We start from the raw sequence: 1,153,433 nt of genomic DNA, 5'->3' as shown, positions 1-1,153,433 counted from the left end.
GAGCCATATGTAAAGATACTGGAAGATATCTATAGCGGCTCCACAGCCACCGTAGTCCTCCACAAAGAAAGCAACAAAATCCCTATAAAGAAAGGCGTCAGACAGGGAGATACGATATCTCCAATGCTATTCACAGCATGTTTACAGGAGGTATTCAGAGGCCTGGAGTGGGAAGAATTGGGGATAAAAGTTGATGGAGAATACCTTAGCAACTTGCGATTCGCTGATGATATTGCCTTGCTTAGTAACTCAGGAGACCAATTGCAATGCATGCTCACTGACCTGGAGAGGCAAAGCAGAAGGGTGGGTCTGAAAATTAATCTGCAGAAAACTAAAGTAATGTTTAACAGGCTCGGAAGAGAACAGCAGTTTACGATAGGTAGCGAAGCACTGGAAGGGGTAAGGGACTACATCTACTTAGGGCAGGTAGTGACCACGGATCCGGATCATGAGACTGAAATAACCAGAAGAATAAGAATGGGCTGGGGTGCGTTTGGCAGGCATTCTCAAATCATGAACAGCAGGATGCCACTATCCCTCAAAAGGAAAGTGTATAACAGCTGTGTGTTACCAGTACTCACATATGGGGCAGAAACCTGGAGACTTACGAAAAGGGTTCTGCTGAAATTGAGGACGACGCAACGAGCTATGGAAAGAAGAATGATGGGTGTGACATTAAGGGATAAGAAAAGAGCAGATTGGGTGAGGCAACAAACGCGGGTAAACGACATCTTAGTTGAAATCAAGAAAAAGAAATGGGCATGGGCCGGACATGTAATGAGGAGGGAAGATAACCGATGGTCACTAAGGGTTACGGACTGGATTCCAAGGGAAGGGATGCGTAGCAGGGGGCGGCAGAAAGTTAGGTGGGCGGATGACATTAAGACGTTTGCAGGGACAACATGGCCACAATTAGTACATGACCGGGGTAGTTGGAGAAGTATGGGAGAGGCCTTTGCCCTGCAGTGGGCGTAACTAGGCTGATGATGATGATGATGATGATGATGATGATGATGATGATGACCTAACATTTTGAGGTAAGAGAGCGGTGTTTCTGTGTTTCTAAGAACACGAGAAACCTAGATTAGCTGCGTAATCACGCGGCCGCACTTTGGAGCATTTTTATCTTGCTGGCTAGATCTGAGCGTGTAAAATTAGCATTTTTCTATTGTGCATTCGAAGAGGTTGAATTTTAGAAGGAACTTCCTACGTAAAACAAAGCTAACGAAGCTCTATAGCATCTCGGCCGCTTTCGACCCCCACCCCTACCGCAAACACACCCTTCTAAAGAATATATATATATATATATATAAAGGTGTGGCGGCGACTTCAGTCTGTCAGGCACATGGGACACTAACACATATCCAGATTAGCTACAAGAACTGCCTATATTGGACGGGCATTTTTGTCCTAATAACGTTTCCGACATATAAGGGGCTCTGCGAATCGAATTCGCGCCCTAACTGTACTTGGGCGGTAATCCTCCCGGTAGCCAAAGGCTATCCGGAATATTTGTTATTCTTCAGACAATTAGCTATAGAATATAAAGCGAGCCTCCTTCATGGAGGTAAAGGTCAAACATAAACTTTTGTGGAATTATCTGTAACCACGTGGTAAACGCTCTTCCACTGTTCTCTGTACTCCTCTGTCAAACGCTCAGTCCAATACCTGAATGGCGAGTATAGCAGACCGGTGCACCATTGTCAGCTGCACGACGCGAAAACGGCATAGAGTAAGCGAAGGTGCAGAGAAAAGGAGCCCAACCTTCTCTTAGTCTTGATTCTAAAAGACGTGTCCAATAAACTGAAGAGTTGCACACAAACACATAAAATTGTAAAAGAAAAGAAACTATCAGGATAAACGGGGATGCCGGTATTTCTTGACTGCTTCTTATATTGAAGCTGCTGTTAGGTTGAACAAAACAGGAAGCATACTTATATATAGAACAAACAACGATGCACTTGCGTTTTTAGAGTGCGTTAAAAGCGGCTACCGCGATAGGAAATAACTACAACAGCACTTGACACTGATTAAGAATCAATATTAATTCTAAAGAGTGTTTCCGAGTTCTCGCGTATGCGCGACAGAAGTGTGGATGATGTCGTATGCAGTGTATATGTGCGCTTGTTCTTGCGCTTCAACATGTAAAAGTTATATTTACAAAAAGCTGACACTTCGACAAGAAAACCGCACAGCGCTGTCAAAGGACGAAAAAAAAAAGACGCCACTTTGTGAAGACAGTCATTTGTGTAAGGGACTCGTTCACTTAACAGACGTCTTCTGCGACAGCTCTGAAAAGGAAGATTAATAAATTTAATGACCTGCCATTAAGTGCCAGATTCTCTGAAATCCTGTGTGACAAGCAGCGGACGTTTAAGAAAGAGAAGTGTCTCACGCGTTCTTTACGAGTTCCAAACAAAGAATTTATTTCCCCGGAGGCTGTAAGACGGACTACTCCGGGCTCAGAGATAATGAAAAGGCCACGCGTAATTTGTCGTTTGCGCAAAGCATGTTGATATTTTTTGGCACAACGTCGATAGCGGCGAGGACGATCGAAGGCAAAGGAACTTGAAGCTGAATTTATTGTGTTTCCCAAGAATGCGCGCGACCTGTTTGTACCTGCTTTCCGTTGTGCTATTTTGTGTACGCTCAGCGCAATCAATGGATGCCAGTTTGGATGACATCGCGTTTGTCGCCATTAATTACAAGTGAATTGTGTTTAACTTTATCAGTTCAATCTGATATAGTCTCAGTGGTGGGACGGAATGAAAGTTCGGCAGATCACTTCATTGCGAAAAGGCAAGAAGGTGTAGGATAGACTTTCTTCCAAGTACGATTTATTCTTACTGAGAAGGAAAACAGTAGCGCGAAAGAACGATGGACTCCACAAGCGAACCGCACTGGCGCTTACTGGCAACTGAGGTTTACTGAAGAAACGTGATATTTACGAGTACAGCACGAGATCAGCCTGGGTTGTCACATTCATGATAAAACTGCCAGATGTCGAAGAGTCACCAGGACCTTCCCAACACGACCGAATCATAGCCATGCAACCGTGAGAGGACCGTACGGCCCAGTACATCAGAGGTGATAACTATATGAAACACAGCACGACACTCCCCTCTAAGCAAATACGTGAAGGTAGGTCGAAGCGCAAGCGCTGACCTAATGAAAACCAAGAAAAACAAGGCTGCTGCTTTTCCTTGTTATTATGAACCAACTTGTTCAAGAAGATGTTTCATTGTAAATGCGAAGGCGTATGGCCCATGGGTGTAAAAAATCCGGCGTGATCATGCGATGGTACTGAAAATTGCCGACGGCGCGAAGAGCAAAAACGCAAGGGAAAATGGTGGGATTGACGCCACATTTTCCCGGGAGGTTCCTGCAAGCAAACTAATGCCTTTGAAAGAGGATTTGGTAAATTTCGGCCTGGATGGGAATCGAGCCCGGAATTTTCGGTTGCGAGTAGAGCACGCTTCCCTGACACCACGGCAGCTGCACGGTCCTGTTTGACTAAAAGTGTGCCCACTGCGCGCTATTGCACACGTGACATCTGGCCGACTAAAGGTCAGCCCTAGTGCATGTGTCGTTGGGCACGTCATGGCGCAGCCAATGGGGACGTGACGTCATCGGCGTCTTGCATGACCGTAGTAGTAACGCAGAAGGTAGTAAACGGTATTACAACGGTAATTAGTTGTAATCATGCGTAACTGATTGCGATCGAAAGTGAAATAAAGTGGAATAAGGTGAATTACAGTAAATTACGTTGAAGTAAAGTGAATCAAAGTTAGAACAGTTAGAGTGAGGTTACTTAAGGTGGAGTAAGATGACTTAAGGGAAAGTAAAGTGAAAGATGGCGAATTAAAGTGAATGATGGTGAATGAAAGCGGATTAAGGTGAATTAAGGTGGATTTATCCCCTAAGCATATTTCAGTGAATGTCAATTTTTCTTACTAATAATATCTATCGGTCCGGAAGAAACGACCAACCTGAAATAACGTGCTCTTGATATACTTGCGAAAACAGATTGTTGACCGTGATAATGATTTTGCGATACGTGAGAGAGAGAGAGAGAGAGAGAGAGAGAGAGAGAGAGAGAGAGAGAGAGAGAGAGGAAAGACAGGGAGGTCGACCATGCTATATTGATGGGATCATTTGCTATGGTGCGCGAGCATCGACATTGTGTTATATATCAAATTGGGTTCATAATATCAGCCGTTCGTTCTGATAGTCAACCGACGAAATAGATACCACTGTTATTGTCAAAATAAAATAGTACTACACACTCTAAACATCTACACTTCTTTTTATTTATATGAGGAGCGCAGTAACTGAAAGTACGCACATATAGTTAGCTTTGAATAGTCTGGAGTGATTTTCATGTTCAATGGCCGGACCTAAAGAATCGCAGAAAAAAAAAACCTGCATTTTAAATTCTTTTAGCGCATATATCATTCCCATACTGGCCTTCATCGAGAGAAATACATGAAACCACCTTCGTATATATCCCAAATAAAGGATCATCCTTTGTAAGTCAAGGAACTTCCTTTTAAATGTGACGTTTTGCGGTATTCTTTCCCTTTTGTCCAGACAGCGCGCGCCTGGAATATTTTTCCGCCTGATGTTGTACTAGTTACGTATGTCGATGCTTTTTAAAACGCTTTAAGTCTATAAATATCCCTTTATAAACTTTCGTATTTCGAATGAAATCCCCCCTGCTGTAATGCCTTGTTGGCGAAGCAAGTACTGAATAAATAAATAAAATAAATAAACGCTAGTTTCTACCGTTATTCGTCAGGTCTCCGAAGCTATATAGAGCGCGTCCTGCTTTCATCGGCGCCGCATTGTTTGCTCAGAGAAAACCTGCCGTCGACGTCACTGCCGTTCGCGCGGCCCATAAACAGCTTCGCTTTGTGCCCGTCGGCATCTAGTAGAGAGAAATGATTGAAAAAAAAAGAAATGAAGAGAGAGAACAATACAAAATGCAGGAGCGGCTTTCGGGATGGGGCAAAGTAGCTGCTGTCGTTCGGAGTACAAAAGAGCCTAGGGTGGGCTCTTGCTTGAACTACGGCGCTGGTGGCGGGCGCTCGAGGGCTAAGCGTAACGCGATTAGTCAATATCGCGCCAGCACGGGCGTGGGGTGCTCATCGGCTATTCAAAACAGGTGGCAGTACTAATCTGATTCCGTCAGCCACGCCGTCGCCGGGTGCCTCCTCGCTGACATGCGAGAAGGAGCAGGAGGAGGTGTTGGCATGCGTGGGCACCAAACTGGGGTTGACAGACGGCGGAGAGCTCGGAGAGGTGGGGGAGGCGATGTGAGTGGAGCCGGCAGGCTTGCGGTGCGGTGAACCGTTATTTTTGGCACAAAATAATTAGCTGGTAGCATTCGCGTCTCCTCGCAGTTGCTTGCCTATTGCGCTCGAGCAACTTTTTCATGAACTAAAGTGCAAATGAGAGCGAGTGAATGAAGAAGCGCAGTATAACTTGGGTTACTGTCTTTGAGTTTTGCTTTTCATTTCTTATCGCGGGTATTTTGAGCAACTTCCTTTTTTTTTGCTTACTTACTGGTGCACGGTCACTGCAGTTTAGCTCAGAGCGCGTTCGAACACCTGATGTTAGAAAGTACCCGATCTGTAAATCTGTAAACGTGCTTCCAGATCGGCGCTGCGTGGGCTTTGGTCATTCGAGTAAGCGAAGGAATGGGCATGAGAACGAATGTAACCATGGAGAACTACTAGAGGTACGCATCGTGTATACAGAATAGTTGAAAATGTTCGAATACGGTGATATAATAAATTTGCGTTACCTTTATCTTTTATATATACCCTATTTGTTTATAAACACTTTGATTGGGAAGTACAAAAAGTGAACTCAACATTCTTTGTGTGCCTTTAACATTGTGCTTACATTATAGTGTCTTGAAGGAAGGCAAATATCAATGCATTATTTAGGTGATCTATACTGCCTCTCATCTGTAACTGTGTAGCGCAGAATCACCAGACGAGACATCTATCTATCTATCTATCTATCTATCTATCTATCTATCTATCTATCTATCTATCTATCTATCTATCTATCTATCTATCTATCTATCTATCTATCTATCTATCTATCTATCTATCTATCTATCTATCTATCTATCTATCTATCTATGTATCTATCTATCTATCTATCTATCTATCTATCTATCTATCTATCTATCTATCTATCTATCTATCTATCTATCTATCTATCTATCTATCTATCTATGTATGTATGTATGTATGTATGTATGTATGTATGTATGTATGTATGTATGTATGTATGTATGTATGTATGTATGTATGTATGTATGTATGTATGTATGTATGTATGTATGTATGTATGTATGTCTCACCGGACGATGTCTCGTCCGGTGATTCTGCGCTACACAGTTACAAATGAGAGGTAGTACAGATCACCTAAATAATGCATTGATATTTGCCTTCCTTCCAGAAACTATAATGTAAGCACAATGTTAAAGGCACACAAAGAATGTTGAGTTCACTTTTTGTACTTCCCAATCAAAGCGTGTATAAACAAATAGGGTATATATAAAAGATAAAGGCAACGAAATGTTTTACATCAGCGTATTCGAACATTTTCAACTATTCTGTACGCGCAGAATTACCGGACGAGACATCGACACACACACACACACACACACACACACACACACACACACACACACACACACACACACACAAACACACACACACACACACACACACACACACACACACACACACACACACACACACACACACACACACACACACACACACACACACATATATATATATATATATATATTTTTTTTTTTGCAGCGACGCCGTTATATTCTGGTGAACCGGCCATAGGCCTCGGAAGAAAAAATCGTGCTAAGAGCGTTTATTGCTAATGAGTGCTAAACAAGTTTCTGCGCCCAGCCGACGATAATTAGAGTTAAAAATGAGAACGACACTTTGCAGGAGTACGGACAGCTTTGTGTATATGACACGCTGTAGATATAAAAAGCCTCGCTTGATTGTCGTAGTCACAAATAATAATCAAATCCTCGCCAATTGCAAATGAAACCCAAAACGGCGGAGTTGAGCATCAGGTGAGATGTATGCTTTACGGGAACCAAACAGTGCCGAAAGAGCGCAGAGCGTAATATCAGTGTGATATTCTTTTGCAGGAAAGCACAATAACTTCGCTGGTCTTTGATCTCTGATTATGCAAAATTGCGTAGGTCTGCGAAGAGTTTTTGACTGGACACATTACGTTTGTGTGCCTTCATAGTCAAAAGGCTACGCGACGGAAAGCTAAATGGCTTTCATTTTACAATGGTAAGTTTGCAAACATAAGTGCTAGAATTATCCTTTCATTACACCCGAAGACCAGTCACGGATGTTGAGGCAATTCAAATTTTACGATTTCAGTCATTCAAAATATATGGAAGCAAAAATGCAAATTTATATTTAATTGAAAAAAATGATGTACTTGACTTGAATCGCCATATAGCCATATAGTCGTGAATCATCATTTTCTATCATCATCATCATCATCAGCCTGCTTACGCCCACTGCAGGGGAAAGGCCTTTCCAATACTTCACCAACTACGCCGGTCATGTACTAATTGTGGCCACGTTGTCCCTACAAACTTAATCTCATCCGCCCACCTAAATTTCTGCCGCCCTCTGCTACGCTTCCCTTCCCTTGGAATCCATTCCGTGACTCTTAATGACCATCGGTTATCTTCCCTCCTCATTACGTGTCCTGCCCATGCCCCATTTCTTTTTCTTGATTTCAACTAAGACATCATTAACTCGCGTTTGTTCCCTCACCCAATCTGCTCTTTTCTTATCCCTTAACGTTACACCTATCATTCTTCTTTCCATAGCTCGTCGCGTCGTCCTCAATGTAAGTAGAACCCTTTTCGTAAGCCTCCAGGTTTCTGCCCCGTACGTGAGTACTGGTAAGACACAGCTGTTATAAATTTTTCTCTTGAGGGATAATGGCAACCTGCTGTTCATGATCTGAGAATGCCTGCCAAACGCACCCCAGCCCATTCTTATTCTTCTGATTATTTCAGTCTCATGATGCGGGTCCGCAGTCACTACCTGCCCTAGGTAGATGTATTCCCTTACCACTTCCAGTGCCTCGCTACCTATCGTAAACTGCTGTTTTCTTCCGATACTGTTAAACATTACTTTAGTTTTCTGCAGATTAATTTTTAGACCCACCCTCCGGCTTTGCCTCTCTAGATCAGTGAGCATGCATTGCAGTTGGTCCCCTGAGTTACTAAGCAAGGCAATATCATCAGCGAATCGCAAGTTACTAAGCTATTCTCAATTAACTCTTATCCCCAATTCTTCCCAATCCAGTTCTCTGAATACCTCCTGTAAACACGCTGTGAATAGCATTGGAGAGATCGTATCTCCCTGTCTGACGCCTTTCTTTATTGGGATTTTGTTGCTTTCTTTATGGAGGACTACGGTTGCTGTGGATCCGCTATAGATATCTTTCAGTATTTTTACATACGGCTCTTCTACACCCTGATTCCGCAATGCCTCCATGACTGCTGAGCTTTCGACTGAATCAAACGCTTTGTCGTAATCAATGAAAGCTATATATAAAGGTTGGTTATATTCCGCGCATTTTTCTATCACCTGATTGATAGTGTGAATATAGTCTATTGTTGAGTAGCCTTTACGGAATCCTGCCTGGTTCTTTGGTTGACGGAAGGCTAAGGTGTTCCTGATTCTATTTGCAATTATATTAGTAAATACTTTGTAGGCAACGCACAGTAAGCGGACATTTTCTGTAGCGTTGGCTTTTAATAAGCTGTCTTCTTAATTTCTTACACATTCTTCCTCAATGTTTAATGATGTGTTTAGCCACCCCCATCAACTCTTTTTGTCTTCCTTCCGGTCTAGCTATCGCATTCCCACATATGCGCGGCCCAACCATCCTATATATATATATATATATATATATATATATATATATATATATATATATATATATATATATATATATATATATATATATATATATATATATATATCATCTCGAGCCGTGGCTGCAGTTTGCGAGGTTTTGACCGTTCCTCGTATGTATGTAGTCGTTACCAACACTATGTGCCTTTTCCCTTGTAAATCCCCGCATCCGTGTCACGACACCCGTTCCGCGCTCTTGGACTCCTTTAATGTTAGGCTTCTTCATTGCAATCACTTCGCTTTCGTACCGCACTCACGCAGCATCATCGTCTGTACTGTATTACCGCACCACTCACTACGCAACACACACACTCATTGCTTAGACGCCCCCCTGGTGTGGTCGTCTCCTCGTTTCCTTTTTTTATTAACCGACGGCTTTTTCTCTCGCTCGGCCAGCGAGCACACGAACTCCATGCGCGATGCCGCGCACGTTATTTTTCTCTTCTTTTGTTTCCACAAGCGAGGCACGAACACGAAATCCCGACGGCCTGTTCTCGACTCCCCGCGCATCGAGCTCCATCACGAACGCATTGCGCTCCTTTCAATACAACATCGCACGTCATCCTCGGCCAGTGCCGGCGATATATGAAACGCTTCCTCGTTCTCGGACCGGGGGGCTTTGGCAAACAGCGATCATTGCTCACAAATGCCGGCTGCACGGGCCTCCGCTGTACAGTACACCCCGAACGCGCCTCGACCGCTTGCTCGCGCTTCTGTTCATGTCGGGCGGAGAAAAAATGGTGGCCGTGTTGTGTTTCTTAGTCACTGAAAGGGAATGAAAAGAAGAAAAGACAATGGCGGAGGGGGTATCGCTTGTCCGTTTGTCCTTTACTCGTCGTTTTCGAGCGTGGAACACGCACTCGGGGCCACAGACTGGGATGGCAAGGAACAGGAAGGTGAGAGGAGGAGGAGGGGGGCTAGCAGAAAGGGGAGGGGTTGCGACTGCCAGGATCTCGGTTGCACTGCAAATACGAGGCGAGTGAAAAATGCGGTCTACTGTTCTGCATGCCTGCCGCTATGGCGATAGAGGGTCTGTTTAACATACGTAATTTTCAAACGCCCTTCTCGAAGTCATGAATTATTCAGCGTCGCGGAACAAGCGGCGTGAGCACGATAGGTTTCTTTATTTCAATTTGCATTTCTGGTTAGTAAGTTTTGTCTGTCTAGTTTCAATAAATTTTACTCCATGAGTGGAAGAGATCAGAAGAAAAACTGATTACAGACATCCAGGGCGCGCGGGTCTCGGAGTCAGAGGGGCCAGTGAAACTTGGAGGCCCGGCATTTTTTTTTGTGCCCCTGAGACGGGGGAAAACCCTCTATTTATCTTCGTATAGCACTCCGCTATAGTGTCATGATTGAGTTCAGAGCAACGCATATTCTTTGCGTTACTTCTTTGCTCGCTGTATACACATACGAAGGCTAAGGATGTGTTACTGGGTTTCGTCATTGGTTTCTTGAAGCAGCGTGAAGGCTGGTAATCCTTTCGTTCTTTCACAATGTAACCTTATTTATGTAGGCAATGTAAAATTGAGCTTGCCGAGTGACATAGTGCTCCAATTTTTTTTCGCTTGAAGTGTTTCTACTAGCGATCAGTTCTATCAGAGGGTTATGTTTCTCATCGCACTAGCTTAGGTGACGACACGAAATGTTAAACGGGCCACGTCACACAATGAACAAGATTTGGGATTCTATACAAACTAATACTGTAAAAAGATATAACAGAAAATGCGCTACGCGAGCGCTAGCAGGACAGCAAGAAACATTTACTCAAAACGTTGCAAACATTTCAGCTGTATTTCTGTAGTTACCTGAGATGGGAATATAAGCTAATTTCGCCTAACTATACTCGGAAGGCTATGGAGTTCACATGCTATATTCTCGTGTCTAAAGAACTCGCTCATGATGTCGCCTGAGAAGCTGAATTCCGGGTAAACTTAAGGCTATCTTGCGCGGAGGGCTTTCTGTAAGCTGAACCTACAAGATTGTTAAACACAATGTATTACGTGCTCTCTTCGCATGCTTGGAAAAGCTTTGGCGCAAGTGTAGGTACATTATTCTATAAAGAATACGCTCAGGTGGGGAAAATACAGCGATTATTCAAGGACAAATCCGCCTGCAGGGCTCCGCCATTTACCCACGCTCGCTTGAAGTTAGAAAGACTTTTGTAATGACTAAATATAGCTTGTAAAAATTATAGCTAGTATACTTATGCCTATCTGAGGCCCCTCTGGCACTTTGATCACTCTATATAGCCATAAAAGAAATGTCTAATTTACATTATCTCCAGCGATGACATAAGCCTCACGGGACGTTGTAATATAGTTTTTGCGCTGCTTGCGTTTGTTCTTTGTCGGGAGCATACACAAGCCCCCCCTCCCCGCCCTCTCCCAAAAAGAAATAGTGCTTGACGATGAGAAGTCAAAAAGTAAGGCCAAGTTCGCTGACCGACACCGCGAGTTTCCGCTACTCCGCGAAAGACAATGAATCTGTCACGCGCCAAAAGGAATTCTTTATCGGAAATCGACGACCAGAGAGAGAGAGAGAGAGAGAGAGAGAGAGAGAGAACAGCTCAACAACGAATCGCGGCGGCCTTGGCCGCTGGACGAGCGATGAGCGCGCGCCCGGAAACCGGACGCGAGGAATCACGCCGACTCATCAGGACGCTGGGTGCGGATCCGGCGACCTTAATGAGCCCGCGGCCGCCCTTCATCGGCAACGCTTGCCTAATTTCGACCGCAATTAGTCAAGTTTGACATTTGGCACGCCTCTGCTACCTCGCCCCGTCCCCTCAGGTTTGCCATCCAAACAGGCAGCTGTGGGTTACCTCGACGCACCGCGGTTTTGCGTTACGACATGCCTGGACGAGGAAACTTTATGGGGACGCGGAACGAGAGGTGGTTAATTTGAAAAGTTGGTCGTCGCGCGGTTCATTTGAAAGCTCCCTTCAGCAGTTACTGGTATTCCTTGTTGTTGCGCTATTCAATGGGCTTTATTTTAGTGCTATGTTTTCCGCTAATCAAATATTCCTCACACCTGTAAGGTTTTTAACGTTCTGAATAGAGCGCTGCAGCTTTACCTTTTAATGTCATACATATCGTTGGCCTTACCGTACTGCAGTGAAACGTTTAAACGATATTAATATGGTCCGTGAGTTAATGTTGCATTCAAAGCTTCTGCAGAAAACCATAAAAGGATTAATAAAGAAGAAATAGCGCCCGAAGCGTATATTATGAAACGAAATATTTCACTGAATACCCATGAGTAAGTACAGCGAGGGAGCGCACTTCAAAAGAAATAAAAGAAATAACGCACCTAATGTTACGTGCCCAGGAAGTCGATTTCAAAACTATGCAAGCCGACAGACGGCTTCTCAAAATAGGCGTACGTGGCTCCGATTAAGAGGTCAGAACTTTCGCAATCTGATGGCGCCGAAATCACAAAGCTTTTTGTTCGTAAGTTAACTTTGCCACTGGCCGGCTGCCTTCTCTATTAATATGTCCAGTATCAGGAGTGGCTGAAATTCGCTCTTACGAACAATCCTAAAGTAATGGCTTTTTATGAAAGCTGGCCACGCTCCACCGCACTTCGGTGGAACATTCGATGGAGCAATTTAAATTCAGATGCAAGCGATCTAAAGGTATTTGCCTCTTTCGTCCGTGTTTGGATGGCTGTGGCGGTTTGACTTTCATCGCAGATGCAAAGGGCGCGTGCTTTCGCACAACCGATTTGCGGGGCGCTTCATCACATAACGCCAACTATTATAGCCCAACATCTTGAGACACGCGTGCTGTGGCGTGAGTTATTTGGGAGGTCTGTGCGGGCGATCGAGACCTAATAGTGAGGGCATCACTCTGTAGGTTTAGATGCTGTGGTGAAGCACTCGACATGAACGACTCTTCTTTTAACTCGCCACCCTCTCCCCCTGTGACGGCTGCGGGAAAGGAGGGCGGCAGTGGCCTTCCACGCAGGCGCTCGTGCCGCTGGAGACAACACGCATATGGCAAATTGGTTTTACATCTCTCGCCTCCTATACCACCACTACATATATGGGCTGGTTAAGGAATCTGTTCTCTGTGGAATGTGGCAATGAAACTAGCGCTACCTAATAACCTGGCGGCAGCAAGTACACGCCTTCAAGCGCATCATTCCTTTAATAAATGAGGTGAATAGCTTTTCAGAAGCGTTCGGCTGTTCGATTACATTGACAATCACCGTCAATGGTTTCTGGAGAAGGTTTATTTATTTACTCTTATGGAATTTTTCGCGATGCAGCTCAGAAAGGCAATACGTGTGGGGTGCGCAGAAAAGGAAGCGAATTTTAGAACCGACAAAGCCAGACGCTCAAGAGCGGCTGCCGGATGCATACAAGGCCGCGACTTAGCAGCGATTCCTTTTCCGATGTAATTTATTTTCGCGCTTTTGCGCTTTTCGCGCTCCGTAAGTGATCATAGCGACGCTCAGCCAGCGTTCTCAATGCTATCAGGCGACCGTGAACGTTGGTTGAAAAGAGTGGCATAGAGTCAAGCGGGAAGCATCGCTAGATGAGAGCAGCCCGTATGTCCTAGTCTCATGTCTTTACGCATAGCAACAAGGCACAATGTTATACCCAGCTTCCTTTCATACTCGTGTAATTTGTCACCTGGTATAATTCTGGCAATTATCGCACAAGAAGTAAGCCTAAAGACCGTGATGCTGGAAGCGGTGTGCATGGAGTGCTGGGACTAGTAGCTTCCACGTCTGCGATAGGCTAGGTTTCGAGCTCCACCAGGCGTAATTTCTTGCGTTAAGTCGAGAAGTCGCTCGCTGTTTTTATAATGCAGCATCTGAAGGGTAATAGAGAAATTAGTTCGCATAGAAGAGGGAAGTCTGCTGACCGCACTATAATTGTCTAGCGTGCAGCTGTCACTTGAACCTCGGTCAACCGTTAGGAGACGAGAGCAGAACCGATGGAAGCATGACTGAGACACAGGAAGGAAAAGGGCGCAGGGAGTGGAAAGGCCTGCTCCTAAAGGTGCTCTCCAGTATATTCAGCCACATCTTTGCCTTGGGAATCGGGTGACGTTGCTTTTGCAACTGTCTGCTTCAGTTTTTTGGCTAGCTCGGAACTGTGGATGAATTCTCAGTCAATGTGCTCGGGGGGGGGGGGGGGGGGGTATGGGAGGGAGGAGGAGGTGCAACTGAGTGTCGGAACTTCGCTCAAAAGTTCTAACACCACACTGCACTTTTCCTATACTCCAGAAAACCGCAGTGCGCTTAAGTGGCTTTCTTAACATTAAGTGACATGTTGCGCCACTATTGAGTATTAAAAGGCGAAGGTATTAACATAAAAGACATGCAAGGAAATACCGAAGCGTGACCGAGGACATGGAGCAATTTCTCTCGTCCATGCCACCATGCCATATATCTAGGAAACGCAAACTCGGCTTGTGATCATTATTTATGCACGGGATAAGGCGACGCGAAACGCCACAACAGAAGAAGAAGAAAGCAATGAAGAACGCACCAAAATTCGTGGAAAGCAAAACCTGTGCTGTTGCGAGACAGCTGCGGGCATGCTGGGCAGCGTAATCCAAGCATTATTCACATAAAATAGCCGCGCTTGGAAAACGGCAGCTGACGATCAATTCATCGGCTTTTAAGTTCCCTAGAAATATATAATACACAACACGCTATTGCTAAAGCTTTTTATGACGTAGGCAGGGGCTTCAGCTATTCGTCACTCGACTAAGGCAGCGGAAAAAAAAAGGGCAGCTAGGAGGTGACCGACTGTAATGGGAAAACCACGAGAATAGAGAGAAAAGGAAGGAAAGGGAAGAATCTCATTTTCGACTCTGCTTAGCGGCAGTTCAGGCGAAAATTCTTTTCGCTCCGCAGAAGAACGCTCACTTATCAGGAAACCGTCATTTCATTCGCTGGCGTTAATTGTTCGCTCAGAAAGGAGGCTTGAAGGGGCCTTTGTCCGACGGCATTTATTTCGTACTGAAAGAGGAAGGAGGTTGGAGAAGAAAAGAAAGAGAGAAGGTGGGGATTTTATCCACAAATAAATTCCATAGTAGATTCTGAGCCCAATTATACAAGAACTGGCACTTCTTTGTGAGATTTAGAAGGCTTCGAACAAGCGTCATACACGGCCGCAAGGCTCTTGGGCACCTTCGGTGAGAAAGCAAATTGTTGCAGAATCTCGCAAAAGCAGTCAATAGCATCGACTGTTCTATAACGAAGAAAAGAAAACCAGCATGGTATTCAAGTAGGGAATCGAATCCTGAACTTCTCTACTTAAGAAAATGCATCATAGTGACTAATACAATTCATTTGAAGCTGTGCTGTCCTAAGATATGCACAATATGTAAAATATTACGTCTCAGTGCGTCTACACACCTCCACACCTGGTTTCGGCAACGTCACGTCCTTAACGAACAGGGGCTAAGTGTAAATACTTCTTTACCAGTTAGATTGCAAGTTCCCTAACAGATCTGAAATGCTATAACTAAGTAATCTGAAAGAATCGCATAACGAATCGAATTTAATTCTGAATGGAAGCATCGGGATCAGAGAAGTAAGGCACCTGACCTATTTTCATGACAGCTTTGATGACAGCTCATGACAGCTGGATGCTAAAGAAGCCCGACATTCAATATACGGGGCATGTCGCCGTGTGCTATGGTACATTACAATTTTTGACTAGAGTTCTGCTGTAGATGTAGCAATGAAACACTTCGTGTTACAAGCGTACGTATCCAAGGATGTATGTTCCCAACAGCTAGAACGATCTGGCTTATTTTATGCCACACCCTCTTGAGCAATGCATTAGAGGGAGGGCCACTGGGATGCAGAAGTTGTATGCCTTTAACCTCAACATTCAGGATGGTGTTTTGCCTGAAAGAGCGTTGAAAAAAAATCGATGTTAATAGTCGGTCGTTTTCGGTTGCCAAATTCAAATGTGCTAAATGTCCATTCGTCGAATTCACATTTTCAGAAGCTACGGCATTGGTCAGTTTTGGGATGTTTTTATATGTTATGACTTGCCTGGAGATATAGTGATCTGTTGTTTCAGAAACGTTGCACTAATCCAATCCCGAATTATCTCGGCATATGCTCAAAACTGGCTAGTATAGGTGCAGCTGTACCTCAACGGTAAAAAAAAAAAAACCTACCGGCAGAGCCCATCTCACAATGAATGCCGACGTTAATGAATTTAGCATATGCAATGTAGTGACACACCGTATTGCCAACACCGAAACACATCATGGATGAGGCGTGTGTGCAGCCGAGCTCCTCTATTACATTTCTCATGGACACGCCGCGCCATCTAGCGATGCCGCAGCAGCGTACGTTCGTGGAGCATGTGTGAATATATATTTGAAGCGGGTTCGATTCCGCCCAGCATCGAGAAAATGTTGAAAGATTTTTTTTTATGTTTAAAGAACGGCGCATATCCAGTGGCACATGCTGAGTGACCTAAGTTGACATGGAAAGGTCCATTGAAAAGCGACACGCTCCCACTAGCACATACCGAGTGACCAAAGTTGGCATGGAAAAGGTCCATTGAAAAGCGACACGTGCCCACTAGCACATACCGAGTGACCAAAGTTGGCACGGAAAAGGCCCATTGAAAAGCGACACGTTCCCACTAGCGCATACCGAGTGACCAATGTTGGCATGGAAAAGGTCCATTGAAAAGCGACACGTGCCCACTAGCATATACCGAGTGACCAAAGTTGGCATGGAAAAGGTCCATTGAAAAGCGACACGTTACCACTAGCACATACCGAGTGACCAAAGTTGGCATGGAAAAGGTCCATTGGAAAGCGACACGTGCCCACTAGCACATACCGAGTGACCAAAGTTGGCATGGAAAAGGTTCATTGAAAAGCGACACGTTCCCACTAGCACATACTGAGTGAGCAAAGTTGGCATGGAAAAGGTCTATTGAAAAGCGACACGTGCCCACTAGCACATACCGAGTGACCAAAGTTGGCATGGAAAACGTCCTTTGAAAAGCGACACGTTCCCACTAGCACATACCGAGTGACCAATGTTGGCATGGAAAAGGTCTATTGAAAAGCGACACGTGCCCACTAGCACATACCGAGTGACCAAAGTTGGCATGGAAAACGTCCTTTGAAAAGCGACACGTTCCCACTAGCACATACTGAGTGAGCAAAGTTGGCATGGAAAAGGTCCATTGGAAAGCGACACGTGCCCACTAGCACATACCGAGTGACCAAAGTTGGCATGGAAAAGGTCCATTGGAAAGCGACACGTGCCCACTAGCACATACCGAGTGACCAAAGTTGGCATGGAAAAGGTCCATTGAAAAGCGACACGTTACCACTAGCACATACCGAGTGACCAAAGTTGGCATGGAAAAGGTCCATTGGAAAGCGACACGTGCCCACTAGCACATACCGAGTGACCAAAGTTGGCATGGAAAAGGTTCATTGAAAAGCGACACGTTCCCACTAGCACATACTGAGTGAGCAAAGTTGGCATGGAAAAGGTCTATTGAAAAGCGACACGTGCCCACTAGCACATACCGAGTGACCAAAGTTGGCATGGAAAACGTCCTTTGAAAAGCGACACGTTCCCACTAGCACATACCGAGTGACCAATGTTGGCATGGAAAAGGTCTATTGAAAAGCGACACGTGCCCACTAGCACATACCGAGTGACCAAAGTTGGCATGGAAAACGTCCTTTGAAAAGCGACACGTTCCCACTAGCACATACTGAGTGAGCAAAGTTGGCATGGAAAAGGTCCATTGGAAAGCGACACGTGCCCACTAGCACATACCGAGTGACCAAAGTTGGCATGGAAAAGGTTCATTGAAAAGCGACACGTTCCCACTAGCACATACCGAGTGACCCAAGTTGTACCGACGGTTGGTATCGAACAAGGTTCTTTCAGCACCGCAGCCAGACATTCTACACAATAGTCTCTGTACTACCCATGAAGTAATGGAAATGGTACTGATCGAAAAACTATAAAGTGTGCGAACTCATGTGTTTTTTAAATCTTCTCTTGTTTTGTCGTCTTTTCTGTCCTTACCTCAACCCCTGTGGAGAGTAGTAGGGCGATCTTGCACAGAGGGTCTTGAAAAAGTATTTGCTTTTTCCCAAGACGAGAATATGCTGCTTGAACGGCTTTCTGGTAGAAAGCGAACGTCACTTGTGAGCTATGGACTATGTTCAGCTCTACATGATGTTATCTTGTTAAACTGATTATTTCGAGAAAAGGGATTGCCGTGGTATCCACTGCCGGTGTCGCTAACCGCGCACTCGCGTGATTCTTCTGATTAACAACTTGGAGCTCTTTGGCTGTTTCTTTTTTTCGTACTTTCCAACACATTTTGTATTACGTAGCCCCTCCAACATTGCCCAATGCGATTTGTTCTTGAAATCGAAACAAAAGGGGCGTAATCCGCTATATATGCTACACAGACATACAGTGGACGACATTTAACCTGTGGCGTTGAATTAACCCCTGGCCTACGGCGCAAATAGCATATTTCATGTCCTTGAGATGGATTATTGGAAGAGGCGGACATCACTAGCATGAGAAAGCAAAACACCTATTCAGCTTAATAATGAAAATTCTATAATAAACCTGCCGAACAATTACTTTACAACACAAATAAGAATTTACGCATTGAAGCAGGTGAGTTTGCAAGATGTATCCACTTGAAATGAATTCCCAGGATGGCAGCAATTTAGATATAACATTTCCCAAAGTGTGGGGCGAAATACATGGGCGTTCCAGTTACTTATGCGAATAAATGCATAAGAGAGCGTTTTGCTAAAAAAAGAGAGGGAGTGGAACAACGGTGCATCTTTACGGCGAGTTTGATGGCCGCATATCTCCAAATTAGTTTAATTTTGAAAATTTTTTCCAATTTGATACGCCTTGAAAACTCATCGGCTACCTTTGTGAATTGCGACGGGTGCCGTAATGTAACTATTTAAGAAAGTAATTATTGAATTTTTGTTATTTAGTTGAATGCGTGTTTCGATTTCTTGTGCAAGTATTGCTCACCTGTCTGAATAATGCAGCGCAAGTACGATTATTATGTTGTCCACAAAAAGCGTTTAAAATTCCGTAAAACCTAGAAACGGTCTCCAAACTTTTAATTTTATTCTCACGTTATGCCGCATGGTAACCCAGGCGAATAAAAGAAGAGAAAGAAAACTGCGAGGGAATTCACGATGAAGTAGGGGGTAAATGTGGTGCTGTTCTTTTTTGAGAAATAGTTCTAAAAGACCTCTAATTAGCCAAACAACGCGGCCATTAGGCGCGTTAATTGAGATGATAGCTCAGAGGTGACTGCACACGGAAGGCTGCATGCTCGCTGTAAAAAAGGTCTGCAGAAATGAGCATAAAAGGGTCATAAGAGGCTCCTGAAAATTTTACCGTAACACATGGCATGGAGACGGCGGGAAGTTTTTCTTGCCTAGTCAGGTTGGATTCATTTTTTTTTATTTGCACACATGAGGCATAGGAATAATGGATATGGTTTTTCTATTTTGCAAATGCTACAACTGCTTGCGACGCTCATAACGGAAAGAAAACGCTGTCAAGGTCGGCATGTCTTAGCTGGTTTGAAAAGATTAGAACACTTGCAGTAGTATGAAGGGTTTGTCTGCCGCGGAACAGGGGCGAGGTGTCTTCTTTCTTGCAGTAGAATTAAGCAGGTTGATTATGGTGGTGAGAGGGCGATGATCTTAATTGACTTATTATTGGTTCATCTTTTTTTTACGCTTGTAGGCTTATAGAGAGAGGGAATGAAAGGCAGAGAAATTAACTAGATCTGGCCCAGTTTGCTTCATGTGGGAAAAGGCGTGGGCGAGTGAAAGAAGGTTGACACTACTTCACATCAATCAGGTGCACTGGGCAAGGCGCAGCATGTATACAGTAGGACACTTCAGTCTGTAGACTTCAGGTACCGTAGAAGAACTCACTTGTAGACTTCAGAATTGGTTACAGCGCTATACAAGACTCAAATGCTCTCTACTGGAAATGTTATCTCTTTTACTCGTCTAGGGGAGCCACATTGCACGAGCTGTCACTTCAAGGTGACTTCAAAACGCCTTCAGGCGATCTAAGCTTCAGCAACTGACCTACTGCAGTTGACTGAGATTAAAAGCCCGCCTTAACTTTTCGGCTCGCTCTAGTTTCGCACGCCACAAAACACGCCAGACGTCTACTCCAGGTCTGCGCGAATCCAAACGAAGAAGGCGCCTCTCGAAGACGAAGTTCTTGAGCCTGTCGCAGCCAGGCAGGCGAAACGCACGTTGTCTTTATGCACGCCTTTCGATTCGGTGTGGAGCACACGCTAAAGCTGAGCTCGTCGCAGTTTAGGCAATTACAACGGCATCGCCTTCGCGTCCTTCCTCCCCTTTCTACGCACTTCGCCGCGTAGAGAACTTGGATTTAGACGCTAGACGCACTCGCTTTTCGCTCATCACGCGACTCTTTCCGCCTGGCGCACTTCCGGGAAGCAGTGGCGTAACGGGAACGAAGGATTTTAAGCGCCGCTAAATTGGACCGCGTGCCTTCGTTTTGCGTTGCTGCGCAAAACCGCGCACTCGGATTCCGTCGAGACGTCCTGGCCCCTAAATTACGCTAAGCTTTTCCTGCAAGTTCTGAATCTCCGCTTCAGAATAAACGAACTGCTTGCAGGTATGTATACCTGTTCCTTCAGTTCTACTTATTATTACTTTTTCGCTAAAAACATCGCTGTGACATTTCCCTAAAACCATTGTTTTTCCCCCTTTTCTATACTGATGTACCTTGCTTCGTTTGGAAACGACTGTAGAAATACTTCCTTTCCTATTTTGCGGGGATAACTTTCTTCTTGTCAGTTCTCCATGAGAAAAAACGAATGAGAGAAAGTGTGTGCAGCTCGGCTTTCATATAACGTGAGACCAACGTCTAGATCAGGAAATAATGAGACAGTGGAGGGAGCCGCCTTTGGGGCACAGTCGAGAGAGCGTTCATGTCATTGTGCGTGACATTTATTATTTGGTGCCAGTACGAAATATTCTCGTAGGAAATCAAGCGAGGGTTTCGAAATTCGCTTATGCATGGCCGCTTAGTAGCACAGAAATTGCTTGTTACCCAGAACTCTGTTCAGATGGATGTAAAGACTTTATTCAGCGGACGGGCCTCAGACACATAATCTGGGCTCGCCTTAACATAGTGCAAGCCCCCCTCCCAAAACACACACACACACACACACACACACACACACACACACACACACACACACACACACACACACACACACACACACACACACACACACACACACACACACACACACACACACACACACACACACACACACACACACACACACACACACACACACACACACACACACACACACACACACACACACACACACACACACACACACACACACACACACACACACACACACACACACACACACACACACACACACACACACACACACACACACCACTCTCTCTCTCTCTCACTTACCCTTTAATCTATCGCCGGAATTTTCTGGTTACACGAAGATAACGGCCTTCTATAGTTGAAGCGAACTACGGGTTAGGCATGGAGAAACTTTAGCTTGTTCGTGTTTGACAGCCTTACGCATTTGGCACACAAGCGAGATGCCATACGGGCTGTTCTAAATTTTCGCAGGAATGATGAATATCGTGCATCGCCAACAACTGAAACATGTTTTCAAATGAGCTCAAAATATCTCGTAATGACGTATTGCCGTAAACATACTCAGTAAAGGAGTACTGATGTAACGTTTCTCATATGTTATTTTTTCGCGTTAAGGTAAGAACCACAGCGCCAAAACTAAAGGAAAATCTGGCAAGCGTCAATACACCTTAATTTTGCTATAATACTTTTTCTACAAACCAGTCTCCGTTTCGGCACCCAGAAGACGGTTGCGTAATGACGCCATGAAACATTGGCTCACTGTCTCCCTGCTGTTTTTTCGGCTGCCACACGTGGGCGCAACCATAAGAAACTCGCGCAGCACTTTTGTATAGTTTTAATGACAAATATGATCATACTTAGCTTTATCGCTGCACTCTGTCAGCATATTTCGCTCTGTGTCATAACGTTGCAATAATGTTCATGATACCTCGTTCGGCGCTTCGAGACATACCTTGGCATGAAATTAATATGTTTCGTGAGTGTCACCCCCCCCCCCCCCCGAGCCTTTAAACGCGCTAATTATGATCCATGTAAGGGCCAGAAGTGTGTGGTAGTCACCACGAACTAAAACTCGCGTGCCAGAACCACGATATAATTCAGAGGCACGCCGTAGTGGGGGACTCTGGGTTAACTTTGACCACTTGAGGCTCTTTTGCATGCACCCAATGCACGGTACACGGGTGCTTTTACATTTCACCCCCAACGAAATGGGGTCGCAGCGGCCAGGATTCGATTCCGTAACCTCGGGCTTAGCAGCGACACACCAAAGCCACTAGGCCACCCGGCCGGGCATAGCTATGTCTAGAGCTCCAGGGCGTTGGGAAGCAGCGAGTCGTGGGTGGCAGGCGAGTGCTACGAAAGAAGCCGAGGCGAAGACGCTCTTATCGCGTGGGTCGCCGCTGCTAGTTCCGTAATCGGGCCTAATTAGCCGTTGCCCGAACAGCCGGCCTTTTAATCTGGATGATTAGCGCCCAGCGTCGTCGTCTCTGCTTCCCACGCGCCGTAAGCACTCTGGCGTGTTCTTCGGGTCTCCAGGGTTCTCCTTTCCCCATCTCGCGCTGCTTCCCCTTGGCGCTTGGAAGAAAGAAAGCGGAAGCCTGCGCAAGAGCGACGCTGGGAGTGCAAGCCGCGGGTAGGCGTTACTTGTGCGTCTCGGCGAGATTTCTCCTTTCGCTTCTTTGATTCCTTTCGAGAGCGTCTTCCTGTGCTTTGATTCGGGGTTACTAAAGGAGCGCTGCAGCGACTTGTACGGTCGCAACGATCGTCTTTATGTTGTTCTTTATGCAACCTGGCGGCGGACTTAACGAGGGTACATGGGAAAGCCGCCTTCGGTTCCCTTTTTCAGACTCGTAAGGGACGCCGAAAACAGTCGCATTTTACTAATTAGCAACGCCGAAGCTCGGAGATGGGGAGCCCTGTTGCTGCGATGGTAGAAGCAGTCAGCACGCGCATTACCGTGGGGCATGTTTAGGACATGTTTGCAGTTTTGTACGTACTTGCGGTGTTGTATGCAGAGAACGGATTGCAGAACGTTGGCGTCGCTGACGTCGCTTCGGGCTCGACTATACTTCGGTGAGTAAAATACTAGTAGAGTGAAGCACAGTTGAGGCGGACGTCAGAAAAGATGGTAGTTTTTCGGGCAACACGTTCGATACATTGAGATGGCAGGCTGCGTGGTTATAACATCGGCTTTCAAGAGACCGCAGCCTGAGATGCTCTTTTTTCATGCCAGTTCGCTTCACTTCTGGGTGTTTTTGGTCACAGACGCATGCAACTTTTATCTCTCCCGACAACTTATCAAGCATCTGTAGTTGAACTTAGGTGGAATGCTGGAAGAGTTCGTTCCTATTCACGGTAAAGGATACAGCTCACCTCATTGGCCCTTCAGGATAAAGCATGGTGCCACCTGTTCCTACATATCTCGAAACGAAATCGAGACCTAGCTCGTTCTTTCTCTTTTGCAATTTTCGTGCTTGATTTTCTTAACATGTGATGTTTCTTCTCGTCTTATATTATAAATACTTAATACTTCTATGTGAAAAAAAGAGCCGTTATGACGACTGCTACTTTTGCAAGCTGAAGTTCTAACATCTCTACCTCACTGCCCATTCCACGAGAATTCCGTACCTGATCTTGATTAGAAGACCGCTTCAACTAAAGGGAACAATTTGAATATTCAATAAATTTTGTAGTAAGGGAAATATCTCGAGAATTTACTGATCGCTGAAATTTATCACCAGTGTCACACTGGCTGCATGATCGGCGGCGCTTATGTGGCGCAGTAATAAAAATATACAATACTTTTCTTCATTTTATTTTATTACTATTTATTTCTATGTAGCAACCAACAATGGTTTCATGAGAGAAAAAAAAAATCACTGCCCCTTTCAGTCCACGAAGATGGTCGAACAGCGAAACTGTGTTAGTTACACCGAGTTTTACACCATCCAAGTCAAACTTCGCAATCAGTCTATATTGTAAATCTTTCGTTTCCCAATTCTTTAACCATATTTTTGCTTTTGCGTGTTTCGCGTGGTGAGCATACCTTAAGAGCACTGCCGTTTAAACTGGGCATCTCTGGCGCCATAGCTCGGTGTCTGCCATACGACGACGAGCTCGTTCACGTGCCAACTGTCGCTGACGCTCGCGGTATGCTGCTTCTTCCTCAGGAGTACGCACTACTCGTGGTCTTTCCATAGTTGTAGTTGGGATGGTATGTGCACAGCCACTAATCCAAAACTCCGTATATTTGGCGCAGGGCCTACCACTGCGGATGTGGGCGCTGCAATCGTCTTGACGATTGGTTGGATTGGTTTGACGACTGACGTGGCTGCCGGCACTTCTTGCTGGCGCAAGGAGTACCGGCAGCCACGCGCTCCTAGTATCGCGTTTCAATCGCTGGGCACTGTTCGTTGGCCGCGAACCATCAGCCTAACATTTGTTTGTTTCGCGGCAGGGTAGACTCGATCGTCGATAAATTCGATGCCAATCTGGCTCGATGACCGAAAATGGACCGTGTGACAGCCGTGTGAGGTTCGCGTGTAAGATAGCATACTCACAGGGGGAAAAGGGTCACTCCAACCCCTTTCCTCCCGTTGAGATATTCTTTTCCTCGGCCGCTAGGTCACGTGGCCCCTTTTTAGCGAAGTCTGACGGCGACGGCACAGAGTCCACATAAACATAACCGCTATATAAAAAAAAAACCCGCCTTCGGACCTCTCGCCTCATTGCACCAGCGAGCAAGGAACTCGCGACCGCGTCTCAAAAGCACGGCACGGACCGGAGCTTCTTCTTTCTTTACGAATGCGCGCATTCTCTATAAGAGAAGAGCGCCACGCGCCCTTCGCAAGGTGCACCAGCATTAGCGACGGTGGGTGTCAGCACTATGGCTTCCCGTTTCTTTTTCCTGCCGCACGCGGTCTCAAATGGCTCACCACTCGGCCGCGGGCCCCTGCTGAAAGGGATGGCCGAGCGGGCCGGGGTGCGAATATCCGCGAAGCCAATTAAAGAGCGACGCAAAGAAGCGCTAAAAGCCCAGCGGGTTCGGGGTTCGATGGGAGGCAGGAAGACTAGGGCGAAGCATAGACGCTCGCCGGGCGCCGATCCCTTCAACGAGGTTATCATTAATGGGACTCTTTTCGAGTTTCGGAATGGCTGCCCCGAATGGGTCCGAATGGCACGGTCCCATCTGCCGGGCTCGCGTGGCCTCGTTTTTTTTTTTTCTACAATGGCGTCGGCACCAATGAAGAGGTTGGAAATGGGGTGGAGAGGGCTAAAAAATTACGTGCACGGAGAAAGAAGGGGAGAGAAACTAAGAGACGCGGTGGACGTGAGTTCGGAGGCGAAGTTGGTGCCACCCTGAATACGCGAGTACCTTTTTCGGGAGTCCTCTCTTCTCTTCAGCGGCGGCGCGATCCGCCTAATGCGATTCAACAGTGCAGCCGGCATGATCCTTGCACGCGGCGCATGCCGATCTGGTGCCATCGCCTCCCGGGCTGGAGTTCTCATTCCCTCCGCCTTCTCATGTAAGCGTTCGCCGCCGCCACTGCGGGTTCAACAGCCTCTCTGGGGACCTCTGGGGGAGGGGACTCCGTCAGGAAGACATTAAAGAACCGTGGTCCCCACGTAAGCTCATTGAAGCACGAAAAAAAAAATTCTGAGTCATTCTCGGAGAAACCGAACACGTCCGAGCGGCTAACCACTCAGGAAATCCCACAGGGTATATGTGCTGTTTTTTTTTCAACGAACAAGAGTGTTATCTATTCTTTACATTGTACGTCATTCACCTTTATATACCTACAGACACATGCCAGAACTTAACTGAAATTCGCTTGTTCTTTTTCCGCATTCTGTGGACGTGGCCACGCTGAATCTTCGCTTCACCCGCACATCCCCAGGCGGGAGTTCAAAGCGGTCTGCGAGGCACAGATGAAATTACTGCGACGGGTGGCGTTGACCCAGTGGCTACTGCGTTCTCTCGCAGTGCAAAACTTTGTCAGTGTGGTCCCCGGCAGTCAGCCGATGCATTAGCCATTAGAGTAGGAGGGTGTTGTAAAAAGATATATGTGGTTAAATTTAGCTTTTTCACTTCAGTTGAGCAATGACACGTGAGCAAGCCACATGCGACACCATGAATACATATATGGCTCCTTGTGGGCTAATCCCGAAGTTTTAGATTTGATAAACCACACTCAGCAGAGGCCGACCACAGAAACGGGAAGTAAGATGCAGTTATGAGAAGAAAGAGAAGAAATCCGAAGCCAGCACGGCAATTTTCTTCCCGAGGGGTGTCGAACGCAGCATATTAAAAATGTACCGACGGCACTCAACAATTCCTGTACCTCATTTTGTATTTATCTTTCCAGTTATTGTTCTTGCACCTCTGAGACTGAGGAAGGCGTCAAACTCGCTCAGGTTCCATCTAGAGGAGTGCAAATGGCTAAATGCATGCAACCATATACTATCGGCGGCAGCAACATCCAGCCTCTAGATAGTAGTAAAGGATGGTTTTCACTCCATCAGAGCAAACAGCATACTTGATGTCTCTTGTACAAAATGCAAATAAGAAAACTCCCGCGCCGCCGACAGAAAGAGCCCTTGGCTTCATCGCTATTTCCAGCGAGTTCTCACATAGAACTTAGCCTGTTCCTTGCTGTTTAGTTCCTTGCTAACTGGATTGGTTGCATGTTCGCTACTTGCGTCTCTATATTCCCAGAAAGGGTAGTTCCAAGGGTATTCCTTTGATCTCGCAAATGTGCTCATGCTCATAGCTGAAGCTCAAAGCTGAAGAGTCGCGGTGTTAAACTACGCGAACGTTTGCGAAAGAAGGAGCGAATGGTTTGAGTACGTATACTTCAGGAGGGCCGCGCTATTTTCGCCCTATGGATAAATAAGTGAGCACAGCGTGGTGCTTTACAGATGGCCCCCGCTTATCGCGGAGTGTTGTCAGAGTTATGCGCTGATCATTATCCACGAGTACAGAGGCATTGAGAACACCTTGAACACTCGTGCAGGTCGTTATGGCGCACGGCAATGTTTTGAGTGTCGTGGGTCAGTGCTGTAACTACAACCCTGGCGGTTTCAAAGTGACTCCCCATAGACAGCGCTGGAGGATGCGTTGGCGAACCGTGATCAGACGAGAACGCTAACCAGGCCAAATGGGTTGAGTGCGTAACGGCGACGCTCGTTTTTTTCCCTACGAGGTTTTCTTGTCATCGACATTCGGTACGGTATCTCGACACGCGAAGGGGCATTGCAAATAGTTGAAAGCTACCAGAAAATACATCGACAAAAAAGAATTGCAGAAAAAATGAGGAAGACAAGAAGCCTGTACAGGATGCGTGTAGCGCATTTTGCTCGAGGGTGCAGTGAGACAAGATACATTTACTTCACCTTTGCGCATGGTACGTCTCCCCTGCATGCTATTTACGCTGACCATGTCTTGCGCAACTCGTTACGTATGTGCCCATATATCGTCGTCTCGTTGCTTTCTGTCATCCGGCCACTTCTTTTTTTTTCTGTCGTGGATGCTCGACTGGAAGATGACATTTGTCTACGTTCGCAGCCATAAAGCGGACGTCAGGAATTCACAGAAGGTGACGCAAGGACGACTTGTACAAAACAAGAAAAAGGTCGGAGAGCGTTTGGTCGAGTGAGGCAAGAGCACCTTCTGCGCCACGGCTTCCACCGACTGCTATGGCGTTGGTGGTGGACGTACTCATATGCCATTGCTGTCACGAGTTGTGCTAGCTGCAGCAGATGTCTGAGCTGCCGGATAAGAGAGTAGGAATGCGGGGAGGTAAAAGCGGCTTAGGAGAGGCCTCTCCGGACAGGATATGAGGAGCCACAAGCGAACGTCCATCTCCCGCTTTGGTTCACTCGTGTCGGGGAAAAAAGAAGTTCCAGGCAAAAACAGAAAGACAAACGGAGATTGCAAACAAACCACGTCAAACGCCCGCTTTTTCGGCTCAGGGCCACTCCAACCGAGAAGAACAATAAAGAACAATAAAAGGAACAAAATTTGTCCCCGTGCTCGGTATAGGCACGAAAATATGAGGGTATAGAGGCAGCGAGCTTCAAGAAAGCTCCTCTTTCTCTACATATTGCGGCACTTCTCGGATTCTGGCTGCGGTGCTTCTGAAGGAAGGAATGAAAATGGCTGTCCGAGATATTCGGCCTACGGTGTCGCGCAATCTCTCCGCAGAGCGGTGAGCGCTCGATGACAGTGGGCAGGTTATAAGAAACGGTCGGTCATCTGTCTGCGAGCCATTATATTAAAAGCGACTCTGACTGCTCTTCCCCGAATTTTTTTTTTCAAAATGGCCATGTCATCTGTCTTTCTCCTGTTCTCGCCAGCTCCGAGCTTTTCTTTCTCCGCGGTTGGATCGCGTTATATTTTTGTCACGGTGCGCCGCGGCTAGAGGACGAGACGATCTCCGCTGATGGTGCTTCTACGTCGTCGTCATCGTCTTCCCCTGCCTCGTCTTCTCTTTAAAATTTTAAAGGACAATATCGTTTTCACAGAAGCAGGGCGGCTGGGATTGAGGCTTTCTATTCTGCACGATGTATTACTGCAATGCAAGTGGAACGCGACGTGAGTGCGACAAGTGAACAAAATGATCAGGTATCACTCATCAAGCTACTGATTGCTTTGCGCCTCCCTCACCTTTTCTGTCTTTTGTATCACTTCTCTTCTGTCGTTTCCTTTCTTTTTTTTTTCCTATGCGGGGAAACGCCTACAGTGAAGCGGTAAATCCGAATTATTGAAGCAAGATTAAACGAAAGAAAAGAATTCTGATCCCAGGCATTGTGGGAATCGATGTCATGAACCTTTGTGTGCTGATTGCTTTGATTCAGGATAATGAGCGGTGATCTTAGCGGCGAATGGGTAATTTCTTAAGAGTTTATTCCAACACGAGAGTGGTGAGCTGATGTTAAGCGTCGCCTTGGATGCACCACTGCTGTTTGTCTGCGTAGTCCCCAGAACACACAGGGAGACGTGTTTGCTTAAGGCATTTTTGTGCGTCACTGTTCATAATCTCTGAGAGCTGAGCATTATCATCGCCTCATACAGCACATCACATCATTGGAAGAAGTGTTAAGCTTTAATTGAATTATGGAGCTGTTTGTAATTCATTTAGTTATTATAAAATTGTATGTATACATTGTATACATACAATGTATGTGTAGGTTGTATACATACAATGTATGTGTACGTTGTATACATACCTTCGCGGTATGCACCACGTTCCGCCGCGTAGCGAAGACGCTCCTGTTCTGCACGACGCTTCTTTCGGGCCTGGGTATACTCGACACTGAGTGCACGCTTTGAGCCATTTTTATGGCGAGTGTTTGCGTGCTCCTTCTGCGCACGTGACCAGCACGCTTTTGAGACGCCAGCTCCAAGGGCTCTCTTCAGTCTATGAACGATTTTAATCTTTCGCTACCACAGCCCAGCGCACGACCTCCACAACCCAGCACCTGGATTTTTGTCGCATAGTACAGCACGTGCCATATGCACAAATTGCGCAGCGCTGCCGCGGCGGTGTCGTCCGGGATGAGCGGACGCGGGCGCCACCTGGTGGTGAAAGAAACCCAGCAGCCCACGCGTCAAGACCGTCACAGCAGCAGCGCCCGGAAAGTCGGGAGAATAGGCAAAGAAAGCTTCTCTTTAAAATAAGTTTTGCGGGTTTACGTGCCAAAACAACGATATGATTATGAGACGCCTTAGTGGGAGAGTCTGCTATAGTTTTTCCCCACCTGGGGCTTCTTAACGTGCATACAATGTACGATACACGGGCATTTACCGCGTAATGAAAATTTTGTTTATTCCACTGATGTATACGCAAGGTGACTTTTAATTTATAACCACTGACAATTACGTTTTAAAGCAAATAGTTAGCGATCGCCCCCACGCAGGATTAATTGCCGCATCACGGCGTTAGCCATCACAGCCACAGCCGTACAAACTGCTAACTGATCTCCAACATTGACCCTGTGTAACTCGACGTAAGAAACAGAAATAGCGGACTACTGGTTGTAAGATACCGCGCATATAAGGTGTTGTCTATTTACGTGAGATATACGCTATGCAACTTCTATATTACATGCAATAATTTATTATTACGTTTCAAAGCAAATATCAGGCGCCGACACACGTTGCACTGCTTTTACATTTGATATCAATCACGGTCTCGCACGCCGGTTTCACCGTCACACGAAAACCGTTGCGGAACTGCCCTTGACAGCTTCGCCGTGAAACATGAACGAAGTAACTGCTATCGCTATCAACGTGCAGTCTTGTAAACCTTTTGTGAGCGGAATACCTTTTTGTCGTCTATTTGTTATATTGCCGAATCGTCCACACACTCTCAGCATGAGGACACGAACAAGTGGACAGTCAGTTCAAGTCCAAATTATTGAATCGGGAAGGTTTTTTCCTAACAAGTTCATGTTTAAGGCAAATCAGTTCTGTAGAAGGCCGCATGGTGGAGAAAGGTTTCGAGAACCTTTCGCCACCTTGCGGGATTCCGCAAAATTGATTTGCCATGTTCACTGCTTCTACGTTTCGAGTTGCAGATTAATTTGCCCTCATGCTGTGACGTACTAGCCTCCTCGTTAGCTCAGAGAGTAGAGCGACCACCTCGAAAAAGCGCTTATCTCACGTTCAAATGCGGGACCAAGACGAATTTTTCCTCCACTGCGAAGTCTTTCCTCCTGAGAAACCCGTATGGGCTTTCTTTGTAGCTTCATGCTGCATTCGGGTGCATGACATTTTCCCTTTCATTTCTTTTGTTTGGGTATCTTCGTGCATCCAATGATCAGATCTCGGAAAAAGAAAAAAAGGACATGTAATTGTTTGAAACTTCACAGGAAACAACATCAATATCCCCAATGCCCAGTTAGGGAATGGTTTCAGGCGCACCCGTCTTGAACACGGCGTTGAAGAGCGGTCGCACACCCGAACACGCTGCACACCAGTTGCTCCACGTCCCAAGAACTGCCGAGGGATAACACCTTCCCGGCATTCTTCTTTTCTTTTTTTTAAACAGCGAAGCCTCGCAACTTACTCTGCCACTCATTCTCCGAACCAATCTTCTTCGCAGTCTGGCTGCCTGTACCAACGAGGCAGCTAATTTTATCTCGTCGCTTCCACGCACGCGAAGTTTACAACTTCTGTTCCACCACTCTATAGACCCTCCCTGCCTGCCTCTTCTCGCTTCTGAGCTACACCGCCGTACCCCTCTTATTAGAGAACTTCCCGAGCTCTGCGCTCGCGTGCACGTGACTTCTCTGAGGCACGTGTCTGAGGCACTCCTCGGCGCGCCGCCAAGACCCCACGCAAGCAAGCGAGCGAGCGGGCCCAGTGCGCGCGCATCGAGCCGTTCGTTCCCGGCTCTTTTCGTGCCTCACGTGCCTGGCCTCTTTGTCCGTGCCCCGCCATGCATCCCGGTGGGCTTGGAGGCACGCAAGCACCCGCCATTAAGCCACGCCATGCGGCGTTAATTTTAAAAGAGCGCGTGGCTTCTCACGTGCTCGGGGGGAGGGGGGGGGGGAGGAGGGCACCGCGCCCGGTTGCGTGCGCGAGGTGACGGGACCCGGAAGGAGGGTCGCCTCCTCCTCCCAGCGCTCGTTCCCTCGGCGCGGAAGGAGGCCCGAAGGGGGAGGGGGGAGGCTGATGCTGCTTGGGGGTGCGAAGGGGAATAGGATGAATAGATGTGGACGCGTGGCCCAGATGTGCGGCTGACGGGAGCGCAGGGAAGAAGCGGAACGACGGCTTTGCTCAATAGCGAGTCCGTACAATCCAAGGCCTTACTTCTCGGTTCCCCTTTTTTCCTTCAGGAGAGCCGAGGTCGTGAAAGTGACACCAGTCTAATGGGATTTCAACATCGCAAGAACAGAACACATTTGCGAGGCACCATAATTGAACGTTAGCCACAGGGTAGGTGATATTCTTTTTTTTTTTTTGTCGGAGGTGTTTGTCCCAAGAGAAGGGTACCGGCCATTTAGCCAGCGCTGAATTGAATGTTACAGAAATGCAAGTTTGGAAGATATAAAAAATATTCAATCAGATTGAAACATTCAGTAGAACGCCGTCGCTCGAGCTCATTTTGACGCAGATTCGTCGTTGTTGGCTTTTGTTCTGAGCTGTTAGGATTTTCACGCGTTTTTTTAGTCGAAATTGAGGTGAGTTTTGAAAAAACGGAATTCAGGTTTGCCTGTAAATCTTTCTTCACTGCCGGAGCGCTCTGTTCACTGATGAGGCCAACTTTCAGCAATAGTATTCGTTCATGCTATGACGGCAGTCGGCGCTCTTTGCGTGTCTTTGCCTTATTTGTCCGTATCGTGCGCTGTTCCTTTCAAATATGTTGGCAGGTCTATAATACGCCGAATGTTCGTGTTATTTCTTGTTGCAACTTTGACTATCTACTATCTGCGACGTCTAATATCTGCGACTTGTATGCTGCAGGCCGAAGACATGCCCGAGTACCTATCAATTTTCTTAGCCAGTACGTATATAACTTTAGCGCCGTAAACATCACAGAACGCTTCTTTTAGTATTGTACTTTCCTTACAAACCCTACGCTGTCTGCTTGTTTTCAAATAAAAAACCTATGGGTATTCAATAGTTACTCATAACGAGAATAAATATTATTCATGTTTGCCTTACAAGTTCCAGTGTGAATATGTGCATGCTATCGCCTAGCTTATATCTTTACAATATATACTAAAACACTACACGAGCAACGGGAATGCTCAATTTTCTAATGCTTTTCCACCCCTGGTCGGCATTCAGTGCGGAAGCGATTGCACTCACCAACCAATTAGTAAACTTACATTACGTTTTAACATGTGGATATTTACCGTCTGAATGCATAATGTAACCGGGCAAACGACAACGGACGAAGAGCGAAACACACTGGACAAGCGCGGATCCGAGCTTGTCCGGTGTGTTTCCCTCTTGATCCGTTGTCATTTGCGCGGTTACATTATGCATTCAAATACCGGCCACCAACTAGCCCGCCTTTGCCTGTTACATAGAATATTTACTAACATTACGTAATTACATAGTCGAGTGCCACACGTAGAACACTCGTTCCAATAGAAAGTCATAGTAAATGATAATGTGCTACATGGGAACGTTCTGTCGCGGATAGAGAACGGGACACAATTGAATTTGACTATTTCTTGCAAGCCTACAAATTAGCGGTGACTTCGCAGATCTCATTTCCCGCTCATTTGAGCCTGCATAAGCAATTAATTGAGGAAATAACACCTTTTCTCACCTTTCATTGGCAACGTTTTGCCGTATTTTGGGGAGAAATTCGGGCTGCACCATATATTCGTTGCTATATGCTGCACGACGAGAAGCCTGGTTTCATTCAGTGCCTGTTTTTTTCACTGCATTTCCCCTCCAATCTACGAGAATATGACATAGCTATAGCAAAGGGCGTCTTCGCAAGAAACAAGAAATATTGATGAAATAAATAAGGAGGCCTTCTCTATGAAAGCCTGAGAAAGAAAACTATAGGGTAAGTTTAGGGTAGAACACTACTGTTTACGAGACTGCATTTTCAGGAACATAACTGCTTCGACTTAAACGACTCCTCGTGCTCAGAGTTGGGCTGAAGCACGGCGGGACGATGGAGGTAAGAGGAACCGGGTTTATCATAAAAAAGCCTCATAGTGCCAGGCTCGCAGTAGCGTTCTGCTCTACCCAGAGTGTATTGCTCTCCGAAAATGCATCTGGAGACGCATAGAAACGCGAAGCCGTTCCGGGGAACCGTATTTCCTAGTATTCGAAGCAAGTGGAAAACAAAGCGTAGAAGCCTCTGCGCTCTACGTGAATATATGCTGCATTTCGCCGACTGAGAACGTCAGAAAAAACGCAGCAAAGGCACCGATGCCGCGCTTTTCAGTTGTATTGTTTTAGTAGTGAAGAAGCTATTTCACTTTTGTATGAGGCTCAACCTCGTTATGTTTACTTCGTTTGCAACCTTGAAATCTCTTCCGAATCTCCCCCATCTTGCGCAAATGTTTTCTTTCCAAATTTTATCTGTGAGCGTTACCTAAACAATATATGTGCTGGCATATTACCTGCGAGGAGTTGCGTCCGTAGAGACAGCGCTGCCTCTGTGTCTGTTTCTTTCTATGTCCTTGTTCAAACGTGCTTACAGATTCTATCGTGAATCTTAAGCAACTAGCCCGCCAACGTGTTTTAGCCAGTTTTAGACAAATATCAAGTTGCTGAGATGACATAACTAAGTAATTAAAGCTCTTGAACACATTCATTATAACTTCGGTTCATTGTTGACTATACCACGATCTAAAAGTTCAGTGAAAAGTTTGCGAACCAATCTGATTCTTGCTTCTCCCTACAAGCGCCCAGTTTAGTCGTTTTGCGAAATCCGCCATCATATCTCCAGGCTTCATGCGTGTCTCTTACGCACACATTGAAGCTGGTCGACTGAGGCTGACCGTCGCCATGGAGATGAAACGTAATCGTGTTAATAAGACCGCTTCCCATACAACCTCGCTCGAAGAAAATTTCCCAGGGTAGTTGTTGCCTGCCACCCGCCGTTTCATTCATCTCTAGTTGTCGGTGTTAACTGACAAAAGTAGTATTTCCTGCGTTTTTTTTTCTTCTCTGTTATTTCGAGCGACGTTCCAGTAAAGCATACATAATAAGCATTTCGATAGAAAATATGGCACCACTTTACTAACCTCCGTTGGTCGCCAGGCGTGTATACCAGAAAACTTCAAGATGCCTTACGTTAACCCTTTCGTCATATTCTTGTTTACAATCTCTAGAGATTTCAAAGACTCACAAAACTGATGGCCACATCACTGAGAACGCTAAGTCATCACTATATAATTGCAGGCCCTTTCTGCAATGACAGAGTTTACGCAGGCGGTAAATCACAGCGCTTATCACACTGCAACATTGGATGCTGGATCGAGGGGCGGTAGATATAGGCGTTGTAATTGTACCTTGAAGCCATGGTTGCAATCAGTGCCGAGATATGCAGGCATTGTGGGTACTTGGATTTTTAAATATTCTTTTTGGAGAAAAGTACCGTCAGCGCATGCCCTTGAATAATAGAAATCAAGCATAGGCTGCTTACAGAACATCTCGGAAGAAATTGGTTCATACACGCGCATGTGTTTTCGAGCGCAAAATTTAATTTAAAATCGCATGTCTCCATTGATACTTTGAATATTACGCGTCATTGACTGGCAGAGCTGGCTGTTTTACGAGCGCTTGCTACATGCTTTTGGGATGCCTATGTTTCGTTTGTGATTATTCTTGCCACACACGGGTGGTTTCTTGAAGAAACTGAAGGCTCACTTATTCAAGTATTCGCTGTCGGCGTCTACATGGCAAAGGTACCTTGACGCACAGGAACTTCGAGAGGGCAGGCTTAATATGCACCAGAGTAATTCTCTTAGAAACGAAACGTGCACCACCAGAATCAGGACATTCTTTCGCCTAACCTTACCTATTCCGACTGCTGTTTTGTAAAACTCTTGCTTGGGCTATTTGGTTCATGCTTGAAGTAGTAAAGGCAAGGCGCAGAAGACCAGGACTGAAGAAGAAGAACACAAATGGCAGGACCGGAGCCTGTCGCCGGTCCTGTCGTTTGTGTTCTTCTTCTTGAGTCCTGGTCTTCTGCGCCTTGCCTTTACTACTTCATGCTGTTTTGTATAGGCAATTGAATTTAGTTCCCTTTTCTGACATTCTCTACCCCTTAACGAGTAGCATGTCTTGCTGAGACACGTTTACAAATGCGAAGCGACTATTCTACGCACTTGCATTTGCTTTTGTTTGCGTCGGTCGAGGCTGAGAATAGAAATCTGGCTGCCGACCCTATATTCCGGATAACTTGATTTGAAGATATCCGCAGGGGCGTCCACGCGACAGGGCGACTTTTCTTCATTTCAGCCCTCGAATTGGTTTGCGCAATCGTTAACAGGCGCAGTGCACATTAGAGATACCCAACTGAAACATTATCTTTCGGGCATCATTGTAGATGCAGCAGGCGAGTGCACGCATTGCAACTTTGCGCTGAGGGGAAGAAAACTAGCAAAGCGTAATATCTGCAAGATAAGAATGGCGCAAAACTGAAAGAAAGAAAACAAAACCAGGGAAGGAAGTTCCCCTAAAATAAAAAAGGAAATGGAGAAAGCAGGGTAACACGTACTCCTCGACAAGAAGCACTGCCCCTGCACTGAGGCATAAAGAAACCTCTTCCTCCGGACGGCGAAGAAGGGAACGGAAGGAGTTGAGAGAACGGAAAAAAAGGCATTTGCGTTTTACTTCGGGCCTCCGTCGCGCAATCTCCGTTCTGCAATGCCGCTCGAGAGTCGCATCTGGAGAAGCATTTGTCTTCTCCGCTAAATGCCATTGTTGTTTTCTCCTGCGCCTCTATCACGCAGTCCTCTTCCTCCTTCGAAATGCAAAGCAACATCTATCAGCCGCTGTAGTCGTAGGCGAGCCGTAGGCTTCCGCGTTGTTTGAGCGTCGTTTATTTCGTTCGTACCTTCCCCGTTTTATGTTCTCCAGAGAGAGCTTACACGTGCGCGCGCGTTGTTCGGCGAGCGTGTCTTGAGTTCGCGAGCGTGCGAACACATCTGTCTCGATTCATTCTTTATCCTTCTCGCGCCCCTCTCTCTCTCTCTCTCTCTCTCTCTCTCTCTCTCTCTCTCTCCGAGCACCGCATTTTTCTCATCGCGGAGTGCGCTCACAACGCGTGTCTATGCGCTCTTGGAACTCGAACATCTCTCGTGCGTTGGCTTTGCCCTGCGTTGAGCAACGACCATCAGGCTGCGCCTGTCCTTGCTTATTTTCTGCGCTCGTTACACGAGAGCTATGATTTTGGAATCATTTTTTTCCGTCGCTGGTGACGTGTGTGTATTGCGACATTGGTTCGCGATCCCGACACCGAAGAACAACGAAAAAAAAAAGGAAGATGTCCGATAAATGGATCGTGAATGCCGTTTTATTTTTTACCATTATGGCCATTTTCGAACCTTCTTCGTTATTTCTGTTTTGCGAGGGCGCTGAGTGCTCTCGCTTTGGAGTTTTGAGCATGCGCACAGCCATTCGATGTTCTATCAAAGGAAATTTGAAAAATACGTTTAGCGGAATGGTGTAGCAGAAAAAGCGAAATGGGTATTCTTACATAATTACTAAAGCAACAAAGTGCGAAAACGTAGGGGGAAAGCAAGTCATTGGCAAAGGACCGACGAGGTATAGCTGACGGATTACAGCTGGACCTCGGTTGGCAAGAGTCATCGAATTCACAAAGCTTATTATACGTAAGAACCCTCTGTCAATGGCCGGCCGTTTGCGTTTACGCATCACGATTTACCGGTACCTGTTATTACGTATCACTTAGGCGTACGGACATTTTTGTGAAAACTACGCTTTGGAAGCCTCTATAATCGTAAGTCTCATTGAAAAGGCACAATGTCTTTGCCTTTTATATCCCCAAAAAGTAATAAAGAATACGACACAAATAAATGCACAAACATCCGTAATGTGAGCAACCGACTGTTGCTTGCTATACCACGATCTAAGGGTATAGTGAAAAGCCATATATATATATATATATATATATATATATATATATATATATATATATATATATATATATATATATATATATATATATATATATATATATATATATATATATATATATATATATATATATATATATATTACTCCACAGCTGACCAAGAATTGATCCAGTGCAGTCGTGTGATCTGTGCACCATGCGCACTGGATCACACGACTGATCAAGACTTATCATGATTGATCATGCACACAGTTATCAGCTCGCATGCGCTTCTGGTTTGCCCTCATGGAATCATGCGATTACTATACAGCTAGTTTCGGGAAGAAAATGGATAGATTGCTCCTTAGCAGACGACGCGACTTTCAATTCCCTGTCGACGGTTGCTTGGTCTATCCCTGTTTCTTGAGTACAGAACGAGCAAGCGCACAGAAGGACGGCCCCTCCACGAAGAAAGAAAATTGTACATTTCCGCGCGCGAAAAGCCCGGAATATATAAAAGCCCTGCCGTCTTATTGCGCGGGTTATCTTCTACGTAAGTGGTCATTGTGTCAACATGTTCTATTATAAACATCATCTGTCAGCAGCTTGTCCTTATTTGCGCACATGACTGACTCCGGGTACTATGTCTCCTTCATTGGGGCCAAAGGAGTTTGGAAAAATTCCGATTATGACACTGTAGGATTTTCTCAACAAGCATGTCACCTGAAGACGACTGCTGCACTCCGCAGACGCTGCTACTTAAGACGCTGCCGAAATGAAACGACAAAACCTCTTGAAGTTCCGCCTACATACGTACTTCAAGAACTCAGAGCATTATACAAACGTCGAAAATGGTAATGGGCAACGGATAGCCGAGAGAAAAGCAGAGCTTGAGACATAAAGGGAAAACATGCGGCATAAGGTTTGGCCGGTCGCCGTATATACCGTCGCCGCATACAGGCCATCGCACTCCAACAATTGGTGTGGCACGGACCTTTCTTTTGCCCGTCCCGCGCCACCGTTGGGGCTCCGTTTCAGACCGGCCGTGGCGAACAGATTAGCGAGCTGGAACAACAAATGACGGACCTCCGCCGGGGTCGCGTCTACAGCTGCCAGATAACGGAGCTCCATGGCCGCGTTGCTCCCTTCGTCATCCCTCTTCCTCCTCGCGATCTTCGTTCTCCGCATCCTCCACCCACAACCGAACTTGCTCTCCGCCAGACCTCGCTCTCTCCCTTCAGTGCGGGTGCCGCATCGCATTGTCGAAACCCTAGCCGCTATACACCACCCCCCTTACCTCCCCAGCCTCCCTCACCGCGGCCCCTCGGAGCGAGCTGCTAAGGAAATGATTTATGTGTGCCGACGCCGGTATCCTAGCGTCGCCTCCCAGGACCGCTTTCCTCGTGGATGCGTTGATTTTTTCTTGTGCCGTCCAGCGGCTGTCATGCGCGCGCTCGTGTGAGTCTGGCCCCACGCAGCAGTGCGTACAGCGCAACGTTCACCGCCGTTCCGGCAGCAAGGAACGCTGATCGTCCTCCGTCCTTCTGGCACCTCTTGCCTTTCGTTACCGCGTGTCTGAACGAAACAGTTACGTCTGAATCAGTGACAGGAATAGCGTCTGCCGGTATTACGGAGCCTTAAGGTGTCTGCTTGCCGCTTCTCCGATCGGGAAACTGGGGACGGTAAAACACTTCTGCGGCGCATCTTCTGCGGCGACACACACATAGACGTACGCAAGAGGTTCCTATGACGTAAAGCTCTGTGGAAGTCTCCGTTAAGTAAGTACAAGGTGCCTTGAACAATCAACCTAAGCGTAGATTGTGTAACTGGGCAACAATGTGTGCTTGCCTACCGTTTTTTTTTTCTTTTAAACGATCGAAGTTCCTTATCGATTGCTTGTGGGAGATAGCGCAACGCCGGCGTGCCATGTTTAGTTGCGCGGACAGAAATTTACCCGTATTGTTGGATTGAGTTGCATTAACATTAACTTGTATTACACGGGCACCATTACTATAATAGCCGGAGAATACGTTTACAAGAAATACAATGCCTTGGTAAAAAAAATGGCGGGAACCATGATTTCACCATTAGCTTTTGCCGTTAGTGCGCATTAGTCTGGGACGACTGGAATGAGCTTTCCCACAACATCACTCTTATCCTGTGTCATTCAACATTCAGAGTATATTTAACTAATCCTCTCTCTCGTTAAAACTACGTGATAATTTTGTAAGCATATTTCTGTAACCCACCCCTTACGTAATACCCCTCCGCTGGGTCTTTAAGGAAAATAAAATGAAAGGAAATGAAATTATAGTTAGCGCTAGTACCGTTAGTCACTCGGTAATTCATGCATGGGTCCGGGTAGCGTGGCTGGCACCAAGTTTTAAATATGTCTTTGAAAAAAAATGTTGATATTCGAATGTTTTGTATTTCAGGGAGTAATGAATATATACTGCAGCGCATTCTGGGAATGGGCATCCTAAATGTGCTGTAGTTTCGCGGCGTTTAACCTGACATGGTTATGCCAATGCGCATACAATCAATAAATAATTAAATCTCTATTTTTTGGATCTCTTCATTAGCTTAGTGTACGTTTCTATATTCAATGATAAAACGAGCATGTGACTGGGAAAACAATTAAGATAAAAGGCAGAGACTTCACCATCTGCGGAACGTTAATCCTAAAAATAGCATAATTTAGTTCTAAAGACTGCTATGTAGTGGGGCGCACAATTACATATAACATTAGGATATTATGTTCTATGACGGTCATAACTAACCAAATGCCATTTATTCTAACAGCACCACATGGGCTCTGTTTACTGTACTGCTTTCCGTACGCTGCGAGACATTTTTATGCTAGAGAGAACAGCGTTGGGTTAAGAACTTGCTTACCCGAGAATAAGTGATTCTCGGGTCACTGATGCTAGCCAGCCCTATACATTAGGCGTTTCTTTTTATGCGGAATGCTTTCTCTTAAACCAGACTATCATATCTAGGCCCCTGACGTTCTTCGAGGTAGGCTAATTCGCTAGGCGGGCCTCATCAGCAAGGAACATTATGACAGTAATTTTGCTAAGTACTAAAAGTTGCTAAATAAATGTGCAATTACTAATTTTACGGCACATGCTCTAGCTGTGAAATTTAAGGACAGCTGCAGTGAAATCAAGTCTGCTTATCAGAAGTCCCGATAAAAGTGCGTGAGTATAGGTTCCCATATTTGGCAGTGCGTGCAGATTAGAGATGATAACATGAGCGTAATAATCAGCGCGTAGAAATACCTCATATCGAGTAGTGTTTCATGCTCGGCCCTTTAACTTAGCCATAACAATGCTGTACTGCCTAACGCAGTGACGCAGCTTTAGTTCTGGACCAGAGCTGCCGCGTTACTGCTGAGGGAAATGAAAAAAAAAAAGAACACCAGAGTTTAGGATCAAGCCAAATAACAAGTGTAGAGGTTCGACTTAGTTCGTATGCTACGCATATGAAGTCATGCCAAACGAATTAAGTTGGTTGTAAATAATCACGAGTCCTGCAAAAATATGGCGTCCATTGTAACCTAGTTGCACCTTGCGGACGTTAAACTTGCACTCGATGAATCCAACTTTCGCCGTCTTCCCGATTAGTGATTTGAGAGTAATAAAAAAAACGGGGAGTTGGGAGTAAGAAGGGAGTGTATGAACCGTATAAGTTATTGTGATAGCCGCGATGGAACAACGTTTGCTCGATGTCAACTAGAGGTTGCATCACCTTCCGAAATTTTATCACACTACTGTCATCATGATAGTCGTCAGCGTGGCTCTGAGATTAAATTCCATCATTGTCGTCATCATCGGTCACCATCGCCAGTTGTGTCACCTTTTTAGATTGCAGTATTTTCGTGATCGGCCCTCGAGATAGGCTAGAAACAGAGGTTAGAAATAGATATATCCGATACGAAAATGTGGCGGTAACTCGCCAAGGTAGCCATTGTCTTCTTCAAAATAGAACGGCGTCGGCACAAAGAAAACGGGCTGTTTGAGAACAAACACCAGAGAAGCAGGTTGTTGATGTCCCGCGTTTCTGGCGTTGGTGCACACAAAACAGCTTGTCTGTTTAGCGCACACACAGTAATGCGTTTGTCAGGCTACCCTGAGTCTCTTGGCAAACACGTTCTCCCGAGAGTTCGACCTCTTCGAAGTCGGCGTTGTTTCATTCTGATAAATTCCTTCGGCGGACGCGGTGGCTGAGGCTCTTTACGTATAGCCTATGTACATACGGTAATGGCAGCGTCGTCGTTCTGCATTGAGCTCTTCATTGTGATACTTTTCTTAATCCCAAGAGCTCAGGGTACAGATAGAAAGATTGTGTTCACATTGCTGCTATGATTGAGAATGTTTGCACAGGGCTTCTGTATGCTTTAACCTTCGCTGGAACCGCCGCTGGAGATTCCATTGCACTGGCAGAAAAGAAGCTGATATACGTCCCCGTTCGCTGATTTCAATTCCTATCATTTGTTCTTCCATTTACAACTTTGTTCATTTCGAGTTTATGAAGCGGCTTTGAGCTGCTTGTTATCGCGGAGAATAAATGTCTGCTAATGGGGTTCACATGCGTCTGAATCCCGGTCTCCATGCATTAGGGGTGATTTAAACAATTGATAGCTTTTTTGTTAGCCGGAGAAAACCTCTAATGGGCCATCTTTCTAGATAAAGCGAACGGCGTGGACAGGCACTCTAATTCAGACTGTTTTTGAACTTCGTCACACAGAATGCATTTTTTTTATCGTCCTTATTTGCTTTCCCTTGTAATTCGGTGGCTCGGGTGATGAACGGTACACAGTTCCTGATCACCGTTTGAGGATGGCGGAGGAATAACTTCGTGTCAAAGAGAAATGACGCGCCTGAATCACAAATCTTTGAGTTCATTATTGTGAGGAGCTAGTCGCCTTTCACTAATATTATGTTTGCTACTACGTTTGCGTGTTGCCTGTTCCATGAACCACTATAGCGTGAAACTCTTTTGTGAATACAAGCCAGGACAAGTAGGAGGAGGAGTACATGTTTTTAAGGCATATCCAACATGTTTATTTAATGCACATGCTTTCACCGACCCAAATTAAGGTTCACCCTATCTTCACTAAATGAAACGGAAATTATGCAGGCGTTTTGTCCCGTCTAATATACTATGGGATCTATGTTAATAGAAACGAATTTTGAAAAGCTAGGATTTAGAGCGACACGATTATGCTTTCTTCACTATTCGTTCTTTCATCCCGGCGGACTCGAGACGATCGAAAACCAATTTACACCGTTTTAAAAACGCAGATGCTACAGCGCGCAGTGAAGCGCCAAATAAAGACCTGAACTAACTTCAGAAAATCGAACAGCTTGGTTGGTTGTGCTTCCTTGTTTTTTTGTTCTCTTGTGTATTTATTCCGGGTAGTAGTTATGGGCGCAGCATCTGCTTTTTATTTTCTTGTTCTTTAGTTTTTTTTATTATTTGGTTGGTCAGCGCATGTCGGTCAACATACTACCTTCACATATTTTAGAGGCAAGCGTCGTGGTGTGCGATAATCTCGTGTCTCTAATCACCTCTGGTATACTGGACCGCACGGTTCAGTCATGGCGCATGGCTATGATCTGGTTATATCGATTCTATTGGTTGTTGGTTTAGCCAATCTGTCTGGCGAGTTCCGATAACAAACGAGACTGTAGCCTGTCATAGAGGTGCGGGGTTCTCAGCGCCTTACACCATTCTTAGAGGGACAAGTGGCCCCTAGCCACACGAAACACAGCAACAACAGGTACGCGATGCATTTAGGTGTCCGGGACCGCACGCGCACTACATTTAAGGAAGCAGCCTGTATTTATCCCTGTCTGAACAGACTTTTCAACCCGTGGAACTGCTTTGGTGATTGGGATAGGGGCTTGCAATTCTACGCCTTGAACAAGGAGTTCCCAGTAAGCGCGAGTCACTAGCTCGCGTTGATTACGTCCCTGCCCTTTGTACGCACCGCCCGTCACCACTACCGATTTTGTTGCTCGACTGTGTGAGTTTGCGTTGCGTTCTCGTAAACATTAACTGGAAAGCATAATTTAGAAGAATGACTCTCGAGCGTGGATATCGTGCACTCACTGCTCAGGTTACCATCAAAGGTGGTGTTTTTTTTCTTGTCTTGGTTAGCTGAAGGGTTCGCAGTTCCGGGAAATAACAGAATGATAACATAGTTGTGAGGCGATCCCAATTCGGCTCTTCTTTTTCTTAGTATATGATATTTAGGAGATGTTGACGCTTTTAAGCAGCGCCGGCTCCTTCTTTTCACATAGAACGAATATGTACTAAATATGAAATAACAAGCTGGCCCTGAACAAAAGAAAGGTGATCGGAATAGAAGTGTACTTCACTGTACGTAGACATAATCACAGAATAATTAAAACATAACTTGTCGCTACTGTTTCGAAGTCAGAAATAATGAAAACAGCCCAGTATTGTTCATGAACTTACGGCCAATAAATAAAGAAAATATGCAGGGTGAGATTTCACTGTCAGTTTACCGTTTACCGCTATGAATCTGCTCAGGACATAGAAGAAAGGAAGGTTTCGAACATTTTAAATTAAGAGAAGCACTCTTTGAGAACCAGAGAAGGTGGCCATTGTAGGTATTGCATTGCTTCCAGATGAAAAAAAATATGTTCCAAAGAAATTGTAGCAGCCGGTTGACGCAATGCATTACATTGTTCATGTGTTTCTTTTTTATGTTTTCAGTCTACAGGCGTATATGAATGTGCCTTATTCTGGGAACGCGAGATGGCTGCGCGTTTATGCTCCGAAAGGCGGGAAACAAATGAAATGACTGCGCAAGACAATAAATTTCATCGGCGGCAAATTCCAAGAAAAAAGAAAGCCTGAATTCACGAGAGGCATGCTATCTTTCCTCCGTATTAAGAGGTACCTGGCCTCCAGCTCCTTCAAATGACCGCAGACTTATTAGTTTATTTTGGGCAGAAAGTCGGTGTGTGATTAACCATTAGCCATGGTCACACTGATAGTAGAAATTAATGATACAAGAGTTTGTATGGTAGTTGTTTTGGTAATTTTAATAAGCTCGAATCTTCGTTGTCTATGGACACAGAAAATACTTCAGCATTATGGCAATTGTTTTGCTCGAACACCAGCCCGTGTGTAACAGGAGCCCCCTTCCGCTTAATTTTCGCGGGATAAATATTTCAGAAACAATGTTGCTACGGCACGTGGTCGCGGTAAACGTGTCGTGTGTGACAAATATAGTACACACCGCTTCCAACTGTGAACGCAAGGTAAGCACTGATTTACTGAAGTTATGTTTTCGAAAAGAAGTGTCTTGCATGAAACCAAGCCACGAACGCATCACCTCTGACAGAGCCCAGGTGGAAAGCAGCTCGGGTTGTGTGGAATGTTTTTGGCTGGTCAAAATATTTAACATGCTTCAAAACGGACAAAATAATCATTTGCGTTTTAGTATTTAACCTGGGTGAACAACTAATATGGTAAAAATAAAAGGAGAAGACAGTGGCATACACAGCAGCAAGACGCTTTGTGTTACTAGTTGACACTTCGGTGTGACTTCAGAATGAAGCTTTTGCTGCTGCATAAACAGTAACAATTGTAAACAGTTCAACAATCCAGCTAAAATGGCGCTCACAGAAAAATAATCATCCGCAGATGTATGCCAATCTCGACATGACTGGGCTTTATGTGATGGTAGCAATGTAACGCCGCAACTTCGTATTGATTATTTTACTTCGCCAATGATATTAAGAACGGCTCTTGAACACCTATTCATAGAGTTGATTAAGAAAATATATCAAGGAGTATCAGTTATTCTGCCAAAGGTATCATCTCGCTGTAGCCTTAAAAGAAAGGAACCATTCCGCTTTGGCTTCTCACCAAATATTCCCTAACCTGTATGCTTCCTCATAGATTATACAGGTATGTGCTGAGATGTGTGTTTCGCACAGCAATGACTGAGAACCTTTCGGCTAATTTAGAATTTTCTGAAAAAGGAAACAAAAAACGCCAGAACATTGGTGCAGTGCTAAAAAAATGCACACATCTTCAGTTATGTGATCTTCCATGACTGTGAATTGAGGGCATGTAATCATACTAGTGTTGTTTTCCGTCATGTTTCCCACCCCATTGTGCTAATCTGTCTTCCTACTTTTCACAAAATATTTCATAATTTCAAAACGTCTTTGTACACCTGCCATCCTAATTTGTTTACTCTTTTACAAAGCGTGCAGTATCATTCGTCGCGCTCAAAAAACGGATGTACAGTGAGCGAACTGCAATAGAAAAGAATAAAACAGAACAAGAAAGGCAAGATACGAGCTGGCTTCATTCCTCTAGAAAACAAAAATTCATCCCCGCTATCGTAGTTAGAAAGCCCATTTGTCTTTTCTGCTTTCTTTATTTAGGTTTAGATCACGGCTTCCTGTAAGCGTTGCCTCTCGTAAGTAGGGGTGTAAGTTTCGCTCTGATCGATACGGAAGCGATTTCTCGACGTGCAAGAGTCATGAGGCAGGAAACATTGCAGGAAACGTTGCAGGAGGCCAACTCCCTTTAGAGTCATGCTCGCGTAAAAGCTGCCGGCACGCATAAAAACAGATACACACACAAAAAAAAATAATAATGGGCGAGAAAGAGCAGTCAGATGGAAGTGCGCATACTCAAGAAAAGCCGTCGATTTTATCAGCTACACGCCGTGTTGACTTCTCTTTGAGGCCCACTCACTCGAAGGATTTTTCTTCTTCTTCACGCCGGGTCGGCCTCCACGAAGACCTAAAAGATATCCAATTTACGCCATCTCCACTGCATATTCTTTTTTTTCCTTCTCCGTCTTTCGCGTTGAGCCGCTTTCGAGCGCGCTCACAAGCTACGATATCCTGCGCCTCGGAGGCGAGTGTTACTCCCAGAAGGACGCCGATCGTCCGAGCTTAGCTGCCAAATGTACCCTTAAGCGCCAAACGCGAGCAGCATTGCTCCTTCCTGCGTCATATCACAATAGGAATGATTGTAGACTAGGCAAGCGCTTGCAGTTTTAGTATACCGAACACCTCTCACTTCCTCAGACGCTTCTAGAGCTCTCTGTTGGCGGCTTTATCTCTTGACCATCGTGTTCATTGAATGATTATTGGTGACGATTGTGCATAGCATGCCCCGTATTAAATTATTCTTTCTCTAGCTTTGGCAGAACAAAAGAAAGTAAAGCATGGGAAGATTGGCTGGCGAACACCACGTACAATGCGACCTTCAGAGGTCGCAGCGGGAGAGATCGCATCTAATACGTGCTTCACGAGGTTGTTTAGCCTGTTTCGGTTTGTGTTGTTGCAGACGCCTGGCCTCGTATACACAATAACGTAACTGACGCATTTTAAAGACTTCATTCGAGGGCTCACGCTAAAGGTGTTCGTAAGAACAGATTCCAGCTAATCGTGATTCTGGACATGTTTCGAGCGAAGGCAGCCAGCCAATAGCAAGCAGCAGTGACGGCGGAATGTTCTGTGAATTCGGCCCCTGATCTTCAGGTTTAAACTAATAGAGTGGTCCCTCATTCACGTAGCCTTTTGCTCGTAAGTTCTCTTGGCCATTTGCAGGTCGCCATCCCTAATAATATGTCCAGCAACAGGATAGACAGATTTTTTTTCCTGACGAACATTTATAGCATCAGAATATTTTTTTTTTATCTATACGGGCCCTTGTTCACTTCTGAAGATACTTGTTTCCAGATGACCGCGTGTGCACTGCAGGCTTCTGTCGGGAATTGCAGCAGTTGCGACCTTTGTATACACTGCTATTGTACTTCTTCCTTTCTTTCTCCTTCCTCCTTATCTTTTTCTTTTTTTTTTTCGGTGGTGTTTTCAATGAACAGTGCCACTTGCCGAAAGCAAAGTTTTGATGCTTAGTGTCTGATTGTCCGTCCAAAGCTGCTTCCTTTCTACAGTGCGTGGAGCAGCCGGTGACAAAATAATCGCCGACAAATCTGTATCTCAATAAGTAAATAGGCAAATAAATCAATAAATAAGTAGGTGGACAAACAAAGAAGCAAGCAAACGAACGAAAGATCGAAGGAACAATCCGAAATGTGAGATGACAGCGTCGTAGCGCAGTGGAGGGATCACTTCTTTAAGTTATCCCTAGTAGTTATAGATGATCAATAACTTTATGAGATCACAGAAACAGAATATTCCAAAACCCCAAAACGCGACAAAAGAAAAAAAAAGAAAAAAGAAAGAAAAACGCGATAGTTCTGTCCGAAAGCGATAGCAAGGCTCAACGTTGCAGTCGATCTCCTCGAACGGTGTCCCAACCGCAAGTGGGGCCTGAAACTTAGCGCATAGAAGCACGCGAGGCAACTTCTACTGCGCAGAGGGAACATCTCCCTTGTCGCTGCCAGGCGTATCTCAAGGCTGGCATGACAAGGGGTGCCGCCAGGGGTGTTACAGGCCTTGATGGCGCATTGGAAAAGACCGGCGCAAGCTGCCGGTGCTAGTCACCGCCCAATAAGTATATTAGATTGTTTGAAGCTAATTGCTTGTTTTAACTTTCTTTGCCTACAATTCCACAGTTTCGCTCGAGTCGGTCGGCCGTCGGCCGGTCACTAGTCGGGTTCTCGCCGAGTAGATTCGAATTCACACAAAGAAATGAAGCATGTCCCATGGCGGAAATTGAACCTGGGCCCCCAGCGCAGCAGTCCAATGCTTTAACAATTAGGCCATGACTGCACTTTTCTTTTTCTGTGATACATGGAGAGTTAAACGGAATGTATGTTACAGAGCGAACATCGCTGCACGCTCAAAACTCGGTTAAACGCAGACATGCGTCTAACAAGTGCATCCAGTCAGACGGAGGTTCCTGCTCAGCGTACACACCTCTCACGTAAGCTGCGCTATAAAGATAGAATGACCTTGTAGATCGCGGGCTTTCTGCATGGCCACCACACAGTATAGGTTTCCAGAGGCTGTGTACATTCAGTACTATGAACATGTCATAGGGAGGAGTGCCACCATTTTTAAGCGGTAGAAACCTAATCGATAATGAAGTGATGTCAGTATCTTTTCTAAACGTCCTTTGGAGAATGTCACAAAAAGCATATCTCTACAGTCTATAAAACAGCGATGTATGTTTTCCGCACGTGGACGGAATCCACCGTTCGGTGACCACGGCATGAAGCAGCTCCTCGAGCTTAACCAGATTTTAATAGTAAGCGTTTCCGAATGAAATTTAAATAAAAATGTTTTAACTCCAGGAGGTGCACACGTTTCACGGAACCTCTTAAGTACATCCTGATAAGGCCGACCTAAAAAGAAAGAATCCGAGGATACCTAAGCACTTCTTATGAGTTGTGAATGCGAAAGCATTAATGTCATATTGAACGGCGCTCAGTGGTCTTTCGAGTTTTGCGCTGCGACTTTTGTACCATAGTGGCACGTGCTGCCCGAGCCAGCAAGCAGCAGCAGCCTGCGGTGCCAACGCCGCCATGCCACCATTCCGCTCCGTCGACGCGCAGCTCGTGAAGTGTTGTCGCAGCCAGTGGGAACTCCATAGAGGCGCGCTAGTGACATGGCGTTGTTGCCAATGGTAATGCGAGTTTAGGTGCCGTCTCACTGCTACAGAGTGCACAGCCGGCTTTTTCGCTCAATGAGCCACTGGACGCTTTCGCAACAATACGGGGCGTCGTTGGCATCTGATGACACTGCTGCATTATGAAGTTAATGAACTAATCGGAGCTCTGTAACATTTCACGCAAGAACGGATGTTCACTGTCTCCAAATAACGTACGAGCAATTGTGGCCTCGGCCTTCGCCAGGCAAAGGCCACAACTGCACGTAGACTCTTCTCGTGCCAACATAAACTACCTCTTTGCTATGATCACCGCTTGATGATGATTATGAATCCCATATTATGGCACATGCCCACAACGGGCGACCGTTCCGAAAACGCGCCCGCATGTTGTTGTTGTTGTTATTGTTGTTGTTGATTGTGATAATGATGATGATGATGATGATTTTTCATACGTGACACACACCACAAAGGGGGCTTGCCAAGAAGCGGGTGGTACATATCGCGCGAACAACAACTAGCTCATCGGCGTTATTGCCACGTGTTGATGATGATTGGGATTTCCTTAGTATGACCAGTCCCCCATAGTGGGGGACTGGCCAGTAAGTGGCCCGGGTGCATTTATAACATATAAGAAGGAATGAAGAAACACAAGCCGATATAAGATTTCTCACATGACGTAGCACGCGTACGCGAGACCACATGCGTGCGCTAGTTTCCTTTACGCGAAAGACGCAGGTATATAATGGGCAAAGTTATAAAATTTCATTAGCCGATTCCCATAATGCCAACATGTGCTTGAATCTGCATAATTTTAAATATTAGATAACTTAAGAGCAAATTTTTTTTGGTCTTTTGCATGGTTGGGCGCCAGCGCTCGGGTATCTTGCCTTAAGGGAAGGGCGGTGCAAGAGCAGGAAGTGGCTACCGAAAAAATAAAAAATAAAGCCCGTAAGTGTCACACACCTTGATGGACACATGAACCGCTCTGTTGTGGGAAGGGTATGGGCAACGAAGAGAAATAGTAGGAGGAAAAGAGTAAAGGTCAGTGCGGCGTGTGGCCAACTCGATGTCCGGGGACATCACGGAGAGGAAGAGTGGATGTTTGTTCAGCGCACTGCCTTAGGGAGGGTCTGCGGGTCATGTGAGCCTATACTTGGGCGATGGGGTCGATGTCCTACGCGAAATCAAGTATAGCCTGGACAGCCCTGCGGTGTAGTGCCCCTGGCCCAGGAGGAACCGGAGGTCCCGTAGGCTCGCCGTCCGGAAATTGGGGCATGGGAAAGCAGACACCATGCGGCTCCTTTTGGATTCTGCGAGCTGGGTACTTCAGAAAAATGTGAGCCAGGGTCTCAACTGCATGGCAGTGAAGGCATTTGGAGGATGTCATCCTACTCTGCCGGAAGAGTCTTTCATCTGGATGTAGACATCCGATCCTCAGCTTGTATATGAACGAGTGGTCCTAGCGCGAAAACGCTCTGTCGAGGACTCGTCGTAATGAAATGCTGCTGGCGATCGTGGACTCCAGATGCTCCAGGTGGCACTGTCACACTTCACGCACGTATAAACCAGGTAAACAGGAGCACTGCAAAGTGCGAAGGTCGCACCAGCCAGTATGTGAGGTGCTCAGTAGGCGTGGTCCGCGATGTGCCCTTGTCATGTGGGCGCTGCTACGTGAGAGAGGCCGGGGGATGCCTGAGCACAAGGCTGAGCAAGCAACGCGTTGCTGCACGCGTTGCTTGTGCACGCGTTGTGCACGCGTTGCTTCCAGTGGGCCTTCCAGTGTGCACCCACCGCAATACCTGTGGGTGCACACTGCAATTTAACAACTTCGCAGTGCTAGACACTTTGACGATGCTTATGCGGATTTGGTGTTCTATTGTATCAAGTGTATAGACAATGAAACGCATTCAGGTTTAATTCAATGAGAGGAGGCAGGTGGCTCCATTTATAAATGGTACCAAGGAATGCCCACTGCGCGATGCCATGTATAAACCAAGCTTTATTGCGAGTGATCGTGCTTAGCCGAAAAACGCTGGCTTTCTGAACTACGCAGCATGTAGATGGAATGAAACTTGTCGTACTTCCACTTGAATTTCATTTCTATTCATGTGCAGTCAACGACGTGAAGTATTTCAAAACTATTCGTATTTTCGTATAGGGACACTTCAATTTGATAGCCAAACCGAATCGGGAGTATTGCATTCAAAGGTTGAATCAAATGTCACAATATTAGATTTATTATTTGAAAGTTTCGAATGTTCGCATACCACTATTGGCATTTGCGCACGTCGAACATTACCTCCAAGAAACGACGTTTGCACTCAGCCGCGCGGACAGCCGTGCGTCGCCACGGCGGGGCTATAGTGAGAGACGTGCTTTCTCCTCTCCATGAGCGCGCTTGATCACGTGACCTTTAACATTGGACACGGGGGAAGACGGCGCACATCAAATCAGCATTCTTCTAGGCTCACCATCACACGATTTTCCCCGCACTCACAGCATTACAGCACCGGGAGTGCTATATTATCGCACTTGAACTTTATACCCAACGTGACGGCGACGCCGAAACTCTACCTGGAGGGTTCATAGCACATGGCTATCACGATAAAAAGTAATTTTTTTTGCAGTAGAAAATATACGGACGCATGAGATGCATTCGCACTGCCGCAGCCGCCTTCGTGCTATGGACCCGTTATGGACGGCGCGTGCCCAGCTGGCGCGCGGAGGGTTAAAGGGCCTCCAGGGTCGCGGAGTGAGTTCGACTGCGAGAAAACGACCAAGCGAAGTGGGTGCACCGTCAACCCGCCGCTTAACCAGTCAGTTTCGAAGCCAGGGCATCGTTCTCCCTTCTGTTGCTGACACGAGCACTGCGCGCATGCGCACAATACAGACATCAGCGTTCATGTTGAGCTGCTGTGTGCGTGCCCTATAGTCCGAGCACAACGGACAGTGAACGTCAAGGTCACTCGTCAAAACGCATCGTTCGGCTAATTGCATCATTATACCGGCGAACGGTGCCAGAGAACACGAGACACAATAACAGGAGACGGGGAAGATCGCAGGGCACCCTGAGACCGCCCCTGTCTCGTGTCCCTCGGGTTCTCTGGCACCGTTTGCCACTGCAGCGAAGCTAGTATTATTTAATATTTCACTTGACGCCCACTAACGCCGACGCTATCGTGTTGGTCTCAGTTTGAGCACCGTCAAGGTGCAATGACTACGGCGTCACTACCGACGCTCCGCAACACGCCAGCGTTGTGAAGTGCCTGGTTTCTGCCAGGGCACTGTTCCTTCTATATAACAGGCGTTGCTTTGCTTGCTGCGGCGCGCCAAGATGTCGCACCCGTGTATGGTTGAAACACCGTTCAATGAGTTCAAATGTAACAATAAATTGTTTTTATTGCTTCACGTTTGGCTGAAACTTACAAATTTCACATTACAGAAAAAGCGATGGAGAGGGGGAAGACTTTAGTGAACACAACTCTCTATCCGGGGCTCGGCGGAAATCACCAGGTGACGCCGAAAACTTGTAGGACGTGCCACGCACGACGGCCTATAAAAGTTCTTCTGGTGCTTCGCGTGGTAGAGTGAGCCGGTCATCGACGGACTAGCGACGTGCGCACGGGTCTACTGTTGAGGGACTTTGTGGCAGTGCTTCTTGTCCGTTTTGGTCAGAGCCAGACAGATAATGCGTGAATGAGGTGTATTGCGGGCAATGAGAACGAAGGCAGGGCTAACTTTACAAATGATTAGAATCAAGCAGGCCCTGCCCTGGAGAGTCGCTGTTGTTTTTACGAGGATCGATGTGGAGCCGTAAATGTACTCACTTCTTGCTTACTATGTCTTTAAGAACTGCGTTTACTGTTTAGTCACAAGGTTTCTGTAAAAAAAATATATTTCTCGGGTGCACAAGGCAAATAAAGCCCTAAACGTACTAACATGCTTCCGAGTGAACGTTTTAGTGCTATTACAATAATTAAAAGTAATAGGATAGACTTTTATTTTAAATAGATCAAGGAAAGGCTGGCCGTTCCACACGCAGGGCGAAGCGCTGGTGCAGTTTAGCAAGATGTAGCCGTGGCCTGTCGGTAGAGTGGCCGTGGATGAGTACAATTATTTGAGGAGCAGCAAGCTCGCAAGCAAAACAACAGTGGCGGCGTTCACTGTGGCAGGATGCGCTGCTGTCGCCGTAATTCAGTTGTGTGACGTTGAAGTCACTGGATATTGTTTTCTTCTTTTACTTTAATTAAAGTGTCGTGCCATGTCATAATTCTCTCTAGATTTGTGTAATCAAGAAGAAAATGTCGGTAACTAAGTATATGGTACTTTCTTCCACTAATAACGGTTAACGTTCGGCCGTGGCTGAGTGCAGAGTAACCTGCGCAAAATATGCCGTGTCCCAGCTAACGTTAGCCAAGCTGTTATGACAAAAAGTTAAGAAAAAACAATCAAAGAACCATGTGGCTAGATACAGTTACAATGCCTACGGTGTTCGTTCGTCACATGTCTGAAGACCTAACACTTTAAGTCTTACTACCGTATCTGGTAACGGGTTCTTTTTCTTTCATTTTTTTCTTATAACAGCATGGCTAACTTTAGCTGGGACACCGTATATAAGAGGCGTTATATTTAAGCGCTTCCTTGTGTCAAAGTATTTACGTCCTCTACCGGTCTTGGTGGCTGAGAAACGCGTGGCTAATGCATAGCTATGTTAGCCACAAAGGTCGTTGTTTAAGGTCGATGATCAGAAGAATAGCGACTCGTCCCTCTTCTTTTTTTTTTGGTGAACCGATACCGAGAGGACTGCCTGGCAGTTATTTTACAGTGTTCACAGAGTAATGTTGTTTACGCCGGCACGCAAACCTTCCGTGCTTCCTCTGCACGGGAGCCCGCGTAAATCAGCTCGCTTTGTGCGCGGGGCGCGAGTCAGTTGTGCGAGCTCGCTCCTCCGTGAATGACGCTTTCCCTCAAACTCCCCGCGCCTTCACAGCCCGCCGCCGACGCGCCATTAGCCCAGCGCCGCGAACCGGAAGCGGAACAAACGAGAGATAGAGAGAGATAGAAAAAAAAATAAATGAGAAAGAGGGGAACAGGATGCGTTCGCCGCCCACGCAAATGGGTATAGCCAAGTCACACTGCTGACGCTGCACTGTAGAAGAGAAAGCCAAGGGCGAGTCCCGGAGTTTTCTGGCCTAAGCGCAAAGTTCATGCGACAATGCCGAGAATGGAACTTTAGCTCTGCAGTGCAATTTAAAAGGTCAGAAAGTGAAGAGAGAGGTGAAAAGCGTGATGAGACGCTCCGCGACGAGCCCTAAAATTATCAATGTCCGGTGAATAAACAGTTCTCGATCAAAAATAAACGCAGGGAAAAAAACCGTCAAAATGTTGGACAAAAGACTGGCACACGTTTGAAGCCCAGAGCAATAATACGGTTGTACAGTAATTGCCTGCTAATGTCGTGTCTTCATATCGCGCTTCGGGCTACCCGGAAAGTGATGCTAGAAGGCATTTCTTTAAAGTAGGACGCACTTGTCGGCATTTTAGGAAACTGAACCGCGCTCTGAAACGGAGCACAGCATTCCGACTTTCACAACATACATTCATGAGCAATACAAATGTGCCGCCCATTTGGCACACTAATCAGCGTTCGAAAGGATGAGCGTTGGTTTACGCTTCAGGACAGCTGCTGACGATATTCTTTGCCACGGTTCTCGACCGTTTAGGAGCGATATACTTGATATCGAGCCGGATACTAATCGCTAGCTTCGTTGGAGTGGGGCGTTTCTGACTTATCGAGCAAATTGAATGGCTTTCTTTCCGCCCCATTAGCGGAGGAAGCAGCCCGGGTGCGCTAGAAACCACCGCTGCAGTCCCCTTCGAGGGAACCGGCGTCGAGCACCCGTGAGTTAGAGAGGCGAGTGCGTAGATTTGAACGTCATATTGCTGGCTGCTAAAGGAAAATACGGTGCTTTCAGTATACGGCCGTCTGTCCCAGGGCGTTCCCGATTCGACAGGCTCGGCTAGCTTGACTTCGGAGATCCCTCCGTTTCGGCGCTACCGCTCGGCTCACATCTCCAAATTCCGAGAATTCTCAGGGGTGTGTCAAGATTGGCGAGATCCCTGACAGACGGGCAGCTTATGTACTTGTTTTTGCTTATGAATTCGTTGTAAGATTCTCGGCTCTGACGTTTTTTTATTTTAACGACGTTCTATAAAGAGTTTGCGCGTCCGCTCGTTGGCATAAAGTTCAGCGTCTTACGTTGCAGTGTTCTACGGCAGGCATGAGTTGATGGGATGACATGCAGCTGTTGGCACTGCTAACCCACAGGATGCAATAGAATTCAGGTACCTCTTGAATTCCCTACCCTTGCAGTCATGCGTATAATTGATAATTTCACAGTTACTCCTCAAAAACGAGTACCGGACAATCAATCAATCAATCAATCAATCAATCAATCAATCAATCAATCAATCAATCAATCAATCAATCAATCAATCAATCAATCAATCAATTACTGGGCGGTCATTTTCAGCTGAGGGCTACGTAAGTAGCCGGACATGTCCCAATAAACCTTAAAGGAAATGCAGTTAAATAATATGTGTACAGTTACAACAGTACAGACAACAATATCTAGGAGCAAACTAACGCGGGAACTGTTTAAAAATGAATGAGGGTTTAAAAAAATAACGGGATAGCTTAGCTTTGTTCACCACCCGAAAGAACGTAACTTCGTAAATGGAAGTTGTTATTGTGACAGCGAATCGTTACACTGAAGAGATGAAGTGTAGGTTCGATATATAGTTTGAGAAAAGCCAGAAAATTATTGTATATAAACTAATCCATAATACTTATTCGTCATAGCGACGGTGCTAGTTGATCCAGCGCGACGGAAAAGTCTTCAACGTAGTTATTTTACAGCGACGCTTTATCTGGCTAGGCGACTCGTCTGTCCGTCCGTCCGTCTGTCAGTCTCCTGTGCGCTTCCGGCGCATGCGCATGCGCAAAAAAAAAAAAGAGAAAGAGAGGTGCGATTACCCGACACCACCTAGATAGCACAAGGCCTCTTAACTCCGATCCATTACGTCGCGCTACCTTGCCCGAAATTTTTATTGATAAGGCTGGCGTGACGAAAGCCGTGACGTCGTAAGCCCTGTCGCCTATTCGGGAGCATGCCCATTAGAGTCTATGGCAGTCAGGCCAGTTGACATGACGTCACGGAGTCAAAAGGCCTTGTGCGATCTAAGTAGTGTTGGATTAGCTGCGCCAGTAGTGACGTCGTTGCTCTCCGTCGCAGTCGAACGCGCGCGCAGCGGTTTTTCTCCGCCTCCAAAATGGTTAGGTCACGCGTGACGCGTACTCCTGCAGAGCAGGCAATTTTCGATCAGCAACGCCGCGAGTAGAACAAGGAACGAGGTCGTCTACGCCGTGCCGATGCTGCAGCCCGGGCACAAGAATAGGTACGTGAGGCCGAGAGTAAGTGGTAACTGCGTATCGAGGGTACGGCAGCCTATCAAGCCGTCGTTTAATGAACCGTCGGCAATAACCCAGTGATAAACACCGGAACCGCAAGTTTCAGCTTCGCTGGTTAACCGGACTGCTGGGGCGGCGATTTTGTTATTTTGAAATTGTGCGAAAACGATGAACATGTTTGAGTTCGTACGAAAGTGCCCACTTTAGAGAACAGGGAACACTTCTGTTTTGGACATAAACGCGCACATTTAGGGACACTGGTCAGTGTCTTTATTTTTTGCATTTTTACTTTTGAAAGCGTATATCGCACAGACGTTCTGCACATGATGTACTTTAAGGGATTCGAAATGCAGCTACAGTGAAGCTTCATTAAAAGTTGGGCACGCGTCACAGCGTAACCACTTCAAATGTCGCATCTGCATACGGTGTGCTAGACTCAATAATCAAATAATATTAAATTAAACAAATAACTCTCGTTTTTTCAAGTAAGAAAGAAAAGAACGCCGTTAGCGTGGTCTGCCAAGAACTCTAACAAATCAAGAGAGAGAGAGAGAGAGAGAGAGAGAGAGAGAGAGAGAGAGAGAGATAGAGAGATAGATAGATAGATAGATAGATAGATAGATAGATAGATAGAGAGAGAGAGAGAGAGGGGGGGGGGCAGGGATATTAGCCAGTCAAGAGCCCGGTTAAAATTTTCAAAGCACCATCATTTATTGAATAAATGATCGATCGAAAACGAAAATTGTTGCTGCTATGATCGCAGTGAGAAGAAATTCTTTTCACTGCTTCGCCCAGCGCTCCTTCGTGCGTCCTTTGCAGCATTTGGGTCTCGCCCCCTTCTGCGCTTTCCCTGGAGGCGTCAGGTGCACTTTGGTAACCTCTTTTATCACCGCATTCTTTCTGCAGCATTCTGCTGTTGGGACACTGCGCAGAAAAAAAAAACAGAAAGCAAAATCGCGTCCTCGCAGAAGAAGAGAAAAATAGACGAAGAGAGCTTCTACATCTCGGATGCCTTTTCTGGTTTCGCTACTCATTTCGTACCTGCTTCTTGGCTCGCTTCTTCGCGGCCGCTCTCCCCAATGCATCCTTCTCAATGGCGCCCTCCTTCCTGGCCGTCCCGGTGGCAGCCCTTCGCAAACGGCGAGCCCGTCTTGTGTGTTTAGCGCTGTGTCCGGTCTTTTGTTCGGGGAGCAGCTTCCTCCCGCCTTTGCTGAGCCGTGCGCAGCCGTCCAACCTCGCGCCGGGCCGTCGCCGACCCCCTTTTTCGGTGCGCAATTTATTCGTATCGGGGCAAAAGCTTCATTTGTTTGCCTCCGTCGGCGGAGAGGACAATTTTTCACGATCTCCTAGCGTGGGACACCTCGCGCGGGCTGCGAGCGCACGCCGCGTTTTCGTGGGGAAGGGGTGGCGGGAGAAGCAGAGGGCGAGGGGGCGGGGGCTGGGGGAGGCTTCTTCGGTTTGTGTAGCATCACCCGTTTGCGTGACAGTCACCCTCGTGTTTCGTTATATGAGTCCGATAACTGACCTTTCGTATCTTTTTTATTAGCCATTGTTGTCATGAAATCAAGCCCCGGATAACTCGGCCGCTCCAGCCAATGACAAGGGTTTGGATGGTTGCGCCTTTTACTTTTCGTACCTTTCGCACAAATGGCACTTGAAAACGAATGAAAAAATAAAGAGAGCCTGTTCTGTCGCTTAGGTGTAGTATCATCCGCTTAACGTCAGAGAATCCTATAAAGTAAGGAGACACCACTGGGTATTTAGTTGTCGTTTACTATCTTCGTGCTCGGATATTGTGAATACGAAAAAAAGAAGAAGCAAAAATTTTTTTACCATTTGGCAGTGCCCGGAAACGAATAGTTATTCAGCTCACCAACTGATCGTAAAAGCGAAAGAACGAAAGTGCATTGTTCGGCAGTGGAATGTTATATGAACTGTGAAGGAAAGCTGTTAAAGAGAAAATGTGCCATCTTTCTTCCTCAAGCAATCGCTTCTACAAAACTTATAGAAAGGAATATTCTACGAATGCGCTTATGTAGACATGTGCAGTTTCTATAAGAAAAGCATATCACTTCTTGTCTCGTTGATGACAAGAAAATGAAGTAATATTAATTAGATTTAGGAACAAATAATAAATGTGATCAACAATATGGCTGTAGCCGTTTCATGTGCCATGTGTTTTTACATGTTGCATCTTTTCCCAACTATGCAGTGCATCTTTAGCTCATAGGTGAAATTGATTATTATTATTATTATTATTATTATTATTATTATTATTTAATACATTGCCTTAAGGTCCTACAGTGTCTTTGCAGTCTTTTGTGAAGTGACTTAGATAGCAGCCCGAATTTAACCGCGACATGATATTTTCGTGCCGCACAAAAAGCTTTATTACAACATGTGACTGTTCAAATGTAGCAGAGCGCTCCAAATAATGGTAAAAACCCCCATCAGCTTATTTCTATGCGCACTGCAAGGCGAAATATTGAAATATTATTCGTCTGTTCTAAAGCCTCATTTCCGCCGACAGTAATCTGCGCTTGCTATCGTACTCCAGACAGTGATGCTTCGTTTATTCCTTCCTTCGACAACGCCCTTCATATGATAACTTCGGAACTTCCACGCGCTTGTCGCTTTGTCCTAGGTGACTTCAACTTTTCCGAAATTAATTGGCAGACGCCATCTGACACGACTAATTCTTGTGCGCGCGATTTCTTGAATACTTGTCACACGTTTGGTCTGACCCAACTGGTCACCAGCCCAACAAGGCAGAATGCTCAATCATCGAACATATTAGACCTAATACTAGCGTCACATACAGAAAACTTGATATCACTCTTGAATCTGCCGGAATCAGTGACCACTCCGTAATACAGGCCATGTTTCTCAACCACTGACTGCACCCCCAAAAAGTAACTAAACCATCACACTATGAAAGCATCAACAGTGAACTTGATCCGTTCCGAACCTGGTTTCTAACCGATTTTCATGGTCGCACTTCTGAAACTAATTGGCTACAGTTAAAAAACAAAATGCACGCTCTAAGTGAAAAATTTATACCTGCCATCACCGTAACTGCGCGCCATGAATCACCTTGGTTCAATTCCATGCTAAAACGCATAAATAACAAAAAAAAAAAGAATTTTCCAAACTGCAAAAAAAAAAAACCCAATAACCCCACCACGTGGCAAAATTATCACGAAGCAGAAAGATCCTATAACCTACAAGTATACGAAACTAAGCACTCATTTTTTTCTTCTACTCTACCCGACATGATTCGTACAAACCCACGTCAATTCCGGAAGTGTATCAATCCTAACCCCATCATAAATATAACACTGTGTGACGATGATAATAATCCAATTGAAGATCATGACATTGCGGAAGTGTTGAATTTATCATTCAGCTCAGTTTTCACTCACGAACCGGATAACGAATTACCCGATTTCCCTCCCTTTAACTTTCCACCTTTGCCGGACTTCAGCTTCGAACCTGATGGTATTGTCAAAATAATCGACTCTTTGAAATTAACCGCCTCAGCTGGTGTTGACAGAATTAATACTAAAGTGTTAAAAATTACAAAACGTGCAACTAGCACCATATTGTCTCACATCTTTCAGCAATCCCTTTCATCAGCCATTATACATCATGACTGAAAAATAGGCAAGGTCATCCCAGTCCCCCAAAAAAGGGCCTTCATCTTCTCGCCGTAATTATAGACCAATATCTATCACATTTATCACTTTTAGATTAATGAAACATATAATTTTCTCTCAAATTATAAAATTTCTAGTGTCCGTCAACTTCTTCCACCCTAACCAGCATAGTTTTTTAAAAGGTTTATCTTGCGAAACACACTTAGCCCTCTTCATTAACGACCTTAGCTCTAGCATTGACCTTAACATTCCTACTGACGCCCTCTTCCTCGATTTTGAAAAGGCTTTTGACAATGTTCCTCACAAACGACTATTCCTAAAGCTTTCTCGTCTCAATCTTAACGAACATGTTTTTAATTGGATATGCAGCTTTCTCACTGATCGGCAGCAGTTTGTCTTTGCTAATAAATGTTCATCTTCTTATTCCTCTGTGATATCTGGGGTACCTCAGGGCACCGTCTTGGGCGCCTTCTTTTTCTCATATATATTAATGATTTGCCTGCTAACATATGTTCTAACATTCGCATATTCGTTGATGATTGCGTTATCTACCAGCCTATTACTAACACCGATGACATTTTGTTTCTTCAGTCTGACATTCAGCACGTACTAACCTGGTGTAATTCATGGCTAATGTCCTTAAATGTGAAAAAAAAAACATTTCTGCTATCATTTCACCGACGTCACTCACAATCACCTTAAATATATCAAATCGGGAATGCAGAAATTGCTTCAGTATCAATTTACAAGGAATTAGGGATCCATTTGACACCTGATATAAATTGGTCTTTTCATGTATCACAGGTTACTAACGAGGCAAATCGCGTCCTTGGTTATTTTCGACGAACCCTGCGACTAGCACCCCCATTAGTGAAATCCCTTGCTTACTTAACACTTATTCGTCCCAAATTAGAATATGCATGTGCGATCTGGGACCCTCATCAAAATGACCTTTCCACTACTCTCGAATCTGTACAAGATCGCTCAGCGCGTTTCATTTTCTCAGCCTATTGCTATCATGTAAGTGTAACTGAACTATAACGTAATGCTCATCTCACAACTTTAGTGAACCGCCGAAAAATTTCCAGACTGTGTCTGTTTCATAATTTTTTTTATCATCCATCTCTGAACTCCATTATCAGCCCCGCACATCGCATTTCCAATCGGACAAACCACGGGAAGGCCGTCTACCCTCCCCCTGCCCGCACTTCTGCGCAGTTGTCATCATTTTTCGTCCATACAGCAAGGTACTGGAATGACCTGCCAAATGCCATCATTGATCAGATCTACTCATCGTCAATCAGATCGTCCATAGAAGCAATGTACTGCTGAAATGCCACCCCCTCGTGTAATACCCGTTAAATGGGGCGTTCGAGGTACTAATAAATAAATAAAATAAAAATCTCCCAGCGGTCTCCAGTTATCCCTGTCTTAGCTGATTCTAACTTGCGCCTGCATAGTGAACATATTGTTCCGCAAAACAGGTTGCGCCCACCGAAGAACTTCTTTTTTGACGCAAGAGTTCTGTGGAAACCCGCAAGGCGGAGAGAAGTAATTGATTAAGGCAAAATGAGACATCCACCCAATCTTAGCAACAACTACAAAGGAAACACATACGGGTTCCTTGAAAGAAAAGCCTCGCAGTCACAGATATCACATTGCGTCCTCAAAGAATAAGATGTTCAACCTCGCGAGTATGAGTATAAAAAATATGGTGCTAAAGGCAAAGAAAGACTTTGAAATCCATGACGTCGCGTAGAGATTTCGGTCCAAAATTCAGAAACGGGATGTTTAACCTTCATTTTTTATCCTGTAATAATCAGCCTATTAGCGTTGCATGGATGAAAATCGAGTTTTGAATGAATGCCCTACAGGCAATAACGGAATTATTGTTGATGTAAATGTCGCTTAAGTTTGTTTCAAGATGAAGCTGCAGCATGGTGACTCTTATATATTTAGCTATACTTTATCCTTCACTGGTAATTCTTGTTTGTTTACCCGACGCTCATTTTTTAAGCAGCTTTTAACAGGGCGGTAGAACGCGAGGAATGCAGACAGCCGAGCACATGGCCCCTCTCCAACTGTGCGACATTTTTTTCAAGTTTCCTTCCAGCTCTTTCCACCTAGCCATGCTGCCTCGACCATATCGGTACTTCTGCTTCCGTACTCTTGCACAAAAAAAAAGAAAAAAAATCTAGCCGCACCTCTGGCTTAAGGTTATCTCCCTCGAGCAGCACGCGTGGTTTTGTAAACATTCGCGGTGGTGTTTACACGTGTGCAAGAAAAACACATCACGGGCGCTTAGCACCAGCAACCGTGTCAACGTCCAAGCATAGCGCGTTCATTCTGACGCGGCGGCAGCAGGCGGAGCTGGAAAAGCAGGGACCGTGGCCGCGTTAATGCAGAAATTCGGCTCAAAAATCTTACACGACGAAGAGACTGCTTGGCTAGGCGCCCGCACGCCTCGAAGTGGACAAGCTGGTGTCCTGTACAGGAACTCCGCGCCTGGTGAAACCTCGAGTACTGCTGGAGCTTGCCATCGGCGCAGAATTCTTGTTTACCGCTCTTTTCTCACAACGCTCGTCGAGTTCGGCACTACGTGGAGGTGTTTTGCCAGCGTCCTAGCGGATTAATTTCGTCATTTTGATCGTGGGTGTGGTGGAGAATAACTTATGATTAGTAAATTATCTGACTTGTTTACTGAAAGCAGCTGGTTTCGCAAGTGCGATTAGGTCACTTTTTATTATCTATGAAGATCGAATTATTTCCCAAGCGAAAAAAAAAAATGTGCAGATCCCAAGCAATGTAGGAATCTATGTTATGCGAACATTTGTTCAGGGTACAGTCGCTAGTCTCATTCTGTGCTACTGTGCTGTGCGGTGATAGTATGCGGTGACAGTGGCCGACTGTGATTTGATGTCTATGCTCCATCCTTTCTTTATCTCTACTTTGCTATCACTTTGCCTCCCCCTTAGCATCTCTCCCCAGCGTAGGGTAGCAAACGAGATCTTCCCATCTGGTTAACATCCCTGCCTTTCCCCTTTCTCCTCTCTCTCTCTCTATGTTATGCGAAGCATCTTGCAGGTATGTCTGGCTGCCCAGGCTTGTTCGGTATTCCGCAAAACTATTTAAGGTGAACCGACATCTTCCTGCAGATTGAGTAGTTGTCTGTCAAGTTCCGAGCATACGTGTGTGTAGCGACAACGGCAGGATGACAACTAAGTTTTAGACGATCGTATCACGGCAATGGCGTGATTTCTAGGCCGGCCGTTCGACGCGAGCCTACGAGATGGTGATTGTTGGGTTCTGCGTATATAGCGGACGAGCTTAAGCGAGTAAAAAGTGGATTCTGAGGTCATCTACGACTACGTGTTATACAATTGTACATATATACGACAGTTTATGAGGTGCATGTTAAAACGACGATGACATTTGTACTTCGTCAAAAAATGTTCAAACTCGATTAACTTGGGCGATCACGAAATCCGTACAACGTCGCAGAGTTTCTACGTAGCTTAAGCTACTACAAGGAAAGTACTGGGAAAGGTGGCTGGGTCCCCGAGGAAGGACATGCAGTCTAACACGATGCCTCAGGGCGCGAGCGGTCAGAAGGGAAGAAGACGACAAAGTCGGACGGGGTGCACGAGAAAAGTGTTTCAAAGAGCCGGCTGGCTTGGGAACGAGAGAAGCATGAGTGCGATTGTGGCCCAATGCAATGAATAAAGAATAAAAACGACCACGACCTTTTATTGTGTACCTTAGTTGGCATGCTACTACCTAGATGAACTTAAGCGTGTCCATCTAATGACCATCTCTCGAGGGATCAAACCTTTATTTCTTTAAGTTATATTTGGGAACGCTTCCTGTCAAAACTTGGTTGGATAAAAGTTGCTGCTTCGTACCGGGGTCGACAAACTGTCGACTGCGTCCAGTTGCTCAAACAACTAATAACTGTTTTGAAGACTGTAAGGTTGCCGTGTCCTTCGGGGACGTTCTCCAAAAAGCACACCAAATTTTCAGATATCGCAGGTTATGGAGGTTACATCGTAGTTTATGCAGGCTTGCACCTGGTATTCGCTTCTTAATAAAGCGTGATTTTTTTGCAAGCCCCTTCAATTTTACCCCAGGAAAGAAGAACAGAAAAGAAAGTTTGAAATCAAAGATTTGACCAGAAAAACGTCTGGTTAGCAATCTTACGCTGAAGGCACTTTTGTGTTTCTTGAAGGAAGGCGACTGGACCTGTCTTAACGCCTATGACAGCGTGGTGCAACTCACGCACGTGCACGCATTTACCGTGTCTTCCCTTCCTTTCTTGCTCTCGCTCGCATGTTTACATTTCCCAATTCCTCTTCCGTAGATTGTCAAAAAACAACAACTATTTACCTACAAGGCCTTGTCTTTTGCGCCTGCCACTTTTTCCGCCAACCCATCGGGCAGGCAGGAACTGAATGAGTCGCTCCGGTTGCTACAACGAAGTACTAAAGGGCTTCGCGTTCTTGTAGAAGAAGACGACGACGAGGAGGTTCGACGGAACCAAGCGAGAAACAACAGATTGCTCACGTGGAAAATTGTCCCTACGACAAATTCAATACAGCTAAGTCCTCTCAGAGAAAAGAAGAAAAACTACAGCCCCATTACAACCATGGTCTCATTGTTCTGGCGAACTCGGTGTCCTTTCATATATAAATATGCCGCTCGCGTGCGCGCACGCACACGCACTCCAGCGCAACGCAGCTTCTTTGTTTCTTGTACACAAGAACTCGTTTAGAACGCGTAGCCAGTCTCCTGCCTCGTTTCGTCCACGACGCCACAAAATAAAATAATGTAATGCGAAAGCATTAAGAAATAAGTCAGCGCGCTGTACTCCAGCTTCCAGGGGCTTTCCTATTTTTTTGTCCAGGTTCTCTATTTCCTCCGTCTTTACGGAAATGGTGCAACGGGACTTAAGAGCGGCAAAAAAGGCATCTTTCTTCCTTTGTACTCAACGTTAACGCTGTTGTTTTCACTCTTGCTTTCAATATCAGTTGTTAGGGCCTGGCATTGTGCGAGTAGAACTTTTTCTTTGTAAGAATGTGAAAGCAAGAGAAAAGCGGAATGATTGTGCGAGAAAAGAAAATAAAGGAAAAAGGCTCGCCTTGAAGTTTTCGAGGGAGTCTAAGTCATTGGTACAGCTCGGGACATGGAGGCCCTGGCGGTTATAAATAGTCCCGTGCATTCAAAGAGTTTCCGCGAAGGGCTTTAATAAAGATGGAACGCTGTCTGGTACCTACCACCCGTTCTCCTTTCGTCTTTATTTCGAAGTGTAGCCGCCTCCTCCTCCTTCCTTTTCTTCGGCCTGATCTTTTGAGCCATTACGACGCGATTGCGGTTTATGGCTCTCGATGCACACGCACACACAGAAAGGAGCACAACGCGCGTTTTCTTTCTCTTCCGTGGCTCCCAGGCATTCTCTTCGCGTGGGTGCCGTTCCTTATTTTTTTTGTCAATATTTGCTTCCAGTTCTTTTGCGGATGCAAGTGGCCTGCGTCTACGTCACCTTTGTTGTTCTTCTCGGGATGCGTCTCCATTCCAGTGAGCGCCGTTGTACTTTATACGACAACCACGGACGGACACCGATGGACGCAGCGACGACACACGTCGTCTTCTGGAGAGGCCTACGTGCTCTGCGCCTCGATTGTGTGAGCGCGGGTCAGTGGCGCGACCGCTTGGCGCAGAGAACGCGTAGAGTAAGTCGACGCAGGCTGAGCACGTTTCTCGCCCAGGTGTCCGAGCGCGGAGGGGGAGCCTGAATTTCAACTCGGGAAGACCTGCGCACTCCAGGCGCTGTAACGAGTGCAAGGAGCACAATGGGTTGGGCTCACAAGCGCGGCTAACCCCTGCTGGCGCTGCTGTCGGAGGAAGAATAGGCCGCGGAGGTTACCTTGTCGCTGCCTTCGAGTGGACGGTTGAATTCTCTACGTCACGGCCTCTCGTATTTGCGCATTGATCAAAATGTGCCTGCAGTGGCACGCCTTCGCAAGGCTTGATCCGCCTGCAGCTAGCGTTTCCTTCCTCCTCTTCCTCTTACAGGCGAACGAAATATAGCTAAATGTCGGCGGCGCTGGTACACTGAAGGATTTCTTGGATTCTGGGGGATGGAAGGGACGCGTAGCATTGGGTACGCGTGGCTCGTCTATAAGTGCATACAGTTAGTTCCAACTTTTATGTTAAAATCTGGGGCAATGCGAAACTTAGATCTATTGGCGACGTCTCCATTTTTGGAACTTCAAAAGTGCAATATCAAATTTCGTTGACTTGGGACATGATATACTCTTTCTGTTGCTGCCGGGACATCGTGGCATCGTTGGTAATCACGTCGCCTATGACGCTGCCCCACGTGCCCAGGCTGGAGCGCCGACACTCCTTGTACCTTTGTCGGGAGTAGACGCTGCACGATCGCAGTCTCACTCGCAAAATCATATTAAGTTACCTGCATACACCACAGCACTCCAACTTTCGTTTATGCAGCCTTGATCGACCCATCACTGAAACTGAAATTACCAGCAAACCTTTCACGACGTGATGGAACACTGCTGTGTCGGCTGTGGGTAGGAGTAGCAGTTCGGTGCACAGTCTCGTGCACCGAACTCTTCCACGTCAGAACAATTTCACAACGCTAAGTCGTACATGTCTGGACGCATTGTTTACTCGGACAATCGGAAATGTACTTTATACGGGAGCAACTCTCGCTGATGCGGAATGAATTCCGTAAAAATCAGCCTAGTTGTTGAGAAAAAGAAACATCAACTTGTTTTCCATACTTAGGAAACGAATGCGAAGAAAATGTTTAGCGTGTGACAAACAAGAACTTTCATAATCAAAGATCAGGGGAGTATGGCAGCCACATATATCTCGTTTCGTGCTCGAGCTAACGAAGTTAAAAAATATGCCGGAGAGTGTACGGGGGAGTATAATTGAAGAGCCGGAAACGCCGACTTGAAATGCTAAAAGCAAGACGTCCATGTTTCTCGCGCGCCGTACGATAACAAAAAGAAGGGCAGGCGGGGGAGTCATTATATGAGAAAATTGAATTACGCGATCTAATGGATAGGTTCCTTTTTTTGAATAAAAACAAAGTTGAGCAGATGAGATTAGAACGTGAGTTTGGTCTAAGCCTCGTTCTTCGTTGCCGCGTTAAGTTTTTCTTTCTTTTTCTGTAATTAACAATGCGCAAAATATCAAATTACATGGCACCGGAGCCTATTTCATTGAGGAAAGCGTCGTGGATGGTTGGGCTGTAGCAGCGCTACTTTCAAATTATTGAGTGAGCGTATTCAGTGTTTTTCACGAGCATTTCCACCATGGAGGCTCCATGTCGGTGAAGGGTGGGAATGTGATCTTGGCTTACGTTTTAGTCTCAAGGGCTCTGTAACACTGAGTTTCAGACTGTACCTTTTTTTCTTTTTTGGTTCGAGCATCCGAGGAGCGGAATGCTGTGCCCTACGAGAGTGAGTATTACTTGAACGCCCCCTAATTTTAGGACTGCAATTTAAGAAATTTTCCGTGACCACGTTTACCCGAGCGGCCAAAGGTACATAAAAAATAAAACTAACTAACTAACTAACTAACTAACTAACTAACTAACTAACTAACTAACTAACTAACTAACTAACTAACTAACTAACTAACTAACTAACTAACTAACTAACTAACTAACTAACTAACTAAATAAATAAATAAATAAATAAATAAATAAATAAATAAATAAATTATATTCACAGTAAAATTGACGCTATTGTGTCAGCGCGCGTTGGTAAAATAGCGCTTCAGCAAGTACGGGAATGGTGGAAGTACGTCAATTTGTTGCTACTTATTCGTTCCGGCTACGAAAATTATTGTGGTGTGTAATACAATCTTAGTTGAAGTTCACTAAATTTATGATGTTTGCATTGAAAAATTTGTTGCAGAACATTGCACCTGTGCTATAATGCCATTGGCCTCACTGCAGCCAAACAAGCGTGGAAAAACCCTGCGTCGTTTTGGCCGCAACATCTCGAGCCATAGCAGGAAAAGAAACCCTTTGGACGATGCACCTTCGTGACCACCCTGAGACGCTAGAAAACAGTGTCGTTTCCTTCATTCTTCTCTATTGTGAAGCACTGCGGCATGGATGGATGTTGTGCCGATTATGTACAAAAAAGATTCATTAGCCTCTGACAGTTCTGCTCGACGCCATGCGTACATGTGAAAATACTTAGGCGTCAGGACAGGGGAATATTTGTAAGCGAGATGTCTGGATAATATTTACGTATTATGCGTCACGCAGCAGCCGTAATTCAGTCTATCGATCCAATCGCGCTCTGCGCATCTGTAGTTAGCATCCGTGGTGCCGTGATTGCTTAGTGGCTGTGGTGTTGGACTGCTAAACACGGTCACGGGATCGAATCCCGGCCATGGCGGCGGCATATCGATGGGGGCGAAATTCGAAAGAACACTTGTGCTTAAATTAAGGTGCATGTTAAAGAACCCCAGATGGTCGAAGCACGCAGCACCGCGCCTTCCTTATATATGATATATTCGAGTGCCCGTTGCAGAGCACTCTCGCAGCTCTACAAAGTTCATGGAAAAGGGCAGCTAAGCATTACTGCTAGCATTAGCGGGCTCTAATGATCATGAGGAAACAGAATCATTTCTTTTTCTCAGTACAGCTGTAGGGCTGTTTGGCAGCACCTTCGTAACAAAGCTAGAGTGCTCTCAAAGGGCCACCCGAATGTGCCATCAGGCAAAGAATCATCGTGCAGGGCAGCGTAGTTTGCAGTGCGTGAAGAATGCAGGCGTCATGGGTGTTGCACAACGCCACACTGTAGATGTGAACGCGGCGTAACATTCCAGCACGACCGCGCATGCGAATTAGAAATAAGGCCGAGTAATGTCCGGTCTACCACTGCGTGACAACCCGGCAAACTTGGCGGCCGAAAGGAGGATAATGGGATGGCAGCAGTCTCGCCGTTACGAGGTCCTTTAATTCACTTTTTGTCCGCCTTTAAACGTAATTTTAACAACTCAATTTTGCTGGAAAATACGCAGAATTCGCAGATTTTAAAGCTAGAGAAACAAGTCGTGTTTTTTACTAAAAAAAGTGGTTTCTGCGCAAGAAAAATATAATAAATGAGAACAGAAGCTACGGATATTAACGGAGGACCAGTACTGTTTTCAATACTTGAGTTAAGGAAGAAAGGCACGTCCTGTAATTGCACATACTCGGAATCATGTATACCTTACTCGACAAAATTTCGTGCTTGAAGGCATGCTTTAAGAGGCTAACTTCCACGACGGCCTCATTTCTATGAAGGCGGGATATAAAAATGTAAAAATGTACACTTAGGTTCACATTCAAGAACCCGAGGCGTTGTTTGTGCGAAGCTATCTATGCGTGCCCTGACAAACCACCGGGTAGAAAGCTTTGCGGAAATGCCTTACGTCGCTGTACTGCCGAACGAAAAAGATGCGATGACGCAGGCAAACTTTTTTACATTTGTCGCACTGAGACTGACTGCGGGGCAGCTCAAGTCTACCTCCTAGCCCTTTTATAGCGCAGAGTTTGGACACGCGAATGCTAATGAGATGAGAAGTGATGAGAGAAATGACCCGTGTGCGAGTTGCGTCACAAAGACAGATTTGCCGGGACATTAGCGTCAGAGCCTCATCAGGCGAGTCGTAGTTGCCGCTAACCTTACTTCATGTTGAAGACCTACCCCTCATCTGCAGAACTCCATAAATGCTAGCAAAAAAAAAAGTATTCTTCGCATGTATGCCAACCTGAGTAACTGATACTTGAAAGACAGAGCAAAGCTGTCTGAATCAGTTCTCTCATCCTCCGGAAGTACAGGGGTACAAGGAGGACAACTCGCTGTATGTTCTCAGTGCTGACTCGAGTCATAACCGGTCCCGGCTGCGCGCTCTCACTGACTTCCTGGTCATACGGTCGCATAGGCGATGCCACGCACCCCACGTTGCTGGCTGCTATGTACACCCCTCCTTCCCCCTCCCCAGCCGCACGAACATCTAGTTGGCTTTCAACGAGGAGCCGGTGAATTCCAATTTGCAATATACGGATCACTGGCTTCCAAGAACGCGGAAAGAAGGTGTTGTCTATTCGTGTGATTTTGCATGCAAGATGACCTCTGTGTTATGATCATTGGTAATTATGTTTCAAAGCGAAAATTTACGACTGCGATGCAGGTTGAGTAGCTAATTGATAGCGAGCACGCCGGCCGTAAATAACGATTTCGAAACATCCCTTAAGAGTCTAGCTGTAGAAGGTGGGTGAAAGACAACGCAGTTTCCGGCAGAAGCGAGGAACGAACTTCAGGAAATTGTGTTGAAAGAGTTGAACACATCCGGTCGTTATTAGATGCGCTTCGTCATACCAGAAACAGTTTACGCTACTGGGGTCAGTGTGATGACCGGCGAGTAAATACGGGTGGTGGTTGAAGCACGCCTTGCTGCTGCGCATCGTTAAGCCGTCACTGAAAATGGTCAACGATGTGATTCCGTTAACTTCCTTCTGGAGAACCACACTCGTAACGCGCTGGCGCTTCGTTGGACACGTGATGGTTACTTGCGAAGCAAACTACTCTTTTCGTATCAGTGTAGTTTGCTGTCAATATGTAACGTGTTACGCACTGTTGCTGGTGTGTATGACCTGCTTTACAGCGGAAGCTGAGCCGTAGTAGGCTGTCATAAGTGACTTGGTTGTGCTTTAAATCGTCCTTGTATGTCGAAATGGGTTGCACAGGTTTTCTTATGTAACTTGAGTGGACTGTTTCTTAGGCATGTTGACTGTACCGGAAGTGCTCCTTGCGACCTGTAATAAAATTGGAGCGACTAAGCTTTCATGTAGGGCTTCAATATGAATAACGAAGCCGGATTACTGTTGGCAGAGCCGGACTAAGCTTTGCGTCACCCAGTCTGCTATTGCCGATAGAGCTCTCGTAAACGGCCAGTCGAATGCGTCATTAAAATAACACAGCGGCCTTTTCGCAATGAACTGGCATAGAAATAATTAGGGTTCGATTAGATGCATAGGTTACCTGTTGGAAAATTATTTAATGCTCGTGAACTCTCCAGCTTAGTGTGCTCATTTTGCGCCAGTAACAGGAAGCCACCTTATAAAGACTTGGTAGTTCATGCTTTAACGGGTTCTGTGCTATACAGCCAATGCGCTTGAATTGCAACATATGCGGAGTGTTACCGCTAAGCGTAAGGACAGGAGCCTTGATCGTATGAACTATCACTGCGCGTCGCAGCGCGTGTTTTCCACGCGCGTGTTTGAGGGAATTGGACGGTTCAACGTATAAAGGATCGTGAGACATCCCTGTCCTCATTCTCGGGAGTGCATGCAGGCCGCTAAACTTTTGGTAACAAGTTAAAGCACACTTGAGGGAGACAGAACATTTGCAGAAGACATTGGCAGAGTGACATTAACCGCACCACAGTACTACATGTGTGTATTTACTTACTACGTTGGAGAAGTCACTTTGCTTTGATGATAACGGCATCTCGATTGTGATCCAATGGAATGCATTCGGAGATCACTAGCAGTCTTAACATTTATTGCCGCGCAGTCGCCTGCGTCGACTTTCCGTGCAGCAGAGATACGCCAGCACGGACCTAACGTAGTGTGTGCTGAAAACACCATGTGGGGACCAGTGACGTACGCTGCAAGCTTTAACTAAATGTTAGTTTGCTGCAGTTGGCTGAGCTGGCAATCGAAAGTGGACTTCATGCAGCATTAACGTGTTTGCGTAATCGTTTCCGGGCCACTGATAAGTCGGGGCTCGTACGCACGAAATTTTTCCTACGTGAAAGCGGTTTGATTCGGGCGTCCGGCATTGAAGATAGCAATAGGCGCGCTAACGGGGCTCGCATTATCGCAACGAGTGGCTGCGATAACCAATCCCAGTCAACACAGTGTATGGCAGAAGTTTTTTGAATAGTGATGCAGGTGAATAAAAAATGAGGACTTAAATGGTGGATTATTCTTTGTGCGACAAGAGCTTATAGCTGGAAGCGCAATTGTTTATAGATTAGACACTCTCCGTATTCTGAAGGGCATCCCACGGAGGAAAAGAAGATAATTTCTCCAACAACCTCTAAAAAAAAAACTTTTTTTTGCTTCTCAATCGAACGAAATGACAGTGAAGCGTCTCGAAAGAGAAGTGCAGCTTTGAAGCAAAATAAATCCAGAAACTGGTTCTACGAACAACAGCAATACGAGCGAAACGAACTCGAAAAGCGAATGATTGTCGCGCTGCGAAAAGCGGACAGAAACGGGCGGCTCGCGCATTCGACGTCTTTATTCGCCTCGATTACCCTCGCAACCAATCAGGTGCGGTCATGCGGAAGCAATCGGAGCCGAGATCTGAGCACTTATCACCGCTAGGCAGCGCTTCTTTGCGCTCTTCCGCCGGTTTGCAGGAGAAGGCAGTGTGCGCGGACTGCCAGGCGAGTGTTGCCGGCTTACAGAAGGTTCCTGGCGCTGCCGAGATATTCTAGCGGCGTCCCACGCGTACTGTTGCTTATAGGGGCTTGTTTTTGAGATTTTCTTCGCCCATATCTGATTCGGCTACGTGCCGGGAATGAATGGGAGACGTTCAAAAATTTCGCTCTGAATTGTGGGGCACGAGGTCGTTTTCCACTGCATTCATGTCATAAAGCGTTCAATGCGCAACAATCGGCACTTTCTTTGCGGCTGTGAAGTCGCTGCGCTAATAATCTTCGCGTCTAGCATATGTAATAAAAAAAATTGGGAAGAGATGTATGTGGATTTAGGTGCGTGAGCCGTCTTGACCGAATTCAATAAGCTAACGTATAAAGAAAGAAATAAAGCACCCTTTAAGAGCACCGAAAGGCGTGCATCTGCTGCCGCGGACGCCGTAACTGTCAGGATAAATGTGGAAACGCGAAATATTCCGCACTGGAAGTCAAATAACCAGATTTAGTCGTTCTCAGGGGGCCTACATTTCTGGAACTAATTGCGCACGAGGCTGCTTTGCATTGGTAGTCTGATGAAAAGCCGGAAAATTCAACAAAACATCACGAAAACCCGGAGCGTGGAAAGAACAGTTCCAATATTTACGAAAACACGTAGCTACGTATGTTGTAATTCACGTGTTCATTTTTAGGTTCTCATGAAACTTAGGTTAGCGTTACCATCTTTATTGTCACTGACCAATTTTCAGCGCAGAAGCTCATTCGTTTTTTACAAGAGTAGTGGTTTCGGCGAGTTGTTAGGTCATAATTAGCGAAAGTTAAAGAGCTAAGCAAAGGACAGGTACACATCGTGACAGAGGACGACAAGCGCTAACTTCCAACTGAGCTTTTTTGTGCTAGAGCGTAATAAATCTTTGTTAGCTCTGCTCTAAAAAAAAACATTCAGTTTCTTAATGTTCGTCTGATGGCGCAAAGAAATATTCTCGTTGATTTTTGTTTGAATGGTGAAGCTTAAAAGAAAAAAAAAAGAGAAAAGCTGAAAAAAAAATGTTTGGATAGTGTTCTGCTCTTATGTGGTTTTATTTTCTAGAGACATTACTGACCAAAATACATTTACGCTGGCGGGAAAGCTACTGTCTGCGATAAGCTATTGAGAAATTCAACCTTTAGAATTTACTGGCCATTGAAACGGGTGTGCTGTTTTGTCTTGCAGCGAAGTGTTGCAAGACAAACCACATGGCCAACGAAGGCTTGATATTGCACTAAAAAGAACTTGGATTTCTTATCAAGCGTGTCACCGGAAACAAATAAGCGTTAGTATCGTTGTGTTTACACATTCGCACATCAGCGTCTCTTTACACATTGACTTGGGCTTTAAACATTTCTGTGGTATACTGTACGAACATAATTAAATACGCGCACCGGCCCTTACGGCTTATAAATGTTAAATTCGGGTGGTGTAGCTTTTATCGCAGATAACGTGGACAGTTCTTCAACGAGATCCCTTTCAGTTGAAGGAAAGCAGACACTTCCTGTATGTACACAAGAAGCACGTGTTGGTGTTGTGGACGTTATACTCATAAACGAGTCTTCATTCTCTCGCGGGGCTGTTTCCTTACGCAGGACATTCACTGCCTCAATCTATTGTTATGTACTTTATGCTTTCATTTACCGTGGGGATCTTATTTGGTTCATGCTTACTTCAAGAAACATGCGGTAAATAAGTGTGGAAAATACCTGGGGCCTAAGTATTTGTGAGGCGTCATTCTTCTCTGCCACGTACTTCGTTGCTTAACAATACGTTCATCACGACGCGCGCGGAGACGAATGCGCCCAATGTTTATTCCGCTCTACTCTGGCTGTAGGCATCAATTGTGGCTACAGCACGGGCCGTAGGAGGAAGGTATTTGCGGCCCAACTGCGGGCGCACACTTGAAGGGACAAATGTCGCGGTCATTCGGGAAGGACGCCTTACCGGCAAGTGACAGCCAGATAAGAAGCCAGCTGCCGAGTACAGGGACGCAATCCTTGCGGCCGCGACAGCAGAGCCGGCGCGGCCGGCCGAGCGTCGTCGTCAAACCGAGCACGTGCGACGACGGATCCATGGTTCAAGCTCGTGGCCGCTGCGAGCAGGTGCTCCAGAGTGGCCGGCCACGCGAACGTCGGTGACGCGCACGAGGAACGCCGGGACCGAGACGGGAACGGAACAATCCCTCCGGCGAGAGCACAGCTTCCGCCGCGACAGCGGCGGCACACTTAACACTGCGACGTCGAGAAGGCAGCAGTGGCGCTGGCAGCCGTACAATCATTACAGTGCGCAAGTGGAAGCGGCCGCGGTCATCGGAGCGAGAGCCATGCGCTTCCTCGCTGCGGACGGGCCCGGACCGGGCGCCAGTGACACTCTGCAAGTGGCGGGCTCCGCCGGGAGAGGAAAGGAGCTGCTCCCGCTGCTGCACCCTCCGCGCTTTTGGGGGACCGGCTTCGCCGCCGCTACTGGGGCCGGAGCGCGATTGATTCGGGAACCGGGCTGAACGGGCCGCCGAGGGAGAACAAGAAAGGGGGCGCGGCGGCTGTCAGGGAAGAGCGCCCCGAACCTCCTCTCCCCCTTCTTCCTTTTCTCGCTCCCCGCAAACCGAACCCCTCGCTCTCCTTTCGAGTCAAGCCCTCCGGCCTCTGAGCCACGCGTGCCTTTTCAATATTTCTTTTTTTTTTCCTTTCGCTTCTTCACGTCCATTTGTTTTACTTTTGGCCTGCTTCGTTGTCTTTTGTGCGTTGTTTTTTTTTTCTTAGATGTATTCTTCGTCCGTGAACGTGTGAGCTATTCGGATTCCCGCCTTTGTCTTGTCTAGTCGATGCGTACCCTCATGTCTCCATTTTCAAAAACCCAAAATGACTTCTGTTTTGTTTGCTTTTTCCTTTCTGTTGTGATACATTATCGGTTTTATGCTGTTCTTCTTTATCTCAGCTTCTAACCTTTCGTCGGGCTTCTACTGGCGTTTTGTAAATGTCTATCCGCCAACCTTCTTTTTTTGTTATTTCGCTACCCCTACGGGGACTCATTTGTTTCTTGCTTGCTTATTTGTATGGGGGACTTCTGTAGGTAATACGGCCCGAAATTGTGCTTCCAAATTGCTAGGGCGTCAAACTGAGCTTGTATACATACATATATATATATATATATATATATATGAGTTAAGGAAACAGGGAAGCGAATACTGTTCATTTTGAAATGTAAGCAGTGGCAAAAATGGATATACCTAATGCAAAAGATTTTAATATATATATATATATATATATATATATATTCAAATCTTTTGCATTAGGTATATCCATTTTTGCCACTGCTTACATTTCAAAATGAACAGTATTCACTTCCCTGTTTCCTTAACTCTCTGCTTTACCGCGTGCTTCGGTTCATTTCCTCCTGCCTTCCCACATACAACACCGCACATCAAAGAGAACAAAACATGAGTGCTAAAGAAAGCAGTCACTCTTTCCCTCTTGTCTCGTACCCAAGCGAAATATGTGCTGGGAAGGGAGGAAAAGAAAAGAAGTCAGGGATCAGGGAGAGTTGTCCTTCCTGCCGCGTCCTCGGAGCGGCAACCCTGTGCCCGCTGCATCCACTGCGGCGATGCTTGACGAAGCGCAAAGTGCGGGGGAGCTGCAGCGGCACATCCCGTGTATCGCGTCAGCGAACTCACCGATGGGAACCGGCAATGTCGAACCTCGCTCGCCTGCTTGCCGCTCGGCTGGCTCGGGCGTCCAAGCGGCCGCCTGGATTGGCCGCAAGAACGAACCGTCCCGGCAACGGCGGCCGGCGCGCCGCCCGGCTGCGACAACGCCGCGAGCAAGCACGCGTGCAAAGCGACGAAAGATGCGGAGAACGAAAAAAAAAATATGTGGAGAGAGGGGGGGAAAGGCTGTAAAAATAATGGAAAAAATTATGCTGAAATAGACGGAAGAGTCTTGCCGGCTCCGAAAACGAAGCGCTTTCTGGCTAGTAGAGGCTTATTTTATTTTCACCAGAGAAGAGGGCGTCGAGACAAAAGGCAACCAAACTGAAAGCGTCTCCGCTGAGCGGAACATCGAGACGTCCTCGTGATGCGAGTTGTGGCTGTTGTTGCAAGTCGCCTCTGTGCCGAACAGTTTGTGTCACACGGCCGAAACCGCGATGAACGCAGGACGTTTAAGACGCCGAGAACACCGCGATGGTGTGTGTGTGTGCGCGCGTGCGTCTATGCCTTTTTTCCTTCAGCAGGCGTGTCAGCTGGTGACAGTTGAGTTCTGTGTGCGAGTTTGAACTTCCTCCTCATTGCCCGGGGTGTGGCTACTGTCGTACAAACTCTCATATACCGAGCACCGGCCGCAAGCTTGGCGGACGTCCGCTGCCTTCTTGTCCTGGGTTAGAGCGTTCCGGGGATGCTATAAAAGGCGCCTTTGCCAACGAGCTTCCAGCATTGAGCACAAGCTAAGAGCATTCGTGGAGCTTGTTGGCGAGAAGCTTGCCGAGCTGACCGCTCCCTCCGTATATCCCCTGTGGGACATGCTCGGCCGTGCTACCGTCGACCTGATACCTAGAAATATGTGTGCAGACACACAACCGGAAAGAGGACAAAATTGAGCGCAACACCTCAGGGACGGCACCGAGGACTGGACTCTGCACTGGCGCCTCTCCAACTAATCAAGGTTTGTGGCGGGCAACGCGTCGTTTCACAGTTTGGCTCGAGATCTCGCGCGCCTTGCCTGGTCCGCGGATGCGCATGGCGTGAATGAGGAGGACAGACACGAGGAACCCTGCGAGGCTTATCACGAAATAGCCCATAGGTATCGATTGAGGCATCGCGCGCCCCCACCACCGGCCAAGCAACTCGATATAACGCAAGCGGTCGCGTTTAGGCGACCCCAGACAAACACATACCCACACCCAAAGTACATTAACAAAATCACAGGAGGCAAGGAAAGCGACCTATGCAGACTCTGTTCACAAACAGGGACACTCGCACGCATAATGCGGGAATGCACCTCGCTCCCGTTTTCTCATCCCCCCGTCAGCAGCGAGACTGACTGGACAGCCTGGCTCAGGTCCGGGGACGCCGACCGACAGCTTGAACTGGTGGACTAGGCGGAGAAGGCCAAGCAGGCCCAGAGCCTTACTTGAGCTTTATCCCTCAGCCACCTTCCCCTTTTCTCTTCCCCCTTTCAATAAATTTTACCACCACCGCCACCATCGCACAGAGGTGGCAGCCGACTCTACACCTATATCATGGGGCCTGCACTGCAAGATTGCATCACAACAATAATCGGACCTTACGGTTGTTGTGGAGGCCGCCACCATGCCAAATCCGCACAAACAAAATCTGTTCATTCTAACAGATAGCCAGGCGGCATGCAGGGCACTCGCAGCCAGGAACATTTCCGCGGCTCCACACAGCATTAGCAATGCACCTCAGCGTTGAGGATTCTGAGGATTCCGAATCACACTGAGATAAGAGGGAACGAAATGGCACATGCCACATCCCGCGCAAATCTCCCAGGCCCTTCCCTGCGGTGGCCGGACCCACTGAATCTGAATGAGCACTACGCCTTCGTGCGGGCGGAAAGGTGCGATAAACTTGAAGAATCATGAAACAGCTGCATAAAGTATCGACAAGCAGACACACACGTGAAGCGGAAAGAGGCGGTACTGTAGAGGTGTACGCAGACGCACTCTCTCTTGTCCCCACAGCTGCAGCACTGCATACAGGATTTGCCTGGCAAACATGCTTGCATGGCAAGTGGCAGCTTCCCGGATAATGCTCACATAATGTGGGATGGTACGAGGAGCCCTCCCGCTAGTGAGTAGAGCCTTGCCAAACTCTCACCCATCCGTAGACCTGCGTCACTTGAGGAATGGCTGGCGTACCTTCCCCTGCTCCGTACAAGCCATGATCGAGCTGATCGCGACGCTTGGCTTGGCAGACAACTAGAACAGAGCGGGCGAGCCCGGATCGGGGTTCCTGAATAAAGTGTATTTCTCTCTCTCTCTCTCCCTCAGTAGCGATGTAATGAATGTTTTGGTTCTCGTTAGGACTTCGTCTCGCGTCTTCTGCATGGACCTCTCTGGATTCGCGACCAGCTGCAACCGTGGAGTCTGAGCGCGAGTCTTAATCCTGTTCATGTTACATGTGTACGAATATTTCTGGTACTAGTGGTATGCACTGCAGTCTTTGGTAAATGTTTGGAAAGTGGGGCATGCTTAAGTGAAGCTGACTCCAGGGCACACTGTGGCGAAAACGAAAGTTGGATTGAGTGATAACTTTAGAGTAGAAAATGGGCGCTTTCTGTACCCTTACATTTAAAATAACTTCTTGGATGAGTGCACCGCGTCGGCTACAGATTGTCTTTCGGGCCAGAATGACACCTACAAAATAAGTACACAACCGCAATAACAAATCACCAGCTGCGAACTCAAATAATGATTGGAAGAGCTGACTCGTCATAGGCTGCATTTTTTTTTGCACGCGCTGCGCAAGACACAGATGTGAAAGGTCGCTTATCTATAGGGCAAGAAACTGACTTTAAAAAAGTGCATCTCTGCAGAAAACAAGGTAGACGAAGCGTCCCTTACGCACACAGGACCTTTTAAAGAGAATTGTATCTTTTGGTATTTCAGCCGTTTAAGACATTTGTACGAGCTTCTGATATATTGTAAGGCCTAGCCATACGGTATTTGGGTGGTACTCACCCTTAGGTTAGCGGGTGTTGAATAGGGGATAGCTATTGGTTCTAGCAAGTTAACGAAGGCTGAACAGAGCTATAGTCAGTTAGACAAGTAGGTGTTGGCCATGATGTTCAGAGTGTGGCAAATCCACCAGCAATTCTGGAGGAGGTCCTTCGAAATCTGCACTGACCGTAAAGCATTGTTTGGCTTGCAAGGACACGATAAGGGAATCCTTTAGCAGTTTTCACCACGCGTTATGCATTGGGCTCTTACACTGAGTGGTTATCTGTACCGAATAATGCTGCGACCTGGGTCTGAGCTTGGAAGCACAGGTAGGCTCAGCCTGCTTTCCATGCACAAAGGAACTGTGCACATTAGATGTATCTATGTTGGAAGGGTCATACCCATCTATATTGTGTGTCGCAGCGGTGCCAGGGGACAGAAATTCGGTTATACAGGAGTTCTATGTAGTAGAAAACCATTGCCTCATTCCGGAGAGTGGGACTCTCTTGAAAGGCTACTGCGCGAATGTTCTGTGCAAGATGGTTGCGTGCTTTGGGACTCTCGCGTCGTCGTTTCTGAGTCACTAAGGTCGGCGGCACCGAATGTGTTGCATGAAGCGCATACGCACACAGATAGTATGAAGACGGTAGCAAGAAGCCATCTGTGGTAGCGCGGGCTGCATTAGATTTAAGAAAAGGTCGGCTGTCATGCAACTTGCCTAGTGAATCGGCTTCCCACACGGCCACTCCAGTTCACATCATGGCCGTTTACCGAAAGTGCGTGGCTGAGATTACATCTGAATGTTGAAGGGCCGTTTCAGGGAGTCTACTTCCTAGTCGTGGTGGATGCGCTTTGAAACTGGGTTAAAGTGTTGCATGTACTGAGATCATCGGCAGAGGCTACACTGTGTGATCTGCGGAATGTACTTGCGACCCATGCGACAAGTGGTGGGTATTTGTAAGCACCGAGTACAGAGAATTAGCTGCAAAGAGTAAAATCATGGCTGTCATGGTATCTGCGTATCACCCGGCGTCCAATGGGGCAGCCATAACAGTCGTGCGAATCATTAAGGACAAATTCAAGAGAGCATTAAGCGTGGGATTTCGAAAAGTAAATAGCCCGAATTTTTTCCGTGCACCTACAAAACATCTCCCCATGTCATCACTTTCCAGCATAACTTCTGATAGGTCTCTGAAGACTTCCTTAGACCTGCACCAGCCAGACCTGCGTACTCGTCGTGAATTTCAAGCAGCAGCACTAGAAGGAACGGTATGACAGGACATCGCGCCGGCAGGGTGTGCCCAACTCCGGGAGAACCGTTTGAATTAGAAAATTTACACCAGGCGATTGATGGTTCCTGCAATCGTCGAGGTGCCTACCAGTACATTATCAACTTTTGTAGTATTACAATACGGAATCCCCTCGAACAGGCATGGAGACCGCAAACTACGTCAGTAGGTGTCGGGGTTATGGACCAGCAGCACGCCGTTATTCACGCAGCCACAGCCCAATATGGAGAGCGCGAGCCGCACGCTGGAAGGGACGTATGTACCATCAGAGGGGCTCACTAGAGAAAGTGTAAGAATAGAACAGTCAGCGAAAGAGTGAGTAGCAGCAGTAAACTGCAGCTACCGTCGCAGACACAAGTCTCTCTGAAGTAGTACTGTCAAGAAGATCCAGCAGAGAGTGACGGCCGAGACATAGTGCCACCACCACAATCTACCTTTGACGGGCTGTTCTAGATATCAGAAGAAACCCGTGGTGTGCTACTCGCCGGGAACTATGACTCCCAGCAATCGACGTTGATACGGATTATCGTACGGTAGTATGACGTCCAGGAAGTCATGTGACGGTGGCCAAGCGATGCCAGCGCCAGCTGCAAGGAGGCGTGGCCAGTATAGTAAGGCCACGTGCCATCAAGCGCCCTTATGCAGCCCGAATCAACAGCCGTCGGCCGGGCCCTTTTTCTGGAAATAAAGTTGTTCCTTTTTTTAATACATCGTATTTAGGAGATATTGGTGCCTATAGGCGGCCCACATAGAACAAGTACACACTAAATATAAGAGCACAAGCCGGCATTAAAAAGAAAGTAAAAAAAACAACAACAAAAAACTAGAAAGAACAAAACAGAAGAAACGCAAGAAAAAGCAAAAACCAAAAGGTAACAACGATAAAGTCAGTAAAGGGATGTGGATTCACTGAGAAACTGACTCACCATACAAAACACATCAAATTCGAATTTCAACATGAAGTCATCTTACATAAATGCAGAAGGGACAGCTGACGACACATTAGACCGGAAAGTGAGCTCACATACCATAAGTGCAAATTACAATACATGTCCTATTATACACCCTAGAATGCGATGTCAGTTGTCATGCACTATACGCCATTTCAGACATCAGGTGCAACGCTGTGGAAGCTGCGCAAGAAGTTAGGTGTTCCACGTGTTCCGTCGATGCTTCGCTACGCGCCAACGGCGTGAGGCTCCCTGCGACGGGCCGCAAACAAGGAGGTTTAAAAATGTTTTAGCACTACTTTGTCTCAAAATAAAAAAAATCGTGGAAACAACAACAACAAAAAGAAAAATGATCTAAAATAATTCACTAGCAGCCGTATGCCGCCGTGTGTTTGTTTCCAAGGGCTAGAACTGGTTTCATTCAATACTTATAATATACTTATATTATAATTATACTTAGCCCATATGGAGAACAGTTGCGCACAATTGCGGTAAAAATAAAACAACAACATCGAGCTATAACCAATTGCGAATGCAGCCCCCCCCCGGCCCCCCACTGCAATAAATCTCTCTAGTCTCGACAGCGTTGCCCTTGATGTCTGAAAGGGAGTATAAATACAATAAACATAAAGTCAGGTAATGAAAATTCGAATGATTACGTGCACAGAAATGGCTCGAAAGTGCAATCTATAATTTCATATAATATTACTCTCCACAGCAAATCTTTGGAGGGACACCAGCACGCGCCCTTATTGCGCGAGCCCTTGGTCTACCATATGTCATCTTATTCGAGTCCCAAGCTGCTCTTAACATCCTCCTGGCTGTTTTACGTCTCAGAACATATGAGCAAATGATATCCGACATTTGGGAAATGCGCCATCGTGCTCTAGAAACAAGGCCATGAAATCATCTTTAGGAACCTTCCTGCTCACTGCGACATCGTCGGAAACGATTTTGCTGCCAAGGAGCCCAAGGTTGCCTGGTCTGCCCACAAAGCCACTCATATGCTTTCAATACCTTTGGTGAGGATGGATGCAACCAAGGAACTAATTCTGCTTTCTCGAAAAGGACAGTTATCCGAATTTCTCCGGTCGTCTACAATAGGGCACTGTGCAATCTGGATGGCTTGCTACGTCTACATGTGCGATTTTGCGTTTCCGACTGTACCGACCGTGGCTGGCAGTGGCGTTTACAAACGTTTTCTTTTGCCGTATTGGAATGGCCGCTCGTCCGACGTGTGACACTCGTGGGTGTGAGGAAACGATTCAGCAGGTTTTATGTATGTGTCCTTGCTACGACGTGCAGCGCCCCTCTCCCCCTCTCCGGCGAACAATAAACGGGATGAACGAGAGACCGTCCTCCGAGTCGAGGATACTCGGACCGGGGCCGCACCCGTCGCCTCCGCAGAAGGCTATCCGCGCTCTGGTAGAGTTATTGAAGTGAACCGGCCTAAGTGGCAGATGTTGTCTTCTGCATCCTTCGGCGGGCACACTTGAGTTCACACGTTGTTCACTCCCTGCCTCGTTCCTGTTTATATTTCTCATGCCTTGCCCTAAGCGTAGGATAGCAAACCGGACGCTCGTCTGGTACACGTCCCTGCCTTGCTTCTCTTTGCTTTGTCTCTATCGTCGTCTTTTTTAACTTTAATCACACATTTCGTTTAGTGATAATAAATTTGCCGCAAAACATGCGTTCAGCTTTAATTAATCAGACAGTTAAAAGACAGCCCCTGGGTTCCCCTAGTCTTCTAAGTTGTTGACTTTGTTAGTTGCTTTAACTGAACGTTAAAGAGCTTTCAGCGTGCTCAGCGTTCCCAATGTTGTGGTAATCTTGCGGTAGGTAGTGCAGAATGGATATCGGCTAAAGCTTTTCCACAATCATTCGATTGCATTCAAGTACTTTAGACAGTCCTCTGTGACATGTCTTGGCATCTTTTCGCGGATTCGTGTGAGTTCATCTGACACAAAACAAGAAATCGCTTCTCTATTGCTACTTTTATTTCAAATTTGCACTCACTCGTCAAGCAGGAGAAGAAATTCGGCCACTCGGCACCCGCTTGGAATGCGCCCACGGCTCCCGGCCGCGCCGAGTGTATCGCATATATGCGAGAACGCTATTCGAATGTGGCTCACACATTGTAGAGACCCAATTCACGTTGTTTCGCCTTGGTCCCGCGAATTTTCGACTGACAAGCTCATTCGGGTAAGTGTTTCGCCTCCGGTGCTCTGACAGCGACATTCCACCTCCCTATAGCAGCTTTCATAATGCGCTTTCCATCTCCGCGGGACGTTTTGTTTCGCGCTTACTTCTCGCTCGTCGGTACATCGCCAAGCCGTCGAGCTCTCGCAGCGAGAGCAGCTGTCCGTAGGCTCTCGGTGACACGGCGCTTCGAGACTGGGCCGCTGCCTGAATAATAAGCGGATGTGTTCTTCCGGTTATCAGCTTTTTGCCAGGCCGATGTTCGTCGCGAGTCACCTCGCCGCCATGGAAAGTCTGTGCCCTCGGGCGAGCTTTAGGCTTCGTCGTCAACCTGTCGCTTTTGTTGGCAGAGCAAGCGGTATTAGCGATCGTTGCGCAGCCGCTGCGCTCTTGTATTCACTTGCCCATCCTCGAAGCCTTCGCACGCATTAGCATATTGCAACGAAGGGGAACCGTGCTTTCTATGAATGCATTGACTTCTTTTTATACGTTCGCCCTTCGGCAAGTTTCTCTGCTAATGTGCCTATGTGCGCTGTAGAGTTTAAGCCCAGGAATGAAATGGAGTTGTCACTGGGACATCAACTAGGGTGCGATGTAGTTTCGGTCTTCTTATGTTCACGTGGGCAGAGTCATTGCACGCCAACTGTCCCAACCATGGAGCTCGAGCAGCATCCGTTTCTCTAGAGATAGATTACGAAAACGTACCCATATTTAACCGTTATTTGCACAGCATCTTTCCAAAATATATTGAGTGGAATTATTTTTTGCGCGCGTGAGGGCCATTTGAATTTTACTAAACGGTGGAAAACTAGTTGCGAAACAAAAATTTGCCACACGTCGACTGTATCGCGCATTCTTTCAAATTCTGTGTCTGATACAGAATGCGTTGTCTCGACACATTGTGGTTTCGTTATTAAGTTGTTTCACAATGTGATATTATGTTTTTCAATTCTTCGCACGGAGATAAAAATGTGCAAATTATAGAGTTTTTGTGAAAATTTTCATGATAAAGGGTCATGGAAATAAACCTGAAAATTATTTTATTGAACTGTCCCTAAAACAAACTACCTTCTAAAACTTTATTTTCCCGGATGTACTGTGCACAGGCTCTAAAATAAATTGCTGATTTTTCCAAAACTGCTATTTTGGCATATGTTTAGACGTTGGTAATTCACTAAGGTGGTCCATGGAAGAATGCTCAGAAAATTTGATATAATTGAGGAGTATACCTTTCACCCGGGAAATTTTATTTCAAGTGATTTGCGTTTTCACCGAGAAAACATTTTTGAATTGAGCTCCACCATCGCACTATCTTGGTTCGCGCTTCAACTTCACCTCATAGAATGTTTGAGGGACACACAAACCAATTCAATTTGCTGCGTAAAAGAACGGGTGGTGTAGCCTCAGCATATGGTTCTCGGTTGGTTTTTTTTCGTACTGTGTTATTAGTATATCATACAGATGATCATCTTTAAGTTATATGCAATTTTTAAAGATCGCCTGTGGCAGATAGCATAATTCATGTTCTTTAGCTGGATTACTTAATGAGGCGAACATTACTAGCATGAGAAACCCAAACAAATATCTAACTAATTAGCATAAATTCACTAATTACCTTCTTAATAATTAGAACTGAGGTGAAAGAGCGCGAAAAGGACGAGGACACAAGGAAACAAATACCCCAGACAATAAGTTACTTTAGAGCATATATTGCAATTTATAAATCGTAACCGGTGAGCCTGCAAGACGTATCCACTTGGAATGAATTTACAGGATAACACCAGTTTCGTGATATTATTTCGCAAAATCGGACGAAATACATAGGTATTTCCAGTTACGTTTGTGCTTCAATGCGTAAAATAGCGTTCAGATAAAAAAGTAAGCGGAACAACAGTGCATTATTGCGGTGAGTTGGATGGTACAGTTGACCATAACGTTTTACGGACTACGGGATCTCAGGAAACCCACAATTTCCGAGGAGCCTGTAATATCAGTCAGTGAAACCGAACTTCACAATGTAGTTCACATATGTTGGTAGAGGCTGTAAATGTGAATAACAGGCTGCATTGTGAGCTTGCGTCGATATTCAGCTTTTCCTCAGATTTCGTGTACCGTAAAATTTTGGGGTTGACTTACATATCCCGCAACTAGTGTCATTCTGTGAATTCATTTCAAGTGAATAAGCCTTGTGAACTCAAAGGCTACAATTCGTAAATTGCAATACGCCCTGAAAAGTAGCTAATTAAGCAGTCATTTAGTAAAGTTTTGTTGATTAGTTGAATATGTGCTTTTATTTCTCGTGAAAGCAATGTCCGCCTCTCTGGCTAATCCCACTTAACGACTAGAATTAAGTTATCTGCAGCAGCCTAGACCTAAAAATTCCGTGACACTTAAAAAAAAATGATCACCCCGTATATAAACGCAATAACAAACACCATACAAATATAAAAATGTATTTGACTTAAGCACCTCAATGCCTCTAATAATAAACAGCTGTAATTATAGGTTTCTTCAGGCTTGACATTGCAAAGACCTTGCGCTGTGTGTCGTCTAAGAAAAAAACTCTGTACACTACTATCTGGCCCCAAGTAGCTGGAATAACAGTATATAGAGCCATATCACGTAAATAGGGAAATATGCTCAGTAAAGCTGCTTATAAACAATGTTCATCAAATGTATTGGTCTTCTTCCGCTGGCTTCAGGTTACTATACGTGTGTCGTGCAATGGTGGTGCTCGCAGTTCACGCTTTTCAATGTGATTTGCGGCCTGCTCTACCCCTTCACGCGTAGGCGGCCCCATATGTATGCTTCTAGTAGCACGGCAGTGAGCAATGCCTATCGACCTTAAGTAGGCATACCTTTAGGTTTTAAATTCTCACTAACTCGTGTTGATCACGGATTTTATTCCGCTCCGCATACACCACCATCTGCACCACCCCCTGTTTTGTAGTTCCCGCCAGCAGGCTATCAAGTCGAAGCGCGAACCAAAATGTTGCAGTGGTGAGACTCAAATTCAAAAATTTCGTTCTCGGCGAAATCGCAAATTACTTCGATTAAAATTTCAGTGGCGAAACTAGTTGTGCTTCCAGTTATACATACTTTTCGGCGTATTCTTTCTCGGGCCACCTCAGTGTGTTACCGATGACCAAACATAGGCCAAAATAGAATTTGTGCCATATTCAGGCTTTTATTTTAGATCTTTTGCGCATTACAGAGGCGAAAATAAAATTATAGAATATAGTGCGTTCCAGGGAGAGCTGTATGAAATGAATTCTAGGCTTTCTTCTATGACGATTGTTTTGAAAGGTTGACTTAAAACGCTACAGTTTGCGCATTTTTACCTGGGTGTTAAAGTTAAAGAACATAAAAGTATTTTGGGAAACTGTTTAGAATAAAAGAAAATGTTCAAAGAATGCAAAAACACAAATATTTGGGCATTCCAACATCTAGCCTCCTCGAGCCAGGCATGAAGGTCTTGGCGCACGTCTTTGCCGATCAAAGCGATGTGCTGTACTATAGCGCACCCGATACGTAACGCGAACTATACAGACCCAGTGCGGCGATCTAAAGCACAATCAGAGATTGGTGCAGGAAGCGGTTCCTTGGATACACGTTTATTCCACATAGAACGCTGGAGGTTACGGCGTATAAGCATTCGAGCGGGGTCGAATTTGCATAAAGCATCATCAGTGAAGTGAAGGTTCACTCTGGTAGTATGCTAATAGTTGAAATAAAACTACAAAGAATTTTCCGAAAAATGATCTCTACATAGTGTTATATGCAGACTAGAAAAGTCTTCAATTAGCTGAATGAAAGCACAGCTGGCACTATACACAAGAAAAATTAATTCATTCTCTATTCGTGTCAAGCTACACGCCACTGACCTGATAGCGGGATGAACAGCTTGAATAATTTAGGGCGCAGTGGCATACATGCCCGTGTATTCCAACCAAATGCCATTCGTTCCGTGCTCTATAAGGTTTCTGCGCATACTAAACCGGTAACTTTGGCAACAAGTCCTATTAAACTGTAACACATAGTGGCGAGCAACTATTGTGCATAGTGTATGAATCTACGGTGCGCGAATTGTATTATGCACAACGTCGAATTCGACCGCTGAATTTCTTGCTGGACTGTCTGACCTGCAGCGGAAGGTATTACTTTTTATTGCTCCGCGCATGTGAACTTTTCTTTCTTATCGCTAAGTGGAGACACACGAGCTGTCGCTGTGATGGGGTCACAAAGTCCTCTTTATTAATTTTCAATACGACAAAATGAAAGCCTGCAGGCGAGAAAGCATCAGATGGAATGGAGCGGAACAAAGGATCAATATTTAATTTCGTGTTGGAAACCGTAAGGAAAGCGACGGCAGTTGTGGTTAACCGGATATCTTGATTCTTGCACAATATTAAAAGCGCTCGAACGAACTTTTAATGTGCCAAAGAACCGCCGAAAGGCGAGCTCAGAAACGTTCGTTTTCTTCGTGTTTGCAAAAGAGTTTATATGCCGTCACAAAAAAAAAAAAAAAATAAAGGCCAATGTAGCGCCGTCCACCATTCGTCTCGCCTAGTATTGCGGTGTTTCTTACTTTCGTTATTTCTTTTCTTTCGAGCTCGATGTGGTAAAGAATAGCAACAACTAGAAAGCGTCGAATCAAAGTTTCTATTCACTCTAGGCGCGCCGGGAACAGCTTAGTGCGTAGCGGTCGCACCACAGTGCGTATATACTTTGTCTGTGCGACACAAATGAATCGTGTCGGGTTCGCTCTCGTGAAAGTTTGATCCGCGTTATTACAAATTGCTAAAGAATTCATGCTGCCGCGCACATCCTGCGCAGCCGCCCCTGTAACGAAGCAAGGGGGGTTATAGAGTTGTGTTATGCTTGGCGAGCTCTCTCTCTCTCACCTCTCTCTCTTTCTCTCCATCTTTGTCTCTCTATCTATCTCTCTGTTCGAGAGAGGGCGCCGTTATTACTTTGTGTGTAGTGTGACTTTACGGGAACGCTCACTCTTTGCTTACCGCCCTTGCTTGACCAGCATGAAAAAAAATAATGAACGGACGTATCAAGATGAACGACATTGCAGGATAAAACTGCGCGCACGCGCGAGAGAGAGAAGAGGCTGTGGGAGCCCGGGAAGCGCTAGGCGCCGCAGCCGTTTGTACGGAGTGTCCCGCGAGAAATCAGCCCCGAGCGATGAATACATAATTCAGGCCACCATTACTCTTTTCTCTCTTGCCTTGCTGGTGGAACTACGATGAAGTAATAATAAATAAATGGGCACGTTGCCAAATGGATAGGCTGCACAACGAAACACAGCCAAGTGGGCGGATGCAGAGAACTCCAGTGCAACGACGACTGATCCAAATATTACCGACCAGGTATCGCATTTCCGCCTCCATCACTCCCCTTCCTAAAGGTGTGCGAATGAGACTGAAGAGCTTGGTCTTTCGTTCTGGTGGAATAGCATTGGCGCTTTTCACAACCTAGACCATAGTTTCTGGTCTTACAATTTTGTTCACAGAGACTCTGTGCAGAGTATGCCTGTGTTGGTAACAGCGCATAGGGATAATCGGTGGATACAATCCGTCTTCCTTCCTCCCTTCGGGCTTTACTTTTTTTTTTAAATTTTGAGCAGCACAGAACTTAATCACAGTGCTTTGTGAATTGCTCCACTGTGCGTATGCGCGCACGTCTTGCATGTGTCGTTTGTGTGTTCGCGTGATAACTGCTAGTATGATAACCGAACACCATGCCACGCCATAATTATGCAAACATTTCTATCTTTTCGCTAATGACGTCATCTCGGTTTTTCTCCTGCCTGCTCTCGCGACGTTTCGTATCCAGCTGAGGAGACTAATCGGCGATGCAACAAAAGTTTCATCACACATGAGCAAGCTATTGGCAAACTGCATAGCTTGGCGAATGGTGACTTCTGGAATCTTAACTATTGTATATTAGCATCTTTCTGATCTCTCAATTTCTAAATGGCATCATTGTTATCGCGCCAATAAAATAGCTATTGCGGCGGTCGGCTGCGGCATTAGCGCCATTAGCTTGGACGTCCTACGTGTATCATTGCTGTGACATCTGAGAGGGCCGCGCGACAAACCCTCAAGGAGGCATAGGCCTCCGAGGAGCAACGACGGAATAGGTTATGAGTATGGCGTAATACGTCGCACCGCAGATTTCTGTAGGGATTCAATGGGACAGCATCAGACATGAAATCCGGTCGAAGGCCATGAAGGCCATTGCTGGGTTTATTCTAATCTAAGCTCGTGAGGTGCGCGCCCGCTGCTCCCGTCATCTTTTTCTTCAAATTTGTAGCACCTTCCCGCCAGCGACGAAATTGGCGTGGTGACGAGCCGTGCATTCGGCAAAAACGTCTGTAGGTGCTGAAGCCGTAGTAACTGGCTCGTCAAGAAGCATTGAGCCACGGAGCAGGAGCGCATTAAGGGCATTCATTTTTTAGATCACCTACAGACTGGAACTGCGTACCCTATGAAATCGTCTCAATCGCTAAATCATCTGATTTCCAAGAAGGCGCAACTGATCATCTTCAATGTTAAACAATCTTCGCTGCTTGTTCTTTTTTATTCGAAATATATTCCCACCCCTTATGTAACACCCCCTGAAATGGGGGCGTTTAAGGAAATGAGCTAAACTGATCTGAACTGAGCTCTCTGAGGGACCACACGAGGAAGAGCCGGTCCAAGGCGGAGAGCTCACACCAAACGAAGTGGGAGCGGGGGAACTAGTTCTGTAGCGGTTCTATATCGATGCTGTGTGGCAGTTTCTCATTCAGGCGCTCCAGGTTGTGTCGCCAAGAGGGCCTTTGTTGACGGTGTCAGCCAGGGGTGAGTGCACAATCAGCCGCAGGTGTACCATCCACGGATCTTGGATTGGATCTTGGATCTTGTTTCCCTTGCCCGTTGGCGAAATGCATATATGCAGCACATACTCATGTATGTGCGCAGCACATACATGAGTATGTGCTGCGCACGCATCGTAAAGTTCTGCAGCATTGTCTAGATTGAGATCCGTCAATGATTCGTCGTTTAGGACATTCTGTTCCATCTGCCTGCATATTGGAAAGATGAGGCTGCCTTTAACCAAGGCAACGACGTCTGCGACCTTCATGTTTGCTTGCAGCATGCGCTCCACCTTGCGTTCGTGGTCGGTGGCCTTCGTGTCTAACGCGTCGCTCTTGTTTGCGGTTGCATCAAACTGCACATCAGCGTACGTGAAGACGCGTGGGAGAGACACTCCGAAGTCGTTGATGCAGTTCCTGTGTCGGTGCCTAAGGTTAAGCCCAGATGTGCGTAAGGCTTTCTATTCCAGCGGTTCTTCCAGTGTGTGTGCAGATTCATTCTAACGGTCTTGTGCAAACACGGCGTTCACAACCTGTATTTATGAGATGGCTATTCCTGAATAGCGTTGTAGAAGCGGCCGAAAGGTCTTCCTTTCTGTCGTAACGTTGTCTTGGTCAGGAGCGCAACTGCTTTCTGCTGCTATATTTTTATTTTCACGTTTTGGTGTGGTTAGATCTTTCTTTGAAGCTTCTTACAACGCCGGAAGTGGTACCCTGCAGGCAGTGATTGCTATGCTCCGCGTTGCTTTAGTTCTTCTCGTCGGTGTATTGATTTGCGCGGAAATTTGGTTTGCTTTGGGGATGGCGTGTTCGCAATCCAGATGCGTGCAGGCATAAGCCTTTCGAGTGTTGCGACCATCGAGTGTCGATTCCGATTGTTACGTCTGGCCCGTTTGACTGCCTATTTCGAGTTGTCAACTTGCGACTGTTTGTGTGACAGGGAGCGAGCAGTTTGAGTCTTGCTGGTTGTGTTCATTGTTACTGTTGGCTCTTAACGTGCTTCCGAAGCGCATCACCTCAGAGCGCTGCTCCGATGTTAGTACATTCACATTCAGAATCTTTAGGAATAGTGCCATCTGCTGGTGCTGCTTGAGCGTTTATGGCCTCGCTTTTAGGAGCTCCGTTTGCTGTAGTTGGTGCTGCAGTGCTTTAGATTTCCTGGGGACCGCAGAGTGTGTGTGTGTGTGTGGGTGGGGGCGGGGAGAGGAGTTGGAAGCGCAAGCGGCACCATGCCGTGGCTGTCGGCTGGCACTGGACGCACTGCTCTCTCGGCCAAGTCTGTTTACACAGCGGCAGACTCGAAAAGTATGGCCCGACTACAGAGGCTCTTTCCTGTAGGTCGCAGGGCATCTCTGCAATAGCCAAGTCTGCCACTGATAAAGCTGACGCGAGATGTAGGTTTGCTTCTTTGCGGCAGCGGCACGTCAATGTTGCCGTAGGCGCGCTGTTATGTCTCTGCGGCCACTGCCATAAACACGGGATTCAAGCTGCTTCATAGCTTGTGTGTGCTGTAGTGACAAAAAAAGTTAGATTATGGAATTTCATGAGCCAACACCACTTTCTGATTATGAGGCACGCCGTAGTGGAGGACTGCGGGAATTTCGACCACCTGGGGTTCTTTAACGGGCACCTAAATCTAAGTACACGGGTGTTTTCGCACTTCGCCCCCAACGAAATGCGGCTGCCGTGGCCGGGATTCGATCCCGTGACCTTATGCTGAGTAGCCTAACACCATAGCCACTGAGCAACCACGGCTGGTGCTCTAGTGACAGGGTCGGCACAGAAGCTGCCTTTCTTGATAATTCCTTTTATTGGGGGCTTGTGCACTCTGGCCTCGTGTCGAATTAAAGCGACAGTATGGCTCCCCTGCTCGTAAAATTTGAACGCTTCACTAAAGTTTTATTTTCGCCTAGGTCGTAGTAATCAATGATGCGGTCTAGCACTTGCCCGTCGACGTGATTCCGAACTACCTATTGGTGTGAGAGCGCGTACTTGGCTCTTAGAAGCTCTGACGGGGCCGCTGCCACGAAGGGCAGGAGCTTCGCCGCCTCCACAATGACGCGAATGGTTTCGAGGAGGGCGAGCTTGGGCGTCTCATTTAGGCTGACCAACGGCTCCTCGTTGTCAGGCGGCAATTTAGTCGAACGTGCCATGTCCTCTGCCGTCAGCGGTCCGAGATGGCACGTAGATCGCGGGTTTCCGCGGCACCAGATGTAGCGGATGGGACAGGAGCAGACGCGAAGTCCGTTCGCCGACCATGGAGGTGATCGCTAGTTTTATTCTAATCAAAGCCTTGTTCTTGTTTGGCGCAACCCACTCTGGGGGATCGGCCAGAAGTGAAAAGATCATGGTCATTCTTTATGCCGAATGTGAGGCGAAATTGAATAACTAACTTGTATGTGCGAAATGAAGCGTCAGCTGTTAAAGATATTAATGCTAAAATATATGTAAATATTGCAGTAAAATTAGGTTACACAAGAAATAAAAAGACAATTTCAGGTTGTGATGTACGCACCCGGTGCCCTCGTCCGCTTTCTCTTCTAATTTGTAACAACGATATCGCAGCTTATATAGCAACTTATGCGTACGCTTGCCGAGCTGCGGATTCAGCATCCCAACAAAAGCCTCGTCGATGCTTATAGGATGAGAATGCGCGCGTATTCTAAACCTAGAAACGTTTCACTTCCGCGACAAGAGCAGACGCGAAGTTCGTTCGCAGACGTCACGTCGCAGCCATATGGCTGACTTTCTTTAATATTTTGCCTGTGTAGCTGATACGTTTGAGCACAGAAGAAAATTTAAGAATGGCACAGCTCTTTCTGGAGCCCCACTGCCTCGACTGCTATAATACACTCAACGTAATAGCAGCACGGAAATGGCCAATGGAGTAGCCATTTTTTGTTAGTCACGACCATATAAAAGTCAGCATGCAAAAAAAGAAAAGAAGCAACCGGAAATGCATGGGGTAATTAGCTATGGTTGAAATTTAAATGCTTAAAATAATGAAGAAAACTGGACATGAAAGTGGACGAAGGATAACTTGTCACCGATGGGGACGGTACCCACAACCTTCGTATTGCGCCTGCGATGCATTACCAGTTGTGCTACAGCGACGGTCTGAATCTGGCCCCTAACCTGGTTACTTATGGGCATGGAGTTTCTCACTATAACATCTAGCGTAAATTTTGGTGCCACCGTCTATGGGATTTTCTTAAGGGGCGCGGTGCCGTCATGGGAATGACGGTATATGTGTCTGCGGGGCTTGTGTTGGCTGGTGCTGTAAGAGGCTTCGTCTAAAACGTGGATATGGCTACACATATAACGCGTCCTTAAAGTAAAAGCTTCAGAAAATGTTTCCATTCACGCAAATTGCATCTTTACTCACCTACAATGCATGACGAAGCGAAGAAAAACAAGAAAAGACGACAAACTGTTTCAAAGCCAGAGCAAATCTTGTCGTCTGTCCTCCAACTTTAGCTGCCCGCTGATTCTTTTTACGTATCGTATAATTGTACATGCAATAACAAGTTCTCATTGTTAAGCAAAACATGTTTTTGTCTAATAATAAAGCTGAAACAGCTTTTCATGTGCAGTTTTAGTAGAAAATGAGTCATTGTGACAGACGGAACGGTGCTTACCTGGCTCTCCGAGAACGATGCCCACACCAAGTCACAATATACCGGCATTCCCATGTATACCACAGAGCAGCAGCACCAGATTTCCCTCTAGGTAATATAGTGAGAAACTCTGTGCCTATGAATGCTAGGTGAAGCCCTGTGAGTGTTAGCCAGCGCCACTCAAAATCATGGCGGACGGATGTGGAACACCCTTGTTTAGCCCAGTGGCTTCACGTAACTCGTGAACTTAGGAGAGCGGACACGTTGCTAATAAACCCCCATATACTACCAATTGGCATAGAAGTTGCCAGATTTGAGACCCTCGCTATTAATAAAGGAAAAGAAGGAAAACATGGGGGCTCGCGTTTTGTTCATGTCGGCATAATGGCAGCAGTCCACCAAACCAAGGAAAACGTAGGGGTCAAAAACTGCGGTTGGAAGTGACATGCAGAAATTAATGAAAAGGGTAAATGAAAATGGACGAAAAGATAACTTGTCGCCGGTGGGGACCGAACCCACAGTCTTCGTAGTGGCGAGTGAGTAATCGTCAGAGGCGCTGGCTAACACTCTCGGGGATAGATCTAGTGCTCATAAATACCCAAGCTAGTGGCCAGATTGACGGCCATGGCTGTAGCACAAGTGGTGGTTCACCACCCGCGTAATGCGAACGTTCTTGGTTTTGTCCCCACTGGCGACAAGTTATATTTCGGTCCACTGTCATTTCCTTCTTTGTTCAATATTTTCGGCATTTCAATTTCAACCACAGCTAAGTATCACTGTGTTTTCCTTGGCTTCATTGCGTGATGGTGTTATGTAATCTTGATCAGTTCAAGTCGGCTAGGGGATTATTTGTCGCCGACCAGTTTTGAAAGAATGCCAGTTAATAGTAATCATCATCATTTGGAACACCGCGGCTGACATATTCCTTGTGCGAAGCTGAGAAGCGCGTTTAACTTGTTTTTAACGGCAAATAAGTTGCTCTTTCCCACAAATTCTTAAAAGGTGATTTTTAATTACGGCGGCGCATTGCTGAACGCTTTAAACAAAAGCGTATATTATTTCTTGCAGTGGGGCGCTCCCAATTGGCGTCTTTCGCTGAACCCGCTAATAATTTATTTTATTTTGCTAGTTCAGTTTGAACAAAAAATCCCTAACTCGTCACTACACCGTGCGCTCTCGCTTTAATAGAGTAACTTTTACATAACAACAACAACAACAACAACAACAACAACAACAACAACAACAACAACAACAACAACAACAACAACAACAACAACAACAACAACAACAACAACAACAACAACAACAACAACAACAACAACAACAACAACAACAACAACAACAACAACAACAACAACAATAATAATAATAATAATAATAATAATAATAATAATAATAACAATAATAATAATAATAATAATAATAATAATAATAATAATAATAATAATAATAATAATAATAATCCTATTTTTATGTCCACTACAGGACGAAGGCCTCTCCCAGCCATCATCAGTTACCCCTGTCTTGCGCTAGCTGATTCCAACTTTCATATATTTGCCTGTTACTTGTCATCGAAATGAAATTACGTATAGCGCATTTCACATAAAGGTTTCGTTATGAAGCTTTATATGCTTGACATCACGAATTGAGAGACAGCTTACTTTTTGAAAACCGTGCCGCCTTCCCTCCTAAATATGTTGTTCCATGGAATCAGCCTGTGTAGCCTTCAATAAATTCATCTACATGAGAAAAAGTGAATCCTGGTGTATAACGTGCCGAAACTGCGATATGTTTATGGTGGTCGCTGAACGGGCGGTGGGAATTGAGGATTAAGTTCGAACATCTGGGGCTCTTTGACGTACATTCAAATTATGTACACGAGTGTTCTTGTATTTTACGCCTATCTGGTATGCGGCCGCCGCGGTCGGTTTCAAACCCCCTCTTCATGACCGAAGGCACTGTTTGTGTCGCTTGGTTTTTATTGAAGATGCATGAACAAAAAAAAAAAAAACTAGAGATGAATGCAATTTGTAAGTAAAAATGTATGCCATTCGATTTTCAGAAGACACGTACCCCGTGTGGTCATTCTCACAGCTGGTTTTTGCACAGGCTTAGCCAACGTTTTAGATTGAGCTCTTCTAGACAGGCTGACTAGAGCAAATTCATTTTTCTCTACCGTCCATGTCCATATCACGTAGGTCGGGTCGAAATGCTTCTCGCACTCCAAGTCTTCTGGTTGCAGGACTCGGTCTTCACGGTCTATGACATCTTGCCAAGCTTGCAGGGGGCTCATCTCACTCGGCATCGAAAACCTGAATTGGCACATGCCATGCTACTGTTGCAGTTTGACGCGAAACACTTCTTGCCCACAATCGATATCAGGCCGTCTCAGCTCGACATGCGAACGTACCTTCTTCCCGCCCTTTCAATTCGGCCCATTCGTCCATGTCCATGGCTTACATAGATTAGGCCCGTTGTTAAAGCTATTAAACAAAGGGATGATGACAGATTGCTCAATATAGAAGCGATAGTTGAGAAACTAAAAGGTTGTCGTCTGCCCGCGCCGCTTGTCAGCGACCGCTTCCAGGCGTTATCACACGCCGTCTTCTAGAGCAAGCGACGCGACCTCACCGTGGGTGTTCTTATTGTCTCTTACGGCACCTGAGGGACTTGAATGAGTACAGTAAAGGACGTGAAGAGTGAATAAAGTAGTTCAAAACCTTTCAATGCGCTTTACGTACAGCTGTATTAATTTACACGCTCTAATTTCCTGCGTTCCCGGCCTTCTTGCGTGTGCTGCCTTGCAGTGGTGCAAACACGAAATACAACCATTAGTGCGACACGTTTCTCCTCAACGGCCTCCTCTCGAAGCACGTGGTCAAAGCACCTAGTATTCTTATACTACTGTCTGACCTTTTAAGACAATGTTTGGTTCGTGGTAGCTTTTAGTGATACCCTCGTCACGAACGGCCCTCGCCACCCGCCATCTTCTCTAGTCTCTCCCATACTATCCTGACGTTCGGTGGCTCGCAATTTCCGCTTTCCTATCACGTGGTGAGTGCCCATTTCCCATGCGCCATTCCTGCGTACTTTTTTTCTTGTAGGGTTCGAAATCGTCACGTGATGCTCGCGCCTACGCAATTTGTCTAAAGCCTTATCCGCAAAATGATGACGAGTTTGCAAAGATAAACACAAGGTGCTAGAATTGATTTCACATGTTACATCTTACGCCATGTTTTGTATTTCGAATTTCTATACAAACGGGCAAAAGATATTTTTTTTACCAGCACTGCTTATGCGTGTTGGACTGAAGATCTGGGGCCCACACTTACCGATGTTGCTTCCATTAAAGTTCTTCTCTTTGATGCCTTCTACTACCTGAAGATAATAAAGAAGGATGAAGTTAGGTGGGCGTATTACAAATGAATAAAACCCATCACAGGTTAATTTATAACGATATATTGTTTCATTTTACAAGATTAGGCAGAAAGTGGTAATATTCTTACGGTAATATAATGCACCGCTGAGACAGCTGCATGAATTCTTTGTTTTAAACTGAATGAAACTCTTTTATATACTTTGAATTGGTCGAGTGCAGAGCCCGAGGGCTAATAGCGACTAACGACGTCCTATTAGCAACAAGGCACCGCAAACATCCTCACTCACCGGATTCCTCCACCGTCAGCCGAAAATTACCGCTCTTAACTTCTATTCAGAACAACTGGAGGGAACGTGCCCCATTTGTATACGGTCTTCTTCGCATACTTGTTTTTTTGTTGGCGCACGTTGTCAACGTACATTTCGATTCCTCGGGTTACACTCATAATAAATGGGATGGTGTTTAAGGCAGCTATGCCTCGCGGGGGAAGCAGAAATTTTAACGAGAGCTTAGAAATACAGGATACAACGTTACTAGAAAAAAAAAGAGCAGCACAAAATTCTCTGCGGCTCCGATGACAGCGGAAAGAGCATGCAGGCGTACCGAACGTCCCCAAGTCATGCTCAAGGAGGCGTGCCAGGGAGAGAACCGAAGAATGTGGGCGCGAAAATGGCGGAGGAAAAGGTCGAAGGAAGTGAATGGTAAGAGGAAGAGAAGGAGGAGACAGCCCAAGACGCTGACAGCGCTAGTTAAGAGTCATGCCGGAATGAGAAGAACAAAACGGTGCCTAAGATCAACGAAAAAAAGGAACAAAGGCAGTTCCTTGCAGTGGCGCTGAATTCCTGTTTCCTAATTAAAACACAGGCGACCACGGTCCTCATTGGATGCCCTATATTGAGAATTCCCGCATTTTGATCCTGAAGTAAAACGAACACTGTTGGCAGCTGCGAAGCGCCTTGGGGTCGGAGGAGAGACGAAGGCCGCATGAGTGGCAGAGTGAAAAATAGGAAAGAGCATAAAAAAGAACGAGCGGCTCCTCCCGTGACGGAGTAAAGTAAAGCGAATAGAAGGCAGTCGTTCCGGAAGCTCAGGAAGGGAAAAATAAAGTGTGCTAAAAAACACACACACACCACACACACGTCCTCCCCCCCCCCCCCCCCCGCGCCACCGAAAGGGGGTGGGGGTAGCCGGAGAAAATGAACGAAGGTTCGGGGCGCGGAACGCTCAAGCGGCTCGGAAATAAATGTGCCCCGTGGGAGCAATGCCTCGCTCCTTGTCGTATATTTTATGTGCCGCCTCCTTCATCCCACCACTGCAGTGCCTATAGCGTTTCCAATTAAAGAGTGGCGCCCGCTCTCTCTTGGCCGATATGAACGAGCTAAGAAGTGAGTGCATTGCAAGCGGCGTGTCCAGATAATCGTCACGGCCCAGTGGTGACTACTGGTCTGGGCCGCGTTATGACGGCGATACCCGTCTCGCCTAGTTCCGTGCAACATCGCTCTCGTCGATTTTGCTTTTTTAGGATCGTGTAGCCGCGGAGTCGCGCCTAGTGGGTGACTGCCGCGTATAACCGAAGCGGAAAGGAAGACAAATGCCGTTCGAACCTTAATGTACCTGGCGAATACCGAGGTTTACGTTGCAGCCATTTATTTTAATTGCGCCATTTAGACACACAACTAATGATCGCCTCTTTAGTGCTGTTTGGCAGGACGTGGACCTTGAGACTTTAAGCCACTTACAACACTTACAGATGATCGTAGAAAGTTGCAAATTATTCGAGATATTCCATATGTATCTTAAAGGGGCCCTGAACCACATTTTTCAGAAGCCTAAAGAACGCCTCAGAACTAGTATGGTGCTTTCCAGAAGTATATTATCAAAATAATTTTTATAAGAGTCCTAGTATGAGCGCCGATACTGTGCGTGCAATATTTACACTTCTAATCCCCCCCAGCATCCTTGTTTCTGAAAGAGTGTCCCCGCCAACGGTGTTACGGCGAAAGGGTAGTCCCGGCACCCCGCGCAGGCCGTGGTGTTGACACTACGCAGCAGATGCAGCAGCTACGCGAAACTGTAGTGTTCGGTAGGTCCGCAGAGCGTACTCGCGCTGGTGGGCTCCAGTTTGGCCGTGTTACGTGGTGCGGACTCTGGCTTTGTCCTGCGCGGATAGCAGGCAAGTTTATATTGCGCATTTTGAAGCGCTAAGAATAGCTCAATACAAAGCACGCCTAGCCAAGAGCGACCGGCAGTGAGCGCGTGCTGGCACGCGTCCCTTTCGGTTACCGTTCATTACCGTCATTCCTCGCGAGGCGCGGCAGACGTAGCGTGCGTGCGGTCTGTAGTTAAGCTTCTTGTTGTCCAAAGCTAGTTGTTCAAAACTAATCGAAAGTTGCGGTACCCTGCGCATACGACACCGATAAGCAGCGTGACCAAAGCTTCATTACTACGAGGGCGGGCGTGGCCGAGCGTGAGTAGGCGATATTCGACTTCACGCGAAAGGGCGTAATACATCGAAATTTGAAGCGCACATATTCAGTTGCTTCAGTGTGTTTATAAACTGTGCCAATTATTACACGCAGTAAGAGTAGGTAAAAGGTTGACAGTCACTTTCTTTAGCACATTCTAAAGAGGATGAAGGCGAAAGCCTTAGCGCTTACGAGACATTCATTAAATCACTTGACATTCGCATACGGATGCGTTCTTACTTCCTATTACTTCTCTTCTTCCACCAAAGGCAGTGGGTTCGAGTGTCTTAATTAATTATACCTTATGTAACTGCCCCTTGATTAATTTTGCCTTTAATAACCACGAAGGTAGTGGGTTCGACCGCCACAAAAGGTCGAGGATTCGACTCCCACCGAAGGTCATTGGTTCGAGTGCCTTAATTAACTCTGTGTTATTTAACTGTACCTTGATTACCTTCACCTTAATTAACACCAAGGGTCGTGGATTCCATTCCTACCAATGTTCGTGGGTTGGAGGCCTACCAAAGGTCGAGGCTTGACCCCAATTTTCGTGCCGTTGATTCTTGGTGCCATCGACTTTTCCGGGCGGTCAAATTTTCGACCCATGAGCCATCTAAGGCTTCCGCCTTGATAAACGCACGGATGATGGTGATGATGAGAATATTGTTCATAAGCACAGCGCTGAATGGGTCAACAAGGCGACGCACACACCGAATCGCAACAGGACACAAGCCCACAGCATGTGACCCATCCCGTGCACCATGCCGCGCAGGGCCACCCACCCTCTGACAGAGCGTCCTGAAATATATGTCTGCCAAGCGTTGACAATTATTGACTAAGTCTACAGATCTCTCAAAATATTCAGGAGTCGGAGCATCTCCTTCTTGAATGCACAGAACCCACGAGCAAGCGTCATGTCGTTCAAACCAGCTTGTGGTTGTGGGGAGCCTAGACGCTAGAGTGCGTCAAACAAAAAGTTGTGCTCTGTAACAAGTTTAGGACATTCCAAATCAGTGGGGTTCAACGTCTTAAATCTTATGAGTCACACATTACGGAGACGCGGTGATTCCGATTTTGTATAAACATGTAAGAGTAGGCACTGCCCCCGTGCTTAGGCGATGCAGCATGGAGACATCTGGCCTGCTCAGTCCCTTCGCCACACAGTACTGATGAGGTGAAGACCATAAGGGAGTGAAAATAGCTGGCCACGGCTTGTTTTAGACTATGCTGGGGATCTATAGGAGCCTTTTTGTAGACCTGAGTTCTAAGGCGTTTGGAGCAAGTCTATCAGCCGCTTCATTTCCTGGTAAGCTTAAATGCGACAGAAGCCATTTAACATTTGTGGTAAACCCGAGGCTGCGCAGTTTTTTTTAAGGAGGCGTAATGAACTGTGCGTGTACTTCTTCAACACATAGCCTTGCCGCAACAACAGCAGAGTGGGCTTACTGTCCGACAGCACTACAAATTGCTGACCCCGGCAAAACTTAATTTTCTTAAGCCTGCTTCAACGGCCGTGCTCTCGCACACCGTTTACGAGACGACACACTGAAGGAGCCCAAGACGGGCTTCAGGAACGGAATCACAAACTCTGTTGCGCTTGCTCCCCGCTTCATACCCAACCATCAGAGAAGATTTATTATGTGTTGACCATACCCTCGTTCCAAGTGTTCAAGTACCAATGACTGCCCTTCCGCTTCAAGTGCAGATCGCTTGTTGTGAAACTGGAGAATTGTCAGCTGGCATTCCAGGTTTTCGTATGACCATGCTAGCTCAGTTCCCTGCCTGCCTTTGGGAAACTCCTGGCCAAGAGGACGAGTAGTATTGAGTGCCATGAAAGCATGTGACTCCGGGCCGTCACCCAAGGCGTATTAGAAGTGCTCGACCCGCGCTAGATTCACTTAGTCGACAAAACTGCCTAAGTGGTCCTTGAGAAGCGTGTAGACACAGCGGCAGTAGCCCAGACCCTCACCGCTGCTTTTGAAGATCCTTCTTGGTTGATGTCAGCTATCGGCTAATAACTGCCATCTATGGTGATGTTGCATATGACGACATATGCAAGTTGCGTGCAGCTTCAAAATGGGAGAGGAGAAGGCCTCTGTTTGGAAAGAGATTGCTTGAGGAAAACGTAATTTTGTGCTCCACTTGCGAATGCGAAGCGTATGCACGAGTGCAAAATTGGGCTGATATGTTCACCGGAGCCTATGCTATTCTTCCACCGAATCCAAAGGTTGGTTTAGCGACCCGTTAAAGCAAAAAAAAAGTTCCGTGGAATCGTGGGACCGCACTATGCTATTTTTTTCATGTAACAGCACAGATCCGAGGAACATCTAATCTGCTGTTGTGGTACAGTGGCTGTGGCATTTTTCTTCTGCTCATGAGGTCCCTAGTGCGATTCTCACTCGTGGCGACCGCGTTAAGGTGGACGAGGAGTGCAGAAAGGCTGCTGTGTCCTCCTTTGTATGAATGTTAAAAAACCCCAGGTTGGTCAAAATTACTCTTTGGCCTCCTCTGTACGCCGGTATCTCTCGTATCCATAGGCTGATTTGGAACTGTGAACGTGAACATTAACAATATCTAAAATTTTAGGAGGACGAAAAGTTGCCTCGAGAGACAGACTTTCGGAACACATGGTTATAGCATTGACGCTCTGGATGCTGCAAATGCTTATTGTTATTGCAGAGAGGTGAATTGCTTTAGTTACCACTCTACACGACAATAGCAGTAGCAACGTGATCCAGGTCTTCAGGAAGTGCACTGACGCTTTGTAGTCGATGCTGGTGTGCTCCTGTCGTAACGCATGCATCATTTACGTTTGTGCAGCTTGTATCATTGATAACTGGAGCGCGCAATAGACGTTTTAAGGACGTTTTAATTTAATGTGCCGATTTTGCAGTTCGGAAGCAGGATGTTTCGGAAAGAACAGGGACCACAGTAGCACACGTCCGCATCAGAAATTTGAACGTTCTCAAGGCATGTCCTAGTTATCGCTAAGTTCAACTGTGCATCAAAATATGCTTTGCAATTAGAGGAGGAGGATGTTTTTGAGAATGTGTCCCGGAAGACATATGGGTGCTGTTATGCGCATCAAAAGGTGACTTATAACTCTGTTAATGCCATTTCAAGACGCAAGATTTGAATTTTTAGCACAATTCAGCAGTGTTGGTGTTGCGGGGACGGTTGTGGGTTTGCAAATTAATGACTTTCTTTTTGCTATGCCAGAAATTATCTCCCCCGAGGGAAGTTATTTTAATATTGAGGTGGCGAACCTTAAGGTGTAGTAAATAAAAGCGTATATATAAAGATAAACTCCTAACTGTGCACGAAATGTAATAACGCTCTGTAATAAAAGTTATGCTCAATCCACTTGCTGAAGTCGTCATACCAGTCACTGCGGTTTCCAAGATTTCAGAGGAACGGCTTCCGGATATGCCATGTGCCGGAGGCAACTCCAAACCGGGTGGTACAAATCGCTCTTTTGTTCATCTGAAAGTAGTAGTAGCAGCAAGTTATGGAGGAAACACCGAGGTTTCACTCATTCGAAAGTGTACAGGGGTTTCTGCGGCACTTCAGAAACAGGACGTTCACCGCCAGGGGGCCAACTCAGCGGACTTGTTCCACATGAGCTCCCGATTCAACGTGTACTTCTTGCGGACTGCAACCTGGAAGCGCCAGAACATCTGCATCATTCGACGCAGCTCGAAAAGCGGCATTCAGAGAGACCATCCGCAGCGCCGTGAGTTCATTTTTCACAGATTTACACGCTTCGACAGCAGCAAAGCGGCGGCCGCCAAGCTAAGCCTACGGAGGATTGCCAAGCTTTGCTCCCGGAGGCCACGCGCCTCGCGCCACGGCCACGAGCCTCCTGCCCGTGCCCGAGCTTTGAGACCGAGCTTTTCGCCTCGTGAAGCATCTGCCCGGCGTGTACTGGCCCTTTGAAGGCGGGGTACGCTTCATACTCAAGATGGAGTATCAAGTGGCGGGGGAGGATATCTCCCCGGAAGAGGTTACCCAAGATCAAGGCTGGCAGTCTGCGGGGGCCAGAAGAGTTAGCGCCAAAACGCGCACGGCTGACACTAATGCGCCATCGCCCCAGCCGGGAGCGCGCCGTGGCAAATCAGGCGGTGCTGCGCTAAAATCTAAAGTTATACGAGCGGGACGAATGCCCTCACTTCCTCGAGATGACATCAAGATTGTGATCAGGCCGCGAGGTGGACTTAATATCTTTAAGATTGGCGTTGTTACGTTGGCTGACGCAATACTCGCCGCCGCTGGCATCAGTCAGGAAGATCTATGCCAAGATACCTTATGCCCGAATCTACAGCAAAATATTATGGTTGCCAGTACTCCCAAGCGCGAGAATGCGAACCGCTACGTCCGGATGAGGCAGATGCTCATCTCGGGCAAGGTATATGAGCTCAGTGCCTATGAGACGGCCCCGCACTCCACGTGCAAGGGGGTGATCTGCAACATCCCTCTTGAAGACGGCCCTGACGTCATCGATGCCAAGATTGTCAACGCCAATAATCCACTCGCCTTAGCAGCGAAGAGAATAGCTCAAACCGGCGCGGTCATCGTCGCGTTCGACGGGCATCGTGTACCGAACTTTGTCAGGTATGGACCGCTACTCATGCAGTGCTCACTCTACCGCAAGCAAATCGACGTGTGCTATACGTGCGGCCGCCTCGGTCATCGCGCCGACGTGTGTCCCAATCCAGGTGACGCTATTTGCCGTGGCTGTGGTGCCCCTAGTCCCGATGAGCAGCATCAGTGTACCCCCAAGTGTAAACTCTGTGGTGGCCAGCATCTCACGGCTAATAAGGACTGTGCTCAAAGATCCCATACATCGTGCGTCGTCGTCGCAGTGAGCGCGCCAAGATGGCCGATGCCGCGTCACCGTCCCCTCAGCGGCGCTCGGACACTGCGGAACTCGTCCAGGCTTCGTCCACTCCGGGTACTCAGCACAGAGGACGCTCCCGTTCCAGGGGCCGCTCGAGAGTCCGTTCCGTATCCAGGGGCCACTCCACCTCCAGGGCACGTTCCGGCTCCAGCCGTGGGTCCAAAGGACGGGCCTGTTCCCGGGGACGCTCCGGTTCTCGGCCTCGCTCCAGCTCCAGGCCGGGGCGCGACACGTCGAGGCGGACCAGGTCCCGCTCCCGCACGCCCACCGCCCTTAGAAGCAAGTTCACGCTCTCCTGGGCCGACAAGGTTCGAGGGGGACGTGAAGGTCCAAGAGGTGACGACCCGCCTCGCGATTCGCACCACGCACACGAGCTCGAGGAGTTGCGACGAGTTAACGAGCAGTTGAGGAAAGAAAACGCGCAGGTTAAACAAGAAATGCGCAGGCTAGCTGCGGAGATGGCGGAGATTAGGAAGCTCGCGCTTTCACCCTCCTCGCCGCAACCCGCTTTGGCCCCGGTCGCCATGGATACGTCCGAGACATCCCACGCGGCTCGCGCGCCCAAGCGTCGAGCGGTAGAGAACAGAGAGGAAGACGAGAAAATAAAATTGCTCTCAGAACTCAAGAATGCCTTCGCCAGCATGCAGGCTAGCTAAGCAAAGGTCGAGGAAGCTATAGCGCACCCAAAAATGGGCTTAGGTGCACTCAGTGAACGAATAAGCAAATTAGCGGAGGTCGATGCCAGGAGAGAAGCCAGCCCCGCTCCTTCGCAGGTCGCAGCACGACGTCATGTACTGGAACCACCGACGGAGGGCGCGATTCTCAGGGCCGTTCAAGCCTCCTCTCAGCCTAGCCATGGATAGTGCGGACGAGAACTTTAGTATCTGGCAATGGAACTGCGGAGGGTTTCCCAATGAGAAGCCGCTTCTGCAGCAATATTTAAGAACTCTCACGGTTAAGCCCCAAATCATCGCTATTCAGGAAGTTGCAACTAGTACTCCTACCAACTCGCAGGTTATCTGGTAGCATCCTCACATTCAGGAGGTAGGGGAGTTGCTACCCTCGTCAACAAAAGGTACAATTGCCTCTCTCGCGACCTCGGCGCAGTTGGTGATGGCATCGAGTACGTCATGACTGAAATCCTCATGAACCCACCCAGAGAGGGCCTCAGAAGAAACAGCCTCTTTATCCTCAACGTATACTGCAGCCCCAGCTACCGCAGGGCGAGGGCGAACTCCCTCCTCAAGGGAGCCGTCAGCCTGGCCGGTGGGCACCCCCTTGTAGTCGTCGGGGATTTCAACGCCCCACATAGGGTGTGGGGGTACACCCATGACACGCCCAATGGACGCGAACTGTGGCAGACTGTGATGGAAGTGGACTTGACCCTTATCACCGATAAGGATTTCCCCACTAGGAGAGGTAACTCCGCATGCCGGGATACTACCCCAGACCTCTCTTTTGTCAAGAACGTAGGGGAGGTCAAGTGGGTAAACACGGCTCTAGACCTCGGAAGTGACCACTACGTCATCGAAGTCTCCCTCCCGATTGCCCGCTATAAGAAAAGGAAATTCAAGTTGATCGACTGGGACGTTTTCCGCAAGATTAGAGCCGAGCGCGCACCGATGGCCGGGACAGATTTTGAAGGTTGGTGCAAAGGGATCAGGGATGACGCCGCGGCGGCAACCAAGGAGGTCGTCACTGAACTCGACGTCGACAAGATGGATAGCAGGTTGGCGCACCTAATGGAAGCCAAGCAAGCCCTCCTCACGAGATGGAAGGGGCAGAAGCATAACAGGAGGCTCCGCAAGAAGGTTTCGGAGGTTAACAGGGAGATTGAACATCACTGCAAGAACCTGTGTAAGCAACAATGGGATGAGCTCTGCGAATCCGTCGAGGGTCAGCTCAGATCAGGCAAGAGCTGGGGTCTGCTCAAACACTTTCTCGATGAGGGCAGCACCAGATCCAGCCAGAGACGATCCCTCGCGCGAGCCATCCACCTCGATACGGACTCTACCCCGGACGAGTTGATTGTCGACAGGCTCATAGACACGTACCTGCCGGTCGCGGATAGCTCTGCCCCTACCCAGTTCCCGGACTACGCGGGGTGTGCGGTGCCGGAGTTGGACCAGGACTTTACCGCGGCCGAGATCCGAGATGTCCTCTTCTCACTAAACGTCAAATCTGCGCCTGGTCCAGATGGCGTCACTAATAGGATGCTGAGGAATCTCGATGATGAGTCGATCGACTTCCTCACTGAGAGGATTAATGAAGTCTGGCGTAGTGGACAGGTCCCCACACAGTGGAAGGCGGCCTGCACGGTACTCATCCCCAAACCCGGTAAAGCACCAGGAATAGAGAATCTAAGACCTATTTCCCTGACGTCGTGTGTCGGTAAGGTTGCAGAGCATGCCCGGCTCAACCGGCTCAAGGTGCACATCGAGGCCAATGACATGTACACCCACAATATGATTGGTTTCAGAGCCGGCCTCTCGACACAGGACGCCATGAAGCTGATAAAGCATCAGATCATCGACCGGAGCACGGGTGATACCAGAGCCATCCTTGGATTAGACCTGCAGAAGGCGTTCGACAATATCTCACACGAATACATACTCCAGTCTATCGCCGGCCTCGGACTCGGGAAGAGGACCTACGACTTCGTCCGATCCTTCCTTTGCCAGAGAACTGCCAAGCTCAAGATCGAAGGATACCTTTCGCAAGACATCACCCTTGGTTCACGCGGCACGCCTCAGGGCTCAGTCATCTCGCCAACATTATTTAACATCGCAATGATCGGACTTTCTAAGGAGCTCACGAAGATTCAAGGAATCAACCATACCATCTACGCAGATGACATCACCATCTGGTGCGTCGGCGGGAGCGACGGCCAAGTTGAAGCCGCCATGCAGAGCGCCATCGATGCGACCGAGCGCTTCCTCCGCCCCACTGGGCTCAGATGTTCTCCATCGAAATCTTAGCTACTTCTCTACAAGAAAAGACCCAGAGGCGGCGGCCATCGTGATTGGAAACCGGCGTCCGAAAGCGAAATACGGCTTTTCACTGGTGACGGGTCTCCGGTGCCCAGAGTCGACTCACTCCGAATATTGGGGATGTATATCGAGTCTAACGGTGCCAATGGAACCGCACTCAGAAAGATCACCGCCAAGACGGAGAGTGCTCTCGGCCTCTTTCGGAGGATCGCCAACAGGCATCGGGGAATCAAGGAAGACAACCTCATCCGCATTATACATGCTTTTGTTCTCTGCCACCTTTCATACTCGGCGGCCATGCATAATTGGCATGTTGCAGAGAAGAACAAGCTCAATTCACTCATCAGAAAGGTCTTTAAGCTCGCCCTCGGCTTACCTGCAAGCACTCACACCGAAAGCCTGTTGAAGCTCGGAGTCCACAACACGCTCGAAGAAATTATCGAGGCACAAGAGTACTCACAGCTGCTCAGGCTATCCGGCACCCCGACGGGCCGCAAGTTACTCGGCGAGATGGGCCTCAATCCTGTCGACCAGTGCCCCGACGCCGTGCGGATTCCCGGCGACATCAGGTCTCACCTGTACATCGCGCCCCTTCCCCGCAATATGCACCCCGCAAACAACGTCCGCAGACGTCGGGCCAGGGGTACAGCTCTACTCGAGCATGTCCGCAATAACCGCATTGAGGCAAGCTTCGTGGATGCCGCGGCATATGTCCAACAGGAGGCATTCGCTGTCTCCATCGTACACTCCAATTCAAGGCTCACTTGCTGCGCTACGGTACGCACTTCGAGGCCCGTGGTAGCCGAACAGGTTGCAATCGCGCTGGCTGTGCTCGATGGTCGCAGAGAGGTAATATATAGTGATTCCAAGGCAGCCATTAAGGCCTACCAAACCGGTATGGTCTCCCCCCAGGCCCTCCGCATTCTCCAAAGCTCCAAAAGTATCTCTCCGCATTCTCTCATTTGGTTTCCCGCTCACTTGGGGTCGATTGAGGGTTCTCCCTCTAACCCTAACGAGGGCGCACACGAGGCCGCGCGAGGACTCACTGACCGCGCCGCCTCAGCAGTCGCCCAGCCCCGCGGGGAACCCTTGCTTACGTTTAATGAGATCACCACGCACTACTATCTGTCACGACGGGTCTTCCCCCTCCCTCACCCGGCCTTATGTAGGGCGCGGGCGGTTACCCTTCGACTTCTACAAGCCCGTGCATACCCTAACCTCGCGGTTCTTCATGCCATATACCCTGAAAGATATCCCAGTGCGGACTGCCCTGCCTGTGGACTAAGGGCAACATTGGACCATGTGTTGTGGGTGTGAAGCCATCGGCTCCTCCTTCAGCGAAGATAGGTGGGCTGCGCTCTTGGGCAGCCCCGAACTCAACGACCAAACCCTGGCCGTCCAGAGTGCCCGCGATCGGGCCGTCAAGCTGGGCTTGGCGGTCCCTACGTGGGACTAGCCGGGTGGCGCGGGGTCTTCCCTGCGTCTTCTCTGGACCAAAATAAAGTTACTTCACTCACTCACTTCAGAAACACGTCGCACGTCGTTCTTTGTTTACGTAGGCACACCGACGAACACAGCGCACACGTGATGATGCAGCGGGTAAGGCCGCGGAGACGATAGCTTCACAATATGTTAAAGTAAGTTTACTTTCGTATGTTAGAGCACAATTACGAGGTAGTTCAGTGTGTGAACTTCCCACCTTGTCAAACAGGAGCGGATATCGCCCTCTGAAAATGAGGCCTTACATGCGTGGTCATCATGGTCTGGCTAATTTAAATAGTGCATAGAGTTTGCTGCTAAAGTTACTAGAGGGAACTTTAGGAGTTTGATCGCTCAGCTGCGATGGGAATGATGGGTAGTACATCCATTTGTATAATCTTTGTGCTTACGGCTTGACCAGCTCTTGTGTATTTATTTATTTAGTTTTACTTGCTTTTATTGCCTTGAACTTTTCAAGCGAATAAGTTTTTTCCAAGTGCCAGAAGACTAGAAATACGAGATATTGTTACGTAGTAGTGACGGCGAAAAAGAAAATGCAGCAGTAAAACTGTGAATAGCCTCACTAAATTTTTATTGGGCGAACATGGGCGGAACAAAAGCAAGTTACACTGAAAACACAACGGTAGAGGCGAGCACAGTCGGCGATGGTCGAAATCTGCCAAGCGCGTTGGCTTTTATACACGAGCCGTCGAAAGTTCCAGAGTAATCGCTGGCGCCTGCGTCTCTTCGGGAAAGTACTACTCAATTGGCGTCGCGTGTACAATCAGATTACACAAGGTTCAGTGACAACAGACAGCGGGTAGAACCATTGATAACATTCAAGAAACTTCCGATACATGCAGGTGCATCCTGCGCTGGGCGATAACATTTGTTAGCCTGCGAAAAGCGGTCGAGAACGAGCACACGTGTCAATATTTCGTTTAATATGATCAACTTACAAAATCACAAAGCGGTCTGAAAGTGGAAGGACGAATTAAGTGTGCGCAGATTATTGTTCTATTTGTCATTTTCATGCTGGTTGGACTACCACACTTGCACCTCTTGTATACTTCAGTGCCATATTTTCCTCTCTACGATGAGAAGAATGGGAACCGTGGGGTCACATTTGTGGTAGCCACAAGCGTATGAAGCCAGTGGATAATAATTCCTTCTAGTATTTTTTATACAGATGCAGCAACCGCTTGAACGCACGTTCCAGCAAGAAGGCTCTGGCAGCGGTGCCTTAATCGACATTAGCAACCCAGCTGACGTGTTCCCTTGTGATGTCGCGATGCCTTAATTAGAGTAAATTGGCTGTGCGGTCGGATTAGGGCCGTATTTATTACAAGCAGCAACATCAGCGAGTATCTTGGTTTAATTTAGTTAACGCGACTTTTTTAGGCTTAATCTGGCGAAACTATGGGCTGGCGATCAGTAGGACGTGCTACATGGTTTATAGGCGTAAGGAGGCAAGTGCTTTGAGGTCGGAGTTCCAGGCAGTGACCACGTAGACCTCCTGATGAGTACGCATGTCGACATTTAAAAGTCCGCCACTACGGCACCGTCTTGTACAGTCACAGACCGGGCGTTGCAGTTTATTGACCATGCTAAAAAGGCTTGAGCTGCAGAATATAGAATGTGCCAATTTTAAAGCCTGTTCTTATTGTAACCAGCCCTTTTAGTTTATAATTAAGGGTGTAAGGGCATGCTGCGCCCCAATTGAATCAGTGATCATTTAGGCTTTACTGCAAGAATATGATTGGAGGCGTTTAAATTTATTTCGCACCAATTCAGGTGCTGCAGAGCGACCACCTGAACGCAACTCTATCCAGAACGAGGTTGATACTCCTGACTTGCGACTGCTCCTAGTCTTCTTGGCACCATTTGTTTAGCTGGTGCAACGAAATGGTTTGAATGCGGGCACACAACGCTAAAAACGCAGGGAACAGCTTATAAAGTTGAATGCAGGAGTACTTGCTCCTTATTCTTTGTATTGGAGGGTCTCAAGGCGCGGAGCAAACCAGCCCGAGTTACTGAGGCAGGAGCGCAAGAAAGACAGAGGACAGAGGAACGTAATACAAGTGGTAAACGAATCACACAGAGCATTGCATGTTACCAAGGCAGCTTGTGCTGTACGCTCGACTATGAGCGCGCTCCTGACGGATGTGTAAGCCTCACCTTCGACGAGTTTGTGGCGCGCTATCGAACTTCCGCTTATAAGGTGCAGCCCGAGGGCGTCGTGTATTCGAGCGCTTTATATTCTTTTAGTTGATCTATGACGTCGGGATGGGGGAGCCGAGATTAGGGGTGGGTATGCGGCAGCCGTCCCAGACTTTTGTATGACATACCGTGCAGATATTACCCAGCTAGTCAAGCACAAAAACGGCATATACTCGCTGTTACAGATGTCACGAACACAAATTTATGGAGTGGCACTCGTCATATAACCCTGCGGAACGATGTGTATGTAGAGGCCACTCATATAAACGATTTCAGAAGCATACCGTCGGGCCAAGAAGCTCGTCTTGTTAAAAAATTTCAACCTTTCGTGAAGATCGCGACATTCACATTATATGGGCACCCGCACACTCCTCCCTTCCCGGGAACGAAATAGCGCACAACCTGGCTCGAGAACTGACAGGCCGAGCAGGTGACACGCAACAAATACTGGGAACGGAGAGAGACCGCATGACCAGCTTTAACGCGATCACCAAACACTATAAATTGGGAAGGGCCCATTTCCCCCCGGCACACTCCTCGTTAAATAGACGGCAAGCGACGGCATGGCGCCTCTTACAAACAGATACATATCCGAACCCGGTGGCCTACCACCGCTACTACCCGGACCTTTACACGGATAGATGTAGATTCTGTGAAGAAAGGGCGGACCTACAACATATGGTTTGGGCTTGTCCTCGTACACCCATACAGAATAAAATAATTAAGACCAGAGAGCAGTGGGAGACCGCGTTGCTCAGCTGTGCACCGGAAGACCAACTCAAGGCAATCCAGCAGGCCGAAGATGCCGCCAGGGCCCAAGGGCTCGAGGCCGTCATTTAGGTAGAGGCCTAGGTCTCAAATCTGCTGTGCGCAAATAAAGTTTATTCCTCCTCCTCCTCCTTAAAGAAATCACCTTAAAAAATTCAGTGCCATTCCGCTCTGTGAAGGTGGTGACCAGCGAAGCTATGTGTATGGGCCCCTAATGGCGAACTGTTCATTGCTATGCGTCAAACGCCGTGTGCACATAAATTGAAGGCGAGGCGCATCTAGTCACTCCTCCATGATGTTGAGCCCCGAAAGATGATGAGACACCGAGGGGTATATATACCCATGTATCGCTGCAAAACGCTCCACGACATCTATTCCTAACCAATTCCGGCATGTTGAACAGACACGCGCCTCACGGCACTCCGAGGACACACACTGCTTCACTGTAGCCCAAGCGATCGTGCGTTGGTCGACGTCCCGCAGTGCAGTAATGGTTGTGAGGTCACTCGAAAATCACAAGCAGTCACGCACAAGGCAGGACACAAAACATTGGTTCACCACAAACTACCTCTGTAACCTGGTCGTTGCTCCGGTGAAACATTCTAATTTTGCGGGATCGGGGCCACATCGTCTGTTCGCGTTTCTTTCCGCCTCGCGGTCCTGGTGGGCAGCACGCTTACGGGACCGCCACCACGGGAGAGCGGAAAGAAAAGAAAGGAGATACGCAAGCGCTTGGAACGCCGACAAAGAGAGGGTGGTGCGAACGTAGACATGGCGGACGCAGGTCAAAGTGTAGTATCTGTTCTTATCAGCTTAACATCTGACACGGGTTGTACTTGAACCTAAGATATTAAACTTACTTTTGGAAGTTGGCGGAGTGCTTAAAGCCTGCTTCAGCTCCACTATGGGTCGGCCTGCTATTCTATCATCTTTGGGATCGGTCTATGTATAGGGAGAAATCTCGATTTACATGGCTCGATAGACGCATACAATTTTTGCGAGAACCTGGTCATACACAGCGTCGCTGTAGAAATGTACTTTACGAGACGGTCGTCAAATACCAACGTGCAAGAAAAAAATCAAGGGACGAACCTGGAAGAAACATACACAACGCTGAGTTCCTACTGGTATTTATTTCACAGGGAGTGCGCATTTATAGTCGACACAGCACAAACAAAGAAAGAGAAACCGTGTACACCTTGCGCTGTAACACCTCTTTTTTTCGTGAAGAAAGATATAAGGGGTGCGCTCACATTGCTCACCAAGCGTGTCAATCAGATCTGCTTCAACGATTTCTCTAGTCGTCGGTTCACTTGCTTTATTTGACGACACAACACTGCTAAAATTTCAGAGCACACTCACAACGAGCACAGTGATGGGCCAGATTAGCTTGCTTGTATTGTTCTACATTGTACTTGTGCTCTGATGACCTAGAGGGCAGGCAGACAGTAGGGACGACAGAAGACAATAGTGCCGCTGCAGCATGAATTTAATTGCTCTGCTGAGCTCGGGTATCCATTCGGAGAACAGAAACAAGAAATTGAATAGTAATACAGCACCATGGCACCGGCAGTGATAAGTTCTCACGCTATCTGTGGGACAAAGTTTGGCGTACCAGTCTTGGTAATATTTCCCATGTCGGTAATGACCGTTGGAAAAAAAAACGAAATAATCAATGTCATCGCATTGCAGAATATCAATGGCGTGTTAATGTCCGCTGCGGGGATCCTGTTTTCCTTACTTTACTCATGTGATTTTTTATATTTGATACACTGAGCCTCCTTCTCTTTATCTCCCATTGCTCGTGTTTTGGGCTAACCTGCCTTCTGCCGCACCAGGGAACGCGATATAGAATGCTGAGAAAGTACTTTATAATCGTGTTCATGTACATAAGAGTAATACGGATGTGGATGCGTAGTAACATGACCGAGTCCGTGAATCACGATAAACCATGTGGATTGTTGCGCGCTGTGGATTGCTTTGTAAACGAGTCACACGAAGGAAAAAAAACGAAGGAACGACAGCGGTAGCCAAGGAAAACACGAGCTTTCCGATTAGTTCAACTCTTTATGTTCATGGCTCACTGGTTTCAATTCGATCTCTTCACCGACCTTGCTAGAAGTAAAATGAGCCGATAATAAATCAACGATACGCGAGAGGACAAAGCCATTTTGGACAGCGAAGCCTCTCCGTTGTCCAATTTACTGCTTGTTGCGAGGTTTCTTTCGAATGGTAGGACCGGAAATGACACGGGTCTACTTTCGGCGGTGCGCTTCCGAGGACACGGGTCTTTCGTTGGCGTTATTATGTCGTTTCGTGGTTGTCTACTGCTAATCGGACACTCACTGTCAGCGTTTATTTTGTTGACCAGACAATTGCTAGCGCAGAATACACTACGATCTCTGAGCAATTTTAGACCTAGGGACGCTTGTTATGTGCGAGAAGTCTGAAGGAAAGGTCACTTCGGAAACTAAAAAGAAAAAAGAAAAGCAGTCGAGTTCCAGTGCGCCGTAATGACGAACTTCACAAGAAGAATGAGTATGACGCGATACAAATAAAATAGTATTCAAGACAACAATGACGGTTCCAATAGCAGTACTTGAGCGGTTCAATGGCAAGACATGTAACTGTTCGCTTGAATGGCGATGTCCGGGTGGATTTTAGGCAACACCAAAGTTCTCGACCCAGGAGGCGACTACTGAGGTCGACGGAACGTGTCGATAGACATTGTGGCATATTATATGAGATATTAACATAGTTTATAGACACCTATAATAACCTCGCGTCACGTCACCGACTGACAGCTGTGGAAACACAGACAATCGCCGAAAAGAAAACGAAGAAATACGCGTCAAATTCTCCCAGAACAAGCAGAATGCGTTTATCGTATATCGTCGGTTGAGCATCGCCGTGAGAAAACCTACAGCTATTACAAAGCCTTCGAACACAATCACTCAGAGAATACGTGATGGCTGTTTTGCAGTGAGTGTCCATGGAAGTTGGTTGGGTACTGCAGGGATATGCGCAGGAAAAGGAAATTATTGACACAAAACCAGAGCAGGATGTGTTCAGGCATTTGAAATCCAGGCACGTCCTACATATCTACAACATGAGGATGCGGATAGCACAGTATTCCCTCCGAAAAGAAAGAATCAGAGGGACAATCTGCTAAAGCATAAAAGCTGTCTTCGCGAACTAGTCCTGATATGAATGTACGTCGGGTTAAAGATGGCTGAAAACCGTAGGTAGTTGAGCAGTTTGTGCTTATTTTAATTTCACAAGATCCTTTCTTTCCCTATACCACAAATATTTTTGTTGAGCTTGAGCACGAACATGGGTGCCTTCACTGAAAAAAAAACACTTACGAATAACGTAATTAACGCTGCGTAGCTCCTCTTCACTGATGCAAAAGGACGCAGAAAATCCATGCAAAAAATAACAATCGCACATAAAAAAAAGGGACGAAGCAATGTGAATGCAAAGCTTTGTATATTTAAACTCTGACTCAAGAACGCCGCATACATGTAGTAGTAAACAAACTTTTTTCGATATATTTCTGCAGCTCGATTGCGCAGAAATCTTACTGAAAAGGGAACCAGGTTTTGCGTTTTAAATTTTTTTCGCATGTTATGCGATTCTCCACTGACAAAGACGTTAACATCTACGACCAGATGTTCTTCACATTGGTGACATCACGCCAGACAGACGGAGAAATTTCACGGTGATGTGGCCTCCTGTATTTTGTTATGGCGTCATTTCTACATTACAACAGCTTTCTTCAACAAAAGACGCACGTCTGGTTGGAATTGAACAGCAACGGCAATCCGATAACAGAATTTTTCTCAACGCTTCTCTTTAGTATTCGCTTGGCTCTGCACGACTTGTTGCATTCTGTACAATACAACGAGTTCAGGCCCAGAAACTTCGAATTTACTTAAGTCTTGCTCGAAATGCTTCAACTGCAGCAGCTATTGCAATCGCTAAAGACCCACATTGCAGTTGACGCGTCTGCTAATGGTACATATAAGGCCCTTTGCCGGAACTCCTCGCCATCATGCAACATTTCTACCTGCGGACGGACCACATACCGCGTTTTGCCGCATGATATTTGCGCATCGTGAGTCATTACCTTAATGCTTCACACTTTCTGCAAGATGTTCGACTCCTCTTTGGTGATTAATTCAGCTAAATATGTACCTGACAACACCTGGTGTACGAAAAAAAAAAGCAGATCTGTCATCGTCGGCTCCTAAACGGCTTAACTTACTCCTCTTACATGAGAAGTGCCGGGACTACACAAACATATACACCAACGGCACCGTCGTAACGAACAGCTTTATCAAGCCTCCGTCAACCAAGCAGAACTCGCCACTGTCAAAATGAAAGCTTATATCTTGACAACATCGTCAGCTGCGGAACTTGGAGCGCTTCATGTTGTACTGCGCTTTATTAATGACAAACCGACACATAAATGGCCGACTTTCTGCGACTCGAAGGCGGCATTGCAATGTTTACTGTAAGGCCTTGCGATTTAGTCTTCCCTTTCTCCCTTCCTCCAGCACAGAGTAGCCAACCAGACTCTTGACTTGTTAACATCCCTGCCTTCCTTATCTCTCTCTCTCTCTTGCGGTTCAGTCTGTTTAGGCAGCTGGTGTTTGAAATTACGCTCGTCCCTATTTCTCTCTATCTCCTGATTCCGCTCTCTGTCTCTTTTTATCCCCTTTCATCCTACCCACCGTGCAGGGTAGTCAACCGGAACTGCCTCTGGTTAACCTCCCTGCCTTTCTATGCATCCTTCTCTCTCTCTCTCTCTCTCTCTACAGAAGAGATAACCACTTGTCTGAGAAGGAACACAAAGTTACCTTTCAGTGGCTATCACGTCACTGTGCTGTTACCGGCAGTGAACGTGGCTCTCAATCTGCCTATTGAGCCCATTCAGCAGACCGCCGGCCTATACATCCCACTTTCTATGACACACGTTGCAAAAAAGCTCCACATACTTCCACGTCAAAGCACAACATCTGAATGGAATGAATGAAACTTCGGGCGTGTCCCATTATATGTTGTGGATCCTACTTTAAGCCTGCGATTTCCATCACGACTTCCCCGAAGAGACGCAACCCTCTTATGTAGGCTATGGCAAATGGTCGCGTTTACCAACTGCCACGCGTTCCACACAGAGATGACCGACATCGCAGCCTGTGACCGCTACGGCTACGAGGAAACATTGCGACAGTGTACAAAGACAATCGCTATACGTCATGTGCAATTACTTGGACGACAGGCTTCTGTCGGAAGAAAGAGTTCTATAGTATCGACGGGACCTATCAGCACATCAGAAGAGCGTGCTAGCGCAATTGCGCTTCGTGCAATCCACCGACCAGCGTGAATGCCTCTAACTTAAATTAATTGTTCGATATCCAAAATCATTTATTTTTGCTAGGTGATTTCAATTTTCCCAACATAGTGTGGCAAAACGGTGTTCCCTCCTTTAAGCAGTCATCTTCCGAGTGCGCCTATCTTTTGTACATATGCGCCGATTTCAATATAACCCAGCTGATTCTTGAACCCACACGCACTACCAGCACTTCCTCTAATAATCTCTTTTTTTACAATAGCCTTTTTACAATAGATTTCAATCTCGTTTTGCAATAGATTTCAATATACCTTAAAGGAATCAGTGACCACTCGCTTCTGCGCTTGACAGTTGAGAACAAAGTTCGCTCCAAGAAAGTCGTTAAAGCTATACGTGATTACAATGCCGCCTATACCACATCCATTACAACTGAACTAGAATCATTCATTACACAATGAAATTTTCTGAAGGTACCTTTGAAAAAAAATTAAATTATGGGGTTTTATAGGCAAGAATCAGATGTGTGCGTTAAGAGACAAAGCCGGCAATATCGTTACTAATATGGATGAGATAGTTCAAGTGGCTGAGGAGTTCTATAGAGATTTATATAGTACCAGTGGCACCCACGACGATAGTGGAAGAGAGAATAGCCTAGAGGAATTCGAAATCCCACAGGTAACGCCAGAAGAAGTAAAGAAAGCCTTAGGAGCTATGCAAAGGGGGAAGGCAGCTGGGGAGGATCAGGTAACAGCAGATTTGTTGAAGGATGGTGGTCAGATTGTTCTAGAGAAACTGGCCACCCTGTATACGCAATGCCTCATAACCTCGAGCGTACCGGAATCTTGGAAGAACGCTAACATAATCCTAATCCGTAAGAAAGGGGACGCCAAAGACTTGAAAAATTATAGACCGATCAGCTTACTGTCCGTTGCCTACAAAGTATTTACTAAGGTAATCGCAAATAGAATCAGGAACACCTTAGACTTCTGTCAACCAAAGGACCAGGCAGGATTCCGTAAAGGCTACTCAATAATAGACCATATTCACACTATCAATCAAGTGATAGAGAAATGTGCAGAATATAACCAACCGTTATATATAGCTTTCATTGATTACGAGAAAGCGTTTGATTCAGTCGAAACCTCAGCAGTCATGGAGGCATTACGGAATCAGGGTGTAGATGAGCCATATGTAAAGATACTGGAAGATATCTATAGCGGCTCCACAGCCACCGTAGTCCTCCACAAAGAAAGCAACAAAATCCCTATAAAGAAAGGCGTCAGACAGGGAGATACGATATCTCCAATGCTATTCACAGCATGTTTACAGGAGGTATTCAGAGGCCTGGAGTGGGAAGAATTGGGGATAAAAGTTGATGGAGAATACCTTAGCAACTTGCGATTCGCTGATGATATTGCCTTGCTTAGTAACTCAGGAGACCAATTGCAATGCATGCTCACTGACCTGGAGAGGCAAAGCAGAAGGGTGGGTCTAAAAATGAATATGCAGAAAACTAAAGTAATGCTTAACAGTCTCGGGAGAGAACAGCAATTTATAATAGGCAGCGAGGCACTGGAAGTCGTAAGGGAATACATCTACTTAGGGCAGGTAGTGACGGCGGATCCGGATCATGAGACGGAAATAATCAGAAGAATAAGAATGGGCTGGAGTGCGTTTGGCAGGCATTCCCAAATCATGAACAGCAGGTTGCCGTTATCCCTGAAGAGAAAAGTATATAATAGCTGTGTCTTACCAGTATTCACCTACGGGGCAGAAACCTGGAGACTTACGAAAAGGGTTCTGCTGAAATTGAGGACGACGCAACGAGCTATGGAAAGAAGAATGATGGGTGTGACATTAAGGGATAAGAAAAGAGCAGATTGGGTGAGGCAACAAACGCGGGTAAACGACATCTTAGTTGAAATCAAGAAAAAGAAATGGGCATGGGCCGGACATGTAATGAGGAGGGAAGATAACCGATGGTCACTAAGGGTTACGGACTGGATTCCAAGGGAAGGGATGCGTAGCAGGGGGCGGCAGAAAGTTAGGTGGGCGGATGACATTAAGACGTTTGCAGGGACAACATGGCCACAATTAGTACATGACCGGGGTAGTTGGAGAAGTATGGGAGAGGCCTTTGCCCTGCAGTGGGCGTAACTAGGCTGATGATGATGATGACGTGCCAAAACCACTTTCTGATTATGAGGCACGCCGTAGTGGAGGACTCCGAAAATTTGGACCACCTGCGGTTCTTTCATGTGCACCTAAATCTAAGTACACGGGTGTTTTCGCACTTCGCCCCCCATCGAAATGTGGCCTCCGTGGCCGGGATTTGGACCCGCGGTGCTACCGTTGAAGAGAACTGGTCATTGTACAAGAACAAACTGCTCACACCAATAAATCGCTATGTGCCTAAAAGAAAGATTGTTTCGAATCCTGACTCACCATTGTTTACTGAATATCTACGCCGCCCACGCAACAAAAAGAAGCGTATTTTTCGTCGCGCCAAAGCAACTAACCGTTCCGAACACTGGGCAGCATATTATCGCATGCACGCTGAATGAGCTATCGCTACTATAAATGCAAAAGTAATTTTTTCGATAACACTCTCCCATCACTTCTGCAATCTAATGCACGTAAATTCTTGAATATTGTTGGTGGCAAAGAAAGCAGAGCAATCCAACTAGCCTGTTCTGACAATGTCGCGATATCTCGGAAACAGTATGTATTTGTATTTGCATTTGTAAATTATGTATTTTCTTCCGTTTACTACAAATGTTCTCCGGCTGCTCTACCGTCTGTAACTAATTGCTCTTATTTACCAATGAATTCCATTACCATAGATTGGGTCGGCATATAAAAAACTGATTCGAAACCTATAGATATCTTCATCAGATGAAGATTGAATCAATTGTAAAATGCTGAAAATTACTGAACCAAATTCTTCCATTATGCTTTCGATGGTCTTTTCGCAGTCTCCAAGTTCCTCCAAGCGATTGGAGGGTCGGCAACGTTGATCCAGTCCCTAAATCAGGTAACACTAATTCTCCCGATAACTATATCGTCCTATATCACTCAACTATACCGTGTAAAATATTGGAGCATAATATACCTTCTCGTCTGATCGATTTCCTTGAGCGCAATTTCTTTCTTTCTGGGCTCAACAACACGGTTTTATGAAAACATTTTCGTGCGAAACACAACAGATATGTTTTACTAATGACCTATTTGCCCGCACTGACATGGGCTTCGATGCAGACTGCGCGTTCTTGGACTGTGCGAAAGGTTGCAACACTGTTTCACATGTTTTCTTCATTCTTAAACTTAGCGTGCTGAAGATTCACTCTAATGTACTAGACTGCATCAAAAGCTTTCTATCTAATCGAACCCAGTACGTTTCTGCTAACGACTGTTCATCCTCTCACAATTCCGCAGCCTCGGGTCTACCTCAGGGATCGGTACTGGGACCTCTCCTATTCCTGATTTACATTAATGACCTCACTAAAGACATTTTCCATTCAACTATCAGGCTATTCGCAGATTACTGCGTCACTTATCGCAACATAACTAACCACACTGATTCTGATAAGCTTCAAGACATGCTTACAAGCATATCACACTGGTACGATAACAGATTCGTGCCACTAAAGGTTAATAAACGTAAAACCATGTGTGTATCGCGTCAGACAAATAACACTGACAGCATTTGTGCTTACTTACTTCACGAGACTTCCATTGAATATGGCAAACCCGCCTAGGTTGCTCAGTGGTTATGGTGTTGGGCTGCTGAGCACGAGCTCGCGGGATCGAATCCCGGCCATGGCGGCCGCATTACGATGGATGCGAAAACATCCGTGTACTTAGATTTAGGTGCACGTTAAAGATCCCCAGGTGGTCAAAATTTCCGGAGTCCTCCACTACGGCGTGTCTCATAATCAGAAAGTGGTTTTGGCACGTAAAACCCCATAATTAAAAATTAAATTAAAAATTGAATGCGTCAACTTGCTCAAATACCTATGTGTTCATATTTCACGTAATTTATCGTGGTATGCGCATATCGAACACGTCACCAATACCGCTTACCGGGTTCTTGAATACTTACGTGGAAATTTCTCTGCTGCGCCTCTGCCGATAAAGCTAACCCTCAACAAAACATTACCGCATTCAAAGCTTGAATATGCATCCATAGCATGAGATCCGCTGTCAAGTCACAAAGATAAACACACTGGAATCCATTCAATATCGCGCAGCACTTTGTAACTTATCTAATTATTCCAGTTACACCAGCATGACTTCCATGAAATACACACTTACCTTACAGGACTTTTCCCTGCGCCGTAAATGTTTCATACTGTGTCCTTTCCACAAAATAAACGAGCAGAAAGAAAGTTAACCGAGGGGCCCGTTTTTATTAGTCATATGATAAGAAGCCAACAAACCCTGATACCACATTTTCCACAAGATGTGTCACCATAACCCAGTAATAAAGGATGATCTTATTGCTCACCTTTCATACATGTCATACCGCTGCGGTCACATGTTAAAGTTGGTGTTCCATTCTTTAAAAACGAAAATGTGTCATCGCTCTTTTATTTCCAAAACCACTGCCGACTGGAACGACCGTTCTCCCTCCAGCGCTGCCATTTCTGACGTTGGCAATTTGAAGACTACTGTATATTCGGCCGTTTTTAAGAACAATTATAGCAAAATTAATACTGTTTTTTGTACTTACCGCTTCTTTCTGTAATACCTTCGGGCCAGGAAAGTATTTGAAAGAAAAAAATAATACAACAAAAATGCCTTCCCTCTTTCTCTCTCGCGCTCCCCTTTCCTACCGCTATATTCACCACCCAGTGTCGGGTAGCAAACCGGGAACTCGTATTTCGTTGACCTCCGTGTTTTTTATTTCTAACTAGTACTCTCTGTCCAGTGGAGGGTGCCTTGCGGCATCTGTGTTAGTGCTTATGCATACTTCATTCTCCTGTGTACCTTCCAACTTTGACAATGGGGCTTACTTCACAAACATTAATTCATTAATTTGGCCATGTTTTCGATCATTATTAAGGAAGTGGGCTGCATAGCTCTAACAAAATAAGAACGTGGAGAAGACGATCATAAATGCACTATGCATCATTTAGTGCTTGCTGTCGGCTTTCGCTGCTGCCTTATTAAAGCTATATTGCGCAACTTCCATTTCTTCATAATGAAGTAACTATTACGCAGCCTTCAATCGTGTGTTCATTCTTCAATTTGACCGTTGCCTAAACGCTTCCTTTTCTTGCTAGAAAGGAACAAGAACAGTACCTCTTTAAATGCACCGTTCAAAGTCGATATAAGGCGCATGAGTATTTTAAACCTCCAAGAGTGGCTCTTCTTAGAAAACATCAGGCAGCTCACACACCATTGTTACAGGTCAGTTATTTTGGCCTTCATTTTACGAATGATACTTGTAAAGCACTGCGATGGGCGCTATCCTCTTATGTCACTGCGCATCGCAAGAATTACAATACTTCTCCGGATCCTTCAAATGAAAGCGTCCTCTATCTGCGTTACGCTCTGGTGACTTGAGCAAACCAAGCTTTTCGCCCGCCACGGACTGCAATGTGTGCGAATGCAAAGCAAGGCCCAGTAGAGACGGATTCCAAACAAAGGTGGCAGCAGGCAGAGGTGACGTCAGCTATTGCGTCACGGTTCGTCGAGTACCCCGCGTGCAGTGGAGCGCACGCTAGGGCGAGAGTGGTGGCGTTGCCGTTTGGAATTGCTTTAAGAATCTGCCGACTCCAGCACCACGCGGGGCTTAAACGCCACGCCCCAGGGCTCTTGGCAAACTCACGCTTGCGCAGCTCGCGCTCCTTGGCACCGCTCCACAAATCACAAATGTTTTTTCATCTTTGTTTCAAAGCTCAGTTTTGCCATTGTTTACTTGTTTGCTGAAACGTGACACAGCCCTTGATGTAGCGTTGGAATCAAGTCAGAGCCCGATGGGAGGAACGCTTTAAGTTTCCCGTGATTGAGTATGGGAGTGCACTCTTGTCAGCCTAAGGAGCACCAGATGACGCTGTGCTATTAAAGAACCCCTGGAATAGGCGCGATAATTTTAATTTAGGAAACGAATAGAGGTAGCGCCTTGTGCAGTCATTTGAGTGAGTCTTTCGGTATTGGACTATCTCTGAGTGGCAGTTTCTTTGTGTTGTACCTGTGCACTATTTCAGAGTTATGTTTTCCTATTATAAAATTCCGCGCAAGTCCAAATGGCGGTCATATCTAATACGAGCTATGCGAGATCCTCCCCATGTGGCGCATTGATTGAAACAAATACGTGTACCAAGCTTCCGTAGCTGATGTTCGTGATAATACTACTGCCGTGCTTGTGTCCTGCGTTATAATGTACAGGTATGCAGTGCTTGCTTTGATTGTCATTCTCTTGTCTCCTTTTTGTCTTTCCCGAGTTGTGTTCACGACTTTGGTATAGCCGGTCATACAGTGCCCTACATTCGCATTTTCATTTACCTAATGAAGAAGTGGCGCCGTTCCATTATTTTTCACATAAATGATGGGCATGAACAACATCCACAAAAGAACGAAAGAGTGGAACAATGGATAACACATTCACGTTACGCTACAACTAAACCTACATGAAGTGTCCACTTTATTCGGCGTAGGTGTTCAGAAATCAGAAATCTCACAGGCTTTTATGCACATAGGAAAGTTACCTTTTCATTCATCTGGACCATTGCTTGAAAGCTCAATCAAATATTTTACTTAGTATATAGTCTGCAGCAAATGGAAGGAAGAAAACGCTGATGGTTCGCAATAAATGTTTCAGGGAACTAAGGTGCATAAACCGGCATAAATATTGACTCGAATCTGTAAAAATTATCACTATACTTGTGTAAGGAATACAATTACACGTCACTATATAGGTATAGTCAGTTTGGCGTCCCTTGGTGTTCTTGGTCTGGCAACAATCTATTCCGAAGTTAAAGCCATATGTTTACCAAAGTCGGTTGGGTAAGTTTGTGATGTTACCGGACCTTGGAAAAGTGAGCACTACTCCGTATTTAAATGAATATCAGTGCTTCGGCGGTGCATCTTTCCTGCAAAATCTTCGATCCCTCTTCCGAGGGGCGTATCAAGCTTCTCGGATAACCAGAAGCGAAAGAGAAATGGCATAGGAATGTTTGTTGAGGAAAACAGTGTTCAGCAATCGACAACTTCATGCTTTCTTGCATAGATGTCATGTTGAGACGGAGACTCCACAGTTACTTTCTGTACTTTCTCCGCACCTTTCAAACTGTGGAGTATCATTGATCCTTCGGTCTGCAGAATTCGCTGCCCCTCCCTTTATCCCGGCTGCGAAGCGGAAAAGTGTTTACATTCGCGGTCCATGGCACTCGAAGCGAATCGAGGAAGCGTGAAGCTGGAAATACCGAAGGAAACCACCATGCAGAAGGAAGCGCATGCCTTATAGTAACAAAAATAAAGGAAAACACAACAGCGCAGTATAAAACGAATGCAAACTTATGCAAACTTTGGAGCTGCGCTCCGTCTGGAATTCCTTCGTACACACGCAACTAGAATGTCGATTTGGAGTCCTAAGGCAGTCAGATGCTTTCTAAACTTTACGAAAGTCGACTTTGGCAGTTCACTCTTACTGATATTTTTTCACGCACCTTTGTCACCTTAGGTAGTCAGGAAGATACGGAACAGAAAAGATCTTATTGCCATGGCAAATACCTGAGAAGTAAGAGGCGCGCCTTGAACCCCCACTGGAATGCTTTCTGCAGTGACTGGGAGGCGCGCTCCCGGCTTGCAATGTTAAATCTTCCTGACTTGCTAGATGCTAAACACTGTCCGTAGAAATGCTATGGACGACAACAAAGTACACGTGGACGTCTTCTGCATTCCAAACAAAGACCAAAGCGCTACGCGGCCCTCGAAGTGTGCTGACTAAGGAAAAGCAACGCATGCACTTTTTTTTAGGAGCGTGGTAAATGCACATTATTGCTACATGTAACCTTTCGGACGAAGCAGGGGAACGTAAAAAAAGACTTCGTATGACCAATATTGAGCGCGGTGCTTTTAAGCCCGACAGGTTTAAAGTAAGCCTGCACATACACAACGATATATCTGGCCATAGGCGCACTTCACAATAGAAAGGTGCGAAGAAATTTCATTCGCAGTCGAGCCGTTCCTTCTTCAAAAGTATTCAGGGATGTATGTAGTGATCACCGTCCCCCGCTTACTAAAAACGTATCTGCCACTGCTGCGGTAATCTGTAGATGTAGCGAAAGAACTATGCAGATCCAACGCACATGTTGGTGTCTATGTAACGCAGTAAATTAGATGCTTTGCAACTAACGGCGATGCATAATTTTTATTTACTTTTATACTGTGCAATGAGTAAGCTCGTAGAATGTTTACGTTTATCTACCACAAGGGTCACAACATTACTGTGATGCATACACTGCGTCGTTCACAAGATAAGCTGCATTGCAAACTAATTTATGCGGATGCACAATGTGAGGCCTATACGTAGCGATGTCACAGAGACGACTGCAATGTACGATGCTTGTTGAGGGGATAATGGCGAAGACACGCGCATAGAAAAAAAAAGTGTCACATAAATCAAGCAAGATTTGTGGATTATATACTTCCTGTGTCACAGTAGGACATACCAATTCTGAAGCATCGGCCAAGAATGCGAATACACGCAGTTGCACATAGCAAGAGGCAAAATAAAGTAAGCTCAGTAAACCTAAGCAACTCCCTCTTCCAGCACCCCGTCGAAATCTAAAGACAGAGGATGCCGCTGCCTGGCGTAGGCTCCAGACAGACACTTACACGAGCCTACACATATTACATCACATACACCCCACAGCCTACAGGGACGAATGCCCGTGGTGCGGGACCGCACCAATCCTATACCACATTACGTGGGAGTGCACGCTACACAACATAGAACACCCCGACACGAACACCACGAGTGAGCAATGGGAGGCACTGCTGTCTAGCTCGGCCTTCGACGACCAGCTCAAGCTGATACAGAGTGCTGAGAAGATGGCAAGAGCCCGCAGAGCCCTGGACTAGGGGCCCCGACCGTTAGCGATTCTTCTCATTATTCTTTCAATAAAATCTATCTATCTATCTATCTATCTATCTATCTATCTATCTATCTATCTATCTATCTATCTATCTATCTATCTATCTATCTATCTATCTATCTATCTATCTGTCTGTCTGTCTGTCTGTCTGTCTGTCTGTCTGTCTGTCTGTCTGTCTGTCTGTCTGTCTGTGTCTGTCTGTCTGTCTGTCTGTCTGTCTGTCTGTCTGTCTGTCTGTCTGTCTGTCTGTCTGTCTGTCTGTCTGTCTGTCTATCTATCTATCTATCTATCTATCTATCTATCTATCTATCTATCTATCTATCTATCTATCTATCTATCTATCTATCTAAACCTAAGCATCCGATAACTATAATTAACCACACTATTACCTTCGTCCTGCAGTGGACGTAAAATAGGCTGCGGCTGCTTCTGCTGCTGCTGATGATGATGAAGTTGATGTGTGCTTTAGAGATACCTGTGAGCCGACATTATATAGACAGGCCTTATGCAGGAAGTTAGCATAACAATTAATATAATTATTATCTGCATACTTGGTCAGCATACAAAGGTTGTATACGCCACTTTGCTGATAGTTTCATATAACCGTTGTCTCCTCCTCCTCCTCTTCATCTTCATCATATTTTTATACCGTCTAGCAAGAAGAATCTAACTAACTCTAATTACCCATGTCTTGAGCTAGATAACCCCAACTTGCGCCTGAAATTTTACTAATTTCGTCACCTCTCCCCCCACCTCCCCCCTAAAGGTCTGCTGTCTTTGTCTGCGCTTTACTTCCCTTGGCACCCATTCTGTAACTTTAATGGTCCACCGTTTTCTGCCCTACCCAACAAAGGGACTGCCCAGCCCTACTTTTTTCTCCCTTTATTGTCAGTTAGAATATCCTATTCTCTCCCGCATATCCGCCTATCCCCGTTTGCTTTCTGATACGCACGGTTCTCTTCCTACCTCTCAGCGTTAATTCGAACATTTTTCGCTCCATCAATTCTTGCGCGTACCTTAACTTGTTCTTGTATTGGTTTGTTAACATCGAAGTTTATGTCGCATATCTCAGCTCCTGTATAATGCAATGATTCTACACCTTTCTTTTCAACTAGAGTGGTAAGCTCCCAGTCAATAATTCGCAATGCCTGCGGTAGGCAGTCCAACCCATTTTTATTCTTCTCTAAATTTCCATGCCAAGATTAGGGTTTCCTGTGAGCAATTGACCTCGGTAAACGCACCCACCCCGGCACGGACTGTAGAAGCTCGCTGGCCATTAGGAATTAGTGTTCCTTTGCCAGGCTGTTGAACATGTCTTCTGCACACGAATCTTGAACCCTACTCTTCCACTTAGTCACTTAAGGTCCTGAATCATGTCTTGCAAATCATCCCAGGTGTTGCTGAACAGTACGAGGCCATCTGCAAACCGAAGGTTGTTGAGATATAGACCGTTACTCCTCACTCCTAAGCCTTCCCAGTCTAATAGCTGGAATACGTCTTCTAAGCATGTAGTGCATAGCATTGGAGAGATTGTGTGTCCTTGCCTGACGTTTTTCTGGATAGGTAATTTTCTGCAGTTCTTGTGGAGAACCACGCTAGCTGCGTAATCTTTCTAGACATTTCACAAAATATTCGCGTATGCCTCCAGTACTCCTCCATTAATGAATGCCGTCATGACTGCTGATGTCGCTACTGAATAAAGTGCATTTTCAAAATCTAGGAAAGCGATATACAGAGGTTGATTCTGCTCTGCAGATTTCTCGATTACCTGATTGACCACATGGACGTAATCCAATGTAGAATATTCCTTCCTAAAGCAGCGTGGGCCACGGCGGCTTGGCGGCTATGGTGTCGCGCTGGTAAGCCCGAGGTCGCGGGATCAAATCCCTGCGGGGCCGGCCGTATTTCTACGGGGGCAAAATGCAAAAATGCCCACGTCCCGTGCATTGGGGACGCAATAAAGATAACCTTGTGGTCATAATTATTCAGGAGTCCTCCACTACGGCGTACCTGATAATCAAATCGCGGTATCGGCACGTAAAAACCCAAGAATTCGAAGCAGGTTCATTTCGTGGTTGATTGAGGTTGTGTTTTCCTGATTCTATTAGAAATTAGGTTGGTGAAAATTTTATGCAATACTGAAACAGAGTTATTGGGCCTATAAATTTTCAATACTTTACCATCTCGTTTATTGTAGAATAGTATCATGTTCGCATTTTTTCAGCTGTCCGGCACGCTTGTAGTCGTGAGTCATTCCGCAAGCTTTTCAAGCACAGCTCCACCACCTTTGATTAAATCGACTGTTATTCCATCTGCTCCTGCCGCTTTTCCCCGGAACATATCTTGCGAGGCCCTTCTAACTTCATCGCTAAATATATAAGCAGCCTTGACATCCTGTTCCTCACTACTTCCAATGAAGGTTGCGTCGTTGCTCTGGGTATTGCGCGGGTGGGGGTCATTCTGCGCATGCTCCGAAGAGAGCTGCCGGCGGCGCCCGCGTCGGATTGTAGGTGGGATGGCATTTCGGCTAACCCAGCGGCAGCGGCGCAGCGTGACTGGCCACAAGCGAAGCTTGTCCGCGCACCGAAAACGTCGGTCTACAAATGCACCTTTACGTAGGCTGCACCAGTGCGTCGAACTATAGACGTCTTTGTTCTCGCTGAAGTGACGTAACGTGTGCGAGCGATCGCGCGCGCCCACGCTGCGTCAGACTATATGCGTGCCTTTATATTATAAGGTCGGCGTTATTCTTGTGCTCGACGTCATCACTTCCATCGTATATGAACCGACAAATATATTCGCCGAGATAGCAACTGACGCAACAGCACCCAGCATCTAGAGACCTTCGGGAAACCCTGAAAAGTCCACAAAGAAAGCGTTGCCTCAAATGATCTTGCGGTGATTACTGAGGACCTGACTGTTCTGTTGTTACGCGCACCATCGTCTGCATTTTCTTGGTTCCGCCATAAGCTGGTCTTAAAGTGCTTGCTACGATCGAAATCGCTGAATTCTCCAATATGACGAGCAAGATAGATGCCAAAAACAGAAAAGTCACACTTCTAAAGCTTTGGCCAGTCGTATCCACAGTGTAAGAGAGGACACCTCGCATTCTGCTATATATGAACTTGATGGCGTGTTAACGTTTTCTTCCTATTGCAAACTGCCAGTTCTTCGCCTAGACGCAATACCTCAAGCCGCTGATACTCATGCTGCTGGTCAAGTAACAACAGATAAATCACCCTGAAACACCGCGAGCACAACGTTGACCTGTCTAAGTATTTCTTGAAACTTCTTGGATGTGTGTAAGGAAGTTAGATTCAAAGGAAGCACCATGATATATTTTCATGCATCAGCAGTGTTGCAGAAAGAAAAACATTACTTTAAGCGTACAGGCCATCTACAATAGGGGCCTGGTTTACGGATGGTGCGTTCCATAAATCTTTTCCGCATCCTATCGTTCTTGTCTTTCGGTTTCCGAAATTTTACTTATGTACGTGTACTTAGTGTTTTAAATAAATTTGTACTTTGAGAGCATAATCACGGTTTCATAAGGTTTCCCAAGGAATCTAAAAAATAGTAAAGCTTCTAGCTTGACAAAAGTGCAGTGAGACCCGTATATGAGGTCGTTAAGAAGGAACTCTCTCTCAACCGAGAAAAAACGAAAGCTTAGCACATCACAGGAACTACTTGCTATTGGAAGGACCTTTTAAGCCCCGTGGCAGGGAGACATAAACTATTGCTGCAAGCTCGGCGAGTAGGTTACAGAAATTGTGTAACGTATTACTGTGATACAATTCTGTGAGAAATATGCTTTTAGGGACAGTTTCAAGTATTTCTATTTATTTATGAAACTCTGCATGTCTATACATATTGTTCATGCTTGTTTGTGTTCAGTAAAACACGTTGTGGGGCTAGTTGGTGCATCGCTTTCAATAGGTGAAGCGCCAATAGTGACGGCACACAAGAAGTCCTGTCTGTATTTCTTCTTGTCTGCCGTCACTATAGGCGCTTCACCTATTGAAAGAATGTTTGTGTTCCCCTGTGCTATATTCAGTGGCCTCCTGGAGTCGTGGGAGAGAGAGAGAGAGAGAGAAACTTTGATGAAAGAAAAGCGGAGAGCTCGGCCTTTGTGGTGTGGCCCTAGCCTGTTACTCCACTCAGGAGGAATGGGTTTGTGAGAACGACAGAATCAGGGTAGGAAGATGAAGGCGGTATGAATGAGATGACGATGACAGCTGCTCCACAATTCTACTGCTCTTGTGCAGCATGCACGTGGACGCTGCACGGCACATTCGCTTTGGCGGAGAGCGGTCGAGGCTACTGGCGCGTAGCCAGGAGGCTGCCTGTGACATGCATGATTTCCAAAAGTGTTCTCGCTATAGGTGTATTCGAGAGAGGCCGCAGCTGCCACGGGGTGTCAGTTATTCGCCGTTGCATCGCCGTGATGACCAACTCTGAAAGCATCGTCGCGAAGCGCTTTTGTTGTTATCGTTGACATTCGAGGGCTTGCGGTGCTAACCATGGCCTTTCGTCCTTGTCCCAGTTTACGCTGCTAATGTTACGAATCGCCATTGGAGGTTCACTCAATGTTTTTGACGACTTCTGCTGAACCGGTGTGACTGGATCCAGGAACCTCTGATTCTGGTCTTGAACTTATTGACGACGCGCTGTCGTTCTCCGCTTGTGAACTGACGCTGCCGCCTCCTTGTGCGTGAAACTGTTCATGCTCATGTGGTGCAGTATCTGCAATCTCCGTTTTTTATCTCGGTATAGCCTTCAGAACCTGCCTCACGGGTGCCATCGCAGTTCGAACATTTTTCTGCATAAACTGCATATACAAAGATTGGTCATGGCTGTCCTCACAGCGATGGCATGTCATCTGGCCACTGCAGAGAGCGCCCACACGGCTCAGCTTTGAACACACGTGGCTCTACAGTCGTCGGTGCACAAAAGGGCGCATCGGATGTCTCAAATAACAGACCTTGATGTAGGCAGGTACAGTGTCTCCCTCCAAAAGCACCTTGATGTTTATCAAGTGACTGAACCGATGTAGAACAATGATTTTGACTGTTCAAGACAGCACCTCTCGCATCTCTTTGTCGCTAATGAGAATGACGGCGTGAGATGCGAGTCCAGCCCTAGACCATTTGCCATGTACAATCAATGAGCGCACTTCGACATGCCCGAGTATGCACACGGTTCTAACTTTTCTAGGGCGGCTTGCGTCAATTATGACCATATTCTTTGTGCAATTAAACAGAACTTAGTTTATCCCTCCAGGTGCCACTTTTCCAGGGCAAGAGTTCAATATCTGCCTGTATATGTAATTCAAATTATTTGATGTGTCGAGAGGCACGTAGACAACCGTGTTAATCGTAGGAAGCTATCTGGCAGAGACTTGCTCGATAACATCCTTAGTTGTCCCTAGGTGCTTTCTCTGCAATCCCTTGCTTCCGACGGCGGTGAATGTCAGAGTCGCTATCCGAGAAGAAGGAGGTTTTAGACATGGTCAAGAAGACGTGCCAGCTCTGACACTAGTACATAGGAGTCAAAGTGTGAAGAGACGGGTTCGACAAGAGGTGGTGTGCCCTCCGTCATGGCCTCAGATGGCTTCCTGTCCGAATTAGGTTACGCTATGACAAAAACTATGGGAGCAAGGCTGCAAGCCTTGCTCTCATAGTCTTCGCTCTCAGAACTTCGTATCTGTGTTAATACTCTTTTTATGGAGTTCATGCTCTGGTATTTCATTCTCTTCGCCAAGCAACGAATATTACCCGGTGCCTCCTAATGACACCAATCTTTCCTAAAATAGCTTAATATGCATTATTTTTTAATTAAATTATGGTGGTTTACGTACCAAAGCCATATTCTGATTATGAGGCACGCCGTAGTGGAGGACTCCGGAAATTTTGACCACCTGGGGCCACGTGCACCTAAATCTAAGTAGACGGGTGTTTACGCATTTCGCCTCCATCGAAATGCGGCCGCCGTGGCCGGGATTTGATCCCGCGACCTCTTGCTCAGCATCCCAACAGCATAGCTATTGAGCGACCACGGCGGCTGGCTTATTACGCACAATCTATTGCTTATGCTATGCTATGCCTACTATTAATAAGTTGTTGCTATTTATTATACAGGGTCTTTCTACGAAGGACGGTTTCTTTGTAGGCATGTAGCGAACACGGGGTGACGGGCAACACGAGGCACTCAAACGCTAATTCGCATACGCACATAACTTAGATAACATTAAACTATTAGTTTCAGTGCGCTCATCGTAACTGAGAAATTGAAGCGAGCTCTCCGTAAAATATATATCTGCTTTTGGATCTGGGAAAATGGTATCAACCGCGGGTCAACGATTCATGCAATCAGATTACACAAGGTTCAGTGACAGACAACGGATGGAATCATTGATAACATTCCAGAAACTTCGGATACATCCAGGCGCGTCCGGCGCTGTGCCATAACATTTGTTAGGCGTTGAGACGTGGTCGGCCCATAAAGATGAACAAGTACACGTGGTGTACTATAGCGTCTCCACTTCCACCGTAGCCCTCCATAAAGAAAGCGACAAAATCCCAATAAAGAAGGGCGTCTTGCAGAGAGATGGGATCTCTTCAATGCTATTCACAGCGTGCTTACAAGATGTATTCAGAGACCTGGATTGGGAAGAATTGGGGATAAGAGTTAATAGAAAATACCTTAGTAACGTGCGATTCGCTGATGATATTGCCTTGCTTAGTAACTCAGGGGACCAATTGAAATGCATGCTCACTGACCTGGACAGGCAAAGCAGAAGGATGGGTCTAAAAATTATCTGCAGAAAACTAAAGTAATGCTTAACAGTCTCGGAAGAGAACAACAGTTTACGATAGGTAGCGAGGGACTGGAAGTGGTAAGGGAATATATCTACTTAGGGCAGGTAGTGACCGCGGATCCGGATCATGAGACTGAAATAATCAGAAGAATAAGAATGGGCTGGGGTGCGTTTGGCAGGCATTCTCAGATCACGAACAGCAGGTTGCCATTACCCCTCATGAGAAAAGTGTATAACGGCTGTGTCTTACCAGTACTCACCTACGGGGCAGAAACCTGGATGCTTACGAAAAGGGTTCTACTTAAACTCAGGATGACTCAGCGAGCTATGGAAAGAAGAATGATGAGTGTAACGTTAAGGGGGGATAAGAAGAAAGCAGATTGGGTGATGGAACAAACGCGAGTTAAAAACATCTTAGTTGAAGTCAAGAAAAAGAAATGGGGCATGTGCAGGGCATGTAATGAGAAGGGAAGATAACCGCTGGTCATAAAGTGTTACGGAGTGGATTCCAAGAGAATAGAAGTGTAGCAGGGTGGCGGCAGAGAGTTAGGTGGACGGATGAGATTAAGAAATTTGCTTGGGGCAACATGGTAACAATTAGCACATGACCGCGGTAGTTGGAGAAGTATGGGAGAGGCCTGTGCCCTGCAGTGGTCGTGGCCAGACTGATGATGATGATGATGATGATGATGATGATGATGATGATGATATGTTAAAGCAAGGAATGACGCAGCACTAAAAATATTAGGATCACTGGAATAGAACAAAGTTTACTTAAGCGCGAGTAGATTCTAAGGTCTTAATAATAAAGGCAAATCATAAAGACGATTACGAAATTCCTGTGATCACCTCAAGTGTATGGAATGGGGTGACAAGAAAAACGCGCACACTTAAGGTGAGGCCACAAAAAGAAATATAAAGGGAGGAACATGCTGTCAAGTGATAAAAGAAAGGACACATAACGTCAGGTTGCAAAAAATAACGCAAACAGTAATCAATCAATAAGAAAAAATATTGCTCGCCTGTGGAGAGAGAGATAAAGCAAGGTCAGCAAAGGCAGGGGGGTCAACAAAACGAGCACCCAGTTTGCTACCCTACACTGGGGGTGGGGGAAGGGGAAAGCAAAGAGGAAAAGACGGAGAGAGTGGGCACTGATTGCGCGCGCGATTTCCTGCCGAAATTTCTGAAGGACCACTAGCTCTAGTCTTTATGTTTGATAGCAAGGAACATAAGATATTTTGGATGCTTCGCAGACCTCGCGGAAGGTTGTTGATCATCCCAACAAAGATCAATATATTTTCAACACGAACGGCCCAGGGCAGAGATATAAACGTCGCAGCAAGGGCAAGCGAAACTTGTCCTACCATGCCATTATCAGAAAAACTGAACGAAAAAGATAGGAGGCGAATGGTCTACCAAAAAAGAAAGAAAGAAAAACCATTTCATATTTAACGAATGCCACTGAAAGTACCTTTTTCTAATTTAGTGGGACTAATTGTACCTCATGCGTGTTTAATGAGGCAGCTATAACGCATATGCAGGTCTGTAAATACCGCGCTCTAAGCGATGATCAGTCGCACTTATTTTCCAAAGGTTGTCATCCGCTTCAGCTATTCGTGCTGTTCAGCCTCATTCGAAAAGAACCTCAGAGAGAAATACGCTTTTCTATAATGTGGCCTCTTTGCGTAACTGATCGATGGCGTCTCAGGCATAAACAAACGCGCTGAATATCTGCTCATTTGAATTCCCAGCGAAGCGGGACAGTCACGCGGAAAAGCTCACATGAAAACGAAGAGATTGAGGATTAGTGGAATAAGGATTATAATGGCGCAAGTATTCTTTTATTCGCTAATCTGACAACAATGCGCTGCATATCCCGTGTTTACAGTCCCTGTGAGATGTCCCATGTTAGCAATCACGCTTGCTGAGACTGATGGTCCAGCTTTCCCTTGTTTCTCGACAACTAAGATGATAAGGTCGAGATCGCATAAGAGCGCGATAAAGAAAAAAAAAGCGCTAGGCATCACGAAATCGTTAGCGTTCAGCGGACTTTTGCCCTTCTTTGTGAAGCTGGTCACAGCCGAAATGTTATAGCTATAAAATGGGCAGGCGAAGTCGCATGGTAATATTTGTGTCACATAGGTTTTCTTAATGAAAGTTCGCAAGGGCATGAACTTTAAAAATGTATTTTTACAGCGAAGCTGTATATGGCTAGCCGTATCGTCTGTCCGTCCATCCGTCCATCTGTCGGTTTACTGAACGCCAAAAACTGCTCCGGCGCAACCCCATACGCATGCTCGAAAAAAGAAAAAAAGACAAAAAGAGGCGCGCGGTCAGCCAACACCACCAATATAGCACAACGTTTGTTTGCTCCGATCCATGGCGTCACACTACCTGGCCCTAATTTTCCATCGACAAGGCTGGCGGGATGAATTCGGCGAAGTCGGAATCACTGTTGCCTATTCGGGGCATGCCCATTAAATTCTATGCAGGTCGGGCCAGGCCTTGTGCTATCCAGGTAGTGTTGGCCTAGTTGCGGCAGTAGTGATGTCGTTCCTTTCCGTTGTAGCCCAGCGCATACGCAGGAGTTTCTCTCCGGCTTCGAAATGGTTAGGCCACGCGTATTACGTAGTCTTTAGGAGCAGGCAGCTTTGGATGAGCAACACCTCGAGTAGAGCCGGGAACGATCTCGCCTACGCCATGCCAACGCTGCCACCCGGGCGCAAAAACAGGGTGGTGCAGCCGAGCGCAAGCAGCAACTGCATACCGAGGATCCAGCAGCCTACCAAGCCGTCGGTTAATGAACCGTTGGAATTAAGTCAGTGATAAACATCGGGGCCGCATGTTTTAGCTTCGCTGGTTAACCATCTGTGCGGATTGCTTGTACGGTGATTTTTTGTTACAACTTTTCAGAGTCGCGACTCAGTACAACAAACTCTAATATGATATAGCATACAACGTAGTAGTTCTACAACTTCCTGGCCTATAGTGCCGTCATGACGGCTTCACGATTACCACGATGGCACGACGACGACTACATGACGACACATTCAAAACAACCGCATGACGAAGATGGAATGGCGACGACGACATGATGATGATAGAACGAAGATGACGTCTTACGACGACAGCAAGACGGCTGCGGAATAACGACTAGCGCATGGCCACAATGGCGTGATGACACAATGACGGCTGCGGAATGAAGACAGGATGTGGATGACGATGTGACCTCTGGGACGAGTTGACGACGACATGACAATGCAATGGTGTCGACAGATCGAATATGGCGGAATGATGGAGATGTTATCACCACAAAGGAATGATTGCAATGAAATTAAGGCGATGAAATAAAGGCGACGGCGTGACAAAGACGCGTATTTGTGCTAAAGCTCACGTGCATGCTTGTTGTGACTGGTTTCATGCCCTGCATTATTGGAATATTTCAGTACAACGGAGTGCTGCATATGCTACCTAAATGTGTTACCGGTTAATGACACGTGCACCTGGCCAACGGCAACCGTACCTTGACGGTGCGGTTTCGCAAATTGCTGATGCACATTGCGCGATGCTAAGCTCTGCATTGCAGCTTTTAACTTTAAACCCCTATTATGTTGCAATATGTCAGAGCTGACCATCTGCACTTGGACACGTACTGAGCGCACTGCGCAAGCATGTAAACCTTTGTCTCTCTTTCGTTATCATTTAATGACGGAGAAGATTCGCGATAAACCGGATTTGGAAGCAATAGCGGACCGCCGGCTTTTACTGCAGGAGTGTTCCGTTTCGTCATGAAAATTTGTATGACGAAATGGTTTATCATACAGTTTATGAAGCAAAGTCGTTTCCGTTTATGTTGCAGGCAAAACAAAACAAAGCACGTATTTCCACCAAATGAAATCAGAAGTTTCCAGTTAATTTACGTAAGCTCACATTGCCCTTTTGAACGCACTAGATTTCGAAGACCACGGCGTCGCAAAGCGCGCTCTATTTTTCTGTCTCTTTCCTCCTTTCCGGCCACACATTAGCACGTAGGAGCTAATACGCGCCAAGGCTTGTATTTTACTGCAGCGCTGCCACTGTACACATTAGGCGCGAAGCACTCTCGGCGGGCGTGTCCAGGAGCTGTCCTCGGCTCCGGACATGTCACATCCGTGGCGACGAGAAGGAACAGCGACGCGACGTGTCTCGGAATCGCAAGCGGCTTTGAAAGGCAACCGCGGTGCTGGTATAAGGGCCGAGCCAAGAGGAAAGCGTCGCGAAAGTAAGCAAGATAAACGGCTCGGCGCCGTAAGACAAAAAAGAAAAAAACAGATAAGCAACGTTACCGAAGACTGTAGAAACAACCTGGACCGTGCCAGACTTGGAAGAAGAGGGCTGAGGAGACGAAATGGACAGTGAAGGTGGGGGTGATGTTGGGAGGAAGGGTGCGGGGGATGAGTCCGCAGAGTGAAAGGAAAGGGAGCGAGGCCTGGCGCCGTAGGCGGGTGGCACAGACGCTGGTCGGGGGAGCGCGCTGTAGATTGCCGCCTAATTTTGCTTGCAAGCCCCGTTCTTCTTCCCTCCCTCGTGCGCCTGTTTTAACGCCGAGATCGATGGTTGAGCGAATCGATTGCTATTAGCACTCGCTTTGCCGCCGCTTGACCTGCAGCGAAGCTGCGTCGGCAGCATCAGCTCGGTCTCTCCGTTCGGGACCGTTGCGTACAACCCCGATAGCGCACTCGGATGCCGCCGCTGGTGAGGCAGCCGGCCTCGCGGCCTCGTCTGCTTCCTCAACCCATTTCCCCTTCTTTGTGCTCTGCCTGCTCCCCTCCTTTGTCTCTTCCTTCTTTTTTTTTTGTACACGCGTCTTCTCTGCCATCCTCCCGCATCGCCAGTGTCGCTGTCGTCATTTGCTCCTCTGCGCCTCTTTTGTTTATCGGCTCCAGCTGTGGCTAAGCGCAGCTCGAGTTGCGCGATGCTTGCGCGCGTCTCATTTCCTTCTCCTCCTTGTTTTTTCTTCTTCTTCTTGATAGCGAGGGATTCTTTTCCTCACCGACGACGTGGCCTCCGCAGACTAATGACGGTTGCGTACCGTCACCGCCGATGCTGCGAGGAGCTTACGACGGATGACAATGGCACGAAACTCTCGCACGCGGTGTCCTGCTATAGGACGACAGAGTGAGAAATGGTCGTTCTTGTACCGGAAAGCTTTCGATTCTCCTCAAGCGCGAAGGATGCGGGGAACAGAATCGTAACCTAATAGAAGATAGGAAACAGTGTTCCTTGCGGCATGATGTATCGACGGTGAAATGAATGATCGAAGCCTCTAGTTTGTTCGCCACTCCGCACGACCTCCGATGAGAAGACGCTGCTAATTTTATAAAAGAGCACCTATGCAAGAATTCGCCTGTTACTTTTAGCATCCCATGCTAAATCCCATGCTTGATTCCATGCACTGAAACGAACGTGAGTGTGCGGATACTTCTTTAATTTTGGGGTTTTCCGTGCCAAAGCTAACCTATTATTATGATACATGCCGTATTGGATGATTTCGGATTAATTTCGACCTTCTGGGGCTCCTTAACGTGCACCTATTACACGGTACACGGGCGTTTTGTCAGTTCGCCTCCAAGGAAATGCGGCCGCCAAGGCCGGGATTCGATCCCCCGACCTCATGCGTAGAAACGTAGCACAGAAGCCACTAAGCAATCACGGCGGCTCCATGCGCACCTTATGATATGAGGCTTCGCTCGAGAAAAACCAAGTTGGCGCAGCCTACTTGAATAAAAGTCAGAATAGCTATATTTCCACATATTTTTGTCGCACTTGGAAAACATTGACAGGAATAGACGGGTAGGACTGCGGCAAGTTGAGCAGCCATCGCTTGTGCGCCTTAATAACAATTTCAATGCTGCTGATAGAACCACGAATAACTTTCACGATGAGTTCGTGAGCTTTATGCGCAGTGGGAGCGACTTCTATGATAGGTGCATTGATTGGATACAACTTGTAGATACAGTGGTCGGAAGGAACTCTTATCACCGAACCGTGATAGTATATGAATTGGCCAGCTGTGTTATGGGGAAATCACGAGTACCCTTCCATGAGAGGAACCGACTAAAAAATGAAAAGTCCGTTCTTAGACATACTAATCTATCGTGTCTTTACAAATACGAAAGTGAGAAAAATAACAGATTTTGCCACAAGCGGAAAGACTGTTAAAAAAATGCTTGTTACTTTTCGTGGTTTGTTTCTCTATGTGCATACTTGATGTGCTACAGCTTTAATTCGTCTTCGTTTAAAGCCTGAGCTTGTAGCACGTTTTGAATCGTTAGAGTTGTGATGTCACTATGTTTTTCAAGCGTGTTGTCACATGTAGCAAAGTCCTGCTCTGTGGGCTATTTAAGGGATTAGATATGGTTCCAATTTGGCCATCTTCGTGTCTACAGTTTAATGGCCACCAATAAATATTTGGCAGACTCAACTGTAGCATACACCTGCGTAAAGTGAAGTATTCATGATTTGCACAAAACTGCTGTGTGAGTAATGTAACTGTTAGCGAGTGGTCATGCCGAGATAATACGTTGTAGTATTTACACGTAAATAAGTAAGACCTGAATTTTTCTAATGGCGAGATATCAGATCGAAAACCAACTTAAATCCAGGGGCACATGCCCATCCGTACGTATCTAATCGCCCGTGTGGCACACATATTGAGATTAAACAATTAACCGGATTGGCCCACGAGAATGGCAAGACGGGCTGCATGACACCCGAAAATCGGCACACCGAAAGAGCAAGACACACCGCCCAACCGCTTGCTGCGCGCAAAAAATAGCGGCTCCACTCGGAGATGAATGCTTCATCTTGCAAGCATAATATGGAGTGAATTCATGGGGCAAGAACCACCGGAGGCTTTACTACCGCTGATCTACATAAATTTGTCTATTACATCTGTTTCAATTTCTGGCGCTGGGGTTATAAGCTTGTTTTATGCAGTACGAACATCAGCTACAGAAAACACTGATTTTCTACAAAACACTTCAGTAGAATAAAACATGAAAACATCATTTTATACTAGAAAGAACATGTGGTTTTACTACACATGTGATTCAACTGTCTTTGTCGGCAACATTGAATTTCATCGGTAGGGATAATGCTATGACCGCTTCCAACGGTAACAAGTCAGTGACCGCCACGCCACAGGCGTTTGTAATAAATCTAAGCTCTTAAGGTGACTTGTAGACAATGGGACCTATTTTGTGCAATTCTACGCTAAAGTGTACCTCGTTTGTACTACAGCTGTCTTCCGTGTTAGCCGAAAACTTGGGAAACTTGGTTAAAAAACAGCTCCCCTTTCTTTTTTTTCATATTGCTAGCATCCTTTACCTGCAGGACGCGCCGCAGGAAAAAAAAAGCATGCTGCGTGGCAAAACGTGCTACCTGGCTTCGTCTGGTTTTTACCGCCTTTTGCGTACATTTTCGCTTCACGTTGTTTTGAACAACGGAACGCTTTCGGAATATCTCTCGGCACGCTTTGAAACACAAGACCGCCGCATCTCGATGGGGGCGAAATGGGAGAACGGTCATGTATCGTGGTCTGGCTGGAATTGAAAGAACGTCAGGCTATCGAAATTGATTCGGAGCCCCACCCTGCGACGTCCCTTGTAACACACTGTGCAATTTTGAAATGTTAGGCCCCGCGTGCGTTCGAAACATTGAATATTACTTTCACAACGCCGACGCCTCTGTCACAGAAACACGATTATCGCGTATTAACGCCGTAGCGTTAAAGGCCCCGTGTCACAGAAAATCCGGTGTCGGCGTAGGCGTCGGCGTCTGCGGCCGAGAAAATAATCCCGAACCATCCCCAACCATGCAGGGCCTCCGCGTGGCCCGTAGGCGTTGCTGAACTAATTGAATTTATAAAAGTAAAATGTGGCAGAAAAATCGTAATGTACGACTTACACACACCCTGCAGACACGAGAGCGTGAGATTGTAATCTGTATATACGAGAAAATATGATTATGGTACGCGCAAGCTCAAACACAAAGCCATTTTAACGCAACATTTCAGCTGTTTGAGGTCAATGTAAAAGTGGGAGTGGCGTGGCCCGCTCTTTTTGTTCATACACCCTCAAAAACAGAACCAGAGAGCTCACCTTCGTGTATAGAGTTTGCTGCCAGCTTTTCCAAGAAAACGTTACGTTTACATAAGCTGCAGTTACCGGGAAGCGTGGGAAGCAGTCATGGAGTTTTGAATGCTGTCGCTTTCGACTTTTAAAGGTGAACTTAAGCGTCCTTGCAATTTTTTTTTTACAGTACATATGGTGCTAAAACAACGAGAGAAAAGTTATGCAGATCAAACCAACATGTTAGAATGCATGCGAAGCGAAGTTTTGGTGAAATGGTTTATTAAATGCTATAAATCTGTCCATTTATTTCTTGGGCCTTTGGTGTAAAATACGCTGGCGCGTGCATGTACTCTCGTGCAGCCGTGATGCACAATGTGACAAATCTTACAGAAGACCAGCGCGTACGTATTCTGGCGAGAATATTGGTCAGTTCATACACGTAGTTAAAATGCAGGGTTGTCCTCCGACGGGGCTAACCAGGGTGGAATTCCTGACAACCTTAAACGAATGTGTATTATGTTGTCTTCATTTGTAAAATATTGTGCAAACATTATTCAATTTCTGACACGTAGAAGTGTGGCAATAAAGAAAGAGAATAGTTGTCGCCTAATCGTTAGGACATCGGACTGCTGCGGTATAGGGGGCCGAGTTTCGAATCTCGCCACCGGACTGGCTGCTTCTTTTTTTTTTCTTTTTTTAACGAGTGAGGTGTACTCTACCAAGGGCCGATTGACTGAGCCAGGCGAAACCATAAAATGGCAGACAAAGCAAGCTTCGTATTAAAAAGATGCTGTTGCGTTACGTACATAAACATCGTGCCGTGTGTGTGGCACTTGCCAGCAGCGCAAGTTTCGCGCTTATCCAGCCTCGGCGCAGTGACGAGATAGGTCAGTGGCATTAGTCCTTGCTGTGGAAGGTTAATACCAGCTCGCGGTCAGACTTACACAGTGGCTCGTTAAACAAACTCAGTGAAATCGGACGTTCGTGCGTGTTGTGTAGCATAGTTTCTCTGAGCTTAGTGCCGAGATTTAAAGCGTTCGTTGTAACAACTGCGTGAAGCTGCTTAGGGTGAACACCACTGCACAGAAAAAAGAAAAAAATACCTCTGCAACTTGTAGGTGCTGTGAATTTGGGGAACTGACGGAAAGTGTCGCGCCGGAATAACAACAGTGTGGGTGAATTAAAAGTTCTGAGTTAATTTTCTTTACAGACAAATTAAAAAGAAAGAAAGGAAGAAGAAAGGCAAGCCAGCAAATGTGTTGGAACAACGTAAGCTTCCTTTCTTCCTTCACCAACTGGTAGAAAGAGAGAGAAATCTTTATTTAAGACAGAAAAGAAAAAAAAAGGCAACCCCTGCGGCGCTTTCAGTGAGGCGGTCTCGAGAAATTCGTATTTTAATTTTACTTTGTGCTCATTGGACGATGGAAAAGTAAATAATGTAACAGTCCGACTATGTTCCAGCGAAGGCACAGTGCGTCGGCTAATAATAGCCGAGCTTGCCTCTTCTGTGCAAACTTCTTGAAGATGTGGTTGGGGAAATCATGACACGCCTGCATTTGGCCACTGAGTCATTCTCATGAGTGGACATTGCAAAAACCTAGAAAAATATTGAGATTTTTCGAAAACTCTTGACTAACAAGAGGTAAAAACTGCGCAAAGTGCCGGCGTTTTCGAAAAATTAGGATGTGTGATTGGAACCACAAACACAGATATTGTTTGTGGTTTTTTCTCCATTCCACATTCCGGCAATTTGCTGCTTGGTACTGCTTTTAGGTCATGGATTTTGATCAACTTGCGGAAGTCTCTTGCTGGTCTAATAGTCTACTGGTCTACTGTACTGCAGTCTGCTGGTCTAAGATCCTGCTGGTCTAACGGTACATAAAATATGATAAGATTCCAGGAAACTAAGCAGTAAATATTACGCTCACAGTTGCGTGGGCAGCGGCTAAGGGAAGGATAAGTGTTAAATCTACGGGACTGAAAAAAAATGGTACTGGATAGGAGCAATGAAAGGGAAGCCAGCTATAGAACTAAATTGAAATGCCAAATGCTAAAATAAAAATATTGAAGGTTTACGTTTATTCAAAGCGTACACTGAACAGCAATGCGTTCGAACACATATAAAGGTACCTGACTACTTGAAACGCAGTGCTAAAAGAGAAAACTTGCTGGTGACGACTATTTGTCTGCAAGTTCTGTAAATAGCATGGAAACTTTTCAGTATGCTTGGTTATCATGTCAAAATATTTGCATAAGGGTAAATAACGACATTGTTGCCCTGTCAAAGCCTTTGAGCCTTAATGATAGTCAGAAAAAGGAAACGAACCTCACGATTGACAGTAGTTAAAGACTGCTGCAGTCAGAGTCAGTACACAAATAACAGAGCGAAATGAGAAGGGATCCGCTTTTTCTTCTACAGCTTCTCACGCCTCCTGCTGATTGTGATGGCAGCCATCTTGTTCTTACTTACGCTATTCACGTCACTCTTAGACTTTAATATCCCTCTAACGTTCCTGCAGCTGCCATGAATTAAGTTGACAAATGATGGCTTTTGAGTAACGTTACTATAAAGAGCATGCTGGCATGTGGTAGAGCTGTGAACAAAGTCCAATAAAAGAATTCACTCTTATTTAGCTTCTGCTTTTGCCCTTCGAATTCCATTACTGAATGTCTTTGTGGGTATTTAGCAGTTATTGGATCAGCAATCGTCAAGTGCAATCAAAGTAATAAAATATCTGAAGTGATAAGTATTGCTGTTCCATGTATTATGCTTCGGCCATGTTTCTTTCTTGTGCATAATGTTACGTATAATTAAGTAAAATTGGTAGCTAGAACAGCAGTGTATTTCACAGCGCATGTTCAGAAACTACTTCTCGAAACTGATTATATGCGTGAAGCTTGTAGCAGAAGGGCATGCTACGAGCACTGGCTTGACTTCTCTTCTTCAGTTGCAACTTTCCGCCGAACCAATTTAATACGAGAAATAAATTGTAAGTGCTCAATAAATATTATTCGTAATACTTCAAAGCATCCACTTCTTTTAAAATCTTGTGTGACCATCAAAGAAATTGGTACCAGAAATTTGTTGTGTAAGAATGAGCTATAACCGGCGCCAGTTGCTAGCCTCAGTTACTCTGGATGTCTTCGTGGATATTCCCGCATGTGTACCGTGTATCGCAAGATACAATATACTTGCTTAAGATGTATCGAAAATATGAATAATTATACACCCCATGGTGAATGTGTCATGACACTGATACAATATACCCAATAAGTATCTTCGAATACTACCTAACATACTTGTGTCTTCGATACTGCCTAACTCTGGCGTTCCCCTCATAAAAAGATTTTCCTCCGTGGCTTTCATTTTGATTTTTCCTTAGTTATAACACTCAATACGACATTTGAGTACTGCTCTTTTCCTTTTTGGTTAACGTTCCCCGGAGTGTCTCTACAGGAAACAAAGGGGCAGTCTCAAGCGCTCCTACGCTGCATGGAGAAAGATGACTTGAGGTGGCCATCGGACGGAGAGCGAAGGGCAGCGCCATCCGCCTCCTTCGGCTGTCGCACGAGCTGCTTCCTCATTTCTCCCGCAGTTCCCGTCGCGGCACTCGCGCAGTGATTTCGCGAACGACGCACATCATTGCAGTCGCTTCTGGCGCATTTCCAACTCAATTGGGAAGTCCCGCCACGGTGGCCCGACGTTCCAAACGGCGGCAGCGCAGGGGGTTCAGAGAGGGCGAGAGCTAAACTGCAGCCGCCATACTGGTCGCCATACATCATTCCGCGACAGCGCGATGCGTTCGTATAGAGCAGCCCACGGTGACGCCGAGCATGCAAGAAGCCCCGCTTGCTGCCAGCTCCGATTATACAACGCGGCGGCCGTCATTATTGGGCCTGCGAGTGCGAGCTGACCGCTGCTAGCTGCTCAGCACGACAGTCTTGTGCGCCCCCTCCGCTAGTCGGGTCGCAGTCCGGCAGCACGACGCTAGAGGAGGGCTCAATGGCGCAGGGCAAATGTTTTAGGGCGGTGAGGGTTGGCCTCCCCCTCCTCTTTCTGAGGCCTAGTGGTTAAAGGGCTATGACGTTTCGCTGTTTCAGCATGAAGTCGCGGGAGCAAGGTCCGGCAGCGGCTGCTGCATTCTGATGGAGACGGTGTAGGGGAGCGCCTAGGAAGGAGATTTCAATGCATGGTTAAGAACTGCGGGCAAAGAAAATTTTGCTGAGGTCCCATCAAGAACTTCCTCTCAAATTATTATTATTATTATTATTATTATTATTATTATTATTATTATTATTATTATTATTATTATTAATTAGTGTATTATGGCGCAAGGGCTACAACGGCCAAAGAGCGCCAGCAACAATGTTTAGTTGTGCGGTAGAATGTTATAAGGACGACAGCGGGTATAATGGGTTCCAATGCCTGTGATGTACTACGGTGGTTGTAAAGGACATCAAAACTTTAGGCTTGCATTTCTTGAGAGAATTTAGGATGATTATGTAGGATTTCGGGTAGCGTAGGGAAGATGAGTTTAAAAGCGGTAAGATATATTCTTCAAAAAGTTCACACCATTAAGATAACTTGACAGCCGGTCGAGGGGGAACATCGGCTCAGCCGATAGGAAAAATGCAGGGTGCATAGGTAAATTGGTGCGGTAAAGTTCATTAAAGTATTTTTTTTCGCGTGGCTTCCATGCTAGGGCATCTATAAGAACATGTATGACTGTGAGTTGATTTCCACATCTAATGCAGACCGATGGATCATCAGTGTTTTGCATGTGTGTGTCCTATCCTCAGCCTCGACACGATTACTTCCTCCTGTCGATGCCGGTGTACAGGTGTTTCGGCAATGTACGGTTGGATGATGTGATGTTTGTTATTATTTCCTGTGTCCCAAGCTTCTTGCCATGCGTGACGCAGTATTCCTCGAACGACAGGTTTCATATCTGTATATGGAACATAACTTATATCTATTTGGGGCCTTAGACCTGCTAAAGCCGCATTTGCGTCTGCCGCTTCATTACCAGGTATACTAGTATGGCCAGGTACCCAACAGATTATATGTAGCCCTCTTTTGTAGGCTAAGGATAAGCTGCTGATGAGAGTGTTTATCATCGGATTTTTCCTTCGTTTTTCTAGGTGTATCGACCGGACCGCACTTAAGGCATCTGTGTATATTATCGATTGACTGATCTGTTTTATTGTTATTTCTTTAACTGCGAGGTGTATAGCATGAACTTCAGCAGTGAAGATACTTGTGTATTTGTTTAATCTTAAATGGGCTACGAAATCTGGACCAATTGCAGCACATGTTGTTGTTTCAGCAGTTTTTGAAGCATCGGTGTAAAATTCTGGACAATTGTACTTGCTTTGTAGTGATAAGAAGTGTTGTTTTACAGCTTCTTGGGTGTATGCTTTTTGTTTGTTTCGGTGAACGAGAAGTCACAATGTATGGTGACTGATTCCCATGGTGCTTCTAACTCGTTAGTGTTATGCAGGTGAACGTCCGACAGCAATATGTTGTTTTCGTGACATAGCGACAGTGCTTTCAGTGGAAATGGCTTTGCTATTGTTGGCCGCTTTGCAAAGAGGGTTTGCGTTTCTGTGCTCTTCAACATTTTGTAACATGGGTGTTCTAAGTTGGAACTAATCTTAAGTGCGTACATAAAACTACAATACTTACGTTGTCGGTCTAGGTTCCACTGATTAGCCTCTACGTGCAAACTTGGAACAGGGCTAGTACGGAATGCACCTAGGGCTAGTCGCATGCCGAGGTTATGTACAGGATCCAGAATTTTTTAAAACAGAATGTGAAGCTGATTGGTAAACGATGTTCCCGTAATCGATAAGTGTTCTAATAAAACTGTTATAGACCCAGAGCGAGCATTTCTTGTCAGTTCCCCACGACTGGTGCGAAAGAATTTTGAAAATGTTCATAGTTCTTAAGCATTTCATTTTTATGTTTTTTATATGTTGCACAAATGAGAGCTTATCATCCAATATAACGCCAAGAAATTTCTGCTCCTTTTTTACACTAAGCATATACCCGTTCATCGTATTATTCGGTTCAGGATGTATGCCTCTTTTCCGAGAAAATAACACGTATGTCGTCTTTTCTTCATTAAAGCGAAAGCCATTTTTGTCAGCCCATTTTGAAAGCCTGTTCGCTCCCAGCTGAATCTGCCTCTCGCATATGGACAGATTGCATGATTTAAAACTTATCTGTATATCATCTACATAGACTGAGTAGGATATAAATGGTGGGAGTGTTTTTTGTAGCGTGTTCATTTTAACTAAGAATAGTGCGCAGCTGAGCACTCCTCCTTGTGGTACACCGTTTTCTTGTACAAGGACTCTCGACACTGCAGTTCCCACCCTTACTCTTTACTTTCGTTCGGATAGGTGGCTTTTCATTATGTTAAACATGTTGCCTGACACGCCATACGACGCGAGGTCTTGCAATATGCCATACCTCCAGGTAGTGTCATAAGCTTTTTCGAGATCAAAAAATACTGATAAACAGTATTGTTTATGAACAAATGCGTCTCGTATATAACTCTCAAGTAGGACTAGGCTATCTGTTTTGCACCTTCCTGGTCTAAAATCGGCTTGGTGGGGATCCAGAATTCCATTATACTCCAAAAAGCACATTAATCGGCGGTTTGTCATTTTTTCAAACACCTTACATACACAGCTTGTTACAGCGATAGATCTGTAGCTCTGTACGCAGGAGGGGTCTTTTCCATGCTTTAATATTGGTACTACTATAGCTTCCTTCCAACAGGATGGCAATCGACCACTGCAGAAAATTTTATTGAACAGGTATAAGAGGCATTCAAGTCTTTCCTCGGGTAGGTGCTTGAGCATCGCATAATTAATACTGTCTAACCCTGGCGCAGAGTTTTTGCAGTTGCACAAAGATATTTTTAATTCTTGCATCGTGAATGGGCAATTGTACCCATCGCTACGGGATTTTCGGAAGGGGAAGGGTATTGACTCAGCGAATTTTTTATATGTTAAGAATGCTTTTGTGTAATTTGCACAACTCGATATGTGCTCAAAGTGTTCGCCCGAAGAATCTGCTTGCCCTTTTAATGTAGTAGCACTGTCATTTACAACGGGCAAGGGTAGTGTGGTATTCCCCTTCAGCCTTCGAACCTTACTGTACACTTTCTGGCTATCTTTGTATGAGTTTTTTGAGCCGATATAATTTCTCCAACTAGCTCTCTTGGCCTCCCAACGAATACGTCTTCCATTTGCTTTTGCACGTTTGAAATTTATAAGGTTTTCTTCTGTTGGATATTTGGAAAACGGACGCCATGCTTTGTTTTGTTCTTTTCGTGCTTGCTTGCACTCTTCATTCCACCAGGGCTTACGATTCACTATTTTACCGGAGGTTTGTGGTATCGATTGTTTCGCGGCATGAATAATGTGTTCAGTTATATAGGCGGTCATTTCTTCAATATCAAGCTGCCTTACGGATTCAAGGGACATACATGCGAGCTCTTTGAATTCTGCCCGGTTTGCAGCATTTAGCTTCCATTTTTTTTGGAATTAAAGGTGGGTTATACGTATGTATCGCCTCTCAGAGAACTGGAAAATGGTCGCTTCCAAAGGAGTCTGTGAGAGCTCTCCATTCAAACAACGGCAGAAGTGTTGCAGAACCAACCGCCAGATCTATTGAGGAGTAGGTATTATGTGTAGTGCTATAATAGGTCGGGAACATTTTAAAACAGGAACGCTGCAAAGGATAGAAGAGAGAGAGAGAGACAACTTCATGTAGTCGCCTGCAGAACGACACCATGACTAAATGGCGCCGTGACGCGGGCCCTGACGTCTTCTTAGCGGGTGGTCTCTACTCAATTCCAGCGCGTGTGACTCCCGCGGTCGGTCGCCCTGAGGGGCAACGTGCCGTCGGTTTCGCTCGGCCTTTGTCTTTCAAGAGCCGCCGAGACCTGCTGGACGGCCCAGGTTTGACTTTCGTGGTCGTAGCATTCCGCCCCAGCCGCGAGTCGCGGCGGAATCGTTGTACTTGTCGAAGCCTCATTGGGGAACTTGGTGCAATCCCATAGGATGTGCGTCAGGGTGGCCCTCTCCCGCTGGCACACGCGGCACACGTCACTCACATATAATTTAGGGTATAGATGAGTCGTTAACACTGGGGTGGGTAAAGAACCAGTTTGCAATTGTCTGAACAGCACCGCCTCCGCTCGGCTCAGCCCCGGTTGCGGGGGTGGGAAAGTCCTTCGAGCCAGGCGGTGGAACTGTGTATTTTTCAATTACGTGGCCTCTTGCACCACAGCGTGAGTCCCGTCAGAGTCCACTATGAGCATTAAAATCACCAACCACAATATACGACTCAGGAAGCTGCTCTATTAGTTTTTCAAACTCAGTAATGTCGAGCCGCTTGTCTGGTGGAATGTACAAAGAGCATACAGTAATAAGCCTATTAAGCAAAATAGCTCGTACGGCTACTGCTTCATAAGACGTGTTAAGTTGGAGATTTTGGCATGCAACAGTCTTTGATATTATTATTGCCGCGCCACCTGATGCAGCATGTCCATCATCACGGTCTTTCCGATAAATTCCAAACTGAGTTAGAAAGTTCGAGTCACTTGATTTTAAGTGCGTCTCCTGAACACAGAACACTCTAGGCTTATACGTAGATAACAATTCTTTGACGTCATCTAGGTTATGCAAAAGCCCTCTGGCATTCTATTGCAATATCTTAACACCCATTATGACAAAGGTGTTTTTGGGAGTGTTCTGTGCAGAGTGGTAATGTTATTTTGCTTTTGGTGGAATTATTCGAGTTTTTTTTTACGTCCCTCAAGCAGGCTGCGCTTGTCTTTTGGTGCCGCTGACACCGATGTACTTGCGTCAACCTCCATCTCCTTCTCAGAGGCGGTGGAGGCGGGGTCACGAGGCTCTGGGAGACATGTCTCGGGCCTCGGTTTTTGCACAGTAATGCAGCCCTGCGAGAGCAAGGTCTGCGTGTTGTTGGATTTGGCAGCACTGGGAGCTGCCTCTGTGGGGGCAGAAGAAGTCCCCTGTGGTTCACTGCGTGTGACTAGGGAGGGCTCTTTAGGCCGTTGTGAGAGTGCCCCCTGCCTCGTCACAGCGGCAACACTTTCGTTGCGAGGAAATGTAAGTCGCCTTCGCGCTTCAGAGAATGTGATGTTTTCATTGATCTTAAGGGCAGTCAGTTCTTTCTCTTTTTTCCAGATTGGGCATGACCGTGAGAATGCAGGATGATCCCCTTCACAGTTCGTGTAGTGTGATTCAGCATTGCAATTATCAGATGGATGGTCGTTAGAATTGCATTTGGCACACGTTAACTTTCCTCTGCATGTCTGAGAGCTGTGCCCGATCATCTGGCATTTGAAACAACGTCTAGGACTGGGGATATAAGGCCTCACACGGATTTTCACATAGCCTGCTTCGAGTGCGTCTGGTAGTGTGGTGGAGCCGAATGTAAGGATTACATGTTTTGTGGGAATTTCGGTGTCATTCCGACGGATCATGATTCTTTAAACTTTGGTCACATTTTGTTCTGCAAAACCTTCAAGCAATTCTTCATCACTAAGGTCAAGCATGTCTTCATCAGAGATTACCCCACGAACACTGTTCATCGAACGGTGCACCGTGAAAGGTACTGCTATGTCACCAATGAATTTGAGGTCTGAAAGCTTTTTAAGTTGTTCTTTGTCTTTCAGTTCCAGAAGGATGTCGCCACTAGCCATCCTTGCAGCTTTGAATCCTGGGCCTAATGTGTCTCTTAGGCACTTCGAAACTTTGAACGGAGATAGTTTACTGGCTGTTATATTGCCGTCACTGTGGATCACATGGTACTTTGCAAAGTTGTCGTAGCTCTTGAAGAAAAATCGAGCGGTTGCTTCGTTGCGCCCCCTTTTTAGAGGACGATCAGTTAGGGAAATGGAAGGAGTAGCCATAAAAAGCATTTGTCTTCGGCAGCAGCGCCAGCCGCCCACCACCGAGCCCAACATGGGGACGCCACAAGGCTTGTATCTGAAGACTTGCGCACGCCAGCTGTACGCCACCACTATAACCCTAGGTGGTGTAACCAAGGCTGGTTAGCCACACAAGGTTAACCCTCGCCGCCAGGAAATTAGAGTGGAAAGAAAGATAAGGGAAGGAGTGGAGAGAAGGAAAGGTGCAGAAGAAAGATTATAGATGGAGAGGGGGACAGGAAAAGGCGACTTTCGATTTCCCCCGGGTGGGTCAGGCCGGGGGTGCCGTCTATGTGAAGCAGAGGCCAAAGAGGTGTGTTGCCTCCACCAGGGGGCCTTAAAGGTCCAAGCACCCAGCATCGGCTCAACCCCCAGGATGCCCCTTTCCCCAGACACGGCTAAGCCGCGCACGGCTACACGCGGGAGGGTCCAACCCTCGTTTGCTCGGATACGTGGTGTCGCAACACACCGAACACCTGCTGACACAGACGCCCCTGCGGGGACTTCCTCTCAAATAAACAAGGTGTACCTCTGGGAGGTTGAAATCAATCAGTCAATCAAGCAGTCAATTTTTATATCTTTTTATGCAGCCGCTCTTACAAAATACTGCTATATCAGAAAATGATGCAAGCGTTGCCACATAATGTTGTTGTAGGCTGCGGGGAGACCTCAAATAGTAGGGCTCTGTTTTGCGCAACAGGGTGCATGCATGCATGAACTTTTAGTTGAGGTTGATGCACGGGTCCAGTATGCGTGAATTTTTACAGCATGTTCCATGGAGTATGCTTGAGAAAGCAGATGAAGCGCATATTGGCGGCTAGATATCATTGCTTTCTTTGAGAAAGGCGTCTTCTGTTCTAAAGCTGCATAATTCGTATCTTTCTTGCCTAGTTTTAGAGAACAATGCTTGCTTTGAAAGGTGCCTGACACAAGAAGCAGTTGCTTGTAAGGATGCACCAAAAAGAAGTAAAGTAGGAAAGGAATGAACATATTCAGGCTGGCTTGCTACCGCGGCGTCAAGGTTTCCAATGCTCTGGCGCATTGTAGAAAAAGAAGCATTTCACTTAAAGAAACATAAATTAATGAAAGAACATCTTAGGAATAACTTGGCTTCTGAGCATGAAAACGGATGTCATTATTGTTAGTTCACTTTGTCATTTGTTTTCGCCAAAATTACTTGCTTTCTCTTATAAGGAAGTAAGGTGAAAAACTTCAACGACGCTTCAAACAAGCGCCTACGCGGAGTTTCTTCCGTAAACCAACATGAATGAGGTCCCCATTCGTGTTCTTTCCTGCACTTTCGTATTGTAGGCAAAGGTTACCTACGAAAGGATGGCATCTGGCGTCTTGTGTTCGACGTCGATGTACATCACTAACACGTTCACTATGGTTTTGCTTCAGACGTTCCACCAGGCCATTCTTCTGGGGATGGTAAGCGGTTGTCCTGCGGTGATTCGTATGGTTGTATTGAAAGATCTTTTGGGCGAGCTCTGAGGGGATCGCCAGGGGGCGCCGAGAAGTGCGGACGCGCAAACATCGGCTCCCGTTCCCTCAAATGTTTTCGGTGGTACAGTCCGCGAAAACGCTTGAACACTGTGCATCATTGGACGCATTTTGTTGCGGGGATCAAGCCGATACCGGATTTATATCGGTAGGTGCTTTTCTGGAACATTTATACGCCCTTGAACTTTTCGCCACGCCGGGCGGAGCTAACCCTAACGGGTTAACGCCGGTGAGGAGTACGGGCTAGGCCTTGGCCTAACACCGGGGTGGTGGGGCATCTTGCCCGAAGTCGAGATGGTGGAGGGGGTAGAAATCACCCTCGAAGAAGCAAGGTGCCCCGGCTGGACCACGGCAACGGGCAAGACTAAGAAGGCAAGGCAAGAAACTTCCAAGTCGACGCCGAGCCCGGTAAAGCAGGGAGGCGGCAGGGGCGGCCGCCACACGGCAGCCCCGCGGAACGCGCTGAAGAAGCTAGCCGTAGCCTCAACGCTCCCGAGACTGCCACGGGACCATATTCGAGTCATCGTTAGGCCAAGGGGTGGCCTCGACGTGAAAAAGATCAGCACTATTAAAGTGGCACAAGCGCTGGCTATGGCGGCGGTGCTTTCACCCGAGGAGGTTGGCGAAGACATCGTCTGCCCAAATAACGTGCAAAACATCTACGTCGTCTCAATACCAGAAGAAAGGAACGCGCGTGCTTACACGATGGTTCAACAGATACACCTGCGCGAAGGGGTCTTTGAAGTGGCCGCGTACATGGCCGCCTCGGACAATACATGCAAGGGTGTTGTGAGGTGAGTTGACGTCGAGTTCAACGACGCTCAGCTCCGCGCAGTGATCGTACACCAGCGGAACCCCACCGCGTTGGAGGTGCGCCGCATCAAGACCACCACCACCACGGTTATCGTCCTGTTCGACGGACTGAGGGTGCCGAACTTTGTCATGTGTGGAGCGGGCATGCTGCCCTGCTCTCTATACAGAAGGCAAGTTGATGTGAGCTGCGGTTGTGGGGAACTGGGCCACAGGGTCGATGTATGTCCGACCCCGAGTGTGAAGAAGTGCAGGGAATGCAGAGCCGCGTCCCCCGCTGAAGACCACCAGTGTGAGGCGAAATGCGGCATATGCGGAGGCCCTCACCCACCGGCTGATCGTAAGTGCGAGCAATGCTTCTAAACGCCGTATGTCGTCAGGCAGAGACGCTGAAGGTGCCGGCGGAAGAAAACTGGCGACGCCAAGAAGGGTGGCAACGCGGCACGCGAGATGAGCCAGGCACTGACCTCAGCGCTACGGAAGAGGAGCTCTTCGAGGGGGCGCTCCCGCTCGCGCAGTCTTTCTCGCTCTAGAATGCGCTCCCGCTCACGTGGGCGCTCAGTGCAACGAGCGTGCTCTCAATCTAGGGGCCGCTCCAAGTCCAAGGTGCGCATCGCAGGAGGTCCCACCTGGGCCGACAAAGTGAAACAGACGAAGCAGACGGGCCGGACGCAACCCGCCGCCGCACAGGAGAGCGCTCGATCCCAGGATCGCGCAGTTGATGAACGAAAACGCCAGTCTCAAGGAGGAAATCAGGAGAATGAAGGCCGACTTTGAGGCCTTCCGAAACGCCAGGGCCGTCCAAGCGGCCGCGCCACGGCAAACGTCTACGGAAGAAGGGGCCTAAGCAAGAGCGGTCAAGCGCAGAGCCACCTCCTCCCAGGGTACTGTTGAGGACGTGAGCACGGCGGAGGCTGCCTTGCAGAGGTCCTTGGACCGCATGCAAAACTCCTTTGCCGAGCTGGTACAGAGTAACCAGGCCCTTCTACCCAGAGTGCAACTGCTTGAGAATGAGCTTGCCAGGCGATGTGACCTACACTACGGTGACGCCGTCAGGCCGGAGGCGGTGTCCAGTGAAATGCTACAAGGCACCAGCAGTCGTTGGCTGACGAGCAAGATGGCATCTCAGCCCAGCTCCGGTCCAACATGCCCAACCATGGCCAGACCGGATAGTAAGCTCATCGTGTGGCAGTGGAACTGCGCCAACTTCCGGAGGCGCAGGCCTCAACTGGTGCAGTTCATCAAGGCCCAAGAGCCGCAAGAGAGGCCCCAAGTCATTTTGCTACAAGAAATGGGAATGGAAACGATTTCTTTCCAGGGGTACCGAGCTGTCTCCTCGTTGGCGGAGAACTGGCGACGGGCTCGGCATCGTGATACTTATGGCGAATAAGTGCGCCTTCTAGGAGCATGATCTCCGTCTTGGCAACACCAAGCTGGAAGCGTTGCCCGTCGCGATCATACCAAACAGTTGGCTCAAGCAAAGCGTCTACGTTATCAATGTGTACTACTCTCCTAGGGACAACCGGCAGACCTGCTACAGCCTAACAACCAAGGCATCGTCCAAGGCGAGGGAGACGCCGCTCGTTATGGCTGGAGATTTAAACGTGCCGCACGAAGCCTGGGGCTACGGGAGAAGCATTCCCAAAGGCTGCAGACTCCTGCAGGCAGCGACTGATAGCTCCCTAGAACTGATAACCGACCCCCATAACCCCACGCACATGGGAAACTCGGTCTCGAGAGACACCACCCCAGACCTGGCCTTCATCAAGAACGCACCGGGAGCGGAGGGGCACAACTTACAAGAGAACCTGGGAAGTGACCACTACATTGTGGAAATCTTCCTACCGGTCAGCGCGGCCCCGCAGAAGGCCTTCGAAATAGTCGACTGGGACGCCTTCCGAAAGAGAAGGAAGGACGACCACGAAAAATACGAGTCGTTTGCGGACCTCGTAGCGCAGTTCAAGAAGGATGTAGCTGCGGTCACCAGGACCGTCGGAACAGACCTCAAGCTCGATAGCATGAATGCTCGATTGGCGCTCCTGCTCGAAGCCAAGAATTCCCTCACGGCCAGATGGAAGACGCAGAAGCTGAATCGCAACCTCCGGAGGAAGATTGCGGCCCTCAACCGCGAGATAGAATCGCACTGCAAAGAGCTCGGCGAGCAGCAATGGAATGAACTTTGCGCGTCCGTCGACGGCCGGATGCGTGCGGGAGGCAAGTGGAACCTCCTCAAGCAGCTATTGGACGACACGCAGTCTAAGAGAAACCACACTCTGGCCATCGATAGGCTGGTCCACAAGCTCAATAGCGAAGGCGCATCTATGAACGAAGTGATGGACGAAGTCGCGCGTCGCTAGCTCCCCGTCGGGCAGTCCGGTCCAGAAGATTACCCGGCCTACGGCGGCAAGGCGGACGAGGAGCTCGACGCCCCCTTCTCCGTCTCGGAAGTCAGAGCGGCCTTTCAAGGCCTCAACGGAAGATCGGCGCCAGGGCCGGATGGAATCTCGAACAGACTCTTTCAAAATTTAGACGACGGCTCGATCGAACTCACCAATGAAATAAACCAATGAAATAAACGATGTCTGGAAGGCCGGCATCGTACCGGATGCCTGGTAGAAAGCCTCGGTGATCCTAATTCCGAAGCCGGGCAAGACACCAGCCATAGACAGCCTGCGACCCATTTCGTTCACGTCTTGCGTGGGCAAGGTGGCGGAGCATATCATCGACAACAGAATATCGAGGCATGTCGAGGAACGACACCTCCTCCCGCCGAATATGGTCGGCTTCAGACCCTCGCTGTCCACTCAAGAGGTCATGCTGCTGATCAAGAGGCAGATAGTCGACGTGGTCACGAGAGACGTCCGAGGCATCTTGGCTCTGGACATCGCCAAGGGCTTCGAGACGGTCAAGCACAAGCACGTCCTCGACTCTGTGACGAGATTGAACCTCGGCGAACACTTACACGCGTACGTGAGCTCTTTGCTAAGGGATCGCAAGGCCACGATCAAATTGGGCCAGATCAAGTCGGACGGATAAGCGCTGGGAGCCTGCGGCACGCCGCAGGGTGCGGTGTTATCTCCACTGCTCTTCAACATCTCCATGAGAGACCTATCAGTCCGACTCGACCGAATCAGGGCCGTCAATCTCAATCACGCTATCTACGTGGACGACATCACCGTCTGGTGCGGTGGTGGGTCGGACGCAGCGGTGGAGCGGATCCTGCAAGAGGCCTTGCACATCACGGAAAAATTCCTCGAGGGCACGGGACTGGTCCTCTAGCCGACTAAGTAGGTACTCTTGCTGTATCGACCCGACAGAAAAGGCCGCAAGTTCGACACGACGCTGGACCAAGTACCGATCGAACTCAGAACGAAGACGGGTCAGCGTATCCAGAGGATGGACTCCCTCAGGGTGCTCGGACTGGTCCTCAATGCAAAGGGCAGCAACGCGCAAATGATCGCGCGCTTGAGTGCGAAGACGGAGAACATGCTCAGACTCGTTTCACGAGTGACGAGCAGGAGGGAGGGGGGGCATCAGCGAAGCCAACCTCATAAGGATCTACCACGCCTTCCTCATCAGCCATATCAACTACGTGGCTTCTGCGCTAAAATGGTCACGTTCGGAGGAGAACAAGATCGACGCACTCATGAGGAAGAGTATTAAACGAGTCCTCGGCATCCCCATGACGACCAGCACGGAGGAGTTGATGCAACTCGGGGTCCACAACGCCCTGAGCGAAGTCGTCGAAGCGCAGAAAACGGCACAGATTGTTCGCCTCTCTACCACCAAGGCCGGCCGCCGAATACTCGAGATGGCGGGTCTGGCAGCCATGGCCGAGGAGTCGTGCGTCGTCCCGCTTTGCCAGGGTGACAGGGAAGCCTTTCGAGTCTCCCCCTTCCTGAGGAATGTTCATCCACAACACAACGAGGCCCGGCGCGCAGCCCGAGCCCGAGCACTCATCAAGACTGCCCTGCAAAACCCAGAACTCGCGTCCTTTGTCGACGCGGCGCGGTATACCGGATCAAACTCGTACGTGGCCACGGTGGTCGACCCCCAGGGCAAGATCCTGAATGCGGCGTCTATCCAATGCTCGACGGCGTCCATCGCAGAGCAAGTCGCAGTGGCGCTGGCTCTGTATGAACATGGGCGCACACAGATCTTCATGGACTACAGGTCGGCGGCGATGGCCTTGCTCGCCGGCTCGATCTCGGTCGAGGCTGCGGCGGTGCTGAGGACCCGCAAGACAGGCACGGCCCGTCATGTCATCACTTGGTTCCCGGCTCGCATGGGCCGGAACGTCTCCCCCGGCTCGATCAACCCTAATGAGCTGGCCTACGACCAGGCGCGAGGTCTCATCAACCGCGCCAGTCCGAGGGGCCCGGCTTCGCAGGGGATCGACCGAACCACGGACCCGCTGCTTACTTTCCACGAGATCACTGCTCATTACCAGCTGGGACGCAGGCAGTATCCGGGCTCCTCACCCGAAGCTAGGCAGACCCCAGGCCTCGGTTCTGAGAATGCTGCAGACGGGCTCCTTTCCGTCTCGCTCAAGGCTGAGCCACTACACTCCGGGTGTGGATCCCCGCTGCCCAGACTGCGGTGAGAAACGGTCCACCTTGAACCACATGCTGTGGGAATGTTCTGCGTTGCGCCACTCGCCTTTCAACCGGCAAGAAGACTGGGATGAAGCCGTCAAGAGCGACGACCTTCAAGTCCAGCTTCGGGCTGCCCAAAGGGCCTGCGACACGGTCTTCCACGGTCACGGTCTTCCGCCACCGGCGCGGGTGCGGCCCACGGCTGCGACAACGTAGTCCCTTAGGACCGATTAAAGTTTCTTGTCTGTCTGTCTGGGTGAGCTCTCCTGTAAAGGCCGTTCCTCTGCCGGGGATGAGTATTTCTGCTCCGGAATGTCGCAGCAGGATGTTCTCGATGAAGAATTTCGCCACTTTGGCTGCACTACATTTCAGCAGAGCCTTCATTTCAGCTAAGGTGTTGAGGTAGTCCCTCGTGACAATATTTCCCTTATTTCCGAACGTTGACGTTAAGAAAGGGTGCTATCGAGTCCACTCCAATTTGCTGGAACAGTCGGCAATGAGGCTGGATTTACCCACAACTCCACCGGATGGGACGTTGTAGTGAAGGTGAAGAATGAGGCGGTGGCACCAAATAAGCAAAAAAAAAACAACTTAGTGCCCTTCCACTCTGTGAAGGACACCGGCGAAGCTGTGTTGGGATGAATATTGTGATAACTATATTGAGTTATATAGTTATTGGTATATTTATTAAATGAAGAAACATACACGTAACTTCGTGGTTGTTATTGTCTTTTATTTTTTCTCAGTCGTTACCACAGTGACCATAGCTTTTTGGTCGCTGTGGTACACCGACGAACAACTAGAGAGGGCCCGTCTGGAGCGTCGGCCGGCGAATACGACCAATGAGGAGCGGGCCTCGGATGCCAAGCGCAAGCGCTGTGCCCGTCAGGACACCGAGTGCACACACGGCCGCAGCGTCACCGCCGCACATTGACGCTGATGTTGATCACACACGGCGCTGATGGCGTTCAAGTACCCGGCAAACCACAGTCGATCACACAGACAACACACGTAGCACCAAATGGTTTGGCCAGAAATTGAACCTCGCTGTCACCCTGGGAACGCGTTCCGATGGATCGTAGCCACGTCGACGCCTTGCGTTTTCCAACTCTCGCTACTCGGGGTCCTGACGGGCAAAACGCTTGCGCTAGGGCACCCGCGGCCTGCTCCTCGTCGGTCGTATTCGCCAGCCGTCACCGCACATATTATCGATGCTGCAGTCGCCGGCGCTTCAGACGGGCTGTCTGTACTTCGCCAGTAAGAGAGCATCTGCTCGATGGTACCGACCCGTCGGCCGCTGCGCATTCGGCGGCCGCGGCTTCCCGTCGCTTTCGCGCCCATTCACGCTGTTGTTTCAGGTTGGCGCTCTGTTAGGGCATGTTCCAGAGTGAACTACGCTCGTCCTGCCTATTACAAGTCCAAAGCGCAACTGCTGATAATGTCGCTAGGGCGATGACTACGTCAGAAGAAAACGAGGCACAGCGATTGGTGGATAGACTATGACGTTTCATTTTCTCTGTCTATGCGAGTCGATAGACAAACGCGAAAATTTCAGCTTCGCTGTAAAAATGAACTGTTCATTGGGTGAATCTGTGCGCAGCAAAAACAAGTAAGTACAGTACGAATATAACGACGAGCACACTCGTCCATCGTCGGAATCTGATCTGCGGGTCAAGCGCTTCGGCTTTTTGCATGTCTTGTCGAAGGTTTCACTGTAATCGCTAGTGCCGCGTGCCCTCCTTAAAGTACTACACAATTCGTGCCGCGCACGAAACCTGATGACGCGGGCACGTAGTACGCTATGCGAGGCACGCGCCGATTCGGCAAAACTGCAGCCACGGTCAGGAAAGTCTGAGAGGGTTTGCTATGCAAGCATCGCTTGAAAATAATTCCACCGCCGCGTTGCACTGACACAAACAAGTTAACTCCATGGCTTCCGAGACATTCGACACCGGCATGTTGCCTGGATGCTCTCCTCGGAGCTCTGCGTACGTGAAGCGTACACACACCTAAGGTCTCCCCTCAAGCCGACGTCCCCGCACAAAAACTGCGTCCGTTATAATCCCTCCTGTGTGTTCCGTTGCTAAGGTGTGCATCTTTGGAGGATTTATTTCCGACTCATTGATCTGTCGGAACTGAGAACTAGAGAGTTCACCATGCCACCGATAGCCAGAACGGGACTGCACAGTAGAATTCAAGCGCAGATTACTTTTGAACATTGGTTATACTTGACGTAATAGTTCCGCGGAAACCCGCAAGGTGGAGAGAATTAATTAAGGGAAAATGAGACATCCACTGAATCGTAGAAAGCTGCTACAAAGAAAACCCATACGCGTTCCTCGAAAGAAAAGCCTCACAGTGAAAGAAAAATTCGTCCTGGTCCGGGACTCGAACCCAGGACCACAGCCTTCGGCGCCGATGGTAGAGTGGCTGCACTGGAAAGGCGGTGGTCCCGGGTTCGAGTCCCAGACCAGGATGAATTTTTCTTCAACTGCGAGGCTATTCTTTCGAGGAACTCGTATGGGTTTCCTTTTAAGCAATTGCTACGATTCGGTGGATGTCTCATTTTCCCTTAATTGGTTGTACTTACACTTTTGCTCAGATGTATGAGCGGCGCAACTAGGTCATGTTAAGGGATGAATTCGTTGGAGCTCCTTAGCGCAATCAGTGACTTGGAGTTGCTAAGACTGTATTTCTTTCCTTTCTTGATTTATCAATAACCTAAGACCATCGTGCTAATGCTATTCTTAGAAAAAATAATTGGCTCTGGGCTAGCCTTCTTCTGACAGTATTAAAACAATAAAGAGTGACTTTCGGCTGAATACATCAAAGAAAGAAATTACTGGGATTCCTGTAAACTATTCTCATTGTGCGCCTCCAATGAAACACAGTAAACTAGCCCAAGTAATATCGTCGTTCAATAGCAATTTTTATTCAAATGTATTATTGCCTTTTACTTCCTGTTCTGTTCAGGTTTGTCGTAGTTGCACTTGATTTTTAACGAACAGCTTGCGCGTGTTACTCTTTCACGAAGACCCTGCTTCCCCCTAGCATTGTGACACGAGAAACCTGGTAGCATTGAAAGTGTTTGGACGCGGGAAGATTGATTCTTCTGAGATAAAGCGGCCAACAAAGAGAATTTATTGACAGGAAGGACAAAGAGGTCGACCTGAGCTATCGTGCATAACAAAAGCACAAGGGAGACTGCGGGAAAAGGGCACGTAACAGTGCTTAGGAAAAAGGCTAACGCAGGTGCGTGTAATTTCCGCGGTTACGTTTTCGCAGGGGACGCAGGTCTTGTGTGACATCTGGCGATAATCGCATTTACAACTCTGTAGTTGACATTACTATGCGAGGGAAATATTTCACGGGCTCAAGGAACATCTCATTCTATGAACACGCCTGCCTGTGCTGTGAAGCATGGTTAGAAAAAAGTAGAAAAGCCCCAACGCCCTCGAGGCAGCGACATGAGTCAGGTCTGCTAGAACGTCAGTACTGCTACGTGAGGACTGCTAGGAGAGGGTTAATTGGTCGGAAAGGAGAACAGAGGAGCAGTTGTGCACTGAAGGCAGCAACTGTAATGGATGCAGTGTGACAAGACATGCCCTCTGGCAGAAATGCACTAGTAGGTTCAGGCCATCATCATTAATTTTAGCCGGAGGAAATGCGGCGCTTATGGCCGTTCGACCCTACGTGTGTTGGTCCGGAATGCGGTGCGCGCCGGCGTAGCTCGTATGTCCAACTTTCAGTAAGCGCGCACGCACCATCGTGTTGTTTGCCAACCGTTACTAATCTGCATAATTTTCATCGCTGGCTGCTTGGATTAGCGGCAGAGTTCATGCCGTCCACTTTGTTTGGGTACGCTGATGACGACAGGTGTGTAAAAAGCAGGGGGCCACAGGTGCACTATTACTAGTCAGCGCTGAAGGAATTACGGCCAGGGGGTTGAGTAATCATTCCCAAATCACGTTTGCTGCGACGAGTGGGAAAAGAAGCGCTTATAAATGAACGCGAAGCAGCGAAGCGACCAAAGAGGATTATGCCCCGCTTAGATGGTAGGCTTCAGAGTTGTGTGCTGCTGAGATCCTCTGATGCAAGCTGTGCTAGTTTCTTTTGCGCTGCAATACTTTGCCGAGCACTTTAGTGCCCCCTGAATATCAATCTAAAGTTCGCCTATGTTATGACGCTTTCAGTATTAATGTAGCGTTTTATGGAAGCAATATATTCGTAAGGTGCGGAATGAATATGTGTGCAACATAACTAGGAGATGTACTGATATCTTAAGATCAGCGCTAAATAAGGTGACAACAATCAGGAGGAATGTTAGATATCGCGGTGCCCATATAAGAAGGATAATGCACACACCTAATTCTATTATACTGCATTAAGCAAGGAATTCTAATTTGCACAAATCTTCGATATGGCTCATACTTGACAAAATAACGGTAAATAAGACGAGTAGGAGAACAGGTCATTGTCTTCTTTAGGCTTGTTTTGCAACGTATGAACGTTCACGAGCTAGTCACAGTTTCCTTGATACTTCACTGCAGTGATTCAACCTTAATGTGTTGCGCCCGATCACAAAACGAAACTATGAGGAAGGCTAAGTCTTGAGTGGGAAGGGCGAAGGTCGTCGCACATGAGCTCTCGCGCAACTGAGTGGCGGGGAGGGGCGGCAAGAAGGTGGCGAGGGGCGTTCTGTCGCCTGGTGAGCTCCTTCGCACCTTCGTCCCGGGAAGGCTAGGCAGAGCCTCAAGGGCTCGTGTTCTCAGGCAAGCGAGTTGCGGTGATGTGTTGGGTGCAAGAGGAGGAGATGCTGTCGCTCGGTCGTCCGCTTGCTGGTTCGTCGCGCGTCTCGCTAGTCACCCGGCTGCGTCCAGACCATGGTGGACGGTGCGGTGGACGAGAATTCCTGCAGGATTCTCGGGCGCATGTGAGCGTTCCGTTGAAGGCTGACGGCGTTGATGCCGACGCACTAGGCGTAGCAATAAACGGATGCGTTCGCTCCCCAAGGCTGCCACAAAGGAACTGCGGGAAGGCGAGGGAACGAGCCGATGGAAAGGGCACGTGCTCTCGGGCTACCGAGTTGTGGGGATGGGTGGCAAGTAAGGGTGACTGTCGTCTCGCTTGCTCGTTTGTTCAGAGTATTCGCATACACCGAAAATTTTCGTCGATTGTTTCTGCATAACTTATTTCCTCACCCTTACTCATCACTGCGCTTTGCTCCCGTTCCATCTTCCCAGTGCTCAGTAGCTGGTAAAGGTCCAACAGCTCAGGCCACCTTTCTGCGTTTGCTCTAAATAAAATATTTCTCACCTATGTGAGTCCCCAGAGTCGTTGAACAACAAAGGCTGGCTTTAGAAGCAAGAATAACGAGCTCTGAACTACAATGAAACGTTACTTTTTCTTTACTAATAGAACAATCTATGCAGGCACGAAAAGCCGATAGGTGCTTTATGCGATGTTCAAGTACTTTCTCTAAGTTCCATATCGGTACTGCGATAGCTTTCTTTGCTTACTTTACGAGTTTGAATGGTTGATGTTCCTCCCTTTACAGACAACAAAGATAGCACAGATTTTTGACTGTCAGTATGATGCTGTTGAGCGCACTTTCCTCTCGTTTAATCGAACAGTAAATCACAAGTTAATTACTTCTAATATCAGCTAATAGGTATCTCTAAAGCACAAAGCCACTTGAACAGCGTGTGATATTCAATGGTTCCATTGATTCTCTTATATTATTTTACAGTGTGCATACCTCGCACACTTCAAGCGTATCTGTATCACAAAACAGTGTGGACTGATCCCGAAGGCAGTGCAGTTTGACACAGCGTCTCAAAGCTCTAGCCGTCAAGACGGAGTTAGGAAAGAAAGTGGCACGGGAGGCACGTGCCAGAAGTTCAAACCAGTGACTTTCGCACGAGAGAAGCATGCGTGCGATCGTTGCCTAGTGGTTAGAGAATTTGGCTGCATTGCTGGAAAACTAGCGTACGATCCCTCCATTGGTCACGCACTTTTTTTATTGCGTTGAATGTATAACCTTATAAGCCAGACATGCCTAAGTATCACGATGCAGTTGCGCTTAGCAAGCAACCCTGTTCAATATACGTCTTCTCGATGCGACACATTTCTATCGGGACATAAGGAGGCATAAGCGATAGATAGCTGCTGTATTACGCGTTGAAATTCTTCCTTAAATTGTTTTTTTATGGGCTATATTACCTGAAGCTTTTATATTATGCCCACACATACCGCATAAGATGCTCCCTCTTTCCTAACTATTTTATCTTTGTGGTACGTTATGTCAAGCTATTTGGCGAAATTTCTACGCGATTTGTGACAAACGCGTGCAAAGCTCTGGAACGCTTGCATAAGTAATGTTTTAGAAAAGATATAATCAACATACAAGCTTGGAACTTTCGGTACGCGTCACCCATCACTTTTCCCATTCTCTGCACATATAGAATAGCTACCATCCTTGTTTTCTTTAATGTGGTGGGCAAACTTTTCAAACGCTTTATATGTCGCCTCTGAATATGGGAAATAATATTGAGTTAAACCCGTATTTATCCAGCACCCTCCAAGACTTTCCTGCCCATCACACCTATTATGCCCCGCATTCCGTAGAAATGTAAGCTCCATGACTGTTCTGTGAGGACGCCATTGAAAATCCACATATATGGCCTCCAAAAACTTCCGTGATAGCTATAACACATTCGCTGCAAAACTACTGAGCCTTGGTCTAGCAGCATGACGTCAGCGCCAACATGTGCACTGGGCAAAAAATGTGGTGCGCCACTCTCACGTTCAAAAATAAGCAGATATCACGCTGCGGGGCAGTGTGTCGCGTATGTGCCCATAAAGATTGCCGCGAAAGAGGAGATGACACGGAGAAACACAGCAAAGTGACAAACACGCACATACGCTCCCCCCCCCCCTTCTCACACACACACTGAAAAGGCCTTTGAAAAGCATCTCTTAAAGTTTCTAGCAGAATTTTTTTTTCTGACATTTCCTGGGCTGAAAGAAGTCGCACCGTTACTTTAACGATTCAACGATATTTGGAACTATACATGCCCACATTATATCTATAAAACTCGTGTAATGTAGTAAACTTGATCTGTTCGCATCTTTCGAGCGCAAAGTTTAGGTCATAAGTAGAAGACCGTATAACAAGCAGATGTGATTAATTCTACATATAGTCTCAGCTGCCTACAGTGATTTGCAAAGCGTTCATTCGCACTACGCCCTTGTCATTAATTTATCATTTCCATAATATGGCATTCGAGAATACTGAGACATTCAAGTAAACAATTAGCGTAAACCTAACGAGGAATAATTGAGGAAGCAGTTTGTTCAAACGCTGCGCTTGTTCTATTACCTAGCCTACTTCGACAACGTAGCTATGAGCTCAACAACAAATATCTGCTACCACGAGTGTCTTGTAGTACATATGCTAATGCACCTTTTTTTGAAGACACGGCGGTTGTTAGATGTTCCGCATGGGAAAGCCTAATGTATGGCCTGCAATCATGTCGCCATACAGTGCTTACAGATCTGTACTAGAGATTGCGCAATCGAGAAATGCTGTATATACCAATTTGAACGGTTTTGATATTCGACGCCTTTGCAATAGTAACGACATGAAAGAATTCGACAACAATACCGTAAACGAGTGTATATGCAACACCGCCCTATATAGAAGATTCTTCTTTTTTACATTCGGCTTGCAGTGCGAATTGCGAAGTGCGAGTAGGAAATAAACAGGAAGCGAGACGCTTAGTAGCGAAGGTTGTTCAGGATCGTTTCAAGGGAGCGTGAACATGGATCCCAGGAACATGCATTTCAGAGCAGTTATCTCGAAGGAGACAGGGTCAGTGTTAAAAGTTCACGACAGTGGTATAAGCCTTGACTACTAAAGTTTCTGGTTGGCTGTGATTCAATTTATGCGCCGCTAATGGAACTCGATTTGTATCCGGCTAACTGTACCGCGAAGATGTCACATCTTAGCCAAGAGTGATGCGTCACCTCCATATGACGCGGCTGGGGGTGAGCAGAATTCGTTCGCCCAATCTAAAGCTCAACAGAACACCAAAACCATTTCTCCTCCATCGTAAACAAAGCGCTTCGCTTTTTGTTCCTTAGGATGTAGGTGTTTCTAAACCACCTTTACTGCTGTCGAGAAAATCTCGAGCCATCCTACTGTCTCGAATAGGCTTCTGTTGTTGACCTTCTCTTGCCAGCATGTTAATGGGAATTATGTTGAAAGATATTAGCCAGGTCAAGCAAAGTCATTTTTCGGTGAACCTTAAAAAATCAATTTTCCGTTTGCAAATCCGACAAAACAATTAAGCAGGCTTAAACTAGACTTCACAATATCTGCAATGTTAAAAAAACACGAGATATTTGGTAATGAACAAAACTTAAAATAAAACCAAACTAAGAGAACCAATCTTGCTTTTGTTAGGAGTGGGAAGTGAAAAGCTAATTTAGGAGTTTGAATATAACCAATCTGTATTATCGATCAAGTAAGGGTTCATTGTGGGTCAAGTCACGTGACTATACGATAACTTAGAGGTCCTGGTCTGCTGTTTAGAAGGCCACATCACTTGTAGCTAAGTTCGAAGCTCTGCGCCCTCCAGGTGCATGTACGGTGCAGCTGGCGCGCCATCAGCGTGGAGCCGCACGCTTATTGGCGCAATTATTGGACAACAGGAGAGGGAAGCGGGCAACAGAGGGCTGTAGCTACCCGGGCTCCTATCGGCACTCTCCCCAGCTGCTCTTGCTCTCGGACTATATATATATATATATAAAATGTGTTTTCCTAATTACACAATTAGTAATATGTACTTAATTTACTTCGTGAATATTGTAATTAGATGAAAAATGTCAATGAGAGAATTGTAAGCCAAGATGAAAAGCTCCCGATACAGCTTTCTATTTCTCAATACGGGTTACATAAGAAGTGCTTTTCCGAGCGTGAAAGAAACCCGCGAATATACGCACAGTTGCCGCGCGACTAGCCGACTGAGGTACTTTGAGTATATTCGGGGGTTTTTCTCACTCTCGGAAGAACACTTTTACGTAGCATGTATTGAGCAACAAAAAGCTGCATTGGGAGTTTTTCATGTTGCCCTACAATTTTCCCATTGACAATTTTGATGTAATTATAATGCTGGAGAAGTTGAGTAAAGAAGACTGATTATGTAGTTAGGCGGAATGCGAAAAAAATTATCAGGGTATCTTTAAGCGGCGGAAACGAACATTACCTTGGTTCTGTCCAGCTAAGTGGCAGTTCCATATTTTTAAATCTTGGTGCATGATAGTTGGAACATCCTGTATACGCACGCACGCACGCATCCACGCGCGTGCGCGCTCGTGTGTGTGAGCGTGTGTTTGTGTGCGTGTGTGCGTGAGGAGGGGTAGAAAATGCCGTCGTAACTTCGTTAAGGTGAACTATTATGGTGAAAAATATCATATAGTGGCTCCTTACTCATGTGACCAAATATATGGAAGCGCCAAATAGTATCACACATATAAAGTCATCATATATACCTATATATTTACATATATATGTAACTTTCTTTGGGTCTTTGGTCGTGTCATGTTTGAAATCCAAGACCTGGGGTATATTCTCTAAGCGTCCACCTAGTGGCCATGTACATTTCGTCTGCTGCTGAAGTTCTGATTGGCTGGGCTGGGGTACGCGTCAGAAATAGACAGGCGCCTCCAGCTAATCAGCGTTTCAGCAGCATTTGTAGAATGACTCCCAGGGGCAGGTGTGGATAGTAGTGAGCGCCACCTGGGTAGGTATAGGCCTGTGCTGCTGTCCTTTTCTGTTGTTGTCTAATCGCTGTGCCAATGAGCATGCGCCTGCGCAACAGCTGCGCGGTGGCTTCGCCTCCAGCACCTGAAGTGGGTGGATCTGCGGGCTTGTTGAAGGGGATGTGGCCTTCGTGCCCAAAGGACACAGGACCCTTACATTATCGTACGGTTATGCGACTCACCTTGAATGAACCATTACTACACAGATAATACAAACGGGCTATTTCTAAACTCCAAAGTTAGCTTATCGCTTTACACTTATCACAAAGCCAAGATTCAGTTTCGTAACTGAGTAATATTTTAACTTTGCTTGAGTAACTACTGCCCTTATTCTCCTCATTTCCGTATAAAACTGGCATTATTACGTCTAGTTCAAGATTGTATTATTATTTGGCCGGGTTATTAATCAGTAAATTGGTTTTGCAAGAGGGAGCGAGAAATTGAAAATGACCTTGTTTGACCTTGCTGAGAGCTTCCTATATAATGCTTTGCATTAACATATAGATAGCTTTATATTGGTGATGCCATTTGATCCTTCCATGTACCGTTTGGTAATTTAAATAAGGAGCACTTCATAATGCTTCACACCAAGATAATTCTTCACAAGGCAGTTCCGGCCATACTTTTCTTCTGCGATGCAAGGCTTCAGGAAAAATAAATGCTAGAGGTCGAAATGTTGCAACCTCCTCTAAACTGCATAGCATAAGTGAAATAAAATACTGGTACAGAAAAATGGCTGATTACTCGCTGTTTTTTATGAAAGTTCGCTCATAGTTCCGAACAAGAAGCAAAAGAACGAAAAAAAAAGATTAAACTGGTAGTAGCTTTACTGGCGTTGTATGGTCCTCCAAAAATGCAAGAAAATGGTGAAACTTTCGGTACCTCAGATCTGCTGCATAGCTTACGCAACGGATCCAAAGTCGGTCCAGTCTTAGAGTAGGCAATTCATATGCACGAGCTTTACAAGCTGCTTCCACAGCCCGTAGTGCTAGCGCAATGCTGTCTTCTAAACTTTAAAGTGGTGAAACGCTCTGCGCCGAGAGAATATGCATCTACATTTGGCTTGGAATTCCTTGCTTGCCCGTTGCGTTGTAAGATTGAGTACACCGGAAATCACTGCAAAAATGGGATTGAGAAAACATAACACACGCAGAAAACAAAACATTAAGATATTTTCTCCTAGCTGACTGAGTATTGCGTTGTGTGCCGCTTAGACCAGCTTAAGACAAATTTCCTGGAGTGTTTCATATTTTGTTTTTGCATTCACCGATTTGTTTTTTCTTACCATCTTTGCGTCATCCCTCCTTTCGTTCATGCCACCCTATTACTTTTATCTTGCCTTGCTACATTGTTATTTAGGGAAAAGTTCATCCTTATTTACAAGCAACAATTTGTCACGACAATAATTTTTTTGCAATTGCAGGAAAATTGCTTGTTTCACAGCTGCGAATTAGAAAACATTCATGTTTCTTATTTGAGAAATTATAGTAGCAGTTGTTGCTTCCTAATTGCAGTGTTATTTTCTAAATTCTGTTTGTTCGATATAATTTTCACTTCCTTACTTGTTGCCCAAGTGGTTGTATGCGCTATGTGTTGTTTACTGAACGTCACCTGGATGTCTGACTCTGGGACCACTGGTTTCGCTAAGTTAATTTGACCTGAGTGCTCAATTTTATTGTTCTACATAATTTGTTACTTGTTAATTTTTACAATTATTCCGGCGGCCGTGTGTAACTTGTTTGTTAGTGCGCCTCGTCCAGCTTTTCTTGTCTTTACTGCCATTATTTTTAAATGAAGAAATAAAATAAATATGTTTTAGCGCTCTAGTGTTTAAGGCAGATATATTTCGCAGTAGATGATTGGCAACGAAATGTAACTCTGCGTACAAACGTAGTAGACAGCTTCTGAAACATGGCTGGCAGCCATGAAGAGTTTTTGGCTCAACGACTGTTTCCCGCGTATGCAGCATACACAAACACACACACACACACACACACACACACACACACACACACACACACACACACACACACACACACACACACACACACACACACACACACACACACACACACACACACACACACACACACACACACACACACACACACACACACACACCCACGCACGCACGCACGCACACGCACACCCACGCGCACTTGCACTGTGGGAATCGACGTAAGCGCAGCTTTCTGTGCTATTTACTTTGATTGACGATTATTAGCGGTGATGTTGATGGCGAATGCCTAATTTGTGCAGTGTTTAGTGCAGTACAAGAGTGGCGAGTTGATTATAGATGTTACGTTGCGTGCGCCACTGCGGTTTTACTGCGTAGTACACAGAACACACAGCGCGGCGTGTTTGCTTGAGGCGTTGTCCCGCCATTGTTCATAACCTCCGTGATGGTTGGTATTGCGATTGCTTGGTCAAAGTGTTAAACATTAATTGAATTATGGGGCTGTACGTGCCGAAACCAAAATCAGACTGAAGCACGCAGGAGTGGAAGACTGCGGTTAATTTTGGCCCCCTGGGGTTTTTTAACGAGCACCTGAGCTTAAGTATACAAGCATTCTTGTATTTAGCCCCCGTCGAAATGTTGCTGCCGCGGACGGAATGGAACCCGCGACCTCGAGCTATATCACGGCCGCAATGCTACCACGGCGAGAACAGAAGTATATAATTGAAGTGCGACGCCTAGACTCTGGGGCGCAACGATGTCGCATAGAAGCTACGGTGCCTAAATGCGGCTTTGATACAGTCCGCCGTGCGTAAGCTATCCGCTTGACAAATTTGCATGTGTTTATTTTTCAGAAATAGCATAAACGTGCCGTACCGTGCCTTGAACTTAAGTTTATCCCGTTTGTCAGCAACCACTGCCGCGTCTAGTAATAGCTAGGATGCCTCGGGGGAGTGCCCATCGAGTGACCGTAGTAGTAGCGTTTTTATCGTCTTATCACGTCACCTTATTCCTCTCCCGCCTTCCTCCAACGTAGGCGAGTTGCGAGCGAAGAGTGCCAAGGCTGTTATTCACTCGTTTCGTGGTGTCGTTGGTTCCACCCATACTCTGCCTCCTCTCCCTACGTCCCCTTTACCATTCTATGTACTTCCCCTCTGGACGGTTTGTCACATCCGACGATTCCTCTCATCGGATCTCGCTACGTGCTTTGTCAACTTGTTGGACAGTGTGTTGATGTGGCTTGTCTCGTTGTATGGCCTGATGTACGACTTTCGTAAAGTCAATGCCCCTTTGGCGTCAAATGTTTCTAACATCATTAAACCCACACAGTTCCAAAATTTAAAATCTAAAGCGCAACTATGTAACTGTCAATGCACCTTTCACATCAAAACTTTAAGAGAACTTTATACCCCGAAAGTTAAGAAATCGGCAGCCATGAACTCCATAGATTCCGCGGCCTCCGCGAGATGCCGCAAATGGCCCGTGCGCCATCAAAACGCCCTTGGAACTTTGTGCTGGATGGGGCTCCTTGTGTTATGTGACTCCCGGTTCATTGGCTTTGCCGCGAAGTCCAGCCCGAGTTCGCAATGTTCGCGGTGAAATGTCTTTTCGAGCGTGAAAAAGACATTCTAGGCGAAATCCGGAATGATTTCCGGTGCTGCGGGTTGCTTTGGCCTTCGGTGTATGGACAGCATGAAAAAAATATTACATAGTTGTGAATACAGAAAAGGAATTCCCAAGGTTTAATAACAGCTGGCGGGACCTTATCAGTAAAGCTATCAGTAAAGCTACAAAGTAAAAAAAATAAAGTGGATCCGCTATTATTAGTACGAATACTATTCAAAGGAGTTGTGCTGTGTTGCTTAACCTTGGGATAAATAAAACGCATGGACAATCAATCAATCAATCAATCAATCAATCAATCAATCAATCAATCAATCAATCAATCAATCAATCAATCAATCAATCAATCAATCAATCAATCAATCAATCAATCAATCAAGTCGCCCAGGATCAACAACAATGTCCGAGTGCTGGCGCACGCGCACATCAAATAAACAAAGACAAAAAGCAAACAAGAAAACTGCAGGCCAATCTAAGTAAAAAGAAACAATTAGTAAAACGAACAATTATGAAAAGAAGAGTGTACATATAACGAGACGCCCGATTAATACAAAAGAAAAAAATGAGGAGGAGGGCAGAGGTGAAGCTATGACGCAACGACGCAAAGCTGAGAAAAATAGCTATGACAGCGAGTTATGGAAAATATCGAGATCATGAAAATAAGCGTTATAAAGCCTCAGTATTCCCTGGACGGTTCAGTGTTGGTGATGACAGGCAGGAACATGAAAAGGTTTATGTTCTACTGGTGATATTGCGCGGAATGCGAAACATGATGCAACTGAGAAGTTAGTGGCAGGTGAAGATACCGTGATGAAAGAGAAGGTCAGTGCGATTACGTCGGCGCCGAAGTAAGGGCAATGACAATAATCCAACAGTGCTAGAAGAAGGTACAGTATCCGTGCTTGCAAAGCGGTGATGATATGTGCTTAGAAGTGTTTACTGGATCCAACCTATAATATCACTGTTGGATCTATAAAGGTCATTCGAGACGACCGACGCATATTCGAGTTGAGGAAGACAGATTGTTGTGTACATCCTGCGCAGTGGTGTAGGAGAATTTAATTCTCTCGAAAGTCGTCTAACAGTCAAGAGAGCGCATACGTTGCATTGCAACGCGTTCAGCCTGAGCTTAAAAGTGCAAGGTTGTATAAAAAAACTTAGAGGACGCCTAAACTTCGTCTTTAGGAGTGGAACGTGATAGCGTTACCGAGCCCCGTTTATGCAGACACCGACATCGGGTATTCTGCGACACAGGGCCCGATAGAAAACAATGGGGGCTCAATCGCGGTGGCTGTGCAGGGCAGAGCAATAGCGCGCACCCACGTAAAGCAGAGGCTTTACGGGGGGTGAAAAAGAAAACAAGTCAGACTGCAGGATGCGGCACCCGTCAACAATATGAATTTCATTAAAATCTTAATGTCATCGGCATATATAGAAGGAGTGAAAAATTCCAAATAGCGGAAAGAACGTCATTAATAAAAATGAAGAAAATGAGTGGTCCCAATAGTGATCCCTGAGGGACGCCACTAGTTCCCATGTAAATAGAAGACGCTTGGCCATTGACGTTAACATAACATGATCTATCAAAAAGATAACTGCGCAAGAGATGGACGATTGACGAGTCAACAACAAAGTGCGTAAGCCTGATCAGAATCCGTGAGTGACTTACTACATCAAAAGCTTTGCTGTGGTCGGAGTAAATGATGTCAGCTTGCCCCCTTTTAAGTACCAGCGCGGAAACCTGTGTTATGAAACTGGCGAGATTTGTGATGGCGGAGTGGCTGGTGAGAAATTCATGCTGATTCGTAATCAGTGCGTTCTTCACAGTGAAAGACAATATATTGTGAAGGGCGAGCTCAGAAATTAGCCATGGCACAGAGAAGAGAAATCGTGCGATAATTCGAGGCATTGGTTTTACACCCAGGCTGAAATACACTAAAAACACGAGCAGTTTTCCACATGTGCGAAAAAGTGGAAGTGAACATTCTCTTGACGCAAAACGGAAATGTCTGAAAAAGAGACATCTATAACTCAGCCATTCGAGAGGAAAAAGTCTAAGACGTTGCCACAGGTACAGGCAATAAAGTTATGCTACTGAAGGGAACAGGAGGACCGAAAGTCTGGCAGCAGGCTGCGTTTGTTCTTTATGAAATGATTACAATGTGAATATTAAAGCATGTTCAATCAAGTCCAGATGTATTAATATCACCAAGTAGGGTTACCCTGTGCTGGATAGGGGAAGAAATTACATTTTCGAAAGAAGAGGTGACCTCGTCAGACAAGACGGGAGAAATATTGGGCGATACATAGAAAGATTCAATTAACAATTTTTCACAGCATGCTAGGCTGACTTTTAGCCAAACCGACTCCTGTACGCTTTGTATGTCCTTGAACTGAACACATCTCAGTGAACTGTCAACAGCAATCTGTACGCTACCACCTTTTTGCTGAGATGCACTGAAGACCATGTTGCAGCAGACAACGTTCTGGTGCGGTGGGAAAAATTCTGAAGAGGAAATTTCACTGCAGAGTTAAGTTTCGCAAATATAAGAAAGGAAAAGATGACGAACTGACATCGCTGACCAGTGCAAGTGCCTTGCTACGAAGTTCACGAGCATTTTGGTAAAAGATGTCCGAATCACACATCAGTTTGATCCTTCGTGGTTATCTCAGAAGCATGAAGCATGTCGTCCTGTAGGCAGGGAATAATAATAATAATAATAATAATAATAATAATAATAATAATAATAATAATAATAATAATAATAATAATAATAATAATAATAATAATAATAATAATAATAAACACCAAAAGCGCATTAACAAGATGTAAATATTTCGGCAGTATTTTGTGTTCTGAATATCTTGGCCTCCATTCAAATAGATCTTCGTACGCTTTAGGTGTTTTTAGGAACACTCACCGGCCAATCCAGACACTAGACACAATATTTGCGAAAGCAGCCCGACTTTACCAAGAACTTCTTACAAAGAAAAGGCTTCGCGAAAACGGACTCACATTTATTTGAGAGGATTTTTGCACTCCCGGTGTTATTGCCCCAGCATTCGCAAACGAAAGGACACCGTATATAGCGAATGTTTAGGAGCAAAATAAAGGCATTAGGTGCTTCCGTTAAGATGTGGAAGGCAGCGAACATGAAGTTATACTCCGCAGCAGTATTTGTGAAATTGCTGATTAAAACCAACAATGCCTATAACCTATCCTTATGGATAGCAACTTGCTGTATTATGGCACGAACTCTGTGAACGATGTCATTACATGTCAAGCTGGCCATATAGCTTTGCTTTTACTGTGAGATTTAAATATCACACGTATTGTATAAAGTGACACTTCGACAAATTAAGCCATTTATTTGAGGTTAGCTTACGGTAATTTTTTGTTTCACTTGTCCGTTAAGCCCAACCACTTATCTGATCTAATAAAACCAACGTGACAAAGTACGCGCACTGGCAAGGGCAATTTCCGTCCTTCGCGTTACCTTGCATAGCAACCTAAATGTACTTGTATTTTGTGGTGCAATGACGACGTATGAACCAAATGCTTGGCGGGCTCATCTGGCCATTCTGTTCTTTCTGTATTAATAAAAACGCATTTTGAGAAACCCTGCACGATCAGTTCGGAACCGTCTACAATATTTCTTTTTAACAGGAATGCCAATTTATCTCTCGCAAACATTGATATTTTCCTTACAAAAATTTTTCTTACAAAAATTTTCCTTACAAAAATTTTCCTTACAGGAAAATTTTTCGAGCTTGCACGACCTTGCAGAACTGATTTGTCATATTCTTTGTAGTGTTACTAAGTTTCCAGTGGACGAAAGGGGCGCCAGTGTGTATGTGCAACAAAATTTCGCGCATTTTTTTAGTCCTGCCGTGTCGCAGCTTGCAACGAAACATGTGCAGTATAGATGCCTGGCTGACACAGCTGTCAATACGGATAAAGCTACTGTGAACATAACCAGAACAATGACGAAAAGAAAATCGCCTTTATGTTTATGAGAATGGAACAAAAAGAAAAGGAACAATATGCAAACGTGCTGTCAGGCATTGCAAAAGGTAAATGCAATCTATTTATTGTTATCGAATAGGAAAAGATGAACAAATCCCAACATTTCGCCGGGCCAACTGGGTCCAGTCAGAACACAGGATACCTACTCAAAATTCGAGAACGTCTCACTAAATTCGGGATGGTTGCCAACCCAAATTGCACCTACGCTTCGAGCTATCGATCAATCAGCCTCGTCCTACGATGTACCAGCCTTCTGGCTCGCGCAGATGGAAGAGTGACTGCCGCGGAAAAACGTTGCTCCGGTGCTTGATGCTTGAACCAGTACAAATTCTTCTTCTACTCTGAAGCATCTGAGAAATGTGTCTGGGTTTCCTTTGTTGCTTCATGCTGCAGTCCAGGTTGATGCCAAGATTTTTTTCTGAGGGTTCCTCCCAGCATCTTTCTTTTTCTATTTAGTTCGATACACATCAAGGTAAAAATACCTCTGCTGATACCAAATGTTCATTTTTTGGGTACTTTTTTAACGAAGTTTCCTCTGTCAAATTGCTCTAATAGCCGCCACCGATTGCATAAACTCAGGAACTATTCACAACCGCTTGCTGACATTAGCTGCAAGATAGCGAAAATTAACTAGGGAGCACAGAACAATATCACCTTTGAATTGAGACACAGAACAGAAGAAGCGAACGCCGATTGCTGGCGTCCACTTGGCTGGCAGATAATTTTGGCTTTATCACGGTTAATTATATTTTATCAAGGTGAAGTAATAATAATAATAATAATAATAATAATAATAATAATAATAATAATAATAATAATAATAATAATAATAATAATAATAATAATACGTGCAGCTGAACAACTGTATGTTGCTTAATTCATTCATTACCTCTTTCTTTAAAATCTGCGCAGCATGAATAACAGAGAACTGTAAGGGAGACTCTTGTTAAAGTGCACCACCATCATGTTTACAATCTTAAAGAGCAAGGCACGGTTACATGAAGGCGAGGAATAGAGCTATATGTCACCTTCCGCCAACAAACCTTTATACAATTACACTAGAGCAAATGACATGATGCTGCAACAACAACTCAAACTCAGTGGACCACTGCGACTGCCGCGTTATAAGGTCGAGAGGTGAGCCTTTCGTGATCAACCTGCGTTAGGAAGCTGAGAGGAAGACCCTGTAGAGGGTCCCGGCTCAGATGTCATAGAATGATAGAAGAACTAGGAGCGGTATATTGAAGAGAACTAGAACAAAAGACTGAAGAAACAAATAAAGAAAAAAGAACTCGAACCTACGGATCACCGATAGCAGCCCGCGTGTTTCCCCAGTCTTCTCCCGCTTTCTGCACCGTCCATCCTCGCCGTGGTCTCTTGATGGATGAGCAACGTTGGCTGCTGCCCCCGTATCGGTAACGCCCCGTGCGGAACTTGTCGCGCGGCTGTCAATATCCACGCCCTTCGGCGCTCTCAGGTTCCTCTCCTTGATCTTGGTCGGTGCTCGAAACGAGATCTTGCTTCTTGTCCGCCATCGTCGACGTTCCTCTTCGCCTTTACTCATTCATCCTTCTTACCCAACCTGTGCCCCTTCAATTTCCTCCTCCCCCTCTGCTTACTTTTATTGCTCGTTCTACGAGTCGCCCTATTCCGGCCCGGATCATTCATTCCGTACTAGGTTCTGGCGCAGAGCCACAATACGAGCGAACGATGGGCAAATGCGTCTCTGGGCGCTATACCGTAAAGCTATTCCAAGCTTTTCTATTCCAATTCTGCAATCAGCCCTGCGCGATTGGTTAAAAACTTTTTGGACCACTCCCACTTCGCCTGTCTGTCACGCGACGTCACGAAAACCGCGATAGCTCCCCATCTGATATGACGTGTACACACCGATTATGCACGACTGGACCAAACGAAAGAAAAATAGTTAATTCTGATTCGACGCCTTTTCACCGTTAGCCATCGGCTATTGGTCAAAATTTTCGGTGTGCACCCACTTCAGCTGCCTGTCACGCGACGTCACAAAAGCGCGAAAACTCACCACGTCAAAGAGACGTGTACTTGTTAAAAATCTTAATATGCCGAACAAAACTGAATTTTCTTCTGGAAAGCCCAGTTCCGAAACGAATAAAAGATGGCTGCCGCGAGTCACTCAGGCACAGGCTACTTGCACCTGCCGGAGAGCTTGGGTTTATTTGCGTACAATAAACCTTTTTGCATGGCGATGTAACGTTTTCGAGCACTTTCGGCACGTTTACGACCTCGCTCTGCCAACTCTTCTTTGCTGAGGGTCCGCTTTAGCGGCATTTTTGTCCTTCCGTTGCATGCCGCCGCGATTTTCGACCAGCCACCGCAAGCTAAGTAAGGGAAAGCGGACCAATCGCAGGCGCCGGCACCACCCTCTTCATCCGGTTAGCGATTTTCAATCCACTGGCTCGGCCCCATCGAATCCCTCTCCCCTTGAGCGTGCTCCCCGCCTCTTGTCAGCCAGTTAGATAAGACAAGCCGCTCAGTGTAGGCAATGTTATTCGTTTTTAAAGCAAAGAAAAGTGACCTCCTATAAACGAGGAGAGCATTAGATTGGTCCGTTCATACAACTGTGCGGGTCACCGCCCGATGCTTGCGCTGGCGGTTACGCAAATTTGACGTCAGAAGATTGGAATAAAAACGTATTGGAGTAGTTTTGCATTATAGGGCCCCGTATTTCGGTTAGCAGGGGGAAGGAAGAAAGAGGGAAGAGGTCTACATTCTTACTGCCGCAGCGAACAAAATAGGCGCTGTCAGCGCCCATGCCGCCCGAAGATCTGCCGCTGCCGTCTGAACTCGTGTGTGGTTGGAATCGGTTGAACTTGAAGTAGGCTTCTGACAGGCGGTCTCATCCCGCCTGATGGAGCCGCTGTCTGAAGAAAGTAACATAGAGAAATAGAAGAACGGCATATCAGACCAGTGCAGCCATATGCAGTGTCATATTTGCGATGTGAATTTACCAGGTGCTTTTTTTTGCTGCACTAACTTTATTTTTTTTAAATTCCCTGTGACAGATACCATCATTCTAACCCTTGAGTTATGTTACTCGATGACGTGGCCACAACGTCTACGAGAAATTCTAATGCTTAATAAATAACATAGATGCACTGAATAATTTCCCACTTATTTACTGTACGGCACACATTTTGATCTGCGATTTGTAGCCAGTGTGTTCGCGAGGTGTATCCACTTGAAATGAATTCTCAGAACTACATCTGTTTAGAGATATTGATCTACAAGATGTCCGACGAAATGCACTGACGATCCAGGTACTTTTATAATTCAATGCATGCAACAGCGTTCTACTAAAAAAGTTAGTGGAACAACATTGCATTAATAGTGCAAGTTTGACGGTGCATATTTAGAAACTGGTGTCATCATCAGAATTCGTTCCAAGTCTGTATGCCTAGCAAACTCACCAGCTAACATTCATACATTGAAAGATACGACGTAGCTTATTATTTTGAAAGTTATATACTTTAATTATGTTATTCAATTAAGCATTTTCGCTTCTCGTTAGGCTAATGCATGCCTCATCGAGTAATCTAACTGAGGGGTTGGAAATGCGCTTACTGCATCAGGAAAATTATAAATATTTGGTGCAGTTAGAAAAAAAGCACCCTACATACCAAATGTTACAAGCCGCCAAAGGTGTCTCCTGTATTATCAAATATTTCTTGAGGAACATTCAATTTATTTTCTAAAGAAAGGCCTCAGCTATTTAAATCCTGCACGAATATTTTTATGTGTTGCCGGCCATAAATTGTCCGAGGTGTTGTCCTGGCGTCCTGCAGTTATTTTGCGGTTATTGCCTTTTCTTCTTATAGTTCTCTAATTTATTCTTGTTTTATTTCAATGCGACTTGATAGATGATCAAAACAAAGGTTTATGCTGGCACAGGTGTTTCGTTTCTAGCTGAATCAATAGTGGGTGAGCAGAAGCATTGCTCAGATCTCCATCCGTCATGTTTTTATTGTGATAGCAATTATATATACACTCCAGGCGCATTTCTGCTGTCGCCGTCGCCGTGAGGTTCCGTATAAAGTCCAAGGGCGATAATATTGTCGCCGCGCGCCGAATGTTGTATGTGCGACTGAAAGGGTGCGAGGGTGAGCTAGCGAACGCGGCTTCTCCAGCGGGTGCTGCTTACGGTGTGGCCGTGTGGGCGCCATATCTTGAAAGCGATCTGCGACGTGGCCAAAGTGCGTTCCCGCGTGGGCCTCATCATCAAAGCTATCCGCGATATTTGCAGAGTGCGCGTTGTGCTGGTCGCTCCCTATGCGCTGGGCCTTCGATGTTTCGTTCGCGTTCAAGCGACCGGTGCACGAAGGTTAATTCGATCACGGCTGCTGCCACGATTTCTCTCTCCAGCATTTTGACAGTGAGTTTTCGCGTTCATCGAGCGAGATGTGTACATGTTTACCTGCGCGCACGTGACACCGTGCTTCTTACATTAGCTAAAACATGTTGGCGGGCTAGCTGGTTTGGATCCATGATAGACTGTGTAAGCGCGGCTGAACGAAGACTTAGAAAGAAACAGATACACAGAGAGAGAGCACTGTCTCTGTGTGTATGTTTCTTTATACGTCTTCGTTCAGTCGCGCACACGAAATATCATTGTTAATTAGGTAATAAACGAATGTTTACATGTTTCATCATCAGCCTGGTTACGCCCACTGCAGGGCAAAGGCCTCTTCCATACTTCTCCAACTACCCCGGTCATGTAGTAATTGTGGCCATGTTGTCCCTGCAAACTTCTTAATCTCATCCGCCCACCTCACTTTCTGCCGTCCCCTGCTACACTTCCCTTCTCTTGGAATCCAATTCGCAACCCTTAATGACCATCGGTTATCTTCCCTGCTCATTACATGCGCTGCTCATGCCCATTTCTTTTTCTTGATTTCAACTAGGATGTCATTAACTCGCGTTTGTTCCCTCACTCAGTCTGCTCTTTTCTTATTCATTAACGTTACACCTATCATTCTTCGTTCCATAGCTCGTTGCGTCGTCCTCAATTTAAGTAGAACCCTCTTAGTAAGCCTCCAGGTTTCTGTCCCATACGTGAGTACTGTGACAAGTTTATACGGCCGATAAAACCAGTATCCTTATTTCGTATGGCTATGTACTAATTTACTACCGCAATCGGCGCTTCGCCTTTTGGGCGAAATTGCGACGTTTTAAAGCAGTTTAATAAAACATTCGTCCTGTGATATAACTCGCGAAACTTCAGTACAACAACGTGTGTGGGCGATCTACAGAAAACCACCTCGTGTAACCTCTAAATGTTGCACAAGTTCTTGAGGAAGGAGATGAGACAGACTTCATTTACTTTCAATTTTTAATATCTTTCTGTTTGGTTATTCATAAGATTCTACTGCGTAAGGTAAACATGCATGGCGTCAGTAATGCTCTTGGTTTGCCCCTTAAAGGGCACCTCACACAAGGTTTGGCCATTTTAAACGCGCCATCTCTACAAATGATGCACGATACGTTGTTCAATTTAATGAATGGAATGAAATTTGTTCTTCCTTTTCACACCCCGGTATGTGCTCCTGCCGTTTCAGTGGCATTCTTGTTGGACAAGCAACTGTTTTGCAGCTGCGTCGCAATACACTATTGTCTGACAGGCAGAGCACGATTTACAGGCAGCCTAAAGTATAGGAAGGTTATATGTTTTTATTGCGATAACAATTATATTAACGCTTCAAGCTAATTTCTGCCGTCACTGTCACCGTCGTCGTCGCCGTGATGTTCTGTATAAAGTCCAAACACGATAACATCGTCGCAGCGCGCAGTACACTGTATGTGCGAGTGAAAACTTGCGAGAGTCAGCTGACGATCCTGGCTCCATCTCGCAAGCGCGAGGGAAGAAGCGCAAGCACGCCGTCTTCTTTGACTCACGAGGCACGGCGGAGAATGCGCGGGAGGGGGGGGGACATTTTACTACGGCGGCTGCCGCTTTTGGCGCTGCTGCGCGTATATTGAAAGCGATCTGCGATGTGGACGAAGTGCATGCGCCGACTGCCGGTATATATATATATATATATATATATATATATATATATATATATATATATATATATATATAGCTATGAATGCGTTGTGCTTTCGACGATTAGTTCACGTTGAAGCGAGAGAGAACACTAGGGTCAATTCGTTCGTTGCTACGGCCGCGTTTGCACACTCCAGCGTTTTGAGAACGAATTTCCGCGGTCTTCGAGCGCGATATGTTCAAGTTGACCTGTGCGGGTCGGACACTGTGCTTGTTAGTTTAGTTAGTCAGCGAATAATTGCAACTTTATACGGCCGATAAATCTACTATCCTCACCAAGGTAAATATACGTGGTAGCGAAGCTTCCATAGGAGCCCATACGATCAAAACATGGCGGTCCATCGGCGGTTCATGGGGCTTAGCGCCATCTGTATGTGGTGGGAACACTTCCGGCGGAAGAAAAAATAATGTGACGTCATGTCAGTTAAAAGCAGAAGTGACGTCATTTTGTTTTCGAAGGCGCGAAATTTGTTTTGTTGTCCTTCATTTGGAGCTATATATTCAAATGCCCCGCCATTCGACTTTATGGGCGTTTCGAGCTTTCAGTGTGGAAAGCGATGCAGGAAAAGGCCAGCCGTACGGTTGTCGAAATCGCATCCCTGCACAGAACATACTTTCTTTGGAGGCCGACTAAAGCTTTAGGTGTAGAGTGCTGATCCTATTGTCGGATGCCAAGCCCGTCGGCCAGCGCAGTCGCACGAAAACAACTAAACAATTATCTGGCGGTCGTAACTCACTACTTTTGACTGAACAGATTAAGAAGCGATGAAACTACCCGCGTCACCAAATTCAGACAAACTTCGACAAGCAAGAAAGCACAAACTGTGAGGGGGGCGTATTTCAACAGGTGAACTTTACGAGTGCGTCTTTCTGCCCATTTCAAGACGTGCATTGCATTGCGAGTGATAGTGGCGTCAACGCCCCCTGTAGCGATGGGCGCTGAAGAGAAATGCATATATTAATAATAATAAATTAAACTTGTATTTTCTTAACTCGTCACGAATATATAAAATTGACTTGGAATTTTATTTTCCTTGAATGAATCTAACTGTGTCTCGTTTGAATTAAAAAACGAGTCTTTCTTTCCCAATGTTTGTTCCCTCCAGACACAGTCGCGCTTCAATCACTGCTCCCATAACCCCCCATGCTGATGTCGGTGACAATCTGTACTGAACCGCTTTTCGCCCGAAGCTTCGCGACCTATTTGAATCGACCTTGTCCTCACTTTGTGTAGGTGTCTACTAATCTGGTATTGCAATCGATGCTTCGCGTTTCGGGCGAAACTGAGATGAATAGATGGATGCAAAACTTTAATGAACGTCCTGAGGTACGCGGCTCAGCGCGCTGTGGGCCGCTCCCATGTTGGGACAGTCAGGCCATGCCCGACAGCCACATCGTGGGCCCTCTGGACAGCCCATAGTTGCGCCCCGGCATCGGGGCTCTTGATAGCGGAGAGCCACTTGTCCTCATTGATTTGTTCTGTGCCTCGTAACGAGGGGCAACGCCAGAGCATATGGTCTAGGCTAGCGATGTCATTGCAGTGCCTGCAAGAACTAGTGGCATAGGGGTCGGGATAAATTTTGTGGAATAAAGCCGGGCTGGGATATGAGCCTGTTTGCAATAATCTGAGGGTCAATGCCTGCGCTCTATTTAACTGCTTGTGTGGAAGAGGAAAGTCTCTCCTGCCGAGGTAAAAGTGCTGCGCATTTTCATTGTATGTTGGCTGTTGATCTCTGTTCTCCACCACTGTGGGCCGGCTTTGGAGTTCTCCATGGTCGCGGAAAGCGAGACCTCGCGCCTTGGAGCTTTTTCTTATTTTTCTGGTGGAGTGACACTTAGCCCTTTTTCACGGTGGTGCATCAGGGAGTGGATTAAAGTAGGCTTCAATGCATTCAGAATAGTAACCATCGTCGCCAGCCTATATTATCTCACAATTGCTTATGGTGACAGCCGACGGAATGTTGTGCCTGAAAATTTCCACCCCTCAACAAACCACCTAGTTCTCTCCCATCCGCAACAGCGTTTACGATCCTTTGGTAGCCATTCTGTTAGTTCACTAGATCAAAGATTGTCTGCTCTACGCATTAGATTACCCATGCAACTTCTGCTTACTTAATTTCAAGTGGTATATGAACTCCGCGGCCTTACACTCTAATTCAAGAAATTATTGATGCTTACATGTTACTAATGCTGTCATGCTGCCAGTTTGTGAAGCGTTACAGATAACACATGGTGCGATTTCATTCCATAAGAATTCGGTTGAGTACACTGCAAGAGAGCTTGTAAAGGTCATAAATAATAAAAACAGAACAAGCCTACAGATGATGAATAAAGAAGCAGAGAATTTATTTGTGGAACTTCTTACGTTGTTGATATATTTAAAATAAAATAGGCCTAACAATACATCAGATTTACAAGTCTTGAGCGTCCAAATATATATCATGGCATTTACGCAGCTCTAACAAGTAACAAAAGAAAGTTAGCAGACTTGCGCGACGTTGCTGCATCACAACCTAATTTCTAATGAAGAGGTTTCTTTCGAGCAGTTGCAATCATTTTAACTTCACTTGCCTGCAATTAATGATCATACTTGAAAACGATGCCGGTATATGCGTGGTACGTTTCAAGCATTCCCTGCATATAACGCTTTCAAGTACTTGTAAAATGCGTACTGACACGAAAATATTGTGTTCTGCATATTTTAGATTTTTAGTAGCTGTCAATTCCATAATTGTGGTACAAAATCTGAGTTTCTCGAGAGTGCCATAAGTCTATAATTGCAGCACCTTTCAACTACCCGTTCAAAGCGCGCGTCAAGCCCAGTGCGGCTTCCAATGTGAAAAAGAAGACTCAAGACATCACCAAAAGCACAGGTGGTGGTCACGTGGTATCATAAACAGCATAAGATCCCGCAGTCAGCCTGGTGTGGTGTTGTAAAGCCACACAATGACCGCGTCACAATGAGCTATCATATCGTACTTTCCAAATGTGGCCTTTTCTTGAAAACACAGGGGGACACGCCCTCTTCTCTTGTCTCACCCGTCGTGCAATAGACGCAACTTCACCCAGTATGACCATGGTGTTTGCATAGCCTAGTAGTACAAATATCTGACACTACTAGACAGCCACAACAGGCTTTGAGGACTTGATGAGTCGTCTTTTTCATGTCCGGAATAAAGGGGCGGGGCACTGACATACATAATAGGCATGTGCCTATAATCCAGCCTCTACAATAATTGTTTGTTTAGTAGATGAGCAATTCTCTTTGTTCTTTTGCAATAAATTCTGCCACTGTCATTATTTAAATAAGCGTATGTAAGGGGATATATACTTACCTGCTAAAATGTTGGTGCTACGTGCTAAATGTCTTTGCTAAATGCCTTACGTGCTAAATGCCTGTGAACAATGTAGACGGAGTTAGCAAATAATAAAGCTTGAGCAATATGCGAGAAGTGCTAAAGGAAGAGTTCTTGTGAACAGTTAACAATTGTGACAAAGGTACCACACCCTAACACAAGTTTAATGCATATCATGTGTGTGGCATCCGCCACGTAAGTTGTTTGCGCATTATACTCAAGAGTCCCTGCGTGTGTGAAGCCGTGAAAAGTTAAGAAATACAAAAACGCTTCATTCCCCTCTATCGATAATGAGCACTCGTATTGAGTCCACAAGCTTATCCTGAGTGAGAAGAGGCACAATATTGAACCCTAAACCTAGAAATGATAACCATCTTTCATCCCCCAATCCCGGTCCCATGTTTAGGGTAACAAACCGGTTGAGCTAAACTGGTGACCTCTTGCCTTTCCTTCTCCACTTTTCCTTTCTTTCTTCCACGTGTTGCTGTTGTCATAATTTTTAAAATGCGTAAACGTACACTATTGAAGCCTATGTTTTCATAACTTTTACAAATATATATGTAAACGCACACTATTCATCCACTTGTTTCTAGAAGATTTATCGACCCAAATCCACCAGTCACAAAGTTTAGCTTCTCTCATGTGGCGTTAAGCAGCCTTCCTGGTGTATTTTATGTTTTTCCTGCTTGCTCCACTCAATGGGTCATTGAAGGTTGGCTATTAAACCTACACTACCTGCTAAATCAACACTAAACTAGAAACATACCCTACCTAAGCAGCCTTGTGTGTGCCCAGAAAGACCCCTCAACCGATGGCTCGAACAATATGGTTGCATCATTTCAGACCTCACAAGTGAAGGATACCATATTTTTGTTATTACACCAATAGGCTACGCACATTCAACAAATAAAACAGATCGTGGTTTGTGAACAATGTGGAGTGACTATCTCGCTCCCTTTCGTGCCTAAAATGAGGTTGTAGGTGCTTGTTTTATATGCCCAAACGAAACCCACAATTTGAATGCCTCGGATTAGGGTCTCTGCTTGTAACACTCCCGATCCGTTGGATACTTACTTTACTACGAATGCCGAAATTAGTCATCCACTTTCAACTTCCTCTACATATTGCCCATGGCGTCTCCATTATTTTCGCAACTATTATTTTCAAACAAATAATCGACAATTACAAACGTTGATCTTTTTTAATTGAATACGAACCAAGAAGTAACACTATCAGAATCGTATTTGACATTAATGATATGTACCTATTCCGAATATTAAATTAACGAACTTCCGTTTGTAGCTTTCTAAGAGTGCCACAATGAGAGCGCACCTATGCTGCAAGCTTTCAGATTGTACTTCAGAAGAAACCTAAATCACCTAAAAGTTTCTATTAGGAGGTTGCGCTCACCTGTCTCCTTCCAACGAATTCGTGCCATGGTGCGATTTTAGGGCGAAAGTGGTATTTTGTTTTGAAGAATTACTGTAGTGGCACGCGACAGAAATGTATTTACGTCATGTTTCTTCGATGGAGTTGAAACGTCAGCACGAAATTTTATAGTCGGCATTTACTTATTTACCTACCGCGGTATCTCAGCGCCTCTGGCGTTGGACTGCTGGGCTTGAGGTCACGGGTTCGATCCCGGTCGCGACGTCAGCATTCCGATGGCGCGGCAAGGAGACAACACCGACCGTGTACCATGGATTTGGTGCACGTTGAAGAACCCCACGTGAAAAAAAATAAAATAAATCCGTAGCAATCCTTTCCCTCCCCCACCCTGGCTTGTGCCTCATAATCGGGTCGTTTGTTCTGGCCTGATAAATTCGAAAACGTAATTTTTAATTTATTTACTTGTTTTTTTCGCATTTCTATAGTTGCAGAGTTAGCTATAGCTTAGCACATTCAGTTACATACGGGCTTACGGTTCTGTTTTCCTAAACTATACAGAAGTAATGACACACGTTAGGAAACCTAGATGAGTTACTAAACAACGAATAAATAACGCAGTCTGTTTAGCAAGAAATGTACATCCCAGGACCCCAAGTAAAATCTGTCTTGAAATCGTATGCACATATCTGTCCCTCAGTAAACCGAACCAAAGCAGGCGCGGGCAATAAGCGGGGCTGTATAAAAATACGCGGGGCTGTCTAAAAATATCTTTATGAAGACGTGATAAATATCTACGCCGTGCCAACCACAGGGAAACCAGCCTTGTCGCCTCTAAATTCAATATATATGTAGATCGTGTCCGAGCCACGATTGGAGACGTATTCGTTGCTCGGGTGTCTTATTAAACTCAAGTGACGCATGCACCCCGACAAGACATACTCTAGTTCTCTCAATACCGGCGTCTAGCGACCAGTATATTCTTTTTTTTTTGTCAATACTGAAGAAAATGGGGGCCTCTGGCCACATTGAGATGCTTTTTTTTTTCTTCACAGGCGTCACAGGCTTCAATTTGAGTATAACATGGCGTGGGGTGGGGGGTGGGGGGAAACAAGATATGGTTACATCAGCAGCAATAATTCTTATACAAAATGAATTACCCATGGGTTGTAATTGGAACATCGGAAATATGCACAAAACAAAAGTTATACAGTGGTTAGCAAGGAATAGTTTTAAAGTAAACAAGTTTACACCAACAAAATACAAAGAATGGAAATGTAACTTAATAGCGTATGTCCTACGCGATATTTACAGGTCTCCATTTCGTGGTCCCTCAAAATTCAGGAGCTCCAATGTCGCCATGTTTTGTTCTTTCCTCCAGCATATCAATGAAGCATATGCGAAAAAAAAAACTATTGCTTAATGAGCTGAATCTCATATCTCGAACTGAGAAGGTGCTGCGAAATGAACGTTACTCAGATGCTCCCAGAAAAAGGTGATTGTCTATTGAGAGAACAGTGACACGGGAAAATGGCTTAATCATTATTTTTCAGAGTGCTGCAGCTCTATTCTTCGGCTTCCGTATTTTTGTTACTTCAGTATAAGTTACTTCAGGGCCAACATAAGCTATACTTGAACCTTCAGTCGTTGAAATGGTACACCCCCTAACAACGTCGCTTTGTTGAAGGTTTCTCCAATTTAATAACGATCGCTCACATAAAAATATCGTTCTCAATCAAACAAAAATAAATTGCAGATAAGGCATGCACGGCGAGTAGAAGTAGACGGAAGGGTGGTTCCAACGCAAAAAAAATGTTAAAATACCCTATGTATGGCAGCAACCATACATCAGCCATTACCCAGCGGCCTGCGCTAATCATAGCCTCTGGGCGACGCTTGCGTTGTGCCATCTGGAAACTCTCACATCGGAAGCTCGCATCCAGTACTTTGTTTTTGACTCGGTGCGAACCTTTCAGTGTGAGCGAAACTGTGCTCTCTCTCTCTTTTCATCCCCATGCCCCTTCCCCCAGTGCAGGGTAGCAAACCGGACGTGCGTCTGTCCTCGCGCACGCACACACGCACACACACACACACACACACACACACACACACACACACACACACACACACACACACACACACACACACACACACACACACACACACACATATATATATATATATATATATATATATATATATATATATATTGAACGAATCTATTTCACACATAATATGTCTCACGATGCGGCGGCCGAGCTCGGCCTGCCCGTCCCAACGTGAGAACGGCCCGGTGCGCGATAATTGCGTATCTGGGGGCTCACAACAAAGTTTTTCCATCCATCCATCCATCCAATAAGTGTCACGGTTCGGGACTGGGTAGGCACCGCTATTCGAAGAAACCCAGACGCCGATTTAGAGCACTGGGTATTTGGCACTCGGTCTGTGCACGGTCTTCAATGAACCTCTTTGGGTCACTCGGTACGTGCCAGTAGGTGTGTGCAGCTATTTAGTGAACTTATTTGACGCCTACTTGGGTAACCCGGCGTATGAAACTGGGAATGGGCAGCTCTACTACAACAAGAAAGATACCTTAAATTTCTATGTGTCTGAGCGGAATCAGACCCACCTCACAGGGGTTCCTCAAGGACAGCATCCCGACGCTTTTAGCTGGCTGCTCCACAAATGCAATGGGTACGTGTATGTGCCCCTGAGCTTGCCTGCAATTCTAAGCGTTTGCAGGCACCAGTGCGCTAGGTTTCTAGTCTCGGAGTCCATGCGTAGAGTGCATGCATGTCACATACATGAACCGTTGCGGCGGTTGCAATATGGTGTGCCGATGCATTGCTGCAGTGCTAATCGCACTAACGTCGACATTGATCGTGAGTTGGGTTTTGCTGGATTTCTCACTGGTCATAACCGTACCAGGCCAAAGACAATGAACCAAGGGAAAGCACAGGGGTTTGTGGTTAAAATGATGTGTCATATCCACCCCCGTGTTCGTTAGTGTCGTAAGCTAACACATTTAGGGAAGTATCTAACGTATGTTAACAAATACCGCAGACAGTCGATGGGAGGATAGCCATAGGGTAGCTCGACAAGCGAATCTGAAGAGTCTTGGGGCGTGCAAGATTTTCACCACCATCTTCATCCTCATAATAAACATCTTCTCTGTTCTTTCTTTCTACAACCTTTCTCCTTCCCCCAACGGTGAGTAGGAGGTACATTTCAAATAAACAACACAGTGAATTTCCCCTGTGCTTTACTTGGTTTCATTATCTTTTGACTTTGTGTAGTTGCCGCCTACAGGGGCTTATGTCACATTTGGGAAGTCTCTTCTCAAGCTAGTGCGATAATCTCTTTGATGATGCTTGAATTCTTGATGCAAATACCTAAAGAAAGGAATCATTCATCTTTGAATACGCATATTGAATTGAGGCAAAGCTTTCGCGAGCGGTTTATCAAATGCTATGAATCAAATTCATGTTTCATTCATGTTTCTTTTGGCGTGAAAGGAAACTGGAATGCAGGCATGGGCTCTCGGCCACTAATGCTACGCACTGGGACACCAGCGGCGTGATTATATCAAAGCGTTGTCGTAGGCACGATCTAAGTGTACGTGTGATTCTGGCTTGGTTGTTAGATCATCGGGATGTTGTATTGGATAAGTGACGTTCGAACCAACCATCGTGTATGTAAGAAATGATTTTTTTGGAAGGGCAAGCTATTCGGTAGGACATCAGCAGCCAGCTGCCACGTCAACGAAGTCCAGGAGCATTTGCAAAATAACTGTAGAAGCGCTGCCCTGTGTGTTCCTGCCTTGTGTCTTCGTTGTCTTGCGCTGCCGCTTCAAGCAGCAAAATAACTTTAACTTTTAAATAAGTTCTCATGTTCCTTTCTGTAGCACGGGCCTCTGCTGACGCCCCGGGATATTTCTGCTGTCTCTGCTGTAGTAAATGTCGTAATTACTATGTCTTTTGTTGCATTTACCGGACCTATGCTAACATTTTCTTTTCCTTCTTTTTTGGATAGTATTAACGTGCTCGACAAGGTGTTGACAGAAAAGTAATGCTGGGGCGAAGTGAATGCCTGCACAGGAGTTTTGTCGGCAGATGCTCTTTCGCACCTGCCTAACGTGCTAACCTGCACCGTGCTCGAGATCGCTGAAGTTTATAGATAGAGAATAATATCCATGGAGCCAGAAGAATAAAGTGAACAAAGCCGAATTCATCTTGGCCCTGAGCCAAAGCTTCGGCGAGACGACTCCCAGTCGCTTCGTTTTCCATTTCTTTCGCGTCTGATTATAGCACGCTGGCCAAGGCATCCCCACACAGCTGAGAGTACTTTCCTATTCCACTAGTTCTTTCAGGTTTACAGTCTGGATGTTTTTTTTGTTTACCTTAAATCTAGTGAAACTGGTTATCTTGTTGTAGGAATACCTATATGATTGTGATCGACAGACAAAAAGATTATGAATTTCGCCAAATTGGATGAGGAACCCATGTGAAAGACCCTTGTATAGCTGCCACAAAACAGATGATGTCACATAATATTTAAAACAGGTGCATACTTTAATGCATACACTTTTCGTCCAATCTGTGTAACATCCTATGAACAAGCAAATAACAATGAACTTCGTTTGTGGCGTCGAAGCTTTCAGGCGACACAAAAGCTAGCTCATTGAAGACCAGGCGCATCACGTGGTCTATCTGCACTTATTGTCCTTCCCTCTCACGGGCCACGGGAGTGCGGTGCTATGCGACAGTTCTTGCATCTGTTCTACCTAATTTTGAAAGTGATGTTTGCATAAGCCACAGGAGAATCTGACGGACATCGTGCTGATGTTTGATGTGGCGGAGATAGAGTCCCTATATTCCGTAAAGCCTCTAGATATAAGAAGCATGCCACACTAAAAATTAATAGAGAACTAGAAATTTTACAAAACCACGATACTTCACCGAAAACATGACTAACTTACCTTTGCTGAGCATTTTATAGAAAAGTTCACTTTGAAGAAACAAACCATTCGCATACGTTATTGGTACATACTACAGAAATTAACTGCGGCTTTTCATGTTTCAACGTTCCGTGAAGTGTTGTTTTCCTCACATGACTCATACTCCTTTAAAAGCCAAGTTGATTAATCACATCTGCCATGCGTCAAATGCAGTGATTTTAAATCTCATACGTCAAGCACACCTTTCAACAGACGTCTACGATCAGCATTAACTGCAATGACAAAGCATACCGTATTCACTTGCATAATGCTGGCATACCATCATAAGTGTCTTTAACAGGAGGTCCCGATACAGTCTTTCGCTATGAGACCTCCTTATGTATACTACGCACATATAATTTTCTGTATTTTTACCAATAAATAAAGGAATCATAAAATAAAATTATAACGCCCTCTTCCCGTGTATATAAAAATTTAGAATTCTTTTTCCCCCACGTAACCGTCGCACACTCGGGAATTGATGTAACGACAGCCGTCTGCTTGTTTCAAAGTCACTATCGACACTGACTCTGCATAGAATGGGCCAGGATCACTTTATTCGTCTAGTGACTCTAGGTTCAGCTGAGGTATGTAGAAAAAATGATATTGCAGTTCCTGGTTGCGTGGAATCTGTGCTCCTACTAAAAAGGTAATGCTACTTTGGAGTAGTATTTTAGTTTACAGTGGCTGGCGTTTGAACCTCAATCTATAGGCTCATTATTTTTTCTTTTTTTTCTACTTAGCACCTAGAAAGTTGTAAACGGGAAAATTTTCCCTACGTAACGATCACCCCCCCCCCTCCCCCACCCCCGCCGAGATATGCCTCGATTTTCCAGAAAACGAAAGTGCGAGTAAATAAGGTACTGGCAAAGGGCTACTTCTTTGGCATTCCAGTAGATGCATGCTGTTTTAAAGGCTTTACATTAAAGCACACTCTTTTGTCACCGAATGATATCCCCAGTCGACTTTCTCTTCTTTTAATCTTTCCGTCCCCTTTTCTCTTTTCCCAGCTAAGGGTAGCCAACCGGGCTCAGTCCTAGTTAACCTCCCTACCTTTCATTTATCATTTGCTCTCTCTCTCTTTCGGAGCAATAAATAAGTAGATATTCTATCTTCCTCTCTGTACCCTTCCTGTAAAGAAAAAGGTGCGAATAGGAGTCATGCGCAGTCGCGCATCATTTTGTACCCTAAATCACAAGCACTACCTTCCGCTACGGTTCTCCATTTGTTTTGTTGAAATGCAAGCGCTCTATTCTTCGTATTTTGAGGTGAACCTCAATAAACGTTCTTTTTTACATCGCGCCCGTTCCCGAGCGTAGCTTCACTTCCCACACAACAATGCACTTGCGACATTGCAACGAAGTCTCTCGCTGCACTTCTAACCATAAAACCACATAGTTTTTTTTTTCCCAGGAAACGCATGATGCCTTTATCAGTTATTGTCTGCAGTTATTGTGCTCGTCACCGAAAGGCACAAGCAAGTAGGCCGCAGTCATGAAAGAAAAGTTGCCGTCGTCGCAATAGCCGGAGAACAGTAAAGATTTTAAGCACCGATAGTTCTTACAAAGGCACATCTCCGAGCCTTTTCATCCAACTCAACCGACAAGGACCACGAAAAGGGCCTGTCAGGGTCGACGCTGTTGTTCGATTGCCCGTGCAAGACCGGTGAAAATGGCTGTGCGCTTAGTAGTGTTGTCTGCTCGCTGAAGTGCTCTCCAATCGCGAGGGCCCCTTTTCGCGCTGTGTCTGCAAATAGGCGAGGGAGCTAAAATTAGATTCGAAGGATACGACAACGACACCGAGAGAAACGCGGCGTGGGGCTCATTCTAATTCACTACCGTTGAATCAACAGTCCGCGCGCAATGAGTTCCTTCCTCGTGCTTGTTTTTTTTTTTCGCGAGTGGCCCTGTTTGCGTTGACTGCGATGGCGCTGTTCGAGAGACAGCGGCATTGGCGAACTGAAAGCTTACGCAGTAGTCGACGGCAGCACTTTGCTCTCCGTGCTCTCTGGCCGCGCGAGCGCGCTGCGCGTTTGTGCGCTCCGCTATACGTGCCGCGAGAGAGGCTAGAGATTGCCTTGACAGAAATGGCATCCTGATGTGACAAGTCAGGCCTTTCTGTCTGCAATTGAAAAGATTGCATCTGAACCCAGTTAGTCAGTGCAAGGACAGAGGAAGGACAGAGGACAGAGTCAGCGCAAGCACAGAGGACAGAGGCGGGGACATTACTTGCTCAAAAAATTGACATACATAATACGCCAAGCAACAAAAAATTTCTAATTAGGCTTTTAACTAATTACCCCATGGCCCACATTGCTATTTACTAATTCTAGGCATTGTGTTCTCAGGGTGGATTCACAGGGAACAAATTCGCAGGTTGACACAAGTTACGAGATATTAATTCCCGAAGTTGCAGAGAAATGCATTAGCGTTCCAGTTTTTTGTGCTGCAATGCATGAAACCAAGTTTTGTTAAGAATTGAACTGAACTGTGGGGGTTTACGTGCCAAAATCACAATTTATGAGGCACGCCATAGTGACGGACTAGTGCCTCAATGCATGGGACACAGGCTTCATCGAAATGCGGCCACCGCGGCCGGGTTGGATTCCGCGATGTCGTGGTCGTGCTTAACACTGCAGTACTATAGCCGCTAAGCCACCCCTTCGGGTGGAGTAAGTTTCCCCGGTGTTTTCAGTGAACTAAACTAAGGTTCTGGTTTATATTTGTTTTAAATTACCGTAACGCTACGGGCACTTTATAGGGGAAGTGTAAGGTTCGTCGGTAGCAAGGACATCGGCTGTAAATTTACGTATGGAAGCAATCTCAAGCGTAGATATGGGTTTTACGAACAACGAGGACTATAGCCCGGTGCCTTGCGAGAACTATGAACGCCATCGGGATAAATTTTAGCTAAAATAGAAAAAGAAAACGTTGACCGACGTTCTCGGGAAGTAAAATCTGTGTGGATGAATCACTGCCTTTGTAACGAACTCATTAGCAAGGGCTGAAAACTTTATATGCGGGCAAACTTTCTAATGAGCGAGTATTATGCGGGCAAGACATTAAACTATGAGTTTATATTAGAGATAACTGAAATTTTATTGTGAGTGCTCGAAAAAGGCACCTTGGCAGAAAGTCGGGAGGTGTTTCTGGAAAATTGCAGAAGTCTTCAGTTGTTTTTTTTTTCAGCTATGCGCTTAATTGACGACGCGAATTATAATTGTTTCACACAAACCTTGCTTTTAAGCATATCTTGTGTATTTTGGTATAGCGCGGATGTGAAGCACACAATGGTTCCGTGACGGGGCTTTCCCTTCTAGCGTGCATCACAACGAGGCCGTGATTTTGGCACGTAAAATCTCAGAATTATTTTTTTCGATTTCGAATTCAATATATTCAATGTAAAAGATGTAGCCGCTTCCAAGCCGCGCCTAGGTTTTGCTAAAATGTTATACTTTAGATGCACGGATGCACATATTTACTAAGTCAGAAGGTAGGGTAACATTGCACAGTTTCGTCGTTCAGCCTGTCCAGCCTCTGCCACCGCCAAAAGCCTATTACTCGATGTTTTAAATGTGGTTTCTGGCAAATCAAACCGTGTTTTGGACAATTGCGATAGTAAAATTTTCCGTTTCTCAATCCACCATGGGAATACTGCACCCCAACACTTACACGCGGCTCATTCCTCTTCGACGGAAAGAACCCTGGAGTAGCTGTGGTGGCATAGCGCTACAAGCCTAAGAAAGTCATGACATACCAACTCGCCCAGACTGCTACGCTGTTGGCATAGAGGCCAGGACGCGGGCTCGATACCTGACAGCAGTTTCGGTGAGGGCTAAATGCAAAAAAAGCGCGACTGTACCGTGCGATTCGTGCACGCTAAGGAACCGCCGTTGGACAGACTTATTCCGGAGTTTTTCACTACTGCGTTCCTCATAATCAAATAATGGTATTGGCACTTAGAACCACAAGATTTTACTTAAACGAGCTCAAACTTGTTTTCGGCGTGTCTGTTTCTCCGCATTAAGAGGAGAACGCACGCCAGCCACTGTCTCAATCCCCCCTGCTTTCCCCCACTTTCTCTCTCTCAATGCGCTATGCCAGCGCTTACATTCACTGCGTGTGTCAACTTACGCGTCTCAATCCGTATCTTCTCATTGCGTACGAATGCAATTGGTCTCCTTAGTGACTTATAGCCGCTTACACGGATGCGATGCGTTAGTAATCCAATGCCGGGCGCCAGGGTCGCTTTAATGTCGATGCGGTTGCAGTCAAAGAGCTTAAATTATTTCATTAAAGAGAATTAGCAGTACAATTCTGGACACGATAGCTGATCAGAGGTCACGAAACAAGAACCGGAGGAAAACAGGGGCCATCCCTTGAAATGTTCAAGCTGATACACGTTTCGCCTACAAACCGGGAACGTTATGCTCAAGAAGACCGCTTATTACGTTCCATTGCAGTCAGGTGTATTTTGTGAACGATTCATTCTTCAAGGCATTTCGTATCATTACACTTCTCTCTCTCTCTCTCTCGTTCTTCAAAATTTTGCTCAGTATTTGCTACTGTCTCTTCTTGTTGTGTGCGTGGTCCCTATATATATATATATATATATATATATATATCCTTTCTTATCTGCCCGTTTTAGGGGAGTAAACTATTCGGAAGTGGCTACCCGTTCGTGTTGTCTTGGTCACCGATGCCTTCTCTGCTTGCGCCGCATTTGTGATCTGCCAATGGGATTGCCTTCTTTCCTTCAATATTCTTATGTATATATTTTACCGAGAACTGTGCCTTCAAAAGTAAAGATCAATGATGGAACAAAGCGCATGAAGCAGTGCGTACTCCATAATTTGAAACGTTCGGTGGTCTCCGCCGAAATTGCGGTGCTTGCAGCCTTTCGCTTGCTTCGATGACGATGACTGCGCTGTATCCAACCATTCGGTTTGTTCATCTTGTCCCCGTAAAGCATAGCTTGACTGGACATTTCCCTCTGCAGAGCTGGACAATATTTCGCGGTGTGCGCGCTTTTCCTATGCTTACAACTTCATTTTACAGCGTAAGCTTTTATGGGCTCATTCGAATAGTCGTTTAGGTTGGCGATGACGTCCTCCACCGGCGCCGCCGCCGGTGTCCGTCGCAGCTATTGTATAGTGCGCGAGAAGTGACGCGATGTCACAGGCACGTCGCTTAGCGTCGATACATGTTCACTTTTCGTTGCAGTTACACACAGTGGTGGGTGTAAAGCAATATTTATCCAACTGATTCACGTTTTAATGATTCGTGCATGCACACGCTTAACTTTCACGTTGGGGCGATGCATCCTTTGAAAGGTACGAAAATGCCGCGTGTGTAGTGCGGCAAGGAGAATGACGAAAAGACGACATATCGTCATTTACAAGAAACAGAGCGAACAAAAAGAAGTCACTAGCGCACGGTATTAACCAAGAATTCTGTCTTTTGATGCCCGCCAATTTCTACTTGCATCGTATCGCGACACGTATCAAGGGAAGTGACATGCGTGTCGCGTAATCTCGGTACCTGTGCTACCTCCTCGCAGCGCGTTATGGCGTCTCCTCGCAAGGTACGAAGCACTGCTGAAGAAGCGACTCGTATAGCTACGCGCGCGGCCGCAACCAGGCAACGTCGGGCTCAGCAGACCACTGTGCAAATGGCACCAGAAGCTGCAGGTCGCCATCGACGCCAGGCGGACAGTTGAGTTCGTTCTCGAGAAAACGACGAAAAGACACTTCGCCGTGAAGGCCTTCTAGTGCGTGCTGCTGAAAATGTGGCCAGACAGGTTCGCTGCCGAGACCCTCAAGCGCGTGCTGGCGAAAATCGGGCACGACAGCTGCTACACGAGCAACCTCACGTGCACTGAGCCAAGCAGGCCACTCGACAGATTCTTCGCGAATATCCTCGTGTGCGTGCAACGAAAAATGAGGCCCGGGAACTTCACCCCACATAGCCTCACGTGCGAGCAGCCCTATATGAGGCCCGGGAGCTTCGCCGCGCACTTTCACGTGCAAGCAGACTGAAATGAGGCCCGGCATTTTCGCCGTATTTGATAATCGTCAACGTAGAAGTAATCAACGGGCTCGTCAATGACGCGGTTGGGACCCTTTCCCATACTGAGGCAGACGAGTCGGGAGTCGCAAAAATATTGTGGATCAGGTTCGACTGTGATGCTATGGGAAGACTAGCACGGCTAGGAGCGGCACCGTTGCGCAGTGTACTCGGGAGCGCAGTCCGACCCGCGTGGGTACCCATCGAACAACGCACAGTGACCACAACGTTTGACTGTAAGGTTGACATCGCATGTCGCTGCACACAGTTTTCCTTGGTGCAGGCTTGTGCAATAACTATTTATAAGTTTCAGGGTAGCACATATACTAGCATTGTTGACGAAGACAACAAGCGTCAGCCTCAGAAACTTGTGTACGGGGCACTGAGTCGAGCCGCTTTAGATAACGAACGCTCAAGACCACTTCACGTTTTACCATGCCGTCAAAAACCGACGTCGAGCACTGCGTGACGAATTCCATAGACTCAAACAACATCGGCTTGACACCATCATGTGACGTTGCTTTGCAGTGCTCAATCAGCCCCGCCAATTTGCCATCTGCTCTCTCAACGTACGTTCTGTGGCTGCACATGGAATTCACCTCATGGACGACATCTTAATGCGAGTGTCCCTACTCTGTTTCCCCGAGACCTGGGGTAGTCCACATGACAATACCGCCTACAGGTGTGTCTTGTCAGCAAATCAAACTGCGCACCGGCTCTCGGGTGTGGCAACATATGAACGATGAGATGAAAGTGTTCCATTCAAACTCGTAGGATCGAGCACCGGGCGTAGACGTTGCGGACGTGTGCCCAGTGCGTAAATCCGAGGGTATTGTGATTGCCTCCGTGTATGTGTGACCAGATGCTCAACATGGGAAGATTGTGAACTTTCTGGCACATAGCTTCGTTCCTCAACACGATGTGCCCCTAATTTTTACGGGTGGTCTCAACGTAAACACGAAGGATCCCGATAACGCCTGTTACGTACACTGCGCGCAAGGAGACATCAGCATGGAACTTGTGCCAAATGCACAATGCAGCTCTTCGCGCCCTGGTTCTTCTCTTGACTTTCTATTTACAGACATCAAAGTAACCTTACTGCCCCACTGCATGTCCTTATCGACGTACTTTTCCGACCATAAAGCGCACCTGAGTGAGTTTCAAGAAATGTATGCAAATGAAAACACCACTTTGAATATACTTACTCCTTGAAGTTACCGTGCTCAGTTAGTTAACGATGGTCTCCTATGGAGACGCTCCTCCAGCCTACGCTATGACCGTGCTGCGTGTGGCGCGCAAGCCTGTGGCTTTTGTACCGGCCGAGGTCCCTCGCAAGCCATATCTCAAACAGGCGCCTTGCTGAATGACTGCAAATCCGAATGACATGACGTTTGCAAAGTACGCAATGGGCACATGATTTGTTCGAAGCGCCGGTATAAGCGGACCGGATATGCTGCACCCTTCCACAGTACCAGTGGCCTACGCTTAGTTCAGCCCAGTGACACGCATTAATTTCGCCAGCCTGTATACTCTAAGCATTTATAACCCTCAGTTATATCGGTAGGCTCAATGAAAAGCTATTCCATTCAGTTATGCTGGCTGTAAAGATATCTTTAAAGGTTCCCACAGGTGCCATGTTAATCTTTACGCGGCAGCAGAGGTCCCCCTTTATTTACACTTTAATGCCAAGACCTTGACGTGTGAGCTGTCGTGCCGATGTTGTAGTTGTCATTCTCCACGTCTTTGTGATAAGAAAAGCAGCTGCGACTGCAGCATTGCAGATGCTACCATGGTGCTACTGCTACTGCCGACGCTGCCACCGAATAGCTCACACACAGGACAAAACTCACAACAAACCGGCTTCTATGTAGCCTCATCTGTGCTAGCCCTACATATATGTACTATAGTTGCCGATTCTTCATTCTACGAAATTATAGTATCATCGTTTACACACACACACACACACACACACACACACACACACACACACACACACACACACACACACACACACACACACACACACACACACACACACACACACACACACACACACACACACACACACACACACACACACACACACACACACACACACACACACACACACACACACGTTTTATCCCTCTTCAAAGCTACAATACACGAACAATACAAGATAGAGACGCAATTACCAATAATCTAATGTCATAGGTGGTCCGGACACCAGTCGAAATACAACATAACAGGTTTGTACGGCACCGACACACGCGTAGAGTGATCGCTGCGTGAACAGCAGGCCGAGGAGCATTAGGGGTAGGCAGACAGAAGTTGGACCCTTTGTCCGGCAGGCTGCATCCTATGCCGCTCCTTTTCCTTCGTCGTGGTGCCGCCTCCTATTTCCTATGCTCGCGCTGCTATCCGGTCTACACTTTGCACGCAAGCCTACATACCCCGTCTATTAACTTGGCGAGATTATGTGTGTCACCGCGAGGGAAGCTAGCGCCAGCGGACGAAGGCGCCTGGAGTGAATGGACAAGAGAATTTCGCGTCGGCGAAAGTACAGAGGAGCGCGCTGAGGATGGATGGATGGACGATACCAGCGTTCCCTTCCGAACGGGGCGGTGGGTTGCGCCACCAAGCTCTTGTGATTATATTGCCTAATCTCCTACCTGTGGTAAAAAAAAGAAAAACAGAAACGAAACGAAAAACTTGAACTATTCCCATCACCAATTTTTCTGAACCCCTATTGGGAACTTTTTTTTCTACGCCTGCGTTGTTTGTCGTTTGCCTACTTTTCTCCCACCAACCTTCCAATCACCTCTTACCAATATCTACTGTGGACATGTTCACTTTCCTTCTGCTCTCGCTGAACCCACGTGCTTCAAGGAGGCCATAGGTGGCCAAATGCACCGCGGGACAAATATCTTCACATTCTAACAAAACATGCTCCGTCGTTTCTCTGGTTTTACCGAAGCAAGCACATGCTTCTTTTTCCTTGTTTCCTTCTTTATATGTGCGTGATCTAAGGCATCCTGATCTCGCTTCGAAAAGAAATGAGCTTCCCGTTGAGTTCTCGTAAATTGTTTATTTGCTTATTTCGTTTTTTCCTCTCAGGTGCTTACTCATAGCATGTTTCTTTTCCATTGCCGCCACCCACGTGATTATCTCAGCCTCTCTGACTTTCCGCTTGACGTTCTTTGTTGCCATGTTGCTTACCATAGCGGTCGCATACATGCTGGTGCGCTTCGTAGTTTTTTCCTTCACTGTGAATCAATGCTTTTCTTGCGAAAATATCTGAACACTCTCCCGGCCCATTTACTTTCTTCCATATACCTCAGTAGTGTTTCATAATCAATTTTACTCTAAGCTTCCCTCACATCAAAGCTTCTCCAGCCCATATCAGCCTGGACAGCTTAATTTGCAGTCTTCCCGGGATCACCCAAGGCGATGCGTCCCACTGACTTTTGGTTGCCATCAAGTCCTGATTGTACCCCTGACTTCAAGGAAACGACAGCACTTCCAAATGTATGTCCTAGAACCATTACACCTGAGCGCGCAGCAAAGCAACGTCAACTACAGCGAAGCAGGGAAGGAAAAAGGAGGCGAAGCGTCGCGGAGGAGGAGGGTAAGCGGTGGCGCGCTAGGTTCACCTCCTTTGGCCGTTGCTATAGGTTCTGCGTGCGCTAGGGACGCACCGGCTTCGTCTCGTCATCGAGAGGACGAGCGCCGAGCGAGAAACACGAAGCAGCGACGCAAGCGACTGTAGGCCGGGAGCGAGTCGACCGACCCCGAAGTCGTCGGCAAGCGCCGGGGCCGAGCTCAACAAGTCTGTAAGATTGCGCAGGCTTGATGTGCCCAGGTGACTCCAGAAGAAGCAGAAGAAGGGGAAAATGAATAGCCTATATCATATACATTACTAAATTACATAAAATAATAAAGACTGCGCATTTCCCTATAGTGCCTTACCATCTTTTGTAATGACACTTTGCACTTTATAATATCGAAAAACGCGCATAAAAAATAAGCCTGAAGAAATCCGGCACACTTACACACAATGAAATCATGTTGAAGACATTCTACGCGCAATGCATAGAAAAGGAATAGCACCCATACGCTTGCGGGTAACCCGCGTTCACGAAGTAAAACGTCACTGTCAATTTTTGAAATACGAAGTCTTCCTAAGCGAGTTACCGCCACCCTTTCTGCATCGGGTATGTTTTTGTAGCCTCTTGCAAGCCGATCCCGGATGTCGTTCGGCCTTTAAATATATATATATATATATATATATATATATATATATATATATATATATATATATATATATATATATATATATATATATATAACGAAAAAAGGTAAGCATAAATAAACATTCCTATCGGCAGGATTCGATCACAGTAATACCAGCACGGAAGTGCGGTATTTTAAACATTGGGCCACGCACGCATGCTCTCAGCAGTCAGTATAGAACTTCCCAACAACAATATCCTTAAGGATTTCCTGCGGGTAAGCGAGCACGCGGAGGTGCTTAGCACATTTTTCGACTGCCGACGGTTTCCCGTCAGTCGCAGTCGACGTGTGACGCCTGCAGCCCTATTGTCTGCAGCCCTATCTATCTATCTATCTATCTATCTATCTATCTATCTATCTATCTATCTATCTATCTATCTATCTATCTATCTATCTATCTATCTATCTATCTATCTATCTATCTATCTATCTATCTATCTATCTATCTATCTATCTATCTATCTATCTATCTATCTATCTATCTATCTATCTATCTATCTATCTATCTATCTATCTATCTATCTATCTATCTATCTATCTATCTATCTATCTATCTATCTATCTATCTATCTATCTATCTATCTATCTATCTATCTATCTATCTATCTATCTATCTATCTATCTATCTATCTATCTATCTATCTATCTATTCTACTAGCTTGGGCCACTAGGAATGCATTCCTGGCCAGACGTGATGCCGTCAGGGTCGTTCCATCATTGTAAATTCAGCTCTGTTATCTGACTCTCTTCATACTGTCGTCGTCACTCCCTCTACGCCGACCAAGTGGGCAAAGTTGTCTCATAGCTTGGGCCACAAGGAGCAAGCTCGTGGTGGTGTTGCCATCGTGGTAGTCGCATTGTGGTCATTCCAGCTTCGTCAATCGTTCCTCGTCACGCCGTTGTCGTCATGCCACATTCGTCACACAGGCTGAATAATACGACCCTTCGTTTGCACTCATCGTCATTCAATTGTCCTTACGCCATTGTCACGCCATCTTCATCACAGTGTCGTCGTTATGCATCCGTTGCCATACCATGGTGGTGAGTCTGTGGTTTTATCATCGTCATCGTCAATACTTGAGTAACGTCATCCCATTGTCGACAATCCGTCGTCGTCGTACCGCCCTCTTCTATCCATCGATATCATTCCGTTTCCGCAATATCATCGTAACTATGTTGTCGTCATTCAATCATGATTGTCGCTTCGTTGTCACGCTATTGTCACCATCAGACAGTCGCTATCAGACATCCGTTGCGATAGCGTCGTCACCATGACGTGATTGTTTGTCGTAGCGTCGTCAGCATTCCAGCTTTGTCATCCAGTTGTCTTCATATACTGTCGTCGTCACGCCATTGTAGTTCCAGTAGTCGTTAATAAGTTGTCCTCACGTCAGCGTCACCAAGCTGCCGTTATCCAACTGTCATAATTTAGGTCTGGTTATATAATCGTCGTCGTGCCGTTGCAGTAATACCGCCTTTGTCGTTAAATCGACATCTGTGCGTCGGCGTCGTACAGTCGTCGTCATGCAGCCATGCTTACAAACTACATGGGCATGCGAGTGCCACAGCAGCCTGGGAAGGTACCGGATTAAGTTAAAGATCGCGAATGCAACGGAAGTCTTAGAATGACAACTGCAGATGTTAAATAAACAGCACTTCAGAAACACGGCGCGCCGCTCCTTTGCTCTAACGCTAAGCGCATTACCATCAACCGTCATAATGAGATGAGCTCCGCCCCAACTTTCTTTATTTCACGTCTTTTACCTGTGCCATTGCACTGTCACGCTCGTGTCTTCGACGTCGTCTTAGGCATTCGTTTGCAACGTTAGCACGTCCAATTTCTTAATATTTTTGATGTATAGGTACTCACAAAATTGGTGTTATCAGCTAATTGTCAAGTGGTTCGTTCTGAGTGTTCGCCCTTAATCCTTTCGGTGTGTTGTTGGGTGTTCGTTTCATTCTATACAACGTGGCCAATCCCCCTCGAGGGTACGAGCCATGTTTTGAGGCAAGAACAACGTCCACGCCATGACACCCAGCAAAGCTACAAACGGTGCATAACTATCGTGGCTAGCATATCATAAATATCCTCACTGGAACAAGTGCACGTCATCAAGCGCATAAATCCGCTATTAAAGATAAGCCTTTTATGTCTCCTTTCCAGTGGTTTTGCACGCCTTGCCTGTCGGCTTCTCGCCGAATTAATTGTCCAGCCCTCGAAAAAATGCAACAATAAAGCGGGCCGACCTCATAGAAAGTTTCGTTGCAAAATGGGTCCATCCCGTAGAAAATGCGCAGTCGAGTGGGTAGCCTGGTGAGGGCCTCCTCGTGTTTCCGTCACGTAATCGTGTAATCAGACACGTAATCGCAGTATTGCAAGAAGCTCCGCAGAACATAATTAGAAGAATGAAGAAGTAGTGCAGAACATAATTAGAGACAATGCTAGCTGTTTGACATCTATATTCCGCTTCATATATAGCGCACAACGCTCTGGAAGTTAGCAAGACTGCTTGCAGTAGCTGCGCTCGCACCAAGAAATATTTGAATGTTTACTACAAGCAATTATGTGAAAATCTTCACGTACGCTCAGTAATTAAAGAAAAAAGGGTTTATTCCGTAAAGGGGACAAACTATGTTATGTAGCTGTTAGTTCGACGTTTTAGATGATTTCGCATATTTTGTCTCCCTCTTCGGGTTTTTCTTTTCTTTTGTAGTTGATCGCGGCAGTTCACGCGTAGGCTCGCGTTGAGTTAGTCCCAAGATGTGCTATCACGAAAGGCGCGAAGTTATTTTGATAACCAAACTGCTTCCATAGCACCCATGCCGTCGCTCCTTAAGTATGAAATTATAACACACACTTCTCTCACAATAGCACTGGTTATAACCTCTGGAGCGAAACAAGTTACAATGTCCTATCTTTATATATATATATATATATATATATATATCCTATAGATCCTTTAGATCCTATAGATGAGATGAATATTTACAGTTATTATTAGGGTTATAATTATATTCGAGTGCTGATTGCCGTGTTATAGTTTGTTAACGAAGCTTCCCCTCAAGTCTAAATATTGTAAGGCAGTTTGTCGTGTGCGTATCATGGACACGCATGCTTATATCGCCTTTCCGTTTCTCTACCATGGTTGCGCTTTAAAACCACGGCGCTGCAAGTTTGCTTTCCTTTCCTTCCCTCTTCTCCGCCCTTAAACTGGCTCTCTTAACTACTACACGCAGAGACAAAGAGACAGCGCGCGCATGCGATCCCATAGATGAGATGAATACATATATATAGAAAAGCATCAGTCATAGCTCTCGAAGTATAGCCTTCTGAGCCGTTTCCTTTTTTTTCTTCTTTTTTTTTTCTTTGAAAGAAGTCCTATTAGCGTTATTATAATTACACGAAGGTATTTCGCCCTCGCCAGCAGCAGCACTTGAGATAGCTATTCCGGCGGCTAGCTTCCCACGCTATGCGTGCCGCCCTCGCACCTGTTAAAGCTTTTCCTAGACGCTAGAGCTATGCTACTCCTGCGCAACCTTGAGCGATCGGAAAGCGCGTTTTCCACGCTTGGCCGGCGGAGAGGGGAGGCTTCGTTCCGGCCGCGAAGCTGTCCACATCCCCGTAAGGTGCCTGGTGGTGGTCTCGTGCTGACGATGCCCTCTCGGTGAGCGCATATTTCCCCCCTCATCTTTTAAGAGATTCAATACATACAAGCATTTGTCTCGCAAACCAGATTTATTTCAAGGGAATTTTCCACGTCTCAATAATTTCTCTCGTCGTAATCGAGTGCTGATTGCCGTGTTATAGTTTGTTAACGAAGCTTCCCCTCAAGTCTAAATATTGTAAGGCAGTTTTCCTAGTCTCTAAAGCCGCTCGAGTCCACGCTGCTCCTCTGGCGGCCATTTTTCCAAGAAATTAGGCCTTCCAACCACTCAAATCGACTGTCGCGGACAACATCAGCCCCTTTCCACATAAGTATGAGGCTCGGAGCAGGAGCTATGGCGCTTGAAAGTAACCGCTGGCTTGACGAACCAACCGACTGAGCTACCTTTCCTGGCAACATTGAAGGATCACGAGTTCAAATCACAAGTTATGTCCCTTTCCCCCCCCCCCTTTTTTTTTCTTTCCTTTTAATGTCTTTTCCTTCATTTTATCACTGTACGGAAACCCTCCTAAAAAAATTATATATCCTCAATTATGTGTGGCCACACATGTGCAGGTCATAAATACCAGGGTCTCTAGCCGAGTGCCATCCATGCGGTATAAACGAGCTCAGATTGGCCCACCTTGACTGATCAAATAGGGCACCACTGTAGGTTAAATGAGGCGTACAACTCCTGCGGGACCCGCCGTGGTTGCTCAGTGGTTATGGTGCTAGACTGCTGAGCACGAGGTCGCGGGATTGGACCCCGGCCACGGCGGCCGCATTTCGATGGGGGCGAAATGCGAAAACACCCGTGTACTTAGAATTTGGTGCACGTTAAAGAACCCCAGGTGGTCGAAATTTTCGGAGTCCTCCACTACGGCGTGCATAATCAGAAAGTGGTTTTGTCACGCAAAACCCCATAATCCAATTTTTAATTTAACTCCTGCGTGGACGGTCGAGTATCCGTCTCCAGTGCAAAAGGACCGTGATTCAAATCTCGGTGCCGCGCAATTCTCCAGCGGAAAATACAAAAAAAACGTGTGTTGAGAAAATTGCACAAACAGGCCTGGAGTGCGGCCTGATCCCGGTGACCAGAACCGGTAACGCACTCTCTCACCAGAGCAGGATTGGCCACCCTGGTGCAGTACTTGGCCACAACCTCCTGTATGAATACAACAATCAAACCCCGGCCCTCAGTCCCCAGCAGCCGCGAAGCAACTGACCACGGCGGCGGTCAGATCTGTGACGCTGCAGAGGGTGCTGAGAATACCTGGCTCCGGACAGGCCGCCATTGGAATCTGAACCTGGCAACGTTTAACGTTAGAACGCTGTCTAGTGAGGCGAGTCTAGCAGTGTTATCGGAGGAATTAGGGGGTAGTAAATGGGATATAATAGGGCTCAGTGAGGTTAGGAGGACAAAAGAAGCATATACAGTGCTAAAAAGCGGGCATGTACTGTGTTACCGGGGCTTAGCAGAGAGACGAGAACTAGGAGTCGGATTCCTGATTAATAAGGAAATAGCTGGTAACATACAGGAATTCTATAGCATTAACGAGAGGGTGGCAGGTCTTGTTGTGAAGCTTAATAAGAGGTACAAATTGAAGGTGGTACAAGTCTATGCCCCTACATGCAGTCATGATAACCAGGAAGTCGAAAGCTTTTATGAAGACGTGGAATCGGCGATGGGTAAAGTCAAAACAAAATACACTATACTGATGGGCGGCTTCAATGCCAGGGTAGGCAAGAAGCAGGGTGGAGACCAGTCAGTGGGGGAATATGGCATAGGCTCTAGGAAGAGCAGAGGAGAATTATTAGTAGAGTTTGCAGAACAGAATAATATGAGGATAATGAACACCTTTTTCCGCAAGCGGGTTAGTCGAAAGTGGACGTGGAGGAGCCCGAATGGTGAGACTAGAAATGAAATCGACTTCATACTCTGCGCGAACCCTGGCATCATACAAGATGTAGACGTGCTCGGCAAGGTACGCTGCAGTGACCATAGAATGGTAAGAACTCGAATTAGCCTAGACTTGGGGAGGGAACGGAAGAAACTCGTGCACAAGAAGCCAATCAATGAGTTAGCGGTAAGAGGGAAACTAGAGGAATTCCGGATCAAGCTACAGAACAGGTACTCGGCTTTAACTCAGGAAGAGGACCTTAGTGTAGCAGCAATGAACGACAATCTCATGGGCATCATTAAGGAGTGCGCAATAGAAGTCGGTGGTAACGCTGTTATACAGGAAACCAGTAAGCTATCGCAGGAGACGAAAGATCTGATCAAGAAAAGCCAATGTATGAAAGCCTCTATCCCTACAGCTAGAATAGAACTGGCAGAACTTTCTAAGTTAATCAACAAGCGTAAGACAGCGGACATCAGAAACTATAATATGGATAGAATTGAACAGGCTCTCAGGAACGGAGGAAGCCTAAAAACAGTGAAGAAGAAACTAGGAATAGGCAAGAATCAGATGTGTGCGTTAAGAGACAAAGCCGGCAATATCGTTACTAATATGGATGAGATAGTTCAAGTGGCTGAGGAGTTATATAGAGATTTATACAGTACCAGTGGCACCCACGACGATAGTGGAAGAGAGAATAGCCTAGAGGAATTCGAAATCCCACAGGTAACGCCAGAAGAAGTAAAGAAAGCCTTAGGAGCTATGCAAAGGGGGAAGGCAGCTGGGGAGGATCAGGTAAAACAGCAGATTTGTTGAAGGATGGTGGTCAGATTGTTCTAGAGAAACTGGCCACCCTGTATACGCAATGCCTCATAACCTCGAGCGTACCGGAATCTTAGAAGAACGCTAACATAATCCTAATCCATAAGAAAGGGGACGCCAAAGACTTGAAAAATTATAGACCGATCAGCTTACTGTCCGTTGCCTACAAAGTATTTACTAAGGTAATCGCAAATAGAATCAGGAACACCTTAGACTTCTGTCAACCAAAGGACCAGGCAGGATTCCGTAAAGGCTACTCAACAATAGACCATATTCACACTGTCAATCAAGTGATAGAGAAATGTGCAGAATATAACCAACCCTTAAATATAGCTTTCATTGATTACGAGAAAGCGTTTGATTCAGTCGAAACCTCAGCCGTTATGGAGGCATTACGGAATCAGGGTGTAGATGAGCCATATTTAAAAATACTGGAAGATATCTATAGCGGCTCCACAGCCACCGTAGTCCTCCACAAAGAAAGCAACAAAATCCCTATAAAGAAAGGCGTGAGACAGGGAGATACGATATCTCCAATGCTATTCACAGCATGTTTACAGGAGGTATTCAGAGGCCTGGAGTGGGAAGAATTGGGGATAGAAGTTGATGGAGAATACCTTAGCAACTTGCGATTCGCTGATGATATTGCCTTGCTTAGTAACTCAGGAGACCAATTGCAATGCATGCTCACTGACCTGGAGAGGCAAAGCAGAAGGGTGGGTCTGAAAATTAATCTGCAGAAAACTAAAGTATTGTTTAACAGTCTCGGAAGAGAACAGCAGTTTACGATAGGTAGCGAAGCACTGGAAGTGGTAAGGGAATACATCTACTTAGGGCAGGTAGTGACCACGAATCCGGATCATGAGACTGAAATAACCAGAAGAATAAGAATGGGCTGGGGTGCGTTTGGCAGGCATTCTCAAATCATGAACAGCAGGTTGCCACTATCCCTCAAAAGGAAAGTGTATAACAGCTGTGTGTTACCAGTACTCACATATGGGGCAGAAACCTGGAGGCTTACGAAAAGGGTTCTGCTGAAATTGAGGACGACGGAACGAGCTATGGAAACAAGAATGATGGGTGTAACGTTAAGGGATAAGAAAAGAGGAAATTGGGTGAGGCAACAAACGCGGGTAAACGACATCTTAGTTGAAATCAAGAAAAAGAAATGGGCATGGGCAGGACATGTAATGAGGAGGGAAGATAACCGATGGTCATTAAGGGTTACGGACTGGATTCCAAGGGAAGGAAGCGTAGCAGGGGGCGGCAGAAAGTTAGGTGGGCGGATGAAATTAAGACGTTTGCAGGGACAACATGGCCACAATTAGTACATGACCGGGGTAGTTGGAGAAGTATGGGAGAGGCCTTTGCCCTGCAGTGGGCGTAACTAGGCTGATGATGATATATATATATATATATATATATATATATATATATATATATATATATATAACAGGGTTGGTCATGTGACTCCAGTTTCGTTTTAAAGGTACGACGTTGGACAAGTAAAGATTACTGCTAAGTACAACAGACAAGCTACATATATGACGTGTACGGAAAGGGCGCATTCTTTAAATTTGAACACTATAATAACACCAAGCTATAATAAGATATAGGAGAAAGTAACTAATTTTTTTTGCCAATGTGGCTGTCAAAAATGCATGACCGGAAGTTTTCTGAAGTCATGAAGAACGGTGGGCAGTCAGTCCGATTGGTCTGCAGATTTTGTCTGCATGTGTAATGAATGCAGTGTAAATATGTGCCTCAGACTGTGCTCTTCAAGTGTTTGCAAATAATAGATACCGAAGGAACACGGGTGTGTGGTCTAGTTGGAATTTGTTTTTTTTTGTCACACTATGGTAAAGGTGACGCCGAGGATACGGTGATATGATGACGACAGATTAAGGGCGACGACTTGACGGTGACTACAATGGCTGCCGTCGGCAGCAGCGTAATGGAAAGGATGGGTGGCAGACAAGTTTCAGTGTATCTGCTGTCGCAGAAAAAAAGGATTTTGTTAAAATAATCAAAATTGCTTTTAAATTAGGCGAGTAGCCTATGGGAACCGAACCCGCCGTGGTTGCTCAGTGGCTATGGTGTTAGGCTGCTGAGCACGAGGTCGCGGGATCGAATCCCGGCCACGGCGGCCGCATTTCGATGGGGGCGAAATGCGAAAACACTCGTGTACTTAGATTTAGGTGCGCGTTAAAGAACCCCAGGTGGTTGAAGTTTCCTGAGTCCTCCACTACGGCGTGCCTCATAATCAGAAAGTGGTTTTGGCACGTAAAACCCGATAATTCAATTCAAATTAAATTATGGGAACCGAAGAAATCAATTTGAAGCACAAGCCATAGCAGCTCCTAAGTATAGATACGACAACCTCTGCCAGGCGGTGCTGGCGGTACGGCTGCCGCTGATAATGACGATGAGGCCTACCTTTCGTAATGGGTGAACGTACTTATCACGAAAGGTCTTAACACGTCCTAGTCAAGTATAATCGCGACCTAAGGAACAAAAATACCACTCACGATAGCGAAATTTAAGCTTTCATAGGGAAAGTTTTGGAGGGCAGATGGCCTACTTCTAGAGACGTTATCTTTTAAGAATTCCTGCTCTCCAACGCACTATAGGTGCGCTTTCCGTTCTCGTGAGCAGGGTTCTGCAGGCAACATAATCGCTGTCACTCGCTTGGTGGGCATTTCCAAAGCCGACAGCGGTTGCAAGGGTTAAATGCTCAGCAGCGAGTGCGCTGATCGCATCACTGCGCATGAGTGTATGTTCGATTGTCTCTTCATAATGGCCACAATCCTGGCACACTACACACGGCATTTCACAGCTTAATTTTGCTTTTCGCACGATTGTGCGCAGGGCTCCAGGCGGTGCCTCAATGAGCAACTTGCTCCGTATTAGCGCAAGCTCTTCGGCCAGTTGGCGCATGATGAACTTGAAATAGGGGGTACCAACGACACACAAAAGGACGCGCCCACAAGGAAAAAGCATTAGACACGGACGGACGCTGGAGCGTCCGTCTGTGTCTAACACCTTTTTCTTGTGTGCGCGTCCTCTTGTGTTTAACTAGTACCCCCTTTTTAAAGTTTGCTTCGTATGTCGCTATCGTAGAGGTTGCTGTTGCGATGGCATTCTTGACCTGTAGATAAACGAGCGACATCAACTTCTGCTTCATCGCCCACTGCCGCTGAGCTTCCTTGTCGAAAATTCGCTGCCGTTCATGTTGGAACTATGCCACTGCCGAGTCTGCGCTGATTGGACAGTGAAAGTGGTCGTATTTGCTCTGGCTGATTGACCCTATATGTGTCTCACCCAAGGCTTGCGTGCGTATCTCGTTACCAGGTAGTCGAACACACGCTCGCCCATCGCTCACGAGGCATACACGGTAGCCGGCAGTGGCAAGCAGTCTTGAAAGTTGCTTCACGTGCTTCACAACTCCACCACCCTAGGTCACCCTGTATTGCCTGCTTGGTGACCACGCAAAACATATGAGTGATATCAGGCCATCTTTACGCTATCATCGTTCAAGTCGTTCCCACTTGGGCACTGAGAGGCAACCATGGCACGTGTGAGAGAGAAACACACAAAACTATATTAAATGTCTTTGGTGGGCTCAAGGGAGGCGGGGGCCAGGAGACTAGACCCATCGGAGCCTCCTTCCTCAGGCGGCGGCCAGTCCCTGAGCCTCGGCGGCATTGTCGGCCGTCCAGACTGCCTAGAGTTTGTCCTCTGTACATGCGGTGAGCAGCACAGCCTCCCATTGCTCAAGCGTGGTGATTTTAATGTAGGGTTGGTGTTGTGTTGTGATAATGAATACCTTCTTCCGCAAGCGAGATAGCCGAAAGTGGACGTGGAGGAGCCCGAATGACAAGACTAGAAATGAAATGGACTTTATACTCTGCGCTAACCCTGGCATCATACAAGATGTGGACGTGCTCGGCAAGGTGCACTGCAGTGACCATAGGATGGTAAGAACTCGAATTAGCCTAGACTTGAGGAGGGAACGGAAGAAACTGTTACATAAAAAGCCGATCAATGAGTTAGGGTTAAGAGGGAAAATAGACGAATTCTGCATCTAGCTACAGAACCGATATTCGTCTTTAACTCAGGAAGAGGACCGTGGTGTTCAAGCAATGAACGACAATATTAATCGCATCATTAAGGAGCGTGCAATAGAAGGGGGTGGTAGTTCCGTTAGATAGGATACCAGTAAACTATCGCAGGAGACGAAAGATATGTCCTTTCTTTTTTTTTTAAATAAATGTTTCTCCTCCTCCTCCTCCTCATCAAGAAACGCCAATGTATGAAAGCTTCTAACCCTACAGCTAGAATAGAACTGGCAGAACTTTCGAAGTTAATCAACAATCGTAAGACAGCTGACATAAGGAAGTATACTATTGATAGAATTGAACATGCGCTCAGGAATGGAGGAAGCCTAAAAGCAGTGAAGAAGAAACTAGGAATTGGCAAGAATCAGATATATGCGTTAAGAGACAAAGCCGGCAATATCATTACTAATATGGATGAGATAGTTCATGTGGCTGAGGAGTTCTATAGAGATTTATACCGTACCAGTGGCACGAACGCCGATTATGGAAGAATAGTCTAGAGGAATTTGAAATCCCACAAGTAACGCCGGCAGAAGTGAAGAAAGCCTTGGGAGCTATGCAAAGGGGGAAGGCAGCTGGGGAGGATCAGGTAACAGCAGATTTGTTGAAGGATGGTGGGCAGATTTTTCTAGAAAAACTGGCCACCCTGTATACGCAATGCCTCATGACCTCGAGCGCACCGAAATCTTGGAAAAACGCTAACATAATCCTAATCCATAAGAAAGGGGACGCCAAAGACTTCAAATATTATAGACCGATCAGCTTACTGTCCGTTGCCATTAAAGTATTTACTAAGGTAATCGCAAATGGAATCAGGAACGCCTTAGACTTCTGTCAACCAAAGGACCAGGCAGGATTCCGTAAAGGCTACTCAACAATAGACCATATTCGCACTATCAATCAGGTGATAGAGAAATGTGCGGAATATATCCAACCGTTATATATAGCTGTAATTCATTACGAGAAAGCGTTTGATTCAGTCGAAACCTCAGCAGTCATGAAGGCATTGCGGAATCAGGGTGTAGACAAACCGTATGCAAAAATACTGTAAAATATATATAGCGGCTCCACAGCCCCTGTAGTCCTCCATAAAGAAAGCAACAAAATCCCAATAAAGAAAGGAGTCAGGCAGGGAGATACGATCTCTCTGATGCTATTCACAGCATGTTTACAGGAGGTATTCAGAGACCTGGATTGGGAAGAATTCGGGATAAGAACTAAGGGAGAATACCTTAGTAACTTACGCTTCGCTGATGATATTGCCTTGCTTAGTAACTCAGGGGACCAATTGCAATGCATGCTCACTGATCTGGAGAGCCAAAGAAGAAGGGTGGGTCTAAATATTTATCTGCAGAAAACTAAAGTAATGTTTAATAATCTGGGTAGAGAGCAGCAGTTTACGATAGGTAGCGAGGCACTGGAAGTGGTAAGGGAATACGTCTACTTAGGGCAACACACCTTTATGTCCCCGTTCCCCCTCCCCCTGCGCAGAGTAGCAGTCTAGGGCGCCATAGCTCAGGCCGACCTCTATGCCTTCCTTCAATTAAATTATCTCTCTCTAGGGCAGGTAGTGACCGCGGATCCGGATCATGAAACTGAAATAATCAGAAGTATAAGAGTGGGCTGGCGTGCATTTGGCAGGCATTCTCAGATCATGAACAGCAGGTTGCCATTATTCCTCAAGAGAAAAGTTTATAACAGCTGTATCTTATCAGTACTCACGTATGTGGCAGAGACCTGGAGGCTTACGAAAAGGGTTATACTTAAACTGAGGACGATGCAACGAGCTATGGAAAGAAGAATGATGGGTGTAACGTTAAGGTATAAGAAGAGAGAAGATTGGGTGAGCGAGCAAACGCGAGTTAAAGACATCTTAGTTGAAATCAAGAAAAAGAAATTGGGCATGGGCAGAACATGTAATGAGGAGGGAAGATAACCGATGGTCATTAAGGGTTACGGACTGGATTCCAAGGGAAGGGAAGCGTAGCAGGGGGAGTCAGAAAGTTAGGTGGGCGGATGAGATTAAGAAGTTTGCAGGGACGACATGACCACAATTAGTACATCACCGGGTTAGTTGGAGAAGTATGGGAGAGGCCTTAGCCCTGCAGTGGGCGTAACGAGGCTTATGATTATGATGATGATGATGTCGTGTTTATTAGTGTGTGTCGCGGCGGCGCATGCCCTGAAAACAGGAAACAATCCTCCGTCAGAAATCACTTAGTGCTCAGTCTGTTCTTCGCCTCCATATTTTGTTGGGTGCCACTGATACATCATGGTGCGTGGCTTGTGGAAATCTGTGTACTCGCCGGCGTGGGCGTTCACAAGTACCTTGTTAAGAATGAAGTACCCACTTCCTTACAAGGCACTTCTGAATGTCAACGCCAGCACATACACTGATTTCTACAAGCCACGCACCAAGATGTGTCACTGGCACCACAAAAAATCTGGACAAGAAGGGCTAACTGAGCACGAAGCGTTTTGTGACGGACGATGGTCTCGTGTTTCATTTCACTGCAACCGGAAATACTTATACTCTGCGAACACTGTGGGGTTTTCGTCTTCCAAACATGGGATAACCTCGTCTGCACAGGGACCCGCCAAGTGGACGATTGCTGCTGAAGCGGAGCCCGAGGTGCATGATGTGAGGGTGACAAACACCAGTTAAAACCTAGTGGTCGTGTGGACGTCCCGCGATTAATGCAACTAAATAAATAAACTAAATAAACTCTAAACTATTACCCACCCCGTTTACACAGTACAGCAAATTCAACATGAGTTTTCGCTCAACACTTGATACGGACGTGTAATACAGTAGTGGGGATAGCGGGAACCACTGCCGCGGTCCTTTCTTAACCATGACAGGCTCTGACTTCACTGTGCGAAATGGACCAATGACTACTTTATCTCTATGTAGGCGCAGCACGGTAATAAGGCGCGGTCGTGGCAGTCCTACTGCCATTAGGCAATGCGACTGGCAGGACCGCTTCTTCCTAGAGCGGAGTGTGCGGACCATTGTCGTGTGCTCCTTCAACATCCTTAATAGGCATAGTATGGAGCTCTACTCTACTCTGGCCTTTTTCAGACACTAGCTGATAATGAACAGGTCCCGGTTCAGGCGAAAGTCGTTATGTAGCTCAGTAAGCAGGAGCTTGAACTTGACTCAGCTATTGCGAGGTATATGTAAACTGGTTTAGAAGCTCCCATAGAAGTCCACATGCCTAGAAAATGGCAGCCAGTTGCAAACGTCGCCATCTGGGCGTCGATGAGAAAACTTGAAGCAACCTTTAGCAATCGATAAAGAAAAGATGCCATGACATCACCTCTGGAAGCGGAAGTTACGTCGTCATCTTGGTGCAAATGTTCGAACTCGTTTAAGTTCTGGCATTTCGACCACTACGCAAGGAGTTATTTTTCTTTTAGCTTTCGGCTTGCCTCAAATTACGCTCTACCGTGTTCTTAAACGTGCTTCTGTACTTTCTTTTAGAATTTGAGCGAATAAAATGGGCATGAATGTCAGTGCCAGAGAGGTTTAAAAAAGCAGTTTACATATATTCGCCTAAAAGTATACGCCCAGTATGCGTGATGGTATAAAATTATTCTCTTTCAATGGGTGAAAAGTAGTATCGCCGAAGTCATGAAATGACAATTTTGTCGACATATCATGAGAAGCCAACAAACACTGACACCAAGGACAGCATAGGGGAAATTACTTGTGTTTAATAAGTGAAAGAATGAAACGATAAACTAACGGTAATTAAAGTGGATGAAAAAACCACTTGCCGCAGGTGGGAACCGAACCCACAACTTTCGCATTTCGCGTGCGATGCTAAACCAATTGAGCTACCTCGGCGCTGTTTCCCCACCCACTTTCTTGGGTATTTATGTGTCCTAGTAGAGCCCTGGGAATGTTAGCCAGCGCCATCACTGACATACCTTGGCGGCGGACGTGGAAAGTCCTTGTTGCCGCAGGCGTCACGAGAACGTGATCTCTTTTGGGTGAAGGCAACTGGTCAATAAACCCACACATGCTACCTGAAGGCACCAACGTTGCCGGATTCGAGACCCTCGTTATGTAATAAACGGTAAGAGAAGGGGTTAACCAAGGGTCCCGATTTTTATTAGTCATATCATGAGAAGCCAACAAACACTGACACCAAGGACAACATAGGGGAAATTACTTGCGTTTAATAAGTGAAATAAAGAAACGATAAACTAATGGGAATTAAAGTGGATGAAAAAACAACTTGCCGCAGGTGGGAACCGAACCCACAACCTTCGCATTTCGCGTGCGATGCTCTACCAATTGTGGGTTGTGGGGGATGAAATTTGAGCGGAATCGAATGAAGGCTCACGCACCGGCTTGAACAAACACCCAAAGAAATAACTGAACCACAGGGGGACCATACTTCCGCGCTCACGATAGCAACTCTATTCTGCACAGTACAAACGCTATAGGTAGGAGTAATCTTGCACAGGTCTGCTAAAAAAAAGTGAAGCTTTATTTGCCTCTTCTCCCGACATTTCGGGCGCTGCTGTGGTAGTCTTACCGCGCGTGCAGCTGGATTTCGCCAGATGGTGCTCACCTCCGCGCATCCCGCTCTGCTTCGCCGTGGCAGCGTTTCACAGTTTGTGCGTACGGTACGTGCTACGCTTGTTTTCGTATGCGACAAAAATACAGGTGCTGGGCTGTAGAGGTCGCGTGCTTGGCTGTGATAGTGTAAACATTACAGTCGTCCATAGCCTGAACAGAGCGCTTGAAGCGGGCCTCTCAACAGTGTCCTGGCCACGTGTGCAGAAGGAGCACGCAAACACGCGCCATCAACATGGCTCCTAAGCGTGCACTGAGCGTCGAGGACATTCAGGCCCGAAAGAAGTGTCGGGCGGAACAGAAGCTCCTTCGTTACGTAGTGAAACGGGGTGCAGACCGCTGTAGCCACGATGCAATGATAATGCTCAACCCTCTCAGTCATTATGAACAATGACGCACAACAGCGCCTCAAACAACGACGCCTCCTTTTGTGTTCTGTGGTCGACACTCTAAAAATGTTTACACCCTTTGGGGCTTATTTTGTCTTACAACAATAATCGTAGTCTTCCTTGCTTGCGTTTCCTCTCTTGAAAACTCGGCGCTCGCTACTTTCCTGTCGAGAATGCTGTGTCAGGTTGATAACGCGCAAGCTGTTCGTGACTAAGAAGTACCGGGTTCGCAGCGTTAACGAAGGGAAATACGGGCAAGACATACGACGATTATTGCTTGGGGACAAAATACAACCCGAAGGGTGTAAACTTCTTTAGTGTGTATGGAGACAAGTAGCAGTGGTGCCCACGAGGTAACGTTTAACTTCAACTCACCACTCTCGTATTGTACTAAACACTGAAGAAACTACACATTCGTCACCAATATCACCGCTAATTATTGTCAGTCAATGCAAAGAGCATACAAAGTTTCGTTTACATCGATTCCCACAGTGCGTGGGAATCGATGTCTGTGGTCTGTAGCATTCCTATAGGAACAAATTAATAGTGAATTGCACTGATCGTTTCGTTTCAGAGCAGTGGGCCACTAGAGAGTAACAAAACCCGGCACGAGGTTACCCAAACTAGATCGACCAGTAAAAGAAAAAATGCGAGGGCACCTAAGCACTTCTGAGTTGTGAATGCGAAAGCATTCACCTCCGATTGAGCGCCGGTGAGCGGTTCTTCGAGCTTTGCACTTCGAGTAATGTTTTCGAGTTTTGCAGCGGGGTACGTTATCGAGATTTACGATTTAGTTGGTGTGGTTTTTTTTTCTTAAAGTTTCTACGTTATCCTGTTGGCGCTAGACCGTAACCATCTGCGCGATGTTCTTGAGAAATCCGGGACGCCCTATACCACCGACGTGCTGCGCGACGAGAGACCGAGAAAGCAGCAGCCACCAAGGCCGGCAGGAGCGCGGAGCGGCTAAGCCCAATGGAGGTGAGAACGAGAGATACGGACCACGTGACGGGCTTCCGAGAGCGAGACGGCGGCACCCGCACGCTCGCGTCACGTGACTGTCCCGCCGACGACAACCCGTCTCGGCTCGCGGCCTCGCGTCGCCGTATCTGCTCCGTCGAGGTGCGCTGATGACGTGGCGTCGCGGTGAGGCGCGCTTCCCTGACGCAACGCCTGGCCCGCTATTGCGGCGGCAGGTATTCCGATTCGCCCGATATGCTCCGTCGAGGCGCACTCATGACGTGGTGCGGCAAGAAATGGGAATTTAGGTGCCCGCCGGTTGGCTGCTACAGACGCCGGCTTTGTCGCTCGAAGGGCCATTGGATGCTCTCGCATTAACAAGAATGCTGCCACCGCGAGGTCGCGGGATGAAATCCTGGCCGCGGCGCCCACATTTTCACGGGGACGATTTAACTACGTGCGTCTCTTTAATGAAGCTTTCAGTATTGATCTAGGGTGGCCTAGCCGTAGTGGATGCCTTATTACTGAGGTAAAGGAAGGCTTCAGAATTAGGGCTCTATAATCACGCTTCAATCATGATCCAGTCTGTGATGTCTCTGGCAATAGGTTGTGGAGCCGGTTTCTGTTCCTAATATTGCGACCGATATAAAGCGACGTTTTCTGATTTACCTAATAATTGCGCTTACGCTTAACGCCAAACATTGAGCTTACGTGTTTTCTGTCGTTGCTCGTGGCGCTCATGCTTTATATTGAGGGCATCACGTCAGTTGGTCGCGAAATGGCGATGTGCATACTTCAGATCCGTTTTGCAGAAACTGTGCGGTGCAGAATGCCTTTCTTTCTTGAAAACGTGTCACTTGCAATAGCGATCGCCATAAGGAGTGGACCCTACTTTTGTATAAATCATAAAAGAACTTGCCTAAATGCCGCCGCAGTTCAGTGGCTATTTCGCTTTGCTAATGTTCCGCGAGCTCACGGATTTCAGTCTCCGCCTCTGCTGCCGCGTTTGGATGGGAGAGAAATACAAATGCTTAGATTTCGGCGCGTATTACAATTACCCAGGTTGGCAAAATCAATCCAGAGTCCTCGTCCACGGTGTCTCTCATAACTCACTGTGCGGCTCTGGGGCGTTAAGCCTGACAACTTAAAAAAAATTTGGATGTACCCATTGACGGTAGCGGTAACTTGTAGACTAAATATTTAGCTCTACTTACGGTGCCAACTCGCATCACGCAGACGCATGATGCGCCGTAACGGCAAGGCTGCATCTTTATTCGCGACACATTTATTGCACCTCGCCTGACCTATAGCTTCATGTGCTCCCGAGGCGAGATTCTTATCATTAAAACGCACTTCCACGCCGTCCCAACTGTGTGAAAAAAAGCACTTCTTTTTCTTCTCACCATCTGTATATACTCCGCAAGAACATGTCTATTTTGCGCTAGGTGAAAAGTTGAAAGCCAGCGGAGAAAGAAATGTGGCACTCGACCACTGGGAAATCCCGAAGCGAACACAGCGACAAAAGTGCAAGCGCTGAGCTGTCACACTTTTACGCAACGGTTGCGAAGACCAAAGACCAGAAAATAAGGTCTTTGTCAGCGTATGTACCTTTTTTTTGAAAGAAAGCATGACCCCGACTCCACCTCATATCACTCGTACTTTATTGCAACTGTTTGGTTTGCTGTGCAGCGAATTGGCTGCGCTACTGTTTGAGAGACTTAGCGTACTTACATCTCTTTCACTTGATTTCTGCAACGCTCGTAAGCTCTTCCTTCTTTTTGTAGCGTTGCTTTCTTTTGCGTAGTGCCCGCTATTAAAGGCAGCCATCTTCGACTTTTTTGCCTCTCCTCTTTGTATAAAGATGTAGAGTAGCGTCAAGGGTACGTCAGCGTTCACACAGTTTATGTGTACATTTGGATCCAAATCGAAGAAAAAAAGAGACTTTTAAAGGACTGCAGTCGATCTGTATTCGTTGCGCTTGCGCCAGCACTGCTCATTTTATTTTCCGTTATCAAGGAATTTCTTTTGTGCTAAACTTGAGCAAACAGCACGTTGACTTTCTCATTCTGTCACTTTCTTTATTTTTCGCAGCAGCTCTTCTCCCTTCCCGAGGTAGTAGCTTCTTGAAGATACATAGCCCCGAGCCACTAAGGGTCGTAATTTTAAGGCAAACTGAGACCGCTGATTTTTGAAGGGAACGGCTTGTTCTTGTGCAGGCGTGATTCACAGGCCGCTATACTTAGAGTGTTAAACATAGGAAGCGGGAAGTAATGGCTGTATTGTTTAATGCAAGCATGTGCTACAATTTACACCAACTTTTCTTCCTTAGCCACACGCTGTGCAAGACGCATAAGTGTAGATCCCCGCGTATAGTGTATTTAGCATTGTCTCAGAAAATACTATTGCGTATAAACGCAAATATCTGTAAGCTACGTATACGATGTTTAGCTAATTTAGAAACAGGAAACGCGTAGCCTTAAGAACAGGTTTACACGGAAATGACGCATGCGATGTATCATATCTGTGGCTGATGCACGAGAATAAATTTAGCAGATAGGAAGTTACCCAGAACGAACAGACATGTTTTACTGCACGCAGTCGTGTCACGAAGTACGTCGTTTGTAGTTGCTCGATATACAGCCATCCTTCCTTCAAACCGGAAGAGTAATCTAGCGGCAAGGGTTAGCCCCGCGTGGCACCAAGTAGTAAGAGTGTCATGAAACGCCGACTGAGAAGGATGTTTACGCTCATTCACAGTGTCAGATATTTAGGAAGGAGGTGGGACGTAAAATGGGCTTGTTTTCCCATTATTTGACAATGTTACCACCCTAGCCCGATCATGCAGGATCTTTTATTTGTGAAATGATACAACTTCAAAGTGTCTTTGCCCAGCCGGAGTGGAACAACTCGCCCCGGCAGTTGACGTGGTGCTCCGTCGGCGGTTTATTTACATAGCGGCTGCGTGCTGCCTCTCTTGTAGCTCGTGCAGCTCGCGCTGTGTTTCGAGCCGCAATACGTCAATTGGTTGGGAACGGCAATGTGTACATTTCAGGACTATTTTGTGTGAAACTGTCCGGCACACAAGACCTCTTATTCTTGAGTCACGAAACAGCCGCCAAGCGCATGCTTTAAACTTTATTTCCATCGTTCTTTCAGACAGATGCCACACTTGAATGTCAGGTTAAAAAAACAGGCACCATCTCTTCGTTTAAGTTGAAGCCTACGGACTTCATCTCGGCGTAGACAAGTGGATATATTTTTATGGCGAGAACGATTGTACGCGGGCGATAAGAGAATGAGACCGACGCCACGAACGTACCCATGTGCGCGTGCGTGCTTCCGTGCGTGCGCGTGTGTGCGTCTCTGCATGTGTCCATGCGTGCGTGCGTGCGTGCGTGTGTCTTTGTTCCCGCAGATGCGTGTGTGTAAGTGTTTCGTACACTATTGTCCTTGTTCCTTCTGTCTCAGCCATATATAAATCATCCTGTCATCATCACTGTAGAGGGCATCGGTCGGATATTGGTAAACGAGGTCCTGCAAGCCTTGAGCCCACTAGGAAAGAGTAGAGCATGTGGAAACCTGCGCCTCTGTCAAGGTCTGGTATGGACTCTGTCGAAATCGAATAGTAATTCCCTTAAGGGAGTTCCGCGGTTTCTTGAGAGATCAGTCTTTATTTGTACAGTGGTCGGTTTATTTGTAGAGGAAAGCTGCAGAAAGTTCCATTAAACATAGATGAGTAGCGATTGTTCCACGTCAACGGTAATGAAACTATGTGAGCCGAATCGAAATAAGAAAAAGCAAGGCTGAGATGGTCTGGTGAGGCACGGTGTAACGAAAAGCTTACCCTCGTTGGTGTTTACACCAGCAACGGTTACTTAAAAAAGCGCGTAGATATTTTGTAAGCAGAATTTTTTTTATCTGAGCAGCCTCTAAAAAAGAATGAGTCCCTTCTCTAGCAATGCTGAAAAGTGCGAGCGATGCCGTTAAGCCCGCCTCGCAACTTGTGAAAGCCGCCCAGCTAGAAAATCGGCTGTGTTCTGTGATTCAAAACCGGCATTACAGTGCATGCAGTCAGTTCTCCGACACGGATGCCATGACCAACTGACATACGAAATTGCGAAACTTTACCATCATGTCCAACAAAAAGTCACGAGGTCATTTTTCAATGGGTACCGGGCCATTGTGGAATCAGTGGCAATGATTCCGCCGATAACGCTGCTCGCACAGCACATCATGAAGAGCAGAGCGTTCCAATTCCGCTTTCGAGGACTGACGTCGCTAGGCAGCTTCGACACCTGGAACGCAGTCTCACGCTGACCGAGTGGAACTCGCCAAATTTACGACTTACACGACTGCATCGACTAAACCCCTCCCTGCAACTCCGGCCTCCACTCGGACTTCCTCGACGTGAAGCTACGCTTCTCTGTCGCCTTTGGTTAGGAGTTGCCTTCACAAAGGCATACTCTACAATAATTGGAGTGACTGACAGTGGAGCATGCGAGGTCTGTGGCACGGAAGAAAACATCGACCACCTGCTGTGCCACTGTCCACGATACACCCCTGAGAGACAAGAACTTGCCAAAGCTTTTCAAAAACTGGACAATCGGCTGCTTTCTGTGCAGGTGCTGCTGGAACACCACCCCCATCCCCCGTCGGCCCATAAAGCGGTGAGGGCACTTTTGTGCTTCTTAAGGACGACGGGCTTGTGCGACCATCTGTGACTATTAATGCATTTTCTGTAAGGCCACACACGTCAGCGAACTCACTGCAATTTCCTTCTTTCCTTCTCTCCTCTCTCTCCCTGTTATCTTTGTTTTCTCCTTTCCCATTCCCCCGGTGTAGGGTAGCCAACATGACGTGATTCTGGTTAACCTCCCTGCCTTCTTCTTATCTCTTTCCCTCCCCGCCCCGCCCAGCGTTCTGCTCTCACAGGAGTGAAAGCAGCTGTGACTAACCACCTAGGTCTTGACCTCTTAAACCCCTTTCGAAAATAAGAAGATGGTAGAACAAGTTTGGATTGTTTTACCGACTGTCCTTATAACTGTACCGCGTCTTTTTCCCGAGTGCACGCCTACATCATGGCTGGCTGGCCCCCATCGTCGCTATTCGGCCGATAGACGAGCCAAGCCAACTCATCGAAATAGAACACAAAGGCAGTGCCACTTTTCTATTCGCTACAAATGAAGGCTTATCTGCACATTGTAAGTTGGAAAACAAGTAAAAGTGTACCGCAATACAATACTACTAAAAAGACCAGGAACTTCGGACACTAATAGAAAGTCATGTGAAAGGCTGCTCATGCACCTTCATGTTCCTGCCGCGTGGGCCGCGAAAGGCCTTATTTCGCGACTTTTGGTGACGAATTAAAAATATAAATTCATGTTTAATGGAAAAAAATATGGCTCGTTCTAACCAATACGATACGCAATCCCAACACCGGTGCGGTTATCTCTATTTATGTTTGGAGCGGTTGCCTGTCCCTTGAATTTTACTGCCTTGCATTCAGCGAAGCAAAAGTTCATTTTTCGAAAGAAAAAAATCAACATCAAGTCTTGTATTCATAAGTTCCATTATACATTTACTTGACTAACTTAATTGTGTACTATCCTCTGAACATACAATCTCAGATGACATAGATTGAGTTAGTGTGCTGCGTGTCGAAAGTGTAAATGAAAGATTTTGGGACATGGTCAAATAGTAATGAAGAGGAGCAAGGTAAACTGACAGTGATGGAAATATTTTGGCCTAGCGTTGGATACAGCGTTCGGTGCGTCACTCAAATACGTGCCTCGCCAACAGGGCCTGGCACAATCGTCAGATGATGAGCGACGCGCAGACAATGAAGTCCGGCCCTAAATGAAGATGGATCACACCTGTCGCCTTCCTTGAAGGAGTGCCTGCTGCTCGTGCTCAACTGGAGACTCCTAAGCACCGTGCTTCACCCTTTTCTTGCGCGCGCACACACACACACACACACACACACACACACACACACACACACACACACACACACACACACACACACACACACACACACACACACGCACACGCACACGCACACACACACACACACATACACACGAACAAACAGACATGCACGCAGCACACACACATACACGCACACACGCGCACGCACACGCCGATGTGCATGCACCTAGTAGAAAGCCCAATCACTACTTCGCTTCAGCTCTCTCAAGTTAAGTGACGCTTTATTAAAGCAGCACAGACTGTATTACTGCATTCGGTTTGGCAGTATAGTTCGCGGTACGTGCAGTGACGCTATTCTGCTGTGCTATGATACTGGTCTTTCTTTTTCCTACCTTGATTATATTTCTAATCCTCGGGCGCATTTTTTAGGTTGTTTTCGAGGCACTACGCCTTGGAGCGCAGGTGTAGATTAAGCTTTGCTCTACCCAGGGTATTTCGGAAGCTACGTCTATGCTCAGCTTAAATGTACCGTCGTATTTGCCAGGTGTCACAGCGATGCTGTGACATCTGTAGTTATATAGGAGTTCACGCCGCACGTCCACGTTGTCGCTAGGATTCTGAAAATTACTGGATCACGAAGAAGGCCATGTAACAATGCATGAAATTCACGTAAGGTGTGTAAGGTAAGATCTGTACTTAGCTAAAATTTTGCGCAGATGCTGGGCAAATTTTTGCTTCGTGTTGTTTCTCCGAACCGAATTCCAATAACATATTCTGGATAACTTACGGTATGATAGCAGTTCACGTTCAGTGAAATAATGATTAAGTAATCGTGAATTCATATGTGCGCTTCGTAGTGCTTGTGTAACGATGCGCTTTGGAACTATGTAACATTGAAATGTAATATATGGCTAAATGTGCCGGTCACTGTTATTGCTAAAAAGGATATACGGTGAGAAAGTACCACAAAAAATTGAAATATATATATATACTTTGACCTAAATAATGGCTGACGTAATAGTTCTGCGGAAGCCCGCAAGGTGGAGAGAAGTAATTAATAAAGGAAAAATCAGAACCATCGGAAATCAGGCACCTGGTGAATGCCTTATTTTCCCATTACCAATTGCTTCTCTCCACCTTGCGGGCTTCCGCAGAACTATTACGTCAAACTGTTGCCTTTGACTAGAGTTGTTGACAAATTCGACTTCGCCCTGCCATCTGCTAGGCGCCTGGTTAGCACAGATGGTGGAGCGGCTGCCCCGGAAAGGCGGTGGTTCCAGGTTCGAGTCCCGGATCAGGAAGAATTTTTCTTCACCTGTGGGCGTTTTCTTTCGGGGAACCCGTATGGATTTCCTTTGTAGCAATTGCTACGAACTGGTGGTTGTCTGGTTTTCCCTTTATTAAATAACGTCTTATCGAAAGGACATTTTTTTAGCAAGGATCACTTTTTTTCAATGATGACACATCGAATAGCTTTTTTTTCCATGCCTGACTTTCTTTGAGAAGGTTGCTTGTAACTTGCTTCGCGTAGGTCCACTGTCCACATGTCTCGTTTGCAGAAGATAAGGAGAGGAAACAGTTTGAAATCGTGTATATGAAATAAGAACGCGGGCACGTTTTTATTGGAATAAGCAGGAAGGGCTGCCAATTCATTCAAATTTGTGCTGCAACAACGTCAGAGGTAGGAGACATACGGCGGAATGAGTAGCGGTGGGCTTCAGCATATGGAGGAGAAGAGGGGGAAGAGTAGCTTCAATATGGGGATGGTCGAGGAGGTGCGACAGTGGCTGGATACTTGGCCACTTCGGTAGCAACGGAAGCAGATTGGCTTGTCATCAGGAGTTGTTCCCTCAGTAGGGTTGCGGAATCTGTCAGGAAAATGCAGGTTGTTGCAAGGTATAGCCGTCGACAGCGATAGGGGGATTCAGAAATTGAGGTTGGTACATTCTTGCTGCACGACTGCCAGAATGAGGGAGATGGCTCGCGCTGCTTAGTGAGTGGTGTGATCAAGTCGGCGTAGATTGATCGGGGCTGGACTCGCAGCCTCAAGCTCGCGGCGAGCGATACGCGTCATGTTCTCATTGAAGGGTGGTGCAGTGGTAAGGTGGACGCAGGATGACGTCCCAGCCGTTTAGGGAGACGGGAGAACTGGGGAAAGACGAGGCGGCTTTTGGCCACCTCGAACCGGCGGAATTCCTTGACAATGACGTTTATGGTGGAAACACTCTTCTAGATCGACAAATCGAATGCGTCGCCTGCGATCCCTTTGAGGATGTGGCCTACTTTACAAACCTTGGCGATTTACTCGTCCACTTTCCAGCAACGAGGGAGCACGTCTTGTATGTACGGGACATACGATTCAGGGGAGCACTGCAGTCGGGAAGCGAGCTCTTTTCTTGCTGTCAGTTGGTGACAGGACGGGTTTCCAAAGAAATCACGGAGATGTTCCACGAAGATCTGCCAGCTAGAAAGCTCGTCTTCATGTATTGAGAACAATACGCGCGGTGTTCCGCCCAAAGTAAAATGTTGCATTTGCTAGCATTATGTTAGGGTCCCAGCAGTTCTGGCAAACACACCCATAGATGCTGAGCCGGTCCTGTCAGTGAACATTATCTTGGTCAGAGAATATGCCAGGATAGCGAGGACAGGTCACCATGACTTACGTTGTAGTTGAAGTCGCAGGTATCGACAAAGACGGGGTGTCGTTACCGGATGCCACGACGTAAAGCTGGATGGCGGGGCCGCTGCGGTGCTTCATGGAGAGCACAGAGAACGCCACTCTCCACCAACAATGTTTTACGAACGAAGGTTTAATTACACTGAAGACTATTTAAAAGATATATTTTTAGAACACTATGGCGCTGCCCAGTTCAGTCGATAGCTCAAGCCCAAGGAGCAGACCGCTTTTTTCGTCGGGGTGCCTGCTCACATTACCCAAAAGAAACACGTTTTAAGCAAGTAGTAAATGTTAACCGGTTGCGTCTCATAAACGTGAAGAGCGAAACCGAAAGTGGCGATGGAGGAAATTGCAGAAAAATTGAGTCGCCCACAGTTTTCTTAACATTTAGTCATCATGAAAAACGGAATGTCAAACATAAACGTAAGATACTCCGAAGAGTCAAACAAAAGGGATGTAAAAGATGAAATGTACTTTAGTACGGCGACATTAAATGAATTCTTGATGTGAATAACGTGTAATTTTATTTTATTTACTTTTTTCTTCATAGTTATCTTTGTTTAAGTTTTACTGCAGTAAGCTAATTGCTGGAAACCTACATTATATGTGATTCGTTCTTGCTCCAAAGTATGGGGGATGGGTTACTGATTCGTAGTTAGGTTTTCTTTCTGTTCACGCCCCAATACCTCTTTTCTCCGTATGCCTATTTCCGGTCTGGTATTTACTGCTAACTTATTGTTTCGTTGTTGTATATTTCTTGGTCTTTCTAGTGCTTGAGTTTTGTTACTGCCTCAACGTAAATTCAGTAATAGACACCGCAGGAGGTAACTTTGTTTGACTACCTTATTTAATTAATATCGCTAAGGCTGCTCCCGTATATATTTTCTTTTCTTTTTTATTTTTTGACTACAACAGAGGATAGAGGGGGTTGTGATCGGCGCAAAGGCTATAACCACTAGTCGATGGTCAATTTTCGGTTCCCCGTTTGAGCCTTGGTTGGACCTCTAAGCCACTCTGAGATGAACCTCGGAAAGTTCTCTCATGTGTGCGGAAATGGTTAACGCTCAGTCATGCTTGAGTCGTAAGAAAGAAGCGTTACAGATCGAAAGCAGTAGAATGCAAACTTGGTAACAAGTAAAGGGTGTGACTCAGAATTCTGTACCACTCAAACATTATCGTGTTGCAGCATAATGCGAACAAATGACCAACACAGAATTTTGAAGGTATTTCCTAAAACACAGCAGCGGTTGACTGTTCTTACTGTCCCATTATTACTGAATGCTCTAAGTGGCTTTTCGGGTATCCACAGAAGAATTTACAGTGTGCGAAGAACAAGGAAATCGTTAATGCATGCATCTTGACCATAACACGAACTTTTAGCACGCCTACACATTTGATTTTATCGGGTTCCTTATCACCTGTCGACCTTTATTGTTTGTTTCTATTGTTTAATGTCTAAACGTCTTTTTTAACAAGTAAATTAGAGTATAAGTTAACCGGGGTCGACAGCTGGTAAAGAAAAAGATACCAAGCAGGTTTGACACTTTTCTTTTTCCTGTAACAGGAAAGAAGGCACTAAAGTACTACTAATATGAGTTGAGAAGTAAATAGCATAAGGATGGACAAGACAAAAAAGACGAAACCTTTAAGAGGTAACGAAAACTTGTCAAACTTCGGACATATCGCCGAGAGCACCACCAAGCAAGCTCAAACCAGTTGTTAACATTAAATGCAATATCAGCATTGACTCTCGAAAAAACATTGAGGAGCCATTCCACTTTGGGAAGGCGGATGACCAGCGAAGCTGTAGCGCATCCCACATGGTTAGACAAGGGTACATAAATTTATTTTCATCATTTGGTAATGGCAGTGCCGATAGCTTTGTGAGTACTGTGATATACACTGAATGGTTCGGTTACAACCTTAGACAGAATCTTCATCAAAGTTAAAAGTTGAATCAAACTTCATCAAAATTCATCAAAGTTTCTTGCACACACTGAGGGAACCGTTTCTTGTCTGGTTTAGAAATGTCCACTTTGAAGTCTCCAACGATTATCACAGAGGTAGTGTCATCACGGTTAAACCATGCGAAGTGCGTGGTCATGATCTTCTTGATATCGGCATACCCGCAACTGCGAATATATTCTTTGAAAATGTCAAAATGATCCACGTACGCCGATGTGGGTCGGTTGGGCCGGGTCGGTGTGGTATCGCAAGCGATTTTTGTGTATGCCGTCTTGCGTACTTTCCCCCAGGCATCCCCAAGCTGCATTTTGCCAGTTTTCGCCTTGGGTGACCCCAACTATTATGTTAGAAACTAAATCTTTTGATTAATTGAGTGACTGATTTATGTATTTATTTATTTATTTACTTATTTAGTTATTTATTTATATGCCGGCAACACGAAACGCGTAAAAAACAATTTTCGACATGCTGTTTTCTATGTTGTATGCGTGATTAGAAAAAATTTAGGCACCACCAGCTTCACTTTGCTGAATGCTTGTAGCCTCTGCCTTATGGCGTCATGAGCCATTGAATTTTTTGTTTGCTTACGGGGGAATGAGTGCTTACGGAGGTATGAGCCACTGATGATGATATTTTGCTTGACGTACGTGAAAAACACACGCAACCCTAGCCATATACAGCTTCGCTGTAAAAACTGAGAGGTAAAGTGAGAGGACTCGCATAACAAAGTGACAACTATGGAGCATGGTTAGCGTTGAGAACACGAGGAAACCATAAATGCGCGGTGCAAGGGAGCCTACCAAATAGAAAAATAAGAGAGGTTCCCTGGTAGGTGAGCACAAGGATCCCTTATTCGGTCTAGAATTTTTCTGACGCGGCCAGAACCCATTAGCGACGAACAAGTCCCAACGATCCCATATTTATTTCCCCCTGAAACAGCACGAATATATACGAACCGGCTTTTCAAACGCTCCAGGTTTTTTACTCATTTCCTGCTTGTATTTCTTCCTGGCACTTTTCCTTTCCCTTTCTTGGCTTTTCGATTCCTACACTTGGCTCGAGTAGACTTCCCTTTAACATGGCTATTCAGATATTGGCGAGTTCGCAACAAAGAATAAATGAGTCGTATCGACTGGTAATGCTCGGCGGCTTTCGGTTTCTGGACACAGTGCTGGCGACAGCTGCGCTACTAATCAGTTACGGAGCTCATTCCCCGAAGATTGCAGCCGTTGGCCATGAAGGCAGTTCAAGATCCAGGAAAGCTCGATAGCCGTAGTCGACTGGGGCGTAACATAACAGTAGGAAATACCTGCCTCTGTGAGCAGATTACCAGCCCTCTGAAACTCACGTAAATTGTTCATGAGCAGCGTACAACATTCGGCCGTGTACAGTTAAATTCCAAACTCACCATGTAGCTGTTTAATACGTCCGATGTTCTTGATACATAAGCACACCACCGCATTAGGTTTGCACATTTCGTATTCACAGTGCATCTAGCTCATGCAGACAATGGGTCAGCCTTCTTTTTATGAGGAGCGTTCATGTTATGTCAGGTGCACCACATTGACTTTCTTGCAGCTTTCACTGTGCTGCTGGAGGTGAGAAAATCAATATAAAGCATAGGCTTTCACCATGGAGGCTGCACAGGAATATAGTGGCCTTCAGTCATTGCGGAACCCCTAACGCCCTTTTGGGCCCTTCTTAATTTCAGCAAGTGCTACAGGATCCTAATACGAATAACGCCCGCCTTATGAGGATTGATGTTTAGGATATTTCATCTAGCTCTTGTGGCGTCTGGCACAGCTGCCGTTTTCGCATTTATTGCCGGCATATTCGTCATTAATAAAAATTGCTTGTGCACGCTAGATCTCAAAAGAAGGTTTTCATTACAGTGCCAGAAGACATTCCACTCGTCAGTAAATCACAGCGACCCTGAGTGTTATTCCTTCTGGCACCCAGTTTTGAGAACATGGTCATTCTCTAGCTGTTCATAAATAGGTGTGCATATAAATTCGATCACACAAACAGGTGCGCAGCTATAAGTTAGATAACATAAAATCACAGAAATAACAAATTCTGAGCAATAGTGAAAGTTTAATTAAGGACGATGCCTTTCCAAGCGAGTTATCCCCCTCCCCTCCCCCCCACCCTTCATCGTATCCGCTATCAGGACTTCTTTCGTTTTTCGTGGGCCGATCCCGAAGATACTGCAGTTTACAAATGTAGACCGATCTCAAATGTAGTGCAGTCTAAAAATGCGGACAGTTCCCGGGGATACCTGCAGCCTTAATATGTTGGCTGATCCTGAAGATAGCGCAGTCAAAACATTGCAGTAGTTCGATTTTCCTCTTACTCCATTTCACACGACGGCAGACGCGATATTGCACCGTGCGCTGTAACTGTGCTGAATCCTCACCTCCAACTCGCTCTGGAATACATTGTACGTGATCGACTTCTAACTCAAGGATCACTTGCCTTCCAACTTTCTCATGGTTCTCACTCGTGAAATACATACGTCAACACGATTGGTATGTGATAGTGCATTGTATTGTCGTGAACCATTGTTAAGTGACGGCGATTTTCGTTTTTGTTGTTCGAGTTCGTCGTACTTAAACACTCTGTTCTTGTCGGAATTGAAGCTTAGTCGGACGATAGTGCCGTGTTTTTATTCTCTCATGCGTATGCTTTGCGACGCTCCACTCCTTGGTGTCAGGAGCATTAACTGTACCCACGAAGCTGCTTGACAGGGTTCCTTAACGCTATTGGCTCTGTTTCAGTACTAAGCTGCCTTCATTTTCTTTTTTTTTCGTATAGACGTGTGAGGAGAGAGCGTTGGTTTAGGCTATTGTTGGTGCAAAACTTTTTCCGATAAGAACCTACTAAAAAAATACGGCCTTATTTGAAAAAAGAAAGACATCCCTAAACTGCATTCCCTAATATAGTGACCCTGCTTGTGCTAATAATTAAACTGAACTTCTCACTCAGAATACAGTCTTTCAATTTTGGAAATGTTGGTATGCTAGATATTTCAATAAATATGAAGGTGGACCATCACTTACTTGCGTCACGCCTGGCAAACCAAAAGGCGAACCCAATCTGTTCGTCAGAATCAAGGCCAATTATCGAAATCAAAACCGCTGATTCGTAATCATATTTTCGCGTGCATGAATAAGAAATTGTGAACTTCTCCCTCAGCTGGACAATAGCGTGGTTAAGAAGGTGGAGTGCCTGGAAATCGGTCGTTTCGAAGCTCTACAACTGCCGAACGGTATTACGTGAAATATGCGATGATAATTTCTTCACGAGTGCTTGTGGCTTTATACACGAGTGGACATTCATCTGCCGGTGTGTGCCAAATGACTCTTCTTCCTCATTATCTTTCATCTACTTTCCCATGTGTGGGTCGCCAATGAAGCGGGACCATGGTTAACCACTCTGCCTGTCCTTCTGTCTATAGGTGTGATCACTCTTAAGTTTGTCGCAATTTTTTAAACGTCACCGGCGGCTGTTAGAATAATTCTTGTTCTCGAGCTGGATTATTCAAGGAGACGGACATTACTAGCACGAGAAATTGAAATGCGTATCCATTTAATTTACAAAAATAAATAATGAACTTCTTCATTAATTCCTTCGCGACACGCATTGAAAGTTACGAATTGTAGCCGTCGAGTGTGCAAGACTTGTGCGTTTGAATGAATCTCCATGGTGACACCAGTGTCGAGATCAATCCCCTTCAATCATTTGAAGATCAATTCGGAATCAATGAAGACAAGATAAATTCTAATGAAGTTAGAAAAAAAATTGCATTATTTTGTTGCTAGTATCCCTGGATGCAGCATGCCTGCCGTGGAAAGGCCTGTAAAGGCAATGCTTCATCTTTTGTCGAAGACGTTCTCGTTCACTGTGATCCGGAAGGAAGCGTAACTCTCGTGCTTCGCTTTGAGCTTTTGGCAGTCAACACTGTTGCCATGAACAACTTTTTTCAGCGTAGCACAGATTTCATCGCAATCGAATATATAGTTTTCATTCTGAGACTTCTATTGCTTTGGCTATGCGATGTACAATACACTGTCTCCGATATGGCACTCGCTCGCCAATGTCGGCCATGACCATGGCGGCATGACGTCTTTGTATGACGATGACGCAGTGATAACAATGAAATGACGCTAGAACAGCGAAGCAGGTATGACAATGATAGCATGATTACATTGAGATTCTGAACTTACGACGATACTACAACGATGACAAAGAGCAATGAAGGCGAAGGAATGACCATGATGGCGTTTCGACAATGGCAAGACAACGGATGGATGGTGACGACTGTATGACGTCGACGAAATGACGACGATAGCATGATTACAGCGGCATTATCGCAACTGAATGACGACAGCGTGATTACGACGAAAAGACGAAGAAAGAATGACATTGATGGAACGACAAAGGCGGCATGAAAACCGACGTCACAAGCGAAATGACGCATTGCCACCTACGAAATGTGATAGATTACAATTTCTCTATCCATTTGCAGTCATACGTTATAGGGCACTTGGCACCTTTGAATAATGTGAGGTACTGTGTTAACTCCGTGGCGTCATCACTTGAACGTCGCTGTTGGCGTTGACGTTGTCCATGCTTTGAACATTGTATTCGTCTAACAACGTTATTCTCGGTGCATCCTTTGTTATGAATGTGTGCCAAATTGTTGTCATGTGGTGACGACGCTGTTTTCACCGGCGTGACGATGACTAATTGCACACGAACGTTATTCCATTTTTAAGAACAATTTTTATGCACTTCAAAAATGTATTGCTCGTCCACTGCAGTATTGCTTTTTATGCTGTCCGAAATGTATGCACAGATGCCGCTGCGCTCAGTTTTTCTGGAGCGCAAAAAAAGAAGAAAAGAACAGAAAAAATCCTTCCGTGATAGTTGAGTGGCTAGAGTGCTCGATTTCGAAATGTACACTGCTTCATTGGCACGGGTTCGGATCCCAGTGGAGGTGGTTGTGGAGAACTTTTATTATTCTTCACTCTGTGGCGATGGCGAAGCTGGGCATGACGAAATGTCCTGACGACGTAAGGGAGGCAGAAGAAAGGGGAAAGGCAGGCAGGCTAACCAAATGGGAAGATACCGTTAGCTAGGGTACGCTGAGGAGAGAGGGGATGGGGAGCTAAAGTGACCGAAAAATTATGGTTCTGCGTAGCGGATGCCAGCAACGGTCTTCGTCAGCTTAACAGAATAGGCTGGCGGACGGGGATAGGAGAACAAGGCAAAACTCAGTCTTGAGCACCTAAATGCTCTCGAGCTAAACATATTAATAATCGTTACTGTCAATAATAGTAATCATCGTTCCCGTCTTCATTTTCGGTCCACGCGGAGCTAGCCCCCATTTCCAAAGATAACACTGTGACCAGTTTTTGGCAAGGGAAGTATGGTATCGTCTGATCCTCTGAACTGAGAAACAGCTGCGCGTCGAGTATAACCTTAAGTTGGGGCAAAACAAATAGAGCTTACAGGCGTCGTAAATTCTATCAGAACCATCCACCGAGGCTTCACCGTATGACATATGGCAATACGCCTTGAGCTTTAAGCAGCATACAGAAAGGCCAGAGTGGAACTCTGCCATAGAAAACCTTCCTGTGAGCCAATCAGTTATCGCAGAAGGAGTTCCCCCCTCGAGCACTACGTTTCTTGTCCTGCTTGGCGAATAAAAAGAATCATCGAGGCCTCTACGCCAGAACTTCGCATGACAGAGAGAGAGAGTGTGTAAAAGAAAACGGAAATGTTTGACCGGAGACAGGCCTGCCTGCAGGTTCTGCTCATGGGCTCAAATAAGAGAACGAACTCACAGTGAAGCATCTATATACGTTTGTTTTCGTCTCAAAGGCGTAGTTGCCGACGTCAAAACGCCTTGCCCTAAGAAGAAAAATTAATACCTTATAAAAAGAATGCCACAAATTTTTTCTTCTTTTGTGGTGCTTCATGTCACAACTCTTGTCCGTAGTCTTCCGCTTCTATCCCAACTCCGCAGTTGCGTGGAGGTACCAGGAGGGGATGGGACGCCAAATCGATGAGGCTTTTCACCGAGTTTTGTTCCGAGTGAAAGCGTCGACAATGTAAATGTAGCGAAAAGGTTATTGAAAACGACTGATCGAAAGCGAGATGTAGACCAGATGTAAAAAACAAAAAACAAACAAAAAAAAGCAGAATGTTTCGTGCGCGGAAGGGCGAAAGAAAGCGTGGAGTGGGTTGAAGAGGAAGCACTGCCTCGTGTGCTTATCCCTGTCTATATTTTTCCGTTCAAAACTTTTTTGCCTGGTGTTTCATTGCCATTCCGTACAACATGACAGAACGAGTGGCAATGAAGGCCGCTTCTTGCTGCACGACCAAATAAGAAAGAAAAAGAGTGATTATTTTGTTGTACGGAGCTTGTACTGTGTGGGACTGCGTCACCCTGGTGCACAGAACGAGTGCTTCGAGATGGTTCAAGAACAGATATCACATTCGACGGTGTGTTGCAGTTCAACTACATTAGCTGCTACGACGGTGAACGCGGTTGTAAAAGCAGAGGAACAATTGAATAGTGGATGGAGCAGACAGAAGCTTTTCTTTATCTTACCTTTACGAAGCAGTTGTGTACAATGAACACAATGTGCACGAATGTGCTACTATACATCTCACAAAATTCATGTAGCTGGTAGCGTTAAGCACCTTTCGTGTCTTTATACTTTGGTTTGATATTGCACTCCCTAGCTCTTGCAACCGCCGTGATATAGTATAGGCACGATAATAATAACAGCTTCTCTGTTTGCTATAAATAATTACCATACTTTTGTCTTCCTGTCAGCGTGTGTTTTACCGAGACATCCGCTATGAAGCAGCCTGTTCAAAGTAAACTGAAACGGGATCGCTACGCATTGCGCAATTAGCTGCAGATAAATTGCACTCTAGGACGCATCTCTATGTTTGGTGGTTACAGTGATCGCAATTTTTCGCTGTTTCTGATTAGGTACCAAATGAAAAGGATTTATAAATGTTTTGAGTCATATAAGCATGGATGTCTGAGTTAGGAGACATTACCGGCGATTGAAAATAATCTGGCTCGAGGGGTAATATGTTCGATGGGTACGCTGATGCGTTAATTCAGAATTTCGTTCGGATAAAGCAGAGTTGCAGTCTGAAAAGCAGAAAGAGTGCTTAGACAACTGTTAGGTGCTGAAATGAAGAAGAATATTCCGTGCAATATTTATGGAGCACGTGGAATTGTAGGAAGAAGAATTTTGACCGAACACCAATGCACGCATGTGTGCACTGATGTAGTACAAGCCTCCGTTCTACAGCAACAGCAACATATTGTACATCTGGCACTGCCTGCATGCTTGACTAGCACATGAGTGCGACCGATATTACTTCTCCTCCCAACCGCGTATGCGACTAAAATCGTATGGGCTTCTCTTTTCCGTCCCCAGCTGCCAATTGGCATTTAAGTACTTTAAGGTATATGCTTTATTTACAGAATTCAAAATGGTTCTTTCTTTTTTGAGGAACGTCCAAATAGTAAACATCTTCACATCAGCACCAAGTTTAAAAAAGTACTGCTGAAGCTTTGTAACAAAACACGCTGGTCTTCTGCTAAATTTTAAGCTACATATTTTAGGGGCACGTTTTACTTAAGATATTATTCGAAAAGTCGTTGCATTTTTCCGCAAGCTTCAGGGGAAATATAATACTCGCAAGGATGTGCGAATGTTGAAAATTTCGAATAAGCTTCGAATAGTCCGCGCTATTTGACTCGTATTCGATTCCAGCATTCACTACTTGAAGTTGTGGGATACTCGTTTTTTTTTTAATACATAATAGACAAAGCACTTATTGGCGCTCTAGATAGTCAGAACACTGAATGTGAGGAGTGTTTCAATCATTTTCTGCAGTGGACGCTCGGGGCAAGTACCTCTTGCTCAATCATATAGTCATTCATTAGGTGTGGCCCATGTTTTCGGTAACCTATATAGAAGTTTCTTCCTGTTTATTATTTCGCTTGTCCGAACATGCTTGCATCGCTTTAAGACAATGTCCGGTGCTGCAGTATCTTCTCGTACAACAACAACGCTGCACTACCACACGGTGATGTGCTGTTCCCAAGTGTCATCGCTATCATTTCTATGGTGCCCGCGATAATTGAAACTAGGTGTTTATTATTGAAAATCTCGTCAGTTATGCAGGCGTGTAACTGTGTGCGGTACGACATGCTTGTGTCAACGTACAGTCAAGTGCCAACGTTTAAGGACAGGAGTTGCCAATAAATGTTTTTTTTTCTCAGCCGAGGTGTACAGGCTCAAATCAAGGGGTGCGCCTGTTTGACCAGAACCACGCATTATTATAATTTCACGTTGCACGACTGTGCAAGATATTTCTTTTTTTGCATATGCCATGGTCTCTTGACTTTTGCACTCGATTGTACATAAGCCAAGATTTCTTTTTCATCATACGTACCCTTTACATATTTTATATTTCAACTTGCTTCAGAAATAAAAACAGATGCAAATCCTACTCGATATTCAGTCGTCTTTTACTTAGGATATTTGTGTTCGGTTCTATTGAAAACTTTTGCTCTTGAGACATCGCTCATCACAACAAGCGAAATTGTCTCAGGAAAAGAAAGAGTAAACAAGGAATGTTATGGAGGTTAACCAGACGAGACCCCGGTTTGTTACCCTTGAAGCGCCCTCGCTTCTTTTCGGAGTCCCGGAACAGTACGTCGTCAGCCTCAAACATCCGGAATAAAATGCCTGTGGTAACAGCGAAGCTGTATTTAACGAATAAATACGAACCGCGAACATCGTTAGGGCAAATGTTCAAAGACACGGACAGCAATTCAACACCTCGGCGCTGCACACGCGCTTGCTGCACTGGGCCGCGACAGACTCTCACGTGATCGTAAGTTCACGTCAACCTATTAATCCTTGTCGACACATGCGCCAAGGCATGCACAGCGCTATCAGACCTTTTTGCCCCCGTCACTGCTTAAATATCATGTAGCGATGTTTGCTATTCGGGTTGTGGCGAAAAATTGATGGGATATCGGCGCTTCCGACACTTCCCCCTTTCCGAGAAAATGGAAGGTAGTAGAAAAGGGAAATGAGGAAGAGAGCAAACACTGTGTGCACACGCGAGTGCGCGGGAGTACCGTGACCGGTCACTGAGGATGGTGCACTTCAAAGATAGTCACAGTTTCGCCCGAAAGGTGAAGCATTAATTGCGGTAGCAAATTATTAGACAACTATACCCAGTAAGGCTCGCAGTTTTATCGGCTGTATGAACTGCTTCAAACATTCGCTTGCTAACTACATTAACACGCGTGGTGACAACGCGCGCACAGGGCAAACATGAACACGTCACACTCGATGACCGCGGACACTCACAAACATGAAAGCCTGCAAAACACGAAAAATATCCACGTGCCTATTCGTGCGGCACTTTTCACATCCTTCTGTGGATTTCTTTCGGGCATTGAAAAAAACATTTATGTAGCTCGTATAGAGTAGTAGAAAGATGGATGGGGAATTTTGCGTGATGGCCTACAATTTCCTGCTTGACAATTCTTCTTTTATTGTTGTTATATTTGAGAACTTAATTAATAATAATAGCTTAATATGCAATGAACCGAAAAAAAACATTGTCTAACTTGTTCCAAGCGACAGCAAACAGCTGTACTTTAGTTCTGTCCGGCTACGTGGTACTTCAATACTTTTAAATTTTGGCACAAGTTACGCGCACACCCTGTATATATGAATACCGATATGATCGCAGATTACAGTCCGTAACATAATTTTCTGTGGGCTATGATGCACCAAGCAAGGTAACGATACACCAGCGGTATTATTACCTTGCTTTTTGTGCCTTTCCAATTTACGCGTTAGATGAAAGTGAGAAATCCATAAGCCTGCAGAAGGGAAGGTCCATGCGGAAGCATTATGCTGAAACGCACAATTCACAATCTTGGAAAGTGCATTCACGTCCGTGTTTTCAGCAGAGAGCAACTATGCGGTATTTTGCTCGATGAAGTTACATAGTAAAAGACTGTAAGCCATTGATTCCTCGGGGCGGGAAAAGCCAGGTAAGCAGCCTTCTATAGCATCGTAACGCTGTAAAGTACTGTAGTTGTTCCGTTGCAGTTGTTATTGAAGGACCGCTCTCTCCTTTCATTTTAATTAAATGTAGGCTGGATTTTGCGGCTTAGTTTCAATAATAGATGGAGAACACGCGTTACGAATTTGGTCTCCAGGTTATTCAAAGAATGTACTTTGGAATGACACATCATCAAAAGCTCCTTATCGAACTTTTCATGCTTCTCGTGTTTTCTAAACGACTTCTTGGGAACTTCATTCCTTCCCAAGTACTAGGTGTTGGTTGGGCGCGTTACGCCACTTTCCAATATTGACCTGCCTGTAATTAGGCATAATATCTTTACAACCACAATTACTGCAACAAATAATTTTGTGCAGACATTTCTGAACTGGTTGTAGTTGGCTAAAACGATAGCCGAACACTCTGTATCATACACAAGCGGGAAAGAGCAACAGGTCAGAAGCAAGTTAACGTCGATTGGGCATCATCTTATGTGACCGTCCTTTATTTTTTGCTAGCTTAGGGCGTAGTCCTATGATTTAATTGTTCAAGTAAACAGAAAAAAGGACAGCTTAACCACTTCAAAGGAAAATGGAATATATGGACTCATTGCTATTACACACGGAACTTCCCATTTGTTTGGGAATCGATCTGAAGGTTAAAGACAGCAACCGAAGCTTAGCCCTTTCCACAGAGATAATTCTTAATCACTGAACGCGATGTAAGGTCACAAAACTACACAGTGGATTATGCATAAGGAACGCCGTATGGAAGTACTCTGATTTCTTTTGAACACCATGTATTAGTAGTCAAAATAGTAGTCACGATAGTAGTTTCTTATTCAAGACGTCTACTGCAGTGTTGCCGCAGCTACTGATTTATCCTTACGCATCATGATTTATTTTCTAAAATTAAGTGATGCAGTGATAGGGCTTCAGAACCTGCAAATCTTTGGCGTCTTGCAGATAAACAATAGCAAATGTAATTATCTTTTTCAAACGTATCACTTTTCGTTCTTATCTTTACGAAATGTACTATTCATACATAATTGCTAAAACATCATCAACTTTCAATGCGCACGAGGAACAATTGATCTGTCTTCTTTTTGATGTTTTTAGTCTCAATCAAGGTCGAAAGCAAAATGAACACTTCAGACTTCAAGTACTAGATGCACCAGATTTTCGTGGCGTCCGCCGCTCTTGGTAAAAATAACCTATGCCTAATTTCAGAAGTGAATTGTAGAAATTTACCTTAAGTACTGAACCTTTATTATTACCGTTGGTTTATGTGCATTGACATTATCGATAAAAGAGATTGCATGAAACACGTTTGAACTCAACTTGAATGTTACAAACAAGAACATTATTATATAGCAGATGTAAGTATTTTGAAGTTTCATATTTGGTTGCCCGTTCACTTGCTAACCCGATCGACTTTTTTAGCTGTGTTTTCAACGTTGCCAGTGAAGCCGCATAACCCGTTGTCTCATTTGCCGAAGTGCTATCGTATTTCCCTCGCGCCTCAAGTCACCTTCATGAGTACGATCAAACTGCTCCGCAGAGCTCATTCATCGACAGCATTAAAAAATAGAACGGCACCCGGTGGCTAATAAGAAGGAGTGCAATCACCTTTCACTGATCAATTTGTGCGGATATGCACATTTCTCATTGAAAGCAATAATTATTGAAATGCAACCGTTTCGTATCATGCGTCACACTTAATCTGTGCCTAAAGTGTAGCTTAGCAACGTTACCGAAACAGTTTTCATGTGCGTACCACTAATTTAAAACTCTTTGCTCATGATTTCCACAGAATTCGTAAGTATTCTACACCGATGATATAAGTCAGCTCCATAATGGAAGTAAGGAAAACACCCGAAACTACTGGAGTGCGTGTGACACATCTCAGTTGTGCAGTGACGGCCTAGGTTGGGAATGGCTTATGAACTTGCCGGTCACCATCTCAGCGAATGACCCCATCTACAGAAGTCATGCTTCCAGGTTGTGACAGCCTGGCCGATGACGTGAAGGTGAAGGGCAAAGGAGAAGCTGTGTTGAATGATCGGGAATTAATGCGCTGAACGAAAGAGCAGTCACAGAGATATCTTATGAACCTGGAGTGCCGACACACATGCGGCATAAATGCGAACACGGCCGCAAATGCCCACAGGTTATCCGAGTGTTCTGTCAAACACGTGCGCGCAGCGAGTAGGCGGTATTTGCTTTTTTTATTGAGAATAAGGTTAAATTGAATAAGGTTTTTATTGAGAACAAGGTGCGTCATTGACCTCCGGTACTGTATGAAGGCTGCATTTCAAATATGGGGGCTGTAACGCGCCTCCTGGAAATTTTATTTTGCAGAGGACTGGCGCAAAGTACGCCTCCGATAAGCTTTAGCGTTCCTTCCTTAGGGGCTTCTTCCGGTTTGTTAGTTTGTTATAATAATGATTTTTTCATTTTTTTTCGTGACCGCGCTTCGCATACTTTGCAGCTGATAAAAGGCAGAAACACACGTTTGACGTATTAGAAGATGCCCTTTTTTAAGAGTTCAAAACTCGCAGCATATGCAGCACGTCGAGACCGAGACACTGCTGTGCATTAGTGAAACCACATAAAAAGGAAACTAAAACCTAATGAAAAAAAAATACAGCGCTTACTGAAGCACTTGGAAGGTAGATATCCCATACTGCGGACTTTTGAATCGTCTATAGCTACCTTTACGTCCACCCGAAAAAGTCGGTCGAGTTGTCTTGTCGGGCGAAAACGAGTCGTTGGGTTCACATAAGCGCTAGCAGGTTCTAGCCGACCGAGCATCGCGATGAGTTCGGTCAACTCGTCATGAAGGACCAGGTTTACTTGCCCGTATTCGTCTGACAGGATACATAAAAACGTAGTCTGGTCGGTATGAGTCAGCTCAACGTCTCACTCGACCAGCCCGCGTCGACTACACGTAGACGAAGCTTATGTCACATGCAGGATTGACTTTATGTCGCAGGCGCAAAGCAACCGCTGTTCTATTGTTCCAGCAAGGTCTTCAATAAGAAAAAGATAGGCAGTTTCGCCCGAAGGGCAGATCACTGGCAGCAATAGTAAGGTTTAGCGTTGAGCTTGAACTCCTTGGACGGTGTCCAAACTGTACGTGGGTGAGATTTTATGCAGATGCGATTTACTCGGACGCGCCAAAATTTCTAGCCCTTCAGCAGCTTTAAGACGCCGTGCAGGACCTATAATATTGCTTTTCAGATTTTTATAGTCTCAGAAGATTTAAGACAAGAAGCATGCGCTGTGAATGAAATTATTATTATTTTTGTCTACTGCGCTGTCAGTCTAGAAGAATCTGAGAAATAAGTCATTCTAGAACGTAATATATGGTTTGAGCAACTTTGTCGGTTTATTAGTATCGCAAATACCCTTCAAATAGGCCATAGATAGACATAAGAAGCCAACACATGTCACTTATACATATGTAAATATATACGAAAGGTCACGGTGATGGTGAAAATTCGCCTGGAGTGTCCATGTAATCGTTATCACAATGAAAACTTAGATACTAGCGGAGGAATATGGGAACGCAGTGAGAAGCTGGACATTTTACATGTCAAAAGTGATGTGGTTATCCCTTTGGTAGGTGGTGGCATAAAAAAAAGGAAAGTAAAACTCTGTGCGTTGCCTTTTCCTCGGACACAAAATTGGGCATAGCATTACTGAGAAACAAACATCCTGTGAAGCAGTGACTTACTTGGTATGCAATCGCAAATGCAGCTTCAGAGTGGTAGCCGTAATCACCTGGCCCTACCTCCCTACGAGCTTCAGGATTTCACGAAGAACACTACCACCACCTTATAATGCTCTGACGGGCAGTCTTCTCTGAGAGAAGGCAGTAATACGGCGGAAACTCCAAGCAAATACATATTCACGCTTGAGTCTCTACCACGTCATACACCCTGCGGTGTATTCCTATAAATAACCATACTGTGATCAATGCGCAAGTCTTTATATCATGGTATTGGCTTGCGCGAGAACACCACACCTCACACCTATAAAACACCCCACCACACTGCAATCGGAGACAGCGCTGTCCACCTCTGATTCGACAGACCAGCTCAACCTGGTCAACCGAACGAGAAGGACAGCTAAGGCCGCTGGACGCTAAGCACGACGCCGCGGAATCAAATCCTGGGCACGGCTGCCGCATTTCGATGTGGGCTAAATGCGAAAACACCCGTGTATTTAGATTTAGGTGCATGTTAAGGAACCCAAGCTGCATCAAATTATTCCAAATCCCCCATTACGGCGTGCCTCATAATCAAGTCGTGGTTTTGGCGCGTAAAACCCTATAATTTAAGGCTGCTGGACTACTGGAGTCAGGGAACGAACTTCCGCAGAGCGGGGGAGCGTCCTACGCTCGTGTGCTCTATTTGCATCAGGCTTATTCTCTCTCTCTCCCTCTCATGCAGAGCCTCCTTCCTCGCCGAAGTATTAGCGGAAGTGCTATTGCGATAGCAATTATACGCACACTCGAGGCTTTTTTGCACCGTTGGCGTTGTCGTGCTCTCACAGTATGGATGCGTCCCCCGTTGACGGTCAGATTCCCAGAGATACATAGTGCGTGACACACGGCGAAGGCCAAGTTGATGCACAGTCATGCTGCGCTCAATCTGCCTCAGCCAGGGCAGCTTCCACTGCTGGCGTGAGCACTGTACGCGCACAAATTATTCGCTCCTTCTGGGAAGTCGTGTGTAAGCCCCACCGCCGTGCATAGGCTGGTGAGCGGAGCGGTCCTTATAAACGTCAGGCTAAATCTATCTAATCCTTTTTTTAATGAACTCAGACACAGAACTTCATTCACTTTGTTTCCAGTAGCTTCTCTTCGCTATGCCTGTCTCAACAGAAGCTCTTTCGACGTTGTTGCAAGGGCCCCGTCGTTCCTTTTATTTCTCCTCTTCAAGTAAGGCTGCTTTCAATTGCGCGGCCATAAAGTCTTTCTCACTTACACGGCACCGGCGTTAAGACGTCTACCCTATCAAAAGTAACGGGGTTTCAGGACCGTCAGATAGGCTACAGCATTTCCAATTTCACTTCGAAAGTAGTGTCCTTACGCTCGCGCGATCTCAATTTTCCGTACTTCCTCGTCGTCTTTTGTTTCTTTCCCACCAGTGCTCTCAAAGCGCACGTCGCTGTTGCTGTGTCCCCCCATTTCATTGCTCTCCTCTCCTCATTACGTCGATTTCTGCCGCAGTGCCGCTTTCTGGCCGGGTGCACGAACTCGCTTCCCCGCGATCCGCATGTAAGCCTTCCTCCTCCGCCCAACGTCATTCTCAGTCCTCTTAATGGCGACAAGAGCCGGTCATTTCCAGGAGACCTCCCCTAATCACGCGCACAGAATTCCGCTCGCGATTGCCGGCCTAGCTTCCTGCCGGTCGTCTCCTCCAGCGGTCTGATTGTATAGGCGAAGGAAAGCACTTGGGCTGAGCTGACCACGTACATTCTATTTCTGACGTCCCGTCGTTTAGCTTGTGAGAGACGGCCGCTGTCTTCGACAACGATGAGTCCGGTAACTCAGGGCGCAGAGAACTGGACACAGAATTGTGACGGTAGACAGAGGCAGCCTCTTCTAAGACTACCCCCACAGTACTCCTGCGCGCAAACGCGCCTTCTGTGTACAAAGGTGGCGCCCGCGCAAGCCCTTTGGTCCCGCTCTCGGTTTTACTTCGCTGCAGTATCACGTTCAGCGACTCCCTTTGAAAATGAATCTAGCGGATTTCTTCTCAGCGTGGAACAAAAGGCACTTGTACTCGCTGTCATTTGTTTTGCTCCAAATGAGCGCCCATACCTTCCATGCCCCTACAGAGACTGAGTGAGTAAAAACACTCTGGCGTCTCTCCGCCAGTAAATGCCGCAATTTCATTCTTTTTACTGAGGCTTCACTTTCTTTCCTATACTGACCTTGCCCTCGACATTGCCACGCAGGATCTCCAGAAACCAAAGGGCAAGTAAGACGAATCGCGAGCAATTTAGGGTATCCGCTTCTTGGCTTCTTGGAACTTCGATATCCCTTGGATACCTTTTGTTTCGAGGAATTGTTTATTATTTTAGGCTCAGGGACTTCGCGGCTGAGGCAAGGGGTCATCGACGCTTTATCCTACATTGCTGAAGAAACGATCCTCCACCAGGAAAACAAGCAGCTCATACTTGGGACCACCGATAGAAAGCACTGAAGGCGCTGCGTCGGAGCAAGGGTAAATAATGCATGCCGAATTTTCACAGCAGTGCGGGCAAGGCTTGTGCAACCTCTTTGATGTTTTATTGAGATTAAGCTATGCTGGTGGAACTCGTCTGCTTCTCTTTTAAATAATATTTCGTAGTACTTCCCTTTAGCTCGCGGGGCAATTCTGTGATCAACATATTCTAGGGGCGAAAAAATTCATTGTGCAGCGTTTGCGATGCGGTGTTATATATGTGAAACGTACAAAACGTTTTTACGCATTCGGTTAATTATCTCTAGCCAAAACGAAATGTTGGAGGCGTGTACTTTATACTGGCAGTGAAATATACAGGACCGTGCCTGTCACGTCCTGAGGCACGCATAAAATATACGTCGCGTAAACAGCAGGTGCTCCATATGTCGCAAAGAAATGACAGGGAGCAAAGCCAGAAACAACTTGGTTGAGCGAACTTGTGTCAAGTAAGCAAAGCTACATTACCTCACAATGATAGCAGCAAACGTGGTCGTTTTTGTAACGCGATTGCCATACCTTGGACACTTGATGCCTTTTCCAGTGTCTTAGTCTATCAGCCTGTCTATGTATCTATGTTTCTGACCGTTTTCTCGTTAACTTGGGTCACTGGGTCCAGGGTCTAATAGGTAGCCCGTCGGGTTGTTGTGATGAGGTAAAGGGTTGGAAACCAACCGTCAAAACAACGTGGGTCAATTGGATAGGTGGCACAGCGTATGTTCCACTGCTCAAGGGAAACACTGTGAAACGGGGTATGTGTTGAACGTAAATTAACCTCTTTCAAGTAATTTTAGGTCAATGGCTATTTGCACAGGGTATGTGCCGCTGGTGTATGTCTGTAGAGTAAAAAATAATTCTAAACCATGAACGCAAACGAAATGGATAACTATATGGGAAGCTTATTTGGGCACGTATTGATATTGTTGAAGCGACTGGTGCATGTGAACCAGCTGAGTCAAATATTCAATGAAAAATTTGAAACGCGCCGATGGGGTAATCTCTGTGAAATTTGAACGGATGTAAATATTCCAGCGTGGATAACGTTCGCACAGGCAAGCAAGTGAAAGTGCAATTTGGAACGTCGGCAGCCAAACAGGAAATAAATCGCTGTCGTGTCAGCGCGTACGCTACAGAGTGTGGCTGGCTATTACTGGTCACTCACAAGAAGTCCTTGTACGCCTGTGTCACGAAAGCAGTGCTCAATTTGATGTTACGTGCAGCGCTGCGAACACAACGACAGAACACCAGCCAGGCAACAAATCGCATCATGTGCCGTAGCCATGCCCTTAAGCAGAGGGAAACCACAATCGTGGATCAAGTAAAGCAGCTGAGGACTTCGTCCAGTGGAACGCTCAGCCATGTGAGAGACGAGTGTAGCAAAGTGCAACTAAAGCAAAGCAAAAGCCGGCGCCAGCAATCAGCGTTGGGAGACCAAGCACCAAAGAAAGGGAAACGAACGGTGAAGTGTGGAGAGAGAATAGAACAGTGGCAGCTGCATGGCCCTCCTATAACTTTACGCTAAGGTGTGGCCTAGGCGCTCGTGGCGCGACAATTTCCGGACACGCCAGGTCCGTGAGGTGAGGGGAAAATCGAAAGTGAACTAAGGAGACGCTGACCGCTAGATAAAGGGAAGGCGAAAAGTAAAAGAAGCGCTCTTTCAATTGCGAGGAAACGAGGGGAAAAGAGCAATGCAGCGGAACGCCGACTCGAAACCTGGAGGCGATATTGACGGGAACCAATGGAGGACCCGGACAGCGGAACGAATCGGTGACAACGAAGCAGTGAATCCGACAAAAAAAAAAAAAAGCACGAGGTAGAGAAAGTGCGTACGTGACAGAAACATTCCCAATAAGACAAGACAGAAAATAGAAGGAAGGAGCGACTGTCCAGCAGTCGAATAAATGTGGGTTCATCGATTGCAGCTGGCTCGGGGCGTTGCCGTGGAATGAGGGGAACAGCTAAATGAAACAACAAAGCGGAGCAACTTTAAAAAGGGGAAACAGACGGCCTAAGTCCCAGCTAGAAAACTGTTCGGCGCGCCGAATACGTCGCTGTTTTCGTGAAAAAAAGACTAAAATACTGTCGATTTCTCTTTATTTTGAATTTGCAGAGATGGAGTGGAAGGTTGCAGGCACGAAGCTTAAGACAGGAATTGAGGCGGGAAGAGTCACACAAAATCTCATGAGGTGGCTTCTGCTAAAATCAGGCAAGTGGTTTCTTTTTTTATTTTTAGGTCTGCTGAGTGCTAGGTATCTTGGTTTGGTTTTGTTAATTTCTTAAGTTTCCATTTTATTCTGCTTTTTACAGGATCCTTGGGCATTGTTAGATATCAGTAACCTCGAAGTGTGCAAATCGTTAAATTATAGACATTTTCTTAACTTTCTGAATCCGTTACGGCTTTTGCACACCGCAGGCACACGCGCACGGACACGAGACTACGCAGAGAAACACACAAGCACTCACGCAGCCTTAAGGCATGCATAGGCAAGCACGCTCAAGAAACAAACAAGTGTTTACATAGATGTTGGCGAAGAGAACACGCACGGCAAGGACACATTCACAAAAACCAAAGGCACAATAAAAATACCACAATAAAAATACCAATAAAAACCAATGCCACAATAAAAAAAAGTGGGGGGGTCGCTCCCCGTGCTCCTCCCCCTCCCCTTTCTTTTATTGTGGTATCACCTACATGGACACTCCAGAGGCATTTCAGCCGTTGCCGTCGGCGTCGCCCTGATGCTCCGTAAAACGTCCAATGGTGACAACATTGTCGCCGTGGGCGGTATGCCATATGTGCGACTCAAAGCATGCGAGGGTGAGCTGACGATGGCGGCTCGATCTCGTGAGCGCAAGGGAGGATGAAAGTAGAGAGGAAGCGCGCCGTTTTACGTCGCGCACTAGGCATCGGGCGGAGGGGACACCTTGTCCCCAGACTCCGTGTCGCCAGCTTAACGCCTTTAATATGACCTGACAAACTGTTTGATTGTTGTCTTTATATAGGAGGTTGTGGTCAAGTACTGCACCAGGGTGGCCAATCCTGCTCTGGTGAGGGAGTGCGTTATCGGTTCTGCTCACCGAGATCAGGCCGCACTCCAGGCCTGTTTTAATTCTGTTTTGAGTTAATCAACAAGCGTAAGACAGCTGACATAAGGAAGTATAATATGGATAGAATTGAGCATGCTCTCAGGAATGGAGGAAGCCAAAAGCAGTGAAGAAGAAACTAGGAATTGGCAAGAATCAGATGTATGCGTTAAGGGACAAAGCCAGCAATATCATTACTAATATGGATGAGATAAATCAAGTGGCTGAGGATTTCTATAGAGATTTATACAGTACCAGTGGCACCCACGACAATAATGGGAGAGAGAAAAGTCTAGAGGAAGTTGAAATTCCTCAAATAACGTCGGAAGAAGTAAAGAAAGCCTTGGGAGCTATGCAAAGGGGGAAGGCAGCTGGGGAAGATCAGGTAACAGCACATTTGTTGAAGGATGGTGGGCACATCGTTCTAGAAAAACTGGCCACCCTGTATACGCAAGGCCTCATGACCTCGAGCGTACCGGAATCTTGGAAGAACGCTAACATAATCCTAATCCATAAGAAAGGGGACGCCAAAGACTTGAAAATTATAGACCGATCAGCTTACTGTCCGTTGCCTACAAAGTATTTACTAAGGTAATCGAAAATAGAATCAGGAACACCTTAGACATCTGTCAACTAAAGGACCAGGCAGCATTTCGTAAATGCTACTCAACAATAGACCATATATACACTATCAATGGGTGATAGAGAAATGTGCGGAATATAAGCAACCATTATATATAGCTTTCATTAAATACGAAAAAGCGTTTGATTCAGTAGAAACCTCAGTAGTCCAGGAGGGATTACGTAATCAGGGTGTAGACGAGCCGAATGTAAAAATACTGAAAGATATTTATAGCGGCTCCACAGCCACCGTAGTCTTCCATAAAGAAAGCAACAAAATCCCAATAAAGAAAGGAGTCGGGCAGGGAGATACGAGCTCTCCACTGCTATTCACAGCGTGTTTACAGGAGGTATTCAGAGACCTGGATTGGGGAGAGTTGGGTATAAAAGTTAATGGAGAATACCTTAGTAACTTGCGAATCGCTGATGATATTGCCTTGCTTAGTAACTCAGGGGACCAATTGCAATGCATGCTCACAGGTATGGAGAGGCTAAGCAGCAGGGTTGGTCTAAAAATTAATCTGCAGAAAACTAAAGTTTAACAGTCTCGGTAGAGAACAGCAGTTTACGATAGGTAGCGAGGCACTGGAAGTGGCAAGGTAATACATCTACTTAGGGCAGGTAGTGACCGCGGATCCGGATTATGAGACTGAAATAATCAAAAGAATAAGAATGGGCTGGGGTGCGTTTGGCAAGCATTCTCAGATCATGAACAGCAGATTGCCATTATCACTCAAGAGAAAGGTTTATAACAGCTGTGTCTTACCAGTACTCACATACGGGGCAGATACCTGGAGGCTTACGAAAACGGTTGTACTTAAATTGAGGACGACGCAACGAGCTATGGAAAGAAGAATGATAGGTGTAACGTTAAGGGATAAGAAGAGGGCAGATTGGGTGAGGGAGCAAACGCGGGTTAATGAGATCTTAGTTGAAATCAAGAAAAAGAACTGGGGGCATGGGCAGTACATGTAATGAGGAGGGAAGATAACCGATGGTCATTAAAGGTTATGGACTGGATTCCAAGGGAAGGGAAGCGTAGCAGGGGGCGGCAGAAAGTTAGGTGGGCGGGTAAGATTAAGAAGTTTTCACGGACGACATGGCCACAATTACTACATGGCCGGGGTAGTTGGAGAAGTATGGGAGAGGCCTTTGTCCTGCAGTGGGCGTAACCTGGCCATTAATGATGATGATGATGATGATGATGATGATGATGATGATGACACATTGCTGTTATGCTACTCAAGTCATTCTTTGAACTCAGGCTTTTTTGTTACCCGCACACTGACCAGCTGACCGGCTCTTCAGAAACCATAAGCGCATGCCGCCTCCCTAACCTCTAGCTCCCCCAACACCGCAGCGTCCTATATCCTTCCCTTTCCTTCTTTTAAAATTTTTTTTTCTGCCACCTTCCGACTTTCCCGCTCTTGTCCTCTCTTCTTGGAAACCAGGCTCAGAGACGTCAAACGACAGCGCTCATCTTTTCTGTCTCGCCCTTTACAGCCTGCGGCCACTGACAACGACAGCACGTGACGTCACTACACTGATCCGTTAAAGCGATCCTGCCGAGGGTGACGAGGCCGCCTTTCACGAAGATAGGTCCTCCTGCCTAAACTTCGTATCGAATCGTCGTCGTATAGAATCGCCAGCGTTTTTGATGCACCTTTTGGATAACCATTATACCACGCTTAAGGGAAACGCTTTGTGAGAAATCTCCAACGTTGCTACGCACGAAACTACTGATACTTCACTGACGCACCGGTCATCCAAAAACAAAGAAAAAAAAGAAACTGTTGAACGATATCAGGTGGCGCTGCATTTAAAAATCACTTTTGACGCAATGTCGGCCAAATAGATCGTAGGGCAGAAATGGAGCCCACTGCAGAATGCGAGTCGGCTCTCCACTTGAGAGTGCTTAGAAGTGCTCATATACGCTATATCTGTGTTACTGGGTCTCCGACTGAGCGGTGCTTTACAACTGACTTGACGCTGTTCAGGACAAAAAAGAATGTCTGACGATTACTATACCACCTAATGTGAAATTTGAGCGCAGCTCGATACGTGCTTTCATTTCGCGGTATATTGAGGCAAATAATTGGAGAGCGAAATCACTGCACCGACTGGCAGTGGGCCAGTGCCGTCAGCGCCTCTGCTGAAGGAGGGGCAGTACGGCAACACTGGCATAATGAGCGGCATCGGAGGCAGCTGTTGGTTGAAGACAACGGCAAACGTGCGAGCAGCGGCGTGAATGCGTTCGCGTGGTTACACCGAGGGACGCCTTTGTTTAACCCTGGCACGAACGCCTAAAGAGCTGTGCCCTGAAACATGGTTTGCGGTCACGTTGCTGGCTAGCCGTTTATTAGGAAATTCTGACTAAAGGATTGTGAACTTTGCATTGATATAGACACCACGAAGGTAACCTGACAAAATAAAAGGGTGGGGGGGGGGGGTATTTGTGAATGTATGGTTTAGCAGGTGGCATTAAATTCTGTCGACCCATATGGCGATACGCTTCATCTCTCCAGCAAACAACATTGCGAAGTTGCCGCTGACAAGATATCGGGTAATGTGCTGTCGAATGAAAAATTTTTCCCTTCTAAATTCCAATGTAAAGTCTGAATAAGTGCTCTAGTTAACTTAATGTTTTCCTAATTACTGTCGTTTTGCCATTTATACGGTTCATGCATCACACACTCGACACCATGTTTTATTTCTCCCCCCCCCTCCCCCAATGATATCTCCATTGCCGAGACTGTGCCTCGCTGAAGAAGCTCGACGCTTGGCCCAAATATCTACTCTGGCTTCGCAAGACTAGTCAAAAGTACGGTACGACTGGCACCATCGCGATGTTACATATTCTCCATGAGATCTAGTCTGGCATGGTGTCCGGTGCGCAAATTTGACCTGTGTCAGAGCCTTCTCGCCAACTATATTGTCCCGTATGTTTTTGTTGACCAGCTCAGAGAAGTAAACTATCGATGGGCGAGTATCACTACAACTGGACGACGCTCTAACAAGATTGAGGTTGTACACGGCGCTCTTCTGAAGCAGTTCACTCCGAAAACTTTAGTGAATCGTCTAGCTTCGTCTAGCAGGGGAGAAATATTACAGTAAATGTAGCCGAATGAGTGGAAGAAGCGTGAGCGAAGGGAAGGAAGAAGAGAAGAAGGACGTTTTACCCCGTCTGAGGCTTGCTTTGAAGCCTATAAACAAACGCCGTTTCTTTCGTGTAATACATAAACACCCTTTCTTTCATGTCGTAACAATATTTATTGATAAGCTAACCATGACGGGTTATAGGGAAGTTTCACATTATTTCACACCTTTCGAATGGTCGTACAAAGTAAGCGTCATTAAAAGAATTAAGTAAAGCAGGGAAAATACGCGCCTCTCCGAAGTTGACTCCAACACTTATCAGTCGCCCTGTGAGCGATCAAAATATACAGAGATCATGTTAAACAGAAGTAACGATAAAAATGTCAAACTCGGAATAGTCAAGTTGGAGGCTTTTAAGAACTTGGAGGCTAGAACTACTGTCCCCAAAATTATATTCAGAGGCAGAAGTACTGCTGAAATCTGCTGATTCTTTTGTTCTATGAATCCATTGCCTTGTAAACACAGGGGTTTCCCTTTATTAGGGTTTAATTTCACTCTTCGGCACTTTCTTATTCCTAATGTGACGCTGGAGCCTGAACTGTGTTTTTAACCTGTAGCTCCATTTACTAACTTCCTTGGAGAAACAGGGCTTACCTTTATTGCGGCTTCCGGAAAGCTCTCGCTTTCCAGGGTGCCACAGCAGGAAAAACGCTGAGTTGAAGCACCACAAAACTATCATTATACTTACTCCTCTCGATCATTGTGTACGCTTCATCAGCCTACTTAGCATACTGTGTAATGGGAGGACGGAGCGCAACATGAGAGGGCCTGTGTCCTTCCATAATAATTCATTACACACTTACAAAACATGGATGTTTAACCTCATCAAGCGTAATTATTAGGGAAAGGACGCTTTGCAATGCGCACTGTATTTAAGTCGAGAACACCTCGAAAGGCTCGTATATTTGGTGGCTTTGTGTAGCGAATCTAACGAAGGAAGGTTTATCCAACAAATAGACGCACGCACTACAGACAATAATGCACTAAATAATTTTAACTTGCGGGGGTATGTTTTATAGAAAAGCTAGACGCACGTTCAACTATGCAAAATTCAACCTTACAAAACGTGCTAGATGTCCTTGCTACAAGCTACGTAGTCTATGTGCATGTAACAAAGTGGAGGTATATTGACCGTCATCGTGCTCTCACACAAGTTGCAGTAACTTGAAACAAACAACACGGGGGCGGGGGGCGGAAGCACTCTTCTGGCAGCTACAACCCCTCGCATGCTGTGTAACATATGGCCCATCTCCACTGCATTCCACTGGCTGCGTTTTTCCGTATATTTCTCAAGACCCTACCCCCCCCCCCCCACCACCTTCCTTGTGGACGCCACTGAATGTACTCTATTTGTATTCACAGGCTACTTACGCCTTATTTTACTTGGGTTAGTGTGCGCGTGTTAGTATTCATGACTCCCGATTCATGACACCACTCAATCAATATACGCATGTTTGTGTTTATAGACTACCCCAACTTTTTCTTTTTTCCCTATTATTGCTTGAGTAAATGTACGCGTGTTAATATTCATGATGGTACTGAATTTACGCGTGTTTGTAGTCGTAGTCTACCTACACTATTTTTTAATTTTTTGTCTTCCAGAGAAAATGTATAAAAAATTGAGCGCTGGGTACTTGCAAATGCACCCTTTAAGCAGGCCGCACCTAACCGAGGCGTCGAAAATAAATGTTGGTTTTTATGTTTGTAAGTGAACCTGAACGTCTTACACTTTATTAAACGCCAGATCCGCAGACCTACTTCCTTCACACACACACAAACACACACACACACCCACACCCCTCCCCCCCCCTTCACACACACACACACACACACACACACACACACACACACACACACACACACACACACACACACACACACACACACACACACACACACACACACACACACACACACACACACACACACACACACACACACACACACACACCCCACATACACACAAACACACACACGCTCGAAAAGAAGTTGCGCTGATGAAATTATTTCATTGAGGCAATCTTTGTTTGCGCATCACGTTATCTTCATTGATTTTGTATCTTAGCATGTCGAGGTTGTTTCTTGCTCCATGCAATTTGATTGGAACCATTCTGCAAGACAGTCATACTTTCCTGGTCACTTACTCAGTACGACAACATCCAAGCACCTATCTGCTCGTCGTGTCGGGAACCTGCTATTCGTGATGGCCTTTAAGTATGTTTCCTTACACTAGTTTTGAAATTCACTCTTTGTGTTAGTCAATGTTAAACAGCATGGAATGAGGGTGATGCTCTGTTAAAAGTCCTTTTAGTTTTCAGACTTCATGAGCCGTGTTGAAGACGCTAAAGCTATTGGCACCTACTCGCTATGGGGGATATGGGGGTTATATGGGAAATATTAGAAAGCAGTGTATGGTATAAATAAAACAAAAGAGATCCTTCATTAAAAAATAAATGAAAGTGATTAGATAAATATAATAATCTGAAGGGAGAACTTCTTATACGACTGGTATCTCGAATTAAATGATGCAGTGCCTGCTACGAGATATCAGCGAACGTTTCTTTTTTTTTCTGTACCTTTGTAATGCACTTGGCGCATTGACGGCACATGACGCCTGCGAATCCTGCATGCTACTACGTAAAAACTACGTGAGATTGCTGTTAAAAGGTTGTTGTTGTTGGCAGTGACGTCACCCTTGCTTTCGACGTTGTTCTTGCGGGTATGAGCTGTGTTCGAGGCTCATCATCATTAGTGTCGTCCACATGTATTTTGTGACGCGTCGACACTGTTTTCACGATCATGACACCGAATAATATCATGCCAACAGAATGCCTTATTTTCATCAGCTACTTCTAGTGCAACTCACATTATTGTCATCGTCGTGCACAACGGTATTGCTTGTTCTGGCCTCTGAAATACATGCTCAGTCGCCACCGCTCTCAAAGATTGTGGGAAGCACAATTCCTTGCAGTTTTTTTGTCCAGCCTTGTTGTAGCACTATAGCAAAGTTCTTAGAGGCCCCGTCTACCAAAAGGACATTGGTGCTATGAAACGAGTTCATATTCTAGTGGTGGCGGTAATGAACACAAATTTGGTGAAGATGATGGTGAAGCTGAGTATGGACGAGACGGCCTGGCTATAACAAAGTAACGTCGATCAAGGCGATGGTCCTGTTCGGAGTAACGAAAAAAGAGAACGAACGGACAAAGTGAACTCCGTTTCCGCCACTTAACTACTGTCGCAGTAAACATAAAAAAAGAACGGAAGAAATTAGTAGAGTTGCCTATCTTCTTGCCACCACTAACCATGTGGAGAAGTAATAGTCGACAACTGCGTAACTCCGCCTGTTCGAATAACGCCGACAGAACGGCTATGGGGTGTTTTCCTCGTTGCTCGCCGTTTCTCTTCCGCCATAGCTGCACTAACCTGCAGACAACTAGAAATCATCCTGGCAAGAAAGGAGAGGGAGTAGAATTGCGCCCGAAGCCTCGCTAAACCTTGTGACGTGCTCTCGCAGCGTTATTTGTCACTCCTCGTCGTGTTCTCTCCTCCGCACTGAAACTCTTGTCGCGAGATCTTCGCGTATCCCTTGGTGCCTCAGGGCTACATTTCCGCCTGCTGCACTGGCTCTGGCGGTTACGTCATTTTTCACGGCTGCAGGCTCCCGAGTGTTTGTGTTCCGAAGGACGTACTCTCGGCCGCTCGTTAAAGGAGATGGCGGCTGTTTCGGTGGTGTGACGTGCTCGCTGTACTTGGAAGAAAGCGCGACAAGACGTTGAAAAAAAGGCAAGAAAGTCCAGCACGGAGCACTTTTTCCCCCTTTTTCCTTTCATTCTTTGGCTTTCTCTTTTAAGCGTTCCCTTTATTTCATACCTTGTCGAGCTTTCTTTCCAAGCATGTAGCTATAACAACTAGTCCAACTGAGAGTATCAAGGCGATACTGTTGTCTCGTTCTCAGCAACTGCCACACTGTACACTTGTAAATCGAAAAACCTAGGCCGCGATTTAAGAAACACAAACTCATTCCAGTGTCGCAAGTTGGCTTGCGATGCAGAGAGATCCTGTTTTCTTGTTTTGCGGAGCGTTTTGTCCAAACGTTTGTACAGGATGATCAGACACCTGGCAGGAAGACACAAGGGCAAGAAAGAACAAGGGCATGCACCCAACACAAAACATAAACAGGAGAGTTGCACGAGCCAGGGCGTTAATCAAGAAAATGTATAAAAGGGACAGAGGAGCCTGTTTTGTTAATTCGGCTGCCTACAAGGATCAAACTAAGTTTGCGGCGGCGGTAGTGTACCACCAGCGCAAATGCACCGACTGCGCGAGCAACGGTCTACACGAGCAAACGAACAAGTTGCCATTGCATTGGTACTAAGAGAAGATATATACATAGAAATATATAGCTACTCGAAAACGACTATTAGAGCTTTCAATAGGGGCAAGATTGCCCCACGGGATGCGAGGGTATATAACGTAACACAAACAAATGTTACACATTACATTTATTGGTTCCCGGCGCACCTTGGTTCACTTGATGACATTCCCGTCAATCCAAAGTGAATCGGCCAACAGCGTCACCCGCGAACTTACAAAACGGGCCATTTTTCCACATGACTTTGATTCTGCTGGATTGGAGAATATACAGAGATACGCTCATGAGATACAATGAAATTACAAAACATCACTATATGGGAAGGAAGGAGTTTGCACCCCTTCACTATAGGCTAAACAGAGCACAAGCAGTTACACTTAGGCAATCACAAACACAGTGCTATTATTCACCTGCTCAAATAAAGGAATGGTATGACATTCCAGACATGAATATTATATGCAAAGCATCCAAAAAGGAGATATGCACGCTTGAACATATTCACTGGAAGCGTGGGTCGCTCGGCCCTGGCCTTTCCCAGAATCGGTTTTCGTAATGATTAAATTCCACGATCACATCCCTCAAGTCCTGCCTGTCCAGTACGCCCGTGATAGGGCTAGGAGGCTTGACCTCCCGGTCTCAACATGGGACTAGCCAGGCAGGTTGCAACACCTTGTACAGGACCTGAATATTTTTTTCCTCCTCCTCCTCCTCCGCTGCCTGTAAAATGCAGTGTATAATGACGGGACCACAAGACACACAATAAAAGAAGTAGCGAGCGGCCAAGTGAACGAAGGCATTGTGAAAATTTGCTAATAAACGGGCAGTGAACTGCACCAGTAATACCGGCTAAACGTAAAATGTTATAGTCATAACCGGTAAGGTTACAAATAATGAGATGAAATGACGGAACGTTCTTTATAGGCAATCAGAACCACGTAAGCTGCTTCGTTATTATCGTACGAAGGCGAAACTGCTTTCTATGGAAAGCATTATTTTGGCTAATCATCCTAGGCGTTTTGCGGTAAGCAGGTAGGTTGCTACCTCGTTTACACACACACACACACACACGCACACACACACACACACGCGCGCGCGCACGCTCTAACCGTTAGGTCAGGGTCACCTTCATTTCTTTATTTATTGTCTTTATTGTTAATGAAGCACAAAAATGCGATAATGATGGTGCAATACAGAATGCATGCAACCCCTAAATGTCACCTCTACATTCCAGCGTTACTGCCTAAATTGGAGCAACGCTATGATCACGACATCGTTGTATCTTTGAAAGGTGCATTGAGTACCTTATTCAGCAAGGAGCATGCCACGATGTCCATTACTTGGCAAGATTACGAAGCGACCCCAGTTGCAGTAGCTTTATGAAATTTCGAAACGATTCGGTCTTCGCGTCAGTCTACAGTCGCGCGTAGACAAAAATCGCCCACCATTCAGAAGTTCAGTAGACAGAATCGCCCGCCACATATTTGCCAATTTCTGTCCCTTGCGTCACGAGCGGAAGCGTCTATGTTTCTCCCATTCATTCCTGGTGGCAGACAACACTTTGAGACACTGTTCTAGATTGCACCATCTTCGGGATAGAACTAAGTCGTAACGGTTCTAACGTTTCTTCAAGGAGCAAAAAAGAGAAAAAGAAAGCAGTAAAAACTGTCGTGATGTTGTCGTCGTACTATATTTTAAGGCATCGTCCTCTTGCTCCTATCTTCACCCACAGGCTCGTGCAAAAGGCAGCTACTTGCTTTCCGTTAGTCAACCTCGTAACACTTGGATGAATCCCAAGTACTTCTGGATAGCCAGCTAAATGCAAAAGCTTTTCTTCGTAGCATTGATTCTCACTGTGTTTGAGATTTACATAATGTTTTGTTGCATTTAGGAGGCAATAAAAGACTGCGCTGATGACCACTAATTAGCGCTAAGCTCTTTTGATATCTTGATGATGCGAATAAAACTGAATAATCAATACATCAATTATCTGGACCGGCTACGCTATGTCAGTGACGTATTATTACCAATTCCCGCGGTTCCGGCATTCAAGATTTATGTATGCTCTCCTAGCATCAAAATTAAGGCTGAACCGGAAACAATAAAATTCAGACAGCGCGAGACGACAGGAACTGTTTGAATTTTATTGTTACCACGGAACACCAACTCGCCCAATCCGCTGCCCTTCTGCTGAACCAGAAGCTAAGCGAATTATTATTTCATCTTTTATACTTCCTTTATTTCCCATCACACGAGTGAAAAGCTTACAAAAGTAATCGTATGTACATGAAAGCATGGAATAGATTACGAAGGAGTGTTACGGCAAAGTATTTCATTTAAGTTCGATGAACGATTTTCTTGTAAACTGTTAAACGAACATTGTAGAGTTGGTAATGTATCCTGGAAAGAAGTGAAAAGATTAAGGGGATTCGATGGGCTCAATGTTAACTTTAGCTATACCCATGTGTAGAAAACCGACTTTGCACTCGGAGATATATAGGGAAAAACGAATAAATATGCATAATTGACGTTTATTGAAAATAATAAAAAAGGAAACTATAGGAAAAGCAGCTTGCCGTAAACGTAAGAATCGAACCCCCATCTTCCGCATTACGCGTGTGGTGCTTTCCAATTAAGCCTAATTTGTGAAGCTGAAGATATGGTTTCTTCTGCGACCTGCGGCAAGTTATCATTTCGTCCATTTTCCCTTTGCTTTATTCTTATTGCGCGGTGTATTTAAACATAACAAATCATTTCCCCAAGGTTTTCTCCGACCTCATTGTCTGTTTCCTTCATATGGTCGTAACTAGAAGAAATAGAAAGTCACAAACGATAGCGCATAGCATACCACAGTCGCACAACCTTCGCTGCGTCGTTGGGTATTATTGCATAGAAACGTAAAATAAACAAGAAAGCTGGTAGAAGAAATGTAAAAAAAATGAAAGGACATTTTTTTTATCCTTTATTTTCTCACAAGCGTAGTGGGCTGCTCCGGTGACTGGCAGATCGTTTGCCTATGTCCCGGGCTAGAAAGGTTCTTCTCCGGGGTGGAAATTTTGTTTCAGCTTTGTCTATTTGTACAAGTCAATTGATCGAGCGTTTCCTCCATTCACATTATTTCTCGTTCTTTCACTTTCAGATCACGTTAGAAAACACCCCGAAAACGTAAACAGCCGCTTTGAATTGTTATGACTGCGCCTGGGTACCTGAACGTCGCGCAGTGAAAACAATCTTTCAGAGAGACCCGGTTAATTTATCACGTCAGGTGGCTCGCCACATCAGAGGGGCCGCATGCAAGAGCGTGGACGGTGCGAAGCAAAGTCCCGTAGACAACCGCTCGCGACGAAACGCGTCCATGAATCAAAGTGAGAAGCGGTGCGTTCACCGTTGTTTCCATTGGGTCAGCTGGCCCCTTTCAGGAAAAGTGCGGAGAGGACCCAACAATTTGCATTCATTAGCAATGCTAATTGAGCTACGTCTGGGCGTTTCCTAAGGTCCCCTTCTCCCTCGCACCCAATTCACTTTCTTTCTGCTCCGGCTTTTATGTCTGAGACAGGGGAGGGTGAGTGTGTTCTTGGTTTGGATATTTCCTTTTCCGACAACGTGCCAGCAAAAGCGCAAAGGGAGGGCGTGGCAAGGAGGTGTGGTTCCTTAGTGTGTCAGCGTTTTGATATCATGTACGTATTTGCGTTTAGCTCTAGCCAATAAAAAAAAGCACACGTGTTCTTGTGTTTTCTTTTGCTGCTCAGTTTCTTTCGTTTTTTCCGTGTGTGAGCAGAGGAATAATGATGTGGCGGATCATTAGATATGTGGTGCATTATATGTAGCATTGACATAGCTTTGCTTCATCCGTAATTTATGGCCGTGTCACCCGGGCATTCAGGCAACGACTGACGTAGGAGTGTCACTCAAAGCATCACTCCGATACTTGCTAAGCAGTTGTGTTAAGAGTCCTTTGGCATTTTCTATATATCAGTGCGAAAATAAAGGATTTCACATGTTTCACTTCTATCGTTCCTGAATGAGATAGCTTAACCTACTATTCCCTAGGAAGGCGAAGTCCAAGACTGGTTGCATTGCCACGGAATGTTCTTGTTCCACCAACGTTCTTGACTACTTGGATTTATTGCCTAATATGTAATGCCTAAGAGAAGGGAAGCGCAATCGAGGACGGCCGAAGACTAGTTGGGGCGATGAAATTAGGAAATTCTTGGGCCCTAGTTGCAGTAGATTGGCGCAGGACAGGGCTAATTGGAGATCGCAGGGAAAGGAGGCCTTCATCCTGCAGTGGACATAAAATAGGTTGCTACTGTTACTGCTGCCGCTGATGATGATGACGTTCTTCGCCCATAATCACAAAAGAACCCTTAAACTGGAATTGTTCGTGAGGGAGAAGTTTAGCCAGTCCTGACGCTGGACATAATATTAGCGAAAGCGAATGCCCAATGGCAGAGAACACTTACGAAAGAAAGTCTTGGTGAATTCGGCTCGTGAGTAAGTGTGGCGTAAGTTACAACAATGTTGTTTCAGAAAATTTCGAATTCTAGTGCTTCACGAGCACAACTGGTCTTGTTCTTAACAGGGTGTGAACGTGAAGGAGTACTAAGCTTGTATTTGTTGCACATGTTCTTTAGCATTATTTCTGACCACGGCGCATGTTGGTAGGTTCAATATAGTCCTGTTTGTTATAGCAGAAGAAACTGCTGCTGTATCGTAAGCATTATTCTTTCCTGTCTTTTTTTTGTCTCAGCTTTGTAACTACAATTTTTGTTTCCTTACCCACCTTCCTAAATAGTAGGCGGCTGTTGTGCCCCTTTCAATGGCAGCAAAACACAGAGCTTCAATACGTCTTCTCGGCGATTTCTACGGCGAGGAGTTTCTCGGAAGACACAACTTTGTTCCAGTGCATTCTATGGATAGTACACAGCGACAGCATGTGCTTACAGCACATCCATTCGGGAATCACTCTGAAGTGCTACTGAACCACAGTTACCTCTTAAGTGGACAGACGACGCTGCCTTCTAGTTTCTACAGTTCATATGTACAGTCTAGTGAAGGCATACGTTCTATAACATCAGGCATAAATAGCGTGTTCTACAGAGAGGCGTTGTGATGATGAAGTCAGCGGTTTTTCACCAAGTAGGAGTTGCTTGCTCGACTTTAGCTCCAGCACGCAGGTAAATGTAGTGCGCGTATTGATTTCTACAATGTTCCATAAACCAACGGAATTCTTTAAAGTGGACGAATGTCAAAATATGAAGGCACAGGAAAATATGTTTCAAGTACACCTCGCAGCCTGTGCCTCGTTGCCCATAGATACCCGCTGTTGTATGACCTGGTCATTTCATAGTTTTAGTATATTGTAATTGAGCTTGAGGGGACGACGCCAGAGCAAGTAAATGAGTCATACGTAGTCTTTGCCCTGTCTGCCGTATTACTCGTCGCAGAACATTAGCGCTACCCGTGATGGCTTGTCTCACACCTGTCTCAAAGCACAGCAGTCTTGGAGACTGATTCAAGTGATGATTGTTGCATTTTCTTTGACTTGAATGAGTTCAAGCTGTCACTGCCAGAATATTTAGTAACCATACGTACAGCGAAGGGCAGAAATCTGGTCGGATTGGTACGTTTTCATAATGTAAAAAGAGTGCCAATGATACCACAGATGACAAAAAAAGGTGAGAGCATTCATCCTTGCTTCGTTTTTTGTTGTATACGCTGTTTTCATGCTTTTGCTTCGTTATGCGTGCGAATTGACGCACTGTTTCCTGGGTCGAGTGTGCGGGGCGTTAACTTTGCTTGCAACAGCGTGCATGAAGAAGGGCTGCGGGAGCACGAATGGAAACTGTGCCTAGCGGTCCATCTGCTGCTGTGGTAGGTTTTATATATATATAAGTTGCTTAAGGAACGTGTGGACGCTAAAAAAATTATGATTCGTTACAACGTCACACTGTCGTCGTCTGCAGCTCCAAGCAATAGTCTTAACGATTGGCGCGCTTCCTTAAGCGCGATACCTCTGGCGGAAAATTGCAACTGGGATGGGGTGGTTGGCGGCATCCCTCGATCCATAACGAAGTCTCTCATGGGACGGAGAAGGCTGTCAAGCGCACCGCCATTGTGATTTGAGCACAAAAGCTAGCCGCGCTGGCCTCGAACACACCCTCCCTCTACAACTTTTCCCCAGCGGCTCAAGAGAAGGGTCTAGGACAGCAGGACAGCGGACACCGAAAGCGGAGAAGGCTCCTGAAGAAAAAGCGGAAGCGGCGACCAAGGAAGTCTGATAGAGTTAATCGAACTTATCCAACGAAGAGCAGTAGCAACTTTTTTTTTTCACGGCTCCTAAATTTCTTTGTTGATTGGCTTCAGTAAAGACAGGAAGTAAAGATGACGAACCCCGCAGACTTCTTGATAATGTAAGAGATACAAGTATGTGTAGCTGGAGTTCTGCTCCGGACAGTCGTATGGTTGTAGTTTAACTTACGGTTAGGGCTGCGTGAAAGGAAGTCTGAGTGGTAGGCTCTTGGGGGATGTGATCCGTTGCAGTCAGCGAAGATGGTGCGACACTGATTCTACTCTTGCGTGGCTTCGTACCATTTCTTTCATCGTTTATGTTTCGTTTTATTGCCACGCATTCTTTGCCTCACACCAGACGCTCTGCCATAGTTCAGTGTCTGTCTGTCTCGGGTCGTTCCAACTATCCTAAATGAATATGCGTGTCCGAATGTGGGATCGAACTACGGTCCCCAGCATAAATGCCCGACGCTCTGCCATTAAGTTTCTTCCGAGCTAGTAGTTTGTGCATATCAGTGCCGAGTTGCGTACATTCATTTTTCGCTGAGCATCCTAGCTGTATTTATTATATCTGCTGCCAACCTTTAGGTAAGAATTACACCTAGAATTTTTGGACTGGAGACAGGGGGTTGCGGCGCAATAAATACAGCGTTTTCGTAAAATGTTACCATTCTACATGTTTTTCTAGTGCCTGAAGGTTGTCGCAACACGCATTGCCCGGTAGCGATTGCTATGCTTGCAGAAGCTAGAAAACGAAAGCGCTTCATCGAAACAGCCACAGGAGCTGAACACTGATGAACAACACTTCCCACAAAAGGACAGCTGAAATTCTGGATTCTATTACATATTGAATTCGGTAATCGCAGATTTATTCCGCCGCTACTTCTAAGTCATCAACAGGGCCTCTTGTGCTGTTTTGTCTTCCGCATGTGCTTTTTCTGATTTATGCTGGAAAAGCAAAAAAAAAGAAACGTGGTTGAATAGTGTGCTTATTGCACTTTTTTTGCAACCATTGAAATGGCGAGCCGGGCCAGGAATGACTTCGGAGCACTGGCTTTGCCAAGAATGAAAAATCACCGGATAGATATCTCGAGAGAAATATCCAGATGAAAGGCAGGGAGGCTTAGATTCGAGTTTCCAGATTGCTACCCTGCATTAGGGTGGGGAAAGTCGGCTTTCAAAGGAGGGTAAATAGAAACGTAGAGATAAAGACAACAAAAAATACAGGAAAGGCTTTTCCCTTTAGAGGCATTCTCACAGTCCGGTGGATCTTACGAAGCGCAGTAGCACTTGCATGACCTTCTGATGAGATGAGAAGTCTCGTCGATACTGTAGATTTTCTTCCGGCAGAGGCCGGTCGTCCAACTGTCTGAGCATGACGAAAAGCGATTGTCTGTGGACACTGTACTGTGGGCACTGGCACAGATTATGACGTGTAGTTTTCCGGACCGCCGCAGCGGTCAGAGGCAGTGGTATCGCCCATCCCTGTGCAATACGCTCAGATCTTTCTTTCTTTCTTTTTATTTTTCTTTCTTTTTTCGTTATGCGGAAGAGGTCCAACTGCAGCAGCTAGATCAAAACGTGAATAGCCGGGATATGCTTGTTTTTCGGGCCCTAACTCGGTCGAAGGCAGGCTGACTGTTATGCTTCCGAAGGCCAGCTGTGGTCACTAAGTGAAGACTAATGATAAGTCACATCCTTGTAATATTGCTCCATCTTGCGAGTGCTACATGACACGAGGCCTTAGTCGTCGTCGTCGTCGTCATCATCATCATCATCATCATCATCATCATCATCATCATCATCATCATCATCATCATCATCATCATCATCATCATCATCATCATCATCTCCTTCTTCTTCTTTTTCTTCTTCTTCTTCTTCGTCTTCTGTGTGTCACTGCAGGACGAAGGCTTTCTCCCTGTCATCTCCAATTACCCCTGTCCTGCGCCAACCGATTCCAACTAGCGTCCGGGAATTTCCTTATTTCATCGCTCCACCTAGTCTTCCGCCGTCCTCGACTGCGTTTCCCTTCTCTTGGTACCCATTCTGAAACCCTAATGGTCCAACGGTTATCTAATCTGAACATTACATGACCTGCCTAGCATCATTCTTGTCTCTTAATGTCCATTGCAATATTGGCTATACCCTTTTGCTCTCTGATCCAAACCGCTCTCTTTCTTTCTCTTGACGTTGTGCATAGTATTCTTCGATCCATCGCTCCTTGCGCGGTCCTTAACTTAGTCTCAAGCTTCTTGGTTAATATCTAAGTCTCTGCCATACATCAGAACCTGCACAATGCACTGATTGTACACCTTCCTACTCAATAATGGTAAGCTTCCAGTCAGGAGCTGACAATGTCTGTCGCATGCGATTCAATTCATTTTATTCTTCTACGAATTCCCTTCTCATGATCAGCGTTCCCTGTTATTAGTTGACCTAGATAAAAGTACTCTTCACAGACTCTAAAGGCTGACTGGCGATCCTGAATTCTTGTTTCCTTGCCAATCTATTCATCATTATCTTTGTCTTCTGCATATCAATCTTCAACCCCACTCTCACATTCTCCCTGTTAAGGTCCTCAATCATTTGTTGTAATTCGTCTGCAGTGTTGCTGAATAGAACAGTGTCATCGACAAACCGAAGGTTGCTGAGATATTCGCCGTCGATCCTCACTTCTAAGCCTTCCCACTTTAATAGCTTGAATACTTCGGCCAAGCAGGCAGTGAATAGCATTGGAGAGATTGTGTCTCCTTGTCTGACCCCTTTCAATATAGGTATGTTCCTACTTTTCTTGTTGTAGAATTAATGTAGCTGTGGAATCTCTGTAGATATTTTCCTAGGTATTTACGTAAGTGGTCTGCAATTTTTGATTACGTAATGCCTCTATGACTGCTGGTACCGCTACTGAGTCAAATGTCTTTTCGTAATCTATGAAGGCCATATAGGGAGGCTTACTGTACTCTGCAGATTTCTCGATTACTTGGTTAATGACATGGATGTGATACATTATAGAGTATCCCTTCCTGAAGCCAGCCTGTTCCCTTGGTTGACTAACGTTCAATGTTGCGCTTATTGTATTGGAGATCATTTCGATGAATATTTTATATAATACTGGGAGTGGGTTCGAGGCTGTCTGACACGCGCTGCTGCGTTCCCGCTGATATTGCTCCCGATAGTACACGTGGTGCACTAAGGATATATTCTCACTAAGGTACAGCGGGCGCGTTTCTTCCGCAGTGGCGTTCTTGTCCGGCCGTCCTCGAGAGCTGCAAGAGCGTGCACGCTCCTCTCTCGCTCGCCCCCGACAGCCGCCGCCGTCGCCGCTCCGACTATGACGGCAATGCGCAGAGGGCGCGCGCGCGCGCTTTTCTGCGCAACAACGCCATGCGCGACAACAATTACTCAACTTAAAATTCGGCAAACACTTAAGACTGCTTACGTCTGGAAATGCGAAAGCATTATACCGTTTGTGGACCCGAGAACGTCAGAATGCGCTCATGTTTTACACGCATGGCGTGGCGCCGCCTCCTCCGCACCGTCACGTGTACCAAACTCGACACGAGCACCAGAAAACTTTCTGCTTGCTTTTCTTTCGTATCCAAATCGCAGCTTAGGGCATTAGGGAATAGTTTGGTCTCCGTGAACTTTCCGTCCGGAATGTGAACCGAACAGACCGGAGATAGAAACGCCCAGAGGTCGTAAACGGCACCGTCATGCTGTTATGTTGTTATGACAGGCCCACTGCGCGGGAAGGCAACGCGCACACTGTAGCACAGTTTACTAAAAAAAAAAACACCCAAGCAAGCTTGCCGGGCACGAAGTCCTTGCTATTTAAAGCTATTACCTTATGCTGTCGTTTCCCAGGCGCCACAGGAAGCTTGTGCTTAGAATACACTCCACACAAATACAACATTCCTGTGTCTCCGTGAATGTCACTGGGCTTTCGAGCAGCGTCTTCTTGTTGGTCTTCTTCATTGTCGGTGAAGCCGACGAGGGGGCACGACGCCACCCGGACGAGTAACCTTCGTGTACTCGCTCAGAAGATATAGTAAGAGCACGTCTAAATCAAACAGCTCAGCAGATGCGGCAAGAACACGTCAGAACATGCGAACACGCACGGCGAGCTGAGTAATGGTCTCCCGTCTCTCACAGCCCTCCTCAGGATGACAGCCCCTGGTTCCGACAGTAGCGGCCGGGCTGACACTCGCGCAAGGAGGCTATCAAAAATCTGGTTCGTAACTACTAGTACAGAAGCCCAAGTTTTGCTCATGATAAAAATAAAACTTTTCAGTACAAATTTAATGGTTCTATTTGTATCCCTAGCTTTAATGTGACCTGGCAGCATTGTAAAGCGTAGCTCGACACATCTTGTGCTTCGTTTTAGATGCGCTTTGGTTATGCTTCATCATGCGTATATAGTTGCATGCCAGGAGGCATTGATTCTGATAGTAGTCCATATTATTGTACTGAGGTAGGATAGCGTAGGGTAAAAAAAAAAAAACACTGATTCGAGAAGAATGAAAGCGTGCGCGAAGCTTATCCCTCCTTCGGGCGTTTGATATAGCAAACTAACTGGTTATTTATCAGGTCAAAAACGGAAACAACAGTATGAAAACAAGCAATTACATTTGTTTTATTGATTATGCTGGTATAGGTACATAAGGTGAGTTGTGTCTCATTTTTGGCGTGCGACATGCAGGCTTTGTAGACGCAATGCCTCCATTATCATCATGGATGGCGCTAGTTTTCGATATATTCATGCTACCCTATATTCAAGCTTCCCAAACGAGAAAAGCAGGACAAAGCGCCAGATTACAACCGATGAAGACAAGTGCTTGCACTCATTGGTTGTAATTTCGTGGTCTCCGTGCTTTTCGCGCTGTGAGCCTAGTGACTCTAGTTAGTCATGGTGAGGTCAGTCAAAGAAACAGCGCCTGTTCTATGCGAGAACTCAACATCCCGAAGCGGTGGCGGCTGTTCAACGCAAGAGGACAAACATTAAATTGAATCTCGCTTCATGTTCCCCAAGGCATTCCTAGTTTCCTCGCTAGATGTCACCCATTTACTCGGTGACGTTCGGTAAGGCCGAAAGCGCAATGAAATGCAAAAGGGTCTAGAGCGGCATTTCGTACATGCAATGATCTATCTGTAAACGTGGAAAGCAGCGAACCTTTCGTATTTCTTTCGCATGGCGCGAAGAAGGCGCTTCGTTATTTTTTATTTTATTTTTGTTTGCCGCGTCCTCGAGTTCAACGTGGGATCGTTCCCAAGTCTATACAAAATAGTCTCGCGGGAGAAACCGTTGATCGCCGCGAGGGATGCCGGGACCGATTCGACTCGGAGGAGTCGATATACATGCGCAACTTTCTACGTGAGCGCACCTATCAAGTAACAGGCTGCACTTGGAGAAACGATAAACTCAACTGTGAACGACAAAACATCAATGCAGGCACACGCAAAGAAAACGGGGACTGAAGGCAATGTTAAAAAAGATATATATATGCACTTCATGCGGATTTCACCTCGAAGTATGCAGCATGGAGGAATTGAATCTCTTAGCTTTCTGGTTGTTTTGTGCAACTATGTGAGGTATTGACGTCACTTTCCCACATTTTCTCTCGTTCTTTTATGTCTCACGAAACTACGAATGAGACATGTAAAACCACATCTTTTCATACCCTATTTCACGAGCATGAAAAACGGCGCTTGACGGCAGAGATCTCTAAAACAACAGGCAGTCGTAGGCATAAAAAACGCTGAAGTAGTGGCGCAAAACTGAATCGATATAAGTGAAATGAGTGAAAAAAAAATGCCGCTGGAACATTTATATTTTTCTCTGCAGCGGGGAACGAGGAATTTAGACGCAAGCGAATTGGACTGGAGCTGCCAGCATGTTCAAAATAAAGGAGTTTTCAACGGACAGCCCTGCTTAGGAAGAAGAAAGCGTGATAACGAAAAAATAAAACGCACCTTGCAATGTTCATGAGAAATTGAAAAGAAACTTCAGCATGGCAGGAAAGTTCTGCGGCAGCGAAGATAGTTTCTCGTATAAGCCAAATAGGAGTACACAAAACGAGTTGTAGGAACTTTATTAATGAAGCCATACTCCAATTTCAACGTTTGGTGGAGGAGTGGATATACAGTATGGGAACGAAAAAGGCGGCTGCAGAAACAGGATCAACACGAACAAAACAGTGGAAAATAGAAGATATGTTGCCGCGAACGCCTCATTTAGGCCACAAACCACAGACGTGTGTTGGAGGTGGAAGGGGCGCATAACTGAGCATTGACGCTTAACAGAGACCCACCGGAAGGAGGCTACGGCAAAGAGTATACACAAAGTCAGCTGGTTGGATTTTGTGTCTGCCAGTGCTTGTTGTGTTTCCAAAAGTGAGTCATCGTCAAGGATTCGTGGTCGCAAGAGCAGTTTCATGGTCGAAGCTTAAATTGAATAGCAGAAAAAAAAAACAAGCAAAGCTTAGACTACGAAACAATTTTCCGGCTAAATGAAAGAATTCTCATCCCCCTGACAGTCGCACGAAGATAAATGTTCTTTTTTTCACCTGTCATGGATCCGCCTCTCTTTGCAGATTACGGCAGAACTTATTTGCCAATTTTCCAGCTAGCAACTGTTGCGTTGAGCTAGAGTGACGCACCAAGGATAATAAAAGCTGGAGGAAGCCCAGATTCGCGTTTGCTGAATAAGAAAAGTAGGTAACATTGTATTGCACGCGTGAAAGAAGAAAATTGTGTGTTGCATCGCCACCTTTTTAATGTCGTGGTAAACCCCCAAATAAGAAGGATAGCCGTCTTGTTGAACATCAAATGCGTACGATGGGAGAAATTACAGATGATTTCGCAGGCCCTGGTGGCCCAACTTTTACAGAAGATACTTCGCGTCACCAAGATGCAAATTATTGACGGTACTTCAATTTGCGCACCACCAATTCTACGTGGGTGCCATCAAGCTCAGCGAACATTTTTGAAAGCACAGGGTGCCCCTATACACAGGATGTCACGTGTACTTGGAACTTACCGCCCTTTCCACTTCCTTCATGTACACACTACATGTCGTCTTCAAGTGACAAACACTTGCCCGCTACAAATAGACTTGCACCGCTCATACAACCAAAACGCTCGCATCTTCTCCTGCAAGCTGACCTCGACCGCAATGCCAGTCTCGCTGTGATTGCCGAGTACTCGTCAACAGCTGCCACTAAAATACTCCTTAAATTCATGCGCAACGCACGCGTTACAGCACACACCACTTATCATTCTTTTTTTGCCACATGGCTAGCCTTTTTTTTTATTAGCATGATATAAAAAGGCGTTGGTGCACAAATGCGGCACCGACTACGTTTTGGCAGTTATATATGGGGTACCTACAACATGCCATTGCGACATACAACAAATAACAGTTAAGCACAAAGTGACAACAATGCAGCATCGGCACATACAGCTCAAGATAACAAGACGAGATTGCAAAGGCGCCCTAAAACCGATAATGCGAACAGTGGTGTCACAAAACAAATAAGCACGCAGGCAACGTTGCTAATACCATACACTTATACGTCAACATACAGGAACATATACACCATGACAGTAAAATTACATAATTCTCTTAAAGCCATTTTTTCCTGTAATAATAACGGCAACTAATTTTTAACGCTATTTAATCACACTTTTGCCTTCCTTTTGTTGGCCATGGCCCTAAGAATTTCTTCAAATTGAGAAGTGCACGGTCCAATGCGATCAATGACCACTTAAGTGGGTGTTTTGTTGTGTCATGGTGCAGGCATCCTAGAAGAAGGTGACGCGTGTTTTCGTTCGCAAACAGGCAAACACAATTTGCCACTAGTTCTGCCAGGCCACTTTATGCACTTTATCCTAAGCACCTGCACCGGGCCGGCAGGGACGGCCGCTTTCGAGAGGAGAGAAATGTCAGCAAATAGGCTGACACCTGCAGCCGCCGGCCACTCGAACAAGAACGACGAATCGCAGAGTAGCACGCGCGCTTTCCGGGAGTCAGCCATTATACTATAAACGCGATCGTTTGACAAGGTCTGGCTTGTCAACGCCGTGACAATATCTTGAATGACGTTGCTTTTGGTATGCAGGGCACTTCGCTTCCTAAAATTGGGGGGGGGATTTCATAATCTTCGCAACATGCTTGTTGACTATTGGGTTGCCTTGAATATTACAATGCGTCTGCATCCACGGAAATACTATTTCGTGCTGCGCTTGGCTTGCCTTCGTGAGCTGTTTCAGGGTCTAATAAATTATACTAGCATTACACGCTTTAATTTTCGTGTTGCAATGGAGTGTGATTGCCGCCCGAGAGTCGCTGAAAACTACCCACGTCTGGGCCTATGTTTAGGAAGTTATAAACTTTATCGCACATAGGATAACGAAAAGTTAAGCCGTCGTCCAAGATGTTCAAATAGGTACCCTAAACGGTTATTGTTTATTGAAGTGTGACAAAACTGTAGTCATTCTTTAGACATGTGGGTATCCTGAGATACCTTACTTAAGCCTTCATGAAGGGTATCATACGTCTGATTTCCAAAACAAATCTTTCGTTAGGATATAGAGATGGTCTTGAATTTCTGATGGACATAACTTTTGTCTCTTTCAAATACGTTGAAAGCTAATGGGTGGTTTTCATACTAGGTTTGAAGCCGGGAAAGGAAATGATATGCTTCTGAAGTTCTCAGAACTAAAAGCGGGTATTGGCAAGCCTCATCAATAACAACGCAGCAAGAAGTGGCGCCTGGAACTCCTTGGCTTTCCGAAGACTTCTGAGAGGTCTTCAATTATGACAGGCCTTCAGGGAAGCAATAGAAATAAAGAGCTCGTCGAAAGGAGAGAAAACAGTTCGCACAGCCTATCCTTTAGCAACCCGCCGCAAGAAGGGTAGTATGGAGACAACAGCGCGTGAAAGTGGAGCAAGAGAAGTTCTTTCATTTTGGCGATGTTCGTGGTGTTACGGTGCCTAAAATCGGCGCAGTGATAGGTAAAGCTGTTTCCGTTACTGTGGTACGTGAAGCAACAGGATAGAAACACCTGTTTTAGGTATTTTGATCCCAGGCCCTTTTTCCTTCCGTCTGGTGGCGCTGATATTAACTCCACTTACAAATTGAGCGCCATGCACTGCACTGCTTGACAGAACACACATCATGTGCCGCTCTAAGCCTTGCAGCTGGCCGGATGCCGCGCTGAGGCAACAAGTTCGGGCAATTCGTTGTAACTACCGTGGCAGTTTAATTTCTTCTGAGATCAAGGCCGCTGTCGCGAAGAACTGATCATTAAAATGCTATGCTTTCATTATGCTGTCGACATAGTCATAAGATTACTGCGGTGCTCTTCAAGCTAACAAAATATCGTACCTATCTTTTGGTTTGCCTTGACTAAGAATTATACAAGAAATTTTAAAGTCCCTTTGGTTTGCATTACTCGAACTTTAGAAGTAGTGGTCTCTAAAAAAGAATACGCAATAAGAATACGAGATCCGAGGGCCTCGAATCATTAAACTATTGTGCAATGACCACGGTACAACACTAAGAATGAGAACTTAATAACGCAGCAATCGTGTTTGTATTTTTTGTGGTTGTCTCTATCGACTACTTCGCGCTAAGTTACCGCAGCTAGGATCGCAACTCGTAGGTAGCATTCGTGGAAGACTGACATCGACAACTTGAACGCGTACGCCGCAATGCTGCAGTATCCAACTGCTTAAAAAGAAAGGAACGAATAAGTAAATATAAGAAAAAAAAGGACATATGCACAGGCGAAGAATGGCGAATGCCTCAAAGAATACGATACTCTCAGTCCGGTCTATTCTTTCTGTCTGAACAGAGATACGCGACCCCCAAGGAGAAGCGGGAGGGAAATACAGGCAGAAACAATCCTGCGCCTCGTCCAGCGCTTCCGCCGAGCGCCTACCCGTGCCAAAACATCGGCGCATCGATCTCCTGGGAGAGCTGCTTCTCCGATTACAAGTCACTGCTCCTCGACCACGCGGCCCGCGGTCTAGATATCGATAAGGTGCCGCGAGATGCTCGTCCCCATAGCGTGCTTTTCATCCCCGATCCGACGTTGTGTGGATACGACGTTGTGTTTGTTCACGACGTGCCACCTCGTCAGACCCCCGACGCAGGTTCCCTCTCTTGTCTCTTCACCCGGCTGTCCTTCGGTTCGCGCCGCCGCCTTTTGATCGGGCGCGTTCTCCCGAGGCGTAAATGCGCGGCTTTCCTCTTTCCCGCGTCGCTGCGTCCTGCAGCGATGTTTCCTTCTGTTTCCAGAGATTTATATGCGGCGTTTATGGGCCACCAACAGGGGCTTCAGTGTTCTATTCAGCGCTTTCATGCAGGTCATTCATGCTTTTTTCATGGCAAAGACTGGGCTCAATGGAAGATCTTGGAGGCCGTGACTGTAGTTACCGGAGTTACTGCCATTCCTCCAATATCTAGGTATTGCTAATACTGAAGTGGTTTAATGCCTACTGTCGCTTTATGCGACTCTATGCTTCGTTGTAGCCGTTTAGTTTCAAAGGCAACTTCCTGCACTAGGAGTTCGTAGCCTTGTACGTATGCGTAAAGATAATAATCCATTCTGAGCCACGAAAAAAGTTTTCTGTTTATACTTTTTTGTTATGTAACTCTTCTTCCTGTGCCAGTGTACAGAGATTTGATGTGTAAGGACAATGTTCTATCGTTGCGAATAGCGGGCGAACCAGGAAGGTCGCGGACGCCATTGTTTTGGAAAGGGCATTTCTCTTCGTGAAAGCAGTAGCCACCCTTGTCGAAATGTTGGTTGCTGTAGAAATTCCTTGTTCGACCACTGTTTATCACTTCTAGCCACCGTCTTCCCGTGAACTTCCATGCTGTTTGAATTTTCAATCGTCCATCACAGAAACATTACAAAATAAGAAATCTCTGTAAACACACAGTTTGCCTCAAAACGAAATTTAGGCCATATGGTAAAAGCTGAAGCTATTTACCTTTTGCGCAAAGACAAAGATCACACGTAGCGCTCCTGTGTGTCTACATTCTTTGGACTTTCTTGAGTTTTTTTCCTACGCTGCCCCTAAATGTCATCAATCAATCAATGAATGAATGAATCAATCAATCAATGAATCAATCAATCAATCAATAAATCAATCAATCAATCAATCAAACAAACAATCAATCTTTATTATTCAAGAACATCAGAAAATATATATACAAAGGATTTTTGGACCGATAGCCTAAAGTGCCTAGTGCAATGCAATATACCACAAAATATGCACACGTACGCTAGAGGGGAAGAAAGCACGCACAAAAAACCACAAGTGTGCACTTTTTCGCTCAGTGGGCGTAAAAAAGAATTTGTAATTTGAGGCATCGCAGAAGAAAACAAATTTTTGTTTCGTTTGACATAAAATGATGCTTTGATAGATAAATATGAAAACAACAATGGAACTGCTTATGCACACTAGGTTCAGAAAGCAAGCAGCATTAGTTTTCTTCCTATGGATATAACCAGCTTAAAATCAATTTCCCAAACAATACACAAGCTTCCGCTTGCCATGGATCGCACGTCTACGTAACGAAGGAATAGAAAAAAGTGCACGCCCTTTCGAAGCAACTACACAGTACTCTGTGTATAACCAATTTACAACAACCAATTTACAGAACACTCCAGACCCTGTCAGTAAAATGTTTTTGAATAAGTGACTGCGCGTATTCATGTACAGTTTTACGACGTACAATAGTATCAAGGTCGGTTATGAGTTCGCATAAGGCATCATGCTAGGTGCGCAGTATGTGTAAACGCCACAGTTTCTAGTTATTATGAAGCGCACATTGAAGAGATGTGCGTATTCTCAATATGAGCGTATAATCAAGCGCTTTATCATGTAAACGGAATCTGTTGTGGAAAGTCAGACATTTATCCAAGTGTATAATCGTTGACTGGAAAAATAGCGAAGCTGTTGTCACCTGAAAATTGTTTATTCTACGTAATTTCATTTTAAGGCTTGTTTTTTATTTCTATAAACAAGGAACTAGATATTTCATGTAGCCACGCGTAACAAAGTGCCGGTGGCAGCTTTAACAATGTGGTAAATGGTGCTACAAAGAAGAGTCCGGCTATAGTTGGTTTCGCACAAAGATATAAAAGTGTTTTATATTAAAGAAAGAAGAACTGATTGCTAAATAAGCCACATGACAACAAAACACAAGCAGCGAACTTCTTAGTACTGTGAGCCAGTTTACATATTAAACCATAATTGCGCTTAAAAACTACTTAATGTGCCTTCAGCATTACGTTGTTGAAGGCTTTTGCTTTAATACTCAATCTCCAAGACACCTGATTTTGGAAACAACCTTTAGTACACGGCCGTGTTCCTTGCTCGAGTACTGGATCGTCGTTCCTCTCTCAGGGTTCCATGCTGCGACAGACCTGTAAAAACAATAGTGGTGCTTTCTTATACATATGACAGCAGCACGATTGTACAAAGCTTATTCAGTCTAGTTCCATCTAGATTATTCAAATCTAGTTCAAGATATTTATTTGTTAAGAGCACTCATCAAAGCCATGCAGTGTGTACGGACCTAGTACCCTGTTAGAAGTGACTTAACGATAATCTTTATTAATACATACAAGCGCAAAGCTCTCCTACAAGAGATAGAACACGACAGAGAACCTGCTGCTTTTGTAGATGCTGCATGGGTCACATGAAAGAAAGTCTTTACGGCCGTAGTAGTAGATGCGCAGGGCCCTTTGTAAAGCCGCTTAACACAGCGGCTTTTTGCTGCTGTTCTAGCATTTGTACGTTTAAAGATGAATGCTCAAATAAAGGAATAAATGAATGAATGCAGATGGACTCACTCGGGATGCTTTTACAATCATGACTAAAGACACGACTGCAGCGGAACAAGTAGCGATAGCATTGGCTTTAAGGAATAATAGGTGGAAGTGAATTTACAGTCTATTAGACACTTTGCCAAAGGCTTTGTTAGCAAAAGGGTTCCCCAACTGATCGGTGAGATGGAACACCAAGGGATCGAAATCCGCTGGTTTTCTGCACACATGGGCTTTGTCGATCTATCTCAGAAGAATTGAAACGAGATGGTTAACGCAGCTGCACAAGGACTTGCTATCCGTGCACTACGCGGCCAGGACGATAATAATATACAGGAGCAGACCAGGGAGCAATTACTTACATATAATTGAACCACGAAGCATTACCACATGAACAGAAGGGAATTCCTCGTACCACACGCTAAGCTCAATGCAGCTCAAGCGGTGACTCTGAGATAGTTACAGGCAAGAACTTATTCAAGTCCAAACTTTAGTAACAAGCTATATCCAGAAACAGAAGTACCAAACAAGTGCGAGAAGTGTAATGACATCATTACTCTGTCTCGTATGCTTTGGCAGTGTCCTGTGTCTTTCCCAGACTGTGACAACGAAAAAGACTTGTGGCGACAAAACTTGGCGGCGGATGTGGAACATCCTTTCTGGAACATCCCAATAAAAATTGGGCCCCTCGGTTAACCCACTCTCTTCTCGTTCATTGCATAACGAGGGTCTCGAATCCGGCAAAATTGATGCCTTCAGGTAGAATGTGTGGGTTTATTGACCAGTTGCCTTCACCCAAAAAGATCACGTGCTCGTGACGCCTGTGGCAGAAAGGATGTTTCACATCCGCCGCTGGCTAACACTCCCAGGGTTAGTTCTACTAGTAACACATAAATATGCAGCGGGATGCAGTGGTGGCGTAGAGGTAGAGGATCCGCCTGTGCAGAGAATCCGCCTGTGTAGAGCAACCACACGTCTTGTGCTACCGGGGCGTAGTGGAGGAACGAGAACTAGGAGTCGCATTCCTGATTAATAAGTATATAGCTGGTAACATACAGGAACTCGACAGCATTAACGAGAGGTTGGCAGGTCTTGTTCTGAAACTTAATAAGAGGTACAAATTGAAGGTCGTACAGGTCTACGCCCCTACATCCTGGCATGAGGACCAGGAAGTCGAAAGCTTCTATGAAGACGTGGAATCGGCGATGGGTAAGGTCAAAACAAAATACACTGTACTGATGAGTGAATTCAATGCCAGGGTAGGCAAGAAGCAGGCTGGAGACAAGTCAGTGGGGAAATATGGCAAAGGTTCTAGGAATAGCAGGGGAGAGTTATTAGTAGAGTTTGCAGAACGGAATAATGTGCGGATAATGAATACTTTCTTCCGTAAGCGGAGTAGCCGAAAGTGGGCGTGGAGGAGCACGAATGACGAGACAAGAAATCAAATAGACTTCATACTCTGCGCTAACCCTGACATAATACAAGATGTGGACGTGCTCGGCAAGGTGCGCTGCAGTGACCATAGGATGGTAAGAACTTGAATCCGCCTAGACCTTAGGAGGGAACGAAAAAAGCTGGTACATTAGAAGCCGATCAATGAGTTAGCGGTAAGAGGGAAAATAGAGGAATTCCGGATCAAGCTACAGAATCGGCATTCGGCTTTAACTCAGGAAGAGGACCTTAGTGTTGAAGCAATGAACGACAATCTTGTGGGCATCATTAAGGAGTGTGCAATAGAAGTCGGTGGTAATCTCGTTAGACAAGCTACCAATAAGCTATCGCAGGAGAAGAAAGATCTGATCAAGAAACGCCAATGTATGAAAGCCTCTCACCATACAGCTAGAATAGAACTGGCAGAACTTTCGAAGTTAATCAACAAGCGTAAGACAGCTGACATAAGGAAGTATAATATGAATAGAATTGAACATGCTCTCAGGAACGGAGGAAGCCTAAAAGCAAGTAAGAAGAAACTAGGAATAAGCAAGAATCAGATGTATGCGTTAAGAGACAAAGCCGGCAATATCATTACTAATATGGATGAGATAGTTCATGTGGCTGAACAGTTCTATAGATATTTATACAGTACCAGTGGCACCCACGAGGCTAATGGAAGAGAGAATAGCCTAGAGGAATTTGGCATCCCACAAGTAACGCCGGAAGTAATGAAAGCCTTGGGAGCCATGCAGAGGGGGAAGGCAGCTGCGGAAGATTAGGTAACAGCAGATTTGTTGAAGGATGGTGGGCTGATTGTTCTACATAAACTGGCCACCCTGTATACGCAATGCCTCATGACCTCGAGCGTACCGGAATCTTGGAAGAACGCCAGCGGAATGTTAATCCATAAGGAAGGGGACGCCAAAGACTTGAAAAAATATAGACAGCTCAGCTTACTGTCCCTTGCCTACAAAGTATTTACTAAGGTACTCGTAAATAGAATCAGGAACACTTTAGACTTCTGGCAACTAAATGACGAGGCAGGATTTCGTAAATGCTACTCAACGATAGACCATATTCACACTATCAATGAAGTGACAGTGAAATGTGCGGTATATAACCGACCCTTATATATAGCTTTCATTGATTACGAGAAAGCGTTTGATTCAGTCGAAACCTCAGCAGTCGTCACGGAGTCAGGGTGTAGACAAGCCGTATATAGAAATACTAAAAGATATCTATAGCGCCACAACAGCCATCATAGTCCTCGATAAAGAAAGCAACAAAATCCAAATAAAGAAAGGCGTCAGGCAGGGCGATAGATCTCTCCAATGCTATTCACAGCGTGTTTACAGGAGGTATCCGGAGACCTGGATGGGGAAGAATTGGGGATAAGAGTTCATGGACAATACCTTAGTCACTTGCGATTCGCTGATAATATTGCCTTGCTTAGTAACTCAGGGTACCAATTCCAACGCATGCTCACTGACGTGGACAGGCGAAGCAGGAGGGTGGGTCTAAAAATTAGTCTGCAGAAAACTAAAGTAATCTTTAACAGTCTCGGAAGAGAACAGCAGTTTATGATAGGTAACGAGGTAGTGGAAGTAGTAAGGGAATACATCTATTTAGGGCAGGTAGTGACCGCGGATCCAGATCATGAGACTGAAATAATCAGAAGAATAAGAATGGGCTCTGGTGCGTTTATCAGGCATTCTCAGATCATGAACAGCAGGTTGCCATTATCCCTCAAAAGAAAAGTCTATAACATAGTCTCGTAGTCTATAAATAGTCTCGTAGAGTACAGCAGTTTACGATAGGTAGCGAGGCACTGGAAGTGGTAAGGGAATACATCTACTTAGTGCAGCACACCTTTATGTCCCCGTTCCCTCTCCCCCTGCGCAGAGTAGCAGGCTAGAGCGCCTTAGCTCAGGCCGACCTCTCTGCCTTCCTTCAATTAAATTATCTCTCTCTAGGGCAAGTAGTGACCGCGAATCCGGATCATGAAACTGAAATAATCAGAAGAATAAGAATGGGCTGGGGTGCGTTTGGCAAGCATTCTCTGATCATGAACAGCAGGTTGTCATTATCCCTCAAGAGGAAAGTGTATTACAGCTGTGTCTTTTCAGTACTCTCGTACGGGGCAGAAGCCTGGAGGCATATGAAAAGGGTTCTACTTAAACTTAGGACGACGCAAGGAGCTATGGAATGAAGAATGATTGGTGTAACGTTAAGGGATAAGAAAAGAGCGGTTTGGGTGAGGGAACAAACGCGAGTTAAGGACATCTTAGTTGAAATCAAGAAAAAGAAATGGGGGGGGGGGGCATGGGCAGGACATGTAATCAGGCGGGAAGATAGCGGATGGTCATTAAGGGTTACGGACTAGATTCCAAGGGAAGGGAAGCGTAGCAGGGGGTGGCAGAAAGTAAGGTGGCCGGATGAGATTAAGATGTTTGCAGGGACAACATGGCCCCAATTTGCACATGAACGGGGTAGTTGGAGAAGTATGGGAGTGGCCTTTGGCCTGCAGTGGGCGTAACCAGGCTGATGGTGGTGATGACACCTGAAAATGAATAGGAAAACGGCGCCATTGTAGCTCAATTGGTAGAGTATCGCATGCGTAATGCGACGACGTGGGATCTTTCCCCACCTACGGCAAGTTGTTCTTCCATCCACTTTCATTTGCACTAATATGTCATTTATTTAATTCAGTTAGTAAGTACAAGTAATTTCCCCTGTGTTGGCCTTGATTTCTTTGTTTCTTGGCTGCTTCTGATGTGATTGATACGAGCACTGTGTCGTAATCACGGCACAATTCCACCACGACGATAGCGTATACAAAGCACAAAGCATTGTATACATGGCAGGTTTTGAAAGAAGTGTTCGAGTCCACATTCACTGACATATAATCACATAGACTCACCGAAACGCACAGTTACACATGAACTAATTGTCACATTACATAAAATGATGTGCAATATGTACCGTGCACACAATGGCTATGTAGAATGATGATGTGACGTTACATAGAAAATCCGGTGTCGGCGTCCCACGTGCGGCGTCCAGCGTCGCTTCGCAGGCCCGCAAGCACGCAGGCCCTCCATGGGACGCAAGGTTACTGAAATAGTTGAATTTCTCAAGGTAAAATAGGCAGAAAAATCATAAAGCACGACTTACACACAACCTACAGACATGATAGCGTCGGATTGGAATTTGAATATACGAGAAAGCATATTTCTGCTACTCGGAAACTCAAATACAAATTCCTTTTAACGCGATAGCACTTTCCAGCTGCCGTGTGAGGTATTAGAAGGAGCGGCGTGGCCCCCTTGGTACCCTGCACACCATCAAAGAAAAAAAATATAGAACCACAAAGCTCGCTTTCATGCACAGTATTCACTGCCAGCGTTTCCCGGGAAACATTATGACTACATAAGGTGCAGTTTTCGGGAAGCTGAGAAGCACTCAGGGGTCATTGAATGCTGTCGTGCTGTACTCTTAAAGGGAAGCTGAAACGGTTTTCAAATTCCATGAATTGCTGGGATATGGAAGAACAGACCTATTAATTTATGGTTCTGAAATGTTTTTCTTCGTTTTGTTAATATAAGGGGCGGAAATTGCTTTCTTAAACCCCCCCGCGGACACACCCCGGTCGCTTCCCGGAGTGCCGGGTGAGGAGCCAGCCGGAGGAGAGAACCGGCGAGAGTGACGTCATTCCCGGGGAGCGTGCAGGCGGACCGGTTTGCTGGCATGTGCTGGAGTGTTTCGTTCCAGATTGCGCTTTACTAGACGACGCTACGAAAGATCTGCCGGCGCTGACGTTTGCTTTCTTTTGCGATTTGCGTAAACTGTGCTTCCTTTCTGTGCGGCGTGAGTGCCCACAGCTAAGGGCGCCCAACACGCCCTCGTTCTGTGCAGCATTCGGCTGTGCGAACACAGGCGGGCGATACGATGTGGTGTTTCACGTGTTCCCGAAGGACAAGAAGCTTGCAGCACAGTGGGTCCGTGCGGTGAGGAGAGAGAATTTCGTGTCGACGAAATCAACTGTGCTGTGCTCGAACCATTTCTACGGCAGTGATTATCATCGGAGTTTGACAATGATGCGGGCAATCGGTATTCCAATTCCAGTGTTCCGGTGCCCACATTGATGCATTCGAGAAATGCGAACGTTTGCCACCATGAACGTCTGGTAACACAGTTTTAGCGTAGCCGGATAGACTTACGACCAATGCGGAAACGTGTTGTTGCTAGCGTTGCTAGGCTTGCCTCGCGACATTCGACGTACGGTTGCAGTTACCGTAAGGTTACCCTGTTTACCACACGGCGGTGCTAAAACTTCCTAATATCTGTATGTAAGCGCTAGCATGCAGCACGCATACCGATTCTTGATCGAGCCACAATCGCAAAGTAGTCGAACCATAGTCTGAATATTACACATATAATCCCCCTGGCCATCTCGATCTCGATGTGTATGATAAGCAACTTCCATGACTGTACCTCGCATCACTGTATGTGCGCGCTTTGAAACGTGGTACTTATGTTCGCGATCGTGTATGAACACGCAAAAAACCAGCGAACTTTAGACAAGCAGCGTCAAGGTGCTTGACATCGCGAAATTGCACCCGTGTTTACAATCTAATGAGAAGTTAGTGCTTCGGCATTCTTCCAGCAGCAAGTTCTCAGTGACACTTTAGCGCGTTTTTTCTCCTGTCATTGCAACGTGCAGCTACATGAAAAAAACATACGTACCAGCTAATATTTCCAATGCGCGAGAAGGTGCGCACGTCATTCTCGCTGTTGGCACACTCAACATCGTCGTTGCCGCCATCGTTTTCTGTATAGGCTGTCGGTTCGAAGATATAAGGCGAAAATGCAAGTTGTCCGAGAATCGAGAACGTTCCATAATGGTTACAACTCATCTGTGAAGCAAGACTACAACAGCGTGCTACGCTCTGAAACGGCGGCGCCGACCGGCGATCCCCGTGAATGATGTCCCAGCGGTGCCGACCAATCACGGGCAACAGCGGCGTTCGCGCGATGCCCTGAGGCGCTGGTGTGCATTTTCTTGCAAAAAACAGCCGCTTGCGTTTGTTTCCGCCCTTTTTGAACTAGATATTCGTGTTCAATGAACTAAAAACTGTAGAATGCCGCAGGGAACTCTTGTTTTTTCGAAAAGTGTTTCAGCTTCCCTTTAAGAGGAAGCTTTCGCTCGGGCCCAACTCCGACGCGGCCTATTGAAATACATGTAAAATGCAAAAAAAAAAAACGTTTTTCTGAGATAACCCCTGGAGGGACTTTAATGAAATTTGTTGCATTTGAGAGAAAAGGTAAATTCTAGTGACTTTTGGAAGAGGATTTTTGATTTAAGGCGTGAATTTTGTTGCAAAATTTTCAAAAATACGAATGTTTGAAAATAAAATAAAAGCACGAAGTTTAGAAATAGCTCTGCATCAAGCACAGACATCGCGGTTCTGTAAACGGCATATACACTAGACCATTGAAAGCGGACAAATTTGATATGTCATTTTATATCATGTTAATATGTTAAGTTGTGAACAAGGGTTCTGCAAAAGCTTTATTTCCATACCACTATGTTTTTGAGATTCATGTGTTACATATCAATTTTGTCTGCTTCATAGGAACTTTTAGGCGCGATTGATATGATTGTGATATTGTTTTTCATTGCTGAGTTTCAGAGCTGTAAACTTGATAGTCTCGTTTTTTTCTTAAATTTCCGATTTTGGCCACTTAAAAGGAAACTTAAGGACCTAAATCGGAAATTCGTAACCAACTCACTAGATTTTAAGTTCTTCTTTTATTTGCAGCATTCCTCGTCAGATTTCGTGCACTGGTTGCCGATAAAACGAATTCCCATTTTGCATATATTTAGAAGGGAGCATCCGAGATAAAGCGTCCCCTTAAAGGCGAAGCTTAGGCGTACTCGAAATTTTTACTTCATTTTATAGGAGCCGACAGTCAATGAAGACAAAGAAAGCAAAAGATGCTATGTAGGGCTCCACCCATTTAGCCCGAAGTGTAACTACCCCCCCCCCCCCACACACACACAATCACGTCCCCCTCTCCCCCGATGCTTCCCTATCTTGCTCACGCAAGATTGAGCCAACATCGTCGGCTTAACCTCCCACGATTTCACTCTCAGATGCAGAATACATCGCGTGGCGCCGATGTTGTCGCCCTGAAGATTTATGCGCAAAATCACGGTGGCGCCGACGACTACGGCGTAAACGCGCCTGGAGTGTCCATATAGCCGCAATAAAAAAGAAGGCTAAGAGCACTTAGTTTATCCGGCGTATAAGCGCGAAGCTGGCGTTCCTGCAGCTGATATATGACAGAAATTGAAATCCGTTTACCCGTGACGCAGGCTACATGCTCGGGTAACACGTAGCAGTCGGCAAGAAGGCAGGCATGACAGGCTTCCAGGCGCCACGGCCTCTGTGCGACGCGCGGGTGCATATACACGCCCCGAGAAGTGCAGCACAGGCTAGCGTGTTCCCTAGAGGAACCTCGTACACGCTACCACAATATCGCTCACTCTCAGCGCGTTTCCTGGATCACCTCCACTGTCATCTCCGAAAATTCTGCGTTGGGTCACAGGTCATGAAAGCTAAACTACATTCATGGTGAGCTCCGTGTAATCCCAGCTCTGGTCCCTCGTATGCCCTACGTTTCGTGTATAGTGTAACGTTGAGGAGCTGAAAGGGAAGAAAAATCTGAATTTATGATTAATTACTAAGTATTTACGGAATTTAACGTATGCAACACTTGCACCACCATACTAGTGCGCCGCACGTCGCAAACAAATCACACTTCAGCTATTTTTCCAACAAAATCAAGCAAAATGTCTCAAGGTAGAAAATTGTCCTTGTAATGTAAAGCGTTGGACACATTTTCATTATTTCTAGAAAATTAGTATGGGGAAACAGCGACAAATGCTGACTTTTTATTTGATTCAGTGTTTGCTGCTGTTGGATTTATGCAAAGTTTCGTTTATTTATTTCTAATTTATGGCGGTCCGTCCTACATACATTCACTTGGTCTTCGTCAGAGTCAGGAAGTGAGGCTAGCATACGACAGGCCAGCGATTCTTTGTGGCCCCGAGCGTGATTGCAGCGAGAAGAAAACACCCGTGCGAGAAGAAAACACCCTTAAGAGTGTAAGCATTTTTGCAGTGTGACATGCTTCTGAGACCACGGCTACTCCTCGGATGCTAACAAAACAAATAAACAAACAATCAAACAGGCAAACTGGTAAACAAGAAATAATACCGTCCTAAACGTGTGTACTTTGCTACAGCTACGCTTCCCAAGCAGATCCCGGAATGCGCACTCGAAACCGAGCGCATGCTCAGTGCACACGAAGCAGTTCTTCCACCACTAGGTTGGTGCGAGCGTGTTCACTGCACACGTAACGGTAGCACGCGCCACTCTACCGCTGGAAGGATTGTTCTCCTTTTTTTCCAGGGTAGGGATGAAGGGTAACAGGAAATTGAGGGAGACAAGGACTCCCTCTTCCAGTCCGGCGAACTGGCGAGCTCACTACTCGGCGCTCAGCAGGCGCCCCCACCCGGAGAAAGCACGATGCGCGGTGAAAGGCAATCAGAGACGCGGGCTCGACTCTAATTGCGACATGCTCAGCAAGCTGCCACTCTCTCTATGCTCGTCGGGGCAGGGGAGGGGAGATGGGGTTACGTAGACTCACCCGGCCAGTGTGGGACGTGAGGTCTACGCGAGCAGTGCGGAGCCGCGAGTCCCTAATCCGGCTCAGACCGCGTTCCCCTCCTTCGTCACTCGTGTTCAGCTGACGCACTGATAGAGTTAGCCCGTCATGCTGAGAGGCCATCCGTTCGGTCTCTTTTGTCGTTGGCCTCATTGCTGTCTTAGCACAGAGCGCTGAGAGAGGAGACAATCTCTGCCAGGCGCCATTTCCTTCAAATTAGGAGCCGATAAGCGGCTTGCAAGCGTAGCCGGCTTCGAGACGCATCGGAGCTAGTGTTCTCGTAACGAGCAGCAAATTCACATAAGATAGCGTTGTTCAGGATGGAAAATACCGACACGCAATTAAATGTAATGTATTTTTCTTGCAGGAAGAAGAAAACGCTTGTAGTACTAAAAGAATGCTTTTTTTGCAATTTATAAATTTTATAATAGTGATACTATCATGTACTCTCTTGGCGTTTTGCGCCTCTGATAGGAACATATTTAGGGTGGAATAGTGGTCGTTCGCCTTTGCAGCAGGCAATGTTAGCGTAGTAAGTGAAGTCACAACATTTTAGACATGCCCACAGGCAAACTTGAAACGAATAGATAGGCGTCCTGTCTCAGTTCATGTTAGTGAGATAGCAAGGTACCGTCGTCGATCTGGAGCATTTCTTGCACGTCAACTGTCAGAGTGCGCTTGAAGAACGCGTTTTAACGATCCGTCTGACGTATATGGTCTGTCTGTCTGTCTGTCTGTCTGTCTGTCTGTCTGTCTGTCTGTCTGTCTGTCTGTCTGTCTGTCTGTCTGTCTGTCTGTCTGTCTGTCTGTCTGTCTGTCTGTCTGTCTGTCTGTCTGTCTGTCTGTCTGTCTGTCTGTCTGTCTGTCTGTCTGTCTGTCTGTCTGTCTGTCTGTCTGTCTGTCTGTCTGTCTGTCTGTCTGTCTGTCTGTCTGTCTGTCTGTCTGTCTGTCTGTCTGTCTGTCTGTCTGTCTGTCTGTCTGTCTGTCTGTCTGTCTGTCTGTCTGTCTGTCTGTCTGTCTGTCTGTCTGTCTGTCTGTCTGTCTGTCTGTCTGTCTGTCTGTCTGTCTGTCTGTCTGTCTGTCTGTCTGTCTGTCTGTCTGTCTGTCTGTCTGTCTGTCTGTCTGTCTGTCTGTCTGTCTGTCTGTCTGTCTGTCTGTCTGTCTGTCTGTCTGTCTGTCTGTCTGTCTGTCTGTCTGTCTGTCTGTCTGTCTGTCTGTCTGTCTGTCTGTCTGTCTGTCTGTCTGTCTGTCTGTCTGTCTGTCTGTCTGTCTGTCTGTCTGTCTGTCTGTCTGTCTGTCTGTCTGTCTGTCTGTCTGTCTGTCTGTCTGTCTGTCTGTCTGTCTGTCTGTCTGTCTGTCTGTCTGTCTGTCTGTCTGTCTGTCTGTCTGTCTGTCTGTCTGTCTGTCTGTCTGTCTGTCTGTCTGTCTGTCTGTCTGTCTGTCTGTCTGTCTGTCTGTCTGTCTGTCTGTCTGTCTGTCTGTCTGTCTGTCTGTCTGTCTGTCTGTCTGTCTGTCTGTCTGTCTGTCTGTCTGTCTGTCTGTCTGTCTGTCTGTCTGTCTGTCTGTCTGTCTGTCTGTCTGTCTGTCTGTCTGTCTGTCTGTCTGTCTGTCTGTCTGTCTGTCTGTCTGTCTGTCTGTCTGTCTGTCTGTCTGTCTGTCTGTCTGTCTGTCTGTCTGTCTGTCTGTCTGTCTGTCTGTCTGTCTGTCTGTCTGTCTGTCTGTCTGTCTGTCTGTCTGTCTGTCTGTCTGTCTGTCTGTCTGTCTGTCTGTCTGTCTGTCTGTCTGTCTGTCTGTCTGTCTGTCTGTCTGTCTGTCTGTCTGTCTGTCTGTCTGTCTGTCTGTCTGTCTGTCTGTCTGTCTGTCTGTCTGTCTGTCTGTCTGTCTGTCTGTCTGTCTGTCTGTCTGTGTCCTACGTGACAGGAGTTGCCCTTCAAGATTTGTACTGAGACCTCCTTCTGTACCATCCTATCCAGAGTGCGTTTGTAAGCGCAGAGCAGGCGGCTCGTAAAGACTTTCTAAACCTAGCATATATGTTATTTATTTTAATACCAATCAATCAATCAATCAATCAATCAATCAATCAATCAATGAAATTTTTACTGTAGTGCAAGGAACAGTTACAGGGCCTTCATACTGGTGCACTTAAAGATTAATGCGCAAGACAAAATGTACAACGACATTGTGATAGACCAAACAATGGGAGATGCGGAAACAAACAGGGAAACAGAAAACGATGAGGTGGACGTAAAGCGGAGTTAAACATGCAATGTGATTATCCACCTTTATACAAAACGCTGGAAATTAAGTTTGCAATACATTAATACAGGCTGAATACCTATTGCATGTTTTTAGGAGTCGAGCCATAGCACAGTCATTAATACAAGAAGGCCGGGCAGAAAGTGCGAAATGTTATCAGGTATACTTGTGCAGCACGAAAGAATGCACGTGATTAAGAAACTTTGGGCAATGTAGGATGTCATCGAGCACCTTTTAGAGGAGCAAACGTGTGAAATAACTCGTCTTTATTTTAGAGGTGTCAGTTGAGATTAATTTGAGATGGCTGGACTGTGCTCGCCGGAACGGCAAAACCAGTTCTTCAATATAATTTACAGTTGATTTTGAAGCCGTTCAATGAGGTAAGAATTAAGTTGTCACGTTCCGCCCCAGATTACAGAGGCATATTCTAGTAGTAGAAGGCACAAAATAGAATAAAACTTCGGAAAGGTGGAATTGGAGTGGAAGTAAGGCAATATTCGAAAATAAAATACAAGCAGCATGTTGTTTCGCACCTTTGGCGCGCGAAGAGAAGCTTAGCTTTTTGTCGAAATACGCGCCAAGATCTTTCATTGACCTTGGGCAGTAGAGCACCACGTAGGGTGTAAGGAAACTGCACTTGGTGTGATATCAGGGTATAATTTAACACCACAGTTATGGAAGAATTTAAGAGTAGATTATTGTTTCCACACTACTTTAACAGAGAAAAAAAAATGTCTTTTGGCGGGGTCACTGCAGGCCTGAACACTGCTGACAGTTTTTAATAGTTTTAAGTCTTCCGCATACAGAAGGAATGAACAGTAGGAAGAGGACCAAGAAGAGAGCCTTGAGGTACTCCGCTAGTGACCTCATAGCTAATTGAGCTCTTCCTATCAATGCCATCGAAGTACCATCTATTGCTTTGCTAATTTGATACCAGATAAGTGATGGAAGAAGGTATGTTCACGTGGAGAGTTTTATAATAAGGAGCTCATGGCAAACTACGTCAAATGTTTTACATCGATCAAACTAAAGATCGTCAATTGAAGCATGTCATGTATCCCACTGAAATCATGGGTCGTAAATGTGACTAAGTTCGTTGACGTAGAGTGCGCCGCTACAAGCCATGCTGTTCATCCACTAAACTGTTCTTAGCACTAATAGAAAACAGGGAATGCAATGCAGATTCAAACACTTTTACGCATCGCAGAGGATAGGTATACGCCAGTAGTTAGTAACTGCACTTCTAGCACCCAGTTTATGTGCAGGTACGGCCCTTGCTAGCTTGCAAGCGCTAGGCAACGTTCTAGACTTTGGGAACTGTTTAACATGCTTGTGAAAATAGGGGAAAGTATGCTGCAGTACGTCTTAAGCAGTGCTGAAGGGATACCATCAGCACCACAAGAAAGGGAAGGTTTGAAGCACCTAATGCACTTGAAAAAAAAAAGTCTTCATTGGGTGGTAGGGTACACACCGTACAAGGCTGAGAAGGAAGCTCGCTTGAGGTGGAAGCATCTTTTACACCATATACATAACCTAAATTGTCTGCAAAGGCATGAGCAGTGTTCGAGATAACGTCTCCGTTTTCATCAACAAGATATACAACTTTGGCGCTCTTTCAAGAGAGTGAGAGCTCACGTAGCTCCAAAAATACTTTGAATTACCTGTGACGCTACCTTTAGCCCGTTGAGTGTGGTTGCAGTGATCATTGTTATAATAAAGTTTGCAAAGACAACGGCAGCGCCTAAATTTAATTTTCCACTTATCTAGGCCTTTCTGCCCCGCTTTTTCGTGTGTATGATCTTTCAGTTTGATTGCTCTTTTTACTTCTTTAGAGAATAATCAGGGAAGTGTGAATTTTTGAGCGGTTTTGTACGTATGAATATTCGTATGCCTTCTTAGTCACTTTCGTAAACAAGTTAAGCTGTTAATAAGCATCAACTGTCCTATCTACGAATTACAAGTCGGCGTTTTCAAGACAATGGTGCAAGTCAACGTAGCCTCAAAGGAAAAAGCTGGAGCTGCGCTTGGTGTTCTTATCGGAACGGGTGCTGCGTTTCTTTGCTATCCGAGTTAGAGAACCAACTAGGGGAAGGTGGAACCTATCGGGCGCAACTAGATGAACGTTGCTACGCATGACGGAAACAGTATCAATATTCGTAAAACAGAGATGTTGAACGTTGCCACAGCAGTTCTCAATTAAGTTTAGCTGCTGCATGGAATTAAGTGATGTAAAGTCAAGCAAGGAGCGGTATTTTTGAGAGATGTAGAAGTAATTCTGGCAGACAGTATTATTAATATATTAAATTCCTGGTACACTGAGGTCACCAATAATGAACCATTTGTGGTTCTTATGTGAAATTATAATGGTTTAAATTGATGCGAGGATAGGGCCAAACGCTGCACGAGTTACTTCACGTGCTAAATAGAATTGGCCACGCTGCAGCCGTTCACCACCTGAACAACGTACGTCTATTCAAAAAGCCTCATGATCGAACTCTAGATGCAAGTGACGGGCACATTCTATCGCGCTATTAGTAGTGATAAGGAGGTCATTGGCTTTCTGCTTCCAGGAGGAATAATGTCGGTCCCTAGAAAAGACGTTATAATACGCGGGAAAATGTACCGTAGATGCTATTGAAGGTAAAAGAAAGGTGGTTATTACAGAATGATCGGAAGGAACAATATTTGAAGAAAAAAGTCTTACTCACTTTCGCGCGTAGGGCTCGAACATTCTGATAGAAGATGCATACGTCCGCTGCGTCACTTTCGCCCCGTATTTCACTGCCTCCTCTTGCTGCCCCTCGTGCAAGATCATGCTGTCGTGGAGCTTACCACGAAACAGCTTGAACAAGAAAGACCTTCACGACAGAGAAGAATCACTGAGACGGTTGAGAGGGTCGTCGGAGACCTTGATGTGGAACGACGCATAGGTATCGGGTTTCGTCTTCAGACTCTTAACGGGCAATAGTGTCTAGTCCCCCGCAGAGAAACACGGGTTTAAAACCACCAATTCAACCAACCAGGGTCGCCGGTTATGTAACTCTGGGCATGTGGTTCTTTTCAAAGAACCTTGTAGTTGCCTTCTTAGGTCCGTGGGTACGTAATGTTCTTTAGTTATCCTCTTTCGCGCAAACTTGGAGCAATGTGTATTTGTCACTGTGCACGCGCAGCTATTCACCGCTCGCTCGGTGTGTGCCACTATTCGATAAACATTTTATGCAAAATTGGATCACTGGGTATGCGCCGACTTTGTTGTCCCTCATTCACCAACACTTACGCACGAACCATAAGACGGATTGTTGATAGCAATAAAGTGGTCAGTTATTTTTAAAGGATCGATGCACCGCCAGTTTTCTTCCCTGGTATTGGATACAAAATTTGCGCGTAAAACAATTTCATTAGGAAACTATATATGTTGAGGTGCATCCGAACGGCGCATAGATTGAGGCGCTTGCGTCATCTCCAAATGGCGCGGAGTACACTTCACAGCCAACCTGAAAATGCACCTACGTGCGTGCACTTATTTGTGCAGAGGCGGCAATAAGCTTACGCCAGCCCATCTGCTTGCCCTTAGAGCAACTCAAGCTTTGCTATGGTGGTCTGTTTGGAAAGCGCGAGAGTGACAAAGACTTTGTGAAAAGCGTTACATTTTGCGTCTTTGCCTATGCGGTGAATGAGTAACGTGTGGAATAGTCAGGAGAAAATTACTATAAAAGAAACTCTGAACGCTGGTTAGCATGGTTTCAAAATGGGGTAAGTTGGTGATACTCCGTGCTGTGGCTTTAAGGCAGCTTTTAGCTTGCCTCTCATTTTGTCTGTCTGTGTTGCGCCCTCTAGTTACATATGTCCACGTCTCTCAGGGTCGCAAGAAGCTCGTTTGGCCATGTTGAGCCAGAACGCCGGTTGCGAGAAATTTTGACTTGGGAAGTTTCCGCGAGAGTTCTGACATTTGCGACCCTACACTCCGCTTAGCTATGGTTATCTAGTTATTATTCGAAATGCGTTTATGCGGGGAGAACTTCAGAAACCGTCAAAGCTAGCCGCGGCTGTTACATTATGTCGCCTTGCTTTTGGGAACTGAGTCATGACTACTGAGATATGCTTCGCTCCTGCGCAAGCAACAGAAATATAAAATGCGTCGGTTTTCTTCTCCTCCCGCCGTATTTTAGCAGCTGGCAACACTTTTTTATGCGATCCTTCTTTAGTTCTCTGAGGCCGCGCCCTGGTGAGCTTGGCAATGCAGACAACAAAGTGAAAAAAAAAATATGTGTTGCTTAGAACGGGCCAGTTGGCCCTTTCGCTTCTCACTCGCATTGAGTTGGGCTCTCTTTGTACCGCATAGCGTGAAGTACGAGGCACTCAATAACGCCTTCGGCACTTTTTTCGCCACGCCACCTTAGCGCTGAGCTATCCATCATGCTGAAATATACCCCTACCTTCGGAGTTGACTCGGAGAAAGAAACGGTATTGGCTTCCGACATTTTATGCATTTTTGGCTCGTCGACGTGAACATGTTTCGATGTTTCGAGAAAACTCTGCGCCTTGTGTGTATATATTTTGATGAGTGAGAAAGTAAGTTTTAGTCTTAGGGAAAGTTCTCTGACTTCGCACACTAGAATTTTTTTTACTTCGTTTCCACCGCTCTATTTTATGGCGAGTCTTGAACTGTCGTATTTTTTTTCGTGACGTTTGTTTTTGCTACACGCTTGTACTGTAACTGAATCATATGCGTCTTTAAGAAAAATAAACTGCGAATTTCTGCAGAAGCTTGCGAGCAATAACCATGAGTTGACCGTTCGCGACACTCGTCACATTTTTTTTTTATGCCTATGGGTTCTTGTAGGTTTTGTGATGTGAGTAAACTAAGCCAAATTTTCCTTACTATGTCTTTGTTTGAACATGTGGATAAGTAAGCATGGTCAGAGCGAAAGAAAAGTGTTTGTATTCGAAATGGCGTTAATTTTGTATGTTATTTGAAATCACCACAAATGGAGTCATATACAGCTACGACCAAGAGATTAAGGAGACTTATACGTAATGAATTTCTTTTTGTGTGGGCAACCTTTCATAGTCAAAGAACGTAATTCGCTTTTCAACAAGTTTTGCGCTTTATTATCAACGGAATCGGTGCATTAAATGCTAATAACATTATCGACGGCAATAAGATAGGTGCTAAGCTTTTCTTTAAAAGCTTTCACCTATAAAAAGTACCCAGTATCCGTCATACGCAAAAATTCAATAAGATAACTAAGAACATAGAAACCATGGAGCCTCATGCTATGTTAGCGGACCGACGGATACAAAGGTATAGATAAATGAGCGATATGCGATGCAAACGAGATATATGCGATTTTTTTCCTTTTCGACACGTGCCATTTGAACCCTGTACAATGCGTCAAGTATTTCAGCCCGATATATTCCGCTGTTATCACTAACTGGTCCATACCGGCATGTTGTTTTGCTGTAACGTACGTATGACCTCGCACGGACCGGCAAGTAATATAAGCCGCTATTCCAATGGTAACCGATATTTCGGGTCCCATGACAAATGTTCCTGTAGGTGGCGTTAGACATGCGTACAATCTGCAAGGTTAGGTGACTGTTGCTGCCCGTTTCGAAGAGAATGTCAATGGAAATCATCATCATCATCATTATCATCATCATCACCGCCTGTTTTAACTTTATGCTTGATTAGGCCGGTCTTTGGATAGGATTGGATTCTGGAATTTTACTAGCGACAACTACGATCTGATTATGGGCGACACTATAGTGAGAGACTCCGGATTAATTTTGGCTACCAAGGGGTAGCCACGGTGTCATAACGTGATTTAAACATTGCTTCCGTTATTTACATATACAGGGAGCCGCCGCCAAGGTTAGCCAAGCTGTTAAAAAAAACTGGTACAGTGTGCGTTTATGAGACTGATGGTGCTCATAGATAGGCCCTTATTGGCTATGAAATGTTTCCAGTTCTTAATTATCAAGATAATGAAATATGAGTAATAAAACACGTTTACGATTTTAAAATTCAGGGCATGACTTTTGATGGGAGAACTAATATTGCGTGCTAAAACTACCCATTCGCTTGTTTTTTCGACGCTACGTCTTGCGTAATTAATTTTGTGCCGCACTGTGCTCTCAGCACGCGAAATACGAGAAGTGCCGCGTTATTGCGCACCCCAGCGCCGCGAGGACAGCGGTGCCAAACGCCACTTGTAGGAACTAACTCTCCGCTCATTGCCCGACTCGGCAGCCACCTGGAAATGGCAAGCTGGCGGCGATGCTTCCCCTTTATCGCGGGCTGGCCGTTCCGCGGGACAATCTTGACCTATCGCAATAGACAGTGATAATGGCTTACATATTACTTTCTGTGCAACCATTTTTCATCACGGTATGTCTCCGCCCTTCCGAAAACATTTTGCATTCTTGTTCTTAAAGTAAATATTTCATGTCTGTCTTCTAACGTGGGGTTCAGAGTGTTAAAATAGATAAAGTTGCCTTCTATAATGGCTTATAAAACATTATCGAAATACGCTACACACGCCAACACTCATAACTCGTAAACGCATCTCTGGAGAGATATACGATCTTTCTAGTAAAATAACCAAGGGGAGAAATAAAGTAAGGCATCTACAGTATTATTAGTGTGAAGTGCAGAGACAAAAAATGAGAAATCTCTGGCGTTTCAAATAGCAAACATAATAAATTAGGCATCATAGCTTCTAAATGTAAAAATTTTGAGCTATTTTATAAAATTTTCGCCTAATTTAATTTAGGCTCATTAATTCAAGTCATTACAAAGTCTCCTATGTAAAGAAGGAGCGCACAATGTTTCTAGCAGAATGTATTATTTTTCATTGAACTTGTTCCCGAGAATGGCGCGCTACACGGTGACAGAATTGACAGCGCAAGCGAATGGAGAAACAGGCGACCGAGTAGAAAGCTTAAACACTGGATTAACAATCTATAACTCAGAAAGGCAGCGCCCATTGAGACTACGCCCACGAGGCTGCGTGCACGTGGGGCTTGTGCATTCATCCATTCCCCTGCTCATACATTACTACACCTAGTCTCTGGTTAACACTGCGGACCCGAGCACCGCTGTCTTTTATCCTTCTCTTTATTGTGTCTACCTGGGCGCGTTATATCGCGTTAGCTATTGCTCGTACTGATTCTGACTTTAGGCCCGAACCGCGACTTCCTTGCTTTCCTCCATTCGCAGCTTTATGTTCGTTGCCATCCAACATACTATCAGATACTGCGCGTTTCGCTCGTTGGGAGAAGTGCTGCCGGGCTAATAAAGCAGAGTCGTAGAGGTGTCGGGAGCTCTTGACGTGTTTCATCAGGGCTCCGGGACAGCGACAAGCGCTGTGTCTGCGGGTGCCAAGAAAGCGGACACAAAAAAGCTCCCTCCTTTCCGAGCCATAACTGGACGGCCGTGCTGCAGAAACCCGTCCTTCAATTAAACAAAAAGCTCAGACAGACCCCGGAAAAAAGAGAGCGGAAGTGGTAAGAAGCGTAATAGAGGGAGCGGTAAAAACGCCGGAAAGAAAGGCAGGGACGGAGCCGCTTCTCCCCTCTCTACCGCAGCCCGAGTTTTCTCCTCCGGTGGCCGCAAAGACCCCTGGCTCACTTTTACGCGGCAGTGCGCAGTACGCTCACTTACGACCCCGTGTCGCCCTCGCTGTCGGCTCGGACAACGAGCTCGCCTTCGGTCTTCACCGGCGTGTCCTTCCACTCCAGCGGAGTTAACGTCGGCGCACCTTTCTTTGTGTTTCCTCTCTGACGACCCCGAGAGTTAGCGCTGGTAATGTAACGCCGCGGACCCGGACGGACCACTCCCTGACGGCCTCAAGTGTGATAATGGCCGCGAGGATGTCCCTTCTTACTCTAGGTGCCCTTGTTCGACTCATATATTTTTTTTTCTTTGCTTGCTTCCTTCTCCCTTTGCGTACCTGTTCGCACGTGCTGGTGGACGCTCGAATTCATGTCGAGGGCGTGCGGTTAAAGGAGCACTGACATAATATTTCCTGTTTCATTTGATTTGTGCACTAATCGAAGGCCCTCAAAATTGATATCCTAAACCACACCAGCAGGCCCTCAATAACTTGCTCTGTAGCTTCTCTACGAGCCAAATTCGTTATTGTTTCCCCAGTCGGTGTATCTGTCTGGACATCATGACGTATGAGGCGGTCACGTGGCAGCAGAACATCGAGGCGTTTTCGGTCTCGTTCCGTATAGTCCGGTAATCGGTTATGCTGCTACGGCGAATGAACTGTAGCCAGTGCCGATACGTCACGATGAAAATATTATGCGTCATGACCACGGATTGCGATTAACAGGAGTGGACACTTCTATCTTGCAATGCGTTTGGCTGCGCGAAATGCAATGAAAGATAGAGGCCCGAGCTTGAGCGTTCTCTTGAGGCCTCAGTTTGTCGCTGCATTGGCACGCATATTCGCAATTCTCGTTTAATCTCTTGCATTGTCGGCTAGTACCACTATGTAGTCTGCATTCATCAGCTCAGGCATCTCCTGTTGCACACTTTGCCCATTACGGATGTAAGATAATTCAATACCTAGCACTGCTAGCGCGCTCACACACACGGTACCATGCGGGAAAGAGCTGACACGTGCGCTAAGTTCTACAAAAACCGAATTAGTCACGAAATAGAAACAAAATCTTCTTCGTCTCGCAACGCGCCATGTCTCACATGATCCGCTGGAGGCGAAGCAGCTCTGGGTAGTAGTAATAAGTTTCCCCGCCCTCTCTGATTCATTCCTCCAAATAGATGACTAACAGGAACACAAGTTGTGACATGTAACTAGTTAGTCGGCTCTCCTGCAATTTATATTCCACACCGTCATGACGCTTACATGTCACGAAAAATGAAACTGATACTGGCTCTACAAAAGCTGCATAATAAATTATTTATGACACTATAAGACCTGATACCATTTTTGTAAGGTTGTGTTGCCGAGGACCCTAATTTATTGCAAGAAATGAAAAGTCAGAAATGCCATGTCAGTACTTGGTTAAATCCGCTTCACTAATAGTGATTCTATTGGCTTCTACACCTGTATACAATGCGAGGTTACTACTGGTCAATATAGAAAGCGAGTATGTGTTGCGTTGGTTCAGGTGCTTTCGCATATATACCAACATCCTCAAGGCGTTTCAACCTAAGGCCTGAAAAGATGGCTAGTGCAAAGAAATTGAGAATAAAAACATCCTTCGCATTAAAAAAAGATCTCTCCTAATCTTGAGGGTTCTGCTCGCAGCTATCAATCTACAAACACGCAATACGTCGTGCCATTGACGGGCACTCTAATAAATTGCTTGCATTTGAGAGATGGAAGTACAATGTACCTCGGCCACTTACCTACTCTATGCGGTGGAGGAAAAAGTAAAAAGGGAATAAAATATTTGCTCAAAAAATGTAGTAAAGATCATCATCTAGAAACTGCATTGAGTACTAGTATTTGTTTTATTTTGTTTATGAAGAGAAGGAGTATCTCATTATTTATGCGCTGCAATAGCTTCAAAAATGAAGAAAGAGTAGAAAAAGGCCTGTAGTTGTCAACGTTTGCAACGTAACCTCTCTTGTAGACCTATGTATGTTTAGCTGTATATTATGTACACATTAATCAGTGATATTGCATTGATGGGATGGGTTTACTTGCAAGATGATAGACAGTTATTATAGGGCACAGGATGTTCATTTAGGGCCAAAAGGCAGCGGCCAGCTACTCACGCAATCCCCTACTTTTTCTTCCTTCGGCTTCGCCGCGCAACGTGACACCTTCTCCGTGGGCAGACAAAGTTCTCCAAGCGAGTCACATAGACCGATGATGAAATTTCTGACGGGCAACGTGCACGACTTGCGTTTTATGTGGCCGCCTTATGTGCGAGGTCACTTTTGCAATGGCGTACGTACGTCACGCCAGTCAAGCATGTGTACTGGTGCAGTCGGTGCAGCGTCCTAACAAAGCCAAAGTCGCCCAAGCTGATATCATCGTGCCTGGCGCGAAGGATCATAGACGTCGGTCTCTGGAGAACGAGTACGAGTGGAGCAGCTTCACGTACAATTATTGGTCTTATACAACAATTCATCAAAAATAATGAAATGCGAGCCCTGCGCTTATGACAGAGCGGCGTGAAGGATAGTTCTAATAGAAGGGCCATGCTGTCGCTTACGCTAGAAGGCGATGTCACTTGGAAACTCTGTGGAGGTGGCAAAGAGATATACATCTAAGTCATAACCAATATCTCGCGTGCTTGCTGATGGAAGGCGATGTAAGCAGACGGCATCAATGTGACAGCGACCCCTCTCGAATGTGATAGAGCGGCCGTATTCTTTGAGCCGTAAAGACCAGTTCATTCTAAAGACCAGTTTATCACATCGGCCAATGAGGTCGTCTAGTCCAGCCAACCAGCAAAGAGAAGGGTGCCCTGTCACTATCCCGAAGTGGTGGCCATACAAGTAGGGTAAGTTTACAAGTATGGAGAGTCGTACAAAATTATGGTACATCGGGCACCAGCATAGCTGGTGTGCAATGCGTCGTTCGCATCGCGGCTTTCAGTGCAGCACTAACTTTATTTCGCCACCTTCCGTCGTCACCGATGCCGTTGTGCTGTCGTTTATTCCAAAGTAAGGGAGTTCGCCCGATATTTTTAAAGCTTTGTGTGTGTGTGTGAGTGTGTGTCCTTACTGGTGGGAGTTCAATCCTTCAGCCGAAATGGTAATTTGTCTCAGTGACCTATGATTGGAACGCCTTTTCTGTTATATATTTCGGTTATTTTTCTTTTCTTCATTTTTTCTCTTTTTCTCTGGCCTGTTTCCAACCCCTCTTTCCCCTACTCCAGTGCAGGGTAGCAAACCAGAAACTCGCCCCTGATTAACCTCCCTGCTATTCCTCTCACTCTCTCGCTCCTTGATAACGAGACTATTGACAGAGCGATGACAAATTGCAGAAGGCACTTATGTCAGAAAACATTTGTGAATACCGGCACATTTCCTTAGAGTAGAATGAAACGTTCAGGCTTAGCAGAGCATTGAAATGTAGAGGGCATGCCTCGTATTCCTTATAACCTATTTACTTACAATAATATTGTACCACTATTTCATTTGATTGTCCTGCGGCTACATAATAAAGACACTTCTTTGGGGAAAATCTCAAAAAGATATGCTTTAGTAATTGAAAAGAAGCCCATAGAAGCTGGCATAGAAGCGAGTCTCTCCTGTTGAACTTCCGGCTAAGCGGCGCGCGTGCCTGCAAACTGCTTCTAACAAGATCAGTCGATATCACGCCGGTGATGTCGCTCGTTCATTGGCTATTGAAAACAGGCGGAACTCCTAATCGTGTTTCACAAGCAACTGTCTGACCAGGTACCCCACTTTGACACAAAAGCAAGCAGGAGACGACCAGAAAGACACGAAGGGAGTTTGGATGGAAGGGAAACATCAGGAAGTTGATGATACACTGCAATAATTTTGCACGCTCAATTTTGATTTTGTTTTTGTTCCCTTAACGTGCCGCTTTCCAGTGGAGTACAAAAGGCGTGAGTGCCAGTAAATAGGGAGCAGTAATTTGCACTCATACTCTTCTTTCCTTTATGCTCTCTCTCTGTCTCTGTGCTCCTCTTCATATCCCAGATCAAATCTTTCTCCGGACCTATTTTCATGAAGAGAATTCGCTGCACAAGCTTCCCAGTCACGCGACAAGTCCTAAGCTCGTAATTCTATTGATCGGACGGCTCTGTGGGCTGTTGCCTTCGAGATATCAATTTGGACAAGTGATTGAGAGAGAAAGAGAACGGACGGGAGAAGAATCGTTGACGAGACCTTCCGTATACTGTGAAGAATGAGCACTGAACTTGCCTAAAAGCGATCCGGCGTCACTGTTAGGGTTGTTTGTCAGAATTTGGTATATTTCCGTTGACCTAATGTTTTAATTTGAAGCTTTCTTTGCATCCCTCGTATTAAAATGCTTTCTGTGCATGTCTTCATTGTCCGTTTTTTACAGTGGAGCTGTTAGAACCTCGCTGGGTTTCTCTTGACGTCCTCAGCTTCGCCGAGCTGGGGGAGAGACAGCTGAGAGAGAGTGAAAGCAGGGTATCAAAATATCACGCAGCTTGGCGATGCGGTGAGGGCGGGTGGAGCCTAGCGGGGGAGAAGGAGCAGGGCGGTGGGGACACAAGTGGTGTGACGTCATTTCTCTGCGATAAAAATCCACTTGATCGCTTCGGCGGTCCTCTTTCTAGTAGAGCAACAAATTATAAGCGGCTCTTCTATCGTAGACACCAGAGACCAGCAGAGTTGGGGAAGCCCAGCAAACGTTAGCCTGAGGGTGCGGTTCCGCACTACTTTACTGGCCTAGCAGAGCCACGCAGAACTTCTATCACATGGCTAAAAAATCAATAAATGAATGAATGAATGAATGAATGAATGAATGAATGAATGAATGAATGAATGAATGAATGAATGAATGAATAAATATATAATACCACTGTCAGTATTACTCTCACTCATCGCAGTTGATTTCGTGGCCGCCCTGGTAGCTGATTGGTAAACCACCGCACGCGTAATGCGGACCATGTGAGTTCGGCTTCAACTTCCGGGAAATTGTAGTTTTGTCTACTTGCAGTTCCCATTTAACCTTTTCGCTGTTGCACTCCAATTCTACCCTCCAATTAATCAGAGCATAGACGTTTCTATATACTTTCTTTGGCTTTTTGTTGATTTGATTCATACGGTTGCGACTAATGCATGCATTGCACGTTGCTGAAGGATTTCAGAAACGCACGTGTGTGCATTACACGCATTTTACCATGCCTGGGATTCTACTACATGGACTTTAGGACGAGTACTATGGGTACGCAACGGTGTATATTTCAGTGAATGCACATAGAAGCTTCATACCTTTATATGTAGTCGAATTGTGCTAAGCATCACGACTGCCAAATGGCCCGCCCTGACTTCACGAGAACCGTTGCGCTTGGCTGTCGTTTATGCATTGCTTTGCATTAGTGAAAGCAACTTCTACTACTTTAGTTTCAGGAAACTTAATATCAGCTGTAGGTGGCCATAACTATGTGGCCCAATTCCATAAATAAATAGCACAATTTCGGGAAACTCTTCGCACGGTATGACTTTAAGCGATTAAGCTCAACCCGCAAACTGCGGCTTCCTTTCGTCGCGATTCTAACAAAGAGCTCTGCGAGAAACAAACTGCAAAGAGCTTGCGATGCCACGCCAGAAAAACATGTTTGTCCGGGCGCGTTGTAAGTTCCATTTCGACGTTGTTCACAGCGCACAGATACTCAGGAAATAAGCAACATGCAGACAGTGAAAGAGCGCTCTTTCACCCTGTGCTTTTTCCTTATTTTCTAACCTGCTGAGCGGAAACGCCAAAAAAAAAAGAGACGCACAGACTCCCTTTCCTGGGGGAGCGTTTCTCAGCGTGTAGTGCGTGTCAGCATGGGTTTCTTATCCCCTTGTCATGCTACTTTATAACCGTTGCTATCATAAAATTGCTTCTAACCTACGACACATCTTATTTTCTGATATTAGAGCGAAGCGCTTAGGCGTCCGTTCCTGCGTCGAGCGTCGGTGTCAGCCTCGGCGTCGGCGTAACCGAGCGGTGAGCACGACAGCGAAGGATGAAAGAGCGAACGCGGAGCGCGAGATGAAAGACGTGAGCCGTGATCGGCGGAGACCAATGAGGGCGGTCCCCTCACTGACGTGCGCGTAGGAAACTCATGTATGCGGACCCGCCTGACCACTCCATGCGTACTCGTATCCGGTCTCACCTGGACCGCTCGTTTAGAGTGTTAACGTTCACAGAAAGTTGCCAGCGAGCATAATGATCTCTGTTATAATGTTCGGTTTATGGGCGGTCGCTTTCTATTCCTTGTTTCGGCTCTCGAAAACACAGGCAGTGTGAGAAGTTCGCGTGTCCCCTTCATTCGTATTTCCACAACAAGCATATCTGACATAAACAAAAGAGATGGAATAAAACATGCAGAAAGGAAGGGCGTCCCCAGGAGCTTGCGATTCTAGGATAGAAAGATATGTTAATGTCTGGGCGCGTTTTGAGTTCCATTTCGGCGATTTTCACAGCGCACAGGTACTCAAGAAATAAGCAACATGCAGACCGTGAAGGAACGCTCTTTCACCCTGTGCTTGTTCCTTATTTCCTAACCTGATAAACGGAAAAAAAAAATAGAGACGCATACACTCCGCTTCCTAGGTGTGCTTTCTTTGCTGTGGCGCTAATTCCCCTCATCAGCTGTGCAAGACCAGCTAACCCAACAGTTATTCATTAGTTCTTAAGCCAGCGTGCGCTGTAAACGATGTGGCAATAAAATATAAACAGACCAATACCGGAAAATAAATGGCTTACACACTTGCTCGGTTAACATCTCTGCCTTTCTTTTGTCTCTCTCTCTCTCTCTGTATCTTGCTTGCGCTACTATCGGAATGCGATACATTTAAAGAATGCATAAAATCAGAGAGTTCGATCATGCTTTCAGGCATTGAATTATTCAGACTTAAACTAAAAGCAAACCATTCTCAGTTCCTTTTTATCGTCTCTCATCGCACTTGCCGTACTTCCAGTTTAAGAGACGCATTAGGCAAACATAAATAGTTCAGTATACTGTGTACTAGTTTGACCACATAAAGTCATGTGCTAGCGCATAAGAAATTCATGATAAGAGAATAATGAAGTGCGTTTTCAACAAGACAACCCGCCATGCCGCGTAACGAATACGGGCATCGCCCCCTATTTACGTCGGTGTGGCGCAGTCTTGCGTACTATTATCGCTATGTATGACCTCTTCATATTACTTTACCTTTACCTTTACCGCTTCGTGTATTACCTTTTCTGCTATGTACACAAGAAAGTAAAGACCGCTTGCAAGGATCATGTGTCCCTTCATGCCAAGTAGCTAAAGTTATGATAACGTTATTTATCATGCAAACGTTATTTAGGGCGAACGCGTATGTAAATTTTCTGTTTCTCAGCCCTAACTTTTATTTAGTGACGCTGAGGAAGGCTTTTGAAAATTGCTTTCGAACGTGAAATACTCGTGAAAGAAAACGTTTGCGTGAGAATCGCTCCTGCTTTTTCAGGTTTCTAAATTTTTGAAGAGTGTTGCTATCGCGATGGCTTCAAATTAATTCGATTATGAGCAAACAGCTGCCATTTTGACATCTGAATGACAGCACGGAGATGCAAATATGAAATGTTCTGTCGAAAGCAAGGGACGGAATGACACGTTGCAGATCACGTTTATTATACTTAATTACGTACCTCAATGATCATTAAACGTAGGCGAACTGGAACAAATTTCCGTTATATGTTAATGAGGAATAGAATACACGTTTATTCTTGATAACAAGCTGTAGTTGTCAGGGTCATAAACATCGAGACGCAAGTGCCTGATAAAGCGACAAAAATCCTTCTTTCAGGTAATACACCAATCAGAGGGTAAAAGGAAAAGAAATGAATGAATGAATGAATGAATGAATGAATGAATGAATGAACCTTTATTTGAAGCAGTGACTTGTCAGTCGAGGTGGCAGGGTTCCTTATTCCAGGAACCCTCTGGTTTGGATCATTTGGATCCGACTTGGAGATCGCAGCCTCCTACGTTTCAGCGAGGAGGCTTGGGTCTGGGTCTGCTGCTACTTGTTGTGTCACTGGGATGTTTGATCGGGTGTTCTTGAATTGCAGTAGAAGGTGCGCCAGGGTGTCTGGCACGTTGCAGTGTGAACAGGTGTAGCTTTATAGCGTCGGGTGGAAATGATGCAGTAAGCTTCCGTGGGTAACGGTATTGCTCTGGAGGCGACTGCAGTTGGTGCCTTCGTTTCTAGTTAGTTTAGGATGTGGTGGAGGGTATACCCTTCATCCAAGCCGATAGTGCTGCAGTAGCGCTTGGTAAGTTAGTGGTATCGTTTCCGTTTCCTCCGCTGATTTGGGTGGGTGGGACATGTCTAGAATCTTGTGCAGAGAGGCCCGGTTGCGTTTTTGCAATTGCTAGCACGTACAGCGTAGCGTGGCGTATTTGACGGCGCTCCACGTTTCTGCGCAGGCACGAGTAAGAGCGGGTGCGAGAGAGAAAATCTGGGGACCTTTGCTCATTGAATATGTGAGCCTGCCTAGGCACAATGGAGGAGGTTTCTTAACGCGTGTTGTATGCGTTTGTGCCCTAGGCATGCCGCCATTGTGGAGTGTGGTCCAGTTTTTTTACGCTCCGTCGTTGGCTGCGTGCGTGGTGAGGCAGTGGGCACGGGCGCCACATTTAGTGATCGCCGTGTCTAAAGGAGCAAGGTTGTGACTGGTGTTGTGTAAGTCGCGGGTCGCTTTTCTAATCGCGACTATAAATTGCATTTTTTACAAGCACTGCTCCGGGAGGGCACATGTAACCCGCAAACGGAAGCCTCAGGAGAGCACCCTAGCTTATATTAAAGCAGGCGGCGCAGGATCTCCGGGTCATCCAAGCGGTAGCGGGTTGATCAAAGCTGGAAGCAGGGCAGTCCGTGGGTTGGAGCCGCGGAGGCCGAAGCGTGCCAGGGGGTGTTCGCATAAAACATTGGCTGTCCGCGATAGCAGACAGCCAATCTTACATTCCACTCGCACGCGCAGGCCTCTGCGAGCCCCAAACCACGTACCAGTCCGGGTTCTAGCTTTGATGTCCCCGTTGCCGCTTTGGTGTCCTGGAGGCGCCGCCAATAATGCGAAATAATGACGCGTTGCTTTAATTAGTAAAAACATGATTGAATAAACATAATTGCGTCGAGCTGCCAACTTGCGATGCTAAGTTGACCACTACCGCGCCCCGCGACTTCTGCCGACACGCCTAGCGACGAGCGCATACAACGGCGCCAAGAAACTCCTCCGTAGTACCTAGGCTGAGTCCTATTTTCAAGGAGCAAAAGTCCCCACATTTCCTCTCTCGCACCCGCTCTTACTCGCGCATGCGCGCAAACGTCCGTAGTCTCCTCAAATGCCACGCCCCGCTGTACCTACTAGCAATTGGTAATACGCGGCCCGGTTGACACTTCTGCGGGCCGCGCTGTGTGCTGCTTCATGCCCCTCGAGTCCGTCGTGTCCCGGAACCCACATGATGCAGGTGTAGGGGGGAGGATTGTCGCCACGTTTCTATATGTTGATCGCTTTTATGGAGATCCTGCGCTTCATGTAGTAGCGTGCCGCTGTTTGAGAGTCGCTGAATACCACTATGGCATCCTCGCTTCTATGGGTGGCGAGTGCTATAGCGGCCTCCTCAGCTGTGTCCGCGCGTTTGGCGAGAATTGTCGCCAACGCCAGTGTTGTTTCCCTGTAGTTTCTGACGCTGATGGCAAAGGCGTTTCGGCCCGGATACTTGGCTGCGTCCACGTAGCACACCTGCGGGTCGTTACGGTGCTTGTGTCTGATGGCGTTTACCCTGGCGAGCCGTTTGCCTCGATGGTGTTCCGGATGCATGTGCCGAGGAATCTGATAAAATTGTAGGTATTCTCGGAGCTTCGACTTGATTTTTTCCTTACGTTCGCCATCGTGTTCTAGGTTGGTTACGTATCCTGTGCGTCGGAGGACTGCTCAGCCTGTGGTTGTGAGCTTGAGTCTCTCGATCTGGTTGATTAGGTGTGCTTCCGCGAGTTCTTCCCTGCAGTTGTGAACTCATACGCGAAGCAATCCGTCAGTGGAGGCGGTTGTCGGCAGTCCTAGGGGCGAGCTTCGTGACCTTTCTTATTAGAAGGTTTAGCTTTTGTTTCTCGGCTGTCTTCAGGTTGAGGTAAGGAGTTCCGTATGTAATGCGGCTGTAAAGGAGCGCTTGTACAATTCGCAATGTGTCGTGGTCTTTCAGGCCATTGCGGCGATTGGCCACCCGTCGTATCAGATGAGTAAGCTGTGCCACTGTATTGTGTAGCCTGGGGAGTGCGGCGGAACCGGACCCGTCCTTGTGTATATGGACTCCGAGCATTCGAGGTGAGTCGACCTTCGGTATCAGGACTCCCTGAAGAAGGCAAATCTGAGCTGTTAGCATTCGGGGCACGCACCCAGGGCAGGCCCCCAAGCCACGACGCACCGTACCCGCAATAAAAAGAAAGCTGCGAGAATTCAAGATAGAAAAATACGTACATCTTACAATGTGCTACGGGGTGCAAGTACTATAAATTCATTTCACACACGCGCATCGAATATAAAAGCGTGTATTCGAATAAACACAAGATAGCAAAACGTAAAGCAGTACCACTCGTACATTTAAACGCATCCGTTCAAATATATTATAAATAATGATAAAAATAAGTTTACATTAGCGGAAACGGCTCAGATGATAGTGCTGAATTAGTAAAGAACACAATACGCACAGCCACATGATTTTGAAAGATTTATGGAGCATGCATTGAGCCCACTAAATTAAAGGAATGCCTTCAAGCGCGGACAGATGAAGGCAAAATGTGAACGGCGCAAAAATTTTCTGTAGTCATCTTTAGTGCTATTGATTCCATCTGCTTGCTCCGGACCCGCAAAGGAATCCAAGGCCAGCCGGCGGCGCTGCCGTGGTTCTCTCAGTTTGCCCACGAAGCAAATGAATACAATGACGGGTAGCGACAGGAATTCATTATTGAAAATCGACGCCGCCCCGCAAAGCGAACGTTCAGGGCGTCGCCGGCTGTCTGGAACGTCGCCGCGAAACGAGCGAAGGAGCTCGCGTTGCAACTGGCGCCGCAGGCGAGACGCGAGGAATCACGCCGACTCATCAGACGGATGGCGGCTGTGTCGATCCCTCGCTCCCGGCACCAGCCTTAATGAGCCTCACGACCCTCTTACCGCCCTTCGCTTGCGGCGCTTGCCTCCTAATTTCGAGCACAATTAGTCAAGTTTGACATCTGGCCTGCCTCCCATATACCCTTCCCCCTATCTGCTGCCCCTTCGTAGTCGCTCCTAACCGAAAACTCCTGACTGCTTTCGCCAAGCTAACCATTATTGCGCTGGTACCGCTGCAGACTAACGAAGAACCTGAATTCGCGGACGTTGTTTAAAATGTGGTCGCACGAAGTTGCGGGTTGATCGTAGCATCGTAACTGTCCCCTCGCAAGCGGTTGTTGTGGCTATGAGAAAGACCTGTAACAATGAGCATGGGCGTTGTCTGCACGCGTTTGTGGGAACATTAGTACGCGTAGAAAGACCGCTAGTAAATCTGGAAAGGAATATCAGAGATAAGAAAATAGAGATTACGAGTAAAATCAGGCTGTTCTTGATTTTTGTGTACTGTAAACTGTTATGTGGTATTTGTCGACGTGAAAATAATCGGTTGTTCTGTTGCGAATTTGAAATATATGACTGGGAATTGAATGTCCGTTCTTATTTAAAAATAAAAGTGTGTAAGTGGTTTTTTGCACCTAACAGTTGTCAAAGAATGAAAAAAGTGAGAAAAACGTAACTCGAGCATTTTTGAACACCTCCAACATGTTCCGTTTTTTCAATTTTGCTACTATAAGTTAGCTTAGGTGTTAGAATTACATGAGAAATAGACAGAATAAAATCATTATTATGGTCTTGAATATACAACTGGTATTGAGTTTGATTTATCTAGAAGCTTCCGGTGTGTTGTCATATTTTGGGCATTTACTCATACAAGTACGGTAACAAGAATCTTACGACGTTTGTTTCTTTGCGGAGTCAATCAAGGATGCCACCAATAAACAAGTGGTATTGCTGCATTACCTGAACGGCAGAAATATATATATATATATATATATATATATATATATATATATATATATATATAAATATATATGATGTCAATAACAGAAATAGGTAAATAAATATCTAACTAAACAATATATAATGTTGTACTGCCGATCCTGTTCCAGTCTCCAAAACGACCTCCCATTCCCTATCCGGCATCTTCAAAAATCGTTTTCGAATCGTCAACCTGCCAAGGATACCAGAGATGAAAATGCGCGTAGACTCTGGGAGGTTGTTCTGGTTGGCTACTCCGCACGTGAGAAACGCTTAAAGGAACAGAAAGAGAAAGCAAATTTCCTGGCGCGCGGCATGGTCTCTCTCAGCTCGTCAACTGGTTAAGCCAGCGTGAAAGAACGGAGCAGTCTTGCGTTGACAGCCTGCTGCACTGAGACCGCAACATTGTGCAATGAATAAAGAAGGTACAACGAATCTCATTTTCAAGTTGACGTGGAGCTCGCCGATGCATGAACTTCGCCTCCCTTCGGCTACGCCACTCTGGCGCAATTTCTTTAAAACCACCTACTCTTCTCGACGGTAAGCTTCTGACTTCTCTATGCTGGCGTCATTCTATCATTGGAAGTTTAAAACATGAATCATGGCCTAAAATGGCGTTTTAAGGTGTTCTTGCTTCTTCTTGATGGTCTCGCACTGGAGGAATTTAGGAGTGTAATAGGAGGAGGAGCAGATTTTAATGAAGAAAAAGAAGGAAAGGTCGCCCTGGAGAGCGTGTCTCTGGCCTGCTACTCCTCACTGAGGCAGGGGGAAGTTGGAGATACAGGGAAAGTTAGGTGTCAGGTGATTACGATAGAGTTAATAAATTTTGGGGTTTTACGTGCCAAAACGACTTTATAATTATGAGGCGCGCCGTATTGGAGGACGCCACAAATTTCGGCCAGCTGGGGTTGTTTAATATGCACCTAAATCTAAGTAAACGGGCGTTCTCGTATTTCGCCCCCATCGAAATGCGGCCGCCGTGGCCGGGATTTGATCCCGTGACCTCCGTGCTCAGCAGCCCAACACCATAGCCACTGAGCAACCACGGCAGGTGATTATGATATAGTACAATGAGCTACTATATACATGTTGTCCAATACGCGGGTGCGCGCTTTAGACACGATGCACGCAGGAGTAATTTTGTCCACAGAAAATGTTACCGCGCAAATACATTTCGCACTGTCTTCGCGTCTCACATGTCCTAGAGGCGACCGTCTAAGCCGGTCTCACATGGATAGCTCAAGATTGATGTTATAGTGCGTTGAACGTGTCATCTATCCTCCACGCTCCTGAAATATTTTCTTCCGCAAAGGGGCGGGAGGCTAAGCAGTCAACACTAGACTTAAGTGTCCTTCGCTCGGCCGCACATTGAGGGCTGGAGTGTAATAGATAAACTAAACAGTAGTGACGTGATAGGCAACCAGTGGTAAAATTGAAGATGACGGCTGAAAACGAAGATCTATAGGAGGCCGCAGTATAGATTGAAGAGATAAGGCAATTAGCACGTACTTCAGTTGACATTAAAAGCAGGTGGTAGGGTTGCTATAAGGCAATAGATCACGCAGAACAATTAGCTGGTGGTTTGGTGTGAGAACAAGCGGGCACAGAAGAAGAGACAGAGAAGTCATAAGGGAAATACAGGGAGGTTAACCAGCCTGAGCCCGGTAGGCTATCCTGCACTTGGGAAGAGGGAAAGGGGTTTGAAAGAGGAAGAGGAAGGAAAGAGTTCACACTTTGAAATACTGTAGAGGTTGGCAGAGGATCCGTATGCTGTGAATGAGATTTAACAATTTTGCAGGTGTGAGACAGTATCGGAAAATGTTAGCGAGGGTCAACTGCGGACATTTGAAAGGGGCCTATAATTATAAGTTGCTTTTAGTTATCATGGTGTAGATCATCATGATTACTCACATGAAAGTGATAGTCGGGAAAAATGTACTCGTAGTACGAAAAAAATCACCGGTAATTTCCCGGCAAACTCGGCAAGGCACTCTTCAAGTTTCCCAAATCTTCTCTTCTTTTATGAAGGGAATAGTAGTCACACCTGTGAGAAGACCTAAAATAAGTAGTTTTTTTTTTCATCGATCCCCATGTGTGGGTATTTGAAGGAGCGTGCTCTCAAAATAATGGTGGACAGCTTTCTTAAAAGCAATTCACGGATACAAATGCCTGGTTACTCTCCCGTAATAAATGCGATTTGGGAAATGGAATAGCGCGCAAGCACTGTACCCGCTACGTTCTTGTCTTCAACTGATCTCCTGAGGAGAACGGCTCAGTGCATGGCTGAAATGAAAACAGTAGAGGAAAGGAAACGAGAAACATGCATTATTCGCTAAATCGGAATATTCCATGAGGGTAGCTACGTAGGCTTGTTTGTAGGGCATCTTGTATCTTTTCATAGCACATGAAGAATTACAGGCACACGGAAAGGCATATTAAGTTTGTTTAATGTGCTTTTCAGTACCCTTAGGATGGATAGTTGGGCGTGTTGGTTAAGCATGATCGGAAGTGAAGGCGCTACAACGACGGTCGACGAAGAGGGAACCCACCCACCTACACACACACACACACACACACACACACACACACACACACACACACACACACACACACACACACACACACACACACACGCATGCTGGGCGCCCTGTGTGTGTGGGTTCCCTCTTTGTTCACCGTCGTTGTCGCGCCTTCACTTCAGATCTTCCAGTATTCCTGTCACTCTGTCTACTCTACAAAAAAAGTGGAATAATCGTGTCTTGACTAGCGTTTGAGTTACCAAATCATTTTCTGATTAAAAGGAGTAGCTGAATCATCTGCAACTTCGGCGCCGAAATAAACAGATTGTAAGAAAGACTATTAGAAAAAAATGTGTCGCTTTGCGTCGTTTGCACGGCAGTGAACTGAACTGTCCGCCCGCCAAGTACGGCGACCTGCGGCTTTTGCTGCGCTCTGCAGAGCGGTCTGCTCAGCCGGAACGTTGCCTGGCTGCAGGCGCGCGCGTAGCTGTACGATTCACTTCTTCAACAGTGGTTTGCACCTTGCGAGGAGGTGCCATAACGTGTACCGAAGAGTAAACATAGGCACCGAGTCAACGCGGCGCACATGTCCCATCGCTTGACACTTGGCACGATACGATGCAACTGCTGCATGTCGTGACACCAGGTGGAATACAACGCAACTGCAATGCAAATATTGCATTTATCGACGCTACGCAGTGCGCATCTCACACCGCGTGACAAGTGGCACGATGCGATGCTTCTGCTGATGGTTTATTGGCATCTTTTTTTGAAACGTGGCGGTGGCAAATAGTCACCTAGCCTACTTGATTTATTTAGGATATGCTATACATGTTTGTAAATACAGCATTTTAAAGGCGAGAGCGTTACTCGGCTCAGTGTGCGACCCCGCCGTCATGGAAAAGCTATGCCATAAAAACGGAATACAAATTAAAAAAGAAATACTTACGAAAAAGGCTGCTACGCTACAACCGCTTCGAAGCCGAACGTGCTAACTATTGCGCCATTGCTGCATTGCGCCACTCTCGCAACAAGCGGCAGTAATGAATATTTCCAAGGCTGTGCACGTAGTTGGTCTCTGCCTGGCGGGCGATTCACTAGATAGCGCATGATAGGAGTGGCGCCACTGTCGGCGCTATGGAGTCTTCGTTGTCTCAAATTTAATTGGTTGAATCACTCGTGTCCACGTGATCAAGCGAGACAGCAAAGTATGTCCGCAAGCACCAGTTCACAGCCGACGAAGTACGAGACAATCGTAACGCACCTGCAAGCTGCTGCTGCAGCAAACAAACGTTTACCACCCAAGCCTCCGACAACTTGAAAGCGAGAGCGAGCGGCTTGCTAAAACTCCGCTGGGCTGCATCGCAATATGGCCGGCTTGTCGTCTTGTGTTGTTGCGACGTCATACGTAGCACTATTACACTCGCAAATTTAACGCAGCAGCACTAAGGTCAGCAACATTTCTCATCGACGTTCAACTCAGCGACATAACTCAGCGGCACACTGAGCGACAAATAATTCTCTTGCATTTACGATTCATAAGAATTACTCAGGGCCCCCATAGTCAAGTTTTTCTATGCATCTCGTTAATCTTCTTCCTCCTCGAAACTTCTCTATCCACTTCGTGCCACTACCTGTGCAACTGCTCCAAGCCTGTCACCTTGTGCAATAAATGCAACTGCAGTGCAAAGTGTGCACGTGTCGACTCTACGCGGCGCGCATCTTACATCGCATGACTGCTCGCGTCCTGGGACGCGGGTACAGGACATGATTCCGCGGCAGCTAGAAGGCGCTGCGGAAGTATGCTGCTGCTGCTAATGTTATGAAAATTTAGTGGCAATCTCTTTGAGGGTTGATAACCGTTAAGTAGCCTGCTTTCTTTAATCCTCTATATACCATACATGTTTTACAGCTGATCTGTTAGCCTCCAGTTGGTCGGCATTTTAGAGCGCAGCTCTTAATGATCCATTCTTGTGGCGAGCGCGGCGGCTGCGGTGTAATCTAGTGAACGAGCACAACAGCGAATGATGAAAGACAAAAGCATAGTGCCGCCCGGTGCCGCGCACCGTGGAGACGCGCGCGACGTGTTATGCGACGATCGCTACCAGATGGCACCAGAGTACCGCGCGTCCTCTGTTCACTTTTTTTACCTTTCTTTGGTCACTGCTTTTCATCGGCTAGCAAATGTTAAACTTTATCTCTCGACGCACGAGGCGCCTACATACATCAGATGTTTCTTGAATGTTATCGATAGTTCTATCCGTTGGCTGTTGTCACCAAAGCGTTGCATGTTACGTCTACTCCACACCAGTAGGCATTATCCGTGAGACGAAGCAGCGCCAATTTCACGCGGTGCGCTTAACGGTGCGTTACTTCAAGGGAGAGGGGGGGCTCGTTGTACCTGTGGCGCGACGCGGCCAGCGGTTCGTGAGATCACGGGAGAGGGCTCGCCACTTGTATATAAAAGGACGCGCGCGTTGGCTTGTCTACATTGCGTGTTGGAAAATGGATCCAGGAGCATCTATCTCAGCGTTGCCTGCGAAGCCATGTGGCGACTGCGAATGGAAGCACGGGCCCAGCTCAATGCGGCTCGGCGTGCAAAGTGGCAAGAAGACGCTGACCTTCATAAACGCGAAGCCGAAGCTAAACAGAAGAAGCGGCACCGTAACCTCGTTTGTCAATGGAGTAAATGAAGAATAAATTGTGGTGGTTCTAAATGTTTGGGTTTCTATTAAAACTTTGGGGATCTCGCAACGCTTCCGGAGGCTACTGCGAAAGCAGTCAGTGGACGACTAAATGGGGGACTGCTTTGGGAGACAACATGAAGAAACAAAAGAGAATAATAATAGTTTCCCAACGTAGTTGCCCACGTAGTCCCCTAACGTGTTTCCTTTAGCGCTTTCGCAGTAGCCCCCGGAAGTGTTGCGAGCTTCTGTTTTCTTCACATGTGAAGAAAACAAGGCTGTGAAGAAAACAAGGTTGGAATATGTTCATAATCTGTCAAGCGCGACAACAGAGAAAAAAAAGAAGAGACGGTCACAGGAGGTGTCTATCGACTGAAGCTTTATTGCAAACGCGTGGACAATACATAAAAGATAGATTGCACCAAAGCGAGGAAACGAAATCTAAAACCAACTCCTTGTACCACAGCAGTACACACATCACGTGCGATTCAATCTGATTTAAAAAGTGAAATTCACCTTGTCGCTTATCGTCGCTTCCTTTTCTTTTGTCTCTGCTGTTGCGCTGACAGATCAAGTACGTTTTGTTTCTTTGTTGGGTATCGCCATCGATGTCCATCGTGGGTCGTCTTAGGCCATTTCCCACCAGAGGAGAGCACGCGAGAAGCCATAAACAAAGATAAAGCTCAGGAAATGTGGTGAGAGTAATGATGCGAGCTCGAATTTCTCTTTGTCTTCATTTTCGCCTTTCTAGGTTTTCTGTCGCTTTTGCTGCCACGAGATCAAAGAGTCGTTCGGATGTAACGGCCGTTAGCTTTCCGTTTTCGGCATTGTTTCTCAAGCAAATGCGGAAGGAGGGAACATAAAAGGAAACAAGCACGTGACGAGAAAAGCGTAAATGTTTTCTTCGCCGTGGTTGAGCACGAGCACAAACCGCTATTTCAGGTCAACGAGATAGGCTTTGCACGGCCATCTCTTTAGGATACTTCGTATGTGGCAATGGCCCCTTTGCATAGTTGTCGTTTTTTATTGGCAAACCAATTCTTTACACTTTACCTTGTGCGAATGTGCAATGACTGATGCTCACTGTGTATGTTTACCGCAGGTGGTCGTTATAAATTAGCGTTGTCATGCTTATCTATGCTTCATATTGAAATGGAATTTATAGCCCTCTTCACGTTTACATCTAATGTGTTAAAACAGGAAGGTCGCTTTCCTGTTTCGGCTCATTATTGTTTCACCTCCCATAAGAGAAATACATAGAGGGAATTGCCTTTTTGAACAATACTCCGAGAAAGGAGACAGCGATAGTTAACAGAGTGTTTGCAAGTTGGACGCTGTTTTTCGATGTATCTTTTGAAAGATGGTAGGCGAGCCTAATTGTTGACTTAGGCGTCTCTTATAGTGGCACTCACGCCTCGGCGTTGATGTTCCTTACGGTTAAGCGAGCGAACGTCTTTCCCTTGGCGCGATGTGCGAGCGAGGAGCGAGGAGGGCGTGGAGGAAGCGCAGCGAACGCCACTTGGTTGGGCATGGCCCCCTAGAGACCGGCGCACGAAGCTCACCTTACGCGCCCTCTCCTGTGCTGACGTCAGAGCAAGTGACGAGCGCGCGCGCGCAGCTCTTGCGAGCAAGCGAGTGAGTGAGCAGGTGAGCGCCGGAAGAGGAGAAGCGACAGATGAGGGAGTGACGTCACCTCCGCTCGGCCAGGCAGATGTTCAGTCTATGCCAGGCAACTGTTTTCCATTAATTATCTGGTTAAATATCACGCGAAGTTCTTATGTGTGACGTGACTAGTGACGTTTTTACTTCCGCTTTCTACTTCCTGGTTTTCAGGAATTTCGCCAATGTCGTGTTCACATGGCGGGTCTCTAAAGTCTACAATTCTGTGCATTGGTGAGCTGTAATGAGAGACTTATAATTAATTTTTATTATTCAAGACACTTCAGTAAGTCAACTTGTAACTAAACCCATGAATTTTGTGCTGTGCTATTTTTTCCCTATTTTATTTCTTTTGAATTGCGTTGCCAGTCGTCTCAGGAGGTGAAGCGGAAGTGATGAGCAACAATCAAGAGTGTCACTCGATGTTCGTGCCATTAAAAAACATTTTCACTGATGGACAAACAATATGCTGATAACTCTCCACCTGATGTTTGGGAACACCGCTCGTTGTTCTCCTACGTATCTCTCCGTCTAATATTTGTAAACTTCAGTTTCTGAAGTGAAGTTTCTGAGATTCCTCAACCGTTAGGCCTGTTGTGTTAGGAGTTCTGCAAGGAAATCTTCTCGGTCCGTTCCTTTATATATTATATAATAATGAGATAGTAAACTTTAAAAATCTGCGAAATACGTTATACAAGCGAATGAAACCAGTCTTTTCTTTTCAGGAGTAACAGCGAAGACTTTAGCAAAGCAAGCAGTTGAGACACTGAAATCGATCAGCGATTGGACCTCGAAACACAATTTAATGCTCAATTCCTCTAAGACGAAATCCGTCATTTTTTGTTCACGCAATGAAGCCTTCAAATTTCCTCACTTTTCACCTAATGACATCGAAGTCGAAATTGCTCCACATATTAAGACACTGGGCGTTTTTTCCAGAAACATGACTTGGCAGGAGGAGGAGGAAAGAACTTTATGGTGTGCCGTGCGAGTTGGTGGGGAGGGCCAAAGGCCCCGCCCAGGTGACGGCCAGGAGTTCGTGGGTCCTGGCGGCATCCTCGGCCCGCTGGACGGCCCATAGTTGATCCTCGAGGGTGGGGCTGAGCAGCGCGGCTTCCCAGCGCGTGCGAAGGCTGCTGCTAGAGGCCGCGTTCTCTTTATTGTTATTTATCCCTCGGCATTCCCATATTATATGCTCCAGAGTGGCTCTGGATTCACATGTTTTGCATTTGTCCGTAGGATACACATTCGGATATATGACGTGCGAGAGCGCAGGATTCGGATACGTCCTAGTTTGTAACTGCCGCCATGCGACAGACTGCTTTTTGTCAATTTTGCGTGAGGTCGCGGGAATATGTAATTTTCATGCTGAAGACATTATCCGGTATCACTGGTCTATTACGCCTACACAGCTAAACTCTTGTTCGTGCGGATAATATTTTTGAAGGAAGGTTATATTTATGATAACGTATTCAGAAAGACTGGCAAGATGACATACAATCCTGAAGCCAAAGCCAAGGTCAGCACGAGCACCGCCCTGCAACCAAAGCGTTGTCGTCGTTTTTGTCGATGCGCAAAGCATGGGTCACAATGTTACTCAAACATTCATTTTTTTCTTATTCTATAATAAAATATGCTGCGCTCATATGGGTGAGAACAAAACCAGAAAATATAAGGGAATTGCTGCTGCGGCAAAAGCGAGCTGTTCGTGTGATAAGTGCCGAATATTGCACACACTGAAGCGCGTTTTAGCCAGCATAACATTGTTTGTGCGGACTATTTGTACGTATATGTACAGGCGTTATGGCTTCTGTAGAATAGCTGTGCTAAATAAAGCAAACACGTTAAGTAGTGTAGCTGGCCTGGAAAAGAATTCTCCCGTTTATTCAACACGTAAGCCTGAAATTTGGAAAATCGACAGATCTAGCAGTAATTATGTAACACGAATAACAGCGAGGTTTAGCTTGTCAGGTATTCCGGTAAAACGCAGGCGCCCAAGGCGTTGGGGCGGAGGCGTAAATGTGAGCGGTCTGCATCGTGCAGCCACATGATGGCGCAGTGCTCAAACAGACAGAAACAGCTAATATTGCATTCACCGAGCGTATTTGCATTAATATTGCACTAACCGAGCACGTGCTTGGTTAAGCTTCCTACCATTCCCTCTTCCTTTCTCTAAAATGCAGCTTTACAACCATGTTAAATTAAATTGAGCTAACTAGTGACATCGATATTGATGTATTTAACCTGAATAACTTGCGTCGATATTTCTGTCGACACCGTACACCCATGAGCAAAAGCGCACGCGGACCACGGGAGCGCGCTTAACTGCATCGACGCGCCATCTTTAGGCGCTGTCGAGACTAGCGCTCGAGCCAAGGAGCGCACGTGCGGGCCAACATATCCGCCAGCCTGTCTTTTTGCCTGTCTTAACTAGGTACAGCCGCCTGTGCCGCTTCATCTGCGCCGCTGTTTCACCAGGTGACTGCGGCGAAGCTGGCTTGCGCGTCCATCGCAGGTGTAGTTTCATCAGTTAACGTGGGGCCCAGTGCCAACCCTACCGCCTTGTGAGGGCTCGAACAGAATGCCTTCCGACTTGCCGGGGCCTTACGTTATCGGAAGCTCTTCCAATATTAGCTGCCACTTAATCAACCATAATTTTCCAATGTGTCCATTGTCGCGAAAAAGGATTGCAAAAGCTTATCCGCACTTTGTGAAAGTTGCTGCAGCAGGTCGGCAGCAGATACTGAAAGCGCTTCCGAAATGAAATTCACCGGCAATTGCTATGCGATACTCGCTAATTAAAAATTTGAGCGCAGCTTTACACGTGTTTTCATTTCGCAATATATTGGCTGGCGCGGACAATCTGTCTCGTGCGGCACGTTGAAAACGAAGGGATGGTGGGTGCGACGGCCTTGCTAATCGGGAGATATTGAGAGGCGGCGCGTGGGCGCCATTCACAGCAGCCGCCATAGACAGACTTCCGCTCAATCAGCGCTTTGACGCGCGCTACTCTGGCGCCATCTCGTAGCCATCGTCGCCGCAAAGCCCGTCTTGCGCGGCACTGCGCTTCTTTCGCTTTCGCTCTACCCTTTTCCTCCGCTTTCCGCCTCAGGATTCAACTGCCCTTTTCTTTTCCGCTTTCCTCCTCTCGCTAGCTTCGCTATAAGCGTATTCTATCTCCCGCTGCGTTCCGCTTTCACTTTGATCCTTCGCTGTTTTCGTTCAGGTTACAAGGGACAACGCCGGCGCTGGCCGCAGGAACGAGTGCCTAAGCTGCGCTCTAGAAGGAAAGGCATTTTGGCGGAGTCGTCAAAAGGGAGGAGAGTAGGCAGGAAGCTGCGCAGTAACCGAAGAAATTGCAATGCATGGAGTTCACGCGAGTGAGCTATGCCACACACCCCATGTCAAGGGCGGCGCAGGTATGACGGAGCACAGGAAGCGACACAGGCAGCTGCCCATCTAAGGTTTAGTCGCAGATCGGCGTAAGTCGTCAGGCAAAGCAACATGACCCACCTTCAGGTATGACGAGGCGGACCTGCACACTAGCGCACAGGCGACACTCTCCACGGCAGCCGCTATGCCGGAAGGTGGCCCATCAATACAGTTTGGCCCGCGTTCCCCTGGTCCGTATACTTTCGTTCTCGTGTGTGCATTAGTTTTTGTTGCTCTCGTTATCTGTATATGTCGTCTACCAAATTCTCGCAAATATTCATTTTGCCTGATTCTTTCATGTGCCCTTATTTATGTATTTTCTTCGTAATGTATTCTTTTCAGTTACTGTTAAAGAATTCACTGTGTTTATATTGCCCATTATTTTTTCTTTGCGATAGGTGGTAGGATGTAATGTTCCTATCTGTGGGCGTATATGTTCGAATTTGGCGCCCTCTTTGCACCGTTGCTACCTGTTGCCAATGGTCGCATGTATAGGAAAGCGGGACCATTAAGCTCCTCAGGTTTCTCCTTGTTTCATTGTGGGGTGTATTCCGCATTATAAAGAAAGAAACAAAAGTATTATAACGTCCTATATGGAATTTGTGCCATTCGTGAAGAAATCACCGGGTGATTGAGTGCCGATAACTATCTGTAACGCCCCGCTTGATATTCCTATAGTGTTACCTCTCATTATTATCTTTCTTTATATCTTAGCAATCGCACGGGTGCTGTTTTATTCACCTTCATTGATGCATTTGTCATCTATATATTTCGTGTGACCAGTTAGACTCAGCGTTGGCAGCTTTCCTTGCATGTTTGAGCTCTCGGCGCAGTGTGCTTCCTTGTTTGGCACTGCTGCTCTCATCAATTCGCAGATTATCCACGTCTCGGGTCCTGCAAACTTAAAGTAAAAGAAAACCCGTAGTTTCAAAACTAGTGATAGCAGGTTCTGTTCTTTAACATCTTGTTTATATTTCGAACTGTGCCGTACACATTTAAATTTGATGGTTCCAAACATTAGGCAGAATAAAGCATAGGTGACTGCAATGGGCGGTCAACGCTGCGGGAAATTCGTTACAACGTCCATCGCTATGAAGGTATGACCATTACACGCACTGACAACACTCGTGTTAAAAGAACGAGCAAAATTTACACGAGGCGTTGAAGATTGATATTTGACGCAGCCAGACGTTTTCGTAGGAGCTTTGCGAGAGGCGGGAATTGAACTGTGCTGAGATAAAAGCGTTGAAAAGGCGGAGTGCTTGCTACACTTGTTCGACGTCAGCACCTCCGTGCCTCCGAACAATAGTTAACGAGGGCGTCGGCTGAGCGACGTGGCCGCACAATGGGTGCAGGCAGCCACTCCGCTAATTCCGCAGCACAGTCGGAAACGGGCGCGCAGCGCCTCGAGAGCGCTCGTCATACTTTGTTCGTCGCTGACCCAATCGGGCTCCACTTTCGGTATTAGCTGTGCTTTGTAGAAAGTTTGTCGCACTTTGGGAACCTTCAAGTGTTTTTTTCCCTGTATTTTGTGTCTCGAGTATTTTCGAATCTTTCTTTCGTTCTTCTTTCTATTTCTGAATACTCGCCTTGCATTTGCGGAAACACCACTGTGCGCACTTTCTTTTGTTCACGCAATGAACAATGGACCTTCAACCGTTGAAGAAATGAAGTATGGGTCGAGGTAGCACTAAGAGAAGATGAATAATTGGGGCAAAATTGCTTTATTCTTGAACGCGTCATATTTTCAATGAAGACAAGATAAATCTTCCTTTCTTGCTTTGTTTGTTCAAAGCTGTTAGGGTTCCGATTAAACACGTTTGCTCAAAAATGAACAGACACTAACATGAAGGGCAAAGACCTCTTCATGGGCAAATATTTTTTTAGATATATAGGGAGCGTCGAACCCTGGAATGTATAGTCGGCCACTAAATTTTACAACCATAGGATCTAAGAAAAACGCTGGATACTTCTGCAGCATCACAGCGCAGCCTGGTACTGGCTTTTCCAGCTACTACTAATATTTGCGAACAACATTGTGATATAGAATTTTATTGAGTGCTGCTACAGGCTGCTTGGAAATTCAAAGTTTCCCTGTATTCCATGATCCGTAAACATTTGTGGTTGACTGTACACAACTTGTTCTGAAAGCACGTTCCAGTGTGCCTTATTACAATGCCGCTCTTCAGCAATGAGCATGGTGTGAAGGACCTGCATACATCCTGATGTCGGCAATATCGCAGCTGTGACTAAGCGTAGTGCATATTGCCCAGGACAGGGAACAATATCAGGAGCGACATGCTTCCAAATTCATTCGATTGATACGAGTGAAGTGCGCTCGTAAAGGGAAAGAACGAAGGTTATATGTTCTCGGGCAATTTTTAGGTTTTTTTTTTATTCTGTAGGCCATCGTAACCTGTAATTCACAGCCATTCCTTAGCAATTTTCGACTCTACATTCATTCTTTCTTTTCGTTGTTTTGCAGGAATATATATTTCGTCGTGCTCACTTGAGGCAGGGAGGTCGTTGTTCCGCGACCGCGGATCGGGAGAGACGTTGGAAATGAGGTAGTAAAAAAACAAGGCAGAAAACGTGCAACAAAGAATGCATTGTGCTCAGGAGCACCAAGAAAGGGCCCTCCCTCTGCAGTGACATCCATCGCCCGCACAGGAATTCTCATATACGTTTGTAGGCGGGTCTTGTGCACGTCTGCCTGAAAGAGTTGGAATGCAGAACGGTAAATACGCCTTTGGGAGATCGGTGGGACAGGTTATGGAGGCCACCTCCAAATGTTCGCCTCTAATACCAGAGTGCCATGCGGGGGCTGAGGGAAAGCAGAATAATAATAAAACAAAACAAAAAAACACACAATGGCACATTCGTGCAGCGGCACACTGAGGTTATGAAAAGGTTGAGGAGGAAAAGTGGGCCCTGAACCGTGGTGCAAGCCTATATATTACGACCTCTCTGCGGTCCTCGCTTGTCTGTTTGACAAAAAGAAGGAGAAAAGAAGAAAGCACACAAACTGAGAAATTCATCTTAAGGATTCTCGGAACCATTCAGCACCGCGGCGATCGCCGGATCACAGCAGGCAAGTCATAATGCAGGGTCAGTCGTTTGTCCTCGAGTTATCGTATATATGTTGCCCGTAATTCTACAACAGAATTCTGTTGTCTTTAATATGAAAGGTTGGTCAGACTTCCTCATTCGGTTTTTCCTGCCCCTCCTGCGGCTCTGACATCGCTCTTTCTATTTTCGTGTGCTTTGTGTTACTTTTAGCTATGTATAGCAGATGTTATAATTTCATCTCATTACACCTAGGTCTCCTAAAGTGTTGTTGTATGCACGAAATTCTGTGTCTGTGCCTGCGGCTCTTTTTTCTTCTCTCCTTTGCAATCATACCACGGCTGGATCGTCATGAAGAAGAGAAAAAAGAAGGGCACTTATCTGTACTACAAACTGCATTTGAGGTGAAATGGCAGCTTTTTGAAATATTGGGACGCGTACATCGCTTATGTTTTTTTGTGGTGATTCCCTTTCATTTGCTAACTACTGTTAAGGTAAGCGCCCGGGGCAAGACACGTCCGCGTGTATCAGAACAGAATGCTCGCGGCGAACGCTATCTGTGCACGAAGGCGGGCTTTGTGGTTAATTTTTCGATGGTGTTGCAAGGAACCGAGTGGGCTGAGCCACTCCTACTACTACCTCAAACGGCAGCTGGAACACGCTATCACTTTAAAAGGGGTTTGTGTTTCAGTTTCCGCGTAACACAATTATGTTTTCTCGTATATCCAAATTACAGTCCGATGCTATCATGTCTGTAGGCTGTGTGTAAGCCATAGTTTACCAATTTTTAACATATTTTACTTTGAGGAATTTAATTAGTTCAGTAACACTTGCGCGCCACGCGAAGGGCCTGCGTTGATCGGGATGCGTGGTTCGGAACGATCTATCGCTCACAAGATGGTAGACGCAGGACGCGCGACGCCGACGCCTGATTTTTTGTGACACGGGGCCCCTAATGCTAGAGCGTTAAAATAACCAATTCCCGCCGGGGTCGCAACAGGGCCCGCTGCGTGGGAGTCAGCTACTTTGCCACTGAGCCATGTCAGCGCTGTCTAGCATGCAGCGGAATGATGCCTTATAAACGCTTCCTAGCGCGCGAGAAGACACGTGATGTGACATGACGCCGTGTAGCAAATGCACAGGTAGCGGTACAAGACAGTTACAGAAGGTTTGCGGAAAATTATATATATATATATATATATATATATATATATATATATATATATATATACATATATATAAATATATATATATATATATATATAGTGTACCTGATCTATATATATATATATATATATATATATATATATATATATCTATATATATATATATATATAGTGTACCTATATATATATAGTGTACCTGATCAAATCAAGCTGGCTAGGTAACTAGGTTAGCGCTGCGTTTCAAAGGGATATCAAAAAAAAATAATTGTCATCATCATCATCATTAGCATCCTAACGCGCCATTTGCCTTGAGATATGCGATGCGCGCCGCGTATCCTCTTACGTGTGCCCATTGCATGGCAGTTGCATATCATTGCACCAGGTAGAACGCCATGTAGCAGATGCTCAGGTAACGCTACAAGGTAGATACAGGTGTCTTGTGGAAGCAAACGAAGAGTATGGAGGTGTATAAAAACTGCTATAATGAAAAACATGTACGGCATACTTTTTTAAATCAAGCCGGCAAGGTGACTGTCTCGGCCTCGTTTCAAAAGGGAGCAGTCCTCCAGGTTACGCTGTGTCTATGTTGCGTGTGCCACGCAGGCCTTTTAGATCCGCAGTGTTTCAAACGACGTCATCTGTGTGTTCGACCAAAGGCACATTGTCTCAACGATAGCGTCTCAAAACGTTAGCTGTCATGACAGAAGGATGTGAGAACGCCCTTCTTACTATCGGTATGTAGTACCGGGAGTAAGAAGAGTCGCTAGGAACATGCCGCACGTGTAGAATCGTAGTCAGTTTTTTAGGCACTTCGTGGCAACACACATGCTCCCTTTCGACCTAGTAACACATTAATACCTTGCATTTTCTTAGAGACTGTTTGGCAGCACGGCTACTTTTAAATTGATTGCATGGAGGGACCCGTGCCGCAGGAAACCCGGCGTCGCGCGTCCAGCGTCGACTGTTGTTCCGGCAAAAATCATTTCGAACCATGCATACCCAGCCACACAAGCCCTCCGTGCAGTGCAAGGAAGTTACTGAAATTGTTCGACTTTCTCAAAGTAAAGTACGTCAGAAAAATTGTAAAGTAGCACTTACGCACAATCTACAGACATGATAGCCTTGGTCTGTAATTTCTATCTACGAGAAAACGTAATTCTGCTACGCGGGAATTATAGCCACAAACCCCTCTTCCAGCGTTTAAACCCTTCATAGAGCGGCCATGGCCTCCGAGAGTTGCGCACGTCGGCGTGTGCAATTCTTAAAGGCCATAAAGCAGCGCACCCGGTTCCTTGCGATACCTCCAGATGGTGGTCGCCCCCGTCGCATCGTGGCCCACGCAAGAGGCCGCGTTTCTATCAGAAATTTCGCCTTCTTGCATAGCGTTTGCCGCCAGCGTTTGACGGTAAACATCCTGGTTACTATAGCAGCAGTTGCCGGGAAGCAGTCAGAGATCTTTGAATGCTATCGCGTTCCGCTCTTAATGGCGAAGCTTATGCCTCTTATAATTTTTTAAGCTGCCGTGGGCGCGAAGTAAATGTTATATATAGTCGGTCGTGATCTTTCCCTCTCCACAGGAAACAAAATAAACGCGGAATGTGTGGCTCGCTACCAACTTAATATTTTCACGTCTCTTACGATTATTTACAACATGATGATGGACATCTTGAAGATTACAAACTATGAAAGGGCTGAATAATTACCTTCACTCCTCTTGAATTTCTGTAGAGGGCATGCGTTACAATCCGGAATATTTCACTATATTGTTTAGGAAGAAGCAGTAAAAGTAGACATAGCATAAACCGCGACAAATAACATAGTAAAGCACTAAACACTCATAGAGAAACACCAAAAGCGATAACACCCATCTGCTCCGACATCTCGTATAATTTGGCGCGAGAAGTTCCGTACATTTCCGATGTTCATGGCGTAGCACTGGACTCTCACAGACAGACACCAAGAGTGGTGATAAAGGACATCTACTCTGCCATCTCTGCTATAATATAGCGTAAGAAGTTCCGTACATTTCGACTGTTGATGAAGGCACAACTTTATCTCAAAATTTGCACTATACCATTAAGTGCCGTCATTCTTGCTCAGACTTTATCTGCAGTTTACAACCAAATTTTTCTTTTTCTCGACGCAGCATACATTATAAAACAAAGTGACTATAAAGGAACTTTTTTATTGTTCAATTTGTTTTATTCCCACTACACGAAATGTCCTTTACTAAACGAAGTCGCGAACTTTGCGGTTAATGCTCTTAAGCTGAAGCGACGGCAAATTGCTATCGCATAAAGCAACCTGCATGCTGAGCAGTATACACTCCGACAGCATAACGCAATGCAGAGCAGGTATTCTCGGGAGCTAAACTTAAACACGCCGCTCGATCAAGACGCCTGTCGTGCTTCAAATCTTACGCGCATGCGTACCAGCCCCGTCTGTGAAATCGGCGAGATAATGGTGCCTCACGCGGGGTGGGAAGCACCTGGAGGTGTAGAAGAGAATCCTGTGTCGGGAAATGCGCTGAGCGAACTTGGATAAATTGGTGTGTGCCGCTGGAAATTCGCTGCTTTACAATGACGAAAAAGACCGCTTACATTTTCCTGATGCTGAGCGGAATCGAATCCACGTCACAAGGCTTCCTCAAGGACAGTAACCCGACGCATTAGCAAGTTGCGCCGGGAATGCACTGGGTATATCCTACTTTCAATGAACGCCTTCCACACCAGCGCTTTGGCGAACAGTGCCATAAATGCACAGGGTATGTGCTGCTCTTCAATGAACGTCTCGCCAACTTGAGTCACTGAGTATGTGTCACTGAATGTGCGGCAACTGAGGGAACTATTCTAAGCGTTTGCAGGAACCGGCGCTCTGCGCTTCTCGTCTCGGAGGTCACGTGTGCACTTCTCTGCAGTGCTACTAGATGACGCAGCGTGCCCGGAAAGAAGCGCGAGCGATGAGCCCTGTCGCCGCGTGGCGCGTTCCTCGGGGCTCTCGCGCGCATGCGCGCCACGCATTTCGGAGGCCATGGACAGGCTTCACGGTAGCGGCGCCTCATGGCGCCGATTATTCTTAGGGAAGTGGGAAAGATGAGTTCCGCTGCAGTATACGCTCCATACATAAGTCCTTTCGACTGTGCCCATACGCTGTGTCGTTATATTGATTCAGTGCTGACGCACTACCTTTGACAGTCATCGTGAAATGGGTTCCACCGTATTTTAAGCCGAGGCTTTCTTCGCCTATACTTTCGGTGGTCTTGCGTGGCTGTCTAGCCGGCCGATATCTCGACGGATATATTTGCGGATATTTATTTAAAGGTTACATGCAACTTCCCTCTAAGTGGCTTATGCAACCCTTGTAAGGTGGCCCAGTATACGTATAGTAATAGTAATTATATTAACTTGCTGCGTAAAACGTGAGCATAAAATGTCGACTTATTGGCATCTCTAAAGCGCTCCCAACTGTTAGTGGTGTGTTGAATACGATTTTACAACTTTTTATTTCTACTTGCACTTGCTGTGTGCCACTGGGAATCTTCTTGCTCTTGGCCAATCCTCCATAATGAATATGTCATACTGTGACACAAAAAGGACAGACTCCCTAATGTCGCGTGGCATGTGTCGTACTCTTCTATGCATACACCTGAGATCACCATTCTTTCCTTAACATTCATCGCACATTGCCTTCGCCCTTGTGAAATCACGGCATATAGGTATAACACTGTAGTCGCGCATCCCTTTCGCCATAGCTTGTGAACGATGCAGTGCATTAACATACAGATTGGTTGACAAGAAAGCTTCGACCTTTGCGATGGATAAACAAGAAACTTTCCGTGAAATTACTCTTTTCATAAGATGAAAGTATACAAACGTGTACGCATCACCGTTAGTTGAAAATCATTTGTTTAATTTGTCTACCCAAGGTTCTCTTCACATAGATTACAAAATGCGCTGAATCTGCATATTTTTTTAGATAACGTTGAGGCTCACCAATAAATCTTAAATCAGGTACCTGTACTTTAAAGCTAGCAACCTTGGGACATCTCTACAACTCGCACAAATTTCGGAAACTTGTCTACACAGATTGTTCGGTGTAAGCCAACAGCTCTGCTGGTGCAGTAATCATCCCGTCGAAATCGGTAGAAATCAAGTTGTACACGTCAAGTTTTACTGCACTGACGACTGAGAATATTTTGTACATTTGAAATCATCAGTCAGGTTAATAACGCCAGCTGTTAGGTTTGTTGGTCCATGGCTAGAAACGGTTGGAGGCGTAAAGTAATACACGGGCTAAGAAGAGACATAAGGGCACAAATTGACGCTTGTTTATGTCTGTTCTTAGTACGTGTCTTATTTTTGTGATTCCAAGGCAGCGCTCTAAACCCTAAAGGCCACTATTCGCCACAAACCAAAGGGGCAACTAGTCTCAGATATTCGACAGACCTATCATCGCAGCATAACAAGGCACGTAACATAATTTATCACTCACTCCGGGGACACTGCACATGAAAGCGTCATAGGTATTTTGATTCCGCTTTCGTGAAATTGCGGTTGATGTCTTGTGAATGTACATCGCCCCTGCGGGACACAAACGTTTTCTTCATGTGTCGTTCACGTTCGTTGTGTCCGAACCTAGGGCGACATCTAGCGAATGTGTTACCGCGACGCTAGCAGACCATGTTGTACCATTTGTGACTCGGCGCCGCATTTACTAGATCCTCTACGTTCTCCATTGGAATTGTTGGTAGCCCCACGTGCGACACCCATGCCTTTGAGACCAGACACTGACACGCATTATCTGTGTCTACCCACGCTATAGCACGGTGAGCGAAGTACCGTGCACGTTACCTGACCGACTGGACAGTCGTCCAGTATGAGGAAAAGTAAGTTCTAAGCCGTGTTCCGAAAGGAACTTGGCGCAGAAAGATTTATCCACGCTACTCAGGTACCTCAAGCCTGCGGGTATCCATGATAAAGTTTAAGAGCGCCACCTGCTTGCGCTGCACAGTATACATGGTTACGTTGTTCGTGCTCGTCTTTATTTCTCGCTCTGTCTCCCTCTATCCGTTCCAAAAATTCTAGGTAGCAAACCGGAACTACCTCTGGTTAACGCCCCTGCCTTTTTCTGCATTCGTTTAATCTGCCTGTGTTTTGGAACGCAGACCAAGAGTACGAGTAGGTCATAAGCGAGGAGGGGCGGCTCGTTTAATGTTTGGGATATATTTTCTCGCCTTCACAGATCCCTTGTCTTTTACGCTGTTTGCTAAATATAAAGGTAACATAATTATGGCAGAAACCATCACTGACGGTTATCTATGCAATAAGAATTATTTATTTGACGTAATACTTCTGCGGAAACCCGCAAGGTGGACAGAGGTATTCAATAAAGGAAAATTGGAACATCCACCGAATCGTAGCAAATGCTACAGAGGACACCCATACGGGTTCCTCGAAAGAATAGCCTCGCAATTGAAGAAAAATTCGCCCTGGTCCGGCACTTGAACCCGGGAACACAACCTTTTCGGGGCAGTCGCTCTACCATCTGAGCTAACGAGGCGGCAAGCAGATGGCAGGGCGGAGGTGGTCCCGGGTTCGAGTATTGGACCAGGACTAATTTTTCTTCAATTGCGAGGCTTTTTTTCGAGGAACCCGTATGTGTTTCTTTTGTAGCAATTGCTACGATTGAAGGGATGTCTCATTTTCTCCTAAATAAACGAAGCATTTATGAAGGCTGTAGACGGCGCAAATGTGCGCAAATAGTGGCGAAGATGGTATGACGACGATGGAGTGACGACGATAGATAGAGTGACGACCACGGGATGAAGCTCGTGCGAAGACTTTGGGATCGCGACGATGGCATGAAGACAAAGGGATGCTGACAGTGAAAACACGATGATGGCCTGAGGGCAATCCTACGATGAGAGTGGGTTGACGACACGGCAATCGGTACGATAAAGTGACAACGCCATGATAGCGACTTTGCGATGACGCCATACGGACAATAGCATGAGGAAAAGCAAATTGTGCCGATGGTAGGACGAAGACGACAGCTCGAAGATGGCATGACGACAAGGATATGACATTTGAGTGAGAGCAACAGAGTAAGAGCGGCGAAAAGATGACAATGAGATGACAACCAAAGAATGATGACAATGTCGTGAAGGCAATGTAATGACGACGGGATGCTGAAGAAAGCATGAGAACGATGGCGTGTTGGTACTGGAGCTCACGTCTGCACTCACGTTTGTCGCCTGCCACCGCGGGCCGCCTTAATTCGCAATGTATCCCGTGCTTGTTTGCACTATTTGCGATACCGGAAAATCGGGCTGCCTTGATTTGCTCACTTTCCGGCACTTTTTTACACTATGTCCTGGGTCTTTTCGAGCTTCCCTATCTCCGGGATCGGCCAACATTGTTTCAGAGGCCGAAGTGGCTCATCGATGCGTGTGAGCGGGCTCCGACCCTGTCTCTGAGCAGGCAAATAAATTATTCTTATTTAAAAATAGTAACAGGTAATAGCGGCACGCGCAGTATAGTCACAGGGTAAGGTGAAGGAGTGGCTCCACAGCAGCTCCATTTTCGGCAACCCGAAGCAGAGGGTATTTACGGGGAAATCTCTTTGTGTTGTTTTCACGAGAACGAACTGCACTGTTCGCCCACCGTCGACGGCGAGCTGCGGCTTGTGCTGCTCTCTGCACAGCGGTCTGCTAAGCGCAGCGCTGCCTGGTTGCAGCTGGGCACGAGGTTTTAGGATTCGCTTCTTCAGCAGGGATTCGTACTTTGCTAGGAGGTGCTATATCTTGTACGGAATAGTAAACATATGAATCAAAACTACACGGCGTACTTGTTACATCTCTTGACACGTGCCACAATACAATGCAAGTTCTACGTGTCGTGACACCTGGTAGAATACAACGCAAATGTGATGCAAAGTTTGTACGTATCCACGCTACGCGGCGCGCAACTCAGATCGCGTGACAAGTGGTAAGATGCGATCCTGCTGCTGCTGCTGATGCTCATGATAATGATGATGATTTCTTGGCATCCCTTTTGAAACGAGAAGGTGACAAATAGTCACCTAGCCTGCTTGATTTATTCAGGTGTGCTATATATGTATTTCATTCTAGCATTTTTGTACACATCTCCTTAATATTCTTTTTCTTCCTCAAAACTTCCCTATCTACCTTGTACCTCTATCTATGCAACTCTTACGTAGTGTGGCAGCTGGTACAATAATATTCAGCTGTAATGCAAAGTGGCCACGCATAGGCGCTACGCCGCGCGCATCTCGCATCGCATGAATCCTCGCGCTCTAGGACGCCTGTATAGAGCATGTTTCCCCGACAGCTATCAAGCGCTGTGGAAATATGCTACTGCTGCAGCTGCCGATCATGATGGTTTACTGGCATCCCAACTGAAACGGGGTGGTGATAAATAGTCACCTAGTCCGCTTGATTTAACGAGATATTCTATGCATGTCTTTCATTCTTGGATTTTTGTATATACGTCTCATTATTCCTCTTTGTTTCGTTCCTCAAAACATTCTTATCTGCGTTGTACCGTTATCTGTGCAGCTGCTACATGGCGTGCCACCTGGTACAGTAATATGCAACTGCAATGTACACGTATCGGCACTATTGCGCGCTCATCTCACATCGCGTCGCTCCTCGCGGGATATAGGATGCGTCTACAGGGCATGTTTCCGTGGCAGCTAGCAAGCGCTGGCATGGCGCGCTGGTAGACTAGCTTATTCACGCACGGAGTGCACAGGTTTGATCCCGGCTGCAAGTGAGTATTTTTTTTCTCATTCCTAGCGAGAGCTACGACGGACAACACCGCCAACCGGTATGGCTATTGGAATGAGCCCATAACAGCTTACGATACAGTCTACAGTCAAGAAAATAGATATTATAGACTCTTTCCTTTATTCCTTGATTGTAACTTGTGGATTATTTGGTGTGCTTCTGTATAATTGAGTGAAGGCTGGTGGCATCTACAGGTGCCGACATCTCACTGAACGCAGATAATACGAACAGTAATAATGAAAATTTTCAATTTGAGGGGTCACCATCGCCTAAGCGTATTTATGCCTCCAATCTACTTACTGAGGCGATAATTCATCGGAAGCATCTTTGATGGTCTCACCATTGCTGCGCGTTCTCACGTGATCTTCTTTTTTAGAGCTCGATCCGCTCTTTTTACTTGGGAACTTGATAAAATCAAACCGGCAACTGACGTGTTCATGGAAACAACTCGTTTGCGTGTTCCTCAACACGCTCTCCAATTGGTTTTGTTGGCGGTGTTGGTGTTTGTGAGTGGTAGCAACACGTGGGTTTAGCGTGGCGATCAAGCCCGGCAATCGGTGCACCTGAGAACCTGCTGCACTGTCACTGGGGTATGTTATCACACATCCAGCAATCGAGTGCCGCCTTTAAATGTAGCAACAAGCCTTGAAACTTCCTTGTGGAACTTTACTTGCGGAACATCCCTGAAACACAAGATGCTTTACTAACACAGCCTTGTAAAGTTCTTTTTTTGTGGTTTCTCAAGAAGAGGGTCCCTTTGATCATGGTCTCTTGGGCACGACCACATAAATGGTTCAATGTCTCCTTTCTCTCTCTGTGAAGCACATAGCGAAGACTCGGCATGTCCCATTTTCAATAAACGGTACAGTATAAATCAAAAAAGAAACATGTCCTTACTATCCCAGCAATCAGGAACCGTAAATGGTATTTCATTTATAGCGATTCCAAAGCAGCAGTTAAGAGCTTTGCCAAAGGCCATGTCGCTGGGACTGCGGCTAAAATTATCGACAAGGTCGAAACTATCAGAAGTGAAATCCGATGGTTTCCTGCACATATGGGGCAAGTGGACGAGACTCTGCTCAACCTCAGCGAGGTGACGAACGACCTGGCATGAGGACTTGCTTGCCGTGCCTGTCAGAACCGAACCGACGCCCACTACCATTCCGGGGAGCACAAAGATAATTTACTAACTTACAATGACATCACTAAATACTACTACTTGGGGCGTAGGCAATTCCCACAGCCACACGTAAAGTTGAACAGGGCTCAGGCAATCACCCTACGTTTACTGCAAACCGGGACGTACCCCACTCCGTATTTCGTAAATAAAATTCACCCCGAAAAAGAAACTAGGAAAGAATGTAAAGTGTGCGATTGCATCATTGACATCAGACACATGCTGGCGCGCTTTCCCGCGACTCTCGCCGACCCCGAAAAAAAGATGGCTTTACTAGCACAAGATGATATCAAGCTCTTCATATCAAGATCGACTACGGGCTGTCAAGAGGGTCCACGATGGCGCCATAAAGCTCGGACTGACGGTGCCGACGTGGACGCGGCTCGCCTCAGTCTGAAAAGCCCGGGCTGCAGGACTCTAATAAAGTTTTGTGAATGAATGAATGAATTCTAGTAGGGTTTGTACCTCTCCATGAAACCACCTGGTTATTCAGGATGTTAGTTGCCGAACACAAAACGACTGGAAGCGATTACGAATGTCTGATTTCGTCACTTGATTTGCTTTTTTGAAACGTTGACTATATAAGAATATAAGAGCGCAGCTTAGCCAAGAGCATCAGCTCCTGCATTTCCAGCTGTACCATTGAGGAAAGAAGTCCTCAAAAACGTAAGCGTGAAGCCTTTGTTGCTGAGGTATTTTACTAGTACTAGTCATTCCCACTGGAATTAGATGAACGATACCACATGCCATGGAATGTCTAATGCAGGCCTGTGAGGAATACTAGTTTCTTTGGAGGCACTGCACTCATTTTGCGCACAGCTGCATCCATTGTTGACAATCCGTGCATCTGGTCTGACCAAGTAACTTTCAGATAGTGTATTGAGAACGCAGATGCACAACGGTCATCGCTTTCACCGACCCATTTGTATATAATAGTAGGTCCTTCGTGTAAGACGTCATCAAATTGTTCAAAACAAATGACTTTGCTTCTGCCCTCGTATAGAAAATAAAAAGGAAAATCAGAGAATAAATAAAAGTTTGCGTGTGAGTCGAAAGGCCAGACAGATGACTTACTTTTGCAATTGGTTAGAGCAGGCTCACCGATAACGCCTAACTTGTTAGCAGGGGAAGCAAATAACTTAGTGTGGTTTCTGTTTCAATAGTACAAGTCTAGTTATTGAACACTCGGCACAAGCTGTCGCATAAACCGTGCATACCACAACAGAGGATTGTCTGGAACACATGGAGCGTTGTTACAAGCGCACTTGTTACAAAATGACGCTTTTAATTAGCTGCGGGTACACCAAATTTACCACGTCGCGACGGAAAGTTCGTCAGCGTTGCGGGCAATATTTATTTTAGCTATCGGGCAAGTTGCTGCAGGTAATTGCAATATGATGCTTCGAAAATAGTTTTGGGTGAGTAAGTTGTCCGAGATAAGCACAGTAGCCAAAAGCGCACACCCTGTCCACTTGTTCTCTTGGGTGCACGTTTTCTTCACTAGTTTCTTGCTTATTGGCATGTACCAACTCGCCCAGCAAGAAACAGTAAGGAACCAGAATAAAATCGTCAAGGTACTTCACAGTACCTTTATTGGAAGTACTGCAAGTCAAGGTGGTCGTCCGCACTCCAAGAAACTTTACACACTTGTGCAGCTTGGCTACGCCATTTAAGCCACACCACCACCGAGCAGCTGCTGTGTTTGACTCCCTTCGGTCCATTCGGTTCCCAAGAGGGGTCCTGAAAGAGAGTAAGAAAGGAGAGAGGCAGGTTTCCAGTCTTCTCTGTAAATTTCTTCTTTTCGCACGTTTTCAGCACGCTCGCTAACGGCGTTCCTCTTTATCGCCACAGTGTTTAGCACCCCTCCTTACCAACCTATAGGGTTACGATATTTGTGTATTCCTTCTAAAGTTTCCCGTCCTGCGGGCACGTGACCTCTGTCTTACGCACGTGACTACCAAGCACTTTGTTTGAGGGCACCGAGTCCTCGACTAGCGAGGTGCGGGCTCATCGGGCCTCTCCCAACGCTCCCCGCTTTATTGACTCCCCACCTTTCCTCCCCCCTCCCAACCTATCTAGTCCCTTATCGACGCGGTGCTCTTTCGATGTGCTTCAGCGACGGTGGGGTGGCGGCGTTAATTTTAAAAGTGCGTGGCTCGGCGCGTGCTGAGGTCCCCACTCCCCACGCACGGCGGAGGAACGGGGACGTGCTCTGGAGAGATAACACGTCCGGTAGATAGGGAACACCTTCTGCCACTCGTGCGGGAGGTCTGGATGAGAAGATACGGCCACGCAGGAACCTTGTGCAAGCGAAGAGGGCCCCGCACGCGTCAAAGGCAAGCGATCGCTTTAGCCACTAGGGTGCGCTACACTCCAGTGGTCGCGCTCTTGTTCCTCTTAGGCCCGAGGGTGGGATAGCAGCGAAGCTAAGTGAACTCGAATGTGAGCACTATGAAAAAAAAATTATGTTGACATATAAAGACAAAATGGATGCCGTTGAAAACAGCAACAAGTAAAGCCGTTTATTTCTCTTGAAAGGGACCCTAAAGAGGAGTACTACGTCAGTTTAGACTGATAAAGAATGATTGCAGAACTAAATCGTTCACTTTCCGTTAATATATTGATTGTCAGAAGAAAAATTACGTCTAACGTTCTATTTTCTGAACTTGGTGCCGAAACTTCAGCTCCTGTAAGGTCCGTGCGATGCCACATATGTAAAATGTTTTATTGGTATGTGGCTCAGCAAAAGCTCTCGGACCTTGCTAAGTTCAATCTATGGCTCTTTTAGAATGCTATGTAGTCCACCTTTGCCGCCACAAATTTAGTGAGATTGAGAAGAGGCAGTCGAAATCCATTGTGTCACGGCATGCAAGGGGGGGGGGGACATCAAGACGGCATAGCCTCCTGTCTGTCTTGTTTGCTGCTTTGACGGCTTTGAAACACCTCCTCTTTTTCGAGTACTTTTGGTGTCGTAGAAACGCACTTTACTAATAGAGCTCAAAATAGGTTTCTCCTTAATGCCCATTTGAATGTCATGTGCCTTGCCTAATTAGAAGCGTTCGAAACACTTGCTGGACCCAGATATTTTTTGTGTGCCTATCTTCATGTGGTATACGAGACTACTGGTTATTTTCTCTGGTGTCCTTGATGACCTAAACAAGGCACTTTTTCATATTTGGTGAAGACGAGAAGCTTGCTTTGGGTAGTTTTTAGGCAAATTGAGAAGTCTGTGAGTTATTTGCTGTTTTTACACTAAATTACGTATATAAGTGATCCGGAACGTTATAAGCGTGTTTTACGAACAACACAGAATTTATCCCCCTGCCCTTGTAAAACTATGAGCGCAACCGCGATAAAATTTATGAAAGAAGTGGTGCAGCGACACTATGGCCAATATTCTGGCGAATTAAAATGTGTGTGGATGAATTATTCTACTTGTAATTATTTTTATTAAATGCTAGAAACCGTTACACGTTGGCAAGATTACAAATGAATCTGTCATGCGGAAAGCTTTTTAATGTATATCATTTGATTACAGTCTGCTGAATATCTAGTTGCATCTGCTTAAAAGAAACAGCTTTGCAGGAAATGTGGATGTGATTGAATAAGTTCGAGCAAGCCTGCTGTCTTCTTTTTTCAATTAGAGGTCTGGAATGAATTGCGTGTCGCATAATCTTTTACGTAGTATATTATAATGGATAGCAGCACCCTCGAAAGCGAGCCTTATCTCTTTTATATAGCGCTGCGCCAAGATAAAGGGATCTGAACGTGCAAATTTTACATTTTGAGAGAAGCATAAAAAGAACGCAAGCCTTCTACGTCGAAAAGCACATCGAAACAAATGTTTAGCGAGTGAAGGAATAGTCTTGAATTGATGGGCAAATTCATAGGGATCGACGCTAGACAGAGCCAGCTGTGGGGGGCATAAAATGAAATACGTTCCTCACTTTTAATAATAAGAAAAATCAGAAAATATAAAGGGTGGAGCGGGAAAACTTTTTTTCTGATTTACTTCGGCCTCCGACTTGCAATCCGCGTTCTGCGCGGGCCTCGCGAGTGTCGCATCTGGGAAACGTTTGTCGTCTTCGCCCGTAAATGCCATTGTTGTTTTCACGGGGAACGATGCCGTTGAAGACGCCGTAGAAAATTCCAACGAAACGACATCAAATCCCTCAATTCAGCTTGTAAAGTTCCTGCGCCATTGTATGCATTGTTTGCTTCCTACAGAATCCGTCTTCATTTAGGTGTTCGCGCGAGCTTAAGCCCACGAGCAGGTACCGTATAGTAGGCGCGCGAGCGCGATGAAGCGAACCGTCTGTCCCGATTTTGTTTTTAGTTTATCGTTCTTTGTGGCTTTCTTTCCCTTTTCACTGTGACTGTTCTGTAAACATGTTTGTTCATTTCTCTGCATCGTCTGCTAAACATAAGCATCGTTAGAGTGTACATATAGCTCCATTGTGATGAGGGACCGATCGCTTCTCGTACTTTTTGTCGATCTTAGGATACGTTCGCAGAATACACCAGATTTTGTCCCATTCTGCTGTTTACTGATGTAATGAGTACGTTTCTGTTTGTTTTGAACGCTGCTTTGAAATGTCTTTCGAAGCTATGTGCGCTGTTTTGAATTGCTGCTTCGGTATATTCAATGATAACATTGCTTACCTGATTCCGAGCTTTACCTTTTTATCATGAGGATACGTCGCTTAGCGATGTTTATTATGAAATGAGCTTATCTGGAATCGCATGAATTCATAATAACCAAGGTTAAGGTAACCATCAATGCGAATTGCTTCTGAATATGTGTTCATGGTAGAAGCAAAAACTGTATTTCGATAAATTGCAACGTAATTGCAAGGCCAGCAAAGCTGACCACTCCAGCTTTTCCCTAGGGCTCGTTCACTTCTTGCGCTCTTGCAAAGTGTTCGGTTTCATTAGACTTCGAACTATGAACCATGTACGCTTGGTTATTATTGTGCCTTGAACGTTGGGACGGTACCGACGTGCCGGTGCACCAAAAACGATGAAGTGTGCCAGACAGCTGAAGCAGGTAGAAGAAGGTTAGTTGGTATTTGTACCTCGACGTGATAGCATCTCATCCACAAAAGTGGTGACACCAGATCATGGAGCAGCGCGTTCCAGAATGTTTCATTGGGCACTCACCAAGCACCGAGCCAACCGAGTCTTTGGTGCTGTCTATCAGTGAGGCGCTCAAAAAAAGTTTTAACGCGACAGCGTTAGGGGCCTTCTGTCGAAGAAAATCCGGTGTCGGCGTCAGCGTCCGGCGCCGATTACCCGTGAGCTATAATTCCCGCATAAATGACATAATAGTTCTGCGGAAATCAGCAACGCGGAGAGAAGTTATTAATTAAGGAAAATGAGACATCCACCTGATCGTGACAATTGTTACAAATGAACCCCGTAGCGGTTTCTCGAAAGAAAAGCCTCGCAGTTGAAGAAAAATTCGTCCTGGTCCGGGACTAGGACGAATATTTCTCCGCAAATTTGGATCATGTGTGATTTTTTAACGTGCACGAAAGCTAAGTTGACGGTTGTATCGCATTTCGCCCCCATCGAAATGCTGCCGCCGTGGCCGGGATTCGATCCCGCGACCTCGCGCTTTGCAGCCGCTAAGCAACCACGGTGGGGGTGAAGGAACCTTGATGCATTGCATCTTAGAACCACCACAGTAGCCCCGAGTTCTGGCCTGGAAGCACTATCATCAAGCTTATCAAGCTGGAGGCGTGTTTCTACCTCAATGGTAACACTTCACAAAAGGACAAATACCTCATCATGGTAGCCGTGCAACATCTTGCTCTGCGCCTTGATGTCTCTTCTCTGCGAACGCAAGCATACGACGCGCTTCGCACGTTCGTGTTTGGCCTACCTGAACCGAAACCCCTACCTACCGAAAAGCTACTATCTCCACCAAGTCCACCAGGTTTTAGCCCTATGGAACCACTACAAACATCGCTGACTACACTACCGCACTATGTAACCTTCACCACCGCACGCAGTTTGAAGCTGTGTGCGTCAGATTCCGTAATTCTGTACCACCCCGCCTCAGCAGCACTGCCACAAAGGCCTGCTGTTGCCGAGGCAAACCATTTGTTCACTTCCTAGCGTTCGCGGTCAACTAGTTCCTGCTCCGGCACTCCGGGATGCACACACGGCCCAGCCATTCTATGCACACCGTGACTGCAGACCCTTTGCCGTCTAGTGGACGCGCAGCCCTGTCCTCCACAGCTAATCGCGGCTCGTGCCTTCTTGCTGTCTACCACTTGCGCGCTCTTATACTAGTTCCAGCCAACGTGTGTCAACCCCGGAATCGCTTATTTCGCGCCGACTACCTGCTTACCCGTCCTTCCGGCGTCTCTGCAGCACTCCAAAGATCCTGCTTTCCTCTCGACGACGTCACCGAAGCCGTCGATTTTTTGGGTCTTCATTCCTAGGTCAGCTGCTCGTGCTCGATGCGCAGGTAATGTGCAACGTAGACGAATATGTCGACAGAGTGTTTCTTTAGTGCGCGCCGCCAGCAAGTTGCCCCCGAAACTGCGGTACACTTTCACGCCAACCATTACTGGCTGATCCTTTCACCCAGCGCTGTCCTCATCATGCCAAATTGAGCATATACTTTCTGCGTGCGTGGGTACCTGTACGTTGCAATGCTTGGCCTTTCTCAACACTTGGCCTGTGAATTAGCTGTCGACCACTACCACGCTCCTATTTCCCCGAATTGCTGCATGGCCCGATTAATTCGGTATCCCACCCTCATCATGCCGTCTCGACACATTACTTCCGAGCACCTCACGACGTCAGATACTTGGCCCGTTACGCAGAGCCGCCCTCCAGAATTCCCGTCGATTCCACCGGCGCCTGCATGCTGACGACTTATACTTACCGTGGATCGTTACTTGCTACACCTCCCCTCCAATCCCTAACCCAACATCTCCATCCTGCACTCCTCAGACTGTGAAAGCCTACGTCAAAACGCAAAAAAAAGAAAACGTGCGCTGAGCTTGTGACTGCTGGGCTTCTACGGTGGGCAACTCTGTGGCAGCGCCGATGTGAGGATGTGCCGATGTGCTGTTGTGCCGTTGTGGCGGTGAGCCGGTGTGCTGATGCACCTACGACGGCAAAGAGTTCCAATACAGCGGGAGCGGAGCGAGCGCGCGAGCAGGTAGAATAAGGCTAGCTGATTTTTTGTATCTTGACGTGCTAACACCTTCCTTCGCCACCCCAACATAATGGTGATGATCATCAGCGGCAGCTTATCTTTATGTCCACTGCCTAGGATGAAGTCCTTTTTCCTGTGATCTGCAATTGCCGCTGTCTTGCGCTAGCGGATCCCTACCTTGCGTCTGCCGATTTACTAATTTTACCATCCCACCTAGTTATTTGCCGTCCTCGACTGTGCTTCCATTCCTTTTGTACCCATTGTGTAACTCTAATGGCCTCCCGGTTATCTACCTTACGAATTATATGGCCTGCTCCGCCCCATTTTCTTTTCTTAATGTCAACTAGAATACCGATTATACCCTTTCGCTCTCTGATCCACACCACTATCTGCCCGACTCCACGTTACAGCTAAAGTTATTGGTTCCATCGCTGTTTGCGCTGTCCTTAACTTGTTATGATTCTACATTGATCTAAATATTGTTACAACTGTATTCGAGAAGCTATTACAGGCCACAACTTTACAGACATGGAAATTCTTTGAGAAGCGCTGATCGCAGCTCATTGTCCATTGCTTTTATCTAGGTCAGACGTGTTTACCTTTCAAAGTTCAAAATAGGCGAAGGCGAAGCATAACAACTGTGGTGACCTCATGACAGTGGTGCTATTTCTGCGCTCGATCACATTACAAGTAGGTTCTGGGTGCTGATCAATGACTACATTTCATAGCAAAATGCTAATTGTGTACATTGCATGCTTCGCTTTAGCTATACTCTGCTTTACATTTGGAATTGCGCCAGATGCGCTGCCCTCCCGCTGCGCTCTTCTCAGCTGTACCAAGGCCTTAGTGTCACGCGTCATGACATTGGAAGAAACACCGTGTGACGTTGGCGCCTTGAGAAAGCCGTGATGAAGCGTGGTAGATTCTGGATGATTTCTCATTTGTGCGACAAAGCATGGTCGATATTGCCGTCACCTTGTTACCATGTTATGTGTTAGATTTTTTTTTGTTATGAGTTCCTACATAGCCAGAAAGATCTAAAGGATTGTCTGTAGTCTCCAGGGATGCCATTTTTGCTCTATTACAATAATGTGGGAATAATTTCCTGAACATTACTATTCATTGATTACATAAGCGATGCGTGTAATAAAATGGTCTACCCTAAGAGACGCCGTAAGACTTATTGGGAAATATCATACTGTGTGGGTGAAGCAGCACACTGAATGTGAATATTTATATCTAGTTTCGCACTAACGTTATGCCACGTGGAAAACCAAACGAAAAAAAAAAGAATGCTTAAAATATGCAAAACCGCGGGCAGTTAGAAAGCCCATGTGGGAGGACAATAAATATTGAAGTGACTCGTGTGAAAATATTTCAAGGGCAAAATATGTAGAAGTGCCAAAATTTTCCAATTGGTGTCATTGATAATGCAACCTGAGGCGCGTGTTATATTTGAATAAAGGCACAGACACAAAATAATGCACGTGCCTGAAGCACATTGGTTAAGCGCGGCTTTCGACCTATGCTAATTCGACCATCGTTTTTTATTATACATGTGTGTGTAGGAGAATTTGCATCATGCGTGATACCGTTTACTGTTTTTCGGTTACTAAAACAGTAACTATGAAGCTTAAGCGAGCTCTAAATAACAAATAAAAAAACAAGCAAACAAATAATATCAAAATTAAAAGCAAATAAAAGTTGGATGCCCGTTCACGCGCTGTATTACAATGTTTAGGCGCAGTGTGCGCTACATCAAACATAAATGCTTTAGAAAGTCATGACAGTTGTACGAACGCTATTTAAGCTAAAAAAAAACAAATTGGAACACAATAACTAACAGTTTACATTTACTTCGAATGGGCACCATTGCAGCACAGGAGTGCGCACGTATAAAAGCATTTTTTTACAAGAAAACAAACGCTTCACACGTGTGCACGTCCTTTTTTAGAGCTTAAAGCGTCGTCTATTTAGAAAGTGGATCGAAATAAGAGAAATTAAGGTTAATAGGATTTGACTGCAGTTTAAGCTAGTCGCGGAAACCATGGGGAAATACAGCCCATTACTAGAGGTGATCAATGGTTATAAGCTCAAGAGGTTGCCTGAAGATAAGCTTCCTGCGATAGTACGAATATAAACGTATAGGGTATTCCAGCTATTCTTAGCCAAGCTGTTCAACAAAAAAATGATTAAAACATGCGGTGCCAGATATTATTTTAGAACCTACGGTGGCTCGACTGGGCGAACGCTGATGAGCGAATGCCATATGTCTTATGTTACCTTACAGCGTGTTTTTGAAAGCTTTTTTTCTTTTTTCATTGAACAGCTTGGCTAACGTTAGCTGGTGCATACGGTATACAATTTTGTATTGATACGCAACCGTATTTTCCCGACCATTACAACCGAATTTCGGTGAATGCGAAGTGCGAAAACGCTTGTGTTCTTAGCTTATGGTGCACGTCGAAGAGCTCCAGGTTGGAAAAAAGGTAATGTGAAGTGTCTCACTACGGTGGGCCTTATCATTATGAAGAGAACTAGCGAGAGTGGGAGAGCAGAAAGCTGAGTAAATCGCTAGCACACGCACAGATTTCCGTGCGAACGCGCGCTCGCACACGCATGCAAACAGACACGCACACGTGTGCTGGGATGCGCACAGATAAATACGGCGAAGATCACGAGCTGGCAGTCTGGCGTAGCCCGGTCCTTTGTATTCCCAAGCAAAAAGACAGGCAAAGGAAGGCCTGCCTGTCCAGCAAGAAAGTGCCTCCTTAAGCGACTTACTCTGTCTTCGTCAGTCAGGCTAATACGCTTCAGTAGCTCGGCAAACAAGTGCTCCCGAGAGGTACACGTCTTCAGGAAACAAGGGTTTCTTTTACAGGCATGTTTTTTTGGACGGACGCACGAAATCTCAGCTCTTAATGCATAGTGTCTGTGTACACGAGTGTCATACCCATTGTGTTTGTTTATTACTAGCTTGTGAATGTTTGCGTTCGCAGTGGAGTCAGAGTAAAGCTATTCTTCGGGCAATGTGTCTCGGTGGGAATGTTTGCATTGGCTGTCTCTCCATGTTTAATCGTCGCACGCACCGCGGCTAGCTGCTCCGTTGTTCTGGCAGATAAAAAAAAAACGATGTACGCTTCCACACATGCCATATGGACGACCTTAGATTTGTGTCATTGTTTGGTGTGCTCACTTCTACGTTCTGTAGTGTGGGAGAATAAATCTAAGCTTAGCAGTGAATCACTTATCTCTTTGTGTGTTGTGTTCTAACACAGAGGAAGTGAGAAACCTTGCAGCGGTGTACAGATATATTTGAGATCAGAAAAAGAGCCCGTAATGAGATTTTCATTTTTCTGGTCTCGAGACTGTGATGGACACTTATTCCGCATCGACAACACGTTAAACACGGTTGTGTGATAACGGATGGACATTCATTCAGTCTAATAATTTTTTAGGCTCAACAGACTCAACATGGGCGCAAGAACGTACAATTACATCAAGGACTTTCTGACGGGGCGGACTGCCGAGCTCTGCGCCGGCGATCTACGGCTCCAAGAGAAGAGGCTCGGCAGTGTCGGGACCCCCCCGGGCTCGGTCATCTCGCTGTTGTTATTCAACCTCGTTATGTTCGGGGTGACCAAGCGACTCTCTCGCGTCGAGGGCGTCCGGCACACCATCTACGCCGATAACATCACGCTGTGGGTTCCGGGAGGCAGCGATGGTCACATTGAGAGCACGCTGCAAGAAGCCGTCGACGCGATCGAAGACCAGCTGAACGGTTCCAGTTTGATCTGCTCACCGAGGAAGTCAGAACTGCTGGTGTTACCACTGAAGTAAGTCAGACGTAACAAGAGCGAAGCGAGGGATTACGAGGCCATCAAGATCGTGACGAGGAACGGGCAAGTGATCCCGGAGGTCGACAAAATCCGGGTGCTCGGCATGATTATAGACAAGCGACGGGGCAACGGCGAGACCACTTCACGCCTTACAGCCAAGATTACCAACGCAATACGTCTCATCAGACGGGTCGCCAACCGCAAGGCCGGGATGAAGGAGGAAAGCTTGATTCGGCTTGTGCAGCCCTTCGTAATCAGCCACGCCACCTACGTTGCAGCCTTCCACAACTGGATGCAGTGTGAAAAGAATAAGATCAACGCCCTGATACGCCGAGCTTTCAAGGCGGCGCTCGGACTATTTGAGTTTACGAACACCAACAAGCTCCTGAGCCTGGGGGTACACAATACCCTCGAGGAAATTGCGGAAGCGCAACGGACCGCCCAGCTGGAGCGGCTCTCTATGACCGAAGCCGGCAGGTGCATACTTCAATACTTGGGCTTCACGCCCGGAGCGAAAGCGGCGAGTAGCGACGTTTCTGTCCCGGACGGAACCCGGCGCCGGATTCGGGTGGACCTCATCCCGAGAAACATGAACCCGGAGTACAACAAGGAGAGAAGAGCGGTGAGGGCCAAGGCCCTCATCGACTTTCACGCCAAGGACGAGAACTCACGGTTCGTGGATGCGGCAGAATACCAGGGAGACTGCGCGGCGTTCGTAGCTACCGTCATCGAGGCGTCGTCCGGCGCGACGAGGGCAGCGGCGAGCTTACGGGTCCGCGAGGCGTGTCAGGCGGAGGAGGTGGCCATTGCCCTGGCCATTGCCGACCCCGGGTGCCAGACGGTGTTGTGCGATTCCCAAAGTGCAGTGCGGAATTATGCAAAGGGCAAAGTGTGTGGTGAGGCTGTGCGCGTTCTGTGCTTGGCTGACCTGCAACGACAGAATCGGTGTGTTAGAATCAAGTGGTTCCCGGCGCACGCGGGCAACGATGCGTCCGAGAAGCACGATAACCACAACGAGACGGCACACGCCGTGGCGCGAGCGCTAACCAACCGCACCGCTGTAACCGACCGTCCAACGTGGTGTAGTGCCAAGGACCGCATTACGACGTTCAACGAACTTACCCAGTTCCACCGCCTGGCTCGAAGGACTTTCCCACCCCCGCACCCGGGGCTGAGCCGAGCGGAGGCGGTGCTGTTCAGACAACTGCAAACTGGTTCTTTACCCACTCCAGTATTAATGACTCATCTATACCCTAAATTATATGTGAGTGATGTGTGCCGCGTGTGCCAGCGGGAGAGGGCCACCCTGACGCACATCCTATGGGATTGCACCAAGTTCCCCAATGAGGCTTCGACAAGTACAACGATTCCTCCGCGACTCGCGGCTGCGGCGGAATGCTACGACCACGAAAGCTAAACCTGGGCCGTCCAGCAGGTCTCGGCGGCTCTTGAAAGACAAAGGCCGAGCGAAACCGACGGAACGTTGCCCCACAGGGCGACCGACTGCGGGAGTAACACGCGCTGGAGTTGAGTAGAGACCACCCACTGAGAAGACGTCAGGGCCTGCGTCACGGCGCCATTTAGTCATGGTGTCGTTCTGCAAGCGACTTCATGAAGTTGTTTCTCTCTCTCTATCTCTAGGCTAAGCATAAAAAACTCAGAGGTAGACAAAAATGGCATGGCGTTAAAATACGTCCACGTGCAAGGCAACATTCGTACCAGAAGCGTAATTATAAGATATAGAATTCACCATTTTATTGGGTGGAAACATCAGCGCCATTGCCATGCGAAATAACTTGTTGAGAAGTAAGGAGGTCAATTTGTGTAGAAGCAGTGTACAGCTACAAGTAATCTATAAAATGAGAAGGACTCTCAAATATATTATCTGACGCTGCAATAATTGCAAGCGTACCGAAACAAAATCATTGGTTAGGTTGTGTTCCCCAGTGACCCAGTAGCAATTTTTTTCCGCAGTGAATTGTTTGGTAATCCTAATTAACATAAGAGTAGCCGCACTGGACTTGCTGTGAATTAAAATTGGCATTGTTATATTCCATATAGATCACTTGGGCCTGCCCCTCCCCCCCAAAAAAAAAAGATTGTTTGGAGCAGACGATTGGGAGATATTTCTATCGCCAATAAGGGAGAATCATAATTTATGGCATAAAAAGTAATCCGCTTATTACTGGTCATGTTTTATGTAGGCATATCCCGGTTTGTGGTTTTGCAGTTATACAGTTACAAGACAGTTCTTAATTATATTAAGTATATTTGCGCACGAATAGAACACTTCCGGCTCTTCGAAGCTTCTTTAAAATCGACGTAACGAACCCACTATTATCTAAAAATTACTTACGTCTTTTTTTTATAACTGAAATCCACCTTTTCCTAGGCCCACAGTGAGAAGAGCTCAATTATTGCTATAGCCATCATATGCACACCACATATCCCGTATGTGGTATTTGCGGTATTCTGTCGTGACCATCGACTACATTTCCTCTGCATCAGCCTCCCTTTTAAAGTTGTTTCATAAGCCAGAAGCATGTTTCCTTCACCCTCTTTATCCAGCCCGCCGCGGAATGATTGAGAGCCACACAAGATTTGACTTGACTTCCTCAACGAAGGAAATGAAGATCCCGCACAAGAGACCGTACAAGACGAAGAACGTTGACACAGCTAAAATAGAAGGAAGCCAAGCCCCCTCATAAAGAAAATGGGCAATCCGGCGAAATCAATCCACCTAGGTCCTCTCGAAGAACAGCCACTTTATACCGCCGTTCCCTTGTTCTGATGGCAAACACTCTGTTTGTGTTTGACGAGGCACGAACAACAGCAGAGAGAAGCACGACAGCTTCCTTCACTTCCTGTAACTGATCACGAACCGTATACTGCGACTCCCATCAAGCCGGCCTTTCATGTTAGCACTGGAGATAGAGCGAAGAAATGCGGAAACTTGGAGTGTAGTATAGGATACATTGCCTACGGTGGCCTTCTTGTTCAGCTTTTATCTCGTGATGTCTTATATTGTGTAAGCCTGCACAGCGATATAAAAGAAGTCCCTGAGTGTACAACGGAAAATCTTTCTTTCTCACATTCCTTGCTAAGAATGCCGTCGCGTTTTTTTTTTGTGCTGCGATGTTTCTCAAGTTGTTCGCAAGGCTCTCACATTTTTTTTTAATTCTCGAGGATAGTCGAGTATGGTCGAACAAGAACAACCTCGGGAAAAATATCTGGGTTAGCGCCAATCACAAAAAAATAAGCAGCAGTCTGCGGTTATCTTACAAGAGAGCATAACGTTATTAGTCCCGTTACAAATAGACGAGAGTCTCTGATAGGAGCGGTGTCAATATGAAATGAAATCGCTGCACCGAAACAACTTCCTCTGCCCCCCAAAATACCTCCGCGACCTTTCCTCTTTTTGTTATTACAATTACACTTGCTTGCTCGCCCTTTCTGGCATTTCCCATCATTATAACCATATTGCTCTGCATTTCTCGAATGTACACATACACGAAGAAAAGGAAACGATAATCTCTTTCTTGTCTTCTTGGAATTCTGCAGACACCTTTGTTTTGACGTCCTTGTGCGCTTCGCCGTGTCCTAATTTTACTTACGTCAGAGCGTACGCATGTGTGCTCTGACGTAATCTGATGTACTCTGGCGTAGTCTGGCGTGAAAATGATAATGTCAATATCACTTTTCACTGGTCTGCGTGACCGCTCCAACACGTGCTTTGCAGAAGTACCGTGACACCGTTCCCAGCCTGCTACGTGCGTATGCGGTTTTTTGGAAGGAGAAATCATTCTTCGCAAAGAGGTCCAACTCATATTGGAGAATTTTAGTGCGGCCTAATACACTTGCGTTAGCATTGGCCAGGGACGCACCGCTAACGCTGATGTTAGTGTGGTGCACACTTTTTTTTTTCAAAAGCGCAAAACAGCGTAGCTTTATCGCAAATGCCAACAGTCGCGACGTCGCCTAGATGTAAGAATGTAAGATGGAAGATGGAATATCTAAGAGTTCACGAAATACAGGCAAACCTAATGCAGACGAAATTCCAACCGAATGCAATGCTGCTTTATTATTCGCACAACATACAGCATGGTGGCAGAAATAGTACTTTGCCTTTAATCAGATGATAATGGTTGTCGAAATTTGAGGCTGGGCCGAAATCTATCGCACAAGCGATTGTTCGTGTTTTGAAGCTTCTGATATCTGGCAGCGCGCTTGGCTTACCGCGCCTTACTTAAGATACCGGAGGTCATGTCAAGCGGACCCAGCCGCTCTTGTTAAGCCCAAAGGGACAAAAAGCCTTGAAAGAACCTCGGTCACAGGGACCACTTGTCACCAATGCTTTGCTGTCGAAGCATTATAACTCAAATATAAGGAAAATAAAAACATTTGTTGGGAATGACAGGACCAAACAATTGCAGCACGACTACTTGGTAGATCCCAACTGGATGGTTGTCGCCTAGAAGGCACCTCACTGTTTCTCACGATAATATGTATTTGCGAGCTTAGCGCCTCACGAAAAATAGCAAAGGCGTACAAGGCACGAAGCTTGCGTAGCATTCGGCACATGTGCAGTCTGAGCCCGCTATTTCTTCGTGCGTATAGCGTGTTGCAGCTTGCATGACACTAAAGCTTTTTATTCTAGCAAACACCCCCCCCCCTATGAGGCCTTGCAATTGGAGGACTTATGGTAGCGTTGAAGGCTGCGACAGTATAATTCAACTCCTGAAGTTGTTTTCGCCATTGTTCGTGCAGCAACGCCGGAATCGCCGTTAAAGACACGTTGAAGCTCTGCCCCCTTCGCGCGCCGAGCGTAGCGGTGGAAGACCGGGCTCCAGGATGACGTCATCACAGGAGTCACGTGAGTTTTGTTGAGAAACTTGCAAGGCAAGACGTCATAGTAGTGCATGCCGTGGCGTCTATGCTTCAGTATGCTCGTGACTGTCCGTTTTTTGAAGTAGTTTCAGAGGAAGTGTTTATATTTTGCAATTTAATCATTGATAAACTTGTGATCACGTTCACGTAAACTTCTACGGACATCGGAGATATCTGATAGAACTCCAGCATCAGAGAACAAATGCGCTTGCGTGCACGTTGGCCAAAGTGGTCAGCATGTGAACGCAATGGCTAAACGCTGGAATAGTTGCTTTTAGGATGACTAACTTTAATTTGTTGTCGCTCCGCCCTGCTCAGGAAGTTCGACTAACTTGATCTTTGTCAAACTTCGCTCAAATATTTTTTTTTCCCGGAAGGTATAATTTCAAGTCGATACGAGGCTCATAAAACTGTTCTATTCTTGCGACCTACGGCACTCGAGTCACGTGGGCAGCGCTCTTATTCTGTGTGTGCTGAGATATTGTTGTTGTTGTCGCCTTTCGAACATAGATATGGTTCGTACCCGCTCTGGGGGTGGGTACGAACAATATAGCCAAGAAGTGAGTGGGATATTCGGAGTTATATTGGAATATAAAAATTTAGTATTGCTATCGACTAAGTGATGTAGAAGGTGAAATGATCTGTTAAAATTACAGGTGATGTGGCTTTTTCTTTTCCTTGTTTATTTCTGTCGTCTTCAAGCCGTGGGCATAGTGTCCTTTTTTTAGGAGACTACTGTTAGCATACTTTTCTTTCTTTATTAGTGGTGTTTATGCATGTTTGCAAGATGAATACTAATAATGCAAATCTTTGCTCTTAGATATGCATCTCCTTGAGAGGCGCTTGTTTACCTCTCCCAGTGCTATTGTACCGCGTCGTTTTAGTACAGAGACTAACATTCAGCGCGTAGAAGGAAGGAAGGAAGGAAGGAAGGAAGGAAGGAAGGAAGGAAGGAAGGAAGGAAGGAAGGAAGGAAGGAAGGAAGGAAGGAAGGAAGGAGTGATAAGCTATATATAGGGTGTGAGGAGGACGACATGAGTGCCGACATTAGCACCACGACAGGTGTAAAAGTTGTGCAAGACTGCAGTATTATTTTAACTCACTACTCTATAATATGGTAGGTGTCGCCAGACTCCTTCCTTCTACTACAACTACGTTTAAATGTTAAATACGATTTTGTAGATGTTTATATATGAAACAGCTGCAAGTATACATACGTATTCACTAGAATTATCGAATGGAGATCTCGAATTTCATTCGAGGTCACATAACCTTCGGGGCGTAAAAAGCTGTATTTGGGCAAAAAAATAAGCATTGAATTAGACGGTGCTCCATTTTCATTGCATATGAGTGATGCAACCAGAAATTGAGAGAGAGAGAGAGAGAGAGAGAGAGAGAGAGAGAGAGACCTTATTTTGGTAATGACACGGGAAGGGGTAGCAGCCATGTGTAGGGGGACCACTCAGTCCACGGCGCCATTGGAAGCAACATACTTCAGCATTCGAAAGGCGAATGTTGAAGTATACCGTGGTAGGTGTATAGTGTTCGTGAAAACAGGAAGGGAAGATTAAGGCACAGTGCTTGACTTCGCTCTGTCCTATGGGCTGCGCCTATTTGCAGTCAAAATCATTTACAATCTATGGCCGCATGGCTATGGTGTTGGGCTGCTGCACACGAGGTCGCGGAATCAAATCCCGGCCACGGCGACCGCATTTCTGTGGGGGCGGAATGCGAAAGCACCCGTGTACTTAGATTTAGGTGCACGTTAAAGTACCCCAGGTGGTCGAAATTTCCCTCCACTACGGCGTGCCTCATAATCAGAAAGTGGTTTTTGCACGTAAAACCCCATAATTTTTTTTAGTGTATGGCCACATACAAAATTCGGATTTTTGGCGCATATGTACATATATAATATAAATCACCACAACGCGAAAATAAAAAAAGCCCATCAAGCAAAGATATGCGTGCTCGAAGTCGAAAACATGGCGGCAGTTGGCCAGCGAGAAAATAGGCATTGTGGCTTTGGCTGCCAACAAACGACCGGAACACTTCGGCACAAATTCCGTGCGCCTGAACGAACTGAGATGTAGAAGCCATTGAGACATAAGCTGTCAAGCATGCAATACACAAAACCAGCTAAATATTTTCGATAACGGATCAGTCTAAGCTATCGAAGCAGCGCATGTTTTCTCAAGAACGACGAAAGCGGTACGGTACTTCTCGCAACGCACAGCTGCTACCAGTTAGAATCGCAGGGCATGGGTGCGGCACGTCCAACGCTGCGCCCGACATTGCGGAGCCTGAGGCATTGCCACTTTCAAATCACCACTCTGAAACGCGCTGCAGCCAACACTGTTACGGCCGGACATCACTGTGCCATCACTGGGGCCGGTCCACGAATTATTTTGGAAACGGGCTGATCTGGATGACAGGCGAGCAAGAGAGAGAGAGAACGCTTCAGGCAGTCAAGGCAAGAGGGCGCAAACATCTTATAGCTCGCTCTATCGCTCAGAATTCCCGTCCCTCCTCAAAACGGTCCAATTTTTCCGTTTGACTCGAGAGCAGTGATTCTCCCAGCCTGTGATACTTGCAGCTTCTTTTGCGCATTTTGGTGTTACTCTTTATCTAAATCTTCTTGTTTTCCACCCGAAACATTGTCTTTGTCGAGGAATCTTTTAGTGCTATACGCCAAGTTAGTCGTCAGTGTTTTCCTTTTTAGGGAGAGGGAAGAGAGGGGGTAGCCCTCTTGTAGGGTCGTGAACCACAGCCTGCTCGCGAAAATTTTTTCGTGTATTTTGTATACATTCATAAAATAGTTGTGTTTACCGCTTGATCTTGTGATTGCAATTAAATTTATAGGTTTCCTTTCCGCGTCTTATTTTACTGGTTGCTTGCAACAAAATTTCTGCGGAAGTTGCACTGCACTAATTTATAACCATTTAGTGTTTGAACATATTTGCCTATACCTAGAAATAATTATTTTGCTCAGCTTCGACAGAGGACGAACACGAGGACAGAAGCGTGTTTATTTGTGCTGGTTGGTTCATCTTGTCAAACAGTAGAATTATGAACAGCACGAGACGGGATGCAGGAAACGGGCCCAGCGCTCTCAGAAACATCTCCCTGGAGCTGATGTTTCGACACAGCGACTTTTATTCGTCGGGTGCCTTGTCTTTGCCCTGAAAAAGACCGGTACCTTGAGGACAAGGAGGTACCCTGAAGAAAACAGGTTCCAAGCTGGAAGACAGGCTTCGGGCTGAGACTTCCCAATTATTCGAATACCGTTGGAACTTAAGTTGTCTTTTTCGTATGAACTATTTGTCTTGATTCGTCTTTCTTTTACTGAGCTGGCCTCGCTTTTTTGTTGTTTTTACTCTGAACTGAAAGAAGAGCACGACCTTTATTAATTGAAACTAAAGCCCTCTAATTTGTCGAACTCCGCCTCCTTCGCTTCCCTCAGCACAGATGCGCATTCCGATAGTCCTTTGCCTCCTTTCTCGTCCTATAACGGTAGCATCAGATTCAGAAGATTATAAAATGCGGCAAGCGGCCACGCAGTCTGTTTTTTTTTTCTTCTGCGTGGTGGCTACGCATCCTACGTTTACTCCACCTGACAGAACGCGAAGTTCTGAGCAGGTACAAAAGCACAACCTCCTACAACGTCAGCAGGTGCACCGCGATTGGTCTCTCGTCGCTTGACTGGCTCAGACAGCCAGGGGAGTCTACTGTATTTGGATCAATGACGGACTGTCGGCCAATCGGTAACTGCATATTTCTTACCTCTAGGCTTATCTCTCAATCCATTTTGCATCACCTAAACATCGCTGCAATAAAAAAAAAGACGTTTCCGCGCGTTCTTCGTGAATAGGCACTGTTCACTTTGTTGAAACTACGCCATTTGTATAAAAGTGACTTTTTCGCGTCCCCAGTCTGCATTTCTACGACTGCAATGCCAGGCGTGCCGAAGAAATAGTGAAAAAAAAATAGCGCCAGCCATTTGAGCCGGCCTCAGCAATGACGTCACGCCTCGCTGACAACCTCGCGTGTGACGATGCGCATCGAGAAAGGTTGGCGGCGAAGTTTTGGAGCTGCTTGAAAAGGCGCTGACTCCGCCATTAGGTCAGGTACTAACGTTTGGTAAACTCAAACTTGAAGGGTTTGTCAGTTTAGCACAGTTCGAGAAATGTAAAGTTGATGCCTACAGAGCTTTTTGTCTTTGTTGTTGCTTCTGTGTGTAGCTACAGAGTAGGAATGGAGAAAGCAGTGCATAATTCAACACCACGTCTTCTTTGCAAGGCTGCAGAATGGACTTTTCGAGGTGACAGAGTATAAACGTGCCCTTCCCGGCTAAAGAGTAGCTTGGGCCAGTGTGCCGCTAAATAACTTTGTAGTGACTGCATGAAATATGTACGCTAGGAAAACTGATGACAATGGCTTAAGAAATACAGCCTATGCTAGATAGAGCGGACGATGCACAGAACTAATAAAAAGCACTCTTTCATTCATAGTTTATCTTCCGTGTTATACATTCTAAGTCGTAAAGTTCCAAGAGCCTTAAGAAATAGGCGCCCATACAGCTTAATAATGCGGGCACTGCCTTCGTCGTGTTTGTCGTTTTTAGGGATCTACATCTACTAACAAGTCCCAATTCGGTACCCTATTATTAATGACTGTTTTAGAATGTGCGAATAAGCTTTCGAGAAAATAACGTTTGTTGCGCAGTGAGTTCCTCCAAAGTGCGACCGACATTAATGAAGCCTTGGTAAATTAAAATTCAGACGTGTGATTTGCCTATGAATCCACCATGAATCATTAAACTGATTATTTATTCCACTGAACCTGTTTTGAAGCCGGATTAACTCATTTATTTATTGCAAGCTCTTTGGCAGTTAGGCGAAAACGCCATTAATTGTTGTACATGTGGTGCTTTAGGGAACAGTCTTTTACTGAGACCACACATACGCAACGGAATCACACCCTTGCGTGACAAATAGCTGTGGAACCTGGAAATAGAATCAAGTTATGTTGCCAGTAAGTACTAGGAGATGGAATTACTCTTTTCAGCACACAAAGCTACCATTTGTATGTTCTATGCAGCGTATTCGCATATACAATCCGCCTTTTGCTCACTTGAAAAACAGCACGCGTTGCGAAAGTGGCAACGTGAACATAATTTACTTCCCGTAATTGTAGTAGCTAATTGTCCATTAGGAAAGTAAGGCTCAAATTGGCCTTCACTAAAATTAACCCTTTGTTTTTTTTGTCATGAATGAATAAAAAAGTTGCGTTTGCGATTTTGTTTTTTGTTTTGGCATTTGACCACAGCTTGCAGTTCTTACACATTATGACTCAGCGAGAACGAAGTGCTACTGACATAAGAGAACAACCAATAAGATCTTTAGCATCTTTGTTACGTTTTAATATTTTCCTTGGAGACGACACGATGTAATGATTCTTAATGACACATACAGCTATAAAAAATGAACTATATGCTGGTAACTACACCTATAGCAATAGAGTGAAACATGCTGTAGGAGAGACCGACAATGTTGCTTTGCGAAAGGCAGACTCGGCTGTCTAAAGCGTATTTCTGTTAGAGGGTGCGCAAAATGTCATTACAGTATTTCCTATGGCACTGTTGTATCATGAGAAACCAACAAACAAGGACACCAAAGACAACAAAGGGGAAGTTACTTGTACTTACTAATTGAATTAAAGAAATGATAAATTAATGACAATGAAAGTGGATGAAAAAACAACTTTCAGCAGGTGGCGAACGATCCCACGTCTTCGCATTACGCGTGCGATGCTCTAACTAACTGAGCTACCGCGGCGCCGTTTCCCCATCCACTTTCTTGGGTATTTATGTGTTACTGCTAGAACTAACCTTGGGAGTGTTAGCCAACACAACCACTCACAAAACTTGGCGGCAGATGTGGAACATCCTTTCTGCCACAGACGTCACGAGTACGTGATCTTCCGGGGTGGAGGCTAACAGGCTAAGGGGGTTAACCGAGGGGCCCGATTATTATTAATCGTATCATGAGAAGCCAACAAACAGACACCAAGGACTATGTTGTCCTTGGTGGCTTTGTTTGTTGGCTTTTCATGATGCGATCAATAACAATCCGGCACCTGGGTTAACCCCATTTCATCTTGTTCTATGGCACGGTTGGTATCATAATCACAGAAAAGTGCATCGAATGAAACACGCACGACGCCTTTTAGAAGCTATACTGCATGAAGTGGGAACATGTTACGGAAAGCCTCCACAATTTTATGCGAAGTTATATTGCATTTTTGTGGTTTCGATGCTGTAGTTACCTTAAATAACCAATGCAGCACCAAGAAAAGGCTGTATTTTATGCGCAACATATGGAATCACTCTAAATCATGCTTCGTAGGCTGTACGATGCCAAGACGGTTTGCGGAGCGTTCGCTGGTTGTCTTCAATTTGATTTCATGTTAAAAAATTTGCCTTTTCAAGCGCGACATTTTGTGAAAGCAGTTAGCCAAGCTTCTCTGCAAGCTCCAATAGCTGAATAAAAAACGGCAAGTTTCAAAGGGTGTGAAAGAAGCACTAACGCTTCATCGATAGAGAAAAGCATTATTGCTTATTGCTTGGACGTTCGAGACACGACCCTTATGAATCATCGGTGGGATGATGGCATTCCGAAATATTTGGTTGAAAGAGAGGCATTGCTATGGTGCGGTAATGTAAAGAAGACAAACCATGCACATCTAACAGATGATTGTTAATAGCGGGGAACTCGAGGCTCTGCATGTGTGGGAAAATCAAGGATACTGAAGTTGTTGCTTTACGGGGTGATCTGCGATCGTCTGGAAATACGTATGGCTATGTTCTCGCAAACCGGCGTTTTGTGAAAAAAGGCTTTTCTGAGAAAAACTTCGCTGTCTCTGGTCGTGGCAGCTTTTCACGCATTAGCTCTACATCCTGCACTTCTGCAGCTGTATATTGAATCACTTGCAGCATTCATATCTACCCTGTCGTAGTGTTTCCCTTCCGTATCTCTTCAACGGTATTAACAACACTCACGAAACAAAGGGTATGCTGGAAGCACAGCATTCTGCTTTCTTCCGCTTAACGTGCTTGTTTTCGCTAGCAAACTTGAACGCAACTAAAAAATTTCGCACTTAGGCTTTCTGTTTGTAGTGCTCAGGCTGGCCGTTCCGCGCACGAAAGTTCGATTTTCTACTTCTTACCTCTGGAGACATGGATGACCAGCGGGGCGCCGTATCTCGTAAGCAAAAGACTGTTTGCGAAAAACAGTCAACAAGCGAAAAAGTGCACAGAGCTCGCAGTAAATCGGCACACAGCTAAGGAGGAGGATCGACGTCTGGGAATGGTAGAAAAAACGACAAAAAGGGAAAGGAAGCAAGAATGCTGAAACAGTCACTGCGACATATGGGAAAGGAGGAAAAAAAGCTAAGAAAAGCTGGCGGTTCAGGTGAAAGAGTTGGGAAGAACACACACAGAGAGATAAGCATGGCGTGGATGCTACGCACACCGTCGCTGCCTGCGCTGTTCGGGGGTGCGCGTCTAAGGTTCTGTCTTCGCTTTGTTTGTAACGCTACCACCTTACCTCCTGGCCCATTTCTATTCAAGATCGATGGTTGAGTGAATCGATCGCTATTAGCACTCGTCCCACCACCGCGTACTTTGGCGCAAGACAAGCAGTGGCAGGAACAGCTCATTCTCCTCTGGGGGGCCCCTCGTTGCGTGCGCTACGATAAAACACTCGGATGCCGCTGCCGTTGCCGCCGCTGCTGAAGCCGCGAGTCCGCATGAACATCTTCCCTACGATCGCAGTTTTGGCTTCGCGTTTCATTGTTGCTGTTTTTGTGGTCGCCGTTCTTTTTGTTTTATTCTTTAGTCTCGCGTCTCTTCTGCCCCGTGCGCATCACTATTGGAGTCTTTGTCGTGATTTTCTCTTTTGCTTTCCTCATCTTCTGTTTATCGGCTCCAGCTGTGGGTAACATGGAATGCTGTACGGCGCTCGCTTGCTCGACTCATTCCAGTTTCGCTCCCCTCGGGGATTCCTTTCCCTGCCTCCCACGAGGGCACCTCCAAGCTAACGATGGTGACGTATCCTATATCCGCCACCCGTATGAGGATTTGAGCCCGGGCTAGGATAGAACGATATTCTTTTCGGCGCGGGTATACAGGAAAGCAGGAACGCTGGAAAATGTGTTTTTTTTTTCCACAGCAGGTTAGCGTTTTCTCAAGCACAAAGACAGCTGCGAAGAGAGCGAGAAGTAAAAAAAGTCCGTGTTATGTCCGTGACAATACGAAGTCACAAATTTCTACAACCATTCTGCATGCTGAAAGGAGGAGCGCCTAGTTTTTCGTCCGAAATTACGGTGATTCCTCAGGCTCCGGACAGGCACTTACACGAACCTACACATATTACATCGGATACATCCCACAGCCTACAGGGACGAATGCCCATGGTGTGGAGCCACACCAACCCTATACCACATTACGTGGGAGTGCACACTACACAACATAGAACACCCTGACACGAACATAACGAGGGAGCAATGGGAGGCACTGCTGTCCAGCTCGGCCCTCGACGACCAGCTCAAGCTGATTAAGAGAGCTGAGAAGATGGCGAGAGCCAGCGGAGCCCTGGACTAAGGGCGCCGACCATTAGCGGTTTTTCTGATTATTCTTTTAATAAAGTTTATCTATCTATCAGTGATGCATTATAAGCAATGCTGCCTGCGTCCGCTTCGCGCAGTGGCATGTCAGAATCGAGAAAGTTATGGTTGAAGAACGACTATTCCTTGTCGTGATGTGCCGCGGGTGTAGATATTAGTAGAATATCTTGTGTCTTACTGTGCGGCGAAGCTATCTGTCATTCATGACGCAGGGGCTCATGACATTCTAGGAATACAGTGCCCGTCTGACTACAACATCGCTTGTACGCCGATTACGCATCGACCGCAGAAGTATCCTATGTGTGGGCGGATATATAGATAATTAATTTTTTAAAACTGCTGAGCTCGAGCAATAATAATAATAATAATAATAATAATAATAATAATAATAATAATAATAATAATAATAATAATAATAATAATAATAATAATAATAATAATAATAATAATAATAATAATAATAATAATAATAATAATAATTTAAACATAAGTTGCAATACTCTCCTAAAAGGTATGCCATGCCAGTCACTTAGGAAAGCAAGAAAAACACGACACAGAAGCTTCGTCGCGTTTCCTAAATTGGGTCCCGAACATTCGCTTGTATAATTGGTGCTTGCTCACACTCAGGTTTTTAACACGGAACGATTAGCACCCATAGAACACAAAAAAGGACGCCTGTGCATTCATGTTCATGCCTTTCGACGGCGTTCCTCAAATGTTACAACGAAGTTGCTTGCTTTTAGGTACTTCTATCCGGAAAACATACAAATGTGCGCTTGCTGACTATACCTGCTTGCGACAGGTAGGTGGTTATCTGAGCAGTAACGTGACACATGGCATATTTGTTCTAAAATCTCAACATTCGGAAGAACCGTTCTATTCACGCGGACTATCATTTTCTTCGTTTATAGCGTCTGTTGTTGCATCATAGGCTCCTGTTCTGTAAACCGTGCAAATAAAATGGTATAATATATGGGACAATCATGCTTACTATTTTGTAATCGGTAAATAAAAGTGAGAAACGAAATAAATTAAAAGAACACGCTCTATGAAATCAGAAGTTTTACGATGCGTTTCCTCTCCCATGCTTGTCTTCCTGCCGTTCATTGTCGATTATTAAAAAAAAAATGGATGAGACCTGCAGCGACACAAGCAGATAGTGAAATAAACACTTACTTTAGCTGCCACTTTCGATGCGCGTTCTTTCAACAAAACAAAAGGAATGATACTACGCTATAACGTACGTTCTTGAAGGATCTATCGTTAAGTAATGCTTGAAGATATAGGATATATGGGGGAAATAAACATGATTGAAGCGTTCGCTTGATGAAAGCAGTACGATAGCTTTTATTCATACCTTATTACAAGGAATTCTCGATCCCTCTTCAAACGCGTACTGCAAGGAAATTTGTCAGATTCTGCGCCTTCATTATCTCCGTGATATCGCTTTGTATGGGGCGCAGGAAAATATTAGCCTCAGACCAGTAGAAAAATCAGTCCTGTGGATCTGTAGCTTTGTTGTGCTTTCAGATGAAAAACCTTTATTTTTCTTTTAGATCAGGACTACGATATACTGGGCTAGACATAGAAAAGGCCAGAAATGAATCTTTCGTAAATTCTAAAGCCATTTCTTGGCACGTTTGGGCTCGAATAAATTAATTCGGAATGCCGCAGGCACTGCTCTACGATTTACTAAGCGCCATGATCAGTACTTGCCCATGACAGGGCAGCTCACAATAACACAGAGACCTGCCAGCAGGTGATATAACACGTACTCGCTTGAGCAGTGAAAATATACGGACCATGGATTCCGCTATAAAGTCGATTTTTCTTCTACGGCTATGAATATAATTGGAAATCGAGGGCTGCGTAGTCCAACCCTTTCATTAAACATTTTCAGTGCACTCATCAGTTTCACTTCGTGCGTCTGAAGTACGAGTAAATCAGGTTGTTTTCTTTTTTTCCCAAATACTCCTGCTCGCAGGTGTACGCGTCACTGAATTAAAAAAAAAGTTTTCTTTTCCAAGAACTTCCTGGCATTCACCACAAACTTATGCGACTCACTGAAAGTGCATTCAACTGTATACGGCCCCATCCACGTCACAAGGATTTTCGCGCGCTCACATCGAGTTCCTAGGGCTGCAGCTGAGACCGCCATGATTTGGGGGCTCTACGCACTTGTTAGCTCGATCGTTACCTTCGGGTTTCCCCTCGTGCTGTCACGTCAGCGCAATAGAGAAATCGTTCTCATTACACCGTGTTCATTGAATTACGCAGCTTCCTGCAGTTCCAGCTAAGCCTGGTCTTGCGATAATCATAATTGGTTTACGAACTCGCAGCCGGTTTTTTGTCGCGTTTGCTTCTACAAATCGCTTCTTCTATAAATCGCTCTCGCTGGTTTGTTTACTTGAGCGCTCAAGCATGAAACGTGCCCGACTTTTCGATGACGATGCTGCTTTTTTTGTCCCCGGAAGCAGCAACTCAGCCCAAGGGATGAAGTTTTGCGAGACCGCTTGCGTGAATCTGGGATGTGCATTTGGATGGGACGTGGGCTGAGACGGAAGTGGAAGTGATGCGGGATATTAATGAGAAAAAAGTGCAAAAAAAAGTGGCAGCAGCTGTGAGCAGAAAGAGGAGAAATGTTTGCGGAAGGGCCGCAGGTAGCTCGAAGCGAACGTTAATAACATTTGTAGCTCGGCGCTGTCGGTAAGTTTGAGAAGGACGCGTTGCTCGATCCCTCCCGCTTAACTGGATTCAGCCTGCGACCAGCAAAACATCGAGTGAGACTTGGCGTGCACGCACGTTTGCGACGAGATATGCAGTGTGGGAACGTAATGCATATACATCACCGATCAAAACGAAAAGAAGAACCTAACGGAAAAGTGACGGAGAAGGGTAAATTGTCCGAGCGATTTGCACGTCTTCTAGCTGCGTGTAGGTGAAAGTATTCCCAGTGCGTGCGGTCCCACGCAAAATTATCATTCGTAAAAGCTTACCTTTCACCGAGTACCTTTTTTTTTTCGTGCCATCGCAGAACGCTGCAGAGTGTTGCACTGCTTTAGACTGTGTTGAGAAGGTTACTACTACTACTACTGCTACTACTACTACTACTACTACTACTACTGCTACTGCTACTGCTACTACTACTACTACTACTACTACTGCTACTGCTGCTGCTGCTGCTGCTACTACTACTACTACTACTACTACTACTACTACTACTACTACTAGTACTACTACTCCTCCTCCTCCTCCTCCTCCTCCTCTTTATCCACAAAGGAATACAGAATACAAGATACCGGCCTGTCAAAGCCCCAAGTGGCTTGAGGGACTTGGACCGGCAAATCAGCAGACGAGCGACTTACTTTACCATAGACATCTGGCAAGATAATGTTGGAGGACTAACAGTTAGGAAGAATAACACGAAGAAGAAGCAAAACATATAGCAAGAATCAATAATCGACACCAAGACGGCAAGATGTACATTTTTTGAAATGATGAACAGCATTTGTTACAAATGTTGAAGCAACCATGCTACACTGAATAAATCATGTTTTTCAATGCCTTTTTTGATGTAATGGAGAATGCCTCATTTGGCAAATCGTTCAGAATTTTCGGCACATAAACACAACGCGTAGCCTCACCATATCTTGTTGAAGATCACGGAACTATAATGTGAACAGTACTATGAAGGCTTCGGGGAGCTGTGTAACATATTTTAAAATCACTGAAGCGAAAATGCCTTAGCACCACAGTTTACGTAACAAAGTCCCGAAGCATGGAAGGCCAAGCGCTGAGAAGATGTTACCATTTGTGATTTGTGGAGTGTTGTAGGCTATATTTATTAGTATGTTTTTTAACAAAGAATCAACACGATTTTGCAATCGGGTGGGGCAGAAAGCAAAAACAGTAATCCCATATCGAAGAGTGCTGTAAACCAAGTTATGCGCTATAGTTTATTTTTACTTGAAGTGTAACGATAGGTTTAATTGAAAGAATAACCACGCAGCGCTCCTAAGCTTATCGCAAATGTGCGATAGTTGACTGTGCCACGACATATCGCTGTCGAAGAATACTCCCAGGTATTTTACCGAGTTTACGTAGTTAACCGACACGCATCGACAGGGATGACAATTCCGACTGTGCAGTAAAATCGGTGCTTCGATTACCGTTAGCTTTAAAGGCGATCTGAAGCAAACGAGCTGGGCTTTTAAGGCGTTAACCTTTAGACAGTTATCAGCGAACCAAGTCATTGTCTTGTCCACATTATTCTGAAGATTCGAGATGGCCATGTTGTATGAAAGATGCTTTGACAGCAATACAGTGTCATCAGCGTGTTGAAATATCGAACATTTTGAAACAACCGGAGATAAATCATTAGTGAATATTTTGAAAAGCTGAGGTGATAAAATGGAACCTTGAGGAACTCCGGCTTTCAGTGGAAGCTCACTACATACTTGCATTTATCTTTTTATCCAAGACAACTACTTGTGACCGTTCTGCGAGATAGTTTTTGAGGACATCGTAAAATGGACCCCTAAAACCACTGCAATATAACTTTTTGTAATATAATCCCGTGATGAACTGCATCGAAAGCTTTAGATATGTCCAAAAATAAAGCAACGCTAAACAGATTTTGATCAAAATCTGAGAACAGTTCATCCGAGAACTCCTCCAGAAGGGCTACGGTGCAACGGCCGGTAAGAAAACAAAACTGACGAGTCGACAAAATTGAAAATTTTTCAACAAAAGATGTCATGGATCTTAATACAAATTTCTCAGTAATCTGAGAAAGTATGGGTAGTACAGAAATAGACCTTTTACCTTCTTTAAAAAGCGGCTTAACGATTGCGGTCTTCAGCTCTTTTGAGATAAGCGCGGTATCAAGAAAATTGTTTAACATGAAGAGCAGTGTGTCGGATAAGGCTGAAAATTATGGGGTTTTACGCGCCAAAACCACTTTCTGATTATGAGGCATGCCGTAGTGGGGTACTCCGGTAATTCCGACCAGCTGGGGTTCTTTTACATGCACCTAAGTCTAAGTACACGGGTGTTTTCGCATTTCGCCCCCATCGAAATGCGGCCGCCGTGGCCGGGATTCGATCCCGCGACCTCGTTCTCAGCAGCCTAACACCATAGCCACTGAGCAACCACGGCTGGTAGCGGATGAGGCTGCAAAGTTCCTTTGTAGCAGATTCGCTGATAAACCGTCGATTCCAGGAGGCTTACTGCGCGTAAAGCTGAAAATAATTTGCCGGAGTTCGCTTTCCGAAATTCTAGGTAGAACTGCGGACGCTGAAAGGGATTCTTTAAGCTTATATTGGATGGGCAGACATGAACATGCGTTCTCGGAAGGCAGTGCGAACAAATGATTGACTTTATCTGCGACCTCGACTGATTCGCCTGGCAAAAAAGGAATTGGCCACACGTTTGAGGCATTTTTGCCACGAAGATAATTTATCAGTGACCATGTTTTTGCCGCATTTGTCGATGATTGCTGAAACTTTTCAAAAAAGTACTGGCGCTTTGTATATCTTATCAAAGCAACCACCCTATTTCTTGCGGCTGTGTACTTGAGACGTAGGTTTTTGTTTTTTTGAGGCATGCTTACACCGTTTCCAGAGCATGTCTCTGTAAGAAATGGCACGCATTATCTCCGTGGTCAACCAATTATAATCCCTTCTACGCTTCTGTATTACAACGCGTTTAGAAATGTTTTGAAACTCTTTTATTTGGTCGCAAAAGATACTATATACCTTCTGCGGTGAACTTGAATCAGTTATGACCACCCAATTAAACCTGTTAATGAGGTTGTCTAAGAACCTCTGGTCGGTTATAGTGATGTAAATTGAGTTATTGGTTGTGGTGGTTCGATGAGCAGTTGGCATTGGAGAAGAAGGAGACGAACGACAAGCGACGAGATAGTGATGCGCGAAACGTTGCAAAATGACACAAGAAGCAAAAGAGTAGTTAGGAGTGCGTGAAGCGATATGGTCTAAACATCACATTGCTACGTGGTCACCAACTATTTCTTCCCGGGTGGGTGCGGTTATAGTATTAGCAATACCGTACGAGGACAAGAGGGACAAGTAATCGGATACAGAGCCTACTGTGGAACATAGCGTACTTATATTTATGCCTCCCACTAAACATAATTGTCGAAGAATGTCGAAGCAGAAGACGCAAGGAATATAAACGCGAATGGTGCAGCCGCCGAGTGAACCGGCAAAATGAAAGGGCACATCGCAGCGTAGAGCCTTGTTTCGCCCTGCTCATTTAAAAAGTGGGCACCGCCCGAGTGGGAAGAAGCGCAGCGAATGAACGGCGCAGAGAACAGAGCACAAGATGGGAAGACACACTGGGTTTCCTTTTAATTCATCGCACGCGCGCTAGCAAGCACGCACACTTATCCAAGTACACGCGCCAACATGCGCTCTCGCTTTCCGCACCGATGCCAGCCGCTGCGCTGCCTCCAGCACCGCAGTCATACCAGAGTGAAGAATTGCGAGCTTGTCTTGTTCGCTGACCGGAAATATATATGACTGTACGTCATTTCGTAGCGCACGATCCTTCGTTCTCTCCTCGTTTCCTCGTCATTTTGCGCGCTTCCCCTCGCTTTTCCTTGTGCCTCCATTGGTCAGCTCTGTGGTTTTTATGTTTGTATTGACGTTTGTGCTCTTCTGCTGGTCCTGCGTGCCCACGGCCCACTTCTTTTTTTCTTTCCACCGTATTCGCTTCGTGATTTATCTTTTCTTTTTTCTCACTACGCCGCCACACTTGACTAGGAACTGAAGCGGTCGCGACATTTATTCAGGGACAGAAGACTGAAGTTCAAGGAGGCGATCCAGAATTTCACTGATTGTGTCTCGCAAGAAGTGAAGTGCACTCTGGTGGAGTCGTTCGAGTCGTACATAACTAATGCTTTCCGGGAATACATTAAAAGAAATAATAATATTAAATTCGCCGTCGCGGAGATAGACCCAGTGCGAGCGACGTTCTTCGAATCGAGAAAGCACAGACGGCAAATTACGCTGTGTTCACTCGACTCGAATGAAGCCTTTGTCCAGCGCCATGATCACGAAAGAGCCTTCGCATACAGCCGATCGCATAGCTTTTCCGTTGTGCGTTTTCAGATTTTCATTTTTCTTTTTGCGTACTGAACAGGATATGACCTGGAATACTGCTTCTTTGAAAGCAGATTATTCACCGCTACATTTCTGCCTCAGTAGACACAATGAATATAACCTTGCTACAGACGGACGTCCGAGCGTAATGTAGGATCGTGAAGTTTCAGATGCGCAGGGAAAAAAGAACAAGAAATGAGAGAAATACACAAAAGCAGATAGAATTCAACATCAAACAAGAAACTATAAAGAACCATTACAGAGCAGCCTTCCACAGCCAACAACAGTGGCTTCTTCCTGCTTTCTGTGAGTAATTTCATTGATAGTACTTTTTGTACAGACAATGAAATCTGGTTTAAAATAAGGCCCTTTTCACGTAGAAAAGTGTGATGTGTAAGTAAACCGATTCAGTCTGAGAGCTACAACTTGCTGAAGTCAAAAAAACAAACATGAATATTTTGTCTATGGTCACCATGAAACTTAAGAGAAATGTTTAGGTACTTACCAGTGATTGTATGAATTTCTTTTCATGGGTGACCGTATTTTCATCGCGTTATCACTGTTATCAAGGTATGCTCTGCGCAGGACGTGCCTACTAGAGACACATTCTTGGATGGTAACTTTCGGAGATGTGACTGTTGGCGCACACTCATTCACAGGTTAAACAAAACCGGTTGGGCTGAGTGGCTGGTTGAGCAAAAGCACTCAAATCATCCAACGTTCCGTGTACTGCGTCACGCGAAAGTGATAGTATCGCTGAAAGTGATTTTATGAGAATGGGCCCCTGTAGACTGGCTTTGTCTCATGTTTTCGCTCATTATATAGGGAGATAGTCTTGTCCTGTCATAGTGCGTGTGTTGTGAATTGTTTGGTGCATTCTCAATCATGTGCTAGCACCACTAATGACTGTGACTGTGACCAATGACTGTGACCACCCAGTGAAAAAACCGTCAGCGGTAGAAGCGTAACAGTATGCTACACTCTGGACGCATTGCAGTAGCTCCAAGTGTAACGTATTATGAGTAGAGCAACGAAGGTACTCTTTTATTGAGATATAAATGGACGAATTGAACAATTCCCTATAATGATTTAACCAGGCAGAACCACCAGGCACGAAAAATAATGTTAAATTAGATGATATTGTAGCTAGGCGCTAAGTACAATCAACTCTCACCCAGCATCGCTTCAATCTCTTCACGAGGCATCATAATTTACGATCTTGTATTGATCTGCTCATCTTATACGAAATAGGCAATATATTGACAGAGCGCCTAACTTTCATTGTTTGGCTGATCAAATATTTCGTCTTTTTTAATTAGCCTTGGCGTGTTCTCATCACCAAATGAATATGAAGTTGCGACTCACATAAAAGGAGGCATTCGATGGACCTTGACAGATAATTTGACAACCCTTTTTCTAGGCCACGGCTGCAGCTAACTGGCGCTATTGCTTGCGACGCACAGTCGCAAAGTAACAATCGTTTTTAAGATGTCACCGATATTCAACCCCTATAAAATACTGTTGTTGCTTGGCATTGTACTTTGCTTCCTCACCGTCATCGTCAGTCGCTGCAGAGTCAATTTTTGCCTTATACCCGAGAAGCAGCCATTTTACTTGAGCAGGGTTTCTTTTCTTCCTCATGATCTACTTTCGGAGGTGTCCTTGAAGGTAGGTTTATAAGCACAGTCAAGGAGCACAAGTACAAAAACATTACGATGTCTTCACTAAAGTACAACGTGTGAAATTCATTCCGTCCTGGGAGCGGTACAAGTATCGCCAGCTCGACAAGAACTTGTTCGTCTGTAATGGAGCTTAGCATCGCGGAGCAGTTCTCGAAGGAAACAAGCTCCCTTAACAGGAAATGCATTTTGCTGTTGCGCCAGAAGTAAGGACTAGCTGTTGCATACTTGCGCAATAGCGGCACCATGTTCCGAGCGCAGAACAAGCTCCATCGTAGCTACTTTATCATGCGGTATGGTCGTCAACGCCACGCACAGGAGTACCACGAGGGCTGTTTGTCAGTGTTGTCAGCGAAGAGCGGCGACACGGACTCCTAACCCTCCCTCCCCAGCTCGTAGTCTGCCTTTTCTTTAAATATGTGAGTGCTAGGTTGCAGGCTTTGCTCGCCCTTTGGGCATCTTTGCCTTTTCTTTTCATACAACATTACGCGCATTCGCTCTCGTCGTTGTTGTTATGAAACTTCTCGCGGAGACGACGGGGGCTCCAATTGTTTCCCACACTGCCTTTTGCTCTTGCACTTACTGTCACTTGCCGCGCGAAACTCGAAATATTCTGTTTAGGACGTGCAGTTGGCAAGCATCTACGCGTAAAAAAATGAAATGAAAAAATATTGTTTCTCAATTTGGCCGCGGATGAACGCTTATCGCGCCTACACTTACTTATATGCTTCATAGTAAAATTTCGCTTTGCCTTTATTATGCTTAGGTACTGAGATGCGTTCAGTTTCGAGTTAGCCGAAATTGATGGGAAATCAGTGAGAGAGACCGTTTGAGCGAATATAAAGCAACGAGAGCGAGAAGGAAAGATAGGTTCTTCATTAGAAAAACCTATATTTTTGATGGCGCGTATCCAACCGCTGCCATGCTACTCTGTATAGGGATGGGGAATGGGATTAGGAAATTCCATAGGAGAGTGAAAAAAAAAGTGAAAAAACAAATAAATATAAAATGCGCAAGTCAATCTAGTACTAATATTTACAGGTGTGATGGCGGGTAAGTTCGGGCTTTTCTATATGAAATGGTGAATATTTAAAGCTTTCCGATTAGACCAGTTTGGGACGGGTATTTGAAGAATAAATTAAAGCACACCGCTCTTTTGTAGGGCTGGGCATTGTACCTAACATGCTTTGTAATGTTAACGGATTTTGGGAAATCGTGTCCATTTGTCACCGATAAAATTGTCTCTCGACGCAGTACATGGGGCTTTGAAGTAATATATGCTCCACTATTTCTAAGCTGAAACAGTTATCACAGTAGGGATTAATGGTAAGCCCTATATGGTACAGATAATTGATTGTGTATGACACGTTCAATAGAAAACGATGATATTATGTTTAATTTATGTGAATGATTTGTCCAGTGCAGTAAGTAATTATATATATATATATATCAATATCCTGTGCAACTAATCACTCTGATGCAATCAGCTCCTTACAGAATGAGGCAACTAAAGCTATGGACGGGTTTGCAGCTAATTTAATAAGCATCAACCCTTCTAAAACGCGACTTGTCTGTTTCCATAACCCCATGAAAAAAATCCTGCCTACGACATCATTATTCTTACACTTATCGGACTGTTATGAATGTAAATGTCAACCTGTTAAAAATGCATCTTCTGTTAAGTATCTTGGATTGCTTTTTGACTGTGATCTTTTATGGAACTCGCAATTATCTCACGTCTGAAAAAAGGCTGCGCGCGGTCTCCTGTGTATTATGCAATATACGATGTCTTATGCCAATCTCCGTTTGAACAATTATTGTCCATGCTTTAGTCTACAGTGTGCTACGATATGGCTTGACTGTATATGGCCATTGTACTCTTAGGTGGAGCTCAAGAATTAATTCAATTTTACGTTCACTGCTATCAACAGTGACTGACGATTAGTGTCCAAAGCAAGATGCAGATGTCTTTAGGTTGAATTTGCCAAACTTCACTTCCCTGATTGTCGAAAGTGTTGTAATTAAACACTTCTGGAATAATGATTTTAAAACACGGTATACACCTGTCCACTTCTTAAGACCGAAGGAACCCTACGTCATCCCCAACACTGCGACAAAGTACGGAAGGAGGACGCGGCAATACTATGTTCCAGCCATATTTAATAAATTGCCAACGCCTGTGCTAGAAGCAAACACAAGACTTGGGATCAAGAAACTACTTAGAATTGTCGATGTTTAATGTAACACTTTGTATAACTGTTCCACATTTTGCTCCTACCCACTAATAGCTAACTCCGCTATTAACCCTGTGCAATTTTCTGTGATCTGACAGTCAGGCACTGCCAGTCAAGCCCTCTGAGGCTTTGGTAGGCCTGCTATATGTACTTTGTTTTCTTAATGTACAATAAAGAATATATTGTATTGTATTGTATTGTATTGTAAATGTCGAGGTAGTGGCCATGGAATTCTCGATTTCCCTTCTGGTCTGCTTTCGATAATGAAGAAAGTCACCTTGGTGAAGCGGCAGATTCCAGAATCGGTCTTCTTATTGATAAGCACATTTTTTTGCAATGTTTGAGGCGTCGGCTTTGGTAAAAATATTCTTCGGAAATTTTGATATTGAAGTCCATTTCGGGCAGCTTCATCACTTTTTGGTTTCCCGAAATACCGGCATGGCCAGGTATCCATTTGAACGTGATGCAGTGCCCAGCAATCTTAGCCTTGGGGTGAAGATAGGCAATGTGAAATACTGCAGGTTGGTTATTACATCACTTGTGCACGTTCCATATAATTTGTAGGGGTGCTTTCAAGTCAGTGATTATCACCGATGTCTTTTGGCCATTGAAGTACATACACAATGTAGTCCTTAATGCGTCGTAGATGATGACGTAAATGATGACGTAGATGATGTCGCTCGCTCAAGGCTAAACGACAATCGTTGCCCTGTAGAGGGCACAAGAAGTCCGCCCCATGAGCGACGTTGAGTTGTAGAGCCATCCGTGAAAATCTTCGGCGCTGCTGCGTATTCTTTGCGCATATATTCCAAAGATGTCTGCTGAGTCGCTGCTTGAGATAGTTTCTTTTTCACACTGTTTTCAGGGATATATGGCATGATTTCCAATGGTGACACTGTCCGGGGTGATATGTTTTGTGGCATAATAGGTGGCGCCTGAGAAGGAATCGAAATAGGTATGTTTCCCATGGCCTGCTCAAAGCTAGTTGTAGCACTGCTTCTACAAATATTCTTTAAAAAGTGGGGCTCCATAAGAATGACGTATCTGAGCTGAATCTGAAGTGTCTCCTGCGAAGATAGCATTCCTGAGACAGACATCCAGCTTCTGCTACAGTTCTTGAGCAGATTAATCCTTCGGAATGCAGAACAACAAAGCACAACTGGATTTTGCACATAGCTGTCAGCAAAACTGAACAAGCAGTATGCAGCTGTAAGGCCATAAAAATTAAATGTACCGCTGCGCATTCAACCAGCAACGTTGCGCAGTTATATTTTGCGTTTTTGAAGTATTTTGACAGATTATAGAGGTAACGAAAATAAAACACGCTGCACTTTTCTTCCTATTTATGTGTTGCGCATTTTCTACTAAACTTTCTATGATTTCATATTTGGATAAGAGCGTAATTGTAATCGAGGGGAAAATTGTAAGCTCGGCTGACGATAAAGGAAGAGGTAAGTGATCTTGCTTGAAAAATTTCAACTGAACCAAGACGATGAGCAGGACGAGAACAAGGCGAATGCAGGAGACAACGTTTCGACAAGTGGACATGTCTATTTCAAGGCCTGAAGAAAGAGTTGTTTAAAAAAAGAGGTAAAGATTTTGTAGTTCGTGTTTATCGTGGGGGCTAAATTAAGCGAAAGTGAAAGGCAACATGCCAGCCAAGGGGAGCTGGTTCCGTGGGTTGTCTCCCAATTCCGTTGATATACTAATTTCTTTCAATTTTCTTTTCATGCAATGCTGCAATTGTTCAAGTCTCTTTCTCTGCGCTTCTTGAGATACAGTTTACCCGTACTGACCAACGCTTGCCAGACAAATCTTCGTGCTCTACAGACTATTCAAGCTCGGGCCCTCAGGGTTTGTCTTGATTTGCCAAAATGCACATAGAGAGTAGCGACTATTGCTATCGCCCGGGACCAACCCATACAAACACAGATTGTGATGTAAGTGTTGAGAGTGCACATTAGGCACGCTGCCCGTGCCCGTTCCCACCATCTGGCAACACTACTGTCAGAAAGGCCGCAGGCGTCATTTTGTACTACGATTTTGGATTATTACACCTACCTTCCATCAGGCTTCACCCCCGTAACTAAGCCTTCGATTACTCCATGGTGTTTGGCTCGACCTGCAGTGCATCTCACCGTACCAGGAATCAGGAAGAAAGTTTGAGCTGTCATCACCTGCTCTTAAACAACTAACACGGCTCCTTTTGCACGAGAGGCATGCCGAAGACGCACATATTTATACTGATGGATCGGCAACTCCTCCAGTGTTCCTCTGGAGCCGTGGTTTCCCCAGCGAAAGCCACCAACATCAGTTTCAAGACATGTCACCTAACGACACAGATAGCTGCGGAACTTGCAGCTCTTCGCGCTGCACTTCGTCTAGTCAGCCACGAACAACCTCGAAGATGGTCAGTATTCAGTGACTCGAAGGCAGCCCTGCAGTCTTTACTATCAGCCCTGCGGCGTGGACCACACGAACAACCAGATTAGAGAGTTAATCCATACCTTGACTGCGAAAGGACACCAGGTGACGTTTCAGTAGCTTCCAAGTCCCTGCGGTGTCATACAGACGAATACGCCGATAACCCTGCTCGGTCGTCTCTTTAAGGCGGTAAAGAGGAGCCGGTATCATTATCAAAGACAGATGCCGCTAGAAAACTTCGAATGCTCAGCCGTGATATCACGTTCTCCTTGTGGAACGCAAGAAGTTTTCACAAGAACCGACTGCACAACCTAGACTCTACGCCTTTCGCATTCCAGCTGGACTCTGCCGCCGCTAAGCTACCCTGCTTTTTCGAATATGGCTACGGGTGGCGTTCACCAAGTCTCTTGCTTTCCGAATCGCATGGGCTGACGACGCTTTGTGTAATGACTGTGGTAACGAGGAGGCTCTTCGGTACCTTCTCTGCGACTGTCCTCGCTATAATTTACAGAGACGATCGCTCGCAATCGCGATATCTCGCTTTGACTGAAGACCTCTAACAGAGGAAAGTATTTTAAAACGCCGTCATCACAAGCCGTCGCAGCAGAGGGCGACGAGGGCACTGTTGCAGTTTTTAAGGGCAACAGAATCGGACAAGCGGCTATAGCCTGAACAGATGTTTATAGTGCTGCAAGTGTTACCGTGCTGTGCGGTGTAAGGATTGGGAGGTCAATCCCACCGTTCGTAACCAGTTGTCAAGATTGGAGTCGGGCATCAATAAGATGGTAGCTGGCCCATGCCGTCGTCCAACTTATCCACGCTAAGGACGTTGTTCAAGGGAAGGTCTGCTTTTCATCGAGAACGAGCAATATGGGTTTATTTACGGTATCTACATAAGGACGTTGCAGTTCATCAGTCTAGCATGACTGCAAGAGAAAGTACGCTGAGCAGCCGCACAACAGCGGCTTATAAACACTCGGTCCTCCCTCGATCCCTAGGCGAGAGAACCGTTCGACCAGTCATCGTAGACGAGCCGCCTTTTAGCGGAAGGGCTTACACACACACACTTCCGCACCGGTTTCACGGACCCCAACGAGGTCAGACGGTCTTCGCAGAACTCGGGGCTTACGTCAGGAACGGTGCGTGGGACGGAGCCTCCAAATACGCTCCCTCGGTATCTCCCTTGCGTGTTCAGTCACAAAGCCTGGTTCGTCGAACTCCTCTCGGCAATCCCGCGACGAAGAGTCGTGTACGCGGCATATTGTCATCCGGACGCAGTAGACTTAGTGACGCCGTTTGGCTAGAGGATGATGGTGGCTTTCCAGGAAAAGTCGACGCCGCTCTCGCACCTGGCTGGCAAAACTTGCACCTCAGCAGGCCGTTCTTAACAGCGGTGACAGTATGCGGTGACAGTGACCGACTGTGATTGTGTGTCTATGCTCCTTTCTTTCTTTATCTCAACTTTGTTATCAGTTTACCTCCCCCTCCCCTCTTTCCCCATCGTAGGGTAGCAAACCGGATCTTCTCCGCTGGTTAACCTCCCTGCCTTTCCCCTTTCCTCTCTTTCTCTCTCTTTCAATTTTCTTTAAGGTACGCATACATAAGTGATCGCTATTTTGCACTTGCCTGCAACTGTTAGTTTCGGTTATTCTTTTCTTGGCAGGATTATCTTTTGGCATATGGCTATATTGTACAGCGTCGATTTATTACGGGGCAACAGCTCGTGAAACTGTAATGTGGGCACAAAATGTCGGCTCTCATGCCACGTACCTATAAATTCGTTTGGTAATAATGAAATTGGAGTGTTTCTCTACGTTGGTCGAAAGTGATAGATGGAGGGTTACGGGGTTGAGCTAGAGGGAAAGGGACATTCCTCGGACTTTCAGTTAACATGCTTCTGTGAAAAAAAACATGACATACACATTCCGTCCTAAATTTAAGAAAGCAGCAGCAATTTTCGCGTGCCTGCTGTAGAGACGCAAGGTCGCGTATTTCGCATTTTCTCCGTGTCTTAGAAGCAAGAGAGACCAACTACTTGTTGGTGTGGTGTGTTGTCTTCCTATTTGTTCGGGAACAATGGTCCACATGTACCTCGTATTGCGTAGCAACGTGACCTGCAGGTGCAATGTTTTGTTCTTCCGATAAGAAACCGATCTGAAGACCACATAGCTTTCCGGGTCATGTACACTCCCCATTAGGTGCTTGTCATTTATAGCTAGTCTGGGAGTAATATATTGGTTGTTTATCTATTGGGAGTAGGCTAATGGGCCTATAATTCTTCACTTTTTTGACGTCTCCCTTTTTGTGGATTAGTATAATCTTTAGCATTGTTCCAGTTGTCTGGGACCCTTGAAATCGATAGTTACTTCGTATATAGAGCCGACAGTTCTTCAAGCATTATGTCGCCCCCGCCTTTGATTAAATCGACTGTTATTCCATCTTCTCCTGCCGTTTTCTCCCGTTTCATGTCTTGCAAGGCCCTTCTAACCTCATTGCTAGTTACAGAACAAGTCTCTGGAACCAGTTCATTACTGCTTCGAATGGAGGTAACGTGGATCCTCTGGGTACTGTACAGGCTTGTATACGGTTCTTTCGCTGCTTTTACTATATCTTCGGAATTGCTGATGACATTACCTTGCTCATCTTTCAGTGCATACATCTTGGCTTGTGCTATGCCAAGTTTTTTACTCACTCATTTCATGCTGCGTCAATTTTTTTACTGCTTCTTCAGTCTTTATCACGTTATAATTTCGGATATGCCTTACTTTCTTCCTGTTGATCAGTTTTGATAGTTACGCTAGTTCTATCTGATTTCTTTTGTTAAACAGTATCATTCTTTGCAGCTTCTTTATTAGGTCCTTTGTTACTTGGGAGAGCTTGCCTTCTTATTGCCTTAGTGCCTTACCTCCCACTTCAATTACTGCCTCTGAAGCCAGCCTATAGTTATGGTTTCATTCGTAACTTCTATGTCATCTCCATTTCGCTGTTTTAAGAGTTCATATTTGTTTGTAAGTACCAGCCTGAATTGGTCTGCTTTTATCCTTACTGTGTCAAAGTTTGCCTGTTTTTTTTATGACAAATTTTACTCTTTCTCTCTTCAAATTGAGATGAATCCTAGACCTCAATAACGTATGATCACTCCACTTTACTCTACCTAACACTTCAACATCCTTCACTAGGCTGGGATCGGCAGAAAGTATGAAATCTATTTAATTTGTTGTTTCACCATTAGAGTTTTTCCAGGTCCACATTCTATTGCTACGCTTCAGAAGAAGGTATTCATTATTCGCAGCTTATTCCTTTCCGAAAATTCTACCACCACCTCTCCTCTAGCGTTCCTAGAGTGACCGTGAACGCAGCTGCAAAGCTTACAGAGTAGACAACGTACCATGCAGCAGTAAGCACAGAATGAAATCTGCTTCATCTGTAGCTTCCGCGTGATTATTGTAGATAGAGCTGATCATTTTTGGACAAATTATGAAAATTATGCTTATGCTAGGTCTTCAGGAGAATAACGAAATTTCTTATATGGGCTGCCTCTTGTTGAAGCCCACATGATATAGGATCCACAGGGTTAATACGGTTTTCGCACGAGGTGTGCATATATAGGTACCTGAAGCAACAGCCGTGAAATGACAATTGGACATTTTTGGAACTTAACAACGCCAACTCTTTTTTTTTTTCATGCGCTGTTTCCGAAAACTTCACCGCCTGCTGAACCACCGACGTTCTTAAATGACTAAGCGAAACGCTCAGTAAAAATCCCGCTCTGTTGCACGGTTAGTCTTCCAATCTGTCACCTGTCTTTCTGACAGGCAAATGTTCAAGGGAAGCGTAGCAACAGAAAGTGTGTGTGCGCTTTAGGCTTCGATATGGAATCATCGGAATGACTGGGAGTCACACAGATGACCCTATGTTCGTTTGTGCCACGAGCATCATTCTTTTAAAAGGTGATTCTCTGAATCACTGGACTGCTTCTTACTTCTTCACGTGCATTCTAATATTGTCGTCTCTGTAATAGTATACAGAAACGACAATCTCAGTGCTATATAACTACTGGGTGCGCGTTTCAAGCAAACTATACGTCTACGAAGTACCCAGTGTCATTCCTTCGTCATATTTGTGATTACGTTTCTGAACATACATGCGGGTTCCAGAAATCTCAGTCTCGCTGTTCGCATCGTTTTCCGTGTGCAAGGCACAGTAGTCGACACAGCGCAAAGGCATCAGCGTATTTTTCAAATGCATAGAATGCACGCGCTGGGACGATTGGGTAGAAGTAGCGCGCCTTCTTTCTAAGGTATCGCGTCAAACAAGAGAACAGCAGAAATGTAGGACGCAGGTCACCTGAGGCAGAAGATGAATAACGGGGCGGGCGAAACGCTCACGCCTCTGCATCATAAGCACGAAGACGCCGGCGTACTCACGAGTTGAGATACGGACCATCTGTCTCCATTTGGCGGCAACCTTTGTTCCCCAAGCGTCGTTTATCTTTTGCCGGTTCTTCCGGCGATGGTGCCGTGCCACGTATAAGGCAGAGGATTTTTCTTATGCGAAGCGATATCAAATTACGAAAAAAAAATATTCGTTAATTCTTTTTGGCACGATTAGTCAACACAGAGCAAAGATAGTCTCTCCGTTTTCGCATCTATGTAGCGCTTCATACCTCCTTGCCGCCTGTTGATAAATGATAAACCGTGTCGTGTGATGCAACTGGTTACATCATATATACAATTCAGCGCTGACTAAATGGGAAGGATTGAGTCCGGAGAAAAGAAAAGCGATCTATTTAGCGTCCTGCCACCTGAGTCCTGCGCTTGCTCAGGACATACATAAATTATTTGCACTAGAAACGTACAAAGCTGTGCCTGTGCCGCCAAAATATACAAGAGGAACACATTGGTAGCGATATCTTGTGTCACAGAGTGCCTCTTTTTATTCAGATGTCCGCGACCGAAACTTCAACGCTGTAATTATACAATGTCGTACGCGTGGACACTAAATTGACGTCAATACGACGCTTTGATGTTCGATGCTTCGCTGCAATGAAATAAGAATGTTTAACTGCCAATAATACGAGTCACTTTACTTGGTTGAAACTTCGTACCTCGATATTGTGTCGTTGGCGCTGTCAGTGATTGCGCTCAGAAGCGCGTTTCTCTCTCATTGCCATGGGAATAAGCAAAAGCTTACCACAATGAACTAACGCATAAGCTGAGATTGTGTTATAGGTATTGCCTAACAATTTGACCGGGAGATGAAGGGAACTGACATGTATACGTGCATTCTAGCCAATGATTTAGCTCCAAATACAGTGTACGTGCGTGTCACGTAGCTTGAAAAAAAAAACATCCAATGCGTCAGTTACATAAACTATAGCGTCACAAGTAGCTAAACCAAAACAAACTGTGCATATCATATCGAAGTGGCAATGTTAAAATATCTGTATTTTCCTCCAGGATATGCAAATATCTTGCACATTTTCCACAATCTCCAGTAAATTATTGCTCTCGCACCGCTTCGTGGCCTTCATTTATTTGCAGAAGAAACTCTATCTTTTATTAGGCGCGTGTAAATTGTCTTGTTCTGAATGTATTTTTGTGAAAAACATTGCGAAAGCACTGCACTCCAAGAAAAGCTAAAAAAAATTAAATTATCCGTGCCGAAACCACTTTCTGAATATGAGGCGCGCCGTAGTGGGGGACTCCGGAAATTTCGACCACCTGGGGTTCTTTAACGTGCACCTAAATCTTAGCACACGGGTGTTTTCGCATTTCGCCCCCATCGAAATGCGGTCGCGGTGGCCAGGATTCGATCCCGCGACCTCGTGCTCAGCAGCCTAACACCATAGCCACTGAGCAACCTCGGCGGGGTCCAAGAAAAGTTAACGCCCTTGAAGCTTATCTTATTTTCAAAGAATAACTGTCGCGTCTTTTTCGTGAATTTCTGCTCCTAAATGTTGCGCACTACAGAATAGCACGCGACGAACGGCACGCGTTTATCAGGCTAACATCGCGTCGCTAATAAAAAAAGCTGCTACAGCGCGAGGCACGGTGTCGCAGTGTGCTCATTGGTCACCACTCGGTGACGTCAGCAGCGCGTCGCCTCGAGTTGCGCGGCGTTGCGTTCGCTGCAGCCTCTCAGTTTGTGCTCTCGCGCGCTTTGGTAGCCGAAATTCGTCGTGCCACAGTTCCACCCGTATTCGCGTTTTTATAAAGCCATAAGTTGATGTGGATGGTACGGAGAACTCGCTTCAATATCCCAATTACGGTGAGCCAGCTGGAATTAGAACTTCAAAAGTCAGTTGATTAATTTTTGTTAATTTAGCGGCCAATTATGACGTATAACTCGTCACGTCGCGGTCTGCACCGCTGACGGCATGTCTCCGAAAAAACCGTACTTTTATTTCAGAACGGCTAGCTGTCTTTAAGTACCACTTAAAATCTTCGTAGAAGTAGCCGATATGTACGTAATTACCGAGAGCTTTATTTCAAGCATCTCACAAACTAATACGCATTTTGTGCCCGCATAAGCGCAGGTCGCTCTTGAGTGCGCCATGAAAGACCTGAGGTGCTAGCTCGTTGCTTACAAGACAGGAGTACAATATATATTATAGATACACCAACAGTTTCAAAATATATTATCTGGTAAGAAATACTATCTTGCTCAATATTTATGCCTGTGTAGTCGTTACATTCGTTAGGTAGATTTTTGCACACAGACTACCTCTAAAACAGCAATAGGAATAAGCACCTATAACATTACATTTATCGCACAAGGATATCATGGAAATGCAAATACATTCGATTTTATGGGTTGTCACATTCATTATTGCATTTGGTCTACGATTATTTCACTTAGTATACTACTTAACTTATAAAGTGGCCTAATTAGAGATATATTTAGGCACAGCTGGATTACGCTTTTTTGAAACATTTTTTCAAGATAAACACGAGGCGATATTGCACATTTAGAAAATTCTGCTGCATTTCGCGCGCTCTTATTCTGTCATAACCTGCCGATTTGATTAAAGGAATGTCGTTAATCGACTTCCACAGCTCAAATGCAATATTGGATGCTAAAATAGCTGTGTTTGAAATGTATGCTCGGCGTCGCTGAAGACTGTTGTTTTAGTTTTGTTTGCGGTAGCTCAAGGTCATCTTTAAAGGAGCTAGCAGTGTCGATTGACCCTGCAGGCGAGAATGTTTTCAGCAAGCTGTCATTTGGGCTTTAACGTTCAAGTTTTCCAGCCAACTGACTCAGCCAACCCCAGGTTTTTCTTGTGTTACTGCGACACTGTGCAAACTTTCAGCGTATACATAGTATTGTCGTTTACTTATTTGCAACTCCACAATTACCTTGTTACGTACGCCTCTATATTTTTATTGTAAATTTGTCTGGGAACCTTTTTCAAAGTCTCCATAACCTATCATATTGATAAGATAGTTCTACAACGGATGCTGTTATCCATTTTTTTTCCTTCTGGCGTCTACGTTTAAATTTATCTTTCTTCGTGGCTAGTAAAAACAACGTACAAAACAGATTTACCCATTGATTATATGTAAGCTCCTTCGTTTTATGGCTTTTTTTAAATTTCGGGGGTGAGTATCGGATGTTCTTTTTATGCAGAAAAACAGGCAGGAAACTGCGGATGTTGTTAAGGTGAAAGACCTGGGAGAATGCGTCTGTTTTTTCTCTGGCAGCCCAAAGTGCGGGATCTTTCTAGTGTTTTTCTCAAACGCTCAACACAAGCAATGGTCTCCTTTCGGTTACAAATGTTTCATTTAAACAAGTGAGATTACTGACAGCAACCTGGATTGGCAAAAAGAGCTGATTCGAAACAAATTGAACTCATTTTTACAAAACCTTTTTGTCAGGTATTCTTCAAAATTAACAGCAACCGGCCAACCAAAAGCACACACAAATATAACAGAGACGGGTTTAGCGACTTGTTGTATATTATGTTCTCCAATTTTTTTTTCTTTTTATATTGAAGAACGTATGAAAAGCACAGCGCACAAGCATGCTTCGCAGGAGGTATAATGCTTTTCTTACAAGCCCTTGCCGACGTATGTAGACCCGTGAGCAAAAGTGCTCTGGCCCCTTACAAGGTTGCCGAAAAAGAAAAAAAAAATTAAACTTCCTCATAATAAACATGTATAAACTGAAATGAACGCGCGTACAGGAAAGTTCGAAATGGCAAGTTTGGATGGCAGTCCTCGATTTCATGGTACATTCACAGGCAGAGAAGAAAATGCAGCTTCATTGTGCAATACCTGGTCCACATGCTTTTGCTCACGGTTGTATGTCATCATATGCATAGAAAGCGTTTTCGTGTCCACCCTGGACCTGTTGTCACCTTTGCGTTTTGTCTTCCCGTTTTCGTGGTTCCCATTATGAACTCTTGCAACAAAATATTTCAATAGCAACTACCAACTGGACGAATCAGTGAATATTTTGTTTAGCGCGAAACATCAGACACAAGAAAGGCGACAGGACAAGGTGCTTTCTTGTGTCTGTTGTTTTGTGCTAAACAAAGTATTCATGGATTCGCACCCACTAGCCCGCCAACGCAGTGTGCTGGACGAATCAGCCGCTCTTCTTATAACAAAACACAATTGGGGAACAGTCTCTCGCCAGAGCTTCCATTCGCAATGTGCAGCAACGTCAGCGCTGATAATTCGCTTCCGAGCACATTACCGCCGTTTAGGTTTATGTGCCGTGTAGGAAATGCCATTGTCGTATTCATGTGAACATGGCCAGCTGCTAAGAAAGGAAAGCACACTTCAGGAAGAAATAGCGTCTAACGCGATTTTCATAAATTTTCTGCGGGATGCAAAAATCGGGAATTATCATGTTTTACCAAAAAACGAAGGGCTATAATTATGTGTTATCACATGGGCGGTAGTATCTAATATCATCCAGCCAAATATTTTGATTAACTTATCTGTTTTTTAGTCGTCTATAACGGTCCCACGTGATTCAGATCACCTTCAGTAGACGTAGTATCTATGACACACAAATACGTAAAATAACACTGTGCCACCTTTTTAAGCGTCACTGCAGAATTGGTTTTAAAACGTGGACATCTCGAAGATATATGATCAATACAAGGCCTTGTGAGCCGTGAAGTAAAGTTTTCCTAGGTAGTTTTGAGTGATGACGTTTGCTGTGCGTAGCTCCCTCGAGGTAAAAAAGAATCGTTACAGTGCGACTCAGCGCACTCTAAGACTGTGAAGCGTGGAATCGCCTTACTTTGCCTGGTATCGGCTCTGCGCTAGTCACGTGTGCATATGATGCAGGCGAGTTTTTGCAATCAACTCGAGATACTTTCAAGAGCAGGCTACCCTCAGTCTGCCGTAAATTCCGTGATTGAGTCCTTGCTTCGGAAGCTGAAAACTAGCGCTGTGTGTGCGAAAACGCAATCCAAGGTAAGGAGCGTGTTAAGCACGGTGTAGTCCGTGTGAGCCGTGTGAGCAGTGCAGTCCGTGTGAGTGTACGTGCTCCGTGTGAGTCATAACCTCGAGAAAGTGGCTACCAAGGTATAATGTAGAACTATTCCAATATGTTTTTATTCCAATCTCCTGACGTCAAATTTGCGTAACCGCCGACACAAGCATCAGGCGGTCACCCGCAGGGTTGTCTGAAAAGGCCAATCAAATGCTTCCCTCGTTCATAGGAGGTCACTTTTGTTTGCTTGAAAAACGAATAACATTGCCTGCACTATGCGGCTTGTCTTATCTAATTGGCTCACAAGAGGCGAGGATCATGCTGAAGTGGCGAGGGACTCGATGGGGCAGAGCCACTGCACTGAATATCGATAACCGGATGAAGAAGGTGGTGCCGGCGTCTGCGATTGGTTCGCTTTCTCTTACTTAGCTTGCGGTGGCTCGTCGACAATCGCGGTGGCATGCAACGGAAGCTTAAGAATGACACTAAAACGGATCCTCAGCAAAGAAGAGTTGGCAGAATGAGGTCGTGAACGTGCCGAAAGTCTTCAAAAACGTTACACGGCCACGCAAAAAGTTTTATTACACGCAAATAAACCCATGTTCTCCGGCAGGGGTGAGTAGCCAGTGTCGGAGCAATCGGCGGCAGCCATTTTTTATTCCTTTCGGAACGGGGCAGCCTGCGGCTATTCAGAAGAAAATTCAGTTTTGTTCGGCGTATTAATGCGTCTTTAACGCGTACGCGTCACTTTGACGCGGTAAGTTTTTACAGTGTTGTGACGTCGCGTGAGAGGTAGGTGAAGTGGGTGGAATCCGAAAACTTTTGACCAATAGCCGAGGGCTAATGGCAAAAAGGCGTCGAATAAGAATAGCTTTCTATGTTTTGTTCGGTCAAATTATGCATAATCGGTGTGCACACGTCATATCAGATGGGGAGCCATCGCGGTTTTCGTGACGTCGCGTGACAGACAGGTGCAGTGGCGGTGGTCTAAAAAAGTTTCTGACCAATCGCGGTGGGCTGATTGCAGACTTGGAATAGAAAGGTTTGGAATAGTTTTACGTTACAGCGCCCAAGATAGGGCATTCAGGTTGTCTTTTCGGCTCCCAACAAGTTGGCTGAATTGTGCCCCGGATCACACGCGATCCTTTGTTGAAGGGGTGGTCTACGAGATACCCCTAGATAGCGGCAAGTTCTACGTTGGACAAGCGGGACGTTCTATCGATGACAGACTGAGGGAGCATGCTAATAGTATTGGTAAGTGTGACAATGCGCATCTTTCTGCCCACTGTAAAGCTTGTCGTTGTACGCCATGCTTTGAGCAAGTATCTTCTTGGCAAAAGTTGGGACCGAACTGCAAGGGAGTTGCTGGAAGCGTTTTATATTAAAAATTGGTCTGATTTCATCAGCGATACATCTACCCTATTGTGTTCTTCAGAAATGTGCTTTCTTCTAAGTATGTTATAATGACCATATTGTTCTACATTACACCTTGGCTCTCTGTGCATCCGCCGAAGTACTTTTTTCTTTACGTCTTTGAGGCTGTCATTAAACAGTTGGCAGTTTCGCGCTTCACTGTGTTCTCTTTTCTGTTCCTTTTTACGAAATGTATTTCGCGCCACAATCAAGTATACCTAGGCAATCTAAGCACCAACTTGCCAAAGAAGAAGCCCTTTTGAAAGTGACAAGTAATTCGCTGGTGAAACCATGTAATAGAAGTAATATTCCAGTGGCTGAAAGTAAATCAACATAATGATCGACTCCGTTTTCTTCGTTGAGCGATATCAATGTTTAAGTATCCCGCTATAATTATGTTATGACGAGCACATTTGGGAAGGAATATAGAAAACTCATAAAAATGTTCAGCTTGTCTGAGACACATTTATCGTCAATTCTTTTTCACTGCTGAGTATTGTTTCCTAAGTCAAAATTCTGTACGGTATCAGAATATTTTGCATTTTTAAAGATACATGGGACCACACCACATATTCTTAAAACGAGAAGCCAGAATAGGTGTGTTTCATTAGTTATTCGATGCGGAGTAGCATACGTCATTTTATCCTGCTCTGTTTCGCTGTATGTGGTATATTCCTTGGCGGTTCCCCAAAGCTGAGAAATTACCGACTGAACTGAATGCTGGAATACATACGCATATGCTCGCTTATGAACCATGTGAACAGATGCCTGCGTAATACTGTAATAATTCATAATACCCGCGATGTAGTACTCCATAACGAGGTCATTGAAATGATGAAGTGCAGGAAAGAGAGGAGTCAAGGAGACGCACCGAAAAGCTAAGAAGAAAATAGAAATAGCGGTCAGAACGTTGACATTACAGTGAAAGTACAAATGCAACATGACCCAGTCAAATGCAATAGGAGACCACTTCATAGAGAAATGAGTTTACAGGGAACAGGAGATAATGGAGGTGCCGAAAAGGAGCCCCATAACGGAGGCATCACCACTTTCCCCCTGGAATAGCAAAATAAATAAAAGGAGCAAATCTGAGTTTCACATGGTAACGCGAGAAAAAAGAAATTCGGCAGAGACACCTAAGACTGCTTACGTGAGGGAATGCGAAAGCATTATACCGTTTGTAGACGGAACGTCACGAACGCGCTCATGTTATATACCCATGACGTGGCGCCACCTGCTCTCCATTGGCTGCGCCGTCACATGTCCAATGACGCACGCCCAAGGCCACACCTTTAGTCACCCAGAACCGTGAGCAACAATGGTGCTGCCATGGCGTCGGCGAAGCGTGCCGGGCTCCAATTCCTACCCAGACCAAGATTCGCCAAACATTTATTTTCAAAGCCATTAATTCAGAAGAACGTCCCTGAGAAATTTGACGTCAATCCAAGCATTTCTTGGCGTGTTTTTACTGTGTGAGCCATCGGCCAATTTGGGTACCATCTTTTAGTGACGCCAGCGGCGAGGGATCTTCCCATAATGGCGCATAAAACGCTGTCGCATTAAAAAAAAACTTAGTGCCCTTATACCCTGTGACGAAGGATGACCAGCTGAGCTGTGTATTTGGGCCCCTTAATGACCTATTGTACTTCCGCCGCGGGTCGGCCCGGTATTGCACTATTTCCGGACTCTGAGGGCGACGACGACGCAAAAGTGCCCGGAATTTTGGCGGCCGCTGCTTGGCACGCCAAACTGTAGTGCTGTAGAGGTACAAAATGAAGGTTGTACAGGTCTACGCCCCTACATCCAGTCATGATGACCAGGAAGTTGAAAGCTTCTATTAAGACGTGGAATCGGCGATGGGTAGACTAAAACAAAATACACTTTACTGATGGGCGACTTAAATGCCAAGGTAGGCAAGAAGCAGGCTGGAGACAAGGCAGTGGGGGAATATGGCATATGCATTAGGAATAGCAGGGGAGAGTTATTAGTAGAGTTTGCGGAACAGAATAATATGCGGATAATGAATACCTTCTTCCGCAAGCGGGATAGCCGCAAGTGGACGTGGAGGAGCCTGAACGGCGAGACTAGAAATGAAATAGACTTCATACTCTGCGCTAACCCTGACATCATACAAGATGTGGACGTGCTCAGCAAGGTGTGCTGCAGTGACCATAGCATGGTAAGAACTCGAATTGGCCTAGACCTGAGGAGGGAAAGGAAAGAAAACTGGTACATAAGAATCCGATCAATGAGTTAGCGGTAAGAGGGAAAATAGAGGAATTCCAGATCAAGCTACAGAACAGGTATTCGGCTTTAACTCAGGAAGAGGACCTTAGTGTTGATGCAATGAACGACAATCTTGTGGGCATCACTAATGAGTGGGCAATAGAAGTCGGTGGTAACTCCGTTAGACAGGATACCAGTAAGCTATCGCAGGAGACGAAAGATCTGATCAAGAAATGCCAAGGCATGAAAGTCTCTAATCCTACAGCTAGAATAGAACTGGCACAACTTACCAAGTTAATCAACAAGCTTAAGACAGCTGACATAAGGAAGTATATTATGGATAGAATTGAACATGCTCTCAGGAACGGAGCAAGCCTAACAGCAGTGAAGAATAAACTAGGAATTGGCAAGAATCAGATGTATGCGTTAAGAGACAAAGCCGGAAATATCATTACTAATATGGATGAGATAGTTCAAGTGGCTGAGGAGTTCTATAGAGATTCACACAGTAGCAGTGGCACCCATGACGATAATGGAAGAGAGAATAGTCTAGAGGAATTCGAAATCCCACAGGTAACGCCGGAAGAAGTAAAGAAAGCCTTGGGAGCTATGCAAAGGGGGAAGGCAGCTGGGGAGGATCAGGTAACAGCAGATTTGCTGAAGCATGGTGGAAAGATTCTTCTAGAGAAACTGGCCACCCTGTATAGACCTTTTCATCGGGCGAGGAGGATAGGGCGCGCGGAGAGGCTTTCCTCCTCTCTGGCTTGGGCGAGCCGGCGCGGCGCTGCTTGAAAGTATTGCTGTCGCGTGCTGCAGAACGATTTCGAGATGTTTTAGATGGTACTTTGTGAAATTTACGCCATGTCCGTTCATATAAGGTCTTCAGGGAAGCTTTTCAATGCATCGGTAACTACAGTAGGCGGAAATATCTCTTGGGGGCGCAAAAATCTGACACGCTTTATCAGCCGCGGTATACGCACATTATCAGTCGCGGTGTGTGTATGTGTTGTGAACTATGTTGCTTATATCGGTTCTAATTCAACAAAGAAAACCGGTGTCTCTGTATTAGCAGCATGAAATGGTAAATCTGCTGACTATCTGATCACTTGGTGTAGGGAGTAAAACATAAAGCATAAGAGCGCATGCTCGTGCACGGCCAACCTAAGGCAACCACGAAACATCTAATGTTGAATTCCAATGGCAGATCGCGAGCGCTCGGCCGGATCACGAACAGAGCGCGTCGCTCTGACTGAGATCGCTCTCATCTGCTCGCACCATATCTGCGAAGGGAATGCGTGCGCTCCCGCTGGGGCACTTAGTACAGGAAAATCAAGTGAGAGGGCGCTAGACTAGAGAGAGGAACAAGCGCTTGGAAGCGCAACCCACCACCCCATTTCACTGTCCGTGTTAGAAGAATCATCACTCGACTTGGAAATCGTACTGTCCGAGTCGGAGCTGTCTAGGAGCGTGAACAAAATCGCACGGCGCGAAGCGGCGTCCACGTTTCCCATGTCGTACATAGCTGCCCGCGACCGGAAACAGGTGACCATGACAGCAAGCAGAGGCGAGTGAAGGAAATACGTCACGAGGACTTCCGGTCAAATCTGCCGATTTCGGCGGAGCAAATATTTTTGCTCCACGGAGCAATCCGGGATCAGCGGCTGGTCCCAATCTGCCATTGGAACACACAGCTCACGCTCCCATTCTGCCATTGGAATAGGATTGCTCCATACAGAGCAGAAAGACTTGATCTGGATCTGCCATTGGAATTCAACATAAGCGGCAGGCGCTCTCAAATATTTGTGATGCACCGGCATCGTTCTCGCACATTTCAAGTCTAGTAGGCTTCAAATTACCATATGTCTACGCTAGCCTTACTGCATGAGGCTGATGGCGCTGCTTAACACAGCGATCTCTGCGGTTGGTGAACCAACACGATACATATGTAAGCTGTGCGCTTCGGCATTGCCTTTTTGGCCTGCATACAGCCATAATATATGAGAGGGATGGCATAAAAAGAATGCGATGCTATTTTTGAGGACAAAATTTTCGCAATACGTGTGAGTGCGTCGTAGAGAACGAACACAACCGAAAAAAAATTCGGTTATCATCCTCTTTCTCGAAAAAGCAAGAGAAAACGGACTAACCACGCAATACGACCTCGCATAGTCCCGCCGCACAACGTTTATACATACATAACCGCTGGACCATGCGGTATATAGAACAAAGATATCTGTAATCCAGCACATGGAATGAGGAGGGAAGATCACCGATGGTCATTAAGGGTTACGGACAGGATTCCAAGGGAAGGGAAGCTTAGCTGGGGGCGGCAGAAAGTTAGGTGGGCGGATGAGATTAAGAAGTTTGCAGGGACGACATGGCCACAATTAGTACATGAACGGGGTTGTTGGAGAAGTTTGGGAGAGGCCTTTGCTCTCCAGTGGGCGTAACCAGGCTGATGATGATGATGATGACCAGCAATAGCGTGAAATAGAATGCTAGAGAAGCTAGCGTCCACAGAGCGCCCACCACGATTGAGGTAGAATGCTGACTCTGTTGAGAAACACGATAGTGCTACCGCACACCGCCTATACAGGAATGGCACAGAACTGCAAGAAGCCCAGGATAATGGTTTAATGGCGTTTTCGGAGCAAGTGTTTCATAAAGTAAATTTTTGACTCCGTAGATGCATAGCTACCGCGGATTCAATATGCATCACTCGGACTGAGCTACAGCGTGAAAGCTTGCATGGTGTTGTCAAAAATTCAGATTATATAGCGCTCGTGACTAAACTTGTCCAGTTTCAACCTGTCACGAAGTCGGTGCCTAGAAAATGCGCTTATCTTGTGCTCAATGTTGGGCTTCGAAATATCTTAAATTTGGCATTTGCCCCGTTCCTTGCATAGCATGAGGCGATTCCATCACATTTATTATTTATCATATTGTTCTAGGTTTTCCGGGGAGTGGCGTGCTTTTGACTTTAGCGACACATAACACGCATAACATGTGAACAAGCTGAACGATGGTACAGACTGTAGAACGAGCGCAAATGAACAGAGATAAATATTATTGCCGCTACAAAAAGTCCAGTAGACCAAACGATGGGTTAATGGCCGGTTAATGCATATATATATATATATATATATATATATATATATATATATATATATATATATATATATATATATATATATATATGTGCGTACATACCACGCCGCGGCAGGAGGTTGCGGACGGAGACAAACATGGTCGCCCGAACACTGCGTTTAATCTTCGTCTTCCTTCGCTTCCTGCTTCGGTCATCTGTATATGGTTACACTTTCCCCCTCACCCTGAGAGAGCACCCGCATCAAGTGATATGAGAGGGAGCAAGGAGAGGAGAAATAAAAAATTTGGAGGGCATTTAAGCTTCGCCTTTAAGAGTGCGAGGCTACGTGCCCTTCCTGGCCAGAACTACGATGTTCTGGCTTTAAACTCCTTACCGCATGCGAAAAATGTGCGACGAAATATGTGACCTCCAACATTTGTCAGGTCACCGAGTTAGGCTGTTGCACTCGGGACGACATATGCATGCCCCGAGGAAGGAAGGTTCGAGGACATTGCAGCAGTGGGAACGGTGATGTAGCAGGTGTCGGCTTACTCGTCGCGACTTGTGGACATGCGGAGTCTCCTGCTCGAACGTTCGGTGAATTGAGTATTTGAGGCGACGCCTCTGCCGGCGGCACATGCCTGTGTTCTTTTCGTCGTTGTGCACATCGTGGTCGCAGGAATCCTTGAAGTGGGAGTAGTCCTGACAGGTGGGGCTGAAGGTGTGCTCGGCGACGTTTCTTTTTTGCAAAACGTCGCGTTCGTTGAGTCCGCCTTGGCTTTAGTTGACTTGCGCGCTGACGTTTTCCTTGCTGCAACCGTTGTTTCTGCAAAGCTCTCCATTGTCGTTTGTGTCGAAGCCGTTGTCGTGGTCGCTGAAGCTGTTGATGGAGTTGATGTTGATCTTTTTGATGTTCCTGCGGGAGTTATTGAGTTAGCGTGTCGATCAGAATTGATTTTTGGTTTATCTTGCTGAGTGACATGGTGATCAGTGGGTATTCGGTACACTGCTCGCTTCTGAGAGACTTGGCTGACGTCAAAAGCATTGTTCCAGGCTTCTCAGAAGGTGTTTCTGAGGCTGCTGCATTGCCATAATGAATGTGGGTTACTGTCATATGGAAGGGTGCGACGCTTGGTGCCTGCGACGCTTCAGCAGAGGCAAACGTTCATTCAGGTGTGTTACGCGGAAGAAAGTTTACACGTTGCGCATTGGTTTGGCCTCCTAATAGACGTGGTTTATCCGCTCCTGTTGAAACTGCTTTGTCTTCAATGTAACAAGAACGAATGCTGTCGGTGCTTTCCTTCTGGCCTATTGTCAGATAGCAAGCCGGCTTCGTTTCATCGGAATAGTTGCGCTTGCAATGAGGCGTTGTCCGACAGCCATGGAAGTGTCACGTGACGCGAAACCAGATGGTGGGCAGCCTCTAAAATACAACGGTGGGAACATGTCACATAGTTCAGTGACATAACTCCTGCAGAGTGTCGAGAGCGTTGATGGGGAAGATCGCTCCGTGGCAATCATCATCATGCTAGGCTTGCATTTTGCGGCAAACTCATCTTCGATTTTCTCATACGAGGCCTTGTTCGGCATTGATAATGATCGTTATGTGGAGTCTGCACGTGACTACATAGACCGAGTTGAAATGTTTCCAGCTGGTGCACCATAGAGGGATCTGCAAGGTATGCTTGAAATTGACTGATCATCTTTGATTTGCTCACATGATTCATTGTTTTCAAAGATGTGCGTAAAGTAGAAGCGAAATGCCTGACCGGTCACGAATTGATTGAAGCTGCCGACCATCTCCTGTTCCGACCATGATGATGCAGCGGTTGCGTAGTGCTCGAAGAGCCGCAACTAGTCTTCCACGGACCCATCGTCCACTCAGCCAATGTACTTGGGTGCGCCAGAGACTTCCACTGATGCGGTCATGATGTTGGTGGGTATGTTCATGTCCGGCTGGTGAGCTGGCTGCCAGTGTGTTCGCAACTCCATATATGTGCTTGCATCACACACGCACACACACACACACACACACACACACACACACACACACACACACACACACACACACACACACACACACACACACACACACACACACACACACACACACACACACACACACACACACACACACACACAGGCGCGCGCGCGCGCGCGCGTGCATGTACGAACGCAGAGTGTCCCAGCTAAATTTAGACAGAGCTTAGAAATATGCCGATGCACTCTAACACGACGCGACGAAATACATGTTGCTGATTATTGTATGGAATAAATCGCAACTATTTGTATTTGGCTTAATTGCATAATTAGTCAAGATTAATTAACCAACTTCGAAGCAACGAAGTTAGACAAAAGAATTCCAGTTAGAAATTTGTAGAGCGCTTTGCAAAACGTTCGATTTGACAGGTTCTAACTTTCTATCTATTAGGCGTGTATTAGACATGTCCATGTGAAATATCCGCTTCCGCGCCGTTATTTCAGCGCTAGCAAACGCTCCGCGTACAAACGAATATAGCATTTAGCCGGGTGTGCATTTAGCCGGGCCGCTGCGTCTACCTATTGCTATCATGTACCGCCGCGGGGAAGCATATCGGTGGCGTAAATCGCACAGCCAAGGCCTGCGTCGCTACCCCGTCGCCTTTTCAGCGGCAGCATACCTTGCAAGATGCTATATCTGTTTGTACGAGAGAGGTTGGGAGCGGTGCAATCACGATACGCAAGAATGCACTTCAGCCGAATACAAAAGATGGCCTGACTTTCTCCATACAATATTCAGGAACATGCATTTGGTCACGTTGCGTTAGAGTGAATCGGCATATTTTTAAACTCTGGCAAAGGTTAGCGGGCCACCATATATATATATATATATATATATATATATATATATATATATATATATATATATATATATATATATATATATATATATATATATATATATATATATATATATACGTAACACATATTTGCATATGTATACTTGTTTATTTTTCACACTAGCTTTCCATAAATGTCAATGCCGTCATTCCTGTCTGCTGTATGGCATTTGATGGAAATCTAACACACATGTTAAGAATCAATGTTAAGCGAAGCTTGCTTTTTTGTCGTGCCTAATCGATGCTATATAAAGGCTGGTTCGGTTTGATATGAGCAGTTTCCTGTAGGAATTGTAGTGGGACACACCCGCCGACAAATACGGAGGGGCTAAAACAAAGAAAATAAAGTAAGTCAAGGAATGCGTTAAATATATTTCGCCATTCCATTAACAGAACGATGTGCTTTAGAGATGCCTGTGAGCCCCCAATATGTATGTTCATGTTTTATGCAGAAAGGCATTCTTTTGTTACGCAGAACAAAGCGGGAGCATGCTGAGTCAGTATACACGGGTTCAGTTCGGTTCACTTTATTTCTGTTTATGATTACAAACGTTGCTGTGAATTACCTGGGTCCTAATCAAAACTGCTAGTTGTTGCAAATTGCAAATTGCAATTGCAAATCAATTGCAAAGGAATGCAAAACATCATTGCAACTCAGGTTATGCAGGGTGTCCCAGCTAACGTTAGCGAAGCTGTTCAATGAAGAAAACAAAATTTTGCAAAAGCATAGTGCAAGATACGATCTTAAGATCTAGGTTGATCGGTCGTCATGCCTGTGATCACTGAGCACCCAAGTTCTATAATTTTATCTTGTGCCGTGTATTATTTATCTTTTTTCTTTTGAGGAACAGCTTGGCTAACTATTCTTGGGGCACAGTGTAAGCTCATTTGCTGCTACTTTCATACGGCGCCTAGTACGCACCTAGTGACACACAGTATCTCAAAGCGGCAGTAAACGGCCAGAACCTGACAAACCACGAAGTGGACCGAAAGGTCAAAGGAAGCTATCGCTTTCAAACTGAGAATCAGGAAGTGCAGCACCCCCTGATCAGGCAAGCACTGCTGCCGGAAAGTTGGGTAAAAGTTTTGAAGTGTGGAGGGGGAGGGGGGGGGGGCGAGATTCACCTCAGCTTCCAAATTCGGGGCAAACATACGATCCTGACGAGCGTTTAGTCTGCGAGAAGGCTGTGTTTAACAAAGAGGGTTCAGGGCACGCGCCGTGACGGAACCCGCACACACTGTTCGCGATGCGAAACGGAAACCTTTAATGCTTGGATTCGCCTCTGAATTTTTTCTCTTTGGACGCGGGTCACGTACGTGTTCTGAACCTACAGGGAGCCTCGTAGACAGCACATTCTCTATGTCTGCGTTTGTACCACTGACACTCAAAGTTCTTTTTTTATTATTCTATCATGAGTATAATCACCTTGATTTCTCTCCGTTTTTTTTTTTCGTGCAGCTGGATTGCAGAAGGGAGAGCTTGTACGTGGGTCTCTCTGCGGTTTCAATCACGTAAGCAAGCCTCCAATTAAGAATAGTTGCAGTCCCAAGGAAGTGACAGCTAAATACGGGTATCCACGCGGGGCACTGCGGCAACTGGAAGTAATAAGAGCAAGTTTTCCATTACTTCCCCTTCAGCGCTCTTATGGGTCTTCAGCCTCGTAACAGGCAAACACTTCCCGCTCAACCGGGGTGCTTCCGCCTTCGGCACAAAACGAAAACAATGAACGAAAGAATGAACGGCGGAATGCAAACAAAACGGTGATAAAAATGGGATGAGGAAACCCAGGATGAGGATGAGGATGAGGATGCCCGGTTTCGGTTTTCGTTCCGTTACTGTCTTTCTTAATTTCCCCGCAGTACCGCCAGTGTCCTGCGGGTGAAAGTCAATGCAAACTGCAGTGTTTTTTGGGGACGCCAGCTGTTCCCTGTGATCATTTGCTTTGTTAAAAATTATCGGCGGTGTTTGGCCTGTGTCATCTATCCTTTCTCTCGTTTTGTAGAAACTCTTTAAAATTTGTCATCTTTCTCTTTCTTTCCTCTTTCCGCCCCTTCTTCTTATATTCTTTTTCTGTGTTTCTGTCTCCTCCTTTCTGAAGAGTAGGCAGGCGTAGTTCCCCTTCTGGTGGCAATTGCCAGCCTGCTCCTCGCTTTCTCTTTTCTGCCATGTGTATATATGTCTGGAAAATAGAACATGTGGGAAATAATATAATACGTTCAACCTCAAACCTTGCAATACCCCTTAAACTCATCGGCAATATGACTGTCACCCGTTAACTCGTCTGTTTTTTCCCTAAGTGTAGAGCTCTTCTGGGGCAAAATTGCCAACTGGAAACAAGAGTCGCAAGGAGTTGAAAAATGGGACGATCTACTAATGAAGAAACCCAAGGCAACAGCCAAACAGGAAGGAAAAGCGGAAATTAAGAAATTTAACCGATGTTTGTGAATAATTTTAGGATGCACATATTTTATTTGAAAAAGGAAGTACAACATAAAAAGGAAGTGGAGAACAGTTCCGTGTGTTCTGAATGAGGCTCCTAGAGTTATAATTCGAGCCGCATAACGTAGCCACTTCTGTGCTATGCTTATGTAGGTGTTTTTCTAACCTTCCGCGGTGGGCATAGTACCTCTAGAATAGCAGCGTCCTGTGCCCTACGCGGTTGTGCGGGACTGGCGCCCTCGCATCGTGACGCAACTTCCCAAATAACAATACGAGTTTGTTGTGGCACTTGCTAGAGCATAAACGACGGATCCAAAAGATCCTGTGATTGTTCCGCAAATATATATTTCTCTATAATTCTTTCCGAGCTAATTCAAAATACGCTACTATATTCGGATACAAATTAAGTCTGCAGTGAAGCTCCACCCACGCCCTCGTAACCTCCAGCCACTGTTCCTCCCCCCCCCCCCCCCGCGAGGCTGCAAATAATTCGCACTTCAAACTTTTCCTGTTACCCAAATAAGGCGGCAACCACAAAAATAACATTATTAGCGCGTAATTTTATGCATTTTGCCCCACCTGTTATAGTGGAATGGCCAAAGCCTAATTCTTTATTGAGCTGAATTAACATGCTTGCTTTGCTGCAACTATTTATTGTGAAGTTTCACTTCAGTTGGCAGTGAAGTTTCATGAGTAAAACGGGGTCAGCAGTGAAATGAAAGGCACTCCATACTTTTGAAGAATGAAATGCTCAGACTTCATACACTTTGTACATGTCTGTTGCACACGTCATTGCTTCAGCCGATGAAAACACTATTCAAGAACATCAGACGCTCAGAAGATATATCAAGTACGGCGCCATTTTGAAAAGGGCGAAAATACGATTTTGTTTGCTTCCGTGATTGGCTGGCGAAGTAACACAACTCCGCGCAGCTTGTGGGCCTTGGTTGCCATCTGCTGTTTCTTTTTAAGTTGTATTCTACTAAAGTAATCTTTATTTTACACTTTGGCTTCTTGTATTGGGCAGTATTCTTCCTGCGCTTCTTTCTTGCGCAAATCCATTTGACTTAGTTCCTTGTTTGCAAAGTAAAGGAGAGGTGTATTCGAGAGGCGTACCTTTAAAATACACCTTATTTCATTTCTCTTTTGTCGGTTGTACGTTATTGTGGCGAATGGCGGACGTTATTCCCATTTGTACTAATAAAGCACCCCCCCCTCATTTGCATAGAAGTTACCTTGGGTTGCCCCCCCCCCCTTCCGAAAAAAAATCCTGGGTACGTGCCTGCAGCCCAGCGACAGTATTTTATGACTCGCAGGCACCCCGTCCAGACAAGGAGGAGAGGGACATGGAGCTCCCGGAAGAACTGCGCAATGGCCCCACACAACCACCGCGAGAGCCCGAAACCCCACCACTTCCAGCACATAACCGATGTCCGACAGTTTGGACGCGGTGGGATCCTCTGTTGTTTACCAGACCAGGGCTACGTACAGGATGTGCTGAAATGCACTAACTTTGCCACGCAGCCGGTGAGTACCTTCATCCCTCCTCACTTCACTTCCTCGAAAGGCCTAGTCCGCGGTGTGGACATAAGCTTAAGTCCATCAGAAATCCTACAGATAGTTTCTGCAGCAGGTGTAGTTTCCGTGTACCGCTGTACCAGGCTTGTAGATAATAAGAGGGTCCCCATAGAAACAATAATAGCAACATTTATATGGACGGTTCGCCCATAAGAGATAAAGGCATGACCATTAATATGCAGAGTAGTGCATTTAGCTCCGCGACCACTAAGGCCTGAAGTTCTTGCGGTAGGGACACAGCACTAACAGCTGTCAATCAATTACTCGTTGCCGTTTATGTGGCGAAGGCCATCTTGCTAACGATTGCACGTCTCGGGCTCAGTCATGCTGTTTGTGCAATGCAAATCATGTGCCGACTACTCCAACTGCCCTGCAAGGTCGAAAGAGATCCAAGTAATCGAAATAATTGAGAGGAGGCGGTGCCCTCGTCGAGAATCCCTTGCAGAAGTTCATAGCAGGACCCAGGGTTATGCTGGTGTAACAGCCCGTCAGTCACTTTGCGTGGACTCGTCAATTTCCCAGACAGTTGCGACAGTGGTAGAAAAAGCGATGGAAGAAGCATTAGAAAAGGTTCTACTAAACCTATCTGACTGTTTGGCTACAGTAATTTCCACGCAATTGTCTCGTATGTCTCAGAAAATAACAAACATTGTACGAAATTCGGCCGCCTTATTTAGAAAGTCCCCTGAGTGTGAGACTGATCTTCCCTCTAATAGTGTGGATTTAGCAAGACCTTTGACTTCAAAACAGGTTGATCATGAATGGCATTCTGATTCAGATTCAGTAATCGAGATGTGGATATGAACTAGAGTTCTTAAACGCACTAGATCGTCTAACAGCAAACTACCTAATTCTCCTAACTCTAAAACAAAAAAAAAGATTGCGTAAGGATCACTTACGAGGACGAACTTTCTAAAAGACAGTATTCTGGAACAACCAGTTGCGGCTGCTTCAACCGTCAAGATAGGATGCCTAATAATCCAGTGGAACTGCCGATCAATACTGTCTGCATATTCAGATATACTACACTTAATTTCCCAAAAATCCCGAGACGCTATACTATTACAAGAAACTCGTTTGTCCCCTGAACAAAACTATCACTTAAACAACTACAAGTGGATGGAGCTTCCAGAGGTGGTGGATTAGCGTTCTTCATTTCCTCTAAATCCTGTCACAGAGCAAAAATTTCACATCGTATTCTATCATCCGACTGTGAATCTTAACATTAAAATAACCATTCCGGCTGGCGCTCCGCTCTCTATAAGTAACTACTACTTTAGTGCTGGGGTGCCATACGTACGCTCACTTGATGTCGCAGTGTTCTATTGCAAAAAGAACGTATTGTTTGCGGGAGACTTCAACTCCATCATGCGTCAAGGGGATTCCGCCCTACTCATATGGAAAACGCTTATGGGATTGGACTAATCTCGACAATTTCACATGTGTGAATGCTAAAGTTGCCACTTTCGGGCGCTCCCAGACGCGATCTGTGCCATACATGACATTTGCTACCACAGGCGTTTCCATCTCTTCTTGGGCTGTGGTCGATGCCGCCACTATAAGTGACCACCGCACAATTGTCAGTGATATTAACAGCCCCCTGATTTTTTTTAAAAGAACACATGCGCAGACTTTTGGGTACTATTAAAAATTGTAAGATAATTTACAGCCAACTTTGTCTTATATGCCAACTATGGAAAAAGATATTAAAGCGATGAGCTTTCGTGCAATATTGAAAGGTACCATTGAAGAAATCTGAATTGTAGTCTCATCAACAAAAGGGAGTACTGAATTTCCATGGTGGAATATTGATTGAGTGCGTGATAATAGACGCCGAAAAGCTGCGTGGAAGATACTTAGTTTTATCAGTGCCCTACTAATTGGAGTAATTCTAAATATGCTGCTGCTATTTTTGAAAGAAAATTTTCATTAGCAAGCATAAATATAATGAAGAACGGTATGGTTTCTTTATCGAAAAGCTGTAATAAGAAGCACTATTTAGGTTTCTCCGCTCTTGCAAGGCCGTTCGAGAGCCAATAAATATTGACTCAGTTGTTCTGTCACCAAAAGAATTCTTAGAATCGCTAGATAAAATTGCTGAAAGTTAAGAACAGCGCTTTACAACTCAGCTGCAGGTAAACTTCGTTAGGGCTCTGGCAGGAGACGGTTTCTTAGAGGTAACAATGGAAGAGCTTCAGCAGGTTGTTCAACTGCTCCCTGGCACAGCTTCGGGTCCAGATCGCATTACATCAGGCAGGTTGGAAATATTGTTTGACCTTTCCCCGCAAGACCTCTGCTGTATAGTTCATTACTGCCTCATGAAAGCATGGATACCTCCCGTCTAGAAACTCGCTAAACTAATCCCCCTGCTTAAAAAGCAAGGAGCGGGAATGAATATACAAAATATAAGGCCAATCACACTCACTTCGAATGTTATAAAATTAACAGAAAGGATATTGCACATTCGTATCATGAAATTTTTGAATGATAATACACTATTAGAATAGAATAAGAATGGGCTGGTGTGCGTTTGGCAGGCATTCTCAGATCATGAACAGCAGGTTGTCATTATCCGTCAAGAGAAAAGTGTGTTAACAGCTTTGTCTTACCAGTACTCCCGTACGGGGCAGACACCTGGAGGCTTACGAAATGGGTTCTACTTAAATTGAGGACGACGCAACGAGCTGTGGAATGAAGAATGATGGGTGTAACGTTAAGGGATAAGAAAAGAGAGGAGATTGGGTGAGGGAACAAACGCGAGTTAATGACATCTTAGTTGAAATCAAGAAAAATAAATGGGCATGGGCAGGACATGTAATGAGGAGGGAAGATAACCGATGGTCATTAAGGGTTACGGACTGGATCCCAAGGGAAGGGAAGCGTAGCAGGGGGCGGCAGAAAGTTAGGTGGGTGGATGATAATAAGAAGTTTGCAGGGACGGCATGGCCACAATTAGTACATGACCGGGGTTGTTGGAGAAGTATGGGAGAGGCCTTTGCCCTGCAGTGGGCGTAACCAGGCTTATGATGATGATGATGATAAGGTCACTATAGAAAAAGTTCAGGAAAGGACATATAAACGTGGCATTTTAACTCTTTGTGTGTGCGAAGCTATGAAAAAGACAGAGTATATGGCTCACTTAAGGCGCAAAGGAAAGCGTGACTATGCTATCTTGTGTGCAGACAATCTTTCCGTCGAGTTTCCAAACTTCCCGATAAGCTGCCATCTTGTATAGAGAGCAAATCAGCGTGCATCGTTTTTTACTTCTATGCTGCATTCGCGAAGCTGTCTTCTTTGACCGCCTCCTCAGAATTGAAACGACACTTGCGATGGCCGCTATCCGCCTAGGTGTCTACTTTACCGTCCACGGCGAGTATTCGAACCTACCCAATGCCTTCCCTTACCATTTACTGCCACTTCTCCGTATCCTGCCTGTTGTTTCTATCGAGTGTTTCTAGCCTCCTTCGTGGGCCGATGCCGGGGATATTGAAGTTCAAGCATAAGTGCCACTGGGGATACTGGTCATTTTCCTTTGGGTATGTTTTACTGGGTATACGCCACTCTTGAATGAACATCTCTGACGTTAACTCTGGTGCGTGCTAATGCGGGGTAATTAATTGGTACTGCGAATTTGCAACTAGGGCCACTTGCATCACTATGATGATGATGATGAATATTATGATTATCATGAAGAGGATGATGATAACTGGCGACAATGGGATGACTATGAATGTTGGAAGGCAACTGAACCTCTATGAGGTCGATAAAACATTGTCGCTCCCGCGTGGCTCTCACAACAAATTACACGGTTCACACATCACGTTCGTAGCCCCCCCTTTCCCAGGAAAACATTATCTTTCATCGACTTCAAGCACGCCTTAAATCGCTTCCCAACTTTTGAAGAGTACTTCGTCAGATTTCTTTTACACACTGGAAAATAAGAAGAATCACGCGAGAGGTAGCGCGCCGCAAACAGTTCTGATTTAGGTTTCAGAATGCGTCCTGGACTACTGCATCGAAATGTCTGCAGAAATTATAACAAATGAAAAGTTAGGTAAATAGTCGTCGAAACGAATAGATAGGATAAAAACAAAAATACTGGACGATCCTTGAGGTTGCTACAAACGACTAATTTCATCCGCCCGAATAGGAACATTCGCTTAAAAAATACTATTTAGCTATTCGAGCGGCTAGCCCCCGCCTAGCCGGCCTTTCGCAATTTCCCATTATCTGTCAACGAAAATGCTTTCATGATTATCCAGGGTGGTTAGCGCAATTTACTCGTTCACATACACACCGAAAATACGCGCCAAACCCCAGGAAGGAAGGCATGTCAGCAGCTTATTTTCCCGGGAGTTGCTCAGCGTTCGTTTGTCGTCCCCGGAGCAGACTTCCGAAGTGTCGGATCGGTGCCTTTTTATAAAACTGTCGAGGCGTCGGCCTTCCCCTCTTGGCGGCCAGTCATGGTTCATACACGTGCACACTGGATCTCGCCGTAGTTCAGACTCCACTGGCGGTCACCTTCACCGGCAGTTGATTTGATCACACACAAAACAATAGCTGCGGACGAAGACGGCTTCACGTAGGCCGTGCGTGCTTCCACCGTGGTTCAGATTCTGCTAGCGGTCACCTTCACTGGCACGCAATTTAATAGCACACAAATTAACATCTGCGGACGCAGCCAACTTCACGTAGCTCGGGTGTTTAGCCACCATGGTTTCTACCCTACCAGTGGTCACCTTCTCCGTCGAACAATTTAATCACCCATGAAACAGCAGTCACGAACGCACAAAGCTCACGTGCTCTGGATGTACCCAAGATCACGTTCCCTACCGTTTGCGAAACGGTGCAGCACGTAGGCTTGCGGTCCATTCTTAAAGATGCGATGCTTAATAGCTGTGGGGGTGGAGAATTCAAGAAATAATGCGGCTTTTGTGACACCCTCCCACATGGCTCACTCAATTACCCAATGGCCCTCAGTCCCCAGCAGCAGCGGAGCATCTGACGAAGGCGGCGGTCAGACATGTAAGGAAGCAGAGGGTGCTAAGAATCTGTGGACCCGGACAGGCCACCAATAGAAACTGACCCTAGCAACGTTTGACACCCGAACCCTCTCGTGTAAGTCTAGCTTAGCAGGAATCTTTAAGGAAGGATCAGACAGTGTTTGGGATATTATCTGCCTTAGTGAGATTAGAACTGATGAGGCTTACAAATTGCTAATTAACGTCATGTCCTCTGCTATAGATGTCTTCCTGATAAGCAATACGGGGTAGAATTCTTAATCCTTAAGGACATAGCGGGCAACATTGGCGAATTCTACAGCATTAACGAGAGGGTAGCAGTAGTAGTAATCAAACAAGGTAGTACAAGCCTACGCTCCAACATCCAGTCACGACGATGAGGAAGTGGATCAGTTTTATGAAGATGTTGAAATAGCGATGAGAAAAGCGCAAACCATACAGTAGTAATGGGTGACTTCAATGCATAAGATGGGAAAAATTAGGCAGGTGAGCAGGCAATGGGCAGCTCCGGCGTCGATTCTAGGAACGCTAGAGTAGAGATGCTGGTAGAATCCGTAGAAAGGAATAAGCTTCAAATAATGAACACCTTTTTCAAGAAGCGTAGCAACAGAAAGTGGACTTGGAAAAGCGCTAATGTTCAAACAGGAAATGAAATTGACTTCATACTTTCTGCTGATGCCAGCATAGTGCAGGATGTAGAAGTGATAGGTAGGGTAAAGTGCAGTGATCAGGCACGTACCCAGGGGCGTACGTGCTCATATATTTTTTTCATTCACTCCTAAGGCAAGTAACGATTGGAGCCGCCTGCCCACCTAAATTGCAGCAATTACCGACACCGTCATTTGTTTAAGTCTCCTATTGAGGTTATTGTTTAATTTCAATAATCTGCATTTTGCTGCAACATAGTTACCTGTTGTTTATGTTTTTTTCTGTATTGCCGCATTTCTGTGTTAATGCATTTGTTTTTCATGCATTACCCTACCTTCTGTAATGCCCACGGGCCCTGAAGGTACTTAAATAAATAAATAAATAAATAAATAAATAAATAAATAAATAAATAAATAAATAAACTTTTTCCTTTTGCTTCACTATTTTCTCCAGTGACGGCTTGCCAAGACCCTGGCATATCCTCGGAACCATGTACGCGCGATAAAGGTTAGATAAGGCGTAAAATAAAGTCACCCGAAACAGCGTCGATGATCAAACCCTGCAAGAACCGTTAAACCCATAAGGAATGTGAATATCACCCGTTACCTCGTCTGGTTTTTCCCTAATTGTACAGCGCTTTTCACGCAAAGTTGGCAACTCGAAACAAGAGTCGCAAGGAGTTGAGAAATTAAGCCATCTACTAAGGGAGAGAGCCGAAGCAGCAGACAAACAGGAAGGAAAAACGAGAATTAAGAAATTTATCTTTTGCTTGTGAAACTATTTATGGATCAACATATCTTTATTTAACAAGGAAGTAGAGAAAACACCACCAAAAGTGGAGAAGGATTCCATGTATTTTGAATGACGCTTCTACCGTTATCAGTCTAACCGCCTGACGTGGCCACTTCCCTGCTTTGTTTATATGTGTGTTTTTCTAACATTTCGCGGTGGGCGCAGTACGTCTAGAACCGCAGCGTACTGCAATCTACGTGGTTGTGCGGGACTGGCAGCCACGAATCGTTACGCAACTTCCAAAAAAAACAATACGAGTCGGTTTTGGCATTTAACTTTGCAGAGCAATAAACCATGGATCCAAACGAAGTGTGATTGTTACGCACATGTATATTTCTCTGTATTTCTCAGGAGTTAAATAAAAAGAAAACGCTACTAGAGATCTTTATTTTGCACTTTCGCTTGTTTGCGTGTTCTTGGCAGTGTTCTTTCTGCGCTTCTTTTCTGCGCGAGTCCATTTGATGTACTTCCTTGTTTGCCAAGCAAAGGAGAGTTCTATCCCATAGGCGTGTACCTGTGAAATACACCTTATTTCATTTGTCTTTTGCGGGTTTACGCGCTTTTATGGCGAACTGTGGGCATGATTTACATTTACACTAGTAAAGGTACCCCCCTCCTCATTTGCACAGAAATGTTACCTCGGGATGCCCCCCTCCCCCCGAAAAAAAATTCTTGGTACTTGCCTGACTCAAAGTTAAACAGCATTTCCTTATTTCAGTATTGAGATTTTGTGAGAGATGTTGGGATAACACATGCTTTAAGCTACCTATCCATAGAAACATGACAAAATTATTGCAGTGAGATACAGCCTTTCCGCTGTCAACAGGGAGCGAACACCTTAAGCCTGTCCCCCACCAACGTTTCGACAAGGAGTCACGTTCGTGTTTAATTGATAATAATTCCTTTTTTCTAAACGTTCGCCTCCGGCTTGCACTTTCCTTATTTTTCACCTAGTTCAGTCACGAAGTTGGGTAACGTCTTGAAGTGTCACAGGCCTGCCACTTATTTAAGAATTATCACTAAATAAACATACAGATACGAAAGTATGGTATGCGCACACTATAGTGCTGAGAGACCACGTGCATTACCGCTTGTGCTCCACGACATGTCGCTGCTCACACAAAGGATGGCAATGATGCCGAGCATTATAATGTTTTGTCGTCATTGTGATTTCGTCCACATTCGCTCACTCTTTATTGAGCTAGGAACCTTGAGACTTTCACGACTGGTTGCAAAGCCGCGCGCTTTTGAGGGGTGACAGAACTGTTAGCATATGTTACTTATGATTCAAGGCACTCAACAGTGCAGAAATGGCTTTCTTGCCCCCTCCCACGCCTTCTGTACGCTTTATGGTGTGTACTAAAGCACGACATTAACTTTTTAGAGTTATGGGCCACCACCCACGAGGAATAAAATACATCTCAGCTTCAAACAGAACACATTTAACGCACGGATGTTCTCGTTATTGTTGGCGTGTTGAAGTTGACCAGTCAGCATGAAAGCGAGACTTCATGTGCGTGAAAATATTTTTTGGCTATTTCTGCTAGGACAATCTACATTGCTACGCCATGACTGAAACTGTAAATCTTTGAAGCTGATTGTAATCAGTATTACTGGGCGTACGTCCCTATACAAACTTCTTCAAGGCAAACCTGATAAGATGTGTCTGATAAAACTAAGAATGTATAATTGCGTCTCACCTATTCAAAACAACAATGAACACGATATAGTAGGAAACAGAAAATGTTGAATTGTTCTTATTATTATAATTTTTTTATTTCTATGTATGCGTGCGCCAGCAATAAGACATGAGGGGTTTACTGGGCCTGTTAAATAAACATGATGGACTGATGATAATAATAATAATAATAATAATAATAATAATAATAATAATAATAATAATAATAATAATAATAATAATAATAATAATAATAATAATAATAATAATAATAATAATAATAATAATAACGAAACGTTTCGGCTTCGGTGCGGAAGTCCTTGTTCACAATGGTTTGAAGGAAAGTTCATGGAAGCTTATGTATTCTTCAGCACGTGACGTAAGCAGCCCGTGCACGACGGGGAAGGGCTCCCTCACTTCGATTGAGCGTGCGACGTGTTTTCTGTATCTCCAACAATTACAGATACAGCCGCGATTTCAAATATATTTTCTTGGTCGATAATCCTTGAGCTTTCCCAGTCTATCTTGTGGCCCGTTGCATCCGGGTGCATGGCAAGGACATTGGAAACTGTTCGTTTCTTTTTGACATCATTCTGATGCTGCCTCAGCCTCTGTGTGAAGTTGCCCGATTCACCGACATATGCGCAGTCGCACTCTGCGCGGAGTATCTTGTAGACTACGCCAGGAAACGACTCTCTCGAAAGCCTATCCTTACCGGCTACGAGTGCGTGCCTCAGCTCACCCACAGGCACGCGTGCCACCTCAACGTCATAACTGCGCAAAACGCGAGACAAGGTTTCGCTTATCTCAGGAACGTAGGGCATGGCAGCACGCTTTGTTGGTCGAGGACTAGCCGGTCGGAGGCCTTGGACAGGCGGCGCTCCACAGCACTCAAGAACGACCTGGGATAGCCGCTTGTCGAGAGATCGTCTCGCGCGCGGTCCAAGTCGGTGAGCCGACTTTCCTCTGTGGGGCAAATGTGGTTCGCATGGTTGAACAGGGAGGTAGCAAGCGACCTTTCGTGAGCGTCAGGTTGAACGGATTGAAAGTTCAGGCGGCGGCCAGTGCGAGTGCCCTTACGGTATACGCTAAACGAAAGCGATCCATCGCATCTGTTGACAAGCACGTCCAAAAATGGGAGTCTGCTGTCGACCTCCGTCTCAACTGTGAATTGGATGGCCCTTTCCTGACTGTTTAGATGCGCAGTGAACGAAGCCAAAGCACTGCACCGAATCACGCAGGAACAGTCGTCCACATAGCGCGGAAAAACTTTTGGCCTAGGACTGAAGGACGGGAGAGCACGACTTTCCCGCCGTTCCATCGTAAGATTCCCGGCAGTAACAGACACGGAGACACCCATTGCCGTACCGTGAACTTGGCTGTGGGGGCATTCCGTAAGAGTCCACCTAGTGGACTGTCTATTTCGGGCGCTGCTGATTGGATGAAGGTGTACGAAAGAGGAGGAGACGAGCGGCCCTAGCGAGTCAGCAGCGGCCGAAATGGACAGTCCTCTAGGTGGACTATTACAGAACACCCCCCCCCCCCCGCCCCCTGTAGAAGATTTTGTCGAAGCAGAAGTACGTGTTTCCAAGGCTAAAGCAGAGGAGCCTCTTGAGGTCGGTATCGTCAATGGGCGACCTGTCTGGCAAAGTCCTGTCGGACTGTAGAGCAGAAGTGCATGCTTCCACAGCCATCTTAGTAGGAATTGAGTTAAACTAAGACAGCACGCCGAAAGAAACCGTCACCTTGTCGTCGTCTCGAGTCACGTGACGAACGTGACGAATAAAGTCGGAGTAGTTGCTCACACGCGCGGAGTCCTTCCCGATGAGTAGAGACAGAACTTGGTACAGGTATCCGGTCAATTTAAGTTGTCCGCATACTGAAAAATGGCGAACAAACAAATGACGAGTGGACTCGGATATATCTATGCAGGCATATTCTAGAAAGAAGGAGTGGGGGGCTATTCTGTAGATGTTCACTAAGTGGATTACTCATTTCAACGCACACTGATTTGATAGAACTCAAAGCCGGTAAAGCTAGCACCAGTGGTCTTAACCGGCTCTCGAGCTCTGTGCATCCAGCGAGTGCTGAAACGGACGGTCCAGTTAGTAGATACCTACGTAACCCTCTCCCCCTTAAATAGTCATTGTTTAAGTACGCACGTATTCAGTCGCATTCTTAGCCACATCCTGACTACACAAACGCATGGGTAGACAGAAATACTCACCGGAGGTTCCGTAGCATTTGATAAATGGGTCGTTGAAGAAATGAAAACAAGCAACAACGACAACTAATAAAGCTCGACGTTCAAGAGGTCTCGGAGTCATTGACTGTCGCTTCGTTAGTAAACATTCGTGGGCCGCTTGAAAACGACCACGTGAACTGTTAATTCTGTAAACCTGTATAATAAAAAGGTAACCAAACAAACTTGCGTCCACGTGCTGTCAAATTTTCTATCACAGCTTGTTGGCATATTTGCTGATAATGAAATTATCCTACCTCAGACAGGAACCCCACAAAGAACGCGGCTATTCTGGCACGTGTAAACAATATTTCACAAAGAACTAAATGTTCAGTATTGTTATCACCCCTCACGAATAAGCTACCTAATATATCATCACTTCACAGATCGAAAACGGCAATGTTACTGAATATTTATAATGGCTAGTAATATTTGCACAATTTCTTTTGCTCTAACCAGGGCCCTTCAATACTTTTTATCAGGTCATGAAACTTCCCCGAAAGTTTCGTATAGGGACAGAATGTGGCACCAGAGGCGCTGGCTTAAGTAGAAGGTGGAGTGAACATGCAAATGCATCTTGTGGAAATTTAGTGTGCGATGCGTTTATATTTAAATTCTACACGGCACCGTCTCTGAACACTGCACAGAAATTGGTCGGCCATTTGCTCACTGTGTCGACGATATTCACACGTCGATACAGACAGTAGACCATTGTGCAATAGGGAGCATGCGTACAGAAGGCCTGCGGCGTCCGTTCGGCGCCTGCCTTAGTCCACCTTCTACTTGCGCTAGCGCCGTGGTGCGTCCATTGTGGGTGCCCCGCACTCTCCCATAGCGCTCCCGAAACGTTACGCGGAGGCTTCGTTACAAGGTGAAAAGTGTTGAAGGATCCTCCTGTAACAAAGAATTTGCGCGCAGGTTTGATGGAAGCAGAACGCGGGAAGCTGGTCCCTCCGCGCCACTGTTGACATAACCATCCGTGAGAGGCGCTGATTGTTTCTGCTCCGACGCGCCGGCTACAAAGTGTCAGGATCCTATGCGCGGAAATTACGAGGTGCGATGATGCATGCGAGACCATTTTTCTTGCACAGCAGGGACGACACCGTACAAGAAACCAGATTCGTCACAAGGTTGGCGTGACGTAGAACGCCGGCAGTGGCATCACCAGCGTCGCACATGGGCGGGGCACGACGTGAGAACGACAGAAAACTGTCGGCGATTGCTGGCGCCAAATAAAAATATTCAATAGACTTAGATTTAAGGAATTGGAATATAGACTTAGAATGTAGGCTTAGAGTATAGACTTAGAATATTAAAAAGACTTAGATCTATATAAAACAAACATATCTAAACCAGAGCCTCTATACCACTGCTTCGGACGCTCGAGCTGTCGGCTCACTGTACGGAATGCTGTTATTACAACCAAAACTATTTTATTCGTAGGCGGAAACTTCGTCCAGCAAACGCGATAGTCGCGCAATGTATTTGCAGGTAACAGTTTGAACGCTTGTAAAAGTAAGCAGCACAACTTATTCCGCAGCAGAATGGTGCCAATGCTGTTAGGATCGTCATGTTTCGTAACTACTCATTGCTGTTAATTCACAGCTTAGAATTACAATAACAATGCTGAAGTATAAAGGTCACATTCACGAAACAAATCTTCAGACTTGCACAACTAGGGCGCTGTAACGCAAAGCTATACCAAACTTTTTTATTCGGATTCCGCAATGAGCCCTCCGCGATTGCTCAAAAGCTTTTTTGGGTCACCCCCACTACGTCTGTCTGTCGCGCAGCATCAGAAAACCGCGGTAGCTCGCCATTTGATATGAGCTGTACACACTGATTATGCATGATTAGACGGAACAAAAAAAGAAAGTTAATTATTTCTGATTCAACGTCTCTTCGCCATTATCCCTCTGCTATAGGTCAAAAGATTTCAGGCTGCGCACACTACGCCTGTCTGTGATGCGACGTCACACAACCGCAAAAAGTCACCGCGTCAAAGTGACGTGTATGCGTAAAAGATGCATTATTATGCCGAACAAAACGGAACTTTTTTGTGGATGGCCGGAGACTGCCCCTTTCCGAAAAGAATAGAAGGTAACTGGCCGCCAATCGCTCACGCACTGGCTACTCGCGCGTGCCGGGGAGCATTTTTTATTTGCGCATAATAAAACTTTCGCGTGGCCGTTTATCCAGCTCTTCCTTCCCGTTTACGACATGGCTCTGCCAATTATTCCTTGCTGAGGATCCGTTTTAGCGTCATTCTCAACTTTCCGTTGCACTCCGCCGCGTTTTTCGACCAGCCACAAGAAGCTAAGTTAGGATAAACGGACCAATCGCTGACGCCGGCACTGCCCTCTTCATCCGGTTATATATTTCCACAGCGCTGGTTCGGCCTCATCGAAACCCTCTCCACTTGAGCGTGCTCTTCGGCTTTTCTAAGCCAATCAGATAAGAAAAACCGGTCAATGTAAGCAATCTTATTGGTTTTGCAAGCAAACAAAATTGACCTCCTATAGAAGAGTAGAGTCTTTGATTGGGATGTTTAGACAACTCTGCGCGTCACCACCCGATGCTTGCGTCAGTGGCTACGTAAAGTTGACGGCAGGAGATTGGAATAAAATCATACAATCATACAGTTTTACGTTATAGGGCACCTGATCTCCCAGACTGGTTGTAAGCTCAAGTTAGTTAACACGTGTGCATACATCGCGCTGGGTGTTCGGTCCACCTAAACGCCAGCAGCAACTCTGACCAAGCCGAGTTAAAACTACTTTAGTTGGCGTCACAAAAGCGCTTCGTACGAAGAACGCCATATCGTAATAAATAGACCGTGCGAGCGCGAAACCACCGGCCAAAATCTTTCGCCGAGCGTATACCTTGCGTATACAACACGGAGCGCTCACCCAAACCAGCCTGCAGACTGCCCGAAGTGCCACTGCCTACGCAATATGGCGGCGCCCATGAAAGAAAAGTCTCTACGCCCAGTGCACCGCCAATATAGGTGCCACTGATGACCATCTAGCGGGCGCTTTCGAAAATATTTTCGGGAGGCAATAGCAGACGACAACACTTAGCAGCATGGATGGCTGAAGATTGCCGCGGCACTTCTCCGTTTCTCTGGATGTCAGACTGCTACTTCAGCGGTGACAGCTGCAGGAAAAGCGCGGGCCTTTCTGAGAACCGATAGGAACTCGATGTGACAGCAGTTTGGGGCAACCCAGTCCACAAACGTGCCGGTTGCGTGCCACATAGAAGCGCAACAAATGCCAGTTATACAAAGTGAAGCTCATGTTAAGTAGCCGTTTTGTTTTATAGACTAATGGGAAGTCTGAATTATTTTTTTATTGTACCATTGTCATAATATTGTTTCTGTGCTCAATAATAGGCACACCTCGTTGGTGCACACTTATATCTCAAGCGTTATTGCAGACTCATATCTCAAGCCGGCACACATTCTGTTATCTTGCCACTGATGAATATACATTACCGCGCTGTATAAGTACCGCCAAAGTTACCACAAGAAGTGTGACTACGAATTCGTTAAGGGAAATATGAACAGTTGTCCACCAAGTCACAAAACGTACGGGTAAATAAAAATGCGAGTTAGCGCTACACCACCTATGCGATTCCGTTGTGTACATCGACAAACTATTTCTTGCTGCAGGAAGAAGCCACACCAATCAACGTAGATGAGCGCTGGTGGCAAGGCTGGATTGAGATACTTACGGCGTAGGCATTTCACTCCTACGCCGCAAAAAATAATAAACAATTAAAATAAATAGAGAATGCACACGCATAATACTATTCTGCATGGTAAATCTGCTCAGAGACTATAAGGGTGTCATGACTTCACAATCGTGAGGCGAATTTTTTCAGGTTGCATCTAACAGCAATACCATGAGCAGCCAACTGCAATCTTCGACCTGAGCTACCTCTTTTCTAACATATTTTCCCAAACAACTACAATATCCAAGATGCCCTCGGCTACTAAAGCTGTTAAAGAAGCACTTGCATGTAATCATGCAAGTGCCCCAAAAAAAGTGTGATTTAAGCCGCTTTCAAACGAGACAAGGCAAAAACTTCGTTCCCTAAAAGGAAGATCAACAACAACTCTGCATCAAGCAAGTAGTAACAGTTCTACATGCGCGAAGCCATGCATAAAATAGATCCAAGGACAAGACCTGCCTGATAGCTTGTGCGACAAACTAAAGGGCCACATAAAGGCAACAAACGTTGCACCTTAGCGAGAGCAGCACATTAAAAAAGTGGCAAACGATAGATGTTGCAAGTGGTATTCAGAGCCTAACCGAAATGCATTTAACCCACGTGCTGTACTGCGGGCAAACTGAGCCAAAACATGGGTAGGCCGTGATCAACTTCGTCGCTTATCCGCGTAAACATGATCAACTGCAATAAACACCATTGAAGTGTTGAGGCATTTGTACAGGAAAAAACATTGATTCACAGTGGAGGAAAAGAACTAGGAAGCTTACCAGCAAGTATGCGGTCTCCAGGGCGAGCAACACAGCAACAAAGAACGTCCATCGGAAAGTCTCAAAGGCTGAAGTAATCTCACGGGTGGCAGCAATAGAAAAGAAACCTGCCATGAGGAACTACTTAGGAGGAAAAAAGCGAAATCAGGAAAGAAACAATTTTCGAAAACTCAAAGGGAAGCTCATTACTTTTCGATGCGAGATCAGGATGCCGTAGAACACGCACCTGTAAAGCGAGATATATGAAGGAAAAAGAAGCATGTTTTATTAGAATGTGAAGATATCTGCCCAGCGGTCGATTTAGGCACCACTGGACTCCTTGAAGCCCTTGGGTTCAGCGAGAGCACAAGGAAAGTAAACATGGCCGCAGTAGAGATTAGTAAGAGGCTATGGGGAGATTGGTGGAAGAAAAGTAGGGAAATGACAAAAAGTGGTGACGTACAAAAACAAAGTTTACAGTAGCGAGTCAGAAAATTTAGTTATAGGGAAATCATCCTGCGGTTTCTTTCTTTTTCTTTTGTTTTCTTTTTGAACCTAGGTAGGACATTAGACAGTATAATAACAAGAGCTTGGTGGCGCAACCCACCGCCCCGTTCAAAAGGGGACGCTCATAACATCCATCCATCCATTCATCCATCCACCTCGCGTATAGTGAACTCGAATTCTAGGCTAGTGGTGCAACCAGGAAAGAAAACACGTGCTCTTATGCGCTGAAAGAACCAGATGGCGCCACTACAACGTCTGCCAGCAGTTTCACCGCTGTAATTACTGCCGATTCATGCAGTCATCAGCATATCCTTGTAAGTTGTTCTGTTATTTGCAGTAAGAATTGTATTTTATGAAACAATATGCCAATTGAATTAACGTAACCAACCAGATGATTTTTGTTTTGTTTCTGCTTCTTTAGGCAGTTTCAGCAGTTCAAAATTTAATTAAAATTGCGAGCTTGGACGCCGCGTGCTAAAGCTAAACGATTGTTAGCTTGTGCGGTACTTTTATGGATAAGCCTTGTTGCTCGTAAGCATTCTTTTACTGACTTTTCCTTTTACTGCGACTGCAGTTAGAAGCGTAAAAATGTTTTTTTTGTTGCTGTTTTTGTCTTAAATAATTTGGGTGCATACTCACAACGGGGGATTGGGATCGAATCGGATGTTCACGAGACACGGAGAAGGCAGGTAATTATAATTATAATAAAACATTGAAAATTGTCAAAAACAGAGTGTTCTCCGTTTTCGCGGTGTGCGTCGTTTTGATTATGTCGTCTTCATCACCGCCGCTGCATACAGTGAAGAGGCTTGAAAAGCATTGCAGAAGTCTTGCGCTCAGCTGAGAGCACTGGGGCAGTATAGGCTGTGGATTTAAATCAGTTAAAAGCAGAATGAATCGCTGAAATGTTATCTTTCTTTTTTACTCATGATTAGATCAATGCACGCTCAGTTGCTTTCCTTCTATGCAAATTTGTTCCGACTTTTACCCTCCATAGTTTTCGGAGTGGTGGTTACATTTCAGTGGATGTATTTCTAAGACCGTAGAGTATTTCAGACGCATGCCTTAATTTGTTAACGACCCAAAACATTAACGACTATCCGTTCGTTTTCTGCCTAATTTACTGGCATTGCCACATAGTTAGTATCCCTACCTAGATGACGCGAAAGTTAAAACATGTGACCTCTTTCCCCCCTATTAGTACTATACTTTGTAGTTGTTAGCACTTCTGAGAGGGAGAAAGACAAAAATAAACGTTTATTTGGGAACTGGCGAGAGAAAGACACACACACACACACACACACATATATATATATATATATATATATATATATATATATATATATATATATATATATATATATATATATATATATATATATATATATATCATAAGAAGCCAATAAACACTGACGCCAAGGAGAACATAGGGGAAATTACTTGTGCTTCATAAATGAAATAAAGACACGATAAATTAATGGAAATTAAAGTGGATGAAAAAAGAACTTGCCGGAGGTGGGAACCCAACCCACAATCTACACATTTCGCGTGCGATGCTCTACCAATTGAGCTACCGTGGCGCCGCGGTAGCTCAATTGGTAGAGCATCGCACGCGATCTGCGAAGATTGTGGGTTCGGTTCCCACCTGCGGCAAGTTCTTTTTTCATCCACTTTAATTTCCATTAATTTATCGTTTCTTTATTTCATTTATGAAGCCCAAGTAATTTCCCCTATGTTGTCCTTGGCGTCAGTGTTTGTTGGCTTCTTATGATATGACTAATAAAAATCGGGTCCCTCGGTTAACCCCCTTTCTTTTCGTTTATATATATATATATATATATATATATATATATATATATATATATATATATATATATATATATATATATATATCTTCTTCACCCTTAGGTGGGTGGCTTCCTCAACCAAGACTAGATAACTTAAATTTATGGCGAATATCTTCTTCCATGTTTTTTTGTCTATGCAAGGTGAACCAGTACACAGTACAAAGTAATTATCTGAATAGATTCTAGAGTAAAGTCACTATATTATTATTTCGCATATTACATATAACAAAGCATCCTGATCTCGCTTCGAAAAGTAGTGAGCTTCCCTTTGAGTTATCACAAATTGTTTCTTCCCTGATTTAATTTTTCTTCATCTTAAAACGTTACTCATGGCAGGTTTTTTCTCCATTGCCGCCCCTCATGAGATTATCTCAGCTTCTCTGATTTTCCGTTTGACGTTCTTTGTTGCTGTGATGCTCACAACACAGGCCGCATACTTGCTGGTAAGCTTCCTAGTTCTTTTCCTCCACTGTGAATCAATGGTATTGCTGCACAAATACCTGAACATTCTCCCAGCCCATTTACTTTGTTCCATATTTCTCTGTCACTCTTCATAATTAATTTTACTGTCACCTTCACTCACTTCAAAACTTGTCCGACCCATACCATCCTGCACAGCTTCATTTGTAGTCTTCCCATGAGCGCCCAATGCGAGGCGTCCCACTGACCTTTGGTTGCCATCGAGTCCTGATTGCACCCCTGATTCCAAGCAAACAACTACATTTCCAGATGTAAGTGCTCGAACCACTACCCCTTTCCACATACCCAGGAGCACCTCGTGCCTATTGTTTCCCCACAGCGCTCTGTGTTTCATTATAGCAGCTTTTCTCTTCCCCTTTACTGTTATTGTTTTTTCCTGTGCTTCCATATATACATTACTTTTGTTTATCCATGTACCAAGGTATTTATATTATTGTACACGAGGCATTTCCTGGCTCTGTATTGTCACTGTCTGTTCGCTGTTTTCATTGAATACCATGTCACCTGATTGTTTAACGCTAATTTTGAGACCTAACTTATCGCCTTCCATCCTGTCCGCTGATATTAGCCAGACGTTACATATGGCTTTGCTTGTTACCTAGCAACAGAGTGTCATCTGCATGAAACAAACCTGGAAGCTGCTACTCTACTACTGTACCGCCTGTTTGTATGAGAACATAAACGGGCTATTACTTCGTTCTAGCGCCATTTTCTTCCTCGCCATGTGCATCATAAACAGCAGTGGGGTTAAAGGGCACTCCTGCCTCAATCCCTGGTTGATATCAATTTTCCACTCGCTCCTCATGCCTTCCAATTCAACGCAAACGGTATTTTCTACGTAAATTTCTATCAAAAGCTATAGACGATCATCGCCTAAGCCTTCCCTTTTCAGAATATCTCCCTAGATGTTGCGGTCTGCGTTGTCACGCTCCTGTAATCTCTAAACAGGCCGCATATAAAGGTCTCTTTTCTACTCTTGATATTTCAATATACTGAGTCACAACAAATATGTTATCTTCCAAGCGCCTACCTATTGTGAAAAAAATTCTGAAGTTCTCCCAAAACGCTGAAGTTAAATAACAAAAAAAAGCTGCAGCAGCGCCACCTGATGGCGGCTACCGGATTTCGCCTCAACTGATGCGCTGGCGTACACTCCCTCTAATGCTACTAGAGCAATGTTTTAGTTCACTTACTTGGGACCGTCTAACAGTTTTCGTGTGAGAATGCCGAAGATAGTGCAGTCTAACACAGTGGTAAAAAGTGTACGGCGGTACCGAACCCCCGGTATCAATCGAATCGGTGGCAAGAAGAGCGTTCTCGCATGTATTGCCTCGTGAGAGCTATAGCGTTTCAAGACGGTGTCGTTGACACGATGCACCCCCGGGCGTTGATGCAGACGCGGTCGTTTGAGGCGCTGCACTTTCGGTCACAGCGTCTGCAAGCAGAGCAGCTCGCTGACGCTTCACGGATTTCCTAATTCATCCTCGAGGAAATTACGCTTCAAGTTTAGGTTGGCTCGTGCGTACAGGTGATGAATGGTGGTAAAGGGAGCGCCACACATAAGAAATGGTGCAACATAGTGCCAGAGATAACCTTCCAAATCATGCTAAACGTATTCTGGGATTGCAACCAGGATTCGTTTTTAATTTCTTTTACACTGTCAGCAGAAACATTAGTATTATATCAGGGAACAGACTGAATCAACACTCTGGCGAGCTCTTTTACAGGGACGTGCCTGATTCCCTTAAAGTTGTAAACAAATCACAGACGATTAGGATACTCTCAAGAGAAAGTTGAGCGCAGCTCTATGCGTGTTTTCATTTCGCGATATAATGGCTGGCGCGGACAATCTGTCTCGTGCAGCCACGTGGCAAACGGAGCGAAGTGTGGCGCGACTACGTCGCTAATCTGGGAATCTGGGGTGACGCATGGGTGCGTTTTACAGCTGACCGCCGTAGACAGACCTATCAGACGCGCACTACTCTTGCGCCATCTCGAAGTGATCGTCGCCGTAGTAAGCCTTTCTTCTCACGCTTTCGCGATACCCTCCTCCGCTTTCCGCCTCATGGTTTCCGCTGCACCATCATCTCCGCTTTCTTCCTCGCGTCTTTTAGCCATCGCTGCGCTACACGTTCGCTTTCATTCTACGCGGCGCTCGGTCGCCCGGTTACGCCGACGCGCAACGCCGACGCTTGCCGCAGGAGCAGACGCCTAGGAGCTGCGCTCTGAAACATATTGCGCTTACCGCTGCACTGATCTTTGGCAAAATTGAGTAGAAAGATCGCATTTTTGAGTCGACAGCGTTCTGTGCAACAATTTGCACAGTTACTTGCCTGTTTTTTGAAGAAAGGAATGATAAACGGATTTTATCTCTGAGAAAATGATTGCTGCGAAGACGTCGCTGGCGCGGACTTCTGTCGCTGGCTGCCGGCAGCTGCAGAAAGTAGCTGTTCAGTGAGAGTTGCCGGATGTTCCAGGGTAGCGGGCAAGACACGGTAGCCCTCCCTAACCATCTGCTTCCTACAGCTTCCGGCAGGCGTCGACTCAAGTTTATGCTTGTGTTGTCGCGACAGCAGCTTGCATCCTCATATACGAAGACAATTTCGCATTTTTTTCATAAAAACAACACAATTAGCTTTGCAACATGCTAAACTGAACGACATAAACTCAAAAATGCGGTTTTATTGCAAAATTTGGGAAAGAGTGCAGTAGTAAGCGCAAAAACTTTTCGAACACTTTAAGCGATATGCACGTCCTTGTACATTGTAGGAATTGTGATCTATTCGATTAGTGCCACGGTACACGTTTTGATCTTTCGACTTTAGGGCGTGAGGAATCACCTGCCGTACGAAATCAAGGTACTGCAAGAATAGCAATTTTTATCACGGACGATAAAAGAAGAGGGGTCTTACAGATGAAAATAAACAGAAAGCAATTCTATTTGAACTGATCCCGAAGGCAGCATAGGGCACGTAGCTTCTTTGAGTCGTGATCAAGGAGGCGTGAGGTACATCACAGTTTTATAAGGACCTGTAGAAAACGAGTAAAAATAAGAGACCTGTAGACAAGAGCAAGTAAGGAAGATAATACAGAGAAGTGTATGCACTTCAAAACGCTCATAGCGGTAGTTGGAAATTGGTGTGCGAATCACAAGAAGTAGAGGTGGCGAAAACGCGCGAATCAATAAAGTAAACGACACAAATGAGAAAGAACTAGTGGCTGGAGTGGTCGGGGATTCTAAGTCTTGCGGCTAAAGGTAGGCAGATCAAGGAGTGATGACGATGCGGCAGCATATCTGAAAACTATGGTAATAAGAAGAAAGTCGCTATCGCTCGCCCCTCTGAACTTTTTCGACACTGCGAAGATGAAGGCCGCTGCAGTAAAAAGAAAAATACGCGTTTATTAATATAAAAGTCAGAGCACGAGTGCATGAATCTACCCTAACAAGAAAAAGAAAAGGATGAAGAAAGCAAAAGCAGTAGTTGTCATTAAAAAGAAAGGCGGAGCAGAAAAAGAAAAGAGGGAAAACTTGCGGAGTAAACCATGGCCGTGTGCGCCATTCTCAAAGGGCTCAGAAATAAATGCCTCTCGCGAGAACGGTGCTTCACCCATGTCATACACGTGTACTATAGACCTTGCGTTTTTTTCTTCCAGTGACGCGTGCCCCTCCCCCTCCTGTCTCCATCCCCTCGCCCTGCTCCATACGTTTGCTTGGCCGAGCGTTCCCTTTTAAAATATTAGTGGCGAAAAGAAAAAGCTTTCATGCTTTCTCTTTTACGATACTGACCTATCGAGTTGTGTGACAGGTAGTGTGCGAAGTTACTGTTGCTGGGGTACGAGTATCGGTGAAATATGGCTCGGCAAGGATCTTCACATTACTCTGTCCATACTTGTTTTTCCTTAGAGTTCTCCTTGTTTATGACTACGATGCAAGAGAGATCGCACTGAGTAACTGGAACGTGCAGCTGTGGTCAATGGGAAGAAGAATGGGCCGCGGCATTGCCTTTTGTCCCACATGGCCTTTGGCCTACGGAGATAGTTCAAGATATTAGCTAGGAACAGCTTTGGCAAGCTCTCTTTAGCGATCAAAATGGGCCACCTAAAAAGCGAGTTTCTCTATAGGATATCCAAAGGCTGTAAAACATTTAGTAATGTCACCAGATTCTCTGAACTGAATTTAGAAGAAACGGTGTCTGACGTTCCAGATGTTCCACGGAACATAGCACTTTACTCACATCATAAGAGATGCTCCAGCATCTCTTATGATGTGAATGTGAATTATTGTCCTGTGCTCTGCCTCGCTTTCGTTTTCTTGTAAACTCGGCTTTCGCTACGTTCCTGCCTAAAATGCGATTTCATGCTGATAACGCGGAAGCCGATCAGCACTTGAAAGTACCGGGTTCACAGCGTCAAAGAAAGGAAATGCAGACAAGACAGACAACGATTATTGTTGTGGTACATGTAAGACCCAGAGGGCGTATATTTTTTTAAGAGTGTATGTGTTCCGAAAGCCAGGTTACATACCACAGCTAAGAAAAACTAGGCTGATTTCGTTTTAGGGTTTTCCAAGTGTCTTATGCACACAGTAACCTGTGACTATAAAGGCAATGCTTTATATATTGACACCTGTACTTGTCTTTCATCGGGCGAAACCTTTCACCGCCTAACCAATGTTATCGCACAGCGCAGGACGTGCTTGCATATGTCGGAAGTTTCTGGGATGCTATCGATAGTTCCATTCACTGTCTGTGACCCAACCTTGTGTAATCTGAATGCATGTGTGCGTGACGCGAATAATGTATAACTTTGTGGAAGGCGCGCGGGTCCCAGCGATTAGTCTGGAACATTCGTCGATTGATGTATAAAAGTCGACGCGCTTGACCAGTTGATCAGATTTCGACGACCGCCGATCGTGTTCGCTGCTACCGTTGTTCTTTGAGTGTAGCCTGTTTTTGGGGGCACAAGTTCGCCCAATAAAACGCTCCTTTCGTTAATCACAGTTTTGCTGCCTTCTTAACCGTCAATACCACGTGACAATATCCAGTAATATTACTGATTAGCGCCCGCTGTATTGGAACTAGTGCATTTGGTTTCGCATCCCCGTCTCTTGAACAGCTGTATATTTCCGTTCAGCTATTGCCATTTCCTGAAACCAGAGGGCACACGCACAAACCATAACACAATTTAAGATCTACTGTTTCATTCATACCTAAAAATATTTCGCGGCAATATTAGGAAAACTGCGCACTCGCGGTAAATTTAGGTGAGCACTCGGTAATTAATTATTTATACTCGCCTGCCATGGATTTTGGCGTTATGCTGTTTATGATGCTTAGGACTTATGTTGAGCATGAGCCTTCTAACGTAAAACTATTCCAATCTGTTTTTATTCCAATCTCCTGACGTCAAACTTACGTAACCGCCGAAGCCAGTTGCGGGGGTGACCTGCGGCGTTGCCTGAACAGCGCAATCAATCGCTCTCCTCGTTTATAAGACGTAACTTTTGATTGCTTTCAAAACGAGAAACATTGCCTACATTGAGCGGTGTTTCTTATCTAATTGGCCAATAAGAAGCGAGGAGCAGGCTCAACAGGAGAGGGATTTGATGGGGCCGAGCCAGCGCAACGAAAATAGAAAACCGGATGAAGAGGGTGGTGCCAGCATCTTCAACTGGTCCGCATTTCCTTATTTACCTTGCGGTGGCTGGTACAAAGTCGCGGTGCGGTAAACAAAAGCTTAAGGATGCAGCTAAAACTGATCCTCAGCAACTAAGAGTTGGCAGAGTAATGTTGAAAACGAGCCGAAAGGGCTCGATAACGGTTTACTGCCATGCAACAAGTTTTATTATACGCAAATAAATTCATGCTCTCCGGCCAGTGCGAGTAGCCAGTGCCTCAGTTATCGGTGGGCAGTCATCTTCTATTCCTTTCGAAACGGGGCAGTCTCTGGCTAGTCGGAAATGAAATCAGCTTTATTCGCCATATTAATGCATTATTAACGCGCACACATCCTTTGACGCGGGGAGTTCTCGCGGTTTTGTGACGTCGCTTACAACAGACAAGCAAAGTGGGCGCAACCCGAAAACTTTTGACCAATAGCAGAGGACTAATGGCGAAAAGGCGTCGAATCAGAAATTGTTGTTGTTCTTTTGTCCTCTCTAATCACGCATAATCAGTGTGTACACGTCATACCAGATGGCTATACCTATCGCAGTTTTCGTGAAGGCGTGTGACGGGTAGGCGAAGTGGGTTGTGGCCCGAACATTTCTTCACGAATCATGGAGCACTGATTGCAGAATTGTAATATGAGTGATTGGAATAGCTTTACATTACTGCGCCCCATGTTCGAAACAAATTGGCGAATGAGAGGCTTTATTACAAAGGACGGAACAGCATTGAAAACTTGGGGCTCTTGATATAGAACACTGGGCGTTAGCAGTTACAAATCGCGTTTTTATTTCAGTTGTGCCCTAGCATCGATACAGAGTTTTTCTTCGGAAGGAAGCCGTTTTGTCGCCTACACTATGCAGTTCAAAGTGCAGAAAACATAGAAGAGGACATTGATTTCGTGATTGTGTCACGAGATCCAGGGGAAGATAAGGATGAGCATGGAAGGTGACGGCGGCGACACCGATGCTTTCGCCGAGAACGATGTCTGGGGTTATTGTAGGTTAGCAAAGCCTGCAACGATATGCCTAGAAAATGGTTTCATTTCAATAGCATTACTGAAGGCGCCTTAACTTCGTTAACGAAGTCGGCTTTACCGGAGCCGTGCTTGCTGTGTTTCACTATATGTGTTTGATGCTCATGCCGCATGCTGTTAGTCACTACCCCGAAAAAAATTGAAAGGCAGCGGCGATGTCGATTTTGTCACTTACGTGCTTCGCGGAAATATGAGAAGTGGACGTTCGTTTTGTGCCTACAGAAAAGGATGCTTAAAAAAATTAATAGGAAGAAGTAGGAGAGCGATGATAAGTGCCTTGGCCGTCGAAACCACAAGCGACGAGTAGTGTACTAGATGTAGTATGCGATTCTAACTTGAGACCCAATACTTATTTCTCGATAATTTTATTGTGATAGCAATTATATGGAACCTGCCAGCGGACTTATGCCGTCGCCGTCACCGTGACGCTGCTTTTAAAGTCCAATGGCGATAACCGCGTCGCCGCGCGCCCTCCATTGTATGTGCGACGGGAGCCGATGATCGCGGCTCAAACTCGCCCGCGCGATAGAGACGAAAGCGGGGACGAATCGCGCCGTCTTCCGTCGTGCGCGAGGCACCCAACGTTGCGAGGCGCCGGCAGAAGGGGAGAGAAGAGGGGAACGGAGTTCTACTCCGGCTGCAACTGCGCATGTGGCGGCTGCGTGCGGTCGCGCGGCCGTATCTCGAGAGCAATCTCCGTTGGGACGGGGTCTAGGTGCGCCAGCGGCTTGTATCTTTGTGCATGCTGTGTGTTCTCAGCGCTCATTTTGCCTTCAAGCGTTCATGTCTGGGAGCCCTGTATGTGCTTCCCTTGCAGATTCGTGCTACAATCCTGGTGGATGCCAATTTTTCTTTTTTATGTACTTTCCTCCACTTCTCGGGCTTCCGCAGAATTGATTTGCTGTTTTCAAGGCGTGATACATGGGGCATCGTTTCATTATCCACAACACTTTGATGAATGGGTCAGAATAGGTGAACAAAGGCTAGCGGGAAGTTTCTCAGTGGGGAACGGACACACACACACAAACACACACACACACACACACACAAACACACACACACACACACACACACACACACACACACACACACACGCACACACACACACACACACACACACACACACACACACACACACACACACACACACACACACACACACACACACACACACACACACACACACATACACACACACACACACACACACACACACACACGCACGCACGCACGCACGCGCACTTTTACAGCTGCACTTTAGCATCACTGGAGTCAGAACCGAGTAACGTGCAAGCATACCATCATATACGCACATCGCCTCGTCTTCGTCTTATGGCATATATTTGGTTCGTTCCTAGTGTATGCAATGTTCACCGAAAACAGTCTCACACCACTCGTGAAGAAGCACGCCTACCATTTTTTTTTAATTATTGGAATGTGGCTATGTAAAACACGCTAATGTCCCCATGATCAGTAAGCATGGAAAGCCATTAGCCATACAGAACTCGAGGCCGATTGGAATTTGGCCGCGCCTTTCAACACAGGATATCCTCCTGATCAAGGAGGAGCTAATAGATAAGTTAAGCACAAGCACAAAGGGAGCCATCTTAACGTTAGACGTAAAGTGGGCTTTCGACAACGTCTCACATAAACCGATACTTGTGCGCCTTAGCCGCTTCAATTGCGGGGAGAGAGTTCACAATTACATCAAGGACTTCCTATTCTTCCTAGTAGGTATAGGAAATATGAGATCTGAAAAAATCAAAGTCTCTGCCAAAGGCATGCCTCAGGGCTCGGTAATTTCCCCTCTGTTCTTCAACCTGGCATTGAGCACCCTACCGAACATTCTCGGTGAAGTGGAGGGAATTCGACATGCCCAATATGCGGATGACTTACCCAATTGGACGTTTGGGGAAAGACGGGAAGACTGCAAGAAGCGTTAAAGGAGGCCGTAGAGAGAACTGAAAAAATACCTTGGAGCTTGCGCACTATCATGTGCCCGTGAGAAATCAGAACTCCTGATTCTGAGAAAGAGAACAAGAGGGCGCCCACATAGGAGACACCAGATCCTGAAGTAACGCTAAACGGAATACACATCCAAAAGGTTAATACATTTCGTAGCCTGGGATAAGTCTTCCAGAAGGATGACACGGGACTTGCCACAGTACACCAGCTTCAAGAAACGATCATGCAGGTTAGACACCTAGTGAAGAGGGTCACAAATAAAAGGCATGACTTAAAGGAACAAGACAGCCTAAAACTCATACAAGCATTGATCATTAGCAGAATAACCTACGGTACAACGTACTTTGAATAAAATATAGTAAAAGAGACAAGCTGAACATACTGACAAGAAAGACATGCAAATTGTAAATAGGACTACCACCCACCACGTCAACAAAAAAAAAACTGCTGAAACTGGGAGCACATAATATCTTGGAAGAATTGCCCGAGGCTCACAAGACCAACCAAATTGAAAGATTAAGACTTAGCACTGCCGGCAGAGCTCTCCTCAGAAGACTTTCTTACCCTGCTGAAGAAGAACACAATAGTGCACAACTTGTAGCCCGGACCCTGGTAGCAATTATATATGTAGCACACATACCAAGAAACATGCACCCAGGATACAACTAAGAGAGAAGACAAGTGAGAGCCAACGCGCTACCAAACAAGCTAAACAACGAAAGCCACAAAGCATAAGTAAGGTACACGCACGCCGCCAGATACAAGGCAGGGAGGTATGTTGCCTGCGTAACCGACATGCAGTACGAAGAGACAGCAGCTGCATTAGTAGTTGCTAGGGACATTGAGGTAGCCCAACAGGTCGCCATAGCAATGTCCATAGGACCTGCCGATGTGACGTGCCGGTCATCGTCGTCACAGTCTCGCAGGCAACCTGTCGGCATTTCGGGCAGGAAGAATTAGCAAGAACGCACTCCGCATCATCAAGAACCAAAACATCTTTGAAACGTACATTGTCTGGACCCCGCGACTCGAATCCTTGGTGGAAAACCAAGCGGCTCACGGCACCGCCCGAGAAAATGTACGTCGGTGAACACCATCAGGACATCGTCTACCGTCAGACCAATACGAAACGATGAAATGATTCAAAGAACATACTACAGCATTCCAGAACATTGCAATAACGGGAGGGAATATGCGCCGCCACACATGAAGCTTAACAGAAAAGAAGCCGTCATACTACTCCGACTTCAGAACGGCAGTGACCTCTACGGTACTCTGCTAGAAGTAATGTAGCCCTCAACATTTAGAAGAGATTGCTAGTTCTGCAGTACACCAAACACGCTTTACCACATGGTCTGAGAATGCAAAAAGAACCTGCGGACAACTGCTATCCAAGCAGATACAGAAGGCCAGCGCGAGGCACAGCTGACAAGCCCAAAAGCTGAGGACCAATTTCGGTTTGTGGACAGGCCCAGGTTATCAGCACAGGGCCAGCGCCACCTGGAATAGGGTGTCCGCCCGCCTTCGGAAATCAACAGCTTCGTCTCCGAAATAAAGTTCATTCACCCACATCGGAATGTGTGCTGTAATTCGTGTTAATACAAGAAGACGGGCATTGACTGGGCTGAAAGGGGCAACAGAATCCTTTTCATTTATGCCTTTCAATTCTTTCATGGCGACACGGGCTAGTACGGCAGAGGCAATCAGCGTCAAAGCGTCCATTTTATCGGCACGCGGTCCCCATTTGGCGAAGAGCACTCACGCCACACATGTCCCGGACCTGTCTTCGCGGCTCTGGACACGCCGTCTCGGGAGACAAGCGGGAAGAACGGCGCAATGTCTGCGGCAAAACTGAAGCGGCTCTGAAAGGCACCTGCAGGGCACGCATAAGGAGATAGGCCTGTACCGGAAAGTGGCGCGGAGCTAAGGAAGATCAACGGCTCAGCATGGCGAGAGAAAGAAAAGATGCAAGGAGAGGGATTGGGGAAACGATGGGACAACCGAAGACGGCGAGCGTCTCTAACAAAGAAGCAATAGAAGAAGGTTGCGAGGAGTGGTGGAGTTGAGATGAGGCCGAAGAGACAAGAAACAAAGAAAGAAAGAAAGAAAAGAAAAGAAAAAGAAAGCATGCGGCCGCTGCACAAACAGACACCACTCCGGCGGCGTTGGCTGACGAGTGCGGGCTTCGGATTCTCGTCTAATTTTGCCCGCATCCCAGCCGCACTCTTGGTCTGTACTCTTTCTCTCTTCCTGATCAATGGTTGAGCGCATCGATCGCTATTAGCACTCGCGATGCAGCCGCGTAATCTGGAGCGATGCAGTAGAGGCAGCACGAGCTTCCACTCGGTTCAGGACCGTTGCGTGTGGCCCCTGTAGCACGCACTCCCCCGCAGCCGCGTCTCTTACTTTGTACTGCGGCGTTTTCTTTTATCTTTTGTTTTTTCCTACTTGGTCGTTGTTTCCCTTGTATATACCTCTTGCTGTGCGCAACACAGCACATTGTTTGTAGCTGCCGTTTTTCTCGTGTGTTCTTTATCGACGCAGATGTAAGAGAGAGTGTCTGGAATATGGCATTGGATCTGTTGCTCATTCTGTGCTCACTGATTTAGTCTTTGGTTTTCTTTGCTGCCGAGAGAAACAGGATTCGCCTTTCACGCAGCCTGTCAGCGCTAATGGTCCGAAAGCATTGCGGCACACGTGGGCTTTATGAGGAGCTTTATTTAGGAGCTTTGTGGCACAACCATAGTACCGCGCGTGCATTGTGGTAATAGGCTGGCTATGTCAGAAATTATCAAGATGCAACCGCAACACCTCAATTTCTCCATATGTGGAAATAATACAGTGTTAGAAGAACATTTCGTGTCACGCTACTCTCAAATTGTATAGAACATGTAATTCAAATTCCTATGGAACGTCCGAACAGACTGCGGGGCAATTCGGCCGACCCCTTGTCACCTTATCTTGCGGGCTATCGGTAGCTGATGACGGGAAGCAAGAGAAGATCGCTTAATTTCTGTATTATGAACACGTTTTTCTCCGCGTACTTGCGTAGTTTTGCGAGGAATAGAGTAGCATAGCTACTTTCCAAATGTGCACCGCACTTCGTGTAGCAGTGATCATTCAATAAGCACTGAACGGAGGAGTGTGGGCCCCACGCTTTATATTTAGAGGGAGCATCTCTGGCTGCGTCGAATGGCCTACAACTCAATATCTTTTAAGAGTTAGGGATACTTCAGAAATAGATACTTGTTGTGGACATATTACCTACGGTCCTATCTCTTCAACAACATGCGTTGAAGATGTCCAGAGAAAAATCTCATCCAGTGGGGAAGTATCGCGTAGAAAACACACACGCCGAGCAAATTAAAAAAACGAAGAAAGAAAATGGCGCTTCCTTTTACGAACGGGAGCCTTCTTCACAATCTTCAAGAAGGCTGTGGCCTTTGATAGTTCAGATTTCTCATAATTTCTTCATCTTCATTGCCGCGCCAACATCCTCCAGTTCGCACTTGCTTGATTTGTTTTTCGCATTTCGTCAAAACTTGTTAATTATTTGATGCATCAGGAGAAGCATTACATGTGGGTGAAGTGCATGCACAACAGATACTGCATGAGGTTACACGTTGCGTGGTACAGAACGAACCATAGCTTTACGCTTGCAATTCGGTTTTATAGAATTTGATTATACGTTTCACTATAGAGCACCGTCTCAAATATTTTCGAGCATGTGCGTTGGATCTGCATCAGTTTAGTTTTGTAATACTTTAACGGCCACGCTGTGTCGACATGGCCTGACCCATCCGTTGTCAACTCGATAAGCGTGAGTTCACGCGGTAAAACACGTCGCTAAAGAAAAACTCGTGAGCCGCGTGTTTGCATGAAACATAACGTTGCCACAGCACGGAAGTCATTAGGCAAAAGAAAACGCGCTTAGTGGCCCAAATCACCGCCCCATTTCAACGCGGCAAGAAAGAAATTAGAAGGGAATATCTGTAGAATAGCACAAAAGGCAGTGCCTTGCTATTTGATGCTCGAGCTGGTTGCCGAAGGTCAAGGACTTAACCGGATCAAATATTCGCAAGAAGATCAGGCATGTGTCCGCTGCAGGAAAAAAATCTTAGGACCACTCAGCACATTCTACTAGAATGCGAATGTATTCATCTCGCGGAACCCATGGCTAACGTACACTTTCCAGTAGCACTTATATTTAAAGTGCATGGTGGCTTCAACCAGTCAGAAGTCGAGATAGGCAAGCGATATCTAGCGTATTGGTGAAAAACAAAACAAAACAGAGAAGACATTGATGGGATCGGATCTGTCACAGGCATAAGTAGCGGTACAATATAGATGTAGAAGTTCTAAGTAATAAAAAAAAACATTAAGGAGATGTATACAAAATTCTAGAATGAAAGACGCAGGCGAATATGATATTAATGAATTAACTTATGAAATTAATACACAATATACAATTAACTCGAGCAGGCGAGGTGACTTTATGTAGCCGCGTCGTTTCAAAGCGGATGCCAAATAATAATAATAATAATAATAATAATAATAATAATAATAATAATAATAATAATAATAATAATAATAATAATAATAATAATAATAATAATAATAATAATAATAATAATAATAATAATAATAAGTGTCGTTTGGAGGGCCTGTAGTCTCCCTATATACATTGCAGCCTCCGCTCACATGTGCTACTCGTGCACTCCTACTGAGGTAACGTATAGCTTGAACAAACGGGTTAGTTGGTGCTACATACCGAAGAAGCACAGCTTCTAGGGGTGATGGGATGTAAAGAGCACAGACACGCGATTCCTGTGCTTAATAAGCACATTGATTTCCTGTGGGGTGTCAATTTATTGTCATCGTGCAATGTGAGTAGGCAAACCGCGATACGCTCGTCGGAGGGTAACCTCCACCACCTTGCGCATAATCAGAATTTTTTTTTTGTCATTGCAAACGCATTCCACAGACCTACCATAAGCGGACCTATCACGCTTCTTACATCGCACATAAGTGATCTTTTGAACATCACAAATGTCGTTCTACAAGAGAACGTCACATTATAAGGAGGTGATGGGAACCAAAATTCAGGTAACAGTTAGAAAAACAGCAATGAATATGACAAAGTACCAATAAATATTTCAGTTACACTACTTGTGGAATTTCTGATTTCTGATAGACACTCATTTTTTTCTCGCTCAACTTTGTAAGTACTAATATTATTCATTGTACGCTTTGAAGTTGAAGTTGAAGTTGAAGTTTATTCATATGCCAAACATAGGTACATAAATGTAATATACAGACGAGAGTCCCAAAGTAATGATACTGAAAACGTGACCCTCGGTTAGTAACTATACCAGAATTGTAAAATTGTTGGCAGCATAACAGTGGATAGCATAATAATATATTAGTTGCAAGAAAAACAAATGATAACGAAAGAAAACAGAAGACTTAAACTACCAGTGCTGTAACCTAAGGAAATCTCTTTCGAAAGCCCCGCACAAATAAAGACGATGCGTTACGTTCTCTTTTAGCACCCACATGGTGCAAGAATTAAAGCCTAGGGGCGGCTCGGTCTAAGTGGAACCACCATCGGTGACGCTTAGCGGCAGCTTCAGCAAAATAACAAAAAAAAAACGTGGCCCGGCTTTTTCTTGAGCGAATGTGGAAACACTCGATCTCGGCGCCGAGCCCGCGCAGTTACTTCGCCCCTGACGCACCTCATTACTGTCAACACAGGCGCATTTCCAATCCACTCGAGTCGCGCTACGGTGAAACGTCGGAGTGCCCGAGGCAGTGATCTCAGGAAAGAGTGGGCACTTGCGAGTTTGGTCACTGGCTGCCATAAATCACGCTGGGAACGAGAGGCGCGTTCCTTCTTCAGCAGCCAACAGCGATGCCGACTACATCAAAGCCTACATCCTGACGGGTTCGTTTACACAACTTCGCAGCCAGTAATTTTGATCAGTGCGTTTGTTGGATTCTCCGTGCCTAGGCTGCTTAGTTCCACCTCTTCTGTGCGGGTGATGAGCTTGTGGTTTGGTTTGATACGTAAAACGAGAACTCTTTTCCGAGCCACGAAGACCCCGGTGCTATACTCACGTCTGGTCGGGACTTATATACATCTTTGCCCTTTCTTTACAATCTAGACTTAACTTATTTTCTAATTGCTACCTTTTAATTCCCTTTTATTTATTTTTCTCCTTGTATGTATGTATATTCAAACGCCTCATGCAAAGTAGCTACTTCTCCATACAGGTAGGCAGACATCATCAGCTTCTACTGATCTGTTGAACTTTCTCTACCTTGTTTTTGTTGCGGTGAATACAAGATAACAACCAATAGGCAACACAATATTTGACGGACCGAAAGCTGCAAGGCTGAAGAATGTTACTTCCAATGGCTGGGGTATTTAATGCAATTTTTGAGCTGGTTTAGACTCGGCGGCGCGGCCTGGATGTATAGTTAACCTCATTGAAGTCGCCTCGTCATGGTGTTAGCGGGACACGCAAGGCTCAGCTGGTTGTGTCCTCCTCAACACTCCTGGCGTCTCGAGAATTCCTGCCACGGGTCAAGGAGCGGCCTACTTTTAGAAAAAAAAGACGAGCGCAGGCAGGACATTTCCCAAAATTTAGTGTGCTTTTGTTGGTTTTTATTTCTATCCAAAAAGTCGTCTTTTTATGTCCGAAAAACATACAACTTACGTAAGCTTTCACCGGCTGTTTCCCGTGCATAAACTTTCGCGTCAGATTTACGGGATCTATATTATCGGGGAATACGGGTTTACAAATCGTGTTGAAGCTTAAACGTGATGTATCACTGCGGATGCTGTTCGAGAACGCCGGGTTGCATTCAGTACGCCGAATAAAGTTCTCGAAAGGCACTCTAGCAAGGCCACAATGCCGCACGTTGACATGAGTGGGCATTGATATCCGCCTACAGCCCTCAAGCGAACAAGAAAAAAAAATGACTGGGCAGAGGCTACCCTACGTTACCTCAAATGAATTTGTCAAGTTCATCCACCGCACTGGGCGCAGTGCGAAAACTGCAATTACTCGAATAAGGAACCTCCCCCTCCCTTTCCCCTCTCTAGACCCATCTGTGTATCACCCTCCCCCTTCCTTTTCTTGTCTTTTTTTGTCGTACCAGCGCCCAAAACGTACACAAATAAGAAAAATGAAAGATTACCTGGGTAGCAAGTAGATGTGTAGCCTCGCCTTACCAGGCTCCTTGCATCTTAAGGCACGTAGCCTCACAGGTGTGCGACGATTGCGTCTTAGCAGTCTCGTCAATTTCTTTTCATAGTCGTTTTTTGATTGCAACCGAATTACCCCCAAAAATATCGGCTTACGTTTATTGTTTTCCTTTTCGCTTTAAACCATAAATGCTGATAGGGAGCCAGTACATATGACTGCTAAGAAAGCTGTCCGAAGTTGATAGACTGCCAGATTTGTAAATTCTTTAGCTGAAGAAGACAACAGAACGACGGCGGTAGCACAGGGTGTTTCAAGAAGCTTGCCGCAACATCTTGCTCTTGTGATTTGCTGGAAAAAGAGAGAGAAAAAGAGGAGGCCAAATGCAATTGTGTTCACGTAGGTCGCCTTGCTCCCTTCAGCATACGTGGCTGACCGACATAAAATTGGTAAATGGCATAAAGAGGTGTTAGCGGAGTGTCTGTGCGGAGAAGAGTGGCACCTGATTGGACAAGGAAACATTATTACAAAACTCAGAAATATGGGAAACGCGAAAGTTTTAAAAACGCTATCCCGGGATAAGATAAGTGGGATTCATTCTCTACTGACTTGTGGTCTCATTCAACGTTGTAAATAAACCGGGTCTGTAGGTATTTCACACGGAGCTCTCTGCTTGTCTACCGCAAGGCACCGAGGTCCGGCCTTCCTATTTATCCATTAATTATTTAATCGAGGTATTTCAGTGTTCCTGCATGTAGCACCTTAAATAGGGAAGAAATTAAAAGTAAGAAACGTACCGCTGCTGTTCTGAATTTGCTGAAGGCTTCCTGAAGAATCAATCAATCAATCAATCAATCAATCAATCAATCAATCAATCAATCAATCAATCAATCAATCAATCAATCAATCAATCATTACACAGGAGATCTGGATATTTTTAAGAGCTAAAAGCCGCTCTAGGCAGCTTGACTGGGTCCCTGAAGACCGTTACATTGCCAGCATGCGACGTTCCTTCTACAGTTATGCAGCCTGATGAATGAAAGCAAACATGTTGCAATTGCAACGGATGTTGGTAGTTACTAAGATAACCGATTTACAATATGAAGCCCAGCAAATGTTAACATAGCATAAATAAATTCATCATTGTAATATACGTATTCTAAATACGCAAGCAGTCTTTGTAGCTGAAAATAAGCAGGTAAAACAATTATGAAGAATACAAGGATAGAAATTCAAGAGAAATGTCGCGAAACACGTACTAAAGCAATCAAGGTAAGAAAAGTATATAAATAAAGCATAAATGTGTCATTCCAATAATCGCAACGTGAAAGGAATTGTTCACGACATAGATACAAACTGTCGGCAGAATTCTCGGTGAGTAGCACTCATTCTTTCTGAAAATTCGTTCAAAATGGTTGGTAAGTTGAAATGAAGCGCTTGTAAATTAGTGAGGAAACGAGATACGAACAATGAGGCAGTTTGTAGCGTACGTGTATTTGTGTTATCGGCGTTTAGGCATGCTATGGTCGCAAGGAATTCTTTATAAGTGTCTAAAAAGTAAAAAAAAGATCGGAAAACCCAAAATTTGTACAAGTGCTGAATTTTTATGATATTGTAATCTTGAAAGACCGTCTTAGTTGAAGCCAGGCAAGGAATGTTTGCTGCATGTCGATGAATCTTCTTTTGCAAAAACGAAAGTTTATTTAGGTTCTGTTTAGTTATAGCGGCCCATACCGAGCTGCAGTAATCAAGATGCGATCGAAATAGCGTGTATTACACCTGGAGTTTTACCTTTTACCTACACGTACACACCTCTTGTTCTTGTTGATATCGGCTGTTATTATCTAAAACTGAGGAACGCGTCGTTCTACGAATACCAAGGTGTACTGACAGTTGCTTGCGATGACGCTAAGTTTGCACGCGAGCATAAAGAGCTCTAGGCAATATATTTGGTGCTACAATGAACAGCATATGACCATGAGTGGGTGAATAGAAAAGGTCTTTTCGTGCATAGGCGTGCAAACCCCCGCAATATTTGCTTTGTCAAATGTGCGCCGTAATGTAGTGCCCGACAGGAACCACTAGTAGTGTGGCTAAATGAATTTAATGAGAAAAAAAAGATAGGTTGTGCCCATTTTAATTAGAAGGAGTCATGCGAAGTTCCGTTGGCTGAATGGTGGGCGGCTTCCGCTGTAGATGAAAGAAAAATGCTACCTGTTCACAGTCTACTGAAATGTCCCATGTTTTAAGTATACACTAGGCCTTTTACGGCCAGTAACCATTAAGGCGCCGTGGCCTAGTGGCCACGCTCATCAGGCTAAAACATATTGCTACAGAAATATACTTTTTTATCGTTACATGAAAAGCATGATATAGCTCACATTTAGGCCATGTGCTTTTGCAGTACTTAAACTTAACATAGGAAAATAGTCAGCGCAGTGTATGTTGTTAGTTTGCCTTCTGTAGTGCTAACTTGTGCGGTGGTCCACAGCTCTCTCTCTTGAAAATCAAAAAGCATGGTAGACAAGCGTGTCCCTGCAAATATACAAACAAATTTGCAGCGAAAATTTTAATGGGAATAGTGTCTTCCCGCTGATTTTGAACCAATTGAACCCACTAATAATTTCACACAGCGCATCCCCCAGTTGTAACATTGCTCATTGCTTATCCCGTTCTCTTTTATTTATTTATTTATTTATTTATTTATTTATTTATTTATAGTACCCTCAGAGTAAATATACATTATAGAGGGGAGAGGCAACATAATGGAGGTAAAAAATGATATACAGGAAAAGCACAGTAGAAATAAAAATAGAAAATTATACTAGCTCACTAATTTACACAAAAAAAATAGTAGTAGTTCACCATAGAAATCTCACCATACACTTCAATATACAAGTTGGGAATAATAGGTAAATACATACATAGTTAATTTGCAAAAATAGTACTTATACAATGACTAGTCACATGATATATTGAACGCAATTTTTATTATTTAAATGTAGGTAAATAAGCATTTCTAAATTGAACAGGATTACTTATACTAACAATAGATGCTGGCAGACCGTTCCATTCGTTGCATGTTTTAGGCAAAAATGATTGCGAATGTGTTAGTCCATCCATCTCTTCCCTACTTTTCCATTTTCAAGCCATATGACTTTTGTTGATGTCCATAAATATGACGCGTATTTGCGGACATCATAAAATTTTATTTTGTACATGCATACTTTTATTTTAAATCAACACTTACGTTTTTTTTGGACCACACATGTCACCTTATGAAGACATGTATGCTTCATTGTAAGAGCTTCGTTGTAAGAAAAAAAAAAGGACAGAGAAAAGCAGTTTTCTGGCGTTATATTCTGCTGACTCATCTTCCTGAAGAAAATCTGAATTCCTTTCGAATCTACATGAAGTTACACGACCAAAGGTGAACGAGCCCACTTGTACCAGTACTAAGCCAAACATATAGTACGCGCAGTCGTCAAAAAATTATAAATTCTATACATGCTACGAGTGTTCGATAGCGGCAAAAAAAAAATAGCGAAGCTGTTGTTGGGCACAGCGACAATGAGTACGACGAAGAGGATGGTAATGCAGCTGTGAGGGTTAATTGGTTGAGCTACATCGTTAGCTGGAAACTGTGCTGTTGGAAGGTACAAAGGAAGCGGAATTCTATGTAATCGATGTAGTCGATTAAATCGATGTAATCGATTTAAATAATAGCCCGGCATTAGAAAAGCCTACTCTTGGGACACGTAGCTCACTGGATTTTTTCAGGACTTGTATTAATCTTCTCACGCCGGATTCCAGTTTGGCGCCGCATCCCAAGATTTCTACAAAGCTTTCGATCGTGTGCCTTAGTGCAATCTCCTTGCTAAACTGTCGGCGTTTAATATTCATCCCTATGCTGTAAAGTGGATAAATGATTTCTGAACACCTAGACTACAGTACACCCCTGCTTCCAACTCTTACTGAACCATCGTGCCCTCGTTGCACCAACTTATTTACAGTGTCAAAACCCAGGTTCGAGTGCAACATATGTGTGTCAGTATTCGCAACTTGTACACTCCATACTTATAACGACATTCACTTTTCACTTTAGCAGCAATGAAGAGTGACGAAAAATAGGTACTGTGTGGTACAGTGTTAAAGGGAACACTTTTGCGTGGCTCACAGGTTTTTGGTGCTTTATAGCTGTAAGTGTCGACTGATTATATGCATGTTCACAGGACAGGCGTGTAAAACGTGTGAGCACCACAAATCACAACCTACCTGTTACAAAGGCAGGCGATTGTGCACGTGCCAGAAGGGAAATTTTACATGTGATCTACACTCACGCGCTTGCCTTACCAGTGGACAGCTCTGTAGCAGCATCAAACTTTAGCGCCGAAAATGTTGCTTCTTCAGAAGCTATTTAGCGAAACTAGGTTAGTTCTGCAGCACTGGAACACTTGTGATCAAGACAAAGCAATATGGCTGCGCCTCGGAAACACCATTCGCTTTATTTCGGGAGAAGTATGTGTTGCACGAGTTAAAATAGCTTTCACTGCAGCAAAATTTCTGCTCAGAGCGCATTTTGTTGACAGAGCTATTTTTATTTCATGTTAGCGTAGTCCCGTGCAATGAGTGACAACATCAGAACAAGATAGGCTAGCTATGATGCAGTAGTCCACACTACACATACTACATGTTTCACTCTAGTTAAACTGTAAAGCGACACCTTCGGAGTCCTCATCCCCCCCCCTCCCATTTTGCGGTTTGTACGGTTCAGTCTGGCCGTTCATGGGACCTTGGCACGTGCATATATATATATATATATATATATATATATATATATATATATATATTGCTTAGTTTCCAGCGCGGTTCCTTCAGTATCCGGTGCTCACGTCATTAGGCCATGGTCGTAAGTAACGAAAGGTGCAATGAGCCATCTTCACAAATTTCCCTCATGCAAGCCGACGCTTTCAGACGATTGACGGGCTTAGCCGCGTCGCATAGCCACAGTTACAAAACGTGAGCGGGCTCAACTTAAACCATTCAAATACATCCTTATATAGGTTTCACTTGCAAAAAGCAAACTTTTTGTTATGAGGCACATAGTGGTGGGAAATGCAGGATTTATTTTGACCACCTGTGGTTCTTTAACGTGCAGCTAAATCAAAGTATTGGAACGCTTTCATATTTTGGGCCCATCAAAATGGAGTCGCCGAGGCCGAGATCAGTGCCCGCATCTTCTAGCTGACGATGAAGATGCAAGTTACGGGGCGCATTCGCCTCAGAACTTTAATCATAATGATCTTTAATATTTAAGATAAATTATTTAATTGCAATGCGAGGACGTGACGAGTTCTTACACAGTCGAGTACATCGCGCTTGCGATTGAACAAGTTTGAATGCTGAATAAAAATTTCACTTTCTCTGCAAGGTTCCCCATTGGGGCTTAGGGACAAGTTCATTACTGATACCCGCCGTCGTTGCTTAGTGGCTATGGTGTTGGGCTGCTAAGCACGAGGTTGCGGGATCGAATCCCGGCCATGGCGGCTGAATTTCGATGGGGGAGAAATGCGAAAACACCCGTGTACTTAGGTTTAGGTGCACGTTGAAGAACCCCAGGTGGTCCCGATTTCCGGAGTCCCCCACTACGGCGTGCCTCTTAATCAGAAAGTGGTTTTGACACGTAAAACTCCATAATTTAAGTTCATCACTGAAATATTCGCGTACACCGATACTCAAAGTGCCTGGGATCTGCATTTTTTTTTTATTCTCAGCAACTTACCTGTGTGATTTGCGTGATTGGCGATTTTTGATTAGGCAGAAAGCTGCGCTAGTTGGACTGAGTGGTTTGAGACTCTTATAGCGCTGACAACACGAAACCACAAAACAAACATGAAGTATGTAGACAGGACGCAGCTTCATTTTTTAGTATTCGTCATGTGATAAATTACGTTAAATTTTTTTGAGCGCTGAAAACACATGGCCACATGGCCATTTAACCACGCAGGTTGGAGAGTCATTTCATAGCATTATTACCTTCAGACAGAATCTCTTCGAATGTTCATCAAAATTATTGTTTCTTAATATGTCATAATGCCATCGTATTAGCCACGTGCATGCAGAAGTGTTTGATCTAAGGAGGGTTCATCTGCACTTATTAGGAAATAACAAAGCAAGCCTCTCAGACGGGTGGGCTGTTGGAATCTTTTTCATAATATGTGACACCATAATATTAATGTGTAAGGTATTTCATATACAATATGGTACCTCAGTTAAAATTAGCAGCCTAAGGGCTTGTCCTGCTTCCAATGACACCATCACAATGAGACATGCATCACGCATTCCATACGCGCCCCTTAAAGGGAAGCTGAAACACTTTTCGAAAAAAATGAGTTCTCTGCGGCATTCTACAGTTTTTAGTCCCCTGAACACGAATATCTGGTTCAAAAAGGGCGGAAACAAACGCAAGCGGCTGTTTTTTCATGAAAACGCGCACCAGCGCCTCAGGGCATCGCGCGAACGCCGCTGTTGCCCGTGATTGGTCGGGGCCGCTGTGACGTCAATCGCGGCAGTCGCCGGTTGGCGCCGCCGCATGCCGCCGTTTCAGAGCGTAGCACGCTGTTCTGTTCTGGCTTCATAGCTGAGTTGTAAGCATTATGGAACGTTCTCGCTGTCTCGGACAGCTTGTGTTTTCGCCGTACATGTTCGAACCGACAGCCGATACGGAAAACGATGGTGGCAATCGCGGTAACGGCGGCAACGACGATGTTGAGTGTGCCAAAAGCGAGAGCTATTTGCGCACCTTCTCGCGCGTTGGAAATCTTAGGTGGTACGTACGTTTATTTTCTTTCATGTAGCTGCACGTTCCAATGACGGGAGAAAAAATGCGCTATAGTGTCACTGGGAACTTGCTGCTGGAAGAATGCCGAAGCACTGACTTGTCATTAGATTGTAAACACGGGTGCAATTCCGCGATGTCAGGCACTTTGCCGCTGCTTGTCTGAAGTCCCGTGGTTTTTTGAGTGCTGATACACGATCGCGAACATAAGTGCCGCGTTTCAAACCGCGCACATGCAGTGCTGCGAGGTACAGTCACGGAAGTTGCTTATCATACACATCCAGAGATGACCAGAGGTATTATATGTGCAATATTCATACTATGGTTCGACGACTTTGGGATTGTGGCTCGATCAAGAATCGGTATGCGTGCTCCATGCTAGTGTTGACATAAAGATATTAGGCAGTTTTAGCACCGCCGTGTGGTAAACACGATAACTGCAACCGTACGTCGAATGTCACTAGGCAAGCCTATGCTCCATTTCATACCTCAGGTGCAACGCTGTGGAAGCTACGCACGAAGTCCGGTCACCGAAATTTATTACTGCGCGCGTTTCCGTCTGTGCTTCGCAGCGTGCCAGCGGCGTTTGCTCGCGCGAGCATGCACGTGAACCTGCCGCGACGGGCAGCTTCACGAAAGAACATTTTACGAAAATCGCAAAAGAACACAAACGTGAGCGGCGGCGGCGGCAGATCTCTTGTAGCGTCGTTCAGTAAAGCGCAGGACGCAAAGAGACATGCCAGCACATGCCAGCACGCCGGTTCGGCAGCTCGGTCGCCGCGAATGACGTCACTCTCGCCGGCTCTCTCCTCTGGCAACCACCTCACCCGGCGCTCCGGGAAGCGATGGGGGCGTGTCTGCGGGGGTGATTTGGAAAGCGATTTCCGCCCCTTATATTAACAAAACGAAGAGAAAAAATTCGGAACCGTAAATTATTAGGTCTGTTCTTCCCAATCCGAGCAATTCATGGAAATTGGAAACCGTTTCAGCTTCCCTTTAATGCGTATAACGATTAACGAAATTCCAGTCATACTGCCGGTCAGGTGCTGACTGCTGAATTTCAATAGGATCGTAGTCGCTAATAAATGTTTTACATAAGATTGGCGTGTACAGACATGTTTAAATTTTACATCGTTATTTGTGACTGTAAAAGTAAGCCTTCTGCTTATTCGTTCATTCCATGCACAATGGTTGCTTACATGATGGAGTCGGCAGTGCTCATGATTTACATGCACGTAAGCAGAATAGTGTGCATCGCGTTTGCTTTTCTGTTTCCCTCTACTTAGTCCTGATAAAAACACCTGATATTCTTATATCTCATCTACGCCACTTTTACTATTTTGTTTTTCTACAGCATGTGTTCTTTGCTGGTGCGTCAAGTGGAAGAGGACGTTCTTCTTTACCTAACATCTTCTGGAGGCACCACACAGCGCTTTGTGGCGTCTTCCCTCTGTCGGTGCCTGCCGATTTATTGGGTGCGGTCATCAAACAGATATGTATAACCAGGGAGACCACCAGTTCATCCGGAGCAAGTTCAAGTATATAAACGAAGAAGAATTATGAAAGAATAAAAACATGAATTTTGGTTAGTACAGGTGTACAGAAGAATATAGCAAACAACCTGTCACCTGTAAGGGATTGCAGCGGTCACTGCAGCGGCTGTCTCCAGAATTCTCATATCCTCTTCGTTCGTGCGGGCCGGGGACGTCCTGACATCTCGCCAACAAAGAACGGCGACGCAGTGAATGTGACTTTGGGGCTTCCGCTTTTCAGAATATGACAGTCGCCTACGAACGTGTCTCTCTAGCTGCCTATGTTCAAGTAGGACAAAAGGGGATAAAAATTGACTCAATGGAACGCTTCATTTCAGCCACCATGCCCTCGGGACATGAAAGCACAAACTCATAGATGCATAGGTCTTGAATCGGGCTCCTATATGTTAAATATTTTCTGACTCCTTGCCCGTGGGCATGAAAACTATCAAGGAATAAAAGCGAACTCTTCTGAGACATGCGCGAGAAAAATTTTTCACGTCGTGTCGTTGTAATGTAAGCGGCGCTTGGTAGTCCGCAGGCTATAAAACCCTCTCAGTCACCGACCCTTGAGCTATGATATTAAAGTTGGCTAGCCTATTTTCCTTGCAAGGATAAGATTGTCTCCCGAAATAGATCAACATCCATTGTACTCGTTTTTGCTTTTGCTTGATGTTGTCCATGTACCGAATGATATTTTTTTAACCAGGTGAGTTCTTTCTTGGCCTTTTTGTTCTTGTGATCTGAAGTAACGTACTTGCGCCTTTATGGTTCGATGAGCTCATTTTTGATGCGGATGTTGTTAAAAGCCCAGCATGGTTTCTTTTTATTGCGATGTAAAAAGAAGAGCTGGGAGCTTCACTCAGAGATGAAAAACTTCGATGTTCTGCCAAATATTAGCTTTGCGTCCATTTTCTGTAAACAATGCGTGACCGCAATTTCCAGAAAGCTGTTAACTTTTTAACCCGTAACTAAAAAGAACCCCACCATTTGAACTATTGAGCCAGGAAGGCTGTGGCCTATCTTGAAATGCAGTCGCGCCGTGCACCTGTTTCACGTGCTTCCTAAATAAACGTGTCCACTTAGTCCTTGTAGGCAGCCTTGCCCTGTGTCCTACGCGAGAATAGAATGAATCTACCCAGGGTTTTCTGAGCTATCTCTTTGTACTTATTCACTCCCCAAAATTTTGACACCCACAAATTTGAATTTCAATTAAGATCAGCCTGTTGCTAATATATACCAGTATATACTGTCAAACCAATGTACCCAAAATTACGTTCTTTGCAAGTATTTACTGTAACCACATATACTGCCCTGAACTTGAGTCCGTAACACCGCTAATCTATGGGATACATCGAAGTTAAAAGCTGGAGGGAAAAGGTCTTTGAGGCGCATGCGACTGAAAGACCTTAAAAAAGGACCTTTATCTTGAAAAACTGAAAAGCTACTGCGCCTGGATAGCGCTTATGGACTCGCTTTCCGCGCTTCCCGCGTTGAAATATCGATGGTTTTCATTCGTGTACTAAATAATCCATTCCTTCTCTGCCTGGGCACGAAATTGTATCGCTTGAGACGCGTCGAAGGCGCTAATTCTGATGCTGTCGGGCTCGGAACGTGCTGGCACTGCAGACATTTGCGACCGAGGCAGCAGATGCATTTGTTATAGGCACCACTTCCGTAGGCGTGATAACCTTCGTTTTCTAGTTCGTTCGTCAGGTTAGCCTGCCATTGAGTGGAGCTAATTCGGCATGAGAAGTTACATCGATCGGTATTAGATGAGCTTTCTGAAAGTGACCCGGGCAAAGAATATAGGCTGTGTTGCCATGTTACTGGTGCCCCCGTTTCCGCCACGCTCTTTCATATTGTTATGGAGCAGTGGGGCACAGTCATAGTATGACTGTGAACAAAGACGACGATCCGTCGAGCATAGCGTGCGGCATGGAGGAAGGAAACTCAGGAGAGGCCCTGAACTCGATCTTCGTGAAGCTCAAGTGAAGCCGGAAGTTGTTGTTGCTCATGGCGTTGCTCCGCCTATCGGGCCAGCTCTCCTCTCTTGTTTACATTCCTCGCAAAAACCACGCCGCGCTGCGCGTAACCGGGCTTTTCGGATGCGCGCGCTCCGCAGCAATACTAAACAATCGCGATGTTTCATTGCATTACCGCTGCCGAAGTCATGTTAAAAGAAGTTCATAATGAACTTCGCAAATTGGGCCATAAGGTCGAATCAGCTGCTTTTATTGGCTTTTAAGAAAATAAACAAGCCTTATATGGCCAGCCAACTGAACTAATAATAATAATATTTGGGGTTTTACGCGCCAAAACCACTTTCTGATTATGGCGCACGCCGTAGTGGAGGACTCCGGAAATTTGGACCACCTGGGGTTCTTTAACGTGCACCTAAATCTAAGCACACGGGTGTTTTCGCATTTCGCCCCCATCGAAATGCGGCCGCCGCGGCCGGGATTCGATCCCGCGACCTCGTGCTCAGCAGCCCAACACCCTAGCCACTGAGCAACCACGGCGGGTAGCCAACTGAACTGTTCTCATCAACCGCAGGTACCGGCCGCTGCCCAGTTCTTGTGGTTTTCTTTTTTTAAAAAAAGTTCACCTTTATCGCTGCCTTCTACTTACTTTTCTCTGCTTGGGCTTCCTGGGGCTCTCAGACGGTCTTGCGAGCTACACGTTGGTGATACGAAAGAAATGTACGCATTCTCACTGCACTGCAAGAACACACTGGATACACGTACGACACACTGACCCATTTGCATCCCATTTGGATTTTATGAGCACAAACACATTCTCGCTTGAGGAATCGTCATGCTTTATTGAACAAAATTCGGGTGGCCGTGCACGCTACAACAGAGCGCCGGCGAGGAGGCATAATGTCATTTTTGACTCCACGTTTAGATTCATTGACTGCGGCCTGAGGTGCCTGCTTTCTTACCACGGTAAGTGAAGCACCACGGAACCAAAGTTTTGCGATAGCCGGCGCACGGTGCAGAACAGTACGCGCGTAGAAGCGGCCTACATGCAACCATGGAACAGCCGTTTGATGTGTCGCAGGCATACGTTCTGTGAAGCCTTGCTGACTCTTGCAGCGCATCCGCTAACCTTCACTTCCCTGCGCTTCTCGCGCGCACAGATAAGATACGCCTGCGGTAGGGAGGATTCGTTCCAAAGCAGCCGTTTATTTCCCATCTTCCAGGATGAAGCGTCGGCTGGCAGATGCATGGTGCCGGGCGCAGCAAAATGCACATATTCTGCGTAACGCTCTATCAGCACGTGTATTGAGGTACACCTGTGCATGTGCGCATGAACCTCCAACGCGCTCTGCTTAAAAGATTTCATGCTGTCGCGAGTACTGCGAGGAACAAGCACCTGTTAAGCAACATCTGTTCTAATTTTCACAAAAGCAAGTTGTTACTGAACATGAACTATGCATTCATAATGTACGTTCTACGTGCCGCAAATGCACCATATGCGCTGTCAAAAGCAGGTATCACTGACCTGCAGGGCGTTTATTGTACAGATTCTGAAACGAATCGGTTTCTGCCTGTGATGGCACGTTAGCATGATTCCGCCAAAGAAGGCAATATTTCCCGCGGATATTCCTTCGTCCGTTGCCATTGCCGTGGCGCGGTACATTGAGTACAGCGTTGCATACGCGTTCATTTCACGAGCTGTAGTTCCTCCTCTCCCACCTGGCCACAGCAACATGCGGGAGAGCGCGTTCCAGATAACGCAACGCAACAAAACACGGACTCCAACGCAAACCTGCCCGCACGGCGCCTTTGCTACAGTGCGAAACCTACGAAGCAACACGTGTGAGCGCACATCTATAACAAAGCCACCATTGTGGCCCGAAAGGCGTGGCCGCTCCAGCAAAGAAATAAAAAAAAACAGAAAGGAAAGAGAACCTACTACGGGGGCGGGAGGGGGGGTTATTTCCTCCACACTGTTCTCCTAGCGCGCCGAGGGGTTAGGGCCTCTCCTCAGTTTCCTTCCTCCATGGCGAGCGGCTGGTTCGGGCAGCCATCTTGTGCATCAAATGTTGTTGCAACTTCTATATACTTGCAAATACACCTACGTTTCGCTAATTTGGCTCCATGACAGTATGTTAGCGTTACTTCAATTATGGACAGGTAGTATTGCTAAATCTGAACACTTCAAACAGGAGAACTAAAAAAAAGTTCCCTGGTGTTCATGCGGTCTTATTGACCCTTTAAGGACGGGACATATAAATACTCAGTAAAAATGCTTATTTTCATTTTAAATGGTCAAAACACATCAAGAATAAGCAAAGTCAACAAAAAGAAAAAAATATTTAGCGGACATTTTTTCATAAATAGGGGGAAAAGCTCCAACCAGGAAACTGGAGGTGGGCTTCACTCCAAGCGACCTAATACTTCCATTGGAATTTGTACAGGCAGCTCTCATCATATGTGAACCATAGGTATGCATTTCATCTGCTTTACACCGCGTATGCGACACCACTGCAGCCGCAGATCTGACTCCTCTGACATTGCTTTCGAAAGTAAGCGAGTCTTGTCTTGCCTTGTCTTGTCTTGTATCCCAGACAGTGGCGCATACCCACTATGGGGGATTGGCCAAGAAGCACGTGGTTTTCCGTATGCTCAGAAGTAAAGCGAAACTAGATTTAAATTGTGGAGCGCGGGGCTATAGAGCTGTAATTTGGAAGTGTAATGAAAATATTGTTAAGAATTTTGATAGAGAAAGTTAACGTAAAGAAAGCGAGTCGTACGCGAAGCGTCTCCTTCTTCATCCCGTGTTTCTGCTCCAAACCAACTAATGACGCTTGCTGCCTGTCATTCACTGTTGGCCCAAGACATTTAGCAGGAAACTTTGTACGGGATACTGAAACTCGGCAAGAAATTTTTCCTTTCTTATGTTGCCTTTAGGCAGCACTCGTCAATAAAATGTATATTTGTATGCACATGCGCGTGTTACGGCAGTTTTTTTTTTGTCCCAAAGTTAAATTTAGTTTACATTCAGTGCCTCGAAAGTTCCGGCATATTCTTTGCCCTGTAAAAGCGAAAACTTCGTGATATGATTGATACATGTGATAAAAAAAGTTGCGAACTATCTTGAATAAAAGAGCATGTAAATTGTCCGTTCTTCATTTTCCGTTCGATGCGATTGCTTAATAGGGAAACAGGAGGATGTTTTTATCTGATTCATCCTAATTGCTGTCGCTCTTCATCCTTATACATCCGCACACCACACTCTAGATTCTTGGACCATCGTGCTTGTGTTTCCTTGGTAACAGGAAACTAGAAAATTTCACAATGGTAGAAAAAGATGTGCGCGTGAAAGTGGGAAGAAGCTTCTCAGTATACGATAGTCGGCTGACGAACTCTAGCGGAAAGGCCACGAACAGAAAAATAAAAGCGAAGCAACATGCTACAAGCTGCAACGGATAGGGAGGGGGGGGGTAGTTTCTAGAGTGACTGCAGCCATGTGTGCGATGTGGAATGATAACCGCATTTGCAACTCATTACGGTTCAAGATTGCTACATGAACGTTCCTGTATTGCTGCAGGCTTGCTTTCGTGTCGCATCGAGCGTGTCGCATTTCAGCACAAACACGGAACTCATTGAGCTGAAGAAGGGAGAAGAGTTGTTTCCTAAGTGCATTTCGCTGCCAAACAACAAGTCATATTTACCGACCGCAAAATAAAGGTTACGTGGTGAACGGAAGACGAATGGCATATCCAAATATGCATATAATGGACGCTCCATAATGTAAATTGCGTTTGGGCGAAATTTTGACGAAACAGAACGGGTACTTTTCGTTACTCTGTATGCGCTTTGATATACTGGGCTGCTCGTGGTTAGCGTTGACGACAGTCCGGTAGGAGCTCCGCCCATGCTCGCTTCAGTAGAGCGCTTTGCAAAGCCTATGGCGTTCACTTACACCTTCTCAGTGATGCATGCACAAGCACTGGTTAGTACTATATTCTTTGATTAATTGCGGTAATTGGCTCCTGAAGTTTACTGCGAAGAAAGCCTACACTTCGACGCTGACCATTGCGTTGGTGATTGCCACCACGCAAATTTTCGTGAACTGTTCGCATTATAGCGACGACGCCGGATTCGTGTCATACTACTAGAAGAAGGAACGCTTTCGTTTTTGAATAAGTGTTAAACAACTTCAGAGAGAACAAAGAGAGAGATAAATGAGATACTAAAGGCTGGGAAGGTAACTGGAATACAAATAGCCAGGCTTCTACTTTGCCCTTGGAAATAAAGAATGGGGTACAGGGAGAGAGTAATATATAATAAGTTGTAGCAGAACTCATCTCAAGATCACTCACGATGAGCAATTCAGCAACATGCAATATTCCTGAAGTCACATTTATTTTAGCATATGTAGTTGTAATTCATAGACTCTCGTGGCTTTCATTGTAAGCCAGATACAGTGACTTCGTCACACTGTGTTATACGCTTAGTGCGCGCCGATGGACGCGCCACTGGTGGCGGCCTTGCGCAGAACACACGGGAGTTGAGCCAGCCGCGCGCCGTAGTTTGTTGTGTCGTCGATAGTGCTTCTCTGTCTTACTTACGTTTTCAGAGCGAAATAGGCAACACCCTTCGCATGCGTGGGGTGGGCAAAGCTCCAAGGAATGTCCAAGAAGAATTGTTGCGGGGTGGGGGGCTCAAATACCGGCGAAAACGTGCTGGAGATACCGTTCTAATCATTCCCCGCAGAGCCTCATCAGCGGGAGCAACGGTAGCACTGAATCGCAGCTTCAGCGAGAAATTTTTTGTTCTCATCCTTTCCTTTGTCGCGTCGCTGTTTTTAACGCGGAAGCGTTAAGGAGCTCGCGTCGCAGAAAAGCTGGTGTCGGCGGCGTTGGCCTTGGCCGGGAAATCCCGGAAGGCAATTCATAAATAAAAGATAACTTGCAGGATGGGCTTGGTGGGAATCGAACCAGGGTCTCCGGAGTGTGAGACGGAGACGCTACCACTCAGTCATGAGTTCGATAGTTCAAACAGGACAAAAGCGCCTCTAGTGAATACAGTGTTGCCTTAGAAAGCGGTGTATATCGGTAATTATGAGCATGTAAATTACAGAAGTCGCAGTTAAACGAGTAGCGAAGTACGTTTCTGCTACATTTCTTCTGCGCTTGGCGCACACGCAGAGCCATCTTGCGAGAAACACAGAAGACCCCCTCCTCGCAATGTACGGCGCTGCTCCGACAAGTGGCGCGCCCCTCGCCCGCTTCTCGCCTTCGTCTCGTCAAGAGCATGTCGAGCGAATGAGTGCGTGGTGCGAACGGGGTGCGAACGGGGTGCGATAACGCTATCGCGTTCCACTCTTGAAGGCGAAGCTTAAGCGTCCTCCAATTTTTTCCAAGTCGATCATAGTTAGATGCGTAAGCGACGAAGTTCGTCTGCAGTTCCGCATGCAGTTTAAAGGCATTTCGCTAAAGTTCGGAATGTCGTTTGCCGCTTATATTGTTTTCCGTTTCTTTACCGCGTTGCACTAGCTAGGCAGCACGACTGCACTAGCGCATTGTGTTATTTGTTAAAGTTGCTGAAGTTTGCAAAAACTGATATTGTTGGATTTATGTGGCCCGGTAAATATTCGCACAAGCTGTCGCGCCCTTCGTGTTTTTGCAGTTATTTTATGAGTGGCTTTGCACACGTTTCTCTGTTGCTAGTTGCTTCATACGTAACTCTTGTTGATTCTTTTGAGCTTTGAGGTTTTCACCCTGCCTCGTTAGTAAAGGGCCTAAATCAAGCGGTCTTATCGGAATGACATACCAAGCCAGTGCTTCTTTAACAGCTTTATTCTTTTCGCCCGACCACATCTTAGATATTGTGGGTTTTGGGGAAATGTGTTTAGAATATAGATAGTTCAGGGACGAGAATTGCTAATAGTTGCTGCATATGGTATTTTTGTTCCATTTTTCGCTGAAAAGTTCGCGTCACGTTTGGGAAGTCACAGCTCGATGCTGTCTGAGCAGACTTAACACGCCGAACAATTTTTTTGTTTCACAACGTAGTCCCTTCTTGCATGTGAATGTTGTACTCAACTGAATTCTTTCTAGTTATGCTTACGCCGCAGAGGACTAAACCCGGCCTTGCCGCCAGCGCTAATCTACTTTCACTAGCGCTGATCTACCTGTAAATATATCATGTGGCACCTCTCTCTAGTAACATTAAAAATAAAGTACTGAAAGGTTAGTCATACTTTAGCTTTGTACGTTTCCAAGCAGCTCCCTTAGGGAATTTAAAAGTGCGAAAGTTGCAGCGGCAACGGGAGCTCGTCGGCGTATGCAGCAGAATTGCATCGGCGGTACAGCGCTAACACGCACTTTTATTAACCCGTGCGTTTGGTGACTTCGTTGACTAGTGTACGCGTTTCCATCAATAAATTTGCAATTACTCTTCTTGAGCCGACTTTGACTGCACCTATTTGGCGATGTCACATGTATTCATCGGCAGAAAAATCGCAACGGCATATCGCACCGCGTGAGTTTGTTTGATATAAGCCTGCACTAACGACAGGTGCTTATTACTGAGGTACAGAAGCACCATTACGGCAAGGGTGGAATTAAAAAGAACGATTGAGACATCGCATTACTCAACAAAATTTATCGGCTAATTAACATGAGCTCCACTTCGTGTAAATAGGGCTCATAGCATTTGTCTGCGGGGCGCACCTGGCGCGTATGTGGATCATGTGGCCCCAAACACTGGTAACATCGTGTTCATACCCACTCCCAGAGAGGTCAGCGTCTGCCCTACAGCTGTCACCGCAGAAAAAGCAGTATGGTGCCAGAACAAAGGAGAAATCGCAGCCGCGAATTTCAGCCATCCTTGCTGCAAAGGGTTGTCGTCTGCTACTGCTCCCAAGCGTACTGTTGGAAGCGCCCACTTGGTGGCTATCAGAATTAAAATAAAATTATGGGGTTTTACGTGCCAAAACCACTTTCTGATTATGAGGCACGCCGTAGTGGAGGACTCCGGAAATTTCGACCACCTGGGGTTCTTTATCGTGCACCTAAATCTAAGTGCACGGGTGTTTTCGCATTTCGCCCCCATCGAAATGCGGCCGCCCTGTCCGGCATTCGCTAGGTGGCTATCAGTGGCGCCTCTATGGGTGGTGCACGAAACGTATAACGCTCGTTTGCCAAGGTTGCCTTTGAGCATAGATCCATGATGACAACAGCATGACGTTGACGCAGGGACGATGGATGACGAAGGAGAAATAACATCAATGGAAGGATAAATATGTATAACAGTGACGATGGTATATGACGATTATAACGACGATGGTATAACGACGAAAGCGTCTCGTTGACGACGAAATGAACAAAGAAAGCCTGAAGTATGCAAAGAATGCTATTCGCATTCAAAGAAAAGCAGATGCCGAGACACACATGGAGAGATTAAAAAAAAGCACATACACTCGCACACACATAAAAGAACACTGGAGTGTCAGAGCCATTCAGCATGACCACTTGGCCAGATAACTTCCGTAGGCCCTTCGTCGCCGTTTGGCATGAAGAGTGTATGGCTCACCACACCTTTCCATTTTTGCATCCCCGATATGATGATGATCATGATGCTTATGATAATGATGATTTATCGGCATTCCCTTTAAACTGGGTGGTTACAAACGAACAGCCAGCCTGCATTAGATAATCAATTAGGGCAAGCATTCTTTTTCTTCTAGCGTTTTCTATACAGCGCCTTATTCTTTTTTCTCTTTTTCAAAATGATTGTATGTATCTTGCATCGCTACCAATGCCTGTGACGGATTCGGTCCTATCAAACTCTTCCCTGCTTTTTTTTCACCAATACTATTAACGACTCTTGCTTATCTCGACTGCTGACCGGCTGATTCTTCAATTCGCAGAAAATATAAACGCTTCTGGAACCTGTTGGTTACTTACGGTGTAAATACCTTCGGATCTTATTAGGATGCAGTGAGTGGTCTCTTTTCTTGCAGTAGACACATGCCTCATCTTCTTTGCGAATAATTGCTCCGGTATTTTATTATGCTTAAGCAACTAGTTTGGGCCACAAATAGCAAGCCACTGCACTTTGTGTTATCATACAAAATTTCAATCCTAGTTTCTTTCTTGTCATTCATGTAAGTCTCCTTTCTTGTTTCTGTTTCAATTCTTTGAATCCAATTTATTGTCTCTCCTTCTTCACTTTCATTTTCATGACTCCTGCTTGTCTATTTACACTTTCAATTAGCCTGTACTTGGTTACCAACTTTATTGTCCTTTTCCTCCATTCTTAGTCGATCCTTTCAGGGCCAGATACTTGTGTGCTTTAGCCGCCCATTTATTTTCATCCATGTTCCTGGGCCTTTCTTCAAAAGTAATCTTGCTCTGCGCTTCTCCGAATAAAAAAGAGACCTAAGTTATTTCCCCATGCACTGCTTCATCTGTGGTTTTACTGTGAGCTACCAATGCCAACCAGCCTACCAATCTTTGGTTCTTCTAAGCATGACAAGACCTTTGATTTCGAGCATTGAATAGCATTTGTGAACGTTAGCGCTGGCACTATGACTCATTTACAGATTCGATGCACTGCCTCATTATTATTGTATCGTCAAAGTGCTCTTTGTTTGATTATTGCTGCAGTACGCTTCTCCTTCAGTTTCAGGTGATCTTGGTGTGAGTTTAAGCAGGTCTTTCCTTCTTTTATTCATACGCCCAGATATTTATATTGCCTGTCTGTGGGTGTGACTTGCCGCTGAATTTATACCCCGTAACTATTTGTCCCTTCAATAAAGATCATATTTGCCGATTTCTCTGTGCTAACCAAACGGAAACCTCATCAGGCCACACAGCAAAATTTGGTTACACATTAGAAGTTGTACGCGCCCTCTAAAGAGTGTTCTGTAAGAGCTTTTCTAATAATTTCGATAATAGCAGAGATAGAAATACTTGAAGGGCCGCGAACCCATGATATTAGGAGGCGAGCGTCACCGTCAACATAGACACTGTCTCCACTTGCCTCCGCAAGCTAAATTCCTTCCCTGTGTTCTCCGATAACGGAGCCGGGGGATCGCATGATGAATACGTCACGGGCCCGCCTTCGCGTTTTTTTTTTCTCTTCTGGCTCCCGTTTCTGCTGAGTGGCGTACTTCTGGTGACGGTCTCGCTCGCGAGCTGTTGCGTTTGTCTCATTCGGTGCAGCGGGCGATCTTGTGTGCTTTGCACGAAGCACCGGATTAGCGGTATAAGTCAGTGACACAATCACGACCGCTGAGGCAGACGCGAGAGGATGAAAGAGCACCGATAGGGTAATGCAGAAAATGACATAGTTTCGTTTTCTGCGAGGGTGACGGCACGACGGGGGAGCAAGCAGACGAAGCGAAAGTATACCTCTCTTGTTACGAAGTAAAGGAGAAACACCCAGACATTCGGTATGCATGTTTTGTTATTTCCCGAAAGATTAATTCGTGTATTGAAGTAACAGATTAAACAAATGACTGATGTTGCCTTGAATAATTCTCGAAGCGACGTGTCACTGCGAGTGACGTCATAGCAATGCCATGTACGTACGCGCACTTGTGCGATTGACGTCGAGTCTCCGGCTGGGAGCGTGGCGCCCGCGAGGAGGACAAATGACGTTTGGTTTGAAATGTAAGTTCTTTCCGCGAAGTGTAGAAACGTAATACTTAGCAGACACGATCGTTAGCGCGCATTGTATGCACTGTGTTTGTCGGCTCAAATGACCAGCCCTGGATCAGGGCCCTTTAATTAAGGCCTAGATTTGTCACTATACGCTGCCACGCTGCCTTAGTGTTGAAGCAATGAATGACAATCTTGTGGGCATCATTAAGGAGTGTGCAATAGAAGTCGGTGGTAACTCCGCTAGACCGGATACCAGTAAGCTATCGCAGGAGACGAAAGGAGACGAAAGACGAACATGCTCTCAGGAACGGGGGAAGCCTAAAAGCAGCGAAGAAGAAACTAGGAATTGGCAAGAATCAGATGCGTGCGTTAAGAGACAAAGCCGGCAATATCATTACCAATACGGATGAGATAGTTCAAGTGGCTGAGGAGTTCTATTTCTATAGAGATTTATACAGTACCAGTGGTACCCACGACTATAATGGGAGAGAGAATAGTCTAGAGGAATTCGAAATCCCACAGGTAACGCCGGAAGAAGTAAAGAAAGCCTTGGGGCTATGCAAAGGGGGAAGGCAGCTGGGGAGGATCAGGTAACAGCAGATTTGTTGAAGGATGGTGGGCAGATTGTTCTAGAAAAACTGGCCACCCTGTATACGCAATGCCTCAAGACTTCGAGCGTACCGGAATCCTGGAAAAACGCTAACATAATCTTAATCCATAAGAAAGAGGACGCCAAAGACTTGAAAAATTACAGACCGATCAGCTTACTGTCCGTTGCCTACAAAGTATTTACTAAGGTAATTGCAAATAGAATGAGGAACACCTTAGACTTCCGTCAACCAAAGGACCAGGCAGGATTCCGTAAAGGCTACTCAACAATAGATCATATTCACACTATCAATCAGGTGATAGAGAAATGTGCGGAATATAACCAACCCTTATACATAGCTTTGATTGATTACGAGAAAGCGTTTGATTCAGTCGAAACCTCAGCAGTCATGGAGGCATTGCGGAATCAGGGTGTAGACGAGCCGTATGTAAAAATACTGAAAGATATCTATAGCGGCTCCACAGCCACCGTAGTCGTCCATAAAGAAAGCAACAAAATCCCAATAAAGGAAGGCATCAGGCAGGGAGATACGATCTCTCCAATGCTATTCACAGCGTGCTTACAGGAGGTATTCAGAGACCTGGATAGGGAAGAATTAGGGATAAGAGTTAATGGAGAATACCTTAGTAACTTGCGATTCGCTGATGATATTGGCTTGCTTAGTAACTCAGGGGACCAACTGCAATGCATGCTCACTGACCTGGAGAGGCAAAGCCGAAGGGTGAGTCTAAAAATTAATCTGCAGAAAACTAAAGTAATGTTTAACAGTCTCGGAAGAGAACAGTAGATTACGATAGGTAGCGAGGCACTGGAAGTGGTAAGGGAATACATTTACTTAGGACAGATAGTGACTGCAGATCCGGATCATGAGACTGAAATAATCAGAAGAATAAGAATGGGCTGGGGTGGGTTTGGCAGGCATTCTCAGATCATGAACAGCAGATTGCCATTATCCCTCAAGAGAAAAGTTTATAACAGCTGTCTCTTACCAGTACTCACGTACGGGGCAGAAACCTGGAGGCTTAAGAAAAGGGTTCTACTTAAATTGAGGACGACGCAACGAGCTATGGAAATAAGAATGATAGGTGTAACGTTAAGGCATAAGAAAAGAGCAGATTGGGTGAGGGAACAAACGCGAGTTAATGATATCTTAGTTGAAATCAAGAAAAAGAATGGGCATGGGCAGGACACCTAATGAGGAGGGAAGATAACCGATGGTCATTAAGAGTTACGGAATGGATTCCAAGGGAAGGGAAGCGTAGCAGAGGGCGGCAGAAAGTTAGGTGGGCGGATGATGTTAAGAAGTTTGCAGGGACAACATGGCCACAATTAGTACATGACCGGGGTAGTTGGAGAAGTATGGGAGAGGCCTCTGCCCTGCAGTGGGTGTAACGAGGGTGATGATGATGATGATGATGATGATGATGATGATGATGATGATGATGATGATGATGATGGCACATATGTTCGCAAGGCTCGGTAACTCTCGTGCATTGTCTGCTAGTAGAACAACATCGTCCACATACATCAGACCAGGGACCTTCTCTGGCACTGTTTGTCCATTACCAATGTGATAAGTCAAACCCTAATTTATTGTTTTCCACTGGCCTTTCCGTGCCCTTTACATAGAGCGTGAACAAAAGTAAAGTCAGAGGACATATTTGCTTAAGTCTTCGGTGAAGTTATGCCACTCCATTACAATTCCAACCTCCCTATAGAATTTATACGCCGTTGTCCCGGTAATCTTCCCGCTCAGCTTCACGAAATTGTGCCTCTTGTCGATTGCTTGGTAGTGAAGTAGTCGGACGTCTGCGACTAACTGTGCGTTAGGTCCGTGGATGAAAGGGGGACAGGAGACACTGTAGAGCTACCTTCGAGTTACAAAAGATAGACCAATGAACTCCAGAGCAGCACGAATTGCTTCGAGCTGTGTAGCCGCCGAGGATGTAATGTGAGATGTCTTGAACTGGGATGCTGATCGATTTCGTGGGAATTCATCTACGAGTCTGCCGTTTCCTATTTCCTTTTTTTGCTTTGATTTCCCTCTTTGCTGGTGTGTCGCGTCATTCAATACTTAATCTACCTTTCTGATTGCCTGGGGGCCTGCTTAGAGAAGCTACTACCCGTGCCTTGTGGTTAACATCCCTGCCTTCTCTCTTTAGTTCCTCCTCCTACTGACCTCGCCACGAATCGACGCCCATCCGACGTCCATTAATTGCTACGCTCGCGCTAAAATGTATCCCGCCACGCTCTAAAGCGTCTTCACAGCCTGCTCGGTGTACTTCTCCGTTAATTTCAATCATCTAAATTAATTGCCTCAGCTAGCGTCCAAATCTAACTGTTTACTGCAAGAACTACCCTTTCGATTCCACACCCATGCATTTCAAACCCTGCTATCCTGAACATTGCAATTTGCACTTACTTTGAAGTAGTGCACAGATCGTTAAGCCCTTTTGTCATTTGCTTAACAATCCCTGCCTACCCCCCCCCCCCGGGTCATGCAGTACGTCAATTAGTTCGCTTACTACCCCTGCCGCCAGCTACTAAAAGCCATACCACACTACCATATAGGCGTTTCCTGGGGCATTTTCTCCGAGATCAGGTGTTGCACGATTTATTGCACTTGGGTTGAAAATCACTGGAATATGCGTTCCTGAAGGTGCGAAAATGGTTTTTGCGCTAGAAGACGCCGACAAAAAAAAGAAAGGTATAGGTAGAGTACAGTACACTTATAGTAAAGTGTGCGTACCATACCTTGTGTTGTACACTGGCGCATGTTCAGTTTCGAAATAAATGGGTTGTATGTGGCGTTTCGGCTGTCATTTACCTTCCTTTCCTTGCGCGCGTCTTCCAGCGCAAAGACCACCTTCGCAATGCGGAACCAACTCGCTACTTTCATCACTTTCCTGAGTCTGTAATCAACGATGCGACTAAGCAGAAATTTATTATATAACTTAACTGCAGCAGCTTGCACGTCATGGTTCTTGTTTTCAGGTTAAGGACAACCGAGAGAGAGAGAGAGAGAGAGAGAGAGAGAGAGTAAAAGATAGAAATCAAAAAGAGAGAGAGAAGGCAAGGATCTAAACCAAAAAAGTATATGATTCGCTTCCCTTCGGTGGGGGAAGAAAAAATGAAAATGAAGGCGAGAGAGGAAGAAAAAAACGTGGTGAATGCGTGCACGCGTGCGCCTGGCGCCACGTAGTTCAACGGAGTTGTTAGGGGTGTTGCCGTCATAAATCATTAAAGTGCCTTCGCTGCCCTGATAACCACCGATTATTGGCGATAGTCTTCACGAAAGTATTCAAAGAGCAAAAATTTGATTGTGCATGTTTATGTGCTGAAACCACGATCTCACTATGAGGTTCGCCGCCATGGTGATCCCGCATTATTTTTGACCACGTGGTGTTGATTTACCTGCCCCCGAGTCTACGTGCACAGGTGTACTTGCATTTCGTCCCCACCGAAATGTGACCACTGCGACGGGCATCAAACCCACGACTTTGCACTCAGCAGCGCAGCGCCATAACCACTGAGATATCGCTGCACGTAATACATGGGCTAATGTTTTGCTGACTGTGGCCGTAACATCGTTGGCGTTCTTTTGCGTCATATTTGTCACATGAGAATTTATGTTCCGGCTCTAGGGCGTAGAAAGAAAAGTTTACAGATGGGTAGCAGTGATCTGCGCATTAGTGTCATATACCAGGGTATAAAGTCAAAGTAGTCCTCAATGCGGAGACATGTGCCCAATGCGAATCTACATCTAGTTTTGCTTTTAGGCACGGGGACAGGGATTTGTAAAGATTTCCTGTTTGTCATCTTTTTTACTTTTTTTTCATACCATATTGCGACTTTCCTACCAAACTTGCATCGTCCAGTGTCGGCTACAAATATTTCTTCGATATATTCCATGACCTTTACAACTCGATTTTATCGCTTCAAATGCCAAGTGGGACGTTTTCATTCTTTTGCATGTTGTGCTGCACAGCGCTCGTTTCCTCGTGCTGAATGTACGCAAGGTTACTGGAGCGTACAAATCTCAAATCTGGCCGACTTGGCCAGATTCAATTACTCCTCTTCTTCCGCGAGACGCTCAAATCTGGTCTGTGGGAGACACCGAAGTTTTCTAAACAACGCAGATATCTTAGAGACAAGAGAATCTTCTGCCGGAGGCCGCATTCGTTCGCAAGCAGCCCTTGTGCTGTTCAGTAACTGGTGTTGGGATGTTGATATATTCGTTCTTTTCCGCTTCGCTTGCATGTCATCTTACAAACACTACACGTGCCTACGGAAAGAGACAAAAAAAAAGAAGAATGTCACGCAAGAGCACATGTCGGCGTTGCTCTGGTTGCATGCAATTCGGATTGCAACGCATGAGTGAAATATACAATCTCTCTGCGATGACTTTAGACATCTCATCCCGCTATAAGAATGATGATGTATTTATAACTGTTTAGCCGGCTTCTTTTGATTGTATTTTCGGATAAAACATTCCTTGTATGTTTGCGTCTTTTTAAAGAGACGCAAATTTTTTTCGCTTATGCGTGCGCAGAGAATTCCGGTGGCTGTTTCGAGCAGCGAAAGGTTGCATCACAAACTGGCAAACTGCTGAAACTGACAACAGCAGCACTACCAGCGCTTTGTCAGTCAAAATATCTAGGACTGAATTTTTTTTTTCATATGCTCATGTATAGGGGGAATGGGGGCGTGCACTTATGAGCTGGGGATGTGAAATGTATTGCTTCACTCTGTACGCTAACGGTAATGTTAAATATTTTTACATGATTGTAACGAGAAATGAATGCGTTCTTCGTGTTGGACGCAAAGAAGCTTCGCTCAGATGCACTTGTGGACTGTCGCCACAATTAGTGCGATGTCTCTTTTTCTTGATAATCTACGCAATGACGTGCATTTTAACATCGCAGCGTGCATTGCTGCAAGCGCAAGAGGGAAGCTTCGACAAACCACTCCGTCTTGTCGCAAACTTCAGAAGTGTGTTAAACCCGACACTTCGACACTTGTTCGGTGCCGGCTAATTGGTGCGAGACGTCACGTGTGTATATTCATGTACAAATATACCTGCCGGGACACTGACCATCCAAGCAGCACCCGCTGCCAAACCTGGCAGGTTAGGCAAAGAAAGCTTCACTTTAAAGATGTTCATCTCTCAAGGACTTCGGTATCTGACTATTGACGCATACTTCCAGCGTACTAACAGCCATACAGGCACAACAAGTTATGGTCACTTTTGTTGAGATCGTGTTCACAGGATACTTTACGCCTGCCTCATTTGCATTTGGATTTGGATTATATTTACTGGTTTCCTCTCGTTTTCGTCAACCATATTCAATTATCCATATCCCATAAGTTCTGTAATGTTCTAATTGCGCAATCATTGTATGCATTGCAGGACGCGAAGCTCGAACCGAAAGTGAACTGCAGTTGGCTAAAGGAAACACATGTGACCTTTCCAGTCGATCCGTCTCCCTAGCGTAAATAATTAGCAAGTTATCCCGGTAGACTTCTTATGCCCCTGTACTTGAAAGGCAAGATTGTGACAGCGCAGTTCATTGCTTATAGGGTTATTGTATTTGTCATAATTGTAGCGCAAGCTAGGGCACCTACAGGTCTTAGACTAAAAGGCATTATTAGACGGTTCTTCCTTGGAAGTCTATCTTACCGATGATAAAATATAGCAAAAAGACAAATCGGCATATTTACTCTGAGGACAGGTTTAATCTCACAAAAATAGAGTGTACAAAATGTAACATGGCATGGATTCCACCTGGTGGCATTGACTTTGAGAGCTATCCAGGTTGCGTGAAAACAAGAGAAATAACGAAGATGGTTCTCTGCTTTCCTGTGAACGTAAGGATGAGATTAGAAGCGATTGTAGTACTTTCTTTCAGCGAAATTAACTAATTTTATAATTTATCAACTATATCTGTTTAAGTCTTAGTGCGTTGGCATACAAATACAAGTCGACGGTACCATTTCTGATGACGCCTTCAGTATAGCAAATGCGTTTGACACATACTTTCGCTCCGTTTTCACGTCACCAGCTGCAGGTACAAAATAGAAAAAATGGGAAAAAGCTTGGTTTTTCAATGGATAATGTTGTGATTACGCACGAAGAGATTTTGCCCTTCCTGCAGATGAACGTTGAAATGTACCCAGGTGCCGGGGAGATTTCAAATAAGTTCCTTAATTAGACGCTAAGCGCAGCAATTAGCACATTCTTTCGCACATGTGTGATCTTGCGAATGGCTTTAGCACGTGTCAAATAGTAAGATATGTAATATATGCGGTGCCTCCATCTTTTAACCTTGGAGTATGGTTACCTCTGAAAATGTTTTGAGTAACTGGGAAGACACGTCAAAATATAGTTAACGGAAAAGCATCAGTGATTCGTTCGGGTCCCGTAAATTCTTCATGCCATGTCCAACATAGATAAGTACTTTTATGCGAAGCATATTAACGTAGGTTCGAGCCTTCGCGCGACGCCCGGTGGTGGCCACGATTGACCCTGAAGTGGGGTCACGTGACATGACGGCACGTGATAACGTCACACAGGCTGCAGATGGGGCCTCATATCGCGCCGTCGGTCGCCTCCCGGCGGTGGCCACCATTGATCTTCAAGTGACCTTCAAGTAGGTCAGGTGACATGACGTCAAGTGATGACGTCACACCGGCTGCAGATGGGGCCTCATATCGCGCCGTCGGTCGCCTCCCGGCGGTGGCCACCATTGACCCTGAAGTGAGATCACATTATGTGACGTCACGTGATGACGTCACACCGGCTGCAGATGGGGCTTCATATCGCGCCGTCGGACGTCGCCCGGCGGAGGCCTCCACGCTTCGGTTCGCGCCGTCGCGCGCGACGCGGCGGCGGCGCCACCATCGCTGCATCACGTGATATGTGACGTCACGCCAGGGATGAAGCGGCGCGCGCCCGCCGTCACGTCAGTCTCTGTGCCCCCAACCGCGCCAGCGTCTTTGCGCCGGGCGTGTATGCGGTCAAGATGCCTCCAAACGCTAAGGATACGCTAAGGTTAAGCCCAGTGGATGCTTCGCATCCACTGGGCTTAACCTTGATAAGCCTCCAATTTTTTTATTACATTTAGCAAGGCTTGTTTCCAGCGTTATCAGTGGATTTCTCGTTTCCTTCTATAGTCTTGACGCTTTCAATGTCACCAAAGTCCAGTGAAAGGCCGTGCCGATTTTCGAGCTCGCTCTGCGTCGCCTGTTTAGAAAAGCGACGAACTTGGGCAACAAACTCGGAAAGAGTGAGCGGCTTTCCAACTTCCGGCCATGCGAAGCTTTTTTTTTTTCAAAGCAAGTTGCAGGTTTCCATGTGATGTAGTTCTGATGCGGCTTGGGTTATTTTCATGGTCATATATTTTATTTTCAGCTAACGCATCACGGGTGTAGCATCCGAGACAGCATAATCAAAGTAACACACATAGTAGCAGTTCCCTGTGAGCATGCCTTTTCAGTGCAGCCCGCAAGTAAAGCTATCCAGTCGTACAATTTCTTGGTCATCGTCCTTCGAATTCATTTTATCCCTCAGTGCTTGCCTTTCCACATTCCTAGTTTGACGTTGCAAAGAGTTTTATTATTCGTCTAGAAGGGCTGTAAACATAACATTCCAGTGGCGAAACTTTTCCGTTTTACAGCAGATTATATTGATTGAAGTACTGCTAGTAAGTAGGGCTCGTTTTCCCTTTTCTCTAGTTTATTAGTGAAAAATCAACTAATGCCTAGAAACACATGCAAAAACATAACGTAGAATTGGCGGCTGAGAGCTTAACATAGCTTCAACCGAAGCTTCACTACTTCATGCTTGTACAGCAACTCTTTCTCAGAGTGGAGGCTTGGACGAGTGGATTAAGACTTTCACTCGGAAGGAATCACCGCAGTCATGTGTGCTTGAAGCACCCTTCTATACTCAACTGGCTTTCTAGTAGGCTAGTAAATTATGAATGTGGATCTTTCCGACCTTTATATTGTGCAGCAAGAGAAGGTTTGGGCCAAAGCAAATTAGAAACGAATTCACTGTCAAGATTTAAAATCATTCCGAAAAACATTATTTTTAAGTGCGTATTATCGACTACGCAGGAACAGTGATTCTGATCTATAGAGGCAAAAAAAAAATGATTTAAGTGGAACTCAGGCCCTCATGTGAATTGCAGCACTGTCTGTCATGTTTCCTTTTCCTTTTTTGTATCTTTTTAAGTCGAAAGTTTGCCCTTGGGCGCAAAACATTTGGTACGTCCAAGTTATACAGATTTTATAAGTTTTTTTTTTAAGAACGAAGCCTGCACACCTATCAACAAAGTAGAAAGTGATGATCCACGGCGTCCATGCGTACGTCAACAACTTCGTTGCGAAGAGCGAGATGACCACGGTCCTTGAAACACACCCGTCCGCATTCCACCTGCATGTAGGCTTCGTTCTTTAAAAAGGCAATAGTTAGAGTTGCAATGTAGATGCGCAAGCGCACTCTCACGTATATTTTTTAAAATATGTCGGAGGCTTTTTTCCCAGCTGGGAGACTACCGAAAGAAATAACGCCGTGGCAACAACTCGACCAAGTGCTTCTGAGCATGTTCTAATGTTTACGAAATTCTTATGCCTTTAAGCGAGCATTGAAGCCTTTAAACAGTAAAATGTAACTATCTACTAGCCACCGGTCAAAAAAATGTTCGGTGTAACTGAGGAAATCTCAACTGTGGACGGTGTACCAAGATATGTCAATCTTTCATTCCAGTTGTGTGAGGCACAGACTCTCTCTCTCTCTATTTATCTCTATATATATATATATATATATATATATATATATATATATATATAAGTGAATCCTTCTTTAATATGAATTCTTGCATGCGTTGGTGCTGGAGAAGTGAGATCACCATTAGAATGGAAGAAATCTCGGAATATTACTTACAAACATTGTATCGGACAGGTTGCAGGCGGTCAGTCACTGTGTAGCACAAGTAATAGGTTTCTATTCATAGAGAGGCTCTGAGAGCAACCTCCCCTCCCCCCCCCCCCCCCCCCCTGAAAAGTATGAAAAGTGCTAGAGACAGACCGTGGTGTGTCTCTAGCACTTTTCCGATCCCGAAGGCGCGGGATCAAATCCTGGCCACGGCGGCTGCATTTCGATGGGCGTGAAATGCAACGGCCCTTTTACCGCGCATTGTATGCATGGTAAAGAACCCCAGATGGTCAAAATTTATCCGGAGTCCTCCTTTACGCCTTTAAGGGTGCGGTGGTCATGTTACGTAAAACGCATAAATGCAAGTTTTTAAAGCACTAGAGGGGAAAAAAAGACGGCCTGGTTAAATATTTTACCCGCCGCCGTAGCCCAGCGGTTAAGCCTTGTGCTCGAGCAGAGCCCAACAAGCCGAGTCGATTCGCTGAGCGCGAGGGTTCGATTCCAGCCGCGAAGGCCACCTTGCGATGAAGCCCAAGTGCGAAAACGCGCTTGTTCCTATAAAAAGAGATAAAGGGATTTACGTCCCAATACTACGGTCTGGCTATGAGGTGCGCTGTTGTGCAGTAGTGGAGGACTGCGGACCAATTTTTCTCCGCCTACGGTTCTCTCACTTGCACCCAATCCACACACAGTACGCGAGCGCTTTTAGAATTTCGACCCCATGAAATTGTGGCCGCCATGCCTGGGAACCGACCCGGGACTTAGTTCTGAGGCTAGGTTTCACAACTTTATTGTTTATATGCGCTTACTGGTTTTTTTGTGGTATTATTGATATACTCCGTGGGTAACCAAATAAGTTTATTTCCCCATTGAGTACACGGAGAGAACCGAAAAAATAATGACATATTCTGTAGTAATTAGTGTGCATCAATCGCATTATTTATTTATTTATTTATTTATTTATTTATTTATTTATTTATTTATTTATTTCAGTATTCTCAGAGCCAGATGCATTACAGAGAGGAGGGGCATACAAAATTGGCGGCAGTTTTCTTAAATGTGTTGACGTCGGTGATGGCAGCCATGAAGGCAGGGAGGTGGTTCGAGTCATTTCCAGTTCGAGGAATAAATGAATTTATGCAAAGACTAGTTCGGCATTGCGGTATTCCTACCTTGAAGTTGTGGTCAGTGCGTGAAGATATATAACATGGAAAGAGGAGTAACTTATCTTTGAGAATAGGGTTGGTATAATAAATTCTATGAAAAAGACATAAGCACACACCGCACACACAGGCATAAGCACATTATAAGCACACACCTGCCCTGCTGTTCTCTAAAATGGTTGAATCACTGTGCTCATTTTCTAAACAAGAAGCGTACCAGGAGATATACTAACTCTAGGTGCAGTCTACTTCGCGCACTGGTTGCTTACAACTCTCATAAATTTGTTGTTGTTCTCCGAGCCATGACTACGCTTGGCAGTTAAGGGTAATTGCCTTCTCGGTTTAGGTCTCTCTCACTCTCGTTTTTTTTTACGAGATTGCTCGGCTGTATGTCCGTAACCCAGCTCTTTGATGCCTGGGCACTTTTGTGCTGCTTACAAGGGAGGGCTATTTGGCTGAATCAGTGGCCTTAATTCCACAAGGCTGAAAAGGTAAGGGCGCCAGTAATTGAACATTGATCGCAAGCCTTAGCGTTCTGCCTTAACACAAGTTAATTGTTCATTCGCGCTTTTTAGCGCCATGAGAAGTTGTGCGAAAAGGCAAGGTTACCGATAAGAAAAATTTAGAAAAGCAGTAATCTGCGGGGCACACTTTTAACTCGATTAATGCTGATCCAGTAACGAACTTTGCACGCAAACGAGAATAGGATAGAGATCGATAGACATAAATACAGAAAGAGAGAGATAAGTCGGCCACTGAAAAGAAAGCCTAATGGAAATAGGGGGAGCTATCACCGCTTTGGTTGGCACGAAACATTTAAGGCAAATCGATAAGCCCGCTGCTTCAATTTTAAGCGAGAGCTAATTACGTGGAATACGGGCAATCAGTGGTCAAGCAAAAATAAAATAGCAAACTGAATGAAAAAAAAATGCAACAATGTATTTGATCCCCAAATTCTTATCGGCGAAGGACCATGCCTTAGTGCTTGCATATCATTGCTTTCTAGGTGTTTTATTTTGTTCTTTTCTTAATTCTTGTTGTTTCCATTACTAAAAAAAAACTTTCCCGTCCAGCTCACCACGCCTGCACGAAAAACGAAATTTAACCCGTTCACTTTATGAAAGAAATCTTTATTGTCGCTTCGCTCTTGTTTCCATTATTAGCCGGCCAGGAGAGGGTTAGCAGCACAGCTTTCCCCATGATCATGATTATTTTGTCTTAAACTGTTGTTTCTCTTGCTTTTGTAAGCGCCACATTCATAAACGAAGAAACTTCCTCTCTTTGTTGTGCATGAATACGCCTGCTTTGAAGTTCCAAGGTACTGGGAATACGGAAAGAAATGGAATCATGTGGTCCATAACTGCAAAAATAACCGGTTGAAAGATTACTGCGTTTTCAACGATTAGATCAGAAAAATATGTGCACCGATGAACGTTTTTATCTCATTTTAATATGTTTTTACTAGTGATAGATAAAGGGCTGATTAGGAGGATCGTTCTGCAGGCACCGGCCTCGTCATAAGAATAAGAGCTCGTTAGAGAGATGAAAATGACGACTCCGTTTTCATTTGGTTGCAGCCTTAATTGTTGCTAGTTCGTAATATCAAGGTGCGTGCCTCTATGGTACATCAAGCGCAATTTTGATAGTGGCGCATGGAACACGTAATCTGCTCGCATTCTTTAATGTTAGATGGTCGTCTACCACTTTCGCCTGTGGTGAATACTTTTTATAGCAGAGGGCTACAATGCTGCAGTACAACTTTCCGCCGCAATTCTGTCCGTCCCTTAATTTTCCAGATGCTACCTATCTTCAAGAATGAGGCCTGTGGACATATAAAGCGCTTTCTTCCTATTTATTGGGGAACCCCAACTTTGTCTTCAATCCATGATTCCACATGATTTCATTAAATTGTTGGTGAGCCAAGCCGAGTACAGAGAGCATCTAGATCAGTTTTTTAGATGTAGTATTTTTCCCGAGAAAGAGTTTTCATTTTAGTGTTTCTGTGCATCAGGGACTGCCCGATTATCATCTTGTTAGTGTTTCCTTGTCGCTTAGCTCTCACAATAAGCAAGCGAAACCGTTGTGCTTAGTTAAGAATTATTCTCGTGCTGATCACGCTGGCATGTTGGATAGCATGTTCGCTGGCATGTTGGAACACGTTGGCATGTTGGAACACATGGATAGTTGCCTTATTACCCGCCGTGGTTGCTCAGTGGCTATGGTGTTGGGCTGCTGAGCACGAGGTCGCGGGATCGAATCCCGGCCACGGCGGCCGCATTTCGATGGGGGCGAAATGCGAAAACACCCGTGTGCTTAGATTTAGGTGCACGTTAAAAAACACCAGGTGGTCAAAATTTCCGGAGTCCTCCACTACGGCGTGCCTCATAATCAGAAAGTGGTTTTGGCACGTAAAACACCAAATATTATAGTTGCCTTATTGATTTCAATAATAATGATGTTCCACGGATGTTCTTTGGTGTCAATTTATAGATATGCACCTTCGTTGGTTAGATACATTTGTGCCAAATAAACGGAAAAGAATAAACGGAAAAGTTTACGTGTCAATGGATGACACGTAACCTCATTCAACTGAGGCGCAACCTTAAGTAATTAAAAATGCGACATGCGCAGTAACCTTCAGTGTGTGCACTGCGCGTTCAGGTAGGGCACGCTCTACGAACATCAAAATATAATTATCTTCAAACGGTAGTGCCAAACTTAATAAAAACTGAGCCAACAAAGTTCTGGACCTTCACAAGTGAGCAAGAGAAACCTGTGACGCAGCTTAAATTTTATGGTCATAAGTTATGTGTCAAGGGTTTTAACACATATTTTAACACATATTTTTTTCACAGTGTGTTCTCGCGAGCTATCATGTGCCCATCCACGGCTTCTTCTTGAACATATGACGTATCACTTATATTTTATACCGGTGTGCTATCGCTTTTGCTAAATCTGAATGTAGAAAAGCCATCCGGTTGTGAAAATACTCCTAACACTTCTGTCAAGCGATATGCAGGAACTGTCGCTAAATTCCTTGTTATATTATTTCGTACGTCGATGGCAAATGGCAAAGTACGGGATGACTGGAAGACAGCCCGAATCGTTCCTGTATGTAAGAAAGGAGACCGTCTTGCTGTGGAAAGTTATCAACCTATCTCAATAACGTCGTCTTGCGGTAAAGTAATTGAACATATCATCGCTAAACAAATTAACCAGTTTCTCGAGAAAAGCTCCACTTTAACACGTCACCAGCATGATTTCAGAAAAGGATGCTCAACGATAAACCAGCTGATTGCGGTTATTCACTCCCTAGGCTCTTCTCTTTACATTAGCGGACAAGTAGACATAGATATTTTAGATTTTAAAGCATTCGACCGTGTACCTGATGATTCATACAGAAGAAAATAAGAAAACTCCATGCTTCCGCCTATTATTATACATTCGATTACTGATTATTTGAGCAATCGTAAACAGTATGTTGTGATCGACGGGCAACAGTCGGGCTTCTACCGGTAGCATCGGGAGTACCGCAAGGTAGTGTACTCGCACCATTACTTTTCCTTTTGTACGTTAATGATCTTGTATATGCACTTGACTTAAACATTAACATCAGACTATTCGCTGACGATTGCATTTTGTACAGAGATAGAACTTCCCACGACGATCAACTCGAACTTAACAACTTAAACAACATTTCGGATTGGTGCAACATGTGGGAATGCTTCTGAACACAGAAAAAAAAAGCGTTTTTTTTACGAATTACACGTGAAATAAACCCGCTAATGCACACTCATAAGCTATCTTCGTCAGACTTGCAGGACGTTGCTAACTACAAATACTTGGGAGTCACAATTACTGACAATCTACCATAGAACATTCATATTGACAACGTATGCGCATCAGCCTCCAGTAAACTCTGTCTACTGCGACAGAAATTAAGAAACGCTCGGACTTGTGTAAAACTTGTTTGCTACTCATACTTCATTCGGCCGATGCTTGAGTACGCATGTATAGTCTGGGATCCCTATACCGAAATTACCATTAAATAACTAGAAGGAATATGAAGGAACGCAGTTCGATTTATTTTTATCTAAATTTTCGCAGTATGTTTCTACCACGTAACTTAGAGTAACAAATGGTACGCGATTACAAGCTTTACGAAGTAAAAAAAAATTGCGCCTTGACTTTTTTCAGCACTTATTAGTAATAAGTTATTCATTGATCCATCAAGGTATATTAAACCCCTAACAACTAGACACACCAGCCACCACCAACTTCACAATATAATGCCACATTCTGCGAGTACTGAAGTGTTGAATTATTCCTTTTTTCCTCGAACAATTAACGACTGGAACTCGATGCCGTCTCCAACTGTACCTACTACTGATTGAAATATCTTACCTTTTTTTTGTGTCTATTAAAATGTGTTTGTACACATCCTGCTTGGACCTGTGAATGGTCCGCAGTATTCTATAAATAAATAAATAAATAAATAAATAAATAAATAAATAAATAAATAAATAAATAAATAACACGCCAAATGCAATAATTGGCAAATCTCACTCTAATTTGGTACGACCGCGGGATGCATGTGTCAAACGTGAAGAACACAAGCGTTACCATAACTGCGGGTACTCATTGGAGGTGGTTTGCAAATTTAATGCAAGACCTTTTCTACAAAGGATTACAATTTACGCGTTTAGCGGTCATAATAAACGTAGCTTCTGAAAGCCTACCTGTAATCTATAATGAATAAACCAATTTCAATTTTAAATTCATGTTTGACATCACCTCTAAAAAGCTGCAGATGACTAAGAATGTAGCCTAACACTTTTCCGGGCTCCCACTCGTGTATACTTTCCGTCGGCAATTCAGACAGACTGCAGATTTACTGCACATTTACTGCAGCTGTACTGCAGTCGGTCAGAATCAGAGTGCAGCAATATATACATTACAGTGTATTGTATATACAATAATTACGAAGCACCTTTGCTGGTATAACGTAGTGGTATCAATGCTTTGTTTCAGAAGCTCGTTCTTTGTTCAAATGAAATTAAGTCGTATTTGCCGGTACTTGTGTTGAATTAAGAATGTTTACTGCGGCTGTTAAAACAACGGTAAGATAAACGCAATCCATAACAAAAACTAAAACGCTAATTAAGGCGGTTTCCTATAACTTCACTTGCCTGCAATGATCCGGCGACCAGTCTAGGACATCACTTGCAGAGCCAGACTTTAGCCAGATCTATAGGCGAATTTATTCATGTGTTAAATGCGAGTTTCAAGTTCATGTTACACTTGTCGTATTTTCTTTATGAAAAATGCAGCAGATCCATTGAGTTGGAATATACATAAAGCAAAGCTTTGTGTGCGTGCCTGTAGCGCCAAAACACGAGTACACGTACGCAGGCGCGCGCACACGCGCACACACCAGCGCGGGTGCGCATTAATTATACCAAGTCTTTTGTTAAGTGGAGTTGCTGACTAGTACGGGAGACGCCTTGAACGCATCATGGTTTGAGAGACAGAATGCGCTGACGTAAGTAGCGCTATTCGAATTCATTCTTTCCGCTAGTAGAATTTATTTCCTCATTAGCGTTCAGCCGCGGAGGCGCGAAGGCGAGCTTTCTGGTTAATTGTTTTCTTTCCTTCGCAGAGCAGGCGCTGCCACTGCCGCGGATGCGCGGAGGTGAGCGCCATCTGTTGGTGGCGCAAGGAAACCGGACATGCGCACGGCACGCGTACTGCGCTGTGATTGGTTGTCCTATTCCGAAGAGAACAACCAGGCCGCAGTACCCACGGTGAGGAAACTCGGCGAGGTTCGCAAAGCTTCGTTGTTAGAAGAGCAATCTGTTATGTCGTAATAATTGTTTTAAGCGTCACATGATTAGCGCACACCTTAGGACACTTAGAAATTATGGCAAAAAAAAATCGCGTACCATTTCGGCAATCAAACCTAACGAAAACATTTCAAGAGGAATATGGTGGCGGCTAGAATATACAACTGGAGAAGCAATCGGTACCAATGCGCAGGAATAAAAAAGCGATGTTGCATCACGCTTGGCACGAGATAAAAGTAACGTAATACAGGAACCTTATGGTCAAAAAGTTTGGTGAAATTGATCGACGAGAAATTGACTACTGAATTCGCCTGGCTGGTCGCGTTACTGCTTTTTCCAAACTTCTGTGAGCATCGATATCTCAATACAACAATCGTAGATTATTGTTGCCTAACAATACATTCCCCTGTGCGTCTCCTGCACAAAAAAATGTAACCATCACTCTTACCAAGGACCCATGACTGCTCTTAGAAGGCGATTACCCCTCAATCTCGATGGTATTCCTTCGTGACCACACTTTCACGAAGGCACGTATTTCAGAGCGACATTCGCCGGTGCTCTCATTATTACCTGCAGCGCTTCCATAAACCCTCTCGCTTCCCCTCCTCCCTTCCCTCTCCCCTCCCTCTCCTAAAGACGCACATTGGAGGAGTCCTGATGTTTCTGGTAATGGCACGGTCAATCTGAAAATTTCATGATTTATCTGCGGCTCAGACTGGCGTGACCGAGACGACGCCAGCGTGAAAAACGCACAAGGGAGCCTATAAGTATAGCCAAGCCAAGGAACGGGCGTCGCGCGCTCTTCACTTGTTTCTCGTTTCCACCAGGAAGGAGGATTTTCGCTCGGGAAAAATACGAGCCTGGCTTCTGCGAGATGGGCTTCGCGTCCGAAGGCTGAGAGGTAAAAGGAAAACGGAAAAGCAGCTGCCTGAGCCGCTCTTGGGTACGGGGCTGCAGGGAGCACAATGTTGCCTTTCGCTGCCCTGTTCGGACGGCGGAAGGGGATGGTTTTGCCGCAAGAGCCAGCGCTTCACAAGGCGCCTGGAAACCTGATGACGGTAGTTGAGCAGGGTCGGGTAACATCCCGCGTCTTTTCGAGCACACTGAAGAGAGATGAGCTAGCCACGCGTATGCATATCTCGCGTCCTCAGGGTTAGGAGGCACGGGTTCTAATCGCCGTTTGGTGATCTGTCAGAGGGAAGCTGCCACGCTTCAGGTCTCCCTCATTGAGATTCACATCTTATGTTCAGGCAGTGCTGCGAATTTAGAATGCCGTCAGCGTACGACTCATTGTATGCGGCGGTAGTACGCGTCCTTGTTTTTTTCTTTGACTTTTCCAACTGCATTGAAAGCAAAGACCATGAAAATTTAGCGATTTACTCAGTGTGCTGAAGTCTGAGCAACATTTACTCTTTTACTTGCTGGATATAGGTTAGGTTAGTCATAGGTTGACCACGGGAAGATCGTTCAATTTCTCTACTATCTAATCTATCTACTAATGTCTACTAATGATACTAATCCTTCGTTGGTATCATTACCACTTTTCCTTTCGCCTCTAAGATTTTTTATTGCCTTCAGCTGCAATTTTCTTTCTTTTCTTGTCGACTTGCGAAGGGCGCTATAATTAACACCGTTCCAATATGTTTTTATTCCAATCTCCTCACGTGAAATGTACGTAACTGTCGATGCATGCAACGGGCTGCGACCCGCTGCGTTGCTTGAACCGCCCAATCAAATGCTTTCCACGTATAGAAGAGCTAGCTTTTGTTTGCTTTCAAAACGAATAGAACTTCGTACCTTGACAGGTTCTTGTTATATAATTCGCTGACAAGAGGCGAGAACAAATAAGTGCAGAGGGCTTCGCGGAGCACTGGCCGCCGCAGAGAAAATAGATAGTCGGATGAGGTCGTCTGTGATTGGACCGCTTTCGCTTCTTTTGCTTGCGGTGGCTGGACGAAAATCGCGCAAGGAAAAGGCGTGCAACACAAGGTTAAAATGCCACTAAAATGAATCCTCCGTGAAGAAAAGTAGGCAGCGTTATTTTGTATAAGTGTCGAAATGCGTCGGCAGCGTTATACTGCCGCGTAAACATTTTCTTAACGCAAAAATATTCGTTCTTCCGGGCAGCTCCGAGTCCCCAGTACCAGACTGCTCGGTGGGCAGACATTTTCTATTCCTTTAGGAAAGGGGTAGTCGCCAGCTAGTCCGAAAAAATTCACTTTTGTTATTCGTATTAACGCATGTTTAATACGCAAAAGTCAGTTTGACATGGTAAGTTTTTGCGGTTTTTTGATGTCGAGTGGTAAGAAAGAAAGGTGAAGTTGGCGCAGCCCAAAAACGCTTGTCACAGACATCTGCCGGCCAAAATAATGGCGTCAACACAAATGCTGTCATCACAACAGTAAAGTTTGTCACCTCAGGAGACGAGAGGTGTTTCCTCAAGAAAATAACGGACAGAAAACACAGCGCCGTGATATGCTGTTGTTGTCAGCGTTGTAATCATCAACAGCGGGGAGGACTGCAAGCGTCATTATTTCGGGGAAGTCATCCAAGCGTGTGGAAGTTCAAGCAATACACGGTACCCGCCTCTTCCGCTCATTACGACACGTCGATGCCATTACTAGAAAGGCACACAATAAAGGGTGGGGGGGGGGGGAGCAAAATGCTATAAAGAAGGAAGCCAGGGAAGCAACTCACGGACACCCAGGCGTGGGACGCGCTTGTTGTTTTTGCATTTTGCGCGTCGCAATCGCGTTCACCTGCTTTTCTTGTCAGGCTCGTTAAGCGGAATGTCGACTAATGGACCGGCACCAACGTCACTGCTTAATTGGCTCACGCTCGGCCGGACGCTGTACGGAGTAATATTGGCGATTATGTTTTGACTAAGCCTGTGGTACTCACGATCGTTGCAACACAGGCTGTCATAGAGCGAGAGAGGAACTCTTGTTGGGACTTCTGGTTGACGTACGATCAACGCCCCCCTGCAAAGTGAAGCCGCGCTTTCGTCGCGCCAGCTGCCTCTACGTCAACTCGGTCGTGTGCACGCCACAACATGGACGTTCTTCGGCATGCCACTGCGAGATCGTCTTACAGCGTGGACGCGACTCCTAATGCGGCCGCTCGACGCCGACAGGCGACAAGGCGGCGCTCCTGATAGTAATTGCCCTCGCCGGTCTTGCACCAAGTGCCAGCTCCTCGCAAGCGCGAAAAGCGCCGTACAAGCAGCCACTCGCGTCTTTCTTTTTCTTTGCTTGTGGCAAAAGGATCTGCTAAGGATCGCAGAAACACGCTTTAGACTGGGACAGACAAGCACGAATGAAAAGAGTATGCGAGGTAGTTGGCGGCAGACGCGCTCTTAGTACAGCATACGGAATACTTCATTTTTCCTACAAATTTGTTTGACCGCGCACTGCGGTCATTTGCCTTGCCGTCGCATTGTCTTTCGTTGATATTTTTACGTAATTTGGAAAATGTGACAGTGTGGAATAGGGAATCTCGCATATCGAGGAGGAAAGAAAGGGAGGAGGCACGGATGTTACTCAGAAGTGTAGGAGATGGGAAATGGGTAATAGGAGATGGGAGAGGGGGAATATAAAGATGAGATAGAGAGAGGACTGAGGGGGTCAAGGAGAAAACGCGGTGAGTTTGAGCACGCGCGCGCAGCACGGCTACCTCCTCCCCCCCCTTTCCCCAAGTATATCGTGTGTCCAAGCTAACTTAAGCCAAGGTGTTCAAACAAAGAAAAGATTACAAAATCATGGGAGAAGACACGTTATAACACCTACAGTTTTCCGCCGTCATATGACTGTCAGCCGTACGGCGTCAGTCCAGTAATTGTATCTTGCAACATGTCTTTTTATTCGTCTTTTTTTCTTTGAGCACCTTGGCTAACGTTGTCTGGGACCACTTATACAATAGCCGACAGTACTTATTAGGCTCATAGTTATAGTTTCTTGCAGCCAGTCTTGATGGGGTAGAAATTACATAAAATGATAAACCAAGATTACATGAAGTACAAGATAGCGTTCTGCGAAAGAAGGTCATGCGTTCAACTTGAAAGCGAGCACGTAAATTATTCATCCCAAGCATCAAGTCAGACGCATGCCGAACTCTATGAATCTTGTCAATCATATCTTTCCCGTTAGCTTTCGCAAAGACTTGGAGGAAATTTAACCTGGATCAGTGTGTTACCATACACGCAACAAGTTCACTTGAAGTATGTGTTTTGAATACCACGAAATGACAGGATGCATCATTGACATGCCGAATAAAACCCGTTTTTACATGTTCACCACGCTGTTTAAACAAACAAATATTTAGCGCAACAAACACGAGGAGATCGTCACATTGTCTATTTCTATGGAGATGGTGCTTTTGACATATATCTTCGGTTGTATTAAAATTGTGTTTTTCCTATTCCTAACATACCTGTCGGGGCAATGATTACGTCAAAGACCTATCTTCAGGTTCCAGATAGGTGCAGGCAGGGTGTCGAACGGTAAAATGTCCGGGTTCGGTTTTGGTTCAGGTTCAGACTTCTACATATTATACGACTCAGTGCAGGTTAGGATTCGGAACAAAAATAGGATTCTTCGAACCAGTTTTAACCGTTTAAGGCTATTAGCGCAGCTCAGGACGAGCGAAAAAGGAAAGAGGTAGGGGTAATCAAAGGGAGCGGAAAACAGGGTGGGCGCTCACCCTGTTTTCCGCTCCCTTTGATTACCCCTACCTCTTTCCTTTTTTGCTCGTCCTGAGCTGCGCTAATAGCCTTAAACAGTTATGACATACCAACTCGCCCAAACTGCCACGCTTTTGACCTTCAGTTTTAACCGCCTCATAACGTTCTACACCGGTTAGGAATTGAGGAGAAAGTTTGATTGAGAGAGGTTAGGAATTGAGGAGAAAGTTGAATTGAGGAGAAATATAGAGTTTGCTGCAAATCTTGTTACTCTACAACGGCTTTAATTTACGTTGATTTCTATATTAGAAAAAAAATCGTCAAGCAGGTAAGGGCATGCGAAAATTTCAGGGAAGAAGTAGGGGCGGCATGTTGAAAACTAAAATTTTATTTATATTGCTGCTTCTGCTGCCTGCTGGCTCCCACAGCGAGGCGCATTCAATTTACTCGACTGCGGAAGCGTGTGCTATGCCATTCTTTTCTAATGCCGTACGTGGAACCTTCAAGCTAGCATGGAGGAAGTGCCCCACTTCTATGAGCCAGTCAGGTCATTACAGTCAATTTGTTATCTTTGGGGGTCAAGGATCCATCATCTCCGTTGCTTACCAGTGAAGAGACCTCGGGGCACACTTTCGAGAACCATATGACTTACCAGCCTTCTCTTTGAAACAGATTCGCGCCTGCTGCGACATCACCGTCTGACTTGTGGCATATGCAGAAGCTTCACGTTCACCTCCGAATACTTGTGATCGCAAAAAAGGCCAAGATGTCATCGACAGCTTTATAGCATCTTACTTCAGCGCTTTTACCCGAAACGTATGCGCACTGTGTTCACATTTACACGGATGGTTCCGCCCCGAATGCCATCGCAACGACCACTGCTGTTGTTCGGGCACGTAAGGTCACAACTAAAATTCTGAATGTTGCATATGACTACGGCAACAGAATCAGAACTTGCCGCCCTACGTGCTGCTGTTCAATATATACAATCGGGATCATCATTTAAGTGGGCAGTGTTCTGCCATTCTCAAGCAGCTCTTCATAGCCTGCAGACGACGCTTTGCCATGAGAATTATGCGTAGCAGATTTCAAAAATGACAAATTAGCTCTGCAGAAACCTGCAACATAGAGGAAGATTCATGAAAGGAAAACATTGTCGTCCACCGGACTGTAGCAGCAAGCTACAAAAGAAACCCAGACGGGTCTCTCAGAAGGAAAGCTTCCCAGTTGAAGAAAACTTCTTGCTGGCCTAGGGATCGAACCATATATGAATGAAGATTTTCTTTTTCATGAACGCTCCTCCATCTTGTGGGCTTCAGCAGAAATGATCTGCGTATTCACTGTCTCTGGGCTTTGATTTGTCGAATAATATTCACCGTGGCGTTGCGATATGCTAGCCTGCTGATTATCTCACATCGTAGAGTGACCATTACGAAAAAAAAACGTTGGTTTCGGGTTTGATCCCCGAAAGAGGATGACTTTCTTTCAACTCCGAAGCTTCAGTTGTGAGACACCTGCATGGGTTTCCTTACCAGCTTCGTGCCGCAGTCAGGTACATGAATTTGAATGCGAAATCATTGTATCCCCCATTACGCGAAAATCTGGCGTTGTAGTCGGCGGCGTGACGAAATGATGGTACCAAAAATGGCCGACGGCAAAGAGTGAAACCACATAAAAATACTCGCATTGCGGTCAAATTTCTGCGGGAGGTTCCTGTAAACAATTAAATTAACGCCTTTGAAAAGAATGTTAGGTAAATTGTGGTCTGGTGAGAATCGAGTCCAGGGGCTCTATAACGTAAACTACTACAATATTTTTTTATTCCAGTCTTCTGACGGGAAATTTGCGTAAATGCCGACGCAAGCATCGGGTGGTGACCCGCAGGTTTGTCTGAACAGACCAATAAAACACTTGCCTCTCTTATAGGAGGTCACCTTTGTTTGCTTGAAAAACGAATACCATTGTCTATACTAAGCAGCTTGCCTTATTTAAAAGACATGTTTCTTGCCGCATGTTAACACAAAAAGGAAGACACATAAAGACAATATATTAACAATCTGGAAGCTACAGCGGTAAACATATTTTTCAGTGCAAAGACGCACAAGCCCAATGTGCAGTTTAGGAGCATCTTGAGCGAACGAGGCACGTGGCAGTTGCTACTTAGTAGGCACATTCTAAAGGTGCTGAAATTTGTTAAAGTAAATGACCCTTTCTGGACAGGCAATTCACAAGACACAGTGCAGTTTCTACGAAACAAACACTCCATAGGCAAAGCGTTTTCTGTGGATGTTGAGGATCTGTTTTATTCAATTCCACATGATGCACTTTTTGTTGCTGTAGAGATGCGCATAAAAGAAAGCGGCATCATAGCTTTCCAAAATGCAGCCGTTGTTACGATTGAGGACTTTTAACATTATTGGAAGCCTATCTTAACAGTACCTTTATTTGCCTTGGCAAACAGCTTTTCTTGCAAAAACGCGGCATTGGCATTGGTTCGTGTATTGCGCGGTTGCTGTGCAACATATTCATATCTAGTGTTGACCGCCTGCTCGACGAGGCTTATAAACGGGACAGCAATTTCAATATTTTAAATGTTTTTTAGATACGTCGACGACTTCTTAATCATTTTTAGCAGACAACGTTCATTAAAGCGCTGCGATGATATTTTAAACATTTTTATGGACAATGGCAAAGGGGTTTCGTTTACGCATGAAGTGCCACAGCGTAACACCCTGCAGTTTTGAGACTTAAGATTAACATTTCATGACGGGCAAGTTTGTTGGAAATATTTCCCACGTGCGAAGAAGGGGTTCCCACGTGCCAAGAAAGGGTTGCTGCCATATAATTCATGTCATTCGAAAATTGTCAAGCGTGGAATTGCTATGCTCTGCTTGGAGTCTGCCCTCGGAAAGTTGTGTACACACGCGATGCAGGCCTCATTCAGTAATCAGATTAAGCGACTTAAAGCAGCACGGTTCCCTGACTCGTTGGTGACCTCAGTCACCGAAAGCCTTTTACGGAAGGTTAAATGTACCAGATCCACAAGGGAGGAAGAAAGTGCCAGAACCGTAAGACATGCAGTGATCCCTTATGTGCTTAAGGTCTCCCATAACCTCAAGAAGGTGGCAGGCCGGTATGGTGTACCCATTGCCTTTTCTGCCCCCGACAAACTGGGTCGACTCTGTTCGAGAACCACTCGCGAGGAGACCGGTTCGCGAGGCTGTGTAAAGAAACAGGGCACGTCCTACGGGAGAGGCGCTACGGGCGTGGTGTATGAAATTCCCCTTGAGCGCGGCAAGTCCTACATAGCACAGACTGGACGCTGCATAAATGAACGAGCCAGGCAACACCAACTAAATCTAATGAAAGATGGCATGGCACATTTGCCAGCGCACTGCAAGGCCTGCAAGTGCAAACCAAGTTTTTTCTGAGATTAGGATTCCTGGCATAAGTAGAAAGCAAACAGCACATGAGTTAATGGAAGCTTACTATATAAAAAAGAAAGGTTCAAATTGCATTAGCGACACATCTATCGTGCTCTACGAATCGGAAACAAGATTGTTTGACCCCTGGGTAACGTAGATTTGTGAACAGCCTGCGCATGCGTGTGTGTTTATATATATTCATGGGTCACAGCCCAAATTAAACCAGTTGGAAGTAAGAAGCCGCTCGTGTTGTCTTTATGTGTCTTACTTTTGTGTGTGCTAACCTGCGGCAAAAAACATGTCTTTTAGCAAGCACCAACTAGGCCAACAAGCAGTTCTATTGTCTTATTTATTTGGCTGACAAGAAGCGAGGAGCACGCTCAAGTGGAGAGGGATTCAATGGGGCCGAGCCAGTGCACTGATAATCGATAACCGGGTGAACAGGGTGGTGCTGGTGCCTATATGGTCCGCTTCCACTTACTTAGCTTGCGGTGGCTGGTCGAAAATTGCGGCGGCATGCAACGGAAGCTTAAGAATATCTCTGAAACAGATTCTCAACAAAGAAGAGTTGGCAGAACGAGGTTGTAAAGGTGACGAAAATGCTCGAAAGCGTTACATGGCCACGCAATAAGTTTTATTATACGCAAATAAACCCATGCTCTCCGGCAAGTGCGAGTAGCACGTGCCTGAGCGATCTACGGCGGCCATCTTTTATTCCTTTCGGAACGGGGCAGCCCGTGGCGATACCGAAGAAAATTCAGTTTTATTCGACATATTAATACATCTTTGACGCGTGCACGTCACTTTGACGTGGTGAGTTTTCGCGGTTTTGTGACGTCGCGTGACAGGCAAGGGAAGTGCGTGCAGGCCGAAAAATTTTGACCAAACGCCGATGGCTAATGGCGAAAAGGCGTCGATTCCCGAATAACCAAATCCCAAATTTTTCTTTTGTTCGGTCGAGTCATGAACAATCAGTGTGCACGTCGTATGAGATGGGGAGCTATCGAGGTTTTCATGGCGCCGCGTGACAGACAGGTGAAGTTGGGGTGGTCGAATAAGTTTTTGATCAATCGCAGAAGGCTGATTGCAGTATTGGAATAGAAAAGGTTGGGATAGCTTTAAGTAATAGCGCCCCAGGCTTCCGGGGTGCGAGGCGAGCACGCTTGGCCTGTGCCATGGCGGCTCCACGGTTCTGGCTGACTAAACGTGTGGCCTAGAGCGTGCGTCTTTGGGCATGTAACGGCGTAGCCAATGGGCGCCACGGCGTGGGTGTATAAAATAAAAATAATTAATGTGCAACTGAATGCCGCTGAGTTGACCTTCGAGTTATGAGCTCCTCGCGGGCAAGTGAGCCTGCTGAGCCGCTTGGCGCGTTTTCCTTTGGCCTTATCCAGGCACAGGTAAAACGCAGGCGAGCGCTTGCGCTGACGAGGAACGTGGAGAGAAAACAAACAACACAAGAAAGAGACCATAATGCTTGCGCATTCCCACACGTAAGCGGCCTTAATTGTCTCTACGAAGTTTTTTTTAGTTATTTGTGATTTCAGACAGAAAAGCATTCTGGGATCGCGCTGTCGGAGAAAGGACATGATGGTATGTTCTAGTGGTTGCTCGGTCATTGCGGATTTTTCGTGGATCATCTTGCTGACGAAGCTGCCCGGTTAGTCCATTATAACGCACAGACGAGTCTCGTACCACTATACAGGCAGATAATGTTAACGAATCGCTTCGCTACGTCAACCTGGTTGTTTGGAAAACTTTGGAGTATTACAATCGTCGTTTGTGCATCCTTGATCTATCCCTGCAGCTTCACCATTACTAACAACGTTCTCGTGGCGTGACAGTACACTGCTGTGTAACCTGTGAATATGTGTAGCCTTTTGAAAAGTTCGTACTCTTTCCTTATTGTAATGAAAGATTCCGCTGTGTTCAAGTACTGTAACTGAAAAGAGCATCGAGCACTTTCCCTGCCATCACTTCCACTTGACTGCCAACCTATTCGGAGCGCGCTTAGCCAATTGGATTGTCGACCCTTTACAAAGACAAATATTATGGGTGTTTGGCCTCATACATCATCTAACTAGAAAGCCCCTCTACGCCTGCTATAATAATTGTTTTAAAATCGGTGGACATAACGGGAAACTTCCATAGACTCACTGCGTCTACTACTGTGCAAGGTTACTATCTCCTTTTACCTTGCTATTTTTTTAAGTCCCTCATTCCTCTTTTACCGCGCAGTAGATACAACCAGGCGTTAGGTTTCTTGGATTTCCTTATTCTTCCCTCTGTTGTCATGCTTGCTTTCCTTCAGCTTCGTCGAAATTGGGCTAGTGTGGCAATGTAAGAATATGACCACCACATCATGATAGAACCGCGCGACGTTTGTGTCCGGTTGCCTCACAATAATTTATCCGCAGTTACAGCCCCGTAGCTTAGTGCATTACGAAGCAAATATAATCCGGTTCTTTGTCTTTTCTCGTCTTACCCTGCAAAAAGGGTGTAGCAACAAAAAGCTCACCAGATCTTCATTTTCAAGTGAATTCGTTCCGAAAGCTACAATAAAGGGAACCACTAAATAATTTTCCTGAAGTCTTTTCCTGAAGTTTATGGTAAGAAGTTATTTACTAAAAGAGAAAATGAAAACCAAAGGCTGTTTTATAGAATTTCATCACCGAAACCCAGCGCCTGCACCTCAGGGTAGCGTCAGGCATATCAAAATATTTATTGATACTTCGGCCCTTGTGGCTTCGAGAAAGTTCTCCAAACTTTCAAAATTTATTCTTTGGCCTCATTAGAAAGCATTATTGTCCATCTTTACTTATAAAACTTAAGTGGGCCCGACAAGACACCGCCAATATTACCGACATCATGGCTAGGTAGTAGAAATTCAAGACACCGTCGGGTGGGAGCACCTGTCTTCAGCATTTTGAATTTTTTTGGTATTATGAACTCTATCAACTCTCTTCTCAAAGTGAACATAGGCCTCAGACTTAAAAAGAGAGTAGTTTGTTAACGACATACAACTTAATTTTTTCTTTAGCCTTCCTTCAAGCATAGGCGGCAGCACAGGACCGACCTTTTGCTGCATTGTCTTTAGGCATATGTGTTGTCATATTGCCAATATGCCGTAAGAAGCCATATTGTTAAGTAATTTGTCATATTTAGTATCGATGTGCCTCAAGTTGTCGAATAATTTTACCTTGCTCTGCAACCTTCTAGTCTTTTGATTAGCTTATCTGGCAGAGCAACTACCCAAAAAGGGAGAAATTCGTCCGAGTCCGCGGTTCAATCGCCAGGACAAGGTCTTTCTTCGTTTACGAAGCTTTCTTTCTGAGGAAATGGTATGGCGATTCCTCAGTAGCTTTAGGATGCAGTCGGGTGGGGGATAATTTTCTCTTTCCCGAAGCTCCTTCTACTGTGCAGACGTCCGCACAACTGATTTTCCAAGGACTGGTCAAACTCTGCTTTCCCTCAGGCTGTCATAGAAGATCATTCAGTGCGTCTCGGCCTCGAAACCACTCCCATTTATTCTTTTTAGCTAACACGCACACTCACTCTCTCTTTCAATCATTTGGAGTGAAAGAGTATTATCGTCTAAATTTATTTCATTTGCCATGAATAGTCTCTAATGCAATATGAAAAAAAAATCTGAATAGAGTAGCTGATGGATTAGCATAGAAAACGAACAATGGGAAGATAATATTACATTTCACCGCACCTAGTCTTTTCAAACTGCTTAGTTGTCTTATTTCTTGTGCTTTCATTGATTAATACTCCATTTTCTTTTCTATCTCGCTCACGGTTTGACTTTACTGTTATGCTCTCGCGTGATTTGATCCTCAGAATAGAATGTCATTCTGTTCACTTTTGCTTACCTGTGAATGCGGCAAGGGATTCCTTATTTAGAGCAATATCTCTATCATTTGAGAAAAAAGAAAGAAACACGTTTCACACTGCGTCCACTTAGGAAAAGAACAGGGCTAATGAAAATGTCATATCGACAAAAGATAAAGTAGAATCTGTAGCTAAATTGCTCCGAATATTGCTGAATTGACAATGTGATCGCAGAGTCGTCATGAGTGTATGTAAGCAATGTATATTTATGATGCGTGCTTGAACGTAACGTAGTGCACCGCACTGGCACACTCACTGCAACGTTTAGAGCTTGGAGAAGCTCAGTTGTGGAACTGGGGTCGAATAATCAAAGATTTTCGTTCGTAAGTACTGTTTTTCATTGGCTGATCGCCTTCGCTAGTAATACGTAACAATATGTCCAACATCACAAACGCTTTTAGCGTAAGAACGTGTTATGTACACGGGCCCAGATTTCTAGCTACTGTATTGTGAGTTCCAAAGCGCGCATGTACACAAGCATTCCCCTCTTGCCCCCCCCTCCCTAAAATACAAGGGAAACGAGAACACGTACATGTATCTGGAGCGCGAAAGACTATAATGGTTAGAATAAAAAAAAGTACCGCTACAACATTTCCCATGCAATAGTGTGATACACATCACAAATTCGAACACTGGAAGCAAAACCATTCGCTCGGAATGAAAAACTTCACTATGCTATGCTACTTCACTATACGAGGAAGCATGACTCGTGCATAAGGTTGGCAGGGAGCGGGAGATATACATTTAATAAAAGATTATGTAGCTCCACGTAAAGGGCCAAGCTGAAATTGATTTTAACAATCAGGTGCCAGATCTTCTAACTATTGTGCCATTTTCATCCACGGACATGGACGCCGCGGTTCCGTGATTCTGGCTATGATGTGGCTGCAGGCCAGTAGGCTGCTGAGCGAAGCGAATGCTACCTCAAGCGACGCCAAAGTCCATTCTGCCATTGGTGTTTTGGGCTGGTCACTGTCACTGTCACGTCAGACTCTCCAGTGTGCCTTGAATAGACTGGATGGCTGGCCATTCACAGAAGCAAAGATCCTGGGAGCCTGGCCTTACAGGTCATCAGCCCAGAAAACAGTTTGAGCGCTTCTTCACTACCTGAAGCCAAGGGACTTGAGTGCCCGACATCCTACACCTTACATACTGCATCTGAAAGTACGGCATAGACTCACGTTTTCTCTCTCTCTCTCTTTCACTCCCCATTCCCCTCCACACATGTTGGGTAGCAAACTGGAGTCTGTCTGGTCAACCTCCCTGCCTTTCCTTCTTCCCTTATCTCTCTTTCTCTCTCTCTCTCTCTCTCTCTATTGAACGCCGATATCATACTAGCGCGCAGAACAAGGCGTTCTGTTTAAAGCCGCGTCACGCACTAGTGAACGTATCCTTGAAAGTAACCGAACTGACCAAGCGGAATAAAAGGGTTGCATGGTAACGGTCGCTATCTCGAGAGATAAGGAACCACGCCGTGCTCGTCGTAACGCCATGCCATGCCCTCCAACAGCCGCCGTCGGCGCTTCATCGAAAAAGGCGGAAACTACGTCGCGGTACTTACGCAGAAACGGAGCTCGAAGTCACGCAAGTGCGAGGCCTTTAGCAGCCGCAGAGACTGCGCCTTGCCCCGTCGAATCTTTCGCAACGCTGCTACTACCTGCTGCTGTGACCCATGTCGGTGCTTGGATTTAAGCGAAACGCAAACCTCCGGAACATGGCCGTGACATACACCACCTTTAATCGCCCGTGAAAGACGAGCCTCGGTGAGCCAGCCCCAAGAATGCAACGCAAAGAGGTAATGTGAATTTATGGTCTCCGTCATTACGTGGAACTGCAGCAGACGGCTGACAGATATTCACGTTGCGTGTACGCTTGAGCTAGAGCGGTCCTTTCTTGAGCTGCCGCGGTGACTCAGTGCCGTTGGTGGCGTCCTACTCAGCACGAGGTTGTGGGTTTGTTTGCCGGCCGCGGCAAATGAATTGCGACCACTGTGCAATTTATAAACTCTTACATTGCGCCCTGGATGCGCGCAGGGAACCATTTGTGGTAGAAATTATTCTGTGGCGCGCCACCGGAACATCCCCGATATTCCGTAATGGGTCGGCAAACCTTGAAATTTTCTTTTGCAATTACTGTGGTTACTGTATTCGGTCGCGTGTTTGGTTGTGTAACTTTTTTCTCTTAAGTCCCATTGAGCCTTACATCGTGTTGTGCGTATTACATGTTGCCAAGACAATATTTTCTTATTTTACTGCACCGGCGCCATATCTTACTGCACCGGCGCCATATCTGGAATAGTATTTCAGAATTACCGTGGAGTTTGGGCGCTACCCATGCATGTGGGCCCTCCGATTGCAGCCCGCGGCTCGTCCATTTTATCGTATTGACGATTTTACGTTGGCCAAAGTAGTAACGTTGGGCCAAAATCTGCAAGAACAAAACAGAAACGTCTTTCTTTGTTACACAAGACTTCCGTTGTTCTATGTTTGTGTCCTCCTTTGTGAATAGTAGGCAGGCGTTCTGCCCCTTCCAGCGGCAGTTTACAGCCTGCTGCACACTATCTTTTTCCTCTAAGGCCTATATGGTGTTTTGAAGGCAAATAATTAGTAGTCTCTTGAGTATCTTCCGATAATATCGTTATAATACTTATAATAATAATAATTCCACCATTTGGCTCTGCGTCGTTATCTGCAGGTCATCTTGACCGCTTCGGTATAGCAAGTTGCGTTCTGGCACGTTTCGCATTAGCTACAACTCCTGTTGTGGCCGTAGCGCTGTGCGCGTCAAGCTGGTGGCGCTATATTACCTGCGTGATAATCATTATTGCGATATCTGAACAATGTGGGACGCGCTCAAGATTGGAAACCATCTTGTCTTTCCACCAGCGCGCTTGATCTGTTTTCCGCCGTTCGCTTTCGTCGGATGCGCAGCGGAGTGCCTATATGAGACTTTATCGATCGCCTTGCGATAACAAGTGCCCCGTCAAGGAGCAGCGGCGCACCGTGACGAAGCAGCCGCGCTAACCTCAGGAAGTCGTGTTAGTGGGCAAGCCAGCGTCCACGAGTTGATATGCGTTGCTGGAACGGCAAAAACATTCACTTGTTTCTCGAGCTCGTCTCGTGTTGGCGTGTGTAGTATGACCCGGATAGGGCCCTTGTGCACGGACGTACTGCTTCCCAGCGTTTGAATACATACGCGTGCTAGGCACGAACTCTGGCCACTGCTTGTGCGTTACTAAACACGATGTTGCGATAAATTCGCAGTAAAACTGGAAAGTCTGAAACGCGCTAGAGTCCTTCTGCTTCTCATATTACCTCCGAAATTCAAGGGCTTGCTACACCTCGTCGAATGCGCATGAAGTATCACTAACAATACACTTTTAACCGTGTCTAACGTCTATGTAATATATAGCTCAAGGTGAAATCACACGGGAGCAAGCACAAAATCGTAGCGCTCGCCGCGGTGGCTTACCTGCTGAGCGCGAGGTCGCAGGGTAGTTACGCGGCCGCGCAGGCTGCATTTCGAGGGTGGTGAAATGCAAGAGTCCTCGTGAACCATGCATTGGGTGCGCGGTACTAAACCACAGGTGGTGAAAATTAACCAAGAGTGTCCCACTATAACGGGCCTCATAATCATAGCTTGGTTATGGCACGGAAAGCTCCAGAATTTATTTACAAAAGTGCAGCGCCCCTCATTGCCACATTAGCAGGAGATGTTCAAACGAAACACAACCTCTTGGTTGAGATTTGTGGAAATGTATCGCTACGTTTCTTGTTCGTTCAGACAGGACGTGAATGCAAGACTCGTATGTCACGTATTGTTATAAAGCAAATGCAGGCCGATAGGTATGCGCTACGAGGCTATGCAAGCCTGCGACTTGCGCCGTTGTTTTACTTTCTTTTTTTTTGGGGGGGGGGAGGGGTGTAAGGCAGTTGTACTGTGCTGCCTGCCATGAACTAAAGCAACTATCGTGTGCCGCGATATTCGTGCGCCAGAGTCACGTCACTGGTACTACTGCAGAACAGCCAGCTATCGTTGAGAAAAGCCTACATATGGCGGCGCCCGACGCTCGAATCGCAGTATTGGAATCAACCGCGACTAAACGCGGAAAGCTCGCTATTTTGGAAGTAAGTATCATTGAGATAATTAGTTCACGAGAGATGAAGCTGCTGGAACTGATGAATATGTATCTGCACTCCCTTGCGCAAAACAGCACTTTTGGGAAAGCACTCTCCCATCCGTGCTTGCTAATGACACTAAAAAATTCTGGTGTGTCATAAACCCAAGAGACAGTAACGCTATAAGCCTTGTCAATAGCGCGGGAAACCGTACACCTTCCGAACAGTGCGCATCTATTCTTAATGATGTTTTTGTCAGTGACAAGTGTTTCGCCACCGCTTTTACAGTGCCAATATTCAACTTCAATGTGTCCGATTGCAGTAGACCCGTGTGGCGTAGAGCATCTAATTATTAAATTGAAACTTTCTTCTTCCCCTGGTTGCGACGCGATCAGCCCGAAGTGTTGGAAAAGCACGAGCGAGTATAGTTTCACTATAAAAACCAAAATTTTTCAACATTCACTAGACACATGTTCTGTCCATGCGGAATGGAAGACCGTAGAGGTGATTCCACTTCATAATATAGGTAGTAGGCACTCTCCACTTAAATATCTTCCCATTTGGCCCAGTGGTACCCCATGCAGGCTTCTTGAGCATATCTTGTTTTTAATCTTGCTTTCTCGAGTCTAATTCCTTCTTCACGCACTCGTAACATGGCTTTCGAAAAAGTTATTCATGCGAAACACAGCTACTATCGTTTACACATAAGCTGCATGCCATTCTTAATCGTTCTGTTCTTGCGGATTGTATATTTCTAGATTTCTCGACAGCGTTTGATAAAGTATGTCATAATCTACTAATGTGTAAATTGCATACGTTTAACCTTGATCCCCCATCATTTATTTGGCTTGAGTGTTTCTTGTGGAGCGATTCTCAATTCGTTTCTGCAATAAGCGTTGGTTCTCGCTCTAATCTGGTTTCCTCGGGCGTGCCGCAACGCTCGGTACTTGGACCGCTGCTATTTCTAATTTGTGTTAATCACTTACCTTCTTGTATAACATCTCATATTCATCTCTTTTCTAACGACTGCATAATATTTCGAGAAGTAACCACTAACCGTGATACAGCCACTTTTCAATGTGATCTTGATGCTATCAGTGCATGGTGCAAAACATGGCGCATGAAAAAGAAAACCATAAGCAAATGTAAGTCAATGGGAGTATCCAAATGTAGTAACACTCCAACAGCCTGTTAGATCGACAACATCCCACTGGATTGCGTTTCATCCTATAAATACGTCGGTGTTCACGTCTCATCTGACCTTACCTGGAGGACACACATTGCACACGTAATCACCAGCGCTAATAGACGATTAGGCTACCTCCAACGCAATTTTTCACGTGCGCCACAGTCTCTGGAACTGGTGCTTTATGAAACACTTATCGGGCCTAAACTCGAATACGCCCCCTCACTTTCGGATCCTAGTCAAAATAATTTAGTTCATTCAGTTGAAATGGTGCAGGACAATTCCACACTATACATATTCTCCAACTATAACAGGACAGCCAATATCACCCCATTGAAGTCTAACCTACAGTCAGAACCCTTAGCATTGCGGCGTAAACACTTGTGGCTCTCTCTCTTTCATAACATGTATCATCATCCCGTACTACGAAACGAGCTTCTTGCGGCACCACATTAACTATCACCTCGGCTTGATCATTAACACAAAGTTGGTATTCCATCTTGTAGATCCTCCTCATTATTATACTCATTTCTCCCGCCGACAGCTGACGAGTGCAATCGCCTTCCTGTAACTGTTGCCTACATAAGTGATACTAACCGTTTTAAAGAAACCTTATGCGACATTTCGTTTTAAGTATTCTTGTTTTCCCTGTGCTTATAACTATGGTTTGAATGCTCTTCTCACTTTGAATTGCATACTTTGCTTGTTAACGTCTCTTATGCACTTTCGCTTATGTAATCTAGGTACTTTAAGATATGTAGTTTGGATAATTAGAAATAATATTTATTTACTTTGGTTTGTTATCCGCTAATATTGTATAATTATACTAGTATATTTTGGTTGTTTTGCTGATGCTCTTAATAATTTAGGTTGAACTTATTCTCCACTTCCTCCTGTAATGCTATTGGCCCAGGGGGTATATTAAATAAATACATATTTTATGCCTCACCTTATTGCGAGTAGTTTCTCCGGCATGTTTTTGTCCTCAGATAATCAGCTCGAGCTTAAAATAGCAATGCACTACCCTTTATGTTATTGTGCAATCTTTCTCTTCTAATTTCTTTGTTGCCATTCTTTTAAATATCCATGGACTGTGTTGTTTCCATTCCTTGCGTCCAATTCATATAGGTACCCTGTATTTGCTTTTCGTTCTAGCATTTTTGTATACATCCGATTAGCATTTTTTTTCTCTTCCTCACACCTGTAGCTACCTTGTACCGCTATGTATGACTGTGATCGATCCGAGCGTATCAATTTCTTTCCTGCATTTTTCCCACCATCTTTATTGCATTTTGACTGCTAACGTCGTGGGTCCCTATAGTGGCGCAAAACAGAACAATCTTTTGCAGACTGGGCAGCTCGACGGTCTGATTTGGGAGGCTGGCATTATACTAAATCTGAGCGAGACGATGGGCAGAGAAACGGGGATATTGCTATTCGCTCACCCATCAGCAGAGCACTAAAACTGCAGGAAGAGAGCCAAAGACCGCCACGGCGTACCACTGGAGCGTTATTGTTTGGAAAATCGTGATATTTGAAATACTTTTATAGTCACGTCCGTGAATAATAGCTACCTTTCACGCGTTTCCCGGATACTGTAGATTCGTTTAAGGACACTATTCTTACTTCAACGCGAACGTGGAGGAGTCAACGGCGAATGATTTCTGTGGAGCCCGTGAAATATCTCCTTGTATTGCGCGCAATATTAGCGTGGGCCACGAACCAGCGCCATACAGCGGACAGTTGCGGAATCCTACAGAGTTTGCGAGGACTCTTTCGCGCAGGAGCAGGGAAACGAGTCGTCACCCGTCAAGTGTACTCGCCAGCGGAAGCCGAGGTAGGCGAAACATCGGCGTATCGATCTCGCGGGAAAGCCGCTTCTCCCATCGCAAGTCGCTGCTCCTCGGCCGCAGGACTACCGGGCCCTGACGTCGATAAGCTGAACGGCGAGTGCACGGTGTCTCTCGCGATCACCTATTTCTCGAGTGAGCTGCTCCGTCTGTTACTTCGTGGTGTACGACATCATCTGTCCAACGCTGTCTCTACCGTCACTCGTACAAGTTCCCTCTCAGTGCGCATACGGCTCCTCTTGACTCCATGTCGTCACCGCAAGGCGTAGATATCGTCTTTTTTTTTGTGAATGCTTTTCTGCCCGTTCCTTTCTCCCATTTATAGATAGGTGACGACAGCATTTGCACAGAACGTGCTACGTTCTGTGCCTATTTTGTGTAAATAAAAGCTTTATTAAGGTGCGTAAGCTAACTAGGGTTTCTCATTATATCTAGTTTCGCTGGTCCTTAATCGTCCTTCACTGTGAGCACACTCCAGAGGTCTCTCCTGTTGGGTCTAGAGGCAATATTGTCTATTTTCCTTCTTGCACATTTTTTTTTCCTGATGCAATAATCCTGGCATCATCAGTAACGAGAATGTTGCAGTGCCAGACTTTCAGCACTGCTGTTGTTTTGAAAGCAAAGTACTATTTAAATATTAACTACCCTGTAGTGTCTTATTCCTATGATTACAGCAACAAAGGGAACCAAAAGAGCGAGTAAACTACATCATCTTAATTAGAAAAGCAGGAAAAAGCGATATGTTTATTTCACTGATTTTAGCGAATAACAAACTAGGCATGGATTCGCAAAAGACATTTAATAAGTTTGAAATTTGTATGCACTTTCGTCACCACTGTAAAAGGCAAGTTGGTATTACTGCGGTCACAAACTTGCAGCTACACACGCTACACGCGAGTGGTGGTAACGAGGTGCCACTAGAGTGTCTTATCTTTTCATAATTGTTCATTAATATTCCACATTACCTTCCTCCACTACCCATGGTCATCTGTGAAAGCTTTTGACCTTACGCTATACTGATGCTACCTAAGAATGCCTTGTGACTTTGACTGTATTGACGTTCTCTACCTACATAGCCCGTCGTTATCGCGTCTGTATATTTGTCGGCTCGCTACCATAGTGATTATCATCTGCGCTGTCAGTCCTCCAGCAGTGACAACAGCACAATTGGCCCGCCGTGGCTACTTAGGGTTAGTAAGATCTTGATGAGGGCTAGTTGGTTCATACTTAGAACTGAGGTGAAACAGCGCGAAAAAGACAAGGACACAAAGAAACAAATACGACAGACAAGCGCTGACTGCCAACTGAAAGTTTATTTGAAATTCGCCGGACATTTATACCTTTTTCAGCACTAACCTAAAGAATGGCTATGGGAGTCATTTAGCTGGACAGTGTAACAAGTGTCAATGCACCCAAATATTTGAAAAGACAAAATTCATAGGGAGAGGAAAGAGCAAGAAGGAAAGGAAAATAGTAGAGGCCTTTCATATAAGAAAGGAAGGCGATAAATGTGTAAGCACTCCCTCTCTTGCCTTGTCGGGAAAAGAAATCACATTTTTGGAAGAAAGATTAATATGTTGATTTGTAGATGTTTTTGCGACTGATGTGCGCATGCCTATGCTGAAAAAGGTATATATGTCCGGTGAATTTCAAATAAACTTCCAGTTGGCAGTCAGCGCTTGTCTGTGGTATTTGTTTTCTTGTGTCCTCGTCGTTTTCGCGCTGTTTCACCTCAGTTCTACTTAGGGGCTGTATCGTCACTTTGCGATGCAAGACGTCGCGGGATCAAATGCCGGCCGCGGCAAGCGCATATAGATGGAGGCGAAATGGAAAACATGCATTTAACGTGAATTCGGTGCACGTTAAATTCCGAGTCCCCGGCTACGGCGTGCCTCGTAATCGGATCGTGGTTTTGGGCACGTAAAACCACAAAACTTATTGTTAGGAACAGCTGCAATCCGACGAGAAGTACGCGCGAATACACAGCACTGGTATACAAGGTGTCCAAGCTTTCATGCACCAAGATTTAAAGATATGCAAATGCCACATAGCTCTGCCGAACCACGGTGATATTTGCCGTCGCGCTGAGGCACTCAGATTATTTGTTTCGTTTCGCCTAATTGCACAGTTAGCCTTAATTACCTTGTCAAATATTGCAATTACATGCAAAGTGTCAATGAGAAAATTGTAGAGCAACATGAAAAACTGCCGATACATCTTCGTGTTGCTCAATACGTGATACATAAAAGTTTCTTTCCGAGCGTGAAAGTCGCCCGCGAGTACATGATAAATTGCCGCGCTACTGGCCGTTTGGTGCATAATGCAACATGATACAGGCAAAAACTTTGAGCAAGATAGGTTCTCTTATCGAAATGTTGGCTAGCCTTTCTGAGGCACCTTATCCTTGTTTATAACCTTTATACCACGTGTGCTGCTTCATCGTTTAGCCCCCTCTTTTTGATTTTGTGTATTTTTCCTGTTTCATCTAATGTACTAGTATGTAAAAATATTTAAGTCACTGCAGTCAAGTTTCCTCCTGCATGGCTTTTTAGGGTACTGCTTTAAGAGGCGGAGAAGGCTTGTGCCTCCCGCGTTTTCATTGTCGCCAAACTGTTCGTAAACAAACAAACAAACAGACAAAAAGCCGTATTCAAACGTTGTCACCATTCAGTACATAAGGGTTCTTTCGCCTGGTAGTGCGCGCCAGCTGCAGAATAAAGGTAACTTTTCCACAACCGAAAGTACGGGCCTCCGCCTGAAAACCAACAGATGCGAAAAGTATCGGCTGGCTTTTGGAGCACAGAAAAGTAGCAGACTCCTGCCGGAATCCCGGCTCCAGTGGCGCGTGCCCAGGGCTGAGTGTAATGCGATTATTCAATATCACGCTGAGCCGGGCTTTTGTCCCTCATCGGCTATTCAAAACAGGCTGCACTTCTAATCTAATTTCGGCAGCAACACCGTTCCCAGGGGCCTCACAATGGCGCTCGAGGAAGAGAAGAAAGGCTTAAACATATGGAAGCAAGAAGAAAAAAAGAAATAACAAGGCACTGGACGTTCCATGCAGCTGTAGTCATTGTAGCGTGCTCCGAGGAATTTCCCAGAAGTCTTATTTGGCGGTTTTACGTTTTCTTTTATTCTCCGGTGTAACTGTTTTCCTGCACTAACAGAAGTGAGAGAGTGTACGAGAACAGACGCAGTAAGGCTTCGATCGGATTGATTTTGTTTAGAGCAATGTTCTTGCGCGCGATTCGTGTTTCCTAGCATAATGCTTCACATGAACTTATTCACGTTCTCCACGATACACCCGACCAGTTGTAGTTTTTGGTAGCACCCTCGACGAACACCTGCCGCGGAAGTTTTTCGATAGTCTGGAACACTTTTTAAGGAAGTAATTGAATTTGGCTTACTCCATTCAGTGATGCCTTCAGGCTTCCATTCGTAAAAGAAAAGCCAGAAAAATGTAATACAAAATAACGTATTATGCACAACCATAGCATATCCGAGGATGCAGTGCCTGTGCAGATCGCGCGCCAACTCTTCGCCCTAACTTGTTCTCGTTGTTTGTTTTCTTTCGCCAGCCACACTGAAACTATCAGGACAACTTCCAGCGACACGAGGTCGACAGGAAAGTCATAGTTTCCGGAAGGCACTCATTTCCGTTTGATTCTGATTCAGTAAATCTGGCTGCGTGTCGGCCAAGGATTTAGTTATCGGAAATTGATGGCGGCCAGACACGGAGGTTCGGCAAACTTCTGGCTATCTTCCGGAACACAACGGGCCGAGCAATGAACCGTATTCGCGACAGAGTACTGCGAACAGTCGCATGCTCATCGAGACAGCTTGGCTTCCAGGATTGCGCTGTAATGAACCCACTAGGCATCCGCTTTATTTTTTTCATAGGTGCCGCTTCCTTAATTTGTAACACAATCAGTCAAGTTCCACATAGCGCAGTGGCTTCTTTAACAATTATAGCCAAGTTTCTTTCAGAATCTCTCCTTTACAACCGGGAACTGTGTTTTTGCTGCAGTATGAGTTGCTGAGTGGCCGGAGTGGGGGTCGGGGCTCAGCTTAGCTCGAACGCTCACTTGTGGACTGCGGTGGGTTGAAACTGAAAAGTTGAAAGAGGACGAAAGTTTAGGATATGAATTTTGTGTACACGCAACTGTGGCGTACTGAGGGGCAGGTGGTGCTTTGTGCACGTGATTATTACTGTACAGGAATATTTCTGCGACATATTTTCATCGAGTAAAAAAAAAATGGAAAGCAACCTCTGTGTAAAGTCAATTTTCTCCCATCTGAATGAACAGTGGGCGCGGACGCTGAAGGATTTCTTGTTTGATCACCGAAACACCGCCTAGAAACACCGTCTAGAAAAGTCTGCCCAGGTATGAACAAATTTCGAAAATGCACAAATGTTCTAAAATGCGTACCCTGTACTCCTCGGCAACGTGACTGGCGAGACCGCGCGTGTTCTAGCAAGCAAAATGTTATTTTTACGCTGAAGTACACAAAGAGAAAACATTGCACTGGATGTAAGCTGTTGCTTCTGGGTTTCGTCATTAAAAAAGACGCATTGAATTAGTGTTTCTAAATTTGGGACTATTTAATGGTTTCTACACCACTGATATGCAGAGCGAGATTGTATGCATAACTGTCTTTTCGTACACAGGGACACAACATGAGAGATACAGCTGTGAGCGGCGAAGATTCCGGCCACGTTACATAAAAGATAGAAATGTGGGTCTTTCAAGGGTATACCGCAGTGGGATATGTGCGATAGCATGGGTGCATTATCCCCGCTGCATAGCGTTTTGGCACTATCTTTATGTGTTTTAATACTGGCTGATTACCTGTTATAAACGCGACGTTAGCTTAGTCACACCGATCCCATTACCCGCCAGTGAGCACCGGTGTAGGGAAGGCGAGGCAGAGCAAGTCAACGAGGCGCATAGATAGGCCCACAATGGTTAGTGGAGGCATATAGTTGAGGAATGTGTCTCGTAGCCCCGGATCCAGATCAGTTACTTCGATGACTATGGAAGTGCTCACATTAGAGAATGTGGTGCGAATAGATCTAGAGCGACACGATGAACTCTTTGGCACTGGTACCCGGTACACACACGCTGTCTCGCTTGCTGAAGGGTTAATGCCGCCAATTTTGCACGACTAAACTGCTAGAATCTGCGTCAGCGCCAAGCAGCAGGCTTCGCTATTCAACAACTCAAGCTGGAGAGCTTAGGGAGAACGTGGAGGTATACACAGACGTCTTGATATTGCGAGAGCGCAACACCGCAAGTCGAATGGCCACGTTATAGCCGGCACATCATATGAACGTCAGCAGCGGATGACTCGACCGGTGGACATCTCCCCGACAGTAGAACTAATATGTCACTTCAGATGAGGATAGGCTCACTGCTAGATATAGAGCAGACATCGGTCTACTGTGCGGTGAAAACACATCTGTCCTGTGCCTCTTATTCATATCCCCGGTGTGTCAGAGCAAAAACAAATTCACTATGTATCCTGACATATTAGCAGAATCGCTGGCATGCTCAACAAGCTAACCATGCTCCAAGCGGGAGGCCGCCTTGGCCGTATCATTTGCTGCAACCTACAGTGATGCCGCGGCGCTCCACGTGAGTGAGAGCGTGAGAGCCTGCGTCAGCCGCAGCGATCGAGGCATTGCATAAAATGAAGAGGCCAACCACCTCGCGGTTTTGGCTCTTCTTCAAGGCCGCATCGCCGCTTAGGACTTAACCAAGACTCATTGGGTGCCACAAGCTGAAGCGGCCATAATGCTTTGTGCTGCTGCTGCGACTTTTGCGTTGGCAGTCTGCTGACCGCTTCAGCAGCCACAAACTCGGTCTCCCGGCAGCCAGTGCCTGCCTCGACTGCGCCAAACACGAAGATCTTGAAAAGCTGCTGTACTGGTGCACAGAGCACTTTGATGCTCTCTGCGTCATGTACTCCTTTAGGAATATACGACTCGCCGAGATTGGCGTCCGCTTTCTCTAATGTAGATTGGCGAGACTTTACTGCAGAGTTTGGAGAGCCTACTTCATGGTGTTTATAAACACCTCGTGTCTGGGATTAGAGGATCTCATCATCGCACTTTCGAAAATGGATATATCATAAGATTTCAGTGACTGTAGGGGCATCAACGGTCACAAACTAGCTGTCATCCTTCACTGCAGTAACGTTACACTAAGACGCCGGGAATTTATTTGCACTAGTTATATAAAAGGCAGGATAAGCAGAGGAAACACGTGCTCTGTTTTCATCTGCAAGAACTGCGACAGATATTTCAATACATGCGATGAGGCTGTGTACGAGCTTCATCCGCTTCACTTGCTTAAGTAGTGCCAGTAGTTGCAACCGGTCGTCATGCACTCCTTTCTGCAAGGGGAACACATCAAGCTCTACCAATTAATCTCGTGCTTAACGCACACATACCAGCACATGGCATGGACGGAATCACTGCAGAGTTTTTAAAAGTGACTGATATTTCTTTCTGAGTTATAGTTTTGCAGCTTTTTAGCCAGTCTTTACGATGTGCTACGATTTCCAACAATTGGAAGGCGGGGAAGGTGATAACCCTTCCTAAACCAGGTGATGCAACGGGCACATCGAACTACAGGCCGATCACTTTGACTAGCATCCCGTGTAAGCTTCTTAACGTTATCTACACCAACCTAATCACTTTTCTCAAGTTGAACAACTTTTTTTCACAACAGTGATTAATATACTAGAAAACATTACTCGTTCCAAGCCTGACTACTAACATTTACTAATGACTTGCTTTCTGCAGCTGACAGGGCCCCTATTATTGATTGCATTTTTTTTTGCTTCCAGAAAACTTTTATACTGTTTCTCATCGGCTCCTTCTAAAATTAGGCATGTTAAACATTGACCCTAATTATTTGAATTGGATTAAATGTTTAATTAATAGAACCTGGCAGGCTGCTGGTAACTTATAGCTGCTTATAACTGCTAGTAATTACCAACATTTATAACTCGCACGTCTGCTCTGTCACTTCCGGCGTAGCAAAATGCTTTTTCTTCAGACCCTTACGGTTTGTTATGTACGATTATGACCTCCACACCTACGTTTCTTCAACAATCGGGCTATTCGCCGACGATTGTGTCATTTAGCGCGAAATAACTAACTTGCATGATCGTACTCAACTTCAGTGTGGTCATGACATCATTGCTTTATGATGTTCTCTCTGGCCCATGAAATTAAATGGTTACAAATGCAACATAATGAGTGTTCCCCGAATACAACTCACGCTACTACCCCAGTTTATATGGTTACAAATTTTCAGTTCTGTTAATTCTTCTGAGTACATTGGTGTCCCTGTGGACAGTGAGTGGTTTCATGTAATGCGCATTTTCATTACGTGAAAAACAATGTTGTTGGTTATTCTAACCGCTATGGTTGCTCAGTGGCTGTGGTGTTAGGCTGCTGAGCACAAGGTCGCGGGATCGAATCCCGGCCACGGCGGCCGCATTTCGATGGGGGCGATATGGGAAAACACCCGAGTACTTAGATTTGGGTGCACGTTAAAGAACCCCAGGTTGTCAAAATTTCCGGAGTCTTCCACTACGGCGTGCCTCATAATCAGAAAGTGGTTTTGGCACGTAAAACCCCATAATTTAATTGTTAATCTGTTTGTTGGTTATTCTGTCGAAATGTTTCTTTAGCTATCGTTTCTTTCAAACTGATTGATTACAAAACGTTACTTAGTTCAGCACTCGAGCCCGCTTCATCAACAATGGTGGAGTCATTCCATCCTGTGAAGGTGATGACCCGCGAAGCTGCTACGGTGGTATAATATTGGCGTAGAGTATTGTTGGTATGTATGTATGTATGTATGTATGTATGTATGTATGTATGTATGTATGTATGTATGTATGTATGTATGTATGTATGTATGTATGTATGTATGTATGTATGTATATATATATATATATATATATATATATATATATATATATATATATATATATATATATATATATATATATATATATATATATAACTTGCGGTTGAGCATACTTAACTAGTTAATTAGCTGAATGAAACTTGGAAGGACTAGAGTTTTATTCTAGCGGACAAACATGGGGCCGTCCGTTTCACTCCTGTAGAAGCCCATGTAGTGAAAGCAGACGGGAATTCCACAATATTTACACAATTTAACTGTGAACTACTTCTTTATGAAAAGTAAATGAACCTCGGCGTAATGTTCGACTCGTCTTAGCGGCTAATTATTGTATAATTTGTTTCGGTATAGTTTCGATAAAACAAGAGCTACAACCATTTTCCATAACCGTAAATGCCTATGTATTGACAGCAGACGGGAATTCTGTAGCGTTTTCAGCTTCACTGTGATCTAACTAATTATGACAAGTAAATCTAACTTGGCGTACTGATAGAGTCGCCTAAGAAGCTAATTTGAGTGTGACATTTTCCAGATACATTAGATTCAGACCTACAGAGCATTAAGGAGAAAATTGGCTTTGCTGCAAGGCATTTTCTGTTCGCGGCCACGATATTGCCGGAGGGCAGCCATAGACAGCTTCGCCACACTTCTGCACTTTTATTCGCACTTGAAAACATTCCAAGCCATACAGCTCAGTAAAATGTTGACAACTATCCTCGGATTGTCAGCATTTCTGCAGTCTTTCCCAGACCTGCACGTACTTCCATTCGTTCCGACCGACCACGTCACCTGAATTGAATCCCTCTCCGCCTCCATCCCCAGTAACCCTGATCATACTTTATTCAAAACTGCTATTTTTAACACGCTTTGGACTGTCACGGCTGTTAACGCTGGTACTTTTAGCTTTTACCTACATTCTACCTTCTATGAGAAGAGTGGCACATTATTAGATGAGGATTTTGTTCTTTTAAGGCAGCATATTTTAGGCAATTTTCTATGCCTTGTGTCAATTGCAACACTGAGCAAAGGACAAAATTATACCTTTCCGAAGAGCTAGGCTAAGCATCTGTCCGCAGAAAAGCCAATAATTTCCTAGGCTACTTGAAGCTGTGTGTACGTCTGCGACATCACTCGACGAACAAAAATCGAAAGAGAATGATGCTGCACACAGCAGTTGCCTAGCACGTTTATTGCTCTTCGTAGCGACTAGCGTATACATTGTACCAGGTCAACAGTGGCCTCTCTGCGCCGGCGGTCCATTCTTTTGATGGAAGCGTCTTTACCGAGCTGAATCTCAGATCGGGAATCACTTCCGGAACAGCCGCGGTGAGCAGATTAGCGCGCTTGGAACAACAAACGAGGGACCTCTGCCAGGGTCGCGTCTACAACCTGCCAGATAACAATGCGCTGCTCTGATTCTCCCCTCGCTTTTCCTCTATTTCCTCGCATCGGTGTAGCACTTTCATCTCTGCCTCCGTAGCTCTGAGCCGTACTAGGCTCGTATTGTCTGCCACGAAGCTTTCCCCGCCGTCCCAGGGGCGAGCTGCTAAGGAAATGATTAATGGAGGCAACGTCAGTTTCTGAGCGGTGTCTGGGGGCGCTGTTTTTTGACCTGTGTCCGCGCCTTCGTTTCATGTGTGTACACGTGCGCCTTCTTTTCTCTCGTGTGTACACGTGCGGGTTCATGCTACAAATATTGGGCTAAGCCATAGCGCAGCTTCGGAGATCACGTGAACGACTTGGATGAATGCACCGACAGCAAAACACGACGCCATATTCTCTTCCTGCTATATACTAATGACCTCTAGTTTTCCAGCTCTTTGCTGCGTGGCACTCTTTCACCGGGTGATTTTATGGCAGCCGTCAAATATTACTCGAAAATGGAATGCCGCGAATCTTCCGTTTCAGATTCGGCTTCGACGGGTATAGTAAGCGCTAGATGGCAAACTGGTGGAAATTGTCATAAGCAAATGCGGCTCTACCATCTGCCCATTGTCTGTACGCTTTTCGTAGTCTACTTTGGCATATTGTGATTCTGTACTTTTTGCCATACGAAGTTGCTGTAATGTCTATCCACAAAGCTTGTTAACACATCTATTTCCTTGAGATAAACTTTAGTCGATAGCTTTATTTTGTTTGCAGAAAATCTGTAGATATTAGTTTTTTTTTAGCTGGTGAATATTGTAAGTCCATAAGTCCCCAGGGTATCTACGAGAAATATAGATTTCACATTAAAAAAACTCAATACTCATAAGCATGACCAGCTAAACTGTGTTTGTGGGCCCCTTAATGGCGAACTGCACTTCCGCCGCGGGTCGGCCCGGCATTTCACTATTTTCGGGATCGGCCCACGTATAAAAAATTGTTGGTCTATGCGCAGACGCGATCCGCCAGATCCTAGCCATAGACAGCTTCGCTGTAAAATATCCATGGAGATGATAGGCAGCTTAAAGAAATTTATGTTAACGTAATGTTTCTCCTCTTAGCAACGCTGGATGCTTCGACTACGTTTCGTGTTATCTGCAGAGTTTTTCTCCCTTGGTTAGAAATCAATTGCTCCTTCTCTAGCGCAAACAGCTACGGCAGTTACTTTGGCAATACCAGAATCTTAGGGCAAATAACATGCTCCTTCATCACTGTTTTAAAGTGAAGCTTTCTTGCCTACATTCCGGACTTTCCCGTGGTTGCCTGGCTGCTAGCTGTTGCGTTGGTGACTGTGTCGGCGGCTGTATTCTGTTAGGTCCATGTACAAAAGATTCATGAAAGTGCCCGCGAAGTGTATTTATATTATATAAACCTTATATGCTGACAAAATATCAGCACCTCTTTTCCGTGCGTATCAGAAAAAGGAATACCTTTATAAATAAAGCCTGGACTGATATGTCGTCTCACAGGCGTATCTTAAACGTAAATACCTGTTAATAAAACGGGGAATGATATTTAAAAGACTCTTTCATATACTTTCCCTGATCAACCATTCGGTATGTGTGACTGGGGGTGTTGCTCAGTATGTAGGCCCTTTGGTGCCCAGTATGTCGCACTGCGACAGGATCGGTACACAGACCCAAAAGTTCTGCTTGCTGCGGCCACACTGTTAATCACAATTGTTCCCTCAAGAACCATCGTACATTGCCGTCGTCCTTGTGACATCCCTGCTTTTACGTCTAGCCTGCGTGTGTGCTGTGTCTGCTGTGTTCGGATACGTGGCAGCAGAAAGGATAGGCGCACTTCCTCAGCAGATACCGAAATCCGCAGTGCTAGTTTTTGCAGTAAAGCAGAGGGTTGTTGTGGTGTCCATGTAGTACTCGTACTTCGTAGTAGTAGGAGTACTACTCGTGTCTCCTACTACTAGTGTAGCAGGGATACTATTGTCCCAGCATTAACGTAAAACGCTTGAAAATTCGTAGTAGCAGTGGTAAAGATCCGAAGTAGTAACTGTAGCAGTAGAAGTCATTTTCTCCTAATCACACAATGAAAGAAGTCGTGCTGTGCCGGATAAGTGTCGGAGACGCTTCCTTAGCACAAAAGCGTTCGCGCCGCTTGCCGGCGTGTGACAGCTTAGAAGGACAAATGAACAGACGAAGGAACCCTCGTACGATCCCTGTTTAGACATCGCGACACATAATTACGGTGCAAGTTGACGCCATTCGCGCTTGGTCGTTGCCTCTCTGAGGTGTCTCAGTTGGCGCACGCATAGGATACTTCATGCTTTCGTCCACCGAAAGTTACCACGATCCAAGATTTCTCGCCATAATAAAAAGAATCTTTCAAGGCAACACGCTTTCAGAGACCTGAATTGTCAGCGTGGCTACACTATAGTCACTCATGACATGTGAACATGAGCGACCAGCCATATACTCACAAATGCATCAAATCAAAATTCGGCACAGACACTTACGACTGCCTACGTGGGGAAATGCAAAAGCATTACGCCCTTTGCAGATGTCGAAACGTCATGAACGCGCTCATTTTATACTCATGAAGTGGCGCCTCCCCGATGGCTGCGCCCTCGCGTGCCCAATGATGCACGAACTATGCCACACCTTAAGTCAGTCTGATGGCTGTGACCTGATGTGCGCAATGACGTGCGCACTAGGCACTACTTTAGACAGCGAGAAATGTGGACCCGCCGTGGCGTCGGGGAAGCGTGCTTCTCGCGCTCCTTGGATGCTCGGGTTCGATTCGCACCCAGACCGAAATGTATCAAATTTTCTTTTCAAAGCCACTAATTTGCATTGTTTACGGGAACCTCCCTTATAACCTTGATGTCAATTCGAGTCTTCTTACGGCAAAGCTGTATACTTCTACTCCCCGATAGGTTCGTCGTGTCCGCGGTTCAAAATAAGGGCTGATCCTAGAGGTGATGCAATAGGGAACCGAACCGTGGCGGAGGTGAAGCAAGCTTCAAATACTCCACCCCTAATAATTATGAGAAGAAATATTTATAAATGAAACAAATTGAAGGACGCCTAAGCTTCGCCGTTAGGAGTGAAACGCGATGCATTGAAATATCCCTGGCTGCTTCTAGCTTTCCTGTAATCTAACCGTAATGTTTACCAAGATACGCTGGCGGCGAACGCTATGCACGAAGACGCGCTCTCTAGTAGAAAAGCCGCCTCTTGCGTGAGCCGATCTTCTGTTATTGTTTCGCACTTTTAATAATCGAGCCTGAGAAGAGTTAACATAAAAGGCATCCACTGTCAGTTTTTTTGTTTCATGACATTTGTCCGCTGTCATTCTCAAAATTCCGAAGGGTTACTTTGTAAGGAATGTAAGAGCAGACATGAGCAACTTTAGTGATATAAGAACGGCTTTAGTGTCGTATATATATATATATATTACTGACCCCAACGCTCTACAATCTAACACTCATCGAACTTGATGACATCTGCACATCTGTATTTGGACGTCGGGTGTGAAGCGACTTCAGCATCGGGCGCTGCTTCAGAAGGCAGGCACTTTACACCAGCCTACCTTCGGGAACAGGGACTTCAAATATCATCTGAAAAGCGTGCAGTGGTGGCATTTACCATGAAACTAATGTCTCGGTACGGGATATACGCCGACGGACAGCTGATCTCGCACAGCACATGTCACAGTTTTTCGGCGGTGGTTATTGACAGAAATATCTCCTGGACCACTCATGTGAATTATGTGAAAAAAAATGACCGATGGGAATTTGCAATATGTCTAGGTTCATAGCAGGAGACACCTGGGGAATGTCAATAGATTCTAAGTTGCAGACTGTACAGGGTCCTCTTTATTGGTTTCTTGTAGTACAGCCTACCGGTCATCTCCAGCACCTGCAGAACCACCCTGAATACAACGCAATGTATCCAAGCCCCGCCCTCATGTTATGCCTTGGTCTACGAAGGAAAGCGTCAATGACAGAAGTTACTGCAGTCGCTTCAGACAGATTATAAAAACGCACATTACCATTTAAACAGTGCCTGTACACGTAAGACACTTCGCCCATACCTCTACCCGCCACCTCACAAATCTCCCTGTAGAAAGGCTCCACACAAAATTCAGTGCAACGGTATTCGCGCACCTTGCCTCTCTTGCGTCAGAGTACGCACGTGCTGCAAGACCGCTTCCTCCATGGCGTGTGAACAGTACTCAACCTCACAATCTCAGTACTCCAGAAAAAGTCGGGGCTTGCCATCTTATGCACTAGATGAACTTTACTCTTCTTGTACGAGAAATACAGCGACTGCGCACACGTCTATACTGATGGCCCAACTACACCAACCAGTTCCGGTGGCGCTGTAGTTGAACCGTTGGGTTATTTCCCTTGTTGATATAAGAACTCCCATAGTGTCACTACGTCTACAGCTGCAGAGCTCGCGGCTCCCCGCGGTGCAATTCTTGTGATAAATACGGGGAGTCCTGAAAAATGGACAGTCGTCTGAGATTCAAGGCCGGCCGTACAATGTATACAGTCATTTGTTTGATATAGAACTCACGGTCAACGTACGTGCGAAATTATAGAACTCATCCATCACTTGTTGATATCGCTTTTCAATAGTACCAGGCCATTGCAGTATAATAGGAAATAATGACGCAGATAAGGCAATCGAACGTAGAACCAAGAACGCTGCACCCCCTTACTCTCTGAAAGAATGACGCTGCGAGACAGATTCGCGTCCTAGTACGCCCTCTCGTTAGCTGAGTGGAATGCAGCACATACAAGGTGCACCAGACTGAACCGACTCATCCCTTTGCTGGAACTTGGACTTACGGCGGGACTGCACCGACGCGTGGCATCTCTTCTGTGTCGGTTGTGGTTAGAAGTTGACTTCACGAAAGCTTATTCAGCCGTAATAGGAATGACTGACAGTCTTGGATGCGATGTCTGCAGCTGCGAGGAGAACATTGACCACCTATTATGCCACTGTCCTCAGTTTGAAGCAGAAGCACAACCTATGTCCAACGCATTCAGGAAACTAGATGATCGTCTTCTGATTGAACAGACAATACTAGAACACCGTCACCACTTATCATCGGCTCCGAAGGCAATGAAATCACTTCCGTGCTTTCTGAGAGCGTCTGGCTTGTGTGATCACCTTTGACTCTTTAGCAGTGTTGAGGAACGGGTTCTCGCATTCCATTCTAATTGCATCCCGGGGAATTAGAACTTGCCGCAATTCCGTTCCCTTAAGTTCCTCGGAATGAAAAAAAAATACTTAGCCCATTTACACTTCGGCAAAGGCCGCAAAGGGACTATAATGCTTTCGCATTCCCGCACGTAAGCGGTCTTAAGTGCCTCTGCCGAGTTCTTTAAGAATGTAGTTGCACCGGCTTTCAGTAACTATTTCCGTTGCTAATACGGTGCTCCCATAAGCTATGTCCCCAACACAGGGTGTCATTTTAACAACAACAAAAAAATTACGGACGATTAAGTATTCCTTTATCCGAAATGTGAGTGCAGCTCTATACATGTTTTTATTTTGCGGTATGTTGGCTGGCGTGGACACACTCGCTGGTGCGCCACGTTGCAAACGGAGCGAAGTGTGGTGCGGCTGCCTCACTAATCGGGAGATCAGGGGACGCAGCGTGTGGGTGACGCATGGCCGCGATTCACAGCAGTCCCCGTACACAGACCTCCGCATACGGAGCACTTTGTTTCCACACAGACGACGCTCGCTACTCTGGCTCCATCTCGTAGCCATCATCGCCGCATAGCCGGTCTCACGCAGCACTGCGCTTTTCTTCTAGCGCTTTCGCCGTACCCTCCTCCTCCGCTTTCTTCCTCATGGTTCCACTGCACCATCCTCCTCCGCTTTCCTCCTCGCTTTCTTGTCGCTATCGCTGTATTTAATCTCCCGCTGCTCTCCGGGTTCGCTTGAATCCTTCGCTGCGTTCCTTCACCCGGATACCAGGGACAGCGGCGACGCTTGCCACAGGAGCATGCGCTCAAGAGTTGCGCTCTAAAAAAAATAGAGTGGGGGCAAACGTGCCAGTCACTTCGCGGAAAGAGTCACCGTGCTTTCTATTTTTGGTTTTGCTAGTTTTGATAAAGCAGGCAAAAAGGAATGCTTTTAATCTTTAACATTAGCATTCGGCAAGAGATTTCGAAATACATTTTTGCGACTGTTCACCGCTAATCGGGATTCTATGTTGTAAAGTTATAGACTTAATGTGGAATTTTATTTCCACTGCAATGCCTTGGACGGCCTGAGCTGTACTATTTCACTCAGTATGAGCTACAGTGCACGACCGTTCTGCCAAGCACTCGCGCTTTGTAGCTCCTACTGAGCGCGATAGTACTTCACCATTCCCAAATAACGAAGAAGGCTCATGAAGAGTCAATGGCGTTCAAGTATATGATATTGCTGTTATAGCAGTACGTGTATAGACTTACATCCTATGTGTATTTATACCAAATGTTCTACTACGCTTACCGGCTCTATAGTTGCCGTTCTAGTTCTAGCTTAAGAGATTACAATTAACTTTAAATGGGATCATCGACGGCGACAGAAAATGAGCACATGGGCGGGTCGTTTTCCGACTCGAAACCAGCAATTGCGTGTCTCGTATATCTCCTGCACGGCACAGAACAAATGTAGGTGCTGAGAAAAAATAACTTTAGGAACCAAAGCGCAGTTTGTGTATATTGCTGGCGGATGCACATGCAAAACAAGGCTGTTCTTTTTTTCGCTTGTAGCCAGCAAGTGAAATCCCGACGATACGGAAGAACGGACACAACATCGTGTGCATCATGGCTCACATATTCATTATTTCGATAATATGCGCGTACTTCTCAATTGTTTAAATATGCCCGATTAGAAACATTTAACGGAGAAGGATGCCGTGCCGCTATGATCGATGAGGCCTTCAAGCCACAAAATCATTGGCGTTTTATTCAAGGTGCACTGAAGCTAGCATCCAAGACCTATACTGATATATATAACACCCAAAGCAGCCTGAATTTGTTATATCACCATTTATGGTGTTCACCAAATTTCCGAAATAAAAAAGCTAGTGAAATCTTGTGGGCGCAAAAAATTCTGGGAAAGAGGTGTCCTCACATGTGTACAAAAATAACGCACCCAGTGTCACATCTGTCAGTGGTTTACAATGTGTTTCATTTCTAACCTGATATTTTACGCACGATCAACCAAAACAAATGAAAATATTCTCCCGCTATTGACGGTTGTAAAGGGCTAAACAAGAACAAAGACCTGTAGGTCCCAGAATCCTAAGACAGGATAACAAGAATGCAATGACAGTAATACAATACCATAACACGCCATGGATATGAGAGCACATACATATGAGAAAGAGAAATGGTAGCTAGGCTTATCTTGCTGAAAAAAGCAGTAGTAAATCAAGGCACGAAGGATAGACGTGCGGAGCGAAATAAACCCGACACCACTCGTATAGTGCTGCAGGGCCTACGTAAACACATGGTAGAATTCGATCGTGAAATAAAAAGCCGCAAAGAAGAAAACAAACTAGAAGCCCACGGATACATCTATGTTACAAAAAGAGCGGGGTGGCCGGTCATCTGTGATTTGCAACTGGAGGAGCAGCTGTCCTAGGAGATCGATGCTGTGATGCTTGGCGTTGCCTCACGGAGCGAGAACGATAGATGGGCGATGTCTCCTTTCTCTCCCAGTCTCTTTGCTTGTGAACTCTCCGGCTACCTTCTGGAGGGTTCTTAAATACTGTTCACACTCAGAACAGATGAGGTGCAGTCTTGCAGCCATGGAAGTGCCAGCTTATCAGTAGATTGGGTCAGCGTTAGCTACTCATTCGTGTTGCCGATTTTGTCCTTACTCATTTAAAAGACAACGTAGTGAGCTGGCAGAAAGAGGGCTGATCGCCATAACTTGCATGTTAGATTGCAGAGATGTAAAAAAAAAAATAAAGTTGCAGTTTCACCCGAAAGGCGAAGCATCGATTGTGATAGCAAATTAAGGGACAGCTATACGATGTAAGGATATTGGTTTTATTGTCTGTATAAAGTTGTAAACATAAGCACGCTAACTAAATTAACAAGCATGCTGTCACGTGCGCGCAAGCCAACATGCACACTTCTCACTCGATGGCTGCGGAAACTCGCTGTCAAAACGCTGCAGTGAGGAAGCGCGGCATCAGCGAGCGAAGCGACATTCGTGCTGTCTCTCGCTCGAAAGCAAAGCGAGCGCCGAGAACACAGAGCACGCACAAAGCTACGAGCCGTCGACGTAGCGAGACTCGGCCCCCAACTCGGATCGCGCTCAAAGTACGCACGCACCCGGCACATGCGCAGTTGCAGCCGGAGTAGAACGCCACCCCCCTCTCCCCTCCCCCCGGCGCCTCGCAACGTTGAATGCCTCGAGCACGACGGAAAACTGCGCGCTTCCTCCCCGCATTTGTCACGTTCGCGTGGGCGGGACTGAGCCGCGATTGTCAGCACCCCTCGCACGCTTTAACTCGCACATACAGCATAGGGCACGGCGAAGGTGTTATCAACCTTGGATTTTATGCGGAATTTTATATAGGGAATTTTATACGGAGGTGGCGACGCCGACGCCCCCGCCGACGCCCCCGCCAAAGCCAAAGCGGAAATGCGCATGAAATGTCGATATAATTGCGACCTTAATAAGATTGTTAGAATATAATGCAATCAGATGAACGAGAAACCTTCTTTATTTGCATGAACAAAAACTTTCGGTTGCGGACAAATAATTGTCATCGTGATTTGTGCGCAATCGCTCAATGAGAAGGTGCGTAACTGTGTATATAACAGTGTTGTCAGTCACAAACTTGATAGAAATTGGTTTCTTTATTTGTCTACCTTTTGACCCCAAAACACAGCCGTGGTGATCGAGCAGCACGCTCTCTAACCATAAGTAATGTTACCATTGAAGTTATAGGGAGTCATGCTTGAAGCAGCCATATTTATGGCACTGAAAAAGTATTTGAATCGTAACCTCACCGCGGTTTAATGCTATCAGATGTCAAAAACCAACACTTTAAACTCTTTGTGTTTTAGCAGCACGATAACCTGTTCATTCGGCAGAGAGAGTTAACGAGAGACAGAAAAATCGTTCGATCACGTCAGCGTTGTCAATCGTCTGATTAACGTTTGTGAGAGCAGTGTTGCTTGGAGTCATGTGAACAATTAGACGCTCTAAAAGTTACACTGCTATAAAGACGGTTATTCACAAACACAAACACTATTGCTGTTACGCTTGAGAGGTTTACGTCATGAAGCGTATAGGAGTTTTCAACCTCTTCACATTTATAGTTTATTTATTGAATCATTCATTCAATCCTCAATTATTTTTTCTTGTTCTTAACAGCCTTTGCATATTGTGAAAGGACCAAGCAGAAAAGCGTTATTTGAGAGCCTGGGGCTCGGTCTCACTTTGGGCACCAAAAAGATAACCGTCTTCTTTGCTTAGCATAAAAGTTCTAAACTTTTTTTTTTTCACGCGTTTATACTCCGAATGTATCAAGACGTCTAGCAAGCGAATTGAATACTTCTGACCTTCTTAGTGTTCTTTCTTTTGGTTTATTATTCAGCAAAGAATTTAGTATTTCTTCTGCTTTTCGCGTTTTTCTAAGACAGAACTTCTTTCTCTGACTTGGCAGAAGTAAGAAAAATATTCGTTTTGTAGGGCACTTATGGCTAGCTGTCAAGCCTAACAGTGCGGGTGCTCTAATTGCTATAGAAAAGGTGACCACCTTACTCTCCAATCTGGCGCATTTTCAACGGAAGCGAAATTATCTCCTTCATAGCCCATCGGTCCAGCAGCACAGGTAGCAAATGGCGGCCCTCCCTCCCTAACGGCTGATTTTCCGTCGGAATAAATTGCTTTTAAGCTCTACATCCCTGTATCTTACGCAGATCGAAGACAATCTGGAACACACGCACTGAAATCTTCTTTCAGTAGCACTACCCTAAGATGCGTTATGTGCGGTATTATTGGAAAATATAAAGCCTACTAGGTTAGAGGCTCTAGCAGGCAAAATCAATCCATAAAAGCATCTAATCTAAGAAGCACATGTCGGGGAGTATGTGTCGTTCATGCGCAAAAAGGATTACCGTGTTGCATTGAGCTCACAGTGCTTGCATTTTTGAGCAAGTATTGCTTATCCCTCTGGAACGAAAATGAAACATTTATACGAGTTCTTGAGATCTTTAGCGTCGCGTTAACGATCATCTGCTGGAACTACTGGCAAGAAGAATCGGCGGCAACGATGCGGACAAGAATGGGAAAGAGGAAGCAGGTGCAGTGACTATCTTATCAACTAGTCTAAATACTTGAACAATCTGGTGAAGCTCATTATCGCAATGCATATTTCAGAACGAGCTCTTTAGGTGATTGCGTGTCACTGAAAAGGCAAGCATCTAGCTTAGCGCAAGAAATGAGTATTCACATAGAAATCACACGGTTGCGCTAGTTTAAAATTGTTAGCCGATGATCATATTGTAGCAATATTTGCTGTCGGGCTAGTTCGTAGATGGATAGGAATAGTTTTAGGCGCAAGACACGGACAAAGGTTAGACGCGCACAGGTGCACTTGAAGGTAACAATAACGGAAGCATCCGGAAGACGAGAAGGACCTCAAAAAGTAGGGCGAGTTGTACGGCTGATCGTGTGCATTCGCTGTCCCTGTCTTATTTTACGTGTAAAACCATTTCTGATCATATCCTCTCTCGGAGATACAGATTAAAACATGCGCTTTAAGGTTTCAGCATTTGAAGGCTACAATTGGAAGGCCACAATACTTTGCTTAAGATTATTCAACCTTCTTTTTCAATTTTAGGTCTAGCTTCATTAAATATGAGTACGATGCTTGACCATATCGCTCGTAATTTCTCTGCACTTCCTAATATCACTGTACTCAAGCACTAGCATATGCACTAGCCTTAATGCACAAACATCATTCGTATCTTGAATTTTTAGTCCACGCCTAATCTAGTTGCACTTATCGTATTCGGTAATTGCAAATTAGTCACAATTCATGCTTATTGCTTTCCTCATCATAGAATATTTGTGCAATCCATATTATACCGCAACGCAGCTGGCTGATGCGGCATAAATCTTGCGCTAATTTATCAATGCGCCTTATTCATGGGTTAAACAGCACGGACAGAGCCTGTGTTTTGATCTAATGAGCAGGCGCTCTCAGTTTTCCCGCGGACATCCACTTCTTTAAGGGAATCGTAATACGAAGCTGGTGCGGTACATTTTAAGCGAATTATATTCTTTGGGTCTCCAGCCCGTTTTATTTTTCTATTTTGCTGTTTTGAAGTTCCTGGTGGGTGTTAACAGCACTAACACCAACCAGAGAGACACCGATGCAGAGAGTGCATGCTTTTGCGCAATTCAGTGGCGGGGCGCTATGGTCGCCGAAAGCCAACTACTAAAGCTGCTTAGCGTGGAAGCTTGGGCTTGTCGGTGATTTATTGAAAAAAGGACACAGCGCAACAAAGACAAGGACACGAGAGAGCGACACGCACACAGCGCTGACTTACAACAGTTTTTTCACAAAGCAATGAAGGAATGAATATATGGGGTACTACCATGCGCAATACGTGAATGATCGGCAAAAAACCTGGAATATCATTTGCGATGTTGATAATGATAGACAGATACCTACAAATGCTTGCCATTCAAACCCTGCCAAGATGCGCTATTTCCCGAGATGAAAGTGCAATTGAAGGAGAGCTGACGCACGAGCTACCAAACTTCCCAATGAAATCGTTCTCAATGGTTTCATGTGTCAGTTGGGAACTATGTTTAGCCAGCACTTCACTTTCTTCAAAGTAGGGCTTGCACCCATGGTCGCGGCAAAAAATACCCAGATGGCGCCGTACCATGTTGTACACATTGTTATGGTGGTCCCTGGGACGATTATTTAGGCGCCTTCCTGTCTTTTCCACGTTATTGTTTCCACAAGAAAGAGGAATCACATACACCACGTCAGTGATGCAGGGCACTAAACCCTTCCTGTGTTTCGCAGTGCAATAGCCACGCCTGGGTTGTGAAACAAACTTGCGAAGTTTTGCTAGTTTGTTTCGAGCCGAAGAAAGCACTGCAACACCACCGCGCCGCCCTACCCTCTTCAGTTTGTCGGACAGATCATGGATACACAACTGCAAGTTTCTTTTCTTTTCCACTGGCGGACGTGGTGCTGCATAAGCTTCGCCATGCTTGATTTGCTTAAAAAGGTTTTCCGCGGCAGCTGATACTAAAGCCTTCGTGTATCCAGCAGACAACTAGCGGTCAACCTAAACAACAAAGCTTTTTTGCATGGAATGCGGACATGACCATCTGAGGGCACTTACAAGGCACGCATTAACGATTCATCTTTTGACTAATCTCTAATGTGCCGACTGGAAAGAGAGAAGCGGTTTCCTGCTCCTTGGTTTGAACGACCAGCCCAAATGTCTACTCGACATGTACAGCGTGATGTCCAAAAACCAAAAGCAAAGGTGTTTGAGCAGGCTGCAGGAAAAGTGCTCGATGTATTCATAAAAAACTTGCATTCATTAGAGCTGACGCATAAGCTGCCCGAAAGTAACTGTTCAAGATCTATCGGGGAAAACACATTTCGTACTCGTCGACAGATCTAGCAATTGGCTCTGCTTCTCTTCTGCCTCATCTGGAATGGAATATCATCAATAATCATTTTGGAAATGGCCACTTCCCTATAACTTCAAACTTAATAACGCTGCATGACAACCATCCCCATATTTCTAGATTGAAATTAGCATCAGCTGACTGGGATTATTTTAAAGAATCAACTTATCTATCAAAAAATTTTCTAAACGATTTTAGTATAAATGAGACTGTCGCATACTTTAGCGGTTTTATTATTGATATGTTATGCAAAGAAGGTGAGGCGTGCAGATAGGACACAAGAGATCTTTCCCTTCATTGCCAAGATTGTAACTGCACACCAGAGTTAGATGAATGCGCGATGTTGTACAGGCACAAGAATGAAGATACGCGACTTATGGTATAGGCATGGCATATCTATAATGGTGGAAGTGCGTAGGCGAGTCAACCTTCGATTACATTACATAATGAAAAGATTAAGTGCCTTAACAGCTATCTCTCACGTAGACCGGCACGTGTACCCGACTGACACGTGGTGATACCATTCCAAAGCTTGCTCAGATGAGTTTTGTGTCTTTTTTATTTTTTCGCCTCAGTGCTGCCTTAACTTTATAGTCGGCGTTCGTCTTGTCCACTTCTCTTGTGTCCTGTCTGCACACCTCACCTTTTTTGCATAATAAATCCTTGCTAACTAGCTCAGCTTTCTGTCGTTCTAAACCTTATTATTCATGCAGCCGAAAAGTTTATCCCACAAACGAATCGTGGTTCACTTAAAAGACGTGTTTCCTGGTGGACCGAGGACTGTAGAGAGGCGTGAAAGAGGCAGAATAAGGCGCGGGGCATATAGCGTAGATCACCAAATGTAGAAACTCTCATTGAATATAAACACATTAAAGCGCAGGAACGGTAGGCACGGCGCCAAACAAAGAGAGATAGCTGGTGAGGTTCTTCTCGGGTATAACTTCACACACACTGCAACGAAAAGTGTGGAATGGCTTGAGAAATCTAAAAGGCAATAAATTCATTCGTTGCCTTTGGTGAATGACCAAGGGTTGCAAGACCACGCAGACTCTTTTGGGGAGCACTTTGAGCATGTCTCAAGCTCAACTCATTATTCAGATTCATATATAAAGGCTAGCAAATAGATGAATGTAAGCCATCCGCACGTAGATGGCGACAGAACGAGCTGTATAACAGTCCTTTCAGTAATGCCAAGTGGAAAGCTGCCTTTACCGCTGCAAGAGCTTTGCAACAGGTCCTCACAGAGTCATGTATGACACGTTTAAGAACGTACACACTGATGCACAACTGACACTACTCGCACTTATCAACGCTATTTGGACTATCGGATACCTTCCATCTGCATGAAATGAAGCGGTTGGGGTCCCTGTATTGATGCTGCGTAAGGACCCTTCCTCGGCGGCAAGTTACTGCCTGATAGCTCTCACAAGTGGCTTTTCTAAGCAATTTGAAAAAAAAAAGTGTAATCGGTGACTCATAACTTGGATATTTGGTCCTTGAACACAACCAAATGTTTCATCCCTGTCAGTGTGGCTTCAGAGGAGGGTGGTCCACAACAGATCATCTTGTGCGCGCTGAAAGAAATATCCGCGACGCATTTCTACATGAAGTTTTCTTATCCATATTTCTTGATATGGAGAAGACGTACGATCCAACGTGGCACTACGGAATCTAGAGATACTTGTTGGGAATGGACATCCATGGCAATATGTTAAACCTAATAGAAAGCCATTCGTCAAATCGTACCTTCCGCGCCAAATCGGCAATTTATTATCACGTTCATTTATACAGGAGACCGGTGTAGGTCAGGTGGGCGTGCTTAGCTGCACACTCTTTATCGTTAAAATGAACACACTCCGTGCCTCATTACCACAGGACATTTTTATTCTGTCTGCGTGGACGACATACAAATGGGCTTCAAGCCCTGTAACCTCGCATTGTGCGAGAGACAGGTACAGCAGGGATTTATCAAGATGTCTAAGTGGGCAAACGAAAACGGGTTTATAGTTAATCACCCCAAAAGTTCTGGTGTTCCTTTTAGAAGAAAGGCCTAGTTCCCGATCCTAGTATAGAAAAATGTGAACAAAGAACACAAGTTTTTAGGCATCATACTTGATTCTAAGCTTACTTTGATTGAATACGTAAAATATCTCGAGGCGAAATGCCTAAAAACTCACACAGCATGGGGCAGCACCAGGAAGTGTTCAATCAACCTTTACAGGAGCCTCATTCGATCGTTACTGGAATATAGCACTATACTATATCACTCTGCCCCTCCAAGTACGCTAAAGATGCTCGATTCCATTCACCGTCTAGGTATCCGCCTGGCCACCGGCGCTTTCAGAACAAGCGCTATTGAAAGCTTATACGTAGAATCGAATGAGGGATCACTCCATCTGCACAGATCATAAATCAGTTTAACATATTTCCTCAAAGTGCACTATAATCATGAACACCCGCGTTTTAAAACTCTTAACTATCTGACTTGTACTACACTTTTCCATAATCGACACTCTGGGAGACAGCCTTTTTCACTGCGTGTGAGAGAGATTAACGTTTAAATCAATGTGATTGTTCTCGGAACACCGCTGAATGCCTCCAGCTAAGCTGCTACCACCTTGAGAGTGGCAGCTAATAGAATATTACATATATTTTGTAAAAGTGACAAAGTACGCACTAGTGCTAGAAATTCCAAAGCATTTCCATGAACTCGAATTGAGGCACCCATGCTCTGAACCCTATACCTATGCATAAAAGTCACATGTTCGCGTATTTTCCGCGGCTGTTGGTTCCTCTTTCTTTGTATGTAATGTACTTAATCCTCATAGAAGTATCTTTACTGAAGAAGCTTATGCAGTACTGTCTCCGGTTAAACACGTTAGAACAATAAACTAGAGAAGGCAATATAGTATTAATGGACTCACTAAGTGTCGTAAAATTGCTAATGTCCTTAATAAAACAAAAACATCCTGTTCTTATTGAGCTTTTTCTTACATTTGTGCAATATTTATTCCTCTCGTAGACTTATGACGATATGCTGGGTTCCTCGCCCCACATGCATCGAGGGTAATGCGCTAGCAGACCAAATGGCCACGTCACTCACATCGCAAGCTATTATTGCTACCACTGCCATTCCTGCCACATATCTCCATCCTTTTTTTGCAAAAGAAACTGCGAAGCCAATAGCAACGCTTGCGGGACGCCAAAAAAAAATAATATGCTTCACTTGATTAAGTCACCGTTAGGTTTCTGACCCTCCACCATAAAAGTTTGGCGAGCTGATGACCTATTCTGCCGTCCCAGAATAGGACACATATGGCACTTACTATTTTCTGTTGACTGGTAACGAGCCTCCAACCTGCGGTAGATGCGATTAGCGGCTAACCATCCTCAATGTGCTCCTGGAGTTTCTGGAGGGCGAAACAGAGAGAAAGAAACATTTTCCTTTACATACCCCTATTATGTTCCCCTCCATTACATTATGCTTCTTGGGGCAGAACTGCTTTTTAACACCAAAGGAGCTCTAAGTTTTTTGAGGGACGTTATATTACATGTTATCAGCCCAAGGAGTTCTCTCTCTCTCTTGCCAGAAGATGGGGCTGCGATAGTTGTATACGGTATAGCGCGGGCCTCCAGGCTTTTGGGCTCCAAGCGCTGTCAAGGCTATTCTGCTTGTTCCACTTTTTACCACTGATTTACTTAATATAGCTATCTTTCGCGTTCACAGTCTGCATCACCAGTCATCGCCACAATCTTATTACATATACATTTTACGCGCTTCACAGTGACCGTTTTAAGGCTATTTTACAGCCACATCACATCTACATATCACAGTTCACTACTACATTGCTAACGCATTAACACCAGCCTGGAAGTCTTTGACAATACTTGCCCTTTGCGCCATAAGACCCCACATGTCATCATCTTACCCGCTACTCCTCTGTTAGGCAAACAGCACAAATAAAATATGGCTGGGTCAAACGAACAAACGATCAAAAAAGACAGAAACAGCACATAACATATACAGACGGCCTAAACAGACAGATCAACTGGCGATATCAAATTGCAACAGAAAATGCAAATATTGGTCTGAAAGCTTTAAGGCTGAGCTCACATAAAGTTCAAATGAGCACATTGTGAGTAACAACACATATAATTTGCACACCGCGTGGTACAATTTAGAATTGCAGAGCAGTCACATCAATTTCACCTGTATTTTAAGGAAGCTCAGTATACAGCACAATATACACAAGGTTACACCACAGGTTGCAACGAAATGAAGAACACTTCACAAAAACCATTAAATTGCTGCGCGTATAACCAGAACATAATTCATGTAGAACATGTTACGACGCTCTAGTAATTATCCGCAGTTCTTGTTGCTTCCGAAAATTCCTTTGGGCATAGAATGCGAGCTTTCGCACTTCAGTTCTTGGATATGGACCTAATCTATCTATCTATCTATCTATCTATCTATCTATCTATCTATCTATCTATCTATCTATCTATCTATCTATCTATCTATCTATCTATCTATCTATCTATCTATCTATCTATCTATCTATCTATCTATCTATCTATCTATCTATCTATCTATATATATATATATATATATATATATATACCTTTCAAATAAAAGAAGTGATTTTTCCAGAGTGCACAATTTATCTCTTTTCTTTTCGTTCAATGCAGAGTGTGAACACGCCTGAGCAAGAGGGGTTCAATATCTTCTCACTCCAAGTAGTTGCAGGTCGCTACTCCTTTCTCTTCATATCATACAACAAAAAAAAAAACCACCCGAAAAGCGAAGCATTGAGTGTCATAGAAAATTATTAGATAGCTGTGTGCAATAACGTTAGATTTATAAGCTCTACAAACGGTTGTAAACACTCACTTTTTAAATTAGCAAGCATGGTATCACGCACGCACAGGCACAAGTGAAGACATCTCAAACGGTGACCGCGGACACTCGCTGTCAATACTTTGGTGTGAGGAAGGTCGGCAGTAGCGGCCAGCAAAATGCGGTCTTTTCGGCTTCAGAGAAGCTATCGAGGCTCTGTGCCCGCATTTCTTCCAGAAGTACTAAGCTTGTGTGCGAATATATGAGGTACATCTGAGCTGTGGTAGAATATATATTGGCCAATCTCGACACTTCTCAAATGACCGTTTAGAGGAACGTAGTTTAAACGTAATGCCTCGTGTTTCTGCGTGCAGCGGTTTGATAACATGCGGCTGCTAGGAAAGAGCCCTCTCTGATGCGTTGGCTTGATAATTGCTAGAAGACCTTAACACAAAGAAAAAAATGATAATTCCTGCATTAGTGCCCCGTCGGTTTCACTTCACAAAAGCGAATCCAGCTTTGGTTCGCTCATGGTTTCTCTTGCTTGTGATAGCTTGTCTTGCTACTTCTTCTATTTTCCGAGCATTCCTGCGTATGCGGCGAGTGTAATTGTTATGCACATGTATTTTCTGTGTCTATATATGAGGTGCTTCCTAGAATAAAATTTGTTGCGGGTTTGGGGCTCTTTCTGTCTCCTCTTATTTCTTCCCTTGATATTATTGTTTCCTCGCGCATTCTCATTATACTCGATACTCAATACATACTACTATATGCAATATGCGCAATACAATATACTCAATATACATACTCGTCAAACTCAATAAATACGTTTGAGAGTCCTTCAAGATAAGTCATTTGGCTGGGCGTGGATCACAGGATGTGGAAGTCGAAGCTGACAGTATACGGCATTAAAGTTCTGTTCTAGTCATGGAAGTGGCACTTTATAATTTTAACGCTCTCTGTTCTCTCGTAGAGGGTATCGAGAATGTAGGCATTGAGCTATGGATTTGACATGAGCCATCTGCGTAAACCTTAATGTAATCCCTGTTGTAATAGTCGATTTATGCCGCAGTGTTATTTGCTTTTCAGCTATTTCTGGTCGATCACGTTTAAGAAACTCCCAGCGAACTGGTGGAAACCACTGGAATTGACAGCAGTCATGGAGAATGCGAGCTTTCGCTGGCCAAAACCTAATCCTTGAGACAGTGCCTCTGCAGTGTCGTATGGTGGCGAGTACATGTGCACCATTCCTGTGATTTAATTTGTGAAGAAGCCGGCGATAGGCATACTGCGTTGATAAAGAAAAGTAACAGCGGTACGTCTCAAGAAATCCCGGTGCCGGAAAGCAAGGCTGGCGCTGCCTCTGCAATTACTAACCGGCAGCCGCTACACGTGGTACTCCAAGACACATACGCAAGAAGGTGTTAGAGCTTCATCCAAGGAGCTTCATCCGAGGACGGGTGCGAAACATGCTATTCATTGCCACATGACTGCGTGGTGCACGAGAAGCAATGATGGCGTTCAACAGCCCCATTTTGTTGCCGTAATGCACCGCACAACATTTACTACCGCGTTAACGTTCTGTTCCATGTATTTTACTTGCGGCACTCACGTACAGTCCTCTGTCAAAGGCAGCTGCTAAGATATTGGGTAGCGCAACAATAATCAGGGGCTTCTCATACACTACTATAGCTTAAACATTTTCAGTAGTTTTGTCGCGAATGGGAGAACTGCGGTCTTTTCACGTGAAAGAGCCATGCCCCGACTACCTAAATGTTCGTTGATGGCATGTAGCCCTTGTTGCAGGTCCTGCTGTTTTAATGAATATATTTCAGCTTGAAATCTATATTGCCCGGATTGTCTGCGTAAATTGAGTAGCTCAGGGAGGCAATCAACGCAATAGGGAACTGAGATATAATACTATTCTCGCACTTTTGTCTGGCTAACGCGCACAAATAGTGAGCATGTCAGTGTACTACGGCGATACTCCCTCGCGTTAGTTATGCTTAAAGCGAGTCTTCTCCCTAATTCCACTAGCGGATTCCTTGTGCAAGTAAAGACGAAATTGATCGTTTTTGGAGTAGGTTGATTCCTGAGGAAAAGGTCCACCCAATAGTAATCCTGCCTCTGCTGTCAAGATACAGAAAATCAAGAGTACAACTACCACGACGCTCGCTTTTCGAAGTCATAACGTCGAAGCGGAAACACTTTGCTGTGAATCCTCTCCCCTGATTTCTCTCACAAGAATACCGATGTCAAAAAGTAAGCGAAATGAATGGCTGCTCTTTCGGGTAACTTGTTCGCTCATGCTACGTCCCTTTATACATTACTCCTTTTCTTTTGTGAATTCAGAGCCTTCGGCCTAAGATTCTTCTGCGAACGCTAAATTCCACCAACTTTACTAACCCTACATGAACTCAGGAGCCTCTAAATCCTAAAAGTCAACCACTGGTATTTGAAAGAAAAGCTCGGAGGCATCGCGTAAACGTTGTGACAAATGAGCAAAGGCGTTCTGATGAATATCCTTGATGCTTTCCTTTCATTTCGCAATTTCAAGACACTGGGACCTTTGGATTCCTCTTGTCGCGGTGTCTTTGGTGCTTCATGAAGGAACATGCAAGTGCTCAGCACAAGAAAATAAGCGAGGCAGAAACTGTTGCGATATTTTGCTAGGCGGACGCAGTACTTGGTTAAAGAGCAGTCTTTTATTCATGATTGTTTAAAAAAGAAAATGCGTTTCACTTGTCCCTAATGGCTCGTCGGTTGTGAGCTGAGTAGCAGAGTTCGAGAAGTACGCCTTTTCATCTGTCATTATTTCGCTCAGTGTAAGAGCTGAAAATAATAAGAGAAGAAAATTTACGCTGTTTTTTGACAGCTGCATTTTCTGGTCTAGACCTTGAGCGTAGTAGGAAATCAAGCAAAATAAACACGTAAATATTTTTATTACTTCTTTGCTATAATTTTTGCCACCACAAATTATTGCTGTTTAAAGTATTCGACAGGCAATAACTGATGGCGGTGGAACATTGCGGATAGCACTGGGCTACGCACCTAATACTGAAGTGTAGAATATGCCGCGAGTCCCAGCTATTATGCATCCCGTTTTTTACAAAATATGGGTGATTCGAAGCAACCAAAACCAAGTGCATGTTGTTCACCGTACAGTAGAACAGCCGACAGTAATCTTTTACAGCGTAAGCTGTTACGGGTCTATTGCAATAGCTGTTTCCGTTGGCGATGTTGTCTGCCGCCGCCAGCGTCCGTCGCAGCTACCACTATGGATGATTGGCCAAAAAAATGGATGAATTGTCTTGAGCAAGAAAAAGAGGATTGGGGAGATGCATGTAAAACTGGTATAATGAAATAAGAAAACGTGTATGGCATGACACTTGAGAAAACCAGCGAAAAAGTTAAGACGCAAACACGACAGAAAGAAGAGAGACAACAACGTAGCCTTGTGGTGTCTCTTCTTTCGGTCATGCTTGCTTCTCATTTGTTTTCGCTGGTTTTCAAGAGTGTCAGCACGAACCAACAGACCCAGCAAGCAGCACTTCTAATGTATAGCATGCTTCGTCAAGTCAAGCAGGGCTAGGTGACTGTCACCATCCCGTTCCAAACGGAATACCGTTACATCTCTGTCAACATCATTAGCATGATATTGTGCCATTTGTCACTCGATGTGACATGCGCGCCACGTAGCCTCCAGGGTCAGTTCGCATGGTTGCGAAGGCGAGGAATAAATGTGGTTCCAAATAAATAAGCAGCCACATCAGTTATGGTCATGCGATTGAAGCGCGACTATATCTTGCGGGCAATTCGCTGGTTGAGCAAAATTATGCATCTAATAAGTCACCAATTGAAACATTTCAATATTTAGGGACTATGTCATTAGAATAGAAAAATATGGCTTTCATCCACGAACAATTATGAGTACGAAACCATGCAGACTTTCCATAGTTTGCTCGTGGAGGTGCGTTCTGAGACACGTCGAAATTGTGTACTTTCTTTAATACTCTCATGTTGCCAAAACTCGCTTGTGCGCTGGCATAAAAAGTAATGGCAATATTTATAGTAGTAAACGCATAATATTTTACCAGTAACTTCATTTTTAGCTGCGTTTTCACTAGATATGTTTTAGCTGTGTCGAGATGACCGCCCACTTGTTACCCGAGGACGACGTTGGAAAAGGGCCAAGGAAATTCAAGCCGACGCGGAAAGAAGGTTCACTTAGCATGTCTGTCGGTTGAAGGTATACCCAGCGGGGAACAAAGGACGTTTTTTGAGGCGTTGACAGAGCTCGCAAGCCGCGACGTAGCGTCGCACAGAGCGGTAAAGCCCAGAATACAAGGAACGTCTGCGAACGCGATCGTAAGTACAGGAAACACCTAAATGCTGGGGAAACATCTAAATGCTAAATGCTGGGGAAGAACGAAAAGTTCAGCCTCATCGGGTCGAAGGCTGTGCTCGTATAAGATGTTATATTATAGTAGGAGCAGGCGGAGATAACGGTCGTGCTTTTCCGAGATGAGTCGCTTGATAATGGATCGTAAAGACGGGTAGCAACACTGTCGGATGGCGACGTTGATGAATTCGCTGATCGACAAAACGCAGGCATCTGCAGCGAGTTCTTTGGCGCCGAGTGAATCTACAAGATAGTGGGAGAGACAGTCGATATCCTGATGGCAGCCGTCCCGATTTAAAGGAGATAGAAAATGTGTACTCTCGTAAAGACCAGCGTCCAAAATAGCCTGTTGGGTCTTTGAGTGAGGACAGCCAACATAAAACTTGGTGATCTATGACGACAGAAAAAGGTCGGCCGAACAGGTATGGGCAGAAAGGTAGAGTAGAAGGTAAGGTAAGGGTACGGTAATGGTAGAAAGGTAAGGGTAGAAGGTAAGGGTAGAACTTAGCAATGGCCCTAACGAGGGCAAGGCACTCGCGTTCGGTTATTAATTCCTCTTTGAGGCCGAGAAAAGGCGGCTAGCGTAGGCGATTACGCGATTTGCATCCGTTGATGTTGGAAAAACACAGCGCCGCTGCCGGAGCCACTTGCATCAATGGGAACTACCATGTACGCAGACGGATCAAAATGGCCCAAAATTGGGGGATTTATGAGGCGAGCAGTAAGCGTCGGAAATGCCTCAGCTTGTTAGCGTCGCCAATTGAAACTAATGTCCTTCTTAAGGAGCACGGTGAGAGTACGAGCGATCTCGGGAAAGTACGTAAGGAAGCGTCCAAAGTGTGAGCAGAGCCCCATGAAACTTTCGACGAACGAGAAGCTGGCAATTCGTTGAGAGCGCGTGTTTTGTCAGTGTCAGGCGGCTGTATACCAGAAGCCCGGCTCCCAAGGCTGCGTACAATCGGAGCGAATCCCTGCCTGCCTCCACTGCAGGTCTGTACACATTGTATGTAGTGTTGGTCCATTGTTATAGTCATTAAAGAAATCATGAGAATTACGTTAAAAACAGGTGACGCCCAATATAGACGTTCGTGGCGCAGAAATTGAACACATCAGAAGAAGTGACGATGTGCGGTCGCGCTCCTGATAAGTATGCTCGTGATATACTGTATTATTATTCTGACATAAGCGTGTTACATTTATTTTACGTTGTCTTCCTCGTATTTTACAACCTTTAAGTGGCGCATGTGAGCTGTACCAAGAGCCCTTTCGGAACAATTATCTTTATTTATTAAAGCATGGACAATACAAACAGATCATGTTGCATTAGAACAAAAAGAGACAAGAATACTGCAACAGTAACCGTATTGTATGAATGCCCAGAAACACTTACCCATGCAGACATAGATGGAAGCTGCTTCTGGATCACGACGCCGGGCAAATGCATTATTCTAGCCGAGTGAACGCGACAGATACTGCCGTCTGCGCTTTCTCGCAAAAAAGACCAGAGAGCACGCTCTGAAGTCGAGTCCGTCGCGCGGCGCATTTAAGTATCTCGAGGGGGCATTAGTTATGGATAAGTAGTGTGGTCCCACAGTCGTGAATTTCAATTTCGGCGGAACGCAAAGGCAAATCTTATGCTGTTTCTTGCCCGCTCAACTTCTGTTACTTTCGAAGTCTCGTGTAAGCTTTTGTTTCAGCTTGATGCTGCTGATACATAAAGAATGAAAACAAAAGAAGCCATGAAAAATTTTCGCGCCGATTAGTTAGAAGAAAACGAAATGGCAAGCACGTAAATAAAAAATTCCCATCGGCTTGCAGATTGCATGGACGAACCAAGACTGTGGGCTTGACATGCGGAAGAATTACAAAAACGATTTTCTGTGGCTGAGTAGCGGCGGGCGATAGTCTTAGGCATTTCTGGTCAGTGAATTATATACGAAGTTTAACGCGTGCGTTGCAGTGGTACGGTCTTGGTGTCGCTGAACGGATGGAAGAAAGTCTGGACGGGAAGTGGGTGAACAGGACGGTTTAGTTTTCTATGTGTATTCTTCAAAAGGGAGATTTAAAGCAATAATGCATTGTCTGCATAAATGCCTCTTGCGTACTTTATAGGCCTGTGAACGCCTATGTGGCGCGAATGAGTGAGTGCGCGCAACGCACCCACAATACTGCAAGAACCGAGGGGTCATCACGTATTTTTTTTGCATTTCGATCTGTCGTTACGCTAATGCTAGAGTTGGCGAGTATGTTTTGTTGGTGAGCGCGGGCACTGAAGTGGGCCTTGACTTAATTGCACGCCATTTTTCTACTGATCGTCAGTGATAACCTCAGATAACGCATAAAAATACTAAAAATGGCTTTGGAGATTTCTTCATTTTTCTTCTATCCTGTTTCGTCACAATAAGTCATCTTTTTACTATAATTATCAGGAGCAGCCTAATTTATCTGCACTGCAAGATAGCCTTTCCCCGCGATCATCGTTTGGCCTATAATTTTAAAATTTTAGTTCTCGTTCTCATTACTGTCTTGCCTACTAGGTTCACCAGAGACATGGGTCTTTGTGAAAGTAGGCCCTATCGAATATTTTTTTGTACTTATGTTGCCTAATGTTTTGTTCTTGAATATTGGTAATTTCAAATTTTTTATTTGCCATTGTGTGTGCACCTTCAGTGTGACCACTGCCCCTTGCGTGATGAGTTATGCTTTCAGGCACGAGCAACAGCTGCCAAGACAATGACACTGACGGCGATGTCTACGTGAAAAAGAACGCTCACCAAATATGGAAAAAGCTTTTCCAGGATGACGCTTCGCCACCCTCACAATCACCTTGTTCAAAATGAAGGAGAGAAGAGTACATTTCTGAAGTCATTTTGTTCGCCTTGGTTAGCGTCACTTCGTTTTTTTTTTTCTCCGTGACCCACCTTTATCAATACGAGACTGTCAAGCTCTTAACAACAACCACATCTGTGTGCTCAAGCACATGTATAGTTCTGACAGTTTTAAACGTGACGCTTATAGCTCAAGTGGAATGGACATCTTCAAAGAATATAGTTACCGTTTACCATAACATTTTGCAAACACAAGTCTTCGAGAATGATGATTTTGATTCCCCAGGAGATCGTCATCTGTATGCTAATGAACACGAACGCATGCGTTGAAGTGTGCGGCGGGTATGACCCTTGGCCCTCAGCATATATTTGAACAGTGTAGAAGAGGCTGAAGATTGTGCAGCGTGTGAAACGAATGTTCCCATTCTTAATTTTCGCGCTAGTGAGAACTTATTTGCGTAGCTCTCAGCGCTATAGCCCCCTCATGCTTGCTTTGGAGCTGCGTCCGCTTTACTTTATCTATTGCGATTTTCTTCGTAGTTCTTGCGCCAGAATTTTCTTGCACTATTGATGGGCACTTTCGCTCTGGAAATGCCCTGGTTGTGCTCATAATTTTCGCACACTTCATGGCATCTAGAATGGCGAACACATGCTCGTAATCAATATCTGTCCTATGCAGATATCGGTGTCCACGGGATTGGCATTGTCGTCCTAGTGTCGTGCATTATGTACTTATTTATCTTTCGCGGAATTCGCCGCAAGACATACGTAGTAAAAATTTCTCGTGGCAGATCATCGCCTGCATGACAAGGTCCTCGGACAATCCTAAATGCATCGAAAAATGTAGTGCCACGTAAATAATTGCTTTCATTATCATTCCTGTGGATTGAAGACCCGCGCTAACAACCCTCCAAGACAGTCCGTTGTTGGGCGGGGCTACCCGCACTCAAGCGCAGACACGACGCAGGAATGTTGAGCCGCGGATAGAAAGCAGGATAGAAGACGAGAATCGCGTTTTATGATAAGATATTGCAAGTGAGAGAGCTCCCTTCTGCTGCTCGACGTCGTCAGCTGCTGCAGGAATGCCGCGTGCGGGGTCCCAAGGGTGATTTATGACGGCCAACACCACCGGTCAGAATTGCCCGCTCCCCTTCTTTTTCGGTAGCCGCCGCAGTTAGAGTGACGGGTCACCGCGTCCAGACTTCCGATTCCGTTGGAAATACGCCAGAGATGACGTTAATGATGTGCGTGGTTCGTGAAGTGAGCGCACCGGGCGAGGCTATGTTGCGCTTCCGGGGAAACGAGAGCTTTGCTTTTTTTTTTTTCCTGCTCTGGTGTATTTCGGACTCAGCAGCCGGTGCTGCTTTATCGCTTCGATCTGAACGTCGCTCAAGTTTAGGCATTTGTTGTTTGCTGTATTTCACGGGAGCCGAGTGAGCAGTTATTTTCCTGAGAGTTACGGGGACTTCAGAAGGCGATGTCTCAGCATCAGTTTTATGGAAGAAGCTGACGCCATTGATGAATGGTTGTACGTGAATGACGATCCCGTAAGAAAGGAACTGTGAAAAGGGGGCATTCAAATGCACAGCAGCCTACACAGAGGGACCCCAGTGAAACTGTCAAGTATGGCTATTGATTTCATGGTGAAAACTGAAAAATATTTCTAAACAGTAAATGAATACTTCCTTGAACTTTGATCGTTCATTAGCGTGAATGTTTGCGCTTAGGACGGGTGTTCTAAACGGGCGATGCACGTGCCCCTTCCAAGTACATCTCACTCCATCTGCAACGGTTCAGTTTCTTCCGAGCAAGTTGTTTTGGAACATTTTCTTTTCGTTTCCACCCTTGTTTCGCGCGGTAGTACTAGCCTCTAGTGCTGCCTACAGTTCTTCGTTTGTCAAGAACATGTCGATTCATTTTCCTTCATTCTGTCTGTAATGCATGCAGCTACATAGGAAAATGTGGACACTGGGCTCGATTTTGCAGCAGCGTAGCGAAGGAAAATTTCTTCTAGTACATCGATGGCAGAATAAGCTAACGTGTTGGACTAGTCGCACTTAAGATACATTTCGACCCTATGCATGAAAAAGGGCAACACCGTGCGTCTTTTCTTCTTGCGCCATTTACGTTCTCTTTCGAAGTAACTGAAAAGTAATTGCCAATGGATAGCTACAGCTCTTTATAACCCTCTGCCACGCCAGTTTGGGTCACTGGGTATATGCAGCCGCGTACGTGCAGCTCTTCCAAAAAAGAAAAAAAAAAGACCTTTGAAATTAGGTGGAATTGAATCAGCCTCGCATATAATCGGACATTCCTGCCTGAATAAATATTTAGACGCGCTCCACGAGCGCACGGCAGATGGTGTAGCGCGCTGCGCCATCAGAGCTGCTGGAAGGCGAGGCATATCCAGAGGGAAGCACGAGAGAGTAGAGCACAGCTGTAGTCAAGGAGGTTTAAAAAAATTTGCCGGAGTGGAGAGGCCATCTCAAAAGTGAAGCCGAGCCACCGCCATCTTATCACAGGCAAGAAGTAACCTTAGCAAATAGCCGGAACTATTTGAAGCGATTTCTTCAGACTCCGTGCTCTTTAGCGTGCCTAATTTAGCCGTACAGATATCATTGGACGTCTTCCTTTTTGCCACTGGTTTCAGAAGGAAGCCTAAACCTTTTTTTTCTCTTAAATATTCTGGCATATCGATGCGCAGCCAAAGGTAACATTTTAGGCAATAACTTCCAGCTTTTATTTTCAAGCACCTGTAGCATTTCCTATACCTGACAAAAAGGACGTGAGCTGTGAGAAGTTTCGGCTTTCACGGCCTTCTTTCAGAGTAGAAGTGTAGGCACACTGTGGCATCACCTGGGCTGGTAAGAAACTACGGGGGCTGCCACTCCAGCTTTTGCTTTAAACCTCCTTTGCTGCAGTACATGCCTTATACATGGCGTGATGGGAGCATGGTGGTGGGAGCTACATTACTTCACTGCTAATCGCATTAATGTCGATAGTCATAGTGACATGGATTGCGTTCAGTCCTCTATTTACGTGTGTTTCGAGATGTTGCTTTAAAGGAGGCGATAGAAGCATAAACACGTTTTTGTTTATTTATTGTTCCCGACAATGCTGTTTAAATAAGCAAAATAAATCTTAAGAGCCAACCAGAACAGTTAGGGGGGTTTCACAATATAACGTGTTGCCAGTGCCTCGATATAGTTGGCTCCATGGACAGCAATGCTTCCCCGATTCAGAGCAAAAGGAGTGACATCCACAGGTGTATGCCAATGTGCAACTGATACGCTAAAGGTATCGAAGCTTCACGAGCGATTTTCGACTCTTCGAAAGTGTAAGGCATATCTAAATAAACTCTGACACCAATGCTTCTGCTTCAGCTGATGTCAGTAGTGAATTAACGCAGTGCCACCTATGAGATTTTAGCGACTTCATTTTCCTTATGCATTTCCAGTGCTGCTACGTATGTCAGTCGGTGGCGGCGAATCATGTAAGCTGTTCTGTAAACTGCTAGCCCTCTTCGCTGCGATGTCAGTATTGATCTTGTTGACCCACTCTGAGTTGCTTTCCACCAGCCACGTTATTCCGAGCCCATCCTTTTTCAGGCTTATCATCATTGTCATTGTCATGTACGCCTACGTTATGCAGCCGACGCTCTTTTTACGACCTTAATGACGACGAATAGTGTCTTGTCGAGAGTATGTTACATAATGCAATCCTAGTTTGCTGCCTTAGCCTTTAATGGTTGATTCCATCTAATTGTTTTTGGAAGCTATAATAAAGAGCAATTGTCAGTCTGACGAGTACTCAGGGCATAAAGGATGCATTAAAATTGGTACGTAGGATATTATGATTCAAGATAATATTCCGTTTGGGCATGGCTTACCTGAACAAGTTAAATTCAAGAACAAGTTCATTTCAAGGGGGAAGAAGACGACGAAGTGGCTCTTGTGAAGAACTCTGTTTTTCCACTGCTCTCATTTTACGAGTATTTTTGCGTGTTTTCGGGAGGCGCCGCTCCTGAGACCTTCAGCGATGGCAACGGAGTCAGCTAGACGTCCGGAAGAGACAAACGTTATCGCGTCAAGCGCTCCGAGGAAGCGCAATCACCTCATAAGGGACACAGGCAGCGAGGACACCCTGCTGTACTACTCTGCTTCAGAAGATTTATTTATTTATTTATTTTCAATACTGCCAGTCTCTTTATCGAGGCCATCGCAGGTGGGCATATTGTTACAATGTAAGCGTTGATACAACATTTTTTCATAGAACATGTGTATACAAAGTACAATAAACTAGATAGGCTATATGTAGCTACGCAGTACAGTCTGGAAAAATACAAAGTGCAAGACCTTTAGCGATGAGACCTTCAGCGATGGAAGCGGAGCGAAGGGAGAGAGTGAAGAGAGCGGAGAGAGCGGACAGAAGGGAGGGAGAGAGAGGAGAGAGGAAGCGCAGGGAAGATCTGTCGGATGACGGGGATTAGTTGACAGTTGTAAGGCAAAAGGGAAAGAGGAGAATCGTCACTGCTTCCTCGTCTTCAACAAGGACGACGGCCGCGGCAAAGACCAGTGACGGGGCTCATACCGTCCTCTTCTTGCCCGAGACGCCGACCGAAGACCTGAATCTGCTAAACAGGCAAGTCATATCTGTCACACTGGATGCTCTTGTTCCGAATGAGATTACGCACATGAGAATTAACATCCGTAAGAACATTCTCGCGGTTGATGTCAAAAACAGAGCAGCATTGGATATCTTGAGTACAGTAAAAATGCTGGGCAAGATAAATGTTCCGACCATAATACCACAGGACAGCGATACTACATTAGGTGTGATTTATGATGTCGATGAGTCAGTCAACGACAACGATCTGCCAATTTCGGTCAAACCCGTCACAGCCGATACAACTATTATTGAAATCCGTCGCTTAGGAGAATCACGTTGTGTCAGGATAACCTTCAAGGGAAGTAGCCTGCCGTCCCACGGGGAAGTTGGATTCTTTCGTCATCCAGTGACCGAGACCGTAACCTTTCAGTGCTGTAATTGTTTGACGATCGGGCATGTCAGCAGCATATACAAAAATTCGACCATGTGCCCAAAATGTTCTCAGAAGCACCGCACTGATGCTTGCCGTGCGACTGATTTCAAGTGTGTCGATGCTCTGGTCTTCATGAAGCATTGTCGAAAGACTGCCCGAGACACAAGCCAGAGTTGAAAGCCCTAAAAAATGGTGAGAGACCATGCCCAGAGAGGCCGCCGCAAGAGTGCGACGGCATCGTGTGTTCCATCACCGCAGGCGATCTTCGTCCGCTAGAAATACTGATACCGTCGTGAGACAGACGCTACTTCCTGCAGCTGGTGCTCCCAAGGCGCTCACCCACACTAACAACAAGGTGCCTGGTGACGCAGTGAATATGTCTACTGCAAACGACTGGTCTACACTTCCGATATTATATCCTCCAGCACAACAAAGATCGACGGTGCACTACCGACGCACCAATGACGGCACAGATGACGTGCGAGGCCCCAAGACAAGCAAGTCGTCGCCATAATCATTCGCGTGTTGATAAACGACATGTCGTCGCCATAATCAAATCTCTAATGAAGGTCATTCGCGTGTTGATAAACGACATGCCGACGCCATCCGCTCGAGGTGCACTACAGGTGCTCGACGGCCTGGATCCGGTTCTTGCGAGCGTCGAGTAGTAAGCACAATGGCTCTACCGCGTCAGCCTTTCCTCGGGCAAGTCATGGAAGCGTCTGTTATGCAGTGGAATGCCCGTGGAATGAAATCCCGTATTGCTGATTTTCGCCATTACGCTTGCACGAATCCATTACCCCATTATTATCGTCTGTGAAACGAACCTACAGAAAGCAGTCCGGATCTCAGGCTATGAACCTTATGTGTCATCGACGTGTAATGACATTAGCAAAGGTATCATATACATACGGTGTTAACTGCCTTAAGTTGTTCATCCAGTGCGACCACATAACAGTAATCAGTATGTCTGTTTGGCCGTGAAAAAGCAGAAACTTACGTTTACTTTAGTGGGCGCTTACCTCTCTCCATCAAGTCGTTTCGATAGACAGAGACTGAGTGACATTATAGAGGCGACTCCTCGTCCATGGATTGTTGTTCGGGACTTCAACGCACATCATTCACTTTGGCAAAGCAACAAGGTAAAGTCCAAAGGAAGAAACCTCGTGTCCTTTGCTTGCAAGCATGAACTTTGCTACCTAAATGCTGGTAGTCCCACCTTCCTGCATGGCAGGACGTACAGTAGTTGTTTAGACTCAGCTTTTGTTTCGCGATGCCTAGCTCACTGCGTTCATTGGTTCACAGATATAGAAGCCCATGGAAGCGATCACATTCATACCTACCTGAAGATAAAAGGCCTAACAAAACCCGCTCCATCAAATTTTTAACAAACAATAGATTGGTCCATGTTTAAATCACTTATGGGAGACGCATGCCACGAAGGCTTTTCGTCCACACTAGATTTTGAAATTGCCAAGGCTATGCAGGATGCTATGTGCTCATTTCGGCCATTGGAGAAATACACAGATTTTGATGCGGAAATACAGAGCCTCCATGTAATCCGACGGAGAGCGGAGCGACGGTGAAGACGGACGAAATTGGTCTACTGCCTTAGACGAGACGCATTGAAAAGAAAATGCAGCGGTGCCTTGCTGTACTGCAAAATGAACGCTGGAAATTCTTTTGTGAATCATTCGATCCGCGTAAACCTCTGTTAGTTGTCTGGAGAACAATCCGCGGACTTCGAACAGCTCCTCAACAGCGCCATCCATTTAACTCTTTACCCCTCTATAAAGCACGCCTAGAAGTCGACGTAGCCAAAGGTTACTGCGCAAGGATCACGAGTCCGCCGTTCACTTATTCACCTTGAGCACCTATTCCTATTGTCGCCCCCCCCCCCCCCCAATGCTCTCGAGATGCTCGCATGGACGCGCCTTTCTCCATCGAAGAATTGGAGGCAGCACTTGCTGGGTGCAGGCGATCTTCGTCACCAGGCCCCGATGGCATCCCATACTCTGAGCTTGCAAACGTTGGTCAAGAGGCCAGAGAAACACTTCTTGGCCTTTACAGCGCTTCATGGCGTGACGGCCTGGTCCCTACCACGTAGAAATTCAGTCGCCTTGTTCCACTTCGCAAGGCTAGCAAATCTCCATTAGAATTGTCGCCTTACCATCCAATAGCACTCGCCAGCTGTGTCGGCAAGGTAATGGAGAGAATGATCCTTACACGGTTGGAATGGTACTTGGAATTTTATAACCTCTATCCAGAGGTAATGGCCGGTTGTCGACGCGGACGCTCATCAGTAGATAGCGTTATGGACCTTCTAACACACGTACAACATTAGAAATATCTGAAACGAATCCCCGCGGCTTTATTCCTTGATGGTAAAGGTGCGTACGACAATGTAGATCATCATGTAATTCTGGACGCCTTAGAAAGTGTAGGGATTGATGGACACACCTTTCGCTGGATACGCAACTATTTTAATGGAAGATCTTTCTTTATTTTGACTTAGGACGGACCAACGCCATCTAGCTATACCAGTCGTGGTGTACCGAAAGGCGGAGTACTCAGCCTTACCCTTTTCAACCTGGTGCTCGTTGGTCTCGCGGATAGGCTACTGCTAACCCTTCAGCTCTCCGTATATGGAGACGAAATTTGCATATGGCTTCAGGAGTGACACGTGTACAAGTCCCCGTGCGACTTCAGAAAGCTTTAGCGGCTGTGTCAACATACCTAAGAAGGCAAGGCCTGGAGCTTCCAGCTGAGAAATGTGCACTCGTTGCTTTTACTCGCAAAGCGATGGCCCCGTGTGCCTTGCGGATTAATGACCAAACTATGCGTTAAAGACAAACACACCGATTTCTTGGCGTCATCATATATAGACTGTTCTCTTAAAGCCCTCACGCCTCGTACATGACAAAGCGTTGGGCCGCCATTGTGGAACTTGCGTTCCTCGGCAGGAAGTCCTGGGGCGCAACAGTACCATCAATGTTGCAACTGTATAAAGCACTGTTTTTGGGCTTCCTGTGTTACAGCTTACCTGCACTAGGAAATAATTGCACTACAAATATCCGCAAACTCCAGAGTGTGCAAGCACAAGCACTCAGAACTTGTCTCGGTCTCCCAAAAATTGCCTCATCCATTGTAACATTGGCCAGTGCCAGAGACGCTCATTTGACAGTCTGCATCGATACACATGTCTTGAGAGCACACATCAGACACCTGACTCGGATTCCCTCCCACCATCTTGCTTGCCTGCCAGCAAAAACGTCACATTCAACTTTTGCCAAAAGTATTGTAAGACATCAGTCCTACCTGCCACGACAATTTACGGCTGGTACACAATTATCCGACCCGTTGTGGTGTCTGCACCAGCCGCAAGTGTAGTTGACAATTCCAGGCATGAGAAACAATCAAAGGTTGCCTTTGCAATCTTTGAAACAAGCAACTTTGAACACAGTCACAACGTGCACAGATTCCGGCAACATGTCCACACAGATGGTTTTGTGAAACTCAACAGCTTTGCTGCGGCAGTCTTCATCCCCGTAAAATCTGGAGAAATCAAATTAAAAACTTCATGTATGACCACATCGACGGGTGCAGAACTCGTGGCACTCTGTGCTGCACTTGAGTTCATTAAGCAGGAACCACCGCAACAATGGACTGTCTTTAGTGACTTGAAGGCAGCCCTTCAGTGCATACAGAGCCCAATGCGCCACGGACCCAATGAACAAATGGCCTCAGAAATTCGACACTTATATCATCACATCCGTGACAAGGGACACAAAATAATCTTTCAATGACTTCCAGGACATTGTAACATTATTGGGACCGACCACGCCAACGAAGCCGCCCGATCTGCGCATTAAAGTGATCAACGAGTCTTCATTCCGCTTTCGCGAGCAGACGCTGTGGCTGGGCTGCGATTGATGTCCCGTGATTGTACTTTGCCCATGTGGGAATCGAACGTCTTCACCATGTGTCATTTGCGTTCGTTGTTTCCGGACATGCGGAGGCACCTTCCGCTTGAGTTACCACTACGTGAACAGACCATGCTGTACCATTTGTGGCTAGGCGTTGCCTTTGCGAACTCTTATGCTTTCCTTATTGGAATGGTCAACAGCCCCACGTGCGACACATGCAACAGCGAAGAGACGCTCGCACACATGATCTGTATCTTCCCGCGATATAGTGACCAGAGACAAGAGATGTGCAGCGTACTGGACCAGTTGGGCAATCTTCCACTATCAGAACTGAAGGCTTTAGGTCAGTTTTCTGAGAGGGCAACCGCGTTGAAGGCCTTACTCTCGTTATTAAAGTTCCGGCGGTCTACGGGGCTTAACGATAGACTTTAGGAACGCCGCCCCCCACCGCTCTATAGTGTAGGCGCTTTGTTAGTGCTCGTCTCGCTTTCTTTCTATCTCCCCCTTCCACTCACTTTCTCTTTTTATCCCCCTTAACCCTTTTCCCCGTACAGGGTAGCCAACGGTAACTACATCTGGTTAACCTCCCTGCCTTTCTCTGTATTGTATCTCTTCATATCAAGGTTTATACTTTCCTGAGCCTGAAGGTGCTTGAGGTAGAACACATAAGAACATGCCAAACACTTGCAACAAAAGATGCACTTGCATATCATCATCATCATCATTAGCAGCAGCAGCAGCAGCAGCCCACTTTATGTCGTCTTCAGGACGAAGGCCTCTTCTTGCGATCTTCATTTACCTCTGTCCTGCGCCAACCGATCCCAGCTAGCCCCTGCGAATTTCTTAATTTCATCATTCCACCTACTCTTCTGTAGTCCTCGACTGCGTTTCCCTGCATTTGGTAGCCATCCTGTAATAGAAATGGTCCGCCGGTTATCGATCCTACACATTAAAAAGCCTGCCCAGCTTCATTTTTTGCTCTTTATGTGAATTATAATATTGGCTACCACGTTTGCTACCTGATCCACTCCGCTCTCTTTTTCTCTCCTAAAGTTACGCCTGACATTTTCGTTCAATTGCTTTTTGCGCAGTTCTTAACTTCTACTGGAGCTTCTTTGTTAGTCTCCTAGTTTCTGCCCCATATGTTCGCACCGGTAGAAAGCAATAATTGTACGCCTTTCTTTTTAATGATAGTGTTAAGCTTCTAGTAAGGATCTGACAATGTCTGCAGTATGCGCTCTAACATATATTTAATTTTCTGTAAATTTCCTTCTCATGATTACAGTCACGTGTGAGTTATTGCCCTATGTAAGCGTACTGTTTCATAGGCTCTAAGGGCTGACTGGCGATCTCAAACTCTTGTTCCCTTACCAGGCCGCTGATCATTATATTTGTTTTCTGCATGTTAATCTTTGACCCCACTCTTACACACTCTCTGTTAACGTCCTCAGTCATTTGTTGTAACTCGTCCTCAGTGTTGCTGAACAGAACAATGTCATTTGCAAACTGAAGGTTGCTGAGACATTCGCCGTTAATCCTTACTCCTAAGCCTTCCACATTAAGTAGCTTGAATACTTCTTCCAAGCATACAGTGAATAGCATTGGAGAAATTGTCTCCTTGTGCTGGCCTTTTCCATAGAGGTATCTTACTATTTGTGGAGAATTAGGGTAGCTGTGGAATATCTGTAGATATTTTCCAAGATAGTATATACGTCTGTCTCCTGTACTCCTTGATTACGTAATTCCCCTATGAGTCGCGCCAACTATACTGAATAAACTGCCTTTTCATTATCCAGAAAGCTATATAGAGAGGCTACGGATTTCTCGATTACCTGATTTGTGACATGGATGGGTCTATTGTAGAGTATCCTTTTTCCAGCCAGCCTGTTTTCTTTGTTGACTGAAATACAGTGTTGCCCTTATTGAAGATCGTCGTGGTGAATATTTTATAGAATACTGGAAGGAAGCGAATTGGGGGGCCTATAATTGTTCAATTCTTTAACGTCTCTCTTTTTATGGATTAGTATATTGGTTGCATTCTTCCAGTTACTTGGGACCCTTGAAGTCGTGAGGCAGTTTGTATAAAGGGCCGCCAGTCTTTCAAGCATCATGAATCCTCCATCTTTCATTAAATCCACTGTTATTCCATCTTCTGCCACTTCTTTCCCTTTCATGTCTTGCAAGGCCTTTCTCACTTCATCGCTAGTTATAGAAGTAGCTTCTGTAGCCTGCTCATTACTACTTCAAATGGAGGTAACGTGGCTGTTCTAGTTGCTATACAGGTCACAACAGAATTCTTCCGCTGCTTTTACTATATGTTCACAATTGCCTATGATATTACTCAGCTTATATTTCAGTGCATACATCTTGGCTTCTCCTATGCCAAGTTTCCTTACTGATTTCATGTTGCGTCTATTTTTATAGTTTCCTAAGCCTTTCTTATTGTATAATTTCGAATATCCCTTATTTTCTCTTTGTTGATCAGTTTTGACAGTCCCGTGAATTCTATCTGATCTCTTGAGTTGGACACTTTCAATCTTTGTCGTTTCTTTATTAGGTCCTTTGTTACTTGGGAGAGCTTACCTATTGGCTGCCTCCCACTTCAGTCGCTGCTTCTGAAGCCAGCCTAGTTACAATTTCATTTCATATCTCCATGTCATCTTCGTCTCTCTGTTCTAAGGCTCCATATTTGTTTGCAAGTACCAGCCTTCGTCTGCTTTTACCCTTACTGCGTCGAGGTTGACCTGTTTCTTCTTGAACAATTTTACTCTTTCTCTCTTCAAATTCAGGTGAATCCTAGACTTAGCTAACCTATGAGCACCGCACTTCATCCTACCTAACTCTTCTACATCCCGCACTATGCTTGGATCGGCAGAAAGTATGAAATCAATTTAATTTCTTGTTTCACCATTAGGGCTTTTCCAGGTCCAGTTTCTGTTGCTACGCTACCTGCAGAATTCATTATTCCCAGATTATTCCTTTCCGGGAATTCTACAAGCACTTCTCCAATTCCTTATACACCAGCTTGCTTTTTCCCTGATTCCTTTGATTCAGGTTTATTACGACTACTGCTATCCTCTCACTAATGCTCTAGAATTCAATGTTGCCCGCTATGTCCTTATGGATTAGGAATCCTACTCCGTACTGCTTCTTATCTGGAAATCATCTATAGCAGAGGACGTGGCCATTAGTCAGCACTGTATAAGCCTCACCAGTTCTTCAAACCTCACTAAAGCAAACGATATCCCAAACAGTGACTGATAGTTCCTTAAAGAGTCCTGCTAAGCTAGCTTCACTCGAGAAAGTTTGGGTGTTAAACGTTGCCAGGGTCAGTTTCCATTTGCGGCCTGTCCGGGTCCAGAGACTCTGCTTAATTTTTTTTCCGGTGGAGCAATGATCTTCGCGCTGTGAGTGAGGTTATTTTGCTGTTTCGGCTTGTGGAACTCCATTTTCTCCCATCTCTGTCATCATCGCTCTTCTAATTGCTTTGTAGTTTGCAGCAAAGATCCTCTCAAAGCTGAACCTTTGGGAATGATAAATCACAAGGAGCTTCCGGACCCTAAAATCTGAATAAACGCTCTGGGATTTCGTCGAGCATGAATGAATTTTTGAAGTTTAGGTAGTTTTTACATTTCTTTCAAGTAAACACACAGCATTGGTGGTAACCAGGGCCATCAAATGAAGTTTTTGGTCCTGTTGCCATGATGAAGAAGCCGAATTGTGAACCACGGTTCGTGTATTTCAAGTTTCTGTAATGATGGATCTTTAGGCTGGTCGCTTTGCAATGGGTCTATGCAGGGAAGCGAAGGCAGCTTTTTATTCAAACAAAGTAAAATTTATGCAAGATTTTTAAGGGTTTACTTGTGACAGTGAAGTTTTTCTAGCCTTTCTTCTCAGCGCTGCGTAACTCAACATTAAGCTTCGCAGGCTGTGTTCTAGCAAAAAAAAAAGTAAGCAATCGCAAAGTAACACACACACACGTTTCGAAGTGGGCTCCACTGCCAAAGCAATCTTCCCTGCCGGACAGCCCCGACGAGAAGAGCCGGTGGTCAGTGCGTTCGCGTTACCACCGCTAACTTGCGTACTCACCAAAATGAAGCATAAAAAGACTAACATGTGGAGATGGGGGGTGGGGGGGCACATGAAAGGCGTGTACGGAGGTTCGCGTGTTCCTCACTGCTCCGCTGAGGTGCCAGTTACGTAAAAAGAGTTTATCTTCGCGCCTTAAAGGAGCGACGAATTTTGTGCGTAGCGACAAACGACAGGTTGGCCGGAGTCAAATATACCTAACCTTTATATACACACGAGGTGCTGAGGTGGAAGTTGCCCATGATTTTCTCGTATGCCTCTCTGTTTCATCCTTTCGATGTACCTTCTTCGTTGCTTCTACCTTTCTTAGAGACCCCGTCACATTGCGAATAATTGGAGCTCTAACTACCTCCCATCCGCAACGGCGACGACTCGAAAAGGCCAGCAGGCTTTATTTCACCGTCCTGGTTTCCTAGTACTACAACGACGAACCTGCTGGGTAGTCAACAGAGGACGTCTGAAAGACTGCGAAGCATTTACAACTTTGCCTTACGGGCTGACCTGAATCTTATTTTACGAGCGAGACGAGCGGCCCCTTGCAAAGTTGCGCTGTCAAGTACCGGAAAGGTGTGCCGAAAGAAGGAACAGATATTATATCGGCGCCAGCCGGTATTCGAACTAACTACAGTAGGCAGCTGGCGTTCATGAGCGCGCAAAAGAACCTGGGCACCAATTTCAGGCTCAGTTCCCGACAGCTTTTAACTGATTGTTCTAGTATTTGTAGTAAACAAAACATCTACCGATGAAGATGACCTTTACGTCGACGTGCGTGCCTCGTTTTCCGTGCCGGCATTTCCCCTCAAGTTAGATGGCCCCGCCTTCCTCACGTCTGAAGCGCAATGTATTGGGAAATCAAACGTCTGCATTCTTCTGCGTCCAAACGGAAGCTCACGTGTCCGTATTGCACAGCAAGATTAAGATACACTGCCTAGAAACAGATGTATCGTTAGCGCCCAAACCAACATTTGTTATTCCAGCTACGAGAACTCTGAGGCCTGTATTGTTCGGAAACGCTCACGTACGCACGCATATATAAGAAACTTCTGTAAGTGTTCGACAAGAAGACAAGGAAGCGTCCATCCATTCATGCATTTCCCCTCTTATTCTTGCGTACTGCGTCATTTTATATTTGCCTCAGTACTACTAATAAATAGGGCTGAACATTTAATAAAGGTGAGAACTTCAGTGATAGACGTGTTCCATTTGTGCCTCAGTGAGGGAAACATTAAAGTTAAAAAAAGGGGGATGTGGAAAATTACAGAGAACACATTACTAAGAATTCCGCGGTGGCATCGAAAACAATTGAAATAAAGTTAATTACATATGCGAGGGAAGTGTGATTTGGAGGAAAGCAAATAATGCGGGAAAGTGGTATAGTATAATGGAAATATTTTTTGCTATGATTTTCAGTAGCCTTCCAGTGTAATTCTATGCCCCAGCACTACAGTTAACCAGCAATGTATACGCACAGGTGAATCTAAGAAAACGTTGAGTTTTTTAGCAGCACGTGACGTAACGAGTAAAACCATAGAACGCTATACTGTTCCCATAAACAAGCACAGGGCAGCGATAGGAATGCCAGGTGCATTCCAAAGCTATAGAGATATTCGGATATTTCTGAGATTCTGCTGTCTATACACGTTCGGTATTGGGGGCCCAGCTAAAATTTTGTATGTGAGTATTGATGAAAACAGAAAAAAAGCCCCAGAAATAATCTTATTGATTCCCTACAACATATTCTTTCATCCGGGCATGGATTGAAAGCCAAGGATGTTGCATGAATGGGCAATCACAGCGCAGTTTATAAGTAAAAACTCTTCCAACAAAACCTTCCAGGAAATCAGAGAGCTTTAACCGACCCCTACGCAAGCGTTTCTATACTATTTTACCTATGATTCCTATCATGTCGCTGGCAATCACCTTTATGGTTAAAAACTTTCTCCCGGTCTCATGTAACGCGAGCACCAAGCTGGTTTTGTTGCCTGCACCTCATGTGATTCATGTGTGAATGGGCTGCTCACCCGCTTCTTATTTTCGCCTGAAAGCTTAGTGATCTACTTTTCTCATTTTTTTCTTTTGTACATTCGGCAGCCCTTTTAGGCTATTGCTTGAGTGAGTGTGAAAAGCAGAACAACGACAAAGCATAGAGGCAATAGGAACAATACAGACGAAATGAAAATAATTACTCCTTATTCCTTAGTCGCTGAAGTTAAGTTGAAAGGGGGAGAATGAGTTGGTCTAGGCAAGTAATTCCAACATTCAATAACACCGGGAAAGGACCTGTATTTAAAAGTGTCTGTACGGGCAAAGTATGGCGCAATGTTTAGGTGATGGTGACCCCTCCTATTAGATGGTTTAGGAGGAGTTAGGTTAATTATCTGATGAAATCCGGTGAGAGGTTTTATTAACGTAATGTAGAAGCTATAGTGATTCCGTCCGTCGGTGATCTGAGAGCGGTTGCGAGCCTAGGAATGAAAGAGCTGTGGAAGGTGAAAAATACCTACGGAACCTGCGGCATATGAAGCGAATGGCTTCTTTTTTTTTGGATGGCCTCGATTTTATTAAGACCTCGTTGCCTGCGCGTACTCCAGTCCGGAGAAGCATATTCTAGTAGAGGCGCGATGAGAAATTTATGCATAAGTAGTTTAGTATCCGTTGGGGATGTGGCCAATGTGCGGCGCAGATAGCCTAAATTTTTCACTGCTTTTGAGGTTCTTAAATCTATGTGTTTGGACCAAGGCCTACTGGGTGTGAAAGCATTGCGGGAGCACACGTGATACCAGACTTCTCCCTTTCGCTTATTTGTAAATTGTTGCTTCCACAAGATCGGCACCTCCCATATCTGAAGATCTTTAATTATATAAAGCACGTTTGATTCTTTTTTTCTTTTCTTCTGGGACATCAAAATCCCGAACATTACTTATCAGAGAAACAACATGTTCGTGCACTCTCACTTTTATAGAGTTTCGCTTGGCTTTGCTTTTATCAACGGGTATTCTCATTGTTTCGCTGCCTGTTTTCCTGCTATTTCGGTTCGATGCAATGAGAGAGTAGGAGAGAAACTCCCGAAAAACACGCACAAGAAGCACCATTAATTTTATTGGAATAAGCGGTGGCACGAGACCCTTGGGCCAGCGCTGGCATCGATCGCATCTGGGCGCCTGCATAAGACGTGGAACAAGCTGAAAGTGTGCACAGCGTTTTATTTATGGTGGGTCAACAAACCAGTGGTCTGGCGTTTGGGAACAGAGCCTTGCCCCTGGCTTAGCGTCGTAAGAGTTTAGTTTCCGAAGCTGAAACAGCAAGCGCTTCTAGAGTATCAATATTCCTTTCAGCTGCGTCCCATTCTCTATACTTTCGAAGTGATTAAAACGTGCGACATTTATTTTGTGCGCGGTTTTCCAAAAGTTTTACTTCGTCATGGTTATTTGGAAATGTTTTTCAGTAACCCCTTTCAAAGACGCACCACGTGTTTAGCTGAGGTACAGAAACAATAAGCTGCCCGCAAGTTCCTACTGATTCACAAACACAAAAGAAGAAAAAGAAAAACATCCCAAGCAATTTTGTTCGGCCAGTAAAGAGCCAATATTCTTTTATAATTAACCGTGTCAGTAGTGCGACGTGAGCTTGCATAGCGACAGTTCCAGTTTGGATATTACGGTTCTTTCTGGCTGCTCTTGCTAGAATACGACAAAAAAAAAAAACAAGTAAGCTACAAAGCGTGCTTTTCCTTCTACCCTGTAGGCATCCATGAAAATCCTACCGCTGCGACGAAATATACGTGTTCGAAAAACGCTTTTGCACTTACCGCTGCACAGTTTTTCCTCAAATTTTGCAGGAGGATCGCATTTTAGGTACTACGTCGTTCAGTGCAACGCTTGCCGCAGATACTTGGCCGGTTGTTCAGAGGAAAAGTCCAAATTTGCCTTCGTTCATGGGGATGCGAGCTGATGACGCGACAGCACAAACGTAAACTTATGTCGCCGCCTGCCGGCAGCTGCAGACAGCAGCGTTTCAGGGATGGCTGCCGCGTGTTCCAGAGCAGCGGATAATGCGTGGCAACCTTGTTCGACGGGCTTCTTATCAGAAGAGCAATTCTTACAAGACGCCGCGCTGACGAACTGGTTGGTTTTCCTCATTTTGTTTTCTGGAGCACAAAGTCTTTCTCGCGTTCCGTGTGTGCGGCCGTGTGGGTTTCCCTGTTTGTCTAGTTACAGTATCGAGATGGCCTAAAGCCGGAGTGGGAGCTTCGACAAAGATGGTGGTTACGCCGTACTCCTGAGACAGCGTTTTGGCGGCGAGACGCAGCTAACATGGCCGAGTTCAAAAGTACAAGCATCTCAGACGAGGTGGCCGTGTAGTTACCAGTCCGTCTTTATCGTCTATACACATTCCCGCATGTCACCCTTCTCGTGAATCGTAACAGTGTTCTCGTGAGTTGCGCCGACAGAAAAGTAGATATTTCGAATAATCACTTACAAGTTGCGCACCCGTTTGTATCATATATGCTTGAACCGTTTCGTGCCGAAAGACTAAGCATCGTTATTTTTTTTTTCATTTCGGGTTAGATTCGGGTTGAGACGTTGTAAGGATATCGGTTCCGGTTCGGGTTCACTTCCGTCTAGAATTCCGGTTCGGGTTTGGTTCGACACCCTGGACACCACAGCAATTTTCTTTGTCTTTGAGATGTAGAGCGGGTGGCAGCCATCTGGTAGGTGATATTGTGTATGATACTGATATTGTATAACACAGCTCCTTAACACAAGCGAACCAACAGACTAGCCAGTGAGGGTAAATGCCGACGTTCGTCATGTGGACAAGCGCCTCCTGTAGCTCTTAGTCTTCCAGATTTGCACACGGCCCTTATCTTTGTTTGGTGGCCGTCCAGGCTCCAGATCTTCTGTACTGGTTAATTTTGCCTTAAAGTGTAGAACTTAACGTGAACACAATGGTCTATGCAAATGCTTATCCACAGTGTCTGTAAAGCATAAGCTGCATGCTAGCTGCTGTTACAAAGTGATGCTTTCTTTACCTAACTCTCATAAGCTACTGTAATCATAAGCAGCAGTGTGTGTGCCACCACATGCTCCCGCCTATATATCGTTGAATAAAGGGCTAGGTTAGGCTGATTCGTACATGCCTGGCTGTCTCAGTCACGTCCTCTGGTCCAGCGTTGATACTCGTTTTCTTCAGACATATGATGGAATTTTGGCCGACAAATCAATGCCAATATGCATACCTCTTGTGCAAATAATGAAACAGTATATCACAACAAGAAACTAGTGTGTGCATTGCCCGCTAGTGCAGGTATCTCGAAAGCACACAGACCTCTTAATGAAACAGCGCTGTGTGCAATGGCTTCTTTCATGCTCCATGTTTCCCTCTATAAGGCCTACATTGTTCTTAAGCCGTTGAGTATGCTCCGGTGGGTATGTGCCTCTGCGCATGTGCAATTCTTATCTTGCCCTCCAAAAGGAGTAAGTCGCATAGGGGGACACAAATGGCACAGTCTTTTTAAATGTGTTCGAGCTGTGTGGATTCTCCGTGCATACACCTATTCATATACTGCAATGCCTTCGTTATCATGACATGACTACGCTGACTCCGCACAATGGGCATCAAATTCATCTGGTGTTCGAATTTCGGTACGTCTTGTGAATTGTGAAGCGTATAAACATAAAACATTGCATGAGATTTAATTTCTGAGTTCTTCATCGCATAAACCAACGTCCCTGTTTCGGGCAACCAGCGCAGTTCCTATTTATAAAATTGGTTGGTGTTGCAGCAGTAACGTGCCAGAATGCTCCAAAAATGCTGAAAAATTATATTGAATTTATTGATCGTTCCCGTAGGAATGTCACGTTCTCTGAACTTTTTGCTAAGTTTTTTGTTACTAACTCTTCTACGACGTCATTTGTTTGTATATTACGTAGCATATGCTGTGTCGCGTTGCTCATTGGGCATGTATGATCATTGTTTGAATGACACTTATTGAATTTACTGCAGGGCTAACACTTCTTGTTACACACTGTTAATCTTGACTACTGCTGGCGATTACCACGGTACCACGGTTGGTGTCATACCCTGCAGTGTCAGGACAATCAAAAAGCTAACCACCGCCTTTTGTTGTGCGTCGTGGGCAAGATCTGTGTTTGCTTAACCAACAAAGCAAAATTGAATTATTGGCAGATATTATGCGTTACGTAGGAAGAAAACAAATACAGTTGCACGCATGTAGTTAAGTATAATAACATTTGATTGGCAGCTTCAAAAAAGTATCACTTCACACAGATTACAACGAGTGCGCTGTATCTGCAGAACTTTGTTCGCCAAAAGTATTCTGCATCAGGAAGACTCATGTAGAAACCTACCCATGCCCTGACTCTGGTGGCTGCGATCTTCAACTATGGAGCACATGACAGGGAATTCAATTCAAGGGGGTGACCAACGTCTTCTTATTGACACTGAATGCGTGTCTGAAAAAAAAAACGTATTAGTTCAAGCAGTTTTCCTTGCATCGTCACTTGTCTAAGCGTCACACTGCCAAAGTTATTACCAGAATCGGGTGGCCGTGAGTGGTGGGTCACAAGAAAAGCATAGATACGAGTAAACATAAATCTTACACTTTATACCGTGACATATCCCTCGTGCGCCCAGGGTTTTGTACTCAGTGGAAAATCCGAAGCATTGAGAATTAATCCGGAGATGCTCGAGCCCTCGCCGCCTGTCATAGCACTATTGTGGGTTTTATTACGCAAGAACTCGTAAATATCTTTTAACTTACTTCAATTTATGAATATATATTAGTCCTCATTTGAATTTTTTCTAGCAATCATATTCTTGCCACAGTTATATATGGAGTGATGTTTTTTTATGTTTCCCATTTTTTTACGATCGCCTAAGGCGAACAGCATAATTCTAGTCCTTGAGCTGGATTGTTCGAAAACGGTAGACAATAATAGCACGAGAGATTGAAACACAGATAAAACTAGTAATTGAAAATTCACTGTTTAACTTATTAATTATTCAGCTTACGGCACCTATTGCAGTTTACGAACTGTGCCGTGATCTTAGAAGGTGTACCACTTGAAATAAATTTCTAGGATTGCACTCATTTCGAGATATTTCCAAATGTATGGGACGAAATACATGGGTGTTCCAGTTACTTTTGTACTTCAATGCATAAAAGAGCGGTTTGTTGAAAAGGTAACGGCACATATCTCCAAACTGGTATCATTATGTAAGTTCCCTGAAATCGCACTGTAAGGGATCGAGTATTTTGTTGCTTTCAAGGAAATAAATGAGCCGCCGGTGAATCATTTTCTCGAACAGTTAGCACATACAACTTGTCAGAGCTATAGGTTGCACGTAGAGGTTGCAGATATAATTCAAGTCCTATAGTTGGAATATTCAGAGATGCCGACATTACTGGCACGAGAAATCGAAACATATTCCAAGTACATACGCCTTCAAAACTCACCGGCTACGATTCGTAAATTACAATGTTCGCAGTAAGATAGTTATTTAGAACGTAATTACTCTTATTTTTCTGTAAATGAATGTGTTTCGATTTCTCGCGCAAGTAGTGCCCCCGTACTCTGAATATTCCAATGCAAGGACTTGAATTATATGTGCAACCTACACCTGCAACCTATAGCTCTCATCAGGTGTATATGCAAACTCTTTGAGAAAATTATTAACCGGCGCCTCATTCATTTCTATGGAAGCAAGAAAATACTTGATCTCTTACAGTGCTGTTTCAGGGTAGGTAGATCCACAACTAATCACCTTGCCCGCATCGAGGCGAATATTCGCCATGCTTGTGTGCATAAGCAGTTCTTTTCCTTAGTATTTATTGATAGGTTGATGGTATATGACACCACGTGGCATTTCATAATTCTCCGCGAGCTGGCTGAAATGGGAATCCGAGGCAATTAGTAGAATGTCATCCAAAGTTACCTGTCTAAACGCTCGTTTTGCATTAGGGGGGGGGGGAGTTAATGTGCTCTCTCTTCTTTTTACACAGGAAACGGGTGTACCACAAGCTGGTGTGCTTAGCTGCAATCTATTCGTTGTAAAAATGAACTCGCTTCATACTATCATACTACGTAAAATCTTTTATTCTGCGTATGTGGATGATGTACAAATAGGTTTTAAATCATGTAGTACTACCACGTTTGAGCGACATGTAGAGCTTGGGCTCTATTAATTGTCAGAATGGGCTGACAAGAATGCGTTTAAAGTAAACCCGCAGAAACACGTGTGTTCTCTTCTCTAACAATACAGGTATATTCCCTGACCACGCTATTTTTCATAATCCACAAGAGCTGCCTGTGGGCCATGAACATAAATCTTTGGGCCTTATTTTCGACTCTAAATTAACATTTATCCGCCACTTGAAAAATCTGAAAGCGAAGTGCATAAAGACAATTAATCTACTGAGGCTCTTGTCCCGCACATCCTAGGGAAGTGACAGAAGGTTCCTATTGAGCTTGTATGAAACTCTGATAAGGTCATGCCTTGACTATGGAGTCGTAATTTATAACCCTGCTATCCCTAGTGCCTTGAAGATGCTGGATTCAATTCATTACTTGGGTATCCGCCTTGCTACAGGTGCTTTCAGGACAAGTCCAGTAAAAAGCCTGTACGTTGAATCATGGAATCAGGGCACCTTTAACTTTCTGTTATGCCCTGAAGACTAAATCAGATGCTCAGCATCCACTGGTTTTATCATTCGCGACTTGTCCACTATCAGGCTGTTTCGCAACCACCCAGCCATCTGGCCTCGTCTGTCTCCAGTTGGAAGCAGTCGCAGAAAGAACAAGAGTCCTTCTTTAAGAAAATGTCCTAATGGCTCCTACTCGGCTTCCATCGCCTTGGCAGTTGCAGAATTGAGTGTGACATCTATTTAATTGAAATATCGAAACGGGCACCTGAGGTACATATATATAGGCATTTTCTTTCACTGAAGGAGTAGTATTCCTGTGCTGAATATTACACACAAGTCTTCTGCTGGTGTTGCTTACGCAGCTCTCAGACCCTCATTTTCAACATCTGGGTCACTAAATGCACACACCAGTAGCTCTACAGCGGATCCATGCGCTATACTCTCAGCTATTCAACACATAAGGCTCACAAATATCGCTAAGGCTATTGTCTTCACAGACTTAAATGTCGTGAGAGGCCTAATTAGTCTACGAAAGCACAAGAACTCCGTTTTGATAGAACTGTACAGCTAGTTGTGCTCTGCATATATGTGCAACCATGTGGTTGTTTTATGCTTGGTACCCAGCCATAAAGTTATAAAAGGCAACGTAGGTTCTGACGAAAATCCTACGTCAGTGAGTTTTAGCGACACATGTAGAAATGTCCCCATCCCTGCCACAGACCTAAAGTCTTTTCTACGGCATCAACTGAGGAACCATTGGCAACGATAGTGGGATACCCAAACATTGATTAGGCTTCATATGATAAAAAGCACTAGGCGACTGGATAACTGGAAAAACGGCACGATATAAGCAACGGAAGATAGGGGGTTAACCGAGGGGCACGATCATTATTAATCATGACAAGCCAAAAAAAAAACAGGGAGAGAGAGAGAGCAAATAATGCAGAGAAAGGCAGGGAGGTTAACCAGAGGTAGTGCCGGTTGGCTACCCTGCGCAGAGGAATGTTAAGGGGGATAAAAACAGAAACAGAGTGGAAGGGGGAGATAGAAAGAAAGAGACACATGCACGAACAAAGCGCGTACACTACAGAGCGGCAGGGGGCGGCATTCTTGGAGTCTGTCGTGAAGCGCCGGAGACCACAGGAAGCTTAATAACGCGATTAAGGCCTTCAACGCGGTTATTTTTACGGAGCATTGACCTAAAGTTTTTAGTTCTGATAGTGGACGATTGTCCAACTGGTCCAGTACACTCTGCACATCGCTTGTCTCTGAGCACTGTATCGCGGGCAGACACAGATAATATGTGCGAGCGTCTCGTCGATGTTGCATGTGTCACACGTGGGGCTATTGGCCATTCCAATGAGGAAAGACACCAAAGAAAATATAGGGGAAATTACTTGTACTTATTAATTGAAATAAAGAAATGATAAATGAATGGCAATGAAAGTGGATGAAAAAACAACTTGCCGCAGGTGGGCGACACTCCCGCGTCTTCGAATTACGCGTGTTTGATATAAGGAAGTACTTCTTTCCCGATTAAGAATAGGACACAATTACGGTACTCACTCTTATCTCTTGAATGGGAGGGATCATCCGACTTGTTGTAATTGAGGCAATATTCTCATGGTCTTCCATGTTCTTATTCAATGCCCTTCAGTATAAGCAGAGTTGAAAAATGATTTCCCTTCTGCATAACGCAAAAATATAGCTCTTCACCCAGCATATTTTTCCTTGCAGTGAACCGCTTTTTAACCTGAAATTAGTCTTAGAATGTTAGCTCAAACAGGCTCTCTGGAAATCAATTGGGCAGGTAATTTTTAGCACTCGATTAAGAACCCTTCTATTCAAGGGCTCTCTTGAAAGTCTAGTGTAACTGTTATGTTTTGTTACATCATGCGTTACCGAAACCCAATTGTCATAGCCCACATTACTAGTTAGTGAGTGTCATTGTTTTAGTACCTATATATTTTATGCCATTTACAGCGGCAGGTTTTATGTCCTTCTACAGCCATGTCACATCTGCTATAAGGTATTCATTATTCACACCATCGGCAATCCATCGATAACATTATCATTTGTCGCGGCACCCTTTGGCCATACCTGGCCCTTGTGCCAGAAAACACCCCACCTCATCATCATGATTTCGTAAAACTAAATTTTACACCCCGTGTGGTTCACGCTGGTTTCCCCTCGTATCAAATAAATAAATGTTCGTTCTGCGCACTTTGGGAATATTTAACTTTATGTTTTATTTTTCATTTTATCTTCGTGTTCACTTTTACGTGACGCAGTAGTGCTGAATATTCTTAATTATGTTCTGTTTAACGTTGTAGCTAACTCGAAGCCCTGCCTGCGACATTCGCGACAGATATCTCGATATTTTTTTCAACGGTAACGCTTTGTTTTCGCCTTCCGCAAATAATTAAACGAATAATCAGGTCCACGAATTATTTCACTACAACTAAATGTAACATTATTCTACTAATGCACCTCGCCCTACCGTACATTATTTCCTAGATGCATTTATTTACATTGCGCCTAATTGTGATACAATATTTTACTATTTATAAGCATTTGGTATTCTTAGTTTTAGCTTGGCTGCTGAAGCGCTAATTCCATTCAAAAGGAAATTGAGGCACAGGGACGCACACAAGCTTTAGTTTAAGTCTTCGTATAGCGTTTTTATTTGTGGTGGTACATTATCCAAGAGACACTCCGCTGACACACTACTTGGGCCTATTTTTTGTGTATTATGAAAGCAACTTTCTAGAATACAAACAAGACACCCTAAAATGCGCATAAGGCGTTAAAAACTACGTTTGTTTCTCTATTTTGCACAGAGTGTAAGGAAATTGGTGATCTAGAGAACTTAAGTCGGTGCCGCCAGATTTTAGTCTAAAAAAACAGGATCCTTTTTCGGTAACTTCCCAAGAAAATAGTTTCCGCATGCAGCAAGCAAGCAGTGTTCCCCGAGACACCGAGGCTTGAGTGCATGAACTTGTCTTGTGCCATATTCTGCTCGCATTTCTACCTTGCATTAAGCTTATGCACACACAGTAACACGTTTTTGAATATTGAAAGCGACTGAAAATGAGTAATTGCCGGCCCATCCTGCTAGCCTATCCCAGCTTCTTGCAAGTACCTTAAACAACTAGTCCTGCTGTGTAGCTTTGTTTAAACTCTCCTACGTTTGCGCCACCATGATGTCAGGTTCTCTCACGTATAACTACAATAATACGGCTGCATTGAAAATATGCAATAATGTATGCAAATGTAATTACTGGTCTTTAGGTTGCATGAATTCCTAAAGCATCTTCAGTGTCTGACAGCGAAAATTTATAGGTTATACAAATGTCATTATCTGCCATCGCACACAACTTAAGTGCAAGAAAATAATATTATATTTCGCTGAATAGCATTTATCAATATATAAAGGGCGGAAAGAGAAAAGCAGAAGGCAGGGAAGTTAACCAGAATAACATCCAGTTATTCTACACCGCAGGAACGGGAAAGGGAAAAACAAAGATGACAGGTAGAGAGAGGAAGGAAGGAAAGAAGGAAATTACGGTGAGTTCGCTGACGCGTGTGGTCTTATAGAAAATGCATTATTAGTCACAGATGGTTGCACGAGCCCGTCGTGCTCAAGAAGAACAAAAGTTATCAACATATAAAACATTAAAACAGTATTGTTCTGGAGCTAGCTTCACTGCACCAACTAGAAACAGTTCCTGTTACCTCATAAGGAAGGTGTCTAGATATTCAGAAAGGTCGCATTATGCAAGCTCAATATGCCCTGTGGTATGTAATAAATTATCAGCTTAGTTTGGCGTGACCGTTTAAAGGAAGAGTGACCGGCACTTTCGAAAGTGGCACGAAATAATTTTATTGAATGTCTACGCGAATTTGCAGTATCAACGAAGCTATTTACTTTCTTGCCAAATGGCGAAGATAGGAAGATTATGCACCATTTCTCCTCGTCACCAATGTTCGTATATATAATCTTTTCCTGCCAGTGCCGCTTAATGCACGCTGCTGTGATTACTAGCCTAGGTAAATACGTCTAATTTTGTAAAACGTTTGTCAGTGCTAACTTTCGCCGGCCGGACAATTTAGGCATTCTTGTAGACAAGTCAAAAATCCTTATTTCGCTTTTGCGAGAATAGTTTTTCACATATATTCCCTGTTTGTATAGTGCTCTAATTGAGTTCTAATGCATTGTTAACTTTTCTGGTGGTTCAGTTTCACCTTAAATTTCACATCTCCTTGTCCTTGTCTTTATGAACATTACATCTTGGTCATGCATTTAGTTTTCACATTACACTTGATTTAGTTTCTTCCGAACTTGACATGTGTACTCTAATCAATTTAGCTTTTATTATTTTTGCGAGTCACTCAATTGCCCCACATCTTTCACAACATCCGTGGAATATGCTGCAGTGTTGATGCTTGATTCTTTGAAGGCAATATTTATTTTTATCTCGTGTAAGACTATAGTGGACACACTTTTCTCAAAAATTTACGGTAGGTGCTGTCTGCAATGTTATGAAGTTTGAAAATTTCCCGCTACTTTTACAAGTAGCCAATACGTCGCTAGCGCACACTCTCTGCCGTATTGCTGCAGACGGTTATCGTAATGCGGCTATGGTTTAATTAGTATTGGTGTAAACGCCTTTTTTTTTTTTTGATCGGCAAGCGCATATTTTCTCACGCCTGTTACTGTTGAGAAACATTATTTCGCAAGTTATAACAGTTTGCTTGGAAAAGAAAGCAGGTCACGATGAAGCGACCAGCGTAGAGAGAGGGAGAGAGAGAGAGAATAACGGGTGGTAACACGCAATTAACAAAGGAACACGCGCTATATAGGCCCACAGACGCACGCAGTTGGATCAGTACCTCTGCCTGAGAGAGCTGTAAATGATAAGCGATGCTTGGAGCATAACAGTATCCGCCAAATGAAGATTATTGACAGCTGTTCGTTCCCTCGCAGGAGCGTTGGCTGGCCGAGCTTGCGTCATCATCGATAAGAGAGAGAGAAAGATAAAAGGAAAGCAAGGACAAGGAGGTTAACCAGCTTGAATGAGTAAAGAGCAAGGCGTAATAGACCAGGACTGATAAAGAACAGAAACGACAGGTTAACCAGGGTTAACTTCTCCGGTTGTTCTGTACTGGGGAAGAGGCTGAATCGATTTCAACTTTCATTCTGCTCAATAGTGAGTGCCTGAATTGAATTACGCACATCTGAACTGCTCTGACTTCTACACATCTTCTTCGTCATACCCGAAATAATATCAAGAAGGAGCATAAAACCAGTTTTTACTTTTCAAATGAATGCTATCTAAGCTGCAACTTCTGACTCGAATACCATTAACTTCTTATATGGGCACGTGAACTTGTTACGGAACTCGCATGGCTTTGAGGTAAAATGGAACAGATTGGAGTGCATTCCATATCTTCTCCTTGAGAACCAAAATAAATCAGTAGCTAAAGCTCTTAATATGTCTATCCGCGAAAATAAATATAGGCAAGCTCAATTCCTTCAGCATGCAAAACACGCGTAAGTGGATTATGAGACGCCCACGAGAAAACAGTAAAAAACAGTGACTCAAAAAATTGATGTCATCAATAGTGCGTTCGCAGCATTATTATCGCTCTCATTTTTTTTATTCCCTCCCGTCAGCGTCTTCCAATTATCTCCGTTAGATTGTTCTTAGCAAACTTACCCGTGTTCCGCGTGATTAGTGGTCGTTCCGAACCTTCCCTGACGTGCAATCAAGTTCCCCCTTTTTTTTTTAGGTTCCCTGGTGAGTTTCTTATTCACTTGTATGTTTCGCTTTATCTTTTTAGTTTGTCTGTGAGGCGAAACTTATCATCTGGCTTAAAATCTTTTTTCATATCATTGTCGATGGAAATTACTTGCTATTTACCTAAAAGTGCTGTAACCTTGTGTGATCATGCGTCCTTTATTAGGGCAGCAGTTAAACATTTTCCATAGCCTATAAGTAGTAGAAAAGAAAAGGCATGATAGCCCACATTTCAACGAAAATCAGTGAGGTAATGTAAGGCTCTTTTAATATTTTCTTTGAGAAGCTTCAGCTTAAAAAAGTGAAGCCCCATTGAATGCTACTAATACAAACATTGTATCAGCTAGATACGACCGAATATTTCTTTTCTAGTTATGGACAAGTCGACATTGTTAACTTGAAATGATTACTCTGAGCATGAAAAAAATTGTTCTAGCTAGAAGCTACAGGGAAAATAAAATCAATGACGACTTGAAAGTGGAGCTTATGCACTATAAGGAGGCGAAGTGACTAATGCTGTAAGAGGCATGACAACAATACAATTGTGTTGAGCCTGTTTTATTTCAAGTATTACATAACAGTTTGTTGAATGAAGTTGTTATTTTCACTATTTCAAAAATATATTAACATTATACCGTCAGTCAAAGAGTTCCAATGTTCCAGAAATGTTCAATAGTGACAGCAGATCAGAAACCATAGCACTACGACCACTAAAAGAACTTTTTTTGACACTTCGCGTCCCTTTTTTATCACCGGAAGATACTCTTCCTCTCAAAACATTAAAAAAACATGACTCGATTGATTGAAATATCCTTGAATGATTCTAGAAACAGGGACCGCAATCTTTGGTGAAGAACTAACCGTATGCCATTTCGCCATGGAAAAACTAAAATAAGCCATGAATGATCTCCGCTATAACACAATTCACTCCTACTTGCAACAATATTCGGGACTCATTCGGTTTGGGCATATTCGATTTAGAGATATTCGTTTTAGGCATATTTGCTAGCTACACATTTCCTTCCTGGCTTTAGCCGTTTTCGTGAGCTCACGCAACCAAACGCCTGAAGGGACAGCGAAACGGCGCCGCTCCATGGAAGCAGCTGAGCTGTCAACCTCTCGCATCGATCTCCTCGCACAACAACAACAAAAAAAATGTGTAGACAGTACTGTTACGGAGTAGGGAAAAGGACGTGCAAAATAAACGGGAAATCGTAAGCACAGCACGCATTTTTTACGCGGGCGAGAGCATTACTCGCATTAAGCCTCTTCATCACAGTCCTTCGTCACGTGCAACCCAACAAGAAAAGAACAAAAAAGATGCGGTGAGAACGCTTACAATGTCAAGAACGAAAGGGATCAAGATGAGAGCAAGGTGTTTGCTATTGGTTGAATTTTCTTACAGGCTCTATGAAAGGCATTATAATTTGCAAACCTGGCCATCTGCAAAGTAAAGCGACTTTTGAACGTCTGGTTGATGTTTCCTGCACCAATTTTCTGTTTCATTTACCAGTAATGGGCAATTTATCCACCTCGTTTGACAAATTGCACGTTACGAGAGAGAGTTTATAAAATTGACCTCTACGTAATCAAGAAAAGTCGCAGTTAAACAAGCCCGTCATTAAAACCTCGTTATTCTGAGGTAGGTAATGTATAGTGCGGAGCTACAAGTTTATTCTTAAACGACCCCTTTTTTCCTGAATCCGGTCAAGGGTGAATGTGTGGAACTTACCGTTCAAAATCTATTATACCTGTAAATTTGTTTATCCAGTGCGCCGCCATAATCCGTGCGCAGTGGGGTCGTGAGCTGGCTAATCTGACCCCTGTACGCTCTTGGGTGCATGCTATTTTTTGTATACGAGATTGGCGCATGACTGCAGTCGCTCGTGGATGCTTTCGGACCTAGGCGCTGACGTGGCGTTGTCGCCATTGGAAAACATTGTAAAACGTACTCAAGGAGCTTAACGGGACACTGCTTGAGTTTCTGTTGCCAGGCAGTTGAACGAGCCAGTTTGTGCGATGCTTACGCACGCTTTTGAGCCTTCATCAGCCTCAAAAGGTGGTTCGTGTATTTGTATCAAAGCCAATCTAGCTGACTGGAACTGCCGGCGTCTTTGGACCGTTTCATGAAGCTCCAGCTACCACACTCTTAGCTCCCACTGCGACTCCGACTGCGACGCAACGTTACTGTATTGCTTGGTGTATATATATTGTTACGGGAAGGAAGAAGCGTTCGTCTATTTACAGGTAGCTTTTAATGGCTGAGCCAACAAGCGTAGAGCATCGATCTTGCTAAAACACTTCTTCGTCATCTCCAAGACCACCATCATCGTCGTCTTCTTTCCACATTACCGACTGTGACATCACCCCCGGCGGAAAAAGCACCTGATTGGTGCGGCTCATCGGTCGAAGAAAGGTAAGGTTTGAGACGGCTGACGTGGATGATGTCAGAGAGGGGTGAAGGCACCGTGGCATTCAGCGGAGACACTTCATATGTGACAGGGGTCACCTGGCGAAGGATGCGGTAAGGGCCATAGTATCGCGAGAGCAATTTCTCGGAAAGACCAACATGCCGAGCTGGATACCATACTAGCACAAGAGCGCCTGGTTCGTAGTTCACGTCGTGATGGCGCTTGTCGTAACGGTACTTCTGGCGTGTCTGGGAAGCAGACAGACGAATGCGGGCAATCTGGCGTGCTTGGGTCGCTGTGGCTATTACATCCCGAGTGTACTCTGTCGGCGAGTCGAGCGTGGTCGAGAGGAGTGTCTCGAAAGGCAAAGTCGGCTCACGGCCGAAGAGGAGATAGAAGGGTGAATAGCCAGCTGTGTCGTGGCGCGAGGAATTGTAGGCGAACGTGACAAATGGTAGAGCAATGTCCCAGTCGCGGTGATCGGAGGAAACATACATTGCGAGCATGTCCGTTAATGTGCGGTTCAGGCGTTCGGTAAGACCGTTAGTTTGAGGATGGTAAGCGGTAGTAAGTTTATGTTTAGTAGCACATGATCGAAGTAGGTCGTCTATGACTTTGGCAAGAAAGTATCTGCCACGATCGGTGAGAAGTTGACGAGGTGCACCGTGGTGCAAGATAACGTCGTGAAGCAAGAAATCAGCGACGTCTGTAGCGCAGCTGGTCGGTAGGGCTCTAGTAATGGCATAGCGAGTTGTATAGTCCGTAGCGACGGCAATCCACCTATTTCCGTCCTCTGATATAGGGAATGGTCCAAGGAGATCAAGGCCAACGCGAAAAAAAGGGTCGGCCGGTATATCCAAAGGCTGCAGCAGTCCAGCAGGAGGCACAGCTGGTCTTTTTCGGCGTTGACACGACTCACACGCGGCAACATAGCGCCGGACGGAGCGGTTGAGACGCGGCCAGAAAAACCGTCGCCGAATTCGGTCATAGGTCCGCGTGACGCCAAGGTGTCCAGCGGTGGGAACGTCGTGTAGTTGCTGCAGGACAATCGTTTGCAGATGAGACGGAATGACGGTTAGGAGCTCGGGCCCATCGGGGTGCATGTTGCGGCGATACAGGATGCCATTTTGTAGTACGAACATGTGAAGGGATGGGTCAGACGGAGCAGAGAGCAGGCGTTCGATAATGGGGCGTAACGACTCGTCGCGTCGTTGTTCAGCGCCAATGTCTTGCAAGGCTGAGAGGGAAAGAACGCAGATCGGTGCGACATCCACTAAACCGTCCGGTACATCGACGGGATGACGAGACAGGCAGTCGGCGTCCTGATGTAGACGACCCGACTTGTAGACCACAGTGTAGGTGTATTCTTGCAGCCGTAGGGCCCAGCGACCGAGGCGGCCGGTGGGATCCTTGAGGGAGGAAAGCCAACAAAGGGCGTGGTGGTCGGTTGTAACTGTAAATGGTCGTCCATATATGTAGGGTCGGAACTTGCCCACCGCCCAAATGAGGGCGAGGCACTCGCGCTCAGTAATCGAGTAATTGCGCTCGGCGGCAGAGAGAGGAGGCGACTGGCGTAGGCGATAACGCGGTCGTGCCCACATTGGCGTTGAGCTAAAACTGCACCGATTCCGTAGCCACTGGCGTCAGTGCGGATTTCTGTCGGAGCGGAGGGGTCAAAATGGGCGAGAACAGGAGGTGTAGTAAGCAGCGTGATGAGCTGCGAGAAAGCAGACGCTTGTTCAGAGCCCCAATAGAAAGGAACGTCTTTCCTCAGGAGGTCAGTCAGGGGACGGGCAACATGGGCGAAATTTTCCACAAACCTGCGGAAGTAAGAGCAAAGGCCCATAAAGCTGCGAACATCTTTGGCACAAGTTGGTACAGGGAAATTCTGCACAGCATGAACTTTAGCGGGGACGGGGCGAATGCCTGACGAATCGACAAGGTGTCCGAGCATAGTTATTTGGCGGTGACCGAAGTGGCAATATATATATATATATATATATATATATAATGGTAATTGCAAATAGAATCAGGAACACCTTAGACTTCCGTGAACCAAAGGACCCGGCAGGATTCCGTAAAGGCTACTCAACAATAGAGCATATTCACACTATCAATCAGGTGATAGAAAAATGTGCGGAATATAACCAACCTTTATATATAGCTTTCATTTATTACAAGAAAGCGTTTGATTCAGTCGAAGCCTCAGCAGTCATGGAGTAATTGCAGAATCAGGGTGTAGACGAGCCGTATGTAAATATACTGAAATATATCTGTAGCGGCTCCACAGACACCGTAGTCCTCCATAAAGAAAGCAACGAAATCCCAATAAAGAAAGGCGTCAGGCAGGGACATACGATCTCTCCTATGCTATTCACAGCGTGTTTACAGGAGGTATTCAGAAACCTGGATTGGGGAGAATTGGGGATAAGAGTTAATGGAGAATACCTTAGTAACTTGCGATTCGCTTAGGATATTGCCTTGCTTAGTAACTCAGGGGACCAACTGCAATGCATGCTCACTGACCAGGAGAGGCAAAGCCGAAGGGTGGGTCTAAAATTAATCTGCAGAAAACTAAAGTAATGTTTAACAGTCTCGGAAGAGAACAGCAGTTTACAATAGGTAGTGATGCTCTGGAAGTGGTAAGGGAATACATCTACTTAGGACAGGTAGTGACTGCGGATACGGATCATGACACTGAAATAATCAGAAGAATAAGAATGAGCTGAGGTGCGTTTGGCAGGCATTCTCAGATCATGAACAGCAGGTTGCCATTATCCCTCAAGAGAAACGTTTATAACAGCTGTGTCTTACCAGTACTCACGTACGGGGCAGAAACCTGGAGGCCTAAGAAAAGGGTTCTACTTAAATTGAGGAAGACGCTACCAGCTATGGAAAGGAGAACGATAGGTGTAACGTTAAGGGATAAGAAAAGAGCAGATTGGGTGAGGGAACAAACGCGAGTTACTGATATCTTAGTTGAAATCAAGAAAAAGAAATGGGAATGGGCAGGACAGGTAATGAGGAGGGAAGATAACCGATGGTCATTAAGAGTTACAGAATGGATTCCAAGGGAAGGGAAGCGTAGCAGAGGGCGGCAGAAAGTTAGGTGGGAGGATAAGATTAAGAAGTTTGCAGGGACAACATGGCCACAATTAGTACATGACCGGGGTAGTTGGAGAAGTATGGGAGAGGCCTTTGCCCTGCAGTGGGCGTAACCAGGATGATGATGATGATGATGATGATGATGATGATGATGATGATGTAATAGTCCCTGGGGAGGCTCGCCTGGTGGCGTGATAGCTGAATGTGGCATTCAGAAAGCGCTGTTCGTTGTCCCGTTTCGTGAGTGAACCAGCTTCTTGCGACAACTGCGGGCGCGAGGGGTCTATTGATCACCTCCCCTGCGCATGTCCCTGCTACTTCGACTCACATTTTCTACTCCGCACTACTTTAGGTCATCTGGATACAAGATCGCTCATGCTGACAAAAATACTTTCACCATGTCCACATCCCTCAAAAGCTTACAAAGCGATGCGTACATTGCTGCAGTTACTGAAGTCGACAGACTTCAATGTGCGACTGCAGTTTTGATGTGTCCCTTCGGACAAAGCAAAAACATCAATCTTTTCTCTCCTTTCCTTTTACCTTTTGATCTCCTAACCGCCCTTCTGCTGCGTTGGATAGCAAATCAGATATGTGTCTCGTTGACCTCTCTGTGTTTCTTTGAATTTTACCTCTCTCTTTCATTAAATTTCTGTCCCAAATGTGCCCTTGTTACGAAATTCTCAGTGCGATTCACCAGGGCTGTCGTTGCACTTCAGTGAGTACGAAGCGATCGCAAGAAAGGCGGTCGCGCTCTGATTGATATATCGGCTAACGCTGAAACTGCTTTACTTGTAGGTACTTTGCGGGACTGGCTTGTCAGACGATGTTTTTGCTCGGTCAATAAGTTATTTTTTGTCTTAGTGATACCAGTCTTGCTTACAGGCCACATGGTTGACGCTAGCGCCAGTTGAGATAATGCGAAGGAGTGGCATATCCTTATCATTTCTTGACTTGACGCATTTCCTAAGTTACCTCTAATGCTTGGTCGGGACCAATCAATTTCAGGTAAGTTAACGTCACCACCTACGAATAAGATATCGGCGTCTATTGTCTCCTTGGTATCAGACAGGTCACTTAGCACTTTAACCGGGCTTCCAGGTGGGCGATAAAACGAACATAATGCAAGAGATTTCCCGTTCTGTAACCTAAGTTGAACCCATACTGACTCATTTTGGCCAACATCAACGTCCAGCTTCCGGGAGTCGACTGCCTCATGAATTAAAATAAGAACGCCTCCTCCACGACGACCGCGATCCTTCCTATAACAGACGTAGCCTTCGGGAAATACTTCGGTATCACCTATATCACCGTCCAGCCACGACTCGGTTCCAATTACTGCAGTTGGCTTCGCAATTTCCAGAAGACTGAAAAAGTCGTCGGTTTTGTTGCGAATACTTCTGCAGTTTACTACGAGTATTGTGAAAGCGGAGAGAGAGAGAGAGAGAGATAAAAAACATTTATTCGGACCATCGAGGTGGTTGCTCTTGAGGTCGAGTGGGTGGTGTCCTCATTCCAGGACTCCACTGGCCATGGCTGCTCGACGTACTTGCTGGACGAGAGCTTCTTGTCCCGCCAGGGTATCGTCGGTCAGCTGTACCTCCCACCGGTCAAATGACGTGCTAGGAGTCCTTAAGTGTTGAGGTTTGCCCTCGCACCCCCACGAGATGTGAAAGAGTGTAGGGCGTGTGTAGCCGCACCAGGGGCAGATGCCGCGATATGTATGTGGGAACATTTTACTGTATCTGTGTAGGTTTGGAAATGTGTTAGTCTGTATAAGTCGGAGAGCTACGGCATCTTCAGTGCTGAGCTTTTTGTGAGGCGGAGAATAAATCCTGCGGTTGAGTCGCTGGATCTCGAGTCGGTCGCAGTAATTGGATGGCAGGCGCATGAAGGTAAAGGGTGGGGATTGATGAGACGATTAGTCTTGCCCCGCTCGGTTGATTAGCGCTCGAGCTAGGGCGTTCGCCCTTTCGTTCCCCTCCAGACCCGCGTGGCCCGGCGTCCACATGATTTGATGGTATTCTTGCAGCAGATCAAGGCGCACCCGATACTGAAGCACATGAGTCATGAACTCCATGAAGGACGACGCAAGGCTCGCGTCGACATACAGCGCCGACAATTCAAGGGTGACCCGTACGTAACGTACGTGGACGTGGCGGCGTACCCTGTAGGGGGCCTCTTCGCGGTAGCCGCCGTGAACGGGAGAGACAACTCCTTGACCCTCGCGGCCTCCGTAAGGGCAGAGACCCCAGCTGCGGCGTACTGTGGCCGTGCCTGTCAAGCAGACCGTACAACCTGTTTGAGCACTCATCATATGCATACTTCGTCTTGTTTAAGTATAGTGTGTCGTACTTTAGGTTTACCTTATCGCCTTCTGTTCGGTGCTCCTTCGCGTACTCCCACAGCTGTTTCCTTTTTTTCCGCGCACCTTCCGAAAAGTCTTCCGATATGCTAATTTCTATTGCCTTCAACTTTTTTGCATTTGCCAGTACAGCCTGCTTGTCTTTGAACGTGGTAAATTTGACGATTATTGGTCGGTTTTTTCCGGACTGGTACCTCCCAAGGCGGTGGGCTTTTTCAATGTTTACAGCGTCACATTCCAATGTAGACCGACAGATTTCCAAAACGTGTTTTTCAGAAACTTGATACTTTTCCTTTTCTTCGTTGTCTTGGACCCCATAGAAAAGCAAGTTGTTCCTTCTGCTCCGGTTCTCGAGATCGTCTACCTTGTTAACAAGGGATTCCAGCTTGGCTTCTTGCAATTCACTTATTTCTTTGCACTCCCTGACAGTATTCTGCAGTTCCTCTAGCTTAGTTATTGGCGATTCGAGTTTAGTCATGCGCGCGGTAAGGTCACACATATTAATTTTTTTTTATATTTGGGGTTTTAGGTGCCAAAACCGCTTTCTGATTATGAGGCACGCCTTAGTGGAGGACTCCGGAAATTTTGACCACCTGGGGTTCTTTAACGTGCACCTAAATCTAAGCCCACGGGTGTTTTCGCATTTCGCCCCCATCGAAATGCGGCCGCCGTGGCCGGGATTCGATCCCGCGACCTCGTGCTCAGCAGCCCAACACCATAGCCACTGAGCAACCACGGCGGGTAAGGTCACACATTGCCTTTTTATTATCAGCTTGATACTGTTCAATAGCGTTTAGCTTACTCTTTATCTCTTTCTGTCCATTCAAAAGCTGCTTTAGAATGTCGTCTCCGGGACCCAGGTTTCTTTCAACGTCGCCGCATAATAGCAATCACAAAAGATAAAATGCGCACCGCCGTAAAAGAGAGAAGTGGTGACGCCTACGGAAAAGTTTTCTTTGCACATTCGAGTTTGAACTGACACTTGCAAAAAGTACAGTGGGTGAAACCGGCAGCGCAAGAATGAGATGAGTGCAACATACATCATCGTAACTAACCTGCACGAAGAATAAGATGTTCGTGAGCGACGCAGTCATGGCCGCGCCGGTTTCACGCCCCGAAGGCGAACTGAAGATCAGCTGCTTATATAGGCAGTAGTCGTCCTCGATGTTGGACCACGGTTGTCTAACTGGCAGCGTACAACGACCAAAAGAGGCGACGGTGCAGAATTCCTCGCCAGTGAACTCTCCGCTGCTTTCGTCGGTCCCTTCACAGCGCCAAGAACGGCACCATGAATCGATGTCCGGTGACGCAGATTCCTTTATGTCGGCTAGTTGTGTCTCGATGGGGCACTGCCACGAAAATTGTCCGATTAGCACCTGCACGAACAACAAGATGTTCGTGAGCGGCGCAGTCATGGCCGTGCCGGTTTCACGCCCCGATATGGCTATTTTTACTTCATTCACATTTCCTTTTTGTCTTGACCGAGGAAATCGGTGACGAGGTGCGCATTCAATTAAAATAGTCTGAAGCCCAGTCAGATCTCCGTTTACTCTGCATCAGTCTCACGGTGACTGCCTCTGTGAGAGAAATGCCTGCAGCTCGAAAAATACTGGTGCATCGCTCACGCCTACACGCTGGATAAAGAGGCAGTTCAAAAGCAAGGATCGTTGTCCCGGCAACACAAGGGGTCATGGGTGACGCAGCAGCAATTGATTTTGTTTAAAAAATGAAGAGACATGTCTGCAATAGGTTTTGTTAAACAAAATGGAGAGACATGTCTGTGGGCGCACTGTCTCCCCTGACGCCACTGAAAGTCATGGTAGACGGCAGATTGTTCCTTCTACAGCAGTTAGCATGGTCACATTAGCCTTCTCCCGGCTTCGGGCGTTGAGCGTTTTGACGGCTCGGGCAGCTGACTTACGCTAGTTGCCGACTCCTACAATCAATTAGACGTTAAATATACATTTCCAAAGCGCATTTTGATAAAATCTGTCATGCACGACATGTGAATCAATCCATCGCCATGATCTCACGCCAGGCTCCGCCAACTAATCCGCGTCTCGTGCTTGACTTGCTACTACGCTCTCTGGTTGCGTGCAAGATGCTGCTGCTGTTGCAGATGCATGGCGCGCACCAACGGTTAGTCTTAGGAGGAAAAAATGACAAGAAAGAGAAATGCGCATAGCCTTCCGGTGATGTATAATCATCTTCGCTTTCCTGCGAGCTCTTTTTCCCGCTAGCCTAAGCTTTGCACTGAGCAGGCTAAATCTGCGCCTGTCCAGGGGTTTTAGGAATCTTTGATCCTCAATCTTTTAGGTCACTCTAATAGTAGGGAAAATTGGGATAGTTGGCGCAAGTTCGTATTCAACAAGCAGGCCGCACTAAATAGATGGCAATGAAGAAAAGATGATCACAACATAAGCGCTGGCTTTCAACTAAAATATCTATTACAAAGACCAATGCACAAGGAAGATATTGGAAGCTTTACATATTGATTGCGGAGGGCGGAAATGCGTTAGCAAGCCGTCTGTTGACTTTAATAAGAAATAATTGCGGTCCTAAATACGGAGCTTTCCATGTTAGATGGTATTTGGCCTTCGTAGGAAACACTAGATTTCTGGCTTCTCATTGTGGTTCCTATTGTATTGTTTCGTTTTCTGACGCACGTGTTAGCGTGCGATGAATATTATAGCACCCGGCTGGCACCAGGCTGGATTTCTGCTGCGCATGTACGGTTCTTTGTCGTAGTCAGGATGATGATTGCTTGTATGGGGTGATATATAACTGTCAGGTTTTCCTGAATTTTTTTAAGAATTACCTGTTGCAGATAACACATTTCTTGTCCTGGAGCTGGGTTTTTCGAACAGGCGAACATTACTAGTACGCGAAATCAAAACACATATTCAAGTAATTAACAAAGATTCATCGATTAATTTGTTAATCAATTAATTTACGGCACTTACTGCAATTTAGGATTTTTAGCCGGTGAGCTTGCAACACGTATCCAATTTAAATAAATTCACAGGATTACACCAGCTTCGATATATTATTTTCTAAATCGTAGGACAAAATAAATGGCGTTATAGTTTTGTGCTTCAGCGCATACCAGAGCATTTTTCTCTTTAAGTAAGTGTAACAAAAGATCATTTTTATGGCGAGTGTTGTGGCGCGTATCTCCAAGTTTGTGTCATTCTAGAAATGTATTCCAAGTAGATAGGCGATTTTTAAAATTTCAATAGAACATGAAAAAATGGCTCCGCATATTCCTCTTCTTTTAGAACAAGTTGAGGCCGCGCTTGTGCTGTGATCCACTTTTCATTGCTCTCGTCTATGGAGCGATGCCTGCAAGTCAGATATAAACTTCGAGGTCGCACCAGCCTTGTCCATTCCTCAGAAGGTCCGGCGCCTTTATTTCATGTCTGTGTGCATGTACGCAAGACAGAGTTCATTTGCAAAGGTTTCAGCCCATCGCGTGCAGAAAGCAATGTCACTACGAGTCGCGCATCTGTGTACGGTGGACATTCGCCAACTCTTGTGGCTGTCTTCTTGTAGTCATTGCAGAGTAACTGCTGGGGCTTCCGGAGGGTGTTAAGGGCCAGAACTTCCTTTCCTGTCTTACCCCCCTGTTATTTGTACCTGTAAATATGGTTAAGTTAGGTCTACGTTATGTTTACACTGACCTTTCGTGTGTTGCTGGTGTTGTGCTCTGTGTAAGCAAGTGCAAGTCACCTTAATTGAGCTGTCGTACTGTTTCTTCCACGCCAACATCAAGAATTTCCCGAAAGCTGGGTCCATTTAAGCGTCTATTATGAATAGTCAGCGGACATTTTCAAATTAGTTTATTTTTTATTCTTTCTTTTCCTTCCATAACCTCCTTGCTACATTAGTTCTTCTGCCTCCTCTTGAGTCTGTGGAATCCTATGTGTGTGTGTGTATGATTGCGTCTGTCCGTGTGTGCTGTGTTTGCATGCGGCTGTGTACGTGTGTGTGGGAGAGAGAGGGAAAGAGAGAGAGCAAGCGGTGTTCAAGAGGATTAGGTGCTGCATAAAGCGTTCTTTTTCGCGGTGAAATAAGCTGGCCTCATTGACTGATTATAGGCCTGATGGACAGCCTGACGTGTTCCGCTACTGAATCCCTCCTCCCTCTTACATTCTTTTTATTCCCTAAACGCCTTTCTCACTGTGTAGTGCAGGAAAATGGACTCGCATCTGGGCTCTCGACATTGCCCACCTCCTTTCATCCTCCTATTTTTTCCATGACTAAATGAAACCACCAACACCTGAAGTGGGAATTCATTGAGTCCTTTTCTCTTTTTGGGTGGTAATTTGAATGCAATAAATTTGATGTATGGAAAGTTATGCGTTAATACTCGGTATTGTACACCATCCTGTCAGTAGAAACATTTTAAATGCTCAGCTCTTTAGAGACCATTCTTTTGTATTTTTAAAGTAGGCTCTTGCGAAGTTTAATTTTTTTGTCTTTCTCGACTATCTTATCCGTAACGCTGTTGGCCTAGTAATATTCAACAGGTTTATTTGCCAATGACTACTATAAGTACGTTAGAAAAGGTATTCCAGTTGTGAAAAGGCCAAGAACCTCCTTCTGTGCACCAACAGTCAGAATACACTTCAGTTCATCCGTTAATATACTAAGTCTGAGAAAATTATTCTAAACTAAAGTTATTTAAAGACATGATTTTCGCGAATCTAAATGCTCCGCATGATTCTAAGACGGGAAAGCCCAAAGTGCGCTCACAAGCACGAATACTCAATTATTTTGGCTCATTCTTTTCAACACAAGTTAAAAAGTAATAAAGACGGCACGACTTGAGGTGAAAGACCTATTTAATCAGCTCTTAAATTACATAACAATTAGGTGAAGCTCAAGAGCTCTATGGCTTGTACCAATTTTTTTAGTGTTATATATAGTCTACAGCGCCTACACTCTCTTCATATTAGTAAATTTCGCAGTTAGTGCAACTTATCAACATATGTTGTAAGCTCGGCACGATTCATATTAGGAAATCGGGCTACGTGACCTCATAATATTAAATATAGGGTAGCTAAGACTTGTGGCGCCTATTTTTAATTGACACCTTGTAACCTTCATTCTGCCACAAGAACATTTCCTTGCATTTCACCGCTGCACTACGACATGCGGGACTATAGCTTCGACGCCGAAGTTTATACACACCTTTTACAAATTTCTGCTCTAGACATCTGAGAGCACTATTAACATCTTGTACCGCTCTCTAAGCCAGTATGGGATAGAACTTCCGCTTGTGGTCCAGTTGGCAGCACACGTCCCCCAAAACTAACATATTTCTCCGCGAAGCATGCACCACATTAGTGGAGTTTATTGCTAAATGCTGCATGAAGGCCGCCGTGCTTGCCAAAAGGCGGAGGTCGGAAAGCCGATGTGATTGGCTGGGCGAGTTTTGTAGCAAGGCGAAAAAGTGAAAGAACCGTCGTTGTCAAGAATGCCATGTTCCAGCTTTCGTAATCGGCCCTAATTAGCCGGAGTCGGGAAAGCCGGAGGAAGCCACCCTTTCATCAGCGACGTCGTCAATTTCTTTGTTGCAGGGATGTACACACTCCAGTCTCCTTTATTAGTGTGCTGAAGACTCCGTGCCGTTTTTTCACAGAAGGAAATGATTTGCCTTTGTGTCTGGGAGCAACAAACGAAAGTGCAAGACAAGCAGAGCCATTCGTCAAGGTGTGGCAGATGTTTCTTTTTGGACACGTGGTGAAAATTGTTTATGAAGTGTTTTCGGGGTTTTGCTAGCCCTTGCTTTCGTTGCATATGCGGACTACGAAGCAGCCAAACGAGCACATGGGCGCTTCGTTAACAGCTCACTAATCTTTCTTGCATCTTAGTCTTATTATCGGACGTTGCAGTTGCTTACTCCTTGCTACATAGACGTCTTGCTTGCTAGAGACAAGAGCAATGAAAAAAGCACAGGCTCGCTCTTCACCTGGTCAATAAAATAAATTTGGGCAAAACACCGCTGCTATATGTACAGTAGTTACGTTACTATTGAATAATGTGCACTCGTTGCGAGTGTCGCAAGCGAAGGAACCCAGGAGCCACAACGGTTAGGACTGCTCGTTCTCACGATCAGCACATGAAGCTGTTCCGATGAGGGCTGTTATTAGTCTTTTATTTGTCTTCGCGTCCTTATTTATGTTGCGACATCCTTTGCTCCCTCCATTTTGCTCCATCCTTCCTTTGCTACATCCATTTTGCTCTGATCTCGCAAACTATTCTGAATCAGTTAACTAGAAGACAAGATCTGGACACCAGCACGCTCCGAACCTCCCCGGAAACAGCGCAGCCCACTCCGTGGGCCGAGGATTTAAAACCGAACACGGAAGGCCAGTCGGAGTACGGGTGAAGCCAAGCGACGCTACAATCCTACCATTAACTTACACAGCACTTTAGGCGGAATCGCAGATCCTTCCCTCCGCGATATGCATAGTTGGACAAAAGACAGGACGTAGCCTGGCGACGACTTTAGACAATTATTCAGCAAACAGTAATACAGGATGTTCCCTTGTCCCGTGCTTTCTTACTTCTACTACCCGGAGAAACACGGGGAAGGCGGGAAATGGAAACTCAAGGTGATGAGCAAAACAAGAACAAGGTAAACGCGGGAGCCAACGTTTCAACAAGTGGACTCGCCTGTTTCAAGGCGACGTATGCTTTCCTCGTCGCAGTATATATAGCTATGGTTCTTCTGAAGGGGAGAAGGGGTAAGGCGGGTGAGTGCGCCAATGACTGAAGTTGTGTTAGCGGTGAGGGTGTAGTATTGAGAATAAAGTAGTGCTGTGCACAAGGCCGGTGACGCGGCCGAGTGTCAGCAGGGGTGTCAACGGCCGTGTGCACAGCACCCCTCTATTACCTGCTTCGCTGGTGGTCGTGGGCTATGGTGTCTCTGGAAGAGATAACAAAGGGAGTGACAGAAAACGATGCTCCTGAAAAAACAAAATAAATTACTGAAATGGAATAAATAGATAAGTAAAAGTAAAAAAAAAAGAAAGGAAAGGTGGGGAAAAACACACTAAGCAACCAAACTAAGTGTTGTTGCCCACAGCTTGAAAGTTAGCATAACGAGTAGATTCTCAAGCTTCCTTTTAAACGTTCATGCCTATTGATTGCAATGTCTTGAACTTATGAATAAGGCATGATTTTCTTTGTTTCTTTTTTTCTCGTTCAAAACTGAAATTTGACGGTAAGATGTTGAGTTTAAGTTCAGACATGAACCTAAACTCTTCATTCTACAGTCAAAGCATACAACATGTGAAAAGTGAGAGCATGTAGGTACAAGTTAGGAATATATAAGATTGGCATCATGGATTATACGTTTACCTGGAACAAGCTGTGGTTTCGAGGTTTTCTTGCTTGTTCTCGTTCTCCGTCCACGTTTAATGCCTTTAATGCACCCGCCGGGCAGGAAAATGTGCTACGAGAACACGCCTATGCACTAGCTAGTTTATGCTTAGGTAGGCATATTGCTACGTGACAGTCGAAGAAGAAAAGAGCGGCCTCCTGGTGAAGGCAATGACGAGTCTTGTGTACGTGGGTACAATCCATGATATGAGGCCATCGCCATCATCATTCTTTTTGCGTATTATTATATGGAACTACCTGGTTCTTGGCCAATCCCCTGGAGTGGGTGTGCGCCACTGCTATCTAGGCTCTACATCTATGTGGACTGGCTCCGATCTTGGCCAGTGCTTCTGATTCTTATAGATATACAACATAAATAGTTTCTGTCTAACATATTCCCATGTAAAATTATGGTGGAGCCAAAAGCAATATAAAGTCTTTGCGCTAGTTGTGTTGTGCAATTGAATATGCGAGACCAACAACTGACATTTTACGGGCTTTCATGCCACGGAAGTCATTTGTGAGCCTTCTGCGGCAAGAAATTGAGCCCTCATGACCAAGTTCCAAGCTTGTTACCCCGCAGGATTGTTAGCGCATTGTTTTTCTTTTTGTTTTTGTTTTTTTACATACCTTCAAAGTACTTCTTTACAAAATACATTAAGGTACTTCCTTACATAATATGCGGCTTCTTTCCCTGGGCATCACCAGAATGAGCACTGTTTCTCTATAAAGTACCAGACATCGAAAATTACTCGAGTGGGCCCAAAACTGTCATAAGGACAGCCTGCAGAAATAGCTGTGAAAATTCATTATTGGTACAACTATACCCTGCCACACTGTTGCGTACAGTAATGCAGCCTACGTACGATTCCAAGATTGGACGATCTGACAAAAAAAAACTTATGCGTTTAAAGGGGAAAGATAAACGGTGGTATGTATTTCCGTACGAATGTTGACCTTTTTCAGATTGAAATAATTATACTTGAGAGCGAAGAACTTTAATGAAAATTGCAAAACTTTTACGGGACCATGTCTAGCATGCTACTTCAGGTGAATGCGATGATAAATGAAATGATTCACGCACGACATGCAACAATTAACACGCGCATAACATACACAAAGCATAGTGTGATATTCAGGTATCTCGACGAGCTAAGTGTCTTTGAGGATGGTCTGAGAATATACGCAGTGCGTAGAGATTATCGCTGGTCACGTATAATAGTGAGAAAATGGGTTTTACGGACACATGCGGCAGGCATACCATCACATAGAGAATAAAACATCAAAATCAGGGGCTCCCTGAAATGGAATCGGGCAATACAAATGTTTCGTTTGTTATCATGTTGAATTGTTGTTACAAGATGTACCACACCCCTCATGTAACAGCCCTGATAAAGGGGCCTTTAAGGAAATAAACTGACCTGACCTGAAACATTGCGTAGAGACGGCCGGCCATGTAATACAGCAGCAGAATTGCAGAGAAAGGACGGGACACGCCGCACTGGGTGGCAGAGGGCTTTATTATTTACATTCAACGAAAATATTATATTACGTGGCCTCTGTCTAAAGGAAGCAACCATTGTTTTGCAATCAGCGGCGCGTATTTCGGGCAAAATAATTGTAATTCACTAATGCTAGAGAAGACCATTCTCGCCACTTGCCAGTTTTACTTGTTCCAAGACCCACCAGTCAAAGGAAACATTGTTCACTGCCAAATTTTGGTAATCTTGCGTTATTTTAACTGCCGGCCCAATGAAACTTAGATTTATGTCAGCCAAAGTATATGCTCAAGAATTGACAAAGTTTGCGTTTTGAGCAAGCTCTTCTCACTAACACCGAAGTCGATGGCTTTGTGGGGCCATTTTAGTTAAGATGAAGAAGCAAAACAGTTTTCAGACAAAGACTCAAACAGCTTCTTGCAAATTTATGCAAACGAATTTGCAGCTACAATAAGTATTTCACTCGCAGTAATTTTAAGGATAACTTTAAGGACGTTAAAAAAGACAATAATTGCTGATTTTTATCAAACTTTTACAGAAGTCCTTCGCAGAACTGATAAATATAGTACTGCAAGAACATGCTGCAATATTTTATCTTAAGCGGAAAAATTTATCCTAATTTTAGAACACTATTGTTATTCCTGTGATCTATGTATTTCTAATACTCAAAAGAAAATTACACTTCTGCTGCATTCCGGGCTCGTCGTTCATGTGGTAGTAAACAAACGCGACTAGGAATGTGTCTTTCTTTCCCCCTATTGTGAACCAATAAATGAGTTCAGCTAGTTTTCAGGGCTCCTAAAGCTGTCTTTTTTTTCCCACGGCACGTTAAGGTAGCAAGCAGTTGGTCTGGGACAACTACATCTAGCACTCCTCCCTAGTTACACCGGCTATTTTAAATGCTCCCATTTTATATGACTGATGCCCCAGCATAGCGGGGAAGCGTGATGACGCCACTACAGTGGAAGACTCAGGTGGGTATGCAAGGATAAGGACAGTCGCAAAAGAAGACCCAAATATTTCTGACATGGAATTTTTTATATCAGGCAGAAAAATGCTTCCACGCAATGGAACCGAGGCATCTCTCACATACATCTTCGATTCGCAGAGACAAATATCTTAACCGAGACAAAGCGCAAGAACGTAGATATTGAGTCGTAAAGTGCGGCATCTTGAAAAGCGCGTGCTGCGGAGAATACAGTTTTCTACAGATCAAACATATTACTCTACATCTATAGAACCTCTCTTACGAAATAAAATATATCGGAGGTAGGTATTATTGCTTCATGCGTGACGCTAACAAAAATATAAAAAGAATGCTCGCCACAGTGCGAACCTAGTCAATTTCATTGATTCGTTGATGCAAGCATGAAAGGGCGAGGTATGGTTTTGTATCTGATATGGCTCTGGTGCTGTTAGATCTCTCTTTAATGTATTCCATAAATATTATCTACGACAAATTATGTGCGCCTAGGCGAAACCTATTTACGCAACCCATCGTCGGACCAACCGTTGAGCAGTAACAGGGCCAGTTAACGAGCTAGAACTTTGAAAACCAGCATCGTCTGCTAAACAGGGTCAAGCTACCGGCTCAGGGCCACGGGATCCTTCAATAAGGATGCCGCCCACCTCAAACTATACTACCGTCGGCTCAATTTTATATCTTATACAGAAACGAAAGTTAACCATAATTGTTACAGGTGTTGGGCACAACTAGCGTGTTCGGGGTCGTTGATCCTAGTGGGCACGCAATATTTTGATGAGCAAATGTTTCGTGAAGTGCATCAAATAATTTTGGAAAAGCAAATAAGTAGTCGTCGTGTTCCGACATGCATAATTTTGCAGGTCCTTAGGCGAATATTTCCATGTGTTGTAGGTGAAATTTTAATTCCCTTGAAAATATGTATTTTCACTTCTTCGGATTGAGTAGCGTTTGAACCAACTGCATATTAAACATCTTATACGCCTCATCAGCCAGTCGACCTTGAGCAAAGGTGCGTTGACTACGTGGAAAGTACAAAAAAGCTATGGATCCTCGACAGCAGGGAGTCGAATCACCACCATTTGGGGGACTCTAAACCATCACCTTTGGTGTTAAAGAAGTCAAAGTTAGGATAGTTTTAAGCCACTCGAAGCCAAGGCCTTTTGTGGGAGTCGAGCCCTCGACCATTGGTGGGAGTCGAACACATGACCTTTCGTATAAATGCTGGCGAAGGTAATGAAGCCACATGTAATTAAGAGATAGGTAATTGAGGCACTCGAACCCACGACCTTGGTGGCAGTCAAACCCTGGACCTTTGAAATTAAGAGGGCTGAACAAGCAAAGTACACCAAGCGAATTAAGGAGGACAACTAAGCGAATTAAAAGTATGAGTGAACGATTTATGAGGATGAGTAAGCGAATTAAGAAGGATGACTAAACTAAGTAGAGTAAGCGAATAAAGCGGAATGTGTACGTCATGTGTACGTCATGTGTCCGTCTTTAATGCATCGGCACTTGGGTTTTCGTCTTCGAGTCGTCTTAGGGATAACATAAGAGATCCTGTACTTCTTTTTTTGCTTTATTAACCTACAAGGTTAAAGCTTGTTATTTATGTAATTTAAGACGTGATAACTATTAGTCTTAGAAGCGGTGTGTTTCCACAAAGGTAAGGACATTATAGGAGGGTGCAATTTGCTTTATCTTATATACGAAGCCGCACTTGTTTTCTGCACGCTCGCTCACCTATGGAACCCCTTCAAACTTCAGAAAACGTATTTAAGCATGAACAGTAATTCAAATATTAAGCAACGCACTTATAGAGTCATTCATAATGAACGAACAAGAATCCATCGAGGCGCTAACAAGCACTTCGGCGGATTTCGGGCTCCTGAGCACAATTCTCGTCAAAGTTCTGCAAAGGACCGAGCCTATTCACCGAGCCAAAACCATTCAGAAATTGCGGTGCTCACAACACTTCTGCGATATCAGCATCTTCGACACAAGCAACCATAGGCAAGGTAGCCAGCGTGGCTTCAGCAGAACAATGGGACCTCGCTAATTATGTTCCAGAATAGAAAACGAAGTGAATGCCGAATAGAGGTATTCATGCGTTTGTTTCGCTTTCAATGTAGCAATTTTCTTTCTTCAAAACAAAGCAGTAATGTAGCAAATGCACCATATTACTAAGCATAGCGAATCGTTTTTCTTAATCCTGTTTTCCGAATGTTATCTTCCTTCGTTAGCCCTTGCACCTTTTATTGTTCTTCTAGCGGCTTCAGCTAGTCGGCTGCGTTAGCTTGTTGCCTAATTGGGCACGTACTGCTACTCATGGTCTATTTGCTTGAGAAAAACAATTGCTTACTTTATTGACGGTGCATGAGATTGTTATTACGACGTATTTGAAAATTTATTCGTTTTATATATTTAATGTTTTATGTGAACTTTAATGTCTTAAGCATATGGTAGGTGCGTTTCATTGTGTATGAATTGTGTACATTGTCGACTGCTGATAGACTGTGAAGAAAGTGTCATGTGAAGCCCATTCTTAACAATTGCTCGCCTGGCGCACTGTAACATGTTTTGAATAGCACAAAAAACAACTTTCTCAGTGCACTTTAGCGTGACGTTGGAATAGTTTGACCATGCAGTAAAATAAAAAAAAAAGCTCAGTGCCCTTCCACTCTGTGGAGAAGGATTACAAACGAAGCTGCGTATGTGGGCCCCTTAATGGCGAACTGCACTTCCGCCGAGGGTCGGCTCGTTATTGCACTATCTTCGGGTTCGGCCCACGTATGGGGAGTAATTAACGCCTAATTAACCTCCGCCGCGGATCGACCGCGTTACGGACTAAGATGCCCGTAGCACCTACCCCCCAAGGTAGCACGTACCCCCCAGAAGGGCAGGCGCCCGTTCGGAACCTGGAATAGGGACCTCTTTGCTCACCTTACCAAAGCCTTTGATAGGTTCGTCGAGATGCCGTCCTGGTCAATCTATAGTAGTTTTTCTAACTCTGTCAATCCACTGTCGTCACAAAGGCACCGTCATGCCATTGTCGTTATGTCGCTGTGGCCACGCTGTCCCCATTTCACCATCGTTATCACTCTATAAACGTAGTGCTGTTTTCATGATGCTGTCATCGTCATGTCTCTGTATTTCTATCTGCGTCGTTCTTCCTTCGTCATTCTATCGTAATTACGTTGTCGTCATTCAATCATGATTAAGCCACCGTTGACACGTCATCGTCGTCATTGCACCATCGTCAGGCAGTCGCTGCCATGTACCCCTTGTCATACCATCGTCATCGTAATGTCGAGATCATGCCATCGTCTTCATTCCAGTTACGTCATCTGGTTGACATGCCATTGTCGTCATGCACTCGTCGTTATCCTATTATCTTCAAATCGACGTCGTTATAGCATCAGCATAATTTCAGAATCATCATGTCATTGTTGTGATACCATCAACGTCACGCCGCCTCTGTCATTCCGTTGACGTCGTTCCTTCTTCGTCTTGGCATCGTCATCACTGCGTCATCGGCATGCTCATGCCTGGCCTTGCCAAGCGAGTGCCATAGCAAACTGGGCCAATACTGGAGACTGCGTACGTCACTTGGCATCGGAAAAGCGGAAGTCTCAATGGCCAGTACTGATTTTAAATAAGCGTGACTTTTGTGACTACTGCAATATGCTGTGTCGCTACACTGCCGCATACTGATCGCATTTTTTGGACAGTCATCTTGTGGTGGATTCAGACATTATTGTTTTCTGATTTAGGTTTGGTAAACTCTCACTACGTTCCCCTTCCAGAAATCAAATTTTCGCCACTCCCGTAATTTCTAACATAATTGATTTCTTTAAATAGATTGTGTACACGTTGAGGTAATAGCACCAAGCAGAAATAAACAAAAAAATATTAGGTCATGCAGCGTTATCCAAGAATTCAGAAAAACAGATATGCGCAAGTCCAAATCTCGACCACTTGAATAATGACCTGTGACGGTTGTCAGCTCCAAGATTGAACAGGGATCTAGGAAAATAGATCAGAGCAAGAAGTGCGTTTGCTGAACGGATTGAGATGTACCATCCCGAGACAAATACTTTTTTTAATAGCTCCTAAACACTTTGCAGCCAGAATATTTGTCGCGCGCACTTCATGGATGAACAACTTTCGCCGGCGATAGTTCTAACTCTTTCTACTGTGGCTCTAATGAACATATTGGCAGGGAATGTTTGAAATTGTTGAGCATTAATACTGTGCATCACAAGATTACAACCCCCTATATTTACATATGCTGCCATCTCATTGAGAGGTATTGTAGGGCTGCATACAGACGTTGCTTACATATGTAAGAAATCAAGCATTACTCACCACTCATTAGTATACATAAAAACATAAAACTGCGCCAGTGTGCAAGCAACAGAACAGCATGTCACATATACGCGTATGTTATAACAAAACGAAGTTGCATGTAAAAAGGCAGATATTGAAGGGTGCATGCATCGGAATAAATTCAAAGAGTACATTAACACGTCTTAATAATCAGATACACGATGAGGGATTTCCTTCGCAAATGACGCGGGAAGTAATTGCCAAAGTGAGCCGTCAAGAACATTCCAGATTTCGACTGTTGATGGAAAGGATGAAGATTTAAAACTGTTCAAACGTAATGGGAATGGAACAAGGTTAAAGTGATGAGCGCTTTTAGTTGCAACGGGAAGGGCACTTGACAAATGAAACCGGTGCCGCAATAACCGATGACTCATGTATGACCCTATGCAAGGTGCCAAAGCGTTCACACGTACGCATGTGTGGAAGTCTGTCAAGTGACAGGGCATGTGATGAAGGGGTAAGGTGGCGGTCATATCTGTTATGCATAAATCTTATCGCTTTATTTTGCGGAAATTCCAATTTGCTAGTTTCACAAAAGGAGTAGGGAGACTAGACAAGGGACGGATTCTCCAAAAGTTGGCCTGATAGGAGTTTTGATCCTCAGTACTGTTCTTTAGCAACCGTTTTAATTATCTCAGTAAGCGAAGTGCTTTCAACTGGATGAATCCTGTGTGTTTCTGCTATTTCATGGTATGAGCAGAAGCTACCCCGAGGTATTTGAACTCGTCTACATGTGCGATGTTAGTCCCACTGAAACCGCAAGAAGACGTAGAGGTGTAGTCTTTTTCATGAAGGTCACCCAGACTGTTTTCGTTTAATTAGTTTTTAGTTGCCAACAATCCCTAAAAGACTGAACTTAGAAAAAAATAGCGCTTAATAGTAACTGGTCACTTCTATTGAGGACTTCAGAATACAATAAAAAATCGTTTGCATCTGATCGTATAGTTTAACTGGCGTTTCTTGAGTGTCTTTCACGACGTCAAGAAAGGGGGTTAACCGAGGGGCCCGATTTTTTATTTATCGTATCATGAGAAGCCAACAAACAACGACACCAAGAAAAACATAGGGGAAATTAGTTGCACTTGCTAATGGAAATAAATAAATGATAAATTAATGTCAATAAAAGTGGATGAAAAAGCAACTTGCTGCAGGCCAGGAACGATCCCACGTCTTCGCATTACGCGTGCGGTGCTCTAACCAATTGAGCTACCTCGGTGCCGTTTTTCCATCTACTTTATTGGGTATTTATGTGTTATTACTAGAATTAACCTTGGGAGTGTGAGCCTGCGCCACCACTCATAAACCTTGGCGGTAGATTTAGAACATCCTTCCTGCCGCAGGCGTCACGAGTGCGTGATCTTTCCGCGTGAAGGCAACTGGTCAATGAACCCGCATATGCTACCTGAAGGCATGAATATTGCCGGATTCGAGACCCTCGTTATGTAACAACGGGAAGAAAAAGGGTTAACCGAGGGGCACGATTTTTTATTAATCATGAGAAGCCAACAAAGACACCAAGGAATACATAGGGGAAATAACTTTCACTTACTAATTGAATTGACGAAATGATAAATTAATGGCAATGAAAATAAATAAACAAAACTTGCTGCAGGTGGGGAATGATCCCACGTCTTCGCATTACGCGTGCGATGCTCTAACCATGTGAGCTACCGACACCAGTAATATAGATTACAAATTTGAACAGGCCTAAAACAGGGCCTTGAGGCACACCGACTTTAACTTCGATGGCCTTGGACTGAGTTACGGTAAATTAAATGTAGTGGCTTCTATAACGCAATAAATATGCAATCCAGGTAATTAGATCGTCACTTTTAAAGGTACACTAAAGCGTAACAATAAATCAGCTTAGACTAATGAAGCATTCTTTTAGAACCCTGCGGGCAGTCATTTCAAGAAAACAGTTTGATTATTAGATGAGAAAATGAAGGTCCAAGTAGCAGTATTCGAATTTCGCGCCGAAACCCCAGCGCCGGTACATCAGCGTGACGTCAGGGATTCCAAAGTAGGTTTTCGCATTTGGACCGCGTTGGCTGAATAAATATTCCCGTAACTTGCAATGTTTAATATTTGGTTCCTTTAGAACACAATGGAGTCAATCTGTACCGCTATATATAGTTAGTAGGCCCTAGAAGATGTCATCAAAACCCAAGACGTCACAGACCCCAGGTGCGGGAACTTAAGTAGGCGTCGCCACCCGTATTTAGTTCTTGCTCATTTTCTGGCTTACCAAACGTCTTATCGTTGTAAGAGTGGTGTTTTGGTGTTGTAGAACGGTAATTTACTGATGTAGAAGAAATAATTTTTCACTTTAGTGTCCCTTTAATACCCTCACAAAGCTTTAGCTTTCTATGGCAGGTCGAGTCGAAAGCTTTGGCGTAATCGATGCATATGGCGCCCAGTTGCCCGCGACTATTAGGTGCCATAGCAGCATCATGTGAAAACCCATTTAGTTCTGTTATTCTCGAACCTTGCTCATACGCTGAGATAAAGTTATTATTTGTTGAGTAATGAGCAGTGTGCTTGTGGATAATGTGTTCAAGTAGCTTACAAGTAGTAGATAACAAGGAACTTGGCCGGTAATTAGAACTTATTTGCTCGTTAACAGACATAAAGACTGAGACCACATTAGCAGTTTTCCAAATGTGCAGTATTAAACGTAATAGTAAAGTAACGTGCGTTCCACTCAGAGCATCGCTTAAGAAAATTGTTAGGTATATTGTCTGAACCACTGCTTAGTTGTGTTAATGTTGAGTACAGATTATGAACACCTTCGTAAGCTATCCTAATGTAGGGAAGCGCTTGAAGCGCGCCATTGTTATAAGGCTGATTAAGGCAATCCTAGGTGACAAAGACGAATTTGAAGAAATTTTTGAAATCCTCTGAGATGCTAGGAGCTTCAGAAGTAGGGATACCATCGATAATAAATGACGAAGAACTAGAAACATTCGCGTTGATTGTTTTCCAAAGCGACTAAAAAATTCTTTGACAACAGTTACTAGTGTCACGTTGTAGTAAAAGTGCTTTGCCTCATACATTGTAGCTTTTAGTGTAGTCTTCAATTTTCTAAACCTTGAAGGAATTCTAAACTAACTTCCGGCCGCCGCAAAGGAGGACCAGCAGACCCACGGGCCTGTTGGCCTGTTGGCCTTTTAGCTAACTTTGATGGAATACGCTCATTATACCGTCCTGTTTGCTGAAGCGTTTAGTTTGTATATCGTTTGTTGGTTGATATTTTATGCTGCCGCAATTGAACCTAGTTTAGCGCCGCTAGTGGCTCCGATTGAAAAAATGTTTCCTAAAATTGTAGTTTTCTTTGGTTTTCTTCCTGCTTGCGCAAAATATAAGCTCGCTCTAACTTGCAAATATGAGACTTACAAACAAACAAAGGCACGACGTGGAAGCTGCCAGCATTAGGGCTGTAATATCCAGTGTTCATAGTGTTATGCGTTTAATTTTATTTGACAAACCTGGTAGCCTTTGGTCGGACGATGTCTGTTCTAAAGTATGATTTCGATACCTTATTCAATTTTTCGGCGTGTTCTAATGTATCGTTTCAATCTGGTATTTTGTCTTTCTGCCTTTTCCGTTCTTTCATGTGACGGCCACATTTTCCTGCATGATGTATGAAACTTACTTGCGGTTTGTATTGCATGTTTAGGAATTAGAAATGCATCGAGGTACTTTAACCCTGTCAGGGACAAGATTTACGAGTAGAAGGATGGAAACTTTGAGCTTGTTGATACGTTTTGAAACTCGTTTGGGGGATCGTTAAACGACGGGACTCTGAGCAGGCGACATTGATTTGGTTCACATGCAGAGGTTTATGGAAGATTATGTTTGCAGCTGTTTCTCCAAACAGGTCGAACATTTTATTTCTTGCTTTTGATGTCGTCCAACTTATTACTGCCAATGTTAGATCCAGACAATTTTGGCGCAGCAATCTTTTTTTTAACAGCATAAACTGGTATGGGGCGGGGGGGAAATTCCAATAGCCATTTTGGTTGGCGATAGTGTATGTCGCCGCCGCCGTTGCTGCCTGTGTCCGGTGTCCGTAGCCGCAATCGCCGAAACTTATTTCACCTATCTCTGAAGCACGACGTAGTTAGAGAAGCTTTGAGAAGGAAAACGATTATTTAGAAGTATAAATATTGGTGTAATGAAAATATATGTGGTATACTTGAATATATTAAGCAGGCTAGGTGGCTCTTTCTCACCGTCCCATTTCAAATGGAATACCGTTAAATCATCATCATCATTAACATCGTATCGTGTCACTTGACAAGCGATGTGACATACGCTCCATGTAGCGTCGATACATACAAATATTGCATTGTAGTGCCGTTGTATTACACCAGGTCTCCCGACATGAAGCATTTGCACGTAGCTGTTGCATGTTGCATGTAGCTGGAAATGGTTAGATTGAGCAGGCTAGGTGGCGATTTGTCAGTGCGCCGTTTTGAAAGAGGTGCCAATAAGCCATCACCATCATCATCAACGTACCGCTCCACGGAGCAAGCGATGGGGTTTGTGTTCCACGTAGTCTGGGTGCCTGTGTTTACTCTTCGGTACACGTTATGGCGCCTTCTCGCAAAGTACGAACCACTTGCTGAGGAAGCGAATCCTAGAGCTTCGCGCGGCTGCAACAATGAGAACATCGGCCATTGCCTGGAGTTCACTATATTAAGTGACGAGATCTGTAAAACAATTACAATTTCTTTTTTTTTATTTCAGCATCCGTACGTCGAAGTACCTACCTGCAGCACCTATAAGTATGCAGGCCACATGTATCAATAAGGGGTATACGCGTGTATCGGCTGCAAAGACGCAGAGTGGGGTGCTCCATTCTATTGCCACTCCATTACACAGAGTTTAAATCTCCATTAGTTCCACTCCTTTTAGCTCCTCGGTAAGGTGACAGTTCTTACCACCCCCATTCCTGGAGTGGCTGAGCTGAACCACTCCGTTCCTCCAATTTTCGTACATGAAAAGCTTCGTCTATATCTGCTAGCTACGTGTGCATTCGTGGCTCCTAACTAAAAGCGTATTTTTCAAGTGTTAGCAGCCGTACAGATCGTGCTACGCACAATTTTGGTACAAACCTGAATTACGTACGCTTCTTAATTACATTCCTGATGGTGGAATTGAACCTCGGTTTCGGTGACCTATGTTCGACCCGCAGCAGCTCGGTGCTCGAACCACTAGACCGCGATCACACATATGCTGTTTTCATGCCGTCGCCCACTCGATTTTTGCGATGGTTGCCACCTGTGTCCCTTTGCATAGCACGAGTGCGTGAACACACATGCTCAAGTGCCAGTTTCTTTTGCACCAGAATACTCTTGCCTTTGCCGCACTCCTCGCTGTGCAGGGCCCAGGCAGTCACTCTCAGACTTCTATAGACAAGCACTTACCCGAGCCCCGCGGTACTGCGCGCAATGTACCCCGAACGCTTCCCAAGCCCGAACTGCCCCTGTTTGGTGGTTATGTGGTCTGTAACCGGGCGCGGGGTCAGTTCGGACCAATTGGACCAGTGGTGCCTTCATGCGGCGCCACAGCGAATGTAATGGCATGTAACGGCTGGGTCGTGCACAGCAGGCGCTGCCGCCAGCTGGGTTGGTTGAATATCTTCCGTCGTTTCTTCTGTTTACCGTTGCTCAAATACCATGTCAAACTAAATTCGATCAATAATGTAGAGTTTTAGGCTACAAGAACAGATTCTGAAACCTGACTGGAGCTCGTGAGGACATTCAATTCAATCGGTTTTCGTCACGGCCTCACCAGGTGGAACGGAGGAAAGCCGGAATACTCGCGGTCTGTATATAGGCAACGGTAGGCATAGGGCTTATCTATTGAAACGCGATACTTGGAGCGCATGACCGCCGGTGATTTTGAGATGATTGTGAGTGGTGGAGACAGCGTGCTGATTCATTGTGGTATATTATGAAAGAGAGAACATTTGTTGCGCATTGCGACTGCGTTTGGTCCCACAGCGATCACCCAGTGCTCAACGGTGGCGCAATAGAGCGGCGCCCTCCGAGACCGCGCTTCAATCGCTGAGCACTTTACATATCCGATGCTGTTTTGCTCTTGCCTAGTCGTTCTAACATTAACAAAACAGCACTTTATTCACTATCACTTTGTGTTCCATATGAACTGCTTGTCTTCGCCTACGCTGGTGAGACGACTCTGAAGCTTCGGCAACGAAGTCTCAGATTTGTAATCTTCAGTTCGCCGCCCTCTCAGTGGCTCATTGTTTTTTCTTTTAGGCTATACTTTCTTTCCTAGCGCTTCTGAGCTCTGGTTGCGCGCGGTACATGAATCTGTGTGCCGCGCATCGACGGTGGCTGCAAGCGCAGCGGAGTGTTGACACTCGCTTTCAAGGCCGGCCTTACATGTGCGCCAGCAGCCACCAATGGCTCTCACTGCGCTATGCTCAGTGAAAAACATCAAAACTGAGTATTGGGCTAGTTTTTAAGACATTAGGACCAGCGAAACGGGCCAAATAAAAAAGAATTACAAGGGACAGAAAACGGGCACTGACTTAGACATGTGCAGTCGGCGCTAGAGCGCAAGAAGCAAAAATAAAGAGAGATAGACGTCTCCTTTTTTTGTCAGTAAGTTTTGCATGATTTGCATAATTAAGTTCTCGACGATGTTAACATGCACAGCAAATTACCGCCTTGGAAGTAAGTGCTCGAGTTCTAAGTAATAGCTTGCCGCGGTGAGCCCTCTTTGTGGGGTGCATTTGCATAGCAATTTGCACTCATTTTCTAATTCATATGCTACTAGATATCATGAATATGACCAGCCTAGTGCAAGCGGCGACCTTCCTCAAGAGCAAGCAGATAAAGATGCGTTTTCCTGTACGTCGTGTGCGTCTTTGCCCTGTCGTCTGCTTCACATGCCAGTACTTTCAATGCTGCGGCCACTCTGTGCCTATCATATTCATAACTTCCAAAAATCTGTAATTAGTTCGAAATTCAATGGCGTAAGGCAAAGCAGAAAGTAATTTTACACGGTTGTCTGTGTGACGCACACAGCTACATAATATAGAACTTTGACGGCTAAGATAAAAGCACTACGCATTCATATGCTTTGTAGGGCAATCTTTTACAGCGAAGCTGTGTACCTCCACCGTCCAAGGAAATTTTCGTGTCGTTGTAAGTAAAAAACTCCCCATACGTGAGCCGATCCCGGAGGCAGTGAAATACCCGCCTGACCAGTGGCAGAGGTGAGGCAGGCATTCCGAATTCCCGATACGTGGGCTGATCCCGAAGATAGTCCAATGCCAGGCCGACCGGCGACGGAGGTGCAGTTCCCCATTAAGGAACCCACATACACAGCTTCGCTCGTCATCCTTCTTCAAAGGGTGAAAGGGCACTGAGATTTTTTTGGTTTCACATCTAGGCATATTAACAAGCATCGATATTTCCAGGAGCCCTCCCTGGCTCCTTATAATCGTTCCATCTGGATACTCGAAATTGTGCCAAAACTTTAAAATAATGGGGTTTTGCCTGCCAAAACCATGATCTGATCACGAGGCACGCCGTAGTGGGGGACTCCGTAAATTTGGACAACCTGGGGTTCTTTAACGGGCACCTAAATTGAAGTACACGGGTGTTTTCACATCTCACCCCCCTTGGAATGCGGCCGCCGTGGCAGGGATTCGATCTTGCAATCTTGTGCTCAGCAGCCCAGCACCCCATAGCCACTAAAAAACCACGGCGGGTGCGTGCCGAAACTTCATGTGTGTTCTAAATTAGCATGGCCTCATGCAGGGTACAACCTTTAGCAACACGGTATTTGGCCTTCATCTTTTAGTCATAGATCAAGTGTGCTCTTGCTAATGCGAATCATTATCGTCGACAAGTAGAAGTTGCTGTCTATAAAAGCACTTCATTATTGCAGCGCATGAAGGCTAATATGTCCCCAGAAGTGTAGAATGTGCATAATACAGTGTCGTTTATAATTACGGCAGCAGATGTAGTCACTTGTAGGTACACGCTGAAAGAACTGGTAAGGGAAATGCGATTTATAGGCCATGTCTAGGTAACTAAATGGCAGATTGTATGGTTTGGTGACCTCTCTCAATATCAGCATTTAGTGTTTAACGACAATGTGCCCTTCCATTCCGAGGCACTGCGGTATCTCGGGCTTCTATTCTATTCCCGATTCCATCTCTCCGACTGTTGCCCTGATTCCATTTCCAGTCAATTCGGGGTTCCCGAAAATGTGGAATGAATTTATTAAATTCAGATCTCGAATTACCACTCTTATCAGTGGAGTTTGACTACGAAACAAAGTTTTCTGATGCAGTATCTTTAAATTCATTATTTGCGTAAATGTGCGTTTGTGTCACCGGTGGTAAGAACGACCTTCCGTTTTAGGCGAGAAGAGTGGATGCAAAGCGCATTGATCCCAGAACAAAGGCGACGACCTTTAGGCAGCTGCAAGCCTACGCGCAGTCCGATAAAAGTAGCCTGGCCAAGTAACGGCTATGTGCCAGCCAGCCCACCCAAGACATCCTTACTGTTTTTTTTTTACTGCGGCAGAAGTTGTCTGCTCGAAACTGGGTTTGCCATGTACATCTGTTGCTCCTTTCGTTCCCGTCCATATTGTTACGCTGACAATGACGATTTTTGTCGTCTTCGACGACACACAACGATTTTCTTTTCTCATCATGCCAGCTCGTCATTTTCAGCTTCACCGAGGCCACAACATGAGGAAAAACAATTTATCTCCACAACTGTGTCCACTGACCTACTGTTTCAAGGCTGCTAGCTGCGGTTCTCTTGCCGATCGTAATACAACTTCGATCGCTGGGTAAATGTGAGATGCTGGTTGTTGACTCCTCGCATTTCACAGTTGCCATCCCAGATATAGTGCATAACCGTACCAGATATACTGCAAAGCAAGGCAGCCAGGGATGGCAGGTGACCTACGCAAGTGCATAAAGGAACTCCAACACAAACTAACATTGTCACGTCCTAGCTGTCGTTTTTTCATCGTTAGTTTGTCTCCTTCATTACTACCGCCATCATTCCGTTGTCGTTGGCATTCTTTGTTACCATGCAGTTGCTATCGATCTGGCATCGCCATTTCTTTAGCGTCTAGTGTTCGTCACGTGTCATCTTTGTCACGCCAAAATGAAAGGGAAAAATGTTCATCCATCCGTCTGCACCACGAAGCTCAAAGAAAAACCCATACAGGCTTCTAAGAAAGAAAGCGTCGTAAATGAAGAAAACCTTCTGCTGGCTCATGATTCGAACGTGGGACCAACGCCTTATTGGTGTGGTCGCTCTACCACCTGAGCTAACTAGTTGGCTAGCAGATCCACAAGCAAGAGTGAAGCATCCGAAAACTCGAAGCACTGGCCCACTGAATATGAGAAATGAGTGCTGCAGAAGCCCGTGAATAGAAGGAAAGCTCATGAAACAGCAAAATTGTCATCCAACCAACTGCGTCACGAAGCTAGAAAGAAAGACTATACCGTTTTCTCAGAAAGAAAGCTTCGCATTTGAAGAAAAGAAAATTTCCTTGTCCAGGCTTCGAACCCGGGACCAATGCCTTACCGGAGCTGTCGCTCTACCAGCTGAGCCAACCAGGAGGCTTACCGATTACAGAGCGATGGCGAAATAATTGACAAGCTGTAGCAGCTATGCTAACCACAACGCTTGCCAATTACAGAGCGATGGAGAAATAATCGACAACTTGTAATACCGGGACATTGAATGTCGCAATCTGGTCTGCGTAAGCCCGCAAGGTGGAGCAAAATTCACGAAAGGGATTAATTGCGCGCGAAGACACGCGGTGGCACCACCTTGTGGTTTACCGGTGCAGTGGCGAGCAGGTTCTCCAGAGTGGATGGTCATGCGAAGAGCGGTGGCGCGCACGAGGAACACAGCGACCGAGCTGAGAACGGAGCAGTCTCTCCGCAAGAGCACAGCTTCATCGCGGAAGCGCACATAACGCAGTGACGTCGAGAAGGCAGCAGTGGCACTGGCAGCAGCACAAGACGTAGAATATTTACAAAATGCAATTGGAAGCAGCCAGGCAAATCGGGGCGAGCGCCATGTGCTACCGGGCAGCGGATTGTCCAGAGATTGGCTGCAGTGTCACTGTACAACTGGCGAGCTTGCCGGCGAAGGAGCTGCTTCCGCTGATGCACCCTCCGCGCTTTCGGAAGACCGGCTTCTCTGCCGCAAGTGGGGCCGGGAGCGCGATTGATTCGGGAGCTGGGTTGAACGGGACGCCGGAGGAGAACAGGAAAGGGGGCGCGGCGGCTGTCAGGAAAGAGCACTCTAACCTCCTCTCCCTTTTTTTTTCTTTTTGCCCTTGCCGCAAATCGAACCCCTTGCTCTTCTTCCAACTCAAGCGCTGCAGCCCCTGAACAACGCGCACCTTTTCAATATTGTTTTCCTTCGTTTCTTGTCATTCCATTCATTTTAGTTTCGGCTTGCGTCGCTGTCTTTTGTGCCTCTCTTGTTCTGTTTTCTTTGGTGTATCTTTTTTTTTGCCATGAAGCTATGCGTCATTGGTTTCCCACCTTTTTTTTTTTGTGTTGACGACACGTCCTCTCAGATCTTCATATTTCGAAAACCCAAAATGACCTCCGTTTTGTTTGCCTTTTGTTTACTAATACTTTATAGATCTCATGCTGCTCTTCACTTCTAAACTTTTGTCAGCCTTCGGGTTGCATTTTATAAATGTGAATCGCTTATTTTATGCCACATTCATCAATAAATGGTTGTTTCTTGTTTGATTATTTGCATGGGCGGCTTCTCTCGGTAATACGGCCCAGAATTGGGCTTCCAAATGGCCAGGGCATCAAACTGCATTTTTATATGCATGTTCATATTAAAATATTTTGCATTAGGCATTTGCATTTTTGTCGCTGCTTACCTTTGAAAATGAACAGTATTCGCTTCCCTGTCTCCCTAACTCCCGGCTTTACCGCGTACTTCGGTTCATTTCCTCCTGGCTTCTCACTACAAGACCGCACATCAAAAAGCACAACACGAGAATGCTAGAAAACAAAAGACACTTTCTCCCTCTTGCCTCGTATCCAAGCAAAATACGTGCCGAGAAGTGAGGAAAAGAAAGGAATTCAGGGATCAGGGAGAGTTGTCCTTCCTGGCGTGTCCTCGGAGCGGCAACCCTGTGTCCGCTGCATCCACTGCGGCGATGCTTGACGAAGCGCAAAGTGTCGGGAACCTGCAACGGCACATCCCGTGTATCGCGTCATCGAACTAACCGATGGGAGCTGGCAATGTCGAACCTCGCTCGCCTGCTTGTCGCTCGGCTGGCTCGGGCGTCCAAGCAGTTGCCTGGATTGGCCGCAAGAACGAACCGTCCCGGCAACGGCGGCCGGCGGCGACAACGCAGCGAGCAAGCACGCGTGCAAAGCGACGAAAGGTGCGGAGGAAGAGGAAAAAATGAGAGAGATATAAGTCACGAAAAAGAAACAACAACACTGGAATGGGTTGCATAGCAGGAATGTTTTGCCTTTCTATAACCGAAGCGCTATCCGTGAAGTTGAGGCTTGTCAACTGCAACAGAAAGAGGGCGTCAATACAAAAGGTGACGAACCTGAAAGTGTCTCGGTCGACTGGAACAAGGAGGCGTTCGCGTGATGAGTTTTGTGGCTGGACATGTGCACTTGTGCGAGCCATTACGGTAATCGGGCTATGCGAAGTCTTCGGTAAATGGCTAAAAATGGGGGTACGGTTAAGTGGACTTGTCTCTGGGACACATTGCAGCGAAGACAGTTGAAGTGCACGGAAGCATTAGCGTCTTAGAGGGCCACTTCGTGAACCCTAGCAGTCAAAATGACTTCCTGGGCGAGATCGTACAATCTTATAAACATTGTTTTTGGGTGCAAAAAGAAACGTACAAAATAAGTAACACACACAGAAAGCCAACTGACAACTGATGCAATGATTCGAAGGACGGACACGTCATAGGGAGTTTTTTTTTTTATAGGCGTCGCACAAGACGCAGATGTCGTGAATGTTCTAGTTCACCTTTATTGAAACACATTGGCCTCAAACGAATGCAGATACACCCGAATACAAGGTGAACAATACGTCGCTGGCGCACGAACGACAATTTTATTTCTATCGCTTTGAACGGCAGGGGAGAGAGAGAATAAGCACTATACAAAAGAGCCCATAAGCGTAGGTAGCTTTTTCGCTCTACAGTGGGTGGTCCCCTGAGTCCGGCGGCCTTACCGCCCTTGTTTCTCAGTTAACCAGCTTGAGCGGACCCGTCGTGTTGGAGTTGGACAGCGCTTCCTCCCATTCCCGTGTTGTGCGGTGTGTTGTGGGTGTGATCTCTGGTGTGCTTTCGCAAACCCATACCATGTGGTAAATCATTGCGCATTGATCGCAGTGTGGACAGTTATAAGAATACAGCGCACGTTATATGGCTTGTTAGACCCAAGTTTGCATATGTGTTCGCAGTTTCCGCCATACTACTGTTTCCCGTCGCGTGAGAGCATAATGAGGCGGTGGTAGTGTTCGGGAAAGGCGACATTGCTGCAGGGTGTGCGTGTAGATCAATGGTATCGGCTCGGGGTGGAACTGCTGGACGCGTCCCTCACACGGCTTCCGGTGTTCACGCGCTCGAACGTAGGCGTGTGCCTATTGATTGCCGCGTAAGGTTTCATGCCCTAGAGTCAACGTGATTGTATGCATGGTGGCCCTGGAAAAAGTTCCACCGACCATTACGATACTCCCAACTGAGACATTTGAACGCAGCTGTATAAGTGTTTTCATTTCGCGATATATTGGCTGATGCGGACAATCTGTATCATGCGGCACGTTGCCAACGCAGCAATGCGTGGCAGGACTGCCTCACTAATCGCAAGATCGCGAGAGGAAGCACGTGGGTGACAGCGTGGGCGCGTTTCACAGCAGCAGCCACAGACAACCTCCACTCATGCAGTGCCTTGTTTCCATACAGGCAACACATGCTACACTGGCGCCATAGGTCGACGAGATGCTTGTCTTGTTCGCTACCCTGTGCAAGCGGAAAGGAGTTAGGGATAAAAAGTAAAATATAGAAATAAAAGAGAAAAAACACTGAAGACAGAAGGGCAAATCTAAACTTCGCAGTACCTCACTGAGGCCTTCTGGACTTCACAAACTACAGTTGTTGTTCTTATACTTCTTCTTGCTGTATAACATCAGTAATGTACTTATTGCTGAGTACTTTTGGGAACCGCGAATGATCTTCAATATAGACGGCGTAACGTTGGGTGGAGCAGAAAGTGCTGGTCGTCGTAGCAACGACAGGTGCAAAGGTCATGTTCGATTGGATGCTCACGCCAGCAGCTATCAAACGAAAGTGTGTCACAAATCTCAACGCGAAACGAAACGGTCTTTGTGAATAGTACGCTTAGGCACAAGCAACACAAGGCCTCGACCAGATGTGCAGTTGCGCTCAAGATGGGGGGCGCGTGATCGAAATTAGCGTAGCTCAAATATAAACCATTGCATGCACCATGAGAACGTTGTGGGTTTGACTGCTGTAATCGGGGAAAAGCTGTTTTATTTTTTCTGCATGAGTCATACTTTTTGCTTATTGATATTGTGAATAATATTGCGAAGCATAAGAACAAGGGAATCCTTCAGCTCCCTGCTCTTTTGCTTGTTAATGGGATAGTTACTTTGCATGCACGTTAAGTTGCCTAAATTTGAACAATGTCAATGTGGATGGTGCGCAATGGATATCCGTTATAATTTCGTCCCAGTAGCTTGATTGCGTTTAATATCTATCGAAAGCCCTCCGTGATATGCCTTGCCATTGCTTCGCAGATTCATTGGTGCCTGTAACGATTGAATTGACGATATGCGAGAAAGCTATTCGAATGTTTCTCAGTCTTCGTAAAAAGAAAATTCACATTCTTCGCTTTGGTTCCGAGAATGTTGCACTGACAAGTTCATTTGTTTAAGTGCTCAGCCTATGGTGGCTCTGTCGGCGGCGTGCAACCGTCCTAAAGAAGCTTCAGTGAATGCCTTGCTGTTATTGCGCTTTCCATCTCCGCAGGACGTTTCGTTTTGTCCGTTGGCTTTCAGTGACACGAAGCTTCGAGACCGGGCCGCTGCCTGAATAATAAGCGCATGTGCGCCTTTTGGTTCTCAGCCTTTCGCCAGGCCGGTGTTCATCATGAGCCCCATGCTGCCGTGGAAAGACGATGACCGCGGGCAGGCTTTAGTCTTCGTCGTAAACCTGATCGTTTTAATGTGTTAACACCAGAAGTGTCAAAGCGGGAATAAGTGTATATGTGTGAAGTGTGGGAAGCCGGTGCCGGTCACGTAGTAGGAGTATATATATGTATATAAAGGCTAATCGCTCATTTAAACTTATGAGCGTCGTGCTCTTGCAGCCTGTTTTCGAACACATCTGTGCACGCAAGCAAAGGACATTTTTTATCCATAAATTTGGAACGTACGCTAAAGAAATTAAGGAGAGTCCGGGTCGGCTGACGTGCCTCTGCGACGTGCAGTGAGAGTGGGGAGCGCGGACACATGTTCTCTACTCGAAAATTGAGATGCAAGCCACCACTTGCAGTTTCCTCCCCATGGGTCTCCAGGGGGCGAGCGGAAAACTAATAAATCCGGTTTGCTCCGCCCTGGCACTCAAGCAGTCATTCTGAGTGACTTACTGCCCCTTCTGGGAATCCACATGTGCTGACGTTGTGTCATTTGTCCGGTAAACGTTTGAAAACTGCACCGCACGGAGGCTCCCTATCCCGGCTTCCTAAAACTATATATAGATGTATATACTATACATATACCTATAAAAATATATAAGCGAGCCGCCCCTATACGTTCTCTTTCTATTTTTTTCAAACAACTCGGTTGGACCACAAAGTCGTCGGAAAGGGCCGTGCCTTGCATAAGTATATTGTGACAATTTCTACCTTCCACGACACTTTCCACACGTTGCCGCTTTTCTGTCTCCCTTCCGGGCCCCTTCTCTATTGTGCCCGCATCGCCCTATTCACCTTGCCCTCTCTCCCAATACAACGGTGACGTGCGCACTCGTGCTGCGCTGGAACATTTTCTCCCTCCTTGCCTGGTGTCAACGGGAACGGCTATGGTTACTCTCCGCCCCTCTTCCCTCCTCCGACTTATGTCTTCCTCCTCTTTCTCTCCTTTTTCTTTTCTGTTACTTTTTTTCTCACTGGCCTTCTTGTCGTACATACAAGTGACTCAGCCTTCTATTGCCCTCCATCCTTGCCAACAAGGCAGCTGTAAATCTGCCAAAACACCAAGAAAGAGTCCTTCATTGCCTTTCGGTTTGATGCATCTAAGAACGACTGGTCTGCTGTTTTCGCTATCAGTACCGAACTGCCCTTTTCTTGTAGACGCTGATGAAGATCGTTCTACCGGCCGAAACAGTTGAAATTGAATACTTGTTCCGTTTACGTTGTAGCATCGCTCAAATTCTTTACGTTTGAAAGGTAGCCTGAAAATTTCTATTCACCTACGTATACAGGGTGTCCTAGCTAATTTTAACCAGAGCTTAAAAATATCAGGATTTCATGTAGCTGGACAGAACGAAGGTTGCGTTCTTTGCCGTGGCACGGAGATACTCAAATTATCTTTTTTTCATTCCACCTAATTAGATAATCATTCAAAAATAATTAATGAATTCTCAAATATCAGCATTAAATGAAAAGTGTCAATGCGAAATCTGTAGTGCGACATGAAAAACTCCTCATAAAACTTTCTGGTGCTCGATACGCACAACGTGAAAATGTTCTTCCGCGCATGAAAGAAGCCCGCGAATAGACGCAAAGTGCCTCGAGCGGCCAGTCGCGCTATCTTCATCTTAGAACGACGGCCGCCCCAAGTGAAGTTCCATGTCAGGAACACCGGCCATCTTCCTCTGTAGGCATCGCGGGTCGATCAACTTCTTTCGCGGTCGCAGCTCCTGACCAACCATGACCTATTATCCCGCCCTCAACCTTGGACAGATGAAGTGCATGCAATGTCTCGTCGAGTTCCGATAACGGAGTTTTAACACTCCAGGACCTCACAGATATATCCATGGATCCTAAGAACGGAACATGTCTGGAGCTGTCGGATCCACGTTTCTGGACTTCATAGCAGACATTGTTCAATCGTGGAAACATTCACGTCTCGCTGAAGAAAACCAGCAATACCAACACGACTGTGATCACCATTTCTGTAGACCTGGGCGCGTACGAAATCGCCATCATTGAAGACCTGCCCATGCGGCCCATTCCTATCATATGCCTTTCGCAGTACAGATCGAGTGCCAGTCATCTCCTACAGATGGCATGGAATTTTCGTAAGTGGAAACATACACATGAAGTCTCATATATGGTCACAGACGGCAGTTCAGATCATCAAGCAGTGGTATTGTCGTTGCAATGCGCGTCTCGCAGTAAAAATGACAAGATTCCGTATTACCCGAACTTTTCTCGCGCAGATGACACGTCTGTAATTGATACACTAGCATTTCATCTTCACAGCTTCAAATATAACACTGCTAGGATGAATGATCTGTGGCTTTTATTTAAATGCCACAGATCACACAGTTGAATTTAAATTTTATTTAAATTCAACTGTATGCAACGTTTTGTTCCAAAGATTCCAAGGAAGACTACGCGTCAGAATCCCTGAATATCCCGGGAGACGTTGCGCCAGCAACGCAGGCTTAAACGTCTTAAAAATTTCGCAAAATTGAAAGCTAGTTCAAATTCTTAAGGGTCATTGAGGAAGCATCAAATAAATTAAACAAATGACCATAAATGACAAGGAGAATTACTTTATTTTACAGCTTCCTAGTTTTATGAAAACGTTTCCAAGGAGATTCTGGAGGACGATGAGTCATTCTTCTTCCGTGCCCGATATGTTTATAATGGACGGGAAGAGTGTACACGATGAGCAGGTTGTATGTTCTGCCTTTAACAATATTTCAGTAGTGTGTTCACAACGGATGACGGTTGTCTGCCTTCTTTTTACATGAATTTACTTTCCATTTCCGACATTGGTATTTCTGAGAATGGTATACGTCACTTACTGTTAAAAATTGATGAAAAAATCCCCCGGTCCAGATGGCATGCCAAATGCTTTCTTAAGGTGTTATGCTGAGTGGTGTGCGAAATACTTGAACATTTTATTTAGTAAATCGCTTCAGGATGGCATGCTTCCGTATGACTAGAAAACAGCAATAATCAAACCCTACACAAGTCGGGAAACAAGAATTGCAGAAAAAACTATCGAGCAATTTTTCTGACTTCGACAACGTGCAAAATTTTTGAACACATAATCTGTAAGCATGTAATCGGTTTCCTTGATGAGCATTGCGTATTGACAAACGCTCAACGCGGATTTTGGCGGGGCTTTTCCACAAACACTCAGTTAGTAGAAACGATTAACGATTTTCCAACACAATAAATAATAGAAAACAAACCGACGCTATATTCATGGATTTCAGTAAAGCATTCCAAAAGTAGCCCACAGCAAATTACTTTACAAATTAGGTTTTATACTAAGAAACGATAAGCTATTAAAATGGATACAAGCGTATCTAATCGATCGTTTCCAATTCGTTAGGATAAACCAGACTTCCTCCAACACATTACCTGTTGGCTGTGGCGTTCCCAAAGGATCCGTGCTGGGTCCTCTTTTATTCTTGCTTTATATAAATGACATTGGCAATAATCAATCTGTAAAAATTAAACTTTACGCAGATGACTGTATACTATATGAGGAAGCTGACTCACCCCAAGATCAAATCAGGCTAAATAGTGACTTTGGCAAACTAGTTGCATGGTGCCATCAATGGCAAATGGCTATTAACTATGAAAAAACCGTCTTTATGAGAATAACACTAAGGAAAGAGCTGCTTCTCTTCCACTATTTTAACCAGAACACTTATATCTCCGAAGTATCTCACTATAAATATATCGGTATACGCATATCTCACAATCTTTCCCGGTCAAAACATACTGGAACTGTGATCGCTAATTGCTTTCGCAAATTGTTCACCCTCAGACGTTCGCTAAAATTCGCTACACCAGCTGTCCGCCTCTTGGCATATAATACAATAGTTCGTCCTACTTTAGAATATGCAATAATCATTTGTAACCAATACACAAAAACAAATATTGAAAAATTAGAAAGAATTCAAAAGAAACCTGTCCCATATATCTAAATTTTTACGGTCCAACTTCTATAAGAGATATAAACGTAGTGGCTTCTCTTCGATTACAGAACAAAATCGTGTTTCCCGATTAAAATTATTTTTTTAGCTAATGAATGGCCATTACCATATTGATACCTCGCACATCTTAACACCTTTAACTGGTTATACTACTTGTCATAAACACTCCCTAGCAGTAACCCGGTAACACAGCACAAGTGCTTCAAATGCTCTTGTTTTACAAGAACAATAGTTGATTGTAATAAACTTTCTGATGAAGACCTTGCGCAAAATTTTTTGCCCCGTTTTCAGGCGCACCTGCATTCATGACTCAACCGCACATAGTTTATTTCCTCCTTTTTTCATGCATTCTGTCCTTTTGACATGTTGAATTCAAGAGTCGGCATGATTGCTTTAACTGTATGCTTGTATGAATGTACTTGTATGTTCCCACCCTGCTAAGATCTTGTAAAAGATCGCAGTATATATAACTAAATAAATAAATTAGTTAATAAACACTGACCCAGGCGGTGGGGCATCACACAGCGTTTTATCAAGATCTACCGCCTCATTGATAAGCCTTGTTCAGTCAATGGCAACTCTGCAAAATCGCATGTTCGGTCGCATACTAGCACGGATGCTCAACTTCTCATTAAAAATCCACGTCCTATTGGCAAAGCCGAAGTATAGCGACCAACCACGTTCATTGCTACAAACTGTAGTTCACCATCAAAAATATCCTGCCGCGTTTCCCTAAGAGCGACGGGCTAATCCACTCACAGACCAGCGACCGTAGAGCAGCACTCAGTGCCGCCCGCCAGACAACCTGGTTGCGCATTCAGTGGGCGGCTCAAGGGCAACTTAATTCTATTTCGCAGTCTTGTCGACTATGTTTTTCGCCACTCGCGCACCCCCACAGCAGCCAGAACCGTCTTCAGCAGCGTTGCAAGTCGCGGCGCGGCCGATTATTATGATTCCCATTAAGACAAAGAGGCGCACTCGGACTCAAGCGTTCGGACTGCCGGCGTGAGGAGAGAGAGGAGCGTAGGGGTGCTTCACTATATATATATATATATTGACACGTGCACTCGTTTATCTTTTACGGGTGAGCGCTTTTACCGTCTAAGAAATATTATCGCTCAGCGCAGGACGCGTCTACATGTATCGGAAGTTTCCAGAATGCTATCGATGCTTCTATCCGCTGTCTGTTGCCGCCGAACCTTGTGTAATCTGTCTGCATGTATGCGCGACGCGAATGGCGTAGAACTTTGTGGAAGGCACGCGAATCCCAGTGATTACTCTGGAACATTCGACGACTGATGTACAAAAGCCGACGCGGTTGAACCGCTGATCAGATTTTCGACGATCGCCGTTTTGGTTGAGTGTAGCCTGTTTTTTCTGGGCAGAAGTTTGCCCAATAAAGTTAGGTTCGCCATTCACAGTTTTCTTACTGTGTCCTCAACCGTCACTACGACGTGACAATATATATCCACCTTAATTTACATTAATTTATCGTTTCTTTATTTCATTATATATATATATATATATATATATATATATATATATATATATATATATATATATATATATATATATTATGGGTTCGGTTCTCAGCTGCGGCAAGTTGTTTTTTCATCTACTTTAATTTACATTAATTTATCGTTTCTTTATTTCTTTTATTTATTATTTTATTTTATTATTTTATTATTACATAAAACATTTGTCAGACCGGTACTAGAGTATGCAAACGTAGTTTGGTTTCCTTTCACTAACACGCTGATCAAAAAACTTGAAGGCGTTCAGAGAAAGGCACTCAGATACATTTTTAAGAAACATAGGCTATCAGACTCACCGACAGAACTACTCAAACAAGCCGGGATGCTAACCCTCCAAAACAGAGCAAAACTAGCGCGCCTTAAAACCATTTACCAACTCATAAATAATCAACTAAATCTGGATACCTCACGATACATAACGAAATCTCAAACGAGGAAAACACGTCATAACCCCCCACACACACTAAACGAGTATTCATTCCGCACTGACACTTTCAGGTACTCATTCTTTCCACAGACTATACGCGATTGGAACGCTTTGAACGTGGACTCTGTTAATAGTTCATCACTAACTGCTTTTATCACGCTTGTTGAAAACGATCTACTTACATCTCAGTAATTATTTTTGTTTACTGTCAGTATCACTTGGTTACTACCTTTGTTTTGCATTTTAACACATTTATCTGCCCAACCCAAATCTTGCAGCGTGAACCTGATTGTATATTTTTTTACTGCTACTGATGTATAAGTTTATTCTGTATATTAATGTGTATTTCCAAACCGTTATTATTGTCATGTTTGTATGTCAGTGTACTTTTTTGAATGCCCTTTCTGTTACGATCCCTGACGGGATTGACAGTATTGAATAAATAAAAACTATTAAGCACAAGTAATTTCCCCTATGTAGACCTTGGTGTCAGTGTTCGTTGGCTTCTCATGATATGACTAATAAAATCGGGCCCCTCGGTTAACCCCCTTTCTTCTAGTTCATTACATAACGAGGGTCTCGATTCCGGCAACATTGGTGCCTTCAGGTAGCATATGTGGGTTTATTGACCAGTTGACTTCACCCAAAAAAATCATGTTCTCGTGACGCCTGCGGCAAAAAGGGAGTTCCACGTCCGCCGCCAAGGTCTGTGAGTGGTGGCGCTGGCTAACACTCCGAGGGTTCTACTAGTACACATAAATACCTAAGAAAGTGGGTGGGGAAACGCCGCCGCGGTAGCTCAATTGGTAGAGCATCGCACGCGAAATGCGAAGGTTGTGGGTTCAGTTCCCACCTGCGGCAAGATGTTTTTTCATCCACTAATTCCATTCATTTATCTATTCTTTATTTCATTTATTAACCACAAGTAATTTCCCCTATGTCGTCCTCGGTGTCAGTGGTTGTTGGCTTCTCATGATATGACTAATAAAAATCGGGCCCCTCGGTTAACCACCTTTCTTCTCGTTCTTATATATATATATATATATATATATATATATATATATATATATATATATATATATATATATAGTTGAAGAAACGAAGGAGCACACTTACGAAAATTCCATTTTTAATGTTGTAACGTTTCGGCCGTGGCACGGCCTTCGTCAGAATACTGACGTACTGACGTACTGAATACTGACGTATTCTGACGAAGGCCGTGCCACGGCCGAAACGTTACAACATTAAAAATGGAATTTTCGTAAGTGTGCTCCTTCGTTTCTGCAACTATCTATGCACCGGACCTACAGAACTTTTCCTTGATATATATATATATATATATATATATATATATATATATATATATATATATTTAAAGTGCAACTGACAGTGAACTACTCCGACCAACAACCTATGGCACTTCGATCTTCGAAGAGGCAGTAAGTGTGTCGAGTGAGCTCCAGCAGAACTTTGCAATGAGTCGCACGGGGTCTCCATCATGGATCCGGGGGACCTCAAACAGGAACAACCTACTGCTAATGCATTTCTCCTGCATTTACCGCTAACTCGCTGCATAATTTGGTTCTTTTCGTAGAGAAAACTGTATTAAGGATCGATGCGCATACGCGGTGCTCTTCTATTCACGTACTCATCCTCGAAAGCTTCGCACACATTAGCATATCGCAGTGAAAGGTAACCGTATTTTACATGTACACATTGACTTGTTTCTTTTTCACTGCCTTCGTTGTAGACTAGACATCGTTTCTTCAAGCATTCGTGGTTTAATGTAAACAGTAAGTTTTGATCAGTTTGGGAGCCAAAATAATAATTTCTTACAGAAAGTGATAATACAAGCACATCTTTCCACATTTCCAGGTTCGTCCAGTAAATAAGCTTTGTTTTATCGTCAAATATGCCTTCTGCTACTATGTTGAGAGTTGGAATAAAACCACAAAGGTTTTAATTAGGCTCGCTGCAACATTCTGCGTAGAATGAAAAAAAAAAGAAACAAATTTCATATCTGAAAGAAAGTACAGGCCAAATCAACGCACGCCTTCTTTAAATAAAACCACGCAGGAATAATTTATTTTCCTTTTGTGCCAAGCTAAAATTGACTCATCTGGTAGCGGAATGAATGACGTGGATAATTTAGGGCACTGCGTGCATTACAAGCAAATGTTATTCGTCTGGTGCTCTAATACATCATCGGTCTTACTGAACCCTCATGTTCAGCAACGAGTCTTATTAAAGTGTAATTCGCACTAGTGAGCAACCATTCTGCGTAGTGGGAGTATATACAGGGCATGCATTGGATTATGCAAATGTGTGAATTCAATGACTGAATCTCTTGCTGCAATTTTGGACATGCTGCGAAAGTCTTTACATTCAACTGGGCCGTGCACAAATATTTCCTTTTTTGTTGCTATCTGGATCCACATCAGCTGCCATGTTATATGTTAATGTTTAATGAGAAAAAACAATTCTGCTTGTTAGCAAGTCTAGGCCGGAATGGAACGGAACAAAGGATCAATATTCAATGTCGTGCTGGAAACCATAACTGAAGCGATTCTAGTCATGGTTAAACGGATATTTTGATTCTTATAGATTAATAAAAGTGCTCGAACTAAGTTTCAATTTGCCAAAAGATGCCTAAGAGCTTGGTCAAAAACGCTTATTCGTGTATGTAAAAGAGTTTACGCCGTCACCAAAACGGCCAAAGAGGTGTCGTCCACCACTGGACTCGCCTAGTATTGCAGTGATTCTTCTTTTCATTGTTTTTTTATTTATAGAGCTTGCTAGGGTAAAGAATATAAATAAAATATAAAGCGTCGCATTAAAGCCTATATTAAGTCTGGGGGCGCAGGGAACAGCTTAGCGCGTAGCGGTCACAGACAGAGCGTATTTACTTGGTCTGTGCGACACAAACGAAAAGCGTCGGGTTTGCTCTCGTGAAAGTTTGATTCATGTTATTACAAACTGCTGAAGAATTCATGCTTCCTCGCAGATTCTGCACAGTCGCGCGTGTAACGAAACAAGGCGGGCGCTGTAGAGAGCTGTATTTTGCTTCACCCTCTCTCTCTCTCTCTCTCTCTCTCTCTCTCTCTCTCTCTCTCTCTCTCTCTCTCTCTCTCTCTCTCTCTCTCTCTTTCTTTCTTTCTTTCTTTCTTTCTTTCTTTCTTTCTTTCTTTCTGTGGGTTCAAGCGAGGGTACCGTTGCTATATAGTGCGTCGTGTGACATTACAGTAACGCTCCCTCTCTGCCCACCGCTCTCGCTTGACCAGCACGATCTGTGAGTTCACTAAACTCTAAAGGGGAAGCGCGTAAGAAGTGAAACAAGAAAAGTAATGAACGGACGTGTAATAACAGAGCGTTGCGTAGGATAAAACTGAGAAATCATCCGAGAGAGCAGCGTGTGTACGTGAGCCGGGGTAGATTCAGGCACGGCGGGGGGTTGCGCAGAGTGTCCCGTGAGAAATCAGCCTCGAACGATGAATACATAATTCAAACCACCAATAATCTTTTCTCCCTCGCCTTCCTTGCGAAGCTACAGTGACCAAAAAAAAAAGAGAAATAAAACGAATAGACGAAAAAGGAAGGAAAGATATGGATAGGGTGGTATAACAAAACACTGCGGCGTGCGCGGAAGCGAGGAACCCCCCCCCCCCCCCCCCCGGCAAAACGACGAGTGCCCTAAACATTAGTGATCAGGTATCGCATCGTGATACCTGATCTCCCTCCCACTCCGAACCGTGTTCAAAATAAAAGTGAAGAAGCACGTGTTTTGTGTGATTTCGGCGCCGTAGTTTAACAGCATTGGCGTTTTCCGTAACATAACTCACATTTAACGTTTTTATTGCTACATGTTCAGATAGACTTTCTGCAGAGTGGGCCTGTGTTGGTAACAGCGCAAAGGGACACCCTGTGGATATGCCCTCGCTCCCCGCCTCTTCCGATTCCCACTTTTTTCATTTACTTTTTAACAGTACTCGACTTTGTGATTTTGAGAATAGCACCAGTGTGGGCACATGCATGCCTGAAGTGTATCTGTCATTTGCGTGTGTGTGTGATCAGTGTGTGTGCGTCTCATTTTCACCGAATACTGGCAGTAATATGTCAGGCCGTAGACTACACAAACGTTTTCAGGTTTTGTTTTGTCGCTTTTTCTCATGTCTTGCGAGGTTTCGCATCCAGCTGCGAAAATTAATCAGCGATGTAATAAACATTTCTAAACATATGCAGAAGGTTTTAACAAACTGCTCACATTAGTGAATCCTCACTTTTGCTAACCTAATTGTGTATTGGCATCATCCTGACCTCTTATTTTCTCCCTGTCATGAGCATTAACGCGGCATTAAAATTGTGGTCACGGCGGTGCTCTGCGTCATTAGCGCTTTTTAACACGGATGCTGTGAAATCTTGGCAGGGCTGCGCGAAGGACACTCAAGCCAGAGCAGGCCTCCAAGGTATGCATTGAGGAAGAGTACAGAAAACCAGTATGAGCAAGATCTACTGTGCGGCGCCGGTAGTGAGGTCGCCGACACGTATAACAATTTACTTGGCGGTTTGCTAGCTGCGCATTCATATTCTCAATAAAAAGCTCGTCTGCGTTAAGCAGTTGGGAATTTGGGTGCGTTTTAATTAAACCCCGAAATGCTCCACTTCTACGGCTTTCTTCAGTTCCTTGCCTCTGTCGCTGATGCGTTGAAGGAACCAAGAAAATTTGTCAATTCTGCAGCTCTATCCTAGGCTCTCTGTCTCAATTGGTCAGTCGAGCGAAGCATATGTGCCAGTAGTAATTGCGCAACAAAAAAGACCAGTGGAGTAGCCCAGACCTTTCGCCAGTATCTGGTCTGTGCCAGTCGGGCAAGGTAGCATGGCGTCATGGACTGATGTGCACAGGCCTCGTGCTATCTAGGAGGTGTCGACTTGACCCACATATCAGATGTTCGACGATCGCGGACTCTGCTGCATGTCTCTCTCAATTTCTTTGCCTCGATACATAGCCAAATGAAAACACGTATAGAGCTGTGCTCAAATTTACCATTAGGGAGTATCGTAACTGTAGGTAAACCCCCGCTCGACCGCGTGTATGCTTCCAAGCGAAATAAAAAAAAATAACATGACCTTGGGTGTTCTCAGTCGACTAACACAATTTTGGAGGGTTGTCTTTAGAAAATTATCAGCTGTAGTTCCGTGGACGCATTGTCATTCGAAGAGCATCAAAGAAACAGGTTGTCATACAAGCACAGGTTTGGTTTCGAGCAGTATCGCTTACGGTGAATTTATGTTATTTTAATGGCAGCGATACCTGACGATGTAGACGCGTAAGCGCTACATCCGACTGTGTTTTGCATACTTAGTTAATAACAAGCTCTCCTGCAGCTCATGTGACTAACTACTTCATTGATATATTTGTATACTGACCTACTGCGGCGCTCTTCGAACATCGTAATCATTAGGATGGAACCTATACAGAGGCCTGCTATATGGGAATGCAGCTACTACTTGAAGCAATCATCCCCCACAGCTTTCGACTAACCGTGTGATAAATATTGCAGCATAAAGAGAACAAAGCTCCGCAGTTCTAAATCACCCCCCCCCCCCCTCCGTCTAAACATTGAATGGATTTTATGGGCGCAGCTTTAATTGACTGTAGCGGGTTTAGGTGGCATTCCAAAATGTTACTCAGGAAAAAGCGATGTGGATGTACCATAATTAGTGCAGACAATAGACAAGGGCCAGTTACATGGCTAGAGAAGGTAAAAAAGCGAGTAGAATTACGATTATCGAGCACGTGTTGTGGGAAAATGTCTAAAGTGTGGTCCTGGCCATACATTTTAAATAATATGCCTATTTTATGAATATACAGGCTAAACAAAGGCCAAATGCTTGGATCAGTAAAATGAGAAAAGAAAGTGAGAACCGTGAAGCGAATTTAATAATGCGAACTGCTCAATCTGGGAGAGGTAAAGGGAGTGTGTATGACTCCATGACGAGATGCAGGAGTTCATATGGCTGTGTATAAACGCGTAATATAGTGTTCTAAGTATATGGAGGTGGAAGTTGTATCCGGTTTTAAGAAGGGAACGTATGCCAACAGATATTTTAATTCAGACTGAAGAAATGTGCTTCTGAAACCGAAGATGAGTGTCAACAAAGTGTCCGAGAAAAGTAACATGATTAGATTAGGTAAGAGCTTGGTTGCTGATGAAAAGACAAGGAGACATATTTTTCCTCTTCGGTGAATGAAAAAGCATAAAGCACAATTTAGAAGGGTTAACTCATAGCCATTTTGTTGCACATCCGTGCCCAAGAGAATTTAAATCTGCTCATAAATCTGAAATTAAAACAATATGGTCAGGGTGGTCAGAAAAGGTGGCGGTGTCGTCTGCATGTAAAATACACTTAGAGCGAGAAAGTCAAGAAGGGAAGCCATCAATGTATGTTAAGAACAAAAGGGGTATAAAATAGATTATTGGGGAATAAATTTAATAATATATGAGGGATTAGAAAAACAAACATCAACAAGAACAAGCTGCCGTCTATTCGATAAAACGCTTTTTAGGAATGATAGCGCTCGGCCAGGAATGCCGTAATACTCAAGCTTCAAATAATTAATGTTATGGTCAATAAAACCAAAAGCCATAGAAAAATATATAAATACAGAAGCTGAAATGGCGCCATGATCAATGTAAGATTTAATATTATCCGTGAAATACGCGATGGAAGCGTCAGTAGACAACCCTGAGCGGAATCCAAGCTGAGAAGTTAGTATGTTAAATTTCGTGTATAACTTGTGTAGTCGTGTTTCAATAAATTTCTCTAGAACTTTGTCAAGGGAGGTAACAAAATCGTACAGTAATTTCCAGATAAAGATTTGACACCTTTCTTTCAGAGAGGTATGCCCTTCGCAACCTTGGGTTGGCCAGGAAGAACGCTAGAACTGAAAGTAAGGTTAAATATGCGGCTTGAAATAGGCGAGATTGTAGAACAAATAATTTTATGTGTTTTGCGAAGATGCTATCTAGACAAGGGCCAGTTGATTTTAAACCTAAAATGACGGATTAAATTTTTTCGGGGTTAGTGAGTTGAAGAAAAAAAGACTGTTTGACGGGTGAAGCAAGGACTGCCAGGGAGGGCAGTATGTGTTGAAAAGTAATCACCCAATGCATTGGCTAAATCATTCGTTGATGTTATGATCGCACCATTTATAGATGGGGATGTAATCGGGTCATGTGAATAAGAGTTAAGAATTCATTTCCCGACTGGGATTTTCTTCTAGTATTGTTACCGCATACTTGAATTTGGTCTTCATAATAGCCGCGCATTGCGTTTTTAAGAAATGGGGATAAAGTGTTAGAATAATCGAACGTGTTGAAAGGCTGGCGCTTGGTTTTTTATAGAGTTTCTCATTTTTTCTTAAACAACGTAACGGAGAATTTGATAGCCAAGTGCAAAAGGGAGCATCATTACGTCGCTTTGAGGGCAGGACATTAGTGAATAATTTCACGATAGTTATGACATGGGGGTAAGTTGGTTTAGCGCAACTTCAGGATCTAGAGCTTCAAGGCATGGCAACAAGTCAGCATCTGATATAATTTTAGTTTGTTGAATCATATTAAAATAGGCTCTGCAGGGCAATTTATTTACCTGGGATATAGATTTGACATTGAGCATAAATACGGGGCAATGGTCCGTAATATTAGTTTCGATAACGCCAAGTTGAGTGGGTATGGTCAAATTAGAGACTATTTGGTCAATTGTAGACTGTGAACCGCTGTTTGCCTAGCGTGTAGGGTCAGTTATAACACGCAGGTGAGGTACTCTTTTGTCACAGTGTGAGAATCTCTTAAGTAGTTTATGTTAATATCGCCTAGAATTGAAACATCTTTCTTTTCGCTAGACAGTTCATATAGTATGACTGAAAGTTCAATGAGAAAGCTGGAATAATCAGAAGGAGAATGATAGATGGAACCAGAGACGACTTCGCTATGTTTGTTAGTCATGGAAAGTGTATCGAATTCTACCCAAAAACGAAATTGCACTTTGGGATGCATAGATATGGATCGTGACGTCTCATATATCATAAAACATTTAACACGTACATGGCAGAGCCCTAAATGCATCACCACTGCGATGGTATCACTCGCCTGAATAATATGATAGGCCGTCTTCATCATCAGCATCTAATTACCAGCCTATTTTATGTCCATTGTAGGACGAAGTCCTCTCCCTGCGGTCTCCGAATACCCCTGTCCTGCGCCAAACGATTCCAAGTTGCGCTTGCGAATTTCTCAATTTCATCTCCAACCTAGTTTTCTCCCGCTCTCGATTTCTCCCGCCTTCTCTCGGAACCTATTCCGTAACTCTAATGGTCCGTGGGTTATCTATCCTACGCCTCAAATGGCCTGCCCAACTCCATTTTTATTCCTAATGTCAATTGAAATATCGGCGTAAATGTCTTTGTCTTCAGGTGAAAGCAATGTTTCAGATAGACCAATAATTGAGAGCGGACACTCAGAAGAGCCAAGCAAGGCCGAAATCTCGGTATAATCGTTACGCAAACTGCGGGCGTTCAAATAATTGCAGAATAACCTGCAGCATTGGATGTCATCATGCTAGCATTAGGCCGCGATATATAAAGCATCAAGAATTTGTTTAAATTGAATAAATTTTGGGGTTGTTTGTGTCAAAACCACGATGTGATCATGAGGCACGCCGTAGTGGGAGGCTCGGGAAATTTGTACCACCTGGGGTTCTTAACGCGCCCCTAAATCTAAGTACAAGGGTGTTTTCGCAATTCGCCCCCATCAAAATGCGGCCGCCATGGCCGGGATTCAATCCCATGGCCTCGTGCTTAGCAGCAGAACACTATAGTCACTAAGCAACCACGGTGGGTACCATGATGAATTTGTTGAAGAAGCCTGTACAAATGACACGACCTATACATATCAGAACACCTCTAGGTCTTTATCGCACGAAATGCGATAAACCCACGTTTCCACTGTTTTTTATGCTTTGATAGTGTCATTGTCAGTCCAGGGAAATTACCATTTATGTTGCCTTTTCAAGGCAAGAGCTTTGAAAAGTTGTTGAATCTTTACCAGCATTTCTTGCTTTGTGGTGCGTTTAGTTAGGCCGTTGCCACTATCAGCCCCCCGTGCCACATACTCTACTCTCTCTTATACTATAAACGCACTCGGCTGCTAGAAATTACTGCTTGCCTAATACTTGCAGAGGAGCTATTATCCATGTACCTTTTTTTCATATTTTGATGGCAAGATTTCGATATCGTCACGTGACACACCCTTGTCCTATTTTCTTTCCGCTCTGGTTTTTGTTACGCATTTCTTCGTCATGCAGGTTCCTGTATGCGAACAGTGGAGCATATGGCAACCTACTAGTAATTGTTTCTATACATTTTGAGTAGGCACAGAGACAATGAGTTTTCAGAGACACTCACAGAAATTGGCGATGCCACATGTGATGTTTACGTCTTCTTAGATTTAAATTTCTGCCGCGAACATGCCACCGAGATAGTTTCATCAACTATATTGCTTAAGCATGCTCAGGTGAAGATGAGTACCTCACGCTTACAGTTGCTGCTTCCATAAAAATTCATGCCTTTTTATCATCATCAGCCTGGTTACGCCCACTGCAGGGCAAAGGCCTCTCCCATACTTCTCCAACAACCCCGGTCATGTACTAATTCTGGCCATGCCGTCCCTGCAAACTTCTTAATCTCATCCGCCCACCTGACTTTCTGCCGCCCCCTGCTACGCTTCCCTTCTCTTGGGATCCAGTCCGTAACCCTTAATGACCATCGGTTATCTTCCCTCCTCATTACATGTCCTGCCCATGCCCATTTCTTTTTCTTGATTTCAACTAAGATGTCATTAACTCGCGTTTGTTCCCTCACCCAATCTGCTCTTTTCTTATCCCTTAACGTTACACCTATCATTCTTCTTTCCATAGCTCGTTGTGTCGTCCTCAATTTGAGTAGAACCCTTTTCGTAAGCCTCCAGGTTTCTGCCCCGTAGGTGAGTACTGGTAAGACACAGCTATTATATATTTTTCTCTTGAGGGATAACGGCAACCTGCTGTTCATGATTTGGGAATGCCTGCCAAACGCACTCCAGCCCATTCTTATTCTTCTGATTATTTCCGTCTCATGATCCGGATCCGCCGTCACTACCTGCCCTAAGTAGATGTATTCCCTTACGACTTCCAGTGCCTCGCTGCCTATTGTAAATTGCTGTTCTATCCCGAGACTGTTAAGCATTACTTTAGTTTTCTGCATATTAATTTTTAGACCCACTCTTCTGCTTTGCCTCTCCAGGTCAGTGAGCATGCATTGCAATTGGTCCCCTGAGTTACTAAGCAAGGCAATATCATCAGCGAATCGCAAGTTACTAAGGTATTCTCCATTAACTTTTATCCCCAATTCTTCCCAATCCAGGTCTCTGAATACCTCCTGTAAACACGCTGTGAATAGCATTGGAGATATCGTATCTCCCTGCCTGACGCCTTTCTTTATTGGGATTTTGTTGCTTGCTTTATGGAGGACTACGGTGGCTGTGGAGCCGCTATAGATATCTTCCAGTATTTTTACATATGGCTCATCTACACCCTGATTCCGTAATGCCTCCATGACTGCTGAGGTTTCGACTGAATCAAACGCTTTCTCGTAATCAATGAAAGCTATATACAACGGTTGCTTATATTCTGCACATTTCTCTATCATTTGATTGATAGTGTGAATATGGTCTATTGTTGAGTAGCCTTTACGGAATCCTGCCTGGTCCTTTGGTTGACAGAAGTCTAAGGTGTTCCTGATTCTATTTGCAATTACCTTAGTAAATACTTTGTAGGCAACGGACAGTAAGCTGATCGGTCTATAATTTTTCAACTCTTTGGCGTCCCCTTTCTTATGGATTAGGATTATGTTAGCGTTCTTCCAAGATTCCGGTACGCTCGAGGTGATGAGGCATTGCGTATACAGGGTGGCCAGTTTCTCTAGAACAATCTGTCCACCATCCTTCAACAAATCTGCTGTTACCTGATCCTCCCCAGCTGCCTTCCCCCTTTGCCTTTTTATAATTCTTGCTAAACTGGGCTTGATACGGCGACTGGCTGTTCTAGAACTACTGAAGGTGGAGGAGTATGAGAAGATTTAGTTAGGTGCAAGGGTCTGCTCAGACAAATATTATTATTGATAGGTAAGTTTTCGACAATATATTGTTTTCATCTTGGAAAATAAGAAGTGAAATTGTTATATGCTTATACTAATATAATATGGCATCGGGAGAGTTATGTGAGTGTGCCATTTTAAAAATATTGAAACATTTTTCCGTGCAATATTTCGTGCTAGGCAGAGTGCCCGGAAGCTAATAACGACTAATGACGTCTTATTAGAAACAAGGCACCGGAAGCACCCTTACTCACAGGATTGCTGCACCATCCGCCGAGAGTTACCAGTCTCAATTTTATGTAGAACTAGAGGGAACATGTCCATTTTATAGATGGCCTTTATTGCATATTTTCTCTTGGCTAACTTCTGCAAGGGACAGATCGATTTTACACACATAATGACTGGGATGGTATATAAGGCAGCTATGCCTCGCGGGGTAACAGCAATTTTCATGAGAGCTTCGGAATAGAAATTACGGCGCTACTCGGAAGAAAACAAAAGGAGGAGCACAAAATGTCATGTGGCTATGATGGCAGGGAAAGAGCGTACAGGCGCACCGAACGTCCTTAAGTCATGCTCAAGGAGGCGTGTCTGGGAGAGAACCGAAGAATGTGATTTCAAAAGTGCATTGCAAATGAAGGAAATAAGTGAATGGTGAGAAAAGGAGGAGGATCAACAAGAGGAAGAGGAGGAGTAGGAGCATGGGGAAGGGGAAGTCCTCAGGCCGAGACGCTGACAGCACTAGTTGAAAGTCATGTCGGAATGACAAGAACAAAACCGGGCCTGAAATTGAAGGAGAAGTAATAAAGGAAGCTTCTTGCAGTGGTAGTGGATTCCTGTTTCCTAATTAAAACACACGAGAACACGGTCCTCATTGGACGCCCTATATCGGGAATTTCTGTATTTTGGTGTTCTAGATAAATAAAAGGGAATAGGCATCCTTGGCAGCTACGCAGCGCCTCAGTGCCGAAGGAGAGGTGGAGACCATGAAAGGTTGAGGCATGAGTGGAGTGATAAATAGGGAAGAGTATAAAAAAGTCCACAATCGAGGGCGTAAAGAGAATAGACGGCAGTCATTCCGTGCCATGTCAGAAAAGGCGAGAAGAGAAAAGAAAGTGCCGAAAGAACACACACAAGCACACAAGCAAAGAGAGAGCAGGAAAATATGAAACGCAGTTGGGACGTCGTACCCTCAAGCGGCTGGGAAGTGACTGTGCCCCGTGGGAGAAATGCGTCGCTTTCGGTCGTATATTTTATGTGCCATCGCATTCATCCCACCGCAGGAGTGCCTAAAGTTTCCAATTAAAGAGTGGTGCCCACTCTCTCCTGGACGATATGAACGAGCTAAGAAGTAAGTCTATAGCAAGCGGCGTATCCAAATAGTCACGGCCTAGTGGCGAGTACTTGTGTGGACCGCGTTATGATGGCGATACCCGTCTTGCGTAGTTCCTGCAACATCGTGTGCGTCAATCCTGCTTGTTAGTATCATGTAGCCTCGGAGACGCGGATCGGAAACTGCGGTGTCTCGTCAAAATAAATAGGAAGACGAATGCCGTTCCAGCTTAATGCGCCTGTAGTAGCCCCAAGACTCACTAGAAGATATTGATTTCATTTCTGCCATTTAGACGCTAAAAATGATTGCGGAATGTTTGCATTATGGGAGATAGTCCGTTGGTGTCATAAAGCCAAAATGTAAGTTCCCTGAAATTATCCGAATATGTCATAGCACAACTAACAGTGGAACAAATTACAAAAATAAAGTTTGTAAATTTATCGGTCGCATAAATGGCAGCAAATATTCCCTTCCTATTTAAACTAGCAAGCGAGGTGCATTATGAAACATCGTTCCAGCGCAGAAAGGAACAAGGACGAGAAGAGAAAGACAACACGAACGCCAGTGTTGTCTTTCTCTTCTCTTCTCGTCCTTGTTCATTTGTGCGCTGGAACGATGTTTCATAATGCTCATCACAACCAACTAGCCCAGCTGTCCATACCAAGGGAGGTGCCCCGCGCGCACAGGAAAGCATGAGCAGATCTAACTTGACGACCGCGGACTCAATCTGTCACAACGCCGATGAAGAGCACAGAGGGGAGCGACTGCTTCTGCGGCCCTTTGGATTTAACGCGCCTCCTAAACTTTCGATCACGTGACTTTTGGCACTTGATGCGCTGGGGCACAGCCCACATGCAGCCCTTGCTGCAGGCGGAGATTGCCTCCAATGTAGGGCGACGGAGGCGTAATTACGACCAGGATAGCGGAGGATTAGCGGCTCCCGTTCGCCCCCTATTTCAATCTCGCCCTTGATCAACTCTCGACCAGGAAGTTTCATGTCGTTCCAAGGTGTAATGCAAGTTGTGCGGCACATCAGAAACCTAAAATATAGCAAACTAGGTGAAGCCATCACGCGCCGTTCTTGATTTTGTTGGAGTACCGAGTAAACCGAAGCGCGCGTGGCTAATCAGCAGGTAGTGCCACGGATAAACGCCGGCTTCACAATAAATTTAGGCGCGCTTATTCTTCTACGTTAGAGCACAATCATGAAATAATTAAGTGTGTGTACTTTAAAGCTTGCCCAACCGGACGGAATAACGTCCCTCGAAAATGAAGCCTATACCCAATTGTCGTAATCTGATCACCTTAAATAGTGGATACAGCTTGCTACTAAAGTTATTAGAGGGCGATTTGGCGCTCTGATTGTTTGTCTACAAAAGTAAATGATAGGTAGTCCATAGATTTGTCTAATCATAGTGCTTATTACGCATCCTTGAGGAACGCCATGTCTGATTTGATGACCACTGGTCTCCCCATAAGTCGTCGTCATAAATATAGTCTGGCCTATAAGGTAGCTTTTTAACCCGTGAAACATCCTACCTCCAATTCCTAGCTCCTCAAGTGCGTCAAAAATGGTGCAATGCCGCATATTGCCTAAAAAGAGTGATCCCAACAAGCACCGACGCTTCTTATCCTGTTTGATGGTTGACACCAAGTCAATGACGCTGTCAATGGAGGATCTCTACCTTTGCGAAAACTTGTTATCATGTATGGGTATAGGTTGTACTTTTCAAGAAACCTCTCTAGCCTCATCAGTGCCATTCACTCTATGATCTTGCCCACACAGCTTGCCAGGGCAGTAAGCCTGTATAGGAAGATATGGCATGAGGTATTTTGCCAGGCTTCAGAAGTGCTACGATACGACTGGTTTTCCATTTCTCTGGCACAGTGCCTGAGCTGTACTATGTATTATAGAGGGAGAAGAGAACACGGCATGCGCATTCCCTCCGAGAACGCAGCGCAGCTTATGTGATGTCATCTGGTTCAGCCGCTGATGATGAAGCCAATGCAGCATCCAGTTCTTGCATCGTTAATATAACGCAAGAGGGTCATATGTGGATGCTGGGTCTTGTCGGTTGATTTTTGTATGTTTATTTATTTACAGTACCTCAAAGTTCCGAGTGAAGGGTTTCTGCATGAGGAGTGGGCTATTTACAGATGCGTTAAATGTATAATTTTTCGATCGCTGTCTTGAAGTCGGTGCTACTGGAGAAGAGCGCAACATCTGAGGGAAAGTTATTCCAGTCTTGTGATGTTTTGACAAAAAGTTAAGAATGTGCACAGTGGAATGTGCGCTGTGAATGAAGGTGCGCAGTGTTTCGAGCACATGGCGGGTATACAGCTTTTTTGCGATTGGTGTGATCTGAATGACGACTGGCTGGCTTGATGGTAAGAGTACAGGGTGGCGTGTGATAAAACAGACGTGCTATTCTGCGGCGTGATGAAAGATTTCGAAGGCTTGCACGAGATTTTAGTTTGGTGACTGTGGAAGGATACGGGTATTATAGTATATAGAAGCTATAACCACAATCATTTTGCAGTAGTCCTCTACAACCTCCACCTCGCTTCTACATTGTACCCACTGCTGGATCCCGGAATGGGTACTTTTTTTGAGGGGCAAATTGTAAGCGGCTCATTACCTGTCATATTTTACAAAGTAGCTCACGAGGATCAAGGAAAGTACAAAATCCCCTCCAATGCTTAGTGCCCAGATTATCAAGGTGCCGATGGACATGTCGTTGAGCTTGGAGACAGCACGGTCGGAAGTAGATTTCGTTCTTCGGTATTTACTCTACGTGCGGCGACACACAACTCATAGTTTTTCATATTCGATGACGATGGAACTTCTAGTTACCGATACGCGTATGAAGTATGAATTTTGTGGTGTCATGAACTCTGTGGTACTAATACGTTCTAGATCAGGCGGCGAAGATTGGTTTGAGCAAGCGTTGTCCACCAATGTCTCATAATTTCGCCAGTCAGTACAGTGAATACGAGGTGGAGGAGTTCCACGGTGTCACTGCCGCCCTTTTAGCTCGCATTCATCGTTTGTGATTTATCAAAACCTCTGTTCGCGATAAGACACATGTCTGATTTGAAGTAAAATATCAAGTGTAACCTGCTTATCATAAATGAACTCAACGTCTCTATTTAGGGAACCTTAGCTCTACATGACTTATTATATCATGTAGACATCGGGTATAGTTTTCGACTGCCAATGTATGTGTAGAATATTGGTGCAGTGGAGCACCGCCTATGGCATTGCTCTTATTAATTATGCGTATATTCTATTCCTGCTTTTTCTTCCTTTCCAACTTGGCCTTGAGAGATGCTTCTGAAACATTCGTTCGTTCATTCATTCAATCATTCCTTGGATTGTGCCTTCGTCCGTTATCAAAGAAGCCAATTTTTATGCAGAGCTCTAACGAGAAATAAGCAACTATGGAAAAGGTTCATTTTACTTGGATATAGGTAAACGAGTAAGTGAAAACTTTGTTGAGCTCTAGTAACTGAGTACGTTAAGGTTAGAGTACGACCTTGTTTGTAGTTGTCTCCATACTACCGCTTCTTTCCTGCTAAGGGACTTGTGCGGCAGGGGGTACCGCTTCCTGCTACCTCTGTAACTGTCTTAAATGGGCGAGTACTCTCGGAGCACAGGCGTGAGTCCCTCGATGCTGTCGAGGTTAGACGCTCGGTAACGAGAGTACTCACGAGCTATCCTAACCGCCTCTTGGGTCGCTGCCAGCCCCGTGTGCCGGTGAAGGTTAAAGCGGTAAGTGTGGGTTAGAGCGGCAAAAATGGCCGAAAATAATTCTACGTCCCACAGTATGCCTTACGTCATTATAAGATTGCTGTTTTGACATGTAGAATTCGAGGCCTTTATTTCGGTAAAACAATCATAGATAGAGTATGCATCTGTTCGTGTTCATTGTTGCCTTTTACAGCGATCTTATAGAAAGTATGCTGCGCAGCTTTCATTACAGAATAAAGAACAACCTGTCGCAGAGCTTTAACCATTTCTTCAATCATTTGTTCGACCATTGCTAATGCGCGTTTTCTTGCCAAAAGGAAAGAAAACGAGTACCACTATAAATGCACTGCTCAAAGCCGATATAAGGTGCCCGAGTATTTGAAACTACCGAAGGTGGCTCTTATTACCAAATACCCCACAGTTTAAAGACAATCAATAAATGTAATATTACTTGGGGGTCTCCATGCAGAGTATACCTGTGAAGAACCGTGATATCGCTATTTTGCCAAGTCCCTGCGTATCACTATAAGCAATGTCTCGAGTTACAATACGGTTCCGGATTGTTCGAAGGAATGCGCCATTTATTTGCGCTTTTGCTCTGTTAGATTGAGCGAACCAAGTCTTTTTCCAGCCATGGACTGCTGTGTGTGCGAATGCAAAACGAGGCCCTATGGCAATGGATTCCGAAGAAAGCTTGCAGCCGGTGGAGGTGACGTCACCTTTCGCGCCACGCTTCGCCGAGTACCCGTGTGCACTGGAGCGGACACCGGGCAAGAGTGGCGGCGTTGCCGTTTGGAATTGTTTTAGAAATGTGCTGACACCAGCATCACGCAGAATCGAAACCACATGCCCAAGGGCCCTTCGCCAACTCACGCATGGCTAGCCCGCCATGCCTGGCACCGCTCTACAAATCTCAAATATTTTTCCATCCTTCTTGCGAAGCTCAGTTTTCCCATTGATTGCTTGTTTGCTGAAACGCCAGACAGCCGTGATGTAGCGGTGGAATCAAGTCAGAGTCAGATGGGAGGAACGCTTTAAGTTGCCCGTGATTGAGTATGGGAGCGTGCTCCTGCCTGCCCAAGAGCCTTCAGATGGCTCTCTACAATTACAACTTTTAGAATATGTAAAAAAAAAGTTTTGTTTCAGAAACACATAGTTCCAGTGCTTGGGCTGTCATTTTAATTCGTCTTCGGGTGCTTGATCGCCTCTGAGTGCAGTTCTATTCTTTTGTGTTTAAGGCCCAGTTCAGTATTATGCCTAACATTCATGAAGTTACGACAATAATAACGACAACAACAATAATAGTAATAATAATAGTAATAGTAATAACAATCGCTATTTCATCAATCAATCAGTCATTTATCCACCGTGTAACCAACCATAGGTCTGAGTGCTGGAGCATGCAATTGATTTACAATAGAAGAAAGAAAGCTGCAAGGAAACATAAGCAAAAAAACAATAAATACAAATAACAATTTCGGAAAGAAGAGTGTACATATAACAAAGCGAGAGGTAAATACAAAAGAAAAAGGAGGATAATGACAGTTGAACAGTGAGTAAAATCATGGCACAACAATGCAGAGCTAGATAAAGAACAATGACAGCAAGATATAAAAAATATCGAGGTGATGAAAATCAGCGTCTTAAATCCTGATTACGCTGTGATCGGTGAATGCAACAGGAAGAAACATGGAAATGGCAATGTTTTCTGGTGATCTTGCGCGGAATAACAAACTTATACAGCGGAGGAGTCCGCGGCAGGTGAAGATGCCGGGAAGGAGCTTGAAGAAAAAGTCAGAGTTATTACGTGGGTAGGGAAGTAAGGCTAATGACAATAATCTAACACTTCTAGAACAAGCTCCCATGTCCGGGTTAGCAATAACGGTGATGATGAATGCTTAGAAACGTTCTCTAGGCCCTATCTTTAATGTCGCTGTTGGATCTGGAAATGCCATTCCAAACGACCAACGCGTATACGGGTTGAGGGAGACATATTGTTGTGTACAAGTTACAAAATGGTGTAGGAGAAGTGGATTCCCTCGATAGTCTGCAAGCAGGGCCAGGCAGGTGTATACCCCGCGTTACAACGCGTTTAGTGTGAGCAAAAAAGCATAAGGTTGCATCAAAACTACACGGAAACCATTGATATCACAGATCTTACACAATGCCACAGAATCTACAGAACAAGAAAGAGAAATGCTTGTTGTGTTGCGTGTGGAAGTAATGACTTCAGCAGCATTCAACGTGAAGTGATGGTATTCGCGCCATTTAGAAAAATAAAATGTCAGTTTCGCCCGAAAGGCGAAAAGTCGATTGCGATAGTAAATTAGTAGACAGCTATACGAAGTAAGGGTAGTAGTTTTATCGGCGCTGTAAACGTGTAAACATTCGCGAACTAATTGAAATAATAAGCGCGGCGCGAAAAGCAAGCATGAGCACATCTCACTCGATGAGCGCGCACATTTGCTGTCGAAACGCTAGCGCGAAGAAGCGCGGCAGCAGCAGCGAGCGAATTGACCTTCGTGCTGCCTCTCGCTTCAACGCGCACTAAGCCGCGACAACACAGCGCACACGAAGCTGTCTCGTTCTAGAGATCTGTGACGGGGACGCCTGTGCGACCGCGCCACACACAACCACCGCCGGAGTAGAACGTCCCCTCCCTCTTGTGCCTTGCGTGTGATGGAAGACAGCACGCTTCCACTCCGCTTGCTTTCCTTGCGCCGTGAGATTTATCCACCATCGTCGACTCACTCTCGCACAGTTTCACTCGCACATACAGCAGTAGGTGCGTGGTTACAGTGTTATCGCACTTGAACTTTATGCGGAACATCACGGCGACGCTGACACTTACGAAGGTGGCGGAACTGCGCAGGAAGTGTCCATGTACTTGCTATTGCAATAAGAAGCAGGTTAGACTGCAGGTTGTTACAGTCAAACAGCATAGATTTTCTTTAATATCGTAATGTCATCTGCAAATAGAAGGAACCAAGAATGCCGCACAGCACAAAGAACGTCATTGTTAAAATATAAAAAGAAGGAGTGGTCCTAATACTCATCCTTGAGGGATGCCATTAGTTGCCATGTAAAAAGAAGCCGTATGACCATTCATGCTAACATAACATGATCTATCGAGAAGATGACTGCGCAAGAAATTGACAATTGACGACCCAACACTACAGTTCGTAAGTTCGATCCAGAGCAGTGTGTTGGTGACAACATCAAAAGCTTTGCTGAGGTTGCAGTTATTGGTGTCAACTTGCCCGCTTTGAAGTGCCGGCGCGGAGATCTGTGTCATGACACTTGCGAGATTTGTAGTAATGGAACTGACGGTAGGAAATTCATGCTGATTCAGAATCAATGCGTTATACACCGTAAAAGACAATATGTTGTGAAGAGCAAGCTCAAAAAACCTTAGACTCGAGACAGAGAAGATAAATCGGGCGATAATTCGACACGTAGGTTTCGTAATCAGGCTTAAAGCACGAGCAGATTTCCACGTGTGAGAGAAGTGGAAGTTTTTAAAGGGTTATAAAATATAAAGTCAATATTAGAGGAAATATGCAGCCGTAAGCTTTTAGCATTGGGAGGGCGAGCCATCAGGTCCGCAGGATACGGAAAGCTCCAAGCATTTAGCGCATACGCTTATGAACTTTTCATCAAACGCGACACTTCAAATAGGAACAGTTATGTGCTGCTGACTGACTCTAGCATTGAAACCTGAAGCTTTATATAAGGATAAGAAATTTGCAGCAAAGCATTCGTCGACTGCCGTAAGCTTTTAGCATTGGGAGGGCAAGCCATCAGGTCCGCAGGATATGGAAAGCTCCAAGCATTTAGCGCATACGCTTATGAACTTTTCATCAAACGCGGCACTTCGAATAGGAACAGTTATGTGCTGCTGACTGACCCTAGCGTTGAAATCTGAAGCTTTATATAAGGATAAGAAATTCGCAGCAAAGAATTCGTCGACTGCTTGCACTTCTACTCCGCTATAGTCGAGTAGGTGAAAGCACCCTCCACGTTCACTATAGAGCTCCTGCGGGTATATTCAAAAATTGTACCGGCCTGTTGGGGACGCTGTTTTCCAAGAATGCAATATTGGAGTCGTGATCCAGCTTATAGAGGCATTTGCAGAGACCCGAAAAAAAAGGCGGAATTCTTATCTCCGCTCATTAGGCACAGGACTTATGGATTTTTGGTGCGCGCGATCATTATACTCTAAGCCAGAGATACGTTAGGATGAGAACCAGTGGGGATAATTAGAGCGTTTAAGACTATATTGGGGAATTTATTTGCGCATACTGCTCAAAACAAGCCCCGCAAACTGATCTACTTGGTCATAAGCATTGGTTTTCTCTGTCACCAAGGACCAACGGGGGGCAGTCAAGAAATCATATACCTTTGAAAGCAACGCGAGAGGACTCATTTGTTCCACTGGAAGAGCTCTGCCTCAGAGCTGACGCTGACAAAGAGGCAGTTGTCTTTAGTGAGGGGTAACAATTATCCGGACGCACAAGGAAAATGTCTGAACGAGAGGTAAAACTTAACCATTAACACCATTAACCTTAACTTTAGCCTTAACCATTAACACTCAAGTTATGCTGCTGAAGGAAACAGAAGGACAAAAAGTCTGGCAGCTGACTGCATTTGTTTTTTATGTCATCATTGTAATGTGAATATAAAAGCGTGTTCAATACCAGGTGTGTTAAAATGACAAAGAAAGATTACTCTGTGCTTTCTTTGAGAAAATGTCACACCTTCGAGAGGTGAGAGGACCTCATCAACGAAGAGAGTGGAAATTTTCTATGGTATATAGAAGGACTCAAATGATTTTCCACAGCGTGCTAGGCTGACTTCCATCCATACGAACTCCTGTAAATTTCTGTCCTTCCGCCGAACACATCTCCGTGAACTGCCATCAGCAATCAGTACGCCACCACCTTTTTGCTTAGATCCACTGAAGATCAGGTCACTGTGGAAGAAGTTCTGGTGCAGCGGGAAAAAGGCTGGAGAGGAAATTTCAGTGCAGAGCTAAGTTTCGGAACTATAAGAATAGGAAAGGACGACGAAATGGCGTTACAGACAAATTCACGTGCTTTGGTGTGAAGTCCACGAACATTTTGCCAAAATATATCCCACTCGCTCAACACTTTGACCCTTGCGGGCTATCTCGGAAGCATGAAGCATGCCATCATGTAGCACCCCGAGGAACGGTTTCAACAGACATCCCATTCGCCACATTGACAAGTTCAGGTGTTTAGGATCTTCGTTATTGAAGTCTTCATCAGCGCAGACGTGGGACGAGGCAAAAGAATACTGTTTCGTCTTGAGGCGTTTGCAGACAATTGGCGGTGCTCCGACAGTTGAGATGTTCGCAGTCAGATTAGCAGACGGAGTTTTAGGAGACAGCTTGGACACAAAAATGGCTTTCGGTCGCGGCGCGCTTTTCAACTTAACGAGCGATATTTAATTGCTCTCGCGAGCTACAAGGCTGGCAGGCCGACTTTCACTCGGTGTTGCCATGGAGAGCTAAGCAACAGCTGGAGCCCTCGCCGAAGTAGTTCGGATGCTCGCAGCATATGTTGTCCTGGACGGGTGGACCGGCAGCGCAGCAGAATAAATAGGCGAAGGCGGCTTGTGCTCAGTGTCATGTCCATCACGCAAGGAACGCATTTCGACGAAAAGCCGGCCTATTTGCTCCTGACACTGCCCAAGCGGCGCGTCGGAGCAAGAACTGTCAGCGCCTCACGCAGCAAGTTGCGTCAACGCTGGTACAGAGGGGCCGATCTGCCCACTTTGCGTCTGCATCTACATGCATGAGCATTGTTGCTTAGATCAACAAAAATGCCACAAATCTTGCATTGCGAATTCAAGCCAATATGAAAAGTATTTGCGTCCACCGACGACAGATGTGTTTCACAGCTGGACGCGTTCTCGACGTGAAAGAATATGCTTTTTTTGTGCGTGCAGGTGTGGCGACATTAAAAGCTATGGAAACACACATAAAGAGTTTCTTAGGACATCGACATACCGTGTATGAAGGTATGCGTTCAGATATTATTTCCATTAAGTCTGACAGCACGACTCGGCTCGGCATTCGAGTAGCTCGCTCTTTCGTGGCACTGTATCGACGCTCTTGCGAGCTCTTAATTTTCGCTTACTTTTCCCGATCAAAGTGATTAGCCGCCTCTCGAGCTAATGCACAGAGGTGACGATGAAGTGGGCGTATTATATTCAGGCCACTGAAATGTCTATGCATTTCGATGGATCACCGCTACTGCGGCCACACTCTGAAAGGAGCCAAATGGAAACTAAGGATTGAAGGTCACATTAATGTAGACATAAATCCGGATTTTTGTACCACGGGCCTCCTCACGGTGGACTTCTGGCGTATTTCTATTATGCACTGCAGCGCTATCGCAAGCCGGTGACAGGCATCACACTAACGAAGGAAATTGAAGAATAGGAACAGAATGAACTCGTCTCGACTTGCAAACGATAGGTAATCGGTCCAGTTAGCCAGGCACCACAACTCCATGTTAACGGCACTTCCCATGTGCTTGCCTTTCACTGGATGCTGAAATAACAGGAGCCTTCCCTGGCCGCCAGCGTGAGAGCAGATAGGCGATGAAGCCAATGAACAGTCGGCAAAGGAATCGAGAGAGGCCTCAAATCAACGATGCTCGTAGGAATGTCAATGTACGATTACTGCAAACAGGGTCGGTGGTGATTTGTGGACTGCGGCCTAAACAACGCTCACGGCGATAAACGGACAGAGTAAGCGTCGCTTCACGTGTGTCGAAATTCCGAAATATTAATTCTGTTATTGAGCACGCCAATACCATGATGTGCTCCGACCAGATTCAAAGCCGCGAACTGCGTATCTTACAACGAGCCTATTTACCATCCGTCCAATTGTTCGGCTTCTTCGATAAGTAGCGCATTGCTGGAAAACTCGGCTGTCCCGAGCATGTAGCCTCGGCCTGCTCAGCGGATGCAAGTGTGTTTTCCATGCGCAGACGCTGGTTGTTACTCCGCAGCATCGCCACTTCATCGCTGAGGAAGGACATTCCTTCGAGCACCCGAAGAAGGCCATGGAAGGAAGCCATGTCAACTGCCGCCTCAAAGCCCGTCCCGGCGAGAGCAACGCGTTGTGGGGGGTCGCCGATGGGGAAGCCGCGTGCATGTTGGCATTGCTAAGCCTGACCAAAAGAATGTTGGCTTTCTGGCACAAATTACACGTCAACGCACCCTCACCACACTTTACAAGCTCGAGGTCCTTGTCGGGCCATGCAACACACTTCATGTGTGCACATTATTGACATGAAAAACAGTGATAAAACCGTTCGTCGTAAGAAGGCTAGGAGCACAGAATATAAACGTTAAAATACAAACATCCGTAGTACGGACTGCCTCGCGAATAAAAAATTATAAATTTTATTAATAACGTCAACATCATCAACAACAAGAGAGGGATTCAGTCAATAGATTATTCACGTTCCGCCATAAGTGAAATTGCATCAAATGCCCACTTTGTTCTTAGTAGATATTGTGTCCATGGCTTTTGTGTGCATAGAAAAGCCAGCTGTTTGCTCATCTAGAGAATTCCTGCAATACTTATTCAAATGTTTTACTTGCAATAGCCGGTAGAAAATGGTTCTGCCCCTTCTAAGGGATAAACCGCTGCTGATTTGCAATACCCGTTTTGGACAACTAAGGTGCATAAACTGGTATAAATATTGACAACAATGTGCGAGAATGATATCAAGATAGGTGTATTATATTCATAAGTATCAGCGTTTGCTTTCCCTTGTTGTAGCGACACTTTTTTCGGCAATGAAATTGATATGTTTACGAAAAATTGGTTGATTAAGCTCTTTCTAGCTTTACTGAACCCGTTAGAAACTAAGCAGTTTGTCGTATCACTGTAAACGAAAGTAACTTCCAGGTAGGAGTATAATGCTTGTCCTCTAGCGACCCCCCTGTAGGGAGTTTATTACGCTCCGTATGATCGCAGTATAATTTTTACTCCGTGCGAGCGGAATTTTTGCGTAGAACCATTGGAGCTTTTTGTCTTTTTTATTTTTTGCTTTTCTATGGACTTAGCTTTTTCGAGGTGCAACGGGAGTTTAAAAAAAGATACCGCGTTAGTTTGCACGAAGATATTTATAAGCAGAGGCTAATGCTCAAATTTCGAAATATACGCACAAGACCGCGTCAAATTGAACGAAGCAAGTCAATGAAAGCACAAAAATCACGACATACATAAACATTTCAGAAGCGCACAATGCAGAAAATTGAAATACATCTGACGTGCACGCGATACTCAAGAAGCAACGCTGCCAGTATATACAGCCACGATAATGTGTGCCTCGAAGCCGCCTAGGGAGCAGCTGTGCTGTTTTCAGAATTACGACCCACATGCTCGTTCATACAAGATCTGCCTCTCTGAAATTAACAGAATACCTTAATCAACACAATACTGGTAACTCAGAATAGTAAAAGAAAAAGCTAATGCGCTAATTTTTCAAAATTACCATGCCATTCTCTGAGCACTGAAGCGACTTCACACACTGCCAGCGTTCGCGGCCAAAAAGTAGTGCGTGAGTTACACTAAGCAAGAAAAATGAAAGTGCGTGTGCTTCATGCCAAATATAAATTTTTGCGATATAGTGGTAGTGTAGCAACAAATTATTACGTGTGAGAATGACCCGCAGTAGCCGACGTAACACCGAAAATTGCGCAGTCATACATTTTCTGGACCGCACTACTTGCTCAGCGTCCAAGCAATCTCTCTCGGTTGTGAAAAGGAGCTACGTCGCTGATCTGTCGCGTGAATCTTTAAACTCGGAGCCAGTAGGCATGCTTCTAAATTAGTGCCTGGGATAGAGCATAATGTTAATGGAACATTGGAAGCAATGCCATGACCAAAACTTAAATGCACGATATCAATTCGGTTCACATCGCTCAGTAAGAAGCTTTATTTACAGCACGCATACTTATGTCCTATCGTTTTTCTTGGGCGAGGATATCCGTACAGAGATACATAAAAACAGTTGCTTGCACTCCGGTCTTTCTCACTGGAAACACAGCACCGCAACGAACTTGGCGTACGCCATTCACGACTAGCACGGACGTCGTAGCTCGAACAGTGGCTGCTGTTGTCATTGCTACATGGTCCTTTCAAATATTACACCGGCCGTTGTCAGCATGTACCCTAAAGGACATAAAAGTCGCATTTCACAAACTGCATAGCACAAACCACGGTCACGCATCACGAAAACACAGTTAGAACCTGAGCCGACATCACGAGTCACTGAGCAGCTTCGAGGTGTTCCTAAGCCTTTTTCCACTTTTGAAAACGTTGTTCTTGCATTCATAATCGTCAGCAAACTTCCGAGGTAACGTACTGGAAGCTGATATACAGTGAACTTCAGGCACGCCTGTAATACTTTCTGCAAGGAAATAAGGGAAACAAATTAACGAAACGCTGCAACGGAACGACACTTCACAGATGTAAACAAACCATCAGCCATGAGCACTGCCGGCCCCGCCAAACGCGCCCGGTCGCTGGCGAGGCGCACAGCCCCATGGGAAGCACCACGTGACCAACGTGTTTCGGCGGAGGGAAGTTTTTGAAAACTCCCTGTAGGAGTTTTCACAGATATTGAAGCGGAGTAAAATCGCGTCATGTCGCCTTAATCCTCCCGCAACTAGCCAACGGAGCGAAACGAGGCAATGGCGCTGCATTGCTCCCATACATCGGAGTAAATCAAGGAGGGGAGGTTTTAGGGCACATCAGCTGTTAAAAACTCTCAGGTGGGTTTATTTTCGTTCACAGTGATATATAAATGATTATCAGCGCTGAGCTAGTGCCAATGGCATGCGGAATTTTCGACCTATTGTTTGAGAAGTTCTATATGTTAAAAAGATAAGAAATGAAATAGGAAAAAGTGCTGAGGAAGAGAGTTTTAAGTGGTCAACGAGTTCATGCATTCATGCATTGGTGCCGTTTTGACAAAAGATTAGTTACTTTTGGTGCGTTTTCCACACCTTGCTGGCTGACCTGTGTGATGGATACTTTTGCCTTCAGAATTTTTCGCTTGCCTCTTTATCTGGACTGAGAAGCGCAAGAGTGTTTACGTTATCGGTCCACGACGCTCCAAGCAAGTCGAGTAAACATGAAGCTGGAAATACTGAAGGAAACCACCATGGAGAACGAAGCGTAAGCGTTATAGTGAAAAAACAACAACCAAGTGGTATAAAAGCAATAATTTGGAGCTGGGATCCATGTTGAACATTTCCGTCCACGCGAACCCAGAATGCCGATTTAGCACCTTAAGTCAGTCACGTGCTCTCTTAATTTTCCGACCTTCAATCTCGGCGGTTGACCATCATTGCCTTTCTTTCTTTCACGCACCTCGGTCCTCTAATGTAGAGAGAGAGACACAAAACAGAAAAGATCGTATCGCAGACGCAAATACTCGACGAGTAAGGGGCATGCATTGAACACCCATTGGAGTGCTTTCTGTAGTGACTGCAAGGTGCGATCCCTGCTTCCGAAGTTAAGTCTACTTAGCTTGCTAAATGCTAAGCGCTGTCGGTTGGAAAGCTATCGACAATAACAAAAAATGTAACTTCTTTATTCCAAACAGAAAATGGGGCGCTTGAAGGGAACAAAAACGTACGAGATTTTTTTGATGAGCACGAGAAATGTACGCTATGGGCTACTTGTAACTTTATGTGAATGAGCCATTCGGTTTGTCCTCATGTTTGGAAGACACGTGAGCACGTGGAAAGACTTATTATTGCCAAATGTAACTGCAGTGCTTTCTAGCAACCCATATTCAAAATAAACCTTAATAAGCACAACAATATCTGTGAGGTAGGCATATTTCACAATTTAATTCGCCGATCTGATTTATACCAAGGCAGGCCGCGCCTTCTTTCAAAGTACAAATTTATAGGAATGCGATTGCTGCTTTTTTTACATCGTCCTCTGCACAAGAAAAACATCTGCCACTAATTCAACAAGGTATATATGTCAGGAGAAAAATAAATATCGTCGTTGTTACCGAAGCACTTACTGCGCCGAGCTTCTGCACACCATCCTCGGTACAAAACTTAATTGCGCTATGAGCTCGTTCAAGCACTTGCTAAGATCAAAATCGCCGGATGCATGGACACTTGCAAACATGTTGGATGTTACAAGCAGAAAGGTTATAAAGTTTACGGTCAATTGTATGCACATTTTATGCGCAGTGTAGGCCCAGTGTATGCACACTAATGTTGGCACGCTACTGCAAACGGACTCGGCCAAACATAAGCGTTTTCATCTCATCTTAGACATATAGTTGATCTCTACCATGTCGAAATATGATGCGCCGCTGACCCTTATCTTCCTGGTCATGGAATATTCGATATACAGGGTGTTTTACATAAGTTGACCCAAACTTTAAAAATAGTCAAATGCCACGTAGCTGCACAACACCAAGATAACGTTGCTTGCAGTCCCTTGGACATACTAGGATTATATTTCAGCGTTCCACCTAATTACATATTTAGCTTTGATTAATTATGCAACATCTAAAATATTATAATCATACGAAAATTGTCAATGAGAAAACTGTAGAGAAACATAAAAAAACTCTCGATAACACTTTGTGTTGCTGAATACGCGCTACGTAATTGTGTTTTCCCGACCATTGGAGGAGCCCGAGAATACGCGCAAAGCGCCACGAGCGGCCAGTAGCTCAATTTTTCGTGTATTCGAGTGCTTCTTTAGTGGTGATGAGAACCATCGACGGAGACAAGATAAGTTTTCAGTACGCCTTCATTGACACAAAACACACAATATTGCCGACAGATTAGGCCAGATACTCTTCTGTGGTCTACAATATTAATATCTTAGAGGATGTAACACGCAGAAGGATCACATAACTACAATTTACGCCCACGTACGCACCACACACGCAAACACACAGACACAGGAACACACATACAGGGCGCACAGGCTCATTTATTTTAGCGTCAAAAAAAAAAATCAACTCATTTCGGGTGGTGTGTGTGTGCTTTTTTTTTAATTTGCAGAATTTTTTCATGCAGGTGGGCAGAGTGCGCAAATAGCTGTGAATAAGCACTATGTCTCCGAACTTTCTAATATGGTTTCTTACAATAATGATATGATTTCACAGTCCGCCGAGGACGAGGAAGAAGGTTATCGAATACCTTAGTAGAAAGCCAATGTATTTTCAAAATATATTTGCCAGAAATGTTAATGTCGCAGGAAGGGCCAGGAAATCCTGTCATGCCATCCCGTTCTCTAAAGAGCTCGGCAAAAAAGACAGCAGATGGCTGCTTTTCATGCAAGCATTGCATTTTCAGGACATGCCACCGACGGGGTATTTTCCAATTTAGTGGGACTAATCGTGCCTCATGCATATTTATTCAAGCAATAATTACCTAAATGCGAGCCTATGAATATCGTGCTGCAAGCGATGGTCAGGTGCCCTGTTATTTTCCACAGATTTTTCGTCCGCTTCAGCAATTCACGCTGTTCAGCCTGCATTGAAAGCAGCCGAACAGACGAGCATGCTGCTCCGTAATTAAGCTCATTTGCATACAGACTGATGGCGTCTGGGGCATAAACATGTTCAATATCTGGTCATTTGAATTTCCAATGAAGCATGACAGTCTTGCGGAAAAGGACATAGGAAAACGGAGCGCTAGATGGTGCTAGAAGTGGGGTGTATGACGGCACAAACGCTGTTTGTTTTGCTAAGCTCATGAGGATCCCACACTTCGCGTGTTTACAGTTATTTGGAGGCGCCCCAGGTTAGCAATCACGAATGGTGAGGATGACGGGCCTACCTTCGCTTCTGATGACGACAACGAGGATTAGATGGTTGAGAGCGTACGCTCGGGTAAAAAAATAAACGTCAAATTCCCGTTCTCTCACCTCTTCATTCGCGCATCTGGTACTTCTTCTTCAAGCTGTTTTCAGCTAGTCTTCCAGAATATATGTAGAGTGATTATTTATTCTTTAAGTTTTACAGAATTATTGAAAATCCCCTCTGGCCGATAGCGTACTTCTTGTCATTGAGCCGGTTATTCGAAGAGATGCAAATTATTGGCATGAGAAATAGGAACACATATTCGACTAATTAACGCAAATTCTCTAGTTATCTTTTAATTGATTACGGCCGGTATTGCAGTTTACGAATTGTAGCCGTTGGGCTTGCTGGGCGTATCCACTTGAAGTGAACTTCCAGGATCGCACCAGTTTCGATATATTCTTTCACAAAGTGTTCGATGAAATATATGGGGCTTCCAGTTACTTTTGTCCTTCAATGCATAAAAGAGCGGTTTGTCAAAGAAATAAGTAGAGGAACAATCTATTTTCACAGCGAGTTTCATGGTGGATATCTCTAAACTGGTGTCATTGTGGAAATTAATTCCAAGTGGATATGCCTTGCAAGCCCATCGGCTACAATTGCAATATGCGCCGTAATGTAATGAGCTGAAAAATAATTGGTGGATTTTTATTAAATAGTTGAATAGGTGTTTCGAATTCTCGTGCAAGCAATGCCCGCCTCTACGAAAAATACCGCTGAAGGACTGGACTTGTGTTATCTGCAACAAGCTTATTTAAGGATTCCGTACAACTTAAACATTATCGGTCTGTATAGCTACAGAATGCCCATTTGTTTTCAATTGTTTTGCTTCAGGCGAGTTGACAAGAAGCATCTTGACTATTTCTTTTTAGCAGAACTGTTATACGATTGAGACAAACCATAATATAACGATTAATAGGATGGAGCGCAGAAACTGTATTACTTGGTGGCCCATGCATTTGTTCAGTAAGTGTTCCAGTACACAGCGGTGCAATTGAAAAAATTCTCAATGCCGCAACCAGTATATATATATATATATATATATATATATATATATATATATATATATATATATATATATATATATATATATATATATATATATATATATATATATATATATATATATATATATATATATATATGCAAGCGTTGAAGTTGAAAGAAAAAGGAAAGCTGGAAATTTCGCTGAGCGTACTGAACAAATGCACATATCCTACATGTCAGACGAAGCACAAATGTAAGTATATATTTCTGGCATTTCCTAGCGTTAGAAATACAGCTCCTGTAAAGCCAGTGCACTTTGAGACGTTCAACAAAGCCCGGAGAAAGCGTGTATTCAAGTATTGAAAGGTCTCAGAAGCCTAAGCGACTACTCTGCTGAAAGAGAAATGTTCAACCAAATGTGAATGCTAAAGTAGAGAAGGTTGAAGTACGTTGTGGGTAAATATTTTGAGGAATAAATGCTGATTATATCTGTATTCTCTCTCGATTCGTCTTCATTATTCGCTCATTACGTATCATATTCGTATCGTATTTCACACGCACTTGCGTTAAACTTGTATGAATTTTTACGTTTACAGTTGGTTGGTCACAATATTTTCCTGGAAGTAATTACAAAATATTTAAACTCACTATGCGAAAAACTCAGTGAAGGCAGCAAAGGAGGCATTGTCTCCAAAGCACACAAACACGATGCGTGCGGTGACAGCGTGGGATGTGCGGGAACAACCGTGATACCCCGCGCGTGCATGTAACTTAGCGCATACTCGGAAGATGGTGCTAGTAGAAAAAAATGACGCTCCCTATTAGCCCTGAGTTTTTATGCCCAGTTATACGTCTTTTTTGATTGCATCCTTTGTAGCTGACGAGAGGTGTTTTCAGCACGGAAAGGTACCATTGCGTGCGATGTTGAGGTTCGTACAACGTCTACATGTCAACTAACCAGCTGTTTTTTCTGGCAGCGGTTACAAGATAGCCAGGCCCCAGATAGGGTAAACCCGTGTCAACTAAAAAAGAATACCTTGTCTTTAAAATGCACTTTATTCGTCAGCAAAAAGAACCTTAGTTCGAATGTCACAGCAATACACCCAATTGAACAAATCAGTTGCCGTCATTTCTTTCTGTGACTGTGAATTTCATCTACACTCTCAACTTAAGTACGCTCCAGTCTTAACCGATTAGCGAAATTTTTTTGCAACACTCCTCTAATCGCATGCAAGCTTCCCCAACTGTATCTTTGCGCTAGAAAACGATGATAATATGATAAAGATAACGATAGCGTCATTACAACGGCGATGACCAAAACATGACGATGAGAAAATGACGATGACAAGACGACGATGACATAATGGAAATTAAGATGACGCACGCAGTTGCGTAAGGAAAGCAACAAAGAAAACGCTGTTTCGAGACGATAACTGGTTCAGTAGTGAAAAGTTACCCATAATTCTCGTGCTTGTGAATGATGTCAGAGTCATCATGGAACACACCAGGTTTCCGCCATGTACGTCTACATTGCCTTGATTCCTCTCTTAGACCTCGTCCCCTATCGGGACGATCTCGAACCAAGACAACAGTACTTTGCCGACTGTGGCTTGACGTCGCTTTCAGAAAATAATTTGCTGTACATATCGGAAGTGACGACAGGGTTGCTTGTGACGATTGCGGCACCGAGAAAACTATCAAGTATGTTTCAAGTATCAAGTAACAAATGTAAACTTCTGTTCTTCTCTTACTGCCGTAGTCCCCTGAGATTTGCTTATTCAATCGCTAATGTTCCAGTAGAATCAGGCCACTCATTCAAATACCTCGGACCTATCCTGGTGCTTGCGCTCTACTGGGATCGTTTCAGCTGCTAATAAATGATTCGGATTTATTAGTAGACATCAACGTCATATTCCGCAACGTGTAAAAGCTTTGGCTTTGAAATCCCCGGTAAGATCGAAACTTCAGTATAAGTTTTTTTTTAACTGTAGGGTTTTACGTACGAAAACCACGGCTGGATTATGAGGCACTCCGTTTGGGGGACTCCGGAAATTTGGACCACCTGGTGTTCTTTAATGTAGACCTAAATCCAAGTACACGGGTGTTCTCACATTTTGCCGAAACTTGATTATGCATCTCCCACTTGGAACCCGCATCAAACTGGTAGCATATATACACTCGAGCCGGCACAGAATTGCGCTGCTAGGTTTATTCAATCTTCGTATTGGAGCGATATCAGCATCTCATCATTGAAAGCAAAATCTCTTGTATCAACGGTTGCTTTTCGTAGACAGGTTGCCACCCTCTCTTTTTTCCGTTTATTTTTCTACAGTTCCCTTAATAATCCACAGTACATCACGCACACTTCATACATATCTCTTCGCACCGGTCATTCGCATCAAGTTGCAGGCGCACGTATCAGAACCACCTCTTTTGAAGCATTGTTTTTACTCTAGCAGAAAAAGACTGGAATGGCCTTCCGCACGCCATCACAGCCATCACAAGTCCATCGGCCTTTGCCGAAGTTATTGTCATCAATATTACAAAATCAACAGCTGTTCTTTGAGATTTATTCATTATGCGCCCTTTATGTAATGCACCTGCAATTGTGTCTTTAAAGGAATAAAGGACCGTCAGGACTGCTGGCCGCATTTGTAACACACAATCTTTGAACGCCGCCTCATAATTGTGAGAGCCGAAGTCGCTCAAGGTGCTACTGAAGTTGCTATGTTCTAGTGGCCTGTTAGAGAGACTTTGCTACTCCAAGGTATTCGCGAACCTCTCCACATCCCCCCCTCTCCGTGCGCGTTTGCTTTTTTTCTCCGCCATGCATTCTGACTTTCTTTACCCTTTTACCCTCACCCCAGTGTAAGTCCCTATTTACCCATTTCATTTATCTCTCGTTAGCGGAATGATAGAGTAAGCCATGTATCGATCTGCTGCCGAGGTAAAATTATCTGGGTGTAAATTGGCTATAGAGCTCCTTCATTAAGACGAAGCGCTAACATCCGGTATTTGAAGGGGCTCGTTTTTTGCCACGCGTTATTGTAATGTTGCAGCACGAATGGATGTGGCATTTGCTACTTCATTGCGAGACCCTGAGGTGGCACGGGCACCGGCTGAACGGCTATTGCGTGATCGCAGGTGGTGCCTTAACAGCGTGGTTTGGCATATCGCTTGTGAAAGTGGCCCTATGCTCAGCTGTTGTGTATTTCAGACTTCGTATTGTAAAGCTCATTATTTTACGCATTGCTAGAGGTGACTGTTTTCACTTCTATACAAGCTCGGTGCATTGCGCACTCTTGTAAGTTGTCAAACCATTCATGGCTGTTTAACGAACGAAAAGATTCTCCCAAATTGAGCTTGGAAATATAAATTGGTCATCAGCATTTATTAAGGGAGTGTTTAATTTTGTCATACGACATTGTGTTAAAGGCAATGACTCATTCGTGATGAAGAAGAAGAAGAAGACGGATGCAAGCGCTAGGGTTTCATCTCGGCTACTGCTTTCTTTAATGATTTCGGCAAGGTTTTCGCCTCTAATCTCCATCATGTTGTTACCAACACACGTCTAAGGGGAAGAGGATCACATCGATATCGGACTTTCTCCGGTGGGTGGTTTCTTTTTCATTTTATGAACGTTTTTTAGCTCGGACCACGCCGCCGCCTTTTTGGCCCTAACGACAAGCCTAGCCCGGCGTAGCGCCGATCGGCGCCACCAAGTGTAGCTGGAGCAACAATTCAGAGATCTCAGTGGCTACGCAGATGGCGGTTGAAGGGGAGGATCTTCCTCCTGAAGAATTTTTAGCAGAATTTCGATGACAGTCGGCAGGTTCAAAGCGTATGTCCGCCAGCGCGGACTCTGCCAACTGCCCTAGCAGTGGAATATGGGGGAATAGGCCTAACGCCGGTGCCTCATTCAGAAGTCAGGAAAATGGAGATAAGCTCAAGAGCAAAATCATCGGGGCCTCACGGATGCCTCCCATGCCCAAGGAACATGCCAAAATTATCATACGACCCCGCGGAGGGCTGAATATTGCCAAGAAAGGACCGACCGTGATCGGTAAGGCGATCGTGGAAGCGGCAGGTCTTACCCCTACGCAGATAAGGTCGGACATCATTTGTCCTAACATACAACAGAACATTCTGGTGGCCAGCACGCCCAACCGAGACAACGCTTCAGAATACAGAAGAATCAGGGCAATTCATATGGCTGGAAGAATGTTTGAAATCAGTGCATATGAGGCCGCCCCCCACACCACGTGTTAAAGGGTAAAGAGACACATCGACCTCAACGACAGTCCATCGGATCTGCAACGTAACATCGTCAACGAGAGAAACCCGCTGGCCTTGGCGGTCAAGAGAATTAAGAACACAGGCACGATCATCATTGCTTTCGACGGACTCAAGGTTCCGAACTTCGTACGCTATGGCCCAGTCCTTGTGAAATCCTTTCTTTCTCGCAAACAAGTCGGAATTTGCTACACGTGCGGCAAACTCGGCCACCGTGCCGACGTTTGCCCGGCTCCCGAAGAGTCCACCTGCAGAGGATGTGGGGCAGTCAACCGGGACGACCAACACCAGTGCACGCCAAAGTGTGGGTTGTGTGGGGGCCCACAGCCCACGGCGGACAAAACGTGCAAGGAGAGATTCCAGATCCCGTACGCCGTCAAAAGGAGACGATGGGAGAGTGGGACGGTGGAAGCTTCGACAAATGGGGCTTCGTCAACACCACATAGCAGCGACAGCAAGAATCACTTCGAGCAACCTCCACCGCAATAGCCTAGGGGGTGCTCCCGATCCAGGGGATGCTCTCGCTCCAGAGGGAGCCCCCGGAGTCGCTCTCAATCCAGAAGGCGCTCCAGAATCAGGACCAGACCACGCTCCAGGGGTCGCTCCGGATCCCGGCGCCGAGGCAGTCAAGTCTGGTTCAAGTACTGCTCGAGGTCCTGCTCCAGCGATCGCCGACCGGAGTGCTACCCGACCTGCGCCAACCGAGTTCGAGGAACGCCGGAAAAGGTAACGCGGGGCTCACCGCCAGAGCATCATAGAGGTAACAACAAACTAGCACAACTTGAGCGCGAAAACGAGAGGATGAAGAACACAATAGCTCGACTGATGACACAAATTGCCGAGATTAAGAAGGGCAGTCAACCCGTCATGGCTGACAAGTAGCCAGCCACTCCCCAGCCAATGGAAATCCCCATGGTTGAGAAGAGCAATACGGATAAGCAACCGGCCGCTCCCCAGCCAATGGAAGTCCCCATGGTTGAGAATATCGATACTGAGAAGCCCGCTAAAAAGAGGGCAATCGCTAACGAGCAAGAAAGAGTACCAGGCAGGGTCAAATCGGAAATTCGCGAGTTACTCACCGCTTTCAGTCACAGCATTAAGCAGATAAATGGAAAGTTCTCGCTCTTCCAAAGCAACATGGCTTCCATGGAGGAGCACACTAATCAACGGATAAGCAAAATTGAATGCTTCTTAGAAAACGTTGTAGCACCTGTGTTGGTACCTAAAGCTCCTACACCCCCAGCAACAGCATCGACTAGTAACAGCTAGGGGGCGACCGGCCCTCCGAAGGTTAGCACAGCAACTCAAGAGCAATACGATGGCCACACAAACTAGCTCATTCAAGATGTGGCAATAGGATTGCAGGAGTCTCCTTCTCAAGAGGGCTCCCCTGCAACAATGCATTCGCTCACATGCAGAGAAGCCAAATGTTCTCATTTTACAAGAAACATTAACGTCTAACGTCATGCTGTCTGGCTACAGGCCCGTAACAAAGTACGTAGAAGGACGGGGGATCGCCGTACTGGTTAGGAACAAGCTGACCCACATCACTCACGACCTTAAGATGACCGCAAGTAAAGTCGTAAACATGATGATAGAGATCATCCCTAGCCCAACGAACCACGAAAGTATATTCATCCTGAATGCCTGCAGTAGTCCCAAAGCTCCAAGACAACGCTTCAAAACGCTAATCACCAAGGCCACGCAACTAGCGCGTGACTTCCCTTTGATCATAGCTGGTGACTTCAACGCGCCGTACCACACCTTGGGCTACTCATATAACACTAACAAGGCGGAACACCTCTGGCGTGAGGCTATAAACCTAAACTTGATGCTAGTCACGGACCCAACGTTCCCCACCCGATGCGGAACATCGTCTAGCTGTGACACCTTTATCAGGAGCATTGCAGCGGTCAAGAGGACGAACCTCGAGGTAGACCTTGGTACCGATCATTATCTTGGCCACGCACCTCCAAGTCGAGCAGAAGAGACAGCGCCAGTACACAGACTGTTCCAGTACACAGACTGGGACAAATTTTGCAAAATTAGGGAACAGTGAACAGAGAGTGAGGACAAGCCTAGCCTCGAACATTGGGTTGTAAAGGTTAGACACGACATCAAAGCTACCAACAAAGAGGTTTGTACCGACCTCCCAGTGGAAAAGATGGACAGCCGTCTGGCTCACCTGTTGGAGGCCAAGCAGTCCCTCCTCGCCAAGTGGAAAGGACAATGGCTCAACCGCAGGCTCAGAAAAAAGATATCGGAAATCAATAGAACTATAGAGGAACACTGCAGAGTCCTCTCTAACCTGCAATGGGATGAGGTGTGTAACTCGATCGACGGGCAGATGCGCAACGGGGGCACCTGGAACCTCCTAAAGCATTTCCTCGACGAGACGAACACTAAAACTAACCAACGCAACACACTGGCGCGCACTCTACACACAGCCAAAGGAGAATATTCGAGCAAGGAAATTTTATCCAAACTCGTGAAGTACCTATCAGTCGCATCGGGCCCTACACCACCTTACCCTGACTACGAAAGCTCCGAGAACCCTGAGCTCGACGCAGAATTTGGGATTGAGGATATCAGGCAGGCGCTCCACACCCTCAACGGCAGATCCGCTCCGGGTCCGGACAAGATCACAAACAAAGCTCTACGCAACCTGGACGAGAAGTCCATCGAATCCCTAACGGACATCATTAATCAAGCATGAAGCAGTGGTAAAGTCCCGGAAATGTGGAAATCTGCCAACACCATCCTCATCCCCAAGCCAGGCAAGCCGCCCAGCCTCGATAACCTCCGCCCAATTTCGCTCACATCGTGCGTGTGGAAGTTTGCTGAGCACGCAATCCTAAACAGGCTTTCACGCTACCTGGAGGACCACGACATTTACCCACACAACATGATGTGACATCCGAATGCGACATAAAACTGCGCACTAACGACGGAGGCTATATTCCGAGGATGGATGTGATCCGAATTCTCGGCATGATGGTAGAGTCGACTGGTTCAAACAACCAGACAGTGCTGCGACTCACTAAGAAGATGGAAAATGGCCAACTGGCAGCAAGGCCTTGGAGAAGATAACCTCGCGAGATTGGTACATGCGTTCGTAATGTGTCATTTCACTTACGTCGCGGCCATGCACGACTGGTTAAGATCAGAGCGGGATAAGCTCAACGCATTAATCAGGAAGGCAATCAAGAGAGCCCTCGGCCTCTCCATATACACTCACACGGAACGCTTACTTCAACTTGGCATGCGTAACGCATTAGAGGGAATAGCTGAAGCACAGGAGAGGGCTCAGTTCGTCAGGCTATCTACCACACAAGCTGGAAGACACATCTTACAGGAGCTGGGCGTTCCTCCCACAGTCATCCAAACAAAGTTCTGCAACATCTCTCGAGAGCAGCGGGACCGCATCACTGTCGCCCCGATCCCACGAAACGTCCATCCAGAACACAACGTGGGAAAAACATCGGGCGCGCGCGAAGGCTCTCCTGGAAAAGGCTCGTGAACGGGCTTAGGAGAACAGTTTCATAGGCACAGCGCGCTACGCCGACAAACAGGCCTTCGCTGTAGTTAGCGTAGATCATGAAATGCAAATAACGAACGCAATCTCGATTCGGACGACGTCCTCTGAGATCACTGAGCAGGCTGCAATAGCGATGGCCTTATTGGACAACAAGAGGACATCAATCTACAGTGACTCGATATCAGCTCTTAGGGCATTTGCCAAAAGGAACCATATCCGAGCTGGCCCTAGGAATACTAGGCAGCAAGGAGATCAAGCCACACATATTGATCTAGTTTCCAGCCCACATGGGAGAGATCGAGGGTGCCCCGCCCAACCTCAATAAATCGGCAGAGGGAGCTGCGCTAGGGATCATCAACCGCGTAGCTACCGGGCAACGTGACGCTGGGGGTGCTGACAATCGGGACTCTCCTTCCTCGTTCACCTAAATTACTAAGCACTTTTACTTGACTCGGAGGATCTACCCCCTCCTACACTGCAAACTCAATAGACCTCAGGCTTTTACACTAAGGCTTCTACAGACGGGGGCATACCCAAACCTCCTACTTCACAAGAAATTCAGACAAGTGCGTGTGTACTATGCAATGACTTAGCGAACTTCCCTCGCATGCTCTGGCGATGTCCCGCGTTACGCGGCGACGAAAGCAACACATCTTCACTCTGGGATGCGGTCCTACACAGCCCCAATCTCGAAGAACAGTTATGGGCTGTCCAACGGGCCCGCGACGTGGCGGAGAGGCTCGGCCTCTCTGTCCGGACGTGGGAGCGGCCCGCTGCGTGCTAGTGTGCGCCCTAAAGAACCCTAATAAAGTTTTTCATCCATCCGTCTATCATTCGTGATTCACTTTTATATAACAACAGCGAAAAACAAGGCTTCCTAATCTTGCAAATTGCAATAAGAAGCTCCCACTGAATTTACGCAGGTTGACTTTGTCGTTTAGAACTTACTTGGCCCTGCAGTAGTCGGAAAGCACGCCTACACAAAACTCGCACGCGTCTTCCGTCCCATTCCGTCTGGTCAGCCGCACATTGTAGCACTTAACAGCCAAATCGCGCCGAGGCTTTTCTCACTGCAGCGCGGTCGCTGAACAAATTTGGCGCGCAGCACTTTCACGACCGGGTCCCGGACCTGTCCTTAGGTAATGTGACACATACGTGGTGATGAGAAGGAACAGTGAGGTCACTTGCCTCGGAATCGATAGCGCCATTTATAGGCAACCATGCCGCTGGTGTATCGTTAGAGCCGTGAGAAAATCGTCGCAGGCGTAAGCGAGATAAACGTCTCGGCGCAGTAAGTGAAAAAAATTGACTCACCATCCGGCCCTGCGTAAGTTTAAGACCACCACTACAACTGCTATACCTGTACCGTAATGTGCGCAACGTAGCCTGGATAGCTGTATTTGCTCTTCGATACACGTTATGGCACGTCGTCGAAAGGTACGAACCACTGAAGAAGAAGGGAAAATTAGAGCTACGCGCGGCTGCAACCAGGTAACACCTGACTGAGCAGACTGCTTTGCAGAGAGTAGGACAAGCCGCAGTTGGCCGCGGAACCCGTGTGGGCATTTCAGATTGTTAGATAAAGAAAGCCCAGACAAGCGGCCGAGATTGCCACTATGGCTGAATCATTCGATCCCATTGCAGCCTGCCTGACGTGGCAGGCGACGCCTGCTTTGCACAGCGAAGCTCTATGCCTCTACCATCTAAGGAAATTTTCATGTCGTTGTGGTAAACAAAACACCCAATACGTGTGCCTATCCCGGAGATAGTGCGATGCCGGGCCGACCCGTGGCGGAGGTGAAGCAGGCGTTAAGCACTCCCCATACGTGGTCGCATCTCGAAGATCGTGCAACGCCGGGCCGACCCGCGCCGGTGGTGAAGCAGACGTTAATCACTCTCCATACGTGGGCCGTTCCCGAAGGTAGTGCAATGCCGGGCCAAACCGCGGCGCAGGAGGAGCAGGCGTTAAAGAATCCTCATACGTGGGCCAATCCCGAAGATCGTGCAGGGCCGGACCAACCCGCGGTGGAAGTGAAGCAGGCGTTAAGCATTCCCCATCATCATCATCATCATCATCATCATCATCATCATCATCATCAACCTGGTAACGCCCACTGCAGAGCAAAGGCCTCTCCCATACTACCCCAACTATCGCGGTCATGTGCTAAATGTGGCCATGTTGTACCTGCAAACTTCTTAATCTAATCCGCCCACCTAACTTTCTGCCGCCCTCTGCTACGCTTCCCTTTCCTAGGAATTCATTCCGTAACTCTTAATGACCATCGGTTATCTTTCCTCCTCATTACGTGTCCTGCCCTTTCAGTATTTTTACATACGGCTCGTCTACACGCTGATTCCACAATGCCTCCATGACTGCTGAGGTTTCGACAGAATCAAACGCTTTCTCGTAATGAATGAAAGCTATATATAAATGTTGGTTATATTCCGCACATTTTTCTATCACCTGATTGACAGTGTGAATATGGTCTATTGTTGAGTAGCCTTTACGAAATCCTGCCTGGTCCTTTGGTTGACGGATGTCTAAGGTGTTCCTGATTCTATTTGCAATTACCTTAGTAAATACTTTGTATGCAACGGACAGTATGCTGATCGGTCTATAGCTTTCAAGTCTTTGGTGTCCCCTTTCTAATGGATTAGGATTATATTAGCGCTTTTCCAAGATTATGGTATGTTCGAAGTCATAAGGCAATGCGTATACAGGGTGGCCAGTTTCTCTTGAACAATCTGCCCACCATCCTTCAGCAAATCTGCTGTTACCTGATCCTCCTCAGCTGCCTTCCCCCTTTGCATAGCTCCCGAGGCTTTCTTTACTTCTTCCAGCGTTACCTGTGGGATTTCCAATTCCTCTAGACTATTCTCTCTTCCATTATCGTCGTGGGTGCCACTGATACTGCATAAATCTCTATAGAACTCCTCAGCCACTTGAACTATCTCATCCATATTAGTAATGGTATTGCGGTTTTCTCTCTTAACGCATACATCTGATTCTTGCCAATTCCTAACTTCTTCTTCACTGCTTTTAGGCTTCCTCCGTTCCTGAGAGCATGTTCAATTCTATCCATATTATACTTCTTTATGTCCCCATACGTGGGTCGATCCTGAAGATAGTGCGATGCCGGGCCGACTCGCGGCGGAGGTGAAACTGCGTTAAGGACTTCCCATACGTGTGCCAATCCCGTAGATAGTGCAATGACAGGCCGACCCGCGGAGGAGGTGCAGTTCGCCAGTAAGGGGCCCACATACACAGCTTCGCTGGTCATCCTTCTTCACAGAGTGGAAGGGAACTGAGATTTTTTTTAATCCAGCGGTCGTGGTTCCAGGGAAGACAACGGGAAGAGGCTTTGCCGCGAGGACACTGCAGTTCGTGGTGCCAAAAACGGAGCTCCTATGAAACTGCTCCTCCAGCTTATGATGTGACTACCTCGTGTGCCGCAGAGGCCTATAACATTTCCCTTTCCCGCTCCTCGTATTCACGCTGCTCCTCGGGAGTTCTAACCATGCGTTTCGTACCCATAGCAGTGCTACAACAACAGTGAAATTAGTTGTTAGGCTGGTTTTTCTACCCACGAAAGGCCAGAGACGTCACTCACCACGGCGCAGGCTGCCATCGCCGCGGCAGCTTGCGCAACAGTAATCTTTAACAGGAAAAGTATGAGGGGAGCGCTCCATGCTTCGCATTGTAATCAGGAGCTCCTTATCATCAATTACGTGTTTCAGATGCTTGTTTTAGGTTTCTTCATTATTGCAGAGAGTGCTTTTCGGTGTGGTGTGTGCGTGATTCTAAAGAAACTGTGCACTTTTCGTTTTAGTTTGCTGAGTGCTTCAAGCCCCTGCCTTACTGGGCTACGAGCCACTGCTCTTGCTTTGCACTGCCGCCCGGATCAGCCAACAATTTTGCTAGCGGACGCGGACAGGAGAAAATGCGGACCACAGAGAGGCTCACAGCTACACTGTAGAAACATAAGCAACATTGCCATATAATGTACAAACAGCCTGGACCACCCAAAACTAGGAAGATGGCTGAGGAAATGAAATGTGGCTGGGAATTGAGGTTGGGATGGGTGATATTGTGAGGAGGGGTATGGGGGATGAGTGCGTAGAGTGAAAGGAAAGGGCGCGAAGACGGGCGCCATAGGCGGGTGGCAAAGACGCTGGTCGAGGGAGCGCGCTTTAGCTTCCGGCCTAAGTAAGGCGTATGAGAAATGGGGGAAGAACGGGGCTTGCAACCCCGTTCTTCCCCCATTTCTCATACGCCTGTTTCAACGCTCAGATCGATGCTCGGGTGAATCGATTGCTATTAGCGCTCGCTTTGCCGTCGCTTGACTTTGAGCGAAGCCGAATCGGCGGCATCAGCTCGCTTTCCACGTTCGGGACCATTGCGTAATGCCCGATTGCGTTCTCGGATGCTGCCGCTGTTGAGGCAGCCAGCCCCGTGGCCTGTTTTCTCTCCTCAACCCATTTTCTTGTTTTATGCTCAGCCAGTTTCTTTCTTTTTAGTCCTCCTTTTCGCTGTACCCGTCTCTTCTGCCATCCTACCCCATCGCCATTGTAGCTGTCGTCAATTGCTGCTTTGCTCCTTTTTTTGTTTATCTAAGATGCTCCAGCTGGGGCTAAGCACAGCTCGGGTTGCGCGATGCTTGTGCGAGGCTCATTTCCTTCTCCTCTTTGTGTTTTTTCTTCTTTATGGCGAGATATTTTTTTCGTCACCGCCGACGTGGCCTCCGCAGACTCGTGACGGTTACATATACCGTCTCTGCCGTTGTTGCGAGACGCTTAAGACGGACGTCAATGGCATGGAACTATCGCACGTGGTGCCCCGGTATAGAACGACAATGTGAGAAATGGTTGCACTTGTACCGGAAAGCTTTCGATTCTCCTCAAGCGCGAAGAATGAAGGGAGCAGAATCATGACCTAATATGAAGACAGTAAACAGTGTTTCTAGCGGCATGATGTATCGTCGGCGCAATGGACGGTCGAAACATAGAATTTGTACGTCTGTTCGTGCGAGCACTGATTGGTAGACGCTGCTAATTTTATAGAAGAGCGGCTATGGGAGAATTCAATGCGCCTGTGACTTTGAGTACATTGAGATAGAAACCGCGTTTGATGTCATGGACTCGAAACAACGTGAGTATGCGTACATTGTGAGAGAAGAATTCGCTCGAGAAAACTAAATTTTGTGCAGCCTACTAAAACAAAAAATCTTAGTAGATATAGTTTAACAGTTACAGTTTATGCTTTGCGGAAGAAAACTCCACTCTTAGTTTCCTTTTTAGCTGTCATCATTACCCGCCTTCAGGGACGAGTCGTCGCTATAGCGCATTCTTACAAGGGAAGGAATGACCGATTGAATTTCTCAGCGCCACGCTACCTGTTTCGCCACAAGTGAACCATGCTCGAGGAGATATTGTGTTGCCTGTGCTTTCCTTTCGCTCTATATATTCTATGGAAGTGCCCCCTCTATGTGAAGACGAAAATGCACTTCAAGTGTTACAGAAAATTTTGTCTACTTCTGTGATGCAGATCTTACAGTAATGCCTACGTAAACCTATGTGGGTCAGTGCGTGTACTGCTAAGCAATTCGTAATAGCGCGGGGCATCCGGCTTCTTTCCAGCAGACAGCCGCACCCCTCTAACGAAGCATACTTTGATAGTGGCTACTACGGCGCGGTGAAGCTTGTGTGCCTCCCTACCAAGGAGATAAACATCATGTGGCAGCCTTCGTTTCGCATTGATTTGGAAAAACTGTCCCGCACTACTCCTTTGCCAGACATAGCGACCGCACGACCAAGAAAGAAGGGCGATAGGGACCACGTAAAGAGAAGCACCACAGATCAGGACAAATCGGACCCCTTAAGAAGAAACATCGCCCGATAGCTTTTCCTGTAGTCAAATCTGCAATTAAAAAAGCTTCGTGTTGTGTACCAGGTGTTTAGCGTACACGTTGAAAAAAATTGAAAGGTTGCCTGTGGCAGATAACACAATCCTAGTTATGAGCTCGTCGACCCGAAGGAGCGGACATTATTCCCACAAGAGATTGAAATGCATAATAGACTGAGTAACAAAATTTCCCTAAATAAGTTGTTTACATAATTACCGTATAGCCCCTATTGCAATTTAGAAATCATAACGGCGGAGTTCGCAAGGTAGAGTCACTTGGAACGAGTTCTCAGGATGACACCAGTTTCGAGATACTGATTTATCCCCGAGCTTTGGGGACAAATGCATGGGCGTTCCAGTTACTTTTTGCTTCAATGCATACAAGGACGTTCTGGTAAGTTATTTTTTGACACGACAAAGAAGTGACACAATTTTGTACAAAGGTGCGAACACATTTTGTTGTCTTGATCGGTGGTCATCGTGACGGAAGGCACGCAAAGACATTTATTTTTCTACAACCGCGTTCATGTGTGCTATACACTCGTGTTTTTATGTCGTCATATACTGAGACCTAGAATTTGAGACCGAAATCACCGCACCGATTGGCAGTGGGCCAGCGCCGTCATCGCGTTCGCAGACGAAGCGGCAGTTTGGGAACGCTGGCATGATGCGAGACAATGGAGCCAAACGACTACGACGAACACGCGAGCAGTGGAACGAGTACGTTAACGTGGTTCCACCGAGGTGTGCCACCGAGCCAGCTGTGGTATAAGACGACGACGAACGCGCGAGCACTGGCACAAGCCTTTGCTGATGTTGATAGTTTTTGCTCAGATATATTTGATGACGGATACGACGAAGAGGACGATGAAGAAATAAAGAGAGAAGGCACACTTCTACACACTTAAGCAAAGTCTGCCCGACTCTTGGCCAATCCCCGCGAGTGGGTAAGCGCCAAACTCATCAAGGACATCATCATCATCATCATCATGTTAACCAGAAATGCGTCTGGTTGGCTACCCGGCTCTGGGGGAGGGCGAACAGGGAATAGAAAGATGAGATAGAGAGAGGGAGGGTGAGGGGGAGGAAAGCCGCGGTGAGCTCGCCCACTCGCGCAGAGGTCCTGAGCGAGTCAAAGACGCTCGCATAGGCCTGTCGTCATCAAGAAAGACAAAAGTGCCTTAGGTTTGTGGGCCGGTAAGCGATGGGGACAGTCTTCAAGTAGCACTTGCACACAAAACGGCCGATCGTCCAGTCATCGCAACGCGATAGAAAATTTTTTTTCTTTCCGATTGAAGTCGGTGACAATGGCACAATAAATGTTCGATGTTCTCTTCCTCGCCGCAGACGTCGCATGCAGCACTGTTGGTCATTCCAATCAAAGTAGTCTACGCCGTCGTGAGAGCCACTCCGAACCACAGTTGGTATAGAGGCGATATGCCTCACGTCGGTGAAGCCCGGGTGGAGGTAGGAGTTGTAGCGAAGGTTTCAGTTCCTACAACCTCGCGCGTCTAATATTTGTGGTGTTCCACTCTGTTAAAGAGCTTGCGTGAGACGGAAACGAAAAACGCGAAGAACCCTAGCCATAAACCGCTTCGCTGCAAAACGCCCGTGTATCGACCTTTGGCTGAAATTAAGACAGCGCCAGGTATTCTCCGGTGCAACGTCACTGAATACCCGCTGTTCTGTTTAAGGATGTTAAAACTGATATAATAAAAAACAAAATAACACACGGCCCGGCGGATTTACGGTTTTAAAACACTCAAAACAATATAGTTATCGCAACATCGACGCCTAAATTATGGAAACGTGAATATGGCATATTTACAAGCCATAGTGCTATATAATAAAGACACGATTGTGTAACAGGCATGTAATTTGTGAAGTATGAGGGAGAGTTGTCAGCAGCGCAAGTTTAATGCCAAGCCAGCCACTGATTAACTACGAGACTGGACAGCCGCAGTAATCCTTGTCGTGGAAACTTAATCCTGGCTCCCGGTAAGATTTACAGAGTGGCCCGTCTCCCGTCGGAACAGGCTTAGCTAAACGAGCTTACGCCCCATGTTCGTGCTTATCAAGCTTTCTTGTACGCATTTGCTTTGGGCAGAGGTCGCTCTTGACAGGATCCACACGTTCAGCATAATGAATGGGCCCTATTGCCCCGGAGCGCAGATGTTTTGCAGTCCACAAAGGGGGGGAGGGGGCCCTTTTCTATGATATGGGGGCAGATGCATTGAGTAGCCATCTTTTAACGTAAGTGGTAATTCAGCTCCTCGTTCACGGTGCGTTTAATAGTACTGTTCTGAAAATAATAATGATTGCGATGTGAACTTACGCATAAGATGCCTAAATACAACCTTCACTTGAGACATCGGGGCACATAAAGAATTGCTACTAACTGTAAACTTTCTATATTTTTTTCCTTGATTAAAACTGCTTTTTCCGAAGCAAATGTGATATCCTTGCCATCTTAATATATATATATATATATATATATATATATATATATATATATATATATATATATATATATATAGAGAGAGAGAGAGAGAGAGAGACAGAGAGAGAGAGAGAGAGAGAGACAGAGAGAGAAGCATGCGCTCTAGTACACGAGGAAGATTTGCAGACGCCGCCCTTGACTAAGCTATTCAATCTTATAGCTTCCTACTTCCTCCTAAAGTTTGAATGCTTGGACGCAGTGTCTTCGGGCGTTACTGCGCTAAAGTAAAAGCAAAATTTTCACTTCACTGAAACAAGGTATGCACGCCTCGTTTATTGAGTCACTTAATGTACAGCAGCAAGTTCATGTTACTTGCCATAATTATTTCCTTCTTTGCTTTCATGTGTGTTTTGCCACAGCAGTAAGCACGATATTTTTGTATTCTTGTAATTTCTTTTTAGCGCTCTCCCATTGTGTCCAAAGGAGCGGAAGGCACATTCTCCAGCATTTCCACGCATAATGGAGAGATGTGACTGGTGGTGTCAGGCGCCCAGCGAATAGCTGGATCGTCCACCTCGCGCGAGCTCCAAAAACGAATCCCTTTCTGGGTGTCGCATGAGTTTATTCTACGTGTCTCCTACACTGCCCTCGCACTTAGCGAACGCGCAGTAATTTCGCGAACAACGCGTATCATTGCAGCGCTCACCCTATATCATTCTCTTTTGCGTCGCCATCGTGTTCCGCGCTGATCCACATAATGCTTCATTGCAGTCGTCTCTGGCGCATTTCCAACTCATTTCGGTAAGTCCCACCACGGTGACCCGACGATCCAAACGGCAGTGGAACAAGTGAGCAAGCGAGTGAAAGCTAAACTGCTGTCGCCGTACTAGTCACCATACATCATTCCGCGACAGTGCGTCGCCTTTGTGGAGCAGCCAACGGTGACGCCGCGCACGCCGAAGCGCGCTTGTTACCGCCCCCTATTATACAACGTGGCGGCCTTCATTATAGGGCGTGCGACTGCAATCGGACCACTGCTGGCCGCCCGGCAAGGCCAATCTTGTGTGCTCCTACACTAGACTTGTGGCAGTCCGGGAGTAGAAGGCTAGTGGAGGACTCAGCGCAAATGCATTAGGGTGGTGTCTCCTCCTCCTCTTGATGTCTAGTGGTTAAAGAGCTATGACGTTTAGTTGCTTCAGCATGAAGCTGCGGGAGCCGCGTCCGCTAGCGGCTACTGCATTCGGATGGATATGTTGTAGGGGAGCGCCAAGTAAAGTGATTTCGTTGCAGGATGGAGAAAATTTTGCTGGGGCCGTGAAGAACGTCCTCTTTGATAAACAAGATGTAGATGGTACGTCACAATTAATCATTCAAATAATTATTCAACCACCAAATGAATACATATATTTATAAACATTGATACAGCCGCTCATATAGAACGCCTATAATCTAAAAAAGTATGTAAGCGTTGCAGCAGAATGTTGCTATGGGCTGCGAGAAATTAAAGGAGAAGCGCATTGTTGGTCGCATCTGTGTATATGCTTTTATGGACTGAAGTTGAGGTTGGTGCACAGAGTCAATATGTATGAACTTTGACAGCATGCTGCATGGGAGATCCTTGAAGAAAGTAGACAAACTGAATAGTGGTCCCTGCAAATCGTGCCTTTCTTTGGGAAATACATGCTTACTCCTATAGCTACATCATTCCTACCTTTCTTGCAATGGTTTAGAGAGCAATGAATAGCTAAAGGTGCTTAGCACACGAGGTTCTTGCTTGTAAAATGGCTACAATATGAATGGAAGTATTCAGAATAAACAGACAGATTCAGGCCGACTTGCTACCATGAAATGCAAGTTTACAATGCTTGCGTGCTTCTTACAACACACATAAAAAACGAAATAGAAAAGCTCAGTTTAATCAATAAATGCCGAATTAGAGAATAAAGGTAGTTCGAAGACAGTTAAATAGGAAGGAACTTCTGTTATAGAGATAAACGGGGCTGTTGCGTCGTAATTGCCGCTTTACGTGAGCATTTTGTTCTATATATACATTAAGGATCTCGTATTTCCTTCTATGTGGAATGAATATGAGAAGCTTTAACAGCATTTCAAATAATGAGTGCGCAATTGGCAGGTTTTACATTACTAGTCAGCAGTTTTGTCCCAGTGGCGGTTTTCGCAATTCCAAACCCACTACAGATTCTGGAAAAAGCGATGCCAACACGCGAATGTCGATACCACGCTTTAGAAACTTGAGTAAATTCTACGAGCACATTCTACGGAGTGAATGAGTGATTTGTTCAAAGAGCATGATTACGAGCATCCCGTCTTGAGTGACACTACAGTAAGATGGTTGTTAAGCTATCACTTTCTTCAAGTTTCTTCCGCCTCAGAGCGGCCCATTTATTTATAATTCCACTCAGATAAATCAACTATGACAAGGGCAAATATATGAGGAAATGGTTCTGCTTACACTCTACCCGTCAGGGACGTCATCCTAAACGCAAACGAAAACATTCGTCAGCATTGTAGTGTTTCTTAGAAGAAAAGGTTTTATCTGGAAAAAGCTATATTTTCCGAAATGTCAAGGCTCATGCAATGTCAGCAAAACAGCAAGATAACGCTGGCTTTAAAGGGCTGCAATGGTTTGCAATAATCACAGGTGATTCCTTGGCTCCTGGTGAACCTTTCAACATTTTTTAAATATCATAGCCAATAGAAGACGCGTTTCTTTACCATGCGCTGTCATCAGCCTAATTTTTCTGAACGTATGGCGAAGGTTTGCTTTAACGTATTTTACAGCGAAGTTGTATATATCTAGCAGATTCTTTGGTCTATTCGTCCGTCTGTCCCGTGTACGCCCTAAACTCCTCCGTGCTACCTCGTGTGCAAGCGTGAAAAATTAAAAAACTAAAAAAGACAAAGAGGACCGTGGTTGGCTGCGTCAGTAGTGACGTCGTCGCGAGCCGAGCTCGCGCGCAGAAGTTTCTCTCAGACTCCGAAATGGCTAGGCCACGCTTCATATGTACTGCTGAGGAGCAGGCAGCTTTCTGTCACCAACGTCGCGAGCAAACCCGGTAACAAGCTCGTCTACGCCGTGCCGATGCTGCAGCCCTGGCACAAGAATAGGTTCGTGCATCGTAGCGCAATCAGCAACTGTGTACCAAAGATCAGGCAACCTACCAAGATTGTGTTTAATGAACCGTTGGTATAAGCCAGTCATAAACACCGGGACCACACGTTTCTCCTTCGATGGTTAAAGGGACACTAAAGGTTACTATTAAGTGAACGTGGACTGTTGAAATATCATCCCAGAAACCTCTAAACGCATGTTTCGTGCCAAGGAGAGGCTTATATTAAGAGAAAATGCGTTCTGAAGCGTCCGCGTACCTCTAGCGCAGTTCAAATCGCCCGCCCTCCGATCGAGGAGTACTGACATCATGGTCTCATAGTGACGTTGCGCCATCGGTGAGTAGAACGACGTCCGCAGACGGCGCTACGGCTTTTCCGCGCCAAACGCAAACGTGCGGCCAGAAACAGAGCCAAGACAGAGCCGACGGCAGAGCGAAAGCGGGAATATTGTGGCTAGCGGAAGGAGAAACACGCGACCATAAGCCGGTACTTTATTCTATGACGCAAACTTCCACGCTCGTCGCAATGGACCCTGACAACGACAGATTGGCTCGCGATGCTGGGCTCAACTTCAGCGATTTGAGCACTGACGAGCGCGACCTGCTGCTGAGGGCTCGCGCTGCCGGCGTCGTTGCGTACTACGACGGCGGCCTCGACACCGGCTCTTCGGAGCGGGAAAGCAACGAGGGCTTCCCACGACATCACAAGGACGTGGCATTCTCACTGCTTGTTCGAAATGAAAGTTTCGCGAGCCAGCAGAACCCGCACAGCACGACGCGATAACGAAACTACTGAAACTCCAAAGCGTGCGCGGCGCAGAGTCGAGCGCGCAGAGTCGAGTGAAAACGAAACCTTTCGACCACCCATACTACAGAACGGTAACGTCAAAATGTTTTTTTTTTCATAGAATCAAATAGACGTAGACAAGTAGCATTTTCTTCCGTCTTATAATCGAATGAAATGATATTTTCAATACAAGTAGTTGAGTATTAGTAACACAAATTATGAGGAGTGCTTTCGTCATCGGGCTAGTACCGGAATGTCGCTGAATGTCGCTCAAATCGTGTCATGCATTTACCTCAATTTCTCGGTTACTAAAGCTCTGTTCGCGATTATATTGACGCCTTAGACGTTCTAGAACATTGCTCTTCCACTTTAACTTGACTTTCTGGTAACCTTTAGTGTCCCTTTAACCATCTTTACGATGTGCTAGGGCGGTCATCTTTTAGTTAGTCTTTGTCTAGAGTCCAATAGGTCCACTATGTATGACGACAAATTTCTTAAATATAAAAGAGCCCTATTAAAATATTTAAAAACAGCTCTAATGTTCAGTCACCGTCCACTGCAGTACTTATCCCTTAGAAACAATTAGGCTAGTCTAACTGATCACCAATTATCTGCTCCGCGCATAACGATACCTACTCGAGAGGAGGAATGGGCGGTTGATGCCAGGTATACACATGCATCTAGCATGTCAAACACACACACACACACACACACACACACACATATATATTTATATATCGGCGGACACATGTGCTTTTCTTATGAGTAACGGACGCTGCTTAGCGGTACGGTACTTCGATTTAGGAACTCCTCGCGGGCAAGCGACCACGTTGAGACACCTGCCGCGTTTTTACTTGGCCTTTTCCAGCTGAAGTTAGAATTCAGGCGAGAGTTTGCGCAGACAAGGAACACGTGGATAGCACATCTTCCAAGAGTGAGAGCGAGGGTGACGCGGCATCGCGGCGACGCCCTCTCCCTTCACGCAAAACTTGGCGCGTTATCGCAGCAGAAGGTGTTGCCTTTCACCAGTTCTGCTCCATTAAGGCGCGGTCGTGATGTGACGTCGCAGCCGACGGGAATTTACCTGTCGCTTCACTGCTACAAAAGACAGATGTCGGCTTTTTCGCTCAATGTGCCATTTGACGCATTGGTATAAAAATTCATCCGCCGGAGGGTCTCATTACAACTTGTGCAGAGTAAATGTTCCATGTAGATACGTCTGCCATAAGCACGTCGCGTATAACTGTCACTTATAAGTAACACTTTTGAAAGAAAGCCAACTGTCCGGCATCTGGGAGCAAAAGGAGAATGTCTGTACTTCATCAAATCTCGTCTTATAAAATCAGGTGATTGATTGCTCTTACTAAATGCTGCTAAGTGTCCTCACAGGCTGGACAAATCGGTCTTTGAGAAATTCAATAGAACAGAAAGCTCCCTTCTGAAAATTTATAGCGCATGCTGGAAGGCTATCTATCTATCTAATCGGAAATTTATTATTCAAACAGTGTGCCTTATTCTATGGCTTTAATAATTAATTAATATTTGTGGTTTTACGTGCCAAAACCACTTTCTGATTATGAGGCACGCCGTAGTGGAGGACTCCGGAAATTTTGACCACCTGGGGTTCTTTAATGTGCACCTAAATCTAAGCACACGGGTGTTTTCGCATTTCGCCCCCATCGAAATGCGGCCGCCGTGGCCGGGATTCGATCCCGCGACCTCGTGCTCAGCAGCCCAACACCATAGCCACTGAGCAACCACGGCGGGTATTCTATGGCTTTAGGATAAGCCTTCAGAAACGGCGACTTGACTAGTCCTAATGGTCACTCATCATCATGGTCTTCCATGTTGGCAGATGGAGATGGAGCCGCTGTGCGTTCGAATCTTTAAAGGAGTCTTTCGCTATTTGATGAACTAGGGGCAGTCTAAGAAATACTCTTTCATTTAACCTGACCTATAATATGATTCCCCTGAGATTTCTGTATTTGCTAAGCTGCCGTCTTCCATTCTTTGAATGTTACGGCTATGATATTTCGCTTCGCTGTTCGTACTAGGAAGTGATAATTATCTTTTTTTTTATATGCTATTTGTGAATGATAGTGACTGAAGGGGGCTCATGCATCAAGAATAGCGTAATATTAGGTTCATGTTCGGGCCCCGTGAATTTCGTGCTTAGGTTTTCTTCCTAACCTTTCATTAAGTTCTATATGCGCGCATAGCACGTAACATCATGGGACCTTGTAACATCTTGACTCCTTGCAAAATCATGTGCCTTGCGCGACACGTGTCAAATATAAGATTGCACTAAGATGTGGCAGATACTACATTGGACAAACCGGTAGGTGGGTTAACGTTCGCTTGCATAAGCGTGAACGTTTCCTGGGGGCAGCTGGAGGGTCGAACTTGGCTATTCATTGCCGTAGTTGCTTGGGCTGCCCTTTGTTTTCAAAGACTGAGATTATCGGCAGAAAAATGGCCAGCTGGAAAGATTGCAGAGCCCCGTAGCCATGGCGACGCTTTAACGATGGTGATAGCGTTTGTTCGCCGTCAGTTGCGGTTTCTCAGAAAGAACTTTTTTTTTCCATGTCATACACACGTGTTCGGTGCCTCAGTAGGCTGCCAGCATTTTTTTTAGTATTTATACCGCACCCCTAGTTAAGATCACTCTGTGTTTTTATTGGTTTTTACGTTGATTTTCGGGTGCGCACGCGTGTGATCTATAAAAGCTTGGCGTTCATTTCATTAAATCATCAGTTGACAGTAGCTCTTCGTGTTGTCCCTTGGTTCAAGTCCCGTATTTTGCTTGTGGCAACTTCCCAAAATCATAAATATAGCGTTTTCTGGAACCATTGTACCGTTAGTAGAGAATTGTCAGTGTGTAATTTACGAAAAAAAATGTTTTTATACACTAAGAAATATTATTGCGGACACGTTGAAGTTGCTATGACCTGACATGTACAACAGAGAACCAAAAGCGGTGCGAAGGGCGGTGGGAAAGTTATTGGAAATGAAATCATCGTATAGCAATTTTCTGAACACTAGCTACAAAACCAAAAGAAAACAAATTGGATAGTGCGTTATGCTTCATACATCAATACCCACGAACGCGGTCATTATGAATTTGTGGATAAAAGCGCTAGCCTACGCAGAAAATTGGTGAACTTGTATGAATGATCGCAGTACTGGGCGTGAAATATGGAAAACGATGAAACGAAAAGGTATCTATCTCAGAAATAGATGCACCATACCAAGTACGCCAGCACATACGTGTGTAATGACTCATCACGCCTTAAAGCTTCAAAGGTACAGGACCACACAAACATATCAATGCTATGTAAACGCCGATTGTAAGGCCTGGCACAGAGATGGATCTGCAGTTTATTATATATTTGTGTAGCCAGGAAGACGTTAGGAGCCGCTGCTCAGCCTAATAAGGAATGACGGTGAGGAATAAAAGTACTCGTAACCACACATTGTCGGAGTGCCGGTAAAATTTTCGGCAGTAATGCCCCCTGAACTTTTATACGTACATCTAAAGGAACGATAAGGTACTTAGGTGCCACGCTTGCCCATTTCACACCAGCATAGCAAGTTGGCGTAAATCCCCATAAGCCGAATCAAGAACCTGAGCTTTCTGAACAACTATTTCGGGGGTAACTAAAAAGAAGAGGTCTGCTTTATTTGATGCCAGGCGTCTCATGATCAATATTTTACAACTGCTCAGCATTTGTTGTTGGGTGAAAGGGAAGTTACTGGCTTACTATAATAATAATATTTGGTGTTTTACGTGCCAAAACCACTTTCTGATTATGAGGCACGCCGTAGTGGAGGACTCCGGAAATTTTGACCACCTGGGGTTCTTTAACGTGCACCTAAATCTAAGCACACGGGTGTTTTCGCATTTCGCCCCCATCGAAATGCGGCCGCCATGGCCGGGATTCGATCCCGCGACCTCGTACTCAGCAGCCCAACACCATAGCCACTGAGCAACCACGGCGGGTAAGGCTTACTATCAAACGTGCAAAAATTGTTTCAAGGGGTCGCATTTATTGCGGCGACTAAGAACATCAATTTCTTTCTTTCGCGATAAAAATTAAATCTTATAAGTGCCCAAGTGCCTGCTGAACAAGTAACAATCCTATATTCATTTTCCTATACCGTAAATTAGAAAAGTGCGCTGAAGCCATCGACGATGATTGTCAATGTAAACAAATAGCTGTGCGCTTCTAGAAAGCTCATCCCTTATTAAAGGAAGGATGCAATTGAAGGCGTATATTCGTTGTTGTGGGAATATTTAGGAAGTTTTCGTTGTTTCATTACGAAATTACGTGCAGAATGGATCCATTAACTAGTACATATGCCGCGGTCGTATGCTATACGTAGAAGTCAGTTCGTGAAACATGTCTTGGTCTGCAAGGGCGCGCGCGCCAGTGTGAAAGGCGACTGCCGTCCTTCTTTTACAGAGCGACCACAACATGAAAGGGTGGTAGGAGTAGATGAGGGCTGCTCTTAATTTCCACAGTGCTCCACCAAGTGCATCTGAACCTTCGGATGCCCCAAAGCTCTCACGGGACAGCATGTGCATCTCAAACAGCTACATACCGCCGCGGAGGCTTAGCGGCTATGGTGTTGCGCTGCGAAGCACGAGGTCGCGGGATAAAATAGCGGACGCGGCGGCCGCATTCAGATGGGGGTCTAAATGCAAAAACGCCCGCGTCCCCTGTATTGGGGGCACGTTAGAAATCCCCTAGTTGTCAAAATTAATCAGGAGTCGCCCACCACGGCATGTCTCAGAATGAAATCGTCGTTTTGGCGCGTGACAACCCAAAACTCAATTTCATTTAAAGAGCTAGAATCGCGTTCGATGACGAATGCGCTGCGAATGCGGTTGCTTGAGAGGTCGCGCTCTTGCCTCGGCACCAATTAAATGACGGAGAAAGTCGGACCACCACCCACTAAAAAAAAAAAAAACAATGGACAGAAGTGCCAAGGAAAGTCATTCGCTTAAAGAGGTAATCTTAGTCCTCTCTATAAAATGCCTCGAACTGCTGACGTTAAAGGTAGCATAAGAATATGAAAGTTGTTCATTCAGGCGAAAGGCTTAAGTGGCGCATGGATCAAAACATGACAACCGTTCCACTCTGTGAAGATGGAATGGCAGCAAAAACTGACGACAGTCAAAGCTCTCAAACGAAAAGCAATGTAGTCTCGCTGCCACTCCATCTTCAAAGAGTCGAATGTTTCTGATTGTTTGCGTTGCGAGTCTGGCGTCGTTGTTCGTTCAGAGGTGCCCGGTCTCGCGATTTTGGCTTTCGTACGGCATCGCGAGAACGTTCTTCGTCGGTGGTCATTGCGCGCCGGCGCCGTTTACATTCTTGTTGCTGTTCCCTCCGGCGATCCTCGTATGCATGTTGTTCTTCAGGTGTACGAACTATACGTGTCCGCCCCATCGATAACGCAGCTGTTTTGAGCGCCGATACTTATCCTGCTTATATACTGCGATAACGTTGACGACACGCTATTGTTCACGGCCAGCGTTCTCGTCTGTTCCGCATTTTGACATCCCCGCCGCCACACTGAACCCATATGCGTTTTTTAGAAATCGTTAAATCCCTTTCTGTGGCCGGATGCCGAAAAAACATTACGGAAGGTTAGTCATATACAGATTTTTCTGTAAAAAATCTGATCTCCGACGTTTTCGAAGAACTGGCCGTCCGGCGTTAGGGCACAATAATTCAATGGCACCAAAATTGACCGGCGTCGAGCCCCCGACCATTGGTGGGAGCCAAACTCATAAGCTTTGGCATTAATTAAAGCGAATTGAATCAGAACATAGGTAATTAGGATAGAGTTAATTAAGGCAAACAAATTTTGGTGGGAGTCGAACTGTCAACCTTTGGTAAGACCAAAATTCGATGGCACCCAAAACTGATGGTGCCGCCATTGATGATCGAACCCACAGTCTTTGGTGGGACTCGTACCCACGACCATTGATGCTACATAAGGCAACAGTAATTAGGGTACGCGAACCAACGACGTTTGGCGGGAGTTGAACCCTCGGTCTTTCGTGGGACCAAAAGTCAGTGGCACCACAATTGATGGTGGCACCATTGATGGTCGAGCCCACAACCATTGATATTAAGGCTAGGTTAGTTAAGGCATAGTTAATTAGGATAACGTTAAGGCACTCGAATTCACAACCTTTTGTGGGGGAAAACAAATAATAGGAAGTAAGAACGCATTCAAAGGAGACTGGCAAGTAATTTAATGACTGTCTCGTGAGCATGCAGCGTTTCGCCTTCATCCTCTTTAGCTTAGGCTAAAGTGAATGTCAACTTTTTGTTTATAGTATACCTTTAAGTGCACGAAGCCAAAACAAACAATAAATGGTGTATCCTTCTGTCTTCCTGCGCCCAGTCATCCTTGGTTGAATATCGCGTGACTGGCAGGTCACTGAAGCTGATTTGCAGTGGCGCGAGCACCGAGTAACACTATATTTCTTGCGCAGCACTTCCGTTTCACGTTCTGAGACGGCCGGGGAAGAAATTCAAAATAAATCGGAAAAAATAGTACGGTACAGATTTCATAGGTCTCGTTGTCAGAGCATAAGTTTAGTTAGAAGTTGAGTTACTGAAGTGTCTGGAATAATAAGAATTGGTTAGAAGTCGCTGATTATCGCACACCAAACCACACAATCAAATACTTTAGTGACCCGACACGTGAGCGCGACTTTGGCGAAATTCCTGGAAACCAGGAACTAGAGAGCGGAAGTAATGACGTCATTAATGACATCACAGACAAGAAGGTGGCACGATAGTTAACCGGCTAATTAATGGAAAACAATTGCCTGGCAGAGAATGAACATCTGCCTAGCCGAGCGGATATGACTTCAATCCAACAACTCTCGCTTCTCCTCTCCTGGCCCGCAGCTGTTCGCTCGCTCGCTTGCTCGCAACAGTTGCGCGCGCGCGCTCGTTACATGCTCTGACGCCAGCATCTCAGAGGGCGCGTAAGCTTCGCTTCGTGCGCCGCTCGCTAGGGGGCTATGCCCCACCAGGTGGCGCGCGCAGCACTTCCTCTTCGCCTCCCTCGCTCCTCTCTCGCATATCGTGCCATGGGAAAGACGTTAACTCCCTCAACCTAAAAAACACCAACGCCGAGGTGCAAGTGCCACTAAGACACCTAAGTCAAAGATTCAAAGGGTCGCCTGCCATTTTTTACACCTGTAAATTTACTTGTCCAAGAATGATCTTGGCTTCTTGCAGAACATTAAGTTCCAACCGATAAATGCGCTCATATGGCAACCCAGGAGGATAAAGATATTTGCCTTCAAAACCTGATTACTTCACCCGCCAAAAAGCTAGCTCCGTGGTTTCCGAGATCTACCAGACCGCTTTGTTTATTGCCTCAATGCTCGCTTGTGAGTTCTACGTTCCTGAAGCGTGCATACATACAATATGCATCCGTTCATGCGGAAGTCCGTGGTCGCCACCATCCTACCTGCATATTGCACTGCTGAGGTGTACACCTTTAGAAGCGCCTTTCCTTTTTCATGCACCTGACGGAACGGAGAGCAACAAAATGCACCATGTCACCGATAAATCGAATCGTAGTGCACAGTGGCGCTCAAGTGAACCACAGTCTTTAGCATTGCTTGCGCAAACATTTGCTCAGTTGCATTGGTGGTATTGCTGTATAATGAGAAGGAATAGATAGCAGTGCAGCTGCTTAGCGCTGTCACTAACTTGGCGTTTTTAAGTCTGTGTGTTTTTCTTTCGTTTCTTGCTCCATAATAGCCTTAAAGCCTAGCACCAATGTCATTAATACGATAAACTTGGCATTAAGGTAGTTCCGACTGTATAAAGACGTTAACGTGTCACTTAAGGTTCAACACAAAAAGTATGACTGCTATTTCTGTCTGTTTCCGAAACTGCACAACTTCAACGAAACAACATGAAATTGTCGAAGTATTATTGCTATACGATAAAAATTTTCATTTCAAACTACTACTGCCTGCTATTTCTTTTTCAAGTAAGGTTTGGCCTAAAGTACTTGCTTTTTAAGAAATCCATTTTTCCGTGAAGACGCTGCCTGCACCAAGCGTTGTCAAATTAGAATTATGTGCAGGCGCGATGACAATGAATTCCAAGAGAAAGGGAGAAGCAGAAGTGGGGTGGGTGCAGAAAGGGGGCCCATCAGGGGTAAAAGAAAAAGCAAGCGTGGCCGCGTGTAATTCCCCCACCGAAGTTTCCGCACGGGATGCAGCTGCTGCGCAACATCTGCTGATAATCGCATCTATCACTAGGTAATGACCATGACTTTGCAATTCAAATGTTTCACCGGGATAACGAATCTCTCACCCGCGAGCTCGAAATGGTCGAGCATGTCTATAGCATGGTTGCCTGTGCTGTTAAGCATGTTTAGGGGAAAACGAAAGAAAGCATGTAGGCACCACGATTCTAATGTCCATATACTGCTAGGGGAAATGCTAATTGGTCGGAAAAGAGGACATATGAGGCAGTCGCGCGCTGATGGCAGTGAACACTATAATGCACGCAATATGACGAGACATGCCCTGCGGGATAAACGTATGTGCAGATTCGGGCCCTGTCCACGCAAAGTGCGCCGCAAGGCGCTTGTGGCCGTTCGACGCAACGTGTGTTGTCCAGGAACGCGGTGAGCGCTGAAATAGTTAATTATACGGTGGCGCTCAAATGTCCCTCTTTCAGCACGCACGCATGCACCATCGCGTTGCGTGCAGACCGTTGGTAATCTGCATAATTGTCTTTCCTCGCTGCCTGGATTAGGGGCGTAGTTTGCATCCTTCACCTTGTTTGTAGACGCTGATGAAGACAGGTGTATGAAGTGCTGGGGGTCATAGAGCCACGGCTATTGCACGGCGCTGAAAGAATTAGTAGCCAACAGCAGGGTAACCTTTCCCAAATCACACTTAGGTCGACGAACGAGAAAAAAATAAGGATTATTGACCAAGATGATTATGCACCGCTTAGACGGGTGGGCTTCAAGATTATGAGCCACCGTTATAGAATACACTGGTGCCGCCTCCACTGCTTTCTTTTCCGTCATACAACATCGAAGCACACTTTAAATGCACTTGGGTGTACCAATCCCCTACTTGCTAACGTACGATCCTTTAGTATAGATACGGCGTTTTCTCAACGCATCGTACTCGAAAGTTAAGGAATGAGTAGGCATCCAAAGGAACTCAGGGATGTGCAGGTGTATGACGGAAGTTGCCAAGGAGGTTGGTGAGTTATGTGACCACAAACTAGCAGGGAATGCTTAATTGCGCAAATCTTTAGTACAGTCATTCAAACCTAATCTGATTCTTCAGATGGTAAGTAAAACTAGGCCAACAGGTAGGTCTAGAGCACGAAAGAATTTTTTCTGAAGCATATTTGTCCGGCTCCGGACAGGCCGCCATAGGAATTTGAACCTGGCAACGTTTAACGTTAGAACGTTATCTAGTGAGGCGAGTCTAGCAGTGTTATTTCAGGAATTAGAGGGTAGTAAATGGGATATAATAGGGCTCAGTGAGGTTAGGGGGACAGAAGAAGCATATACAGTGGTAAAAGCGGGCACGCCCTGTGCTACCGGGGCTTAGCGGAGAGACGAGAACTAGGAGTGGGATTCCTGATTAATAAGGATATAGCTCGTAACATACAGGAATTCTATAGCATTAACGAGAGAGTGGCAGGTCTTGTTGTGAAACTTAACAAGAGTGTTTGTTGGCTTCTTATGATATGACTAATAAAAACTGGGCCCTTCGGTTAACCCCCTTTCTTCTCGTTTATTAGATAACGAGGGTCTCGAATGCGGCTACAAGGATGCCTTAAGGTAGCATATGTGGGTTTATTGACCAGTTGCCTTCACCCAAAAAGATCACATTCTCGTGACGCCTGCGGCAAAAAGGGCGTTCCACGTCCGCCGCCAAGGTCTGTGAGTGGCGGCGCTGGCTAACACTCCTAGGGTTTCACTTGGACACATAAATACCGAAGAAAGCGGATGGGGAAACAGCGCCGCGGTAGCCCACTTGGTAGAGCATCGCACGCGAAATGCGAAGGTTGTGGGTTCGGTTCCCACCTGAGGCAAGTTGTTCTTTCATCCACTTTAATTTCCATCAATTTATCGTTTCTTTATTTAATTTTTTTTAAGCACAAGTAATTTCCCCTATGTTGTCCTTGGTATCTGAGTTTATTGGCTTCTTATGGTAAGATTAATAAGAGGTACAAATGGAAGGTCGTACAGGTCTACGCCCCTACATCCAGTCATGATGGCCAGGAAGTCGAAAGCTTCTATGAGGACGTGGAATCGGCGATGGGTAAAGTCAAAACAAAATACACTATACTGATGGGCGACATCAACGCCAAGGTAGGCAAGAAGCAAGCTGGAGACAATTCAATGGGGGAATATGGCATAGGCTCTAGGAATGGCAGGGGAGAATTACTAGTAGAGTTTGCAGAACAGAATAATATGCGGATAATGAATACCTTCTTCCGCAAGCGTGATAGCCGAAAGTAGACCTGGAGGAGCACGAATGGCGAGACTAGAAATGAAATAGACTTCATACTCTGGGCTAACCCTGGCATCATACTAGATGTGCACGTGCTCGGCAAGGTGCACTGCAGTGACCATAGGATGGTAAGAACTCGAATTAGCATAGACTTGAGGAGGGAACGGAAGAAACTGGTGCATAAGAAGCCAATAAATGAGTTAGCGGTAAGAGGGAAACTAGAGGAATTCCGGATCAAGGTACAGAACAGGTATTCGGCTTTAACTCAGAAAGAGGACCTTAGTGCTGAAGCAATGAACGACAATTTTATGGGCATCATTAGGAGTGTGCAATAGAAGTCGGTGGTAACTCCGTTAGGCAGGATACCAGTAAGCTATCGCACGAGACGAAAGATCTGATCAAGAAACGCCAATGTATGAAAGCCTCTAACCCTACAGCTAGAATAGAACTGGCCGAACTTTCTAAGTTAATCAACAGGCTTAAGACAGCATACATAAGGAACTGTAATATGGAGAGAATTGAACATGCTCTCAGTAACGGAGGAAGCCTAAAGACAGTGAAGAAGAAACTAGGTATAAGCAAGAATCAGATGTATGCTTTAAGAGACAAAGCCGGCAATACCATTACTAATATGAATGAGATAGTTCAAGTGGCTGAGGAGTTCTATAGAGATTTATACAGTACCAGTGGCACTGACGAAGATACTGTGAGAGAGAATAGTCTAGAGGAATTTGAAATCCCACAATAATGCCGGAAGAAGTAAAGAACGCCTTGGGAGCTATGCAAAGGGGGAAGGCAGCTGGGGAGGATCATGTAACAGCAGATTTGTTGAAGGATGCTGGGCACATTGTTCTAGAAAAACTGGTCACACTGTATACACAATGCCTCATGGCCTGAAACATACCGGACCTCAAACATACCGAAAATTAATCTGCAGAAAACTAAAGTAATGTTTAACAGTCTCGGGAAGAGAACAGCAATTTACGATAGGTAGCGAGGCACTGAAAGTGGTAATGGAATACATCTACTTAGGGCAGGTAGTGACCGCGGATCCGGATCATGATACTGCAATAATCAGAAGAATGAGTATGGGCTAAGGTCCGTTCGGCAGGCATTCTCAGGTCATGAACAGCATGTTGCCATTATCCCTAAAAAAAAGTGTATAACAGCGGTGTCTTACTCGTACTCAGGTATGGGGCAGAAACCTGAAGGCTTACGAAAAGGGTTGTACTTAAATTGGGGACGACGCAACGGGATATGGAAAGAAAAATTATGGGTGTAACGTTAAGGGATAAGAAAAGAGCAGATTGGGTGAGGGAACAAACACGAGTTAATGACATCATAGTTGAAATCAAGAAAAAGAAATGGGCATGGGCAGGACAAGTAAAGAGGAGGGAAGATAACCGATGGTCATTAGGGGCTACGGACTGGATGCCAAGGGAAGGGAAGCGTAGCAGGGGGCGGCAGAAAGTTGTGTGGGCGGATGAGATTAAGAAGTTTGCAGGGACAACATGGCCACAATTAGTACATGACCGGGCTAGTTGGAGAAGTATGGGAGAGGCCTTTGCCCTGCAGTGGGCGTAACCAGGCTGATGATGATGATGATGATGATGATGATGATGATATTTGTCCGGATAATGGACAGATGTGAAGTTCATGACAATTAAGGTGGTATCTGTGTCTGCCAGGCGTTCATAATACACGGCGGTTCCTAGGTTGGGGGCGGCATTCATAATACACGCCGCAGCCTAGGTACCTCCTGATCAAATGCTTATAGCGCGGGTGCGATTTACTTGGCGAGACTCCCTTGGGATCTACCGCAGGCAGTTTGTACGAAAAAGATTATCCGAGCATGTGCTGCCAGATGAAGAGATCATGCATTCTGGTCCCTGTTACTTCACAGTTGACCTCCCTATGTCACCCTGCTACACAGCAAGGCTACGTAGCTGTGTAGCTACAGTGACATTCGCTGTTGCTAGGCAACTGCCTAGCCACATTAGCCTTCTGTAGACGAGATATAGAAAAAGATTAATTGTACAGTGAATCTTGTTTGTACCTTGATCACCACTGATCGTCATACTTTCAATTGCCTTCCCTCTTCCGTTCGCTGAGTAACACGTTAAAGCCTGAATTCTCCGGCCGACCATACAGTCCTTGCGTAAAACCATACTGCCCGGTGTACAAAAAAAGAATTATGCCGATCCAACCCACATTTCGGATATTCGTGAAACGAACCTGTCTTGAAGTGGTCACGAAATGCGATAAATTTTCAGATTTAATGTTTGCGCTTTTGGCATAAAGAAAACAAATGCACACGCATGCGCTTTCACGCTCGCTTGCTAGGCAATGTGACTACTCCTAAATTTGATAATATTTATTGATTTCTACATATTTATTTTAAATGTACCACCCATTTACTTTTTTTGGTAAATCCCTGTTGCGGGCTTGAGCCACAGCTTGAAATAATAATCATCATCAGCAGGCCGCCATAACCTGTAAGAGAGAAAGCTGGCGTTCTCACGACCGAAATAGGTGTACATGTGCGATTGTAACCTAACTGTAGGCGAAGTAGACAAAGCAAGGTCAGAAATGTTTACGATATTAAAATAATTGTGTGCTTGAGGACGTATACTTCTTGTAATGCGCATATTTACGTATCAATTGCTTTGTCATTGAGTAACTCCTTAGAAAGGTAGTGCTGTCGTGCGTGTGCGCTTACCCAGCCAGTTCAAACAGTCAGGAACGTCGGCGAAGGTTCACTTAAAGAGCTTTGCTTTAAAGAAATTATCCCTTTTGTACATATACCATACTTGCCAGGTGGTCACCATGCCAGTGGGATCATTAGGGGTGCTATGCTGTCAGGCAGAGGGCAACAACATGTTTGAAATCTGTTTAAATTAATGACGTGTTTGGACAGCACGGGCCTGACTCGCACAGCCCCGACTCGCTGTGAAGTCAAAATATTTAGGTTACGCCACGCCGAAGCTAGTATACGATACGGTTGTAAAGGTGATTATGTGAACGAGCAGAATTTCGGAAGTACACTTTCTTGAGGTTTTCGCGTCTAATTTATCCTGAAGAGGACTCACACATGAGCCAACATACAAATTATGAACGCGCATTTGACGAAATCCAAAGTACCGAAGCATACCGAGAGATAGAATAAGCCCCCTATTACCAAAGTTGAAAGGTGAAAACGAAAAGTTGATTGTAATGCATTGCACTGGCGTTAATCAAACATTTATGAGAAACTAACCATGGTTGCTCTCAAAGAATGCGCATAGCATGCTATGAAGTTGGTTACTTTAGGCTTTATGCTGCACAATGTGCTATGGATGGCGCTCCCCTTACCTCTGTAGCGCCCGCCGACGGCGCCACGCGGGGACGTTGAGGTCGGCGCTCTCGGCCGCGAAAGACGAGGAACATATAATGTAGGGCGGCGTGTGCTAGATGTGCGATCATGGCACGTGTATTGCTGTTCGAGAAGCCTGCTACGGTGGTCCTCTTGTCCTGGCGCTCCCCTGCGACACCTAGGTTCACGACACCTACATGCCTCAGCCGTACGCAGGAACCAGCAACATCATCGGTATCTAGCTTCTCAAGTACCACATAAAAACGTTATGCCTCCTCTGCGATGGCCTCAGGTATCAACGTATCCAATGACAGCGTCTGCTTTTTGGACTCGGGTCTCAGCGACATCGTTTCCGAACGATAGCTTTCATGAGGGAAGAATGCCCTTCACTCACCTCCATGCCACCCTGTGGTATCGCATTGCAACACGAGAACAACACTGCATGATTCCGCCGTATCGACGTGTAGTGTCTACAGCTATGTTGCACTGCTCTGAACAGCTGGGCACGACAAAATTGTGGTTTCTTCCTAAAGAAAGCTAAATACTATAAAAATTGTGCTCCATAGAACGCTTTTCTGTAACCAAACAGGCATGCTTCCGACGTTTCTCATAAAAACAGCTGACAAGAAAGGCAATAGTGAGCCGGAGTAGCGCGGTGATACCAGCGAAACACAGGTTACTACTGCAGGGCCGATATTTTGTAGGGATGCCTTTTCGCGATGCTCATGCCTTTCGGCGAGCTTACATTCCCCTTGTGGACAAGCGGGCGGAGCGTCTAAAGTGGCTACTCACAAACGCGAAAAGCATCGAATGGCATTGGCATCAAAAATGCGTAGGTGCATCATCCCGTCCCCGTACAACCGGGTATTATCGCAGTGTTACCACTACTGCAGCTCACTCTTGTCTTTCTCGGCAGCTCTGTTTCTATGAAGAAAGCCAGAAGCTTGCATCCTCCTGTTCGTGTCTGCGAAGTTGTCTATGGGGTACCATTTTAATGCGTTTAGCTTTCTTTAATGTAGTTGCTCAAGGTAACCCGCATATATCTTTTACATCTTTTGTGTGATCTTTTGTGTGTGATACATCTTTTTTTTTGCGTGAAGGTAAGTACAAATATACAAGTTCATTTCACCGTAGATTGCATACAAAAGTGTAAATATTTGTGTATGGGGCAATGAAAGGCACTTTATTTCTTGAGAAACGTAGAAAAGGGGAGTGTTGAACGTTGAGCCAACTTTAAAACGCACTTTTTTTGGCATCCTAGCCTCATTGGACATGTGACTTAGTGCCCACTGCTACTAAAGCATGTGCAACACCATATTAAACTCTTTGAAAGGGATGTTTTCCTTGGCCACTTGCCGCCAAATGTTACCACCACTTTTCCATATCTCATATGTCTGCTACTAATTTGTTTCTGACCTTCTTCATAGGCTGATAAGGACGATAGCACAGCCTAAATTTATGTTCCACTGGGTCCACTGGGTCTACTGGGTATGGGCTACTGTGTATTTGGCACTTTGGCCGCTGTGTACGTGATGACCATACCGATGATGATTGTGGTGGTGATGATGATGATGGCAGTGATGAAGATGACGATTGTGATGACAGCTGGTGACAAAAATTTACAAGGCGATTCAACCTCGAGTTGAAGTTTATCAGACATTGTCGCACGACAAGCAATCTTGCGGTTCATAGAACCGATTGTCACCCATAACTTGCATGGGTAGACAATGTTTGTCATAGACTTTAACTGAGCGTTGAATCGCCTTGCAGCTTCCTTTCTAACCATTGAGACATACTACGACCTAGGAGAATCACTGCCTACAATAGTGCCGAAATGAATTTCGTATACTTAGTTAAGGTGTAACATTCAAATGAATCATAACTGAGTATCTTGCGATTTAGGTGCACGTAAACGCCATTTTAATGAATGAGCTGTAGTAGTGGAAAGTCCTCGCCTTTGAAAGGAAGTTCAGGGATGGCATTTCCAAGCAATACGAGACTAAAGAATCTAAGCCTAGACTTAAAGCTCTTCTTGTGAACGGTTGAGCAATGCGTGCTCTGTAAAACGTGCTTTGCCTCATCGCATCGCAAACAACTTGCCGCAAGTGGGAACCGAACCCACAACCGCGAAATGCGAAGGCGAACCCACAACCGCGAAATGCAAAGGTTGTGGGTTCTGTTCCCACCTTCGGCAAGTTGTTTTTTCATCCACTTTAATATCCAGTAACTTATCGTCGCCTTATTTTCATTTATTAAGCGCAAGTAATTTCCCCTATGTTGTCCTTGGTGTTAGTGTTGGTTGGCTTCCTATGATGTGACAAACGAAGCGGCACACGCCGCTGCCCGAGATCATACAAGCCGGGCTTTCCTACCAGAGGGGTTCCGAAAGGCGACGAGGTCAGAGAATATTCCCCAAGAATGTTCGAATTTCTTGCAGCATTACAAATTTGGAACAAGGGTATGCCCCTCATCGCACCCCGGTCTAACCAGAGAAGAGACATTTGCTCTGTGGCGTATTCAAACAAACTCCTAGTTACACGGCATTATAATGCACAGAATGCAGCCGATCCGTTTCTCATACTTTTGCTTGCCCTGCGGAGCACCGGACAGCCTTTGTTACATGGTGATGGAGTGCCCTAATCTTGCTGAACCCAACAATCAAGAAGCTTACCCATGAACTGAAAACAAAAGCACAGAAAAAGGTCGCCAAGAATCTTGGGCGGCCATGCTCGTGGCCCTAGGCTTGGAGCAATAGCGAAACCTGGTGAACCGGGCCAGGGAAGCAGCAAGGGCCCATGGCTACCTGGACCGAGGAGGCCACCCGCCTTCGGTGAAGAGAGAACGCTTTCTCACTGATTCGCGCTATTAAATATTTGATATCTCTGTTCTACCACCATGGCCTCTGTATAGGTACCAAGTCGGCATTTTTTTCGTCAGATTTTCCTCATGAATACCGGTCCGGCAACGGCACCGAATGCCGTGCTTTTCCTTCGGACCACCGTGTGAAACGTTGTTCAATGGGAGAACCAGTACGAGTGATATACCGCTTATGAGCATGTGTAACTGCTCTCGAGTGGAGAGCACACACTGCAGAGTTCTCCATATCGGCCCTTCGATGCATTTGGCAAACTTTGCGTCAACAATGTGTTCTATACACTGCGCCACTTGGTGTCCGGTAAGAATTTCTTCTTTTCTGTCTCGGGTGATGGATTAGCCAGTGACGTCTAAGCGGTGTTATACGTAGCAACATTGAAAATTTCGCATAGCATGTTTCCCTCGAGCGTGTGTTATATAACTGACTTCACTAAACTCCTCTAGTTACCGCTTTCCTCTTCATTCCACCTACAAGTGAACAGAGATACTTGAATGGGGGCTTGAGGCGTTCGTGGCAAATGCGACGGTTTCGAGTCATGGACGTCATATTCCATGTGCGATTCCCGTATAACTGTCTAAGAATATTCGGACATTCCTGGCAATTATCAGGAGGTCTCATTATGATTATTAGGCTACTCAATTTTAAGGTATGAATATCTGTCAAAGGCAAGAAGCTCTTTCAAAATTTGCTCCTTATGCCCTTTAACATCTACCACGAGGCGGCAGATAACCTTCAATCCATTTGTTTAATGTAATGCTACAGGTGCCGGCTGCAAGTATTACATTGTTGTATTTTCTTCCATGTTCATCATTCGTCCTTTTTTTTCTTTTCTGGAAGCAGGATAATAACAACAGACGTAAACATTGCAGATTCGTTAGCCAATGCATAAGACCCTGTTGTTTTAATTCGTTTCCGTTGAAGTAAGAAAGTGGTAAAAAACTTAAGTTAAATATATGTAACCTAAACATCAATTCATAAGTTTATTTTTGAATTAATGTGTCTTTTAAAAGCGAACCCTTCGGCGACAATCTGAGACTTTAGGCCCTTGAACAAGTTATTGATATACGCAGTTATGCAGAAATGCACTGGAAGAAAAAAAAATTGCCATAAGATGCTGATATCAATGGACAGTGAACTCAATGTGTTTCGGTATTTTATGGGGAAATTAAGATCTGCAGGACACTAATGGTTACTGCAACAGCCCTTAAGTGCACGAAATTGAGTTTGCCTTGTCTTCCCGTCCCGTACGTCCATGAATTCGGTTGCGCTGACGAAAGCACGAAGCCATTTTTTTTTTACTCAGGCCACCTCATTATCCCCTGCTTCTTTATAGCCACTGCTTGAAGAAAAATATAATTTATCCACCATGGTCAGTGAAGTAGTGTGCATTTGTGAGTCGAACGGGCTAACAAATCGCGCAATACCTGTAATTGGCAATTAGTGCAAAGCTGTGTGCCTCACAAACACTCTGAAAGCCGTGACGTTTGTGCATGCATTTCGGATGCCAGAACAAGTAGTATTGTAGTGAACGAAAATTATACAATGTGCACCGCATAGATATGGTTCGTCACTAGATGGTGGTGTGTTTGTGGGCAGTTATTCGTTCTCATGTTTGTAAAACCAGCGTTGGTGGCACAAGGAATGCATACATGAGAATGATGACAATAAACCTCCAACATGGCGCATACCAACTTTAGAGCGTGCTCCGACAATAAGGTAGTTGGTTAAAAACGACGTTGAAACCATCCGAAACATAATTGATGGTTGTGACTTCAAAGTGGCAACGGCATAAATTTTTACGCAATAGCTCACAGGATACACAGCCGCCAAAAGGTTCTGTACGTATAACAGCACTGCGAGCAGCAGGAAAATCGCACCACTAAAATCTCGTAGGTCGTACTGCGTCACTTCACTAGTGACATCGGTCGTAGTAGACGTTTCCGCTAAGCAGTTCGTTAATCCCCCGGCGGACCTTCAAAATAACGATTAGCATGAGGCCTCTGCCCAACTGCTGTGAATAAAATGTTCTATAATCCTATACATTTCACTTAAGTAAATCAAGCCTAATTAGGCGCAGGAAATCTGAGGGTCCTAAAATATTGCCATGTATTATATAGTTCAAACGTAAAAGCATTCATTAATATCTCATAAAGAATGGAATTGGCATATATCACAAAGAAAAAAGTTCAACATTTTTCATTGAATTCATAATATATTTTTCCGTACTATCACGCAAATATACCTAATAAACATGACAATAAACAGTTTTTTTATATACTTCAAGTTATTACAGTTTTGTACTACCGTATTCCTTCCCTTCACAAACCGCCCAATGACTACTGGGTACTTTTCCAGTTCTCTATAGTAGGTGAAACCAGTTATTTGAGGAAGAAGCGGGCAAATAAATATAAATAGTGGTTTTCGCCGCAGGAGAATGCTGCTATCGCAATAAACGAGTTCAAAGCAGAAGGAATTGCCGAAGTGGTTATCTTTCTTTATCGTTTGCCTTGACGCAATGTTTACGCATTTCCAATAAGCGTTCTCATGAACAATCAAAGTTTAATTAAGGTTTTTTGTGTGCAGGCGATTAACAATTGAAAGCTTTCAACAACAGACGCGCACCCGATAGGAGTTGTTTGTTGAATGAAAGTGATTGCTTGAAGTTCATTTGTAGTAGGCCACAATGCAGAAATTGTTTTTCAAGGGTACATTTTATATAACTTCAACTGGAAGCCCAAGAAAGTTACATCATAATAATTCCAGTGAGCTAAGAGCGCTTGGAGCTAAGATGCTGAGCTATGGTTAGGGCATAATATCTGCAGTTTTGGGAGCTATAAAATGTCAAATAGCAACCTCGTGACTGACGAAAATTTCATGATACTTTTGTGCAAGCGATTACGGCCCTTGAAAGCTTTCAACAACAGAAGCGCACCAGAAAGAGTTGTTTGCGAATCAAAGTGATTGCTTGAAGTTCACTTGTAGTATGCCACATTGTAAAATTGTTCTTCAAGGGGACATTTGATTGAACTTCAACTGGAAGCCCAAGTAAGTAACATCGTAATAATTCCTGTGAACTAAGGTCGCTTTGAGCTAAGGCGCTGAGCTATGGATAAGGCATTATAGCTGCACTTTTGGCTGCTATAGAATGTGAAACGCAACTTCGTGGGTAACGAAAATTTCGTGATACTTTTGTGCAGGCGATTACGATCCTTGAAAGCTTTCAACAACTGAAGCGCGCATGACAGGAGTTGTTTGCGAATCAAAGTTAATGCTTGAATTTCACTTGTAGCAGGCCATATTGTAGAAATTGTTTTTCAAGGGGACATTTATTGAACTTCAACCAAAAGCCCCCAAAATAACATTGTAATGATTCCTGTGAGCTAAGATTGCTTTGAACTAAGGCGCTGAGCTATGGTTCCGGTTTTATAGGTGCACTTTTGGCACAGAACAAACAAACCACCAAACAAACAAACAGTAAAAAAAAACAAATAGTAGAGCAAGTCGGCGGTGAAGTAGAGGTAGAAGGAAAAGTCGAAGTAAATCAAAAGGGTCGCTTTCTTGCTAGGCGTATGATTATGTCGAAACGTGGCAGTCGTCGCGGGGTAGACCGGATCATGGCTGTAACGGATTTCACGGCGAAAAATTCCTTAGTGTTTGACTTCTTTCCCACCGGGCTGTCCAAGAAGTTTCTATTGCTCTTTCATTTCCTTGAAGCTTATCTCATGTTGTTTCTTCGTAGTTTGTTTACAAACAGCGATCTGACTTTGTAATCGCGAGATATATTATTGTGTTCTGAAGCGTGGCGTCGTGCTTTCACGCTTAGTTCCGAGAAACCAAAAAAGGTTGGGGAAGAGATCGGTCCAAATTAATTTGGTTTTTTGTGAGTGTGTTCTTCGGGGGTGGCGTTCAATAGTATCGTGCGCCAACGGCTATGTAAGAGCTTCTTGCTTCCTTGAGCGTACTTGCCGTATGTGCCTTGGGCCTGCGTGAGTGACCAATGTGCTTGTCTGCAGTCTTGCGTCAGTACCTGTAGGCCTGTGGCTTGCAAAGGCGACAGTAGATTCAGGAAGCAAGAAAGGTGCCACAGTTTGCACATTACGAGGTTACTTACATCTAATAACGCCGAAGGACCCAACAAAACTCTAAAGAAATTGAAGTAAACGATAAAAAAATTAATCCCTAGCATTTAGCCGAGCGAGAAAAATGAAACCACCAGCTCCATCTCAGCAAAACCCACCTCGCCAGGCTGTGCAACTCTTCCGGCCTCAGTTCATGGCTTGGTGATTGTGCCGGCAACCTTCCACGCCATCTGAGCAGTTCTTAACTACAGAGAAATTGAGGCTGTATTTTATGACATTCTTTCAGAAACCAGCGATATGTTTGGCGCACCGAGCCGTTTTCTGGTTCTCACCTATCGTGGCTGCTTCCTTCCTTCTTTAAAATACCTTCGCTTTTTATGTAGCTTTCTTTATCACACAGCTGAACCTCACATCTCACGGCGACGGCCGTAGCCAGCTTCGGTCGATGAACCATATTTATTCGGCTACTAGACATTCGCTGCACCCTTCTATTTTGTCTCCTGTCTCGTACCCAACGTATCGGCCACGTACGCACACTCTTGCTCTATTTGTTTGTTGCTTTCCTTTTCTATTTTTTCCTTTCTTCCTTCGTTCTTTACTTTTTGTCCTAGTAGTAGCCACTCCGTTGTCGTCAATTCGCTCCGTTGTCCGCGTCTTCCCTTGGTTCCCGTCAATATCTCATCCAGGTTTCCAGTCGGTGTTCCACCGCGTTGCTTTTTTTTCCTTTATTTGCTCACTACTGAAAGAGCGTTTCCTTTACTTCTTGCGACCACATTATCTAGCGGCGAGCGTCTCCTTACTTCCCTTTCGATTTTCACCTTACATCACTGCCCAGGCGTGTCCGGAAATTGTTGTGCCACATGTTCTTTGGCCACATCTTAGCTTAAAGTTATAGGAGGGCAAGCAGCCCTCACTATTCCAACCTTTCTCAACGCTTCCCCTTTCACTTCCCTTTCCTCGGCGCTTTGTCTTCCAACGCCGATTGCTGGTGCTGGCTTTTGCTGTGCTTTAGCTGTTGTACTTTGCTGCACGCAACTCTCACGCCACCGAGTGTTCCACTTCACGACGTCCGCGCTGCTTTACTTGATTCGCGAATGTGGTTTGCCTCTGCGTGAGGGCACAACGACGACCCGTAATCCGATTTGTTTCTTGCCTGACGTTTATTTTATATTCGCAGGGTTGCACGTTTGTATGGTTTTGTAGGATTTGAGTGTCGCTGTGGTAACAGGTGTACACGGAGAATTTGCGAGTCACCGGTAGTAATGAGATACAGGCTGCGACGCATGTTCCAGAGTGACCGTGGTGATCCTTTTAATTTGCTTGTAGACATTTCGAGTAAGAGTTCCTCTGGCCTCCTCATGTCCAGCCAAAACTTATCAAGAGGATCACGGAATGTTTACATGGAATGTTTCAAATAATTGTAACACGCCCTTGAGTTACTTCGACATTGTAGACTATATATTAAGATGCAGAGCCAAGAGACCTCCCTGTGGGCAACCAGGGCTGAAACTTTGCGTGCCAACAGTAGGGCTGTAATACACAGCCTAGAGAGCGGAGGAAACAGTTTTCAGAAGCACTTGCTACGATATTGTGTCAAGGAATTCACCGCTTATTTTGAGCGCATGCGTCCATCTTTTGATCAAACTAAGCAACAGCAGTATAGCATGTGGGAACGCCTGCGCTCCTCCCAACACACATTGCAATGGACAGAGAGAGAGCTTGGGCTTACGCGTAGGAATTAAATGGTCGTTTATACAGGCGTGCGCCTGCTATTATTCAAGATGTCGTCACATTTTCACGGCTGCCATGCCTGATGGTGTCGTCATATTTTACTTGTGCGATCAAGCTGCTGTTGCACCTGCTTGTCTACGCTGCCTCCCCATATCTGTGCCCATTATTTTATTTCGTACATGACTTAATGTTATCGTCTTCGGACATACCACCGCCGGCTACCAAAGCGCTAAAGTTTCGCTCCTTGTGCTATCTGTCAAGTATCAGCATATTACACTTGGATTGTGATATAGTTGAACTGGACAAATAAAGCTAGCATGACGTGGTCGCCTCCACCGGCTCTTGCTAGCAAACGTAAATCAGGCTGTGGTAGATTACGTGTTGCAGGAAGAAACCCTGAGCACGTGTAAATCTTACGCACGTTAACTTCTGAATTCAACGGTGGGAGATTAGAGCTCGAGTCTCCTCGAAAGAACACTGTGCCTCGAAAGAACACTGCAAGGTTGCGAAAATATATTTTGAATTATGGCCCGCTGTTACCATCTGCCTGTACACAATTACTTCCTCACATTACAGAAACAAAACGTGTAAAATTCGCTAGCACGAACGTTATGACATTACACATGTATCTACTGGAATAATTTATTATATAATTTCTACGCCTGCTTGTAGTTTCAAGAATAAAGAAGCTCACTTGAAGTGTGAAAATTCGTTTGTGTGCAGTAGACGAGAACCAGAAACTGATGTTCGTTGTGTTCGGAAGCTTATTGAGCCACTAAGATAAAAGTGTAATCTTGAGACGACATTTTTCATTCTCTCTCTCTTGTATTTATTGAAGAATATTGACTCCATAGCAGCATGATACGATACTTGGTGGTTGGGAATGGCCCGACTTCTTTGGAATACATGATCACAGATTTATAATTTGCTCACAGACTCTAGAATGGTCGTCCCATCCTATGACCTGTGACCATAGTTGCCGATATCATCTTCCTGTGAGTGTTGCTTCGCTTATTTGCTTAGTCGGCAGAAGTTTGCCAAATCAGGTGTTTCCGTTTGTCCTTTTAGATTTCCAGCCTCAGCACTATTATTGCCTTGTGACATCGAGAGGACGTGGTGATAATGCTAAAATTTTTTGATCGTGCCTCAAGATGTGGCTGTGCAGTTACCATAATTGTTTGAAATAGAAATTTAACTGAGTGGCCGAAATTTTAGTGGGTTTTAGTTCACAGTGTATAATAATTTAGCGTCTATGTACGAACGCTGCTGAACACTGTTGCACCCACCCCTGGATTACCTTGATCACAGAATTCGCCTTGAGAATACGTAACAGAGCCCGAAATATTGAACAACAAAATGAAAACGGGCAGTCCTTTCCACATTTAAAGCAACATGAAAGAAAACAAACCACCCTTTCCGACACGACTGTAATAATTTGGTGCATTTCCCCCCTCCCTCTTCCTCCGATGCAGGACCCTACATACCTTCTATTGGTAGTCGCAGATAATGGCAGCTTGCTATCTTCGCGCCGCATGGTATCGTCAGCACAGTAGGACCTATCGTCGACGATTGCTTGCCTCAGCTGCGAAGCCTCTGAGGAGCAAAACTGCGAAAAAGAAAAAAAAATATCGGAAGGAAATCGAACGGCCATGAAGTAAATGCACTAAATTGCCCGCAATCAATCTTGCTTGCTCATCGGCAGTTCTTCTGAAGATTCCGTGCGGTGCTTTCGAGAGAAAGGTCAGTGTGGGGAAGAGTCTTGAGCGTTAGTACAAAGCTGTGGCATTTATTGGGGGAGAGGCACAAGAATCTCTCTTTTTAGTAACTCAGCCCGTTACCTGCACGAAAGGTATGGACGTTCATTTGAAGCAAAAGGAAAGAGGTGAGTACGCATGCTTTCGGTTAGTCTAAGAAATCCGCTAGCTTCACTTAGGAAGAGTGCCGCTGAATATGGATACCAGAAAATAAAACCGAGTGTGGGACCAGTGGGCAAGCAAAGAGGCCATCTTTGCTCACAGTACTCGCCTTTGCACCCAAGAGTACTGTGTGGAGTTGCCTTCGAGCGCGCTGTCTAGGTTTACCCTCCTAACTATTTGTCCAGCTGTCTCGCCCTCGTGGCCGCGTTGAATTGCCGTAGTGATCGTTGGCAAAAAATCGCGGCTGTATCCCATAAGCTCAACGATTGCACATCAGAAATAGGATGGAGGTGGTGCGCTCACCAAAATTACTTTCCTTTGCCTGTACAATCCGACCATTTGAGCAGACGACCGATGGAAAGCGACGGAATAGAGCAAGGCAATCTTGAGCGCAATTCTGTGCGTGTGACTAGAGTATGTTTCCTGGGAATGACAGGCTCTTGTCCCTATTGAGACGACCAAGAATTACTTCGGCAGGCAGAGGAAGGCGTACACGCGGTGAGCAATGAGGTGAGTGCGGACACAGGGCTAGCGAAGAACACTGCGGCAGAAATCGACGTAATAAGGTGAGGAGGACAGTGCAGAGGGTTACACCACTAAGCAACAAATGGACATGCTTTGGGAGAATTATTGAGAAAGAAAGGAAATAGAAAAGGAAAATGGGGCAAATTGAGATGGCGAGAACATATAGCCACTACTTTCGAAGTGAAATTGAAACGGGGTAGCCGGTTGGAAGGGGGAGAGGGGGACGGTCTCTTAAGGCCGTTAGGTTTGATAGGCTAGACGTCATGGCCCCAGTGTGTGCGAGCGAGAAAACCCTTATAGTGGTGCAACCGGAAGCACCCTCCAAAAAGGGAAGCAAAAGTTAAGACATTGCCTCTGCAATGACGTCGAAAGTGCTTCTTTTGTGACAGGCTTTGCGAGGCGAAGGTACTGAACACAAAGAGAATGAAATTAGGTGTCTATTACTAGAAATATTCATATTAGTTTTGCTTTTAAAATATAAGCTATGTTTACTTCTTTTTTCAACTTTACCACTTCTGCGGCTGCTGTCTCGCCGTTTATCTCTTGCAAAATGCGCGGGTCGTCTTATAATTGCCATTCCTGCTGGCGGCTGGCTGCACAATTGGCCTGTACCGAACATATTGCAAACAAGCAGGGTATATAATGCGAGCCGAAATGGTCCGCGGCGGCAGGTGATGCATGTAAGCGCGGACATAAGCTCCATGATCAACAGGCCATTCTTGTTATGCGGTCGTCATTTTATTGCCTTCGCGCTGTTCTCATCTTTCCTTCGTTGTCACGTTATCGTCATCCTTCCGCCGTCTTCACTTTGTCCCTGTCACTGTCTTGCTATATTGCCGTCGGCACGATGCCATTTTAAGCGTTCGTCTTCATACCGTCAACGTCGTTCCATCGTCATCATTCCGTCGTTATCATTACATCGTCATCAGGGTATTATTGCCATGCTGTTATCGTCATCGCGTAGCCGCCAAAGAGTCGCCGTCATGCTGTCTTGGTCATTCGATGATCGTCGTTTTGTTGTAATTCTATTGTCGTCATCCAATGTCCTTGTCGATACGCTGTTGTCGTCATTCCGGCATCGTCATACCATTGTCGCCGGACCGTCGTCATCCTCCCATTGTAATTATTTTAGCATCGTCATACCGGCGTCGTTATGCCAGTTCCACCATTTCATTATTCACGCCATTGTTGTCACTCCAGCAGCTTGCGTGTATTCGCGGGCTTGTTCAACGCTCGGAAAAACACTTTTATGTAGCCCGTATTGCGGAACAGAAGCCCGCATCGGGAGTTTTTCATGCTGGTCTGCAATTTTCTCATTGACATTTTTCATCTACTTGTTATATTGGTGAAGTTGCCTAATTAGTTAGGAATAATTACCTAATTAGGCGGAATGAAAAAATATAATCTATCTCCAAACGACGGCAAACAACGTTATATTGATTCTGTCGAGCTACGTGGCATTCACACATTTCAAACCCTGGCTAAAATTAGCTGGGACACAGTATATGGGTTCTGGCGAAAGTGTACTTTTGAGCAAGCTCTTTGCGTTTCAGAGGTGAACTGTGCCCCGTCCGCAGAAAATCTTCAATGAACGCATCAGGAAACCTACTGAACGTAGTACCCCTTAAATCATGCTGTATTGAAATTCTTATTATCGGCGATATTTCTGAGGTCGGTGCATTTTTGTGCCTATAGGCCATAAAACCATTTGAATTGTGTGCGTGGTTTTCTTTCTTCTCTTTTTTTTTTGCTTGGAGGCGGGAGCAGAATGAGCGGCATGCTGCCATCGATGCAATTACTAATCACGGGGATATATTTTTTTGTGCAATTCATGTGTAACTGTGCCATAAGTACATATCCTATTCCAGGTCATTTTGAGCAGGTGCTTTCATAGCGAATGTCTCCGGGAAGCGGACGTACACAGGGAGAGCGTAGTGGGTTATTTATTTATAGCGAAGACAGAAGGCCGCTAGCCTCACTGTACCTGGGCTTCATCAAGACGTCTGCACTGGTCAGGAATCGTAATATTGAACAAAATGAACAATGTAGCCAGGAAATTCGCTCTTCACTTCCTTGTACATGGACTTCGTATGATACACAGCAACACCTTCATACACATTGTGCTACGCCACTCGCGGCGGTGGCTTAGTGGAGAGGGCGTTGCGCTACTTAGCACGAGGCCGAGGGGTGAAATCCCGGCTAGGGCGGCTGCGTTTCAATAGGGACGCAGTGCTTTACTGTGCGTTGGGTGAACGTAAAGCATACCGGGCGTTCAAAAGTTCTGAGAAGTTATCCCACTGGGGGTGCCGAACGATTTGATTTTGGTTTGGCTGCGTAAGACATAGATATTTATTTCTTTTAATGCGTAGCTGCTGATTTTATAGAACAACTTCGTAAAGAAAAGAGAAAAAAAATAAATTCTTCGCATCGTCCTATATCTACTTGTTTCTGTGCATTTACAATCAGCTTGGTTGTTGCTGCAGATGACGCAGTGGAACTTCAACACATCTTCAAAGACGATGTCTATTCTCTTTCAATCGCGACTCACTGGTGCTATACATGAGACTGAGAAAATCATATACAGGAGAAATTGCGTACGGCTGATACTTGCTGTTTTCCATTTTTATTTAGTCCCATGGCCAGATAAAACCTTCCCTGCCACTCCTTCTGTCACCGAGTACAAAAGCGCAATAAAACAGTCGACAGATAGTTTTCGAAAAAACAGAAGAAATGGGGACAAGTGTATGAGGCAATGCTTCCTCTCTGCCCGAGTCAATGCCTTCCTTTTGTCTTGCACGGCAAGCAAGTTCCTGTTTTCCTTACATCACAGCTACATCTTGCTTTTGGTCAGTTGTTGGCAATAAACTTTTCGTTGGGTTTCCATTTTCGACGTCTTTCACTCCGAATAAAACCCGGTGAAAACCCGCATCAATTTGGCCTTCCATCCTCTTCTACTCGTTCAATGGGAATGCGGACTGGGGATAAAAGCGGAAGAGTACGAACAGGGTTTGTGACAGGAGGAAAAGTGAGTCCAGAAAAGATAAAAAAGTTCGCTACTTCTTTCTGTATGGTACGTTTCTTTATAGCCGAGGAGTCTTGAGAGCGATCGCTACGGCTCTCTTAGTTGAGCCCATGAGCAAAACCTACTACCGTGCCGGTATCCGTTCGAACATTTCAGTTCTATTTCACTATCTCGTTCCTCGCTTTGCGAAGTTGTGGTTTAGACACCTCAAAAAATTATTTTTATTCGCCACACAGGGCAAGCCACGTAGTGCTCGAAGGGCGAACTCCTTTCGCGATAACAGATTGGCTTTCAGTTTTTTTTTATGGCAGGGCTCCACTTTGGCCTTCCCGTACTGTGCTGAAGCTCAAGGCGCAATGCCATATGTCATTTGCCGAAGCCCCGGTGGATGGGTGTGATGAAATTTACGACGTCTGTAATCTCTTTCTGTTGTGCCCCGACGTTTACGTCATATGCGACGCACGTCACTTTCTCAGTTTCAAGGTTGGAAAGAAAACAATGCTTTTGATTCCGAGAAGTGGTTCATTGCCACTTTAATGAACATGGTAATATATTCGACAATGCAAGGCTCTATATACTACAAATTTCAGTTCACCTCGCGAAAGGAAATACACGGAATTATACATCATACACAAGTTTAATTGCCTACACCCGACGGGAATTAATTTGCCACGTGGCAACTCGGTATCTTTAAAAGCGGTAACTTAAATCTGAAGTTAGCATATCGTCAACCAAGGCATAAAATACATTATGCGACCAGCTAACCTTAATTTCTTAACCTCACCTATTCCTCCATTTCGAAAATTGTTTGCCTGTCTACTAGTCACTTTAACATACTCTTTCATGTTTTTACGTTTATATCAACTGTACGAACCCCTTTTCCCAAGTACACCTGCCCCTGCCTGCTTATGCGCAGGTCACCCTCCCATTTGTTAGTCCGGTTTCGGTTCCCCCCCCCCTTTTTCCGTTACTTATTATATTTTCTGAAACACCCTCACCAAGACATTCCAAAGTCCCAGACGCGAGTATACTTTTTTCGCCGCCTCAGCAACACAGGGGATCGCCATTTCTGTATACCGCTGTAACGACACCTACGTTGAGCTACTGGGGCTAATGCCCCTTGAAGGACAATGCCGCTGCCTTCCAGTTGCCCCATGCATTGCACCCCAGACTCCTTGTCGCCATCTTAACTCCTTCAAAATTAGTCGACGCATTGCTACTACCTTAGTAAAGCCACTCTTTCAACTGATGTCGTTTTTGGTCTTCTTTTATTTGTTACTCGTGCACTGACCGCCTGACCGGCTCTTTTAAAGCCACAAAAACATGCCGACAACGACACCCCTAAATGCTCCTAACCTCTCGCTTCCCCAACATCCTCCCATGCCCCTCTTTTTTCTTGTTCTTTCATTTTTTCCCTCCTGGTGCCCTCCCTTTTCTCTCCTTTTATTTTTCTTTCCTCCCCGCATCCCCACTCTCCCGCTCTCGTCCCCTCGTCTTGGAAATAACGCTCACAGACGTAAGGCGACAGCGCTCATTCTCCTTGAAGTCTCTCCCTTTACAACCAGCCGTCACCGATAACAACCGCACATGACGTCACTGCACTAACCCTTTAAAGCTAACATGCTGAGGATGACGAGGCCGCCTTTGGTGACGATAGATCCTCTTATGGAAACATTTGCCAGCCTTTCTGAGGCACCTTATCCCTCTTTATAACCTTTATACCACAGTGTGCTATTCCATCTGTCAGCCCCTCTCATGATTTTCGATTTCCATGCCAGGTAAATTTGAAGATTTCCTCAGCTTGGAGCCCCAAATACTCCCATGTATATACTCTTATAATAAAGTATAATATTACAGTAATATAAGTATAATAATACAAGTAATAATTACTATATAAAAGTATTATATTATAAAGTATTATATTAAATACATGCATATAAGTATTATATATATTATAGTATTAAAGAGCACTTTCCTCGCCTACTCCGATCGCCTGTTTAGTATACAAATTTGTACGGTGTTTCTTTTTTTAGCGCCCCAACTTAAGAAAGAAATACCTGTGACAGACATCACAATTATATCCCGTTATTTAAATTGCTCGATGAAGCTGCCATTCCTTCTACGTGAAGTCTACATCGCTAAGTAAATAATTAACATAACTGTGCTCATTATCTTTTTATTAATTTTTTGACGGCACATATTTTAATCTACCAATTGTAGCTAGTGACTTCGCAAAGCGATTTCAATTAAAACAAATTTTCTTGACTGCAGCTGTTAAGAGATATGAATGTTCAATTTGTTGGATGAAATGCATTGGTGTTCCAGTTACATTTGCGATTCAATGTAGAAAACAGCGTTTTTGTAAAAAGTACTTGGAACTCCAGTGCCTTTAGTCGGACACTTTGAACATTCGTGTATCGAAACTGGTGCAATCGAGCGAATTAGCTTTTTAATGGATACGTATTGCAAGCTCACTACCTATACTTCTTAGGTGAAAAATGTGCCGTAATATAAGTGGTTAAAAAGGTAATTAGCCCAATTATGCTAATTATATGCTTAAGCGTTTTGACTTCTAGTAGAAGTAATAACCGCTTCATCAAGTAATTTAGATGAATGATTAGAATTGTGCTATCTGCCATGGGCAACGTTTAAACATTTGGTGAAACTAGAAAAAAACACCCTACACGTGCACACAATACAAGTGAGAGCAAATGGGCTTACAGGGACTGTTCTTTTTGCATTCTCACAAATCTTCTCATTGAGCTGCACTACTCGAAACTCGAAGAGTCCGGTATTTACATTTGAAATAAAAGTTCATAATTGAAAAATCAATATAATTGCACAAATAATGTTTTTGTTACTTTAGTGTGTGCATTGCAATATATGAATTCAAATCGCTACATACAAAAGGTACATCCACTCTGAATCAATTTTTAATTTGCACCAGCTTTAAGATACAGCCTATCAAACCTGCAATGAAAATGTTTTGTTGTTCGCTTAAATTTTTTAACAAAACGCATTTTTTTAATGATATAAATCACAAATAACAGGAACACCAATGCATTTCATCGGAAATTCCGGGAACACATACCTCGAAACAGGCGTGGTCGCCGAAACTCGGGCTAAGTGGATATGATTTTCCAACACGAACAGCTGCAATTCGTAAATTGCAATTTGGGCCGTAAAGTATTTAATTTAGGAGGTAATTGTGCAACTTTGTTAATTATTCAATCATTTAGTAATACTGATGTCTGCTTCTGTGTGTAACCTAGCTCCGACTGTGGAAATCTGCTACATGATATGGGTGATCCCAGAAATTGGGTCAACAATAAAAAAATACAGCCCTAAATATTCATGTATGAAAGGGTAAATTTTCATCCACGCTAATGTAGTAAGAAAATACAAAGTCCATAAGGACTTTGTACTTTCTGAGAAATCCACACGGGTTTCTCTGGAAGAAAACTTTGCAATTTAGGAAACATTGACATTGTTCCGAGATTCTTACGCGAGGCAAACACCTTTCCGGGGTGGTCGCTCTCCCACCTGAGTTAATCACGAAGCTAGCAGATTGCTTTGTAAGGGCGAATTAATCGACAACTCTAAGTACAGGGGCACAAATTATGACAAATAAGTTCTACGGAATCCCGCAGAACTGATTTGTTGTGTGCCTCTACGCTTACCGACAAAGTGGTACCTGTCAGCGTATTTTTTTCGTCTACTTCGTGAAGCATATTTTCACAGGTGAATCCCAATTCAGGAGACCAAAAGAAAAACGCTGTCATATCCATCTAGTCTTCCTTCTATGTAGATGTCTATGAAGGGCCTTGCGTTTTTTTCTTTAGCAATTGGTTGTTTCCTTAGTCCCAGGTGGCGATGGCTCGATGCAATCGGCGATGCGTCAGGAAACTAAAACAAACTTTGCACAACTAGTAGAAGACTTTATTATAGGGGTGATAAATGAGTTCCTTTTGGAACAGCGCTTTTTGCTTCATCTTTGTTCTTCATGTAGTGCCAGTGCGCGCATTCGTGCTCTCCGCAATATAAAACAACGCAATATATATACAACGCGAGTGTTCGCCTAGCAGCACTAGTCCTAGGTTGTAGCGGTAGGCTTAAACAGGTTGGCGCTATATCGAAAAGGGGAAGCGAGCACTTCTCGTCGTCTTCTTCTCTTTCACCAGCACCATGCGCACTGCCCAGTGCCTTCAATGCAGTTCCTACATACAACATGACCATATAGTGAGCAAAACGAGAACAAGACGAAAGCAGAAGCCAACGTTTCGACAATGTGGACTTGCCTTTGACAAGGTGACGTGTCCACTTATCGAAACGTTGGCTCTTCCTTTCATCTTGCTGTCGTTTTGCTCATTATCCTGAATTTTCATCTCCCGCATTTTCCGTGTTTTCCCATGACCATATAATGTCACCGCATAGGCCTCTCCATGCACACCGACCTCTAGTAGTAATAATGGATTAGATTCAAGGGCGTATTTGTTTCATTTGATTTCGCTCAATTTCGCCACTGGGCTTAACGTTCGGCTGATTTGCCTTTGCCACTGAATGTGTGCCCATTTTTCTGCAGTTCTTCGGTTGGTATGTTCCACTGCGACATAAAAGTTATGCAATTTTTTTACATAGCTAGCTAAGTATAGCACTTCTTTGTTCATGTACGGGTCATCACAATTGTTCGCACGAAATTCCTCATACATTGCCTTTCTCCACGTGACATCGCTGGGGAGACGGCTCACTTTGTGTATCCACCCGATTCGACGTTTGAAATTTAGATTCATACCATGTTATCGGGGCTGTGCATAACTAATAAAAAGTAATTAAGTTAAAATTGTGTTCTTAATGCGGCAAAAACATAAACATTGCATGAGGCAACACTTCGTGAGATGGAAGCAAGCTCACTTTTACTGCATCGCCGTTAGTTTATAGCAACTAATTACCGCTTCACTAAAGCTGCACTTCAGATAAATTCTAGCAGCTGCATCGAATCTCGTATTTCATTTTTCGGTGGTATGTTTTATAATGCAGCGTTTTCAAATCGCGAAACTTAAAAATGTTATATTCCTAAGAGGTTTGAGCATGCCAACGCGTTGGCCTCAATGGGGGCTAGACGTGTTCGTGATAATCGGAACATTTTTGTTTTCATTTATAACATGTATATGTACTTCAGTATAATTATTTTTTTTACGGAACCGCCATGAGCTAAGACTAGCTACTTGGACCTGAGCAAAAAAACCCGTGGGATTTTCAGATTGTAAAAACGCTAAGTATGGACTCCAACCGGCGTTCGTGTTGTCTTTCTCTTCTCGTCCTTGTTCAATGGTGCGCTGGAACGATGTTTCATAATGTAAAAACGCAAGCTTGTGTCTTTAAACTCTAAAACGCATTAAAAGGGTGCCTCCAGAACCTGGTGTGCTCTACGCTGGTGTCTTTCAGTGCACAAGGAAAGGTTTTTGAGAAAACGAAAAGTGGAATGCGAATGTAATGGGCCGCAACTTATTGCGCTTTCTTGATTTACTGCTTGTCTGAGGAAACATAATGAATAGGCATGCATGCCCTGAGAAATTATTCTAGTTAGTTGCAGAGCTGCAACACACTTCCTAATAGAATATTCAAAGAGCTGTTACTCACCATAGAATAAAAGACCTGTTACAATGCCTCAATCTGGTATCGTTCCCGCCTTCACAAATATTGTGTCGCAGCATACAACAAATGCTATATTGCAATGTCATTAGCAATCCTACAGTTATTAACGTTGTAGTTTATTCTAGGAAATATAGTTATTAAAAGCAGTAAAATTTCAAATTTGACTGAGGATTGCGATAATACCACACAGGCATGGACTGCGTACTCGACATCATTCAGTGAGGGTGTCGATTCAGAACACCGAAGGCTAAGCGTGCTGAAGCAATTTGTTGCTTAAAAACTATGACTTTAGCTCAATGACACGGTCATAATTCTGGCGTATTAACTGATTTGGTAATACTTTGCATCTTTAGTTTCATAGGATAAAGACGGTAAAACACTGGGAAGCGCATCGAAACTCAGGAAAATACGCCCTACGTACGTGGCTAACGTATAGTAGCCGTCGCCGTATTGTAAACGTCGCAGAAAATACATAATTTGTAATATTTGTGTACAATAGGCGCAAAAGCTAATATTCGAGGACACACTGGTATCCCGATGCGTAAAAGAGGCAGCAACACTATTAAGAAGCTTCCAAATATTTATTCACAATCATAAGTAAATAACGTTGGCAGCCGGCAGCAGCAACTTGCCTCTCCTACTGGGAACTCTATGGTATTGTTTAGCGCTCCTACGAAATGTCTTTCTTTCTAATTTCTTAACAAATACTTTAACAGATACGTTTTGGTCACATTCCCGGCATTGATTCTATAGTTCCCGCCGAATTTTCAAGAGTACTGCTGCGCACCTTTATTTCCATTTATTCTGCAAGAACAATTTTCAAACTCGGTCATACTGTTGTTTTGTCACATCCGAAAACAAGAAAGAAAGAAAAGCTGGTGATCTGGTGATCGGGTGACAGCTGATCTGGAGCTGCTCAAAATTTTCACGCCCCGTCTTTGACTAATGGAGCATGCAGCAAAATTGTGCAAGCCAAATATTATTGCTATAAAATAAGCAAAATATGGGGCAGGAAGGATGAATGCCAAATGAGAAGAAGTTCAATAAAAGTAATATGAAAGATTTATTAGAAAAAAAAGAAACGTCTAGTGAAGAAGTGAAGTCTAGTGATAAATGGCACGCGTGGAACTCATATTGTTACTCTTTTTATGAGGACCACGGTAAACGTGATCGCACCGACATTCTACATAGTCAACAAAATACTAGGATTTCAATTATTCACATATGTGTGTTGCCCATAACGAACAGTTCTTTTTTACGTTAAAACCAAGACAGTCGCCAATTGTTCTGTCCAAGTCCGCGTTTTGCGTAAATGCTTCGAAATTCGCAAGCAAGGTAAAACAGCCGCCTATGCTATGATGTCTGCAACGTGCAGCAAAACCTGAATAATTAAAACTACGCCATCAGTTTTTTTATGCTTTGACAACCTACAAACCATGCAGTGCATTCAAATTTCAAACGTGTCAAAAAGTGCGCGCGAAGTGTTTTCTAGCTATTTATATGCCAATGCCCTCTCACCACTACGCTGGCTCTAGTCAATAATTATGTGCTACAGAAAAACGCAACTTTTCTTTATTCCCATAAGGGTTCTCATTTGCCTTTCCCTTCAAAGCAAGGAGTTCGTCCCGCGCGCTTAGCTTTACCCATTGCAAACATTAGGACAACTTTATTCTTGCATTTGCCTAAGCGCAATAGAAGGCAGAAATGTTATTCGAGGTGAGTCTTTGAAACTGAAAGCAATAAAACAAGCAAAACTTACCTTTTTAACGAGAGCTGTGCAAGCATGCTGCTGAATCCGCATTCTTCTAGCGCTTGGGAGGTTAGCGTATGAATGAGGGAACGTCTCGAGTTTTTTCCACACCCTGAAGAGTTGGTAATGTTTGCGCCACCATCACTGAAATAGCAAAGCACTGATTGCGCGTTGGCTGTATGTTTCAAATTGGCGCTTGCCATTAGTGCATGCTAATTATCTCGCGTTGAGAGGATTGAATCTCTTAGCGCAGCTTGCAGTTTTCATAAGTCAATACGCTGGTTTTTCCTAGGCGCTTTAATGAAGAGGAGACCCTCTTGCACAAATATACCACAATTTGCTGGTTCTGTGCTGAAGAATGTGCAATATCACCCTTAAGGCTAAAGTGTGACGATGACATTGCTAGCAAATAAAGAATGTCGTGAAGCTATTTCTACTGCTGTGTTGAGATGACAAATCAGCAGGCATGAAAACATGTCATGGAATAGGGTACATCCATTTAAGGTCTCGAAATGGACACAAAGTTCCCGCTATAAATAGCCACATCATGGATAATGGGCTTAGGAAAAGTAATGCAGAAACTATTTACAAGGAAAAAAGAAATAAGGAAACTCTAGTACTGGTTCTTCGACACCGCAAAGGAAGGGAGGTTGTTAGGATACAGAATGTAAAACAAGCACATGGGTAAAAAGGCATCAAAAGAAACATCATTTTTAGCACAGTTTGAAAAGCCCCATGTTAGCGTAGCAATTTTTTGTTGTGTAGTGGAAAAGGCGTTGAGAAACTCTGAAGCGCACACCACGATTTGAGAGGCATCTATCAGCAATTCAAGGAGCAGCCAAAGTAACGATGAAATAAGTTTGTCACAAGCGCATTATACTTATTGTAAATTAACTCGTATTAGGTACTCTAATCGGCATATTCGAATGCTTGCTTTCGCTGAAAACGAATATTTCTAAAGTTATTTATACGCTGCGTAAAAATCAATAGTCGACATACAGCTTCGTAAACAGAAACAGTGAGCAGGATTTGCCATCTTCTCGGCAGAATGTAGCCAGTGCAACATTGAAAAATAATTGGCAGAACCCATCTCACGATGACTGACGACGGTAATGCCTTTAGCATTGGATATATATAACTATACAACGTATTGCAACCGTCAAAACGAGTTATGCATGAGCCTTCCTGCAGCGAGACTACTCTCTCGCACTTCCCTAAGAACACTCCGCGTCATCTAGCGACACCGTCGTGAAGCCTGCGCGTAGCCTTCGAAATGCATGGTGCACCGTTTTTGAGCGTACAAATGCCGCGTCATGCGGCAACCTAGCTTTTATCTTATGTTCCTTTCTGGATACGCTGCGCCATCTAGCGGCGCTGCCAAAAAGTCCGTGCGTGGCCTCCGAGACGACAAGCTTAGATCGCCAGTGCCTGTGAACGCTGAGAATTGTTCCCTCGCTTTCCGCCCACCCAGTGGCACATGCTTAGTGGCCCAAGTTGTCGAGAGGTTTATTGAAAAGCAGCACATACGCATTGCATTTGTGGGGCAACCTGCTAAAGCTTTGTCTTGCTGTCTTCGAGGAAAGCTTCGGACGTGCGTTTGATTCCACCCAGCAAGGGGGAAACATAAAGCAACTTTTTCGCGATTTTCGCGCAGCACATTCTCAGTGGCACATGCCTAGTTACACAAGTTGACGTCAAGGACTTTCATTGAAGAGCAGCCCACACCTACTGGCACATACTCGGTGACCAGTTTGGCCAGTTTTATTGAAGAGTTATGCATACGCAATCCCGCATTTAGAGTCACCCATGTAGGCGGAAAATAGCTTCGTTGAAGAGCGGCATATATGTGCACATTGCCGCACACTCAGTGGTCCAATGGTTGGTTTCGAACCGTGTTACATCAGCACAGCAGCCCGATGTGCTACACATTCAGTCATGGATTACATAGTGATCCAGGTGATAGAATAATGCCTACATACATACATACATACATACATACATACATACATACATACATACATACACACATACATACACACATACACACATACATACATACATACATACATACATACATACATACATACATACATACATACATACATACATACATACATACATACATACATACATACATACATACATACATACATGCGTAGATCCCGGGAAGTGCTTGACGTACCCTAAGGATGCTACGACATTAAAAAGGTTCTGACGTCATCATCATCATCATCAGCCTAGTTACGCCCACTGCAGGGCAAAGGCCTCTCCCATGCTTCTCCAACTACCCCGGTCATGTACTAATTGTGGCCATGTTGTCCCTGCAAACGTCTTAATGTCATCCGCCCACCTAACTTTCTGCCGCCCCCTGCTACGCATCCCTTCCCTTGGAATCCAGTCCGTAACCCTTAGTGACCATCGGTTATCTTCCCTCCTCATTACATGTCCGGCCCATGCCCATTTCTTTTTCTTGATTTCAACTAAGATGTCGTTTACCCGCGTTTGTTGCCTCACCCAATCTGCTCTTTTCTTATCCCTTAACGTCACACCCATCATTCTTCTTTCCATAGCTCGTTGCGTCTTCCTCAATTTCAGCAGAACCCTTTTCGTAAGTCTCCAGGTTTCTGCCCCATATGTGAGTACTGGTAACACACAGCTGTTATACACTTTCCTTTTGAGGGATAGTGGCAACCTGCTGTTCATGATTTGAGAATGCCTCCCAAACGCACCCCAGCCCATTCTTATTCTTCTGGTTATTTCAGTCTCATGATCCGGATCCGTGGTCACTACCTGCCCTAAGTAGATGTAGTCCCTTACTCCTTCCAGTGCTTCGCTACCTATCGTAAACTGCTGTTCTCTTCCGAGCCTGTTAAACATTACTTTAGTTTTCTGCAGATTAATTTTCAGACCCACCCTTCTGCTTTGCCTCTCCAGGTCAGTGAGCATGCATTGCAATTGGTCTCCTGAGTTACTAAGCAAGGCAATATCATCAGCGAATCGCAAGTTGCTAAGGTATTCTCCATCAACTTTTATCCCCAATTCTTCCCACTCCAGGCCTCTGAATACCTCCTGTAAACATGCTGTGAATAGCATTGGATATATCGTATCTCCCTGTCTGACGCCTTTCTTTATAGGGATTTTGTTGCTTTCTTTGTGGAGGACTACGGTGGCTGTGGAGCCGCTATAGATATCTTCCAGTATCTTTACATATGGCTCATCTACACCCTGATTCCGTAATGCCTCCATGACTGCTGAGGTTTCGACTGAATCAAACGCTTTCTCGTAATCAATGAAAGCTATATATAAGGGTTGGTTATATTCTGCACATTTCTCTATCACTTGATTGATAGTGTGAATATGGTCTATTGTTGAGTAGCCTTTACGGAATCCTGCCTGGTCCTTTGGTTGACAGAAGTCTAAGGTGTTCCTGATTCTATTTGCGATTACCTTAGTAAATACTTTGTAGGCAACGGACAGTAAGCTGATCGGTCTATAATTTTTCAAGTCTTTGGCGTCCCCTTTCTTATGGATTAGGATTATGTTAGCGTTCTTCCAAGATTTCGGTACGCTCGAGGTTATGAGGCATTGCGTATGCAGGGTGGCCAGTTTCTCTTGAACAATCTGACCACCATCCTTCAACAAATCTGCTGTTACCTGATCCTCCCCGGCTGCCTTCCCCCTTTGCATAGCTCCTAAGGCTTTCTTTACTTCTTCTGGCGTTACCTGTGGGATTTCGAATTCCTCTAGGCTATTCTCTCTTCCACTATCGTCGTGGGTGCCACTGGTACTGTATAAATCTCTATAGAACTCCTCAGCCACTTGAACTATCTCATCCATATTAGTAACGATATTGCCGGCTTTGTCTCTTAACGCACACATCTGATTCTTGCCTATTCCTAGTTTCTTCTTCACTGTTTTTAGGCTTCCTCCGTCCCTGAGAGCCTGTTCAATTCTATCCATATTATAGTTCCTGATGTCCGCTGTCTTACGCTTGTTGATTAACTTAGAAAGTTCTGCCAGTTCTATTCTAGCTGTAGGGTTAGAGGCTTTCATACATTGGCGTTTCTTGATCAGATCTTTCGTCTCCTGCGATAGCTTACTGGTTTCCTGTCTAACGGAGTTACCACCGACTTCTATTGCGCACTCCTTAATGGTTCCCATGAGATAGTCGTTCATTGCTTCAACACTAAGGTCCTCTTCCTGAGTTAAAGCCGAATACCTGTTCTGTAGCTTGATCCGGAATTCCTCTAGTTTCCCTCTTACCGCGAATTCATTGATTGGCTTCTTGTGTACCAGTTTCTTCCGTTCCTTCCTCAAGTCTAGGCTAATTCGAGTTCTTACCATCCTATGGTCACTGCAGCGTACCTTGCCGAGTACGTCTACATCTTGTATGATGCCAGGGTTCGCGCAGAGTATGAAGTCGATTTCATTTCTAGTCTCACCATTCGGGCTCCTCCACGTCCATTTTCGACTAACCCGCTTGCGGAAAAAGGTGTTCATTATCCGCATATTATTCTGTTCTGCAAACTCTACTAATAATTCTCCTCTGCTATTCCTAGAGCCTATGCCATATTCCCCCACTGACTTGTCTCCAGCCTGCTTCTTGCCTACCCTGGCATTGAAGTCGCCCATCAGTATAGTGTATTTTGTTTTGACTTTACCCATCGCCGATTCCACGTCTTCATAAAAGCTTTCGACTTCCTGGTCATCATGACTGCATGTAGGGGCATAGACTTGTACCACCTTCAATTTGTACCTCTTATTAAGTTTCACAACAAGACCTGCCACCCTCTCGTTAATGCTATAGAATTCCTGTATGTTACCAGGTATTTCCTTATTAATCAGGAATCCGACTCCTAGTTCTCGCCTCTCCGCTAAGCCCCGGTAACACAGTACATGCCCGCTTTTTAGCACTGTATATGCTTCTTTTGTCCTCCTAACCTCACTGAGCCCTATTATATCCCATTTACTACCCTCTAATTCCTCCAATAATACTGCTAGACTCGCCTCACTAGATAGCGTTCTAACGTTAAACGTTGCCAGGTTCAGATTCCAATGGCGGCCTGTCCGGAGCCAGGTATTCTTAGCACCCTCTGCAGCGTTACAGATCTGACCGCCGCCGTGGTCAGTTGCTTCGCGGCTGCTGGGGACTGAGGGCCGGGGTTTGATTGTTGTATTCATATAGGAGGTTCTGGCCAAGTACTGCACCAGGGTGGCCAATCCTGCTCTGGTGAGAGAGTGCGTTACCGGTTCTGGTCACCGGCATCAGGCCGCACTCCAGGCCTGTTTGTGCAATTTCTCAACACACGGTTTCTTTTTTCTTTTTTTTTTGTATTTCCCGGAGGAGAATTGCGCGGCACCGGGATTTGAATCAAGGTCCCCTTGCACTGGAGACGGATACTCTACCGTCCCCGCAGGAGTTAAAGTAAAATTTGAATTATGGTGTTTTGCGTGACAAAAACCACTTTCTGATTATGCACGCCGTAGTGGAGGACTCCGAAAATTTCGACCACCTGGGGTTCTTTAACGTGCACCTAATTCTAAGTACACGGGTGTTTTCGCATTTCGCCCCCATCGAAATGCGGCCGCCGTGGCCGGGGTCCGATCCCGCGACCTCGTGCTCAGCAGTCTAACACCATGACCACTGAGCAACCACGGCGGGTCCCGCAGGAGTTGTACGCCTCATTAAACCTACAGTGGCGCCCTATTTGATCAGTCAAGGTGGACCAATCTGAGCTCGGTTATACCGCATGGATGGCACTCGGCTAGAGAACCTGGTATTTATGACCTGCACATGTGTGGCCACACATAATTGAGGATATAGATTTTTTTTTTTAGGAGGGTTTCCATACTGTCATAAAAGGAAGGAAAATACCTTTAAAAAAAACAAGAAAAAAAAACATTGAAGCCCAGTGGCAAAACGTAAAGCTCGAATGCCGGACGTGTGAAATTGTAATCCTGCTTCCCCTTCCTGACGCTCAGTCATAACTTCGAACGTTAGAAAGGAAATATCCCCGAAACCGTACACTTACCTACCAAATGGAGATAGGGAAATGTCACATAGGTAGGCGTATGCTGTTCTATTATTGTACAGGGTGACTGGCTTCTGCCAATGTTACGACTGCCTCTACGGCGAGGTGTCAGAAGTGCGTTGCTTAACCTATCACAATGATTAGTGCTGAAGCGGCTGTGATATACACTGACTTTAAATTGGTGTGCGTTCGTGTGCAGAATGAAGGGCCCGCGGCATAGCATGCTCAAAATAGGACCAGGTAGGCGGCATAAAATTATGTTAAGATATATCATTTAATAAATGTAAAGTCGCATTAACCCTTGGAAACACTCTGCTTCCAGGCTCTCCGCCGTCTTGAATGTATTATCGCTCAGCAAAGGAAAGTCAGTATTTTTTTTATCACGCACGCATGCGACAGAATGACTTACTGGAATGACCTCGATTGAGGCAAATTGTATGGCTCCGTTTCTTGGTTTACTGAGCGAGATGTGTTGTTTGATGTATGTTTCAGGTTTATCGACATTGAGAGACTATTCGGAAGGCTCATTTTCTTTCTATCGTTCAAATTAATCGCTACTTCACCAACACAAGAGCACACACTGGACCAGTCATTGCATATTCACGGATAACATGATTTTATACAAAATAATGGCTACACGAGGACTTCGTGCTCGCTAACCAACTATTACGATACCCACAAATTATTTTTGGTATTTGTATTTCTTGCCAAGATTGCATTTTTATGTTATTGTTTAAAACCGCTCTTCACTTATGTTTAATTGGCGTACGATTATTATTGCAGTAAGTAGGTGCTGACATATGCGCATATTCATTTATGTTAATTTCGAAACAGTACACTGGTAGCAAGAGTTTCAAGAGGGACGACATGTGTACAGGTGCAGGTGGAAGTGAAACGTCTCTTCGCAGAAGCTGTTGCATGTTTGCTTCGGGAACTCACGGTCCCCTGCAGCGAAAGACGCACGATTGCGGGTCGGCGACAGTGGTGCAGATTTGCTTGGCATGCAGCGTCCTGCTGTCGAGCTGCTTCGGCGAGAGTACGAGCACCTCTCTCCGGCTCCGTAGTTTCTTGGGCAGCTAGTTGTGACGCTCTCAGCTTCAGGAATGCAAGTGGCAGAGTTCGCAGCGTGCGCCGCCAATGCGCACAGGCATTCTTCTTCACGCTGGCGTGAGTCTCGCCGGAACAAAGCGAGATTCGCCCGTCTACGTCGTTGCCGTTATGTGCTGCTTAGTGCAGCAGTTTGTGCCATCGCAAGCAAAGCAATAGGCGGCCTGTAATCGCTGCTGAAGCGTGTTGAAGCTGCACTCCATAGGCGACGTCGCCTCCCAGACTAATCAGACGCCATAGACAGACCATGTGCGGAAACTGTGTTGTCACCTCAGCAGAAGGCCTACATCACCTACACCAGGCTACATCGCGTTGGCGCCTCCGCTGCGCTGAAGCCACCGAAGCGCTCACTGTCGCCGCCTGTTATAGTCAGGATGCACTACTTCGCTTCAATGCTCGTAGATAGTAGCGCCATGCCTGTCAAGAGAGAGCATATTTTACGCGTTCACGCCGACGTCACATTCGTTACAGTAGGTTGATGGCGGACCCAGGCATACAACACATTCGTGTTAATATAGCAGTGCGTGAGAAAGGGAAAGGAAACAGCGCTGTTGTCTGTCCCTTTCTCACGTACTGCTATATTGAGCTGTTGTCGTTCAAGTCATGGAAAAACCAATTCAAATGCATACGTTCCTGCCGCGTACAAAAATTGAAAAGTATAGAGAAATTGCATTTTGAGTTACAAGTTCACCTTAATTAGGAGTACCGGCAGCATAAGATCAGGAAGATGTCATCGAGTGCTATTTTCTCGTAAGGTTGTCCTTCTTCGCCCGTTATTATCAATAGAATCAACGAACCAGCAATAAACGCAACCACTTCGGCAAGTCCTTGTACCTACACCTGTAAACACAAAGAAAACTATGGCAGCTCGATATCGAAACAGCGCCAATGCAGTAATTGACCCTGCAACGTTTAATTTCGTGGGCAGACTTATTGGTGTTTCACAGCGAATAATGTTGAACGTCTGAGAGCCAAAAAATGAGAACAAGACAAACACGGCGCTCATACCCAACCGAGCTTCAGTGCCCATGAGAAAACGCTTAACGCGCGAGAAATGCAATAAAATTTAAAACAAAGTAATTCACTACAACATACCAACGGCTCAGAGCAGCGTAATTCACTCTCACGTGATGCGAAATGTACTTCTATGTTGTGAAGCATGTCTCAGTAAAAAATTGTAGCTCGCTGTAATGACTGACTGCATTGACTGACTGCATTATACCAGACTGACACCTGTAACTATATCCACAGCTAGTCCTGACCATCAAGAAACGACGGTCACACAGTTTGCGCTAGATAGGAACAACACTCAGGGCCACTGTGATTTACTGACGAGTAGAACGTTTTTTGGTGCTGTAAATTAAATAATATTTTCGGATCTAGAGCGGTCGAGTTATTTTTTATAGTGACGAGCACTACTGACAAACCAACACGAAAATGACAGCAGTGTCGGATGCCGCGAAAGCTAGATAAGGTATGCTAAACGCGAATCGTCACACAATTGAAATCATTGATATTATGGCACTGTATTGAATACTGCAATGTAGCAATGCCCCAGTACCTAGATGGCTAACCGATTGTCTGCATGAGGCCGACGCTTGGAGGATACGAAATCTGTGCACGTAGCGGGGCGGTGTATTTGTGCGTCAAGAAGATTGGGCAGATTAAATAACTAACTGATCACTCTGCAAATAAAACCTACCCAACGGAATATCATCTCGCCGGTAATAAAATATGCACGCGCATAGGGGACTGTTATTCTGCTCACAGCGGCAATGAGTTCGTGCTGTAATGTTACGTCTCACTCAATTCCGGCTCCCCGAACTTCCCTCGATTCTCAGCTGCCTCCGTGATTCATGGCTGCAATCGTCGGGGAACGAGCAGCGTGACTGATTTGTACCACAGCACTCACCACGGCGGTGCGTGGAGACCGAAAGCCGCCGAGCATTACGTCTCGATACGGTTCATTGCTGCTTTGCTACGATCTCCAAATATCTCAATGCCGATGTTCAAGGGCCACATACGTGAGCCGATTGGAGAAAGAAGACAGCAAGGAACGGAATGAGAAAGAGCCAGAAAAAGAAGAGTCCTAAACGGGTGCCTTTGAAAAGCCGGCTGGGACGAATTCGTATCGCGTGAGAAGGGAAGAAATGTCGAATTGTTGCAGCTAGTTTGTCGCGGATGGGCCCTTGCCACGTGAGGCGATTGGAAACCGAAACATACCTTCTCGGGCCGGCATCCAATTTTATTTCTCTATTCGGAGGAGTCGCTTGCATTGCCCGGCAACGGTTCCCTTATGTTCGCAGCCCTAAACATGCCCCAAGGTTGCCACCACAGGTCAGCAAATTCACTTATGAGTCAACTCGTTCACACACAGACCCACCGGCGGGTCTCAATTCAAATGAACTTGGCTGAATGGAAATTTTGGTGAGTCTGAGTACAAGTGAACCCCCCTAACTGTGATTTCGAGTGAGCCCCACTGAGTACAATTTTTCTGTGTCTTAGTCCCGAGTTAGGGCGCTACGCAAAGTATATCAACTGTGCATGCGTGTGAGTAAGTTTTGCTTCTATGTGTGACCTAAAAAAAAACATCGTTGGAGACACGTCGCCAGCGGTAACGCTATGCAGCTCACCAGGACATTAAAAAAAGCAAAACGTAAAGGAAAGGTGATAGAGCATTGAAATACGCGGCCATCATCAGAGTTTCGTCCGCTCTATGCAGCGCCGGCAGTGCCACTGCTGAAATTGTGCGTCTGCATTTAGGGCATTTCATTTGAAAATTATAATAGCGCTAACACTTAATTGCAACCACAAAAAAAAAACAAGGACGAGACACAAGCGCTGACTTCAACTAAATTTTATTGATGAAAGATGGACACCTTATATGAGGCGAAGGGCCGAGATAAAGTGGAAGGGAGAGACACAATCGGGAAATAAATGACATTGAGCATCGAGGAATGTACGTGCCTGCAATCAACAGAAAAAGAACCAGAAAGAAAAACTAGAAAAAGGCAGGAGATACTAACAGACAATCAATTAAGTAAGCGGTCGCATCTAAACATTCGAACTCTGCAGCAAATAGGAATACTTACGGGGTGCTTACGCACTTGCTGCCATATTTATTTACGTGGAATGCTTCCAAACTGACGCGCGCCGTCGTGTCCATACTATTACCGAGAATGTTTGTGTCTCCCAACCGAGCATCGACACCTCTGCATTTAATTATGTGCGCGACCAAATGCGCGTACTGGTCCTTAAATTTCGGGTACGGTCCCCCAAGCGGTCAGTGATGCAGCGGCCAGTTTGGCCGACATAAAGCCTTCCACACTTCAAAGGAATAGCATACACCACTCCTGGGGAACACTTGACGAACGGCTTGTCATGTTTTACTGGACAACCTCTTTTATTAGAGTTGCAGATGCGTGGGCATAACTGTGCCAGCTTGCTGGGTGCCGCAAAAACAATGGACACTCCGTGCCTGTTGGTCACCTTGAGATTGTGCGAAAAAATTTAGTTGACAGTCAGCGCTTGTGTCTCGTCCTTGTTCCTTGGTAGTTGCTTTTGTGAGCGCTGTTATAACTTTCAAATCAAGTATGCACCAACTTGCCCAAAAAGAAGTTTTATTCAGTTTAGGACACGTTGTGACGTAGAAAGAAATAAGCGTGATATTGTGGAGTGACTAAGATCTACAAAATTCTCGGTGCCTATTGCGAGTTGCGACAACTCAAAAATTTGGCAGCATGTTACACTCCTGTAATACTTGAAAGCGTGGTAATGCATTAAGTTATGCGATTGGAGGGGTTAGACTTCTCGCAAGACGCAACGAGCCGCAGTGTGAAGTAAACGTATGGCGCAGTAGGTCGACCTCCTCAACGATACATGCGAGCACCTAATGCTCTACCTAAATTGTTACTAACAATTTATCATAGAATTTACACATTGATAATATGTGTTCTTCAGCCTTGCGTTAATTATATATTTTGCGACATAAACTTAGAAATTCCCCACCTAGCGTGAAACTGCTTGCTTATTGTTCATTAATTAGACCGAAACATGAATATGCGTATGTTGTTTGGGACCCATTTGCTAAACAAAATATTAAATGTCTGGAAAGGGTACAGAAAAAGCCGTGCGATTCATATATTCAAAATTCTCTCTATATGATTCTCCCTCACAAATAATGCGTGATAATGGCATCGAAGTCCTTGAGCAGTGAAGGCAACACTTAAGAATTCAAATTCTTTCCATGCTTTTCAATGGAGCATTATCAATTAATCCTGCATTGTATCTGTTTAGTACAAAGTCTCGGCTTACTTGACACCATCATCCGAATTCACTAACACCTTATTTTGCACGGACTGAAGTATTCAAGTATTCTTTTTTCCCCCAACTATAACAGATTGTAATAACTCGTTCTTGCCTGTTTCAATTGCTTGATTCATTGTACTACTGTTGTGTCTTAACAATCTACTTTATTGAATAATGCATTGTATTATTGTTGTGTTTAACCACCCTGCTTGGACCTGATCTAGGTCTGCAGTATGAAATCAATAAAGAATCAATAAAGATTATTTCGTTCTTTATTTCTTTCTTTTTTCATTCCGTCTCTTTCTCTTTCTTTCTTTCTTCCTTTCTTTCTTTCTTTCTTTCTTTCTTTGTTCTTTTTCCTTTGTTCTTTCGTTCGTTGTTTCTTTCATTTCTTTTTCGTTCCTTCTTTCATTCTTTCTTTCTTTCCTTTGTTCTTTCTTTCGTTTTTTCATTCATATTCAGCAATTCCATCTTTGCTTTCTTCGGGTATGAGCCATTGCAATGAGTCGCTTAAGGCTTTCGCCTTAAAAAGCAAAACAGCAAGCAGAGCTATCTGCGGTGCTATCGAGAGTCGTAGATACACAGTGGCATTACGCACTGCGACTTTCTTTTTGCGCGCAATATTAGCAGCTTTGAGTTTTGTTTACGAGGCGGGCCAGCATACCACACAGTACCAGAAAGAAAAGGCCGGGTTCTGTCATGAGGTGCCGAACGCCTCTCAAACAAGAGTGCGTGCACGCCACATGCATGCGCCGCACCCATGCACAAAAGGACAAATAAAAATGCTTCCATATTCATTAACGATCGCTTTAGCGGATTTACCCTTACGTGTATAGTTCCAGAATTGCCAAGATCGCGCTTCATAGCTGACTTCAGATGCATTTGGTATATCTGGGATCTCGCAATCTGGTAACCACTTCTGAAAAAAAAACGCTTGGTTAGGTGATTTGTAGATGCCCTATAGACATAAACTTTGCGAATCATTATAGTTTGTGAAGCCGGAAACACCCAGGAATAGTTAGCAGCTAAGCGTATAGTGAAAAAAAGAAATCGCGCGCAATTTGCTGAAAAAGCGGGGTGGGATGCGAGCATCTGTGTCGCTGTTGCCCTCTGCCGTGCCGCCACCAAGTGCACGCCACGCCTCCCGCCATCTAGCGGAGGGTGGGCTCGCGTAACTGAGGATCTTATATAAATCTTCTGGAGTGGCAGTCCCTGCAGCTGCCTACGGGAGCGAGTGAATCTGCGGTGACCATAATGCTAGAAGCAAAAGAGGTCTCATGCCCAGCATAGTCAGACGCGGAAAACGTGCATGATTCGGTTGCATTTGTAGTTCCGCAATAAAGACATGAGAAGAAACGTCTTGAAAATGTGTATCAATTCACAATTTTGTGCTGTCAAAAAAATGCTGCTGCAGTTATCTTTTGCCGCAGGTTTCGAAAGAAGCGACCGCTGGGATCCTTCGCTAATCACAGTTCTCCGCTTCGTTACATGCGAACGGTCTCTTGTGCGATGGCACTGCGTAATATTCACCGCTGATTACCTACTGGATAGCGAGGAACATTTTCAGCCCCCTTTAGACCAAATACACTTTGCATCAGCAGCTTTTTACTATATGGCGCGACCACCATCTTCATTTATTGGTTTGTTGTATCTGTCATGAGCGCTATACGTGGCTGTGGACATGTGGAGAAAGTGGACTTCTTTTTTACCTGTTCCCGGTAGCTCCAAAAACGCCCTCAGGACATTGGATACCTTAGTTTATTTGCAGTGCTCTATTACGAACTCTTTAATTTTGTTACCAAGCTGTTGAGCTTGTTTTCTCGAAAAAGGCACTGCAAATCACGCATTTAGTATGATGAAATTCTTGATACTCCGTGATTACGTTACACCGAGTTTTACACTGGCAAAAAAAAAAATACAAGAAATGGAAGAAGGACGGAGATGGACGATATATTGAGATTTCGACCATTTGATATTTGTATACTCAGTTTAGAGGTAGCGTATAAAACTTTACTGTGGTCATTCTCTTATAAATTTTTTATGCCGGTCATCCATCGCCTCGAGAACATTTGTTAATGTAACGTACGTATTGCACTGCCCCAGTTGGAAGCATTCAAACTACATAGACAAACCAGTCACCAATGCTACATAAACATAAAAACAACAGAAAACACTTTTAATGGCACTGGAGCTTTTCAATATGCATATTAGTATATTAGTAATTTAAATCTAGCTTCTAGCGTAGCTCACTATGAAGCTTACTTTCTTTGTGAATTGAGTTTTAAATAGGTCTTGAAAGCAGTGTCACTGCTCCTCACAATGCATTCGATTACATTTACAAGTGATCAGGTGTACCCGAAACGTTGTAAAGCACTCTACAATCTTGTAATTGAAGTTGAGCGCAAGCGCTCTTTTGCCCGAGCCATAATACAGGGGCGATATAACGTAAAACTATTCCAAACTTTTCTATTCCAATTCTGCTATCAGCCCTCCACGATTGGCGAAAAACTTTTTCGACCACCCCCACTTCACCTGCCTGTCACGCAACGTCATGAAACCCGCGATACGACCCCATCTGATATGATGTGTACACACTGATTATAATGATTTGACAGAAAAAATAAAAAAAAACAGTTATTTCTGATTCGACCCCTTTTAACCATTAGCCCCCGGCTATTGGTGAGTGAATGAGTGAGTGAAGAAACTTTGTTATGGATGCCTGCAGAACGGTTAGCCTTCCCCTGTTAAGGAGGCGTCACCGTGACGCGGCCATGACGTCTTCGCGGCGTGTGGCACCTCTACTTCGCCCGCGGCCGCACTACTTCATTTGGTCGACCGCGCCTGCCCCTCTTTTGGGGTGGCAGCCTCCCTCCTGTTTCGCTCGGTCGTTGCCTTTCGAGGGCCGCCGAGATCTGCTGGACGGCCTGGGCTTGGACATTGGTAAAATGTTTTCGGCCTGCACCCACTTCACCTGCCTGTCACGCGACGTCACAAAACCGCAAGAACTCACCGCGTCAAAGTGACGTGTACGCGATATAGATGCATTAATATGCCGAACAAAACTGAATTTTCTTCGGAATAGTCGCAGGCTGCCCCGTTCCGAAAGGAATAGAAGATGGCTGCCGCCGATCACTCAGACCCTGGCTACTCGCACCTGCCGGAGAGCATGGGTGTATTTGCGTATAATAAAGCTTCTTGCGTGGCCGTGTAACGTTTTCGACCACTTACGGCACGTTTACCCCCTCATTCTGCCAACTCTTCTTTGCTGAGGGCCCGTTTTAGCGTCATTCTTGAGCTTCCGTTGCATGCCGCCGCGATTTTCGACCAGCCACCGCAAGCTAAGGAAGGGAAAGCCGACCAATCGTAGACGCCGGCACCACCCTCTTCATCCCGTTGTCGACTTTCAGTGCAGTGGCTCGGCCCAATCTAATCCCTTTCCACTTGAGCGTTATCCTCGCCTCTTGTCAGCCAATTAGATATGACAAGCCGCTCAGTGTAGGCAATGTTATTCCTTTTTCAAGCAAACAAAAGTGACCTCCTATGAACGAGGAGAGCGTTTGATTGGTCTGTTCAGACAACCCTGCGGGTGACCGCCCGCTGCTTCCGTTGGTGGTTACGCAAATTTGACGTCAGGAGATTGGAATAGAAATATATTGGAATAGTTTTACGTTATAGGGCCCCAGTAATATGGTTTGGCGGGTTTGTTGGTACGTAATTGTGAATAAACTAGAAGCCTTCTAGCCTTCTAGCCATGCAGACTCGTACACAAGGGAAGAACTGGACTAGAATTCAATTTATATTGACTTTATTTACCATATAGTTTTGGCTGGATCAGCGATGCACTTTCATACCTCCCTTTCTTTTTTGTCATAAACTGAGCTCTAATCTTTCTTGTGTACGCTTCTCACTGGTTTCTCTATTAAAAAGGTGCATTGCGCGATACGTGGAAACCAAATTTGGAAGGTTTTTGGATATGGCGCACTGAACGTGACAACCCGAGCCAGCTGCGCTACCTAATACAACACGCAGTGACGTGCCAGCGACCACATGACGCGTAAATTTTTACGTGTATGTATGAGTGCCTTCCTAACCTTCCACATTGAAACAAACTTATGCACGAGATCCGGTCGTGAGCAAACAGCGAGAGCTTATGTTACAGCCTGAATGTTATACCAGGGCCGCCTACTTGATTAGCCCATGCCGTGGCCTACTAATATGTGGTAATACTCTCGCTAAGCATGCCACAATCAGTTAAACACTGTTTTTACTGCATACGATGAAAAGGCACGACGCACGCCCTCCACGCTCTGCTACGGAGGATAGGCCTGCTCGGGCTTCTTACCTCTTTCAAAATGGCGGCAACTGGCTTTTCTTCGGGAGCGCCACCTCCACTCTAAAAGTTCAAGTGTATAACCTCCTTGGGCGCAACCCACCGCCGCGTTTCAAAGCGGACGATCGTAGCATTCATCCATCCATCTATCCAGAAGTGTAAGCGTAATTAGTTTTGAAGAAAGAGTCAGGAACATCAAGTCAGTCAGTCAAGCGCACAGATATCTGTACCTCAAACCGTGGACGTAAAAGAATGTCCTTTTGATAAGTGATAAAGCCGCTGTTTAAACCAGCTTGTAATAATTTAAAGCTTTTTGTGTACTGATTTCTCAGCAAATGTTTTTTTTCATTATCGATAACAGTGACCAACAACATTAGGGATTTATCGCATTGAAATTTTACATACTAGGAAAAGTGCCTGAAAATACGTCTTCGCAAGGACAACATGAAGTGCGCAAACTGGTACAATGTAAATTAAGGATTTATTTACGGGACATGAACTGCTTTCATGCCTTAAGTTATCCAGAAGATGGGGGCAATTTTTAGCGAAACAAATTAAGAAAGGAATTTGCCCTGGTCTGCACAAAATTTTAGTGAAGCGCGCGTCTAACGCTTCTTATCATACGCGCATTTCATACATTGTTCCGTAGCTTCCTGCTGATTAACTAAAATTTTAAAATTCTAGCCTAAACGTGGACGTGCATCTTGTGTGCTTCTACATTTGACCGCCTGGCGAGCCTCACTGCAGTGACACCAAGCAAGCGCGACGAGACTTATAAGCTGAGTGCAGACATAGCTTCTGAGCTATCCTGTGTCGAATGAAGTTGATTTACGCCTGCGCTCCAAGCTGCAATGCTTTAAACCTAAGAATGCAAAAAAATTTTGCGGTTACTGAAATTATAGTTAAGCTGGGAAAAAAAAGACAGAACTATAGAAGTGCAGAGTACTGTTACTGCCCGTACCGCCAACTATGCAGCGAAACAGAATAAGGTTTGCGCTGTTTTAATAAGGCGTCGCTTTGCTTGAGATAGGTAAGAGGCAGTTGGGATTGGGGTTTCCCCTGTGACCATGTACATCACGTGCGTGCGTGCGTGCGTGCGTGTGCGTGCGTGTGCGTGCGCGCGCGTGTGTGTTTGTGTGTGTGCGTGTGCGTGTGCGTGTGCGTGTGCGTGTGTGTGTGTGTGTGTGTGTGTGTGTGTGTGTGTGTGTGCGTGTGCGTGTGCGTGTGTGTTTAAAGAGAAGGATGAAGAAGGGTGCTGAGTAGTCTCCACTTCAGCGGGAGCAGGCACTCCTTCAAGAAAGGCGACAGCTGTGATCCATCTTCATTTAAGGCCAGACTTCATTGTCTGCGCGTCGCTTATCGTTCGACAATCGCGCCGGTCCATGTTGGTGAGGCACGTGTTGGATTGACGCACTGAATGGTTTATCCCAGCGCTAAGTAAATAAATTTCCATCACTGTCACTTTACCTTCCTCCTGTTACTTTGTAGTTGATGATGTCTCGAGATTTTTCTTTTACTCTTTCGAAACCCACCACGCTAACTCAATCTATGTCACCTGAGATTCCAAGTTACGAGGATATGACACAACTCAGCGGGACGAGCGAATTCCCGCACTTATATATACAAAAGTGGATAGTGATACTTTTTATTTTTTGAAAAGGTGATTTTCTGCATCCCTGAGATCAAGGCTGTAACGACAAAACGAGGAAACGACAAAAATGAAAACTGCGCGATCTTTTGAGCCAACAGGTGTGCCTGACGTAGTACTCTTCAGCTTAATTGGGTATATATATATTATAATGGATAAGTATTTTAATAGAATGGCTTGTCCTCGTTTATTGACTGCATTTATTAAACTGACACTATTCTAGTGCGCGAGGAACCCGAAATCCGAAGATGACCAGAGCGTAAACACGTCCGAAACCGCATGCTGCTAGCGAAGTGTAGATAAAAAATGACGTTGTTGTGTGAGAAAAATAATTACTGTATCCCGTTGTTATTTTGAAAAAAAAATTATGTGAGCATGTAATGAAAGTGTATTCACCCATGCGCAAGTAAAATTAGTTGGTTGGCATGGTACTTGACTAGACAAATGTCTTGGTAGATTAGCTGCAAAATAACTTGTGATAAGGCAGGCCATTAAACAGTTTTACTATAGCGTATAGCAGCAAACGCAAGGAGTTAGCGTTACTGTTGCGTGCTCTATACTGCGCATGCGTTTTACGTAAACGGTGCTGGATCTTTTACGTATACATGCGCTATTTTAAGGATTAGCGTAGAACGCTGAAGCACGCGATGGGAGCCTTACTTATGGCAACATGACGGCACCAGCCAAAGTGATAACTGCCCGATTCGGATCTATCGAGCCGTCGGCCTGCGCTGTTCGGCTGTTTCGTTCCCCGCTAATCCTCATATTTGTTTAGATTCGTGTGATGCTACTTCGACAACGTCGTACAGGTTACAAATGCGCGTTGTGTTCGACATACACTCTCGATTAGCTACGTATTAGGCCTAACGAGAGAGGTTGCTCATGTTTGCTCGTTTTTGCTGTAGCCCCGTCCAGATGGCGCCAACCCTATACTACATTTTTGTGTCTTATATGGTGCCGTATCTGTTTGTGTTAGCGTTAGCTTGTTGCTCCTTTCAACTATTCTAAAGACAACATTTTTCCGCGTAGTGCAGCCCTTCCTAGTGTTAGCGCTGTGTCGCACGCTAACGATAACGCAAGAGCTTTACGTTATACAAACTGTCTATAGGTTCGCTATTTCCAGTAAAACAAAATGTGGTTAAATATACCATACAGTTGTTTGACCGTAAAAGCAAGCACTAAGGTAATTTGCAGCAGTCAAGCAGACGAACGTCAACGCCTTCTGCAGATATCGATTCAAGCCCAGAAAGTTATATATATATATATATATATATATATATATATATATATATATATATATATATATATATATATATATATAATATGATGTGTGCGCGTGTGTGTGTGCAATTTGTTTAAAAATGGCGCACAATAGATTACGCTTGTATGTTGTGGTGAAGTTAAGCAGATTCCTGAAGGGGAACAGATCAATATATCTGGCCATATGCCTTCTGTAAGCGATAGCACCCGCAGAAAACATTCGGCAGCTAGTGAAACGAAACCATTAATCATAGGATCATGCACATGAATCATGCACAGCGTGTTTCCATTACAACATGTGTAAATTTACCATCAAGGTTTTTGCTACGTGCTGCACAGTTCTGCATGAAACGCCTCGCAAGCTGTACGATTTCCAAAAACGCATGAATGCAAGCGAAGTAAAACAAATGTTCGACACCCGTGAGAAAAATTAGGGACGTGAAAGAAAGTTCCTCGCAACGCTGAGAACATCAACATATCACATGTCTGGCCTCATGTTCTTAGTCTTGCTACTCCTTATTTCGATTCGGCCATGCATAGTTCCATTACCATTGACGTGGGGCAGTCGCTACTCATTTATACTTAGTAGAAATTTCATAATGCAGCTTTCCTGCACAAATAAAAATCGAGCACCCACGGATGTAAACATAAACTACGGAACTCCCTTTAAGTAATTACTGTTCGATTTTGACAGAGCCCGTAAGCGACATTTATGGAAGCGCTAGTTCCACCAAATACTCTGACTTTTTGCTTGGCTCAAGGTTTGTAGAGACCTGCTTGCGGAAATCACGACTGAGGCCCTGGGCCGAGGTGGAGACCCGATGATTTATATAAAACGAACACATGAGAAACGACGAGGATGGTGGTGTACATAACACGCACACGCGCACGCAAGCACACACACACACACACACACACACACACACACACACACACACACACACACACACACACACACACACACACACACACACACACACACACACACACACACACACACACACACACACACACACACACACACACACACACACACACACACACACACACACACACACACACACACACGCACGCACGCACACACACACACACGCACACACACACACACGCACGCACTCACGCGCTCACTCGCTCACTCACTCACTCACTCACTCGCTCACTCACTCACTCACAACCACACACGCACATGCGCACACCACACAAAAGCGCACAAACATAAGCACGCACGCTGGCCCACAGACAGGCAGACAGAATGAGAGAGTGGCATCGGTCTTGGGGCCTTATAACGTGAAACAATTCCAATCTCTTTTTATTCCGGTTTCCTGACGTCAAACGGGCGTAACCACCGACGCAAGCGTCGGGCGGTAAGCTGCATTGTTGTTTGAATAGCCCACTCAAACGCTTTCCTGGATTATAGGAAGTGATTTCTGTTTCCTTTTAAGGCGGATAACATTGGTTGACAAGAGGCGTGGAGCACGCTCAAGCGGAGAGTGTTTCGATGGGGCAGAGCCAGTGCGGTGAAAATAGATAACCGGATGAGAAGGGTGACGCCGGTGTCTACGATTGGTCCGCTTCCTCTTCCTTATTTCCTTAAAGAACCCTCAATTGGGGTATTACATAAGTGGTGAGGTTTGCAAATGTTGTTTATTCTAATTAGTGGCTCCACGAGTTCAATGAAGAATATTAGTATTAGGCTTATCAGCAAACGTCGATGGACAGGTGATTTCGAATATGTGAGGGGGCAGGCCGTTCCAGTCGGTCGATGATCGGCAAAAGAAGGATGCAGTACGGCTGCGTGGACGGGTTACTTGCAAGGAAGGCCCTCTACGCAGAGAATGGCGAGGGGATGGGGCCAACACATATGGTGCATGATGGAGCGAACTAGAATAGAACTTATGAAAGAGGATTAACGAATCAATGCGACGCCGGGATGATAGCGTATTTAAGGCGGAGTGTGCTTTTAGTAGTGATGCGCTAGTGTTGTAAGAATACGAAGAATGAATGAAACTTGCCGCAAAAATTCTGAATTTTCTCAAATGCATTGATAAGGCAAGTTTAATGTGGTGACCAGATGGGGGATGCGCATTCAAGTTTCGGACGTACGAGCGTACTTAGCTTGCGATGGCTTGTCAAAAATCGCGACGGCGTGCAACGGAAGGTAAAGAATGCCGCTAATACGGATCTTTAGTAAGGAATAATTGGCAGTTAGATGTGGCAGATAGCGTTATACTGCCACGCAAAAATGTTTATTATACCGAAATAAATTCATTCCCCTCGGCAGCTCCGAGAATCCAGTGCCTGAGTGATCTGCGGGAGGTCATCTTCTATTCCTTTCGGAACGGGGCACTCGCCCACTATTCCGTAAAAAAAATCAGTTTTGTTCGGCATATTGATTTATCTTTAACGTGTACATGCAACTTTGACGTGCTGAGTTTTAGCGATTTTGTGACATAGAGTGACAGAGAGGCGAAGTGGGCGCAGCCCGAAAACATTTGGCCAATAGAAGAGAGCTAATGGCGAAAAGGCGCTAAATCGGAAGCAATTATTTTTCTTTTGCTCGGCCTAACCTTGCATAATCAGTGTGTACACACTGTACCAGATGTGTAGCTATCACAGGTTTCATGACGTCATGTGACAGACAGGCGAGGTGGCGGTGGTTCAACAATTTTTTTGCTAATCGTTGAGGGTTGATTGTATAATTATAATAGAAAAGTTTGGAACAGCTTCACGTTATAGTGCTCTTGTTCTCGTTTTCCTCCCGTCTCACCATCGTTTACAGGATAAAAAGTATTCAACTTTGTATTTTTCTAGTTGAGGATCGCACGTTTGAACTTAAACGAAGAGAGCAAGATTATCTGCCTTGATATTTCACGTTGAAGTTGAGGTAGTGTCGAAAAATATGTTAGAAATAAATTAAATATTCCATGGACACCTAAGCACTTCTTATGAGTCGTGAATGCGAAAGCATTAATGTCCAATTGAACGCCGCTGAGGAGTCCTTCGAATTCTGCGCTAGGAATAATATTATCGAGTTTTGTTGTGGGGTATGTTGTTGAGTTCTGCGCTTAAATTGCTGCGGGGGCACACCTCGCGAGCTATCGCTGCAGCAGGTGTTCCGTTTCGCGTGTTCCGGTCCGTCAAGACCCGAGCCAGCAAGCGCGAGCCAGCGTCACGAGCGTTGTCGTTGCTCTGCTACAGATGCCGCCATCTTTGTCGCCCAATGAGCCATTTGACGCTTTTGCATCAAAAAGCCCGCGTACTGAAGCCGAAGATTGGACATACGAATCGATCGTGTCTGTGCGTTATCAGCGAGAAAACAAGGCAATAAGCACACATTAAAGCGCACGAATTTTTTAAATGCCCAATCTTGAAATTGACATTATATATATATATATATATATATATATATATATATATATATATATATATATATATATATATACACTTTAGGTAAGTGTTTCATGACACCCTTTAGTATTTCGTCTTGCCTCGCTGGCTCGCTCCACTGACTACCTATTACGCCTTCAAGAAACGACGGCTAGACTTCGTGTTCCTGCCTCCTTTTTTTTTTTTTTGCTTGCTTTCTTTTGGAAACGATGCACTTTGTGACGCATCTATGGGCAGTAGGAAAACTGGTGGTTAACAAGGGCAACTATCTAAGGGCGTAACGTTATACTTCTATAACTTCTGACAAGATACATTGCGTGCCTCCTTTGTGCGTACGTTTGTTGACATGTTCCCAATACTGCTGTTCTTAAATTAGTTAAACATTGTACGCGTAGCTTGAAGATATTTGCGTTTACACGCAGTGGTGTCTTCTATGGTTATATGGTATCAAATACTCTATACGAGAAAATCAGCATATATGTGTCTTGCGCCGCGCAACGCCAAAGAAGAAAGAAAACGGTTTAAACTACAGGAGATGCCATCATTAAAAACACAGTCATTCCTTCTCACTTCGTATATAAAAAACTTGGAGCATAGTGGCCTGCGAACCTCGGCTAAACAAAAACAAGCAGTTCCGTTTGAAAATCAGTTATTGTTTTTCATCTTAAGGCTAGGACCCTTATTGGCTTGGGGCTATGTGTCTTCAAAAAGATACTACCTCATGAACGGAGAAGAGCTGCTGGGCAAATAAAGAAAGTGACAGAACCAGGAAATCAACCTGCTGCTAGCTCAAGTTTAGTACGAAATAATTTCTTTGATAGCGGAAAATAAAATTCGGAGCGCTGGGGCAAACGCAGCAAATACAGACCGACTTCAGTCCTTTCAAAATATTTTCTTCTTTTAAGTATGAATCGAATGTACACATAAACCGTATGAGCAGGGACGTACTCATGACGCTACTCGACATCTTTATAAAAAGAGGAGCGGAAAATAAGTCGAAGACTGCTGCCTTTACAGTGGGTACGCCGCAAAAGAAAGCAATGCTAGCAAAAGAAAGAAGAGCTCACGAGCGTTACAGAAATTAAATGAGAGAGATATAAGTACGCTAAGTTTAAGAGACAACAACGTAGCCACCTTACTGCACAGCAAACCAAACAGTCGCAATAATGTCATGAGGGGTCGCGGCCACGTTTTCCTGGAAAAAAGGATACACACGCTGACAAGGACCTTATTTTCTGGTTTATGGTCTTCGCAACCGTTGCACAAAAGTGTCACAGCTCAGCGTTTGCACTTTTGTCGCTGTGTTCGCTTCAGAGCTTCCCAGTGGCCGAATGGCACTGCTGGCTTTCAACTTTTCACCAAGCGAAAATGAGAGATGTTATTGTGAAGTGTAGAGTGATAATGAGAAGGAGAAAGGAGCCCTTTTCGCACAAGTGGGACGAAAACGCAGTGGGCCAGAATGATAAGAATCTGCCTCGGGGGCACATGAAGCTATAGGTCAGACGAGGTGCAATAAAACGTCACTGGGAAGATACGGTCTTGCCGCTACGTCACACAATGCGTCTGCGTGCTGCGAGCTGGCACGGGTTCAGATCCTGAATATTCAGTCGACAACCTACGTCTGTGCCGTCAGTGGGCATGTCCTATGTAAATATTGAGTTTCAAAGCCCCAAAGCTGCTTAGTGGGTCATGAGAGACGCTGTAGTGGTAAGCTGTAGAATGGATTTCACAATATCTTCTCTCTTTAAGTGCAACTGCTTCTAAGCGCACGAGTGTGTCTGCATCGCGTTCCCATGCATGGAAGGGCTGTCGCAGTGGCCGAGAGTCATATTCATGAGCTCGCGTGCATTGGCAGAGCGATGTAACTATAGAACCACGGTGGCGTTCAAGTGTGTCTTTTGATCATTTACTAGAAATCGGGGTCAAGAATTGATCGCTATCGGCGCTGTGACTAATTTTCAAGAACGACACAAAAGTTATTCCTGCGTGGGACAATTCCTGCAAATCGGCACTGAAGCCCAAATATCGCCGTTTCCCAAACAGTTAACTCGCGGCCACTCAAAATGCAGCCCAAGCGCCACGAACAACGGGTTAAAGAGAGCATGTAGCCGCAGTGTAAACCCAGTGTAAACCTACCGCCGACAGTACACTGCTGTGACCGACGAGGCAAGTTTTCCCATCGAAGCGGAGTTCCAACAAGGTGCGCAGCAGCTGCATCGAGTCAAAACGCTTGCTTCGTGAACTGTAGAGTGGCTCTCGCCCTAACTCCCAGCTTGAGGTCCGAGTGTGCAGAAACCACCAGGATAGAATAGCTCTCCCTACTATGCTGTTTGCTTCTTTTCTGGGGAGCGGGGTGGGGTGGGATGTGGGGGGGAGTTGAGTTGAGGCAGCACATGACAATGTCTCACACGCTTTACTCTTTGACTGGCTCACGGGAACGTGACCGTGAGACGCACTTCTTTTTACTAAAAGGGCACTGTTCTCCATTCGAAAGCCCTTCAGCCTCACTGCGTCCTACGTTGCCGGATTTTGTGAGTTTGGAATAAATACCTTACGATGAGAAAACTGCACCCAACTTTTAAAAAATTGCCGATGACAGATATAGCACAATTCTAACAATTGAGCTAAACTAGCTGATGAGGTGGTCATTACTTGCGTAAAAAGGTGGAATGTTTAATTGAAGAATGAACATCAATACCATACATACCCGTTTAATTAATTACTCTAAAGAACATGTTTAAGCTTGCGAGTTTTAGTCCTTGGGTTGTCAAGGCGTATGCACTTGTGACGAGTTCTCAGAACTGAACTACGCCAGTTTCGAGATAATATTTTTAATAGGGTCCGACAAAATGCATAGGCGGTCCAGTCAATATAGTGCTTCACTGCGTAAAACTGCGTTTTCCTAAACGAGTAAGTGAAACAACAGTGTATTTTTGCCACAAGTTTGACGGCGCGTACCTAGGAACCGATGCTATCCTCAGAATTCGTTCCAAGTCGACCTTCCGTGCAAACTCACTCGATACAATTTGTAGATCAAAATACGTGCCGTAAAGCAATTGATTAGAAAGGTAGTTAGTGTAATTGTGGTAGTTATTAAGCTAAGCATATTTATTTTAGTACAAATAATAGCCACCTTACCGAGTAATTTATCTGAATGGTTAGAATTGTGCTATCTGCCATAGGCAACTTTAAAATATTAAGAACTTTAGGCAACCTTAAAAAAAAGGAAGACACCCTATACATGTTGTTAAAGGTCACCATGAGACCAAAACTTTTCGCTCACTTTCTGCACGTTGTACGCTGAAGACATCTTTTTTTGTGTAGCTATATATGCGTAATTTATTTAGGAACATCGATGGGCTTGCATCAGAAACAGGAAACGAATATAAAGTAGATATACGCAACGAATGTTTCGCAGACGGAGGGATGGCTGCTCGACTCGCATTGAAGCAGAGAAGCCTGCGCACGAGTACAGCGCAAGTGAAGTGTGCATTCTAGCGCACGCAAGAAAAACTCGCTGCTTGTGTGAATGTCAGAAAAAAAAAATTGAACGAATGAGAAACTGGCAGCAAAACTTTGTCCGATTGCCCAAGAGGGACAATCACCATTTGTGGGCCTCCCGAAAGGAAACGCGAGACTGGCGACAGCGTCCGTATGCGGCGGCATCGATTGTATTGTCAGCTCCCGCCTGTATTTGCACCCATGTGAGCGAGAGACGGGCGAGAATCTCGTGGTGACGCTCGGAGAGACTAGGAACCCGATGGACATCAGTTTTTGCTGTAACAACAAGCCGGAAGATCATGCGCGACGAAAGCGAAAGTAACCGCCGTGTGTGAGTGGCTGACTACGCACGTGCACACTTAAGGTGAGGAATGGAAATCAAACGGCGGCGGAGAAGAAAAAATGCCTTAGAAATTCTGAGAATTGTCGACTAATGCATAAGCATTCTATGACTCGGATGCTACTTTTTCGCTTACTTGTTTAGCTAGCTTATGCATGCCCATCCGTCGCTTTTCTGGAGCAAAAAAAAAAGAAAAAAGAAAATGCTCCCGATTACTAGACAATTCTCCGACTTTTTGTAGCATTTTTGTTGCTTCTCGGGCCTATCCTGCTAAGCCATATCATAGTGTTGCACGCAGAATTCAATTTCCCATACAATCACGGGATTGCAATCTTCTTTTTGTTACAGCCTTGACGCGGTGACGGCCACGTCATGAATTTTTTCTTTTATAATGCTACCTGTCATCCACCATTACCCTATTATAACGGTTACACATTTTAACTTTACCAATAATTGATTTATTTTCCAGCTATAACGCGTCAATAGAGGGACGGATTTTATTGGAGTAAAATACTCGGCAAAGAATGCTTACTCATTAAAGCTCCTTCCATCGACACGGCGTAAAAAACTATGGTGCGTAAATATTTACGACATCGTCCATTTGGGCCTTTTTCGTGGCCCCGCACAATAACGCCTTCGACCATCAACGATGTAGCCGCTAAGGCGTGTGCAATGATGCGCATCGAGCTATCAATAAAAAAAAATGTCCGACAATTACGCTACTCTCTAGTGTGAAACCAGAGTGCCACTTCGTACGTGTTTTCATTTCGCGATATATTGAGGCAAAGAATTTCAGACGTAAATCGGGGCACCGACTCGCAGCGGGCCAGTGCAGTCAGTGCCTTCGTAGAGTGAGGGGTACTATGATCACGCTGGCATAATGAACGGCGTCGGAGCCAGCTGTGGAAGAAGATGGCGACAACGAACGCGCGAGCTGTGGCACGAGCCCATTGGCGCGGTAATGGCGAGGGGTGCTAGCGAGCCAACTCTCGTAGAAGTCGTCGACGAATGCGCGACCAGTGTCACGCGTGCGTTCGCGCGGTTACACCGACGCTTACGCCGACGCTCAACCCAGGAACGAACGCCTATGAGCAGCGATGTAAAATTTCACCGAAGAAATTTGAGTGCCGCTCTATACGTGTTTTCGTTTCGCTAGCGCAGACAATCTGTCTCGTGCGGCACGCTGCAAACGGAGAGAAATATGGCGCGAGTGCAAGCAGTGCGTGGGCAACGCGTGAGCGCGATTCACAGCAGCCGCCGCAGATAGATCTCCCGGACAACGCGCGCTGTACTCTGGCAAAATGTCGTAGCCCATCGTCACCGCAGTACGCTTTTCTTCTCGCCATACCATCCATACCACCCGCCTCGTGGTTCCGCTGCACCCTCCTCCTCTGCTATCCTCGTCGCGTCTTTCATCCCACGCTGCGCTCCGAGTTCGCTCTTTGATACTCTGCTGCGCTGGTTCACTCGGTTACACTCTTAGGTAAAGTTACACCCTTTGGGGTGTATTTCTGCCGCAACAATAGTCGTCATCCGCCTTACTTGCGTTTCCTTTCCCGAAGACGCCGCGGCCGCTACTTTCCTGTCGGCAATGCTATGGCATGCTGATAACGCGCATGTCATTTGTTACTGGGAAGTACGTGGCTCGCCGCGTTGAAGAAAGGTAATACGGACAAGACAGAGGACGATTATTGTTGTGCGGCAAAAGGGTGTAATTTTGCTTAAGAGTGTAGGGTGACGCCAACGCTCACCGCAGGAACGGGCGTCTAAGAGCTGCGGTCTAAAAACTGCTGAAGTCAAAGCATTCAGAAGTGCGCCTTGAGTAATCCTGCTTACGAACGCTAGCGCAAGTGAGCCGGCGAGCTCGTGTGAGTAAATGTGCCATCACCAGAGGGGTTGACTCCACCCTGAACAGCAGCTTGCGCTTAGTTACCCTAGCCGCAGCATGCAGGAGCAGCATGTAATGTTATCTGGATAGCGCAGCAAAACACGGACACAATAGGAAATGAAGATGAACACAAGCACTAGCTATCAACAACAAAATGTATTTCCGGGATCGGTGCTACTTATACACACCAAAATCTACGCGCACAGCGATATCAACCTTGAAAATACGTACATGACGGCAGGAAAACAATCTAAAACCGGTACATCAAGAAAAAAATACACCAAGAAAACCTAAACGATACGTTGCACATACAATATGCTTTCATGTTATGCGGAAATGGTCTAACTCTCTCAAGGACAATGATAGTGACGCTTTGTCGATGCATTTGTGAGCGGCCGAGAGGAAATTCGCACAATCTATTAATAATATTACGCACTCGCGCTTATCCCTGGGTATAATAGAGGTGTCTCTTAGAAGAGGGCGACATGTACATGTTTTGTAATGAAGAGCTAGAAACCCGTCCCCTGGTGAACTTTGAAACTCTTCTTTCTTTTGTCTTTAAAGCGCTCAGCCCGCCTGTAGCCGAGGTTGTCGAATCTGTACTTAAGAGGTATTAGGGAGTTTTAGAATATTGGGGCCCCAAAGAGCTTTGCGGGTGTTAGCGTTGGGGCACGTAGGAGTGAAGAGTTTTAGAATAGGGTTTTACGTTTGCAGATAGCGTCTTGCACTGACAGCGCCACTACGGCGTCAAAGAAAAGCTATTAGAAGTAATTAAATAAAATATACGATTTTATGATAGGAATAATAATCTTGACTTGCGTGTATTCGCGTTTAATTACAATTTAGAGGTTATTCTGTAAGCAGCAAACAATTAATTGCACTTAGTTTTGAGCAAACCAACTTTACTAGCCTTCACCAGCCAAGCTTAGGCGTGTTAGTCCTACGAACCATAAAATCCACAATCGAATTCAAAATCAGCGGCGTCTAATGAGTCAATCTTCATAACACACGCTAGTTGAGAGAAAGCTATAACCGCAGTCACTTCTCCTAGCTTGCGAACCTCACGCGTTACCGCGAATCGAACCCAGTTTTGTGCTAGGTTAGAGCCGTCGCTTCGATGGGTGCCGCCATGTTTCCCGACGCAAAGCTTTTGGGACCGCTATTTGGGGTCCAGCTAAATCGCTGAAATAGCGTTCCCAACGCAAAACCCAAACGGAGTTTGCGTCTTGCGCATGCGCAGTGGCTTCGACGCTATTTCTTTGGGGCGCCAAAACGTTTGGGGCCCCTATTCTAAAACTCTCTATTGCTAGTCTGTCTATACGACTTCTGGGTCCGTATAAGCTTCTCGCTTAATTAATTTGACAATGATTTTTGGGGCTGTCACCAATTTTAACGCGATAGCGTTAAAGGCACCGTGTCGCGGAAAATGTGGCGTCGGCGTCCCGCGTGCAGCGTGTACCGTCTCGTGAGCGATAAATCATTCGCGACCACGCATACCCAGCCACGCAGCCCTTCCGCGTAGCGCAATGACGTTATTCCACTGATTGAATTTCTCAAAGTGAAATGCGTCCAGAAAAATCGTAATGTACGAGTTACACACAACCTACAGACATGATAGCACTGGACTGTAATATGAATATACGAGAAACGTACTTCTGTTACATAGAAACCCAAATACAACCCTCTTTTACAGTGTTTCAGCCTTTCATGGAGCGGCGCGCCCGGTTTCTTGCAACACTATCCAGATGGCGCTCGCCTCCGCTCAACCGCGGCCCACGCAAGAAGCCATGCTTATATCAGAAAGCTCGCCTTCGTGCATAGCGTTTGTTGCTAGCATTTCCTGGTAAACATTAGGTTACGTAAGCTGCAGTAGCCGGCAAGCATTTGAAGCAGTCAGAGATCTTTGATAGCTATCACGTTCCACTCTTAAAAGCGAAGCTTAATCGTCCTCCAAATTTTTTTCTTCTGCGATATCGGAAATTTTTAAACTTAGGTTGTCACGTCTGTCTGTTCGTCCTTTCCGTTACGCCACCACCAACCACTGCAATTGTGGTCATCGCCAAGTCGTCTTCGTTAGCGTGCCGTTATGTCATCTGATCGACAGCTTCAGCAGAGTGTGACAATGAACGCCAATTTCTGGTGTCACATAGAAGCAGTGATTTCCACAGGTGTCTTGGACATATATTTACGTTCTATTAGGAGATTCATCTTAAAGGATATGAAGACGCCGAATTCTTTTTTAACAGTACATCATTGCGCTGAGGCTGCCTAGATTCCTAATTATATAAGCAGACGAAATCTGCAAACTAACTTGAGCAAGCATAGAGGCTTTTCAGCATAGCGTGTGAGCAGTTCCTACGTGCTCTGGCTCCAGTGATGGTATGACTGAAAGACTGAAAGTATCTAGAGCAACAGAAGGCGGCGTCGACACCGGAACAAGCGGACACACGGAACAAGCGTTTCTACCGACGCCCCTGCGTGTTCCACGTCGGGGACGTCCACCTCTCACGCCATGGCGCCTACAGCGTCATGGACTCCCTCGAAGGCCCACGTCTTCGATGTTGTTGTTCCTACGGGGAATGGTCCCGAGACCGTCGTCGACGCGACGGCCTCAATAGTTGGCCTCTCCGAGGTCTACTGCGTTCAGCACATGGGAGGCCTCAACTTCCAAGTCACCGTCAAGAGCATGGCTTCCATGACTCTAATCGTCGATGCTGGCTGCCTCGTCATCGATGGTGAGCGTTGTCCCGTCGTTCCCGTTGGCCCGCAGGTAACCAACGTAACCTGCCTCTTTTTGCCGTTCTTCGTTCCGAACGAAGTCCTCGTCCAGGCACCATCACCATACGGCAAGGTTCTGTCTGTCAATGCTGGTCTCATGAGCGGACGACGTGGCGTGCTCACGGGCACACGCTTCGTGCGTATGGAAATGAGTGCCACAACCCCGGTCCCAAATTATCTGCGAGTCTCTGGTCATCGTGTGACGTTTGACTACCGCGGCTTGCAACGCGTGTGTCGTCGGTGCGGTTCCAGCGACCACTACCGTGCACAGTGCACCGCAGCGTTCTGTGGCCGTTGTGGCGTCCATGGCCACGAAAGCGACGGGTGTGACCGTCCTTGTCGGCGTTGCGGGGATAGTCACCCTACAGTCGCGTGCCCTGTGCGGCGTTCATACTCAGACGCTGCTACTGGGGCCTTTCCCCCCTTACCGCCGGCGTCAGCTGCGGTTGCGACTGCGCGTGAGGCCATAACCAAAGAAATTGCACTGACACCGCAAGAACTAGCGTCAAGAAATGAAAAAGAAGAGGCATGCAGCTCGAGAAGTCCCAGCGCGTCATGTTCGCCGGCCTCCTCTACTGAAAAAGAAGACCGTGACGTGGCGGATCGCAACACGCCATGTTCGCTGGCCTTCCAAGCAGCGAAGGACACGCGTGCTGTGGCCGAAAGCGCCTCCACTTCGGCTGCTACCATCACTCCTCCTGATCCCAGCAAAGTTTTGAACGCGGATAAAGCGCCTGACTCTGCGATCGCTGCAGTCGATGTACCCACGAAGTCTGCTGCGGCTTCATCCGCCTCAGTTGCATCTCCTACAGCGGCGCAGCCATTGCATCCGGGTGGGCCCCCGGCTGCCGAGGTTGTCGGCGACGATTAAATCAATCCCGCCGTCCTACCGCTACCGACATCATCCTCATTAGAAAACAGCTTCAGCCTCGGAGTTGATAGCAGCGTTGGACTGTCGCCAAGCCTGGATGAACTCGACATAGAAATAGCGGCCCCACGAGACGTAAAGCGCGCTCATGCGGCAGCCTCTGGCTCGAACGGCGGCCCCGATCGCCGTGCCGAGTTACAGCGGCCCAAAAAACCTCGGCCTTCTTCGAGAGGGTCGAAGAAGTGACGCGTGGACTGCTTAACCCCTGGACTTGTTCCCGGGGCGCCGACTTGAACAACACGACCAGGTCAGTTTGGTGATACATTTAATTAATTATGGCTGACACCTTGAAGATTATTTCATTAAATGCACAAGGGTTCCGAAGTCCTGTAAAACAAGCCGAAATTATCAGCGTGGCCCGCGCAAAACAGTGTGACATACTGTGTTTACAAGAAACAAATTTTTTCACCATTGGACATGTCCTTACTTTCAAACGCACTTTTAACCTAGACTGTTTCTTCTCCTTCGCTACATCACGATCTAGCGGAGTTGGTATTATTATTTTCAACAGAGCTCTCTTGCGAGATCATCATGTCTTTTATGATGGGACTGGGCGAATATTGGCATTTGATTGTGTACTATCTTCATTTAGGTTACGGATATTGTGCATATATGAACCCGCGCAGGCCATTAAGTCCAATGATTTTTTCCGTGACCTGGACGTGTATTTCCTTGACGGCCGTCACCTGGCGCTCGTTGGGGATTTTAACTGCGTCTTAGACACGCGAGCAGATGTGCAGGGCCCGGGCTGGGGTCGCCCTGATTGGAACGCACGGGAGTTGCGGCGCCTCGTCCAGCATTTTAACGCGATAGCGTTAAGGAGCTCGTGTCGCAGAAAAGCCGGTGTCGTCGGCGTCGGTGTCGGTGTCGGCGTCGGCGTCCGCGGCGTTGGCCGTGAGCGATAAATCACGGCAGGCACTTAATAAATAAAAAGCAACTTCCAAGATGGGCTGGGTGGGAATCGAACCAGGGTCTCCGGAGTGTGAGACGGAGACGTTACCACTGAGCCACGAGTTCGATGCTTCAAAGCGGTACAAAAGCGCCTCTAGTGAACGCGGTGTTGCCTTAGAAACGAGCTGTTTCTATGGCTCAGGCGTGCGTCGCTTGCTCAGGCGCACATTTCGTTGTCGCGCCGAACGCTGCGTTGCTCGACGCTCACCGCGTCCGATGCGGGGCGCGTAGTCGCTGCGCCGTAGCCCATTGTCTTACACCCCTTGGCGGGTCGATGGGAACGCTGTCGCGTTCCACTCTTGAAGGCGAAGCTTAAGCGTCCTCCAATTTTTTCGTTGCTAGATACATATCAACTTTTTCATGGTTCTTTATTTGCCTGGACCTGGCGTCGCGGTGCGTCGTCAAGCAGGTTAGACCGTGCCTATGTGCCAAGCAGTTTAGCTCAGTATGTCACCCAGTCTGATGTGATAACGTTACCTTCATCCCCTGTTTATATTTCCGATCACAAACCAGTAATACTTGAAATTCGCTTCCCTGCTTCCTCATCAGTAAAACCCTGGCGTCTGGACATGCGCGTTCTACATGACGCGCGCTCGCGCTCTTGTTTGTCACGAGTTTTGGGCGCCTCTGTTTCTAGATCTGACCGAGAGTCATGGGATGCGCTCAAGGTGCAGTGGCGTCTACACTGTTCAGTTGAAGGACGTGCACTCAGACGACGTATGTCAGAGGAACTGGCGGATACTGCCACGAAGCTCCGCATCGCCCTTCGGGTCAATCAACTGACTCCGTTGATGCGGGCCTGGCAGCGTGAGCTACGGAGGCGTTTCCAACGCCTCATCGCGGCGTCGTCTTTGTCAGCTGCTGCTTGGCGATGCAGACGTAATCCGTGTGCGCACCCTGAAGTTCTGCGCTTTTCAAGAAACTCGCTTTTTAGACAGCCGAATGCATTCGGTTCTGCGGCCCCAAGAGCACTTCCTGTTACACCACCTCCCACACGTGATTATTCGCTATTTGTAACGCATTTTGAAAACATGGCGCGTACGACCATACAAATAGATTCTGGCTCTCAAGGACTTCATACTTTGCTTAATGGGCTGCCTCAGGTTCCATCTGAGGTAGCCAACCGTCTTTGTGCACGACCATCAGCCGAGGAAGTGAAAGCAGCATTATCTTCTATGAAGCGTGGCTCGGCCCCAGGGCCGGACGGGTTACCCGTGGAGTTTTATCTAACGTTCTGGGAAGATATTGGTGCCACTTTCGTATCGGTTATCAGCCAATGCTTTGAGAACTTTGATTTCCCGTTTAGTTTTCAGGACGGTCGTATTGTGCTGATACCTAAGCATGATCCGTCATCAGTTCGTCCAGAGGAATGGAGGCCAATCACGCTTCTCAACGTCGACTACAAAACCTTCACAGCTGTTCTCACCCGGCGCTTGAGAAGCCTGATGCCTTCCCTAATAGGACACCATCAGGCATGCTCAGTCCCTGGCAGAGAGATACACAGTCTTTCGTTCGTTACTCGTGACATAATGACATACACGCTGACCAGGTCGGCACGTGGTCTCTTAGTTTCACTGGATCAAGAAAAGGCATTCGATCGCCTTGAACATAACTACATTTTTAATGTACTGACCTCGTTCGGCTTCTCGTCAAATTTTGTTGAACTTATTAGGAATACCTATTCAAATATCCGAAGTACATTGTTCCTTGATGGTCGAGAAAGTGCACCGTTTCCCGTTACTTGTGGCGTTCGTCAAGGGTGCCCTCTATCCCCAGTACTTTTTGTGCTCAGCCTAGAACCATTTCTGCACTCAATAGTGAGAGACCCTTACGTATGCGGTCTCCCACTGCCTGGTAGCGGTGTTGTGAAGGTGACAGCCTTCGCCGATGACATCACATTATATCTCAGGAATGAAGATAGCTTAACCCGTAGCCTTCGAATTTTCACTGAGTACGGAAATATTTCAGATGCTGCGCTAAATTTTTCAAAATGTCGTTATTTGTTCATTGGTTCACCACAGACACGCCTAAGTCCCCTTTTCCGTCTTGAAAAGAGCAATTCTCTTCGCATTTTAGGCCTTGACTACACCTCTAATGGCATATCAGACTCTGTGTGGCTCTCAATTCTTGAAGATGAAAGGCGAAATACGTCGTACAGCCACCATTACGGGTTACTAGGTCCTTGCAATCCCTTCTTGGTGCCTTCTTCTGGTCGGGCCGTACAGAACTATTCTGTCGCGCGGCGCTTGGGCAACCACGCTCTCGCGGTGGGTTCGCGTTCCCATCCGTGTCTGTCCGCTGCCGGCTGCTTGCTCTGCGATTTCTGCTCCGTCTGTTACAGCATGATCAGTGTCCAGTGCGTGAACTCGCTTGCTATTTCCTTGGCACGAAAATTCGCTACATGTTACCGGGCGTACACTTAAATCGCGGCCCACAAGTGTTAAACGCACCTACATTTTACTGTACGGCCGTGGCATTTTATCGCCACATACAACAGGTATGTCCTGATGTAGACGTTCTCCAAAACCGCGTAGTAGATACTATGTCAGCCTTACTGCTTCCTCTAGTTCCCCCAGCGCGCCTCGCACGTTCCAATAATGTGTCGTGGGATGCGATAACGGCGTCATTTTTGCCTGGCCACCTACGCGACTTCATGTGGCGTCTAGGGTGGCAAGTGCTTCCAACTCGGGACAGGCTTGAGCGGTGGGGCGTTGTCCCATCTTCGCAGTGTCCCAATTGCCCCCTTCAAGAATCCAATAAACATGTACTGCTGCAATGCGTCGTTGCCAGGATATTTTGGAGGGCCGTGCATACAGGATTTCGTGGCCTCGGAGTTAACCGCTTTATTACATCTGGTCGCTGCTCACGTGGCCGCTTCGCGCGACTTTTAATTGCTGCGGGGGCCTTCTGTCTATGGCGTAACCTGTGCGAGGCAGTTGCCATGGGACGTCGTCACCGCGCTCTGTTTCCACTTATGGGGAGGCTCTACTCTGAGCTACTGTCGTTTCTGTCGGAGGAGTTGTTCTTCCTTGGAGAAGAAGAGTTCCTTCGACAGTGGTCATGTCGTTTCCTGTCGGTGGCTGATGGACGCGTATGGCTGAATTTTCGTCCAGCCTGGTTCTTGTAGCCAGACCATCAGAATTATTCATTTAATGCACATAGAATGCAGGTGCCCGTGATATCTGTGTGTGTGTCCTGTCGTATACATGATCATTTTTGTATATACACATCTCGTGCACATCACTTCAAAATTGTGTAAAGTGTTCTATCACATATCATTGTATATAACCATTGTGTACGCTGTATATATTGAAAATCATTTTGTACATGTGACATTTAGTTTATGTGTAACTGTGCCTTTCCGTGGGTATACGTGTTTATATGTTGGTGCGTGAGGACTCGGACACTACTTACGTTGACAACGCGCTTTGTTTCGTTTCTTACATGTTATCGTCCGGGTTGTATCGTGCCGTGATTATGACTCAGTGTTCGTATCGTCTCTTGTCGAAATAAACTTTTTCTAAACACATGAACGTTTACAGCGGAGCTGCTGCAGAGTAGTTCCCCCAGGATCGTGTTCGCGTGTAGACACAAAACCCTACACGCGGGCCGATCCCGAAGAAAGTTACCTTCCGGCCCGACCCGCGGTGGAAGTGAAGCAGGTGTTACGCATTTCGCACACGTGGGCGGACCCGAAAGATGGTGCAATGCCGGGCCGACCCGCCGGGGAGGTGAAGTAGGCGCTAAGCACTCCCTATGCGTGAGCTGAACCCGAAGATAGTGTAATATCGTGCCGACCCACAGCGGAGGTGACGCAGGGGTTAAGGAGTCCCCATACATGAGCCCATCCCTAAGATAGGGCACAACCGGGCCGACCTGCGGCAGAGGTGAAGCAGGTGTTAAGCACTCCCCATAGGTTCGCCGATGCCGAAGATAGTGCAATGCCGCGCCGACCCGCGGTGGAGGTGCAGGTCGCCATTAAGGGGCCCACATACACAGCTTCGCTGGTAATCCTTCTTCACAGGGTGGAGGGGACTGAGTTTTTTTCTAAACGCTTCAGCTCGCGTTTAAGAGAAAGCAATCAAAGATCACTGACTGCTTCTTCCACTTCTCGGCAACTGCAGCTTTTGTAACAGTAAAGCTGGAACCTCACGGCGCGTTTTTCACTCGCGAGAACGTGACGCTCGGCAAACGGCGGCGCCCCCACTGACGCGTCGGCACCCGCATTAGCACGGCGGGCGACGCCGGCCGCGCTGCATTTGCCGAGTGTTCCGCGTGTTTCGCTGAGCTGCTGCGCCAATATGCGCTGAGGGCAGCACCGTCTGGTGGCTTTAAGGGAACTAACATAGAGAAAGAAAAAGAAAACTTTCTTTCTTTCTCCATGGAACTAATGCGTGACGTATAGCGTGACGTGGACTAGCGCTGCACTTTCATTGGTGGACGTGGCGGCGGCAACGCAATGCGACGCGTTCTTTTAAAGCGGAGCTAGGTTTCGCTTGACGTCCGCAGCTTTGCCGAGCTACGGGAGAGAGCTGGGACACAATGAAAGCAGAGTAGCAAAACAGCATTGCGCAGCATAGCGACGAGGCGAGGATGGGTGGAGCCTAGCGGGGAATGCGGCCCGGATATGTGCCTTCTGTGGCACGCGAGGCAGAGGGGTCAGGCGTGGGAGGAGGGCGTTCTTCTCTGGCGGCTGGTAAGGTGCCTCGATGACCTCCTCGCCCGACGCTCCGAATACAGTGGAGACAGCTGCGGCGTCTTCTGCGGCGTTGGCCCGGGGAATCGCGGACGCCGTAGTAGACGCCTTTGATGGACGCTGTAGAGACGCGTTGCCGGCGCTCGTGTGTCTTGCGTGCAGGCTCCCACACATTTAGTTGCCTTCCCACAGCTGAGCTGGTATGTGGTGTTTGCGATAGCACATTCACACATAATTTTCAACTCGCAGCAGCATCACACGGCTACGGGATTTTCCTGGGCGCGTTCCTGGAAACGAAGGGCCCCTCCTCCATGCTTCAATAGCGGCATAAATCAGCTTTCTGGTAGAAACGCGGCCTCTTGCGTCGGCCACGACGCGGTGGAGGGGACCGCCAGCTGGATGTGTTGCAAGGAACCAGGCGCGCTGCTCCGTGGCGCCCAAAATTTGCGCGCGCCGGCCCGCGCAAATTTCGGCTGCAGTGGCCGGTCTATGAATGGCAGAAACGCTGGAAAGGATTTTTTTAGTTTCTGCGTAATATAACTACGGTTTCTTGTATATTCAAATTATAATCCGACGCTCATATCACGTTGTGTGTAAGTCGTACTTTAAGATTTTTCCGAAGTATTATGTTTTGAGCAATACAATTAATTCAGTAACTTCCTTGCGCCAGACGAAGCGTCTACGTGGTTCGGTAGGCGTGGTTAGGTTTCTACGGTTGGGAATGATTTTTGCCGAAGCGATGGTCGACGCTGGACTCCCACGCCGGATTTTCTGAGACTCGGGGCTCATAACGCAGTCGCGTTAATAGGCGTCTGCACACTTAATGATTTCAAGCAAAATAGAACAATAACCACCCTTTTATTTTCGTCGCCTGATTCCTGATGCTGCCGTAAGCGGCATGTGAACCCTATTCCCCCTACTTCAACTCGAACGCGTCCTGCGCCCATCTGGAACGACGGTACAGCCGAGTATGCAGCACTGGTGACTGGACAGCGTCAAGGAAGGCATACACACATTAGGATTAGGAGAGTGTTCGTGGCATTTTCAGTGCATTTCTTTGACTGCTTTCTCAAGGCAGGCCCGTGGTTTCAAGGATCCTCGCATTTCCAAACGCGCTGTCATTGTCGCAAGCATATTTCGCAGCAGTGCTTAAATGTTTTGTGCCGTTCGGGGAATCTGTGCACAGTAAAATTCATGCAAATTAATTACATCAGTTGCCAAGTGATTCCAAAGTGCTAGCACGATCATTGTCTAACATCTGTCGCGAGAACTTCAGCGTTAATGTCGGGTCCCGTTTCATTGTTGTCTGCATCCGCGCACTTGGTGACGAAGACTTCAAGAAGAATTACAAAATACAAGAGGCTTTTTTGTGTTGCTGTTTGTACAATGTTCGAAGGTTGTCGGCGTACAAAGTTGGGAAGAGCTAAAAGCCTGGCAAACCCCGAAAAGAAAAAAAAACTATCCTGTAACTAAAATAACACCGAAACAATACGCTATGACGGTGCTGGTACGACGGCTGTATGAAGACTATTGCATGACCGCATGATGACGATGTTATGATGGCGGCGGCGTGACGACAGTAGTACTACAGCACGACAGTATAACGGCAGCACTACTGTCATAAATACTTTACGGTTACTGCATAACTACGCATTGACGGCGATCAAATGAGAGAGACGGAATGATTACGGTGACGTGATGGTATGATGGTTACAGTATCATGGCGACGATAAAACGACAGTGCAGTAGCAACCTGTGCATGACCGCGATGGTGCGAGGACGACATAATCATAGCTACCGAATGAGCATGAAATGTTTAATACTGTGGTACGAAGTCGGGGGCCGGACGACGGTATGACAGCATAGTGACGTCGACAGAGGGAAGACGGTGGAACAATAGTGATTTCGTGACAATGAAATGAAGGCGGTCCAATAACCGCGACGACATTTTTGTTTGATGAAAGCATACGCACGCACTTACGTGAACTACCTGCCCCCCTCCCCCCTTGGACGTTATGTTTTTCACTAGATCCGGTGCTTGCCTACATTGTATCCGGTACTGGCCAATCAGCAAGGCAGGAGCCAGCAGTAGCAGCAGCAGCGGGAAAGTTGAGGGAAGCGGCAAACAAATCTTCGTGTTAACACACGTGATTTGGCTCGTGTTTACTCATCAATGTCTAAGTTTCTTTTGTCATTATGCTAACAGAACGAATCTCACTCATCAGGGCGCAGGCAGCGATGTGGGAAATAACGGGGACTTATCTAGAACAAATACATAGGGCCCTCACCCGCGAAGGGATCGACCTACACAACGAGACCATACGCGGGAGAAGCCAACCCTAAATTAGACGAAGAAATAACGCACGCCGAAGTGTACGAGGCCTCACAAGCCGCAGTTAAAAACTCGGCACTGGGTCCAGACTCAATCACAAATGCAGAAATTTGAAATATAGATTCGTCGGCCCTAGCGAAAATAACAGAGATGTTCGATAGCGAGTATTGGGTCAAGTGTGACCTGCACCAAGAATGGAAATTGACTAAAATAATCATGGTCCTCAAACTAGAAAAGAATCCCTCGACCGGTATACTACGGCCGGTATCGCCCACGTCCTGCCTGGGAAAGCTCTATGAGAAGGTGATCCATAGCAGACAGCGGCGATACCTGGAAGAGCGGAACTTGGTCCCAGATTCCATTGTAGGATTTCGCACGTGTTTATCGTATCAAGACGCGTACCTCCTACTTGAAGAGGAAATTTTAACTAGTATACCGTACGGCGACGAGAAACTAGCACTAGACCTCAAAAGAGCCTTCGACAACGTCTCTCTGGCCGCAATACTGGAGGAACTCGAACTCGCGGGTTGTGATCAGCGCACCCACTATTACGTAATGGCCTTTCTTTTCAAGCGCGAGGCACGCTTCAGTATTGTTCAAAACACATCGGAGATATTTAGAATACCTAGCAAAGGAACACCTCAAGGAACGATAATATCGCTTCTGCTCTTCAACATGGCGATTTGTCGCCTCGCACGTGATCTCGATCGGATACCCGACTTTGGTTACGCGCTCTACGCGGACGACATCACGCCGTGGGCGAGCAGAGGTTCTCTAGCAGATAAAGAATGTACTTTAGAACGAGCAGCATTAGCGGTGGAGAAATTTTCCCGAGGAAGCGGGCTGAAGTGCGCGCCCGAAAAATTTGAGGTCATCCGGATACACGCGAAAGGCTACAAATCCAGAGGGTCGAGTAACACTGTAGCTGAAGGCCACACGGACCATGAGGTAAACGCTGTGCGAGTCCTGGGTTTGTGGCTTGAGATCGGCGGGAGAGGAGCACAGACGCTGAAAACCCTCAAATCCACAACCCACAACATAGCCCAAATGATACGTCGAGGGACAAATCGAAAGGTAGGCGTACGAGGAGACGGTACCCTGAGGCTCGTACAGGCCTTAGTAATTAGTCCAATCACGTGTAGCTTACCTTACCAAATCCTAAACAGGGAGGAGGAAAGCCTGGCCAACACGACAATTCAAACCGCTTTCAAGGCGGCTCTGGGCCGGTCTTAATGTACCTGCACAGAGCGCATGCTAGCTTTGGGAGTACATAATACCTTCGATAAACTCAGACAAGACGCTATGATGCGACAGAGGGAACGCTTCATCTTCACAAAAACAGGTAGGGCTATATTGGATCTACTCAATATCCCAGCATACCTCATTTATCTCACCGAAATGGCCGTACCTCCCCCACCTTCGGTGACATTCAAAATTACAGTAGCTCCAATTCCTAAGCACATAGATTCCGAGTACAACAAGGGAAGCCGCAAAGCACGTGCACAACATATTCAATCGATGTACTTTAATAAGCCTAGCTGCTATACGTGCTACACTGACACAGCTGCGTATATGCAGAGGCGACCGGGCAGCGCTAGTGAAAGAGGTACGTACTGGCAGTCCTGAACGTGACCGGCCAGCAGAAAATTGCTGCATCGACCACGGCGGCATCCCTCACCTCGGCCGAAATGTTAGCAGTGGCGATCGCCGTCGCTCACGCAGTGCGTTCGCAAAGGGACTTGGTTGTGATCACGGACCTACGGGAGACATGTCGCATGTTTCTCAAGGGGCACATGAATGCGGCTAGCTTGGTGATTATTCCCAAATCTTTCGACCACCGTCATCGACTTCTCTGGTGCCCGGGTAACGCGGGGTACAAGGGAACGAACAGGTTAACGCGTTAGCTCGAGGTCGTACCAACTAAGAAACGAGCGACGGCGTCCTCTTCTAACTCCAACCACGCGCACTATATACCTCTCAAAATTCCGTCAATTTAAATGCCAAAGTCATCGTTACTCATGGGCGTGGAGTCCACAGAAAACACCCGCCGACTGATCCACAACTTAGCGGGGAAGAGGCCGCCGATTTGCACAAAATACAGACTGGGGTATTCGCCCATCGACAATGGCTAGACACCATGTATCGCACTCGCTATAGGGCCAAGTGTCTTTGGTGCGGTGCCATACCCACCCTAATACATGTATTCTGGGAGTGCAATAATCACCGTCATAGGGCAAAACCGCAATAACACAAAGGTCAGTAGGGCCCTGGACTGGGGGGCTCAGACCTTAATATAGCTTCCTGTCAAATGACATATATATATATATATATATATATTGTTACCGGCATGTTGGGAGTATAGAAACACTGTATTTACAATATACATACAAGCAGAACCAGAGTAAAGATGGCTGACCAGCAACAATACCACTAGCCAGTGTCTCGCGATCTTCCTTCCTCTTCTTTTATCCCTCCGTAAAAGGACCCCCGGGTGCTGAAGCGCCGTCTCGCCTCATGTTAGGCGAAGACTTGCGAGCGAAGTACGGCTTCAGCCGCGAAACGTGCATGATGTCAACAGGCGTAGGACTCGAGGATGGATCATACTGTAACGGCGAGATCTGGTAAGTGACGTCGTTAACTTGATGTACGACTTCATAAGACCCTGTGTAGCGAGATAGAAGCTTCTGGGAGAGGCCAACCCGGCGACCTGGTTACCAAAGGGGCACCCAAGCATCTGGGGCGAATTGAACATCGCGATGACACCGGTCGCAACGCTCTCTCTAATAAATGCGATCTTGCTAATAAACGAGATCTGCGACTTGACGCGCCATGTGAGCGTGATCAATGACTTCACGAGCGTACTCAGTGGCAACACGTGGGGCATTAGCGAGAGTGGTGTCAAACGGGAATGTGGCGTCGCGACCATACAAGAGATAAAAGGGCGAATATGCGGCGGTGCGCTGTGCAGACGAGTTACACGCGAATGTCACGTAGGCCACCGTGGCGTCCCAGTCGCGGTGATCGTTCGACACGTATATCAACAGTACATCTTTGAGTGTGTGGTTGAGACGTTCCGTAAGACCGTTTGTTTGTGGGTGGTAGTCTGTCGACAGCATGTATTCAGTGGCACAAGAGTGGAGGAGGTCGTCGACAACTCGAGACAAGAACGAGCAGCCGCGGTCTGCAAGTAACTGTCGAGGTGCACCGTGGTGGAGAATCACGTCGGGGAGGAGAAAATCGGCGACGTCTATTGCGCAACTAGTCGGCAACGCTTTTAGCGCTTTTGTTATTGCGGAGCATGTCGCTTAAACAGTAGCGACGGCGATTCACTCATTCCTTCTAGTCGTCGTCGGAAAAGGCCCAAGCAGGTCAAGGCCTACGCGGAAGAACGGTTCAGGGGGGAACTCCATTTGGATAGAGTCGTCTGATAGGTGGCAGGGGAGGTTTCTTTCGGCGCTGACACAATTCGCGAGTTGCGACGTAACGACGCTGGGAGCGGTAGAGACCCGGTCAGAAGAACCAGGGTCGTACACGGTCGTATGTACGCAAAACGCCAAGGTTTGCTGCCGTCAGTGTATCGGGAAGTTGTTCGAGAACGATGGATTGCAGATGATTAGGAAGGACAAGGAGCAATGCAGGGCCGTCAGACGTGATATTACGATGGTAGAGGAGGCTCTCGTGCAGAACAGACATGCGGCACGTGCCGCTAGTGCGGCCGCATTGCATCCCGGTGATTATGAACTGTTAGGATTCGTCGCGTTGTTGCTCAGCACGCATGTCGGCCATGTCAGTGTCGGCCATGATCCACTGGGTGACGAGAATGGGAGTCAGCGTCCTTGTGCAGACGTCCTGACCTTAGTTAACAATAAATCAAAATTTCCGGAGCCGCAAATCCCAGCGACCAAGTCGTCCTGTGGGGTCCCGTAAGGAAGACAGCCAGCAGAGGGCGCGGTGGTCTGAAACGACCGAAAACATGCGGCCGTGCAAATATGGCTGGAACTTGGCGACAACCCAAACTAAAGCAAAGTACTCCCGCTCGGTGATGGAGTAATTTCTCTCGGGAGTTGACAGAAGGTGGCTGGCGTAAGGTTTCACGCACTCGGTACCATTCTGCTGTTAGGCGCGAACAGCGCAGATGTCGTGGCCGCTTGCGTCAGCGTAGACTACGGCCGGTGTAGATGGATAAACGTGGGCAAGTATGGGAGGGGTGGTCAGAAACTCGATGAGAGCCGCGAACGCGTGAGCCTGCTCCGGGCCCCATGAGGATGGCGCGTTCTTCCTCAGAAGATCTGTAAAAGGGCGAGCAACGTTGGCGAAGTTTCTGAGGAAACGGCGGAAGTAAGAACACAAGCCGAAGAAACAGCGCATGTCAGACGCAGAACGTGGCACAGGGAAATTGCGAATGGCGATAACCTTTTGCGGATCTGGTTGTATACCGGATGCGTCAACGCGGTGTCCCAATACGGTAATGTGACGGCGCCCTAAACGACATTTCGTGGGTTTAGTTGGAGGCCGGATTTTCGGAAGACCGCGAGAGTGGCAGCGAGTCGGGGAAGGTGGCTGCCGAACATAGGAGAAAAAAACAATAACGCCGTCAAGGTAACAAAGACAGGTGGTCTGCAATAAAATAAAATAAAATATTTGCAACTCTTCTAATTAGTCCAGGAACAAAATTGTTTGGCCTCGCAATACCTGTAACATGACCACCAGTTTCCCCCATCGTAAAATTGTAGTGTAGTGCACAATTCTTTCCGGCAATTAGTAAACATAGCCGAAAGCGGCTGTAGGAGAATCTCAAACGCTTGCTTTCGAATTTTTTGCAAGCGCTATACTTAATTAATGCGTATTTAATTTCGCGTACATGCTTTTCTTACCATGTCCCATCATTCGCACTTAATTTGATATCGGTGGCAATTGCAGTTATACCAGAAAAACCAGCAGAATTCAGCGACGTTTGTAAAGCTCACTCATAACGCCGCGGAGCAAAGTTTGCACTATGTTCTGCACCCTTCAATCGTCCGACTGTAGTGAGCAGCCAGCAGCAATGGCACTTGTATGACGAAGCAAGCGGGACAACGCTGGCGTGGCGAGGACACTACCTTCAGCATCACCAACGCATTCGGCAAGACCGTTAGACAAGAGCTACTCGGCAGGACTGTGGCGGCGACAGCGACGGCAGCAGCAGCGGAAGTAGAAGCAGGAAGAGGAGCAAGAGGAGAAGGCGGAAAGTCGGAGGAAGGGACAAAGAATGCTGCACTTTAAATCAGAACGACTTAGTGTACGGTAATAATTATGACAAAGATACCGAAAGACGAAGACGGACGTTGAAAAAGGACGGTGACTCGCCCTTTTCGTGCTTGCGTTGCTGCCGTGTGATTTGAATAATATATCGAAATGTGGTATACATGCACAGGTCAAGGCTCAATGCGCACTCTCAACGAAACCGTCTACTTTATTGTCGCAAGATCGCTAGAAACGAAGTAGCTGTAGTTGCAGTTGGACATCAGCATGGTGACTGCGATGATAACAATTTGAACACCTCGCAATGAATGAATGGCCCGCACCTTGCATACTTATGCTGCACATGACAGCACATGCCACCACCGCCTCCGTTCTACCGCTACATCTGCACAATTCTTTACAGATTGCGAAATGCCGGCGCTTCCGGCGGTGAGGTTTACGTGACTAGCTGCGCTTTTGATGCGAAGTCGGAGCACAGGTTTTAACTGTGTAGATGGTGGCGCTATCAGCACACTCTAAGAAAAGTTTACAGCCTTTGGAGTTCCCCTACTGCCACAGAACAATAATCGTCATCTGCCTTGATGCGTTTCCTTTCTTGAAAACGACGTGCCCGCTACTTTTCTGTCGGGAATGCTATCATGCTGATAACGCGCATGCCGTTCATTACTGGCAGTGCCGGGTTCGCAGCGTTAAAGAAAGGAAACGCATCAAGGTAGATGACGATTATTGTTGTGTGGCGGAAGGGGCACTCCAAAGGGTGTAAACTTTTTTTAGAGTGTACAGTCATAAACTATATATTCCACTTGGCTGCCAGTGCAAAGCGCTGGCGGCGACTTATTCATTAAAATGCAGTCCGCTTCCTCATTTTCGTTAAACGAGGTTGTTGTGTAGGAAAAGAAAACATTTCTACCATGTTGTGGCTGGATATAGCTCCAGAAGATCTTGCAACCAGCATTGCGACAGGCGTTCACGGTTCCAGTAACCCACTATGCCGTTAACTGATTAAATGGCTAGAGGTGTGATCTCTTCAATTCGAGGTCCCACTTGTCACGTCAGGATGCGTTTTCTGGCCCAATGATCCCAAGCTACTCTCGTGGCATGCCATTGCACCGATCAGCGCGCGGCGAACTCGTGCGGGCAACGAGCACAGAAAGCGCCAGCGTCCGTCGACTGCTGTGTAAGCTTTCAGTTTGCCGATGCCATTGTCTCTCGAAAAGCGGCAGCGCCGCCATCGCAAACACAGCCATTCGGGCGAGAAAGCGCGGGGAAGGAACTCATTTCGCGCGGACTGTTGACTCAACGGTAGTGAATTAGAATGCGCCCCGTGCCATGTTCCCTACAGGATCGCTCTCTGATCTTTCGAATCTAATTTTAGCTCCCGCGTACATTTACCGACAGGACGCAAAATGGCCCGCCGGCGATTGTAGAGGCCTGCAGGGAGCAGCTACACTATTGAACACACAAACGTTTTCGCCATTCCCACTCGGTCAATCGAACAATACAGCGACGTCCCCGAATGGCACTGCTCTTGCCCCTGATCGGTTGACTGCAATAGAAACGGTAGGTGAACGCCGTGCATCGTATAAGAATTGTCGGACCTCAGAGCTTTTGCCGTTCTCCGCCTATCGTGAAGACTGGAACTTCTCTTTTATGCGTGTGGCCTGTTTGCTTGTATACCTTTTTTGGCACGAGCGCTGCCTAATGAGAGTTGCCCATCGAAGCAGCATACGTTTCCCGCACAAGACCGGAGTGCTTTGAAGACTAGAGGGGCAACAAGAGAGCGCGGTAGAATGCCGCAAGTACGTTGTCGTGTGTATACTGAAGGTATACCGGGAGCACATGTGTTATTCGCAAAGCGTTTAATAATTTCACGTCAAGTACGAAGAATAAACTCATACAAAGAATAAAGGCAGCACCAATTTCTACAATATAAAGGAACATGCAAGACGAAATCAATACGTTTAGTGGAAGCATGAGCTAAGAATTTAGCGTTTCTAAATTACGTGAGTGTAGCAATGAATTATGAACGCTCTTTTTCCTCGCAGAAGGCGTCTGCTTTTAATACCGTAATTACATGCTGCAATGCCGAGGACGGGGCCTTTGGTGAAGTTTTTTTGCCGTTCCAGTTAATGCTGCTTCTGTGCGTCGTTCGAAAGTCATCCTCAACCAACGAGGCTGACGATTGCTGCACATGACGCCAGGTAGACTTAATTGACCATCTTGGATGGAAAAGTGGCTAAGTCCTGCGGGGCAAACAGCTCTAGATGGAACATTTAGACGTCAAAGCTGCAGTTTGTTTCTGGGCTATCTACAGCTCACTTAGACGAATAATTTTTTCTTGCAAGTCAACTTTACCAAAATTGATTCACTATAGGTAAGAAGGTCCTTGTTTGGTCTCATGTCGCAATTTTGTGACGTTGGCGGCTTCTATTAACGTGTTGTATTGCATGTAGAATGACGCTTGTTTTAAGTTCAGGTAACGGTTGTCCATCGTTACCTTATGCCAGCCTGAAGGCCTGTAACGTATTCATCAAAGAAATAAAATGTTTGCACTATTTTGACAACTGTCAGAACATAGAGAAACGATCTCTCGATCGAACATCAGAACAATATCTGTCAGCTACTCCATTGCCGCATTTGTGCATCAGTTACCATTTGAGGTGAGATGCATCACAACATGCATCGCATAGCACCGCACTCCGGTGGTGCGTGACAAATAGCGACAATGAGCGCACATTGACGAGATGAAGCGCATGGCCTCCACTGGGCGACCTTTGATGTTGGCTGAAACTTTTGACGTCGCAAACAGTCTATTGTTCGTTGCTTGCTTACTGGAAGTTATGCCGGTGAACGCATTCCTAAACACTGAGTAGTTATGGGTCTGTTTAAAATTGCTTGCAGTAATCTCTGCTGTCCTATCTGTAAAGGCGTCTCTTTGACTTAATTTTGTTATAGACCTTGGCCAAATTTACAATCATTTACTGCCACTATATCCAACGCACTCATACTGGTATGCCTTCAGCTAATGAAGGAAAATTAACAAAATTAACTGAGCGTGTAACCGTGAGTTGGGAAATGAAACAGGGCAGTGTTCTCCGCTCCGTGCGGATGCTTTAGCGAGTCTGCTATAGTCTGATGCAGATCTATTACAATGGAACAAAAAACATCCGCGTAATCTTGCCATAACGTTGGATCAGGGCCACAATTTTTATTTTATTGACTTCTATTGTTCTGGCACCTCGGGCCTTATTCCAGACATATCAATTTCAGGAATCTCAATCTGGGAGCACGTCAGCTGGTTGTACCTGTGAAAGAGCATATGATGAATGCTTGTGCCTTTACTTATCTTACCCATATATTATTTTGACATCATTGGTTCATTGATTGCGTATGTGCTAAAAACAGGGGCCTCGTAAACCTTTCGTAAGTGTAAGACAAGAGAGACGGCCAAAATTACTATAGCAGGGGAATAAAAACATCACAATGTCGACAAGTTTTCCTGATATAATTAGACACGGTGTTGCACAAAGATTATTGCGCAAAGTTAATGTAGATAACAGAAATTTAACATACAGACATGTAGTGATAATAATTTCACAAGAAAAATACTCACAGCCATTTCACTCTCTCTATGTGGATGATCAGCGGAGCTGTATATCACTATAACGAAAATGAAATAAAACAACAAAACAATATAACACAATTGTGCACGTTGTCATTTTATTTGTGTTTAGGTTTATTTCGCGTCCACAGTAATTATGGCTTTATGGTCACTATGATAAACGGCCATGGGCTCTGTGACGACATGGAGACGTTCTTAGCAAATGTTAGGTCTATGCATGATCGATGGCGCCTCATAGTGACAGTGGCCTTGGTCTAATACTAAAGGCCGTACCTTTCTAAGCAAAACGCCAAGAACCACTTTCCATCAGGGCGAGACACATAGACAATAAAGTCACCCGCAATGACGATGTGGTTGGAGTCCACCGGGAGCATCCACGAAAATGTGTCCATCAGATCCTAAAGGTCCCTCTTTGACGTTCCGCGATGAATGTATACGGTGGCGACCACAATTTCATCCTCCGTCTGCACGGCGAACGCGTCGGCCCCTTCCATGGCAAGGCTCTCGTCCATCGTCAGTAAGGCGTAGGGCACAACGGCCGCCCTGTCCTTGTCCGCGTAGATCGCAACGCATCAAGCCATCATCCATCATTCATCGCCAGTTTTGACTCGGGTGGGACACATGCGCGGGTGGGACACATGCGCTGATACAATTCTGCCTCATGTTTAAGATATTTTAGCCCTAAAGCGTCGCCAACGTTTTTGCCTATGCACATCACGAAACGATGGAAATTAGCCTTAGACAACTCCGCGCTACAACGCTAAACGCATTAATATTTTGTTGCCTTGTGGTCTATGTTCCCGAATGGTACTCTTCTTGCTTAGGTAACAAACATTATGATACGTACCGCGTTCTTCCAAAACTATTTGTGACTCGAAGGCCGTAGCTTCTACGGTAACCTGTTTTGGTTGAGAAATGAAGTATTCCTATAATATTGGAAGCTGCCTGGCACCTGTTAGCTGGGCAGCCTGTTTGCGTGTTTTTTTTTTAGTTTCTTAAGTAAATGGATTTATAAGAAACTTCAAAACATTACGTTATTAGTTAACTAAGTTATGGTTGCCCCCAATGCAATTTAAGTGTGCTAACTAAATATTCAGTCTGACCAGAGCAAGAACGGAGGCTTTCAAGATAATGCATACCAGCCGTGCCATTACGGATTTGGCTCCATTCGCCGTGCGCAGTTCGGGCCGGTGTCGCAATTGATAACGGTGAACATAGCAGAAAAAGTGATTTGAAAGCATTGTTTTAAACACATCGATCCCAATTATGCTTCTCATTAAACGAGGCGCCAAGAATAACACATCGAACGACTGACGTTCCTGGTTGTGATGCGAGAAGAACGTCCACCTCTTCATGCGAAAGTGCCTACGATTTCGCCGGACTCTCTCGAAGGCTCAAGTAGCGCCCATCAATATTTTTTCATCTGGTCATTAAATTTGCCCCTAAGTTTCATATAGAGACAGAAGGTCGCACCAGAGGTGCTATTGTAAATAGAAGGATGCCACGCCAGATGGCCGGGCTGCAAGATCATGCAATTCTTGCACGAAGAAAGGCGCCTCTCCCGCATTGATTTCAGCCTGTTCGTAGAGTGAACATTCAACCCGAACTTTTGGCAAAATATTTTACTTCACAATGCGTTTCTGCTAAAATTATGCACGGCACCGTTTCATGATTGACGTCGGCCCCCTTCCCCTAGTAGCCTTCCTTGCACAAACTGTTTCGTTTGGCTGTTTCTATTTGCTCTTTGTCTGGTAAGTTAGTTGGATAGGTCAGTTATATTCGGTTAGCTAGTCCACTGTGTTAGTTTGTTAATAACTGATCGAGTTGTAACGTAACTATAATTGCTAGTGTATTTTAGTTAGGTAGAATATTATAGAACAATTTTGTCATTTTCATATGAATACTTAATAATCAGTTGGCTAGCTTTGTTAGTTTGACTACGGATTTAGTCTTGTTAGTTATTTTATTTAGTTAGTTGGTGTATTACTTAGTTATTGTTATTTAATTGGTGTATTCGTTGAGTTGGTATTGTTACTGTTGCTTGTTACGTTACTCATTGTTGAGTTGTGCTAGTTAGACAGTTTTAGTACTGCCTGCGCAGCGTACGCAACGGCGTTGCGTACGTAAGATCACTACGTTCTGCAAGGAGTGCATGTGCAAAACGCAACACGAACGGTACGAGATGCGTACGCGGCCGCTGCGTACGCACGCATCCGAGTCTTGCGTGCGTACGTAGGGAGCCTTGCGTGCTGCTCTTGTGGTTCTCGTTTGTTCGGGAGAGCGAGAGATAAAAGAGTTTCCGAAAATGGCAGCGTCAAAGGCGACTAGCGGAAGGCTGTACTTTTCATTGGCGTAGGATGTGCAGGATTCCCGGATCCTGCACGGTGGGGATGGATAGCGGAAATGGGAACTTTGTTTTTGAGAAAGTGTTTAGTGTGTACTGTTTGTGCGAAAGGCTCGACCTGCTGTTGGCGCAGTGCGTCGCAAATTACCGTGCCAGCCTTACAAAGCAAGTACTCGGTTTTTATCTTTCTCGATATGATTCCTGAATTTCATCCGTATTAAACCTAGAGTCTCTTAAAGGCCTACATATAGGTCGACGAAGCGGGAACGCGCCCATACGTTACATCTCGTTAGCCAGATGAACAGCATCTATTTCGACCGACGGTTCGACGTACTGGCAGATGCGGCCATGGGCTCCGACGCGCCCGGCGCCTAATGCCCCAACCACTGGCACGCGTCGGAAAGCTCCGGCACGCGCCGAAGCGTCAAAAGCGTAGGTCGGGAACACGGCAAAGCGTAACGACGCGCAGCGATTATGTCTACTGCCGATGCTAGAAGTTTGCCGACGCGCGGCGAAGCTGCACCGGCGTGCACCAATGAGAGGCTGCGACGCGTCGCAGGCGTCAACCAATCGAAGGCTGCGCAGCCTCCGGCTGCTATGCCTATAATGGCCCCCCAAGCGAAGGCGCCGGCACCAACGATCGTCCGTGTTTTTTGGACGCACGACGCGCGCGACAGTGTTCCTGAAAGACAGTATTGTAATAGTAGGCCGACAAGGACACGACCGACCGACCGACCGACCGACCGACCGACGACCGTCCGTTGTGGCAGTGCGACGTGGATCCGAAGGGACTTCGAGCGACGCCGACTAATCCAACTTGCCCACTGGGTTCCGCCGGGCTCAGCGCGATCGTCTGCTAAAACAGCCAACCGAATCACGATTGCCGCAACGTCTGTGCTTGTTGTATGTGTATTTTGTTGTGCTCAGAACGAATGGAAACATGTTTGCGAGCTCCGAAATCTGGATAATCAACACTCGCCTATCGCCGATGTTGTTTACGTTACGCCTAGGCCTAGCGCGTCCATGGAGTTCGTAACTGGCGAGAGAACGAACTCACCTGAGAAACTCTGTCGATGGAAATGAATTTTCCGGTCCGTTCGGTGCTGCAGTGATTTAAAATATGGCACTCCTGACTTCGTGTGATGTGTGATGTGGTGAATGACCCGTGAGGAAGTTGGGTTGGTTAACCGCGGCGTGTTTCGTGTGGTGTCGGTTGACTCATGTTTAACGGGCAAGCTCTGCGCTGTTTCCAGTGGTAAAGATAACTTCCGAAAGCGAAAGACACTAGTAGCCGAACTATTGGAAGTACTTACATAATCAGCGTGCCGCCTGTTTGAGCTGACACTGCGCTCTTCTATTCGGCATGTGAATCCAGTTCAGTACAAGTTCACTGTACTCAATCACTCCCTTCTTTCAAGTGCGTCAGTCTTTTGGGCTAGTTGGGGATAAATCGCTCGTGTAGCCATCAAGAACACTGACGCACTAAAGCATACGTGACAACGCAGTCATGTTTGAGTCAGTGTGTTGTTATAGTTGAGCACTGCAAAAAGAAATCTATTTGCAACGTGTGCCCTGTGTGCAGTGCATAGCAGGACCTGCATCATGCAAGACCTATGCATGTAGCAGCGTATACCACGATTTCTTCGATGCCCGCTTCAGAAGCAGCAAGTACTGAGTCAATGAAACTGTAATTGATTTTTTATCTCGCTTTTTGTTTATGGAAAGTGTAGATGGTGTGATTGCATTGTGGGGAAGGTAAAAAGGTGTCATCAGTGTTTTGTGCAGTCGGTATGCTTAAACTGCTGGAATCCCTTCAGCTTCGACTAAAATGTTTCTTGCTGCCATAGTACAAATTGTAGTCAAGACAAAGATCTACTCAAAACTAAGTTACTAATGCGTCTGCGCAGAATGTGTTTGATTAACAAGTTAACACTTCCACAACAACAATATGCCGATGCACAGCATATGTGCTTACAATAAATACATTCCGTAAAGGTGAACGACTAGGCCTACAATATCAAACTTTGTAGTAGCACCGTAAGAAGTGCTGCCATGCGTATCAGCCACAACGAAACTGCTGCACGTCCAACCTTCTTCCTTGGAGGCACCTCTATAAAGACTGTTCGGGCCCTTCCCATTCTGGGTGTAACATTTAGCTCTTCTCTCAACTTTTCCGGATATGTCACCAGCACTGTATGTAAGCACCGGCCCATTCTTGGGTTTGTGCCCCGTGTCTCCCTTCCCTGAAGACCTAAGGTTTTCCGAGCACTCTACACTTCTATCATTCTGTCACGACTTGAGTACTGCTCATCAGTATAGTTCCCGTACCAAACTCGCGACGCTAACAAACTTAAGCTTGTTCAGCGCCGGACAATATGCACCCTTTACTCCCTTCTTTTCGGTTGTCACAAGCTCATGCCAGCCTTCGAGGATTGCCTCAAACCCCTCAAGTAGCACACCCTGCAATACCAGCGCAACATTGCATTAGTCTATACTGCAGGGTGCTTGACGACTCTCTGGACAGCACTAATCTTTCTTCAGTTCGTCTGAACAAGTGGTCAGCGCAGCCTTAGCCCTTATCGCGCCTCTATGGCCCGGCACCACAACTTCATGATTATATCTGGCATACAGAGCTTTCTCTCCACCCCGCTGGCCATTTGGATTCTCCTTCCTTGGAACCAGACTGAATTGGCACTCCTGTGTGTTGTGCACCTGTCGAATGTGTCCGTGTGTGCTGTGTTGTGTTATTGAGCAAGTGTGCGTGTGTGCGTGTGTGTGCACGTGGAGGGGAAGGAAGTGTCTTCTGCATTCTGCAAATTCCTGCTCTAGATGGCTGGTGACCAGATGCTCTAACATACAGACATCAGCCTTTTTTTGTCTAGTGTGCCAAGTTACCGCTAAGATTATTATTATTATTATTATTATTATTATTATTATTATTATTATTATTATTATAATCATCACTACGACCACATTGATTGTGTTGAAGCCAGCGTGACACATAATTCAAAATATTTCTGGAGCTTTGTGGGCTCTCTCTTCTAAAAAGAGTGCCAAAGATGTACGTCTTCTTCATGAAAATAGTGTTGTTGTCTCGAACACTGCTGATGCCTTTTCAGAACATTTATGTTTGGTACATGGTGTGAAATATGCTTCAAGTAACCTTCCTGAGCAAATCTAATTCTGACCTCATTGAACACATCCAGAATAAATTGATATCTATCTTAAAGCACCACTTTTGCCATTCTGGCGACCACAGTTGAGCCTTCTCAAATATACTTCAACCCGCACCTCTAGATTCAAGACTTAATTAATCACACCTTTTGTTCCTGTATAAGGTGGTCCATGATATTATACATTCCTTAAAGGTTCTTGATTATTTGTTCGTGCCGCAACAGTATACCAGGTAGCATTCCACATTCGTTGCCTCGGCTTGTTACAAGATTGTGCTAATAAGACTCGACTCTAAAACATACTTCAGAGTTCATTTCCTGTGTTTTGTGTATCTGTAGATAATCACGTAGGTTTAACTCCTTTTTACTTTTCCTCATTTCCTTTTTTCCCTATTTGTTTCGCTATCTTCCATTTTTTTGTCTACTACATTCATGTTTTCTGTACATTTTGTCTCACATAGTGCTCGTTAAGTGCACCAGTACATAGGCTCTCTAGCTGTTTCTTGGCACTACAATAAAAATTTGAATGATTGATTATTATCGTAGTATAAAATCGTGCTTTTTAAGTATGTACTAGTATACTATTTCAGTGCAGTAGCTTTTGTGCAATTAAAAAAGGGGCATGAATTAAAAAGTGCAATAATAATATGCTATGTGCCTGATCATATGCATTGTGCTATTAATTTCTTCTGAGTTTTAATAATGGCTGGCTAGTGTATCCAGTGTTTTGCAATAAAATAATATACCACAGCAATTATTGCGTGTCTTGCAGAACAAATTGAATATATCTTTCTCAGTCAAAACATCATAGCAGACTGAAAAGAAGAAACTGGTATTTTTTTTTTCGGATAATGAAGTGTATAAATTGTGAAAATAACCTGTTTATATATATATTTCTTACGTTATGCAAATGAGATGCCCCCATACATTCGAATATGCGCTTCAATAGTACGACTTCGCAAAGGGCAACGAAAGACCCCGATAAACACCCTCCATTTCTCAAGCTTGTATTATCGGGCGGTATGTCACTTCATTAATATCCAGAAAGACAAACTTGATATGTGGAAACCAGTTACAATAGAACATGGCCTTTACACTGTGAAAATGTTTTCTAGCAATACACTCAATGTGAAGGCCTCCCGATGCGGTGTTGATGCATCAAAACAACCTAGAATAATAAATGAGGTGCTCCATGGGCAAGATTTGACTGAATCAAGAATTGGGAGGGGACAAGCTACGAATTACCTAAATTTTAGCTACTCTAAATGTTTTCTTTTTGTAAGTGCCACAGGTGTTTTAATTTTTTTGCTGATTTTCTCAGAACCCACTTTTTCACGTTTCTTTCGTCTAGAAACAAGCATAATTATACTGACAGGGATTCTTTATCTGTCTCCGGTTACCGTATTTCACCGGCTGAAAGTGTTCGTGGTTATCGCTCGGTGCAGGATGCGCCTGAACGTATCGGAAGTTTCGCGAATGTTATCGATGGTTCTGTCTGTTGTCGACAAACCTTGTTAATCTGATTGCATACGCGACACGAATTGTGTAGTAGTTTCTGGAAGGCGCGCGGGCACCAGCGAATAGGCTGTAACTTTCGACGACTGGACGTATGTAAACCGACGCGCTTGACCCGCAGATGCGATTTTCGACGGTTGCCGACATTGCTCGCCGCTATCGTTGCGATTGTGTCGGCACTATTTATTTACCGTCACTACTACGAGGCAATATTTCCAACACAGATTTTTTCGGTTATACTTTGCACGCCTTATTCTTACATAGTTGGCTGTGCAATAAGCTACCAAAAAATGAAGTGGTACAACAGTTTTTGATATATGGCATCGTCGTGCAGGTGTTTGCAAAGCGATCTTGCAAACAGACGACGCGCGAGCGCTGATGTCGATGTTTTGTGCGCTATTGTTACTTCAAAAATAAAAACAAACTTTTGCGGCAGGCGCATATTCATTTTTCAAACGTGTTTTTTAAATCTAAAAGCGCATACAGATCACTAACTTATTGTTTCAAGCTTAGATTACAGCAGGCTGTTTTAGGCCGGACTTTGACGGATCAAGACGGAATAGTCCAGCAACAGTGCGCCGCAGCCGAGGAGCGAGCTTCGGCGCGCGTCGGAGCTTCGGTCTAGTGGTTGCGTGCCCTCTTCCTCCCACCAACGCGAAGCGAAGCGTTCGCTTGTCGGCGCGCGCCGAAGCTTGCCGACGCGTGCCAGTGGTTGGGGCATAACGCTCACCCGCTTACGTACGTAGGCATTTCGCAGTACTAAAAGCCCTAATGCGACACGCGCTCCTATTTTCCGCAAAGCACTTGCGTGCTGCGTACCTATCGTCATGGCGCAGAACTGAAACTGTCTAATATGATTGTTGAAACAATAAGTTAGCTTAGTTTATTATTAGCTTGATATTACTTGAGTAATTACGTATTTGTTTGGTTTGTTAATTTGTTTAGTTATGTGATTGAGGTATGTATAGTTATATTGGGTTAGATAGAGTAATTATTAAATTTAGTTAGGGTAGGTAAGTTAGGTATTAACAAGTTTAGTGTGTGATTAGCTTAGTATTCTAATTAGCTTGGTTATTAGATAAATTCGTAACTAGTTCTATGTAAGTAATTATTATACGCAGATGTACAGTGCGTGCCGTGAAACACGAGCGACTAAAAGAAAAAGAACTCTGGTTTTTGCACGCGCAATTACGTAAAAGTGCGACGTCAACATGTTCTGTATTCGATTTCTAACAATAAAACCGTCCAAACGTATAATTTTAATTATGCGGTAAGCCGAAACTTCAGCCTCCACCTGTACTATCCCTACACGAGAAAGCGGTACTTTACCGATTGTGGCTTGGTGTCGCATTTACGAAGTCGTTTCGTTTCTGCATCGCATGGGAGTGTAGTGCTGCTGTGGCCACTGCGGCGACGAGGAAACTATCGAACACGCTCTTAGTCACAGTGTCCGATACAACGCACACAGGCAGTCACTCGCGACCACGCTTGCGCGTCTTGACGACTGGCTGTTTTCGAAGCAGACAGTCCTGGACCGCCGACCAATGCTGTCGCCATACCACAAGACACTGAAGGCACGGTTAAAAAGTCTTACGTTCGAGTGGGCTATGGGACTCTCATGGACGTTCACGACCTCGCCTGCACTTTTTTTTTCATGAGTTTGATTTTTCTCTCCGCTCTTCTTTCCGTCTTTCATTTCCTCCTACCCTTCCCCCAGTGCAGGGTAGTAAACGAGAATCTCATAAGGTTAACCTCCCTGCCTTTCCTATCCCATTTACCTATTTTCTCTCTCAGTAAGCCGCTGTTGCGAACGCCGTTGAATCCGGAAATGAAACAGGGTACTTTACGGTAACTGTTTCGAAATTGTTCGGGTTTAAGTTTCTGAACACTGCACAAAAATTTGGAGAACGCTTAAGCTTCGCCTTTAAGAGTGGAACGCGATAGCATTCGAAGATCCCTGACTGCTTCTCACGCACCCGGGAACTGGAGCGCTTGAAACCGCAATGTTTACTGGGAAACACTGGCTACGAACGCTATGCACGGAGGCGGGCTTTGTGGTAGAAGCGCGGCCTCTTGCGTGGGCCGCGATGCGGCGGAGGTGAGCGCCAGCTGAAGGTGTTGCAAAGAACCGGGTGGGCCGCTTTATGGCCTTTAAGATTTGCGCGCGCAGGCACGATATTCTCGGACGCCATGGCCGTTCTATGAATGTTAGAAACGCTGGAAAATGGGGTTGTGTTTGAGTTTCCACGTGACCGAATTATGTTTTCTCGTATATTAAAATTTGAACTCGACACTATCATGTGCGTAGCTTGTGTGTAAGTCGTATTTTAAGATTGTTCTGACGTATTTTACTTTATGAAATTCAATTATTTCAGAAACTTCTTTGCACTAAATGGAGGGCCTGCGTCGTTGGGTATGCGTGGATCGGAAGTCTCTTTGTCGAAACCATTGGTCGATGCTAGACGCGGGTCTCGGGCGCCAGATTTTCTGCGACACGGGGCCCTTACCGCTGTCACGTTAAAACTGGCCTACGATTTGCACGTTGTGTCGGCAATAGTCACATGCTGTTGCATGCAGTCGACCACTGCGCAATAGCGAGCGTGTGCACAAAACGCTTGTGGTGTCATCTCGCTGTCTGCTACAGTCCACCTTCTACTTGGTCCAGCGCTGTGATACGTCCACTGCGGGCGCTTTATGAAGCGATATGTGCAGCGAAGCTATTTACCAGAAACTGTGCGATTCGGTTTTGGATATGTCAGTAATTACCGTGTTTCCCCTAGTACTACTGCTATGTCATCATCATCATCATCATCATCATCAGCCTGGTTATGCCCACTGCAGGGCAAAGGCCTCTCCCATACTTCTCCAACTACCCCGGTCATGTGCTAATTGTGGCCATGTTGTCCCTGCAAACTTCTTAATTTCATCCGCCCACCTAACTTTCTGCCGTCTTCTGCTACGCTTTCCTTCCCTTGGAATCCATTCCGTAACTCTTAGTGACCATCGGTTATCTTCCCTCCTCATTACCTGTCCTGCCCATGTCCATTTCTTTTTCTTGATTTCAACTAAGATATCATTAACTCGATATGTCATACTTTGCCACAACTGCAGCTGCAGGCTGGGGATCATTCCCACTACTCTCGAAACGCATTGGAGTGTCGCGCATTTTCAAGTAATGCTGCACTCATTCAATATAGGTGTGATACTCACCGTCTAGTTAGCAGTATGAAGCACTTTCCTACAGTTTTGTGTGCGCTCCCCTCCCCTCCCTCCTCATATTCGTGAGCCTTTTTGAGAAATGTATTGCACCCTTCGTGGTGCATTGTATGCAGGCTTAGGGCAGCCAGTCCTGTCGTTCGTCGAACGAGCTCAACAAGTTCAACGCGTTGAGCTATAGTCAGTAAAAGCCTTGCACATAATCGTGCAGTAGGTGATAAACAGAACAGTCATTAAAGGGCTGTACAATTGTAAGAGTTTGCCTAAATTGCAACACGTTTTGTGAATATGCTGAAGCATGTGACCTCTACTCCCACCCAAGAACTTCTAGTCAACGAGCAGCATTTATTAACGAGGAAATGCCATAAGTATATCTTGGACAAATGCCCTTTGACCTGTGTGTGACACGGTGTGGCACATCTTCAACACGACAGTGGTGAGGTCGACCGCCTATCTGCGATAAACGGCAGCAAGCCAACATCGCTGAAGTCGGTCGAGCTGTTAAGGATGGCGGTTAAAGGGGTCTAGGCTCTGGTTGACACACCGTTGCCTCGATAGCGACATCATTGGTCGAGCAGCTTATTACAAATTCAAAAGAGAGGTGGCACTACCGCGTGGCAAATATGTTCACGTTTATTCACACTTAAGTTTGGTTGACAGCAGTAACCATTTTTGGTGAGCCTATGCTATGTTCAGCTAGTTCGCGTGATGTCCTGCCTGCTTTCTTTTTTAATGAACCTGCGATTAACTAAAGATAAACGTGTACTTGATTCATGAGAATTCATTTAATTGAACGCTGAGGCTGTGGCTCTTTTACGTGATAAAAAAATGCTGCAAAAAATTTCGCTTTTTCTCACACTGTGCTACTAGTGATTTTGTAGCTCGTGAGGCACAAAAAAGAAAACGCTCTCAAACTTCGCTCTTCTTGTTTTCCTGAAAAAGAAACGAAAGAAAAAAAAAGAAACGGCATTGGACACATAACAGGGGGAAAAAATACGTTAGGCGGAAACAAAGCACCAGCAGTTAGCACCTCTTCGTTTCTCGACACTGTGACATTATTTCGCCGCTCCGGCACCTTTATGTCCCGGATCCAAGTAAACGCGAGCGCCAGTAATGCGCCACCTTGACAACCTCATCTGGAATCGACAGTTTTCTTTCTTTCATTTTCTTTCCACCTATCGTTTCCCATCCGTTTTAGCCAAGTGCGTTTCCTTTTAGATGCACTTTTTCCTTTCTGGCGAGAAATGGGCGGTGCAGTAAATATACTTTATTAGTGTGGTCGTGGAGCAACTTCTGTAACAGACATAGCCAGGCTTCGGGGTTTTTTTATTGTCCGTTCTAGGGGATTAAAAAGAAACGTAATGCTTGATGCAGACATCTTTTATTTGGGTCGTTTCCTTAGCTATTATTTACCCTTACTGGTTACGGATGTTCAACGGGAGATATAACGTTAAAGCGATAACAGGCTCTACAAATATTTATACACGCAGCTTACTATGTTTGGTCTGTAGGGTATGGCTGTTTTATCAAAATATTGTGTGTTGATTGTATTGGGGCACTGAAAGTAAAATCACAGGTCTAACAAAAGAAATGAATTTCTCGTGTGCGAGTGCAAAGGTTTGGAGGACATTCACATAGGGTGTTGCCTATCGGCAAATAGTACTTTTTTAACAGAGCTGGACTTTTACTTTTAATTTCGTACTAAATACGATTTCATTGATGGCAGTCTCCAGACAGCATGACGTAAGCGCCGCACATATGCCATGATCCCACGGAAGAGGTGCTTGGTTAACAATAGCACGATAGTTGATGCGACACATCACGTGTTATATAATTTTTTCAATGAAAACCTCTGCGCCTAGTTCTCTTCATTGTGCTTTGCCTTTCTCTATGACTGCATTTTTAAGAACACTTTTGTTCTAACCATCGTTCGTCAGTTAAGCTGTACCTTTAAGAAAGCTGCATATTTACCGAGGGTCTATTCCCAGCGGTAAGGATTGAAGTAGGACTTACGCTGATTGTAATAAGAAAATAAATATATGAAATTCGAACAATACCATTGCAGCACTCTGCAGCCTAACGATAATGCCGTGTCGAGTCAGAGCATTTTTTTACCCTTCCCTCTGGGAGCATATAATTAATGTTCATTTCGCAGAATTTCCTTTTTTTAGTTCCAAAGCTTTTCCAATTCCAAATCTGGCAAATTCCGCTGTCACTTTCTTTTTATTACACAAGCGTATCTTCAGCAGGTCGGATGAGAGAACAAACACGGTGTATCCTTCTTTACAAAGGACAATATAACAAAGTCCTGCAAATGTATTGTAGGACATTTTCCACGACACGGTTCCATGCATTGTAACTGAACACTACTTCTCTATTTACATTCTATCCAGAACTAAAAAATACGAAATATACTAGTTGTCTAGACGCTGGTATCGAACGTACGGCGTGCAAGGGTGTACTGGTGTTAAGGTCATGCGTCAGTTCAGTTTAGCAACACAGCCGAGCAAGGAATACTTCCAAAATCGGAGATCGAACACAATCTACATATATATTGAATATTTTGAGGCGAAAAAGCTTGCATTTCTGCGGTTGCAACGGCATCCTCATTTATCAATATTTTCCGGATTATTTTGGTGCTGTCATAAGCCTTGCTCAAACCTGATTTCACTTGGCTTACACAGAAACTTCTGCGTGCAAAAAAGGGAAATTTGATATAGAGGCTTGCGCGTAATTTAATTATTTATTCTTAATATTCTTGCTCACGGAACTATGCTAAGGTTTTATTGTTTAGTAATTCTTCCAACGTGTTTGCTAACACGATGGTATATAACGTTAGGAAATGCTGTAGTGGAAGCGTGCATGTAACTTATTGTAGAGGTAATTCTGCGCTTACAGCGTCAAGGAAAAAAGAGAAATGAATGCCTAATATACACTTTAATACTATTGTTTTTCCTCTACGAAAGCAACATTGCTGCGCGCAATCAAAATACATATTTGTAGACGCCACAACAGTAATGAATTCAAATGAAATACATGTCTCACCGTGAAAAAAAGCATGGCACGAATTTAATAAATACAGCCTGGTTATCGTAGCGTCTTAAAAGAATACTTTACGTTTGATTTTTGCTGAAGTAAAGCTAAAAGTCTAAAGCAGATGGGCTTTCGCTGTAGAATTTCTAGAAAAACTTAACTTGGAGTTCTTGAACTATGGCATAAGTGATGTTCTAATATTCCAAATTTCGAATCCGAGGCTTGCTATTTATTGTGCATTCAATTCGAGAAATCAGTATTCGAAGTTGTCGAACGTCTACTTGTTCAAATACTTAAGAGGATGAAAACAGTTATTGCAGGCTGTGGGGAGAAAAACCGATGCAAGTGGTAAGTCTCGCGAATGATTCTGCTTTGGGAAAGCCGTAGCTTTATCGCAGAGGAACCAGTTCCTGAGGAGATGCGTTGAAGGATTTATTTCTGTACAAGTTTTTTTTTGTCATTGAATGAATGTCTCGCTTTATACAGCCTATGAACTTGTTTTGTTGAATTGTGCAACGCAATAAATTATTCTATCGATTCATTTTAGATGATGTGTGCTGCTACAGTACTAAGCTCCTTTCTCGAACACGACACCCTACACTCTAGAGACAGTTTAGACATTTCGGGGAGTATCTTTCTCTAAAACTCTAGGCTAGCTACTTCCTTCTTAAGATTGCTATATTGCGCTTATGACGCACATGCCGTTCGTGACCTGAAGGTACTGGGCTCGCAGTTTAAAGAAAGGGAAAGCACGAGAGGCAGATGATTACTCTTGGGAAAAAGTATTTCTTACGTGATATCGTTTTTACTTCATTGCTGCTATTGTGTTAGTGCTCTAGGTATTATCTTATTTCAAGTGTTCCTAATTAAGCAGCTTCGCCGTGGACCTGAAATCCAGTTGTCAACGGCACTGCATACATAAATTGATGGTGCCTCCTTGCTGCCACGAATTGAGCAATATATTCGGAAAGTGACTCGCCAGTTATTTCTTGTGGAATGTGCTGCTGAGCCTGCCTCACCACTAGACCCGTCGCTCCATCGTGTGATCCAAGTGCAAGTTCCTGATATGCCCTCCACTCCCTCTCAGGTACCACACCTGACTGCACCTCTGACTTGCTATGCAGCTGTCACCCGTCTTCGTGCTCGACGGATTCCTATTGCAACCAGCCTAGCCAACTGCTCCTACTCGTCGCCAAGTACGGTACTGTCCGTTCACGCACCGTTCTCACCTTTCGGGCCTTCGTCCTGTCCACTCTCTTCGTTTCTCGTCTTTGTGCGCTTTTACAATTTCAAGATTCAAGTAAGCTAACTAGCCCAGTTATCCGTTCTGTTACTGGATAACCGCCCATCTGTCTCGTATGCGGTAATCCAGCAAGCTTCGCGCGTGACTTTCGTGGCTGCGAACTTTGTTTTTGTTATACCAAGCCAAAGCTCAGCTACCTTCTCCAACAGCCTTCACACCCCACTATACTTGGTTCTCCTTCTCCCCGCGAGCGGTTGGTTTTCCCAATTCTTCAGCGTTCCTCCTCTGCCCAAGAAAAAAAAACCGACCGCCACAGTTGCTGAGGCAAGAACGGCGCCTCGTCGAAATGTTGGAAGGCTTCATCGCCCGCCCCCCCCCTCCCCCCAACGTGACCGCAGTATTTGTCGAAGGCGTTGCGACAAGTACGCTTTTCGCAACAGGTGACCAACCTACTGGAAAGTCACAGCCCGTCAAGAATTCGGTCGCATGTACCGCTCGCATTGTGACTCAAGACCTACAAAATTTGTTGAACTCGTCGTTCTGTGGCGTGCATCGTATGACGTTACTCTCTGTTGCGACTTCCTTTCGGGAATCATACTGCTGTCGACTGCGCAAGAGCGCCACGTACTTTATCCCTGCTTACCGAGACTTCCTCAGATCTCCCTAACCAGTCTTATAAAGTGGTTGGCGCTGCTGATGTCGTCACCTGTCCATTTGTGCTCTGTTTACACCGTCTGGAGACTATGAGCGTCGCTGGAACCCCGTACTCCCGTTTGTCTTGTCATACTTTTCAATAGTTCGGGTAAAATTTATGTGCGCAGTCTAATTCGCGGTCCTTCAGCTCTATTGCATGGCGAATATGAGGGGCGTCTTTACTCACTTGATTTCATATCCCGTAGATTCCGATAAGATCTGTGCCGTAACTTCGGCGGCTGCAACTACCTCAAGCTCTACAGATGTTTTCGTGCATGCCGTCAATGAGGCCCGTACGCCAGCCAAGTGCATTCAGGTCATTGAACTGCTTGAACGTTTTCATACCTCTCTAGACCTCGGCCAGTCTTTCTTGGATCGTAGGTTAGTGGTTCATCACTGTATTGACACTGGGCACTGTGTTTCGCTATGCCAGCGTCCATACAGTGTTCCTGGAGCCGAACGCCATGTCATTAGAGAGTTTTAGCCCAGCGGGTTTACGGCCAGCGGAGCGGAGCGGGCGAGCGGAGACACGACTGCGCATGCGCACAACGTTGAGGCGGCCAGCGGTTTTACGGAGCAGCGTTTACGGCCGCTGGAAAGCACTCCCCAGCGGAGGGTATACGCAGCGCGCGAGCGTGCGCAAGCGCGCGCGGGGGTGTATGGGAAATGAAAGATGGCAGCCGCGAACATGAACGCCGGCAGTTCTGCATCGACTACGGCGACTGCGGCGCTGACCCGTACATTAGTACTCAGTATATTATTAACAAATACTGTACTGAGAACATGTAATATATCTTTATTCAACATTTCTTGCATCATAAAAGCAAGCGTAATTCAAATTCATTTCTCAGTAACTCCTATTCGGACCACTAGGTGGGGAAGCAGAGCGCCCCGCTCTCTCCACTCGAGCGGGTGAGTGATCCGCCGGGCTAAAATTCTTTTTTCGCGAGCCGCTCCGCTGGCGCAACGGTGGAGACCGCGAGCGGAGCGAAACGTAAACCCGCTGAGCTAAAACTCTCTATTGTCAAACACGCAGACAATTTGCTGTAACTCGCTGTGATGCAGCCCTCCCAAAGTCTCTGGGCTGAAACATACTTTGCGTCAATCTCCATCTCCTCATCAGGATTACTCGCAACGATGTTTATCCCCAACCGTGAATAGACGAGGCCCGTAATTGCCTACAAGAAGCCGAGCTCTTTTCTTCGCAATGTCTACGCACTGGGTACTGGCAAGTGGTGATTCTAAAACCCATCACACAAGAAAAGTAGTAGTTTCGGCCGAATGTTGAAGCATTGGTTGCGATAACAAGTTAGTGGACAGCGCTACGAAGTAAGGATAGCAGTTTTCTCAGCCATTTATACTTGCAGACGTATGCATACTAACTAAATTAACAACCATGGTGTCACGCACGCACAAGAAAACATGAATATATCTCCCTCAATGACCGCGGAATCTCTCTGTCAAAATGCTGTAGTGAGCAAGCGCGCCAGGAGCAGCGCACGAATTAACATTCATGCTGCGTCTCACATCAGCGCGAACAAAACCGCGGAAACGCTGCGTACGGCGGACTCTACCCCCGTCGCAGATGTCTTTGAAGATACAGCGGCCCCGGTGGGCGAGCGTGGCCGCCCGGAGTAGAAAGTGCCTGCACCCCTCCCTACCCACCGACCAGAGCATTGAGAACGACGGAAGACGACGTGCTTTCTCCCCGCTCTCCTTTCTTGCGTGCACCAGGTTGAGCCGCGATCGCCGGCTCATCGCATGCTTTCAGATGTACATGCAGCATACGGCGCGCGGCGACACGTTTTATAGCAGTTCTATTTTAAACGGGGGCCTCAAAAGGACGCCCACAGCGATGGCAGAAATGCTCCTGGAGTGTCCATCTGTTTGCTATCACAATAAAATTGTTTTTGCTACTCCTTGATGAATTATAGGAATTTCTCGTAATGCGTTTCGGACTTTCCGAAGCACCTGCCGCTTCTGAAAGAATGATGGACACTATGCTCAGGGCTCTTACATGGCAAACATGTTTTTCCTTTTCCCAAACTGTTCCTTCCAGCCAAACTTTGAGCCGTTACAGCGCTGCGAGAGCTTATATATATATTACAGTTGGAGCAAAGTGAGCTTTGCGCACCTAGGTGGGTGCAGCTTAAAGAATGTCGATGTGACACGTATTGGATGGGACACCGAATTGTAACAATGGTGTCAGTAAACGCCTATGTTTCCCTTTTTTATATATTTGCACCATTTACCACGAATGTCCAAGAAGTTCGCAATGTTTAGTCTTCTCATTTGTTCATTAACTGGAGAGATATTCTATTATAATCAACTACTACTGAATCACTGAATATTTGTCTATTTTTCTGTTGCTATGCAGCCAAACAAATGTTCACCTCTTAACTTCCGACCATTTCTCCATCTGTATTATCCGTTCCGCCACGCAAACTCACAGCATGACAGCATTAGTGACACTTATGCATCATCACTCTCATGCATTACTGTAAGAGCGCATCGCCGATGTTGTACTTACAAAAAGTAAGGGGAAATAGGACAGTTCGTGCAATGCTTACAGCAGGCAGCCCTCGGTCTAGTGCACTAACAGAATGGCTGCCATAGAACGGTGAATGCAGTCGCGAACAGCAGAGGACAAAGTAGTTTGAAAAGAGTACAAAATTTCTATGCGCAGGATTCGGTAATTGAAATCGGTAATTGGAGTAGTTCAGAGGTCAATATTTTTTTTTTATTTCAAGCGGCTATATACGCCTGTAAAGCGTGCTTTGTCTGTAAGACAGGGTTGTCACGCAGCGGAGCATTAAAACAAGTGCTTGTCGAGCTGGAAGGCCCGTGAGATTAGAGAGCCGCTTTCCATGGTGTAACAATGAAGAGCACGCTTTATACCATTCACCAAATGCAGTGATGTATCATGCATAATTTATGGACGCTACCCTAAAAAGTACACGCAGGACTGAAATGCGGAATTTTTATGCACCACAGCGTTCTTTAGTTCTCCGCAGCGGTGCGTATCAACTGGTTAAGGTAGTATTAGGATAGCACGTATTGAGCAAACAGCCGAGAGATCTGTTGTGAGCATAAACAGAGGTGTGCTTTGCCCACAGTAGGCACAGTAGGCATTCATAGCTTATTGGAGGTGAGCATGGTTAGCTCGGTGGACTAAACGAGCCAACTTGCATGTATTTTGTGGAGGTAAGGTGCAGTTCATGACTTATGTATAAGCGAAATTAAAAGAGAGTGATTCAAGAATGGCTCGAAAAGTTTGCGCACCATCATGGGATAAATATAAGTTAGACGCCTATCAAATTGGACAAAAATAAGGATGTCATTAAATTTGGTGTGCAGAGGAAGTGAGAGAAATGCCGGCTTTACCCAAGACCTCGATAATGTTGCATGCTGGCAAGTCAAAGTAGCAAACAGATGTGACACGTACAGTCAACGTTTACAAGTGTGTGGTTTAATGACCGAAACTGCAGCAAAAAATAAGTAGCAGCACTCGAAATTTTGCTTCTATCTGCAAGGTTGCGCAATTCTACTCTTTTTTTTTTTAATGCGATCCAACGTACGCCATGTGCACCACAATTGCCCGTTCCACTCCGCAGCTGTGCTTGCCTTTTTCTCTTGCACACAATTAGGCCGAAGTTTCATGCATTATAAAGCATTGACTCTCTCTCTTCCTCTTCTATTTATTCTCCTACTGTCCTCCATATATCCTGTTAACATTGAGTGGCAAGCACCAATCACGCAAAGTGGGCTAAGTAGCTCAAGCGATCTATTGTTTTATTACATTTAAGCGTACTATGCCCGTTCTATCAAAGTCACGTGCAGGCATTCTGGTAGATTTTCGAAAACGTTTGCGCGCAGCCAATGACACATAAGCAGTGGCCGAAGTATAGCACTTATAAAAACTTCGCCAGAACGTTGCACCACTATCTAAGTGTATGACAGCATACTCAGATGGTGGGGTTTCGTCAAATGCGTGACCTTGCTGAATTTTATTTATCAAAGTCATGTTTCTATACGTCGCATTTGCTTTGTGATCGCGTCCGCTCAACAAAACTTGTGTTTTCTGTTAGATTACTTCAAACAGGGTGAAGTCTGCATGCTTATAATGCTGTACAATATGCGTGACCGATGGCGAGATCGAACCTCTGTCTTCCACCGTCGCAGCCTCAATGCTCTAACCATTGGACCAGGATAACACTTTCTTCCTTTATTATAGGCCACGACCACTCACATGCATCTCTTGCGCCAAAGTAGCTCTTTCAAACGTACCGCACGTGCGTTTGTCGTGTTATTTACTTGTGAGAGCTCGCTCTTTGAGACGCTGTTAGACTGCGCTGCTTTCGGGATCAGACGACGCTTTTTAAAGTTTTTCACGGATACCTTCAAACTATGGGAGGTCGACCAATATTGGTCTCCCTATATTATGAGATATTATATCTGTAGATGTTTTATTTGGCGGTTTATTATTTGATTACCTGGTGCTCTTTCGGCATACCTGGCGCTTACCCCACTAAAACCAGACGTTCATTCCTCTTTTGATTCTACAGGAAGGTGCACTCATTTGCACTGTAGTGGCATTTGAAATCCTTTTTTTACACCTGTTGTCTATAGACCGAAAAAAACAATAACCATGTCAAACGGGTAAAGTAGCTAATGAAAGCTATCGCAGTAACGACATGGAACTGAGAGGAAGTACTTCACCATGGTGTGAAACATGTGTCGGCTTTACGGACATGCGCGGATTCCTGCTCTAGCAAATGTTATCTTTCATATGTTTACCAGGTTGTTGCGGTAGATTCTGAAGCGAACCTCTGTTTGTCTACTTCACTGTGGTTTGGCTTCAGTATTCGTTTTCTCACCTGATAGGCAATCTAACTATGCCCCAGGACCCACAGTGTGGTGCCAAGGAGCACTTGGTTCTGCGTAGTCAAATAATAAATCGCGACATGAAAATTTTACACTAAATTTCTGCTCATGGGCAACTATAATGTATGCAGACTTCACTAAAGAATAGTGCATGATATTCAACATTTTGTTTCATTCTCCTGAATTTCTTTAGCGCTACTTCGTTCTTGGACACTTGCGTATGACGTTATTTGCTGCGGCTTAAATAGAACAGTATTTTGACCTACAAATGTCTATAAAATGAACATAGGCCCTTTCTGCATACGAAAACAATGCATCAAAACATTAAACCTGCAGAGACCGTACAATGACGGCTCATATGTAATTCTAATGTACTCAGACTTTAATTTGCATAACTTTCTTGTACTCAATGGACCAGCATCTTGTGCCATTGGGTATATGCCACACCAGGTGTATGCCGCTGCGTACGTGCAATTGTTCACCTGTCCTCCACATAGGGTACGCGACTCGTAGACACGAGGGGTATAGAGTCCTCATCTGAAATAAATTCTAGTGGTTCACGTGAAAGACCGAGGATATGATTACGAGGTACACCGTAGTGGGGGACTCCGGATTAATTTAACCACTGGGCTGGCTTTGCATGCGCCTAAATCAAAGTGCATAAACCTCTTTGCATTTCACCTCTATCGAATTGCGGCCCCCGCCAGCGGGAGTGACCCCGGGAACGCGAGCTTGGCAGCGCGATGGATTAGCCACTGAGCTACCTCGGCGGATTGATAAAGTATCCTGAAGTGTATTTAGAGATGTGCTGAATTTATCTGCACATACACCTTTCATCGCGATTCTCCCTTCAACAGAGAGAGAGAGACGAAGAGGGAAATGTAGCGAGGTTAACCAAAGACATGCTCGGTTGGCTACGTTACACTGGGGAAGGCGGAAATCGGAAGATTATTCTGCATGCATCATACCTCATTGCCTTCGCCCTCATAACATCGCTCCGTCAACCTTTCACTTCAGCGTAAGCATAACCGTTGTAGTAAATTGAAGTCTTGGCCTGCGTGGTGCATAAGCGTGTACATTGCATGAGGGGCATATTAATACAATTATAAGTATTGCATTTAGCTGTATAGCAGTTAACTGCTTATCATATTTGGACCTGCATAGCCTTCTGATAATGTAGCTAAAATCCGAACACCTTGAACGGTTTGTACATCCTAAAAACAGTCTGTCACTAATCTGGCTGGTATGCAATTTCTTGTTTTATAATAATAAGGATCGCGGTTAACCAGAGGATTAAGCTGTGCTACCAGCACAGTACTTTAACATCCCTTCACATTCCTTGATGTAACATCTCAATGTAAGATCAAATATAGCCCTGAAACTATGCCGTTCAAATGCTTGCTACTATCACATAAATAATTTTTGTGAGGTGGGAACGTAAGAAGTAATGTTGCTTCCATAGCAATTGTGGCACAATGCGCGTTCAAGCTATCGCGGCAGGGCTCTCCAGGCACTGAGGGCGCATGCGCAGCGCAAGCACCGAATGATCTAGGTCATGTGATCTGTACGTGCGCTGGAGAGGGTGGGAGATGCGAGGGCGAGAATTAAAGTGCAATTTCGAGTGCCTTGTGTGAATGAACGCACCGTCACTCACGACTTTTTATGATGGTTAAATGGTAGAGCGTCAACCTCGTATGTAGGATGTACTGGGTCCAAGAATCTCGGCGCCACAGGAAACCCCCCGCTTTTTTCTAATTGGTAGAGATGTCCCACCACTTAACAGTCGGTTGTTGATACGAGTTCTCACCTCGATAGAGGGCCCTATAGAGAATTGCAAGGGTCTATGGGCTGCCCATGTCGGCAACACAGCGATGTTCGGCAGTTGAACTTCTATTACCGTACGTTGGAGTGTCGCGAAAGAATAAAATATAACAAAAATAAAATTTGCCCATTTAATTTGACGCAGGTGGGACACGAACCCACGTCGTCGCATTACGCTTTCGATGGTCCTACCAATTGTCTTACTGATTGCGCTACCACGGTGCCATTTATTTATTTATTTATTTATTTATTTATTTATTTATTTATTTATTTATTTCACGTACTTTCAAGGCCCGAAGGCGTTACAGAAAGGAGTGGAGTCAAAACAAGAAGTAATGCAGTTAAAAATACAAACAAAAAAGTATTAACAAAAAAAAAATACTAACAAACAGCATTCTGAATGGCGGTCTTGAAGTTAGTAGGGTCGGTGATGAGTGCGATTGAGGCGGGAAGGCGATTCCAGTCCGTGCTTGTCCTGGGGATGAATGAGTCACTGTACCGGTTAGTACGGCACAATGGCACCCCGATTTTAAGGCTGTGGTCAGTGCGGGCAGAAATATAAGACGGAGGGGCAAGAAGGGTCTCTTTTAAAAGGGGGTTCAAGTGAAAAACTTTGTGAAAAAGGGAGAGACGGGAAGATTTGCGGCGTGACGAAAGATCACGTAAGTTAAGAGTTCGTTTCATTGAAGAAATCCCCGCAGGGGCGTCTGCGCAAGCAGGCGTTTGGTGTGTTGCGACACCACGTACCCGAGCACACGAGGGTTGGACCCTCCCGCGTGTAGCCGTACGCGGCTTAGCCGTGTCTGGGGAAAAGGGGATCCTGGGGGTTGAGCCGATGCTGGGTGCTCGGACCTTTAAGGCCCCCCGGCGGAGGCAACACACCTCTTCGGCCTCGGCTTCACATAGACGGCACCTCCAGACTGACCCACCTGGAGGAAATCGGCAGTCGCCTTTTCCTGTCTTTCTCTTCGTACAACCTTCGTCTTTCCCTTACTTTCCACCTTTCCTATCTCCTTCTCTCTTCTATTTACTTCCTTCTTCTTGGCGGCAAGGGTTAACCTTGTGTGAGTAGCCAACCTTGGTTATGTCATATTGGGTTATAGTGGCAACGTACAACTGGCGTTTGCAGGCCCTGTTTTTCAGGCCCTGCAGCGTCCCCTTGTTGGACTCCATGGTGGGTGGCTGGCGTTGCTGCCGAAAACTACACGTCCACTCATGGCTACCTCTTTCCCTCCACTACCTGATCGCCCTCAGAAAAGAGGGCGCACCGATGAAGTCTTCCAATTTTTTGGCCGCCAAAAAGAATCCTTCCCGCGTTTCCATGTCATCCACTCTGCAAAACCAGATAAACCAGTAAGAACTATCTCACCCTTTCTTGTTTCGAAGTCGCTGACTGAAGCCTTTGGTCCTGGATATAAGGCGTCGAGGATGTCAAGCGGTGATCTCCTCTTGGAGCTCCGCGATCAAATACAATATGAAAAATTGTCAACACTAGTGTCATTTGGGGAAACCCAAATAATTATAACCCCGCACCGCACGATGAACACCACCCGTGGTGTTGTCTCTGACGATGACTTAATGGAGCTCACTGAGGCCGAACTCTTGGAGGGCTTCAGTGACCAGAATGTTATCAATGTTAAACGAATTACGATAAGGAGAGATGGAAAAGAGATCAAGACGACACACCTGATACTCACTTTCGGCTCAAGTGTCCTTCCCGAGTCCATCGAGGCTGGTTATATCAAACTTCGTGTTCGGCCATACGTTCCCAATCCTCTCACATGCTTTAAGTGCCAACGTTTCGGCCACAGTTCACAGAACTGTCGAGGCCGGCTGACTTGTGCCAAGTGCAGTGACAACGAACATTCCTCCGAAACGTGCCAAAACACTCCACATTGTATCAACTGTGATGGCGAGCATGCCGCATACTCGCGCGCCTGCCCGTCCTGGAAAAGAGAAAAAGAGATTGTGACAATCAAAGTCAAAGAAAACATATCTTTCAAAGAGGCACGTAGGCGGGTGTCATACCTGTCTAAGAGCAGCTTTGCCGATGTGGCGCGTAAGGGGGCAGCGTCACAACGGCATCCGGCGGCTGTCCGACCCACAAGCAGTGAGTCGGCAGTTACGCCATCTGCCCCCGCGGCGGTCGCAGCTAGCGCTGCTCCGTCAACACTGCAAGAGGGACCATCAACCTCGAAGGTGGGCGCAGCCGAGGCTGCCCCAACCACCCCGGCCCCTTCCAGCGCTGGCAACAGCCGGCGCAGCCAAATCCCGCAGAATTCCCCATCGACCTCCGGGCTAGTGGGCGCAGGGGTCTTGCCCCCCAAGGCAGGACTCTCCCTTGTAACTTCTCGCTCGCAAGAGCACGTGTCCGGCGCCTCACAAGAGGCAATGGACACTACACCCGTCCTCAAGGCGCACCAAACGCCTAAGGAGCGTCGAGGCTCCCTCGAACGCTCCAGAAAGGGCAGAACCCCTGTTACAGGGCCTCGAAAGAGCTCTGTAACCTAAGGCATCACCTCCCTTTCCATAGACACAGCACTTATTTACTTCCAATATGGCTACACAAATAATTCAATGGAATGTCAGAGGTCTTCTTAGGAACCTTGATGACGTACAAGAGCTTATCCAAAAACACAATCCAAAAGTGCTGTGTCTACAGGAAACACACTTAACACCACAACACACAAACTTTCTCCGACCGTATGTCAAGTTCCGCAAAGATCGCGATGATGCTGTCGTATCATCAGGAGGTGTTGCCATTCTTATTCATAAAAGTATTTCCTGTCAGCGTTTACAGCTGCAAACGCCCCTTGAAGCAGTGGCGGTTCGAGCTGTTCTTCTCAATAAACTCGTCACCATTTGCTCGCTTTACATACCCCCACACTACAAATTAACGAGACATGAATTCCAATTGTTTATAGATCAATTGCCAGAACCTTATGCTGTTCTTGGCGATTTCAATGCGCACAGCTCCCTGTGGGGCGACTCTCGTATAGATGCGCGAGGACGACTTGTCGAACAATTCCTTTTCTCTTCTGGTGCGTGCATTTTAAATAAGAAAGAACCCACTTATTACTCTCTTGCAAACAATACCTTTTCTTCAATCGATCTGAGCATAGTTTCCCCGTCCATACTGCCTGAACTCGAATGGGAAGTTACGAACAATCCCTACGGAAGCGATCACTTCCCCATACTATTAAGAACCCTTAAAGAAAATGAATATCCACCACAGGCTCCTAGGTGGAAGATCGACACAGCAGACTGGGAGAAATTCCGAAACTTAACTAGTATATCATGGGACGACATGTCTTCTTTAGAAATCGATGCTGCTGTAGAGTACTTCACAGCCTTCATAATAGATGCCGCATCTAAATGCATACGTGAAGTAAGTGGTTCTGCATGCAAACGGCATGTCCCGTGGTGGAACGATGAATGCAGAATCGCACGTAAGAATCAGAACAAAGCGTGGGGGTTGCTACGTGCTTCCCCCACTGCTGAAAACCTTGTCAACTTTAAGAAAATAAAGTCCCAAGGCAGGAGAACCCGCCGACAGGCTAGAAGAGAAAGTTGGGAGAAGTTTTTATCGAGTATAAACTCTTATACAGATGAGGCCAAAGTATGGAACAAGGTAAATAGAATTAGAGGGCGACAAACATATTCACTCCCTCTGGTAAATACACAGGGCGATACACTGCAAGATCAGGCAGACTCACTTGGGGAGCACTTTGAGCAAGTGTCGAGCCCAACGCACTATTCCCAATCCTTTCTTAAACATAAAGAAATAGTAGAGCGTAAGCCAATCATACGAAAGTCCAGGCAGAATGAACCGTATAACCGGCCTTTCGGTATTGCCGAGTTGAGAGCTGCCTTGAACACATGTAAAAGCACTGCACCGGGACCTGACAGAGTCATGTATGACATGATCAGAAACATACATACTGACGCACAAGTTACACTTCTTACACTCTTCAATACTCTTTGGGCTTCAGGATACCTCCCATCCACATGGAAAGAAGCGATTGTAGTTCCTGTTCTAAAGCAGGGAAAAGACCCTTCCTTGGCATCAAGTTATCGTCCAATAGCTCTAACTAATTGTCTGTGTAAGCTTTTTGAAAAAATGATAAATCGCAGACTGATACATTTCCTTGAGCTCAACATTATGCTCGATCCTTTTCAGTGTGGATTCAGAGAAGGGCGGTCGACAACCGATCATCTGGTGCGCATTGAAGGAAATATCCGTGATGCATTTGTACATGGGCAGTATTTCCTATCGGTATTCCTTGACATGGAAAAAGCGTATGACACGGCATGGCGTTACGGGATCTTGCGAGACTTGTCGGAGATGGGCATCCGTGGAAATATGCTGAACATAATTGAAAGTTATTTGTCGGATCGTAGCTTCCGCGTGAAAATCGGCAACGTATTGTCGCGACCTTTTATACAGGAAACAGGTGTACCCCAGGGAGGAGTACTCAGTTGCACTCTCTTTATCGTTAAAATGAACACACTTCGTCGTTCACTGCCAGCGGCCATTTTTTATTCCGTCTATGTAGATGATATACAGATAGGTTTCAAATCTTGCAACCTTACTGTGTGTGAAAGACAGGTACAGCAGGGCCTAAACAAGGTGTCCAAGTGGGCAGACCAAAATGGATTTAAAATCAACCCGCACAAAAGCTCTTGTGTTCTCTTCACAAGAAAGAGAGGCCTGGTACCTGATCCCTGTGTAGAACTGGGTGGACAACAAATTCCCTTCAAGAAAGAGCACAAATTTCTAGGTGTTATTCTCGACTCCAGGCTCACTTTCATTTCACACATAAAATATCTTAAAGAAAAATGTCTAAAAACCATGAACTTACTTAAAGTTCTATCCCACACTACATGGGGTAGCGACAGGAGGTGCCTCCTAAATCTTTACAGGAGCCTAGTTAGATCACGATTAGATTATGGTGCCGTAGTATATCACTCTGCTGCACCGAGTGCGCTAAAAATGTTAGACCCCGTTCATCATCTGGGTATCCGCCTGGCCACTGGCGCATTTAGAACAAGCCCGGTGGAAAGTCTATATGCAGAGTCAGACGAATGGTCACTACATTTTCAGAGAACGTACATCAGCTTAATTTATTTTCTCAATGTGCGCTCCAATAAAGAACATCCGTGTTTCAAGACTGTTAATGACTTAACGTGTCAAACACTTTTTAATAATAAACCCTCCATGAGACTTCCTTTCTCACTGCGTGCAAGAGAACTTAGCACGGAAATGGATGTCCCTGTTCTTGAACATCGACTGATGCCTCCAACTAAGCTATTACCGCCCTGGGGGTGGCAGGTGATAGACTGTGACGTATCCTTTGTAGAGGTCACAAAACACGCACCCGACATCGAAATCGCTATGCATTTCCGCGAACTTCAATCGAAGTACAGGTGCTCCGAATTCTACACAGACGCGTCTAAATCGCATGCTGGTGTATCTTATGCTGCGGTTGGTCCCTCTCTTTCTATATCTGACTTACTGAACCCGCAAACAAGTATCTTCACTGCAGAAGCTTATGCAGTACTGTCTGCAGTAAGACATATACAGAAATTAAAACTCGACAGAGCAATTGTATACACAGACTCGCTAAGTCTCGTAAAAGCGTTAATTTCATTACAAAAGCTTAAAAATCCTGTATTCATTGAACTTTACTCCCTCTTATGCAGTATTTATATATCACATATACATGTAGTAATATGCTGGGTACCTGGCCATAGAGGTATCGAGGGTAATGTACTGGCTGATAAAATGGCCACATCACTCACATCACTAAACACTTTTTCCGCAGCTGCTGTCCCGGTGACAGATTTGAAGCCTTTCTTGCGTAAGAAACTGCGACAATACTGGCAACGCATGTGGAACGCAGAAATAAACAATAAACTTCACGTTATAAAGCCACAGCTAGGTTTTTGGCCCTCCCCAACAAAATCACGGCGAACAGATGTCTTATTCTGCCGCCTCAGAATAGGGCACACATTTGGTACACACAATGTTCTGCTTACTGGAAATGAACCGCCAACCTGTGGTCGATGTGGTGAGAGGCTGACCGTCCTCCACGTCCTCTTGGAGTGTCGCAAAGCCGAACCTGAAAGAAAGAAGCATTTTCCTCTTGCATATCGTTATTGCATACCTCTTCACCCAGCTATGTTTTTTGGTAAAGAACCATTTTTCAACACCAAAGCAGTCCTCAATTTTTTAAATGAGGTTGTCCTACATGTTATGAGCCCAATAAATTCGTAGCGCATCCTCTCTCCAGAGGATGCCGCTGTGATAGTTGTTTTATATAGCACGTGCCTCCAGACCCTTGTGTCTCAAGGGCTCTAACGAGGCCATGGTGCTCTAGTTAACTTTAGAAACCTATGCATTATTTTATATCGTATCATTATTTTACAATGCACCTTAATGCTCATAGTACACGTCATTTGTCACCGCCATAATTTTATTAAACGTACATTTTACGCACTTCACAGCGACTATATTTTAGGCCCCTTTACAGCCACGTCACATCAACTTCACAGAATTCACAACTCCACTGCGAAATCACTAACACTTGCTTGGCGCTCTTTGGCCATACCTGGCCCTTGCGCCAATAAAACCCACACATTCATTCATTCATTCATTGAAGAAATACTTGCATAGCGAGAATAATTAGATAATACAAAGCGTGCACTGCGGTTTTGAATACTTTCAAGAGTAGAAACTAATGAAGACTGAGTCGGATCCCAAATGGCTGAAGCATACTCCAATTTGGAGCGAACTAATGTTTTATAAAGAGTTAGCTTCAGGGAAGAAGGGGCAGAGCTAAAATTACGGCGTAAGTAACCAAGCATGCTATTAGCGTTTTTAGTAACATAGTCAATATGCGAGTGCCATGAAAGGTTATTTGATATGTGAAGGCCGAGATACTTGTAAGAGCTAACTGACGTCACAGGTGCACCATTAATAAAGTAGGTGTGTGTGGCAGTGTTACGAGATATACGCATGGCCTTGCATTTATTTGAATTTAGTTGCATGCACCAATTAGAACACCACTCAATTACGCGGTTAAGGTCGTCCTGCAGCTCTTGGGAATCTGAAAGATTAGTAATTTTGCGGTAAAGAACACAGTCATCCGCGAAAAGCTTTATGGAAGAGGAAAGAACGCAGTTCGGAAGATCGTTAATATAGATTAGAAAGAGAAGTGGACCCAGGACTGACCCTTGAGGAACACCTGCTGGTACTTTAGAAAACCGAGAATTACAGTTATTAGTGTTTACAAACTGCGTCCTGTTAGAAAGAAAGTTTTTTATCCACTCGAGTACATTTGCGTCCAAGTTAAGTTGAGACAGCTTAAGCAGAAGTAAATCATGGGTCACAGAGTCAAAGGCTTTGGCAAAATCAAGAAATACGCAGTCAATGTCGGTACCTAGATCAGAAATTGCAAAGAGATCGTTAGTAAATGTTAAGAGCTGTGTTTCACAGGAAAAGAACTTACGGAAACCATGTTGACAGGGGTTGAAAAAGGAGTTTGATTCTAAAAACTCAGCCAAATGTGAATATATTATATGCTCAAGAATTTTACATGAAATGCTTGTTAGTGAGATAGGCCTGTAATTGCTGGGTAAGTGTGTGTTACCTGATTTATGAACTGGAATCACCTTTCCCACGCACCAGTCGTGTGGAAGAACAGACTGCTGTAATGACTGAGTGAAAATGTGCGACAAAATAACAGCAGAGAATACATTAGTACACTTCAAAATTTTTGAGTTCAGACAGTCTGGGCCGGCAGAGGAGGACGTTTTTTGATTGTTAATTAGGCAGGTAACACCAACCCAGTCAATAGAGATTGGATCCATGGGCGAAAAACCAGAATTGGATACAAGCGGTAATGCACGTGGCATTGTGGTAACATGTGAAGAGAACACATCATTAAATACATTACAGCATTCTTCAGGAGCAACAGGTTGATCATTTGGGTATGTTAATTGGATTATTTTGCTTGGAGTACCGTTAACTATGGTCCAGAATTTACGAGGATTAGTTTGCAAGATGGACGGAAGGGTGACAGAATAAAAATGCTGTTTCGCACTAGCGGCGGCTGTGTTGTAGGCACTTTCAGTGAGGTAGTAGGCGGACCAAGCAACGTCACTGCATGAAGCTTTTGCGCGACGAAACGACCACTTCTTTTTGTTACGTAGTCGCTTCAAAAAGGGGTCCCAAACAAGTTCGCATTCCGCCTCTGGCAACCTGTTTTAGAGCGCAGCTATTAGGCGTCCGCTCCCGCTTTGAGCGTCCACCTCCTGCGGCGTGCCTCGTAACCGAGCGGACGAGCGCAACGAAGGATGAAAGAGCTAAGGCGGACCGCAGCGAGAGATGAAAGGCAGTGAGAGCGAAGAGAGCGTGAGGAGGAAAGCTGAGGGGGAGGGTCAAGCGTAAACATGAAGAAAGCGGAGGAGGAGAGTATAGCGAAAAGGTGGGGACGAAAACAGAGTGTCGCACAAGACATGCTCAACGGCGACGACCAGGCCAGGCACGTGGTGAGCGGTATGGGAACAAAGCGCTGGCGTGGGCATCGGCCCCACTGCGCCGCGGCCATTAGAGAACGCGCTCCGCGCGCACTACGCAATCCCGTGCTCGCGCTTCGTTTCTGAACAATAAGAGATGCGATCCGTGGAAATGCTTTGTCTATCGCTGCTGCTAAACGAGGGGCCCGAGCAGAGGCGCAGCGGCGCCGCCGCCGATACGACTCTGTCGTTAAGAAGGAAGTTCTTTGCCACAATGTATGCGAATTCAAAGTACCCAAACAGCCGCGCTCAAAAATTTGCATTAGAGAGTGTTGTATCGACGGTGAAATTTCTTTCATCCACTTTCAGTCCAGTTTGTTCGGTATTTATGTAATTCAATTAAGTGGGTGCGGTAACGGTGCCACAGTAGCTCACTTGGTAAGAGCATGGCGCGTGTAATGCGAAAATGTGGCTTTGTATCCCACCTGCGGCGAGTTGCACTTTTATCCACTTCGAGTTTCATTTATATGTCGTTTCTTTAATTAAATTAGGCGCTAGAAAGAACGTCCCCAATGCTGTCCATAGTGTCACCGTTTGTTGAGTTCTTACGATGTGACTTACAAAAATGGGCCCTTCGGCCTCCTTTCTTGTTGTTCACACACACACACACACACACACACACACACACACACACACACACACACACACATATATATACATATATATATATATATATATATATATATATATATATATATATATATATATATATATATATATATATATATATGTATATATATATATATACTGTAAGGGTTAATGCTGTGGACTGTATAATGGGTCTGCCAGCTAATTTTAGCCAGAGTTAAAAAATATACTGACGCACCCTAGGACGACGCGACCAACCGCATATTGCTCAATATTGTATAAACTAAGTCACACTATTTTTGTATTACGGTTAATTGCATCATTAGTCAAGATTAATTAACACATTTCTGAAGCAACAAAGTTAGGCAAAAATTCCAGTTAGAAAATTGTAGAGCGCTTTGCAAAACGTCTGATTAAATATTTTCCAACGTTCTATCTGTTAGGTATTAGTGTTTTCCTGCTTACTGCAGATGCCCGCGAGATAAAAAAAAATAAGAAAACTACCACATGGCATGCCTGCTTGCTCATCGTGATTGCACTGCTCTCAACATTTCTGGTACTAACGGACATATCACCTAGCAGGGTGTGCTGTCACCTGCTTCCCTCGCGGCGGTTCATGATAACGATAAGCAGGCGCAGCGGCAGCACGCCCATCTAGATGCTGCGTCCGTTTCTACGAGAAAGGTTGAGAGCGGTGCAGTCACGATGCGCAAGCAGGCATGTCACGTGGTAGTTCTTCTTTTTTTTTATGGGCATTTTTTTGTGGGCATCTGCAGTAAGCAGGAAAACACTAATACCTAACAGATAGAACGTTGGAAACTATTTAATATGACGTTTTGCAAAGCGCTCTGCAACTTTCTAATTGCATTCTGTTTGCCTAACATCGTGGCTTCTAAAATTGGTTAATTAATTTTGACTAATTATGCAATTAGGCATTATATATATATATATATATATATATATATATATATATATATAGTGTGACCTACTCTATAGAATAGTCAGCAACATGCATTTGAAGAATACATTGTTGCGCCAAAAAAGGAAAATAAAGACTTGAGAAGGAAGAGTACGAAAAGACAGATTGAATCTGTCTTTTCGTACTCTTCCTTCTCAAGTCTTTATTTTCCTTTTTTGGCGCAACAATGTATTCTTCAGATCCCAACCAACTCGCCCAGCAACAAGTTCTACTCAACATGCATTTGGTCGCGTCGTCTTAGAGTGCATCGGCATATTTTAAAACTACAGCTAAAATGAGCTGGGACACCCTGTATACACGTCATACTCGATGCTTTTAGCGTAGTTGTTTTCAAGCTATATCGAGATCTTTTGGTAGGCGTGATTAGCCTTCGAAAATCACTTTTCTTCGGGAAAGCTGAGGTGCTTTTAGGTTTTTGTGATGAATTGCATGAAACTATAACCGGTATTGTAGTTGAATGTGTATAATAAAGGAAAATGAGAGCCACAAAGATAGAATGGCACCCAGGCGATGAGTTAGGTAATCAAGTATGCAACCATTTTTGTTTAGAGAAAACAAGAAAGGGAAGGAAGGAAATGTGAAGAATATCTCGGCGTTATCTCGTTCTTTTGAGTATCGCTTCGAAGAACTGTATTGCCTGAGGTAGTGTTTATTGAGGCACGAGCTTTTGTACAGGTTCCTACTAGATTAACGTTTCTTCAACATCATGCCATCCTTGGTAGTTCTTTAATTGACTGCATTTTTATAGACTTTTCTAAAGCATTTGGCAAAGTATCTACAAAGTCTCTACAAACTACGCCAGCTTAACATTCACTCTAAAGTGCTATTTTCGCCGGAAACCTTTCTTGCTAACGGTTTCCAGTTTGTGTATGCCAATAATGTAAATTCAGAACACACTGCTGTTCTATGCAGGTTCCCTCAAGGGACGTTACTAGACAATTTACTCTTTCTTATATGCATTACTGACTTAAGTTCGTGTGTTTACTCGTATATTTACCTATTTGACGATGATTGTGTTGTCTATAGAGAAATAACCTTCGCTGATGGAGCTAAGACCGTTCAATCTGACCTTGATGCTATTAACGAAGGAAGGAAGGAAAAAGTGGAGAAGGAAGGCAGGGAGGTTAACCAGTGTAGCCTAACCGGTTTGCTACCCTACACATGGGAGCGGGATGGGGGGATGAAAGATGGGAGGAGAGAGAGAGAGCACATAACAAAGCAAACACATCGTCAGTTACAGTCTGTCACTTTTGCGCGGTACGCGACATCACTGTCACAGCCGCTTGTCCAAGCCCGTATCCTTCATAAACCGAAGTAGTCCCTTCGTCGCCTTCAGCTGCGATGTCTTCTGTCGGCGATTTGTGAAAATGGTTGCAACTGACAATGGTCTATTGTCCAGGTGCGCTATAACGGACGCCATGGACTGTCTCGGAACATTATATTCAGGACAGTCGCACAGAATGTGTTCCAGCGTCTCCTCGCAAAGACAGGCATTACAGAGAGCGTTGTCGGCCATTCCAATGCGAAAAGAGTAGGATTTCGTGAAGGCCACCCCTAGCCATAAGCGATAAAGCAGGGTGGCCTCACTTCGGCGGAGTCCAGTTGGCATACACAGATGCATCAATGAGGGAAGGTCGTGTTGATGATTGCTGCGGTTGGTCTGGCTGCTAGGTGTACACCATACAGAGAGCGTGATCTCCCGTGCAAGCACTTGAAGGCTTCTGGCTGCGTCGGACCGTGAAAGTGGTATGGCCTCTTCTTGTGTGTCTTCAAGAGCTGTCCGAGCGGCTTTATCGGAGTCTTCATTTCCTATGACGCCGCAGTGACTTGGCAGCCACTGAAACGTCACGTGATGTCCTTTCTCATGTGATGTATGAAGTAGGCATCCAATATCGATCACGAGCTGTTCGAATGGCCCGCGACGCAGAGCTGATAGCACAGATTGTAGGGCTGCCTTTGAGTCACTGAAAATTGACCATTGTCGAGGTGGTTCCCGATTGACGAAACAAAGTGCAGCGCGAAGAGCCACTAGTTCCGCAGATGTAGATGTCGTTGGGTGGTCCGTCCTAAAGCTGATGGTAATACCTCTTGCTGGGACGACCACAGCACCGGACGAACACTGGATGTTTGTGGAGCCATCTGTATAAATATGTGCACTGTCCGCGTACCTCTCATGCAGAAGAAGCAGAGACAGTTGTTTCAGCGCAGGCGACGACAAATCAGACTTTTTCCCGATTCCTGGTACGCTGAGATGGACTGTGGGGCTGACAAGGCACCAAGGGGGTATCGATGGTTTAGATGCAGCGGTGAAGCCCGAGGCAAGTTTGTCGTTGTACTTAACGATAGTTTTAGAGAATGATGCTTGGTGCCTGTCTGAAGGTAGTGTTGCAAGGTGGTGATAGGGGGCACGTGCAAAATGTCTGATATGCGTTCTCAGGGCTTCCACCGTGATGTGAGTTTGCATTGGATGGTCCCGAGCAATCGCAATAGTTGCCTGAGTTGACGTGCATCTGGGCAAACCAAGAGAAACTCTGAGTGCTTGAGCTTGTGCTGCCTGCAGAGAACACGAATATTTGTCTTGCAGGTCTTGTTCAGTACAGGTAGACTGTATCTTAAAAAACTGAGAAAAAGAGCTCTGTTGATTCTCGGCATTGCGTCTACTGACATCGCCCACGTCTTTCCTGTCAAGTATTTAAACAACTGGGAGGTTGCTGTCAGGCGCCGTTTCATGTAGGCCACGTGCGGGCTCCAACTGAGGTCTCGGTCGATAATTACGCCTAGAAATCTGTGGGTTCTGACATAGGAAATGGTCCGCCCATTGATTGAGATGACATAAGGCGTCATTGGTTTGCGAGTAAATGCCACTAGGGCGCATTTTTCTGGCGATATGCTCAGACCTTGTTCACACAAATGGCTCGCTGTCAAAGTAGCCGCTCTTTGAAGCCGTGCACGTATCTGAGGACGTGTGACTGCCGAAGTCCAGACACAGATGTCATCTGCGTATATTGAAATTTCGGTGGTAGTTGGCAAGTGATCAGCAAGCCCAATAAGAGCGAGGTTGAATATCGTCGGGCTGAGAGCACCGGCCTTGAGGACCGCCCCTGCTGGTATAGCGTCGCGTAGTTGGGCCATCGTCAGTTAACATATAGAATGATCTTGCAGAAAGGTAACTTGCAATCCACAAAAATACCGACCACCTAGGCCAACTGTCAGAAGAGCGTCGAGAGTCGCCTCATGTAATACGTTATCGTATGCCCCTTTCACATCCAAGAATAAAGCTGCAGATAAACGTTTACGGGACCTTTCGTGCTGAACATATGAAACGAGATTAACTACATTGTCGATAGAAGAGCGGTCACGTCGGAAACCAGCCATGGAATTCGGATAATCTTGTAGTATTCAAGGTACCATTCCAGGCGGCCAAGGATCATCCGTTCCATTATCTTTCCTACACAGCTGGCCAACGCTATTGGGCGGTAAGAGGTGAGCTCTAGTGGGGATTTGCCCTGCTTCAAGATTGGCACCAGGCGGCTCGCTTTCCATTCGTCAGGAACATTTCGCTCCTGCCATGAGGTGTTGTAGAGACTCAATAGTGCTATCCGTGCGGATTCTCCGAGATAGCACAAGGCTCGGTACGATATACCATCTGGGCCCGGAGATGATGCGATTAACGAACCGTTGCACATATGATTGATGGAACTTAGCATAAAGAAATGAAAACATTTGCGCAAATCTAGAACATCGTTTGTTTCGCCCATTTACCACACCACTAATACTTTTTTGAAAACTGTGTTCGCGTGCAAAAATACCTTGTCATCCATATTACATCAAACCTCTCTTAGGCAGACCACATTTCATATTTAATTCACAACGCTAATCGAATTTTAGGATACCTTCGTCGTAACTTCGCCAATGTACCTTCATCTGTAAATTTACTCATGTACAAAACGCTCATTCGCTCGAAGCTAGAATATACTGCCTCCGTCTTGGATCCAAGCCACGAAAACCTAAATCGTTCACTAGAAATTATTTAAAATAACTCTGCACGATTCAATCTTTCTGACTGCAACAGACCAACAAACATATCCTCCATGAAATAGACTCTTGACCTATCATCCCTTGCATCCCGTCGCAAGTTATTTTGTTTGAACATTTTTCACGCCACATTTCATCATCCACAGCTCCGCAATCAGTTTATATCACCTCCTCAGTATGTTTCATCTTGCTGAGTTCGACTTCCTTTTTGCGAAACTGACGCCTTTTGCAGTCATTCTAACCAAGGGCACAAAAGAGTGGACTCACCCTCCTGTGCATGCAACCTCCAAGACAAATCACCACCTGTTCAAGAACGCATTACCTAACATTTTGTAATTAGAATTTTATGCGTTCGCTCGTGATATATTGAAACGTGTACTTGTTTATCTTTATCGGGCGATCGCGTTTCACCGCCTAACAAACATTATCGCACAGCACAGGAGGCGCCTGCATGTATCGGAAGTTTCTCGAATGTTATCGATGGTTCTGTCCACTGCCTGTTGTGACCGAACCTTATGTAATCTGATTTCGTGTATGCGCGAAGCGAATGGTGTAGAACTTTCTGGAAGACACGCGGCCACCAAACCTTCGATGACTGATGTAGAAAAACCGACGCGCTTCACCCGCTGATCAGGGTTTCCACGATCACCGACAGTGTTCGCCGCTATCATTGTGCTTTTAGTGTAGCTTGTTTTTGAGGGCACAGGTTAGCCCAATAAAACACTAGTTTTGCCACTTACAGTTTTGCTGCTTTCTTCACCATCACTACCACGTGACATTTGGTGGAGGCGCTGGGTAGGTCCGGTCATGAACCGTAATTATTGCCGTACAGATTCCAGTTGGCGTAATTAGGTATCCTACAGATGTCAGAATTTGACGGCCTTCCCATGCGGTCTTAACTTTCTTCAACTAGGAAGGTGTCTTTATCGGGTGAAACGTGGTCACCGGACAAAGATAAACAAGTACATGTGTCATATCTGTCAGCCCCTTTCTTGATTTTGGACATATATATATATAATGTAGTGTTCCACATGTAACCATCTCAAATTTCTCATGGCTGCCACTGAGACTCTAGTAAATAAACAAACAAAGACAGAAGCGTTGACACGACCGCTTCATGTGTATTCTATGGAATGCACGAAACGCCTCTTTGGTAAACAAGTCCTTGGGAATATAATGTACGATATGCATTCAATGCAGGTAGCCAGTTATGCCGTTTACTTAGACAACGGAGAAAATAAGAGTGCGTGCATTTTGGCGTGAGTAAGCGCCCACTACTAATGTCTGCGCTTCATTCGGCCTACGAGAACGAATGACAACCGGTGCGATAAAGTGCTGCTGTAGACGATAATATCGCTTTAATATTCCCACGGGTGTATAAGAACAGCAAAATTCGGCGAATCGCTTGGTCCCAAACTTATTTAACTGTGTCAGCAGCATTCTCCCACGGTAAGGACCACTTCTGCGCCTTTTCTTCTCCGATATGTTTTTGAAGTAATTGGGCTGAGCCACTACACGGGAATAGGCAAGAACCCAAAGTTTATGACGTTGTTGGTAGGGAGGCTGGAGGTTCAGTCGAAGAATGATGTAGTAATTTAGAGGAAGAATTTAAAAAAATGAAATATTAGGAATAAAGTTTATTCTAAAATTACGACTTCTGTGATTGAGAAAAATAGTGCAGTTTGCATAAATTATTAGGACTCTACCGTCGTTGCAGTGCGCCCAAATTTCTTTCTGTATAATCGATCAGTGCATCTTGAGAAATTTGAAATACGCGCACAACCTTTACCACTCTCAGACTGCCAATATGTAAATAGACTAGAGGTTCATTTAGGTGAAACGAATGGTTTCATGGAACCTTATGTATGGGGCTTTTGAAGAAAGCCTTATGTGATATATTCTTTCCAGGTGGTGAGAACAGTTCGTTACGACAATCTAGGTGCATCATGTTTATTTATGTTTCTTTTGTGTGTTATCATGTTGATGTTGCCTTGCGATCCGTGAAATAAATTTTGAGAAATGTAAAACAGTCAATATATTTGTATCATTATGTAGGACACCGTCCAACCACCCACCTGTCCGGCATATCGGCAGCGTGGCATATTATGTAATCTTGAAACCTGGTGTTTAGTTTCATTATGTCTGAAACTCATTGTTTGTGTATATCAGTGTTTAAGTAGCAGGTTATCAGGCAGTTGCGATATTAATTATTATTAGTTGCGATATTATTATTATTAGTTGCGATATCTTACTGTTTTCATTGGATGACCTATTTTGAGGGCTCCCGTTGAGAATTCCTATACTATAAAAAATTACTATGCTATATAAATATTTTACCTTGAAAGCAAGAAAAGTCCCTTGGTTCTGCTTTACCACCATAATCCCGAAGAAACGTGTTAGCGTCGCTCTGTGAGTGCTGGAGTAGCATGCACATGAAATGTATTGTAAGGCCACTTGGTGTCGTTACTGCGCCCAGCACCGCTTTTTCTACGACAGAGGGCCTGTGCCGTGCAATAAACCCGTGTAACTCCTACTGCGTCTTTCGCTGTCATTGTCTAGAAGGAAGACAAATTAGAGGACGTCTTGCGGAAAGCACAATGAAACAAGATTTCTTTTAATACGTTGTTTACGAGAAGAGTGGGCGGCTTCGGTGGCCTACACATTGTTTTCCAAAACCTCGGACTACAAGTTTTCTCTTCTGCGGCGTAAGTTGTTAGTTTCTACTCAGTCTATTCAGACCACTGAATAAATGACGCCTTTTCTAACATCATACTATATTTTGTCACTCCTCTTTGAGCTCACGTTACCAAACAGTGCTAGAATGTTATCGGTCGCTTTGAACGTTTTTGAGTGCGTGCGTACCTAAACGCAGCGGAGTTGAAAGAATATTTCAGAGCGACCCAGTTCATTTATCACGTGGGGTTGGCTCGCTACATCACAGAGGCCGAGTGCGCTAGGTGCAAAGAAATGTCCCGTAGCCGGCTGGTCGCGAAAAAAGCCGTTCATGAATCAAAGGAAGAAGCGGCGCATTCAAAGCTTCTGCATTCGGTCGCTTGGCCGCTTCGAATAAAAGTGGGGGGGGGGGGGGGGGAGTCCCAACAATTTACATTCATTAGCAATGCTGCTTCAGCTAGTTCAAGGCGTTTCCTGAAGTTCCCCTCTCCCTCGCAAAATAGTTCACTTTCCTGTCTGCTCAGGCTTTTTTTGTTTGTGAGACAGTGGAGTGTGTGTGTTCTTGTTTTAGATATCTTATTTCACCGCGTACCAGCAAAGCACCAAGAGGGGCTGTGGCAAGGAGATCTGGTCTCTCACTGTGTCGTAATTTTGACGCCAAGTGCGCATTTGCGTTCTGTATTGATGAAGGAAATGAAATAGGTGGGAAAAAATGAAGTGAGCGAAGCGCAAAAGTTCTTCGGTTTACCTTTGTTAAGCTGCTCAGGTCTTGCGTTGCTTTTATGTCTGAGCAGATGAAGAGCGATATGCCGGATCATTTATTTGGTGCTACAGTCTTTTTCCAGTAAGCAGTCGGCCCACGGAGTACCAGGACAAGCTACAGGTGCACCGCCAGGGAGTGACTTCGGAATCGGGAGAAAGCAGGCATCAGCCGCCGCTGGCCGCTCCAGCCAGCAGTGTTTGGCCGACAGAGCGGGGATCACTTATTACCATGCTTATTTGAATATGTGAAAGAGCACAAGCAAGGCGTGCTCTGCCGTGACCTAAACAGTGTGCGAGCTTCATGAGCACCAGCCGCAAATGTTTTTGCCCGTGTTTTCGACCGTTCTTCATGCATACCAGTCCGCAAAGCGACCACGACAAGCTCAACCACTAGCTTTGGATAGCCATTTCCTGGCAATCACAGGCAACCGATTACTGGTAATGACTATACTTGGCCAACACCGTCTGCAGCAACAACGCAGTGTCACCGCCACTGCTCGCACAAGGTATTACACAAATGCTGAACGTAAACAAGCAGCTATGTTGGCGATACGTCCTCCCGACGCAATCGCGCCTGACTTTGTGAGCAATGTCATTTTCGATGGTACGGAAGCGAATCACGGAATAGTAAGGGCGCACAGCGAATCTTTCTTTTCCTGCCTCGGAACTCAAGGACGAGGCTAGCGATCGCTCGGTCACTTGCGATATTTCTGTCCTCGCGTATGCGAGTACATTTTATTCTGTTCTGTAAGTAATCAGAAAACCATTTGAAGGTTGTCTGGTCAGCGGTCGCGACAAGAACTACACGGTCGGAACCAACCATAGTGGTCAAAGCGGGTCGCCAACAGGCATTGTCAGCGCACGCGAGCACAGACGTTCTCCCGAACGAAGTTGTTGCACATGCAGTCAACGACGACAACTGACGCACGGCCCCAACAGCCCCACAAATATACTACTGTAAAGACTGTAATTTGAAAAATAAAATGAAACAACAGGCTGCCACATTCCTTGCCTTAAAGCGGTAAGCTTGCACACAATAATATTACAATTCTGATGAAACAAATACATGAACGGTGTGCTTACACCGCCTGTGCCGGGTTCACCAAAAATTTGTGTCCTCTGCTCACTCATGGCTCACCATGGTGATCGAAAGAGCGGATGTCTGAACCATGCTTACGGCCGCCGCGGCCATTCTAAACGAGCGAGCAAGCATTTATCAGAAGGCTGTTGATGACGGGCATTCTCGCGACCAAATATGACGGCGCCTATGGCTATGGTGCTGTAACAGGTCTATATTTTACGTAGCGCTAAGCTAGGTTCGCTGAATTCGTGTGTCACGGCTGTGACAGCCCTGTATTTAAGAAATTGTTGACATTGGAGGGTCACTTGAACTATCATTCTAATACCTATTATCTTATTAAACAGCACCGTTAAGCAGTTGTCTGCTCTTTCATAATTTCTTTATTGCAGCGCGAAAGCAAATATTTTAAGCCTTTAACTTATTTCATTACTGATGCCCTTCGTCTATTGCACCTTGGAAAGACAAAATCGAAAACTGGCGGTACTGCCACAAAAATTGCTGGTTCAATCAGCGCTCGTGACATCTTGAATTCTCGACCTATACTTCTCAAAATTCTGGCGTGAAATAGGGCAAAGCAACATTAATAAACTTCAGAGTTTTAGCACTGAATAGGAAGAACTGGTCTTGTCCTGAACAATGTGTGAACTTTGGTGAGTTTGTACCCTGTGTTTATTGTACTTGTTCATTTGCTCGTGCCCTCTCCGTAGTAGGCTTTTGTAAGTTTCATGTGAATTAGTCCGAATACAGCCTCAGCAGCAGCTGCTGCGGCTTTGTAAGGTGTCACCAGACAGAACCATTAGAACGATTTGCTGCATCGGCCATTTCCATCAGAGATGGCGAATTTGATACAAACGCGGTACTAACAAAAAAGGACTTGGCTCGAAGGTATTCCTTGATTTGAGCGCCACCGCCGCCGCTGATTAAAACCTTGAGGTTTAACGAGTTTCTTCAATTATTTCTGCGATTAGGAGTTTCTCAAGAAGCGAACGATTACTACACTGCATTACAGTAGACGCCGACAGCACCTTGTTACAATACTTTTGCCTAACAATCGCCGTGGAGCGTGCTTGCAGCTCAGCTACCACTTCGGTACACTGGTTGCGCCAACGAATAATTTCCCAAGTCGAGGTGTACAGTTCAGGGTACAGATATTCTAGGATATTCAAATGACGTAAAAGCTTGGTGACGTTCACGTGAATGATTTTTGACCAAGTAGGCGTGCTGTGCCTTACTTTATCCACAGCACTCGGAGATCCGCTTTTCGTGCCCTTGCTCTCTCTCTCTCTCTCTCTCTCTCTCTCAGAGAACTGCGGTACTCACGGTGACTAATAGTATAGTTATGCATAGTGCAATGGGTCCGTCTCCATAGTCTGGTTTTGTAGAACGTACCAATGGTAAAGATGGGAAGGGACAGAAACATGCATTTACAAGCACATTTATTTATTTATTTATTTATTTATTTATTTATTTATTTATTTATTTAATTTTCTCTATCGGTCAAGAGACGTTACAGAGCTGAATGGTTAATAATGATACGGAGCGGGATAATGAATTTAAAAGGCAAGCACTTTTCCTGGTTATACGATGCTACTTACAACAAAATAAGGGTGCAAGCGAAACTGTTACAAAATATTAACTAACCATACTATATTAGCTAGAAAAGAAACAGAAGCACGGCGACAAAATGCTACAAGCTATTTTCTAACGCATTAGAAAATGTGTCATGGTTTTAGATTGTCAATAATCGTGCGCGCAGATAGTTCCAATCATGAGTTGTTCCCGGCATCATCATCATCATCATCATCATCATCATCATCATCATCATCATCATCATTATTATTATTATTATTATTATTATTATTATTATTATTATTATTATTATTATTATTATTATTATTATTATTATTATTATTATTATTATTATTATTATTATTATTTGGAAACATACATCGACACAAAGGAAACAGGAAGGGAGCAAGCTGCCAGCTGCCACCGAGTGGGGCACAACACCTGCCTATTCTTTCGGGAGGAGGGAGTGAAAAGGGAAGAGAAGAAAATAGGAAAGAAAATAGGAAATAAACAAATGACAGTGACATGTGCAAAAGAAAGTAGGAACACGAAAAATATGTCTATAAATGAAATTCCAAATCAATTTTCTGCATGAAAGTTGGCAAGGCTTTATGGGCCTGCCACGTTGAGTAGCACTCTCTCTCGGAAACCGGCAGTCGTCTAAGGTTGTGCACTCGTGTCCAATCAGTCTATAATCCTTAATAAGCAGTGCACGTTGTGAGACAAACTTGGGACACCCCAATATAAGGTGTTCAAGTACCTCACGGGAGTCACAGGACCTACACAACGGACGGTCCACACCTCCTTCATGATACAAGCGTTCGTACATGAACCGAGCCAACTCTTAACGTCACTAACAGTTCCCTAGCACTAGATGCAAGCCACGGCCACGAAAACGGCATCTAAGAATGCAGAAATGTGTGGGTATTGCATACCGCAATACCAACCTTATGGGCATGGTCTACACCACGTGAAAAATAATGGAGAGGAAGGACAAGTAAATCGGGGAGTAATATATAGTTTGTCAAACAGGCTTAGGTAGAGCACCATACGGCGGGAAGCAAGAGAAAATAGTTCAAGGTTAGCTTTCACTTGCTTGCCTGTGTCTCGTATGTCACCGGTGCAGACTGCAAGACTAGTCATTTCGTACTTAAGATTGAAATAAAGCGTGAAAAAAAATACTCCACAGCATGTAAACAGGGCAAATGCAATGAGATTGCACTATTTTAAGGACTCGGTTACTGTGTCATGCTTTCGTATATATAGCTTCAGCAACGTCCGGATGACCCGTCACGGCTTGCTTCGCCCTTGTGTTGTTGTGCGGCGGTCTTGAAGGCTGCTACTTTATAACTATAGCACTCTAATTCTCTATAATGAGCACAAGTTGTCATTGCCAAAAAAACTAGCAACCATACACACAGAGAAGAAAATAGATATTGCGAGGTTGGAGAGTTTAGAATAACTTCAAAAGAGTGTGAAAAGAACATGGACGACACAATAGAGAACAACTCTCGTCTTTGCTTTTTTTACTTTTCTGTCGTCTGTGTTGTTTTCACAGGTTTGCGCGTTATGCGAACGAATTGACACGTTGTTTTCCTGCGCCAAATGACAAAGGGTGCTAATTCTGCCGAGAACGGCTTGCTCGAAAGAGGGTTACGCGAACGCGAGAGGAAACTGCGCCGGGCTGTACGCCTAGTCGACTGGTAGCTCTAAATAAAGTGTTTTAGGAACGCCTGGAGGAAAACAACTGATTAATAAAAAGCCTAGAATAAAACGTATATATATTCGGGTGAACAAGCTGAACATCACATGGTCGTCGTCTGCCGCAAGGCGTAGCAATCTTAACGATTGGCACGCTTCCTTCGCCCCAAAAACTCTGGCGCAAAATTGCGACTGAGCTGGTGTGGTCGGCGGTGTCACTCGATCCATAACAAAGTCTCCCATGGAGGAAGACGGCTGCCAAGCGCACCAACATTGTGATTCGAGCACAATAGCCTGGCCGCGCTGGCCTCGAACACACTCTCCCTCTACGACCTTTCGCCATCCGCTCAAGAAAATGGTCTAGGACAGCAGGATAGCGGACACCGAAGCGAAGGAGGCTTCTGAAGAAAAAGGCGGAAGCAGCGACCTGAGAAGTATGATAGAGTTAATCGAACTCATCCAACGGAGAGCAGCACTCGATTATTTTTTCCCTTCTTTTATTTTTTTCGCGCCTACTCACTTTTTCGCTTCTTCGCTCCTGTAAAGAGTGGAAATAAATATGACGAACCGTGCGAAATTCTTGACCCAGTAGGACAAAAAATTACTCTAGCTGTACTTCTTTCCGGAAGAGTCAGAAATTGTAGTTTCTTTTTCGGCAGATTGAAATGAAGTTTGAGGGGCAGTTTCCTTGTGATATGATCTGTTGAAGCAAGTAAAGACGGTGCGAATCTAATTTTGCACTTGCGTGCCTTCATCGCAGGTTTCATCGTTTCGCTTTCGTTTTATCGCGAATAAATTTTTGCATCATAGCAGGTACTCTGGGGTAGGCAGGTTTCTGTCCCACATCTTTCCAGGCATAATAAATGAAATAGGTGTTTGATTGTCGGATGGAACCATAGTCTCCAGCTTGGTCTCCGATGCCCTGCTGTCACGTGGCTGGCTTGGATATATGTGTCGAGTTGTGAGCAGTTACCTTTTTAGCATCCTAACTGTATTTCTTCTATTTGCCGTCTACCTTTTAGGTACGAATTGCCTATGGTAACTTTTGGCTATCCACAAGAGGACGTGGTGTAATAAAGACAGCGCTTTTATCATCCATAAATTTACTAAAAGTTTTCGAACCGGCTTGAAGGGTGTAGCGATGCCCTTAGCGATCGCTACGCTTTCAGAAGGTATAAAACCCAGAAGTAAATAAAGAAAATATATATTACTGCTTCTTTCGCGCAAAAACAGAGCTCATAGTGCAAAAAAAGATTACTGTGAAGATATGGACTCGTTCTGCAGCCAAGAAACCAGGAAATTAGAAGCAGGCAAATTAGAATGGAGCTCCTAACATGTTCAACGCAAAGAAGTATTAAACAGAGAGCCCTGCTTATGGAGAAAACGGAAAGCATCATAAGACAAATTATGCGGATCTCACGTACTGTAGGAATCGATGTAAGCGAAGCTTTGCTTCCTGTTTGCTTTAAATGGCGTTGATTAGCGGTAATATTAACCGCGAATGTTTAATTTCTTCATCGGGTAGAACAATGATAAGAGAGGTAACTTGATATTAAACGCTACAGTGCGTGCACCCGTGTTGCTTGTCTCCTTTGTTCACAGACCACTCAGAGAGATGTGTTTGCTTGAGGTCTTGTTGCGCGCCATTGGTCGTAGCCTATGAGAGGCTTGAATACTGTCATTGCCTCACGTGGCACATCTCATCGCGGCAGAAATGTTGTCAGAATTATGGGTCTATACATGCCAAAAACCACAATCGGATTTTGAGGCACGCCGTAGTGGTGGACTCGAGATTATTTTGCCAACACGGTGTTCTTCAACGTGCACTGAAATCTAAGTGCACTAGCATTTTTATATTTCGCTCTCGTCGAAACGTGGTTGCAGCGGTCGGAATTGAACCAGCGACATAGAGCAATGCTATAGCCGCATAGCTACCGCGGCGGGCGCAGAAGTGTTGATTTGACGTGCGCACACTTCCGTTGTGTCGCCTAGGCCTTACAGTGATTTAATGCGGCTTTACGTCTGCACGCGCTTAGTCATTTTCCCGCTTAAAAAATTACGGGGTTTTACGTGCCAAAACCAGTTTCTGATTATGAGGTACGCCGTAGTGGAGGACTCCGGAGATTTTGACCGCCTGGGGTTCTTTAACGTGCACCCAAATCTAAGTACACGGGTGTTTTCACATTTGGCCCCCATCGATATGCGGCCGCCGTGACCCGTTTTGATCCCGCGACCTCGTGCTCAGCAGACCAACACCATAGCCACTGAGCAGCCATGGCGGGTAGTTGTCCGCATGACAAATTTGCAAGTTTATTTTTCAGTAGTTGCGCAAACGTACAATACCGTGCCTTCAATTTGTCCGCAACCATTGTCGTGTCTATAGTAGTAGCGTTTGCTTGACTTCTCACGTGGCATTTTGCCCTTCCCACCGTTCCTCCCTGTACGAAAACTGCGACGAAAGAGTGGCAAGGCCGATGTTCTGACGTTTCGCGACAGCACCGTTTCTACCCATTTTCTAGCTTTTAGAGAACATGAGACAGAGAGACAGCGAGAAGCTGTTCCCGCACCAGAGCTCAATCTCAAGTGGTCTTTCTTTTATTTCTCCGGTCCTCAGTGCCAGCTATGACCCCCCGCAAAAGCGGGTGTCACAGATAATTAGAGCTGTCAAGAGGTTAATGTGACGACGCTCAGGTAACTCCAGAGCGCATTCTGCATATGCGACGCGATGAATAGGTCCAAGCGGGTTTCTTTCTGCTTTTCCTTTCTGCCATGCGCCTTCCATGTATATACGCGTGCAAGACAGCAGGTGGCGTGGAAGACAGCAGCAGCAGCAGCAGCGGAAGCAGCAGCAGTGGGGAAGTGAAAGGAAGAGACAAAGAAAGCTTTGCTTTAAAAACACAGCACACTATGTTCATGAGAAAAAGAAACGAAACGTCAGCGTAGTAGTAAACTGCTGCGGAAACGAAGCAAGCTTCCCACACATACCAAGCAGAAATACAGGAAACGAGTGCGAAGTGGGAAGATAGTATGTGAACAAAAAGGCGCCGTCAAAAAAAAGAAAAGAACAGACGTGGAGAAAATAAATAAAAGGCGAGAAACCGCATACGTATTTCGAGGATTAAGGGAGTAATTATCAGCTTTTGCACTTAACAGATGCACATCTGAAGACGACTGCTGCAAAGTGTATTCAAAGTAAACAGTGTTAGCATTTGTGAGTGACACCAAATGCTACGTTTCCGAAGAAGACGCTTTGTGAAGCATTTCTTGTCGTAAGACTAGGTTTCAGGTAAACCTGAAATTGAGTAGAAGAAAAACAATGAAGCATCTGCTTAGATATAAAAAAAGCAATTTTCCGACTAAATGACAAGGAAAAATATTACCATCCCCCTGTATAGTAGCACCAGCTTAGTTGATTTTATCGCTATCTACGAGCTCCTTCAATGTTTCCGGTTTCCGTAGGACTCATATGTCAGTTTGTGAGCTAACAGCTGATGCCGTAAAGAATAGCGGCGTACAAAGAATAATAAGATCTGCATTAGGCGCACCTTCGCCATCGAAGAAATAGATGGAGGACATTTAAGCTTCGCTTTTAAGAGGGGAACGCTAAAACATTCAAATAACCTTGACTGCTTCTCACGTTCCCGGCAACTGGAGCGTATGTAACCATAATATTTACCGGGAAATGCTGGCGGTGAACGCTATGCGCGAAGACGGGCTTTGTGGTAGAAACGCGGCCTCTTGCGTGGGCCGCGTTTCTGCGCAGGCGAGCGACAACTGGAGGTATTGCAAGGAACCGGGCGTGTTGCTTCGTGGCCCCCGAGATGCTCACGCGCCGGCACGCGCAAAGGACGGCAGACGTGGGCGGTCCATGCATGGTAGAAACGCTGGAAAAGGGGCTTGTTTGAGTTTTCGCGTAATATAATTATGTTTTAACGTATACTAAAATTGCATTCCGACGTTCTCATGTTGTTAGGTTGTGTGTAAGTCGCACTTTTCAATTTTCCTACGTATTTTAGCTTTAGAAATTCAATTATTTCAGCAGCTTCCTGGTGCCAGGTGGAGAACCTGGGTGTGGGTGATTCGAAAATGTTTTCGCCGAAACGACGTCCGACACCGGATTTTCTGCGACACTGGGCACTTAAAGCTTTCGCGTTAATAAGCTATGCAGATGACGCTGCATTATATTACTTGCCACATGTTTAACTTTCGTGATGAACAGTGCAGAAACAAGCGCTACCATGATCATTGTCGCTATTTTAGCGACATTGTCTATAGATATGGCGACTTCCTTATCTCTTCCGCGCCAAGTTTATTTTCCATTTAGCGACGGGCGACTTTTTTCCACCGATTCCTTAGAACAATTGGAGATATTTGGCCACTTCGAAGATAGAAAAGTTCCTTCAAATGCGACATCTTAGAACACATTTCATTCTTCAAAATATGCATATATGGGATCAAATTTGGCCAAAACCATGTGTGGGCTCTTTGACCTCGACTAATCGATGGCCGTGTTTACATCGGTGGTGTTTAGAGTGGGCTTCACTGCGCAGTGACTTTCAAAATATTGAGAGAGTCCTAACAATATCCATGTTCTTTTTTTTCTTCTGCAGTCGTTCCTTACGAACCCAATTCGAATCGCTCTTAACGCTCTGAGCTATGCATAAACTTTAACTAAATACGTTCGATTGGTGGAGATTTGCAAGAGTTCGAAAAAATAAAATTACCTATATCTATTGCACCACGATTTATGGCGCGATTCAGAACGCGGCTGGTGAATAGTAAGACAGGTTGACTGCAGAATGGCATGTAGATATTAGAACAGCTGTGCTCGTTCACGCGCGTCCCATGTCTTTTGGACAAATCAGTACTCCGCAGAGTTTCCAGGTCGATCAAGCGACGGATGCGCCGAATTCGACCTGTATAAAAGTCACGTGATTGCCATGACCGTGTTAAAGTGCGTATAAATGCGTGTGGCGGAATATAGCTACACCTTCGGGAGTTCAGGGAAGTACGCGATATGCAGGGACAATGCTGGACCATGTGCTTTTGCGTCCTAAGATGGGAATATATTTCAGCTGTTATTGTCCGGTATGTGAACAAATAATGAACCAAAAGCTAACTACACACTGCTGCTAAAATTATTGTTTATTCCTCACCCGACGGGCCCTAGACAAACGGGAAACATTTTGGTAAATGAGTTACGCCGCATTATTCTATAGTGCAGCGTTTCTAAACGCCTATTTTACTTAAGCTTACTCAGCCGTTCTAGAAACAATTTCAGCGACTTCGCAGCGAACTATAGAGGTAATTTAGCGACTTTCTTATCTCACTTAAGCTGCATGCTTCGAAAAGCTTTTGGCGACACAGCAACCTTCTGGTGGGCATCAAATCCATCCAGTGGTAAAATCGATAGACAATTTTGCATGGCTTGCTGAATTTGGGGCCGAACTTTTTATGAAAACACGTCGCAATGCAACTGGTTTGCAACGCTAGGACAGTTGGTTTTGCTTCTAGTTATAGAAACAGCATGACAAACGAGGACCGCAACACGCGCGCGGAGTTTTATGCATATTAGTCCTCGTTTGTTGCACTGTTGTCACGTGCCACCGAGATGCAAAGTATGGAAGATATTTAAGTTTGTATTAGAGGCTTCTGTTAGGTTGTGATGAAGCCATGTTATCTTTTCTTCTTTTCTTTTTGTATATGACACGGTGCCCCATCCCTAGTTATCACCTGTACTTGCAACTGACCACCCTCTTCACCGCATGGATGTCCAAACTGCCCCTTTCAGGAACGTAAAAATATGCCCTCCACATAACTGACTTGCCCATCCCGTACGACTGGAATACTCCCCTTTTCTCCTGCAAGCTGACCTTAGCAAGATTTCCACGTCCAGCTATCATTGCTGACTAAACGGCAATGCCTCCCACAAAACCCTTCAATTCCCACGCAACACTCCCGTTACAGCATACCAATAGCACGTATCAAATGTTTTGCCTTATGGCACACCCTTTCTCGAAGCAATAAAAATGAACAGTTTGTTGAAATGAAAGGCTTAGTAACACTTAGTAACTGTACTAAGAAAATACTTAGTAACCTGTTGGAAGAGCCCGGAACCGCGTGCGAAAGTTGCGACAGAGATTTGTGACTTTAGTGGCACCCTTGTCAAGATTCACACGATCGACGTAGTGAGAAGGAAACCTTTTTCACTACATGCGGTATATAAAGCAGCAGCTAAGAAACACTTGGTTAAAAAATTTCGGCGTCGACCCCATCTTGGCCCCTTCTCGGCATCGTCGCTAATAGTTAGCCTTCCCAATAGAGCCCCCATATGCACTATACTGCTTGGCAGGGCACCCGCCAAGTGCGACTGAAACGCTGCACGTAGTCAGCTACCGCGTTGAGGCAAAAACGTTTATGCATTTCGCTGCAGTTACCTTGGCGTTCCAGTTTCTGCTGTAGTCAAGACCGGTGTCACGCAGCACTGGCTAATCAACTGCTAGGGCCTTTATCGGAGTGCAGGTACAAGCATAAAATTAGTGGGGTACTGTTTCAGTTTGCACACTATTGTACCTATATTCAGGTTTGTTTTGACCGGGAAATTTACAATAAACTATGCAAATATCCCGCACTTCAGAAGGACTCACCGTTGAGCTATGAGCGACAAGAATAGGAGATTCTAGGAGTTATAATCACTAAATTACTGCGCGTTTACTACGACATAAAACAATTACTGAAAAAGTATTAGTATTTAAGTCGTTCATGTCGATTTTGTGGCTGTGTCTCACGACTGCTTCACGCTAAGTTACCATAGCTAGGCTCGTAACTAGTAGCTAACATTTGTAGAAAGCTTACATCTGCAAATGGAACGCGCACCCCGCATGTTGTAGGATATAACTGCGTAAAGAGAGAACGGAGAAGTAATAATAGACCCAATCTGGTTTATTCTTTCTTTCCAGTGCGATACGCAAAAAGAAGTGTGGCAGAAGCAGTACTCTGCCTTACTCAGCCTCCTACTGAGCACGAGCCCGTGCCGAAACATTGGCGCATCGATCTCCAGAGGGAGCTACTTCTCCGATTACAAGTCACTGCTCCTGGACCACACGTCCCGTAGTCCTGATATCGATAAGGTGCCGCGAGCTCCTCGCCCCCATAGCGTGCTTTTCATCCTCGACCGAGATCCGACGTGTGTTTGTTCACGATGGGCTACCTCGTCAGACCCACGTGGGCTCTCTCTTTCTTCTCTCCACCCGGCTGCCCTTCGATTCTCGCCAGTGCCTTTTGCTCTGACACTTTCTTCCGAGGCGCAAATGCACGGCTTTCTTCTTTTGTGGGTTGATGAATCCTTGCGGGATGCATTCTTCTGTTTCCAGACAGTTTATTGTAGCGGGCTGGAGCCACCGACTGGCGTTCCCACGGTCCATTCAGCGCTATCATGCAGATAATTTTTTTTCTTTTCTACAGCGAAAAGTGGGCTCAATGGAAGACCTTGTAGGTCACCAGGGCAGTTATGCAGGACCTTACAAATGCTTACAGAGCCCACTCTGATAACATTCACAGACGTCTACATACGATTGTCCCAGATGGTAAATTCTGTTTGCCCCCGAAGCTTACACGGAGCAAAACGTCATTACTACACAGGATTCGGCTCGGCGTTGCTTTCACCCGTCGCTACGCACACCTCATCGGCCATTCGAACAGCCCTGATTGTGTACACTGCCAGATGCCCGAAACACTGCAACACGTACTGTGCGACTGCCCAGCATATATGCTGGAGCGAAGGACGCTAGACAGTTTCCTAGCCAGCGTTGGCAGACAACTACTGTCGGAGGAAGCTATCCTCGGCCCATGGCCTGACACTGCAATTTCAATGCGTGCAACAAAAGTATTGTTGAAGTTCCTGCAGGACACTAAGCTGGACGAGCGGCTCTAGCGAGGCAACTGTCTCATGTACATAAGCAATCACCACTTCTCTTATCATCATCATTCATCCCAATACTTTCACTCCCCTTCCCTCTTCCCCAGTGCAGAGTAGCAGACTAGAGCGCACTAGCTCAGGTCGACCTCTCTGTCTTTCCTATCAATAAATTCTACTCTCCCTCTACTGGAGATTCTGTTACCGCCATTCCGCAATACCTAGATTTTGCTAATACTGAAATAGTATAATGTATCATGGTCCCCACGCCTTCGCCTGGCCTATATAGCAATTTGTGGCTTCACGAGACCGTCTTATAACGACAGCTTGTATGGGGAGAAAATTATTTACTATGTTATGAGGCAGTTGGAGCAAAGGACGGGCTTGCATTACAAAATATTAGTTCATTTTCACGTCGCTTGTGCGTTCAGAGCACCACCGCTTACTTTGTATTTCTAACACTATATGCGATTGAGTCATGAACTATCCTTGATGATTACATATGTCATGTGAAGTATCTTTTAAAGGTATAGACGACGCAAGTGTGCCCGAAGAGTGGCGACAATGATATTAATGCGACAGGATTACGTGCTTCACGAAGTAGAAAATCCGATGGCGTGGTCGCAAGTGGACCAAAACTCACCTCGTCACAGAAGCGCACTCGTGCCAGAGCTCGCACGTTCGTCGCCGTCTTCCACAGCTGGCTCCGATGCAACTCATCATGCCAGCTTCCTATGCTACCACTACCCTGTGCGAAGGCGCTGACGGCACTGGTCCACTTCCAGTCAGTGCGCTGATTTCGGTGAGTTCTGTCGTGTGCTCGAATGGACGCAATTTCGAAGGAGATGGTGCCAAAAATCACGTGGTCACAGAGACAGACCGCGCAGGTGCGCGGTCTCTACAGCGCCCTGCGTTGCGATGCTGCCAGTCGGTATGCGGTGGTTTCGGCGCGTTCTGTCATGCACTCTCATTGAAAAACCTTCGAGTTCGACTTTTATTATGATTTTGAGGATGTGCCGACGACTGCATGACTACCATAGAAAGACGAGGATGGTATAATGACGATGGTGTGACGTGGGTGCCGTGACAGCTACATTACGATGGCATGGAAACAAAGATGCGACAAAGATTGCATCATGACTGTGATTGTCGACGATGGTGTGTACGCGTATAATCACCACGATGACGCGACGACAAAAGCATGGCAACACTGGCTTGACGGCAGGGCAATCGCTAGGACAAAATGACGACAATGAAACGACCACAACGGCATAACGGTGACTTTGTGCCAACTACACAATGTCGACAACATAATAATGACAGCAGTATGACGAGGATGGCTCAAAAACGGCGTGTTGAGGAGGATACGACAACTCAGTGACAGCAACAAAGTTAAGCGGTGGACATATGACGATGGCAAGGCAACGAAAGAACGGTGACAATGTTCTGAAGGCAGTGAAGTGACGACGACGGAATGAAGACAAGATTATGACAATGACTGCATGTTGCTGCTGGAATGCACCTTTGCGATCTGCTGTCGCCGCGGGCTGCTTTAATTCGCAAACATCCAGTGCTTTTTTTTTACCATGTCCGGTTCCGGCCAATGGGGCCGCCCGAATTAGCACTAGATCCGGTGTTTATTTGCACTGTGCCCAATACTGGCCCATCGAGCCATCCTAATTTGCTTTATATCAGGTGTTTTCACCATGTACAGTGACGTTTAGAGCTGCACTATCTCTGGCCTAGGTCCACATTTCTTGCAGACACTTCCTTACGCGTAACTTTACAGTGATCTTGGTTTCAACTAGGCAAAGAAATGCTGGGTTTAGAAAACGTTTATTACTACATTGACAATTGAAATCCAATAATAGTAAGTGAATCATATGCAATGTAATTCCACGACAATGATAAAACAGTCCTCAAGTTTGACTTACCTAGACTTACACAGTTAAAAAGGTTGATTAAGAAACATGTATATTAATGTGTCACAAATATGGAGGCGTCTACAATGAATGTGCTACAGACGGTATTAGATATATACATATCATGATTTAACGGAAAACACAGAAATGAGTCATAATTATGTACATTCAATGTAGATGTCTTGCATTGTAGCTAATAAAAAGAAATGAAATTGCCATTCAAAACGAGGCAGACTGAGAAACAAGCTTAGCGCACCCGTGAAAGACAGACACGAAGGGCAGTGACCGTTGCCGAAGGAATTCCCCTTCACCGAGCCAGAAGAGCTTCTTCGACACAACAGATAAGAGCACGAAACGCCATCTAGGATGATAAATAGAGCAGCGCGCCGACGGCCTGCGAGAAGATGCGACAACCACCTCGCATTGATTGCACCGCAGCCAAAAGGCAACGCCAGGAAGAAGTGGCGCGAAGTGGCCCCGCAAACAATAACCAGACTAACTGAAGCGATCTATTCCAACGCCGTGAAATCTGGCATACAGGGGCCTTCCACAAGACTCGAGCTGGGACACATGGCCCTTGCATATATTGTTTGTTTAGAAAAAGTTAATCTCAACTGAAGACCACACGAAGACTTTGAGTCACTATGACGGCACAATTTTACCAGGACAATAACGTATACAAAGTACGGAAGGTTGTGTACAGAGCACGGTTCCAAATAAACGTCGGAGCCCACATTGCCTCAGTAACATACAGGGTGTCTCGCTTGAGCCAAACATTATCAATATGCAAATGCTAGGTAGCAGGACAGAACAGAGGTAATGTTGTTTGCTGTCGCTTGGAGGTACTCAGATTATTTGTTGCATTGCACCTAATTAGATAAAATATCTTAACTAATTAACGAACTGCTCAATTATTATAATTAAATGAACAATTAAAATTATAAAAGTATAGAGCTACATGAAAAACTCCCGATACAGCTTTCCGTTGCTCAATGTGTGCAACATAACAGTGTTTTCCCGAGCGTGAAAGAAACCTGTGAATACACGCAAAGTGCCTCGAGCAGCCAGTCGTGTGGCATTTTCGCGTTTATTCGCGCGCTTCTTTCACCCTCAAAAAAGCACTTTTATGTAGCAGGTATTGAACAACAGAAAGTGTATCGAGAATTTTTCATGTTGCTCTAAAATTTTCTCATTGACATTTTCCATCTAATTAAAATAATTGAGCAATTGCATAAATAAGTAAGACTAATTATCTAATTAGGCGCGATGCCAAAAATAATCTGAGTATCTCCTAGCAACGACAAACAACATTACCTTGGTTCGGTCCATCTTTGTGGCATTTGCATATCTTTAAAATTTGGCTCCAGTTACGTCTGTACAACCACACAGACTCACGGAAACACACACTTGTACGTAAACTAATTTTCAGATGATATAAATTGATGTTGAATATATACAATGTACACAATGATTATGTACAATGATGATATGACAGAGGCACTTTCCATAATTTTGTGGTGATTCTATGATATGTGTATATACAAAAGTTATCATGCATACAAGAGCACGCCCACACAGAAATCACGTGCAGCGGCGTACTATGTACATTCAATGAATACTTTTGATGATCTGGCTACAAGAACCAGGCTGCTGGAAAATTAAGCCATACGCGTCCATCAGCCCCAGCATGAACACTGCCGAAGGAACTCCTCTTCCCCAGGGAGGAACGTCTCCTCTGGCAGAAACGATAGTAACTATGTCTAGGGCCTCTCCTGAAGGGAAAATAGAGCGCGACGACAATGTCCCGCGGCAACTGGCTCGCATCGGTCACGCCATAGGCAAAAGATACTCGTAGCAAGTAAAAGTCGCGCAAAGCTGCCACATGAGCAGCAATGAAATGTAATAAAGCGGTTAACTCCAAGGCCACAGAAACTAGCATGCACGGCCCTCCAAATTACGGTAGCAACGCCGCCTTGCAGTGGCATGTGCTTGTTGAATTCTTGAAGGGTCCAATTCGGACACAGTGAAGATGGGACCATGCCCTACCTCTCTAGTCTGTCACGCGTTGGGAGCACTTGCCACCTAACGCCACATGAAATCGCGTAGATGGCAAGGCAGAAAGGACGCTGTTATCGCACCCCACGATACCTTATTGGAAGCTGCGCGAGGCTCTGGGGGAACCAGAGATGCAGCAGGCCTGACAGTGTTTGCACAACACTATTTTTGGTGACATCTACATCAGGACACACACCTTCTACGAGGTGATAAAATGCCACAGCCGCATAGTGACATCAGGCTGCGTTTACACCTGTGGCCCGTTATTCAAGCGTATGCCGGGGAACGTGTAACCAATTTTGTGCCAAAAATATAGACGAATTCACTCGTGGGCCACTGATCATGCTGCAACAGACGGAGCAGAAATCGAAGAGCAAACAGCCGGCAGTGAAAAACACGGATGAGAAAGCGAACCCACCGCGAGAGTGTGGTTGCGCAAGCGCCGCGCGACTGACATATTCTGTATTGTCCAACCAGAAGAACGAACCAAGGAGGCACTGCCACGACCTTGAATCCCGTAATAGTGGCTGTAGAATATGACAAATGTACCACACATGGCTGGCCCATGCAGATTGTGCTGAATTCCTTCTTTCTAAAAAGGGTAAATCTCACCTTTCAGCATCCTGAATATGTCGCCTTGCATCCTTAAGAATTGGAAGCCACACAGAGTGTGATATGCCATCATAGCTGTAATCAAGGCCTAAAATGCGAATAGAATGGCTCTTTTGAAGACGCAGAAAGGGGCTATGGCTTTTATGTGGGCAACCAATGAATAAGGGATCCGAGAGGCTAGAATTGCCGGATTTATTTTTGGTGCAATTCTGGTGCAACCAATTTCCGTCGGCACAGTAAGATTCTTACGCTGAAAAAAAATTTATATGTTGCCCAGTTTTAGCCACTTGATTATGCAACCTAGGGGTTGAAAAAGCTCGGGTATATTAAAGAAAAGCAAGCTTTTATGTTCGCAGCGGCGCTGATATTCTAACCTTTAAAGAAAATATGAGACTCAATTACTCTCAAAGAGGGTGCTACCTCTTTGAGAGTGATTACTAGGCAGATGTCGAGCAGAATTACGTGCTCCTGAGACCGCAGCCAGACAGCAGATGTAGAAAAAGAAAAACAAGGAATCAAATAGGTAAATAAACAAGCAGCAAAACCAACCCAAATTTTTGTATTTTGATACAACTGCGTTTCACAGGCAGAGCCCGGAATGCACAGTCGACAGCTAGCACATGCTCAGTGCGCGCGAAGCAGTTCTCCCACCGGTAGGTTGGTGCATGCCAGCTCAGTGCACACTGAACTGTAGCACACACCACAGAAGCTGTGGAACGATTGTTTTCCCTTTTCGTCGCGTAGGGAGGCAGGGCAGCTGGAAAAGGAGGGAGAAGAGGACGCCATCTTTCTGTGCGGCGAACTGGGGCGTTCACTAGTTGGCGTTCAGAGTGCGGCACTATATATAGAAAGCACGATGACTGGTGAAAGGCAATCAGAGACGCAGGCTCAGCAAGCTGCCGCACCCTCTACTCGTAAGGGGGGAGGGGAGGGGGAGGACACGTATACCAGCCTGGCCAGTGAGGGACGTGGGGTCTGTGCGAGTTCTGCTTGCCCACGTGCCTCTAATCCGACTAAGACCAGGTTCCCTCTTTCGTAATTCGCATTCAGCTGACGTAGTGATAGAGTTAGCGCAGTGTTTTCCCGCCCGCCGATGAGAGGCCACCGTTCGGTTTCCTTTTGCCGTTTGCCTCGTTGCTGTCTTAGCACGTAGCACTGCGAGAAAAGATAATCCTTCTCGAGAGTTATTTCCATGAAACTATCCAATAAGCTGCTTGTAAGCGTGCCTGACGTCGTGTCGCGTCCAAGTTCACGTTCTCGTAACGAGCACGGAAATCCAGCAAGAAAACGTCCTCATGAATGATAAAAAAAAACAGGCAATGAAAATGAATGCAGGTTGCTGGCAGAAAGAATCAACCGCTTGCAAGGCTATTCAAGTGTTTTTTTTTTGCTTCATGTAGTAATATTATACTCACGCTAGTGTCACGTACTTGCTCCGCACTTTAATGCCTCTGGCAGAAACATGTTTAAATTGCAAGTTTCGTCGTCCCTTTTTGAAATATACAACAGGCATTGTTAGCGTCCTAAGTGTGTGCAACTTAGTCATAGTGCCTTATAAACGAGTCCAAAGGCAAGTTTAAGATGTATAAAGTTCTAGATAGGCATTCTGTGCGCATTTCTGTGGATTAGAGAGCAATGCATAAAGTAAAAAAATCAGCAGCATTTCTGTTTTATGCAGTAATTTGTAAGTAGAAATATACAGGTCTATGTATGTATGTATGTATGTATGTATGTATGTATGTATGTATGTATGTATGTATGTATGTATGTATGTATGTATGTATGTATCTATCTATCTATCTATCTATCTATCTATCTATCTATCTATCTATCTATCTATCTATCTATCTATCTATCTATCTATCTATCTATCTATCTATCTATCTATCTATCTGTATATCTATCTATCTATCTATCTATCTATCTATCTATCTATCTATCTATCTATCTATCTATCTATCTATCAGTGAAATTACTTTGGACTTTGTTATCTAGCTCTTGGTAGGCCACCGACTGCCAGTAGCAGTTGCCAGTTTACTCCTGCTTCAATAATATATACACATCATATTGCTATGGGTAGGAGGGACGCTCTCATATATCATCATCATCATCATCATCATCATCATGAGCAGCAGCAGCCTGGTTACGCCCACTGCAGGTCAAAGGCCTCTCCCGTACTTCTCCAACTACCCCGGTAATGTACTAATTGTGGCCATGTCGTCCTTGCAAACTTCTTAATCTCATCCACCTACCGAACTTTCTGCCGCCCCCTGCTACGCTTCCCTTCCCTTGGAATCCAGTCCGTAACCCTTAATGACCATCTGTTATTTTCCCTCCTCATTACATGTCCAGCCCATGCCCATTTCTTTTTCTTGATTTCAACTAAGATGTCATTAATTCGCGTTTGTTTCCTCAACCAATCTGCTCTTTTCTTAACCCTTAACGTTACACCCATCATTTTTCTCTCCATAGCTCGTTGCGTCGTCATCAATTTAAGTAGAACCCTTTTCGTAAGCCTCCTGGTTTCTGCCCCATACGTGAGTACTGGTAAGACACAGACCTTCTGCTTTGCCTCTCCAGGTCAGTGAGCATGCATTGCATTTGGTCTCCTGAGTTACTAAGCAAGGCAATATCATCAGCGAATCGCAAGTTACTAAGGTATCCTCCATTAAATGTTATCCCCAATTCTTCCCAATCCAGTTCTCTGAACACTTCCTGTAAACACGCTGTGAATAGCATTGGAGAGATTGTATATCCCTGCCTGACGCCTTTATTTATTGGGATTTTCTTGCTTTTTTTTGGAGGACTACGGTGGCTGTGGAGCCGCTATGGATGTCTTTCAGTATTTTTACATACGGCTCATCTACACCCCGATTTCGTAGCGCCTCGATGACTGCTGAGCTTTCGACTGAATCAAACGCTTTCGCGTAATCAATGAAAGCTATATATAAGGATTGGTTATATTCCGCACATTTCTCTATCACCTGATTGATAGTGTGAATATGGTCTATTTTTGAGTAGCCTTTACGAAATCCTGCCTCGCCCTTTGGTTGACAGACGTCTGAGGTGTTTCTGATTCTATTCACCATTACCTTACTAAATACTTTGTAGGCAACAGACAGTAAGCTAATCGGTCTATAATTTTTCAAGTCTTTGGCGTCCCCTTTCTTATGGATTCGGATTATGTCAGCGTTCTTCCAATATTCCGGTACGTTCGAGGTGATGAGGCATTGCGTATACAGGGTGGCCAGTTTTTCTAGAACACTCTGCCCTCCATCCTTCAACAAACGTGCTGTTACCTGATACTCCCCAGCTACCTTCCCCTTTTGCATAGATCTCAAAGCTTTCTTTACTTCTTCCGGCGTTACTTCTGGGATTTCAAGTTCCTCTAGCCTATTCTCTCTTCCAATATCGTCATGGGTGCCACTGGTATTCTATAAATGTCCATAGAACTCCTCAACCAAATGAAAAATCTGATCCATATTAGTAATGATATTGCAGGCTTTGTCTTCTAACGCATACATCTGATTCTTGCCAATTCCTGGTTTCTTCTTCACTGCTTTTAGGCTTCCTCCATTCCTGAGAGCATATTCAATTCTATCAATATTATACTTCCTTATGTCAGCTGTCTTACGCTTGTTGATTAACTTGGAAAGTTCTGCCAGTTCTGTTCTAACTGTAGGGTTAGAGGCTTTCATTCATTGGCGTTTCTTGATCAGATCTTCCGTCTCCTGCGATAGCTTATTGGTATCCTGTCTAACGAAGTTACCCCCGACTTCTATTGCGCACTCCTTAATGATGCGATTAAGATTGTCGGTTAGTGCTTCAACACTAAGGTCTTCTTCCTGAGTTAAAGCCGAATATCGGTTCTGTAGCTCGATGCGGAATTCCTCTATTTTCCCTCTTACCCCTAACTCATTGATCGGCTTCTTATGTTTCTTCCGTTCCCTCCTCAAGTCTAGGCTAATTCGAGTTCTTACCGTCCTATGGTAACTGCAGCGCACCTTGCCCAGCACGTGCACATCTTGCATGATGCCAGGGTTAGCGCAGAGTATAAAGTCTATTTCTTTTCTAGACTCGTCATTCGGGCTCCTCCACGTCCACTTTCGGCTATCCCGCTTGCGGAAGAAGGTATTCATTATAAACATATTCTGTTCTGCAAAGTCTTCTAATAACTCTCCCCTGCTATTCCTAGTGCGTACACCATATTCCCCCACTGACCTGTCTGCAGCCTACTTCTTGCCTACCTTGGCATTAAAGTTGCCCATAAGTATAGTGTATTTTGCTTTGACTTTACCCATCGCCGATTCCACGTCTTCATAGAAGCTTTGGGCTTACTGGTAATCATGACTGGATGTAGGGGCATAGACCTGTAAGACCTTCAATTTGTACGTCTTATTAAGTTTCACAACAAGACCTGCCACCACCTCGTTAATGCTATAGAATTCCTTTATGTTAGTAGCTATATTCTTATTAATCAGGAATCCGACTCCTAGTTCTCATATAGATACTTTGTAAACCTAGCATACAGTTTATGCGATATGGCTAGAGGAGTGTTTATTTCTGTGCGCAGAATATTGACGGTGAGGTTGTGGAGCTCGTACCACATCATGAATAGTACTAAGCACACTTCTCGAATGGTAACCACCTAGCGGGAAGAGAATATACGTGGGTTCACAAAAGCGCCCACATACGACAATAAATATACGCCAGCCCACGCGCCTACCCTTATAACAACTAAGCTTTGCTAAGCTGGTCTGTTTCAAACCAGCTCGAGAGAGCAGGATTATGTTGAAAGCTCTATGTTCCGTGTTTTTTTTTTTTACTAAGTGACAGCTGGGTGTCGTGCGAAATTGTCTGGAGACGACTAACTCAGATGAAAAAAAAATTTAACACCGTTTAGCACTGGTACAACCTGGTTTGGTTGTAGATACTTCGTGCCGTGACCTTATGGACACTTGCATTTGCCCGTCATTTTGTCTGTGTCGTGTTTTCGTTCACTAATTACGTGTGTCTACGTCCTTTAATGACGCAAGCATTGCGTGTAGCCGAGAATGAAGGTTGCCCGAAACTTCAACTCCCAAGGTTTTGGCGGGAGTTCTGACATTAGCGCCCCCTTCACCTTTAATAACTTATCCACATATCCAAGGGAGTTCACTGATGCGTAGATAACTTCAGAAAACGCCAAATCTACCTGCGGCTCTTACTGTGTGTCATTTCGCTTGTGCCGCGTGCGGCTCCATAGCTGAGAAGACTTAGTGACCCCTCGCCCAACTATATTTACTGAGCCATGTTTCTTTTCTTCGCAGGCAAAATAAGTAGAAAAATGCACCGGCTTTCTTTCTTTTGACGCAACGTTTTGGGAGCTGTCAACAGCTTCTCCTGACCCTCTACGACATCGTCATGGGGAGGGGGGCAATGAGGACGAGAAACAGAATGAAAAGAATACCAGTTTGAGAGCCGGTCAGTGAGCTTTCACGGTGCCTTCTTATTCGCTTTTAGTCAGGTTTTCGTCTTTTCGTTTTCTGCACCGAATCGCGCGAAGTTCGAGGCACTCAATAACTCCTTCGACACTTCTCCGCAGGGAACCTTAACGCTGAGTTATCCATCACGGAGAAATACACGCCTACCTTCTGAGCTGACTCTTTGAAGGAAGGTTCATTTTCTCTTCACTTTGCATTCTTTTTTCAGTTACGTCAGCGTGTTTTGATGTTTCTGGAAGATTATGTACATCTATATGTATATTTCAACAATTGAGAAGGATTTGGGTCATAGAAAGTTATTCGACTTGCACACTCGAATTTCACTTCCGGCTGCCCTGAGCTCTATTTTTGTGCTGAATTGTGAGCTGTCATCGTATTTTGTGCATTTTCTATTTACGACCGTACCTGAATCTACCAAGGACCAAGAACTTCTACTGATCCCCAAGAGACACGGGACAGATTTTGGCATATCTTTCGGTTCTGTTATGTTTTTATTGTGTGTGTGCACTAAGCAAAACTTGGTTGCTCTGCCTTTCTTTGAGCCTCTGGATAGGGAAACATGATCAGATTGAAAAAAAAAACGTGCCGGAAATGTCGGTCATTTCTTTTGTTTACGTGAAGTCACACACAAATGCAGCCGAACACCAGCGTGATCAGTCTAATCTACAGACAAAGGCCAGTTGTGAGGGATTGAATTTCTAGTTTCTGGTTGTTTCGTCATGCAAACATTTGTGTTGAAAGAGCAATTCACTTTTAAGCAGCTTCTTTTTCAGTTTTTATCACCCACGCGAGCGTGTTAATTATAAACAATAGCGCATGCATGAAAATATACGCTAAGCTTTTCACAGCGAAGCTTTATTTGCCTGATTGCAGGGTATGGTGTGGCTATTTGCTGGGTCAGATACGATCTCGGTGATTGTATTTATGAACATATATGTAAAGACTGTGTGGACGTACCCGCGTAGATTGTTCTAAACCTTATTACGCTTACCAAGTGTGCGCACCTCTTGGTTGCGTATGGAAAAAAGAAAGTTGCTTTTTTTATTGTTGTACACGCGTGAACGCGTGTACAACAGCTTGCCTAATAAAACCCGGGAACGTAATAGCGGCTCGCAGGTATTTCTAAATCACGTCCTTATGTTAGTGAAATGGAGAATTTTATTTACCTGATTCCTTGATTCGCGTTATTTGTTTTATTTAGCCACTCTGTATCTGTTACTGTGGATGGGCTCGTTCTTGGTCAATCCTCCAGAATGGATGTGTCGCTATGTGCCACTCTAACACCAGTGGTACAGAATGCCTAAATTTTGCATGATACGTTTCATGCTTTTCTGTGCACGCATCTGTCGTGAACATTCTTCCCTCAACAAACACTATACATCGCCTCCGTCGCTAAGCGCATGCGTACTAATAATTTTATGAGCTCGGCTCCCAGCGGCGTGACATCATTTTTTTGTTCACATTCATTTCGTTTTAGCGTAAAGTTTTTACGGTTCTAACAAAACTGCAAATACCCCCCCCCCCCTCCCTTATGATTTCCTTTGCTTTCTTAAGCGTTTATAAAACATAGTGCAACATGTTGCTACAAGCAAACGTCCCCCAAAGCAGGGTAAGCGCATTCTTGGATAGCAACCGGGGTTTGTTCTTTATAGTTTTATTGAGATGTTAATTATATGGACACTCCAGGGGCGTTTCTGCCGTCACCGTCGCCGGGAGGTTTCACAGAAAGTCCAAGGATGACAAAAAGTCGCCGGCTCCGTGTTTTGTACGTGCAACTGAATTGTGCGAGAGTGAGCCGGCAATCGCAGCTGCCTCTCGTCAGGGAGCGAATTGGCGCTGCTGCTGCCGCGTTTCGTCACTGCAGAGTTTTGACAGCGAGCTGGCGCGGTCATCGAGCGACATGTCTTCATGCTTGCTTGTTCGTGCGCAACATCATGCTTGTTAATTCAATTATTATGCCAACCTTTTCAAGTCAGTGCGGTCGATAAAGCTACTATCATTACATCGTATAGCTGTCCACTAATTTGCTATTGCAACCCATGCTTCGCCTTCCGGGCGAAACCGTGGCTATCTTATTGTCCAACCTAGTTCGTGAAAAATTGTTACCAGCAATCCTACCTCAATAACTAGGCATCAGGCCAAGTTTCTCTCGCTTCATTCAACATTTTGAAATAACATTAGGCGCCCTTAGCAAAAAAGGCCCTAGCACATTTTTACCACGCAGAAGCAAGTGTAGTTCATATGAGCAGCTTCGGTAAGGTTGCAGAAGAACCTTGTGCTGCTGCAGTATCTGAAAGTCCTGCTTTTAAGCGCCTATTCATCGTCTATTTAAGCCCCCATAAAAAGGGTTCATGGCTCCGTCATTAGCGAATACCACAGGAGTATGCGTGTGTTTCTAGTTACGGCTCACCTGTGCTGTTGTTGCCTACTATAGTTTAGTCGGTGACAGCAGAAACCTCAGAATACAATGCAAGCTGCACCCACAAGAACGCAGTGCAACTGCCATTTATCTCTGACATAGAGTCGACCCAGCAGGAGTGCACTCGGAACATAATAAGTTTGCTCCGCCAATATAAATCCTAGGCTTAATGAAAAAAAAAAGGTGTTGTTGTTCCAAGCTAAGTAATCGCTTTTCCTTGAGCACTGCTACCACCCATAAAATTTTTGAGGACGTGCAGGTTTGATCCTAAAACCAGTGACACAAAGATATATACGTACGGATTAAACAGCCGTTTTAAACATGCAAAAACCGTTTGACGTCACGGAATTAAGCGAGCCTTATTCGCTAGCGCATCTGTATTTTAGCTGGATATCTTACATTAACAGTTATTCTTGAAGCGGTCCCTGAATATAAATACTAACACACTAGTCTAGGGGTTGGGTTTCAATTGCGTCGGAATTAGCCGTTTTATTTCACCTGGTCAGTACTGCCTTGGTAGCGTGACCCATGTTATATTTTGCTGCAGTGTCCTTTTGCCTGTCACACAATTGATGCGAGGCAATTGCTGCGAGGCACCTTCGCCGCGCCGTGTTTCTGATTCTTAGATGGCAGTACTTAAACCTGCTGTCGCTTTTATCCAAGAAAATATTCTTCCCTGAGGAAGCGAAATCTTTTTCGCAGTGGGTGTGTGGTTTCCTCTCTATGACTGATAGTTGTGTACGACTCGGTTCTTTTAGTGAGCCGGGTTTTCATCAGAACAGATGTACTGAACGCGTGTACACTAGAATACACGTGTACTTGTATGTTCTGTGTCTGTATTTAGTATGCAAGTGACATTTCTGTAGATAAACCATCTCATATCACTAGCGTATTACGTAGATTTGTCTTCTACATCAACAATTGTAGATAACTTTAATTTTTTATGGTCATTCAGCATCAAGTCTGCACATGTGAGAAATCCTTTATATTTAACTATGTTCTTCATCAGCTTATTTCAGTAGAAATTTATAACGCAGACTCTAAGGCTCCTGGGAACGCGCGTCATGGTTATAGTGCACCGTTGCTAATACTATGCTATTATTGTTGTGTCGTCATTATATTTTGCAATGTTCTACTGCACAAAGGCACCTTGCTATAACTTCATACTGAAAATGTGCAATATGCAATATGCAATGTGCAATTTCTTTTTGCATGTATGATCCATCCTCGATTATGCCTCTATAATTTGGCGCCCATGTCAGGAATATTTGATACAAGTAACAGAAAAAAAATATTGACGACCATCACACTTTCTGAAGATAGATTGGCAGCGAAAGCTGACGACAGTCAAAGCTCTGAAAAGAAAAGCAAGGTGATTTTGCTGCCATTCCATCTTCACAGAGTGGAGTGGTTGCCCGGCTTGCGGTTGTAGTTTTCGTTCAGCATCGCGGGAACGTCTTTTGTTGGTAGTCGTTTCGCACCGGCGCCGTTTACATTGTCGTCACTGTTCCCTCCGGCGCTCCTCGTACACATGTTGTTCTTCGGGTGTACAAACCATACGTGTCCCCCCCCCCCCCTTCCCCTCAATTACGCCGCTGTTTTTAGCGCCGATACCTTTCCTGCTTATATACTGCGATAACCTTAACGTCACGCTATTATTCATAGCGAGCGTCCTAATCTGTCCCGTATTTTGACATCTGCGCCACCGCACCTGCACCCGTACGTGATCACACACAAGGCAAACAATGGAACCCATTTTGTGTGGGTTTGTTAGAAATCGCTAGATCCGTTTCTGTTGCCGGACGGCGAAGAAACTACGGAAGGTTAGTCATATACAGCTTTCGCTGTAAACCTTCAAAGTCGGGCTGCACGCTTCGTCTCCAAAAATTCATCCCTTTCAAAAGTATCACTGAAATAAAAGCATTGCATCGCTGGGAATAACCAGAAGGAAAAATTTTTAACTGAAAATTTTCCGCAGTATTTTCTACAATCAAACAGGCATTGATAGCCGCAACTACCTGTTGGAACCAACTTATGTCTCGACTCGACTCGACTACTTAAAGAAGTGGCGAGAATACAGGTGTTATGCCAAATCCTTTTTCCTACAAACTGGGACCGACTGGAATTTGTTACCGGAACAAAGTGTTCGAATATCTGATAGTCACGATTTTTATTCCCGCCTATGTTTATGACAAAACATTACTGTCTTAATTTAGTTTAATTTTCTGTTCCACTTGAAAATGTTTACTTATACTGTGCTCCGCACCTTGTGGTTACTTTCGTTACTTATTTCTGTGAACGACTTCATACACACTTCTCTAACTGCCCCCCCCCCCCCCCCCCAGCGATAATGCCTTCGTGGCGACAAATAAAATAACAAATAAAAAAACAAATAAAAAATTAGCTAGGAAGGGCTACCTCCAAAGTCGAACTGCAGCCCTATTTTGATACGCCATACTGCTTGCTTACCGCTTCGAATATTTTGGTGACAAACGCTGCATGTGATTTCGCGCCAGCACCAGTTCGTACTAAATAGAACATGGAACAAAACTGCCACTTCTTGCTTTCCCCTCTTCACAGCTTTATTTCGTGGTTTTCCAATACAACAAGAGAATGGACATCTTGCTCTTCAGGTGAAGTTTTGGCAGGATAATAAAGCTGTCTGATGCTCTTGGCGTATTTCATCAGGGCTCCGGTACAGGGACAAGGGCTGATTCGGCGGGTGCCAAAAAACTGCATGAAGGAAAGCGCCTGCAATTCCCAGCTATAACTCGACGACCACGATCAAAGAATACGTCCTTCAATTAAAACAAGCGTCCCGACATTGCCCAGCGAAGAGAGTTTCGGGAGCGCTGAGGACCATAAGAGTGAGGCGTACAGACATACAACTAAGAAAGGGCAGAGCAGCCTCCCCTCCCATCCCCCTCCCCGCCCCTACAATTGGTACCGTTTTCATCTCTGATGCCCTCAGAAACCCGCGGCTCAGTTTTACGTGATGACGCGCACTACCTTCACTAACTACCCTGTTTCGCGGTGGCTGCCAACTCAGGGAAGGGTACTCGTTCGCCACTCCCAGGGGTGTCCTTCCACTCTTGCAAAGCTAAAGTCCACAAACATTTGTCTGCTTCCTTTTTCGAGAACGTCGAGAGTTGCCTCTGATAATGCAAACGCGTAGGACGCGCGTTTACGTAGACCACTCCTTCACTGTCTCAAGTGTGAGAATGGCTGCGAGCAGGCCGCTTTTTACTTTAAGCGTTCTTCTTTATCACTGCTATATTTTTTTGTCTGCTTGCTTCCTTCTCTCTTTGTGTGGATGTTAACACAGGTGCCCATGGACTTTGAGTCACGGTTTTGCGCTCACAGATGCACTGATACATTATTTTTGACTCTTCATTTTCTGCTATAAATAAAGCTTCTTGTAATCGAAACCGCACCAAAGATACCGGTAAGCCTCAGAGCGCCCTAAGTAACCCAATGTACTAGATAGCTGTTCTACGAGCCAATTTTGGTTTTCTTTCTACGTGTCATGACACCATGACACATGAGGTGGTTGCGTGTGATTAGAGCATTGTGACGTTTTGGATCTCGCTTTGGTTTTGTCGGTAGTCTGTTATGCTCCTAAGTCACGACGCGAAACTAGAGCTGTGTGGCGGTCGAGTAAGCGAACTCGAACGAGTGCAGATGTGTCACAAAGCGCTCATCACAGGTGAACACATTATGCCATCACGCCATCTTGACGGCATAAAGTGTTTATGCAATTGTTGGAAAATAAAACCGAAAGTGGCTTGTAGCAAGGCTTTACGTAATAAATTATTGACGGCACACTCAGGCTTGTCAGCGATTTGCTTGAGTATTGATGTCGAGCACCTTCGCTTAACGCGAGAAATGAAAATTTGAAACTGTCATATCAGGGATCAGTACTCCCTTAATTTCACTCGAGCAATATTACTTATATTCGCGCCCGCAGAGGTGCCTTCATCAGCAGGAGTATGATGTGTTGTGACACCACGTACCCGAGCAAATGAGGGTTGAGCCTTCCCGCATGCGACCGTTCTCGGCTTAGCTGTAACCGGGGAAAGGGGGATCATGGGTTACGAGCCAAAGCCGGATGTCAGGACCTTTACGGGGCCCGGTGGAGACAACGTACCTCTTTGGCCTCTGCTTTTCATAGACGGCACTTCCCGACTGACCCACTTGGTTGAAATCGACAGTCGCCTTTTCCTACCTTCCTCTTCAGTCGTCTTTCATTCTCTCTCGTATTTTCACCTTTCCTGCATTCTTTTCACTTATCACTTCTGAATTTCTGGGCAGCAAGGTGTAGTTATCCAACCTTGGATATATTACGTTATAGCGGGGATGCATGGTTGGTGTCTGCAGTTATTCTTACAACCTTGTAGCGTTCACTTGTTGGGCTCAGTGGTAGGTGTCTATGATCGCCGCCGAATTTTCCAACATAATATGGCAAATGATTTTCCACCACTTCCTGATTGCTCCATGATAAAAGGATGCACAGATGAAATATTCACGTTGTTATAGAACCAAAAGAAGTCTTTTCCCAAGCATCTGCTACACAGTCAGCACCATAGAAAGGCAGTCAGAATAATCTCACCATTTCTTGTAGCGAAATATCTCATGGAAGCAATTGGCCCTGACTATCAAATAACGAGGATGGGAAGCGGCAAGCTTCTTCTCGAACTTCGCGACAAACTACAGGATGGCAAACTCTCGAAACTTCTAGCATTTCGAAACATTCCCGTTTCAGTGGGGCAACACAGGTCGATGAACACGTGCTCGGTGTCATCTGGGAAGCTCGAACTCAGTAAAAGCGAATTACACGAAGCATGGCAAGACCAGAACGTAGTGAAAGTGCAAAGAATAACACTAAGGTGACATGATAAGCAAATATCTACCATGCACATATTCATTGCTTTCGGAAATAGCAACCTACCTGAATCAATATAAACCGGCTACTGCAAGCTTCGTATCAGGCCATACATCCCAAACCCGCGCCGGTGCTTCAAGTGTAAGCGTTTTGTGCGTGCGTCGCAAAGCTTCAGAGGGCGTGATACTTGTGCTAAGCGTAGTTCAACTGAATACGCTTCAGACATCTGCACTTCAGCAATCCGCTCTGCCAACTGTGAAGGAGATCACCCCGTCTACTGACGATCGTGTCCTTAGTGGCAAAAAGAGAAACAAACCATAGCGACATCATAAACTGAAAGTGAAACTGAACCAATCTTTCCAAGAGGCACGTAAGCGTTTCACTTTCCGCAATCACTCCAGTCTTTCCTACACCGATGTCACGCGCCGGGAGGCTGTGCCCCAAACTTCGGCGAGTGCCCAAGTCACACGGAGTGTGACAAAGGTCCCGAAATCAGCCCTCCGGCAGGAGCAGCAGGCTATGTTCCACCCCTAGCCATTAATGGCCAGCAAACCTCCGGGCCTGTCGATCCCAGGGCCACTAGAAGTGCAGACAGGCTCGAAAAATCTCCTAGCGTGGCCAGCGAGCTGACATCATCCAGCGCCTCTGAAGAGGCAATGGTTGCAAGCAGCACTAATCCGGCGTCTCAGACGTCGAAAGAACGGCGTACGTCCGTGGAGAACGCCAGGAAAAAAGAAAAGTCCCGTATCTCGGGGTCTGGAAAGGTTTCGTGCTCTAACGTAATCAATTTTGACACACACCACAAAGCGCTTACAATATGGCGACTCAGATAATACATTTGAATGTGACAGGTCTAGTCCAGAATCTAGATCATATAAAGGAACGCCTACATAAGTTTAATCCAAGAGTGCAGTCTCTGCTGCACCCTTGCAACACCCTGCAACTTTCCTCTGCAATATGCCGTTCACCACAAAGACGAGAATTATGCTGTCGCCTCATCGGGTGAGATGGCCATAAACGTATATAAGGGTGCGCCTGCCAACATTACAGCTGCAACCACACCTTGAGGCAATTGTAATCAGAACCATGCGGTTTATTAAGGCAGTCACAGTTATCTATCTATACACGCCTCCGCGCCACGAACTTTCGAAAACAGAATTCCAGAGCTTTATCGCACAACTTCCCGATCCTTATATTGTAGTAGGAGATCCAAGTCCAATTAATCCTCTTCGCGGAGGTTGTCTTCGCGATGCTCGAGGCTGCTTAGTAGAGAGCTGACTGTACAAATGCATGCTTACTACATAATGAAGAGTCCATGTTCTACAGCGTGGCAAACAAAGCGTTCTCATGTATCGATTTACGCATTGCATTCAGTGCACTCGTTCCGTATCTACAGTGAGGCGTGATTAAGAATTCATATGGGAGCGACTACTTTCCGATTGTCATAAAAGTAATACAAGGTGAGGAGTGTTCTCCACGGATTCCACATTGGAATGTCGAGTTCGCCGACTGGAAGGGGTGTAAAGATACCGCACACATGACCTGGAAGGACGTCTGCACTTTTCCTATTCATGATGCATTGACATATTTAACAGCGTTGTTGATTGGGCATCAATATGTATTCCCAAAATAAACGAATCGCCCCCAAACGACGTGTTTCCTGGTGAAATGAGGAGTGTAAGACAGCTCGGCTAAATAAATATAAGGCTTGTTGTCACCTTCGCGACTACCCACCTAACGAAAAGTTGATGAGCTTCGACAACGTTAAGTCGCAAGGCAGATGAGCGTGTCGCCCAGTCAAAAGGTAATACTGGGGAAAATACATCTCATCTCCAGCATAAACTGCTACACAAGCGAAAGCAAAGCCTTGAGCAGTGTAAACAAAATTGAAGGCAGTGATACTCCTCCTGAACTAGTAGTAAATACACCAGGATACACTCTTGATTTCCAAGCTGATCCTCTAGGCGCACATTTTGACCTTTCTAGTTCATCCCATCACTCTGACACATTCCTGAGATAACTTCTACAAACGGAATGACTTCCTCAGGATCGGGGAGAAAATAGAAATTAACCTTTCAACCATAGACTTAACATTACAGAATTTCAGGCGGCACTAAACTGTCGACAAATTGGGCCCTGGCAACGATATAGTACTTTTCAAGATGATCGAACACATACACCCCGAAGCACACAAAAACACCAATTAACGTCGTATTCTTAGCCAATTTTATTCCGTCCGCCTGGAAGGAAGCAGGCATAATACCTGTTCTGAAAGAGGGCAGGAATCCGTCTTTGGCCAGCTTGTATAAGCATAAAGCCCTGACAAGCTCCTTATGCAAACTCTTCGAGAACATGGTAAACCACCGCCTGGTTCATTATATTAAAATCAACAATATACTAGACCCCTTGCAGTGTGGTTTCAGGAAGGGTAGGTCGACAACAAATCACCTTGTCCGCATCGAGGCGAATATCCTTCATGCATTTCTGCACACAGTTCTTATTGTCAGTGTTCTTAGATGTGGAGAAGACATACAGCACAACATGGCTTTAAGAATTTTACGGGATCTGACTGGAATAGGAGTCGGAGGCAACCTCTTGAACGTAATTGAAAAATGTCTGTTTAATCGCAAATTCCGTGTCAGGGTTGGTGAAGTCTTATCTCATCCATTTACACAGGAAACAGCTGTACCACAAGGTGCTGTGTTGAGCTATGCTTTATTGCTTGTAAAAGGGAACTCACTCTATACCATCATACCATGCATATTGTTTCATTCTCTGTGTGTGTGCATGACGTACAAACACGTTTTCAATCACATAATATTTGTACCTATGAGCGAGATGTACAACTTGGCTGAAACAAGATATTTAAGTGGGCTGACGAGAATAGATTTCAACTGAACCCTAAAAAAGCATGCGTGTTCTCGAACAAGAGAAGTGTACTGCCCGACCCCGTTATTGTTGTTAATGGACCACGGCTATTTGTCAGCCATGAACATAATATTTTTAGGAATTATCTGTTAGCAACGAACATGAATCTTTAGGAATTATCGTAAACTCTAAACTAACTTTTCTTCTTCACCTGTGCTATCTGAGAGTGCGGTGTCTAAAGACAATAAATCTACTGAATCTCACGTCCCAGACATCATGGGGAAGTGACAGGAGATATCTTTCAAGCCTCTACAAAAGAGTTATACGGTCGCGCCTAGACTATGGAGCTATGATATGTAACTCCGCGGCACCTAGGGCTTTGAAGATGCTAGATCTCGTTCACCACTTGGGTATAGGCCTTGGTACATGTGCTTTCAGGACTATTCCCGTAGAAAACGACTTTGTGAATGGTCACTGGTGAATGGTGAATGGACTTTGTGAAACGACACTAATGAATGGTCTCTTGATTTCCAAAGGACATATTTAGGTTTTTTCGATGTCTTGAAGGTTAAATCAGATATTCAGCATCCATGTCATTTTACTATTCGCTACATGCCCACTGCCAGGCTGTTCCGTAACCGCCCAGCTATTAGAGCACAATGGAGCCTTCGTTTGGAAGCATTCGCAGAAGATGCAGGCGTCCCGCTTCTAGAAAATCTCCTAATGGCTCCCATAAACATGCTCCCCCCCCATAGCAATGGCGGACCATTGAAGGCGATATCTCTTTTATAGAAATATACAAGCCTGCTTTGGTGGCACATATACAGTCCCATTTTATTGAACTCCAGGAGACGTACTCCTGTGCAGAATACTGTACAGATGCTTCAAAGTCATCTACTGGTGTTTTTTACAAAGCTCTCGGAGACTCAGTTTAAACATATGGGGCACTAAATCTACACACAACCATTTTTACAGCGGAAGCACACGCTATACTCGGCTGTTAACCACAAAGGCCTTACAGATCTCGCTAGGGCTACTGTGTTCACCGATTCATTAAGTGTAGTCAGAGCCATGATCAGTCCGTGAAAGCACAAGAATTCCGTTTTTAAGGAACTGTACAGCTTGTGATGCTCTGCATATATGTGCGACCAAGTGCTTGTCTTTTCTGGGTTCCTGGCCGCCAAGGTGTAGAACGCAAAGAAGCTGCTGACGAAAGCGCTACGTCAGTAAGTTATAGCGACACACACGCGAATATCCCCATCCGTTCCATAGATCTAAAGCCTTTCATACGCCGGAAGGTGAAGAAACATTGACATGGAGAGTGCTATACCCAAGTAATAAATAATCTACACATTATAAAACCAAAACGAGGGAACTGGATAACTAAAGAAACGGCATGATATAAGGAATACAATACAGTGTACTCGCTCTTGCTTCTTGACGGGCACAGGCGCTTCGAGTAAATGCGAAAATTATCGCATAGTTCCCCATGTTCTTATGGGTTGCCCTGCAAATAGGAGCAGAGGGGAAAAAGGTATTTCCCTTCTGCATATCGCGAAAAGATACCTCTCTACCCGACATTTTTTCTTAGCAATGAACCACTTTTTCATCTGAAAATAGTCTTGGAGTTCTTAGCTGAAACAGATATCCTGAATATCATTTGGCCAGGTAGTTTTTAGCACGTGATTAACAGCCCTTGTGTCCAAGGACACTCTTGAAGCTCTTGTGTCCCTGTTATTTTTTGTTGTGTCACATGCGTTTAAGGAAACGCAACTGCCATAGCCCGCATGACTAACTAGTCAATGTCATTATTTTAGAACCTAAATGTTTGACGCCATTTAAAGCGACAGTTTCTTTAGACCATTATACATCCTTGTCTCATCTGCCATTGGGAATTTATTGTCCACGCCATCTACAACTCGTCGATAACATTACCATTTGTCATAGCGGTCTCTGGCCATACCTGATTTCTGCGCCATAAAATGCCACACATCATCATAACAGTCCGATTACCTTCTATGCCATTAAACGAAGAGCGGTTACTATCCGACGGCGCAAAGACCAATTATGCGTTTCATTCGTTTGGGCACTCTCGCACTTACCTACCTGCATCGTCAAGGACTTTCGACCGGTCGATCTCAAGGGAAAGCCACTGCAAAGGAATTTAAAAAGAAAACTTTCATAATAATTTATTTTCTCCAAATATCGCGGGCGTGGCTCGTAGCCATCAGCCTACAAAGATGCAGTACTTTGGGCCATGGACAAATATTGTGTTCGAAATTGGTTGCAGTTGAGAGACTTGTGGAAAAACTACATTGGAAACTGCGTTTATTTACGTTGCAGAGCAAGGCATTCCGAAACTAAACAACTATTACAAAATATATAAAATAAGGGAATATAATCATAATAAAGAATTTGTGCAATACTTTTTCTATTCCCCTGTTCTTATAAAACTCGTATAAGGCACTGGGATTATTTCATTTGTGATTAGGAAATGGGCAGGTGTCATTCTCTCTCTCTCTCTCTCTCTGTCTATGCCATTATGCCTTTGAAAATGGAGGAAGGATGGAAATGGACGTGTAGTTGGCGATGTTTCAGCACAACCTCATCGGTAGATCTACGTAATATTAGTTATAACTTAGGCAACATTGACCAACAGTATTTCAATATTTTCTCAACGAATATTTGTAAGGAATAGCAAAACTTCCGCGTTATCCCTCATACGCGGAGTCCCAAGCATGCGTCAAAGAGACTCGGAGAGCTGTGGCGTCAGTGCATGGAAATTAGAGGAAACAGGCTATAGTACGACCGCACAGCGTAACTGTTGCATGATGCAGTCAATCGTAGCATGGCTTCCAGTGCAGCACTCGTTCTATTGCACCATGCCCTGTCATCAAGGATATCGTCCTTTTGTTTTTGTTTCAAAAATAGGCCGATTACGCAAGGCGCTTAGAAAACTTACGTAGGGGCGTGTCCTTTTTGACTAGATCTAGTCGAAAAGGACACATCCCTACGTAACTTTTCTGAGTCCCCTACGTAAGACGAAAGAAAAAATTTCTAATGACCTGCGAAATTAGGCGCAGCCCACTGCTGCCCGCGGCGCGTTGAAATATATTCAACGGCTTCATTGATTTTTACTTTTGTTGTACTCAGTGGGTCAAGAGCCCAACCAATATGGTAACATTCGTGATAATGAGGCTATGTCCAGACATATGGCGAATCGCAGAAGCGGCTAACATTAGAAGGTTTGTGAATATTGACAGAGTTTTGTTGCACTAGCCCATTTCATTGCGCTGCAGCTTTGTGGGAAAGACATATATCTGCGTAAAACGCGAAAAGTATGCTCTTGTCACTGCGATGAGGCAAAGGGTAAGAGATGACAAAGCTAGTGTTTCTCGCTGTACTTCCGGCTACAGTGTCGCGAGTTTCGGTGAACCGCATCTAACCAGATTAGTCAATATCACGCCCGGCCGGCGGGCCGTACCTGGTTCGTTGGCTATTCAAAACAGGCGGCACTTCTAATTTTGTTTCACAAGCTACTCCTTGAGCAGATGATACCCCACTTTGACACAAAAGAAGGACGACCAAAGACACTGGAATGGAAATTGCGATGGCAAATTGAGGGGAAAAAAACATCACGTAACTAGGGTCGCGAAGTGTGCAACGTGGTAAACTCGGCGTTTGGACACGTTACGATGCATCGCAAAAAATTGGAACATTCGCTTTTGGTCGCTTTTGGTTTGGATTGTTCTCTGAACTTGACAAATTTTCTGTGGACAACAAAATCTGAGAGCTCATATGAACAGGGAACACTAAGGGAGAACAGGAAACAGGGAGACGAAATGAAAAATGTCTAATGACCTGGGAAATTTGGCGTAGCCCGCGGCTGGCAGCGGCCCACTGAAATATATTTAATGGTTTCATTGATTTTCATAATTTTCTTGTACTCAATCGGTCAACCTCTTCTTGTGCTATGGGGTACGTGTCAAACCAGGTCGGTGCCACTGCGCAGATGCGACATTGTTCACCTGTCTCACGCATAGGGTACGTGACGCTTAGACACAATGGGTAGTGAAGTCCTCATTTAAATGAAATTTTCCGTTTCACGTGCAGGACCGACGATATAATTATGATGTCCGCCGTAGTGAGGGTCTCTCGCTTATTTAAATCACCTGGGTTGCCTTAACGTGCACCTAAGTCTAAGTACATGAACCTCTTTGCATTTAACCCCTATCGAATCGCGGCCGCCGCCCCCACGATTGACCCCGTGACCTCAAGCTTGGCAGCGCAACGGATTAGCGACTAAGCTACCACGGAAGATGGGTATAGTATCCTGAGGTGTATTTAGAGATAGGCTGTATTTCTCTGTGCACAACCTTATTACAAGTGTCCCTTCCACACACAGAGAGATACGAAGATGGAAAGGTAGCTAGGTTGCCCAAGGACGTACCCGGTTGGCTACTCTACACTTGAATATGGAGAAAGTGAAAAAATAATCCACAGGCATCATGGCGCGTTCACACTGAGACATTAGGCGTCTGGAGAGGGGCGTAACCCAGTTCGCGAGCCGCGAAATCCGCCGAAATAGCCCTTTCCCCGCCGATCGGTTCCGGACCGATTTCTGCGGCAGCAGCCGCCAGATTCCCGTACCCCGCACCACAGGGAGCGCGAGTCAGTAATTCGAAGGATGGCGGCCAAGTCCAACGCGCTCGTCGTGTCACAGTCTTCAAAAATCCGTCGCGACATCGGAGATGCTGATCGAGTTGATGTGTAACCATCCCGTCCATCTCGACAAGCGCCGCGTCAAGTGCCACGACAGGTGTCAGAAGAGGTAGCTGTTCGATGGCGTGACCTAGCTTCTCGTGCTCTTACAGAACAGGATGAACCACATACCTCCACTGACGTCGTGTTTATTCTGCACTTCAGGCATCGCCCGAGATCTGCTCCTCATGCTTAGGTTTTATCGTCACTGTTACAAGCAGTGATGAAGTGCCGCAAAGTAAAACACACTAACTCAGCGCAAGCGGAGGTAACTGCGCAGTTTTGAGCTGCGGGAAATGTCCGGGATATCCCGCGCTTCCGTGGAGGTTAGCGCTTTACAAGGCAGATGACGCTCTATCGCGTCCCGGCGGTGCTGGCGGCGCGATGGGCGAGCAGTGTGAACGATGCGTATTTCGGCTCCTGGATAATTCCCTTTGCAGTAAACTCCGGATTTCCCAGTGTGAACGATCCATCATACATCGCTTCCGTACTCATCACATCGCTCCGTCAACCTTTCACTTCTGCATACGTAAAACCATCGGACGTGATTTGAATTATGACTTGTGTAGAGCATAAACGTATAAACATTCCATGACGGGAGTTCGGTAGCTGTCACACCCTTGTAACAGAAGGCGAAAGCCTGCTTCACAATTGCTAATACATGAAGTTGTACAAACTTACTTCTTTATAAGACATATTAGTAGTGAATGAAGTTATACAATTGCGGCTATGCTTACCGCAAGACATAACGAGCTGCAATGGGAAGTACACGTGTGGCGCTAAGGCGAACTTCTCACTATGACGCAGCTGCACGCAACTCTTCTGCAGTTGCGTATTTGCGCGGCCGTCCTCGCGAGCCGCATGAGTCTGCACGCTCCTCTATCGCTCGCCGCCGGCAACCGCCGCCGCCGCCGCTCCGACTCTGACGTCAACGCGCAGAGAGCGCCATCCGCTTTTATGCACAACAGCTGCCGTGGCAGCAAGTACTAAACTTAAAATTCGGCAGACACTTAAGACTTATTACGCGTGGTGAAGCGAAAGCATTATACCGTTTGTAGGCCTCGGAAAGTGAGGCGTGGCGCTTATGACGTGGCGCCACCACCTCGGCACCGTCACGGGCGCCGCCCAGTGACACACGCACAAGTGAGCGAGCTGATAGTGACGTGACGTGTGCAATCGGGCACGCACTAGGCACACTTTTAGTAAGCCAGAACCACGGAGCAGCCAAAACCCTGGGGGCCCGGATTCGATTGCCACCGAGACTGAAATGTACCAGAATTTTCCTTTAAGACCACTAATTTGCTTTGTTTACAGGAACCTCCTCGAGAAATTAGATATTTTGACGTGTTTTGCTCTTTGTGGCATCGAATATTTTTCGTAGCGGCGCAGTTTCGCCAAGGGCACCGCCAGCATAGACACCTTAGGCTTTCGCCTTAATACAATGCCACGCATTAAATTTAGTTGTACCGCAGTTAACTGCTTCTCATAATTGCACCTGCATAGGTTTCCATGCATGTAGATGAAATGCGAGCGCTTTGAATGGCCCGTACATTGAAAAAGTGTCTGAAGCTACAGAGGTGTGCAGTATCTAGTCAAGGATAACATACAGTCCTAACATACGTTATCTTCAAAAACCTCTGTTGTTATTCTGGCTAGTAAAACTTTTTTGCTTCATAATAGTTCAAGTTATGCTTAACCGGAGCATTAAGATGTGCTACCAGTACAGCTCTTTAACATTCCTTCACATCATTTTAACTAACATCACAATATTAGGTAATAAAGGCACGTTTCGGTTGGAGCTTATGTGTGTGCTTACGCGAATGCCGTGACCAGGCCATGTTTTCCCTTCACGCGGGACAGGCCATTCATGCCAGACAGTAGCCACTTCACGGAAAGAATCGCAGCGATACCACTCTGAATATGTGGACTGCCAGCGAAGCTGTAAAGAAATTCGCAATTTCATTCGAAAGGTGAAGCAACTATTGCCGTGCCAAATTAGTGGATAGCTGTAGGAAGTAAGGAGATTAGTTTTAGCAGCCATATAAACTTGTAAACGTTCGCTAACTAAATTAACAATAATAGAACGAGTAAGCGTGACTGAACGAGGACGTAAGAAGAAACATTCACACAGAGAAAGCGCTGTCTTTGTGTGGCTGCTTTTTTCTATGTCCTTGTTCCTTCGTGTTTACACAGTCTATCATGGATTCAAAGCAACTAGCCCGTCAACGTGCTTTAACTAAATTAAACAGCACAGTGTCACAAGCGGAGAGATAAAAATAAACTCATGTCGCTCGATGAGCGCGGAAACTCGCTGTCAAAATTCTGGAGTGAGGGATCGCGGCCGCAGCAAGGAGAATTGACCTCCATGCATCATTGGCTTCAACGCTAACTAAATGTCGAAAGCACAGCGCATACGAAGCTACCGGCACTACGCGCACTCTGAAAACATCATAGATCGTTTTGAACATGAGGCCCGCGCGGGCGCGCACTTTGGTCACGTCGCAGGTCGCTTTCAAGGCACAGGAGCACCGGCAACACGTCCCCACGGCGTCCGCCAGAGGCGTCTACTACCGCGTCCGCGATTCGCGTGGCCAACGCCGCAGTAGACGCCACGGTTGTTTCACTCTGTGCGGAGCGGCCGGCGAGGAGGACATCGAGGCACCCTAGTAGCCGCTGGAGACGAACGTCCCTCCTCCCTCGCCTGACCCCCCTGCCTGGCACGCGCCACGAGAGGGCACGCATGCGGGCCGCGTTCCGCGCTAGCGCACGTGAGATTGAATCGCGTTCGCCGGATCACCCTCACAAGCTTTCACTCGTACATACAGCATACGGAGCATGTCGACGGTTTTATCATCCTTGGAATTTATAGAGAGCCTCAGAAGGCTGCCGACGGCTGAAATGCGCCTATAGAGTATCCATATATTTACTATCGGCCGGCGAACATGGTTCAATGACGCGTGCGCGAGCGAGAAACACGGCCCTGTTGGAGGCAACCACGGCGTCTACTACGGCGTTGGCCCACAGCCACCTTGCGTTGGCCGCGCGAATCGCTCACGCCATAGTTGTCGCCTTTGGCGGACGCCATAGGGACGCTTTACCTGCGCTCTTGTGTCTTGAAAGCGATCTGCGACGTGACGAAAGTGCGCGGCCGCGCGGCTGTCATCTTCAAAGTGATCTGTGACGTTTTCAGAGAAAGATCAAAGACTGAGATGGAGATGTGCTTCAGGCAACAATCTGGGATCCCACATTCCTGTCTCTCCTAATCCCCAACAGCGGCCTAGAGCCGTCCCCTTCCTTATAATAAATGCTTTATTCATTCATTCAGAGTACCCGTACTGCCGATAGCTTCGTATGCGCTGTGCTGTCGACGTTTCGTTCGCGTTGAAGCGAGAGACGCATGAAGGCCAATTGGCTTGATGCTGCCGCGATTCCTCACTCCAGAATTCTGACAGCTAATTTCCGCGCTCATCCAGCAAAATGTGTTCATGTTTGCTTGTGCGCGCGTGACATTGAGATGGTTACTTTAGTTAAAGCACGTTGGCGGGCTAGTTGGTTTGAGTCTTTGATAGAATGTCCAAGCGCGACAGAACAATGACATAGAAAGAAGCAGACACACAAAGAGAGCGCTGCCTCTTGTGTGTTTCTTCTTATGTCCTAGTACAGTCACGCTTACACATTCTGTTATTGTTAATTTAATTAGTGAATATTTAAAAGTTTATACGGCCTCCCCTTACAAAAATTTTTAATGTGTTTTTTTAGAAAGTCTTTTGAATTTTCTCTATAGAACTCTATTGTGTTTATTTTGATTGCCTATAGAATTTTTCTATAGAGTTCCAAAAGTTATTTGGCCACCGCATTCTTATAGGAACTCTAAAGACGCATTTCTATAGAACATTTCTATCGAGTTGCTTTAGAGATGCTAAAGACAAATTTCTATAGAATATTTCTATCGAGTTTCTTTAGAGATGCTAAAGACAAATTTCTATAGAATATTTCTATCGAGTTTCTTTAGAGATGCTGAAGACAAATTTCTATAGAATATTTCTATCGAGTTTCTTTAGAGATGCTAAAGGCAAATTTCTATAGAATATTTCTATCGAGTTGCTTTAGAGATGCTAAAGACAAAATTCTACAGAATATTTCTATGCAGTTGCTTTCGAGTCCCTACAAGCAAATGCCTATAAAAGCTAGGCCGATATGTGTAAAGTAGTTGCAATTTACCAAAGTTCTACTGTAGGCAATAAGGACTACAGTAAATGCAGTGGCAAAATAATTGGTGCTACAACCACAAAGTATTCAGTTTGAAATATTTATTGCACTTCAGACTAGATACATGCTTCATATATGTGACATACACGCTTCAGACTAGAACTTGCAACACACAAACTGTAGCTGCCAACATGCTTCTCAGGTCAAGCTGGTGGTGCAAACACACAAAACATTAGGTAAAAGAATCAGTGGCAGGCTTGATTACAGTTGACACCTGGCAATAACAGGCTTGACTAGGACAAGAAACCATACCATTAAAACTGCAAAAGGAGTGCCTGTTCCAGCAGTGCAAATGGAACGGTTGGATACTAAAGCCTGAAAATAGACTGATATGAATGTGCACCGCAATGTTGTGTCAGCCTGACGAAACGACACAGCATTTTAGTCTGTTTAAGTGCAAAAATAACACTGGCAGTCGCTGCAAAACTGTGGCAAATAATGGCTTTCACAGATAAGTACACCATATACCGAAACCACACAGCATTTGAGTCTATCTTTATGTGTAAAATTAGCACTGGCAGGCCCTGCAAAAATGTGGCAAACAGTGGTTTTCATAGAGCACTACAGCATATATCGTACAAAGTTTAAAAGCTTGTATTTCGTTGTAAGGGAAACAATTTTGAGATCAGAGCCAATATTCTAATTAGGGTGCGAAATACAAACCAGACCGACACACGCAATGACTAAAAAAGAGATTTAGCTCAGGAGCTCCTATGTAATGCACATGAACAGTAAAATAGTTTTTCTCGGCAACTATGGAATCAAATTTGATGAGGTTTGAAACATTTAAAAATGTTTAAATCATAGTTTTTGCATAACACCATCAATATTTATTAAAATTTGCTGAAAATAGCAAAACTTGAAGGAAAAGGACTTAGTTTGCAACTGTAAATAAATAAAACAGAACTAGCACAAGTTCGTTTATTCTGTAAATTTTCCTACTCAAATACATCCAAAATACAGAAATACTTTTGAGACAACCACAGCATTAATTTGAATTAAGTTTGTGGCATTTGAGAATTCAACTTGTTGCAGGAAGAACTATTTGGCAGGTTTAAGAAAAATAACACTACGAAGCTTACTAATCCCCGTCTCTGTGCCAGAAAGAGATATCACAGTTCTCCAGACTCCATCTGCTATGTCTAAGGTCAACAAACTTTATATATGAATATACAGCTTACATGAAATTGTTGCAATGTTTGAGAGTTTCGCGCATCTACTGATAAATTAGTGATTGTATATTAGAGCAGCATATGGTATCTCTAATTTGCCAGATTAAATTATGGTATTAGGTCCAACAGAAATGTCATCTCATTTTTTAGTTATGAGTAAGATTTGTTAACCTTAGTGCTCTGTTTCTTCAAAATTTGCAGTTTTCATGAATTCGTATCAAAAGCAGACTAGTTGTCTGAAAATGTTTTATCATGGTACTGTGCTACGTGAATTATGCTTTTTCAAACATGTTTACGTTGATGCAATGATAGTTCTTTATTTTACCTGATTCCTTGCTTAAAAACTGCACAGTATTCACGATATGAATAAATAAATATTAAGTGAAAAAGTAAACAAATAAATATTACGGTTTGTCTTATCATTATACCACCAACATGACCTGTATGGAGCTTTGGCTACTGCTCACATGTTTCAAGTTCATTCTTACATGATCACCTGCTATTTCACTTTCCAGGAAAGGAGCGAGGAAAGGCTAGTTTTTGGCCTCATTTGGTCCGTCTAGTAACGGCGACGCTGGAGCCTGGAAAATACAATTGAAATTCATTTTCAAAAGGTGTAATGAACATTCAGCCACAATGTATTAGCAGGCACAAACATGCCACAAATATCTATATAGTTGTAGCATTATGCTAAGTTTCATTTCAGTATTTCAGAAAAAAATTATAACAGAAAAGTGGCAGAACACCCCACCTCCCCACCACTCTGCCAAACAGCGGCAGTTCTTTTGCGAATCACTTTTGACAATATCTTTACTTTCCCAAGATTCTGTGACGTCAGCACTGGGCCAATGTGCCTGGCAGTAGAATATCATTGCTGATGACAAAAAGCATCTCCAAACGACAACAGCCTAGTCACACATTAATCTCATCTTGCAATGACAACACATTCCCCATTTATAACATAAGCAAGCAGGAGCACCCATGAGCTAAGAGTCCTATACAGACGTCACACTGTGCATAGGAAACAAATTTTTTGAAAAGAAGGGAATGACCTACTGGCTTCTATTGCTGAGCGGTAGACAAAATTATATTCCATCCGCTGTTAGCCATAGTTTGTAAGTATTATGCTTAATATGCCAATAATAAATTTCTCACATGGAGCTTGAGCAATCATGATGATGCATGCAAGTATCCATTGTATGGGGAACAATAATGCTTTAAGTTGTTTTCGCAAATTATGAAGGATAACTGCCAATTTGTGGTATTTGGAACACAGTCGCAGTGTCACTGTCAGATACAATGGACGCAGTATATTCGTGCTTTTTGAGTTATTGAAACAATTAGTTTCTAATCTAGTACAGGTATGTACACTGATATGTATCCTAAACGCAATGATAAGACTTCCCAATTGCAATTGAAAAGTTAATTCAGTTTTAATTAAAAAGGGTCCTTCTTGCAACATGGCATGTGAAAAACAGAAAACAAAAATTATACTAATCATGTAACTTTGAAAATTGATTGCATAACTGCGCTGTTGGTCAAGCAGAATATTTAACAAGAAATAACGTGCCTAAAACTAGTTGCAACAAACAAATTTGTTACTACGAAGGTTGCAGACAATTCAGTAAACAGATTGTGACCCAGTCTTTTTATGTGGCATTCCTCAGCGAACTTATTGGTCAATTGGTTGCCGCAGCTGAACAAAACAGATGAAAAGTCTAAATCTGGCGTGCAGCCCCAGTCCCATCGGTGCATGGTCAAGTGGGACGAACATAGTTATCCGGGGAGTGAATTACGGTGCTGTCTTAGGCACGTGTTGAAGCACCGGCCAATCTGCTGCATGTACATTTGACCAAACATACACATGATCACAAGAATAGACTACACTACCCCTGACAGACACAAGACAAATTTAGTGGTGTCTAAGCAAGCCTTTCTTGTCACGGTGCCTATATGCACAGCAGTGTGCAAGAGAATTGAGAAAGGCAAGCAGGCAAGGGAGGCTTGCTCGCTGAAAGATACCACCAAATTTGTCGTGTGTGTCACAGGCAGTGTACTGTATCCCTTTCACATGTGGTCAAGCGTACATAGGGCAAACTGGCCGGTATCGTATGTGTATAAGAGATCACCATATTTCATTCAAAAGACCAGTATGGTCATCCAACTTGGCCGTACATTTCCACAACGGGGCTTCATGTTGGATTACAATTGTTCATCTGTTTTCATCCACCGTAAAAATTGACAAGTGAAATCGATGAGGCATACCACATATATAGTAAGACATGTGGGTGAGCCCCCATTTTTAATGCAACAAAGAAAAAAGGCATCCTGTGTAGGTCACAAGGTATCCATATCAGTCTGTGCCTATGTACTACTGAAGTAAATGCAGCATAGTAAATACTGACCGTCATATTAATTTTCAAGAAATTAAAGCTCACCAAATGTGTATTTTGCAGTGGCTGTTACTATGGGAACAGAGAAGTAACTGTAAAGATATTAATGATAAACAAAGGTGTGCACACTACGTGCTTAGAGCTGTGACATATTTAGTCCACTACACTTCGAATTCCTACATGCACAGAAAACTGCACGAGATTGTAGCACAAACAGAAAAAAATTATGCAAATAAGGGGTACAGCATAGGAAATAGTTTTCAAAGAATAAAACCACAATAAAAAGACATAAATAGACTACGTAAAAAGCAAAAATTATATTTAACTTGCAGGTAAGCAACTTACGCAAAAGAAATACTATACATCAGGAAAGGTTAGGTATAGTTTTATGCAGAACACAATAATGTGGGCATAATGGCTATGCACACAAATAGGTAGCAAGTTCAATAAGGTTGCATAAATATTTAGCCTCTTAAGTAAGCTGCATTAAGTACTGTGTTGACAAACTTCACCATGAATGACACCAAGCCCCCTTTTTGGAACACATACATATCATACACACCTGACATGACCATCCAGATCACACGCCATGCTGCTGCAGCCATATATCCACAGGGTCTGCATTTCTGGGGGCTCCTCGATCTTGTAGTTTATGTTGTTCGAAGCCTACCGCTGCTTAATATTATCGCACCGATAACAAGGCTGAGGCGATTCGTGCGCTTCCGCTTTCCCTGTTGTACTAAAAAGAGTTCTGAGGTTTAAATACACACATTTTAGCTTGCGCCACCTACCCGCGCCGAGATCAGTCCCCACCGAAGCTTAGGCATAGCGTATCCGCCGAGTCCGTCTGCACGCTATCGGCGCGTCTAACCTCAAGAATCAAGAAGTCTAACAAGGATAAATTACTTTATATTTCAGATTTCACATCGGTGCTTTTGAATAAACAATTTTTTCATGTCTACAGTTCCAGCACAAGAAGTGAGGAGCACCGATGTTACGCATCATAAACGGAGGTATATGTGATGTCGCCGAAGGCTCCCAATACTAGCCTGCGCTTCTCTGACGAATATATATGACTAGACAGACGTGTAGACTGAAAGGCATCACTGAACTAAGAAAACATAGCATACCCCTCGCGTGAAGAGCAAGAAACGGCTATCGAAATCGGCAGTAACAGCCCATTCTTGCAGCGTCCCGGGTCGGTGGTTCATTTAGGACTTTTTTCGAAGTCAAAATACCAATCGCAAGTGAAAGTCGATGTTATGGCACTTCCGAGCACACTATTGAACACGGAGAGCAAATTTTTCTTTGTGGTACAGGCGTGAGATTTAGTTGCTAAGCGATAGCGCTTCTACCACGTCTGTGCAAGACTTCTCTCTGTGAAACTAAAACTGTTGCTTCTCGATTTTGGTATGCTAAATTATCCGCCCATGTCCCTATGCTGGCGTGGAGTAGCGGTAATGAGCCGGGCTGGGGATTTGCAGGTACGACGATCGAATCCTGGTCAGAGCATTTCTGTTTTTCACATGTTCTTTTTTTTCGTTTTATATTGCACTAAAACGCTCTCTGTTGCTTTCTGTATTCAAAAAATACATACGGTGTCCAGGCACTGCTTATTTAACGCGCTAGAGCTGTTTTTCGCACCAGTAACCAGCACCTCCCAGTACGCCGCGCTTGCCCAGCGTCCCATGCATCCAGCGCGCGGCACTGGACCCATAATCCGGCGATGCACTGGGTACTGTTTTTAGAGTGAAAATATAGGCCGCACTTGAGCATCTTTAATGTCCTATAAACGTTCCTTTATAGAACTCAGTACATATGCCATATGATGGCACATTTTTAGAACGGGAATGGAGAGCCAGTCTAGAGACAAGCTGCATTAGAAGTTCTGAAAACGTTCTATAAATTTTTCTATAGAATTTGGTACATAAGATGTCAGCACGACCTCTATAGAACTTTTATGGTGAATGTAGAGCCATTCTATAGACAGGCCGCATTAGAAATTCTGAAAAGGTTCTATAAACATTTTTCTGTAGAATTTGGCACATAAGATGTTAATACGACCTCTATAGAACGTTTCTGAAAACGTCCTATAAAATTTTTCTTATAGAATTTGGTACATAAAATGTCAATACGACCTCTATAGAACATTTATGGAGGGTGAATGGAGAGTCAGTCTATAGACAAGCCGCATTAGAAGTGTTAAAACCTTTCTATAGACATTATTTTATAGAATATTGCACATATGATGACAATAAACCCTCTATAGACTGCTTATAGAGCATGAATAGAGACTCAGCCTATAGACAAATCACATTAGAAGTGTTAAAAACTTTCTATAGACATTATTTTATAGAATTTAGTACATATGATATCAATACATTCGCTATAGAACATTTATAGAGAACGAATGGAGAGCCATTCTATAGACAGGTCGCGTTAGAAGTTTTAAAGACATTCTATAAAAATTACTTTATAGAATTCAGTACGTAGGACGTCAATACACCCTCTATTGCACATCTATTGTGTGTGAAATGACTTGTTTCTATAGAAAGGTTTCTATAGACTTCTTATAGAGATTCTATGCAGACGACTCTATAGATCACGAGTTCCTATAGAGTCCCTTTTGACTCCATAGGAACTCATTAGGAATTCTAAAGGAACTCTAAATCCATTTTCATAAGGGGCTAATACTACTAGTCTTACTTTGTACTGCTATTCATTGATTTGCTCTCGCAATTGGTGCTTCTAGTTTCTAGGCGAAAGGACGAATTTTTTTTAGACCTGCCCTTTGACAGTGAACAGGGCAGATAACAAACTGTACATAAATGCAGGATGACGAATAGAAGACACACGGTACGCCACAAATTATTTGTGTTTTTCAACCTGCGTGAAAACTGCGATTATCAAAATCCTCCTAGCTTGTTGCACCTGTTTTATTATTTATCACTTGGCGTCCATTTTTTTACTCTTATCCTACTGCTCGCCGCCCTCCCCCCCCCCCCCCCCAACGCAGTGAATAAGCGCCGGAGCTCCTTCCTTGGTTTTTTGCAGAACTTTTTGAGCATGCCGCAATAAGTACCGCCTGCCGCGTCTTCTTGACTGCACAAGTGCACCGAACTCCACTGCAAGTGACCCGCTTTCTTTAACGCGACGATCGCCTGCCATGGTTGGTCAGCGTAGGAAATTCGCGCAGGTTGCGGGCCACGCACAACAAGCAGCGATCATTAGACAGTTCAACCTTAGCGGAATAGCTGGGCTAAGGGAAATAGCATTGGCGTTCCGCAAACTAACTTTACAGAAAGCGAGTTTGAGCATATGAAGATGTGTAGTTTACGTGCGGGACGTTGTTCCATTAGGCTTTGAATTTTGCATAGATAGGGCTCATGAGTTGTTCTATGTATTCGCGAAATTTTATGCGTGTGTCACAAAATGCGAGAGGCAGTGGAATGAAAGCAGGGAGCGCGTTGTTTTTCGACTTTCCATATCTGCCGATCTACGGTGAAATCACTACAAGTAGTACAAATTGTCGACCACAGCCCCTGAGATCTTCTGATCTCAGGGTCCATACATAATTTGCACTGCCATCTAGGAGTTTATGGTCGGCGTCTGTCGAGGCAGTAACGCCGAAGTGTACAGACTTTCTGATTGTACGTGTAATCACAGCGCAGCAGGAGCAGCTCGCCAAAACGATAATTGCTTTAATCGATTTTTGGCTCATTTGGTTGTTCGCAGTCTACATGGTGTCCCACCTAACATGAGCCAAGAATTTAAAAATGAAAGGCGTGCCGGAAGCGAATTGAACCGAACGCATACTATTCGCAATAGCCTATGGTAACGGAGACATATTTATGTTTTCCCCATAGCTCACTAGTTAGGTTAATTACCCAACTTTTTCATTATTGGCTGATGACCCCAAGTATGATACGCAGATTTGTAGAACACCTTCAGAAACCACCGATCGAGTTGCTTCGTTTACGATACGTCTCACGTAGTCCTTTTTTCGGGGTTGCAAAGAAAGCCCGCGATATATGAAAAAAGGCCACGTGATGGAGCGCTTGCGCGGTGGTTTTTTGCTGCTCTCAACAGGTGTTCGGTGAACAAGGTCGGCTGCATCGTGACTGACGACGAGGAAGTGGCAAGGCGTCCTTTATCTCATCGGCAGCGCTGGGCAAGCAGTATGCATTTTCGCCACCATCTGACGGAAAAAAAGACCGGCCGGGTCCTAAGCGGCCCCGCCACCTGCAAAAGTCGCGGTTGCTATACCTGTCCGAACATCTCTGACTGCCACTCGGTAGCCCTCGTGCTATCACAATAAATCTCATTTGAAGTAGTGCTGGTGCCAGTTCCCGTCCAAACTGAAACTGCGAAGTCTCAAAATGGGTGTATGTAATGCAAATGTGTTTCACACATCTATATTGTATATCAAAATCTGATTTATTGATTATCACAAAATAGCAATACATAGAGGTAATACTGGTCTGACATTTATATGTGAGCTTTCACATATATTTCAAATAATAAGGAAAAGAAATGCTCCAAAGTAGAAGAAACCGCTCAGACGATACCACTGGCATGCTTTGAAATCACTGAATTGAAAAAAGAAAATGCATGCGAACAGCGACTGATCAAGTAAGAGAAGTTACAGCGCAAAATGTATATGTCGTCGTTAGCGCTATTGATTCCATCTTGTTGCGAACCCTCCGAAAAATCCAAGGCCAGCCAGCGGTGCTCCCGCTGTTCTTACCGTTTGCCCGCAAAAGCAAATGAATAAGACGATGCGTAGCGAAAGGAATTCATTATCGGAAATCGAGGGCGTCCACACAGCGCAGGTTCAGTGCGTCACCGGCTGTCTGGAACGCGGCTGCGATACGAGTGAAAGAGCTCGCGGCTCAACCCGCGCATCAAACTGAGCGCGAGGAATCACGCTGAATCATCAGAAGGAGGGCTTTTGATCCCTCCTTTCCGCCATCGACCTTAATGAGCCTCGGGACCCTATTCTCGCCCTTCATTTGAGACGCTTGCCTTTCTAAATTTGAACAGAAGTAGTAAAGTTTTGGCATGTTGCCCGTACCCTTCAACCTGTCTGCTCTCCCTCCTAACCCTCCTAAACCGAAACTGCCGTCTGCCCCCGCGAAGCGAACCATTATTGCTCTTCGGCCGCGGCCGACTAAAAGAGACGCTGAACTCCTGGACTGCTTTTCAGACATGGTCGCACGAAGCTACGGGTTATCGCAGTATCGCAATCGTGTTCTCCCACGTCTCCGTTTGCGGCGGTGCGAAAAAGTTATAAGGAAGCAGCTGAAAATTTTCGGCACGCTGTTGTGTGAATATTAGTCGAAGGGTATCGCGTAAATCGGAAAACAAATTTTTCAGTGAAGAAAATACAGGAGATTAGAAAAGCTTACGATTCCTCGTTTTCATCCCTTAACATAAACTTTTCTACAACACTTGTCAACATGAACATTATTGTTTGCTATGATCTTGCCTGTATTAGATATAGGCTCTATATATGTGTCAACCCATGCGTGCCAGTTTTAAACCTGTCAATTTTAGAAAGAAATATTATTATGCGGCTACCGGCGCATCGGGACAACAGCGTTTAATACCAAGTTTCGGCCATAACTATCACTGTTACTTCGTCTTCAGCAATTATATAGTTACTTAGCGAGGTAATATTTAGCAAGGAAATAGCACCCGCCTTAAGAAGGCTTCCTGGAGTCAGAAAAAAGTGTTTCGAGCGCTTCTGTCTCGATAATACTGTCTCGCATTACCCGAATACAAAGGTTCACTAATAAAAAACCGCTCAGAACGCTTCCGAACGCTATGCACCGGACACCGCCACCAATTCGGCATAAATCTTTTTCAAATGGTGTCCCTCTGGATGCACTGCTCGTGCTTTAAAGACGTTTCTCAGTGGGTGCTACCATATATATATATATATATATATATATATATATATATATATATATATATATATATATATATATATATATATATATATATATATATATATATATATATATTGATGTACTGGAGTTTTTTTTGTGCAACGTATGTAGAATGTAATTTTTATGTTCTGCGGAAGCTAGAGACGCACACTCATTTTAATGCCATCATGTAGGCCGTTCTAAATTTATGATACCGATAATAGGAACTGCATGAACATAATTCGTATTGTGTTATGTTACAGTGGCGATAGTAATCCTGCCTTCAAAATGACTTTCGGTCTCAATCTTGCGACCGCAAATTCTTTTTCAAACTTACTTGCCAAGAATTCATGTGAGAACTCATGTATGTAGAGCAATAAATACGCAATAAATACGCAATATATAAACTACAAATATTCTAATTACCGAGCCAGTGTCCTCCTCGTCGAAGCATGAATTTGACCTAACTTCGAAGGCGGAATCGTAACATCAATTCAACACAGTGAAGGTAGGATTTTTCTACGTGGGCCTCTTTGTTTCGTAATAACTTTACCAAATGAATAGTGGTGACTGCCTCAACGACATTCCCCTGTGTTCTAACTTGTTCTAGAGGGTCTGCATTAGAAGAGATGTGAAGGATAACAAATAAAGGGGAAAATAGCAACATTGGTGTGCGATAAGCTGTAAGCCTAAATATGACAGCTGCAGAAGTAAGGGATAAGAAGCCACTGTATATTGAAACAAGTATTGTAGTTTACATTACGATGAGTTATATTTGATTTGGTGAGGCATTATATTGTGCACACTCGAAAACTACGTGGCTTTTCGAGGGTGTGGAAGGGCGCAGAGAAAAGGAAAATGAATTGTCGCTTGGCTGAGGATTCACATTGTGTGACGAGACTTTAAAAAACTTTGCAGGGTGGTGCTGACCGATACCAGCGAGGGATAAATTGGGACATCCGTACGAGGCATTCGCTATGCAGTGAATTTTAATAGTCCACGTCTGATTATCATGGTGTAGATAAGCACTGTACATGGAAGAGGATGGTGTTGTCACGGAAAATATGCTCTCAACAGGGAAAAACCGTCAGTAGTTTTCCTGATACAGTCGGCTCAGCGCATGACGAACTTTCCTCAAGTTTCTTGGATTAATTCTTGATCCTATATTTTATGGAGGCTAATAATAATACTTCTTAGTAGAAGAAAACAGTAATTTTTGCGCATAATTTTGATGATAATTTAAAGAACGCGCACATAAAATAGCGGTAAGAAAACTTCATAACGGCAATTTACGGACACAGATCCCTAATTGATTTGCATAATGGAATGGGGGTGAAGTCCTCTACCTCTTTGGTCGAAATTGTCAACCATCCCCGTGGAGGTAAAATTTCCCCGTGAAGTCAAAATAACAGAAGAAAAAATGTGGTTGATCCTTCGTTCATAGGAATCGGCACGATACGAAAGTGAAACTTGCCTTCACAGAAGTTGTTGCATGTTTGCTTCGTGAACTCACGGTCCGCTGCATTGACAGGAGTGCGATTTGCGGGTAGGCAACCATGTCGCAGGTTTGCTTTGCGCGCGCCGTCCTGAAGGCGAGCGGCGTCCTGCTGCCGAGTCGCTTCGGCGAAAGTGCATGCGTTTTGGCCTGGCTCCGTTGTGTCTTGGGCCGCCAGTTCAGCTGATATGCGTTTAGCTTCAGGTATACAAGGGGCAGAGTTCGCACCGTGTGCCGCGAACCCGTGAACGCGTTCTGGGGATGTATTCTGCGACGATCACTTTCGGCGTTACTACCGCCTTGGCTACGCCTATGCCATCGGTGCGCACGTACTGGCTGTTTTTGCAAAACTGGAAAATAAATAGTGCCATCTAGTAGTTCCGGGCTATCTCAGTTTTAAGTCATGGAGTCGTTGAGTGCTCCCGACAAATACTGAATAAACGAACACCTACTTTTGTGGCAAGTTGGTGGTAAAGCGTTGTAGAGGCAGAAAAGGTTGTAGTTTCGAGTATCTTCTTGAAGGCGGTTTGCACCTGGTTTTGTGCAGCCATATTTGTTGACGGTTCATCGACTAGTGCATCAGGTTTTCTTGTGTAAGTGACAATTTTTGTTGACAGTGTCTTGGGGCAGCCGACAGTGACACCATGAACAACGCGTCGCTAGTGTGGTTCCTCGCATGCAGGCACGAACGACACGCCTGTCCCAGAGCCGAGAGCCTTTCGTCATAACGGGAGGAAAGGGTTTTCGGTGGCACTTTGAGCGTCTCTTTATGATATCGTAACAATTGTGTGTCGCAATCACGGGATTAGTAATCGAATTTATTAATTAAAACAACACGTTTCGCGCTGTCTTTTCAATTTATTTTACCTGAAGCGGCCGTATTGAACGCTAGTCAGTGCGGAGAATTAGTACTGCGGCCGATACACTCAAAAACACCACACCTGAGCCACTCTACACTCTCACGGTGCCCTGTCTCATGTGTTGTGAAACGTTCGAGTGCCCATGTTGACAGTGCATGCTGACGTCACGAGTAAGAAGTCGCATGGAGCATTCACCGTACTTATCGCCTAGGCGACAGTATCGCCGAAAGTGATCGTCGCCTAGTACGTCCCCTGCTGCACGGGAGCGTGTATCTCGCCAGACCAAAGCTAGATTCGCCTGTCGACGTCGTTGCCTTTCTGCGCCGCCTAGCGCAGCCGTAGGTGGCGTGTAAGCATTGGTGATCCGTGTTGAAGCTGCACTCCATAGGCGACGAGGCGTCACAGGCTAGTCGTACGCGAAAGACGAACCATGTGCGGAAACTATGTCGTCGCCTCAGCAGATGGTCTACACCGCCTACACCAGGCTACACCGCGTTGGAGCCTTCGTGGCGCTAAGACTACCGAGGCGCTCACTGTCAGCGTTCGTTAGTGCCATAATGCAAAACGTCGCTTCACCGCTTCTTGATGGCGGCGCCATCCCTGTCAAGATAGAGCATATTTTGCATGTTCGCGCCAATTGGCACATCGTTACAGGAAGTTGACGGCGGACTCCGGCCTCAAACATTTTCGTGTTAAAAAAACGTGCAACAAGGATAATTTCTTCATTGAAATATCTAGGTATGTCGGGCGATTGCGATTTCAAGTGATTTTCTGATCCAGGTGAACTGCAGTATCATCTGCAGATCTGCTGAAGAAATAGCCCCAAATTGTATAACCGGCCTTTGCAGCTACAAACGCAAACGTACTCACTTTCATGCATCAATTCAAGGTAGAAGGTCAATTGAGGGAGCCCGCATTTAAGATATTTTGATATCATAGCTACGGAAAACTCAATACCGAGGACACTGGAACACGTTCTTAATGCGTAAGCCTTCTTTGGTGCGTGCCCCAGCCCTGTCATGCGTAAAGTGTGATCCCTTGTATGTGTACAAAAATCCGTAATTCTCAAAGTTGTCAGATGTTATTGTTAGAATAGTGTAAACGTCGATGACTGGTGGCTTTATAAGTGATAAAAGACAATCTAAACCAATTTATAAAAATAACACAATGCGCATAGAGATCATAGGGCTCCTTAGAAATTGCATGGGGGAGCTTGTGCTAAGGGTGGGCCAAGTGAAATTTGGCGGTGGGTCAACTTGAAAATTTTAGCTTGGCCAGCTTGAAGTTTGGGAGGGAGCCAACATTACATGTGGCGTGGACAAGCTGAAATTTGGTGATGGGCCAATAATAATTAGGGGGTGCGCCAACTGAAGTTTGGGGGCGGGCCAACATAAATTTGGAGGCGGGCTAACTTAAATTTGAGCATGGGTCAACTGCAATTTGTAACTGCATAATTAAACAATCAACTGCAGTGAATTTTCTACATTCCTTTTATAATATTCTTGGAAATTCACAAGAACAAGGGAATAGAAGCGGGGGGAAGGGTACAATAGACAAAGAGAGTTATCTACACCTACCGCGATAACATTCCACAAAAACGGCACCTCGACCGGTAAAGCTGCGGTAATGTCGACTGACCATGGTCAAGCAATATAAAAAAATGAGGCACACGTATGTCCCCTGGGAGCAGGATGCACAGCACCATTAAAAAAAGAACGTATTTTATTTTTGAACTGCATAATAAAGAGCCAATTTAAAAGCAGCGGGTACAAGATAGGCTCCTAAAACGCGCTGCAAGAGCGCCATAAACACCCCCTATTCTAGACGGTTAAAAATAGCTTTCTCTTTCTTTGTTCGGTATATCCACCGACGTCGTTCGTCCATCGTCTTAGACCACTTCTTGCGAAAGGGGAGCGCAAGAAAAGTCATAAACCAGGACATGGCTCAGGAAATGCCGGAAGAGTAATGATGCGAGCTCGAATTTCCCCCTGTCTTTTTCTTGTCTTTCTCGGTTTCTCGGTTTCTCGAGCCTAAAGAGTTGTTCGGAAGTAATGGCCTCTAGCATTTCCTTTTCGGCATTGTTTCTCTAACGTTCACAAGCCACAGTTTCAAGTCAACGAGATAGGCCTGACACGGCTATTGCTTTAGTATACTTTGCCTGAGGCAATAAGCTCGTATATACCAAGTGCCTTTTTCTTTTTTTCTAGCTGCACAATTTTTTTTAAAAAACTGCCTTAGGTACAAGGCACGGTGCTAACCCTAGAGCTAAATTACTCGATGAGGTGGCCAAATGAGAAATTAAAATTCCTAATTGCATAAACACAAATTATATTGGCGTTTAAATATTTATAGCACATATTTATATTGAGGAACGTAGACTGTGACTTCCAAAGACGTACCCACTTGGAAAGCATTCTCAGCTCTGCACCAGTTTCAAGATAGTAACTTTCAATGTGTACGGTGAAATACACTGGCATTCCACATATTAATGTGCTTCGATTTATAAAACAGCATTTATAAGGCAGCGTTGTGATGCTCAAGCTCTATATTGAAGTGTACTTTTTTCTAAGAGTAGGCTTAATGTACACTTATCTGGTGTTAGACAAAAGCGTCGCTTTAGTGTTTCGGTTTATCAGTGGTGACTGACTTCCCTAAAATCAAAAACATAACGGTAAGTGGTCTTTTGAATGCTGCGTAGCAATAACCCTGATATTTATTGGACAGTATTAGCAAAAATTGTCGTCACGAAGTATATTTTGGAGAAAATATTCTCAGTAGTTCGCAAACAATCTGCATATCATATTACACTTAAAGTCCCCCTCTGTCTCGTGAACACTGCACACATGTAGCATCTGGGAGTGCCGTGTGCTTTGCGTCACGTGAAGAAACAATAAGAAACTGAGTTGCGCCACTGTTGGAGAGACAACTACAAGAGATGACAGACGCGACCAAGTGTTGTCTTCGTACGTGTACGTCACCGTGTATTTTTGTAGTCTCCAGCTTCTGCGTCATGGCAGTACGAGAAACATGGTGCCACCGATTGTTTTAATTAATCTGACAAAATCGTCGTCGAGAGGCACGTATAGTTCATCGGCATATTGGTGAAACCATCACGATAGTGGTAATGCCGTGCGTTCTTTCGCAACTGTGCTTGGGTAGTGCAGACCATTTATGCTCGCCTCAATGATGTCCATAAGTGTATCTACCAGCGGAAGGTGAGGTGCAGGAGGCATCACTTGCTCCTCCCCCCTGCCAGAAGTTGGGGGGAAAAGTAGACCATTTCCCCCTCACTGCTGAAACCAGTATTGTTGGCTGCAGACTGACAAATCCAACAAAACCACAGCTGAGGCAACGTCTAACCTAACCTTCTCACAAAACGCAAATCAGCGCTGCTTTTGATAATTTACCGGTATTTCATAATCAGTATTGCCATTTTAGCAATCTTTGGTCCTATAACGTAAAATTATACCATTATGCTTTTATTCTAATCTCCTGACGTCAAATTTGCGTAACCGTCGACGCAAGCATCAGGCGGTGACCTTCAGGGTTGTCTGAACAGACCAATCAAACGCTCTCCTCCTTTATAGGAGGTAATTTTTCTTTGTTTTAATAACGAATAACATTGCCTACACTGATCGGCTTGTCTTATCTAATTCGCTGACAAGAGGCGAGGAGCACGCTCAAGTGGAGAGGCAGTCGATGGGGCCGAGCCAGTGCACTGAAAATCGATAACGGGATGAAGAGGGTGGTGCCAGCGTCTGTGACTGGTCGCCTTTCCCTTCCATAGCATGCGGTGGCTGCTAGAAAATCACGACGGAATTTGCATCGGAAGGTTAAGAATGCCGCTAAGACGAATCCTCAGCAAAGAAGAGTTGGCAGAACGCGTTCGAAAAGGTGCTGAAAGTGCTCGAAAACGTTACACGCCCACACAAAAAGCTTTGTTGTATGCAAATAAACACATGGTCCCCGGCAGATGCGAGTATCCAGTGCCTGAGGGATCGGCGGTAGCCATTTTTTATTCCTTTCGGAACGGGGCAGCCTGCGGCTATTCAGAAGAAAATTCAGCTTTGTTCGGCATATTAATGCATCTTTAACGCGTATACTTCACTTTGACGTGGTAAGTTCTCGTGTTTTTGTGATGCCACGTGAGAGGCAGGTGATGTGGGCGTCACCCGAAAACATTTGACCAATAGCCGAGGACTAATGGCGAAACGGCGTCGAATCACTAAGAACTATTTGTCTTTTGTTCTTTCCAATCATGCATAATCAGCGTGTTCACGCCATATCAGATGGCGAGCTATCGCGATTTTCGTGACGTGCGTGACAGACAGGTAAGTAGGGGTGGTCCAAAAACGTTTTTGACCAATCGCGGATGGAGGATTGCAGAATTGGAATAGAAAAGTTTGGAATAACTTTACGTTATAGCACCCCTTGTCTCTAGATTTAGCGACTTTCTTCTATGCTTAGGACGAAATTTTCTACTGAGCGACCGGCAACTTTTTAGCAACTTGAATGAACAATTGGCGTCATTTTAGCGACTTCGAAGGTATGAAAGTTGCTTCAAAAATGTCATCCCAGAACGCACGTTATTATTCGAGAACTACATATAAGCAGCCGTGACTTGCTGCAGTATGCATAGGCTCCGCGCATGACGAGGCAACGGTTGCCTTCACTGTGGTAGTCTTGACGTTGTTGTGCTTCAAAACACATTGGTCATCATAGACTTCACATTGTGCTCACGAAATTGATGTTGCTTTCATTCTTTACAAAACCGATCCGACAGGGTTTAAATGCTACGGGTTTTGTTGTATCAATAAATGCAATCGATTGCTGGACGTTCGCAAGCGTAGGACTAAATTCTCCAAAATCAATTGCAACAAATTTCCTGTTCATATTTAGAACACAGCTTGGGAATTACACCGAAGGACGGCATATAAATCTGTAGATATAGTAGCAGCTGAATTCGTTTAGGTAAATTTGAAGAAATCGCTGCCGTTCCTCACGGCATTCGGACCAACCAAAACTTTACGGCGACTTTCAGGCAGATTGAGTGGAAGCGTTCTACTGAACTTGTATAAAGCTTGCGTAATCGTCATCGTCATGTTAACAAGCGGCCAAGTGCCCGTCGCAGAATTTAGTTCTGCCACGTACGCTCATGAACCAGAAAAATTGAGGGACATTGTAGACTAAGTGCTTTCGCGTGCTGTAAAAGATAGATTAGTTGTGTTGTCCTGAAAGATGTTGCATAAATAACCTGACAGTCTCATGTCAAACACATAATTTAAGCAGAAATCATCAAGTATCGAAATATATTAGTAGTGAAAGAGCCTTCTATACCATGCTGTCAGATTCACTGTTCTATCGTTACCTGCACACGCAGTAGACAATCATAAACACAAAACGAATGTGATAGATGATTCAGGGCACATTAGCCTATTATCTAGTCTTCCAAAACACCTACGTTTTTTAAGTGCACTTAACAGTTTTAGTGAGAATTTCAGTACTCTTTCTGTCTCACTTTTTCTTAAGAGTTTAGTATTGTTTATTTTTGTACGAAATCAGAGCATACAAGTGTCTATCATTATCCACCCGACGAGTAGGGGATGCATGGCAAAATAGGCTTTCGAAAAAGCGAAAGGGAGGGAATATCCATCACATGCACATAAGATGTTTGGACATGCAAGGAGGAAAACACAAACTCAGACGTCGCACCACAACTGAAATATTCAATATGTACACTAAACACTGAAAAATCCTAGTTTTTACATCGTTAAATATTATCGCTGTTTATTAGAGGTTTAGTAAATAACGCCTAAATTGTCGCTCAAAATGCTTACATAACTTGATATTATTGGGAACTTCATTTCATACGAGAGTGACACCAAATTCTAGTGGCCTTTCATATTAAGTATTTCAGCATATGGGTAAGTTAAACATTGTGTTTCTTTATAGTGTCATTAAAACATCGTTCAATATAAGGTAATTAAACTCATTTCCTTGGTGAATTATACAAACTACTCACTGTAACTAATGCGCAAAGTCGACGGCGACAGGATAGCTTGCATTAATTCTACTTGTAGTGTGTTAACAGACTTGATAGTTAAAATGTGGGAAGACTGAAACACATGTCCGCTCGGTTTTGTCTATTTCGAATGGGTCACAATTCTAATAGCTTGTTTCTGTAGTAGTACTAATAGCTGCAAATTGTGGGATAAGAATTTTTACACGAATCCACACAGCTATCAACATCACTCTGCAAAAAAAAATTTGGCAACACTGTCTGTAAACGTCCCTCATATGTGATTAATAATCGGATCTATGAATAATAAAGATAAATCTCACTGACACATCTTAAGCCTATTTTAGACAGCAGTAGTCCGATGTCGCTTATATCGATATACACGTATATCTACAAACGATAGAACAAAAGAAACCGAGGGGATCGATTTTTGTTCATCATGGCCATGTAAAGCGAACACACAATGAAGCTAATTAACGCATAGAGGAAATTAACTGTCTTTGAAATTGAAATGTAGAAAATAATAAAGAAAAGGAAATGAAAGTGGGTGAAAAGATAACGCCGCCCTTCTGAGCCAAACCCACAACTTCGGCACGACTCGAGCGTTGCACTACCGATTGCACTATTGCTACGGCTGCAAATCTGTCCACTTTGACCGCATTTTTTAGAGCAGTGTAGAGATGATGCACAAAAACAAAATGATTTGCTATCCCAGCCCTGTGAAAGTGGATGGTCAGCGAAGCTGTTGAAAACCACACTGCAAATGCTTAGGGGGGTACGCTGTGCTTTATTGCTTTAGAAAAGTGGAAGAAATGGTAATTTAGAGTGATGGGAGAAATGGTAATTTTGACTGCACGCCGCCACTAGACGCTAACAGTTTTGCCGTAAGATGTTTGGTAGGCCACTATCCTAACCGCATGGTAGAAAGTATAGGAGTTTTAGAAGAAGCCAATGCCCCTGCCGAGAAGCGCGATACAAGGGCGAGAACAATCTACAACGCACTCCTTGATATTCCTGTAGCTCTACTATTCAGTTTTCCGCAATTGCTAGCTTTTGCAAGGGTGCTGTTTTATTCACGCAGACTGATGTGTCTGTGATATTCGTATTTCGTATGACCTAATTCACACCGCGCGGCCAGCTTTGGCTACATTGTTACCCCTTATTGCATGGTCATCAACGCATCCCTAGGCCACATTGCCTACGGTTGTCGCTTCTTGATAACGCATGACTGCTGTTGTCGTTCACAGGTCTTCGACTCCGGGGACATGCAGTTTCCAGTAGAAACGAACCCAACGTCGAAAACGGAGGAGGTATGTTATTTTCTCTTGAAACCCTTACATTCCCTGCTAGTCATCAGGCCGAAAGGTATACGCGGCTACAATGCCCTTATTGCCGCGGAATATTCTTTACAGCAGTCGTCGCTGTGAAAGGAAGTCGTGACCATTACATTCCCGGACAAGACTCGCTGTTTAAAATACGTGAAAAATATACCCGTCGACACGGAGATTCTTCCATGACGCAGCAGGACCTTGAAGCAACAACTTCGCTTGAAGCATGCCGATATAAAAGCTTTCAAAAGGCGGAGCCCTCGCTACACTTGTTCGACGTCAGCACTATGAGCCTTCGAAGAATAGTTAACGAGCGCGTCGACTGAGTTGCATGGCTACACAATAGGTGCAGACAGCCACTCTGCTAATTCTTCAGCACCGTTGGAAATGAACGCGATGAGCCTCGACAAAGCTCTTCATACTTTTGTCGTCTCTGTCCGCATCGGGCTCAACTTTGGTGTTGGCTGTAGTGAGAGGAAAGTTTGTCGGGTTTTGGGAACACTAAGTTGTTTGTCTCGTCTTTTGTGTTTCGTGTATTTTCAGTTATTTTTCCTCTTGATATTTTTTACGGCTCGCCTTGCAGTCGTAGAAACAGCCCTGTGCACACTTTGCGTGGTCCACACAATGAACAATGCGCCTTGAACCATAGAACAAATCAAGTAGAGCGAGACGACCCTGCGAGGAATTGAACAATGGGAAAGAAAATGGCTAAGTAGTTTTCTTGGCCCTTTTAACTTTCAGCATTGTTTTATTTATTGACCAACTTTCTTTCGCTTTGCCGTGAGTGTCAAAGCATGTAATGCACATATCCTGTCCTGATGACACGTTCCCATAAGTTGTACTGCGGTGCTTCTCTTAATGAGAGTCGTTTGATGGACCTACATGCTCAGACTATGGCTGTTTTGTCCACCTTCAGCAGAAGCGCCGTTCTAAACGAGAACAATGGGTATCGTCTTGACCGATAAGCAGCATCAGGAGCCAACGAATATGCACAAAAAAGCAATGTGGCAGAATGAGTTCTTTCGGTACGCTTGAATTGCGCTCACATCATTGTATAGGTAACTGTCTTGTCGAGCGAAAGGCAAAGGTGAAGGAGGAAAGCGCCGTATGCTTTTTTTGTCATGCTGTCGCTTACGAACGTATAAGAGCCGTTCTTCGCAGCTATTTCATGGCCTATCCGTTCTCCATATTCATTCTTTTCGTTGACTTTAGGAATCTATATCTCGTTGCGCGTGCTTGAGGCAAGAAGGTCGCTCTTCCGCGTCAGCGGACCTGGGGATACGTCGGAATTTGGACTGCAGAATAAATTTAAAAAAAAACACGAAAGAAAACGAAATTTTGAGAAACAGTCCACCATTCTCAGGAGGACGAAGAAAGGGGTTTGCCTATGCAGTGACATCCATCGCTCCCACTGGAATTCCCAAATGCGTTTGTAAGCGAATCGCGTGCACGTCCAGATGAAAGGGTCGGAATGCGGGGCGGTAAAGGCGTCTTTCGAGAATCGGCTGCAGGACAGGTTATGGAGGCCGCCGCCGAATGTTCGCCTCTAATACCAGGGTACTCGTGCGGGGACAGAGGGAAAGCAAAAGGAAATAAAAAAGGAAACTCTACAGAGGAAAAAATAAAGAGAGGAAAACGAACAATGGGGCGCCAGCAGCGGTACAGTGAGGTTATGAAAGGACTGAGGAAGAAAAAGGGGCCTTGAACCTCGGTACAGGCCTGCATATTGCAACCTCTTTCCTGCCATTGCTTGGTTGTTTCCGAACGGGAAGAAAGGAATAAAGCGCACAAACCTTGAAATTTATTCTAAGGATTCTCAGAATTGTACTGCACTGCGGCTATGGCTAGATGACAGGTGGCTGGTTAGAAGACGTGGTCACGCGTGTGTCCTAGAGCCAGAATTTTAAAAGCGGCTCATACTTCTGCAGAAAAAGTTTATTGTCTTTCATATTGAAAGTGGCTGACATCCATGCCCGAGTTTTGCAGCCTTCCCGCGGCTGTGACAATCGTATTTCTATTTTCGTCAGTAATATGTTAATTTTGAGTTATTCATACCAGATATTATTATTATTCGGTATCAATAAATCGTGACGACCGAACGGGTTGTGTTTGCAGCGTTTTGCATTTGTGTCCATTGCTCTTTTTTATTATTTGGTAACCATAACGGATTAACTTCGTAAATAAGAGATCAAATTTATGCCAGTGACGTATACGATAAACTGCATTTGAGGCGCAATGCTAACCTTCTAGAAAGATTCATTTGGGTTTCAAATTTGTATGTATCATCTCTCGCAGCGTTACGAATGCACTACTGACATAGTCTTGCTTCCGTTTCTCGCTCTCGCCGGTCAAAATATTTGTCTCAGGATCTTAACCCCCACCCACAGTGGTTCCCACCAGTCATAAAATGCAAAGCAAAACGCTAAAAAGTTCAAAATTATATCCGAAAAGAGCACAGAATAGCTTATAAATCTGTCGTGTCTTCATGAAGCATGGTTACTGCGCTAACTTAGACGAAGCCATAAACACAATATGCACAGGAGGGGCGCTATTCGGGGTGGTTCAGCATTTGTTCTGTGCGGATCCTGTATATATGTTTGTCTTCTCTAGCACTGGAACCACGCTCCCTAAGGTCAGTAGCTTACTAGTCAAACTTTGAACATTAGTAGCTGTTCTGGCCTTTCAAGGTTTTGAAAATGATAGATAAACACAAAATAGAAATTACAACGTGATGCAACTAAAGAGACATGTTTCAACTAACTCGCGCTAATGTGTATTTAACGAAAGGAGGACAGTCCGACTAGTTTGTTAATTTGCAGCTTGAAAACTTTTGAAGCGTAACGATGACAGTACATGGACGGACAACGAGATGCATAAACGGACAACAAACGAACATTTACAAGATATACTATGGCAACAACCTCACTATTGTTCGCTGCTCTCTTGAGCAACTCAATGTGTAATTTACAATCAGAGTAAGTCAATGAATAGCAAAGAATAATTACTACCTTCTAAATGTACTGATTCAAAAACAAAACGAAATCTTTAGTGAAGAAGTTGTGGAGAGTATTAACAAATGTCCAACCTACTTGTTTATGTGAAGATAACTATTATTGCTTTAAGTTGTCTCTACGCTTCCAAGAAAGCGGGTGTGATCGGGACAAGTGCCACTCGCCGCATTGTTTCACCACACCCACCGTGTTGACTCACTTGCGGCATCAAGCCGTGGCTTTGATCTCGGCATCGGCGGCCTCATTCCAATGGGAGGCGCATTCCACAAACACTCGCGTACCAGGTTTTCGGTGCAAGGTACTAAACTCGAGGTTGCTGGAAAAGTTGCCACGCACTTCTCATCGCTAACGTTCGCTGCCCCGTCCTCTGAACCGTCAAATGCCTTAGCAGAATAGAAGGTCAAGACTGCTGTCTTCCTTATTGTTCGTTTGAAATTTGGGCAATGCTTCTCGCTCATCTGCCTCATTAGGAAAATGGGAGTAGCCAGCGCCATCTGCAGGCGCCAGCACCTCCTTGAATGCGCACATTAGAAGGCATGATAATAAACACTTCTATTGATTATATCGAACACTTGTAGTGATTGTATCAGCACGGATGCGCATCGCTGATGCGCAGTGTGTGCAACACACGAGCTCTCAATAAACATGCGTTTAAGAAAACGCGAAGCTACCTTGTCAGCTGAAATTGACCATTCTGAACACACAAGAAGCTGTAGGCCCGCACGCATAATGCTTTTCTTTTTCTTCTTAAGGGAAGCTATCTGCGCATCTTTCCCAGTGGTAGGCATTCGTCGCCGTTTACTCGCTGCATATATTTGTGGGTATGCATCGACAATTTGTCCACTGGATATCTGCTCCTTTTGATAGCTGTCTACGGTCTGGCCTAGCAGACAACTTAGATCACTGGGTATGTGCCAGTATCCGCGTTTACATGAATACGTTAGAAGCGTACGTACGGTAGCATATACTCATATGTCACTGTTCACATAAATACGCATTTCTTGTGTAGCAACCTTCTGGATATTTGAAAATTAGCGCTCTCACTTTGGATAAGCATGCTTTCGCTGTCGTGTCGTGAAATGCACCAGAAATACCCGCAGGGTGATGGCTACATTCCCCAAGTCCTTTATTTGTTTTCGGGGACAAATTTACGCGACGTTTATTTTACGGTAACGTACCGTACTGTATCAGAATAATACATTTTTTTCAGCGTGTCAATAGAGGTTACCATGTCCAGTGGCAGTCGAGAGGGGTCGTCTCGGCTTCTATTACCTCAAGCCAGAGTTGTAGACGTTAATTATGCGTATCAAGTAGCTCACTGAGATTAATGTAACTTTAATTACATAGATGGCACTGATTCAACGGGCCTAATGTACTCAAGCGAGAAAAGAAATCGCGTGCAGCCTGCTTCGTAAGCCACCATTATTGTTTTGTTGTTCCGCAGTGCGGCATCGTGCGGCGCCGGTTGGTTGGCCTGTGGTCGTCCCGCAGTGAACGCTTTCCCATAATTCCAGATACGATACGTTTCTGTTTACATGCACCGCTGAAATTCGCATTCACTACATAAAACTGCCCCTCTTTGGTACATTAGATGCGATACGTCTTTCTAGCGAATTACACCCTTTGCATGAGATGCGAAACGCTTGAAAGTAGATCGGATACCCTTCCGTCGCATTTATTAAGTGGCGCAACTGGGCACGTACCCGAACAGATAACTTCAGCACTGGCTATGTGCAACTCGGCACGTCTGCGTTCCTGACCAATGTCCCAGAATTATAGTGCCACTTTGACACAAGGAGTATGAAGCAGTAAATGTTTTTAGGCATGTGTCGTACTTCTCTGTGCCACCCGCCTCTTGGAGTACTGGCCGACTTGTACCACTGGGTATGTGTTCCTCGATCTGTAGTGATCTGCAATGAACATCTTTGATCCTAACTTGCGTCACTGGGTGTGCGCCAGTAGGTGCGTAACGTTCTTCACCGAACGTCTTTGACGAGAATTTGGGTGACTAGTTATGTGCCACTGGGAATGTGCCGTTATACAATGACAGAAAAAAAATTCAATAAATGTACCCCATGGATAGTGGTAGGAAATCGAACCCACATCACGAGCGTTCCTCAAGGACAGCAACTCGACACATTAGCCGGCTGCGCCTCAAATGCGCCTGGTATGTGCCGCTTTTAAATGAACGCCTTTCCGACAACGCTGTAGCTAGTTGTGCCATGAATGTACTGGGTATGTGCTACTCGTAAATGAACCACTCGCCAATATGGGTTAGGTAGCATGTGCAATACGAGTGGGCGGCAAGCCCTATAACAATTCTCAGGGCTTGCAGACACCGGCTCGTCACGCTTCTCGTCCCGGAGGCCACGCACGAACTTCTAGGCAGCGCCACCAGATGGCGCAGCGTGTCCAGAAAGGAGTGCTTGAGAGGAGCACGGTCGCCGCATGACCCGTTTCTCAGCGTTCGCACGCACTGGTATTCCATGCATGTCCGAGACCACGGGCAGGCTTAGCTACACCGACGCACGGTAGCACCGAGCGTCCTCAAGGAGACGCGAAAGAGGAGTCGCGCTGCCGTACACGCCTCGTACATAGCTATTTATGACTGTTGCAATACGTTGTATCGCTGTATTGGTTCAATGCTAAAGCATTGCCATCGGCAGTCTTAGCAAAATAGGTTGTGCCGGAAATTTTTGTTGTTGTTTTTGCTTGGGTTTTCAGGAAGAGTGTGTCTTCCAACACGGTATGTTGAGGATGAGCGAAGAAATCGCCTAATGTCCCCTTTCTAATGTATGAGTAAAGAGCGTGAAATTGGCACGTCTGCTCTTGAATAAGAAAGATAGCGTATGTGCAGAGCATCTCTGTGTATCTTGCAGTAGTGAAAGTACCTCTTGACGAAACCATCTAGTTACACAGGGGGGCATGTTGCGGGCCATAAAGAGAGTGTAATTGAATAAGAACGGCATATTTTGTCATTTTCTCTCTGTTTGTAACCGTGACTTTAGGGGGTGTAAGAGTGCTGCGTATGAAATATCATCATCGTCCTCATTGCTAGCTGCACGAATGTGGCAATGAGCCTGTGGGCTAAAATCTCAGCTCAAAACTTTCTTCCTGATGTGTATTACGAACGTTAGTAGTTTGCTCAAGAACTTACTGAATGGTACCACACGATATAGTGGTTTTTATTTTGGCCCCTGAAGTCTGTCCGTAAGGACTACTACATCTTCTTCAGGCAATGTCCATAGTTTCCACATATCAGCCGTTATTACTTCTCCCCTAGAAACTGTCGACGAGACCAGATAGTCCAGACAGCCAAACGAAGTAACATTTAGAGAGCTACATAGAATACAAATGCGCAGGGGTCTTCGTCCGCTTTGAAAAACCAATATGTGCATACTTGTAGGTGATTTGGGTAAGTCGTAGTTAAATAGTCAAACGTTATAAAACGAGTGACTTGCTACTGCAAATAGACAATAAGAAACGAAATATGTGAAAAAATAAAAAACAAGTTTACGTGTAAGTGGAACGCAAGGAAAATAACTCATTGATCTATGCTAATTAGTAGATTACACTCGTCGATAAACTGTGACCTGTTAACACCGAAAGTGACCAAGTGTACGCTGACCCATTCACAAAGTACGCACCTATTTTACTTAAGACTTAGCAAAAGATAGTGCACCCGCTGTGGTGGCGTAGTAGCTAAGGGCTGCGCTGCTGAGCCCGAAGGCACGGGTTCAAATCCCGCGTGGGGACGCTATGAAAAACGCCTGTGTACCGTGCATTGGGGGCATGTTAAAGAACCCCAGTTGGTCAAATTTAATCCGAAGTCACTCACTAAGGTGTGCGTCATAAGCATATGTTGGTTTTGCCACGCAAAACCCCAGAGGCTAATGTGATATAAAAGATATAGCAAACGCCCTGTATAGATGGCTGGACAATTTTTGGCATACATCATACGTTGTTTCATACGCACCAGTTACCGACAACAGTTTTATTTAGTAGCATGTACAACAAATCGAGCTGTTCGTGGCCTAAAATTCTTGTATATTCAGTAGTCAGTGTTACGGGTACGATTTTCTTAGTCGGCGAGTCTGTGGTATCTGCTTGCCAAGAGTGGGCTACGACGAGACTTTGGATGGACAACTTGTCTAAGAAAAGCAAGGTAACCAAAAGCGGTTGTCCTGTCTATTTCTACTTTTTGCGCGTTTTCTTCCCTGCTATCCTCTTCATTTAGAAGTGTGTACAGGAGCTCAGTTGAGCTAGAAGATATCATTGAAGTGCTTAATAGTGCTTTGTTGTATTCAAAGTACTACATGGTATTGTAGTTATCCGCACTTAAAGAATATTTTGACGCTGGTGCACTTTGGTCACGCCATTGAAGCCGCACCACCACCGAGAAGTATCTACGCTTCACTCCCACCGGTCCACTCGGTATCTAAGGGGAGCCCTAAAAGCGACAAAAAGAGAAAAGTTTCCCACCTTCTCTTATAAGTGCCTCTTTCGGCACGTTTTCAGCGTCTCCCATCCCAACCGCGTCCTCAATTAAGGTGTTCATTTTTATGAACATAGTGGGTAAAGCCGGTTCTTGCCAACCTAACGTCGCACCACTTCTCTTTGACTTCTAAAGTTCTCCGCCTCGCGGACACATGACCACTCTTTACGCACGTGACTGCAAAGCACTTTTTTGTGTGTGTACGAGCACTGAGTTCTGGAGCTCGCGGGGTGCGGGCTCACTGCGCTTACCCGTTTCATTGACTTCCCAGCTTTCCTCCTCGCATCAGAACCATCTGTTCCTGTATCGGCGCAGTGGTCTTTCGGGGTGCGTCAGCGATGTCGGGGTGACGGCGTTAATTCTAAAGTAGGGTGGCTTGGCCCGTGTTGGGGTCTCCACGCTCCGCGAAGGAACGAAGACGTGGCCTGGAGAGATAACACGTCCTGTAGATAAGGGACGCCTTCTGTCGCTCGTGAGGGAGGTCTGGATGAGAAGATATGGCCCTGCCGGAATCGTGAGCAAGCGACGAGAGGCCCACACGCATGAAAGCCGAGCGTTTACTGTTTCCTATGGGGGGAACCACGCTCCAGCGCTCGCCCTCTTATTTTTCTTAGACCCGAGGACGGGCTAACAGTCAAACTAAGTGAAGTTTAGTCTGAACACGATTTGACAAAAATGTAAACAGAGAAAGACAAAATGGATGCCACCTTAAACGGGGAACATGTCAAGGGTTTTTGCCTTCTATTGAAGGACCCTAAAGAGAAGTACTCCATCATTTATATCAATAAAAAATTCTTCAAAAAATTTGATCGCTCCTTTACTGGTATTGTGTTCATTATGAGAAGAAAAATTATTGTGAAACTTCCATTTTTCGAATTTTGTAACGACACCCCAGCTTCGGTAGATCGTTATGATGTCAGGATCATGAAATATTTTATTAGCGTCGGCACCGCGGAGCTTCAAAAACATTTCCTGAAACTTGCTAATTTAAATGTATGGTTCCTTCAGAATACAATGCAGTCCATCGTTGCAAATAAACATAAAGCGGGACCGAGCAAAAGGCTTCACATTTCACGACATCGCGCTAAGCTGGTGCGGGAACACGAAAGTTACCTCGCCACCTGTCGTTTGCTTCCGAGTCTTTTCTGGTTTACTAAGCTTCCTGTGATTGGTAAGAGTGAGATTTGTGGTATTTTAGAAACGTACCCTGCTGATATAGTTAAAGTAGTGTTTTTCTTTAGTGATTCTTTAAATCATAGCGTTTTGCGCATATAACAGACTTGGGATTTTTTTTGTCAACATTGGTTTTCCGAAGAGAGCTACAGGAAATGTAAGCCTGCATCAGGTAAAGAAACGAGTTGGCTGGAAAACAAACATCGACCTTCTAATTTCACTTCACCCGGGGCTTCATTTTGTAGACGCTGGTTATCCATCTAGTGCATTTCTAAGCCGCTCTATACGTAAAGTTATGGTAGTGATGTACAAATCGAAAGGCTTGTTTAATTTTGCTGTCAAGTGTGTGCAGAACTTCTTCCCTTGAAGAGATACCTTGCTCACTCTAAAGCAGCAATTAAAGAAAATCATTGTAGTACTGTGGGTCTTCTTGGTAGTTTTTACCAAAGTCTACGAGAACACTAATGTTATTGCCATATGTGTATCGCTTTATGAGTAGTCAGAGTGCGGCAGAGAACTTAAGTGATACTGTGTAAGGCATAAAAAGAAGGGTTACCTTTCTGGTATATTTTGAAAGACGTGAGAGTGGGCTGACTCGGATAGTTATTCATGCAGAGATACTTTATATTTTAGACTCCAGCGCATTCTCTTCGCATTAGCGAAACGCTAGCGTAAATTTAGGCCATGTGTCCCGATCATGAAGATGATATCTGTGAGGTGTCTTAGAATTGCGCGCATGGGTGTTGTTTGTATCACCTAGATGTCGATAAAATGTGTAACCAAGCGCACAGTTTGCCCTATTTTAAAAGTAAATGTCTCAATCTACAGATAATAGCTTAGGACGGGCCAAACCGAACAGTTTGGCGTAGGAATCATTTTCCAACATTAGAGGAATGAGCTCTCACTGGTGAACTTGTACGGTTGCAGGCTTCAACGACCCGACCGTGAATGTCGCCAGCAAAATTGCTCAGCGTATGACGGCAAGGAAGTTGAGCTCAGGTGTTCGAACTAACCTCGGATTGCATCCTGTGTCACTTTTTTTTACTGTGTGCGTCAAAAAGCTTTCTATTACCCATTGAATGACTGCACTGAATATTCTGTAGCATATTTTTGACGTATTGCAGCACACTTCTGAAAAAAAATTGTTTCTTTGACGACGTCGGAAATTTGCAACTAAGCACTTTTTGGGGAAACAAATTTTTGTAAATGCTCGTGGCCGGCAGCATGCCTTATAGTGACAATTGGGGAGCCGTAGCTTTTCTATCGATGTACAGGGACAAATAAATCGGAACCTGTGTCTTTTACTCTACGAGTGAAGTACAAAAAAATTCTCCTAAATGTAAAGAAAGGGAACTAAGGAAAGGTGTGGGATTAAAAGAGCATCTTTCATTTATTGATGGCATTCATAGCGCTAGACACATGACATACTCGCCTATGGAGGCATAAAATTAAATACGCTGCTGGAATTTATCCTGACAAAAGAGGCAGAAAAATTTCTTGGTGGAATAGGCACGCTTTTCGGTGTTACTTTTGCCTCTGTCGTGGAAATCTGCATTCTTCGTCGACCTCTCGAGAGTTGCGTCTGAAAACGCTGTCTTCGCCAGTAAACCCTATTGTTGCCTTCTCCGGAAGTCGTGCCGACGAAAACGCCTTGAAGATACAAGAGGAACGACATCAAATCGCAACTTCCTGCTTGCAAGACTCCTACGCCGTTATATCTTTTCTTTGTTCTCGTATTTTTTTCAACATTGAACCCCTTTTTATTTACGTTTTCCCGCGAGCTTTCGCACGCACACAGGCAGTCAGCGTGAAGCTCGTGCGCAAGGATGCGAACGCGTTTGCCTCAATTCTTTCCTTGCTCTGTCTTTCATTGTAGCATTCTTCCCGTCCTGACTGTGGCTGCTCCGTCAATGCGACTGCTCGCTAGTCTACGTTGAACTCCCAAACATAGGCATCCTTGCACATATCGCTCCATTCTGATAATGGACAGATCGGTGTCTTGCTTTCTGTTGCCTTATTGGCTCGTGAAAGCACGAGACGTGGTGTTGATAGTAATCTACTTACGCAGAATACACCCGTTTTTGTATTCTTATACTGTTGCCTGGTTCACCCAATCCATTTCTACGCAAACTGAATGGGGCTTTGAAGGAATACTCAACGCGACTTGAGCTCCTTTGGCTTGATGCCTCTGTTCCTTCAATGATAACATTGCCTATGGGATTAAAAGTTTTTTACAATAACACCATTTAGCCTAGTTGTATTGATCAGGGCAGGAATTGAAGTAACTATTGCTTGATTTATAATAATTAAGGTAAAAGTAAGAATGCAATATAGAGGTAAACTTAGGGTATAAAGAAATTGCTTGCACCCATCTCATAATGACGGTCGACGTTAATGCCATTCGCAATCAAGCAATGTAGCGATTCGCCGTATTCCTGAACATTCCCTATTTAAAATATTTAATGCAAGTTCTGAGATTTGGATTGCTTCAGCTACAGGCGACATACAATGTCAAGGGAATTGGCTTATCGTTTTACCACACTTACTCCCAGGGTTGGCCTTGACCATAACGGCAATACGGCTATTGTATGAAGACGGCGGAATGATGAAGAACTAATGACGTGGATGGATGGACTTAGGCGGCATGACGACAGCATAAGGACAATGAACTACTACGAGTGTATGACCACGCTGGCGCGACGAGGACTGGCCGGCGACAATGGCATGACGATGACGCTATGACGAGGATCGAATGACGTTGCTGTAGTGAGGGCAATCGAATGACCACGATGGCATCAAAGTGATGGTATCTCGACGAATGTATGACGACGATGGTCTGACGACGACACAATGACGAAGAAGGTGACCTAAGTTTAATTTTGATCATTGTTTAAACATCACCATCTCTTAATGATTTCCAGCAAAACTTAAGGTGTTGTCGATTTTTCGTAAGATGACTCATTATGTGTGCTGTGTCCTCAAATGTGGCTTTTGGCATTACAATGTTACGACGTCCCCCTGATCATATTTTTAAAACAATAGCTGTCGACAACAATCAGTGAGGTTGATTTCCAGCCAACCTTAATTTCAGTGCGAGGAAATATAGCAGTGCTCATGGCAGATTCGTAATATGATTCAGTAACAGAAGCAACGCCGTTTAAATAAACAGGGCTGGTCAGTATCGTAGATACGTGTATTTTAGGCAATATCTTATTATACATTTTGGGCGCCTGGTATTGGTACCATGATACAGCACCAAGACGTGTATCATTATCTATACTTTCGATACTTCATACCAAGTAACATGCATCTTCAGATATAAGAAGTAGCTTTAGAAAAATATACGAAGAGATCGACAGACGCAAGCAATTGACGTCAGTTAATGTTTACTTTAGAAAACGACATTCTGGAGCTCGCTCATTTCTTTTATTTACCAAGCACGATTAAAAAAATTAGATTCTGTAGGGCACCAGTTCTAACAAATATTAAGATTTCAATTTAATTACATGACTTTGCAAATATAGTCACTTGGTGGAATTTGGCAACTGCAGCCTGAAAGCCAAGCGAAGGCTTGCAGGACACCGTTTTACTAGAAACTTCGTCCTCGGAACCACATTCGAGAAATACTTTCTGAACACGTGTCGTTAAATGACTGATTGTTCCAGCTGACACTTCTATATAAACTTTGCACAACGCAGAAACATACAATCCAGATCAGCAATACACGTCGCTTGTGGTTTTGAGCATTTTAATTACACTTTACGAGTGCTGGCACAGTCACTGCTATATAGCCACAAAAACGCTGGTGACGGAATTCGAAGCGGGAAAAGCGGGTGCTAAACAAGAGAGCTACGCCCTATGGTGCTTGTTCCGCTAGCCGCTGTGGCCCATCAGGTTTCGTACTGCCAGGCAGTTTAAATATAGTATTCGTTAGATAATTTTCTATGGAAGCCACATAAAAAGAATGGTCAGCAGTGACACTACGAATAATTTGCAAGACGTTATCGAAAACAACAGAACTGCTATCCCAAGTAACAGCAGTGCGAGAAGGTGTACGCGTTCGATGGTTAACTCCTTGCATCTAGCGTTTGGTGCTCTTTGACCAGAACTGGCCCTTGTGTCATCAGAATGCTTTATTTGATCAGAAGGCGTAAACAAGGCAACGTGGGGTCCAGTTTCGCTCTACTTCATTACTCCAGCCGTTTTTCTTACTTTCTCAAAAGTAACATAATTTACTTTTCTCTTACTTTGTTACACGCAAAGTGCCTCACGCGACCAGTCATGCGGCAATTTTGCGTGCGTTTGCGGGCTTCTTTCACGCCCGGAAAAACACTTTTGTGTAGCGCGTATTGAGCAACACAAAACTGTATCTGGAGTTTTTCATGGCGCTCTACAATTTTCTCATTGGCACTCTTCATCTTATTACAATATTTGAGAAGTTGAATAATTAATTAAAAGTAATTATTTATTTAGGCGGAATCAAAAAAAGTAATTTAAGTATCTTGAAGCGACGCAAAAAACATTACCTTGGTTCTGTCCAGCTACGTAGCATTCGCATATTTTTAAACTCTGGCTAAGCTGAGCTGTATATTACACGCTGTATAATAATAGCTAAAAGACCACCTTACCTCACCATCATAATGATCATCAGCCTATTTTATGTCCACTGCAGGACGAAGGCCGCTCCTTACGATCTCCGATTTCCTCTGTCCTGCGCCAACCGACTCCAACTAGCGGCCGCCAATTTCCTAATTTCATCGCCAGACCTAGTCTTCTGCCGTCCTCGACTGCGCTTCCCTTCTCTTGGCCCGCATTCTGTAACCCTAATCGTCCAACGGTTATCCAACCTGCGCATTACATGACATGAAGATAAAAAATGTACTGGGCAGGTCAATTAAAATATCGGCTACACCCGTTTGCTTTCTCATCCAAACCGCTCTTTTTTTTTGTCTCTTAACGTTATGCCTAATAATATTCGTTCCAACGTTCTTTGGGTGGTCCTTAACTTTTTCTCAAGCTTCTTTGTCAGTCTCCAAGTTTGTGCCCCATATGTCGTCATCGGTAAAATGCACTGATAGTACAGCTTCCTTTTCAATGATAACGGTAAACTTCTACTCAGGAGCTGACAATGTCCGTCGTGTGCGCCTCAACGCACTTTTGTTCTGTGAATTTCCTTCTCATGATCAGGGTTCCCTGTGAGTAATTGACCTAGGTAAACGTACTCCTTCACAGACTTTAGAGGCCGACTGGCAATCCTGAATGCTTGTTCCCTTTCCCGGCTATTGATCATTATCTTTGTCTTCTGCATATTAATCTTCAACCCCACTCTTACACTCTCTCTGTTAAGGTCCTCAATCATTTGTTGTAACTCCTCTGCAGTGTTGCTGAACAGGACAATGCCATCTCCAAACCGAAGCTTGCTGAGATATTCGCCGTTGATCTTTACTCCTAAGCGCTTCAAGTTTAATAGATTTCAAGATTTTCAAAATTTGAAGATTTATTATCCAAGTACATGTAATGAATCGCACATGACATATAAATAGAGAAAGATGTCTCAAAGTCGCAAGACTGAGAGTGCTACCTGCTACAAAATCATACATCAGGCAGCAACATTTACTTAAACAGTGGTACTTCTTCCAAGCACGCAGTGAATAACATTGGAGAGATTGTGCCTCCTTGTCTGACTCCATACTGTGTAGGCATCTTCATACTTTTCTTGTGTAGAATTATGGTAGCTGTGGAGTCTCTATAGATGTTTTTCAATATATTTACGTAAGTGGCCTGTACTCCCTGATTGCGTAATGCCTTTATGATTGCTGGTATCTCTACTGAATCAAATGCTTTTTCCATGTAAGCCATATAGAGCAATGAAAGCCATATATGAAAGCCATATAGATGGGCTGATTGTACTATGCGAATTTCTCGATTACGTGAATAATGACATAAATGTGATCCATCGTATAGTATCCCTTCGTGAAGCCAACCTGTTCCCTTGGCTGCCTAAAGTCCAGTGTTGCCCTTATTCTGTTGAAAATTATCTTTGAATATTCTATATACGAGGGTTGATCCAGAAATAAGGTTCCCAAATAGCTCCAGCCACACGGGAAGGTGCGAGGAGAAATCTGGCAACACTGCTGCACACGGCTGTTCGCCCCCTCTCGATTCTCTCCGGCCGCGGTACGCTGCGCCGCTTATTCTTGGCACAGCAGCCGTCCGATATGGAGGTTGCCATTGTTGATTCCGCCAAGTTCGAGATTCGTTCCGCAATTCGCTTTTTGCACGCCAAAGGGACTCCACCCGCGGATATTCATCGTCAATTGACAGAGATGTGTGACGACAAGTCTAAGCCCGTTTAACACGTCCGAAAGTGGCGCAGGGAGTTTAGTGCCGGTCGGAAGGAAGTGCAGGATGAAAAACGGAGTGGAAGACGGTCATTTTCGGAGGCTGTTATCGAGATGGTCCAATGCGAAGTGCTTTAAAACAGGGGGATAATCCTCCATGAACTTGTTGCTTAGATTCCTGGGAGTTCTTACGGTACAGTGGAAAGAGCTGTGACTGAAAAATTGGGGTATCCAAGTGTTGTGCTCCACGGGCACCCGCGGCTATTGACATCAGACCACAACGAGAAACGCCTTGACTTTGCTCGCCAGTTTCTTCAAACGTGTCAAGAAGATAAGGAAGGATTGTTGAACTACATTGTTACGGGAGACGAAACGTGGGTGCTTCCTTTCGCTCCCGAAACGAAACGAAAATCGAAACAGTCGTGTCACCCACAGTCACCAGTCGCAAAGAAGTTCAAACTCCTTTTGCTGGCAAAGTCTTGTCCAGTGTTCTTTGGCAGCGTAAAGGGATACTGCTGAGCGATTTCGTGGAAAGTGGGACAACAATCAACATAGTTATTGTGCAACACTAAGAAAACTCGGGCGAGCTATCCAGAACCGCCGGCGAGGACGGCTAGCAGCCGGTGTAACGCTGCTCCATGACAACGCCCAACCTCACGTCTCCCGTCAAACCCAGGAACTTCTGACAAAATTTGGACGGAGTGTCATGCCCCACCCGCCGTACAGTCCAGACCTCGCGCCCAGTGATTATCACTTGTGCCCCAAGTTAAAGGAACATTTGGGTGCCCAATGCTTGCGGATCGATGACGATGAAGTCGAAGAGATCAAATGCTTCCTCAACGGGTTGGCGGCGTTCTACGAGATTGGGACAGTCTACAAAAATGCGTAGAAAAAGATAGAGATTATGAAAAAAAATAGAGCAGAGTTTCATTTTTCCAATGATGCAGATTTTTTTTAGAATTAACAATGTTGTATATTTCGGAAATTCAGGGAACCTTATTGCTTGAACAACCCTCGTAATACTGGGAGTAAGCTAATAGGTCTATAATCTTTAGATTTGAATTAAAATAGACAAATAAGTTCTCTAACTTAGCTAATTAACTAACCAAACAAAAAAGCTCGGAAAATGATTAACTAATTAATCAATCCGAAGTAACAAAGTTATTCTCCAACGACCTAGTTAACTGTATCATCATCATCATCATCATCATCAGCCTAGTTACGCCCACTGCAGGGCAAAGGCCTCTCCCATACTTCTCCAACTACCCCGGTCATGTACTAATTGTGGCCATGTTGTCCCTGCAAACGTCTTAATGTCATCCGCCCACCTAACTTTCTGCCGCCCCATGCTACGCATCCCTACCCTTGGAATCCATTCTGTAACCCTTAGTGACCATCGGTTATCTTCCCTCCTCATTACATGTCCGGCCCATGCCCATTTCTTTTTCTTGATTTCAACTAAGATGTCGTTTACCCGTGTTTGTTGCCTCACCCAATCTGCTTTTTTCTTATCCCATAACGTCACACCCATCATTCTTCTTTCCATAGCTCGTTGCGTCGTCCTCAATTTCAGCAGAACCCTTTTCGTAAGCCTCCAGGTTTCTGCACCATATGTGAGTACTGGTAACACACAGCTGTTATACACTTTCCTTTTGAGGGATAGTGGCAACCTGCTGTTCATGATTTGAGAATGCCTGCCAAACGCACCCCAGCCCATTCTTATTCTTCTGGTTATTTCAGTCTCATGATCCGGATCCGTGGTCACTACCTGCCCTAAGTAGATGTATTCCCTTACCACTTCCAGTGCCTCACTACCTATCGTAAACTGCTGTTCTCTTCCAAGACTGTTAAACAATACTTTAGTTTTCTGCAGATTAATTTTCAGCCCCACCCTTCTGCTTTGCCTCTCCAGGTCAGTGAGCATGCATTGCAATTGGTCTCCTGAGTTACTAAGCAAGGCAATATCATCAGCGAATCGCAAGTTGCTAAGGTATTCTCCATCAACTTTTATCCCCAATTCTTCCCACTCCAGGTCTCGGAATACCTCCTGTAAACATGCTGTGAATAGCATGGGAGAGATCGTATCTCCCTGTCTGACGCCTTTCTTTATAGGGATTTTGTTGCTTTCTTTGTGGAGGACTACGGTGGCTGTGGAGCCGCTATAGATATCTTCCAGTATCTTTACATATGGCTCATCTACACCCTGATTCCGTAATGCCTCCATGACTGCTGAGGTTTCGACTGAATCAAACGCTTTCTCGTAATCAATGAAAGCTATATATAAGGGTTGGTTATATTCGGCACATTTCTCTATCACTTGATTGATAGTGTGAATATGGTCTATTGTTGAGTAGCCTTTACGGAATCCTGCCTGGTCCGTTGGTTGACAGAAGTCTAAGGTGTTCCTGATTCTATTTGCAATTACCTTAGTAAATGCTTTGTAGGCAACGGACAGTAAGCTGATCGTTCTATAATTTTTCAAGTCTTTGGCGTCCCCTTTCTTAAGGATTAGGATTATGTTAGCGTTCTGCCAAGATTCCGGTGCGCTCGAGGTTATGAGGCATTGCGTATACAGGGTGGCCAGTTTCTCTAGAACAATCTGACCACCATCCTTCAACAAATCTGCTGTTACCTGATCCTCCCCAGCTGCCTTCCCCCTTTGCATAGCTGCTAAGGCTTTCTTTACTTCTTCTGGCGTTACCTGTGGGATTTCGAATTCCTCTAGGCTATTCTCTCTTCCACTATCGTCGTGGGTGCCATTGGTACTGTATAAACCTCCATAGAACTCCTCAGCCACTTGAACTATCTCATCCATATTAGTAACGATATTGCCGGCTTTGTCTCTTAACGCACACATCTGATTCTTGCCTATTCCTAGTTTCTTCTTCATTGTTTTTAGGCTTCCTCCGTTCCTGAGAGCCTGTTCAATTCTATCCATATTATAGTTCCTGATGTCCGCTGTCTTACGCTTGTTGATTAACTTAGAAAGTTCTGCCAGTTCTATTCTAGCTGTAGGGTTAGAGGCTTTCATACATTGGCGTTTCTTGATCAGATCTTTCGTCTCCTGCGATAGCTTACTGGTTTCCTGTCTAACGGCGTTACCACCGACTTCTATTGCGCACTCCTTAATGATGCCGATGAGATAGTCGTTCATTGCTTCAACACTAAGGTCCTCTTCCTGAGTTAAAGCCGAATACCTGTTCTGTAGCTTGATCCGGAATTCCTCTAGTTTCCCTCTTACCGCTAACTCATTGATTGGCTTCTTGTGTACCAGTTTCTTCCGTTCCCTCCTCAAGTCTAGGCTAATTCGAGTTCTTACCATCCTATGGTCACTGCAGCGTACCTTGCCGAGCACGTCTACATCTTGTATGATGCCAGGGTTCGCGCAGAGTATCAAGTCGATTTCATTTCTAGTCTCACCATTCGGGCTCCTCCACGTCCACTTTCGACTAACCCGCTTGCGGAAAAAGGTGTTCATTATCCGCATATTATTCTGTTCTGCAAACTCTACTAATAATTCTCCTCTGCTATTCCTAGAGCCTATGCCATATTCCCCCACTGACTTGTCTCCAGCCTGCTTCTTGCCTACCCTGGCATTGAAGTCGCCCATCAGTATAGTGTATTTTGTTTTGACTTTACCCATCGCCGATTCCACGTCTTCATAAAAGCTTTCAACTTCCTGGTCATCATGACTGCATGTAGGGGCATAGACTTGTACCACCTTCAATTTGTACCTCTTATTAAGTTTCACAACAAGACCTGCCACCCTCTCGTTAATGCTATAGAATTCCTGTATGTTACCAGCTATTTCCTTATTAATCAGGAATCCGACTCCTAGTTCTCGTCTCTCCGCTAAGCCCCGGTAACACAGTACATGCCCGCTTTTTAGCTCTGTATATGCTTCTTTTGTCCTCCTAACTTCACTGAGCCCTATTATATCCCATTTAGTACCCTCTAATTCCTCCAATAACACTGCTAGACTCGCCTCACTAGACAGCGTTCTAACGTTAAACGTTGCCAGGTTCAGATTCCAATGGCGGCCTGTCCGGAGCCAGGTATTCTTAGCACCCTCTGCAGCGTCACAGATCTGACCGCCGCCGTGGCACAGTTGCTTCGCGGCTGCTGGGGACTGAGGGCCGGGGTTTGATTGTTGTATTCATATAGGAGGTTGTGGCCAAGTACTGCACCAGGGTGGCCAATCCTGCTCTGGTGAGAGAGTGCGTTACCGGTTCTGGTCACCGGGATCAGGCCGCACTCCAGGCCTGTTTGGCAATTTTCTCAACACACGGTTTTTTTTTTATTTTCCGGTGGAGAATTGCGCGGCAACGGGATTTGAATCACGGTCCTCTTGTACTGGAGACGGATACTCTACCGTCCCCACTGGAGTTAAATTGAAAATTGAATTATGGGGTTTTGCGTGACAAAACCACTTTCTGATTATGCACGCCGTAGTGGAGGACTCCGGAAATTTCGACCACCTGGGGTTCTTTAACGTGCACCTAATTCTAAGTACACGGGTCTTTTCGCATTTCGCCCCCATCGAAATGCGGCCGCCGTGGCCGGGGTCCAATCGCGCGACCTCGTTCTCAGCAGTCTAACACCATAACCACTGAGCAACCACGGCGGGTCCCGCAGGAGTTGTACGCCTCATTTAACCTACAGTGGTGCCCTATTTGATCAGTCAAGCTGGACCAATCTGAGCTCGGTTATACCGCATGGATGGCACTCGGCTAGAGAACCTGGTATTTATGACCTGCAGATGTGTGGCCACACATAATTGAGGATATATAATTTTTTTAGGAGGGTTTCCGTACAGTGATAAAATGAAGGAAAATACATTAAAAAGAAAGAAAAAAAAGGAGGGGGTAAAGGAACATAACATGTGATTTGAACTCGTGATCCTTCAATGTTGCCCGGAAAGGTAGCTCAGTCGGTTGGTTCGTCAAGCCAACGGTTACTTTCAAGCGCCATAGCTCCTGCTCCGAGCCTCATACTTAAGTGGAAAGGTACTGGTGTTGTCCGCGACAGTGTTGTCCGCGACAGTCTCAGTGGTTGGAAGGCATAATTTGTTGGAAAAATGGCCGCCAGAGGAGCAGCGTGAACTCGAGCGGCTTTAGAGACTAGGAAATCTGCCTTAAAATATTTAGACTTGAGGGGAAGCTTCGTTAACAAACTATAACACGGCAATCAGCACTCGAATACGACGAGAGAAATTATTGAGAGGTGGAAAATTCCCTTGAAATAAATCCGGTTTGCGAGACAAATGCTTGTATGTATTGAATCTCTTAAAAGATGAGGGGGAAATATACGCTCACCGAGAGGGCATCGTCAGCACGAGACCACCACCAGGCACCTTACTGAGATGTAGAGAGCTTCGCGGCAGGAACGAAGTGTCCCCTCTCCGCCGGCCAATAATGGAAAACGCGCTTTCCGATCGCTCAAGGTTGCGCGGACATTGTATAGTTCTAGCGTCTAGGAAAAAGCTTAAACAGGTGCGAGGGCGCCACGCATAGCGTGGGAAGCTAGCCGCCGGAATAGCTATCTCAAGTACTGCTGCTGGCGAGGGGCGAAATACCTTCGTGTAATTATAATAACCCTAATAGGACTTCTTTCGAAGAAAAAAAAAGAAAAGAAAGGAAACGGCTCTGAAGGCTATACTACGAGAGCTATGACTGATACTTTTCTATATATATATGTATTCATCTCATCTATGGGATCGCATGCGCGCGCTGTTGCTTGTGTCTGCGTGTAGTAGTTAGGAGAGCCAGTTTAAGGGCGGAGAAGAAGCAAGGAGAGGAAAGCAATATTGCAGCGCCGTGGTTTTAAAGCGCAACCGTGGTAGAGAAACGGAAAGCGATATAAGCATGCGTGTCCATGATACGCACACGACAAACTGCCTTACAATATTTAGACTTGAGGGGAAGCTTCGTTAACAAACTATAACACGGCAATCAGCACTCGAATACGACGAGAGAAATTATTGAGAGGTGGAAAATTCCCTTGAAATAAATCCGGTTTGCGAGACAAATGCTTGTATGTATTGAATCTCTTAAAAGATGAGGGGGAAATATACGCTCACCGAGAGGGCATCGTCAGCACGAGACCACCACCAGGCACCTTACTGAGATGTAGAGAGCTTCGCGGCCGGAACGAAGTCTCCCCTCTCCGCCGGCCAAGAATGGAAAACGCGCTTTCCGATCGCTCAAGGTTGCGCGGACATTATATAGCTCTAGCGTCTAGGAAAAAGCTTAAACAGGTGCGAGGGCGCCACGCATAGCGTGGGAAGCTAGCCGCCGGAATAGCTATCTCAAGTACTGCTGCTGGCGAGGGCGAAATACCTTCGTGTAATTAACTGTAAGAACTAGGCAAATATTATTGACTTACTAACGAATAATTCAATGACCAACTAATACTTTAAATTAGCTAACCAAGTATAACTGACTCATCAAACTAACTTATTAGACAAAGTGCAAATAGAGACAACCTGAACGAATCAGTTTGCGCAACCAAAGCTACTAGAGGGGAGGGGGTGATGTAAATCATAAAATAGTGCCATGTATAATTTTAGCACTAACGCATCGCACATTTTGTCAGAAATTCCCGTTGCATGTTCACTGTACGAACATGCTGAAATAAATGTGGGAGAGCTTCTTTCCTCGTGAAAGATTTGCATAATCGCGCAGTCCGGCATTCTGGCGCGGTAAGTTGTTCACCTCGTACTTACGCCAGCGCCTCTGGTGCCGCCTTCTGTCGATATATGAAACTTTGGGAGAAGTTTCTTGACCAGCTGAAAAGTATTGAAGGACCCTGCGTGAGCCTTCGATGGAGCCTTCGATCCCGGACCTGTCACAAGCAGGAACGTCAGTCGCTCGCTGTCGTTCTCGTCTTGTTTAATGCGAAACCTTATTGGGATTGATCTGTTTAAAAGAATGCCTGCAAACCATTTCGTCTGTATGGTATGCAGCGATTGAAGTACACTTTGCCCTATCTACAACTCTAACAAACCGAACGGGTTCGTCTAGTCCGCCTGATACGCAAGGCTTATAAGACGGCTCTATGACCTCCCCGTAATGCTTCAACAGAACGCTTCCCCAGTTTGGGGCTGCAGAGCGCCCTGTAGGAACGCCTAGAAGCACAACGCATCACACAAAGATACCGGCTTCAAGGAAGCAGGACGGGCCTTTGAATTCTGGGCCGCATTGGACACAGAGTTTCTCCAACGCGCAATGACCCTGCCACCATGCCCTCAGAAATGCAAGGAAATTCGTCATCAGGACACTGCCAAAGAACATGTTGGCCGGGCACCCCCATGTGAGACGAAAATCGAGAGCAAGGACTCTCCACAAAACTCACGGATCTAAACCGGATGCGGCTCACGCAGACGCCGCCAAATACCCAACCAACAGCAACAACTACGCAATTAATGTGGTCTCTCTTGTCAACAACCGGGACTACGAATCCCGTGGATGCATATCATGCTCGCTGAGAGTCTCGGACGCAGTGCAAGCCGAAGAGGCCGCCACACACTTGTAGTGCGGTAGGCTTTAGCACAATTTTAGGCGACTCCAAGGCCGCAATCACAAACGTCACTCGTGGCATCGTAGCTCCTACAATGCTACAATTACTTCACCGCCTTCTCTTGTCCCATTCTTGCTTTCTCCCTGAGCATGGAAGAAGGGAGAACGAGGACGACAAGGAGGTTTTTACACGAACCATCAAGTCTGTAAGGGTCCCGGCCAACTCGGGGAACCCGGTGAACGAGGCCACCTGCCAACATGCTCGAGGATTCGTCAACCGAGTGGCGGCAGATGCCTCCAACCCGGAGGAATCGAATAGGCAACCTTTAATCTGCAGAAAACTAAAGTAATGTTTAACAGTCACGGAAGGGAACGGCAATTTACAATAGGTAGCGAGGCACTGAAAGTGGTAAGGGAATACATCTACTTAGGGCAGGTAGTGACGGCGGATCCGGATCATGAGACGGAAATAATCAGAAGAATAAGAATGGGCTGGGGTGCGTTTGGCAGGCATTCTCAAATCATTATCCCTCAAGAGAAAAGTGTATAATATCTGTGTCTTACCAGTGCTCACCTGCGGGGCAGAAACCTGGAGGCTTACGAAAAGGGTTTTACTTAAATTGAGGACGACGCAACGAGCTATAGAAAGAAGAATGATGGGCGTAACGTTAAGGGATAAGAAAAGAGCAGGTTGGGTGAGGGAACAAACGCGAGTTAATGACATCTTAGCTGAAATCAAGAAAAAGAAATGGGGGCATGGGCAGGACGTGTAATGAGGAGGGAAGATAACCGATGGTCATTAAGGGTTACGGACTGGATTCTAAGGGAAGGGAAGCGTAGCAGGGGGCGGCAAAAAGTTAGGTGGGCGGATGAGATTAAGAAGTTTGCAGGGACGGCATGGCCACAATTGGTACATGACCGGGGTTGTTGGAGAAGTATGGGAGAGGCCTTTGCCCTGCAGTGGGCCTAACCAGGCTGATGATGATGATGACCTGATGCAGTGACATCCCCACCTGCTATAGAATCTCGAGACGATCGAGAATACCACTTCACGCTAAACTGATCAAATGTCAAGAGATCAGTTGTTGCAGACTCCACACGCATTTCCTTTCATATCTGCAGATGCTATCCTACATATACCCCAAGCTAATCGATCCCCACGGTAAGCTATGTCGAGAACTCGCTACTCTCAACCATATCATCTGAGATTGCAGGAAGGACCCTTCCCCCACTCTCTCATGGCTGCTTGCTCATCCCGGGTATGGAATAACATCCTCGCCGAGACCAGCCTGGAGGACCAGCTCCGGGCCGTGTACAGAGCCGGGGAGGTGACTGACAGGCACGATCTGACAGTCTACCTCCCCCCTTTAAAGGCAACTCCGACGATTTTTCGATTTCAGTGGAAGTCGATGAAATTCGCTGGGTACGTTCCTCTTAACCCTTGCGCCATGTCCTCATAAAAGCAGGTTTGAGTAGCCTTGATTTTTTACAAATTTATTCAATTATTTGCCTAGAACACCCTACTTTACCTCCTTCTCAGTCGTAGGCCACATGGAGTGTACAGTCAATATGTTTCATGCAGAGCATGCCTGGGTCACGCAGACGAAAGCGTTGAGGAGTCGAGGATCGTGAGCTATTACATGGCGTGAGAAATTGCTGTCGCGAGAAGTTACGTTCCCTATAGACGCGCAAGAGATGGGAGGCAAGTGGTGCTGCGTCGTTGGCTGCACAAACTTAAGCGCTGGCCATCCGCACACACAGTTTGAGCCAATGCCAATCGCGTTCATCCGAGGTTAAGCTTATATGTCACAGTCACGTAGTTCACGGGTCTACTGCTGGCGCACCTGATCAACAGACCTGAAGATAATTAAACCATCAGGTTGTCAAAAACTCCTTCTGTAGTTTGGTTTTGACCATACAGATTTCGATAAAAATTCCTCATTTCCTACAATGCATACATAAAAAGCGAGAAGCGACGACATGGGGCAGTATCAACATACGTATGTTGCCGTTTTTGACGGAGAGCTGCGAGGCGCACTCACTGGCGTTTCCCTAAATGAGATGTTACTAAGAACATGGGTGTATTTTTACGTATTGGCATGCGGATTTATTATTTAGCTTCCGAAGTGCCCTGCTTGCTTTGTATCCCAAATGGGCAGCAAGCATAAGCCTCTTCGATACAGCAGCGTAAAGAACCAGCTCGTTCAGATGCCGATGGCGTCAATACTGGTATTGGCATTTCCACGAGAAAACTACGCGTTCTCGAAATGAACAATAATACGCTCAAAGTCCTTATCTGTGTCTACTTTTCGGAACATATAGTGAGCAGGAAGGCAATACAAACAGTGATAATTAGGCAGCATAAGAGCGCATAACATTAATTAGCATAACAATAACATCAGTTAACATAACAGCTAACTGATGCGACTCACCGTGGTGACTCGCCTGCATCCACGCAATCTGTGTTAGTCTCATGGCGCTTACATTCACAACCACAACTGTCAAACTTCGACCTGGCCTCAAAGCTGGAGCCGGTATTACGTGACGGGAAAAAAAATAACACATTACTGGTTAAAAACAGTGCGCACATACGTTCTTAATTGTAGGTGAATGAAATATACAAAATTTATTTTTTATAGTTCAATCATTTGTGGTTACGTTTCAAAGCCAATTCGCAGCTCCTACACGTTTCGTTTTATTTACACTTATAATCGTCCACCCTGTCGCATGCCGGTGTCCACTGTTACATGAAAACCATTGAAAAACTCTCCTCAATAGCTTCGCTGAACGGGGTACTCATTTATGCAAACAATATTTTTCTTACACTAAGTCGCAACATTCACCATCGTCGAAAAATAGTCATGCATGTACGTTAAAAATGTAGACCCCGTCATCATTGCGTGTGTCTCTATTGTTTAGCTATGCTTACTTGCAGTATTGATTCGTCGCCACCATATTCATATACTCTTTACAATTTCAGTAACGCCTTTGCAAAAAATAACGTATGTTGCCCAGCGAGCTCCTCCAAAAGGCCAGTTTTATGGATACAGCATGTATAAATTAACCTTGAAAGATATGATTTGCATATAAACGCACTGTGAATCATTCAACTCATTATTTATTCCAGTGAACCTGTTTCGGATCCGAATTTTATCGCGCCTTCAAGACTAGCTCCTCGACCCGCTTCAGGCAAAAGGGTTGCTGATTGTTTCTATGTTTGATCTTAAGCGCACATTCTTTTATTTAGAGCGCACATGTAGCAATGAGACCTTTGCTTGGCGCAGAGCCACAAGCCTGAAATGTAGAATCAAGCGGTGGCGCCAGTGAAATACGGTGGAACTGGACATACTCACTCCAGCTTATTGAGTAATCATTTCTTTACTCTATGCAACGTACTCTCATATGTAGTCTGCCTTTTGCTCATGGGAAAACAGTACGCGTAGCGAAAGCGACAGAGCGAACATATTTAATCTAGAATCCTGGTAGCGCCAAATTGACAATTGCGAAATTAGAAAATGAGCCTGGTCTTCGCTGAAAACAACGCCTCGCTTTTCCCTTGAATGAAGGCACTTGTTCTGTCTGCATTTTTGGCGTGTGTATCTTTCCAGCGATTCCACTTTCTACACATAACAGAGAGAGAATGAAACGTCATTGACATAATCTCCTTCTCGACTTTGTCACGTGTTGGTTTACTTTAAAAGCAGCATGATGTGTTTAAGTTAATCGGGCTTAACGTGTATACTGTAGCGAGTCCGAAGTACACATAGAAGTACACGTTTCGCTAAATGCCGCTAACTTGAACTCGCTGCTTAACAATTACGTGGAACGTGTTGCAAAAGTAAAAAATGGCGTTTGCATGCTATCTGCAGGCTCGCCTGTTAGTACAGCTTTCGTGGTCTAGTAGAATTGAGATATTATTGTAATAGCATATATGGCTTGTTCATGCTATAATGGAGGACAATTTCGCAGTAAGAAATTAGGGACTGTGCAAAAACGATGCCTTTAAAGAGCTGCACAAGTTCGAGCAGAAAAATATTCCCGAGATTCTGGAGAAATTTGTTCGGTGTTACCTGGAATTTGGTATTTTTCCCGACACTTATGTACTTGAAATAACCGATGCTGTCGGAAGCCAAAACGCTATTTTACGTACAGTATAGAGACCCATTTTAGAATACTCCTCAGATACCGTAAACAGTCAAATCCCTTTGTTCAAGGGCTTGTTTGTTTTGTTGAATTTCGTTTCTAGTTATTTATTTCAATTACGCTATGTATAAAAAAGTGATGCACGCTGCTCGATCAGCTCGAATGTCGGAGTAAAGAGCGTCGTGTGGTTTTATATATATTTGAAAAGCACTAGCGCTTCCTCAATGCCTGTAAGTATTGCACCCGAGTTCTTGCAGTTTTGAGACGTGATACGCGCAGCAAATTTCAATGGCCGATTTCGAGCACTTGCGGAGCAACATCTTATGCTCTGTATGGAGCAAGACTGTTTTAATGGGAGATCTTGAGCGCCATGAGAGTGTTCCAATGGCAGATTGTGAGCATTATAGTAAAGATGGAAGCACACTGCGGAGCAACCAAACTGTTTTGCCAAAATCGGCGGGGCGGACGGGATGTCTCGGATGACGCATTTTCTGTTTCTTCCAGTACGCCACTAGGTTTCTATATACTATAATATTGGCGAACGCAATGGCCACCGCTGCCGCATCGTTCGCTTTTGATTGCGCTTGTTGAGAACATCAGCTCTGAATGTGAAGGTTCAAGTCTCGTGGAAAGCGCGAGAATGTACTAAAAAAAATCAGGAAAGGCACGCCTCACTAATGTAGACTTGGGCATAAGCAGCTCAACACCTTTATCGCAGCCTGTGTACGTCAATGAGCATCTTTGCACGACGCTGAAAAGGCTGCTCGCACATGCGGGGAAAAAGAAATATGAGATGAAGTGGAAATCAATGTGATCTTTTAACGGCAAGATATGTGCTAGACAGCCCGACGCAACACCTGTTGTGCACATACCAAGGTACTATCATATCTGATATTAGTGACCACTTCCCTGCCTATCTAAATTACCATAACGATCCACTGGGCAGAAGTTTCCGACAGGAGCAGCTCATTACTCAAGAAATCACAACTCGGAGTATGGAATTATTCAAAAACGACATAATGAATCAAAGCTGGTCATCTGTAAACGAGATTAAAACTGAAAATGACGCTTATGATGACTTCATTGAAATTTTTATTCCCATCTGCGTGAAACATTTTCCTTTCAAAACTTTCAGACCTGTAAAGAAGGTGGAAAACCTTGGGTCACCCGTGAACATCTTAAAATGATAAAAAGTAAAAAGATCTGTTAGCATTCATTCTTGCGCACACGCTCTGTGGAAGTGTTGAAAGAATTTAAGAAACTTCGAAATCGAATAAATGCAGAACTTAGATGAGCTAAAGAAGCGTATTATTGTCGTCTTTTTGAAAATGCTAGTCGACAACGATGTAACTCCACTTGGAAGTTCATCAATATTATACTTGGGCATGAAAATAAAAATGCTCCGCCTGTATCCTTAACAGTTTGCGGTCGTGATTTAACTGGCACATCGCTTGCAGGTCACTTCAATAACCACTCCACTTCTTAAAGGCAGTAACTCCATGTAATAGACATGTGGGATTGGTTGCCGGCCGCGGTAATGGAATTGGTTGACGGCCGCGGTAATAAGAAGCAGCGCATCTGTCTTGATCCAACAGAAAGAAAATGAAGTGCATCGCATTTTTATGTGCTTAAGTTATACCAAATCACTCGATGCCGATATTTTACACAACTATTCAATAAAGCACGTTATACACTTCATTACAGAAGTTCTTGCATATATCTTTAACTTAATTATCGAATCTAGAGTTTTTCCAGAAACTATGAAAAGAGCTAGAGTATCAGTCATATTTAAAGGAGGAAATCGTAATATAGAAAGTAATTACAGACCCATTTCTGTCCTTCGTGTCTTTTCTAAGTACCTAGAAAACATCTATTTGCTCGAATTGCGCAGTTTTTCAATAAATGTATTGTTGTAACAGATGCACAGTTTGGCTTTTGCAGTGACAGGTCTACTGAAACTGCACTGCCGACATTTAAAGGAGCTATAGTTCATCACATTGACAAAAAGAACTTCACACTCGGTATTTTTTTAGATGTCAGCAAGGCTTTTGATTCCCTCGACCACAGTGTTCATTTGCACAAACTAGAATCAAATGACATCCGTAGTAATTGCTTATCTTAACTCTTATCTTCGAAATAGATTCCACAGTACGCATCAATAAATGTAGCTCGTTGTTCTTACGTATCACTTGCGGTGTGCGGCAAGGGAGTATTCTGGGTCCCCTGATGTTCAATGTTTATATCACCGATATCGTGAACATGGGTACAACAATTAAGTACGTATTATGCGCACATGATTCAACGATAGTTACCTCTGACATTAACCTCCATCATTTAATATCCAGAGCTAATGACGTGCTTTGGGAGATTTCCTTGTGGTCAAAAATGAATACACCTACGATCAATCCAAATAAAACTGAAGCTGTTTGTTATATTTAGTCCTAAAAATAAAGTATGCCTACTCACGAGCCATTAATTCTTGAATCGCAGCGAATAGACATTGCTGATACGCATAAAATACTTGGGGTTTACTATTCATCGAACTTAAGTTGGGCTGCTCACGTTAACTACCTTTGTAGAAAAATATGGTCTGTAACAGGAGTCGTGTCTCACTGTCATGTTCTGCTGCCAATCAAGGCCAAACTTCAGATATATGACGCGTTATTTCACTCGCATTTAAATCATTGTACGTTGATATGGGGCACAAGAACAAAAACAAACAAATAAAATCCTTGTTCCACGAAGGATCCCCGACTATCATTTAGCCCCCTACCAGCCGAGAGACCTCAAGCGACCTTTTGAAGAGTGATTAGCGCCCGTCAAGGGTGCGTACCGTCATCTTAAACACCGGCGGCGAAGCCTTCATGACCCCTGTGGTGCATGTGATAGCCACAAGTGAATTTTGCTGTTCCCTGAAATACAAAGAACACCAATCATCCATCACCGGCTCTGAAGCAATTGACGCTCCTATGACTGCATCAGACGTATCATGACCACATAGATATATATATACCGATGATTCGACCTTACCTACCAGCTCATGTGCTGCATGTGTCGTTCCAGCCAAGCAGGTTACCGTTAGATTCAAATTGCCACACATGGGGCGCTATAACGTAAACCTATTCCAAACTTTTCTATTCCAATTCTGCAATAAGCCCACCGCGATTGGTCACAAACTTTTTTGGACCACACCCACTTCTTCTGTCTGTCACGCGACATCACGAAAACCGCGATAGCTCCCCATCCGATATGGCGTGTACACACTAAAAATAGTTATTTCTGATCCGACGTCTTTTTGCCATTAGCCCTCGGCTATTGGTCAAAAGTTTTCGGGCTGCACCTACTTCACCTGCCTCTCACGCGACGTCACAAAACCTCAAAAACTTACCACGTCAAACTGACGCGTACGCGTTAAAAATGCATTAATATGTCGAATAAAACTGAGCTTTCTTCTGAATGGCCGCAGGCTGACCCGCTCCGAAAGGAATAAAAGATGGCTGCCGCCGATCCCTCCGGCACTGGCTGCTTGCCCCTGCCGGAGAGCATGGGTTTACTTGCGTTTAATAAAACTTTTTGCGTGGCCGTGCAATGCTTTCGAGAACTTCCGGCATGTTTACAACCTCGTTCTGCCAACTCTTCTTTGCTGAGGATGCGTTTTAGCGCCATTCTTCAGCTTCCGTTGCATGCCGCCGCGATTGTCGACGAGCCACCGCAAGCTAAGAGAAAGCGGACCAATAGTAGACGCCGGCACCATCCTCTTCATCCGGTTATCGATATTCAGTGCAGTGGCTCGGCCCCACCGAATCCCTCTCCACTTGAGCATGCTCCTCGCCTCTTGTAAGCCATTTAGATAAGACAAGCCGCTCAGTGCAGGCACCGTTATTCATTTTTCAAGCAAACAGAAGGGACGTCGTATGAACGAGAAGAGCATTTGATTGTTTTGTTCAGTGTTTTGGTGACCACCCGATGCTTGCGTCGGACGTTACGCAAGTTTGACGTCAAACGATTTGAATAAAAACACATTAGAATAGTTTTACGTTATACGGCCCATGACTACACCTACGTCAGCAGAACTTGCAGCTATCCATGCCGCTATGAAGTACGTCGCTGAAGAGCCAACAGAAGTGGGGCGTAATTTGGCATTATAAGGCCACTCTTCGCAGTATCAAGTCTGCGCTACATCACATAACTTACGAGCAGATATCTGGCATCAGAAAAGTGCACTACCATGCTCTGGAAAGAGGGCGCAACATTATATTTCGATGGATTCCAGCTCACTGTGGCATCGTGAGCAAGACCCTTGCTGACAAGACTCCCCATCTGCCCACGAAGCCACCCAGACGCGTCCAACACATTTGGCGAAGTCGGATGCTGCCAGGGAAGTTCGCCTATTCGCACGCAAAAGTCACAAGATCTGTGGAGTTCAAGTGGCTCCAATTGCCGATTGCATAAACTGGACCCCACCCTCGGGCTACAACTGCCATCTTGCCTTTTCCGCGGCGAAACAACCTTGCTGTACCGTTTGTGGTTGCGAGTGTCGTTCACGAACGCCTACTCCTATCGTATGGGAATGGCCGAGAGCCTGGTGTGGGTCTACTGTGGGTGCGTGGAAACCATTGATCACCTATTGTGTACCTGCCTTCGCTACGATGTACAACGCCTCTCTCTGCGGGCAGCTTCACACCGACTGGACTCAAGACCCTTCTCCGAGTCCAAGATGGACTGTGGTCAGACCCGTTGCTGGCACAAGTGATTCGTGCACTTGTACAATATTTGAAGTACAGCGGCTTAAGAGACCGTTTATAGTGTGCCTGTGAATCCTCCCACACCCACTAAGTGCTTATCCGCTTCCATTTTTCCTCTTTCTATTACCCTTTTCCCCACCCCCAGTGTAGGTTAGCGAACCGGGTGCTCGTCTGGTTGACCTCCTTGCATTTACGTGTAGGAGCACCATGGATCCTAAGAGGTTTCCGGTGTGATGATTATCAGGAAATATTCATCACTATGTCTTGTGAAAGAGATCTTTAGTAAAGAGAGATTATCTTGATGTGCATTGTATTTTCTTTAGTCGCGGCGGCTTCCCATTCATGAACTCTACTTAGGGACCGCTACGAGCGCATGGAGCACTAAATCGCTATATTCTTCTTGTTCATCCCGATCAAGCGTCTCCATTCTGTATTTCTTGAACGTTAACAGTAAAGGCTAGGAAAAAGAAACTACTCTGGAAGCACAGCACCCTGCTTTCTTCTACCTAATGTTTTAAGCCCACTTTGGTGCAGCGAACAAATTGTGGGCTTATGATTTCTGTTTGAAGCGCTCATATTAGCCCTTCGGCACACCTTTCCACGGTTTTCTACGTGTCACCTCTGTAGACGAGGAGGAACTGCGGGGTTGGATATCTCGGAAAGAGAAACCGCATGAAAAAAGCTGTTAAGGCAGAAGAAAGCGGGCAGAACTGCCAAAAAATCGAGACACTGCAGCCGAAAAGGATTAATAACGCTTGGGGGCAGTCCAAGTATCAACAAGTAAAACAAAAATCAGAAGGCAGAAGCAGTCACTGCGGCACCGCAGAAACAAAGTAATAACTAAGTCGCCAGTTCAACTGGAAGAGTTAGTCGGCGCACACACAGAAAAATAGGCATTGCGTAGCTGGTACAGACACTGCTGGTGTCTACGCTAGTCGAGGACGACGTTTTCGGTCCTATCCTTGCTTGGAACACTGCCACCTTACCTCCTAACCCATATCTATTCTAGATCAATGGATGAGTGAATCGATCGTTATTCGCGCTCGCTGCACCACAACGTACATTGGAGCAAGACAAGCAGGCAGAAGCAGCCCGTTCTCCTCTAGGGGCCATTGCGTGTGCCGCGATAAAATACTCTGAGGCCGTAGCCATGGCCACCACTACTGAAGAAGCGAGCCCGCAGGAGTGCCTTTCCTCCACTCGCAGTCCTTTCTTTGTGCTGCCTCGTGGCTGTTGTTCTTCATCTCTTCGTCTTTTTCTTTAGTCCCGTGTCTGTTTTATAGTGTTTACATGGCTGTTGCTGTCGTTGACATGATTTTCTTGTTTCATCTGTTCATCTGCTGTTTATCGACTCCAGCTGTAGCTACCACCGGCTGCAACTGAGCTCGCTCGCTCGGCTCATTCCCGTTGCGCGACCTTCTTGCTTCTCAGGGATTTCTTTTCCTGAATCCCACGAGGCCTCCTCGAAGCTGATGATGGCGACGTATCCTATATCCGTCACCGGTATGAGAATTTCAGCCCCGGGTGAAGGCACAATGGTATCCTCTCCAGCTACTGTATCGTTAAGCAGAGAAGCTGGCTGGTCGTTATGTTTTTGGGAGCAGCTCGTTCGTTTCCTCTGAAACACAAAAACAGCTGTGCAATGTGCAAGAAAAATCTAAATATCATTATGGGAAGGCCTGTGCGTAGCCGTCAGTTGCTACATCGATTTCATGTGCTGCTAGGAGGAACGCTTAGTCATGCGTTTAGGTAATTTTTTGGGTAATTGCTAAGTGAAACCTTATAAGTAATGCTTCCGGTGTCAGCTTGGGGAGGCGGCGGTGACTCAGACAAGAAAGTTATGGTTCTGGAGCGGTGATTGGCATTATATAACTACCATGAGTGTAGACAGCAATAGAAGCCTTTGTGTATCATTCGGTGAATAACTCTATCAGTTATGACTGCGGCGCTCATGAAATTCTTTGAACACAGCGTGCGTCCGAGTACAACAGTTCTTGTGCGCACATAAATATCTGACCACAGAAGTTTCTTATTCGTGGACACATATAGGGATAACACAATTTACAGGGAAGTTGTATAAGGCTAGCCTATTCGTCCATCCGTCCATCCGTCCATCCGTCCATCCGTCCATCCGTCCGTCCGTCCTTCTATTGCCTGTACGCTGAAAACTCCTCCGGCGCAACCACATGTGCAGCGCGAAAAAAAAGGAGGCGGGCGATCGGATAGGCCAGTAATGAAGTTGGTCTCCGTCGCAGCTGAGCGCGCGCGCAGAACTTTCTCCCCGGTTCCGAAAGGGGTAGGCCATGCGTCATGCGTACTCATGAGGAGCAGGCAGCTTTCGATCAGCAATGCCGCGAGCAGAACCAGGAACGATCTTGTCTACGCCGTGCCGACGCTGCAACCAGGACACAAGAACAGGCTCGTGCAGCCGAGCGCAAGGAGCAACTTCGTACCGAGGATCCGGTAGCCTACCAAGCGGTCCTTTAATGAACCGTTAGAATTAACCCAGTGATAAACACCGGGGCCGCACGTTTCAGCTTCGCTGGTTAGTCATCTGTATGGAGCGCTTGGGCAGTGATTTTCGAATAATGGTACCATGTAATGCTTCCGTAGTAAAGAAAAAAAATATGCTGCGAGAACAATTTTATTGCGTACAAAACATGAGACCCCGCCATGAATTACACAAAGCATTATTCACCTTAAAGAAAGATATATATGATGCGCAATACGATAAATATTGAAGGTAAATCTCGATTCTTCCATGAACTTAGTATGAAATTAGGAGCACACCTAATAGCTTTTTTTTCGAAGAAAATTTTGTGGTTTCCTTTATGATTCTCTCTCTCTCTTGTTATAAATCTTATCACAAACAATGCACTTATTTCAATAACCACCCTGGAATAGACGTACGAGGAAAATAAGCATATAGCCTAAATAAGAATAGCCTAAACAGCATAAAAGACAAAACACATAAGTTGTTTCTCTGTTCCGAAATTGCGTCGAGAACCTTTCTTAAGTGTAATTAGTGCTTGCTCCTTATCAGGTTTCAGGCTTATTGGCATCAGTTTCATCAGGTTTATTCACCTGCCGTCGTTGCTTAGTGGCTATGGTGTTGGGTTGCTAAGCACGAGGTGGCGGGATTGCATTCCCGCCACGGCGACTGCATTTTGATGGGGGCGAAATGCGAAAACAGCCGCGTACTGAGATTTAGGTGCGCGTTAAAGAAACTTAGGTGGTCCCAATTTCCGGAGTTCCCCACTACGGCGTGCTTCATAATCAGAAAGTGGTTTGGCACGCAAAACACCATAATTAAAATGAAATAAATTGTCTTGTTTATTGCGCATGTTAGAGCCTTTCTAGCTATGTCTTGTGTTCCTATAATTATGGGAAGAAAAGTCCACTGGTCGAAACGTTGGCTCCTGCTTTCCCCTTCTTCTCGTTTCGCTCATCGTCTTGAATTTCCATCTGCCGCCTTCCCCGTGTTTCTCCCCATAATTATCATTGTGAGATGACAAGAGATAGCTAGAAAGGATAGAACATACGCAATTTAGGTAAAGCGATGTAATCAGAACCAATTTTGCTTTGTGCCGACACTACAGCAGAAAAGGAGGCCCGAACATAACATTCGACAAACAAGCAAAAAGAAGCCATGACGGTAATTTTTCACAACCTCTTCTAATGACGAGGTTGTGGGTTCGGTCCCCAACGGCGACAAGTTTTCATTCAATTTCATCTCCATTCCTCCTGCCCACCCTTTATTATTTTCTACATTTCAATTTCAACTACAGCTAATTCAACCGCTGCTTTTCTAGGCTTCATTGACTGTTGGCTTTATATGATCATAATTAACCAATTCGAGCCCCTGAGTTCTCCTTCTTCTTTCGTTCATAATAATAATTGAGTTACTAGTTCACGCTCATTTCCTTGCTGCATTTGCGTCTTTGCTTGTTCAATTCCTTTTTTTTTCAAAATCGCAATCGCTGTTTACTGGAGCGCTGAATCCCCACACGTCCCCGACGTTTCGATGACCGGGCTGCTTTCATTTCTCTAGAAGAAGCAACACATCACACGGGATGGAGGTCGCAGAGGTTGTCTGCGTGAACCTGTGGTGTGGACTTGGATGGAAGGTGGGTATGAGAAGGAAGGAAATTAGGGTCATACGGGATGTTCATGATAAAAAAAGGAAATGCTGGTAGCTGCGGTGAGCAGAAAGATGAGACGTGTTTGTGGAAGCGCCGCAGCTAGCTTGGAACGAACGTTAATAATCACATCTGGAGTTCCGAAGAGTCCGTGACATTGTAACAAATGTGTTTCTCGATCACTTACGCGGAACTAGAGTCTGCCAGAGGGCAGCAAAACATGGAGTGAGCCTTTATGCGAATCCATGTTTGCGCAAACAGACACGATGCGGAAAAAAAGGGTCGCTAGCTAAAATACAACCCCTGAGCGAAAAAAACATCAAAATGAAGATACGCTGCTTGCCGGAAAATGGACGCCGAAGGACTAATTCGTCGAAGAAGTTAGGTGCCTGCTGGTTGCACGTAGGTGCTGCACGCCACATGTTTTTTCGTGGGCGTTGTTGTTTTACCATTTTACCTTCGCTTCCCACAGATCGGGAGGATGCTAAAATCCCATCGTTCCCGCCGACGTGGTTTCAGTAAAAAATGCTGCACATTCCGCACGTATCTGAGTATTATGGCCAAGCGTGACCGCCATATATGAAAATAAGGGTGGAATTCTGCCAGCCGAGATTAAAACCCACATAATTTGCATCGCTGGTTTGGTCAATGAGGAACAGAAAGGGAGAAGAAGGGAGAAGAAAGGGAGAAGCAGCTCGAGTTGAAAATGAATGTCTTGCATGCCTTTGTAAAGTACTTAAATGCTTCATTGAAATATTGAGGGCGTGCAAGCTTATAGGCGACAGTGAAGGAATGCATGCAAACAGTCTGAGCAATTAGATTTCTTTACAACGCGTCCGTGAGTGAGAGGGCGCACATTCTCACTGGGCGGGTGCATGGAGGGGACTGATTTAGTGGTACGCTACACGCTACACTTCTTGAATCCGCCTTAATTTCTCATCCGCAGATGCCTTGTAACACTTTGGACGAAGTAGCTCTCTTAGGCGTGTCACTGCGCAACACAATTTGTAGTCGTTCATTTTTAGTGATGAATTACGTAGGTTCAACAAGTTCAAGCTACCCTCATGGTGTACCAATGGCAAGAGTCCAGGAAGTCGGGGACATGAACTAAGACAAGCGTTGCAAACTTGTCACGATGAAGAGTGTATATGCGTAGGTTATTCGCTAAACCGGTCTTACGATTATGATGGGTATATCTGAAGCTGACAAGCACATGAAATGTATGATGGCCACATTTGATGCTAAGCCCCTGCTGCTATACAGTGTTCTGAACGAAGCTATGAGCTCGGAATGCGTCGAAATTAATATTGATCATGCAGACGTGCTTGACATTTTCGCAATAATCCCAGTGCGAGATTTGCTGCGATTCCGCAGTTTCTTTCTGCCGACTCAAAATTTGAAAATTGTTCCTGTTGTTTGCTCTACTTCGTCTGAAACTCGCTGCTGGCATCCGTACGAGCAGTACATCGACTACCAACTTTCGGATTTTTATCAGTGCCAATTGGCAGTGATAAAAACAGTGCTGAAAAGTGATCAAGTAATAACGAAACGTACTCGGTGCATTTAGTTACAGGGATACTGTGCATATTTTTGTGGAATAAAATGCACATATATGATATATATGTCACTACTCTATGAAATCCACGTCACCAATTGCCAATGTGCCATCAATATTATAACCAAAGCTTGAAGCTGTCTCTCTTTCTTCTTCTATTAGCGAAAAGAGAAGCAAGAAACACACAAAATAAGGTGTCGTTTCAACTCGCTTTTTTCGGCCAGGCATCAGGAGAACCTGATTTATATTTAAAGCCTAAGTACGCGCCTGTGGAGAACAACGGTCAAGGGTCTGCGGCTACGGAGTGTTCAGTACTTTACCGCACGTAGGAAAAAAAAGCACTCGAATATTGAAACGGAACCTGCTTACCAGAAAAGACCTGGTTTTGCCCCCCCCCCCCCCCATGGACATACAATATTCTGTGCTCAATCTTTGCGAAACAGAAAACGCAATGATATCCCTACAGTCCTCCGCAGTAGTTCTGATTTGTAAGACTAAAATAGGAAAACAATTGGCTGCACGGAGAGTAAAATTCCATGCAACCCCATTCCCTACTTCATGTGTATTGAAACATTAACGCCAGCAGATTGCCTGCTCCATTGCGTCGACCAGCAATGATAATAATAAAAAAAGAAGGGCTTGGGGAGGTGGGCTTGTGAAGGGATGGCTGCACTCGTACAGAAGAGACTTTAAGAGCGAGGGTCCAGCCGCACAGGGAGTGGGCAAAATGAAGGCGCAGTGGGGGTATGCGTCCCGTTTTGCCCTTGCTATGTTCCGAATATGCGTACCTCAGAGGGTGCACAGGATGGTCGGCACACACAAGCGAGCGCAAGAGTCAGCTTGAATCTTGTGTTATTTCATAGCAAGCGCTGCGAACCCGCACAGACTGATACATGTACACCCGCAGCGCAAGATTTCATTCTCTCTCTATGAACTGAAGTCTGATACTGTCTTGCGTCCTGCGCCACAGAGTCATACCAAAGTGAAGAATGGCGAGCTTGGAATGTTCGCTGACCGGAAGTACATACGATGGCGCGGCGCTCCATAGCACACGAGCTGCCCTCTTCTTGTCTTCTCATTTTGCGCACTCCCTTTCGCCTTTCATTGTGCCTTCATTAGTCAGCTTTATGGAGTGTGAGGTTTTCACGTGCTTTTGCTCTTCCCTGCGTCCTACGTGCCCGCCACATCCTCATTTTTTTTCGGGCTGTTTGCTTTGTCGTTTATTGTTTTTCTTTTCTCTCGGAACACCACACGACTTAACTTGAAAATGAAGCGTTCGCGACATTTATAAAGGAACATTATATTTGAATTTTATGATGCGAAATAGATTTTCATTCATTAAGTCTCGGAAGAATTGAAATGCACTATAGTGCAGTTGTTTGACTCGTACTTAACTAATGCTTCCCAATGCTGCTACAATAAAAACGAAAGAAAAGCAATAACCTCCCAGTTGTGGTGATGGCCTCAGTGCGAGCGCTCTTCTTCGATTCGAGTGCGCCAAAATGCGCCATGTTCACTCGAGTCTAATAAAAAATTTGTCGAGTGCCATGATCCCGAAAGAGTCTACACGAGTAGCCCTTGGCATAGCTTTCTTATAGTGAGTTTAATTTATTGAAGAGGGTGATCTGGGATGCTGCTTCTTTTAAACAGATTATTCAACGCTCGATTACAGGCTGAGTAGACAGAATGAAAGCGTGCTTGCCACAGCCGGACTTCTGATCTCAGTGTAGAGTCGTGAAGTGTAGATACGCAAGAAAAAACAACGCGCAAGGAAATAAATAAATACATAAAAGCAATGAGTATTTAAGAGTTAAACAAATATTACAAAGCGCCATGACAAAGAAGCCGTCTGTAGTGGTCCACGGGCACAGCTTTCTCGTCTTGAGTTCTTGTTTGCTTTTGAAAATAATGTCTTCTCAACTAACTTTATACCGGCTTAGCACATCTCGGATCTGTGCATCTTGAAACCAACCAGAAAACTGGCCTATTGGGCTTCCACAGTGTTCCAGCGAGTCCAAGAAGCCCCTAAGATTAGGCTTGAACGAGAGAAGCGAGAGTCTCAGTGTAGGTGAAACAACAATATCAGTGTATATGGGAAATTCCATAAGCAGGTTTTCTCACACACCTAGTTTGACCTAACCACAATGGCGGAGTTCGAGATATAATCTTAATGAAGGTGTCTAAATTCGTGCTGCTCACACAATTTCTGCAGCCTCCCGTCGCTCGCTCAATCAAAACTTTGGAAACGCGTGTCTCAAGTTTAACAATGCCACTAGCTGCAAAACTTGGTTGTTGCAATTCAGCTGTGTAGAAAAGCCTGCTTACGGAATCTCGCATATCCCCCAAACAGCCCACAACTTACCACAACACACTATACTACAGTAGAGAGTGACCGCCGCAGAAAAGATATGTCGAGGCGAAGCCGCCGTATGGCACTATTTTGTAAAGTGGAGTGAGTACACTTCGAATGGCCAGGGCTCGCGCGAGGCAATGATGTTTGGAAGGCGGCTTCGAAGGCGCTTACAAGAAAGGGTAATTAGTGGCAAAGTAGGTAAAATTAACGGTACAGGCTGTAATTAGCGCCAACATAGTCGAAAATTGTCATCACACACTTGTCCAGTAAAGGGTGCACCGCCACGGCTATAGGCATGCTGAGGCAAAGCCGCCCTATGGCACACTTTTGGAAAGGGAAATGAATTTGCTTGGCATAAGCAGTGCTCGCGTGAGGCAATGGTGACTGGAAGCCGGCTTCCGCGGCGTTAACGTCAGGCGAAAATCAGCAGCAGAGCAAGGAAAATTAGTGGTATGGGTCTTATTAGAAACAAAGCATTAAAAAATAACCCACTTTGCACTGTAAAGGGCGCGCTGCCTGTAAAGGGTGCACTGCCGTAGCTGTAGACATGCTGAGGCAAAGCCGCCGTAGGGACCACTTATGGCAAGTCAAGTGAGTTTGATTGGTGAAACCAGGGCTCGCGCTAGGCAATGTTGCCTGGAAGCCAGCTTCGACAACGTTGACTGGAAGCAAAAATCAGTAGCATAGTAGGTAATATTATTGGTGCGGGTGTATTTACCGCTAATATGGTTGCAAATCAACCACACTGAGTTATAGGCTGCACTATGTCCGGTATCGACTAACCTGGCTAAATAAAAGAAACAAATAAAGGATCCATCAAGTTGTTGACTCTAAAGAAGACTCGGTCGGCTTAGATACACGTAAAATACGGTATGAATACCATACAAAATTAGCAACGAATGATGCTAAAGAGAAACAGAAAGAGACCAAATTATGCATTTAATTTCAAATCAAGTGAACAACCATGTTAGTCGACTTTCTCTTCCTTAGCGGCATGGTCACTAGGTAACCCTTTTTCTTTTCGCAGAGTAATTCAAAGTACCTTTATTATAGACGACAAAATCTCGTTCATAACATCATCTTCTTCGCGTAGAAAACCAAAATGTATATTTAAAGTAATTCATTCCTTGTCGGCCAGGACATGCCTAAGTGGAAAAAGGAACGTGCATGTTTTGTTCACATCGATAAACCTTAACCAATGGCTTCGGAACTTCGCTGCGAGTGTCTGAATTGCAATGTTACACGTACATAATTCTGTTTTCTTTCGCTGAGTGTTTTTCACTGGTTTAGCAATGTTATGAAAACATCACTCCGCGCGAGGCTCGCTTCATGTATCAGAACTTGCATGATGTTATCGCCTTTTGTACACGTGAAAGAGCCTTGCCTAATCAAATTGTGTCATGTTGCGATTAGTGTTGTGCTTTCTTGTATGTACGCGAGCAACACTGATGAGTCTGGATTATAAAAGTACGGGTCCGGGACTATATGCTCTGAGATTAAATTAACATTTTATGTGTTTTACATCTTCCTTCTGTTCTCACCGGCACCCACCATGATCCTCTTTATTTCCCTTGCCCGAGCACAACGTAGCTGCGCAGAGAAATGTGCCTTACGCCGACTTTTACGTCCTCTGTACTATTAATCCTCTCTCTCTCTCTCTCTCTAGAATATGCAGTAATAACGTGGTGAAAAATATCCTTGGAGGGGTTTCCATCCACTGGTGCTTACCTTATCTCCAAAAATAAGCGTAATCTATTTTGCATATTTATCCTTTCCTTTATGCTTCTCGCCTGGTACTGACAGATCACTAAACACATGCTCATTCTCAGCGTAACATAGCGTTGCTTACATGAGAGTAGCCAGCGCCGAGCTTTCACTAAAGGAAACGCAAGCAGGACAGATGAAGAATATTGTTTTGGGACAAAGATACACTCCAAAAGATGCAAACATTTTTAAAGTTAACGGTCATAGGTAAGAAAGAAAGCAGTAAGCGTGAGAGTATGCTATTCTCCCGGAACTTGGCATTAACGCCAAGTATAGCATATATTCAGTGGAACAGCTAATGCATTCTTTACGCAAATCATAAGTCTTTGTCGGCAGCTTTTACGCTTTTCGAGGTTCTTTATATTGGTTCATGCCACGATATGCAAGAACGCATAAATAAGGAACTTCATAGAAATTATATCTGTCCTTGATTACTACGCCGACGCGTTACATGTTATTACTTTGATGTTCTAAGAAGGCATCTTATTTTACGATTTGAAATTGATGAGGATATAAAACTATAACATAACGACACGATACTTTAGTTTCAATAAGTAGGTTGTCACGGTTTTGTTTTTGTTTTGTTTTTCATTAGAGGGGGCGTGCTGTCATACTAAACTGAATGCGAAGCTGAGGCTAATGTAAGAGCGGGTTCGCTAGAGGCCTTGACAAATGACATGCCAGATATATTTTCTAGACTACGGCAACATTTATCTGGCGCTTCTGCTTGCGAGAGTGTGTCGCATGGTGACCGTCAATTTTAAGATGCAACCAATATTCAACACGCTGTATGTTGTGGCTGTTCACTGACATGTTGCTTTACTTTTGTTCATGTCGTCTTCTGTCGCTGCAATGCCGATTTGCGGCTAATATCTGAGAGACATCCATTAATTGCCAACAAAGTACATTTTCCTCATGCTCTACTTCTGGAAATGTCTTTCAAGGCAGGCTTCAGAAGTTTCGCCAATGCGGAAAAGTAGAAAAATATATATAAGTGAGCGATGCCTTCACCAACTTTACGTGTGACATTCGTTCCTTCATGGTAGAGGTACCAGTATTACAAGCTTGTCATAACTTGTTGATCCAAAATAAAGTTCAGCTTAGTTGACGAATTCCTGAGGAAAACGCGCTTTTTTAACTATGAATGCATTTTCCTTTTTCGCGGCAAGTAAGGGCTTGCTACTGTATTGCGCAAGTAATCAACGATGGAGCTTGATATCAGTTATGGAGTTATTAGTGATTAGATATGCAGCTGTGTAACATTAATATGTCTTTGTTTTCGAAAACTGCTATCAATTTGGTAATGAGAGGATGTCCCTTTATTTATATTTTGCCGCTGTTGATAATTTCGGAGTTAGCATAGAATCTTTATTTTAGTATCTCCCTCACTTAATGAGTGTCTGCTGCTTAGTTATCAACGAATAAGAGTGTAATGCGATATATTTGGACGCACACTGTTGATTAGGGCTGATCATATGGGAGGAAGTGAGTGCATTGATGAATTAAACGATGACCTTGGCGCCTTTCTACCAGAGTACTGCGTACGCAGCTTTCTATTACGCCAGACAACATATCCGTGCACTCTGAACGTATATACTTCTTCGCCTGCGACCGAGACATAACATAAACTCGTCATTAGTGATATAATGTGCAACACAGCGGCTGTCTTATTGTAAAGCGTTCTTTGACTCATTCCGGGCATTTTGCGCCGGATACACATACTTTCAGACGTTCGGCGCGGGCGTGGCTGCTATTTTTTCGCTTACTTCCTTCCGGACATCTAACGCATTGCCTACAGAATCGGCCTACATTACTCCCACAATGCAGGCAACCAAAAAAAAAGGGGGGGGGGGGCTGTGGCGTTTTACAGAACAACATATCAGCAATAGAAAACTCTTACAGCCACCGTTTCTCTTTTTGTCTCCACCGTCTTTGGCGAAAACAATTTTAACGGTTTCATCATTCTTTGAAACCTTCACGTAGTTTTATAGGACTATGCTTCTGCATATCTGAAGCATTGGCTCCCTGTCCGTTTTACCGCAAGCATGGGTCTCTGCGTAGTCCATGTTCTAATGGGTAGGAGTATTTGGCTAGTGCACTGAGGGAATCCGGCTCAAAACCAACCATCGGACCAACTTGTGTGACTGGGTGCGCATGTTAATTATGGGCCCCTTTTCAGTGAATATCTTTGGCACCATACTGGATCACTGATATTTGCTACTGGGTGTGTGCCGCTCTTCAATAAATATTTGGCGCCAATGTGGGTCACTGGGTGTCATTAAGTGGGTGCCCCTCTTCAGCAAAACACGTGATGCTAACTTCGGTCTCTAGTGCTGGGCAGAATAAAACTCATGTCGGCTGTATTCAGACAATCTTGTCTGTGTATGTAATAACACATGCGCCACTCACGGATTCCGCGGTGTCACCGCTAGATGGTGCATTCTGTCCAGAAGGAAACAATAAAGAAGAGCCTGGCTGCGAATTTAAAGTTGCTAGTAAGTACAACGCGGCGTGTTATTTCCTGAGGCGCCCGACGTTTGTGCGCAGGCGCGACTAAGAGCGGGCGCGAGAGCGAAAATCTGAGGGCTTTTGCTCCTTGATTATAGGACTTTGCCTAGGTAGGAAAAGCTGCTTAGTTCATGTTGTATGCGTTTTTCCCTAGACGTGCCGGCATTGCTGGGTGGGGTCGAGTTTACGCTCCGGGGCTGTATGACGCCGCGGTGAACCAGGTGCAGCAGTGGACACTGACGCCCCGTTGGGGATCGCTGTGTCTAAAGGTGCGTGGAATGCATGCGAATCCCAGAATCTAATAGAAAGTCGAACAGACTTTTTCACGTCTGCGGTGCTCCTCCTTGGTCACTCATGCCGAATTGTACCTTTCTCGCGCTTTTCGGCCCTGTACCTCCAAAAAAACATTACTGATTTCACCGGAGAATCAGTCGGTGCCGTAGTAGAGGCCAGGCCTGCTCTCCTGGAGCAGTATGTTCGCCTATGCCAGGCTTTTCGTATGACGCTGTCCGTGACTCTTCAGGACCATGTTTCAATGGTCCCCTTTGAGTGAAATAAACGTATTCGTGCACAAACATGTGCGAAAATTGGTCGACGGAAGCCGCGGAGGTAGCACAATGGAAGCAAACCAGGTGCGTCCGGCGTATCTTTAGAAACAGTGATCACCATATGGGGCCTCATTGCCCAGTGCCTCACCTGGTTCGCCACGCCGGCAGCCAGCATCATAGCATGAACAAACTCACGCATGGACAGGCAAAGTAAGATATTCAAGAAGTAAAAGGCCCCCACATTTTCTCTCTCACACCCACAAAGAACCACCGTCACTTTCATCAGCGTGTGAGGAACTTCCGCTGGGGAACTTCGTCGATTTACCCACTATATTGATGGACTCTTGTATTCAACTACGACGTGCACACATGCTCTAGATGGGGTTAAGGTAGTTGTAGGAATGGTGCGGTGTAGTATAAAGATGATTTTTCTCCCCTAATTCAAACAGCCCGAAAGGCAGCAGACAATGACTTTCCCAAGATAGGCGTTTATTGATCTATCTATCGCCGAGAGAAAGAAATCACCGCAAGGGAGCTAAGCAAACACATTCGACCGAGGAACGAAATAGACCAAGACAAAAACGCGCGTGCGCCGCGGTCTTCTTCCTTCTCCGTGCACCCGCATTAAAGGAAGGACTTTGTAGAGAAAAATGACTCTGGCTCACGAAAAAGAGCTCCTGGTTTCGTGTCACCAGTGGCTGGGTAGGCAGCACTTTATTTTTCATGGTGGTGTGGAAAGAGCTGCTCACGTTTAGTACACGTGCACATTTAGGCCTATTTTCTGCAAAACGTATTGCGTACGTATATTGTGCGATAGCATGTCCGAACTGCAAGATGGGGGAGAAGCCGTCTCTCGGGAAAGCTCATGGAACCCTGAGCACCAGCACAGAGAGCAGGGTGGGGTGGCTGCACGCCTCGCCGAGATACCGGGCAGCCAAAGCTGACTGCAGCGTGCGTCTCTAGGCTACGGGATTAGAACACCGGGAGATCAATCGCCGCATGGTCATCTGTCATGGGGTGTAAAAAAGGAGGGCTGCGTTTGCGCCCTATCTTGCTGAGATTTTCTAGGGGTGCCCGGAGGTTTGTCAAACTTGAAGTATCCCCGCCGTACATTACATTACCAGAACATCAGCTGGCGCTCCTCGCTTCTCCACCGATTCACTTTTGCTTCTCCTTCTGACCAAGAAAATGCCTTTCGCCCAATGTCGGGAGGCGATTCATACTCGCCAGTCTTTCAACTGATGGCGCCTCTTTGAACGTCGTTTACTTATTTTCTACAGTTGAACAGCTGTAGCTGCGGTTTTGCTTAGGTGGTAGGTTGTATCGTTCTAAGGGGGGCAGTATTTCATTTAAGTAGGGAACTGCGTGGGATTCGAATAAATATTCATGTTTGTGGAAAGGTTTTTTCTGTGGATGAAAGTTTTTCTCTACGTACAAAATGACGATGCTCTGTCATGAGCGAATGGGGCAACATTATATTCTGTTAGAAGTCATGGTTTAATTTCAAGTGGGATGCGAGATGAGAGGCCTCCTATGCCACGGAGTGACTATTTGAAAAAGGTCATTATTTGCGGGGTCCCCAAACGAGCTCTATGATTTGGGGGTCGCAGCCACCGGTTCGAAAAGACGTACTTGCGTTCACTGGAAAGAAACCTACAGATACAGTAAATACAGTGCCATAAAAATAGCGGTCAGCAATATAAGGACAAATAGGCGTTCTTTATTGCTTAGTACATCGCCACGCGAGGCATAAATATTCTCAAGGCCAGAGTCATCATCAGGACTTTCAATATCTAGGACATTCATCTACAACTTTCCACATTTAAATGAAGGACGACTATATTGCTAATTTCTTTCTGCAGTGTGAACATCAAAACTGTTGCGCTTTACTTGTCGAACAGAAAGCGATCATTTTGGAAACCGACTTATGCAGGTATTCATGTAACAGAGGTAGCAAACTGCATGAACTCAATAGAAATCTTTGTCAAAGTTGTGAAAGTGGATTAGCGAAGGTTCATAGTTGGATGTTGACCTGACTGCATATGCCAGAAACAGTGAAGTCACCTGCATTTACTTTTTCGTAAATCCTTTTATAATACCTACAATCGACTATCACGATGGAGCATCCACGATCCACGATAACCGCCGTCAAAATATTAGGATTCCCACTACGATAATTTTTTGTTAACATTAGGAGGCCGAATTAAATTTCACATTTGATTAAAAGTGTGACAGAGCTACTGGCCCTCTATTATCATTCCGTATGCAGGAACGGAAGCTCCAACCCAGAGTATCTCGCCTACACTGATCGCGGAAGGACAATGACAAGTTCGGAAGCAACTGGTTTATTAAATACCCGAGTTACGGGAACATGCATTTAGAAATGAATAGTCGTGCTGAGAAATGAGTGTAGTGTCCGAGGAGGAAGCATTCTTGTTGGTAAATAAAATAACCATATTGATCATTATTCCCCGGCATTTCTTTTTTTCGTGAAATGGTTACGGTGGGCAGGCTGTGTTCCGTGACTTCATTGGTTTGGACACCGCAACAACAGCGCCTATATTTTTTTTATCATAGAACCTTTGTCATTGCTTATGTGTAGGAAAGCGTGCATATTCGTAGAAGGATTATCCCTTCAGTTATAAAGTCAATACAACTCTCATTATTCTTAAACCTAATCTGAAATTAAGTTTGCCGCAAAGCATTTGGCCGCAAAGTATACGAGTAAAGGGAATACCGTATTGGAAGTAAGATTAGTGTACCTCTCACTATTTTTAGAATTAATCTTAAGATATAGTTGCTGCAAAGTGTTACGCACACGTCTACTAAGCATAAAAATAATTTGCAGGCCTTAATATAATATAGATGTAACTGATCACACACTGAACGATCTCTCTCAAAATCGACCGCTATCACACGGTGTAGTCTAAATTTTCGCAGAGGCTAGTGATTGATAAAGGAGTGTTAAAAAACTGGACAACGATTTCACAGTTGATCAAAACGGAACGGCAGCTTGCCATATATAAGTACGTCCATAATACAGCACCATCAGTTCCGCCTCTTGAAACTCCTCATTAGAGGTCACAACGCTTGTGCCATCGGTTCAGTTTCATGCGCATCTACGGAAAGAATGATTCATTTAACTACTCCGCTCTTCCAAGAGACATTCGCCATTGGAACGGCCTTCCTAACACCATCGCTTATGAGAGCGACGAAGAAAATTTCCGGCGTCTTTTAACAATGCATTTTTGAAACTCTGAATCACCTAGACTGCTATTTTTTTTCTTTCCTTTCCGGTTATTAATGTGCTACTATTCCTTTGGTACAGTTTTGATAGGCAATTATGTCCCGCTCGCTCTGTAACTTTATTGATTATATTTTACTGTGTGAAAGTTAAGAGTTCAGTGACCTCTCGCGTTCAAAAGCATTCGGTTTGTCCATTGTACGATCGTAACACGATATTACTGTAGGTTAACGCATTTCTTACGCGATATTTTTTGTATATGTATTCACAGATGGCATTCTAATTATTCTGTATTATTATCCTTAAGTGTACTCTCCCCCCTTACACAATGCCTCTAGAGGCCTGTAAGGTATCTTTAAATAAATAAGTAAATAATTAAATAAATAACTATAAAGGTTCTTGTCAAACTTCCTTATACTTCCAGGATTTTTCATTTTCTCTGTTGTTTCCTTAAGATAATCGTAGATCTGATCAGTCTCTTCTTCAGGAACAGATGTAGATTGTGCGATGTCTTGCAGAGTGACACATCTGCATGCGCAGCCATTCGCCAATTGTCCCTTGTGTCATGACATGTTACTGTGCAGAAAGGCGTGACGCGTGCTCTATATATTGTCTAGAGGCCCCCGAAAATAAAGCGAAGGAATGAACTCTACTCTTGATTTTAAGCTGCAGTAGCAACAATAACCTAAACCCAAATGGTGCAGAAGCCCGCGTAAACACAAGAGGACAAGCTGTGATTTAGGTAGAATGCTCACTCTGAGAAAAACTTAATCCCACTTTTGCGCATCGGTCTTACAGGGGTACTGCAGATGTGCGACGGAGAGGGATTTTATTTATTTACTTATATATTTATTTATTCGTTTATTTATTTTATTTATACCCTCACGGCTATATGTATTGGAGAGTGTAGGGGTAAAAAGGAAAAACCCTAACAAAGGCACAAGGGTTGAGGCATGGGCGAGTTGGTATTGCATTCTAATACTGGTACAGCGCAACATAAAAAGAAAGAAACAAGCCGAGTCAGTTAGATGATCGTTTCATCTGGCCGGCTCAGCTTGTTTCTTTTTTTATAAATTGCGCTGTAGCAGTTTTAGAAAACACAGGCATAACTGTACGTGACTGAAGAAAGATACAATAGGCTTTGTAGTTATACAATGTAATCTAAGGCATTTTTTGATGAGATGATGGTCCTTGATAGTGACTATATCTGCGCGAAGGCAATTTCATTCTATGGAAGTCCGGCGTAGGAATGACTGTAAGAAAGCGTTAGTTTTGCACAGGATTGTACCAGCTTTATGGGGGCAGCCTAATCGAGTCGAAACGAAATGCGGGGGCAAGATAAGCTGCTGGTTTCGGAGTTGGGGATGTTGATGTAGCGAGTGGAAAATGCTCAAACAAAGTATTTTACTGTGCGATAACACAAATGTAAAGTCGTGGCTTTTTTTTTCACGTCAGTTATGCCAGCTGTTCCGTTTTAATTACCGGGGAGGAAGCGGGCGAACTTATTGTGTGGGATTCATAATGAGTGGAATAATTTGCTGTATTATGGGTGCCATATCGAAACAGTGTGTTCAAATTTTGAACACATCACTGCTGTTTACATTACAAGTTTTGCCGAAGAAGATGCTAGTGAGAAGTTACGACAGAAGTATCCTAGCATTCTATTAGCACTTTTAATTATGTGAAAGATGCGCACGGCCCAAGTAAGTTTATTTGTAATGTGAATAATGAGGTATTTATAAGAATAAGAAGACTGTAAGAAGGTGTTGCTGAATAAATAAGTGGGTGCTAAATCTGATGTCATTGATATACGCATATGTCTACATTTCTTAATATTGAGATCCATGCACCACGTATTAAGTATGCCCCAGTCGTTAACAGCGCTAAGATCAGACCAAAGAGTATTTATGTCTTCTGTGCACGTCACATTGCGGGGAATTACGTAGTCGTCAGTAAAAAGGTTAATATCGGAGAAGACATACGCAGGCAATTAATTAATTTGAAGGAGCAAAAATAAGACGTTGAGTACTATTACATTGAGGTACTCCAGATCGTACGGCAATCCCTTCAGATCATTTGTTATTAGCTTTAACGAACTGCGAATCGTTGGACAGAAAGCGAGCCAAGTTGGAAGTTTAGAATCGGTGTGAAGGCACTGCATTTTGTGCTATAGTAGTCTTGTGGCATACCTTAATAAATGCCTTCGAAAAGTCTAAAGATACACATTGAAATAACGAAGAATGATCAAGGATGGCTTTCAAGTTATGAATACAGCATTATTGCGGCGCGTGGTAGCGTTTAGACTATGAATCCTCCTGGCGTAGGAATGAGTACGTCCTGGAGTAGAAGCGAAAGAAAAGGGTTGATTTTACGTTATTCCCACTGGCTCCAGATATCGAAGCCCACTCCATGTAAGAGCGCTTTAAATGTATCAGCTCACTACATGTCTGAGCACGCATCACGAAACGTCAGCACATGTCAGGACACACTCACTGCACCAAAGGAGTCCGCTTTTAGAACAGCCGTCTTCCCTAGGTGACTAGACAATGGAATCTGATGACTCTGTCTCCGCCAATCATAATCGTGTAACCGTTCGCAAAGTGCCACCCATGCTCTCGCAACGTTCCACGGGAGTCTGCCTCCAATGTTGCGCGATCGCCCCCGCATTCGAGGCAATCACGTGGTAATTTGGGAAGCTGAGGTCGACGCAGTTCTAACGGAAGTCCTCGACGTTGGCCCTTTGCATGAATTAGTGGTCAGGTTGTCGGGCTAAGGAGACTGGCTTTCACGGTCGTTACAGCTTACGGAGTGCGGTGGCCGTTGTAGCATTGAAGTCAGCTTCTTTAGTTGCGCGTAACAGTCGGTATCGGGCCCTGTCATCGTCTGGGCGGGCGCTGATGAAAGGGCTGCCGCGTGGGGAGCATACAAAGAATGCGCACCACCGATTTGGGGCGTAACAGCTTGTAAGATGAGTTTCGAATGATTCGAATTTTGCAAAGAAAGAAAAAGTTAGAGAAAGTTAGCAAGGCTTGAAAACCGGATGTGTTCTAATATTCTGCATGATATACTGGCAAGTGAAAAAGGTATCTTGTTTAAAGGGGAGTGCATATTACCTGCTTTTACGAGTTGTATCATCTTGTCGACCTTCTAGTCTGCAGGAAATGAAGTGAGTGCTGGAATATTTTGGTTAAAGGGTGCGCACTTGAAGAACACAACAGGAAATTTTCAGTCTGTCGTATTTTGGGACGTTGTTTCGGTCGTTCTGTTGTCTGTAGTTCTGTTGTCTGCAGTTCTGTTGTGTGTAGTTCTGTTGTCTGACGTTCTGTTGTCTGTAGTGTGACGTCCTGTAGTCGAAAGTTGTGTAGTTCCTGATCAATATTTAATTAAAAATTGACAGAGACCTATTTAAGGATATGTAAATTTATTACCACAAAAAAAGAAAAATATAAAAGTAAGAAAAAGAACACTTTCCGCCCCGGATTCAAACTAGGGACCTGAGGATCACGAGCCCAGCATCTTACCACTACATCACGCCGAATTTTTTTTCGTTATTGCATGGAATTACCGATAGTGTCAAACCATTGCAGTTACATTACATATGAACATACATGAGAAACAACTTCACACATAATAGGAAGTCCAATGACAGTTCAAAATTCTGGCAAACAAACACAAGCGTCCAGACGTGAAATCCATTCGGGTACGGGATCACATGTAGCCACCACACCACGGACTTGAGCAGTCTCTTCTCGGGAGATAATCTTGTCGAGCGAGGTGGCTTGTCATGTCTGTCGATCATTCGACTTCTTCATAATGAATAAAGTCCTAATAACATAAACAAATCGCACGGTGTATTACTGGCTGTCTTCTTGAAAGGAAGGAACCGGATACCATAATGTGTGAGAGGAAAGCCTTTTTGATAGTTCTTTGTAATATGGTCCCAGAAAAGAAATTCGTCACGACAAAGTATAAAGCAATGTTCTATTGTCTGGGGTTGATTGCAAAGTCTACAATTTGTGTTTAAGGGTACATACAGTCCTTTTTCCTGAAGCCACGTTTTAACTGCTAGTGTGGAGGTGTGCAGCTTAACGAAAAACGTTTTCGCTGCTGCGCAATGCGCATTCTACGGACACGGCAAAGAACATCTTGACCAAATAGAGACAGATACGGCTTTCGGTACAGAGGTTCAGGGAAAGGGTTATCTATAAGTGCTACATTTAGCGATGTGGGATTAACGGTAAACAAAAATTCAAGGGTGAATCTGGCTTTTAAGAATGAAATAGTGTCGACAAGTTCCTTTAGGAAGCCCCATAACGGTAGTTCTTGAGCAAAGTTTGTCGTGACAAAAAGAAAAGGGAGGTGTGACGCAAGACGTGCTCGACTAATTGCGAGATGGAATGGATGACGGACATTTATAAGGTAAAATAAGCGCATGACCAATTGTCGCACAAACAAATGCACAAGACCCCGGCCGAACATGTCTCTCAGAGTACATTTTGGCTACGTCAACAGTAAAAATCACTGTCTGCGTTGCTGTTTACATTTACATTTTAAAAGCCAAAATGCGCTTTCGCTCCACTGCGTCAACTGCATGCTGCATCTCTAAAAAAGCAAAAGTGTTGTTGCCATCGACAGGTACATTGTGGAGTGCTAGAACATCGATTTTGCTGTAACAATATCCATATTGAATAAGAAATTCAGAAACAGACAACGGCGACCGGGACACTGTTAGGGTTGTTATTGCTAATTTCGACAGTGGCGTCTCGCTCTTTACACTTTCGAGCGCGCATATAATTCGCGTGTTCAATGCAAAATAGCTACATAAACACTCGTGGATGTAGCATACTTCTGACAGCATACTGGCTTCTCACGGCAGCGCTGTACTAGATCAATGAGATCCGAACGAGACAGCTTTCCACGCAACTTTGTGGAACAACCCAAAACTTCTTTTCCGCTTCGCATAAGCTTGCGCAATATTTCTGGGAAATTAACTAATGTGCCAGTGTAACCGCTCAAGTAAGTCCACAGGCCTGCGTGCCACATCTTACCAAATAAAACAAAACGGATACGCAGCTATTCCCGCAGATAGAATGATTTTGATCAGCGGCCGATCTTGAGGAGGACTGTTGGGCGTTGCTGGTGCCGCGTCGTCACGGCACAGTTATAACAATTGGCCACGTCGACTTTAATACCGGTCTCGGTGCTATCAGCATTGACGGCTTCAGAGAAGCACGATTGAATACCGCTCAAGAGAAAAGTATAGTGTACACCACTGATGCGAAACTGACATACAATTTTAAAGGGCCGCGACGAAAATCGCTTCTGTTGTGGCTTCATAACTCTTGGCCGTCGCGACCGAATGTTTTTGTTGCGACGTCAGAATTGCTGTCGTAACGTCAGAATCGCTGTCACGATAGAAAGCTGTTGTACCGACTCCAGAACCCTTGTTGTCGCGACAGAACTTTTCTGTTGAGACTTCAGAACTCTTGGTCTTCACTACACAATGCTTCTGGTGTGACATCAGAATTTCTGTCGTAACGTCAGAAATGTCTGTTGCAACTACAGAGGCGTTAGGAACTTCTGTCGTACAACAGAAATTTCTGTAGTTGTGACATGAATTTCTGTTAACTTTTTCAACAGGTGCAAATGAATGAATATTGAACTGTGTTCATCAACAACTTGGAATTAAGGTGAAGAGAAGATGAAAATTTTAAATTTCTGATTAAATTTTTGTCACCACTACAGTTTATGAATATAGGAAATATTAAAAAGTAATTGTAGTCCTAAATACTTATGATGATGAATTAGCGCCCATAGAAAAGGTGTGTAAAGATCCTTAATTAGTCAAAAATAATGTTCAGTTGAAGTCATCGACAAAACGCGCTGTGATATTGACCTTCATATTTTAAAACATACCAGGACGTATGGGAGTTAGAGTTCAGCATGGTTGGCCATGTGTTTTGTAAGAAAAATGGCTTGGCGCTGCTGAGCGAAGTTATATGTGTGGTAGCGCGTACAGTGCTACAGCGCATACGAGCATTCTTGTAAAGACGACAATTTATATTTTACAACCATTTCAGGAGCACTGTATACCCTGGGGCCTTTCCAATGGGGGTAATGCGGCGAAAAGGAATGTATTTCTTTGTCAATTCACTGATTTTGGACTTAAACATGCGCCAGGTAGCTCATTCACTGCTCATCGAAACCTTGAAGGAAAGTATCAAACATACGGCAAGCTCTCGGTTAATGCCCTCTAACTTTTAGTTTCTGTAGTCTCTAATAATTTTTGTCTGTCGAAATTTCGAGGTCGCAAAACGTTAATGTCTAGTGTACATAGCTATTGATTGTTTTAACCAAACATTTAAAAAATGTTAGAAGCAATATCAGGTCAAGAGGACAGCGCTAAATTTTATGTGTGAGATACCAGTACTGTTATCCTGCTGGGTTGCCTAATTACTTCAGTTATGGAAAGTGCGGAACACACGTCTATAAAATCACGCAGGAGGGGAGAAGGAGGGTTATTAATAATAGAATCGCAATTTCATGCGACGTTCGGAATATTGAAGTCGTGTAGCAAGTGTGCTTGGAAGCTTGGATATTTCGATGCGACTACGTTGGTAACGTGATGCAGTTGGTGAATAAATTCACGGCTATAATGAGGGCGGTAACAAACTCAGACAACAATTTTCTGATTATTAAACTTAATCGTGACCTATGGAAGCTCATGATTGGTTGTTATTTCCATGAGACTAGATGAATCGCATCAGTAGAGCACAAAGCGATTCATGTGTGGAAATACTTCACAGTATCGAATTTCGGAATGGAACCAGATTTCGGTCGGCGCAGCGGTCTCCGTGTTGCAACCGTCACTAGCGGAGGTGAAGGCATCACGTTTATCAATTATGTTTCTGATAGCTAAGATTAGGACTAGGATGAGTAATAAAATATGTCTAATTCTGCTTGCGCCCATCTATGTAGCGACATGTGGGGTACTGGGGGCTGAACTACTGTTTGGTTGTACCTGCGATGAACTACACGTTAGGTGGATAACGGCTTTTTGGGGATGCGTGTTTTATCGCCGCGTCAGTTGCCGCGAAACATATGTATTGCTTTTTGTTATTGAATATATCGTGAATTGTCGTGCCTTTGCTAGGATTAGTTTCTAGCGAACTTATCGTAGGCTTTTTACGCCTGTGATCTGCGGATGGAGAAAAAGCCTCCCTAACGCTTATGTCTTGTTCATTCGGTTTCGCACGTGAAGAAAGCGCTTGTTCCCTTATTTTGCAGTTGCAAACTTCATGAATAAAGGACTGCTATTTTTCGGCACATAGCCACTGACGATACGCACGTCCAATAGCATCGTCAGAAATCCTAGCAATTATTTCGCTTGCCCGTCCCTCAACTTGTGCTTCTGATTGCGCCCAGGATTTACGAGAATGGAGGATAATCTGAAAGAAGGTGTTATTTCGCCTTGAATGATAAACTTCGTCGAGGCGTGACTGCACATAATCGTGCTGCGTTTTCACTCTTTCTGTGGTCTTCGAAAGGCTGACCTTGTCTTCCTCGACGCGATTAAGTGTCTTCGAATTTTCTTCTAGGTTATTTAATAATTGACGAATACTTCCTGTCTCGGTTTCACTGCTATCTTTGGCTAGCTTTTAGTATTTTAATATTGGCTGTAATCTCTGACTGACGTTTCGTTGATTGTAGAGATCGCGCCTGGAGGAGGAGGAGACAAAGGGGAGAAAAGGCAGGGAGGTTAGCCAGTGTAAGTACCGGCTGGCTACCCTGTGCTGGGGAAAGGGGTAAAGGGAATAAAAGGCAAAAAGAAGGAGAAGAGGAAAAAAAATGGAGGTTCATAAGGAGACATATAAGATATATTTTCTGTACAGTCTTTTATATTTTCAATGAAATTGTTCCCGCCTTAAATGTACAGCCTTTGCGGACCTTCTGTACATAGAACTGATTGATCGTGAAAGTATAGCGTGAATGTGTGCATTGTACTACATAAGTTCAGATCGTATAGCGTTCATGAACAAACAAGACGCACTCGGGACCTGTAGCTAAATTAGTATTTCGAAATAGCACCTTATTTTGCCGCTGAAATTGGAGAGGAGTGATCACGGTATCAATTATATTTTAAATGCCATGAATTCGCCTAGCTGTCTGTTCCTTAACTGCATAGCCTGTGGTGCGTCCTTATTCACGTTTATTATTAGTCATATTGTTGGCGGTGAGGGAGGGGGGCGTTGTAATGAGCTGCTTTCGCTTTCAACGACACGCATTCTGCGTAACGTGCCAACAGGCCGAATCGTTGCAGAGAGTATAGAACAAAGACCTAAAGCAAGACAGACGCCCATCAATAACATCAAAACTGAAAGTTCGAAAATGCCCCCACTGGCCCGGCAGGCACTGCTGCGGCCAAGTTCGGTAAACTGTTAAGGACGCCGACTTGGGGATTTCGCGCAGCTTACAAACGCGGTCTAAATATCCGACAATCAAGGGCCCCTGGTCACGAGGAGGCTGCGCTTTAACTAAGAGACTTGAAGCCACGTGCCACGAAGGAAATGACGCAGAGCCTTAGCGATGCGAAACGGAAACGTCGAATGTTTGCGTTTGCCTCTCAGTTTCTTCTGGCTGCATACGGGTCACGTACGTGGTCTGAATGTAGAGGGTGCCTCTTATACGGCACATTACATCGGTCCTTCTTTGAGCACTGGCACGCGATGTTGTTCATTTTTTTTTTTCTGTCATGAGTAAATGACTTCGATTGCTTTATGTGGTTCCTCCCGAATGGCAGACGGGAGTTCGCACGTGCGTCTCCACGCGGTGTTGATCACGTAAGCAAGCCTCCAATTTAAAAAAAAAAGTTGCAGTTTAGAAGAGAGTGGCAGCTAAATTCGAGTATGAGTACCGGGCACTGTTGCAACCGGAAGTGATAAGCTGTAGTTTTCGATTACTTCCCATTCCGCGCCCTTACCGTTCTTCAGCCTGTAACAGGCAAGCACTTCCAGCTCATTCGAGCTCTTTCGCCTTTGGCAAAAAAACCGAAACAACGAAGATTGAAACAGCCATAGGTGGAATGCAATAAAAATGGCTGGGAAAACAACATGAGGAAACCGCGCTCAGGCGACGCCTCTTTGCTCGGTGATGGTCTCTCTTAGTTTCGTTGTAGTAATTCCGCGGTGTCTTGACAGTCAATGTATGTCCATAACAAGTGCTTCTCAAAAGACATCATTTGTTACATGGGCTTAAATGGTTTCTTGGAAATTATCGGCGGTATTTGCTATGTTTTATAATATAAGGCTCCTTTCTCTCTAGAAGCACCCAAGGTGGCAAGCCTGGTTTATTATCATGGCGATGGAACTTTCACGCGTGCAGTTCGATTAGTGCTGCTCGTAATGGGATAACGCAAGTTCATTCTTGAAAGCAAGAGGAGTCGTCCTCGAGAGCCTATATTTGTTTCTTAATTTGATTGTTTAACTGCAGAGCTCTTGCGAAGTATTTAGAAGTTTCACGCGCTTGAGGCGACGTAGTCACAAATGCATTTGTGTGAGATGCAGGCTTGAATTGATCACCTGTGGGCGAATAAAGCGGCATTCAGGTGGGTGATAAATTGACCCTTTTCAGAGCTGAGTTCTCCTCGTGGGACGACAAATTCGTGCATTTTAGCGGCCAAGTGGTTAACGTAGAGAACACCGATGAATGGGTGGCGTTTTGCTGCGGCGCTTCAAACATCAAACATCCTCTTTTAGCGGGCCAGACAGTGGGGGTGCAGCCTGCCAGGCTAGCAGCCTCTCACATTGTGCTCGTCGGCAGCACCGAAATTACCACTACCTTCTCAGGTGCTTGACAATTTTGTTTAATTCGCTGTAGTTGTTTAATTCGCTGTAGACATGCAAATTTGTCTGGCATTCGCGCCCTATGAGTAATTGAGCAACGCAGCGATGATCTCACCTAATTCGGCCTGCGGCACACCACTACACCGCTATAGACAAATGTTTTGAGAAGCGTCCGGTGCGTTTGACATGTAACGATGGCTGTATTTTTGTGGTAGATGTAGAAGCAAACGCATCGCCTCTGAAGTGCCGCTTTCTGCTTCTAATTTGTATGACTGCTCAAACGTGGCGTCTCAGAAAACTTACTATAAAAATATCACATATTTCGTACACACTAAATATTTTGGGGAAGCATAATTCACACTGAACACGTCGAATGTCCTAAGCATTGATGCCGCATCCGCCTTATAGCTTGCGCAATGGAAAGTGCAGGCAAATATGCTTCACTTCTCTTTACTATAGATACCACACATATGGTTTATCACGAAGGTTGACCAAAAAGGCCGTCTGTTGGCACCTCTATTCCTAGTTTTTATTTATGCGCAGAATGCCCTGAACGTTGCCTGAACATAGTGGTGAAGCACACATACGGTATACTCTGAAGGTACGAAGGTTGCGCCTACAGCGTTGACATCTACTACAACGAATTAAACTACAAGCCCTAGACACGCCGTCTACGGCACGTCTATATGCAAACATGTTAGTCATTACTCGGAGAACTGTATAGTTAAGAAATGGCATTTGTGCCACCACCTACACGTTCTCTCTTCTTCGTGCTGCATACAATGGGATTATCTTTTTTTTTTGGATTAGGGCATATCTCCTCTTGCTTCAAAGCCAGCACGTTTAGCTATTGAAGCCCTTGTTATGCCCTACTTACAGGACAGCATATTGGCGAAACGGCATGTCTACAAAAAATTATTAGCCCTTTTTGCTCGGACAGCCATGTTGCTATGTGGTATCTGGAATGGTGAACGTTTGAGGCGGCCTGCCATCACGATTGCTGGATATGTGCATCTTCAAACTACTTGGAGCAAAACTTAGATATGCCTCATATACAATCTGCGCAATAACTTAAAATAAGATTGTAACTGTCCTGGTACGTTCACAAGGTTAACTGAGATAAGCGGATAGCTTCATACAATTAAAAAAATATATTTACAAACAGAAAGAGATTAATCAAATGCCTGCGTACATGTCTAATATGAAGGTTCGTGAAGGTACATTTGTGAGCTTCCTAGTAGTGGGAAGCCAGCGCAAGGTGGTCCCCTTTTGTGTAATTGCTACAGTAAAGCATCAAAAAAAGAAGAACAAGAGCAATGACGAACGCTCATTACCTCATTCATGTACGAAGGTGTGCCTTTTTTAAATTAAACTACTGCATGATTCTGTTGACATTCAATGACACAGGGAAGAAAATTTTATGTCGCGAATAACTTAGCGTGCATTCAGCGGCACTGAGAGCCCATTCCAATGTGCCATTGAGGAAAGGTGAGCAGACATAGCCTTGTAAACAGAGCTTGCCTCATATTCAGAAAAATGTGGGCAGGTATAGCTGTGCCAGTAGATCTTGCATGACACTGAACTAAGTCTAACGAAAGGGGCCCGCGCTGTATCCAAAACTAGGTCAGAATTATTTAGTTTATTACAGTTATCTATTTGAGGGAGTGATATTTCACGTGAGATTTGATCGTTGTGCTAGCTTGCAACAGGGCACTTGTTAGACAAGGGAGAGCAGTTGCATAATCTACAGTGAAGAATCGCAAGTTCTTCAATGTAGACGTTGCAAACGGTCTTCCATGCTAAATTTTTTAGGATGTACACAGCAAGCACAGGGATCGCCTAACACGTCAAATTACTGAGTAAACAATGCTCAGTTGGGCAGTGCTTTTGTAAGCACCCTATCGACATCTTTATTGGCAAATGAGTCAACATTCTTTATTATACACATCTATTGCAAAATATGACGTGCCATGAGAAATATTGCCCTTGATTTTTTGCCCAATAGATGCGCACACAGTCTGTCTGAAAGTCTTTTACTATGCGCAGCACCCCAATTTTGATATTCCTGCGTCAATATTGGTGTGTAATTAGCAAAGCGGCGAACTGGGCTAGTTGATGCACTGTTAGATTGGCAAAAACCAGCGCGAGCACACGAGATACGAAATGAAGAAGACGGCTCAGCCGTAACTTACAAATGAAAGAATGGCGCTTCAGTCACGAAATATACCTGCCGGCAGGCCACGTGTTGCATTCGCAGACTGTCATTGCAAGAGCGTATTTCTAATAATCCACCGTAGAATAATTACATTTCTTTATCAAAATGCGCATTATATTGGCAGATGGTACACCCATACCGCATGTCGACAAAATAAGAATTATGGAACCTGCAGGCAAATGACCATAACAGAGAGATGGTGGGAAGACTGCGTCTTCCGGTAGATGACACGATCGAACCCTTACGTAGCATCACGAATAGACTCAATTTTATGCCTGAACACTGCGCGATCCGTCTCGTGCAGGCGTACGCGATAAGCCGCATAACGTATGCTGCCCCCTACCAGAAGTGGATAGGGTTGGAAAAAAACAAGGTCGAGGGCATGATACGAAAGGCTTACAAGAGGGCGATCGGCGTTCCACTCAACGTGAGCACCGGCAAGCTTGTAGAGCTCGGACTTCACAACTTACTCTGACGAGTTAAGAACGTGCACCCGACGCACCACGTCGGGAGGCGCAACAAACGAGCAGGCGACATTCAAAAGAAGTTTGGCAACTGCAACGAAGCGGTGTACGTAGACGCCGCGCGCTATGGAGGAGGGAGAAGCGCACACGCGATCGCGGTTGTAGACCGCACGGGTAAGTGCATCGCGAACGCCACGGTGGCCACGGAACAAACGGAGGCGGCCAAATAAGCCGCGATAGCCCTAGCACTGGCCGCGGTGCCGAACGCTGCGATCGGTATCTGCGACTCGCAGGCGGCAATGCGCGGCTTCGTGCGCGGCCGCGTACGAAGCCGCGCACAAAGCCGCAGCCGCGGCCGCCACGAAGCGGCCGCGTAGCGGCCCTTCGTGACGACGGTGATTCGACATCGCCCTCGCAACCACAAAATTCCACGGTCTTCCTCCTCTAGACCCCTGTACACACCGACATCCCGCTCGCGGGCAACGAGGTGGCCCACGCCACGGCTCGAAGCCTCACACGCCGAGCCGCCGCAGATTATGTGGCCACCGCCTACGCCCCCGAGAGAGGGGAACCGGATCTACCGGATAGGGACACTACGACAGAAATGAAGAAAGAAGAATCACAATGGGCGTGGGGCGGTCGCCTGACGACGTTCAGAGACCTCATCTAACACTATAGACTCGAAAGACGCACATTCCCGCCACTACCCGATCAAATAAACATGAACGAGACCGTAACTTTACGCTTGCTCCAGACACACACCTACCGTAGCCCCGTAGTCTTACATCACTGCTACTCGGATTTATAGACAGCTGATGCGTGTAAAGCGTGCTGACACGAAGCAACGCTGTGACACATGCTCTGCGAATGTACTGAAACCACCTTCGCTCACGAAGCGTTCATAACCGCGGCCGTTAGCAGCGTACAGGAAGCATCGAGCTCGCTTCTTCCCGACGCCGGCCCAACTGTGGGGGCCTCCAGGGACCTTCTCCATCGGTTTCGCTGCCGCTGGGAGGCGGCTCTCAAAAGTTCAGAGTTGGAAGACCAGGTCTTAGCATGCCGGCTATCCGAAAATGCCGCCCGAGCCCAATGACTTCGAGCCGCCTCCTGAGGCCACCACAAGAAAAACTGTCGGACCATTCTTTTTGATAACGTTTCATCTTCCACTTTTTTATCAACCTGTAAGTTGATTTTAGCAACAGGCGGCCGAGTGTATGAACAGATTCCCTACATAAAGTTGTTGGTTGGAACTTCATGGTTCACACGGATTATCCCACCGTAAAGTTAAAAACTATTCAGAAGACGTAGCAACTAGTTGTAAGCATTTGCACTCAGTTCTTCTATGATATGGCCTGTGAAATAGGAAGTAAAACCAAACCCCGCGATTATATCAGTTCCATTAATGATCCGTCGAAAATCGCTTGCTTTTCAATTTATTGCTTAATAGCAAAGGCAATAAACGTCACTCACAGAGCTTATACGAGTTCCCGCTGATAAGCGCATCCAACTATGGTCTCAAAACTGTACTTAAAACTGACAGGAGTCAGTAAGTGTTCGCCTAAATGATGTAATGATGAATGTATTTCAGCTTCATTTTCGAAGATAGGACTTCTAAGCGGTGTTTCTATTCCTAAAAAAATTATAGACAATATAAAAATGTGGCAAATATTTTGATCAACTTGAATAATCGGGACACTACGAAAGCCTGCATTCAAACAGAAACGTGAGAAATAAGATGTAAAATTCACGCTAAAAATGGTGGAGCATACTTGGAAGAGTCTGCAGGCAAAGTGTTGCCTTACAGATAAGGTAGTAGCGTCAACATCATCCCACAACTTGTACAGCAACGTTTTCGGATCACTGTAGTAAGAACCGAGCTAAGCTCAACCATATGTACACATCGCCGCATCTCCGTATGCCCTATATTCGTTGGATTTCTATAGTGTTTGCAAAAAGAATTTGCCGGTCACATTCTCACGTAACTTTTAGGACAGCACGCCTACCAGATTTCTTAATTATAGAAATACATGCCGTAGTGCATTTTATTTTGACAAGAAGGACACTGCCTGGGCTGAAACGGGGCTACAGAGCCCTGCTCATTCATTCGTCCCTTTACTTTTTCAACACGAGGGGCCCACACAACTGAGGAAATCAGCGTCAAAGCGCCCGTTTTATCGGCAGGCGGTTGCTTTTTGGCGAAGAGCACTCACGCCACACATGTCCCGGACCTGTCTTCGCGGCTTTGGACACGTACTTCGGGAGACGAGCAGGAAGAACAGCGCAATGTGTGCGGCAAAACAGAAGCAACTCTGAAAGGCACCTGCAGGACGCGCACAAGGAGATAGGCCTGTACCGGAAAGGGACGCAGGGCTTAGGAGAATCAACGGTGCAGCATGGTGACAGAAAGAAAAGAAAAGATAAAAGAACAAGGATTGGCGGAACAACGGGACAACGGAAGGCAACGAGAGTCTCTAACAAAGATGCAGTGCAAGAAGGTTGTGAGGAGTGGAGGAGTTGAGATGAGGCCGCAGAAGGCAAGAAGGAAAGAAAATATGCAAGGCTGCTGCTAAAACAAACACCGCTGCGGCGGCATTGGCTGAGGAGGGGGGGGGGGTTGGATTCTTGTCAAATTTTGCCCGCCTCCCAGCTGCACTTGGTCTGCACTACTTTTGTTTTCCTGATTGATGGTTGAGCGCATCGATCGCTATTAGCACTCGCGATAGAGCCGGGTAAACCGGAGCGAAGCAGCAGACGCAGCACGAGCTTGCACTCGGTTCAGGACCTTTGCGTGTGCCCCCAATAGCACGCAACTCCCCCCCCCCCTCCCACCTACCCAAACACAGGTTTAACTCTTTATACTGCGGGGTATTTTTTTCGTTTGTTTGTTTCCTTCTTTTTTTCACATCTTCCTGTGGAGAGTACCACCCGTTGTTTGTAGCGGCTGTTTTTCTCGTATGTTCTTTATCGACACCGATGTGAGTAGCAGTGCTTCACATATAGCGTTAGACCTGCGGCTAATTCTGTGCTGACTGATTTGTATATCGGTTTTCTTTGCTGCCGAGAGATACAATGTTCGTCTTTAACGTAGCCTGTCAGGACTAATGGTACGTAAGCTTTGCGGTGCAAGGTAATGGGGCTGACGTATTGTCTCCGCAGCCGGTGCGCAGGAGCTTTGGGGCTTTACGACAGCATGACACTTTCGCACGTGCATTGCGATGATTGGCAGGTGTTGTGAGAAATTTTCAAGCTTGTACCGCAATGCCTTCCTTCCTCTATTTGTGAATATAACACGTCGTAAAAAAAGTTATCGTTTTCAAAGTACAGTGAACATTCCTTCGGTGTCACGCTGCTAATAAATTACGGTGTATGTGTAGAATATCTCTTTAAAATATTTATTGAGCGCACGAAAAGACGGCGGAGCAGCTCTACTGGCGCAGTGTCACGTTATCTTGCTGACTATGTGCAGCTGTTGGCTGCAGTTGTGAAAAGGTCTGAACGATACTGTTTTCGTGTGTTCGTGTACAAAATATGCGAGATATATAGTGCCGTGGCTACTTCCTAAAATGCGCACAAAGCTTCGTGCAGCAGTAATGAATCAATAAGCCGTGAAGACAAGAATTGGGTTCTGCTTTATTTTCAGAGGGAACCTCCTTGACTGCAGCGAACGACGATTCAATTTCTTTTAACGATTACAGATAGTTCGGGCATTGCGATGTGCGGGGGGCTTAATATCTACGGTACTGTCCTGTCAAGAACACCCGTTAAACAGGTCGAAACAGAATTTCAACTGGTGGAAAAGAATTCCGAAGAAAACAAAATACAACCTGATGAAGCTAAAAAATTAGTTCCACTTGACGTTTCGGCCCCCAAACGGTTCCCAATCTTGAACAAGGCTGTGGGAGTTCGAGTGTTAGATTCCTAATAATTTCTTTTTTTCTGCATTACCTCGTCCACACCTCCCAGTGCGCACATGCCTGATTTGCTGTTCCCATTTAGGCAGAACTGATACTGTGCATCAAAAGAAACTTTGCATGTACTGAAAGCGTGACCTGTGTAGTGCATGCCTCAAAACATGTCACGAGGTTGCACATTGCTTTGTACAAAATTAACATAGCTGCAGGCTTCGAATTCCGTTTGGTGAGATTTAATGAACCGCTTTACCATATAGCATCATCTCAAATATATCCCAAAATGTGCGTTCAATGTGCATAAATTGTGTTATCTTTTAAGGCCTGCACATTGTCAGTATGGTCTAAGCGAGCGATTGTGAACTCGATAGTTGTGAGTGCGCACCATGAAAGACGAATTCATTAAAGACCGCGAGTGACGTGTTTACGTAAGATGTAACACCATCATTGCAGCACGTATAGCACTCTCCTGGAGTGGAAATGCCGCCAGCGGGGCCTGAAGTCTCATGTCGCACAGTATGCTTGCACGAAATTATTTTTCTGCAATCCAGCCTCCATAAGGGGGTGCTACTCGTACACCCTTGTTGACTTAACGTATATCATGAACAATGCAGCTAGTTGCCACCGCTAACCGCATGAGCAGAGCGTCTTGAGGTAACGGGATAAAAAGAAAAGATAGTCGTAATTCGTGTGCGAAATGTGCCCACTGATATTTTTTGGCGTGTCAATTTATTGTCGCCGTGCAATGTGACCAGTTGAACCGTGATAGGCTCACCTAGGAGTAGGCTCTACCATCCAATGCACGACCCGCTATGTGCATAGTGAGTTCACATGCATTTCACAATCATGCTATAAACTAACTTGTCACCCGCCGTGGTTGCTTAGTGGCTATGCTGTTGGGCTGCTAAGCACGAGATCGCGACATCAAATCCTGGTCACGGCTCTCTAATTTTTATGGGGGCGAAATGCAAAAACACCCATTGTATTACCTTTAGGTACATGGTAAAGAACTCCAGGTGGTCCAAATTTTCGAATTCCCCAACTACCGCGTGCCTCATAGTCACATCGTGGTTCAAGCACGTAAAATCCCATATTGTTTTTTAATAACTTGCCATTTATGTCGCATTGCTCAACGCTGCTACACACAAAGTCGCGGGATCAAATCCAGGCCGCGGCATTTGTCTTTTCCGCGGCTGAAGGAAAAGACAATTGTGTTTCATGCATTGGAGCAGGTTAAAAATCCCCTGCTGGTCAGAATTAATCCGGAGTCCCCCCTGCAGCGTGCCTCGTAACGAAGTCGTCGTTGTGGCACCTAAAAAACCCACAATTTAATTCAATTCGTATAGTTTCTAATTTATTGTCTCCTGGGGCGCTATGACGTAAAACTATTGCAAACGTTTCTATTCCAATTCTGTAATCAGCCCTCCGCGATTGCTCAAAATCTTTTTGGACCAGCCCCACTTCACCTGTCTGTCACGCGACGTCACGAAAACCGCAACAGCTCCCCATCTGATATGACGTGTACACAGTGATTATGCATGATTTCGCAGAACAAAAGAAAAATAGGTATTTCTGATTCGTCGCCTCTTTGCCATTAGCCCTCGGCTATTGGTCAAAAGTTTTCAGACTGCACCCACTTTACCTGCCTGTCACGCGACGTCACAAAACCGCGAAAACTTACTTACGTTCCGAAAGGAATAAAAGATGGCTGCCGCTGATCGCTCAGGCAGTGGCTACTAGCATCTGCCGTAGAGCATGGGCTTATTCGTGTATAATAAAAAATTTTGCGTGGCCGCGTAACGTTTTCGAGCACTTTTCGCATGTTTACGGCCTCGTTCTACCAATAACTCTTTGCTAAAGATCCGTTTTAGCGTCATTCTTAAGCTTTTGTTGCATGCCGCCGCGATTTTCGACCAGCCACAGAACTAAGTAAGGGAAAGCGGACCAATGGCAGACCCCGGCACCACATTCTTCTTCCGGTTATGAATTTTCAGTGCAGTGGCTCGGCCCTATCGAATCCCTCTCCACTTGAACGTGCTCCTCGCTTCTTGACAGCCAATTAGATAAGACAAGCGGGTCAATGCAGGCAACGTTATTCGTTTTTGAAGCAAACAAAAGTGACCTCCTATGAACGAGGAGAGCGTTTGATTGGTCTGGTTCAAACAATCCTGCGGATGCCCGCCCGATGCTTGTTTCGGCGTTTACGCAAATTTGACGTCAGGAGATTGGAATAAAAACATATTGGAATAGTTTTACGTTATAGGGCCCCTGGTCCTACCCGCCATTGTGCGGCCATCGGAAATACCATTGTAAACGAGAACTGCTCACATAAACTTAAAAGAAGATGATGACATACAGACATAATGCACAATGTACATACTGCAGAATGACATACTGTACGGCATCGGTTTAACGTAACAGTTAGAAAGGCAGCACTGAGTATGACGAAGTATTATAAATATTTTAATGACATTACATATTCAATCCCTGATACATGATAAACAGCAATTTCTATTCCCGCCCAACTTTATCATTACACGTATCAGTCATTGTGCGCTTGAAGGTCTTGCGCGGCAACCTAGTGAAACCTTTTATGGAAGCCTAGCAGAAACAAAGACGATACATAGCTTTTCTTCAAAAACCCCGCTACAATGCAGAAATTGTGGCCTGAACGGTGGCTGGGTGGAAGAGGAACACCACACCATGGAGTACAGTAAGCTGCAGCGCCAGAAAAAAAGGCGTGTTCTCGCTCCCGCTTGAATGAATGCGGAAACACTCTCACTAGACCTCGGCTCAGAGCACCCGCTATTACTTCGCCAATGACGCACCTCATTATTGTCATCTCAGGCGGATTTCAGATGCACTCGAGTTCCGCTGTGGAGGTCTGTCGGAACGCCCAAGGCAGTATCTCGGGAGTTGGAAAGGGAGGGCGCAGGGGAGTTTTGCCTCTGGTTGCCATAAATCATGTCGGCAACGAGCGGCGCGTTCCTTCAACAGGCAGCAGTGATGCCCACTGCATCGAAACCTTCTTTCTCACCGTGTCATTTATACAACGTCGCTGCCGATGATTTCGTGCATTGCGTTGGTTGGCTTTTCCAGGCCCGAGACTCCTTAGATCCACATGTTTTTTTTTTTTGTTTTTTTTTTGCGATGAGCTAACCGATAGCGACTTCCTAATGTTGTGGTTTAGGGATGTAAAGCTAGGGCTCTTTTTGGAGCCACGAAACCCGTGTAATTACGCCAGTGTATATATATATATATATATATATATATATATATATATATATATATATATAGAGAGAGAGAGAGAGAGGGGGGGGGAGAGATTTCGTTACTTCTTGCCCCTTTCATCTATATTCAAACATTTATTCTGGTTTAGCGAGCCGTAAATTTAGCATGGCTGGTATCATTAACTTCCATTAGCTTGTTTCTCTGTGTTCCTCTTTGCTCTTTTGTGGTTTGTGTAAAGTAGGGTTTGCGTGTAAAGTAACCACAAGTGGGCAAGACAATATTTGACGTACCGAAAGCTTCAAGCCAGAAGTACTGCCAATGACTAGGACATCTAACATCCGGTTTCAGATTGTTGATACACTGCGGCCAGGCGTGCGTGTAGGTGACCTCCTTAGAGTTGCCTCGTCACGTTGTTAGTGACGCAAACAAGGTCCATCTCATTGTGTCCTCCTCAACAGTCCTACCATCTCGAGAATTTCTGCTACAGGTGAACGTCAACGCCCCATTTGCATAAAAGAGCTGTGTGCTCAGGCAAAAGCATTGGATTCGCCCCCCCCCCCCTCGCGTACATGGCTTATTTTTGGTGTTCTTATGGTTGCCGAAAGAATTGCGTTTGCTTCTTTTTCCTGGTGAAGATATTTTGTCATATAATTAAAGTATCGCCGGTTTATTTTGATGTCTAATTTCTAGATTCAGTATTGCCGGTTTTTGAAAACGGTTATTACTGCGTTTACAAATTTTGTTGGTGCTCAAACGTGCTGCATGAAAGCGGATTCTGTTCTTCAGAAGTGAGCTTGCATCCCATAAGCAGAATAATGTTTTAAAAAAGCACTCTAGCTAGTGGACACTGATGCACGGTGATGTGACAACGCGAAAATTGAGAGGCAATATATATGATATGCTACTATAGCTTTAATATTATAATATTATTATGATATGAATTATGCCTAAGAACATTTGACCCTTCGTTACCTCTAGTGAATTTGCCCAGTTCATCCACCGCAGATGCCACAGCTCTGAAAGTGCTAACGACCAGAATAGAGCCCACCCTTTCCGAGTACAACGAACAAGCTGATAATTCAACAGTAGACGCTGATTGGTTCTACTCATCGCTATCTGGCCACTGCACTATTGCAAGGTAGAACGGAAACGGAATTTTATGATACTTGTGCTTACAAAAGAAGGGAAGGAGTCCGCGTGCTTAATATTTTACTTGCAGGCTTTTATAAGTTCGTTCGAAGCTTGAAAGTACGCTACCGCGAATAATAAAATAAAACGAAACAAGTTTTCAGGACATAAAAGTCAAGACAACGACCAATATTTTAATGGCGAGGCACAAATGGGTCAGGGAGCCACGTCTACGTCGTCCTTATTCTCGTGCCTTAAGCTGAATCGTTTGAAACTTTTACATGTCAACAGTCATAATAATTGCTCTCGCCCGACTAAAAAACTGTCACCATGAACATTTCTCCTCAAGAATGGTGCTGCTTCTTGCTTCACATAACACCAAGTTTTCAACGCCTCAGCCATTTTTTTAAACAAAGCGAAGCCTTTCTTTGGAAGCCTCGCCATGTGAAGTTACCATGGGAGCTGCATGCTGGCTGTTCCCTTGCCGAATAGGTGATCCCTGAACGGCAGCGCACGTGTGCCGTGCGTCGCACTGGGTTTCATGCAACACCACCATTGAGTGCTCGCTTCTGCGTATCCGTGGCAGCGACGGTACCGGGCGTGCTGGGCTTAACAAATAAAAGACCCAGAAAGTTCGCGTGCGGGCATCCGTCGTTGCACGTTCATGCAGAAGTAAACACTTCGTGCGGATAGAATGGATTGGAATTGTGCTACGTCCGCATCCGCATGCTGCCTCCGACACCAAGAGGCGTTCAAGGCGTCCATCGTACCCAGGAACTCCGCTTAACGAAAGGCTCGGTATAACTTCTGTGCGCCTGCACTTGTGTGTTTCTGTGCACGTGTGTGATTGTACTCGTGTTACAACTCTTTGTGCACTCACACAGAGCTTCGCTGCATATATATTCCAACTCGCTAGATCTCCTGGATTGGTGTTTTCTTTTTTTTTTGGGGGGGGGGGGGGGCATTTCTACTTAAATAAATATCTGTGCCACCTCAGATGTGGCAATCACGACACGCTCACGACATCCCGACGCAATGATGTAACCGATGTAACAATTTTCCATTGAAGCTGCTGCAACTCAAATGATTTCTTTTCCAGCTGAGAGAGCCATGAAGCGACATCACTGGACGGGCGGCATCAAAGTACGTGGGCACTCATTTTTCAAGTTTAATTAGGCTGTGCTGTTTCACGTCCCAGAGATAGGGCCGAACTATGGCATTTGTCATAGCGTCGGCTAAATAATTTCTATGACCCGCAGTTATTTAACGTGCACCCGCAGCACCATGCACGAGAGTTCATGATTGTTGTCCGCATTGGAAAGTGGGCACCACGGCCGGCACTTGAAACCGCGTTCTCGGGCTAAGTAATATAATGCCATATCTATTGAGCAAGCGTCATGGGTTATGGATTTGTGTCAGATGAACGAAACAGTATGGAGTTCATTTTTTTTTTTTGACGTAAAGCGCCTTTAGACTTGGTCACAGGTGGTCGCTTGCTTAGTCCCATATAACGAAAACATGTTTTAGCAATATCGATTATAACTTAGCAACCATACTACCCACTCACGTTACTTTGATGTTGCTGTGCGGAGAAAAACAGTCACCATTCGATGATGAATGTTTCGCGCCATGCATGACAAAATCGGACCTAAATTTCGTTTAGTTTGTGGCATCGAGGGAGGCGTAGTTTGGCTGTACATTTGTCCACGGGAGCAGGTAAAGTTGCGTTTGCGAGATCTTATTACGTCATAGTATATAAGCAATTTACCAAACTCCTACTGTTACTGATCAATACTTACAAAGTCTGCAAGTGGGTAATCGGTACAAGTGTGATCTCGCAGCTGTTTGGCGCTGAATCTGAGTGAGACCATCAATTTTCAGTGGTGGCTATTCCGTTTTTTTTTTCTTTTTTGTCTAGCGCAAACTGGTAAAGCTGTTTCAGACGAAATGAGTGTTTACTCCCGTGTGTGAAATTTAAATCGGTATTTGCAACTGCAGAAATAGGTATGCATTTTTCTTTCCCTCCAGTCAATGCTCTTCAAAGCTATCACCATTCCACGTGCTTCTGTCTGTCTCCTCTACACCCACTTATATATTTGCTTTTTTCCGCGGTATGATCTCGTCACAAGTGCCTCAAGCAGAAACGAACTTTTTTCGTGACCTTTAGTCCAACAAGGGATATAGTAAACTTTAACAATGTAAAAACGCACGAAAAAAAGAAGTTTAGTACAGGAGCTCATCAGAGATGAGAAATAAGGAGTCACTTTTCAAGGGTTGTGTCAGACACTGCAGTAACCGCCTTGGATATTCACATATTTGCAACAAAGAATGGGATTGCAGTGGATACGACTTTGGGGGGGGGGGGGGAGGCGTTCGCTTTCCAGGTTTGACACTGGCCTACGAATGAGTGTTTCAAGCTGCCTGGCCTTCGAGTGCGGCGCGAAGCGAGCAAACAGAAATAATAATAACAAATAAAATAAAAAATTTATGCTCCATTTCAGTCACGATGCCTCCGGACTATATATATATATATATATATATATATATATATATATATATATATACATGAAAGCGCAAACTCATAGATGCGCAGGTCTTGAGACGGGACGCTATATTTTGCATATTTTCTGGATCCTTGCCTTGGGGCAGGAAAACGAGGAACACATAAAAACTAACGGTTCCAAAACTCGAGCAAGATAAAATGTTCCCCTCGCGCCTCTGTAAGTGCTGCTTGGTAGTCTGCAACCTCTAAAAAACTTGCCAGTCATTGACATTTCAGCTATGATATTAAACTTGGGTAGCGCGTTTTATATGCCTGTAGGATAGGATTGTCTCCTAAAATTCATAAATATTCATTGTACTCGTACTTTCTCTGGCTGGCTCCTGTGCGTGCTTTGTAACTTTTCTTAAAGCAACGAGTCCGTTTTGTCCTTTTCTGTATTTGTGAATTACCGTAACATTCGGACTTGCGGCTATACGATAGGACGAGTTTATATATTCAGGGGAAACGGCAGCGTTTTTTTTTATTACGGTGGAACAGAATGAAGCCGGAACTTCAGTCGAGGATGAAAAATATTTCAATTTTCGGCCAGGGACGCTTGTCAGCAAGTGACGGAAAGCTGTTTTCTTGAATTAGAGCTATGTGGTCGGTCTGGAGCGGTAACTCTATTTCGTGGTTAAATGAAAACTTGACCATTGTAGCTGTTAAGTCAAGAACACTCTTGTCGTTACTGTAAAGGTTCTCAAGCCAAGTGAGAGGATGGGCTTTGGGGCTCATGCACCTGTTTTATGTCACTCCTAAGCAACCGTGCCTACTTAGTGCTTGAAGGCAGTCTTGACATTTTCAACGCCCGAGAGTATAGTACATCCACCCAGTGGTCCCTGAAATATCTATGTATACTCGCTCACTACACAAAATTTCGACATCCAGCACTGCAGCACCAAGTTCTCAATAGGAACCATCCGTCTGTAAATATTTAGTACCATTGCATACACCGCCCTGAAGTTTCATCGGTAGCACCGCATCTGTCTGGCAGACCCCAAAGTCCCAAGCTGGTCGGCAGAGGCCTTTCAGACGCACGCCACTGGAACACTTGCCACACGGCTCACGCAAAGCGACCTGCTTCCCACGCGCGTTTCGCATCTATGAATTCCATTCCTGTACCCAATCATCCGTCCGCGCTAAGGCGGAGCACGCGATTGCACCGTCTTAGATGCGTCGAAGGCGTTAATTTTGAAGCTATACTGGGCTCAGAACGTGCCGGCTTTACTGCGAAGAAGGCAGAACACGCGTCCGTTGTAGGCACCACAGCTTCGCATGAAAAGGATCGTTTTCTTCTCCGATCGTTCATACGGCCCCCCAAAGGCGGTGGAGCTATTTAGGCATTAGAAGTTAAGTTGATCAGTCTTAGATGAGCCACATCAAAGTGACGCAGATGAAGTTCGTGTGCTGTGTGCATGACCCTAGTGCATCGGCTTGCAATGCGCTCTTTTACATTTTTTCATTAGTTTAGTCAAGAACAGAAAGAATTTATAAATAAGAATAGTTCGAGCATGACAAAAAAAAAGCGTTCCCCAGTGCTCGCGTTAGATCTTATAAAGTGTATACACAACAAATAGCTAGCCGCTAATTCTAGATGCGGGCGTTTTGGTCCGGAGTAACTCGTAGTAAGTTTTTTTGTCCCGAAGTGAATTTTAGTTTCCTTTCATTGATATTCGTGCCGTGGCATTAAAAAAGGCAATAACATCGTGACAGGATCATCGCAGTGATTGAAAAATCAGCAACTATTGTCTGGAAAGTATGGCGAAATTGTCAGCTCATGTTAAGTTGGATGCGATTTTTTAATGGACAGACAAGTTCTTGTTTTTATCAGATTTGCCTTCATCGCTGTCTTAGTTTATGGGTGCACGTCCACACACCGCACGTGTGATCATTCGGCGATAATATGATTGTTTGGTTTGAAGCAGCAAATGATAAAATGCATTGATGAAAGACCAAGGAAGGCCCGTGAAGCTGGGAAGAAGCCTCTCAGCATAGTAATTTCAATGGACAAGCAATATTTGCGACACTGGCAACATCTACGAAAAGAAAGGAGAAGCGAAGCAAACTTGCAAGCAGCGAGAGGTGTTGCAGGTGGAAGATGTGGCAGAGCGACTGCACCTTGTGTGCACTGTGCCACGATAATCACATTTGTAAATCATTAGGGGCCATAATTGCGACACGAACGTTCCTGGGCGGCTCCAGGCTTTCTTTCACCCCTAGGCTGGAAGATGTCAAGCGTGTCCCATTTGCACATGATGATGGAAATAAGTCAGCTAAAAGAAGCATAACAGTTGCTGAGAAAGTACCTCACCGCCGGAAAAAGCACCACGTAAGGAAAACATGGCGGAGATTTATTTGTCGAATGCCTGGCGGAGAACATAACGCGGTATGCGCAATGAACACACAATCATACGACGTGCACTTTGGGAAGATTTCGACGGAGCAGAGCGGGTTCTTGTTCTTGTTATCGACTGTGCGCTTTAATATGCTGCGTTCCCGGTAGTTAGCTTTGGCGCAATCCAACCAGGAACTCCATCCACGCATCGGAAATCTTATGACTTTCGGTTACATCCCCTTCCCCTTCGCCCTTGCAAATTTGTGCAAACATGAATATTATATCCGTTGATTATTTCTATATTTTGCATGTGTCGTGAACTGCGAGTAAATCTAGCACTCCGACGCTGAACTTCATGTTGGTGGTGGCACCAGGGGCCCGGATTCAATTCTTCGCAATATTGTGATGTCTCATGATTTAGTGTCGTACAACACAGGAGGAATAACCGCTTTTCTTTTAAAAAATGAACAATTTAGAGAGATAAGACGTGGGACAACTTATGCGAGAGAGCAGGATCACGAAACAATTGTAAGGTATTCCTTGAATGGTAGGCCTGAGTATGTTCTACGGCTGGACACTCGGGCTGTACATACTGGGCAGTAAAAAATATCGCGCTCTTCGTGATCAAGTTTGAATGAAGAAGCAAACACCTGTATCCTTCTTCTAGCAGAACACGCAATATTGTCACGAGAGGAAAAGCCAGCCAGTCAGTTCTAAGCGAACAGCCGTTTACAGTTCGTGTTTGCAGCAGCTACCACGCACACTTCTTCTTCCTCGACCTCTAGCGTAACTAGTGCGTGCCATTACCCCTCCCTCCAAAAAAAAAAGAAGAAATAAATAAATAAAGTTGGGGACATGTTAAATGCCACAAGGAAAAATAAAAGAAATGAGAAAGACAACGGACGAGACGACAGGGGCCGCATCACAAAGTTTGTGGATGAGAGTCAGCGCGAAAGGTAAGGCTTCATCCTGGTAACATGAACAATGTCAGAGGAACGTGGTCTACGGGAGTGGTGCGAAGTGTCGGCTGGAATAACTTCGTAGTTTACAGGACTTAGACGACGCAAAACTAGGTAGGGTCCAAAGTATCGGCGCAATAATTTTTCTGACCGGCCTCGTTGACGTATAGGGGTCGAAACCCATACAAGATCTCCCGGGTTGTATGTGACGTCTCGATGGCACATGTTGTATCGACGAGCATCTTGACTTTGTCGGGATAGAATTCGTTGCCGCGCAAGGTGCCGCGCCGCTTCGGCACGCTGAACAAAGGCGTCTGTATAGGTTGTGGTAGGTTGAGACGAAGTTGGTAGGAGCATCACGTCGAGCATAGTGGTGACGTCGCGTCCGTAGACCAGACGAAAAGGAGGAAACCCCGTGGTTTCTTGTAAGGCAGTGTTGTACGCGAATGTCACATACCGGAGCAGTTCGTCCCAATTTTTATGATCCGTGGCAACATACATGGAAAGCATATCCGCAATCGTTTTGTTGAGACGCTCTGTTAAACCGTTAGTCTGCGGGTGATACGCAGTTGCCGTACGGTGCGTTGTTCCGCTCAGCTGCAGAATGTCTCGGACCAACTGGGCAGTGAAGGCCGTACCACGGTCTGTGATGACGACAGCGGGAGCACCATGTCGAAGGACGATATTTTTGATAAAGAAGTTAGCAACATCTGAAGCAGTAGCTCGCTGAACGGCTTGTGTTTCGCAGTATCGAGTGAGGTAATCGGTGGCGACGACGATCCAGCGGTTATCAGCCGAAGACTTGGGAAATGGGCCAAGTAAATCCATCCCGACTTGTTCAAAAGGTGAGCAAGGAGGTCGGACAGGCTGAAGCAGACCGGCTGGTTTTAGTGGTGGAACTTTGCGGCGCTGGCAATCTCGACAACTTCTGACGTACTGCTTCACGGTTTTTGTGAGTTTTCGCCAATAGTACTTCTGCTTGATCCTCGCGAGAGTACGCGTGAAACCAAGATGCCCGGACGTTGGTTCGTCATGGCATGCACGTAGAACGTCGTCGCGGAGAGTAGCGGGAACAACGAGCAGGAAAACGGCTGCCGTAGGGTGAAAGTTCCGCTTGTATAGGATGTCGCCACGTAGGCAGAAAGAGGACAAGTGGCGCGCGAACAGCCGTGGGGGCTGTGGGCGGCGTCCTTCAAGGTATTCAATCAAGGGCTGGAGCTCGGAATCTTGGCGTTGCTGTTGAGCAAGGTTTAAAGACGGAAGAGTGCAAAGAAAACCAGAATCGTCGTCAGTATCTAGTGGTGCGGGTTCGACGGGGGCGCGGGAGAGACAGTCGGCGTCAGTGTGTTTCTGGCCAGACTTATAGACGATGGTCACATCAAATTCCTGTAACCGAAGGCTCCATCTTGCGAGACGGCCTGAAGGATCTTTGAGATTCGCCAGCCAGCAGAGAGAGTGGTGGTCGCTGACGACACGGAAGGGGCGTCCGTACAGGTATGGGCGGAACTTCTGGATAGCCCATATGACTGCCAGACATTCTTTTTCAGTTGCGGAGTAGTTTTTTTCAGCAGCGGACAAGGTTCGGCTGGCATACGCAATAACGCGCTCAACACCAGCTTGAAACTGAACGAGTGTCGCTCCGATACCAACGTTACTAGCATCAGTATGCACTTCTGTGTCAGCCTCGGTGTCAAAGTGACCAAGGATCGGTGGTGTCTGTAGACGTCGCTGAAGGTCGTGGAAGGCGTCGGATTGTGCTGGGCCCCAAACAAATGTGACGTCGTTCTTGATGAGTCGTTGCAAAGGTTCGGCAATTTCACAAAAATTGGGTACAAAACGGCGGTAATACGCCCAAAGCCCTAAAAATCGGCGGACATCGTGTTTTGTCTTCGGTATCGGGAACAGAGCAACTGCCAGGGCTTTGTCAGGGTCAGGGCGCACACCGGTGCTGCTGACAATATGACCTAGAAATTTAAGCTCCTCGTAGCCAAAGTGACATTTTTCGGGCTTCAGGGAGAGGCCGGCGGTGCGGATAGCTTGAAGAATCGCCTCAAGCCGCTGGATGTGTTGTTAAAACGTGGTGGAAAAAACAACTACATCGTCTAAGTAGACTAAACACGAGTTCCACTTGAGGTCAGATAAAACTGTGTCCATCATGCGTTGAAATGTGGCCGGAGCGGAACACAATCCAAAAGGGAGGACCTTAAATTGATAGAGACCGTCGGGTGTTATAAACGCCGTTTTTTCCTGGTCCCGTTCGTCAACTTCAATTTGCCAGTACCCACTACGTAGATCCATTGAAGAAAAGTAACGGGCATGTCGCAGGCGATCCAAGGAGTCGTCAATTCGAGGAAGTGGGTAAACGTCTTTTTTCGTGACCTTGTTCAGTTTGCGATAATCGACACAGAATCTTAGTGAACCGTCTTTCTTTTTAACTAATACAACAGGTGAAGCCCAAGGACTTGTCGATGGTTGAATGACATCATCGTCGAGCATTTGTTTCACTTGATGACGAATAGCATCCTGTTCTCTTTGCGACACGCGATAAGTGTGTTGGCGAACAGGTTGGACGATCGGTTCAGTGATGATTCTGTGTTTGATTAAAGAAGTCTGTTTGACCTTCGACGTGGTGGCGAAACAGTCGCTAAATGACGATAGCAGAGTAAGGAGCCTCTCCTTCTCGTCTTGGTCGAGCTGTGGGTTGACGTTGATGTGACTGGTCAAGTCCACATCGCTGGGTTCCGGAATCGAGATTGTCGTTACCGAAGCACAGGCGTTGGACTCGGCCACCGTTTCAAAGTAGGCCATGGTGGTATGCCTCGCAAAGTGTTTGTATTCGCCACTGAAGTTCGTAACTAGAATCGTGGTTTGCCTATGTTGGAGCTCTACGAGACCTCGTGCGACGCCGACTTCGCGATCCAGCAATATGGTGAGGTTACCTTCGGCGATGCCTATTCCTAGTTGTTCTTGAGGGCATTCAACGAGGACGAAGATGCTACTTCGAGGCGGTAACGTCACGCAGTCATCGACCACGCGTAAAGCCGCGCGGTGATGTTCATCCGCCACATTCGAATCCGAAGAAACATAGTTAGAAAAAGTCACGAACAAGTCACGAAGGTTAATGATCGCCCCATATTCCTGGAGAAAATCCATGCCCAGTATAACTAGCCGAGAACACTTGGGCAGCACAACGAAAGACGCTACGAAAGTCGAAGTAGAAATTGCAAGTCTGGCGGTGCATCGTCCAATGGGTGACACGAGGTGTCCTCCGGCCGTAATCAGATGTGGGCCGTCCCACGCTGTCAGCACCTTGCGTAGCCGAGTCGCCAGTGAGGCACTCATAACCGAGTAGTCAGCTCCCGTATCTACAAGTGCAGTTACTGGATAACCGTCGATTGAAGCAGTAATAGCAGCAGAAGTTTTTTTTGCAGTTGCGAATGAAGGCGTCAGTGGTACGTCGCGAGGGGATGGTGTCGGCGGAGGATATTTGACGGTGCGCATGACAGCGGCCTCACCCCCGGAGGTCGCCGTTTTCAGTTTCCCCGGCGCGGGCTTCCACCGTTGACTCCAGCGGAATCAAAGGCGGGTCGAGCACGGTTCGGTGACGCGTACCGACGAGGTGAAGGCGACCGTGACTGTCTTCGCTGTTGGGCAGGAGGAAGCCGGTTACTTTCTAAGTATTTCTCGATTTCGTGCGGGCGTTCGCCATAGCGCGGGCAACGGGCGTCCGGATGGTATCCCCGCAGACCAATCCGTCGGTACTGGCAATCGCGATACATGTGACCAGCCTCCCCGCAGTGATAGCACAACGGACTGTTGTCGGGGGCGCGCCATACTGTAGATTTGCGCGGAACAAGATGAAAGGGTGCTGGCGGATTCGTGCGGTGGATTGGACTTTGGGAGCGTCGAGAAATCCCAGCAGGCGGCTGCGAAAAACGGCCCGTCGACGGCGCGCAAGCCCGAAGAGCATCCGCGTACGAGAACGTGGGAGGTTCGGGTCGTGTTGGTGGCGAGGGATGAACCACTTTGCCGATTTCTTCTCGAATGACATCCGTAAGAACCGCGGCACTAGGAGGTGTCGAAGCCGATGCATAGGACTTTTGCAGTTCTTCTCGAACAATTTGTCGTATTAGCTCGGTAAGTGACTCCCTGTCATCATTTGCAGGTACGAGAGAGCATGCAGCAGTCATGGTGGTCTGGCGTTCATACTGCGAGAGCCGCTGCCGAAGCATACGTTCCATGACTGTTGCCTCACGAACGAACTGAGAGACTGTTGCAGGAGGATTACGCACGAGGCCCGCGAAAAGCTGTTCCTTTACGCCTCGCATTAACAGACGCACCTTCTTGTCTTCTGGCATTAGTGGGTCCGCCCGACGGAACAATCGCGTCATGTCTTCGACGAACATGGCGACGGTTTCGTTTGGCATTTGGAACCTCGAAGACAGTGCCTGTTCGGCTCTTTCTTTCCTTTCGGGAATGCAGAAGGCTTCGCATAGCAGTCGGTAAAACTCCTGCCAGCTGGTAAATGAGGCTTCGTGGTTCTCGTACCATACTCTCGCCGCGTCTAAAAGGGAAAAGTAGACGTTCTTCAACTTACGGCGATCGTCCCAGTCGTTAAAGGCGGCGACCCGGTCGAAATGGTCCAACCAGTCTTCAACGTCCTCAAAGGCGTCGCCATGGAACGGGTTAGGCGTGCGAGGCGCGTTGAGAATGCATGGTACGGGAGCATTTGGGATCACCTCGGTTTGGCTTGCGGTAGTTGTTGACATCTTCCTCACGGAGCTTGCCAGGGGACTGTATTGCGGTGGAAGACCTTGGAGGCGACAGCTGCTTCGATAGATTTCTGCTGTCCCCGAGGTACTGGCGTCGGTAGCTTCTGGTTCAGGACCCGTAGGCATACGATGGATGCGTACCCCGCACCTCCACCAGTTTGTCACGAGAGGAAAAGCCAGCCAGTCAGTTCTAAGCGAACAGCCGTTTACAGTTCGTGTTTGCAGCAGCTACCACGCACACTTCTTCTTCCTCGACCTCTAGCGTAACTAGTGCGTGCCAATATTATTCTTCTATAATAAGGTTCCTGTAACATGACGTTCAAAGGTAGTGGGATTATGAGCCGCTTAAAAGAAGTGCTCTCTCTATCTCATCTCATCAGTTGCACCCATAGGACTTCAGCTTAGGTCTGCGGCCTCACCAATATTCTCAAGCCTAGAAGGCAAGCTTTGGAAGTCGAATTAGGCATAGCTGCAAAACTGCAACTAAACTGTGAATACACAAAGGAAAAAAGACGTGACATGCTAGAAAATTAGGAGACCGCATAAGCCAAACTTCTATGCTGGTAAAGTTTTATGTCCTCTTTCATGTCACTTAGGATTACTTGCATAGCGCAATAGGTCCAAGAGGCTAAGGCTGGACGTGGCGCAAAACGTTAAGTGGCATTTCGTGCTCTGCATGCTGCTATGACACGCGCATGCATGCGCGCACACTTCGTTTCAGTTGGTGCTTGTAATGTTCATCTAAGTTTAATTATTTCAAAGTGATTGCTCATCATAGTTACTTCGGCTACTTTGAAAGGTTGGACGCCGACGGTATTTCTACATTCAGTTCAACTTCCCCTACAACGAGCGAAGTGCCAGCAAGTGAAGCTCTATAGGGCTTACCCGCCGTGGTGGCGCAATGGCTTTGGCATTGTGCTGCTAAGCCCGAGGGCGCGGGATCAGATACCAATCGCGGCGGCCGCCACAAATTCTACGCCGTGCAGCCCATCATTTTTTAATAGAGCTAATCTATTTCCTGTACTGTTTGTGCCATTTTAAAGTCAATTCGCCAGTTTCACCCGTTTTTCTTATTCGTACATTCTCCGCTAAGATCACTTGCTCACGCGCAACCGATTCGTGCAGCGCGTTCTGTACCAGACCCAAACAATGATTAAAAAATGCAGTTTCGGAGTGAAAGGCCGAGCATTGACTCAGAAAGTAAATTACTAGACATTCATCGTAGTTTTGTGTAATGTATGGACTGCTGCAACCATCCGCCCACTAACTAGATTAACAAGCACAGTATCACGAGCATGCAGGTGGACATCCACACACCTCACTCGATGACGGCGGACACTCGCTATCAGAACGCTGGCTTGATGAAGAGCGACAGCAGCGGCGAGCGAATTCCTCTTCATGCTAACTCTTCCTTCTACGAGAGCTAGGCTACAAAGCAGAGCACACGAAGTCATGAGCTATTTAGAGTCGTCTAGATTTCGGACCCACCGTAGATTATCTCCAAGACAGGACCCGCGAGTCAGCGCTTAGCTGCGCCATGCGCAGCCGCGGCCAGACTAGAAATGGAGACGTGCGCTACCTTGACCCCCATTCAACACACCTCCCCCTTTGCGTGCACATCTCCCGGCCGCATATTTACAATTGCTAGTCGGTACAGCGGGCCATGGCACTTGCGCAGGCGCCAGACGTTTGCGCGCATGCGCGAGTAAGAGCAGGTGCGAGATTCAAAATGTGGGGGCTTTTGCTCCTTGAATGTATGAGTGCGCCTAGGCACTACGGAGGAGTTAGCGCGCGTTGTATGCGTTTCTCCCTAGGCGTGTAGGCATAGCGAAGTGGGATAGAGTTTGCTTACGCTCGGACGCTGGCTGCCGCCAGCTGATAACATCGCAGGTGTTTCCGTGAGAGCACTAGGGACCGTGAAAGAGGCTGATCCGCATATATTGAAGATATAGAAGGCACAGCACCTTAGCAACCGCGGTTGTACGCGAGCGGCTGAAAGGGTGCCGGCGACACTAGACAGCCCCGCAAGCGCTATAAGAACACGCCGCGCCCCCTAACGTGTTTGACGCTAATCTAAACTAACTTTAATCTAACCTAACGTTAACACAACCTAACGAGGCCGAGACAGAACGACAGCAATGCTCACGACGTAACCGTTGCGAGAACACGGCGCGCCGCGCCAGCTTTTACGCTAATCCAGCGCTAACCCAACCTAAGGTAACGATAACCTAACCAAACGTAACATAATGTGGCCGAGATGCAAAGACAATAATCTGCACGGCGTAACCGCTGGGATGCCGCGGCACCCTAACGCTTTTTACGCTAAGCTAACGTAACCTAAGCTAACGTAAACTAAACCTAAGGTAACCTAACGTGGACGAGACGCAAAGCCAGTATTCCTCACGGCATGACATCAGGCAATTGCGTTCAACCGTGGTTGCTAAGGCGATGTGCGGTTATTTCACTCAAAGGAGACCACTCAGAAATGTTCCTGAAAAGTCCAGGAGAGCAGTTCCGGCCTCAACTATGGCCTCTATTGGCCCCTGGGGAAATCATTGTTCTTTTTTTTTTTGCAGGTAGAGTGCGTAAGGCACGACAAAGTTATAATCCGGCATGACTGACTCAGCAACAGCGCCGCACGTGCGAGACATTCTCTCCGTCGTACCATAAGACGCAGCGATCGCCAAATGGGGTGACACTGCGCGCTGGTTCACCTGTTTCACCGCGCCGGCAGCCAGCGTCCGAGCGTTAAAAAACTAGACCACACTCCGCCATGCCGGCACGCCTAGGGACAAACGCACGCTACACGCGCAAAGCAACTTCACCATAGTGCCTAGGCAGAGTCCCATATTCAAGGAGCAAAGGCACCTAGACTTTCTCTCTCGCAGCTGCTCTTACTCGCGCCTGCGCAGAAATGTCGAGGGCCGCGAAAAACGCCCCGCCCCGCTGTACCTACTACCAATTGTAAAAATGCCGCCCGGCTACAGCTCTTGCCCGCTTAAAATGTTGGTGCGCTCCGTCACCGCCTTCCTCCCTTCTAAGCGAGTAGACGTGGCTGCTCGTATGTTCGGCTGCTGCTCGGCTGCTCGAGTAGACGGCTCACTCTCGTATGTTTTCCCTCGCGCCTGCAGCATACCACTGGCGGCCGCGGTTTCGTCGCACTGGGACTAATTACGAAATGTCACAGCGACGCCGATGACGACGATGGTTGAAATGTGCCTGGAGTGCTCATAGAGCTGCTATCGCAATAAAATGTCCGCGCCAGATCGTTGTGGCGTCAGAAGTGTTAGGCGGTCGTAGCACTGTGTTGGCTTTCTCGCACCATGTGGGCTGACGGTTGCTGGTCGCGTTGTTTGTCTAATTCCACTTGGCGTCTGCTGACGAGATAAGCTTAAATGCAGCGTTCATCCATGGGTAATACACATTTCAGTGCCATATACTGGCAGGCGTATCTGTGACAATTTTCACCATTCGTCAACGTACATTGCTTGAAAAGAGAAATAATGCTAAAACCTGAAAGTTATGATGAGGTAATTTATTTACCTATTCTTCCATACACAGTGTACGATTTGCATTTCCAGATGAAATCTAAAAAGTTTTTGTGCGCAAACAAACAGGGACGAAGAAGACGTTAAATCGAAGAAGAAATCTAAAAGTGTCATTACACTCGTATTTAATTTTAAGATGTGCTCCGGCGTGCACCTGGCAGTCTGACAAACATTTGCTCGCTGCACTCCGACTGAAATATACATTTGTAGGAGGGCCTTTTGATGAGCAGACCAACAATGTTCCAACCGGCTATACTTGAGAGCGCAGCTCGCAGACGCCCGTTCCTGCAGCGAGCTGAGCGTCGGCGTAAGCGAGTGAACACAGCGAAGCATGAGAGAGTCAACGCGGAGCGCAGCGGTGGATGAAAGACGGGGATAGCGAAGAGAGCCCTAGCCGGAAAGTTGAGGGGGAGGGTGCAGCGCAACCATGAGGCGGAAAGCGGAGCAGGAGGGTATGCCCAAAGCGTGAGAAGAAAAGCGCTGTGTCGCGCAAGGCGGACCCTACGGCGGCGATGGCTACGACATGACGCCAGAGTTGCGTGCATCGTCTGGGAGGTCTCTCTGCGGCGGCTGCAGTGAATCGCGCCTACGCGTCACCTTCGCGCCGCCCCTCGCGATCTCCCGATTAGCTAGGTAGTCGCGCCACGCTTCGTTCCATTCACAACGTGCCACACGAGACAGATTGTCCGCGCCAGCCAATATTTATCGAAATGGAAACACGCATAGAGCGGCGCTCGAATTTCCCATTGAGGAGTAAGGTAATCGTCGGTATTTTTCTTTTATTTGGCTTTACGTCCGCAACTCTAAATCATTGGAAACATGGATTGCAACGTTCCGGGCTTTCCGTCGACGAAAGCTAGGGTCAAGAATTTTACGGATAAGAGCCGGTATAAAGTAAAATAATTCGAATCTGTTTTTATTCTAAATCCGCCGGTAGCCCTCTGTGATTGGTCAGAATGGTTCGAGTGCAGCCCACATGAGTGAGTGCCACGCCCAAATGGACAGAACTCCAGCCATTTTTACCTACCTCGGATGGCTAATAGCCGATTTGGAGTATAAAAAGGTTTGAATTTTTTTACGTTCTGCCAGCCAGAGCATGCAAATTTTCGCAATTGCTTAACCCCCTTGCTCTGTTTAAGCAACCGTAAATTACAACTTGTTATTGCTTTTGTACAGGGTAGCCAACCGGAGATAATCTGTGCTTAACCTCTCTGTCTTTACTTTGCCTTTCTCTCTCTCTCACTCACTCTCCCTTTCTCTCTGCAACGAACTTGTTACCTTGCTACATTTCTTTAGACTTATCGTAATGTTTCAAATGAAGTTCTTCATTTCTCACTTTGCAGGGGTCTGCGTTACATTACATCGCTGAAGGTGAAATTATTCAAACAATAAGAGTTTAGACACTGCGTTTTTTTTTGGCTAGGTAGAACAGCGAATATTTCGAAGGTCGTGAGTATTCACGTGCAGGCCTCTATGCATCGTTTCTTTGAGCACAGCAAGCTGATCGAAGAGCATGGTAAAATGCTTGTTATAAACTTCACAATTCTTTTATGGTTGGTATTGTCCTTTTATGGTCCTTCTTTCGGTTGTACTCGTATATGATAACGGGTCAATCAAATCTGTGGCAATGAATATGATTCCGTACCGCCGCTTTCGAGTGTCATGCAGAGAGACGATATTAAAGCACGAGAAGTATTTCGCCACAGTTAGCGCCGTAACATTGTTGCGTCCGGTTGCATAGTCATGCATGACATAGGAACATCCAATTTACTTGCGCTGGGCAATGTGGCGGACTTCACAATGCGTTATAATCGCTGTAGTGAGGCAATTAAAAAGATACTTGAAGACGAATGTTAAAGTGTCATGTTTCGCGGTGCCCAAGCGCACAGTGATTGTTTGCAGGACACCGTATACTTTGAGGATAGTGTGTGTTTTGTTTTACCACTGCTCTGAAAAGAATCTATTCGGCGACACTTGAAAGGCTCGCAATACGTCTGTACTCCTTTTCTTACATATCTTGCAACACTGTGGAGGCTAGCAAAACTTGTTGCACTAGCTGCATTCGCACCACGAAAGACTTAGGTGTTTTTTACCAGCAATTACGTGAAATTGTTCTTCATTTAGTCCATGTAATCAATGAAAAAATATTTATGCTTTAAAAATGATGAAATTATGTTATATATCGATTAATGCGTTGTTTCAAATAATTTTGGGCTTAGCTCTTTTTCTTTCGGGGCTTGTTCATTTGCAGCCCGTCGCTGCGCCTCACGCGCTGGCTCGAGCGAACTTGTGCGACCAGAAAACGCATGGCCATTAAACGCGCGGAATTATAAGTTTTGATTAATAAACATTTTGCGTAGGTTCAACAGCAGTGCACGCTAAATATTAAACTCAGTATATAAACTTACAATTACAAAGTTTCGCATTAGGAGCCGGAAACAGCCCTTCGACCCTCGTTGCAGTTAATGATGGCAACTCTGCTAAGCTTCCAGTTTGTGAACTATGATGGCTGACTGGCTGTCTTTCTGCATTTGAGAAGCTTGGAGACTAGCGGAGCGCATTTGTGGCTTGTCTCGTGCTTTATTTTTTTTCCTTTCGTTCTTTATCTTTTTTTTTTGGGGGGGGGGGGGGTGGAGGATTGAGGCGCACTTAAGAACTGCAAAATAAGTTAGCTGTGTCCGTTCGTCCCTTCCTTTACGCCATCGTCGTTAATCTGTAGTCGTCGGGCTGCCTCCCCATTCTAAGTATCACCCATGCCTTATGGCGAAGGAAAAGCAAACATCACAGCCACTGGGACAGAGGAACCGATCTCCTTCTCCTACAATGTGGAAGTGAAAGAGGGACGCACTTATTACAGCGCTATGGAACTACATTGATGCTTGGTAATCTAGCCAGCGTTTAGCGTACCCCATAGGTGTGGAGACTAGGCATGTCTCAAAATTTAATTCGGTGCAAATAGGAGACCACAGGCGCAGCTGTGTATTGTTCATGTGCATCGCAAAGAAGTCGTTCGCGAGTGAACTTCAGAAAACGTGAACAAAATGCCTTTGACCGCCATGATTGACTGCTGCTGTTGCAAAGTCTGTGTTCAAAGAGGGAAGAATCGCAAAACTTTCTTTATTGATTTTTTTTAATTAGTAGACAATTGTGCGACATGTGAAATAGCAAAGCGGTAGCTCCGATCGGTCCAAGGCCGGGGAGTGTCCAGGCTTTCGCTCTGCGTAAATAGCTAACTTAACTCATCTTGTTCAGGCATCGACGGCATGACAAGGAAGTTTTTGATAGGTGCATCTACCTGCTCATCATTGCTTCTTCGCGCAATTTTGAACTGTCATTACAGAGTTGTTCCATCCCACCTGATTGGAAAGTGGTGAAGGTGGTTCCATTAGATAAATCAGGTAGTAACGCTTCAATATTTACCTATCGGCCCATTTCATTAATCAGTGTTCCTGGTAGACTTCTTGAACACATTATTTATTCTCAGCTTGTTAGCTTCCTTGAATCTAACAACTTTTTCAATTCATGTCAACATGGCTTCACAAAATTTTTTTCGTGTGAGACACAGCTCCGATCTTTCTCTAAAGATTTATTTCGCGCTATGGATACTAACGTTATTGTGGACTGCATTTATTTTATATTTTCCTAAGGCATTTGACACTGTTTCTCAGGATATATATTACTAATTAAACGCGGTGCTCCAAATATAAATGATCGGGTATTAGGCTGGGATAATTGTTTTCTTTCCAACCGTAGTCAATATGTCTCAGTTGATGATTATGACTCACCTCTTGTTTTCGGTAACTTCTGGAGTAGCTCAAGGTTCTGTGTTAGGTCCTCTCTTGTTCTTAATTTACATTAATCGTCTTCCTGACATCGTTACCTCCCATATAAATCTTTTCGCAGATGACTGTGTGCTTTATCGTTTAATAACTAATCCCTCTGATGAAGCATGTTTGCAATCCGACTTCAACGCAATTTGCTCATGGTGCAGCGAATGGCTCATAGCACTTAACAACACTAAGTGCAAACACCTGCGTCTTTCCAGCCGTCCTCCTGAATATACCCCTCCCTAGCTTCTTAATAAAACTCCTTTATCGCCTGTCTCATCGTACAAATATCTGGGTATTGACTTAACACACAATGTATCCAGGAAAACGCACGTTAACTACATATCTAACCAGGCTAACTGCACGCTCGCATTCTTAAGGCGCCATTTCATAGCTTCTGACAGCACCGTTAAGCTTCATATGTATAGGGCGTTAATAAACCTAAACTAGAATATGCTTCTTCCATTTGGGATCCTAATAAGATCACTTTAATTTCCACTTTAGAGTCTGTTCGAAACCGCGCCACCCGTTTTATTGTTTCAAATTATTCCTGAACAGCAAGCACATCTGCAATGAAATCTACACTTCGTCTTCCCGTTCTTTCTCTGCGCCGTAAATATTTTCGCTTATGTCTTTGTGATATAATATATTATACCAAACCTTTTCCCAAAGATAAGCTACTCCTCTCTTCATCTTATATATCTTCACGCACTGACCGCAACTACAAGGTAGGAATACCACCATGCCGAACTAGCCTTTGAATATACACATTTATTCCTCGAACTGGAAATGACTGTAACCATCTCCCTGCCTTCACCGCTGCCATCACCGACGTCATCAAATTTAGGAGAACTGCTGCCGATTTTGTATGGCCCTCCTCTCTGTAATGCCTCTGGCGCTGAGAGTACTGAAATAAATAAATAAATAAATAAACAGCGTGTTAACTGAGTAAACTGTGGCTGAAAACAATGTCACAGCCTTGTCGCAAAGGGCGTTACACCGGTACGTTTAAGAGAGCAAAATTCGTCGAAGGATAGCTTTTAAATTATATCTGTCATTTACAAATCTTATGAAGGCTAGGTCGTGTTGTACACAGTCTTGCGTGCGCAGACACAAAAGAATTGCCTAATGATATTTAAGGACGAGGAAAACGCACCGGCTATCATTATTGCATATCGTACACGAGGCACGTCGTGGAAATGCATTCTTAAGGGACGCGTATAATGGCAGCACCATCATTTGATAAGTAGGAATGGGCCGGCCTCTCGTGTTTGGGACGATTCCGGACAAAACAAATGAGTATGAGCGCGCACAAAATAGGATAAGCTTGTGAAATCGCAAAGTGGCCCACTCGTCGCTCTTGGAGTCTACAACGTTCACTATTTGCGTCGATTAGGTGCTCTTATATGTATTGTTTGGGTGAACTACTAACGTGATGACACAATCATCGCCGTATCTCGGAAACTCCGGCCCATTGGCTGAGATGCCTTGAGAGATAGTGTGCCTGCAACGATTTGGCTCGTTAAATCATGATAGGAGCTGGGTCTCTTTTGAGATTGTGGAGATCGTTTGTAGAGTCGATATTTTCTGCATTGCAGATTACTTTCCTGCTCCCTGTGGGAAATACACCCCATGATTTTCGCATAAGAAAGAAACTGATACCACTTTCGCACTTCCTATGCAGCAATGACCCACCGTGGTTGCTTAGTGGCTATGGTGTTGGGCTGCTAAGCACGAGGTCGCGGGATTGAATCCCGGCAATGGCTGCCGCATTTCAATGCGGGCGAAATGCAAAAAAACACTCGTGTACTTATATTTAGGTGCACGTTAAAGAACCCCAGGTGGTCGAAATTTCCGGAGTCCCCCACTACGGCGTGCCTCATAATCAGAAAGTGATTTTGGCACGTAAAACATCATAATTTTTTATACAGCCATGAATTTCACGCATTACTTTAGATAATCGTCGCGTACCACCGACTTGCAGTTCTCATCTGACTCGCGCACTGCTCAGAGATATGGCTGTGATAGTCGCTGTTACACAATCTGTACAACAGTGCGTAAAAGGCCAACGGCGACAAAGCAGTGGACGGCTTGAAACACATAGTTTATACCAGTGTAGATAGAACTGGAGCCTCCGTCCATGCCTTTAGACTTGAAGTACGACTGGAAGGGCCTCGAACAGAAATGGCCGTGCTTTATACCAAAATTCTAAAATGAAAGAACGAAAAAATAAACCGCTGCGAACAGCTTGCTGGAAGCAACGCGTGACCTTGAACACGCGGGGGCATAAACTCCGAGATTAGTTTGTGCCCGTCGCTGCCATCGCTGTCTTGATAAATCTCGGATGCAACGTGCTGTGACTTGCGTCATAGCCGCTGACCACAAGGTACACGCGTCGTTTGCTTAGGTACTGTTTGGAGTCTCCTAACAAGGAAAGGAAAAGAAAACTAGACAATTACCAGCCGTACAGCTTAGCCGAGATTTAGTAAAGCAATGAAGGGGCTAGTTGGTGAACGTTCATGATTATATTGCGCTTAGTGTTACACTGACGATTTTAAGTGAAGGACAGGATGTGGACGTACGTAGCGCAACTACCATCTGTTTAATACTATTAGAGAATTCGCTTATATAGAAGGAGATATGGCGCGGGCAGAGAGGTATAAAAAGAGGTGACAAGTTGACGACATGTGATCATACTTGCGTTACGTACGTCCACATCCTGTCCTTCACTTAATATCGTCAGTGTAACACTAAGTGCAATATAATCATGAAGTTAGCCAAGATTGTTGCAGTGGCACATATATAGTACTAATATATAAGCAGTTTAGTCATTACTTTATTCTATGGAGGCTAAATCCTCCTCCGACAATTCCCTTTAAAATTATTCAGGTCCTAGAGATGGTGAAAGTCGCATTTAGCGGTCAGCTGCGGCGAGCCGGCAAGATTCAAACCCCTCCATGACGTCTTGCACCGACCAAAAAAAAAAAAGAATTCAGCTTAGCACTCGTCGCACAAGGGGCTTTAGGCTGGACGAAGTGATGCATCTCGGCGAGAAACTTTTTGCGTGTGTGTGTATTTTTACGTGCAATAACGACTATCTAATTTTGAGGCACGCCGTAGTAGGAGACTCCGGATTAATTTTAACTATCTGGGGTTCATTAACGTGCACCTAAATCGAAGTACACGGTGTTTTTGCATTTCGCCCCCATATATATGCGGCCGCCGTGGACAGGGTTTGATCCCGCGTCATCATGCTTAGCAGCGGAATACCCAAGCTACTATGCAGCCACGGCCGATCCTCGACAAAGGTGCCCAGTGGACTTCAGCAGAGAATGCGCCTCGCAACCCTCAGCACAGATATCGGGGAAACTAGGCGGAGCGCCCGTGCCTCCCGACCACAGCAGCTAAAACTTAAGACTCCATAAAGCTCACGCGTGAGAATCAGTGCGCGCCACAAACTGCTAGTTGTCCATTTGCTCGCGCAACTACATGTGCCGTTTCACGCAACTCTGGCTGCCGATCACGAAAACACTGAAAGAGCGAGACAAAGCTATTGGCCCTGGATATCTTTAGAAATTGTGTTCGACTTCGCACGGTCTGTGTGATCAAATAGCGGCAACCGGCTATGCACGCATATGTGGCCAGGAAAGTAGCGGGCAATGGCCCACCTCTCTCATCGAAAAATTGGCACTGAGACACTTTCGAGCTCGAAGAAATCAGCGCAGCATGTACGTGTTTGACTGCGGCTGTAGTTGAGGAAAGGCTGCTGTTTCGAGCATTAGCACACTATGCGCGACAGTGCGAAGGCAGGTGTACCTGTATTTGTGCGGTGAAGTTAACACCATTCAGAAAATAGGCCATTAAGCCACCACTCCGATCGTAGCTTGCGTGTTTTACACCGAAGCTGTATACGACACGGATCCTGAGATTTCATTCGTCTCCGTCGGCTGAACAGTCGACAGAATACAGTTCCACGAATCGAAGCAAAAATGCCCATCTCCCATTGTAATTGAACATGCAAGACCCACCCAGAATCAGATTCAATAAATAAAAGCAGAAAACAAGTGTGAAAACAACGTGACAAATGGTAAGGCACGTTCGAGCAGTGAGAAGGACGCAGAGTCCGCAGCCTGCGCTCTTAAAGAAAAGGAAGCCAGAAAGGAGGAACAGGCCATTTTTCTCCTTCAGGCCGGTGAGTTCCTCCTTCAAACGGACTTCACATGTCCCGCCCTCTTGTGGCAATCAAACGGGGAGGAACGTTTCTCCCTTGCGTGCGTATCTTGCGTCACCGCATCGCCGATGACCCGAACATTCCCTACAATAACTTGTTCTCGGTGGAAAGTAGTCCTAAGTAGCAATACGTGAGGTCTAAACGCTTGGTGGCAAGCGAACACCAGGGTCGAACCTCTAGCTCAAACGGCGGCTGCGGTACGAGAATAGTTCATCCCAGAGCAGCACCCGGCTCCTGACGCACAGCGAGACAAGCCCGTACGCAAGCATCTCGGCCCACATATCAGCAGATATCAGCCAGCCCTTCTCGTTTAGATGCGTGAAATTAGGATAATGGCAGGGTTAAGTTATACCAAATGTATGCATTTGGATGGATGTTATGATGGATGTTATGAGCATCCGATTTGGAACGGGGCGGTGGGTTGCGCTACCGCCACAAACGGCATTTGTGGCCGTTTTGAAGCGCCATCTGAGACGGCTTCGAAGCGAAAGCAAAATACATTTGTTGACGTCGTCGGCAAATAGCTGGGCGATGTGAGCGCATCACCGCCGCAAGCAACGCCGTCAAATCCACAGCTAGAACACGGACCCTGCCGCAGAGCAAGGAGGCGCTCGAGCGCACTATGCTACTAGATATAGATATGCATGTTCATCGTCACTTGCGTGCTTGTTCGTATGCGTCTCCGCCCGCCAGCGGTGGGTTCTCTGTAATACATCGTGCAGCGCGCACTACACCACAGAGACAGGAAGCACCGACCAACAATAGATGTATTTTCTTAAAGGTGGGGTGCAAGCAAACGCACAAACAAAAAGTATCCTGTAGATAGATTTGAAAAAATTTTTGCCAAATTGCTGGCTTCCGCGTTGCAGTTTTGCACATACGGCTGTCGGCGTCTGTCAAAAGAAGGAGGCACTCTCGAAAATAACACGTAGAGGGACAATTGAAACTACAAAGTACGAGAAACCTCATGAAAGGCACAAGACGGACGCCTCTTCTGCGTACTTAATTTGAATTAATAAATATCAGGAAAACGGTGAGTGAGGCGAGAGTTTTAAACCCTCAACTATTTTCACATGGAATTCCCCTAGTTTCAGCTCGAAAGTGGAGTGCCCTGGGTTTTGCCGTACTGAAGCACCATACACAACGTTCGGTGATTTATTTCTGAAGAACTTCACCAAAACCAGTTTATCCTAACAGAGGGGGACACAAAAGCCAGAGGACAGCACATAGGGATGTCGGCGCCCATAGCCTTGTACGGTTTACTGTGCAGTGGGACTATGAAACATAGAATAAAATTACAATTGCATGGCAGTCAACGTTGCATTAGTGGCGTATCCCTGGCTTACGGAGTTTGTAGTACTGCATGAGAATACACTCACGGCGCATCTAAAGTTTCTTTTGTTTCAAACGTGAAGATAGAAATTCGGAATGATTTCCTGTTTTTCAACTCCTAATTTCTTTTCTTTTTGGATATCCTACTTCATCTCTCCTAGCAAACTTGCGTCCTTCGGTCTCGACAACAAATATTTGCGCTTTATATATGATGATCATGACATCTTGTTGTTGTGACTTAAAGTACCAAGCTAGAGGTTATCATTCCGCGCATGTTGTGCAGCACAGCGCGCATATCCTTATGCAGAATGTACGGAAGTTTACTGAAGCGTACAAATCTGAAATTCAAGACGGCTGCGCCGACTTCGCCAGCCAGATTCAATTACTTCTCTTCTTCAGTGAACCGTTCAAAACTTGGTCTGTAGAAGACACCGAAGGTTTTCAAACGAGGCCGCGATCTTAGAGACAGGGGAATGTTTGGTGGAAGACGCATTTGTTCGCAAGGAGCTTTTAAGCCGAGGTTCCGCGGACATTTCATATATTTTTACTTTCCTCTCCCACTTGCACGTAATTCTACAAACAATGCACGCACCTTGGACAACACAACAGAATTGTATAGAAATAACGCGTGTCGCTGTTGATGTGCATGCACAGAACTCATATTGCAACGCATGACTGAAATATGCAATCTCTCTCTGATGGCTCTATACTTTTGACCCCACTATAGAAACAACAATTTCTTTGTAACTGTTTAGCCGGCTGCGCCTAGTCATCTCTCGACGTTCAACGTTCCTGCAACTTTTACGTCACTTTGAAGATTACAATTCTTTCAGCCGATACGTACTTGGAGGAAGCATTCGGCTAACAATACTGAGATACAAAATATTGGTTTCCAAGCTACCTCAACTGATAACGGCAGCCCTACTAGCGCTTTGGAAGTGAAAAATATCTGCGATCGAAAAATTGTTTTGACATGCTCATTTATATACGTATGAGCAGGAGATATGAAGCGTTTTGTTTCACAGAGTATGCCAATGGTGAAAAAAAGAATTGTAGGGTTCTCCATGCAAAAACCACGATCTCATTAAGGGGCACGCCGTAGTCGGGGGCGGCGGAATAACTTCGACCACATGGGGTTGGTTAACGTGCACCCAATGTATGGTACACGGGCGTGCTTATACATCGCCCCCGTCGAAATGCCGCCGCCGCGGCCAGGATTCGATTCCGAAAGTCCGTGTTTAGCAGAGCCGTGCGATACCCGGTACGCCACTATACGGCGGGTTATATGCTAACGGCGTTGCTAATATGTTTTTACTTTATCTTAAGAAAAAAATTAAGGTTCTCAAGTTGTATGCAAAGAAGCTTCGTTTAAAAGCTTTTGTGGAATGTTGTCACAATAAGTAGGCTCTCTCTTCGTTTTTTTTTTCTTTTTTGAGCAAGTTACACATTGATCTGCATTCTAAGATATTATAGCATGCTCTGCGACAACCACTATGGGAACAATTCCATGAATGAACGAGTTCTGTCGCAAACCGCACAAGTTTGACGTAATAGTTCTGCGGAAACACGCAAGGTGGAGAGAAGTAATTAATAAAGGGAAAAATCAGACATCCACCCGTTCGCAGCAATTGCTACAAAGGAAACCCGTACGGGTACTTCGAAAGAAAAGCCCCGTAATTGAAGAAAAATTCGTCTTAGTCAGGGACTCAAGTGCTTTATAACCGACACTTTGGCATTTGTTTGGTACTGCTCAGTTGTGAGAAAGAGCTACCGCGCCTATATATCCAGCTATATATTCACAATGACCCCGGCCGATCATGCAGCAGACACTAGTTTTAGCAGCAGCTACGGCCCAACGCGCAAAAGCCAAGAAAGCGCCGCTTTACAAATATGCGCCTTCAATGTATTGGACCCTTGATTTGCACATTCAACGTACCACGAGGATAAAGGGACACCAAGATATAATTACTTTTATTTTATTTTTTCATTTAGATTGCGTTCAGATCAGCCTTATATTTCGACAGTGACTGTCTTTGCTATAATTGGGGACAACTTTTCTCAGCAGTGCTGTGGAAGCTACACAACCGAAATGCATGCCTACCAGCGCTCCAAGAAATAGTACCTAGCTTTAATATTCTTTTTTTCACAATTACATAGCTGAAATAAATAGTGCTTTATTTATTATGAAACAAAAACAGTTATGAGAAGTCGTAGGCAAAATATACTCATTGTTCACGTTCGAAGCATTTCTTCCTTTTCTTTCATTTCTTAGACACCACCACGTTTTCTGCACGCCTGCTCTCCGCTGTAAACATGGAGTCCCCGATGTGTATTCATCCGTGTGCGGCCGCTAACTCGCCGTTTAGTTCGCCAAGAAAAATATACTCGAAATCTGACAAAGTGTGGCTGCCAAAACAGACCAAACAGTTCCTTTACTACGTGAATGCTGGTGTAAGGCGTCGTCAGCCTGCATTGTCGACGAACGCTGTGTGCCGGACTGGAGCCGGAACTGGAACTCAAATCGGCCGCAAGCTGCCAGACTACCAGCGAAGTAACCCAAATGGGCAGAAGCGCCGCCTCCTTAACCTTCGCTGCACTGCCAAGATGAACTGCCCTCCAGTATAGGCCCCTTTTTGTCCTGCACACCCATGTTCAATTATCCATATAAGTGACGCGATATTCTAGCTGCACGATCATTGGTGATCTGGCGGGAAGCGAGGCAGTAGATGCAGGTCAACTGTAGGCAACTGTAGTTGCTAAAATAAACTCCCCTTAATATTTACTAGCCGAATTGTTGCTTTAGCGTGTATATGGAACAAATAATTAGCGAAGCATTTCATACCTCCCTGTGCTTAGCACACCCTAGTGTGTTTGCGGCAGTTGGGTATGGCAACGTAGTTCATAAGCCTCACAATTTTAGTTTTCATTACAACACTTGCGTAAGCTAGAGAATCAAGAGGTTGTCAAGATCCTTGGGCCTAGATGCATTATTATATGGCCTTTCTCTAGATACTTATGATAGCTTTGATCATGTAAGGCAAAAAAAAAATCCGGCAGAGACACTTAAAACTGCTTACATGTGGCCTTCGAAAGCATTAAAGTCGCTTTCGTAAACTGCTTTTTCTCCCTCGTGTTCCTTGTCTTCACAAGCTCTTGCATGCGTTCTAACTGTACCTCGTTAAGGCGAAATCAAAAGGCGTCAACCGTCTCAACGAGGTCCCTCGAGGAGTTCATAACTCGAAGGACCGTTCAGCGGCGTTCAAATCGACATTAGTGCTTTCTTATTTTATGCAATCATGACGTGGCGCCACCTGCTCCCCATTGGCTGCACCGTCACGTGCCCAGTGACGCACACACCAGGCCAAGCCTGTAGTCAGCCACGTGGCTGTGACGTGACCTGCGCAATCGCGCACGCGCGATAGGCACACGTTTAGTCAACCAGGAACGTGGAGCCACCGTGGCTTCGGGTAAGCGTGCTCGTTTCGTCCCCTGCAGGCCCGAGTCCGATTCCTGCCCAAACCTAAACGTACCAAATTTCTTTTTCGAAGGCATTAATTTACTCTGTTTGTAACAACCTACCTGAGAAATGTGACGTCAATGCGCGTTCTTTAGCCGCGTTATTAGTGTTCGCGCCGTCGGCCATTTATGGTACTATCATTCGGTCAAGGTTTTTCGAATAATGGGGCATGCAATGCTTCCGTATTCAAAAGATTATGGTCTGCGATAAGTTTATTTCAACAAAAATAAAGCGTACAAAGCATGACGCACCATGAATTACACAAGCATCATTGAACTTAAAGAAATATAGACGATGCGCAAAAATGGAAATAAAGAAGATAACGCTCGATGCTTCCTTGAACTTTGCATGTAATTAGAAGCACACCTTATAGTTATTTTTTTGGCTATATTATGTAATTCCATCAGTCATCATCTAGAAAAGTTTTGGCGATACCTGTCTTAGCTTCAGAGTTTCGCCCTGCAATTAGAAGTTGACGGCGCAATCACTGATGACACCCGAAAGAAAGTGAATTCGTTCAACACATTATTACATTCCGTTTTCACGAGACCTGCTACACGTACATGATATATGAAATTGAGACAAAACTAGCGTTTTCAGTGGCTGATGTTGCCATAAGGCAAGAACGAATTTGGAACTTGCTGCTACAAATTTAGTTTTAAACAACCCCACGATCCAATGATAGTTCAAATGTGCTGCTCAGACGCTAATCGGAGCAACAATCACCTTTTATTCAAAGGGAATGTTCTAGACATATCAAGAATAGTTTTAGCGCGCAAAACGTCTACACTTATTAGTACATTTTAATTATGCGATGTCGTCATATCTTCAGCGTGATGATATATCGTATAAAGTGCTTTTAAGGAGCGCGACACCCCTGTGTTTTTCTTTGCCACGTGCTTGCACTGTATTGTGAAGTACAAACACTCAACAGCATTGGGTAACATACAGCGCAAGTGAAATAAATTATATTGTAAAAAAAAGAGCCGAAGATTTTTTTCAGGTCTCATAAGTTCATCGTGCCATGCTCAATGCACAACTAGTTCTTTTATTACATTTGAGCAAGACTTGCTTTCATGGCTGTCAGCGGGTTTTTCGTTTCCTTCTGCGGTCTCGATGCACTTAAATTCACTGCAATGCACTGAATTCACTGAAAGACTATCGAATTTGGACACCGCGCTTCGTCGGCAGATTTTAAAAGCTGCGAGCTTGGTCAACAAATTCGTAAAGAATGAGCTGCTTTCTAACATTCGTCAACGCAAAGCTGTTCAAAACTCGTTTAATATATTCATTTGACTTGGTTTACTGGCTGCTTTCAATATCATAATACACATATTTTTTTCTGCCGTGAACGCATAATGGGTGTAGCGTCCGAGGTAGCATCGTCAAAATAGCACACACAGTAGTGGTTTTTTGTGAGCATCTGCTTTCAGCAGAGCCCATGCGTAAATTTGATGCGTGCGTGAACCCATGCGTAAACACGAAGCTGTGACGACGGCGGTGCGACGACGACGTGATGGGGTTACTCTAATGATGCCGATGGAATGACGACGACTGCATGAACCAATTGCGATGGCGTTCCTAAAATGATTAGGCTGGTGTGGCGGCAATTGTAACGGCAATGGCGTGACCATGCTCCAATGATGAAGACGGCATGACGAAAATATGATGACGATGCTAATGTGATTACAGCGATAGGACGAGAACGACATCACGGGAATTGTATGAAAGTGACGGAATGACGACGACTGCATCACGACGATACAATAATGACGACGGCCTGATAACGACGGTATCACAGATATGATTGCGATGATACAATGATGACGGTGGCGTGTTTGCCGTGAAACTTACGTATTCGGTTACTTGAATCGCCTACCACCACTACACGCCTCGATTCCCACTCTATGTGATGCTTACACTATGTCCGCTAACGGCCAGTCATCCAATCGCCAGTCGCCCCTACACCGCACAGTTTTAGGCTGTCCTAGCACCGGGGCAGCCCACGAAACATTTATAGGCTGCACTATCCCCGCAATCAGCCAACGAAAACTGCGAGATTCTCCTCCCGCAATAATATGGCTGCATTGAACGAAGCATCCTTCACATTGCTATTAAATTAAAGGGGTTCACGTGCCGAAACCGCCACCTGATTAAGAGGCGCGCCGTAGTCGAGGATTCCGGAATAATTTTGACCGAGAGGAAATGGTGAAGCTCATTAGGGCCCAGGACCAGATCTCTCAAATCCTGGCAGTCAAGAGGGCTCGCGAGAGGGCCGTCAGGTTTCACCTGATGGTCCCCGAGTGGGCCTAGCCAGGTGACGAGTTTACTTGCGTCTATTGTGGAGCAAATAAAATTGTTTCACTCACTCACTCACTGACTCACCATCTGTACTTCTTTAGCGTGCACCTAAAGGGGGTTTTCGAATATTGCCCAAATCGAAATGCGACCGCCAGGGCTAAGACTAGCGCAACGCCACAGGCACTAGTCCACCACGGCGTGTATGCTTAGAAAATGGTACGTGGTAATGAACCGCAAGTACTCAAAATTATTCCGCACTCCTTCACTGCGGTGTACTACTTAAATTGCGGTTTTGGGAACTAAACACCAGAATTTACTCTTGAAAATAAATTTTGTAAGAGTCGGAACACATGGATATAAACGCCAGTCACCCTATTTAATTCCACAGCCCTTGGCTCCGTCCTTAGTTGCTTCCTTTATTCTATCCCTTCATTTGCGCCAACTGCATCGGGAATTTTTACAGCCTGTAATATAATTACCCATCCCTCATTGAAAATAGTATGGTTAATGGGCCTGATTAAGTGTCATGCCTGTTTTTCTCCCAAGTGTGCGGTTCCTGTACTCAAGCGCAGTAGTCCACTGACGTTCTCTATGGGCTAGGAAGCTCTAAAGCGCCATAAGTGCAGAATTTGAATCTGTCAATCCCTAAACTCTGAACAATGTTATCAGATGTCTGCGAGAGATGGCACTGCAGGTGGATGTGTAGTGGTTATTGTGGCTGAGGTTATTGCCTGCAGTTCAAACATAGAAAGAGATTGTTCCCAGTTTTTGCTTAATAATATGGTGGGAGGGCTAGGTCCGCTGTTAAAGCGCGGCAGGGAGATCGAATGTCAAGATGCACCGAGGTATCGCAAGCCGTACGGAACATGTTTAAAGCTTACAGAATACACGACAAGACAATGTGCGAGAAATAAACTATAAAAATGTCTACCATCCATGAAGAAGTGGTAAACGGGCTCTGGAACAAATATGTTGTGGCATCTTCTGTCAGCGCTAGTACGATGTGATGCATTGGTGTTGCATTTTAGTTCTTTTTTCTAGCAATTAGCTACAGCAGGGAAGTTTCTAAAATTTTCAGATGCCTTTCGCGTGGCTGAAGCGAATGATTTTGTTCTCCACGAAATGTGTACGCAGCTGCATCAGGTACTTAGTTCACATTATTGCGTTCAATGATCGTCTGTGTTACTTCAGAATTTTATGCTGTTTGGTCGACGCCTGTTATGGAAGAGGTAGGTTCAAACAGAAATATTAAACGGAGGTTTTGAGAGAAGGAATTATTTTATTCTTCAAGGCGCTGGGAGCGACGGCGAGCAAAGTTTTTAGATTCTTTATTGTGATAGCAACTATATGCGCACTCCAGAAGGATTTTTACCATCGCCTTGACATTCCGCATAAAGTCCAAGGGTGATAATATCCTCGCCGCACGCCGTATGCTGTGTGTGCGAGTGAAAGCATGCGACGTTGACCCGATGATGGCGGCTCAACCTCGCGTGCGTAAGAGAGGGACGCGGGGAGGAAACGCGCCGTCTTCTGTCGCGCTCACGCCACAGGGGGAAGGGGAGGGAAAGGGGCGTTCTTCTCCGGTGTCTGTTGCGTGTGGCGCAGCCGCGCGGGCCCGATCTTGAAAGCGATCTGCGATGCGCGCAGAGTGCGCGCCGAGTGCTGATAGCTTCGTGTGCACTGTGTTTTCGCCGCTTAGTTCGCGTCGAAGCGACTGGCAGGGCGCTGCTGCTGTCGCGCCTCCCCAATCCAGCATTTTGACAGCTGGTTTCGGTGATCACCGACTGAGATGTGTTCATGTGCCACCAAGCTTGTGCATTTAGTTATTAAACGAATGTTTACAAGTGTATACGGACAATAAAACTACTGTGCTTACTTCGCATAGCTGCCTACTAATTTATTATCGCAATCGATGCTTCGTCTCTTGCGCGAAACCACGACTTTCTTATTTGCCCATCGGGTACACTGGGAAAATGAAAGCTAATAACGGCATATTTAGCAGTACGTATACTGCAACAAACAAATCGCTAGCATGCACCGTGCTGTCTGTTCGATAAAATGATTGAATTTTGGTGCTTATTCAATAAAGGAGACGCGTATGTGGAGATATACTCTCTTAAGGTGCAGTGATTTCCGCACTACTGGCTTGCAATTCCCACAGTTTTGTCGGTATTATCACAGCCGCAGGTAAAGTTGGCCGTTAAGAGCCCTAGATGCTTTTTTTGTAGGACACAGGGATACTAATTGTGAGCAAGCCTAGCTCTTTGGCACCTGTACGCTTTTGTGCTGCTTACAAGAGAGTGCTATTTGGCTGACTCAGTTGACCTTAATTCCACACAGCCTAGATGGGGGGAGTGCCACTAATTGAACATTGATCCAGCCTCTTAGAATTCCGCCTGAACACAGGTTCATTGTTCGATCGCGTTTTTCAGCGCCATAAGAGGTTGCAAGATAGGACGAATTTAGCGGTAAGAAAAATTAAGAAAAACAAGAATCTGCTGGGGCATACTTTAAATTCGATTAATGCTGATCCACTAACGAACTCTGCACACAAATGAGAAGATAAAGGTGGAGGAAAATAAAGAGAAAGAGAGAGAGGGATAAGGTTGTAAGTCGTGCGCTGAAAAGAAATGTAAATGAATATAGGGGGTGCTATCGCCGCGTTTATTGGGTGGAAACATTGAAGGTGAATCCATAAGCCCCTCTATCCACATTTTAAGCGAGAGGTTAGAATGTGAGAATTTTATTTTGTTCTTGCTGTTTCCTTTTGAATGCAACATTTGCTCTGCAGCACAACGCGTCTGCACAGGAAACTGAATTTGGTGCTGTTTCACTTTCAGTAAGCGCTTTTCGCTGTCTTGTTATCTCAGTTGCTTTTTAGGGCAAACGCAGGATTGGCCATAATGAGCTTTCCATACTCAAGATGATTTCGCGATCAATTATTCCTTCTTTTGTTTTGCTGGCAGTACAGCCGTGGGCAAAAAAAAAAAAAACGTGCGTCTGTGTGGAATGAGTCAACACGTGCGCTTCAAAACTGCAAGTCACTGGGGATCGATTCTGTCAGAAACGTAAGCTAGCGGTTCACGGCTGCAAAATTAACTGGCTCAATTGTGACTGTTTTTCGAGCAAGAAAATGACAAACAAAAACGTTACCCTGATTTGTTAGCGTCCGTACTAGCCACAGTGATGCCTGTGATACGCAGAAAAGCAGTATGATCGCAAATGTGAAAACGGGTGAATTCCTATGGCGCAGCGAGCATTTGCTTTAATCATTTCAGTAGGTACCTAGCTCGTTTGTTCATTCTTTATTCTTGCGAAGCAGTGGTTTTCATGTCTGGGAGCCCACGGAAAATCCACTTCATGCTTGATTGTTGCACTTGTCAGCAACTTTTTTTTTGTGCAAGCAATCTGGTCTAGTGCGCATTAAAAAGGCTTTGGAGCCTCCACGTACTTTCTTTAGTTCATGTGCAGTGGTAAGCAGTGATGTACATTGGTGTACAGTGTTGCACAGTAATGAATAAGGGCATCCGCCTCCAATCCACCCGGTGGAAGTGTATGTACAGCGAAGCCGTTGCCGACGTTAGACGATGTTACACGCGCACCCTCTCCCCAAGCGACGTACGTTGCAAGCGCACGCAAGTGTACAGAAGTGAAGCATGCATCCTAGTTTTTTCTAGTGAATGCTTCATAGTAAATTCTGTCAGAAACGCGGTAAGTAGGAAGGAATCAGTCGCGTTTTAATTATAAGGCTGTGAACGCACTCAACATCTTCAGGGGCCTCAAATTCATATTTGAATTACGGAAAGACAAATGCATTCAGTTCTAGACGTCAACCATTCCTTTTCTTTATCGAACATACTTGTTGGTGCTATCTGCCTAGTGTTTCTGAGAACGCTCCCCCCCCCCCTCCAACCCACTCCCATGTGTAGTGTAGCAAACCGGTTAAGCTAAACTGGTTAACCTCCCTGCTTTTGCTTCTCCACTTTTTCCTTCCATCCTTCCTTCCTTCCTTCCTTCCTCCGCTTTCATATTAACCATGCAAAGTTAATAAAGAGATGCATTGCCACCAAGCGCATTCAACCCGCCTATTTAAGCACAATGCTTAAATCACTTTAGAGAACCAGATAGAAAAACTAAACGCTGCTGGCTACACTAACTGTGTTGTCGTACCCATTCGTGAAACTCTTCTTCAGAAGGTGAAGTGCAGAAAAAGTAATGATCAAGGAAAACAAAAAGGCCAAATACCATTACACGTCTTTCCATACGCGCATAAGCTTTCTCGCAATTTGGAAAAAGAAAAGGAAATTGCGACCAGATATGAAATCAATTTTTTGTTTTCCGCGCCCTGTAAAATTTCTAAAGCTCGTGTCCTAAATAAGAATAAGAAAAAGACTATTCGACAGTGCAACATTGGTCACGAAAACATATTTGCTGATTGCCGATCAGGAGTTGTCTACGAAATACCGGTGGATTGTGGAAATACATATGTCTATAGGACAAACAGGCCAGTGCTTTAACGACCGACCCAGGCAGCACACCTATAATGTAAAAAAACGGTTATGGCAACCGTATGGCGGTGCATTGCTTCGAGTGCACATGCAAGCCATTATTCCACAAGGCAAAATATTAGCTGCAGCATCTCTCTAATATTTTTTAGCCCCCTCCGCCAACTGCCCACGCCACACACATGGTGGAATCCCGTTGTTTCTCGTAATGGCACGGCCACTCTAATGGGCGAAGGATTTATCGGTGGCTCGATCAGGGCGTGACAGAGGTGATGCCAGAGTGAAAAACACACAAAGACACATGTATAGCGTAAACCACAAAACGCACGTTGAGTGCTCCTCTCTTGTTACTCGTTTAGCATACAAAGGATAACTTCTACCCGGGAAAAGAAAGAAAAAAAACAAACCTGGGCGATTGTGAAATGGGCTTCGCGTCCATAACCTAAAGGATGCAAGGAGAGCGGAGGAACAACAGCCTGATTCTCTTGGGTACGGGGCTGCAGAGAAGAAAATGTTTTTCGCTACCCGACCGCGGCAACGGCGCGCAATGATTTTGTCGCAGTAGCCGCGGCTTCGCTACGCCCGTGCAAACCTAACCACGGTCATTGAGCAGGGTCGGGTACCCATCGCGCGTCATCATCTCGAACACACTTAAAGGGGCTGAGCTGGCCGCGCGCGGGTACATATTTAGTCCGCAGGATTTGGAGGTCCGGGATCCTATAATCGCCATTTGGTTATCTGTCAGTGGGAGACTGTAACGATTCCGGCCTCCCTCCTTGAAATTCACCTCCTGAACTTAGGCATTACTGTGAACTTAAAGTGTAGTAAGCGGACCGTGCAACTCTGTGAATTATGCGCGTTTTTCTTTCCTTTCGTTCCTTCGTTTACTTTATTTTTCTTTGTCGACTGTTTTAAGCGCATTCATGTTGAAAATCATTACGACTTATTGATTTACATTGTGTACTGAAGTCTGAGCCACAGTCGCTTGTTTTCTTGCCCAAGTTATATTTGTGTAAGAGTTGACTGAGTGAAGATAGGGACGAGATGTTGACTGCAGGGATGAATGTTGAAGTTAGCAAGACTCTACGCTTAGCCACTCGTAGCAGTGCTCTTAAAGGGTGCATTGACAGAGTCGAGATTTGTTCTAACAGCCTTGCAGTTAAGTGCTCTTTACATAATTATGAAAGCATATTAAATTGAAAGAATGAAAGCACATTGAAGTATGAATGAATATGAAAGGCTTACGAATAGTTTTCATGCCAGAACTATTTGAAAAATATTCGCACACCTTTCATATTCTGTGTACGAGATTGGAATCATAGACATTAGAATTTAAGGAATCACATCGATCGTGGAACACACTTGTCCATACTCACAGCATGTTGAACGCCGTAATCGGCAGTGGACGTGCTACACAATATCTTCCTCAACAGGGTAGGCCGACAAACACGGCGCAAATACGGATATCTAAGCCGTATTCTTTCTTTTCTTTCTGTATTGAAAGGGACACAAAGGCAAATACTAAATCGACATGGACTGTTTGAATACCATTCCAGAATATTCTCAATGGTTGTTTTGTGCTAACAAAAGACTTAGTTTTCGAGAAAATTGCATCTGAGGGGTTCGAATACATTTGTCGAAATTCAAATCTCCCGATACTCAACCGGGGTAGCGGTGACATTGCATGCACCCTTTGCTGCCGTCAATGAGTAAAACGGCGCCCGGCAGACGGCGGTACCGAGCCAAGTTTGGATTCGCCGGTGCTTTTTGGTCAAGTGGCGTAGACTGCTTGGGCATCTCGCGACATCACATAGAAGTTCATTTCTCTGCTACTTGCCGTTTGTGCGAGTTTTGCGAGGCGGAAAAATCAGCGCAACCTTACGTGACAAACTATTGACACGCGAAAGCGTGGGTGATGCACAGTCGAGCGAAAACGAAACCTTTTGACCGGCAGCGTCGTTGTCGGGGTAACTTATAAAAGTTCATTCTTCAAAAAAATGAAATAGAACTGGACAAGTAGAATTTTATGGCCTCTTATAATACAATACAAGGATGTTTTTAGCAAGGAGTGGTTGAGTACAAGTGAGAAAATTTACCTGAGGAATGGTTTTGCCATTGGGCGAGTGCTTGAAAGTCCCAGTGCAGTCTCTAATCGTGTCCTGCATTTACCTCAATTTCTCACGTATTCAGGCACTGTTCACGATAGTGTTGAGGCCTTAGAGATGATCAAACTCTAATATATCACTTTGACTTCACTTGATATTTGTCTTTATTGTCCCGTTAAAGAGTGCCGGGCAGGAAGATAACTGCGGCGTGCATGGCCTTTCGCGCCACCTTGACCGCCGCTGATACTAGGTGCTTAAGGTTTGGATTGCGGTTCATGTACTCGCAAGCCCGCGCGATGGCCCCAATTACGAGCGGCGGACAGGGAAACCACGGGTGCGATAGCTGTATACCCGCAGAGCAGGCAGGGACGATCAGATCTGTCGCTTGGGTCTTGGTGTACGACCCTGCGACACAGAACGGTGCTGCACACGGAACGTAAAAGGGGCTATTGATAAATCCCTTGGACAAACTGGCTGAAGGCCATGAGAGTTCCTATAGAGTTTCTACAAATGGGCAGCTTCTATACAGGACAGGTTCCCGGGAGTTTATTTCGCATGAGACTAGAAAGGGTTCCTCCCCACTGTGAGTTCCTCAAACCAGTAGTGCCATTCTGAACCTAGCCCTGTTCTGAGATGGCGTCGACGAGGGCTTCGATGGAGACGAAGCCCTCGTCGGAACAGGCGGCAGACACGGGTCACATGGGGACCGATCGGGACGACTGGGCATGCTCGCCGCTTGTGACCAGGCAGCCAGTGCCGATGATTAGAGTTATAGAAACCACGCTCTCAGTAGTAACTTGGAAGCATTTCTTTGCGAGGTGCTCTGCACAGTGATTTTTCATAGGCGAACTACTAAAAACGCCACGTCGACAGTGGTCTCTGCATTAGTTTATGTGTGAGAACGCCATTGTGGCTACGTTCTTTTATTTGTTACCCTCAGTAAAGTCTTGTGTGCCACATCATTACCTCTGTATTTAATGGCGGATGTCACAGATTATCTCGAGCGCGTTGCGATTTGGGCAAAATCAACCGCACTGTAGTCGCTGACAACCTAAGAATTACGAGGTTATGTGTAGGCTGTCCATCAAACACAATCTGTATAGATGCGCCAGCACACTGGATTTGCCTATTTGCCAGACGGCACACGGTCTTGGGTTTCTTACTGGGGCCCTGAGCCACTTGTTATCAAAGTACAGAAGGGCATTTGAAGTTAAAATATGCGATTTAAAGAATACTTTGCCTCAGAAAGTACTTCAATGCGTTCAGCAGAAGCCGAGTTATTGGCAATCAAACACACCCATCGCAGTGCTTCCTCTCCTTCTTCAATGCCTTGCACTGTGAAGACAACCACAGAGCCGGGTGTGCCCATAATACTTCACCTACTGAACTTCACTCTTGCGTGCTGTTCATAGTAGAGTGTACAAGAGTAAGGTTGATTTTGACGAGCGGCTGGTGCGGCGCATGCTTTGCAGTGAGACGCGCGTCGACAAAAAATACTGTCGCGGCGCAGCGGTTGAACTGGATTGGACCGCGTCATGGTCCCGTCATTGGAAACTGCTCACTACACTTCTTAGAAGGGTCATTAGTTCTACTTCGCGCCCTGGTATATGTGTTCACACCACTGAAATGCTGTTTATAATTGCATATGGCTTGTATTTATACATCACGTGCAGATGCCTTTCTTTCTTTTCTTAATTTAATTCTTTATATGCCGCTCCGTGGTTGCGCGGCCATTGCAGCCGCCGTGTCGGCTTTCATTCAGCTGTGCTAATTTACTGTTCCCTTTGAATAACAAATATTTTTGTTGTTCTTCAAGCATCATGTACCCCTCGTGTGTATTTTTACGCGTATACTTTTCCATCATAGGTATTGCGGAACGCAGACAGAAAAATACATATGTAGTCTTCCTGCCTGCCGTTTCAAACAAATCAAACATATCTGCCCCTTCCCACGCCTGGTACTCGGAATTACGGGAAGTAAACTTAAAGAAAAAAAAAGCGTCAGAGCAAAATTCCATTCAAGTTTCCGTCTTCCTCGCGAAACAGAATGCGAAGTAATTGGTACGGGTTCTATTATTGCGGTCGGACCTCTGGCGCCGAAGACCGTTTTAGGTAGCTATTCTATTTGCTAATCTGTAGCCTATAAGCCGTGTGCAATCTTTGTCTAGTCCATGCTTAACAAAACAAAACAAAACACAACAATAATAATGCGGTGCGGTACCTAGTGGCTACATAGTGGATAAGGCGTCGCACTGCTAAACTCGAGCTCACGAGCTCAAACCACATCGCGGAACCCAATGGGAACGAAGTGGCAAAGCGCTCATGTGCGTCTGTTTCGGTGTACGTTAAAGAACCCCAAGTGGTGAGAACTGCACAGGGTGCCTCATAATCATTTCCCCAGAGGTAAAACACCAGAATGTGTTTAAACAGAAAAAAAAAAGAGATGAAATGAAGGTAACTGCGTCCTTCGGCTTTCTTCTATGGGTGTAAATGAAAGATTATTCTCGACTCTGATGTCTGAGAAACGCGTGTGTTACCCTTATCTTATATTTGATACCTAATGGAATTCCCCTCACAAGCATCATCATCATCATCATCATCATCGTCGCCGTCCACTACCCCGGTCATGTACTAATTGTGGACAGATTGTCCCTGCAAACTTCTTAATCTCATCCACCCAGCTAACTTTCTGCCGCCCCCTGCTACGCTTCGCTTCCCTTGGAATCCAGTCCGTCCCCCTTAACGACCATCGGTTATCTTCCCGCCTCATTACATGTCCGGCCCATGCCCCCCCCCCCCCATTTCTTTTTCTTGATTTCAACTAAGATGTCATTAATTCGAGTTTGTTCCCTCACCCAATCTGCTCTTTTCTTATCACTTAACGTCACACCCATCATTCTTCTTCCCATAGCTCGTTGTGTCGTCTTCAATTCAAGTAGAACTCTTTTCGTAAGCCTCCAGGTTTCTGCCCCGTACGTGAGTACTGGTAATACACAGCTGTTATACACTTTTCTCTTGAGGGATAATGGCAACCTGCTGTTCATGATATGAGAATACCTGCCAAATGCACCCCAGCCCATTCTTATTCTTCTGTTTATTTCGGTGTCATGATTCGGATCCGCGCTCACTACCTCCCTAAGTAGACGTATTCCCTTACCTCTTCCAGTGTCTTGCTACCTATCGTAAATTGCTGTTCTCTTCGTAGACTGTTAAACATTGCCTTAGTTTTCTGCAGATTAATTTTTAGACCCACCCTTCTTCTTTGCTTCTCCAGGTCAGTGAGCATGCATTGCAATTGGTCCCCTGAGTTACTAAGCAAGGCAATATCATCAGCGAATCGCAAGTTACTAATGTATTCTCCATTTACTCTTATCCCCAATTCTTCCCAATCCAGGTCTTTGAATACCTCCTGCATACACACTGTCAATAGCATTGGAGAGATCGTATCTCCCTGCCTGGCGCCTTTCTTTATTGGGATTTTGTTGCTTTCTTTATGGAGGACTGCGGTGGCTGTGGAGCTGCTATAGATATCTTTCAGTATTTTTACAAGTATAATTCCGCTCAACTAAGCAGCTTTTGCATTTTGAACGACTGGTTTCGGTTATCCGCTGCATTATCATAAGAACAATAATGAAGCAATTAAAGGAACGATATGCCCCACGTACACTTAGAGCTATTTGTAGATGTGCTGTTTTCGATGAAAAAGATAAGTATGATATCAAATCGGGCACTCAGTTTTCAAGGGTTAAAAAAAAACTAAGATGTAGAGTTTTACGTGCCAAAACCACTTTCTGATTATGAGGAACACCGTAGTGGAGGACTCCCGAAATTTCGACCACCTGGAATTCTCTAGCGTGCACCTACATATGTAAGTCCACGGGTGTTTTCGCATTTCGCCCCCATTGAAATGCGGCCGCCGTGGCCGGTATTCGATCCCGCAACCTCGTGCTTAGCAGCCGAACACCAAAGCCACTAGGAAACCACGGCGGGTAGTTTTCATGGGTTGCAGACATGGCCAGACTTCAAAAAAGAAAGCAAACGTTTTCCTTGCTTGGGTCAAGTTAGCGGACTTGCTGGCTGCCCCAAAACGGGCCTTTATATTGAATTAGAGCTAGGAACTTGTTCAGCAGAACAAATTAGCACCTGTGCGGTTATTCTCTCAGGAACTGTTATTCCTCTGTGATAAAGCCACGACTTACCAGTAACACAATCACTGGAAATAAGAGTCCTCACTGGCATCGGCCCCTCACCTTCGAGACACGGTAAATGTGCTGTTATGCCTTGCTTCCGAACGGAAATGGCTATTGGATAATTTTTAATAGTGAATTCGGAAGTCAAATACCATTTCAATACCAAATTTCATTCAATTGGATAATATTTTTCTCCTTCATTTCGCTTGCAGGCACATTGAAGCAGTCCCCAGACAAACCACTCTGATTGCAATGATAAAGACTTCCCGGTCACCCCGGTTCAGTCTGAGTACATATAGGCAGCATATTTTCTCCAGCACTGTCGTCCATATTAACGTCCAATAATTGCCTTGATTCTTTTTCTTGGAAAGTCCATTTGTTCACCTGGGTTTTAAAAAAAATACACGCGTTTTCCGGTTGAGCGTTTTCATTTTTTGAATTAGTGCGTTAGGATGCTTGATAATTTTTCTCTTATACATAAATCGTGGATATAAGTCTCTGCCCCTTTTGATTTACCTAGAAGTGATCTGCAACTTTCACGCCATGCGGTTAATAAACCTAGTTTAATTCACCATCATATTGTTTTCTTTGACCATTGTTCCTGTTCAATACTCCAGCAACAATTTGCGTGCGTAAAATGACACAATGTCAATAAAAATTTTTTACGTAGGTTCATGTTGCAGATTGGCGGATTCTGTAGCGATATTCACATGTTACTTTTATGAAATAATGTTTAATATATGTCGCTGTACACCAAAGCAAATAAAAGCGTAATAAATTTTACTGCACAGACTTTCTGCGAGAGAAACTGGGCGTCCACCAGCGTCCGTGCAACGAACACACGCTCGCTAGCAGACGACTCACGTGACAACGACTGCAAAATTGAAGACGTCATGTTGTATAACCCATGCGTAAAATGTGTATACGTAGGAAAAAAGGTGCCAACATGAATTTGCAGTTGAAATAAAGTACCATTAAAAAGCATTCGTGCGCGAACGCGCTTGCTCGGTGCCTGCACACATATTCCTTTCAATGTGCCGAAGAGGGCGTTTCCACACCAATTCATTTGTCACGCAGCGCTCTCGCAAAATTTTTGTACACTACGCGCCTCAGCGGGAGAGCGCCGCGCGGGCCCACTCGGCCATTGCCTAGCACACTCCAGTGCAAACTTGATTTTTCATGTTGGCGTAGAGGCCGCCACATTCGATTTCGGTGCCTACGACGTGGCAAACGCAAGAAAAATGCGGTTGTCCTGTGGACTCGTCGCGACCCTCCAAGGCGGCCGCTTGATCTACTCTATGTAAATGACCGCTGCTTCATGTAACTACGTATGCGCAGCGTTTCCTTCTCTCACGACAGGTTTTGAGTGCGTGCTGGCGTTTATATGCGCCAGTGTGATCGTGCTAAGTAGTGCGGGACCATCTTTGTCCTCCAGCACTTCGACCAAATGAATAGTAGCCACACCGAACTTGGACATTTTATAACCGCTATCAATAAGTCTTCCGATGCGTCTAACCGGGATCGGCTAGGATTGTGTGCACGCAGGTTCTAGGCTAGTCTAGCCTTCGAAACAACTCGACGGTTATGATACCGATAAGTAGGGTAGCGCCAAATTTTAATTCCTATGTGGGCGGCTGCGGCCGAGCTTGAGCAGACGATATTCGGCTTCTTTCAGAAGTACGTAATGTCGAAATTTGAAAGCGCATTTTCGCTTACTTCAGCTAGTTTATGAAACTTCGTCGATATATACACACAGTAACAGTAGGAAGAGGCGCAGTGATCCAAATGCCCTTGCTAATTGACGCCAGCTATTGCGTAATAACAGCCGCGTATGAGAATTCGCTATACCACGAAATAAACGTCCAGAAAAGAGGGAAGAGTGGGCTACTGTTTGAAAAGAAAGCGTTCGAGAGAAAGGTGGCTTCCAGTTTCGCTAGCGAGCTCCACACACCGCGTGCGACTGCAAAACTTGCTTGAGAGTTTTACGCAGCGTATGCCAATCGAGGACTGTGCTTCTTATCACCAAGCCCACGGGGTGGTTCAGTGCCCCTCTAAAAACAGTTTTTCCGGACGGTTCGGTCTTTGTGTCACGCGTGACAAGAAATAACTTCAAGGTCTAGGGCAATTTTTCATGGGTAATCTTGATGTCACTGCTCATTCATCGCGAACATTTTAGCTTAACACCATTGGCCTTGCATTTACAATAACAGAGTATTGTTATTAAGCTGTGGGCAGCCTTCAGCCGATTCGGCTTTTGCGGGAAGCGCTGCTTTGTTTGTCTCACAATGTCCCTTCTTATATCTCCCAAAATATACCATCTTCCATGGACCTTTACGGAGCCACCGTTTTCCATGCCCCCTTAGAAGCTACTTCTTTCACATGCATAATTATTCCGCAAGTTATTTTTGTGGTCTCCATCAAAATAATATTTCTGTAAATAAGACGACCATGTAAGTTCACAGTACTGTCAAAGAATGTCGTCTCCCCTGTGTTTCTTTTATTGGCACAACATGAATTGAGACTTGCATGATCGAATTTCTATTCTTGAGTAACACTAAAGTATGATGTTATGGAGTTCCAGGAAGAGGATGCGTCAACTTAACGGCGCCATCATCAATATTGCTCCAAAGCGGCTACAATGTCCACCGTACCTATCACTTAAAAGTTATATTGAACAAGAATACCAAAAAAAGGAGGGAATCATTGAAATTCGACTTGGACGACGTTACTCTTCTGATATACAGTGTCTAGTGCGTATACTTTTATTGCGCTAGCCATTATATGGACACTCCAGGCGCATTTCGGCCGCCGTCGCCGTCATGTTCCGTATGAGTGAAAGCGTGTGAGGGTGAGCCGGCGAACGCGGTTCAATCTTGTGTGTGCGAGCGAGGAACGCCGCCCAGATGCATTCCCTCTCTTGTGGCGCTCGAGGCAGGGGGGTCAGGCTAGAAAAGAGGGGCGTTCTACTCCGGAAGTTGCTAGGGTGCCTTGATGTCCTCCTCGCTCGCCGCTCCGTACAGAGTGGAGATAAGCGCGGCGTCTTTTACGGCGTTGGCAACGCGATTCGTGGGCGCCGTAGTAGACGCTTTGGAAGACGCCGCAGGGGCGCGTTGTCAGCGCTCGTTCATGTTGAAAGCGATCTGCGACGTGGGTAAACCGCGCGCCCGCGCGGCCCTCATGTTTAGAGCGATCTGCGATGTTTGTAGAGTGCACGTCGTGCCGGTAGCTTCGTAGGTGCTGTACTACGGAAGTTTTGTTCGCGCTGAAGCGAGACAACCATGAAGGACAATTCGCTTGCTGCTTTTGCGATTCCTCACTCCGGAGTTTTTACAGCGACTTTCTGCGCTCAACGAGCGAGATGTGTTCATGTTTACTTGTGCACGTGACACCGTGATTGTTAATTTAGCCAAAACCCGTTGACCGTTAGTTGGTTTAAATCGATAATAGAATGCGTAAGCGCGAATGAGCAAGGAGAAAGAAGCAGACACACAAAGACAGCGCTGTCTCTGTGTGTCTCTTTCTACGTCCTTGTTGAGTCGCGCTTATGCATTCTGTGATTGCTAATGTAGTTAGTAAGCGAATGTTTACAACAGTATACAACATATAAAACTACTATCCTTTCATCTTACAGCTATCTTCTAATTTGCTGTCGCAATCGGTGCTTCGCCTTTCGGGCGGAACCGAGAATATTTTTAACGGATTACTGCCTTTTAAAAGCGGAGCTGTTGAAGCTTTCGTTCTGCCATGGAGGCTTAACAGAAAACTCCACGCAGCTGTGCGCCGCATCACATTGCCTGGCAACCACCTCCGACAGCACCGATCCACGTAACTGAATTCCTTGCTCCCAACGCGCGTAGAGTGGAGCCGTGACGTCACAGGCGAGTTAACGCTCGGGCTGGCGCGGCGGCACCCCTCTCAACTTCCAGCGTCAGGCCCGCCGAGACGCGGAATGTGCGAATGGCTGAATCCAGGGCGAATTTCTGGGGATATATTTTGGGCACAGCTGTCACGTCTATGATCAACGAGGAAGATCGGAACGCGGCTCAGCCGGACTACCCGATTGAGGAAGGAGAGCCAATCCCGCCCATTGTGCGGAGGCTGCCGCCGACAAACGCCATCGCCGAGCCCAGGATATCGAGTTTCGGGCCAGAGACAACGAACGCTGCCGACTGAATGCTAGGCGCCACCGGGAATCTGTTCCTGGTATGGTAGTCGCGGAGAACTTCCAACGCCAAGCGCGCAAATCTATGAGAGGTGCGAACGGCCGCTTTCATCGCGAATTCCTCGGCGTAGAAATCGGGCACAGCTGCTACATCTGCGACCGGCTCTGGTTCGACGTGAATGTCTCAACGGTGAGCTCGGTGCGGAACTTTGAACAGAAGAGCCTTGCCTTGCAAGTGCTTCGCGAAGCCTTCTTCGTCGCCGCCGACCACGACGACGGTCGGACGTCGAAGACGAGGACCAGATCGGCGATGATGACGACTGGTACTGAAGCACTGTACATAATAAATTGTGATGCACGTAATGTAGCCTGCATGCTTGTGACTTGCTGGGGCTCGTGTGGCTTACCGGCCCGGCGGTGTATGACCTCGCAAAAACATGGCGAAACTTAGCCAATGTTGGCAGCACTTAGTATGAGCATAGTTAAGCAATCCAGAACCTCCTAAACCTTAGCAAGAAGTAGCAATGCTTGGTATGAGCCTAGCCAAGCCATGCATAGCACCGCCGAACTAATATTCTTTATTTATTTACTTTATTTTATTTATTTTATATCTTATACTTAAATGTAATGCCATTTCCAACTGTACGTCCGCTCAAATAGATTGGATTTGTATTATAAACGGCTGCTTTCAGCTATCGGGTGCATCATCATAAGGATAATATTGAAGCAATGAAAGGAACGACATGCCTCCCGTACACTTACAGACATTTGTAGATATTCTGCATTCTTTGAAGAAGATAACTGTGGTACCAGATCGGGCACTATAGTTTTAGTGGGTTCCCGTCATTGCGAGTCTACCAAGAGAATGTTTTCATTGCCAGGATCAAGTTACTATGTTTACAGGCTGCCCCGTAATGCTGCGTTTATATTGAATGACAGCTAGGAACTTGTTCAGCAGAACCGATTAGCACCCGTGTGTTAATTCTCTCGGAAATAGGTGCGCCTCTGCGCAACAGGCACGACTCTTCAGCAGCTCTCTCATTCTAATTAAGAGTCCTGATTTGTATCGGCCCCTCACCTTCGAGACTTCAGAAGTGCTGCTATGCTACACATTCGAACGGAAACGGCTATTCGATAATTTTTAATAGTGAATTATGAAGTCGAATAAGATCTGAATACCAAATACCATTCGATTGGATAATATGTTTCTAGTTCATTTTGCTTGCTCGCACATTAAAGGGGATCGCCAGACAAGCTACGCTGATTATTGCTAAAGACCTCCGGGCCTCCCCGATTCAGTCTGAGTACCTAGGCAATATCTTTTCTCTAACACTGTTGTTTATATTAACGTCCAATAATTGCCTTGATTCATTTTGTCGGAAAATAAATTGGTTGACATAGTGCTGGTGCAGCTTTTAAAAGAAACAGGCTTATTCCGATCGGGAGTTCTCACTTTTTGAATTAGGGCATTGAGAGTGATAAGCTTTCTTTTGCCTATTTGTCATGAATTTGCATGCCTATGTACCTTTACAATTACATAGAAGTGCACTTGTCATCGGCATCCTTTCGTGCCATGCAGTCAATAAACCTGTTTTAGTTCACTATAATTTTGTTTTTTTTTTATCATTCCGCCTGATGGAGTATTCCAGCAACAAGAAGCGCGCGCAAAATGACATATCAATAAAAGAATTTTACGTAGCTTATTGTCGCAGACAGGCGGCTTCTGCGGCAAAGATTACGTGTTATATGAAAAAAAAAACATTGTTAAAGATAGCAGTTCACCTGGCTAAAGCTACAATTGGTACCAGCCTACAACAGTCGTGGGTGCACCGAAGTCAACCATAAAAAATTTTGCTGCACACACACTTTTTGCGAGACACACTGGGTGTCAGTCAGCATCCGCGCAACTAACGCGCGCTCGCTAGCAGACGACGCACTTCTCAACGACAGCGAAATTGTAGACGTCACGTTGTATAACCCGTGCGTCAAGTATGTATACGTCACAAAAAGATGTCAACGTAAATTTGCAGTTGGGGTAAAGTACCATTAAAAAAGCGTACGTGCGCAATCAGGCTCGTCGCCTGCAGCCAGGTTACTTTCAATGTGCCGTTATACGCGTCCCCACCCCAATCCAGTTCTCTCGCTGCGCTCTAGAACAAATTTTCAACACTCGGTGCCTCAGCGGGAAAGCGCCTGGCAGTCCACTCTGCCATGGTCAAGTACACTCCAATTCAAACTTGATTTCGGATGTTGGCGTACACGCCACCACATCCGATTTTGGCACCTACAACGTGCCAAACGTAAGCCAAAAGCGGTTGTCAAGCCTCAGTGCGCTTAGCCAGCGGACTCATCGGGACATTCCGTGCCGGCAGCTGTATCTACTCTACGGAGCAGACCGAAGCTTCGTGCAACTACTAAGTATGCGCGGCGTTTGCTTCTCGCACGACAGGGCGTTAGTGCGTGCTCGCTTTTATATGCGCGCCTGTGGGATCGCGCTACATGGTGCGGGACCCACTTCACCACTTTGAACGATGGGCAGTAGCCACATTCGACTTGCACATTTTATACACGCTATCAATAAGTCTTCGAAGGCGTCGCACCAGGATCGGCCAGGATTGAGCGCGCGCTAGTCCGAGGCTTGTCTAGCGTTCGAAACTCGTCAAAATTAGGGAGACCCGACGGCTGCGACACCGATTAGCAGGAGGGTCGAAGCTCTATTCCTATGTGGGCGGCTGTGGCAGAGCTTGAGCAGATGATATTCAGCTTCTTTCAGAAGTACGTAATATCCAAAAAGCACATTTTCGCTTGCTTCAGTCCGTCTGTTAAACTTCGTCGAGAAATACACGCGGTAACCGTAGGAAGAAGCGCAGTGATCCAAACACCCTGGTTTATTGACGTCAGCTATTGCGCAATAACAGCCGCGTTTGAGAATTCGCTATACCACGAAATAGAGCGTCCAGAGAAGAGCAGTACGCATCTGTTTGAAAAGAGAGCGTTCGAGAGAAGTGTGGTTTCGCGCTCCGCTTGCCAGCACCACACGCCGCACACGACTGAAAAACTTGGCTGAGATATTCACAACAGCGTATGCCATTCGCCGACTGGGCTTTTTTTCACCAAGCCCGGGTGTGGGTCAGTGCCCCTTTAAAAACAGTTTTTTCCGTACTGTTTGGTCTATGTGTCACGCTTGACAAGATAAAACTTGAATGTGTAGGGAAATTTATACGGGTAATCTTGATTTCACTGCTCATCAATAGCGAACATTTTAGCTTGAAACAATGCGCCTAGCATTTTACAATGACAAAGTATTGTCATTAAGGTGTGAGCGGCCTTCAGCCGATTCGGCTTTCTTTTAACTTGATGGCAGGCTTTTCGCTGGAAGCGCTGTCTTGTTTGTCCTACAGTGTCCCTTCTTAAATATCCAACAGTATCTGCTTGTTTGGACATTTACAGAGCCGCCGTTTTCCATTGCCTTTAGAAGCTACATCTTTCACATGCATAATTATTGCTCAAGTTATTTTTGTGGTCTCCATCAACATATTACTGCTGTAAATAAAATTACCATGTAAGTTTACAGTATTGACGAAGAATCTCCTCTCCCCTGTGTTCCTTTTAATGGCACAACATGTATTGAGGCTTGTCTGATAGAATTTCTATTCTTTGACTAACACTAAAGTATGATGTTATGGAATTCCCGGAAGAAGAGGCTGCAACTTCACGGTGCGATCGTCAATATTGCTCAAAAGCGGCACGTACGTCCACCGTACCTATCACTTTAAAGTTATGCTGAACAAAAATGCCTAAAAACATGGAAAGCGTTGAAATTCCACTCGGAAGAAGTTACTCTTCCGATACGCAGTGTTTAATTCATCAATTATTTTATTGCGCTATAATTTCTACGGACATTCTAGGCGCATTTCAGCCGCCGTCACCTTCAGGTTCTGTATGAGTGAACGCGTGTGAGGGTGAGCTGGCGAACGCGGTTCAATCTTGCATGTGCGAGCGAGGAACGCCGCGCAGATGGATGCCCTCTCTGATTTCCGCCTCCCAGTGTTTTGTGAGCGCGCAACCATGCAAGGTGCTAGTGAAAGCGACTGCACGAATGGTGTAATCACATAAAAGTGCGACGTGAACTTGCTCTGTAGTCGCTTTCTAACGGTGAATCAGTCTATGTGTACATTTGGAACAATGAAATAAGCCACTGCTGGAAACAAGGACTCGTAGTTGCTTCGCAATTGTTCACGCTGAAGTTTTTGACCTCTGTACAGAAATAGGGCGGCGATTTCTATGCTGTGTCGACAATACTCACAGGCCGATAGAGGAAGTCAACCATTGCTCATTAGCGACAATACGCATGGCACGCCTGTACAGTCCATTCGGCGTCTGCTCCAGACCGCCTTATACTTGTGCCAGCGCTGTGATGCGCGCACTGCGGACGCTATATGAAGCTCCGCCATAGCATTACGTGGAAGTTTGATGGCCGGAGAAAACGTATTGAAGGACCATGCTACTATACGATGCCGCAGGGAACGCCTCTCGAGAGAGCTCCAGTACGAAGATATTACGATGCGTTTGCTCATCGCCCGCCAATCATGTCTTGGTTTTTGTGCGATAAAAAAAAAGCTTAGAAACTCGCACTTCCGCCAAAGAGGCAAAGCACCGATTGCGCTAGCCAATTAGTATTTGGCTGCACGAAGTAAGAATAGTAGTTTTATCGGCCGTGTAAACTTGTAAACATTCGCCTACTAAATAAATTAACAATGACAGAATGTCTAAGCGTAACCCAACGAGGACGGAGAAAGAAACAGACACAAAGACACTGCGCTGTCTTTGTGTGTCTACTTCTGTCTACGTCCTTGCTAAGTCGAGCTTACACATTCTATCATGGATTCATACCAACAAGCCCATCAACATGTTTTAACCATATTAACCGGCGCTGTGTCACGCGCGCAGAGGTAAAGATCAACACATCTCGCTCGATGACCGCGGAAACTCGCTGTAAAATTCTGGTTTGAGGAATCGCGGTAACAGCAAGCGAATTGACGTTCATGCATGTCTCGCCTCAGCGCAAACCAAACGTGGAAAGCACAGCTCATACGAAGTTACCGGCACTAGGCGCACTCTGCAAACATCGCAGATCGCTTTGAAGACGAGGACCGCCGGGCGCGCACTTTAGACACGTCGCAGATTGCTTTCGACACACGAGCTCCGGCAACGCGTCCCTACGGCTTACGCCAAAGCGTCTACTGCGGCGTCCGTGATTGACGTTGCCAAGGCCGTAGTAGGGGTACGCCGCGGTTCTCCACTCTGTACGGAGCGTCGGCCGAGGATGACAATGAGGCACCGTAGCAGACGCTGGATAATAGCCCCTCCGGCCTCGCCTCACCGCTCTGCCTCGTGCGCCAAAGGCGAGGGCACGCATCGGGGTTGCGTTCCTTCCTGGCGCGCGCGAGTTGAACCGCGTTCGCCGGCTGACCCTCACACACTTTCACTCGTACGGAACCTCACGGCGACGGCGACGGCAGAAATGATCCTAGAATGTCAATTTATTTGCTCTCGTAATAAAAGTGTACCCCTTTTCGTCTTCTCTTTTCCAGTGCACCGCCGCTTGCTCCGTTCCTTCTTTTTTCTTTCCGTTAGTCTCCACATCGGTTAGTCTCCACATCTCCGGCACAAATCAAGAGCAAAGCAACAAACAAGGACAGTAACTGGCAAGGTCGAGGGCAAAAACAGCGGACAAAGTTTGTTTCAAAGTTGAAGCGTGTTTTTCGGGCGCTTACACGCTGACGGTGAGCGAGGAAAGTGCCGATCCGCGCATGATACGTGGACACATCAACATCCTGCTCGCATCAAGGCACAGCAAACTACGAACAATGAAGTTAGGGGTCAATCTTTTGAATGCGCTGCTTTAAAAACTGATTGTTAAACCGTAATGTACCCTAATTTCACCCTAATTTAAGCGCTTATAGCAAAATGATCAGCGGCATCAATTTCTTCGTCGTGCAGGTGCAGCCTATGAAACAGCGCTCAAGGAAGCTCCCAGCGGAAATTATCGAAATAACTGCTTGCTTTCCCATGTTTGTGTTGTAGGAGGGATAATACTGTCACGATTCACAAACAGCAGGAACTGATAAAAAGGCAATGACACTTTAACTGCAGGCCTACTGAAGACGATCGCGCAGGGACCTCTTCTTCTTCCGTAATGCGCGAGAGCTTCGTCTTCCTCTACGCGCCGCGTAAAGAATGTGGCAATATTCTATTTGCCGGGAATGCTTCAAGAATGTTAGGAAAAGCGCAATTTGTAAAGAAAATAGAAATACCAAGCCAAGTAACGCAATTTAGCCATCAATTAACATATGCCTACAATGATGCAGCGACTGGTATTGAATATCCGCTACGCCATCACACTATACCGTGCTGTATAGGTCAACTCATTCATGCACTAAAATTGGAGTATAAAATTGGTTCTCAAGGTGTAAAAGAATTTTTCTGACAAATCCGTGATCTTATTGTACGTAATAATTGTTTTATGTATCGCCTGAATAAGTACAAAGCTTAATGTGCTTGAAAATTGTGGTAAAGAATATTGTACCATTTCGCTGAACAAAACTTACGGAACAATTTAACAGGAACGTCGTGGCCACAGGAATATAAGACTGGAGAAGAACCAATGATACGAATGAACAAGGGTAACTGTCAAATCATTCGAGAGTACTTGAACGACAATGTGAATGTAAAAAAAAAGTTGCATGAGGTAAAGTCAAGGTGCGTAAGATTTGCGATATTTCAGTGCAAGTGATTGACCACAACTTGACTACTGAATTCACCTGGCTCATCTCATTATTAGTTTCTCGAAAATTTCTGCGTGCCTGGATTTGTTGTTCTTCAATTTTAGCAAGAGCAGCTTCTGGTCGTTGAACGAAGCTTTCCTGGGAGTTTTCTGCAAACGGGAAACTCATGCCATCATTTTTACCACGGTAGCAGTGACTCCTCTTAGGGATAATTATCGCTGAGTCTCAACGGTATGCCTTGGTGACCAGGCATTTATGAAGGCACCTTCATCACGGTTACGTGCGCAAGTGCACTCAGTATTAGCTGCAGCGTTCCTCTAGGATCTCTTAGCCTTCTCTGCCTACTCCCCACTCCACACACATTGACTCAGTGCTGATGTTTCTCGTAATGTCATGGCCAAGCTAAAAACCAAATGAATTATCGTCGGCTTGATCAAGGCGTGAGAGAGATAGTGCCAGAGTGAAAAACACACAAAGAAAAAAGTATAGACGAAACCACAGAGCAGATTTTGAGCGCTCCTCTCTTGTTGCTCGTTTGGTATACATAGGAGGGATTCCACCTGAAAAAAAAAATAAAAATAAAGCTGGGCTATCTGAAGATATGCTTCGCAATCGCAACCTGAAAGGTGCAAGGAGAGCGGAGGAACAACTGCCTCATTATCTTGGGTAAGGGGCTGGAGAGAGCACAATGTTGTTTTTCATTACGCGACCGTGGCGGCGGAGTGCAGTGATTTTGTCGGAGTAGCCGGGGCTTTGGAAGGTCCGTTGAAACCTGACCGCGCTGGTTGAGCAGGATCGGGTTCCACACGCACCATCTCGAGAACACTGAAAACTGCTGAAAACGCCGCGTAGAAGGTGGTCTCTGCATTACTTCCCGCATGAGAACGCCAATGTATGTACATTATTGTGCTTGTTACCTTCAGTAAAGTCATGGGTGGCACATCATTACCCCCGTATTTAAGGGCGGACGTCACAGATTACTTCGAGGGCATTGCGATTTGGAGCAAATCGACCGCACTACCGTCACTGACAGCCTAAGTATTACGAGGTTATGTGTGCGCTGTCCAACTCCAACACAATTTGAATAGATCCGCAGCCAACTACATTTGCTTATTTGCCAGTCAGCACACGGTTTTAGGTTTCTTATTGGGGCCCTGAGCACCTTGTTGTCGAAGTGCAGAAAGGTGTTTCAAGTAAAATATGCTATTTCAAAAATACTTTACCTCAAGAAGTACTTCAGTGCGATCGGCAGAAGCGGAGTAATTGGCAATGAACCCTTATCTTATATTTGATACCTAAATGTAATTCCGCTTCCAAGTGTAGCTCCGCTCAACGAAGCAGGTTCTGTAATATAACCGGGCGCTTTCGGTTATGCGGTGCATTAATATAAGGACAATAATGAAGCAATTAAAGGAACGACATGCCACACGTACACTTACAGCTATTAGTAAATCTGTTGTGTTCGCTGAAGAAGATAAGCATGGCATCAGATCGGGCACTGAGTTATCATGGGTAAAAAAATAAAATCATGGGATTTTGTCCGCTAAAAACACTTTCTGATTGTGGCGCACGCCGTAGTGGAGGACTCCGGAAATTCGCACCTCCTGTGATTCTTTAGCGTGCAGCTAAACCTAAGTACACAGGTCTTTTCGCGTTTCGCCCCCATCTAAGTTCGAATATCGTCCCCACCACAATCAATTTAGGCGCCTACGATGTGCCAAACGTAAGCCTAAAGCGGTTGTCCTGTATCTCCAGCCAGTGGACTCGTCGCGACACTCCGCGGCGGCCACTGTATCGACTCAACGTTGCAGATCGCAGCTTCATGTAACTATGTATGCGCAGCGTTGGGTTCTCGCACGACAGGGTTTGAGTGCGTGCTGGCGTTTAGATGCGCCAGTGTGGTCGTGCTACGTAGTGCGGTACCGGCTTTGTCCTTCAGCTCTTCGACCAAATCGATAGTAGCCTCATCCAACTTGGGCATTTTATAAGCGCCATCAATAAGTCTCCCAAGGCGTCTAACTAGCATCGGCCAGGATTGAGCGCACGCTGGATCGAGGCTTGTGTAGCCTTCGAAACTAGTCGACGGCTACGATACCGATAAGCAGGGTAGCCAAAGTTTGATTGCTATCTGGGAGGTTGCGGCCGAGGTTGAGCAGACGATATTCGGCTTCTTTCAGAAGTACGTAATATCGAAATTCGAAGACGCATTTTCCCTTACTTCAGTCCGTTTATTAAATTTCGTCGAAAAGTATGCACAGTAACACTAGGGAGAAGCACAGTGATCCAAACACGCTTGTTGATTGACGTCAGCTATTTGGCAATAACAGGCACATGTGAGAATTCGCTATATTAGAAATAAAGCGTCCAGAAGGGAGTGAGGAGAAGGCTTCTGTTTGAAAAGAGAGCGTTTGAGAGAAATGTGACTTCGCGCTCCACTTGTGAGCACCACAGGCCGCGCACGAATGCACAACTTGGCTGAGATATTCAGAACAGCGTATGCCCTTCGCGGACTTCGCTTCCTTTCACCAAGCCCGGGAGGTGGTTCACTGCCCTTTTAAGAAATGTTTTTTCTGTACGGTTCAGTCTCTGTGTCGCGCGCGAAAGGACCAAAGTTGAACGTCTAGGGCAATTTTTATGGGTAATCTTGATGTCACTGCTGCTCCATAGCGAACATTTAAACAATTGGCCTAGCATTTACAATGAAAGAGCATTGTCATTAAGCTGTGTGCGGCCTACAGCGAATTCAGCTTTCTTTTAAGTTAATGGCAGGCTTTTCGCGGGAAGCGCTGCCTTGTTGTCTTACATTATCCCTTCTTAAATCTCCCACTGTGTCAGCCTGCATGGACATTATAGTCCCACCGTTTTCCTTGCTCTTTAGAAGGTACACCTTTCACACGCGTAGTTATTGCTCAACATATTTTTGTGGTCTCCATCAAAATATTACTTCTGTAAATAAAATGACCATGTAAGTTTGCAGTTATGACAAAGAATCCCCTCTCTCCTGTGTTCCTTTTATTTGCAAAACTTGGATTGAGACTTGCCTGATAGAATTTATTTTCTTGATTAACACTAAAGAATCATGTTATGGAGTTCCAGACAGAGGATGCTTTAAACTAGCGGCTCCATCATCAATATTTTTCAAAAGCGGCACGTATGTCCACCGTACCTTTGACTTTAAAGTTATACTGAACAAAAATGCCAAAAAGGAGGGAAGCATTGAAATTCGACTCGCAAGACATTACTCCTCCGATAAGCAGTGTTTATTTCATATATCTTTGTTGCGCGAGCAATTACAAGGGCAATCCAGGCGCATTTCAGCCGTCGCCGTCGCCGTCAGGTTCCGTAAGTGTGAAAGCGTGTGAGGGTTGTGGGGTCTTAAGGACTCACAGGAGTACCAACGACGGCAGATTACAACTAAGCGAGCCACAGGGCCGCGAAGGCCGTCAGCCTCTGGAGCAGCTGCGCGCGAGCTCCGGCCATAAGGGGCTACCGAGCATCGCACGCAAGAAAACTGTATTGCCCTAAGTTAGGGAAAACCGTTTATTGCATCCAACGGCACCCGACACTGCACAAACGCACGGTCCCGGGGAGGCGGGGAACCAAAGGGGTCCCGCACCAAGGGCAGAAAATACAGTCATGGGCGCCAGCAGCACGTCTCTGCAAGAGCACGGGCTCAAGCTGGGACATGCCGCTAGGAAGAGTCCCGGCGGCTAGGCTACTTGCTCTCGCGATAACCGATGGGCCAACACGCGATAGCTCGGAAAATCTCCTTCGGCTTGGGCCTCCGATGAGTTCGGCTCGGCGTGGTACGACCTCGCGCGAGCACTAACGATTGCGGAAACAGGTGAAATACACCCGCGCAGTGTCGCGTCGAATTCCCCAAATCCACGCAGAGTGAGCCGGTGAACCCAGTTCAACCTTCCATGTTGGTGCCAGGAACGCCGCCCAGATGCGTGCCGTCTCTTGTGGCGCGCGAGGCAGGGGGGTCAGGCAAGGAAGGAGGAGCTTTCTTCTCTGGCGTCTGCTAAGGTGCCTCCAAGGAGGTTTAAAACAATAATTCGGGAGTGAAGATGGTGCCCTGAAATAGAAACCGTTGGCCGCCTTCTTTCTCAGGGAATCGATAAACGTTAGCACGTGGCGGAGTACAGGAACCGTTTTCTTTTCGCTTTCAGCGGTTTTGAAACGGCCAATATATCCCTGCAGTTGATCCTTGACGCGTCTGTGTGTGTCACTCGTTTTAGGATCAAAATTGAACGTCTTGACAACTTCTTATGGGATGTCGCAATATGACGACTAAGCCAATGGCAATATTCTAGCCTGAAACAACAAGCTTTTATTAATCGCTCTACAAATTATAACAGAGCAAGAGAAGCTGCACTACCGCTATTTCCCGCCGAGTTAGCACGCTTTCAATGATCAAGTAAGGGAAAGCGCTGGCTTCACCTCTGCTGCGGGTTAGAATCTGCGGGAGTTGCCACTCCGCTCCTTGGGGGCCTCGATGTCCTCCTAGCTTGCCGCTCCGTAGAGAGTGGAGAGAACCGCGGCGTCTTATACGGCGTTGGCAACGCGATTCGTGGGCGACGCGTCTTGAAAGCGATCTGCGATGTGGGTAAACAGCGCGCCCGCGCGGGCCTCATATTCAGAGCAACCTGCGGTGTTTGCAGTGTGCGCGTAGTGCCAGTAGCTTCGTAGGCGCTGTGCTTTCGACGTTTCGTTCGCGCTGAAGCGAGAAATGCATGAAGTTCAATTCGCTTGTTGCTGCCGCGATTCCTCACTCCAGAGTTAATACAGCAAGTTTTTGCGCTCATCGAGCGAGATGTGTTCATGTTTACTTGTGCGCGTGACACGGTGCTTGTTAGTTTAGCTGAAACACGTTGCCGGGCTAGTTGGTTTAAATCCATGATAGAATGTGTAAGCACCAGTGAACAAGGACTAGGAAAGAAGCAGACACACAAAGACGCCGCTCTGTGTGTCTCATTCTACGTCCTTGTTCAGTCGCGCTTACACATTCTATCATTTTAACGCGATAGCGTTAAGGAGCTCGTGTCGCAGAAAAGCCGGTGTCGTCGGCGTCGGTGTCGGCGTCCGCGGCGTTGGCCGTGAGCGATAAATCAAGGCAGGCACTTCATAAATAAAAAGCAACTTCCAAGATGGGCTGGGTGGGAATCGAACCAGGGTCTCCGGAGTGTGAGACGGAGACGTTACCACTGAGCCACGAGTTCGATGCTTCAAAGCGGTACAAAAGCGCCTCTAGTGAACGCGGTGTTGCCTTAGAAACGAGCTGTTTCTAAGGCTCAGGCGTGCGTCGATTGCTCAGGCGCACATTTCGTTGTCGCGCCGAACGCTGCGTTGCTCGACGCTCACCGTGTCCGATGCGGGGCGCGTAGTCGCTGCGCCGTAGCCCATTGTCTTACACCCCTTGGCGGGTCGACGGGAACGCTGTCGCGTTCCACTCTTGAAGGCGAAGCTTAAGCGTCCTCCAATTTTTAAATATAGTTAGTAAGCGAATGTTTACAAGAGTATACGGTCGATAAAACAATTACCCTTACTTCGTACAGCGATATACCGATTTGCTATCGCAATCGTTGCTTTGCCTTTCGGGTGGAACTGAGAATAATATTGAACGGATTACTGTCTTTTAAAAGTGGAGCTGTTTAGGCTTTCGTTCTGCCATGGAGCTTTACCAGAAAACTCAGCCCAGCTGTTCCCCGCATCGCAATGCCTAGCAACCAACTGCGAGAGCACCAATCCACGTAACTCCCTTGCACCCCACGCGCGTTGGGCGGAGTCATGACGTCACAGGCGAGTGAAAGGTCTGGCTGGCGCGTCCGCATACCCCTTAGCAGCGCCAAGCCCATCGAGACGCGGGGTGTGCGAACGCCCGATTCCAGGGCGAATTTCTGGGCATATAGTTTGGGCACAGCTGTCGCGTCAATGACCAACAACGAAGCTCGGCGCGCGGCTCAGCCGGACTACCATCAACGAAGAAAAGCCAATCCTGCCCATCGCGCCGAGGCTGCCGCCGACAAACGCCGCCGCTGGGCCGAGGATCTCGAGTGTCGGGCCAGAGACAATGAACGTTGCCGACTGAATGCTCGGCGCCACCGAGAATCGGTTCCGGGCCTGCTAGCCGTGGAGAACTTCCAACGCCAAGCGCGCAAATCCATGATAGGCGCGAACAGCCGCTTTCAGCGCAAAGTCTTCGGCTTCAGGAACAGTATTCAGAATTCAGGAACAGCTGCTGCATCTGTGACAGGCTCTGGTTCGACATGAATGTCTCCACGGTGAGCTCGGTGCGGAACATTGAACAGAAGTGCTCTGCCTTGCAAGTGCTTCAGGAAGCCTTCTCCGAACCCACCGACTACGACGACGATCGGACGTCGAAGACGAGAACCATCTAGATCGACGATGATGACGACTGGTACTGAAGCACTGCGCATAATAAATCGTGATGCACATGCTGTTGCTTGTAGGCGTGTGACTTATGGCTCGTGTGGCTTAACGGTCTGGCCTTGTATGACCTCGCAAAAACTTCGCGAAACTTAGCATATATTGGCAGCGGTTTAGTATGAGCATAGTTAAGCCATAGAGAACCTCCTAAGGTTCTGCATGGCTTAGTAACCCTTAGTATGAACCTACCCGAGCGGTGTATAACCTGGCAAATCTTAGCAAAATCTCGGAATATTTAGCGAAAGCCCTAACTAGCTCCGCTATTACCCAGCCTTGCTCCACTAGTGTAAACTGTCCACATCATTTTTTTTGGAGATTGGGATCACGTGGTGGCTGCACGGCGGTACGCACGGGGTTGCGCGCCGACCACCATGACGTCATATACGCCGGCTTGTGGCAGGAGCAGCGTAAGCAACACTACTGGGGAGGCGGTGTTGCCGGATTTCTGCCTTCCAGTGTTTCGTGAGCGCAGAACCATGCAAGGTGCGAGTGAAAGCGACTGCACGAATGGATCAATTACATAAAAGTGCGACGTGAACTTGCTCTGTAGTTGCTTTCTAACAGTGGATTAGTCCATGCGTACATTTCGAATGATGATTTAAGCCACTGCTGGAAAGAAGGCGCTGTAGCTGTTTCATAATTGTTCTCGCTGAAGTTTTTGAACACTCTACAGAAACTGGGCGGCGATTTGTAGGCTGTGTCGGCAATGCTCACAGGCCGATAGAGGAAGTCGACCATTGCGCAATAGCGAGTGTACGCATGGTACACCGTTACAGTACGTTCGGCGCCTTCTCCAGTCCGCATTGTACTTGCGCCAGCGCAGTCGTGCGTCCACTGCGGACGCTATATGAAGCTCCGCCATAGCGTTTCGCAGAAGTTTCATGGCCAGTTGAAAAGTTTTGAAGGACTATGCTACTACGACGCCACAGGGAAGGCCGCTCGAGGGAGCAGCAGTACGAAGATATCACGATGCGTTTGTTCATCGCCCGCCAATCCTGTCTTCGTTTATATGCAATAAAGAAGTAAAAAAATCGCAGTTCAGCCCGAGAGGCAAAGCACCGATACCGATAGCCAATTAGTAGATGGCTGCACGAAGTAAGGATAGAATTTTTCTCGGCCGTATAACCTTGCGAACATTCGCTGACTGAATATATTAACAATGATAGAATGTCTATGCGTGACTCAACGAAGACGGACAAGGAAACAGAGACACAGGGACAGCGCTGTCTTACTCTGTCTTCTTCTGTCTACGTCATAGTTCAGTCGAACTTACACATTCTATCATGGTTTCATGCCAGCTAGCCCGTGAACATGTTTTAGCTAAATTAACCAACCCTGTGTCATGCAGGCACAGGTAAACGTCAACGGATCTCGCTCAATGAGCGCGGAAAATTGCTGTAAAAATTGTGGTGGGAGGAATCGCGCCAGCAGCAAGAAAATTGACCTTCACGGATGTCAACATTCAACGCGAACGCAACGTCAAAACCACAGCGCATAAGAATTAAGTTACTGGCACTACGCGCACTCTGCAAAAATCGCAGATCACTTTGAAGATGAGGACCGTGCGGTCGCGCACTTTAGCCACGTCGCAGATCGCATTCAAGACGCATGAGTGTAGGCAACGCGTCCCTACGGCATCCGCCAAAGCGTCTACTACGGCGTCCGCGACTGTAGTAGGTAGGGCCCGGTTGTCTCCACGCTGTACGGAGCGGCGGGCGAGGAGGACAACGAGACACCGTAGCAGCCGCCGGAGAATAAAGGCACCTCCTGCCTCACCTCAACCACCTGCCTCGTGCGCCACGGGAGAGGGCACGCATCCGGGCACAGTTTCTTGCTCGCGCGCGCGAGTTGAACCGCGTTCGCCGGCTCACCTTCACACGCTTCCACTGTTGAAGTTTATTCATGTGCAAAACATGGGTACATAAATGTAATATAAAGACTAGGGTCCCGTATACTGAAAACGGGACCTATGTTACTGAAAACGGCACCCTCGCTTAGTAACTACAAAAGAATTGTAAAACAGTTGGCAGCATCACAGTGGATAGCATAAAAATATATTAGTTGCAAGAAAAGCAAATGATAACGAAAGAAAAAAGAAGAAAAACCAAACAAACTATGCACTAATCGATGTAGTGAACCAGAAATAACAACGAAAGTGACAAAAATTATACAATTGTTAAAGGCAAAAAGCAAAAAATAAAGAACGAACAAAGAGAAAAAAATGTGGCACAATGTTAACACTGCAAAAAAAAAAAAAGAATGGGTGAAACTTATCAGTTAGGTGACTATGAAAATATAAATATTTCTTAGGAAAAATTAGCAGAGGTTAGCAAAAAATCTTTTAGCGAAGCTTTGAACCGCTGAAAAGTAGGTAGTATTTTAAGCGAAGCAGGAAAATGATTCCAAAGTGTAATGGTAGCGAATGTAGATGTTTTTTTACCATAGTTAGTGCGAACTGATGGTAACAAAAAATTATAATTAGAAGCGAACCTTGTAGGGTTTGTATTTCTAAGGGAGCTGCTTTGAATAAGTTGAAAGATAGGCTGGGAATCAAGCAATTTATAAAACATTCTTGCTAAATTGTAGTTAAATAAACTTTTTATACATAGAATTTTGTACTTCTTCAGCAGGCCGACAGCATTAGAGCGCTGTGAATGGAGACGCAATAATTACGTAACCATACGAATAATTACGGAAAATTACGTTTACGGAACGTCACGGCGACGACGACGGCAGAAATGCGCCTGAAAGGTCCATGTAATTGCTAACGCAATAAAAAAGAATTCTCTTTTCGTCTTCGCTTTACGATTGCACCTCCGCTTGCTACGTTACTTTCTTCTTTCCGCTTTCTCGAGAAGATGACAAGGATAGCGACTTTTAGACGCGACCTTTTTGGTGATATGCCGCACTTCTGCAGAAAAGCAGGGATCGTCTGATAGTCACTGTCCCCGAAATGTTCGGAGCAGAGAAAGTCATGCTTTGTCGCTAATCGTGATGGCTGCGATGAGCGCGCAGTGCCGATCCACATCCTAGGAACCTTCTGCTCTGCTGGAAGACTACGACATGGTTTGTCTCACCCGATGATACTTCTGTCATATCCTTGGACGCAGCAGCGTAGAGGAATTATCCTGGTTATTGCCACGTGCTCCACTCATCAAATGTAAAAGCAGCACAAAACACAAATTGCGATTTTTTAATACTTGGGCACATGCTCCTTTTGCGAAAAGAAGCATGCGGCCGAGAGTAACTGCGCTGTTGAGACGTCATTCGCTGCCGTCCGGCGACATCCATACGGGCGGAGAGACGCGGACGATGGCTGGCTCGCCAGTATTCGGCGCACACAACGTCACAGGAACGTAACTTCCGCTGGCTGACTGTGCAGTCGCTAGACGCGGTATTTCACAAAAAATGTATGCAATTAGTTATTTTCCAGTAGTTTCTGCGTGGAAACAAGGTTGTGTCGACCATTTACAGAACCAAAGCTTTTAGTTGGGCTAAAAATTTCGGCGGCAAAAGTTTTGTTCAGTATCCTTTTAATGTAATCATCTTCGCACAGCCGCAACCTCCGGAATCATTGCCACCGCCAGTGATGACTCAATCTCGAGTACACTCCATTCGTACGGACAAATTAAGGGACACAAGTACACTTAATCGCAGCAAGGGTCCTTCTTGTGGCTTGCTGCTAGACGGGAATGTCTCATTTGGAAGGGATGACAGTGCCGATTCTTAAATAAGCTGGCGCGTGGTATATTTGTTTTTACTGCAAACCCGTATATCTATACTCCGTAATGCATTTGCCGTATCCGTGGGCAAAATCTCAACCAATCGCAGCGGTAGAGGCGCTTCGCGTGCCCACTGAGTTTCTTGCAGCTTCACTGGACGACGCTCGATTCCACTCATTCGCAGCACGTACGAAGCAGGGAGTGACCTAGCTGCACTTTCATATATAAAGGAAGAACCTGCCTAGCGAATGATTTGCGTTGCGTTAGTGCTGTACTGAGGCCACGTACAGTGAGCACTCCTGAAGAGCCGCGCGCATGCGAGGCGCGGCGAAATTGTGGTTAAGTGCATTCCTCTCCTCCCTGTTCCACTCTCTGTAGTTGCACCAAGTAGCGGCGCAAGCCGAGTCGTAAGCCGTTGACACGTGTTAGGCTAATAATTAGGTAAAGTGCATGTGAATGTCACCATGTAAGTTACTTAAACTACGTCACAATGCGTAATCGTTGCAGATGTCGTTTACAGCTTCACTTCACAATATTTCCGTCATACCATTACCATGATAAACAATCACGAGCCGAAACTAGCGGACATCGAGATCAAGATCCGAGCGAAGAGCTTCACGTTTAGAAGTGCTGAGAAATCCGTATCGTTGTCGTCTAAATGAAGTCTGTGTGCATTGGCAGGCAAATGAAACCCTTTTTATAACCAGAGAGGCGTAATAGATTTGATTTGAAACAAAAATTACAGCAGGCTCCCAATTCTTTAGAAGTATATCTTATTAATAGCGAGGGAATAATTTTCTCGCAATAAAGGCTATTACCTTGTTTTGCTTGCCTTAGGCATTACGGGAAAACAGCCAGGATGCCAGCTGCGAGATGTTTGTTGGTTCTGGTGTGTCCTCGAAGAAGAGTAGTGTAATGCTGAAATAAAAATATTATGAAAAAAGAAATATTTGAAATAGAAATGTAAATGATAATAAGACATGCGACATTAGCTCAAAGTGTCATTCATGTTGTTACGCCGCCAGCAAGGGCGGCGCCAGTCAAAAGAAGACGGTATGACATGTTGGGGTGGATTCGGTCTCGACAGCCATCTTGTTTATGCACCGTTGCCTCTCTTGTAAAGATTGTAAATATGTATTTATAAATGTCCTCTACAACGTAACAAATTCCTGAGAGGTGCGATGTACCCTCGAGAAGCAAACAGCGGAGCTCCGCAGGGGTCCTCACCTCATAAATACTCCGTTTAGCGCAAAACAACGGACACAAGAAAAGGCGAAAGGACAAGGCGCTACTCTCAACTGACATCATTTTATTGCGTCACTCCTTTATAGACAGCAGAAACTAGAGGAACATGCGCAGTGAGCACCGTGTGCAGGAACCACCAACATCCGATCACAAGAGCGCACTCATGCGACAACATCTAAACAATAATATTCAGCACTGTACAAGTTTAACGAAGGCACACTAATGCACTGTGACCCTAATGACTGTATGAAGAATGCTTCCGATAACTCTCGGGCGTAGTATTTATGAATCCGCACCAACTAGCCCGCCAACACATTGTGCTGAACTATCTGTCCTCACCTCAGACTGCACAACATATCGGACGAAACAGGACCCGACATGGCGTGGCCAATATGAACACCTACAACGTCAGCCTTTCTGAGGTCAGCCTTTCTGAGGCACCTTATCCCTGTTTATAACCTTTATACAACCCCCTTGTTGTGTTGGCGAGATGCACGAACGTTCTGTGCCACCAACTCCCCCCTCCCCCCCCCCCCCGACGTGGAAGACTGGATCGTAACGTATGGACGTGTAAGTCGCCACAACAAATGGGATCCGAGGATTATGTTGGCTAAGTTGCTCTTCTATATACAAGGCACGGCGAAGGTGTGCGGTTGTAACCACAAGGAAGAGCGACTTAACGACCTAACCATCTCGTCAGTGCCCCTGGCGTTTAATCCGACCCTGAGAAGATTCGCGCTGTTCAGAACATTGATGTTGCTTTTACCGCCGCAGACGTAAGACGCTTTGTTGGGCTGTGCTCGTATTTCCGTCGTTTTATCGCGAATTTCGTCGAAAGCGTTCGCCCACTAACCGACTTAAGAAGAATGTTGCTATCACATCGAGACTTGATGAAACTAAAGCCTTCTCCACTGTCCTAAACTTGCTCACGGCTTCCCCATTGCCGGCTTATGATGATCCATCTGCCACTACTGAACTTCACTTCTGAAACAGCGTTCAAGCAAGCTCTCAGTTAAATGATCGAAATCAATTTTATTGTGATCGCTTTAAGAGTGCTAGGATGATCGCAGTTCGTAACAAAAGTCAGCACGTGAAGTAACGCCATTCAACTGCCAATTAACATGAGCCTACAATGATCCAGCGACTGGTCGAAAACATCTGCTACACCGTAAGACTATACCCAACTTCATACATAAGTTTATCTATCCACTAAAATTCGACTTTAAAATTCGTTCTGAGCGTGTAACACAATTTCTATGCGAACTAGGTTATGAGTTTGCACGGAATAATCGTTTTACTTGTCGCCTGAAGTAGTACAAAGCTTAAGATGCCTGAAAATTATTGTAAAGAATGTCAAACATTCGGCAAGCAAAACTTATGAAACGCTTTAGCTGCAACTTTGTGCCACAGGAACATAATAGAGCTGGAGAAGGAACAATGGTACGAAGGAGGACAAATGTCGTATGAATCGAAAGCACTTGAAGGACAATGTGAATGTAAAAAACAAAGTGGCACAAGGCAAACTCAAGGGGCGTAAGATTTGGGGCTTATGGTAAGACATTTCAGTGCAATTGACGAAAAATGTACTATTGATTCACCTGGCTCATCTCGTTACTGCTTTCTCGAAACATTTAGTCGGCCTGGATTCGTTATTGGTCATGTTTAGCAGGAGCAGCTTCTGGTCATTGAACGAAGCTTTCCTGGGGGTTTCCTGCAGAAAGGAAACTGGTGCCATCACTTTTACCACGGAAGCCATGACTCCTTTTAAGTGCACTTAATCTTCAGTCTCGATGCTATGCCTTGGTCACCAGCCATTTATGAAGGCGCGTTCATCACGGTGACGAGTGCCGCTGCACTCAGTATTAGCTGCAACATTTCTCTAAGACCTTGTAGCCCCCTCCACCCACTCCCCATGCCACACACATTGGCGGAGTCTTGACGTTTCTGGTAATAACACGGCCAATCTAACAAGCGAATGATTTATCGGCGGCTCGATCAGGGCGTGACAGAGATGATGCCAGAATGAGAAACACACAAAAACAGATGTATAGCCGAAACCACAAAACGGATGTTGAGAGCTTCTCTCTTAGTACTCGTTTAGTATACAAAGAAGGCGTTCAACTCGCGGGAAGTAAAGCTAGGCTATTGCGAAATGGGCTTCGCGTCCGTAACCTGATAGGCGCAAGGAAAGTGGAGGAACAACTGCCCGATACTCTTGGCTACGGTGCTGCAGAGAACACAGTTTTGTTTTTCACTGCCCGATCATCTGCGTCTTTCTACACGTAACAATATCAACATCCCATAATTGCCTTGATTTCTTTTCTCGGAAAGTCGATTGGTTCACCTAGGACTGGTGCGGCTCAAACAAACAAACAAAAAAACACGCGTATTCCGGTCGGGAGTTCTCCCTTTTTGAATTCGTTGATTTAGGATGGTTGATAACTTTTCTCTTACATATAAATCGCGGATATAAGCCTATGCACCTCTTCATTTACTTAGAATTGATCTGCATCTTTTCACGCTATATTGTTAATAAACCTCGTTTAATTCACTATAATATTGTTTTCTTTGACCATTGTGCATGTCCAATATTCGAGCAAGCAACTGCGTGCGTAAAATGACACAATATCAATAAAATTTTCTTACGTAGCTTCATGTTGCAGTTTGGTGGCTCCTGTGGCAATATTTACGTGTTACTTCTAAAAAATGATGTTCAAATTATGTCGCTGATGCACCAAAGCAAGTAAAACTGTAATACATTTTACTGCACAGACTTTCTGCGAGAAAAACTGGGCGTCCACCAGCGTCCGCGCAACGAACGCACGCTCGCTAGCAGACGACTCACGTGACAACGACAGCAAGATTGAAGACGTTTTGTCGTATAACCCATGCGTCAAATGTGTACACGTAGGAAAAAAGGTGCCAGCATAAATTTGCTTTTGAAATAAAGCACCATTAAGAAAGCATACGTGCGCAAACGGGCTCGCTCGGCGCCGGCAGCCATATTGCTTTCAATGGGCCACAACATCTCCACCCCAATCCATTTCTCACGCAGCGCTCTCGCAAGATTTTTCCACACACGACGCCTCAGCGGGAGAGCGCCATGCGACCCACTCGACCACCTTCTAGTACACTCTAGTTCAAACTTGATTTTTGATGTTGGCGTAGACGCCACCACATTCGATTTAGGCGGCTACGACGTGCCAAACGTAGGCCAAAAGCGGTTGTCCTGTATCTCCAGCCAGTGGACTCGTCGCGACACCCCGCGGTGGCCGCTGTATCTAGTAGACCGCAGCTTCATGTAACTACGAAAGCCCACCGTTTGCTTCTCGGACAGCATCGCTTGAGTGCGGGCTCACGTTTGTATGTGCCAGTGGGATCGGGCTACGTAGTGCGGTACCAGCTTTGTCCTTCAACACTTCGACCGATGGATAGTAACCACATCCAACTTGCGCATTGTATAAGCGCTATCAATAAGACTTCCAAGGCGTCTAACCACGATCGGCCAGGATTGAGCCAACGCTGGTTAGAGGCTAGTCTAGCCTTCGAAACTAGTCGACGGCTACGATACCAGTAAACAGGGTAGCCATAATTCCTATCCGGGCAGCTGCGGCCGAGCTTGAGCAGAAGATATTCGGCTTCTTTCAGAAGTACTTAGTATCGAAATTTGAAAGTGCATTTTCGATAACTTTAGTCCGTTAATTAAATTTCGTTGATAAATATACACAGTAACAGTAGGAAGAAGCCCAGTGATCCAAGAACCTTGGTTGATTGACGTCAGCTATTGCGCAATAACAGCCGCGTTTGAGAATTCGCTATACTACGAAATAAAGCGTCCAGAAAAGAGTGAGCAGTAGGCTTCTGTTTGAAAAGAGAGAGAGCGAGAAAAAAAAAACTTTATTTTCATGTTGGGTGGTATGGTGGAAAGGCCCTCAGTCCAGAGCCTCGCTTGCGGCATTCTTCAGTGCAGCACTGATAAACGCCGCAAAGTACCGTTGGTCTTCGGCGCTGGCTGCTTCTGTCAGCCACCCGGCATCGGGTTTAGGGGAAAGATTGGTGGGGGCAGGAAGGGGAAGTGGGGGTGGTCCGCAGGACCAGAGGATATGGGATGTGTTCGGCTGTTCGCCACAATATCGGCAGGGTGGGGGATCTTCAGGTAACAGGCCGCGGAGGAAGTGCATTCGCGCTGGTGTAGGGAGTGTTTCTGTCCGGGCCTGGCGAATCAGTACACCCTGTTCACGGGTGAGCACTTTGCTGAGCTTTGAGCTTGGGGAACTTGCGTCTTGCCTCTTGATATGGCCGCAGAAGCAGGGGAGCCCACCTTTTCGTCTGGGCTGGTCGCGGAATGCAGGGTGCCTGGTTCAAAGTCTCGCAGGCGAACTGATTAGCTCTTTCATTTCCCGGCAGTCCATCATGACCAGGTATCCAGATGATTTCCAGAGGACCCTGAAGGTGCTCTTGAATAAATGTCGAAATGTGGGCCGGGAGATCGTTGTGCAGCAATTTCCTGCAAGCCGCCATGGAGTCGGTAAATATGATTCTTGGGTAGGCTGACTTACTGAGGGGCATGTGTTTGATCGCGGTTGCGATGGATGTCAGTTCCGCTAAGGTCGGATCTGTCTCTGGGAGTAACTCAGTATGTACAGTCTAGAGGTCGTTATTCACGACTGCTATAGCGGAGCCCCGTGCACCAATGCTAGCATCAGCGCAGAAGTATATGCCATCAGGGTGCCTTGCCGTGTACCTCTTGAAGTAGGCAACTCGCTGTCGTCGCCTCTCCTTGCTTCGTTCTGGATTCATATGGCGTGGCAGTGGAGCTATGGTTAGGAGTTCGCGTTGTTTTGGGGGTAGTGGGCGCGTGTTCAGAAGGGGCGCAGCTTCTGGATGATGACCGATGCTATGGAGGATGTGCGTGCCTTGACACGTGCGCTGCAAACGCAGTTCTTGGCGACGACGATGAATGCTGACTAGTTCCGCCACCGTGTTATGGCAACCGATGTCAAGGAGGAGCTTAGGAGGAGCTTAGGAGCCAGCTTTGTCGCCTTGCGGATGAGCGCTGCAAGGCGATTAATATCTTGCTGACGGAGATCGGTATAAGGCAGGTGATAGCACAGGCGCGACATAATTAGTGCGTTTCTTAGTTGAAGCATATCTGGCTCTTTCACTCCATTTGCTCGGTTGGAGACCCTACGCATCATGTGCAGCACCTGTTCTCCTTGCCTGAGCAGGTGATGCACCGTCGTAGCGGGACCTCCATCTTTCTGGATATGGAGACCGAGGATCTTAATACATTTTGGTTGGGAAATCGGCATGCCTTCGTTTACAATTTGTATGGTGGGCGGTCTCCATCTTTTGTGGTGGACCAGTAGCAACTCAGAATTTTCCGGCGCACATCTAAGGCCAAGAGTTTGAGCAGACTCATGCACCCTGTTCATAGCCTGTTGGAGAGTTTCTTGGATATGCCCTGGTGAACCTCTATTGATCCAGATGGTGATGTCATCTGCGTAGATCGCATATTTGATGTCGGGGATGTCTCGTAGCGCTCAATGGACTACGCACATGGCAAGATTAAAGAGTGTGGGCGAGATCACGGAACCCTGCGGGATACCTCTCTGCGGATGGGGATACTGTTGTGAGGTGATGTCGCCTACTGGTAGCGTGTACGTGCGACTCCGTAAGAACTCCCTAATTTAGTTATAAAGCTTGGTTCCGCAGCCAGTAGCTTCGAGCTCTTGCAGCATAGCATCGTGGTCAAAATAGCCAAAAGCTTTCTTGAGGTCTATGGCAAAAATAGCTTTAAGTTGGGCGCTGCTTGTTTCCTTCGTGATTTCTTCGTGTATTACAAAGACGGCGCAGAATAAAACAACACATGAAGAAGGGAGACAAGAGTGAGCACGTAGGCGCTATTGCATGCAGCGCCTACGTGCTGTCTCGTGTCCCCCTTCTTCGTGTGTTGTTTTATTCGGCGCCGTCTTTGTAATCATGCTTAACCAACTAGCCCACCAACACATGCTCAGTTCTTCGTGTAGCTGCAGCAGAACGTCTTGAGTAGATCAGTGATGTCTGTATCCAATCAAATTATGGGGTAGGTGTTTGATTGCTCAAGATGACTAAGAAGTCTGTTAAGCACGATGCGCTCCGTTAGCTTACCCACGCATGATGTTAGCGATATTGGACGCAGATTCGCTATGGCTTGGGGCTTGCCAGGCTTCGGAATGAAAATTATGCTGGCTGTCTTCCACTCTTCTGGCAAGCTGCAAGTTTCCCACACATTGTTAATTTGCTGAAGTAAGAATGCTTGATCGGCTTCTGTAAGGTTGCGGAGTTGTGTTGTCGTAATTTGGTCTGGTCCTGGCGCTTTATTCGGCTTTGCTTCTGCTAAGGCACGCTGTAGTTCCGCTAATGTGATTGGGCCGGTGAGACCCTCATTTTCTGGCTCTGCGCTTTTGTAGTCGGCATACTGTGGTTGCGCTGGATCCGCAATGTGTGTTATAAGCTCGTTGAATAGGTCGTCGGTATGCTCAAATGTTTCGAGTAGCTTTCGCAGCTTATGGCACGTTTCCGTCTTTGCCTGGGTTGGGTCAATGAGTGATCGGATGAGATTCCACGTGGAGCTCATATTCAATGTGTCATTGAGCTTGTTGCACGTATCGTACCACTGCTCACGAGTGAGATGTTCAGTGTAGTGGATGATCTGCTCGTTGAGCGTGTTGATGCGTGAGCGTAGTTTTCGATTGAGCTTATTTCTTTTTCATCTCTTAATGAGGGCATGTCGTGTCTCCCGGAGATGAAGAAGATGCTTGTCCGTGCTTGGTTGCTCCCACTTCTCTATTATTTCCTTCGTGTGTGACTGGATTCGTTGCCTGACCATCTCTACCCAATCTTTCAAGTGCATGTTTTGCAAGTCTCCTACATGTATCTTTCCTACAATTCATTCCAATCCGTGAGGCGATGCTTGCGCTGGCGTTTTGGGAATCCTTTGATTTGCAGAAATATCTGTATGACAGTGTGATCACTAGTTAAAGTATCGTGCGTGTTAATCCATTGCGCTGACAGTCGTCCTTTAATGAAGGCGAGATCGGGCGTGGTATCCCTTTCTACGGAGTTCCCGTGCCGCGTCGGGGAATCGGCCTCGTTAAGGAGAGTTAGCTGGGCCTGTTGCATATGGTGTACTAGGGCGGATCCTTTGGAGGAGTTTTTTGTGTATCCCTATGAAGTGTGTGGCGCGTTGAAGTCGCCTGCTATTAGGTGATCAAAATACTTCGTTGGCCGCAGATTCACAACCTCCTTGAAGAAGTCTACTTTCTGTTTTGGCGGGCTATAAACATTCGTGATGAATAAGAGGGGCTGTGCCTTGCTCTTGACAATTTTAGTTGGAAAGACGCGTACAGTGAGGCTCTGTTCCGTGCTGTGAACAACATTTGCCGCTATATCTTTACGAATAAGCATGGCCAGTACCGAATCATGGCTATACGCCGTATAGCCTGCAAGATGAGGTGTTTGGTTAGTTTCCTGGAGTAGGAGAATGTCGGGTCGACGATCTTGAGCGGCAATGTACTGCGTGAGAAGGCTCCGTTTTCGAGCAATCCCTCTAGAGTTCCACTGCCACACCACCAGATTAGTCGCCATTGTTCTACTGATGATATTGCGGGGCGCCCGCTGTAGTGTAAGGAGTGCGTCGCGTTACGCAGGCTCGTTCGCACTCTTCCTGGCGCGGTATTGCGACCATCGCAGCCTGCACTTGTGTAGAGACCATCGCCTCTGCCTGGCTGCTGAGGAGCTCGTTGAACAGGGAGCGCATTTGGCTCATTATTTGTTGAGTGTATGTTTTTAGCGCCTCCTCAACTTGAGCAGCAACCTGTTGAGCTATCTTGGCCTCTAGACTGGTTTGCATTTCTTTCATTTCGTCCCTTAGTTGTTTAAAATCTGCTTCAAGGTGTTGTAGGGCTGTTGTGTGGTACCTTGCCTTTTTCACTGCCGGTTGGAATGACGCTGGTACTACTTCCTGTACTAAGGGTTGCACTATATCACCCAATGGTGTTGCTTCAGGTGCGTGTGCCTCTGCTTGCATGTCCATGTCTTCGGTAGGCTCTAGTGATTGTGACGATAGCGTTGACATTTCATTAGGTCTGTGGGTTTGAAGTAGAGCGTTCTTATAATCTTTGGCTACTTTTTGAGCTCGTGTTTGAACTTGATATGCATAGTTCACGGGGGGGAAAGGGGAGGTGCCGGGTGACTTACTCACGTTTCGCTGGTTGGTGGGTTGCTCGTCTTGTTGACCTCGGGAATGGTTGTGATCCGGAGACTGGCTGCCATCTCCGGGCCGGTTGCAGTCCACGAGCTGGCCGCCGCTGCCGGAATGGCCGCTGCTGCCGGAGTGGCTTTGGCCCCCGAAGTGGTCCCGGCCCCTGGAATCGCCACGTCCCCTAGGTCGGCTGCGGCCCCTGGATCGGCTCCTGCCTCTGGAGTGGCTGTGGCCCCTGGACTGCTGACGCCTTCTGGAGCTACTTCTGTCTCTCGATGTGTTGTCGGAGTTGCGTTTTGGGCTTGGGCTTCTGCTTGCGACGGTGACTGTTTTCATTTGCTTGTTGTCCTTTCGTTGTTTCAAACGCTTCAGGTAGGCCGCTTCTCTGACCACTTTATCAGCGACTCGTCGCACTTCACAAGTTGGGTCATCAGCCTTGTGGTCCTTGCCACAATTAGGGCGGCCTGGTTTGCAGTCATGATCCCCTACAGGATCTCCAACAAACTTTCCACATGTTCTGCACCTTTGTTTTCCATTGTCGCGACAAACGTCTGATCGGTGTCCTATAGCAAAGCACGTTGAGCAAAATTGCGCCTTAGGTCGGGGAGGGACGCAGCGGTATACACCTCCGCCGAAAATGACCAGGCGAGGTACATGCGAGCTCTTGAAAGTTATGATTGCAGTGGCTGTTGTGCCCATCATACGAGCCGCAATAATTTCATAATTTGGGGCTCTGAGTTCACGCATCAATTCTTCGGTTGGGGTGTTCAATTCCACGTTGTGTATCACATCTATACACGAGTTGTGGGCGAAGCGATATAGGTGTGAACAGGGTAAGTTTTGCCATTAAGAGTGGTTTCGCTAATGTGCTGGAGCTTTTCTGTCGCCGAGGAGTTATCACTGGTTATTATAGCCACGTTCTTTTCTTTTTTGATGTCCACTGTAGCGGCGTGTGCCTCTGCAGCAGTCAGGGCTGCTGAGACGCTTAGCGCGTCGTGAAGCGTTCGTGGGCTCCACTGAGGAAGGAAAAGGCCAGTTGGCGGACGCAAAATGAGCGTTGCAACGTGCTGCGTACCTTGGGAATGTTTTGATACTCGGTTGGTCCATCTATCAGCGTCGGTGACGAATTTCAGGGCCATTGCTGCTGCAGGAGTGCGGGCCTTTGGCGTACTTGACGGTAGGCCTACTCTCCTAGCCGTTAGAGCTAGCTGAGCGCCCTGCCAGGTCCGTGACAAAAGCACAGAGACTCATAGTACGTTGGTCCGATCACAGCAGAAGTTGGCCAGAATGTTCGGATGATGTTCTAGAGGAGACGAGCCGTGTCTGAGGACTGGTCCTTGTCGAATAAGTTGGCATTCGGGTCTTTCCTGTGGAGCGATGCGAAGGCACGTATGCTCGGACAGGAGCGACGCTCCTTGAAAAGAGAGCGTTCGACAGAAATGTGACTTGGCGCTCCGCTTGCGAGCACCACACGCCACGCACGACTGCAAAACTTGGCTGAGATATTCACAACAATGTATGCCATTCGCATACTGGTCCTTTTTTCACCAAGCCCGGGGGTGGGTCAGTGGCCCTTTGGTCTTTGTGTCACACTTTGCAAGATAAAACTTAGACGGCACCCCCGGACTGACCCACCCGGGGGGAATCGGTAGTTGCCTTTTCCTGTCTCTCTCTCCCTACAACCTTCGCCTTTTCCTTACTTTCCACCTTTCCTGTCTCCTTCTCATTACTTTATTACTTCCGACCTTCCTGGCAGCAAGGGTTAACCTTGTGTGAGTAGCCAACCTTGGTTATATCATATTGGGTTATAGCGGTAGCGTACAGCCGGCGCTTGTAGGCCCTGTTTTACAGGCCCTGCAGCGTCCCCATGGTGGGTGGCTGGCGCTACTGCCGAAAAATACACCCCCACTTATGGCTAGTTCTTTCCCTCCACTATCTGATCGCTCTCTGAAAAGGGGGCGCACCGAAGAAATCTTTGAATTTTTTGGACGCCAAAAAGAAACTTTCCCGCGATTTCATGTAATCCATTCTGAAAAACAAGGAAAACTAGCACGAACAATCTCGCCTTTTGTTGTTTCAAAAACTCTAACTCAGGCATTTGGACCAGGATATAAAGCATCAAAGATGCCTAGCGGTGATCTCCTTTTGGAGCTCCGCGACAAAAAACAACACGAGAAACTGCCTAACCTTCTATCATTTGGAGATGTCCCAGTAACAGTAACCCCGCACCGCACGATGAACACCACCCGTGGAGTAGTTTCGGATGATGACCTGATGGAACTTACGGACGCTGAACTATTAGAAGGCTGGAGCGATCAAAACGTAATCAATGTTAAGAGAATTCTGCTAAGGCGCGATGGAAAAGAGATCAAAACAAAACATCTAATTCTCACCTTTGGTTCAAGTGTGCTCCCTGAGATTATTGAGACAGGATATGTGAAGCTCCGGGTCAGACCATATGTCCCAAACCCTCTGAGATGTTTTAAATGCCAGCGATTTGGCCACAGCTCATCGAACTGCCGCGGCCGCCAAACCTGTGTAAAACGCAGTGCTCATGAGCACTCCGCTGAATCGTGTGAAAACACTCTCCACTGTGTGAACTGCGATGGGGAGCACGCCGCGTACTCGCGGTCGTGCCCATCTTGGAAAAAAGAGAAAGAGATTGTAACGATCAAAGTAAAAGAAAACATAAGTTTCAAAGAAGCACGCAGGCGGGTATCCTTCCTGCCAAAGCACACCTTTGCCGATGTGGTGCGTCAGGGGGCAGCGCCACAACGGTCTGCGGCGGCTGTCCGACCCACACCCAGTGGGGCGGCAGTGACGCCATCCGCCACTCCCCCCCCCCGGCGGCTGCAGCTGACGCTGCTACGCCAACACAGCAGACGGGGCCATCGACCCCGAAGGTGGGCGCAGCTGAGGCTGCCCCAACCTCCACGGCCCCTTCCAGCGCTGGCAACAGCCGGCGCAGCCAAATACCTCAGGGAGCCCCATCGACCTCCGGGCTGGTGGGTGCAGGGGTCTCGCCTTCCGAGGTGAGACTCTCCCGAAAAACTTCTCGCTCTCAAGAGCGCGTGTCAGGCGCCTCACAAGAGGCAATGGACACAGCACCTATCCTCACGGCGCACCAAGCGCCTAAGGAGCGGCGAGGCTCCCTCGAACGCTCCAAAAACGGCAGAACCCCGATTACAGGGCCTCGCAAGAGCTCTGTAATCTAAGGCATCACTTCCGTTTCCGTAAACACAGCACCAATTCACTTTAAACATGGATACACTAATCATACAATGGAATGTCAGAGGTCTTCTGAGAAATCTTGATGATGTACAAGAACTCATCCACCAACACAATCCAAAAGTGCTGTGTTTACAGGAAACACACTTAAAATCTAAACACACAAACTTTCTCCGTACGTATGGTACGTTTCGCAAAGATCACGATGATGCCGTCGCATCATCGGGTGGTGTTGCGATTCTTACTCATAGAAGTATTGCGTGTCAACCTTTACAGCTACAAACGCCCCTTGAAGCAGTGGCGGTTCGAGGTATCCTACTAAACGAACTCATCACCATTTGCTCCCTTTACATACCCCCGCATTACCAACTGAACAAACACGAATTTCACTCCTTGATCGATCAATTACCAGAACCTTATGCTGTTCTTGACGATTTCAATGCGCACAGCTCCCTGTGGGGCGACTTCCGTATAGATGCGCGAGGTCGCTTTGTTGAACAGTTCCTTTTTTCTTCTGGAGCGTGCCTTCTCAATAAGAAAGAACAAACATATTACTCTCTTGCAAACCGATCCTTTTCGTCAATAGATCTTAGTATAATCTCTCCGTCTGTACTGCCTGAACTTGAATGGGAAGTTACCGACAACCCTTACGGTAGCGACCACTTCCCTATACTGCTAAGATCACATAAAGAAAACGAATATCCGCCACACGCTCCTAAGTGGAAGATTGAGACAGCTGATTGGGAGAAATTTCGATCTCTAACTAGTATCTCATGGGCTGACCTGTCTTCGTTAGGAATTGACGCTGCAGTCGAGTTTTTCACAGCATTCATATTAGATGTCGCATTTAAATGCATATCAGAAGTAAAAGGCTTGGCCTGCAAACGGGGTGTCCCATGGTGGAACGACGATTGTAGGATCGCTCGTAAAAAACAGAACAGGGCGTGGGGGTTGCTACGCGCTTCTCCCACTGCAGAGAATCTAGTCAACTTTAAAAAAGTAAAATCCGAAGGTAGGCGAACCCGCCGACAGGCCAGACGAGAAAGTTGGCAGAAGTTTCTATCGAGTATTAACTCGTTCAGAGATGAGGCGAAAGCCTGGAACAGGGTCAATTGGATAAGAGGCCGACATGCACATGGACTCCCTTTGGTAAACACAGAAGGCGATACCCTACAAGATCAGGCGGACTCACTTGGGGCGCACTTTGAGAGCGTGTCAAGTGCCAACAATTACTCGCAATCCATTCTGAAATATAAACAAATAGAAGAATGTAAGCCACTCATGAGAAAGTATCAACAGAATCAACCATACAACTGTCCTTTTAGCATTGCCGAGTTGAGAGCGGCCTTGAGCGCATGCAAAAGCTCTGCACCGGGCTCTGATAGAATCATGTACGAAATGCTCAAAAACTTACACAATGACACGCAAGTAACACTACTTACACTTTTCAACACCATCTGGGACGCAGGGTACCTTCCAACGGCATGGAAAGAAGCCATTGTGGTTCCTGTTTTGAAACAACGGAGAGACCCCTCTTCAGTGGCAAGTTACCGCCCGATAGCCCTCACAAGCTGCATGTGCAAGGTATTTGAAAAAATGATAAATCGGCGTCTCATCCATTTCCTTGAACAAAACAAAATGCTTGATCCCTATCAGTGTGGCTTCCGAGAAGGGCGCTGCACAACCGACCATCTTGTACGTATTGAAGGACATATTCGTGACGCGTTTGTACACAAACAGTTCTTCTTTTCGATATTCCTCGATACGGAGAAGGCGTACGATACGACCTGGCGCTACGGAATCTTGAGAGATTTGTCAGAAATGGGCATTCATGGTAATATGCTAAACGTAATAAAAAGCTACTTGTCCAATCGCACCTTCCGGGTAAAAGTTAGCAATGTGCTCTCACGTCCTTTTACGCAAGAAACTGGTGTACCCCAGGGTGGCGTGCTCAGTTGCACACTCTTTATTGTTAAGATGACAACACTTCGTGCTTCCTTACCACCGGCCATTCTGTATTCTGTCTATGTGGACGACATTCAAATAGCTTTCAAGTCCTGTAACCTCGCAGTCTGTGAGAGACAGGTACAGCATGGTTTGAACAAGGTGTCAGGGTGGGCAGAGAAAAATGGATTTAAAATCAATCCTCACAAGAGTTCTTGCGTGTTGTTTACAAGAAAGAGAGGCCTGGTTCCGGACCCTACCTTAGAACTGTGTGGACAACAGATACCTGTAAACAAAGAGCACAAATTTCTAGGTGACAATAGACTCACTTTCGTCCCACACATTAAACATCTGAAAGAAAAGTGTCTGAAAACAATGAACCTAATGAAACTTCTATCCCAGACTACGTAGGGTAGTGACAGGAAGTGCCTAATGAATCTCTATAAGAGCCTAATCCGGTCACGATTAGATTATGGTGCCGTGATATATAACTCTGCCGCCCCGAGCGCGCTAAAGATGCTAGACCCTGTTCACCATCTAGGTATCCGTTTAGCCACAGGCGCTTTCAGAACAAGCCCGATTGAAAGCCTATATGCCGAATCGAATGAATGGTCTCTCTACCTGCAGAGGTCATACATCAGCTTTACATATCTCCTTAAAGTGCGCTCTAATCCTGAACATCCATGTTTTGATACCGTTACCGATATGAGGTGCGCTACACTTTTCAGCAATCGTCCCTCCATAAGACAGCCGTTCTCGCTTCGTGTGAGGAAGCTTGGTCATGAAATGCATGTCCCAATCTCCGAGCTTCGCATAATGCATCCAACCAAGTTGTTACCACCTTGGGAGTGGCAGATCGTAGAGTGTGACATATCCTTTTTAGAAATAACAAAGCATGCACCCGAAATCGAAATCAGAATGCATTTCCTAGAACTCCAGCACAAGCACTCCTGTGCAGAGTTCTACACAGACGCTTCGAAGTCAAATGCCGGGGTATCCTAGCAGCCGTAGGCCCATCGTTCTCGGAATCCGATGTACTGTATCCGGAAACAAGCATATTTACGGCCGAGGCCTACGCATTACTCTCTGCTGTTAAGCATATAAGAAATTCAAAACTTCCAAAAGCAGCGATCTATACAGACTCTCTAAGCGTCGCGAAGGCCTTAATGTCACTCTACAAACATAAAAATCCAGTATTCAATGAACTGTATTCGGTATTGTGTAAAGCGTACTTATCTAACCAGAACATCATAATATGCTGGGTCCCTGGCCATAGGGGAATCGAAGGTAACGTTCTCGCGGACGAGATGGCCACGTCAATCACATCGCAAGCTGTTAACCCTACCGCTGATGTGCCTGTCACAGATCTGAGGCCTCTCTTACGAAATAAACTGCGAAATCACTGGTAGTGCACGTGGGACGCGCAATCAAATAACAAACTGCACGTTATAAAGCCACAGCTAGGTTCTTGGCCCTGCGTAACAAAATCACGGCGAACAGATGTCCTATTCTGTCGCCTCAGAATAGGACGCACATTTGGCACACATAGTTACCTGCTTATTGAAAGTGAACCTCCAACCTGTGGCAGATGCGGTGAGAGGCTTACCGTCCTCCACGTGCTCCTGGAGTGTCGGGAAGCCGAAACGGAGAGAAAGAAACATTTTCCGCTTGCTTACCATTATAACATCCCTCTACACCCGGCTATGTTTCTCGGCAAGGAACCGCTTTTTGACACCAAGGCAATCCTCAACTATTTAAATGATGTCTTACTACACGTTATATCCCCATTAAATTCGTAGAGCATTCTCGCTCCAGAGGATGCCACTGCGATAACAGTTTTGCATAGCACATGCCTCCAGGCCCTTGTTCTTCAAGGGCTCTAAGGAGGCAGCAGTGCTTTAGCATATCTTATAACCATATATATTTTTACACATCGTAATTTTTTAAATGCACCTTAAATGTTCATAGTACACGTCATAAGACATCGCCATAATCTTATTGTACAGATTTTGCGCACTTTAGCGCGAACATTTTTAAGGCCCCTCTACAGCCACGTCTCACCAACTTCATCGAACTCATGATTTCATTGCAAACTCATTAACACGGACATGGCGCTCCTTGGCCATAATTGGCCCTTGCGCCATTAAAAACCACATATCATCATCATCATTGCTTGGACATCTACAGAGCCGCCGTTTTCCATTGCCTTTAGAAGCTACATCTTTCACAGGCATAATTATTGCTCAAGCTATTTGTGTGGTCTCCATCAAAATATTACTTTTGTAAATAAAATGACCATGTGAGTTTAGTGCATACAAAGAATCTCCTCTCTCCTATGTTCCTTTTATTGGCGCAACATGAATTGAAACTTGCCTGATAGAATTTCTATTCTTTGAGTAACACTAAAGTATGATGTTATGGAGTTCCAGGAAGAGGATGCTCCAACTTAATGGTGCGATCGTCAATATTGCTCGAAAGCGGCACGTATATCCACCGCACCTATCACTTTAAACTTATGCTGAACAAAAGAGCCAAAAAAGATGGGAAGCGTTGAAATTCGACTCGGAAGACGTTACTCTTCCGATACGCAGCGTTTATTTCAGAAATTTTTTTATTGCGCTAACAATTATATGAACACTCCAGGCGCATTTCAGCCCCCGTCGGCGTCAGGTTCCGTATCAGTGAACGCGTGTGAGGGTGAGCTGGCGAACGCGGTTCCACCTTGCATGTGCGAGCTAGGAACGCCGCGCAGATGCATGGCCTCTCTTGTGGCGCCCGAGGCATGGGGTCAGGTGAGAAAGGAGGGGCGTTCTTCCAGTTCTTCTCGATGTCCTCCTCGCTCTGCGCTCCTTCCAGAGTGGGGAGAACCGCGGCGTCTAATACAGCGTTGGCAATGCGATTCGCGGGCGCCGTAGTAGACGAATTTCACAGACGCCGTAGAGACGCGTTGCCTGCGCTCGTGCGTCTCGAAATCGACCTGCGACGTGGCTAAACTGCGTGCCCACGCGGTCCTCATCTTCAAAGCGATTTGCGATGTTTTCAGAGTGCGCGTAGTGCCGGTAGCTTTGTATGCGCTGTGCATTCGACATTTCGATTGCGCTGAAGTGAAACATCTATTAAGGTCAGTTCGATTGCTGGTGCCGTGATTCCTCACTCCAGCGTTTTTACAGAGAGTTCCCACTCTAATCGAGCGATATGCGTCCATGTTTAATTGTGCGCGTGACACCGTGCGTGTCAATTTAGCTAAAACACGTGGAGGGGGTGGTTGGTTTAATTGCGTCATAGAATGTCTAAGCGCGAATGGACAAGGACGTAGAAAGAAGCAGACACACAAAGACAGCGCCTGTCTCTATTATATCATTGTTAATGTAGTTAGCAAGCGGATGTTTACAAGAGTGTAGGGCCGATAAAACTATTATCCTTACTTCGTGCAGGTATCTACTAATTTGCTATCGCAATCGGTACTTCGCATTTCGGGTGGAACTGAGAATATTTGTTTAACGGATTACCGTCCTTTAACGGTGGAGCTCTGTAAGATTTCGTTCTGTCATGGAGCCCTACCTGAAATCTCAGTCCAGCTGTGCGCCGCATCGCGTTGCCTAGCAACCACCTCCGAGAGTACCGATCCACGTAACTTCCTTGCACCCCATGCGCCTCGGATGGAGTCGTGACGTCACAGACGAGTGAGAGGTCTGGCTTGCGTGGCGGCACACCTCTTGAATTCCAGCGTCAATCCCGCCAAAACACGGTGCGCGCGAAAGGTTGATTCCGGGGGGGGGGGGGGGGGGGGGCGAGGGTATTCTGCAAGAGTCCACCTAGTGGACTGCCCATTTCGGCTGCTGCTGATTGGATGCAGCTGTACGAGAGAGGAGGAGACAAGCGGCCCTAGCCAATCAGCAGCAGTCGAAATGGACAGTCCACTAGGTGGACTCTTACAGAATGCCCCCACCAGGGCGAATTTCTCGGCATATACTTTGGGCACAGCTGCCGCGTCTATGACCAACAAGGAAGCTCGGCGTGCGGCTCAGGCGGACTACGATCGGCGAAGGAAAGCCGACCCTGCCCATCGCGCCGGGGCTGCCGCCGACAAACGATATTGCTGAGCCGAGCACCTCGAGTTTCAAGCCAGAGACAACGAACGCTGCCGGCTGAATGCTCGGCGCCACCGGGAATCGATTCCGGGTCTGCTAGTCGCCGAGAACTTCCAACGCCAAGCACACAAATCCATGAGAGGTGTGAACGGCCGCTTTTAGCGCGAATTTCTCGGCATAGAATGCGGGCACAGCTGCTTCATCTGCGACTGGCTCTGGTTTGATGTACGGAACTTTGAACAGAAAAGCTCCGCCTTGCAGGTGCTTCGCGAAGCCTACTCCGACGCCACCGACCAGGAACAACGGTCTGACGTTGAAGACGACTACCAGATCGACGATGATGACGACTGGTACTGAAGAACTGTACATAATAATTTGTGATGCACGTACTGTGGCTTGTATGCGTGTGACTTGCTGGGGCTCGTGTTGCTTACCGGCCTGGCCGTGTATGACCTCCCAATGACCGTGTATGACCTCGGCCGTGTATGGCCTCGCCTCACCGCACCACCTCCCTACCTTATTTTTCTTTTTTTTTTTCCTGTCTGCCCCTCCCTCCTGAGGCTGAGCCGTGCTCCCTCACGGGTAGCAGAATATAGCGTCAGTTTCTTCTTCCTCCGAATCACTATATATATATATATATATATATCTGAGGTTTCTTTTAGTGCACGAAAAGGGACTAGAGACAGTAGCAAGACGCGGACACAGCGCTTTTCGCAGTCCCTTTTCATGCGCTAAAATCCTCAGTTATGGAATGCCAACACGCCCTAATCTACGCTCTTTCACTATATATATATATATATATATATATATATATATATATATATATATATATATATATATATATATATATATATACCGCACCACCTCGTGCGCCAAAGGAGAGGGCACGCATCTGGGCTGCGTTCCTTGCTCGCGCACGCGAGTTGAACCGCGTTCGCCGGCTCACCCTCACACGCTTTCCCTCATACGGAACCTCTCGGCGACGTCAACGGCACAAATGTTCCTGGAATGTCAATTTGTTTGCTCTCGTAATAAAATTATATCTCTTTTCGCCTTCTCTTTTCGAATGCACCGCCGCTTGCTCCGTTCCTTTTTTCTTTCCGCTTTCTCGAAAAAATAAAAGGGATAGCGCGAACTTTAGGCGCTGCCTTCTTGGTGACATGCCGCAGTTCTGCAGCAAAGCAGGGCTCGTCTGATACTTACTGCCCCCGAAGTGCTCGGTGCACAGAAAGTTATGCTTTGCCGGTATTCATGATGGCTGCGATGAGCGCGCAGTGCGAATCCATATCCAGCTTCAGCTCTGCCGGAAGGGTACGACATGGCTGTGGTAAAGGTGTCTCACCCGACGACACCTTTACCACAACCTTGCACGCAGCAGCGTAGAGACATTCTCCTGCGTTGTGCCACGTACTTCACTCGCCATATTAAAAAGCAGCACATGACACAAATTGCGATTTTGTAGACTTGGGTACATGCTCCCCTTGCGAAAAGAATTCTGCGGCCGAGAGTAACTGCACTGTTGAGACGTCGTTCGCTGCCGTCCGGCGCCATCCATACGGGCGGAGAGACGCGAGCGATGGCTGGCTCGCCAATATTCGGCACAAACCACATCAGAGGAACGTAACTTCCTCGGGCTGACGGTGCGGTCGCTAGACGTGGTGTTTCGCAAAAATGTATGGAATTAGTTATTTTCCACTAGTTTCTGCGTGGAAACAAGGTTGTGTCGACGAATTTCAGCACCAAAGTTTTTAGTTGGGCTCAAAATCTGGGCAGCAAAAGGTTTGTTCAATATCCCTTTAATGTAACCGCTTTCGCATAGGCGCAACCTCCAGAATCATTGCCACCGCCAGCGATCACTCAATCTCGAGTACTCTCCATTCATATGGCCAATTTAAGTGACACTTACAAATTGTACACTTAATCGCATCGTCTTTTTCCTGGCATGCTGCTAGAAGGGAATGTCTCATTGGGAAGTGATGACAGTGTCGATTGGTAAATCAGCTGGCGCAGTGTATATTAGTTTTTACAGCAAAACCGTATACCTATACTCCGCAATGCATTTTGTCGTGTCCGTGGGGGAAAACTCAGCCAATCGTAGTGGGATACGCGCTTCGCGTGCGCCGCTGGGTTTATTGCAGCATCACTGGAGGACGCCCGCCTCCCCGCATCCGCAGCAGCAGCGGCGCAGGCCATGCGAAAAAAAAAACAGAACCAGAATGCTCCCCTTCGCGAATACCGTTTGCCGGAAGCGTTTGCTGGTAAAGATTACTGTTGTATAAGCTACCTTTACCGGGAAGCGGCAACTGCAGCGTAAGAAGCGGGGAGTGACCTCGCGGCGCTTTCATGTATAAAGGAAGAACCTACCTAGCAGCTGATTTGCGTTGCGTTAGTGCTATGCGGAGGCCACGTACAGTGAGTACTGCTGAAGAGCACCGTGCATGTGAGGCGCGGCGAAATTGTGGCTAAGTGCATTCCTCTCCTCCCTGGTCCACCCTCTGTTGTTGCCTGAAACAGCGGCGCAAGCCAGGTCGTAAGCCATTGACACGTGTTATGCTAATAATTAGGCAAGGTGCATGTGTATTTCACCATGTAAATAATTTAAAGCTACGTGAAAGTGCGTAATCGTTGCTATTGTCGTTTACAGCTTAACTGTCCATCCACCTTCACAGCCCGGATTGGAGGCCATTTCTTTTTTTGTGACAATATTTGCGTGATACCATTACCATGGTAAATATCTGACGAGCGAAAATAAGACTACATTGCGCTGCGCGCTGAGAAGTACTTAGAAAGACGAAGCATTGGCGTCTAAATGCCGACTGCGTTGAATGGCAGGCAAATGATACCGTTTCCATAACCGGAGACATATAAAGGCCAGATGAAAAAGAGAAATTACACAAGGCTCCCAATTCTTCCGGATAGTTACTTATCTACTACGAGATAACTTTTTCGCTATGAAGACTATCACCTTGTTTCGCTTGCCTTAGGCACTACGAAAAAACGTACAGGAGTCCAGCTGTTAGATATTGGTTGGTTGTAGTGTGTCGTCGAAAAAGAGTAGTGTAATACTGAAATAAGAATATGATGAAAAAAGAAATGATTGAAATGCAATTTAAATGATAATAAGATATGTGACATAAGCTTAAAGTCTCGTGTTACGTCGCAACCAAGAGCGCCGCCTGTCAGAAGAAGACAAGTTGACGTGGATTCGGGGTTGACAGCCATCTTGTTTATGCATCGTTGTCTCGTAAATATCGTAAATATATTTTTATAAGTTACTTGTGCAACGTAGTATATTGGTGAGAGGTGCGGGGTACCCACGAGAAACAACAACGCGGCTCCTCAATCTTCGTCACCTCGGACAGGAGAACATGACGGGTCAAGCAGGACCCGACATGGCGCGGCCCACATCAACGCCTAAAACCCCGATGGCTGTGCTGACTCAGCCGCGGGATCCAGGAACGTTCTACGACACCAACCACATCGACATGCAAGACTGGTTCACCACTTATGAGCGTGCAAGTGCCCACAACCAATGGAATCCGACGATAATCTGGCTAACTTGGGTTTCTACCTACAAGGCACGGCGAAGGTGTGGTATGATAAACACGAACAAGCGTTGAACGACTTAATCATCTCGTCAGTTCTTCTGGAGTTCAATCTGACCCAGACAAGATTCGCGATGTCCAAAGATCTCCTGTTCCATCTTCCGCCGCAGAGGTAAGGAGCTTTGTTGGGCTATGCTCGTACTTCTGACGTCTTGTCAAGAATTTCGCCAAAACGCTCGCCCACTCACCGACTTACTAAAGAAGGACGTTGCTTTCACATGGGGCCATGCACAAACCAAAGCCTTTTGATTTGTAGTTGAGAAACTTAATGACAATGGGGCGATTGAAAGCAGACTTGGTTTGGCCAAACCTATGGGCACATTCTGTCTCCGAGAGTTAGTTTAAGGTGAACCGAGACGAATTCCTTGACAATTCTCTCTGTTTTTTGGTAGTTTTCATTTTCAGTTTCAGGAAGGCCCTTTACAAGCAGGTTGTTTCTTCGCATTCTATTATTCATGTCATCTACAACATCACCGAGTTCTTCATTTGCCATGGCTATACTTGACTTCACTGATTTTACAGATTCACTCATGCCTTCGCCGTTGGTTTCGATTTGAGCTGTACCACCCGATCTGCCCTAGGTGTTTCTCTAGTTTCAATGCCAGTGATGTCTTTCTGAATTTTCTTCAGCATTTCTATAGCTTTAGCATGGCATTCATGGGCTAGGGAGAGAACGTCATAAATCTTGGGACCACGCTTAGTCTCCACATCTCCTGCACAAATCAAGAGCAAAGCAACAAACAAAGATAGTAACCGGCAAGGTCGAGGGCAAAAATAGCGGACAAAGTTTGCATCAGAGTTGAAGTATCTTTTTCGGGCACTTACTCGCTGACTGTGAGCGAGGAAAGTGCCCATCCGCGCAGGATACGTGGGCACATCAACACCCATCTCGCATCATGGCACAACAAACTACCAACTCTGAAGGTAGGGGTAAATCTTTTGAAGGTGATGTTTTAAAACTGGTTCTTAAACAGTAATTTACCGTAATTCAACGTTAATTTAACCGCTTATGGCAAGATGATCAGCGGCATCAGTTTCTTCATCGAGCAGGTGCAGCCTATGAAACGGCGCTGGAGCAAGCTCCCTGCGTAAATGATCGAAAGAAATGTTCACTTCCCCATATTTGTGTTGTTCGAGGGATGATATTGTATTTGCCGGGAATGTTTAAAGAATGCTAGGATAAGCGCAATTTGTAAAATAAGATTGAAATAGACGAGCCAAGTAATGCAATTTACTATCGATTAACATATGCCTACAATAACCCAACGATCGGCCTAGAACATCCGCTACACCGTCACACTATACCCTGCTGCTTAGGTAAACTTATTGATGCACTAAAATTGGAGTATAAAATTGGTTCTCATCGTGTAAAAGAAGTTTTATGACAAATCAGTTATCTTTTTGCACGTAATAATTGTTTTATGTGTCGCCCGAATAAGTACAAAGCTTAAGGTGCTTGAAAATTTTGGTAAAGAATGTCGTACCATTTCGTTGAACAAAACTTACGAACACTTTACCATGAACATCGTGGCCACAGGAATATAATGATGGAGAAGAACAAATGATACGATTGAACAAGGATAAATGTCAAATGATTCGAGACTACTTGAACGACAATGTGAATGTAAAAAAAAAATTGAATGAGGTAAAATCAAGGGGCGTAAGATTTGGGACTTGTGGTAAGACATTTCAAGTGCAAATTATTGACGAGAACTTGACTACTGAATTCGCCTGGCTCATCTCATTATTACTTTCTCGAAATTTCTGCGGTCCTAGATCGTTACTCTTCAAGTTTAGCAAGAGCAGCTTCTGGTCGTTGAACGAAGCTGTCCTGTGGGTTTTCTGCAAAAAGGAAACTCATGCATCACTTTTAAACTTTTACCACCGTAGCCGTGACTCCTTTTAGGGGCAATTATACACCAGTCTCGATGGTATGCCTTGAGGACCAGGCATTTATGAAGGCGCCTTCATCACGGTTACGTGCACAGGTGCACTCAGTATTAGCTGCAGCAGTTTTCTAGGACTTCTGAACTTGTGACAAGGCATGGCATTTCTCTCCGCCCACTCCCCACGCCACACACATTGACGCAGTCCTGATGTTTCTTGTAATGCCATGGCCAATCTAAAAAGCGAATGAATTATCGTCGGCTTGATCAGGGCGTGAGAGAGGTGGTGCCGGAGTGAAAAACACAGAAAGACCGAAGTATAGCCGAAACCATAGAACAGATGTTGAGCACTCCTCTCTTGTTACTCGTTTGGCATACAAAGGAGGAATTCCACCTGAAAAAGAGAAAAAGAAAAGCTGGGCTATTTCAAAATGGGCTTCGCATTCGCAATGTGAAAGGTGCAAGGAGAGCGGAGGAACAAATGCCTGTTTCTCTTAGGTAAGGGGCTGCAGAGAGCACAATATTGTTTTTCACTACGCGACCGTGGCGGCGGAGCGCAGTGATTTTGTCGCAGTAGCCGGGGCTTTGCGAGGTCCGTTGAAACCTGACCGCGCTGATTGAGCACGATGGGGTTCCACACGCACCATCTCGAGAACACTGAAAAGGGTTGAGCAGGCCGCGCGTGGGTATATACTCTGTAGGCAAGACTGGGAGGTCCAGGATCCTATGATTGACATATAGTTATCTGTATGCGCTTATACGAAATCACAATTCTGTCTAGAAGTTTCACGTTGTCGCAATATTATGAAAGCGCACGCCGGCACGATCAGACTTTAAACTCCGTTGTATTTTCGTTTATATTATGGGTGCCTAAAATACAGGAATTCACAACCTTATAACAGGTACTTTTCTTGTTTCTACGCTTGTAACGCTTGAAAGGACCCTTCTTCATATACGTGCTGGATTGTGCACATTTAGGTGCATTGCATTAAAAAAATCGTTCTTATGGCGTAATGCAACTTAATATTTTGTTCGATATTCGTAATACACTCGTGGCGGCACACGGAGAGGTGTTGTGAGAGAGAAAACAGTGAAAATACATAGAGTTTTACATAACGAGAATCAAATTGAAAGATATTGCTGGCTTACCTGTAATCGAGAGTAGTAATCCTGAAATGTCCATCAGCAAAGTAGATGGATTGGCTACAATCTTAAAATGTATATAGTGCATGTTTGCAACGGCACACCCCACCGCACTACACCGCACCACACTATACTATGCACTGGTCCATATGGACGCTGTCCAGCTAGAACAAGAAAATTTGCTGAAGGCGGCTCGGCAGGTAGCCAAGCACGCCATGGAGAGAGAGCGCACTGCCCAGCTAGAAGAAGAACCACGCCGGGAGGAGGAGTTACGCAGTGTGGCTCCATCTCTCGAAGTGACGTAAAACCCGCGCCGCAGAACTCACGGACAGCTGGCACTCAGAAGGACACAGGCAACCCTATATCAGAGCCAAAAGGTGACAGTGAAGTGAATGGTGCCATGTATCTGCTTTTTGAACATCGCTATTGGAAATGGCAAGGAAAACTTCAGCGTGCTAGAAGTTACAGCTTGCGTGATATTCTCAGCAAACATTAGGAAGAACACGGAATAAATATTTTTTTACAACTTGTTTGCGCAGTAACTAACGTATGTAAAGTGGTCCTATACGAAGGGTTGGGCGCCCGAGCACATTTTCTTAAGTTTTTACTGGTTGCCCGGGTGATCTCGTTTTGTTTTCGCAATGATGCTCGGAAGTTCTCGCTCGAGTGCCCGCATACCGGCTCTGGGTTTTGGCTCAAGGTCACTAGAGGGTCGCCGACAACGGAAGGTAATAGCATTTCATGCGTAAAATATATGGTAGATATTAGAACTGATATCAAGGGCATATTGTCAACCTTTCTTTGGATGCTTTCAGGATCTTTCAGCAGCCTTTTCCGTTAACTTATTGTTCGGGATAAGGTATGTGCAAATGAAATGTAAGAATTTCTATCGCTCGATTTCTTTCCTTGTTTATCAAGCACTGCTCACAACTGGCTGGTCCTGATGGTAACGCAGGTGAAGCACCGCTAAGACCACTAAAAAATGCGAAAAACAACTTGAGTCAAATTGTTACAGTATGCTTGCCTTAGATAGTATAGAATGGTAGTTTAAATCATATTTCAAAGTTTGGGGATATCTTAAATACCTCATACAGTTGTTTGAAAGGACTTACCTTTCGTGTAGCACTTTTGTTAAGCGTTATCAATAAACCCTCTCGAGTATTAAAAACTAAAACTACGTCACTCTTTAGTTTCATTAGTGCGCGGACTATATGCATTTCAAGTTACCCGTCGAGTGTAGTAATGTCGCTAATCACTTTCATCGACAAGGATCTGGGTTGAGCGCTTCCTGCCAGTCTTGCAGACCTTTTTGTGAAAATCTTGAGCATTTGCTGTTAGAATGTCCAACTTTCTGCTGATGTCACTGTGTGCTGCTGAGAAAGTTTTAACAACTTAATCTTACACAAGTTGCATTGCGTCTTGTTCCCAAAGGGCCTCGATATGAAGCTCACAAAGTTGTGCTGCAATTTTTGTCAATCACGGAACTCCACATGCTCGACCTGTGGTTGAAGCGATGAAGTCTAATGTGCCTTCTTCTTCGTCTTATCTTTCCCTTTTTGTTTCTCTTCTCTTCGAGCCAGTTTGCATGGTGTTCGTTTTAGGACACAATTCCTGTCCCGCTTTTTTTCATTTTGTGAAGTTTGTATGCGTTTACATGAATAATAATAACAATGTACTTTTGCAAGATATGGTTGGGATTTTCACTTATAAAAAGTGGTACGGAGTTTTTTATTTATGTATGCACGCTAGTCTATTGCTTATATTGTATCACCACGGTGGCTATCCATCTTCTTGGTGACAGCGTCGAATCTCGCAAACGTCACGCATTCCGTGAAAGAGCAGCTCATCGTCGAAGACGTCATTTCTGCTATGCACTAGTGCTACAATGTGTTCAAATGACAAATGTCTGTGCACGACCTTTTGCATCGAGCGTAACAAAGCAAAATAGAAAGGCAGGGAGGTTAACTAGAACAGAAACGCCGGTTTGTTACCCTACAGTGGGGAGTGGAGGAGGGACAGGTAAGAAGATAAGAAAGTAGAAAGAGTGGTAGAAAGCAACTACACACTAATAAGGCCATTCAGGATCCCTGCACACTATAACGCCAGAAGTCACGTACGGCTCAAGGAACGCAGAATTGAGCTAAAGCCTTTTGCCCAGGTCTGTTTTCCTTCAGAATTGTAGCAGTGCCTAAGCTGCACGTTATATAACACGTCAATTCATTTTATTATAAACTGAGGCGATTCAAAATGTTACAAAACAGGCAATTGCGAAGCAATTTCACCTCACGATTTCTCTGGGGATATTGAAATATTAGTTTGAGTTGAGGAATCTTGCCTTTTCAACAAGTGTTTCACTTAGTCTAGCAGATATACAAGATATGCTAGCCACTAAGAAGAAACACAGCTTGCAAATTTAAGTAGTTACTGGCGAATTAGTTTGTCGCGCTCTAGTGCATTTGTAGCTATACTGGTAACAGCGACCTTAATCTTTACATATATCAGTAAACGATAACCAATATCAAAAAGCTTGTATGAATTTTGAGCACAGCGAAGCCAGTGCCTTGAATGAAATTACAGAGCATAAGACACGTGAAACGATCTCCTTTTCTATCTCCTTGACGTAGTCTTTGGTGGCATAGGTTATCTTTGGTTTATGTTGTAGCTATATCCAGCTTAAGTTCAACATTGGACAGGAATTCTGTGGTCAATATATGATTTCAGTTAGTTGCTTTGCAATTCGAAGGTGATTAATGTTAATCTTAGATAACCTGTATAAAAGGGCTGACCATTCAAAACTTCTGCTCTTCTCGAATGTCTCTGTGGATTATCTGTACGCCAATACAAGCAGTTATTCCACATCGAACCTTCCCAAGGCGCTTTCAAAAGCCTGAGGAGGACAGCACGTGTAATAAGACAACATTTGGGGCCTTTGTTAAATTTATTTCTCTGGTCATTACCTTCGTAATATCGATGTCATTGGTAAATTGAAGTGGAGGATTTGTACGTTGTTTTCCTGGCTTTACGAGCACGCTTTCGTAACGCTGCGCGGCTAGTTAACTGCTATTGCCTTTAGTGATTTCTCACCATTCTGCCGGTCGCATTAGGAAAAAGTTGAATTTCTTTTTTTGCGAATGTCACATAATTCTTCCGATCATAATAATGTCATCAACAAAAGCACTGTCTGCACAATAGTAAACTTCTCGCCTGTGAACGGAAGATGCGTTTTTTCATAAAAACAACGTCATGAGCGCCATGATAAGCCCTCGTTGTTTGCCACTGAATCGTTAACAATGGGGAGGACTGTAAGCGTCATTAATTTGCGAAAACCATCCAAGCGTGGGGAAGTTAAAGCAGTACAGGGGACACGCTGCTGCCACTCACTGCGATACGTCGGTGCCATCGCTAGGAAGACAGTAAGAAAGAAAATTTTGAAAGAAAGAAAAAGCTCGGGAAGCAGTCCACGGACACCCATGCGTCTGACACGCTTGTTCTTTCTGTATTTTCGCGGCGATCGCGTCCACCTGATTTTCCTGTGAGGCTCGTTACGCAACATGTCAAATAATGGACCGGCGCCGATGTCACTGCTTAATTGGCTCGCACTCGGTCGGACGCTATGAGGAGTGATATATATTAGCGATTATATTTTAGCAAAGCCCGCTGAAATCACGGTAGTTTGAACACAGGATGTTGGTAACGAGTGGGGTTTAACACGCAATCAACGACCGCGCAACGCGAAGCCAATTAAGGCCACTTAAACGAGTCAATGTTGCACGGACACACCGCCACCATGACGCTGTTGGACATCCCGTTGCTTGATCGTCCTACAGCAAGGACAGAGATCTAGGTGCGGCCCCTTTTCGCCGGCCACACGGCTGCGGTCCTGATTGTATTTGTCCTCGCGGGTTTTGTAGGAAGCGCCAAGTCCTCGTGTGTCGTCGAGATACCAGATGCAAGTGGTACAAGCGCCGTGTGAGCAGTCTGTTACGACTTCTTTTATTTTTGTGTGTGTGTATCCAGGAGAAGTACTTCTGAGCGTCGAATAACCGCGGTTTAGGTGGGCACACAAAAGCACCACTAAGAATAATCTTGTGTAGTTCATGGTAGACGCGCTGTTAGTACGGAATATGGAATTATGTATTTTGGAACAATTCGTTGGGACAGGCTGCTAGTCATTTACCGTACCTCTGCATTGCCTTTCTTTGATAAACCGAAGTTGTTAACCGAAAAGCATGGCAGTCTGCAACATGAAATACCGTATAATAACCAACAGCACTTATTAGTCACATACATTGTCTTACGTGCTGAGACTTTTCGTCAATCGGTATCTTCGTAAATGAAAAAAAAAGAAAACAAATTAAAGTGCAATGTCATGTATTGTGAAAAAAGCACATGTGCGACACATTAGTTAGATAACATACACATACATTGAACATTTCTTTCATCCATTTCTTATACTCAAAAGCAACCACGTAAAATACTCCTCACAGATGTGATATCTGATGCATGACCGAACTATAAGGAACTGATTTAATCATAAACATTATCACATTTCTAGCGTACCATACTGTACCATAGAAGCCAACATTAGAAATGGTTATGTCCAAGAGCTGTCCTCAGTTTACAGATACCTACGGCAGCTTCTGAATGGAGATAACACCCTGCAGTGAACTCGCATCCTCCTATCTTTCTTTTGTTCTTTTTCTTTATTTTTCAATTTTTGTTACGAAATATGTAAGTTTGATTCTTTGTATTTTATTTCATCTGTTTCTCATGCAACTCTCTCACAGATTTTCCGACCGTATTTAATTTCAAACTATCATGAGCAAGAGAAAACAGAATTCGCAATTTTCATTGGAGTCACCTTTATGCGAAAATATCTGCGTGACACCCTTCTCGGAAAACAAATAGGAACAAAAGTATTTAATTATTGCTCGGCTGTTCTTCAACTTGTAGCATGTGATCATCTAATGTAGAAACGACTGTTCTACTGTTTTCCTTAAGAAAGAACTCAAACGGCCGAACCATCAATTTTATATTATACACGCGACTACAGACCAACAAAATCCGGCAACAAATGACCCCGTTATGCTATTGTCGCTTTTATGAGAAGACCGTTTATTAATTTATTCGCTGTGATCCCGTTCTCACGCGAGTTAACCTAACCATAAACGCAGGGAATATACGTCATTGTCGGTTTGTTAAATGGGTAGTGTTTTACTTTTTAATTTTATCGCGAACAATTACAGATGGTTGATTTCTTTCTCTTTCGCAATTTTGAGGAAGAGCACGTTGCTTACTGTTTACTATTCTAGTAACACGCCTTGTCCAGCTCGTGCTTTTCTGGTCATTTGCGAAAGAAGGACAAGAGCACATTTTCGGTTTGCGCGGAAGCACGCTGGAGGAGTTGGAATATTTAGGTTTTGTTATATTGTGCAGATATTTCTGGAAATGGTAAATGTAAGGCTATGCTTTATTTAGGTCAGCCCTCCAGGCTTTATTGCATTTGCTATCGCTGCTACAAAATTATTATTTCTTGATATAGCTAAAAGGAGCACAGTAGCTTATACGAAATGCCAATGTTGTGATCTTATTAAAGAAGCAGATATGAAAAATAAGTGTCACAGTGTCCTTGCGAAATGGACAATATTGGTCACCAATAATTACACAGACAGCTATGGTTCCATGCGCAAAGCCAGGATTTCTTTTTTTTTTTCTTTAGAGTGTAAGAGAGACATCAGTAGGTGGGACAGTGACCATACTCGTGTGATACACGTACTATAGCGTGACAACGTGTTATTTTGCCAGCCAACTTAACGTAGAGCACACACAAACATTCAATGATGCGAAATAATCTTGCACATTGAGTTCTTGATCTGCAGAAAATACCACTTCGCGGGCACAGAACCATCTTCCGGACTCATATCAGTAAAAAACGACATAAATTATTAATCACGCCGTTCCTGGAATCGCACACCTTGACAGAACACGGACACTCAAGCAGTGCTCAGATAGCGTGTTGAGGCAAACATGAACACATCACACTCGATGACAACGGGCACTCGCTGTCATAACGACGCTTCAACGCAAAGTGAGCAGCGAGAACGCAGCAAATACAAACGTCTGAGCCTCCGTCGCACGTATACAGAATTCCACCTACCTGATGCACCTACTGATGTCTCTCTTACACTCTAAAGAATAAAAAAAGAATATCTTGGCTTTGCGCACAGAATCACAGCTGTTTCTGTTATTATGTGTGACCAATTTCGTCCATTTCGCAGGGACACTGTACGAAACTTTTTTCATATCTGCTTCTTTAATTAGATCACAACATTGGTATTTCGTATAAGCCCCCGACGCAGATCGCTTTCAACATAGCATGCGCACGGCCGACTGTGCACAGTTTCTGCCAGTGTAAAATTACACCTCCCTCCCTTACCCCCGTTTCCTTGCGCACGACTGAGGACGGTGCGTTTCCTGCCCGCTTTTCTCCCTAGCACGCGGGAGATGGAGCCCGGATTTTCACTGCCCCTCGTGTGTGGTCGCGCAGTACGTAGTTGCTGACAGAGTGCAACGCATGTCCTCTTTTTTTTCCGTCCCCCGGGCCCTTTCGCGCGACGGAAGACGGTGCGTTTCCTCCCCGTTTTCGCCCCTTGCGCGCGAGAAATTCAGCCGTGATCGTCTGCTCCAGTCGCGTGCTTTCACTCGAACCGACAGCACGCGGCGCGTGACGATGCTGTTACCGCTCTCGGACTTTATACGGGACATCACAGCTATGACGACGATGACGAAAAAAATTGGCTGGGTCTTAACTAAGGTTAAGCCTGGATATCTCGATGCCAAAAGGTTCGGTGATGCTTATGGTTTAGCTTATGTTTATGCTTTATGATTTAGCCTATGGTTATGCTTACAGTTTAGCTCATGGTTATACTTTATTATTTAGCCTATGGATATACTTACGGTTTAACTTATGGATATGCTTATGGTTTAGGCTATGGATATGCTTACGGTTTAGCTTATGGTTATGCTTTATGATTTAGCCTATGGTTATGCTTACGGTTTCACTTATGGATATGCTTTGGTTAGCTTATGGTTATGCTATACGTGTGCCTTGTGTAGTTATGCAAATTGCTTATCAATAATATATACCATAAGTTAAGCAGGATTATTAAACTTCTTTTATTCATCATTGTTGGGCACATTGTCTTGCGATTTCTGTACAGCCATAAACACAGCTCTATGTATCGGCAGTATAACTCTCTTCTCCTTCCATGTTGAATGCGCATGCCTATTCTCTGGCAAGCAGTTATATAGTCGGCCTGCGCGATAAACACGCACTTGCGGCGAACATCAAAGGATGGCGCATAGCGCGCGGCACTGACCACATGTGCCGACTCCGAACACGCTTACGGAGCCGATTGCACATATGCCGGCTCGCGCGAAGCGCGGTGTTAAGCGCGGTGTTGACTAGCATAGTGAAGCTTTTCGCATCCAACCCTGGCCCTGATGCGCTTATATAATTGCTATCGCAATAAAAGGAAGGTACCCTCAGCATAAATTGCCACTCTAACAGATAATGACCGCTTGGATGGTGTATTTCGTGTTAATAAATGGAAGTGAGACGTGTTGTCGCTCTGACGCAGGCTGCTCAGCATGCAGGTGTCCCAAACAGTCCTAATTTAGCCACTACTACAATTGCAGCCGATCTAGAGAATAGAACAACGAGTTGATTTCTAGAAATTTGTTTTTGAATTTATGCTCAATATCCCTCTGCAGGAAGCCTGTAAAGCGTGGTTTGCCTGTAAGGTACCTAAGCTTTGCGGGTGAGTGCATGCCAGCTGGTTCAAGAAAAGGTATAGCTTGTTTTGCAGCTGGCCTTGCTAGTTTATCACAGCCGCGTAATTTTCGAAGATTCAGTACCTACATCTTTTGAAATTGAGGAGTTCCCTGGCTACAAATATCACGCGGGGTGATAGTGCAGATCGAAGATTTACTCAGCCTCACATATACAGTGTTTTTCCCCCTATTTTACTTCGAAAAGATTAGGAACAAAAGCTAACGAAAGTTCCTCGAACCACGTGACTACAGATCAACAATCGGCAAAGAGGGACATCAATTGAAAAATAAACAAACATAGCAATACATTCGCCTAATAAACATATTACGATATTTATTTAGTTAAAATCTGAATTCTACATGTTTATATTGGAAAGCAACAACTATTCAAGAACTATGGGGCATCTAAGCTATTCTGATTATGTGAAAATTCGAGAGCATCACTTGCCGCTGAGTGTGTCGTGATGTTATGTCGCTGAGTTTAGTATTGCGGTGAAATGTTGCCCAATGCACCTTGCATCGCTGCAACCTCTCCCGCTCGACGTGCTCGAACTGCAGCCGCTCGTTCTACCTTTGGAGGTGTCGGGGATTTTGGTGATGAACATTGTTTTGCTGCAACAGCTAGCTTTGCAGGTTTTGCTGCGTTGCGATTGTCTCGTGCTTGGTCGCCAGTGAGTTGGCGCTTCAGGCCACGCTTAATTGTCTTACCTTGTGATGTAGACGCGAGCGATTCAACTTCGGATGAGGAAGACTGCATAGCGCCGACATTGGACCCACTCATATCGTGCGCCATCTATTGACTTGCCCGCCAGGTAAAACGTAACCACGTGCAGAACCTCGAAGACACTCGACATTCTAGCTTGTTGCAACGCTGCCGCAGTGGTTAACGTGCTCGGCTAGGAGCGGTAGCAGAGGGGGTGGGGCAGAGACTCGAATCCTCAGATTTTATTTTAGTTAGATAAAGATGACGTAATTGTGTCTTTTTTTGTTATGGCTTTCTGATGACCGTGGCACCACACAATGATCTCAGTGATGCTCTCGGATTAAAAAGTGTGCCGACTAGCTGTGTGATGGGACCGGCGCATGTACTCCTCTCCTGGTGTTGTTTGTTTGTAAAGAAATATTTTCTTCGTCAGTGTGGAACTCACGTAGCAATATCGCCATGTGAAAGGTGCCTTCTCAACTCTACACTTCCTTCTCCTACACATTTGTCCAAAGGGTTTTCACTTGCCCTTCATTTTTTCCACGCTAAAGTGTATCATGCTAGCGACGGAAAACTCTCACACGCTCATTAAAAGTCGCCGCTCCTTGTTTCACCTTGCGCCCATTGAACACGTGCCTTTCAGTGACATAGTGACCGCGCCATTTTTGTTAGCTATACGACCATCCCGAACTCCAACTTTCGAGAGCAGCGTTTCCCAACACTAACGCCGTTCGTTATAGATGATTAGGCGTGTTCAAGCGCTTGCTATCGTCGTTCGTTTACTGAGTCCTTGAACAACAACAACAACGACATTAATACCTATATTTACACAGATGCGTCGATTGTGGTAAAACGCACCACAGCTTCGCTGCTCTTCCTTCGCAGAGTGTAATGGCTTATGAAATCTTTCTTTAGAGTGATGGTGCAAGCACCACAAGTTTTTTTTAATGAGACTTCATTGTGTCTCACTTCCACAACAAATTGGTTGGGAGGTTTGAAATTCAGGCAGTTTCTCAAGCTGCTGTAATTTCATGCGTGCTCGACCATGTTGAACTTCAATGACAAATAAATGTAACGTATAATGTTCGCTAAAATCTTACTTCGTCGCCGGGGAAAGAATGCATTTTCAAGGGAAATTAGGCCGCACTTAAGTGCGAGAAAAGTGATGAAAATGTCAAGAGGTGCGCACGTATTATATGGCGTATTGGGCGTATTCAAAAAATTTCAAGGAGATCTCGGAACCGGTTTTGCTTGTCTGCTCCCATGAGCCTGTAGACTAAGTGTTCGTCATTCTAACACGCGTGCACAAAACCATGTCGCCGTCGCAGCTAATCCTTCTGGAGCATGTTAATGACGCAGAAAAGATGAGGGGAAAGGAAAACATTATGTGGCGTGTTGTTTTTGGCATCTCACGCTTTATTTTTTTCTTCATGATGAAGAGCAGGCTGCCAAAAATGGCGATACCAATTATTCGCCATTGAGAGGCATATCATTATGTACTGCACTCGAAAAGTTAAGGTATATAAACTTGTGAATGGCCAGTTAGAATGCGCGATTTCGACGCGGTGTACTGGCAATATTGCCAGCTATCTTGTCCCTTTATTTCTGATGATTTGTCTTATTACCTCAGAGATGCAACAGTCCTTTCTGGGAAATAAGTTGCTGAGTTATTTGCCGACTTTGCAGAAGAAGAGCCGGCAATAAATAGCACATTATAAGTGTTTCTTGGAATGGTTAGTTGTATTTTTTATCCTTAGTTTAGTGCTCTGACTGCATACCTTAGATATAACAACTATTACGGTCCTCCAAAGTGCGTTGAATTATGTTCCTTAAAATGCAGTTTCAAGTCTTTAGAGGATCAGGTGTAGGAACTATAGTTAATAGAACGCATAACAAAGAAAATAACGCCGGCCAGTCAATTTTTCATCCTGTTTAAGGACGAAATGAATTTCAGGAATTTAAGGAATTTAAGGCTTTCGCCTAAATAATTTGACTAACTTGATATTGACACAGTACAGCATTTATGGACAATCCGTCAAATGTAGCTTAATCCGAAGCAGTAAACCACCTCCTGAGTGTTGGAAAATGTTATTCCATGCTCAAACGTAGCTGCTGTTCTGGACACAACGCTCAAACTTGAACAAATTTCATTTTCTCAGGCAGATGTCGGCTTCAGTGGGCGTTCTTAGAATATTTCAGATACCTCCTGCCAGTCTCCTGTCTCTGACACCTCAAATATTATACTTCGTATTTATGCAACAAGATCAAGGCTATAACGCTGCAAACTGTTTTCGAAGACTTCATAGTACTTCAGAGATCGGAGCTAGCCGAGCACACGTCATTGACACCGAATTGATTGAACTGAGTTTTGTTGAAATCGAATGCATCCTTAATGCCGCCGCTAAAATATGAATGAAGTTTTGTGCTAGAAGCTTGGTGATGATGCGTTTTCCTTCTTAGTTAGGTATCTCATCTACATGTAAAAAGTCGTCACAGAAAGAATAAACTTTTTTCGTCCTGTCGCTGCTGTACACGTGCCTTTTTCACATTTAGCACACATAATACATTTCGTTTCTGCACTATAATGTCAGACCGCTAGCATAGACATAGCAGTGCAATACAACATAGACATACAGCAATACCAGTATTGGCTGCGATATCAATATAAAGCAAAAACGTAAAAAGTAGCGCTTCCAATCTTTCTGAAACAGCTTAATTTGAAGTGCCAGCACTCGCATAAAGCAAAGGGGAAATGGAGCCTCGGAAAGTGGATTAACTTTATACACGCTATAATTACAGATAATGAAAAGAATTCGAGCAAGGTTCTCGAACGCATTACTCAAAGAAGTAGAATGCCTGATGACGTGAGATTTAGATCTGTTGCAATATTGTTTCAGTGAGTATTTAATACATGACTGGGTCCGTGAGGCCCAATTGTGCAGGTTATTAGAATATAATAAACTGTGTTACATTTCCTGTGTAATTATGTATCATATTGCACATGGTTAAATTCTAGAAATCATTTTTTTCTCCCCGCATTTTTCCTGTTCAATTCTTGGCTTGTTCTATGAGATTCCTCAGCAGAATGTCTCCCATATCATTGCCTCAAGCGAGGAGTGGCCGCCATTGCCACGGCTACATCCACCAGCGGAGCGACAAGATGTAGCACGCTCGCCGAATCATGCTTCACCTTCTGGCAGCAACCAAGACAACGACAAACAAGTTGTCACCATGATAAGGGCCCTTATGAACACGCTGCGAGCACTGCTGACCGCCATACACACTCCGGCGGCTCGAGGCGCACTTCAAATACTGGATGCCCTGTATCCGGTACTGTCCGGTCTTGAGAAGCACCATGGCTGCTCCTCTACATTCGTTCCTTAAAGAGGTCAAGGAAGCGTCTATCTTCCAATGAAATGCCAGAGGCATTAAATCGCGTATTTCGGACTTTCGTCCGTTTGTTTTTAAGAACAAATTTCCAATCATCGTCATTTGTGAACCCAACGTTGAGAGCGCCATCCGCCTATCAGGATATGAAGGTTTCATGTCTGCCACCTGTACCGACCGCAGCAAAGTCATCGTTTATATCAGATGCGATTTCACATATGTTTTACACCCAGTGGCACCTGATGACGACAATCAGTATGTGTGTTTGACTATAAAATGCAAGAACGTCGCACTCACGCTCATAGGTGCCTACATTTCACCTAATAGTCGATTTGACAACGCACGACTAGGTGCAATTTTGACAGTGACACCTGGACCATGGGTTATTACCGGCGACTTCAATGCGCATCATCCGCTATGGGGAAGCTTAAAAATGGACTGTCGAGGCAGACGTGTACTATCCTTCGCGTCGGACCATGAGCTCTGCTGCCTAAATGATGGCAGTCCCACTTTTCTGCGGGGATTGACATACAGCAGCTGCCTGGACTTGGCATTTGTTTCAAGATGCCTCAGTGCCAGTGTGAAATGGTTCACGAACAACGAAACGCATGGTAGTGACCACGTTCCAACATATGTCAAAATCGACGGCATACGCAAGTCACACTCTACTACAGTTCTTCATCACATCGACTGGCCTAAATACACATTGCTCATGGAGAAGAATTGCCAAGAGATCCAGGACTGTCTGCCTGGCAACATCGAGAAGCTAATTAACGCTGCTGCTCAAGAAGCCACAAGATCTTTCAGGCCTATTCCTAAATTTTCTGAATTCGAAGCAGAATTGGAGCGGCTTCGAGCAATCCGCCGTCGCGCGGAAAGAAGGTACAGGCGCACCAAGTCCATCTACGACCTAAGGGAGGCGAGACGCATACAAAAGAAGATCCAGCGTCGGATCAACTCCCTGCAGTCTCTAAGATGGAAGACCTTCTGTGATACCCTTGATCCACGTAAACCCCTGTCACATATATGGAGAACAGTGCGTGGTCTTCGAACATCACCGCAACAACGCCACCCCTTCAAATGCCTGGCTCTCTACCAAGGTCGCAGAGAGATCGACGTAGCGGAGGACTTCTGTTTCAAAGTTGCTGGTTTACCGCCATCGTTCGCTATACGTGATCCCCGTGATGTTCCAATCTCGCGGGATTCTCGTATGGACAATCTGTTTTCCATCGAGGAGTTGCAGGCGGCGTTGGCAGCGTGCAGACGTTCCTCATCGCCTGGGCCTGACGGGGTGACATACGCAGCTCTTGGAAACCTCGGTCACACAGCCCGGCATGCACTTCTAGACGTGTAAAATAATTCATGGCGTGATGGAGAAGTTCCAGCTGCATGGAAGTCCAGCCGCCTTGTGCCTTTGCTCAAGCCAGGTAAATCACCCCTAGATGTGGCGTCTTATCGTCCCATTGCTCTGGCCAGTTGTCTAGGAAAGGTGATGGAGAGGATGGTGCTGACGCGTCTAGAGTGGTATCTAGAACACTACCGGTTATATCCTGACGCTATGGCAGGCTTTCGAAGCGGACGCTCTTCTATAGACAACGTTATAGATCTTGTCTCGTCTGTTCAGCACGAAAAAAGCCTCAGGAGTCTGTCAGCGGCGATGTTCCTGGATGTCAAAGGCGCATATGACAACGTCACCCATCAAGCCATCCTGGACGCCTTGGGTGAGGTCGGCCTAGGCGGCCTTGTTTTTCGGTGGATATCCAGCTTCTTGAAGGACAGGTCATTCTTTGTGCAAACAGAGGATGGTGCGTCATCACAACGCAACACCTACCGAGGCGTACCAAAAGGCGGAGTTTTGAGCCCCACTCTATTTAACCTGGTGCTCATCGACCTGGTCCATACCCTTCCGGAATCCGTCCATGTGTCGATCTATGCAGACGATATATGCCTTTGGTCATCAGGAGCGACGCGTCCTCAGGTGCGCGCCAGACTTCAAAAAGCGGCCACACTAACATCAGGTTATCTTCGAGCACGAGGTCTGGAGCTGTCCTGCGAGAAGTGCTCTATAGTCGCTTTCACGCGTAAAGCAATGAAACCGTACGTTATCAGAATTAATGGACAGCCAATTGCCTACGAGAAGACGCACCGGTTTCTAGGAGTGATAATAGATCGCGACCTTTCCTGGAGTCCTCAAATATCCTACCTAAAAAGGAAATTAGTCATGATAACCCACGTGCTCAGATTTCTTGCGGGAAAGTCATGGGGTGCGTCTGTGAGTGCGATGCTCCAACTCTATAACGCACTGTTCCTCGGTCTCCTGCGCTATAGCTTACCTGTACTGGGTGGGACCGGCAAGACCAACCTCCGTGCCCTCCAATCTGTACAAGCGCAAGCTCTGCGAATTTGCCTTGGTCTTCCCAGATGTGCGTCCACGGCAGCAACAATAGCCATCGCGCATGACCACCCCATCAACACGTATCTTCAAGTCGACACTTTAAGGATGCATATCAGGCACTTCGCCCGCCTTCCATCGCATCATCTCGCTTCCCTTCCTGCCGCTCGACCTCGTTCAGCGTTTAGCAAGATTATTGCCGCCAACCATGGAATTTTACCGTCAAACTTCACGCCTGCAGCACGACCACCTCAACCGCTGTGGTGCCTCCATCCACTCCAGGCTCTTCTTGCTATTCCCGGTATCAAAACGAAAACGGAGATGTCCACTTTCGCCCTCAAACAAACCGTGCTTTCAGTGCTACATGAACAGCACAGAGGACGCATCCATGTTTACACAGATGGTTCTGTATCCTCTAATAGTTCAGCTGGAGCAGTGGTGATTCCCGCAGAGTGCGTCACCCTCAAGTTCAAGACATCTCACATTACGTCATCGACGGCTGCAGAACTCGCAGCTATCCGTGCTGCTCTGGAGTTTATAGTTCACAAATCATCACATTCATGGTCCATCTTATGTGACTCAAAGGCAGCTCTTCAGTGTCTGATGTCTCCTTTCAACCATGGACCAAATGAGCACCTAGTCGCAGACATCCGACTGCTCCACCATCACGCATTCAACAAGGGACACATCATCTACCAGTGGAAACCGGGACACTGTGGAATTTCAGGAAATGACAGTGCGGATGACGCTGCCCGGTCGGCTCATGATGGTGCCCAGATTATACCCATACCGCTGTCAAGAACAGATGCAGCCACAAGTCTTCGCTCCCTCGCCCGCGAGCTTACGCAGAATCTGTGGAACACCAGTGATTTCACGAACGCACGTCTCCACAAATTGGATCCACGTCTGCAACTCCGCCTACCACCAGGGTTGCGACGAGCGGAAGCAACACTTCTGTGCCGCCTGTGGCTCGGCGTGGCATTCACGAACTCATATTCATTCCGCATTGGCATGGCCGACAGCCCTACTTGTGACACCTGCGGCTGCGAGGAGACGATTCAACACCTCCTATGTGACTGTCCCCGTTACGCAGTGCGAAGAAAAGTGCTCGTGACCGCTCTCGCAAAACTGGACAATCGCCCCTTTACAGAGGAAAAAGCTCTAGGACATTGGTCCAGACGGGCTTCGGCACTCAAGGCCTTAAGGGCTTTGTTGAAGTTTTTAAGGAACTGCGAATTGTGCGACCGCCTTTGAATGTTGTAGCGCGTAGTTTCGCGTTACTGTGTGAATTTTCTCTTTTCTTTTCCATTTTTTTTCCTCTTCTTCTTTCTCCTTTTATTCCCTTTACCCCTTTCCCCAGCACAGGGTAGCCAGCCGGTACTTACACTGGCTAACCTCCCTGTCTTTCCTCTCCTTTGTCTCCTCCTCCTCCTCCACATGGATAAAACATAACATTTGCTCAGGGAAACAGTGTCCCTTCCCTGTATTTATATCACATACGTTCTCTTTCTCAGTGCTCAGTATTTTATTGTAATGTCACGTATCTGTTACCGAGGTCATTTTGATAGGAATTTGTCCGTGCTTCAAAGGGCTGAAAATTTTCACTTGCTGCGAGTTACCAGCACTTCTGTTCGCTATGAATCATTCAGTGCTGGTACTCCGTGGTCTGTTCAAGCTCTTCTTCTGAGAGCTTTTTTCTGTTTGCCTCAGGAATTGCACATGTCTGACCATCACAAAAATAAGGTTTCTCAAATTGTTTTTTCCTGTTTTCTTTAGAGTTTCCTTTTGTCATTTTGCTGCCTGTGCATGTGCACTGTGGCCAACTACTGTACATATGCGTAGTGTGGCTAAAACTGTTCTGAAATATTCCCATTGGCTTCGTCATTTGCGATCAGTAAACTTGGGTATTAATCTGAAAACTAAACTGCTGTATATTTTTTCTTCTAAATGCAACAGTAGATATTACACTGTTGCTGTCAACGCAATGAACTATAATTTTCTATAACTACTTCTCTATAACTAACTATAACTATTTCTCAACGCCTATAGGCCGTGCTATTTTCATTTAGTGCGCCGGAACATTGAAGCACCTCTTCAAGCTGCCGTACTCTCAACATGCGCGCAATTATTCATAGAACGTGACCGTGTTAAAGGAGCACGCCTTATTCCAACCACTAGAAGAAAATCAAAAGGAAGAATGTGTGGCTCGATGGCTCGCCTGGATAGCGAGTGGCATCCCCTTGATTGCGAAGCCACGAACGAGGGGGGGGGGGTGAATGGTGACCCAGACGCTTAGTATCAATAATGGCGAGGAAGAAGTGGGTGGCTAGCAACGTCCTCAGAACTAGCAAGAGGTTTTCATGGAGAGCGCTCTGACAGTCATAGCCGTTAAAAGCTGCCAAGACCGAGAAGTATGCAGGCATAATTCTAAAGGCGCGACAAAGGTGGCCTTAGAGAGGGTAAAGCTGCCCCTAGAGCACCAAGGATACTATTCAAGCACTTCTTGAGTACTGGGAGGGTTTCGCACTCTCCTTTATATAAAGTTTGAGTAGAGAATCGCATTTTGATAGAATTTGAAGCTGTCAAGCTGGTACAGTCTCTCGAACCTTGCTAAAAAACTAATTTTGAATGCACGACAGAGATGCGCACATCTGAATAGGCTCTTTAGATTTCAGGTATAATATTTCTATTTCCGTTTTCGGTTTCTTCATTTGTTTATCTGGCCCCCGAACTTGTTTAAACGACTTGTTATCGATCAGAGCTCAAGTGACAGAAAGAGAAAAAAAAAGTACTCCAGGTCCTTTTATACTGCTACAAGAAACGTGCCTTTCCTGCAACTGAAGGAGGCAGACACTGCTACAGAAGACACATGACCCTCCTGTTCCTTTGCATTCATCGATGATATAAATGAACTACGAGAGTCAACAAGTCTTCATAGAAAGAGAATGAAACGGCGTCTTAGACGTATTAAGTTGATAGGTAGGAGACAAGCAAGCTATGTAAACCACCCCCTTATGTGGAGGTATGCACCTTTCTATCTTGGCGATTATTAGTCTACAGACCGAATTTGATCACACCGAGGTAACACAAGTAGCAGGGTGCGAACGCAATAATTCTCATCTGTTAGATCGCATTGCACTCATGCATAACTCGCTCTGACACTGCTTATAGGTGAAGTAACCTAAAGAAGGGCTAGTAACGTCAGTATAATTTGAACCGCTCTGGTTCAATCTAAGCGTTCTTTTGCAGCAAAAAGGCTGCTGGAAATAGCTAAAATCAGTACACAAAAAGAAAGCTGAGATATGTTGAAAAGTAAAGAAAACTGCAAACACTTTGATGCATAGGTACTCGGGCAGATTTCATGGCTTCAGACACCAGGAACACAGCTTTCCGTAATATTGTCTTTCCAATAACCTCTACTTTACTGTTATTTTTAACGCAGAATTCCTTTGACTAATCATCGAACAGTTAGCAGCTTTTCTGTAGAGGAAGATAGATTTTACAAATAACAATAAAAATGTAATGTTTCATTAATGAGCACTTAACCTACGAAACACTTACCAGGATCATAACAAATTCAATATTGAAAGCCTTGCATTAATTCATTCCAACTCAGATTCTCTAACATGATCCCAAAGCTTGGTGCAGTATAATCCTTTAGACTGTGCTAAGCATTTATCCCAGTCTCACCCGTCACATCGTACTCAGCATTAAAACATGATAGTCTGATAACAACATCCTGAGTATGATCAAAGGTGATACACTAAAGGTCACCAAGAATTAAAGCAGAATACACATCCTTTATGATCTGTAATAGCAAATGTAAACTGAACGCAAACAACTAAATTTACCACCAGGAAATATTACAAAAAGTCAACAGGCAACTGCCACACACCCGAAGGCTAAGACAAACTTAACCGCACCCTCTGTGGTTGCTCACTGGCTATGGTGTTGGACTACTGAGCACGAGGTCGCGGGATCGAATCCCGGCCACGGCGGCCGCATTTTGATGGGGGCGAAATGCGAAAACACCCGTGTACTTAGATTTAGGCGCACGTTAAAGAATGCTAGGTGGTCAAAATTTCCGGAGTCCTCCACTACGGCGTGCCTCATAATCAGAAAGTGGTTTTGGCACGTAAAACCCCATAATTTAATTTTAATTTAAAACTTAACCGCAACAAGGACCACCGACAACAATAAACACACAGTTGGCCGTTATCTTTCTTCTGCTTAAGATTGCCGTAACCATTAAATATACAAAAACTTGGACTGTTATTTTTTCAGGTATTAAAATACACACCCGTTCTTTTCAATTCAATGGTAGTGAGCGAATAAAGTTACAAGATAAAGACGCAAGAAGAAACAGTGTTAAAAAAGCACTTCAGGTGCTACATACATTGCAGCACCAACTACTGGAACGTTATAGAAACAGTGTTTTCTTAGCTTTAGCACTGTTTCCAAAACAAAGGAAGGTAATCATTGTCTCGGGTCTTAATTGTTTGTCTCCTGACTCTCGCTTTCGCGTTGTTCGACCCGAGTGTTGATTCTGTTTAGGTCAATGTCATGAGATCAAGTGAGTATGTTCGGTCTTTCCTCCTTCGTTTCTTTTTTTACAGCGAAGCTGTCTAAGGCTACGATCTAAAAAAAAATGTGTCCCCTAGGTGTTGACGAGAACAAATCATCACGTGGGTTGATCTGGCGATAGTGCAAAAAGGGTCGAAGCTCAATGGCTCCTGCCCCTGTGGGTTCGCGGACCTGTAAGGCGCCCTTGAACCGCCCTTGTCACACGTGGAGCCCAAAGAATTCCCAGGCACAGGGTTAAAGGGACACTAAAGTGAAGAATGATTTCTTCTGCATCAGTAAATTACCGTTCTACAGCACCAAAAACACCACTCTTACAACGATAAGACGTTTGGTAAGCCAGAAAAAGCGCAAGAACGAGATACGGGTGGCGAAGCCTACCTAAGTTCCCGCGCCTGGGGGCTGTGACGTCTTGGATTTTGATGGCATCTTCTAGGCCCTACTAATTATATATAGCGGTACAGATTGACTACATTGTGTTCTAAAGGAAACAAATATTAAACATGGCAAGTTTCGGGAAACTTCATTCAGCCAACGCGGCCCAAATGCGAAAACATACTTTGGAATCCCTGACGTCACGGTGACGTACCGGCGCTGGGGATTGGCGCGAAATTCAAATACTGATGCTTGGACCAAGGGGAGTATCGGCACGATACAAGATACGCTACAACAAGCGGCAGATGTAGTAGTAGAGGAGGCACAAGCCGCGGGACTTGCGTGTTACCCCCAAAAATCTGAACTCCTCATCCTACACCCAAAGCGCCAAAAAAAAATAAATAAATAAAGCGCCTGAGACCAAATTTACGCGGAAGGGGCAGCCATCCCAGAAGTGGAAACCCTAAGAATCTTGGGAATGCTGATACAGTCAAACCAACAAAACGACACACTAATTAAGAAGCTGACAAACACCGTCAACCAAGTCTCCTTCCTCATCAGACGCATCGCGAATAGGCGAGGAGGAGTTAAAGAAGCCGAGACCAGGAAACTAATTCAGGCTTTCGTTCTTAGCAGAGTCATCTACTCTACACCATACGTCACCCTCACAGACAGAGAAAGGAACAACGTGGATTCTCTAATTCGACAATCCTACAAAATTGCGCTCAACCTCCCTCGTCATATCCCAAATGAAAAACTACTACAGTTAGGAATTCATAACACCTTAGCGCAAATGATGGAAGCACACCTCACCGCACAATACGAAAGACTATCAGGAACTGAAACGGGACGTTTCATCCTAAAGAAGGCAGGCATACAATATGAAGGAATCCGTGCACACACCTTGCCGATTCTAAGACACGTGCACGAACACTTAATAGTCCATCCTCTGCCCAAAAACATGCATCCACAGTACGAGACAAACAGAAGAAAGGCTAGGGCACAAAAACTTCACGAGAGATTTTCAGTTCAGAAAGATACGGCGCATGTGGACGTGGCAGAACATGCGGACAGAGACGCCTTTTCCCTGGCAGTTGTCGATCATCGAGGTTCCCCCCTCGCATCAGCGACAATCGATAAAACAAAATTTCCAGAGGAGGCCGAAGAAACTGCCATAGCTTTAGCTATTACCTGCACCACTGCCAAATACATCATCAGCGACTCTAAAACAGCAATTCGAAATTTTTGCAAAGGAAGGGCCCACTCAGCAGCCATCAAAATATTACAAAAAATCTCCAATACCCGCCAGATCACATTGATCTGGGTCCCCGCCCATTCAGGCCATCCTGGAAATGAGGTGGCGCACCAATTTGCCCGAGGATTCGTAGTTAACCGGGAGGTGCGTTACCCCGAGCTCAGGTCGGCCAAGGAGCGAATGACGACCTACAAAGAAATTACTGCCCACTTTAAGAAAGACAAATCTTCCCAGAACCACATGGATCTCTAAGTAAAACACAACAAGTCAGTTGGCGACAGCTCCAAACAGACACTTTCTTTAATCCGTACATATACTCCATATGGTTCCCAGAGCAGTTCAGCCCCGTCTGTTCTCTCTGTGGGCACCATAAGGCAGACACACCACACATCCTATACTCATGTAATCAAGACAAGCCGTCGAACAGTCTGCAGCTCTCTACCCAATTGCAGTGGGAGGCCGCGCTGCTCAGCTCGGACCCGGAGGTTCAACTCCGAGTCACGGAGCGGGCCGAAGAGGTCGCCGAACGACATCGTCGGTCGGCCATCTGGCGTCCGGCCTAGAAGAGGAGCCCACTGCGGGGAGGGGAACGTCACCCCAACCCCCGCCTAAGACCTCTTCTATAATAAAGTTTATCTCCTCCTCCTCTCATCTAGTAATCGAATTTTTTTTTTAATGACTGCCTACAAAGTCCGCAAACAATGCTTCATTAGTCTAAACTGATTTATTGTTTCGCTTTAGTGTCCCTTTAAGAACAGATGGTTTCGAAAAAAAGTGTTTTTTACAACCTTTCCAAAAAGGACTGTTGAAAAAATTCTCGGCGCCAACCAGGCAAACGCGCTAGTGCCATGCTCGTGCGTTCGTTGTCGTCTTCTTCCACAGCTGGCTCCATTGTGCAAAAAACTATCATCATCACAATGGCTCGATCTTCAGTCGTCTTCTGCAGCAGGCTCCGTTGCGGCTCAACATTCCAACGCAGAATTTCATTTTTCTTCGGTCATCGCAATGGGGAGGCCGCGTTTGCGGGGGCATGAGTCATTGCTTAAGTGGGCATGAACCACTCATTGTTTTACTTGACGGATACTTCTAATAACAGAGGTGATACGCAAATGTGTTTGGGTACCTATATCACCGCGATGAACACATCTTAGGACAACAAATAAGTTTCTACCTTTGTTCAATATTCTGGCTCACCTCTGTGTCGTGGGTCATCCATCTTCACAGAGTGGAACGGGTCATGTGTGTGCGTGTGGGTTTGTATGAAAGGAGTAAGCGAAATCCTTTAGAGCGGTAAATTTCAATGGGTATTTGAGCCTACACACTGTAACAGACGAGTAGATGCGTGAGCATGAAAGACTTCGAGATGGGATGTATCATGTAGTTGCCGCCTGAACAGTAAAGACTGCAATAATAAACACCGCATAATAAACGCCATTTATTTCACGGTGAGGCCACTTGACTTTTCTTAAATAATATAAGTAACGAACCGGAATCCAAATATTGACATTATTATCAGTGTTATTCAAACCACAGTTAACAGGGATGTAGATATATTGTCTTGTCGTTCATGAATACATCGATTTTTTCTTCTAAAGGGAGGATTCTTGAGATGAACATTTATTTCTTTTTGCGTTTATATTATGATACACGTTATCAAAAAAAAACACATCATGGATCTGGAGCTATTACATTCGAGGGACTGCGAAAAATTATTTTTTATGCGGAAAAGTATGTGGTGAATCAGAATTTGTGAAACGATTGACTGAAGACCACGTGCTTAAATGTGAAGAAAATATTCTACGTATTATAAAACTGTAATTATATCTGTGAAGGGCAGCACGAACAATAATTTTATCGGCAGAGGGAAAATCGGTATCACACTTAGGAAGAAATCTGGAGGCAACTTTTAAGAGATGCGGGCGCGTGCAGCCGGTATGATTACTCGTGTAATAATACCCCATCAATGCGGAAATATGGAAGGGCATCGTACACCTAGTTGCTTATTTTCCCTCATGTTGCTTGTAATAATTTGCTTGTTCTCCCAATAAAGCAATAATAAAACGTCATGAACAGCTTACAGCGGTTTTCATTACTGAGAAAGTTCCATGCATAACTGGGGATGCGTTTGTCCAGTGTAGTTACGGTAAGTAAAGACCATACCTGAGTTCTAAATTTCTCTGGGCTGCCCTCAAATTTAATTTAGGTGCGTCTCGGTCGGTAAAAAATTCCACTTTATTAGATTGAGCTAACAAAGGCACTCTTTCTTTTAAGTAATAGGAACTTAGAAAACTGCGGGGTTTAACGTGCCGAAACTGCTGAATTGGTTATCAGGGACGCCACAGTGGAAGACACCTCGTTAACGTTGACCACCTGGGGGTTTTCCACGTGCAACAAATGCCTGGTGCACGAGCGCTTTCGCATTCCGCCATCATGGTAATACGGTTGCCATGGCGGGGATCGAACCCACGACATCGTGCTCAAGAGCGAAACAACATATCCAGCACGATACAGCTAGGTAGCGCGTCGCCAAACCATTTTCAGAACAAGCGCATTCTTCCTTCCATTAATTTTACTAAGCATGAATGGACACCGATGCTTCTTTAATAAGATTCAGCCCGAATGTCTGACGGATTAGCGAAGAAAACCGATTATAGAGAAAACACTTTCACTTAGGCGCCCCTGGTCTTTTAGACTCTTTAGTTTTTTTTATTATTGTCATTGTCCTTGTTTCCTAACATGCCTCCGTTTTTCTTTTTATATCGCTGACGGTTGACTCTTGCTAATATTCAATCGCAGTACTTTATTCATTGAATGGGATATCATAGTGAATTCTTATTTAACTTTTGGTGTGTTTCTGGTAGCGGATTCCTTATACAGTCCAAATTTCTGTATTTTGATAAAGAAAGAAACATGCTTCGTACAATGTCCGTGATGGCGTAGACCAGGGCTCACGAAAAAGTAAAGTTCTCGAAAGATAAAAAACAGCCTTTACCTTACTTGTTGCAAATCTTGAGAATTTGGTGACGCGATCGTAGGTTGATCATGATGCAAATAAGCAACTCATATTTATCGTGATCTGCACGCCTAAATGTGAATTTCAGCGTGCACAGTCTAAGCCACTGCAACGTTTGAAGCCTATAGGAGACATGGAGATAGTGACTAAACTTTATTTGGTCCTGGGATGGGATTCTGCAGAGCGCCTGTGGATAGGTTCTCAGTCCAGAACTCCCACAGCCTTAGCTGCCCGTCTGGCGCGTTGAACCAGTATAATCTGACCGTCCGGTTCCCAGCTGGACAGCGCCGCCTCCCACTGCTCAGGTGGGGCGTTTAGTTTGATGGGTACTGCTTTTATATTCTCGCATCGCCATGTTGTATGGTACACTATAGGAGAGAGATGCGGGGCTGATTTTAATCGCTGGTATTAGGCACTCTAGCGGACGCACAGTTGCACACAGGCGCAAGAAAATGCACAGGTATTTGGAGCGCTAATGCCCCAACCACTGGCACGCGCCGAAAGCTTCGGCGCGCGCTGGCAAGCGAACGCGTCGCTTCGGTTCGGCTGGAGGGAAAGGGCGCGCAACCACTGGAGACAAGCTCCGACGCGCGCCGAAGCTCGCTCCTCGGCTGCGGCGCACTGTTGCTGGACTATTTCCGTCTTCATCCGTCAAACTGCAGCCTAAAACAGTCTGCTGTAAACTAAGCTTGAAACAATAAGTTAGTGATCTGTATGTGCTTTTAGATATAAAAAACACGTTTGGATAATGAATATACACCGGCCGCAACAGTTTGTTTTTATTTTTGAAGTAACAATAGTTACAAAATATCGACATCAGCGCTCGCGCGTCGTCTGTCTGCAAGATCGCTTTGCAAACACCTGCACGACGATGCCACATATCAAAAACTGTTGTACCATTTCATTTTTTGGTAGCTTATTGCGCAGCCAACTATGTAAGAATTAGACGTGCAATGTATAACTGCAAAAATCCGTGTTGGAAATATTGCCACGTAGCAGTGACGGTAAATAAATAGTGCCGGCTCAATCGCAACGATAGCGACGAGCAATATCGGCAATCGTAGAAAACCTCATCTGGGGGTGAAGCGCGTCGGTTTGCATACGTCAGTCGTCGAAAGTTACAGCCTATTCGCTGGTGCCCGCGCGCCTTCCAGAAACTACAACACAATTCGTGTCGTGTATGCAATCAGATTAGCAAGATTCGTCGACAACACACAGAACCATCGATAACATTCGCGAAACTTCCGATACGTTCAGGTGCATCCTGCACCGAGTGATAACGTTGAACATTTTTTAGCCGGTGAAATACGGTAACCGGATACAGATAAAGCATCCGTGTCAATATAATTATGCTTGTTGGCGCATGAGAGAAACGTGAAAAAGTGCGCTCTAAGAAAATCAGCACAACAGAATTGAAACAGCTGTAGCACTCACAAAAAAAAAAAACTAGAATAGCTAAAATGTATGTAATTCGTATCTTGTCTCCCCCCAATTCTTCATTCTGCCAAATCTAGCCCATGGAGCACCTCTATTATTCTAGGTTGTTTTGATGCATCAACACCGCATCCGGAGGCCTTCACATAGAGTGTATTGCTACAAGACATTTTCACAGTGTAAGGGCCATGTTCTATTGTAACTGGTTTCCACATATCAAGTTTGCCTTTCTTTACATTAATGAAATGACATACCGTCAGATAATACATGCTTGAGAATTAGAGGGTTTTAATAGGAGTCTTTCGTTGCCCTTTGCCAAGTCGTACTATTGAAGCACTTATTCGAATGTATGGGAGCAGCTCATTTGCATAGCATAAGAAATATATAAACAGGTTATTTTCACAATTTACACACTTCGTCACCACAAAAAGAAAAATTGCAGTTTATTGTTTTCAGCCTGCTATGATGTTTTGACTGAGAAAGATATATTCAATTTGTACTGCAAGGCACGCAATAATTGCTGTGGCATATTATTTTATTGCACAACACTGCATTCAGTAGCCAGCCATTATTAAAACTCAGAAGAAATTAATAGCACAATGCATATGATCAGGCACATATCATATTATTGCACTTTCTTAATTCATGCCAGAACGACGACCACAGGCGTCCTTCTCCAACAAGGTCAGCATCCATCGTGCCTCCTTACCATCGGGCTTCACACCCTCAGCATTTTTAACCTCAGCTTCAGACAGAAGACCAACCTGCCTACCTTGGCCTTGAAGCAAGCAGCTCTGGATTGTTTGCACACTTTCTACTTTGATCGAGTCCACACATATACGGATGGTTCTTCTACTCAGACCAGCTCCACCAGCGCAGTGGTTATACCATCACGATCACAAAGCATCCAAGATTTCTCACTTGACAACATCGACCGGTTCGGAGCTTGTTGCCCTCCGAGGTGCCATTGATTATATTAATAACCAACCGGCTAATCGGTGGGCAATATTCTGCGATTCAAAGGCGGCCTTACAATGTCTTCTGTCATCTCTTCGTCGCGGGTCATGTGAACAATTCGTGTCAAAGATACGAGAGATGCACCATCAGATGATCATGAAAGGACATGACGTCGTGTTTTAGTGGCTGCCTGGTCATTGCGGTATCTCCGGCAACGACCTCGCTGACGAAGCTGCTAGGAAAGCCCACGAAGGAGCAACCCTTGTTTCTATACTTTTATCGTGGACCGACGCAGCCCAACACTTAGGCAAGCTAGCGCACTCTTTTGACATTGGAAAAGTGGCCCACACCTGAATTCACTCAACATGATAAACATGGTCTCTGATAAACCAGTTACGTGGTAACATACGCTTGTCCGTCCAAGAAGCAGTGGAGCATAATTTCGGTGTGGTGTCGCCTATTTTGGCTAATGAGTTCAATAACGCATTTTCGGCTGAGCAGCAGGTCGCAGTCCAAACTTTGAGCTCGACAAAGATTAAAAACAGTGTATCGCCATCAGCCTTCCTTCCTCTTATGACAGAATCTGATCTTTTCAGTATTTTGTCTAGTCTGAAACGTAATAAATCCGCCGGACTTGACAACATTTTCATAGCTGATCTGATAAGAAACATTACAGCTCTGAAACATGTTCTGTTATTTATTTTAAACGGCATAATTGCAACTGGTACATGGCCAGATTCACTGAAGAGTGCTCGCGTTGTTCCTCTGTACAAAAGTGGGAAAAAGAATGATATTGCCAACTACCGCCCTATTTCTGTTCTTTCCTGCATATCCCAGATTTTAGAAAAACACGTACTTTCTGTGATGAATGCATTTGTTGCTAAACATGACCTAATGAGTGTGAATCAGTACGGATTTGTTAGTGGGTCTGGAACACAGGTGCTATTAGAAAATCTCTCTGATTTACTGCACCAAAGCCTGGAAAACAATGAGGTGGCATTTGGGCTTTTTTTGGACGTTAAAAAAGCTTTCAACACAGTAAATCATCAAATTTTAATGTCTAAACTGTATTCATATGGATTTAGGGGTCCTTTTTTGTCACTAATTAAAAACTACCTTCACAATCGCTCACAAGTAGTCATGTTTGGGCCTATCTGCAGTGACGCGGTAAGTCTGGTGTGCGGTGTCCCGCAAGGGTCTATCTTATCTCCTTTGTTGTTCAACTTATATGTGAATGATATATGTGACCACGTGAAAGCATCCACCGTATTCCTTTATGCCGATGACACTTTACTAGTGTCAAGCAACCCTGAGTTTTCATGTGCCCTGGCTAACCTTCAAGAGGACGCTATTAAAGTTAGTGATTGGTTTGCCTCAAACTTAATACAAATAAATAGCACCAAATCCCGACTTGTCTGTTTTCGTAACCCGCACAAAGATGTACCAAGCGTCGCTTCCATATATTTACACCCTTCATATTGCTCTTTCTGCTCTTGTCAACCTATAGCTAGCGTCCAGTCGGTTAAGTATCTTGGTATGCACATAGACAGTGATCTGACGTGGAATACTCATTTGACCCACATTTGTAAGAAACTTAGAAGTGTTGCATGTTTGTTATTTAATTTAAAAACCATGATGCCTTTTTCTATCAGAAAACTAATCGCCCAGGCTCTGGGGTATAGTGTTTTAAGATACGGTATGTGTTGTTTTTTTAACTGCTCTTTCACATGGAAATGTCGAGTTAATAGGATTTTGAAAAACATCGCTACAAGTGTCCTCTACATGCCACAGGAGAATTTACCCAGCAGTGTCTTTAGAACAGCCGGTTTGCCGTCTTTTGAGAATCTTTTTAAAGAAATCGTAGTACTTAAATATTTTTGGAGCAGTGCGTACAGGCACATAAATACGAAACCGGTACCGTTGAGACATGTTCCTCGTTATCTTAAACCGAGAGTGCGCACTCACTACGGTAAAGCAACAAGACGCTATTATGTTCCTGCTATATTCAATGAACTACCGGACGATGTATTTTCTTTGTCCACCCGCAAAACACTGAGAGTTGCTGTTCAAGCGTTAGAGTACCTTTAATATGTACTGATGTTATCAGTGCATCTTTGATAATGTGTAATGGTTGTGCCAAATGCACAACCAGCTTCTGATGGAGTTCTGGTATGGCGCGTAGATTGCCGCGGCTGCCGGTTGTCGCCGCACAAGCCCTCTTGTGGCTTCGGCGCTTCCGTTTTGTATACTGTTCTAACTATACTGAATAAAGATTATTATTATTATTATTATCGATTGCATTCCCTCGATCCCTCTATGCAACTGCGGCTGTTACCAGGTCTTCCGCGAAATCAGGAAACAGTGCTGTGCCGCTTACGTTCGGGCGTCGCATTCACCAATGCATATGCATTTGGAATGGCTGATAGTGCCGAGTGCAATGCTTGCGGTGTCGAGGAAACCATAAAATACCTACTGTGGTACTGCCCATCTTTTGAAGATGAAAGGCAAGACCTCTGCACAGCTCTCAATCAGCTAGATGGAAAGCCGTTCACCTTGAACAAGATCTTGGGACCATGGCCTCGCATATCACAGCTGCAAAAGGCCACAAAAGCGCTGCTGCGATATTTGAAAGATACAGGATTGAGTCAGCGTCTGTGATCCGGACTGAGTGACTGAATGATATCCCCGGTGGACTTTCTCTTCTTTGTTTAATCTTTGCGTCCTCGTTTCCCTTTCCCCTGTGTAGGGTAGCCAACCGGGCTCAGTCCTGGTTAACCTCCCTACCTTTCATTTATCATTTTCTCTCTCTCTTCTTAATTCATGCCCTTTTTTATTTGCACAAAAGCTACTGCACTGAAATAGTATACTAGTACATACTTAAAAAGCACAATTTTATACTACGATAATAATCAATCATTCAAATTTTTATTGTAGTGCCCAGGAACAGCTAGAGAGCCTTTGTACAGGTGCACTTAACGAGCACTATGTGAGACGAAATGTACAGAAAACATGAATGTAGTAGACAAGAAAATGGAAGATAGAGAAACAAATAGGAAAAAAAGGAAACGCGGAAAAGTAAAAGGGAGTTTATCCTACTTGATTATCTACAGATACACAAAACACAGGAAATGAACTCTGAAGTATGTTTTGGAGTCGAGTCTTATTAGCACAATCTTGTAACAAGCCCAGGCAACGAATGTGGAATGCTACCTGGTATACTATTGCGGCACAAACAAATGCATATGATCAAGAAGCTTTAAGGAATGTATAATGTCATGGACCACCTTATACAGGAACAAAAGGTGTGATTAATTAAGACTTCAATCTAGAGATGCGTGTTGAAGTATATTTGAGAAGGCTCAACTGTGGTCGCCAGAATGGCAAAAGTGGTGCTTTAAGATAGATATCAATTTATTCTGGATGTGTTCAATGAGGTCAGAATTAGATTTGCTCATTGCACCCCCCTCCTACAGAGGCATACTCTAGTAGTTGGAGGCACACAGCAGAATTTCAGAAGCACAAGAGGTGAGTGGAAATCATGGAATTCCATGAGCGTGAAGGGCATCTTGTGTAATTATCTATGTGAAGAAAAGCTTAGCATTTTGTCGAAGTACACACCAAGATCTTTCATTTCATCGACCCTAAGGGTGGAGCATCTCGTAGGGTGTATCAAAATTTCACATGGTGCGTTTTCAAGGCCTCTTAGTTGGTGCTCTCTTTATTGATTTCACCAAGGCGTTTGATACAATTAACCATCGTATTCTTTTAAGTAAACTTGAATCATATGGCATTTCCGGACCGCCTTTACAAATAATTCGCAACTACCTAATTGACCGACAATATATAGTCGAACTTAATGGTGTCTTGTCCTCATCAAAAACTGTAAATACAGGTGTCCCTCAGGGATCAATACTTGGGCCACTTTTATTTCTCATATTCATTAATGACTTGCCAGAAATATTAACACATGCGAACTGCCTTCTTTACGCTTATGACACCACCATTTTCGCATCTGATAAAAATTTATTTGCATTGCAGGATAAACTTAACGCCGACCTAACGAATGTTCATTCATGGTGTGTGAAAAACAAGCTAACCATCAACCCATCTAAGACAACATTTATGGTATTCCATTCTTCTAAATCTTTGCACATTGACTCTATTGTAGTGTCTCTAAATAATAATGTATTTGCAAGCTCCACGTCTACTAAATTTCTTGGTGTAGTACTAGATGAAAACCTAAAGTTCCAGTGCCATATTCAATCACTTATTCAAAAAATCTCATTTGGTATTCACATCATAATAAAAACTCGCTCTTTTTTCCAGCAAACCATTCTCATGTCTTTATATTACGCGTATATACACAGTCATCTGTCATACTGCCTGTCATCTTGGGATAATACATATACCACACATCTTCATCAGTTAGAAGTTTTGCAAAAGCAGGCATTACGATTAATTGCATTCCAATCGCATACATCTCCCTCTGCTCCAATATTCCGTTCCCTAAATGTTTTACCTTTACGCATGTTATTCAATCATAAGCTGTCGCTACTTATGTTTCGTCTTCTAAATACCGAGTTTAATATTCCAGGTTTTAATCGCTCTAGCCTTATCAATTATAACAACACAAGATTTTCAGCTCAACTCAATCTTCTTCTTCCAAAAGCAAGAACTAACTATGGGAAATTTACCGTCGCGTTTTCAGGCATTTCTGTTTGGAATTCTATACCATCTGACATGAAGACATCTACATTATTATCATTCAAGCGTAGAACGAAGGAGCATTTCATGAACACTTTAACTGACGCGTAGCATAACTTAACAAACCTTGAATTAATTAGTATGTTGTTCACTTTAACATTACGCAATGTACTTTTCAATTACCGTGTTACTAAATTTTGCCTTAATTGATACTTCTCCTCGTTGTTAGCTTTACGTGCCATTTATCCTCGTTTGAATCATTGCATAATATTTTTAAGATTTATTCAATTATTTTTCTTCTTTTTAACTATGTGAATATACCTGTGATATTGCTAACATATTTTTTTTCCCTATCTTATCGTTTATTTCCGATGTAGAAACTGTATAATATATGACATTGACTCACTGTTTGCCACGATCTTACTATTCCCTTTTCATGTTTTGTTAGGAGGTCCCCCCGACAGTTGTTACTTCGGGACCTCCGAATGTGTACTTATACCCACCTTGTATTTGTTTTGTCAAAAATAAATATTGATTGATTGATTGATTGATTGTGCATATAACTTAATGCCATAGTATTGGAAGCATTTAGGAGTACTTATTGTTTCTACACCAGTTTGAGAGTGAAAAAATGTCTTTTTGGAAGTCGATGCCGTGGTGAACACTGTTGACAGTCTGAAATAGTTTTAAGTTGTCGGCACACAAAGTCATGCTGTTCATTTATTAAAATGCTCTTAGCACTAACAGAAAGCGAGGAATCAAATATCGTTTCAAACACCTGACGCACTGAAGAGGACAGATATAGGTCGGCAGTTAGTAACTGTGCATCTAGCACCTGATTTGTGCATGGGCAATGTTCATGCTACCTGCCGAGTGCTGGAAAAGGTACTAGACTTTAGGGAACTATTGAAGATGCTTGTGAGAACGAGGAACAAGTATGCTTCCATACGTCTTAACCCTTTCAGACACCACTTTATCCCGTTGATTGAAAGTTGCTTTCACCACATCTCTTGCATCCTCAGAATCGTAGGAAGTGTACGGCTGCAGCAAATATTAAGAATTTTCAATTGTTTAGCGAGTTTTGTCAAGTTTACAAAATTTCGACTCCATGCGAAAACTCACTACAGGAACACAAAATATGAGAACATGTACTATTTCATGTTTTGAAAAGCTTGAAAAGCACTTATCCAGCCAATTGAAAATTATGCCTGGTGCACGACATTGTAAAAACATTGAAAGAAGTGAACCCGCTACATACAACATACTTGTGGTATCCTGTGTTAGCTTCTGGTTTCGGTTTTGGGTCGTTTACGTCAGGGCGCCACTCAGCGCCAAACGCTGCAAGTTGTCTCCTGCTTCCCCTCGGAGAAATAAAACAGATTCGTTGTCTGGTCCCCTACTGAAGCAGTCCGGCTCTTTCTTGCGGCGCTGCGCGGCCCGGCCGTTTAGGCCTCATGCGGTAAACCTTTCGTCCGGCCGCTCCGTCGAAGCTACAACAATACTGAGACAGAGTAACAACACCCAGATGTCTACCTTCCGCTCATTTTGTTAAAACATTCTGCACGTTATTCAAAATTGCAGCACAGTTCCACCAATAAATGTTTCAACATGTATGAAACACATTTTAAATACCATTACTTTCATCAGTGCTTTTGCTATTGATGCACGCTCCTGCTGTGCCCAATTGGACAGACAGGGTCTCGAAGGGTTAAGCTCTGTGGAGGAAATACCATCAACACCACAAGAAAGGGAATGTTTAAGGCAAAGTGTAAGGCACTTCATATCCTTGGAAACAAGGTTTTCATTGACTGTTAGCATACACTGTGCCAGACTGAGAAGGAAGGTTACTTGAAGCATATTTCACACCATATAGCAAACAGAAATGTTCTGCAAGGGCATCAGCAGTGTTCGAGACAACACCACTACTTTCATGAAGAAGACGTACATCTTTGGCACTCTTTTTAGAAGAGAGAGCCCACAAAGCTCCAGAAATATTTTGAATTATGTGTCACGCTGGCTTCAACACAATCAATGTGGTCAAAGTGATGATTCTAATAATAATAATAATAATATTAATCTTAGTGGTAACTTGGCACACTAGACTAAAAAGAAGGCTGATGCCTGTATGTTAGAGCGTCTGATAACCAGCCATCTAGAGCAGGAATTCGCAGGATGCAGAAGACACTTCCTTCCCCTCCACGTGCACACACACTTGCTCAATAACACAGCACGGCACACACGCACACATTCGACAGGTGCACAACACACAGGAGTGCCAATTCAGTCTGGTTCCATAGAGGTTCTGGTTCCATGGGGCCATAGAGGCGCGATGAGGGCTCAGGCTGTGCTGACCACTTGTTCAGAAGAACGGAAGAAATATTAGTGCTGTCCAGAGAGTCGTCAAGCACCCTGCAGTATAGACTAGTGCAATGTTGCGCTGGTATTGCCGGTTGTGCTACTTGAGGGGTTTGAGGCAATCCTCGAAGGCTGGCATGAGCTTGTGACAACCGAAAAGGCGGGAGTAAAGGGTGCGTATTGTCCGGCGCTGAACAAGGTTAAGTTTGTTAGCGTCGCGAGTTTGGTACGGGAACTATACTGATGAGCAGTACTCAAGTCGTGACAGAATGATAGAAGTGTAGAGTGCTCGGAAAACCTTAGGTCATCAGGGAAGGGAGACACGGGACACAAACCCAAGAATAGGCCGGTGCTTACATACAGTGCTGGTGACATATGCGGAAAAGTTGAGAGAAGAGCTAAATGTTACACCCGGAATGGGAAGGGCCCGAACAGTCTTTATAGAGGTGCCTCCAAGGAAGAAGGTTGGACGTGCAGCAGTTTCGTTGTGGCTGATATGCATGGCAGCACCTTCTACGGTGCTACTACGGTGCTAAGTTTGATATTGTAGGCCCTGTCATTAACCTTTACAGAATGTATTTATTGTAAGCACATATGCTGTGCATCGCCATATTGTTGTTGTGGAAGTGTTAATTTGTTAATCAAACACATTCTGCGCAGATGCATTAATAACTTGGTTTTGAGTAGATCTTTGTCCTGACTACAATTTCTAGTATCGCAGCAAGAAACATTTTAGTAGAAGCTGAAGGGATTCCAGCAGTTTAAGCATACCGACTGCACAAAACACTGATCACACCTTTCCGCCTTCCCCACAATGCACTCACACCATCTACACTTTCCGTAAGCAAAAAGTGAGATAAAAATCAATTACAGTTTCATTGACTCAGTACTTGCTGCTTCAAAAGCGGGCATCGAAGCAATCATGGTATACGCTGCTACATGCATAGGTCTTGCATGATGCAGGTCCTGCTATGCACTGCACACAGGGCACACGTTGCAAACAGATCATTTCTTTTTGCAGTGCTCAACTATAAGGACACACTGACTCAAACATGACTGCGTTGTCACGTATGCTTCAGTGCGTGTGTTCTTGATTGCTGCACGAGCGAATTATCCCCAACTAGCCGAAAAGACGGACGCACTTGAAAGAAGTGAGTGAATGAGTACAGTGAACTTGTACTGAACTGGATTCACATGCCGAATAGAAGAGCGCAGTGTCAGCTGAAACAGGCGGCATGGCTGATTATGTAAGTACTTCCAATAGTTCGGCTACTAGTGTATTTCGCTTTCGGAAGTTATCTTTACCACTGAAAACAGCGCAGAGCTTGGCCGTGAAACTTGAGTCAACCGACACCACACGAAACACGCCGCGGTTGACCAACCCAACTTCCACACGGTTCATTCACCACATCACACATCACACGAAGTCAGGAGTGCCATATTTTAAATCCCTGCATCACCAAACGGACCTGAAAATTCACTTCCTTCGACATAGTTTCTTAGCTGGCCTCCGTTCACTCGCCAGTTACGAACTCGATGGACCCGCTAGGCCTACGCGTAACGTAAACATCGGCGATAGGCGAGTGCTGATTATCCAGGCTTCGGAACTCGTAAACATGCTTCCATTCGTTTTGAGCACAACAAAATGCACACACAACAAGCACAGACGTTGCGGTAGTCGTGATTCGGTTGGCTGTTTTAGCAGACGATCGCACTGAGCCCGGCGGAACCCAGTGGGCAGGTTGGATTAGTCGGCGTCGTTCGAAGTCGCTTCGGATCCACGTCGCACTGCCACAACCCACGGTCGTCGGTCGTGTCGTTGTCGGCGTACTATTACGTCACTGTCTTTCAGGAACACTGACGCGCACGTCGTACGCCCAAGGAACTCGGACGATCGTTGGTGCCGGCGCCTTCGTATGGGCGGCCATCATAGGCCTAGCAGCCGGAGGCTCCGCAGCCTCCGATTGGTTGACGCCTGCGACTCGTCGCAGCCTCTCATTGGTGCACGCCGGCGCAGCTTCACCGCGCGTCGGCAAACTTCTAGCATCGGCAGTGGACATAATCGCTGCGCGACGTTCCGCTTCGCCGCGTTTCCGACCGACGCTTTGACGCATTTGACCCTTCGGCGCGTGCCGAAGCTTTCCGGCCAGTGCCAGTGGTTGTGGCATAACAGTTTCATGTGTTACAAGTACGGCGAAATTGTTCGTATAGTAGTGCTAGGAAATTTTCGACCTAATACCATGATGCATATTGCGCTTCCAATAGTTGTATCAAAGCGGCAATAGCACTGGCCCTCACACAACCCTAAGCGACATACATGATCTGCGATTCGCAAACGGCAATTCGCAATTTTGCAAATGTGCGCACCTCGCAAGAGGCGTATCCAATACTCCAGAGTATCCAATACTCCAATACTCCTTCGATAACCGAAAGCATTTGCTATCGATCCCGGCTCACACTGGATTGAGCACCCGCAATGAAACGGCTCACCACGTTGCTCGAGGCCTGACTCACCGAGCATCATCGGAGGAAGAGCCCCCGCGGGGTACTGCAAACGTCTGGGCGTGGGAGGATCGTATGACCAGCTTCCACGACATCACGACACACTACCAGTTACAAAGACGCCTGTACCTATTCCCTCACGCTAGGTTAGCCAGGACGCAAGCAGTGCACTTCAGACAATTATAAACGGATACTTACAGAAACCCCAGACTCAAGCACGCCATGTATCGAGACATGTACACTACAAACAGATGCACATTGTGTGGCGAAGTTGCCACACTTAATCACATTTTATGGAAATGTCAGAATTTAACAAACAAGTCGGGCAGTGCCGACCCCTCCGTCTCTTCCACCGCCAGCCTCCGCTCGCGCTGGAAGATCGCGCTGCTCAGCTCAAACCTGACAGCACAACTCTGGTCCGTCCAGCGAGCCGAGGAAGCCGCTTCGAGACAAGGTCTCGGAACCGCGCCCGCGGCGGGTGCCCAGACCCACTAAAAAGACGCCGGACTCAAATATTATTGATTTGAAAATAAAATTTACGCTCTCTCTCCAAACAATTATTACCTGCTTTACATCGACGGAAAATACCAGTGATCAATCTTTAACTTTACGTATCGTCATGTACGTTATGAGTAATGCGTCCTCAGAAAAAACGTTAAATCCTTAGCGCAAAGAAAATTGGCACACTTTTAGTGGTAACGAAAGAGTTCATCGAAATAGCACGTATGACAGGCATCGGCCACCGTCAGTGGCGAATAGAGCACAGGCGGGGAGGTCAACATGGTGGGCGACGAGTCATATTTGCTGGATAAAAAAAAACATAGAGTAGTCACCCACCAAGTGTGCTAGTTAGGGAATTATCCAACGTCCTTCGCTCCGGCGTATATGCTAGGCAATCGCACAATATGTGTTCTAGCGTGTCACGCGCCTGACAGCGTTCGCAAGCAGGGCTGTTCGACTGGCTGATGATGTGTGGCGCAATGCCAAAGCCACTAAGCAATCACGCCGGGTAATGGTTATTTATATATAAGGGTGTCCAAGCTAACTTGGATGAAGATTTAAAAAATACCCAAGAGCCCTAGAGAAATCGTACCGACTGCATAATAGCCGTAGTCTTATGTACCTACGGCCAGTATGTTTTTCATCATGAAGTATTACTTGATTCATTACCTTAAATTAGTGAAATTTTAATTATTGCTTGAATCGCGAACATATCAATTACAAAGATATAGGGCACGGTAAATAACCTCCGAATCAAGCATTTATTTCGTGCTGAAGTGGTCCAGGTTCTTGTTTCAAAGAAAGAGAAATAGCCCGCGAAATACGCAAAATACGATTTAGATGCGCGCTCGCACGCCGCTACTCAAGCGCCTACAAGAAACCATTGCAAGATATACGGTTGCATTCTCTAATCGCCGCATCGTACAAAGCTCTGCTACGCTTATCAATGTGTCAGCGGCGGGTTCTCGTGCTGTCGCGATCATCGCACAGTCTGAAGCCCTGTATCGAGCTACCGCCGCTAGTAAAGCCGTGGCTATAAGCTTGGGAGCGCTATAGTAGCGGCGCGCGAGTGCGTATCTATTTCGTATTTCGGATTTTTCGGACGCTTTTATTTGTTCTGGGAAAAACCAACGAGACAAAGCTGAGCACTAAACAAATGCTTGATTCGGAGGTTATTTGAGGTGCCCTACAACGTTGTAATTAATATGTTCGCGATTCAAGCAATAATTAAAAAGTTCACTAATAAAAAGTAATAAATTAAGTAATACTTCGTGATGAAAAAAATACTGGCCGTAAGTACATACGACTACGGCTACTATGCAGTCGGTACGATTTCTGAAGAGCGCTTAAGTATTTTTGAAATCTTGGTCCAAGTTAGCTGGGCCGCCCTGTATATATATACATATATAAAGAACGAGAACAAAGAGGGTTAACCGACGGGCCCGATGTTTATAAATCATATCATAAGAACCCAACAAAGAAACACACCAAGGACAACGCAGGGGAAATTACTTAGGTTTGTGAGTGGTGGCGCTGGATAACACTCCTAGGGTTAGTTCTACTAATAAGACATAAATACCCCAGAAAGTGAATGGGAAAACGGCTCCGCGGTAGCTCAATTGGTAGCGCATCACACGTGTAATGCGTAGACGTGGGTTATAAACCTGCGGCAAGTTGTTTTTTCATCCACTTTAAGTTCCATTAATTTATAATGTCTTTATTTAAATTAGTAAGTACACGTTATTTTCCCTGCGTTGTCCTTGTTGTATTTGTGGGCTGCTTATATATATATATATATATATATATATATATATATATATATATATATATATATATATATATATATATATATATATATATATATATATATATATATATATATATATATATATATATATATATATATATATATACCGATGGGATTTCCTATTTTGACACAGTTTCCGACAGGCCACACACGCAGTAATGCAACGGGCCATGAATGTTCAGGCTTACCACTGTGTTTCGCTTCGTATTTTTCTTTGCCTACGCCTTTTTCACCATTCTTCGTTCTGCCAACATCAAGCATTGTTTTCATCTTCGTAGCACGACTGCATCAACGTATCGCATTGCGCACATGCATGAACTGCTTTCCTCATTTCTGCGTGGCTTGTCAATAGTGCAGTGTACAAATACAAATGCAGATTAGTCATAAAATCCTGGTCTGTGTGGTGAATAAGCATCCACATTGCATGAGATTGCGCGTTCAATAGCGTTGCAATAAAGACAGTTGTATGCATTGAAATTAGTTTATGAAGCGTATCTTTAGCTGTTTCACGAGAGCTTCGTTTCAATTTGATTGTGCGATGGATATGCTTAATGAAAACACGACGACGAAATCGCTGGTACGTCAAATTGAACACGTGGGTAATATCTTGTGTTTCGCGTACATTTCGATGGAGGCTAAATGCAAAAACACCCGTGTACTTAGATTTAGGTGCACGTTAAAGAATCCCAGGTGGTCAGAATTAAACAGGAGTCCCCCCCCTACGGCGTAACTCATGATCAGGTTATGCTTTTGGAAAGTAAAGCCCCATAATTAATTCTTGTAATGCAATGTACGAAATGAAATATTTATTCTGCTGTACTCAAGTTTTTTTTTTCCTCTGCAGGGCTGTCTACTGCACTTCTTTCATACACGGACAAGAAGTGTACTCGTCGCGTTTCAATTGTCGCCCAACTCTTTGGGTAACGAAAGCCGTATTCTCGTGCCACTGTCGTTCAGCACATAAGTGCCTTTCCCTTTGTATTGTGCACCAACTGCAAAGAATAAGCAACCTGGGCCCTCCACTGAAAACCAGTAGACGCAGAAAGCATCGGCTTGCTTTGGGAGAGTGCAGAGAAAAGTAGCAGGCTCCTGCCTCAATGCCGGCTCCAGTGGCGCGTGCCTAGGATTGAGTGTAATGTGATTACGCAATATCACGCTGAGCCAGGCCTTTGCCTCTCATCGCCTATTCAAAACAGGCTGCACTTATAATATAAATTCCGTTGCTATACCATCCCTATAGGCCTCACATAGGCTCCAGAGGAAGGAGGACTGAAAAATATGGAAGCCGAAAACAGAAAAAAGAAACAAAGTAAGCGACGTACTGGTTGCCCAATGCAGGCAGTTATATTACCCTGCGCGGCGGGATTACCGAAAAGTGCTTTATTGGTAGAGGTTTAAACTTTCTTTCTTTCTTTTTTCACTAGTTTAACTGCTTTGTCAAAGTGACGAAATTGCGAGAGTGAATGAAGAAGGCATGCTAGTTAATTTTTTTACAATGTGCTTGAGCGTAATTTTTTTTCTTACACGGCATCTTTCGTAGAAGCCCCTTCGTGCTCTTTTCAATACGTTCGACCAGTTGTTTGGGGTAGCATCCTCGACGATCACCTCCCGCGGAAGTTCTTCCCTGCTGCGAAGCACTTTCGAAGTAAGCAACTGAATTCGGCTATGGCCATTCAGTGACACGTGCGGATTTCTATTTGTTAGGATAAAGGAAACAGAAAAGGTTAGAAAGGAACGCAACAAACAGAAACACTGTATATCTGAGGATTCAGTGGATACAACACGCGCCAGTCATCTCCACTTCTCCTCAGCATGACTTATTCCGAAAAATTCCGCAGTGGGCTAGTTGGTTGGACATAATTAGAACTGCTGCACGGAGCAACGAAGGGACAAGACTTAAGCGAGAAAACAAAACACCTGCACTGAGATGTCGCATTTTGTTTTCTCGTTAAGTTTTGCCCATTCGTCCTTTTGCGCAACAGAGTTAATTATGACTTATTGCTTTAATGGACTCGCGTTGCATTGTGCACTGTCTAATTAGTCTTAAAGGAATGCGAAAAACTAAAGTTTGCAGCTGTTATGACACCTTGTTTAAAAAAAAATGAAGTGGTTCTGCGCAAGCGTGTTGGTAGCTTAGCCACATGCTTCTAGTATGCCTATTACGCGGTGTCGGCATATGAGGTCTTCTGGCCTTAGCCCTAATTTTTGGAGGCTCTTGTATGTAACTTTTGTTATTTATATGGATAAAAAATGTTGGCACCCAGAGTTGATGGCTGCTACTTTTTTTAACATGGGCGACATGAGAATGCATCACACATTGTCACAAACGTAAGCAGAAAATTGTAAAATAGAATATTTTATCTAGTTCGGGGGTCTTATGTTTTCTGCTACCTCTAGACATTGAAAACTAAATTTTTGTCCCGCTTCGTTAGAGCTGTGCAAGGTTTTGTGGCGCACGTGAACAAAACTGCTAAATTATTACGGCCTGAATATGCTTCCTGAAGTCACAGTCCTGAAATGGAATTGAGCGCCATGAATTAGGTCAAGAGACAGATAACTGTGTTGTAGAAAGGCAGGGAGGGCAACCAGAGGTTCATCTGACTGGCTATCTCATACAGGTGGATGGGTTAACGGGATAGAAAGAGAAACAGGGGAGTGAAATAGGAGCGAAGAATTGTACGGCTTGGCTCGCCGGAGGAGTTGGGTTCGAGTCCCGCTGCCTGATAGCCACATTTAAAATGGGTATTCAAAGTGATACAATGGCCAGGCGATCGGTTATCGAAGGGGTGTCAAAGCTCGTGAATGTACAGGTGTCACTTAAAAGGAAGTTTTAGCTCGGGCTCAACAGCAACGCGGCCTATTCAAATACATGTAATACGCAAAAACGTTTTTTTCTGAGATAACTCCTGAACCGATCTTAATTAGGTCTGTTGCATTTGAGAGAGAAAATTAAATTATAGTCAGTGTTGGAAGCGGAATTTCGATTTAGAGCCTCAATTTTGGTAAAAAGATTTTTAAAAGCTTGAAAGTTAGCGAAATATAGAAGCACGAAGCTTGGAAATTAATGGCTGTGCATCAAGAACAGATATCGCGATTATGTAAACGACATCCACTAGATCATTCAAAGTGGACAAACTTGGTGTGTCATTTTATATGTTACGTGAATTCGTTGGGTACAAGGGTTCTACAAAAGCTGTATTTCCACATTACCATTTTTTTTTTCGATTCATGTGTAACATATCAATTTTGTCCGCTTTATGTGTACTTTTAGATGCAATTGACAGAATTGTGATATCACTTTTTGTTGCTGAGTTACAAAGTTGTAAACTTGATAGTTTTGTTTTCTGAAAATTTGCGATATTTGCCAATTTTTCATAGAAAATTGACGACTTAAATGAAAAATTCAGAACCAGCAGTCACTAGAATTTAAAATTTTCTTTTAAATGCAACAAATCTTGTCAAATTTCATGCACTGTTTGCCGACAAAAACGAATTCTCTATTTACGTGTATTTAGATAGGAGCACCCGAGCTAAAGCTTCCTCTTAATTCCAACGAAGCCGGCCCTCATATCAGTGCGGCTGGGTGGATTAGGCGAAATGTTGAAACAAAAAAAAGCGTGTAGAACGTGCTTGAAGCGTAGCACCTTCGCAAAGTTGTCTAGCACTCTCAAATGCAGCATCTGCAACAATCCGATATCACGGTGATACTAGTTCTTTAACAATACTACTCACGCCCTTACCTGTTAGTCATCTATACCAGGAAGCGTTAGGCATAGACCTTCACTTGCCTGAGTATAAACGCTGGGAGGATGAACCGCCTATGATACCTGTCCCCAATATTATTGAAAGATCAGCTTCAACTTCAGAATCTTAGGAGGAGAAAGGTTGGTAAAACAAAAATGAAGCTTTCCTCAGTATTGTAACAGAAATAAAACTGGGTTAACCTAAATATATGTCCTTCAAAGTTTCGTGTTCTTGAGAGCTTGTTTTTAGGCATAAATTACGTGCACATTCCACTATTATTATTATTTGCTGGTCGATTATGGATCACTGTACATCGCAAGTTGCCTTTCAAAAACGCAGTGAAACAAAAGTGGTGAATACTAGTGAAGAGAAGTCTTAAAATCGTTGGTCGCAGTGTAATTGGTATTATGACGAATTCAGATGAATGACTGGGGCAGCACACAAACTCATAGTCAAAGCTATAGACTGCCGTTTACGTGCATGTTTGAAGGATTGGAGGTAGATTGAAACCTCGTTCAGTGTACATTTGATCCTGCACAAAATACATCCCGCCCCCAAAAGAACAACAAGAAAGGGAACCAAAAATGCAATATTTGCTGCGTGCGCGTTGATCTGCACGTAAGTACATGTTTAAATATAAAAATTGCCGTAGCCCTACTAATATAATTTGGAATTATCCAGCAGCGAGTCTCTTCTGCAGCAACATCAGGTTGACATTCAAGGGCGCGTTGGTGTCTATTGCGCTGAGGAATGATGTTTAGCATACTAAAAGTTGGGCTCAGTGGGCCTGATTTCTTTCTTCATTTTGTTAGATCTTATGGAGAATTTTCATCTGCATGCGCTGCTCTCACTTATTTTCCTTAGTGAACAGCTGGAAAATAACAGGAATGTGTTTTGCATCCTATTGAATGTTCCTGTTAATTTCAAAAGTGCTTAGGTTTAGTACCTTTCCGATGTAATCGTCTCTTGTACATGCCTTACCCACTATGATATTAGAGAGCATTCCTCCTTTGGTGCGTGGGTACGTATATAAAGATAACAAAAAGGGGCGCTTGATGTGTCCTGTACGTTTAAAGGAAACAAAAATCGTCAGAAATCACTACATATTACGAGCGCGTGCTGTACAAGGGAGTCTTGCTGTTTTCAACACGAACACACGCACATGCGCATGCGAGAAACAGCACTTTCTAGTACTTGGAGGCCGTGTAAATTTAGCCGAAATACAGAAAGACCTCAATGCGGGCATTGCAGGTATACTATGCTGTGCCAGTGCGATTTGACGCAAACTTTTGCTCTAGGAAGTTCTCTAGTGCGTTTGGTGTGAAATCGATAATTATAATTCCAACAAGTTGTGGAAACATAAGACAGTTGACTTGGACGTGAAGCTACTGAGGAAAAACTTAAGCGGGACCATTTGCTTTCATGCCGACGCGATGAATCGTGTGAGACGCTTTTACGCGTGCCGAAATGACAAAACGTAGAAACATTGACGCATTTCATTCTGGTTCATTTCTTCCAGGCATTAGAAATATTGCAACGTGTTTAGTGTTTGTGAAGTATGTAAAGCACAGCAATGGAACCGGCCGCGATGGATTTTGAGATATGCTGCTGAGAACGAGGAGGCAGGTTTGATTACCAGTTGCAGCATTCCTATCGATGCAGAAGGCAGAAGTGCTCGTATACTTCGATTTAGACGGGTATTGAAGAAACACAGGTGATCGAAAATAATACGAAGGTTCCCACAACGGCCATCCCTTCGTAGTAAATGTAGTGCTTTGGGACGGAAAAAGCCATAATTTTATTGAAATTAAGGACAACATTCAACAACCTAAATCAAGCGCATTGTCACCATCATGTTAACAATGAAATGCTAGCTGACAGAAGTCTGTCATTCCTTTGTGTGATGTTCTAAACGTTGAATAAACCAGAAGTGTTGTCAGACAGTCAGTGACATGTGCGAAAAGATGACCAGGATTTCACACACAAAAAAAGGAACATAATCAATATTAAAAACAGACGTCTTTAAAATTCCGCGCACTCGCAGCGACTGTTATAATACGTTTATTTACCAATCAAATTTATATTAGGATCTTTCATTTTCTGCTGTGGCCGTAAGTTGTCGAGAAGAACTAGGGTAAGGAGGCGTGTCGCGCAAATGCTTATGTCATACGCTTTCTTTGCTTTAAGCACGTTTCGCGCTTTACACTGCTACCTATCATAAACATAAATAAGATACACCACGCACGGCTTCAATTTATTCGGTAAATGTGCGCGGAGCGCTATCTTACTTGTACCAGGGTAAACGAATGTAAAGAACAGAAGCAACACAGGAATAGCTCCTGTGACGCTTTCCCGAATACTTGTGGAACATCTGTAATGTTTATATCGATGGGGCGCATTTTTTTTTCTCTGTCGTTGTAACTGCCTCCATTAATTGCTTTCTTCTTTTCGAGGCCTTCACTTTCGCAGCGTATGCGAGTCCTGAGGCTGCAGAGGTCGTGCAAGCCTGGGTAGAGTTTTCTAGCCCTTCACCTGCCTAATTCGTGACATCTTCAGATAAAGTACAAGTTACGTATAGGGAACTATTACGTTAGGTTGATACCTCAATCCGCTCCGACACATCAGTGTCATTCAGCGGGTATGGCGCTGCGCAACAGAGCACGAGGTCGCAGGTTAGGTTACCCACCGTAGCTGCCGCATTGGGACGGGAACGTGATGCGTTCCGGATGTGTAATTTTCGGAATGGGGGAATCTGTAAGATCTACACGGGAACCTCGAATGCTGCCAGCGTTTCATTACTTGACTCGCGCTCGAAGGGAATAGCACACTACGTATAAAGCGTTAGCGCCTGCGCGACGATCCGAGTCCTAATTACAACATGGCTGGCTGGATGGCTGCTGATCGCGAACGCTAAGATGCGGGGGTGCACTCCACGTACTACACTCAGCTCAGCTCAAGTAGCCTTCAGGTGAACCTCTACACTTTCGTAACATTGACCCTCTCTGTTTTTATGCAGAACTTCGAAATTAAACAATAAGCGTCGCCTAAATTCTAACTGCAAGAAACGCACGCCTTGTGGCGAATAGTTCTTTGATTACAGAGTAGCTTCTTTGGCTTTCAACCCCAGAAATTGAAGCGTCCTCCTACTTCGGTCTCTCCGCGAGTAAGGCGCCCAGGTCTCAGAGGCAGTGTATAATCTGCGGTCCTTCATCCACGTGGCGAGCATATGGTGGGGACGTGTGCTGGATTTTAGGCGTTATATTAGGCGATTTTGTGCGTCATGCGCTATATTGTCAGATGTGTAGCGCCCTTGTACTTCCATCGTTGTTTTCGTTATTTGCAAAAAAAAAAAAAAAAATCCAACGCTACAGAATTCCAACAAACTCAAAAAAAAAAAGAAAACAAGAAAGAATACAAAGCTAGCGTTGTGTTTGACCATCACTGTATCGGCGATATTCACCGGAATTTTTTGTATAGCATTCGTCCACTCTATTTCGAAAGGCGGTGCTGCCTCTCGGTTGTACTAGTTAGAATAATCTAATAACATTCCTGAAAATATTTTTGATTAAGAACTGTCGCTCACGATCCGTTCGCACGAGCAGGCGCTTCAGAGAAGGCGTGTTTGTGTAACCACGCCTCGCTGCAGCGATCGCAGAAGATTGCTTATTTTTCGCAATTCGGAGTGAAAGAGTAGCCGGCACCTGTACATGGCGCCAGCATTTACTTACATATTTTCATTGAAGCAGTTATTATTTTATGCTCTACGACAGTAGAACATAGAGCAACACAGTGATATATATGAAGTCGCCAGCAGTATGTGATGTGGGGAGTAGAATGAATACGCAGCCAGTTACATACGTAGCAACACCATGGTAACCAGACAATTTCGGCAAACATTAAAGAAATTTCATAGCCGTTTGTTTATGAGAGCGTCTGCCTTGCGACTGGTTCTATCAGGTACGGGATTCACTTGGCACCAGAAAACAATATTTTTCCTGTCAACTTTTTCCCTTTATAGGTTTGCGTTGTGTTTTTTCAATTGGAGACCACAGCGAAATTATGGTGATTACTTCCATCGATTAGAGGTCAACAAGAAAGTCGAAGTTTGCGGTAAAGCTGCATCTCCATTTGCTTGGGATGCTGTAAATCTGTCAGCATGTCGTGCAAGAAATTCATTATCGCAAATCGACGGCGAGCAGAAATGGAAGCTCATCGGACGACTGGCTTTCTACGGTACCGCAGCGCGCCAAGTGAGGGACCCCATTCGCGACAGAGTACTACGAACAGCCGTGTGCTCAGCGACACAGCTAGCACTCCACGCTCGTGGCCTAATGAAACAAATTTCCGGCTGCTTTCGTTCCTTCATCGGCGACGCTAGCCTAATTTCTACCGCAATCATCGAAGTTCAACATACGGCATGGCGTCGTGCGCCACCGCCGCACCACTTCCCTTCAGATTGCCTCCTTTCAAACCGGTAGCAGCATTTTCCCTCCAGTCAGCATTGCTGGGTTGTGGTCCGCAGACTAACAAGGTTTCTGACCTCGCGGAGATGGGCCTTTAGGTTTCCCACATTGACAACGCGATTACGGGAGGCAAGAAAGCTCGAAAACTCAATTGTCGAAGTCGCCGCAGTGTGGAAACCGCATTGTCAAAAGAGTTCGCAGGTGTTGGAGTTCAATGTAGTATGCACGAATCTCTGGCATAGCGAAGAACAGGTGATGTTTTACGCACGTCACTACTGCCAAACACGAATACTTATAGAAAATAAGAGAACGAATAATGACCGATGTATTATCATAGCAACAGGAAAAAAATACAACTTAAACAAGATAGACAGCAACCATGACATACTAGAGATGTCTCCTTTCTGAAGACGGAGGGGCTCAGAAAGTGAACATTTACTTGCTTTATCTGCTGCCATTTTGGAAGGACCGCCACGCCGCCTAGAACCCACCCTTAACACTAGATCTGGCGTCCAAGAGTTAAAGGATTCTAACATCCACAAATGCTCTAAAAGGCGTCGCTTATACGCATTGGGAGTATCGCATGGGAGTACGTGTTTCCTTTGACGAGAAAGTTTTCTTTTGTGGTGAGGTGTGAAAAAATAAACACTTGGAGTGAAGTTTATTTCCTGCTTCTGAGTTTTGTTATTATAAAATAAGCGTAGGTTTAAGTATAGTTTTCAAATTTGGCACTGTGTACAAGCTTTTACTCCATATGTATACAGACCTTTCATATAATATGGCATGCATATCTATCATCCTAAACACAGAGAAAAACTTATGGAAGGACAAACGGGAGGGCACTAAGGAGTCTAGGACAAAGTGAGACGCAAGCGACATTTACGGGCAGCAACGTTCAACTATTTATGCACCAGAAACCACGCAATCTTATTCATGGAACCTAAATGCAAAGTAGTAGTAAAAATAAGCTAACAAGTGTTAGGAGTTAACAACCGCTCGTAAGCGAGTAATTACCCCAGCGGATAGACTTAACAATGTAACTGAAGTCACCTGATCTGAGCTATCAAGGCTGACGCTTATGAACAGGTGTGCATTAGAGGCGCAAACCGAGTAGCAAACTAAGTAAGGTCGCTGCGCGTTCTAATCTTGGCGGCTATTACAGGCTGTATGCTATGAATGACATTCCTTTATCACTTAGTAAGCATGAATCTTCTCTCATTGTCTAGGCTATGGGCAATAGCGAACCGCTCTCAATCCGACGTAGACCTAGAGAGGCTAACTGCACTGCGACGAAGAACTAACACACACATTCATTTTCAAAGTGTCCGACGAAATTCATTGAGGTTGCAGATACTCTTTTACGAAACTGCTCTTTTATGCATTGAAGCACAATCGTAACCGGAAAACCAATGCATTTCGCCGGGGGTTTTGAATATTAATATCCCGGGACTGGGGTTGTCCAGAGAATTATTTCAAAGAGGATACGCCATGCGAACTCCGCGGCTATAATTCGTAGATATGCGGCCTAAAGTAATTAAAACGTTTATTAGAATAATTAGGTTCATTATTCAATTGAACCTTTGAATTTCTCGTAGAAGTAATGGCGGCCTTATCGAGTAATTTAGATTAACAGTTAAAATTGTGCTGTCTGCCATAGGCAATCTTTAAAAAGTTTCGTGCACCTAAAAAAACCTGTATACAGTGCAGCTGCATCATGCAATGCAGCCACCTTAGTAGCAGCGCAGCTCGAACTAATTGGACTTCCACTATCAAAAAAAAATTATCTGTGCCTTACCTGATACTACAACAGGCTAATAGCATCATCATGCACATTTAGTGACGACTCTAAAACGAATACCGTGCGTTTCATACATTATAATTGGGAAGAACTTCTTACCTCGCGTTTTGCACCACTAGGACAGACAGGCGGAATGGCTCCTATTTCTGCTTATGGTTCAACTTGTCCGAGGTGCACGGTGAGCCTAATAGTTCTCCAGACAAAAAAAAATAACGACTTTCATTGAAGCCTTTGCTGTTCGAAGACCGTCTTGTCAACTGCATACCGGCACACACGAGGCTACTGCCTGCTGCATTATCTGGCTCTTCACACAAATGCTGCGTCAGCGTAAGAGCATACAGCTGCGCGACGGTTGCCGCTTGCTGTAGCAAAATGCTGCGTCATTGCAAAGCCGGCGGCAGTAACTATGGTAGTGCTGTAGAAAAACATTCTAAAGGAACATTTCGATTAACTACAGCTTACTTGCATTTTAGTCCCAGATAAACTTATCAAGCTGGGAGCTTTGATTTCGCGTAAAATATTTTTTCGAGTGAAACAGCACGCCTACAACCATTTGGATTCCCTGAGCGGGCCCTATAACATTCGTAATCAAGCGTAGTTGAAAGGACAAAAAAAATCAGTTTCACTAAACTTGTCACACCATCGACATCATTTCAGCAGTGGCATATGCCTTTCGTCACGCCTTCATGACGCCGTTGTTGTGATACCGCCATCATCACTGCATCATCGGTGTTTCGTCCTCGACATGACGTCATCATCATATTGCCTTTTTCATTCGGTCGTCGTCACGTCATTGCCATGATCATATCGTCGTCATGCCTTCGTGTTCATTCCGTCGTCCTCATTTTGTCATAGTGATTCCAGTGTCCCCGAGCCACTGCCATGCTGCCGACGTTGTCACACAGTCATTTTCACGCCGTCTTGGCTATTCCAACGTTATAATTTCTTTGTCATTATCCGTAGCATGTGCCTGAGTTAGCAGTACCACTTTAGGTTTAGCAAGGGGATTCCCAGTGAAAATGCCTCCAACTGAGTCCTGCGGCTTCTACATGCAAATGGCCGCCAAGCAGGAACAGCGCTCTTCAGCAACACTATTGAAAGTTTCACTAAAACTGATTCTCGCAGCGCGCGGTATCCGCCAATTTTGTTAAAACAGTTGTTTCCTGCTTAGGCTTAGGGTTCCTGCCTAGAAATGTTATTGTTAAGCAACAAGATTGCGTGAGGCTCCATCAATAGTTTCAATGATGTAACAACGACACCATAATTTTCTGCCTTGCTCATGAATGAATGAAAGAAAGTTTATTTATTACATACAACAAAAGAAGGAAAGGAGACCACAGACAAAAAGCTACAGTGCTGACCCCAGTCACAAACGTGGCGTGACAGCTTGCGATCGAACACAAGACTTCACAGATTAAATACTGAAAGAATGGACGTAACCACACTAAAAATAAGAGAAATTACAAACAGATAACACATACAGCTCAATATCTTGACACTAACGGTTACTATCGAAGTCGGTTAGGGGTAAGACAAGAACGCTCCATTTACTTCAGCAGTATTTTTTGTTCAGACATATGCAGCTCGAGCAGTATGAGCCTGGCATCTGTTCCTGTGAACCTAGAAGTCACTATGACACAAGAGTCACTCAAGCGTGGAAAAACGTGAGAATATTCAGAGTTTTCTCCGATATGTCATGAAGTGGCACATTTGCCACCAGGAATACAAGCTGTTCTGAAGCTAAAAAAGCAACAAAATGTGAATATTTCTGCAAGACATTTGCACAATGTGCCTTCTCTGTAGCGATGACAAACTGAAGTGCGGTAAATTCATGGGAACTCCAGCTTCTGTGGTTCCTCTGGTCCCAAAGCTCACGAAAGTTGGTCTGGCCAGGCTTGAAAGAAGACTGATCTAGAAACATTGCACGGCAACTAGGTGTATTTTATATGTTCTTGCCTATCTAAAATAATATCGCGTAATACTCAACTCATGGTGATTTTCAATAGTAGTGCTAATTATAACTCAACCTAGCCGCACACCGTATTGCTGAGGACAGGTTTATTTAGGATCTCTACTAGTCATTAAGAAACTTCCGTTGCTTCAGCTATACGGGACATACGCTTTCTCCGGTATCGTCCCATTTTTATATGACAGTCACTTGTCGAGGTCACCTGTGAGCATGACGGGAATACGACAATTTTTGACGACGATAAACTGGCGAACAACGAATGGCACCGATTTATCGACGAAGGCGGTATGACGACGACGGCATCAGGACAATAGGATGACGACGAGTAAACGAAGATGATTGCATAACAACAACGACATGACGACGACTCCCTGACGACGATAACGTGACGACGACGTCATGATAAGTGCCGGATAGCGAAGTTAGAATGACGACTGAAATTACGCATGGATAGATGAAAGCATGGAAGAGCGGGTGGACGGACAGAGGGACAGACACACGTACGGACGGACGAGCAGTTGGGCTCAAAATGAACAAAGGAGGGAAAGCATGCCTATCGCATTAAACATTTCAGTAGGGCTGGTGCCCATAGAAATTTATAGTACCGTCTGGCTATTTTTGCGCTACATTTATCTGAACACGTTTTCGCGTTTGGCGGCTACTGGGATACCTTTGAGTATGCCTTAGCGTTTTTAATGTACACTTTGCGGCAACCCTGGGTCACGGAGTGAAAACGTCATTAACTTGTTCAGCAGTATGCTTGAGGAAATCACCCGACACAATCCTAGAGCAATTAAAGAAGCTAGCATAGTGCAAAGGACGAGTAAAATTTTTCCTTACTGTGTGTGGAGCCAGATGTGAACTGTTACTGCTAACATACGCCATCTTGTAAAGCCTCCGTGGTTGGTCTAGCTAGTCTGCGGATTTCGTCCACGCATAAAATTTCCATTAGAGGGAACCATAACACTATGTTCACAATCGGAAACACTTTAATTATTGTTCAACTTCTTTAAGCTAATATCCTAATGTAAGGCGAAAGTACGCCTGAGTCGGTCCTGTTTGATTGTTTGCTGTTAGTGGAAGCAGAAAGAATGTGGCATTGCGTCGAGGTTGGCAATAGGGAGCCTTCCTTCAAGTCTTGTTGGCACTTCGGCTCAAAGAGGTCTTATGCGCAAGCTTCAGCTAGGGGACTCCTATCGAAAAACATGTCAACAGAGAAATGGTTTTCCTCGACATCCACTGCACCAAACATGACCAAGTTTGTTGAACTTGAAAGAAAAGGCCGACAACTTTTTTTATAAATATAGGTTTGTATCGGAGATAGTGCAGTCACTTGCACCGCTGCTACAGAAGGGCTGGCTAACTGCGCTTTGTAGAAAATCAGGCAATGAAACTGCAAACGCAACCTAATGTAGTCACTGGCAGAAACGAGTATACGGCTTCAAGATCATTATTAATTTATTGAAGCGAACTCGTTTACATAATCAGCCAACGTCGATGGTATTATTCAATCTCCGGCTACTCATAATTTATGCATATCAAATTAGTAGTTATGGATTTTCAGCCGCACAAGGAGCTGTTTTAACGAAGGAACACTAAAAGCAGGAAACTTACCGTTAGCTCTGTTAGTATATACGAGTATAATAGCAAACTTATGCCTAAATCAGTTGGGCAATTTTAGTTACGCCTTCGAGTGAAGGCATTTCACTTTGCTGAGTGTCATTTTGGCGCCGTGGTGCTTGAAGGGAAAACGAAGTGTAATTAGAGATTGATGGCTTTGATGAACAATGAAGTCAGATGGCTGGATATGATTCTGTGCATTGTGGGCTTTAGAAACGGTTCGTTTTTTATATAAGAAAGAACTGTTATTTACGAGACCATTTCTTGCAAATATGATGAATACCTGAATATCGTTAACATGTCTGTTTGTTTTGAGCATCTATTGTGCCACTGCCCTCAGTTGGAAGCACAAAGACGATCTATTCAGGAAACTAGATGAGTGTCTTCGAGTGAACAGATACTTACTAGGACACCGTCCTCACCAATCACCCGCTCAGAAGCCAGTGAAGGCACTTCTGTGCTTTCTGAGAACGTCTGACTTCTGCGAGCACCTTTGACTCTGTAGTGCTGTCCGTGCACCGTTTGTCTAACCCCTCTCTCCCTTCTTTCTATTCTCCCTTCCCCGAACGTAGGGCAGCCAGCCGCACTCATGACTGGTTAACATTCTTGCCTTCATGTTATCTCTCTCTCTCTCTCTCGAGGCATGACAAGCAAGAAACATATCAAAAACACAGGTAGTCAAAATGGCAGAAGATTGAACCGGTGCCGAAGATGAACCTTTCAAGGTTCTTTTGCATGCTCATAGCATTCGAAATTACAAAAAGCAAAGCGTTTTTGTCTTAGTGTCCACTCTGCAACGAGCATGCTTATTTAAACTTAAAGTGATGGCATCATAGCTACACACTTCAGTGGAGCGAAGTGAGTTCACCAAATGCATTCGCTGGCAAGTGCACCCCACAGCATGTGTCACCAAGTCCTTGCTTTTGGCAGCATTCGAGTGGCACTAACGGCCAGGTTTACTCGCTGAACAAGACACTAAATTGACCAGTAAAACCGGGGTATTATATTGCGCTGATTTTGACGTCTTGAAAGCTGCGCGCGCACGTCGCGGGAGTCCTTCCACACTCTGACAACACTGTGGTGCGCTGACGTACGCTCAGCACGCTTCGCGTTTTCTGTTAGATACCTCGAAACAAACGCGGGAGTGAAATGCGGTGGGATCGAACATCTGCCTTAGAGCGACGCAGTGCAATGCTCTAACAATGGGGCCACAATCCCATGCTTGCTTTTCACCGGCCAAAATGGCTCTTTGAAACGTTGGTCACGGGGAATTTATCGCGCATTGTTACCTCGTTACTGCTTACGCCTTGAATCAAATAAATATTGATGTATTACTTGCTAAAAAACTACGATATGATATTGAGGCACACCGTGGTGCGTGGCTCTTGATCAGCCTTGACCGCAGGAGTTTCATTAAGCTTCACCGAAACTTAAGCACAGGAGCACTTTTTGCACTTCGCTCCCAATCAAATGCAGCGGCCGCAGCCGCATTTTGAAGGCGGGAAAATTGAGAGCGCGTACTTTGTTTAGGTGGACGTTAAAGAACGCATGTTTAAAATTCACGCTGAGTCGTTTACTACGGCGGGCCTCATAATTTGACCGTAGTTTGGAATGCAACACTTCGAAATTCAAAGGAAAGAGTCTTATTTCTTTATCTTTCTACTTTTGCATTACATTCCTCCCATCTTGACCACAATCGTGACCACACGGCAAATCCGTGTGGTCAGCTTTTGCCGCGGTATGCTATCGTTCAAACTTCGCGCCACACTTCCTTACGAGGCGTTGCCGTGAGACGCGCAGCGGGAAGCGTTCAGTCTCGCTGCTACCTGGATTTGGTGTTGAATTTTTATGATGAATATCTCAAATCATGTGACAGTTTTTGTATTTCTAGAAAATTGGTATGCCGTAAATTGTGAACTCTTTTACGTTTTACACATAAACAACTTCCCTCGAGTTCATAATAAATGAGCTAATTATAAAAATTTTCCTTTGTTTTCTGAGTAACTTACGCAGCGGAAAAGCATTCTCGCCTCGCCGTAGAGCTCGAGTGCCAAGACGGCAGATGTCTCACGGTCTTAGCTTCCTAAATGCGTAAGCATTTCTATGCTTACCCGACGAGGAACACCATCCGTCCGTCCGTCTGTCCAGTAAGACAGCCGCTTTGAAGTGATGGAATTCACCGGCGCGCTGCCTCACGCTTCAATAACAGCCAAGCGGCGAGAGCACAAAAGGTACAAAGCTGCCAGCACTCGCCGCACCGTGTCCCCGAAGCAGTTAACTTTCAAGATAGGGGCCCGTGGGTCTCCAACGCGAGCGCAGCGGCAGAAACATAGATCACACGAAGCTGAGGTTAGAAGGGCCTTGCAAGACATGAAACGGGGGAAAAGCGGCAGGAGAAGATGGAATAACAGTCAATTTAATCAAAGGTTGAGGAGACATAATGCTTGAAAAACTGGCGAAGTGTCTTTCGACTTCAAGGGCCCCAGAGATCTGGAAGATTGCAAACATTGTACTAATCCACAAAAATGGAAGATGTTAAAGAACAGAAAAATTATAGGCACATTAGCTTACTCCAAGTATAATATAAAATATTCACCAAAATTATTTCCAATTGAATAACAGCAACACAGGACTGGAAGGGAACAGGCTGGCTTCAGGAAGGGATACTCTACAATGGACCACATCCATCTCATTAATCAGGTAATTGACAAATCAGCAGAGTACAATCAGCCTCTCTATACGGCTTTCATGGATTACGAGAAGGCATTAGATTCAGTAGAGATACCAGCAGTTACAGAGGCATTACGTAGTCAAGAAGTGCAGGCCGCTTAAGTAAATATCTTGGAAGATCTCTACAGAGATTACACAGCCACCTTAATTTTACACAGAAAATTATGAAGATACTTATAAATAAAGGCTTCAGATAAGGAGACAAGAGTAATGCTACTCTCTGCATGCTTAGAAGTATTCAAGCTATTAAATTGGGAAGGATCAACGGCGAATGTCTCAGCAACTTTTGGTTTGCCGATGACATTGTTCTATTCACCAACAATGCAGACGAGTCACAACAAATTATTGGGGATCTTAACAGAGAGAGTATAAGAGTGGGGTTGGACGATTAATATGCAGAAAACAAAGATAATGATGAATAGCCGCGCAAAGGAACAAGAGTTCAAGATCGCCAGTCGGCCTGTATAGAGTCTGTGAAGGAGTACGTTTACCTGGGTCAATTATTCTCAGGGAATCCTGATCATGAGAAGAAAATTCATCGAAGAACAAAAATGGGTTGGATTGCATGCGTCAGACGTTGTCTGCTCCTGAGTGGAAGCTTACAATTACCATTGAAAGGAAGATGTCCAATCAGGGCATTTTAACAGTGCTGACATATGGGGCAGAGACTTGGAGGCTGACAAAGAAGCTTGAGAACAAGTTAAGAACCGCGCAAAGAGTGATTAAACGAAGATTGCTAGGTATGACGTTAAGAGACAGAAAGAGAGCGGCTTGGATTAGAGAACAAACGGGTATAGTCGATATTCTAATTGACATCAAGAGAAAAAAATGTAGCTTGGCAGGTCATGTATTGCGCCGGTTAGATAACCGTTGGACCATCATGGTTACGGAATGGGTACCAAGAGAACGGAAACGCAGACCAGGACGGCAGAAGACTAGGTGGAGCGATGAAATTAGGAAATTTCTGGGCGCCAGTTGGAATCGGCTGGCACAGGACAGTGGTAATTGTAGAGCGCAGGGGATGCCTTCGTCTTGCAGTGGACATAAAACAGGCTTATGATGATGATGATGATAATGATGATGATGATGATGATGATGATTATTGTCTAAATGAAAAGTAAACACAGCGTATAGTAAATATAGAGAACTAGCTGTCCTATCTCCTTTTATGCACCCTATGCAGCAGTTCACACGCTGTTTATCACCGCTAATGATTGCTTTGTAAAAATTTTCGTCGGCCAACTAACTTCGTTCATCTTTCTTTTCTTTTCTTTTTTGCGATGACATTAACAGTGACACTGAAATCCCGCTCGATGTACACCCTGGATAGAAGGGCGATGCTGTAACGTAAGAACTCCGGACCATGAAAGTAAATTAACAGAATTTCCTAACTATCTAATGACAATGCAAAAGCCCAAATCATTTTTCACTGAACATAATACCCTTGATGTGGGGGCGCTCCCGCCGTATAGATACACGAAATCATCGCAAGATGCTTAGTGCAGGGCCAGCAATGCAGGCCACGCGAGCAGCGTTTCGGATAAAGGCGCCATTAATAAACGCGAGATTTTCCAACGCGCATGAGCGTGAAAGACTTCCAGTTAAATCACCTGTTACAGCTTTTCTAGTGAGTAAATTAGTTGGTTACATGCAAGTTATTATTAAAAAACATAGTTGACAAAAAGCGAGCGTAATTGTAATCCACAAATTGCAAAACAAACGAAGAATGTAACTGAATATAAGAAAATAATTCATGCCATTCATAGGCACAACTCTGCTGTTCAATATGCGATTGTGCAACATGGGGTATTTGTTTCTACTCGTAGTTGGCTCATTTGCACAAATTGGCACTGGCCTCATATTGTGACCCTATGTTCGCGTTGCTAACAAACCTAACACAGTTTCTTTCTGTGGTGCAGTTGTTCCCATTATGGAAGTTCCGTTCACGTAAATCTCCTGCGTGAGATGTGAGAATATTGTTGCAGGAAGAAAGCAGTCCCACGAGTGTAAAATATTGTTGATTGCGTTTACGAGATGGCCGAGCATGTTAATTTCACGGCGACCTAAATGGCACTTGGAGGAGTTTAGCTTAAGGCCAGCCCTGCGAAACACGGAGAGTATGGTTGTGAGGCGCCGCAGGTGGCTCTCAAAGTTCGGCGAAAACACAATCACATCGTCGAGGTACCAGAGGCATGTAGACCACTTCCAGCCGCGCAAGAGAGAGTCCATCATGCGCTCGAATGTAGCTGGCGCATTGCATAATCCAAACGGCATGACTTTAAATTGGTACAGACCATCCGGTGTGATGAAGGCGGTTTTCTCGTGGTCCATCTCATCGACGCTAATCTGCCAATAGCAGGAGCGGAGGTCGATTGATGAAAATTATTGGGATCCGTGAAGGCAGTCAAGAGCATCATCGATGCGCGGAAGGGGATAAACATCCTTCCTTGTTATCCTGTTGAGGTGACGGTAGTCAACGCAGAAGCGCCACGAGTTGTCTTTTTTCTTTACTAAGACAACCGGTGATGCCCAAGGGCTACTGGAAGGTTCAATGATGTCATTGTCTATCATCCTGTCTACTTCTTTCTGTATGATGGCCCTTTCTGTTGCGGAGACAAGATATGGCCGCCTATGAATGGGGCTGGCGTCACCGGTGTTGATGCGATGCGTGACAACAGATGTCTGGCGAAGTGGACGGTCGTCCAAATCAAAGATGTCCCGAAAAGATGACAGGAGGTGACGAAGAGCTGTTGTTTGCTCTGAAGGAAGGTCAGGGGCGATCAGCTTAGAAACATCGTCCGCAGGCGTCGAGTACGGAGGAGTGGGTGACAAAGGTCCGTTGGTACTGACGAAGGATGCAGAGGTCAAAGGAGAAATTTCAAGTTCTTCCAAAGGAGTGATATGCGCTATGGCGATACCGTGTGGCAGCACATGCGACGAAAATCCAAAATTGAGAATGGGCACGCGAGCGCAGTTTTCGCGGATCCGGATTAAGGTGCTCGGTATGGCAATATTGTGCGACAAAACCACGTCAGTAAGCGGCGACACGACGTACTCGCCATCAGCTACGGGAGGACAGGACAACAGGAGGACATTTGTAGCCGTCTGTGGAGACAGCCTTGCAAACCCCGCAGAACATAATCGTTGTGGAGCACAAGTTGTTGCGTCGGCAGGAAGCGGCAGATCCAACTGTACAACACCTGCGGAGCAGTCAATTTGGGCAGAGTGTTTCGAAAGGAAGTCGAGGCCGAGAATTAGGTCGTGTGGACAGTGTTCAAGGACGATAAATAGAACAACGGTATAATGGCCCCCAATGGTCACAGGTGCTGTGCACATTCCAAGGACAGGTGAAGTACTCCCATCGGCGACTCGCACATTGCCCGGTACGGCGGGTGTCAGAACCTTTTTGAGCCTTCGGCGGAGAACAGCGCTCATAACTGAAAGCTGCACTCCTGTGTCAACGAGAGATCTAACAGGAACGCCATCAACTTCAATGTCCAGTAGGTTTCCACATGTAGACAGGGTCAACAGAGGATTTGTGGGCCGGGTCGGAGTTGCAGCTTCACCTCCGGGAGCTGCACCGCCTAGTTTCCCGAAGCGAAGCGACCGGTTGCAAAAAGGGACGAAGAGCGGTGAACGAGAGGCGAAGGAAACCTACGACCTTGCGGAGAGAGGGAGCGGCTGGATCTTGGTGGAGCACTGTCGGCTTTGATGTTCCTAGTGGCGTATAGGGCGAGAAAGTACGATTGCCTGGTACTTGGCGGTAGTGACTCGGAGACGACCACCGAGGAGGCAACGACCAATGGTTGCGGCAATGACGGGCGATGTGTCCAATACCGGAACAATTAAAACAGATAGGTTTATCATCCGCTGTGCGCCAGTCAGCTGGGTTGCGACGAAGGGGCGGAAAGCTTTGCGTCTGGGAGCGAGCGGCCGGAGAAATCTGGTAGGTGTTTGTATGGCGGACCGAGCAGAGAGATGGAATGCCCAAACTTGCTATTTCCTCCCGAACTACCGCTTGTATAAGGGAGATAGCGGGCACGCTTTCCCGACAGTCAGAACGAACTGGAGCCGGAGCCATGGCCTCAAGCTCACGGCGAACGATGCGCGTGATTTCTTCCAGTCCTTGGGCTGAACGAAGCGCGGCGGTCTTCGCAAAAAGATGTCGCGGCGGTATTGGGCAATCGGTCGAAAGTTTGAGCGACGCGGCGGCGCTTCGCTTGTTCGAAGCGCCGGCACTCCTTTAAAATTGCATCCACAGTGGCACAATCCTAGCACATCAGGAGATTGAAGGCATCGCCTGCAATACCTTTCAATATGTGACACTCTTGTCTGGCTCGGTCATGTTGTTATCAGCCTTGCGACAGAGGGCCAGCACATCCTGTACGTAGACGACATAGGATTCTGTGGACGTTTGAGCGCGACACGCAAGTTCTTTTTTTGCCGCCAGCTGACGACCGACAGGTCTGCCAAACAAGTCTCGCATTTTTTCTTTGCAGACATCCCAGCTCGTTAGGTCAGCTTCGTGTGTGTCGTACCATTGCCTCGCAGTTCCTCTTAGGTAAAGTATCACGTTTGCTAGCGTCATTGTTGGATCCTACCTGTTGTTGTCGCACACTCGTTCGTACATCATAAGCCAGTCCTCGACATCGGCGTTGTCCGTGCCACAAAATGTACCTGGGCCCCGCAGATGAGTGAGGATGACCGTTGGCACGGGCTGCTGAGGCGTTGTCTCTTGTGTCGGTTGATTTGCCATTGTGGCGGCAGGTAGATGACGTTCGCTGCGAAGTTCCGTGATTGTACCCCGCACCTCCACCAAAATGTTGCAGGAAGAAAGCAGGCCCACGAGTGTAAAATAACGTATATTTACAACTGGCGTATATGGCGTTGAGGCAACTGCCAGACTTCGTCTTCGTCTAGTCCAATTCAGCTTCTTCGTTCCCTTCACCGCAACATCGTTATAATTGCCACGTTTCTCATCTGCAAACGCGAAAAAATCTTTTTTTCATGGGTGAACGCACCACATTGTATCCATGTAGCCCCGCAATAATGAGCGCTCTTGAATTCGTTCAGAAGCAAGCTGCCCGATACGTGCTGCCTAAGTGCTCCCGCTAAGCCACCGCTTCTTCACTGATAGCTAATTTTGACCTGCCGACAATTACGTCACGCCACACGTGCTCCTTCACAAAATTTATTAAACTAACCTAACACTTAAAGATGACCTTTGTCACCCTCCAGATCAAGGTGTGTAGTGTATCGACCGTAATCTCAAAGTTAAAATTCCGTTCTGCCGCACTAAGGTTTGCCGTGCCTCTCTTTCGCAGCAAACAAGCACTGACTCGGTCCAGCTTCCCGCCCCCGTCGATGCAGCCGAAGGCCCTACGGCCTTCAAAGTTGAGATTAATAATTTATTTTTAGACTACTCCTCTCTGTAATGCCCTCGGGCCCTGAGAATATGAAAATAAATAAATCAATAAAAAAAGGCGGTCTTCGACGAAGGCATTTGTCACACTACCTTCTCCTGTTACTTCGTCCAGTTTCAGCCCTCTCGGTGCGTGACTGCCACTCCACTTCTGAAATAAACGCCCGCGGGCTGAGGTGTGAAAACTCCGTCATACTAATTAAATAGAAGTGCGCTAAGAGGCTTTGCAAAACCGGTGCCCTAATAGGAGAAGTAAAATTTGCTGCTAATGAACTGGTGAAGATGAACGCTGTTCTTTTTTTATCTTTGGTGCTACAAATTAACTTCTAACTTCAAAAAAATAAAAGAAGAAGAAAGAAAGGCTGGTGCATTACGCAGAGATTTCTATTAGGGTTAGTGTTAATGGGACTATTTTCAGGTCTCGTAATGACTCACTTGAATAAGCGCACCTCCTGCTCTCACACGTGCAGGGATTGTGACTATGTGTGGATATACGCGACCAGGGTTAGTTAGACGTCTGGCTGTGCCTGGGATCGACATGCGCATTGCACCCAATACACGAGTAGATTTTCGAAGTGCTATTTATTCCGGTTGGGAAACACCCATCTGGGCGTTGAACCACGGAGCTCCGCTGATCATGCTTGCGGTCATGGCGGGCTGATAACGCTACCTAGCTGCTATGAAAGCGTCGATCCACTAGAAGTACTTCGAAATTTTGAAAATGGGTGTACTTGCAGCAGAATGGCGTTATTACACCCTTTCATTTATTTGGCGGTGCTAAAAGGTGCCTTGTATTAAACGTACAATTTATAGAGTTTAAGGGTGCCCAGACACTTCAACAATTCAAGCAAATAAAAAGACAGCGGTCAGCAGTCTGCATCAAGTCATTCTTCGAGTATTGTTTGAGGCCATGGTTGTCAACCTGCCGCTTCATGTACATGGCTACTGCAATGATGAAGTATCTTTTTACTACTGGCTTCCCCTAAATTCTTTAATTTCAGTGCTCTTTTTAAGATCAATTGGCAGGGGTCAGCGAATCAAGCATGTCAGCCAATCGTAGTTCTTCAATCTTTATTTTTTTTAGCATTCATTCATTTACAAAAATGAACACTAGGACAAGAACTAAAAGCTGCTTTTTTGCAGCTTGACAAGGTTCTTGCCCCTATCTATGACAACGGGGACAGAATAATGTTTGTACACTGTAGTGTGTGCAATGCACAAACGTAGAAGTGAAAAATTTGTGAGGCTAAATGTACAATCAGTGATACAAGATTATACAGTACAAATGACATATATGAATATACACTATATAACAGAAATACATATTTATTTTCAACTGCTGTAAAATTCATCATAGAACGTTTTCTTGACATGCAGAAACATAGATAGCAAATGAAGATGTGCGTAAATTTCTTGCAGGTTACATCCTGTATGCGAAAATGCCATCAAAATGAAAAACTACCTAATTTAAAGGAGCCAAGTAGTGACTTCCCCTAGCCAAAGTAACGTTAAAAAAAATAATTACTCAGTTTGAATTAGGAAGTCTCGTAATGTTTTCCTAGTAGTGTCAGTTATCTCTATACCGTTTTCATGAAGTTTATTTAATAAGGATGGGACGCGACTGGATAGCCGATTTGATCCATAATTAGTACGGGAAAGTGGTAGCTGCCATCTCTTTCTTTCCCTAATGTTATACGATATATCTATTGGTTCTATTAGGTTGCACAACCGCAAGAATGCTTCGTTATTATACTTAAAGTAGCTCTGGTATTTTAGGGCAAGGTTAACGTTATATAAACTTACTAGACAAATGATATTATACTTTGAAAATAATTCAGATGTATGTGCGTCGAATGGCGCGTTTGCAATATGACGAACAGCCTTTTTTTGGAGTAGTAATAATTTATTGATATTTTCTTTTGACGTGGTACCCCACACAAGGTGGCAATACATTAAATGAGATGAGAATAGTGCGTTATAAAGGATCAGCTTAACTTTAGATGGTATCGTCTCACGGAGTCTACAAAGCACGCCGCAAGCTTTGGCTAAACGGGATGCAATAAGTTCCACATGTTCATTCCACGTTAGTTTTTGATTAAATATAACACCCAAAGTTTTAACGTTAGGAACAACTTCAATTATATCAGAGCCAACCTGCAACAGTATGTCTTCACTCAGATGTTTTTGTGGAGGTGCAAAAATAACAGCTTTTGTTTTTCTTGTATTTAATTTGAGAGCGTTAACCTTGCTCCATTCTGCCAAATGTTCTAGTGTGGTATTTGCCAACAACGAGAGATCGCTGATATTGCGAGACTGAAAGAATAGGCTGGTGTCGTCTGCATAAATGATGAAGTTAGCGTCATTAGAAATGTTGACAATGTCGTTAACATATATATTAAACAATACTGGCCCTAGTATACTTCCTTGGGGAACGCCCTGTGTAATTTCCTGGAGACGTGAATCTTCTGATGAAATCGAAACTAGTTGTTTTCTGTGATTAAGATAGGATTGTAATAGTTTGAGAGAAATGCCCCGAAACCCATAATGTTCTAGTTTAGTGAGCAATGTCTGATGATTTAGCCTATCAAATGCTTTCGAGTAGTCTACGAAAATTCCTAGCGTTAGTTCTTTATGTTCAAAACCATTTAAAATGAACTCTTTTTGGGTTAGCAGAGCCAATTCAGTTGACATTCCCACACGGAACCCAAATTGTTTATTTGATATGATGGAATGTTTATCACAAAATGACTTTAGTCTTTTACAAATAACTTTTTCTAGTCCCTTGGATAGGACAGGCAGTACTGATGCTGGCCTGTAATTTGACAGCTTATTTTTGTCACCGGATTTAAATAGGACTGTAACTTTCGCGTGTTGCATTTTTCTAGGAAAAATTCCAGTTGACAGCGATAGGTTAAAAATATGAGTAAGTACTGGGAGCAAGAGATCAAGCACAAACTTAATAGGTCTTATTTGAAATCCGTTCACATCGCGGGATTTACTATTTTTTAGTGACATGAAAATTGCATAAACTTCGTATGGATCTGTAGGTTTAAGGAAAGCTGTATGTGCGTTCCGTGTGCCCAAATACTTGGTTACTGCTATGTCGTGAGTACTTTTTTCCAGACTTGTGAAGTAATCATTAAACATATTTGCTAATTCTTTGCCTCTTAGCGTTCTATCTTCAACTACAAGTTCAAAGTCAACACTATTGTGGACATCAGAATGCAAAAGCTTTTTAATTTCGCGCCATAATAGATTGATTGATTGATTGATTTTTCAAGCGCATGTTCTTTCTGGTGCAGTATAGGTGCCGGCACAATACTGAGCGCGGCACGTTTTGCTTATTTTCCTGCGCTCTGAGCTAGACTAAACATTCGCAGGTACATGCGGAGCAATTTACTACCAATAAGAACGCAGCATTTACTGCGCAGGTGGCGTGCCCCAGTCAGAAAATGGTGAGGCGCAATTATTTTGTTTTCCTCTCTCCTTCCGGCATTTCAGATCTTAACGCTATCTTCACTTAAACTGTTTCACCTTGGACCTGGTAAACACACACAAATTGGCGTCACCATATATCATAGGAACTACAGATGCCAGTGCACTCTTTACATGCTTGAGATGCTGTCTAGATGCGTGGACTCTTTGTCGTGCTTCTATCTTTTGTGAGAAACGTGTAGAGTGTAGAAAATATCTGGTCACTTTTGGCACGTCATTAGAAGGGGACTATCTTCTTTTAGCCAGGCCAGCTTCAGGCAAGTTCACAAACTCTGTGTCCAATGCAACTCTCAGCAGTAGACCAAAGGTTACCGTTTCGAACAGCTGCTTTAAACAAGAGTCCGCGGGAAAGCTATTGACTAGCCTGCTTAAATATAAATGGACGGCTACGGCATCACTGAAATATCAACAATAGGACATAAAAGTGACCCTACAAACACGAGTTGCCCAGAACGTTCATTGCTCCCAAGGCAGCTAGCGTCTACACTGTTTCACCTCAATATCGGCCGGCGGGTGCTGTGCCTTTCTTTGATGGCGGCGTTCTTGCCGAGGCGACTCTTGGGTCGGGGATTCCTTCCGGAACAGCCGTGGTGAACAGATTAGCGGGCTCGGAACAACAAATGAAGGACCTTCGCCGGGGTCGCGTCTACAGCCTTCCAGATAAGGATGCCCTACAGTGATTCTTCTCTCGCTTTTCCGCTTTCTTTTTCCCCGCCTCGGTGAAGCACGCTCGTCTCTGTCTCCGCCGTAGCTCTTAGCCGTACACGGCTCGTATTGTCTGCCACGAAGCTTTCCGCGCCGTCCCGTGGGCTAGCTGCTAAGGAGATGATTAATGGAGGCTACGTCAGTTTCTGAGCACCGCCAGGGGTCCCTGTTTTTTTTACTTTTGTGTTGCATTTTTTTCATCGTTCCTGCCTACCGTATGTACACGTACGGGTTCACGGCACCATCGTTGGGCTACGCTATAGTTCGGCTTCAGAGACCACGTGAAGCACTTGGCTTAAGACATTGACAGCTACATGTGGCACCATCTTCTCTTACAGTTAATTGCTATGGAGATCTTGTCTTTCTGCCCTTTGCTATAAACGAGAAGAAAGGGGGTTAACCGAGGGGCCCTCGGTTAACTTTAATAAAATAATGATATTAGAGCTAATAATGCGTTCTTTAATACCGTTTCTATACTCAAATTACTTTATCCATTTCTAGTTCTCTTATTTCTCGTGAGAGTTTTGCCATTGTCCTAATTTTTACTATTCGCCTTCGAAATAAACTTTCACGCTACGCGTGTAAGTCCGTTTCATAAACAGTAACATAGATTATGTATTGTGATAATATCATTATTTAAACGATGTATATGCAGAATGATCTAAAAGCGTTAGCCAGGTTGAATGGGCTGATTATTGTTGCACGTTGTTTTTTCTGCTTTGCTGTGCGCAAATTTGAAAGTGTTCTGTTTCTGATTCTTTTTTTGCGTGTCATAATCTTGCACCTGGTAACGTTTGGTTTATTTTTCTCGTTTAGTTCTTTAAAAACCGTAAAGTTTCAGGGTTACCTTACCAACCACCATGGCTATGTGACTGTGCCATTCTGCTGCTACTGCTCTGCATAAGAACGACGGCTTGTTTCCCCGCAACAGCGGCTGCATTGCGACGGCAGGGAAATAAATAACGCTCGTGTTTGCTGCTTTCGGTGGAAGGCCGAAAAGCATTTATTATTGTTGTTCATCCGAACCCGCCTACTACAGCAGCTCTTAAAGGCTGTTACTCAGAGAAATTAACTCGGATTTTTTTATTCATTTTTATATTGCGCGAACTGGTTGTCGAAGGCGTGACACAGTCACAACCAAATTGGCCAATCAACCAGCACATCAAGGTATACCACAAGTTTCTGTCGAAAGATTTGTTGTTACTTCTTAATAGGGCGTCGATATCATTGTGATTTTTTATTAGGGGCGGAGGGGAGGGGCTCTGCTGACCAGAAATGTCATCAAAGAAAACAATGACATACTTTTTTTATCGACACACAGACACTTGTGGGCAAGGATGAAGCAATTGCTATAGTAGAAAGACAAAAAAGCATTATGCATTAAAATCTTTCGTTGGCCGCCTTAAAATTCTGGGGTACTTCACCAGGAATGGATGGTGGGTGCGTTTCATCTACAGGAAAATAGCACGACTCAACTTAATTGATATATATTGATATAAAAACGACCCTTTCAAGTTCGCGGGCTTTACGAGACCGGAATGCCACCGAGCCTACGCCAGCCACACATAATACGCCAACGTGTGAGGCCAGCCAGCCGGGTTTCGTCACTGTGGTGCCTCGCAGTCGCGCCGGCTTTCAGCTGCTCTTTCCGGTGTTAATGCAGCGTTCCCGTTAGCATTCTGCCGCACACAGGCAGTCCATTAACATAAAAACTGAAGAAAAAAAGAAGGCACAGTAGGTGAGAAGTGCTCGCCACTTCGTGGAAATGGGTCGGCGTGCCTTTTCTGTCCCTATTTTTTTTACTTTTCCAGCAAGGCCACACAAATGCTTCGCATCTATGGACGCAAGAGTTCTCACGACACACTTTCATGACTGTTCAAGTCGAATCAGAATATTATACTGTAAAATTATACGCCTAATGCGCGCCTAATTTTCCTCTGCTGTGCACTCAACAGCGTGTCTACTTTGCTATTCCCAAAATAGCGAAAAAGGCTGCTCACCCATCACTGGCTCTGAAGTGGGTGATGTTTCTTTCGTTGTGTTTGATGTACTGAGATATCACGCATATTTATACCAAATGTCTAAGTTTCCTCACCCGGTCAGCGACTGCTCTTTATTTCTAGCAAAACACGTTACAATCAACTTCAAAAGTTGCGAGTTACGTCGACGGCAACAGCACTTGCTCCTATCCGTTTCTTTGTTAACTGTATCAACAGTGATCCAGCACATAAACGAATCGTTTTCTGGCCAGAAAACAGCTCTTGCGAGCCTTGTATTTTACCACCTGCGTGACACAGAATAAATGAACGCGATCATAAAAAAAGAAAGCAGTTTAGGCCCGAAATCGCAGTTTGTGCATATTGCTGGCGGATGCACTTAATAAAAAAGGCTGCTTTTTAATTTTTCTCTTATTTTTCTCTTTCTACCTATAAGCGAATAAGTGACTTCACGAGAATATGTAGAAAGAGGAAGAAACGTAATGCCCGAAGCTCTATGTTTTCTTTTAGTATGCCAGATGACAAGCATCTTAAATGAGAAGTATATCGTGTCGCTATGGGCAAATAGTAGGCCTTTGAACTATTGTACTATTTGAACTTCATTCTTGGCTGAACTAGAGCCAACATGTAAGAAGCCATGAATATATCACCTAAACCAGTCTGGATTTCATATATACTCATTTATGGTATTGAACACTCCAACAACGGGTCCCGCTAGGGCCCGTTGCCTTCAGCAACATCAACATCACTTTAATGGCGCAAAACGCGCATGCCGCTTGGCGACGGGCTGAGAATGGGCCACAGTTCCAAGCTCGAGTTCCCTTGCAAGTGCACTGCCGCCTTCACAGACTCTCTCTCTGTCAAGAAAGGACAGCAGCTGCACAGAACCCGTTAGAGGTATTTCGGCGCTTCACACGCAGAACACATTGGCGAGGCCATCAGTCGAATTTCGCACTTGGAGTAGTTCGCCCAGGCAACGTTGGGCCCGATGCGGCGTAGGCATGTTGAGTGCTGCACATTGAAGCCTCGCAGCATGTAAATATCATAACATGGTTTTCGCGTTAAACACGGAGTGCGTACTGATGGTGCCCTGATATGTGTACCCACGTTAAGCACTGCGAATCCAACGACACTGTGGTTTACAATAACGGCTTCTCGTCTGTCATATAAGAGTGTTCTACAATAGTTGCCTTTTGGAATCTGAAACTTTCCCAAGGGCAACCAAAACAAGTGAGGATATTATCCTGCTATTCATGATTGCGATGTGCAAAGTAACAAGGAAGCATTATAGGATCCAGAAGCACAAGAAGTAATCACAAGGACGCTATAGAAATAGCATGAGCTCATGCTAAAGGACACGAGAGCGCAGACATATGAGAAAGAGAAATGGCAGCAAAATTAATGATTTGGGACACAGAAGTCCAGAAACGAGGTGCGAAGGGCACAGGCATGTCTGCGAGAGAAAACCGACACCACCGGGATGATGCTGCACTGCAAAAGTAAAAACATGCTCGTATTCGATCTAGAAAGAAGAGACCACAAAGGGGGAAAGCGAACGAGCAGGTTATGGATACGTCTAAGCCTACAGCCGGGCAGCGGTGATTTGCCACCGGAGAAGCAGACCTCCCAGGAGATTGATGCAGCAATGCTTGACTTTGTCTCAGGTGGCGAGAACGATAGATGGGTGATGTCTGGTTTCTCTGCCGCTCTCTTCGCCTGTGAAACCTCCCGCCACCTTCTGAAGGGTTAATAAACTACGTTAACACTCGGAACAGCTGCAGCGATTTGCTAGGGGTATCGATCTGCCCACTTACCATTAAGTTGGCGAGGCATAACCGGCTGGTTTGCGGGACTTGGTGCAAGTCGATAGCACCTCGATGCGGCATACTACGGAGGAGATAGCCGGTGTTGCTTACTGCTCTTGTGTTCGGGATGAATCCTCGAGGTCTACAAAATATTTCTTGCATACCAACAGTAGTGTGATTCATGTTTCTGAGGCAGGATTATGAAGTAGAAATGTACGAAAATTGAGCGGACGCGAAAAAAAAGAACTGATTTCTGAGAGCTCTCACCCGACCTCTCAGTTCCTTGCGCATTCTGGGTGGCACCCCCCCCCCCCAAAAAAAAAACATCAAAAAGAGAAGATTTAGAATAGTTAATAAAACTGCACCGCAGAGTCGAGGACTCACGTGTTGAGGAAAGTCACTTTGCACTAGAGAAGTGCGCGTGGACAACCGGAAGCTAGACTAACATTGCGATTCGCAGTGAAACAGTAGAAATTAACTACGACGAGCATGGCACAAGGACTGAATTCAAAAATTGACATCTCGTTCAAAACAAGAATTGGGATAGTCACATTGGTATATCCTTGCCAAAAATCCAGGACTCCTACGGGACTTCTCCTGACCCAACTTGCTTTTAAGAATCCTTACATATTTTGAGCAAATTTTTCTAGGTTCAGTAGCCAAAGTCTGGAACGTTGGACGCAAAAATAATGTTTACATTAACTTCTTGCAGAAATATATTTTGCAGACATGAGTAAACTTCGACAGCAAGTCACATGACAGGAAATGTTTTTCAGCATGATGTCTTTGGAAATCACTCTGAACAAGGTAGAAAACAGCCACAATTCTTCTAGAGAAACCAGAAATGGACGAGCGACGTGTCTGGAACACTTGGCGTGGAATGACCAAAACAAAACCAAAACCAATACAAAAACCAAAACAAAAAATTTCGCAAAAAGGCACCATTGCAAATTTCGATTACACAGTGTAGGCTGTTAAATATCGTCTAAAAAGAGTTTTACCCTGAGAATGTTTCAAATTGGTTCATTATACAGAAGGAGAGAGAAGAAATTATCTGTCCTGTTACCTCACCGCAAGGAGGCGAAAGTCACTGCCAAGGGACAGACTTTCTCCCTATGCCCCTAGTAGCGTTCCCATGCGGTGTTTTTTCTGTGCCTTCAGCCGAACCTCTACTAAGGGACATAACGCGGTGCCGAGGACAGCACCTCTTTTTGGCGTGTTGGTCTTCCACATTGTATTAGTCATCGTAACTGACGAAAAACGCATTGTCAAGAGGCGTTTATGTGTTTGGTCGTGACTTTGTGGCTCGGAACCCGCGTCCACGAGAGGACACAAGCAGGGCGTTTGATTTGGAAATGAAACTGTTCCCATCGAGCGGAAGGTGGGGAGGGCGCAGCTCCGTAATACTTTGCAGACACTACCGTCAGCGCCTCTTGCATACGCATCTCTTTTTAATGGCCAACCTTGATGACGGGCCCTCTAAATAAAGGAGAATAAACAATGGCATTTCAGTTACGATGCTATATAGGAAATAAGAGCAACATCAGCCTGCAGAAATCCATGGAATCTTATCCGGGATAAGACCACTGGGCAAACACTTTATTTTAGTCGAGTGAACGCGACAAACGCTACCGCGTGTAACTTCCCGCAGAAACATGAGAGAGCGCTATCTGAAGTCACGACTCTGGCGCAAAACAGTTAAGTAGCTCGAGCGATCATTAATTCCTGAGGAACGTATACGCACACTTTATGGCATGTCTTGTCGCTGAACTTCTGTTATTTTACAACTCTCACATAAGTTTTTCCTTCGATCCATTGCTTCGGGTACGTAACCGGAAAACAAAACATGCGAGGAAGAATGTGAAAGCCGTTTTCTCTCAAGAGGCGGCATGGCAAGTGCGTAAATGCGAAATTCACATCAGCTTGAAGATTCCATGGATGAAGCAGCAGAGTGGCAAAAGCTCCAATAAGGTAAGAATGACAAAAGAAGATTTTATCTGGCTCAGTATCGGTGTCCGAAATAGTCACACGTAATTCTGGTTAGTAAATTGTATACAAGGATTTATGTGTGCGTTGCACAGATATCGTCTCTTTGGTGCTGAAGAAAAGGGGGAAATCTTGGACTGAGAGTGGGCGGACTGGACGTTTACTTTTCTGTGTACGTTCTTGACAAGCTTGATTTACACCAATAATCCATTGACGTCCTAAACATCTGCGGCGTAAAACGTGATTGTGGACGTTCGCGTACCGTTTACGAGCAAGTGCGCGTTATGCCATGGCAATTAAGCGTAGAGAAAAGGAACAATATGTCTTTTTTTTTCTTGCTGTTGTCATCCTGTCGTACGCCAATACCAGCAATTACGACTCTACTTTGCCGGTGTGCGCGCATTGAAGTAGGCTTTGACGTTACGGCACGTGATCTTTGTACTTATCCTCACTCCTAAGGTATGATAATGCACAAGGCAGGTACCAAAAGAGTTTCCGATATTTTTATCTTTCTTTCTCGGTTAAGTGATAATAATTTATCATGTTAACCTAATTATTACAAACATCCTAATTATTGTACACTGCAAGATATCCTCTCCCAGGGAACTCGAATTACCATGAGATTTGGAAATATTTGTTCTCTTCCTAATTTTTGTCTTGCCTAATAGACTCACAAAACACGTGTGCATTTCTGAAGTATGCTCAATCAAAGCTTCTTTTGCGCTCATTTAACAAAATGTTTTCTTTTTTAATATTGCTTGTTAATGTCATTTGTACTTGTTGTGCGTAGTTATTATATCTTTCAGTGGGACCACTTCCTCTTCAACATATATTGGAACAGCGTAGAAAAGGTAAAAAATTGTGAAGCGTGAGGAACTAACGTCCCCTTCCTTCGCTTTCGCACTATCAAAAACTTACTTTTGTATAAGTGAAATATTTTTGGGGAGCGAGTTGGTTCATTAATGAGAAGGCAAAACAGTAACGCGATAGAAACAAAAACTAGAGACGAGTACTCAGGAACGGCGTCTACTTCTAACGGAACTCTACTGAAGAAACGTAATATTTGTAAGTACAGCACGATGCCCGAATAGGGTACCAGATTTATGATAAAACAACGAAATATCAGAGTCTTCAGAACACTTCCAACGCAACCACAACAGAGCCGTGCATCATGACAGAACCACCCGGCGCAGTATACTGGACGTCATACAAGACAATCGAGATGTTAACACTGCACGAAACTTGCCTGTTAAAAAAAAAATGCGTGAAGGTTGCTAAAAGCACAAGCGCTGACCTACAAACAAAGAACACCAAGACAAACAGAACTTAAAAAGCGCACGCAGCGTAGGCAACCGTAACCTGTAAGGAATACGTAGTCATCGGTGTCCATGAGATCGGCACTTTCTTCTTGGTGTCACGTTGACTCTATTTCTCATTCGGCAAATTTCCCGCAAGGCATATGTAATAGAAATGTAATAAATAATCAGGTAATTGGACAGCCCTAAAGGCATAAGAAGATGTAACCCGCCGTAAAACGGCGCTTTCCTCAGCTGCCATGAAGATAAAACGTCGTTTCAAAACCCCAAGGCAGTCCTTTGTTACACATGGCTATACCCCCATCTCAAACGAAACCGCGAAGCAAGAATGACATTCGGATAGAAAGCAGTTCACAAAAACATGCCTAATGATGACGGCCACCGCGTTGTATAATCAGATCTCGCAATCGAGCAAGCTTCATTGCGCTACGCGTCGTTGTCAGCTGCTGTAGGGATTGCGGCATGCGCGGTCCTAGGTTGATTCATGACGGCCAGCACCACCGGTCAGAGTCGCCCGCTCTCCTTCTTTGGCAGCCACCCCGGTTGGAGTGACGGGTCACTGCGGCAAGGCTTCCAGTTTAGTTGTAAATGCACCAGAAATGACGTTAATGATGTTCGTCGTTCGATGGAGTCAGCGCACCAGGCGAGGGAAAGTTGCGTTTGCGGAAAGAAGAGTTTACGGGCTTCTTTGTTCTTCTCTGTATAGTTCCAACTCAGCAGTCGGGGTCGCTTTATTCGTTCGATCTGAACCCCATGAAATTAAGTCATCTCTGTTCGCTGCATTTGACTGGAGGTGAGCGTGCGGGTTCGCTGCTGTGAACTATGGCACTTGAGAAGGTAACGCTTTAGGATCAGCTTCCTGGACGAGAAAAGCAGCCACGTATTTTTATACTTAAACAATCACGGAAAAATAATAAAACTAGGCACATAAGCGCACAGCAACTAAGCAGAGCGATACCAGGAAAATGAGCAAATATCGAGGCAATTCTTGAAGCAGCAAAATACTTCGAAGCTCGAAAGAAATAGCTTGCTGAGCCATGCTCAATTATTGTCATCAAAGTTTACGCTAAGGGCCAAATTGGAGACGTGGCTAGCGCTGCAAGATGCACACTTTTTGCTGTTCCTTCGAATTTCCTTATACAAACACGGTCGCCAGTACAAGTGACTGCCCTCCTCACTCATATATCACTTCTAACTAAATCTTATATGTTCCACCTGAAATGGTTTAATTTCGTCGGATAAATGTGTAGTTCTGAAGCGACTTTTCTTTGCTAAATATGCGTACGACAATAGCTCGCTCCCTCAGAATACTCACCTATGTATGGTGCATGCAACAAATTCTATGGACTATCGTTTATGTCGGCGATGCAGAGGAGCCAATTTGATACACACAGTTTATTGCAAGTGCTGCATACTACCTCGAGGTATAGACATCGCCTGCCATAAAATATACGATAAGCAATGATGCATTGTCTCGCGGAGCACATTTATTTTCTACCCAGTTGAGTATAACACGCAAGCTTTTCCTTCATTTGCCTCAGCGACCTTGTTTTCGCGTTTCTTCCCATCGACTTTCCCTTTTATTGCATAGCCAACTGGCTTCTTCCCCAAAATATTTATCGCCTTCGGCTGATTGCACCGTTCTTCCAAAACAGCCTTTCTTTATTATATTGTAAGCCATTTGTCTGTTTGTTCTCGGGGCATTCCATGGCTTGCAGCGATAGCCGTTCAGTTGCAATTTCACTGCCAGTACTTCCAGCGGTGTGTGTAAGGAAGCACTGGTATTATGTCTTTAAATACAAACTAGGAAATCGTCATTCATTCAGGGAGTCTGTAAACTCTCTTATTCAACGAATACATTTCTGCAGCAATCTTCGCCTTTCTTTAGGAAACATAAGTGACTTAACCAAGCTACACTTGTCGTTATTGTATATGAAAATATGCTCTTGGCTCACTTCGTGTGAAAGACTTGAGAAAACATATCTTTCATAAAATAGCCACTTATAGGCGTGCGAATGATTCTGTGAAAGAATGGTTGTGTCAAAACGACAGAGACATTACTCATCTGCCTGGCGCGAGGTGATTCACGCTCACAAGTGACCATCCAACTGTTTCGTTACCGTTAGAAATGTGCTCATTTTCGGAGCCGTTATGAGGTATCATTTTATTTGAAGACATAGTGGTCACAACAAATACTGCGATACATAAAATTATAGCCTGTTCACTTGGGTTCTGAACGAACTTATAACAGTAACTATTGCTCAGATAATTCTTTTCTAACTCTTATGTTAAATTTCAAAGAAGAACTTCAAAGAATACGCATGAATGTAACATGAAAAATACAAAATATGCACGTAGTTAGCAGTGACGAGTGAGCCCCCATCTAAAGATTTTCGGGTTTTATGTTGAGGTTTTTTTGTAAGCTATTGGATTATGAGTAGGAAGGTAACGATGTGCATCCACTGATGTTAGTGACATATATTTTTGGCTCGAGACCTGCGGAATCGGAGAACGTTTGTTGGTCTGAACCTGGGAGTGTTCTTTCAAAAACGAAAAGTCGTGATTTCTTCCTGAGATGGATTGAAGCGTTGAATTAACTGTATCCGCAACAGGCCAATTGTGGATGGCGGCGAACCTTTCCTGAAGGCACAAAATCAGTCGCACATTTAGGGTCAGAGTTATGCCCGAGCATTGAAGTTTCCGATGGTTTCGGCAAAAACATGAAGTAAGCGCGCCATTACGCCAGATCATATTTGAGTATAACGTCGCGAGGCGCAGTTTGAGCCCCTTTCGTAGTGATGCTCGGGTCTGCTTCAAAGCTGTTAATAACAATAGCCTTTACAAAGGCAAAGTGTTTATAACAATAATCATTTGCCTTCAGGCAGGTGATTACTAGCTTTCTAGCGTTAAATATTAGGTTACTAGCGGGTTATACCGTTATAAAGAAAATAAGATTAAGACAAAATACCGTAAATGCATTTTTACTTCCCCTAAATTCAATATAGGCATAGGAATTGAAATAGGCATTGATAGGCGCAATGAAAGTTCCAGTAAAGATGTTTCTAGAGTCCCAGTTCGTGCGATAAGAACGTAAGAAAAAAAATCGCCCACTTAAATCGCCGTTGGTGTGGACCTTGTCGCTATCTGACTACATTGTTGTTTAATAAAGGTCCGCTTGGCTTTATCGAAAGCAACACTTGCCTTATTTTTATTACCTGGTAATATTTCACGTAAATTTTATTGTAAGTACCTAATGTAACGTAGTAACTATAAACGGGAGCATGCTTTACCGCGACACCGCCTAAACGTTGCTGCAGCGCCAGTAAACGAAACGTGCCAACCTGCGAATCATGCACACGCCCTAGTGTAGCGACGTAGTATTGTGACGTATACTGTTGTGGTCGTAGAGAGTACAACTACACAATATTCTAGAGTTCGAATATGCTAATTTACGGTAGAGACCCGCATGCCAGGTTGTTTTCCGAAGCTGAATGCAGAGAATATGAGCTTTCTACCGAGCTCACGGTCCGTAACTTGTGGCGGTTGATTGCACAACGAAGTTTCATTTTACGTATATTGCTCAGCAAGGAATGAGAAAAGGCTCCCTTATAATTAATTAGAAATGTCTTACTAATTTTCACAATATTTCCTTCCGTCGTCCGGCTATTCATTGAAAGCGCCAGGTCGCTCTAGGAAATGGGCTGTCATGGCAACCCATTTACCTCGTACCGCGCCTTTACTGCACTCAAGGCGCGGCACGAGGTATGACGCAATTGATAAAGTAAAACGCTAGTAACAAAATCGATAGCGTGGACCGACCACTACACAGGCGCTTCTTTCTCACTTCGGTGGCTGGACATGCGACTTGTGGCGCCGGGAAGTTTCTTGGTTTATATTATTTTTCTCTCTATCGCATAAAACGTGAGCACAGAACCTTGTATTCTTGTCTGCACCTCGTGTGAGCCATTTGTGAACGGTTTGCCTATTCGCTTTTTTTTTTCATTTGCAAGCTTATATAGGCGGGAGCGCGCGTGATCCGAGACGTCTCCTATTTCATTGTTTTCAATTTGTGGCTTTCAGGAGATCGCCAGCATCTATACTTAACAATCTTTGGAGCTAACAAAAAAGGCACGTTTTATTCTTCCCTTTCTTCTGGGGTCTCAGAATTGAGAACAATAATGACTAGAGAAACGCTGTTCTTGCAACGGAAGGAGAGAGATGATTCCAGTCGTTGCTTTGTGCATGGTGCGAAAGAATAGAATAAAATTTAAAAAGTCACCGCTCCTTCCAGTTCGTGAAGAAGGCCCTACGCTGAAACTGAAAGTGCATGGAGAGGAGAGAGGAGAGAGTCGAATGTGCAACGATAGGAACAGCGGAGTCACTGTCGCTTTCCTACACATGCTTACGCCACCTCTTGCCCTCCCCGTCCCACTACATAACGAAACGAATTATAAACGTACAAAAAGCAAAAAACAAAGAAACAATCTGCGGCCCAGGTATGTCGCCTGTGAGTAAATATTTCAGAGCGTAGAACGCACACTCAGTTGCATGATGTAGTACCTCGCTGGTGTTGACATTGTTGTAAGGTCGAAAATAGTTGAGCTTCCGGTCGTGTCCGCATCGCTAGAGCTTTCAAAACCAGGTGTTGTAAACTCGGCGCGGCGAGGCGCTGTTTAATTAGCCGGCATGTAATGAGCAGGGGAGGCCTTGAAACAGCGCTGATCACCGCTGCCGATGGAAGCTGCGCTAAACAACCACCAGATGACTTGCACTGCCGTTCTTCGAGCAAGTATGCGACCAATAAGTGTGCAACATGACAACAAAGAACGTCAAGCGCAAAATCAGACATGCTGAGATAACCTCACCGGAGGCGGCAATGAAAAAGAGACCTGGTATAAGTGACTACTTAAAAGGAAAAACAAGAAAACAACATCAGGAAATAAACAATTTATGATAACTTAAAGGGAAGCTCATTGCGATTCGAAGCGAGATCAGGGTGCCTTAGAACACGCACTTATAAAGTGAGATATAAGACGGAAGAAGAAGGATGTGCTTGCTGCAATAAAGCTAGGAAAACGAAGGAGCACGTTTTCTTAGAATGGGAAGATATGGGAAGAATGGGAATGGGAAGAATGGGAAGTTCGTTTGTTACCGATTTCTCAATTTTTAAATGCTATTGCTGATTTATAGTTCCTTCAGATTTTTATATTTCGATTGTTACCCATTTCTCAATTTTTAAAATGCTATTGCTGATGTGTAGTTCCTTCACATCTTTATATTCCTATGTTCTTGTTTCTCCATATCATAATCAGTTTTCTTCGCATGTAAACCCACTCCTGCCATAGCCCTAACGGGCTGCAGTATGTATAAATAAATAAAATAAATAAATAAAATATCTGCCCAACGGTAGATTTAGGCACATCTGGCTTCCTTGAAACCCTTGTGTTAAGAGAGAGCAGGCGGAAAGGGAACATGTCCGCAGTAGAGATTAGTTAGAGGTGTTTGGAAGACTGCTGTAAGAAACATAGGGAAACGACAAACAACGGAGGCGTACAAAAAGAAAGTTTCCAATAAGGGTTCAAAAGCTTGGTGAAGGGAATTCTCCGTGTTCTTCTACCTTTTTCTTCTTCTTCTTTAACATAGGTGGGACAGTTCTTGAAAATTATTCTTTTTTTTTCCATTCGGCTTCATAAAAGTTGTGGGAATTTACGCAGAGAAGAGTATAGCTTGAAAGGGTTGCTCTTTCAAGTCCTGCGTACTTCAGTTAGAATCACATGGTTTACTTGCCTGCAAAAGTGTAGCCTGTAAAAGGCCTAGTTAGAAAAAACTTTGCTTTTTTTGTGTGTGCTGACAACTCTATGCATGTCAGCCAAATAGTCACATCTGTACGATACTGCCAAAACACGTCTCACGTGCACGCACTTTTCATAAATTCAAGCTGAGAAAACACTCTTCGCCCATTTTTTTTTTCATGGACGTATACATTTAGCCTGCCTCAAATGAGGGCTTCAGCCGAAGCATGTGCTAGAAGAAAACATTCCTTGTTTTGTAAAAACGTTAAAAACTTGCATGATCCCAATTGAAACCATTGGGGCCTTTTGGGTAGCATGTGTATACGCGCATGTACAAAACGCTTGGTTGCAAGCTTTAGCATCCCTATAAGATAACTAGCGCTAGTAGAAAAACTTGACAGCAATAATGTCTGCGCAACACATATAGAAAGAAAAGGAGACTTAGGAAAGATGTGCTGATAAAGCTCCCGTTCACAAGCACAATGCCCGTTTATAACAGGCTTTTATCCCCGCTCACATTATTTCGTCCCGAATGCCTTGGCCACGTCGAGACCATCGATACTATGCAGATTGTATACGTCCTCGATGAGGCGTCCCTACAACCGTCCTTGACTTGAGCGCCGTCTCTGCTCCTGATGCAACATCTACGGATGTTTTCAGCCCATTAATCGCCGAGGATATGACACCCTCGCAGCGATCCCCGCATCTTGCCATTCTGCAGCACTTTCGAGCTTCTTTTGACGTCGCACAAACATTCTTAGGCCGCACATCAACAGTCGAGCACCACATCACTGGTTCCCACTCACCGCTACGCCAACGTCCATATCGCGTATCCGCTGCGCAACGCCGTGAAATTGCAAACCAGGTCGATGACATGCTCGGTCGAGGCATGATTAAACCTTCACAGAGCCCATGGGGTTCTCTTGTGGTACTTGTCACAAAGAAAGACAGTTCCACGCGCTTCTGTGCAGTTGACGGTGCCATCTACGCACTCGACACATGCATGATTGAGCAAATGCTAATTCCTATGCACAAGGGTGCCAAAACCCGCGCGTAGTTAGCATAGTTGCAAAGATGTACGCGACATTAGAGTTAGATGTTGTTCTTGCATGCTTTCTTAGCAAGCGACCCCTATGATAACCGAAGTGAAAGACGCTTCAAGTAAATAATAATTCGGGAGCCTCAAAGAAAGACTCGACGAAAGCATGGGTGAAACGTATCTGGAAGTAAAAGATATGCATGTCTATTTGTTGTCATTTGACTTGTGGAGGTGGGGGGGAGTAGTGGGACCAGCTGCATAAGCTTTCACGCGTTAATACCAAAATTTGAAACGTCGTTTTTTATGCAGCAGAATCCATGGTTGTAATTAATCTAAACTGATACGTATCTCTAATAGTTGAAACTGCGATAGGTTGGTGCAACTTTGTATCATATATTTATGAGACAGTAATTGCTACCTGCACTTCTTCGCCTATCTAACGACGTCCGACATCACATAACCTACTAAACAATAAAAGCAGTGTAAAATGCTAAAGAAAGTGCCTCTTTCTAGAGTCCTGCGCTATGACCGCAGGAAAAGCAACAGATGCGCTGACGAGTGTCCTTCATTCCGTGCTTATATGAGAAATTCTCAGTAAAATGATTCAGAAAGCAAGGCGCTCGCGACACCTGACTGCCGTCAGCATCTTCGACGCACGCAGCCTCAGGCAAGGCAGCCCAAGTGGCAGCATCAGAACGATGGCAACTCGCTAATTATGCTGCAGAACGGAAATCACAGTGAAAGCTGAAGAGAGCGCTCCTCGCGTTTGTTTTGTTTTTGCGATACCGTCGTTTTTCGTTTCAGAAGAAAATAATAGGACAGAAAATGCAGCATTACAGCTGGTTATGGCAAATTTACCCTAATTCCTAATTCCCTATTTCCTAATTCTATATGCCTAAGTATTCTGTGCAGCTTTTATGGATCTTGTATACGGCTACACCTGGTCGGCGACTGTCACTTGTTGAACTATAGGAAACGCACGGGTACTCATTCGGTCGAAGGAATTGAATGAAGTAGTTCGTGAAAGCACTACTAGTACTATGACCATGAGAAAGCAAATAGTTTCTTGTTTTGTTTTTTCATGTAATGTCCTTGTAGACTACGTTTTTCCCCACTTATTATTTTGACACGAAAATGCTTTATGTCGGTCTCCGCCAGAAACCTCTCCATTTAAGTGCGTCACGCATTCTTCCGCACGCCAATCCGCGAGACGCAGATACCTTGAAGTTTTATGGTTGCATAATGGTTGGGAGACTAAGCACAGAAATGTTAGAAAAGCTACATTCAGGCTCCAACAAGCAATATTGTAAATGACTCCTGATCGTTGAGGTTTTTTAAGCTGAGTAAAGGTCTAAACACGCGTTACTTTCATGTTAACTTATTTAAACAAAGCTAGATAAACCGCTCATTCTATGCTAGTCCTCGTGCTCAAGAAAGAAGGCTTAGTCTTCCTCTCAGTGCTGTGGTTGAGGTCGTTAAAACATGTAGTCCTGGCCACGGCATTAAGCATATAATGAGCTCGCGCTTTCCGAGATTGTCAGGAGAGTCAGGGTAGTTGTGTGCCGGACGCGTTCAGGAAACACAGTGATTATGTAAAACAGAAGACTTTTTATTGAGACATACCTAATTTTAGAATATACAGTTCCTCGAGTACAGGGAATGGTCATTTAATTTGTTTAATATATGAAGTCTCAATACCTCAAGTAAATGGGAACCACGAAGCAGCTTTGTTTACATTCAGTAACCTGCCTCCAGATTGAGGTATTTTGTCTGCCTTTAAAGACCCTGTAGCATATTATATTGTGAGGGATACGTTACGCCCAGGAACGTCGTTTGTCTGTCACTGTGATTACGTACCTTCTCGTTGCAGCGCATGATCTCACGGCCCTTTCCATAGCTCATAAGCAATACCAAATCAAAAATATGACTACTGCGAGTTGAGTAGACGTATTTTACGCATGTCTCATATGACGGCCAATCTGAACGTCCAGTGCGTGATGGATAACCCATGAAAGTTCTCGCACCAAGTGACTAAGATTTTACTCCTCACATACGTTAGACAAAAATTTACTGTTACAGATTTCCCTCATCTGAAGCTTGAAAACCGTCATTGGTATATAGAGAAAAAAAAACATAGGTGCTTTATTGTAAGGAGAAGAAGTAGCAAGTATTTATTTTCTGAGAATAGCGGTGAACGCGGACAATGAGAAAACGAACCAAACTTCCATGAACATAGTGAAACAATGCATACGGTATCAACTTGGGAGGCAAAGCATACGTCTATTCTGTGCCAGCAAAACCAACATGGTGTCTTCGCGAGCTGACGTACGCTCCGAGGGGAGCAGCAATCGAACATTCTCTCTGGTAAACTTACGCAAACATGACCTGTCTCTTCTTTGCACAGCCCACGCACTCAAAGGAAGAAAAGTTGTCACACACATTCACGCCTTCGTCGTAGCACTCTTAAGCGCCAGCGAGTTCGTGCGAGCCAGTGCGAAAGTTCCTTCTTGCAGAAGAAGCGACATGGGATCGTAGGAGTTGGAGCACTGTTTGCCAAGCTACTCAGGCCCCTTTGTCTCATTGACGCAGACGAAGCAATTTGTTCTACGACCCGTCCTGCCTGCCCGCGATCTCTGCATGCGCTTGCCTTTTCTTATCGAAGTGAGCTCTGTTTGACTAGCTATAGGTTGCCGAAACACAGTGTAGAATACATTTATTTTTTGTTTGCCTAACCTTGTCACTAGTTTTATTGATACCTCATAAGTTGGAAAAAGTAATCTTAACACTGACCTTTCGAGATCACTCTAGCTGCTTTTACGCCATACATAAATCAAGCCGCCCACTTAACTACCCTATTTTATTCGTCTTACAGCGAACTATAAAACTAAATATATGTTCAATTACTTGGAGCATTCAATCTGCAGTTCTATTTGAAATCACTTTCCTTGCAATTAGCAGACCGTCAAGATGCCCTTTGATTGCGGTATACCGCGAAGCAGCAGAGCGTAAATATATCAACTTTTTTACGTAAATCTTCCTGTGACCTAGACAACAAGACACGATATGTTACCCCTTAATAAAACTCACGCGGCATGTTTAATGAATTAATTCTTGCTCTGTGAAATGATAATTTCGTAAGTAATTATATATGCGCGTACGTTAAGCCGTATCGGAAGTCCTAAATTTTAACGGCACACTTTTCAGATGAAATCTGATTTTGTCGCCATACATAGTCACTCCTCTAGGACATGTCGTTGTATAACTTTTTCTGGATTCGAAAACAGTGCTCTGCACAAAAAGTCTGAACGAATAGAAAGGCAGGCTCTCTAGTAGGCTTACAACGAAAATCCGACTTTAGACTCTCCTACTGAGTCAATTAGGTCTACCGGCACTCCGTTGCTTCAATTACTTAAGAAAAAATACCGACTGGAAACTATTTCCAACCGACTCAATAACAAACTAGCACTAAACCCCTCAATGTGTGTAAGTCCACTAGACCAACTCGCCACAATCATTAATATGCTTTACCTTCCTTTTTTACCGGAACTAGCATATTTAAATAAATAATTTTCTTTCATTGCTTGGCTTAGTGACAGTTATAGTAGCAATATTGTACTTTTCTGTTCAAATGTTTGTTCATTGTTTTTATTTACTCATTTCTGCTGTTCCTTCATCAACATCTTGTCCGCATTATGTAATAAATAAATGCAATATATGGTGGCAGGGATAGTGAATGGAAATGCTCTAGGAGGAGGAGAAATGCAGGAACGAAAATAATAGCATTAACACGGCATTCACGTGGCTAGGTCAGCTGATGTACCCCCCAGTTAAACAGGAATTGCGTCACGAGCGCCTGTTTCTCCCCTGATACTTGGTTGGTCATGCTCGTGAGAAATAAAAAAAATAACCAATTAGGGCAGCTACTACGGCAATCCTTTTCTTATTGCTCGAGGGGAAGACAGCCATCTCGCTTGTCGTCTACATACGACAAACAATTCCGCTTGTCGTCTACAGCAACATACACGCATCATTTCTTCAGATGCTCACGTTAAGCACTGCTAGCGCCAGGGTCTATATGCTCTGACATGACGACTTCGCTGCAGCCGAATACTGCATATGCAATGAGGATAGCTATATGTGCCTGTTGATGGGTCCTCTTGCAATCTATGGTAGCACAGGCAGAACGACACGGACAGAGAAGGCACACCTGACAGCGCACAGCGCTGAACAACAAGCTGCGAACAGATGTTTACGTGAATTTAATATAGGCTTTTTACGTCCGCGAAGTCTCCTCTCACTTAACTTCAGGAAGCGCTGTTGTGCAGTCAAAAACAAATTTAAACTTCGAAGCCTTTCTTTTTAAATTACAAAACACGCGTAATATCTGATCCTAGTAAAGGCGAGTCAGGAATATTGTAACGCACTGGTTTTCCCATTTCTTTCGCAATTATATGCACACTATAAGCACATTTCTGCCATCGTCATCGCCGTCGTCGTCGCCGCCAAGTTCCATATGAATTGCAGGGGCGATAATGTCGTTGCCGCGAGCCGTACGCTATATTCGCGAGTGAAAGCTTGCAAGCGTGAGCCGACCGTCGTGGCTCAATATCGCGTGCCCTAGAGAGGAAAACGGGGAGGAAGCGCAACGTCTTCCGTCGCCCGCGAGGCACCTGGTGAAAGGAAGGGAGGGTGGGGCGACGTTCCACTCTTTCGGCGGCGCGTGTGGCGTGGCCACCGATCTGCGATGAGCACAACCTTTATGCGGCAGCCGGGTTTGCCTGTCTTGATTTTTTTTCTGAAAACCACACGCTACACTATCTAGTAGACCTGCCGAGAAGTCCGCGCATGACATGCGAGGCGAATAGCGTGGCTAGTGAGTCCTTGAGGAACCCAGAAAGGGGTTCAATTCCGCTCGGGATTGGATAAATTTAAGCGTCATATGTATCACATCACACTCCCAATGGCACATACCTAGTTACCCAAGGCGTCCCAAACATTCATTGAAGAGCGGCGCACAGCTGCTGGGACATACCCAGTATGTCAGCATTATGGCATCAAAGACTTTTTTTCAACCAAGGGCGCCTACCTAGTGCTGCCTCTACAGTGACTCATGTCGGCGTGGAAGATATTCGTTGACCAGGGGCGCGTATGCACGCATTTTCACATACGCAGTTGCTCAAGTTGTTCCAGGGATTCGTTTCAAATGTCAGGGTGACTGTATTTTGGAGCCGTGCACACACCCGAGGACGTGTAACAGCAGAGGGCCAAATGCACATGTCTTCAACATATATGGAAAGGTTGGCTGTATGTGGTAGAACGACGGCAAGTCCAATGAGTGCAAGGTTAAACAAAGTGGGGCTAAGAACCCCGCCCTGCGGGACGCCACGACAAGTGATATGGTCAGCGGTTCGGTCATCTGCTCGTTGCACAAAAAGGGATCTTTTGAATAGATAGCTCCGAATCCCCTGAAACATTCGTCGACCAATTCCAATACTTTCTAGGGCACAAATGATGGCTTCATGCGCTGCATTATCATAGGCGCCTTTAAGGTGGAGCTAAAGTGCAAGCGATATGCGTTTGAAGTGTTTTCCTTGTTGCACAGACGTCACAAGGTCGATGATGTTGTCAACAGAGGAGCGGGCTCTTCTAAACACAGCCATGGCCTCGTTGTATACCTGTATCTTGTGGCACTCAAGATAACATTCGAGGCGTGTAAGAACCATTCTTTCCATGACCTTCTTAACGCAGCTGGATAGCGCAATGGGTCTGCAAGATGCTAGGCAAAGCGGCGACTTTCCAGGCTTCCGGAGTGACATTAATCAGCTGAACTTCCACCGTTCAGGAACGACGCCATCATTCCATGGCTGATTGCAACATTCGAGAAGTCGACCTCGGACATCTTCCCCTAGGTGGTATGAAGCAAAGTAGGTGATGCCGTCCAGTCTTCGTGACGATGAGCGTATGTATGTGGCAAGAGCAGCCTCTAGTTCAAGAAAATTAATATTAAATTAGGGGGTTTTACGTTCGAAAACCACTTTCTGATTATGAGGCGCGCCGTAGTGGAGGACTGCGGAAATTTTGACCATCTGGGGTTCTTTAACGTGCACCTAATCTAAGTACACGGGTGCTCTCGTATTTCGCCCCCATCGAAATGCGGCCGCCGTGGCCGGGATTCGATCCCGCGACATCGTGCTCAGCAGCCCAACACCATAGCTACTGAGCAACCACGGCGGGTAGTCCCTAGTTAATCAAATGTGTGGGGCCCATTCAATTCTGGGAAGCGTATCACAGGAACCTCGCCCAGAGTTTCTCCACTCTGGGGGATCCTACTATCCGCAATCTTCACGAATAAATCTTCGGATATATCTACGTACGAATGTCCTTTATGAAGGGCTAGGTCGCAAAGTGGATGTCGTTGTTGCGGAGATGAGCCAAGACCATGCACCGTCCTCCGTATGATAGACAGTGGCTTGCGAGGGTGAACAGATTCGGAGAACGACTTACAATATTGTTCCTCCAGCCTTTCCATACAACGTTCGATTTTCTTTTGCGTACGTCGAGCGTCTCTAAGGTCATAAGTTCACATGGCACACCTGTGTCGCCTCTTGGCTCTTCTCTGAACCGTTCGAAGTTGGTCAAGTCACACGCACATTTTCTTGTTTATGTAAAGGGAAAAAAAGAAATTCAAGAACAAGTTAAACGACTGCGCAAAGAGCGATGGAACTAAGAACGTTAGGCGCAACGTTAAGAGAAAGAAAGAGAGCGGTTTGGTTCAGAGAGCAAACAGGGATAGCCGATATTTTAATCGGCATTAAGAGAAAAAAATGGAGCTCGACAGGTCATGTAATGCGTATGTTAGATAATCGGTGGACCATTAGGGTTACAAATTGGGTGCCAAGACAAGGGAAGCGCAGTCGAGGACGGCAGATGACTAGGTGGGGTGACGAAAATACGAAATTCCCAGGCGTTAGTTGAAATCGGTTGCCGCAGCACAGGTGTAATTGGAGATCGCAGGGAGAGGCAGCCCTGCAGTGTACATAGAATAGGCTAATGATGATGATCTAAAGGTGAACTTAAGCGCTTCCTGCACACTTATAATGAGGTCCTCAAGGCTGCAGGTAAAGATTATAAACAGAGATAAGTTGCCTCAGAAACGCTGGCCAATGTTTCGATCATCATCAGCAGCAGCAGCAGCCTGGCTACGCCCATTGCAGGGCAAAGGCCTGTCCCATACTCCTCCAACTACCCTGGTCATCTGCTAATTGTGGCCATGTCCCTGCAATCTTCTTAATCTCTTCCGTCCACCTAACTTTCTGCCACCCCTAGCCACGCTTCCCTTCTCTTGGAATCCAGTTCGTAACCCTTAATGAACATCGGTTATCTTCCCTCCTCATTACATTACATTACATTACATTCCTTCCTCCTCTTCCCTCCATTGCTCGTTGCGTTGTCCTCAATTTAAGTGGTCATTTTCGTAAGCCTCCATGTTTCTGCCCCGTAGTTGAATACTGGTAAGACACAGCTGTTATACACTTTTCTCTTGAGGGATAATGGCAACCTGCCTTTCATGATCTGAGAATGCCTGCCAAACGCACCCCAGCCCATTCTTATTCTTCTGAATATTTCAGTCTCATGATCCTACCTGCCCTAAGAAGATGTATTCTCTTACCACTTCCAGTACCTCGCTACCTGTCGTAAACTGCTGTTCTCTTCCAAGAAAACATTAGTTTCGATAGGAGGAACTCTATTCGTGAATGGTGTCCTCGTCATCCTCGGCAGGTTACACTGTACGGGTTAGTGGATTGACGTCACGTGCTGTCATTGTCGGTGTCCTCTGGCTGGAAAGGGTGAGATTGAATTGAAAATGAGCACTGTTGTTTGACCTCTCAAGGCATGGTCTCAAGTGTACTAGAGCGGGAGAGTGCAAACGCGGCATAAAAAACAGCAAAGTAAGAAAGGAAAAGAAAGAAGAGAGCAAACAAAAGGAGAAAGAGAAGGACATAGGACGGTGGGGTGTTGGGGGAAGAGAGGTGTTAGGGAGCCTTCGGGCGCGCATTCGTGGTTTTCCAGCGACGTGCTCACAGTCCAAAAAGGATTGGTGCAACACGCTCTCAAAGTGGCCAGGCTGAGTGGTGCCCTGGAATAGGGGCGCCGACCACTCAAGACGACGGAGACTTCAGTAAAACATGAAGACCTCTGTTAGCCGCTGAAAGCTGTAAATAGAGCATTAAAGGTTTTCCTTCCTTCCTTCCTTCCTTGTGATTTTAAAGGGGCCTGTCAGCCGATCAGTGTGCAAGTAACAAAAAGACACGAGCTTAAGGGATGAGTCCAGTAGTGTAGCAACAATGTGTCGGGTAATTCTTAATGTGTGGTTCTCTAAAAGAAAAAAAAGAAGAAAAAAAACACTCTAGGATGAATGGAAAAAGAAGAAAAAAGAAGGGAAGAATAAATATGATGGCAGCAGAAAAATGACGGGAGGGTGCAGGTGTACATGGGAAATAGGTTCGTATGATTGGTACGTGCGTGAAACTGCGCAAGAGAATAATAAATTGACTATTAGGCGGGAGGCACGGGACGACCTGGAAAGGAAGGAATAGGTGAGATGGAGAATCGAGAGTAGGTGGTACGGTATGGTATGGAGAACTTGATTGGGTCCTGAAGGTCAACTCTACGTTGACGCGGGCCGCTCCCACGTCGGGAGGGAGTGTCAGGCCGAGCCCTTCAGCCACATCGCGGGCCTTCTGGACTGCCCGTAATTGGTCAGAGAGTGATTCACTGTGTAGCATTTGCCACCACCATTCTTGTTCCTTGTCACAGTCTCTGAAGACCGCGGGGCACTGCCAAAGCATGTGGTCAAGAGTAATGATGCAATTGCACTTACTACAGTTGGTTTGAGTTTCCCTCTCCGGATAGATCCTGTTAATAAAATCTGGACTTGGGTATGTTCTTGTCTGTAGCAAACGTAATGTGACCGTCTGGGCTGTGCAAAGCTCGCCGTGTGGCAATGGGTATTCCCTTCTGCCTAAATAATAATGCTTGGCATAACGTGTTTTGTGCCTTTGGTAATGGTATTCGCGTTGCAGGTTCAAGTTACAGCTTTTAGCGATTCTAAGTTGCCACGTGCCAAATTAATCCTCGTCGAGTGTGCGCAAATAAACTTGTGCATGAGTTGTTATTGTGTATATTTAATCTCGTGCGGTCAACGCAAATTTGTTTGTAGTATATAGAGCCTTGCTTGGTCGAATGTATGGCCATGTTCATTTAAATTATTGGGGTTGGCGTGCGAAAACTCCTTTCTGATTATGAGGCACGCCGTAGTGAAGGACTCCGGAAATTTCGACCACCTGGGCATCTTTAACATGCACCTAAGTACACGGGTGCTTTCGCATTTCGCCTCCATCAAGATGCCGCCGCCATGGCCGGGATTCGATCTCGCGACTTCGTGCTCCGCAGCCCGACACCCTAGACACTGAGCAACCACGGCGGGTGCCATGTTCGTTGAAAGGGCTGGTCAATATTTTTGGATAAGTTGTGTTTTGTATCTGCGCGATGGCCGTTGGTTCTATGGATTTATTGTGCAGTCTCACGTATGTATCGTTTGTTACAAGCAGCACATTCTACAGTAGACTACCTTGCTTGACGTGCAAGCGCAACTCGAAATTACCTTGTAAAAGTAATCTGACGCTGCATATTTTAGTGTAGTAGAGGACTGAATATATTTTCATGTCCGTTTGCACCTGTGGCGGCCACAGGGGCCGGATATTGGGTTTGTCTTGTTCCTTGATTTGGCATGTACGAGAATGTCCTGGAAATTAGGATGAGTCTAAAGCCTACTCTGGGCGGGACGGGAAAGATCTTATTAAGTTTCTGGTTGCTGGAGTAAATTGGTTAGTATTTAGTGAGGATGTTGTTTACGTTTGGGAGTGCGCTTGAGAATTTAGTAGTAAGAAGAGGCGTTGTTGTTTCTGTGATGTTAGGGCGGGGTTTGAGTACTTCGGTACGATTAGGTTGGTTGCATTGCTTTAGGCTTTTTGCAGGGCAGTGTTCGGTTGGTTCCGGTTTGACGGGGTTTTTTAAGGCGATCGAGTCTACCTATGAAGTCATTGTTTTCAACGCAAATGCGACGTAGTCATGTGGCTTGTCCTTTAAAGATGCCTTGTTTGCAAAGTCAGGGATGGTAGCTTGTGTATTCTTGGTAGTGTTGTTATCAAACGGTTTCCTACAGAGAGTTCTCTCTAGTGTTCTATTGTCAATATATATTGTTGTGTTCAGAAAGTTTCTTCGCTCAGTTGAAGATTCCGTCGTCCCAGGCAGCACACCATTGCTGGTGTGCTGCCTGGGTAGGAATGTTATTAATTTATCTACAGCGTCTTGACCATGTCACCACATTATAAACACATCGTCTATCTATTGTACGTATATGTGGGGCCTGTCAATGCAGTAAGATAGCAAATCTGTTTCTAGAGTTCCCATGAACATGTACGCGTAGGTTGGTGCAAAAGGTGTACCCATGCTTGTCCTATGTATTTGTAGGTAGCACTCTTCCTCAAATTCGAAGAAGTTATATGTTAGAGCATTAGAGCATACCTAGTTACCCGAACTGGTATCAAAGACGTTCACTGAAGAGCGGAACATACCCAGTGATGGAAGTTGGCATCGAAGAGGTTCATAGAAGTACAGCACAGACTGAGTGGCACAAGCCCAATGCACCAAGTTGGCCTGAACGGGGTTTGTGGAAAGATGCACATACGTCCACATACTCAGCCACCCATGTTGATCCAACGCTGTGTTTCCAGCCACCATTGACAGTGTGATAAGTAAGGACTTACAGAATTTTAATTTGGCTAAATGCATATGCATGAACAGGAAGTAGCTCCTAATTGCTCTCATTATTTGAACTACATGCCGAATGAGGGAGCATATTTCTATGGCGCTTATAAGCGCATATAATCTGACTGTCATCATACTTCGCGTCATTTTCATATATGCGGAAAAGCACAGCGTGTATTAGGACACTACTTTGACACAACAGCAACGCAAGGTACGAATGATTCATAAAGAAACACCTTAATAGCACTCTTCACCACAAGGTGGATTAGCAGTTCGTGCATAATTAGCAGTAAATACTCTATACTTGTATTGCTGCTATTATTAAATACATTTTGCCGGCAAAATATTAACAATGCATCTCGTCTATAGTACAGGTGCTCAAAAACTTGAACATACCGAAGCTGTGCCTAAAGCAAGGTAACGGAGCGTATGGTACCGTCTACGCTTCAAAATTTAGATAAATTAATGAGATTCAACTTTCTTCACTACGATAACTTAGTAAAGGCGCTTCAAAACACAACAATAAATTACGTGCGTGCATCCCCTTTCCGTCATGGCTCTTGAAATTCGATAAAATATCAGGGCTATCTTTTTCTTTACTTTAGTCTTGACTGTATGCATCGACAAAAAGTGCACAACATGTATAGCCCAACAAACACGCATTCAAACCCTTCAGTAGAAGTATTTCCCCGACAGCAGGTGGGCTGCCATCATGACGAATTGGTCGAGCGACACTGCTCCTATGTGAGTCCACTGAGGCTTGTGCAGAACTGGTTTACTCATGGAAAAAAAATACTTGCTCGGAAAATAAAGTGAAATACTTGCGATTACCAGCTGTTCATTCGGAGACCTGAAAAACTTCGCAGAACTAGAATTCCTGGTGTTAGAACCGCACAGATCCGCGCAACACATGTGGTGCCCCGATTTAGCCATCTTCGTCTAATGCTTGGTTGGCTTGGTTTCCTGCGTCTTTCATTTGTTCCACGCCTGATGAAGCTTCTGTCTTATCTTTCCCATCTTTATAGTAGGACAACAACCGAAGAAGATGACCTAGCGTGATCCGACTTGTGATATCGCTGAGTGAGTGGCAAGCGTGAGCGGAGGTAAGCTCGACTGACGCACGAAGACAACCGCTTCCAGCCCTTCGCCCTATTAAATATTCAAAAAAAGAAATAAAAGAAATAAGTTAGGATGTCCGGCAACCGCTAGGAGCGCGTATCTTCCTCGAAATAGAAACTAGCCCTCGCCTTCCGGGAGTTGGATAACCACCCAAAAATATCTGAAATGCACTAAGAATGCTCACGCATTAAAAAGCCCGCAAAGTTTCAATTTTCTCAACGCAACCTTTATGATTGTTCCTGTGTGATCGAATAAGAGAAAAATAATGTTAGCTGAAAATAAAAAATGGCAATGCATAGCGCTCTAGGTACGTACACCCCAACAAGCCACCATAGAGCATGCTCCATGTTGGATCCTAACAATTATTGGTAGTACATCCTCTCCAACCAACTAAGGTAAACAATAGTTTAGGGTAGAGGACCTGAAGGTGCGCGCAACGTCAAGAACTTGTCCTGATGACAAAGTATAACGATCAAGTCTATACCTTGATGAGGACCGAACATCCGGTAGACATGAAGATTTCATGAAATACGATGGCCGCTCGAGCCATTCAAGCTATGCGATTCCTGATTAGTAGATCGCACATAGCTATCCTGCTATATTGACCACAACCCACTGATAGTGTCGTTGTGCACCCCCATTGAGGCGACCAACCTGGACTACACTGAACCATCGGTGGAGCATAACAGCTCTAACCTCCCAGCACCCAAGCACCCGCGCGAGCAGTTGCTCACAATCCTCGTGAATTTTTAATAGTAGAAAGGCGGTTAAAAACCTGCACAACAAACCTTGTGAGGAAAATGTTCATAATGGCCCCTCACAATCCGACAGAAGATGAAACATTTTCAGAGATAGTCAAACAATCCGTCGCAATCTGCAGTTGTACACGATGCCAAACCTCTACCAAGGACAGCCCGTGTAATTTGGGTATGCGGCAAATTCACAAATAAAGAATAGCACGTGCTGTGCTACCGGGGCTTAGCGGAGAGACGAGAACTAGGAGTCGAATTCCTGATTAATAAGGATATAGCTGATAACACAGAGGAATTCTACAGCCTTAACTAGAGCGTGGCAGGTTTTGTTCTGAAATTTAATAAGAGGTACAAATTGAAGGTCGCACAGGTCTACGCCCCTACATCCAATCACGATGACAAGGAAGTCGAAAACTTCTATGAAGACGTGGAATCGGCGGTGGGTAAACTCCAAACAAGAGAGAGAGAGAGAGGAGAATTCAGGAAAGGCAGGGATGTTAACCAGTCAATAGTCTGGTTGGCTACCCTACACTGGGGGATGGGAGAAGGGGAAGAGAAAGAAGGGAGAGAGAAGGTGTAGATATGCGTACGGACAGCACTTCAGTTAGAGTCGCTCGAGCAAACCAGAAGTTCTGAGAAAACACAAAAGTGCCTTCACTGCCTTCTGAGCCGATGATCGGTCGGGACGGTGCTCTAATATGGACTGTTCACTCAGAGGACGATCGTCTAGTTTCCTCAATGTGTTGGACAAAGACTGTCTTTGTGCTTGAAATTGTGGACAATGGCACAATAAGTGGTCAATGTTCTCCTCGCATCCGCAAACATCACATGCAGGAGTATTAGCCATTCCAATTAGTGCTGAGTAGGCATTCGTGAAGGCAACTCCAAGCCATAACCGACACAGAAGAGACGCTTCACGTCGGTGTAGACCCGCTGGAGGTTTGAGTTGAAGTGACGGGTTTAGTCTGTGCAGTCTTGTGCGCCTTGTATGTCCGGTGTTCCACTCTGCCAAGGAGATCGTGCGTGCTAGAATGCCAAGTTGCCTCGCAGCGTCGGTCCTTGAGAGAGGAATGGGGACGCAGCGGTCTTCTTGGTTTGACGTCCGAGCTGCCTTATCGGCGTCATCATTTCCAAGGATACCGCAATGACCTGGTATCCACTGAAAAGAGATATCATGTCCTTTTGCTATTAAGTGATGAACAAGTTCCGCGATTTCGCACGTGAGCTGATCGTGAGTTCCATGTCGGAGAAACGACTGCACACATTGCAAGGCCGGCCTTGAATCGCAGAAGACTGCCCATTTTCTAGGACTTTCAGCGTTTATCACTTGAAGCGCGTCGCGGAGAGCCGCGAGCTCTGCAGCTGTGGACGTAGTGACATGGGAAGTCTTGAACCGCTTGGTTATTCTCATTGCTGGTATAACTAGAGCGCCGCCGGAACTGGTTGATGTAGTTGATCCATCAGTGTAGACGTGTGTGCAGTCGCTGTATTTCTCGTACAAGAGAAGTAAAGTTAGTTGCTTGAGCGCTGATGATGGCAAGTCCGACTTCTTCTGAAGGCCTGGGATTGTAAGGTTCACTTGCGTACGGCGCATACACCATGGAGGAATGGAAGGCCTTGCCGCAGGTGTGTAACCTGACCTGAAAGAGGCACAGAGCGCGAAGACAGTCGCACTGAATGTCGTGTGGGGCCTACCTACTGGGAGACTTGCTAGGTGGTGGGTAGGGGTCCGGGCAAAGTGTCGTATGTGCACACGCATTGTTTCAATGATAATGTGCGTTTTAATAGTGAAATCTTGAGCGACTGCAATAACCTCAGTCGTTGACGCACTCCGCGGTAGACCGAGACATATCTTGAGGGCTTGGGCTTGGATGCTTTGAATTATATTCAGGTTAGTTCTGCAGGTGTTGGACATGACCGGTATACTGTACCGTAGGAATCCAATAAAGAGGACCCTGTACAGTTGCAGCATAGAGTGTATTGGTACTCCCCAGGTCTTTCCTGCAAGGAACTTAAACATATGACAAATTCCTGTCAGGCGCTTTTTCACATAATTCACATGAGGGGTCCAGGAGAGATTTTTATCAAGGACCACCCCCAAAAATCTGTGACTCGTGCTGTACGAGATCATGTGTCTGTCGACGGATATCATGTATGGAGACATTGATTTCCTGGTAAATGCCACCGCTGCGCACTTTTCGTATGATATACGAAGTCCTTGTTCTCTAAGGTAGGATGATGTTAAAGTGGCTGACTTTTGAAGCCGCGCGCGAAGCTGCAGTCGCGTCACAGCCGACGTCCAAATGCAAATGTCGTCGGCATAGATGGAGAGCCTAACGGTGCCTGGCAGGATGTCGGAGAGTCCAATGAGTGTTAGACTGAAGAGCGTTGGGCTGAGTACTCCGCCCTGAGGCACCCCCCGGTTACTGTAATGCTGTGAGGTCGGGCCATCCTCGGTAAGCACGAAAAAGGATCTCTTATGTAGATAGCTACTTATCCAGAGATAGACTTTGCCGCCAAGTCCTACTGCCTCTAACGCGTTGAAAATCGCTTCATGCGTTACGTTATCGTACGCTCCTTTAACATCCAGAAACAGGGCAGCAGATAATCTTTTGCAGGACTTCTGGTGCTCGACGTACGTCACTAAGTCGATAACGTTGTCTATGGAAGAACGGCCACGCCTGAAGCCGGCCACTGCATCTGGATATACCTGGTAATGTTCGAGGTACCATTCTAGCCGTGCTAGAACCATCCTCTCCATTAGTTTTCCGATGCAACTGGCAAGCGCAATTGGTCGGTATGATGCAATGTCTACAGGCGACTTGCCAGGCTTGAGTAGTGGAATTAGGCGACTGGTCTTCCATTCCTGCGGAACCGTACCTGTCTGCCAGGAGCTGTTGAACAAGAGCAGGAGCTCTTTGCGAGCCTCTTCGCCAAGATTACATAGGGCACGGTAGGTTATACCGTCGGGTCCTGGTGAAGATGAACGCTTGCACAAGGCCAGTGCAGCTTCGAGCTCGTCCATGGAGAAAGGACTATCCATGCGGGGGTCGCGTGAAACCGGTGAGTGGTGGAGCGTCGATGTTCCAGCGGAACTAGTTTCGCCAGCAATCCTCCTGCAGAAAGCTTCCGCTACGTCAATCTCGCTGCATTGTTGGTGAAGGGCCAAAGACTTAAAAGGGTGGCGCTGCTGAGGGGTTCCACGGAGACCACGAACAGTTCTCCATATGTGAGACAAAGGTTTTCGTGGATCCAAAGATTCGCAGAATGATTTCCATCTTTGCGATGCGAGTTTGTCCATGCGACGCTGAATCTTCTTTTGAGTTCTTCTGGCCAACCTCAAGTCATGTACAGACTTCGTGCGCCTGTATCTTCGCTCTGCACGACGACGAATTGCACGAAGCTTCTCTAGCTCGATGTCGTATTCGGTGCGTGTATACGTTCTCAGAAGCGAATGTTTCGCAACCTCTAGGGCACCTTTTATGATGTCCTCTAGGCTAGAGGACAAGTCATCACGACAGCCGTCTTCGACAATTGACTTGAACATTGGCCAGTCGATACAGTGTGTGACGCCGGCTAACCTGGAGTCCGTCAACCCTTCAACCCTAAGATAAGTGGGTAGGTGGTCACTTCCCCGCGTTTCAATATCCGGAAACCACCTGACCTTTCTAGTGAAAGAGCGTGAAACAAAGGTCAGGTCCAGGCAGCTACAGTAGGCAGTTCCACGCAGGAAGGTGGGGCTTCCATCATTTAACAAGCACAGTTCTTGTTCGGAGGCAAATGACACTAATTTTCTGCCTCTCGAGTTTATCTTCGAACTTCCCCAGAGATGGTGGTGGGCATTAAAATCTCCAGTAATCACCAAAGGCTGCGGAGTCGCCGTCATGATTCGCCGTAATCTCTCGCAGTCCAGCCGACTTGAGGGCGATATGTAGGCTCCAATTAATGTGAAAGTGAGCTTGCCTTTCTTTACTGTCAGACATACGTATTGGTTTTCTTGGTCAGGCGACACTGGGTGATGGACATACGTAAGATCACGTCGCATGAATACGATGATCTTGCTGCATTCTCCGTGGGTGGCTGACATGAAACACTCATACCCGGACAGTCTGATGTTATCCGATAAGGGCTCGCAGATGACGATGATTGGGAACTTATTCGTGAACACAAACTGTCGAAAGTCCGACATGCGCGACTTCAGTCCTCTGGCGTTCCACTGAAATATCGACGCGTTTCGGACTTCGTCACGAAACGACGGCTTCTGGAGAGCCATGATTTTAACCAAGAGCTGCAAGTACTGGACTCAAAGTGTCCAGCACCTGTAGTGCACTTTGCGCAGACGAAGACTTCATGTTGGTAAGCATAACGCGAATGGCATTCATGAGCGACCGCAGAATGTTGATGACCTGGAGATCATCAATCAGCGTCGCTTCAACAGGTGCAGAAGCCGTGGAAGTCGGTGCGTTTTGAGGTAACTTAGCAGGGAGATGTGCGCTCGGTAGCTCAGGCCATTCTTCAGGACGGGCGAGCCTCCCCGCTTTGTTTTCTTTCCTTGTATCTGTCTTGGTGGCGCAGTGTGGTGATGCGGCAGTCCTTCTGACGGTAGCTGGCGTGTACCTATCTGCAGTTTCGGAATTTCGCGAACGTTTTCTGTGTCGATGCCGACGTCGCCGTACAGCGGTAGCAGCCTCTCGATGCGTTGAATTGTCCCGCACCATTCGTTTTAGAATGGTGAATTCCGTCCGCATCCGCGGGCAATCCTTTGATGAGGCCTTGTGAGGACCACTGCAGTTAGGGCATTTTAGAACGTGTGCGTTGCAGGCGTCTTCTGAATGAGACTCAGAGCACCGCGGGCACACGACGTTGTTCACACAGACACCCTTCACGTGGCCAATCTTGCAACATTTGAAACACTGGAGGGGCTTCGGTACGAATGGTCGTACTGGATGGCGGACATGTCCTACTTTGACGTGGGAAGGAAGGCTGTCTCCTTCAAACAAAATCTTCACACAGCGTGTGTTTCCCAATCTGGAAATCCTTGTAATGAAAGTGCCTTCTGTCGTTGGCTTTATCAACGTTCGCAAGTCGTCATTAGAAATGGCAACGTCGACGTCATAAATGACGCCCGCAGTACCATCGCCGCCTGTGGGGATCAGTGATCGCACCTTTACATTGTCGATATCAGTTATATTACGTAGGTGTTGTAGGGCGCTGCGATGTAAAACATCAACTGCCAGGACATTCTTCCGCGAGTTTATTCGCACGTCTTTAATCTCGTTTGGTGCGATTCTCTCAAGTAAGGAAGAGAGGACCTGCCTGTTGAGGAGCCGCAAATTGGTCGCCTGGTCCACGGGCATGAAGAGCACAGTGTGCGGCCAGCGCAGCGGTGCACTCTTCACGGTAGAAGCACTTGGCGACGAAGATGCCTGCAGTAGTCTTCTTTTCGCTGATCTACTCATCACGACCTGGAAGTCATCGTCCGATGAGTCGTAGCTGTCCGAACATATCTCAGTGGCCTCGCTGTCTGTAGCGCTTGACGCACTTCCACGTTTCCTGGACGCTAGCCGACCTGACGGCTGCAGATCAGGAAAGTCCTCGGAGATTTCTTCATCCATTGCCGCAAGGAGGGAGCGGCAGCTCCCAGAAATGCAGGAAAACAAAGCGAAAAAGCGGAGACAAACGTAGAAGCGTTCTATCAAAGAATCACTTTGTCTTCCTCCAAACAAAATACACTATACTGATGGGCGGCTTCAATGCCAGTGTAGGCAAGAAGCAGGCGGGAGAGAAGTCAGTGGGGGAATATGGCACAGGCTCTAGGAATTGCAGGGGAGATTTATTAGTAGAGTTTGCAGAACAGAATAATATGCGGATAGTGAATACCTTCTCCCGCAAGCGGGATAGCCGAAAGTGGACGTGGAGGAGCCCGAATGGCGAGATTAGAAAGGAAATAGACTTTATACTCTGCGCTAACCCTGGCATCATACAAAATATGGGCGTGCTCGGCAAGGTGCGCTGCAGTGACCATAGGATGGTAAGAGGTTGAAGTAACCTAGCCTTGAGGAGGGAACGGAAGAAACTGGTACATAAGAAGCCGATCAATGAGTGAGCGGTACGAGGGAAAATAGAGGAATTCCGGATAAAGCTACAGAAGTGGTATTCGGCTTTCACTCAGAAAGAGGACCTTAGTGTTGAAGATATGAACGACAGTCTTATGCGCATCACTAAGGAATGTGTAATAGAAGTCGGTCGTAACTCCGTTAGACAGGGCATCAGTAGGCTATCGCAGGAGACGAAAGGTCTGATCAAGAAATGCCAATGTATGAAAGCCTCTAACCCTACAGCTAGAATAGAACTGGCAGAACTTTCCAACATAATCAGCAAGCGTAAGACAGCTGACATAAGGAAGTATAATATGGATAGAATTGAACATGGTCTCAGTAACAGAGGAAGCCTAAAAGCAGCGAAGAAGAAACTAGGAATAGGCAAGAATGAGATGTGTGCTTAAGAGACAAAGCCGGCAATATCATTACTAATATGGATGAGATAGTTGAAGTGGCTGAGGAGTTCTATAGATATTTATACAGTACCAGTGGCACCCACGACGATAATGAAAGAGACAATAGCCTAGAGAGATTCGAAATGCCACAGGTAACGCCGGAAGAAGTAAAGAAAGCCTCGGGAAACTTGAAAAATTATAGACTGGTCAGCTTGCTGTCCATTGCCTACAAAGTATTTCCTAGGGTAATCGCACATAGAATCAGGAATACCTTAGGCTTCTGTCAAACAAAAGACCAGGCAGGATTTCGTAAAGGCTACTCAACAATAGACCATATTGACACTATCAATCAGGTGATAGAAAAATTTCCGAAATTTAACCAACTCTTATATATAGCTTTCATTCATTACGAGAAAGCGTTTCATTCAGCCGAAACCTCAGCAGTCATGGAGGCATTACGGAATGAGGGTGTAGACGAGTCGTATGTAAAAATACTGAACAATATCTATAGCGGCTCCACAACCACCGTAGTCATCTATAAAGAAAGCAACAAAATCCCAATAAAGAAAGGCGTAAGGCAGAGAAATACGATCTCTCCAATGCTATTCACAGCGTGTTTACAGGACATATTCAGAGACCTGGATTGGGAAGAATTGGGTATGAGAGTTAACGGAGAATACCTCAGTAACTTGCGATTCGCTAATGATATTGCCTTGCTTACTAACTCAGGGGACCAATTGCATTGCATGCTCAGTGACCTGGACAGGCAGAGCAGAAGGGTGGGTCTAAAATATAATCTGCAGAAAACTAAAGTAATGTTTAACAGTCTCGGAAGAGAACAGCAGTTTACGATAGGTAGCGAGGCAGTGGAAGTGGTAAGATAATACATCTACTTAGGGTAGATAGTGACCGCGGATCCGGGATCATGAGACTGAAATAATCAGAAGAATAAGAATGGGCTGGGGGGGGTGCGTTTGCCAGGCATTCTCTGATCATAAACAGCCCCCCCGTTGTTGCCCTTATCCCTCAAGAGAAAAGTGTATAACAGCTGTGTCTTACCAGTACTCAACTACAGGGTAGAAACATGGAGGCTTACGAAAATGATGCTACTTAAATTGAGGGCGACGCAATGAGCAATGGAAAGAAGAGTGATCGGTGTAAGATTAAGGGGATTGCAAGAGAGCAGATTGGGTGAGGTAACAAATGCGAGTTAATGAGATCTTAGTTGAAATCAAGAAAATGAAATGGGGGGCATGGGCAGGGCATGTAATGAGGAGGGAAGATAACCGATGGTCATTAAGGGTTGCGTACTGGATACCAAGAGAAGGGAAGCGTGGCCGGGGGCGGCAGAAAGTTAGGTGGACGGATGAGATTAAGAAGATTGCAGGGACAACATGGCCACAATTAGCAGATGACTTGGCTAGTTGGAGATGTATGGGAGAGGTCTTTGCCCTGCAGTGAGCGTAATCAGGTTGATGATGATGATGATGGTGATGATGATGATCCCAACTTTCCTCATTCTGAGTTTGAAGAAATGCTTGTGCGTTTTTTGTGTCGTAGCGGCTCTGCAATTTAATGTTTAAATACAGTTGCTTCAAGTAATCTTGGTCCGTCACGCTTATTTCTATTCCTCTGTGTACCAGGTACAATTGTTTTGTTTCCATCGTCCAGTAGTACAGCGTGATCTGCCCAACGTGACTGCACCGTGGTAATTGAGGTGACCCTCAAAAATGAAGCCTCGTTGAATCATGTCCTGAATTAAATTTTAGTTTAAATCCATATTTGGGTCGTAGGTTAGATGCAGTTGCTGTATTCAAGGATTCATATCTTTTAGGTTGAATTGCTTGTTTTGAAGGTCCTACATGCAGATTAATAAAATCTTAGACCAGTCTTCCATTACAAATAATGTCACGAGCGGAATGACACATCGCCAGCTACGAGATGTGAGCGATTTGATCTTTTTCTAGGGCTCTTGGTGGCTGCGAATCCTGCGAGCTACTTTGAAACTACCCGGTTTTGTCATTGCGCCACCAAGGCTGGTAGATTAGGGGACGCAAGAGGCTTGCATACGCAAGAACTAGGGGCCACGGTACTGCGCATGCGCCGACCCAGGCCTAGGTGTCTGCGTATGCGCAGTACCGTGGCCCGTAGTTCTTGTGTATGCAAGCCGCTTGCATCCCCTAATATAAAGCTATCCATTTTCAACAGCCACCGTATTCCTGGCGCATCCTCTATAGTGGGTGTGAGTCATGTTTCAGAGTTATCATCGTCAATGTCAGGTGCATCTCTTTTGCGACACCGACTTTGTTTTCATGAACATGACGATGAAGCGCTGAACGCAAACGCACAATCATCATGTCAAGAACAATTTCTCTGTGATGTGCGCAATGTGAGCTTCGTTTATTATTGTATTCTTCGTTCTCACCTCCGAAATATATGCACGGACGCCACGCCTCGCGCTTTTGTCGTTGTCTTCTTCCGTAGCTGACTCCGATGTCGCCCATCACGCCAGCGTTCCCATACTGGCCCTTTTCTAGGTGCCGACAAGGAGGTGGGCTCCGGGGCCCGAGGCCCCTACAGGGTTTTCTGGAGAGGCCAAAACACTCCCCCTCCCCCGACGATGTCGAAGCCTGTCCCCCTCCACAAACACGCTGCTAAAATGTCATTACCACAGTTTTGTCACCCACATCATTTGACGTTTCTTTTGACACAATAAGTGTTGCATATATTTCCTTCATTTGCTACGTCTTCCCTGGTCATTTGCTCCGACCATTGCTTCTACTCGACTATTCTGCGCCGTCTCGTGCAGATCTCACTTAGCAGATCGGTGTTACAACGGTGCTTCTCCACTTCACGGTTCTTTCGCGCTCGTTCTCGCAATTATACGGAACATACATCAGTACTACGGAATGCTTGCGCGTCATTCAGATAAATCCCAGAGAAAATACCGTGTGGATTTTATTTCATTTATTTTGTGCAGCCATCACCACTGGCATTTTGGTCCATCTAGAAGTGCTACATTTACTTTCTTGAATGCATCGGCTTTTGCCTTTTCTCTTCACGCCAGTCACTTCCCGGTGTGCTTATGTCGCTTTTATTATTTTTTTGTCACAAACATGTTTTTGCAGCACCGTATACACTATAATGAAAACTAAAACCGTTACTTTAATTTGGCTTTGGTCCGAAGTAAGCTTCTGGCGCGAAATATAGCTGCGCGTGGCCCCTGTTTGAATCCCACCGATGGCAACGGTTGTTGTAGTCGCACCGATGGTACGACTTGTTGGGAACTCGGCGCTGACGCCCGTTGTTGTACCTGGGTCGCAAGCCCCAAGGGTAGCGTTGGCCTGGCGGCCTGGGGTACAACTGGAAGCATCCGAAGGTCCCGGCAAAGCATGAGTCGACTGGTAACAACAAAACAACTTGTTTATTTTAACATCGCAAAGAGTTGGCGGTCAGGTTGACCGAAGTAGAGAGACGGGAGTGCACTTTACTCAACAGAAGAAATCGGAGCCCTCCTTTGGCGTCCGGGGGCAGCTGCTTTTATACTCTCGCAGTTGAGGGCAAGAAGGAACCCCTCAATAGACGAGCACGTGATTGTACAATGAGATAAGGTGACGCATACTGTCGTAGCGCCGCCGGTCGGGCACAAAGACTGGGAGGAGAAGGTAACTCCTACTCTCGTAGCGCCTTCGGTCGGGCACAATGGCTGGGAGGAGAAGGAGACTTCTACTCTCGTAGCGCCTTCGGTCGGGCACAATGGCTGGGAGGAGAAGGAGACTTCTACTCTCGTAGCGCCTTCGGTCGGGCACAATGGCTGGGAGGAGAAGGTGACTTCTACTCTCGTAGCGCTTCCGGTCGGGCACAATGGCACATACACTCACACACGCACATGAAGACACGTGGCATCGGAACATGCCTGGACGCGCTTGGCGGGGAGCGTAGCGGCGACGCCGAACGGGCCAAAATGTCTGCCGCTTTGTTGCAGTCGCGCCGGCTAAACCGCGCGTCGTAGGCGAAACGTAACACCCCTTTCGATGCGGTGCGAGCAGAGCCGTGATTTTAAGACATTCTATACTTATTCATTGCTTTTCGCGCAGTGTGCGTGGTAATAGTGGCGCTTCGGCCGCTTTATCAAGGGTATGTTGTTATCAATGTGATCAGCCGGCCTTGAGAAATGGACAATAAATGTGACGTAGAAATAAGAGGAAGGGATAGCTGCGGAGCCTGTTGGTGCCCCTTCCGTACCATTATCAATGTGACCAGCTGCTTCTTCGGGTTTGCGACATGCCAAGCAGTCGCTTTCAATCAGCTTGTTTGAGGGTACCGCCTTGTGATGCGGATGGGAGCGCAGTGACGTGGTAATTTTTATTTTCCTGTGGTTTGTTTACCAGCTGGAAAAATAAAATTGTACGCCATTAGTACGTCGCTGAAGACACCGTAGTTAGATGTCATTTGGGGGTGCGTGCAAATGCGTCGTTGGCATTTTGATAATCAGGAGAGTATTTCCCGAGTTAGATAATTAGTTATAATTACCTATTACCTAAATAAATCTCAGTAGCGAAAAGGATTACTGGCGGCTACTCCAGTGTGCTCGGAACAATATGCACTAGGTTTTCTTGCAGTAATGAAATTACATTTTTAAAGCATTGGTGCGTGATAGCTGGGGAACCTTGTATAAATCACTCAGTAACGGAAATGAGGCCAAGCCTGATTCACTTGAAATCAGAATCATCAGCCGTCATGCGCAGCAGCGCTCATACTCGGACTCTCATAAAAAAGAGAGAGATGCTGCAGTTTCTCCGCAAAGGCGAAGCACTAATAGTGATAGCCAAGTATAAAACAATTTCGTGAAGGAATGTTACGTACGTGAGATGCGCCAGATTCTTGGTGGTGCGAGAGGACTCAGACTGTGAAACTGAATTGTCTCCGTCTATGAGGTCGTGTATCCATAAGACCGTCACTTCAGTGAACAATTCTTCGAGTTCACGCGAAGCTTCAAGTGCAACTGTTATTAAAGGTTATAATATATATATGAGCTTCGGAAAACTGGTCAGGCTCCAGCCTATATATTTTTTTCTAGTTACAGTGCACTTAAGGGAAACAACAAATGGCACAAAAAGTTAATCATCGCGGCTGCTTTTGCACGTTATAAATGTCATTGCGCAAGTTCTGGCAGAAGGCTCGAAATTTTGGACGAAAATTTTTTTAAAGATATATTTCATCGAAAACAGCTTTCGCAATACAATGTAGAAAATGTCTTCACACTTGCTTAAATAAATATAACATGGCTCAGTAATACTTCGTCACCAAGAATCGTAAATTTTCTTCCATCACAAAATAACAAAAAAAGAAAAGAAACGTGAAAACGAAAGCTGCGCGCAGAGGAAACAGCCCGATATCTTCGTGCGACTTCAGCCCTGCAGTCAGCGTATCGTGAGCACATACGTGGCAGTGCTTTATCGCTTTCTTTATGGCTTTCTTAGTGGCTTCCAAAGACCTCTCACAGAGGAACTTATTTTAAAATACCGCCATCACAAGCCATCGCAGCAGAGGGCGACGAGGGCATTGTTGCGGTTTTTGAGGGCGACATAATTGGACAGGTGGCTGTAGCCTGAACAGATGTTGATAGTGCGGCAAGTATCACTGTGCTGTGCGAACACAGTATTCGGTGCCAGTGACCGATTGTGATTGTGTGTCTACGCTCCTTCCTTTCCTTATCTCTACTTTGTTAGCACTTTACCTCCCCCTCCCCTCTCTCCCCAGTGTAGGGTAGCCAACCGGATCTTTTCCTCTGGTTAACCTCCCTGCCTTTCCTCTCTCTCTCTCTCTCTCCTGAATGCGTGGGGGCGCCGCGCACTGTGACATAGCGCGCGCCTTTTGGTGACCTGGCGTTAAATCTCTGGCTTGACACGACGTCGTTGAGAAGAAACGTTCGCGCGTGGCGTCACGCCTCTTTCCTCCTTTCCTTCCCGACGCATCACTGACGCTCCTCTGGCATGAGGCGCTGAAACTGCATCGCACTACCGCGGGCAGTAATTAGTAGAGAAGTTATCAGCATTAAAGGTCTCGCTTGGCCGACGGCTCGCGATTTAACTTGAGAGACAAAGACGCACTCAGAAGTGGAAGTATACACTGCAAAATACATATACATAAGATATTTAGATTGCTCGTTCTTTTCTTTAAATTTATAGCAGTCTAAGGAATTGTCGCGAGAGATTTGCTTTCTCTGACCTTATGTATTTCATCAATTATAGACATATTTTCCTGATGTATTTTCTCAAGAACAACTGCATACACACGGCAGAATGCCTAACATAAGCAAAACATGGTCCCTATTCTCTGTGCATGTTTATCATGCCCATTCTTTAGTACACGTAACAAAGATATCGTTAAGTAGTAGCATATAGGGCGGACGAATTTTTGAAGATTTCAGGATTTCTTTCGGTCCCCCATTGGTTAATAGTACTCTAATCTTGCCGTTTCGTAACCTGCAGACATTTTACGATTTTTCACGTGATATTATTACTGACTGAAACCTTTCATCGCGCCCGTTTTATTTGTGTTGCCAAAAGAGGCATTTGTATTCTTTTGTTAATGCTTTCGTCTACATGTTCATTCCTAGACACTCGGCTTGAAGGTCAACTGTACGAATACAATATATATTTGGTGCGTTTAGGCGCCGGTCTCGGAATCTCGCAACCAACCATGAAAGAATATTTCTTAAGAGCAAGTTCTCAGAAATAGAAAGAACTAAACATCTACACATTTAACTGTGCCCTGGAAGATTACTTCATAGCTCCGTAATAGCTTAGGCCGCAGCTTCCGCCTTATAAGAACCCCAACTGCAAGTTAGGTAGCGGCTTAACCAAAAGTAGTCCCGCCTGGAACACTATCGACGCCTACCAACTAGCGGACGAACGATCTTGAAAACTGCGATCTTGGAGGACATAATTTTTGCTCGCAGACTGCGGTCGCAGCCGATAGATGTCACAAGCGGTGGTGGATCGCTTTAGTGAAGTTACAGATAGGGTGGCCTACCGGTGCACGAACGATCTTGAAAACTGCGGTCGCAGCCTATAGGTGTCACAAGCGGTGATGGACCGCTATAGTGTAATTACAGATTGGGTGGCCTACCGGTGCCGCCTACTCAAGTTGCCAAGCGTCCCATTAGAACCAGAAGCTGTCGTCGCTTTGTTGCGGTGGGCCTAGTTTGTAGCTTGTTTTGTTTGGATTTGTGCCCAAATCGAATTTAGTCCCAAGTAATTATTCTGCTTGTCTCACGGGCTTCAGTACTGTTTATCTTATGTTTTAGAAACATAAGGTTAGCAAATTGACATTCCACCGAACCTGACGCGCAAGTACTGGGTTGGGCCTCTTCAGTGAGTCACACTGTGGGCAAATGCGGAATAACTGGTGCGACTGTTGAGCGCCGGGCGCCTTGCAGATTATAAGGTATCATATTATAAGGTATCATATAATATCATATCATATTATATATATTATATATATATATAATATATATATCATATATATATATATTATCATATAAGGTATCATATTATTATAAGGTATCATATCATATTAGTTTCACTGAATAATGGATATAGAAATCACACGGAATATCCATGCTGAGAGAGATCAAAGGAAGATACATACGAGCTCACAGCGAAAGCGTGCATGTCACAGGATTGCAAAAGTAACGTTCGCAAAAAAAAAAAAAGAAGGAAAGGCTACTAGAGCCGTTCCGTCAAATGCCAACTGTCCATAAACAATAGTACAGCGTTGCGCACGTTTAAACTCAACTGTCTTTGTCCGCCAGTCCACAGGAGTATACATCAGAACTACAGGAGTCATGCACATCAGGAGAGCTTAAAACTTGAAACTAAACACAAAGAAGGGAATTCTTTGTGTTTAGTATGCCAGGCACATCAACAGAATGCGATCACGTGTCTCATTCACATCATAACTCGGACAATAAGGGGACACCACTCTAGATCTGCTCATGCGCTGCAAGTAGACGCACACACCGTGGTTGCTTAGTGGCTGTGGTGTTGGGCCGCTAAGCACGAGGTCGCGGTATCAAATTCCGGCCATGTCGGCCACATTTCAGTGGGGGCGGAATGCGCAAATACCCGTGTACTTAGATTTAGGTGCACGTTGAAGAACCCCAGGTGTAGAAATTATTCCGGAATCTCCCACTTCAGCATGCCTCATAATAATATCGTGGTTTTGGCACGTAAAACCCTAAAATTTAAAAACAAGACAAAGTTTCACTTCATTGAACAAAAATTAAGTTTCAGCTCAATGTTGTATACCTGTGGCAAGGAAAGACAACGCTCTTATACTTTATCATTCAGAACAGCTACCTGTTTTCCAGTGACCGCTATGAAAGTGGGCGTTCACGTCGCTATCAAAGCGCCCAGAAAGGCGCGCTCGCAAAGTTCCCACTTTTCTCTTTTCTATACGCCTCCTCACACGCAGTGGCGTAGCAAAGGGGGGGGGGGGGGGGGGGGCGTGGGCCCCGGGGGCAAGGGGCCAGTAAGGGGGGGGGGGGTGTCATATACGTCTGAAGACACACGGAAATTGTTATTATTCTCGCGTTTCTCGACTACAACCGGGGGGGAGGGGAGGTGACAGAAGACCGATGGGCCCCGGGTGCCAGATAACCTAGCTACGCCACTGCTCGCACGTTGTGTTGTTTCGCTCTTCACCGTTTGTAGGTAACGCGACGTTTGCGAAGTGTGTTTCATCGTTTTCCTACGTGTTAAGTCGAAAGCGGTCAATTACGACCCCCCAGATAACTTAAGCGTACAGACTGGTGGGCTGGTGGCATGACATTATTTACACAGCAACGTAGAAGCACATGGACGATGCAAGAAAAAATACGGGGCACAGTGTTTTGTTCCATCTTTTCTTGCGTTGTTCGTGTGTATTTGTGCTACTGTGTAAATAACCAGATAATTGTTTATTCATTTTATTTATTACATACTGCTAGGCCTATATACAAGGCTGTAGCAGGGTCGGGACACAAATACAACTGTGAAAGTGGTATCAAACATGGTTAACAGTTTAGCGACCTTCGTGCGGCTGCAATGGCCGACGGGCTTGGCGTCCGACGATGCGACCAGCATTCAACCTTCAAAGCTTTCTTCAGCCTGTAAAGAAACGATGTTCTATTGATGGGTGCGATTTTGACACCCCGACGACTGGTGCGTCGCTGCATCGCCTTGAGCACTACAAGGTCGAAGCGGCCAACGAGTCGAATTGCGGGGCACTTAAATATACAGCTCTGATGGTAGGCACCGAAAATAAATTTCGCGTTTTTGACGACAAAAAAGGACGTCGCACCGGGTTTTTAGCGAGTATTGCATCCCTTTGTTATATATGTTCCACTGGAAGTGTTCCCTTATCAAACTGACTGTCCTAAGCCACATGAACGACCGATGAACCGCCGTGTTTCGAATGCGTGGGATTCAATGGAAGCTTCGGTACCAGGTATATTAACTTTATCGCAGGCTTGACGTATTTGATTTCGCTGTTCGCCGCCTCATTCACTGGAAACGACGGACTGTACCAGCTCACTTAGTTACATTCCTGGCGCGTTTGTTCCCGATGTGCCATACAGAGGCATCATAGTGAAGCACCACTTCAATCTTTACTATTTCACCGGATAAACGAAGCTACTCGCTCGACAGCACAGCTACGGGCATAGCTGGTTTTTTTCGGCTTTGTTCAGTGGTACCCGTAATTGTTGCGCGCTACTATGCACGTTGCAAGAAAGTTATGGCAATGCCGCTGACAAGTTAAAGCGCTGTGTTTTGCACGAATAGAAATAAATATTTAGCGGTAAAAATGATTGCTGAAATTGAAACAATTACATATGCAACAGACACACACATCATTGCATACCAGGTGAATTTTTCTTTTTGTAAATGGGAACGATTCGCCTCCGTTCTCGTTACTTAGTGCCCGACATTGACTGTTTTGTTTATATGGCGCGCTATAACGTAAAGCTATTCCAAACTTTTCTATTCGAATTCTGCAATCAGCACTCCGAAATTGGTCAAAATCTTTTTGGGACCACTCCCAGTTTGCCTGTCTGTCACGCGACGTCACGAAAACCGCGATAGCTCTCGTCTGTTATGACGTGCACACACTGATTATGCATGATTCTACCGAACAATAGAAAAATAGTTATTTCTGATTCGACGCCTTTTCGCCATTAGACATCGGCTATTGGTCAAGAGTTTTTGGGCTGCACCCACTTCACCTGCCTGCCACGCGACGTCACAAAACCGCGATAACTGGCGGCGTCAAAGTGACGTGTACGCGTTAAAGATGCATCAATATACCGAACAAAACTGAATTTTCTTCTGAATAGCCGCAGGCTGCCCCGTTCCTAAAAGAATAAAAGATGGCTGCCGCTGATCGCTCAAGCACTGGCTGCTCGCACCTGCCAGAGAGCATAGGTTTATTTGCGTATAATAAAGCTTCTTGCGCGGCCGGGTAACGTTTTCGAGCACTTTCGGCACGTTTACGACCTCGTTCTGACAACTCTTCTTTGCGGAGGATCCGTTTTAGCGTCATTCTTAAGCTTCCGTTGCATGCCGCCGCGATTTTCGGCCAACCCTCTTCATCCGGTTATCGACTTTCAGTGCACTGGCTCAGCCCCATCGAATATCTCTCCACTTGAGCGTACTCCTCGCCTCGTGTGAGCCAATTAGAGAAGACAAGGTGCTCAGTGTAGGCAACTTTATTCGTTTTTCAAGCAAACCAAAGTGACCTCCTATGAACGAGGAGAGCGTTTGATTGGTCTATTGAGACAACCCTGCGGGTAACCGCCCGATGCTTGCGTTGGCGGCTACGCAAATTTGACGTCAGGAGATTGGAATAAAAACATATTGGAATAGTTTTGCGTTATAGGGCCCATGGTCTCCGAATAAATTTTTGCTGTATTACTTCTTTCCCATGCGAGCTGCGTGAAAACTTGTGCTCTAGGGGAAAGTTCTGCTCTCTGCATAAATAGAGTTTCTGTATGATTGCTTGGGCATTTCTCTTAACGGGGACACATTGCTCCTAGTCAGGAAAGAAGCTTCACACAAGTTGCTTTTGCTTTCTTTTTTCACATAAAGGAGATTGTACTGGAGTTTAAACGAATATAAAGAGCGATGCATGAATTTAGATTTTTCCAAGAACACATCTGGAAAGGTTGTGCATTCCAAAGCCACGTGAGTGCCGCACGGATGGCACAGAACCGCGCCAATGTAGGCGACACAACAGTCACTATGCGACCGCTCCAACATACATCCTTGTCTGGGACGAAGAGCGCTGTAGATGCCATGCCAGCGCTGTGCTCGAGCGAGCCATCGCTATAGATGGCCGTGTATTTAGAGTACCGATGGCCCATTGTGTGTTCGAGTAAAGATGATATATGTGCATGCGGGTGGCGGGCTCTCTATATATACGGGTGGCGAACTCTCTATATCTACCCTATCCTAAACTAGACTTTACCGCGGTCTATAATTTTCTTGCCTTTAAAGATTGCGTCGCTGCCAACAAAATAAGATATGTTAGGTGAATGCAGTGTTAGCCTCGCGTGCTCTGTGGCTCACCTCTGCATCACGAGATATAGCTACCGGCGTTGTTGCGGCTGCATACATCTCCGATATTCCCGCGTTCCCCAAACCCTAATACGTTTACAGACAATTAAAAACTCTCAATTTAGTGTGCATTACCAATGTGGCGCGAGTTCGCTCCCCAGTTGTGCCAGTGCGAAAACTTCTGCTTGTTTGTTTCACGCTATAGGTGGCGACGGCGACGGCGACACTGATAATTAAGGAGTGGTCTGCGAAACCGGCACGTCAACCACAACGCCTTGGCGATGACGACTTAACGGAAGAGACGGTAGAGCCATTGTATGGGCACAGCAAATTCATTTTGCATTTTTTAAGTCCAGTCGCAGAAACCTTATATAGTCCTTCTTTCTAAAGGAAATAATGGCACTGACGTCATTTTAATGAATGAAACGAGAAGTGCTACTTACTTCCCTCCATTATTGACGTAAGATTTTTGATGAGTCGTCTTCACATTTTAAGCGCTTCTGCTGTGCCGCACGTGGTAGGTACACGGCAGCTCGTTTTGCAGGTTTTTTACTTCATGACGGAATGTGCTTTACCCGCTTTACTGCGCCTGGGTATAGTTTCCTCAACCTTAGTCTAACATGAGGGAATTCATTGCTCATGACTTATCTGAAATATGTTGTTCGCCACTTGAAAAGTTCTGGGCTTCGGCGGTTTCTTGTTCGACGAGTAGCGCTTGTTAAAATAGTCATTATAAAGATAGGCTGCGCCTGCACAGAGGAATCTCTGTAAACGCAAATCACCTAAGCAGAATTGCCGGTTAGACGAGAAAAGAGCCTCTATATTGGTTGGTATTCTATTTGTATACTGCGAAATATGTAATAAATAAATAAAAAAGACTCTCCATAACAGGAGAAAAGCAAGCTCTCAATTATTCTTTTTTTTGTTTTAATTTGACACGCGAGTACATGCGAAGTCCCTCGGCCGGCGACTCGCGCGACAATTTTGCGTGTATTCGCGGACTTCTTTCATGCTCGGAGAGAGAGAAAAAAAAAGGTTAATGATACGAAATGCAGAGAAGTCGGCCTGATATACACTCGGCCACAGGACTTTAGAGACCACGGGATCTCAGAAAATGTTCAACTACCGAGCAGCCTGTAGCAGCGACCAGTAAAACTGCGCACAGCAATGTTAGAAAGTTCTAGTCGAGGCCCGAAATGCAAATACCAGGCTGCCTTCTGAGGTTGCGGAGATATTCAGCTTTTTCTAAGATCTCACGGTCCATAAGGTTTTGTGGCCGGGTGTACATTACTCTAGACAGCTACTCTGCGTTTTGGGAACGGGAAGAGAGAAAAACATAGGGAGGGAAGAGGTGCATGATAGGTTACGATGACGAAGTGGATGTAAAACATATAGCAAGCAATTTGTCCCTACACAAAGCCTACAGTACAGGCCCGTACTCCTTAAAAAGTTAAGTAAGAATTGCATGACCTTCAATCTCGATTTAACGTCTGGCCAAGGCGTCCTCCGACAGCAGCGGAAAAACACTTCTGTGTAGCACGTATTCAGCTACAGAAAGCTATATTGGGACTGTATGTTGCTCTACCACTTTCCATTCAGACACTTCAACTAATTATAATATTTGTTGATTTATTAAGACGAATTATGTTACTAGGCTGAATGCAAAAAGTTACCAGAGTATCTCCAAGCGATGGTAAAGAACATTACCTTGGTTCTGTACAGTTACGTGGCTTTTGCGTATTTTTAAATTGTTGTGCATCATAGTTGGCACATCCTTATATCCTATGGTAAAGGCATATGGCGTGAATGTTTCTGACGAATTGCGAGTGAAGGAAGCTATACTAATGCTTTCATGGAGGTTATGCTGGATGTTCGATGGTATTTAGACAAAATGGAGCGGGGCTGCGTGGCTTTGTATTGCATCGAGTTTTTTTGGTGGAGTACCACATAGGCGATGCATAATCGTGCTGCACCGAGTGTTTGTAGTGTAGAGTAGGGGCTTCGCGGAAGATGGCAGGGGGAAAATGTTTCGGCGCAGGTAACACAGACCAGGACGTTCATTTGTATTTATTTACAGACAAATTCTTGGTTATGTAGGCACCTAGGTACTTGTTGGGCGTTACTGACTCTAGTGTCGGTTTATAACTTTAAAAATAGTTATATACTAGTAAATTCTGTAAGAAGCAGTGGCGTGATCACTTACGGACACCTTTACGGAACATTTAAGATGTCACGATTGATACATTGTTTGCCCCAATGCCTTGCCGCAACTTAGTTTACCATGCACGATATCAAAAGATGTTCGAATAAAGTCCCGTTTCTTTATTGCCTTTTTAATATTGGCGATTTCACAGAGCTTTAATTTGCGGTAACACGTAGAGAAGTTGCGGCAAGTGGCACACGTGGAGCGTGAGCTGTTATGGCTATTCAAAATTTTCACCAAAACTATCTGCGCAATTGCGCTCTGGTGTCGGCAAGAATCGCACACTGCGCTGTCCTCTGCAAATTAAGAAAAAAATGTTAGATGGGACGCCGCAGTGTCTCAACTAAAAGGGATAAGTCGAGGCTGATGAGGTACATTGGTTGACAAATTATTGCACTTATAAAAAAAAATATGTAGTAGCTTCTGGCTCCCTAGCAGGTAACTTCAGCTCCTGAGGTATCGCCTCAGCTGTGCGATGCGGCAGAATGGACCCTCTTTGCAAACGTTGTCGACGTCATCAAGCTCCACATCGGACAAGGCAACGCCATGTCTTTTGGGCGGGTTATACTGCAACTACTTTTTTACCTGGAAAGAGCACGAAATTCAAACTTATTTCCAAACCCAGGCTTTACAGTGCACAGCAGTTCAAAATTCATCGCGTGTCTTAATGGTAAGTCATAGTATGTGACGTCGTGTCTTTGAAGAAGTTCAGAATTATAACGTTACGTTTTAAATACTTAGGAGAATTTAAAAAAAAAATGTCTGGCACGCGGGCAACAGGACGCTGCTTCTCTCGCAGGTTTCCTAAAGAAAGTCCATTAGCCAAATGAAGAAGACTCGCAGTTCGTTTTCCACAAGAAAATTGGTTTTGTGAATATGACCGCGAAGTTGAATTATGAAAGTGTCATGCAACGAAAAAAGTTTCGACAGCTTTAATTTAACGTTGTCGATTTTTATGTGGACGCGCGCAGAACGGCTATGGACAAGCTATGCATATGTTCTCGATTGCATTCTAGTACACCGTCACAGATGGAAGACGGGTGGCGAATGTCAAATGCTGTGACTTCATGCCGTATACAAAAACTAAACCACTTTCAAGGAAACGTGAATCGCCTGGATGCGTCGGAAAATGAGGCTGATCTGAATGCCGACGACAAAACGTGGTGAATACATTGCAAAGAGGGACGAGACTAAGCCAAAGCCGATTTTACCGGTTATGCATGGATGTCAGTAATTTGGAAATTTCCTATGGTACCTCAATACACACACGCCTTCGAATAAGGCTGAACGCCTGGGCTTGTACTTGTTGTATGCTTAAAGCCTAAGCTGTAGCTCACCTCACACTGGACAAGAGAGCCACACATAACCGATACACGTGGAACATTGCGCATATAGCGTGCTCGATGTTTGTCCCTGGGTTCTGCGTCGCTCTTTTGCCCCGAGTCAGGTGCGCTAAGCCTAAGGTCTTCAATACGCATTAGAAATTTATTGCGATACTCGATACTACTAAAAAGCAAAAAATATTGTGAAGCGTTCTTTTTAGATGCTTGGTAAGTGGTCAACGTATCAGCCGACCGAAAAACACCGATAACTACTATCAGAAGAAGAGACACGATCGTGTCTTGTGTCGTCTGGTTAGCGCTTTAGAACTTCAGTAACATGCACCAACTAGCCGAACAAAATTTCAACTTGAATTATTATCGGAGCGAAAAAAGAGAATAATAAACCTATAAGGCCTCCATCGTACGAACTCCAACTGCTAAATTTCTCCAACAGGTTTATCAGATTTCTACGTTCCAGGTTTCGTCCAGAGACTCCCAATGTTTCTCAAACAAGCAAGAGTTGAATGCTATACGACGCTTGAAAGCGCAAATAATATTTACTCATATCCCTAAAGTATCTATTTTATACAGGCGCGCACTTCTTACTCCGCCCGCGCAGTATGTTTGACGTGCTTTTACACCCTTAAATGTGATTTCACTTCCTCCACTCGATATATCAATACATTTTCGCTTATATTTTCGGCCGATGTACTGCGCCGCAACTATTCATGACGACAGTAGCTCCTTTACTCGCTTGTTGTCCTGTGCGCCAATTTAATTACAGAAGCGGAAGTTGCACCATCAGGGAACAGCAATATGATTGTTATCACTCTTTTTTAAAGACTTTCGCTTACAGCAAGAAGAACCGAAGTCATATAAATGCTGGACGGTTACTAAATTACTTGTATTCGTCATCCCTGATAAAAAACAACCCTTTTTATCGAAGCGGTCGATCCAGAATCAGGGGTCCCTCGTGCAACCACTGCTGAACACTTTAAGGATGCCACGCCCGCTTGCTTGAGCAGATAATAGACTTCAGATAACTATATTTTGGCTAACGTTTCACAGACATGCCTGCTCAGGCATACCTCGGATCAAACGTTATTGAAGTTCCAGTGACAAACGGTCGTGTTTCTTCCGAGCATGAGGGATGCAACAGCGCGGAGATTTCGTCAATAATGTTTGGAAGCTCAATACATAAGCGGCTCGGGACTGAGTCACGCTTTTGTTTCCCTCCACCAAAGATGTGTGGGTGGTGCCATCGCCCTGTCCCTCGTGGAAGAATGGCGAAACAAGTGAGCGCGAACAGCGCCAGATGGCGCTAGCGACAAGCTATCCACACTCGCTCGCGGGCCGTGTCAATGTTATGATTCTTTAATTTTACGTAGTCGCGATAGAAAAAAGGTATGAGCTCTATCTACATTAGAATTATAGGACTCTGTTTTTGCAGTATGATACCTAAAACTTTTAGCAGTCTAATTAACGCAAAGCTCCAAATGGTACCCGAGAGAGCGCGACCTGTCAACAACAATGATGACGGTAGGATGAAAGCGACATCATATCGAAGAAAGTTACTTCATTGCGAGGCTGCTATAATTTACAGATCTGGGGACGGGTTTTCTGATTGTAGACAGAAAATTCCGCTTTTCCATTTAACATCAGATCATTCTTCAATTGCTCTACATAAACGCGTTAGTGCGTATTTTGATGTGCTCAACGAGATTTCCGAGCACTTATGTAACGCATACGACTTCGCCGCAACGCAGATGTTACACGTCTATAAGAAAACAGTTTAACAAATACAGTCTTATACTAAGATGCATGTAACGAAGTAAAGAAAGACCGCGCTGTGTCGCTCTTCTTTATTTCGGTCGCTCAAAAGCACTGTTCGAGCGCCTTCAAAGCAAGCACCAACCAGCTCAATTCAGCGCACTCTTGTAAGAGGTATGTGTTCTTTAGATATAGTAAATATCCGAGTACATTTGTAAAAATATTGATTCTTGCTTAATTGACTTTTTCAATACAGTTAAATCTAAGAGAAGTGCTAAAACACAAAGGCATTACTTTTCATCAGTATCCCCAAATTTTAGTGACTCACCAATGGAACCATTGGGCTCAAATCGTGCTGCTTATCGGTACCAGACATTAAAGTTAGTTTCCAAGATGTATCAAAGCTAATAAGTGGCCGTATATTGTCATCCCCTACCTTCTGCCCGCTGCGATGGCGCCAACAATGCGGCACTAAAGTAATCATGAACCATTCCACTATGGGAAGGTGGGTGACCAGCGAAGCTGTGTAGCACAAGACACAGAGGGGACACAGAACTCTGAACAAAGGCACCAACACATTTACAGTCTTTATGAGTAGTCATCGTGACGAAAGGTACGCAGACACGACACCTTTACTTTTATACATCCGCCTTCATTCATGTTATACATTCGTTATATATATTGGTGTTTTCACTTCACGGTATATTGAGGCAAATAATTCGAGACGGAAATCACCGCACCGACTCGCAGTTGGCCAGTGTCGTCAGCGCCTTTACAGAAGGAGAGGCAGTATGGCAACGGAGGCATGATGAGCGCCATCGGAGCCATCTCTGGAAAAAGACAACGAAGACGCGAGCAGTGGCACGAGCAATTGCTGATGATGATATTTTTTCCTCACGCAGATTTATTTGTTCAAGGACATGAAAAATGCACGGAGCCCTACCCATAAACAGCTTTGCTGAAAAACACGCTTACCTTGTCGACTAATACTCTATGTTTGATATTTAAACATCGGCTACTACTGGGTATCGTCCCCAATGACGACGAATTAGATAAACTTATAGCAGTTTTTAAAAGAAGTACCCGGAAACCGCTGCTGATTGTCGCCCAATTTCTTTTATTAGTGTTCCATTGAAAAATTTGCAACGTAGAGCATCGAACATTATAAACATCTTAAATGTCTCAACGTCTTTTACCCGCTATAACAGCACTTCTGCAAACACGTGTTTTCTGAACCCAACTAGCAGATTTTGCCCTCGGCTTGCTCCAGTAGTTTAATCACTACTAACAAATTGCATCTATTTTTCTTCTGTGTTTCTTTCTTTTCTTGGGAGGCGGGGGAGGACATGACTCTTTTTGGTCCCGAAAGTCTCATTGGCTACAGTAAATTTATTATGTTTTGTTATTAAACTTCGCCTCCAATTTATTACAGCCGTTAACATCGAACACTCTATTTATTGACTCGAAGACAGAGCGCTGCTCAAGGCACAGGCGAATCTCCATTCCAATTTCCGACCCACACGAAGTTATATCCCAACAAATGTTAAAAAAAATAAGACTCTTCGCACAAAATTTCGTTGTTTATAAAGTCATTCATTCACATGACGGAAAAGTAAACATGCAACGCGGCGTGAACATTATTGCTGAAGTGTGTGAGGAAGGGCTCATGCCATCTGAAAATGCAAATCCACGTCTTGCTCATGAAAACATACTTTAAACCAAATGTTTCACATTAGGTGAGGCCAGTTGAACCAATTGATTATTCCGACTACCTAGAGTACTGCTTCATCCGCGGCACTTCAGAGTAAGAAACTTTTATAGCGTTCTCGCCGCTACTATCGTCCTCTCAAATGCGCGAGTGCTTAGCGGCTTTCTAATCATACGCTGGCGTGGCCAAAAGTGGTATGAAGACGACGGCATGATGACAATGAGTTATCGATGATGCAATGATCAAGATAGGAATAACACCGTGACGACGATGGCATAGCGACGATGTGTTGACGGCGAGCGCTGATGACGAAAGTGACCATGACTGTATAACGACAATGGCGTGCCGATGAAGGTATGGAGGGAATCAAATAGCAAAGCTGTAATGACCATGATGCAACGACCACAACTGCATTACGAATGCCTTATGACAACGAATGCATGATGACGGGAAGATAAGGTGCTAGTTTATGCAACCCTAATGGAGCACAACACAGTGCTTCCGGGATGCGGGGGTGTTTGGATAGAGTAGAAAGATTATGTTGTTGGACCTATGAAGAAGTTGAAGAAAGCGGGCCACTGTTAGGTGAAAGTGTATTGGATGCGTGTATTTGAAGCCCATGGTAGATACGAGGAGTCCGATGAAGTTCTGGGGCGCGGTGTTCTTGCCGCCACCAGCTAGCTAGGTTTGCGGGGTCAAGGACCTCCACAAATCGGTGTAGGGCTAGTAGGGGTCACCCGACAAAGTGGAGGCATGCTTCGAGTAGTGCAACGAACCCAAGGTGATATCGCTGCTTCAAGGCTGAGCGTTGTGGGGCGAGGGCAGGGCACGAGAGAAGGAGGTAGCCAATAGTTTCGGTTCTACCACCAAGGTTGCAGGCTGGCGACGTCTTAGCTGTAGAGGCTGGCGGCAGTGCTTACACAGCCATCAGAGAGTCTGAACATGAGAATTCCGTCACAGTTGACGAGAATTTTCTTGGGTAGAGGTTTCGGCGCTTTTTCAGCTTCAACTGTGGGGTCAGGGTGTTGGGCCATGACGTGCCGTGGGATGTAATGTCGGGCGGAGGCAAAGGTCGTTAAGGCCGTCCTGACAGGTACGTCTTCGCTGCGGGCTTCTTTTAACCATGAAGTCATCAGCTTCTGCGTTGCCAGGGGTCCCGACATCGCTGGGCATCCATTGTAGGGAGATTCATAACTAGGCTTCCTGCATTTCATGCAGCTTGGTGACCAGCAGTGCTACAAGCGTGGCTTTATAAATTTTACAGCAGGGCAGGAGCGTGTGAGGATGGCCACTGGTTGCTTAGTTGAGTTTTAAGCCAGTAGGTCAACAGTCGGGTAGAGGCCGGCGATCTCTACAGTAGTGAAAGTGGTGAACAAGGTGGCAGTGTTATTGTGGGTGTAGGGCAGAGGTGAGCTAGATAACACGTTAATGTGAGAAAAGCAGATAGGTTGGCCGGCAGTGCCTTGTTTCTATTCTTTTTGAAGCCGGGACCTACAATGCGGGTGTGGCGGTTCCCTTATCAGGCTGAACGGAGCGGTCTGTTGACAAGCGAACGGGGCCTGCCAAGTGTTCATTTACCTGTCTAGGGATTCTGCTGGAGGGCACAGGGCGCGCAGTGCCGTTTTGAAACACTCCGGTGTGCCGTCTTGATCACAGGAACGTACTATATATTAGGATAGTATATTCTGTATGCATGCGGCTCCCCAACCTTGTAAATGCCTTTTGCGTATGGCGCAGCAAGAGAGAGAGAGAAAGGTAAACGTGGTGGTAAGGTAAGGAGGTTGACAGGAAGAGATTTTGGTTTGCTACATTACACTGGGTAAAGTGCAAGGGAAAACAAAAGACGGAAAGAATAGCGGAGAAATAGAGTGATGGCACGAAAAAGAAATACAGGAGGTGGCGAACGTCTGTGGGGACTAGTGTTTCTGTAATGGGCCACTCGAATACAAGAACGTCAAGTGCGTCTTGAACGACTTGTGGTTTAGAGACAGTAGAGGCCGGCGTTCAAGAACTCTCTGCTCCGAAAGCGGTCAGTCGTCAAGCCTGGCCAGCGCGGTCGCGAATGACTGCCTCTGTGCGCTGTATCGGGGCCAACGGCAAAGAACGTGTTCAATGGTTTCTTCGCTGCGGCAGCGGCCAAACCTAGCATTACCTTCCCTCTTGATGTGGAAAGCAAAGAATTTTGTAAAAGCGACGCCAAGCCACAGTCGGCAAAGTACTGGTGTCTCGGGTCGGGATAGTTCAGGTGGTGGATTAAATCGAAGACAGGGGCCCAGTCGATGCAGACGTGTGCGCTGGAAGATAGGTTTGTTCTAAAACGAGTGTGTCCCATCGTTTGCAGGCCCTTGAAGTTTTGCTGCTCCATCTGTTCTTGACATCGTGATTGGTTCTTGCACACCGTCTTCCTGAGCAGATTGAGCAGCTTCAACGGCATCTTGAAACTACAGTGGCTAGGAAGCCACTGAAATGTGATGCTGCGGCCTTGTCGGAAGAGGCGATGAAGGAGCTTCCGCATTTATAGAACTAGCCGTTCGTAGGGTCCACCGTGTAAGAGGGAAATCAAGCAATGTCGAGCGCCCTTGGAATCACTGACAACACTCCATTTCTGATGTGGTTCCTCACGAATTATGCAGCTAGCTCCGCAGCTATGGAGGTCACCTGGTTAGATGTCTTGAACTGTGCGGTGATGACTTTCGCAGGAAAAATCACTCATCGGGCAGGTTCGTCCCCGAAAATGGCGCAGGATTTATAGAGCAGTTATAAATGCCACGAAGAATGAATGCGTGAAACAGGATGCTTTTGCTTGTTCTTTATTACAAAAGTACACAACTTGAGGAACTTCGTGTTATCAGGATGCTCCAAGGAGTGCACACTTGCAATAATGTCTGAGCGGCAGGCACTGTTTACATTCTATCCGTCTGGAGTAGCCGGCAAATTGACGACGTGTGTTGAAAGACGCATTCAGATATCGGAGTTCAAACTATTGTCTCCGGTATTTTAACCAGCAAGAGGCATCTTCCATTGCATAACAAAACCTCTCTCCATCAAAAAACTTTATACGTGCACAATCGATTTGAGCGGGATTGCTGATGACATTTTTTTTCGCGCATACGGACAGCCGATGTGCAATAAAGTAGTTGTGTAATCCTTTGCCCCATGCTCTGATGGGGTGCCTCTCTCTTTGAGCGCTGTGTCGTGGCAGCGCATTTACTGCGTTTAAGCGTTTTAATGCGTTTACTCACAGACGGCAAAGAAAGGCTTCACTCCAGTTAGGCGAGCCACATACTACGCGCGCAGTTGCAAGTGAAGCAGACGACGGAGCACCTTCCCTCACCATTCCCATAAAGCTTTACCTGTGGCCACTTCAGGGCTCGCGCCACTGTCGTCACAATGAAGGGAAACTATGGAGGCAAATGGCGCACATGTGCGAGAGCTCCTGAAAAGACTCGCGTGTCGTCATACACGCTAGTAAATAACATAAATTATTCGCAATAGTCAAGATAAAAGACCACTGAATGTAAAAGTTTACTTATTTTGCGGCTTTTCCCTTCCGCGTCTGGACAAACGCGAAACCGTCACGCATGAAGCTGCGTCGATTCAGCGTCCGCTCCGAGCAACCAAAAGCCCTGTCAAGCGCTGGCAGTCAAGTTGGCGCCGTAACAAATGGGCGGCAGCTGCGCGCCCGTAGCGTTATCGTATAGGTGACTGTTTGTCATCACCCCGTTTTGAGGGGAGGCCAATCGGTCATCATCATCGCCGTGTACTGAGAACCGAACAATGGAAAGTTTTGTCAGCCAATACTCGGCGTGAAAATGTACGCGCACGCTATAGGCGCCTATACACAAACAACCTTTTGACAAATGGCACGCTATAGGCGCCTATACACAAACAACCTTTTGACAAATGGTACTGCTTGTGAAACGCCATCGCGCGCTGCACTCTGTGGGGAATCCCTTTCACAGCCAGACAAGTTGTACTAGGTAACCCCGAATTTTCAACCCAAATATTTTGTGACTACAGGTCAGGATCGGACACCGTTTATTGCACTAAGAAAGACTTCGCTCTGCGCGGATGGCGTTTTATTGCAATTGTAATAAATAAATACCTTGTTATCTCCCGCGAGTTTGGCAGCTTTGTATAACGCCTTCATTTATGCCTCAACTTTCGCGTTGCATCGCTTTAACGAAATCATTTAAAGTGCAACTGCAAGAAATTTTCACTTTAGCTAAATTTGTTATTTATGATAAGTAGATACCATTGGCCCAATCTTGGCAAAGCCGCAGAGCTGGTTATACCGTATTTTGCTAACTATACGCGGCTTAATTTCTTGAGATATGTGGTGCGCTTAAAGATAACGTGGTGAGACTGCGCTTGTGAACTTTTCCCACGCTAATCCTCAGCAAGGTCATGGCCCACAATGATAAAAAGATCTTAGATTAGCATTATTCGTAAGAGAAAACATCACCCAGTCCTCATGCTGGTCATAGTGTTGGCCAAGGCGGTAGGTCGATTAATGGCAACCCACCGCGGTGGCTTTGCGGCTGTATAGTATTGCACTTGTTATAAGCACGAGGTCGCGGGTTCAAAGCCTGGCCGCGGTGGCCGCATTTAGATGGGGGCGAAATGCAAAAACGCCCGTACCCCGTGCATTGGGGGGCACGTTAAAGATCACCTGGTGGTCAAAATTAATACGGAGTCCCCCAGTATGGCGTGCCTTATAATCGATGTTTTGGCACCTGAAACCCGAGAATTGAATTGAATTCAATTGATGGCAACATGCACTTACTAACAAAACTCTTTGTGAAATTTGGCCGGAGCTCCGCAATGATCGTTGCGGTGCACGACCAACCTTTCCAGATGCAACAGCTATTGTTAGGGTGTATTAGGTGGTCGCTGTAAAATAATAAACACCTCGGCGATATTGAAGCGTATGCTTCTCACCATACCTGAGTTATTTGCTATCGCAGTCCTCGATCTGAGCGCAGGCGCAAAACCACGCTGCCAAAAGTGCTACGAATTGGCACGCGCCTTCATATATACGCGCAAGCTAGGTACAGCTGCGATGGCATCTTCACGTCATTTTTCAAGGTCATTGTAGCTGACCGTGCGCAAGACGATTATGGACCCGTAGTCACGAAGAAGTACTAACGCTCAATGCTATTCGTAGGACCTGGTGTCAGTCAAAAGTAATGGTAGACATGAATATTGGTGGACAAAAAGACTTTGCGATTACGGCTCTTATTGGGCCATGAAAACATCGAGGAACCGTTCATGGAATCCAACATGGTTGACTTGTTTCTGGCAGCGCCAGTGAGAGTGATTTTCACGGCTTTTAGAAAGGTTTACTTGGTTGAAAGTAACATTTCTCCTTACGTACCAGTTAGTCTGGCTGGATACAAACTAAAACACATATTGTATGTCGAAGTTCCTCCCTGTGAACTAGACGGCGGATGTGGACTGTCTAAGAAAAAGATCTTATTTTTAGCCAAACTTGGTGTAAACACTACTCCGGAAAAACAACAACTAATTTTTATATAGCAGCGCAGCAACTACGCAGATGATTCGAGTACTTGGTGGTTGCCGCTATGACCTCGGTCCTATACTCGCCGCCACCGAGATTTTTTCAGGGCGCCGGGCTCTGGCTTGGACGCGCTGGTCTTCACAGTGTCGGCGTCAACGGCAGTAACAGCGACAGGGTGAAGATAGCGGAAGAATTGCTATGAAATAACTATGAAGTCGTTCTTGGAACGCTGGTCAATATCTACGCGGTTGCGACATAACGCCGCAACGCCGCGCAAACAAACTATTTCTGCAGTGTATAAGGAAGAGCGCCCTAGCAACTTCGAAACGTCTCTCGCACGCCGGAAATTCTTAAAGCTGTATTACTCCGCCTACTGAGACAAGCGTCTAGGTGAAAAAAAAGAAAAAAAGAACATCCGGGGCCTTGTGGTTTGAGTATCGGGCTCCTGCCCTAGAGGTTATTTATTACAAAGCGGCTGTCGGACGATTTCACTTATGTTTATTTAAAGATAAGGAATTTGGCAGGATTCAGGTGCTTGTGGACAACTTACCTATAAACGTAATATTTTGGATAATGCTCCACCCACATGGGTGCTGAGATATATTTTGAATCAGACGTTATAGATGTATAAATTACAAGCCATTGTGTTTCATCCGAGCATGGGAAGTGCATCAGCCAGATAATCTGGCCGCTAAAGCTTAGGAGGTCAATACCTAAGCGCCTCAGGACTTAGGCGCTCTTATCCGCTCCCAGTGGTGTTTCGCTGCTGGCATCAATTTGGGCCTCGTCGAATGATGGCGAATTAGGTGCGCAGAAACAGCGCCAGATGTCACTGGCGACATGTTAAGCTGCCTTACTCGCGGGCCGTTGCGAAATTGTGGTCTCTTGATATTTCATACTCACCCCAGTGAGAATAATAAGAACCATATTTGTGTAAGTATTATGCTACTTCGTTTTCGCAGGGTGATATGCAAAAATCGAAGTGGATATATCACTGCAAAGCCCCATTCGCCATCTAAAAGATTATGGCGGATCGACAATAACGCGTCAGAACGACAGAAGTAGCTGCGTTTCGAGGCCATATTAACTTACACATATGGAATTGTAATTGCAGATAGAAAATACCGCGCTTCCGCACAACATTACCTCACATTAAAGAAAGTGCTGATTTTTAATCGAGTTAGGTTAAAGGCTGAAGCAGCTTGTAGTGTTTCTAAGAACACATATGGTTTTGCAGGAAGTTAGGTCTTACATCGCTATAACAAGACCATTGAATATATTGCAGCGTTTAACTAAGAGGCTTCTCTTTCTACTTTTTCTGGGAAAGTAGAAAGAAAAGTTGAAAGCTACCACCTATCATGAAACGGGTCAGCCAAGGAGGCACAATATCTTCAATGCTATTTAATGCATGGTTAGATGAAGTATTCAAGCTATTAGACTTCGAAGGCTTAGGAGTGAGGATTAACGGCCAATATCTCAGCAACCTGCTGCTTGCAGATGACATTGCCCTACTCACCAGCACTGTCGACGAATTACAACAAATGATTAAGGACTTTAACCAAGAAAGTGTAAAAGTAGGGTAGAAGCTTAATATGGGGGGAGAAGACGAAAGTAATGTTCAATATCCTCGCAAGAGAACAAGAATTCAGGACCTCGAGTAATGAGAGCAGCATTCCGGGCAAGTTGGTAATCCATTGCTTAAATGATATTGCGCGACATAAAAACGACACGGACGTGAAAGAAGACGACACACCAAGCGCAAGTAAGCTTCTCGAGTCTGTACAGGAATACGCTTATCTAGGGCAGTTACTCAGAATGGACGTTGATCATGAGAAGGAAATTTACAGAAGAATAAAAAGTGGTTGCAGTGCATACAGCAGGAATTACGAAATCCTGACTGGGAACTTACTGCTATTATTGCAAAGAAATGTGTACAATCACTGGATTCTACCCGTCATGGGACAGAAACTTAATTTTGGAAATTAACAAAGAAGCTCGAGAACGAGTTAAAGACTGCGCAAAGAACGCTGGAACAAGAAATGCTAGGGGTAACGTTAAGAGACAGGAAGAGAGCGGCGTGGATCTGAGGGCAAACAGGGATAACCGATATTCAAGTTGACATTAAGAGAAAAAAATAGAGCTGGGCAGGCCATGTAATGCGTAGCGTAGATAGCCGGTGGACAATTACAATTATGAAATGGGTGCCAATGGAAGGAAAGCGCAGTCGACGACGGCAGCAGGCTAGGCGGGGTGATGACATTAGAAAATTCGCGGGCGCAAGTTGGAAACAACTAGCGCAGGGCCGGGGAAACTGGAGCTCGTAGGGAGAGGCTTCCGTCCTACAGTGGACATAAAGATAGGATGATGGCGATGATGACTAAGAGGTTTGCGGACTTTAGAGATACGATAGAACGAAAGTACTGACCATCATTGTAGAAGTATTGCGTCATGTTTTATTACTTGATTCGATGTATTAACTCTGAAAAAAAAAATGTGCTCCCGCACTCGTTAATTGCTTTCGTTGGCATCTGTAAGTCTGAGTGACCGTGCAGTCGGACCACTAAGTTTGTGCGCATCATCATACTAGACAAACAAATCAACTCCTAAAAGGGTACATCGCGCACTTGAAGAGGGCTATCTATCTATCTATCTATCTATCTATCTATCTATCTATCTATCTATCTATCTATCTATCTATCTATCTATCTATCTATCTATCTATCTATCTATCTATCTATCTATCTATCTATCTATCTATCTATCTGTCTGTCTGTCTGTCTGTCTGTCTGTCTGTCTGTCTGTCTGTCTGTCTGTCTGTCTGTCTGTCTGTCTGTCTGTCTGTCTGTCTGTCTGTCTATCTATCTATCTATCTATCTATCTATCTATCTATCTATCTATCTATCTATCTATCTATCTATCTATCTATCTATCTATCTATCTATCTATCTATCTATCTATCTATCTATCTATCTATCTATCTATCTATCTATCTATCTGTCTGTCTGTCTGTCTGTCTGTCTGTCTGTCTGTCTGTCTGTCTGTCTGTCTGTCTGTCTGTCTGTCTGTCTGTCTGTCTGTCTGTCTGTCTGTCTGTCCGTCTATCTATCTATCTATCTATCTATCTATCTATCTATCTATCTATCTATCTATCTATCTATCTATCTATCTATCTATCTATCTATCTATCTATCTATCTATCTATCTATCTATCTATCTATCTATCTATCTATCTATCTATCTATCTATGTTTAGATCTAACCGTTTTGCAACCTGCCTGGATCACGGGGTATTCTGTGGTCCAATGGGTAGCGCATCGGGCTCCTGTGCTGAGGCAGCAAGCTTCCCAACTAACCAGCTAAACAACTTAGATCACTGAGTATGTGGAACTGTGTGCCTACGCACCGCTCTTCACCAAACCTCTTTGACGCCGACATGGGCAACTGGAGATGGGGTACTGAGCATGTAGCACTGCGCATGCAGGGCTATTCAAGTAATGTTTGACGCTGACCTGGAACTCTGAGTATCTGCCACTCGATCTTTGCGGCCTCTTCAATTATCCCATTAATGGGTTAGCCTTTTTAGGACACCTTACGCACTTTACTGGGGCTACGTATCTATCTATTAATGCGACTAAAATTATTTGCTTACTTTTGACGTTTTGAGCCTATCATTATCTATCTAGCCTCCTACGCTGAACCAGCGGCGCAAGCTGTCTACCAGCAGGGAAGAAGTTTGCGCGTGTTGGTGAGATACATTCAGACTGGGATACATAGCGCAAAAAATGACACAGGGACACGCAGAACACAGGACGAGCGCTAACTTTCAACAATTGATTTATTGCAGCTGGTGAGTACATATATACTCACTGGGACGCCACAGCAATAGAACACACTGACACAAGGGCTGTCCCATGAGGAAACGAAAGCCTAATTGCGCTACCGCGCACAAAGATCCTTTTGTTACATGCACTCGCAATGTTGTGTATAAGATCCCACTCTCGTGTGGGAAGTCCTACGTGGGCCAGACGGACAGATGTTTAAACGTGCGTCTGGCGGAGCATAGTAACAAAGTGGAGAGCATCGCAATAGATGGGCATCTGGCTGCCCATTATAGAATATGTGACGCGAAGGCACCATGCTTCCCGCTATTAAAACAAAATGTTGTTGTTTATCGCCACAGGAATAATATTACGAGGAAAATTGTGGAAGCAGCCGAGATAACCAGAGCAGGTGACGAGTGCGTTAGCATGCCGTCTATATTTTTATCAAGGAAAGAGCTTGAAGTTTTGGGCATAATAGTCACATGACTGTCTTTTCCTCCTTCCCTTCAGTGTATTCTATTGCAGTGGCGTCGCATTGAGTATATATGTACTCACCAGCTGCAATAAATCAATTGCTGAAAGCTAGCGCTCGTCCTGTGTTCTGCTTGTCCCTGTGTCATTTTTTTGCGCTATGTATCCCCAGTCTGACTGTCTACCAGGCTGGGTCACTCAGTATGTGCTCGTGGCCGTCATGCCGTCGCGGTCGTTTCGTTTTCGTAATTAAACCTTCGTCATCTGATTCTCGTCATACAGCCGTCATTACGCCTTCTACACCGATACACTGACTACAGAGTGACGTCGTATACGTGCTTAAAGGGCTCGACAATGTTACGCTGCCAAGGAAAAATGTTTATTATAGGCAAATAAATCGATTTTCTCCGGTAGCTCTGTTTACCTAGCGCCGAAGCGATCGGTGGGCAGAATCTTCTATTCCTGTCGCCGGCTTCAAAAAAAAAAAAATTACCATTCAGTTGTGTTGTCCATATTAATGCATCTTTAATGCGTGCACGTCAATTTGGCGTGTAATTTTTCGCCGTTTTGTGTAGTCGAATGGCAGACAGGCGAAGTAGGCGAAGCCCCAAAACTTCTGACCAATAGCCGAGGGCTATAGCAAGGAAGATGTCAAATCGGAAATAATTATGTTTATTTTGTTCGGTCAGTAGTCCTGTATAATCAGTGTGAACACAACATAAGAAAGTTCTCGTCCTTTTCGTGACGTCACGTGAGAGGCAGGCGAAGTGGATGTGGCATAAAATATATTTGAGCAATCGTGGAGGGCTTGTTTCCGAAAATAGCTTTATGAATAGTTTTACGTTACAGCGCCCCTACATTCGCTTCAAGTGGACTGCACGGGCGTCCAGCGTCTTCGCCGTGTTGGCGAGCGGGTTCTGCGCGCTGCCGCCTGCATTCGCCGATACGCAGTTATTGTCATACCGTCGGCGTTATGTCGGTGCAAGTGCAAGTTCTTCACTTGGCCAAAACAAATACAAGGTTTGCCCGAAGGGTGAGGCGAAAGGAGGGCATAAACCTCCCAAGAGATTTACCTCGCTAGAGCAACAGACGTAGCAGTTTAGAAGTATTAATACTTATAAAACCAAACACAACTAATAAGATAGAAAGCACAACAATTTAGTAGCATATTTTTTAAGCACACTGTACACTATCACACGTTTGAAAAATAGCAAGTACATAAATAAATGAAGCACTGAAAAGAAAAATAAGAACATTCTGTTACTAACATAAGTTATACATTTGGAATATAACCTTTATAACACCACTATTGACGTCGAACAATTTCAAACTCCTTACCATTTGTTAAACATGTAGGGATCAAAAAATAGGATCTTTGGCATTGCATATTTAAGTTTGTGAGTTCTAATATTCGTAGCATCGTCAAAAATGTTAGGGTACGTATTGCATTAACACAGTTTTATATTCGTTTGTTTACGTGCCATACTTTGTCCTTAGTTTCTTCATTACTATTGAAGTGCGACGTAGGCTGTATCCTTTGTGTCGACTCAAGCAGCGATTCGAAAATTGTTCAGTGTTGCTGGAGACGAATTCTAATAGCCATATGCAGATGTTTGTTTTGTAAGAGTCTCTAACATTGGCAATGTTGAAGCGCATCATTATTATAGAAAATGCTGTGCATTGTTCTGAGGCATTAAGCAACAGAAAAGGTCGCCTTGCCACATGCACTTCCAATTTTTCTATATCTGCTTTATTACTCTTTCCCCATAGTAAGAGGCAGTAGCTAAGATGTTAGTGCACAAACGAAAAGTACAGTTGTCTGAGAGGCCTGACAGGCACAAAGCACTGGATAAGTTGCAGCAAGCCATAAGATCGCGCAACCTTAGTGCGTGCCAATTTACCTGCTCTGTCCAGCTCAGGTTTTTATGAAATGCAACACCCAGAAACGAATGGCTTCAAACATGTACAAGTTGCGATCCACAATAAAAACGTTTTGCATCATAACCTTGTTCTTTGAATAAGCAACTGTAAACTTAGTTATTTTCTGTGCTTATGTCAAGTTTCTTTAGATATAACCACTACATAAATTCTCGTAAGCAATGAGTTGAGGTAACTTCTACTTCGTGAAGGTCTACTCGGCAAAAAAAGACATTAGTGTCATCAGCCTACAGTGATTTCATGTGTCAGAGGAACGTTTGTTATGTCATTTATGCAGATCACAAATAATAACCGCCCTAAGATAGAACCTCGTGCTACCCTATATTTAATTATGCTTTTTTCAGAACTGTCCACTTGTAAAAAAGTATACTGTAATAAAGATTCAAAGTAGCTATGCATAGGTTCTAATGCTATGCATGGAACGCCATAAAGTTGGAGTTTCTCTAGGACATAACATGTTATGTTTTGTGCTATCGAAGGCTTTGTGAAAGGCTAGGAATTTACCAATGGCCAAGGACATACCTGGCAGGCGTGACTGCACAATCACATTAGAAGGGAACTGCGCATTTGAGGCTACACATACGCAATTTTTTAAATTCATGCAGTTTATGTGTACATCAACATTTAGGCAGCAGCTTTGAAGGCGGTTGCTGTGTAAATGGATTCTGGAATTTCAAACTTGATGAGTTGCTTTGATGGTTTCGTCTGAGGTTCAAATACCCATGATGTCCAAACTCGTTAAGCAGCTGATGTCATGAGTTAAATGGCACCATTCCATCTTAGAGATATGAGTGGTTTCATTTTCCACGTAAATTTGCAGTGCTATTATATACTGAATTTAACGTCTGGGAATAGAGTGATCTGCTGTGGTGATTACTTGTTGTTGCAGATGCGATTTCGCTCTTGACACTGGCGTTGTCGATGCTTTCAACGTTGCTTTCCACCAAATACCTTATTCTAGGCGCATTTTTTGTTGGGCGTTGTTGCCATATCTGACGCTTATCGTCATGACTATGATGTACGCCTTCTTTGTGCCGCAAAAGCTGTTTTGACGAGAATTACAATAAAGAATTGTAAGGAAACCCACCGCCATTTTCTAAACAGTTTATATGCGATGCTTATACGCCAATCTTCGTGCGCTATACTACCAGTCTTTTTGGCCTGCGAAGTGTTTGCATAGACGCCAACAGTGTCAGAATCTGTGCCGAGCTCTAAGCCTTGCACTGAAGCCCAGCGCTCTGGTTACACAATAGCGGAGGAGACAAGAGAGTGGCGTAACGACTTGAGTTTGTGTTTTTATATCTTGAGTTAGGGCTTAGGTTAAGATGTATTGAGGTAAGAAGTATTTAAGGTAAGTGTGATGGTTTCGCTTTCCTCTAATAAAGAAAAAACAAGAAAGTTGTGCGTTAACCGGACAGTTTGCTCGATCGACTCCAAAATGCCAAGTGATTTACTGTAACGGGTTAAAATTCGGGTGGAGGTGGTTGAGGAGTAGTTTTGTTTCCCTTTATGCTATGGTAATCGAGAATCTGGGAATGACGAGGTAACCTAACAATAAAAAAAATAAAAAAATAAGTCGTTGTGCGTTGCGGATGGCGGCCACAGTCATCGTCAACGTAACAGAAGCGACGGATGGAAGGGGCAAGGCAAATACAATTTAGAGCACTCAGTTCCATCGCAGTAAATTGTGGATCCCATCTTGCACACCGCAATTGAAGTGCACTTTTATTTCGCGATATGTCCAATGGAGCGGACACTCTGTCTCATGCAGTGCGTTGCAAACGGAGTGAAGTGTGGTGCGGCTGCCTCGCTAAACTGGAGATCGCGAGAGGTAGCGCATTGGTGACGTGTGGGCGCGATTCACAGCAGCCGCGGCAGACAGACCTCTGCTCATGCAGCGCTTTATTTGCATATATGGTATTGGTGGACGCGCTTGATGCATGCCCTATGTAAAAAACGACGGTGCGCTTATCTGGCGCCATCTCGTAGCGGTCGCCGCAGAGAACATCTTGCGTGGCACTACGCTTTTCTTTCAACGCGTTTGCCATACCCTCCTCCGGCGCTCTCGGCCTCATGCTTGCACTGTAGCCTCCTCTCCGTTTTCTCTCCGCGCGCTCTCTTCGCTATCGCCTCTTTCTTCTCCTGCTGCGCTCTGCGCTCGCTCTTTCATCCTCCACTGAATATGTTCACTCTGTTACAACGGACCCCGAGGCACGCCGAGAAACGCCGACGCTCAACGCAGGAATGGACACCTAAGAGCTCCGTTCTAAAACACCACACCAGACACAAACTCAAAACACACAAAATTGACGGGTGTCTACCGTGTTTTGAATGCAAGAGCAATTTGGTGATACAGTAATAATTTATCTACGTGCTCTTTATGGCGCGTAGCACTAGTACCCTAGCAATACTAGGCTTCTAAAGAAATATGATCCTTAAGTACTTCAAGCTGTTGTGCATAGACACTGACAGTGTGAGCATGGGGCAGAAAGCTAAATGTCCCCACTCGACATCAGAAGAGCTTCTTTCTGGATCTATGCGTAGCAAACACTTCAAGAGCACAGTATTAAACGTACAGCTGTTTTGCATTGAGACGTTAGCCTAAATAATGTGAGCCACAGTACAGGAACTGGACAGCTCAATCAGCATATTGAATTTGCCCGCGACAGTATATCTATACAGTTGCAAAGCTTGCAAATTAACCAGTGTAAGCATGGGGGTTCTTAAAGCTAACATATGTTAGTAGCGCGAACATGCATTTGGCTTCGTTGACAGTTCGAAGGTTTGAGATCAAATGTTACATACAGCGTGGTTTCCGTAAGATTTTCAACAATTACTCAATTTTTAGAATTGATGCATGATGCAGCCCAAGCCATCGATAACAGCAAAAAGAAAATTATCCTACCTTTTTTTTAGATTTTTCTAAAGCGTGGAACCCCGTTTCACATAAAACCTAGGAAATTAGAGATAATACTTGAAGATGGTCCCATAATTAACTGGATTGAAGGCTAGTTGACTAACCGTTCACAGTATGGTACAAATACGAGACGCTGCCTTTAGAATAACATAAGTCACATTAGGCGTACTATAGGGTAGCGTTGTAGCCCTAATCTTATACACAATATTTGATAAATAACTTGCCCCTCTCCACTGATGTAAAAATCACGTTCATTGCTGCCGATTGCGTTATTTACCGAGGAATTCATGCTCTTGCGGATCACGTAATCTTTAATAGCGTGCTAGAAGCTGTACACAAGTGGTAAAAAAATGGCGAATATCTCTCTATGTTGGCAAATGCCTTTCCTTGGTAATAGCCCGCCAAAAACACAGGTCTAACTTTTTTTTACTCTATTGACAACTGTCCCCTGACTAAAGTAAATAATCCCAAATACTTGGAAATAACATTTTGAAGCAATCTAAGATTGGAGGCTCCCACTCATAACACTACTAGTACAGCCCTGAAGCGGCTAGCACCCACAATGGCAAGCTATCGCTTATTCAGCACTTGTCCGATCTGCACTAGGATATGCTATCTCCGCCTGGTTTCCTTTTAACCAGGAAGATGTGAGGAAAATAGAGGCAGTACAAAGAAAAGCAATAAGCTTTATCTTCAATAGGTATAGATTTACAGACTCACCAACACAACTACTTAATAACGCTCGCATTTTAACACTGCAAAATCGAACGAAATAAACGCGGCAAAATCTCATGTTACAGTTTCTACACAACATAATAAAAACTGACACCTCATCAGTTCTATCTTACTGAAATGAACCATCTCGCCATACGCGCGGCCGTACATTTAACGGAATACTGTTTCAATACAAATTCCTTTAAATACTCAAATTCCCCTCTATCAAATAAAGAGTGGAACTGATTGAAAGCCACTGTAGCTAACGAATCATCATTAAACAAGTTTTTATTAGCATGACTGAGAATGAATTGCTTCCTTCTCAAATAGCCTTATCTTCATCGTAGAAACGTTAAACTTACAGACTGTCTAGCATATGTCACTGTTACAAATAACACGTTTTTTTTCTTTCCTTCTATGTAGATGATGTAACCAAAATATTTTTCTTTTTATGTATCGTTCAAATAGCAGTGTTAACGTTTGCATGTATGACTCTGAGAAACAAACAGACCTTTCATGTACCTTCCCTGCGATCATCTCTGACGATATTGGTTGTATTCTTAGATAAATAAATAAATAAATAAATAAATTTAGCGTTCAATCGCGACGAAGTCGTGAGTGCGAGAGTGGCAATGGCGTGAAACGCCCAGACATCAGACGAAATTTGGAGGAATTGAAGGCACGCGCCTTTTTTCTCGCTCCGTCAACAACTGAGGCCGCATGCACACATGCAGCTATACATGTTCGCCACGACGCAGAACAAACGTTGACCGTAAAACACGTGCGGTGAATAGACAGGCGTGGGCACTGACACTGCGATGAATGCGGCTGCCAGACGCTCTTTGCAAACGTAACGTGTGTGTTCATGTGGGTGTAGAGGGTGCGTAGGAGTCGTCTGGAACTCCCGTGATGGCTACTGTTTGAACGATAATGCAAGCACGCGGCTGAAACGGGTCTTGACTGCAGCGCGTGGATGGAACGCGCTGCTTTTACAGCGAAGCTGTCTATGAAAAGAATCTGGAAAAAAACGTATCCGAGATGTCGACAAAAACAAACCATCATGTAGGGCGATCCTGGTGATAGTGAAGGAATGGCAAAAGCTCAAGGGCACGTACTCCTGTGGGCTCGGGGACCTGTAACGCGCATTTGAACTACACTTGTCCCTAGTGGGAACCAAGGAGCTCCCAGGCACAAGCGTAAGAAAAGATTTCGCTGAAAAAAATATTATGCAGAACTTTTTCAGAAAGCACTGTTAGAAAATCCGCGGCGCCAACCGCGCAAACGCAGAAGTGCCACTGCTCCCACGTTCGTTGTCGTAGTCTTCTTCAGGAACGATCACGCTTGCGAGTCGCAGTGGTAGTGCGACGGTCAGTCACCTACGACCAGGCAGCGGCTCGACAACACCAACGTTCACACTTAGAAGGGCCACATCCGCGACTTGGGGGTCGCCGTCTTGTTAGAAACCAGCTCTCTACAGAAGGACGAGGTTCGCGCGCTTGCCAGCGTTTCATCTGCTGTGACGGTGTCTCCCGCATTCGAGCTCGGTGTACCCTAGTCTCTTGCTGTGCGCGACGTACCGCGACGACCTGAGTGAAGAGGAGGATGTCGGGACGGTTTTTATGTGCGCCGCGGCCGTACAGGCACTTCAAGCACCTAGGCAATAACAATCGGATGCACAAAGTCTCGCGCGCTACTTCTGGGGCATCGCTGCTTGGTTCAGCGGTCTGCGACTCGTAGTGGCAAGACTGAAAAATCTAGCAGCGTGCGACTGGCCTGCGACCGTCGCTTTTCGAACAATGCGACCATATGAGACTGTCGCTTTGCGACGAGAACGGTCGCACAACCTCTGCGACTCGGAAGTGGGAATGGGCTCGACACAGTTGCCACTCCCCGGAACAGCAGCTTATGCAAATGTAATATTTACCGGGAAACGCTTGCAGCGAACGCTCTTCGCTAAGGCGAGCTTTCTGGTTTTCTTTTTCTTTCCCCGGATGGCCGTCGCACCCGCTGCCGCGGATACACGGACGTGAGCGCACCTGCCTTCCTCCGCTTTCCTCCTCGCGCTCTCTTCGCTATTGCAGTGTTCTGCTTTTCTCTTCACCATTTCGCCATACTCTGCTCCTCCTCTTTCCATCTCTTGCTTTCACTGTAGCCTCCTCTTCCCCTTTCTTTATCGCGCTCTCTTCGCTGTCGGGTTCTTTCATTACCTGTTGGGCTCCATGTTCGCTCGGCTGCGTCGACAAGGCGCGCCGACGCTCAGCGCAGGAACGGGCGCCTGAGAGCTGCGCTCCAAAGTGTATCAGTATGTATTGATAACAACACTTGTCTATGAACTTTCTTCAGTTTGACCAAGTTTTCGCGCGCGCAGAACAACATCAACCCGCATCAACTTACCCGCTTGCGGTCCTATTTGAGCTATTGCAGAGTGGAAACTAAACTAATGTATATCTGCCATCTTTTGCAGAGACTTCAAGTTTCATCACTAACGCGGACATCGTCACTGTTTTTCAGAGGAAGACTTAGCTTGGGGGCCAAAGCTGATGTCGCTATTCGAATACGAAAATCCTTTGATAAGACAACCGCTGTACTGATTTGATGGAAATAGGTTGCATGTGGAGTAAGTGTTGAATTCTAGTTACAGTACCAAGCAGAACTTCGATATTGCGCTTGCTATTTTTACACAACTTTACGAATGTTGGTAAGCTTCTAAAACTCTTTTGCACAATATTTAGAAATTCCTGCATCTGCACTCAAACAGATATCGCATTTCTGTTAACAGCACGTTCTAGAGGATCCAAAGCGGAATAATGTGTTTATAAATTTACAGCTTCTATGAAATTTTCACAATGACTACGAGAGCTCTCGGAAAGTACTACTCACAAATAACTGTATATTTCAGTGTTCAACACAAGCTTCGGAGAGCGAGAGCGAAGGTGACGTGACATCGCGAAGATGTCATCTCTCCTCACGCACCACTGGCGCACTACCGACCAGGCAGGTGTTCCCTTTCGCCCGCCCTGCTCCGTCCTCGCGCCCTGGTGACATGGCGTCGCCGCCAGTGGTAATTTAGGCGGCGTTTCTCTGATACAGACGCCGGCTTTTTCGCTCAATGAGCCCTTTGACGCTTTCACATACAAAATGCGTGCCGTGATCTTCAACCCACATGAAAACTGGGATAGTAAAAATGGCAAACACAGCACCATTTCTGGAAAGAAAGATATGTAAAATAGTAAATTTGTTTATCTTTCTATAAGATAGCGCGCCTAACGGCCGCGCTCCCCTACTTAAGACGGCACATTATCCCTGCCAGTTACTGCTGGTGTGGCCTCCGAGATAGTTCTGTACAAACGAAGCTATCTTGGAGGGCGCACTGCTGAGCTTCATCTTTTCCCGTCGTCTTTATCTTTTCCAGCCAGCATCTCAGCCCGTACAACGCGGCATGTAGGGCATTGAACGACGCAGGCGCATTGCGTAGTTTCTTTGTGTCTTGCGGCATACGACGATCAGGATACATGGGACAGGGGTGCGATGGAGTGAGTGGGCGCGTACTCCACCTAGAAGCGGTGGCTTGCATTTAGGCTGTGATGGTTTCTCCTACTCGTCAGCAGGCGCAAATCCAACATCTTTTGGATGGCGCTGCCTAATTTTACGCGAAAGCTGTCCAAAAATCAGGCCTGTGCAAGTGAGAAACACGGCGCGCCATCGCCTGTCGCCTCCGCTGACAGCAGCGGTAGGGCCAGTATAGACACAGCTAGCTGGACGCCGCGGCCCAGCTGCACGTCGTCATACATCACTTGTTTGTTTGCTGACACAGTTAACGGTTGCACAAGTATTTCACGAGCTAGCAAAGACAATTGTTTTTCTCGCCACCGTCTGTACGAAGGGCAAACGTGCGAGCCAAGGGAGACGACTCGCTGAGACGGCCGTTATGTGCTGCATGCTCATAAACAGCCTCGCGCCGCGGCGCCCGTTCTCGCCAGTGGTTTGCAGAAAAGGCGCAATTTCGACATAATGCTATTCTATTATCTTCGGTCAGAAACAAACTGTAGCCAATTTTTGTGTTGCTATGCGCGGCGATAGACGCGAGCGCTTCGGCAGGGGTGATCGGACCAGTGAGGAACAGGTTGGCCGAAGTCGTCGGCTATATAACAGGCAACTTCACACGCGTTCTGCAGCAAGTATGGCGGCGTCCAATCGCTCCCGCCGTCGTATGACGATATCCTGGCAGTTTGTAGTTTGTTCGGAAGCTAGCCCAATGCCGCATCCATCGCAGCCTGTTGGAAATCGCCGTTGCGTTGTTACTGGTGCAAGTCGGACGCCGAATCGTAACTTGTTTCTCCTATACTTAAGTTGGAGTCACAACCACCGCTCGTACCGTCACTTTCCTTAGCATTTGCGTAATTATGCGCTTGGAACTGCAAGCGCATACTCTTCAGTACTGCTTTCTTTTTGTTCGCGCCTGTGCTTGGCTAGATGATGCTCATAATTTAGTCTCCCATTTACCCTATACAGGGTAGCAAACCGGATATTTCTATTTGATTAACCTCCTTGCTCTTTCCCTTTATTCTATTTTGTCTCTCTATGTGCTCACATAGCACAGCACAAGGCATGCGAACATCAGCCAAGCTATGAAAGGCGCTGGCTCTCCACGTCTGTAAGCTGCTGCCACGGGTGGGCGTGACGTCACGCCCGTCGGCGCGCTGCCCCGTGCGTGCGAGATTGCGTGTGGCGCGCGCTCATAAAAGTCCGAAAATACAGCCATCTATAAAAGATACGTGTGCTACGTACGACCACTGTGTATCGAACCAACGGAGTCTTCTGTGTGCGATTCTGATGCATTCTTCCTTTTTCTCTTTTTCAATTTTTTTATTCAGCGTCACTTTAAGGGCAACGCTTGTGTACAAGCACAACGTTGGATGTGCATAACGACAGTGATCATGAGGGTTGCAGGACGAAGAAAACACTGCAGGAGGGATAGCTATAAGGCGAGGACAATGGGCAGTTAGCCTCAATCAGGAAGAGGAGAGAGAGGTTTGGTCAATGTCTATGTAGTCTCGTATAAGGCTGCGTAATATATCACCACCAATATAAGGAATAACAGGTGTACCTTTAGTTCTTGAAATTGCCTAAACCTAGTCTTACTGTCTTTCAATGAGATTGTGCATTCACAAAATTAGGCTTCGTCCGTTTTTTTCTTCAGAAGATCGCTGTGACAATAATGGCTATATACAATATCCAGCACTAAATTTCTGCTATTCTACGGTGTTCTCACTTTCTTGCGATATTTATTAGCACTGTTCTCCTAAGCGAATCTCCACAAGGAATAGTTGCTGGAGACGCTATTTCGCTATCATTATCGAGCGCTTGTATGCCCCAGAGCACTCCTGAGCCTAAGAGCTCAGCGCGCACTTCCTACTTTTCTGCCGAGGACCAATAATCTTTGAACAGAACGAGGAGCACGAGAATGAGATACGAGTCGTGATGTAAGGCCCCTCAGACGCAGTCCCAAGACCACCGATGCAACGAAGGGCGCAGCGAACTTCCCTCTAAGCTTCTGCCTTCTGTTTTGCGAAGACGTAGCGGAAAAAGGAAGTTTCTCCCGCTATCTTGCTTCAACTTGTCGCGTCCACGTGTCGACCCTGCACGAGCCAGTTTGATTCTGTAGTCGCGGAAACATTTCATTTTTTTCTTTGCTTGTTTACTTCTTTCCTTCGCGGTAGCGGACCGGAATTGCAAATACAAGAGGGGCTTTGCGGGACAGTAGGGTGGTTGCCCACGGGAAGTAATTTATTGCTTGCACCGTGCGGCTGACCAGCCATTCTTTTTTTTTTCTTCGCTGAAGATGAGGGCGGTTTCCTGCCGGTGGCGGCTGGAAGACAAACTGCGACCACTTCCCGAACCTTTGCGGTCCCGACGCTGCCCCCTGTCCCACCGCTCGCCACACCCACGCTTATTTTGCTTCCCCAATCCCTTCTCCCATTATTTTAGTATTTCTCCAGCGGCTTAGCGACGAATCCAGCTTACCCGCCTTCCTTAAGGCTCGGATAAGGTTTGCGGAATTGCTCTGCGGGCTCCCTATGAAGAATTTTTGTTGTTCGCTTATTTCAGTGCTTTGGCCTTGTCTTTCTATATTTAGATATCGTCGTCCTAGTTGTTAGGGATATTGTACTGGCGAGTGGCGATATTTTTTTGTGATGTTGCTACGCAGCGAGCAGGAGCGCAAGAAGAGGTGTTTGAACTGGGCTTGGTGTATATAGCTCATGGTTGACTCCATCTGATCTCGTTCTTCCCCATTTGACCACAGAACAAAGCTTCGTGCGGGGTACAAAGGCCCTGCGAGCAGGAGCTCCACACGACTAGGCGAGCGGTGGCGAGGCGGTTTAGTGTGGCGCGGGCGTCCCCAACAGACGCAACAACGAAAGGGCCGTGAAGATTTGGTGTTTTGTGTTCCGTCACAATCCAGTATTGAATCCATACTCTCTCCATCGCTTCGCTCGGCAGAAATGCGAGACGTTGAAATCTCGTACGAGGAAATTGTACGAGGAAATCGGTAGGCCCAGATAACATACCGAACGCATTTCTGCGCAGCTAAATGGGTTGCGTATTACTGAAAAATTAGGTTTGATACGTCACTTGGGGAAGGCCGAGTTCCTGATGACTGGCTCACGGCAAAGGTTATACCTGTGCACAAATCTGGAGATGGAGAGATAATTGAAAATTATCGTCCAGTGTCGTTGACCTGCGTTGGCTGCAAGCTCCTAGAACATGTTGTAGCCAAGTCAATTTACACGTACATCGAAAATGCCAACTGATTCTTTTACCAACCAACACGGATTCCGGCAGCGCCTTTCCACAACAACACAGCTTCTTGCGACAATCCATGACTTTAACGCTTACGCATTTTCCTTCCTCCCAAGAACCATTAAAGAACGGGATGAATTACCCGTGGTAACGTGAGAAAGCATCAATGCAGAACAATTTGAGAAAAACCTAAAGCCATATTGAAATATCCACGCATGTATACATGCTTACCGCTTTCTTTTGAGGGAGGGGCGGGGGGGGGAGGGGTGGTACGAGCTCGCTTGTTAACACTGCATTTATAGTCGTGTATTATTGATTCGAGTATGTGCAGAATAATTCGCTTATGTATCTTTTTTGTTCGCTTGTGTTCGCCTATTCACGCACTGTACTAATTGCCGACATTCTGGTACTGACTTGTTTTTTTTGTGTGCTATATGTATTATTGGGATATTCATGTATTGTACTAATTGTTGAAGTGCTGCTTTTGACCTACCCGGTAACGGTCGACAGGCCAACAGTACGAGTAAATAAAGAAATAAGCCTTGTAAAGCCATCGCAGCCGTAACAGCATACGCCCAATAAATTGCAATGCTTGTGCTAATTTGTGATTGCCTATAAAAATAAACGTCCAGAACATTGCAAAGAAAGTGTACTAAGGTCAACAGCGTAGACTACTGACTTATTTTCTGATATCTTCTTTGCTCTTATTGCACGTGCGTGTTCTGCCGATCAAAAAACACCCATCATAGCAATCAAATTGCAATTGTATTGCAAGTTTTCGCTGAATCAACAAACTTAGGTTGATATTCTGATTGCGTATTTTTTCTCATTTCGATACAAAGTCCACGTATGAAAATTATGACAATAAAAGCATAATAATTTTTTCAACTTATTCACGAGAATTGCAAAAAGCATCTCCTCGTCACAGGAAAACAAAAAACACATAATATTGAGAGGAATCAGGATGGCACCCAAATACCGAGATTTCGCCCTTGAATACGAAAGGAGGCTCACTAAATGTACCCGCACAACCAACGAGAAATAACTACATAGTTTATTTTCTAAAAGAGCTTTTTTACACACAACAAATAGAAACCTTAAATGTGTGAAATATGAATATACTGAGGCGCTTTCGCGCGTAAACCTAACTTACGCGTCCACAAAAATGTTGGCAGGTATAGGCACAATCGGCATTCGGAGAGCTTCAAGTTTACCGAATGCCGCGAGCGAGGTTACCTTTTTTTACAGGAAAATATTAATTTAAGAGGATAGGTCCGCGCAAAAAGTATTGAGCGAATAAAAATACTTACAATGCATACTCAACACCATTATATACCACGTATTGAGCAATGCAAATCTGAATAGGAAGTCTTTGATGTCGCACAGCAATTTTCTTATTGACACTTCTCATCTAAAGTATAATGCCTGAGAAGTTGATTAATTAACTTAGACTAATCGCGTAATCAGACGTAATGTGAAAGTTACTCTGCGCATCTCGAAACGAGGGCCAACGTCATTACTTTTCTTCTGTCCAGCTACGTGGAATTTGCATATATTTAACGCATGGCTCAAGTTACATGGGACAACTGGCGCCTACGTCTGTTGTGTTTGGCAGTAAAATTACTCGACCCTCTTGGATTTCACAATGCGTCTGCCTTTGTAATCGAACATGACCCCATTTGACCTTTGAGCAAGCTAGCTCGAGATGAAGTCTCTCATCAGCTGGCCTACTTCCATCACTACCGCAGACAGCATGGAGAATTTCTCACTGGCCTTGTAAGTCGGCCTCTGCTTCCGGAACAGCCTCGCGAAATGAAGTAACAGTTTCTCCGCACTTGCAGCTGTGTGGGAGAACTACTGGCACCACAGCCTTTTTGGCACTTTTTAAGCTAGATAAATGCAGGCTAGCTTTGTTGCTGTCGTCTTGACCTTTTGCAGTCGGTCGCTAAGTCCAACGCGGGAAAAGGACCGCTCTCTTCAGCAGCTCCCTGACTTGTCACTACTCGCAGCTCCCTCGGGAATCTTTCCTTGGTATTCTGACCGCTGCTCAATAGCGTGCTCAATAGGGTGCTCACTAGGGTGACCACTGCTCTGAATCTCCTCACGTGATTTCGCCCTAAAATCTCCCTTACTAGAGAAAACACTCTCCCTGCTCTTCCTTAGAGAAAAACTCTTCCTGTTCCTCTTAGGAGAAAACTGTCATTTTTCCTTTAGCATCTGCTCTGACATATTCGATAAGCAATAGGTGATTCTTTCTACCAAGCTGGCCGGAATTGCCGCCTCCGTACAGACGTGGCCTATAGGGTCCTCCGTTTCTTAAGCGGGAAAACCGCCGCTTTGTATGTGGGTCACTTGCATCACACCCTTTTCAAAGATTTCTAAACTAAACCTTTCAATGCTAGCATTGCCTAAAACAGGCTCGAATTTTCCCCTCTCATTTTGGCTTTTCCAGTCGGCCTGACATGCAACACCATGGTGCCTGAACAGAGCCTTCTTACCACTGTTGTAGTTTCGCGCTTTCTCATCGGACAAGCATTTCATGACACACGGGAAAATGAACGGGAGTCGCGCTTCAAATCGCTTGGCTCATGAGTCCTAGCTGACACAGTTTCTCACACACTCATTCAAAACCGGCCAGTATATTAGCTCTGCCTTCTTCTGTACTGAAAGTGCAGAGGTGGCGTCGTGCTATCTGCTATCTAAGCATATGACGTTTCCGTTGAAGCTCTCATTCCAAGAGCGTGTTGTCGCGCTGCCTCTTGCTCGTGCCCCTCGCACACTTCTGCTTCTTCACCCTCGCGCCTCTCGCACTACTTTGCTTTTTGTTTCTTTTCAATAATGGCTTCAAAAGGCTCGTCAGCTTCCTCTACCTCTTCTTCCGTCATGAGGTTGAGAGCTGCTTCGTTCGTTTTTGCGAAGCAGGCGGAAATGCCCAACTCCTCGCAAATTACAAGGAGGTCCTGCACTTTGGATTTCTCCATAGCGATTTAGTTTACCGTCAAACTTCACCCTTCCCTAACGCGGAAATCCTCTATCTAAGGACAGTAAATTCTGAAATTAGTGCCCGCCAGAAAACAAAAAAAAATGTTCTCCTAGCATCTGCCTATTTGTACTAGAGATAGTTATGGCGACATCAAGAGCAAACGAAGCCACTTCCTATCCCGTCCTAATCACTACCATCATTTCTCGCTCCTCGCGAGAAATGCTGCAGTCTCGTGATGGTATACTCGTTCCTTACAACATATTTTTTCTGGCCTCACCAGCCGTCTTCCGATTGACTTTGTCATGCTTTAGAAGCTCTAATCGTTGCCTTTGTCGTTTTGCGGAGCTACCGAAAATGCCAATATGCTCACAATATGCTCACAATATGCTCACAAAGCTTAGGGATTTTAAACTTATCTGCGTTTGGAGCTCATCCCGTGTTTCTCCCGACTAGTAATTGTGCCCAATAGACACTCAGTTCTCGTTCTGCAAGACTAAATCACAAACAACATCAAACACCATTACCGACTGTCTGGGCTAATCAGTCTGGCGAAAAGAGAGGCAAACAGGTAGCACTCACCACACCGATGTAGCTCACGCCGGCCGATCCCACCGCTGCCACCTTTGTTATGAAGTCGGGGGTCCGAGCAGCCACGAAGGCTCCATGACTGGTGCTGTGCCTGGTGACGGGAGAATGAGAGGTCCAGAGTGACGTCCGAGCTATGAGAAAACACGTTTTATGCACAAATTTACGTGATGTTCGTTTACAAGAACGGCTCCATGCCTCTTGGAGCGCACTACATGTCAGTCTTCACATGTCCGAGCACCTTCACAACACTCACGAGCTGCCATTTATGCTGTTGATTTCTCTTTTTCACTTGGCGAGGGAATTCAATGTCGTTCTTCTCGGTCAGTTGAAACTCTCGCACATTGTGCAAAGTCCCACCCATTGTGTCGCACCACTCCGCAGGGCTTCACCTGTGATGCCCAAGCTTCGACCCATCCTCGACGCAATGAAAATTCAATTTCATGCGAAACCGGCGTCGGCCATGTTCCCACGACATCGTCGGCGTAGGCTCTTTGCAGCAATTAGTATAGGTTGCACAAGGCCGATGACCCCTGTACAGTTTCGGGTCCAGAGCTCGTCTTGTTCGTCCGTTCCGCGTGGTTGAACAGGCGAAAACGCGACATAAAATCTCTTGTCAAAAACCTTGACGACGCTGGTTTCGTCGCCAGTTCATTGGCGTCGAAAGGACGATGAAGCGTGAATAGCATTCCATAACTGCACGCCCGCATGTGTGCATCCTTTGTCGAGGAGGAACGCCACGCGCAACAATACGTATTGTTTGACACAAGAACATGTTTTAGAGCCCAGCTATTAGGCACTCATTCCTGCGGTGAGCTTTGGCGTTGGCTCCGGCGACGGTGTAACCAAGAGAACAAGGGCAGCAAAAGATGAAAGCGAACGCGGAGCGCAGCGAAAGGGGCGAAAGCCACGAGGCGGGAAGGAGGTTTCAGCGCAACCAAGGAGGTTAAAGAAAAACTGCTGGAATTGAAATTCCCGTAGCTTCCTACCAGGAAAGATGGAGCCAATGCTTGCTCCTGCTTCACCCGAAATAGACCCTTGTCGGGTGGTGTCCGCTTACAGATTAAGAGACGTGGCTGTGTTATTGTAATGCTAGGCTAATTGGAAAAGAAAAGCTGGTTATTCTCAGCAAAAGTAGTAAATTCTTTTGAATATTGATGACGTACTTTGTGCCAATGCAGTATATACTAAAACTAGTACTACAGAAATACACGTATATAGGTATTTGTATGGTGAAATAAGGCTTGATTAACCAAAGAGCTTGATTAACTAATGGGAAGTGTGCAAAAAGTGCTTCTTCGCAATTATTTATTGTTTATTTATAGTTCAGCGTGCCCCTACTGTGCGGCTGCACCTTCGAGACATAGTTTCCAATCCAGCAGTTTAACCTCCTTGAGCGCAACCAGGAGGCGAAAAGCGGAGGAGGGTGCGGCAAAAAAAGGTGAGGAGGAAAGCGGAGTGCTGGCACGACCAGGCATGCGGCCAGCGCGGAGACAAAGCGCTGGCATGGGCTTCGGACCTACTGCGCATGCGCTAATTCGCTCGCAGCGCCGCCTCCGCTAGAGAATGCGCACCGCGCGAGCCACGCGTTCCCGTGTTCACGCTTTCTTTCTAAACATTGAGTGACGCAACCGGTGGAAATGCTTCGTCGGCCACTGCTGCTAAACGAGGCCACTGCTTCCCGAGCAGAGGCTCAGCGCTGTCGTCGAAAGCACTTTGTCCTTCAGAATTAAATTATTTACCATAATATACCGCGAATTTAAAACACGTAAAAGCAGCGCTCGAAATTTGCATTAGGAAGTATCGTAATGAACGGTGACGTTATTGCGATATTTCAAATTACAAAACTACATTTACGCCATTTTCATGGCGTCAGCTAATTTTTTCGACGCATACAGAAATAAGGATTCGCCTGCGCAGTATCGGAGCCTGCACCGCATTATTCAAGTCTTAGGCATTGCAGAAGCAGTGCTGCTCTAGGTTAGGCAATCGATCCCCATCCTGGCTTTTCAAGCTAAACTTGCACCTGCTTTCTTATGGCCCGCCCTCCGTTCTACGTTCTTTCTTTCTAGACTTACAGACCGTCTGTGCTATTACAATGAAATATAAGCCCTGGAAGAAGACTTTTTCTTTGGGTTTAGGTACACGGAGTCATGTTTTTGTTCTGTGGCCCCGAGAGCCGTGCAAAATAGACGCTGCGCTTAGAACTTGGCGCCGCTATGCAAACTTGTGCCCCTTTGCAGGCTAGTTACCCAACATCTCCATCACCTAGCATGTAATTCCAGTGAGAACGCCCGCTAAAGTGCATGGTGATAAATTATTCAAGGTAAAGTCGAGAAAGTGTGCCTCGCGACTCCAGAAAAACGTGCGCAGGAAGAGATGCAATCGCAAAGCTGTTTTCACGACCCTCATCCGTAATTCTCAAGAAATTCTGCATGCCTTTGCCGAGGAACACTTCTGAGTGCAGAAAAAAAAAAAAGCGTTGAAATCCGAAACGACGGGTTAATAAAAGCGTGGTGCAGAAGAGAGCTGGGAGATGAAACAAGAAGGAAAATACTTAAGAAAAAGTAAATAGATGCACCACAGCAGTTGATTTAAATTCTCCTGCGTCGTACCTTCTTTGGGACACGGCGCGGCATGCCTTGGTCGTAGAAATAAAGAAGAGACGAGTCCGCATCTGAAAGTTCCCATTGCGATACGAGGCGAAGTGAAAATGAATGAACAAGCCTGCTCCACCTTTCTGCATATTGCAAACTTTGCAGAATGTGGAGATCGTCTTCTTATCGCTCTTCTTATTTTTACTTTTTGCTTACATACTGAAGTTATTCGATACTTTCCACGCGTCTGATTCGAAACGAGGCCAGGCGAAAATGAATAAGACTACTTCGTGCTTATTCATCATGCAGAGAGCCCGCTAAGAAGCTAAAATCATGTTTCCTAATGTTTTCCGTTATTGAAAAGAAACTCGACACCTGTATTTACTCATTACGGCTGTAATTTACTTCTGCGCTGCTGACTGACGTTTGGGGCACGAGGTGGAGGAGGAAGAGGGTTGGGACGTGGTCTCGAATGCTACAGGAATATCTGCCTTTGGGGCTTCCTCATTGAGTGGTAACTCTGTACGTAAACTCCTCGGTGCCGTTAGAGAAAATGGGCTACGACAATTTAAGCGTGTGAAACTCCGACGATTTAAGCGTGTGAAACTACGTAACACTGTCTTCACTTGCGGCGCTCCAAACATAGCAGGTTTTCTCCTGTTCCGCAGACCGGTGTGTGGCTTCATCAGCTTTCTGGTGTCAGGAGAGCAAAACGCAAACTCATTTCTTCCACCGCGGACATCTATCTATTATGGCAACATTTCGTGGAAGCAGACCGAAAACTACGTTTTGACAACTTAGAACAAAACAATGTAAACGGGCTACGCAACTCATGAAAATGAGGTTTACATTTTTATGCTGTGGCTTATCGTCTAAGCGGCACAGGTTTTTTTGCTGAGTCGTTCCATACTGCACAAAGCTATTTGATGCACATCTTTTTTCTATAAAAGCAACGCATGACGCACCTAGGTTAAGATGGCTGCCGTGATCCTGGTAGCGCATTTCGCATTTCTACATTGCAAACTCTCTTTCTAATGGAAAACATTGTTTGCATTTTCTGGGGACTGTTACGCTCCTGCCATGCATGATACGATTTTGTATTGACTCTATTCCCACTGGAATTACTTTTGGATTCCAACCATCTGCCGTCTGCCGCATAGGTCAGTGAAAGTTTCAAGGGTGTGCCCGGCAACAGTAACAATGCAATGATATCTGCAATTGTATTGGTTAATTGCCACAGCCATCACTCGGTGTGAGCTCGCTATATATGTTGACATACGAGAGGAAATAATGTTCGAGGCGTACGCGGTAATTAAAGGAAACGCTGGTCCCTACGTGAACGACGTAAGATGATGAAATAATTCTAACAGATAATGCAAACAAAGTGTCTCGTTAGGCAAAAAAGAGGTGAGGCGTGCAGACAGGACACAAGAGTAGAGAAGTGGACAACACGAACGCCGCCAATTGTCTACTCTTGTGTCCTGTCTGCACGCCTCACCTCTTTTTTGCATAATGAATCGTTACCAACTAGCTCAGCTTTCTGTCGTTCTAAGCTCCAATTGTCTCGTGCCTAATTTTCTGTCGCAAGGTCCATTTAATTAGCTGTTCGTACTATCGATATCATTTTTATGGCATTTATGGCGCACACTTACACCAATGTTTTGTTAACGCAGCACACAAGAGCAAAATTTGGGTAAAGACAGCAATGTCGTATGAAGCAGTACATTTGTCTATGGCTAGGGGCAGGTATGCACTATTGCATTGGCACCAGTAGCGACATCGTGCTACGGCTTCTATGGTACGCTTAGGTGTGTGTGTTATAGCTTTTAAAGAAGAACGAGCCCTTTGAAAAACCTTGCTTAACTGTCTTAACTGCTCTGTAAGTAAACGGCGTTAATAAATGCACTATCTGAGAACTGAGAATGAGCATTTTTAGCGCATTGTTGGCGTCATCATGAACAGAAATGTGATTTCTGTAGACGATGTCCTGCCTTTCCAGATATGTTCTTGTGCAAATTGCAAACCATATATCAGTTTTTTAATCCGTGTAAACTCACAGTATTACCTGTTTTGCATGATAGATAATAAAGAAAAGGACTTGTCAAACTTCATTGTTAAGAGCAGTACATGCAATCAGACGCAGGCTTTTTCACCTTGCCCAAAGTTATCGCGAAGCTCGCGTGGGAAAAAAAGAATACAGCGAAAATATATTCGGAGAACACCATTCCCCTAACGGTTTATATTAGGAACGAAGTAACGAGATCGGAATCGAATTGTTCCCATTTACGTAAAAAAATCGCACTCGGTATGCAATTATATGCCTGTGTCCGTTGTGCATGTAACTTTCAAATCCAGCCATCATTTTTGCCGGTGAATATTTCTGTCTGCTCGTGCAAAAGACAGCGCCACAGCTTATTAGCGGCGTTGCCATGACTTTCTCTCTTTGCGCATAGCAGCGCACAACAACGACAGGATACCACTGAACAAAGACAAAAAAAAAACAGCCAGCAGATCCCACGACCTGTGGCAATCAATGTTATGCAAAGCAATATGCGGAGAGCCTACCAATTTAACTAAACGACCATGAGAGCACCAAGACGTGACGGCTATTTCATGACTTGCATGACACACATGTCGTGTCCTACCATTTATGTTTGTGATGCACTAGAGAGAAGTTCTTAATTGTTCATAGAGAAAGCAAGGTACTGAACGTTCGAGTGTCCTGGTTCAGCAGGTTTTCAATCTTGATCTTACGATTTTGGACACTGCATTTTACTTTTCTCCTTCTTTGACTGAAACTGTTCATTACGAAGCAACGCATTTACCGCACATTTCCCAGACATTTATTTTGCAACGGCTCGTTCAGCAGTTACCATAGCAACCACTTGACTGCCACTGTCAGCTCCAAGACACGAGCTCTGAATCCGTATGTTTCTTAGTTGCCTACGTATTTTACTGCAATCATCCGTCTGCCTTTGATTTCTGTGTGTGTGTTCTGCTGACAGAATTTAAGCGCACGTGTGCACATGACAGATGTCTTATTAGTGCCGCTAAAAGTTCTAAGCCGAAGTGAGCCAGCGCTGTTTTCTAATCCCAGGTGCCTTAGCGAGATTTTCTACCCTTGATTTTTGTTGAACAGTTCACTGTAACGATTTGATTTTCTTTTATATTGTTTTGCACGTGTGAGTGTGCGATTCCAATGGCTTCTCGGCGTTTCTATGAATTGAACTGCGCTTAATGTGGACCACGTATAAAAATAAAGTAACGTTGAGTAGTGACAGACTACAAAACTCCTTGATGGGTGAGGACAGTCACAGGTGGAGGCTCTTGACGCAGGCCACGTATTATTATGTTATGTGGCACACTAAAGACTAAACATTTTATTAACTTTAAAATGCCCTAACGTGGACTTGTTTTCTGTGTTCTAAGGTGAATTAATGATGTGCAAAACAAATTTGTGCTTTGCCTAAATTTTCACGCTGAATATAAGGCATTTCTGGTTCGGGTGAATGGGCATGTTTATTGGAGATGGCTGATGGAGATCGCACAGTCTGGCAGCAGGTCTTCCTCGTCTTCACCCTCTTTCCCGTCTACAACTTCTCCCTTTTCCGTTACAATTAACTGGCAGCAGAAGAAGGCCGTTGGCGATTCAGGATGGATTCGAATGGCCCAAAATGTTTCAGGCGAGTAACGTGAGTAAGCGGAGTTTTGTTGGACTATTACGTTTGGGCCGCAAGCTAGCTATACGGTCTGCCGGATATATAATTCTTACATTTCACTCCAGCCTCAAGCCCCGCCCTCATGGAAAGAAGTACCGCCATCCGAGCGGCGGTTTTCGGCCGGTGACGGACGATCATCGCCGACCCTCAAAAGTTCAGCAAGGTTTCCGCTAATCGGGGGTTCTGTTTTGAAAACTGTCATGTTCTGTCAGGTCGTCGTTTGTGCCAGTCAGAGTGTACGTAGCCTTCCTGCGATGCAACCATAGAGGAGAACTAGACTATTTTAGTAAACTACTAAAATTAGTTGGGGCTCGAAATACCGTGCAGACATTATTATATTATATGTAAGGGCCGCACTTTCACAATTTTCACGAGGTGCGGCTCTTACACAGTACCGAAACGTTTGCTCAAAATGGTGCCGACGTAGCCGTCGACTTGTGCACACCCAGGATCCCCGGAGGTACCACTACATCAGAGGTCAACGAACAGCTCTCGCGATCGACTAGAGACACGCGGAAATACGTAGCGCGCCAAAGTTTGCTGACGCACGCATGCGGCATTGGGCAAGCGAACGAGATTGCTTCTCCAATAGAAACCTTATATTTTTTTTCAAAATTCTGGGATGTGAAATTGTGGGTGCGGCCCTTACACGGATGCCATTACACGATTCTATACGGTATTTTCCCTGGCAGGCCCGATTTCCGTGACCAGCAGACATCGTCAACGAAAGTGTGCGACGCCCTGCCATGGACGCGAATAATTCCGGAAGCCCCACTCATGGCTGATACTGCTGGTATGGTACTTCTGACATTGTGAGAGTACGATATGTGATGTTATGCTCTTTTATCTTGGCAGGCCGTTCTCGGAGTTTCATAATTTGACGCTGCCTCTGAATTTCGTTAGCACGTGGTGGCCAATACACCCGATTTGAAAAAGAACGCGGAACTGAAGGAATAGGTGTACATTACCATTAAAATATAAAATGATGCGTGCTCTTTCTAAACTTGGGGCGCTATAACGTAAAACTATTCCAAACTTTTCTATTCCAATTCTGCTATCAGCCCAATACGATTGGTCAAAAACTTTTTTCGACCACCCCCCACTTCACCTGTCTGTCACGCGACGTCACGTAAACCGCGATACCTGCCCATCTGATATGATGTCTAGACGCTGATTATGCATGATTTGAAAGGAAAAAGAAAAACAGTTATTTCTGATTCGACCCCTTTTCGCCATTATCCTTTGGCCATTGGTAAAAGGTTTTCGGGCTGCACCCACTTTACCTGCCAGTCACGCGACGTCACGAAACCGCACAAACTCACCGCGTCAAAGTGACGTGTACGCGATAAAGATGCATTAATATGCCGAACAAAACTGAATTTTTTTCGGAATAGCCGCAGGCTGCCCCGTTCCGAAAAGAATAAAAGATGGCTGCCGCCGATCACTGAGACGCTGGCTACTCGCACCTGCCGGAGAGCATGGGTGTATTTGCGTGTAATAAAATTTCTTGCGTGGCCATGTAACGTTTTCAAACACTTTCGGCACGTTTACTACCTCATTCTGCCAACTCTTCTTTGCTGAGGGTCAGTTTTGGCGTCATTCTTAAGCTTCCGTAACATGCCGCCGCGATTTTCGACCAGCCACCACAAGCAAAGTATGGGAAAGCCGACCAATCACAGACGCCGGCACCACCCTCTTCATCCGGTTATCGATTTTCAGTGCACTGGCTCTGCCCCAGTGAATCCCTCTCCACTTGAGCGTTCTCCTCGCCTCTTGTCAGCCAATTTGATACGACAAGCCACTCAGTGTAGGCGATGTTATTCGTTTTTCAAGCAAACAAAAGTGACCTCCTATGAACGAGGAGGAGCATTTGATTGGTCTGTTCAAACAACCCTGCGGGTTATCGCCCGGTGCTTGCGTCGGTGGTTACGCAAATTTGACGTCAGGAAATTGGAATAGAAACGTATTGGAATAGTTTTACGTTATAGGGCCCTTGGCGAGTTTTTAATATATTCTGAAACATAGTAGTATGTTTCTTAAGATTAATTTTCAACATAGCGACAGTGCTCGTGTACGTCAACCAAAATCAACGCGCCTGTGCCGTTCCGTGCTAGATTGTCGTTTGAGGTATGATGAACTGAACAATCAAAATGTGATCCTTAGCTTAATCTTATGGCGCGTGCTCGTCGAAATTGACTTCTTGAGTTGCTTTTTAAAAATAATATTTTTGTTTTATCATGTTTTCTTTCGTCGTGTTTTGATTCGTCCGAAAGCGGCGCAGGCGCTTTGGGAGATGTGCTTTAGTCGAGCGGCTTGGATACCGTTGGACCACATGCAACATTTAAAAATAAAATGCATAGGCTTGGTAGACGAGAGTCTGCATTTTTGCGTTCTTGTAGTTTGTGTTTTTGTGTTTTTGTGAGCGGCTGGGAAGCTTATAAGAAAGCTCGCGCAGTGCACCAGAATGGCGCAGCTCCTGGGACACCATGTGGGGTGCTGGTGAAGATCGGTGCAGACATTTGAGGCTCCAGAACAGCCGGAATCGTTATGTTCAGCGTACAGTTACCGAGGGCGCTTCAAAGCGAATTCTTCTGTGTCTCGTTCGGCTGTCGCGAAATTTACTTTTTCGCTGCAATTACAGTTCTAACCGTACTTTAAGCAGTGAGAATAGTCAGCGACACAAAAAGAAAGCGCGACTTCGCAGAATCACCGCCCAGTTTCCAGGGGAGCTGTTTCTTTCTAGTAGTTGCAGTAAGCATTTCGTTGCATGTCACCAACAGCACACAGTTTATTAGGTTATTCGCATATGATGCGTTTGAGTACTTGACTGTGGAATTTTTAGCAAAGGTCGTACCTTACCCACATAACTGTAGCTTCGCTGCTTGTCAGCCCCATTTTCCCCGTTTCTACCGAATTTGTCGTCAGAGTCTTCTATAGTTCTGGCAGTACAGCAAGGTAAATCATAGTCCTTTTGTAAAACACGTTCATGTTATCTGGAGCACTTGTATAAGTTATATACTGCAATGGTCGTAATTCACCCACACACATTGAATTTTCCTACAACATCACCCGTAACCTGCCGCCTTTTAAGTTTTTTTTAATGAAATATCTGTACAAACAACAGGGCGCGTTTAGTTCACTGAGGACACTGCGTGGTCCTTATCAAGAGCATGAATATAGGGATGAACGAAGCTTCAGCAATTATTCGAAAAAAAACATAATTAGGCTAGAAAAAATCATTTCGCTCCACTATGCACCAGACGGGACTCCATGTTTACCAAATGTAAGCTCGTGTCACACACGCTCAGTACAAAGGTATACACGAGATGGCAGTAGCCGTATGACGCTTTCAGGCGCTTCAATGCATTTCTCCACTTTTCACTAAATTCGAAGGTGGTGTGAACTATTATTCTTCTTTTTTAGCTGCTTCAACTATTGTGTGTTCGGGAAGCACACTATGAACGCTTATAACTGGACTCACGTGAGTACCTGTAAGCTCAGTGAGAATATGTAGAAGAGCTACACTAATCAATAATGGTAAGTATCTTAGAGTTCTCGCTAATCACCTCAGAGTCGCACAAGATGCGTCACATCTCGCATTACTAAGTGTTGCTATCAAACTTACCGCAACACCATTTTTTTCGTATACCCTGTCCTCCCCGCATCTATTGTCGTGGTCTCATGATTAAGATCTTCGTATCCCCAGCCCTGCGGAAATCACACGGGACTGCTGCACAATAGCGAGTTCTTTCGCCACGAGTGTTCTCTATTGAGATAGTTGGGGGGAAAAACAGGCACTGCAATCGCCTTAGGGATCAAAGTTAGTGTTTATATTAATGTACGATCTGGATATGGACTCGTCGAAGAAAGCCTATTGCATTTTCTGTTATTGCTCTTAGTGGCTCATGTGTGTTATGTGCTAGCCTCAAAAGATTATTTCAAAGGAAATCAGTTTAACATTGTGATAGACATGATTGTATGCGTAATTTTTTAGTGCATAAAGAAATCACAAACACCCTTTAGTATGCGTCTCGCTGCATTCAAGGAATCATTTTTTTATTTGAAGTGTTCTGCAGGGAACGAATGCTTAAAATTTGCGGTGAAATTAGTTAGCTTATTCTGAAACGTCAAATTTTTGTTAAAAAGATCAGCTTAGAACATTTCAATATAACCATACCACAAGGACAAAGATTTACTTCCATCTTCGAGTAGATTTGTCTGAAGGGCTCGGAGCATGAAACGCAGTGATTTTGCACAGACTTTCCTGCAGTCAGGAGGCTCTATATGTCGAAGCACAAAAGAACAAAAAAAACTCGAGGTCATGTAAGAGTATCATGTAAGCTCTCTGGAAATGAGGGGCAATTTCTAGTCGAAGTTTTGTGATTCCGTGGCTCTTTATAACTGCAGGAGACAAAGTCCTTCTACTTTGCATAATGATATTCTGAGTAACCGATCGCGCTCGGACTGAGTACATTGTACTCTCGCGGCAATCAACTAACCACCGAAAAGGCGCACACTGTTCGCGTTCAAGCGGCCTCAGGACAAGATTTAGCATAAAGTTATATGCAAAGATTAAGTGTGTTGTCGAGCTGGAACAATATAAGGAAGGGTACCTACGACAAGAAGTTATTCACGGTTGGTGCAATGGTAATGTGTTCTTCTTTTTTTTCGGTCCTTCGACATGCATGCTGTACCGCGCACCACCAAGAAAGATTGCAGAAAGTGCGCTGTGCTCTCGGCTGTAAGTCGTAATTTTTTAAAACTTTGTTGGCTGTTTCCCCAGCTACGACCCTGGTACCGAATTAGATCACCTCGGAGTACTGCATGTTTCTTAGTGGTTCTTGAAGCCGCTTTTTCTCTTCTTTTTTTCCTCACTGAACTATGATACTAAGCCTTGCGGAGGCGTATTTAATGGTGTCTGCTTCGCCGCTCTAGGCTCATGTATTGCGTAAGGTTTAGGTTATACGAGAGAGTACAAAAACAAGGGAAGAAGAAATACTGTATTCCAACGACGCTATATAAAATCTGCGCCTAAGGCAACGGTTATCTTTCTGCAGCTTCCCAAGCGGCTCACTGATTGCTTAATCTTCACCCGGCACTGAGAGCTACGCTGTGTTGCCTTTCCTTTTTTGGGTGCACTGCTAGTTAATCTTTAGGAAGGTTTAGTTTACTGTGAGAGAGCTCACCTGTCACTTACTATTACCATAGCGATAACAATTATCTATCCTTTTGATTTTTTTCCATTCAGGTGCACTAACTGGCTAGTGCAGACTAGCTTGTGCAATCCTATCCACCTGTCTTATGATAAACTTTTTCTCGCTTGAGTTTCGTTCTGCTATCGATACCCTTGTGCAGTTTCGTAGATGAATAACTCTGAGTTTTCGTACACTTCTTCGACATACCTTGAAAAGCAGTGAATGTTTGCTAGACATGCATATAATACCTTTATAGACAGTCTTGAGTCCATACAGGCCTCAATACACATTTTTTGTGTCTTTGTTCTTTTGCATAACTGACATTTCTATAAACACAAACTTCGCTTCTATCGTTTCTCCTTTTGCTGTCTAGAAGTTTGGGGCAAGGTCAGACTAATTGTGTGGTGCTTTTTAATTTTGAATCGAAGCAGTAAACCAGTGAGCCGCCAGCAGGAGCATTATGGGACAAACCAACATGGCGGCTGTTCCAGTTGCGAATGGAAGTAGCCACCGCACGGACACGACACAACACTCCACGTGACGTCGTCAGAAAATTTTCATATTAGCTACAATATGTAAAGCGTTGTGAGATGCCTGCAAATGAATATCATGGTAGCAATTTATTCAGCATAAACGCTGCCCTTTCACATTAGTAATGACGACATTTCACGTGGTTAATGCTTCACATTTTTACTTGAAAGTATTTACATAATGAAACCAAGAAGTACAACATATGTGCCTCCATATGAGCCTTTCCTAAAGCCTTGGGGTTCAAAGATGAAGGCGTCGTATAGAATTTTCAACATGCAAAAAAGCACGACAGAGCCCGATGTCCCATAGTGATGGCAGGTTTACAAACAGCACACATCTGTCAACGTCGAAAACGAAATACACATGAGGAGCGCAGCATATCTTGCCAATTAAGTCCCACAGAAGCCAAACGATGAGAAAGTGAAACAAATATACAGGAAATAAGCCAGGAAGGGTAACCACACTTGCGTCCGGTTGGCTGCCCTTCACATAGGAAAGGAAAAAGAGAGATAAAAAGCATCCAACACCTGCTTTGTAACTGTCCCACCACTACATAGAGTAGACAAGAGAAATTTACCGGAGCATGCGGTGCAGCCAGTTACGACGGCTGGATCTCAGCTCCCTTTTAGAAATTCAGGAATGTCGTCTTTTTATGTATGGGCATTCGTCCCACACTGACCTCCTCTGATTGGCCTGACCAGACTTAAGCACGTACAATGCATCCGCGTCCGTAACTCGGAAAACCTCCATGCTATCTTCAAGCCTGAGCCATCTCTTCTAAAAATAATGGTTTTATTCATTCATTCAATATTTAGGCCATGATGAAAAACCCACTGTCGTTGGCTGGTGGGTATTAGGTTGCGCTGATCTTGATTGAGGCCATGGGGTCGATCCCGGTTGTGGCGGCTGCATTCCTGTGCGGGCGAAATGCAAAAATGCTCGTGCACTTTTTTGTTGCTTGTAAGGAAGTCCAGCTCTTCAAGATACTACCAGAGTACCCCACTATATGGTGCAATTTTTAATCAGTTCGTTGCTTTGGCATGTGAACTACCGAATATTTAAGGCATGAAAAATTATTATAGCCTGCATATTGCTGATGGTAACCTCATGCTGGTTGGAGCTCATTACATTTTCTTTCAGTAGAATCTAAAGCCCAGCAGTAGTTTTGGCGATGTTTATCTAATGTGTTTTGTGTAGCTTACTTCCCCATTGTTCAATACGAGGAAATGCTTCGGAATTAAAGCGTCAACACTAACGAAAAACTTCTGTAACTGTAAAATCTTCAGCAGAAGAAAAAAGTTTTTTGCCTAGATATTTTAATAGAAAAAACAAAACAACCAGCTTGCTTCCTTATGATGAATTCCAAAGAGACTCGGCTGCGAGGGTGCTGAAAGTCACCTTTTTTTGACCTTGGAACATTATGCCGCAGTGTTGATTTACCCCGAACGTCCTTCATATTGTTTTTTCTTTAACCCACACCGTGCGTTCAGGGTATCGCTGCCACCCACGGAAAGTTGTCTGGACAAGTGAAATTTGACGACACAGATGGTGTGGGGATTCATGACTGCCGAGGCGCTCATTTTCCCTGACGCACTATAGGGTGAAAACTCGGACATAAAATAAATATTCACTAAGTTTTGCAGCGAAGCTGTATATGACTAGGTTCCAGGACTTGGTTTGTCTCCACATCCTAAAACTCAACCAATCACACTGGGAGGTGCCGCCGCGTGGACCGTTGGGTTCACTGCAGCACCACCAGATGGCGCAAGCCTCAGCACTTCAGCGGCACCTGTGGCCCCGTTGAAGTCCTTGGAATCAGCGAGAGTAGGGGGAAAGAAAACATGTCCGCAATAGAGAATATAGTAAGAGGCGATGGGAAGATTTGTGGAAATAGGGAAACGACAAACAACGGTGGCGTAGAAAAAACAAAGTTCCCAATAAGAGTTCGGAAAGTTTGGGATTGAAATGTTTCGTGTATATTTTTTCTTGTTGCGGATAAGTAGGACATGGTGGCAATATAACAGCAAGAGCTTGGTGGCGCAATCCAGCGCCCCGTTACAAAGGGGACGCTCATAGCATCCATCCATCCAACCGTGCAGTGGCGGCGCTTGACGTTCGGGAAAAAGAAACAGAAAGAACAAGAAAGCTTGGCTTTGAGCATCGCGTTCGCCATAAGCGTTTTCCGGTAAAGATTACAGTTGCATAAGCTGCATTTGCCGAGAAGAGGCAACTGTAGCACACGAAGCAGGGAGTGACATCACACTTTCATATGTAAAGAAAACCGCCTAGCAACTAATTTCATTCCTGTTCTGATAGCGCTGTGGAAAGTCTACACATTCTTAAAATTCCCGAAGGACAGCGTGAACGCGATGTGAGGCTACGGGAACAGCAACTTCAATATGAACAACGGCGTCGTGCTCAAGCTAGGCAGAACACAGCGGTTTCTACACAAAGCAAACCAGGCACAGGAGGCCTGTAGAGCAGCGCCAATACGATGATCGACAAAAGGAAAAGAAATGTCAATATGAACAATGCCCTCGTGCTCTGGCTCGCAAGAACCAGCTCAAGGCTAGGTCAGATAGGCCTGTCAGATAAGGGGATACCACAGCTGCCCTGGCCAACCAACTTCAGAGCGTGGATTGGAGCCCATTGTTTATTTCAGGGGCTTTGTAGCACCAACTGCGTTTGATTGATGAATAGTTGTATGGCGTATACATGAAAGCCCAGCAACCAGTTTCTCGCAACATAGCTGCATACTGTAGCATAAAGCAGATTCAACAAGAAATCACCGACCATATTTCTTAAATTTTTTTAATGTGAAAACTACTGCAAGCCTTACGCAGGCCATTACAGGGAGTGGACGTGTAGGTACACGTAGGAGTACAATGTACAATGGGTTGAACTGTACATCAGTATTGACAACCTATATGAGAGAATCCGATACAACCATCGGATACAACCGATACAACAAAGAAATCGTAAGCCTCATAAGTAGCCATAAAACATAAGTAGACATAACGTAAGCAAATATAACACGCCACTATGTTGCAGCATAAGCAGTTATTCTTCAACCCTCTCCACAAAGTTCTCTACACTATCCATGCCAATAATTTCCGAGAAAAGCGTTCCATATTTCAATGGTAGCAGGAAAAAAATGAAAATTTTAATGTGTAGCAGTGTGTGACGTATTGCCTGATATGCTTATCATGACACTTTCTACGGGAATGACAATGGGGTGGTTTCAAATGGTCGTGTTTATCTATTTTTATGCGAACAAGATAAATAAACAAAAAGAACATCATTGCTGCCACACGCCACCGACAAGCAAGTGTAGGAATGCCTGCGTCATTTCGGAGAGCAGTGACGCTGTCCTGACGGGAACATTTTGAATAGACGAAACGTAATGCCTCATTTTGGATTCTATACAATCTGTCTATAAGGTATACCTGATGAGGGATGAGGGATGCACTAGAGTTTGGTAGGCTAGTAACCTAACGAAAGCAGGAGCCGCAGCCAACTTTCTTCTTAGAAACAAGAGTGCTTTTGCGCATATCTTCTCTATGTGAACGTTTCACTTCAGTTTACTTGTAATGGTTAAGCCCAAATATTTTATAGCGTCCGTTCGTGTTATGTAGGAGCCCGCCATTCTATAATTGAAAGTAGTAAACGACTTCCTATGGCCCATAGTCATACACTTTGTTTTTCTGACGTCAACTTATCTGCCCCAGGTTATACACCATCGAGTAATTTTATCTAAAGAGACATTTAGGAGCTTCTGATCATCAGTATCACGCATGCAGGTGTACACAAGCAGGTCATCAGCGAATAACCGAACTTTCACGCCTTCTTCAACACAAGTAGCAACGTCATTGGTATAAGTAAGAAATAATAGTGGCCCTAACACTGATACCCGTGGTACTCTAGAGTATAGCTCAAGTAAATCAGAATTCTTATTATTAATGTTAAGATATTGTGTGCCATTCGACAGATAGGTAGTAATCAGAGGTAATAACTTTGGTTCTATTCCGATAGACCTAAGTTTCTCAATTATTTAAGACTTATAACCTGGTTAAATGCTTTTGAAAAATCAGTGAACACAGCATCGATTTGTGACGTATCATTTATAGCTGAACCAAAGCTTTTTGTAATCTCTGAAGGTTGTGTTCCTGTAGATAATCCTTTACAAACGCCATTTTGCATTCGGCATAAGAAGTTATTTCGTTCTAAGTGAATCATGATTTGGTTGTTAATTATATGCTCGAGTAATTTGCAACAGTAACTTGTAAGTGATATCGGCAGAAATTTGTATACCAGTGTCTTTTTTCCTTCTTTGTGAATAGCAGCAACCTTTGCGCATGGCCAGTTCGCAGGTAACGTGGCTGTACTAATTGACTCAGTGAATATGGTATGTAAGATAGGTGTTAACTGTTGTACCTATCGTCTCAGAAACATGTTAGATATATCATCATGACCGGGCGCTTTCTTGGTATCAACTTGTAAAAGCAGGTTCAACACGCCTGACTGCGTTATGAGAAGCTCTGGCATAACGAAGGCAGGATCAGCCAAGGATGTGCTTATTACAGGTGAACGAATGAATACCGATTTAAAATGTTTATGAAATGTATTTGCTATAGCGCCTTCATTTGTTCCAACCGAACCATTAATTTCGAAGTTACTAGCACGATCCCCTGGTTTCGAAAGATACCTCCAGAATTTTTGTTGTTGGCTCCGAATAAAGTTCACTAGGGTATTTGGTAAGAAGTTATTTCTTGAAATTTTGATCTGTGATTTAAAAGACCGCGAGTGTTCATGTATGTCATTGCATGTATTTCTTTTATTCCTCATTCTGTTCAATTTCCGTTGAAGGTGGATTATACGGCTTGTTATCCAAGGAGACATATTACTGATTCTCTTGAGCTTTGTAGGTATGAAGGTTTTTTCACAATGCACTATAGCTTCTTTTAATTTCAGCCACAGCTCATTAACTGTGCCGGAAGACTCAATTGAAGAATTATCTAGTGCCTCCTCTAAGTAATATATTACGCTTTTGTGGGCAGCCCGGTTGTAGTCTAATTTCAATACACGAGGGTTTAGTGCAACGATTAGGGCCCATATCTGTGTTGCGCCGCACTGTCAACACTAAAATATTATGATCCGAGATACCATCATCCATGCTAATACTTGCTGATGATGATCCTTACACGAGAGCCACGTTTAGCACCGACGAGGTGTCTCTCTGCACACATGTGTGTTTTTTGACAATTTGGGATAAAGAAAAACTCAACATTATATCCAAAAGTTGCTCAGAACTCTGCTTTCCCTTTGAGCTCACAGTTAGTTCTTCGTAATTTATTTCCGGCAAGTTGAAATAGCCTGTTAGTATTATCTTAGTGCATGGGTTTGTCACGCTCTCCAGATAGTCATGGACTTGTGCTAGGTATTCATCTGGCGCTCCTGGACATCTAGAAATAGCTCCTATTAAGAGTGAGTTCTCATTAAGCTTAACCCTACACCATGGGCTCTCGTGATTTGCTATGCCTATTTCTCTTTAGAAGGGTAGGTAATTCTTTACCGCAATAGCCACTCCATCTCCACACCTGTCATGATCTGTACGTAACAATGTATACGAGGAGAGGCCTAGTTCTGAATCATAGATTTCAGGATGGAGCCAGCTTTCTGCAATTATTATAACATCTGAAGAGTATTAATTCTTCCAATTTATCAACTTTATTAGCAATACTATGGTCATTAAAACAAAGCAATGAAAGCGAGACAGGATTTTCATTCCATGAGGTGGTCGTACCACTACGCCCCGTATTATTGTCTCGCTTTGCCAACCCTACTTGGACTCGCTTACTTTCTCGATCATTCCACACGCACAGCTGGTCGTTCACCTTAAGTTTGTCAAATACAAATGTAATTGTATCAGCGTTTGCGCGATTATCTTTGGCTGACTGCCCTAGCTTTCTACGCTTCTCGCGAACATCGGCAGAGTAATCTTCCGATATCGATATTGAACTGTCTTTGAGCTTGAAAGCATTGCGCAAGATTGACAGTTTTTCTGTGAAATCATGAATGTGAAAGATTACAGGATGCTCTCGATTTTCTTTAGAGCCAACTTTGTGAATACGCTCCAGCGAACGTACTTCAACGCCCAATATATTTCTGATAACGTCCTTCACAACTTTTTGTTCAAGTGTTGCGTAATCATCCCGTACAGTTTCTTTCAAGGCGTATACCACGATGTTATTTCTTCGACTGCGGCTTTCTGATTCACATTTCTTTTCGTTAATTTGGTTGAAATGTGCGCGCATCGCTGTGACTGTTGCTACGCCCTCATCTACTTTTTCATGGTATTGTCTTGATGTAGACAATGCAGTTTCTACTTGCGTTAACCTTTGCTATAAACTCTCGAGTCCACTTTCAAGAGTAACCTGTGAAGTCCGAATTGAAGTGGTCATGGCAACAATTTGGTCCAGTGTATCCGGACCGGGAATCTCTTCGACATCACCGCTAAGTTGTAAACGAAACGACTCGTAGCAAAAAGATAGCAGACACTGTGGGCTTGGCAGCAAAATAAGGCCTATGCAATTGCTTTTTATGCATTTGGAAAAAGAACATTTGTCTCTAACTTGGACAAAGAAGAGCACGAAGTTTAACATCGTGCTCCAAACGATGCAGCTAAGTCCACTGCCCTGTTCGTGCCACTGTTCTCAGTTTTTAACCGTTTCCCACGATGTCATCGATGCCGCTTGAAATCCAAAAAGCGGGTCCAGTCGGAAAGTTATCTGCAGCGCTTCCTTTTGATGCGATAGTTTCAGTAGAGGCATTAGGTTGACTATCGGGCGAGGCATTACCGGTTGATAGGTGGTTGTCGAACTGTGCCAATCCAAGAGCAAAGGCAAGGTGCCATTGCTTTGCCAGCGTACATCCACGAGTACCTGGACAAAGAAGAGCACGAAATTTAACATCGTGCGCCGAACGACGCCGCCAAGCCTATCATTTTGTTTATAAATATTTTCATCATAAACGCAACATCTTGGTTATTCGGTTCCATGCCATGTAATAAGCAATGGTTTTATTTTATTTTCTACGCACAATATTTCAGTACGTTAAATTATGCCCCCCGCCCACTTTTTTTTGCCGAGTGCTGCGTGCTCCACACGAATATCAAGTAAGTATCTTTACACCTAGATTCTTACTCACAATGATGATTCACCAGAAAACGTGCATAAAATCAAAGCAATCAAGGTGCTCTTTACGAGCCATAGCGGCACATCATGGTAAGCATGCTCTATTTCTTTGTCAGGGACACGTTTCTCGCATTTATTTATGTAAAAGCAGAAATAAGAAACATTTACGTGTAGGCTTAGTTGCTGTATCTTTTTTGTAGGCTTACTTGTGGTACCTCTTCAAACGGTTCTCTGCATATGAATTGACAGCTCCAGTATGCAGGATTTCGTTACTTGTCAGTGTAATTTTCGATCAGATTAGTAAGAACTGTATTCTACGGTGGCTTCAAGAGTTACGCGCGAACAGCTTATGCAAAAATTTGACATATTGCATTGCATAGAACAAGCATGCGTCGTCATAAATATCGTTGAGTCAGCTTCAAAATGTTCTTTGTTGGCAAAACGGAGCTGCTATAAATATTTCCGGTTTAGAGTCGCATCGCCTACGCAGGTTCGCGACTTCTGATGGACCTTGCCTATGCTTATGCAGTATCACAAGCTGCCGTGGCTTATCAAGGTATTTCAAGTATATGGACAATGAGGTTGTACTACTTACGGGTTCATATAAGAATGTTCGTAATATTATAATTAATAGAGGGAAGATTCGCATCGTCTAAGCTCCTCCCCGACTGTGTAAGACTGTTTCTTTAAAGATTATGTGAGATCGGAGACTGCCATGGTCTCTGAGAATATTTCGAATTTTTGGACTCTGACTTGGTATTCCTGAGATATGTAAGAATGAGTAGCCTGCTTTTTCTTTCAGGGCATGCACCCATATTCGAGTCATCATCATCAACTACTTTTATGCCTGCTGGAAGAAGACTCTAATTGGCGATTTCAAATTACTACCATTCTTCGCTAGGTGATTCCAAGCTATGCCGGCGAATTTTCCAAGTTCATGCTTGAAATTAGATTGAAGCGCACATAAGACGAGGGGTAGAGAAGAAGACAGGATGGCGCATGACTAGCCCTACTCACCACCTTATTGCAATATATTGTTACGAAAGGATAAACGAAGAGAGAGGAAGAAGACCATCGCGAAACGCCGGCTGCGGCGTGTTGTTACTGGTCCGCCATCTTAACCCCATTGATTCTGCTTGTATATACATTGCAAATACTGTCTTTGTATACTCCCGACATCCCCGTAACATGTTGGTGGGAGGTGCGGGGTGCCACGGCTGGAAACGGAGCTCAGCAGTGGACGTCGCATCACCACCCTCACCATTAATGACGGTGAGAACTCGGGATCAACGTCGTTGCCGCCTCCAACGTCACCATCGCCCGCTACGTCGCGGTCCCCTTCGATTGTAGTTCTGCAACCCAAGGATCACGGAACTTTCTGCGGGACTGATGGCGCCGAGGCTGAAGAGTGGGTGGCTATGTACGAACGTGTGAGTGGAATCAACAGATGGGGCCCTGCGCCCGTGCTAGCTAACCTGTTGTTCTACCTAAGAGGCCAGCAAAGGTGTGGTTCGAAAACCATGAATGGGAGCTAACCAGCTGGAACGACTGCAAAGGGAAGTTAACAGAGCTGCTTGGTAAACCAACCCGCCGTAACATTGCCGCAACACAGGAACTGGCCTCCCATGCATAATCCCCCACAGAGACCTACGTTTCGTATACCCATGACGTGCTGGCGCTTTGTCGTAAAGGCGATTACGACATGACAGAAACTGAGAAGGTAGGGCCTTTGCTGAAAGGAATTGTTGACAACGCCTTTAATCTGCTCATGTGCAGAAGCTGCTTTACAGTTGATGCTATCATCAAACAGTGCCGACACTTCGAGCAGGCCGAAAGCCGACCTGTCCTGCACCCATTCACCAGACTTCCTAATACTGCCGAAAAGTCGACGTGTAAAGATCAGCCCACACAGCAGCATGCGTCGCCATCAGAGGACGTTGTGCGAATCGTTCGACGTGAACTGGACGCGATGGCGCCCACAGCTTTCTGTTGGCGTAGCCCTGATGCTACCCCTTTTTTCAGTTCCCTTCATGCAAGCAATCGTTCGACAGTAATTTGAAAACTTTGGCCTACATTCTGTCTGTGCTGTCGCCTACCCCAGAGCCAATGAACGCTCCTCTACTATTTTCGCTCCACCCTGACGCTTCTCTCCGCGTTATCGCAACCCGACTGAATGGAGAACCGCGGACGACCAGACAATATGTTTCACCTGTCGCCGCATTGGTCATGTCGCCAGATACTGTCGCAACTCGTGGCCTTCAGCACCTGGTACGCCGACCAACCTAAGCCGTTTTAATGGAAATGCCCTCAATGTTTTGGCCACCGCTGAGTCTAACACCGCCGACAATTCTGCTAGGAACACGTGGTACAGTCGCTCACCATAGCCGCGCGGACACCAGCCTCGTTCCCCGCAAATACGTCGTCCATCTTCCCGTTCGCCGGAACCATGTCGCCTTTCGTTCCCTGTGGCTTTTGGCCGCACCATTTCGGAAAACTAAGAAGTGGAGCTCCCTGAGGTGGCGCTGAACTGTTAACTACTGCAGCAAATCCTCTGTCTGTGCCGACAAAGAGAAGTGTAATTGACGGTAAAATAGACGGCTTACCTTTCCAAACACTCGTCGACACTGGAGCCCACGTATCTGTGATGAGTGCTAGCCTAAGTAGACGTTTAAAGAAGGACCTCGCCCCAGCAGCTGCCCGAGAGCTTCGTGTGGCCGACGGCGGCGAGCTAGTTGTTCTTGGAATGTGTACTGCGCGTATAAGTATAGCCGGCCGCCCTCCTCCTGTTCTCTTTGCTGTGATCAACAGCTGCCATCACGACGTTATCCTTGGATTGGACTTTTTATCCCATAATTGCGCTCTCATCGACTGCGCAACCGGTGTTCTTCAGTTGTAACTCTCTCAAGTCGCCGATGCTCCAAGCACCGCTCCACCGTACTTGTGTTCGCTTCAAGATGTGCGTCTGTCACCTGACGCCATCACTTACGTCGCTTTGATTGCAGAGCCACAAATTCCCGATGGTGAATACGTCCTTCACCCCATCATCGACGTGCTTTCCAAGTTCCTCGCACCATCTCATTTTTGGCGTCCTCGACTGCACTTTCTCATTGCACCCATTCTGTAATTGCAAAAGAACAGCGGTCATCTGCCTCATGCATTATATGGCCTGCCCACTTACATTCGTTCCTCTTGATGGGAACTAGAATATCGTCTACCGTTTACTATTGTGCCAAACATCTTTCGTTCCATCGTTCGTTGCATGGTCCTTGACTTCTTGTCGAGGTTCCTTGTTAACCTCCAAGTTTCTGCCTCACGTGTTAGCATCGATAGAATGTAATGATTGTACCCCTTTCTTTTCAAAGATAGCGGTAAGCTGCCGGTCGTGATTTGGCAATGCTTGGCGTATTGCCTCCAGCCCATTTTTATTATTCTGGTAATTTAGTTCGAACGATCAGTGTCCCTTATGACTAAGTGACCTCGATGAACGTACCCTTGCACAGATTGTAGGCGCTGACTGTCAATGGTGAAATCTTGTCATTTTGGCAGGTTATTGACTATATGCTTTGTGTTCTGCATAATAATCTTCAGCCTTACTCTTACAGCTTTTCAGCTAAGGTCCTGATTGCTTTGGTAAAATGTATCCCCATCGTTGCTGAAGAAGCCGTTGTCATCTGCAAACCGTAGGCTCCTGAGATATTTGCCGTTGATCATCAGTACTAATCCTTCCCAGCTTAGCATAGAATACTTCCAAGCATGTAGTGAATAGCTTTTGAGAGACGATGTCTCTTTGTATGAACCATTTCTTCATAACTGTTCATCTAATTTCTTTTGCGAATAAGCGAAATAGCTGTGGAATCTTTGCACATATATCCCACAATATTAACGTATGCCTCCTGTACTCCTTGATAACGCAAGACCTCCATGACTGTTGGTAATCGACTGAACCAAATGCCTTTTCTGAATCCATGGAAGCCAGGCAGAAAGGTTGGTTGTAGTGCGCCAAATTCTGAATTACGGTGTCGACGACAGGGATGTGATTCATCGTATAATGTGACTTTCTGAAGCCAGCCTCTTCACTTAGTTGACTGAATAAGAGTGCTTCCCTGACTGTACGGGTGGTACTCTGGTGAATATTGTAATAAACCTGCACTTAAATAGCTTCACAACACAGACTCCATTTTGTTCTAACGCACTTCTTCTTTATTCTCTTTTCTCCCCCTGCCCCTTTGTGTGTGGATTTCACGTTTGCATGTGTATTTCACGCGATGATTTATTGGCTAATGTATGGCTATGGTTTCAATGTGTTCTGTACTACTTATTTTGCTGTTCAGTTTCGTTTTGTTTTATTCCACTCATATTACAGCCCCTCAAGGAGGCTGACTGTAATAATAAATGAAATGAAAATGAAATGAAATGCCATGGCATTCATGTCATGACCTCTCGTTTACGTTCGTCGTACACCCTTGTCATATTATGCCAATTTTGGTCCATACCAAGTTAAAGAAACGAGCATGAGAGCACCAAGATTAAGGCGGCTGTTTCATCACGTAGATGGCACGCGTATCGTGATATTCATCTTCTCACCGATTATTTATGTTCGTCATACACTCTTGTCGTATTATGCCAATTCTTGGTGCATGCCACGACGTAGGAGGGTGGAAAAAGTGTCTTCATACTTCCCATTAAAAGCGCCTCTGCGGTACGAATTCGTTCACTTAAGCAGCAATAAACTGAAGAGCACCCTCCCCCCAGGATCCCCTTCCCCAGCCCTACAGTAAATTTGTTCTGTAACGGTAAACACAACTTAATTGAAGCAACGTGTAGGCGGACTATTTGTTATCGCAGAAACTGAATAGATTGGCGGTCTCCCAAAATTACATCGTGCCGATTATCATCGAGGTGCATTGGTGTCTATGAACAATGTGCAAGTCGGAAATAGGGTACGTGGGTGCAGAATATTAATGCGTTCAACTTTCTTTGGGAACTAACGGCGATACACTTGTGAGTGTAAAACTGTTTTTGCCTGCTCATCCCGCAGATGGTGAAGTCTAACTCAACGGTAAAAACTGTTTGTGGACGGTACCACAATGCGGTGGTTCCGGTGGCATTCGTTGCTTGGCAGTAAAGGGAGCGTTTTCGCGTCTTCTGTCATGATACTTAGTATTGAGACGATGTGTCACTGAGACTTTGAGCCTCAGGTTGAAGACGCAGACACTGTCGCTTCAGACGCTGCGACTCCTGGTGACCAGAGGCACATCGCTTGCGTTTTCGACCTGAACCTCAGCGTCTCGAAGTGTGAGCGAAAGTGGTCCCATAGTGCAGTTTTAGGTTATATAGTAGGCCATATTTTGACTGGCAGCGCGAATATAATACTTGGAATCGACGGAAGGGAAGTGACGAAAGACGTTGCCGTATTTCATTGTCATTTCTTGCCTTATCTTCACTCGGATCGAAGTTTCACATTCCCACAGTTGAGGACACCGCACGTTGTGCCGAACTTGTCTTTGATGAAGCGGCACTTGAAGCCTTTGTTGGTTCTCGCTCACGATTGAGGCTCGGTGGTAAGGGTAGCGCCACCCATAAAACATCGCGCAGCGTGATGCCACCATTAAACACCCTCCACGCGTGCTAAATGCATAGTTGGACACGAAGCGAGGTTGCTGTTTTCTTCATAATTTTTAAAGGCACCTTAGGCCTTTATCGTTCTAATTATTCGCGCTAAGCTAAGGGTTCCAAATCAAGATTGGAATTCCTGCATCCGTACTGATGGGTGAGTCTCGTACATGAGGTCGGCTGATGTCGTTGTCATTCCGGCTATGCTGGCCACACGAAATAAAGAAATGAACTCGCACGTACTAACAAGCGCTAATTGGAACAGTTTGTCTCCGATTCATGTGTATTTCATCGCCCGCTTTACACAGTCAGATATTCAAAAATTAAATGAGGACAGTAAACGCAGGGCTGACCTCAGCCTGTTTCTAGTTGTTTGCGACAATATTTGCGTTATACTTGACCCTTTCTGCTGACCCAAGTCTGTGGCTAATGGCGATTCCGTGCAAGAGGCGGCTTCTCACACCGCCATGCATACACGCCCACGCAGCCCACACCCTGCCGCGATCTGGTTCCAAAGCGTCCCGGCGTGCTCGGATCACTTAGCGCCCGGGACGTAATTATCGCGCTAATGTGCCCTCGCGCACACACCTCCGTCTCTAGCCTGGTACCGGTGTCGGACTGCGTATTCCATAATCTCGGGAGAGCTTGAACAGCAAAATGAAGAATATAGATTGCATGCCGGCTTTGTAAGGAGTCATGCTAAGCCCTTCTTTGGTTGATCGCCATCTGACGCAAAAAGCTCTCGGTTGGTTGTTTAACAAGACAGTACTTCCCTGTAGGCGTACCCCTGCTGGAAAACTACAAGTGAAGACATTGGCAGTGCTATTGTCCCAAATGGGTCCAACCACTACTTTAGATGATTTTACAACGTTTTATATTTCATTAAGAATTAAGAAGTGGAAACAACCATTTTCATCTTGAAGTGGAGCTTTACGACCTATGAAAAATACGCTAAGCATATGACAGTATCGTGACGCTTCCATAAATAATTGCACTTCGCTTTTATTTTACATCAGTAACAATGGCCGATCTTTAAAGCCGTGTTTAATTGCTATTCCTTGCTTAGACTCTTTTGAAAACCCGTAATTTCCCTTGTCATGGACGTATTTTTACTAAAAATTTCCAGCCTTCAACAATACACCACAGGGCGAGGTTATAAGTGAACGATTTTTAACAGGCTGAGTACACTATCTGAAAGGTACTGATTACATCTGAAATGCTATATACGTTGCAGTTTGACTGCAGTCTGGTAATGTTGCCCATGACATCTCGAATACTACACGCGTGATACTATATGAAAACCTTCAAACGCTTTGCGCCGTAAGCCATGCACTGAGCCTTTTAGGCTTCACTCTAAAGATATAACATTATTCATACTGTTTATTGCTGTCACGGTTAAAATTCATAAACTTTTTAAGAAAAACAATTTTGTAATTTTCCATTGATTCGATCTCAGAAGGTTAACAGAGGGATGTAGTTCACGCTGGTAATGAAGGCAGAAAAATAAACTACACAGCAAATTTGGTTCTGTTGTTGTCTACTCGTCTACATTAGTTGTCTACTTATGCGTACGCGTTCTTTGGATCGGTTGCTACTTTGCTTTGTGTTACTTATTTAGCTAGCTTATGCATGTCTGCCCATCGCTGCCATTCATTTTATATTACACTATTATAATGATTAGAAGTGCAAAGATCACAAATTATGCATTTATTTTGCTGATACGAGGGTCAATCAGAAAGCATTTACCCCTATTTTTTTAGCCAAATTATGGCTGTGAATGCGGAGTTAACATATCTATTACCAGCGGTGGACTTTTCATGGACCGGCCAGTCCTTATCTGCCAGTAGTTCCGCGACACAGCGCTGCTGTCAGTTGTCGAAGACGGCGGTTGTGCTTCACACGTCAACGGCGTACGAGCAACGAATTGTGACTCGTTTTCTATGGAGCAGGAGACGAACGCCCATCAAAATCAACAGGGAAACGAAGCCCAGGTATAGGGAACGGTGTCTCGCTTTGAGAAGTGTGTGGTGGTGGTGCTGTGAGTTCGCAAAAAGCCGTGAACACTTGCGCGACAAGTAGCGTTCGGGAAGGCCTCATGCATCGCTGACTAACGGCGTTTCCCACGGGAATGCAATGATGGTAGTGGATCGGCGTGTGCGCTTCAAGGACATTTGCTGGGAGATCGGCATTTCGTAAGAGAGCGTTTACGACACCGTTCACGGGTCCTTAGGTTCCGAAAGGTCTCATATCGGTGGGCGCATAAGCAGTTGGATGGCATGATGAAAGGCAAGCAAATGATTGCTTCACCGAATAATTTGCAACAGTATGCCGAGGCAGGGTGAAAGTTTCCTGAGCCATATTGTTGCTGGCGATGAAACGCGGATACTGCACTTCACGCCGGAATCGAAGCAGCAGGGCATGGTGTGGAAATATCCGGGTTCGCCTGTGACAAAAAAAAATTCGTTCAGTGCCATATGCTGGGAAAGTGATGCTAACAGTCTTCTGGGATCACTGAGGATACCTTTTGCTGGATTTCATGGCACAAGGTGCAAGCATCAATGACGAGAGTTGTTGTTCCACACTGTCACGTCTGCTGGTTGCCATTAGCCGAAAACGCTCATGGATTCTTAATGTGGACAGCGCGTTTATTCTCCACGACAGTGGGATTGGCAATGAGAACCGCCGACAAGCTCGGGTCATTTCACTGTGAGAATCTGGACCACCCACCTTCCGGACCCCGCTCCTAGCAATTTCTGCGTTTTCGGTCCGCTCAAAAAGTTTCTGGCAGCACAGCGATTGACGTACAGCGATGAAGTCTAGAAAGCAGTCCGACGGTGGTTCCACAGTCAGCCGCACGAATTCTATTTCAGGGAAATCTAATATTTACTGATGCGATCGGGCAAATGTCTGAAGCGGTGTGGGGAATATGTGGAAAAATAGAGTAGGGCACGTAGAATGGTACGTATATTGTGGTACGTATATGTGGTATATGTGGTACGTATATGTGGTATATGTGGTACGTATATAAGTCACATACCTGTATGTGAATTATTTTGCTTAATAACAAATCGGGGCAAAGGCTTTCTGATTCGACCTCGTATATCATATCAACTAAGCCAAAACACCGTCGCCACTGGTTTTACAGTGAAGCTGCTAGCCTCTCGTGGGTCGGCGTTTTCGTGTCCACATCCGTGGACAAAAAATGGCCCATCCCGGACGTAGTTCAATAGCGGGCCGATTCACGGCGGAGGGGAAGCGGGCTTCAAGAACTCAGCAAAGTGAAGCGAAAAGTACATACATTCTTTGGAATCGCGCATGCAACATACAGAACAGCACTCGCTTCAGTGTAGAACAAGCACAAATCACGTATCCCGTCCATATAATTGGTGATAAGGTATTCTTGATGACAATGAGAAGCACGTAGCGCTACCCGCAATCGTTTGCCTATAAAGATTACTCTTGCGCGAGCTGCCACGAGGACGGGAGCTTGCGACGTGGGAATTCACCTCACTAGCCTTTCGCATATAAAGGGACCAGCCTACCAACTTATTTCATTGTTGGTGCCGCACCGCTATGGTAGGCAACGCAAAGCTAGGAATCCTGAGGTGCGGCGTGAACACGAGGAGTGACAAAGGGAAAAAAAGGACGGCAGTATGGCCAGCTTCGGCGTGCTGTCACAGTTATCATTACTCTCATTACTACCGCAACACCAAACTACCATTACTACCAATACTCTAAAACAGTATTGCATACCGGCCTTAGAAGTTCTAGTGATGGTTTTGAACAGCTTTGCTGAAGACGCTCTTTCGCAGGGCTGGGATGGCGAGTCAGTATTTTGCGACACCACAGGTTTTTTCCAGTTTTACTTTTTTACGTTCCTTTCTTGATACTGTCTTGACGCGGCGAGAGGTGGAAGAGGAAGAAGAAACGAAAAAGCATGTCAATGTCTGCTTCTCCTGCTTCTCTATTTGATTACGGTCGAAAATTTGCTCCTATCTTAAAGATGTCGGCACCAATGGACGTCTATAGACGCAAGAATTTCGCCGATACTAAGTTTTCGACGATGGGTGGACATTTTCCCAACCTTTGGAGCACTTTTCTGTGCGACCACACTCCTGCAGACGCTCGGCGGGCGAGCCCTGCGCGGCTTCGCACGCTCAAGCCACGATGTTTACGACTATGCAAATCGCTGTTGAGGGCGAGTATATCTCTCCCGACGAAGTCGGTGAGAGCGCTGGGTGGACCACGGCTTTATACGAGCGAAAACCCAACAGCAAGGACCCGTTCGAGCAGGGCGGCCGAGTCACCGACACGCCACGTGCCGGGAATAAAATCCAGGCTCTGGCGAGTATTATGAAATGGTTAATCACTGCTTCGAAACTGCCTAGACTACCGAAAGAGCACGTTCGAGTCATAATTCGTCCCCGTGGAGGACTGAACATCAGGAAGATGGGCCGCAGCAGAGTTGCCCAGGCCCTCACTACCGCCTCTAGGCTTGCGGAGGCGGATACCCTGTAGGATATCATATGTCCCAATATGGTGCAATACATATTAGTGGCAAGCACGACATCAAACCGCAACGCCATGGCGTACGCCGAAGTGAAAGCGACACTCATTGGAGAAGCAAGTTACGAGGTTAGTGACTATTTCGCTGCCCCCAAAACTCATGCAAGGGAGTTATTTGCGACAGGAGCTCAAGCTCCTCATCATTCAACCTTAGAATACAAGCGCCCTCGAGGTGGGAAGAATCAAGAACACAAGCACGGTAGTCATCCTGTTTGAAGGATTTAAAGTCCCCGACTACGTAAAATGCGGTGCCAGTTTGGTCATACGCTCTTTCTATCGTAGACAAACGACGTTTGCTATGCAGGTGGAAAGCTTGGCCACAGAGCTGACGTTTGTCTAACCCCTGAAAATGCAATCTGCCTCGGCTGTGGTGCGAGCAGCCCGGACGATAAGCACGAATGTACACCGAAGTGCACCCTCTGCGGAGACCCTCATGCCACGGCCGACAGAACTTGCAAGTATAGTTGTCATACTCCGCTTGTAGTTAGACATTGGCGCAGAGAACTGTGCAATGGCGAACAATCCAACCAACCTATTGCGTGACCAACCCTTCACAAGTCTCTCAGGTTCCTCAGCAGCTCGCACAGATCCAGTAGCCGATCCCGAGACCCTAGCGGCGAGAATGGCGGCTGTCAGGACCATCCCTCTTCTAGCGGTCGCTCCTCTGAATGCTTGTCTTCCAGGGGCCGCAAGGCCTCCAGGACCCACTCCAACTCCAGGGGTCACTTCCGTTCCCGGAGACCAGGAGTTCAGATCCAGGAGCCTGATGATAGTGGTACCGAATGGGCTGATCGGGTCAAGGAATCAGCGAAATAGGTAATGGGGTGTCCATCGCCAGAGCTCAATAGGATAGCACAGTTGGAAGGAGAAAACGCTTCGGTAAAATAAGCAATGGAGAAACAGCACAAAATTGCAAAACTCAAAAAGGCTAGCAAACGAGAGACAGTTCAACTCACTCAGGCCCCTGCGGCAGAAGCTCCCATGGAGAACTAAGTAGTGGAACCGACTCTCAGCGGTCTACCCTGGTCTACCAATGGTCAGGAGAGCGTTCGCGGTTCGTGCTTTAGACAAGAGCGCCAGTGTTCGTAAATTGGAAAAGGCGATAGATGAAATTGATGAATCCCTCGAAAAGGTTCAGATTGTAATCGACATACTCGCGGATGCCGTCACAGCACTAGGGGTCAGATGCGATAATCTGGAGCGCCACGTTTCTGCAACGGCTCCAATTACGTCATTGGACAAACTGAATAATACCGATACTGAAAGGTCGATACCGATACCGATATAAGCTAACTACTACGTCCCACCATGGTGGCACATCACACGACAATTATTGCTGGCAGTTGAACTGTAGGGGACTCGTAAAAGGAATTCATCGTAAAAGGAATCTCCTCCAATAGCTCATTCGCAACCACCCGGAGAATCCACCTGTCATCATATTGCAAGAAACGCTCATAGCTACGGTCATCCTGTATGGTGATGGGAAAAGGGGCATCAGCACATTATTCGCCAACAAATGTACGTTCATAGTCAATGATCTCAATCTTGAATCCGGTAAGGTTTAACGCTCGCTCGTTGAAATGATCCCCAGCAGGCAGTTCAAGAAGACTATATGTATGCTTAGCATATACAGTACACCGAAAGACCTCAGGCAAAGATTCGCCGCGATCATCAACAGGGCTACTAGCAAGGCCAAGACACTCCCACTCCTGGTGACCGGAGACTTCAATGCTCCGTATCAAGCATGGGGCTACCAACAAGCTAACCACAAGGTAGGTGACCTATGACAAGCTACATTCAATAAAACCCTCACGCTTATAACAGATGCGACTTTTCCGACAGGGTCACTAACTCCCGCTTGAGGGATATCACGCCTGACCTCTTTTTCATACGGAATGCAGAGTCGGTCACTTGCACCAACATCCACGTGAACCTAGGAAGCGATGACAATATCCTCGCTACCTCCGTCAACGCGAGAAGCGGGAACCTCAAAGGGTTCACTATTAGCGATTTTGATTATTTTCGCATGATTAGGGAAGAGCGAGCACAGACACAAGACTCAGAAATCAGCGGAGAACAGTGTCCGGAACAGTTAAACGAGGTTATGCGTGCGGTGGCAAAGTCCAGACTGAAATGGAGGTGGACATGATGTATAGCCGCCTCGCTTATATTCTAGAAGCTAAAACGTCGCTATTAAACAGAAGGAAAGGGCAGAAACTCAACCGAAGGCTTCGAAAAAAGATCGCAGAGCTCAACAAAACAACAGAAGATCAATGTCAAACACTGATTAGACAACACTGGGATGAGGTCTGAATTCCGAGGATGGCCAGATGAAGGTTGGAGCTAAATGGAACCTACTCAAGCATCTGCTCTATGACACTAAAACCAAGTCAAACCAAAGACAACTGATAACGACAGTTCTACACGAGCCAACGCAATCAGAGACAGTAAAGACCATACTCGAAAGACTCGCTCACAAGTATCTTCGATTGGGTAACTCGAGGGACGAAGACTATCCGCCCTACAAAGGATTATCTTGCCCACAGCTGGATAACCCCTTCAATCAGGCAGAGTATAGGAAACCCTTCAGAACCTAAATGACAGGTCGGCTCCAGGTTCTGATGGCATCACCAACCGGGCCCTCTGAAACCTGGACGACAGTTCCATAGGATGGTTGACAGAGGAGATCAATAGAATATAAGAGCGAGGTGTTGTCCCGGAGTCCTGGAAGATCACCTCGCTCTTCATTCCTCAGCCTGGAGTGCCCCCAAGTCTCGGAAACCTCATACCCATTTCACTCACGTCCTGCTTGTGGAAGGTGGCAGAACATGTCATACACAATCGCATCTCCAAGCACATCGAGAAACAAGGCTTGCTTCCATTCAACATGATCGGCTTCCGTCCGGCCCTGTCAAAGCAGGACGTGATGAAGCTCAAGTGTCAAATAATTGACAGCACCACAAGAGATATAAGAGGCACCTTAGGCCTAGACCTGGAGAAGGCCTTTGACAATGTCTCCCATGTTCACATTCTGAACTCCATCTCGGAGCTCAATTTGGGGGTCGTCTTCCACAGATACATAAACTCGTTCTTCAGGGATCGCAAGGCCACGCTTAAAATCGGTGACCTGATGTCTAACGATTTCAGTTTAGGCCCCAGAGGCACGTCACAAGGAGCGGTAGTCTCACCACTGCTTTTTTAACGTTGCCATGAAGAAACTATCGCAAAGGTTTTCCAACATAGATGGGATCAATCATTCGCTCTACGGTGACGACATCACAATCTGGTGCACCGGAGGAAGCGAAGGAGATGTTGAATTAGGCTTACAGGAGGCTGTAAATCAAACCTAGATGTACCTGCCAAATACAGGTTTAAATGCTGCCCAAGCAAGTCTGAGCTTCTCGCTCTACAGGCCAGACAGGAGAGGTCCGAAACCTAGAAGCTGGAAACCGTTGTCTGAAATAGACATGAAACTCTACACTCAAAGCGGCAGTACCATCCCCAGAGGAGGCACCATTCGGGTCCTCGGCATCTTCATCGAATGCAGTGGCAGTAGAAATATGACGCTCATCAAGCTCATATCCAAGGCCGAGAACATGATCAGGCTCATCAACAAAGTCTCGAATAAGCATGGTGGCCTTCAGGAAGACAGCCTCCTCAGGTTATTCAACGCCTTCCTCATGAGTCATTTAGTTCATGTGGCAGCCATGCACAACAGGTATGCAGGGTCTGTTCTGAAAGTAGTAGGACTGTTTTTTTTTTCTGGACGAACGGGCGGACGAGAAGCGGTCTGCGCGCACATGATTGGTGAAGGGGGATATTGGGAACGATGGGAAAAATCGGCAGTCGGCTCTCAGCCGTTGAAGAGAGCAGGTCGCTTGTACTGTGAACCCCTGTCGAAACGCCTCGTCACAGAGAATCATGGAGCGTTTACTGAATCAGCGATACGCGATCAAATTTTCTGTAAAGAATGGTAAAACGGGCAAAGAGACTCACGACATGATTAAGAAGGCCTACGGTGATGTTTCCATGGGTAGATCAGGTGTTTTTGAGTGGCACAAGCTGTTCTGAGAAGGTAAGGAAAGAATGGAAGACCACAACCGCTCCGGATGCCCTTCAACCAGCAAGACCAATGAACAAGGTATGCGAGTGAAAAATTTACTGAACAGAGACCGTAGGATGAATATCAGAATGATCGCTAATGACTTGAGCATTCCTCAAACCCAAGTTTTTGAGATCGTGACAGAAAACTTAGCCATGAGGAAAGTGTGCGCGAAGTTCGTGCCGCAAGTGTTGTCCGAGGAGCAAAAGGCCAACCGGAAAGCAATCTGCAAGGATCTTCTTCATCATGTGAATGAGGACCCCGACTTTTTGGACAATGTAGTGACCGGTGACAAGACGTGGGTGTTGGATTACGACGGGAAGAGCAAGCGGCAGAGCTCACAATGGCATACCCCTTTTTTCCCACACCCTAAGGAAGCACAAATGAGCAAATCCAAGCAAAAGTCTATGTTCATTTGCTTTCTTGATGGACATGGATTCATCCACAAAGGGTCCCTACCACCCGGACAAACAGTAAAGCAGTTTTTTTACGTGGAAGTCCTCAAACGACTGGTAAAAGGCATTGCTCATGCCCGCCAAGCCATCGCCAACAATTGGCGGCTGCATCATGACAACGCGCCGAGCCACACAGCGTTCCGCGTAGGGGAGTATCTTGCCCAGCACAAGCTGGCAACGCTGCCTCAGCCCCTTTACAGCCCCGACTTAGCCCGTTCAGACTTTTTTCTATTCCAGAGAATAAAATGGACGCTCAAAGGAAAGTATCATGGATCTGTAGAGGTCGTTCAACAGGCCGGGACGAGGGAGCTACACAGCAATTCCGGTTCAGGCGTTTCTGGAGGCGTACGAAAACTGGAAAACTTGTTGGCAGCATTGTGTAAATGCGGAATGGTGCTACTTTGAATAATTCTGATAGTTTGTACTATTCTCATGAATAAATTTTTTATCAAAACTGTGTCCTACTACTTTCAGAACAGACCCTGTAGCTCCGGGAAGAAAGAATTAAATATGCTAATCAGAAAGAGTATCAAAATGACCCTAGGCATTTCTTTACGGGCGAGCATGGACCTCCCTATGCAACTAGGGGTGCACAACACATTGGACGAGATAATTGATACCCGTGAGTCGGCCCAACGGGCCCTTCTATCCCTTACCTCGGCTGAAAAGAAGATCCTGGCGGTTCTTGGGATCAACCCTATACTTATGGAAGAACGCAAGTATCAAACCTCAGAAAATCAAAGGAGCAACATACGAATCGCACCGTTTCCCTGTAATGTTCGTCGTCTACGCAACGTATGCAGGCGCATGGCAAGAGCTCTCGCCCTCTTCAAGAGTATCAAAGACAATCCCTACTCGGCATGTTTTGTCGACGCAGCCCAATATGAAGAGTCATATTGATCACAACGAACAGATAGTGAATGCGGCTTCCCTGAAGTGCTCAACACCATCCAGAACCTAGCAGATCGCAATTCCTATAGCACTTCTGCATAACAGCAGATCACAAATCTTCACTGATTCGAGATCGGTGGACAAGGCTTTCGCTTCATGATCCACGGCCGCGGAGGCTCACTAGATTTTTAAGAACAAGATAATCTCTCCGCACACCATCATGTGGTTTGCGACGCACCTCGACCGGCAACTTCACTCCTTGCCCAATGTCAATGACACCGCCCACTCCCAAGCGCACACACTAACTAACCGTGCGGGAGCAGGGCCGAGCTCAAACTCCGGGGTTCTCGAGTTTGGCGACACTCTCACTTATTTCAACGAAATCACTAAGCACTATCGCCTGGGTATGATGACTTATCCTCCCACTCATAGCAAACTGGCTAGACCTCTGGCGTCCACTTTACGCATGCTTCAAACTAAGCCCCATCCCAACTTGGCCCTTTTCCATACGATCACTCCAAAGGCTTTTAGCTCTACTTGCGCTACTGTGGGGCTCTAAGCGATTGTGGAACAGATGCTCTGGCGTGGTCCCTCATAACAGGGACCCAATCGCATCATGGATATGAAGTGGCGTTCTGCCATCCAGAGCTCATAACTTTCACGGCAAACTTGGGCTAACCAGAGAGCCCACGATGCCGTGGTTAGGCTCAGCCTATCAGTCCCCATGTGGGAGAGGTCCACAACTCTGCCCTAGAGCAAAGCTTCTCAGGACCTTTTAAATAAACTTCTTTGTCTGTCTGTTGACACGGCGAAGGCGACGTCACTAGTATTTTTTTGCTGTTGTTTTTTTCTAACTCTACCAATCATATTCTCTCACACCATCAAACAATTACATGTGTCAACTTGACCGATTATGCATTTATTTTGCAGATGTAAGGAGTAAGGGGACGGGTACATTTTGCTAGGGCACATGCCAAAGGATGCTTAACATTGCTTTGGACTGTAGGAAACCAAGAAAATTGAGAGAAACCTCTCATTCTCCTTTGGACTTGAACCGGATGTAATGTAATCTGAGGCAAAGAAACTTCCCTACTCATGATTGTAATATTGCTCACATAGACATCTGCCTGCCATGCTGCGGTCCATGGTTCGAATCCTCGTCAGAAGTATTTCTTGTCTAAAGCTACCAATCTTCTACTATTACACTAGTATAACAAATAAATGTGTTCACTAATAATGCATTGATTTTGCAGATATATATCGTCACAGAGCCGACAGATTTTCTGGGGAACTCGCAAAGAATGCTTACGGATTACTGTAGGACTGCAGGAAACTAAGGACATGTAGTGAAACTTCTTGATCTCCTTTGGACTTGAACCGGGCATGATGTAAACTGAGGCGAAGGCAACTTTCACTCATATGAATGTGATGTGGCTCACACAGACATGTGTCTGCAACACTGCAGTCCATAGTTCGAATCCCGGTCATAAGTATTTCTTTCTGTTTTTAGAGCGCAGCTCTTTGGCGTCCGTTCCTGGGTTTCGCGTCGTCGTCGGCGTTGTCGTCGGCGTTGTCGTCGGCCTCGTAACCAGCTCCGCCCCCCTTTCATCCCCCCAGCGCTAGCAGCGACCGACTGATACCGCTGGATGCCGCTGTCGCCGCTAGAGAGTCAAGATAACGTGACTGCATAGAACACCGTCGCCGCCATGCAGAAAGAGGAGGAAAGGGTCCCCCCCCCTGTTCTTGTGTGGCGGATAGGGTGCTCTTCAGTTGCATCAGTCAGTCGCTGCTATCTCTTCCCTCCTCCCTTTATCGTGTTGTCCGCTTGCTGCGCGCGCTTCTGCCCCCATCGTTTGCCGCTGGGTGTACACGCCGCCCCCCTCCCCCCTCTTCCTGCGAGTCTCCGGTTGTCAAAGCGCCGGCTCGAACTTAATTCCTTTCTTCGCTCCTCCTCCAATGCAACCCCTGTGCGGTGGCAATCAGAGAGCCACATCGGTGGCGGCGGATCTGTATATGTGCACCGCCCGAGCCGAAATTGCCGCTGCCGTTCGCCCTGTGCGGTGGCAATCAGAGAGCCAGATCGGTGGCGGCTTGACATAAAGACAAACAGCAATTTCCTAACACTTATGCGGGAGAACATCCCGTTCCTCTCGCTCGTAACGCGTCCCACGGCTGTGACAACCTCGCGAGGCACTTGTATAGATCTCGTCTTTGAGAATCAAGCATTGGTGTACCAAGTCGAACATATATCAGTCTATTTCTCCGACCACAAAGCTTCCTTCATGACTGTCAAGAACTGTTAGTGGAGTCCTTGTTAAAGGAATACGTGTGAAAAATAAAAAAAAAATTCTGTGATAGCGCATACATGTGTTGCTCGATTTCTTTGCCTCAATCTATCGAAAAGGTGAAACAGCTTATTTGCTGCGCTCAAATTTCGCATTAGGAAGTAACGTAATCGTCGGTAATTTTTTTTTTCTAATGCTACCAATGATCTACTATCACATTATTAGAGTGATTACATTTGTTAGCTTGACAAATTATCCATTTAATTTGTGCATATAAGGTGTCACGGGACGGGTAGATTTTGCTAGAGTACACGCGAAAGAATGCTTACGCTTTAAATTATCTGTATTGCGCTTTTCTGTAGTAGTATTTGAG

At 45.4% G+C, this 1,153,433-nt stretch overlaps 1 pseudogene; it reads left to right on the top strand.

Annotated features, from left to right (window-relative positions):
* The first annotated feature begins 113,544 nt into the window (after positions 1–113,544).
* On the top strand, positions 113,545–113,724 carry LOC142583826 (U2 spliceosomal RNA; annotated as a pseudogene).
* The last annotated feature ends 1,039,709 nt before the right edge of the window (positions 113,725–1,153,433 follow it).

The sequence above is a fragment of the Dermacentor variabilis genome, chromosome 5, assembly GCF_050947875.1.
Source record: "Dermacentor variabilis isolate Ectoservices chromosome 5, ASM5094787v1, whole genome shotgun sequence".
In the NCBI taxonomy this organism is placed as follows: Eukaryota; Metazoa; Arthropoda; class Arachnida; order Ixodida; family Ixodidae; genus Dermacentor; species Dermacentor variabilis.
The sequence above is the reverse complement of the archived record's forward strand: the minus strand, read 5'-3'. Positions and strand labels throughout refer to the sequence as shown.